A 1,153,433-nucleotide genomic window follows, 5' to 3' on the forward strand; every position below is an offset into this window, starting at 1 on the left:
CAGGAGAGAAAGCTAGCTGATGATATTGTGTGCCCTCCCAGCTGAGAGAGAAATCCTGAACTTCATCGACCTTTCTTGAGTGAAGGTAACCTCCTGCTGGTGCCTTAATTTGGACATTTTCATGGCCTTAGAACTGTAAACTTGCAGCTTAATAAATTCCCCTTTTTTAAAAGCCATTCTGTTCCTGGTATATTGCATTCTGGCAGATTACAAACTAGAACAAGCTGTATGTTAATTAAAAATTATTATTATTAATTTATTGGTAATTTAGGGGAGGATATTGGGGATGTGGGATAGGGAGATGCTCTGTATTTTCCTTCCCACAGATTCTGGCTCTATTCCTGTCTTATTTCAACTCTTCACTGTGTAATACATTGATCACCAGGCCTAATTCATTACTTACTTTGCTGCAGGTATATTCAGTTCAATCAATGCAATTTAATCCAATTCATTCTATTTAGTTCTAGTTCAAATAGAATAAATTCAATTCAATAAGGATCTGTGGGGCATCTGCGTTGCATGAGATCAGGACCAGGAAGGCTACACAGATGAACTGAATAGTGTTTCTGACTGGCCTTGGATTGTTTACTGCTCTATGGAAGAGAAGTGGTAGGATTTGACTCCTTCTTAAAGTAAGGAGGACTAGCCTGACGCAGAGGTGGGCGAGGCAGGTATTGGTGATAGTAAGTCTGAAAAAGAGGCAGGGAAGGGCAAGGCCTGTTTGGTGAGAACAGTCTACTGTGGTAGCAAAAACATTCACCAATCCTAGCTTTCTCTGTCATTTCTGGAAACAACCCCGGTGAAATCTGCTTCATACTTTCCCTCCCTCAGGTATAAGGGATTCTGGGACTTAGAGATGAGTGAGTATGAGCATGGAAAAGTCTAAATCTCATATATAAAATTTGATGGCAAGAGATTTGGACAGTAACTCAAAATGCTGTTTTGTCCTGACATTATCACTGATTTGCTGAGAGACCCTGGAGAAGTCTCAGGATTTCTCTAGGTCTCTGTTTCCTTTTCTGTAAAATTTAAAGGTTGCACTAAATAGCTCAGAGACGATGTAATTGTGGCAAAAATGCTATCAGAGATGATATAATTGTGGCAAAAATGCTATCACGCCTCATTCTGGTGTCCATGCAAACATGGCTAATCAAATGTGGCACTTTTTCTTGCAGAGTCTTGATATATCCTGAGACTATTTTTCAAAAACGAAACAAAACAAAAAACTTCAGGCCAATCAATTGACTGGATTTGGCTCAGGAGAATTACTTTAAAGGCCACTGGACAAGGAGTTAAAAGACCTTGGATCCAAGTCATGGTTCTGCCAGTTATGGGTTATATGGCCTCAAGCAAGTCAGTCTCTTTTCTGTTAAACTGGGGACATCAGGCCTTAATTCATACAATTCTCACGTCAACCACTAACTCCAGAGTTCTAGAAAGGGTCAGCTGAAATAATATCAACCTTTGTGAATAGTGAATAGGTAGACAAATCTAAATAGTTATTATTATGGTGGCCTCTACAATATCCTGATATTTACAGTACAGTTCTACAGCACAGGCTACCCATCCAGGACATTTATTGCCACTGGAACTCACAGCCAACTTTCTCACTGTAGCTGGACTCAAGTAGTGAGTCAGAATTTGAAGCAGGTTTTAAAACAATGGACTGTAAGGTCATCAGACCTGTGTTTGGATCCCTGATCGCTTCCTTTTAGTGGTATGATTTTGAACAAATTGTTTTTACCCATCAGACTCAGTTTCTTCATCTATAAAATGGGAAAAATAACACTGTGTTAAAAAGTTACATGAAATTTAAATGAGCTAATTAAACACTTCTCCCAGGGCTTGGCATGTGTAGTAAGTACTCAATAAAGGGTAATGAGTAGGTTGGTTTGAGAGAAAAGTCCCATCATAGAGTTTAGAATTCGTGCTGGATGGAAAGTTTGTATACCCTTTATAGCCTTGGTTTTTTTTAGGGGAGTGATGCATGGTCCAGGAAACGAACAGGTCTCCACATGGAAGGGGGGCATTCTAACCACTTAACTACTGGTGCACCCACCCTGTATAGCATTTTTGCATAACCTTTTCTAATCAACTACATGATCCCCAAATTTAAGAGAAAAATCTCTCTGCCATCCTAACCTGTAGGTTCTAAAAGGATTCAGTAAAAATGAATTCTCTGAAATGCCATGGAGGAATGCTTGACTAAGCAAAGCTTTTTAATAAAAAGTTATTTCCCCCCAGGTTGGTTGAAAGTTTTTTAGCCAGCCTTTTGTTCCAAGATTGCCCTGGAAAATACTTCTCAGATGGGTTAACTCTAAGATAAACAAAATTATCCTGCATCCTTAGCTCTAAGGAGCAAGCAATTGCAGAGTTCTAGAAGGTTCCTGGGTTTATCACAACAAAAGATGAGAGGAATTCCTGACAATTCAGATCTCTGCTACAGCAATTCTTTTGAACATTCCTTACAAAGGAGGGGTGTGGTTAAAAAAAGATCTTTCAAGAGGTTCATTGTTGTAACTAAGTTATCCTTATCCATTGTGTTTACTCTAGTTATCTAAATGATGCTAAGGAAGACAGCTTTCCCTTTAGTAGTGGCACAGCTAAGTGACCATAACAGAAACATAAATGTAAATTGCTGTAGGATGGAAAATTTGCAGTGCATTATAACAAGTGGCAGGGGCCAACAGAAGAGCTTTTGCTGCCTTTTATAAATTGGGGTCTGGCTAAATCATTCTTCCTGTTTCTGACCTTAGGTGTCTGGATATAATGTGTGCTAGTGTTGGTGACAGTCCTGAGTTTCCTGAGTACTGTGTGGGATGCAAGCATTGCCTGGCTACCATGAACTCAACTCGGACTTAAACCCATTACCATATTTGGGCATCTCCACTGCTCACTCCATCAATAGAAAATGCCTCATAGTAGTGGAGGCTGCAGTCACAGAGCAAAAGGCTGGGGAAAGGAAGAGAGGGAGACAGAGCAAGGCAGAAGAGCAGAACGCCGGTAACAGAATGAGAAAAAAAAACACTGAGCCTCATGGAGAGATACAGAGACAACAGACACGCAGGGGGGGATACAGAAGCAGAAAGAGAGAGAGACCGAAGAGAGGAGACCGAGAAAAGAGAATGCAAAGAATGGAAAGGGAGAGAGCCAAAGGCATTGACTACACAGCTCTCAAGACTTTGCAACAGGAAAAAATTAAATTAAAAAAAAAGATATCATACATATATATAATTCTATTTATAATGTACTACATACTGCATGCACTTATATAGTATTATATATATATATATATATAAATTCAATTCATTGACATCAAAAATCTTGCTGGCTGATGACCTAGCAGCATCTCCATTCCATGATCCCACAGATTTTGGAGTCATTTAATTGGTTTGGATGCAAAACATAAGGGAGTAGAGAGCTCAACTACATCAAACCCCACTCTAAGTGCAGGGACCACCAGTTAGTATACCTGACACAAGAGCAGGTAGAGAATGCTCTCTTCTCTCAGAAAAATATTTACCCAGAACGTTTGACCAATTCATCATATATACTTTGCACTCAGCAAAACAAGTAAATTCTAGATTAACACTTAAGAGTTCTAAATTTTGCTGTGATATCAACTTAGTTATGGCCCCTCAAAAGACTTCATTTAGAAACCCAGTTCATAAACAACCTCCCCCTTCCTGGCCACTTCTCCGAGTAACTCCAGCTCTACTGGAGAAGATGAAGTTTGTTTGCGAACTGAGTGTATTAATCCCTGCCCATTGCTAGGAATTTCATCTCACCTGTGAGAAGCTCTAAGTCTGCTCCTCACTCCCCTGACTTAAAACGTGGTAGATGTGAGTTGAAATGAAGCAATTGGTTTTCTTTCTGCTTTCCTGCTGTCTTATTTCCATTCTGGCAGGAAGGGGTTTAATCTTCTGGCATAAATTCCTATCCTGGCTCTGTTCCCACAGTCCTGGAAGAGTTTAGCTATCAATCCTCTAAGGTTTGATTGATTTGTCATTTTCTGAAGCTGGAATGAGTTTGTAATTTATGAACACATTACCCTAATTGGCAAGAGCCTTGAGCGCTTGAGGATTTCCTGAAGACACTCTCCAAGAACTTTCTGCGGCTTTTTGTTTTTCTTTAAGATGCAGTGTGATTTTCACGGTCTATTTGTTATAATGCTTCCCTGACGTAAAAATACTAATTCAGTGTAAATAACCTCTCCTTGAAATACTTTGAATCTTTCCAATCTGGAACTTTGATCTTTAAGTACATTGCAGACAAAGTATCCACAGGAAGAGACAGCGAGTTCCTTTTGGGCCAAAACAGTACTACTTTTTACTATATTTACTCCTTCTTAGCATGCCAGGGTATACGGATTTTGGTCCTTCGATATTTTGATGCTATGTTGTTTGTTAAATAAAAATTAATAATTGGTAAAAGTGGATTGTACCTTTTATCCCTTTCTCTCCCATTTAATGCTTTTTGCTTTGATTTTTTCTGTGATACTAATATTGCCTCTTTTGCATATTTTGATAGCATATTTTGTTAGCATTTAGTATCTTTAGTCATTTCTACATTTTCAAACTTTCACTATCATTCTAATATAAGTATGTCTCTTAAAAACAGCATATAGTGGGGGTTTTCATTGTTTTACCCTATATAAGAGTATCTGTCTTTTGAAAAAGGCATTTAACTCATTCATATTTATTGATTTGGAAATATTCCTGCCACTTTCATATTTTCTACCCATTCATATACTTATATATTTCAGCAAATATGTTCCCCCACTAACTTGTATCTCAGGTATAGGGTCTTTGTAAATTGCAGATGCATTGTGGTTGCAACCATGGGGGTGGTAACAAATGACAGAAGTGTAACTTCTGATACTGTGCCTTAAAGAAAGAACACTTGCTTTGAAGTTAAAGGATGTCAAAACGTGGTGAAGCTTCTTGACAGCGACTACCACCTGTCATGCTGAGTTTGATGGGATTCGTCTAGTCCGCAGAGGTAGCCTCACAGCGAGAAAGGAGCTCTGGATTTGGATTCATTTTAGGATTTGATTTAGACACCCCTACCCCACCACACTAACTGTGTAATCTGAGATATTTCACCACAGATTAATTTCTTCATTTGCAAAAATTCCAGGTGGTTGAGAGGATTAACGGGAGCAACATGGGAAAGCACTTTCCAGAATTCTAGGTTTATTGCAGAGTCTCAACAATGTCTATACAAAAACAAGTTTCTCTCTCCTGGTTCCTGGTCCATTTCCTTTACAGAGCTGGGGTTCGGTTGGTATATAGGGAAGAGAGGAAGCATGCGAGCTATGCTATCTGTTTGCCATCACAAGAGGAGTCAAGTGGCAGGCATGGGTTGAAGTACATCCGGGAGCACTGGGGTGGGCCTTGGAATTCCACAATGAGGACTACTAGATAAGGAAATGCCAAAGGTGGGGGCTTCTGCCGGACAGCCACCAGGTCCTTAGGTGAAGAGAGGTGGGGGGAGGGCATGTGGCTTCCAGAGCCACCAAATAAGGACAGCCCCTGTCTCCACTTCATCCAAGTGTAGGTGTCAGAGCAATTCACCCCACACCTTCTTGGTACCCCCTAAAGATGGTTTTGCAAGAACAAGCTTTGAGTTCAGTGGTGCAGTCAGGAAACAGTGACATGAACAATTAAAATATTCATTCATCTTTTGGATGTGGTTTCTAACCGGTATTACTACAATCTTTTCCTTTTCTTTCTTTGCCATACAAAATTTACCTTAAAAAGAGGACAGCTGTTGGGTGAAGGCTGGAGTTGCGTTATCACAAAGCTCCTGGGTCACGGCCCCCACCCTCTCCCCTGCCCAGTGTGATTGGTCCAGGTTAGTGGGTCTGATCTGTTACTAACCCACGCGGACTCCCCGAGGAGCAATTTGGTTGTGCCTTCAGAGGTCATTTCCTTGCCAAACATTCCTTTTCAGTGAGAGGACGTTTTCATCCCCTGGTAAACAATCCCCAGCCTGCACAAAGTAGAAAGAAGGGTGCCTGTCCCTCTTCACGCTCTCCACTCAGTCCTGAGCGGATTCCAACCCCAGAGGCGTCAGTGTGCGCTATAAATTCCTTTGTGTAACCTGAGATCCTCAGCTCAGAAGGAAAGCAGAGATCTTGGAAGGGTTACAGCTTCCCTCCTCCCTAAAAGATTCGCTTGTGTTGGCAGCAGAACAGTATGTTTTTCCAAACAAGCTCTTCCCTTTCTTATGTGAATTCGGTTTAGAAAGCACTGCCAGGCTCCTTGAAAGGGAGAGTAAGATCACCTCCTTTGCAGGTCTGCACAGGAGAGACATGCCATGCCTGGGAAATTTTTCTATTTGAAAGGGTCTGAGCCTCTTTCTCCATCAGCCGCTATTGGAAGGGGCACAGCTCCACTCAGCAGGAGGCAGGGGACTGCCAACCTGCCCTTAAACCTGAGTCAAGGCTAGGGTCTGCCTGAGCTCCACAAGCCTTTAGTTTGAGTCACCGTGTTTATTTTTAATTGAAAGGAAGGAAGGGAGGGAGGGAAGAAAGAGACAGAAAGAAAAGAGGAGGAAAGAAAGCTTTGCCCGCCAGCTGAGCTGGTGCATGGGGCATTCTGGGGCTCCCGGCTAAGCACCCTGGTGCCCAGCGCCACCATGCACCTCCCAGGGCACTTTTTGCTGTATTCATATTTTAACTGTTTCTTAATATATACGTTTCCTTGACCTCAGAATTTGGAAATGAGGTAATAGGTCATCAACTGGTAGAATCTTAGAAAACATCTTTTAAAAACAATATGTTGTTTTAGTGGTACTAAAGAGCTAAAATAAAGAAAGTCAGTTTTTGCCTTATGACAACACTTTTAATTTCACCATTTGCATCACGTTGTAATGCAATGTTAAGGATCTCATAATCCCAGAGGTTTAACAACTGTCTGAACATCCCCCCTGAATGCATGGGGTGGAATGACCCGTTGTGTGCTGATGGTTGCTTGTATTTTAATTCTCTCATCAGATACATTATCATGCCATTTCCAATTCAGTTGTGGTGCGTGGTGAAAAGGCAGGTCATAGGTATAGCTGTTCTGGCCGAGTGACTCTTCTTTCCCAGCCTTCTGCCCAGCTGGCAGCACCAAAAACGGATGCAGCTGGGAGAGCCCTGCCCACACGTGCCTCATTCTGTAGCATTCCTGTGGCTCTAGGGTGACCTCTCAAAAATGCTGCCAGTCAGGGCGAGGTGCTCGGCAGACATGCTAGCTCACCCTCTGGCTTCCATCCCCTTCCCTCTGGCTTTCTTTTATGTGTTTTTCATTCAACATATGTTTATTGAGTGTCTACTATGTGCCACGGACTGCTCTGAGTACCTGGGGTACATCAGTGAGAGAAGCAAGCAAACATCCCTTCCCTCATGGAGAACCTGTTCTAAGGTTCTTATTTTAGTAAAAGGTTTTATTTATTTTAAAATTTTAAAACCTACAGAAAAAATAATACAATAAGCATCTGTTTACTCTTGACCTAAGATTCACCAATTGTTACTATTTTACATTCTTTTGTCTTTCACTCTCTCTCTAGACACACACAGAGTCTTTTTTTTTTTTTTTAGGTAGATGGCAGTGTTTTAATAGCAATTTGCAAAAGGGTCTCAAGCTTTGTGAATATGCAATATCCTGTAATATCCTGTAACTGCTAATCTCAGGAATGCATCCTATAGAAATAATCCTAAATATGAAAATTTGTGGTTAATGATCTCACCACATACATAGTACTTAATCTATAACACTGAACAATGAATGTGGCTACAGCATAAAAGTAAGGGAATAAAAGGATATTTCCTATAGGAGGGTGGGGCTGCATATGTGTCCATTTTCAGACTCTCTGGAATGTGTCTTTCTGGCCATTGTTTCTAGTCTTCATGTTAAACATTTTAGTTTTACTTTTACCTTAGCCTGACTGTAAGAATGTAAGGGAAATCATAGATGTGATGTGCTAAATTATTTTAAAATCACACTAAAATACATAAGGACTTCAATTATCTTAAACTGCCCAGTCATTTCGCTACCTTTTGGGGAGTAGATACACTGTGCCAGTTGTTGTGTACATACTCTTTTTTGGCTGAACCATTTGATAGTAGATATCAGGATACCTTGCTGCTAAATACTAGAGAATACATCATCTAAGGACATTCTCCTACATTACCACAAAACCACTATTATATAATAAAAAAATTTTTGACATTTTTAAAAATATTAAGTCAATATTGTCTAAATGACAGTCCATATCCAAATTACACCAATTGTTCTCCTAATACATTTTAAGGTTTAGCTTTTTAAATTACAGGAACCAACCAAGATTTATATATTTCAGTTGATTTTTATGTCTCTTTCGTTTGTTTTAATCTATAGCAATCCCCATCTTTTTGTCTTTTTGTTTTGCAAGTCATTGACTTTTTTTGGAAGAGTCCTGGCCAGTCGTCTTGTTGAATGCCCCACATAAGGATTTGTCTGAATGTGGCCACATGATTGGATTCAGGTGATATACTTTTGGCAGGAATAGTACACAGGTGATAGCGTGTACTTCTTGTTGCACCACTTCAGGAAGTGCAAAGTGTCAGATTTTCCCATAGGAACAGGCTAAATAAATATTTGTTAAATGAGTAAGTTGCATATTTTTAATATATACATATATCAGACAAATTATGTTTATATATACACACAAATGTATAAATACATTCGTATACTGAATGCATGTGTGTGTGTATGTATATATGTATATATATATATGCATTCTTAGTAAGGCAGAGTCTTTAACAATCAAAATCCTGAGACTGTGATAAGGATGGCTTGAACTGTCTACTAAAATTTTAAGAATGTATGTATGTATATATTACATGCAAATTCATTTAAACCTATACCCTGTGTGTTATACCGTGGTATGGACTTAATAGATTTTTTTGTTTCATTCAATGTTACCATTATTATTCTTTTTTGGTGCTAAACATATCCCAAATTTGGATAGCAGAAGCCTTTTTAAGCTGCTCATTCGGGCAAGTCCCCATCAGGCCACGAGCACCTCTTTGCTTTCTGGCATGACATCTTATAAGCTCATCTTATTTCTTCCCTGTCCCAGACCTGGAATCAGCTAACTCTCCAAGGGGAGGGAGCCTTTAAAAATGACAGAGCTATAAACCTATGTACAGGAGGAGACAGACCACATGAAACACATGTGTGGACAATTAGCTCTGAAGAGAGTGGAGCACTAAAGATTACCTAGAATAGCTTTATGAAAAAAACAATACTGAGATAATTTTAATCTGGGGATGAAGCCTCTGCTCTGGAAGTTGGGAGACCTGGATTCTGACTTGCTCTGGCTTGGAAAAGCCACTTAACCTCTTCAGGTGTCATGTGCTCCATATGTGGAATAGGGGCCTAGACTAGACAATATTAGAGCCCTTTTTCTAAGTTACAGAATTCTATGTTCTGAAGAGCTTAACAAGAGTTATAACAGGAGTTTTGAGTCAGCAAAGGGAGGTAGGTCCTATAAAATTTTAACAACAGCAGGAGCTTCACCTTTTAGCTTGTCATCCCATTGATTTAGTGAAATTTACTGTAAAAAGTGCTCAATAAATGTTTTTGATGGTGATGATCTTTCCAGAAGTGGGAATGAGATAAACAGACAAAACTGCCAAGATTTAGGTGAGCCATAAAGAACTATATTCCAGTGAGACTTTAAGCATCAGGATGTTTACAAAGGAAGGTTTTAGTCTTTAAAATAAGAGGATCCTGCCTGCCTGAGCCTGGCCCTCTGTGATGACCAGGGAATGGACTAAATGACCGCTTTGTGTTTCGACTGGCACTCAATTTCTCTGATTCCCAAAGAATATTTAAGATACCTTGCAGCATTTTCTTTTTTATTAGGAAACCCCAAACTACACCAAGAACATTTTTTTCCAATAGTCCTTTCTTGAAGTCAGAAATTGCACTTAAAACATAATTCTCCCTTGCTTTAATAAATCGACTAAAAAGGTTAAATGGATTTTCTTTCTATGTTTGCAGTCACATAAGTACTTATCTCTTATCCCAAATGGATGGCCTATGTAATTGGATGTGAAGTAATTCCAAAGTTGCATCAAAATCTTTTCAGAGCGTTACTATGACAATCAGACTTCTTTTAAAAATACCACCTCAATGCAAACTTTCCACCATTCCACTGTCCATTCAGTGAAAACTCATCTTGTGAAGTAAATTTGGCTTTTCAGAACATTTAGGAGGGAGGAAATCATTATGTATTTACACAAACTAATTCCATCCCCCAAAACACACACATTATATCTTCCCAATGGTTGTCAGTTATAAACAATCATTCTTATCACAGTCTCAGAATGTTGATTGTTAAAGGCTCTGCCTTACTAAGACAATAGAAATTAGGATAGGAGGCCTAAAAAGGAGACCATTGTTTGGGGAAATAAGAACTTTGATATAATATGACTGACTTCCCTTCCTGATCTGTTTCACTTCCTTTTTCACACGACCTTGGGCAAAGGTAAAAGCTTGGGCAGAGATTCTCAGGGTGGGCAGGAGAAGGGAGGAATTCTTATCAAAATTTCTTAGGATTTGGGAAGAGGAGACCCATGATCAAAATTACCATTGCCTTGATTTGGTTTGGGCCCCAAGTTTATCTTGAAATTTCAATTCATGTTAATGGAAGGCATGAGATTTCTATGTTAATCAAATGGGAGTGTGTCTTAAAAATGGTTGAAATACACAGGGCTAGTGAATGCTTTATGAACCAGTTCCTATTTTAGAGGCTTTGGGGAATCAACACTGCTGGCCACATGTGATCTGCAGTCATGAATGTTTATTTCTACTTTTCGATTCAGGGATTTTGAGACCTCAGTAAAATTTTAGGGCACTAGAAATCATTTCGTTCAAAGCATTCCTTCTATCACTTGAGGATTCTAAGGGGGGAGGGGACTTGCAGAGCCTGGATGGAAGCCAGTTTCCCCTGTCCCTGAGCACAGGCCCTTTTGCCTTCCCAAACTCTCCTTGGCTTCGTGGAAGAAGCAGGTTGTATTGCCTGATGAGGGCAAGATATTTGTTTCTTGTGGGCATTGGTATATTCCAGTTTAGAAAGGTGCCCCACACGTAGTAGGGCTAAATAAATATTTGTTGAATGAGTCAAATATATACACAGGGATATATATATATATCATTCCCATAGTCTTTGTAAGGCAGAGCCCTCTAAGACTGTAATAGGGATAGTCTGTCTACTACAACTTAAAGAAAAAAAAACCACACAGATATACACATACATACATATCAACATATGTATATGTATATATGGTATTTTCAACACTGGATGGAAATTAGAAACAGTTGGAGAGTTTTAAAAAACGAAACACAACATGAATCCCTGGCAGAGATCTGGGTTTAAATGTTTCACCCGCGATTCTAAGGTACATGCTTGAGAAGCTCTGCCCGAGGAAATGTCAGTTCACAGCTGAGGTGCCCTAACTGGTAGATTACTCTCCTGGAGGTCACTTAGCATTTGAAAGACTCTAATGAGAATCTCCTACTCCAGAGTAGGCTGCCACAGCACTTCAGCTATTTACCTCTGATAAATGGATATATGCTAGAGGATTAATTGTCAATTAGTATAAGGAATGTTAACAAATTATTTTTCATCGAAAGGAGGAGTCAAGATCAGGAGTTTGGCTCAAAAAAGAGTGTAAGAATTCTAACAGGCCACAGCAGTTTAGGGAGTCCCCTTCTAGGTCTGTAATGGTAGGACTTTGTCAGATTTTGGTATTTAAGCCCTAAATGGAGGCTTATATATGGGGGGTTCTATAGTCTGATCAAATTAGAAATTTAGCTAAAATCTGTGGCTAGAATGTGATTTCATCTGCCTTATTTGAATCTTTTATGCAAGATGGGCCTAAAGTACAGAGGGCTGGGCTTCATACAGAATAGTCCCTACTGCTCTGTGTGTCTTTTGCAGACACGGACATGTATGGCAGAACTTGGGCTAAGATTACTTTCTGCAACAAGCTACCTGCTGTAGGGTATGTGTGTGTGTTTGGGGTGGAGGTGAGAGACTTAAACCTTTGCCGACCTCTAACATTGGGAGGCGCCAATACCGGGGGTGGGGGGAGTGGGGGAGGTGGGAGGGGTGGTGGGGGTGGGTGGTGGGGGGTGGGAGGGTGGGGGGGGTGGGGAAGGAATCTCCAGAGTGTGAGCTGCCCAATTGGCTTAGGGTAGTTTGCACCTACTTTACATCCAAAGCCCTGGGGAGAAGAGAATTTTAGTCTTGACTCTCTGTCCTTTCACAGATGAGGACAGATGCCACAATTCTCCTCAAAAAGTCCCCAGAACTGTAGGTTTTGCAAATAAAGGTGATTCATGTTTGGTGTATCGGAAAGGAAAACTTGAACTTTGTTTGCTTTATTTTATGACCTCCTTTGGCATTTTAGAGTGTGTAACTGAGCCTGGCTTGGCCTTAAGGATACTTGGCTTCCTGGTCCAGCTAAGTCAGCCACTTCTCAGATCCCAGGAAGGTGAGTAGCAGCTGGGGCTGGGGAGGCTGTTGAAAGTGATGGCAAAATAAGCAATGATAAGTAAAACAAGGAGTCTTCCTAGTTAGAACTTGGTTACAGTCCTTGGAAACCTTCCTTTTACCATCAAAGTGGATATTCTGAAGACAAGGATCCTTAGTAAGAATCAGATTTTATGTCTTTTGATTTTAGTAGATAAAAATGACCATTTTGAAAAACTAAATACCCATAAAAAGGAAAGCTGGTGAAATAAGCTATGGCATGTCCATACATGAAAGTCTTGCAATTGTTTAAAATAATGAGATGGATTTGTTTGTGCTGATAGAAAACAATCTCTAGGACTTGTTAAGTGAAAAAATCAAGTAGCAATTCAACATTCAGTAAGACCCCAATCAAGCAACATTCTCTGTTATTTTAATATTTAACACTACTTTTTTATATATTGCTTATATAGTTAAGAAAATACAATAAAAGAAATACAAAATCTTGGTAGAAGTGCAGTGTCTTAAATTTCATGTGTTATGAGGAAAGGTGAAATTGCTTTTGGAGCTGGGCAATAGCATGTGAACCCAGGTGGTGACTGGGCATGTCTTTCGATCCCTCGGTGACAGCAGCTAAGCACTTTAGGCCCTGATTCTCAGCCTCTTACTTTCTCTGGCTAGCAACAGGATTATAATTCTGGTCACTTGTCATTTCACCCATCAAATTGCATAAATCTGGAGCGGGGGCAGGAGGGGGCGCGTGTAGGGGAAAAAGCTTCCTGAGGTGACACTGGCAAGGCTCACAGACCATTTCCCTGCTCATTCTGGTGACAGATTGTTGATACTGGTTGCTAAATGATTGGAGAACCAAGTAGGAGCTTTGTTGCTTAAATTCATCTTGGTTAGGAAAGATCCTGCCTAGTCTGAGACAACGATAAAGCTGAACATACAAATTTCAGAAACTAAACCACTTGGTGAAATTTTATGAGAAGGAAGCCCCTTAAAAACAAATGACAGAAATAAAGATTCATCTAGAAAAAAAAAAATGACAGAGAACTCTCCTCTAGTTGAGAAGGTTTCTTCTCAATTTTGATGAATATGAATGATCTGAAAACACCATTTTGTCTTAGGGACAAAATTTGTGTTGTTAGGGAGCCAAATATATCTAGAAATCTCTTCAGAATTTCTCATGTAACCCTCTCATGTTTCGTAATTAAAAACTGGATAACATGTTAAAAGGTGGCATGGAGAGGGTCAGGAATGATTTTGCTGGCCCCAAAACAAACTCTAGGCTCTGTTCAGCTTGCTCCTTTCTTTAAGCTTTGCCAATCGCATCAAACCTTCCTCAAGTGTCATGCCTGTGCTGAATTTTCATTAGGACTTCCTAGTAGCCATGTTCCATGGATCTTCCCTTACAGAATTAGTCAGGTTTGAAGGGATAATTAAATGACTAGAAGAAGGAAAGGCTTGGTGAGCCATCCTACCTAATTTTACTTGCATTTTTGGAGGTATTTTGAACACTTAAGATCTTTTAATTAGTTTTCAGTGGGCCCTAAGGGAGGAACTAACCCAAGAAATCTGCTCTGGGCTCAATGATTCTCTGCTTCTGTTGGATGGAATCTAAAAACTCTTCAGCTTAACTGCATATCTGAGTTACTTATTGTTTCCCCGCCTTGGCATCCTGTTTGTAAAATGAAAGCAATGGTCTTGCTGGATTTTTGAGGGCACTGGCAGCACTGAGATTCCATGTTCCAGACCTCAAATTACCCATGGTCCCTCCTTAACTCCCTCACATTCTCCTTAGTGGGTTATGTCTGGAACAAAAGAAATGATAGGAAAGGCTTAAAGGGACACTTCTTTCCAAACACAGTAGTAATAGCTGTGTTCACCTCAAAGAGAAGACCAGATTTCCTTTATGTAATCCCCCTGGGAAGGATAGATCCTTAAGAGACCAGATGTATGATACAGGAGTTACTGGGAGGGTTTCTCTCTCTTAGTGTTTCGGTTTGGGGGATTACTGTGTCGATCTTAAAGTTCCAGAAAAGCCATCCACTGGCCGATCATTTCAAGGAGGGCATAGAGTGCATGTATGTTAGAAGACAGAAGCTGTGTTTGCTAAGTTATTTGGGTGGGTTTGGGGAAGTGACAGACATAGAAAAGGCTTAAAAAAAAAAAGCCTAATTAATGCTCTGGTCCATTAATACTCCCTTCCCTCACTCTTTCCTCCTTTTTTTTTTTTTTTTTTAGAAAAACAAGGTTTTAAATGGCTTTGAACATAATCACTCCAGTTTCTCTTTGAACTGTAAAAAATGCCATAAACATATTTACATAATTTAATATCTCAGAGAAGAGAAACCAGCAGCAGAGGTCTTTTTCATCCTTCCCCATGGAGAAGCTTCTTACCCCTCTGGCAATGCCTCTCAAATCTCAATGCACGAGAATGATCTCAGTGTTTTGGAAAAAAAACAGATTCCTCAGATTTATCATAAATCTACTCAGAATCCCTTGGTCATGGGACCTGGAGATCTGCAATTTTTACAAGGTTCCCAGTTGATTCTTCTATCCACATCATTTGAGAACTTTGACTTCTTGGTCTAATCAAGGTTATGCTTTTGCTAATACTGATCTAATATAATCTGTCTCTGGATCACTTAGATCCATTTTGTAGAAAAATGCTTCAGTTAGTATACTGTTTAGGACAAAGTAAGCATGTCATGTGCTAATTGTGGCCAGTGACATCATAAAATAAAAGTGCATTAGTGGATGCTTTCAATTTCTTATAATGATGGGAAGGTGGCATGTCATGGGGCCTTTTTAGTCCCAGACATCACTCCAGAGAATTCCAAACAGATATAGACAAGTGCCAACGGGGAACCGGTTCCTTTCCCATGAGGCTATTTACCCCAGGAATAGGATGTCCTGAAGCAACACTTCCCCCCCGAGTGAAGTGCTGATAAGTCTGGTTATCGGAAAGATATTACTGGGAGGTGATAGGCAGGGCATTTACATTTTCTTGATAGGTTAGTCATATGAAAGCTGACAAAGAAGGAAAAAGAGCAGCGATATGGTGCAATATCAACAGACAGCTGTCCCCTGGCTTCTCGATAAATAGGATGACTCACATTGCTGAGCGGTGTGGTCACCGCCAAAGGCATGGCCCTCTCACATTTCTTCCTGATTCACATATTCAGTGGGGTTAGCTTGTCATCCCCTCCCTCTTTGGCTTCCCAGACACTGAGTCTGGAATGAAAATTCACCTGCCTCTGAGTTGGCTACTGGGGAGGGCAGGGGTGTTACTTGGATTCCCAGGTTGGAAGATTATCTCACCCAGCCTCAGCTATATAAACCAGCCAGGGTGGAGGGGCTTAGCAGGCCTGACTCGGGACATTCATTCCACAGGAGAAAAACATACAGATCCACCTCGGGCCAAGATGATGGTGCTGAAAGTAGAGGAGCTGGTACGTAAGACCTATTATCTCTACACACAACAAAAATGGATTCAGTCTCGGTTTTTATTTGAAAACTGAAATGCCCTTTTCTTTTAGGCACAATGCACAGGTACTCTGAAAATGTCATACAAGGAAAATGGTTCATTTATGTGATGGAATAAGTAAAGGTGGAAAAATGGAGCTGCCAATAATGAATTATCTGTATATTTCCTATTTCTTATCTTTTTTTCGGTTTCATTACTAAAGCACAGAATCACATGTAGTTATTAAAATTATTTAGGGGAGACGTTCTATTTCCAGAAGATACAGCCGAAAACTTTACAACCCAATACCAAGAGTCTTTAAAATACCTAAAATGGAAGAATTTTAAATAACCAGAGGGGGGTTGTGATTTTCCTAGGAGAAACGTGATTAAGAAAATTAAAAATAGATTTTAAAATGTCAGCCTAGCCTAAGCCTTTATTTAACCAAGAGAGGAGGCCAAGCACCTGAAGGTGAGCCTGGATTATCTGCAGCCACTTGTCACCGCCTGAAGTCTGAGAGGGCTTCACAGGGGCAGGCCCACCAAGGAGGGAAGACCAAAGGCCTCCCCTAGCATCCTCAGTGGGAAATGACCCAGGCCAGGCTCCAGCGCTTCTGACCCCACCATCTCCCTTCCTCGCAGGTCACAGGAAAGAAGAACGGCAATGAAGAGACAGGGGAGTTTCTTCCTGAGGATTTCAGAGATGGAGAGTATGAAGCTGCTGTTACCTTGGAGAAGCAAGAGGACTTGAAAACCCTTCCGGCCTACCCGGTGACCCTGGGGGAGCAACAGTGGAACGAGGAGAAACAAAGAGAGGCAGAGGTAAGAACCTTTCTGTGGAATCCACCAGTGGGACACTGCGGTGGGGATGGGGGGAGGAAATGCCAGGGAGGAAAGAGAGAAGACAGAATCACAATAAGCAGAACCATTCCGAAGCCTTTTCTATCAAATTCTAACCCGTAAAGAAGCAATTTATATGGGAAAGGCTGTGGGAACTAATCATTTGACAAAACCATCACCTCTGGATTCTGAATCAATGATTTAACGTGCTATGAATATATCCTGGTTGAAAAGGTAGACTTGGAAAGAGAAGCGTATCTAGGGAATACCGTCAAATTAACCCCAACCAAGGGAGACATCTTTTTCTCAATAATGTGATTTGCGGTCCCTGGAATCCTCAGGACATTGCTCTGACAGTGTCCACTATCTGTGCTGGCACAATCAGTGTTGCTGGGGGAATTTCATGACTTACTAACCACAGATAAAATATGCTTTAGTTAGCTACAGTCCCAGGACAGTTTGTTTCACAGGACCTGCTTAGTGGGTCACTTGTAAGAGATTGGTATTGATATTTCAGAGCTTTACACTTATTATTGGATTTCCTGGGGTTAAAAAAAAAAGTTTACTTTTTGAGTATGATAAAACAAAATCTGGGACTTATTTATACCACAAGTTATGAAATAAGTAGAGATTACATTGTGCTCCAAGCAGTCAGGGCTGAGTATAAAGAAAGGGAGAGAAGAAAAGACAACTGGTTGAAAATTAGACCCCCAAATATTTTAATAAGAAACTGCTAAATCAAAGCCAAAGGTTTATTTTAGGTTAAACAAAAAATATTCTTTTTTGCGTGACTGGTTCAAATACTTATCTCAGACCCTTCAGATTTTGTTTAGACACAACCACAATGCTTGTCAGCACTCACCATATTTTGAAATATGAATTTCTTTTTTAGCTCAAGAAGAAAAAACTAGAACAAAGATCAAAGCTTGAAAATTTAGAAGACCTTGAACTAATCATTCAACTGAAGAAAAGAAAGAAATACAGGAAAACTAAAGTCCCAGTTGCGAAGGAACCTGAACCCGAAATCATTGTAAGGGCTATTTGGTCTTGTAGTACGGCACATCTCATGTAGTGCTGCACAGACATGCATATCTGCACGGGGTTCCACTGAATGTTGGAAAGATCACAGTACCGCTCACACTGTTTTTTTTTTTTTTAACATTAGACAGAACCTGTGGATGTGACTAGGTTTTTGAAGGCTGCTCTGGAGAACAAGCTGCCAGTAGTAGAAAAGTTCTTGTCAGACAAGAACAATCCAGATGTCTGTGATGAGGTAAGTTTGATGGAAAATACTGAAAAATCCAGCTCATTAATTATAATTCTAATGCTTTACTGCAGCCTTGCTAATAAGGTGCCGAAATCATTCCCCTGAAACGGTTTTCCCAGCTGTTGCCAGTAGGCAAGTACTGTGGTCAAACAAAACAAAACTGGAGTAGTGTTGTGGATTACATCATTTTGTGTGTGTGTATTTTTACATACTTCTGGCTGACTTTTCAGTCCATCTTCTCAGATAGACTTTAAGCAGGGCAAAGCCAACAAGTTATCTTTGGAGAAATATATTCTTAGCATTATCTTTGCTTGGATCAAAACATATCAGTACTAGACTAGGACTCAGGAGACTGACTTTCCAGTCCCAGCTCTATTACTACTTGGCTATTGGATCTTTAGCAGCTAAATATATCCTCTGAGCCTCAGTTTCCTTATCTGTGAGCAGAGGGAGTTGGAGGGAAATAATGCCTAAAACTTCCAATTCTAATAGACTGTTAATTTATTTTTTTAAAGATAATTTACCAGAAAACCCTAATCCCTTTGCATACTTTCCTCAAGAACTGAAATGAGGGTATATTTCTGAGTTGAAGTATAAAAATGAGTTTTGGGAATGAATTGGAGACTTTTGATATTCAACCTACCTAGTCCCAAATGGAAGAAAACTGTCTGATCTGCATGATAAATCCTACACAAACGATGATGGTGCAAAATATAAGAAAGGGAAATGTCTGCATTTAGGTAGTTTGTACCTTTAAGTTTACATCCCTCACTGTTGACCTCTGTGCGCTTAGAAATGTTCATTGCAGGAAGCTCAAATCTCAGTTGTAAGATAGTAAGTCTAATTGTTCTGCAATTACGGTAGATTTGACATTTCTAATTTATAAATAAGGCCTCAAGTATCCATCAATTAGATCATTGGAATCCCCAGCTTCACACCTCTTAGTCAGAAAGGAAAGGACTTCTGCATCTTTGCTATCTCCTTTTTCATCTCTATCCTGACAGTATAAAAGGACAGCTCTCCATAGAGCATGCTTGGAAGGACATTTGACAATTGTGGAGAAGTTAATGGAAGCTGGAGCCCAGATCGAATTCCGTGATATGGTAAATATATTTATTTGCTTGGAAATGAGCCAAAATAGGTAGACTATATGAAGCTGGAGAAAGCTAACTGAAAAATAGGGCTGATGGGGTTGAAAATTGATCTGAAAGAACTAGGTAAAATCTCATTTCTCCACACAAAGGAAAGTTGGGAGATAGGGACCAGGTCCTGTGGAAAGTGTTTTCTATACAGACTGAAAAGAAGAGGCGTGTCCCAGGGACAGGAAGGAAGTGGAAGCTGTTAAACAGAATTCAATATCCTCATCAAAGGGTTGGGTCGTTAACAAGTCAGTAGCATTACAGAGAAGTAATACTTTCGGCACTTGCCTTTCAATATACCCCTGCATTTCCATTACACACAGCAGGCTGTCTGTGGCCCCTTGGCTGCCAGCAGCATATCAGAATTCTCTAGCTGCCACTTGATATGACAGATGCCTACTGCCATCCATGAGATCTGGGGCTGGACTGCATATGAAATGAATTGCATCTATGGGAAGTAGCTGTTAGTCAGACCTCAATAATTCAACCGCTGTGATTTCTACAAAGACCAGTACACAGCATATTCTATGAACTGAAAATTGGGCTGGGAGAATACTTCATTTATTTAAATGAAGCTCAATTTGACTTTATAGCATAGTGGAAAAGGGATATCACAAAAGTCCAAAGGACTTAGCAGATTCGAAGTCAAAAGACAAACACATTGAAAAATGATCATAAAAAAACAAAATAAAAAATAAAGCTTGCACAGAAAGACATTAAAATTCATAGACGTGAGACCTGCAAGGCCACGGTTCTACCAAGTAGAGCAGTGATGAGGGAAGTTCATGAATAAGGACAGTAGGCAATGACCACAAGTGATGACAGCCGAGGTACGGAGGTTTTGCTAGCACAAATGACTGCACAGAGCCGATGAGAAATGGAAGAGGGCACCAGGGACCCAGGATGACGTGTTTGATCCCAATTAAAATCTTCTGGAAGAGATTACATTTATTCCACTACATTTTTAGAATACGTTTCTCCAGAATTTTTTAACATATGTGGCAAAAACTGTTAAAAGTTCTGGGCAGAAATGGGTTTGAATATTGATTCTGCTATTTGGTGGCTGTGTATCTGGGCTAGGAACTTGAACTTTTTGAGCCTTACTTTTCTCAACTGTTAAATGAGCACAGTAACACCTACTTTGTAATATTGCTGGATCAATACATCTACAGTGTGTAGCACCATGTTGGCAAAATTAAATTCTCAATACATGGTATTTATTATTCTTTTCTTTATTTTTTAATGATTAAAAAGCTTCCTAAGGATACCCACTCTCCCTCAGAGATATAAGTCCATACACTCACATTTAGAGTTTAGCTAAAACATGTGTCAAGAACCTTCCTGTTCAATAGTTAGAACTGGAGATCTAATGGAGGACAACCCAGTGCTATCACAGAGATGGTGGCAAAACCTGAGTTCTCCTGGGCCTTTGAAACCAAGTAGTAATTTCCCTGACCAGGTTCTCACTTATATTAAGTCACATCTTACCTTCCCCATAAAGCTTGAATCCACAGCAATCCACTGGGCAAGCCGTGGAGGAAACCTGGATGTCTTAAAATTGTTGCTGAACAAAGGAGCAAAAATCAGCGCCCGAGACAAGGTACGCTTCCTCCTGCTCAACCTCCCTCCCCTCCACCTCCTCCTTGCGAAGTCGCCTGGAAGCCCAGTGCTGTGTGCAGGTGCCACAGCAGCCACTTCTCCCTCTCACACCTGCCTTGGGGTCGGGACAGTCTCTGTCCTGGCTCCCAGACAACCAGCACCGTTTGCCAATTTTCCAGTTGCTGAGCACAGCGCTGCATGTGGCTGTCAGGACCGGCCACTACGAGTGCGCAGAGCATCTCATCGCCTGTGAGGCAGACCTCAATGCCAAAGACCGCGTGAGTAGCTGGGCTAGGTTCGGCCTCCCCAAAGCCCCATTCCTGATTTATTTGGAATCACTCCCCAAGACGGGGTACCCTTGCACGACCCACTTTCTGGCTTCAGACTCATTCCTGGCCTATTTACTCTACTTCTCCAGGAAGGAGATACCCCCATGCATGATGCCGTGAGACTGAATCGTTATAAAATGATAAGACTCCTGATAATGTATGGCGCCGACCTCAACATCAAGAATTGTGTAAGTCCTTGAAACAAGGTGCTTTAGGTGCTGGCTTTCTAATTGTCAGACATGTTTCTTAAATGCTTGAAAATATTACCACAATGGTAGTATTTTGGAGGTGGGTCCTGTGATGGTTTAAGTGCCTCTGTCAAATCTCCATAATGACACTGGCACCGTTAATCTATTCAGGTCACCTGGTCACCTTAGTGACTGCTCTCAGTGCCTAATAATTCTTTTAAAAATTGATCTTGAAAATAAAAGACCATCAAAACTGTCCACCTTCACAAACTATATTTGTGCTATGGAACCTCAGTCTGCCCTAGCCATCCCTGGCTGAGGTACTTTAGGAATATAGATTTCCACCTTTCCTGAAATGATCTAAAATTCTATAGCGGTCAGTGCAGGCAAGGGCCAATGAGCTCAAATTCATCAGCATCCAATCTGAGTAATTCAGAATGGTCTTTCCTTCCTTACAACAACAGGAAACACTACCGCTTTCTTCCAGGGGTACCCATACTTTTGCCTATATTTCGGAGATAATTTCCATTCATTTTCCACTTTGATTGTCTGCACATCCCTCAAAATAATTTCCTTTACTCAGGCCTGGAAAATGCTTTATGAGTCCCTAAATAAATATTTATTAATTTCATTTCACCTGTAAACAGGAGACATAATCTGCTTTTTTTCTCATGGCCTCAAATTCCAGCCAAATATCATCTAATATAAACTTAAAAATACCACCAGGAGGAATAGGTGCAAATTATGGAAGAAATCATTGAAAGAAGTTTTTGGAGAATCACTTTCTAAAGAAGGGGGGGAAAGCCATCTAATAATTGGAATAGTTTTCTCCCCTTTTTTGTGTTACTATGAGAGTGAGAGGAATATTTTATTATTACAAAAAAAAGTTGGCTTGGTAACAGGAACAAAGAATAGTGATAAATGGAGACCGTTTGTGGGTGGGAAAGTGTTAACAGCAAGGTTCCATTATGCTTAATATAGGGATTGGACTTATCTAATATTTAGTATGTGTCTGAAACAGAGTAGATTCAGTAAAATCTCTAAAGCTGCAGAAAACATGAAGAAATATCTTTTTCAGGTATTGAGACATTAACAGCAGAGATAAATCACATATCGATTTGTGTAAATGGGCAGACTATTAGGAGGTGAATTTCAATGGAGAGACTGCAAGGTATTTATAGAAGAATAACCCAAACTGAAAATAGGATTCATGGCTCTGAATTATCAACTAGAAACCCCCAGAAAAGTTTCTGGAACTACTAATTTCATTGACCCAGTGGATTGAGGTTTCAAAAAAAGGTCAATTATTGGATGGCCTCTGGAAGGAGATTGGAAATAATACATATTATTCTTTCCTTGTCCAAATCTCTGCCTTCTAGTCTACTGATGAGTGTTCCTCAAGAAAGACAAGACAGAGGTGGGGAAGTTCCCAAATGAAGGTTACAGGGCCACTAACTCAAATGCCTACAGGGGCCACGCAGATCACAGAAATGAATTAAAGGTGGCTATTGGGCTTTATGTACATAACCCTATGAAAGGTGGTGACCCTTCCCCAGCCAAGTCCATTGTTACTAGGTGGAATCATGACTACCAGGTTGCCAACTCTTCTTGACTTGTTCATAGAGGACACACAACCAGTTGGGAAATCTCTTGATTTCGAAATGTTGTCAATGAATTCTAACTTGATAAAACAAAAAATAAAATAAAATAACTAAACTAAACTCTTTTGGAGCAAAAAACAAAACAAAACAGGTGTACAGACAGATTTGCATTTCAAAGCTGCCAGTTTGCAACCTTGGGTTAAAGAGAAGGAAATACTTCTAAATGAATAGAGATGGGAAATATTTAGAACTTTCCAGGTCAGAGAACAAGACTTCAGAGGTGACATGGTTTTAATTTTTGTAAATATTTTGAGACATATGGATAAGAGAAATAAAAATTTGGTCTCAAAAAGTTATTTAAGCACATGCCAGTGACAGCAACTCTAAGAAAAGCAAATTTTCCAGGAGAGCGCAACAGAAATTCTGAGAAGTACTGCTCCAGAACAGTACTAGTACCTGAACATTAGCTGAGTATTTAAACCAAGGTGTGGAAGCAGCTCATTTACCATCAGTTCCTATCAATCAAGGAATCATTTTCCCAATTGATAGGAACTGGTTCTCAACAAAGAGGGACCCCACCACCTCTCCACGCCCCTTTCAGGGGGCACTGGAGGTGTACTGAGGCATTTTTTGAATTTCAAATGACTTTTGGGGATGTTCATGCAATTTAGTGCCCAGGAACCGAATTTTACCAATACCTGAGATAGCTCCATGGGGGGAAAATGCTAATCCTCAAATGCCAAAGCAGCCTATGAGAAACAGTGAAGGGCTGCTTTGAAATTAACCTACAAAAAATGACAAGGAGTAAAAACATACAACACCTCTATAACATATACCTATTTTATGACCCCATTACACATACACAGGAAGAGAAGGTGAATTTAGAGAGCCTTCTATCTGGAAGTCAAATTTCCTCATTTGTTTTGATTAGGCTGGGAAGACCCCAATGGATCTGGTGCTACACTGGCAGAATGGAACCAAAGCAATATTTGACAGCCTCAAAGAAAACTGCTACAAAACCTCTCGCATAACTACATTCTAAGGGAAACGACAGAGTCTTTCACCAGCTTCTATTCACTGGCATTTGAAGGCCCAGCTCCAAACAAGAACTAGTTCTAAAATCCAGCTTCAGTATATCAACCTGTTGTAAACCTGTGCCTAATGAAGCTTAGAGAAAGCACAGGATTGTGAGTATTTTAAATTTCCTAAGGTTAAACTTTATTTATTTGTAATTTATTCTAGTTTATTTATTATTTACATTGATGCCACCGATCAAATTCCATATGGCCATCCATTTGGTGGGCAAAGCTTAATTGTACATAACATTTCTGAAGCTTTCTCATCTATAGTTCTTAAACCAAATTAAAGAGCATTGCTCTAAGCGTCTACTTATACGTCACTATATGTAAGATAGCTCAAGGTATTTATAAAGGATGAAGGTGATCATGGCAGCCCTCTTTTCTCCTGAACTTTTATGTTGAAGTTTGAACGAATGCAATGGAAGGTATGTAGTGACAGGAAAGGAAACAAAGTATAATGGAAGTGATTCTGTGAGAAGGCAGTAAAGCCAGCTGTTTTAACCCTAGGCCTGGCTGCTGCTGCTTCTTTTTTTATAATGAAGTCATGCATTGTACCAAAGCGAAGGAAGTGTCTTGAGTGTAAGCGCCGGGCAGTGGATGGAGTAGGCAACTGGGTTGTACAGAACTGCATTTGCTCAGGCAAAGGCGAAAGTAAATGCAAACTGTAAATGTGTAAATGTATATTACGTTGCATGTACTTTATATTCATAATAAAAACAAACTCAGTAAACCTCTAAGTTCTTCTAAAAGTCTGGTGGGAAGGACCATGGGAAATACGCCACTTAGGCAGGTGTTTTCATTGTCTTCCAAGTTTTTAGGTTAGAAAATGTCCTGTAGAACAGCACTTTCCAAACTTTGATGTGTCTAGACATCACCTGAGAATTTTGTTAAAATGCAGATTCTAATTCAGATGGTCTCAGGTGGGGGCTGAGAGTCGGCCTTTCTAAGAAGCCACCAGGGCCTGCCTACGCTGTGGCTTGCTTCCACCGCACTCTGCTGGAAGGCTATGAGAACCACAAAGACACAAAGGAGTTCAAGTCCTCTCAGACCCAACGATGTGGAGAAAGAGACCCCTGGTGGGTGGGATTATTACTGCAAGGTAATCTAGTGCTTCCTGAAGTTCCCACCAGAGTTTGACTCATCAATCAGGTCTAACAATTAGTATGAGCATGGCTGGCAGTGTCAAAGGCCACCCACACCCGGTCAATGAATTTTCAACCTCCAAAGGGCTACTGAGTTGCTAGGTGCTGGCCAGGTGCTGAGACAGGTGGTGAGAAAATAGACCGTCCCTGCCCTGGTCTCCTGGAATAGATGAACATTAAACCAATAACCACAGAAAGAAATATATGGTAATGATCTGTAGTAAGTACAATAAAGGAAAAAATACAGACTTTTCTGAGAGTGTTTAAGATGCGGAGGCACATAATTTGGTGGAGTAGGGGGTTTCTACAAAAAACTCTTTGAGGTGTGACCTTTAGGGTAACTCTGAAGAACAGCTAGTTCTTCAGAGTGTTCCAGAGAGGATAAGACCATAGAAAGGGCAAGGATATGGGGCAAGTTTGGCATTTGAGGAAATCTATGAGGCCAGCGAAGGTTGATTTTGCAGTTACCAGCCCCGATAAAACCCCCCACCAGACTCTCTCCCGATAGGATCATATACATAACCTCTTAGGTATGCCTCTAACGTTTGGGAAGGTTAACACGTACAGTCCAGAACCAGAAAGAAAATCTTTCAGTTAGCAGGTCATAGATTCATACGTAGTTGTGGGGATGGTTTGAAATATTTTTGTTCCTTTTCTATCTAGTCTCTTGTCACTCCAGAGACCACTTCCTCCACCCATGGGGAGTTTCATTCCCTCCATCACCTCTCTTCCTCCCAGTCCCCTTCTGCACCTCTCTGCCCGCCCTGCAGGGTCCTGGCTCTAGCCTGTCAGATCCTTAAGGCTCAGTGTCCTTTGATTTCTTCAGAATAACACACCCACAATACAGCAACATTTCTCTTCTAATACTGTCATCTCCCACGGCCTAACTTGGCTAGGTTATTATGTGACTCAGTTCTTATGATGGCTCCTTCAAGTCTCCTTCCCCAGAGGAGATGGGAGGGTAAAGGAAAGAAGAAAGTGAGGGATTTAAAAAAAAACTCCTGTGTTGGCTCATATAAATATTTGCCCTAGTAGAGGACATGAGACAACGTGGGAGTAAATCCTATCAGAATAAGGCCAACTCTCAATTATCTTGGCTAAAGGAAAAGGTAAACATGTCAGGCAAAGCCTGCTAGTCTCCATGGCAGAGGGGTGGTCATTTGTTTTAAGCTCCTGGTCTTCCCACCCGAGCCAGCTCTTTGCCCACAATCTTCTGTCTCTTCTCTTGGGTTCTCTCAGTGAGGGGCTCATCCCTGTGGCCAGTGGAGAATCTTTCCCTTACTTTCACCACTCCCTTTCAATCAACCACCAGGTACATTACCTAGATAGCTCTTTAATCTGTCCACTACCCACCATCCCACATGTCTTCCCCTAGTTCAGGTCGCCCAGGCTTCTCCTTGGATTTCTCAAATGGCCCCTGCTGAGCTCCCGGCCTCCACCTCCAGCTTACTTTCCTTCAGTCTGTTCTTCAAGTTGCAACCAGAGTGATTTTCCCAAAATGCAAATCTGATCAAGTCACTCTCCTCTTTAAAACTCTTCAGTGGTTTCCCATTTCTCTCAGGATAAAACAAAAACACCAATAATAAGTCTGGATTAGTTTTCAAGAGCTGCCATAATAAATTACCATAAACTGGGTGGCTTAAAACAATAGAAATATATTGTTTCATAGTTCTGGAAGCTAGAAGCCAAAGCCAAGGTGTTGCAAGGCCACGCTCCCCCTGTAACGTACTAGAAAGAATCCTTCCTTGCCTCTTCTGCCTTCTGGTGTTTGCTGGCAATCTTTCTGTCCTTCATCTGTAGATGCATCTTCCAATCTCTAACTCTGCCTTCACATGGTCTTCTCCCCAATGTGTATGTCCTCCTTTTCCTATAAGGACGCTAGTCATATTGACCTCCCATTAACTTGATTACATCTATAAAGGTCCTCTGCCCAGAAAAGTTCATGTTCACAGGTATTGGGAATTACGATTTCAACATAGCTTTTTTTGGGACACATAATTCAATCCTAAATTCTGGCAGCTGTTAACTCTTTTTTTGTTTGTTTATTCTTAATTCTCACGTCTCAATACTTTCCAACACAAACTCTAAATAACAACTTCACTGAATTTTCAGTTCCTTAAAAGATTCCATCGGTTGCCTTACTCTGCACATAATGTGCAAGCTCCCTGGAAAGCTTTCTATCCCACCACAGCCTATCCCAACCAAGCCCACAGCCTAATTTCTCCTTATCCTTTGGTTTAGCTCTCCTCCAGGAAGCCATCCTTGAATTCTAAGATTTTGTTAGTTTTCCCATCTGAGTACCATGCATGTAATTTTTTTATTTTTTATTTTATTTAAGAAGACAAACAATACAGTTAGAACCACCAGCAATGGATAGGATAGCTTAACCATAGGCATATTTAAATAAAGTATCCATATAATCATTGTAAAGCCTGCATTTGCACAGTAAGTTTCATAAAACAATTAAAAATTAAGGCAACAAAGAAAAAATCTACAAATTCAGATAGGAAAGTTCTTAAATCCTAAGTATTAAACACTAACTTAGATACCATTTGATCAGCTGTCAAAACTGTGAATGTTCTCAAAATATCAAGTAGAAAGTTCTTACAAATATCTGCATTGCTATAGTAATGACCTATTACTAAATATTTTGATTTCAGGAGAATACGAAGATACAAATATTTTTACAATTAACATATGGAAATCTGAACCAACTAAAAAGGACATCTAAATTAGCTTATCCTTAGGCATATTTAAAAAAATCTAATTAATCATCGTAAAGCCTGTTTGCACAATATGTTTCATAAACCAATTTAAAATTAAAGCAAGAAAGGAAAAAAAATCTATAAATACAGATACCAGTTACTTGAATTTTAAATATTAAACAGGATCTTAAATACTATTTGATTAACTATCAAAACTATGTGCATTCTCAAAATAGCAAGTAAAAAGTTATTACAAATATCAACTTTGCTATAGTAATGAGTTGTTACTAAATATTTTCAAATTTTTGATTTCAGGAATTTATTTTACCTTATATTACTATAACCACCTATAGTTTTTTAAAACCATTTTTTAGTTGTAAAATATAAAATTTATATACAAAGAAAAGAAAGAAAACAAGCAATAATTTTCAAAGCAACTTAACAAGCAGCTACAGAACAGTTCCCAGAGTTTGCTAGGGACCACCATGCCTTCAACTCAGATTTTTCCTTCTAGCTGCTCCAAAACACTGGCAGCTTTATCAGAGTCATAATAATGGAATCATTTAGTATCTGACCTTTTGTGTCTGAATTATTTCACTCAGCATTATGTCCTCAAGGTTCACCCACATCATATATTTCAGGACATCATTCTGTCTAAATGCTGCCTAATATTCCATTGTATGCATATACCATATTTTGTTTATCCACTCGTCTGTTGGGAATTGTGAATAGTGCTGCTATGAACACTGGTTTGCAAATGTCTGTTTGTGTCGCTGCCCTCAACTCTTCTGGGTATACATCGAGTACAGATATTGCCAGGTCATGGGGCAACTCGATATTTAGTTGTCTGAGGAATCGCAAAACTGATTTAAACAGCAGCTGAACAATTTTGCATTCCAACCAACAGTGAATAAATGTTCCAATTTCTCCACATCCTCTCCAACATTAGTAATTTCTTATTTAATAGCAGCCATTCTTATACGTGTGAGGCGATATCACATTGTCATCTTAATTTGCATTTCTCTTATAGCCAGTGAAGATGAGTAGCTCTTCATGTGCTTTTTAGCCATCTGTATTTGCTCTTCAAAAAAGTGCCTATTCATTTCCTCTGCCCATTTTATAATTGTATTGCTTGTTCTTTTGGTGGTGAGCTGTATAACTTCTTTATGTACACAGGATATCAAACCTTTATCCGATATGTGGTTTCCAAATATTTTCTCCCATTGAGTTGACTGCCTCGTCACCTTTTTAACAAAGTTTTTTGAGGCACAGAAGCTCTTTATCTTAAGGAGTTTCCATTTGTCTGTTTTTTTCTTCCACCGCTTGTGCTTTAGGTATAAAGTTTAAGGAGCTACCTCCTATTACTAGATCTTGAAGCTGTTTCCCTACATTTGTTTCAAGAAGTTTTAGGTATCATTCATTTAATTGTATAAGTTTATTCTCAATTGAGCAACTTATTCTAGTACTCTTTATAGATGATATATTTTTTTGTTTCAATGTACAATCATTCAACTAACCCTGTTATTATTGGGTATGTAGGTTGTTTCCATTTTCCCACTATTTCAGACATTGTTTCAATGACAAACTTTATCCATGCACTTTTTACATATAACCCATTATTTCTCAAGAAAAAATTTACAGAAGTATCCATAAGGTTACCAAGTTATACCCCTACCCCTTCCTTGAGGGATTACCTTTCCCTACAACTTTGACAATACTGGGTTTTACAAACATTTATTTTCTTTTATCTTTTTAATCTCACTAGCAAAAGAAAGACTTTTTTTTTAAATTGACAAAACATAACAACATACAAACATGAACATTCCTAACATATAAACATTCCATTCTTGGTATACAATCAATGACTCACAATATCATGACACAGTAGTATACTCATCACCATGATCATTTCTTAGCACATTTGCATTACTCCAGAAAAAGAAATAAAAAGAAAAAAGAAAAAACCCAATATATACCATACCCTTTACTTCTCCCTCTCATTGACTGCTAGTATTTCCATCTACCCAATATATTTTAACCTTTGTTCCCCCTATTTTTTTCTATACCCCTTCCCACTCCTTTCATTGATCACTAATATTTCAATCTACTCAATTTACTTTACCATTTGTTCAAGAAAGACATATTTTTGATGATGTTTACCTCATTAGTAGGAAAGTTTAGCATCTTCATGTTTGTTGGGCATTCTTTTTTTTAATTGTCAACCTTCTTTGTTTAAGTTTTCTATTTTCTATTAAGGCAGGTTCTCTGGAAGAGGAGCCCACTGAAATGAGGATCCCATTGCACATGATTTATTGAGAGGGTGCTGGGTAAGGGAGCGAAGGAAATAAGATAGGGCAGGAGAAGAAAAGACCTGGTTTCAGGAGAAGCTATGCTCAGATTGATTCCAGGGGCAGCACTAGTGCAAAAATTGCATCACTGAGGCTAGCAAACTGGACTGTAACACCTGCTTTAGTCATTGGCCATGGGCCAATCTCATAGAGAAGAAAAACTTTTCAGACATCTCTGTGCATAGTGACTTCTCTCAGGCCAGTGCAATCCTCTAGAGAAGGGTGAAGATAAGCCATTCATACCCAACACCTGAAGCAGCTGGAGGATGGGTATGTCAGCCAGGAAAGTACATCTGGATGATAACAGCATTTATTATGTGGGGTACTTGTTATTTAAAAAAAAAAATTCTTAAAAGCTGAGTCATTAAACCTCTCTGGGATATGCATTGTAAATGCATTTTCCTAATGTATTTTTTTCAACAGAACTTTTTTTCCTACTGTGACATTTGTTTTATCTTAATATACAAATTAAAAGTAAGTTACAAAATGCATAGTGGTATTTCAAATAAAGTATACACTTTCATTCCATTCATGTAAAGTTGACTAGTAGTGAGAATAAAGAGATTCTGTGTATATGCAAATTTCCTTATTTTGTTCCTATTATTTCTGAGTTGCACAGATAAAATTAGAAATAAATATGAACCCTTTGACAAAGGTAAACTGAGAAAAATTAACTCGATGGACCAAAACTTACACTAATTCCATGGATAACTGAAGGTTCTTTTGCATGGCTCTAATATCAGCTTATAAACTAATTTTATGAATGGGCACTAGCTATATATTTATAATATTTTTCTTATATTTGTAAACTCCACACTGGCAGAGGATTTCTCTCTCAGGAATACTTTGAGCTTCATAACCATAATCCCATGTTAGTTCTGTTCTTGTTTTCACATACCTGTTGGGAAAAATGGAAAGTTTCTGTCATGTGTTCCAAAAAAACATTTGGTACCAAGAGATTTGGGCAACAACAATCATTAAGGAAGTGGCTCACATTGCCTTCTCTTATGGCATCCAATAAAAATGATTTCCCTTTAATGAACTTCTTCAGAGATTGAGATACTATTCTTGGTTTCACACAGCAATTCTTCAGTACTAAAGACCTGCTGGTTTTGACATACTGCAGCATTTTCCACTTAGAGCTTTTTTGTATTTGAACCTTAAACTCCTTTTGACTACTCTGATTAGCCAGTGTGGATAGTTGGCTAGAAGTGTTCTCTGATGGAGTTTCTTTTCTACTTTTCATTATATCTGTCCCATCTGATTTGGTCAGCACATGTTTTACAGCATTTTCAATTCGGTCTGAGTTCAAATCTTTTTTTTTTTTTTTTCTTCTTGCTTTAGAATTCAGATGTCCTGGAATTGGTTAGAATCTATGATCATTTTCTGATGTGATAGACTCCAAAGAAGCAAATCCCATTTTGTCCCCATTAAATTGAAAAAATGGCTGTCTTGGTTTGAGGACTTCTAATGACTGAATGATATTGAATTACTGAAATATTGTCACACTTTATTTTCATAATAGGCTCTTTTAGATCATAATGAAACGTTAAGTAGACATGTCTCAGCCTCAGCACTTGTAAGACTATTTCTAGTTCTAATGGGATAACTTCAATCTCACAATCTGAATATCTAACTTCTACTTTCCTCTATTTTGAAAATATAATTTTTCATAGTATACTCTTCTTTCCCATTTTCATAAAAAGCATCAGCTTTTTCAGTGTCAGTTCACCTTAGTAATCTTCCTGAACATATGCAAACAAATGCCCCTCTGTCAATGTAACCCAGGCAAGTGCGCATCCTTTCTCAGTTTTGAATAACTGTAGCCTTACTTGAGCACCATGTCGGAACAACTCAGTTCTGACACATTCATTGATTACACTTGCACAACGTAGACTGAATTCATAAATGCCAGTAAATACTTGTCTCTGTAGTCTTTTATATCTTGTGGTTATTTTATACTTGACAAGGGACAAGTCTCAGCATTCCATGCTGTCAGTTGAAGACATGCATTTTGTTAGAAATGTAATCTTCTGGAAAGGAGTCATCGTATGATGTAGAGGGCAGTGCATTTGATTTACTTTCCTGCTCATTCGGGTCACAGGTCTACCACCCTTTATCAATGTTGAACTGTTATAGTTGCTTCATTCACCAGTATCATTGTTTGGACATATTCTTTATTTGTGGCAGACCCATTTTTGACCTTTTGTTTTAGGGACTGCAGCACATTTTGCACTTTTTCAAATGGGAAGGCTACTTTTACATAACCTTCCAGCTCCATCAAAAAAGTTTTTGCATCACCATTGTTTTTCTCCCCCATCTTTTGTTCTTGTTTATAAATACAAAACTCTTCAAATTTAACTTTGTCAAAGGACCAAATGACATGAATTGCTCTGATTGGAGAATGTAACTGGAATCCAACCACAGTCCCTATGAAATTTGAATCCTCTACCAAAATACATCATTATACAATTCTAATCCCAATATTCTTTGATACCTGAATTTTCAAATAGAAATTGTGGTTGAAGAAATTGTCAGAAATTACCAATAATCCAACCTAATGATAAGTCCACGCATCTTCATTAGGTGGCTATCATTGTATCAGATTATTAATATCTTTTTAAAAAACAACCCCAACTTTTGATCCACAAATGCACGAAAACATTCTCTGAAATGAGTCAGTGGTTAAACCCTCAAGTTCTGCTTCTGGATTTTAAACTACAGCTTTCACAGTCTCAGGTTCCTAACTGCTTAAGAATCACCTCTCATTAAGGCTGGGAAGGGAGTTGAGAATTCAGGGTGTACATGACTGTGACTCCTCCAGTTTGGGGAACAAGGCTCCTGCAAGGCGGGAGGCTGCAAAGCTGGGCTATGGCTCCGCTCTCTGCTCTCCGTGGCACAGGACTCGCGGTGTCCCAAGGTCCCTGCGCCTTCGGCCCAAGGAGCCACCGGTTGACCGGCTGCAGGGGCGCCACTGCCTTCCTCACCCCTCCCGATGTGGGGAGTTCCGAGCCTGTCGGACCTGACAGCTGCGTTCAGCCTGCTCTGAGGGTGAGGCCGATTCCCTCGGGGTTCGGGCTCCTTTCCTAGTCCACTCCACCGACAGCCCCCTGCCCCAGTTCAAACTTGGCCAGAAAGGACTTCACCATTGAGTAGCCCTCACCTCAGCTGAAGGACCAGGAGCAGCAACAGAATATTTTTATAGAAACAAACTTTTTTTGTATACTGTATACAAAATAATGTCACATTTCATTATTTTGAGTATCCCGTTACTGCAGCACCATTTGTTGAATTTTGTTTGCTTGCTTTGCTTGTTTCTTTGGGGGGAAGTACATGGAATGGGAATCGAGCCCAGGTCTTCCACATGGCAGGTGAGAATTCTACTACTGAACTACCCTTGCACCTTCAAACAAACTGATCTTTTAAAATATATTTTCTGGCTTTGATGATCATGCTTAGAAAAGTCTTTCTCAACACAAGATTATATTTAAAAATATTTATCTACATTTTCTCTAGCATTTTACAAGTTTTTTCTTTTTAATTTAAATCTTTAATCCACTTGAACTTGCTGTGGATGTGTACTGGGTGTGAAACAGGAATTTAACATTTTCCCCCAAATAATTCAAAAGTCGATACTTAGAAGGTATTACCATTCTATGCCAGCCCTGCTCTAAGACCTCTACAAATATTAAGCTACTTAACTCTTAAAATAACCCCTTAGGTAGGGAGACAAGATGAAGGAAGTGAGGCAAGGTGTTGTTAAATCATTTGCTTATGGTCACAGCAAGGAAGTACGACTAGTGGAGTTGGGATTTTAATGTGTAGGTAGTTTGACTTCAGTCTATGCATTCAACTGGCATTTACTTCGTGTTCCAAACAGGTAACCAGTCGTCTCAACACCACTTGCTGAATAATCCATCATTTCTTTTTATAACTTGAGTCTGGTCCTGGACTCCATACTTTGTTTCCCTGATCTTTCCAAATTTCTGCACCAATAATACAGTTTTAATAAAGGTTTGTTGTACTCTAATATTCACCAGTACAAGTCCCTCTCATTACACTTTCCCTAAAATTTCCTAGTTATTCTCATATTTGTTCTTTCAGAGATACTTTAATTTTACTAAATCCAAAAAACCCCAAAAAGATAGACAAGCAAACAAAAATATCTGCAGGCATTTTAATTTTGATTTTGTTCAATTAATTAATTTTAGAATTGGATTTCCAATTTGGCTCTCCTCATCTAAAGAAAACAGTGCCTTTCTCCATGTATTCTAATCTCCTTTAGTTTCTCTTATTGTTTTCATTAGGAATTTTCTTCATAAAGATCCCAAACATTTCTTGATAATTTGTCTCTGTGGATAGGATTATTTTGTAAAATTATGTTTTACAGCAGGTTATTGTTAATGAAAACTACTGGCTTTTGTAATTTATTTTTGTAACTGGACACCACACTAAACTTATATTCCAGGTCCTGTCATCTTGTGGCAACTAAATCAGTAGTTGTTCATGTTACAACAAAAGTAAACATTAGACAGCAAGCTAACCCCAAAGCAAGCAAAAGGAAAGAAATAACAAAGATTAGAGCACAAATAAATGAAATTGAAAACATGAAAACAATACAGAAAATCAATAAGGCCAGAAGTTGGTTCTATGAGAAAATCAATAAGATTGATGGGCCCTTAGCAAGATTGACAAAAAGAAGAAGAGAGAGGATGCAAATAAATAAGATCAGAAATGGAAGAGGAGACATAACTACTGACCTCACAGAAATAAAGGAGGTAATAACAGGATACTATGAACAACTTTACGCTAATAAATACAACAATTTAGAGGAAATGGACGGGTTCCTGGAAAGACATGAACAACCAACTTTGACTCAAGAAGACATAGATGACCTCAACAAACCAATCACAAGTAAAGAAATTGAATTAGTCATTCAAAAGCTTCCTAAAAAGAAAAGTCCAGGACCAGATGGCTTCACATGTGAATTCTACCAAACGTTCCAGAAAGAATTAGTACCAATTCTCTTCAAACTCTTCAAAAAAATCGAAGTGGAGGGAAAACTACCTAATTCATTCTATGAAGCCAACATCACCCTCATACCAAAACCAGGCAAAGATATTACAAAAAAAGAAAACTACAGACCAATCTCTCTAATGAATACAGATGCAAAAATCCTCAATAAAATTCTAGCAAATCGTATCCAACAGCACATTAAAAGAATTATACATCATGACCAAGTAGGATTCATCCCAGGTATGCAAGGATGGTTCAACATAAGAAAATCAATTAATGTAATACACCATATCAACAAATCAAAGCAGAAAAATCACATGATCATCTCAATTGATGCAGAGAAGGCATTTGACAAGATTCAACATCCTTTCCTGTTGAAAACACTTCAAAAGATAGGAATACAAGGGAACTTCCTTAAAATGATAGAGGGAATATATGAAAAACCCACAGCTAATATCATCCTCAATGGGGAAAAATTGAAAACTTTCCCCCTAAGATCAGGAACAAGACAAGGATGTCCACTATCACCACTATTATTCAACATTGTGTTGGAGGTTCTAGCCAGAGCAATTAGACAAGAAAAAGAAATACAAGGCATCAAAATTGGAAAGGAAGAAGTAAAACTATCACTGTTTGCAGACGATATGATACTATACGTCGAAAACCCGGAAAAATCCACAACAAAACTACTAGAGCTAATAAATGAGTACAGCAAAGTAGCAGGTTACAAAAGATCAACATTCAAAAATCTGTAGCATTTCTATACACTAGTAATGAACAAGCTGAGGGGGAAATCAAGAAACGAATCCCATTTACAATTGCAACTAAAAGAATAAAATACCTAGGAATAAATTTAACTAAAGAGACAAAAAACCTATATAAAGAAAACTACAAAAAACTGCTAAAAGAAATCACAGAAGACCTAAATAGATGGAAGGGCATACCGTGTTCATGGATTGGAAGACTAAATATAGTTAAGATGTCAATCCTACCTAAATTGATTTACAGATTCAATGCAATACCAATCAAAATTCCAACAACTTATTTTTCAGAAATAGAAAAACCAATAAGCAAATTTATCTGGAAGGGCAGGGTGCCCCGAATTGCTAAAAACATCTTGAGGAAAAAAAACGAAGCTGGAGGTCTCGCGCTGCCTGACTTTAAGGCATATTATGAAGCCACAGTGGTCAAAACAGCATGGTATTGGCATAAAGATAGATATATCGACCAATGGAATCGAATAGAGTGCTCAGATATAGACCCTCTCATCTATGGACATTTGATCTTTGATAAGGCAGTCAAGCCAACTCACCTGGGACAGAGCAGTCTCTTCAATAAATGGTGCCTAGAGAACTGGATATCCATATGCAAAAGAATGAAAGAAGACCCATCTCTCACACCCTATACAAAAGTTAACTCAAAATGGATCAAAGATCTAAACATTAGGTCTAAGACCATAAAACAGTTAGAGGAAAATGTTGGGAGATATCTTATGGATCTTACAACTGGAGGCGGTTTTATGGACCTTACACCTAAAGCAAGAGCACTGAAGAAGGAAATAAATAAATGGGAACTCCTCAAAATTAAACACTTTTGTGCATCAAAGAACTTCATCAAGAAAGTAGAAAGACAGCCTTCACAATGGGAGACAATATTTGGAAATGATATATCAGATAAAGGTCTAGTATCCAGAATTTATAAAGAGATTGTTCATCTCAACAACAAAAAGACAGCCAACCCAATTACAAAATGGGAAAAAGACTTGAACAGACACCTCTCAGAAGAGGAAATACGGATGGCCAAGAGGCACATGAAGAGATGCTCAATGTCCCTGGCCATTAGAGAAATGCAAATCAAAACCACAATGAGATATCATCTCACACCCACCAGAATGGCCATTATCAACAAAACAGAAAATGACAAGTGCTGGAGAGGATGCGGAGAAAGACGCACACTTATCCACTGTTGGTGGGAATGTCAAATGGTGCAACCACTGTGGAAGGCAGTTTGGCGGTTCCTCAAAAAGCTGAATATAGAATTGCCATACGACCCAGCAATACCATTGCTAGGTATCTACTCAAAGGACTTAAGGGCAAAGACACAAACGGACATTTGCACACCAATGTTTATAGCAGCATTATTTACAATTGCAAAGAGATGGAAACAGCCAAAATCTCCATCAACAGAAGAGTGGCTAAACAAACTGTGGTATATACATACGATGGAATATTATGCAGCTTTAAGACAAGATAAACTTATGAACCATGTAACAACATGGATGGACCTAGAGAATATTATGCTGAGTGAATCCAGCCAAAAACTAAAGGACAAATACTGTATGGTCCCACTGATGTGAACGGACATTCGAGAATAAACTTGAAATATGTCATTGGTAACAGAGTTCAGCAGGAGTTAGAAACAGGGTAAGACAATGGGTAATTGAAGCTGAAGGGATACAGACTGTGCAACAGGACTAGATACAAAAACTCAAAAATGGACAGCACAATAATACCTAATTGTAAAGTAATCATGTTAAAACACTGAATGAAGCTGCATCTGAGCTATAGGTTTTTGTTTTGTTTTGTGTTGTTTTGTTTTGATTTTACTATTATTACTTTTATTTTTTTCTCTATATTAACATTCTATATCTTTTTCGGTTATGTTGCTAGTTCTTCTAAACCAATGCAAATGTACTAAGAAATGATGATCATGCATCTATGTGATGATGTTAAGAATTAATGATTGCATGTGTAGAATGGTATGATCTCTAAATGTTGGGTTAATTTCTTTTTTTCCGTTAATTAAAAAAAAAAGAGAAGGGATAATTGGAGATGAAGGGATACAGACTGTACAACGGGACTGGATATAAAAACTCAGAAATGGACAGCACAATACTACCCAATTGTAATGCAATTATGTTAAAACACTGAATGAAGCTGCATGTGAGGTATAGGTTTTTTGTTTTTGTTTTTTTTGTTTTTTTTCTTTCTATTATTGTTTTAATTCTTATTCTGTTGTCTTTTTATTTCTTTTTCTAAATCGATGCAAATGTACTAAGAAATGATGAATATGCAACTATGTGATGTTATTAAGAATTACTGATTGTACATGTAGATTGGAATGATTTCTAATTGTTTTGTTAATTCTTTTTTTAATTAATAAAAAAAAAAAAAAAAAAGTAAACATTAGAAGGAAACCTGCCTGCTGTCATTCCTTAGTGACCAATAAGCACATATACATAAATAGAAAGCAGGTAAAACTGCAAAAACAAACCCTGCAAATGTGCTTAAACTAAGAAGCACCTGTATGTCTAGTTTTTCTTCAGTTGTTTGTCTAGGTTAACCCCAGAAGACAGTCACATCTGAAAATAATAATTTACCTTTTTTCTAATATATGCATCCCTTGGAGATACTGCAAGTTTGGTTCCAGACCACCGTGATAAAGTGACTATTGCAATAAAGTGAGTCATACAAATTGTTTGGTTCCCCACTGAATATAAAAGTCATGTTTGCACTATACTGTAGTCTTATTAAGTGTGCATTAGCATTATGTCTAAAAATCAATGTATATATCTTAATTAAAAATACTTTATTGCTAAAAAATGCTAAACATCATCTAAGCCTTCAGCAAGTTGTAATCTTTTTGCTGCTAGAGGATTTTGCATTGATATGGATGGCTGCTGACTGATCAGGATGGTGGTTGCTGAAGGTTGGGGTGGTGGCAATTTTTAAAAACAAGACAACAGTGAAGCCTGCCGCATCCATTGTGTCTTCCTTTCATAAAAGATTTCTCTGTGGTATGCGATGCTTTTGATAGCATTTTACCCACAGTAGAACTTCTTTCAAAATTAGAGTTAATCCTCTCAAACCCTATTGCTGCTGTATCAACTAACTTTAAGTAATATTCTAAATCATATGATGTCATTTCAATAATGTTCATAGTATCTTCATCTGGATTAGATTTCATCCAAGAAACCACTTTTCTTGTTCATCCACAAAAAACAACTCCACATCCGTTAACGTTTTATCATGAGATTGCAGCAATTCAGTCTCTTGGGCTCCACTTCTAATTCTAGTTCTCTTGCTATTTCCACCACATCTGCAATTACTTCCTGCACTGAAGTCTTGAACCCCTCAAAGTCATCCCTGAGGGCTGGAATCAACTTTTTCCAAACTTCTGTTAATGTTAACTTTACCTCCTCCCATAAATCAAGAATGTTCTGAATGGCATCTAGAATGGCAAATCCTTTCCATAAGGTTTTCAAATGACTTTGCCCTGATCCATCAGAGGAATCACTATTTATGGCAGCTGTGGCCTTATGAAATGTATTTCTCAAATAATTTAAGACTTGAAAGTCAAAATTACTCAATTCACGGACTGCAGAATGGATGCTGTGTTAGCACACATGAAGATAACACTCATATACAATGAATATGAATATACATATATCATATACAAAAATCAACTCAAAATAATAGACCTAAACATAAGAAGCAGAACTATAAAATGCCTAGAAGAAAATTTGGGAAGCATCTCCAGGACCATGTTAATAAAAGTGTGGTATATGGGAACTCTGTATTTTATGCATGAATTTTCTGTAAATCTATAATTTCTCTAATAAAAAAAAAGTTAAAAAAAAAGAAATATCATTACATTGCTGGACTACATCTCCCCTGATCATGATGTACCCTGGTTTTAATGGATTTTCTTTACCTGTATTTTATTTAGGCATCTATATCCATAAGTAAGATTAGTGTAAAAGTTTCTTTATTTTTCTTTTAATCTTTTCTCTGACTTTCACAATAGTGTTATTTTCCTCATTTAAATGTTTTCCTATTCAATTATACCTTTAGCTCCACTCTACTGTATTTTGGGAGCCTTATGTTAATATGGCAAAGGGCAAATATTTGCAAAGAAGTCTACTGTATATATTATGATGATCTTGCTATTAAAAAAGTTATTTCATATGATGGAATACTACACAGCTTTAAGACAGAATACATGGATGGATCTTGAGGACATTACACTGAGTGAAATTAGCCAGAAATAAAAGGACAAATACTGTATGGTCCCACTGATATGAATTAACATTAATGAGCAAACTTGGAGAATTTCAGTTAAGAACACAAGTTCTCAGGAGATAGAAATAGGGTAGAGATTGGATAATTGGTGCTAAAGGAATACAGATTGCACAACAGGACTGGTTGTAAAAATTCAGAAATGGACAGCACAATACTACCATTATTGTAGCACAATAATATAAGTACATTGAATGGAGCTGAATGTGAGTGTTACAGGGGGAGAAGGGCTAGAGGCATGTATGAAACCAGAAGGAAATACAGAGGATAAAGACTGAGATGGTATAATTTAGGAATGCCTAGAGTGTACAATGATGATTAAATGTACAATTGGGTGGGTCACATCTCGATGAAAACAATAAAAAAGATACCACCCAGCAATACTGAATGAGGAATAAAGGACATGGCTTTTCTGGGGTACACAACAGATAATTGGCACAAGTAGCAAGAATAAATAATAATAAATCACATATATCAAGTAAAGTAGAGAAGCATGAATTTTTAAAGGAACTAGACACTTACAAATATACTTAAGAAATATTAAAATTATATTTTATTTTAACTGCAATTACTTGCCTATTCAATTATAACTCCCTTTATTTACACATAGAATAAATGAACTACTCTGTTTTTCTCTAAAGTATATTTAGATTTATTACGCAAGTAGCATTTTTGTTTTTTGATGCTTCTCTGGGTTTTGTTATTTTAATGGCTTGATTATGAAACAATTTTTATAGACTATAGGCATACCTCATATATTGTAGACTTGATTTCAGACCATTACAATAAAGCACATAAATTTTTTGATTTCCCAGTGCATATAAAAGTTATGTTTACACTACATGTCATCTATTAAGTGTGTGTATCAGTCAGCGTTTTCTAGAGAAACAGAACTAAATATTTGTAACTATGTGATTTATAAAGGTTTCTTACACAAATGGAGGAATAAGAGTCCAAAATCCGTAGGGCAGGCTGTGAAGTTGGCAGCTACAATGAAGGGTCTGGACGAACTCCACAGGTGAGGCTCAGTAGTTAAAGAAGCAGCTAGAAAGTCTCTCTTCTTCCTTAAATGTCTTCAGCTGCTTAGATTATCTCATTGTGGGAGACATGCCTTAGTTGGTTGCAGATGTAATCAGCCACAGATGCAATCAACTGACTGATGATTTAATACACCAGCTTTCCAGTTATCTACCAACCATGAAATATCCTTGCAGCAAGGTTAGGCCAATGATTGCCTGAGCAGACAACTGGGCATAATTACTTGGCTAAGTTAACACCAGAACCTAACCACCCCAGTGTGTAATAGTATTATGCCTAAAAAGAAACAATGTACATACCTTAATTAAAATGTGATACAGAGACACGAAGTGAGCACATACTCTTTTGGAAAAATGGCACCAAAAAGACTTGTTTGATGCAGGGTTGCCACACACCTCAATTTGCAAAAAGTGCAATATCTGTGAAGAACAATAAATTGAAATGCAATAAAATGAAGTATGCCTGTACTGATTTTTAGCTCCAAATAGAGAGTAAAATTCAGTAATATATCATACAAATGTTTTATTTTGGTTGAGTCTGATGAACTACAAAAGGTAGATGGGAATGCAAATAAAGACAAGGGGATTCTTTTCAACCTTCACACTTGGCTTTCTTGCAAGCTGGAAGAGAATCATCATCCCCTTCTGAAAGCCGAGGTTTCTTCACTGTGGAAATAATTCCAAAAGCAGTTTTTCTAGTTTCTATAAAACAAACAGGAAAACCATAGTGACTGAAGTTAAGATATGATTTTAAAACAGGTGGTTAACAAGAATCACCATATTACTTTCTTATAGCACCAGTAAATGATAAAATCATGATCAACTCTAATGGGTGATGCCATTTACTGTTATTACCATTTTTTCTAACATACAGAAAAATCAACATATTATTAACATCTAATTTATTCCTAAGGATTAATGAAGGATACTGCTGAGGAGGGAGGATCATGGGAAGATAGTAGAGTAGGAAGGTCCAGAAATCAGTCCTTCCACTATTAATCCAGCAGGACCTGTCTGAATCAACTATTTTGAGACTCTGGAATCTAGTAGAACACCATACAGCATCCAGAGAAGAGCAGGAAGAGTCTGGTAAATCATGGTAAATATCAGTGAATTGCACTCTCCAGGCAGCAGCTATCATCACCTACCCCCCAGTTTCATGGCTGGCAGCAATGATGTTCTCAAACCTGGCCCCTTATACAGCATGCTGGTGCCAGGGTAGGACATAAAAGCTCTAGGGCCTTTGGTATTCAGAGATAAGAACGAAGCTCACCAGGTCAGGATTAAGGTAATTCAGAATACAGGGGTAAGGAAGGCATTGCCTGTATCTTAGAACTTTACCTACACTTTGAGACCAACAGAAGAAAGGTTTATTTTGTCTAGAAGCTAAATTTCCTATAGCACATAATCTAACTTAACCTGTCTGGACAGATCATTTAAACAATCCAAACACTGGGAGCCCAGAATAAGAATGAGATCCTTTAAACTTGTATAGCTTAATGTAATGCCTGGATATACCCTAGAGTATATTAAGCAGATAATTAAAAAGTATTGGCCAAGTCCCTTGAGGGATGGGAGAAAATATATGGAACTATTAAACTTTACCACTGGGAAAACCCCTGATACTATGTCAAACACTAGAGAACCCAAATCAATAGGACAAGCCCTTGATCTTGAGGCTTGCTCTTGTGAACCTTATGTATGTAGCAGAGAAGCTTAGCCCACCTATAGGAATGTCTAAGAGTTACTTCCAGAGGACCTCTTTTGTTGCTCAGATGTGGCCTCTCTCTCTCTAAGCTGAACAATGGAAGTGCTCCCTGCTACATGGGACATGATATCCAGGGGTCAAAGTCTCCCTGGGAGCATGAGAGATGACTCCCAGGGATAAGACTGACCCTGGCACTGTGGGATCAACAATGTCATCCTGACCAAAAGAGGGAAAGGAAGTATAACACATAAGGTATCATGGCAGAGAGAGTTCAAATTCAAGAGGCTAGTCTGGAGGTCACTCTTATGCTGTTAGACATTACTACCAATCATAGCTTGCCAACCCCCAACCAAAACCATTTCTGCCAATCCTGAAGAACACCTAGGGTATTATATAAGATTCTATAAAAGTTCCATGTATAGGGTAACTTACCAGAAACCTACAACCTCTAGATGGGTCCCTGGACTTGATAAGTCCTAAAATGCAGAGGGACCACCCTCTCCACAACATCAACTAGTTCTCACTCTTTATCCCAAATTGTCAACAGCCCCTACCAACATGAAAAAGTTAGAATGGGCATAGCCCAAATATTTCTAAAGAGTGGGAGAAAGATCAAAGATGATGGTGGAGTTATAAAGAGAAGGCAGAGTTTAACAAATGTGTACAACTGTTGAATCATTACACTGATATTTCTTTTAGTTTCCAGTATCTTAGAGCAGGTAGAAGTAAAAACCTAAAGTTGTGGAACTGTAACTCATACCAAACTCTGAAATTTGTTCTACAACTAATTGTTGTGATATGATTTGAAATTTATTGCTTCTTTGTATATATGTTATTTTTGACAAAAAAGAAAAAAAAGGCTGATTGTGATGATAAATGTACAGGTATATGATGACATTGTGAACCACTGATTGTATACTTTGGATGATTACATGGTATGTGAATATATAATAAGTATCAATAAAAATAAATAATTAAAAAGAAGAAAGAGCTAAAATCAGAGACCTAACTGCATACCTGGAGAAATGAGAAAAAGAATGACAAAGTAATCCCAAATCAAGCAGAAGGAAAGAAATATCAAATATTACAGCAGAAATAATTGAAATAGAGAATAAAGAAACAATAGAGAATATTAAGAAAACCAAAAGTTGGTTCTTTGAGAAGATCAATAAAACTGGGAAATACTTAGCAAGACTGACAAAGAAAAAACAAACAAAAGATGCAAATATATAAGATTAGAAATGAGAATGGGGACATAACTAGCCTACAGAAATGAAAAGAATTTTAAGAGGATACTATGAACAACTTTATGCAACAAATGAGATGGACTAATTCCTAGAAACACACAAAGTACCTACACTGACGTAGGAAGAAACAGAAGATCTCAACAGACCAGTAAAGTAACAAGATTGAACAGTAATAAAACACCCCCCAGCAAAGAAAAGCTCAGGACAAGATGGCTTCATGGGGAATTTTACCATATATTTGTAAATGAACAATACAAAGAGGAAATCCTCTATGTATAGTTCATTACTAGTGTATAGAAACACTACCAATTTTTCTTGTTGATCTTGTACTCTATCACTTTTGGTAAGTTCAATTATTAGCTCCAGTAGTAAAAAATAGTAATAGCAAATATTAAATAGTAGTAACAAAGAATTCTAGTGGAATTTCAGGATTTTCTGCAACTAGGATCATGGCATCTGTCCATAGGGAAGTTTCTCAGAAGGTTAAGTTTGGAATTAACTTATGAGTTAGCAATTCCACTTGCAGCTATATACCCCAAAGAACCAAAAGAAGGCATTTGAACATATATTTGCACACTGATTTCATAGTGGCATTATTCACAACTCCAAAAAGATGGAAGCAATTAAGTGTCCATAAACTGATGAACAGATTAGCAAAATGTGTTATTTTACACAAAATGGAATATTATGCAGCTGTAAAAATGAATGAAGTTCTTATACATGTAATAACATGAATGAATCTTGAAGACAGCATGGTGATTGAAATAAGTCAGATACAAAAGGCCAAATATTAAATGACCTCATTGAAATGAAATAATTAGAATAACAAATTCATAGATTCAGTAACTAGAATATAGGTTACCATAAACTAGAGTGGAAGTAGGAAATACAGAGTTAATGCTTAAATTATACAGATTTAAATTATATTTGGGATGATGGAAAAATTTGGCAATGGATGGTGCTGATGATAGCACAATATCACAAACCTAATTAACAGCACTGAAATATAGATTTGAACGTGAAAATTTTAGGTTGCATATATGCTACTAGAATAAAAAATCAAAACAAACACACACATAGGACTGTATGACACAGTGAACCCTATTGTGAGCAATGGACGATAGTAGAAATATAAAAATGTTCTTTCATACAAGGCCTTGTGATTCTGTACAGCTTAATGTAATACCAGGATACATCTCATTCTGTGGTGGGCTGATAATTAAAAAGTATTGGTAAAAAAAAGTATTGGTAGAGTCCCTTGAGGGTCCAACAGGGCGGATGGAAAAATATATATATATGAAACTATTAAACTTTCCCATCCAGGAAACCCTGGATACCCTCCCAACCATTGGGGCCTCCTATGAAAATAGGCCAAACCTTTGCATTTGAGGCTTGCCCTTATGAAGCTTATGTACGTAGGGGACAAGATAAGACTACCCAAATGAGGCCTAAGAGTTGCTTCCAGGAAACCTCTTTTGTTTCTCAGATGTGGCCTCCCTCTCTCTCTAAGCCCAACTCTTCAAGGAAAATCATTACCTGTTAGGTGGGATATGACATTCAGGGATGTAAATCTCCTTGACAACCTGGGGAGTGACTTCCAGGGATTAGCCTGGCCCTGGCATTGTAGGACTGACAATGCCTTCCAAACCAAAAGGGGGAAACGAAATGTGATAAAATAAGGCATCAGTGGCCAAGAGAGATCAAATAGAGTCAACAGACTATTCTAGAGGCTTTTCTTATGCAGGCTTCAGTTAGACAGTGCTAATTGCCATGGTTTGTTAAGCCCCAAACAACATCATTCCTGTTGACTCTTAAGAACACCTAGGGCTTGAACTGAGACTCTATAAAGGTTTTATGCATTATGTTTGCTTTCCTGGAATCTATAATTCCTGGAGGGTTCCTAGGTCAGATAAATCCTGAAACCCACAGGGACCAGCCCTTCCAAGATTATCAATTGATTATATCCCCCTATCCTTTAGTGTCGACACCCCCCTCTCAATATGAAAAAGTCAGAATGGCCATTGCTTAAAGATCCTTATAGATTGGAAGAGGGATCAGAGGAGGATGTATAACAGAGAAAATAGGATTTAACAAATGAGTATGACTACTGAATCACTATATTAATATTCCTTCTAGCCTCTAGAGCAGCTAGAAGGAAAAATATGAGATGGCGGAACGGTAACCCATAACAAACTGAAATCTGTTCTGTAACTACTAGTTGCTTTGAAAATTATTGCTTTTTTCTTTCTTTGCTTGTGTATATGTTATATTTTACAATAAAAAGGTTAAAAATGTTCTTTTATAAATTGTAACAAATGCCCCACACTAATGCAAAGTATTAACAGGGTGGTATATGGGAATTCTGTATTTAATGAATGACTTTGCTATAAACCTACAACTAGTCTAATAAAAAACTTAAAAACAAACAAACAACTATGGGGCAAGATTATCTCTAATGACCCAGAACCCAAGTCAAACAGTTTGGTGCAGCAGATGTTTCATGTATGGCAGAAAGGCAGATGAATCAAGAAGGCAAGTACAAGAGTTAATTTATTGCTCTCATAGTGGTGTATGCTTACATTATCTTTCAGCACATATCATATTCGTCTCTCTCACCAGATCACTCACCTCTGAAGAATCAATCGCATTGTACTGCCAATACCCAGTAGTTTTTGGTAAGCAACTGATATTCAATAAGTACTTACTAAATGAATTCAAACATGTTTATTGTTCCTTATCCACTGTGATAATGGACTAAGAAAAAGTAATTATTAGATGTTTGCATCGTGTTGGCAGCAAAGTTCAATTTAAATTTAGCAAACTCGAAAACCTACCAATGGTCCAGGCAGTGTCATAGAGAAGGTATAAAGATGCCTAAACACCTTCTATAACCCACTGGGATAAGTGCATAAAGGGCAACTGTCACAGGAATGGAGGCCCCCACAAGAATTAACTCTGCTTGGATGAATCAAGGAAGGTTTAATAAAAACAGTGACGTAGGAATAGTAAAGAAGGAAAAAAATGGTAAAGAAAATATTCCTTTGCAAAAGCATGAAGAGCGAAGCTAGAAGATCCTAGTATGTTTAGTGGATAACATGGCTGATATGAAAGAGAAGTGTGAAAATAGGGGGAGATGAGGCTGGAAGCACTGCTTGTGAAGGGCCAAGAGCATTATGAAGAGATTCAAACTTTATCCTTAGGAAATGGGAAGGGACTAGAGAGGAGACAGATTTATTAGCTACAAAGGAGGTAGATTCCAAAGAACCTGATGAACAGAAAATAGGTTAAGAATTATTTATTTCAAGTAATAAAAGTAAAGTCAATTCTAAAGAAGTAGGCATTATCTTCCCATTTATCAGGATCACTTTACCAAGTGTCCTGAATCTTTTCCCGTTATTTAAAGGCACTTTAACTTATAAGAGGGACAAAACTGTTATTAAGGTTCCTAAAATGCCAACATAATCAGAAAACTTCAAAATAAATGGAAATTGCCAATGATTTTCATTCTACCAAATAAAAAATGTTAAAGATATTTATTCATATCATAATGACTCAGTCTAAAAATCATTTGAATGAATAAAAAATAGAAAAGTTAATTTGTGAAATAAACTGTGAAAGTTTTTTAATAAACCAAAATGCAAAATTAACTTAGTTCCAAATTAATTTAGTACCATTTCAGAAATGTTCTATTTTAATCACATGAACATTTACTTCTTAATCTAAGATGACAGATTACAGACTGAAAAAACAAAGACTTTTATAATTATCAGATAAAGTAAAACTCTTTTAGTATAAATAAGTATTTTTTAAATTTATTTTTTATAATAAAATTTAATTTGCATAAGGCTTTACAAAGTGATTTCACATAGTATTTTATTTAATCATCCAGTCCAGGAAATTCTACAACTACCCCTAAAGGAATTATTTAAGCATACATTACTTTGTTCATGCAGAGTTTATGCAGGTGTCCCCAACAGGTCCATCTTGGTCCAATGACTGACTGAGGACACTGACTTTATCTATTGTAGGCTGAAGTCTCTGATTTGGAACCTCTTTCCTCTGCCTCTTCCCTAAAATCTCTTCAGAACTACTATTCACTGGTTTTTGGAACCCTACAGAACCCATTCGATTCTGATCCCCTGTGGTAAGTTTTCCATTGTTGAAAGGAGATACTTTATGTCCCAAGTCTTCTTTTTCCAGGTATCCATTCCTATATTGCTTTCTTAAGGTTTTCAGACCCTTTAAGAAACTGTCAGCTGTCTTCTAGGAGTGCCACAGTTCACTGTTGTCCTTAGATGTAGTGCTCAAAAATTGGGACTTCACCATGACAGAGTATAATAATGAGACTTTCAATCCCTTTGCCTCAAGAATCCTTTATTTCTTCTAATGTAACCTAAGACTAAACTGCTATTGCTTTCTCACACTGATCCCAAGGTTAACTAAAATTAAGGTAAGTGTATAATTTAGCATTTAAATTGAGACCATTTTGAGTGCATAAAAGTGTTAATAATATTACGGGGACAACAGGCATAAAGTAGGACTGTCCTGGGTATACTGCTTAAAACCCACAAATGTTTTTTCTAAAGTTTAGTTTCTCTAAAAACCTGCTCTATATATCCTGTTTTGAGTTTTTAAAGTCAAATACAGAAATTTATATTTTTCCCTACCACATTTTTTTAAAATTTTCCTATTCTTGTTTTAATCTACTTTGAAGACTGAATGACTCCTTATATTCATTTAAAATAGATAAAAATAGTGGCAGATCTATCAAAGTATGAACAAACCATTCCCCAATTTCAATAAACAATTGAAAACGATCACAATTGACTTGGTCACTCCCAGAGCTTATTTGATGGGGTCTAGGCTACATAATACAATAACCTCAAACTAAAAATGTTGAAACAAAAAGAAAAATTATCTAATTTATGCTAAGTCAATACAGTAAACAGTTTTCCCAAATGGAAATCATATCATTAAAACCCACACAAGCCTTCACAAGCCTAGCAATTTATCTGCCAAATAATATGTGCAGCAACCAATTTTGAAGTTTAACATACATCTGAGTGATTATCAACTAAACTGCATCTTGACCACTAACACTAGTTATAACAATTACAAAGATAATGAAAACTAAACAGTAGATGAAGTGGGTAAGCTTTTTGTTTGTTTGCTTTAATAAAATTTTATTTTCCAAAGCCTTGGCATTATCAAAATGTCTAGTTCAATTTTTGTCACCTGATGAATAAGAAATTCACTGGGTTCCAGTAGTGGAATTAAGGTCAAGAGGTAAATACATGTGAATAAAATGTATGGTCTGCACATCCTTATAAATGTAAAACAGAAAAAAATGATAAAAGGATAGCAATGAGTTATAGTAGGTGCAAAAGGTTAGTCTGTGTTTGTCATGTTTTAAAAAGGTATTTACTGTTTTCCTGCTCCCCTTCCCCCCATTAATAGCTTAATATATATTTTCAACATTTCAGTTATCTCAGACAGTGATTTTCAACAAAGAAAGCATAGCCCTCTGGAGAGGAGGAAGATTAGAAATCTATCAATTTGGGCAGGGGCACACATGAACAGCCTGAAAGAACACAATCAGTACTTGTTTTTGTGATACAAACTATGTTCACTCCAAAAACAGAACTCAAAGCCTAAAATGCGGGGTGAAAAAGTATTGAGGGAAACAGTTAAAAGACGTTGAGAAAAGATGACTCAAAAGGATCCCTGCAGGACAGCATAATAAAAGTAAATGTGGCTCAATTGTATGATAAAAAAATGACTTGTTCTGATCTGAACATTAGGTGTTTTTATTGGAAGACATCACTTACCTCCATGGAGAAGCGCTGCTCTGCAGTTGGTGGATACTGTAGCCTTGGCATCACTTTCAGATAGCCCGAACAGCAACCCTCTGACGGGACCATTAAAGATTTCAATTCAGCCAAGATACGAGACTAGCAGAAACATAACTGAAAATGCCACCCTACTGGTCACAATGTGACGACACTGGGACAGAGACTTTACTTCTACAACAGTTCTTGGTACAATATACATCTGAAACTCATATAATTAAATTTTTATAAGATAGAGCTCTTTGTTATCCGTTATCTATCTCATCGTTAATCTAAACAAAACAAAAGGACAAAGCACTCTAATATCTGATGCAACTGTTCTGAAGCTATTCATAAGTAAACTTTACAGAATAATATTGAAAAAAAAAATTTGTTAAACTGTAATACCTCTTCAAACTTCAAATTTACTAAAAAAATTTCAACAACTTCTTAACTTAGAAAAGGATACAAGTTTGCCACGTCATATGGCCCTCTTATTTCTAAAGGCTAAAATAAAAGGAACAGAAAATAGATATGAGAGAAGTTATTCATAACACTTCAGTGACTTCACTTGCAGTAAACTGACAGGATACTTACATACCCAAAAATAAGGAAACGAACTGTATAAATTTAAGTCATTATAATTTTGATGGGGTTCTTAAGTTTTTGGAAACATAAAAGAATCCTGAAAATCATTTTGCTAACAGCGTAAAATGAATTTTACTTACATAAATAAAATTTGAAATCCAAAAGGAACAGGGATAGATTACATGGAGCAAATATATAGGTAAAAATGAAAACAGGCAAAAAAATTCACTACATTGTTATTTTAATTTCTGCCCTCAAAATTTTTCAAAATTTTATAACTTGAAAAGCAAAAACAAGCACTTAATGTTAGACTTACCTTTTCTGCAGCACTAGATACAATTACATTCTACAAAACAGAAAGAGATCAATATTAATCTTTGATAAATATGAAAAAAATTAAAAAGTCTTCTAATACAAATAACCAGTAATTTCATTTTAACATCTATGGCTCAAATACCAACTTCTTTTAAAGAGAAGGCAAACAGAGTGAAAGAATGAAAGACCACATGTCAAACTGAAGGGCAAACTTTAGTAAGAAATTAGAATAGGGTTTCTCAACAAATCTTAGAAAAGGTGAATTAGTTTTTAACAAACCTACATGACAAAGTCCTATAACTTTAATTCAACACACTGACAAAAGACAATTTTTATCTACACTATTCCTATCACAGGAAGTAAACTGCAAATTCCTTATCAAAAGAGGTTTGTAACACATCTTTTCTCCCCCTTAAATTATTCTTCCCTCAGTATTTTCTTTCACTTAAAACTTGCAGAGCTCATCAATATGGAGAATGTCTTGAGAACTTTCTGTTTAAGATAATCACTTTCTAAATTCCAATGTATTAATTAAAAAAAAAAAAACTACTGGATTCGAAAAACATCCTGAAATTATGAACCCATACCTTTCCTTTGCAGACTTGCATCAAATTGAGGGCATTGGAAATTGTGTATCTTCTCATTGTAGAGTCTTTGATGGCGGGACTGTAGACAAGTTCAAAGCACAAGCCTCGGTCAATTGCCTTCACAGGAAATAAAGAAAATAAACTGTTAAGGATAAACACATACTGTCCTACTTTATTTTCACTGAAGTTTCCCCTGCCTCGCCCCCTTCCACCTGCCCACTTCCTGCATGGTAAAGTACAGACTTAAAAAAAGGCAGAATCACGCCTGAACGGCACCATTCACAAGGAGAAGAAAACAGATCTTTGGCTCTATTTGCTCAATACAGTTTATGTTAGCTGTGGGGACGGAGACTTTATATAAACAAGAATTATGAAGAGGCTAAGGAGAGCAAAATCCCAGTGGGCTGGCAGAGGGCTATATGCCATCAACTGTCGAAATGAAAACAGAGAGTTGTTCCCTATACTTAGTGTAAAATATTTGCAAACATAGGAAACCAAGAAATTTGATCTAAGAATGAAGAGAGACAAACAAATAGTTGGAAAAAGTCCAAAGAATCGGGCTGGGGAAGTCCTCTCAGTTAAGCCATATATTACCTATATATGCTAAATGAAGAAACAACAACAGCCACCATTAAATGAGTGAGACTATGTGGTAGGTGTTATGAGACTCATGTATATGTGTAACCCTTATAATACTTTTATGAGGCCTTACAGTTGAGACTGCTAATTGTCTCTGATATTTGTTCTCTTTTCTTTAGTAATAGAGCCATTGTGTTTTGGCTAGGATTGTGGTTGTCCAGCAAAAAAGATGGAAAAAGCCTGGGTCTCTGAAAGTTTTGCCTAATTCACCATAAAAGTTTGGCATTTTGATGAGAGAAAGACTTTTTTCTTTTTTAAGGCACTCTTTATAGGCAGGCATCACAGGTTAAGAAAACATAGCCTGGAAGAGCTGGAAATGGGATTAAAACCAGGTGGGTGGGTCTAATTAGTACATCATTCAGCTTCCCTGATGGATGGCTCAAAATGTTCTCCCATTCACAAGAGGTATGTCTTCAGCCCCACTATGTGGCAGAATGGTAAGCAAAAGGTGACACGGTCCTCCCTTCTAAGAACTTACAGTTCAGTGGGGGGGACCAGCATAATCACACAAAAATAGAAAACTGCAACTGTGATAAGGGCTATGAAGGAGAAGTTTGGGGGATGGATGAGGGAAGAATTAGGTGAAGGAGAACTTTCAGGAGGGAAGAGCTTGCGGAAAGGCTCTTGTGGCTGAGGGAGCGTGCACAGCACATAGAAAAGGCCAGAGGATAGAGGAGAGACAGAGGTGAGTGTCCAAGTGGAGATGATGACATGGATTAATCGTAACAGCAATGGGAAATATCTGAAGATGGAAGAATGGAGGTGAAAATCAGACTCGTATTGCAAACATTAATCAAGTTGCAGTGGTCTTTTGACTGAATCAGGCATTATAGTCCAAGTCTCCACTTGGCAAATAACTTTCTATTACTCAGACGACAAGCTGGGACAGGACCAGCTGTGATTGTCGAAGGTCTATTCCTGAGCCTCTAGAAGGAATGGAAAAGCTTGCCTTCTTCTAGAGCTGGGAGTCTACCTTTATTTAATTCAAGCATCCCTGGAAGGCCCTCTCTCCCTTCCCTTTTGAACACAGATTTTCTTTCTTCTATCCCCCAACCTTCCCTTTTCTTAAATTTTATCATTTTAATTATTTCTTAAGAAAAAAGTTATGATTTTGATCTGTGGTTCATTCATCAAGTTCACTTTAAAATTGCTAAGAAAACTCTGGGACAGAAAATTAAAGATAATACACTACTGAAGGTTACAAATGAACATTTCTTTCATAACACCTTATTTTAAACTTTTAGATAGATAAAATACAGACTCAATACCTAGACTCCTGTGTCTAAGACCATTTTAATGCAAACTGCCTTAAGCTCATCAAATGATTGTTCATTAACAGACTCTTCTTAAGTAGTGACAATACCTGCCTGATTAGCTTTTGTTTGACTCTGACCAAAGGCTCTGAAATGGCCCATAATCAATTTTTTTTTAACTAATGAGAAATAAGAGTTATAAAAGTGTTACAAACCAAGAGTAAGTATGTGATACTTAAGAGACACAGCAATAAAATTCTAAGAACTAAGCAATGCCTTAGAGAAATTAAAAGAGAGAAAAAATATGCGGAATTGATTACTGGGACAATAATCAAATTCCCTATTAATTTCATAAAAACGATTCTTTATTGAATTAAAAAGGATGACACCCATTTAGTGTATCTTTTTTGAATATGTAATTTGTTCACATGATTCACAAATCAAAGTAACATAAAAAGCAATAAAACGTCTCAAGAGTGCACAGGTGATTCAGAGGCAGAATGCTTGCCTTCCATGTGGGAGGTCTGGGTTTAATTCCTGGACTGCCCTGTCCCCCGCCAAAAGAAGAAAAAGCAATAAAAAGTCTTACTTGTATCCCTGCCCCCATCTGCCCCATCTCCACATCCTGTTATTTAATTTCTAGTGTTGTCTCCTAGTTTTCTCATCCAAATAAAAGATAATGTGAAAACATACTATTTTTCTCTTTCTTACCTAAAAAGTAGCCTGCTACACTCTTGTTCTAACTAAGGTCTTCTCATGTTAGCACATAACTTCCTCAGCCTGTTTTACAGCTGCAGAGTATTTCACTGTATAGGTGTATCATGTATTTAACCCAGCTCCCACTGACAGACTTTGGGTTGTTTCAGTATATCTGTAGAATAAATACTTAAGTAGAATTGCTGGTTCAGAAGGTAAATGCATTTATAATTTTTTTTTTATAGCTCAGATGCAGCTTCATTCAGTGTTTTAACATAATTACATTACAATTAGGTAGTATTGTGCTGTCCATTTTTGAGTTTTTGTATCTAGTCCTGTTGGCATTTATAATTTTGATAGCTGTTATCAAATTACTCTCCAAAGGACTTGTTCAGTTTATAGTCTGACAAGCAATGTATGAGAGTGTCTGCTCTCCCACAGCCTTACAACAGAGTGTATCATCAAACTTCCGAGTTTTTTGCAAATCAGATAGGTGATTTTAATGTTGATTTTTCTTACAATGAACTTAAGCATCTTTTCATATGTATAAAGGTCATTTTTTTTCTTTCCTGTGAAATGCCCTTTTCATACTTCTTAATCCATTTTTAAAAATTGTTTGTCTTTTTTAAACATCAGTTTCTAAGAGTTCTTTATATTAAGGTGATTAGCCTTTTGTCTATGATATGAGTGAAGATATTTCCTCCAGTTTGTCATTAATTTTATTTCTGGTGTGCTTTAACACACAGAAATCTTTGATATTGGCAAGTGTGCTGGCACTGGTGCAAGCACTGGATCGATAAAGTATTTACATTTAGGTTCAAAATATATGTGATGAAGAAGTTTACAGAGAATTCACACCCAGTGCAAAGATATATGCGTGATTTCTGGAACTAAATCACTGTGCTTCAGGCACTAATTACTTGACATCTCTCAGTGGGGACTAACTGGACCTTGAAGACAGAAGTGGATTAGGATTAAAGAGTGCTGAGGGGAAAACATCAGAGAGTACATATATGATCACTGAAAATAATTCAATAAATTTGGAGTCATTGTTAAATGGCAATAACAATTGAAAGAAATCAAAGGAAAAGTAATATATGGGTGCTGCTTTAAGAAACTTAATTCTCAAACCTGAATTCATAAAGCTCATGTTTTAAAATACGAAATTATTCCGTGCTTAACAAAGAATTAAGCTGTAAAGTAACTTTAAATAGCATTTCCCAGTGTGGGAAATGATGGCAGATTTGGAATCAGAGGGCTTGAATCCAAATCCCAAATCAACTCTACGAAAGAGACATTGAGTCTCAATTCCCTTACCTGCATAAAGAGATAATTAACATGTACTCCACCTAAAGCTGTTGAACTATAGCAGGTGTGAAAGTGCTAAAAGAAAAGTGCTAAATAATTAGAAATCATTTAATTATCCAAGAAAAGGAGGTACATTCAATTTTTTAGAAACACAACTATTACATCATAAAGCTGCGATTTCCAGCACAGTCTAGTCCAACCTAGACTCCAGAGGAGGTTTGTAGGGGACTTTAGAGAGAATTAGGTAATTGAAATTACAGTGTCCTAAGCATGTGGTGAAGATGGCAAAAGAGATGAGAACTGTAGATTAAATAAATGCAGTGATTTGCTATGTTCTAGCTCCTGAGTCTTTTTTCATATTTCCAACCGTCTGAGGCAAAAATCCCCACATGGCTTCTGGTCTATAAAGAATAAGGAATTACCTATTCTAATACTCCTGCTTTTCACCACAACAGAAGAGAAGGGAAAAAATCTCTATCCCAATTATGAAGATCTGTGCTGTTTCCTCATATAAATATCTGACTGCTTCCCAATGAAGTGATCCTTGTAAAGCTAACCAATTAACTTCTCATAACCAAAGGTAACTTTATCTTCAAGGCCAAAAGAGCAACGATGGATCAAGACTTAAAGGGTCAAGATGTAAGAGCGAACTGTTAGCTACATTCATTATACATTCTGTGCTTTAAGCACAAAGAATACATTTCCATACTTTAAACACACAGCTTCATATTCACATTAGCTGTTATGTAACAAATAATACAAATGTACCTAAACAACAACCATTATTTACCCTGAACAACAACCTGGACACCTTTAATTGTATGTTTTCAGCCTTCTCTATGAAATGAAAATCAGGTGAATGAATGAACAGGGACTTTAATGCTTCCTGACCAATCCATACCACAGCCTATTTTTACACTAGAAGAAGACTAAAAATACTCTTGTACAGCCTTTACCCCACTCCATCATCTAGTTTTTATTAAATAACATATGTAAAATGTTCACACCAGGAAAAAAAAAAAAGCAGACATTATGCTAAATATTGCATCTCCCTCTCACTTGTCAAATTTTTACTTTTCAAAACTCTTAACTTAAAAAATGTGGGAATCAAGCCAAAAATATTCATCAAATAATAGCACCTTTCCTGAACTTACAGATGGAATTGAGGGGGTGGGATGTCCTGCTGTCTCAGGCGCTAGTCCCCTCATCATACCACCCAAGTGTCCCACTTCCCTCACTGCATATGCTTCCTAACAAACACTGATAGCCAGAAGGCGACTGACTAATCACAAGCAGATTTGGCCTGGCTCCCCAAGCTGTATACTGATATGCAAATATAGATGCATTCACTCAATTAACAATTTTTAGGGAAGACTCATAATAGGCAAGGTATTGGGGTAAACGAAAAAAGACTATGATACAGTTGATGTTCTTTAGACGCTCACATTCTGGTTTGAACCAAAAGACATGGTCATAAGAAACCCAACTGAATGTCCTCACCAAATAGCCATTGGGAATCTTACCATCGTAGTGGGACAAGAATAATGTGCTGTGCATTGGTGTCTATTCTGTAGACTTGTTCTCACCATTATATGCTACTATTTCCTCCCAACCAAGAACACAGTAGCGTATGTTTATTCAGGCAAAGCCTTCTAAAAAATGGGCCCTCCTAGTTCATCAAGGTGAAGAGAAAGGTAAAAAAAGGTGCAAGTGTCACAGCAATTTGCAGAGTAGCTGTACTACTTAACTCGAGAGGGTACCACTGACAGGGATTAGTGCCACTGGAAAGGAGCAATACATGAGGTCAACAAGACTGTCATAACTGGAGTATTTGTGGTTTTAAGCATAGGTGTCCGGGGTATATTAAAGATATGACAGGGAATCAATGAAAAATGTTCCAAACCTGAGACTAAGAGCTGAAAGAATTTTCCTGATTAGCCTTCAATTTCCCATAGTTGATAAATGAGCTGTCATTCAATACAGATCTCAAATTCTGAAATGTGATGATCTGAGCTGGGTTTGTGTGTGTGTGTGTGTGTGTCCACTTATAAGTACAGGCAAGAATGTAGAAAACAGTGATTTGAGTATAACCAACATTGTTATATATTCAGTAGTATTTGCAGTATTTACCAGAAAAGAGTTGTTTTATTTTTTTTCCTTTAAATATATAACCTTAAAATCCATAGTACTTCTCAAGCACAGTTTTAGTAACACATTTTTGGAGGTAGACCATAAGCTAACTTAAATTTTTCTGCCATGGATTCAATTTTTACACACCATGTAGATCAAAGATATAAAATGGAGGAAGTTTTAATTCTAAAAGAATGGGAGTTACCTACTTTGAAAAACTGTATAAATTTTTAATTTTCCAATTCTGACAAGATTGAGTATATAATGTGGACTGTATTTGGTAGAATCCTTTTTTTCTTTTGATGGTAGTTTTTGAGGAAAAGAGGACCAAATAAAGTTTTAGAAACCATGTTCTAAAAGAACATCCTAAGCCTTCCAAGGATCTGGCTGATGACGCAGTTAATGACAGCTCTGACCTTGGCTACCAAAATAGTTATTAATGTGAATATCACCTTCATGAGGGAATGGGGGGGGGACTGAGATTTATAAGGAGGTACAACAAATGGAAGCTAAGGATGAGGGAAACTACATAGCAGAGAGAGGAACGGAAAGTTCCCTGCAGGATGGTTACACTCTTAGGTTACTATGAAAGTAACACTGCATTTCTACGTGAACCAATATAATTCAATGCAGAGTTTAATTTTACATGGATGCTCTTAGGTGATTTCAACGTCTTTTTCACCTGGCTGGTACCTATGGAACTTTCTGCATTTTTTTTCCTTACCTTCTTTCTTGACTGCTCAGTCTACTCCAATGCCCAGGTCTTAAATGTCCATCATTATCATCTACCCTCTCAAGAAATATCCTCCATCAATTTCAGTTTCTTGGGTCTTTCAAAGACATCTTCAAAATGTACTGGATTTTTTAAGTTTTCTTGGTCCAAATAGTCAACTTCAAGAAAATAAAATCCTCTTTTCTAAAACTGCCTCCTATTATCTTAACCTTTGTTTTTTCCTCAAAGAACACTAACCAGTTTTTATGTCCCTTTTCCAATGTGTTAATGCAAATTTCTACAGATTCAAGTATAGAATGCAAAGTGTAACTTACCACATTAATAGGGGGCCTTTTGAAGTAAAATGGTAGTTTCTCTGTTACAGTTATGCAGACCAAATCCACATCTAAATTTGTGCAAGCAACCTGTCAGGAAGAAAAAAAGATAGGTAACGACAAAAGCAAAACTGGTACCAGTATGAATGGGAAATAAGGCCAAATCTGATATAAGAAACATAAATAGAAATGTTTCACTCTATAGGTGTTATGATGGTTGTATATTGAAATATGGCTGACCCTTGATAAAGTTAGTTGTTCAGCTGTTCCTTCGAGTTTGGTTTGAATGGTTTATTGTAATCCAGCTGATGCAGCATGCTTTGTCCATAGACCCTTTCAACAGAGTATAGAGACCCTCTCTCTAATCTGAATCATTACTTCATATTGCTCCAGAAAGAGGAAGCTGTTTTGAAGTCCAAGAAAAAATAAACCAAAAGAAATGTATGCATAGTACATTTATTCCACAAGTTATTCATCAAGCACCTTTGTGCCAGGAATTGTCCCAGGCTTGTGGCTCCTATCAGTGTACTGAGCAAATGAAGAAACATTAACACGGCATTGTCGAGGATACTTCGTTCAAGTAGTAATGGAAACGGTTTACATAAATGGTCAAAGTAGAATTGTTACAAATTAAGTGATAATGAATAGTTTTTTCAATTTTTAATTTCCCTTTCCTTTGTTCTAAATTTTGCTAATACTTGTCAATCAAAATTTTGCATTTACTTCCAAAACAGATTTGAAACTGTTTTTTAAAAAAATACATATAAAATAGAATAAACAGTTAAAAACATCAGGGCAAATGGAAAACCAGGGAAGAAAAATAAAATAAGGATGCGCAAAGGTTAGCAGCATAAGAGTGCAAGCCAGATGACATTGCTAAAAGATGCAAATCTGGCTCTGATTTTGCCATTATCTGATTTATAAAGATAAGAACTGGCTGTTTTGTACTGCATTAAAAATAAACCTTACTGAGCTCTGGGAAGATGGAGAAATAGGATAGGTGGAGTTCACCCCTGCTCAAAGGAACAGCTGGAGAAGTACCAGGAAGGTGACTGGGATGGTGATTCCATGGGCGTAAGTGACCTAGGAGGGTCTTCTATACCACATAGGAAGGACATGGTTGCAAAAACCGAAGAACTGAGACACAAAGAACTGGAGACCACCCAGCCCGTGCAAACAGCCTAACAAGCCCCTTTTGAAATGGATGCTTGGAGCCCTAAGGAATGCACAGACAGGGAGATGGGGAAAAGGAAGTAAGTCAAAACGTATTCCTTGAACATGCCACCCTCACATGTGCCACGACTCCCCCCCGATGCCACGCACTTGAATCCTGTCACCCACCTCCACCACTGCTCTCCAAGCTCAATTCCCCACTCCGACACCTTCCCCAACGTGTCACTGCCCCACACTCCCAGGCCGCACACATGCACACCTGCTCTAACCCGAACCACCTCTCCTGTGCAACTGCAGTCTCATCCCGCTCATTTCAAGACCTGCAGACTCGCACTCAGCCCTTCACAACAGACCCCACTCAGTGGCCCCTAAAAGTGAAAGCCTGCTCTTCTGGGCTGCAGGTGCTCACTTTCATGTCCAGGCCACACCCATCCCTACTCCATACCTTCCACAACCCTGCCCTGCCCACCCTGAGCGCTGCACAGATGTACATCAGCATCCAGCCCCCTGAGATCCACACAAGCACATGTGCGCGTGCCTGCCATACTCACTCCCAGCCCACGTAGCCACAGCCCCACTCTGCTGTCCCTGAGCTCTGCGCACCAGCATACCAGAGCCTTTCCCCCGAGATGCATACACACCAGGACCCCACCCCCAAGATCCTCGCATGCACACAGCCAGATCCAGCTGGGTGCCCACACATCCGTGCACCGACCTCTTGATGCCTACATCCCAAATCCCTGCCCTGCATACATGCACATCTTGCCTCATCCCCAGGAAAAAGCACCCTGCTCCCAAACCTGACAGGTGCTCATGGGCATATCTGTGCCACACAGCCCCCGCCCTGCACACATGTACACCCATGACCCAAACTCCTGCACCTGCACACACACGCCAGGTCCTTGCCTACCCGACATCACCCACCCGAACCACGTCCCACAACCCCGTGACCTGTGTCCCAATTCTACACATTCATGAATCTGCATCCTGGCCCACTGGAATTCTCTCCCTGTGCAAGGACACACCTGGGCCCTGCCCTCCCTGTGCTCCGACCTCTGAGCCCATACCCCACACCAATATCCACGAACCCCATGTTCCGCGCACCTACCCATATCCTTCCTGCCTGTGTACCAGCTCCCATGTATCCGCACAGACCCCCCCATCTGCCTCCTGCTGTGCCCTATCTGTGTCCCCCATGCTGGACCCAGCTCCTGTGCTGCAAGGCCTGCCTGAGCTGCACCATGATCCCAAGGCCCCCACAGCACACCTCCACAACTCCGTGCCCCACACCCTACGCTCACAGACACCAGCACAGAATCCCTGACCCATGCCTATATCTGAGTTGCAACCCATCACTACACTATTATGCCCCACTTCACGCCTCACATCCTGCTCCACACCTATCCCATGAATATAAAGTTTTAGACTCCTGAAGGAAATCAACTTTCAAAGTGACCTTATCAAGACATGTACATGACTTGAAGGCAACAGATCACCAAGATGCAGACAGATGTAACCCAGCCTATGACCAAATTAAAACATTGGAGGAGACACAGGCTCTGGAAAACAAATTAAGATGGTCATACAACTGTACTAAATAAAATCAATGGGATGGCTAATGACATAAAAGAGATCAAGAAGACACTAGAAGAGCATAAAGAGGCATTTGAAAGAATAAATAGAAAAACGGCAGACATCACAGAGATTAAAGATGCTGTAGACCAAATAAAAAATATACCAGAGACAAATAACAGCAGATTACAAAAGGCAGAAGAAAGAATAAGTGAACTAGAGAACAAAATAACTGATTTTGAACACACAAAAGAGCAAATGGTAAAAAAGATAGAAAACTTTGAATTGGCTCTCAGGGAAATGATGGACAAAACAAAGCACACAAACATAAGAATCATCGGTGTCCCAGAAAGAGAGAAGAAAAGGGCTAGGAAGATTAGATGAGGATACAATGCAGGAAAACTTCCCAACCCTCATTAGGGATATAAATATGCAAATCAAAGAAGCTCAACAAACCCCAAATACAATAAATCCAAATAGGCCTACCCCAAGACACATACTTCTCAGTCTTTCAAATGTTGAAGAAAGGTAGAAAATCCTGAAAGTGGCAAAAGAAAATCTACTATGTACAAGGGAAACCACATAAGACTGAGCTCAGACTACTCAACTGGCACTATAGAGGTGACAAGGCAGTGGCGTGACATATTTAAGATTTGAAAGATAAAGACTTGCAGCCAAGAATTCTGTACCCAGCCAAACTGTCCTTCAAAACTGAGGGAAAGATTAAAATTTTCAGAGACAAACAAAGTGCTGAGAGAATCTGTCAACAAGAAACCAACCCTACAAGAAATATTAAAGGGAGTTCTGTCAACTGAAAAAAAAGAGGAGATAGTAGATCTGACAAATAAAATCCAAAGGATAAGACAGTGAACTCAAGAAATGCCTTTACAGTAATAACTTTGAATGTTAACAGAATAAAATTACCAATTAAAAGATACAGATGGGCAGATTGGACTAAGAAATATAATCTAGCCATATGCTGTCTACAAGAGATTCATCTTAGACACAAGGATACAAACAGATTCAGAGTGAAAGGGAGGAAAAAGATGTTCCACACAAGCTATAACCAAAAGAAACCAGGAGTAGCTATAGTAACATCAGATAAAATAGACTTTAAATGTAAAGACATCATAAGAGACAAAAAAGGACACTATATACTAATTAAAGGGTCAATTCACCAAGAAGATGTAACAATCATCCATGCCTATGCTCCCAATCAAGGAGCTCCAAAGTACATGAGAAAAATATTGGCAAAACTGAAGGGAGCAACAGATATTTCAACAATAATAGGAGACTTCAATTCAATATACCACTCTCTTCTATAGACAGAACAACCAGACAGAAGATCAACAAGAAAATAGAGAACTTAAAAATAATTTGATAGATGAATTAAACCTAACAGACATATATAGGTTGTCGCACCCCAAAACACACTGATGTACATTCTTCTCTACTGCTTATGGAACATTCTCCAGGATAGATTATATGCTGGGGCACAAAATAAGTTTTTATAAATTTAAAAACACTGAAATTATTCAAAGCATTGTTCACAGTGGAACAAAGCTGGGTCTCAATAACCACCAAAGAACGAGAACATGCGCAAATACATGGAGAGTAAATAACATACTCCTCAACAACCAGTGGGTCAAAGAAGAAATTGGTAGAGAAATCAGCAGCTATACGGAGATGAATGAAAGCAAGAACATAACGTACTAGACCTTCTGGGATGTGGCAAAAGCTGTGCTAAGAGGGAAATTTATTGCCCTAAATGCCTATATTTAAAAAGAAGAAAGAGCAAAACTCAAGGACTTCATGGCTCACTTAGAGGAACTTAAGAAAGAACAGAAAATTAACCCCAAAGCAAATAGAAGAAAAGAAATAAAGATTAAAGCAGAGTTAAATAAATGGGAGGAACAAACAATAGAAAGAATCAATAAAACCAGTAGTTGGTTCTTTGAGAAAATCAGTCAAATCGATGGATCACTAGCAAGGCTGACAAAGGAAAAAAGAGAGGATGCAAATAAATGAAATCAGAAATGAGAGGGGGTCATTACCACAGACTCTGAAGAAATTTTAAAAATCATAAAAGGATACTATAAAAAACTATATGACAACAAACTAGACAACTTAGATGAAATGGGCAACTTCCTGGAAACACATGAACATGCTACACTGACTGAAGAAAAAATGGAAGATCTCAGCAAACTAATCACAAGTAAAGAGATTTATCAATCATTAAAAATCTTCTTACAAAGAAAAGCCCAGTAAGATGGCTTCACAGGGGAATTTTATCAAACATTCCAAAAAAGAATTAACACTAATCCTGCTCAAACTTTTCCAAATAATTGAAAAGAAAGGAATAATGCCTCAGTTTATGAAGCTGACATCACTTTAATACCAAAGCCAGGTAATGATGTTGTAAGAAAGGAAAACAACAGGCCAATCTCCCTAATGAACGTAGATGCAAAAATACTCAACAAAATACTAGCAAATCGAATCCAACAACAAATTTAAAACAAATATACACTATGAGCAAGTGTGGTTTATATGAGGAATGTAAAGATAGTTCAATACAAGAAAATCAGTTAATGTAATACAGCACATTAACAAATCAAAAGGGAAAAATCATACGGTTATCTCAAATGATTCTAAAAAAGCACCCTCAATATGATAAAGGGTGTATATGACAAACCCATATCCAGCATGGTACTCAATGGAGAGAGACTGAAAATTTTGCCCTTAAGATTGGGAAAAAGACAAAGATGCCATCTGTCACCACTTTTATTCAATATTGTACTTCAAGTTCTAGCTAGAGCAGTCAGGCCAGAAAAGGAAATAAAAGACATCCAAATTGGAAACGAAAAAGTAAAACTTTCATTATTTGCTAATGACATGATGCTATACTTGGAAAATCCTGAGAAATCTACAACAAAGTCACTTGAGCTAACAAATAAATTCAGCAAAGTGGCAGGATATAAAAGTAATGTGCAGAAATCAATAATGTTTCTATATGCAAGCAATTACCTAAGTGAGGAGTCAATTAAGGAAAAAATTTCATTCAAAATAGCAACTAAAAGAATCAAGTATCTAGAAATGAACTTAACTAGGGATGTAAAGAACTTGTACACAGAAAACTACATAACATCTACCTAAAACTACATAAATATCAAAGAGGATCTAAATTTGTGGAAAGACATTTCCTGTTCATGGATAGGAAGGTTAAATGTAGTTAAGACGTCAATTCTACCCAAATTGATCTACAGACTCAACACAGTACCAATCAAAATTACAACTTACTTTGAAGGCTTGGAAAAGCTAGTTACCAAATTCATTTGGAAGGGAAAGAGACCCCAAATAGCTAAAAGTATTCTAAAACAGAAGAACGAGGTGAGAGGATTAACACGTCCCAATCTTAAAACTTATTATAAAGCCAAAGTGATTAAAACAGCATGGTACTGGCACAAAGATACAAGTATTGACCAATGGAATTGAATCAAAAGTAAAGAAATAGACCACCAAGATCTACGGTCAGCTAATCTTTGACAAGGCCCCAAATCCACTGAGCTGGGACAAAATAGTCTTTTCAATAAGTGGGTATGGGAGAACGGATATCAATAGCCAAAAGAATGAAAGAGGACCCTTATCTTACATCTCTACAACAATTAACTGAAAGTGGATCAAAAACCGAAGTATAAAAACCAGTACTGGGTGGTGCAAGGATAGTTCAGTGGTATAATTCTCACCTGCCATGCAGTATAAAAACCAGTACTGTATTTCCTCTTCTGATAGGTGTCTGTTCAAGTCTTTTTCCCATTTTGTAATGGGGTTGGCTGTCTTTTTGTTGTTGAGTTGAACAATCTCTTTATAAATTCTGGATACTAGACCTTTATCTGGTATGTCGTTTCCAAATATTGTCTCCCATTGTGTAGGCTGTCTTTCTACTTTCTTGATGAAGTTCTTTGATGCACAAAAGTGTTTAGTTTTGAGGAAATACAAATGGCCAAAAGGCACATGAAGAGATGCTCAATGTCCCTGGCCATTAGAGAAATGCAAATCAAAACCACAATGAGATATCATCTCACACCCACCAGAATGGCCATTATCAACAAAACAAAAAATGACAAGTGCTGGAGAGGATGCGGAGAAAGAGGCACACTTATCCACTGTTGGTGGGAATGTCAAATGGTGCAACCACTGTGGAAGGCAGTTTGGTGGTTCCTCAAAAAACTGAATATAGAATTGCCATACGACCCAGCAATACCATTGCTAGGTATCTACTCAAAGGACTTAAGGGCAAAGACACAAACGGACATTTGCACACCAATGTTTATAGCAGCATTATTTACAATTGCAAAGAGATGGAAACAGCCAAAATGTCCATCAACAGACAAGTGGCTAAACAAACTGTGGTATATACATACGATGGAATATTATGCAGCTTTAACACAGAATAAACTTATGAAGCATGTAATAACATGGATGGACCTAGAGAACATTATGCTGAGTGAGACTAGCCAAAAACTAAAGGACAAATACTGTATGTTCCCACTGATGTGAACCGACATTCGAGAATAAACTTGGAATATGTCATTGGTAACAGAGACCATCAGGAGTTAGAAATAGGGTAAGATAATGGGTAATTGGAGCTGAAGGGATACAGACTGTACAACAGGACTAGATACAAAAACTCAAAAATGGACAGCACAATACTACCTAATTGTAATGTAATTATGTTAAAACACTGAATGAAGCTGCATCTGAGCTATAGTTTTTTGGTTTGTTTGTTTTGTTTTTTTATATATATTTTTTGTATTTTGTATTTTTATTTTTTCTCTATATTATCATTTTATTTCTTTTTTTGTTGTCTTGCTATTTCTTTTTCTAAATCGATGCAAAAAACAAACAAACAAACAAACAACAACAACAAAAAAAAACAGTACTGGGTGGTGCAAGGATAGTTCAGTGGTATAATTCTCACCTGCCATGCGGGAGACCCAGGTTCGATTCTCAGACAATGCACCTCCCTCTCCCCCCTAAAAAAAAGAACCAGTACCATAAAGCTCCTAGAAGAAAATGTAGGGAAATATCTTCAAGACCTAGTAACAGGAGGTAGTCTCCTAACCAAAGCACAAGCCATAAAAGGCAAAATATACAAATGGGAACTCCTCAAAATCAAAGGCTTTTGTGCCTCAAAAGATGTCAAAAAGGTGAAGCAGTGGCCAACTCAGTGGGAGAAAATATTTGGAATCACACATCAGATAAAGGTTTGATACCCTGTATACATAAATAAATCATACAACTCAATAACAAAAGAACAAACAAACCAATTATAAAATGGTCTAAAGATATGAGTAGGGATTTTTCTGAAGAGCAAATACAGACGGCTAGAAAGCACATGAAGAGATGCTCATTTTCATTAGCTATAAGTGAAATGCAGATCAAGACTACAATGAGATACCACCTCACCCATAACAATGGCTGCTATTAAACAAATGGGAAACTGCAAATGCTGGAGATAATGTGGAGAAATTGGGACACTTAAGCACTGTTGATGGGAATGTATAATGGTACAGCCACTATGGAAGACAGTCTGACGGTTTCTCAGAAAACTAAATACTGAGTTGCCCCAATGTCCTGACAATACCACTACTCAGTATATACCCAGAAGAGCTGAAAGCAGTGACACAAACAGACATTTGCACATTGATGTTCACGGCAGCATTATTCACAATCACCAAAAGATAGAAACAATCTAAGTACCCATCAACAGATGAGTGGATTAAGAAAATGTGGTATATACATATGACAGAATATTATGCAGCAGTAAGATGAAATGACGTCCAGAAGCACATCACAAGATGGGTGAGCCTTGAGGACATAATGCTGAGTGAAATAAGCCAGACACAAAAGGATAGATACTGTATAATTCCACTTTTATGATCATGGCAAAGATAAAATCAGAGGCTTTAATATAGAGTATAGGGGACCTAGAGATACACAGAAGTGAGAGATGGGTGCATGGTTAGCTAACGAGGTTGAACTTAAATGTAAGGGAATAGATGTGAAGGTGGTTCACTAGTGGGTATAAACGTAATATTATCATATTGAAAGTGAACATGATAGGAGACATGTATAGACATGTGTCCCACTGATTAACATTACAAATAATATAAAGTTCTTGCATGAACTATTGCAAAGGTGTAATTTTGTACAAAGAATATATAAGTTGGGGTATAGGGCCAAAACTGCTATTGCATGTTATGGGCTATGTTTAACAGGAAAACATCAACAGTACCACAACAATACCAGGGGTAAATAATGGGGGGGGGAGGGATAAGAGTTAAGAAGAGGTTTGGATTTTCTTTTTGGTGATGGTGTCTCTTGGGAACAATGAAATTATCTAAAATTGAGCATGTTGATGGACTGTTGACCTTGGACATTATACATGATGTCAAATGAATGGAGGTAGCTGAAAGATACACTGACTGAGAAGCAGATTGGAGACAATGATGTATACATACGATTGAATATTGTGCTGCTAGAAAAAGGAATGAAGTTGTGAGGCATGCAATATTATGAATGAACCTGCGGGACAACTGGTGAGGCAAAATAAGCCAGAAACAAAAGAGCAAATATTGTATGGTCTCATTCAGAAAACACTTACGAGAAAACAGGGGCCTAGATCGTAAGCTCTTACAGCAGTCACATTTAGTCCAGGATGGTAATTGTTAATTCTGGATTTTGAGGGGCTGTTTTATATATACATAACCTAGTATTTAGAGATAAGAATGAAGCTGATAAGGTTGGGATTAAGGTAATCCGAATACAGGGGTAAGGAAGATACTGTCTACATTTTAGAACCGCACCTACTCTTTGAGGCCAAAGGAAGAAAGGCTTATTTTGTCCAGAACCTAAATTTTCTGTAGCACATAATCTAACTCAACCTGTATGGATAGAACATTTAAACAATCCAAAGACAGGGAGCCCAGAATAAAAATGAGGGCCTTTAATCCTGTATAACTTAATGTAACACCTGGATATATCCCAGAGTATATTAAGCAGATAATCAAAGAGTGTTGGCAAAGTCCCTCGAGGGACAGAAGAAAAAATATGTAACTATTAAACTTGACCAGCAGGGAAATCCCTGACACTGTGTCAAGCATTAAGGTCAGCCAAAGCAACAGGCAAGCCCTTGATCTTGAGGCTTGATCTTGTGAAGTTTATGTATGTAGTGAAAAAACTTAGCCTACCTATAGCTATGCCTAAGAGTTATTTCCAGATGACGTCTTCTGTTGCTCAGATGTGACCTCTCTCTAAGCCCAACTCTGTAAATGAAACCATTGCTCTCCTCGCTACATGGGACAATGCATCCAGAAGTGAAATTCTTCCTGGTGGCGTGGGTGACGTCTCCCAGGGATGAGCCTGGCCCTGGCACCATGGGATCAACAATGCCATCCTGACCAAAAGGGAGAAAAGAAGTGTAACAAATAAGGTATCAAAGGTTGAGAGAGTTCAAATGTCGAGAGGCTACTCTGGAGGTCACTCTTATGCAAGCTTCAGTTAGACATTGCTACCTATTGTAGCTTGCCAACCCCTAAACAAATCATTCTTGCCAATCCTAACAAACACCTAGGGTGTTACATAAGATTCCACAAAAATTTCACGCACTAGGATTACTTTCCAGAAACCGAGAACCTCCAGCTGGGTCCCTGGACCAGGTAATTCCTAAAATGCAGAGAGGCCAGCCTCTCAAGAACATCAACTAGTTTCCTCCCCCTACCCCATATTATCGACAATCCCTCCCAACATGAAAAAGTGAGAATGGGCATAGCCCAAACACCCCTACAGAATGGGAGAAAGATCAAATGTGATGGTCGAGTTATACAGAGAAGGTAGGGTTTAACAAATGAGTATGACCGCAGAATTATTATACTGATATTTCTTTCAGTCTCTAGTATCTTATAGCAACTAGTAAACCTAAAATTGTAGAGCTGTAACCCAAATTCTGAAATCTGTTCTACAACTAACTGTTGTGATGTGCTTTGAAATTTATTGCTTTTTGTATATATGTTATTTTTCACAAAAAAGAAAAAATTGAGGTAATAAAATAATCCTTATATTAAAAAATAAAAATAAACTTTTCTGACCACGTTGGCTTGTTCAAGCCTGATGAACAATTTAAACTGTCAGGACAGTTATGCTAGCAAACCAGGATAAGTGGCATGGACAGAGGTAAAAACAGAGGAAAGAAGAAGGGTGAAGAGGGGTTAATAACGTCCAGTAGGATGGCTCCAGTCTTAGGAGAGTGGCAGCAATTGTCATGTTGCCCTTTACCTTCAGAATCCCCATTTTGGTCACACCCTAGCCTGCCATCCAGGGTTTTAGAAAGCCAGTAGTGGTCAGAGCTGTAACTCAAAGTAACTCAGTAAGCCTGGGAAGTAATGTTGCTTTGGCAGAAACATACAGAATCTGTGCTGTCCCAATTGTCTCAGCTGTCTAATTCAGAAGATAACGATTAAATGTTTGATAAGAATGGATGAAGAAAAGCTCAGAACAGCAGATAAAACAAGTTCAGCTTCTGTTCATCATTTCTGAACTATCAGGCAAAGACAAAAAACTCACTAACTGTAACCCATACCAAATTCTGATATCTGTTCTACAACTAACTGTTGTGAGGTGCTTTGAAATTTATTGCTTTTTGTATATATGTTATTTTTCACAAAAAAGAAAAAAAAGAGGTAATAAAATAATCCTTATATAAAAAAATAAAAAATAATAAACTTTCCTGACCATGCTGGCATGTGCAGTTCTGAGGAACAATTCAAACTGTCAGGACTTGAGCAAGCAGACCCTCAGGGTCTCTGAGTCAGTACTGGGTGTTCAAAGGCACTCTGGCTATCAAAATTTTAAATGCAGACACCATTTGGCCCAGCAATTTCACTTATAGGACTGCATTTAAATTCTAGAAAAATATTCTATAGATACCTAATATGCTCAAGGTTATTTGTGCAAATAGTTACCGTAATACCAACTGCAAAACACCAGAGGCAGTTAAACATCCTCCATTTTACATAAATTATGGCCCCTTTATATAATGGAATGTGCTTACTCCTTAAAGGAAATGAGGTCGATTTCTAATTGACCTATGGCACAATCTCCAAAATATATTGTTAGGCGAGGGCGCATGGTGTTTGATAGGAAGGAAGGAGTGAGGGAAGAGAGAAGGAAGGACTAGGTAAATCATATTTCTGAAAAGATACACAAAAGAACTGCTAACAGTGGTTGCCTCTGGAGAAAAAAGGTGGGAGGAAGGCATCCTTTTCAATGCATACACTTCCCTTTTGTATTATTAGAATTTATTAACACGAACATAAATTATTTTTTAGTTAAAAAAAGGTGATTAATTTTTTAAGAACCTGTTAAACATTCCTCCTTAGAATAAAGCTAAATTAGGCCACTTTTTACTTAAGTATTGCTCCTTTTGTCCCTCTCCTATATAAATGTGGCCAATTAAAAAAATGCCCTGTGTTGATTTAAGAACATGCATTATAATAAACTTTCTGTTATAAAGGACAGCCCCACTTGGTTCCCTCTGGCACCTCATACTTAACTGTCACGAACTGAATTCTTCTGCTATTTAGCATTCTATTAATCAAATGTTCAACTGATAACTATAAAACAAGAGCTAATGTTAACACAACAGAAATTCTTTGCAAATCACTGAAAAAAGACTAAATTAGGTCCAATATTGTTTAAGTGTTAAGAACCTTCTTGTGGTTTTCTCTGAATATTGGCAGTTTGAACACGAATATATATCATTTGACTTTAACCTGTTTTGATGAGGAACTCCTAGAAAGATTTAAGGAAAGCATGTTTACATACACATCTTTGCATTTATGGGCAGAAAGTGGTGGGAAGGCAGTAGCTCACAGGTTCCCTGAAACTCCTTCGTGGATGTCAGATTAACACATTTTGGTATTTTAAGATAAATATTATGCAACAAGAGCTAGTCTTACTAGAGAAAAGATAGATACCCATAAATAATGGCTCTCACCTTAGGTGTGTACAAAACTCCCTCAAGAATTTGTTAAAAATGGAGAGTACCAGACTCCACCATCAGTTAATTCTCATTCAGTAATTAGGGCCTAGAAATCTGCATTTTCACAAAGACCTTAGTGAATTCTGAAGCAGGTGGAGCCAGACCCACCTTGAGAAACACTGTACTTAAAGAAACTCCCTTTCCTCAAGAGACTGAGGCATTGGTAGTATACTAAAACAGTGCTCTTCAAAGGGTAAAGGCATAGAGTTCCAAAGCAAGAAGAAAATAGCAAAACTTACACTTCCATTTACTTTACTTTTTATTTTTTTGCATGGGCAGGCACCGGTAATCGAACCCAGGTCTCTGGCATGGCAGGCAAGAACTCTGCCTGCTGAGCCACTGTGGCCCGCCCCAGTTTACTTTATTTTATAATGCAATTTTATTGAGATATAGCCACACACCAAACAAAACATCTGAAGTATATAATTACTGGCTTACAATGTCAGCACAGAGTTGTGCATACAACTCATGATCAATTTTAGAACATTTTTGTTACTACAGAAGAGAGTAAAAAAGAAAACCCAAATCCTCCCATACCCCTTATCTTCCCATTATTGACCCACAGTATTTGATGTAGTACATTTGTTACTGTTGATGAAAGTGAATTAAAATAGTACTGTTAACTATAAGTCCATAGTTTGCAACAGGTACATTTTTTCCTATATACCACTCTATTATTAACTCTTTGTAATAGTGTCGGACATTTGTTCTAATCCATGAAAGAACTTTTTAAATATTTATACAGTTAATCACAGATATTGACCACCACAAGATTTACTATTTTATACATTCCCATGTTTTAACCTCCAATTTTGCTTCTGGTAACATACATGACTCTAAACTTGCCCTTTCTACCACATTCACACACCATTCAGCACTGTTAATTATTCTCACAATAATGTACTACCGTCACTTCTGTCCATTTTCAAATTTTAAGTTCAACCTAGTTCAACATTCTGCACATATTAAGCAACTGCTCCCCATTCTTTATGCTCATTCTATATCTTGGAAACTTATAATTCATATTTTGTCTATGAGTTCACATATTATAATTAGTTCACATGAGTGATATCATGAAATATTTGTCCTTCTGTGTCTGACTTATTTCACTTTACATAATGTCCTCAAGATTTATCCATGTTGTTGCATACTTTAGGACTTCATTCTTTCTTACTGCTGAGTAATATTCCATCATACGTATATACTGCATTTTATTTATCCACCCATCTATTGATGGAGATTTGGATTGTTTCCATCTTTAGATAACTGTGAATAATGCTACTGTGAACATCAGTGTGCAAATGTTTGTCTGTGTCCCTGCTTTCAGATCTTCTGGGTATATCCTGACTAGCAGGATTTCTGGGTCAACTGTATACTCAGGCAACTGTATACTGTATACTCAGCTTCCTGAAGAACCATCAAACTGTCCTCCACAGTGGCTGTACCATTTTACATTCCCAGCAGCAGTGAGTAAGTGTTAGAATTTCTCCACATCCTCTCCAACACTTGTAGTTGCCTGTTTAACAGCGGTCACCCAAGTAGTGTGACATGATAGCTCGTTGTGGTTTTGATTTACATTTCCCTAATAGCTAGCGAAAGTGAGCATCTTTTAGTGTGCTTTTTAGCTACGATTCCTCATTGAAAAAATGTTTATTCATGTCTTTCACCCATCTTTAAATTGGGTTGTCTTTTTATTGTTCAGTTCTAGGACTTCTTTATATATTCTGGATATCAAACCCTTATCAGATATGTGGTTTACAAATATTTTCTCCCACTCAGTAGGTTGCCTATCACCCTTTTGGCAAAGTCCTTTGAAGCACTGAAATATTTGATTTTGAGGAGTTCCTATTTATCTATTTTTTCCTTTAATTTTTTGTGCTTTGGGTGTAAAATCTAAGAAACTACCATCTATCACTACATCTTGAAGATGTTTACTTACACTTTTTCCTAGTCAGAACATTCTAAAAGATGGGAGAACACTATAAATAATTCACAACATACTTGTTTGGAATTAACTGTATAGATACACTAAAAAAGTTACATTAAAACAGTCTTTTTTTTTTAATTGGAACATGTCCTTCCTCTTATCTGTCCAAATCTAATTCATTCTCTAAGACTCAGGTGAAGTTAGAGTTATATATGTATCTAATACATATAAACATCTGTCCCAATTATCCCAAATACTGTGAGGGTTAAATAAAATAAATATGCAAAAGTCTTTGGAATACTACATAAATGGACAACTTTCAGGTAAAATGTTACTTTGATTTATTTTTTTTTAATCATCAGTAAAGGGCGATGAAATGTAAATCATGCACTTTGCAAATACAACTAAAAATCAATGTACTAGGGTGCATGGGGTGTTTCAGTGGTAGAATGCAGGAGACCCAGGTTCAATTCCTGAACCATGCACCCCCCCCAAAAAAAATCAATGTACTATAAAAAAATCTAGTACTTTTACCAATTTTCAGTCTACATCATAACTGAATGGCAAAACTAAATTGCCGTAAATGTTATTTTTTCTCCCTCCTCTCACTCCCCCTCAGGCAGCTGGAGACAGTGGCAGTGTTTGTTATTTAACAAGTTTTTAAATGCCCATAGTCCTCCTTACATTGTATACCAATAATTTCAGCACTGATTCAGATTTGCCTGAAGAATCTGAAACACCCGGTATCTAGACTCAACCTCAAAGCTACTGAATCAGAATCTCCAGTGGGGAGAGTTGAAATATGCCTGATTTTTAAAATTCCAAAGAGGGCTCTGATGATTAAGAATTGTTGGCTTCTGAAAGATGGAGGATAAAGACTAAGACGGTAATGATGGTGATTTAAGGTACAAATATAAAAATGTTTTCGCATGAAGGAGAACAAATGAATGTCAACATTGCAAGGTGCTGAAAATGGATGTTACAAGAAAAAGTACAATCAATACAAGCTAGGGTCGATAGTCAACAGTAACACTGTAATATGCTTCTACTGAATGTGAACAAGCTGGGGGCATGGGGGATGGATATGTATTTTTCGTGGAAGAAAAGGAAATGTCTTCATACAGATTATGGTGGCAAAGGCATGTGTATTTACTTAGGTTGGATTGTATCATATGTGCATAAAACTGTTTAAAAATGAACTGAGAGAAATAAGTGCTAGAGAACATGTGGAGAAAGAGATGTACCTATTCACTCTTGGTGGGAAGCTGAGAGGTACAGCTCCTCCAGAGGGCAGTGTTATGGTTCCAAAGGAGGCTAGCAGGTGGGGATGTATTAAAATTCTGCAATGCCTTTGCTAGGTATATACGCTGGAGGAACTGAAAGTGGGGACAGGAATGGACATTTGCACACTGGTGCTTATGGAAGCAGTGTTCACAATTTGCACTGGATGAAAGTGGTCTAAGGGTACAACGACTGAAGAATGGAAGGGAGAACAGTGGTGTTATATACAATGGACTACTGATTGGCTACAAGAAAGAATGAAGTTGGGAGGCATGCAACTAGGTGAATGAACCTTAAGGACAGTACGTTGAATAAAATGTCAGAAACCAAAAGACAAGTATGCCTCACTCATATGGACTAACTATAGTATACAAACTCATCAAGAATTGAACTTAAGAACATGGGTTATCAGGTTGGAGCCTATTGTAAAGGGTCCTAGATTGTAAACTCTTACAGCAGTCACATATGCTTAGGAGTCGTAACTGTTATTTCTAAATTCTGAGATACTGAGCTATTTGTATATAACCTGGTCTTACCCTGAAACGTCAGGTATTTATGTGAAACCTGAGACTCACAGTTAGAGCACTGATGCCATGAAAGTCAGCATTACTTCATTCAACAATTGTTAAAAAAGCTGAAAAAGTGATTGATTAGACTATCTAGAGATAGGAATAAAGCTGATCTGGATGGGATTAATGTAAATCAGAATACTGGGTACAGGATGACATGGCCCATATTTCCAAACTTCTAACCTCTGTGTGAGACCAAAGGGAGAGATGTTTATTTGATGCAAAATCTGTATTTTGGGTAGCCTATTATCTAACTTAACTTATACGGTCGGTTTACTTGAACACCAAAATTACACAGATTCTTACATAGGGAGTGAGATCTTGTTGGTTTGTATAGGTTAGTGTGATGCCCTGATACATCCCAGAGTAATTTGGGCAGTTAATACAAAGTATCTGCAAAGTCCCTTTAGGAGACTATGGAGAAAGGAGGAAATATTCAACTTCCTCATCTGGGGATTTCCTGATATTCTCACAAGCAGTTGAATTGGACATTCTCACAACCAATTCAATAGGCCAAGCCCTCAATCTGGGGGCTCGCTGCTATGAAATTTATTTGTGCAAAGGAGAAGCTACACTTACTGATAATTATGCCTAAGAGTTAACCCCAGAGAATTTCTTGTGTTGCTCAGATGTAGCCTCTCTCTATCTCTAAGCCAACTTGGCAGGTGAATTCACTACTCTCTCTCCTACATGGGATGTGACTCCCAGGGGTGGAAATCTCCCTGGCAATGCAGGATCTGACTCTCGGGGATGAGCCAGACCCAGCATGATAGGAATGAGAAAGTCTTCTTGACCAAAAGGGGAAGAGAAAAATGAGACAAAATAAAGTTTCAGCTGCTGAGAGATTTCAGAGTAGAGAGGTTATCCTGGAGGATATTCTTATGCATTATATAAATATCCCTTTTTAATTTATGTGTATTAGAGTAGCTAGAGGGAAGTACCTGAAAGTGTTCAACTGTGTTTCAACAGCCTTGATTCTTGAGGACTGTATAACTATACAGATTTTATAATGTAACTGTGATTGTGAAAACCTTTGTCTGATGCTGGTTTTATCCAGGTGAGTGAAAAAAAAAAGATAAAATATAAATAAATAGTAGGGGGAAATAAAAGGTAAAAATTGGGTTGACTGAAATACTGGTGGTCAGTGAGAGGGAGAGGTAAGGGATATAGGATGTATGATTTTTTTCTTTTTATTTCTTTTTCTGGAGTGATGCAAATGTTCTAAAAATGATCATGGCGAATATAATGGTGAAGAATGCACAACTATGCAATGACATTGTGAAAACTGATTGTATAATATGTTGGACTGCATGTGTGTGGAAATTTCTCAAAAAAATAATAAAAAAATGATATCAGGGAAGCTGAGTTGTTCATATTTACAGGAGCTAAATTCTATATGAATATGGCAGAGAGGATGAAAAATGGTTAATAATCTAAAAAATTAAATAATTTAATTAATAATCTAAAGCTGAAAGTTTCAAGCATTTACCACAAAACTGACCTTGATTTTGAGACACAGTTTGCTAAATAAAAAAGAAAAGAAAGAGAAAAAGAATTGGTGCTGTCTAGTCACATCTTTTTCTGAAACAGAATTCTTGAAAATTCTATAGCTGAGTATTTTATAAAGGGAGTCACTAGAAAAAGGTAGGTATTCATGGATAATCTGGGCTGTTTCCCTATTAAAGAGTTGATAATATGCTTTCAAACTAATTTACTACACAGCAGCCTCCTTACTCAATAGCTCCATCTACTGGAAGAACTTGAGGAAAATCTTCCTACAATTTTAGAACAGATTTTATTTAAAATGTGAGCTGTGTTGTAAAATTAAAACAAAAACCACTACATTTCTCTTACGCAATATCTTTTTGGCAGATGGATATATATTTTTTGAACCTAGATAAAGAACTTTCAGAAGTGTCTAAAAGTAGCTATACCTCATTTTACACAGTAAAACATATTCTTGAAAAACTATATTACAGTTTATTTTTTCCTCCTTATTGGAATCATTTAAAGTACCCAGGGAGTTCTGTCTCAAGTTGATGAACTGAGCATACATGTTACACTTCCTTCCCTCCTGAAGTCACTGAAAGGGAAATTTTAAAAGTATAAAAGGCATTAAATTCATAAAGACTCTCAGAGTAGGAAAGGAGATGGTAATAGTAAACAATTAATTTTAAAGAATTTCTGGAAGATTAAATGCTCATATGATCATGCTGGCATGTAGGCCCAGCATGCAAAGGAGAAAGCTGAAGCACAGGTGGGAGTTTTTATACCACAGTAAACCTTACCCCTTCCTTAGAAGGGTAGAAATAATAAGTCACTTTAGAATTAGAAAGAAATGGACCAACAAATGTCTAAGGGAAGTTTAAAATAAATACATAAATGAATAAAACAGATAAGGAAATATTATGAGAAAACTTAATGGGCTCCTTTAATCTGAGCCCACAAAATGTCTAGCAAAATGAATAAAAAAGAACATGCCACCTAAATATATCCCTGTGAAACTCCAAGTGTAAATGAAAATCCTAAAAGTTTGCAAAGGGGGCAGAAAAGGCCATCTAAAAAGAAATAACAGACTTCTTGCATAAAATAATAAACACAATTCTCTTTTACTTCACTGTTACTTACATGAAAAAGTTTTTCTGTCTTTGGAAAAACTGCAACAATATCATACAGCCGGACCCTTGAAGAAGTTGCTCTCTAGTAATATAAAAATAAGGATGCTATTACACAATAACAGAAAATATATAAAATATAAAAATATAAAATGCAATTCAGCCTGTTAATCTAGCTACATTTATATTCATATTTATATTTCAATCATGTAACTCTTCCAATCCACCACTGATATTTTTACTTTGCTCTGTATGTTGGCAGAAGAGATCTTAGAAGCACATGAGAATTTAGATACCAACACTCACCCCACCAACCATCCTCCTCCCCTCCTACATTTGTTAAGTTTTAACTGTGTAACAAACACTGTGTTTGACATACAAAAATCAAATTATATAGTCCTTGCTCTTACAATCCAGTGGAGGAGCCTGACGGACATTTACTGAGTACCAACTACATGCATATAGATGACTTCAACGAAATATACCATTTTATTGCAAGAAAAAAATAGACAAAATTAGATGTGGTATGTTCTATGAAATATACACATAATTGAGTGTGATGCAATTAGGTTCACAATGAGAATATTGCTTAATGCAAATTAAAACACTAGATGTGCAAGAAGTAACCGAGATACGAAGGACGGAAAAGAATGCATGTAAAGGTAAATACTGAATTATTGGTTTTTTTTTAAAAGATAACCTCAAACTTATGTTGTAGGTATATGCATGTGAAAAGACTAGAAAATATGTAAAATCTCTGAACAATGGGGTGATGTGGGACATTTTTTTACATCTGATTGGCATCTTCTAAATTTTTACGATAAACCTCTTAGATCGAGAAAAGAAAAAGTGGTATAAAAGTTAGAGGAGGAAAATGGAGGGGTTAAGTTAAGTAGCAGGTGCTGTACTTAGAGGGAAGCAGGCTTGCTAGGCAGACTTGTGCTGAGGCAGAGCAGGCCCTAGATCTTACAAAAAGTCAAGACTAAGGATTCTTTGCCCTCCTCCTGCACACCCCCACTTGGGAAGGGGACAAAAAGGGGCCTCCAGGATGCTCATAACAAGAGAAATGAAAATCTTTATGATCTACAAAATAAGCTTCATTTATATCTATCTGGGCCTAGAGAACCATAACACTGTCTTGCAGCTGTAGAAAAAATCACCTCTTTCTCTAGCAGCCTCTGGGGGGGCACCATTAGCTCATAGCTGAGTCTTTCCAAGATTTCTTTAATTACTCCTGTTCTATGATAAAGGTATCCATTCTAGCTAAAGATAAAATAGCCACCTATACTCTGAAAAGTGTATCTGCTCACTTTCTCTCTACCCCATTGGGTCCTTACCATAAGCAGGCATACATATTCAAGTCTTGCCCACCTAAATTACTATACAGCAGGTTCTCCACCAACCACCCTACTCTCTCATCTGTGGAATCAAATTTCTCAGCAAGGTCAGAAGCATACACTAGCTGCATTTTTTAATTTTTGCTAAGGCCACTGATGACTTCCCTGTCCAAGAGACATTTTTTTAGCCCTTCTCAATCACTCAAGCACATTTGAGGCTGTTCACCTCTCTCCTCTTCCCTTCTCACCTTCGTGTTTTCACTCCTACTTCTCAGCAGTCCCTGCTCATCTCCAGTCCTACCTCATCCTTCTCTACTCCACCAATAAGTGCTAACATTCCTTGAGACTCTTTCCCTTACTCTTCTCATGTCATACCTTGACCAGTCTTTTCTACTTCCAAGATTTCAATTACTCTCTACAGAATGACCACTTATAAATCAGTAGCTGTAATTGGGATCACGCTTCTAAGGGCCCCACCTTCATTTCCAACGGCCTATTTGAAGGCTCCACTGGAATTCACAATAATTCATCACATCCCAAATACAATGCCCCCAAAACTGCTGCTCTGTGTGCCCTTTCTCTGGATAAGGTACCATTATTTACCTACCTGGTGGTTCAGTCAACACCTCCATCCAATCAATCACCAAATCCCGACAATCCTCCCTACTGGATGACTCTCAAAATTCCTCCTTAAATCTCTGATCCTTTTTTCTATAGTGCAAATCTCATCATTTTACTCTCTTGGTTAAAACCATCAGGGGCTTCCCACTGAACCTGGAATCCTCACCCATACTTCTCTAACCTCACTTCAGGCTAGCCAGCTCACTAGGCTCAGCCCAATTGGCCCTGTTTTACATCCCAGAACATACCACGATCCTTTCGACTTCAGGACCCTTGCACAATCCATCCTCTGTGTGAGAACACTACCTCTCCAACTTGTCACCCATGTAACAATGGTTCTTCAGGCCTCAGCTTGAATATCAACTTCCTCAAGAAGAATATCAAGATGGCCACCTTGTTACACACTCCCACAGCATCTTTTATTTACCAACCCCCCTTCTAAACCTTACTTACATTTGTCATTATTATTTGCTCAGTGCTTTTCTTGCCAATTAAGTTGTGAGCTTCATAAGTTCAAAGGTCATATATACTATTCATAGTATCATGCTCAGCATTCAGCCTTATGCCTGGTACATGTGAACTGAATGAACAGGATTTGCCAAAGGATTCTTTGATCATGGTATCACTATACAGGTACGATGAGTAGAACTAAGAGAAATCTGAGGATGGGGGAGGAGTCAGTATTATGGGAAGGGGTGGGGAAGATGTCAGTATGGTGTGAGATGAAAAGCTACACTGTTCAACATTAATCAATAAAACTTGCAGGACCAAAAAGAGAGAAGGAAAAAAATGAACTTACCAAAACCTTGCAGTGAGATGGATCCGAAACAATAATTGTCAGTCTAGTTAAAATTTTAATTGGTCTTGATTTTCCCTATAAGTAAAAGTGGACCATCAAAAGCAGCTCAAAATACCACTGGTTGGCTTTCCTCTTTATCATCACAAAGTATTCATTACAAAGTATCAGCTATAAGGGACACTGAAGATCAAAAAAACAAATAAACCCAACCCCCAAAACAGAAAACAAAAGCAAAACTAACTAGTCATTGTCATCAAGGAATTTATATATAACTACAGAAGCAGAGATGCACATACATTAAACCATAACAGAGATAACCTGAAAGTTGTTTAATTTCAAGGGATAAGATCCCAAAGAAGTACCAGGGATGATAAGAGAATACTTCACAGAAGAGCTGAGATTTGATGGAAAAGTAAGGTAGCTAGGCAAAGGAAGGTACAATCCAGATTACAGAAAGCACACATAATTGGGTATGTCTAAATTAAATGAACAGGAATTATGCTTTGTTCACACTAAAACACTTACCTGTACAATTGGCAAAGTTGTGAAGAGTTCAGAAACAGCTACTGGTTTTTCAATTTCCTACAAAAAAATAGAAAGGACTAAATATCGTGATTACAAATTCAGTCAATAGGCACCTTTAAAATGGTAATCAAAGTGACTTATTTAATGTTGAATCAACTTTAAGAATCCTTACAGCACGCAGTTCTTCACAAAAATATTTATCATTTGCACAGTAAGCATCAATTCACAACTGTTAACATACAAGAGAATACTGCACACAGAGAGTGCATTTAAGAAGTATGTTCATTTGTAGCATCCATATTACCAATATAAACACAAGTAACTATAAACATTGGTTTATTAAGCTCAGAAATTGTATTTTACCTGTTTCTTTTCCTTAAAGTCAACAACATGATTGATGGCAACAACTGAATAGCCAACTGAAAAAAAAAAATTAAAGATTCTTGTTAAACATAACTCCTTTCTGTACATACAGGCCCATCCTGTTTTAGCAGAGTGATGTGCAGACTCTGGTCTCAGATTGTCTAGTTTCAAATCCAAGTGCTACCACTTAGAATTATTTAACTGTAAGTTTCAATTCTTCATCTGTCAAATGGAGATGGCAGGACTTAGGTCATACAACTTTCATGAGAATTAAATGAGCTAACACATTTGAGGTACTTTAGAAGAGGTCTAGCTTTATATGATTAGCAAGATACTAAAGACTCTCTATTTTGTGCTTCTCCTTTCCAACCATCATTCTCTTTCATTCCCCTTTGTTCATTTTCATTCTATTAATACTTTTTCTCTCTCACCTATCTTTTCACTCATTTCTTTTGCTTCTGATCCTATATCCTTCAAAAGCCTCTCTCCTAAAGAGAAATGAAGTACTAACTTCCTCACACCACCATCTACTTCCCATTTGAGCTGCCCACCATCAAAAGATTTTCTTGAGGCCAGGCGCTTACTTTATCATTCTCATCCAATTGACACCGTTCTGAACATCCGGCTACCAAACATATGTCTAAATTATGACTTCTATTTTTAAGGCACTTAAACCTTAATGGGGATGATGGCACAAATATTAAAAGATAATGCCTATTAATGAAAAATAGGGGTCTTCTCTCTCACCAGTCTGTCTACACTCCTGCCTTCTTTCCTTCCTCCCTCCCTCCACTTCTTCCCTTCCTTCTTCCTTCTCTTCCTCCTTCAGATGTTTACTGAGCATCCACCACCTGCCAGGCCCCCTGCTAGGTGCTGAGCGCACAGGGTAAATAAAACAATACAATCCTCACCCTCAAGAAGCTTACACTCTATTGGGGGAAATAAGGCAATTAAACAAGGAGCTGCAAAAAAAAAAAAAAAAAAAAAGCATTTTGTTAATGAAAGTAAAGATTCTATAGGAATCCAGCATACAGCAAAATGAAGCCAGGTGTAGGGGGTCAGAAAAAGGCCCAGGAAGAAAATGATCTTTAAAAGTAAACACCTGAGGGGAAGAGAAATTTGTCATACTTTGGCCTCTACTTTCTCCCAGTTAGTCAAATCAACCTGCTCCACTTCTTAACTATTCTTCTCTACTCACTCCAAAGTCTACTCTAACCTCTTGTACCCCACTTGGATATCCTTTATATTGTTGGCCACCAAATAATATCCCTACTGCCCTTCAGAAATCTCAACTAGATTCTGTTTCTTCAGAAAACTTTTTCTACTTATCTGGTAACTTAGGAATACTTCCCTAAGTAGTCTTTAGCATAATTATTATTTAGATAGCATATCTCTGAAGTTAATCACTAGTTTCTTATCACATCGCAAACTAAAAACAGGGACTCTGTTTTCTACATTCTTTGAAAATTTTCCACCCATCAAATAACAGTGCTTTGCCTTCTGACTTATATAAGGTGTGGTAACTTTCTGTTTTATGTCATGAATTCTGCTTAATTTTAAAGAAACAGATTGACTAACAATGTCAATACTTTACCATATATCCTTCAAACATATTTTTAATTCAAGTAACTTGTTAAACAAACCATTTTAATTTTTCTTTTCTGTATTTATCTCTAAAAAATGTTCAGTCTTTTATTCCATAAGCATTAACTGAGAACCTGCCATGAGCCAGTGCTGCTGAGTAACTGTTGTGCCCAGGAAATATATTGAAGAATAAGACTATGGCCCCTCTCTGAAGAAGCTCATGGTGTAGTCAGTAAGAGGCTGCATCAGGAAAGAAAGACTTGAGTTGAGCTACATTCAAGTAAAGAATCATCAAAGAATATAAGTGTTAAAAGACCCATATCATCATGCACAATCCCTTTTTCTACTGATGAGGAAAGCAGACCCCAGGCCGACATTACTAGACTGTGTTGCAAAGGAAAGAAAAATGATTTAAGGATGCCTCATGGGGGTGTGGGGGGTGACGGGGAAGGCAAGAAGAAACGCGGTGATTCTTTTTGCCAGGGAGTGAATTTATCCAGCACCATTTCTGAGAAGTATCAGTTATCAATTCTCACAACAAGCTGAGAACTTTCTCTGAGGGAAAGGTCTTAATGAAGGAATCTCTATCTTCTAAGTTCTCTATCCCCTCACTTTACAGTCTAAGAAGTTAGAAGCCATGCTTAGCCCCAATAATTAGTCCTCATCACTCAGGACCTTCGCTTCTCTTCAATTCAAATATTTGCAACACTTCCACCTTTTGGTTGTGCTGCCTAGTGTGTCCCCCTCCTCTACCTAACCCCCCTTCTAAATAAATAACATTATTCAAACACACGCACCTCTATATTCTCCCCCTTCTCTGAGCCCCCAAGCACTCTACGTACTCGATTCCCGCATTTGCTCAGACATTGTCGTGAGAGGCAGGGAGGAGTGATGTTCAAAGCACTAGCTTGGGAAACTGAACATTTGGAGTCTAGCCCTAACTTCGGCCATCCCTTTCAGCCGTGAGGACCTAAACAAATCTCTAGTCCCCTCTAGGCCAAGGGTTCCCCAACCTGCAGAATAAAAGGAGCTGAACTAGTGACATTCTTCCCTAGTTCCTTAGTGTTCCACGGGTCTGGGATCAGAATAAGACCGCGGCGGGCATCAACTTCTTGGGACCTTCCAGAAACCCTGGAAGACCTGAAGGAGGCCTGGGAAACTCGGGAGACTCACGGTGAGCGGCGTTCTCTATCACCCCCCGCAGAGCCTTCAAGTCGGAACCCGCTCGAACATCCAAATCTGCAAACACCGCCATGCTGCAGTCACATGACAGCGCGCGTGCGCCCATCTGCGCAGTCGCCGGACCGCCCCTGAGCATGCTGGGAATTGTAGTTTGCCTGCGGCATCCGTCCGTCCCTCCCTCCAGTGGAATATTTGCTGGAGTTGGATATTTGAATATAGGGAGTCCCGGAGACTTTCGTCCGCCTGTAAATACGAGGAAAACTTAGGATATCAAAATCAACAGCCCCACTTAATCCTTTTGTCTTTCGAATGAAAATGTGTGATTTCCCCATAGAGAGGTTCGAATCCCCCATGATTCTCCCTTTAAAATAATGTAGAAAATGATTCATTCGAAATGCATTTACTGAGCGTCTTCCGTGACTTTTTTTTTTTTTTTTTTTTTTTGCTATCCTTTTTGCTAAGGGCTGGAAGCGCTATTTAAAGAGTCAGAAAGAACTTGTTTTTCTTACAATTCCCCCTACCAATCCAATCGTTCAAAACGTGCTTAACGTGATGGGGTGGAGGACGAGGGTACGGAGCTGGATCCTAACGCATCTGAAAAGGGTTGCCCGAGCAAAGGGCAATTTATTGTCCGATCTGAAAGGATCGCGTTGATGCTCTTTGCTCGTTGTTGCAGTAGTCAACATCTTCAACCAAGAGGTGGCAGGGCTCCCTTGGTTGAGCGCTGAGCGACACAGGGTTGATAAGGAAGGTGCAAAATTGAAGTGTTTCACAATTCTCCATCTGAGAAATGTACAAAGTGCTGTATGTCCACACATTTGATGTTTCCATATTTTGGACTTTACAATTCTCCATCTGAGAAATGTACAAAGGGCTGTATGTTCACACATTTGATGTTTCCATATTTTGGACTTCGTATAGATAAGCTTTTGACCACATCTCAATTGCTCTATGCTCTGTTGAATGAGTCCACTGATCAGGCGTATGGATGTTTGGATAATACCAGAGTGCTGGTAAAGTTTTCTAAACATTTTTGATTTCTGTACTTACCGTCAAAATTAGTGGTCCATAGCCATATTTTATGTAGTACTTCTTTATGTGACTTCCTTGTTGGACTCAGAGTTTTATGAAGAATCTGTTCCCTGTAGTAGAATGCAATTCTTCTCTTAGTTAAATTTTGTAAAGAAGGAATATTTCGTCTTTTGCAATACTTGATATTTTCCTACGTGAGAACTGAAGGAAATACTACGTTTGCAAATAGAACAAAGTCATGAGAAGCAAACCGTTTGTTTTGCGTCAGAAAATAGTGTTGATTTTGCGGGATCCTACAGACAGTTTCGCCTATGACCACAAACTCTAGATTGGTCAGAAACATGAATGTGTGGTGAAGGTAAATAACATAATTTAATTGTCATCTAAATGGCAGCATTGGGACTAAAGAGGGCCTTTTCCTTTGAAAGTCACCATGCTGCTGCTGTAGACTGTACCCCTGGAATTTTTTTTCTCCTCTGCACCCTAAGCCTAGGTAAAAAGGGAGAGAAAGTGTGAGAAAGAAAAAGAATAAATAACAAGTCACTGAGCCCTTTACTGAGGATTAGGTGATTAAATAGATAGCCACATATGAATATCTTATTTAATTCTCAAAGCAACTGTGTGAGTTAAGTACTATTTTTGTCAACACCAGTGTTTCACATCTGAGGAATCAAAGCTTAGGGAAACTGGTAGAAACAGATGTGGATGTAGATTTAGATGGGATTTGCTCAATTCTCAGTGGAATGGGGAGAGTGGAGAAGAGAAGGGAATGAAGAGGACAAGGAAAGGCTGGAGGGGAGAAGTGAGAGAGGAAAGGGAAAGCAAGGCAGGAGAGAGAAGGAAAGGAAAGAGGTAGAATAGGGGAGGGAAGAGTGGGAAAAAGGAAATGATGGGATGGGATAGGAGAGGAGCAGTGAAGGAGGCTGGTGAAAAGTTGGCCTAGAAGGGTGGCTGAAGCAGCAAGGATCTGGAGCTTAAAGAAGACTCTGGAAATTTCTGGTCAGAAAATAATATTGAAAGTGGGAAAATGAAAGACAGGGAGAAGGTTTGTATGTTTCCAAAAATTAACATTAAAGCATGTTTGATTGAGAAGATAAAGAGTAGCCCTACCTCTTTAACATGAAAAGTGTACTGGAACAAAATAGGCAACTTTAGAAGCCATTTTGAAAGAAATTAAGGAAGGATTATAACTGATATATGGAAAAGATGCATTATGATAAACTTAATGAATGGAAATAAAGAGAACCAAAATGTCAATAGGATTTGTTTTTAAATAAAGATTGCTGTCTTGAAATTGTTGCATATTAAGTGAAAAATAACTGCCCAGGCAACTGAAACTTTTTACAGAAGGCATGCTTACAAGTAATATTTATTGAAAGCAACAGGAAGATCAGGCCCTAAATAGAAACTAGCATTTTCAAATGCAATAACGAAAAATCCTATTGCTCAGAATGTTGGATAAATGGCTTACAACTTGCAGGATAATTTCATGAAAAACTGAATTATTTTTGGTATTTTCCATTGCAGCTGATAAGAGAATAAATATATAAAAGCTATCTGTGTTAAGAATTTTGACGTGACTAAAAATCTTTAGAGATGGTGGCCAAGAAAGGCACAACATTAGGAGACAGTGTGTTTTCGTGGACGGTTAAAAGTCTTGAGGATTTTAGAGTAGACTGGTCAGAATTGATAAGTATGACTATAGATGGGACTCCTGCAGGTGTCAATCAGTGTTAACATAACTTATGAAACATAAGCTTAATGTGGCAATATTTCATCAGGGCACAGAACTTAATCCAATCTAGTATAAATTGTCCAGAAAATTCCTAGAGCTGTTGTAGCAAAGTTCCACAGATTGGTGGCTTAAAACAACAGAAATTTAGTCTCAGTTCTGATGGCTGGTAGTCCAAAGTCAAGATGACCTCAGGGCTATGGTCCCTTTGAAACTTGTAGGGAAGAATTCTTCCTTAGCTCTTCCTACTCTGATGTTTGGTAGCAATCCTTGGAATTTCTTGCTTGCAGCTGTGGCATTTCAATTTCTGCTTCCATTCTTTATCTGTGTGTCTGTGTCTACATTTCCCTGTTCTCATGAGCACACCAGTTATTTTGAATTTAGGGTCCATCCTAATCCAGTGCGACCTCCTTTTAGCTAATTATATCTGCAAGACCCTATTTCTAAATAAGGTCACAATCTGAAGTTTCGGATGGACATAATTCCTTTTTTGGGGGGAACATTATTCAATCCAGCACATCTCCCAAATGGATCCCACTGTTCTCATTAGTAGACCTATATTACAAAAAAATTGTAATGAGATGCCACTGCTGTATTTTGAATTTTCTAAAAAAACCTTGTAGAAATTTGTTTTCTTTCTTGACATTTATATGGCTACACAATAGCCTTTGTTTTGCATCTTGGCCGACAATACCTAACATACTTACTGTCTGGCCCTTTACAGAAAGAGTTTGCTGATCCCTGCCCTAAGTCACTGCTTAACAACAGTGTTCTAACAACACTCTGTCTCAGTTTGCCAGAGCTGCTGTCACAAATACCATGAAGCGGTTTTGGCTTAACAACAGGAATTTATTGGCTTATGGTTTTGAGGCTAGAAGAAGTTCCAAATCAAGATGTTGGCAAGACTTGCTTTTTTGCTGAACCCTATACATTCTGGTTCTGACTTCTGGCAGTCCTTGGGGTTCCTTGGCGTGTATCCCTGCCTCCCATCAAATGGAGATGTGCTTTTTTCTGTTGGCACTTCCTGTTTCTGCTGACTTCTGGCTTCTCCCTGTGGCGCTCTCTAATCCTGCATCTGATTTCTTCTCTTTATAAGGCCTCCTATGTGGATTGAGATCAACCCCGATTCAGTTGGGCCACACCTTAACTAAAAATATTTCTTAAGGGTCCTATTTGCAATAGTTTCATACTCACAGGAATGCAGATTAAGCACATGTCTGAATTGGGGTACCTAATTCAATCCACTAAGCCCTCTATTCCACCTCCCATTTTACCCCTGGGGAGCATTTGGAAATTTGTGTGGGTATTTTTTTGCCTGTCACACTAATTGGGAGGTGGACTGGGTGATATAAGGTGGGAAAGTCTTGTGCAATGAACATATATCCCTTGTTCTACACGAATTTTGAATGTCTTAACAGACATTCATATGGAGGGAAACCTGTTTATGATTATGTGAATATGGAAACTAACTTGGTTTTACATATAAACACAATTTTTTCCCACAATTTTAATAAGCACAGAATTTTCCAGGAATGCAACTAATGGGTAAATAGAGGGAAGACTGTGCTTTATTTGGAATTTTTTATAAGGGTTGTTCCCTATTTCAGAATATCATGTCATCATAGCAACAGTATGCACACTGTTTAGGTTAACAATGCAGCATACTTATATGGTGTGTGTGTATATATATATATATATATATATATACATATATACACACATATATATATATACACCCACACACAGACACGTTCCCATACACATAAACACACACATATATAATCATCTAATATATCTTACCTAATATATGCTATGTAAGTAAATATATAAATAATAATAAGTATATATATACATACTTAACTCTTATTCAAAATACTGCATATAAATTAGAGGTGCTGACAACATTCAATTAGTTATCTTGTCTTACATCTGAACACCTTTATTAGGAGTAGATACAAGTATCTATTTTATTATATTTTTGATCCAGTGGTGCCCAAACATTCACATACTTAAATGTATATTTATTTATTCTTTCCTTTTTTTTCTGAACTATATTACAACTTGGGAATTAAGTATATTTAAAATTATGTTTATAAACTAGGAAAGGAGCATTACAAAATATTTTATTTAAAAAGCCGATTTTGGATCTAATAAGTTGAGAATCATTGCCCTGAATAAAAATCCACTGTGCTTAGAATCTATCCCTTTTAAGAAATATTTCTATTTCTGCAAAATGATTTTTGGTTATGAAAATCAATAAAACTGAATATTGTTTCTATTTGGCACAATCAAGCCTGATTTCTTGGATTGCACACAGCAATACAGTAATAATAATACTGCGTTTGTCATTTTAGTTTAGAAAAATGCATCAAGTTTCCAGTTTCAATCAAGGAATACTGAATTATTTTTTAAAAATCAGCTAAATATTTCTACTTCTCAAGTTGTATATTTTCAATTTAATATATAGTTTACAGCATGGTTTTGCAGTCTCAGCACTATTAACGTTTTGGGCTAGATAATTATTTCTTTCTTGTAGGGGCTGCCTTGAGCACATGGGATGCTTTGCAGCACTCCAGGCTTCTACCCACCAAATTTCTACAACTGTGCAATGGAAAAAGTCTCCAGACCTTGCCAAATGTTTCCTAGGGCACAAAATCCCAGGCCAATAACATTTTAGTGCTCATGGTAGGTAATTGCAGAGGATAGGGATTGGTGAATGTTTTTTTGTTTGTTTGTCTTGGAAGAGAGGTTCAGAAAGCCCGTAGGATGGGGAAAATATCTTAAGATCATAGAAGAGATGTGAATTGGTTTTCCTTAGGTAATAGGCACTTTCAGGGAAGTGGGCAAACTTCTTTTGGGAAGGGATGATCGATGTACCTTTTGAGGCTAGGCCTTAGATCCTAGGTGTCCAGCAAAGTCAAGGTCTCCACACTACAGAAGGGCAGAGGAGACATAGCACTGCTTGGTGGGACCAAGATTCCAGGACTATTCTGTAGTCTGGGGGTGAGGGACAGGGCAGGGGAACCCATAATAATGACTGTAGTTGAGTTTCCCATCAGATAGATAGGTTGGGGGGTGGTCAGAGGTCATATTTAATTTGACTTTAGAAAAATTATGTGACACTTCTTGCACAGAGTAAAATTTATACCCACCTCACATAGCATACGTTTCTCTATGATCTGCCCCTACCCCTCCCTAAAGTCTACCCTTACCATCTTCCAGTGCATTCTAAAATACACAGCTCTGGCAAGTGTACCATGTGTTGGCTTTGCACCTTCCTTTCTTGCAGTCTTCTGATGAATTTTCTCAAATGTTAGCTCTGTGAATTCTTTGGTATCTAAAAAGAAGCATCTCTTTGCTCTAGGCTCCCATATCTTTGATTCATACCTATTTTATGAGGTATTTCACATTACGCTATAGTGATTTACTTATCTGTCTTGTCCAGCAGGTACTGATTATCTGCAGTGCAGGGAACCTGCCTTTCTTATCCATCCTTAGCACTTAAAATGCTGCCTTTTAATATGTAGCTTGTATGTGTTTACTGAATGACTCAAAGAATGGATCAGGTATAGTTTTGCCTGGATGTGGAGTCATGACCATGATGGAAATGTTCAGTTTAGATATTATTTTGAAGAATACAGGATTCCCCAAATTCTGCTGAGCATTAGAAAACAAAGAATAAGATGCATCCTGTCAATTCTTTAATGAAAGTCTCTTTTCATTCTTTCTATTTTGATTCTTTAAACACCCCCTCCCCTTTAGCTTCTGCCCCAATTTCCTGCTACCCTTTCTGGAAAACTCCTGCAAAAGGTAGATCTATACATATAGTCACCATTTTCTCTCTCTCATTATCTTTTTTTTTTTTGGTGCATGTCCAGGAATCGAATCTCATCTTTTTTTTTAATCAGAAAAGTTGTCTAATAAAAAAATGTTGTGCAGAAAGTACAGAGTTCTCATACACTCCCCCACCTCCCATCCCCATTATTAACGCCTCAGTCTCCTTGTCTCTTGAATCTATTCCAGACTGCTTTTATCTCTATGGCCCTAATGAAATAGCTCCTGGCATTTGACTCAGTTAATCAATCCTCCGCCCTGAAATGCTTTCTTTCCTTGATTTTAGGCAGCCAATCTCTCTTGCGTCTCCTCCTAACTCAATGGCCTTTCCTTCTCAGACTTTTTTTGCTGGTTTTTCTTCTTTCTGATCTCAGGGTATTGGAGTATTCCAGAGTTAGATCCTCAGGCATCATCTCTTTCTACTCTTCCTCTTGAGGCATCAATCTGCCTAGTTGACATCTTCCCTTGGATAACAGAATCTACAAATTAATGTGCCCCCAAAAGAACTCTTATAACAATACCTGGTGTGCATTTAGTACTCAATATGTGTTGACTCAATCAATAAGTAAATGGAGATTTTATTTATTTATAAATTGAGAAACTTTATTTTTCTTGCATTAGAAGTCCTTCAGGTTCAGACTCTGGGAAGCCGACAATGTTCAACTTGTTCCTTGACAAAAGCTTTCCAAGGAATTTCTTTTTGGCGTTTCCAATGTTGAAAAGATTCTCCACTAGGGGGTGGGCATGCACCACTTACATTTCAATAATGTTTCTGGTAAGAAAAAATTGAGTAATTAATAAAATACATAAATGTTCTTGGATGTACCTGTACTCAGATTTTTAAGTTCATTCTTATTGAGGGGAAATTTTTAAAAGTTATATTTATTTTGCAAAGAAAATGAAAATTTTCTAAAGTGAAGAAATTTAAGAAAAAGTACATTTCTGCAGTCAGCAATAAGGGACAGTGCAAGTGAACATAGGATAAATAGAATGGTAGATATATCTGAATTAAAACAAAAGTGAGAAGTCACTTTTAAGCCTGAGGAATCATTTTAAATAGGAACATCTCTTGGTTATAGGCCTTATCCCATACTCAATTCATTTGACAAATGTTTATTGAACACTTAGTATGTGGCAAGAATAAGAATATAGCCTTGCTTTGGGGGAGTTCACATCCTTTTGAGAGAGACATATACGGAAATCAGCTATATTGGCTGTGGGAAGTTACTGGTACCCCAGTCAGCATGATAACAGCATGCTTGACCAGTGGGTGGCCAACGAACCCTAATAAGCTTTATTTTATTACATTTACTTGTGATTCTTAAAGTAAATCCAGACTATCAGAGTATGCTGGTTTTGAGAAAAGAAACAATGCTAAGCTTCTGTCATACGGATGGGTATGGGTGGGTGTGCATAGATATGATTACATGTATGTATGTAGATGAGCTAGATGAGCTCCTAGAGGGAAGAAAGGCTTATGAAAAGATGATAATTCAAGTTGTAGGATGTGGCTACTCTTCTGTACTTCCCCAGAGGAGTTTTGAGAGCAGGAACTTTCCAGTTGGAAAACTGAAAAAGCTATATTCTCAGGTGCCCTCATAGGCAATTTTATGAGAATGCTGTTATAGGCAATGAAAGTCTAGACAAGAGATGGTCCTTTTTAAAGCAGTAGAACTACTTTTTAAATGCAAGGAATAGGAGAGATAAAAACTAAAGATCATGATTTGCTTTAGATGCCAACACTTCACTTATTACTTCTAGTATAACTGCCAAAGAGTGTGCAGGCAGGGAGAGGGGGAGAAAGCAACACTTTGGTATGGATTTTAAAACACCAGGAAGCCAAGGACAAAAGCAAATGACAAATTTAATGAATGTTGAGGTATTTCATGAATACTTTGTGAAGTTATATCTTCAGTTTTTCTTTGTGAGAAAATTATGTAAAAGTATACATGAAATTTTAGCATTCTTGTGAAGACACAATTATCTGTTAGTGAAGGTTGGAGGGAAGCTGAAAGAATTCCAGATTGTTATGTCAGGATTTTGGAATAATACAATGATAGATGAAATTCAGACTCCACAGAAGCAAGGTAATGCTGCAGAAGCTGAGATTTTCAATAACTATGCTTATGCAGTGTGACAGCTTATAAATTAAAAATCTAGCAACTTCTTAGGAAATACACTCAACCATCACTAGAGATAACATAATAGAGGTGATTGCTCTGTAAAAAGGAAGGTTTAGACCTTATGCTATCTTGAAAATGGAAGAGAAAGTAAATCTGAAAATAGTATTCTAATGATTATTCAGCACCTTTATATTCCCAGCTAAAAATAAAAGCAAAAAACATCAGAAGCTACTATGAAACATAAATGAGCTGGGTAAGTGCTGATAAGAGTATATTTTATTGATTGTTGATGCAAATAAAAACTGTGACTTTTCAAATCCTTTGTGCAAATAATTTATGTATAATACTATTCAAAAGAGCCAAGAGAGCTATTTGGGTGGGGGGGAGGAGTAAAATGAGAAAAGTCAAAAGTAGCTTGTGAAACTTATTACCTTAAGGAATTCTAGAGACCTTAAGACAATTCTAAAGCTCAACCAAAAAATGAGACATTTCAGTGTAGTCATGTGTGATCTTTGAAAAGTCATCAAACCTCTACAGGTTGATATCTCCTCCTCTGTATTGAAGGATGGACAAGTTGCTTTAGATGATTTCCAATTGCAAGCCATTTTTCTTTGAGAGTATATTTAATACTAATAGGGTTGAGGAGATTTCCTCTTTCATCTTACTTATGAAATAGTGTTGCTTTATGGCCTATATACTGCCTTCCACTCTTCCTCTGATGCAATGGATTGTTTTGCTTCTCCCACCAAGAGGAGAAGTCTCTGAAATGTTGGTAACAGCAACGAGCTACGAGCATTGAGGGGGATTCTCCCCCGGGCATTTTTTTTTGAGTCTGTAGAAAGAAGAACATGGGCGTATTAATCAGATAAACCTGCGTTTGATTCCTAACCATTACTTACCAGCTGATTGTAATAGCAACAGGGTTTCCTTATCTGGAGAATTAAGGCTAATACCTACCTTGAAGAATGAGAGCATTATTCAGCAATCAGATCAATACATTCTGATGTTTCTGTTCCTTTTCTGATTTATAACCCGCTAGGACCTATCTAGAAAAGAAAACAGATTTGATTATATTTAGAGTCTTAAACTAAATAAATCACTGCTTGCTTCCAATAAAACCTTTAAACAAAATGGAATGAAGCAAATCTCAGAAATAATAAAAATCAGCCACTCTGACAGGTTTTGAATACCAAGGGTATTTCAGCCAATAGGTATTAAATCAACAGACATCTCCAGGATTCTTCTGCAGATAGTGACAACCGGTCATTTCTTCAACTATCTGCAGTATTTCCAGAATGACAAGGGAAAATTAACCCTCATTTCAATATTAGGCTTTGAAGTCTGAATATAAAGGCGGCCAGAGTCTATTTTCAGAGCTGAGAGGACTGCTTCTAGAAGCCTGGAGGGTTATTAAAATAGGTTTAACCCTCCTGGGGGGCCCTTTCCCAGAGCCCCAGGCCCTCCTTGGTACCATTTCCTCTCCTTTTTCTTCTTCTGAGCTCCCACCCCCACCCCGTTTCTGCTTCTCCTTTTCCATCTTCGCTTTCCCCGTCCTTAAGTGATCAAAATGGGAAACGGAAGTATCTATTTGTTACTGGGTGTAGTGATCGAAAAGGTCATTTTAATGAAGAAAAAATTGAAACCCCTCTCCCGGTTCTTCATTTTGAAATGAGACTAAACGTCCGCGGGCTCCTTGGTCCTCTTAGCAAAAGAAACCCTCGTCCCCCACCAAACTGTCCATTACTACTGTGAGGAGGGTCGGGTCTGTCGGAGGGGGTCTGAATCTCCTGCTGCACGGAAAGATCTCTGAGAGAAGCGGCTCGTGTAGCAACGCTCCCCGCCCAGCAGGGAGGCGCAAGAAGGACTGCGGTGCCTGGTCAGCCCCGGACGCCCATCCCGGGAGCGCAAGAGGCGCAAGAGGCGCAAGCAGTACCCGCCGGCGGCGGCGGCGGCGGCGGCGGCGGCGGCGGCGGAGACGCTGCGCGGTTGCCGCAGGGGAGCGGCGGCGGCGGCGGCTGGCGCGAGGGGCGGGGCAGACTCCGCAACTTCTCCGGCCGCCTCCGGGCGCTCTCGGCCGAGCCACGCAGCGGCTGCGGGCTGCGGGTTGCGGGCTGCGGGCTGCGGTGCGGCCAGCCGAGTCTCGCACGCGAGCTCGCGCGTCCCGGACGTCCGTCGGGTCTTAGAGGCGCCTGCCTCAGGGAGTCCCAGCGCGGCAGCGCTTCTGCGGTGTCCGCCGGGGCTGGGGGTCCCGGACGTGCGAGGCCGCGAGATAGAGCCGGGCGCCCCCCAGCGGCTAGCCTGGGCCCCATGGCTGGGCCCCGCGGAGTGGAACCAGCGAGGTGAAGCCCCCGGGCCGGCAGCCGGAGCGCGTGGTGGGGGCGCCGGCTCCATGGGCAGCAGCGCACAGCGGCGCGATGATGGGCGTTAACAGCAGCGGCCGCCCGGACCTTTACGGGCACCTCCGCTCCTTCCTACTGCCCGAAGTCGGGCGCGGGCTACCGGACCTGAGCCCCGACGGCGGCGCGGTCCCGGCTGCGGGCTCTTGGGCACCGCACCTGCTGCATGGGGTCCCCGAGGTGACGGCCAGCCCTGCGCCCACCTGGGACGCGCCCCGGAACAATGTCTCCGGCTGTGGGGAGCAGATCAACTACGGCAGAGCTGAGAAAGTTGTGATCGGCTCCATCCTTACGCTCATCACGCTGCTGACGATCGCAGGCAACTGCCTGGTAGTGATCTCGGTGTGCTTCGTCAAGAAGCTCCGCCAGCCCTCCAACTACCTGATCGTGTCCCTGGCGCTGGCCGACCTCTCAGTGGCCGTGGCGGTCATGCCCTTCGTCAGCGTCACCGACCTCATCGGGGGCAAGTGGATTTTTGGCCACTTCTTCTGCAACGTCTTCATTGCCATGGACGTCATGTGCTGCACGGCTTCGATCATGACCCTGTGCGTGATCAGCATCGACAGGTAAGGGTCGGGCCGCCCCGGACGGGGTTGGAGATGTGCGGGCCGCTGAGCCCCGCGCCCTCGCCTTTCTTGGGAGAAGTCACGCCAGACTTCAAGGCGGGATGAAGGGTTGGCCGCAAAACATCAACGCTCACGCAACAAGCCCACACCAAGCAACTTCAGTTACAGCATATCTACATAAACCTTTAAAAGTAGAGCCTGAAATGCTCTGGTTTACCATAGCGAGGATTTTAGGATCAAAGTTAGTGTTTTCAGTATAAGCAGTTCCACCGGGGTGGGGGTGGGGGCGGGGGCCTTGGCTTAGTTTTCGAAGGAAGGGATTTGATGTTTTTTGAGCTTGACAAACTCTTGCTATGAGACTGAAAGAGTCATTTCTTTACTTTAAGAAATCAGCCTGACAAGTTACATGGGTTTCCCAATTGTAGGAGCTACTCTCCTAGGCCAAGGAAAGAAGCTAGGGACTGACCTGAAATTGATGGATCACAGGTTTTAAGCGTTTGCACCCCTATGGTTGCTAATTCAGAATTAGATTCTTTTGGAAATCTCTTTTTGTGTTTGGCAATGCTGTCTGTATCCTGCAAGCTTACTGACTAGAGCCTTATTCCCTGTCTGAAAGGTTGGTTCTTACCGTTCATCAATTCCCTTGGGAACCTTCTCTTGCTAATTGCCCCACTTGAGTAATTGAAACAGAGGTTGACCATCTGCCAAGGATGCTAGGGATCCCGCCTTTGGTGTCCAATTGGATTGAGACCTCCAGGATTACTTCAGACTCAAATGACAGGATTCTGAAAATGGAGCTGGTCTTTGGCCTTAGATATATTTGTGCAGTTGACAACTTGAAGTATGGTCCCTATGCTCTTTTGGCCATAGAACAACCCTGCTTTTCTTGAAACTGAAATATTAAACCTTCATAATCACACTCAGATACTGTGGTGTTTTTAAAACCTCTTTGCTTCACAGGGCTAGTATCCTGTTGTGTTTAATGATACAGAGAAATGGTTGCTTATTTCCTTAGCAGACCTACAGAATCTTTGAATGGGAGGCCTGTCAGCATAGGAGAAATAATTGATGGCTTTACACTTAAAATGATGGTGCTTTGAAGGAGGGTCTAGCATGAAACTGAGATTTTTCTCCTTTTCCTCCTTGTAAATACTCCTATTTTGTGGTTTGTCAATATCTGACATATTTCATTATTTTGCGGTTTGACCAGGGTTTATAATTACTAAATAAAGGGAATGATAGGAAAGTTGATATTTTCAAGAAAAAATATACATTATAGCTGTGTTTAGTTAAAGGTCTATATTATATTTAAAAAAATTGATCCTGCCATGTTATATACTATAGTAGGAGCTTGTGATGGCAAACAAGGAATTATTTTAAAAGCAAAGCATGATCTGCATATGTGTGAATATTAGTTCCAAAATTGGCAGCTGAAGTTCTGAATTACTGTAGTTAAGGATGACAAAAACATATGCATTAACAGTCTGGCTGTGGCAACAGGAATTAGGAGAGTGCAATATACATAGTAAGTGTATATATGAGTTATAAGCGCAGAAGTCTGACTGCTCAACCAACCAAAATGGTGCTTCTTGCATGAATGGAGTCCTTTTAAATGGAACTTGGGGTAATAAAACAAATAATTTGTGCTGCAAATAATGAATTTACAATCCTTTTTTCACTTCATGAGTGATAAATGATAAAGAAACAGTACCATGGGCTAACTTGTTTCTCAAGACAGCCAGTGCTTCTGTTCTGGGCACATTGAGGTTGGCAGGTTTGGCTGAGGCTACTCTGTGATTCCAGTACATGAACTAAAGGCATGCTTCACTTATTGTTCATGTGTGCCTTAGTACCACCAAGAACATTCCATATACAGAGGAGGTTAATTCTTGCTAGTAAGTGCCTCTAATTACTTTATCCACTAAAGCTCTATTATTGTAATGAATTGTGGTAATACGAGGATATGGATTCTATCTCATCATTTCCTATAAGAATGGCTCCATTGGTGAACTTTGTTAAAAATGATTTTAAAAGATCAGCATTTTATTCTTTCATATAAAATTAGCTCATAAAATTGGAAAGTAAAGATTGGTTTTCTTTTAAGAAGACACTGAGCTAAAAATGAGAAAAATAAAGGTGCGTTTGATATCTAAGGTGAATTATTTCTGAAAATAATGCTTTCTTCATTTTCATTGAGAATTTGATAGATGAGAGAAAATGCTCTAAGAAAAACTCTGAAAAAAATACTTAAACTTCATTCATTCCCTCAGGAATACCTCATCTAGCTTACACTGTGCTGTGTGCAGTATAATCAAAGATGAATAACAATATTCCTGCTTTTGAATTCATATTGCAAGAGATTGGAGATCCGGTGGACATTTAACCTTTCCAAAAATGGAACTTTTGAGTTTTCCTAACCATTCTTCACCATGCTGGGCTGTTTCTCTAGTCTTTTCCAATGAAATGCCAACATTTACCACTTTCAGGTAATCATTCATAGTCATTGAAAAAGTAGCCACTTCTTTTTAGATGGAAACTCTCTTATCTATCCACCACCAAACAACCTTCCCTTTGCTGTGTGCCCCCTATTTTTCTTTTCTTTTTTTGCCTTCCAGTTAAAAAGCAGGAGCACATTATGTCCCAACAAAAGCCACACCATCTGAACTTCATAGCCATCCTCTCTCACCTCTCAAAGGACTTTGTTCCTTAATTCATCTCTCTTAATTTGTCTGTCTTCAGCTCCCCACCTCTGTTGGATCGAGTTCATCAGTGTACAAGTTAGATCTTGATCTTCTATCTTTAAGAACCCATTATTTGCCTCTACTTCTTCCTCCAGTTACTGCTCTACTTCATAGTTAAGCTGCTCAAAGAACTGTGCCCAAATTCTATCTTTATTGACTTGTTCTTCAGATAGATGAATTTGACACTAATCTGTCACCAGGTCTTTTGCATATTCTCTAGCTGGCCTCCCTTGTTTTCCTTCTGTCTACCTTTCATTCATTCTTTTTGGCTTTTTTTTTTCTTTGCGTGCATGGTCTGGAAATTGAACCCAGGTCTCCTGCATGGATCATTCATTCTTTATGAAGAAACCGTAATGAGCTATTTTTAAAAAATTTAAGCAAGATAAAATTTACATAGTGTGAAATGCACAGATCTTAAATGTACAATTTTATGAGTTCGATGAATGTCTACGCCCATGTAATCAACACTCCAGTAAAGATATAGAGTGTTTTTGTGATCCCAGAAAGTTCTCTTGTGCTTTGTTTAAAATGCTCTTTTAAAAATGAGAATCAAATTAACTTTTTTTATACAGTTTACAAACATACAAAAATAGTTCATATATTGCTTAGGGAAGTTTATATAAAGAGTAAAAGAATAAAATAGTGCAGAGGAACAGCAAACCCCAAATTCAAGAGAGTTGTTATCTCTAGTAGAGTGGGGGTGGGGTGTTTTCAGCGAGTGGTACCACTAAAGTGGTTTTAGTTTCCTGGCTGCTAAAACAAATGCCATACAGTGTATTGGCTTAAACAATGGGGAATTTATTGGCTCACGGTTTTGAGGCTAGGAGAAGTTCAAAATTGAGGAATCATCTAGGTGATGCTTTCTCCCTAGAGACTGCCATTGTGGGGCCCGCTGCTGCTATTCTTTGGTCATTGGCTTTTCCATCATGTGGCACGTCTTCTTCTCTTCTGGATTCTATTGACTTCTTGCTGTTCCCCCTGAATTTCTCTTATTCTGTGTCCGAATTTCATTCTGTTTTTCAAGGACTCTAGTAATCCAGATTAAAACCTGGCCTGATTCACTTAGGCCACACTTGAACTGAAGTAGCATCTTCAAGACATCCTATTTATAGTGGGTCCACACCCACAGGGTCGGGGTTTGGGTCCTGAACATGCCGTGTGTGAGGGATAGGAGTCGGCCCCCAACATCATCTGTGTAGGTAATGGTTTTGTTTCTTTTTTTTTTTTTTAATTTTTTTTATTAATCAAAAAAAAGAAAATAAATTAACACAACATTTAGAAATCATTCCATTCTACACATGCACTCAGCAATTCTTAGTATCATCGCATAGATGCATGATCATCATTTCTTAGTACATTTGCATCGATTTAGGAAAAGAACTAGCAAAACAGCAGAAAAAGATATAGAATGTTAATATAGAGAAGAGAATTAAAATAATAATACTAATAATATATATATATATAAAAAGGAAAAAGAAAAAACAAAAACAAAAGATACAAACACACAAACAAACAAATAAAAAACCATATTTCAGGTGCAGCTTCATTCAGTGTTCCAACCTAGTTACATTACACTTAGGTATTATTGTGCTGTCCATTTTTGAGTTTTTGTATCTAGTCCTGTTGCACAGTCTGTATCCCTTCAGCTCCAATTACCCATTATCTTACCCTGTTTCTAACTCCTGCTGGTCTCTGTTACCAATGATATATTCCAAGCTGATTCTCGAATGTCCGTTCACATCAGTGGGACCATACAGTATTTGTCCTTTAGTTTTTGGCTAGACTCACTCAGCATAATGTTCTCTAGGTCCATCCATGTTATTACATTGTTTTGTTTCTTAATCTAGGTGGTATGCACTTCCTTGTTATCCTTAATGGAACTCTTTGTCTGAAATGTGTTTTATAAGTTTTTATTGAAATGTGATTTTCATATAGAAAAGTGCGCAGTCCCAAATGTAGAACTTGATAAGTTCCCCGAAAGTAAACACACACCCGCATAAAATAATTACAGTTATAATTATAATGATCTGGTTCATAATCAGCAACCAGATAAAGAAAAAGAACGTTATCAACAGCCCAGAGACCCTTTCCTGCCCCTTCCTAATTTCTAATACTCAAAGATAATCATTGTCTTAACTTCTGGCATCATAAATTAGTTGTGTGAAGTCTAGAACTTCGTGTTAATGGAATTATATAGAATATATTCTTTTGAGTATGGTTTCTTTTGTACAACATAATGTGCATGATTTTTAGCCCATCAGTGATTCATTCATTTTTATTGCCGAATACTATTTCATTTTGTAAATATCCATAATTGTTTATTCACCTGTAGATGGACTTTTGGGTTGTTTCCACTTTCTGGCTATTACCAATAGTGCTGCTATGAACATTTGTGTGCAAACCGTTTTGTGGACATAGATTTTCATTTCTTTTGGGTGGTAAGGTTCCTTAGAGCATTTTAACTATATCCACCCCCTCAACTTTTTGTGTTATTGTTGTCATGCATTTTAAATCCATAATAGTTAAAAAATCCATCAGATCTTATTTTTATTATTGTTATAAATAGCCAACATTCACCTGTATACTTATTCCATTGCTCTTCATTTGTTTCTGCATTACTGTGCATTCATCTGGGATAATTTTCTCCTGCCTGATTTAATTCCCATTAACTTTTTTTTTTCAGTAAGGGTTTGCTGGTGACAAAGCCTTTTAGTTTGTACTTGTATGAAAATGTCTTAATTTTGCTTTCATTTTTGAATAGTATTTTATTTGGGTATGGGGTTCTATGTTTGCTATCCCCACACCATACCCTCCCTGACATTTTAAAACATTATTCCATTGTCTTTAGTTTCCATTATTTCTCTTAAAAATTCAGCCAGCAGCCAATATTATTATTATTCCTTTGAAGACAATGCATTCTTTTTTCTCAGGATGCTTTTAAGATTTTCTCCTTGTCTTTAGTTTATATCAGTTTTTCTATGATGTCCCTAGATCTTGCTTTATTGACTAATTTCTGTTGTTATTTGTTGTTAATCCTGATTGAGGTTCTCAGTGATTTTTTAAGTTGTGCATTGATATCTTTATCAGTTTGCTGTAATCTCTTCAAATATTTTTACTATATCATTATTTCTTTCCTATGTCTCCAAATATATATAATTTAGACATTTAGCTATATTCCACGTCTCTTACTCTCTTTTCTATATTTTTTGCTTTACTTTTTCCTCCGTGCTTCAATTTTGACATTTTTTCACCTGTTTTCCAACATACTAATCATCTCTTTTGCTATGTCTAATCTGTTGTTCAACCTATTTAGTCCTTAATTGCAGTTGTTGTATTTTATAAGACTGGAATTTCCATTTGATTTTTTGTTGATTTTTATTATCTGGTGAAATTTTCCACCTTTTCATCTTTCTCCACCTTACACTGTATATTTTTTGAGTATGTTAATCATAGACTTTTTGTCTATTATCTGGATCACTTATGGTTTACTTGAATGAATCTGTTTTATTCTCTGGCTTTTCTGTCTGTATCTGGCATGCCTGGTACATTTTTATTGCATATCCAATGTTTGTATGAGAAATTGTAGATGTTCTAGATGATGCTGTTTTCTTCCAGAGAAAACAGCTCCCAGACAGGCGTGTTGAAGGACTGATTATGTTAATGCAGTTAGGGACTGAACTGATTGTAAGGCTGTGTTTTAGTTTTGGTAAAGCTCCGTCTGCCGCTGGCAAATGTCCCTTCCTTGGATGTAGCCTTTGGGATTTCAGCCTGGGGTGTTCTCACGGATCTTTCCTTCTGGCTAGTTCTTAACTCTTAATTTTTCTGTCCTTAGCATTGTGAAACTGTAAAAACTCCCACTGAAAACTCTTTTGGGGAGCTTTCTCCTAGGCTTCTTAGCTTCAGAATTCAGCAGGTGTCTTGAGGGCAATACCAGCCAAATGTTGGGCTTAATTTTCTGCTCCTCCCTTCCCACTGGGATCTAAGCCTCTCAAGTCTCTAATTTTTGTCTCTCTAGTCCCAGGATACTGCCAAAAATTTTAGTATTTTTTGTCTCTTAATAGCACTTCTCTGCTGAAACTCTGCTTGGTTCCACAGCCTTCTTATCCCTCAACTGGTTTTGGCAAATGTCCCAAGGGGAAAAGTGACTGGGGAAAGTTGGCTCACTTCTCTCTGGGTTACTCTTCTCCATGATTTTGTCCACTCAAATCCTGGCGGTCTCAGGAATTCTGTATTGTCTTTTAAATAGATGTGTGTGTGTGTATGTGTGTGCACGTGCGTGTGTGCATGCGCTTCATCCAGCTTTTCTAGTAGTTTTCAGCACAAGTATTGGTCTGAAGCATCAAGTAACCCAGTAACCCTATCATAGCTAGATACATATGAATATAGAAATATAACCGTGTAAATTTTCAGCTTAAAACCTGTCTTTGGATTTTCATTTCACGTGAAATAAAATTCAAACTCTTTAGCACATCTACAAGAATACCTTGTTTTATTGCGCTCTACTTTAATTGTACTTTGTAGATTTTACAGATTGAGGGTTTATGGCAGCCCTGTGTTGAGCAAGTCTATCCGTGCCATTTTTCCAACAGCATGTACACACTTCGTGTCTTTGTGTCACATTTCAATTAAGGTATGTACATTGTTTTCCTAGACATAAGGTTATTGCACACTTAATAGACTACAGTGTGGTGTAAGCTTAACTTTTATTTGCACAGGGAAACAAAAAAATTCATGTGACTTGCTTTATTGCAATATTTACTTTATTATAGTGGTCTGGAACCAAACTCACAATAAAACTGTAAGGTACTCCTGTGAAAGATACCTGATTTGTCTCAGCCTTGTTTCCCAACAATGTCTTAGACCACATTCTGTTTTGCTCTCCAAATTTCAGTCACACTGACTTTTTTCACTTTCTCTATCATGTCAAACTCTTTCCTGCATCAGTCCATCCATGCAAACTCATCAGCTAATTAATTTGCAAAACTAGAATTTTGTGTCTCTGGCATGTTTTTTAATCCCATATTGGGAATTAGCAACAATTAAAAAGTATGACAAACACCAAGTTTTGGCAAAGATATGGAGCCAAGGGAAATTTCATACATTGCTAGTAGGGGTATAGATTGGTGCAGCCCCTTTGAAGATAGTTTGGCATTATCAAGTAATGTTGAAAATATCTGTACCTGTGCTGGTTTGAAAAGATGTATGTCCCCTAGAAAAGCCATGTTTTAATCAAAATCCCATTTCATAAAGGTAGAATAATCCCTATTCAATATTGTATGTTTGAAACAGTAATCAGATCATCTCCCTGGAGATGTGATTTAATCAAGAGTGGTTGTTAAACTGTATTAGGTGACGACATGTCTCCACCCGTTTGGGTGGGTCTTGATAAGTTTCTGGAGCCCTATAAAAGAGGAAACATTTTGGAGAATGAAAGAGATTCAGAGAAAGCCAGAGACTAACGACATAGCCACTAGAAGCAGAGAGCCCACTAGCCAGCGACCTTTGGAAATGAAGAAAGAAAACGCCTCCCGGGGAGCTTCATGAAACAGGAAGCCAGGAGAAGAAGCTAGCAGATGATGCCGTGTTCACTGTGTGCTTTTCCAGATGAGAGAGAAACTCTGACTGTGTTCTCCATGTGCCCTTCTGCTTGAGAGAGAAACCCTGAACTTCATGGGCCTTCTTGAACCAAGGTATCTTTCCCTGAATACCTTTGATTGGACATTTCTATAGACTTGTTTTAATTGGACATTTTCTTGGCCTTAGAACTGTAAACTAGCAACTTAGTAAATTCCCCCTTTTAAAAGCCTCTCTGATTCTGGTATATTGCATTCCGGCAGCTAGCAAACTAGAACAATTCCTTATGACTCTACTGTTGTACCACTAAAAGAAAAATTATAATATCCACAAACCTGAAACCACAGAACTTGAAATAATCCAAACGTGTATTGTGGTAGAATGTCTAAATTCATTGTGGTCTGTTCACACTGAAATACTCGTCAGTGGTGGTTTCAAACTTGAGCATACATCAATCAGAACTACATGGAGGGCTTATTATTTATTAAGCCTGGGATGGGGCCCAAGAATTTGCAATTCAAACAGATTGTCAGGCAATTCTTATATTCCTGGGCCTGGGACCTTACTTTAGAAACCACTGCTATACAGCAATCAAAATGAACAAACTACAGCTAAACACAGCAGCTGGATGAATCTCACAAAGTAATTAAAAAAAATTATTACAAAAATTTCAAAGCATGTAAAAATGAAGAATACAGTATTATGAACCCTGATGTATCCATTGGACAACTTAAACTGTAAATCAATTTATGGCCAATTTATTCTGTGGATACCTTGCAACTCTTTCCCACTCTCCCATTATGCTAAATCAAATTTCAAACATCATATTGTTTCACCCATAGATTTTGGGGTCACAAACATAATGATGAGCAAAAGAAACAAAGTACAAAAGAGCATACACTGTGATTCCATTCACATAAAGATGAAAGCAAACAACATTGTTTAGGGATGCAAATGAAGTAGTAATACTATAAAGAAAAGTAAGGACATATAAATCATGAGAGTGAGCATAGTGATTACTTCTAGGTGGGATGGAGGGGATTCTGAACAGAGAGCCAGGCCTCTGATGGGTTGATACATTCTCTTTCTTGGTTAGAATGGTAGTTGTATTAGTGTTCGCTTTTTAAGTTATTCTTTACATATAAAGAATATTTTTTAATTTTAGGTGCTTTTCTGTATATATACTTTTTTTTTACTTTGTTTTATAATAAAAGGGACAAAAGCATTTGATGACATCTTGTGGGGTCTATTTTTTATTTGTACTTGATTAGTTCGAGCAGATGCAGTTATTGCTTTAATGCCATCAACAACCATTAGCGTTTATCTTCAGTTGGGGAGGGTAAGGGTCATCCTTGGGTTGCCCACGGTTACAGGAACTCGGCTGGCTTATTTGCAAGAGCGATGCTATTTAGTTCTGACCGGTGTCTGGCTGAGCCTTGCTTCCTCGCCAGGTACTATGACTCATTCCCTTCGATTATCAGAGTTCTGTTCTGGCTTTAATTCTGCTATGATCAGCAGTGTGGGGTGCTTTCTGGCTTCTCCAGATCACCTTTCTCTTCGAAGGAAGTCATCCTTGCTCATCTTTGAAATTAATTTTCAGCTTGTAGATCCATTTTGGGAGGTGCTGGAATGTACTTCTGGTTTTCCTATGGTGTAGGTGGTTGGGAAGGGCCGAGGCAGAATAGGTCTGCTCTGTTCTTCTGCGAGGTAACATTTCGTAAAAACTATTTTTTTCCTTCTGAAGTTCGTTCATAGGAAATAACAACTGAGGGTAGAAATGCTAACAGAAATGCTTAGTGCTTTATTGTTCTCAGGTCACTTTTCACGTACAGAATTTCATTTGATCCTTCCTACAACCTTGTGCATCAGCCTTGGGTGTTATTATCCTCACTTGGTGTAGGAGGGACTTGAGACCCAGAGGGGTGAAGTGACTTGTCCAAGAACACACAGTTTGTACGAATGGAAGCAGTGTCCAACACCTACTCAAGTGCCCATACACACACTCTCTCTGTTTATCTGTTAAAGGAAAGTAGTGAATGTTTGTACGCTGGCCATGTTGAAGGAGATGAATCAGTCCTGAGTTAGGTCTTAAAAGAAATGTTGAATTAGGCTGGCAACGAAAAGGTGGTGGTGGAGGTAATCCCGTCAGTGGGAATAGCCTAAGCAAGAGCATGGAAACAATGATTCAGTTCGAAGTGAGCCTGGTGGGGGGTGAGGGGAGCAGGAGGGGCATTGGATAGAACTTCACCCTTCATGGCAGATGCAGTTAGTTGTTTGACCCAACCTCCATCCTCTCCTTCCCCCTTTGTTATAAGACTCCTTATTTTTACCCAGGAATATGGCAGCCCAGGATAAGGACTACATTTCCTACCTCCCTTGTGGGCAGGTGTGGCCATGGTTACTAAATTTTAGCCCAAGAGAGGTAAGCAGAAGTATTGTGTGTCAACTTCTCAGAAACTTCTTTGAAGACAACTGGAGTGTGCTCATTTTCTTTTCTTTTTTGTCCTCTCCTGCGTCTTACTTCCTGAAATGTGAATATGATGGCTTCGACTCTGGCTGTTTTCTTGGTATAGTTGGACCACAAGGGCCTCACTTGGAAAGGAGGAACAATGAGCTGGAAGCGAAGCCTGGGACCCAGAGGACTGTGGACTCCCCAGGATTGTTGGGACCCCAACTTTTTTTCTTTAATATTTTTACTGAGAAATATCCATACACATACAGTCCAACCATATTATACAATCAAGGCACACAGTATCATCACATAGTTGTGTATTCTTCACCATGATCATTTTTAGAACATTTGTATCACTCCAGAAAAAGTAACAAAAAGGAAAAAGAAAAAACTCATAATCCCATTCCCCTTACCCCACCTCTCGTTGACCACTAGTATTTTGATCTACCCAATTTTTACCCTTTGTCCCACCCATTATTTATTCATTTTTTATTCGTATTATTATTTTTTTTACTCATCTGTCCATACCCTGGATAAAAGGAGCATCAGACACAAGGTTTTCACAATCACACAGTCACACTGTAAAAGTTATATAGTTGTACAGTCTTCTTAAGAATCAAGGCTACTGGAACATAGCTCAACAGTTTCAGGTACTTCCCTCCAGCCGCTCTAATGCACATAAACTAAAAGGAGATATCTATATAATGCATAAGAATATCCTCCAGGATAACCTCTCAACCCTGTTTGAAATCTCTCGGCCACTGAGACTATTTGGTCTCATTTCTCTTTTCCCCCCTTTTGGTCAAGAAGACTTTCATAATCTTTGATGTCGCGTCCCGGCTCATCCTGGAATTTCTGTCACATTGCAGAGAGATTTACACCCCTGGGAGTCATGTCCCACATGGTAGGGGAGGGCAGTGAGTTCACCTGCCAAGTTGGCTTAGAGAGAAGGGCCACATCTGAGCAACAAAAGAGATTCTCTGGGGTGACTTTTAAGCATATTTATCAGTAGGCTTAACTTCTCCTTTGCAGGTATAAGCTTCATAGGGGTGAATCCCAAGACTGAGGGCTCAGTTTATTGTTGGTTGTCCCCACTGCTTGCAAGAATATCAGAAATTCTCCAGAAGGGAAAGTTGAATATTTCTTCTTTCTCCCCAGTCCGCCAAGAGGACTTTGCAAATACATTTTTATTCTCTGCCCAAATTACTCTGGGATGTATTGAGGCAACACACTAACCTATACAAAACAACAAGATCTCATGTCCATTCAAGATTCCAAAGTAATTATGGTGGGACCTCGACCTCTTACTAATTGACTGAGAGACCATTATTTTTCCTGCCACACATAGCTGAACTTAACCCCAACTGCTAAACCAAAAGACATTTCTTCGTTCATTCAATCTTTCCACAGGTATACACTTACTAAAACATCATGGTGAGGGTGTGTCATTACATTCTCCTTTGGAAACCCTTCAGGGATAACTACCAATTTTTTAAGGGCTGTAGTTGCTACCTCAGTCCCTACACACTTTATACATGGTATCTCATTTACTCTCACAATGCTCTTGTAAGGTTGTTTATTGAGTGTCTTTTACTCTCACATTTTTCAGTCAGATCACTCCGAACAGCCTCCTTCCAAGGGTCTCCCTGTATCTGCCTTTGCCCCTGTGTTAATGCAGTCTGCCCACAACTCTGTCTGCACGTTAGAATCACCTGGGCAACTTTGAAAACCATACCAATGTTCAGGCCCTACCTTTAGATCCTGAGAGCTAGAGATCCTGATTTAATTGGTTCAGGTGGGTCTGGTTATTGGTATGTTTGAAAATATCTCCAGATGATTCTATTGTGTAGCCAGTGGGGAGAACCACTGAGTTGAGATGATCTTTAGAAAATGCAAATCTGATTATACGTACGGTTTCCAAACTTATCTGTACACTACGGTCACTTTGGACTCTTTAAAAATTCCAAAGCTTAGGCCATACCCCAGACCAATTAAATCACAACCTCTGGGGCTGGGATTCATATCTCCATAGGTTTTGAAGCCCCCAGGTGATTCCATTGTGGAGACAAGTTTGGGCACTACTGAATTATTCTCTTCCCTGCTTAAAACTCATTAATGGGATCCCCTACTCTTGGGATATGGTCCCACCTCTTTAATGTGCCCTAAAAGACTATAATCTGGCTCTTGTCTATTTCTGTAGATCAGGAATGACAAACTTCTTCTTAAAGGGCCAGCTAGTAAATATTTTAGGCTTACAGGCCAGATGGTGTCTGTGCAACTATTGCATGCTACCATTGTGGCACAAAAATAGCCAAAGATAATTCAGAAATGTATAGGCATGGCTGGGTTCCGATAAAATTTTTGGAGACTGAAATTTGAATTTCATATGCTTTCCAAATAGTTGAAGTGTTCTTTTTTATTTTCTTTCAACTATTTAAAAATGTCAAAAATATTCTTAGTGTGAGGGTGTTTAAAAAAGTCAGAAGCCGCGGCCCTGCTTCATTTGTGAACCTCTACCCTAGATTCAACTCTACCCCTTTTTCCATCGTAGTCTCTCTCTTTCTCCCTCCTTCCCCCCCCCCTCCCCTTCTCTCTTCCCTTTGTTTTGGCAACACTTTTCAGATCCTTTACATCTTGATGTTCATGGTTTCAGGGAGTTCAAAAAAGTCTCTCCTCGCCCCTGCTCTTCATTCTTCAACCTCTTTTGGCTGGTTGGCTCTTACCACTCTTCAGGCAGGTCCTTGATTACATGCTGCCATCTCATGGAAGCATTCCTGGGATCCCTAACTACCTTAAACTGTCTTGCAGCATGCTGTACTTTTTCTTCCTAGCACTCACCTCAATTTGTAATTAATTGCTCGTGAAATGTACCAAATTACTTGTTTGTGGAATCGTCTGTATGTTCTATGTGGCTACATTCCTTGTCCCAGTTCAGCATCCAGCACATAGTAGTTGTTCAGTAAATCTCTGTGGCTTGGCCAAGGAAGGAAGGAAGGGTTGGTGCTTCCGATTTCCAAGTCCACATTTCTGGCCTGGACTTTTTATTCCCCAGCTTCCCATAAAACATTCTTCTTGACAGTGGAGAAGTTTACTTGGGAAACCAAATTAGAATCAGGAGATTATCTGGTGAAAATAGAAGCAGCATGGAGGCAATTGAACAGTCCCAAAGGATCGTCCTATTATGCTGTAGTAGCTGATGAGTCACTTTCTGCTCTCCACGTATAGGCAGAACACTTAACAAAGCCGCCTGCAATGCAAAAGCCTTAGCAGTTTGGAGCCAGGGTCCGGCGGCTCTGGCTCTTTATCATCATCATTGCTGTGCCATAAAGCAGGTGAAAATGCAAGCAAAATTAAATGTAAATCCTAGAGCCTTTTTCTTTCAGTGAATATACATAATTTCAACAAGACTTCTGATTTGGGAGCTATAGGAATAAATGGGAAATTTATTTGTGTGTATATATATAAAATGTATGTTTGTATATATGTATGTATGTATATATTGCGAGATGTGAAAGTCCACGCATCTCAGAAGGAAAAGCCTCAGGTGTGAGACGTGTAGGTGATACTTCGGAAGATGAGGATAATAATTGGCAGTAGAGATTCCATTTATTGAGTGGGTGCTATGTGCAAGGCTCAGGGCCAAGGGCTTTGTGGGATTCATCTCATTTAATACCATGACCACACTGTTTTCACTCTGAGCCACCACACATCCTTCTTACCCCTACCCCCTAAAGTAAGAAAAGAGAGACACAGAGAGGGTAAGTAACTTGTCCCAGGGCACACAGATGGGAAGTACTGGAACTGGCTTTAGACGTGGAATGTATGGCTACAGGTCTTTTGAGGTCTATGGGGTGCTGGCTCTGTGACAGTAATTGAAACAGCATGATGTTGATTGGATGTTGCTGAAGGATGATGACAATAATAATAATAATTCAGAACTTTTTAGATTTTAGAAATGTAATTCAGTGAGTATGTGGTATATTACTTAGCACCTCCGTTAGGGTCTGGGGCTGCATCCTGTGATCAACATATGGAAAGTCACCTTTAGTGGGGAAAATGAATATAGAAATAGTCATATCAGTTCAGGTTAGATTTTGGAGTGCCAGGAAGTTTGTTACTAGTGTGACAGGCAGAATAATGGCTCCCCAAACATCTCTCTGTCCTAATCTCTGAAATCTGTGAATATGTTAATTTACATGGCAAATGAAGGTTAAGGTTGCAAATGGAGTTAAGGTTGCTAATTGGCTAACCTTAAAATAGGGAGATTATTTTGGATTATCTGGGTGAGCCCATCGTTATCACAGGGGTCTTTCAGTGTGAAAGAGGGAGGCAGGAGAGTCAGTCAGAGAAGAAGATATGACATGGGAATCAGAGGTTGGCATGGGATGATGTGAGAAGGACTTGACCTGCCATTGCCAGCTGTGAAGATGGAAGGGGCCACAAGCCAAGAAATGTAAGCAGCCTATAGGAGCTTGAAAAGACAAGGAAATGGATTTTTTCTGGAAAAGAGCCTCTGGAAAGGAACGCAGTCTTACCAAAACATTGATTTTAGCCCAGAAAGACCCATGTCAGACTTCTGACCAGTAGAACTATGTGACAATAAATTTGTGTTGTTTTAAGCTATGCAGTTTGTCGTAATTTGTTATAGCAGCAGCAGGAATTTAATAGAACCAGTTTATGAGAAAACGCCTGATTTTCAGATCTCTTGGGTATCGGATTGGTGGATAAAGAATTGTGGACCTATAAGAGATCTTATCTTGCTTTAGGTCCCATGCTAAGTGCTTTGCCAATATTATTTTACTTAATTTTCAAAACAGCCCTGTATGGAAGATACTTGTCTTATCCCCATTTTACAGATAAGAAAACAGAGGTTCAGAGAGGTTAAAAAAAACACACCTAAGGTCACAGGAGTAGTAAATGGCTGACCTGGGCTATTTTTTTCCCTCACAATCTGTTCTTATTCTCAGACTGCCGTGTTAGGGGCCCAGATTTGACTTTTCATGCTTTGGCTAATACCACACACTGGTCTTAGAGCTTGGGATAAGGTTGAACAAGTTACAGATGAATTCTTCTCAGGCCCTAGAGCAAATAGGGTTCAAAGCTCACATTTTACATTTACAATTACATCACTGAACTTCTCTAAGTCTCAGGATACTCATCTATAAAATAATGATGATATTGCTTTACTCATAGGTTTGTGACAAACAGGATGGTATATGTGAAGTCTTTGGCAATGTGCCTGGCATATATTTAGTGCTGATAAACGTGAACTGTTATAATTATTTGTACTGTTGTTTTTACGTTGATATCATTGTGCTTCTCTTTTTAATAAAGAATGTTTTGATGTGAGTAGAGGAATCAGATCCCTGTAAGAAAAATTTGAACAGTTCTCATAAGTTGAAACTTGTGTAGTCAAAAGGCTAAGATAAACTCCATGCCTTTGTCACCCAGGGTTCCCTTTATTTTGGTGGCTGCTGTGGATATTGGATATGTAGGCCACTTGCACTCTAGGAGGTCGTTTCTGCATGTATTTGCGTTTGGGGGCACAAGAGTGGAAGGGGGGTGGGCCACAGTGGCTCAGCAGGCAGAGTTCTTGCCTGCCATGCCAGAGACCCGGGTTCGATTCCCGGTGCCTGCCCATGCGGAAAAAAAAAAAAAAGAGTGAAAGGGACCCATCTAACCCTCTGCATCCCTGCTCCCCATGTTGACTGAAGGCATTGCCCACACCATTCCATCAGTTAGTATTTGGATTAGGGGTAAGGTTAGCTCATTAGGAAATGTCAAATTCCATTCCTTTACAGATTAAAGATAAAATCTGAGCAACGTGTGTGTATGCGTGTGTGAGAGAAAGAAAGTGAGTGAGCACACGTGTACACATGCTTGAGCAAGCAGGTGGTGGAGAGATTTATTTAATAAGCCAACCCTTAATATTTGCCTATGGGTAATTAAGTACTGTGACATATTGAAAGGTCAGTAAAACCCCATCTTCAAGACCTCACCTAGTTGAGGGCAAATTAAGATTATTTTATTCACATGTCAGAAAATTTAGAGCTTTAAAAAGTTAGGTTGTAGGCATTGCATTACAGGCAATCGCTGTGTGATATGACCTTTCTTGAAGGAGTTTATGAGTCATTTAGCTCTGGTTAGAGGCAATTGTTTTTTTTTTTTTTTTAGGGCTTCAATCAATTAAAACCCAGGTATTCTGTAATCTTTTGTGAACAGTTTTTCTGTGCCAGAAGAATTCTTAAGGACTGCCACAAAACGATGGCTTCTAGGTCACTCACAAGTGCTCGCTCTTCTGATGTTGAAATAAAGGATGCCAAATTCCTGGGCTGAGCAGCTGTAGTCCTCTGGAGAACATCTCTACGGCAGCTATTTGGGAAGCTTTATTTTTGCCCATTTAGTGGGTTCGCATTATCACTTTCATCATAGCTTTTATTCTGATTCAAATTCTTGCGCATTCTGTATTTCTGGGCATTCTGATAATACCCTCCAGTTTTTCAGAGGTAGAGGCAGTTGGATAGCTTTCTTCTGTCCAAATGGTTCTTTCTTCTGGAACATCATGCAGAACTATTCACATAAAGACAGCTATCAATCCTTATAGTTAAACATGGGGAGACATTTAAATGGCATGCTTCAACCTACCCACAAAAAATCACCCCAGCTGCCTGAATCTTTCAGAATTTTATTTTGGGAAATGTATATTCTGTGTATTTGGTTTGAGAAAAAATCTCTGACCTTTTTAAAGTCTTTGAAGATTCTCTATGCTGATAGATGGATTGTCTGGGGATTTCATACTTGTCAGGTTGCTGTGTACCGCAGGTCCCTACTGCTCTGACTTCCTTTCTGGTTAACAAAGGTAATAACTGTTTATTAGTCACTCGACACATCAAAGTTGCCTTTTCTTATTATGGGAGTAATATTGCCAGGATCGCTACAGCAAATACCACACCTTGTTGTCCTAACAACAGGAAGTTATTGTCTCACAGTTCTTGAGGCCAGAAGTCCAAAGTCAAGGTATCAGCAGGCCATGTTTTCTTCGAAGTCTGTCACACTCTGTGGATGGCTTAATCTTTGCTTTGTCACATGGTGCTATGTTTCCTGTCTCCTCCTATTCTTCTTGCTCAGTTTTCTATTTCTGTCTTTCTCCTTATAAGAACTCCAGTCATAATGGATTAAGGCCCCCCTGATTCATTTGGACTCATGTAAATAGTGTCTTTGGAGATTCTTTACAAATGACTTCACTTAGGATGAGGGGTTAGGACATGAACATATCTTGTGGAGGTCCTGATTCTGTCGCCAACGTGGGAATTCATCTCTTTATTCATTCAGCCTTTATTGATTACCTCCTCTGCATCAATTACAATCTCATGTCCTAAAGAGGCAAGTAATATCATTGTTCTGCTGGGTCTTTTATTCTAATAAGAAGATATAGACAAGAAATGGATAAATTAGGAACAAAACATTGGTTTCTCAAAACATTCTTCAAACAAATGTTTTTCAAAGCAAAACATAACTAATTGATTAGTAAAGAATGCCATGCAGAAAATTAAGAATGATTCCATAAAGAGTGGGTAATCAGGGAAGGCTTTCTGAGGAGGTGACATATAAATTAAAAGCTGAATGACATGCAGGATTCATGGAAGATGAACATTCCAAGCCAAGGCAGCAGCTGGTGGGAACGCCCTCTGTTCATGTGATTGGAGTAAAGGGAAAGGGAAAGGAAAGCCTGGAAGGAGATGAGGTTAAATTGGTCACAAATCGTATAGGGATTTGGGTCTGGTAGAGCTTGAATTTTATTCTAAGTACAATGAAAATTTTGCAGGGTTTTAAGGCTGACATGATCCGATTAGTAATTTAAAAAGTTTATTTTGGTAACTTTGTGGAGAATGAAATGGAGCTGGGTGAGACTAATTAGGAAACTTCTGCAGTAGTCTAGCTTGGTGGCTTGGACTAGGTTGGAAGTAGTGAATATTGGAGAAAGGTAGAGGTTTCCAGATATGTCTTGGAGTTACAGTGATAGGACTTGCTGATAGAGTGGGTGTGGGATTGTGGTGAGGACCAGAAAAAAATAAAGGATGATTCTTAGACTTGGCTCAAGCACCTCTTCTTTATGATGGTGTTCCCCGAGATAGGAGAGGAGAAGGATTGGTGGTAGAAATCAAGTTATATTTTGAATGTTAACATTTAAATGTCATAGACATTTGGATAACTAGAATGCCAGAGAGAAGTTAGGACGAGATACACATTTGGGTGTTATTGTAAATGATTTCTAAATCCATGGGATGATTGAAATTTTATAGGGAGAGAATAGACAGAGAGGAAAATGAGTCCCTATAGCAAACTTTGGTGAGATAAAAGATTTAGAGGTCAAGAGAAGCAGATGAGCCAGCCAGTGAAATATGAAGACAAGCTGGAGAGCATGGTATCATAGAAATTAAGGGAAAAATGTGTTTTGACAAAGATGAAATGTCAACTGTGTCAAACGCTGTAAAATAAGACTAGAAAAATGTCCTTTCTGCCAACTTTGAAATCATTGGTGACCTTGAGAAGAAGAGTTTCAGTGAAGTGGTAGAATGGAAGCCCAAGTGGAGTGAATTGAAGAGAGAATGAGAGGGAAGAAGTAGAGACAATGACTGGAGACAACTCTTGCAGAAAGTTTTGCTGGCAGGTACTCCCCTGGGAGTCAGGAGACTGATTCTTGGTCAATATCTGCTGTATTCGACTATGATGAAAATTATTTTTGTATCTCAAATTTTATTAGAATATATGTACTCCGAGGACAAGAGCTTTATTGTCATTATTTGCTTCTATTTGCTATCACTTACAAAGTTCCTGGCACAAAGTAGGCACTTAATCATATTAGTTGAATGAATAAATAAACTCATTAATGAATCTCTAATAGAGTAGAAACACTTTAGGTTCAGGACCATGTCTGATTCATCTTCTATAGATTGCAGGTATACAGAAATGTTCCTGAATGAATAAATAAATCTGGTGAGGTTGGGGGTAAAGTAGGGACACTTTGGCTAGGAAAGGTAACAGAAGGGGAGTTATTTAAACCACGGTTGCCACCTGACTGGAGAAGACCTGGGACTGGAATCCAAGGGCCCAAAGAGCTATGTTGAGGCACAAGCCAGGATTTGGGATACAGCTCCTTCCAGATTCTGTCTCTGTGAATCCCTACTGTGACCTCGTGTAAGTTACTATGCATTATCTCCAAACCTCATTCCTCATGATGATAGAAATTCTCTCCACAGAGTTACTGTGAGGCTTAAATGAGGTTGCACCCATGAAGAGCTTACTCATATACAACACACTCTGAGTGCATTGTTAATATCACTGTTATTAATATTGTTCGACTCTGAGCCCTGCCAGCGATGTGGGTTCTACCAGCCAGTTAGGGCAGCTCTCTGGGATGCAAAGGTTGTTTGAAAGGAAGGGCTTCCCGATGCCCTTTCTGATTCTCCTTTTACTTTAAAAGGAGTAAGTAAATCAAGTTTACCTTTAGGAAAAGTCTGCATAGGGTCTTGATGAGGAACCATTCAGGAAATGCCAGTCTGCCTCCAAACCGCCCTACATAGTTGATGCCAGAAATGTTCTTAATGAAGGCCAGCTACCCTGTGATCAGTGGTAGAGTCCTCATGTTCACGTGCTGCTTGAGGCAAGTCAAGGACTTGAATTCATTCATGCCGAGGTGTTTTGAGTGGGTCATTCAGGCAGGATAAGTGACTGGTGTCATATCTTCCCTTTTAGATCATGGAGGGGGGGATTTGAGATACAGCATAACTCCTCAGATAACATCCTAGCTGCCTTCTGCTCTTGCCCTTTCCCTCTTTACCCACAGGGGTTACTTCCATTTCCCCCAATATATCATGCCTTCCCTTGTTTCCCTGCCCCATGCTGCTCCCTCTGCCTGCAGTGTCCTCCCTGTCTCTGTTTCTTAAGCATTCTTAAGATTTACTACAGTTTAACAGTCTCTGGGGTGATGTCCCTGATGCCTCAGTCTGGTTAGGTGCCCTAGCTCTCCTTTAGCACCCTTATCTTGGCATCTCACTGAATTGTAATTGTCCCTGCCTGTGCATCAAAAGCTGAGGTCTTTGGGGGCAAGGACATCTTGTTCATCTCTATATGCCTTCATCTTCTGTTGGCATGTGGTAGGTGCTCAATGAATATTTTTTTGGTTGGATGAATGAATGAATGAATGAAGCAAGTAAGCAGAAATGGACTAATTTGGAATGGGATTCGAAATAGGTTCACAGAGGAAAATAAAATAGGAACACAGAAACCATACCATTAATAACCCAGTTCTGCCTTGGTGGGCCTTGTTTCCTTCTATCTGAGTGAGGACTTTATCTCTGCTGCCAGGAGCATTCCTTCTGTGTCTTTGAAGGCACCCAGCTCTGTCTCGCCTGATTTACAAAGACATTGCTGATTTCATTCCTAGAATGCTCTATCGTTAAGGTCTCTCTGTAAGGGCAGTCAGTATAGTGGGGTTTTACTTGCATAGCTCATTACATGAACATCCCAAGTCACCTTATTGGGTTAGCTTCCAAAAGCCCCAGGGGCAAGATTAGGTACTGTAAAGAGTATGATGGGGTCCACTACAGACACAAATTATTTCAAATGTATCTGCACAAAATGTCAAATCATGTGATGAAATCAAACCTTATCTCACAACTTCCAAAAATAAAACACAGTGTTCATTGCTACATCTTAAGTAAGGTCAGAGGTATTTTTATATTTCCATACTGGTTCCTGCCTTGATTCCTCGTCCCAGGGAATAGCCCCTACTCTGGAAAATTCCTAGAAGACTGTAATATGCCTCTTAAATGTCACTTTTTTGTAACCTTATGATAGATTGCAAAATGGCCCCTGATTCTCTGCATTCTTACATGTGCCCCTTTGAAGTGTGAATTGCAGCTCTTCCCATACTGACTCTTGTAACTTGCTTTGGCTAATGGGACTTGAGCAAACATGATACAAGCAGAGACTTGAAAAGGGCATGTACCCTGGGGTTTGCCTTCTTGTGCTACATTTGGGGGCCCTATGAAGAAGCCCACGTTGGATCATGAGAGAACCCATGGCCATGTCACCCCATTGCCCTGGCTGCTAGTTGTCAGTCAGGCGAGTGAGTTTAATACAAATTATTCAGGCCCTAGCGGATCTATTAGGTGACCACAGAGAGTAAGAAAGCCCAGCAGGATGAACTGAACAAGCCTGGACCAGACAGTCTAGCTGACCCACAGAATAGTGAGCTGAATAAATGTCTAATGTTTAAGCCAAACGATTTTTGAAGTGGTTTGTTACATGGCAAAGGCTAACTGATAGAGGAGACCTTTAGTGTTTTTACCCTCTTCTTCCCTGAATTTACACTACCATATTGATTTATTCGTGTTATAGAGTGATGCCCACGTGGACTGGTTGGTTTGTGAGCCTGTCTCAGATGCTTCAAGGTCGGGGCAATGTCTGGCTGACTAATAGGATTTGTTCATCTAAGACCTTGCCCAGTGCCAGGGATGAAGGATGCACTCAGGGGATGTTGACTGACCAGATGAATGTGTGCGTTTCAGCTGTCATGTCTTCAAAGCTTGACTTCTGGGCCACTAACTGCCCATTTCTTTTTCTTTTACCTATTTTTTCCCCACTTCCTGGCTAGTTTTACAAACCCCAGTGCTTATATTATTGACATTTTGTATAGTTGCATTCTCTTTTACAGTTATAGTGGTCTTTTACCCATCATTGTAATTTCTTAGAGTATCTATAGATAATAATAAATCCTTCCGTGTTTTTTAAAACTAGAAGTAGGTAGTCATATGAGGCATCAGCCAAAATATAGCCTTTTGGTAAGAATCCAAGTTTCCTTTTTCTAAATTGTAGTTTTCCAATGGCCTTAAGTGATGATTGATTTTTATTCTATTTAGATTTGATTTGATTTTTAAAGTATAAGATTCATATTTTCAAAATGAACAATGTTTCCACTGAAAGCTATTATTTTCTTTTTGTCTAAGGTGATAACTCTTCAAACATATTCATTTAGTGTGTAGCTGCACTAAAAACACCTGATGGGCTAATGGTATTTTGGGAATCCTGAAAATCACATGAAGGAAGGCTTCAGAGTCAGTAGGAAAGAAAAGGTATGTAATTTAGGTAAAAGTCATGGGTAGCTCCCAAGCAACGTTTGTAAATAAATGTCCAATAAAGGATTAATAATAAATATTACCATTTATAGTCAGATCTTGTACCAAGTGCTGAACATATCGTTTAACCTTCACAACAATTCCATGAGGAAAGTCTCTTATCCCCATTTCATGGATAGAAAGGACTTAGAGTTAAGCAAATTACGCAGGAATCAAACCCAAGCATGTTTGATTTCAGAGCTGTTGTCTTAATCCTTATGTTTCAGAGTGAAGAGAATGGACAAATATGATCTATTAATGGTAGATCATGTATCCTTGTTTAGAGATGAACCAAAAATATACCTAGACCTTGGAGGATTACCTAGGGGCATGGTATCAGCACCTTAAAATGCTCCGTATGGTAGTAGGGTAGGGGCTGACCTTGGTCTGTATGCTGGCCCTTACCCATTCCTAACTGCACAGAAGTTCCAGGCTTGACATGCCAAAGGTCAGTTATAACAATGTTTCTTTGCACCCCACAACTACCAGGCTAACAGAATCAGGGAATGTTAAAACTGGTTAAGGGACAGTTCACTTCTCTAGATCTACTCTCTAACCTCTACTCTGTTCTCTTTCCTGGGAAACTGACATGCAGTCTGGCTTCCGCTTGATTTCAGCCTGTGGGGAACCAGGAAAGTATCAGAATGAGGGGAAAGGAGGGGCCAACCCCATCTCTCTTGTAAGGTCACCTTGCATTGGCTATCTTCCTTGACTGGAAGCCACTGTTCCCCTCATGGTCTATGCCACAGGACTCCTTCCTTCTGTGTTTTCTGATGCCTCCTTCCCTCCTCCCTATGGACCTGGAATGGTGATTGTTCTGTTGCTCTACCATCCTCTTGTGATTTTTCATACTCTGTAAATAGACTCTTCATTAAACCCTCCCTGACTTAATTTGAGTCTGAAATTTTTTTTTTCTGGGACCTTGAATAATACATAATTTTAGAGATTATATCTAGTCCAACCCTCACATCTATAAAAAAAAAAAAAAAAAAAGAAGAAGAAAAAGCTAAAGCACGGAGAAAGTGAGTGTTTCCTTGAAGTAACTGCCTTTTAAGTGGCAGAACCAGAGTTGAAAGGAGCCCTGGACTGAATTGGTGTCCAGGGACCTTCCTGCACATCCCAGTGAGGAAAGACCAGTGAGTGGCACAACATTAGGGCAGATATTTCTTTCATTTTTGGTGTAGAAACTCTGTTGGGCCAAATCTTCCTGTACTGCTCAGCTGTACTTGGGCAACTTCACAATGATGGTTTTGCCATATCTTGGTGCTCCAGAGTAAAATTGCCATGAATGGGCTTATGTGTTTATCTGGCTACAAGTTAAAAAGCAGTGGAGAAGGATAGTTTGTGTGAGAATGTAATTAATGCCTTTCACGATAAATAGTTCTTGTTCTTTAGAGAAAACGCAAGGTATTTATCAGCTTATTAACACCCACAGTCCAAAATGGCAGTGAATCAGGTTCTTACCATCAAGGGAAGAAAATTGTCATGCTATGTATTGATAGCAGTCATTGAATAGTACTCAAGTTTGAATTACAGAGCTTGGCTTCTGCCAGGGCACAGGCACAGGATAAAATGTCTGTAAGTATTTCTTGAATATTTCTTGAATGACTGACTGAAGGAGTGTCCATAATGTTGATGAGTGGGAAGTAGTGTGAAGTTAGCACTAGGATCTACCCTACGAAGAGCAGTGCTGAATTCTTTGACTTCTGAGGCATTCTCTGTTGGCCGTTGAAATCTGATGTATTTGGAGTCTGAATGCCCTGATTTTAGTTCCTTATTAGCTCAATTTCACTCCACGAGAGACTCAATGTCCACATTGTAAAATTGCATTGATAATGCCGTTCTGTAGGGTTTTTTTGATAGTTAAACTAAAAAAAAGTGTATGGAAGAATGTTTTTTTTTGATAAAGCCTAAAGAGAATATTACTTTTAGTGATAGACTATTACTTCTACTCTAATGTTAGGATATTACAACTAGTAATGTCCTAGTCTAGTAGTCTAACTACTATATGTAAGTCTAACTACTATATGTAAGTCTAACTACTAGTCCAACTACTAGACTATTACTTTTAGCATAGTGTTAGGATATTACAACTATCCTTTGAATTTGAGACCTACTGGGCAGGACTGTCCTGTATGGGGCCTATTTTGACATTTTGATTTGAATGTGTATGTGCTGGTTTGAATCTGTTATGTACCCCACAAAAGACCATGTTCTTTTAATCCATTCTTGTGGGTGCAGACCCACCGTGGGTGGGACGTTTTGATTAGGCTTTTCCATAGAGATGTGACCCACCCAATTCAAGGTGGATCCTTTACTGAAGTCCTCTATGTGACCCACCCAGTTCAAGGTGAGTATTTTACTAGAGTCCTCTATGAAGAGAATAAAGACCAAAAACAGAGAGAGACAGATACAGAGAGCAGAGAGATGAAACTGAGTGAAGGATGCCAAGAGAGAGAAATGCACTAGAGACACTAAGAGAAGACCCACAGGACGCTGAGTGCTCAGAGAGATGAACCTAAAAGCAATGGAACCTGGGAATAAAGGAACAGCAGACGCCTTCCTGTGTGACAGAGGAAACCTGGATGACATTGGCTTTACTTTGGTGTAGGTATCTTCCCTCTTCCTGCCTTAATTTGGACAATTCCATGGCCTTAGAGCTGTAAATTTGTAACCTAATAAATCCCCTTTGTAAAAGCCAATCCATTTCTGGTATATTGCGTTCTGGCAGATGTAGCAAACTGAAACAGTATGTACTGTACTACTAGTTCAGTACTACTAGTTCAGTACTAGTTCAGGTGCTTGGGATCTTCTTCCAGTATCTGTAAAACTCGCAGGTTTTATGACTCCAAAGAGATAACTCAAGAAAATGATCAGAAACCACATTTCCTGTAGCAAATACTGTCTTCTGTTTAAACCAGCCATACACATCCTGTGGGCTGGAACATCCTTGTAGCCTCCACACAGTAATGGTGTCTGAATGCATGTCAACTCCTCTCCCACACCCGCCACAAACACCTCTTTCTGTGTGTTCAGGTCCTTCCTCTTTTCTCCCTACAGCTAAACACGAAAATAAGAACAGCTGTCACTCCCTTAATTTGCCAGGGAAGAACTTAGAAGTTCCTTTTATTTCATTGTGTAGAACAATTAATTTCCCTTCACCTTCTTTCTCTCCTTATCAGACTAGCCTAGGACCTTCCTTTTTACAACCTAAGGATTATGTTATCCCAAGCAAAAGAATGAATCCCCACTGACCCCTGAGGTAAATTCTGCACTCTCCCAGAATGCAGAAGCAGCTAGAGTAAGTATTTCTCCCTTTTTAAAAAATAGATTTCCTTTTCTGATAACCGTGATGTGGTTATGAGTAATAAAATGCAAATTTACTTCAGCACATTTAAGCTACTATAACTTTTTGTCATTTTGTATTTTTTTCAATCAACTGAAACTAAAAGTACAATTACTATTAAGTGTGGGTTTGTAAAATGTTTTGACACTCAAAAGGGTTCCTTCATACTTGAAAAAAAATTGGAATACCTGGGAAAAATCCTTTTAGCTTATGAGATATCATTTGAATTATACCCTTCCCCAGAACTAGAATGAAGCAGGTGCCAATCTGAATGAAGTTCTTGCCCTGGGGCCTGGGATGAGTTTGGGGGTTTGTGTCTTAAGGAATGAGGCTGAAATTAAGAAGGTGTCTGGAGCAAAAGTGAACTTGGTAACCAAGAGGACAGGTGGGAGTGGGTAGGCCCAAGAAACAGAGACCAGATGTCAGATAAAGCCTTCATGGGCAATTTGGGCTTTAACACTCTATCCACTAAATTACTGAATGGCCAAATGGACGTTTGGAAGCAGTTAAGGGGAAAAGGGGACTCTGTTTATACAAAAGGTTCCTAACAGATTCCTGTTGACTTTGGGTCACCAGCCCTATGCATTTCTGTTGTGATACTTTATGAAGGGTCAGTGTTTGTCATAAGGGGGTAGGAGAGATTTTCTGGGTAAGCGAGGGAATAAAGACTTACATTTCCATGATTTAAAAAGTTTTTCTTGTTAAACAGCTTTAGTGATATATAATTATATGCCATACATGTCACCTACTATAAGCATACAGATCGGTGATTTTGTGTGAATTTAGAGTTGTGTATCTATCACCAGAATCTAATGTTGGAGCATTTACAATACCCCCAGAAGTTCCCTGTGCCCTTTGTAGTCTATATGCATTCCCAGCCCCAGGAAACCACTCATTTGTGTTCTCTATAGATTTGCCTTTTCTGGAAATTTCATTAAAATGGAGTCATACAATATAGAGTCTTTTGTGTTTGGCTTCTTTCATTTAGCATGGTGTTTTTGAGGTTCATCCATATTGTAGTATTTATCTGTAGCCTGTTCCTTTTTTTTTTTCCCTGAATGGTATTACACTGTATGGGTAATGCCACATTTTGCTTATCAGTTCAATAATTGGAGGACATTTGGAATTTTCTTCAGTTTGGGCTATTATGAATATTCTCATACAAAGCTTTGTATGGACATTGTTTTTATTTTCTTTGGGTAGATACCTAGGAGTGGAATTGTTGGCTCATATGATAAGTATATGTCTCAGTTTCTAAGAGATTGCCAAATTGTTTTCCAAAGTGATTGTTCATTCCCAAGAGCAATGTATGGGAGTTCCACTTTCTCCACACTCTCACCAGCATTTGGTATCAGTCTTTTTGGTTATTGCCATTTTAGTGAGTGTATACTGGAGTTTCATTGTTTAAATTTCAGTTCTCCTGACTAATGACTTTGAGCATCTTTTGACATGTTTATTAAACAATCGTACATCTTCTTTGGTGAGATACCTATTAAAATTTTTTCCTGGCTTTTTTTTCTTTGAAAGATGATGTTTATTAAGCAGTTTTAATTGTTATAAAATGACTAAAATGAGTTTTAAAACTTAAGGCTCTTTTCCTTCTTGGATTGCCAGAATAATGTAAAAATAATATCTATCAACCCTGCTGAATGCTTTGTTCCTAAAGTTAAATTTCATGGATTCCTAATCATTTTGCAGTTAAAATTAAAAAATGGATTATAAATGACCATTAATGGCTGTCTGTATTGAACCCACACTCTGATCAGGTGTACAATATTCTAATTGGGTAGTTAAGCAAAAATATTCCAGTTAAAGCATAAATTTTAATTTTTAGCATTTTAAGTCATTGTTCCCCCACACTGACATGATTTTCCTAAAATTGAAATAGTCTAATACAGGAGCACTAACCCTGGGACTCTCTATACTCCAGTAGGAATGACTGTCTTGACTGGCAATTCATTTGATTATATACTTTTTAAACCCTCTAAGATGAATTAACAAATGGTTCAGAATTAATGGCACGCAGTATGCAAAATCATGGCTCTGATGCATTTAGATTTACATTAAGTATAAGAAGTGTCACTCACACTCATTGTACACCCCAACCCTTCCACAGGAAAAACAATCACTATCTAGTCAAGTTCTCAATCTGGTGCAGCATTAAGGATTAAAACTTGCACTTTCCCCATCCGCAAATAAATCCCTCCCTACAAGCAGTGACTATTAGTATTCAAGAAAAATTAATACAGTCTTTCACGTGCTATCTTTTTGCAGATCAGCGGCTCTAACAAGGGAACATCTTCCATTCGAGGAGAGGAATGTTCCTGAGGTTTTAGCTGGCTCCTTTTTGATTTTGGTAACTAGGTTCAGTTTGTCACTGCTTTTGCTAGGAATGTGTCCCATGCTATGGTTTTGCTTGTGATCTTTCTCATGGTGTCTTTCCTTCTGGTCTTGTAGTGAGAGTGTTGCAAATTTGCTGACCCCAGAAACAATGGCCCCATCTGTGACACTGATTTTACTGCCAGTGTTTGAGATGACAGAGTGTGGAAGGCTGTTGGACCATGGGAGAGGAGGGTCCACGGGGTTCCCTGGGGCCATGACACTATTCCCATTGCGTCCAGCAGGAGAACTTGTGCATTCATGACATTGGCGTGTGTCCTTGCTCTTGAGAGGAACTTTCGTAAGGCCTGATGTCTTTTGTAACGCCTGATAAACAGAGCTGTGTATCCTGGCCCACTGAACTAAACCGATATTTAATGCTTACAGGTGACTGTCTGTAGAATTCAATTTGGCTAACTGAGACTGTGTGCCATTTGCTCGATCTCTGCCAAAATGTAGAAGGTCCTGGAAGTCCTCATTGCTTCCGCTAAATTCCATAGGGTTGCTTTCTTCTACACTAGTGGTATAGGGGTCAAACACCACAATGCTGACCCAGGATTTGTGCCCATAACCTCTTGCTATCACTTGGCAGTCTACAAAAGACCAGATAGACTGTCACCAGGTCATCCTCCCCATCTGTCACAATGTACTTGCCATCCAGGCTCCAGTGCACACAGAGCAAGCCTCCAAAGTAGCTCCTCCTCATACTGTGTGGTTCCACTGAGTTGAAGTTGAACACCTGCAGAAACCCATCCTGGCTCAGTCATGGCGAAGAACCGGACTTCTGGGGAGAAAGCAAGCTCGTGGAGGACCCCCTCGCCCACTGTCCATTTAACGAGAAGGTTCCGTGTAGATATACTGTTGCAAGTGTGCACAGCAAAGCTCTTGCCTGCTTCAGAAGCTGGTGTTATGTGTGTGTGGGGGCTGTGGTGCTGCAGGTGCACTCCACGTCATACAAGTGTATGTTCTCACTTGAATGTGCTACTAGGAAAAGGCTTTCCGAACGGGGAACCCACTTGGAACAGGTTACTCGGGACTTGTCTATTAGTCTCTGGACCTTCATTCTCTCTTTCTTCATTCTAATCCACCTTCCACAAGTGCTGAAAAGAGGTTTTTCCTCTACAGTTTGTCAAACCAGTTGGCAAGTTTTGTTTTGAGACAACCCGACAAAACTAGAAGAGGAGGTGGTAGGGTTCAAAAAATTTCACCAAATCCATGTCAGAAAGGAGCACCTGGGATGGGTACTGGATATGTATGGACAGCATATACCAGAAAGATTCCTCATTAAATAGTTTGCTAATTTCTTTTTGGATTGGGTCTATAAGCTGGACTTGGCCTGTGGAAAAGCTCACTAGGAGAGAGACATTTTCTGCTGTGGTTGTTCAGTGGTTGAAGTCATGACAAGTAGGCTGTGTTCCTTTGTATATCCTCTTATCTACTGGTTTACCAAGTCAGCAGCCTTATAGTCCCCCTTGTAGATATTGAAGTAGAGCTCCCAGCCCACATTGAAGCAGAAGTGGTCGCCATTGCCAGACTGGTTGTTGAAGTTTATGAAGGAGACGTGGACAGGATTGGATCCCTGCGAGTTCAAGGACACCCGGTTGGGGTGGCTGTACTCTAAGTGCAGCAGCAACCTGTACAGACCTTCCCGGGTGGGGAATTGAGTCTTAATTTCATTCATCTCCTTCCGTTCTCTCTGCATTGCCATCTTGAAAAGCAGCATTCATCCTGCCTTTCCTGGCTTTTTAATTGTTTTTTTTTTGTGGTTGTGTTATTGAATTGTAAGGTTCTTTATATATTCTGGATACTAGTCCTTTATCAGATAGATGATTTGCAAATATTTTTTCCTATCCATAATTTTAAAATATCATTACTTAAAATGTTTTCACCCTCTAAATTTCAGTGCTCTGGGGCAAAGCCCTAAGTCATGAAGACCAGGATGATATTAAAAATATTTAACTGCTAATATTGACCAATTAGAATGATGTAGATCAGAGGGCTAGAGAGGTGGGAGGTACTCAGTGATTTGTCACAGCTACTATTTATCAGCTAGTATGGAAGTATTTCAATATTTTAGCAACTGGAACAGTTGAACAAGGGTATACCTGTTGTGAGAGAAGTAAATCAGATATCATCAAGTAATTTGAGGGAAAACAGGAGTGAAATCAGGGCAGGGTCTCTGAGGCATCAATGTGGAAGAAACCTGTAGTCTCATCACTCGCCAGGTAGGGGGCTATTCAAGGGTCAAGACTTATCTTTGGATCAGTAGCTCTCAACTTGGACTCCCATGAGAATCGCCTGGGAAGCTCTTTAAAAATACCTGTATCTGGGTGTTAAGCTAGACCAGGTGGGCCCCAGGTGTCTAGTTTTTAAAACCCCTCAGGTAATTCTAATGATACACCCTTTAGAACCCTGTGCAAAACCCAATATTGCCTTGAGCAGGATCATGAATAAACCACATAAAGTTAAGATACTATGATAGGCTTTGCAAACACTGCTTTTTGTGCTGCTCTAAAGAAATTTAGAGAGAAACAATAATCATAACTCCCTTATTTTGGGCATTCACTATGCATCAGGCGTTCTTTAAACCAGGTGACTCAGTCTAATTCATCCAATTATCTTTCCAGGTTGAGTTCATTCCCTCCCTTCTTTCTTTCTTTATTTTTTTTACATTCTCATTTTACATGTGAGAAAACTGATTGCTAATGATTAAACAGTTTACCTAAGATCACACAGTTCCTAAGGAGAAGAGTTCTTCATTCTCAGAGAAGTAGCTTTCTTTATATAGAAGTCCTGCAAATCTTAAGTATTGTAAACATGTTCTCAGACTAAGAAGAATAGAGAGGGAGGCCTCCAAGTTGCCACTATGTCTGGCCCAAGGGAGTAACATAAAAGCTCTTACTCTGTGGTCTCAGAATACTTTTTCATTTAGATTATGGTTATTTTTAGTACATTTCTAACAAGGTTGCTTATCTGGTTTCCCAGTTGTCAGATTAGAAACTGAAAATTAGGAAAAGGAGAAGAGCTGCTCAGGGCAGGCACATTAAATAGGAAAAGTAGCCAGGGAAGAAAATTGTTTCCTCCTCTGTAGAATGAGTGGGTTGAACTAGTTAATCTCTCAGGTTCCTTCCAGCTCTAAAATTCAGTGTAAAAGAAAAGCTATAAAAAGCTGCCAAAAACAAGCACATAGGAATGACAAAACCTAGAAATTTGGAGACACTATGGGGAAAATAATCTTAGATAATTTGATAACTTCTGAGGACATAACCATATCACAGACAGTGTCATTTTTAATGCCTACCACGATGACACTGAGTCATCAGGAAAAGATTAAAATCTGTTCTGTAGATGTTGTTTTGGAATGCAGGGATGCACACAAATTACTTCAGAGAGATTTCACTCAAAAACTGGTTATCAGAAGTTTTGTTGCTTGAATATCTATGGTTTGAAAAATTAAACTTAGTGGAGTTTCTTCTTCCCCAATACACTTTTCATTGCTTTATGGAATTTTGTTCCTTGATAGAAAAATTCTTATGGTTGTGACTATATCTCCCATCTGTATATTGCCTTATATGAATTCAAGTTTGTTTTCCATCCTAGATTCCAGTTAATACTTCAGCAAGATTTCTAGTTCTTCTTATAGTGTATCCTTAGTACTGACCTTGAACCCAGACTTATTTCAGTGCTTCTCACATGGTTTGATATGGTGAATTGTTAATGGGTCTGTTAGACTGTCACCTCCTTAAGGGCAAGGCTGGAGTCCTCATTTTGGTATCCTCTGAATCTCAATAAATGTGTGATAAATAAGTGAATGAATTAATGCATCAGTAAATGAATGAGCTGCAAAATAATAAAGTTCCTTGATGGTCCTATTTGTAAATTGTGTAGATTTGTCTTTCACTGTAAGTGCCTCTTGCCTACCTTTATTTCCATTCCCACTACCATTACCCTATTTTAAATGTACTCTAAGACCACCATAAAAAAAATAAATTCAGGTGGTGTGATGGTGGCTCAGTAGCAGAATTCTCACCTGCTATGCTGGAGACTCAGATTAGACTCCTGGGGCCTGCCCATGTAAAAAAAAGAGAAAAAAAAAATTCTCCACATCCTCACTGTTGAGTTTCCTAGGCTACTTCAGCAAATACCATAAAATGGGTTGGCTTTAACAATGGGAATTTATTAGCTTACTGTTTTGAGGCCAAGAAAATGTCCCAGTCAAGACATCAGTAAGATGATGCTTTCTTCCTGAAGTTTGGCTTCTGGCGATCCTTGGTTCCTCTGTTACATGGCAAGGCACGTGGTGGTGTCTGCTGGTCTCTCCCATCTCTTCTGGGTTTTATTGCTTTCAGCTTCATGGCTTTCTTTCTCTCTGTCTAAATTTCATCCTCTTATAAAGGATTCCAGTAATAGGATTAAGACCCATCCTGAGTGAAGGAAGTCACACCTTAACTGAATAATCTCATCAAAAGATCCTGCTTAGAATGAGTTTGCACCCACAGGAATGGAATAACTTTAAGAATGTATTTTTCTGGAGTACATAGAACTTCAAACCACCATACTCAGTGTAGAAAATCTAGAAAAGCCATAAATGGATAAAGATAAAAAGAAAAAAACATCACCAGGCATCCTACTGTCCAGAAAAAACGTTGTTCACATTTTAGGATACATCAAGTGTTTTTCTTAGTCATTTGCACGTATAAGTCAGATGTGTACTGCCACCCAGTCTTCTCTCTGAGCTTCTCTCTAAGAATCCATTTGCATAAAACTATTTGTAAAAAATTTATAATATACTACAAATTTCCTTTGGGGGTAGAGTTTTCGTATTTCTCTTCCTTTTGTGGACTTTAATCTTGCTTCCTCCTAGACTTCTAATATTTTTTGCCTTTATTCGTTATTATTCAGAGAATCTCTAAACTTTTGTACTTATACCCAGTACTCTCCTTAGAAGATAGTAATGGTGAAGGTGTTAGATAGAGATTTCATACTACGGATACAGTTTTATATCTTTTTATTGGGAGCAATTGCTATACCATTAAATTGTTTTTAAAAATTATTTTAGTGATTGGGTATTCATCTACCATAATTTATTTAATACTTTCCCCAAATTTGGATATTCAAGTTGTTTCTACTTTTCAGCTATTCTTAGTACTTGTTTGCTGTTCTATTTTCTCATGAAATTTCATGAAAGTGGAAATTATAAGCATTTGGGTATTTTAAAATGTTTATAGCATATATTGCTACATTTTCTAGAAATATTATACCCTATTTTTTGTCTTCCACTAAGGCTGTCTGAGAGTGTCTGTTTCACTGCATTTTTACTAACACTAAGTAGCATAATTTAACAGTACATATTTTAACTTGGTCATTTTAAGAATTTTGGTTTGCATTTTTGATTAATGAGGGGTAACTTTTACTATATCTTGCCTGGAATTTTATTTCTTCTTTTATGAATTATTTTTGCCTATTTTTTAATTGTGATGTTCATTTTTATTTACTGATTTACAGATAACTTTAATTTCTGCTTATAAAAATATTAAGTTCATTGAAGAAAGTTTAGTATGTACAAAAAGTATAAAGGTAATAAAATTCTTAATTTTACCACCGAGAGCTAAATACCTTTAAAATGGTGAATATCCAGAAAATCTTTTTTCTTTGTATCTCAGTATCTATATTTAGAGACAATTTCTAGGAGTTATTTATGTACGAGAGATAATCCCTTTTTGTCATATGTCACAAATGTATTTGCTGGTTTGACATTTATATTTTTTTGGCCATTTGCTTTTTTATTTTGTCTGGTAATTTTAATATAGTCAAGTCTATCATTTTTCCTTTTATTATTTCTTTAGATTGCTTTTTGTTTTTGCTTATAATTCCCTTGTCCTTCCTTTGACATGTTAAATATTTATGTTTCATTTTAGGGATTTCTTGGATTTTTTTTTCTAACATTTAGGGCTTTAATTAGTTGTTTTCATTCTTATCATTTAAGAGGACTTTATACATACTAAGGTATGTTTCTGAGATATGATTTTATCTGATTAAATATAAATTCGTATTCCAGTATCTGGCTGTTTTAATTTCTGTAATATGTGATAGGAAATTTATTTCCTTTTCAAAGTTTCTTGGCTACCCTGATCTGAATATTTTTCTAAAGAAACTTCAGAATCATTTGATTCATTCAGATAAGAGAAATGTCCTATTGGATTTCTGAGCTCCAATTTTTCAAATTAACTTTTACTTTTTAATGGGTATAATATCCTGGCTGACCCTTCTGAGGTTAGTAATTATACTTTAAACAATTATACTTATTAGAGAACACAGGAAAACAGTTTGAAATAATTCTTCCTCTCTTGTTAGTTCTCATTGTCGAGTTTGGTGCCTCACTGTGGTGGTGTTGGTTTTCCTGAAATGTTTTGTGATTCTTGGCTGTGGCATAGACTTTCCTGTGTGTTATTAGTGTCTCTTTTCACTGCAGTAGTTTTCACTGTGAAGGAGGGAGTATAGGATGCATTTCCAGGGCGGATGTTCTCTAGGTAGTTTTTTTGGCAGGGGGAGAGGAGAATGGCAGAATTGCCTGTCTTTACTGTGGTAACATCACACTGTTGCTTCAGAGCGCCCCCCCCCCGACTTCTAAACTTAGAGCACCCCCAGAGGCTTGACCATGTTTTGCAGCAGTCATTTTCTCTGAGCATTTGGGCTATGAATCTCTTTCACTCTGATCCAGTCTACCGTCTTTCTTTTGATGGTTGGTCCACTGAAGACTTCCTCCTTATATTCCAGTATTATTAGAGAATTAAATAGGAAGTCTTTCTACATTAAGAAAAGGGAATTGATGTGCAAGGGTGTACAAGAAATTGATGTACAAGCATACAACGGTGGAGGGTGTATTGTCAAGTGGTCTGTCATTCTGAGCTGATCTTATTTTTTGTTTGGGTTTTTGAGGTTTCTTTTTTTAATTGATTTTAATATTTTTTTTTGTTCTCTCTAGGGTGATTATATTTTTTATTGGACTTACTGATGTCCTACTATCATGTATAAATTTCCTGATGTTAAACTATTTGTGCCTTTTTGGGATTAACTTCTTCCATCATCATTTTAATGATTCTTTTAATTAATCTTAAAATTCTGTTAGTATTTCATTGTGATTTTCATGTCTCTTCCCCATCACACTTATAATTATTCATTGAATGAGTAGAATGTAAATACCGTGAAAACAGAGACCATGTTAGCATAGTGCCTAGTAAATAACAGGCCCTAGGAAACACCTGTTGAAATTAAAGACATGGGACTGGTTTATTGTATTGCTTTTCTAGGGCTGCCATAACAAATTACTACAATTAGGGTGGCTTAAAACAGCAGAAATTTGTTTTCTTATGGGTCTAGAGGCCTGAAGCCAAAAGGTAGGGTTGGTTCCTTCTGGGAACTCTGGGGGAGAAACTCGTTCTATGCTACTCTCCTGGCTTCTATTGGCTATTGACAATTCTTGGCATTTCTTGGCTTGTAGTGTATCATTCCATCTTCACACGGCCCTCCCTCTGGGTGTCTCTACTTTTCTGTTTCTTATAAGGGCATTTATCATTGGATTTAGGGCCTACTCATTTTAAATCTAAGAAGATCTTATCTCAAGATCCTTAACTTCATAATTTACATCTACGAAGACTCTATTTCCAAATAAGGTCATGTTCACAGATATTGAAGATTAGGACTTGGACATATCTTTCTGGGACCACTGTTCAACCCATTATACCTATAGTTAATTTTGACAGCTTGCTATTAGTTGTTTGGAGCTATTTTTGTGAGATATCAGAGCAATATCATTTTCATAAAATGAATTGGATGGCTTTTCATTTTTTTTGTCTATATTAAAATGAAAGCGAATCTTGAAATTTGAAAGGATGCCATTAATAAAACCAATTTCTCATTATTTTTTGGTCTGTTTACATTGTCAATTATTTCTTTTGGAGTCAATTAGAGAAATTTATATCTTCCCATAGTCATTTCAAATTAGCTTACACATCTTGGTTTACATGAAATTAATATGGCCACCTATTCTTTATTTTATTGGCATTTGCCCAGTGACTCTGTTTAGCCTTCAACTTTTTGTGATTTCTTTCAGATGTGTTTATTTTAAGCTGTATCATCAGGAATATTTTAAAAGATAACATGTGCGTTTTTGTTAATAGTGAAACTACTCATTTAAATGAATTTATATGTTTTCTATCTTTGTTTTTTGTGAAGGTTGGTTATTTTTGTGGGAAGTAGAGAGTGGCTGCTACTGGAATGCTAGGCAGATGTCATTTTCACTGATATGTTCTTGTACAACTCGAAACTGAGCTTTCTTATTTTTCTTTCTCCCCCTTCAATGTATTCTGCCCATTTCAACACTATTGAGTTTATTAAAACGTTATTTTGATCATTCATTTCTGTGTTGAAAATCCTTCAGTCTCCCCGTTGCCTTCAAATAAACTTAAGATATCACAGGAGATATTTAGAATTCTCTAACAATAGATATATTTTCTGTTGTCCCTCATTAAGTGCCTACACAAATTATTACTCAGGCTGAATTGGTCTTTTTTTCCCAGCCCCCTCCCCAGACCTGGCCTGTAGGCTCTTATGTTTGAACTGTGTTCAAGTTTTGTTTCACGTGTGAATATTCCTTTCCATCTGCATATATGTTAGTTGTTATACTTGGCTCAAATTATGACCAACCCTATTGAGTCTTCCCTTGTTATAATAGCAGGAAGTGGTCTTTTCCTCCTGTGTGAGAGAAGGGAGGGAGAGAGATAAGCAAGGCACCCATGGGTAGATGTAAATGATTGCATTCTGGCTCTTGGGATGGGTGATGGATTCATGGTGTTCACTGTATTATTTTTAAAGATAAATAAATAAATAAGATGGCATATGGACCAGCGTTGATAATGTGTTATAAACCAAGAGTTATATGAATCCCATCTGGTATGCCCCTTTTGGATAAAATGCCAAGTTTTATAACTTTCTATTTACAGACTTTATCTTCCCAATCAGACACAGAAGTCTTTAAAACCAAGACTTGGGTGTTGTCTTATTTTTAACCCCCCACTGTGCCCTGCGTGCATGTATTGGATTGTTGGAATTCAATAAATTTGAATCATGATTATTGTTCCTATACTGAAAACTTCTGTAATATATATATATATATATTTTTTTTTTTTCTTTTTAGTGGTTTTTGAGTTATAAAAGGATTTCACATACTGTTTCATTTCTTCTTTCTAACAAGAATTACCTGACCTTTTTAAGTGGTAGATTCTCTGAAAATGAGGAGTTTGATCTAAATGATTTTTAGGGTTTCTTCCTTCTTTAAAGTTCCTTAATTGTGTGAGGTCTTTTGTACTATTATGAAAATAGACTTGGAGATTTCCAGGGTATATACCAAAGAACACCAAGAACCAGATGTGACCAAATATTTCTGATTTGAGGAACCCAAACCCTTATCAAATGTTTACATTTGTAAGAAATTGTTAAGAAAGATCAGGAAATTGAGAGAATTACTAGATTATTCAATTTACTGAAAGTTCTCTATAATCATATCTTGACTAAAAGAAAAACCTGAGATTTTATCAGTGGATTTAAACTTTAAACTTTCTTCTCTTTGAGCTCATCAGACATGAGATAAACTGAATAAATACAAAATGTACATCTGTATTCTAGGTACAGTTTTGGAGACAAAGACATACTTATTTTGCATCATCTTCTGTTGTAGTATCTCCCCCTGTGCTGTCCCCTTGCCTTGTCAGTGCGCATGAACTAAAATGTATACATACCCCTGGACTGCTTAACTTCCTTGAGTATTTCCTCAGTCTTCTGTCACTGAACTTTCCTGTGACTTTTTCCAATTAGTCCTCCTATTGAATTCTATTCATTATTCAATATGCAGCTTAAATACTAAGTTATCTGTATAATTTTCCTTTAACTACCCAGTTTAATCATTTCTCATGCCCTCCCTCCCTCCCTTTCCCTCTCCCCCACCTCTATTTTTTTTTAATGGTGCTTGCCATATATTGCCTTATTTTAAATATGAACGTGTCTATTTTCACTAGACTTAATGCTATTTATGGACAGGCACATGGTGATATTTTTCTTTGTGTCCCACCTAGCAACCATAACATTTACTGGGCCATGATAATTGCTTGCAAAAGAGAATGGCTTGCAGCCAAAGTTTTCTGAACCTTTTTTAAAATGAAATATTATGTAGAATTCAAATACATAGAAGAGATAGAAGGGAGTATTTTTATAGTATAAATTTGTTAGCTCAAATTTGTGACATTTGATTATATATTATTATCAGTATTATTGTTGATGGTATTATAAAGTCATCCAAAAGAGAAATGAGACTGATTCGGTATACTTTCAATGAAATATGTGTTTATGGAAGACAGATGCAGTCACATCAGTGTAAGCAGCCAATTGAATTTTTTCTCTCTCTTTCTGTCTGTTTGCATAATATCAAGAAAATCCTGATTCACACAGATCAGTAGTTGCAAATGGCAGTATTTTTTAATAGCTTACTTTTCAATTTAACTGATGCAGTAGCTCAAAAGAGTAGGAAATACTTGTTTCAAATTAGAATCACAGCAAATAACAAGTGCATGCAGTCATTAATTGTTAAGTGTTCAGTTTAAGGGAGTCAATTAATGGGTTCCTCAGCCTGTTTAATTTGTCACCATGTGGCAGAAAAATCATATGAATATATCTTGTCACTTAATTGTAGTGGAGCACACATGTTTTGGAATTGCATTTGCTTGTACAATTTTATGTGTGTGCTTCTGAATTTAAAAACAAACAAAAAAATAAAGACCTGCAATTTTCTTAATCGGTGTCACATTTTCAAGAAGTTCAAATATATCCACAGATAAGCTTTAACTTGAGGGTACTGGAAAAGAAACAGAGTTAACCAGAAAGTGCAAACTAAGTCATTTGGAGCCTTTTTGTGTTAAAATTTGACACAGGAACACAATGAGTTTGAGTGTGATGCTTCTTATTACAGTTTTTAAAATGATTCATATATTTTAAAGATGAAATTTGAGTAAAATGTTTGCAGAACCGCTGGAAACATGGTTTGAATACCTCATGAGTAGGCCAAAAGAATGTTGATGCTGGAAAGGTCCTTTGTGTTTAGCCTGTTCATTTTTACAGCTGGGAACAGCAGTTATGTGTGTGAAAGTCTCTAGCACAATGTCCCTGGTGTGTACACTAAATATTTTCCTGAAACAGTGAATAAATAAATCAGAAAAGAGAAAGAATAATGATTGCTAATATTTATTGAAAGCTTACTTTAGTCCAGATGCTCTGCTGAATGTTCAGAACGAATCCAGGTTTGTAGCATTACTATTCCCACTTTACAAACAAGAAAATGAGACATAAGAGATAAGCAATGTGTAAAATGTCGCCCATCTCATCCATGGCAGAACAGGGATTTGAATTCTGCTTCTGTGGGCTCACCAAATCCAAATGTTTAACCACTACACTATTCCAACAAGATATATTCAGCAAATATAGCAGTTTCCCTAGTGATTCTTTTTTGTTAAATTGTGGCTGATTTTATGCAACCATGCAAGGCTGATCTTTCTGTTTCATTTATTATTTTCATGGAACTACAGTGACTCTTAATTGTCTGTTAACCTTCAGCAGTACATTTGCCAGCAGCATTTAAAGGAACCAATCCTGCCTGGGCACTTGGATTCATCCAGTAAGTCCGATGTTCCCAGTGAGCTTTGCCACATTCTTTTCAGTTCAGGCAGATGCACCGTTGTGTGGGGGACATCCCTCCTGACACAGTTTTATCGTGGGCAGAACAGATGAAAATAGCATTTGAAAGCAAAGCCCTTGGTTATTTTTTCTGCCTTACATTTCAATGAGTGTTGATTTTGTGGCTTGGGAGGACTAGTCTTGAAGACCATATAAGAAAAAAAATTACAAAAGGAAGATTCAAAGCAAGGGCCTTGGGAATTGCTGGTCCTTACGTCCATAATGATAGTCTTTTCCTGCCCCAGGATTCTTTCTTCTAGACAATGTTTATATTTGCTATTGCAGCTCCAGCCCAGGGTAATTTAGTAATGAAAGACAAATAATTAATTCAATCAATATTTACTGAACACCCATATACCAGACCACATAAAGGTTGTGATTGGCAGGTTATAAAGATAAGTAGGTTGAGCTCTCTACCCTTGGAAGGGTGCAGTCTTGTACACAGATAGCAAGGTAGCAAGTGGAAGAGGCCATAAGAGAGAGGCAGTCTGCTGAAGTTAAGCAACCAGATTCTGGAGCCACAGAGCCTGGGTTCAAATCCCAGCTTGGTAACCCACCAGTTTACTAGCTAAATACTTAACCTCCCTGTGCCTCAATTTCCCCATTGTAAAATGTGGATGATAATAGTACCTTACTCATAGGGTTGTTGTGAAGGATTAAATGAGTTAATAGTAAAGCACTTAGTCCTGTGGCTGTTGGCTATTTAAATCCAATGGAGGTAGTGTGCTTTGTCTGCTGTATTTACTGATGCCCATCATGTATCTAGCACACAGAAAGCACTCCTCTTGAATAAATATATCGAACGAATAAGGGAGGTTTGACGTATGGGCTTTATGAGTTTAGTAGAGTGAGTGAAATGTAGAACCTTGACTCCAACAAGGACTCATAAGCTTTCTAGTTGACTCATTTTCTTCTGCCCTACTCAGTCTTGGAGGTATCTGAGGTATCGTTATCATTAAAGAATGCCATTTTTAAGTGTTTTTTTAAATTGTGAAATATAATATATATACAAAAAAGCGATAAATTTCCAAGTACATTTTAACAGGTAGTTACAGAACACATTTTAAAGTTTGGTATGGGTTACAGTTCCTCGATTTTTCATTTTTTCTTCTAGCTGCTCCAAGATACTAGGAGACCAACAGAAGTATCAATATACAGTATAATGATTCAGCAGTCATACTCATATGTCAACATCTATCCTCTCTGTTGTACTCCTCCTTCTCTTTAAATAACATATAAACATAAAAGCAATACATTTCAAAGTACATTGCCACAATTAGTAGAACAGATTTCAGAGTTTGGTATGGGTTGCAGTTCCATAATTTTAGGTTTTTATGTCTAGCTGCTCTAAGGTCTAAGGTACTGGAGGCTACAAGAAATATCAGTATAATGATTCAGCACTCATACTCATTTGTTAAACCCTACCTTCTCTGTATAATGCCACCATCACCTTTGATCTTTCTTCCACTCTTTAGGGTATTTGGGCTATGCCCTTTCTCAGTTTTTCATGTTGGAAAGGGCAGTTGATAATATGGGATAGGAGGATGGAACTAGTTGATGTTCTAGAAGGGCTGGCTCCTCTACATTTCAGGACTTACCTGGTCTAGGGACCCATCTCGAGGTTGTAGATTTTGGAGGGTTACCCTAGTGCATGGAACCTTTGTAGAATCTCATGTAATGCACTAGGTATTTTTTAAGATTGGCAGGAATGGTTTTGGTTGGAGTTTGTAAAGAATGCCTTTTTAAGAAGGTCTTCCTGAGAAAACACTGTAATGCAGAGAATATAATGCTGGAGGGCAAGGGGAGCGCTCATGGTGACCTTTTACTCCCCTGGGGCCTCTTAGGGGGCCTGACCTCCTGGGGGTTATGTAGGCACTCCTCTTGTCTGCTCCTCTCTTGCTCTTTCTCTCTACATTGAACAAATATCTTGAAGGCAAATGTCAAGACTAGAAATAAGAAGAGCTTGATTTGTCACATGGAGTACAGCTGTGTGTGGAACTGCAATTTGCATTTTAATGTTCTACTTATTCCCGAAAAGTGGCATTTTACAGATTCCCTGTATTATTCATGAATTTCCAGGCTTTGTCCTTTAGAAATAAAAGTTCAGGTAATAACTGAGAATAAGGGAGTTAAACTCTGTCAGGTTTCTTCCACTCTTTTCTCGTTTCATTGCTCTACCCTCAGTTAAGCATTGTTTAGCCCCTACCTGTGTTATGTTCTCCAGTGTTAAGCACACATGAAAGTATTAGCCCAGGTACCACATTTGGCCTGTACCTTAGCTTCTGAGTTCTAAGAGACTATGTGTGGTGGGAAAATCACGGACCTGCATAGAGGAACGTGAGAGGTAACTAGCAGCAGATGGGCAGGCACCACAGCCCTTCACAGCAGGAACCATCCTTGGCTGAGCCTGCCCTTTGGCCACTGGGCATTGTAGGATGTTGATGCCCCCATGCTGATTATTTTGCTCGTTGGGATGTTGGGATGTGTGGGGTTTAAGATGGTGAGCATCCATTGGGACTTCTCCTGCCTGCTCTTCTTAACCCCTCGCTTTTAGTGAAGAGACAGCTTGGTTCAAGTCAGAGATAGATCTGGGAATGATGTGCTGAGGAAGCTCCCTCCTCAGACCCACCTGCAGTGTGCTGGGTTTAAGATGGAGGCCAAGTGGCATGAAAGCACCCTTGCAGAAAGGCCGTGTCCCGTGGTCATGGGAAGGATTTCCACGATAAAACATGCTCGAGGGACTGGCAGAGGAGGGATTGCGGATGCTGAGTTGCTCACCAGGCAGCACAGGGACTGCTGTGCAGCTCTCTAGAGGTGACACCCCAAGCTTCAGGACCAAGTGAGTCACTTTTTTTGGTGTCAATGAGGAGCAGTAAGATATAGTATTATTTAAAATATATCACAAAATGGAGATGGGAGGTGGATTGCTAGAAGTCTAATGCTCATTCTTAGCTGCTGTGGCTGTTGACTAAGGCCAGGTATTAGGACTGATGGTTGCAAATGCAGAAGTACCATTCAGTGACTCAGATAGTATCTATTGAGTACCTTTGTACCAGATACTTAGTTATGTGCTCTATGGAGGAGTGTGTGTGCGAGTGAAAGACACACACACACACACACACCAGCCAATGGGAGACATTACAAAGATAACAAAGGGATTTGCTTCTAGGATTTGAATCTCTAAGATCCTCCCTGGCTTTCAGATGAAGGAGTTCAAAGTGTGTATCGCTGTTGCCTCTGTAATTAGATTATGTCTATTTAATATTTATGTTTGATGTTTCACATTGCCTCTAAATGATCATGTAAAGCAGTTTTTAAACTCCAGTTCTTTGAATGCTTTATTCATTCATTCAGTCATTCCTTTATCTAGCCAGTATTTATGTAATGACTATGTCATGTCAGCCATTTTACTAGACTTTGGGATTTAGTGGTGAACAAAGAAAAGCATGTTTCCTGTCTTAATGACTCTTATATTACTGCAGACCCAGACAGATTAGTGGGTAACCGTAGTTCAGTGCAGTTAATGCTATGATGGGGAAGTACCCTGAGAGCTCAGAGCAGGTCGTTCACCCAGACCAGGAAAGCATTTATGTGAAAGTGACATCCAAGGTATATCTAGAAAAAAAAAAAGAGCAGAATTTATCCAGAAGAAGACTATGACGTGTTCTAGGCAGAGGAGCAGGCCGTGGAAGAGTTGGGAGCGTAAGTCTTTCCTGGAGTGGTTCAGTGCATTAATGTCTGATGAATGTATTGGTAAGTAATATAGAGTACTGATGCGGACAATGCTTGGTTGTACAGTCAGTGAATATGCTTTGTTCTGAAACAAGGTGAGAATCAACTGGCTTTATCCTGACTGTATTGAAGAGTAGGTTGCTTCCATGGAAGACCAAGTAAAAGAATGTGGTTAGATCAACATTCATTAATCCCCATACCTTAAACAAACCTCTTGGCTTACTTACATCGATTGATATTGGATCAGTTGTGGTTATTTATTACTTATAATACTCTCTTTATGGTAATGTTGGATGTATATTTTTAAAAAACTAGATGTCAACAGAATCCATTCTATAGCCACCATTTGTTGAAGACAACCTGCATGCCAGGCGCTGTTGTTTTGTAGACATCCTCATGTAAACCCTGATCCAGTCCAGGGAGGGAGGAGTTGTCCTTCCCATTGTGCAGATGAGACCCAGAGGCCCTGAGAGGTGGCGTGACCTGCTCTTGGTCTTGCCCATAGCAAGGGTTAGGGCAGGATTTACATCCAGGCTGTTTGTCTCACGGGCTGGGCTCAGAACCGTGCTTCAGATTCAGAGAAAAAAACAACATGGAGATATTTAACACCTGATGCAGGGGTTATTAATAGATCTTTCCAAAGTCCTTTGTGATTAATTTTAAGATAATGAAAGAATTATGGATGGGTAGATGGCTATGCTTCCTTCTCTGGCTGGCAAGGTGATTAAAGAGTTTCATATGTGGTGTATCTTATGACTGGCAATCATAATGTATAAAATGCTCATCTATTCCAACTCATCTGTTTAACATGGCTCTTGTCTTAGCCAGAAAGTAATTAATCCCCACCTCTTTTTGTGTAATTGTATTAGACCTGTCAAGAACTAAATTTTCTAGAAATCTTGCTTGAATTCACAGCATAAAAACAATAATTATACAGTAACCTTTCTCTTATGGGCAGGTATAGTTGGAATTCACAGAGTAGAGCCATAGCGATGGAGAATGAGAAGGAAAAATAAGACAGAAACTCAGGCAAAAGTGAATCACTTTCAATTAGTGGGAGCTCCAGAATACAGTGGGAATACCACGATTATTGAAGCAGATGACAAGGAGAGGTGAGCACACATCATGCAAATAAAGGGGTAAAGAAATTACTGAGTAAATTTTAATATTGAAGTAAAATCCAAACTATTTCTAGCATTATGGATGGACTAAACACACACACACACACACACACACACACACACACATATATATAGATATTTATTTATATACATTTATTTATTTATTTATTTATTTTGCATGGGTAGACACTGGGAATTGAACTCAGGTTTCTGGCATGGCAGATGAAAACTCTACCACTGAGCCACCATTGCCCACCCTAGATAGATTTTTAAAATCACACTTCATATGATACACTAAAACTGCTGGATAAAATTTTAAAAATATGTATTATTTTAATTGCCTGGCTGAGCTGGCTAGAAAGTAAGAGGAATCCTCAGAGGCCTAAAATGGAGAGAAAGGAAGAAGCAGAGAGGCAAACCAGTATGGAAGCTCACAGCCCCCTTGTAGCTGCTGAATTCTGGTGACCCAGGCCTCGATTACTAAGGCTGCACTCCAGAGGCGGGCGATAAGCCTGGGACTCTCACCAAGTGAGGAGTGAGGTTGAAGTGGCCACACAAATCCAAATCCTTTAAGGGTGACCTCGGGCAAAAAAGAGGCAAGATGAGAGTTGGGGAGATTTTCCTCCTTTAACCTTGCCTCTGGGGAGTGGGGAGGGGGGTGGAATAGGTGAGGATGCTTCCCTTAAGAATTTATAACCATAAGCAGGAATTTATAGGGTTTGGAGTTAAATTCGTATTACTCCTGAGGTCCATTAAGAAACAAACAAAAAGTTCTAACTAGTATTTAGTTTAAAGAGACCTTGCACTGATGGTGCCACTAGGCCCGGCAGAAACCAATACAAATGGTTTCTGGAGAAACACACCCTTAACGCAGGCCTCAGAGTGTTCCTACAATTCAAGTACCAGTAAGCACAAAATCACAGTCACCAAATCATAAAACTCACGAGGAAACAAAGCATCACTAGCAAAACCTACATACAGCATGATTGAATCTGCAGATTTTAGATGTCGGAGTTATCAAATTCTGAACATAGAGACCCATGTTTGCTATGTTCAAAGAAATATGAGAAAGATGGGGTCAAAAGTATGAGCAAGGACCAAAAAATCTCATTAAAAAATGGTCAGGCAGATTTGTGAGCAGGGGAAAAAGGCCCCAAGATGAGTATGATTAGAAGATTATATAAACCTTCCACGAACTCTTGGGGAGCTGCAGAAGCATCTCTAGGGGCCAAGGGTTTGCCAGAGCACTCTTCTTCTGCCATGGAGATTTTGCAAGCAGGTCTGGACAAATGGTGGAGAGCTGCCCTACAGGGTTGCCTGTACTCAAAGAAGAGCTGACTTGACTGGGAAGTAAACATTTGTTGTGACCAGAGCCTAGCCTAGCCTCTTTGGACCAGTATCGAATGTGAGGAAAAATAAAGCCAGTAGAGGCAGGGAGCAGCTTCCTATGAGATAGGATGGAACAGAAAGTAGGGGATGTGGGGGGCCTTGTCTGTCTCTTGCCATTTCCTTCTTGGGACCAAACGTTGACTTGCCTGCAGTCCCATCAGATTTTCTTTCTTAGCAGATTTAGAAATGCAGAAAATTTCATTTTTTCATTTCTGATGATGTTAATCCCTCTTCCTCCAGCTGTCCTAACATGTGCTGGTTTGAAACTGTTATACACCCCAGAATAGCCATGTTCTTTTAATCCAGTCATGTGGGGGCAGGACTGTTGTATGGTGGAACCTTTTGATTAGGCTGTTTCCTGGACATGTGACTCTGCCCATTCATGGTGGGTCTTAATCTGCTTACTAGAGTTCTTTAAGAGAGCCGACACAGAGAGCCAAGAGATGAAACCAAGTAAAGGACACAGACAGAAATAAAACACCCCAATAGAAGCCAGAAGAACCCGCTGGAGCTGAGAGAGTCATTTTGAAACCAATCCATGGCCAGCAAACATCTTTTTTTTTTTTCCTTCCCATGTGACAGAGGCACCCTGGATCAGCTTTTCTTGAGTAAAGGTATCCTCTTGTTGAGACCTTAATCTGAACATTTTTATGACCTCAGAACTGCAAGTTTGTAATCTAAACAATCTCCTTTGTATAAGCCAGTCCATTTCTGGTAGGTTACATTCCGGCACCTTTAGCAAACTGAAACATAACTTCTTACTTGTTCCAGCATTCTTTGCTCTGAAGGGGGAGAAGATGGAAGAGAGGTTACCTGTGCTGGGATTCTTTATTTAAGCCTTCTAGAGGCACATACATTTTTTTCAGGGGCTGCTTTTGGGGGCCATTCAGGGAAACACAAACATAAAGTGGCAGGTTCAAGTCCTCTTTTCTCTCTGACACTTCATTGGTGCTCCCAGCCAGACTCAGGGCCTCAACTCACCCTTCGGATTGGTTGACTGCTCCAGTCTATATACTGCACAGAAATTTACAGGCTTGGTTTTTCTCTCCTGAGGCTGGAGGGAAGCTGTTTTGAAGCTAAGTCTTCTGGACAGGTGCTAGAGTAAAGGCTTAAATAGTGAGCTCAACTTAGACTTAGGTTTGGAGAGGGTTAGATGAAGACTCCATGGATAGTGCTGCCCAGGTATGGAGCCACTTTTGGAGCGTAGAAGAAACCAGAACGCCCAGTCTGAGATGTATGGGTGCAGTTCCTGGATTAATGACAGAGGGAGAGAGAGTGACTGCCCTGTGTATATTTCTGTGGGAGGCCCCAGATCATTCAAAAGAGCCATGTTTGAGTATTCAAAGCAGTGCAACTTTTGTTTTGGTTTCGTGCAGAGTCTTGGTTTTAGGACGATAATCATTGATCCATCCTGTTATGGGGGAATAGCTAGCATGGATAGAGTAGCGTCATCTTCCCTGCGTTATGAAATGGTTCTACTTGTTAGACTCAACTTTAAGGGAAATGAAGGAGGAAAGAACAGTAGGAAACTGTACCCTTGGCAGTAGCTGTAGAGACATTTTCAACATTGGCTTTTATGGATTTGGGGCGTTGTGGGTGGTGGTGGTGTTGTGACTTCTTGACCCTCTTGTACTGATCTCGTTGGCTTCTTACTTCCCATTTGGCTTCTTGAGACACAAGGAATTCAGGAGCCCACTTCCTTTTTCCCACAATTGTGCTATGGTCTTCTTTTTGAGGGAACTGCTGATTGCTTTCCTCAAATCCATCCTTTCATTCTTCTCTATTCACAGAGCCCTGGTTTTGTTGAGCATGGCTTTGTACCTCCCAGCTCTCTCGGCACTATGGCTGTCAGATTCACAGTCCCTGCAAATGAAACTGAAACCAGAGTCACTGGGGGCAGCTCATGGAAAACTTTACAAATGGACAGATTTGCTTAGCTTTACCTGTTACCTTTTAATTCCTCACCCCCTTCTCCCCACCTCATTTTGCAGGAGCCATATTAAGGCCTCAAGGTGAGTCTGTTAAAAATGGGAACTCAAAGCGAGCTTGGGTCCCTGATGGCATTGTAGAGTAGCCATACCTGTCCTGCACGGCTGACCTGCAGAGGAAAAGAAACCCCTATTTGGTTGAGCTCCTCAGTGAGGCTGCTATTATATTCAGGCAAAAGCCTTCCTAACTGGTGCAACATGGCTTACTATACAATACAAAGTAATTGTTCTCATTTTCCATTTCCATAGAGAATTCTGGCCAGACCTCAGCTAACTAAGACCTTCAAGTAATTGGGTTTTCTTTCCTTTGCACTGCTGTACATGGATGGCAGTTATGCAGAATGATGACAACGAGACTGTGTAACCTCTGAAATCATCAAAGAAAATTCTATTATAGGTAGGAGTCTATACTGACTTAAGTGGAAAGCTGCCTAATATGTTTTAGAAAGAGTTTTTCACAGTAAGGAACAAAACATTAACCTTAGAATTCAATTAACCAAACCATTTAGTTCCCTAAGCATTGTGGTTAATCAACATTTTAACACCTCATATTTTATTTTCCTCCATTTAAATATTGGTTTAAAATTTTTTAAAAATGTTATGTTCTTTCAGTCTGTGTAAAGTGTGAGGTGTGAGGTTTATGAAATTACCTGTGTGACTAAATCAAATTCAGTTCATAAACTTAAGAGAAAGAAAAAAAAAGGTTGAGCTTCACACTTTTTCTAAGGTTAATGGAATTTATCCATTTAATTAAAAGATATAAATATTGCTTACATCCTGCTTTTTCAAACAAATATCCCTGAACTAGAGCTGGCCAGCATACATCTGAGTGAATATATACTTGAATTAAAGTATTTGGAAATGAAAAGCTAATCTAAAGAGACAATAAAAGAATGAGTCAGTGTCCTTCCAGCAGATCTGAGTGCTACTGGGCATTAAAATTAGCCAGATCTTTTCTAATTAAAATATTCGTGAAACTAAGTCCCCAAACATTACAGGCATGAAACAGCACAGAACACATTAGAAAGAATAAAGAGCAGTAGAGCAGTAGAAATGGTTCTCTAACACTGAACTGCCAGTGTAGAAGCCAGGGTCCTCATGGCACTGATCCTCCCAGGGTCAGTATCTTCTGCCTGGCTGGCAATCTTTGGGGTTTCTGGGCTTTTCCATCACATGACAATGCACATGGCAGTGTCTTCTCCTTTTTCCCCTGGGTTCCCTTCACTTCCGGTTTCTGGCTGCTCCCTGTGGCTTCTCTGGCCGACTCTCACTCTGCTTATAAAGGACTCTAGTTTAATCTGGATTAAAGCCCAACTTGATTCAGGGCCTCACATTAAGTGAAGTAACACCTTGAAGAGGTCTTATTTGCAATGCCTTCACACTCATCAGTCAGGTTGTGGACCAAGAGTAAGAACCTGTCCAAACTGGGATACACAATTCAGTCCACCACATTAGGCTAAATAAAATATAGTATTAACATTAATTTCACCTGTTTTCTTTTTTCTTGACTAGAATCTTTAAATTACATATAAAGGGCAGGCTACGGTGGCTCAGTGGTGGAATTCTCACCTGCCATGCCAGAGACCTGGGTTTGATTCCCGGTGCCTGCCCATGCAAAAAAAAAAAAAAAAAGAAAATTATGTATGTGGCTCACATTATTGGACAGTGCTGGCCTAAAAACACTCTCAGAGATAGAGGAGAAAGTCAATGAATCGAAAACACTGTTTTTATAAATGAGGCAAAAATGAGCTTAAAAAGCGCTCAGAGATTCTTGAAAAATCTGCTTCCTAGAATCGGTCTCCACAAAGCAGCCTGAGTGAGCATTAAAAAATGTAAGCCAGGCCCTGTCTCCCTGTTCAAAATCCAGGGGGTTCCCATCATACCTAGAGTAAAACAAAAGGCTTTGTTTTGGGGCTGGCTGGGCCCCCATAAAGCTTGGTTCTGCTTTGTGAATGTATCTCTTACACTGGCCCTTTTGCTGTCCTTGATCATACCTGTGGCTGCCCTCTCAGGGCCTTAGCATGTGGAATTGGCTTTCCCTAGACCCTTTTGTGGCTCGCTGTCTCTTCTTTCAGTACTCTGTTCAGGGAAGCCCCCTGTCATCTTTCTATCCCGTCTTGTGCCATTCTCCTCTCCTTACTCTCTGTCTCCCTTTAATTCTTCTACCTGGCACCTAACACTGCCTGAAATAGCCATACGTAACAGTTTTTTTCCTTGTCCTGTAACCATCCTATTTACACTGTCTAGAATAGAAGTGAAACACAGTAGGCCCTTAATATTTGTCCAGAGAATGAATGAAATAATCAAAAAAAAAAAGAAAAAAAATTGGAAGTAAATACACCAAAATGTTTTTTGGTGGAAGGAAATATACCAAAAAAGCTTAGAAAGCAATACACCAAGATCTATTTTTTTAGAGTGATGGGAGCATGGGTGTTTTAATTTTCTTCTGTTATCCAACAGCAGGTCTCTTCTTTCTTCCTTGTTTATAGAATCTTATTTTCTTCATGCAGTTCCTACTCTACACGTGATCCTCTGTTTCACTGAACCAGTTAGAGTTGTCCCATAAGTTTCTGTGATTGGCTTAAGAATGGGTATGTGCACGAAGACATAAACTACCAAAATGAGAAAAAAAAGATAAAGAATGAGTATGTGATACATTTCTTGCTGGTAAGATATGAGTAAAGGTCACCTGGGAAAGGATTCATTGCTTATGAAGACATAGCTGGTCAGAGTTATACTGGTCTCAGTTTTTTTGCGATGCTTGGAACAGCCGCAGCCTTGTGTGCCTGTGGAGCTGCTCAGCTAAAACCCCGAGGATGGCAGAGTAAAAGGAGGAAAGCAAATTGTGTCCCTGATGATGTTGTCAGGCTGCCAGATTAACTATCTCAGAGCTGTCCTACTTTGTGACTTCTTGTTTTGAGAGAGAATGTCATTTTTGTCGTTTAGGTCATTTTTGGCTGGGTTTTCTGAATTTTTTTTTTTTTTTAACCAGTCAAATGTATCTAACTGCTATAACAAAATTCAGATGAAGCAGGCTCCAAATTATTAACGTCCGAGAAAATTGCAGAAGTCATGAGAGACTTCTGTAGAATTTATCTTCAAGGAACAGACGAGTGACACAGTGCTCAATTAGTGCTCGGGACTTCAGGGAAGATAACTCCAGTGAAGAAGAAATACCTGAATTGTCAGTACTATTTACTATTAATAAACCTGAGTTATGATTGTAACACAGGAAAGAAGAAAACTGCTCTCCTTTTCATGTAATCGATATTGATTCAGACATATTTGGAGTTGTGCGTTTAGTTCTGTAGGCATGTTCGAAGAGGACCGTTGACAAATTCTATTGAATGTAAGTTTGATACCTGGAACAACTATTATCTTTGCTGCCTATAATTCTCTGGTGACCTGGTTTTCCTCTGGGAACTATCCCATCCCTATTTGTAGTCTGTATTTTGGCTGGTGTGAATATCATTTAGTCTGAGGGGTTAAGTGGGACAGGGACATGCCTGAAACATTAAATTTGCCTCAGTAAGTATGGGCTCAGGGTTCTGTTATCTCCAATGGAAGGAGACTTAAATCCACAGAGGATCTGAGAGGAATGTGTCATAAATGGCTGCAACCATTTGAAGAGTTGTCATGTGGAAAATATTTGTAATCATTCTCAGATCCACTAAAAGAATGACGCTATTAGAGGGGACTCAAGTAAGGCATATTCATGTTCATCTTAATACAAAATTTTTAAATAGTTGAGACTGACAGTTGAGGTGGTTGATTCAAGAGGCTGTCATTTTCCCTATCAATGTTTGAGAATAATCGAAAGCTGAGGGTGCTCTTAGAGATTTTTATCAGAATCAGGGCTTCTAAGCTGTTTCCAATTCGAATTTCAATGATCTTCAACCCATAGTGGAAAACAGGGATTATATGAGAGAATGCCTATGAACATGCTTTATAAATGACTAAGCAGAAATTTGTTCATTCCTTAAGAGGTGGCTCTGGAGTCAGAAAAACCCTCGCTTAAAGCCTAGTTTTGACCTCTATTAACTATGTGACTGAATAAGTTAACATTGCTGAGCCTCAAATTCCTCATTTGTAGAATGAGGATGATAATATGTACGTATACAGTTGTTAGGACTGAGTCGAAAGTGGTGTGAAAGCATTTACCAAAGACCCTGACACAGAGTATACACTCAGTAGATGTTAGCTCATATTCAAATGGTGTGAAAACACGAGGCATGATTATTCTTGCTTTTCTTGTATAGGTTTTGGCAACAGCCAGTCTGGGACTAACAAGCAAATATATGCCATATCTAATTAAACTTACCCTAAACACAGATTTAGGATGGATTTCTGGGCAGATACATATGTAAAAGGAATGTAATAAATAGAAGATAAATTTATCAGCTACAGTTTTTAATTCTGGAAGGTTTTTGCTTTAGTGTAAAGATTTGTCATATAAAACGGGACCAAGGTAACAAGAATAGAAAGGACCAAGATTGTGGTTGGTTCTTAATGACTAATGTGCTGTGTCTTCCTTGAAGACAAGGAAGAGGAGGGGGAGAGTCTCCCACTATTATTGATACATTCCACATTCTAAGAAGGAAGGCGTCTAAGACTCTATAACTAATGGACCATATAGGTTGCTGCTATTGAATACTGTTTCAAACTAATAGAATACCATTTTTAAGGAAAAAATGTTGAAGGACTTGAGAATAAAGGATTAGAAAGGAAGAAGAAAATAACAAACCAAATACCTGATGCACTGATTTGAAGCTGTTATATACCCCAGAAAAGGCCATGTTCTTTTCTGTAAGAGCAAATTTTCTGTAAGGACCCACGGAAACTGAGGGAACCATTTGAAACCAGAACCCAGGAGACAAGGATCAGCAGTTGTTGCCATGTCCCTCCCATATAACAGAGGAACCCAGATGCTAACAGCCTTTCCTCAGAAAGGTATCTTCCTCTTGATGCCTTAATTTGGGTATTTTCATGGCCTTAGAGCTGTAAATTTGTAAACTATAAATCCCCATTGAAAAAGCCAACCCATTTCTGATATATTGCATTCCATCGGCTTTAGCAAACTGAAACACCTGATATACCTGATATCTATTTGCTCTTTTAAAATACTACATAGGGAAAAGTAAAAAATTATGCTTCTATGGCTTTTTTTTTAAAGGAATTTTTTTTGTAAAGCAGTTTCCTGTCTGCTAAAAGAAGTATCAATCAATGGGTTAGCATAAACAACAAGGATTTTATTGGCTCACAGTTTTGAGGCTAGGAGAAGTCCAAAATCAATGTGCCATCAGGACAATGCTTCCTCCCAGAAGACTGTGGCATTTTGGGGCTGGCTGCCAGTGATCCTTTGTCCTTGGCTCTTCTTTGACATGGTAATGCATACGGTGGCCCCTCCTGACTTCTCTGGGTTCCATTCACTTCTAGTTTCTTCTCTTTCTATGGCCTTCCCTATAAAGCCTTTAGTAATAGGATTGAGATAGTTGGGCCACACCTTAAGTGAAGTAACCACATCAAAATGTCCTGTTTAGAATGGTTTCACACCCAAACAAATGGATTAAGTTTAAAAATATGTCTTTCTGGGATACATAGCTCCAAGACACCACAGTTACTGTCAGAATTTAGGAGGATCTTTATTATTTTATGCTGATTTTATGATCATGTTTCAATCGAGGTGCTTTTCTGAATATTGTTTTTTCCACAAATGAAGATTTATGGTTCATTCCAGGATGTTTGTTTTTAAATTCTTGGTTTTATGTTTTAATATCCTTTGAAAATGATTCATCTTTTTGCAAAATAATTTCTTTCTCTTTTAAACTCTTTCTCATTTCATACTCTGTAAAGGGGAATTTCAATTTTTCAAAGAACTAACTCTTGGTATTTGTTATTTTGACAACTGGTTTTGCTGTTCTTGTTTGGTTTTATTTTGGTTTTTAAAATATAATTAAAATTTTTTATCAGGTTTGAGTAAATCATTAATTTTCCAATTTTAGAAATTCTTTTGTTTGTTCTCATGATTGTTTTAAAGTATTTATTTTGCTTTAGTTATTTCTAAGGTCTAATGCTTCTTATGTTAAAATTTTAAGCCAGAAGCTGCATTTTGGTAAATATATATGATTTATATTCTACTCTATTTTATTTTATTATTATTTTTTTCTCTACTCTATTTTAGTGGAAATATGTGAACATTTGTTATGGAACTAGATCAGGTAAGCAATTTAGTTAGAAAGAAAGCATATAGAAAATATGTATGCATATGCATTTCAAGATTACATGTCTGTTAGTTGATTGCTTTGGGGGAAGATTAATGGAAACCCGCAAATTAATTAACAATTATAAACAGTAATGAATGGAAAAAGAATATAGAGTAAATTTAACCCCCAACTTTCCATTCAGTGCCCTTAAGAAAGTGAAATAGTGTTATCAAAGCATGAAATTGAAACAAATGTTTGACCCAAAGCTACAGGTACTATATTTTGTATACTTTTTAAAGGCTAGAATATTGATGGATGTGAATTGCTATGCAGAATATTCTTAAAGAAGTACAATAATGTTTGTATTCAAATAGTGTAGCAACTGGAGTTACATTGAGAAATTTGTTTTATCTGTAAAGGATCCTCAGGGACAAGTACCCTCAGTAGGTGCGGTCTTCGGCTCCACTTAATTGGAGCGTTCTTGGCTAGCGCGAGGACACATCCATTCTGTGCTCTCTGTCAGTGGAACCTTCAGATCTGAACGCCCACCTTATCCAAGGAATCCTTCCTTTACTTCAAAATGCCACCAAAGGACAGGTAGCCACTCAGTTTTACAGTTCACATCATGAAGGAAAATATTAGAGTTGTTTCGTTCCTCAGATGCTTGGGTGTTAGCCTCTCAAGTGTCGATTTTATTTTATTCTTAATTGGTGGACAGGAGGGTAGAAATGTTTTGGATACCATTTGAATTTGTTTATGCCATTATTTATTCATTAAGTGAGGTTCAGATTTTTTTCTTGTTTATACAAATAGGGTTGTGAAAATATTTTTCTGTTTTATATGTATTTCTCGGTAGTATCTAGTAACTCACTTTTAAGATTACCTGTTGTCTATCATTCTATGTAAATTATCCTCATATTCCTCAAATCTCTATCTTCTAACTTTGACCACTCTTTTAAGCTAGAAATAGCTTTATTTCTTTAGTTGCCTAATGTAATTCTATCTCAGGCTTAACATGGTTCAACTCATGCATTATTTTTCCTCAAACTTGCTTATCCCTTCTACATTCATTAGTTAATGCATTGGCCCATGTTTGTTGAACTCTGATTGTGTTCAAGTCATTGTGCTAAATACTGGGAAGACAATGGATGATGAGCAAAGCAGATATGGTCATAGTTCTCTGAGATTTGCTGTCTAAAGTTAGAGAGGCAGCTAGCCACTACTTTAATACATAACTTCAAATTGAGATCTATGCAATCTCAATTTGTACTATAGTACAATCTATAGTACTCATATAAAGTACTATAAATAGTACTTTATATGTACAGTGGGAGTGTTTATATGTTTAATGGGGGAATCATAAACGACTTTCCTGTGGAATGTTTACGCTGAGATTTGATGCCTGAGAAGGGGTCCTCTAATTAAAGTGCTATGAGGATTGGGCTTTCCAGGCCCTAGACTCTTAAAGAATGTGGTACATTTTCCAAACTGAAAGCGGGTTTGTGTGGTTGAAAGGTAGAGAGCAAGTGAGAGAGAGTTGCGAGTTGAGCCTGGAGCAAGCAGAGGAATGACTGACCATGCAGAGCTGTGCAGTCTATCAAGGCCTGGGTCTTTTGTTCTAAGAGTTTTGGGAAGTCTTCAAAGATTATTAGGCAGGGAGAAAGACATGATCAAGCTTCTGGTATAAAAAAATCATTCTAATACCATTTCTCACCTATCAGAAGTTTCCAAATACTGGTCAAATTAGGAGAAATGGTCACTCTCATACATTGCTGGAAGGAGTGCAGCATGGTCCAACCCCTAGTGCAAATTAGTTTGGCAGCGCTTATGAAATTTACAAATCCATTTTCCATTTGATCCAGTGATCCTACTTTTGGGTTTTATCCTTCATATGTGCCTGCCCAGGTTCAAAATAACCAGTGTTACAGGTTGTTTCTTGCAGCATTATTCGTAGTCATAGCAAAACTAGAATAGATATTCTTCAGTGTTCATCCTTAGGGAACTGGATAGATAAATTATGGCAAAGCCCACAATAGAATGCTATGTAGATATACAAAGGAATGAAGCAGTTCACTATGTACCTGTATGGCAGTATCTTGAGGATATATTGTTAAGTGCAAAAAGGCAATGTGCAAAACAGTGTATACAGTATGCTGTGTTAAATGTAAGAAAGGGAGAGATAAGAACATATATTCATATTTGCATGCATTTGTGCAAAGAAATAATGAAAGGGTATACATGATTCTAAAACAAGTGATACATATAGGATGTGGGGGATGAGGAGGATGGAAACAGGATGTGAAGCAAGAGTTCTGCAAATATGCCTGATTGTATTATTTTCATTTTAAAAGTGTGAGCATATAATTCAGTGAAATCAATTAAATGAAACAGCAAAAAGATCATTCTGGATGCATTTTTGGATTGGGAGGTAGAAGCATAGATGTGGGGGGCAATTTGGAGGCCATTGCAGGAATTCATGGAAAGGTAATGATTTTATAGTGATGAGAACGGAGTCAGAAGTGGATGGATTTTAGAGATATTGGGGAGGTAAAATAGGCAGAACTGGGGTTAAGGATGGAGAGGTGATGAATGAGAGGGAGAAATGAAGGATGACCCCCCCAGTTTCTGGAATTCACTGTTAGATGGATTCACTAATTTGGGGAAAGCGAAGGAGGATCAGTTTTGTGGAGGTGGTGATATGTTTGGACATGTTGAAATTTGTGCCAGATCCATAGAAAGTGGTTAATAAATATTTGTTGAATGAATGAGTAAATGAGATGCTATAGAGATATCTAAGTAGAAATATGAAGGAGGCAGTTGGATTTGTGAGGCTGGAGCTCCAAGGGGAAGTATATGATGGGATTCCAAATTTTAGGAGCATAGAGTATATAGAGTTGGAAGAAGAGTGGGTTGGGACACGATCTCCAAAACTCAAAGAACAGTAGTTGAGAACCTAGCAGCACAGAAAACTGAAAAGGAGTGGGCAGAGGGGTAAGAAAACTGGGAGAGTGTGGCAATACTGAACCAAGGAAATAATTTCAAGAAGGAGGCAGTGAGTGCATGGTGAATGCTGCAGAGTCATCAAGAATTGTAAGAACAGGAAAATGTCCACTGGATCTAGAGAATCCTTCATTGAACCCAGCAAGATCTGTTTCAAAGATGGATTGGTGTGGCTCAAGGACTGTTTAGTTCCAATAATGGCCCCACTATCTTCCCAGTCACCCTGGCTTGAAAATGGATGGGTTTCTTTAACTTATCTGTTTTGCCCATTTTACCCATCCTTGATAAATGCTTTCCAAGTTCTATCCACTCTGCTTTAATATGTCTCCTGCTTCTGTCCTTTTTTTCCCCCCGTTTATACTGCCACTTCACCAATCCAGGTCCAGCCAGCTTGCATACCAATGAATTCCGCAAACCTCTATTCTGTGCTCCTATCTTATATTGTATGTGTAGGACACATCCACTGTTCTTATTTCCTTCTCACGTGCTGTATATAATAGCCCTCTCACTCACCTATTGGATCTACTCTGGTTGCAACCTTATTTGCCAGTCCCTTTCTTTAAAATAGATTGCTGAGAGAAGGCCATCAGCTATATTTTTTTTAGTATTTTTTAGATGTAGGCATGAGGTTAATTCTTTTTATGTGTGATCTCATTTAATCTTCACAATGACACTAAAAAGGTATTTTTTTTTGTCTTCTTATGGGTGAAACAAAAGCTCAAAAAAGTTGAGTATCTATTTCAAAGTATCTTAACTAGTGAAAATTCTTAACAGAATTCAACCCAGTTCTTACTGATGCAGGGTTTAAGCAGTTTCCATTTTATCTTGATGTTGAATATCGTGTAACTGCTTTATGGGATGGTACTTCTCTGTGTAGATGAAGCAGTGCCACAGAAGCATGGAGAGTCTTCCAAGAAAGGCTAGGTAAACTAAAATTGCATTTCAGAAAGAAGAGATCAAGAGTTACCACAAGCAGGAAAAAACATTAGAATTTAAATTAAAGAAAGGAGGTAACCTTCTAGAGTAAAGTGTTGTAGAGTGATAGGGATGGAAGCCAAATTTCAGGGAGAATCAGAAGGAAGTGCAGGTAGGAAATAGAAGCAGCTGATGGAGATAAAGAGTTGAAACCTGGAGTGAAAAGGAATGAGCAGTGTTGAGTAAGTGGAATACAGTGTCATATACATCATACACATGTATTTTTATATATGTGTAGGTGAAACAGAATAAGCCTGTAAACTTGGGAAATTAAAAATATATATAGAGAGATACCCCTTTCCAACATGAAAAAGTTAGAAAGGGCAGAGCCCGAATACCCCTAAAGATTGGGAGAAGGATCAAAGGAGAAGGAGGAGTATAACAGAGAAGATAGAATTTAATGAATGAGTATGTCTGCTGACTCATTATATTGGTATTTCTTTTAGTCTCCAGTGTCTTGGAGTGGCTAGAAGGAAAACCTAAAATTGTGGGACAGCAACCCTTGCCAGACTCTGAAATCTGTTCTATAACTACTTGTTACAATGTACTTTGAAATTTATTGCTTTTTTGAATATGTTACATTTCATACTAAAAACTGCTTAAAAAATATGAGATACCATTTCACACCCATTAGAATGGCTGCTATTAAAAAAAAAACAGAAAATAACAAGTGTCGGAGAGGTTGTGGAGAAATGGGAGCACTCAGTCATGGCAGGTGGGAATGTAAAATGGTGCAGCCACTGTGGAAGACAATTTGGCAGTTCTCAGAAAGCTAAATATAGAGCTATCATATGACCTGGCAATCCAAGTACTAAATATATACCCAGAAGAATTGAAAACAGAGACTGAAACAGATATTTACGCACTGATGTTCCTAGCAGTATTATTCACAATTGCCAAAAGATGGAAGCAACCCAATTGCCCATCAGCTGATGAACTGAAAAATAAAATGTGGTGTATACACGCAATGGAGTATTATTCAACCACTGAAAGGAATGAAGTTCTGATGATGCATCAACACGGATAAACCTGGAGGATATCATGTTGAGTCAAATAAACCAGACACAAAAGGCCAATTATTGTCTGAACAATGATTGTTTCAAATTCCCTGATTTGAAACAATTAAAATAAGCAAATTCATAGAGTCAAAATCTAGAATATAGGTTACCAGGGGATAGAGTGGGGGTTGGAAATGGGAAGTTAAGGCTTAAAATGTACACGATTCCTATTTGGAATGATGGAGATGTTTTGATATAGGGGGTGGTGAGGGGACCACAACATTGGAAGTGCAATTAGCAGCAGTGAAGTACATATCTGAATATGTTTAAAAGGGGAAATGTTAGATTGTATATATGGTAACAGAATAAAAAATTTAAAAAAATAGAGAAAGAATTTTTGAAGCCAGGCCTTAGAGGAAGACTTTACTCTTTTTCTGCATGGCGCTCAGGGGCAGAGTGCTTGTTCTGATGAATCCGATTTGCGTCGGGAACACCTGCTTGAGATAACGGGGATTCTCAAGTTAAAGGGACAAGCCAATCTCAAGTTGGTGAGGAACAGCACCTAGCCTGGAGAGTTTGAAGTCCTGGTAATATTGTAACTTGTCTCTAACTCCACCCTGACTCTCTCTTCACCTCCCCTGCTTAATTTGCCCCCCATTGCACTTACAATGATCTGACCAGCTATATATTATTACTTATTTATGGTCTGTCTCTCCACTCCACCCCAGTTTGTAAGCTTCATGGATTTCAAACTGTTTTGCTTGCTTGTGTCCCAGTCCTTCAACCAGTGCCTGGTGCCCTGTTGATACACAAGAAATGTTTTTAAATGAAGAAATGAATCAAGATGGAATCAAAGGAAAAGTAGCCACAGAATGAACCTTAGAGGTGCTTCAAATGAGTGTTTGTGGCTCACCTTTAGGGGCCACAGGTGCTAAATTAAGGCAGTAGGAATAGAGGTGAAGTGCTTATCAGCAAATCCAATTTCTAAGATCCTGTGCTGGTAAGTAGAATATGGCTTCGATGTGCTGTCTCATTTTCCTGTTGCTGTATAATAAACCACTCTGTAGCTTGCTTTTATCTGTAATTGTTCTTAAGTCTGTGGGTCAGGAATTTGAGGAGGGCTGTTGTGGGTAGTTCTATTTCAAGGGGCAACGTATAGGATTATTCGGTGGGCTGTGCACAGCTGAGGTCTGGGCCGGCTGGAAGGCTTCACTTACAGCTTTGGCTCCTATGTGAAGCTCCTCTTCATGGTGCTCACTCTTGTCACATCATCAGCTTGGTTGTGCTCCCAGCAGGGCGCACTTCTTACCTGTCAGCTGGCTTCTGAGAGGGAGTTCTCCAAGGAGCGCAGGAGGAAGCTGAAATTCTCTTAAGGCTCAGCCTGAGAAGTCACACAGCATCCCTTTCCCAGCCCTCCATTAGTCAAAACAAGGCACAGGGCCAGCCCAGAATAAAAGGAAGGAGAAGTAGTTTCTGTTTCAAAGAGAGAGCGGCAAAGAATGGACCGCCATTTTTAGCCCAGCTACAGCTGATTAGGATGCATAGAACATGCTTCCTCCCAAGATGTATTTCACACTCCAGGAAGTTAATGAGAATTTAGAGTGAAAAGATAATTTGCAAAAATTTTGGAAAATTGAATATGGTTAAATCAGCAGTTAATTCTAAATATGCCAAGTTCAGGGAGAGATTTGTAAAGAAGGAACAATGGCAGGTGAATGAAAGCATGAGCAGAAAATGTTATTTTTAAAAAGACCTTGCAGTATTTTATAATAATGATTTAACTTTATGAACGTTTCATGTGCTCATTAGAAAAATTTCAGGCAATCATAAAAAATACAAATAAGGTTGCAACAAATGACTTAAACTCCACCTATGCAGACAAAAAAGTCTGTGTTAGCATTTGGTTAACCTCATTTTAGACATCTCTTTATGTTTATATTCACTTAGAAAGGCAGGTGACTAGCTGGTTTGCTGACTCAGACATGTTGATAGAAATTTGATAGATTAAAAATTTTAAGAATGAGATCACACTATGCAGGTTATTTTAATGAATATTAAAACTCAGTTCACTTAAATGAAAAAAAAAGAAGTAGAAGTAAGTACTTTAAGTAAGAGTTATTAATTTTAAGAGCAATCAGTTCCTATTAGGTTGTACCAAGATTATGGGGGTAGAACATGAAAATCATCAGGTGGTTGGAGATACATAAACTATATATTAAAATTTTATATAGTATCAGTTGGTCCTTATCATGAAAGGTGAAGTGATTAGTGTTCTCACTTTGCCTGTCACATCACTCCTCCCATCTTCTGATTCTGTGGCTTATATTATTTTTACTTTGTAAATTTTACATTCTGTTTTGCTGGTATGATTTCCACAGGTATTAAATGTAGAAACTTCAGTTCCGCATTTCAACGGGCTCAGTGATAACCATGGTTTCTCTGGTTCCGAATTCATTTTGATTAATCTTTTGTTTGGTTGGATTTCAATTTTTTTCTGAAAAAGTGTTTCTGGGTGCTATATAACCTGAATTCTTTCCTGCCTTTATTAACATCCATAATACTATTTTACACTTCTTCCCACTCACAGCTTTGTAGACATTTCTCTGTTATGTTCAACAGCATTATTCTGTGGAGGTCTGCCTGAATTCCCTGCCCTCGAATATTTCTCAAATTTATTTTTCATTCCAGTTGTCTGAAGGAGTTTTTCCAGGATAGGTTTCATTGAAAATAATTTTATATGCTTTGCTCTTCCAATTATGTTTTATGTCCCTTTGATGATAAGATTCAGCCCTTTCCTATAAGGAAAATATCCTATATCTCTGTATACTGTTAAAATATTGTGCATCTATTTACTTTTTTGGAGGGAGAGGATTCTATTTGTTGGGCTTTTTCTCTTCAGGAGCAACGGTTACCCTTATATCATGTTATCTTTGTGTTTCCTTCAACATCTGTAAATGCCTGATTACATTTTCTTCCTGCATTGTTTATGATTACCTCAAGGCTTTATACTATTGATTTGATTTTCAGGATATTTGTTTTATACCCAGCTGCTTCTAATTTGTCTATTAGATGTGCACCGATGCTGTTTTGATATAAATTTATTTCCTTAACTCTGCATTCTCTTCTCCATCTCATTTTGCTGTTTTAACATCTCATCTTTGAGCTCCTGTTTTCATGAGTATTTATTTTTTGTTCAGGTTTTTTAACCTTTTAGTGAAAAATATTTGCAAGAAAACTGCTTCTATGCTGAGAGTTATATATTTTTCTCGACTTGGTGCATGTTTGCATGTTCTGTTTCTTTCCTTCTTTCTTTTCATTGTTATTGTTGCAGCATGTTTGTTTAGTTGCTATAACCTTTCTTTTCATCTTGTTCATTCTTAACATGGGTTATTTTATTTAAATCTTAAAGTTCTTTTGACCTGGTATGGTTGAAATCTCCTTGGTATTATTCCTGCCTTATTTGATGTCAGTTATTTTTTTTACTCTTTAGGCTAGTATTAATTGTATCTACTTTTCTGTAGCCTTAAGTGTGTACAGTTGCGGGGAATAGGGATGGAGTAGCCTCTTCTGCATTGGGTAAGCCTTTAAAGGTGGAAAACTTAAAAAATTCTTCTGAATTCTCATTAATGTCCTGCACCACAGCGTGTTCCACTAAACTGAGGTTGCACCCACCTTCTGGACCTTGTCCTGTTCTCTCAGCTCAGCCCACTGTCCTGAAAGATGGCAAATTCTGATGGCCTGCCTCCCTCTGCTGAAACCCTTTGTAGTGTGCTGAGACTCCTACTTTTAATGGTTTTCCCCCGTCATTTTTTTTTTTTAGACTGGCTTCTCTCCTCCTTATTTTTCATCTCCTGACATAAGCGAGTTTTCATTCGTTTTTTAGAGATTTTATTCACTCACCCTTTTTCTTCAGTACTGCTTGCTTTGGGGCAGGGACAGGATTAAATGCCACTCAGTACCACCATACAACACATCTAAAAGAATATTATCTGTTTTTTTTCCTTGCCTAACACCTTTCAAAATTTTTAGTTAATATTTTGCACCATTCCTTTGCTGGTGAAGTTTTGGCTCTTTCTTTGTATTTCTCTTTGAAGAATAAAAGGCCAAACTCTTTGGTGGGAAATTGAGAGTTTATTTTAAGATCAGGTACAATTGAGGTAATTAACACCAAGTACAATTAAGTGGTTATCATTAATCTCCTACAAATTCATTTTCATGACTCTCCATAATTAAGCTGATAGTTTGATACACATGTAAAAGTTTTGCATTTCAGGAGGACAAACAAACAAATAAACCAACAACAACAACAAAAAACTCGAGTTGACAGTAAAATTCTGCAGAAAACAAGTGCCTTATGATAGAATGCAGGCAAGGTTAGTCTCACTGGAAGGTTTTTCTTAAACCTTCAGTAAATAGCAAATAGGTCCCTGTTTAGTTCCTTTGGTGGCAAATTCTCTGTACCCTTAGTTTTCGTAACTATCCAGAGTAACTGTGGTAGGAAGGATTCCAAGATGGTCCCTAAGGTTCCCATCCCCCCACCCCCCAGTATATGCACCTGTATAATCCCCTCCCCCTGAGTGGGTGGGCCTGACCTAATTAGCTGAGCCCTTTTAAAAGAGGGTCTAAGTCAGGAGCTGTGGCAGATGCAGGCCTGCTGCCCTTGAAGAGGCAGCTTCCATGAGTTCTACAGCTGCAAGGAAGTGAATTCTGACAATCACCAAGTGAGCTTGGAAGAGGGCTTCAGCCTCAGAGGAGACCTCAGCTCTGTTCAACACCTTGATTTTGTCCTATTGAGACCCTGAGCAGAGAAACCAGTTGAACTGTGTTGTGTTTTTGATCTGCAGAACTGTGAGATAGTAAATAGGTATTGTCTTAAGTTCCTTAGTTGTGACAATTAGTTATGCAGCAATAGAAAACTAATATGGGGTACAAATTTTTTAAAGTACTTTTAGATTTAAGTGATTTGCTTTATTTTAATGCATGCTGATTCTTTTCCAAAAGGCAAGGTCTCATTTCTGGTTTTATTATTCACTTTTCTCAGAATGGAGGCTTTTGTTATTTCTGTTTCAAAACTTTGATGAGTTTAGTTGCTGTGTGTTTGTTTTCTCTCTTTGGCCCAGTTTTCTCCCTCAATATTGAGGCCAGATTGGAAATTTTAGATTGTTTACTGGTCGTAACTATAACTGGGGCTTGGAAACACTAAACAAAATGGTTTTAAAGTATAATGGAACCACTCTGTAGTAATAGTTTTAGAAAACAGGCCAACATCTGGGCTAACACGATGAGTCTCCCCAAATTCTTGTAGAATGGATTATTTTCATTTTGGGCTAGTACCAATAGTGCTGCTATGAGCATTCTTATGAATATATTGTGGTATTTTTGGTGAATGTTGTTTATGTACCTAGAAGAATTGCTGGGGCATACAGTACACAGCTTTAGTAGATATTAAAAATAGGTTTCCAAAGTTATGACATAATTTGAACTCCTACCAGCAGTGTATGGGAGTTAGAATTGCTCTGTATTTTCACGGAACACTTGACCTTATAGTTTTAAAATTATCATTAATATCATTATTTAAAATTTTTAATTTCTGGTGGGTGTAAGTGGTGGATATTAGTGGTATCTCATTGTGTTTTTAATTTGCACTTCCCTGACGACTCATGATGTTGAACACATTTCATATATTTATTGAAGGCCAGTGTTTTTCAAACTTTGGACCATAAACTATTATTGAGTCATGAAATCAGTACAAATTAGGATTATAATTTTTTAAAAACTGAACTAGAAGAGTATAGAGAGAGTGAGTTACAATGGTAAGTACAGTATTGTGCAGCTTGTTTCAATTTCATATAAATATATATGTACACACATGCATATGCTGCAGTTTCATGCTTATATACATAAATATATGTGTTTGTTTTGAGTCCCTGTGGGAAATATATTTCCTGTTGTTTGCTGAGGTCAAAATGTTTGGAAAACCCTGTGTATTATGCATCCTTATTTTTATCTAAAATTTTAAGACTTAACCATACTCACCTCATTTGTGTTTAGCACAATATTGGGAGATAGAACTAATAGCCAAGATCATGGAATCATGACTCATGGTGATTTTGTCAGGCCAAACTGGAAGCAAAACACTGAGGTACAGTATATGAAGTAAAGGTAAAGTCCTACATAAGGTAAGTTTAAGCCCTTGTAATTAAGTCGGGGAGGCTGCTATGACAGCAGTACATGGGATAAAGAGCCAGAGCTGTCGATCCTAAATACAAAGCCTGAGGTCTTACCTTGCTTTAAACAGCCTGTTGGTGGTGTCCAAGAACCTGTTTCAAAGGTGTTCCTTGGTGATTCTGATGGTCAGACAGTTTGGGAACTGCTGACCAATAGACTGGAAATTGTAATGGATTTGGCAGACTGTAAATCTTATGTATATGAATGAGGGAGGAAGTCTCCTGGAAGAGGTATCCGAAGTTTGCAAATCTCTTAAAACGCTAACACTCTAAAAACCACTGTATTTCAGAGTTATTGCAGTCAATTACTTTTACCCCCTGAATTATTTTTCTATAGTAATGAAACTCAGGAGGAACCATTTAATTAAAGAACCATTATGTACAATTTCTATACAGTTAAAATGAAAGACAGACAGTGAGTTAATTTGCTTTCCAATCCCTCTCTATGTAGATTATAAATTCCTAATCCTATTTTTCTCTGATCCCCTACTTCAATGAAACCCTAATGTGAACTGCATACATTTCTCAATTACATAATACTTCAGTGTGTTTGTCTCTGAGATTTACTGTATTTTAACTTTTGTGTGTATTTTAAAGTTAAAATTTGAAGGCTTTACATTTATAAACACTCCACTTTCTAACTAACAGTGGACATAAAATGTTAGAGTGATAAATATTAACCCCGCCGTATTAAGGAATATTCAGAATCAATCTAGATTTCTTTTTTTCCTCCCCTTTGAAGTTAAGATGTATACAATACTAGGTTTAGGAGAATGAATGTATAATTTGGACACAATACTTCCTTGAATACCAATATTGCTTTGTATAGTAATTACAGGATTTTAAATGCCAGTGAGTTCTGTTTGCTTTGTGTGAATTTATGAATGTAATAAAACACTTTGACAAGCTAATCAAATACAAAAGCTAACATTTAATTATCAGCTTTTTAAAGATTTTATCAACCAGATACTCTCTCTTGCCAGGATCACTTAGTGGTTTAGGAATCACAGAATCCTGTTAAATCTCTTATTTTATTTAAAAAATTAAAATAGCATTGCTATTTCTTTTTGAAAGCTTACGGTAAAAAAAAAGTCAAGCATGGGAAAGTACATAAAAAAATTTTAAAATCCCTCAAATCTATACACTCAGATGAAACCACTATTAATATTTTGATGAGTATTTTTTCAACATTTCAGTAGATATGTGCAAAGACTTACTCATATATAAACGTGACCCAGTTTTGTATAAAAGATTGTATGTATGATATTCTATTATTTATCTCTGAGGGCTGGATGTTGTTTTTCTTTTCACTTTTCTGTTGTTTTCATGTCAGTAAATAGAGATGTACATCATCATTTTAAATAGCTGCATGATATATACATACCATAGTTTATCTGAGAAATCTATTATTGACCGATATTTAGACTCTTTTTTTCTTCTATTGGTTAAACATTCTTGCACATTGGCCATTTTGCTTTTGTATACAGTTATTTCCATAAGACACATTCCTTTAAGTTTGATTGTGGATCCAAAGGATAAATGTTGACGATGTATATTAATTGCCAGACACTCCTCCAGAAGTCAATCTCAGTTGACTCCTGGTAGCAAAACAGTGGAATGCCTATTTTTTTTTTTTTAATTTTTCCAACATTGGATATTGTTTTCTCTAAAAAATGGCAAATGACCAAAAGCCGTCATTATTTTTAAATTTTAAATAGTCTCTTGGATTATTAATGAGGTGTTTTACATATTTCCAAGTGCTTATTGATAATTTGTATTTCTTTCTTGGTTAATTGCTTTACCCTTTTAATTGGAATGGTTGTCTTTTTTCCAGTTGTAGGATTGTATATTGAAATTTATACGTAGAAATATATTGATTGTATATTCCTGTTGTATATTGAAAAATTGTTATTTAGATTGCAGATTTGCTATTTGATTTTTAATTACACATAGTGTTTTCCAAATTAAAATATTATTTACTTATTTTTTTTTTGATTTTGCATATAAATTTCTGTTATTCAACTTCATCAGTGTGTCATTTTGTAGGTTGAACCTTTTATGTTGTGGTTGAGAAAACCTTTGTTATCTCAGGATGGTAGGAATACTTACCTGTATTTGCGCATTAGTACTGTTAGGCTTTAATTTTTTAAAAGTTATTTATTCTTTACTGATACATATTTAATGTTCAGACCATGAACCCCCCAAAAAAAAAGAAAGGAAAAGTACAATCAGTGGTTCATAATATCATCATATACTGTGCATTTATCATCACAATTGACTTTTTTTGTGAAAAATAACATATAAAAAGCAATAAATTTCAAAGCAAGACTTTAATTATTTTACATGATAATTTTTGATCCATCTGGGATTTATTTTTGAATAAAGAGAAACATAAAAAGCCAGTCTTGTATTTACTCCAATTGCTAGGCAGTTGTCAGATGTCCTAAAAATTCTATCTTTATTAATGATTTAAAATGACTTTTTAATATGTTGTGTTAAGTTCCCCTATATATTTGAGTGCATTTCTGGGATCTTTTTGTTGATCTATTTTTGAATAATTATTATTGAATTATTTCTGTGGCTCATACTGTTTTTGTTGAATAAGTATACTTTATTTATCCTTTTTCTTCTTTTTCAAGTTTTAAAAATCACTGGATTTTTAATTGGGGTTGCATAATATTCATAGATTAATTGAGGAAAAATTGGCACTTTTATATTATTGGCCTTTCTTTTTGAAGAAAAAAGGTTATGCTTTTTAAATGATATATTCAAATATTCTTTTATGTCTCTCAGTAGCATTCTGTTTTTGTCCTATAGACCCTGGACATTTTAAAAGATTTTTACTAGATTTTTAAAGTTTTTTTGGTTGTTGTTGCTATGAAAGGAATTATTTCCTCTCACAATATTTTCCAAATGGTAATTGTTTTTAAAAAAGCTATTGACTTTTGTTTATTTATTTTATATCCAGACCCTATCATGAATGCCCATATTTTCTCCTAATTATTTTTGTGTTGATTTTAGTTTTCTAAAGTCTCACCAAGTGGTACCCAGGAGACAAAAGAGAAGTGTATTTAACTACCTTATTGTAATAAATGACCTAAGGCCATTAGAGAACTCAGCCTAAAATGGGACAGTTTATGGAATATAATTTGCACATCCACGGGAACTGTATATGGTTCAGTCCCCATCACTGAAACATAATATGTCAGACTAGGCAGACTAGAATGACTAAACATGCTGTTCTCATGAAATTATCTAATATTCTGATATTCCCTCTGGTACTCAATGCCTCAGGATTAATTTTTATGTATTCTGTATTATATGGATTGGGGAAAGGCTGGATTTAATTAAGCTTGAAGGTGTAGTCTTTGGTTCTCCTAGGAAAATATGAAGGAATGGAAGGAAGCTGACTTTCTCAAGCATAGGGGTTTACCAGGTTGTGAATCTTTGGCTTGCTAATGTTTTGTATGACCCCACAAACAAGACATAACATCTCTTGCTTTAGGTATTCCTACTTTCTCCTCCTTCCCTACCCACTGCTCTAACCACTCCCCTTCCCAGCCCCAGCCTCCAGCAAATAGGTGTAAGGTGGTTGCACATCGCCATCTGGTGGCCAGTTGGAGTGCATGAACTAACCTCTCCCTGGTGGCTATCAACTCTTTCCTGATCTGAACCTTCAGGTGGCCAGTGTCTTAGAAGCTAGATCCAGGCGTAGGAGTGGGTATTTTATACATATGGCTAAATCTCTGGAAAGGCTGCCTAGGAAATCAAGGAAAAAGGTAGAAGCCTGAAAGGCCATGTCCACAGAGGCTGTAGGAATAGAGAGTAGATCCAAAAAAGAGGTAGCCTGCAAAAGAATTACAGCAGGAAAAACTTGGAGAGAGCCCTGAAGTAAAGCAGAAAAGGTGACATTTTATATAGAGGGAGTGTATTCAGCTCAGGGTAGGATCACCTTAACTGTGAATTTCCGGTCAGTTCTAATATCTCTCTTCAGTTTTCCTTATTTGTATGTATGTATTTATGCACATATATATTTTTTTTCCATAAATTGAAATTTAGATAATTCCACATAAGGCAAACCCTCTTTTATATTCTCATTCTCTAGTTTTCTTCCCCTTTCCCTCCCTTTTCCCTTCTTTACTTCTGTCCCTCTTGTCTCTAGCTCCTTTTTCTTTTCAGCTCTGTTTTTTTACATTATCAGAAGAACTCTCTCTCTTACTTCATTCTATTTGGGAGTCAGAACATCATCCTAATTACAACTGATAAACATGAGGAAAGTGCTTGTGAGTTAGCTTTGTCAAGGAGAAGGAAGAACCGAATTTGTGAAGTAAAGAATCAATGCTGCAGTTTGTACTGAGTCTCTGGTAGGACTTCCGTTCCTGTTGCAGTGATCGCTGAGCGAAGAGCGCCTAGGACAGCTGGCCACGATGCCGAATAGCAAAGTCTTTAGTGGCAACTCGCACCAGGACTTATCCTAGAAAATTGCCAACTGCCTGGGCCTGGAGCTAGGATTTCAGCAGCCAGGGGACCTGTGTGGAGATTGGAGAGAGAGTGTATGTGGACAGGATATCTACATCGCTCAGCGTGGTTGTGGGGAAATCAAATACAGTCTCATTTTAATTGTTATCAATGCCTGCAAGTTCACTTAAGCCAGCTGGCTTACCGCAGTCATCTCCTGCTTCCCTTGTGCCTGGCAGGAGAAGGATAAAAGCTAAGCCCCAATCTCAGCCAAGCTGAGAGCAGATCACATCATCACCATGGACCCACATGCTTCTCAAATTCAAGGCTTCTTCGCTACACCAGTGAACAATTTGTATGCAGAGCCAGTGATCCTGAACAATATTTCTGGAATATTTCTGGGTGGAGGAGCTGTACTATTGTCTCACCAGATCCTGGCAGAGCTAAGAGAGTGACCTCTATTGCAGACCGTTTGAATGTGGACTTTGCCTTGATTCACAAAGAACAGAAGAAGGCGAGTGAAGTGGGCCATGTGGTGCTGGTAGGAGATGCAAAGGATCAAGTGGCCCTCCTGGAGGATGACATGACTGACACTCGAGATGCAGTCTGTCATGCAGCTGACGTCAGAGGGTATGCTGTCTTGACTCCCAGCATCTTTTCTGGCATAGCCATTTCTCAAATCAACAATGCATGTTTTGAAGCAGTAGTAGTCTCCAGTCCTCAGAGACTCCAAAATACAGGTGATCGATAGCTCCACGATCCTTGCAGAAGCCATCAGGAGAACTCACAGTGAGGAATCTGTTTCCTCCCTGTTCAGCCACGTCCCTTTGTAATAGAATAACTTCAGAGACTTTTTAAAAATAAAATCAGCCCTGCCCCTTGGGGGGAAAAATAAAGAATCAGTGCCGCTAACACCTGAAGTCCTTGGAAGCAATCAGAAGTACCTTTAAAAATGATCACATTTCAGCCCTCCTGTTCAAGCCCTGGCTGATTTTCCCCCTGTGCCTGCATTTGAGATTTTGTTTGTTTTATTCTTCATATCACTAGTGTTTAGAACAGCATGTAGTATGTAGAAGGTGCGTCATCAAAATTTGTTGAATGAAGGAATAAATACTCTTGAAGAAGAAACACATCGTATCCATTCTATTTTACCACATTTCTACTTTGTCTTGTTGTAAATGTTATAAAATGTTAATTTAGCTATGAAAGCATGATTTTAGACTTTTGCTTGGTAAAGTATGACATGCAAGGCTATTTCTAGCAGAAATTATTTTTTAAGTTCCAAGCTACCATCTCACAGACTTTTAGAAAACTTATTGGTAAGTTGGGGACTTACTGTACATTTTCCTTCATGTTTCAGGATATATATAGATAGATACATGCATATGCACATGACCAGCTTTTACTTGTTTTTGCTTCTCAAAGTGCTCCTTAAATCCTCCCGAAAATAGAACCTAAGAAATATAGAGGAGAAAATAACAACTTTGCAATAAAGATTTGGCAAAATGTCTTACTATATATGATTTTTTACCATTTGCTGGTCTCTTTTGCGTTATAAATTTTGATAACAGAGAAGGAGAAATATTTATTTCCTATATAGAGCTGAGCACAGAGAGGATGTTGTATTTGCTGAGTACTTTTTAGAGTTGTGCCCTCTCTTGTGCGCTCCCTTAGAATTAGGGAGACTGGACAGGCCATTTTTATTTTATAGATTGTTCCTCTGACATGGCTCTTGTGTGAGATTTTTTTCTGGGGGGAAAAACAATCCTTTGCTACTTTCCATTCCCAAACTCCAGGATTTCCATCCCTCAACCCCAGAATTTCCTAAATACCTCACAAAATCTGTGATCTTAAAGAAATGCTTTCACTGCAAAGAAGAGGCTAAAATAAGTTAGAGCCTGGTCTGGGTGAACATCAAGGAGGTCAGTGGGTGTATGTTATCGGAGTGTGGCAAACCTTGATTAATTCATGAGGGTATGTCTCTACATCCCACATCAGACTTGCTATATTATTTGTGGCTGATTTGGGGAAAGGGGTGAAGGGGTGGGCATAGGGGGAGAGCAGGTGTTTAAGCTTTAGTTCATGGGCTACATGGAATGTGAGAAGCTAGAAGGTATGAAAAGAGCTTTAGCATCAGAGGGCTCTCAGGCCAATGGCTGACCGTCTACCTGGAATCAAATAGATAAGGTCTCAGAACTTCTCTTTCCTGCAGAGGGGGAATGAGGCTGGCATTACCCCAGCCCCCACCCCTACCCAGCAGGGCTGTCGGTTGTGAGCTCATACGCGTAAGGCCCAGTGCCTGGCTGGCAGCACCTCCTCAGCTGACCGCAGTGATGAGTATGGAATTCACGTGTTATCTTTCCACTTCTCCCCAGGTACCTTGGCATCACCAGGCCCCTAACATACCCGGTGAGGCAGAGTGGAAAATGCATGGCGAAAATGATCCTCTCTGTCTGGCTGCTTTCTGCCTCCATCACTCTGCCGCCCCTCTTTGGATGGGCTCAGAATGTAAATGACGACAAAGTGTGCTTGATCAGCCAGGACTTTGGCTACACGATTTACTCCACCGCGGTGGCATTTTACATCCCCATGTCAGTCATGCTTTTCATGTACTACCAGATTTATAAGGCTGCCAGGAAGAGTGCCGCCAAACACAAGTTCCCGGGCTTCCGACGCGCAGAGGAGCCGGAAAGCATCATCTCCCTGAATGGGATAGTAAAACTCCAGAAGGAGGTGGAAGAGTGTGCAAACCTTTCGAGACTCCTCAAACATGAAAGGAAAAACATCTCTATCTTTAAGAGGGAACAGAAAGCAGCCACCACCTTGGGGATCATCGTGGGCGCCTTCACCGTGTGCTGGTTGCCGTTTTTCCTCCTCTCGACGGCCAGGCCCTTTATCTGTGGCACTGCCTGCAGCTGCATCCCGCTGTGGGTGGAGAGGACCTTCCTTTGGCTGGGCTATGCAAACTCTCTCATTAACCCTTTTATATATGCCTTCTTCAACCGGGACCTGAGGACCACCTACCGCAGCCTGCTCCAGTGCCAGTATCGGAATATCAACCGGAAGCTCTCAGCTGCAGGCATGCATGAAGCCCTGAAGCTTGCTGAGAGGCCCGAGAGACCCGAGTTTGTGCTGTAAGGTCATTTATCACTATTTTCCTTTTATTCCTCCCCCCACCCCCCAAAACCTTCTTGTAGAACTTCTTCCTGAAGCTTATCACCGAAGGGTTCCTGAATAAGTAGCTACCGTCTTCTAAACAGATCAGATTTAAATTCAGAATAGTATAGACTACGGTTCTTGGCCCAATAAAATTCCAAAAGCTGATGGCAGTCACTTTGTTGAATTGGAAGACGAGACTGATTTTATTTGCTGAAGTGCTATTGATGTGATCGACGACAGGGAAGGTGGTATTTTCCATCTTTCCCCATAAATAATACCCAGATTATGTCCCCATATCCCTCAACCCTGCAACATCATCTATTTAACTGTTATTATTCTTCTTTCTAGTAAAACTTTTTTTGATGACCTCATCCTTCATCGCTAAATTCTTATGTTGAGGAAGGAAACAAAAGTGATGTTAACAGTATTTAGTTACACTGACGCAGACCAAAAGGAAGTGGTCTGGTGAAAAAGAGAGTAGTCAGCATGGAAGGATGCAAGGATGGGGCAAGGTTTTGAGAGCTGCAGGGGCTTCTAGAAAGTATTGCCATTTTAGGAGTTGAGAATGGATTGACAGTGGTTGAGTTTGCCTGTGAGGCACTGGTGACTTTGCAGAGAGCATTATCACTAAGATGTTGGGATCTGAAAAAGGATTGCCAAGGGCTGATGATAATAAAAAAATGGAATTTTCACCTGTAACCCACATGTTAGCAAATTTAGCATTGTAAAGAAGGGGGAGAGAGGCAGTATAGTAGTAGAGTGGTCAGGAGGTCAAATGAAGTTTTGTTATAAGTTTAAGGTAGAGGAGACTTCTTCATTCTTGAAGGTGAAGGGGAAAGAAACCTTGGAATGAGAACGCTGGAAAGTGCTGGGGAGAGACCAGGTTAGTGTTGAGCACGAGGCAGGAGGAGGAGATCCTCCTCCCTGAGCCTGGCAGGAGGAAACAGAGCAAAGAACCATGGACCACGACAACTGAGAGGCACCTTCCATGTCGGCTTGTCCAGTCCCTTCATTTGCCAGAAGAGGTAACTGAGAGCTGGAAAATGAGAGGCCCCATGGTGAGGTAGTAGCTCAACTAGATCTAGGTGCCACATCCTGTGAGTCCTGGTTCTACACATTTACATATACTGGACTGCTTTCATGTGTCAGAAAGCTGGCTAAGGGGACCCTTGTGCTTCCAGCTATCTCAGGGGGACAGCCATGCCCTGGAAGGGCCCCAGAGGTCTGGGAGGGCTATACGGGATCGATCCAGAGGGGCTGGATAGATTCCAAAGTGCCCTCATGAATTACAATAGACTCCAGAGACTCCCATTTTAAAAACCTCTGTCAGCTCAGTCTATCCTTTAACTTGCCACCAGAATGAAGCAGGTGGAAACATCCTGCAGTAGGGATGAAGGAAATGACAGATAATGATCATTTCTTATACTAGAACTTCAAAAAGTTGTGAGAATATAGTTACGCTACTCCTTGAGCAAGATTTGCAGGTATTCATTTTTACTTCTATTGTATGTACTCTTTTATACATAGGAAATCATTCACAGTAAAAAATAAAAAAAGATAACATTAAAAAAAGCATGCAATTATAGATTCTTGAATATGTACTGTGAATGGCCTGTATCCCCAGGGCTTTTTCTAGGCCTATAAGATTCTTATTTGAATTGACTACTAGTATTGCTCGGATTCTGAATTCCTTCAGAGAAGGAGTTGTAGTTTCGATTTCTATTGAAGAATCTAATACAGTGCTTGACCTAATAGATGATACACATAATAATACCTGCAGACAATTATTGAGCACCTATTACATGTTATACACTGTGATACCCACAAAGTAGGTGCTTCTAGCATTTTCAGAAGAGTAGCCTGGGGTTCAGGGGCATGAAGTAATTACCTAATATTATACAGCCCCTAAGTGGCAGATGTGATATGAACCACCCCAATGCATGTACTCTTGACCCTTAGGAGATAATATTTAAAAATGATCTGTAGGAGTAGAAAGCTTCTGAAAGTTTTCCAGCTGGGGGTTGTGGGTCATCAACTCTCCAAAAATATAGCTATAGATCTGTTAATTTAGGTAATTTCAGTTGATTAGACTTACTGTAATACAGGAGAACACTGCCTTGATAGAGCCTTAGTAGTTCTCAGGCAGAGGAAGTGAGGAAAGGCTATTGATAGGGTTTGGAGCTGGGTATTTTAAGGTGGGGACTGGTAAGGACTGGACATGGTATGTTTGGATGGGTGGGTACAGTAAGGTGTGAGGGCCTTGAGGTGAGTAGTAATGGACAAACTGGTCGTCTTGATAAGTTTGAATTGGTGTACAATCCTCAAAAACAACTGTTTCCTGGAACTCAGGTAGCTGGGCTTTTCACCTGGCCACAGAATTATTTAGAACAGGGACAGGAAAGTATGTTGGTTTCAGATCTCAGGAGTAACATGCTGAGAGGGGTGTGAGGCAGATCTGTCTGGCACTGCTTAGAAGGACAGGTAAAAGTAAGGGGCTGGGGTAATGGTCCTGGTAATCAGCCAGTGTGGTAATCAAGAAAGCGCTAAGGACATCCTGAACTAGAAAATACCTCTGTGTTTGTATGCCTCCTACATGGTCAGGGGACTTGAGAATAATTTATGATTGGTTGGATTTCTTCATCTACATTCTGAAGATGGCAAAACAAAGCCTTAGAGAGGTCAAATAATTTTTCCAGAGTCATACAGCGAGTGACAGAACTGGATTTGAACCCAGGAAATCTGGGTTCAAAAGTGCTTTTAACTTCCGTGCTACTGTGCCTATTATACAAGTAAATCCGTTAACTTAAGTTCAAGGTCGTTAGCTTGTGTGGAGGCCTGGGTACTGTTTCCTGTTAGTAAAGACAGTGGTCAGCAGTCTTTAAGTGTGAAAAAACAAGTAGTAAACATTTTAGGCTTTGCTATCCATACAGCCTCTCATGAAAATAGTCAACTCAGCTTTCATAGTGAGAGAGCAGTCACAGACATAGATAAACAAAAAGTTATGGCTGTGTTCCAGTAAAAATGATTATCATTTTATTATATCTTTCTTTGTTCAAATTTTATTAAAATAAAATTGTATAGAATATTAAAATCATTTAGGATAATTGGCCTAAAAATATCTGTCCACTTGAGGAAATTTCTAGTGATAGAACTATTCTGTGGAGTTGGAATAATAGCTGTTTTTTTTGAAGTCTATACAAGTTAATTTCCTAGTCAGTTCCAACATTGGAAATCTTATCTTTCAGTTCTTGTCTATAACTGTGCCTTACACCAAGGGGGATGCAGAAAGTACATGATATCTTTCCCGCCCTGTGGGAAAGAGCTAAAGGAGAGCAGAAATGACACTTCAGGTGAACGGAACATTTTATGTAGAGGCACAATTTGGGATCAGATGCAGAAGACGGTAAGGAGACCAGTCTGGTAGGAGCTGAGCATTTGTATGAGAGAAGCATTGGAGATTGAGTCGGAAGGCAGAGTGAGAGTAGATTATGGAGGGTCTTCCATGCCAGCCCCAGGAGTTTGGACTTTTAGTGTAGATCAGTGGTTCTCAAGCAGGGGTGAATTTGCCTCCCAGGGGACTTTGGCGAGGACTGGAGACATTTGGTTGTCAGAACTTGAGTGGAAAATGTTCCAACTGGAAACTGCTGGGTAGAGGCCAGGGATGCTGTTCAACATCCTACAATCCACAGGTCAGTGTCCCACAACAAAGAATTGTAGGCCCCAAATGCTTACAATGCTGAAGTGGAGAAACTGTGGTGAGACTATAGTAAGCCAACGAATGAATATCTGTAAGTGAGGAATGGAATTATGCAATGGAGTAATCAAGACTGATTCTGTGAGATGCATCAGAAGGTAAAGGCCAGATATAAAGAGACTCTTCATTGGTTTGTTTATTCCAGAAACATTTGAGGGGCTGTTGTGCACAGGCATGGCATCAGGCCTGGCAGGGGATAGAAAGATGAATGAAAAACAGTCCTTGCCTTGGAAGCTGACCATCTAGTGACTGGGGTGGGGGTCGAGGGGATGGTGGTGGCTAGTGAAGACCAGCACCCAGAATAATGCCTCACATGCTCCACCCTCAGCTCAGATGCCTGCAGGTAAACACCAGTCAACTCTCAACTCTTCTGATGTCTCAGAAGACTGACGAAAAGTTACAGTCCATGCTCACATCAACAATTCTTAGAATCCTTATTTCCCACTACCTCTCTCTCCAGCTCTTGTGGCCACCCTAAAGACTGTGCTTTTACTATAAATTTTGCAACCCTTTTCTCCTATCTCATCTGCTTGGATTCTGGTGTCTTATTTTTGTCTCCTGCTCTGCCTTCCTGGCTCTATTTTTTTCTCCTCGATAACAATTTTCTTCCTTCCCAGAGTGAATATTCTACTAGATTTGCTTTGATACTTGCAAATATTTACCCATTTCTACCCATTTTCTTGATCAGCATAACAAGAGGCCATGGGTTTAGCAGGCACTTGCTACATTGATCATTTTAATTTACTACTATATTGTAATCTTTGTCACCTTTTCACAAGTGTTCAAAATACTGCCAATACAAAAACCACATATAGTAATGGGATATAAGCAAGGTTTCTTTTTCTTTTTAGTTTGATGATTTTACCTATGTATTTGTTTTGAATTGCCATAAATTATTTTTAAGTATCATGTTTTAGTGACTTTATTCTTTGACATCTTCTTATGAACAATATATATATTTCTAAATGCAATTAATTAAGATATTCACACAGCATACAATCTATCCTCAAAGTGTACAATTGAGTCTCACAGTATCATCACATAGCTCATCACCACATTCAGGTTTTTTTTCCTCATCACGTAGTTGTATATTCATAACCATGATCATTTTTCGAATGTTTACATCACTCCAGAAAAAGAAATAAATACATCCCATACTCTTTACCCCTCTTCTCATTGACCACTAGTATTGCAGTCTACCCCAATTTTTTTTTTACTCCTTACCCCCCCCATTATTTAGTTATTTTTGTCCTTATTTTTTTTTTTTTACTTATCTGTCCATACCCTAGATAAAGGGAGCATCAGCCACAATATTTTCACAATCACATGGTTATACCGTAAAAGCCATATAGTTATATAGTCGTCTTCAAGAATCAAGCTACTGAAACACAGCTCAACAGTTTTAGGTACTTCCCTCTAACCACTCCAATGCACTATAAACTAAAATGGAATATCTGTATAATGCTAAGAATAACATCAGGATCACTTCTGTTATTTCTATTCTGTTTGAAATCTCTCAACCACTGAGAGTTTATTTTGTCTTATTTCTCTTTTCCCCCTCTTGGTCAAGAAGGCTTTCTTAATCCCATGATGCCAGATTCCAGCTCATCCCTGGGAATCATGTCCCACATTGCCAGGGAGATTTACCCCCCTGGGAGTCATGTCCCACATAGGGGGAAGGGCAATGAGTTGACCTGCTGAGTTGGCTTAGAGAGAGAGGCCACATCTGAGCAACAAAAGAGGTTCTCTTGGGGTGACTCTTAGGCAAATTATAAGTAGTCTTAGCCTTTCCTTTGCAGGAGTAAGTTTCATAGGGGGAGACCCAAGATCAAGGTTTGGCCTGTTAAATTGGTAGTCCCCAATGCTTGTGAGAGAATCAGGAATTTCCCAGGTGGGGGAGTTTAATATATCCTTCTTTCTCTCCTAAGGGGATGTTGCGAATACTTTTTTATTCTCTTCCAAAATTACTCTGGGACGTATTTGGGTTTCACACTGATTTGCACAAACCAACAAGATATCACTACCTATTCAAGATATCATGCAATCATGGTGTTTGAATAAACTGACTATACAAGCCTAACCAGATAGTGTGCTACCAAAAATATAAATTTTACACCAAATAAATATCTCTCCCTTTGGTCTCACACAGAAGTTGAAGTTTTAAAATATGGACCATATTATCTCTTACCCTATATTCTGATTTTCCTAAGTCCTATCCAAATCAGGTTCGTTCATATCTGTAGTCAAAGTCTGATCACTTTTTCAACTTTTTAAACAATTGCTGTATGAGGTAATGCTGACTTTCATAGCTTCAGAGCTCTAACTTTGAGTCTTAGGTTTCACACAAATGTCTGCATTTCCAGGGAATGACCAGGTTATACACAAATAGTTCAACATCTCAGAATTTAGAAATAGCAATTACAACCCCTGAATAGATATGACGGCTGTAAGAGCTTACAGTCTCAGACACTTTACAATAGGCCCTGACCTGACTTCAGTTCTCCAGGTTTGTATATTATAGTTAGTCCATATGAGTGAGGCATGATAATATTTGTCTTTTTATTTCTGCCATTTTATTCAGCATACTGTCCTTAAGTTTCATTCACCTAGTTGCATGCCTCACAACTTCATTCCTTCTTGCAGCCGCTTAATACTCACCCTTGTAAATATAAATCAGAGATCCCCCTTCCATTCCTCAGCTGATGTACCCTTAGGCCACTTCCATCTATTTCAAATTGTGAACCTCCCACCATAAATACCAGTGTGCAAATGTCCATTCGTGTCCCCACCCTTAGTTCCTCCAAGTATATACCTAGCAACGGGGTTGCAGGGTCATATGGTAACCCCACCCCTAGCCTCTTGTGGAATCATCACACTGCCCTCCAGAGGGCTGCACCTCTCAGCTTCCCTACCAACAGTGAATAGGTACATCTCTTTCTCCACATTTTCTCCAGCACTTGTATCTCTCTGTTCATTTTTAAACAGTTTTATTCACACATAATACAGTCCAACCTAAGTAAAAAATCAATGGTTTTGAGTAAAATCACATAGCCATGCCTTTGCCACCACAATCTATATGAGAACATTTCCTTTTCTTCTGCAAAGAATCTATACCCCTCCCCCTTATCCCCTGCTTTTAGTTTTGGCATAATGCCTTTGTAACATTCAATGGAAGCTTATTACAATACAACAATACAACTGTTAACTATAGACCTTAGTTTGCATTGATTGTATTTTTTCCTCCTATACCATCCCAGTTTCAACACCTTGCAATGTTGACATTCATTTGTTCTCCCTCATGCAAAAACATTTTTATACTTGTGCATTTAATCACCATCATTGTCCACTCTAGGCATTGCTAAGTTATACCATCCCAGTCTTTATCCTCTATCTCTCCTTTTGGTATCATACATGCTCCAGCCCTTCTCCCTCAACCATATTCACACTCAGCTTTGCTCAGTGTATTTATATTACTGTGCTACCATCAGATAGTATTGTGCTATCCATTTCTGGATCCTTATAATAAGACCTGTTGAGCATTCTGTACTCCTTCAGCACCAAATGTCCAATCCCTACCATCTTTCTATCTCCTGATAACCTGTGTTCTTAACTTTAACTCTCACAGTTCACCATTAATGTTATGAAGAATGTTTTTTAAAGCAGTTTCTAAAACACTTCCATATGAAAGAACTTCCTGAAATTGTTTAGAAGTAGCTTTCCCTTTCCCTTTTCTCTCTTTTTCTGTTTTTTTTTCTCCCTGGTGATTATATTGTCTTTTTCTTCAAAGAGCCCGTTGTAATCCCTGTTGTTTGTAATGGTGCTTACTGGTGAATCCTAGCTGACTAACCTTGGGTTTCTGCTGTGAATTCTGTCAATATGCGGCTCCAGGGTTTGTGTTGAAGCTTTAGAGCTCAATGTGATTCTGTACTTTCTTGATGGAAACCAGTGACTAAAACAAAGAAAAAATCGGGTCTCCTTGGAAATTGGGCAGAATCATCAAGGCTGCAGACACTGCGGTATCTGTGATGGGATGCAACCTAAAGGTAGATGCAAACAAAGTTTGCTGTTCCATGGATTGTGACTTCCGCACGGTGGTATTTTCCTCTGCATCAACTAGCTAGAATCTGGCACTACTTGCTTGCTGCTTTGCAGTTGCATATATTTGAACTTTGCAATACCTTTGAAGTAGGGAGGGTAGGTGATTGCCCCCTCCCCTTTTCCATATATATATATATTTTTTTCTTAGTAGGCAAAGAATACACATAGCACACAATAAAATAGAGGGATATACAAGAAAAATAAGCCTCAGGGAGAATTTTTAGGAAGAAAATGTGCTGGTGGGAATCATGAAGGAGGTGGTATTTGAGGTGGGTTTTAACAAAAAAGAGGATTTTAACCAAGAAGGCTTGGTAAGGGTGGGGCGGGACTAGTCAAACCAGAGGGTTCGGCATGGACAGAGGTATACAGGTGTGGATGGAAGCTCCCTTTAGCAGTCCTGGGTAGCAGACTTGGGGTCAGCATGGGGGGCCAAATGGGCAGTGAAGGCTTTTGAGCAGGAGTGTGATCAAATGTAGCTTGTGGTGTGAATGGTGTATTGGAGAGGTTCACAGTAGTGGGAGGGAGGCGAGGTAAGAGACCAATGTATAAGAGACATCTCTAGTTAGGGGGCCAGTACTAGAGGGTGCCGTTAAGACAAGCAGAGAGGCCAAGGATATCTGAGATGTTTGGGAGTTGACTGCAGGTGGGTGGCGAAGGAGAGAGAGAGATGAGAGATGGTGCCGTGGCTCGAGGCTGTGAGGATACAGGACAGTTCCTGAACTGATGTCAGCAGAGCAGCACTGACTCTCCATGCTGAGATAAGTCAGAGGTCCCAGGTCAGGAATAGGTGTCTGTGGGACACCCTGCAGGATAAAGCCTGACTCCATTCCCCACTCCTGGATAACCAGGAGGCTGGAGCACTGGGTCTGGACACACATGTGGCCCTTGTCCTTAGGTGCCACTGTGTGAGCTCAGGGGCAAAGTGAAAGACTGTGTCTTATGGAGAAATTGTCATCCAGAAAACTGACCTGTTGAGCCACCCATCCAAAAGGCCGAGAGGAGGAAGTGAGATGGGGGAAGTAGGACCAAATCTGGGTAGCCAGTGAGGTGGCACTTTAGATAGGGTGGGGAGGCAGAGCTGGGGGGCACAACCCCAAGCCCTGGAACCTCACACCACACAGCTTTTAAGCACACAGATTGAGTTTGGTAAGTCAGGGCCTGTGTTGGGTCAGAGTTAGGGGAGTATAGCTTTACATCAGGAAAAAGAGATTTCTCAACTATTAGCCAAGACTTTCATGGCTTATGCCACTTCTGTGAATCAGAGAGAGGAAGTGATGGAGGTAGGGTTTCTGATCTCTGCACACGTATCTTACGATAATGAAACTTCCTAGATTGGAAGGGGGGGAATCCTTCTCATTATTAGCCATCATTATTCTTTTTCAGTAGGGCAAGTGCAGTAGTATTTTGTAAGCCATTTTTGAGAGTAGAGCCATTTTTGGCTACAGTTGTATTATAAAAGTGAATTTCTAAGGAGATTATTTAGGGCTGATTTGCAAATGTATTAAGGCCCTGACAACTTGTAGAAGTTATGAAATTATGAAAAGAGCCATAGCACTTTTTCTTTCCCTCAAGAGATGCTCATAAACCCTTACAAGCTACAAATGATTCAAATTATTGAATGCTGTAAAAATTAAATCTACCCACCATAAAATGAAAACTCCTATTTGCAGTTCTGGTAAATCACTTTATTCTCTCTCTCTTTCTCTCTATAGACAAAACTCTGACTACTGTAGGAAAAAAAGTCATGATTCATGATCAAAAGCAGAATAACGGAGACAAACTAAACAAGGGAAGACCAGAGGGAAAACAGAACGAAATCATTTGCTGAGACTGCAGAATGGAATGTGGCTTCCAACCTTTCTCAGGATGGCTAAAACGTGACAAACAGGGTGATCTGTTGTACAAAGTACATTACAGGGGGAGCGGCAACTTCTCCTTTTTATTCTGTGGATCAGTGCTATTGTGTGCAAATAAAAATAGTTGTCCGTTTAAGACAGCCAGATCATCTCAGCAATAAGCACACTAACAGAACTGAGTTCCCCAAAGGAAACAGTTTCTGGTGCTTTGCATATGTCCAAGTCCATGCAAGTGGAAGAAAGTTCCAATGCACACTTCCCATGCTTTGGACTCCAGGCATTGTCATAAATATTCAGAAATCATTCATGAGACAGAATGTATTTTGTTGTATGACAGAAGGGTGTTTTTCCAAGTAAACTGCAGTAAGCATAGTGTTGAATATGTTGCATGTCCATGTTGGAAAACAGAATCCAGTCATCAGCTGATACAAATGATACCCCAGAGCAAGTGTTTCAAGCTTCTGTCAAATAGTTCGGCTTTCCTGCAGGTCTCCTGTGACTTGCCCATCAGTGTATACTTTCGGTGTTAACTTAATTATTGTTATGGTATAACTCAGGAACAGATCTCAGGATGGAGAGAATCATAAACCCCGAATAAAGCTTTTCCTTACAATGCTTACACTTCTAATGAGGGATTTGGAGAGGCAAGGGGATTTCCTTCTGTGAGGACTTTTGCCTGGATGAGGAGCAAGTGCTGCCTAACCACATGTATAGCACGCTGATCACCCAGACCTTTCGAAAATTATCTCACACAAGGGTGCAGAGGTCCATAACCGTGTTTGTTTGGAAGAAAGTATGAGAATGGTGGGGTTTTCATGAAGGATTGTGTTGCTTCTCAAGGTTGAGCATAAACATGTTAATTCTCATTGAGAAGCGTTGTATTAAACTAAATTGCATGGATTGAAGGTTGCCTGGGCCACTATTGGGAAATGCTGCAAAACACCATTCTGTCTTTTTTAGCAAACTTGTTTTTGTATTTCTCTGTATCATATCAAATGTGTGCCTGGGAAATTCTGTTTTTTCCCCCCAGTGGTGGTAGACGTTAAGGTCAGGGCAGGTAACTAAACAGGAAAGGCTCCTTTGCCAACATTATTTTTCTAAGATGGAACAATTTGATAAGTATGAGCTAAAGAGACAAAGATAGTAGGCCAGAAAAGAGGAAAACTTTAAGGGAAAATATAAATGCAAACTTTCATTTGGTGAAAGAGAACAGAAAGAGAGTATTATTTTCCTACAATAAATGAAGAGTTCTCTTGCAGGATAATGTGGAATTCCAACATGGACTATGGACTTTCATTGACATTGCTTCTTACCAGACGCAGGGAAGGGTCTGCCTTTCCTGAAAGTACAAATTCCCAAAACTCAGATTTGCTAAAGTGACTGTATATACTTATATTCATAATTTAAATGATTATGATCAGATAAATGTTGTTAAATTTGAAAATGTTTTATTACATTACATCAAATAAAGTTTATTTGTAGCCTTAAAGCACCTTAAGTAATGATTTTTAATTAAAGGTCATGTCATAAATGCCACCAAACATAGACTGGCAGAAGTGCAAGCTTTATATATTTTATAAAATCCTAATAGGTAACTAAAAGAGTTCTGTAATTTATTGTATTTTACTGTGGGAATCAACCCATTTTATAAACTTTTTTGTTTGTTTGCTTAAGAAATGACCACTCATTCCTCGATTTGATTAATAAGCGTTTATTGGGCTCCTGCTGGGTAAGGTACAGTTCTTACTTTTTTTTTAATGCAGTTTTATTAAGACATATTCACATAACATAAAATTATCCAAAGTATACAATCAGTGGTTCACAGTGTCATTGTATAGTTGTGCATTCATCATCACAATAGATTTTTGAACATTTTCATTACTTTAAAAATCATAAAAATAAGAATAAAAGTAAAAAAGGACCCCCAAAGCATCTCATACCCTCTATCCCACCCTTTTATTTATTTATTGTCTTTATTTTCTTACTTTGTAGTCCATACACTGGATAAAGGGAGTCACAAGGTTTTTACAATCACATGGTTATACTGTAAAAGCTGTATAATCATCTTTAAGAATCAAGGCTACTGGATTACAGTTCACCTGCTTCAAGTATTTCCTTATAGCTATTCTAATACACTAGAAACTAAAAAGGAATATCTATATAATACATAAGAATAATCTCCAGAATGACCTCTTAACTCTATTTGAAATCTCTCAGCCACTGGAACTTTATTTTGTTTTATTTCTCTTCCCCCTTTTGGTCAACAAGACTCTCTCAGTCCCATGATGCAGCGTCCTGGCTCATCCCAGGAGTCATGTCCCATGTTGCCGGGGAGATTTACACCTCTGGGAGTCATGTCCCAGTGAGTTTACTTGTGGCATTGGCTTAGTGGTTATTCAGATCGTCTCTTTTCCTTGCCTGACTTGAATGCTAGACATTGAACTCTGCTTCATTCTCACCGCAGAGGTTGGGCTTCAGTTGTACACTGTGCTTTAAACATACAGCAGCCAGATGAAAGGACAAGGTAGAAAATGAGGTGGAATAAGAAAAATATCAGACATTAATTAATACTGTTTCGTAAATGATTCGTTGTCTGGGCCAAAGGTACAACTTTTAGTTTAAGAATTGGGAAAATAGCTGAAGTAAACTTTGTATCTATATTTTATGGTTGTTCAAACAAGAATGACCATTATGACTAATGTCTCTTCTCCCTCTGAGGTATCAGCTCTCATCCTCTGGCAAGGCTGAGGACTGGGAAGAAATGTTTGAGAAGTGAAAGTCCTCGTAAGAGATAACTGAGTCGTTATTGCCTTCGTGTTTAGGTTTGGTCTGTGAACATTAAACAGGAAGCACTCAGAGTTCCTCAGTTTCCTGGGAACTGTTTCATAAAGCATTTATCACGATGTCATGTGCTTGAGATACTTATATGTGTATTTAATAATCATATTTTCAGTCAGTTTTATTTGATCTATTGACTGCAGGCATGAGACCAACAACAGAAAAGAATATAAAATGGAGGCAATTTTTCAAATAGTTTATGCTAAAGTAATAATTGTCTGAACTGCCATTTGGAGATGGTGGAAATTTTCATCTCATCATTTTGATTGGTGACTGAGTTTTTCATTTAATGGATATAAATGTTTACAAATCTTGCATTTTTTAAAACAGCCCATGCCCCTTCATATCTCAGAATGGTCATTCACACATGCTTTTCCCCTCTATCTGGGACACTTTTCCTGCTCCCAATATTTATTTAATGTATATCTTCATAACTTCAGTTATTCTTTAACGGCTGGGACCATGTCTTTTTTCTCACCCCTGTATGCCCAGCTCCTATCACCGTGCTTAGAGCATGTATAGTGGGTATGTATAAGTATTTACTAAAAGGGAGGAAGGAGGGAAGAGAAAATCAGAATTGATTCACACCCCTTTTAATTTCCAGATAAGGAAATCAAGTGAGTCCATAGTGATCTAGTGGCATGCTCAATGAGGAGGGGATAAAGAAGTAGAATTAGGCTCCTCTGTTTGCAGCTCAGATCAGGCTCTCCATGCGTGCACGGTGCTGCTTCTTTTGCATGAGTTACTCATATCAGGAGAGCAGCCTTTTCTTAATTTTCTGCACTAGTGGAGCAGAGCCGTGTATGTGTTATGGCCCATATGTTGAAACTTGTTTATCTACAGCTAGCCAGATGGTCTCTAACAGCACACAAAAAAACCGCTTGGAAACTTTCAGTGGGTCAGTGCATTTTGAAAGCACCCATAGTAATGCATAATGTGATGTCATCACTTACTTGCCTAAGCATTGTAAGTCAGAAAAGGAATACCTTGTTAGATATTACCTGTGAAACCTGCAGATGTTGAGAACCAACTCAGGGGATTTAGTTCTCAGAGACAGAAATTTATTAACTGGATCTCTCTTTAAACTTGCTTTGTCCGCACTTTCCCTGAGGAAGGGAAGTAATTTCTTAAAGTACTTTACTTTCTAAGCTTCTGCTTGGATAAAATAACCCCCCAAAACCCTAAACAAAAATCTGCTTATGCATTACAAGCAATAGAGATGTGATGTGATCATAATAAAAATGTGAAGCAAAATTTCCCATGGCAAATCTGAAGCAGAAAGAGGGAGGTTGACAACTACCAGAAGTAGACTTACAGATGCTAGCTGTGATAGGCCTTTGGCATTAAAAAGAACAGCCAAGTCAAGGAATTAAGACATCTTGTAACTGTGAAATCCAAGATTCTATTCAAAACTATAAAATTTATGCTCAGAGATTATGGAATGAGATGAAGATAATGGATAAGAAATACTAAAGAGATTACAAAGAAATGGAATACCAATCCATGTTTCCTTCTCTAAGAATTTCATCATTCATTTGATATGTCAGACACCACCTTAAGCACTAGAAGCCAATGGTAAGACAGAAATGATCTCCATTATTTTGAAGCTAAAAGTCTAGCGAGGAAGCTGAATGTTACATAAATGATTATAATAAAATGTGATGTGTATTATGACAAAACAAGCACTAGGAGATTCAGAAAGAAATGCATATATCAATGTATTGATATAAATATTAAATCTCAGTACCAGTGCTGTGGTAAGAGAAGTGGTAATCCAAAATAGCAGATGGTAAGAAATATCTGGAATTTTACATGTGTACTGGTTTTAAAGTGTTGTGTAACCCCAGAAAAGTCATGTCCTTTAATTCTGATTCAATATTATAGGGCAGAAACTCTTTTGATTAAATCATCACCACAGAGATACAGCACTCCCAGCTGCAGGTGTGATCTTTTGATTAGATTATCTCCAGGGATCACGTAGCTGCCAATTGTGGGTGTGGCCTTTGGTTAGATGGAGATGTGACTCCATCCATTCAAGGTGGGTCTTGATTAGTTTACTGGAGTCCTTTAAAAGGGGAGACATTTTGAAGAAAACTCAGATGCAGACATTTGTAGAACAGTTGCTTAAGAGCTGACAGAGACACGGACATTTGGAGATGCTTGGAGTGCCAAAAGAGAGAGTAGGTGCCTAGACATGGGCAGAGCCCAGCAGATGTCGGCACATACCTTCCCAGCTGACAGAGGTGTTCTGGACCCATCAGCCTTTCTTGAATCAAGGTAGCTTTCCCTGGATGCTTTAGTTTGGACATATTTATGGCCTTAGAACTACAAACTTGTAACATAGTAAATTCCCCTTTTAAAAGCTGTTCCATTTATGATGTATTGCGTTTTGGCAGCTTTAGCAAACTAATACAACATATTATGCAATATTTTTGGTGTCCATCAATTTTATTTTGATTAAGCTATTATTGCAATGCTCTTTATTCTTTAAATCCTCATAGTTTGACGGTTGGAGAGGTGATTCAGAGCTACACTGATAGGCCAAGAAAGTCAGTTGTAAACATAAAAGTTTGTGGTTGCTATTCACAGAGTCAATAATTCACCTGTAGGAAAATGAGATTTAACTGTATCGACAGAGAATCAGAGCTAGAGAGTCTCATGGATGATCTAATACAACCCCCTTCTTCTTTGCAGGGAGGAAACTACAGCTGTGTTCTGTCTGAATTTTTTTAAGAGTGTAGTATAAGACAGTGGTTTGCAAAACTATTTTTGGTGAAGAGAGTTTTTTCCCCCAATCTGCCTCATAGTTATGTGCTTGAAAAATAATTAAAAGAAAAATGAAATGGAAAAATACATATGAAATATAAATCTGTTTTTAATATTAGGTTCAACAGACATGAAAATACACTAAATATGATGAGAACAAGCATGGAAGAAACATGTTTTCCAAACCTGGGGGAAAAAATGAATTACAAAAACCAGCCATGTTCAACTGAAACTGCAGTTACTCAATTAGCAAAAGCCTAGCTTTATCAGGTGGAGAAAACTCGTATAATCATTATATATGAAGGCACTAAGCTTGCAAGGCTCTTTTTATGGTATGCCATGATGACCATGATATATAGGTTGGGTGTTATTACAGGGAGGGCAAGAACACTTGCATCTGAGAACTCCACCTGGGATATACTGGTGCACAGAAGGCTAACTGCTTCAACATGTGCTCTGAAACATTCACAGATCAGAACCTTTAAACAACTGGAACTTTTTATTTCCCTTGTGTGTTTGATCTTTAATATCCATAATTAAATTGAACCAGAATGCGGGTCCAAAGGCACTGAAAGATATTTAATTTTAGAATAAAATTGTATTATATTTTTCTCAAATAAGGCAAGGAAAGAAGCTATTTGGACTAAATTGCACCACAGAGTCTGAAGGGAAAAGGTGACATTAGGAAAGCTAATATCTAGTAACGACAACACCTTTTATCTTAAACTTGATGTTTTCGAAACTTCACTCTGAATAAGAATTATCTAGGAGTTGTTTAATGTGAGGATACCTGAGCCCCTTTTCCAGAGATTCTGATTGATTATGTCCTGCAGTGAGGTGGCGAGTGAAGAGGGAGTTTAATCAGCCTACCAGGTGATTTTCATATAGCTTGATCTGGGTTCCAGGTGTTGAGAATGACTGTTCCTAAACATGATGACCAATTAGCCAACTGTGTGCTGTTGTTTGGAAAAGCATGACCAATATAAATAATATCCAAATCATTTGTATATGGTTATAGAATCTTGACAAGAGAAATACAGAGCATCCTTACACATTCTCTCTTACATACCCTTTAGTATTCAGCATGCAAAATGTTGGTACTAAACACCCAACAAGCTTCTGGAGGGAAATAATCCTTAGTTTGCAAATATGATGTTAAATGCATACAGATGGTTAGTTTTACATGTGGAACTGGCTAATCCTTATGTTACTAAGTGATTCCTCACCTTAACTAAATTAATATTGGTATCAATATAGAGTCAGCTGAGAAACAATGCATCACATTTCTCTCCACATGGCCAAGCAGCTGATCAGATCTTTACTAACAAATCAAAGAGTAGATCTCTGTTAAATATTTGAGTATTAGCCATCGAGTGTGATATGTTGATGTTGACCAAAGTCCATAATTAAACCATTGTGTGTGTGTGTGTGTGTGTAATGGCAATGATCAACAACTCACAGCTTTTGAGTATTTACTAAACAGTTATTCTGATAATTCTCTCTATTCTGAGGGTTATTCTGATATTATCTCCATTTTATGGATGAAAGAAGAGGCTTAAAGAACTCAAGGTCACTAATTAAGTGGGAAAGCTGAGCTATTCAGCTTATGTGTACTTTTCATTACATCCTCCTTTCCATTCCACAAAATGCATCTCAGTGGTTACTGACTGCTTGTCTTGTGGGCCTGGAAATCTTCATCTGAACTTTGAGGGGACTCACTTGGGTTTCCAAATACCTCCCCTCTTAAACTGAGCACTTCAGAGCAATCATTCAGGATTAAATCCCTAACAATTTGAAGGAACAAAAATTGTGATTTCAGCCTCCACATCCTATTGGATTCCTCCATTTCCAGGTACCATTTCCAGAATCCCAGTGCATTCTCCTGGTTCTACTGCAGCCTGAACTATAATGTGGGCTTGTCCATATTCTCCTCATTAAAACTTAAATGTCCTGTGTCCTAATCTCCCAGCCTTCCATGTCTCCTAACCATTGGCCAAATAAACAAATGCATTAACCCATTTGGGACAATGTTCTATTTTTACAAGGTGCATAGTTACACTGAGACAAGCAACTTCTCGAATCAGTATGTGAGCCAGAAGGAGTGTTGATGGAAATTTCCAACTGTGTGACAAGTTGCTGATGGAGATAGCAGTTCACATCATACATACTGTATGCAGTCCCTTCACACAACTTACAGTTGTTTACAGACATTCCAGGGGACCCTGCAGCTGCTGTCCAAGTCAATCTACATGACTTTTGCCAGATCTCTCTTCTGCCAACAATTGGGGCAGAGAACTGAGGGAATTCCCTAGGTATTTAAAGCAAAAGTGAATGTGAGTAAATAGGCATCAGCTGAGTTTTTGTCTGAGCAATTTGGCTGCTGCCTCTAGGTCCACTTTTTGTGCAGATCTCCTTCCAAGAGACGCTTCTGCTGCTTTCCCAGCCCGAGAGAGCAATTCAGGTGAAGAATGTTTACAGTCATCCTCATTTTCCCATCAGCTTCCTCATCCATGGCTTTGCATGAAATGTTAGAATATATTTTAGAAGTGGATATAAAATCAACACCTGAACCTATTTTGGGTACATGAATCAAAGATGATACTGTATACTGCTTATTTTCTTGGCTCTTAGAAATTTAATTGCAGCAAGCTTTTAAATACTGACTTTTAATTTCTTTGCAAATATTAAAAGATTTGCCTAATTAAATCAATTAAGGGAAAATTTGGCCCAGTTCTCATTCATCCACATTTGGATCATGAAAAGCACTTGTTTTAGATGAATACCATTCCTTAAATATAATGTGAATTCTAGTGGGCCATGTCATTTTACTACAATACAGTCTAATGTAGACTGAGGTAAAATTTCCATTTTATCACAGTAAATATGAAAAACAATACTAATTAATTCCATTTATTTACCATTGATTGAAGAAATGACATGTTTTCTTTAAAAGAAATAACCAGGATTTTAGGATGATCTGACTAGACAAGTACAAGCTTCTGAAAGAGTAAAAGCAGAGCTTTTTAATTTGATATTTCAAACAAATGGAAAACGATAAATGGAAGAAATATACACTATCTACTATGTCATTTTGTCATATTTGGTTCCAATTTTTTAAAATGAAAGAATTGTAAATATACAGTTAGGGACCTCTTTTGTACCCTCTTTTGGAGCTATGGGCAAGTTCTCTAGACCCTGTGCTTCAGTTACTTCATGTGCTAAATGGAAAGAATAATATCAAGAGCCTCATGGGGTGTGGGGAGGATTAAATGAGTTAAAATCTAAACTGAGGACAGAACCTGACACAGATGCCCAGTTGATGCCACTGTCACTGCTGTAATCCCACACCTCAATCCCATTCTCTTCTCTTCTCCAGAGGCAGCCTTTCCCAAAGCTGCTGTACATCTCTTTCATCAGTACTTGTATGCTTTCACTACACAAAATTTTGTGTATTTAAAAAATTTAGATAACTTGTTTCATGCACTGTGCATCCTTTTACAACCTATACTCTTTTTTTCAATGCTAGGTTTTTTTTAATTGTGAAATATAACATATACAAAAAAAGTAATAAATTTAAAAGTACATTTTAACAAGTAGTTTTAGAACAAATTTAAAAGTATGGTGTGGGTTACTGTCCTGACCAGATTGGCTTCTTTCTTATCTCTAATTAAAGCCTGATCCCTTTTTTGGCTTCTTGAACAATTGCTGTATGTAGGAATGCTGACTTTCAGAGCTGCAGGTCTCCTACTCTGAGTCTTAGATGTCACAGAGGTACCCAAAGTTCCAGGAAAATACCAGATTACATACATATAACACAGCATCTCAGAATTTAGAAATCACACTTAAAGCTCAGAATAAATGTGACAGTTTTTTAAAACTTTTTATTAATTAAAAAAATTAACAAAACATTTAGATATCATTCCATTCTACATATACAATCAGTAATTCTTAATATCATCACATAGTTGCATATTCATCATTTCTTAGTACATTTGCATCGATTTAGAAAAAGAAATAAAAAGACAACAGAAAAAGAAATAACATGATAATAGAGAAAAAAAAGACTGTACACATAACATACCCCTTACCCCTCGCTTTCATTTACCACTAGCATTTCAAACTGAATTTATTTTAACATTTGTTCCCCCTATTATTTATTTTTATTCCATATGTTCTACTCTTCTGTTAATATAGTAGCTAAAAGGAGCATCAGACATAAGGTTTTCACATTCACAGAGTCTCATTGTGAAAGCTATATCATTGTTCAATCATCATCAAGAAACATGGCTACTGGAACACAGCACTACATTTTCAGGCAGTTCCCTCCAGCCTCTCCACTACATCTTGAACAACAAGGTGATATCTACTGAATGTGTAAGAACAACCTCCAGGATAACCTCTGGACTCTGTTTGGAATCTCTCAGCCATTGACACTTTGTCTCATTTTACTCTTCCCCCTCTGGTAGAGAAGTTTCTCTCAATCCCTTGATGTTAATTCTCAGCTCATTCTAGGGTTTTTCTCAGTCCTTTGATGCTGAGTCTCAGCTCATTCCAGGATCTCTGTCCCACGTTGCCAGGAAAATGTGACAGTTTTAAGAGTTTACAATCTAGGCCCCAATTTTCTTATAATTATTTTCTAAAAGAGACCATGCAATATTTGTGCTTTTGCACAACATAATGTCCTTATGGTCCATTCAATGCTAGGTTTTTGCGATCACTTTCTCTTAGGAAACATAGATCAAATTCAACCATTTGATTCTCTATAATGTTTTGTTAACTGAATATATTGAGATTTATTCATCCATCTGAAGTAGGTAATCAAAAGTAGCGATATGCAATGAGACCATCTGCCCCTGGAGGTTGGAGGACTTGGTCTTTATGTCTCACCCTGACACCAGCAAGCTGCTCCAGGAAACTGAGCTGTAGTCCACACTGCTGCCTGCTGTAAGTCTGAGGAAAGGGGGTTGGTAGCTGTTGCAGGAAAGGTGAAACTTACTGGTATTTATCTCAATTTATCAGCTTCTTCCTCCCGCTCCTCCTTGGATGCTGCACAGTGTTCCACTAGACTCTGGAGCTTCAAAACAGCTGGTAGACAGTTTCTGCCAGTTCAATAGCTGTTTTGGTGGAGGGACTGATTCCTTAGCTTCCTACTCTACCATTTTACCATAAACGTTTTCCCATTTCCATTACTTTTGCTAACAGATATTGGATACCATAAATCCATATACATGTTTTTTGGCCTCAAGTCTTCTGCTCATTGTTAGTCAATCAACCAATTCTTTGCCCATTTGGTCATTCCCATCATGCACTTCTTAGATTTATATAACTTACCAGACATTAACATTGTGGATTTTACTGTACAACCATGCACTTAATCATTAATACATCTTTGATAAGGTTTGCACTACAAAGAGGCTTCATTTTTTTATTGTATTTTGCTATTAATTTAAAGTGAATTTCGTTTTATTTTAGCAAAAAGCAATATGCATCTCTGGATTCATAAACTAAATGAAAAAAGCTGTCCCGTTAATTTCATTAAAAGATGTATGTCAAATTAAATTTTACTTTTTTACATTTTATAATTGTTTATCAAAACTTGTGATATTTTTATTTTTAGATCAATAATAATTTATTAAATAAATTTAGTAATTAGACTTAATAGAAATTAGTAACAAATTATTATTTTAAAATAGTAATTTGGGCCACAGTGGCTCAGCAGGCAGAGCCCTCGCCTGTCATGCCGGAGACCCAGGTTCAATTCCGGTGCCTGCCCATGGGAAAAAAAAAAATAGTTTACAGGGTGGGCAATGGTGGTGCAGTGGCAGAGTTCTTGCTTACCATGCCAGAGACCCAGGTTTGATTCCCGGTGCCTGCCCAGGTCAAAAAATATAAATATAAATAAATAAATAAATAAAACTAGTTTACAAATATCTAAAAAGTAATTTAATGATAATTTTTAAAATACAGAAGAAAAGTTTTAATTCTGAAAGTGTTACATTCATAAGAAAAAATTATTGCCACTTATTATATACAAATTTCTGTAGTAGGGAAATATGATAAGTGATCAATAAAAGACATCGAGGCATAAAAATATATTGCCTTAAGATTAAAATTCAGTAGTGAAATGATTTGGAAATAGAAGTTCAAAGACAAAAGAAGGTAAAATTTCTAATGGTTGTATATTTTTAAAAATAGACAATAACGGTATCCAACACCACTTCTGAACATATTTAAAAGAGTGACACCTTGGTTTTATTTTTAAAATATCAGTATAACAGGGCAGGCCATGGTGGCTCTGTGGCAGAGTTCTGGCCTGCCATGCCAGAGATCCGGGTTCAATTCCCAGAGCCTGCCCATGCCCCCCCCCCAAAAAAAATTCCAAAATTGTGTATTTTGTAACTATTTAAATGTATCATTAAAAAATTACATGACTATTTAAAATGTTGCCAGAGGGTACATGGCTTTCCAATATATGTTATGGGGTACATGTGCAAAAAAATCCAGATACTCACAGCTCTAGAGTATATTTGAAGTATTGCTGGGTTGGAGGGTATATACATATATCATTTGAATTTGCCAAAATCTTCTAAGTGGTTGTCCCATTTTACACTCCCACTAGTAGTGTGTGAGAGTTCTCACATTTTTCACAAACACTTTGGGTTGTCAACTTTTAAATTTTCACCAGTGTGAAGGATGTAAAAAAAACTATCATTTTGTGATTTTAATTTTTTACTTTCTCAATTACTAGTGAGGTTGAACGTCTTTTCATATGTTTATTCATAAAATTCCTCTTCGGGAATTTCCTGTTCATATCTTTGCTGTTTTCAATTGATTAATATACACATTTATAATGTTGGGAACTAGTTTTTAGAACATGTTGACTTTTGTGGCTTATTTTGGGAAAACATCTTTAAATCTCTTTTAATATCTTAATTCTCAAGCTGGTCTTTAACTAGCCAAAAATATTTCCTTTAACAAGTGTTCTTGTTTTTAATCTGTTCCTAGAGGGTTTTCCCTCTAGATATTAACTGCTGATTATCCTCCCCTGTGAAGTATCAAACAATTTGTACAGTCCGATTACCTAATGGGAACTATATATTTTCACGGGGCTATATATAGAGGTAACTAGATACAAATGAATAAAAAATATAAAATAAAAGCAACTATCATCTTACTAAAAACCTAGGGTCACGTTGATTTATGTAATAAAATTTGATTCTGTTAAACATGAAATTACTTTGGAAAGAGGGTTCCAGTTTGGGGTATTTTGTCGTTATTTGAAATATAGGCAATTTCTTACTTATGAGCTTATTGGCCAGAGCAATGCTCACAAATTGAGCCACTAACTAGTTTATGGAATGGGCTGAACCTTATGGGGATATAGATTATGGCCTTACTTTTCCTCCCACCATTCTTTTCAACTCCGATCTATCAGATCTCCTTTTTTGGCTCTTGAATCCCAAACTAGGCTAAGTTCAAAACTTCCTAGTCACTTTCAAAAATAAGGAAGTCTCTTTTCCGTGATTAGGACTCACCTTAAAGTATCAACAAATCCAATCTAATCCAGTTGAGAACTTTTTACTTAGCTGGTGTTATTTGTGGTCCTCTGATGTGGCAGCTGTTTGGTGATGTGGATCACATCTTTGGATCCTGTGGAGACATATCCAGCCTGATGAGGGCTCTCTGTTCCCCAGATAACTTTTTAAGACTCCCACAGCTCCTGCCTGACTCCCTTCCCCCCGCCTCCCCCGTGGACACCCCACAGCCTCTTATTGCTGTCTCTCACTTGGCTCTGCAGGCAGCCAAGGTGAGTCACCTTCAAGCCAACTCAAACTCCACCACTTCTGAGATATCTAATTCCCTCATGGGAATTTCATGCATACCGACCAAACCAAATGCTAGGAGTGTGGGCGTACTCAGACAACACTGTTATTCTTTCTCCTCACCCTGTTGTGGAGAGTTGTCCTATCAGCCTCTCATCTTTAGAATTCCTTAAGCCCTGACTACTCAAAGTCTGCTCCAGGACCAGAAGCACTGGCATCATCTGGGAGTTTGTTAGAAAAACAGAACCTTAGGCCCCACCCCAGATCAACTGTATCAGAATCTCCTTATGAACAAGATCACCAGGTACACAAGACCCCAGTAAACTTGGTCTGGAAGAAAGATGTTCTTTTCTTTCTCTTTGGCAGGGGGAAAAAATCCAAAGCTTTCTCACCTAAAGCCTATAAGTCACTATTTCTTTGGGAATGGAGGAGGTTGAAGGATTAAAGAAACAGCTGTCACGGCTTAGCAAGGCTTGAAGGGAGAGGCGTGGCAGAGCCACAGTTTCTGTCTTCAGAATGTGGAGGCAATAGTCACCTCTTGTCCTTGGGTTTGGGCTTTATTCTGAAATTCCATGATAACCAGAAAAGTTATATTCTTCCTATTACAGTAAGAAGTATCTTTATATTTTATAACATTCTTAAATTTGATATAACCTTTGAAATGCTTTTCCATACTATAAAAATAAGTGAAAAGAAGGGTAATTTGTGGGCTTAGTTATTCAGACCAGCTCTTCTAAAGATAAGAAATAAAATAACTGTATAACATTAAATTAGGAAATCATTTTGAAAGCATCTGACAAGACTGTGGAGAAGCAAGACAAGTAAGCATATTCAGAAAAGTAAGGAGAGCCTGTTTGTATTTTGAGGGAATTACATAGGCGCATGCCTGGTATTCAATTCTGGTCAATGTGAGGTGCAGAAATGAAATGATATCCCAAGAAGGGGAGTCAAATAAGAGACTGTCCCCACATGAAGTTCAGATCTCAAAACGATAAACTGTCCTTAGCGTAAAAGGATGAACCAGATCTAAATCCACTTCACCTCAACCTCTCCCATACCTTAACTCCCATTTCCACCCCAACTGTCTTCAGATAGTTTGCCTCGAGCTGGAGATGGGGACAGAAAGGGAAAATCCTCTCCTGGGAAGTTGGGGCCTTAGCCTGTTCCAGTGCAGATTTGTAGCTCTGGTTCACATTGTCCAGGTGGTTTAGAGAACCTCAAGCTTCTTTTAGTTTGGTTTAGGGTAGTTCAGAGTTTGTAATATTCCAGGTACCTGACAGAATCAAATGCAAATCCTTTCGGGAGGAAGGCATATTAACTTTTGTCTTCAAAGGATAATCACTAATCTTTGCCAAGAACAATGAGCTATATGTAAATAAAAACAAATACATAAGAGAAGAAGTGTGGCCCAGCAGAAAAGCAAGAGAAAAAGATGCAATAATTTAGAATTTTAATACATAGATTGTAAAAAAATAAAAATATAATAACCTAAAAGTGCAATATATGAAATTTCAAACCTATATTAGGCATACAAAACCAAGTATTTTATAGATGAGATGTAATATAAAAGTCCCCTTTTAGGAAAATATTTTTTCCTCCATGATTAGACTGGCAAAGTGTAATAGTGTCATATGCTTCTCCTCATCACATATGAGGGACCATAACGTATGGAAAGAAGACTTCTTTTACTGGTAAGTCTCTCCCAGTGAGGCATTCTCTTATTGCTTCAAGAGCCCCCCCTTTTTTTTTCTTTTTCCTTTTCTTTAAAACATTTTTTTTAATTGAGATATGTTATATTCAATAATGTTCCCACATCTTCTGTAATGTTCCCACATCATCTTCCCTCCAACCCAGCAATACTTTGAATATATTCTAGAGCTGTAAGTGTCTGGATTTTTTGCACATGTACATATATTGGAAAGCCATGTACCCTCTGGCAACATTTTAAATAGTCATATAATTTTTTAATGATACATTTAAATTGTTACAAAACACGCAATTTTGGAATTGTTATACTGATTTTTTTTTTTTTTTTTTGTCATGAAAGTGACTAGGAAGTTTTGAACTTCCATGTGCTCCTTCACTTCTTGGTGAAGTTTACATAATGCTTGAAGTTTTACATATGTGTATATGTAATTATCCTTCCCTTCAAGCACACGGAATATTTCTAGCACCCCTACACATCACTTAGACCTCCACCAATCCATTATACTCTATGGTTACCAATATTATGACCTCAATCTCCACAGGTTAATTTTGCCAGTTTTTGAAGTTTATATATGTGAAATTTTATAATTTATCAATATAATATCTGGTTTCTTCTGCACAATGTTGTCCCTTTGAAATTCATCCATGTTGCAGTGTGTACCACCAGTTTTTATATTTTTCATAACTGTATATTCCATTGTACAGATATACCATAATTTATCCACTGTATAATTGTCTGGACTGTTTTCATTTGGGAAATATTATGTATAATGCTGCTATGAACTGTCCTGTATAGGTTTTTCTGTAAATATATTCTCTTGGTTCTATTGTGTGTATACTCTGGAGTGGAACTGCTGGGCCATGGAATATATGTATGTTCAACTTTAGGAGATACTGCCAAATAGTTTTCCCCAAACTTCCAATTATACTCCCAGCAGAATGCATGACAGGCCTCCAAAAATCTTATTTACTTGCCTTCAAAATTAAGGTCATCTAATATCATGGGTGATTTGACAAAAATGAATTTCTCCAAAACTGAATGACAGATGCTAGGAAAACGGAAGCTTCACAGTGACTTCTGCCTTGCTGAGGTTGACAGCCACCCAAGCAGGGAGCTAAGTCAAGATGAAAGGGTCCTAAAAACACCATTTAAATTCATGAGCACTATGGTGCCTGAGGCCCACTTCACCCTGACCTTTCCCGGTTATAGGAGCAAGTAAATTTCAGTTTTAAGTTAGTCTGAATTGGGTTTATGACCCAGTAGCAAAAGAATCCTGCCTAATAGAGAACCCATGCTGAAAGGAACCTTGCAAAGCCTCTCAGTCTTTTTCTTTCTAATTTCTCAAAGTTCAGATTTTTTAAAATTTTTTATTAATTAAAAAAAAATTACAAGAAACACAAACATTCCCAACAGATACACTCAGCAATTCACAATATCATCACATAGTTGCATATTCATCATCATGATCATTTCCCAGAACATTAGCATCAATTCAGAAATAGAAATAAAAAGACAACAGAAAAATATAACAGAAAAAAAAATTTTACATGCCATACCCCTTACTGATCCCTTTCATTGATCACTAGCATTTCAAACTAAATCTATTTTAACATTTGTTCCCCCTATTATTTATTTTTATTCCATATGTTCCTCTCATCTGTTGACAAGGTAGATAAAAGGAGCATCAGACACAAGGTTTTCACAATCACACAATCACATTCTGAAAGCTATATCATTATACAATCATCATCAAGAAACATGGCTACTGGAACACAGCTCTACATTTTCAGGCAGTTCCCTCCAGCCTCTCCATTACATCCTGGATAACAAGGTGATATATACTTAATGCATAAGAATAAACTCCAGGATAACCTCTCGACTCTGTTTGGAATCTCTCAGTCACTGACACTTTGTCTCATTTCACTCTTCCCCCTTTTGGTCGAGAAGGTTTTCTCAATCCCTTGATGCTGGGTCTCAGCTCATTCTGGGATTTCTGTCCCACACTGCCAGGAAGATCCACACCCCTGGTAGTCATGTCCCACATAGACAGGGGGAGGGTGGTGAGTCTGCTTGCTATGTTGGCTGGAGAGAGAGGCCACATCTGAGCAACAAAAGAGGTTCTCTTGGGGGTGACTCTTAGGCTTAATTTTAAGTAGGCTTGACCTATCCCCTATGGGGTTAAGTTTCATATGAACAACCCCCAAGACTGGGGGCTCAGCCTATAGCTTTGGTTGTCCACACTGCTTGTGAGAATATCAAGAATTCAACTTGGGGAAGTTGAGTTTTCCCCCCGTTCTCAGCATTCCCTGAAGGGGACTTTGCAAATACTTTTCCACTCACTGATCAAATCACTCTGGGATTCATCAGGGCATCACTCTGGACAAAGCAACAAAACAAAGTTCAGATTTTGAAGAATGAACATTTTGCCTGAACAACCATATCGTAGAGGTTTTTCAATTTCTGTACCTATTAATTATGACATAAAATGTGTATCTATCAAACACTGCCTAGGTGGACGGGTGGAATTCCTGGGATTATGCAGGAATTTAGCAGCCTAAAATTGCTGCTACAAGTAGGTGGGGTTTGTTAAACCTGTATAATTTTGAGTGCAGGCAAAATACTATGAACATCAATCTATTTTATTCCTTCCACAACATTTATTAATCCATCAATGAATGAAAGTAGAAAACCCTCAGAATGGGAGGGTTTATTTTAGATAAAGCTCACTCACTTTAAACAGAATTTATGTTAAAATCTGAAACTTGAAGGAACTTTCATGCTGAACAAGTTCATGTGGAAGAGGGTCGGATACATTCGGAAAACTGCAACATCATAGATAAGCTTCGGAGACACTACAATTACCTAGGTGAGTCAGGAGATCTTTGCTTGTAGAAGAAATTATTGAAATCTGAGGAAAAGGAGTAAAAGAGAGCAGACAGGAGAAGGTGCGGGAGAGGGAGTTGCTAAGCTCTCCTGGTTTGAACACTTCGTGGTATGCCACCTTTTTAATCTTTTTTTTTTTTTTTTTTGGTAATTCAATCTATCTTTCTTTAAGAGATGTCAAAAATTAGAATTATTGGGAAAATAGAATTCATAGTTGTTGAAATTAACTTTGCAGTCATCTTTGAGATGTTTTTCTTTTTAGAAAGTGGGTGTTAAGTTTTTAAAAGCAATTTATCACAACCAATCAGATTCTGCATGCTCTTTTACGATACCTTTCAGAAGATTTAGTAATTTATCTAATGGAGGCAAGAAAATGTCCATCTAGCTATCCCTAGTTCAAAAAGAATATGCCTAGTTTTCAGTGAAACATACTTGCAAGACTGTGCTGGTTTGAAAGGATGTTCATGTATGTACCCTAGAAAAGTACATAAAAGGATGTATGTACCCTAGAAATGTTTTAATCCTAATCCCATTTTGTAAAGGCAGCCATTTCTTCTAATCTCTATTCCATATTGTATGTTTGAAACTGTAATTAGATCATCTCCCTGGAGATGTGATCTAATCAAGAGTGATTGTTAAGTTTGATTAGGTGGAGGCGTGTCTCCACCCATTTGGGTGGGTCTTGATTAGTTTACTGGAATCCTATAAAAGAAGAAACATTTGGAGAAAGCTAGGGATTCAGAGAGAGCAGAATGACATAGCCACGAGAAGCAGAGTCCATCAGGCAATGACCTTTGGAAATGAAGAAGGAAAACACCTACGGGGGAGATTCATGAAACAGGAAGCCAGGAGAGGAAGCTAACAGATGCCATATTTGCCATGTGTCTTTCCAGATGAGAGAGAAACCCTGACCCCGTTTGCCATGTGCCTTCTCACGTGAGAGAGAAACCCTGAACTTCATTGGCCTTCTTGAACCAAGGTATTTTTCCCGGGATGCCTTAGATTGGACATTTCTATAGACTTGTTTTAATTGGGACATTTTCTTGGCCTTAGAACTGTAAACTAGCAACTTATTAAATTTCCCTCTTAAAAGCCATTCTGTTGCTGGTATATTGCATTCCAGCAGCTAGCAAACTAGAACAAGGACTGAAATTATTAAAATTGTAAAGGAGATTTTAGGATGAGTTGAAGATGTTCTGGAATGCTTCCCACCACTAAAATGCAGAGATGTAGCTAAGATTGGGCTTATGCACAAATGTTTTCAAGAAACAGATTCACTTAGATTGGTTTAAAACTCTATGATATCCAGGTGTCTCCAGTCGTCAGGGTTTTCCCTCTCCCTTAACCCCTGGGTTACAAGTGGCAGTAGGAAGTACTATCTTTTATTATCTTTCCTTCCCAAGGTATCTGACACTCTGTAAAGTAACTGTACATGTTCTTATTGCATTCTAATTGTTGCTTATCTTCTCATCTCAGTCAAACCCTTTCTCTTTCTCTAGGTATCTTCCACCTCTTAGGTCTTTTCTGGCTGTCTGGTAGCCAGTTTCTTTTGCCTACTGGTCTTCTCCACTTTGTGCTACACAAAACAGGTAGGCCCTAGGCCTTGCTTCAGTCATAGATAAGATCAGGCTGTAAGGTGTGTTTATAGCACAAGGAATTACAATATAGAAAATACCAAAGTGGATCACTGCTCCCAGAGTCCAGTAGTCATGCCCTTCTATAATAGGGAATTTCCCTAAATGTCTCTCCACTTAGGTTCCAGCTGCCACCACCTTACTTCCCCATGGTGGGAAGGCCTTGGACAGGCCATCTCTGTTCATCCCGCAAACATATAAAATGAAGGAAAGTATGTCAATTCTAAAGTCATACTTACTCTCTTTTAAGATGCCATTAGTTGTAAGGTGCAGCATTATTCTACGTACCTCTTTACCATTCAGGGTGCTGAATATAATGGTCTAGGGGAACCAAAATGGAAAGTACAGGAAGCTTGGGCTGGTGTGGAAGGAGCTGTCACCATCTCTAGCTACCAAAGAATGAGATGGAGGAGATGTACAGCAACCTAGAAGCAGAGAGAATTGTAGAGCAGTTTAACTGCCCTCACAGGGCAGTGAATACTTGGCCCCTACTCTTTCCCTCCTTCCCATCTCTTGGCAGGCCCTCCCATTGGTCCAACCGAACCTGAGGCCAGGGGCACAGGGGCATGGCCACATAGTCTGAGGGTCAGCCTCGCAAGGAGAAGTGTTAGAAGTGGATCTGGAAGGGCAAATGGAAGAAATCTCTGGTACATCCACTAAGAGAATATAAATTCTGCCAATTAAACTCTGAAACACTGCTTTTCTTATCACTTAAAATTTTTATTTTACACTTATCGAAGAGTTCTTTTAGACATATAAAGACATGGATTTATTTTTATCATATAATACCTTTCTGGGTTTAAAATAACTTTATATTCAATGCTGAGTCACAGTATAATCTTTCTGAAAACACCTTTTGGTAAACTGAACTTTCCAGAGATGACCACAATGATAGCTTCTGCCCCATACATGCTTCTAGAGTCTCAAAATCCCCACACTGAGAGAGAAAGCCCAATTTCTCTCCTCTTGAATTAGGCAAGTTTGTGACTTGCTTGTAACCAATACAATGCAGCAGACATGGCACTGGATAACTTCTGAGGCTAGATCAGGAAAAGAGTGCAACTTCTTCCTTGCTTGTTGGAATCCTTGTTCTGGAACCCCAAAACTCCATGTTAGCAGTCTGACTGCTCTGAGGCTGACATACTGTGAGGAAGCTCAAACCATCCCAACTCCAGAGGGGGCTCATGGGAAAGTTCTGACATTACATGAGAGAAAGATGGTCTGAGAGCTTCCAGATGCTCCTGCCCCCTCCACCCCAGCTGTTCCAGTTCCAGCCACTATCTGACTACAATCTCATGAGAGACCCAGAGCTGGAACCACCCAGTCAAGCTCTTCTTGAATTCCTGACTCACAGTAACTGCGAGAGACAATAGTGATGGTTGTTGCTTTAAGCCACCATGTCTTGAGGTGATTAGTTATACAGCAATAGTAACCAAAGCAGTTTAAAATGCCATTTATACTCAGCTAAAGAAGGATTAACAATGCATGTAATTAACTGAAGTGATGACAGTATGAATAACCATGGCCAAGTCTGCATATGCATAATGACAACGATGTTGTGACTACCTTCAGATTAGCTGCACTTGTAAGATGCCATATATTTCAAGATGCATCCTAACGTAAAAACTGTGAAAACATGTTCAGCTTAGAACTACTTAAAGTGGTAGCACTGATATTAAGGTAGGAGGGACAAAGATAATGTAAAGAGTTAGTGAATTGGTTGGAAAGGTGAGTTATTCTGAAAATATATTAATATTTTATTGTTATGATAACATATGCTCATTTACAAAAACATCAAAAGCAAAAAACAAAACAAAACAAAAAAACCCAAAAACCCTACTCTGGTAGTTAGATTCAGTTGTCAACTTGGCCAGGTGAAAGCACCTAGTTCTGTTGCTGTGTACATGAGCCAATGGTAGGTGAATCTCATCTGTTGCTAATTACATCCGCAGTCGGCTAGGAGGCGTGTCTGCTGCAATGAGTGACATTTAACTTAATTGGCTTGTGCTTAAATGAGAGAACGCAATGTAGCACAGGCTAGCAGCTCAGCATTCCTCATCTCAGCACTTGCAGCTCAGCCCAGGCCTTTGGAGAAGTCACCCCGGGGAAAGTTGTTGGAACCCAGGGGCCTGGAGAGAAGACCAGCAGAGACCATCCTGTGCCTTCCACATAAGAAAAGAGCCTCAGTGGAAAGTTAGCTGCCTTTCCTCTGAAGAACCAACAAAATAAATCCCCTTTTATTAAAAGCCAATCCATCTCTGGTGTGTTGCATTCCGGCAGCTAGCAAACTAGAACACCTACTAAGACAATAAAGTCACCACAATTTTACTATCCAGAGGAAACCCTCCAGGTTTCTAATTGTATATGGGCACACATATAGATAAGTGTACATAATGCTTTACAAATAAGCTTATCCTATATAGCACCCTACTTTTTCTTCACTCAAAAAACATCCGAGGTCGTGTTTCTACCTCAATAGATTAAAAATCCACATGCTTATTTTTAATAGTAGTGAAGTATTTCATTTATATTAACCAATCCATTGAACAAAACTATTGCTTTGTTTTGTCTTTTCAATTTTGTTTGTATTGAGTTTTAAAACAATAGTTGTTTTAGGGATGCACATTTATAATTGTGATATAAATTGACAAAAATGCCTCCCAGAAAGGTTTTCTCCATTCATAACTTCATCTACAGTTTTTTAAAATGCCATTTTCTTTCCCTTTTGCTAGCATTCTGTTTGTCATTCATCTGTTGCCAATTTTAGGGTCTAAAAACATTCTTTTTTGTTTGTTTTTATTTGCACGTTAGACATAATTAAATTGAACATCTTCTCATACTTTTTGGCCATTTTAATTTCTTTTGTGAACTGACTATTCATTACTTTTGACCACTTTTATAATTGTCTTGTAAGAGCTTTTTATATAGGAGTAACAATTATTATCCATCATGTATGTCACTAAACAGTTTTTCCTAAGTTTTTAAAACTTCTATAATTGTGGTATTTTATATTTGCTTTGCTGCCTAGAAACATTCAATTTCTCTGTTGTTAAATATAGTTTTTCTATGGGTTCTGGCTTTTGTGTCAAGTTAAGAAAGATTTTTCCCACTCCATTGTTATTAAAAGTGTTGACTCATACTTTCCTTTCACTTTTTATATTCCCTAAAATTTTCAATCTAATTGGAATTTAATTTAGGGATTTAATCCCTCCCTGACAAGTGGCTAGCCAGTTACCCCAAATCATCTATTGAATCATTAATCTTTCCCCTGTGATTTGAAATGCCACTTTTATAATACATTAAATTCTCATAAAACTTGAATGTATTTCTGGGTCTCTATTATGTTCCCCAGCAGTCGATCTTTCCTGTGTTGATACCATGTCATGTTGCTACCACTGTTATTATTATTATTGTTGCTAAATACAAAGTGTTACTAATGGGGAAAAGTGTGCGTCCCCCTCTCTCTACTCCTTTCCTACTAATTTTTTTTAACTTTTTTTTATTAATTAAAAAAATTAACAAACAAAATATTTAGAAATCATTCCATTCTACATATACAATCAGTAATTCTTAATATCATCACATAGTTACATATTCATCATTTCTTAGTACATTTGCATCGATTTAGAAAAAGAAATAAAAAGACAACAGAAAAAGAAATAAAATGATAATAGAGAAAAAAAAACTGTACGTACCATACCCCTTACCCCTCGCTTTCATTTACCACTAGCATTTCAAACTGAATTTATTTTAACATTTGTTCCCCCTATTATTTATTTTTATTCCATATGTTCTACTCTTCTGTTGATGTAGTAGCTAAAAGGAGCATCAGACATAAGGTTTTCAGATTCACAGAGTCTCATTGTGAAAGCTATATCATTGTTCAATCATCATCAAGAAACATGGCTACTGGAACACAGCACTACATTTTCAGGCAATTCCCTCCAGCCTCTCCACTACATCTTGAACAACAAGGTGATATCTACTTAATGCACAAGAATAACCTCCAGGACAACCTCTCGACTCTGTTTGGAATCTCTCAGCCATTGACACTTCGTCTCATTTTACTCTTCCCCCTTTTGGTCGAGAAAGTTCTCTCAGTCCCTTGATGTTAATTCTCAGCTCATTCTAGGATTTTTCTCAGTCCTTTGATGCTGAGTCTCAACTCATTCCAGGATCTTTGTCCCACGTTGCCAGGAAGGTCCACACCCCTGGGAGTCATGTCCCACGCAGAGAGGGGGAGGGTGGTGAGACTGCTCATCATATTGGCTGGAGAGAGAGGCCACATCTGAGCAACAAAAGAGGCTCTCTTGGGAGTGACTCTTAGGCCTAAATTTTAAGTAGACTTGACCTATCTTTTGTGGGGTTAAGTTTCATGTGAACAAATCCCAAGACTGGGGGCTCAGCTTTTAGCTTTGGTTGTCCACACTGCTTGTGAGAATATCCTACTAATTTTTAAAAAGTTTTTGCAGATGAATTTAAAAGTAATTTTGCTAAATTCTAAAATAATCCTGTTGGGATTGTGACTGGGATTACATGTAATTTATAGTCTATTTTAGAGGGAATTGGCATCTTACAATACCAAATTGTATTCTTCATTTATTCATTTATCTCTCTTCATTTATTCAATAATTTTCTGTATTTCTTAAAAGTGTTCTATAATTTTTAGTTTTAACTTTCTTTTTAATTCTTTTTCTACTTATATTATTACTTTTTATGTTATTATGCATATATATGCCTATATATTATTACTTTTCAATGGTTCCATCATGGGATGGATTTAGAACAATGTAGGAGGAATATAAAAGGTGATCTCAAGAGGATGATTAATTAAAGGAGTAGCAGAATGGTTTTATGCAGGTGGGAATTCAGGAACATTTCTTGTTTTCAGGCAAACAGGCTTCGGGGAAAAAGATAGCAAATAAATAGAACTAGAAGCAAACCCACAGTATTACTCAGGAAAATGTGTTGCTAAATCTGTCTTCAGTGCATAAGAGTGATTCCACAGGCCCAAGATGTTTTACTGCTTAATTCAACCCAGAGAAAACACTTGGTAAAACTACTGATTCTTTCTGTTTTTTTTTTTTGTTTCAAGACACCATAGCTTTAATTTTAATTAGAGTGTCCTATTGATGTTAATGATTTCACTTCCGTTCAAGAAAAAGTTAACAAAAAAATATGTCATTTACCTTGCAGAGGAATAAAGCAGGCAAGAAAAATTTGTCTGAGGAGAAGGGCTATAACTCAAGAATGAATGTAGCTTTTAAGTAAGTGAAAATTATTGCAAAAATCTCTATTAAAATTTTAATCATCTTAATTTGCAAGGACTTCCCATAACTTCAGCCCAAACTATAAAGAAGAAACATTATTTAAAATAAATTTCATGTGGGTAGCTTAAGGAAACAACAACTATATGAAAAGACTATTTGGTGAAAAATAGTTGAAAAGTTGGGAAAAAACCCGTGTGCCTAATAATAAGGGCAGTGATTACATGATACATTATGATGCAATTACTCACTGTAATATGATATAAATATTAAAATGATGGTTAGAAATACTATGCAGTAGTATACATATTGTATACTACAAGAATTGTGCACTAATTAAAAAAATATTAAATTATATATACATTGATATATATGCATATATAGAGCATATGAGAGAAAACAAAAATAAATGGAAAGATTTAGTACATTCTCCATTCTAGTTTTTTTTTTTTTAACATATGCATGCTAATAGTATCAGTTAGGGTGGTGGTGATTTTTTCCTCAATATTTCTATATATGGTTATATGAAAAACAAAATTAAAAAAAATTCACTCAGATTCATTCTTACATTAAAAAAAAAGGTCTGAGTCACCGCCCCCACCAAAAAATCATTTTAAGATTGAGTTTGCCTCATATTCATTTTCTTATTTTGTAAAACATAACAGAAAGCATAATGGTTTCAGTACTTTTTTTTTTTATATTGGGTGTGGAGCAAAGTGTTTTCAAGGAGATTAAATTATTTTTTTTTTAAGGGAGGGCTATTCCTTTTACTTAGAATTAGATGAAGTAATGCATTTGGAAATTATTTTTAAAGTGAAACAGAGCAAAAATAAAAGCTAATACTATCATCAAATCTCTCTTATCTGTGGTATAAAGTTGTGACTGTAACAGAATACTGGCTCAATAAATGTTTATTAAATGGAAGAAAGAACTTATAAGGACTAAATGGTATTTAAGTCAAAAGAGTTTTTCATGATGGCTTAAGGACTGGGTGACCTTAAGTGAAAATCATATTACAAAATTACAGGTAAATACAAAGCTCTCTCCAAATCCACATCTATGTCTGGATTAAATTGAGTTCTTTTGAACTTGTACTGAAAAGAGAACTAAAAGGCAGTCTAAAGAGATGCCTGGGAAGGGCTGGGAGATTAGCTCTCTGCACCCCCCTGCCCCACAAGGTAATGTTGAAGAGGAGTAGTGTGGGCTCATACAAACTTCAATACTTCTATCATTTTCATTTAGCAGCACATGGAAGAGCATCATCCTTCTCCACAGGTCTATTCATGAGGAAATGCCACGTGCCTATCATTGGAGACCTTTCCCTGCTCATTGGCCAAAGTTGCAACCAAGATCGAGCTCGAAGTTGTTAGTCTCATGAAAGGAGGGTTGAGGTAACTAACTGGATAACTTGGATTTTTTTTTTTTTTTTTTGCATGGCACTGGGAATTGAACCCGGGTCTCTGGCATGGCAGGCGAGAATCCTGCCACTGAGCCACCGTCACACCTCACAAGGATAAGTTGGATTTTAAAATACATTTTCTTTTCAGGAAAAATTGTTTTTCTGCCCTGATAGGATTTATTGGACTATGTGAAAACTGTCTATTAGGTGAGGCCTAGACAAAAACTAGCCTATTTGAAAAATAGTTTAATTAGTAAAAGGATACCTCAGCGTAAACAACAAAACTAGAATATTCAAAAAGTTATGCATGTGTTATTAAAACGACCCTTCTTCAACAGCCTGTGAGGCCACCCTTCCCTTAGTATCCAAATTTGCCCTACTGTAGAAATTCCGGTGGATTCCAGGTTCTCTGCCTGAGTATTTCTGGGAACCCTAGGGGAAAACTTATACGTTACAGAAATTGGTCACCATTGTTGTTGCTTCTCAGTCATCTGCTGCTCTCCCGTCTGCCAGTTCACATCCTGCCAATTCACCCCCAGTCTGCTGCTTGCAGCTTTCTTCACCCTACCCCGATGCATCTTTACCACGTTACCCCAAGGTGGGTTCAGCTACTTCCCTTACCCTACTAGATGTTCCGAGTCTTTATTGAAGGCTTGGGAATTTCAGAAGGGAATCACAGCAAAGAGAATGTAGAAAGGATTCTAGATCTGGCAGCTTTCAGAGCTCTTCCATTTGGTCAACTATAGTCTGTTCTTCTTTCCCAGCTCCTGACTCCTTCTCAGTGTAGCCCCCAGTCTGCTCCTTACCCATCCTCTGGTGAGTGCCTTCAAGGACATCGCTCTCACCTGGAGTCTAGACCCCCAAACCCTAAAGGCTTACTCCCCATTCCAAACTTCCATATTTCTGATCCCATCCCCTCCAGGGATGACTGGGAATATCTTTTTCCGGAAGGGCAAAGGCCACAGAAATGAGGCCTCCCACCCAGGTCCTAGAATAAATCAGAATACCACCATTTAACAGTGTACATTTTCCTAGTTAACGGTGGTCTGTTTTAATAATACCAAGCACAGAACAGAGTCCAGGTGCAGGATGGCTGCCCCAGTCCAGGCCTGATCTTTTTAATATTTTCTCTTGTAGCTCAGGGTGAAGAGAGTTTCGGGACCCCAGGCAGTTGTCTCTCTGCTGCTGATTGTTTCAGGCTAACTCTACAAGAACTCCACACCTTACTCTGCCTCATGCATCCATGTGTAAGAATAGCGCACTGCAAATCCACATTTAAGAAAGAAAGATTTCTCTATTGACTATAAAAACTGTAGAAACATAGAGTTCCAAAAGGATCTGTGCAATTTACACTTCCAAAGAACTCTTAGTTTCAGTCTGAACAGACATGCTGCATCTTGGTTTACATTTAGGTCTTCCCCAGAGCTGTGGGTGGGTATTGCATAACCAAAGGACCAACACAAGTGGCTTTTCACAGAAATAAAGAACAGCCATCCTACAAAGCAAATCCAGTTCTCTGCCCCTGAAGACAGAAACTGCTTGTCACTTTTCCATTTGAAAATAAAACTTACTAAAGAAGAGTTATGTGGAAAGACTTGCTCTACCAGATATTAAAATACATAATAAAGTTACAGTAATTAGACCAGATTATAACCTAGGTAGAGATAGAAAAATCAATGAAACATATTAGAGAGTCCAGAAATAGAATTTGACATGCAGGATGCAATGAGGCAAAAAGATATGCAATAAATTATGTTTAGATAACTGAAAATTTGGTAAGGATATATATAGCCAGATCTCTACCTAAATGTTACACCAAAATAAAGTCCAGATAATTAAAACATTTACACTTACAGAATTAAGTCATAAAAGTACTAGAAGAAAATACCAATGATTTAAAAAATAATTTTGAAGTGTGGGGAAGTCCTTGGGGCTTAATGTAAAATCCAGAAGCCATAAAGGACAAAGCTGACAAATTGGACTACGTTTAAAAAATGTAAAAACTTCAATATTAGAACAATACAACAAAAAAGTAAAAAAAAAAAATCCAAAGAACAAAGCAGGAAAAAATGAAGATGTAGTGATTTCATGTATATTTTATGTATATATTCTTTTTTTGAATAAGTATGTAGCTTTATAAATCAAGAGGACTAAATGAATAATCCAATACAAAATGGGCAAAATATGAATAGGTAATTCACAGAAGGTGTTTGTGTGCATCTACATCTCCATATCTCTATATCTATCTCTGTCTATGAATATGGCATTATAAATCTGTACTTAAGATTTATAACAAGTGTATATATTCTCAATTTTATTCATAATTAAAGGAATATAAATGAAAATTAAAATAATACTTTCACTTGATGTTAATATTGGGTGTTGACAAGCATGTGAGAAAGCAAGCACTTTCAAACATTAGGGTTGTGAGCAAATTGTAGTAATGGATGGAGGTGATGGTAGCACAACACTGAAAAAAAAGAGCATACTTTTTAAGCTAGGGATTCCACTTCTGGGATACACTTCCAGGTGCGTAAAGATACATGTACAGATATTTTAACTTTGGCACTACTTGTAATAACCAGAAATTGGCAGTAACTGACCAACTGAACAATCACTTAAGATGAGTCATCAAATTATGGTATATACAAACAATATTCATTCCTCAAAAAGAACAGCTCAGATCAGAGTGTACTGATATGGAAAAAAGTCCAATGTATATTAAGTTAAAAAAAAAACAGCAAGTGATAGAACAGTATGCTTTGTTTGATTCCATTTGAATATATTAAAAAATATTTTATACAGATTCACTTGCATGTATATAAATCATTTCTTGAAAGATATAAAATGAACTGTTAGCTATGATTATCTCTAGCAAGGGCACATGAAGTAGGTGATAGGGAGGGGAATTTTACCTTTCATTATATATTATTCTGCATAATTGAAGATTTTACTATGAACATATAATACTTTCACAATATATAGTGAATTTAACCTGTGGGTCCAGTCTTGGCTAGGGCACTACATTCTACGTAGGAGGTGTAGGTGTTTGCGCTCACCTGGAGGCTGAGGACACCAGATGGCTTAAGAGCATGTGCAGACACCAGGAGACATTCATCCTCCCCCACTCCAGAAAGTAGATTCCTTATCTCATGTCACTCCAAGGAAAGCAGTATCACCAAGCACCCTTCTGATTTTCTGCCTCTTGCCCATGGATGGCAGGATAGTGACAGGTTGAATTATGTACCCCAATTTAGACATGTGCTTAATCTTAATCCACGTCTTGGTAGGTATGAACCCGTCGTAAATAGATCCTCTTGAATATGGTATTTTGAGTTAACATGTGGCCCAACTGAGCCGGCGTGGGCCTCAACAGGATTACTGGAGTCCTCCAAACGAACAAGACATTCAGATGGATGGCGAAAGCCAGAGGGAGGAGCCGGAAGCTGCGGAAGAAGCCGGAAGCTGGATTCAGTGAACCGGAAGAGCAAGGAGAGGACAACGCTCCCTGATGAGAAAGGTGAGGAATCGCCAGGGATTGCGTGCTATCCAGAGTGCTACTAAGCCTTCTAGCTAATACCTTCATTTGAACTTCTGGCCTCTGTCCAAGAACAAACTGCACTGGACAGGCAAGGATGACTTTATTTTCCGGGGCTGTTATAGCAGAGCAAAAGGGTAGAATTCAACTCTTCTGAAACAAACGACAGCGAGTTTTTTAAGGGCTGCGAGTGGGTTGGAGGAAAGACCCACTGAAAGATAGTAAGTGGGGTTGATCACTGGGTTAGGCGAGTAATTTACTGATGTTTCCCTTAGAACAGTTTGGTTCGGAATGTTTTTCCTTTGCATTAATTAGGCCACCTGGAGCCCTGACCGTGGAAGAGGGGTGCAGGGAGAAGGGTGATAAGAAGCTACCCATTCAGGAGTCTCTCAAGTTGTCTGTGGAGCTGAGGTCAGGAGAGAGGGGAGGAGGAGGAGGAAGTCAAGGGCAAGATTGAGATTTAGAATAATTAGGCCCTGAAGTTGTCTTTCTTTCTTTTTAAATTTTCTTCTGCAGTTTGAGTTTTCCTCTGCAGTCCCACAGCGTCAAGATTGGTTTCAAGGTAGTTAGAACGGGGGAGGGCCGTGCGAGGAGTAAGGCCAGCTGCTTGATCAAGAGAGAGAAAAAAGCAGCCTTGGTTACCTCTGAACTGTAAGCCAGTAAGTTCCCGTGGTTTAAGTCAACGGCTGCCTGGAAACCTAAGACAAGGACCTTGTCAGGAACATGTCTTGAGATGAAAAGGGAAAACCTCTAAAAGGCGATTTCCATCTTACCTTTATCATCTTCTCTCCCATCTTCCCTGGCCACAGCTCTCCCCTGCTGCTCCTGGTACAATTCTCCCTGTCTGGGGTTCTCGGATGAGCCAGCTCTGCCTTGGGTCTGATTCCAGTCTGTCATCTCACCCCAGTGCCCAGTTTCTCCTTAGAGCAGATGGTATAGATGGTAACCAGTGTAACCAAGAAGACTCAGCCTGAGTGTCCTCTAGGAGCCTTCAGACATTAAGGTTTCAAAACAAGAAGAAGCATATAGTGTCTAATTACTATAAATACTCTTGTGCATTAGGAAACATCATAGTGGTTTAATGGCAACAGCTTGAGAATTGCTCAGGGAGTATTAGGGAAACTAGAAATCTTGAAGTTCTTAACTGAAAGAACTCTGAAATTTGATAACTCTTAAATGTTTGTTTCTTTGTTTTTTCTCTTTCCTCTTTTCTTCTCTGGGAAGCCAGGCATGATCCTTTAAGCTGAGTTTTCATAACTGCCTGAGGAGGTGTCTGCTGAATATTCGTTTAGTTTTATTTCTTTTTCTGCTCCAAGAACAGCATACTGGTCAATGGTGTGGAAATGATAGGATTCTTATGACAGGATGAGAAAGTAAGGACCTGGAAAGCTTCATTATTGTTAAGCCACTACCTCAAAGAAAAGCTGGAAAGGAGCTCAGTTCTCTTTTGCTAGTGGAAGAGGGCACTCTGAGCGCCAAGGAAATTTAGGGGAGCTGCCTCTCGCCAGCTAGTTTTCTCAGCTCAGGGATATGACCTTGAGAAGTCACTTTCCACAATTGCAATAACTCCGCAGTTGCAGTAACTTTTATTTAGGATGCATGGCTCCCAGTGGGTAGATAAAATGCTGGGGTTGTGTAAACCAGATGCTTGGGTAGGGGTGGGGTGGTGCATGTGAGTTATGGACAGGAAAAACTGGGACCAATTATATTAGTTTTAATTTGGGCCATTAAGGGAAGTTCTCTGGTTCTGATGGCTTGGCTGGTAAGTAGTAGAGTCTCAGTCCCTGCTGGTGTCATGCTGTGCTGCACCTACTGGGTCATGTTGTATTGTGTGTTTGAGTGTGTGTGTGTGTTGTGTATGTACGGTGTATAAGAGAGAAACACAGTGAAATAAAGACACAGAGATACTCAGAGAGGTTTGGGCTACATGCAAACTAATTCAGAAAAATGAATTTTTGTTACGCATTTCTCAGAGAAGAGCTTATATTTTTGCAAATTTCTCTAATGCATCTGCTAATTTCTGTTAAAAATGGTTGTTTGTATTTCTTTTTGAAATCAGGAATACTCACCAAGCTACCTTATTTGTATGCTGTCGTTGATAATGATAGATGCTGTTGTTGTTGTTAGAACTAAAGAATTCCTACTTAGGCCCAGCTCCTATCCTCCCTGGAAGGTTCTCAGGGAAGCTACCTATATGGAAGTCACTGAAAGTAAATTGTCAAAGCTACATGGTTGAGAGCTGAGTTGGGGCTTGTCAAGCCTTAGAACACCAGTGAAGCTGACCAGACCATAGAAGAATAATGTCTTACTTTTCTCAATCTAGTAATACCCAATCCATCATCTCTGCTAGCTGCAGGGGAATGGAGCTAGAGAGACAGGGAGAGGAGATGAAGAGACTGTAGGAAAGAATGTGGTTGTTTCCAGGCCAGTGCCTAAACTGGCCAGGGCTACTACCACCAGAGCCCCTGCCTCAGGCTTGGCTTGGCTCTCCACTGAGTAGAAAGAACAGATTAGTGCCCAAAACAAGCCTTGGGCCATTTTACCTTTCTAATTCCAGGGCTAAAAGCAAGAAAGGAGGGACAATCCGTAGTGCTTGCATTCTACCACACAGAGACCCTGCCCAATCAGAGCAGTAATTAACCCTTCTTCCCTCTGGTGCTTACAAAGGGCAAGGGAAGAAGTGAAGATGGCAGTGTGTATTGAGGGGTAGGGGGAAAGTAGGAAAAGGAGGTTTCAGATATTTCCCTTTTCTCTTGAACCTTCTGGGAACCTTAGAAATCCTCTGCTGCAATCCACACAAGTTGGAGTTGAGATAATTTGTTTAAACAAATTAACTTCTACCAGCAGAACTAGAATTAGAGACAAGTTCTTTTGATTTTGAGTCTGTGCTCATTGAGGTCTGAAATATTTTCCATTTGTCCTAAACCATTCTGTGTATGGTAAAGTTCCTGAGGCTATTCTGCAAATTTTAGGATTCAAAAGTGCTTTGTTGGGAAACCAAATGCTACATAGGTCTACGTCTCATTCAGGAGCCCATTTTAGAGACCCAACATAATAATAAATATCCACCAAATTGATAGACTGGTGAAATCTTGTCCCTTACAATTGAAACAATTAGAGTTGTACCCTAATTTTAAGATTAATACACAGCAACAGATACTACAGTATAGGAGGACCACTTTATCGCCTCTCTATACCGCATTGAAGGTTAACCCCAAATCTTTTTTCAAATGAAGAATAAACCAGATTTCTCTAGAGAGTAACTGGTTCTAATTGTTTTTTTTTTTTTTTTTAACATGGGCAGGCACTGGGAATCGAACCTGGGTCCTTTGACATGGCAGGCAAGCATTCTTGCCTGCTGAGCTGCCGAGCCACCGTGGCCCACCCGGGTTCTAATTGTTGTATTTGTATCATTGGCCAATTTTAGACCAACCAGTTGCGTGTAGTATGTTGTCTTCATACTACATGAAATTTAGTAATCCTGGCATTACTTTGATGATGTGAATTTAGGTTTTTAAAAGGACATTTTTTTTCTTGAACATGTCACATAGTCCTGGACATTGACAAGAAGAATTATTATTAAATTAGCCATTCGCATTGAAATATGTAAGAAACCAGACTGACTATGAAATGTGGTGGTTTTAAAAACTTACAGCTGCCTTTTCACAAGCTGTTGTCTTCTTTTAGCAAACCTATGGAGATAGATAAGGTAGTGACAGTAAAGAGAAATAGGTAAGACCTTTTATTCAAATTTATTCTAGAACTCCTTCTGCCTCTAACTAGCTGTGTGACCTCGGCAAGTACTTAACCTCTCTGAGCCGCAAGTTTTTCATCTGTAAAATGTGGATGACAAGAATAGGACATATTTCATTGTTTCCCTCTAAAGACTGAATGAGTTAAAACAAGTGAACCATATAAAAAGGTGCCTGTTACACAGTGCATGCTGAATAAATGTCGGCTATTGTTGGTTATGGGGTCATTGCGTAATGAGGTTTCTGATCATGCAGAATCCTGCCTTTACTCTTTAATGCATCCTCCCAGACAAATAACTGTGGGTCCCTACAACAAGCTGTGTGCTTAAGATTAGCCTGAGAATTCTATGACCTGCTCTATTTCATTAACCCTCAGTGCATTGTCCATGATATGCTCCCATCTCTACTACCAAAGGGCAAACAGCTAGAGGGAAAGGAGAGAAATGGTATATGAGGTTGTTTTCTGCTTGATCACTAACTAGGCCATTGCTTTAAACATATGGGAGCCTAGAATCCTTAATTAAATTAGCCTCTTCATTATTTGGGGAGGAAAGTGGGAAGCAGAACATGCATTAAGGAACTGTAAATTTTCCTTGATGTACGTAGTGGGTCCTAACCAAGGTCATTTGTTACTTTAAATTTTCCTAGGATTTAAAATGAGGAAATTGGAGAGCTGGGAAGCTCCTATCCTCTGCCACCATGCTGCTTTCCTTTAAGCTGGCCGTGACTGCGGGTTAGAGCAGTCTTGAGCCATGAAGCTGCTAACTAGAGTCAGCTCCTTTTCAAGGTTTTATTCCCTCAGAGTTGCTCCCAAAGTTAAAGTCACAGCTGCCCCTCCAGGATCCTGAGTTTACCACATTACCAAATGACTTAGTGATTGCTTCTCTGGAAAAGAGAATGCTCCTACATCAAGACTTGGTTGTTCATTAAAGCAGGCAGTAGATATGAGGACTCCAACAATTTGGGAACTTCTTATTTGCCGTATCTTGCATCTAGTTTGACGACAAAAGGAGCTCCATCTTTCAAGATAACCCATGAAATTGAAGCAGTTGGTGATGAATTAAGAGTGACTGCAACAAGGGAAAACCTGGTTTACACTGTGGAATGCAGGCAGGAAGATATAGAGATTCTTATGGAGTTCATGCTCATTGTTACTACAGCACTAGGATTTCATCGTTGGAAAGTCCCTGGCCTTTAGCCTTAGCTGAAGAGTGACAAAGCTATGGCTTTTCAGAATCCACAAGCTTGTATCATTGAAAATTTACGTGCTACAGCTTACCAAAATGCCTTGGCTAATTCCTTGTATTGTTCTGGTTATAGGATTGGAAAAGTGACACCAGAAGAAGAAGAGTTACATTACTATGTTCAGTGCTATTTTACAAGCGCAAGAATGGCTTTGATTGGACTTGGTGTGAGGTACCCTGTTCTAAAGCAAGTTGCTGAACAGTTTCTCAACATGAAGGACAGGCTTGGTTTAGCTGGCACAAAGGCCAGTGGAGGTGAAATTTGAGAACAGAATGAAGACAGTCTGGTCCATGCTGCTCTATTAGCTGAAAGTTCTGCCACAAGAAGGGCAGAAGCCAGTGCATTTAGTGTTCTCCAGCATGTCCATGGTGCTGGACTACGTGTCAAGAGGAGTACCAACTCCACCAGCTCTCTGTAATAGGCTATTACCAAAGCAATTCATCAGCCATTTGACGTTTCCACTTTTAATGCCAGTTACTTGGATTCTGGACTCATCGGGATTAATACTATCTTGCAGGCTGCAGCTGTTGGAAAATATTGTCAAGACTGCCTAATGATCAAGTAAAAGTATCGCTCAAGGAAATCTTTCCAATACAGATGTCCGAGTTGCCAAGAAAAAGCTGAAAGCTGCTAATGTTAGTGAAGTCTTCTGAGGGTTTCCTGGATAAAATCAGGTCCCAGACTGTACTTGTCGGCTGGTATGTGCCACCTGCCAGTCCTTCAGATTGACTCAAATGCCACTGATACCATAAATGCAGCAAAGAAGTTTGTTTATGGTAAGAAGCCAATGGTTGCAAGTGGAAATTTGGGGCATATACCTTTTGTTGATGAGTTGTAATACTGAAGTACATATAGTAGGAGAGAGGCAAACATCATCTCAATCCAGAGCTGCAAATGCTTGAAAGTCAGAAATCTCTAATAAAACATTTATCTTTTTTCTCGATGAAGTGAGATATAAGGTGTAAATGCAGGTAATTACTCCAAGCTGAACTAAAGTAAATAAAATATTCTGTTTAAATATTATAAAAACAAAAAAATATAAAAAATAAAAATTTTTATAAAATATAAAAATATTTTAAAAATATAAAAAAACAAAAAAATAAAATGCAGCAAATTACATTTTGGACACCTAGGTCTGTATCATTGGTTTAGGTAAAATTGCACCTAGAGAGAGAGAAGCAGTATGTAGCTGTATTTAAAAGCTATGGCTCTTTCTAAATTATGCTTTTAAATGTACATCTTCTTTGGAGTAATGCCTATTCAAGCCTTTTGCTCATTTTAAAATTTGGTTGTTTGTCTTTTTGTTGTTGAGCTGTAGTATTTCTTTATATATGCTGGATATGTGGTTTCTAAATATTTTCTCCCATTCTGTAGGCTGTCTTTTTACTTTCACAATGAAGTCCTTTGATGCACAAAATTTTAAAATTTTGATATGATCCCATTAATCTATTTTTTTCTTTAGTTGTACATGTTTTGAGTGTAAAGTTTAAGAAACTGTTGCTTAACACAAGGTCCTGAAGATGCTTCCCTATGCTTTCTTCTAAATTTATAGTTCTGGTTCTTATATTTAGGTACTTGATCCATTTTTGATTTTTGTATATGATATGAGGTAAGGGTTCACCTTCATTCTTTTGCATGTGGACATCCAGTTTTCCCATCACCATTTATTGAAGGTATTATTCTTTTTCAGTTGAATGGATTTGGTGCCTTGTCAAAAATCAGTTGGTCATAGATGTGAGGGTTTATTTCTGAGCTCTTGATTCTATTCCTTTTACTTTTATATCTATCCTTATACCAATACCTTGCTGTTTTGATTACTATGGCTTTATACTAACTTTTAAGATTAGGGTATATGAATTCTCAACTTCATTTTTCTTATTCAGGGTCCTTTACCCTTCCACATAAATTTGAAGATTGGTTTTTCCATTTCTGCAAAGAAGGCTGTTGGAATGTTGATTGGGATTTGGTTGAATCTGTAAATCACTTTGAGTAGAATTGACAGCTTAACAATATTTAGTCTTCTAATCCATGAACTCAGAATATTCTTCCATCTATTTAGGTCTTCTTTGATTTCTTTTAGCAATGTTTTTCAGTTTTTTGTGTACAAGTCCTTTACATTCTTAGTTAGATTTATTTCTAGATATTTGATTTTTTTTTTTTGCTATTGTAAATGGATAGTTAAAATTTCCTGTTCAGATTGCTTATTACTAGTATATAGAAACACTGCTGATTTTTTTTTTTTTTTGCATGGGCAGGCACCAGGAATTGGACCTGGGTCTCTGGCATGGCAGGCGAGAATTCTTCCACTGCGCCACCGTTGCTCACCCACTACTGATTTTTGTATATTGATTTTGTACCCCACCAGTTTACTGAATTAATTTATTAGCTCTAATAGATTTGTTGTGGGTTTTTCAGTATTTTTTGTGTAAGGCATCATGTCATCTGCAAATTGTGAAAGTTTTACTACTTCCTTTCCAATTTGGATACCTTTTATTTCTTTTTCTTGCCTAATTGCCCAGGCAAAAACTTCCTCTACAAAGTTGAACAATACTGGTGACAATGGACATCCTGGTCTTTCAGATCTTAGAGAAAAAGCTTCAGTCTTTCACTATGGAGTCTGATGTTAGCTGTGGATTTTTCATGTGTCCTTTATCATATTAAAGAAGTTGCCTTCTGTTCCTAGCTTTCTGTTTTTATGAGAAAGGGGTACTGAATTTCATCAAATGCCTCTCCTGTGTCACTTGAGATGATCATGTTTTTTTCCCCATTGTTCTGTTAATGTGGAAACAGAAGGAAGCTTCTCTTCTCCTTACATTAATTGATTTTTTTTTCTATGTTGAACCACCTTTGCGTATCTGGGATAAATTCGATTTGATTTTGGTGTATAATTCTTTTACTGTGCTGTTAGATTGGTTTGCTAGTATTTTGTTGAGGATTTTTGCATCTGTATCCATAAGGGATATTTGTCTGTAATTTTCTTTTTTGTGGTAACTTTGTCTGGTTTGGGAATTAGGGTGATGTTGGACTTACAGAATGAAGTAGTGAGTGATCCTTCCTCTTCAAAGTTTTGGAAGAATTTCAGTAGGATTGGTATCATTCTTGGGAATGTTTGGTAGAATTCCCATGTGAAGCCATCTCATCCTGGGTATTTTTTTGGGGGGGGGTATTGATTATTGGTTCAGTGTCTTTACTGGTTGCTTGTCTGTTGAGATCTATTTCTTCTTGAGTCAGTGTAGGTAGTTTGGGTATCACTAGGAATTTGTGTGTTTCTTCTACGTTGTCTCATTTGTTGGCATACAGTGGTTTGTGGCAGTCTCTTGTAATCCTTTTTTTTTTTTCCTGTGGAGTTGGTAGTAATATTTTCTCTCTTTTTTATGATTTTAGTTATTTGTGTCCTCTCTTGTTTTTAAAAATTTTGGGGTAAGGCTATTATATGGTGGCAAATATACCTCACACAGAAAGAAAAATTCTGAGTGATTTGTTTTGTTTATCAGCATTACTTAGCCCCATGAGGGGCTGGAGTGGCATTAGAGAATGGCACCAGGCCATAATATAGTGCTTGAGATTTTAGAGAGAGACCTATAGGAATATATGAAGGCGGGGTTGGCCTGTATTTGTAGTACTTCTTTACTTATTGTTTCTGAAGAGATGCACTGGTTGCACTGTTCCTGTTATATCTATCTTGAAAGAACGGTTGGTAGACGAAAGTGGTAAAGAGCTGAGAAAATAGTCAAGATGTAGTCTCATTAAGCAGACTGCTGAGGCATATTTTGTTTAATGGAAACAGAAGGAAGTAGGCTCTTTTCTCCTTACATCAAGGCCTCATATAAAGTGATCAGACATCCTTGTTTTCACCTTCTTGTCTCAGCTACTTTGAGTTTTGGGCTTTTACCAAAAGCAGCATAACTTTGGAAGAGGAAGTCCTGCTTTTCTTAGGAGACTGATGAAAGGAAATACTATAGTGAGTCAGCCAGCCAGCAGGCGTCCTGTGTGGGGAACACTCAGTTCTCACTTCCTCTCCCACCTGGCATTCTGGCTGTCGCTGGGTTACATCTTTGCTGCATACACAGTATCAGACTTGAAATAGAAGTTCTAGCACCATGCCACCCCACTTTCCACACACACACACGCGCGCGCACACAGACACACTTGCCCTGGTCACCTGAAGTCTTGGTATTGAATGTCCTCTCTGGCTAACTGAGAAATATCACAAACTGCATGAAGAGGCTTGTTACTCTGAGAAACACCAGAATGATGGAGCTTATGCCTGCCTAGAGTTCTATAAAGATGAAAAGTTGAGAGAGGTTTTTGTCCTAAGGAGGGAAGAACTGTTACCAAATAGTGGTGCATTAAAATACTAGACTTAAAATGTGCATTCCTGTCACCAATATGGGATTCCTGTCACCACATTAAACAGGTTAGGAGAAATGAGGGGCACCAACCAAGAGTGAAGAGCAATTATCTTTAGTTACTCAGCCTAACTGCATTTCTACAGTATGGAGGGCATGCCTTTGAGCCATGTGGGATACCCACTCAGCCTTTCTCAACTGAGCTTCCTGTTCTGAACCCCAGAACACAGAAAATGATTTCAGTGACTACTTTCTTAATTTACCCAAGGGTAGTACAGAATATTCTAGACATGTAAAAGAAAAAGTGATTCATAGCATACAATGAATGCCTTATGGCATGAGAACTTAATTCTCTGAGGGGTACCAGTTGTTCTTGGTACTGCATGGGGGTGGTAATGTAGACACCCCACAGTTGGGAATACCTGTTTGTGTCAGGAAGTCGAGTGTGTTTTCTTTGTGTCTCTGACCTCCTACTCAGGGCTGGTTTTTGGAGTTCATATAATTGTGAGTTGCCATTCATTCATTCACTCATTTAATGAATATCTTTTGATTTGTTGCCCTGTTCTAGGCACTGTGCCAAGAGCAGGGGTTTTAATAGTGGACAAGAAACATAAAAACCGAATAAGTGATTATCAGTGCTATGTTGAGGAAGAACTCCAAGGATCCAAGAGATAAAGAAAAGTGATTGGTTTGGGAGCATGGATGGTAAGTGTGATGGAAAGTAGACATACTTCAAGTGGGGCTGACAAATGTGGGTCCTGATGTTACTTGGCACACACGAATGTTGTCTCACCTTGTGTGGTGCACCAGGCACGTGGCAGTAGCCTTCCAGGCAATGTTCATGCAGTTTTGCACAGGAAAAAATGTTCTCTCTTTACCTCATAGAGCTTTTATAGACAGAACCAATATCTTCTGGGGATCACTGCCTTGGCGCTGAGAATCACTGTATTTTTAGTACCTAGGTTAGAGCCTGGGATATAGTAGACATGCAGTAATGTTGAATAACAACAATAATGTTGAATAACAACAATAATGAGTCCAATAATAAGGAAAGGAACTTTTAGAACAATGGGATGTTGAATTTGTGGCAGCCATGAAATAAATTGTTTCTACCTTTTCTGTATGCATTTTTGAATTTTTGGCACTAATAAAACACTTTTATTCCCCCTCTCCCTTGATCTTATTTATTGGGTCTAGAGCAATCACAGAGAATGTAAATTCCTGAAAAAAAAAAAACAGTTGTATTTCTCTTTGCTGTAAAAGTAAAAAAAATTCTTAAGTTTCCACTGCAGTGTGCATTGTGTGTAAGTTGATTTTAGTTGTATTGCTTCAATTTCTGTCACATACTTCTCTGGTAATACAGTATTGGACATCAGACCTCAAAATGCCTTCAAATTTTGATTTATTCTTACGTTTGTAGAGAAAGACCTTGCAATCTTTTTAGAGGTTTTCTTTTATCTATAAACTATAAAGCTCACTTAAAAAATAATTTTCCCATTTGCTTCTAAAGAGTTTATGCTATGTGTATGAAGCAATCTTTTTGATATTTCTGTAATTTATTTTAGATAAAGAAACCTTTATATGTTTATTGATCTGTCAGTATGGTGTTTCAGTAATTAATTTCTGAAAGATTGATAATCTGAAATTTCAGTAGTCAGTTTAGTTCTTCTTTCCTGCAGCTGCCTACAATTGGGCCAATGAAAATATAGTAAGAATTTCCAGATAGCTCCTGTTTTGCTGAGAAATCAGAGAAATTAGAAAGGAAGCTGTGACAGTGTTCCACCCTTTGGATTGAGTCCTTCTGCCCTCTCCCCTGCCCCCATTAAAGAACGTGAAGTAAGGGAGAGGACCATTGTGCAACCATTTATTTGACTCCTTGGTCCTTTCAATATATGGCATTATCATAAGGAAGGCAGAGGAGTTTATGAGGTTCTACTTTTTCTGTTTTACCAAATATGCCATCACAAACTCCTTTGGCTTTCTTCTAATAATCCGATGTATTATTTTATGTTGAGGCACATCCCCATCTTTATAAAAATCAGATTATGTTTTAAGAAGTTAGTTATGGGGCTATAGAGGAAGCTGTTTTGAGAAGTGGCTCTCAGGGCAGTTCTCCCCTGGGTGACACTATGCCAGAAACTTCTGGAAACTGGATTATCTCCAGAAGAATTGGAGAGAGAATGTATCCCAATTGGTCCCCAATAAATGACCGTGCAGTGTATATGAAACTAAGTTCACACATTTAATCTGCATTTTGCAAAGATTTTTACGAAGTTTCTTCATCTCAAACTGCAGCACAAAACAGATGTGCTTGTATTAGGGTCCAGGTAAGTGATGTGACTGACTTGGAGCAGCCTCATTCCTATTATTGCGGAAACACTCAAATTATGCCTTCCATGGATACTGGGTTGGAACACCATCTCTCTGTATAAGAAAACAGTGGTTTATATTAGTAATTACAACTCTTATCACAGATTTGATTATGGGTGTTTAGGGATTAAGGAAGAAAAAGATAAATGTAAATAGAAATTACCTTCCCTATCCTATTATAGCTCAATAAAGAATATTTCTCTGTTTTATAGAGAGCATTTATTCATTTTAAACACACTGACTTTGTAAAATTTTTGCCTGTTAAGTTATTCGCCATGCATGCACTCTTGCCACTTCTACACAACAGAATAAAATAATGGGTCATGTGCTTGGGCCTGGGCTTGGCCTCTGAAGATTACCAACCCAAATAAATGCCCTTCTGCACTTTATTGCGTAATGAAGAGACTCTCCATTTCACAGCCTCAACTATAAAAACATACTGTGTCATCAAAAGAGAGATTGGGTAATTTGGAGGGATGCAAAAGTGTCACAGACACTATGCTTTCGGAAGAAAAAGTAGTAGGTTTTGACTAGACGATGGTGGCGATTTCTTCTTTCACCCTTTGCCAACACTGCTTACTCAGATATAAAAAAAAACGATCATGCTTTTTTGCTGTATTAAGCCTTTCAGTCTTTACATTAATTTACACATATACACAAATTTAGGAAATACAAGAAACTGTGGCAGTCTGGTGGCAATGCTGTGTTACAGGCTGCATTTTTAGCTCCTTTGGGGACCATCACAGGTTGACTCTCCTTCAGAAGTCTCTAAAGTGGAATTTGCTACCTTCTCTCCTGCTACCCAAATTGAACACTTCTAAAAAAGTCCCTTGGTCATGGGGACCAGAGGAACCTGACAGGCATACCATGTGTCACGAGAATGTCCTGGAGGAAATATCAAGATTTCCTGTGGTGTCTGAACCCATCCTTCTCCATGAGATAGGGGTCAAGGAGCATTATCCTCACCAACATCCCTCGTAAAATGGGATTACTCTCATACATGAAGTGAAATGATGTGAAAAGGAAAACCTAGAAAAGATATAGAAGATAAAGTTCTAACATCATGCATTCATAATTTTTGTAGCTAAGATAGACATCTGAGATTTTTCCTTGGTAGAGGGCTTCTGCCTGAAGTGACTCCTTTACCCCATAGCTGTAACAGAGGCAGCCAAACTTCTGGAATACAGAAAATTGCAGAGATTGGTACTTAGCCTGTTGGATTTCAACTGTAATCCATATTATTTGTCATCATTACCCAGCACTTCACTCAGTAATGGGAACAAAATGGTTCCTAAGTAGCAAGGATCAAGATGTAGAAACAAATTTTCGATTTTCCTACATCCTCTCTCCAATTTCAAATGCTGCCACTCCAGGCTTTTCAATCCTGCATATAGCAGCATTCATTCCTTTCTTTTCCCACATACTTTGTCAGCCTGGACAAGCAAGGCCAACTCTGTACTTTCTTCCTATTTTCTTAGGATATCCTTTCCATTCTCCTTTGCCCAAGACTTTTACTTTTACTCTTACATTTCCAGTACTATACATTTTACTGACTTCTTATTTCTGGTATTTATACAAGATCTGAAGGGATCACTGTAACCTTGACCACTAAAGGGCTGGACTGGTAGGGTACTGTAGTTCAGATCATTGGATTTGATTCCCATCATAGAAGAAAAATGGTAGTAAGTATGTTTCCCTAGGCCACACAACTTCTGCTTAAACTTGCATATAATCACTGCTCTTTAACTTGGTTGTTGGCATCAGCACAAAGAATGTTGGCATTTTATTATTCTAGTATATGGAAGATTGCTTGTGTTGTCTCTTCTAAATCTTTGGGATAAAATGATTTGTAGAACAAATAATAGAACTGAAATGGATCTGGAATCATCTAATTGGCCTACATGCTTCCAGGTAATTTCTACACCATTGATGGCAAAAAATATTTTGTCTCATATAGAAACACCCTAATAATTGAAAGTGAATGTCTGAAAGCCTATGTTGATAAAGATTCTGTGGTCAAATCCAGGCTCTGTAGATAATATTGCAATAATCAATTAGTGGTGTCTGTTTTAGGTGAGGAGTAAGAGACTGATGACATGCATGCTACATAGTTTCTTTGCTTGGGTAAAACTAACAGTCATGGGGAATACTTTTTCAGTTCAAACAATGAGAATAGTTTTAGGCGAGAAAGGGGAGGGGAAAGTTCACCATGACGTGGAGTAAACAGCATGTTGACAAATGGCCATTTTATTTTAGTATAACTTTCTGAAAATGTGCTAAGATATAATAGTACTCATGAGATGATTATATAGACTGTAATAGAGACTTTGAAAGTTTCCAGTGTCATTGCTTATTTTTCTAGCTCAGGAGAACAAACTATTGAGAGTAAAAAGTATAAAGTAGATGCAAATTGGTCTTCACAACTGAATGAAGATACTTTTCTGTAGTTAGAAAACATCCTTGAATTGAACTTTCAGTGCCCTAAATTTAAACATATAAATTTTAAAATACAGTATTTTGCTGAAGTCTATGAAACAACAAATTTGACATTTAATGGACAATCCATTTCTTCATAACTTGCTGTTCTTGGTTTAAACATTTTAGGGAATCTTTTTTTTTTGTTTTTAAATGTGGGTGTTCTTTACTTAGCTTAGAAATAAAACAGGAGTGACAATAAATTTCATTCAGAGATGCTAGCCTGGAAATATGATTATGTTGTGGCGAAGGTCCAAAAATAGATCTGAAGGGCTAATTAAGTCTTTATAAATGCAAATATATAGACTTATAATCTCTGTCCGTAAAATGTAATTAGTTACAGCAATAAGAACAGCCATTTACCAAGTAATAAACTGCTATTTATTATTATATTCTTGACTCCCTCCCTCCCTTCTTTCCTTTCTTCCTTTCTCTCCCCTCTCAATCCCCTCCCTCATTTTGTTTCCACAAATACTCAGTTCCCACTATGTACCAAGACCTCAGGATGTACAAAGCTCAGGATCCAGTGACATTGATGATCCACATAAGAATCCTGATTTCACAGGGTTTGCAGTCTAATGGAGAAGCCAGCTATTAACCAAGTATTAACAACAATGTGTTGTATCAGATGGACTGAAATGTCTATCTGTATCCTCTGTAGTGGAAAAAGGGGGAATTCGTGGACTGGAAAAGAGTGATTTGGATATGAAATTTGTTGTTAATCTGAATGAGAGTTGAGGACAAATCTATTTTTTACCATGAGATTACCCAGATATTACTTTGCAAGGAATTGGCTAAAATTTACATTAATAGGAGAAATTCAACTTTCTTCTATAGACTAGATATATTGGTCTTTAGAAGGAAATATAATGTTTCTGGTAGGTTCTCTTCTGTCCTGGGTTTGATTCTACTTTGACATAACTGCCTATGAATGACTCCAGCCTATCTAACTTCTCTTTAATCCATACATAGGTCTCTCTTTACCTCAGGGGAATGGTTCAAGGTGACACATGTTACTGTATATTTGATGTTCATTGGTATTTAAATATTTTTACCAAACAGATTAATTTCTTGTGAGTGTAGTGGTGACTTAGAGTTTTAATCAAAAAACATAATTTTGTGATTTTAAACTGTATGCTTAATCAAAATGCACAAAGAACAATTACAAAATTGAAGATGAACAATCAAAACTCTTAATTTCTTTAAAAAGAAACAGCTAATTGTCCATGATGAAACAACTTTTTGTTTGGTCCAATTTAAGTATACCCAAATATCTTGACATAAAATCTGTGTGCTTCTAGCTTTTGCTCTCATGGACATGCATGAACTGAACTGAATTTTGCGAATTGAAATTTACTGAATATTCAGAAGATATGTAATAGAAAATAAAATTAATTCTTGTATTGAAATATTTTATATACAAAAATGTGAAATGAAAGATATTTTGATCTTAATAAAATAAAATAATTTAAGTTCTCTAATATTTTTGTTACTTTATAAAATAAAATATGTTGAGCATTTCTACTATGATTTAATACATTTGAGTGACTTTTTTTTCTGACGACTTTAATTAAACCATGGATTTTTGTCTCATGAGTATCCATGGAAATGCATTTAGTGAGATATCATTTATATATATGCCAAGGTCAAAAGTGGTGGTGTAGGAATGCTGCCTTAGAATGAAAGTACTTCAAGATAATTTTGCTGACTTGTAGTTTCATAAGTATGTAGTGGTGGATTAGAATTTTAGAAAAAGTAAAACATTAGGAATTTTAGTCATGTTATTTGGTTGAATGACAACTTAAAGGAGTCAAACCAGCCCTCTGGCAGGGTCCATTGGTGGAGAGATCTGATCAAGCTGCACATCTGTGGCTGGCCTACTAATTCTCCATTACCACTAATAAACCACCAGGCAGTTAGTTGGAGGGAGCTCCCTATAGAGAGTTGCAGAAAGGGATTGTGTAACAGACTAGACCAGGGGTACTAGAAGCCATAACTTGTTTGGGTATGGTGTTGGAGTTTATGTTTCCTGTGCCCTTGGTCTGTCTCTCATTAACTGGGAGTTGTAGGCTGCCAGGATCACCTCTTTGTTTCATTCTATACTTTGCTTTTGAGCAACACAGTCACTTGAAAATAAGTGCATGTAATTTTTTTTCCCCTGTCATTTTGTTCTCCTTGGACTCAATTTGCTGCCACATGATAATCTAAAATGACAGCCTTGTATATATCTCTCCATGCTTAAGGGTCTGTCTCTCTGTCTATCTATCATTTTTTTATTTATTAGAGAAGTCATGGGTTTACAAAACAATGATGTATAAAATACAAGATTCCTTTATACCACCCCACCACCAACACCTTTTCTTGGTATGGAACACTTGTTAAAATTTATTGTAGCAAATTTTTATAATTGTACTATTAATTAAAGTCTATGGTTTAACATAGTGTTCGCTATTTATATAGTGTAGTTTCATGTATTTAAGAAAATACTTTGTTCTGTTTCATATATACAATCTAACATTTGCCCCTTTACTTATATTCATATATATATTTCGGTGGTGTTAGTTGTGTTCACAACCACCATCCATTACCAAAACATTTCCATCTTTCCAAATAGGAGCCCAATACATTTTTTTTTTTTTTTTTTTGCGTGGGCAGACACCGGGAATTGAACCCGGGTCTCCAGCATGGCAGATGAGAACTCTGCCACTGAGCCACCATGGCCTGCCCCAAATACATTTTTAAGCCTTAATTTCCCATTCCCTATCCCCACCCTGTCCCCTGGTCACTTATATTCTAGATTTTGACTCTGCGTTTGCTTATTCTAATTGTTTCAAATCAGTGTGATCATATAATATTTGTCATTTTGTATCTGGATTCTTTTTTTTTATTTTTTATTAATTAAAAAAAATTACAAGAAACACAAACATTCCCAACACATACACTCAGCAATTCACAATGTCATCACATAGTTGCATATTCATCATCATGATCATTTCCCAGAACATTAGCATCAATTCAGAAAAAGAAATAAAAAGACAACAGAAAAATATAACAAACAAACAAACAAACAAAAATTTTACAGGCCATACCCCTTACTGATCCCTTTCATTGATCACTAGCATTTCAAACTAAATCTATTTTAACATTTGTTCCCCCATTATTTATTTTTATTCCATATGTTCCTCTCATCTGTTGACAAGGTAGATAAAAGGAGCATCAGACACAAGGTTTTCACAATCACACAGTCACATTGTGAAAGCTATATCATTATACAATCATCATCAAGAAACATTGGCTACTGGAACACAGCTCTACATTATCAGGCAGTTCCCTCCAGCCTCTCCATTACATCTTGGATAACAAGGTGATATCTACTTAATGCATAAGAATAACCTCCAGGATAACCTCTCGACTCTGTTTGGAATCTCTCAGCCATTGACACTTTGTCTCATTTCAATCCTCCCTCTTTTGGTCGAGAATGTGTCTGGATTCTTTAACTCAGCATGATGTCTTCCAGGTTCACCAGTGTTGTCGCATGCATCAGGACTTCATTCCTCTTTACAGATGAATAATATTCCGTTGGATGTATATCCCACCACATTTTAAAAATCCATTCATCAGTTGATAGGCACTTGGGTTGCTTCCATCTTTTGGCAACTGTGAATAATACCATTATGAACAGCAGTGTCAAAGTATCTGTTTCAGTCCCTGCTTTCAATTCTTTGGGGTATATGCCTAGAAGTGGGATTGCTGGGTTATATGGTAATTCTATATTAACTTTCTGAGGAACTGCCAAACTGTCACAGTGGGTACACAATTTTACACTCTCATCAACAATGAATGAATATTCCTGTTTCTCCAACACTTGTTATTTTTCATTTTTTTTTTAATGGAAGCCATTCTAGTGAGTGTGAAGTGATATTTCATTGTAGCTTTGATTTTCATTTCTCTAATGGCTAATGATTGAACATCTCTTCATGTGCTTTTTGGCAGTTTGTATATCTTTAAAGTAATGTCTAACGTCTTTTGACCATTTTTTGATTGAGTTGTCTTGTTGAGTTGTAGGGTTTGTTTATAGATCTGAAATTTAAACCCTTATCAGATATGTGGTTTCCAAATATTTTCTCCCCTTCTGTAGGTTGTCTTTTTACTTAATGAAATCCTTCGCAGAAAAAAATTAAATTTTGGTAAAGTCCCATTTATCTTTTTTTTTCCTGCATTGTTTTTTGAGGTCTAAGAAACCATTGCCTAACACAAGATACTGAAGATGCTTCCCTATATTTTCTCCTAGGAGTTTTATAGTGCTTGTATTTAGTTCTTTAATCCATTTTGAGTTATTTTTTTCTATTTGGTGTGAGATATAGAAAATTCTTTTCATTCTTTTGCATATGGACATCCAGTTTTCTCAGCACCATTTGTTCAAACTTTCTTTCCCAATTGAGTGGGCTTGGCACCCTTGTCAAAAATTAATCAGCCACAGATGTTAGGGTCTGTTTCTGAATTCTCAATTCAATTTTATTGGTCTATATGTCTGTCCAAAAGATTGGTCTATCCTGATCTTTTGAACACTGTACCTTTGTAAGAAGTTTTAAAATCAGGAAATGAATCCTCGAACTTCATTCTTCTTTTTAAAGATGTTTTTGGCTATATGGGGCCCTTTACCCTTCTGTTTTAGTTTGCTAATGTTGCCGGAATCTAATATACCAGAAATGGGTTGGCTTTTATAAAGGGGATTTATTAACTTATAAGTTTACAATTCTAAGGCCGTAAAAATGTCCAAACTAAGGCATCCAGAAAGAGATACCTTGATCCAAAAAAGGCCAGTGGCATCCAGAACACCTCTGTCAGCAAGGAAGTCACATGACTGGTGTCATCTGGGCCTTTGGCTTCTGGTCTCAAAGAGCTTTCCCAGGGGCATTTTCTTTCTGCATCTCTAAAGTCCATCCTTGTCAGCCTGAAAATGGTTTCCTGTTCAAGGACTCCAGTAAGTGATTTTTAGACCCACCTTGAATGGGCAGAGATTCATCTCCATGGAAACCACTTGCTGTAGTTTGCTAGCTGCTGGAATGCAACACACCAGAGATGGATTGGCTTTCAATAAGGGGATTTATTTAGTTAATGTATAGTTCTTCAGAGGAAAGGCAGCTAACTTTAGACTGAGGTCCTTTCTTACTTGGGAAGGTACAAGGTGATCTCTGAAGGTCTTCTCTCCATGCCTCTGGGTTCCAACATCTTTCCCCAGGGTGATTCCTTTCTGCATCTCCAAAGGCCTGGACTGAGCTGTGAGTGCCGAGATGATGTATGCTGAACTGCTTTGGCTGTGCTAAGTTGAGCTCTCTTGTTTAAGAACCAACCAATTAAATCAAACATCGTTCATTACAGTAGGTATGCCTCTTAGCCGACTGCAGATGTAATGAGCAACAGATGAGGTTCAAGTACCATTGGCTCATGTCCACAGCAACAAAACTTGGCATGTTCACCTGGCCAAGTTGACAACTAAATCTAACTACCACACCACCTAATCCAAAGTTTCCACCCAAGTTGGGTGGCTTACATCTCCATAGAAACAACTTAATTGAAAGATCTCACCCACAATGGGTGAATCACATTCATGAAAACAACCTAATCAAAAGATCCCACCCTAAACAATATGTCTGCCCCCACAAGATTGGATAAGGAAACATAACATGACTTTTTCTGGGGTACATAACAGTTTGAAACCAGCATACCTTCCCAAATAAATTTTATGGTTGGCTATTCTATTTCTACAAAGAGGGTTGTTGGAATTTGGATCGAGATTACATTGAATCTATAAGTTGTTTTGGGTAGAATTAACATCCCGACACTAGTTAGTCATCCAGTCCATGAGCATGGGATATTCTTCCATTTGTTTAGGTTTTCTTTGATTTTTTTGGCAATATTTTGTACTTCTCTGCCTATACGTCCTTTATATCCTTGGTTAAATTTATTCCTAGATAATTGGATTCTTCTACTTGCAATTGTAGATGGATTTTTTTTCTTTTTTCTTTTTTTTACATGGGCAGGCGCCAGGAATTGAACCCGGGTCCTCGGGCATGGCAGGCAAGCACTCTTACCTGCTGAGCCACCGTGGCCCGCCCTGTAGATGGATTTTTTTTCTTGTTTTTCTCCTCAGGTTGTTTAATACTATTGTGTAAAACAGTTATGTATGTTGAGCTTGTGCCCCACCACATTGCTAATTTTTTTTTTTTAATTAGCTCTGGTATCCTCGTTCTAGATTTTCAGGACTTTTCTCTGTGTAGGATCATGTCATCTCCATATAGGGAAGATTTTACTTCTTCCTTTCCAATTTGGATGCATTTATTTCTTTTTTTGCCTAATTGCTCTAGCTAGAACTTCCAATACAAGTGTTGAACAACAGTTGCAACAGTGGGCATCCTTGTCTTGTCCCAGATCTTAGAGGGAAAGCTGTCCGTCTTTCACCATTAAGTATCATGTTCGCAGTGCTTCTTCATACATGCCCTTTATCATGTTGAGGAAATTTCTTTCTGTTCCTAGTTTTCTAAATGTTTTATAAATAAGAGGTGTTGAATTTTGTCAAAAGCCTTTCCTGTATCCATTGAGATGATCAAGAGTTTTTTCTCCATTGTTCTCTTAATGTAGTGTTTTACATTAATTGATTTCTTACATTGAACCACCCTTGCATATCTGGGATAAATTCCACTTTATCATAGTGTGTAATTCTTTTAATGTGTTGTTGGGTTCAGTTTGCTAGTATTTTGTTGAGAATTTTTGCGTCTATATTCATAAGAGAAATTGGTCTGTAATTTTCTTTTCTTGTAGTATCTTTATCTGGTTTTGGTATTAGGGTGATATTGGCCTCATAGAATGAGTTGGATAGTGTTCACTTTTCAATTTTTTGAAAGCGTTTGAGCAGGATTGGTATTTATTCTTCTTGGAATGACTGATAGATTTCACCTGTGAAGCCATATGGCTGGGCTTTCTTTGTTGGGAGGTTCTTGATGACTGATTCAATTTCTTTACTTGTGATTGATCTTTTGAGGTCTTCTATTTCTTTTAAAGTTAGTGTAGATTGTTTTTGTGTTTCTAGGAATTTGTCCATTTCATCTAGGATGTCTTATTTTTTGGAATACAGTTGTTTATTGTATCATATGCTGATCCTTTTTATTTCTCTTGGGTCAGTAGTAATGTTCCCTCTTATATTTCTGATTTTAATTATTTGTATCATCTCTCTTTTTTCTTTGTCAGTCTAGAAAAATGTTTGTTAATTTTATAGATCTTTTCAAAGTGCCAACTGTTTGCTTTGTTAATTTTCTAAATAGTTTTTCTAGATCTTCTAGGTGCATGGTTAGATCTTTGAGTTGAGTTTATTTTTTAGTGTAAGCATTTAAGGCTATAAATTTCCCTCTGAGCACTGCCTTCACTGCATCCTGTAGGTTTTGGTATGTTATTTTTGTTTTTATTTGTCTCAAGATATTTACTGATTTCTCTTGTGATTTCTTCTTTGACCCACTGATTGTTTAAGACTGTGTTGTTTACCTTCCATGTATTTGTGGATTTTCTAGTTCCCCATCTCTTACTGATTTACAGCTTCACTCCACTGTGGTCAGAGAAGATTTTTCATGTAATTTCAGTCATTTAAAATTTATTGAGACTTGTTTTGTGACCTAATATGTGGTCTGACCTGGAGAATGATCCATGTGCACCTGAGAAGAATATGTATTCTTTTTAGGGGTGCAGTGTTCAGTATGTGTATCTTAGGTCTAGTTCATTTATCATTTTATACAAGTTCTATTTTTCCTTATTGATTTTCTGTCTAGATACTCATCTCATCTATTGATGAGAGTGATGTATTGCCTCATGTATTTTGGGGAACTGTGATTAGGTGCATAAATATTTATGATTGTTATTTTATCTTGGTGGATTGATCCTCTTATTAATACATACTGTCCTTCTTTGTTTCTTGTAACAGCTTTTAACTTAACGTCTGTTTTGTCTGATATTAGTGTAGCTATCCCACTCTTTTATGAACAGCATATGGTTGGATTGTGCTTTTTTATCCATTCTGCAAATATCTGTCTTTTGATTTGGTAGTTTTAATCCATTCAGATTCAGTGTCATTACTGTAAAGAAAGGACTTATTTCAGCCATTTTGTCTTTTTTTATGTCATATCTTTTTTGTCTTTCTTTTCCTTTTTTGCAGCCTCCTTTTGTGTATAATTGATCTTTTGTGATATAACTTATTGATCCCTTTCTCATTTCCTTTTCTATTTTAAAAATACTTTCCATGCGGTCACACTGAGGTATAACACAATCTAAATCTGTAAACTACCAAATAGAAAAGTTATCAATTTAACTTCAATAGCATACACATTCTCTGCTCCTGTGTTCCTCCATTTCCCTTCTTATATTGTTTTGCATTACCTCTTTATATTTTGCATATTCATTATCAGGAAATATGTTTTTTTTTCATTTAATTTTAACTTTATAGAAATTAAAGGTCAGAATTATATATTGATATAGTACATTTTGGTTTTGGATTTACCCATTTAGTTACCTTTACTGAAGAGCTTCAGTTCTCTATACAGCTTCAAGCTACTCCCTTCTGTCTTTTTCTTTCACCCTGAGGAATTCCTGTTAGCAATTCTTGTAGGACATGTCTTTTGATAGTGAACTATTTCAGTTTTTGCTTATATTTCTCTCCCTCTTTTTTGAACAACTGTTTTTCTGGATAAATAATTTTTGTCTGGCAGTATTTCTCTTTCAGGATCTTAAATACTTCTCCCCTCCATGGTTTCTGATGAGAAATCAGCATTTACTCTTTTCAAGGATCCCTTATATGTGAAAAATTGGTTTTCTTTTGTTTTTAGAATTCTTTCTTTGTATTTGACATTTGACATTTAGATTAGTATGCATCTTGCATTAGATCTGTTAGGATTTATCCTTTTAGGAGAACATTGCCCTTCCTGGATATGTATATTTATATCTTTCATAAGAGTTGGGAACTTTTGGCCATTATATCCTCAAGTATTCTTTCTGCTGGGACTCTCATCATGTGTGTATTGGTATGCTTCATACTGTTGAATAGGTTCCTTAGACATTGCTCAGTTTTATATATTCTTTTCTCTGTTTTTTTTTTTTCTGGTTGTATGATTTTGATTATCCTATTTTCCAGTTCACTGATTCTTTCTTTTGCCTATTCAAATAAGCAGTTGTATGGACTCTACTTTATTTTTGATATCCATTATTCTACTTTTCTTCCTCATAATTTCTCTTATGTCTCTTTTATAAACTTTTTAACTATTCTTTTTGTTACACATTGTCTTCTTAATATCCTTTAACTCTAAATACATATTTAGTTTATTTATATCCATATTTTTCCTCAGCTCCTTGAATTGAATTAGGAAATTTGTTTAAACTCCTTTAGTTACTTGTTCTAAAGTCTGTGTCTACTCTGAAGTTTTAATTTGTTTCTTTGAATGAGTAGTATCTTTCTGCTTCTTAATATTGTTTATGAGTTTTTACTGATGCAGGGCATCTGATTGTTTTGATGCACTAACTCTAGAAGTCAGTTTCTTCCTCTTGCTTAGGGTTTCATTGTGGATTGGCTATGTGTTATAGTTTTTTTATGCTTTGTTCAGCTCATACTATGTTTAACTCTTCAGATTTTCTCAGCTCTTCTGAACCTGGTTTTTTTCCTGGGCCATGCAATCTAACTTTTAAAACTGCCCTTTCGTATACAGTTGCTTCATCTCCAGGAGAAGATTTTCTTTCCTGTTCTTTCTTCAGGAGTTCTGAGCTGTTCTGTTTGTTTTTGTGCAGATATTCCTCCCTAGCACCTATGGTTTTCTCAACTGCTCTCCCTCACTTAGTGTCCTCTTTTTATTACAGTTTTCAGACCAGCGGCCTGTCCTTGGTCTGAAATAATAGAAGTTCACACATCCTTTTTACCATGAGGATTTTCTGCCTCTAGTTATTTCTGTATTAGTATACCACCCCAGGATGCCAGATGGGGTCAGTATTCAAAAAATGTGTATTTTTTTTTTCAGTGCTACAGTAATTAGAGACTGTGTTAGGTGTGTGCATCTCTTGCCACCAGTTTTGCAACAAAGCTCTTGTTTTCTGAGGGCTCTTTTGTACGCACTCACTCACAACCACTTGGGTCCCCTGCCTGAATGTGTGTAGGGTTCTAATTTTCTGCTACAGGTGGTTCTTGGGTCTGCATTGATGGTAGGACATCCAGGCTAGAGTGCTACCACTTTAGGGGACCCAGTGAAGGGGATGGGCCTGGATTGGAAGGTCCGAGTTGCAGATCTCCTACCTTCTTTTATGGCATGCTTTTTTCTACTAATCACTGTTTGTGGAGTTGTTCTCCAGTTTCTTTGGTCCTCTAGAGTTCCAAACAAGTGGGATATGTCCTTTTTCAGTTGTTTCTTAGGGAAGACTTTTTTGGGGGATGTCTTGTCCAGAGTGTTTGTTTTGGTACCTAAGATTCAAGCCTTTGTGTATAAACAATTAATAATTGGGTTGTTTATATGGTAATATATAGTAAATATGTAGTATATCTATTTAGTTATATATTATAAAATATATTTTATATATAATAAATTTATGTCATGGTATGAATAGAAAGATAGTATATATGATTTGTATAGTACTCTATAGTTGTGTATACATTCACATTCATATACATCTATACACATGCACACATACACACACATTTTGTTCCCATGAGTGCAGAATTGTTAGGCTGCTCAGTCATAGCAATTTCCAGTATCCAGTAGCAGCAAAATCCAAAAGAATGAGGTAATATTCTCAGCTGGATTCAGATAGCAATGATTATAAATAATCAAGACAGCATAAAAAATGACTACAGAGGATCACTGCCCCACTCCTCACCCCATGCAGAGGGACTGATGAAGAAATGAACAGCTTCACAGTGTTAGCATTCTAAACTCAAATCTGTGAAGCAGGAGCCATTCTTCAAGTATGGGTCTAGCTCTCCCAGCCATGTGCAACTAGGAGAGTATATGTAGCATGTCTTTTTAGCTAACTTCTGGGTCTGTTTAGAGAATAAATAAGACAATCCAGCCTCAGGCAATTGTCTTGATGCATCTCTGTTCTCCTTGGCTGAGCAAATCCAATAGCCCATGGAACCTTCACCTCATCTGCCTCTTAGCACATATTCTTTCCTTTATTCCTCATGACCATGCTATGGGTTAGGCATTACTACTAGTTTTATATAGTAAACAGAAAAACTGAAGCTCAGAGTGTTGAAGATTCTCATTCCAGATCACACAGCCAGCTTCGTGCTCTCTCTGTGGCCCATGCTGCTTCCCATGGTGCAGTAATGCAGAGCAGGGTGTGGAGTTAGGCTGTCCAGGATGCAAACCTTCAAAGCTCTTGGAAAAGCTGATTGACAGGCTTGAATTTCAGTCTCTTTTCCAGAAATTGGGAATGCTGTTACCTCAGTCATGGAGTTATTGTGAGGATGAAATGAATGGACGTAGGCTCTGCACCCTTATCACTGTCTGAAGTGTAGTTAGGACCCAATAAATCATAGTTTACTGGTATTGCTAGTTTTGTTATTTATAATGCCGTTGGAGGAAAATTCCTCTGAAACTGCCATAAAAGTTCCAAATTTTTGAAGAGATCAACACCTGACCTATTGCTCTTTCTGCAGTTGTCTTTTTTTTTTTTTTTTTGTGCTGACCATTTTTTTTTTTTTTTTAGACATCATACCATTCTACATATGCAATCAGTAATTCTTAACATCATCACATAAATGCATGATCATCGTTTCTTAGTACATTTGCATCGGTTTAGAAGAACTAGCAGTATAACAGAAAAAAATATAGAATGTTAATATAGAGAAAAAAAAATAAAAGTAATAATAATAAGAACAAAACAAACAAAACAAAACAAAACAAGAACCTATCGCTCGGATGCAGCTTCGTTCAGTATTTTAACATGATTACTTTACAATTAGGTATTATTGTGCTGTCCATTTTTGAGTTTTTGTATCTAGTCCTATTGCCCAGTCTGTATTCCATCAGCTCCAATTACCCATTATCTTACCCTGTTTCTAACTCCTGCTGAACTCTGTTACCAATGACATATTCCAAGTTTATTCTCGAGTGTCGATTCACATCATTGGGACCATACAGTATTTGTCTTTTAGTTTTTGGCTAGACTCACTCAGCATAATGTTCTCTAGGTCCATCCATGTTATTAAATGCTTCATAAGTTTATCCTGCCTTAAAGCTGCATAATATTCCATCGTATGTATATACCACAGTTTGTTTAGCCACTCTTCTGTTGATGGACATTTTGGCTGTTTCCATCTCTTTGCAATTGTAAATAACGCTGCTATAAACATTGGTGTGCAAATGTCTGTTTGAGTTTTTGCCCTTAATTCCTTTGAGTAGATTCCCAGCAATGGTATTGCTGGGTCGTATGTTAATTCTATATTCAGCTTTTTGAGGAACCGCCAAACTGCTTTCCGCAGTGGTTGCACCATTTGGCATTCCCACCAACAGTGGATAAGTGTGCCTCTTTCACCGCATCCTCTCCAGCACTTGTCATTTTCTGTTTTGTTGATAATGGCCATTCTGGTGGGTGTGAGATGATATCTCATTGTGGTTTTGATTTGCATTTCTCTAATGGCCAGGGACATTGAGCATCTCCTCATGTGTCTTTTGGCCATTTGTATTTCCTCCTCTGAGAGGTGTCTATTCAAGTCTTTTTCCCATTTTGTAATTGGGTTGGCTATCTTTTTGTTGTTGAGTTGAACAATCTCATTATAAATTCTGGATATTAGACCTTTATCTGATATGTCGTTTCCAAATATTGATTCCCATTGTGTAGGCTGTCTTTCTGCTTTCTTGATGAAGTTCTTTGATGCACAAAAGTGTTTAATTTTGAGGAGTTCCCATTTATTTATTTCCTTCTTCAGTGCTCTTGCTTTAGGTGTAAGGTCCATAAAACCGCCTCCAATTGTAAGATTCATAAGATATCTCCCTACATTTTCCTCTAACTGTTCTATGGTCTTAGACCTAATGTTTAAATCTTTGATCCATTTTGAGTTAACTTTTGTGTAGGGTGTGAGAGATGGGTCTTCTTTCATTCTTTTGCATATGGATATCCAGTTCTCTAGGCACCATTTATTGAAGAGACTGTTCTATCCCAGGTGAGTTGGCTTGACTGCCTTATCAAAGATCAAATGTCCATAGATGAGAGGGTCTATATCTGAGCACTCTATTCGATTCCATTGGTCGATATATCTATCTTTATGCCAATACCATGCTGTTTTGACCACTGTGGCTTCATAATATGCCTTAAAGTCAGGCAGTGCAAGACCTCCAGCTTCGTTTTTTTTCCTCAAGATGTTTTTAGCAATTCGGGGCACCCTGCCCTTCCAGATAAATTTGCTTATTGGTTTTTCTATTTCTGAAAAATAAGTTGTTGGGATTTTGATTGGTATTGCATTGAATCTGTAAATCAATTTAGGTAGGATTGACATCTTAACTATATTTAGTCTTCCAATCCATGAACACGGTATGCCCTTCCATCTGTTTAGGTCTTCTGTGATTTATTTTAGCAGTTTTTTGTAGTTTTCTTTATATAGGTTTTTTGTCTCTTTAGTTAAATTTATTCCTAGGTATTTTATTCTTTTAGTTGCAATTGTAAATGGGATTCGTTTCTTGATTTCCCCCTCCGCTTGTTCATTGCTAGTGTATAGAAATGCTACAGATTTTTGAATGTTGATCTTGTAACCTGCTACTTTGCTGTACTCATTTATTAGCTCTAGTAGTTTTGTTGTGGATTTTTCCGGGTTTTCGACGTATATTATCATATCATCTGCAAACAGTGATAGTTTTACTTCTTCCTTTCCAATTTTGATGCCTTGTATTTCTTTTTCTTGTCTAATTGCTCTGGCTAGAACCTCCAACACAATGTTGAATAATAGTGGTGATAGTGGACATCCTTGTCTTGTTCCTGATCTTAGGGGGAACGTTTTCAATTTTTCCCCATTGAGGATGATATTAGCTGTGGGTTTTTCATATATTCCCTCTATCATTTTAAGGAAGTTCCCTTGTATTCCTATCCTTTGAAGTGTTTTCAACAGGAAAGGATGTTGAATCTTGTCAAATGCCTTCTCTGCATCAATTGAGATGATCATGTGATTTTTCTGCTTTGATTTGTTGATATGGTGTATTACATTAATTGATTTTCTTATGTTGAACCATCCTTGCATACTTGGGATGAATCCTACTTGGTTATGATGAATAATTCTTTTAATGTGTTGTTGGATACGATTTGCTAGAATTTTATTGAGAATTTTTGCATCTGTATTCATTAGAGAGATCGGCCTGTAGTTTTCTTTTCTTGTAATATCTTTGCCTGGTTTTGGTATGAGGGTAATGTTGGCGTCATAGAATGAATTAGGTAGTTTTCCCTCCACTTTGATTTTTTTGAAGAGTTTGAGGAGAGTTGGTACTAATTCTTTCTGGAATGTTTGATAGAATTCACATGTGAAGCCGTCTGGTCCTGGACTTTTCTTTTTAGGAAGCTTTTGAATGACTGCTTCGATTTCTTTACTTGTGATTGGTTTGTTGAGGTCATCTATGTCTTCTTGAGTCAAAGTTGGTTGTTCATGTCTTTCCAGGAACCTGTCCATTTCCTCTATTGTTGTATTTATTAGCGTAAAGTTGTTCATAGTATCCTGTTATTACCTCCTTTATTTCTGTGAGGTCAGTAGTTATGTCTCCTCTTCCATTTCTGATCTTATTTATTTGCATCCTCTCTCTTCTTCTTTTTGTCAATCTTGCTAAGGGCCCATCAATCTTATTGATTTTCTCATAGAACCAACTTCTGGCCTTATTGATTTTCTCTATTGTTTTCATGTTTTCAATTTCATTTATTTGTGCTCTAATCTTTGTTATTTCTTTCCTTTTGCTTGCTTTGGGGTTAGCTTGCTGTTCTTTCTCCAGTTCTTCCAAATGGATAGTTAATTCCTGAATTTTTGCCTTTTCTTCTTTTCTGATATAGGCATTTAGAGCAATAAATTTCCCTCTTAGCACTGCCTTTGCTGCGTCCCATAAGTTTTGATATGTTGTGTTTTCATTTTCATTCGCCTCGAGGTATTTGCTAATTTCTCTAGCAATTTCTTCTTTGACCCAGTCGTTGTTTAGGAGTGTGTTGTTGAGCCTCCACGTATTTGTGAATTTTCTGGCACGTTGCCTATTATTGATTTCCAACATCATTCCTTTATGGTCCGAGAAAGTGTTGTGTAAGATTTCAATCTTTTTAAATTTGTTAAGACTTGCTTTGTGACCCAGCATATGGTCTATCTTTGAGAATGATCCATGAGCACTTGAGAAAAAGGTGTATCCTGCTGTTGTGGGATGTAATGTCCTATAAATGTCTATTAAGTCTAGTTCATTTATAGTAATATTCAGATTCTCTATTTCTTTGTTGATCCTCTGTCTAGATGTTCTGTCCATTGATGAGAGTGGTGAGTTGAAGTCTCCAACTATTATGGTATATGAGTCTATTTCCCTTTTCAGTATTTGCAGTATATTCCTCACGTTTTTTGGGGCATTTTGATTCGGTGCGTAAATATTTATGATTGTTATGTCTTCTTGTTTAATTGTTCCTTTTATTAGTATATAGTGTCCTTCTTTGTCTCTTTTAACTGTTTTACATTTGAAGTCTAATTTGTTGGATATTAGTATAGCCACTCCTGCTCTTTTCTGGTTGTTATTTGCATGAAATATCTTTTCCCAACCTTTCACTTTCAACCTATGTTTATCTTTGGGTCTAAGATGTATTTCCTGTAGACAGCATATAGAAGGATCCTGTTTTTTAATCCATTCTGCCAATCTATGTCTTTTGATTGGGGAATTCAGTCCATTGACATTTAGTGTTATTACTGTTTGGATAATATTTTCCTCTAACATTTTGCCTTTTGTATTATATATATCATATCTGATTTTCCTTCTTTCTACACTCTTTTCCATATCTCTCTCTTCTGTCTTTTCGGTTCTGACTCTAGTGCTCCCTTTAGTATTTCTTGCAGAGCTGGTCTCTTGGTCACAAATTCTTTCAGTGACTTTTTGTCTGAGAATGTTTTAATTTCTCCCTCATTTTTGAAGGATAATTTTGCTGGATATAGGAGTCTTGGTTGGCAGTTTTTCTCTTTTAGTATTTTAAATATATCATCCCACTGTCTTCTAGCTTCCATGGTTTCTGCTGAGAAATCTACACATAGTCTTATTGGGTTTCCCTTGTATGTAATGGATTGTTTTTCTCTTGCTGCTTTCAAGATCTTCTCTTTCTCTTTGACTTCTGACATTCTAACTAGTAAGTGTCTTGGAGAACGCCTATTTGGGTCTAATCTCTTTGGGGTGCGCTGCACTTCTTGGATCTGTAATTTTAGGTCTTTCATAAGAGTTGGGAAATTTTCAGTGATAATTTCTTCCATTAGTTTTTCTCCTCCTTTTCCCTTCTCTTCTCCTTCTGGGACACCCACAACACATATATTTGTGCGGTTCATATTGTCCTTGAGTTCCCTGATACCCTGTTCAAATTTTTCCATTCTTTTCCCTATAGTTTCTGTTTCTTTATGGAATTCAGATGTTCCATCCTCCAAATCACTAATTCTATCTTCTGTCTCTTTAAATCTATCATTGTAGCTATCCATTATTTTTTCTATGTTTGCTACTTTATCCTTCACTTCTATAAGTTCTGCGATTTGTTTTTTCAGTTTTTCTATTTCTTCTTTATGTTCAGCCCATGTCCTCTTCATGTCCTCCCTCAATTTATCGATTTCATTTTTGAAGAGGTTTTCCATTTCTGTTCGTATATTCAGCATTAGTTGTCTCAGCTCTTGTGTCTCATTTGAGCTATTGGTTTGTTCCTTTGACTGAGCCATATTCTCAATCTTTTGAGCGTGGACAGTTATCTTCTGCTGCTGGCGTCTGGGCATTTATTCAGATTTCTCTTGGTGTTGGACCCGGCAAGGTTGTAAGATTTTTCTGTGAAATCTCTGGGATCTGTTTTTCTTATCTTGCCCAGTACGTGGCGCACGTGGCACACGTTTTCTCAAGTGTTTGGAATGGGTCTCCCCCAGTCACCGATCTCCGTGGCCTGGGGATTTCGGATCCAATTCTCTCCGTTGGTTCAGGGGCCGCGCGTGGTGGGGGCGTCAGCTGCCGCGGCTTGAGGGGACCCTGTGGCTGGTTGCGGGCCGCAGCGGGCCTGGGGGATTCCCCACCGGACCAGGAAGCCTCCCGTGGGGGGGGGCTACCGCGGCTTGGATAGCCCTCCTATCCGAGACTCGTATCCGCGGACTCGAAGCAGAGACTCGAAGCCGCCTGCAAAAGAGGGGTGCCGCCTGCCTCGGCTTGGGAAACTTGCTTCTCCGATACTCTCAGCCGGCCCGGAAAGGAGGGAGGGAGTAGCTCGGACCACCGCAGCTGCTGCTGATCGGGAAATCACGCGCCGCTCGGGGGTCTCACCGCAGCCGAGTCTCGCAGTCAGTCTAGTCAGTCCAGACTTTGGATAGCCCTCTGATCTGAGATTCGTAGCCACAGACTCAAAGCCGAGACTCGAAGCCGCCCACAAAAGAAGGGCGCCGCCTGCCTCGGCTTGGGAAACTTGCTTCTCCGATACTCTCAGCCGGCCCGGGAAGGAGGGAGGGATTAGCTCGGACCGCCGCAGCTGCGGCTGCTCGGCAAATCACGCGCTGCTCGGGGGTCTCGCCGCAGCCAAGAGTCGCAGTCAGACTTGCCAGCCCAGACTTTGGATAGCCCTCTGATCCGAGACTTGTAGCTGCGGACTCGAAGCTGAGACTCGAAGCCGCCCGCAAAAGTGTGGCGCCGGCCGCCTTGGCTGGGAAGCTTGTCTCTCCGAGTCTCTCAGCCAGCCCGGGAAGGAGGGAGGGATTAGCTCGGACCGCCGCAGCTGCGGCCGCTCGGGGGTCTCGCCGCAGCCAAGTCTCGCAGTCAGACTTGCCCGCCCAGACTTTGGATAGCCCTCTGATCCGAGACTCGTAGTCGCGGACTCGAAGCCAAGACTCGAAGCCGCCCGCAAAAGTGTGGCGCCAGCCGCCTTGGCTGGGAAGCTTGTCTCTCCGCGTCCCTCAGCCAGCCCAGGAAGGAGGGAGGGATTAGCTCGGACCGCCGCAGCTGCGGCTGCTCGGGAAATCACCTGCCGCTCGGGGATCTCACTCACCGCAGCCGAGTTTCGCAGTCAGACTAACCAGCCCAGACTGGGTTACGCTGTGTGTCCATTCCCTGCTGTAGCCCCGGGAGCTGTTCTGTACTGTTTCTGTTCACCTATTAGTTGATTTGGAGTCGGAGGAACTAAGACGCATGTACCTTACTAAGACGCCATCTTGGATCCCTCCTCTGCAGTTGTCTTTTACTGCTGACTTTCCATATGAGCTATCTGGGTTCTGGGGGGAGCATGTCTTTGAAAGTTCTTATTCAGATTGAATTCAGGTCCCACTCTTTTGGTACAACATGGATTTCCTTAGCTAGTTCAGCACTAACCTTTTAATATCTTAGCTAAAGGGAATGGAGAGAAATAAAATTTGAATCAGACAAACCCTTGGGAAATTGAGAAGGGTAACATTCTAGTTTGTCAACTGCCAGAATGCAATATACCAGAAATGGAGTGGCTTTTAAAAAGGGGAATTTAATAAGTTGCATGTTTACAGTTCTAAGGCCATGAAAATGCCCAGTTAAAGCACGTCTATAAAAATATTTAAATTAAGGCTCCAGCAAGAGATTACCTTCACTCGAGAAAGCCAGTGAAATTCTGGGTTTCTCTCTCAACTGGAAAGGCACATGGTGAACATGGTGACATCTGCTAGCTTTCTCTCTAGGCTTCTTGTTTCATGAAGCTCCCCCAGGGACTTATTCCTTCTTCATCTCCAAAGGTCTTTGGCTATGTGGGCTCTGTGGTTTTGAGGCTGTACTGCTCTTTCCCCCCAAAATGTTTCCTCTTTTAAAGGATTCCAGTAGACTAATCAAGACCTACCTGGAATGGGTGGAGTTACATCTCCCTCTAATCAAAGGTTAATACCCACAATTGAGTGAGCCACAATTGTGGGTATTATCCATAGAGATAATCTGATCAAATTTTCATGCTACAGAGTTGAATAGTAATTAAAAGAAACACCTGTCTCGATGAGATGGATCAGGATTAAAACATGGTTTTTCTAGGGTACATAATCCTTTCAAACCAGCACAGGTAATATTGTAGGAGACAAATTAGTGAAATCACGAGTACTCTGAGAAATTATATTTGGAGCTCTGACATTATCCAGTGTTATTGTCAAAGTCTTCTGAAATGGGAATACCCCACTGACGAAGTATCTCCCTGTACTCCCATTGGGGCATTGTGCTAAACATCATGGATTTGGGCATCTGTCCAAGTCCTCTTTTCTGATAACTTTGTCCCACCCTGATGTAAGAACTAAAATGCCACTGAGGCTGTGTGGGACATGCAAAGGAGGAGTCACACTGAATTGAAGCTGAGCCCCTAGGCACAGTGGTCAAAAGATGTTCTCATGTTGCTTAGTGAGGAGGAGCTGGAGACTGACATCAGAAAGCACAGCAGGCCCTTTCTAATCCACTGCATATCAGTTTATATCAGAGGGAACATAGTTGTTCTCATGTGAGTAAGGTCATCATCCTCACCAAATGTCATAAAAGAAAATAAAACCAAAAAAAAAAATTAAAACCATAAAAAAAAAATCCTTATCTGATTGGGAACTTTTCCAAATGATTCAAGTTAAATGCTAATGCCCATCATAGGAAAATCAGGTAATCTGCCACCTCATCTGCTCACAGAAAAGAATTTAATGTAGCTTTCTTCTGTCTACATATGTGAGCTATTACTCTTTTAAGGCAGAAACTGAGTTCTGGACTGGTCTCAGAGCCCTAAAGTGATTGGACTTTCCCAACATTTCTGAAAACTGCTGAGAGTTTATTTGGGGTCCTGTATATTTAAGTGGGCCTCATAGTAGCTCTGAATTTCTGAGTAGCTCCAAATTTCTGAGAGTCTTCTGTAGCTTGCCTTAACCCTTTCCCCTGTAATTCCTTCAAGCATATTTCCTTGTGGTTTGAGTCCAGAAGTTCCCTGATAAGGGTCCACAAGAGTACTTCATTTTCCTCTCATAGGTACTGAAGCGATGGGCAGTTGAAAGAGACTGTCTTCCCCTTTTTAGTAACCTTGGATCCAATACAGTGACTCAACATTTAATTTTATAGCAGTTTATAATGCCCTCTTTACTTGAAATGAAATACCTACTCACACAGTTAAAGACAGTAATATAACATCTTAGCTATAAAATAAAGGAAAAATTAAAAGAAGGTAATTTCTAATAAAATGATATGTACATTTCAACATGTAAATTTTCAAACACAAGCACATTAGAAGACCTAATGAAGTTGTCAGATACTTGTACTTTTATATGGAACTTCCATGAAAAAAGATTAAAAACTATCACTGATTCAAAAATACCATCAGTGGTGCCTTAAGATGTCATCTTACTATCCAAAATAGTGAACAACTCTTAGAAGTTCCAAACAATATTTTTGAATTCTTTCTTAACATGGTGATTTTGCCAGGTTGAAACTATTATGTACCCCAGAAAAGCCATGTCCTTTAATCCTCATTCAATATTGCTGGGTGGAACCTTTTTATTTTATTTTATTTTTATACCATACGGTAGGGTCACATTTCATTATTTCTCCATGTGAGTGTCCTGCTATTGTAGCACGATTTGTTGAATTTCTTGTTTGTTTTTAGGGAAGTGCATGGACCAGGAATCGAACCTGGGTCTCCAGCATGGCAGGTGAAAATTCTACCACTGCATTACCCTTGCACTCCATGGGTGGAATCTTTTTGATGCTTTCCATGGAGATATGTCTCCACCCATTCAAGATGGGATTGCTTCCTGGAGCCCTTTAAGAGGGAGCCATTTTGGATAAAGCTTTAGAGCCACAAGAGCCACCAGAACTGAAAGTACCGATAGAATGGACAGAGCCCTGGGTAAACTGTTAAAGAGAAAGCTAGCAGATCTTGCCATGTGCGTTTCCAGCTGAGAGAAGCCCTGAACGTCATTGGCCTTCTTGAGCCAAGGTATTTTTCCCTGGGTGCCTTATATTGGACATTTTCATAGCCTTGCTTTAATTTGGACATTTTCACAGCTTTAGAAGTATAAATTTGCAACTTAATAAATTCCCCTTTCTAAAAACTGTTCCATTTCTGGTAGTAGAATGCAAACTAGAACTGTGTTTGTGTTTCTGGAAAATTAAAATCTTGCAAATGGTACTTTGTGTTTATATGTAACGCAGAGTTAGGTTCCAGACTCTGATAATTATAAACAGGCTTTCCACTTCATTCCTGCTTAAGTGGAATGCAGGACATTTGTTTGTTGGGTGGGACTGTCCCAGGCATTGTAGGATATTCCTGCCCCTTCCCTTCATTGCTGTCACAACCAAAAGTGTTGACTGGACGAATTATGCTCTTGATGAATTTTGCAAGTTAGTATTTAAATGTGCACAACTAAAGTTAGGACCCATGACATTGTTCATAATGTAGCAGTATGCATGTACCTCCAGGTGATAGAGAATTGCATTCTTATTTTAACAGCCTTCCTGGGCTAGCTACTGGCCCATAAAGAATTTGGAATCCAATCCTCAGAGCATTTCTCTGAATTATAGCCCAGCATAAAATACATTTTTGCCTCCCACCTGCAGCCAATATCCACCAGTTCTCCATCCTCTGACTTGTTGCTGTTTCATGTGGACCACACATAGACTGAAGCACACCAAGCCTTAAGGACTGTACATGTTTGATATTTGCTCTGTCTATTCCTGAAGATGCTGTTTGACTAATAATAAGCTCCTTTTCTCTGGTCAGGAATCTTTCTCTTGAAAAAGCTTATTAGATATCAATAAATTGAATCTTATAGCATGAGCAGACAAATGGAATTTAAAGTAGGTCAGGTCTAGTACATTACAACTGTTGATTCCAGCAGTGGAGGAATTTCAGGTACTTTAATTTAGAAGGAACTAGACAGCTGTTACCAGTATTTCATGTTGCTTTGCTCTTCCAGATCCTCTTTTGGAAATGGCTTTAATGTACCTGAGCCTCTGGTTAACAGAATTCTTTCCTTAGTCTAGCACCAGGCCTTTATGATCTGTCCCCTCTTCATTAGTCCCCTGTCCTGCCACCCTTTCCCCTCATACTTAATGCCCTGACAACACCCAACAGCTGGGCAAATGGTAGGCACTCAACACAATTTTGTGATTATTGTTTTCCTAGCATCTATTGAAAATCTCTCTTGTTAAGGATGTATTAGTTTCCTGGGGCTGCTGTAACAAATTACCACAAACTCGGTGGTTTAACAGAAATGTATTCGCTCACCGTTCTAGAGACTAAGAGTCTGAAATCAAAGAGTCCACAGGATCCTGGTCTCTCTGATGGCTCTGGGGAAGAATGCTTAGCCTTTTCCTAGCTTCTTGTGGTGGCTTGCAGTCCTTGGTGTTCAAGATTTGTATTTGCATAGCTTCCATCTTGGCCTCTGTCTTCACATGATCTTCTCTCTATGTGTCTCCATCTCTATGTCTCTTCTCTTCCTATCATGATACCAGCTATATTGGATTAAGGGCCCATACTACTCCAGTATGATCTCCTTTTAACTAATTACATCTGCAACATCCCTGTTTCCAAATATGGTCATTTCTGTTAAACCACCGAGTTTGTGGTAATTTGTTACAGCAGCCCCAGGAAACTAATACATCCTTAAGAGAGATTTTCAATAGATGCTAGGAAAACAATAATCACAAAATTGTGTTGAGTGCCTACCATTTGCCCAGCTGTTGGGTGTTGTCAGGGCATTAAGTATGAGGGGAAATGGTGGCAGGACAGGGTTCTGAGGTTCTGGACTTTGACATCTCTTTTTGGGAGACACAGTTCAACTAATAACAATGGACTTAGTGTTAATAACCTCAGTAGTAAGAATGAAAGTACTAAAATAGGAAATATCATGTGAGAAGCACTGTTCTAGGTGTTTTAGCTCATGTAATCCTCACAATAATCTTATGAGGATGACACTATTATTATAAGCATTTTACAGAGGAGTAAGTTGAGGCAAAGAGGGCTTATATGAGGTCATCAAGTTTGTAATTCATATTGTCTGACTCCAAAGTACACACTCTTATAGGTATAGAGGTTGGAATGCCTATTTGATATGTTCCAGTTACCTTGGCTTTGCTCTGTTGAGTTTATCACCAATGAGAATGGGATTCAATATGCAAATAGCCCCAGCTGGAAGTTAGGATACAGTGCTGTGTGTCTACAAGAGTCTTGTTGTTTCCACAAAATTCTTCTTTAAATCCCAGACGCGTTTATGGCACACTAGACTGGAAATTCTTATGAAATTTTAAGAGCTTCCTTTCTGAGGCTTTCTGTGGGGCACTGGTCATGTTCCCCAAATTATGGGGTCCAGGCCCAAACTTTGTGCCTTGGGAATGGCCAACCACACTCAGCAACATTAGGAGCTGCTTATGTTCATGGTATTAATATTTCCACACCTAAAATTAGGACTCATGACTCTTGCAGGGGCTATGGGATTGAGTTGTAAGAATGCTTAGCTGTTGGAATTTCCAGGATATTTTGGAATTTTATGCAGAGAATTGACCAGAATATTTAACATTGGTACTGTGGCAGGAGATCTGGGGCATATGGTCAATATACCAATGAGTATGAATTGGGAACAGATATCTGAGCCCAAAGTATCTTCTTTTTTTCTTATGATGCATGAGATCTGGTCATAATAGAATAAATCCTTTGGGTCTTGAATATCCTGTTGCAAGATTGAATAAAATGGGTGGCTTAATGTTTGGTTTTTATAGTCTGATGTCTGCATTGCAGAGTGAAATCAGCCATTGTAAATGAGGAAAGGAGAAGCAGAAATTAGTTATGAAGCTAAAATTTTTGTAGCAGCTAGCTCCTGTTCTTCAGAAGCAAGGAATTGTGGAATCTTATACAATTTATCTTGGTACAGTTTGTTTGTATACTGAAAAATAATGCTCTAAAATAGAAACTAAGCCCAGAGTTTAAAAAAGTCTTAACAGCTTATTTTTAACTCTATTTAAAAACACAACAAACTCTCAAAGCATGATCTGAGTATTCTAATTTATAGTACCCTTTTAGTCATGGAGTTCCTTTTACCCCAAAATTGCAAAGACTTCACACCATGCATTGAGCCTTTCAAATGCCCTTATGGGATGGGCCAGTCTGTTTGTCATCAAATAAATGTACTGAGCTCCCATATGTACATGCAACTAGAATTGACTCAGGTGAAAAAATATTTTTTTATGCAAAACTACTGTGTGAACTTTTCCTCCTTCTGTAAAGATGACTTACTGGTAAGGCAATGTGCAGTAGACTGCAGATAGTGATGACAAATAATGGCTGAATTACAACACTCTTGGCAGCTAACATTGCTAAATAATGAGAGAGGGAGATATTTCCCCCTTTGTTTCACCATTTCACATTGAGATTCATAACCATTTTCTTATCTGCATTCTTTCAGGATGAATTTAAGTCATGATGGAGGGGACTTGACTTAGCCTTTATATTTGTTTTCAGATAATAAGAAATTACTATGTGAAATAACATTTAGTGCTTTCTCAATGTCAAGTGCTCCTCCAAGCACCTTGGGTACTTTAACTCATTTTACCCTCACAACTCTCCTGTGAGGTAGATGCTGTTATTTCTCTCTCTCTTTTTTTTTTTACAGATGAAGAAACTGAAGCATGGCAAGGATAAGCAGTGTGCCCAAGTTTGTACAGCTAATAAACGATAGAGATGGAAATTGAAGCCAGGTGATCTAACTTCAGGGTCTGTGCCCCTAGTCAAGTTGCCTTTGTAAGTTTATTGGCATAAAATAAGGAATATTCAGGGCATCTTTGCATCATCTGCATAAAGACCTCCATTCTATATTTTGGATGCTGACAAAACAATGTTCAATTTGGTGAAAACACCAGCTACTCCAATTATTCAAGTTCTGTGTTAAAACTACCTCTGTGAAGTTTATCCTCTCTAGAAAAGAAGAGCAGGGCTATATATAAATATCAAAACATATTTCAGAGGACTCTATTCGAAAAATATTCAGATATATGGACTAAGCCTAAAGTACAAGAATTTTAATCACAGTTTAGTTTATGACAGCAAAAAAAAAAGAGGAACAATGGTATATCCCCCTGTCCCTAGTTGGGAAATCAATTAATTTTATTTAATTAATTAAATATTAACTTATTGTCAAAGTAAATATTAACTTATTGAAACCTCAAAAATCATATGAAATGGGTATTATTGTAATCCCCAATTGACAGATGTAGTAACTGAAGCACTGAGAGGTTAGGTAACTTGTCCAATGTAATTTTAACCCAGGCAGGCTGACTCCAGAGTTAGCTTTAACAACTATGCAACTAGATGCTTAAGATCATTGTAATTATGTTTTTTTAAGACTTCTTGCTTTTTATTTGTTCTCTCTGGTTTTCATATTTCCTGGCTCCCTGTGCATTACTTGAATACTTTTTTTAGAATTCAATTTTATCTATAGTGTTTTTTAGTGTATCTCTTTGTGTAGTTTTTTTTAAGTGACTGCTCTAGTCTTATATAGTTGTATATAAACAAACATATGCTCTAATACTCTATAGTTGTATATAAACAAATATATATATATATCAAGTTTACTGGCATTATGGACTGAATCATGTCCTCCCCACAGAGATGTGATCAGATCTTAACCTCTGGCCCTGTGGATGTGAACCTATTTGTAAACAGTATTTTTGAAGATATTATTTAACGTGAAGCCAAACTGAATCAGGGTAGGCCTTAATCCACTGCGACTGGAAGGAGACAGGTGACGATGTGATGGAGGCAGAGACTGAATTACGTATTTCAGGCAAGACACCACCTGAAGGCTACTGACTTCAGAGAAAGTGTGACCTTGTTGACACCTTGATCTTGGGCTTCTAGCCTCCAAAACCGTGAGAAAGTAAGTTCCTGTTGTTTAAGCCAACTATTCTGTGTTACTTTGTTACAGCAGCCCTGACAAACTAAGCCACTGGCATTAACATTTACCAGTACTAGTGAAGTATAGAAATCTTACCTCCCCTTTATGCCCCTTTACATATAATTCCCTACTTACAATTGCCTTAAATATTTCTCTTCCATAAATTGAGAGTCACATTAGACATTGTTACAATTTTTGTTCAACCATTGCATGGGTTGAATTATGTCCCCCCAAAAGATATGTTGAAATTCTCACCCCCAGTACCTGTGAATGTCATTCTATTTGGAAATAGGGTCTTTGCAGATGGAATCAAGTTGAGAAGAGGTCATATTGAATTATGGTGAGCCCTAGTCTCATATGGCTGGTGTCATAATAAGAGGAGAAAAGACAAAGAGGGAAGACTCTATGTGAATATAGAGGCAGAGATTGGAGTGATGCATCTACAAAACAAGGAATGCCAGGGATTACCAGTAAACACTAGAATGTAAAGAGGCAGGGAAAGATTCTCCCCTACGGATTTCTGAGGGAGCATGATGGTACTGAAAAATTGAACTCAGACTTCTAGCCTCCAGAACCATGATAGAATAAATTTCTTTTGTTTTAAGGCATCCAGTTTGTGGTACTCTGTTATGTTTTCCTAGGAAACTAATGGAAGCATCAAACAAAATTTAGAAAACTTAAGAGAAGATGGGAAAAATAAAACCAAAAATTAAAAAAAAAAAGAAGATGGGACATCTATTCTATTTACCTATACTTTCATACTGTCTGTGTTCCTTCTTCCTGTTGTTTCAAAATTCCTTCTTTTATCATTTCCTTTCTTTATAGAGAACTTCCTTCAGCCATTTTTTTTGTGATAGGTGTACTGTGATAAATTCTCTTAGTTTCCCTGCATCTGAGAATATCTTAATTCCTTTTTCATTCCCAAAGGATATTTTTACTGGTTACAGAATTTTGTATTGACAGTTCTTTTCTTTCAGCACTTGAAAATGTTGTGCTATTTCCTTCTGACCTTCATGGTTTCCAATTAGAAATCTACTTCATTCGAATTTTTTTTCCTTACCGATAATGTATCATTTCTCTCTGGCTTCTTACAAGATTTTTTCTTTGCCTTTAGTTTTCAGAAGTTTGATATGATGTATTATGATGTTGGTTTCTTTGGTCTTATCCTGTTTAGGTTTCTCTTTGCTTCTTGAATCTGTAGGTTTATGTTTTTTGGCCAAATTTGGAAATTTTTCCAGCCATGATTTCTTTGAATATTTTTTCAACCCCATCACTTTCTCCTCTTTTCCCAGACTTCAAAGACATTAATGTTAGGTCTTTTATTATAATCCCACATGTTTGTGTGCTCCATTCTTTTTTTATTTAGTTGATAATTTTCCTTCCAGTCTGTTTTTCCTCTGTTGTTCACATTTGGTAATTTCTATTGTTTTATTTTCATTTCAGGTTCACTGATATTTTCCTCTGCCTTGTCCATTGTGCCATTGAGCCCATCCGTTGAGTTTTTCAAAATACATTTGTTGTGGTAGTGTTTTTTGTTAGTTTTAGAATTTCCATTTGATTCTTCTTTGTTTCTCTGTTAAGATTTTCTGTATTTTGTTTTGGTTCAAGCATGTCCATAATTGCTCATTGAGATATTTTTATGATGGCTGTTTTAAAATTCTTGTCAGATAATTCTTAAATCTGTGTCATCTTGGGGTTCACTCATGTTGATTTGGTTTCGTATCTTCCTCATTGTTAGTGTCAGTGATTTTCAATTGAAACCTGAAGAAATTTGGATATTATGCTATAGGACTTTGGATCGTACTTTAATCTTATATTTTAACAGACATTTTTTTTTTAACATGGAATCTTAGGGCTCCAAGCAGGCAAAAACAAAAGCTATAAAACATTTTAAAGACTAGCATTATTATTTGTACAGTCCTACTTCTTCTATGTTTTGTTGGTCAAACAAAACTGCAGAGTCAGCCCAAATTCAAGGGGAGGGAAAATCAGGTGCCATCTCTAGATGAGGAAGTGGCAAAGTCACAGTATAGAAGGGCATACAAGATGGGAAGGGTGCTGTGGCCATCATTCTAAACAGTCTGTCAGTTTAATAGTTTCTTTGGCTTATGGAATTATGGATTCCTTTTTTCCCTGTGTTTTCCTAGTTTTCACTTTATTTAGCTCAGAACTATGTTAGTTCTTGTCTGCCATACTGGAGACCTGGGTTTGATTCCTGGTGCCTGCCCATGCAAAAAAAATGTTAAAAGACAATAAAAAGCCATGTAAATACCATATTCTGCTATGTCAGGTACTCTGCAAATGAAATTCAACAACAGCCATGCTCTTTGCTCTTTATACATTTTAAATTGTCTTTAAAACTACCTGTATTATTCAGGGTTCTTCAGAGAACCAGAATGAATAGAATATACATAGATATATATTAAAAGAATTATTACAAGAAATTGGCTTACACGATCACGAGGGATGGCAAGTCTGGATTCTGTTGGGCAGGCTGCAAGCTGGAAACTCCCATAATGATGTTGATGTCCTTTGTCTGAAATCCAAACGGGAAATTCTGGCAAGAGCCAATGTTGATGTTAAGTCCAAATTTCTCTTCTGACCTCTGAAACCCTAAATTCTGGCTTTCAAGACCTCCATTTGATTGGATGAGGAGACTCCTCACATTGCTGAGGGCAGTCTGCTTTGTTGATTGTGGGTGCAATAAATTGATGATAGATGCAAATTTCACCTCATTTCAAGATACCCTTACATTAGCAAACAGGCCATTGCTTGTCCAAACAACTGGACACCATGAACTAGCCAAGTAGACCATGAAATTAACTATCACACTGCCTTTAAACAGGTAATGTCTGGGATGATTTCAAACCCTTGGAAGTGATGCTTTGGATTTGTGTCTTTTAGCCTGATGATCAGATTTAAAGACTGGGAGGATACTTGCTGTTATTTGTTATCCTTTTCTTTATATAGGTTGGGGCAAAGGAGAATCCTCAGTTTTTTTCATCTGCAAGGCCTGTTGGGAGTTGGAAGATGCCAGGTTTCACTGACAACTCCTCCTCCTTCTCCTCACTGCTCCAGTCCTCCAAAGATCTTACTGGCAGAAGTCAGAAACATGCTGAATCTCTGTTGACGAGTAACTACCAAGTCCATGAAAATAGCAGCAACTCTTTTTCCTGGTTATACTATTAGAAGGGACAGGAAATTTAAGGAGAGATTCTTTAGTCTCTCCTTAGGAGTAAATTAGGGCCCTATATAGAAAACAGAAACTTCTTGATGGTGGAGGGGAGATTTGGGACACACCTTTTTCTTACGTTGAATAGTTATAACCCCTGTGCTAGTGCAGCACTGTGCAGTTTCCAGAATGTTTTCATCTCACTTTTATTCTTCATAGCAGGAAGACAACAGGATGGATATAATCCCCAAAATGTCATGATGAGTCTCAAATTCTGGCTGTGCCACTTATGGGCAGATCAGCCTTCCTGAGCTTAAGTTTCTTATCCATAAAAAGGAAATAATGATACCTACCTTCCAGAATCTTGTGCGCTAGATAATAATATCTACCACTTAGGTAGATACTAAGGGTTTTTCAAGAATTGAATGTATGATAAATGTGAAAGGAGCCCTTTAAATTTTATGGGAATATTTAAATGTTAAAAATGTTGCTGTTCTTATGCTTATTCCTTTTAGGTACAACATGTGCTATTTACCTTTTTTCATTTGAAAAATAAGGAAACTGAGATTCACAGAGTGTCATGGTCAGGTTCATGTGTCACCTTGGCCAAGTGGTGATGCCTGGTCATCTGGTCGGGCAAATGCTGCCCTGCTTGTTGCTATGATGACATTTCATGGATTTAAATTATGATTACATTGACTACATCCACACTGATTATGTTTGCAATCAGCTACGGAGAGTGTCTTCTGCGGTGAGTGACATTTAATCTAATAACTGGAAGGCTTTTAATTTTAAGGAGGATTCAGAAGAGACAGTCACTTTTCCTGTGAGCCTCTCCTGTGGAGTTCATCCAGACCCTTCGCTGGAGTTGCCAGCTTCAGGGCCTGCCCTACAGACCTTGGACCCTTATATTCCCATGGTTGCCCAGCCAGCCTCTCCTGAGAGTTCGTTGAAGACCTTCATCAGTTACCAGCTTGTGGCCTGCTCTACAGACTCTGAACTCTGCATTCCCTTGAGAGGAGGTTAGGTGAGATACTTTTATAAATTTTGTATCTACGAATATCTCCTGCTGATTGTTTCTCTAGAGAACCCTAGCTAATACACAGAGGTTAAACAGTTTAACAGTTAACTGAATGGTGGGAACAGGCCTTCAGCTTTTATCTTCTGGCTCCTAGTTCAATGATCTTCATATCATCATTTTTCCAGTTTATTTTGTGATTTCAAAACATTACCCAGATTCAGCTAATAAAAATAAACTTTGTCTGGCCTTATTTATCTGAGAAGTGTGTGTGTGGGAGGGAGCACAAGGTAGCAATTTTCTTATGACAAGGACCCTGATTTATATCCGGGTTTAGTGAACGATGGCCTATGAGACAGCTCCTTACCACTTGTTTTTATTTTTTTACATGCTCAGGCACTGGCAATCTAACCCAGGTTCGGCATGGCAGGCCACTCAGCCAGTGTTGCCCGACCTTACCACCTGCTTTTTTGATGGAATACAACCACATTCATTAATTTCTGTATTGTCTTATGTCTGCTTTCACTCTTCAGTGTAGAGCTGAATAGTTGTAACAGAGACTGTAGGCCCACAAAGCCTAAAATATTTACTATCTGACCCTTTACAGAAAAAGTTTGCTGGCCTCTAACTTTTGTTGTCATTCCAAATACCTTCAGAGCTAGAACCCCCAAAGAATGATAGTCCAGTGTTCATGAATTACAGCATCTGCCTTTTTAGCTCCCTAGCTCCCATATTTCTTCCCCTGGACATGCTTGGGTTCCCTGAACACTGCTAAACATTTATTCCTAGAATTCCTACCCTAGCTTCCTATACCTTCCAAGCAGGAAGGAAGGTACCTTAGAAAACATGCCACCCTGTATCCTCACTCAAGAGTGAGAAAATTGAAATCAGTCAGAGGGAAGCAGTTGGCAGTTAGATTAGAATGCAGGTATCCTGACTTTAAATAGTTATGTTATGCTGAAAACTAAATTAGACTGAATTACATTTTCCAACTTCTGAATTGCAGGTGTGAATTTTCATCCAGGTGTTTCATGCTGGACAGAAAAAAGCCACAAAGAGATTAAATGAATCACAAATCATTTCTCAGTAAGCTCATTTTAGGATCTGGAGCTCTTAGCCTAAATATACAGAACAAGAATCCTCTTGTTTAAAACTACAGACAGACTGCATTATTCATCTTGGTCTGTTTTGCTTTTCATTTCCCTTATATCGTATTTCTTTCCTGGCTAAATATAGTATAGATGTTATTGTCTGATCTGATGTTATGGAGGTCTCGGAAGACCAGTATAAGCCTGTGACATCTGTTCAAGTAGCACGAATGAGTTCACAAGGAGGGAATTCATGAAGGGAGGGACTGGGTTGGTGCTCTGATTTCTGATTTCTAAGTTTCTTTGAGTTGTCTCTAGGTGAAAATCACAGTTTTTAAATTTATTGATTTAGCAATTGTGTGGAGCTTGTATTGTTCTGTAATTGAGAAAAACCAAAAGCTATGTATTGGGACATGACTACCCATAGGATGAATGGTGTTTTATAGCCCAGTTCACCTGCCTAAAAAGCTTTGCCCTCAAAGGTAATCAAGTTTAGTAAGGCTATCAGTGGGAAACCTGGGCTGGAACCAAAAAGGTCCACAGGTGAGCAGGTAGGTTTGCAGGAAGGGTCATGGCAAGGGCATGACTAATGGGTTAATATCATTGGCAAGCCATTTTTTTTAAACCACTAACTTTTAGAAGAACCAATTTTTGGCTGACATTGACAATAATTTTTCAGGACTGCGATTTGTTTTCTGTCTGCCCAGTATCCCTACTCTTATAGTTTTAGTAATAGTAACTCATTCTTTTAAGGAGCTCCCCTTTCTCACTCTATGTAGTTTGAAGGGGGTTTTTGACCACAGGCCTCTTTTCTTCTGATTGTAGATGTAGCATGTGATACAAATTAGGCCACTAGGATTATCTCTCCCAGCCATTTACATTCTGAACTTGGATACACAGGTGAATGGGGCAGAAATATCTGATAGGAATGCCATCCCTGTGGGAATGCCCCAGATGCCCTGGGCCCAGTCCTTTCAAAGCCTGGTTGTTTTTGCTTTAACTTTTTTAGATAACCCAGTGTCATTCCAATGTATTTCTTTTCTGTAATATTAGTAGTTCTGTTTCTGTTGCTTACAGATACTTAAATATTACCATGGGGCACAAAATGATCTGGGCCTAAGATACATTATCTTATATAATTTAACAAAAACACCCTGAGATAATGTTTTAGTTTCCCAAGCTGCTAAAACAAACACCATTTAGTGGGTTGGCTTAGACAACAGAAATTTATTGGCTTACGAGATTGAGGCTGGTAGAAGTCCAAAATCGAGGCAGCGGCAAGATAGTGCTTTCTCCCTAAAGATTGTGGCATTTGGAATGGGCTGCCAACAATCCTTGGTCCTTGGCTTTTCTATCATATGGTAATGCACATGATGGCATCTTCTCTTTTCTCTTCTGGATTCCATTGACTTCCAGTGTCTTTCTTTTTTCAAGGCTTTCTTTGCCTATAAGGACTTCAGCCTTATTGAATTAAGGCCCACCCTCATTCTGTTTGGCCACACTTAATACATCTTCAAATGTCTTATTTAAAAATGGTTTCATACCCACAGGACCAAGAGTTGAGATCTGAACATGCCTTTTGTTGGGGCCATTATTTAATTCTTAATGGGTATACATTTTTATATTAGTTCCATTGCATGTATGAGAAAATTAAGGTCAGAGAGAGTTTTAATAGGTTGCCAAGGTTTATGCTGGTAATAAAGGAAGAGCTAAGATTGGAGCCCAGGGCTATTCTACCTAAAGGCCATCTTGGATCCATGCCACCATAGGGCCTCATGGGTACAGTGTGGGGCAGAGGGGAGGTATAGGAGGTCAGGGTCTCAGGAAGCACCCATTGTGCTTCAGGACAACCAGTTGCTCCCCAAGGAACAGGAGCCTAGCAGCGATCCTTCCCCTCCCCTACTCTCCCCTTCCATCTCCTTCTCTCTCCTCCTCTCTCTTCCCTCCCTCAAACCTTTTTTTTTAATTTCCTGGAGGCAGTCAAATTTTACCTACTAGGTTTTATCACTTGGTATAAAAGGGTTGTCACAGTTCACAGAGTCGAAAGTCATTTTACAGTTGAGGGAACTGAGCTCCACAGATGTTAAATAAATGGATCTGAGTCACATAAAAAAGTTAGTGCTAGATCAGGTATCAAGACTAGGATTTCTGACTCCTGGTCCAGTGTCCTTTCTTGTACACTACATAGCCTCATATCCTTGAATACTTCTCGAAGTGATGGTTTGCTGTGCTTTCCCACAGCAGTGTAGTGGAGTTGTACCATATGATACATTTAACTTCTGTAAATTCAAGTGTTTAAACATTTGGCAATGACAGGAGACAGGAATAGAGAGAGTGAGACTCTTAACATTGTAAGTGATTCCATCTGCCAGTCTGGCTTATGGGACCAAATGAAAGTGAGAAGGGAGAGGTGAGTATGAAGATTGCTCAGTGGGTTTCAGTTCCCATATGTATCTTACAGTTAGTATTGAGCCTCTAACCATGCTGAGTGACGATGTATTTTACATTCGTAGTTTTTTTTAAAAATTCAGCATGGACCCTGAAACATAGCCTACCTATTTCCACTATCTCTCTCCTTCCTAAATGCTATCAGTCAGTTCAATTATTAGAGGAAAAACTGATTCTGGTAGGCTTTCTGACAGATGGTGGTATATTTTATGGGCAAAGACATTTTTGAGGCTAATTTGGGTTACATTGGTATTTGCTTAGTGTATATGCTCTAGAATTTCAACCCCATGTAAACTGCAGCTCTATACCTAGGCACAGTGGGAGGTAATAGAACATAATGAAACCATAGGACGTGGGTTCTCGTATCTTAGTTCCATAATATGATTTAAGCAATCCTTCATTTCCTCAGCTGATAGAAAAAGATCCATGTAAAATATTTAGCATAAATCCCTGCCCATAATAAGTGCTTAAATGGTAGTTATTAATATTATTACTCTAAAGGAGCTGTTCAAGGAAATTTTGATACAATATTAGCCAATTCTAGTAAAGAAAAGAGCTGGGACTTCTGAGTTTTACTTCAGTGCCATTATGTTTATTTTTATTTAGATTTGTAAAATGAGGAGATTGGGCTAAATATTCTTCCCAAGATCTAGATCTCAATGATGACAATATGGACATCCTCATCTATTTCTGTTTCAGTTATTTATTTCTTAGTTATTTGCCTAACAAAGCATCCCCAGTCTTTGTGGCCTGAAGAATACATAGCTATTTAGGTCACAAGTGTGTGGGTTGCCCAGTCAGTCTGGTCTTCTCTGGGCTCATTGTATGTCTATGATTAGCTGTAGGTTGGATAAGCAATCCTGCTGACCTTGGCTAGGCTCTCTCACATGTGTGTGCATCAGCTGGTCATGTTTGTGGAGCAGTACCTGGTCTAAGATGATCTTGGCTAGAATAACTGAGCTTTCCTCCACATGGTCCCTCCTCTAGCCGGCTATCCTAGGTTTGTTCATATGGTGGTGGCAGGGTTCTAAGAAATAGAGTGGACACACACAATGCCTCTTGAGGCTTTGGCTCAGATCTGGCACAACATTACATTCTCCATATTCTATTAGCTAAAGCAAGTCACAAGCCTGGTCTACATTCAAGGGTGAGAAAAGAAACTCATCATTTTGATGGGACTAGCTGCAAAGTTATGTTTGCAAGGGGTATCGGATATAGGGAGGAACATAATTGGGGCCATTTTTAAAAATCAATCTACCACAACTTCAGATGTCTTGGTATCTGTCAGTAGGGCCTGATGTGTTCTTCACACACAATTTTGTCTTCCTGGCTGAGAATACAGGTTCTCAGCAGCTTAATGGTGACTGATACCCATAGGCTACCAGGTTTTCCCTTAGTCTGTTTTCCTCCAGCTGGATTCCTAAGATTGAGATAGGGTTTTTAACAGAGGATCTGGTCTGTCAGAACTTGTCCTGTAGTGGCAAACATTTGTTTTGCATTTGGAATAAAGTGCTTCACCTGTTTATTCATAGAATTGTGACCATCTGGACATGGCATGAATTTGCAAATGCATTTGCCAATTTGGATTGCTCGAAAAGGCTGTTGCTGCCTGAAAAAATGACAGACTAATTGTATCCTTTATGATGATTGGAAGAGGGGATAGACAAACATATAGCAAAGAATACTGCTTTTATTGCCTAGAATATAATTTTTCTTAGGAATGACAGACATGGAGAATGCGTAAATTAATAAACTGAAAATGTACAGCAGATGTTCTCCAAACAGAACAGTGGCTTGTTATCATTAGATGTCAGCCAAGATGTCTACTGTGTTCTTGGGGCTAATGCCGGTGCTGGTGCAAGTGCTTGTATTAGCCACTGATAAGGATGAGGGATCTGTTAGGTTTAGAGTTCAGGAATAGAGAACATCACTCTCTGATACTGTATTACATGGTATCGGAAGGCACAAACAGTAGAAAGAATTTAATTCTATTAATTGCATATAGGAGTAGAAAATGCTTAGTTTTTGCCCATATTGTGTTTTCTTTTTTATTTTAAAAATTTTATTCAATTATTATGTATATTATTTATGTATATTTTACTTACATATAAAATACATCTGTACAGGTCAACATTCAGCAAAATGAATTTCTTTTTTGTGAACATATGTACATAACCAACACCTACATTTAGCAATACAAAATATTAGCAGCACCACTGTAGCTGCTCTCATACCCCTCTCCGTCACTACCCCTCTTCACTGATAACCATGATTCTGTTTTCTAACAGCATAAATTTATTTTGTCAGGTTTTGTATTGTAAATAAATTGAATCATATAGTATGTACTCTTTTTTGCCTGGATTCTTTCACTCAACATATTGATTTTGAGATCTTCCAAATTATTTCATCTGTCAGTTCTTTCCTTTTCATCACTGACTAGTATTCCATTGTATGGATAATTAATGATTTGCTTTCCCATTCATCTGTTGATGGACTTTTGAGTTTCCAGTTTTTGGCTATTACGAATAAGCTTATTATGAACATTTTGTGTACAAGTCTCTATGACAACATACATATATAGGCTTTCCTTGGATAAAGCCCTAGATGTAGAACAGCTGTGTTGTATGGTAAAAATATGTGTAATGCTTTAAGAAATGGCAAAACTGTTTTTGAAAGTGATTGTACTGTTTTACATTCCTACCAGAAGTGTATGAGAATTTTAATTACTTTGCATCCTAGCTAGTTCTTGGTAGAGTCAGTCATTCCAATTTCAGCCATTCTCATGGGTATGCATGACATTGTAGTTTAAATTGCGTTAATGGTGCTGAACATATTTTTATTTGCTTATTGGCCCTTCATATATCTTTTTTGGTAAAGTGTCTGTTTAAAATATTGCTGATTTTTTATTGGTATCATTTGTCTTTTATTACTGAACTGTAGGAATTCTTTATATATTCTGGATACAAATCCTTTGATTTTTTTTTTATGAATGGTTTATCATTTTCTTACTGGTGACTTTCAAAGAGGAAAAGGTTTTCATTTTCATAAAGTCTAATTCATCAATTAAAATTTTTTTATGTCTCATACTTTGTGTTTTATATATGAGAAACTTGCCAACTTCGAGGTCACAAAAACATTCTCTTAATTTTCTCCTGTAAGTTGTAGAAATTTAGGTTTTACATTTAGGTCTATGTTCCATTTTGAGTTAATTTTTGTTTATGGTGTGAGGTAAGGGTCAGTTTTCACTTTTTTCCCAGGTGAATATCTAGTTGAGTTGGAGATACTCGTTGAAAAGATTCTCCTTTGAATTACCTTAAAAATTTGTTAAAAATTAATTGATCAATTACATGTAGATCTATTTCTAGACTCTTTATGATATTCCACTCACCCACATATCTATCTTTTCACCAGTAAATTCTGAAATTAGAGTATGTTCTTTCTTTTAAAATTCCTTTTGATATTTTGGCACCTTTGCATTTCCAAACAAATTTTAGAATCAACTTTTCAATCCCTGTAAAATTTCTGCCAGAATTTAAATTCTGTATTGCAGTGAATGTATAGATTAATTTGGGGATAATTGCAGTTTTATCAATATCAGTCTTCTACTCCATGAATATGACATACCTTTCCATTTATTTAGATCTTCCATAATTTTTCTCAAAAATATTTTGTAATTTTCAGTGCCAAGATACCGATGTCTTCTATTAGACTTATTTAATGTGTATTTTTGACACCATTGTAAATGGAATTTTTAAAAGATCACTTTGCAATTGTTTACTGCTAGTATATGAGAATACAATAGATTTTTAAAAATATTAACCCTGTATCCTGCGCCTTTGATAAATATTTTATTGCTCTAGTAGCATTTTATAGATTCTTTGAGATTTTCTATGCAACCAAACGTATTATCTGCAAACAATGATGGTATTCTTCCTTTCCAATCTTTGTACTATTATTTCTTTTTCTTGCCTTATTAAAATGTTAGGACCTCTAGAATAATGTAAAGTGATGAAAGTGGGCATCTTTCTCTTGTTCCCAATCTCAAGATGAAATAATTCATGCTTTCTCCATTAAGTATGATGTTAACTGTAGATTTTTCATAGATCTTTTTTTAACACTTTGATGCTGTTTCTTATTATTCCCAGTCTGTTCAGAGACTTTATTATGAATTGCATTAAATATTTTCAATTATTGTTTTCTTCATGTATAGAAATGATCATGTGGTTTTTCTGCTGTATATTTTTAATATAATGAATTGCAGTCATTGATTTTAGAATGTTAAACCAACCTTGCATTCCTGGTATAATTCTACTTGGTTATGATCTATTATCCTTTTTAATATATTGTTAGATTTGATTTTTAAATATTTTCTTAATGCTTTTGCATCTAAATTCATGAGGGATGTTGGTCTGTAATTTTCTTTTTTTGTAACGTCAGATTTTGGTATTAGGTTCATGCTGACCTCATAAAAAGGGTTGGGTGGTGATCCCTCCTCCTTTACATGTTGAAAAATTTGGGCAATATTGGTGCTACTTCATCCTGGAATACTTGATATGATTCAATAATGAAACTCTCTGGACTTGGAGTTTTCTTTTTGGGAATGTTTTAAATATCAAATCTAAATTCTTTAATATATATTCACATATTCAACTAGTCATATTTTCTGGTTCTTCTTGTGTCAGTTTTGGAAACTGTCCCACTTTCTCTCAGGTAATATTCGTTGCATTGAGGTTCATTTCTTCTGATATAAAAATAGCTACTCTAGGGTGCATGGATGGTTCAGTGGTAGAATGCTTGCCTTTCAGGCGGGAGACCTGGGTTCAGTTCCTGAACCATGCACCCCCCCAAAAATAAAACTACAATAAAAATAGCTATTCTGCCTTTATTATGGTTATTGTTTGCATTGGTGTATCTTTATCTCCCCCCATTTTCTTTCAACCTATGTATGCCTTTATATGTAAACTATGTCCTGTTTAGGCAGCATATAGTAAGGTATTGTTTTTAAAAAATCTATTCTGTTAGTTTTTTCCCTTTTTACTCAGTGTTTACACCACTATAATTTGATATAATTATCGATATTGTTTGATTTACATTTCAAGTCTAATTTGTTGGATATTGGTATAGCTACTCCTGTTCTTTTCTCATTGTTGTTTGCATGAAATATCTTTTCCCAACCTTTCAGTTTCAACCTATTTTTGTCCTTGGGTCTAAATAAGTCTCCTGTAGACAGCATATAGATTGGTCCTGTTTTTTAATCCATTCTGCCAGTCACATGTGTCTTTTGATTGGGGAGTTTAATGCATTAACATTTAATGTTATTACTATAAAGCTGCACTTTCTTCTAGCATTTTGTCTTTTGGATTTTATATGTCATATCTAATTTTTTTTCTCTTTTTACCTTTACTGATATTCTTCATTTCTACACTATTCTCCAGGCCTCTCTCTTCTTTCTTTTCCTATCTGCCTGTAGTGCTCCCTTTAGTATTTCTTGCAGAGCCAGTCTGTTGGTCACAAATTCTCTCAATGATTGTTTGTCTGAAAACATTTTAATCTCCCCCTCATTTTTATAATTTTTTTTCTTGGGTGCATGGTCTGGGAATTGAACCTGGGCCTCCCACATGTAGGGAAGCATTCTACCACCGAACCACCCATGCACCCTCTCCTTCATTTTTGAAGGACAATTTGGCTGGATGTAGAATTCTTGGTTGGCAGTTTTTCTCTTCTAGACTCTTAAATATAGCACACCACTACTTTCTTGCTTCCATTGTTTTGGCTGAGAAATCCACATATAGTCTTATTGGGCTTCCTTTGTATGTGATGGATGACTTTTCTCTTGCCACTTTCAAAATTCTCTTTCTCTTTGATATCTGATAGTCTAACTAGGAAATATCTTGGAGTATGTCTATTTGGATCTGTTCTTTGTGGGATAACTGTACTTCTTGGATCTGTAATTTTATGTCTTTTATAAGAGATGGGAAATTTTCCATTTCCTCCATTAGTCTTTCTACTCCTTTTTCCTTCTCTTCTCCTTCTGGGAGACCCACAAGATGTATATTTATGCTTTTCATGTTTTGTCATTCCATTCCTTGAGAACTTGCTCATATTTTTCCGTATATTTTCTTTTGTGTGTCAGATTTCAGATGTCTAGTCCTCTAGTTAACTAGTTCTTTCTTCTGCCTCTTCAAATCTATTGTAGATTTCCATTGTTTTTTCATCTCTTCTACTGTGCCTTTCATTCTGTGATTTGTTTTTTCAAATTTTTGATTTCTTCTTTTTGTTCACCCAGTGTCTTCTTTATATCCTCTCTCAATTCATTGATTTGATTTTTAATGAGATTTTCCATGTCTGTTTGAACATACTGAATTAGTTGTTTCAACTCCTGTATCTCATTTGAATTGTTGGTTTGTTCCTTCAACTGTGTCATATCTTCAACTTTCCTATTATGACTCCTTATGTTTTTCTGGTGTCTAAGCATTTGCTTTTCTTAATTAGTTTATTCTAGAGGCTGTTTTCACTCTTTTACTTAGAATTTTCTTGCTGGATGGCTTTGTTTTCTATCTAGTTTTGACATTCAGTTCACCTTATTCTAGACCTCTAGCATAGGTTCTGCTTTAACTGCTCAGTATTTTTCACTTCTTGCCCTGCTTATATGGAGCCCTTTTTTTTTCTTTTGAGGAGGGTCTCCTCAATCATTATAGACCCTAGTCAGATTTTCCTAGACTGACTGGGCCATGACTTAGGAAGAAAGAGTCATAAGCATTTGTTTTCCCTGTGGGTGAGACCCAGCAGGTTGTCAGACTTCCCTATGAAACCTTTAGACTCTGTGTTTTCTGGTACTATCCAGCATTGATCCTTGTCTGCCCTTGTCTTCCCACCAGTGGATCTCAGCAGTCTCTAGTGGTTGAGACAGTGGTGGGGTTGTAGGGTGGCATTAATTGCTTCAGTTTTCCAGTCCCTGGGGCCTGCATTCCTTGAAGGAGAAATTCCACTTGAGTTGAGCCCCAGCTTTCTCTTGGGCAAGATACAACCTTTAGGGAATTAACTCCTTTCACCTGACTAATTACTTTGTCTCTGACAAGCTTAATTCTGCTCTTGCCTGTGGACACTGCTGGAGCCTGAGAAGGCTTCCAGTTCTATCTAATGAGCTGTTAAGGAATAGAAAGAAAAAAAGCATTTCCAGAGTGGGAATCCCTGCTCCTCAGGTTTATTCAGGTTTATCAAGCAAGAACTAAAGTTGGGATGTGGCTGTATGTATTTCCAGGCTCTATGTACCCCCTTTTCTTGGGGTCCAGCCCTTTTGCAGGATTTTGTGTGGTCTAACTCAAAACTCCTGTTGTATTTTTTTTTTTTTGTCAACCCACCCGCTTTCTGCTGGGACAAAATCGCCTACTACTTTTAGTGCTTATTCCAGGTTTCTCTGTGCTGGGGACTTATTTTCAGTAGTCAGAATTAATGAATTGATTCCATAATTGGAGCTTGCTTGTGCTAAGCCCTTGCTGCTAGTAAAGCCTTGTTTCCTTTCCCCTCAGGGAACCAGCCTGCCATGCCTGTAGGGAGGGATGACAGCCTCTATGGCTTGAGGGACTTACAGTTCTGTTGGGGTTTTAGCTGGTCCAGACTGGCATATGCTGTGTGTCCGGCCACTGATACAGGCCCAGCAGTTGTTCTGTACTGTTCCTGGCTATTTACTAATTGCTGTAGAGGATGAACTAAATTCCAGTATGTTGCCCTGCCTCTATCCAGTATGGTTAGATTTAAATCTACCACTTTTTCCCCAAATTTGTAGAGATATATTCATACATCACACAAACCACCCAAAGTATATAATCACTGGCTCACAGTATCATGACATAGTTTTCCATACATCCCCATGATCAATTTTAGAACATTTTCATTACTCCAGAAAAGAAATAATAATAAATGATAAAACCCAAATCCTCCCATACCTTCTTCCCTTGTCTGTCCCCCCATTGTTGATCCATAGTATTGGTGTAGTAAATTTGTACCTGTTGACCAAAGAATTAGATCTACGATTTTATTATTTGTTTTCTCTTTGTTATTTTGATTTATGTTCCCCTAATCTTTATTTGTAATTTGAATATTTTTTTAGTATTCTCTTTTATCTATTGGCTGTTTAGCTTGATCTCTTTGTATTATTATTTTTTTGTCTTTTTGTTGTTTTATTTTTTTTTTTGTTTTTTCTTTATTCTTTTTATTTTATTTATTTATCTTCTTTGTATTATTTTTTAGTGCTTGCCCTCAGGTTTATAGTGCACATATCTAATTTCTCACTGCTTATTTAGATTTTTTTTACTGTGAAAAATAACCAAATATATACAAAAAAGCAATAAATTTCAAGGCACACCACAACAGTTAGCTATAGAACAAATTTCAGAGTTTGGTATGGATTACAGTTGCACAATTTTAGTTTTTTCCTTCTAGCTGCTCCAAGATACTTGAGACTGATAGAAATATCAATAATATGTTTCAGCAGTCATACTCATTTGTTAAATCCTATCTCCTCTGTTATAATTCCATCTTCTCCTTTGATCTTTCTCCCAATCTTTAGGGGTATTTAGGCTATGCCCATTCTAACTTTTTCATGTTGGAAAGGGTTATTGATAATTTGGGATAGAGGGATGAAATTAGTTGATGTTCTGGAGAGGCTGGCCCCTCTGAGTTTTAGGACTTAGGAGGTTGTGGTTTCTGCAAAGTAATCATAGTGCATGGAACCTCTATAGAATCTCAGATAAAGCCCTGAGTCTTATTAGGGTTGGCAGGAATGGTTTTGGTGGGGGTTTGGCAAACCATTATAAATAATAATATCTAGCTGAAGCTTACATAAAGAGTAGCCTCCAGAAGTAGCTTCTCAACTCTATTTGAACTCTCTCAGCCACCGATACCTTACTTGTTACAATTCTTTCCCCTTTTTGGTCAGGATGGCATTGTCAGTCCCATAGTAACAGGGCCAGGCTCATCCCTGGGAGTCATATTCCACATTGCCAGAGAGACTTTTACCTTTAGATGTCATGTCCCACATAGAGGGCAGGGTAATGATTTTACTTGTAGAGTTGGGCATAGAGAGTGAGAGAGAGAGAGAGAGGCCCAATCTGAGCAGCAAAAGAGGTCCTTGGCAGTAACTCTTAGGCATAACTATAGGTGATTTAGCTTCTCTGCTACATAAATAAGCTTCACAAGACCAAGCCTCAAGATCAAGGACTTGGCCTATTGATTTGGGAGTCCTTGATGTTTGAGACAGTATCAAGAGTTTCCCCAGGAGCTTTGTTACAATAGGGCCAGGATGAAGTTTCTTTGCCCTTGGGTTTAAAAGCAAAAGAATGTCTTTGAGGAGGAATTAGATGAGGAATATGTGATAATCACTTTAGTTCCAATAAAAGAGGAACCTCAAGAAAAGCATCAAATGGAATGCAGTACTTCTGCTGTAGAAGTTAAACCAAAGAAGTCTAGAAAAAGGGATAAAGTTCCTCTTCCTCAAATGAATGAGCAATCCAAAGCTTGCTCAAAACCTAAAGTACCAGCACTTCCCTTGCCAACCATTTTGCCTCCAATTAATATGGTACACTGGGACACTTTGCAGAAGTGGTGCCAACATTTTAATTTCAGTACTGATGGCCTGAAAATAGAGGTTTACCTGAGACTCCAGCAACATGCTTACCCTGAGCAAAAACAGGATATTTCTGACACACTGCGGAAGGCCAAGTTGGAGTCACGTTCAAAGAATTGCAAGACAATGACTAATACAGGAAAGGGTCAGAAAAAGGAGTGAGAAGAAATGACTAAAAAAAATTGAAGTGATAACTTCAGCTCAGGAGGCAATGTTGGCATCATGGACAAGAATTGCTGCAAGAGCAGTTTAGCCTAAGACTGTGAATTCATGTCCCATACCTACTTCTGTTGAGACTGTTTTGCTGCAAGGCTCAGGTGTCAGATGATGTGTGGTCCATGGCAGAGTTCTCCCTGCAGGCACAAAAGGTTTGGTTTTGCCTGCAGTTCCATGCAGGGCAGGCCTGGATACCTGACACTCCTGAGAGGATGATCTCTCTCTTTGTTACCAGACTGCACTTTTGCATCTGCAGACATAGAAGACAATATGTTGAGCCCAGAATGTGTGAAGAGGAACAAGAAGTTAATGGAAAGATTCATTCTAATTGAGAAGGAGAAGTGATCTGCTTTGAACACACCACCATCTCTTTTTTTGGAAGCTCAATGTTTTAATAAACAACAAATGACTGAGAGCCCATAGCTAAATTGACTTGCATCTCAATGATTAATGTGCTCTGTCTTAAGCATCCTCAGTGCTGCCTGCTTTTTTGAGTAAAAATGTGAATTTCTGGATTCTGGACTTTGGGTTTACCAAAAAGTGACTGCTACTGCTGCTTTTTATGAATTTGGTTTAGATAGAGGTTACCTGTCCACATCAATTAAAATGTTTCTCCATGTATTGGTTCCATAAAAATTACTGCTAGAGGAGAGTTCAAGTACAGAAAAGGTATCTGTAAATATTTTAACTTTGTGTGTAGCTATATAGAATATGATTTTTCTACTTAAAAAATTATGTGTGTGTTCTAGTTTGCTAGCTGCCGGAATGCAACACACCAGAGACGGATTGGCTTTTAATAAAAGGGGATTTATTTTGTTGGTTCTTCAGAGGAAAGGCAGCTAACTTTCCACTGAGGTTCTTTCTTACGTGGAAGGCACAAGATGGTCTCTGCTGGTCTTCTCTCCAGGCCCCTGGGTTCGAACAACTTTCCCCGGGGTGACTTCTTTCTGCATCTCCAAAGGCCTGGGCTGAGCTGCTAGTGCTGAGATGAGGAATGCTGAGCTGCTAGGCTGTGCTACATTGGATTCTCTCATTTAAGCACCAGCCAATTAAGTCAAACGTCACTCATTGCAGCAGACACGCCTCTTAGCCTACTGCAGATGTAATTAGCAGTAGATGAGATTCACGTACCATTGGTTTGTGTCTGCAGCAACAGAAATAGGTATGCCCACCTGGCCAAGTTGACAACTGAATCTAACTAACACAGTGTGTATATCCACAGTATTCAAAAACTAGTTGGATATATTGTGAAATATTTCTTATTTGTAATATTGACAGTTGGCTTTGTTCAATAATATTGTGTGTGTATATTTGTACAATGAAATTTCTACATGTGGATTTGCTGTTAAATAAAATTTGTACAAGTGGAATTGCTGAGTAAAAAAAGAGAGAGTTTCCCCAGTGGTAAAGTTTAATAGTTCCATATTTTTTCTCCCATCCTTCAAGGGACTTTGCCAATACTTTTGAATTATCTGCTCAACATACTCTGGGATGTATCCAGGCATTACGTTAAACTATACAGAATTACAAACCCTTAGTCCCATTCTGTGCTCCATGTGTTTGGGTTGTTTAAATGATCTATCCAGACAGGCTAAGTTAGAGTATGTGCTACAGAAAATTTAGGTTTTGGACAAAATAAGGCTCTCTTCCTTTGGTCTCATAGAGTAGGTGAAGTTTTAAAATACAGACAGTGTCCTCCTTACCCCTGTATTCTGATTTACCTTAGTCCTGACCTGATCGACTTCAATCTCATCTCTAATTGAAACCTGATATCTTTTTCAATTTCTCTAACAGTTGTTGTATGTAGCAATTTTAATTTTCATGGCTGTAGAACTCTTACTCTGAGTCTTAGGTGTCACACAGGTAACCATAGTTCCAGGGAGATGCAGGTTATACATATATATAGCACAGCATCTCAATAATTTAATATAATTTTAAGGAACGAAGAGCTCTAGTAGTTACTTGCTAAAACTTAGATAAACTTGCTCACAAGAGCAAGCCTCAAGATCAAGGGCTTGGCCTATTGACTTGGGAGTCCCTAATGTTTGAGACAGTATCAAAGGTTTCCCCAGTGGTAAAATTTAATAGTTCCATATTTTTTCTCCCATCCCTCAAGGGACTTTACTAAAACTTTTTAATTACCTGCTCAACATACTCTGGGATGTACTAAGCATTACATTAGGTTATACACAATTACAAACCCTCATCCCATTCAGTGCTCTATGTGTTTGTGTTGTTTAAATGATATGTCCAGACAGGTTGAATTATATTATGTACTACAGAAAATTTAGGTTTTGGACAAAATAAAACTCTCTTCCTTTGGTCTCATAGAGTAGGTGAAATTCTGAAATACAATGTCCTTCTTACCCCTATATTCTGATTTACCTTAGTCCTGACCTGATCAGCTTCATTCTTATCTCTAATTGAAGTCTGATCTCTGTATCAGTTTCTCTAATGGTTGTATGTGGCATTGCTGACCTTCAGAACTGCAGAATTCCTACACTGAGTCTTAGGTGTTACACAGGTACCCAACCTAGTTCCAGGGAAATACTAGACTATACATATATAGCTCAGCCTCTCAAAATCTAGAAATAATAATTACCATTCCAGACTAAATGTGACTGCTATTAGAGCTAACAATCTAGGCCCTAATTTTCTTATAAGTATTTTCTAAATGAGACCATTACATACAATATTTGCTCTTTTGTTTCTGGCTTCTTTAGTATCACATAATGTCCCCCAGGTTTACTCACATTGTTGCATGCCTCACAACTTCCTTTCTGTAGCAGCACAACATTTGATCATATGTATGCATCACAGTTCGGCATTCTAATTCTCAGTCAGTTATCTTTCAGCCACCTCCATCAGTTAGGGATCGTATATAATATCCAAAGTTAACAGTCATGTCTCATATTATTCTCACTTAGTGGTGTAATCATCAGCACTCTCAAGTTTGGACAATTTTCATTGCTCCCATGAGAAAAATAACTGATAAACACATCCTCACTAAATAGAAAATCCAAACCTCCCTTTAACTCTTGTCCTTCCCCTTTAATTATTTTACCCCTGGTATTGCTGTGGTAAATATAGGTAAATACAAATGTTTTCCTGTTAAACATAGCACATAACATGCAATAGTAGTTTTCTCCCTATACTCTGGTATTATAAACTGTTTGTACAAGATTCAAACCTTTGAAGTAGTTCATGCAAGAACTTATTTATATTTGTAGTGCTAATTGGTGGGATACATGGTCCTATACAACCCCTTTCAATAGTGTTCACCTTCAATATGGAAATATTACTTATAGACCCACTAATGAACTGCCTTTACTTCCATCCATTCCCTTATGTAAGTTCAATTTCATTAACTAATTGTTCACCCATCTCTAGCTTCCTTGTATCTCTACGTCCCCTATATTCTGTATTATAGGCCTCTGAGTTTACCTTTACCAAGGTCAATAAAAGTGGAATCATACAATATCTATCCTTTATGTCTGCCTTCCTTCACTCAGCATTATGTTCTCAAGGTTCATCCATGTTTTTGTGTGCTTCCAGATGTCATTTCATCTTACTGCTGCATAATATTCCATTTATGTATATACCACATTTAGTTTATCCACTCATCTGTTGATGGGCACTTGAATTGTTTCCATCTTTCGGCAACTGTGAGTAATGCTGCTATAAATATTGGTATGCAATTGTTTGTGTCACTGCTTTCAGCTCTTCTGAGTATGTACCGAGGAGTGGTATTGTTGGGTTATAGGGCAATTCGATATTTAGTTTTCTGAGGAACAGTCTAACTTCCATAGTGACTGTACCATTCTACATTCCTACCAGCTTGTTCCAGTTTCTCCACATATTCTCTAAAATATGTCATTTCCTGTTTGTTTAATAGCAGCCATTCTTATAAGTGTGAGGTGGTATCTCACTATAGTCTTGATCTGCATTTCCCTTATAGCTAATGAAAATGAGTTTCTCTTCATGTACTTTTTAGCCATCTGTATTTGCTTTTCAGAAAAATGTCCATTCATATATTTAGCCCATTTTATAATTGGGTTGTTTGTTCTTTTGTTGTTGAGTTGTATGATTTCTTAATGTATACAGGGTATCAAACCTTTATCTCATACATGATTTCCAAATATTTTCTTCCACTGAGTTGACTGCCTCTTCACCTTTATGACAAAATCTTTTGAGTTACAAAAGTATTTGATTTTGAAGTTGTTCTAGTTTGCTGGCTGCTTGAATGCAATATACCAGAAATGGAGTGGCTTTTTAAAAGGGAAATCTATTAAGTTGTAAATTTACAGTTCTGAGGCTGTGAAATTGCACCAATTAAAGCAAGTCTATAGAAATGTCCAATCTAAGGGAAGGATACCTTGGTTCAAGAAGGCCAATGACATTCACAGTTTCTCTCTCAACTGGAAAGGCACATGGTGAACATGGTGGCATATGCTAGCTTTCTCTCCTGGCTTCTGGTTTCATGAAGCTCCCCATGGGGCATTTTCCTTCTTCATCTCCAAAGGTTTCTGGCTGCACAGGCTCTCATCATTCTTGTCATTCTGAAGCTAGCTCCAAAATGCTTCCTCTTTTAAAAGATCCCAGTAAATTAATCAAGACCCCTCTGGAATGGATGGAGTCACATTTTCCTCTAATCCCAGGTTAATACCCACAATTGGGTGAGTCACATCACTGTGGAGATAACCTAATCAAATTTCCAATATACAGTACTGAATAGGGTTTATAAAGAAATGGATGCCTCCACAAAATTGGATTAGGGTTAAAGCATGGCTTTTTTAGGGTACATAAATCCTTTCAAACTAGCACAGAGGTGTTCCCATTTATCTATTTTTTCTTTCACAGCTTGTGCTTTGTGTGTAAAGTTTAGGAAGCTGCCTCCTGTTACTAGGTCTTGAACATGCTTCCCTACATTTTCTTTTAGGAGCTTTATGGTACTGGTTTTTTTTATTTTTTTATTTTTAATTAAAAAAATTTTTTTTATTAATTAACGGAAAAAAAGAAATTAACCCAACATTTAGAAATCATACCATTCTACATATGCACTCAGTAATTCTTAAGATCATCACATAGATGCATGATCATCGTTTCTTAGTACATTTGCATCGGTTTAGAAGAACTAGCAATACAACTGAAAAAGATATAGAATGTTAATATAGAGAAAAAAATAAAAGTAATAATAGTAAAAAACAAAACAAAACAAAAACCTATAGCTCAGATGCAGCTTCATTCAGTGTTTTAACATGATTACTTTACAATTAGGTATTATTGTGCTGTCCATTTTTGAGTTTTTGTATCTAGTCCTGTTGCACAGTCTGTATCCCTTCAGCTCCAATTACCCATTATCTTACCCTGTTTCTAACTCCTGCTGGACTCTGTTACCAATGACAAATTCCAAGTTTATTCTCGAATGTCAGTTCACATCATTGGGACCATACGGTATTTATCTTTTAGTTTTTGGCTAGACTCACTCAGCATAATGTTCTCTAGGTCCATCCATGTTATTACATGCTTCATAAGTTTATCCTGTCTTAAAGCTGCATAATATTCCATCGTATGTATATACCACAGTTTGTTTAGCCACTCTTCTGTTGATGGACATTTTGGCTGTTTCCATCTCTTTGCAATTGTAAATAATGCTGCTATAAACATTGGGGTGCAAATGTCCATTTGAGTTTTTGCGCTTAATTCCTTTGAGTAGATTCCCAGCAATGGTATTGCTGGGTCGTATGGCAATTCTATATTCAGCTTTTTGAGGAACCGCCAAACTGCCTTCCACAGTGGTCGCACCATTTGACATTCCCACCAACAGTGCATAAGTGTGCCTCTTTCACCGCATCCTCTCCAGCACTTGTCATTTTCTGTTTTGTTGATAATGGCCATTCTGGTGGGTGTGAGATGATATCTCATTGTGGTTTTGATTTGCATTTCTCTAATGGCCAGGGACATTGAGCATCTCTTTATGTGCCTTTTGGCCATTTGTATTTCCTCTTCTGAGAGGTGTCTGTTCAAGTCTTTTTCCCATTTTGTAATTGGGTTGGCTGTCTTTTTGTTGTTGAGTTGAACAATCTCTTTATAAATTCTGGATACTAGACCTTTATCTGATATGTCATTTCCAAATATTGTCTCCCATTGTGTAGGCTGTCTTTCTACTTTCTTGATGAAGTTCTTTGATGCACAAAAGTGTTTAATTTTGAGGAGTTCCCATTTATTTATTTCCTTCTTCAGTGCTCTTGCTTTAGGTTTAAGGTCCATAAAACTGCCTCCAATTGTAAGATTCATAAGATATCTCCCTACATTTTCCTCTAACTGTTTTATGGTCTTAGACCTAATGTTTAAATCTTTGATCCATTTTGAGTTAACTTTTGTATAGGGTGTGAGAGATGGGTCTTCTTTCATTGTTTTGCATATGGATATCCAGTCCTCTAGGCACAATTTATTGAAGAGACTGTCCTGTCCCAGGTGAGTTGGCTTGACTGCCTTATCAAAGATCAAATGTCCATAGATGAGAGGGTCTATATCTGAGCACTCTATTTGATTCCATTGGTCGATATATCTATCTTTATGCAAATACCATGCTGTTTTGACCACTGTGGCTTCATAATATGCCTTAAAGTCAGGCAGCGCAAGACCTCCGGCTTCGTTTTTTTTCCTCAAGATGTTTTTAGCAATTCGGGGCACCCTGCCCTTCCAGATAAATTTGCTTATTGGTTTTTCTATTTCTGAAAAATAAGTTTTTGGGATTTTGATTGGTATTGCATTGAATCTGTAAATCAATTTAGGTACGATTGACATCTTAACTATATTTAGTCTTCCAATCCATGAACACGGTATGCCCTTCCATCTATTTAGGTCTTCTGTGATTTCTTTTAACAGTTTTTTGTAGTTTTGTTTATATAGATTTTGTGTCTCTTTAGTTAAATTTATTCCTAGGTATTTCATTCTTTTAGTTGCAATTGTAAATGGGATTCATTTCTTGATTTCCCCCTCAGCTTGTTCATTACTAGTGTATAGAAATGCTACAGATTTTTGAATGTTGATCTTGTAACCTGCTACTTTGCTGTACTCATTTATTAGCTTTAGTAGTTTTGTTGTGGATTTTTCCGGGTTTTCGACGTATAGTATCATATCGTCTGCAAACAGTGATAGTTTTACTTCTTCCTTTCCAATTTTGATGCCTTGTATTTCTTTTTCTTGTCTAATTGCTCTGGCTAGAACCTCCAACACAATGTTGAATAATAGTGGTGATAGTGGACATCCTTGTCTTGTTCCTGATCTTAGGGGGAAAGTTTTCAATTTTTCCCCATTGAGGATGATATTAGCTGTGGGTTTTTCATATATTCCCTCTATCATTTTAAGGAAGTTCCCTTGTATTCCTAGCTTTTGAAGTGTTTTCAACAGGAAAGGATGTTGAATCTTGTCAAATGCCTTCTCTGTATCAATTGAGATGATCATGTGATTTTTCTGCTTTGATTTGTTGATATGGTGTATTACATTAATTGATTTTCTTATGTTGAACCATCCTTGCATACTTGGGATGAATCCTACTTGGTCATGATGTATGATTCTTTTAATGTGTTGTTGGATACGATTTGCTAGAATTTTCTTGAGGATTTTGCATCTATATTCATTAGAGAGATTGGCCTGTAGTTTTCTTTTTTTGTAATATCTTTGCCTGGTTTTGGTATGAGGGTGATGTTGGCTTCATAGAATGAATTAGGTAGTTTTCCCTCCCCTTCGATTTTTTTGAAGAGTTTGAGGAGAGTTGGTACTAATTCTTTCTGGAATGTTTGATAGAATTCACATGTGAAGCCATCTGGTCCTGGACTTTTCTTTTTAGGAAGCTTTTGAATGACTAATTCAATTTCTTTACTTGTGATTGGTTTGTTGAGGTCATCTATGTCTTCTTGAGTCAAAGTTGGTTGTTCATGTCTTTCCAGGAACCCGTCCATTTCCTCTAAATTGTTGTATTTATTAGCGTAAAGTTGTTCATAGTATCCTGTTATTATCTCCTTTATTTCTGTGAGGTCAGTAGTTATGTCTCCTCTTCCATTTCTGATCTTATTTATTTGCATCCTCTCTCTTCTTCTTTTTGTCAATCTTGCTAAGGGCCCATCAATCTTATTGATTTTCTCATAGAACCAACTTCTGGTCTTATTGATTTTCTCTTATTGTTTTCATGTTCTCAATTTCATTTATTTCTGCTCTGATCTTTGTTATTTCTTTCCTTTTGCTTGCTTTGGGGTTAGTTTGCTGTTCTTTCTCCAGTTCTTCCAAGTGGACAGTTAATTCCTGCATTTTTGCCTTTTCTTCTTTTCTGATAAAGGCATTTAGGGCAATAAATTTCCCTCTTAGCACTGCCTTTCCTGCATCCCATAAGTTTTGACATGTTGTGTTTTCATTTTCATTTGCCTCGAGGTATTTGCTAATTTCTCTTGCAATTTCTTCTTTGACCCACTGGTTGTTTAAGAGTGTGTTGTTGAGCCTCCACGTATTTGTGAATTTTCTGGCACTCGGCCTATTATTGATTTCCAACTTCATTCTTTTATGATCCGAGAAAGTGTTGTGTATGATTTCAATCTTTTAAAATTTGTTAAGACTTGCTTTGTGACCCAGCATATGGTCTATCTTTGAGAATGATCCATGAGCACTTGAGAAAAAGGTGTATCCTGCTGTTATGGGATGTAATGTCCTATAAATATCTGTTAAGTCTAGCTCATTTATAGTAATATTCAGATTCTCTATTTCTTTATTGACCCTCTGTCTAGATGTTCTGTCCATTGATGAGAGTGGTGAATTGAAGTCTCCAACTGTTATGGTACATGAGTCTATTTCCCTTTTCAGTGTTTGCAGTGTATTCCTCACGTATTTTGGAGCATTCTGGTTCGGTGCGTAAATATTTATGATTGTTATGTCTTCTTGTTTAATTGTTCCTTTTATTAGTATATAGTGTCCTTCTTTGTCTCTTTTAACTGTTTTACATTTGAAGTCTAATTTGTTGGATATTAGTATAGCCACTAATACTATAGTTGCTATTTGCATGAAATATCTTTTCCCAACCTTTCACTTTCAACCTATGTTTATCTTTGGGTCTAAGATGTGTTTCCTGTAGACAGCATATAGAAGGATCCTGTTTTTTAATCCATTCTGCCAATCTATGTCTTTTGATTGGGGAATTCAGTTCATTAACATTTAGTGTTATTACTGTTTGGATAATAGTTTCCTCTACCATTTTGCCTTTTGTATTATATATATCATATCTGATTTTCCTTCTTTCTACACTCTTCTCCATACCTCTCTCTTCTGTCTTTTTGTATCTGACTCTAGTGCTCCCTTTAGTATTTCTTGCAGAGCTGGTCTCTTGGTCACCAATTCTCTCAGTGACTTTTTGTCTGAGAATGTTTTAATTTCTCCCTCATTTTTTTTTTTTTCACTGCCTCAACTTTTTTTTTTTTATTAATTAAAAAAAGAATTAACAAAACAATTAGAAATCATTCCAATCTATATGTACAATCAGTAATTCTTAATAACATCACATAGTTGCATATTCATCATTTCTTAGTACATTTGCATCGATTTAGAAAAAGAAATAAAAAGACAACAGAATAAGAATTAAAACAATAATAGAAAGAAAAAAACAAAAAAAACAAAAACAAAAAACCTATACCTCACATGCAGCTTCATTCAGTGTTTTAACATAATTGCATTACAATTGGGTAGTATTGTGCTGTCCATTTCTGAGTTTTTAATCCAGTCCCGTTGTACAGTCTGTATCCCTTCAGCTCCAATTATCCCTTCTCTCTTTTTTTTTTTTTAATTAACGGAAAAAAAGAAATTAACCCAACATTTAGAGATCATACCATTCTACATATGCAATCATTAATTCCTAACATCATCACATAGATGCATGCTCATCATTTGTTAGTACATTTGCATTGGTTTAGAAGAACTAGCAACATAACCGAAAAAGATATAGAATATTAATATAGAGAAAAAAATAAAAGTAATAATAGTAAAATCAAAACAAAACAAAACAAAACAAAACAAAAACCTATAGCTCAGATGCAGCTTCATTCAGTGTTTTAACATGATTACTTTACAATTAGGTATTATTGTGCTGTCCATTTTTGAGTTTTTGTATCTAGTCCTGTTGCACAGTCTGTATCCCTTCAGCTTCAATTACCCATTGTCTTACCCTGTTTCTAACTCCTGCTGAACTCTGTTACCAGTGGCATATTTCAAGTTTATTCTCGAATGTCTGTTCACATCAGTGGGACCATACAGTATTTGTCCTTTAGTTTTTGGCTGGATTCACTCAACATAATATTCTCTAGGTCCATCCATGTTATTACATGGTTCATAAGTTTATCTTGTCTTAAAGCTGCATAATATTCCATCGTATGTATATACCACAGTTTGTTTAGCCACTCTTCTGTTGATGGAGATTTTGGCTGTTTCCATCTCTTTGCAATTGTAAATAATGCTGCTATAAACATTGGTGTGCAAATGTCCGTTTGTGTCTTTGCCCTTAAGTCCTTTGAGTAGATACCTAGCAATGGTATTGCTGGGTCGTATGGCAATTCTATATTCAGCTTTTTGAGGAACCGCCAAACTGCCTTCCACAGTGGTTGCACCCTTTGACATTCCCACCAACAGTGGATAAGTGTGCCTCTTTCTCCGCATCCTCTCCAGCACTTGTCATTTTCTGTTTTGTTGATAATGGCCATTCTGGTGGGTGTGAGATGATATCTCATTGTGGTTTTGATTTGCATTTCTCTAATGGCCAGGGACATTGAGCATCTCTTCATGTGCCTCTTGGCCATCCGTATTTCCTCTTCTGAGAGGTGTCTGTTCAAGTCTTTTTCCCATTTTGTAATTGGGTTGGCTGTCTTTTTGATGTTGAGATGAACAATCTCTTTATAAATTCTGGATACTAGACCTTTATCTGATATATCATTTCCAAATATTGTCTCCCATTGTGAAGGCTGTCTTTCTGCTTTCTTGATGAAGTTCTTTGATGCGCAAAAGTGTTTAATTTTGAGGAGTTCCCATTTATTTATTTCCTTCTTCAGTGCTCTTGCTTTAGGTTTAAGGTCCATAAAACCGCCTCCAGTTGTAAGATCCATAAGATATCTCCCTACATTTTCCTCTAACTGTTTTATGGCCTTAGACCTAATGTTTAGATCTTTGATCCATTTTGAGTTAACTTTTGTATAGGGTGTGAGAGATGGGTCTTCTTTCATTCTTTTGCATATGGATATCCAGTTCTCTAGGCACCATTTATTGAAGAGACTGCTCTGTCCCAGGTGAGTTGGCTTGACTGCCTTATCAAAGATCAAATGTCCATAGATGAGAGGGTCTATATCTGAGCACTCTATTCGATTCCATTGGTCGATATATCTATCTTTATGCCAATACCATGCTGTTTTGACCACTGTGGCTTCATAATATGCCTTAAAATCAGGCAGCGTGAGACCTCCAGCTTCGTTTTTTTTCCTCAAGATGTTTTTAGCAATTCGGGGCACCCTGCCCTTCCAGATAAATTTGCTTATTGGTTTTTCTATTTCTGAAAAATAAGTTGTTGGGATTTTGATTGGTATTGCATTGAATCTGTAAATCAATTTACGTAGGATTGACATCTTAACTATATTTAGTCTTCCAATCCATGAACACGGTATGCCCTTCCATCTATTTAGGTCTTCTGTGATTTCTTTTAGCAGTTTTTTGTAGTTTTCTTTATATAGGTTTTTTGTCTCTTTAGTTAAATTTATTCCTAGGTATTTTATTCTTTTAGTTGCAATTGTAAATGGGATTCGTTTCTTGATTTCCCCCTCAGCTTGTTCATTACTAGTGTATAGAAATGCTACAGATTTTTGAATGTTGATCTTGTAACCTGCTACTTTGCTGTACTCATTTATTAGCTCTAGTAGTTTTGTTGTGGATTTTTCCGGGTTTTCGACGTATAGTATCATATCGTCTGCAAACAGTGATAGTTTTACTTCTTCCTTTCCAATTTTGATGCCTTGTATTTCTTTTTCTTGTCTAATTGCTCTGGCTAGAACCTCCAACACAATGTTGAATAATAGTGGTGATAGTGGACATCCTTGTCTTGTTCCTGATCTTAGGGGGAAAGTTTTCAATTTTTCCCCATTGAGGATGATATTAGCTGTGGGTTTTTCATATATTCCCTCTATCATTTTAAGGAAGTTCCCTTGTATTCCTATCTTTGAAGTGTTTTCAACAGGAAAGGATGTTGAATCTTGTCAAATGCCTTCTCTGCATCAATTGAGATGATCGTGTGATTTTTCTGTTTTGATTTGTTGATATGGTGTATTACATTAATTGATTTTCTTATGTTAAATCATCCTTGCATACCTGGGATGAATCCTACTTGGTCATGATGTATAATTCTTTTAATGTGTTGTTGGATACGATTTGCTAGAATTTTATTGAGGATTTTTGCATCTGTATTCATTAGAGAGATTGGTCTGTAGTTTTCTTTTTTTGTAATATCTTTGCCTGGTTTTGGTATGAGGGTGATGTTGGCTTCATAGAATGAATTAGGTAGTTTTCCCTCCCCTTCGATTTTTTTGAAGAGTTTGAGGAGAATTGGTACTAATTCTTTCTGGAACATTTGGTAGAATTCACATGTGAAGCCATCTGGTCCTGGACTTTTCTTTTTAGGAAGCTTTTGAATGACTAATTCAATTCTTTACTTGTGATTGGTTTGTTGAGGTCATCTATGTCTTCTTGAGTCAAAGTTGGTTGTTCATGTCTTTCCAGGAACCCGTCCATTTCCTCTAAATTGTTGTATTTATTAGCGTAAAGTTGTTCATAGTATCCTGTTATTACCTCCTTTATTTCTGTGAGGTCAGTAGTTATGTCTCCTCTTCCATTTCTGATCTTATTTATTTGCATCCTCGCTCTTCTTCTTTTTGTCAATCTTGATAGGGGCCCATCAATCTTATTGATTTTCTCATAGAACCAACTTCTGGTCTGATTGATTTTTTCTACTGTTTTCATATTTTCAATTTCATTTATTTCTGCTCTGATCTTTGTTATTTCTTTCCTTTTGCTTGCTTTGGGGTTAGTTTGCTGTTCTTTCTCCAGTTCTTCCAAGTGGACAGTTAATTCCTGCATTTTTGCCTTTTCTTCTTTTCTGATATAGGCATTTAGGGCAATAAATTTCCCTCTTAGCACTGCCTTTCCTGCATCCCATAAGTTTTGATATGTTGTGTTTTCATTTTCATTTGCCTCGAGGTATTTACTAATTCCTCTTGCAATTTCTTCTTTGACCCACTCGTTGTTTACGAGTGTGTTGTTGAGCCTCCACGTATTTGTGAATTTTCTCCATTCTGCCTATTATTGATTTCCAACTTCATTCCTTTATGATCCGAGAAAGTGTTGTGTATGATTTCAATCTTTTTAAATTTGTTAAGACTTGCTTTGTGACCCAGCATATGGTCTATCTTTGAGAATGATCCATGAGCACTTGAGAAAAAGGTGTATCCTGCTGTTATGGGATGTAATGTCCTATAAATGTCTGTTAAGTCTAGCTCATTTATAGTAATATTCAGATTCTCTATTTCTTTATTGACCCTCTGTCTAGATGTTCTGTCCATTGATGAGAGTGGGGAATTGAAGTCTCCAACTATTATGGTATTTGTGTCTATTTCCCTTTTCAGTGTTTGCAGTGTATTCCTCACGTATTTTGGGGCATTCTGGTTCGGTGCATAAATATTTATGATTGTTATGTCTTCTTGTTTAATTGTTCCTTTTATTAGTATATAGTGTCCTTCTTTGTCTCTTTTAACTGTTTTACATTTGAAGTCTAACTTGTTGGATATTAGTATAGCCACTCCTGCTATTTTCTGGTTGTTATTTGCATGAAATATCTTTTCCCAACCTTTCACTTTCAACCTATGTTTATCTTTGGGTCTAAGATGTGTTTCTTGTAGACAGCATATAAAAGGATCCTGTTTTTTAATCCATTCTGCCAATCTATGTCTTTTGATTGGGGAATTCAGTCCATTAACATTTAGTGTTATTACTGTTTGGATAATATTTTCCTCTGCCATTTTGCCTTTTGTATTATATATATATCATATCTGACTTTACTTCTTTCTACACTCTTCTCCATACCTCTCTCTTCTGTCTTTTTGGTTCTGACTCTAGTGCTCCCTTTAGTATTTCTTGCAGAGCTGGTCTCTTGGTCACAAATTCTCTCAGTGACTTTTTGTCTGAGAATGTTTTAATTTCTCCCTCATTTTTGAAGGACAATTTTGCTGGATATAGGAGTCTTGGTTGGCAGTTTTTCTCTTTTAGTAATTTAAATGTATCATCCCACTGTCTTCTAGCCTCCATGGTTTCTGCTGAGAAATCTACACATAGTCTTATTGGGTTTCCCTTGTATGTGATGGATTGTTTTTCTCTTGCTGCTTTCAAGATCCTCTCTTTCTCTTTGACCTCTGACATTCTAACTAGTAAGTGTCTTGGAGAACGCCTATTTGGGTCTAATCTCTTTGGGGTGCGCTGCACTTCTTGGATCTGTAATTTTAGGTCTTTCATAAGAGTTGGGAAATTTTCAGTGAAAATTTCTTCCATTAGTTTTTCTCCTCCTTTTCCCTTTTCTTCTCCTTCTGGGACACCCACAACACGTATATTTGTGCGGTTCATATTGTCCTTGAGTTCCCTGATACCCTGTTCAAATTTTTCCATTCTTTTCCCGATAGTTTCTGTTTCTTTTTGGAATTCAGATGTTCCATCCTCCAAATCACTAATTCTATCTTCTGTCTCTTTGAATCTATCATTGTAGGTATCCATTGTTTTTTCTATCTTTTCTACTTTGTCCTTCACTTCCATAAGTTCTGTGATTTGCTTTTTCAGTTTTTCTATTTCTTCTTTATGTTCAGCCCATGTCTTCTTCATGTCCTCCCTCAATTTATCGATTTCGTTTTTGAAGAGGTTTTCCATTACTGTTCGTATATTTAGCATTAGTTGTCTCAGCTCCTGTATCTCATTTGAACTATTGGTTTGTTCCTTTGACTCGGCCATATTTTCAATTATTTGAGCGTGATCCGTTATCTTCTGTTGGTGTCTGCGCATTTAGACAGATTTCCCTGGGTATTGGATCCCAAAAGTTTGGAAGATTTTCCTGTGAAATCTCTGGGTTCTGTTTTTCTTATCCTGCCCAGTAGGTGGCGCTCGTGGCGCACGTTTGTCTGCGGGTCCCACCAGTAAAAGGTGCTGTGGGACCTTAAACTTTGGAAAACTCTCGCTGTCCTGGGGGTTCGCTAGCCGAAGCGGTTTGAGCGGGCCCGGGGTCTGAACGCAGGGAGGGTTGCTGGTCGCCGCAGCCAGGGAAAGAGTCTGTCCGAATTTCCTAGTCGGCCCTGGTCAACAAGCGTGGCGGGAGGGCGCCAGCGGCAGCGGCCCGCCCGAGAGAGTGCATGTTCCCCGGGAGTCATGGGTTTGGAAGGGGCCTCCCGTACCCGTCACCGTTCTCCGCGGCCTGGGGGTTTCTGATCCAATTCTCTCAGTTGGTCCGGGGGCTGCGCGTGGTGTGGGCGCCAGCCGCCTTGGTTTCAGGGGACCACCTTTCCAATTCTCCCAGCCGGCCCGGGAAGGGGGAAGGGAGTAACTCCGGCCGCTTGCCACCCCGCCCGGTAAGGCCCGCGCGCCTCGGCGATCTCACCCGAGCTGCTTCTCTCAGCCAGCCAGCCGTTCCAGGATGGGGTACGCTGTCTTTTTTATCTCTGTTGTGGCCTTGGGTGCTTTCTGTATCGTTTCTACTCCCCTAGTAGGTGTCCTGGAGAAGAAACTGGTCCAGGGACCCATCTGGAGGTTGTAGGTTTCTGGAAAGTCTCTCCCTCATTTTTGAAGGATAATTTTGCTGGATATAGGAGTCTTGGTTGGCAGTTTTTCTCTTTTAGTAGTTTAAATATATCATCCCACTGTCTTCTAGCTTCCATGGTTTCTGCTGAGAAATCTACACATAGTCTTATTGGGTTTCCCTTGTATGTGATGGATTGTTTTTCTCTTGCTGCTTTCAAGATCCTCTCTTTCTCTTTGACCTCTGACATTCTAACTAGTAAGTGTCTTGGAGAACGCCTATTTGGGTCTAATCTCTTTGGGGTGCGCTGCACTTCTTGGATCTGTAATTTTAGGTCTTTCATAAGAGTTGGGAAATTTTCAGTGATAATTTCTTCCATTAGTTTTTCTCCTCCTTTTCCCTTCTCTTCTCCTTCTGGAACACCCACAACACGTATATTTGTGCGGTTCATATTGTCCTTGAGTTCCCTGATCCCCTGCTCAAATTTTTCCATTCTTTTCCCGACAGTTTCTGTTTCTTTTTGGAATTCAGATGTTCCATCCTCCAAATCACTAATTCTATCTTCTATCTCTTTAAATCTATCATTGTAGGTATCCATTGTTTTTTCCATCTTTTCTACTTTATCCTTCACTTCCATAAGCTCTGTGATTTGTTTTTTCAGTTTTTCTATTTCCTCTTTTTGTTCAGCCCATGTCTTCTTCATGTCCTCCCTCAATTTATCGATTTCATTTTTGAAGAGGTTTTCCATTTCTGTTCGTATATTCAGCATTAGTTGTCTCAGCTCCTGTATCTCATTTGAACTATTGGTTTGTTCCTTTGACTGGGCCATATTCTCAATCTTCTGAGTGTGGACCGTTATCTTCTGCTGGAGTCTGGGCATTTAGTCAGATTTCTCTGGGTGTCGGACCCAACAAGGTTGTAAGATTTTTCTGTGAAATCTCTGGGATCCGTTTTTCTTATCCTGCCCAGTAGGTGGCGCTCGTGGCACACGTTTGTCTCACGTGTTTGGAAGGGATCCCTCTGGTCACCGTTCTCCGCGGCCTTGGAATTTCCGATCCAATTCTCTCAGTTGGTCCGGGGGGCCGCGCGTGGTGGGGGCGTCAGCTGCCGCGGCTTGAGGGGACCCTGTGGCTCCTTTATAAATGCCCCTATTGGTGTTTGGTTGGACCCAGTCCCTGCCACTGTCGGAAATTCCCTCCTCTCCCTGGAGGGGCGTCAGTCGCCGGCCGCCGCAGCCCGGAGAACTCTCCACCGGACCAGGAAGCCTCCCACAGGGGAGGGGCGTCGGTCGCCGGCCACCGCGGCCTGGGGAATTGGCCACCGGACCAGGAAGCCGCCCGCAGGGGAGGGGCGCTGGTTGCCGGCCACCGCGGCTTGGGTAGCACTCTGATCCGAGACTCGTAGCCGGTCCAGGAAGCTGCCCACAAAAGAGGGGCACCGGCCACCACGGCTTGGGAACCTTGCCTCTCCGAGGGTGTCAGCCGGCCCGGGAAGGTGGGAGGGAGGTGCTCCGGCCGCCAGCTGCCGCAGCTTGGGGAATCGCGCGCCGCTCGGGGATCTCACCGCTGCAGAGTCTTGCAGTCAGTCTAGCCAGCCCAGACTGGGGTACGCTGTGTGTCCATTCCCTGCCGTGGCCCCGGGAGCTGTTCTGCACTGTTTCTGTTCACGTAGTAGTTGCTCTGGAGGAGGAACTAAGGCACGCGTACCTTACTAACCCGCCATCTTGGCCGCTCTGGTACTGGTTCTTATATTTAGGTCTCTGATCCACTTTGAGTTAATTTTTGTATGGGGCGTAAGGTAAGGAATCTCTTTCATTCTTTTGGCTATTAATATCCAGTTCTCCCATGCCTATTTATTGAAAAGAGTGTTTTGTCCCAGTTTAGTGGATTTGGGGACCTTGTCGAAGATCAGTTGACCATCAATTTAGTAGTCTATTTTTGTACTTTTGATTAGATTCCCTTGGTCAATACTGCTATCTTTCTGCCAGTACCATGCTTTTTAGACCATTGTATCTTTATTGTAAGCTTAAAAATCAGGAAATGTTAATCTTGCCACTCCATTCTTTCTTTTTTAGGAATTGTACAACTTCAGTTTTGCTTTCTTCCTTGACCTATGGTCTATTGTTTAGATGTATATTGGTTAATTTTCAGTTACTTGGGGAATTTTTGGTTATCTTTTTTTTTTCTTACTGATTAGTTGCTTAATTTTTACTGTTAACAGAGAACCTATTCAGAATGATTTTACTATTTGAATTTTGTTGAGGCTTTTTTATATCACCCAGCATATGAGTTGGTAAATGTTCCATGTTGATTTGAAAAGAATGTGATAAGTGTCATTGTTGGATACAAGGTGAGTGTGTGTGTGTGTGTGTATATATATATATGTACATAAACATACACATATACTTAAAATTTGCTGATATTTCTTAGTTTTACCTTTATAATCAGTTATTTTTGATATCTTTAAATGAGACATTATAACAACAGTTTTCAATGTATAATGTCATATATTACAATTCATTAGCAATGCTCAAGTCTATATTATGAAACAAATTCCAAAGAAAATTTTAGGAATAACTGCTAAAACAATTAAGCTGAATAACCACACAGTGCTAAAGCTCTATAATATATGTGTGTAATACATGGAATAGCAACCCAAATATGTGTCCATATGTTCATTTTAATGCTAAAATTTTTATATTCTTTGTACAATCTCTGTGAGTATGATTGTTCTCTGTTCAAAATATAGTTCAATTAAATTATTTTTCAAGTAGATTAAAAAAATTCTTTTCAAGCAAAGAGCTTTTATGGTCGATAAAACTGCAAGGAAAAGAAGTGTAAGACCTTTGTTGATATGTTAAAGAGGATTCATGGAAAAGGAAGGTGAAGAAATAGTAAGGGATTGTGCTGGTTTGAAATGATGTATATATCCTAGAAAAGCCATGTTTTAATCCTAATCCCATTTTGTAAAGGCAGCCATTTCTTCTAATCCCTATTCAGAATTGTATGCCTAAAACTATGATTAGATCATCTCCCTGGAGATTTATTTAATCAAGAGTGGTTGTTAAACTAGATTAGGTGACAGCATGTCTCCACCCATTTGGGTGGGTCTTGATTAGTTTCTGAAGTCCTATAAAAGCGGAAACATTTTGGAGAATGATAGAGATTCAGAGAAAGCAGAGAATGCTGTAGTACCACGAAGTAGAGAGCCCACGAGCCAGCGATCTTTGGAGATAAAGAAGGAAAATGCCTCCCGGGAGCTTCATGAAACCAGAAGCCAGGAGAGAAAGCTAGCAGATGATGCTGTGTTTGCCATGTGCCCTTTCAGATGAGAGAGAAGCCTTGACTATATTCACCAGGTCTCTTCTCACTTGAGAGAGAAACCTTGAACTTCATTGGCCTTCTTGAACCAAGGTATCTTTCTCTGGATGTCTTTGATTGGACAGTTCTATAGACGTGCTTTAATTGGGACACTGTCCTGGCCTCAGTAAACTAGCAACTTATTAAATTCCCCTTTTAAAATGCCATTCTGTTTCTGGTATATTGCATTCTGGCAACTAGCAAACTAGAACAGGGATCAACTGAGGAGCCTTTGAACTCATAATTTCTGATTGGAGAAAGCAGTCTCTAAGCTGGAAGATTGGCAAAGGGGGCTTGAAAAACAAAGCATAGTAATATTCTGACCAACCATGTTTTTTACTTGGCCTCAGAAGGAAAAATTGCAATTGGAGGGGCTTTTTAGAAGTTCAGACAGGGAAGAACCCATGACAGGACAGGAAATAGAGGTAGGTACTACAGCTTGAAGTCAGGTTCAGAGGCCCCCACCGAGAGCACCTGGAAGTGAGGAGAAGCCTGTCACCAGATGCCATGGGCCACTTTGAGGGATATGATCTGGAGCTGGCTCAGAGGAGTCAAAACTATATCAAGATGAGCTTTAACACTGGTATGTTTTCCATCACTGAAACAGATGGCTTTTGCAAGGCATAGGAGCTGGACCAAAAATATTAGCCTGAAGTTCATGAACTCTTCAGGAATTCTTGGATAGACTAGGAAATAAGTGATTTCATAACATTCATTGTTTACAAAACATTTTGTGCATGTATGTTTGTAGATGTTTCATAGCTTAAATCAAATTCTCACAGGGGTCATGGCCTCCAAATGTTAAGATATCCTGTCCTAAGTTCACAGGTTATAAACTGGTGGTCTGTGTACTGCAAGAAGACAGAATTTGTAAGACCATTGTGTTATGGCTGCAGAACATTTAAAAGGCACGTGAGTCTGGCTGGTCTGAGGTCCACGTACAAGCAGCTTAGTACCTATTTTAAATAAACCCACTTTAAGCAATTATATAACCATATCCCTGTCTCCCCACCATCCCGTCCCCCGCCTCCTCTTAGGCATTTGAATTAGTAACCATTGTGCCAACACAGTTCTGGTGGTATTGGAATAATCGCAGTGGTCTTGTTCAAATCACAGGAATGTGGGAATGTCTGGGGTGGTACCTGGGAAATTAATTTTATAAAACTCTCTATCACATTACTACTCAAAGGGTGGTATGCAGACTAGCAACATTGGCATTGCCAGCAGCTTGTAAGAAATACAGAATCTCAGAGCCATCCCTTCAACCATCAAACCTACTAAATAAGAATCTGCATTTTAACAAGATCATCAGATGCTTTGTATGTGCATTGAAGTTTGAAAAATACTGCAGTAGTCTTTAGAAACTACTAGCCTAAAGTTTCTTTCTCTAATTTTCTCTCTGATAAAAGAGAATTCTAATTAAGGTATAAGACCATTTCCCTAGATATACTGAGTTGTTTCAAAACATGTTATACATACTTTCACAGTAAAAAAAAAAAAAACTGTGTCATAGCTTTAAAATAAAGTGGCATTATTGTTTAGCTACTGTCCTTCTGGGAGATGAATATATACATTAAAATATTCAAAGAAGTAAACTTGAGAAAACAGAAACATTTAGATTAACATGCATTTCCTAGGATTAAGTGCTAATCTCTTTTTAAATTTACCTTCAGTTTTTCTTGATTCTCTTAGAAGAGGCAACTTCAAACTTCAAAGAGCATAGCTCTACCGTAGTATCGACTGTGGGCAGCGTTCTTTGCTTAGCTGCTTGAGATGTCAGAGGACCCTGCCTCTCCCCTCACAGCATTGAGTAGATGTTCTTCAATTACCCAATTCAAGGCAAAAACAAAACAAAACTATAGACGGTCAGCATGGGCTTGTCCCAACTCCATTTTTCCCCAACCCCCTCTCTGTCTATCCCCATTTGAAGGGCATGATGGCATTTTGGTTCTCTTCTTTTCCATGATTAGAACAAGACCCCACAGGGATATGAAGCAGATGTTTTCTTGCTATACATCATTCTAATCAGAATATAATTTACTGGTTCCATTATCAGTCAAGAAGCTGCAGTTTTCCCTCTTTTGCTTCTCTAATTCTCTTTGCTCTCTCACTCATTTTTAATGAGCAGCTAATATTAAATGAATTAATTTAACCACCTTTTGTATTTTACAATTTCTGTCTTCTTCCTGCAGCAGGTTCAAGGCTGCTTTTCACAAGGGATTTGTCCTTTCCTTTTCTGAGCATGTGGAAGAGACAATTTTTAAATATAACCTACCACAGTGGTTCCTTCGCAGATGCTCATCCAAGCTGCTCTGTTTGCCAGGGCAATACCAGAGCCAGTGCACCCATGTGCTCTAGAACGTTTCCCACCAGAAGAAAGAAAATCGTTATTTAGTCATGAAAGCAAACTCTGGGACACTGCAAATTAATTGGAAAGTCAACATAGGTGGTTACAGTAAAGGTAGGATTCCTTTTTAAAATTTCTTGTAACTTTAAATATATATATATGTTGATAATTGTGGTGGTAGAAATAATGGTCCTCCAACAGTGTCTACTTTCCTAGTCCCCAGAATCTGTGAATATGTTACCTTATGTGGAGAATGCGACTTTGCTGATGTGATTAAATTGAGGCTCTTGAAATGGGGTTATTATCTTGGATTATCCAGGTGAAACCAATGTAATAATCCCAAGGCTCCCTGATGGATACAAGAGGTTGCAGTAATTGTGAGGAAGGGGTCACAAGCCAGGGAATGCAGGTGGCCTTGAGAAGCTGACAAGGAAAAGAAATAGATTCTCCCCCGGAGCCTCTAGAAGAAAACAGTCCCACCAACACCTTGATTTTAGGCCAGTGGTACTAATTTTGGACTTCAGACTTCCAGAGCTGTTAAAGAATAAATGTCCATTAAGTTTGTGATAATTTGTTACAGCACCAAGAAGAACACGGATACAGGTATTTCATTAACTATTTATATTAAAATTTTATATAGATCATTTTTAATACAAAAAATAGGTGTAAAAATCTTCAGTTTTACTTGACTAAACTACACAATCAAGCTTTTTTTTTGTCTTTCGCCTTTCATTACCTTTATTGACACCATTATCAACATGGTGTGTTTTTAGAAATAATTACTAATCTCTAAGGGCTATAGATTATGATTCAGTCTGAGTTTATGGTGTTTCACCTCCAGTTCTGGAGCACTGCATTGTAATTAGATGGCAATTTCTCAGTAGTGACTGCTTATCTATTTGCTTTTGAGAGTGAAAAGTTGTATGTTGAAATTTTTGTTCTGCCACTTTTTAATTTGCAACTTTAGGCAAGAGCTTAACTTTACTAAGCTTTGAATTACTTATGTGTAAAATAGGGATCATAGGAGCATAATGAAAACTATATGACATAATATACATGAAGTGCTTAGCACAGTTCCCACTACAAAGAAACTGCTACCTACTCAGTAAATGGTAGCCGTAATTGCTTGGTGAAGATTGTAGTGAACTTGGGTATAACACACTGATATTTTTGCATTATGATTACATCTGGGCCACATCTGACATTTTAGCATGTATAAACCTGGACAGCTTTTTCAGTTCCATCAGTCAGCTGAAAATAGTCATCTTATGGGGGAGGACAAATGGTATTTTAAGAGTAAGAGCTCTTATTCTCATTTGAAAACACAGTATTCTCCCAGGAATGAAATGTGTATCCAGCTCTGTTTTACATGAGACAAAAACAACTGCACAATGTACTGAGACATACTCAATGTGTGGGAGGTAATTCTTTCTTATGATTTTATTAATCTCCTTGCAATAGATAGCATTCTGACTGAGTTCTTAGAAAATTGAATGACTCGAAAGTTTTTGATGCAAAAAAAAATGTGTTTTGTGAAAATATTAGATATAACTGTGCTGTGTGCTAACTGAGCTCTGCTTAATTTTAACAGCATTTTTATATTTTCTCTCATTTGAAATATTGCGATAAAACATTCACTTGCCTATAATAAATTCACTTATTGCTCATTTCTGAAACGTGGGCATAAATATTCACCTCCAATCTAGAGAGAGAGAGAGATGTGAGGAGGCTAGGAAAGCAAGAAGCTGAAAGCAAAACACCTGGAAGGGAAGGCAGAGTCAAGCATATGCAGGTGCCTTGCCATGAGGCAGAGGAGCTAAGGATTCTTGATAGCAGTCTTCAGGAAGAAAGCATCGCCTTCATGATGCCTTGATTTAGACATTCTCATGGCCTCAACTGTAAGCTAATAAATTTTCATTGTTTAAGCCAATTGATTTAATGGTATTTGCTGGAGCAGCCTAGGAAACTAAAACAAGCACCAAATTGAGACTTCCTCCTAAATATCATATTATTATGGGATTCAATACTACTTAACGCTTGGCCTGCATATTTCCTAAATCATTTTGTCATCCCTAGTGGCATACATCCTATGCTTTGAGGATCAGTTTGATAATTTCAGGGGCCTCATCTAAGGGTCAACAAAGACATCTCAACCCCCAAATGTTGTCAAGTTACAGTAAAGGCAGATATGCTCATATGGAAAGGAAGTTCTTTCTAAGGGAATTCATGGTGGTGATGGTGACAGTTTCTCTGCCAGGGAAATGCACCATGGGGACTGATACTCCTCATGATGTAATGGAAACAGGAAACATTTCTCTGAGCAGTGGCAATGGCTGGACTCCCGTCTGGGAGTTCAATAGCCAGGAGCCCACTGTTTGAACAAATACGAGAAATGTACAGATACTTTCTATGTGAAAAAGAAATTTTGCAAAGATCCATTGTTGACTTGGCTTAATTTTATTGTAATGTTATTTAAGCATGCAGAAACATATAGTTCTTATGTAAAATTCAAAATTTTGAAAAAAATTTATGAAATATTTATGTCATAGAAAATGGACTAAAATAATTAGCTGGATGATTTTGTTTTGCTGAAATCATTGTTTGCCATAATATTATATATGACTGCTGTGGCACAGGCTATTTTGAATTTGAGGTACCTATAACAGAGGATGTCTTACAATGATTCCTAAATTATACTTAAACATCAAAGATGTGAGAGATGGGGGGGAGAGTTGGGAAAAGAGGAGGAAACCAGTGTGTAGCAAGAAGACCAGTGAGAGTTTGATCAGCAGGCAGGTAAGTTTTAGAGTGTTTTTTAGAAGCAAAGGTGGATGAGATAAGTGATGTAACCCTGGCTGCTCAGCACACTCAGACCTCTTGCTGGAAAGGAGGGAGCTGGCTGGGACCATGTCTAAAGTAGCTACTTGTGAGGGACATGAGGAAATGTATTATGGCAACAGACCAATAGATGGCCTGGTAATTCATAAACAAGTCTGAGAGTTGATGACAAATCACATGTGGGGGTGATAATGACTAATGGAGAAGAGGTACATTTTGAGGGATTAATGTGGCCATGGCTTGGAGGTTTGAAGATGGATGCTCTTAGACATAAGATCTGGCCTCCAGGAAACTAACTGGGTATAGGGAAAACCTTTAGTCTTTGAGATGAACTAGAAGGTGATTGGGATTGGTAACTGGTACAGAAGACAAAGCAGGCAGTCATACATTACAGAAGGATCTGTCAGCCACACAAGCCTGAGCCCTACCTGCTGCTCGTGGTGTGAGGGGATGTGGGTATGAGGTGGTTCCTAATGGACCACCAGGTCTACTTCTCTTTGTCCCAGGGTGTGATGTGATAACGCCAGTAGGAGATACTTATTATTAGAGTTAGCCAAGACTCTGATGGGTTCTGAGAATTCCTGATAGTCAGTAGTATGATTAAAAAATGCAAATAGTTCTGGGAGTACATTTACACTAAGAATCACTTAGATTTACTTGAGCTGTACTATGTGCTAAGTACTGTGCTCACCCCTTCACATGCTTGATTTCATAAAATTATTACAACAGCTTTAGCATGTAACTACAATCATCATTTCCCTTTACAAACTAGGTCTGAAAATCAGAATTCAGACCCAGTTTGTTTCACCTTCATGGCCTGGGTTCTGAAACTACTTGGCTATATTACCTCTACAAGTCCTGAAGCTCTCAGAATCGATCTCAGTAGTTGTGGTAGACAGTAATTAGGGAGAGGCAGACTTGGGGCTTGGCTGCCTCCCACTGATAAATGCTCTTTCTTGGCCCTAGCACTGAGCAGATTTGTGGGTATCCACATTGTTAGGGACCAGGGATGATTTTTGTATTCCTTTCCTGTATCTTTACCATAGCTCATTTGGCATATGTCAGGCTGCTTCCCTTTTGTCACTGGGCTGTGATGACCACGGACATAGGAATCTATTGCCTCAGTGAGGAGTCCCTGAAATGTTATCACAATGCAATAAGCAAGCTGTACAGTGTTACACATTCCTTTAAAAAATTGGTGACAAACTCAGGGGAGAGGACTGAGCAAGTAGATTAGACATTGAAATTCAAAAGTGTCATTGAGAAGGGATGGCAGCACCAGGACAGAAGAACATTTCGAGATGGAATCATTCTAGCAAGAGACTATCACAAATGCACAAGCTACAGAATTCCAAACTGATGCTAGTTGTTAATATTGACACTGGGCTGATTTTCCACTGACCCACTGGATACCTTAATAGAACCAGGTGTTCGTTAACCTAACTAGGACTGCATTTCTCATCCTTGCCATATTTCTGTCCAGCAACAAATCAGAGTAATCCATACATTACTTTCGACAGGTGAGCAGTTGAATAATTATGATCACGAGCACAACCTGCATACCAGAGTAGGCTTGTGTAGATCAGTGATTCTCAATCCTGGCTACACATTAGAATCACCTTGGGAGCTTTTGGAAACTATAAATACTTTGGCTGCACCCCCAGATGTTCTGATTTAATTGGAGCCCAGGCATAAGTAGATTTTTAAAGCTCCCCAGGTGATTTTAAAAGTACAGCCAAGGTTGAGAACCTTTGTGTGAATCATTCTAAGCATTCCTTTCTTTGATTTTTCAGGGAAGAGTTTCTTTAGCAACATGGCCTTGAATTAGAAACTTGGGTGGAAAATTCTGGTTGGGAGGTTGGGCTGGAACATTTTCATTCTGACCATTTCTAGATTATGCCTTTGCTGCCTGAGCTCACGAGTCCCTTCTACCACAGAGGGTCCATCGCCTTGGCAGGGAAAACCATTAGGCCCTGCAAGATATAAAAGAGATGGAGGTTAGATCCCATAATGCCTGTCACATGGTAGATGCTTATTACATGTTTGTAATGTTACATGTAATTATTACATGAATGCAAGAGGAGAGTTTATTCACTTTGTAATTTTTTTATGCTTAATTCTCCCTTCTGTCTATGAAAAACCAAAAAATTTTCTTATTCTTTTTGTATCTGTATTAATTAATGTAATAACTAGTGACTATTACTTTATTTTTGCAACTTTTTCTGGAATGAACTTATGATGTAAATATATTCAATCCAACAAATATTTATCGAAGAACCATTGTGTGTCATACAGTATGGTGAATACTGTGGACATTATCTATCCTCTCCAGAACGGTTCACTGTCTTATAGAGGGAGATAAATAGTATTAATAAAATGTGCCAAAGGTTATGGGCATTATCATAGAAGTGTATAAACATTACAGTCAGGTGAAGGAAGGAAGTAGTTATTCCATTATGGCAGACTTGAGGAACCATCATTGTGCAGGGTGAAATCTCAATGTCAAATAGCCACTCCAGAAATCACTGTACTGCTGAGCAGAGTATTTGAGACTATAGAGCTAGACATGGAGATTTTATATACACTCACAAACTGTTTTTTTTTCCTTGAGTGAAGCCACTTAGCTGGTGTCTGACTTTGTGTAAAACAAGGTCTGCGCACTAATCATTCAAATCATTTTGTTCTTAGCACAAAGTGGCTGTAATTTCATGCAGAGCTGTCTCCTTTCACAGCCACAAGCAAGCAGTTGCCTTGGTAACAGCATTTGGAAAGGACAAAGGCCTGGAGAACTTTCCTCAAGACAGTTAAACTGTGTGGAGGGGCTCTCCCTCAACTGTGCTTACCCCTTTATCTGCCTCAATCTCTCATCTTAGAGGTAGAGTGGGACAGAGGGTGGTAAATTGGTGCCATGACTGAGCCACGCAATGGAGAAGAGGAATTGGAAGGAACCTTAGAGGAGATTTGATTCAAGGAACCTTTTTTCTGAGATTCTTGAGAGATGGCATGAACAATGATAGGCAGCTCACTACTTAGCGAGCAGTCTTACATTTTGGCTGGTTCTGACGGTTAGAGTTCTTTCATGAAGTACAGAAACAAATTTTACTTTGAGATGACAATTCTATGAAATCAGCTTCCTTTGAAACATCTGCTCTCTGGTCTTAACTCTGCCTATTGCAGTAACAGAGTATACCTGGTCTCTTTTCTCTAGGACAATCCATCAACTATTTGGAGACAGGAGCCACATTCCTTCTGAGGCTTCTCTTTTTTCCTCTCTAGTTGCTTTATTATTCATTATGTGTGATGTGGCTTAAAGATCATTCAGCATCTTCTGTGCTTCTTACTAGATTTTTTTCCTCAGTTTTTCCATCTCTTTCTTATTATGGGATTCCCAGGACTGGACACATTACATATGTGGTCTGGTCGTGCAGGATATAGAATAATCATCACTTCTCTGGATTGGAATATTAATAGTCTATATTTTGTCTAAGAATTAATAAACCCCTCCAAAATCACATCACATAGCTTGCTGTATCAGAAGAAAGGAGTAGATTGGAATATTTTACTCATTTGTGACCAGGAAATCATATCTTCTACATTATTGGAAAGAGGTAGGCAGATGATTTTGTAAAAAACATAAATTCATGTGACATTATTGCTCACAGTTTTCAGTGTATTTTACGTGGAATGCCTTGATATATGTACTAAATAGTATGCTTGATGGTTAAAGCATCTTAGCCTTGTTTTTCTGATAAATATAGTCCTTCAATTGTTGACCATAAGGAGTCTGTCTGCTCTGTGACTTATTGATAGAATGTCAATAAGGGATTTGCGACAAGATACAAAGCAGAGTAATACTTAACTTCTAATTCCATGGTCAGTAGGGTTACTTTCTCTTTAAAAAGAAATCAAGGAAGTGAACTGGGAGAGGAGTGACATGGGGTTTCCTCTCCATACTCAAGTTGAAGACCAGGATGGGGAAATGGAGCCATTTTTCTCTTCCTCAACTTGTACCTCTTCAATATGGGAGATAGTGAAGATGGGGAAAGAACTTGGAATTTAGAATTAGATACACCTGAGACTGAAGTCTGACTCCAGGAGGTGCCAGTTATTATCTCTCTTAAGAAAGCTAATTCCCACATGTAGAGTGTTGATGATGACCCCTGATATATTTTAGTTGAAGTTGAAATGAGATAATATATATAGAACAACTAGTTTAGTGACTGGCCTGAGTGGACACTCAAATATTAGCTTCCCTTTCTTTAAGGATTTCTGTGAGATAAGTCAAGCACCAAATTGCCAATTGAGGCTATTTTTGAAGAATCTGATTTGCCTTATCTACTAGTGAGCATAAGAATACATTTGCTTTCCTGAATATAATAAGCTTAAAATCCAGTGAGGGGGACAAAAATCTCATAAAAGATGTATCCAAAATACCAGAAGAATGTAGAATAAGGAATATTATTCTATTAGTAGTTTAATGTATGGGAGGGTGTTTTTGAAGAAAATCTTGTCTAAGTTAGTCCTTGAAGAGCAAGTAGAAGTTTGATTGACAGAAATCGTAGGAAAATCCATAATCCAAGTGGAAGAAGTGACAGGACATAAGGAGATATAGTGGCTGTGAGAGAATAGGGAACCCTTTGGGCCTGTCAGGAATAGGTCTCCAGGCATTTATATGATATTATTGAATCCTCATACCAGCTACTGAGAAAGTTATTTTCTTCTGTTTCTGTGCTGCTGGCTATCGTTTACTGAGAACTTCCTTTGTGCCAGACATGCATTAATGTATTTACAGGTGGTCTCAGCCCTCAGGCAGCCAGGTGAAGTAGATGCTATTATTAGCCTCATTTCACAGATGAAAGAAATTAAGTTTAAAGCCATTAAGCAATTTGTCAAAGGTCAAAGAGCTAGTACGAGAAGCTAAAGTTTGAATCCGGGCAGCCTGGTCTCTGACCCTGCGTATTAAATAACATGGCTAAGTTGTATAGCTAACAAAAAGTAGAATCAGTTTTTCAAGCTAAATCACTCTGGCTCAAAAACCCGTGTTTATTCAACTGTAGAAGCCTAGCTTACAGCCTGGAACAGAAGACCCTCAGTGAGTATTTGTGGAATGACTGGGAAATGAACAGACTGCTTTCAGTAAAAGTAAGTAGACAGCTTGATGTTTCACCATTTGTATTTGTTTTCCAAAATGTAATTTGCTCTCAACAACTTACATTTCATTAGCGGCAAATTAGCGGCAAAAATTGTATATTCATTATTAATATTTCAGAAGAATAACCTCTTTAATTGGAATTAAACATAGATTCATTTGCTTGGAATATGACACAGGGTACTTTTTATTTAAATGATGCATATGATAATAATTATGAACACTTACATAGTGCTTCCTACTTGCTAAATTCTAAATTCATTATACAGATTAATTTAAGTTACCCTATTCTTTTTTTGCATTTTTACCAAATTATGCTTAATGAAAATTATACAATTATGTGAAAGAATATCTGCACTGAAAAAAATCCTACAGGGTTTTTATTGAGAATTTAACTGAAGAGATTTGTTGCCATAGCCATTTCTTTGGAGACAAGAACCTGAAAGAGACTACAGGGGGCTGAGAGTTGTGAAGAGGAGAGGAAACAAACAAGGATATGGCTTGAGACAGAAGAGTGAATCTGGAGGCTTATCTGAAGGTTTCCTGTGATGTACCAAAACACACACACAAAACAAAATCTTAGTAAAATTTTCATTGCAAACCTTGATTTAAAGAGGTCTTGATAGGCAGTTTTTCTTAAATTCCCAAAGGGCTTTTGAATAACAAAGACTCTGGTTTTTTGGGCCAAATCTTGTTATGCGTCATGGATTGTGGTGGTAGCCTGGTTTGGGAAAGGCTTCAAGTATCAATTTTCTCTATTATGTATTTTTTCTTAAGCCAGTCTGCATGCTGAACTCTTCTATTACCTCCACTGTAAACACGAGGAAGCCCAGAAACAGAGAGGTTAAGTAACTTGCTGAAGCCTTACGGTGGTGGAGCCAGGCCCTTAACCACTATGCTAACTGTCTTTATGAAAGGTAACGCCGTTACCCGACAAAGGTTGTGGATTCTTTTGCCCAACGTGCTCAATAACCAATTTCTGAGACATTGGGGTTTCAAAGAGAGAAACAGTTTATTACTAGGCACGTAGTAGGAGAACAGATGGCCTACTGGCCAAAATCTGTTTCCCTGAACTATAATAATTCTGACAGGTTTATTAGAGAAAAAAGATGGGCAGGTTTTAGAATGAGAAGCACAGTGGCCCCAGATGATGTAATTAGAGGTGATCTAATTATTGAGCATGTGCTGGTTGATTACATGTTTACTCACAGAATATATGTAAGCAAATGGTGGAACGAGGTATAAGTGACTTGTAGGTTAAAGTCTAAGCTATTACACATGTCAGGTGGGCCTATTTTGGTTAGATCCAGTCTCAGTTATCAAGATTATTTTGGATCTGTGGTGGATTTGTTCTCAGCAGACCTAAAACTCTTCATTAATAAACATTAGGGGCTGTTTTTAGTGATTACAAGACTCTAAAGCTGAAAAGCTGGAAAACTGAGTACAAATGAAGGTTAATTACCAGGTTTTTACAATCACTTATCCTCTATAAGGGCTGCACAGCTATTATCAGAGATCAAGACAACTAGATTACAATTTAGAGATTTCAGGAATTTCCCTCTGTCTACTCCAATATATCAGAAAGCAAAAAGGAATATCTATATAATGATTCATTAACAAAAATCATCCCTTAAATCCTGATTTCTTGATTACAATGGTACATATTGACAGAGGTTTAACTTTTTCATTGTTGACTTGTTTGGTTTGACTTCTTGAAGATGGAAATAGTGTTGATAATTTGAACACCTTTGGTTTGTCTCTCAATTTTTCTGGTTTTTTGACTAAACTGATCTTGGTGAGTTGGAATCAAGCTCAGCACTCACTATTGTTTTAGAGTATGGTTCCGTCTCTCTGTCCCTGTCAAATAAACTATGAAAATATTCATAACTCTGAAATTTGGGAGCACAGTCCCAAGGTTAAAAAAGAAATCGGTGGCAGAGATTTGCCCTGTATGGTATGGGCATACGTTTTGATCCTGCGCAATTGAGTGAATCTATTTTCCGGAAAGGACAGAAACTTGGTGAAAAGTACTACTTTGGTTCTTTAAAGAATGGATTCTGAGCCAGATAGTCTCTTAATTTTTATTGAGCTTTAGTTTAGAAGTAACAAATATTTGGGGAAATAATGGAATTCTGAGCTTTTTTTTTTAAATGGAAAAAATATTTTGAAGTCATAAGTAGTAAAATATGCAATTGGGAATGCTATTTTTGGGGGTCATTCCTATTAGTTTATCTCTTACACATTTGATTTTTGACCCAAGCAAAGATACATTGGTATATGAGGTGAAGATGCCTCAGAATAGAAAGTCAATATTAGTTTTTGGGCTTGGTGCCTTAGGCAACAGACATTTCCTGTTGAAGGCAGTTCACCTACTCTGGTGAAAGCTCTAAAGGAAGTGAAATTCTGCCACATGTTGCCTGTGGTTGATGAATATTTTATTGCCATTAGGGACAAATTAGTATTGTAAAGCACAGGTCTGTCTGCAACTCCAAGTTCCAGCTCCTTCAGGCTGGGGAATGTGGACAGTAGCTGAAGAGGATATTTGTGTAATATTCTATAGGCTGTTTCTTTGTAGACTTTACATAACAGATTCCAGTGGGTTTGAGGCAGGTGAAGTTTGATCCTTACTGAAACAAGGCTGGTCTGATGAATAGGCCACTCCCTTTCCTGTGGCAATTGGGGCTTGTGGCCAGGGACTTTCTTATAGATGTTCTACATATGGGGCTGGTCTTGGTCTTTCATTCCCATAGCCACAGGGATATGTCCAGAGTCATGTGACTCAGTCCAGGCCCATCTCTGTGATGAGGGAACAAAGTTCTATGGATGGCAGCCCCAATCCAGCATGCCTGGCTTAAATGAGAGAGGAACATTTTCTAAGGGAAACGATGGTGCTAGAGAGATGTAAACAGCAGATACTCACTATAGGTCCAAAGTGTGATAACCGAGTTTGAGCAGGAAAGTGGAAGAGAGAACAAACAAGATTTCTGTTAGAACAAGAAGTGGAAGGTCCCAGTATGCAAATTAAGAATAATTTACCCAACTGTTAATTGTGCTTGTCTTATAGGGATGAAGGACAAAAAAAAAAAAAAGGAAAAAACGGAGGAAATTATCACTTTTTAGGAGATATAACCCTGTGGTGTTTAAATTTCCTACTATATTAATTTATTTTTCAATTGGAAAAAATATCCATTTAAAAAATATTTATTTAGCACCTACTTAGTGTCTAGCACTGAGAATTTAATGGTAAACAGGACAAATATATCCCTAAGGAACTTACTGCAGAATACCTAGAGGAATTCGTGCTGGTGGGTACCCAAACAGCTTTCTGCTCTTCTGTGAAATGTCTAAGATGTATGCAGTTTAGCTTGACAAAAAAAGAATTACTAAATACACTGTGTGTGTATATCCAAAAGAAATGCAGTGTGCATAGATCCAAAAGTTACACATAAATGTTAGCGTCCTTCCCTTTTTCTTATTTTACAAAATTCTTAGAACATTAGTCGTTCCTGAATTAAAATACTAGTACTGAATTATCGTGAAAATGATCTTTTGGAGGATTAGTGGCATGTCCTTTAGCACATAACCATTAAATACATCTAAGAAATGACTTATGCAGAATCAGCAGGTATTTTCTTCCTTAGGGGCCTATGGAGTTGGAGAATAGCAAAAGTAGAAAAAGGAAAGAGGTTGGATTGTCCTGAATATGGACAAGAGGGAGAGTCTGAGGACCTCGGCATCCAAATGTGAGATTTTTGTGGTATGTTACTGATCTGGTATTTTAGGGGTAGATGATAAGTAATTTCTGTACATAGTTAAAATTGCTTTTTTGCACTGAAAACTGTTATTGAAGGCAATAAAAAGCATCACAAGGCAAGTCTAAGGTTAAAGAGAGGTTGGAAATGAGAGTTGATAATTCTGAGGTCAATCCATTAGAATGACTGAGGCAAGAAGTTGAACTCTGAGGGACTGCAAAGGTTCCAGAGAATGTCCAAGGTGGCTCAAAGCCTCACTGTCCAATCAGTGCCTGGGTAGTGAAAAAGGCATGGGAGCAGTGGTTGAAGAATTTTATGTTTGTAGAGAAATTTAGCAAGATGATTAAAAAGGAGTTGCATTTTGTTTTAGAACAAACATACCCGTGCTGCAGTTTAGAATATGGATTGGACTAGAGGTATATCAAGAAGTGGCCTTCTTTCCTATTTGTTATAGGAAAGAAAATTCTACCACTTTTATCCCTGCCTTCCAGACTTGAGGACCTTAAGAACTTCTCTTTAAGAGTGTCCCAGTTGTTTCCCCACAAAGTTTCTATCAACTGCCAGATTTTGGGATTGTTTGGAAAATGCTGGGAAGCAACGTGTTTACTTTGTGAACCATGTATTCCCAATCCCAGTCCCAGGATAATGCCTGAACATTCCTCTGTTTTATTTCCAACATAATGTTTCTATTACACAAACATGTTTTGGGGCCCCGTTTTACATGCCACCATGACAAAGGTACTGGAAGTGAAACATGACATTTCATAGTCTCTTTTTCTCAAAGATCTTCTCTCAGTGTCTCTAATTCTAGCTTTTACAAGTCTATATACTTGTGAGTGTTAAATCATATATATATATATATAAACACATGTATGAAGCACTCAATAGATACACTAATGTTAGCTGTTATTGGTTATAATCATCAACCTCATCATTATCACTTTCTCATTGCAAATCTAGTGTTTAATTATCATGGCAGTCAGAAGAGTATTTCTTGAACCCACAGGACTGCTCAGTGAAAATACCCCTTGAACTGGCAAGCCAGAAAACTCTGACATTGCTGCCTTTGACTGTGCACTTGGGTTTGTTATCAAAGGTGGATTGTCTTCTGTTCCAAGGGCCAAAATGGAGTGGTACATGAACTTTAGATAGTGTTTGGTTGTGATTGATTTATCTACGGTCTCATTTCAAATCGTTCTTTCTCACTTTACCCTGATTCAGGTACACTGGCCTCCTTTGAGATTTTTTAGTCTACAAAGCATTTCCTCCCCAGGATACCACCTATGCTATGCTCTATCTCTGAAATGTCTTGTCTCCAGCTCTTCACATGGCCAACTGGTGCTTTTCAGATATTAGTTTATCTTTCCCCTTGTCCATGCCTTCCCTAAGAATCTTAACTAAGTTGGTCTCTACCTTCATTCTGTATCACAGGACTCTCTTCACCACCTTAACAGTACTTTTCTCAATTTGTAATTAAATGTCCGCGACTTCTCGCTCAGCTTCTGGTCCCCGGCCGGCGGAGGGAACAGGAGGGAGAGAGAGACAGACGCAGACAAATCCGCGCTGGTGAGAAACACAGATCCAAGACACGTAGCAGTTGTAAGCACAGACCTTTACTGGAGTTAAGCTTGCATTCTCTGTTACAGGTTCCGCGCGGGCTAAGATGCCCCGCGGGGGAGCAACCTCTATGCGGCCGTCAGGCACGGCTCCCTGTGGGTCGTCTCCACCCACCCCGTCCGGGTAACCTCTTATATACTGTGCCCAAACCCAATAGGTTAGTGCCACGTATACAGAGGTGATTGGAAGATAGGGTTGGTGGGCGTGTGCGTCATTTGCAAAAGCAGGATGTGAGCGCCATCTTAGCTCACTCGATGGGCGGGGGGAACTCTAGAGCAGGCTGCAGCGTGTCCACTAGGCCAAACCCGGAAAGCGGCTCTCTACAATTAAATACTTATATTGTTAATTCTGTATGAATATACCCTATATTGTTTACCCTGTATGAGGCCATTCACCATCTGATGCCTTCTGGGTTTTCATGTGTTGTGTGCTAGTGTTTGAGAAGAACTTAGAAATGGGCTGGATTTGGGAAATGTCACATGGCATGGATTTGGGAAATGCCCCATGACACAGATTAAAGAAAAATCTTTATTAGGGAAAGGGAAAACTTCAAGGCCAGAATGCAGTAGTAAAACAGAAGCATCTGCTACATGATCCCATAGAGAAGTATGTTGAGGGTAGGAAACGGATGGGCAAGTTTATGTTCTAGTAGAGAGACTCTTTCCCACTAGTCTTTTGAGGATAACAATGAGAGCAACCTCTTCAGTGGGGGAATAATTAAATATTTTGCCACAAGGCAGTCTGAATTTAAATGTCAACTATTTAAAGGAGTGTCTGGGAAAGACTGTTTCCTGAGTACCTTGAGGCTCATGGAAAGTCATAGCATTCTCTGTCCCTGGTTACATAGGGAGCAGGATTTAGGTAAGTCCCTTTGGCTGGGGAAGAGGAATCCTTTTTTTCAATTGGCTCCTTGTCCAGATAACCTAGAGTGATCTCCTCAGGTCACTTTTGGACAATTCTGCTCATTGAGTTGAACCAACATCTGATAATAACTGGAATATAGTAGGTGTTCAATAAATATTTCCTCATTATATAGAAGAACGAACATGAAACAACAATGAAGGAGGCTGAGGATTCTCTGGAAATTAGGGTTTGGGATTACATAGGTTCTAAGAACATATTCTTCTGGGTTATCCACTCATACCTGAAGATCCTAGTTTATATCTCTATTGGGTGAATTTCTTGTATAGCCTAAATACTCATAAAAGAGTTTCCTGGAAACTCATGTGGTTCAGTTCTCTTCCTCTGGGAACTATCCTGGATGCCTTGGTTAAGTTCTACTGGGAGTGATGCCACCACCGTTCTCTAAATACTGTCAGCATAAAACAGACTTCCAGATAGGCGTAACGCCTTGCGATATTTGACAAAAAGTATTGACACTTTCTGGAGCATATACAGTTGCCAAGTATGTATGGAAGCCATTTTTTAGTTTCTGAATATTGTCTGTTTGGATCTGTCCTTCGCAAGCTTCCAAATCCTCCCAGAGATAGCAGAGTTAGTAGGCAACGCAAATTTTACATAAAAGTACTTCAAATTGTTCTTGTACTGTGGCTCATCTAACCAATACTTAAGATAGCTTAAGGCTCACTGGAAACTTGGATATGAATAGCTTGTTTCTACCACCCCCAAGCCTTTTAATGACAGTAAAACACTAGAGCTTTCTAGAGCCAATGACAGGACAGTGTTGAGCCAGCAGTTTGGCAAATAGGAGGTAGGGAATCCTGGAACTAGAAAGACAAAATGGAGAAAAGTGTCCATTGTGAGAAAAAGAGGGAGAGAGAGGGAAAAGAATAGCGAATTTTGTCACAAAGAAGTGTTTTAAAAGGAGGAGACAACAATTCTAGCCAACGTAAACAAAGAGAGACTTTTGTATAAAGATAACAGGTTGTTTCATGGCCAGCAATGGATTGAAACCAGGAATTAGTAACTCAATTGAGACTTTCTCTAGTTTGTTTCTCTGTACACATTTCTTTCTTCTTTCTCTATCCTTTTCAGCTTTCTCTGCTTTCTCGTCAATATGAAGGATAATAGTCATCCATGATAACTTAGTTTTAAATTTATATATTCAAGCCACAGCAGAGACTACCCAGCTCTCTGATATGTACTTCTAAATTCCTACAGGAGGAAATATGACATCTCAGCTTGGGTTATTTTTCCACCTCCAGTCTCATCACAAAGGGTTGAAGATATGGCTCCTACAATAAATATAACTTGCTATGGGTTGGCAGAAAAGAGGAGAAGGGGGCTGTTTGAAACCCATCAAGTATTGGTCATTCACTTCCAGAGGTATAATTTCAGGGAATGGATAGACTTCTGCATGTGGGGAGTATAGCAAGAGGAGAATTAAGAGGAGAACTTGATAGATGAGCTGGTGTGCTCCCCAAACTCTAGTTGCCTTTATTTATCACCTGTGTTTTTTTTTAAAATAAGAGTTAGACTTTAGATTTTAAATCTGTATAGGTTTAGAGGAGGAAGCAATTGGAAATGGCTGGCTAGAGTGAAAAATTTGGGGTGGGGACCGGATAGCAATATCTGACATGGATTCTTGTTCTGGTTTAGGCTAGGAGATGGTCCTAAATTATTCTCTGTACCACCCTCTTTCATTCTTCTCTACCCTCTGTGACCAAGGTTCACATTTTAAGACAGCTTAGGTGGAATTAGGGGTGTCTTCCCAGAGATAGTCATTGTTTCTTAAAGGGCTTGATTCTGATCTTCCTCCGGGTCTCATTAGAAGCAGGCTTAGCCAGCCTCATTAGCTAGACCCTGGAGTTGCTTGGGACCTGCTATAATTTCTTGGCCCTGGAACTTTTCTACACAAAATTTTTATTTTATCCTTTATCCTGTGACATTCGCTTTGGCTATTATCTCCAGAAGTTAAACTCTGTCAAAAGGTTTTTGAAAAAAATATAAGTATATTGTGCTTCCCGATTCATTGTCATGTGAATAAAAAGAGACAACTTCAAAGGCCAAAGCAGGTATTAAGAACAGAGTTTCTTTGCTGAATCTAGGCTGGTAAATCTTAATCAAAATGTTCTTTCTCAAAATCTCTACCCATGTTTCTGAAGTATCCTTCAAACAATTTATTTTAGAATCTTCGTGTTTCATTTGGGTCTCTGTGGACACCACCCATTAAATTCAGAGAAGTACTGTTTATACTCTTGCCAGGGCAGTCCCCATTCCTCTTCTTGTATTCACATTTCCAGAACACAGTTTTCTCCATTCCTTTATTTAGTGTTGGTTTCCTCTTAGTCGTTAAGAAGATGAAGTAGGTGGCGCTTCTGGTTTGTCCTTGGTAAGGGGTAAAGAGTTCCCTAATAGGCTTATTTTCCTCTTAAACCATCAGGGCTTGGCTCCCTTACCTCCCTTAATGAGAGAAAGGGGGATTTTTTTTATCAGAATAAAAAAGATATAATAAGAAAGAAATAGAAACTAAGTAAACTGATCAAGGTAACATTTCAATGCAGCTGGTGCTCATCCTCCTGACCTGACTAGGAGACCCTTTCTTGCCATTGAAGTCTGTTATCTGTTCTTGGGATTCAGTCAAAGATAGGAACAGAAACTAAGTTTCTATTGAGCAAAGTGAATATGTCAGTTTTCCAACCAGGTATTTTTGACTGAGGAATTTGTGGGGCATTAAAAAAAAAAAATTCTAGTAACACATGCAACCTAAAATTTCTCCTTTTAACAACATCCAAGTATATAATTCAGTGCTGTTAATTACATTCACAATGTTTTGCTACCATCACCACCATCCACTAAAAGACTTTTTTATCATCCCAAATGGAAATTCTGTACCAAATAAGCATTAGCTCCCAATTCCCTACCCTCACCCTAGCCCCTGATAACCTGCATTCTAATATCTGGCTTTATGAATTTGCCTATTCTAATTATCTCATATCAATGAGATCATACAATATATGTCCTTTTGTGCTGACTTATTTCACTCAATGTGATGTTTTCAAGGTTTCTCCATGTTGTCACGTGTATCAGAATGTCATTTTTTTTTTATTTAACATGGGCAGGCACTGGGAATTGAACCCGGGTCCTCTGGCATGGCAGGCAAGCATTCTTGCCTGCTGAGCCACCGTGGCCCGCCCAGAACATCATTCTTATTCAGCTGAATATTCTATGTATATATCGCATTTTGTTTATCCATTCATCAGTTGATGGACACAACTTGGTTTGCTTTCATCTTTTGGCAATTGTGAATAATGCGGCTATGAATATTGGTGTGCAAATAATTGTTGGATTGTTTGAGTACCTGCTTTCAATTCTGTTAGGTATATATCTAGGGAAGGATTTCAAGATAGAGCCTGGAGTATGTCTCTTCTCAGACACCTGTTTATCTTTTAAGTTGAGCACTAGTTTTTCTGATTTGTTCTGGGATAAAGAGAGATGTAATGTATTTATTAAGGGAGCATACAAAATAGAAATGTTCTGCTTTTAAAAATAACACTTTGGATTTCCTTAGATGCTTTCTATCTCCTCTTCCTCTCCTTTTATACTCCCCTCCCACAAATCATGGAGGTCTCTTATTTCTCTACCATCTCTATCAAAATGTAATATCAAGGATAGAGCTTATAAAGTTGGTTTTACTGAAGTGGAAAGACTTACTGCCCACCCTCACTCCCCTTCTTCCTCCCTCAGCTCCCCCTCTGCCCCCCAAGCATTTGCCATTTAATAGAAAGTATTGAGCTAGAGAACCATAGAACTTTAGAATTTGTATTTCAAGTTTTTTTTGGCTATCTGCTTTTTTATCTTTTTCATGTGCCATTGACATCTCCTGTTCAAAGTTTAGGTTTCTTTTTTTTTTTTTCCCCTGAAAATTAACTTCTGTTAATTTGCCTTTTTTATCCCATGAAATTGCAACTGAACAGTTTAATTAAAACAGACTGTACAAGGTTAGAGTTTGATAAGTAACCACTGAAGCCTGTTATCGCATATAAGTAATTACTCTACACAGCTGCCATCTCAAAGGCAATGAGTTCCTGTTCACATCCCTTTCAGTGCCACCTTGCTCCCTTTCAGTACCACCATGTCGGCATGCTCATGTCTGTCGAGGAGCCTCAGCATTTCCTGTGCTATGGGGTCAGCACCATCTCCTAACACCAATCCTATCTCAGAGTGGCCATGTATTAGTTTGCTAATGTCACTGGAAAACATATACCAGAAGTGGAATGGCTTCTTTTTTTTTTGCATGGGAAGGCACTGGAATTGAACCTGAGTCTTTGGCATGGCAGGTGAGAATTTTTCCTGCTGAGCTACCATCACACCACCCTGGAATGGCTTTTAAAAAGAGAATTTAATAAGTTACAAGTTTAAAGTTCTAGTGCTGAGAAAATGTCCAAAACTAAGGCACTAAAAAGAGGTTACCTTCATTCAAGAAAGGTTGATGCCATCTGAAACACTTCTGTTAGCTGGAAAGGCACTTGGTTGGCACCTGCTGGTTCCTTGCTCCAGGGCTCCATTGCTTTCTTCCTGTTTCCTGTGGGGGTTCCTTTTTTGGCACCTGTAGGCCTTCACTTTAGCTCCTCCAGGATACAACTCTGGTTTCTGGCTTGCTTAGCATCTCATGGGCAGACACATGGCAATGTCTGCTGAGCCCTGCATCCTTCAATGTCTGGGTCTCGTATTGCTTTATCAGTTCTGAAGCAGTTTTTCTCCAAACATGTGAATCTGCATTCTCTTTCAGGACTTCAAGCACCTAAGGTTTCTTCAAAATGTTTTCCCTTTTAAAGGACTCCAATAAACTAATCAACACCCATCTTGAATGGGTAGGGTCACATCTCCATCTAACCAAAAGACCACAACTACAATTGCGTGTGTCACATGTTCATGGAAATAATCTAATCAAAAGGGTTTCCACCTTACAATAGTGAATTTTCTGAAGTACATAACAGCTTCAAACTGGAATGGCCATAATGCACTCAGGGTTTTGACGTAGGGGAATGTCAAAATAGGGCAGTGATCTTTACAGGTAAACATTGAAAGATTCTCTGTTCTAGAAGTGATTACATGGTTCTTTGTTGTAAAAGTACTGATACCAAAGAGAAGACCAGTATCCAAGATGAGAGGAGGTTGAACAATTGTTTGAGGAAGAGATAGTGAGGTGATTATATACTAATGGAATTGTAAAAGGAATAATATAATTATCCAGTAGTTGAGGGAGTAAAATATAAACCAGAGGTTCTTACCTCTGAGTTCCCTAAAGAGAGAGAATTATGAGAAGATGGCAAAGTAGGAAGCTCCAGGAATTTTCACAGGAATCCTGTGACACAGGCAGGAACTGTCTAAAATGATGATTTTGAAACTCTCAAGTCCACTAGAACACTTTATGGCTTCCAGGAAAGAGCAGGAGGGAAAGGCTAGTAAATTATGGCAGATCCCACAAATTGCTCTTTATCACACAATGGTTACTGGCATCCAACTTCCATTCTGGTGGCAAGCTGTAGTATGATCCAGCCCATGGTGTAGCTTGCTGGTGCTGGAAAGGGACATAATAATCCATTTCCCCAAGATCTATGCTGACTGCTGATGATGACATTTGATTAGTGACTTTGGATCTCTGGGGACACAGCTCTAAGAGTATCCTTTATTCTATTCCACCCTGGACAAAGGCAGTAGAGGAAACTTAAAGATGGTACTCTTCCTCAGAATTGCAGAGGATGGTTGAAGGGGTACATTTGCAAAGTAGGAAAATGCAGCCTTGGGGAGCCATGGATGAATCTCCTGAATCTCCCCTCACCCGTTCCCCAGGGCAGTTTGGAGCTGGCCAGTGCTTCCTTTGTGGGTCCCTGGCCTTGTTCCAACTGGGAGAGACCAATTTGGGAAATACCTCTCAGGCATGCCCCCACTCCCAGAATTTAACCTACTGGCAAAGAGCAACTTGAGACAATGAAAGCAGTGTAAGAAACAGTTGAGCTGGATAGCCTGGGCAAAAGTTTACCTTCTTTAAGTCTGGTAGTAGAAAACCCAGGTGAGAGAAAAAAATCTGTCTCCTGGAAAGTAGAGGGGACATTCAAATTCCTATAAATGGGAGAACTTCTAAGCCAATAGCAAGCACAAGCCCAGGAAAAGGCACGAGCCTAAAAAAAGACAGGGAAGACCCTGCACTTTACAATGTCTTGGACGGATGTTTCTGGTGGGAGGACTGACATTCAAAAAAATCTGTCGTGTCATTAGCTGCTTATAAGCTCAAGATATGGACATCTCAGTGAGTAAATCCCAAAGTTAGCATTTTCTTTTTTTTTCCATAGAGAGAGTTTATTGCTAGGCATGAAGCAAGAGATCAGATAGCCTATCAGCCCAAAGATCTGTCTCCCCCTAACTGCAGTAATTGATTTTTATTTTTTTATTGTGAAATATAACATATATTCAAAAAGCAATAAATTTCCAAGTACATGTTAACAAGTAGTTATAGAACAGATTTTAGAATTTGTTACCAGTTACAGTTCTGATTTTTTTTTCTTCTAGCTATTCTAAGACACTGGAGACCAAAAGGAACATCAGTATAATGATTCAGCAGTCATATTCATTTGCTAAATCCTATCTTCTCTATTATACTCCTCCTCCTCTTTTTTTTTTCCTTTTTTTGTGGAAAATAACATATACAAAAAAGCAATACATATCAAAGTACATAGCAACAATTAGTTGTAGAACAGATTTTAGAGTTTGGTATGGGTTACAATTCTACAATTATGGTTTTTACTTTTAGCTGCTCTAAGGTACTGGAGACGAAAAGAAATATCGATATAATGATTGAGCACTCATACTCATTTTTTTGAGCCCTACCTTCTCTGTATAACTCCACCATCACCTTTGATCTTTCTCCCACTCTTTAGGGGTATTTAAGCTATGCTCATTCTAACTTTTTGATGTTGTAAGGGCCTGTTGATAATATGGGGTAAGGGGAGGGAACTAGTTGATGTTTTGGAAGGGTTGGCCCCTCTACATTTCAGGACTTACCAGATCCAGGGAAATATCTGGAGGTTTTAGGTTTCTGGAAAGTTACCCTAGTGCATGGAACCTTTGTAGACTCTTAGATAACACCTTAGGTATTCTTTAGGATTGGCAGGAATGGTATTGGTTAGTGTTTGGCAAGTTATGATAGGTAGCAATGTCTAATTGAAGCTTGTATAACAGTGACCTCCAGAGTAGCCTCTCTACTCTATCTGAACTCTCTCAGCCACTGATATCTTATTTTTTATGCTTCTTTTCCCCATTTTGGTCAGGATGGCATTGTTGATCCCACGTGCTAGGGCCAGTTCATCTCTGGGTGTCATCTACCATGCTACCTGAGAGACTCTCACCCCTGGATGTCATGTCCCACTTAATGGGAGGGCACTGGTTTCACATGCAGAGTTGGGTTTAGAGAGAGAGAGAGAGGCCACATCTGAGCAGCAAAAGAGGTCCTCTGGAGGTGACTTTTGGTATATCTATAAGTAGTCTAAGTGTCTCTGCTACATACATAAGCGTCACAAGAGCAAGCCTTAAGAGCAAGGGCTTGGCCTATTGTTTTAGGTATTTTTTTAAACATTTTTATTGTGAAATATATATATATATGAAAAAGTGATATATTACAAAGAACATTTTAACAAGTTGTTTTAGAACAAATTTCAAAGTATGGTAAGGGTTACATTTCTACCATTTCAGGTGTTTCCTTATGTTCTAGTTTGCTAGCTGCCGGGATGCAATATACCAGAAATGGAATGGCCTTTAAAAAGGGGAATTGAATAAGTTGCTAGTTTACAGTTCTAAGGCCAAGAAAATGTACCAATTACAACACATCTATAGAAATGTCCAATCAAAGGCATCCAGGGAAAGATAACTTGGTTCAAGAAGGCCGATGAAGTTCAGGGTTTCTCTCTCGAGTGAGAAAACACATGGTAAACACAGTCAGGGCTTCTCTCTCAGCTGGAAGGGCACATGGCAAACATGGCATCATCTGCTAACTTTCTCTCCTGGCTTCCGGTTTCATGAAGCTCCCCGGGAAGCGTTTTCCTTCTTTATCTCCAAAGGTGGCTGGCTCATGGACTCTCTGCTTCGTGGTGCTGCAGCATTTCCTGCTCTCTCTGAATCTCCTCTTTCCCCAAACATTTCTTCTTTTATAGGACATGTCTTCACCTAATCCAGCTTAACAACCACTCTTGATTCAGTTACGTCTCCAGGGAGATCTAATTACAGATTCAAACATACAGTATTGAATAGGGATTATTCTGCCATTACAAAATGGGATTTAGATTAAAACATGGTTTTTCTAGGGGACATACATTCTTTCAAACCAGCACACCTTCTACCTACTCTAAGACACTGGAGACTAAAGAGAAATATCAGTATATTGATTCAGTAGTCATACTCATTTGTTAAATCCTATATTCTCTGATACAACTCCTCCTTCTCCTTAGATTCTTCTCCCACTCTTTAGGGATATTTGGGCAATGACCATTCTAACTTCTCAATGTTGAAAAGGAGTGTTGACATGGGGTAGAGGGTTGCAGCTGGTGGTGCTCTTGGAGAGACTGGCAACTCTGGGTTTCAGGGCTTATCTGCTCTAGAAGCCATCTGGAGGTTAAAGGTTTCTGAGAAATAAACTTAGTGAGTGAAACTTGCATAAAGTCATAGATAGACCTCTGGGTATTCCTTAGTGTTTACGGAAATACTGTTGGTTGGGGCTTGGCATATACCATGGCAATTAGCAGTGTCTAGCTGAAGCTTGTATAAGAGTAACCTCCAGAATAGACTCTTAACTCTATTTGAGATCTCTTAGTCACTGATACTTTATTTTGTTACATTTCTTTCCTCCTTTTTGGTCAAGTAGGCATTATCAATCCCATGATGCCAGGGCCAGGTTCATCCCTGGGAGTCATGTCCCATGTTGTCAAGGAGACTCACACTCCTGGATATCCTGTCCCATGTAATGGAAGGACACTGGTGTCACTTGCAGAGTTGGGCTTAGAGAGAGAGGCCATATCTGAGCAAAAAAAAGAGGTTCTCTGGAAGTAACGCATATTATTATAGATAGGGTTAGCTTCTCCATTGCAACTATAAGTTTCCTAAGAGCAAGCCTCATGGACAAGGGTTTGACCTATTAACTTAGGAGTGCATAATGTTTGAGAGAATATCAGGGATTTCCCAGGTGTACAGTTCAATAGTTCTATATTTTTTTCTCCAGTCCTTCAAGGGACTTTGTCAATATTCTTTAAGTATCTGCTCAACATACAGAGTTAACATTTTAATATTTTAAAATATATAGTGTGCAAGAAAAGATTATAAGAAAAAGAAACAAGAAACTTGGGTTTTCCAAAGGAAGTAGATAAGAATACAGAAAACACCAATGAAGAAGACCAAGTTGTGGACATACTGGACCAAGACTTCTAAAAAATGATCCTCAATATACTCAAGGAAATTAAAAAAATACAGAGGAAGAACTAAAGGATATCAGGAAGATAATAAATGAAGAAAATGAGAATCTCAGTAAAGAGATTGAATTTTTAAAAAGGAAACAAAACTACTGGGGTTGAAGACCATAATAACTGAAATGAAAATTCCCAGTAGGGTTTCTAGAACAGATTGGAGTCAGCAGAAGAAAGAATCAGCAAACCTGGAGAAGACAATGGAAATGAGCAATTCTGAGGGCCAGAAAAAAAAAAGAACTGTATAAAGCAAAAAATAGCCTGAGACCTCTGGGACATGTATTAGTCAGGGTTCTCTAGGAAAACAGAACAGGAGATATCTGTAAATAAGAATTTTTATAAAAATGTCTCATCTCATACTACTGTTGGGATGCGTGAGTCCAAATTCCATAGAGCAGGCTGCAAAGTGGCAATTCAGATAAAAGTTTGGATTAATTCCCCAGGAGAGGCTGCTGGCTGAAATAGAGATGAAAATTTTCTTTTCTGACTACTGAAGAAATCACTTCTCCTTTTAAAGCCTTCAACTGATTGCATTAAACATATCGAATTTTTGACTGTAGATGTAGTCAGCCATAGATGCAATAAACTGACTGATGACTTAAGTCCACAAAATGTCCTTACAGGAGTAGTTAGGCCAGTGCTTGCTTGACTAGGTGACTGGTCATCATCTCTTGGCCAATTTGACACATGAACCTAACCATCATAGACACCATCAAGTATTATGGGAGTTTCAGAAGGAGATGAAAGAGAGAACGGGACAGAAAGAATTTTCAAATAAATAATGACAGAGAACTCAAATTTGGCAAAACACATGAATATACAAATCCAAGAGGCTAGAGAACAGCAAACAGGATAAACTTGAAGAAAAACACACCCTGTCCCATATTGATGAAACTGTTGAATGCAAAAGCAAAGGAGAAAATTTTGAAAGCTGCAAGGGAAAAGCAATGTGTTATGTAAAAGGGAGTCCCAATTAGTTTGAGTTCTGATTTCTCATCAGAAATCATGGGTGCAAGAAGGCTGTGTGTTGAAATACTTAGCATGTTGAGAGAAAACAATTGCCAACCAAGAATTTCATGCCCAGCAAGACTTTTTTTTTTTTTTCAAAAATGAAAGATTAAGATATGCCCAGATAAACAAAAGCTGAGGGAATTCATCATCACTAGAATTGCCCTACAAGCAATGTTAAAGGGAGTTCTTCAGACAGAAAGGAAAGGACACTAGACAGTGATTCAAAGTGACATAAAGAAATGAAGGTCTCCAGTAAAGATAACCATTTGGGTAATCATAAATACCAGTACTATTTATTGTATTTTGTTTGGCATGTAATAGCGCTCCTTATTTCCTACAATTGCTATAGTGCAAACACATTAAAAAGTAGTGATATGTCTATTTTTTTGGATATACAGGTATAATTGTATATAAAAATATACAAAATATAAAAAGGTATAATTGTTACAAGTACAGAGAAATGTTGAGGTCAGTAGGGTATAGGAACAGTGTACATCTATGCTATTGAACTCATTAATATCGAATCAAATATGATTGCTACAGATTTAGGATGTTAAATTTTAACCCCATGGTAACCATGGAGGAAATATATGAAAAATAAATCCAGATAGAAATGATAAGTGATTTTATATAGTACAATACAAAAAAAAATCAAATAAATATGAGTGAACTATAGAATTACCTGGTATTTCTTGCATAACTGATACACAGGGATTCTGATTTAATTAGTTTGAGGTGGGGCTTGAGTTTCGGTATTATGAAAAGCTCCCTAGGTGAATCTCTTGTGTAGCCAAAGTTGAGAATCACCTCTCAAAAAGCAAAAGAAACTTCAAATTTTTTTAGACTTATTCAGGACACAGGCAGAAAGTAAAATTGTCTTGCATTGAACAAATCTAGACTCTGAATCTCTTTGGAGCAGGGTCATAGAATCTGTTTTTATCTAAGCGTCTCAGGTGATGTCAATTCACATGGACCATGGAGTTCACTTTGAAAAATGCTGTAGCTTGGAAAGAAGAGAGAACATGACCTTTCTATGTATTTAATTGTTTTTGAGGAACATGTTATTTTATTTAAGCCTCAAAATGACCCCTATGAGAAAAGAGGTTATCCCATTTTATAATTAAGGTTAACTACAATAAAGGACATTTTTAAAACTTGCCCAAAAACATGCAGCTGGTAAATAGCAGAGCCTGATTATCACACACGAACATTAGTTAAGTACTAGGGACAAGGAAAGCTTTAACCACAAACTCTTTTTCCTAAGCCTTTCCATGTTGATCGTACAAAGGTTGTTAGTTCTTGGCTGGAAAGAGCAGAATGAGAGGACCTAGCAGTCAGAAACACAGCTGCTGACAAGTCTGGTCTTGGCGAGGAGAAATTCTCTGGGAGATATAGTCAGAAGGCTTCCCCAATGCTGCAAATTCTGAGGGCTTATAAGGTCAGTCATCCGTTCTTGTGTTTTTATTTTTATTTTTAAAAAAAAACAACAATTTTAGAGCAAATTAGAAAGACTTGCTGCTTTAATTCTAGTTTATCTTGCTGTCTGTCACATGTTAATCTTTGTTGTTCTGATTAGGAAATATGCCTTCTACCAGTAAGAAGGATCTGAAAGCCCATACACATCTATGTGTGACTTAAAATGCAACCCAGGGAAGGGCAGCTTTGTCAGAGCAGTTTAGGTTTAGTGAATGGAGAAGGGCAGCAACTTCATGGTAGTGATCTTGTCTTGAATGTGTCTTGCTTCTGAGAGGGAAAGAAGCCCATTTCCTGTTGGTCATTTCCTCTTGTTATCTCCCCATTAGGAGGGACTATATCCTTGAGTTTTATATTTATTTAGCCTAAAAACAAATACAACTCAGTTTTGTTTCAAGGTTCTTTGTATTCTGGAACTACAGTCCATTGCTTACTTGACATTTCCGCTTGAATGCGTTAGGATCATCTAAACATGCTCAACCTCTAGAACGTTTTCTATGTCAGAGACTAACTCCGTTGTCCTCCCACTTGCTCCAGGCAGTGACAGAGTAGCCAGCCTTGGCATCTCCCTCTTCCACAGCATATACAATTCAGCACCAAGTTCTGTTGCTGTTTTCTCACAAATATTTCTTGAATCTGTTCACTTCTCTCTATCCTTGTCTCCATCTGTTGGGGATTGAATCATGTTCTCCATAAAAGACACATTCAGATCTTAATCCACATTTCTGTGGGTGTGTTTTGTAAATAGGACTTTTTGAACATGTTGCTATTGGTTAAGGTGTGTGAAAAGACTATAATCAAAGAATGGTGATTTGATGTTTACAAAACACTCGACTATTTTACTTCATTTGCTTGTCTTAAGGACTTCTATATGATTGTATTATTGTTCCAGAAGAGGAACTTGAAGCTTTGTGAAGTTAGAGAGATGAAGCATAAAAGGAAGAGACCTCATAATATGAGTTCTGTCTACCTCAGAATAAGGCAATATCAATAATGGCTAACTGAATGTTTGAAGTATATTAGATGCTGTGCTCATATGTACTGTGAAACCTCATGAGGTAGTACCAGTTACTACCTTTTCTTACAGATGGGGAAGAAATTAAATAACCTGCAAAACATGGTAGATACAGGAGTAAAACCCAGGTCCTCTGGCATCCATCCTTCCTCTTAACAGCTTGCTAGTCCACCTCACCTATGTTTATAGGAGCTCCTAACTTCTTAGACATGTCTGATATTTTCAGTGAAGAAGCATATCTCAGAAGAAAAATAGAAATATATGTTTCCTTTTTTTTTGTTGTTGCTCATTTATCTTTCTTTATGGTTCCCCTCTTTCTTGCCACATTCCTTCCTGTTTTTCCCAGGGATCTCCATTCTTCATGGAATCCAACAAATTGGTTGCAGCAACAATACAGAAACTCAAACTTTGCTGAAAGCATGTCTGGAATCTATATCCACATATTTTTCTTGTTGAGAATGTGATGGCCTTCTCCAATGGGTGCTCAGCTTGTCTTCCAATCTTTGATGAACTGTATGGCCAGAGATTATATTAATTGTTCTGGGTTTAAGCCATCTTAGTTGTTCATGTAAGCTCATTGGTGTAGTAGGAAATTATCTGAACTGAAATTCAGAAGACCTGGCTTTTCTACCTAACTTCAACACTTAACCTCTCTGAACTCGGGTCTCCTCATCTATAAAATGAGATAATAGCTTTGTTTTGTGAATGATCATCTTTAATTATGAAGCATTATTCTATCAAAAGGGAGTTATATTGTACTTCTTTTAAGAAAAAGAATGCAAAATGGTACATTTTCATGAATACTTTCAAGGAGAATGGTAAAGATACATACTCTTCTAATTAGCCAGCTGGTGCCATTGTGTAAGTTTCCAAATGGCCAATGTGTGATGGAGCCCAGTTTGGGATGGGAAGATGGAAGAAGGAAAAAGTGATTAATTCTTTTCCTTCAGATGTTGGGTTGAACATAATTGACATGGCAAGAGTGTGGGGGACACCATATGAAACTTGTTAGTCTCTCTTCTCAACAAGCCTTAGGGATAGGAAATTGTTTTGTTTCTGCTGTGTTTCAACTTAAACTTACTGGCAGTGTGTGCTAGGAACATGTTGTTGAGGTCATGCTGGGGCTTACTGGAAAATAGACCATGATCTTCCATGGCTTAAGAGGGCAAGGTGGCCTCATTTAACTTGCCATCCTTTGTCTAGACCTAGGATATAGTGATAGGAAAGAATCCAGAATAAGGAGAATTTAGAAATCCCGGCTTGGGCACCCTTCCCCTACTACCCCCCAGCATTGACCTCCTGTGTTTCCACAATGCAAAGAATCAGAGTTGAAAGCTGACTTTTTGGTTAGAGTTAAATTTATAATCAGTCAATTCACAAGCATACTCACCTGCTAATTTTAGATATGTAATTTGTAAAACAAAATTCTATTATTCACAATACTTTTATATATACTTTGCTGGATATCATTGATCTTGAACCCCAGAAGTTCCAAGGACTTTAGACTTTTTGACTGTCAGAGAACATTAAACATCTGGCCCACTTGGTCACCTTGAACACATTACTGCTTAGGAGAAATGCTAAGACCAGGAAAGGTCTTTAGGACTGAGAAGTTACCTGTTAGTAAATTCTCTAGTCCATTAACACAGATTTGTTTTCAATTTTCAGAAGTACTTGCATCAGTGCTTTGGTTATCTTCACTGGTAACTGATTTTTTCTGGATATTTCTGTCCATAATCTAGTACTGGGAACCTGTCTCATACTCTATGTCTTAGATTTAGCTGCTCTGGAGACCAGACTGATATTAATCTAACATTTCTGAGCCTTTACTAGTGGTCCAGGTACATGTGTTTATTATACCCAGATGGGTGACAGTCTGATATTCATTAAAATTATTTCACATAAGCTGCAGGGTACCTTCATTTGCCAGGTCAGAAAACTGAGACATAGAAGGATATGCTAACTTGCCTAAATCATATAACTTGTGACAGGCTGAGCAGAGATTATGCCTGGAATTTCTCAGGCAAATTCTTGCACTCTCTCCTTAAATCACAACTGCCTAGTGTCTGACTCTGCTAAGCTTTTTGTTGATTTGTCTTATTTGATTTAACCTCGTGGAGCAGAAGACAGAGAGTATTAGACATTCACCTGAGTTCTTTTTTAGGGTTTTTTTTTTGACTGCAAGGTGACCTTGATGCCATCAGCTCCTATAGCCTGTTAAGTGCTGGCCCATTTAACATGTTATTCCTGTGACAAATCATTTGACAAAAGTCTGTTACATACTTACTGAGTGCCAAGCATTATACTAAGCACGAAGGATAGAGCAGTAAACAAAAGACAAAGTCTCTGGTCTCATGGAGCTGTTTCTAGTATAGGAGGCAAGCATTTATCAAACAAATAAAAAAAAAAATCAGGTGATAATAATATCTCTGAGGATAAACATACCAGAATGTGAGGATGATTAATGATGGGGGTATTATTTTAGGTGGAGAGAACATAGGGACACTTCTCAGAAAAGGTAGTAATTTGAGCCTAAATTTGAATAACGTGAGCAGTGAGTCTTGTGGGTATCCAAAGGGAAAATGTCAGAGGAAACTGCTAGTGCAAAGGCCCTGAAGTAGAAACATACTGGATGTAACGAATGAATGGCAAAATGGCCAATCTAGCTGCCTGGGATGGGTGAAGGGAAGATTGAAAAGAAATGGGGTGGGGTTGGTAGCCAGAAGAAGTAGGCAGAACCATATGGGACTTTTTAAGCTATGATTGGTGTTTTGGATTTTATTTTAATTGTTATAGGGAGCCATTGGAAAGTTTTGAGTTGGGGCATGATATAATGTATTTTTATAAGGCCTTCTCTGGCAGCTGTATCAATATTAGGCTGTGCAATTGGGCACAGTGAAAACAGACTATAATGAGAAGGGATTGGATTCAAAATATCATTTGAAGGTAGAGCTGATAGGATTATCTGCTTGTGAATAAGATATAGGATGTTATCAAGATTAGTTCACCCATCCTAGCCCTGGGCCAACACTGTCATTTGTGTATTTGTAACTCTTGGCTGTGACCCTGAGAACTGACTCAAAAGGCAAACCTGAGGGTAAGCACTCATTCTCTTCTGAGAATGAGGGTAAGCACTCATTCTCTTCTGAGAATGAGGGTAAGCACTCATTCTCTTCTGAGAATGAGGGTAAGCACTCATTCTCTTCTGAGAATGAGGGTAAGCACTCATTCTCTTCTGAGAATGAGGGTAAGCACTCATTCTCAGAAGAGGAGACAGCTTCTTCATCCTGGTCTCCTCTAGCCTTTTATTGTTGAAGGTTGCTCCCCTCCTCCTCAGATGGCTGTCACTCTGATAATTTTTGTTTTGTTATGCATCAATGTCTCCCATGTGTGGAAAGCTGAGGTTATTAAAATATGCATCACCTGTTCACTGCCTTCATGGCGCTCTTAATCCAATGAGAGTGTATCACCAAGTAGATTGAAAGAAATGCTATAACTGGGGTAAAGTGCTCTGAGGGAAAAGAGAAGTGAATGGGTGATTCTAACTTGGGATGAAAGACTGAAAACCAGGGTTTGATAGGGGAAGTGGCATTTGATCTGAGCCTTAAAAGAGACCCTCCAATTTCATGTCCCTTCATGGTTGGTTTCCTCATTTCTTGCCTGTGCCCTTTCTCTCCCTGTGGCTATCAGCTCCCTTTATTTATTGTTCCGTAAATGAGTAATCCTTCTTTTTAGTCTAGGGGTGGGAGGTGAGGGGTTGGGTAGAAGAAGGTTGTATTTATCTCAGTGACTAAGACTGCATATAAAATTAGAAAGATACCCAAGGCTATTCTTTTGTCCTGTGGCCCTATCCTTTAGAGCTCAGAGTGAGGCTTCATTTTTTAGAGACCCATCAAAACCAGAATCGTGAGGGAGCCTTTTAGGACATCATAAAGTGATCCTTGTGAAATCTAACCCAGGAAGCTCAGGCCTTAGGGCCTACAATGGGGCTCTGTTACCCTTGCTCTGTGGGCTGCCTTATAGATTTTTCACCTGCTGGGGGAGAGCTTTTCCCATTATTCCTCTCAGAATCTGAGGCAAGTTCTAGGAGTATTCGCTTAAGTCCTGAGGGGCTTGCTTTGCCTGGTTCATTGTTTCTCAGGCTTGACCAAATATTTCTACATAATATACATGCAGATTTGCCAGGATGAAAGTGCTAAGGTACCAGATACTGTCAAGGTTTTGATAAATTTTCATGCAGAGCTATTATATATCTGTTTACAAATAAATATGTTCCTACATTATTAAGTGTCATTAGCTGATTTATATACGAGGGTAGTTTGAGTGGATCTTCTTTGGGGGCACTTGCCAACTAGTTCTGTTACAAATTGCATAAATATTTGTTTCCTCTATTAGATTCCAGGCTCCTTGAGGGTAGAGAATGTGTTTTACTCCATTTTATTTGCCTTCTAGGCTTAAAGTAGTAGTAAGTAGTAAAGAATCAGACCATGCTTCAAATGGAATCTTGGTCAAATTGTTTAACTCCACTGTGCCTCAGTTTCCTCAAATGTAAAGCAGAAAAATGCATATATTATAAGGTCATTGGGAGTTTTAAACGAGATAGTAACTGTGTAAAAGCATGTAGTGTTATGCCTGAATTCACAGTTGAGCACTCAGGAAACAGGGCCCATTATTATAGCATGGTAAATGCTTGGTCACTTCAGGTTGAATGGATAAGATTGCTGGACACTAGAAGTCTGTTGTGGGATATGGTGTCCTATGATTGGCATGAGGAAACTAGGCAAGAACTAGCTGCCTTCATTCCAGGCATTATCCTTTCCTAATAGGTGATGGTTGGAGATGCCTTGAAAGATGTTGGTTTGTGTTGGGTATGCCACAATAGACCATGTAATTAGCTACAAGAGGCATTTACTGCTGGTTCAGCAGCTCCACAGTACATGAGAAATATCAAAGGCTAGAACTCAGCTAACTTTTTTTTTTTTTTCTCAGCTAACTTTTGAACTCCTTTCTTGGGAGGCTCTCTCTCATCAACCCAAGTCCAATAATTAAGTAGAATAGACTAACACCCCATCTTCATTTATTTCACATCTCACTTACTCCTTTTCTTTTATGTGGCTTTTGGTTGCTGAGTAGCATTTGCTTAATGACTGACATGAACTGGCGTGAACAACCATGGTGGATGGAATACGTCTCCCTTGGTATGAACCACTTTAAGGTTGGATGGGAATGGGAATTCTGGGTCAAAATAAACCAACTCCTGTGGCTGCCTCTCTATGTATATATTTTTAATATCTACCTCTTATGACAGGGACAGAATCCAAGAGTTCTCGGGCAGTTCCCCATGTCGGCTTTATTTATGAAAAAATGAGGGCACAATTTAATTGAAGATATAGAGTACCTGCTGTATACCTTATTTTGTCTTAACCTCACTGCAAGCCTGAAAATAAGTATAAAAAGAACTGAGGTTCAAGTAATGTTCTCAAGTTCAAACTATAAGAAGGAAAAATAGTATAGTTAATTTCAGAACATCAGTTCTTCTGGTTAAAAAAGGGTATTTTGCCTTTTGTACCATAGGTTACTGGAATGTTCTCCAGTTGATAAGGTACATATAGAAATATTTTATAAAAATTCAATGTCTTTCACCCTTTGTGAGAAGCTGTGATATTATTTATACAGAAAAACGTGTTGTAAAAATATGTCCTTTAAAGTATTCACTGTAGGATGTCACATATTTAATTCAATACCTACAGTCATTGGTCCTTCATTTGGGGAATTATTTTCAGACCTAGTTCACAAGCTGTGAAAGAAAAATCTGTCCCATTAAAAAAATTTTTTTTCTACTGAGTTTTCAAATACATGTATAACATTGTCTAAATTAAAGATCTGTTGTCTGGCTCATTTATATTCAAGATCAGATGCTTTAGAGGTGATGTGGGAAACTGAGATAATTTGGTTCAAGTGTCTCCATTTGTTGCACATTGCATGCCTAATTAAAAATTGGAGATATTTTTATCCATTAAAACTTGCCCACTTTCCTCCATTTCAGATGACATTGGCAAGAATGTTCACCTTCAGACAAGTCTAAACATAGTTTAATTGGACCCAGTGTGGAAATTTACAATTGGCACTACAGTTTATGATAAGTGCTCCAAATCCTACTTCTGGATTTTTGTAAACATTAGATCAGTTTCAGATTTGCTGAAAGGTACACCTTTGTTTTCCCCCACAATTTTAGTTCTTGAATTATTGGAAGAAATAAGCTTATTTTTATTTTGTTTTGTTTTAAATAAACATGGAAGCATGAGAAAGAAACTGCTGTCCAGGGTATTATCCAGAGGGGACACTGTAGTGTTTGAGAATGTAGGCTTTAGAGTCAGACCACCTTATTAAATCCTGACTCTTTTAACTGATTATCTGTCCTCAGTCTCAATTTTCTCATCTCTTTTCTGACTCCTAATTTGCTATTGATAATACTGCTATAAGTTTATTCCTTTGTTAGGTATTCTGTCATTCCTCCTCTCCTTTTAAGTTATAATTTTCAATGTCTTTGATATTCTTTTATTTCCCTGTGAGGATAGATGCCGCTGTCTTATTTCTCTCAGTCATGTATTTTATTAATTCTGTAAATTATACAGGCATTGTCTCTTTGAATATTCTCTCATTGTTTTCTAGGATTCTTAATAGACATATGTTGGACCTTCTCCTATTCTCCAAATCTCTTAAACTTTCCTGCATTCCTGTTGCTTTATCACTCAGTGCTATATCTCAGGTTATTTCTTCAGCTCTGTTTGTTAACTGATTTTCCCTTTGAATATTTTGAATCTGCTATTTATTCCAACCATTGAATTTTAAATATCAGTGAATATATATTTTTATTTCTACAAGTTCTTTTGGACTTTTTTCCCCTCCAGATTTCCTGTATTTGTTGTATGGCTTCTTATTCTTATGATTTGCATTATTTCTTTTTTTATCTTTAAGCATTTAAAATATTATTTTCTTGGCTCTTAAGTATTATTTTATTGTTATGGACTCTAATCTTATTTATTCTTTCTCTTGAATCTTCATGATTATTTTTCCTCATGTTAATTTTGTAATTTTTGATTGGGAAATTTCTGAATATTGATTATTGTTTTGTTTCTTTTTTTTTTTCCCTGTAGGAATTTCATATGACATTGGCCCAGAGCGATTTTTCATTTTCTCCTTCAATGTATCTCAATGATGTCAGTGGGGTTTCTTCAACACACATGGACATTATAAGTTGGACTCCAGATTATGTAGGATTGAAATTTTGATTTCTCATGGGAAATCTTTTACTCATCCAGAAGCCATGATAGAGAAAATACTACAGTTATCTCCCTGAGCCAGTGGGCAGACTTTGTCTAGCTCCCTGTTTCTCTGAGGGTATAGGGATTTGAGGGTCCTGTTTATACTGGTATTTCCATTTTGATTCCTAACCTCACTGGTAAAATTTCCCTGCATAAACATTAAGACCCAAGACACTAGCAATTAGAGACCTTCTGGTTCTATTACATTCACTTCTTATACCTACTCTTGGCCACTGTAGGATAAGTGTGTGCATTTACCATTCTTTTAGTTCCTGCCACCCAGAACTTTTACTTTTTTCCTCACTGCATGTATTTTTTAAATGTTTTCATTTTTATTTTGTCCAGAACTTCTAAGTATTTGCAGTGGGAGGAGATACTCATTAATGCAGTCCATCATGTTGATGGAATCATATTTTATTTTTATCTTGAAGATTAAATGAGATTTTGCCAATATGGAGTTTAGCACAGTGCCTGACACTTACTAAGGGTGATGACATTTTCAGTATTAGCCATTATTATAAATCAATCTGCTTGGGTCACAATGAAACTCAAGCTGCTGTGAAGAATAGGAAGAAGTGGCCTGAGCATATATGTTCTTTTTTTGTGTTCAAAGCTACAAAATGTACTTTGATAAGTCATAGTTTTAGGTACTGATAAGCTTATGTCAAATTCCTAGCACCATTCCTGGAAGATCTTAATTTCCTCATTATATCCTATAATTGTCTTTGGATATTGCCACTAGTTTCTTTCTTTGTCAAAACCTACAAATCATTCCACCATCTTGTCCATCTTTTATAGAGGACATGGTCAGATTCTCTGCCTACATGATGATACGTGATGTCAACTATAACTTTCACATTCTTCCAGTAAAATCAGTGTAATTTTCAAAGATGACAGGAGAGATGTTCTCCAATAAAATGAAGCCCTAAGACTATCTCAGGTCAATTAACCCACAAAAGCATTAATATTAGCCCTTGTTTAACTGTGCCTTTTGTCTACCATGATTAGTATTGCTGGTCATTGACTCTAAGTTGGTGGTGATGCTTTCCTTTGGCAAGTAATAAAAACATGTTTCAGCATTATGAAAATACACAGTGGTATGACTTAATTTAAAGGCTAAGGAATACTGAGAAGAGATACTCTAGCTTCTGTAGAGGAAAGTGTATCGTTAACTTTTATGAATTTTTCAAAATTTTATAATGAATACATATATTATCTCAAGAAAAATAGTGTTTTAAATAAACTAGTTATTTATAATTACCAAAAAAATGGAACTAACCTCCAAGCAGACAATGAGAGAATAGTTAAATATTTGACAGTTTTTAAAGCCATAGAATATTTCATCATCATAAAAATGTTTATGAAAACAATAATAACACAATATTAGTAAGCTATATTCAGAACAAAATATTTAGCTATGAATATTTTTAATAACAAAAAAGAATACAAATAATAAAGAATCTAGAAAACAATACAAAATTAAGCTAAGGAAAACAGGAAATGAAATTAATAAGGATGAAAGCAGAAAAAAATATCATGAATGGATTTTTTGAAAAGATGAATAAATAGCCAATGTTTTGGCATTGTTCATGAGGGAGAGAGAACACAAATCACAAATACACAATATGTGAAATGAGGGAAAGGATATAACCAGAAACATTAAAGCAATAAGAAGCCAGAATACTAATAAAATGGAAAATCTCAATGAAAGTGATTATTTTGAAAATATAAGTTAATTAAAAAGTCACTCAAAATAGGAAATGTAAGTTATTTAATAATTATGTTGCTGTTTATAATTTACTAAGAATTTAACACTTACCCAGTTTTAGCCTGAAGCAGTTCATATGTTCTTTCAGGCCTCAGAGCAGATAATTCTTAAGCTGTTAAAACTATTCCAGATTTCTGGTATGGAATCTTAATTAAGGGATATTTTATCCCCCCCCCCTTTTTTTTTTGATACCTACAAGAATCAGCAAGCAGAAATAGAGTGGGGAACCCACCATCTACAATGAGACAAGGAGATGATGTCTGCTACATCCTTGAAGTGTGACGCACTATGGCCAAGGCCAACTATCAGATATCTCCACTGAGAAGAGGGAGTTTGCTGAGAGCTAGTGCTTCTGACCTTCTTCAGGATATAGATTTATCCTAAAATAAGGGTTATCATCTTAAAGCAAAAGCCATTGAGTTACCAACTGCAGCTAGAGGAATAGATCAGTATAGGGAGCTGTGGGGATGTCCTTATCGAGGCTTAAACACAGGAAGTCATGGAGCTGCAAGTTAAGGAGAGACACATTGCTACATATTTCTTTTGTTTATAACTGATGCTCCTAGTTGAGAGGGGTGCCTGGAGAAAGGAGAGTGACCTTAAAGTAGCCGTTGAAGATTGCTACAGAAAGCTCCCAGGGCAATGACAGCTAACAGTAATGTTAATCATTAACAACTAGTTTGCAGGAACTGTTCTAGGTAAATGTTGTATTAGAGTTCTTGAGGAAAACAGAACCAACAGGAGAGAACTGTATATACGAGATTTTATAAAAATGTCTTACACACCTGTAGGCATGCATCAGTCCAAATTCCATAGGGCAGGCCACAAGCTGGAAACTCCAATGAAGGTCTTCAGTGAAGTCCCCAGGAGAGACTGCCTGGCTGAAGTAGAGACAAAATTTCTCTCTTCTGACTGCTGAATTCATCACCTTTCCTGTGAAAGCCTTCAAATAATTTGATTAAACATTTCTCATTATGGAAGATATGCCCCTTAGATGACTGTAGATGCAGTCAGCCATAGATGCCATCAACTCACTGATCATTAAAGTCCATGAAATGTCCTCCCAATAATGATTAGGTCAATATTTGCCTGATCAGACAACTAGGCCATCACCTGGCCAAGTTGACAAATTAACCTAACCATTACAGTCCGCCCATTATCAACTCGGCAGCTATATACATCATCTTGAACCATACTTAATCTAAATAAAACAATAAAAGCACTTTTTTTTGCCTAACAATACTCAACTGTACTGTGTACAACTGGAAATACAAGTTTTTCCAGAATAGGCTACAAGTCCTTGGGTAATAGTCACTCTTAAACATGATATCCTGTAACTAAAATATGATGTGAACAATACAACTTATGTGATAAGGGGATAAGATAAAGAAGAAAACAAAGATATTTGCTTTATGTACAGATATAAATGTACCCAAAGCAAGGAAGGAATATTCATATCATCACAGTTCTTATTTCTGTAACTGGGCACATGGTTGTAGTTCATATTTGTCACTACCTTCTTCCACTACCCATTCCATGTTACCTTAACCCTTGACAAATGATTCAACTAGTTGTTGTTCTTTTCCTGGTGAGGTGGCCCAAATCCTTCATTCCTAAAGTTTCTGGGCCATTAGTAGTCCTGCCTGGATAGGGTTGTTGCAGTTTTCCATTGACTTTCATCAGAGGGCATGATAGTACTAAGAGATGTCCTAGGGAATCTCTTGTGTTCCAGGCAAACTCTTCTTTACATGCATTGTGTAGTTGCAGTCCTATTTCCCTTTGTTAGTCATGATCAGTCATCTCAGGCAATACAGTAATCCCCTTATTTGTCTATTGATTCAGATGCATGAGAAGCCTAACGTGGCCAGGTGGCAGTTTAAATTTCCAGTTCAGTGGAATCAATATTGTTTCTCCAGGTGGAGGCACTCTTCCTTTTGGAACTAAGATCTGTAGACCAGCAGGACTTAAGGTTGTAGGGACAGGAAGCAAAAATTTTTCTTATGGATCACTAGGGTTACAGTGAGTAGTGCCCCTCCCATTTCTACCTCCTGATTCCCACTACCAAATCTCTAAGAAAACAATACTAATGGGAGATGTCTGTAAATATAAGGTTTAATAAAAGTGTGTCTTACAACTGTGAGGATGCAAATCCCACAAGGAAGGCTGCAAGCTGGCAACTCTGATACAGGTTTTTGATGAATTCCCCAAGAGAGTAATAGAGACAAAAGTTCTCTCTTCTGACTGCTGGAGCCATCACCTCTCCATCAAAAGCCTTCAACTGATTGTATTAAACACTTCTCATTGCAGAGGACACTCCCTTTAGTTGATCATAGTTTTAATCAGCCATCGATGCAATCAGCTGACTTATGATTTAAGTCCATGAAATGTCCTCACAGTAATGGCTAGGCCAGTGATTATTTGGCCAACTGGATACCATCACCTGGCTGACCCATGAACCTAACCATCACAAATATTTACTCTTCTATGAAAAAGCTATTACTATATTGTACAAATGAAGAGGTGGAGACACAGAATTAAAAATTCTAGCTCAAGGTAAAAGAACTAGTAAGTGGCTGCATAGGGACTTGAATTCAGTTGATAAATATGGAGTCTAAGTTTTTAACTACTATTCTCTATGTACCTGCCCTCCTTCTGAACTCTATTTTGTTTTTCCATAGGGCACTAAAATGTTTAGGGAGAGGGCAAAAGAGCCAAAAAACTGAAAGGGAGTCTGCAGATTGCCAGCTGACACCTCTCTTTCTACTTCATTCACAGAATATCCTTTTCAACCAGAATCTGACAGAACAGTCAAAGACGAGCAAAATCATTAACAAAAGCAATGAGCAATATATATTGCAAAATGAATTACCCAAAGAAATGTAGGAAGGATTCAGTTCAGTAGCTCTCCATATCCTCATAAAAATCATAATGTCATATTTGTAAAAATAAGAGTTCAGGGAGAAGAGTATGGCAAAAGAATCTGAAAAGGAAGTTGGGAAAGTTCAGAAAAGAAATGTAAGTGAAATCCCAAATATCACAGAATGAAAGCAACAAGAAGTAGAAGAAAAAGCCATGCATCTCTTGCAAAGAGCAGATGCATGGTTTAGGAAAATCATAAAACTAAATAAAAGAAGAATAAAGATATGAAAATATAAGTAATATAAAGAGTAAATAAAGGAGGTCTAATATATGCATAATTGTTATTTTAAAGAACGAGGTAAACCAGTAGAAAAGCTTCAAACTTTTAATGCCAAGCGGGGTATATTTTAAGAATGCTGGCAGGTTCAATATTAGAAAAAAACTAAATGTAAATTATACTATCAATGATGCATTAGAAGGAGGAAAAAATCTATCTTGAGAGAAGTTAAAAAGATATTTGATAAAGTCTGAAACATCCTAATTTTTAAAACGTTTAATAAAATAGGATCAGAAGACAAATTAACTGACAGTAAAAATAATCTCAAATTTAGCAGATTATGCTTAATGGTTGGAAGGTTAGATTTATTTTTATTAAAGCCAGGATAAGGACAAAATTATCGATATATAAGTATTATTTAACTTGAATCTGAAATGTTAGTCAATTCAATTTCAAGAAAGATACTCGTATATTTGTTAAAATATGAAGTTTATAACCACAAGTGCCTCAAATTGCTTTAAAAGAAACCACATTAAGATTTAATAGAATGTTTTAAAAGGATAAACTAAATACTTAAAATGAGGTAAGAAGAACTTCAGAATTTTAAATAGAATTAAGCAAAGATCTGAGAGAGAAGTTCTTTCATACATACTGTGACCTTAAATGGACTCACCATCAGAAGACTAGGTACTGCCATGAACTAAATAAGTGGTTGTGGTTAAATTTCTTAATCTCCTTGAATCTTAGTATCCTCTTCTGTAAAATTAATGGGTCAAGCTGAATGATCTTTAAATTCTGTCTTATCTCTAAATAATTTTATGATTCTAAGAATCTTTGCATCTAATTGAAGAAACAAACCAATACCGTCTATTAGTTTTGTATGACTATTAGTTTTTTTTTTTTTAAATTAGTGAAGTTATGGGTTTTACAGAACAGTCACGTGTGAAATACAGGATTCCCATGCACCACCCCACCACCAACACCTTGCATTGGTGTGGAACATTTGTTAATATTGATGATGGCACTTCTTTGTAATTGTGCATTTTTTTTAAACAGTAGTTACCTTTGTTACAATTAAAAATTATTAAAATAGTACTAACTATTGTCTGTACACCTAAGGTGATTTTTTTCTCATAATCATTTTATTATGAACACTTTGTATTAGTGTGATACATTTCTTATAACTCATGAAAAAAAATTCTTGTACTATTAAAACTTTTTATCTTTTAATTTTTATTCTGGTAACAGAAGCAACCTGTGGTTTCACCTTGTAACCATATAAACTTATATAATTCAGTGCTGTTAATTATACTCACAATAATGTATTACCATCACCACAATCCATTTCCAAACCTTTACAATCAAACTAAATAGAAATTCTGTACAAATAAAGCATCCACTCCCCATTCTCTAACCCCAATCTATCCCCTTCCTCTATGAACTACTTATTGTGATTAGTTCATATCAGTAAGATCACAGAATATTTGTCTTTATGTGCCTGGCTTATTTCACTCAGCAAAATGTTCTCAATGTTCATCAATGTTGTAGCATGCATCAGGACTTCATTCCTTTTATGGCTGAATAATATTCCATTTTTTAATATGCCACATTTTTTGTTCATCCATTCATCAGTTGATGGACATTTGGGTTGCTTCCATCATTTGACAATTGTGAATAATGCCATTTTGAGTATTGATGTGAAAATACCTATTCAAGCCCCTTGCTTTCAATTCTTCTGGGTGTATACCTAGTAGCAGAATTGCCAGGTCATGTAGTAATTCTTTACTTAGCTACCTGAGAAACTGTCAAACTGTCCTCTACAGTGACTGCACCATTTTACCTTCCCACCAGCAGTGAACAGCTGTTCGTATTTCTCCACATCCTCTCCCATGCCTGTTTTTTCTTTCTTTTTTTTTTTTGAATAATTGCTATTCTAGTGAGTATGAAATATTTCATTGTGGTTTTGATTTTGATTTCCCTAATAGCTAGCAGTATGGAGTATCTTTTCTTGAACCATTACAAAACAATTGTTTTTAACCATTTGTAATTCCTCTTTGGAAAAATGTTTGTTCAAGTCTTTTGCCCATTCTTAATTGGGTTGTTTGTTTTTACTGTAGGATTTCTTTGTATATTCTGTATGATAAATGCTTATCAGAGAATGTGGTTTTCAAATATTTTCTCCCATTGAGTAGTTTGTCTTTTTGCTTTCATAAAAAAGTTTTCTGATGCAAAAAGTTTTTAATTTTGATGGGGTCCTATTTATTTTTTTCTTTTATTGCTTGTGCATTGGGTGTAAATTCTAAGACACCATAGTGTAACATAAGGTCCTGCAGATGTTTCCATACATTTTCTTCTAGGAGTTTTATATCCTGATTTGTATATTTAGGTGTTTGATCCACTTCGAGTTAATTTTTGGTTATGTTGTGAGATAAGGATTCTCTTTCATTATTTTGCATATGGATTTTCAATTCTCCCAACACCATTTGTTCAGAAGACTGTTCTTTCCAGGTAGAGTTCACTTGGTAACCCTGTCAGAAATCAGTTGGCTATAGATGTGAAGGTCTATTTCTGAACTTTCAGTTTCATTCTATTGGTCACAATATCTGTCCTTTTGCTACTATCATGCTGTTTTGACCAATGTAGTTTTTTTAAAACTTTTTAAAAATTGCATTTTATATATATACACACACACACACACACACACACACACACACACACACACACACACACACAAAGCAATGAAAGGAAAAAGCAATAATTTTCAAAACACTCTTCAACAAGTAGTTACAGAACAGATTCCAGAATTTGTCAAGGGCTACCATACGATCCTCTCATGTTTTTCCTTCTAGCTGCTCCAGAATATAGGAGGCTAGAGGCCTTAAATATTTTTTTATCATCACAGTAGACCCTCCTTTTTTTTTTGTGAAAAATAACATATATACAAAAAAGCTATAAATTTCAAAGCACAGCACCACCATTAGTTGTAGAACATATTTTAGAGTTTGACGTGGGTTACAATTCCAAAATTTTAGGTTTCTACTTCTAGCTGCTCTAAATACTGGAGACTGAAAGAGTTATCAATTTAATGATTTAGCATTCATATTCATTTTTTAAATCCTATTTTTTCTGTATAACGCCACAATCACCTTTGATCTTTCCATCCCTCTCTTTGGGGTTGTTTGAGCTATGACAATTCTAAATTTTTGATATTGAAAGAGTGTCACTAATATGGGGTAAAGAGATGGAATTATCTGATGTTCTGAAGAGGGTGGGCCAGGTTCAGGACTTATCTAGGCCAGGGACCCATCTGGAGGTTGTAGGTTTCTGAAAAGTTACTCTAGTGCCTGGAAACCTTGTGGAATCTTATATATTGCCCTAGGTGTTCTTTAGGATTGGCTGGAATGGTCCTGGTTGGGGTTTGGCAGGTTATGATATAGGTAGCAAGGTCTACCTGAAACTTGCATAAGAGCAACCTCCAGAGTAACCACTCAACTGTATTTAAACTCTCTCTGCCACTGTTATTTTATTAATTACACTTTTTCCCCCCTTTTGGTCAGAATGGAATTGTTGATCCCATGATACCAGGGTTGAACTCATCCCTGAGTGTCATCTCCCACCAGGGAAACTTTCACCTCGGGATGTCATGTCCCACACAGGGGGGAGGGCAATGATTTCACTTGCAAAGATGGGCCTAGAGAGAGTGAGTCCACATCTGAGCAACGGAAGAGGTCCTCCAGAAGTAATTGTCAGGCGTGCCTATAGGTAGTTTAAGCTTCCTACTACCTACATAAGCTTCACAAGAGTAAGCCTCATGATCACGGGCATTAGGCCCCATTTTCTTAGAAGCATTTTCTAAAGGAGACTATATAATAATTGTTCTTTAATTTCTGGCTTATTTTACCTCACCAAATGTCCCACAGTTTTATTCACACCATTGCATGCCTCACGACTTCGTTTCTTTTTCTATCAGCACAATATATATATATATAAAAATATAATATATATATAAAATATATATATAAATATAATACATATATAAAATATGTATATAAATATATATAATATGTATATAAATATATAATATATAAATAAAATATGTATATAAATATATAAAATATGTATATAAATATTATATACATATAAAATATATGTATATAAATAGTATATACACATAAAATATATGTATATAAATAGTATATACACATAAAATATATGTATATAAAATGTATATAAATAGTATATACACACAAATATATGTATATAAATAGTATTACACACAATATATGTATATAAATAGCATATACACACAATATATGTATATAAATAGCATATACACACAATATATGTATATAAATAGCATATACACACAATATATGTATATAAATAGTATATGCACACAATATATGTATATAAATAGTATATACACACAATATATGTATATATAGTATATGCACACAATATATGTATATATTATATATAAAATATATGTTATATATACATATTATATATAGTATATATATATATATATATACTATATATATTATATATATATAAAATATATATACACACACACACCATTGTTTGCCAATCTTCTTCTCTGTCAGTGCATCCTTCAGCCACCTGTATTCATTAGGCATAATATATAATGTCCATACACTCTCAATTTTAGATAATTTCATTGCTCCCAAGAGAAAGATAACCAATAAACACACCCTCACCAAAGAGGAAATCAAAACCTCCCATTATTTGCCCCTGCTGTTGCTGTGGTACTGTTGATGTTTTCCTGTTAAACATAGCCTATTGAAGGCAATAGCAGTTTACCTCTGGATTTAAACGCTCTTTGTACGTGAATCAGACCTTTGAAGTAGTTCTTATAAGAACTTATTTATATTTTTAGTATTAATCAGTGGGACACATAGGTCTATACAACCCCTTTCAAACTTGTTCATCTTCAATATGGAAATATGACTTATAGACCCACTAGAGAACTGCCTTCACTTCTATCTATTCCCTTACATTTGAGTTCAACTTCATTAGCTAACTGTTCATCCATCTTTAGTTTCCGTGTATCTCTATGTCCCTTGTATTCTGTATTAAAGCCTCTGATTTTTACCTTTAATGGTCATTAAAGTGGAATCATACAGTATCTGTCCTCTTGTGTCTGGCTTATTTCACTCAGCATCATGTCCTCAAGGCTCATCTATCTTGTCATGTGCTTCTGGACATCATTTCATCCTACTGCATTATATTCTGTCATTATCAAATTTTGTTATATTCCCACCAGCAGTTGCATAAGTGTCCCAATTTCTCCACATCTTCTCTAGCATTTGCAGTTTCCTGTTTGTTTAATAGCAGCCATTCTTATAGGTGTGAGGTGGTATCTTATGTGGTCTTGATCTGCATTTCCCTTATAGCCAATGAAAAGGAGCATCTCTTCATGTGCTTTTTTTGCCAACTGTATTTGCTCTTCAGAAAAATGGCTATTCATATCTTTAGCCCATTTTATAATTCTTTTGTGGTTGAGTTGTATGATTTCTTTATGTATACCAGATATCAAATCTTTGTCCAATGTGTGATTTCAAAATATTTTCTCCCTTTGAGTTGGTTGCCTCTACTTTTCTAACAAAGTCTTTTGATGTGCAGAAGCATTTGATTTTAAGGAGTTCCCATTTATATACTTTTTCCTTTCATTGCTTGTGCTTTGGGTGTAAAGTTTAGGAAGATACTTTCTATTAGTAAGTCTAGAAAATGTATTCCTACATTTTCTTCTAGAAGCTTTATCGTGCTAGTTCTTATATTTAGGTGTTTTTACCAACTTTGAGTTAACTTTTTGTAGGGTTTAAGATCAGGGTCCTCTTTCATCCTTTTGGCTATTGATATCTACTTCTCCCATGCCCATTTATTGAAAAGACTATTTTATCCCAGTTCAGTGGATTTGGGGGCCTTGTCAAAAATCAGTTGACCATAGATTTGGTGGTCTATTTCTGTGCTCTCAATTTGAGTCCATTGGTCAATGCTTCTATTTTTCGGCCAGTACCATGCTATTTTGACCACTGTGATTTTATAATAAGTTTTAAGGTCAGAAAGTGTTAATCCTCCCACTTTGTTATTCTTCTTTAGGATGCCATTAACTATTCGGGGTCTCTTTGTCTTCCAGATGAATTTGGTAACTAGCTTTTCCAAGTCTTCAAAGAAGGTTGTTGGAATTTTCATTGGTGCTATGTTGAATCTGTAGATCAATTTGGGTAGAATTGATATCTTAACTGTATTTAGCTTTCTTATCCATGAGCAAGGAATGTATTTCTACCTATTTAGATCTTCTCTGATTTCTTTTAGTAATGTTAAGTCGTTTTCGGTGTACAAGTCCTTTACATCGCTAATTAAGTTCATTCCTAAGTACTTGATTCTTTTAGTTGCTATTTTGGATGGATTTTTCCCCTTAATTCACTCCTCAGTTAGGTCATTGCTTGTGTATAGAAATGTTACTGATTTTTACACATTAACTTTATATCCCACCACCTCCCTGAGTTTATTAGCTCAGGTGACTTCGTTGTAGATTTCTGAGGATTTTCCAAGTATAGTATCTCATCTGCAAAAAATGAATGTTTTACTTCTTCCATTCCAATTTTGATGCCCTTTATTTCTTTGTCCTACCTGTCTGCTCTAGCTAGAACTTCTAGTTCAATGTTGAATAATAGTGGTGACAGAGGGTGTATTAGCTAGGGTTCTCTAGAGAAACAGAATCATCAGGAAATATCTGTAGATATAAAATTTATAAAAGTGTCTCACATAACTGTGGGAACATAGAGTCCAAAATCCATATGGCAGGCTGTGAAGCTGACGACTCCGATGAAGGGTCTGTATGAACTCCACAGGAGAGGCTCACCGGCTGAAACATGAAGAAAGACTGTCTCTTCAGAATCATCCTTAAAAGCCTTCCAGTGATTTGATTAATCATCACTCATTATAGAAGACACTCCCCTTGACTGATTACAAACCCAATCAGTTGTGAATGCAGCCGACTTGATCATGATTTAATTCTATGAAATGTCCTCATAGCAACAGACAGACCAGTACTTGCCCAACCAGAAAAATGGGCACCACCACCTGGCCAGGTTGACATATGAGCTTGACCATGACAGAGGGCATCCTTGTCTTGTTCCTGATCTTAGGGGGAAAGCTTTCAGTCTCTCTCCATTGAGTACTATGCTGGCCATGGGCTTTTCATGTGTGCCTTTTATCATATTGAGAAAGTTACATTTTGTTCTTATCTTTTGAAGTGCTTTTATCAGAAAAGGGTGTTATAATTTTGTTGAATGCTTTTCAGCATCAACGAGATGATCATGTGATTTTTTTCCTCTCGATTAATGTGGTGTATTATATGTTGTGGTTGGCTAGCTGCTGGAATGCAACACACCAGAGATGGATTGGCTTTTAATAAAAGGGGATTTTTTTTAATAAAGGGGAGTTCTTTAGAGGAAATGCAGCTAACTTTCAACTGAGTTTATTTCTTATGTGGGAAGGCACAGGGTGATCTCTGCTGGCCTTCTCTCCAGGCCTCTGTGTTCCATCAATTTTCGCTGGGGTGATTCCTTTCTGTGTGTCCCAAGGCCTGGGCTGGGCTGTGAGTGCTGAGATGAGGTATGCTGAGCTGCTTGGGCTGTGCTACATTGCACTCTTTCATTTAAGTGCCAGCCAATTAAATCAAACATCATTCATTATAGCAGGCACGCCTCTTAGCTGACTGCAGATGTAATGAAAGCAACAGATGAGGTTCATGTACTATTGGCTCATGTCCACAGCAACAGAACTAGGTAACTTCACCTGCCCAAGTTGACAGCTGAATCTAACTACCAAATTGAATTAATTGATTTTCTTGTGTAGAACCATCCTTGCATTGCTGGTATAAACCCCACTTAGTCGTGGTGTATAATTCTTTTAATGTGTTGTTGGATTTGATTTACTAGTATTTTGTTGAGAATTTTTGCATCTATGATCTTAGGTAGATTGGCTTGTAGTTTTCCTTTCTTGCAGTATCTTTACCCAGTTTTGGTATTAAAATGATATTAACTTCATAAAATGAGCTAGGTAGTGTTCCTTTTTCCTCAATTTTTTGGAAAATTTTGGGCAGGATTGGTGCTAGTTCTCTTTGGAATGTTTGATAAAATTCCCCATGAATCCACCTGGCTTTTCTTTTTAAGAAGATATTTGATGACTGATTGCATCTCTTTATTTGTGATTGATTTGTTGAGATCTTCTGTTTCTTCCTGAGTCATTGTAGCTTTTTTTTGTGTTACCAGGAATTTATCCTTTTCATCTAAGCTGTCTAGCTTGTCGGCATACAGTTGTTCATAGTATCCTCTTATGATTTCCTTTATTTCTCCAGAGTCTGTGATAACAGACCTGCAAATAATGAATGTTTTACTTCTTCCTTTCTTATTTATTTTGTTTTGCATCATTTTGTTTTTTTCTGTCAGTCTTGCTAGTGACCCATCAATTTTATTGATTTTCTCAAAGAGCCAACTTTTGGTTTTATTGATTCTATTCTTCTTTTGTTTTCCCATTCATTTAACTCTGCTTTAATCTTTGTTATTTATTTTTTTCTACTTGCTTTGGAGTTAGTTTGCTATTCTTTCTCAAGTTCCTCCAGATGAGAAGTCCTCAGTGTTTTCTCTTTCTTGTTTTTTAATATAGGCATTTAGGGCAATAAATTTCCCTCTCAGTGCATCCTTTGCCACATCCCAGAAGTTCTGATATGCTGTATTTTCATTTTTGTTCATATCCAGATAGCTACTGATTTGTCTAGTAATTTCTTCTTTGACCCACTGGTTGTTTAAGAGTGTGTTATTTAATCTCCATATATTTGTGAATGTTCTCATTCTTGGTGGTTGTTAATATCTAGCTTCTTTCCCGTGTGATCAGAGAAAGTGCTTTGAATAATTCCAATGTTTTTACATTTATAAAGACCTGTTTTGTGCCCCAGCATATGATCTGTCCTGCAGAATGTTCCAAGAGCACTAGAGAAGAATGTATATCCTGGTGTTTTGGGGTGTAATGACCTATATATGTCTGTTAGGTCTAATTCATTTATGAAGTTGTTTAACTGTTCTATTTCCTTGTTGATCCTCTGGTTGCTCTGTGTACAGAGAAGAGTAATGTATTGAAGTCTCATACTATTATTGTTGAAATGTTTATTGCTCCCTTCAGTTTTGCTGGTGTCTGTCTCATGTACTGTGCAGCTCCTTAACTGGGAGCATAAACATCTACGATTGTTATTTCTTCTCGGTGAATTGTCCCTTTAATTATATAGTGTCCTTCTTTGTCTCTTATGATGTCTTTACATCTAAAGTCTATTTTGCCTGATATTAGTATAGCTACTCCTGCTTTCTTTTGGTTACAACTTGCGTGGAACATCTTTTTCCATCTTTTCACTTTCAATCTATTTGTATCCTTGTATCTAAGATGAGTCTCTTGTAAGCAGCATATAGCTGGATTATATTTCTTAATCCATTCTGCCAATCTGTATATTTTAATTGTTAGGTTTAGTCCGTTAACATTCAAAGTTATTACTGAAATGGCATTTCTTGAATCCATCATCTTATCTTTTGAATTTTATCTGTCAGATGTATACATTCTTTTCCTTCTTTCTCTTTTTATCCTTTAAGTTCCCCTTACTGGTATTCTTCAATTCTGTGCCCTCCTTCACTTTTCCCGCTCCTGTCTTTTTTTTTGTTTCAACTGTCAGAACTCCCTTTAGTATTTCTTGTAGAGCCAATCTCTTGTTGACAAATTCTTTCAGGATTTGTTTTTGAAAATTTTAATCTCTTACTCAGTTTTGAAGGACAGTTTGGCTGGGTGCAGGATTCTTCCTTGGATGTCTTTCTCTTTCAGGATCTTATATATATCATATCATTGCCCTCTTGCCTCCATAGTTGCTATTGAGTAGTCTGAACTCAGTCTTACGTCGTTACCCTTGTATGTAGTAGATTGTCTTTCTCTTGCCATTTTCAGGATTTTCTGCTTCTCTTCAACATTTGACACACTGATTAGTGAGTGTCTTGGGGAAGGCCTATTTGGATTTATTCTATTTTGAATTTGTTGAGCTTCTTTGACTTGCATATTTATATCCTTTATAATGGTTGGGAAGTTTTCCCCTCATTACATATGCAACTTATCTTCTTAGCCCTTTACTCTTCCCTTTCCATTGATAGCTGTAATAAATCTAACCGTTGATTGTTATATTTGTGTGTTTTGCTTTGTCCATCATTTCTTTGAGATCCAGTTAATATTTTTCCATCTTTTTTGCCATTTGTTCTTTTGAGTGTTCAAAATCAGTTTTCCTGTCTAGTTCGCTTATTCTTTCTTTTGCCTCTTCGTGTCTGCTGTTTTGTGTCTCTAGTATGTTTATTATTTGGTCTAAAGCATCTTTATTCTCTGTGGTATGTTATTTTTCTATTTATTCTTTCAAATTCCTCTTTATGTCTTCTTCATCTCCTTTATTGCATTAGCCATCCCTTCACTTTATTTATTAGAGTTATATGAACATCTTTGATTAGTTCCAAAGTCTGTGTCTCCTCTGCTGTTTTAATTTGGTCATTTGCCTGGACTATATCTGTTTCCATCATGATATGCTTAGTGATCTTCTGCTGTCTTCTCAGCATGTAAATATCTTGATTGGTTTACTTTGGAAGTTAATTTCCTTCAGGAGTCTAAAGCCTTGTATTTGTCAAATGGATGTGGAGCAGGATGCAGGACATAGGGTGGGGCACAACAGTGTGGTGATACATTGCAGCACAGGTGTAGGTGCAGGTTGGGGATCCTACTCTGGTGCCTATGAGCATGGGTACCCAGCTGCAGGGAGGATGTGGTTGTGCAGGTATATGGATCTGGGGACTGGGGCCCTCGTGTATGCTGCTCTAGGGTGCGTGGCCCTTTGTGTGCATGTTCAGAGTTCAGGGCAGCATGTCAGCTTTGTGCTTGCATTGCCTGGGGCGGATCTTGCCCGGTTGTGCAAATTAGTACTTGCCCATAGTTGGGGGTTGTGACTGGGGGCCATGCACATGCACAGATCTGTGAGGGCTGTAAAGTGATGTACATGTTCACAGAGCTCAGGGGGCTGGGATGGGGTAGTGTGAGAGTATGGGCTGGGGGCAGGTATAGTCTGAGTATGGAGGTAAGCACCAGCAGCCTTTATCTGCTGTTGACCACCTGCAGGAGCAGAGAATGGGAGGGAGGGCTCGGGAGGTGCAGGACGAGACTGCACTTTTGCAGGAGATGTGGGTTGAGTTGGGGCAGGCATGTGCACTCTTGGAGTGGGATTGTGGGGTGGGTACATGTATGAGAGTTTGGTAGGGCAGGGGGAGCTTTCAGTACAGGGAAGAGGATAGGTGATGGGGTTTAGGTGCACGGGGTGTGGGGTGAGTCGCGGGTCATGGGACTGCATTGGTGAGGATAGTGTGTTCTTACTCCCCGTCTCCCCATCTGTGCGCTCCTGAGGGCCCTGGGATTTGCATTAGGCTCTTTGCACCAGCTGAAAGGTCTCTGGTTCTCTGCTTCTCAGTTCCTCAGCTTTTGCAACCAGGGTCACTCTGTGGGGTACAGAAGACTCTCCCAGGTCGCTTGCACCCTGGAATTGCCTTCTCAGTCACCCTCCCATCCCTTCTCTAGCTGTTCCTTGGAGCAGGGTTGAACTCGATCTGTTCTATTCCACCATCTTCCTGGGACTCCTGTTTTGACCAATGTGGTTTTGTAATATGCTTTAAAGTTAGTATGTATGTGTCCTATAATTCCATTCTCCATTTTCAAGATTTTCTTTGGTATACAGGGATCCTTACCCTTCCAAATGAATTTGACAATTGACTTCTCCATTTTTGGAAATTAGGTTGTAAATTTTTGATTGGGATTGCATTGAATCTGTAAATAATTTTGGTTAGAATTGACATCTTAACAATATTTAGTCTTCTAATCCTTGAGTACGGAATATACTTCCATTTATTTAAGTCTTTGATTCCTTTTAGCAAGTTTTGTTATTTTCTGAGTACAAGTCCTTTTAAATCCTTGCTTAAATTTATTCATAGATATTTGATTCTTTTAGTTGCTATTGTAAATGGATTATTTTCTTGATTTCCTCCTCATGTTGCTCATTATTAGTGTATAGAAACACCACTGATTTTTGCATATTGATCTTGTACCCTGCTACTTTGCTGAACTTGTTTAATATTAATAGCTTAGTCATAGATTTTTCTGGTCTTCTATAAATAGGATCATGTCATCTGTAAATAGTGAAAGTTTTACTTCTTTTCCAATTTGGGTGCATTTATTTCTTTTTCTCATCTAATTGCTCTGGCTAAGACTTTCAGTACAATGTTGAATAATGGTGGTGATAGTGGGCATCCTTGTCTTGTTCCCAATCTTAGAGAAGAAAGCTTTCAGCCATTCACCATTGTATGATGTTAGCTGTGGATTTTTCATATATGCCCTTTATCATGTTGAGGAAGTTTCCTTCCACTTCTAGCATTCTAAGTGTTTTTATCAGGAAGCGGTGCAAATACCTTTTCTGCATCAACGAAGATGATGTTTTTTTTTCCCTTCATTTTGTTAATGTGGTCTATTAAATTGATTTTTATGTTGAACCACTATTGCATACTTGAGATAAAACACCCTTGATCATGGTATATAATTCTTTCACTGTGATGTTGGATTTGATATGCAGGTATTTTGTTGAGAATATATATTCATAAGAGAAATTGGTCTAATTTTTTTTCTTGTAGTTTCTTTATCTGACTTTGGTATTAGGGTGATGTCGGCCTTATAGAATGAGTTAGTGTTCCTGTCTCTTGGATTGGTATTAATTCTTGGAATGGGTGGATAGGATTTACCTGGAAAGCCCTATGACTCTTGGCTTTCTTCATTGGGAGATTCTTGATGACTGATTCAATCTCTTGTGATTGGTCTGTTGAGGTCTCCCTCTCCCCCCCCAGAATGGGCAGGCACTGGGAATTGAACCCGGATTTCCAGCATGGGAGGCGAGAACTCTGCCTGCTGAGCCACTGTGGCCTATCCTGTTGAGGTATTTTATTTCTTCTGGAGTTAGTGTAGTTTATTTGTGTGTTTCTAGGAATTTGTCTATTTCATTGAGTTTTCTAATTTCTTGGCTTACAGTTCATAGTATCATTTTATGAGCATTTTTATTTCTGTGAGTTCACAAGTAATATTCCCCCTATAATTTCAGATTTTATTTATTTACATCTTCTCTCTTTTTTACTTTGTCAGTCTAGCTAAGGGTTTGTCAACTTTGTTAATCTTTTCAAAGAACCAACTTTTTCTTTTGTCAGTTTTTTCTAATTTTTTTTATTCTTAGTTTCATTTATTTCTTCAGTCTTTATTTCTTTCCTTCTGATTGTTTTGGGAATAGTTTGTTGTTCTTTTTCTAATTCCTTCAGGTGTGAGGTTAGGTCTTTGATTTTAGCTCTTTCTTCTTTTCTAATGTAAGTGTATAGGAATATGCATTTCCCTCTCAGCACTGACTTTGTCGCATCCCATAAGTTTTGATATGTTGTGTTATAATTTTCATTCATCTCAAGATATTTCCTGATTTCACTTGCAATTTCTTCTTTGACCCACTGTTAAAAAATGATTTATTTAAATCCCATATATCATGAATCCATGTTCTCTGCCTCTTACTGATTTTCAGCTTTATTCCATTATGGTCAGAGAAGTTACTTTGTATAATTTCAATCTTTTAAAATTTATTGTGTCTTCTTTTGTGAACCAGTATATATTCTATCTGGAGAATGATCCATGTGCCTTTGAGAAGAATGTATATCCTGTTGCTTTGGGGTACAGTATTCTGTATATGTCTGTTAGATCTAGTTAATTCATCATAATAATTCAAGTTCACTGTTTTCTTCTTTATCTTCTCTCTAGATGTTCTGTTTATTGATGAGTGATATCAGTAATAGCTGCTAACTATTATAAAGGTGTCTATTCTGCCTTCACTTTGGCCAGTGTTTTCCTTATGTGTTTTAGGGCACTATGGCTAGGTATGTAAATATTTATGATTATTTCTTTTGGGTGGATGGCCTCTTTTATTATTAATGTATAGTGTACTTCTTTGTCTCTTATAAAAGCTTTTAACTAGTCTATTTTGTCTGATATTAGTATCATTACCCCAGCTCTCTTTTTTCATCACATAGTTATATATTCATCATCATGATAATTTCTTAGAACATTTGCATCAATTCAGAAAAAGAAATAAAAAGAAAAAAATTCATACATACCATACCCTTTACCCCTCCCTTTCATTGATCACTAGTATTTCAATCTACTAAATTTATTTTTACATTTGCTCCCCTATTATTTATTTATTTTTAATCCATATGTTTTACTTGTCTGTTGATAAGGTAGATAAAAGGAGCATCAGACACAAGGTTTTCACCATCACACAGTCGCATTGCGAAAGCTATATCATTTTACAATCATCTTCAAGAAACATGGTTACTGGAGCACAGCTCTACATTTTCAGGCAGTTCCCTCCAGCCTCTCCATTACACCTTAACTAAACAGGTGATATCTACTTAATGCTTTAAGAATAACCTCCAGGATAACCTCTTGACTCTGGAATCTCTCAGCCATTTTCACTTTATTTTATCTCATTTCACTCTTCTCCTTTTTGGTTGAGAAGATTTTCTCAATCCCTTGATGCTGAGTCCCAGCTCATTCTAGGATTTCTGTCTGACATTGCCAGGAAGGTCCACACCCCTGGCAGTCATGTCCCATGTAGAGAGGGGGAGGGCAATGAGTTTGCTTTTCATGTTGGCTGAGAGAGAGAGGCTACATCTGAGCGACAAAAGAGGCTCTCCTGGGGGTGATTCTTAGGCCTAATTTTAAGTAGGCTTGACCTATCCTTTGTGGGGTTAAGTTTCATATGAACAAACCCCAAGATTGGGGGCTCAGCCTATTGCTTTGTGAAAATGCACACTCCCACTGCTTGTGAGAATGTCAAGAATTCTCCAGTTACCCCAGCTCTCTTTTAGTTAGCTGTTTGCATGGAATACCTTTTTCCAACCTTTCACTTTTAATCTCTTCTTTGTGTCCTTGGGTCTAAGATGAGTGTATTGTAAACAGCAGATAGATAGTGCTTTTTTATCCATTCTGCCAACCTGTGTCTTTTGACTGGGGAGTCTAACATTCAGTGTTATTCCTGTAGTGACAGTACTTACTTCAGTCGTTTTGTCTTTTGGTTTTTATATCTCATATCTTTTTTTTTTTAATCTCTTTTCCTTTATTGCAATCTCTTTTTCTAAATAGTTGATCATGCAATGTCTCTGACTGATCCCCTTCTCATTTCTGTTTCTGTATATTTAAAATACTTCCTAAGATTATATAACCTGTATCTGTTTCCTATTAATTTGAAAGGATACCAATTTAGCTTCAATAGTATACACTTCCTCTGTTCCTTTATCTCTCTGTTTCCCCTCTTTGTGTTGTTTTTGTCCCATTTTTTCACTTTTATTATGCATAACCATTTTTAGGAAATATGCCTTTTTCTTGTTGAATTGTATTCTGACTCATAGGAAGTAAAGAATGGAGTTGTATATTCCGATACATACTCTTGGGTTTTGCATTTACCATTTTAGTCCCTTACTGATAATCTTCATTTTTCCACACTACTACAAGCCACTCTCTCCTGTCTTTTACTTTCAACCTGTAAAATTTTTTAATTCTTGTAGGGTCGGCATTTTATCGATGAACTCTCTGAGTTTCTGTTTATATCTGTGAATATTTTAATCTCTTCCTCATTTTTTGATGGGCAGCTTTGCCAGTAAAGAAGTTTTGACTGGAAGTTTTTCTCTTTCAGTACCATAAACATATCATACACTGCCTTCTGGCTTTGATGGTTTCTGATGAGAGATCACAACTCAGTCTTACTGAGGATTCCTTGTATGTGATGAATTGATTTTCTCTTGCTGCTCTGAGAATTCTCTCTTTATCTTTGGCATTTAACCTTCTGATTAGTATGGTCTCAGAGTAGGTCAATTAGGATTTATTCTGTTTGGAGTACCTTACATTTCTTGGGCTTGTATGTTTATGTATTTTACAGGAGTTTGGAAACAAGTGTGTATGTTTGTGCACTTCGTGCTGTCATGCAAATCCCTGAGACACTGCTAATTTTTTCTGTTTTCTCTGATTGTATATTTTCAATTGTCTTATCTTCTAAGTCACTGATTCTTTTCTTCTGCTGGTTCAAATCTGCTGTTGTATGCCTTTAGTGCGTTTTTAAATTGTATTCTTTATTAGAGCAATTGTAGGTTTACAGAACAAATAGCATGCACATAGTATCCCTTTATATTGCTCTGTTTTTAAAAACAAGTTTGTTCACATACATACAATTCATCCTAAGTGTACAATCAATGGCTTCTGGTATAATCACATAGTTATGCATTCACCGTCACCATCAATATGAGAATATTCCCATTTCTTCCAGAAAAAAAAAATCCCATTCTCTCTCCCTTATATCTCCTTTCTTGTGTATTTTTATCTCTACTATTGTGCCTTTCGTTCCCATAATTTGTTATGTTTCTTATTATACTTTCAAATTCTTCTTTATGCTCATACGTTGTTTTTTTAATATCTTTTACGTAGTTATGCATATTTTCTTTCATCTCTTTGAATTGATTTAGGAGATTTGTTTGAATTTCTTTGATTAGTTGTTCCAAATTCTGCTTCTCCTCTGAAGTTTTAATTTGTTCCTTCTATGAGCTGTGTCTTGTTTCTTAGTATGGCTTGTAATTTTTTATTGCTGTCTAGGTATCTGATTATCTTGATGAGTTGACTCTGAAAGTCAATTTCTCCCTCTTGTCTGGGACTTTATTTTTGATTGGCTTTGTGTTAAGGCTCTTTGATGCTTGATTCAACTTATTCTAGACCTTTAAAATAACCTGAATCTAACTGATCAGATTTTCTCAGCTCTTCTTTATCTCATTCTTGTCCTAGATACATGGTACAATTTTTAAGATTGTACTTTTTGTGTAATTGTTTCACCTCCAGGAGAAAGCTTCCTTTCCTCTGTTCTTTTTCTGGAAATCTTGATCTGTTCTGTTTGATGTTGTCCAGAATATTCTCTGTAACTTCTATGATTTGTTAAAGTTATCTTCTTTGCTCGTTGCCCTTTTTCTTTATGCTTTCTAGTTCTAGGACCCTCCTGTGTTATAGCAATTTGGTGTTCCCCTACTTTTTCTGCCTTTTCTGTTAGGAATCCTGCCTGAAGGAGCCAGATGGGGTCAATCCAGAAATGTAGGTCACTCCCAAAAAGTCTGTTTTACATTTAGTTGGTCTAGCTGACAGTAACTGGATTCAGTGAGTGTACCACTTGGCAGTAGCTATTCTACTGCAGTGTCCCTCCCCCAATCCTGGATGTCTCAGCACTCCTCAGCTATTTGTGTTCCACCCTGGATCTATGTGGATTTGGCTCCCTGTGCCTGAATATGAATGGGAGTCTAACTCAGTGCTGTGAATGTCTCTATAGTCTGTGGTCCACTTGGAAATTGGCAGGGATCCAGACTGCCACCTCTGAGCAACTCCCAAGCTGCATGATACTGAGTGACAGGAAGGGAAGAGGACCAGCAGGCCTGGGAAGGGCATATCCTAGCTGATGTTTTTCTCTTTCTTCAATTTGTGTTTGTCAGAATCCTTCTCTTATTTCTACTGTCCTTCAGAGTTCTAAGCAAGTGGCATTTGTCCTTATATTTACCGACTCTCTCAGGAGGGTTTTTCTGGGGATATCTTAGGCTATCATGTTAATGCCATCATGACTCTTAGTTTTATCTGTCAAAAACACATTCCTGGTGGGCCATGGTGGCTCAGCAGGCAGGAAAGCTTGCCTGCGATGCCAGAGGACCCGGGTTCAATTCCCGGTGCCTGCCCATGTAAAAAACACATTCCTATCATTAACACCTAACCAAACTAACTTAAGGGTCTCAGCAAAATGTGTTGCCATTGAATAATTAGGTGAAAAAGTTTAGTTAATATTGCATAAACTTAAAATTGTCATTAATATATATATGTTTATTTATGCAATCTGTAGATTATATGCAAGTATGTATGTAGCATGAGGGGAGATTTATGGATAAGTATCAAACCTGCATGCTAAGATAATTTCTCAGAGGAGAAAGCAAAACTACTTTTTAGTGTTAAAAGTAAGATGACCTTTATGACCCCAAAATAATATAGATAGATAGATAAAGGAATAGTGTTATAATAGCTTAAAAATACTACAAATTATAAGAAAAATATAAGTATGTCAGTAGAAACAAGTAAAAGCTAACAGTAGAAGAAAAAGATGGTCATTAATTTTGTAATAAATTATTTATCTTTGAGAGTATTCAAAGGCAATCAAATTTAAACAACAATAAATCATTTATTTTTTCTATTGGACAGGAAGACTAAAATTTGTCCAGATAATCAGATTTGGTAAGGGCTGAGGAAATGGGCATTCTTAGGTACTTTTTATAAAGCTATAACATTTGCAATTCCTTCCAAAATGTTGGAAATAGAGCCTTAATCTTAAAAATGTTATTATGGTTTGACTCAGTAATTTCAATTCTAGGAATTTCTCCCAAGGAAATAACTGGATGACAAGTGTTCAGTATAAGTAAAGATACATGTAAACATATTTTTGTTTCCATTCTTTCATAGAAAAATTAGAAGTATCTAGGATTTATATGATCTACTATTAAATAAAAAACTATTCAGAAGATTTTGTAAAATGTGATATTTAAAAGAAGTTTGAAATGGTGTATATAAGGATATCTGTGTAAAAGTGACAGGATGACTGATTTATTTGTATTGAAAATTTTTATCTACAATTGATCATTTATTTGTAAAATAAGAGTTATGTTCATTAGAAACTTAAATAACTTTATCACTGTGGATAGAGTGATATAAATACTTCTTATATAGTTTGACCCTAAATGCCAAGCCAAAATACTTAGAAAATCCTTAGAATTAAAAAAATGAAAATATTAATGGTGGTTGTCTGTGGGAGGTAAAATTCTGAATGATACTTATTCTTCTTTGTATATACTTTACTTTCAGTATTTTCTAAGATAAATGTTTTCCCTTTGTAATTAAACTTAAAGCAGAATTCCAAAAATAGAGCAAGAAACATGAAGGAAAACCTCCCTTATCCTATTAATTAAAGGCAAAGTTGCTCTTCCTTTGCCCTAGTTCCTTCATCTGTGGCTTCATGTGTGGCCCCAGTAGGGGGTTCATTTGAATTACATTGTTTTCCCACCCATATTTCATATTCCCTTCAGGAGGTTTATTTTGAGGAAATTAAGACTATAAATTAAGACATGGAAGTAGAAAGAGCCCTATCTCATGGTTTCCTGCTTCTGATTGTTCCAATTTTCAGTTATTCTCTTAGATCAAAGGCAGACTACCACTATCCTCTGTGATTAAGAAGATGAATTGCTTGTATTGAAATAAATTTTGAAAGAGTTCTGTATTTCTCTTCCTCTACTTTCTTCTTGAAATTTTAATGTTATCCATTTATCTTACTATTTTGTAAAAGTGATATATGCTTATTATAAAAAATGCAAGCAACAGAGAAAAATACAATAAAGGATATAAAGAATCATATTAGATTCCAACATGGAAACATCTATCATTAACCATTGGTGAACCTCACCAAAATCTTTCTTTTTGGATGCATTCAGAGAGAAAGATAGATGGTGTGCTGGTTTGAGTCTATTATGTACCCCAGAAAAGCCATGTTTTATTCCTGACCTAATCTTGTAGAAGCAGCCATTTCTTTTAATTCTGCAGTGCAAAGTGTTTGATTAGATTATCTCCACAGAGATGTGCCATGCCCAATTGTATGACCTTTTGATTAAGTGGAGATGTGACCCCACCCATTCCAGGTGGGGTGTGATTAGTTTACTGGAATCCTTTAAAAGAGGAAACATTTTGGAGAGAGAAATGACAGAGCTGACAGAAACTTCAGAGCAAAGCTGACACAGATACCAACATGTGGAGTACAGATGTTTGGAGATTCTTGGAGCCCAGCAGATGTCACCAAGAGATGTTAAGCAAGCCAGAACCTGGAGAGCACTAAGGGAAGCCAAGAGAGGAAAGTCAGCCCTAGAGAAGCAAAGTGAGGAACCCCCACAGGAACAGAGACTAAAAGCAATGGAGTCCAGGAGCAAGGGACCAGCAGATGCCAGTCAAGTGACTTACTCAGCTGACAGAGGTATTCCAAATCCATTGGCCTTCCTTGAATTAAGGCATCTTTACCTGGATGCCTTAGCTGGGACATTTTTATAGGCTTAGAAGTGTAAATTTGTAACTTATTAAATTCCTCTTTTGCCAGCTGTTTCAATTCTGGTATGTCTTATTCCAGCAACTTGCGAACTGAAACAAGATGGCTAGATCAATAGGGAGAAGTAATTTAGGAATAATGGTGTCAGCCTATGTTTTTTTAAACAAAGAAGAAAAGAATTTATTTTAACTTTTAAACCATAGAAAAAGAAGTAAAAGTAAAATGTACAAAATTTCTTAAATTCACATAATATTTCATCAGCAGATGATATCATAGGTCCTAAAAGACAACATTAAAGTTATGGAAAAACAGATTAAGAGCACCTTTTAAAAATTAGTGTTCTATGTATCTGTTATGTATATATTTAAAAAAAAAATCGTTCCTTCCAAAATGTACTTTTTTCTTAAAGGAGCTTTTCTCCTACCTTATGTGTGTCTGTCAATAGCATTTTAGAAGAAATTGAATTGAAGAAAGCCACAGCAGCATTCAACACTGGAGGCTAACATATTGATTCATATCAACAACTAAAAGGGTGCAAGGCAGTAAAAGATGTGCCCATTGGCACATACTGCCACTGCTAGATGCCAGTATTCCTGCTTCTGTGATTTACAGGACTATCAGTCAGCAACTCAAAGTATTTACTCCATGTGTGACAGTTGTCAGGGATGATATTATATCAGAGGTGACTTACATTTATTTGTATGTAGAATCTTTGAGTAAAGGAATTTAATAAGAAAGAAATCCTCTCATTCTTGTTAGTCAAGATGTAATGGAGAGGCTGGAGGGAACTGCCTGAAAATGTAGAGCTGTGTTCCAGTAGCCATGTTTCTTGAGGATGATTGAATTATGATACAGCTGTCACAATGTGACTGTGTGATTGTGAAAACCTTGTATCTGATGCTCCTTTTATCTACCTTGTCAACAAAGGAGTAGAACATATGGAATAAAAATAAATAATAGGGGGAACAAATACTAAAATAAATTTAGTTTGAAATGTTAGTAATCAATGAAAGCGAGGGGTAAGGGGTATGGTAGGTATAATCTTTTTTTTTTCTTTCCTGTGTTTGTTTTATTTCTTTTTCTATTGTCTTTTTATTTCTTTTTCTGAATTAATGCAAATGTTCTAAGAAATTATGAATTTGCAACTAAGTGATGATATTGTGAATTACTGATTATGTATGTTGTTTTATTTTTTCTTTATTTTTTAATAATAAATAAATTTAAAGAGAAATCCTCTCATTACTTTAATTCCCTTTCATGGTCCAAGATTTGCTACTTATTCAAATATAGGTAGGTTTTTCCCCCAATAGTCTTACATTACTTTCCAGGCAGACCTGGATTTCTTAAGTAATTCTATGGTCAGTGACTTCAGTTTGTAAATGAAAACTGATAAGTTTGTGGAGAAGTAATGTGAGACCTAGCCTGCATCTATTGAGTCTTCACAAAGGAAGTCTTCCTGTGACTTTCTCTTGTGTGTCTGAATTTCATTCTGCTTATAAAGGACTGTAGTATTTGGACTGACCCATCTTGATTCAGTTGGGCCATACCTTCACTGAAGAAATCTCATCAAAAAGTCCTATTTACAATGGGTTCATATCCACAGGTATAGATGAAATTTAAGAACATGTTTGTCTGGGGTACATGACTCCAAGCTACCATGGCTCTGGTGCTGGAAATATTGGTTTCTAATGATTTACAGCTGCCTCTTCACTGAAATTACTCTCTGCCACAGCCTCACCAGAGCTACATCCCTCTAGGGGTTGTCTGTGGTCAATGACCAACTGAAGCAGAATACAGAGGCCCAGCCACATGCCTCAATTTAGCATACCTCTGAACAGTCATTCCACATACAGAGCTCCTTGTCACAGTTGCAACCACGTTGCAGGTCAGCGCTATCTTGCCCGGCCTTGCCTTCCTCCCTCTCCTACAACTGTATTTCTTGAGGGCATTCCTGAAATAAAACTGCACAAACTATAAAACAACATTCTCACTAATGAATGGCAAAAGGTAGAAAATAAGGATAATGTGTGTGATGAGAGTTTCATAAAGTTAAATTTAATTTATATGTTTACCTTGTATTTCTTCTTTTTGGTGTGTGTTAAAATGTCCCTGTGAACACAAATTTATGATGACAGATGATAATTGCAACTTAACTCTTGGATTTCTTTCCAAGCAGTAAGTTCAACATATACCAGAATGCATTGTGAATTCATAAGTACATATTTATTTTTACTGGTTGTGAGCAGACCAGGGGGAGTAATGAAGGGCAGCTATGTACCTAAGATGATCTCAGCACATAGTCTCAGGGTTTTCCCTTGATCCATGATTTCACTTTTTTCTCTACTCAGGTGCCCCTCCCCTGAAAACTCTTTATAACTTTGTCAGCATGAGAGGGGTACGTGGGGTCAAGCTGAAGGGTGCCTGGACTTCTCCACATGGCCATATTCCAACTGAGTCAGGGGTTTAGATCACTTATCGTGGGGAAAGTATAAACACAGTACATGTCCTTCCATTTACTCTTTCCTACATCTTCATATATTATCTTGACTTCGACAACTTTCCTAAAACACACATCTTGTACATTGCAGTTCTATTGACATAGCATGTAACATATTTTCCAGTGTATAAAATGACAAAATTAAACATATATAAACTTCCCAATGACTTTATTTTATGTACGTGTTATATAAATCTTCTCTCCCTGAGGCCACTGTATTTGCAAACTTACCCATATCTTTAAGCTCATTTCATCTCTCTGCTCTGTCCAACCACCAGTTGGTCACCCCAGTGTAGTCAAGGCAGTCTGTCTTCTACCCTCCTTTCAACTTATTATTATGCCCTGCCTCTTTTGAGGTTTCCATTTGAACCTTTTCTTTTTTCAGGAAAACCCATTTCTTGGAATTCAAAATTTTGGTTTTTAGAAATATTGTTTTTGTTGTTATTTTAAAACACCTATTATAGAAGTAAAACACTCAAAATTTACTGTTTCTCTTGCCCATTTTTTAAAATTAGAGAAGTTACAAGTTCATAGAAAAATTATGCAGAAAATACAAGGTTCCCTATATCCTATTCCACAAATAACTTTCTATATTGTAACATTTTTCACTAGTGTGGTAACTTTGTTACAAGTGATGAAACAGTATTATTATAATTACACTATAGACTAGTTCATAGTTTATATTAGGGTTTACTCTGTTGGACAGTTCTATGTTTTTTTATTCTTGTAACATTTGTACAATCTAAAATTTCCATTTTAACCACATTCAAATATATCATTCACTGGTGTTACATTCGCAATGTTGTGTGATCTATACCACCATCTATTACCAAAACTTTTTTGTCACCCCAAACAGAAACTCTGTACCAATTAAGCATTTTAGTCTCTAATCCATATCACCACCTTAGCGCCTTGTTACCTGTGTTCTAGTTTCTGACTATGAATTTGTATATTCTAATTATTTCATATTTGTAAGATCATACACTATATGATCTTTAGTGTCTGGCTTATTTCACTCAACATGTTGTCTTCAAGGTTCATCTATGTTGTCGCGTGTCTCAAAATATGCAAATATACAACTCATTGGCACTAGTTATATTTACTAAGTTGTGCTACTTATTGCTAACCATCCTTTAGCAAAACTTATCAATCACCAGAAACAAAAATTTTGTACCAATTAAGAATTAAATTCCTGTTTCCTGGCTCCTGGTAACCTGTATTCTAGTTTGTGGCTCTAAAAAAGTGCTTATTTGAATTATTTTATGTCGTTGAGGTAAAACAATATTTGTCCTTTTGCATGCGGCTCATTTCACTCAATATGATGTCTTCAAGGTTCATCCTCATTCTTTTCTAGAGCTCAATAATATTGCATCGTATGTACATATCATATTTTATTTACCCATTCATCTGTTGTTGGACACTTGATTTGCTTCTATCTTTTGACAATTGTGAATAATACCGTTTTGGACATCGGTGTGCAAGTACCTCTTGCTTCCAGTCATTTTGAATATATATCTAGGGATTGCTTGTTCATATGATAATTCTATACCTAACTTTCTGAAGAACTGCCAAACTGTCCTCCACGGTGGGTGTACCATTTTACATTCCCACCAACAATGAATAACTCTTCCTATTTTTTGAAATTCTCTCAAATAGTTGTTATTTTCCATTAAAAAAATAGTAGCCATCCTCATGTATGGGAAATCATATCACATTGTGGATTTGGTGATGAACATCTTTTCATATTCTTATTGCCATTTATACCTTTTTTGTAGAAAGGGCTATTTTTTTTTTTTTCACATGGGCAGGCTCCAGGAATTGAACCCCAGTCTCTGGCATGGCAGGTGAGAATTCTGACACTGAGCCACCATTGTACCACCCAAAAGGTCTATTTTTTAATGAGATTGACTGTCTTTTATTGTTAAGTTGCAGGATTTTTTTTTATATATTATGGATATTAAACTCTTATCAGGTATGTGGTTTCAAATATTTTTTCCCATTCTTTAGTTTGTCTTTACTTTAATGATGAAACCCTTTGCACGAAAGTTCTAAATTTTGATGTACCGTTAATTTTTTTCTTTGTTGCTCGTGCTTTGGGTATAAAGTATAAGAAATCATTACCTAACACAAGGTCCTGGAGATGCTTCCTTATATTTCCTTCTAAGAGTTTTATCGTTCTGGTTCTTATATTTAGGTCATTGATTAATTTTTATTTGATTTTTGTATATGGTGAGAGGTGTAGAGGTCCATCTTTATTCTTTTGCATATGGACATCCAGTTTTCCCAGCACTATTTGTCAAAGAGACTGTTCTTTCCCCATTGAGTGGACTTGGGAACCTTGTCAAAAAGCAGTTGGTCATTGATGCTAGGGTTTCTTTCTTTTTTTTTTAAAGAAAAGTCTCTGAAGGTTATGTGAGACTTTTTTTTTTTTTTTTGACATGGGCAGGCACCGGGAAGCAAACCCGGGTCCTCTGGCATGGCAGGCAAGCATTCTTGCCGCTGAGCCACCGTTGCCCACGGTGAGAGTTAAGAAATAGGGTTTATTTCTTAACTCTCAGGTCCATTCTGTTGGTCTATATGTCTGTTCTTCTTCCAGTACCATGCCGTGGCTTTATAATAAATTTTAGGACCAGGAAGTGGTCTCTCAGGTCCATTCTGTTGGTCTATATGTCTGTTCTTCTTCCAGTACCATGCCGTGGCTTTATAATAAATTTTAGGACCAGGAAGTGTGAGTCCTCCAACTTTATTTGCTTTTTCAACATGGATTTGGCTATTCAGAAATGCATACCCTTTCATATAAATTTTAAGATTGCTTTTGCTGTTTCTGCAAAGAAGGCTGCTGGAATTTTGATTGGGGTTGTATTGAATCTGTAAGTAACTTTGGATAGAATTGAATCTTAATGATATTTAGTCTTCCAATCCATGAGTATGAAATATCTTTCCATTTATTTAGATCTTCTTTAATTCTTTTAGCAGTGTTTTGTGGTTTTCTGTGTTGAGAAGCATCCTTTTTTTTCTAGGTTTTGTGTGTTTTTAACCAAGAACGGTTGCTAGAGTTTGTCAGATGTCTTTTCTGAATCATTTGAGGTGTTCATATGTTTTTTCCCTTTGTTTCTTTAATGTGCTATGTATTACATTAGTTGATTTTCTTATTTTTGAACCACCCTTTCATACCTGGAATAAACCCATTTGATCATGGTGTATATATCTTTTAATGTGCTGTTGGGTTCAGTTTGCTAGTAATTTGTTGAGGATTTTTACAGCTATATTCAATAGAAATATTGGTCTGTAATTTTCTTTTTTTGTAGTATCTTTATCTGGTTTTGATGTGATGGTGATTTTGCCTTCATAAAATTAGTTAGTGAATGTTCTTATTTTTTCCCTTCTGCTCACTTTGGGTTAATATGTTCTTTTTTAACTAGTTCTCCAATTCTGAAATTAGGTTTCTGTTTGAGCAGCACCTCCTCCACCTCTTCTTTCTTCTCGCAAGTCAGAGGCTTAGTGTCATGCCCCCCAATTAAAGTCCTGTTCTAAATCTTAATCCACGTCCCTGTGGCCGTGAACTTATTGTAGACAGGACTTTTTAAATAATTTTTTTTATTAGTGAAGCTGTAGGTTACCTCTTATTTCTTAATGTAAATATTTTTACCTGCAAGTTTTCCTCTCAGCACTGCCTTTGCTGCATTCCAAGTTTTGGTATTTTGTTTTTTCATTGTCATGTGCCCCAAATATTTACTAAGTGTTTCTTTGCTGACAAATTGGTTATTTAAGAGGGTGTTGTTTAATTTAAGCATACTTTCTGGTTCTTCCTGTTTTCTAGCTTCAACCATTGCAGTCAGGCAAGACACACTGTATGACTTAAAGATGTTAAAATTTATAGGGACTAGTTTTCCGATCTAAAATATGGTCTGTCCTTGGAGAAACAGTCAAATATACTAGAGAAGAATGCATGTATTTACTGTTGGGTGAACTGTTCTCTGTATGTCTATTGATTTATTGCATTATTCACGTCTTCTACTTATTTGTTTTCTCTGTAGATGTCAAATTTTTATTGACAGTAGTGTATTGAAGTCTCCCACTTTTAATGTAGAACCTCTATTTCTCCCTTCAAATCTGTTAGAATTTGCATCATATATCTTGGGGCTCTGCTATTAGTTGCTATGCTAGTTAAGTTCATGTGTAGTTAAATTCAGCTTTGTTAGGTAATGAGGTTCAGTTTGGTCAAGCAAATACTGGCTTGATAATTACTGTGAGGTTATTTCATGAAGTTAAATAATCAGTAACAGTTTTATGTAATCATTTGAAAGCTTTAAAGAGAGGACTGATGATTTCAGCAGTCAGAAGGAAGAATTTCCATCTCTACTTCAGTCAACTAGCTTATCTTCCTTGGAGAACCTTGACTACAGTATGTCTTCTTGTTGAGTTGACCCTTTTATCAGTATATAGTGTTTTTCTTTTTCCTATGTCATAGTTTTTACTTAAAGCCTATTTTATCTGATATTATTATTGTTACCACAGCTCTTTTGCTACTATTTGCATGAAATATTTTTTCCATCCATTTACTTTCAACTTACTTGTATCTTTGAATTTACGGTGAGTCTTTTGTAAAGAGCATAGAATTGGATCATGCTTTTAATCATTGTGCCAATCTCTGTCTTTTGAGTTGAGAGTTTATATTTAAGGTAACTACTGATAATACAGTACTTTCTTCTGCCATTTTGTTCATTGTTTTTTGTAAGTCTTATGCCATTTTTTCTCCTTCAGTTCTTCCATTAAAGCTTATGTTTATGTTTATTTTATTTTTTGAAAGGAGTCCCTTTACATTTCTTTCTGTATATATTTTTCAGATGTTTAATTTGTAGTTACCACGAGGCTTCAATTTAACATACTAAATCTATAACAATCATATTTGATTTGATACCTACTTAAGTTCAGTAGCTTTTCCAACATTGTTTCCATACCCCTTCATCCCCCCTATCTTTTTGTTGTACTCGTTACAAATAATATCTCTATATCCTATACATCACCAACCATATGTTCATCATCACCACAAACCAGTTGAATATCAGAACCTGCTATAAGTACAAAGTGGTGTTAGATACCAAAATATACAATACAATAATACTAGTATTTATAATTAACCATTTGGTTGCCTTTTCTGGAGGTTTATATTTCTTTATGCTATTTTGAACATGGCTTTTCTGGGGTACATAATAGTTTCAAACCAGAACACACGGCCTCATTGACAATCTTGACTTTGGACTCCTAGACTCTAAAACTATGAGCCAATAATTTCCTGTTGTTTAAGCCAACCAGTGTTTAATAATTTTCATAGTACCCCTGTCAAATCTAGTCACCCATTGTGTTGAAATGGGAGATCAAATCTACTACCCATCACAGGTCAAGAACCTTGGTCTTTTGAGCATAGGCTATAAACAGTATTTTGGAAATGAATTATGAATACAAATTTAGGGCCTCTCCTATGACCTTTCTCTCCAATATTTCCTATAGTTAATGCATGAAACTCACAGATTTTGCAGAACATATTTAAAATCACTTTTTTCCTTAATTCAGCACATAGAGTGCTGCAAAAATCTTAAAGATGCAGATGAAGCTTTGTAAGTAGCCATAAGAAGCTGTATTCTAACCAGGCTGCCTTCTATTTCTAATTAAATACTAATTAGAAATAATAATTTAACTGAGCTGCTTTAATACTCCTTAAGCTATAAAAGACTTATTATGGCTGTTTAGAAATCCATGGGTGTTGAAATAACAAACCTACTTTACGTTGATGTGAAGAGACTTTTGAATATAGAAGAGTCTGCTATGTATAGTGGTAAAATCAGGATATATTCCATGAAGTGAGCAAATCAAGTTGTTCCCCTCCTTAATCCATCTTTCACCTTGCCCCGATTATCTTCACATTTCCTTCCACCTATGGCTTAAAATATCTGTTGGCTAAAAGGTAGTCTAAAAGTCTTACTTAGTACATGTTACCTTACCTAACCCTCCTAAACCAATGTGTCTGCATATACCATGACTCTCAACATCTCTTCCCACCAGTAACACTCTTTAGTCACACTCAAACACTTTTCTTTGACATGAACCCTGATCCCATCCCTCCTCTATGGTTTTACACATATTTTCTGTCTGGACTGTCCTTTCTCCCTTTTTTTTTTAACATCAAAACTACTAATCATCTTTAAGACTCATCACAGGGAAGAGGCTTTGGATTTTGGTGGCTTGGAGTTTGAATGAAAGTTCAATGGCTACTTACATTGTGAACTTGGATAAGGTACATTGTTCTACCACCACCACCAAAAGTCACATTCCAGCATTTTGCTCAGATGAAAAATAAAATAGAAGCAATCACTTGTTGATGACCATGATCAAGAGAGTAGTAAATTGAAGGAAATTGGAGACTATTACTTAGCATTAGGATTTGGGGTAGCATTCAGCATTTCAGGTTCCTGTCAACTTTTCTATACCATAAAATGACAGTTATGACTATGTGAAGGATGTGAGAAATGTGGTTTCACTACAGCAGATCTGTTGCCTTTGGCTTAGGTGATATTGTATATTAATGTCCTTTAGCCAGATACTACCAGGAATATACTCTTGGTTGAATAAGTTGGGTTTAATGCTTATTGCAGTTAGGAAGAACGCATATCATAGTAACTGTGCTGGTGTTATGTACCCCAGAAAAGCCATGTCCTTTTTCCTCATTCAATCTTGTGGGGGCAGCCATGATTCTTTTAATCCTGATTCAATATTGTAGGGTGGAAACTTTGATTGTATTATTTCCATGGAAATATGCGCACCCAATCATGGGTGGGACCTTTTGATTAGATGGCAATGTGACTCCACCCATTCAAGGTGGGTCTTGATTAGTTTACTAGAGTCCTTCAGAATGGGAAACATTTAAAGGAAACTGCAGATGCAGATGCTTGGAGAACAGTTGCTTCAGAGCTGACAGAGATACACTCATTTGGAGATGCTTGAAGTGCTGACAGAGAGAGAAGATGCCTAGACACGAATGTTTGGAGATGCACAGCCTAGCAGATATCTTGCCACATGCCTGCCTTTGAGTTGCTAATCAAGCCAGAACCTAGCGTTGTGTCCCAGAGGAGCTATGTGAAGGCCCACAGATGTTTAGAGAGGAAACCACTGGCATCAGAACTCCAGCAGATGACAGTCACATGCCTTCCCATATGAAAGATACTGGCTTTTCTTGAGTTAAGTTATCTCTCTCTGGATTCCAAAAATGTTTGGGCATTTTTATGGTGTTAGACTGTAAACTTGTAACTTAATAAATTCCCTTTTTGTAAGCTGTTCTGTTTTGTGTATATTACATTCTGGCAGCATTTAGCAAATCAAAACAGTAATCATAGGGCTTCTCAGTAAGATGACATTAAAAAGATTTTAGTATAAGATTTGGAATTTTAAGAATTTGGAATTATAAGAGTTAGTCAAACAATTCTATAATTTGGTATCTCAACTGAACTCATCTATGAGGAGAAAAGACTAGACTAGGCTAAAGGTATAATTGGTAAAGAAGCATCAGTCCCTTATATTAGCCAGAAGTGGGATATGTTTGGTATTTGGTGTTGCACAGGGACCTTGCTTTTTTCTGTGTTAAGGCAAAATTGTGGAGTGACCTTGCTTTATTTCAGTTTATCAGGGGCTCAGAGTGATGATGTCTGATATTCTGTGCAATTGTTTATGTATGATGGGAGAAGAAGATAAGCATGGCCTCACCATGAGTGCCAGGGAAGCTTCAAACAATACTAAGTCTTGAATGTTAAGTGTTAGACCATTTCCTAGATAACTTTTTTTTCTCATGAGACAAAAAACTGATACATCACATGAATTGTGTTTCTGTATTTATAGATATTTAGAAACCTTCTGTAAAGGATACACATAGACATGTGGTCACCTTTCTGGAACCTTCTGGGTAAGATTAATTTAGAGATTGTTAGAGGTAGCCAGGTAGGGGCTGAAATTTGGCACAAGTTTTACCCTCTAAAGAGAGCGTGAGAGCTAGCTTTGCTGCAAGTGCTGCTAGAGGAGGTTAGTCTAGAGGAGAATCCTTTCTAAGAGTTGAGGCAAGTGGCCAATTCTTCCATTTCGTACATCTGCTCGAGTCTTCCCTTCACCTGTATTTCTTGGTGGCCCTCCAAATATGAGTCTCTGTGGATGGCTGTAAGTACATCAGAAAGGTAGGGGACTGGAGGATTACAGGAACAGCATACACTGTGCTATTGAAGTTTAATATCAAATAAAACATGACTCTTATAGATTTATATTTAGGATATTAAACTGAGGACACATGGTAACCACAAACAAAATATCTGAAAAATACATACAGAAGAAAATGAGAAATAATGGTACACTACAAAAATAAAATAGATTTGGAAATAGGTATTAATGGAAGAATTAAGGGACAGGAAAGGTACAAGACATACAAAGATCAAATAGCAAAATGTCCAAAGAAAAGTACTGCATTCATTATAAGTAGTAATTGTAAATGTAAATGGATAAAATTTTCCAATCAAAGAAGAGATTTGCAGAATAATTAAAATGCATGACTGGATTGTATGCTATTTATAAGAGACTCAAAGACACAAGTAAATTGAAAGTGAAAGGATGGAAAAAATATTCCACGCAAACAGGGAGCTGGGGTAACTATGCTAATGTCAGGTTAAATCTACTTTAATTAAAAAACTGTTACAAGTCCCCTTCGGGGAATGGTGAGAATGGGGAGAAACGCAACTTCCCCAAGTTGAATTCTTGATATTCTCACAAGCAATGTGGACAACCAAAGCTATAGACTGAGCCCCCAGTCTTGGGGTTTGTTCATATGAAACTTAACCCCACAGGGGATAGGTCAAGCCTACTTAAAATTAAGCCTAAGAGTCATCCCCAAGAGAGCCTCTTTTGTTGCTCAGATGTGGCCTCTCACTCCAGTCAATATGATGAGCAGTCTCACCACCATAAGGCTTTCTAATTTTCCCTGTATGTGTGAGAGCTTTTCAACGCCATAATTCCCCAAAGTATCTCTCTCCCTTGCTTTTCTTCCTAGGCTTTCAGTGGGCCAATTAGTTTCCTCAACTGTTATTTTTGCACTAAGTGGCAGTGTGTCTTTTGCCTTTTAGTGTTTTTGAGAAATGCTCTCTGTGTAGACACTTTTCTCCCTTAAGAAAATTCTGAATTTGGTGTCATAAATACAAAGGCCTTCAACATTCCTTGAGTCAGCTGTTTGTCGGACAAAACAGAAAAATGCATTTCTTTGTGAATAAGTTCTGCTCTTCTTCCTCTAGTAGTAGAGAGTAGTGTCCCACACTGAGAACATGGGCTGCCATTTTCTAGACTACTGCTAAGCCAGCGAGGAGGGTAGATCAAGGTCAAGTAAAAGTGGTGCAAAGCTCCTTTCCTATTTTTAAGTTGCCTCTTTCTTGTTTCAACGTTCACTTGGTTTCTATACCACTGAGTTCCATCATAGTTTATTCAGACAGTTTTGGTGCTCTGAGGAGGGTCAGGCACTTGGAGCAATCTCCTCTACCATTTTTACTTATGTCACTTGCCTGCTTTATTCATGTTGCTTATGTCAAAATGCAAGAGGAAAGAGGTACATGTAGGTAAAAAAAAAAAAAAACGTTAAGCAGAAAGGAAGCAGGATTTGATGATTTGGGAAATTCTCAGCCTATACAGTTTTTGCTAAAGATGTTCAAATTAGAAAATTCATTGCAAGGAAAGAGTGTTCTGGAGAGAAAACCAAAGGTGTGGCTCAGAAATCATTTTGATACTTCCTCAGAGGATCAATATGTCAATATATTCAGTCATACAGAGGGGCCTTTGAAGAAGTTTGGTGTGTGGTTCATATATCCTCTCAGAAGAAGATAGGAATAGAAATGAAATTATCCAGTAAAGATTTGTGAAGGACCCTCTTTTCTAATGGAGTGAATTCCTGGGGCATACATCAGAGATCCACAAGGGTTTTGAAAATATTTTATCAGCTGTGACTGAAGGAGACAGTGAGAGCATGAAACAAAAGGCTATGGGGGGTGAGGTGGTGGTGGTCCAGTGGCAGAATTCTCTGCCACTGCCATGCCAGAGACCTGGGTTCGATTCCTGGTGCCTGCCCAGGCAGAAAAAAAAAAGCCTATGGGACTATCTAATTTAACTTGTATGGTCAGTTTATTCAAACATCAGAATTACATGGAACCTTGAATAGAAAGTGAGATGTTGTTGGTTTGTAGGGGTTAGTATAATACCCTGATACATCCCAGAGTAATCTGGACAGAAGATAAAAACTATTTGCAAAGTCCCTTTGAGGACTGGGGAAAAGGGTGGAAATATTAAACTTCCCCACTTGGAGAATACCTGATATTCTTGCAAGCATTGGAGACTACCAGTTTAATAGGCCAAGGTTTCGATCTTGGAGCTTACCCTTATGAAACTTATTCCTACAAAGGAGAAACTAAGACTGCTTATAATTATGCCTATGAGTCACCCCCAAAGAACCACTTTTGTTGCTTAGATGTGGCCTCTCTCTCAAAGACAGCTTGGCAGATGAACTCACTGCCTTCCCCTCTACATGGGACATGACTCCAAGGGTGTTAAATCTCCCTGGCAACGTAGGGCATAACTCCTGGGGGTAAGCCTGGCCCTAGCACTATGGTATTGAGAAAGCCTTCTTGACCACAAGAGGGAAGATAAATTAAGCAAAATAAAGTTTCAGTGGCTGAGAGATTTCAAATAGAGTATAGAGGTTATTCTGGAGGTTATTGTTATGCATTATATAGATATCCCTTTGCAGTTTTTGGTGCATTAGAGTTATCTACAGCGAAATGCCTGAAACAAATTGAATAGTAGTCCAGTAGCCTTGATTTTTAAAGATGATTGACTAACTTTATCTTTTACAGTGTGACTGTGTGATTGTGTAAAATTCATGACTGACACTCCCTTTATCCAGTGTATGGACAAATACGTAATAAAATAAACACAATAAATAAATAATAGAAGAGGATAGCGAGCATGGGATGCTTTGAATATTATTTTTAAATTTTTATTTCAATTTTTGTTATTTTTATTTGTGGGGTAATGAAAATGTTCACAATCAATTGTGAAGATGAGTGCACAACTGCGTGATGATTCTGTGACCCATACATTGTATACTTTGGATGTATTATGTTATATGACTATATCTCAGTAAAATTGCATTAAAAAGCTGTCAAACCCCCAAAATTGAATATAGGCAAGAGACAGACTGATAAAACTACTCTGCTATAAACACATTCCCCCCTTCATGAAAAAGGAAGGATAACCCAGAGGATGGAAACAGGGGCATAGAGGTTGGAATCATGGACCACAGAGAGAATCATTTCCAGTTGCCTTACTGGATTTCAGAATTGCTTGGGGCCAACAGTTCTCTTCTTACCCTACATTTTCTCCCTTACAGAATGAGAATGTTTATAACTTTTGTATTATACCTGAATCACCATTGTGTTTTGGGAGAAGATAACTTATTTTCTGGTTTCACAGGCCCATAGACAAAGGGGAATTCTTTTTAGGCTTATTGTTTTTGATTTTTTTATAGAGAAAAATCTTCACACACATACTTTCTATACATGGTGCACAGTGGCTCACAGTATCATCACATAGTTGTATCTTCATCGTTATGATCTTTTTTTTCTTCTGAGACTGGTATTTTTATTTGTTCTCTGGGATACATGGAACAATGACAATCAGTGCTCAAGTGGAAACAAATGTTTGAAATTTCAGATTCTATGTTTCATAGGTCCATATAGTATTTTCTTAATATTTTTACTGTAATCCTTAACAAACAAATATATAAATGTTCTTAACATACAGACATTCTATACATGGTGTATAATCAGTGGTTCACAATATTATCACCTAGTTGTGTATTCATCACCATGATCATTTTTTTGAACATTTGCATCTCTCCAGTAAAAGAAATAAAAAAGAAAAGAAAAAACTCATATATGCCATACCTCTTACTCTTCCCTCTCATTGACCACTAGTATTTCAATCTGCTCAATTTATATTAACTTTGTTCCCCCTATTATTTATTTCTTATCCATATTTTTACTCATCTGTTCATTCCCTAGATAAAAGAAGCACCAGACACAAGGTTTTCACAATCACACAGTCATATTGTAAAAGCTATATCATTATACAATTATCTTCAAGAAACCTGGCTATTCGAACACAGCTCTAAAGTTTCAGGTACTTCCCTCTAGCCACTCTAATAAACCATAAACTAAAAGCAGGATAACTATATAATGTGTAAGAATAACCTCCAGGATAACCTCTCAACTCTGTTTGAAATCTCTCAGCCACTGACACTTTATTTTGCCTCATTTCTCTCTTCCCCCTTTTGGTTGAGAAGGTTTTCTGAATCTCTTGATGCTGAGTCCCACCTCATCCAGGGATTTCTGTCCCATGTTACCAGGGATATTTACACCCCTGGGAGTCATGTTCTACATTGAGGGGGGAGGGCAGTGAGTTTGCTTACTGTGTCAGCTTTGAGAGAGAGAGAGGCCACATCTGAGAAACAAAAGAGGTGTAGATACGGGGAATTTTGTTTCTGAATGGGTCATATCCAGAGTTTCAGCCATACTCAATTTAGATGAAGAGATTTGGGACTTCTGAGATCATGATATTTAGATGAGATTTTAGACATTGAGTTGATGTAATGGATTGAGACTTTGAGGAATGTTGGGATTGGATAAATGTATTTTACATGTCAAATGGATATGACTCTTTGGGGTTCAGAGAGCAGTCTCTAGTGTCTGAATAATGCCCCTCCTCAAGGATGTCCACATTCTAATCCCTGGGCCTTGCAGATGTGAGTAAATTAAGGATCTTGAGATGGGGGATTATTCTCGATTATGTCATTGGGCCTGATGTAATCACAACGGTCCTTATAAAAAGCTGGCAGGAAGTCAGAAGTGAAGATGCTATGCAGCTGCCTTGGAAGATAGACGAATGGTCATAAACTGCCTTTAGAAACTGGAAGAGGCCAGGAACAGATTCTCTGAAACCCCCAGTAGAAAGAAGTCCTTCCTACACCTTGATTTCAGTTCCATCAATATTCGTTTTGTACTTTTGATCTCTAGAACTGTAAGACAATTTTGTTTTGTTTTATGCAACTAAGTTTGTGGCATTTTTTTTTTTACCTCAGAATAGGACACTAATAGAGTTAGCTTGTGATGATAAATTCTCAGGGAAGACTCCTTTTTATTTCCGTAATCCAGGCAGAGGACCTGCATAGAACAGTCTTGCCAGGAGCTCCTTTTATGTTCCTGCAAAAGTTTTCTAGCCCCTCACCTTTAGAGGCTCCAGGTATTGGCTCCCATTCCCTTACCATTGCTAATCCAAATATTTATTTTCTCATATCAGGAGATTGCTTCTAGGCAGCCTAAAAATCCTTTGTTTACTTTGCTCTCGTCCTTTTGGTACTTTATCCAGAATCTCTATGTTTTCGTAGCAAAAAAAGGTCAGATTCCTACATAAACTTTTTAGAACTTTTGTTCTTTTAATCTGTAAATGAGCATTGTAATATTACCTACCTATAGAGTTATAAACTTCCAATAAGTATTATAATGATAAAGATATTGATTATCACAATGATCATTATAACTTATGGTTTCTCCAAGCTAGCAGTTAATCATTTTTCCTTTTGCTTCCATATCAAGGTAAAAAAATACATAACTCTGTTTTGTGGTAATATGACATTTTCACAGAATTTCATTAAGTACCATATTTAGTAGGGAGTGTTATGTTTTGTTTTTTTAACTTTTTAAATTGTATAATATAACATATACAAAGCAAAAAAAGAAAAAAATTTTCAAAGCATTCTCAGTAAGTAGTTACAGAACAGATCCTAGGGTTTGTCATGGACTACCATTCCATCATCTCAGATTTTTCCTTCTAGTTTCTCCATGACACTGGAGGCTAGAAGGAACTTTTTTTTAAATCATCACAATCGACTTTTTGTGTGAAAAATAAATATATTAAAAACAATAAATTTCAGAGCACATTGTAACAATTAGTTGTAGAAATATCCAAAGTTTGGTATGGGTTACAGTTCCACAATTTTAGTTTTTTAATTCTAGCTGCTCTAAATTACTAGAGACTAAAAGAAATATCAGCATAATGATTCAGCAGTCATATCATTAAACTCTACCTTCTCTGTATAACTCCGCCATCACCTTTGACCTTTCTCTCATTCTTTAGGAGTATTTGGGCTATGCCCATTCTCACTTTTTCATGTTGGAAGGGACTGTCAGTAATATGGGATAGGGGAATGGGACTAGTTGATGTTCTGGAGAGGCTGGCCCCTCTGCATTTCAGGACTTATCTGGTCCAGGGACCCATCTGGAGGTTGTAGGTTTCTAGAATGTTACCCTAGTGCATGGAATCTTTGTAGAATCTTATATATTGCCCTGGGTGTTCTCTAGGATTGGCTTAGAAGGGTTTTAGTTGGGGTTTCGCAAGGTATGGTAGGTGGCAATGTCTAACTGAAGCTTGTATAATAGTGACCTCCAGTGTAGCCTGTCAACTCAATTTGAACTCTCTAGCCACTGATATCTTATTTGTTACACTTCTTTTTCCCTTATTGGTCAGAATGGCATTGTTGATCCCACAGTGCCAGGGCCAGGCTGTTTTGTTTTTAACATATCTGGCTTCCTTGAGAACCAAAAACTGGCTGAAATTATTATTTGAGCTGTCTCCATTTAATACCCTTGACTATCTTAGAAAATATCTGCAGTAATTTTTCTTAATTTGATACTTTAAAAAACAAGCATAAAAGGCTGATTTAGTCAGGGAAGAGAACACACACAAAAAAAGTTGATTTAGAATCATGGAACCTACATTTTAGAATAAAAATTCTGTGGAAATGAACTTCTGATTTCACATTCAGACCGAACTCAGTTTAGGAAAGTACTAAATCAGTGTCAAGGTATGGTGTGAGGGTATATAGGCTTTCTAGAGCCCTGAAAATCTGATAGTATAGTCATTAATCAGGGGTATTCTGAGAAAGATTCTAATTTTATGTTCAGAAAAGAGTATAGTTTGATACTTAATTTAAGAAAAAGGAGATTTGTTATAATTTAATTTAATTTGCTATAATTCTCTTAAATACAAATGCATAGTAGTGGTAGTCTTTTCTGAAAAGAGAAATAAGTCTGGAGTATAAGATGGTATTGGGATAGCAAGAATTTAATTTCTTACATTTGGGGAGATCCAAGTTTGAAAGGACAATGTGACTAGCATGAATTTCTTATGAAGGCTAAGTCCACCCATGATGAGAATTGCTGCATCAGTTCTTGTCCTGTGTTGTCACCCTATGTTTGGTACATTTCTGTATTTTGGCTAAATAAACTGTGAATTTAATCTATTTGTACAGTTATCTTTAAACTATGACAAGGGCTGCAGAGCTACAGCCAGCATTCTATACAGTTAAATAACTATAATTACATAAGCAAAAATATCTAATTACTCTAAATAAATACAAAATAGTTCTGTGCTTTTAGACTATGGAATTGTCTTCAAGTTGCTACTGTAAATAATTGGTAAAAGCCTAAGCAGTATGGGCAAATGAATATTCTCCTTTCTGATGTGGATTATTTTTCATGTTGTTATTCAGACTCAGCTGTGTAACTTAGGGCTAATATTTATATCTCAAGCTATATCTGTCAGGCCTCTTTCAGTTTCAAATATTGTAAGTGAATATCAAACTAGATGAATTTTAAAAGGAACTCTCTTAGATGAAGCAGCTAGAAAATCCATGAACAAACAAATCTTTAGGCATGGCTGGATCTGGGTGCTCTGATGCTATCACTTTTTCAACTCTTTCTCTCTTCTTCCTTTCCTCTCTTCTTCTTCCTTTCTTCTTCCCTCTCTCATATCTTGGTTCTCTTTTTCTTCGGATGGACTTCATTTCCATGAGTTCTTTTTTCCCATGTGACAGTAATGATAGTAACCAGGAACTGAAGATTTACATGGTACTTAAAACTCTTGACCCCAGAACTTTCTCCAGTTATCCATATTCAAGATTTAGAGATGATCTGACATAGGAGATAATCTGATTAGATCACTGCTTTCAGATGTGTGAAGTACTCATTTTTTTTCAGGTGGAAGACTAATTACCATTAGTGTGGAAAGGTGAGAGACAAGGTCAATGCCATGGAGCAACAGAGAATTTGTTCCTTATAGGCAAATAGAGATCTTTTATAAAAAGAAGGTGGAAAGTCATCTTAGACTGAACCCAATTAATTGCAAAATTAAATAACCTTTACAATTTTCTGTGCCCTAAATTCTGCACTGGAATAGCTTTTCTGTCAGGGACCTTGTCTAGTAGGCAGAGACCACTTGCAGCATCTTGACCTACAATTTTTCAAAATTCAGATTTTTAAATATTGTCTTTATCAATACTGTTCTTGTTATTTTTAGTAATGTTAGCACCATAAATATGTCTGTGTGGGAGAACAAAGAAGGACATTTTTTCAGAAATATCTGCTGATAATTAGAGTGAAAAAAATCTCTCTCTCCAGCTATGGGTGCTGCAGTGTGCTGTGTGCCTCTCTGTTTTCAACAGTTCTCTGGCGATTGATTGGTTTTGGGTAGGTGCTGCTGTAGAATTAGTGATCTCTTGGCCAACAATTGACCTAAAGCAAGTTGCAGTTTCCCCCTAGTTGCCTAAATTTGTCTTTTTGCGTAATCTGATTCAAATTTTATGCCCTTGTCATGTCTCCATTTAGAGACATTCTTTTTTTTTTTTTATTAATTAACGGAAAAAAAGAAATTAACCCAACATTTAGAAATCATACCATTCTACATATGCAATCAGTAATTCTTAACATCATCACATAGATGCATGATCATCATTTCTTAGTACATTTGCATCGGTTTAGAACTAGCAACACAACAGAAAAAGATATAGAATGTTAATATAGAGAAAAAAAATAAAAGTAATAATAGTAAAAAAACAAAAAAAAACAAAACAAAAACTCATAGCTCAGATGCAGCTTCATTCAGTGTTTTAACATGATTATTTTACAATTAGATATTATTGTGCTGTCCATTTTTGAGTTTTTGTATCTAGTCCTGTTGCACAGTCTGTATCCCTTCAGCTCCAATTACCCATTATCTTACCCTGTTTCTAACTCCTGCTGGACTCTGTTACCAATGACATATTCCAAGTTTATTCTCGAATGTCGGTTCACATCAGTGGGACCATACAGTATTTGTCTTTTAGTTTTTGGCTAGACTCACTCAGCATAATGTTCTCTAGGACCATCCATGTTATTACATGCTTCATAAGTTTATCCTGTCTTAAAGCTGCATAGTATTCCATCGTATGTATATACCACAATTTGTTTAGCCACTCGTCTGTTGATGGACATTTTGGCTGTTTCCATCTCTTTGCAGTTGTAAATAACGCTGCTATAAACATTGGTGTGCAAATGTCCGTTTGTGTCTTTGCCCTTAATTCCTTTGAGTAGATTCCCAGCAATGGTATTGCTGGGTCGTATGGCAATTCTATATTCAGCTTTTTGAGGAACCGCCAAACTGCCTGCCACAGTGGTTGCACCATTTGACATTCCCACCAACAGTGGATAAGTGTGCCTCTTTCTCTGTAGAGACATTCTTAATTAGTATTACTCACAGTAATTAGTGGCAATTCACTTTTTCAATTGATTTCTATTGCTGATGAAGTGCCTCATTAAGTATCACTATAGTTCAGTTAACTGATTCTGAGAGCTGGTTTAAAGAAGCATCTCTGTGCACAAGCAGTAACCAAAGAAGCATTGCTGATTTCTGATTGATTAAATTGGTTTCTAGTCCAGTATTCGGTTGGCAGTATACATTCACAAGTGTAAATTTTAGTAACTTTTCTTAAGATTGAAATAAGGTTTAATTACTTTGATGATTTATGCAATGACTTGTTTTAAATACCCAACAATGTTAAGAACACAAATGCAGTAGTTTCTCTTTTAAGATAATTGAAAAATATGTGCAGCTGTGTAATGTAGGTTGCTTAATACTTGTGTAAATCAGTGGAAACATGTTCCTGTTGCAGAATTCTGAGATTTAGGTTTGAGCCTGGTGGTCCAGGATGTGGTGGGGCTCCTATCATACCATTGCCTTACCATGTGGCCTCCTTATCTTACATGCTTAACTTGTTCATCAGTACCTGGTATAAGATCCAGTATATTCGATAAGATCAATCTTCAGTTAAGTCCTCTAAGGTAATATTATCAGAAGCCAAGATATTTCTTGCAGTTTCTTTTTTCATGCCTTCTATCCTGTGATATACAATAGCACTTCTAAATCTAGTAGTTTTTGTTCACTGAAAATAGATTTTATTATATATCTATTCTAATTGTATATGTTATTTCACATCATTTATGTAGTATACAAAAATTAAAAGAAGGAAACAAAAATCTCCTGAAATCCTCCAATCCTGAGATGACAACTGTTAACATTTTGATAACAATCTTTTCCTTCAGTCTTTTCACATGTACTCATGATTTTACATAAATGGGATAATCAGTGCTGATTTTGTTCATTATCTGAAGATGCCATAAGCCTTATTTAAATATATATTTATTAAAAAAATCAAGGAATTTTAGTTATTGGATATTTGATAAAACTGGGGTCATTATATGCACACACACATCAAGTTGTAATGTGTATCTTGATTTTTTGGGAAGAGTCGTGGATCATGTTCCAGGAATTGAACCTGGGTCTCCTGCATGGAGAGCGAGCATTCTACCACTGAATTACCTGTGTACCCCGTAATGTGTGTCTTGATATTGTCACTGTACAATCATGGATACTCTTCCAAGTCTTAATGAATAATATGCCAAATATACCACAAAGTTTCAACCATTCTCTCTCTCTGATGCGTGTTACTTTGTTTCTGTTTTTTTTCTTGCTATAATTTGTGAGAAGCATCTTTGTGCATAGTTATAGTGGCGTTTTTATTTTTATGGGCTAAATTCCTAGGAATGTTAATGATGGTTAAGGGCTATGTGTTTTCCTAGGAATGTTAATGATGGTTAAGGGCTATGTGTTTTTCCAGATTTAATAGGTATTATCAAATAGCTTTCCAAAAAAAGTAAAAAAAGGACTACAATTCAGACTTCAGGAAAAAGTGTATGAAATAGAATTCTCTGTATCCCTGCTAGTATTGGTTATTCTTTGTAAATTTTATGAATTTGGTAGATGTCACCCCAATTTGCATTTTTATAAGTACTTTTCAGGTTTATCAGTTATTCTGATGAGTTCTTTTGTGAATTGCCTGTTCATATTTCTATCAACTTATATTAAGTTATAAAGATCTTTGTTATAGAAATTAATCATTTGTTGACTATATGGATTGCAAATATTTTTCTCAAGCCGTTACTTATCTATTAATTCTATTTATGATATCTTTTGTCATAAACAATTTTCATTTAAATAGAGTCAAATTTATTCATTTAGTTTTCCTTTAATAACTTTGGTGTCTCCTGTACAAGTTTAAAAATCATTTTTTTACGTATTATTTTCTAAATTCTTTAATAAAAATTTATGGAGGTATTTTCAAAATTCTTTAATAAAAATTTATGGAGCTATTTTCTAAATTCTTTAATAAAAATTTATGGAGCTATTTTCTAAATTCTTTAATAAAAATTTATGGAGGTATTTTCTAAATTCTTAAATAAAAATTTATGGAGGTATAATTTACAAAAATCCATTGCAAGTGTACAGTTTGACAATTTTTAGTAGTAGTAGAGCTCTGTGCATCATTACCTCCATCCAACTTTAGAACATTTTTCCACACCCTAACAAGTTTTGTATTTGCAGTCAATCCCTATTGCAACCTCCAGTCCTTTCTGATCTGCTTTCTGGCTATATAATGCTACCATTTCTAGAAATTTATATAAGTGAAATCCAATATGTGGTCTTTTATGTTTAACTTCTTTCACTAACAGTATTTTTTGAGGTTCCTCCATGATTTTGAATGTTTCAGTGAATTCATTCCTTTTTACTGCTAAATATATTCCATTGTATGGAAAGCATGTTTATCGATTCATCTGTTGATAGATGTTAGGATTATTTCCAGTTTGGATCTGTTATGAAAAATGCCACTGTGGATATTTGTGTACAGGTCTTTGTGTGAACATATGTTTTCATTTCTCTAGGGTAGGTACCTAGGAGTGGAGTTGCTTGTTTTTATGGTAAGTATATATTTAGCTTTTTGAGAAACTGCTAAACCATTTTCCAAAATGGATACATTATTTTACATTTCTACCAGCAGTGTGCGTGAGTTCCACATCTTTGAAACAGTTGATATTAGGCTTTTTTATAGTCATTCTAGTTGGCTTTTGAAGTGGTATCTCATAGTGGTATTAATTACATTTTCCTGCTTACTTATGTTGACCATCTTTTCATGTGCTTAAGAGCCATTCATATATAACTTGGGAGGAAATGTCTATTGAAATTTTTTGCCCAATTTTTATCAGTATTTTTTTTTTTTGCCTGTTACTGAGTTAGCTTTCTTTATATTCTGTAGATGGAAATCGTTTATCAGTTATATGAATTGCAAATGTTTTCTCCCAGTCTGTGGCATGTCTTTCAGTTTTCTTGGTAGTGTCATTTGAAGAGCAAAAGTTTTAACTTATGATGAAGTCTAATTTATCATTTAAAAATTTTTCTTAGCTTTTGCTTCTGGTTTCATATCTAAGAATTCTTTGCCTAACCCCAAATCTACAAAGATTATCTCCTTTATAGTTTCTAGGTTTTACACTTTTATCTGTGGTACACTTTGATTTGAGTTAGTCCTTAAGCATATGGTTATTTAATTGTTCCTACATCATTTCCATTTTCTGGGAAGGTTTTTGTAAAATTGGTATTATGTTTTTAAAAAATGTTTGGTAGAGTTTACCTGTGAAGACTTCTGGACCCACCATTTCTCTGGATGTAGTTTAAAAACTATTCAGTTTCTTTAATAGCAATAGGGCTTCTAGATTTCCATTTTTTATTGACTGATTTTTGGTTATTTATATCTTTCAAGGAGTTTGTTCATTCAGGTTGTCAGATTTATCAGCAGATATTGTTAATATCTTATTATTCTTTTAATATCAGTATAGGACCTTTTATGACTTTACCTTTTTAATTCCTGATCTCAGCAATTTGTATCTTCTTTCTTTTTACTGTATTATCTAGAAATTTATCAGTTTTTTGATGTTTTTGCATTACTAGTTTTTTTCTGCTTCATCAGTTCCCCCCCCACCCCGACTTTAGTATTTCCTTTTTTTCCATTTGTTTTTGGCTTATTTTACTGTTCTTTTTCTTGCTTCTAAAACATTTAGACATTACTGATCTTAGGTCCTTCTTGTCTGATACAGGCCATTAAAGCTATAAATTTCCCAGTAAGCCCTACTTTAGCTGCATGTCACTAATTTTGATATGTTGTGCTTTCATTTTTTTTTTTTTATTTTATTTTTGTTTATTTTTATTTTTTTTTATTAATGGAAAGAAAAAAAAAGAAATTAACACAACATTTAGAAATCATACCATTCTACATATGCACTCAGTAATTCTTAACATCATCACATAGATGCATGATCATTGTTTCTTAGTACATTTGCATCGGTTTAGAGGAACTAGCAACACAACAGAAAAAGATATAAAATGTTAATATAAAGAAAAGAAATAAAAGTAGTAGTAATAGTAAAAAACAACAACAACAAACAAACCAACAAGCAAACAAAAACAAAAAAAACCCTATAGCTCAGATGCAGCTTCATTCAGTATTTTAACATGATTACTTTACAATTAGGTATTATTGTGCTGTCCATTTTTGAGTTTTTGTATCTAGTCCTGTTGCACAGTCTGTATCCCTTCAGCTTCAATTACCCATTGTCTTACCCTGTTTCTAACTCCTGCTGAACTCTGTTACCAATGACATATTTCAAGTTTATTCTCGAATGTCCGTTCACATCAGTGGGACCATACAGTATTTGTCCTTTAGTTTTTGGCTGGATTCACTCAGCATAATATTCTCTAGGTCCATCCATGTTATTACATGGTTCATAAGTTTATCTTGTCTTAAAGCTGCGTAATATTCCATCGTATGTATATACCACAGTTTGTTTAGCCACTCTTCTGTTGATGGAGATTTTGGCTGTTTCCATCTCTTTGCAATTGTAAATAACGCTGCTATAAACATTGGTGTGCAAATGTCCGTTTGTGTCTTTGCCCTTAAGTCCTTTGAGTAGATACCTAGCAATGGTATTGCTGGGTCGTATGGCAATTCTATATTCAGCTTTTTGTGTGCTTTCATTTTCACTCAGTATAAAATATTTTCTAATTTCCCTTATGATTCTTTATTTGACCCATTGCTACTAAGAGGTATATTGTTTAATTTTCAAATAGAGAGTTTTCAACATGTGTATCTGTTCTTATTTTCTATATTAATTCTATTGTGTTAATATGCTTTCAATCATTTTAATGTGGGACTTGTTTTAATGGCAGAAAATTTAGTCAGCTTTGTATTTAAATGGAATGTACATTCTGTAGTTTTTAAGTAGAGTGTTCTATAAATGTCAATTAGGTCGAGTTCCTTGATAGGGTTGTTTGTCTTCTGTATTGCTGTTGATTTTCTGTTTGCTCTTTTGATCAATTATTCAGAGATGGGTGTTGGAATCTCCAAATATCATGGTTATGTATGTCTAGTTGTTTTCAATTTTGTCATTTTTTCCCTTGCGTTTTGAAGCTCTGATTAGTACATACAATTTAGAATGGTTATGAATTTATATGAAATAATTCTCCATGGGTCTCTTATGTTTCTGAACATCTGCAAGTTGAGCATTGATTATCCTTTATTCCAAACAATCATTGAAAGGATTTTTTTTTTTTTAGAAAGACAGAGAAGGAAGGAAGGGAGGAAGAAAGGGAAACATCTTTAAACATTTTCTTATTTTTATTATATTTTGTTTGTTTGTTTGTTTTTTACATGGGCTGGGGCCGGGAATCGAACCGAGGTCCTCCGGCATGGCAGGCAAGCATCCCTGCCCGCTGAGCCACCGCGGCCCGCCCTGAAAGGATTTTTTTATAGCAGACAGTCCTGGAAGATTGAGATGGTGTCTCTCCCTAAAACAAAAGGCAGGTTTACTATAGTCTTAAAAGATAAGAGATAGTGTCTCCCTCTGTGGCAAAGTGTAGGCATGCTTTTCTGCCTATTATAAAATATTTTCCTAAGCATAGGATTCCTTTCTGGTAATACAACCAACTGCATGTGAAAATATGTATTTGGGTTTTCCCCACCCCATCATTTGACTGGGAGGCAAGGGGAAACTGATGCAATCATGCTTATCCTCATTCCTCTTGCTGTGCCATGAATAATAATGTCCTTTGTCTCTGACCCAGGAGTCTCGTGTCTTTGGCCAGTATCCATAAAACTTGGGTGGTTTAATTTGATAATTTGTAAGTAGGGTAAAATCTAAGACTCTACTGTTCTTAATACTTTTGTTGGCGGGTACGGGGGTGGGGCCTTGTTGAAGACCAGTTGACCGAAGACTTTGCCACTCTTGATTCAATTCCATTAGTCAGTCCTTCTATCTTTGTGCCAGTGCCGTGCTCTTTTTTTTTGACCACTGTGGCTTTCTAATAAACTTTAAAATCAGGATTTGTTAATCTTCCTACTTTGTTCTTTTTGGGGGTGTTTTTAGCTATTTGAGGTTTCTTTCTTTTCCAAATGAATTTGGTAACTACTTTTCCAAGTCTTCGAAGTAGGTTGTTATAACTTTGGTGTTGTGTTGAGTCTGTAAATCAATTTGGGTAGAACTGACATCTTAACTACATTTAACCTTCCTGTCCATTAGTAGGGAATTTGACACTTTTCTTTATGAATTGGCTCTTTACATTTTATAATGTCCATTTTCATCCCTGTTAATATTCCTTTTTCTGAATTCTACTTTACTTATTATTAATATACTTCATGTTTTTTTTAAAAATTCATGTTTGTATGGTATATGTTTCCATCTTTTTACTTTTGATTTATCTATATCTCTATATTTGAGGTGGGTTTCTTTAAGAGAGCATATAATTGGTTCTTATTACCACCTCTGTCATATCTACCAAACTGTCTTTTCTATAATTTGACTTATAATCTTTTTCTTCATAATTCATTAATGGAAAAATCTGATTTTGGAATTATTTTTCTCATCTACAAATTTTTAGATTTCAGCGTTGCCTGTCCAATTGTTTTCATTGATAAGAAACTTATCTATTCTCACAATTATTTGTAAGATGTTCCCTTTATACTTGCAGTTCAGGAAATTTACTAAAATATCAACTCTCTTTAAAAACTGTTTAATTTCTTTATATTACAGCTACACATGTGTGTACTTTTAACAAACCTGATTATATACTTATTTCTTTTTTGGCACAACATTTTTAAATTTTTCTTTTTATGGTTAGTTTCTATTTTCACTCAAATTTGTCTTGTGTTCCCACAGTCTTGCTCAGGTTAATCATTTATAAGATATGTATTCTTATATAGTTGTCTCCATGTTCATACTGTCTTATACATACGTACATATAGTCTTCAACAATACCTTTTGCTTATGCTTCTAAGTCAACTCGTATAGTTCTGATTCTTTTAATTTCTAAAAGCTGCATAATATTCCATGGTGAGACTCAACCAGCCGATTCAGTCTTCATCCTAGTAAAATGTTCTTCTCATTTGCTAAATTTGTCTCTGTTCTATCTATATTTTATCCTTCTGGAATTAATGTTTTTTTTTAACATTAGTTCCTCTGGATTCATATTCTAGATTTTCACATTTTTCTTTATATATTTGTGTTTTGCTTTGAGGAGGTATTCCTTACGCTTGATCTTTCAGGCCACTAAATTGACTGTTAACAATTTTATCTTTTTGTTCAGTTCATTTACTAAACTTTTTTTTATGACAAAAATCATGTTTTGTAGGTTCAGAAAGTGTTATCAGTCCTGTGATTAATTTATTAATAATTTTATTTTTTAATCAGATGCTCTCTGTCTGTTCTAGTAGTTTTGTTTTCCTAGAAGTTTCTTATTCTGGATGATCTATCTGTATAGTCTTCTCTCTAGCTGGATCCCCTAGTTGGGTCATTTTTCTTCCTACAACTAATTGAGACTCAAGTAAAAGCAATTTTGTCATTCATACTAATGATGCTTACTGAGCCTAGAAGTCTCCTTTTTGGGGGCTGTTTGCACATTGGTCTCTACCAGCCATGTTAGCAGGCATCTTCAGTCTCCTCTCAAGGCATCTGAAACATGCAGCTACCGAGGTTTGCGTTCCCCAAGCCCTATGGGCATAGAGGAATTAGCCTATCTGTTTGTCTCCCCAGCTGCTCTGAAAGGCCACAAACACCAGCAAATTCTTCCAGAATGCTTGTGGGCTGGTTCTGATGTTCCTCTCTGGAGTCCTTGGCTCTTTCAGGCAAAGTTCTCTCCAGAAAACTCTTAGTGATCACTCCAGATCTCTCTTCCACTAGGCCCTAGGCTCCATGCTGCACAGAGGTAGAGAAGTTTCACACAGCTCTATCAGTATGGATCCTAGAACTTACTCTTACTCCCTCTAAGCTTTGCCAATTGCCTGCCTCAGGAGAAACAATCCAATGAAGTTGACCTAGCAGGGTGTCTGGGTTCTCTTCAAGCCTCTATATTCCAGTATCTTCCTACAAGATAGATGATTTGAGTGTTTTCTTGTTTAAAGCTTGCAATAACTATGAGAAAAATATTTTTATCATTGCTAATTTAGTTAGTTGTTTATAAATCTTCTCTTCCAGAAGAACTTTGTGCGCAATGTATAAATACTGAAGGAAGAAAGAATGGAAGGGTAGAAGACAACATTCCAACCTTAAAGTATTCCCATGATATGTTATTCCATTAGGGAGAAGATCTTCATGTTCCATGCTTACTTCCAAAACTATGAGGATAGGTGATGTTTCAATGTAGTTTGTGGGGCTCTAAATGCTCTGTAGAGGCATTCTAACTGGAAGACCTATTTTTTATTTTTCTCTTTCTTGCTCTTTTCCTTCCAGAGTCTCTCATCCCAAAAGTAGTAACATTCTGTTCCAGGCCATAGTAAATATCCTAAAAAATCACAGCATCTTTTCCTATTGAGCTCCTAAAAAGCTTTATAAATACAGACATACCCTATCCTATTGTGCTTGGCTTTATTGTGCTTCACAGGTGTTGTATTTTTTTACATATTGATTTACATATTGAAGGCTTCTGGCAACCATGATTGAGCAAGCCTATCGGTGCTATTTTTCCAACCGCATTCTTTCTTTGTGTTTCTGTATCACAACTTAATTAAGGTATGTACATTGTTTTTTTTTTAAACATTAAGCTATTGCACACTTAATAGACTGTATATACAACTTTTATATGTACTGGGAAACCAAAAAATTACTTGACTTGGTTTATTGCAATATTTTTGCTTTATTGCAGTGGTCTGGAACTGAATCCACAGTATCTCCAATATATGTCTGTATTCTCGGTATACAACAGAAAGCAGTGGCTACTGTCAATCAGAAACTGCATTCTAGATGAAAACTCTTTGCCAGTCGTGAGCTGTGGTCTCACTCAGTCATTCAGCTTCCCTAATATTAGTTTCATGAATGGAGAGGCTAGACCTATATATACCAGTTTTACTATGATAATCAAATGAGAGTCCATATATGAATTCATTTTGAAAAATTTAAGGGCCTTTTTTCTTTGGGTGAAGAACAATATTTGCCATTCCCTACTCTGCAGACTTTTCCCTATCTTTCCAGGCTTTGTGGTTAACTTCCTCCTCTCTTGTTACTTTATATCACAATTTCATTTTATAGGTCTGTCTCTTCCAATAGATTGACATTCTTGTAGGCTGAGAATATATTTTACTTTTGTCCCAGAGTCTAGAACTATGCTTGATACAAAATTAATGAATGATGAATGATTGAAATCAGCCATATCATACTCCTGTTGTCCTTAGAATAAAATTCAACCTGCTGGTCATAGCATCCAAAGCCCCTTGTGATCAAGTCATTAGTTTATTTTTTCAAGCTTCATCTTGCCACTTTTTTACCATATCCCTCTACACTTCTTAATTATACCAAGTGGATAATTAGAACAACCCTGCTCTGTTCACTTATGAGAAGATAGCTTTTGAGACAGCATTACCTTTTGTCCTAAAAAATTCATGGTGATGATTCATGGCTCAACCAAAATAAACTCCAGACAGATACAACTATTTCATAAACTTTGTTGACAGCAGATAGCTATTCCATGTTTTAGGACCAAGAAACCATAAGGTCATCCATATCTTCCCTGGAATTCAGCTTTTCATCGATTAAATGATTAGATTATCTTTCAAGGCCTTTCCAACTCTGAGTATATAATTCAAGTTGATTTTTGAGGGGTAATAACATTCATTTCCCTTACTAATTAAGTCTAAATAGTATGGAACTAGTGATCATATTCTGAGTTAATTTTAAAGGCCATTTCTTTTTTTTAAGTGCAATTCTACTGAGATATATTCACATACCATAAATCATCCAAAGTGTTCAATCAGTGATTCACATTATCATCATATTATTGTGCATTCATTACCACAATCAATTTTGAACATTTTCATTACTCCAAAAACTACATATAAGAATGAAAATAAAAATGGAAGAGAACACCCAAAACATCCCATACCCCTTATCCACCCGCTTTATTTACTTATTTTTCTTTTTATTTTTTACCCATCTGCCGATACACTGAAAAAAGTGAGTATCAGCTGTAAGATTTTCATGATTACATGGGCACACTATAAAAGCTATATAGTTATACAGCCATCTTCAAGAATCAAGGCTACTGGAATACAGTTCAGTTTCAGGTATTTCCTAGCAATTCTAATCCACTAAAAAATAGAGAGAGATATAATACATAAGAATAACCTCTAGAATGACCTTTTGATTCCATTTGAAATCTCTCAGCCACTGAAACTTTATTTTGTTTCATTTCTCTTCCCCCTTTTGGTCAAAAAAGCTTTCTCAATCCCACGATGCCAGGTCCAGACTCATCTCCAGGAATCATGTCCCATGTTGACAGGGAGATTTACACCTTTGGGAATTATGTCCAACATACAGGGAAGGGCAATGAGTTTACCTGCCAAGCTGGCTTCAAGAGAGAGGCCATATCTGAGCAACAAAAGATGTTCTCTGGAGTTGACTCTTGGGCATAATTATGAATAGTCTTAGCTTCTCCTTTACAGGAATAAGTTTTATAAGGGCAACCTCCAAGATTGAGGGCTTGGCTTGTTAAATTAGAGGTCCCCAATGCTGTTGAGAATATCAGGAATTTCCCAGGTGGGGAAATGTAATATTTCCATATTTTTCTCCTGTTCCTCAAAGGTCATTTCTTTTTAATGAGTTGACTGAGGCAACATGGTGCCTTTTATTTAACCTGATAACAGTAGTGGGCTAATCCTGTCAATATTCTTCATCTTCAGAGGAATTTCAAGGCTTGGAGGAAATCAATAATTAAGAGCTTATCAACAACAAATTTCCTTTTTAGAATGAAAATAGACATGTAGTAAAGTAAAGAGTTTCTTTAACTCTCAAGTTTCTTCCCAGATGTAATGTCTCTGTTTCATGATCAAGTACCCATGATGGAGTACTAATCTTGCTTTCCTCCTTGCATCAGCATATTTGGGAATTGTTTCTTTTCTCTGTGTGGACCCTTGATCAGTTTTAGTTCAGCCCTGTGCATTATAGTCTTCTGATGTACATGCTTGACCTTTTCCAGAAACCCATTTCGTTCTTAAACAGCTTCTTTCCGGGAATCACTAAGTTGTTTTTTTTGTTGTTGTTCTGTTTTGGTTTCATTTCACTTTGGTCTTCTTTGAGTTAGTATAAAGTAGCTTGCTTTTGGGGTAACAGAGATTTGGGTTTTATTCACTAGTTCTGTGACCTTGAGCAACTGGCTTAATTTTCTTGAATCTCAGCTTCCTACTTAAATCTTGCAAGGGAGTTATGAAAATTAAATAAGGGAATGTATGTTAAATACTCTGCCAAGTATCTGGTGTGTGATAGGAAACAGTGAATTCAGACTCACCATTTCATATGCCCCTGCCCCCTCCTTTCATAATGAATCCTCAGGTTTCACCTTAACCACTTTGAACTTTTACTTTACTTTGCATTTGTGTTTATTTCCAAATAGGTTATCCTAATTCAACCAAGAAGAGTCAATTAAAATTTTTCACTTAGGCTATTTCAAAGCTTGAAGACTAGGTATGCAATAAAAAGGCTATTTTATGTAAGAGAAAATTGCTATTTATGGTCTCAACCTTATCCCACCATTTACCAATATTTTTGATTAAGCTTTTGTTTCTAATATTTCCTGATAAAATGAAACTAATAAGGGTTATCTTTAATGTTTGTTTTGTGTCAAAATGAACCAAGTCAGATCCACTAAGAGGTAATATAATATATAGGTGAGAGCAAAGATACTGGGTATATGAGTAGGATATTTGTGGATTCAAATCCTGGCTCTATCACTTATTTGTGGGATGAACTTGGAAAAGTTACTGAACTTCTGGGCCTCAGGTTTCTCATCTTTAAAGTCTGAGTAATACTTACCTCACAGAATTGTTATGAACGTTAAATGTACATACACTCACGCAGACATACACTTAGAAGATTCCTTGAACACAGTAAGTACCACATAAGTGTTAGCAAAGAGCATCATCGCTCCTATTACTAATTCTACATATGATGTCCACTGTAACAGTCAAAATGATAACATAAAAGGTTTATATTTCTGGTTTGTAAAGAAGACCATGCTGGTAGGTGGCCAAATGGGAAGAGCATTTCTGCTCTATGAAGTTTTCCAAAGACCTAGATTTCATCTAGTTTGTTGGTCTATTCCCTAGAGCTGGGATTTGCAAACTTTTATCTGAAAAGGGCTAGATAGTAAATATTTCAGGGTTTGCAGGCTGTATGATTTCTGTTGCAATACTTAACTCTTCTCTTGTCATAGGCAATATGTAACTGAATAGGCGTGGTTATGTTTTTGACCCCTGCCCTAGAATACCTAATGCCCTCAATTATATGATGTGTGCTCAAACTGTCCCCACAACCATTTTGGCCTGTGACAGACAGTAGGAAAGGAAGAAAGTAGTGGGTAACATCTTGCTTTTAAGGCTAGCATCTGGAATTTGCACGCTACAATTAGCCTTTAAGTCTCTATTAGTCAGAAATTAGTCCTGTAGCCATCCCTGGCTGCAGGGGAGGTTGGAAGATGGAATGTGCAGATGGATTGCCATGTTCCCAGCTAAAACTGTTCTTCAATAAAGAACAAAGTTAGAATTGGTAGGGAGAGGCAATTAATAGGTTCTATGGAAAGTATGAAAAATGCTGTAATAGAAATACATATTTGGGTGTGTGTGTGAAGCAGCGCACAATATGGTCCTTTATAAAGCCAAATGTACAAATTTGTTTGTATCACTTATTAAATCTGATACTGTTAACTCTTTGGCAAGATAAGAATTATTCTTACTTTATAAGTGATGAAATTAAATCTCAGAAAAGTTGAGATTTTTCTCATTCACTTTGCTAATTGTTGTCAAGTTATGCCTTCAACACCAAACTCTATGCCTTTCTTGTTCCAGCCAAACTCCCTTTAAAATGTAAAACTATTTTCTTGAGTGCTATTAATCAGCCAGTGCTACTCTGTAATGAGACTGGGAACCATGTATTAGTTTTCTGTTGGCTGCAAAAAATTGCTACATTGAACAATGCCAGTTTATTATCTTACAGATTTTACAGATCTATAGGTCAGAAGTCTTGACTAGGGTCTGACTGAGTTAAAATCAAGGTATCAAGTGGAATAATTCCTTTCTGGAGGCTCTAAGGGCAAATCCATTTCCTTGCCTTTTCCACCTTCTAGAGGAAGGCTGAATTCATTGGTTATGACCTCTATCCTCCATCTTTAAACCCAGTAATGGCAAATTGAGACCTTCTCATGTTATATCTTTCTGTCAGAGAGAACTGGGAAAGGCTATCAAATTTAAGGATTATGTGAATAGATTGGGCCCATCAAGCTAATCTAGGACAATCTCCATATTCCTTAATCACATTTGCAAAGGCCCTTTTGTTATGTAAACTAACATATTCATAGATTCCAGGGTTTGAAGTGTGGGCATTCTGTGGGACCATTATTCTGTCCTACCATATTAGACAGATTCTTTTACCCTCCGCTTATTATCTTCCCTTCTTATAGTTTAATGGGATGAAGTAGAATATTTGGTTTAAGTATTTTGAAGATTTCTAAAATAACAGAGTAATAAGGCTGTCTTCATTAAGAGATGATCCTAACATAAACTAGAAGAAAAGAACAAAGATTTGGTAGCTAGTTCAGATGCTATAAATTTTAGAGTGTACAGTTACTACTGTTCAGCCTCAAACATTAATGAACCACGGCTTTTTACCTGAAGCAGTATATGTTACTTTCAGAATGTAAAACTTGATTTGGGGTGGGTAAGTAAGTAAAAAAATTTTAAAAATTGCAAAATGCGGTTGCCGCCCTATTTCTTACAGTATTCCATTTAAACTAAATATAAACACTATATTGAGTAAAAAAAAAAATGGTTTTTCCATTTCTGGGTAACTTGAGGACCTAATCTGTATTCTTAATTCCTAATACGGGTCTAACTGCATGTTTTCTGACTAAAGCTGTAATTTCACAGAAAGCTCTCTGCTGTACAGAATGTAACCAGGGTCTTCAAGCTGCATGCATCTTGTGTACCAGGAACTGCAATTCCAGCAGAAGTCCTGGTGGTGGTTATTTACGTGTAACAAATCAAAATTTTAGATGTAAATTGGATGTGATAATCCTATTGAATCACAGCCTAACTATACTGCCAATAATAAAACCTGTTTGTGTTTAATGTTTTACGCAAACATTTGCCAATCCTACAAGGGCAAACATGTAGGAGCACTGAATTTGATATTTGTTCAGAAGATAAAGCCTTAGACATTTTCAGTATGAGTAAAATTCACACCCCAAAATATCTTAAAATGCCTTTGCATAGGAGAGATTTAGCATTTTTTCCTCCATTCTACTGGCTATGAATCTTCTACAGGGAAAAGCAAGTTATCTTGTGAATTGTTCATGTGATAGAATGCCTTCAGTTAGGATATCCTTGGAACTGATTTCTGTTACTACATAATAGTTGATAAATGGACTCCTTTATGAAAAGGTAACAAACAGAATAAGGTACCATTATCGCATTATGCCTATGATTCTTCAGGGTTCATGTTCAGCTGACTTATACTGGAAATGTGTTTGGAACACACAGTTGTGTAGTCCTAGAGTTCTAGAATCAAGGAGTCATATATAGGGAATGAGGTGATCTTGGACATTGTAGTAGTGGGTCCTAAGTCCAGATATACCTTTAATTACTTAGGAGAATTTTTAAAATACAGATTCCTGAGATCTATCATAGACATCTGAGCCAGAGAACTTTGGGGAATGGGGCCAGGGGATTGAGGTGCATAGTCAGGTCTGAGAATAACTAGTCAAAATGAGTTTCACCTACAACATGCCTGACGATAGGTTATCAAATTTCTGCTTGTACAACTCCAGTGATGGGAAACTTACTAGCCCTGGAGAAACTTCACTTCACTTTCAGAATGTAGCCAGTGCTGGATATTACTTCTTAGCACTCAGCAGTCATTTCTAAACTCTTTTGTGTTTCCATCTGTATCCCAGAGGCTGACAACCAGTTCCTGGTAGTCAGTCAGTGCTAGCCAGCAGTGATGTGATTTTCAACAGCAGGTCTAGTGTTTATTTTTAAGTCTTTTGGATGTCAAAAATTAGTGGATGTAGTGGTGGCTTCTCGACCTGACCCTGATCTCTGGATTGCTGGTGTGAGTGTCTGTTCTCCAGTTTGATTGCTGATACAGTGAATGGGTACCCCCAGACTTATGCCAGCACAATTCCACTGGTGTAGTAGCTCCCTTAAGGGGTCAGTTCTATGTTGTTCTGAAGACATTTCAAGAGGCCAGCCTAGAGCCTGCTCCTTCAGCCTTTCCAATGACTTCATGAAACTTAAATTCTTGTGCTAAATTCTGCCTAAATACATGAAGAGCAGTTTCTATTTCCTACACTGAGCCTTGAATAATAATATAGCCTTATGTAAAGAGGTTTTTCTGGACATGAAAATTAATTCATTGTATCTTTGACCCCATTGGTTCCTATTCTGTGTTTTTCTCTAGCGTAATGTAGAAGCCCCTTGCTCTTCTTCATAGAAAACTTTGGATATTTATGATCAAATGTCTACTAAACTTCCAGGCTGAGTACCCCTAAGTTCTTCTACCATTGTCTGTAGAGCATAACCTATAGTGTTCTTCTTAGTTTTATTGTTTCTCTCTGGATATAATTTAATTTGCAAGTATTCCTTTTAGGCTGCCCACATTAGGCACAATAATTCCAAGTGTATTCTGTGTGATTCTGGAATAGAATGGGACTACCCCCTCCCACATTCTAGACATTCTACTTCTATTAATGTATCCTCTTCACATATTAGCTCTTTTGGTAGCCTAATCACACTGTAAACTCATTTTGAGCTTCTTGTTCACCAATACTCTACCAAGGTTTAAAAAAAATTATTCATTTTCACTTTTGATATATGTGGGCTGTCCTTAAAGTCTAATTCACCCCTAAATATGTCATTGCTCTTTATGATTTATGTTCAGAACTCTTCATTTTACCTCTACTGAATTGTGTCTCCTTAGTATTATGTTTTGCCCATTGATTCACTCACCTATAAAATTTCAGATTTCTGTAATTTCACTTATTTTCTCTCCCAAATAAATTTTGATCGTGACTTTCATCAGGGTCAATTAATTAAACTTTGAATGGAATAGTTTAATCAAGAGTCTTCCAAGGTGGCAAAGAGTCTCATGAATCCTCTACTAGAAAATAAACTGCTCAACAAGTTGTAAGCCTACTCTGCACTATTGTTTATCTCATACTTCTATATCACTCATCCATTCTCATAAACATAGAATGTTAGAGTTGATATATTAGAGATTATATAGTATAATATTTTCATTTTATAAGAAAAAAAGGGCCCTGGGAGGGAAGGGACTGGCTCAGAACTATATAACTTGTTAGTTGGAGACCCAAGACAAGAACCAGGCTTCTTAACTTCCAACCCGGTGATTTTCTATTTAGAATGCATCTCTAAGGGAGAAAGAACAAATGTAGAGCTTTCTGTATCACTTTGTGAGTGAGTGTGTATGTTCATGTAGACCTTTTCCCAGAGCCTTCATGTATATCAGAGAATGGGAGGAAGTGAGTTTGTTAGAATGCACACCAGTCTCTGTTTTTATATGTCAGTAACCGTATGTAAATAGAGACTTACTCTCTGTCATCTTCCTTTAACATAAAAGTTCCATAGTGATAGAGTATTCAATCCTCAACGTCTTTCCACAGTGAATTTATCAGATTGATATCCTTTTTATGCAAACACTGAAGAAGGAAGAGATGATGGGGATGTCACTAGGGTTTGATCCTGAAGAGACACAAGAGGAAAATAAAGGAAAGACAAGCCTTCCAATAACATCTTGTATCTACTTCATTGCTTTTTCTTGACCTGTTTCAGGGTCTTTTCCAATGCAAAACTGGTAGCTGAAATCAAACTTCCATGTTGCCCAGTGTGGTATTAAGAAATTCTCAAATTCTGTGATTAGTTTATATGGGATATTTGGGATCACTTCTTCAAGAAAGGGCTAGCAGTCCTGGTAAGTAGGAAGAAGAAAAAGCTGGAAGGTAGAGGAACATGGATTAATAAAAGAAAGGAAAAAATCACAAAAAAGAGAAAGAAGGAAGTGATTCAGTTAGTACTCTTTAAAAGAATTTGCTCAGTCTACTTTTATCAAGTATCTGCACGTGCAAGGAACCATTGACAAAGACATCATACAAACCCTTGTACTTTTCTCTGCAGAAATCCAGTGCTTCTGGCAGTTCCCTAAAACATCAGTTTATTATCCCTATGAAGAAGAAAATTCAACTTGTCTGGCAAGAATATTTCTAGGTGAGCCCATGGTGGCCCCTATTGATCACAGCTTATTTTTGAAGTACTCACGAAGACACTTTTCAATAACTCAGTACAGAATTTGGACTGAAATCCACTAAAACACATCAGTGCCAAGTATTTGTTCTGCTTTTGGAAGAATCAGACAATTGCCTGTGCTCTTGTTTTTGTTACCATTCAAATCCTCAGAGAGGATCAATAATCTAATTTGAAAGTTTTATTAGTACCACAATTTGTAGTTAAGTAAGTAGTAAAACACGTATTTATCAAGGACTCTGTGCTAGTTTAGGTACTGAGGTATCAACAGGGAGTAGGATATATGCTTATGCTCAAAGATTTGACCTTTTTACCGCATTGTATTTAATTACAGTAAATTGTGATATTCCAGTAGGGTAGCATAGGTGCTGAAGAAGTCTAAAATGGTGGAAACAGTGGTAAAAGTTGTCTAGACCTGACCTCATTTAGAGGAGCTAAATGATAAATTATATCCTCTTCACTTAGTTTAGTCTTCAGTATCCTTATTACAGTATTAGTTCTACCTTCTTTTAGTTCTATCATGCTAGAAAGAAAAGAAATCTAAGGTAACAAGAAGTTTTCCTTTTTCTCATCATTTAACCCTATACTGCTCCCTTACTTGTTGCCATAAGCTTTTTAAAAGCCTTGCTTATTAGGGAATTAACTTTCCCTAATGGTCTGAGCTATTCTTTTAGGGTCTGGCATTTACTAGATAATTTTGGTCAACCATGTAGGGTCATCCACTATTTCTAGCAACCAGGAGGTTGAAATTTTGAACAGGGGGCCAGGGGAGACATTATTGATTCAGTAGCATTTGAGTATATATATGTAAACATGTAAGGATTAAGTTGTCCTTACTCTTTTGGTGTCTCCGTCTTCACTGACATTATGCCATGGACAGCTACAATATCATTTTGAGTGACTAAATTAAAAAGTCCCCTATTGTTGGACATTATAAATAATTCTGAGAAGAATAAGCAGCCTTGTGATCATGCCCATTAGTATATTTATCATTAAATCTTAGGAAAATTTTCTGGAGTAGAAGTTTTGAAAATAAAGATATATGTATGTGGGTATGTATAGATAGGTAATTGAGTCTCATTATTAGTGGATTCTGTATATGTGAATTTGCCTACTTGCTAAAATTCATTTGCAACTCTAAAAGTACATACTTGCAGCTCTTCATGCTAATTTGCAGACGTGGACAGTGTGGCAAAAAATTTGAGTCACCTGATACAGATGTTCCTAGATGAGATTGAACCAGGCAACAGCCTTCTTGTTTCAACTCTCACATTGTCAACAAGTGTCCTTTTTGTGTTATAGTTAGACCCTTGTTTTCCACATCTTTGTTTTTTGTTGGTGATTTCACTATTTAAAATGACCTGAAGCATAGGCTTGAGTTATAGTGCTGTTGGCCATGAGTACAATGTAAATGAATAAAAAATATATATTAAATAAGGGCCTGTAAACAGAAACACACAAAAAGTAAGGTTATGTTTTGATCTGCTGACAAAAAATGTTATGACCAGAGGCTTGCAGGAACCTGACCCATTATTTCCCCTGGGAGCAATGGTTTAGTATTTGTGAATTCAGTGTTCCCGGCAACTTTATAGTACACAGTTATTGCAAATAAAAAGAATTGACTGACTTTTAATCATTGATATGTGCTTTTACCATTGTTCTCCCAGAAGTGAAAGAGCCTGGAATTGGAAGATGGTGTTCAGGTGCAGATTCAGAGAAAAGTGGACACATGAACCTGGAGCTACACGTGGTGCTAAGACTTCTACTTCAAAGTGAAGGTAAGTCTTCAGTGTTTTCCTCCCAAATTAAGGGGCATATAAAGGCTGAGGCCACAAGTGTGTGTCGCTAAGGAGGCTCAGGCCTGTCCTTTACCTTCTTTACCTTCACAAGGCATATGTACGTTTATGAGTGTGCTTTTCAGGGTTTTATGAAATGGATATGATGGACTTTGTGGCTGATTTACATAGTTATAACTAAGATGTGCACACCTGGAGTACAAAATCTCCACCCCTCCCTTAAGTAGTTTTTCTTAACCAAATTGCAAATGTACTAAACTTTTAAAGAAAATGGTTTGCATTTTAGAATATCCTTGCCATAAAAATATGAGTGGATTGAAAATCCATTAAGCCCCAAGAAGGACTTACTCAGAAATTCTGTAACTGAATCATATAGTTATTAAAAATGCAAACCAAAGTGATCCTGAAAGAGTGCCTTTCAGAAAAATAGCAGGTCTGTGTCTCTTTTGTATAATCTTGGTGCCCACTCAGGCATGGTGAGGAGGCCTGAGTGCTGAGAAAATTTGTTGTCATGGTCACCACTGATGAATTCCTATTTCGGAAGACCTCACAAACAGAAAACTGACAAACTGAAATCATCATCTTAAAAATGACCTCTTCTGAGTGCCTTTAAGATTACAGATGATCATAGCTTTGACTGAGGTTTATATGTGAAATTGCCATAGATGAAAGGTTTTTTGACATTCTGCTTTTCACCTCCTTCACCTCCACCACTTATTAAGCTTTCTGGAGTTAACCTGTTTCCTTGGAAATCTATGGGCAGGTAGTAGTCTTTATAAAGGTGCAATGAAAGGTGCATGGACAGTGTGCAGCCTGCTGTGAATAGAAATGAGCTGCAGTGTCCACACTGAAGAGTGTTCCCATTGTCTTTGTGGTGTTAAAGTGGAATGAGACTCAGAGTCAGAGAAAACTAGGGCTCAAATTTAGATTTTGCCATTTTATTAGCTTGGCGCAAATGACTTGATCTCTCTGGGCTCCAGTTTTCCATAAATTATGTGGGAAATGTGGGTAATAATAGTTACCTGGCAATACTGTTGGAAGATTGAAAATAAATGATACATACATAGCCCTTGTCCAGTAGTCATTTCCTTCTTCTTTGATAAATATGACTCTGAAGACATCAAAATAGAATGGCATTAAGGTATATATTTTTTCCAAGATTGGACTTTTTTTTTTAGAACATTTTCTTATCAGCCAGGCTGTACCCTAAACCATTTGATTTTTCTCTTTATAGCAGTGTATCAGTTGTAAAACTTTTAGTGGTTTATTCTATTGACATGGACTTGATAACAGTTATAACTTCTGAGCTAAAAATATTAGCTTAGCAGTTTTTATATTTTAAAAGTGTTAAGCTGCTATAAAAATGATAATGTAGCTATTCCTGACTAGTTATAATCTGTTATGCTGTTCATGCTGAGAAAATATTCAGTGGTTACAGCCAGTGAAAGGGTCTTTTTCTCATACTTAGAACAAATTATGGGAATAGAATTAAGAGAAGGAAAACTGAATGTCCATAGGAAATTAAATTTGGAAGTAAAAGTTAGGAAAAAGGAGCCAAGAGTGACCAGTTATTAATGCTTTGTCTCTGTGTGTATGGGTGTATGTAGACAGGAACATCTCTTTATGTTTACATAGGGTATTTGCATATGTCACAGTATTTAAGAGCTCAGTTTGCAGTGCCAGTTTGGGTTCTCAATTCAGCTTTGCCATTTACTAGATATGTGACCACAGTCAAATTAATTTGACTTTCTGAATTACAGTTCCTTCATCTGTAAAATGGGGATGTTAATAAAATCTGAGCCCCAGGGCATTTGGGGAATATAAGTGAGCACATGAAATGCCTTGCTCATAGAAAATACTCAAAAAAATGTTAGCTGCTATTTTACTATTATTATTAAGTTGCCATTATTTTTAATACATGAGCATGGGCTAGTGTCAGCAATATGACTTCTATCTTCAGAACTGACCTGGATTATCCTTTTAACTCTTGCAGATTTTCAGTAGGAAAATGGGAGGTTTGGGTTAGATGGCCTCCAAAACATTTTCAAGCTTCAAATATCCTCTTTCAGGCCTATGATTTTTAAGGTGTTGTTTTGGTCACATTGGGAAGGCACATGGTGACATCGACTGTCCTTCTCTCCTGGCTTCTTGTTTCAAACTCGCTCTCTCACCTTCTGGCATCTCCTGGGGTGTTTCCCTTCTGCATCTCTAAAGATCTGTGTCCTCTCCAAAATGTCCCTCTCTTACAGGATTCCAGAAAGTGGATTTAGACCCACTTTGAATGGGCAATATCAACTCTCCATGGAAACAACCTAATCAAAAGGCCCCACCTATAATAAGTCTGCACCCATGAGATTGGATTAAAAGAACATGGCTTTTCTGGGGTACAGAACAGTTTCAAACCAGCACTGGTGTTTTTTTTTTTTTTTTTTTTTTCTGTCATGTGCAGGCACCAGGAATCAAATCTGGGTCTCTGGCATGGCAGGCAAGAACTTTGCCTGTTGAGCCACTGTGGCCCACCCTGTTTTGTGTTTTTTTACATTGATTTTGTCAAATAAATTTTATATTATTTTAATTTGGACTTGTTGGAGATAAGCTTTCCCACTCTGTATTATTTTTTCTTCTGGAGCGTGCATGTATGTGTGTATGTGCACCTGTGTGTGTGTGTAAGTGCATGTTTGTGTGCATGTGTGTATGTATATATATATATATATATATATATGCACATATATTCATCCCTTGCTTCAGAGAGAAAGGCATAGAGCTATGTACAACCAGCCACAGGATATCAGTTTTAATTATAAAATGTTGTGTGAGGAAGACATGTAATCAGAACTTTCATATTTCCATATCAGTCAAGGAAATTGGAAAGACAAAATCCTAGACTTGCCACTTATTAGGTATGAAATTTTGGGCAAGTCATTTTTCTGCCATGCTTTTTTTTATCTGTAAAATAGAGTCAGTTGGGCAGGCCATGGTGGCTGAGCAGGCAGAGTTCTCGCCTGCCATACTGGAGACCCAGGTTGGATTCCTGGTGTCTGCCCATGCGAAAAAACAAAAAAACCAGAGTTAATCATAGGGATCAACCCTTAGGGTTATTTTGAGGATTAAATGAGTACTACGTATGGATGCCTGGGACATAGCACTTAGTATTATTTATTTCTGTTCTACACACACACACACACACACACACACACAAAGACAAAGTAAGCACTCTTACTGTATCCAAAGGTCTAGTTCTCTCATCCAGGGCTATAAAATCAACCTCTCACTTAACTACATTCATATTAAATACAAACCCTATCTTTCCTTGGACAGAGACTCTGTCTTATATAATTTAAGATACTTGGTACAATGTGATTATGGAGAGCAAAGAGCTCAGTACAATTTTCAGTATCTATCCGTTCTTTTTACTTTATGGTGTCTTCTATGTCAAAGAAAGATGTTTCTAAAACAGTTATTTCAAATATACTTTTGTAGATTAAAGGTACAAAACTATAGCTAAACAGGGTGTTCCTTCTTATGTGATTGAGTTTTTTCTAAAACAACCTTGAGTTCCATAAATACACTTTGCTTATTCTCATTGCCTTCATTGCTGATGTGGTTCGTATCCAACAACTGTAATGGATGTGTCTGGTAGGCAGAATAATGGCCCTCCAAAGATGTTTGCATCCCAGTCCCTAGAATCTGTGAATATGTTACCTTGCATGGTAAAAGGGACTTGCAAATGGGATTAAGTTAACGACCTTGAGGTGAAGAGAGCATCCTAAATTATCCAAATGAGCCCAATTTTATAAGCCTTATAAAAGGGAGGGAGGGCAGTCGGGGTCAGAGGGAAGTTTGAAGGTGCTGTGCTGATGGCTTTGAAGATGAAGATAGGGTCCATTAGGGAATGCAAGCAGGCAGTCTGCCTCTAGAAGCTGGGAAAGACAAGGGACCAGACCAGACCAGATTCTCTCCTCGAGCCTTCTGAGGGAACACAGCCATCCCGACATCTTGACTTGAGCACTGCTGACCTCCAGAGCTATAAGATAATAAATTTGTGTTGTTTTAAGCCACTGAGTTTGTGATAAATTGTGACAGCAGCAATAGAAAACTAATGCAATGTGGTAGCTTGTTTACCTGTGTAGAAAAGAGTATTTTTGAGGATCCTTAAGTATCATGAAGGGGAAAATATTATGGTCAATAATTGTATTTTGTGGGCCATTTAGTGCCTCTGTAGATTTTTGTTCTTACAATTACAACCTTTTCATCTTTTCTAGGGCAGTTTTATGAAGCTATTTATATTTTAGATGACAGAGCATGTTTAAAAGTCTTTTTCCCCAAAGCATAAACTAAAGATATTTTAGACCATAAAATGTGTTATTTTCCCATAACACTAAGTAAACATTTGCATCTCCTAGAAATAATATATTTTTACTAGTCTCCAGAGATAAGAGCATACCCTAAAGAATACCCTGGCTTTTGAAAGGAATAAGTCTGTGATAAAATAAAGGAATTGTTTCCTTATGGACCGGTCAGTTTGGATTTTCTCACAGGGCTCATGCCTTCCTTTTTTTTTACACCCCTGCCTGCTCTAGCTATGACCTGTCTTCAGGTACCAAGTTACTCAGATAAGCAGAGTCTTAATTTAATGCTTTTTATCAATCATTTCTTCATGATTGAAGGTGACAAAGCCATTTCGAAGATAATTAAAACCAAAATTACAGAATTAGAAGGCTGAATATGGATCTCTCTTCCCTATTCCTTCTTTCCTTCTTTTCTCCTAACACATGCTCTTTTCCCTCTTTGTCTCACCTTCAGTTTCACATTGTCAGCATAGACATGTAGAGATCTTTGTGATCTCAAGTTGGGTCTATTGGAGTTTCAAGTCATATGCTTAGAAGGCTCCAGTAGCAGTACAAATAATTACAGGAGCCAGGCAGTGGTAGCAGATAATGGGGACTGTGGTGGACTGGAGCCGTATGATCTTAGCTGACTTTTGGCATTTTGGAACATAGACCTAAGTATTGACAGATACTCTGATTTTTCAAGAAAAGTCAAAAATCTCTATTTTTATGCAAAATTTCACAATTTTTAAATACCATAGACCAGACCTAACGTCTCTGGAGTGGGTTCAGCCAGGGGAGATATGACCTTGATTTGTATTATTTCTAATTTCTACTGTAGATATATAGTATTTTCTGTATTCTCATTTTCCTGTCCCACAGCCTAATCTATTTATCAATCCTTGGGAGATTAGAGGGTGCTATGGTAGCCCCTGGGAATGCATTGGAGGAAAATCTGGGAGCATAATGGAAAGCTTATTTTTAAAAATGCATATAAGCTGAGATCTAAGGAAGTGGTAGGTAGGAACTGGTTCAGTATGAAGGGGTTGTGTGTGTGTGTCAGTATGTATAAGAAACTTCTAACAGGGAATGGTGTAAACAAAGTCATAGAGGCAAGAGAGGATAGTACACTTTAGAAGAAACAGAGATGCTCAACTTAGCCAGAATTTTTACTTTAGAGTGAAGTAAAGGGAATAATAAGAGATGACCCAGTAGAAGCAGATAGGCAGGGAAATGTGAGAACCTACTACATTGTAAACAGTGTTTAGTTTTAACTTGAGGCAATAAAGGACCCATCTGCTTCTCTTCTCTCTAAAGCTGACTATTCTCTTCCAATCCCAGGAATACTCCTCTGATTTATTTCTTTTGCTCAAGGCTCTTAGTGATTTTATACAACAACAAATCTCATGCCGCTATTAGCAGACTACAGGCATTGGGATCTAGGGCAACCTGAGAAAGCCTATTTTTAGGGTTGAGGATAGCATTAGAATTGGGAATACAGCAATTGGACTGATTTCAGTTCAAAGTATCCTAGATTCCTTGCTGTGTGAAATGCAGAAGAGCTCTTCCTGAGGAGAACCCATTTAGACTTTTCACTGTCATGCTATTCCCATTGACCATTAGAATGCCAGCACAAATAATGTGAAATATATGATGGTGTCTGTGATTTTGAATTTATGCTTGGGGTGACTCAAAGAAATGACCCACATATATATTAACCCTAGCATTGGAGAAGGGCTGGCAAATTGAAACATTTCTGGCCTATTTCCTAAGGCAAAGGAGAATGGCTTCATGCCTTTGTAATGGGCAGACATCTAGGAAAAAAAAAGTGCAGAAAGTAGCAATTTAGAAGGCCATATAATACATGTAAAACTAGGTCAAGTGGCAGTTTGGTTATGTAGGAGTCATCTTATTAATAAAATAAATCATTTATTATTATTTTACCACTTCAAGGTGCATTATGTATAATAATACCTGAATGGCTATTTCTAGGTAGTGTACTAATGATTTTCCTAGACTGAAATCACTATAAAAATCATGAGACCAAGTGAGAAAGATACTGCCTGTTCATTGAACAAGTTAGCTAGCTGCTCTTTTTCTTTAATAAGTGAGAGACATTGGGTGTAAATTTGTTTGAAATTCGTATAATTTGCTATATTTTTATTTTCAATATGCAGGAAATAGTATACTAGGCTACATTATGAGAAACAGAATTATTTCATTAGCATAACTGAAGCAGATGCTATTTCTTGAGTTAACAGGTCAATGTGTGAAAATATGTTAGGCCACTGTTTCTGGATTTTTCTCATTGTGCTGCTATTTGTTTGCTAGCAAATATCTTAATGATGAAGTCCAGGAACGTATACTCGGCAGACCAATGAAGTCAATAAAAGAACTTGCAGCCAAGTTAGACCTCCCATAGGAAGCACCAGGTTGGAAAATTAGTCATTTTTTCCTTGTAAATTAACAAGATATAATTGGAATAAATTGCTTCTTTGAATATCTTAGCACAGTGAGTCCACATCTGTGAATGCCTAGAATTTATTCCAATACTATGTGCTAGGAAAAAAATCTTTCTTCTAATAAAATGGTATAGGGTCCTTTATCTTAAATTATCCTCAAGTTTATCTTTAGATATTATGTGTCTAAGTCTGATTTATCATCTTAACTTACAATGACTTTTATAAACTATTCCTCTTATGTATATGAATATGATCAATATATTATTCCTCTCATTGTATATATAAGGCTAAATAAATTTATTTCCCAATTTCAGAAAAATTGCTTTGAAAATGTAAATTGACCACTTCAATGGATACCTCAGTGCTTCGCTCATCTATAATATGAGTAGGTTGGTCATACTTTTTAATAGTAATTGTAGTAGCTACCAATTTTTGATCACTTATATCCTAGGTAATAAGCACATATTTTTTCATCACAACAAAAATTGGTATTATTTACTATTTGACGGATGGAGAAAGTGACACTTTGGAGGTTTAAAAGCATTATTAAGGTCACATTGCTAGTAAGTATTCCATGCCAAGTTTTTAGCTTATGTTAACCTTACTCCAAAGCCTGAGCTTCTAACCCTAAAACTAGAATTTCTTTAGTGTTTTCCACCTGTTGGAATTTCACCTATAAGTCTCAACTCAAGCCCTGATTTCAAGATGCTTTTCTCTATAATATCAATAAACCTGATAATTTTGTGTTTCTGTGTGACAATGACAGTGGTCTCAAACTTGTGTCCTTCTGGTACAGCACCTTGGAATTTCTGATGACTTTTGTCAACCACAGGGAATGTTACTATGCTTAATTCCACCCTAGTAACTAGAAGCACTTTTGTAATCATACAATATAACTCTATTAATTGTAAAATGAATGTAGGTCTTCTTATCACATAAAAATCCCCATAATATAAATTTAAGAAATCATACTTCTAAATATTCCCATTAATATTTGTTCAAGTCTTATTTCTTTCAATTGTATCTTATTTTCATAATTTTTGAGGGGATGTTTCACTTTTCTGAAGTTGCTAGAATGTAATATACCAAGGAGTGCAGATCAATTTGAAATAATTTTCTTGGTTTTAGGAATTTTAATCTGCATGTTCACTGCCCTGTGCCCCATGGAATAAGCTGAGGATAGCCAACGTGTGAGTCACTCCCTGATAGGTTTAAAGCTTGCACATACTTGACTTATAAAATCTTCAGAAAAATTACAGTAAAAAATGTGGACATGAGTTGTCTTTTAAACTAAAATTAGAGAGGAACAGCAGGAATATGACTGTGTAAATTCACTTGGAATGAATAAAAATATTTGGAAATGATATCACCAGGAACCTGCTCTTCACTATTTTTGACTCTGTTTCCTTGTTATTGGTTCAATTCAAAGACAACTCTTGAAACCCAAAGACAGTTTTTTGCAGCTCTTGGAACTTCTCAGTTCTACATTGATCTTCAGGTAGAAAGAGAATATTCGCTTTTTCTAGCAGCTGAAAAGAGTTCAGGCATTGAGTCTCCAGGGTCTTGTCTCCAGGGACCTTATCGGTCTGACTTAGATTATATGGCCGTCCTTGAAGCAGTCACCATGGCCACAGTGAGCTGCTGATGGAAGAAGGGTGGGTGGAATTGGAGCTGGATATAGGTATAAATTTACCTGTCCTGAATGATTTACCACTTTGGGATACTTTTAGGAAAAGGGGAAAGGGTATATATAAACTTAGAAGGCATCCAATTATTGCCCCCTAAAACATTTTACACCTTGCTTCAGAGAGATCTTTTGCCTATTCCACACATCCAGAGCTAATTTACAAGATGAAGTCCACACCCTACAGAAGGCATATGAGATCCTTGAGAAACATATCTCTCTGTATCTTATAGTTCCCTCTCTGCTAACATTGCCAAATTGATGCCAGTCTTTGGTCTTTCCACCAGAATCCAATCTAGCCACAAGTAATCAAATAGTTTACTCTGATTTCATTAATTCACTCATTCATTCATTATTCATTGATTTCTTTTTCAGTACTAGGCAGCATACTATGTGTTTTAACAATATGCAGAAAGACATAATCTCTACACACAGTAGATACATATAGTGGAAGAGACAGGTAAATGCAAAATAGGAATAAAATGTTGATGGCTAAAGTACAGAGTATAAGAAAGTACTTGAGTGGGGTGTTTCACCTTGTCTTTGGGCATTTGGGAGAACTTCTCAGAGAAACTAAAACTTGGATGGTAAACGAACAATAATTAGGAGTTAACTGGGCTAGCTGAGGAGAAGAACATATTCCTAGTTAGAAGGAACATGTCGGTTTTTTACACAGTGAGTCTTGCACTTCTCTGAATAAATATGTTATGGCAGACATTACTAATTAACTATCTTGTAGCTACTCTCTCTTTTACCAAGTGAAATCCAATTTTATTCCAGGCTAAAATTTGCCCAAATAATGGCATTTACTTTCCAGACTCCCTTGCAGCTGAGTTTTGTCACTCTTACACAAACAAACAAATAGAACAAAAACATAGGAAAAACAAAACAAAGAAAGAAATGTTTCTAAAGGGAGTCAGAAATAGCTTCAGGAAATGACTTCCTTGAATAGTTGAGCATTTTCAAGGTTGGCTTAAAGCTAACAAAGAAGATATTTAAAATTTTGTTATAAAACTAACTTGGCTAATCAAAATTCGCATTACCAAAATACCTTCCCCCCAGTTTTTATTCTGTAGTGTTTGTTAAAATTCACATCCCTCTGAAGAACTTTATTTTATCCTGACAGTTGAAAACATTAAAAATGCTCAATGAAAACTGTCAAATATTCAAATAGAAAGAAATTTGCATTTCAGTTCTCTGAGTCATAGATATAAATGATCCCTAAAGTCTATAAAAGCCTTATCATTATGCTTAGTAGGCAGGTTTCCTTTTTACTAATAAGGCTTTAGCACAGGCATAAAAGGTTAAGTGATTAGTGCAGGAGAGTCTGGGATAAAAAGGTGAGGACTATTGTTGTTCTTTTTATTGTAAGCTTGTATTTGCCTTAAGTCAGTGTTTTCTTGCATGGCAAATAGCACTCCTCAGACTGTATTAAAAGGTTTCAGTGGGTTCATTAAGTCAGAAGTCTTGGCTTCCCATAGTTATTGTAACACAAACCAATCCCTAGTTACTTAATTATTCTTAAAACCATGTCCGTAAATAATGCTTTCATATTACAGGAGACAATGCCATTTATGGCTCCAGTTATGGTAATAGGAATATGTCTTCTGGTATATGAAACGTTCTTTATTTTTCTGGGCACCTTGATTTCTTTGGGGGTCAAGTTTGAGGGTTACTTTTTGTTATGGGAAGACAGCAATCTTGGATTGAAGAGGAGAGTAGTGAGGAATTATCCATTTGTAGCAGATCATGCATTCTGCAATATGACCTAGAAAGACATTCTACCAAATTCATAGATGCTTAAGTGATCCTATTTCTTGAAGAAATCCATGTGTAGAGTACCCTCATGGGCTGGAGCCATTTCCTCTATTTCTCTATCCTTCAGAGACTAACATGGGTACTCAATACTGAAAACATCTACGAACTAGAAGAAACCTCACTATCTTGTCCATGCTTCTTCCATTTGTAAGCCAGGCAACTAAAACCATTAGAGATTTAATAGTTCACTAAAGACCTTCACGATGTAAGCTGAATCTGGATCCCAGGTCTCGTGATTGCTAGTTATAGCTTAATTATTGGAAGAAAAATTAAATGAATATGTATAATATGTATAATTTACTCTCTGAAGACGTGAGCCTTCTAAAGCCCTTTAGAGTGAAGTGGGCCCTTTTTTGTCCCAACTTTACCAGTGTCACAGGTGTAATTCTCTTCCTTTTTTTGGTTATAAGTGACAGAAACCTGATATTTGGAATATGCAAAGGGGGTATTAATGAGCTTGTAGAATCTAATAGATGGTGGAGTAGAGTATTCAAACCATAGAAATTGAGAGTTCCAGGCCTTAGGAATAACTGGAAAAATGGAGACTGACCCTACTGGTTGGTCTCAACCTCCCTCTCTCCTCTCCATCCTTCATATTTGGTTTTTCTTGTCTGTTGGATTTTTATTTTCTCAGTGAGGATCATATTCCTTCTTCCATGTGGTAGAGTGAACTTTCATTAAACTGTTGATTTCTCTAGTGGGAAATAATAGTATATTTTAGCTCATAAAAAAATTATAGGGTCTCTAATAAATATTAATGAGAGAAGTATTCCAACTTTTAGAATCCTAACTTAGACTGCTTTTCATTTTTGGAAAACACACAAATTATTAAAGATAAGAAATTAATATTCCCTCACCCTTCATGGCCTCTTTCATAAAGGTGCCACAACCCAAATGGTTACTACCCTAGCTTTTGTGAATGAGATTAGAATATCTGTTTTTTTTTTTGCTTGCTTACTTTATGTCAGGCACTGTTTTAAATATTTAAATGCTGCAATGAGCATATAAGATACATGATTCCTAGTTTGTAGACAAGGATAAGATACATAATTATTCTTAGTTTGTAGACAAGGAAACAAACATAGAGGTTAAATAACTTGTTTGAGCTACACAGTTTATACTACTTACAGTTTGGGAGAAAATAGTCACAGATTGTATTTGATAAAGGACATGTATCTCAAATACATAAAGAACTCTTACAAATCAATAATAAAAGGCAAATAACTCAATTATAAAATTGGCAAAGAATGTGAATAGATGTTTATCCAAAGAAGAGATACAGATGTGCAACAAGCTCATGAAAAAGTGCTTAAGTCCATTTGTCAGTGGCTAAGAGAGGAAGGAGGGAAGGAAGGAAGGAGGGATATGGAAAAGTCGAGTAATTAGAACCCTCATACAATGCTGGTAAGAATATAAAAATAGTTCAGCCAGTTCCTCCCTGGCTGCCTGCATATCAGCCCCCATCATGAATGCCAGGTAACTATTGGGACCAGAAATTTTATGACCAACTGACTATTTGAACAGAAACAAATGGTCACTGATGTCATTCATCCGGGGAAGGCAAGTACCTCAGACAGAAGTTTGGGAAAACTAGCCAAAATATTCAAGACTACATCAGATGCCATCCATGTATTTCTGGGTTCAGAACCCATTTTAGTGTAAGACAAGTGGCTTCAGCATGATTTATGATTCCTTGAATTATGCAAAGATCAGTGAGCCCAAAGGCAGACTTGTAAGATGTGGCCTATAAGAGAAGAAAAAGACCTCAAGAAAACAGCAAAAGGAATGCTAGAACAGAATGAAGTAAGTCACGGGACTGCAAAGGCCAATATTGGTGCTGGCAAAATGGAGTAAAGATTCTTCAGTTACTTGATTGGCGATTGTTGCAGATTTCTCAACAAAGGATTAATATAGCTAAATATTTTTCTAAAAAAGTGCAGCTACTTTGGAAAACAGTTTGGAAGTTCTACAAATGTTATACATAGACTTACTATATGACTTACTATATGATTTATTAGGTATATATCCAATAGAAATGAAGACATACATCCACATAAAAACTTGTACATGAATCTTTATAGCAACATTATTCATAATGGCCACAAAATGGAAGCAACCAAAATGTCCATCAACTGATGAATGGATAAATAGAATGTGGTATAGCCATACAGTAGAATATTATTTGGCAATAAAAAGGAATGAAGTATTGATTCATACTATGACATGAATGAATCTTGAAAACATTATGCTAAGTGAAATAAGTCATTCACAAAAGACCACATATTGTATGGTTATATGTATATTAAATGTCCAGAATAGACACATATCGAGAGGCAAAAAATAGATTGTCTGCCTAGGACTGGAGGAGTTAATGGAGTTGGGGTGTAGTGGTGATTAATGGCTAAAGAATATGAAATTTTTGTTTGTGGGGGTCATGAAAAGGTTCAAATTAGGTTTTGTTGATGGTCACAACTCTGTGGTTATACCAAAAGCTATTGAATTGTATATTTTAAATGGATTAAGTTTATGGTATGTGAATTATAGTTCAATAAAACTCTGAACAAAAAAAAGATGACAGTTTGTAGGTGGAGATCCTTGGAAGTGTATGGCTTGACTCTTGGGCCCATACTTTTCACCAGTATGACACATTGCCTTGTAAAGGATTTAAAAATTACGTTAAATTCTGTCGGTGATAGTTACAATATTGCTGTTAATTACTAATAGTAACTCTCAAATGAAAAATTAAAATAGTACAGGGAAGATAAGGCCTGAATAATGATTTAGCATTATGAAAATTATTTCCACCTAAAGACCACTGCTGTAACTTATAGAATGTTCCATATCTTCTCTAAATAAAAAAACAACTTAGTTTTCAGCAAGAAGTATTTGCCTTTGGGTCTAAGAATTTTTTTTTATTATTAAATGTACTTAAATAATGAAAGACACAAATGAGGGGGTAGTAGAGTAATCTATATTGAAAACTGAAATTTAGGTAACAATGAATTCCTGGTAGTGTAGGCACAGACGAATCTATCTCTTCATCGCTTGAATTCTGTGATTCTCAATTCCAGCATGTGTGCGAATGTGTTCATGGTCTACGCAGTCATATCTGAGACCAAAAGGTAGTCAGTATAGCATGTTGTCAAGCATGTAGTTTTTGAGGTTAAACTGTTTATCATTGGATCTGGACCAACTATATGACCTTGGGTAAGATGCTTAACCTTCCTATGCCTCTGTTAGCTTGTCTGTAATAATCACTGACAACAGTTGTAGATACAGTAGTTTGGCTCTCAAACCTCATTCCAACCTCATTCTGTGCTGCTTTCTTCTACTATGGGTAGCATTCATAATTCTGGTTGTAAATTCTATTCAGCTAGTTGGCTGCATTCATACGAGATTAGAAGAGGGAAGTGAAATGGAGTTATTTTCCTTCATCTTCCTTTAATTGATTGTTGGTGGAAAGCAACTTGGTAGAGAAATGAGAGAACTCATTCTCCAGGTTCTTGGTTGTGTAGAGGCAATTGTGGAGATATCAGTAGTGGCAGTGGGTCATAACTCTACTTTCTTGATCACTGGGTATCAGATATGATGGTTGTTTCTTCATTCAAAATTATCAAATGGTGGTTTCAAGAGTAGTAGCTTTCCTGGCAGGTCAGTTCTGTATTGTGTTGGGAGATACTCCTGAAGGCTCTGCCTGGATCCAGTGGTTTTGTATGAAATACTTTATGTATCATTTCCTTCAGTTTAAAATACCTTGAATGGTTTATTTTTCTTCTACTGAACTGTTGCCATTATAGGATTTGTTAACTAGGAGTGGAGCTGCTTTGATTTAGAGGTCAGAGTAGAGTGCTGAAGAAAAGTATTGAATGAAGGCTGGAAGGTTAGTAACCATGGCAAGGTTTTAGTAAAACTAATACTTGTACTACCTTAGAAGGCAGATTATGGGACATCAGAGCCATGTTTGCAAGTAGAGATGGGGGGAATATGGCTTTGCTGAGACTGACTTTTCTGGCTGTGGCCTTAGTCAATATCAATTTAGAGCAATTATTTCCCGTACCTCAGACTATAAGAGATAAAATTGTGACCTTAGTCTTCTATAAAATCCTCCCATTAAGTGTTCTTGGCCAGGCAATGGGAGAAAAACCGCTGGCAAAGATTAAAATCTGGACAATGGGATTCAAACTAGTGGCAAGATTAAAGTTATTTCTTTTGGATTTAAGCCTATTGATTCAGATTACCACTGGCCAGGCATAAAAGCCAGTATCTAGCATGTAGGAAACTCAATAATAGTTATTGTCATTGTTTTCTGATCTAGCAAATAAAGCTGACTATTTTCCTGAGAACTTTGGGACCCTGTTGAAAGAAAAGCTACTTAAATTCCAATCAGTTATCTTTTCTAATTAACTGTATGATATTTTAGGACTTGTAAGTGATAAGCAGGATCTATGATGTATTCTAGTAATTCATAATTAAATTTAGAGAAAATCAAATGATCATCAAACACATGTATTCTATGAAGTCTTTGTCTTCAGTAGCTTACAGCCTTTCTCAGTAGAGCAACACATTATTATATTATCTTAGAATATACTGTTGTGAGTGCTATTACAAACATTTAAAGAGCATGATAAAGAGGATGATTAATTACTCTTAAGTGTAGAATTGTAGAAGACATTATAAAGGAGGCATAATTTTAGCTGAGCATTAAGGGATGCAGTGAATTTGATGAGGGGCAAAAAGTGACAAGAAAGGGCATTCCAAGTAGAAGAAATAGTAAGGAGTGTTTATGTACATGCTGTTTGCTAAGGTAGTACAAGTAGTCTGAGTTGGCTGGTGCAAAGTACACCTACAAAACAAACTGATGCTATGGTGAGTAAATTTATATACAATATTAGTAAATTCTATGTGAACCAAATATCTTCTTTAGACAGGAAACTTACAATTGCTAGGAGAGTGGTGGGTTGAACATTGAAATGTAGTTGCAAGCATTTTCCTAAAAAATGTTACAGAATAGTTAAAAGCAAACAATCACAAATATTTTATTAAGTGAAAATATAAGTTAAAGTAAGAATGGGGATTTGTGATGTAATTGAGGATAATTTTTTTTTAATAAACACAAGAAGAGAGGAGAACCTTTTGATGTGGTTCATTTTAGAGGTTAATGGTCTCCTGCTGTTATTTAGATCTTTATTTGAAAAAATTACTCTCAAAAGGTAAGATAGCTGAAACCAAGTAGACTTATTCAGGTTTTAGACCAGCATAGTGTCAGGAGACATCTGACAATAGCTGAAGCATTTTTTGGGTGGTAGGATTTACTACTCTTACTTAGTGGGTGGAGAACAAGGATGTTGCTAAACATTCTGCAATGGACAGGTCATCCTTTACAACAAAGAATAATCTGACCTAAAATACCAATAAAATCAAGGTTGAGAAAATGTGGTCTATAGTCTTGGATATTTTCAGTGTGTTCCTGGTTTTCTGCCTTGCTTATATACATGAGTTTGTATACACACATGTATTTATTTTCTCATAGAAGCAATGCCATACCAATAGCAATGAGGTAAACCAGATCTTGGTTTATAATTCTGTTCTTCAATAAAAGGAGCCAGGACTCCTGGGAGAAAGGGCTGGTTCTAGGACGGGGGCAGGAAACACACAAGGTGCAGTTTAGAGACAGAAAATAAAGAAGTGTCTCCTTTAATCCTTATAGTAGCTCATGAAGGAGTTACTATTGTTACTGTGCTTTATACACGACAGAACTGAAGGTGGGAGAGGTTAAGTAACTTGCACTACATCTCCCAGCTAATAAGTGGCAAAGCTGGAAGACCTTATTTGGTTAACTTGGTTAACTTAATCTCAAAAAAGGAAAATTCTCCCAATTATTTTCAGCTTTAAGGTGAATAAGTAATAAAAATTTATGGGAATTAACTTAGCCAGACATCTGTGCTTACGGAATTATATGGAAGAAAAACTCATTCTCTCTTGAAACGGGATAGTAATTATAGGTGCCTCTGAAACTCAGTTTTGTTGTGGCGTTATATTACTGTTTGGAATTCACTTTCCCTTGGTCTAGGAAAATCATTCTTGTCCTACCTTTTAAAACTCAGGTAGGCACACTGTTGTGGACAGAGCATTAGAAATTATTGTTGGCCTATAGATTCTGGATGATACTGACTAAAAACTCAAGCTCTTTCAAGTTGCCATTGGATAGCAGGAAATTCTCCATCATGAAGTAGTAGTGAAGTGTGTAACAGCAATTTTATAACTTAAAATATTTCTGTATTGAGAGCCATCAGGTTAAAATAATGAATGTTATATGTCACACTCCATAGATTTATTTTTACTCTATGCTGATGATATGAATCTAGTACAAAGTACTCTTTGACCTTTATCTGTAGAGTGCCTTTATCATGACAGGTCTGACCTGGATTAAGTACTGCTCACCTGACATGACCATAGGAAGATAATTCCTTTGCTGCATCTTACTAGGTTCTAAGTGATAGTACCCATCTTCAGATCTGTGAAGAACTTTCAGCCAAATCTAGAACATCTGCTCTTGTCCATGTTTTTTTTTTCTCCCTGGGCTCACATAGAGTGGAATGTCACTGCAGCTATTTGAACAAGTTGAATTAAATTGTTTAGGTCTTTGTAACCTGTGCTAACTCCAACATACTCATGTAATTGTGGTGCTCTATATTTGGGACTCACAATGAGGCCAGTTCACCATGAGGCCACACCTTGTGGTGAGTGAGCAGGGAACACATGAAGCCCGCTGCCCTGATTCCTAATATATATTTGTTGCTGGTTAGCTCTGTGACATTGGGCAAGGCCCTTTCATTCTTGGAGCCTGGCTTCTCCTGTATAAAACAAGAGTCAGGGTGTGATCTCTGAATCTAATCTCTTATAGTTCTGGGATTCACATTGTAGGAGCACAGACATGGAAGACACTTTGTGATCTGTGAGGACTTTACATTCTGATTTCATTAGTAATCAGTCTCAACACTGAGAATTCCAGCTCTCAGTGGTGGATGGAACATAACTGTTCTAATTTGCTAGCTGCCGGAATGCAACACACCAGAGATGGATTCGCTTTTAATAAAAGGGGATTTATTTTGTTGGTTCTTCAGAGGAAAGGCAGCTAACTTTCCACTGAGGTTCTTTCTTACGTGGAAGGCACAGGATAGTCTCTGCTGGTCTTCTCTCCAGGCCCCTGGGTTCCAACAACTTTCCCCGGGGTGATTTCTTTCTCCATCTCCAAGGGCTGAGCTGCAAGTGCTGAGATGAGGAATGCCAAGCTGCTTAGCTGTGCTACATTGCAATCTCTCATGTAAGCACCAGCCAATTAAGTCAAACGTCACTCATTGCAGCAGACACGCCTCCTAGCTGACTGCAGATGTAATTGGCAACAGATGAGGTTCACGTACTGTTGGCTTATGTCCGCAGCAACAAGATTAGGTATGCTCACCTGGCCAAGTTGACAACTGAATCTAATACAATAACTGTCTGAAAATTATTTCTGTACTTTGATTTAGGAAGAATTATATTAAGGTGGATGTGTAAGTTTGATCATATTTATAATTTTCAGAGAGGCATGTAAGTAAAAGGAAATTAATGGTAGACAGCTATATTAATCTATTGGGTTCAAATAATAACTAATTCAAATTAATTTTGGCTCAGAAAAGAGGTGTCTCCTTTTACTCAGTTGTTTTTCTGACACCAAAAGACCCTTTTAATGATGATGCTCAAGTGGCTATTTGAAGGCATGTCCTGGGCTCTGTATGTCCCGACATGAAGAAATAGATTTACCTGACTAAAGTAGGTCATGGAAAGTACTAGACTGTAACTTGGGCAGGGGAAGGTCATAGGACTAATGGGAATTGGAGAAATGAGTGATCAGAAAAGATTTTGGAAGTGTTGGGATTTGAGAGTGGGTTTTATTTACAATAGGAGGAATAGTGGAAGGGTATAAGTTCTTCATCTCCAGGTAACATTTCTAAGAAGAGTTCTGGCAATGTATGTTGTTAGATAGTCAATCATGTGGGTAGGTAGTGAGCCACCTGTGGATTTCCAGAGCATTATGATATTTCTGTCCAGCTAAGCTTAAGTGTTCACAGGAACACATCTGGAATGCTGTTGAGGGCAAAGGTGTAAGCTTAGAGATCAGTTAGGAAATGATATTCTCACAAGCAGTGGGCACAACCAAAGCAATAGGCTGAGCCCCCAATCTTGAGATCTGTACATATGAAACTTAATCTCGCAGAGGATAGGCTGAGCATACTTAAAATTAAGCCTGAGTCACCCCCAAGAGAACCTCTTTTGTTGCTCAGATGAGGCCTCTTTCTCTCTCAGCCAACATGACAAGCAAACTCACTGCCCTCCCCAGAAATCCTAGAATGAGCTGGGACTCAGCATCAAGGGATTGAGAAAACCTCAACCAAAAAGGGGAAGAGTGAAATGAGACAAAATAATATGTCAATGGCTGAGAAATTCCAAACAGAGTCGACAGACTATCCTGGAGATTGTTCTTACACATTATATAGATATCACTTTTTTAGTTAAGGTATAATGGAGAGGCTGGAGGGAACTGCCTGAAAATGTAGACAGCCATGTTTCATGAAGATGATTGTATAATGATATAGCTTTCACAATGTGACTGTGTGATTGTGAAAACCTTGTGTCTGATGCTCCTTTTATCTACCTTATTGACAGATGAGTAAAACATATGGATTAAAAATAAATAACAGAGGGAACAAATGTCAAAATAAATTTAGTACATTGAAATGCTAGTGAGGGGTAAGGGGTATGGAATGTATGAATTCTTTTCTGTTTTCTTTTTATTTCTTTTTTTGAATTGATGCAAATGTTCTAAGAAATGACCATAATGATGAATATACAACTATGTGATGTTATTGTGAGTTATTGATTATATATCAAGAATGGAATGGTCATATGGTAAGAATGTTTGTGTTTGTATGTGGTTATGTTTAATAAATGATAAAAAAACTGAGAAAAAAGATTTAGAACAGAAAATAATGTATCTTAATTTTTTTATATTGATTACATGTTAAATGGCAATGTTTGGGCTAAAATGGATTAAATAATATATTTAAAATTAAAAAGAAAAAGAAGATAAGGTGTCTAAAAGCATACCCACCATAAGTGATAGACTTGCCATTTGAATCCAGGCAGTATATATTCAGTCATGTTTCTCACCATGTAGCTTCACTGTCTTTTCCAATTCCTTCCATGTTAGCACCAGAAAATCTGTCAAGTGACCATGATTATAGAAAAATTAAATAGGTTGACATATCTAAGTTTGCCAAGAGTTTTCATCATCTATATTCAGATACTAACATAATATTTTATCTGAGACTAAAGAATAGCTTTTGTAACTTAACATTTATATAGCTGTGTAAAAAATGCTTATTCAATAGGAGATGTATTCCAAGAGCTCTGTGTGAGGCTTCATTCCATCATTCTGTTAGTGGTTCAACAAACTTTCATTGAGCTACTAATGTGTACCAGGTACCACAATGCAGAAAAGATTGAAGTTCCTTCCCTCGATAAACTTACACTGGCTAAAGGACCAATAAAAATCAAATGACTACACATATAAATGTAAAATTTCAACTATAATGAGAACTATGAAGAATAGATGACAATTGTGGGGGAATAAGGACCTAAGCAAAAGAAAGATTATATACAAAGACCAGATGCAGAGAGTGAAGGAAAATTTGCAAATTACTAAATTTCATGGGGAGAGTCCTGAAAGATTTATATGACTAGCTAATGAGTTCTCCCTCTCAGAAGATGGAATTCATCCCTGGAGTTTTCTCTTAGTAACAAACATTTCAGTTTAAATCTTTTACCTACAGGTAAACACACAGTTATTTCATTGACGGGTACTTTGCCCATAGCATGTTTGTGCTCATATTCATAGTGTTGAGTCCCATATCAATTTGCCTATATTTATGAAAATAAGATTTTCAGAAATAATAACACCAGTTATTTGATTCTGATTACAAAATCATCTACCAATTCTTATGTTTTCTAATTTCTTAGAATATTAGCAGCTTAACTTAACTAACACGCAGGATATCATACCACAAGCTTGGTGAATAGTTATAGCATGATACAATAATAATGACTTAAATAATGAATTAAAGGGATGATGTTGAGAATTAATATTTATGTTACAATTTATAGTTTATAAAACACTTGTATATGCATTATACCATTGAGCTTCACAAAACCCCATGACAGGAATTCTTAGTCCTGAGATGTACATCAGGAGCAGCCCAGAAGATTCTAAAATATTTGGGTGCTTGGGTTCCACCCCAAATCCAGTAAAATAGTATATCCAGGAAAGTAGGACCTGGTATGGATAATCTAAATAAATTTCCAGGTATGTCTGAAATATGGCCAGTAAAGCAGGTTATTTTATTTCCATATTATAGATGAAGAAACCCAGACTTAAAATAATTTTCACAAAATCAAGTATCTTTCTACCAAAGTCGTTCTTGAACTTCTCCGCTCCAATGCCCCTTTTATAACAAATATTTTGCAATGTTTCTTTCTATCTTGAAGTTCATATATTAAATAACAACATAGCTTAAACATTCAATATAGAGTTATGCATCAGATGAATATGTGGAAGCATGTGAAAAATCTTCATCAATGCTAAAATAATGAGAAATTGTGAGAAGATGAACAAAAAAATAACACTTTTTAAAAAGCCATCAAAAAGCTGTGACACACACAAAAAATCTCTAAATAACTAAGTTCTAGAAAATCATGCCATTCTGAGTAAGAAAAAGACAGAGGACACTTTCAAACCTGGGACCAATTGTTGAGGTTAGGAGTAGGACAGTTAGAGTAAAAGGCCTGCCAAAAAAGAGCAGTCTCTGCTCATGTGAAGAAAAGCCAGTCAAACGTTTGATGAACCTGTGGGCTGACTTATTTGATTTGAATCTTGAGAGGTTTCAAGTGCAGAGATAATCTCATCCTAGTCACTCTTTATGTGGAGATTTTACTGACTAAGCAAAGACGAAGGAAAGAATGGAAAGTGGAAACACATCATATATGAAATCTTAAAATCTGGTGATCCCAAAGTCCTATATTTTACAGTCACACATTACTTCAGTCTCACAGTCTCTCGGTTTTTAGAGGGCTCAAAGCTAAATCCTACTCTACTTCAGTCTCACAGTCTCTCGGTTTTTAGAGAGCTCAAAGCTAAATCCTACTCCAAATCAGTTTAACTCATGAATAGAACAAACTCGTCCTATCTGACTAACAGACTAAAGTTAGTAAAGTCCTCATAAAGTCTTTCTTTGGACTTAGATACAAATGTTCCTTTAGATAAACTGTCTGGCATGCAATAAAAAATCATGAGACAGTGTCTTTATTTTAGAACCATACATACTCTTTGAGACCATTGGAAGAAAGATTTACTTGGTCTAGTTCTGAAATTTTCTGTAGTGTATAATCTAATTCAACCCATCTGTATAGCTCATTTGAACAATTGCAACACAAGGAGCACAGAATAAGAAAGAGGCCCTTTAATCCTGTGTAGATTATTGTAATACCTGGATAGATCCTAGAGTATATTAAGCAGATAATCAAAAAGTATTGGCAAAGTCCCCTGAGGGATGGGAGAAAGAATATAGAACTATTAAACCTTACAATTAGGGAATCCCCTGATACTGTGTCAAACTTTAGGGACACTCAAATCAATAGGCCATGCCCTTGATCCTGAAGCTTACTCTTGTGAAGCTTATGTAGGTAGCAAAGAAGCTTAGACTACGTATAGGCAGGGCTAAGAGTAACATTCGGAGGACCTCTTTTGTTGCTCAGATGTGGCCGCAGTCTCTCTAAGCCTATCTCTGCAAGTGAAATCATCGTCTTCCCCCCTATATGGCACATGACATCCGGGTAAAAGTCTCCTTGGCAATGTGGGAAATGACTCCTAGAGATGAATCCAGACCTGGTACCGTGGGATCAACAATTCCATCCTGACCAAAAAGGGGAAAAGAAGTGTAATCAATAAAGTATCAGATACTTTATTTATTTTAATCCTTTTTTTTTTCTCCATGGGCAGGCACTGGGAATCAAACCCGGGTTCTCTGGCATGGCAGGCAAGCATTCTTGCCTGCTGAGCCACCATGACCCAAGTATCAGATACTTTAGAGTTGAGAGGCTACTCTGGAGGTTGCTCTTATGCAAGCTTCAGGTAGAATTTGCTACCTATTATAACCTGCCAATCCCCAACTGGGACCATTCCAACCAATCATAAAGAACACCTAGGGCAATATATAAGATTCCACAAGGGTTCCATGCACTAGAGTAACTTTCCAGAAACCTACAACCTCCAGATGGGTCCCTGGTCCAGATAAGCCTAAAACCTAGCCCAGCCTCTCCAGAACATCAGATAGTTCCATCTCTCTACCCCATATTAGTGACAGGCACTAGAATTGCCATAACCCAAACACCCCTAAAAAGAGGGATGGAAAGATAATGGTGATGGTGGAGTTATACAGAGAAGATAGGATTTAACAAATTAATATGAATGCCGAATCATTAAATTGATATCTCTTTTACTCTCTAGTATTTTAGAGCAACTAGAAGTAAAAACCTAAAATAGTGAAATTGTAACCCATGTCAAACTCTGAGATATGTTCTACAAGTAATAGTGGTGCTGTGCTTTGAAATTTATAGCTTTTTTGCATATATGTTATTTTTCACAAAAAAAGAAGGAAAAAAAGTTGATTGTGATGATATAAAATATTTAAGCCCTCTAGCCTCCTATATTCTGGAGCAGCTAGAAGGAGAAATCTGAGAGGATTGTATGGTAGCTCATGACAAACTCTGGGATCTGTCCTGTAACTACTGTTGAATAGTTTGAAAACTATTGTTTTTTTATTTCTTTGCTTTGTATATATGTTATACTATACAATAAAAAAGTTAAAAAAAGACTCATGAGATGTGAAGGAGCGACCATCCCCATATTCAAAAATAAGATAATCAATGAAATAGACTCACAGATAACTGGGAGTTTAGAATGGTCACACGAGACTTAAAAATAACATAGTAAATATGTTTATAGGAAAACATCTATATAGTGAGTGTATATACGGGAATTTCAAAGGAGATTTACCACCTGTAAGAGAGAACCAGATGGAAATATAGAACTGAAAAAAGTAATATATAAAATAAAAAATTCACTGGGTAGTACCAAAGTAAATTTGACACAAATGAGATGAAAAAATTAGTGAATGTGGAAATAGAGCATGAGAAATACTCCAAACTGAAGCACAAAGAGAAAAGAGGTTGAAATGAAAAGGAAAAAGGGACTCAACAACCTGGAACAATATAAATGTGATCAAATATACATGTAATTAGAGTCCTGGAAGGAGAAGATTAAGGCAAAAAAATAATTTGAAGAAATATTGCTTGAAAATTTTCCAAATTAGTTTTTTTTTTTTAATGGAAACTATCGATTCACAAAGCCCAATAAATCTCACAAAGAAGAAACACTAGGAAACCTACACGTGGACTGGTCAAACTGATGAAAACCAAATTAAAATTAAAAAAAAGTCATAAAAACGCGTACTGCTGAAGTAGAACAATATTAAGAATTACACCTAATTTATCAAAAAAAAAAGTGGATCCCAGAAGACAATGAAATGATGCGTTTAAAGTGTGTAGGGGAAAATTGTTAACCTAGAGATTTATATACAGCAAAAATATCTTTCAAAATGAGGGTGACACACCCAAAGCACAAACAACAAAAGAAAAATAGATAAATGGGAACTCCACAAAACCAAATGCTTTTGCTCCTCAAAAGACTTCGTCAAAAAGGTGAAGAGGCAGCCAACTCAATGGGAGAAAATATTTGGAAATCACACATCGAATAAATTTAATATCCTGTATACATAAATCATACAACTCAACAAAAGAACAAGTAACCCATTTATAAAATGGGCTAAAGATATGAATAGACATTCTACTGAAGAGCAAATAGAGGTGGCTAAAAAGCACATGATTCATTAGCTATAAGGAAAATGCAGATCAAGACTACAATGAGATACCACCTCCAATCTATAAGAATGGCTGCTATTAAACAAATAGGAAACTACAAATGTTGGAGAGAATGTGGAGAAATTGGGACACTTAAGCACTGCTGGTAGGAATCTATCATGTTCAGCTGCTATGGAAGACAGTCTGGCAGTTCATCAGAAAACTAAATATTGAATTGCCCTCTGACCTGGCAATACCACTACTCGGTATATACCCAGAACAGCTGAAAGCTCTGTTGTGATACAAAGAGAGATTTGCACAATGAAGTCCATAGCAGCACTATTCACAATCGCCGAAAGATGGAAACAATCCAAGTTCCCATGAAAGATACATATATATGTTATTTAAAGAGAAGGAGTATAATAGAGAAGATAGGATTTAACAAATGAGTATGACTGCTGAATCATTATATTGATTTTTCTGTTGGGTCTCCAGTGTCTTGGAGCAGCTAGAAGAAAAAATGAAAAATTGTGGAACTGTAACCCATACCAAGCTTTAAAATCTGTTCTATAACTGCTCATTAAAATGTACTTGGAAATTTATAACTTTTTTTGTATATTACACAAAAAAAGTTTAAAAAATGAGAGTGATAAAAAAAGACATTTTCACATAAATGAAAATTGAGAGAATTTGTTGCCAGCAGATATACAGTACAAGAAATGCTATAGGAAGTTCTTCCAACTCTTGACAATGAAACAAAATGGAAGCCCAAATCTGCAGAAAATCGGTAAGAGATACCAGAATGGGTAAATATAAAAATAACTTAACATTGCATTTTTTGCATATATATGTGTACATCTGTACAATGAATATAGTTTCAAATATCATTTCCATATTTAAACTTCTTTACCAGTATTGACTGTTTAAAGCAAAATAATATTTTGAATATCAATAAGATATGTAGAAGTAAAATACATGACAACAAAAGCTCAAAGAGTAAAAAGTCATCAGTAAATGGAATTATATTGTTAAAAGGGTCTTACATTGCTTTAAAAGTAGAATATTTCAAAGGCTTCAAATACACCATAAGGCTTATGCTTCCTACTGGAGTGGCATCTTCTGGCTGGCTGGCAATTTTTGAGATTCCTTGATTTTGCTATGACGTTGTTGTACTCTCCCTTCTCTTCTGGGTTCTGTTGACTTCAGCTTCTACCCGTGGCTTTCTCTTTCTATGTCTGAATTTCATTCTGCCTATGAAGGATTCCAGTAATCTGGATTAAAACCTAACCTGATTCTAATTGGTCACACTTTAACTAAAAGTAAGATGTTCAAAAAGTTCTATTTACAATGGATTCAAACCCACAGAAATGGACTAAGAGTAATAGATGCGTTTTCTTCTGGAGTACATAATTTAATTTACCAGAATACACACACATTTATAAGATATTTATTCTAAGCAGCTGGTTTATGCAATAGTGGGGCTGGTAAGTACACATATTGTAGGCTAGATGGGAGGCTGGAAATTCCAGAAAGAGTGATTTTGAGGTCTTGAGTCTGAAGTCTTTAGGCTGGAAACTCAGGAAGAAGTAGAGGGTATACTAATGAGGCAGATTCCTTCATCTTCCAAGAACCCTCAGGGTTCTCTGCATTAAAGTCTTCAACTGATTGGATGAAGCACCTACATTATAGAGGGCAATCTCCTTTACTTAACGTCAACTGACTGTAGATGCTAATCCCATCTATGAAATATCTCCACAGTAACATGTAGGCCAGTGTTTGACTAAACAACTGGACACTATAACCTAGCCAAGTTGACACATAAAATTAACCATCTCTTCACTACCCAATTTATTTCATCAAATTAGAAGAATTCTGATACCAAAACCAGATGAGAATATTAGAAAGAAATTACAGATCGATGTCACTCAGGAATAACAAACCATAAATCCTTAGAAAAATATAATCCAGGAATGTATAAAAAGGATACAACCATGACCACCTGGACTTTATTCCAAGATTGAACAATGTTCAAAATTGGTACAATGTTCAAGAATCCATCAGTGCAATTCACCACATTAACAAAATGTATATGGTCATGTTAACAGATGCAGAAGAGGCATGTGACAAAAACGGACATCTACTCATTTCAAAGAATTTCAGTGAAATATAAATAAAAGACAATATCTTCAACCAGATAGATAGCATAAGTGAAATCCCTACATTTAACCTCATATTTAATGATAGAATATTGGGTGCTATACTTATAAGATTAGTAGCAAAGCAAGGAGGTCTATTGTCACCACCTTTATTTTACTTTGTATTGTGGTTCTAAGGCAGTACAACATGAAAAGTAAAATAATTAAAAAGCAATACATTGAAAGGAAAAAGTAGAGGTCTATTTGCAAATGACATTTATTTAGAAAATCCTAAAGAATCTATAAAAAAATGGTAGAATTAACAAAAATGATTTTAGTTATTTTTGTACCTTGCTGGGTACAAGGTCAATATACAAAAATTATTTATTTTTTTATATACTTGCTATAAATAATATAAAATAAAATTTAAAAATAATACTGTATTTTATTTATAGTTGTATCAAAATACTTAAGAATAAATTTACCTCTATACAATATTGGTGAGAAAATTTAAAATATAGCTAAATAAAAGTTTATGGTTTGAAGGCTGCAATTTTGTTAAGATATTCATGTCTCCCAGTTTGCTCTATACATTCAAGGCCGTCCTAGTCAAAATCCTACCATGGTTTTTTTTTTGTAGAAGTTATTAAATATTAGATAATCTTGGATATTATAATAGGTAGATAATATTATTCTTAAATTTATATGAAATGCAAAGTTTGTAGAATAAAATAATTTTGAAAAAAATAAAGTTAGATGTATCACCTAATATCAAGTCATTATAAAACTACCATGATCAAGATGTGGTATTTGTGTAAGGAGAAGCAAATAGGGCAATATAGCATAATGCTAAATATAGAAATAGACCATATTTATCTGATCAATTGATTTCCAACAACTTCAAGGTAATTTAATGGGAGAAAACTTTGCATTTCTAAAAATGATGCTGGAACTGAATATCCATATGCAATAAAAAGTGAAACTCAACCCATACCTTTCTGCATATGTAAAAATTAATTTGAAATATCATGAACATAAACATAAAAGCTGAAACTATAAAACTTTAGAAGGAAATAGGAAAATAGCCTTGTGAATTTTGGGCAGGCAAAGACTTTTTGATGGGATAAAAAAATCACTAAATATAAAAAATATAAACATGCTTATCAAAATTAAAACAATCTGCTATTCAAAAATAATTGTTAGGAAAATGAAAAGACAACTTATGAACTGGGACAAAGTATTTGCAACATATTAATCTAAAAGTTTATCCTGTAAGTGGAGATGTCAGATGCTTGCCATTAGAGGTAGAATCATTGTGAATGCAGCAGCTATAAATAAAGAATAATATAAGAAAGAGGTTGCTGTCCTTGCTGATTTTTTTGTAACTGTTGTAAGGCTCTGAACAAAACCCAGAACTTTCTTCTTTTCGTTTTCATGGTATTTTCATTCCTGGCCATTTCATATTAAAACTAGGAAAAATATACTTTGTGTTTCTGTGTGAAACACAGGTTTTTGGCTCAGATTACTATAAACAGGTTTTCTACCTACAAAAAGAAAGTCCTATGGTGCATTTAAAAGTTGGGTAGACTACAATGCTTTAATGTGTGGGACTGTTCAATTCATTGCATATCTCTGACTAATAAATGCTGTTAGGGCACCTTAATCATGGTGACAATTACCCACCCCGCACTCCCCACACAATTTTTTTTTTTTTATTAATTAAAAAAAGAATTAACAAAACAATTAGAAATCATTCCAATCTACATGTACAATCAGTAATTCTTAATAACATCACATAGTTGCATATTCATCATTTCTTAGTACATTTGCATCAATTTAGAAAAAGAAAGAAAAAGACAACAGAATAAGAATTAAAACAATAATAGAAAGAAAAAAAAACAAAAAAAACAAAAACAAAAAACCTATACCTCACATGCAGCTTCATTCAGTGTTTTAACATAATTGCATTACAATTGGGTAGTATTGTGCTGTCCATTTCTGAGTCCCACACAATTTTTAAATGTCCCCTGAAGTTGGCAGTGGGGAGGTGAAGGGAATCATTGTTAAAATAATGCAATCAAGAAAAGAATCCAGATTTTTCTGTCTTAAGGGATACCTGAATGGAGAACTCTCTGGCTGTTCCCTGTTGCCTTACTTCTTCACACTGGTGAATACATAAAGGTCTACAAGTTCTAATGTTTCAAACCATTTCTTTATTTTTAAAATACAGATGTTCTATTAGCACAGTTAGGGAGACCGCCTCAGCTGAATTGTCACCTGACACGAAGTGAGCAGCTGCTTGCTTGGTTGATTGCCAGTGAAAACTAACAAATTTAATACTTCAAACCATGACAGTAAATGAAATACATTTAGAGTGGTGCCAGATTAAAAGCTGGGTCCTGCAGAGGGCTTGGCATAGATGAAGAGTCTGCATGCTAGATCCACAAGTCTGGCTGGCCTTCAAGTTAACTGTGCCTGATCTCCCGCTTTCTCTCCTGGTTTATAAATGTCCCTTGAGCTTTTGTCTTTGGTAATGGCCATGTGCAGAGGCTTTGCTTTCCAGAGCTATCTCAGCTTGACAGAAATCCAGAAACAGTGCTTTTCATGTCTTTCCATGATTTTGTCACTAATGTAAATATCATCTTTTCCATCTTGATTGTGCTCCTGAATAAACCACTAAAAATTGCATGGGTTTTTCATCATATTAATTGCTGCCTGTATTCTTTGGTATATTTAAGCTCAGATAGTTTTGAAAAAAGAAAAACAATTTCAGAAATTAACTGTACCTTGTTCCAACTACAGCTCCTGCTTTGAAAATACCACTTCTGATTGGGACTTTCATCTACAGCCTCTTTCATAAAAAATGGTGACTCATTCCGCCACTGTGTTCTTGGGTTTTTGCAGATATTAAAATCTTAGTCATATGTGTCTAATAGAGTTAAGATAGCAATAAGATGATCCAGAATGAAGGGGAAAACTCCTTTTATATAATTCCATCTGAAGCCAAGAAAATGTGGTGATTGAAAATCCAGTGCATATGCTTTTTGACTGAAGAAAGACATCTTGGTTTCCTTTTATTTCCCTTTACACATTCTGAAATATTTTCATAGATGCATTGACTATCAGGGCTGGAGGGGCCCATAAGGTATCACTCAGTACAACATCTAATCTGACGTGTAGTCTATCATACAGAATAAAACAAGCCCCTTTCTGTATGAGAAGACATGAGAATTTTGCTGGAGATCCTGTCAAGATGGAACTCATACACCTGCATTAAAAATGCACCACCCCAATGTTAGAATTATTCTTCTCCAGGAGCTAATTATTCTTAGCTCCTGATTTGATGAAGTTTCTAGACTCTTTACTATCATGGCATCACAGTCATTCCCCTTGGCATGGTAATCAGTTTGTACAAGTCCTTAAAAATTGACTTCTAGAAGTGAGCACAATTCTTTCAAATGTCTTCTGACTGGTAAGTGATAGAATGAGACTTTCACGTTTCTCTTGGGGGACTAAAATCTTTTTAGTTTCATTATTGATTATATTTGAAGAGACTCTCCAAATTTAACACAGAAGCACTAAATCAAATCCAACTTTGTAAGGCAGGCTTAAAACTAGTTAGACCTTGCCATTTTCCTGCCCCTGTTCTTCTTCCCAGAAATGAGCATGAGGGGGTGATAGGGAGAGGTTAGTGATACATTTCTTTAAGATGGCGCCATTGATTAATTCCAATATTCAGGTCTTCCTCAGTCATTTGTCAACTCATGGGTACATAGGCTGGAAGGTTAAAAGAAAATGTCATCAGGATATGATGAAACTTCTAGAATAAGCAGAGACACATATTGGTTAACCTTAGCCATATGGAGAGGACTAAGTGTTGTATATGTCAGTAGGAGCAGCATTTACTGAACTCCTTTTATGTTCAGGAATTCTACTAAGCGCCACTGTTCAATGAGATTGATCTAGCAAACCCATCCTTGCCTCTGTGACAAAGAACTATGACTGAATTAAAGTAACTTAAATCCTTAAATAGGAAAAATTAATTCTCTAAAATCTTGGTCTGTTGTAAATAAATTACACCAAAGCCTAAAGAAAAGTTATTAGATTAGATTCAATCCCTTGTGATTTAGTCTCTAACCTTTCCCCAGGTTTTTAATTCATTTGTTGTGTGTCCCAGAGACTCTTTAGGGTTAAGGAAGATGTAGGTACTTTTGCTTTCTTTTTCTTTTTCTTTTAGGTATTGGAAGTCAGGCAGAGAGTAGAAGTCATAGTCAATAATTCATATCACGTTATAACTGATTAGTGCAAGGCTTTACTCTTATTTACTTTTCCCCTATATTCTTAAATATATCCTTGCAAAATATATGGTTTGGTTTATATGTGTGTTTTAGATTTACATAAATGGTTTTGCACTATAAATCCCACTCTAATAGTTTGTTCACTTTCAATAATGTTTTTAAGGCCCATTAACATTGTTGTATGTCTGTCTAGTTTGTTGCTTCTTAGAGCTGCATAGTATTCCATGGTATACAAAAACCCCATTGTATAAATTCTTTATCTAGAAATGAATACTATGCTTATCTCCCATTCCCCATCATTGTAAACAGTGTCTCAACGAGCAAGGCCTGAACACATACCTTTATGCATTACTGAGAGAAATTTCCTGGTATATAGAAATCCAGGAGTGGGATCTCTGAGTCAGAAATCATACAAATTCTGTATTTTCCTGAACGTTGCTCTACTACTTTCTGGCATGGCTTGGAAGTTAATTAATGTTCCCATTTTGCAGTTCATGAGTGTTCAGAATATCTCAACTCCCCAACGTAAGAAAAATTCTTTTAATAATTTTTGCCATTCTGATAGGTATGCATTGATTTTTCATTGTTATTTTAATTAGCATTTTTCTGTGAATTTGATTTTGAGCAAATTTCCTAGATTTGTTAGTTGAACTTGCCTATTTTTTACCATGTTTCCTATAAGTTTCTATTTTCAAGAGTGTTTTTCGTGTGTGTGTGTGTGTGTGTGTTTTATAATCAAATTATTTCCTTGGTTTCAAAACTTGCAGATATCTTTTCCCAACTGCTATCTGGCAATTACCTTGTTTATAATATCTTTTATTAAATCTTTTGTTTTAATGTATTAAATCTATCCTTTTTTAACCTTATATTCTTTTGAATATTTATGAGTTTTTCCCTCATATAGTCTCTTATGTTTTCATCTGTCTTATTTATGGCCTTAAGCTTTACATTTGGATTTTTAATTCATTTAGTGCTCATTTGATTTGGGGTTAAAAAGTCAAGGACCAGCTCTATTTTTCTCCATACAGTGAGCTAGTTTTCTGAAACACTGTCTGCTAAATAATCCATCCCTTCCTCTTTGCTTTGTAGTGCTACCTCTATCATATATCAAGTTTTCATATATATAGAACTCTATTCCTGTTAATTTTATTGTGCATAAACAATCCATTTTCTTCATCAGTATCATATTGTTTCGTTCCTTTGTTAATGTTGTTGTTTTTACTGACTCTGGCTTAGTAATACATGTTTATCTGGTAGGCTGGTCCTGCTTCTTGTTCTTCTTTTTCAGAGTTAATTTAGCTATTCTCTGGCTTCTTTTCTTCCATGCAAACTGTGGAATTAATTTGCTTATTCTCTCCAGCTATACTTTTTATTGCTATTGTGTTGAATTTATAGATTAATTCAGGATAGAATTGACCTCTGTTCCATATTATTACTCAGGTATTCATATTTTCTTTTCTGTCCTTTATATAGTTGAAACATTTTCTCTGAAAGGTTTTAGGATTCTTTGTTGGGTTTATTTCTGTACACTTAACATTCTTTGTAGCTACTGTTAATGATATTTTACTTTAAGACTGAGCACATTTTGAGAAATTAATCAGGAACTCAAGTGAGCCAAAGGGTCTAATATATGGAAAATTTCCCTGGCGAAAAATAGATGTTAGGTTACCTGTATTTGTATAAGGATGAAAATTTTATACTGGTAACTTCTCAGCAAAGATTGATTTTGCTCATTTCCTGGATTGTCTATTGTCACCCAGCATCATCCATCCTGGCTAATGCTGAGAACTAAGCTTCTCATAGTCCCCATCCAATGAGAGTAATTCACATGAGAAAGCAGAAAGTCATGGCAGTCAGATTTGGTTGTGGTTGGACTCAGTGGCTTTGATAGACCTCATAGTTAGGGTGACCTCTCCACCAAACTCCTCTGTTGCATTCTTACTCTGGTGTAGGCATGAATGGGATTTCTTAGTCTTTTCCATAAATTCTGGCTTTTTGCCTTCTTTAAATTCATGGGCTATAATTCCTTCTTTTAAGACCAAAACTCCTTATTTTAGTTTCTTTGGCTACTCAAGCAAAAATCATGAAATCGTTCAGGTTAAACAATGGGAATTTATTCACTCATGGTTTTGAGCTACAAGAAAGTCCAAATCAAGATGTCATCAAGGTGATGTTTTCTTCCTGAAGACTGGTGATCTGGGGCTAGCTGCTGGTGATCCTCTATCCTTGGCTCCTTTGTCACATGGCAATGCACCTGGAAGCCTTCCTGTTCTCTTCCAGGACCCACTGAATTTCAGCTTCTTTCTTCCATGGCTTTCTTTCTCTATGTCTGAATGTCATTCCATTTATAAGGGACTCCAGTAATAGGACTAAGATGCATCCTAATTGAAGTAGGCCACACCTTAACTGAACTTAACCTCATCAAAACTTCTCACTTACAATGAGGAATGGGTTAAGTTTAAGAACAAATTTTTCTGGGTTGCATCCAATCCAAACCACCATGCTTAGCACATTTAAGTCCCAATTCCTATGCTAAACCCCTTATTCCAGTAATACTTAAGTGACTGTGTTTTCCTGACTGAATTCAGATTGATACACCTATAATGATATCTTTCATTTGAGTATGTGAAGAAATTCTTGAGTCTTTTCAATCTAAATTGGTTTTTGAGGGCAGGCCATGATGGCTCAGTGGCAGAGTTCTCGCCTGTCAACCTGGGTTCAATTCCTGATGCCTGCCCATTAAAAACAAAGCCTAAATTTGTTTTTGAAACAGAGAAAATTTCTTTGCAAATTTATAGGGATTAGTTGAGTTAAGAAGTAAAGTAGGATTTCAGGCCTTGGGAGGACTCTAGGGAAAGCCAAACCTGGATATATAAATATATCGGTGTTAGACAATTTATTCATATTTTTTCATGATAAGAGAAAAGGAGAATGATGATATTTGAACTTTTTTCCATTACAAAATTGCAGAAGACAACTCTAAAATTATGCATTTAATAAATAAGATTTTTGCATCCTACGCTGCCAAGCAGTGTATTAGAAGAACAATACTCTGTGGAAGATTGCATTATTGACTCTAATTCTTCACTCCTGCCTGTGTCCTTTATAATTTAACTATGCAGTTCCTCTCACAAAACCTGAAGTGTACTTCCCCATTCTTTGACTTGGGATTCTGCCATGTGCTATTTTATTGGCCAACAGGAAGTTAGTAGAGATGATGCAAGCAAGGTTTTGGAATGAGATATATATATGCTGAAAATTATAAAACAGATGAAAGACACCAAGGAAAGTTTAAGGAGCGCTATTTCATGTTTGTAGATTAGAAGATTCATTATTGTTAAGATGTCAATTTTCTGAGCTTGATTTATAGAGTCAGTGCAGCCCCAATAAAAAAATCCAATGAAGTATTTTGTAGATATTTGAAAGACAAGCCACACCCAGGAGGAAAGTAGTTTCAAAATGCATATGTGATAAAAGACTTGTATCCAAAATATACAAAGAACTCTGATAACAATGAGAAAACAAACAACCTAATTTTTTTTAAATGGGCGAAACTCTGACAGACACCTCACAAAACAATACATATGACAAACACATGAAAAGATGCTCAAAGCCACATTTCATTAGGGAATTGCAAATTAAAACAACAATAAGATATCTCCACATATCCATTAGAATGGCTAAATTCCAAACCACTGGCAACATCAAATGTAATAAGCAACAGGAACTCTCATTCACTGCTGCTAGAAATCCAAAGTGGCACAGCCACTTTGGAAGACAGGTTCAGTTTCTTGAAGAGCTAAACATGGATTTACCAGATTATCCAGCAATTGTCCTCTAGGCTGTTACCCAGCTGAGTTGAAAACTTATGTCCACATGAAAACCTAAGCACAAATGTTTGTAGCAGCTTTATTGATAATTATCAAAAATTGGGAGCAACTGATATGTCCTTCAATAGATGAATGAATAAACAAATTGTGTTATATCAATACAATGGAATATTATTCAGCAATAAAAATAAATGTGCTATCATGTCATGACAAGATATGGATGAAACTTAAATGTTATTGCTTACATGAAAGAAGCCAGTTTGAAAAAGATACATACTGTACAGTTCCAATTATATAACATTCTGGAAAGGGCAAAACTATGGAGATGGGGAAAAGATCAGTGGTTTCCATAGGTTCAGGGTGAAGGAAAGTGGATAGAATAAGTAAAGCACAGGGGAGTTTTTAGGGTGGTGAAACTAATTTTGTGATACTGTAAAGGTAGACACATGATATTATCCATTTGCCAGTACCCATAGAATATTACAGCACAAAGAGTGAACCCTGATGTATTTAAGTGAAAAAATCATTTAGAAGATTGGGGGATCCCAGGAAGGGAATGTAGACTGTGACAAGAAAATCCAATTGTATCACAGATGTATGAAGCAACCACACTGAAAGAGGGAAAAGGGCTGACCTAAGTAACTTTGGCAATGATGGAGTCTCCAAGACTAAATGCAAAAGAAATTGTAACCCATGGCAATACAAATTCTGATACTACCATACAGATTTACTGGAATTGAATAATTAAATAAGTCAATAAATAAGTAGGCTGAATAATGGCCCCCAAAGATATCAGCGCCTAATTTCTGGATCCTATAAATGTTACCTTATTTAGAAAATGCTCTTTGCAGATGTGACTAAATTAAGGGTCTTGAGGTGGGGAGAGTTTCATGGATTTTCCAGGTGGGCCCTAGATGCAATTCCAAGTGTCCTTGTAAGAGACAGTCAAGGGAGATTTGTCACAGAAGAAGAAGAGCAGGCAATATGACCTTAGAAGCAGATATAGAAGTGATGTGGCTGTGAGTTAAGGTATGTTAGCAGCCACACTAGAAGCAGGAAGAGGCAAAGAACCGATTCTCCTGGAGACCCTCCAAAGGGAGCATGGCCAGGCTGGTGCCTTGATTTTGGCCCAGAGAAACCGATTTTGAACTTTTGCCTCCAGAACTATGAGAGAATAAATTTCTGTTGTTTCAAGCCCCCAAGTTTGTGGTAGTTTGTTACAGCAGCCATAGGAAACTAATACAAATTATGACTGGTGGGAGCCAGGTTTCCCACTTTTGAAATGGAAGCAAAGAGAAGAAGCTAGAATGATCCATTCAGTGATGGATTAGAATTGAAGACACAGGTATGAACTGATATTTAGATAATATAGATACAAGTGGTTACATATACATATGTACAAGTTAATATACACACATATATTTACTTGGCTTGTGAGCTTATAAGACCTAAAAGCAATGACACTGCAATAGCACTGAGTACACCTAGAGCACAGATCTTGGTTTCTAATATCATTCTCCAGTAAAGGAACTAGAACTCCTTGGAGAAATGACTGTTTCCGGGCCTAGGGCAGGAAATATACAAGATGAATCTGGAGCACTTGTGGTTCCAGAAAGTTAGGAGGTGGTCAAAACATGAAACAAAACAAAAACCGATATTGATGGAGGTATTTCAAAGGGACACAGGGGGCAACTGAAAGAGCTCCCAATGGCCAAAGCTAGAACAATTTGGGCAAGAAAAAATAATAATACTGGGTTATAATCCAAACTATAAAATAAATATCTATGTTCATACTGATGCAAGTAAATGATTTACAAATGAGTAAGTGGGGAGACCAACAAATCTCCTGTATGGAAGAATTTAAATAATTTATGTTGTTGATCTTTCCTCAAGGAGGGGGGAAGCATAATTCCACATTTCTTAGGTGTGGAATGCATATAATGAATTCCTTTTAAAGGGTAGAGTATGGAAAATGGCAAACAAAGAGTAACTTTACAGTGAACAAACCTGATTATCTCAGCCAGGTAACCAAGGTTAACATCAATGATAGATTTATCATTTTGATATTATATGCCTGTGCTATGATGAAATGAAAATGGTGCTTTAGCTTTGCGATTGTTCCCCTCCCAAATTTAGACTCCCAATATAGTCATGAGAAAAACATAGGACAAATCAATAGAGGGGTATTCTGTAAATATACTTGATCAGTTCTCCTCAAAACTATCAATTTGATAAAAGATAAAGTGTGAGAAACAGTCACAGCTAATAGGAGTCTAAAGAGATATGACAACTAAATATTATGCTGTCCTGGATAGGATTCTGGAACATAAAATGGAAATTTAGGTAAAAAGTAGGGAAATATAAATAAAGCATGGAATTTAGTTTACAATAAGATATTATATTAATTGTAGTAAATATATAATACAAATGTAAAATGTCAATAATTGGAGAAACTGGGTATGGGGCATATAGGAACTCTTTGTACTATTGTTTCATTTTTTCTGTAAAGTTGAAACTTTTCTAAAAACAAATTATGAGAAAATAAATTCTTAGAGGTTTCTCTGTGTAAGGCAGTGCTTCTCACTTTTCAGGGAAGAAAATGGAGGAAATGCATGGCTCTCTGATTTTTCTAGCTAGCTGAATTTAGGATTCCATCAAAGTTAAGTTGGAGTATCTGTGTTCCCAAATAGGGATGACCCATGCAGAGATAACAGTAGAAAGAAAAGACATTCTGTCTTCTGTATTTAGGTCAGGAACTCTCTTCAAAGCCGTTTTCCTTGTTCAAGTACTTCCTGCTTTCCATATAAAAAGTGAGAGTTGAAGGCACTAAAAAAAAAAAAAAAAGTAACTAGGCTAAAACAAGCATTTACAGTAAAGTCTTGAAAAATTTGGCCAGCATACCACCCCAAAGGAGGCACTGTACAAAGCTCTACAAATTGTATGAATGTGGGAAAGAATTGCCAATGGGAAAGTTTGTTGCAAAGTGGCCAGAAGAGTGAGGCTGCTTTCCCTGTTAGAAAAGTTATGAGTCTTTGAGCTCTCGCCCTTCACCATGCCTTCATTTTGTCTCATTGCTGATGTATTCGCAGTGTCTTCTCTGTCCAGGAAGAACATTGCAATTAGTGGTGACAAGCACAGGTATTTCTTTTCTGCAACTGTGCTTCTCCTCAGAGCAACCTGACTCACTGGAACATTTGCCCTTTGAAAGACCCACCAGGAGTGCTGAATGAGTAAATAATCTGGGGATCAAATGCTTTCCTCTGGTTGAAATGAAATAACCACTGGGTTGAATACAGACTTCATACAGATTCTCATTTCCATTTTCACCCACTGACATGCTTTGGCCAGTATGGCACAAATTCTGTTCTCATGCCAGATTTAAAAGGTTTGATTCCCGGTGCCTGCCCATGCAAAAAAGAAAAAAAAAAAAAAAAAGGTGTCCTGGCCCAGAGGAAAGAGCAGCAAAGGAAAACTCTGGTAAGAGGATTTTGCTTTTAGGCAGACTACTTAAGAATAGATGATGTTTTATTGAGTGATTACTAAGGTCCAAGCATCATGTGAAGGGCTTTGTGTTTGTCATTTCATTTAGTTTCACAGCTCTATGAACTGAGTCTCATTTCTGTGCCCATTCTATGATGAGAAATAAATTGATCCAAGTCACACATACCTACCACAGTATGTGCTTCTCTGTATAATTTGGGCTTCAGTTTTCTCTTTGGTGAAACAAAAGCAGGTTAAATAATGGAGATCTAGTCCTAGTTATCAATTTTCTACTTATATGAGTAGAAAAATTATCCCTAACTAAGGTGTGAAGTTTTGAGGAAAACAAGAGCTGTTTTCTAAATCAGTATATTCCACTTTACATTACAGAAAGATTTCACTGCTACTAAAAGAATCAACTAACAGACTAAAATGATCTCAGGCATTCTAGGCCTTAGAATAGAGCCATGCCAGAAATATGTTCATCAAGAATTGTGACTTGCTATAAAAATCTGGAAAGAAATGTGCTCTCATTTTCAACAAGTGAATCACATTGAATTGATATAATCATGTCTGAACCAGGCAAGACTGAAAGATTCAGTAGGTAACATTTTAATCTCGCAGGGAAGCAGTTTTTTATTGTTAGTAACATTTTAATCTCGCAGGGAAGCAGTTTTTTATTGTTAAACATTAAATGAATCAGCATACACAAAAGGGCCAACTCCTGTAAGATAAATGACTGAGAGGGATTTGATTACTCCTAGAGTGTAATTGGGTGCTGGTAATTAATGGCTGAAGAATAAAGAGAAAAACAAGACATTATTTAAAGTTGAAGCTTGTGCTCTGGGTGAAGAAGGGGCAGATAAGTGAGAATTCAAAGATGTACAGACAGTTTTTTTCAGTGAGGCTGTATCTGGGGATGACTTACTGGGAGAATTTTTTCTTTTGCCATGAGTGATAAGAAGTCACAGAAAGACTGCTGGTAGGAGTATAAACTGGTGCATTTTATTTGGACCCTTCTTTTTTTGTTGTTGTTCATCTCTTCCCAGTCCCTCTTGAACACATTCTAATCAGATTTTTTTAATCATCTTCTTAGTCTATGTACCAGCAGCACTTGACACAGTTGTTCATTTCCTCCTTCTAAAACACCTTTACTTCTTGGCTTCCAGCACATACTCTGGTTCTCCTTCAAATTCACTGACTGTTCCCTGTCCAGTCTCCTCCACTGTTTCTTCCTTAACTCCCTGACCTTGCTTAGATACAGAATAAGGGAGATCAACAGTTCATGACAGAAAGATGTGATGTGTGTAGTGTTTTTTTTTTTTCTTTGAGGTATCTCAATGATTTTAAATGTTAGATGAGGGATCTCATAGGCAAAATATTGTTGGGAACTATTCTATATAGTTTTTTCCATCTGTTAGAGGAGTTACACATACGTTTTGGAGAGTTGGTAGACATACTTTTAGTCATACTTTTGAAGAGGCAGGCCTAATGATGGATATGCTTTTGCAATCTTAGGACAATGAACTTAGCCCACAAATATATTTTTTTAAAACTCATTCCAAAGGTGATCTCATTCAGCCAAATGGCTTATGTATTATCTATACACAGATGATCCCCATATTTTTATCTACAATCTAGCCTAAATTCAAAAGTCCCTTTATATAAATTCCAAATCCTATATCCATTTACCTAATTGATTTTTCCACCCAGATAGATGTCACAAATTCATGTTTGAAACCAAACTCTTGATTTCCACTGGCCTCCTATCGAGTCCTCCCACCAACTTCTCCATGTTAGTAAATGGCAATTTCATCCTTCAAAAATTTTACAGTCAACCTTAACTTCTGTCTTTCACCATATTTGAATTCTGAACAATTACCCAGTTTTTGCATATATACCTAGTTATTCTGAGTCAAATTCATGTCATCGATAGCATATGATCAGGGTGCTGGGAGGAGTAAATGATATGATGCATTTAAAGCACTTAGCACAGTGCCTGGCATATTGTAGCTGCTCAGTGACTACCCACGGTTGCAGATTACTCACATGCCAGTAACCAGCCATCTCCCAATAGCCTGCTGAAGTCTACAGAAGGGTCTTAGAAATGTAAATGACTTTCTCTGTACAATAATTACCAATTCTGAGAGGAAATCACCTTAAATTCTATATCCTCCTGGAAATTGGTCAGTAATTTTCTCTCCCTAAATGGAAGGCACTATATTCTGAGGACTCTAATAAAGGATGATTTACAACCCCACTATATTAGTTTTTAGGGCAGAGGTAAGGTACAAGTTGTAAAACAGTTGTATTGCCAAACACTTCCAACACCAGCTGGCCTTGGGAGTTCATTGTATGTGAGGGAACAAAAAAAACCAATTTGAGGTCTGGCCTTGTGGGCCAAAGACTTCTCACAGCCAATCCCTTTGATCGATTGTTAAGGCTCCACATATCCTGCTTGATTAAATGAGTGCATTCGGTACAATTGGCTAGAGGTTGAGACATTTGTATGGAAGGATGCAGATGATATATTTGTCTTTTTTTTGTTGTTTCTCTGACATCGTTTCCTCTGTTTTGGTGAAGCTCTTTATGTTGCCACTTCATTTGGACTCTTTATTTAATTATTTGCTCAGGCTGCATTCCCAGCAGGATTTTGACCCTTGACTCCTGAGACATGCAGTCAATAGTATCTGGAGCAATTCAGATCTTAATATTCTTTTACTTCCCTCTGTTGATAAACGTTCAGTGCACAGTATAGGTTCCTGTTAAGTCAACCAGCCTAAGGAATTTCTGTGCCCTATTTGGGACAAAATGAATTCCACTCTCATGTCGCTGAGTTTTACCATCTGAAGCCCTCAGAACCAATCTAATACCTATTCTGTAAAGCTTCAGATGTTCACCATATCAAATCTCCCTAACATCTTCTCCAGAATTTACATCTCTTATTTTAAAAGCTGTTTTCTTATAATCTCATTTTCTTTGTATAACATTCATCACCTGGTCACCGCTTTGCAAATATCCTTCTGAATGGAGTTCAACATTCCAGGTATTGTTTAATCTGTGCAGAGTACCATGGAATTATTTATTTCCTTGATTGCAAATTTCTTAACCTAGCTTTGGTTTAAAATTGCATTAATTTTCTTATCAATTGTTGCACATTGTTGCTCATAGTAAGCCTTGTATTCATCCAAACCACTACATCTTTTTTTCGGGAATTATTGTTACAGATGGTTTTCCTCATACTGTGTTTGGGCAATTTAATTTTTGAAATAGAATTGAGAACCTTTCCTTTTGTTAACTCGGATTCATCATTCCAGTCAATTAAGGTCATTTTGAAATCATTTGTCATCCAATAGCAATTTTCAGTCTTTTATTTCAGAACAATTAGCCAGGAAGACACATTTATATAAGTAAGTGTCTTCTTTCTGCCTTTAATGCAATCATTTAAATTTCCACTCAAAAAAAAATTGAAATGCAAGTAAATGAGAACATTATTTGTTAATTTAAGTGAAATAAATTCTCAAACTCTTCGTTAAATAAACTTGGTAGTCATTTTATCTTATCTCCATGCAGCTAGAGGAAGAAAGATGAGCCTAGACTCATTCTCACCCACTAACAAGAATTAATAAATGTTTATGCATTCCAGAAAATAAAACATCGATTTAAATGTTATCAGGACAAGGCAGCAAGTACATCACTATGTAATGTAACCAGGCTGAAGATCTTCATTGGTTATATCAGGACTGCTCTTCAGTATTCACTACCCTGATTTAATCATGCCCCAGGGAGGCTCACCTGTATGAACTGCATCAAGGGCACTTTGCCCTTTGTTTTTTAGTTAGGTACAACCAATAAGGCTCATCAGCAAGAAACTAGTGCTATATACAAATAAAAGTGAGAACAGGGTATTTATTCTTCTGGCATACTCTCCACTGAAATGCTGAGGGCTGTCTATACCCTCTACTGAAGATCATACCTTTCTCTCTCCAGGTTGCAGTTATACCTCCCTCCCTGGCCCCTTCAAATGCCCTGCTATTATTTGCCATGGTACACTACAGCATCTCTCTTGGATTTCCCTCAACCTTGACAATGCCTTTGTAAATAGTCTCATCATTAATTCTCCTCCATTAGCCCCTCTGATTATGCCATCTGTTTCCTGCCTAGACCCTGAATGACATGGTAATCAATCAGAATTACAGATATTTAGAGATTGAAGCTAGCTTTTCTGAGATGTAGGTGTGTTTTTTTTATACCTGGTATGCCCCCACCACTATTTGTTATGGAATAACTCAGATCTCCCAGTATTTTTCACTGGTCAACTGTTGAAAACCCTTTACCCATCAGCAAGTTCCAACCTCATCTGTCCTTCACTTTATGTGTACTAACTTATAAATACTAATGAAAATATGGGCACTGGATCATTTGTCTATAGTCAGTCACCTGTAAGATGTCCAGCTGATCGTGAGGATGTGTTTTTAGATTTTTATAAAAATGGAAGAAAAAACTTGAAATTCCTAGAATTACAGATTTTTGAAAAAAAAATTAACTCTAGAGGTCCATGGGCAACCAGTGTAAGAAAACACTGGCACAGTGAGTAAGCTCTTGAACTATGAAAAATTGTCAGTAGTCAAATCCCAATTAAGTTATTTCTGACTATGTAAAGTCAGATAACTTGCCTAAGCTTCCTGAATTTCAGTTTCCTTAACCACTTCACTGTTAGGTGGATTACATAAGATTTTGCATAAATAATCTCAGCTCAAGTCTGGCATTTTGACAGCACTCAACAAATGTTTATTAAAAAAAAGAAAAATATCAGTATAGTAAGATGAGATCAACTACCCATTTGTAATAAAAAATGACATTGGTCTTTGGTTTCCTCATTGATGGTTTATGATGAACTAATGATACTGGCTCTCCTTGAAAATTTTAGAAATTCCAAAATCTGCATGTACAAAATTATCAACTAGGTATCAGGCTGATCATTAAGTACAGTGCTCAGCAAATTCTAAAAATCTGCTAATTTTTGTTTATAAATATACAATCTTGGTTTGCTAAACTTAATTTTTTAGAAGTAAGTGCATGGATTTGCCTAGCATTCTAAAGTGAGAACTAGAATTTTTCAGTCTGCTGTCAATGAGGACACTAGTGGAGTATGGTCTAAGCTTTAGGCATCATTGCACTGAGACCACCTTCTGCACTAAATTTCTGTTAATTTACTTAAGGTGTTTAATTACCTCCTTCTAGACCAGCCCCTAAGCACATTTTGGGGGGAAAGAAGAACAAGATTTTGGTTCAGCATCTAACTTGCTTTAAATATCTTCTTTGATGCATGGGAGACACATTTATATAAACTCAAGGGCTCAGCTCCAAAGTTAGGGATGGAATATAAGAGCTGGAAGTAAATCATTCTTTTACAGAAAACTAAAGTCTGCCTCAGAATCCTCTCTTGGCCTTCATTCTCTCCAGGAATTCTGTTTGCATACTGTCCTTTCCTCAATTTGGTGGCCATGAGAGTGTATGTGACAAACCTCTCACTACTAGGACCCTAATTAACTAGGGCCAATCTGTAGCCTCTGAATTCACAGCAGCATTTGCCCCTTTTTTCCCATAGGTCACTCCCTGCCAACAACTGGTCTAGGCAGCTGTAAGAGCTCAGGCCTGTTCCTGGGACTGCCTACCTCCTCTGTTAGCTGGATTTTAGCTTGGGATTCCCCAGTGGCCTTGCTGAACCTAGACTGCATGATAATCTAGATGCTTCCACCCATTTCCTTCTCTGCTTAAGAGAGACTCAAAGCAAGACTCGCAAAATGGTTTGATGCCTCTCCCAGCTCCTCCCCCCTTTTCTGTCACAGGCATTTCTCCTAGTAACAGTCCGTTCATGTGTAATCCATTTTGGCACTGTTTGATGGAGAACCAGGCTTAGACACCATGATTGCCTGGAGCAGGACTTGAATCTCTTTCAGCCAAGCCCTTCAGATTAAGATCTTGTCCCTTTTTATTTTTCTCCTTTGTATCTAAATTTAAGCAAATATTACCAACTATCACAGTAGATAATCTTGCAATAGTGGTAAAAGCCATTCAAACTCTAACATGTATTTGAACATGTCTTTATCTGATCTTAACGTTTCCTTTAATAGCTTATTCTGACTTTGTTCTTATATATAGATTATCACTTACTTTTAAATTCATATAAGTGTATTAGAAATACATATATATATTTAACCCGTTATATTAAATTGTTAATCTTTCCCCCAAATAGCTTTTAAATATTTATAAAAGATAAAAGATGATTTTGTTAAATTATATGATTGCTATCAAAGACAGCATGAACTATTTTAAAGAAAATCAGAAGTCATAGTTTTTAAGCAGTCTGTTACCAGATACTGAATTAAGAATGCTATAAACTAAGAATCTGGTTAACGATGCAAAAAAGATTTAATATAAAAATTGAATTACATGAAAATTGTTCCTAAAATGACTGAAAAACTAGAACTGTAATGCTAATAAAAATGAATAAAACCATGTCAAAAATTTGCTGTCTGTCACACATTGTAAGGGTGAAAAGGCCTAGTCTTATTATCCTGAATTCATTTATTTAATTAATTTACCTGGGTGATTTTTTTGGAGTTTTTTTTCCTTCTTTTTTTTTTCACTCCAACTTGGATTCTGTTTAGATCTGTTTTTATCTTTACAGTGATATTATTCTCAATTTGTTCGAGCCATGTTTGTCACAGTTGATAAATCAAATTGATCCCATCTGCTGTCTATCTTTCAAGGCATCTTCACAATTTTTTTTATTCTGTTATTTTTTATTTATTTGTATCTACAAGCATATGTCATTATCTATGTATCTATCATATATATATCATCTATATCTATACCTATACCATCCATCTCGATCTGTGTATCTCTATATATCTATATATGAATAGATATATATGAATATGTATGTATATGTATCTTTTCTCCCACTTAAGGAAATAGTGGAGCAGGTATTCAGTCCACAATATTGATTTATTCATGAGATTATTTAACATATGAAGGAACTGAGGCATATAGAATTGGCTAGATTTTCTGTGGCAACTTAGTACCATTTTACCCACTTCTTTTCTCTTCCCCATGTAGTAGAGACTGAAAGTCTGGGTACTACATTGCCCAGAATTACTTCTGGCAAGGTGTACTATATTAGATTCTGCCAATGAAAGAGACTTAGAAGTAGAGAAGAAGCCGCTTTTACTCCTGAAGCAATGGCACAGAACTGCAGAAGTGGCTGATGTGAGGTTTGATGAGTGATTTCCTTCTGCTAGCCCCAGTGGCAATTTCCTGTGGTTCTTATTCTTCCTAGTTTTTGAACACTAGCAATGACTTCCCTGCCTCTGGCTTTACCAGTCATCCCAATGGTTTTGTAACTTTCCAATCTTCTGTATTAAATCCTTTGTGTTTTAAATCCTTCAAGGAATTTCCTGATCAAACTGACAGACATGTAGAGTTTGAATGACTTTCTCAAGGTCCCACATCTAATCAGGATTTGAACCCAGATCTGTCCCACTTTTGAGCAGTGAGCTCTAAATCTCTTTTCTAGACTTATTTTAGGATACTCTAGGTCCCTCAATGGTAAACAGTATATTTGGAGTTGTATAGGGAGATGAGTATATATAGCATCACTATATATATATATATATATATATATATATATACATATAGTGATACTTCATAACACTTTGAGCATCCTTAGGCTCATTTGTGGAAGTGTAGGATAAAATTTAAAATACTACTACCAGGGAACAGGAAAGAGAAATGACTTAAAGATTAGGGTTACCCCTTTCATTATTTTTCATAGATGTGGATTAGTTGAAGAGGGAAGATAGTAGAGACTAGCAAGAAGGAAAAACAAGAAATTTATTTGGGATGGTATGAGTTATTAATCATAGCCAGCCATCCCTATATTTGTGTGTGTATGAGCATTTTTTAAATACTGTGAATATTCAAAGTCTAATCATTGTCAGTATTTGTCATATAACATGAATTTTTTCCAGAAAGAACTGATATATATTGTCTTTATTTTAACTCAGGAAGAATAAATAACAAATCACACTATTGTTATTACCCATAAAGACTTACCATCATTCTATAACAGCTAACAAATTTAGAAGCATGCTTATTTGGTCATTATATTGTTGACATTTCAGAGGGAGTCTGTTTTATTTTCTTGTAAATAATTAGTTCTGTAACAATGATTTTCTTTTTTAATTATCAATGTGTTTTTAAAATTTTTGAAAGTACAGAGAAAGAAAGTTGGGTTAACAATGAAGGGATTTATTTAATTACAAAATAGAGGCCTAATGAATTGCTCTGAAAATTTATGACTAGACAAAATATGAAGTGCAAAGGAAAGCATCTAGGAAAAGTACTTATGTTGCTATGGGGACAGGATTCAGAGATGACCTTAAAAAGAGAATTCATTTACTTGGATGCTTCTTTTGAGCTTTTTTACTCAGTTAATAAATGACCAAATGCTATTTATGTTTGATAAAAATAAATAGCGTATTGAAAATAGTATTCTGGTATTTATAATATTCTCCATGATGGGTCAGATAAAAATCACACACATACAACTTTTTTCAAACAATTTATGGACTTCCATTTCCTATAATGATGGGCCTGGTTTTCAGTCTCGCTCCGCATCCCCTTGCCCTCCTCCCATATACAAAAAAAAAAATGTTAAAATATTTTTTAAAATATTATTAAGATCACTTAAAAAGCTGACAAAATGACGAAGAATTACCTGGATAAAATAAAAGGAACAATGAAAACCCAGAGAGGTAAACTGATAATCAAAGCTGCTCTTTCCCAGAAGGAACACGCCAAACGATCTTAATTTTGATCTAGACAAGCGCCAAAGGGTGAAGAGAACAGAAATCAAATTGCAGGACTATATAGAACAGAATAAGAGTGGACTGGAAATAAGTCTGGCTCCCACCCAACCCCAGGTCTAAAAGGGTTGTCTTGTAATTGAATGGATCAAAGGAGAAATTCTTGAAAATTATGGCCATGTACTTACCCTTGCCTAGATTTGCAGGCCAGATTCCTATCTTCTGATTAGTTCAGAAATCCTCAAGCTGTGAATTTACTGTGGTAAATCTTAGATGCAGACACAAATGGCAAATTAGTAAACATTGATTATAAAGCATGTATGTCTCTATATTTAAATAAAAGGCCAGAAAACACCTACAAGGAACATTAAACAATAAAAGGCGACTTAATTGATTTGAAAAACAACCAACTAGAACTTCCATAAATTAAAATCACATTAAGTAAAATGAAAACTGAGTATATATTTAACAGTAAATTAGATACAATCTAAGAAAGACTAAATAAACTAAAAGATAAATGAGCAGAAATTGTTGAATATGTAATACTGAAAGACTAAAAGATGAAGAATATAGAAAAGAAGCTATAAAGCATGAAGACAGAATAAGAAGTTCTAATTATTTAATTGGCATTCTAGAAGGTGAGAAAAAAGAGACTATGGCAGAGGAATTTTATTTTTTAATTCGAATTTAGAATTTATTTATAAATTTTCTGCCATTGTGAAAAGAGATGAATTGCCTAATCCATCCATGTTGTCTGTGTATATCTATTTGTTCTTTCTAAGACACTCCGATATGATTTCTTTTTATAATTTATAGTAGAACATAGCACTACCCGCTTCCCAGAGTGTGCCCATGCAAAAACAACAACAACAAAAACCCAGAAACATAGCACTACCATAATACTAATCTTACAAATTGAAACAATGGCTAAACTATTTTTAAATTACTGGTTTGATTATCTGAACTAACAAATATTTAATAAACTTAACTACTGAATTTAATATTTAAAACATTAAATTATAATCATTAGCTTATCAAAATATACAAACTCAAAAGAGGCACTAGAACTATTTCACTTGATGCCTTTACTGAATTAAAACATTCTTCCTGTTAAAAAGAGTAAACAAATAGTAGGTTAATTGCAGTTGAACGTACAATTAGCCTTTGCTGTTTATCGATCCACTGAATTAACAAGCATCACGTTTGTTTCTTCCCCTGATTAATAAAAGCTGTAAATATTTAAAAAAGAAGCTGAAGTTACTAAATTAATTGGCCATAGTTATCTAAAATAATTAAACTATTGTCTTTGCTTCAAATAAAAAGATTGGGAAATTAATTAAAAAATTATATAGCACAGGAGATAGACTCATTTCTATGCCAACATTTTATTGAATACATGCAATAGAATCTTAAAACAGGTGGTGTTTTGAAAAATGATTACTCATGGGAAATCTCTTATCTGGTGTACAGAATGTCTGGAATATATCCACTTCTATGATGTTAAAGACCATAGCTTCTGAGTCATAAAATTGGAAGGAACTGAGATGTCATTTTGTTTAATCTTCAGAAAATAACTGTCTCCAAAATACCTGAAAGGGTTTTATTCATCCTCAAAAAAAAAATGTTCCTGTAACTTAGTATGACAAAACAATTCTATACCTTTTTTATTTACCTGCACTTATCTGCTGATCTGTGTCTTTTGTTATAGTAGTTGTTTTAAAACAACTTTATTGAGATATAATTGACTATAATAAACTTTATGTACTAAAGTTTATGATTTGATTAAGTTTAGCACATGTACACACATAAAACTATCATTATAACCATGATATCAACATTTCCTTCACCTTGAAAAATATGCTCCTTTGTAATCTGACCTTCCCTCTACTCTGGTGTCCAGGCAACCAATGATCTGATTTTTGACACTATGATAAGTTCTCATTTTCTAGAACTTTATAAAAATGTAGTAATTTTTTATTCATATCTATTGTTATATATATATATATATGAGTAGTCCATTAATTTTATTACAGTGATATTCCATTGTACCACAGTTTGCTTAATCATTTACCTGTTGTGAACATTTGAATTATTATGAAATTCAGTAATTTTTGGCTATTATGAACAACTTCTATGAATATTTACACAGTTTTGCATGGGTATATGCTTTCATTTCTCTTAGGTAGAGAGCAAGAAGTGAAACAGTTGTTCATATTGTATGCTTATATTTCATTTCAAAGAAACTGTCAAATTGTTTTTTAAAGTTTATATCATTTTATATTCCCACCACCTGTGTATGAGAGTTCTAGTTGCTCCATTAATCCTTTTTATTTTAGACCCTTTGATGAGTTTGCAGGCACATTTAATTGTGGTTTTCATTTGAATTTCCCTGATGACTAATGATGTTGAGCATTTTTCATGTACATATTGGCTATTAATATATCTTTGATGGTGAAGTATATGCTCAAATCATTTGCATCTTTTTATTGGTTTGTTTTCTTATTATGAAGCTTTAAGCACTCTTCATATATTCTAGATACATATCCTCTGATAATGCAATATACAATAATGCATTGTGAATATTTTCAGAAGAAATTTTCAAGGAGGTAATTGCTGAAACTCTTCCTAAAACTGCTGAAACACACAATCTACCTCTTCAAGAAGCCAGATGTATAGCAAATAGAATGAATAAGCAGAAATCTAAAACTCAGAAGCATGATAATGAAACTGTTGAACAACAGAGACTAAAGAGAAGTCTTAAAATTTTCCAGCAGACAGACAGTTGATTTCAAAGGGATAGAATTTTCTTAACAGCAACAATGCATGGCAGACAATAAGTAAAATTATGTCTTTGCATAATTATTACTTTACATCTGTCCATTCCTTCTTGCATCTCAAACCTTCCCTTCTATTTGATGTGCATATTTTATCTTTTCTTTTGGTGAACTTCTGATGAACACTTGTTTTGCTTGCCTGAAAATGTCATTTTGTCATCAATATTTGTTTCAGCTTGCTAAAACTGCCAGAATGCAGTATACCAGAAATGGGTTGGCTTTTACAATATATACTGTATTTATACAGTTCTTCGGCCATGAAAATGTCCAACTCCAGGCATCAATAGAATACCTTCTCTGCGGAAAGGCTGCCAGCATCTGTCATATGGTAAGTTGCATGGCTGGCATCTACTGATCCTTCTCTCTAGGATTTCATTGCTTTCAACTTCTGGTTCCAATGGCTTCCTCTCTTAACTTCTGTAGGTCCTCTCTTAGCTTCTCCTGGGCTTTTCTCTCTGAGCTTCTCTTAATTTCATCTCTTATAAAGGACTCCAGTAAAAGGATTAAGACCCACCTTGATTGGGGTGGACATGCCCCTAATAGAAATAACCTAAGTAGAAGTTTCCACCTACAATAGGTCTGCACCCACAGGAATGGATTAAAAGGATCCATGTTCTGGGATATATAACAGCTTCCAATTAGCACAATATTGAAATGTATTTCTCCTAGGCTTAGAATTCTAGGCTATTACCTATTCCCTTTCAGCCGATTTAAGATAATGTTGTACTGTCTTCTGACTTCTGTTTTTGCTGATGAGAAGTTACTTTACAGTCTAATTACTGCTCCTTTGAAAATAATCTCTCTTTTATCTCTCGTTTCTTTTTAAGTTCTTCAATTTGTTAAGATTCTGCAGTTTCACTATAACGTGTTTACCATAATATAGATTTCTTTTAATCTGTCTTGCTCTGGATTCCTCTGGCTTCTTAAATCTGTACTTTGGACTTTCATTCGTTCTGGAAAAGTCTCAACTGTTGTTTCTGCAAATATTGCCTCTACTCCATTCGCTGTCTCCTTACATTCTGGAACTCTGATAAAATAAATGTTAGACTGCTTCCCTTAGTCCTCCATGTCTCTTAAACTTGCTTTCTTATTTGCTCAGTTTTATGTTCCTCTGTTTCATTCTTTTTAATTCATTCTAATCTATTTTCCTGGTAACTAATTCTTTCCTAAACTCCATCTAATCTGTTGATAAACACCACCATAGACTTTTCAATTTCAACTAATGTGTTTAAAATTTGTAGGCATTCTATTTGGTTATTTTTCAAATCTGTTAGGTTACTTTTTATAGTTTCCTGTTCTCTGAAGATGTTTTCAAGTTTTTATTTTTTCAATATTTTAAACACAGTTGATTTATACTCTAATTCCTCCTAATTCCAATTCCAAAAATCTTTGTGTGGGTCAGTTTCTGCTGTCTTTTGTTTTTGCTGATGCTTGCTTGATGTGCAAGTTTCTGTGTCTTCAACAGTGATTTACTCTTTGTCCTTGAAAATTTGTTTGAAAAGCTACTCTGAGGTCTAGTATGAGGATTTATTCTTCCAGACAGAATTAATTTTTATGTCTAGCAGGTGTTGGGGGCAATAATAGTGTGAGATCATTTTTTATTACACTATTTGAGGAATTTTTTTTTTGATCACCAAAGCTTTATAATTTGTAGATGCAAATGTGCCTGATAGCTAGCTTATGGCTATTTTTTTTTCTCCTTCTCTATAGTGCACCTTTCCTTGCAATTCCCTTTGAGGGTGGGGTATAAGAGTAGCAGGGGCATGTATTTATTTCTGGTTTATACTTGACTGAGGGATTAGCCATCTGAGGTTCCACCTCAATCACAGGAGTTCTCATACTGGTCTTACCAGAGGCAAGCTCTGGGTTTTAACTTCTTTCTTTTTGGCTGTATAAAATTGTCAAATCATGAATTTAATTTTGACAGGATTGTAAATAACTCTTGCGGCAAAAGCAGCTTCAACACTCCACTCACATTTATACTTTCATGCTTTTCCTTAGATTTGACCTACTAGTGTCTGTTTTTTTCAACTTTTCTATTCTCTTGGGGAATTTTTAAAACTACATTTTATCAATTGTTCTCAGTTTTTCTTAGCAAGAGTATTGGTCTAATTAGCTAGCCTGCCATTTTCTCCAAACTGGGACTTCTTATTCAAAGTTTTTGTTTATGGTTCCAATAAAGAAATTTCACTTTTTCAATTGAATGGTTTTATTGAATTCATTTGTTCTATTCTATTTAGTCTTTGAATTTTAATCAACTGAAAACTACAAAGTCTATTTTTAATGAATGAGGCACTTTACTTTCTTTGAGATTAAAATTTCTTGCCCTTTTTTGGCTTATATTTGATAGATTTATCTACTCTTGCTACTACAGTAAAGTATTTATGAATTAACACAGGAATCTACATATTTTTCTTTAGCTGGATTATCATTCAATTTTTTTTTCATTTCAAGCAAATCTTACTGTGATCAAGTAAATGACACTGGAAATGGTTATCAACTTACAGGATAGTTTGTAGTCAGTAAGAAAATGCTCTAATTTCTTTCAATAAGGGGGAAAAATTGAAACATGTGTTACCCTCTCCTAATCAGATTTTTTCTTTTATTTAAAAGCAAATCAGTCATATTTGGGTGAAGGATTCAGGACCTCTCCTTCCTTATATTAACATACCCTCATCTAAAGTTTAATACCTAACGTGGTTTCAGCTTGCTTTTAATGAAGCTGTCCCAGAGAACCATTTCTGAATTATCAGAATACATAGTTCTAGGGCTCGAGGCTTTAGTTCCAGCTCCGTCACTAGTCACCATTTTTCTGAGCCTCAATGGACTCATCTAAGAAAGACAGATTTAATGGGGCAGTTTGTGATTAACAGGGTCTGTTAAATATTACTCAACTGCATCCTAGATATCATGAATCGGTATCCCTGGGGTTGAGTCCTGGGGGTAAAGAAAAAATATAAATGAATTATATGTATATAATGCATATAATAGACACTTGAATTTCCATACTTTTATGAGGTCCTTTTATGTTCAAGGACTATCTCACTTATTCCTTAATTTGGTCCTTACAACAAGCTAGAAGGTTGGTATCAACATCCCCATTTCACCAAGTCTCATTGAATCTCAGAGAAGTTGTGACTTGCTTGAGGTCACACCACTAGAAATAGAAAGAATAGTGACTCAAGGCCAAGTTTTCTGTCTTCTGGTGACACCAGAGCTGTATCATATATATTAAGATTTTTTATCAGAAAGATTTGAATAAAGGAAAAAAATATATATTGTGAAATAATTATTTGCAAGTTTATCAAAATAATATTTTAAACACATTGTGATAAAATAGTATACTCCCCTGAAACAAATATTACCATTCATGTATTAATTGTACTTATCAGCTACAAAACAAAATAACTTCCACAAGCCATAATGCTATCTTTTGAAAATATCATGATGCTACATTGCTTAAATTCTGTATCTATTGGTTTCTGATTGCAATTCAGACTTTTAATCTTAACCATACGAGTCAATTTTGATTTGAGCTTGTTGCATAATTCTCCAGTCTTTTTCCATCCATATAAATTTGCTGCAGTCATAGCAAGTAGCTCATACTTTCTTAAAACTCCTGTGCTGTTTTATAGCCTCTGTTCCTTCTGCTTGGAATGCCTTCACTTGCTCCCTTCTCTCCCACTGCCCTCCCCTACTTTTTCCTGTTAAGTCAATTTCTGTTCTTAATTTAATACTGCTCAAATGTCACCTTAGCTGTGAGACCTTCTCTGACCATGTAGACACAATTTCCCCAACTTCAGTTCTCTGGTGGTACTGTGTTTATACTTCAATTAACCTTTAGCTCACTGTATTGAAATTATTTCCTTTCAGGTCTGTGATCCCTCCTGGACAATGAGTTCTTTGAGAGGAGAGTGACTTACTCATCTCTATATACAAAGTATGTGGCGCTGCATGAATGCTTGAATTAATTTTAAAAATATCAGATTTATACACATAAGCCAGAAAAATCTTTATAAACTCTCTAGATATAGATTTTGCCTTTTATGTGATTACAGCTTAAAAAGTTTGACTCTCTCCCATCTATGCCACTCCCTGTCCTACAACCCCATACCCTACCTGGAGCCAGAGAGAAGACACAGCTCTGCTTTGCCTTACCCTCAGCCTACCTGTAAAAAGATGAGAGAGAATTACCCTGGAGGCAAGTTGCCCGAGGATGCTATTATCAAAAGTGAGATGTAACATTCAAGAAAGTGTTTCCATCTGTTTAGGAAACAGGAGACATTTCTACTATATTAGAAAGTTTGCTGTGCCTCAGTTCCTTCTACAGAGGCAGTCTGGAAGAGCAGGTTGCAATTTGATCACAAGTGGTCTGAATTTTTAAGCCTGGTTGTAAATCAGGGAGTCAGATGTTGTGGGGAGGCATTAAAATGCTAGCATAAAATACTGTAAAGAGTCCGAGAAGGCTTTAGCAGTGAGTGTTTAGCACTGCCTATGAGGCAGAGGCTGGGTTTCCTCCTGAGGACTGGTTTAATAGGCAGCTCTATGTATAGAGCAAAGATTCAAGAACATCATAATATCTCAAGAAAATCTCCACAAGTCTTGCTATTCTCTTTGCCTTGATTCTGTATCACCAAGAAATCTTTTAAATCTTATTCACTTTTTTTCTAAACAGGCTTCCCTCCAGGACACCCACATGACAGGAGGTTTAAATGAAAACACAGGTGATAAAGTCTCCAGCTCAGTGTTTGACAGGCAGCACGTGTGAATCATTGTAAATTAGAAAATGTATTTTTGGTGTACAAATCAGCCTTAGGTTAAGCTAGGATAGCGTGAGCCACTTTCACCTGGCTTTAATGAGTTGACCCATAAGGCCCTGGAATATCAGAAGGTTTAGGACCTTGGGTTGCAGGGAGCAAACCCTTCAGCTCAGCCTAGCACAGAGGACTTAACATGGCGATGTTGGGTGCCATGACCAGGCATGAACTATCTCTAAGCATTGAACATTAGCCCAAAGCGTGACCTCTGTGAGAGAGAGACTTCAGGAGTATGACAAAAAGCAGTTATTTTCCTTCCCTGTGCTTCTGTCTGACCTTAATCCCTCTCAAAGTGAGACTCAAGTGAGGGAACCTGGGGCAATGGAAGCGAGGGGTCAAGTAATAATAAATTAAAAGCTCAAAAGTATTAGGAAGGAAAATGGCCCAGTCTAATCCTAAAAGCTCTTGCTGTCAGTGAAATATGCATGATATGTGCTGGTAGATGCACAATTCATGCATGCATTAGTCCAGGAATATAAATTCATAGAATGCTTCTGTGGTTGCCATATTTTCATTTTTTAAAGAATTGGGTAAGATTTTGAAATTTTATCAAATTCGTTTGCCACAAATTTATGTTAGAAAGTCTAAGAAACAGAGAATACTGTATTAATCATCTCTATCCTGAATATCTTAAGGCTGTCAGCATCCTCTTGTTTGATACACTCATGAAAAGTTCACAGTTCTAACTTAGGAAACTAGAAGTCAACACAGTATTTATGCAGTTTTCCAAGAAGGGAGAGGTTCTAACACTGTCCTTAAGTTGTCTTTATCTACTTGTTTCTCATTCATTCATCATAAACTTCCAGCCATCAACATCATTGATGCTGTCTGCTTCCACTCTGTCTTGTGCACTGATCCCCAAACTGGCAGTGCAAACTTTTCTTCATTATTCAAAGCAGAACTGCACTAACTAGTGCTAAAATGGGTGATAATTTTTCCTGAACATTTGGGGATAATGAAGGGTATTTCTGCCAAGGTCCAGAAGCAACTAATAGTAGAATACCAGCTGTGTTAGTCAGGATTCTCTAGAGAAACAGAACCAACAGGAGATATCTGTAAATATGAGATTTATAAAAGTGTGTCATGCAACTGTGGGAACACAAGAGTCCAAAATCTGTAGAGCAGGCTGAGAGGTTGGCAATTCCAATGAAAAGTCTAGATGAATGTCACAGGAGAGGCTCACTGGCTGAGGAAGAAAAAATGAAAATTCTCTCTTCTCCCTTAAAAATCTTCAACAGATTGGACCCAATCCAACTGATTGGATTATCTCATTTTGAGGGGAAGTGCTCCCTTAGTTGATCACAGGTGTAATCAGGTACAGATGCAATCAACTGACTCATGATTTCATAAACCAGTCTTCTGGTTTATCAACCAGCCACAAAATATCCTTGCAATAATGGTTAGGCCAGTGCTTACCTGACCAGACAATTGGGCACCATCACTTGGCCAAGTTGACACCAGAATCCAACTATCACACCAGCCATCAAAGTTCTATGAGTTTCTGGCTTCCCCTCTATTATTAGTCATTTGTACCTTGTCTGCTGTTTTGTTCCTGGAAACTATTTCTCAACTTTCTCCTCTCTTCCTTGAATTCTAGGACTCCTATCACTGTTTTTCCAGCCAGCTAGCTACCACTTGGCATATATATATATGTATATGTATATATATATATAATATATTTGTATATGTGTAAAGTAAGTCAAAGATATAAATTGTGGTTTTTCCCCTCTGTCTAGAAATTCTAGGAGGAATTCTGAAGGCTGAGAAAAGTAGCTGCCCAATGATATGTATGATCATGCTAAGACTGTGAGTAACTATATGACATGTATATATGCCATATATCAGCACATACCCACAGGTATATAGGGAGCTGATTCATACCTAAAAATTATAAAATTAAGAGCATAAAAGCAACTCCTGTTGTGACAGGAGTAGAGAGACAGGGCTGCATTCAAAAGAGTCTGCTCTTCTAGAGGTAGGCTAGGCCACATATAAACTGGGGTAGAGGGTAGAATCTGTGTTGCTTTGAAGGATCTTCTTCCCTCAGAGGATCTCCTGGGAGGGTGTAACAGTGACTCCGTGAGAAAGAAGATGTGTGGGGTTGACTGCTGGAAGCTGGGGCTGAGAGGAGAGTCATGAGCAACCAGCTAGAGGGGCATGTCTCCTGCAAGAGAACGGCAGGTAGGATAGCACAATAACAAGGATTTCCAGAGATTCTGTATAAGTGCTGCACACATGAGAGAGAGAGAAAAATGGAGAAGAGACAGATCTCTGGATGGCCACCAATGTCAGTGCTAACCTGACCAGTCAAGTAAAAACTTGTATGCCTCATTTTTCACCTTTCATTCCTCCCTTAAACTTCTGTGCTGCCAATGTGATTACAACTTAAAAAGTTTGACTCTGTCCCATCTATGCCACTCCCTTTGGCAGTCTATGAGTAGACTCAGGAGGAGAAAAAGAGCCAAGTACAGATGTTGATCAAGTCCCCTTTCCCTGCTGCAGCTCTTTAAGCCTAAATCAGGCAAGGTTGGCAGGGACAATGGGACTTACACAAGCAAATAAGGTTTTGGATTAGACTGGACCAAACTGGGCATTTTATATTTAAAAAACTGAGAATATCCACCTACATACAAGAGTGTCAGGAAAAGCTATTATATGTTTTTGAGATTTCATACAGTGGTAAGAAAATTATTGACAAAATTTTCTGGAAGGCAGTGGCATAGAACAGCAAAAATACCTAATTTATAATTCCACTCCTACTGAGTATAGCTCACTCAATAAGGCAGCCCTTCTCTTTTCTCTCTCTCTGTCACACACACACACATACTCACTCACTCACTCTTATATTTATTTTATATAAGTGTGCAAGTAAATTTAGTTTTGTATTAATTTCTTCCTTCCAGATAAGACTAAGCCCTTTCATTTCATAAGCAAAAGCCCATTAACTTATTAGTTTTGTTCACTTTGATTTTTAAGTATAAGTGTACATCTCCCTCACCATGTAAATTTTGATCAAATTCTGCTCCCCTTGTATATGAGCTGCTATGGTTGTTTCCCCAGCTGACCATACATCTTTTGGTTCCACCCTGCTAGATATCTATTAACTACTGCATGTGTAAATATGGGCACTGGAATTTCCTGGGACTGTTTTGTGATGATACTTTATCTAAAACTCTATAATGTTGGTATAGGTTTCAATTGTGATGCAGGCTTCAGAGTGTGTCTGCTAACATGAAACTCAGTTCTCATAATGGCCTGATACTCAATACATTTTCATAAAATTGTGTCCCCATTTTCCCTTGTAATACATACCTGTGATGGTTTGAAACTGTATGTACCCCCATAAAAGTATGCTGTAAAGTTAATCTGTTCCTACCCATCATAGTCTACCCATTATGAGTAGGATCTTTTGATGAGTAGAATCTTAAGTTATGTTATACACCTCATTCAGGGTGAGTCTTAGGCCTTTTGCTTGAGTCCTTTATAAGAGAATGAAATTCAGACAAAGAAAGCAAACCATAGAAGCAAGAAAATGAAAGCAATGAAACCCAATAGAGAAGGGAGAAACCAGCAGATGCAACCATGTCCCTTGCCATGTGACAGAGGAGTCCACGATTGACAGCATCTGGTCTTCAGAAAGAAGGTATCATAATCATGATGCCTTGATTTGGACATTTTCATGGCCTCAGAACTATAAGTTTATAAGCTAATAAATTCCCATTACTAAAGACCAAGCCATTTTATGGTATCTGTTTTTGGCAGCCCAGCAAATTAGAACAATACTCATCCTCAAGAGTTGGCAGAAACTCTCTCAGATAAAATCCAGCAGAAACATGATATTGCTACTCTTTGTGTCCTTGGAACTAGGATGTTGCAATTGCAACTTTCAAAAGTTTATGGGTCGGCAGGCCACAGTGGCTCAGCAGGCAGAGTTCTTGCCTGCCATGCTAGAGACCTGGGTTCGATTCCTAGCACCTGCCCATGCAAAAAAAAAAGAAAGAAAAGAAAAAATTATGGGCCATATTAAGCAGATAATCAAAAAGTATTGACAAAGTCCCCTGAGGGATGGGAGAGAGAATATGGAACTATTAAACCTCACCGTCAGGGAATTCCCTGATACTATGTCAGACTTTAGGAACACCCAAATCAATAGGTCATGCCCTCGATCATGATGCTTAATCTTGTAAGCTTATGTAGGTAGTGGAAAAGCTTAGATTATCTATAGGCATGCCTAAGTGTTACTTCTGGAGGACCTCTTTTGTTGCTGAGATGTGGTGTTACTCTCTCTAAGCCCAACTCTGCAAGTGGAATCATTGCCCTCCCCCCAACGTGGGACATGACATCCAGGGGTGAAAATCTCCTTGGCAATGTGGGAGATGACTCCCAGGGATGAATCCAGACCTGACACCGTGGGATCAACAATTTCATCCTGACAAAAAGGGGGAGAAGAAGTGTAGTTAATAAAGTATCAGTGGTAGAGAGAGTTCAAATATAGTTGAGAGGCTACTCTGGAGGTTGCTCTTATGCAAGTTTTAGTTAAATCTTGCTATCTGTCATAACCTGTCAACCCCCAACCAGGACCATTCCTAATCTTTAGGAGTCTTTAGGATTCCCCAATCCTAAAGAACACCTAAGGCAATATATAAGATTTCACAAGGGTTCCATGCACTGGAGTAACTTTCTAGAAACCTACAACCTCCAGATGGGTCCCTGGTCCAGTTAAGTCCTGAGACCTAGCCCAGCCTCTCCAGAACATCAGATAGTTCCATCTCCCTACCCCATATTAGTGACAGGCACTTCCAATATGAAAAATTTAGAATTGCCATAGCCTAAACACCCCTAAAGAGAGGGATAGAAAGATTAAAGGTGATGATGGAGTTGTACAGGGAAGATAGGATTTAATAAATGAATCTGAATCTGAATCATTAAATTGATATCTCTTTTACTCTCCAGTATTTTAGAGCAGCTAGAAGTAAAAACCTAAAATTGTGACCCATGTCAAACTCTGAATTATGTTCTACAAGTAATAGTGGTGCTGTGCTTTAAATTTATAGCTTTGTTTTGTATATATATATTATTTTTCACAAAAAAAGAAGGAAAAAAGTCGATTGTGATGATATAAAATATTCAAGCCCTCTAGCCTCATATATTCTGGAGCAGCTAGAAGGAAAAATATGAGAGGATCATATGGTAGCCCATGACAGACTCTGGGATCTATCCTGTAACTACTTGTTGAAGAGTGCTATGAAAACTATTGCTTCTTTATTTCTTTGCTTTATATATGTTATACTATACAATAAAAAAAGTTAAAAAAAAAAGTTTATGGCCCATCAATCCCTGCAGAATACTTAGCTGGCACTCTTCTGCCCCCCAGCCAAAGAACTCTTCTTGAACTTGCGTGGAAGAGTGTTACCATCTTTTCATTTATTCTGTATTTCCTGTAATAGTATGCTTCCACCCTAGCCATTTGCTCCTAATTAGTCCTTGGTGGGTCTCTCAGCTAAAGGTCTCTAAACCTCATTATTCTTCTTTTTAGTAATTCTTGTATCTTAGCCTTTTATACCTGTTGGTCAATTTATGACAGACTACAGGGTGCACATGACTGTTTTGATAGAAATTGTTTCCTTCTGTTACGGCAGAAGAGGCTAGTTCAGGCAAAGCTTTGGTTTAAGACAAAGGTTGCCAATAGACAGGCATGAACCAGAAGCATCTTTTGTTTCACTCACACAGCAATTACATAGCTTTTTTTTGTTTTTGAAAGTTGAAATTCTTTTTTTCTGCCGTTCACTCTCCAGTTCATCTCAGTTTCCACTATTCTTTGGTTTGTACATTCATTTATTGTACCTGCCTGTCTTCTGTAGGCATTTGAGTTTGTAACTTCTAGAGTAAAGTCTCTTTGTTTGCCAGGATTGCTATAAGAAATACTAGAGTGGTTGGCTCAAATAATAGGAACTTATTGTCTCACAGTTTTTGAGGCTGTAAGTCCAAAATTAAGGTACTGGCAGGCTAAACTTTCTCTGAGGTCTGTACCGTTTTGGTTGTGGCTTAATCTCTGCCTCCATTAACATGGCAGTCTATCTGCTTTTGTCTCCTCTTTTGGCTTCTCGCTCTGTGTCCGAATTTTCTATTGATAAGGACTCCGGTAATATTGGTTTTAAGTCTACTCTGATTTAATTTGGCCTCATCTTAATAGGATCTTTGGAAATCCTATTTATAAATGAGTTCATACCCATTTGTGTGGACTGGGGGTTAGAACTTAAACATGTTTGAAGGGATATGATTCAGTCCCTAACACTCCAATAATTAATGTGTCTTTGGTGATCAGAATAATGACCCCTTAAAGATGAATGCATCCTAATCCCCGGAAGGTTTGAATATATTACCTTATGTGACAAAGAGACTTTGAAGATATGATTAAATTCAGGATCTTGAGATGGAGAGATTATCCTGGATTATCAGGGCGTATCTGATGCAGTCACAAGGATCCTTATAAGAGAGAGGCAATAGCGTCAAAGTTGGAAAAAGGAGATATGGCAATGGAAGCAGATGTTTGAGTGACATACTTTGAAGATAGAGGAGAGGCCATGAGTAAAAGAATTCAGCAACTTCTAGAAGCTGGAAAAGGAAAGGAAACAGTTTCTCCCCTGGATCCTCTAGAAGGCAGTTTATAGCAGCCAGTATACACCTTGATTTTAGCCCCATTATGTTCATTTTGGACTTCTGACCTCCAAAACCATCGGATGATAAATTTGTGTTGTCTTAAGCTACTGAATCTGTGGTAATTTATTATAGCAGCAATAGGAAGTGATTGCAATAAGAATGAAAAAAAAAAGGAGTAAAAAATGACCTAAGCTGCTTTATACCAGCATCCATCTTAGTGGCCATATTGATGTAGCTTTCACAGCAAAAGAACTGATTGGGTGGAGTAAGATTTAAACGTAAGGAGTTTGCCTCCTTTCTAGAAATATGGCATATAACAGTAATTGCTCCTTCCCTCTGTTAGATAAACAATTACTCTGATAAACTGAAGTTCAATAAAAAAAAAACAACTTTGCAGGCTTTAGACTCTCACTTTGAGCACTCTTTCTCCTTGTTAGCAGCTAGAAATGGTCTAAGAAAAGCCTTTTCCTTTTCTTATCTGGGCTTTTAACAACTGCCCTTTAGCTGTTCTCTGGTGTAGTCAGTCTGTTATACATACGTACAGATGGTTACTCCATTTTGTCTCCTATTTTATATGTCTCTTCTTCCTACTTCTTATTCCTTTCTCACCCTTCCTTCAACATCAGAACTTCAAGGACACTCCATTTTGCATTCTTCTTACTTAACCCTGTTTATGAGGTCAAACCTAGGTTTTAGAGAAAGTTGTGGGGTCAGGAAAAGGCACCTTCATGGTCATTTAACAAAAAACTGCTTTCCATGTTAGGAATGATAGCAATCAGACTTAAAAAAAAAAAAAAAAGTAATGCAGGTTTTATAATTCTTGATTTCCCTAATGGTGCCAAGGAAGGTATCTTTGCATTGAATATTTATTTATATCTTTTAACTGCCAACTGTGAAATGTAATTTGATTTGGCATATGGTAACAAAGCCCTGAGACAACAGAGACAAAGTTTGGGTTTTCAGCAACCGTGAGCCTGGGTTTCAAGGGAGATAATAACAGATGCTGTCCCTGGAGGAGCGCCAAGTCAACCAGGTGTAATGACTAAAAAGGAAACATAAAATAGCAATGTGGGATGAAGCAGTTGTTGATATGACTCTCATTGTTGTTGGCTGCTAAAGAGTTTAAATTGAAATAGTCAGGAGAGGGAGAAAAAAACTGGGTCATTTCCCACGGCCAGCATGTAGGGAGCAGACTGCATTTATTTGGATGAAATTTATCATTTTCATTTACTATGAGAAAAATATCTAGCATTCTTACATAGCACAGACTCAGGAAATTTCCACCTTTTATGTTGTGTAGACCTGTTCTAACCAAACAATGGAACGCCATAGAGCAGGAATCACAAAACCACTCCTCTGGTTGAATCTAGCTCTGTGATATATTAGTTTCACTAGTCTAGTATTTAAAAAAAGAGTCTGAGTGCTTTTAGGTAAGGTATTTGCAGTGTACACCACTCCTCTTCTACTTTGCAAATGATATGCATATTTACATTTCCTGACTGATAGGGGCAGAATAACTGTTCCCCAAAGATGTCCGTGTTCTGTTCCCTGAAACCTGAGGCTATGTTATGTTAAATGGCAAAATGGACTTTGCAGACATGAATAATGATTAAGTTAATGGTCTTTAGATGGAGAGGTTATCATGGATTGTTCAGGTGGGCCAAGGGTGATTATAAGCATCTTTATAAGTGAAAGAGTGAGATAGGCAAGTCAGAATCAGAGACTAGAAGATGTTTTGCTGCTGGCTTTGAAGATGGATGAAGGAGCCATAAACCAAGTGATGCAGGTAGCCTCTAGAAGCTGGAAAAGACAAAAGAATGGATTCACTTATAGTGCTTCTAGAAAGAATGCAGCCCTTGATTTTACCCTGAAGTACCTCTTGGGTTTCTGACCCCTAGAACTGTAAGATGATAAAATTTCAGTTGTTTTATTTTAAGCAGCTGAATTTATGGCCGTTTGTTACAGCAATGATAGGAAACTAATACTCTTCCCAACCAGGAGTGGAAGTCTTTTGAATTCAATAAAGCAGAAAGACAATTACAATAACATTATAGTAACACTAGGTGACAAATTTTTAAGTGTGTACTATGTGCCAGACACTCCCTATGCATTAACTCATTTGCTCCTCAAAAAGTCTCTATGGGGCACACCCATGATTGATCATGACATCTCTATGCCAGGAGGGTGACACTTCTAAGTCCCTGTCGGGAGGATCCAGGCACTCAGCATCTGGCCTCATACTTGACTTTTTTTCCTTTCCATTTTTTCACATTTCACACATGTTCATTTAACATGTGTTTCCAAGGAAATGTGTTTCCAGTGGGGGAGATGTTTGGGGGTAAGGGGTCTTTGTGACAGTTCCTTGAAATATCTCATGAAGAGGGCTTCTCCTCGCAGCCTGTGTTGTGAGACAAGCCCAGGTGTGCATGCAGGAGAAAGCGCTGAGAAGTAAAAGAAAGGGGGAAAGTGCCCATCTTTTCCTCTTCTTGAAATCTTCCTGGCTTAGCCCTGGAATGGCAATATACCAAAATGAGCATCCATATTCTTTTTTTTTTTTTAATTGTTGTTTTATAACAAAGGAAGAATTCAATTTTTTTTAACTTTTAAAATTGTGAAATATATATACAAAAAAGCAATAAATTTCCAAGCACATTTTAACAAGTAGTTATACAGCAAATTTCAAAGTTTAGTATGGGTTACAGTACCACGATTTTTCATTTTTTCTTCTAGCTGCTCCGAGACACTGGAGACAAACAGAAACATCATCAAAATAATTCAGCAATCATGCTCATTTGTTAAATCCCATCTGCTCTGTTATACTCCTCCTTTTCTTTAAATAGCATATATATATACACAAAAGCAATAAATTTCAAAGTATATCACATCAATTACTTGTAGAACAGATTTCGGAGTTTGTTAGAGGTTACATTTCCATAATTTTAGGTATTTACTTCTAGCTGCTCTAAGGTACTGAAGGCTAAAAGAAATATCAATATAATGATTCAGCACTCATACTCATTTGTTAAACCCTACCTTGTCTGTATAACTCCACCATCACCTTTGATCTTCCTCCCACTTTTTAGCAGTTTTGGGGCTATGCCCATTCTAACTTCTCATGTTGGAAGGGACTATTGATAATATGGGATAGGGGGATGGAACTAGTGGATGTTCTGCAGAGCCTGGCCCCTCTGCATTTCAGGACTTCACTTATCTGGTCCAGGGAACCATCTGGAAGTTGTAAGTTTTCGGAAAGTTACCCTAGTGCATGGAACCTTTCTAGAATCTCATATAATGCCCTAGGTATTCTTTAGAATTGGCAGGAATGGTTTTGGTTGGGGTTTGGCAAATTGTGACAGGTAGCAATGTCTAACTGAAGCTTGTGTAAGAGTGACCTACAGAGTAGACTCTTGACTCTATTTGAACTGTCTCAGCCACTGATACCTTATTTGTTAAACTTCTTTCCCCCCTTTTGGTCAGGATGGTATTGTTGATCAGGGCTCATCCCTGGAAGTTATCTCCCACACTGCCAGGGAGACTTTCACCCCTGGATGTCATGTCCCATGTAGGGGAAAGTCAATGGTTTTACTTGCAGAGTTAGGCTTAAAGAGAGAGAAACCACATCTGTGCAACAAAAGGGATCCTTCAGAGGTGACTCTTAGGCATACCTATAGGTAGGCTAAGCTTCTATGCTACATATATAAGCTTCACAAGAACAAGCCTCGGGCGGGCCACGGTGGCTCAGCGGGCAAGAGTGCTTGCCTGCCATGCCGGAGGACCCCGGTTCGATTCCCGGCCCCAGCCCATGTAAAAAACAAACAAACAAACAAAATATAATAAAACAAGAAAATGTTTAAAGATGTTTCCCTTTCTTCCTCCCTTCCTTCCTTCCATCCTTCCTTCCTTCTCTGTCTTTCCTTCCCTTCCTCCCTCTCTCTTTAAAAAAAAAAAAAAAAAAAAAAAAAAAAGAACAAGCCTCAAGATCAAGGGCTTGGCCTACTAATTTGGTATCTCTAATGTTTGACACAGAATCCGGGGTTTCCCTTTTAGTAAAGTCCAATAGTTCCATATTTTTTCTCCCATCCCTCAGTGGACTTTGCCAATACTTTTTGATTATATGCTTAATATACTCTAGGATGTATCTAGGCATTACATTAAATCATAGAGTGTTAAAGGCTCACCATCTTATTCTGAGCTCCCTGTGTTTGGATTATTTAAATGATCTATCCATGCTGGTTGAGATAGATTATATGCTACAGAAAATTTAGGTTCTGGACAAAATAGAACTTTCTTCCTTTGGTCTCAAAGAGTATGCAAAGTCCTAAAATACAGACATTGTCTTCCTTACCACTGTATTCTGAATTACTTTAATCCTGACCTGGTAGGCTTCATTCTTATTACTAAATACCAGGTTGTACATACATAAAACAGCCTCTCAAAATCCAGAAATAACAATTACCACTTTGGACTAAATGTGACTGATGTAAGAGCTTACAATCTAGGCCCCAGTTTTCTTATAAGTATTTTCTAAATGAGATCATACAATATTTGCTCTTTTGTTTCTGGCTTATTTTGCCTCACCAAATGTCCCATAGGTTCATTCACATCATTGCCTGCCTCATAACTTCATTCCTTTTTGTAGCAGCACAATATTCAGTCATATGTATACATCATTCTCTAATCTACTTTTCAGTCATTGCATCTTTCAGCCATCTCCATCTACTGGGTCTCGTGTATAGCATCCAAAGTCAACAGTCCATCAACATTCTCAATTTTAGATAATTTCATTGTTCCCAAGAGAAAGATAGCCAATAAACACACCCTCACCAAATAGAAAATCCAAACCAACCCCCTAACTCTTATCCCTTCCCCAATTATGTATCCCTGGTACTGCTGCAGTACTGTTATACATAGCCCTTAGCATGCAATAGTTTCCGCCCCCCACTTCCCATACCCTGAAATTATATACTCTTTGCCCAAAATTCATACTTTTGCAGTAGTTCATGTGAGAACTTATTTATATTTGTAGTGTTAATCTATGGGACACAATGCAACCTCTCTCAATCATGTTCACCTTCAATATGGTAATGTTACTTATAGACCCACTAGTGAAGCACCTTTACTTCTATCTATTCCCTTACAAGTAAGTTCAACCTCATTAACTAACTGTTCACCCATCTAAAGCTTCCATGTTTCTCTAGGTCCCATATATGCTAAATTATAAGCCTCTGATTTTACCTTTACTATGGTCATAAAAATGGAATCATATAGTATCCATCATTTTGTATCTGGCTTTTTTCACTTAGCATTATGTCCTCAAGACTCATCTATCTAAACAACATACTCTTGGAAGAAATTACAAAATAAATTAGTAAGTACCTCAAGGCAATTGAAAACACAACATATCAAAATTTATGGGATGCAGCAAAGGCTATGCTGAGAGGGAAATTAAATGCCTTAAATGCCCATATAAAAAAAAAAACAGTGCAAACATCAAGGAATTAACTGTTTACTTGGAAGAACTTAGAGAAAGAACCACAAACTAACCCTGAAGCAAACAAAAGGAAAGAAATAATGAAAATTAGAGCAGAAATAAATGAAATTGAGAATATGAAAACAATTGAGAAAATCAACAAAGCCAAAAGTTAGTTTGCTGAGAAAAATCAATAAAATTGATGGCCCCTTAGCTAGGTTGACCAAAAAAAAAAAAAAAAAAAAAAAAGAAAGATATATATATAGAGAGAGAGAGAGGATGCAAATAAATAAAATCAGAAAGGGAAGAAGAGACATGATCCCTGACCCCACAGAAATAAAGGAGGTAATGAGAGGTTACTATGAGCAACTATATGCTAATAAACTAGACAACATAGATGAAATGGACAACTTCCTAGAAAGGTATGACAAACAACATTGACTTGAGAAGAAATAGACAACCTCAACAAACCAATCACAAATAAAGAGGTTGAATCAGTTTTTCAAGAAGCTCCCAAAAAAGAAAAGTCCAGGACCTGATGGCTTTACATTGAATTCTACCAAGAATTCAAGAAAGAATTAGTACCAATCCTGCTCAAACTCTTCAAAATAATCGAAGAGGAGGGAAAGTTACCAAACTCATTCTATGAAACCGAAGTCATCTTAATACCAGAGCCAGGCAAAGATACTATAAGAAAAGAAAATTACAGACAACTCTCTTTAATGAATATGGGTACAAAAATCTACAACAAAATACTTGCAAATCAAATCCATTAGCACATTTAAAAAAGTTATACACCATGACCAAGTGGGATTTATTCCAGGTATGCAAGGCTGGTTCAATACAAGAAAGTTAATTAATGCAATATACACCATATGAATAAGTCAAAGTGAAAAGACGATATGATCATCTTGATTGATGCAGAAAAGGCATTTCACAAAATACAAAATCCTTTCTTGATGAAAACACTTCAAAGGTTAGGAATAGAAGAGAACTTCCTCAATATGATAAAAGGAATATATGAAAAACCCAGAGCTAACATCATTCTCAATAGAGAAAGACTGAAAGCTTTCCCTCTAAGATCAGGAACTAGACAAGGATTCCCACTGTCACCATTGTTATTTAACAATGTGCTGGAAGTCCTAGCCAGAGCAATTAGACAAGAAAAAGAAAGAAAAGGTATCTTGGAAAAGAAGTAAAACTCTGACTGTTTGCAGATGACATTATACTATATGTCAAAAATCCTGAAAAATCCACCAGAAAGCTATTAAAGCTAATAAGTGAGTACAACAAAGTGGCATGGTATAAGATCAACACCCCAAAACCAGTAGTATTTCTATATAATATTAGAGTAATAAATTTAAGGATATAAAAGATATATTCACAGAAAACTACAAAAAATTGCTAAAAGAAATCACGGAAGACCTAAATAAATGGAGCAGCATACCATGCTCATGGATTGGAAGACTAAATATACTTAAGATGTCAATTATACCCAAACTGATTTATAGATTTAGTACAAACCAAATAAAATTCCTTTGCAGAAATAGAAAAACCAATAACCAAATTTATTTGAAAGGGCATATATAGCTAAAATAGCTAAAAAAATATATCTTGAGAAAGAAAAATGAAGTGAAGGGTCTCATACTACCTGACTTTAAAGCACATTACAGAGCTACACTGGTCAAAACAGCATGGTACTGGCATAAAGATAGATATACTGACCAATGGAATCAAATTGAGTGTTCAGAAATAGACCCTCTAATCTATGAACAATTGATTTTTGATAAGACCATCAAGCCAACCCCTGGGACAGAGTAGACATTATTATTTTCAATAAATGGTGTTGGAGAACTGGATATCCATATGTAAAAGAATGAAAGAGGATCCATATCTCACACCCTTTATACAAAAATTAACTCAAAACAGACCAAAGACCTAAACATTAGAGTACGACCATAAAACCTTTAGAAGAAAATGTAGAGAATTATCTTATAAATCTTGTATTAGGAGGCAGTTTCCTAGACCTTAAGACCCAAATCATTGAGCATTGAAAAAAGAAATACATAAATGGGATCTCCTCAAAATTAAACACTTTTGTACATCAGAGAACTTTGTCAGGAAAGTAAAGAGGCAGCCTGTGCAATGGGCGAGAATGTTTAGAACCCACATGTCAGATAAGGGTATAATATCCGGGATATGTAAAATGATTTTTCAGCTCAACAACAAAAAGACAAACAACCCAATAAAAAATGGGCAAAAAGACATTAACGCTTTTCAGAAGGGGAACTACAAATGGCTAAAAGGCACATGAAAAGATACCCAACTTCACTGGCTATTAGGGAAATGCAAATCAAAACCACGATGAAATATCACCTCACACCCACTAGAATGGCTATTATAAAAAAAAAATAGAAAACAACAAGTGCTAGAGAAGATGAGGAAAAAGAAACACACTTATCCATTGTTGGTGGGAATGTAAAAGCTTACAACTGCTCTGGAATGCAGTTTGGCAGTTCCTCAGGAAGCTGAGTATAGAACTGCCATATGATTCAGCAATCCTATTACTAGTATATATTCAGAGGAACTGAAGGCAAGGACACAAGCAGAATTTGTACACCAATGTTTATAGTAGTAGTATTTACAATTGCCAAGAGATTGAAAAGCCCAAATGTACATCAATGGACAAATGGCTAAACAAGCTGTGGTATATACATACGATGGAATAATACGCAGCTGTAAAACAGAATAAAGTCATGAAGCATGTAACAACATGGATGAACCTTGAGTGAAATTAGCTAGAAACAAAAGGACAAATACTGAACGCTCTCGCTAATATGAACTAGCATTAATAAGTGAACTTTGAGAGTTAAGGACACAGGTTATCAGGAGATAAAAATAGGATAGAGATTGGTGCTGAAGGAATAAAGATTGTGTAACAGCACTGATTGTAAAAATTCAGGAATGGATAGAACACTACTACCTGATTGTAGCCCAATAATATCAGTACACTGAATGAAGCTGAATATAAGTATGGTTGAGGGAGAAAGGCTGGGGGCATGTATGAAATCAGAAGGAAAGATAGAGGATAAAGACTGAGATAGTATAACTTAGGAATGCCTGGGGTGGACAATGATGGTGATTAAATTGTAAAAATATATTTACAACGTTTTTACATGAGGCAGAAGAAATGACTGTCAACATTGCAAGTTGTTGAAAATGGATAGTATGCAAGAATAAGTACAATCAATGGAAGCCAGGGTCTATAGTCACCAGTAATATTGTAATACGTTTCCACTGAATGTGACAAAGGTATTATGCCAAAACTAAAGTTCAACAATCGGGGGGTTTAGGGGAGGGGTATGGATTCTTTGCAGAGGAAAAGGAAATATCTTCATATAGATTATGGTGTGAAGGCGTGGCTATTTACTTAGGTTGGATTGTATAATATGTGAATAAAGCTATTTAAAAATCAACAGAGAAACTGTCGCTGGCTCAACTATGGCCGAATGATAAAGAATTAGTTTCAACACTATGAATTTTCATTCACTTTAAAAGATGATATTTACATTTTCTACCAATCCTTCAACAACCAGGGTGAGCTGGAAAAATGGATTCATTTTCATGCAGAAAATGAATCTATACAACATTGACATAGCCTAGTTAATATAATACTGTGAAGCTGAGGGCTTTCCAGGCTCAGAGAAAAGAGCTGGTGTTTGACATTGATATAACAGACTATCACGATGTGAGGAGATGTTGTAGTTCTGCAGGCGTATGTTCTATGTGTTAGACCCTCATGACAATGGCCATACACATCACTGACCAAGTGTTGAAGGAAGACTTTGGATACAAGCATTGTCTCTGGGTATATTCTGGAAGGAGAGGTGTTCATTGTTGGGTCTGTGAAGAATCAGTTAGAAAATTGTCCTCTATGGTATGTTCTGGGATAATTGAGTATTTGAGTCTTTTAAAGGATGGTCAAGAAATTAAAAAGAAAGTTCACACCAGTGAAAAAATTCACCCTTTCATCAGAAAGTCTATAAACATATTAAAAAATATTTTGAAGAATATGCCTTTGTCAATCAAGATATTCTTGAAAATAAAGCAAGCTGGGATAAGATCTTAGCCCTGGTTCCTGAAACAATTCATGATGAACTTCAGCAAGGTTTCCAAAAGCATCACAGCAGATACCAGAATATAAAAAATGACAAATGTGGGCCCTGGGTAGAAGGGGAGATCATGCTCCAGTACTGTTTTCCATGCCTAATATCAACGTTAGCAAAGGACTCAATCATTTACTGAAGGGCCCTTTTTAGTGTTCATCCTAAAACAGGTTGCATTTCTGGTCCTATTGATTTACAGAATGTGGATCAGTTTGATCCATTTGCTGTTCCAGCCATAAGTTCCATCTGTCATGAGCTGGATACCATTAGAATAAAGCTGAGTCTGACGTCAAACATAGAACCAGAGATTATAAGAAGACTGGTCTAGCTCCTTATGTGAAAATTTTTGAACAATTTCTTGAAAAAGTGGATAAATACCAAAAAGGAGAGCTTTTCAAGAAGAGTGATTTACAGAAAGATTTCTGAAGATAACAACTCGCCTCAAACCAATATGGCTACCTTCTACCTTCAATCAAAAATCATATACTTCAAAGGGCCATTTAATAAATGTGGCAGAACCATGTATGTGCCAATGCTCAAAGTAAAATTTCCTTTTCTTGAGAAATAATTATGCTGAAAAGATTCCTTGAGACGGTGATGGGAGAATGTCAGGGTTTCTGGAAAGAGCACTAAAGGAAAGACTAAATCATGGTTGGATTTCAGATAAAATTTATAAAATTTAATAATATACAGAGAGAATTCTAAGATTTCTGACATGAATACTCCCTTCAAACAGGCGCTATAAATAGAGTAAGTAGTAATATATCCAAGACTTTCCTCTCACCTCACCGTAACCTCCAATTTCTGGATGAGTGAGGATTTTGTCCTTAGTCTCTTAAATTAATTACACCTGAAGTGTATATCTAGTCTCTTCCTATTTTGCTTATTAATGTTCTTATTGGTTAGGTCACACTCCACTGTCCATTTTTTAAAAATCATTTTAAATAAGGCATATAAACTTACCAAAACTTCAATTCAAAAAATATCAATTACTAGACTAACAATATTGGAACTCAATATAGTGTTTTTTACAACTGTTGGCAATTGTAGCTCCTAACCTTTTCCCTCAGAGAGCAATTGGTTTAATCAGAAAGAAGCAGTTTAGAAAAATAACCATCTTCACCAACATAAAACCTGTTCTATTTGTCAAAAAAGCTTTTTTCTTTTTTTAAATTTTTTAATTAATTTTTAAATTTAAAAAAATTACCAAAAAGAAACACATACTCTTAATATGTGATCATCTGTTCTACATATATAATCAGTAATTATTCACAATATCACATAGTTGCATATTCATCATCGTGATCATTTCTTAGAACATTTTCATCAATTCAGAAAAAGAAAAAGACAACAGAAAAATAAAACGAAAACAGAAAAAAAGAAATTATATATACCATACCCCTTACCCCTCCCTTTCATTGATCACTAGCATTTCAAACTAAATTTATTTTTTATGTATTTATTAATTAAAAAATTAAGAAACAAAACAAAACATCAACATACATAATCATTAATTCACAATATCATCACTTAGTTGCATATTCATCATTTCTTAGAACATTTGTCAAAAAAGCTTTTTATATATTTAGATAGAATACTTAGTTTCATTTCTTCCATGTTTGGTTTTGTTAGAATCTAAAGTGTCAGATTTTGCTTGTCTGGTTTTACAACCACTCTAAACAAAACAGTTGTTCTAATTTACATTCTACTTTTGAGAAACAGTAAGAAACAAGCTTATTAGGCCAGTGCTTTTCTATGACTTAAAATTTTCCGTCCTTTAACACTGTTTCCTCTGTAATCTTGTTAAATTTTTTCTTATGGTTTATGTAAAACCTTCTTTAAAGAAGTCAACATGTTGAAAAACTTTGCATTCCTTTTCTTTTGTAAGTTTTTAAGAAAAAATATTAAAGGCTATTATGCAAAATGCAAAATAATAAATAAACGGAGGGACACAAGTGCTTGAGAAATTGTGGAGAAAGAGAAGTACCTATTCACTGTTGGTAGGGAAGCTGAGTGTTTTCACCCCCTCTGGAGGGCAGCATGGTGGTTCCACAGGAGGCTAGGGGTGGGGTTGCCATATGATCCTACAACCCTTTGCTCGATATGTGCCTGGACAAACTCAGTGTGGGGACGCAAATGGACATTTACACACTGGTAGTTATGAAAGCAATGTTAGCAATTTGCATTGGATCGAGGTGGCCTAAGGGTACAGCAACTGAGGGAAGAAAGGGGATCTGTAGTATACATATAGAACCAAACTACTGAGCGGCTGCAAGAAGGAATGAAGTTGTGAGGGATGAATAAGTTGAATGAAACTTAAGGACTGTTTGTTGAATGAGATGGAAGAAACAAAAAGACAAATATTATCATGTCTCACTCATATGGACTAACTATAATATACAAACTTGGTGAATTGAAGTCAAGAGCATGGGTTATCAGGTTAGGGCCTATTATAAAGTGTCATAGATTGTAAGCTCTTATAGCAGTCACATACTAAAGAGTTGCAATTTTTACTTCTAAATTCTGAGATGCTAAGCTGTTTTTTTATTTCATGGTTGTTCCCAGAAACTTTGGGTATTTACTTGGCACCTGAGACTCAAGAGTTAGAGCACTGAAGCTATGAAAATCAGCAGTACCCCATATAGGAACTGTTAAAAAAGTTGAGAAAATGATCAGATTTTGATTAGAGATATGAATGAAGCTGTTCTGCATAGCACCCTGTATTCTCATTTGGGTAAAGAATGATATGGTCCATATTTTAAAACTTCAACTTTTGGGTGAGACCAAAGGGAAATAGGTTTATTTGGTGTAAAATTTATATTTTGAGTAGCACATTATCTAATTTAACTTGTATGGTCAGTTGAGTTGAACAATATAAATACATGGAATCTTAAACAGGGCGTGAGATCTTATTGGTTTGTACATGTTAGAGTGAGGCCCCACTATATTCCAGAGTAAGTTGGGCAGAGTATAAAGAAGTATTTGAAAGTTCCCTTGGGGGACTGGGGAGAAAAGAGGAAATATTCAACTTCCCCATTTAGGGAATTCCTGATATTTTCTCAAGCAGTGGGGACAACCAAATCAATAGGCTGAGCCCTTGATCTTGGGTTCACCCCTATGAAACTTATTCCTGCAAAGGGGAAGCTAAGCCTACTTATAGTTATGCCTAAGAGTCACCCCCAGAGAACCTCTTTTGCTGCTTAGATGTGGCCTCGCTAAGCCAACTTGGCAGGTGAACTCACTTCCCTCCCCACTATGTGGGATATGCCTTCCAGGAGTGTGAATCCCCCTGACAACATATGACAGGACTCCCAGAGATGTGATGGGACCTGGCAGCATGGGATTGAAAGAGCCTTTTTGACCAAGGGGGAGAAGAGAGAAATGAGACAAAATAGTTTCATTGGCTGAGAGATTTCAAACAGAGTTGAGAGGTTATCCTGGAGGTTATTCTTATGCATTATATAGATATCCTTTTTTAGTTCATGGTGTATTTGAGTGGCTGGATGGAAATACATGAAACTGTTGAGCTATGTTCCAGTTGCCTCGATTCTTGAAGACGACCGTATAATGATATAACTTTTACAATGTGACTGTGTAATTGTGAAAAACCTTGTGTCTGATAGTCTTTTTATCCAGGGCATGGACAGATGAGTAAAAAAAAAAAAAAAAGATTAAAAAATAAGTAAATAGGGCGGTCCATGGTGTCTCAGCAGGCAAGAATGCTTGCCTGCCATGCCAGAGGACCTGGGTTCGATTCCCGGTGCCTGCCCATGTTAAAAAAATAAAAAAGATAAGTAAATAATAAGGGGCATAAAAAGGCTGAGCCCCCAGCCTTGGGGGTTGTTCATATGAAACTTAACCCCACAAAGGATAGGTCAAGTCTACTTAAAATTTAGGCCTAAGAGTCACCCCCAAAAGAGCCCCTTTTGTTGCTCAGATATGGCCTCTCTCTCTAGTCAACATGAGGAGCAGTCTCACCACCCTCCCCCTCTCTGCGTGGGACATGACTCCCAGGGGTGTGGACCTTCCTGGCAATGTGGGACAGAAATCCTGGAATCAGCTGAGACTCAGCATCAAGGGACTGAGAAAAACCCTAGAATGAGCTGAGAATTAACATCAAGGGATTGAGAGAACCTTCTTGACCAAAGAGGGACGAGTGAAATGAGACTAAGTGTCAATGGCTGAGAGATTCCAAACGGTCGAGAGGTTATCCTGGAGTTTATTCTTATGCATTAAGTAGATATCACCTTGTTGTTCAAGATGTAGCGGAAAGGCTGGAGGGAACAGCCTGAAAATGTAGAGCTGTGTTCCAGTAGCCATATTTCTTGATGATGATTGAACAATGATATAGCTTTCACAAATGAGACTCTGTGAATATGAAAACCTTGTGTCTGATGCTCCTTTTAGCTACTATATCAACAGAAGAGTAGAACATATGGAATAAAAATAAATAATAGGGGGGAACAAATGTTAAAATAAATTTAGTTTGAAATGCTAGTGGTAAATGAAAGCGAGGGGTAAGGAGTATGGTATGTATAATCTTTTTTTCTCTATTGTTTTATTTCTTTTTCTGTTGTCTTTTTATTTCTTTTTCTAAATTGATGCAAATGTTCTAAGAAATGATGAATATGCAACTATGTGATGATATTAAGAATTACTGATTGTATATGTAGAATGGGATGATATCTTAATGTTTTGTTTGTTAATTTTTTTAATTAATAAAAAAGTTTAAAAAATAAATAAAAAATGTTTAGAAAAAGAGTAAGAGATTGTGTAGATTGAAATACTGGTGGTCAACAAGAGGGACGGGTAAAGGTATGGGATGTATGAAATTTTTCTTTTTTATTTCTTTCTTTTGAAGTTTTGCAAATGTTCTAAAATTGATCATGGTGATAAATACACAGCTGTGTGATGATGCTGTGAACCATTGATTGTACACCATGTATGGACTGCATGTGTGTGAAGATTTCTCAGTAAAAATATTAAAAAAAAAAATTTTCATTGACTCTGCATATCCAGCTAAATGAAATGGAGAAACTATGGAAAACCAAGGCCAGCCTTTTTAGGAGATTTTCCCAAAACTAATGCCTGTATCTAGAGCTTTCACTGGCATCACTGCCATTCTTCAGAGTCCCAGGTTCATAAACACTTCTTTTTTTAAAGATTAATTCAGTACTGAGTGTGGATATAGTCTATTTTAAGCAGTTTTATTGAGATACATTCACATACCATGCAATCCATCCAAAGTACACAATCAATGACTTTTAGAATAATCACAGAGGTATGCATTCATTACCGTAATCAATTGTAGAACATTTTCATTACTCCAAAAAGAAAATCTCCATACCTCTTAGCAGTCATCTCTCAGCCCCTCTGTCCTTCCCCAGCCCTATATAGCCATTAATCTAATTCAGTCTCTATAAATTTATTTATGTTTACATTTTATATAAATGGAATCATAAAATATGTAGTACTTTGTGTATGCTTTCCTTCACTTACCATGATGATTTTTTAATGATTGTTTTTTTAATTAGAGAGGCTGTATGTAAAGTAAAGTCATATAAAAATATAATATTGCCATATGCCTGTGGATTGTTGACACTTTGCATTGGTGTGGTATCTTTGTTGCAATTAATGTTAAGAATATTAAAGCATTACTGTTAACTATAGTCCATAGTTTACATTAGATGTATTTTTCCCATATACCACTCTATTATTAATACCTTGTAATAGTGTCATACATTTGTTATAATTATTGAAACAATTTTCTTATATTTATACTATTGACCACAGTTCATTGTCCACAATAGGGTTCACTGGGTTAAATAGTCCCGTTTTATCCTCTTTGTTTTTAGTAACATACATGACCCAAAACTTCTCCTTTCAACCACATTCACCAACATAATTCATCATTGCTACTTGTACTCACAATAGGTGCTACCATCACCACTATCCATTTTAGACATTTACAGTCAACCTAAATAGATATTCTTTGCAAATTAAGCATAAGCTCCCCTTTCTCTACCTCCATTCTATTCCTTAGTAACCTATATTCTAGATTCTAACTCTATGAGATTGCTGATTATAATTAGTTCATATCAGTGAGATAATACAATATTTGTCCTATTGTGTAAGGCTTATTTCACTCAATACAATGTCCTCAAGGTCAGTCGATGTTGTTGTATGCGTCAGGACTTCATTCCTTCCTATAGCTGAATAATATTCCATCACATGTACACAAACATTTTGTTTACCTATTCATTGGTTGATGGACACTTGGGTTGGTTCTGTATTTTGGCGGTTGTGAATAATGCAACTATAAACATTGGTATGCAAACATCTGTTTGAATCCCTGAGTTCAGTTTTCTGGGCATATACCTAGCAGCAGGATTGCTGGATCATTTGGCAGTTTGATACTTAGATTCCTGAGGAACTTCCAGACTATCTTCCACAGGGGTTGTACCATTTTACATTCGAACCAGCAGCGAATGAGAGTTCCTGTTTCTCCACATCCTCTCCAACACTGTAGAATTATTAGTTGCCTTTCTACTGAATGAGAAATGATATCTCATTGTGGTTTTGATTTGTATTCCCTAAGAATTAGTGATGTTGAACAGCTTTTCATGTGCTTTTTAGCCAATTTGTATTTCCTCTTTGGAAAAATGTCTATTCAAGTCTTTTGCCCATTTCTTCTCCTTTTTTTTTACTGAGATATCTTCACACACATACATTCTATACATGGTGTACAGTGACTCACAGTATCATAACATAGTTGTATATTCATCACCGTGATCATTTGTTAGAACATTTGCATCACTCCAGAAAAAGAAATAGAAACAAAAAAGAAAAAACTCATACATACCATACACCTTACCCCTTCTTCTCATTGACCACTAGTATTTCCATCTACCCAATTTATTTTTTGGCCTCCTTATTATTCATTTATTTTTTTAGCCATATTTTTTGATCATCTGTCCATACCCTAGATATAAGGAGATCAAATACCAGGTTTTCACAATCACACAGTCATAATGTAAATGTTATAGCTTTATACTATCATCATCAAGAATCTAGGCTACTGGAACACAGCTCAACATTTTCAGATACTTCCCTCTAGCCACTCCAATACACCATGTGGTAGTTAGATTCAGTTGTCAGCTTGGCCAGGTGAAGGCACCTAACTGTTGCTGTGGCCATGAGCAAATGGTAAGTGAACCTCATCTGTTGCTGATTACATCTGCAGTCAGCTAGGAGGCATGCCTGCTGCAATGAAGGATGTTTGACTTAATTGGCTGGTGCTTACATGAGAGAGCTCAACATAGCACAGCCCAAGTAGCTCAGCATACCTCATCTCAGCACTTGCATCTCAGCCCAGGCCTTTGGAGATGCACAAAGAAATCACCCCGTGGAAAGTTTTTGGAACCCAGAGGCCTGGAGAGAAGGCCAGCAGAGAGTGCCCTGTGCCTTCAAAGTTAACTGCCTTTCCTCTGAAGAACTAACAAAATAAATCCCCTTTTATTAAAAGCCAATCTGTCTCTGGTGTGTTGCATTCTGGCAGCTAGTGAACTAGAACACACCATAAACTAAAAAAGGATATCTATATAATGCATAAGAATAACCTCTCAACTGTGTTTGAAATCTCTCAGTCACTAAAACTTTATTTTGTCTCATTTGTCTCTTCCTCCTTTTGGTCAAGAAGGCTCTTTCAATCCCTTGATGCCAGGTCCTGGCTTATCCTGGGAGTTCTGTCCCACGTTGACAGGGAGAGTTAGGCACCTGGGAGACATGTCTCATGTATGAGGGAGGGCAGTGAGTTCACCTGCTGGGTTGTTTTGTCCATTACTTTTTTTCCTTTTAAACTTTTTTTATTGTATTGTATAACATATATACAAAGCAAAGAAATAAAAAAGCAATAGTTTTCAAGGCACTCTTCAAAAAGTGGTTACAGGATAGATCCCAGAGTTTGTCATGGGCCACCATATCATCCTTGTATTTTTCCTTCTAGCTGCTCCAGAATATAGGAGGCTAGCAGGCTTAAATACTTTTTTATCATCACAATTGACTTTTTTCCTTCTTTTTTTGTAAATAATAACATATATGCAAAAAACTATAAATTTCCAAGCAAAGCACCACAATTAGTTGTAGAACATATTTCAGACTTTGAAATGGGTTACAATTTCATAATTTCAGGTTTTTACTTCTAGCTGCTCTAATATACTGGAGACTAACAGATATCAATTTAATGATTCAGCATTCATATTCATTTAAGTCCTATCTTCTATGTATAATCCCACTATCACCTTTAATCTTTCCATCCCTCTGTTTAGAGGTGTTTGGGCTATGGCAATTCTAAATTTTTAATACTGGACATGTCTATCACTAATAGGGGGTAGGGAGATGGAACTATCTGATGTTCTGGAGAGGTGGGCTAGGTTTCATGACTTAACTGAACCAGGGACCCATCTGGAGTTTGTAGGTTTCTGGCAAGTTACTCTAGTGCCTGGAACCCTTGTGGAATCTTGTAAATTGCCATAGGTGTTCTTTATGATTGGCTGGAATGGTCCTGGTTGGGGGTTGGGAGGTTATGATAGGTAGCCAGGTCTACCTGAAGCTTGTGTATGAGCAACCTACAGAGTAGCCTCTTGACTCTATTTGAATTCTCTCTGCCACTGATACTTTATTAATTACACTTCTTTTCCCCCATTTGGTCAGGATGGAACTGTTGATCCCACGGTGCCAGGTCTGTTTTGCCCATTTCTTAATTGGGTGTTGTGTCTTTTTATTGTTGAGTTGTAGGATTTCTTTATATATTCCGGATATTAAACCCTTATTGAGCAGGTGATTTTGAAATAATTTCTACCATTGAGTAGGCTGCCTTTTTACTTTCTTGACAGAGTCCTTTGTAGATAAAAAGTTTTTAGTTTTGAGAAAGTCCCATTTATCTATTTCTTCTTTTATTGCTTGAGCTTTGGGTATAAAGGCTAAGAAACTATTGCCCATCACAAGATCTTGAAGATGCTTCCCTACATTATCTTCTAGATATTTTATTGTCCTGGTTCTTATATCTAGATTTGTTCTATTTTTAATTCATTTAGCGTAAGATGGAAGTAGGGGTTCTCTTTCATTCTTTTGCTTTTGGCTATCCTGTTCTCCCAGCACTAATTGTTAAAGAGATTATTCTTTTCCAATTGAGTGACTTGGAAGCCTTGTCCAATATCAGTTTTCTATACATAGTGTGGTTCTATTTCTGAACTCTCAATTCAATTCACTTGGTAAATGTATCTACCTTATATCAGTACCTTGCTGCTTTGACCATTGTAGCTTTGCAGTATGCTTTAAATTCAGGAAGTGTGAGTCCTCCAACTTCATGCTTCTTTTCTGAGATTTTTTGGCTATTCTGGGCCCCTTTCCCTTCCAAATGAATTTGACAATTGGCTTTTCCTTTTCTGCAAGGCAGACTGTTACAGTTTTGATTGGGATTGTATTGAATCTTAAATCAATTTGGGTAGAATTGACATCTTAATGATATTTAGTTTTCTAATCCATGAACACAGAATTTTCTTTCATTTATTTAGGTTGTCTTTGATTTTTTTAGGCGATATTCTGTAGTTTTCTGTGTTCAAGTCCTTAACATACTTGGTTAAATTTATTCCTACATATTGATTCTTTTAATTGATATTATGAATGGAATTTTTTTCTTGATTTCCTCTTCAGATTGCTTGTTAATACTATATAGAAACAGTACTGACTTTTGCGTGTTGATCTTGTATCCCATCACTTTGCTGAACTCCTTTGTTAGCTCGGGTAGCTTTGTCATAGTTTTTTTCCAGGATTTTTTAAGTACAGGATCATATAATCTGCAAATAATGAGAGTCTTCCTTTCCAATTTCTTTACCTTTTCCTTTTCTTGCCTAATTGCTCTAGCTAGAACTTCCAGTACAGTGTTGAATAACAGTGATGGCAGTGGGCATTCTTGTCTTGTTCCAGATTAAGAGGGAACAATTTCAATCTTTCATCATTGAGTATGACATTAGCTGTGGGGTTTTCATATATCCCTTTTATCATGTTAAGGAAGTTTCCTTCTATCCCTGTCTTTCGAAGTATTTTTATCAAGAAAGGATGCTAGATTTTGTTAAATGCCTTTTCATGTATTGATATGATCACTTGGTTCCCCCCTTCTATTTGTTAATATGGTATATTGCATTACTTCAGTTTCTTTCTTGAACCACTCTTCCATACCTGGGATAAAGTCCACTTGATCATGGTGTATAATTCCTTTAATATGCTGTTGGATTTGGTCTGCAAGTATTTTGTTGAATACTTCTGCATCTATATTCATTAGAGAAATTGACCTGTGATTTTCTTTTCCTGTAGTATCTTTAATTGGCTTTGATATTAAGATAATTTTGGCTTCATAGAGTGAGTTAGGTAGTATTCCTTTCTGTTCAGTTTTTTGTAAGAGCTTGAGCAGGAAGGGTATTTGTTCTTGGAACAATTGGTAGAATTCCCTGTGAAGCCATCTGATCCTGGGCTTTTCTTTTTTGGTAAGTTTTTGATGACTGATTCAATTTTCTTTACTTGTAATCGATCTGTTGAGGTCTTTTATTTCTTCTCAAGTCATTGTAGGTTGTTCATTTGTTTCTAAGTATTTGTACATTTCATCTATGTTGTCTAATTTTTTTAACATACACTTATTCATAGTATCCTTTTATGACACTTTTAACTTCTGTGGGTCAGTAGTAGTGCCCCTACATTTCTTATTTTATTTATTTGCATCTTCTCTCTTTTTTTCTTTGTCATTCTACCTAAAGGTTTGTCAATGGTATTGATCCTTTCAAAGAAACAACTTTTGGTTTTGTTAATTCTCTCTATTGTTTTCTTCTCAGTTTCATTTATTTCTGTTCTAATCTTTCTTATTTCTTTCCTTTTGCTTGAATGGGACTAGTTTGCTGTTATTTTGTAGTTTTCAATTATTTTTCTGGTTCCTCCATTAGATCTTTGATTTTTGCTCTCTTTTCCTTTTTAATGTAAGTGCTTAGGGATATAAATTTCTCTCTCAGTACTGCTTTTACTTTATTCCCTGAGTTTTGATGTCTTGTATTCTTGTTTTTATTCATCTTGAGATATTTACTGATTTCTCTTGCAACTTCTTTGACTCACTAATTGTTTAAGAGTGTGTGTTATTAACCTCCATATATTTGTGGATTTTCTATTTCCCTGCCTTTTGTTGATTTCCAGCTTCATTCCCTTATGGTCAAAGAAATTGCTCTGTATAATTTCAATCTTTTAAAATTTATTGAGGTTTATTTTGTGACCTAATGTGTGGTCTACCCTGGAGAATGATTCATGAGACTTGATGAGACTGTATATCCTGCTGTTCTGGTATACAATGATCTGTATATGTCTGTTAGATCTAGTTCATTCATCACATTATTGACATTCTCTGTTTCCTTATTGATCCTCTGTCTGGATTCTATGCATTGATGAGTGGTTTACTGATATTGTGTTGAAGTCACCTACTGTTATTGTAGAGGTATCTATTTATCACTTCAGTTTCATCAATGTTTGCCTCATATATTTGGGGGACCCTGATTAGCCACATAAATATTTATGATTGTCGTTTATTCTTGATGGATTTCCCCTTTTATTAATATATATTCTTTGTCTCTTGCAACAGTTCTGCATTTAAAGTCTATATTTTCCAATAGTATCGCTACCCCAACTCTTTTATGGTTACTGTTTGCATGGAATACTTTTTTCCCACCTTTCACTATAAACCTATTTGTGTCCTTGGGCCTAAAATCAGTCTCTTGTAGAGAGCAGATAGATGGGCCATACTCTTATCCATTCTATATCTTTTGATTGGGTAGTTTAATTCATTAACATTCAGTTTATTACTCTATGGGCAGTACTTACTTCAAGCATTTTGTTCTTTGTTTTCTATATGTCCTATCTTATTTTTGTCTCTCTTTTTTACCCTCTTAGTTATCCTTACTGAATGTCTTCATTTATACACTCTCTTCCAAGCTTCTCTCCCCTGTATTTTCCTTTTAGCCTACAGAACTGGATTTAGTATTTCTTGTAGGGCTGGTCTCTTGTTAACAGTGCTCTCAGTTTCTGCTTATCTGTGAATATTTTAAATTCTCCCTCATTTTTGAAGGGCAGTTTTGCTGGATGATGAATTCTTCGCTGGCGGTTTTCTCTTTCAGTGCCTTAAATATGTCATACTACTGCCTTATTATCTCCGTGGTTTCTGATAAGAAATCACTACTTAATCTTATTGCAGTTTTGTGTATAAGATGAATTGCTTTTCTTTTGCTGCTTTCATGTGTCTCAGAGTAGGTCTGTTAGGATTTATTCTGTTTGGAGTGTGTTGTGCTTCTTGGATATGTATATTTATGTCTTTCATAAAAGCTGGGAAATTTTCAGCCTGCCTGCCCCTCTTCCCTTCTCTTTTCTCCTTCTGGGATATCCATGATATATAAGTTTGTGTACTTTGTCCTGTGCTTAATTTTTTCCATTCTCTTCTCTATCTCTTTTATCTGACATTTCAGTTATCCTGTCTTTTAATTTCCTAATTCTTTCTTCTGCATGTTCAAATCTGCTGTGTATTTTCAATCTCTTCTGTTGTGCCTTTCATTCCCATGAGTTCTGTTATGTTTCTTTCCATACTTTCAAATTCGTTTTTATGCTCGCATATTGTTTTCTTATTATCCTTTAACTCTTTATGCATACTTTCTTTCATCTCTTTGAACTGATAAAGGAGTTTTTTGAGCTTCTTTGATAAGTTATTACAAATTCTGTGTCTTTTCTGAAGTTTTAATTTGTTTCTTTGATTGTACCATATCTTGCTGTTTTTTTTTATAATGATTTATAAATTTTTGCTGATGTCTATGCATCTGATTATCTTGATGAGTTTTCTCTGAAGGTCAGTTCCTGTTTCTTGCCTAGGGTTTTATTGCTGATTGGCTTTGTGTTAAGGTTCCTCTCTGAAACTTCATTCAATTTATTCTAGACCTTTAGAATTGCCCAGGTTTAGCTGATCAGATTTTTTCAGATCTTCACCTGATTCTTGCCCTGAGTATATGGTACAGTTTTCAAGATTGCACTATTTTTGCAGTTGTTTCATCCCCAGGGGAAAACATCCATTAACCTGTTCCTTCTCTGGGAATCTTGATCTGTTCTGTTTTAATTTTTCCCCTATAGTTTATTTTTCTTTTAACTCTTATTTCATTGCCTCTAGCTGCTTTTGCATGGAGGGCAAATGGGGGAGGGGGATTCACCACAGAGAGGACCTCCCAAAGTCAGAATTTCCTAACCAAAACAAGGCCAGGGATCCACAAATGTGGCCCAGACCAGTTCCAAAGAGCTCTGGGGAGAGAGGCTCAGAAAAGGTGCCAAAAAGCTTTTTTGACTTTCTGTGAAACTACACTTTTCTGGCATGTCCAACAGATGGTGCTCTTCAGGAAATTTTCCCTGCAGTCCTAAGGAAGCCCTGTGTCTTTGAACTTCCACTGTCTTCTCCCCTATCAGGGGTGGGGTGAAATAATGGCTGCGTACTCTCTGGGTGAAATAATGGTTGGGCACTCTGTCTAGTGCAGCTCAAAACTGTGACGCAGTGATTGCAATATGCTGATCAAAAGCTGTGATCAATTCTTGACCATGGCTACCCCCTCCCACTGTTCTTGGTGAAGAGAGCTTCACATCCCTTTCCATCCTTAGCAGACAGGTAGGAAACAGACCTGAGGCAGCTGGCCTTGAAAGTAGCAGTTGGGTTCTGGCAGTCCCCGCTGAGTACTTTACTCAAAGTTCTTTATCACAGTGTCTCAGCCTCTTCTTCCTGCTCTTCTCTGAAGCTGTACAGTGCTCTCTTGCTATCCAGAGCCTCAGAACAGTTGTTTCTCTCAGTTTCTGCCTACTAGCTGTTTTTTGAGGAGGACTGAGTACTGCAGTTCCTTACTCTACCATCTTCCCTGGAAGTCCTAGAGTCTATTTTTTGGTAGGAATTTGGGAAATACACAAAAGAAAAAGAAGGAAATAAAAATTTCCTATGCTTCTTAGATTATTATTGTTAAGAGAACAAGTAAAGTAAAATTAGAAAAGATCTTCCTTGGTTTGGAATATTGCTTTTTTCCTTCTCTGCATAGCTACCTACTTCTCATCTTTTGAGTCTTAGTTTACGCTCCCTTAGCATCTTGTGCACACTCTTTCTCCTTTACTAACTTTACTCTGCCTCATGAGAGCTTGTATAGTCAACAAAGAAGATGCAATAAAAGTGGGCCACCCTAGTAACTGTGTTATCTTTGAAATGTCTAATAAATGCCCAGATAGAGATGTGAAATATGTGGGCAGACATACTGGAGCATAGCTTAGTGGAGGGATCAGGTCTGGAGATAGCTAGCGCCTTGGATGAACTCACTAAATGTGAGAATGTGGACAGAGGAGAAAAGAATGTGGGTCTGGCAACATAAAGAGGTTGAACAGAGTATATAGAATATAGGAAAGACTGACTGGTAGGGTTGGTCCTGAAATCCATGCAGGAGGATATGCTACCTCTGTTAAGTCTGCAGAGAAGTCAAGAGATATGATGACAGAAAGATTTCATTGCCTGGAGCACTCTTTTTCCTCCTTTGCAGAGCTGTTTATCCCTTTGGCTAAGATATATATGACTCCCTCCTACAAGTTACCCTCAACACTGCTTACACACTTTGTAAGTTTTTCCCATACAGTCTGCTCTCTCTAAAATAGCTTTTGTATTTAAAATAGCACAGCTGCTAGGTTAGATATCTGTGTTCCTCACTTCATTATATGTTCCTCCTTGCTAGGACCATGTTTTTCTTTAGCAAAGAAATATTTGCTAAGTGGTTGAATGACTGACTGAATGAGTGAATGAATGAACATGGCTTCTTCTTACCTTTATTCTTTGGTTTCTAGGATCAATTTTTTCCTGGTCAAGAGAATATATAAAATTGTCTCCCTCTCTTCCACAAGTTAATTTTATGTTGTTTGAAAAAGTTAATGCCAGGGTGCACAGGTGGTTCTGTGGTAGAATGCTCGCCTTCCATGTGGGAGACCTGGGTTCAATTCCCAGATGATGCACCTAAAAAAAAAAAAAGTTACTGCCAACCATTTTCTTTGCCTAGAATGAGTTCCTCTCCCCACCTTCCCTCACTTCCTTTCTAATCACCTCTTTCATATTGTCTATTTAGACTAGTTCTGTGGGAGCTCTGAAGAAAGCCCTGATTTTCAGCTTATAGTACAACATTTGGGGTCTGTCCATATTCTGCATTTTTATTGTTCTCATGTTATTTCTCTCTGTGTTGTTACAAAGGGATAGAGTAGAAAGACCCCAGAATAAGAATTAAGAAGCATGGACTCTAGTTCAGCTCTGTTAATAACCAACTTGTGCTGGCTTGAAAGGATGTATATCCTCTAGAACAGCCATGTTTTAATCAAAATCCTATTTCGTAAAGGCAGAATAATCCCTATTCAATACTGTATGTTTGAAACTGTAATTAGATCATCTCCCCGGAGATGTGATTTAATCAAGAGTGGTTGTTAAACTGGATTAAGTGATGACATGTCTCCACCCATTTGGGTGGGCCTTGATAAGTTTCTGGAGTCCTATAAAAGAGGAAACGTTTTGGAGAATGAAGGAGATTCAGAGAGCGCAGAGAATGCTGCAGCACCATGAAGCACAGAGTCCACGAGCCAGCGACTTTTGGAGATGAAGAAGGAAAACGCCTCCCGGGGAGCTTCTTGAAATTGGAAGCCAGAAGAGAAAACTAGCAGATGACGCCATGTTTGCCATGTGCCCTTCCAGCCGAGAAAGAAGCCCTGATTGTGTTTGCCATGTGCCTTTTCACATGAGAGAGAAACCCTGATCTTCTTTGGCCTTCTTGAACCAAGGTATCCTTCCCTGGATGGATGCCTTAGATTGGACATTTCTATAGACTTGTTTTAATTGGGACATTTTCTCGGCCTTAGAACTGTAAACTAGCAACTCATTAAATTCCCCCTTTTAAAAGCCATTCTATTTCTAGTATATTGCATTCCGGCAGCTAGAAAACTAGAACATAGCTTCATGGCATAGATGAGTTAGGACTCCGACTCTGCTAGTTTCCTCACTAGGAAAATCTGTAAAAATGTCTTTTCACTCTATTAAAAGGTCTGTATCTTGTTATTTTTGTCATTCATATCTCAGAATCTGTTGTCTTCTCTACTATGCCCTGCATACAAAGGAAAATTTTTAAGTGCTTCAGTTAACGTATTTAAGAAATAGAATTCTATTTTCTTGGCTTTACAAACTTATAAAACTGGAAATTATTTTAGGGTTTGATTAGTACAAATCCTTTTCCGATGTACACAGTTTTAAATATCTCAAGTAATAGAAAGCTCACTGTTTTTTATTTTTCTAATGATTTGTCTTTAAGAAAATTCTCCAACTGTTTGATATTCATATATCTTATTAATTACATATTGCAAAATTCAAGTCGATTTATAATAGATTGTGTTAGCTCTTCTATTCTTAAGCAGTCTAATAACCATTAATATCTCTATTGCAATCTATAGTTGATGACAGGTCATTTGATTTTCACACAATTTATATGTTGATGTTAATTACTGTATTTAACTCCTTTCCTCAAATAATATTTTATTTTAACTAGGAAAATAACTTCAAAATAATCATAATACATTAATAAAATACACATTTCAGTGAAATGTTAAGAAAATTAGAATCTCAGAAAGAAATGAATGTTAAAGGATTTGGGTATTTTTCAGTTGAGATATGTAACCTGACATGGGAGCGTGATAAAAATATGAAATGACAAAAAGAAATTTGCTATGCTATTAAAATTCTAACAAGTTGTTTTCCCTTTTGGCATAAACTTTTTTTTCCTAATAAAGGAGTGTGTTTCTATCGCATCTCGGCCTTTTGGCTAAGATCAAGTGTAGTATCTGTTCTTATCAGTTTAATATCTGATATGTCCTCTATCTGAGGACTTTATATTAAATTGATTTTTGGAAGAGGGAGTTGGAAAAGGAGCTTGCTCCGTCCCCTCCACGCATCATCCTGGTATTGCAGTACTTCCAGGAATGGTGCCCCCCCCAAAAAAAAATAAAAGTGTGTTTCTATTCATTGGCCAATGATCTATGCACTAATTGTAAGATTTCATGGTTTGTGATGATGAAATGTTTTCACGTTTCACAACCTGAAAATTCGTGAGGGTTTTCTGGGCAGTTAATCATAGACTCAAATGTTTTGGGTTTGGAAGAGATCATAGCGTTTATCTTTCACTTTTTATAGTTCAGGGAGGCCAGCAAGGTAAGGAGACTTGTCCAAAACAACACAGTTATTAGTGTTAGTGAAAGAATTGGAACCTAGTTTTTCCTAAGTCCACTTTTTTCTGCTGTGCTAATCACATGAGACAAAATATAAAATAAAAAAATATGATTTTGCTTGCTGATACTTATAGTGGTATTATTCACAGTTGCTGAAAGATGGAAACAACCCAAGTATCCATCAAGAGTGAAAGGGGAGGGTGGGCCACGGTGGCTCAGCAGGTAAGAGTGCTTGCCTGCCATGCCCCAGGACCCGGGTTTGATTCCTGGTACCTGCCCATGTTAAAAAAAAAAAAAAAAAGAGTGAATGGGGAAACAAAATGTGATCTGGTTAGATAAAGAAAATGCGATCTATACCTGTAATGGAATACATTTAGACATAAAAGGAATAGAATTTTGATACATACTACAACATGGATGAACCTTATGACAGCATGTTGATTGAAGTAAGCCAGACACTAAAGATCAAATATTGTATGATCTCAATTATATTAAATAATTAAAATAGCCAGATTCATAGAGTCAGAAACTCAGGATATCAGAAGTCAGGGTGGGGGTGGGGACTGGGGAGTTAAGGCTTAATTGGTACAGAGTTTCTGTTTCGGGTGACTGAAAGCTTTTGTAATAGATGGTGGTGATGGTAGCACAAAATTGTGAATGTAATTAACATCACTGAATTGTATACTTGAAAGTGGTTAAAATGGGAAATTTTAGGTTATATATATTACCAGAATAAAAATTAAATAAAAGCAACAACCATAGAACTGTATAACATGAACAGTGAACTCTAACGTAAACTGTTGACTCAGCCTGCTCTGATACTACCCCAGCACAGAGTGGTAGGGGTGCCTCATACTACTGGGTGGGAATGAATGTGTGCTTGGAAACTGAGGCAGTGCCAGGAGATTCCTTCCTGCCCACAGGGAAGAAAGACCTGGGTATACACTCAACCTTTCCGATACTACCAAATGGGAGGCTTGGATGATTTGGTTCAGCTTGGCAAAGGTAGAAATCTAGGCTCTCGTTCAGCCTTTGCTAGTGGTGGGACCACAATTTTTCTTTTTCTGTGATATTTGACTAGAATAGAGCCATTATTATCTAAAAGTTTTATATCTTATTAGGCTGTTGTTTTCTTGGTCTTTTGGCTAGAGAGAGAAGGCTATCCATGCAGCTTATTTTGTCTTTTCCAGTGGTATTTCCTGCTGGTTGGCTTCTCCAGCATTCAGTCTTGGATATATGAGGCAAAAAGAAAACCCAGAGAACTCATTATAGCCTCATTTCTCACATCCCATATTTCCTAGCCAGATTGCCTTAAACTCTCCAACTTTCATAGTCATCTTATGTTTGTCTTATATACAGTGCCAATCAGTATTTTTTAGCTATACTTAGTGGGACGGATAGGAAAGGAATACTTGCTCCATCTTTCCAGAAGTAGATCTTGACCCTTGTTGTTTCAATTTGTTGTTTTCTCCGTACTGTTTGTGCCAGTTTGAAGCTGTTGTTTGCCCTAGAAAAGCCATGTTCTTTAATCCTTATTCGACATTGTAGGGGAAAACCCTTTTGATTAAATTATTTCCGTGGAGATGTAGTGCTCCCAGTTGCGGGTGTGATCTTTTGATGAGATTGTCTCCATGAAGATGTGTGTGACCAATTGTGGGTGTGTCCTTTTGGCTAGATGGAGATGTAACTCCACCCATTCAAGGTAGGTATTGATTAGTTTACTAAAGTGCTTTAAAAGGGGAAACATTTTGGAGAACGCTGAGAGCCCACACAGCCAGATAGCTTTAGAGATGCAGATGGCAAATGCCCTCACGGAAGCCATATGAAATGAGAAGCCAGGGAGAAAGCTAGCAGATATCTCCATGTCCATTCCCAGCTGTCAGAGGTGTTCCAGACGGCATCAACTGTTCTTGAGTGAAGATAACCTCTTGTTACTGCCTTAATTGGACATTCTCATGGCCTTAGAACTGTAAAATTGTAAGTTATTCAATTCCCTTTTTTAAAGCCATTCTATTTCTGGTATATTGCATTCCAGCAGCTTAACAAACTAATACACTATTCTGTGGGGGCCTACCAAGGATGGCCCTCCTTTGCAGTGTTTGGCACCTCTTTTTATTCTTTTTCTTCCCAACAGAACTACAACAGGCTTCCATTGTACAAAGTTCTCTCTTTAAATAGAGGCCTGATTAATCAATTCAATCGCAGTTAATGATGAAATTTTAAAATGCTATATATCCCAGGCCTGTTCTCATTTTAACAGGTAAGGATTTTTTAAATCCTCCCAAATGCAACCTCACGTGCTTGAATTAGCGACCCCATGGTATGCCAGTCAAAGTTGGATTTATGGATAAAGGAGACTTCCTTTGGTCATTTAAGTCATTTTCCATTTTGGCCATACTTATGAGATAGCATTATAATGTGAGCCTGATTCTTAGTTTCAGTTTAAAATCTATACCCTTTAGATGTGTCCTCAGTCTGGGAGCTGTTTCCTACTAGCACCATAAAATCATCTTTAGGTATTGTCCCCTTCTGTTAACCAAATACTCTAACTGGTATTGCAGCAGAATGATTATAAATCAGCAGTTTAAATGAACACTTTTGAGTCGCTGAAAATGGTACCACTGCATTTCACTGCCTGTTAAATAGATAAGTTATCTGAACATTAGCAACTTTTCTCCCTTACTTACTTTCTCAGGGGAAATTGGGTCCTGAAAAATGATTGTAATATAATGCTCATGGCAAAATTTTTCCCTGTTGAATTTTCTGTAGTGATAACTAGGAACCCATGGTTTTAGGGTAAAGACTTCTAATAGGGTGGCCTTTCTATTTTTCTGGGGAGTGGTGCATGCCTTAGGAATGAAAGGTTTGACACACTGTCATTCTTTGCTTGGAAACACTGTTGTCTTCTCTCTGCGAACCTCCCCTTTACTTTTTTCAAAGGGATGAGCCAGGCACAGCTCTGACCTAGTGGGTTTGGGAGGCCACATCTTGGTGGTGACTAAGCAGTTAAGTATGGAAAGGCTGGAGGATAAATAGCAAGTAAATTCTGGGAAGCAACAAGATTCAGAAACAGAGAACTGGGTTTCTTATCAAATGGGGAACAAAGCCAACAACTTTCAAAACCATGTACACATTGGAATGTGGTGAACAGGAACAAAGGAAACTATAAATTCACAGGATTAGGGCTGAGGGGACTGATACTTATTTTTTATTGGCTCTTGTCTTTTGGTTTAGCCTAATTTAAATGCCTAGAACTAAATCCTACATGACCATAAGTGAGTTAATGGAGGAATCCTCAGATTTCTCCAAAAGTGGTTGTGTGACACATGCATGCATGTGTACACGTGCATGTGAGTGAGGAGTGCAGTGATGATAGCAGAGGTGTAAGAAGGTTTAGAAAAATAACACTAAAGGAACTTTATTGTGACCAGTATTTTCAGCAGGATTCTAAAAAAAATTGGAGATTTTTAACTGTCAGCTGGTTATCTGCATTTAATAAGTAGGTCACAGGAATTAAGAAAGTAACAGCTTTAGATCAGAGGTTGTTTAATGATGAGATGATATAATGGTCACAAAACAGATATGCCAAAAATCATTTTGCATCATGATTAGATGCATAAAAATATGAAAAATGTAATGACCAATCCTCAAAAATATGACCTCCAACATGATGAAAACCAAAAAAGAAGCAATTAACACTAAAAATAAAGATTTAATATTTATATAGAAATTGTCAGTGATTGCTTAGATTGAAGCCATTCCAATGCAAATTCACTTGACAATGGTTCTAAAAATTAAGCAATTTATGGTATGCAGCAAATATGTTCAGGGAAAATTCTGACTTTTTTAACTTATTCAAGCATTACAGAAATTCCTACTTTAGGAATTAGAGATGAATGGGCTTGAGTAGCTGCCAATATACAAATGGTCTGTCCTAAATCTCACCTACCTAACTGTTAGCTTGGCTCCCCCACTGAAGTGGATTCTATATATTTATAAAACATATTGTTCTATTGTTAAACAGTTTCAAAAGTCACAAAATAAATGTTCATCATAATGTCTTCATATCTGTAAATTTGACCACTGTAGAATAAGTGAGTCTGTAGTGGCCAAGACACTGGGTTAGCAATTATGCAGTTTAGGCTAACATTCTGGCTCTTTCATTCACTAGCTTTGCTCCCTTGAGACCCTTAACCATTTTCTCTCTGTTTCCTACTGTATGAAACTGGCACAAAAATACGTTCCTAACCCATGTTTTGAGGCTTCAGGAAATAATGTGAAAGTGCTTTGGAAATCAGAAAATGTTAAATAAATAGAAGGCGTTATTGCCCATACTAAGGGATTTACATAAGATAAGGCTACAAGTTCTTCCACATTCATGGTGTGATTTACTTTTAGTAAACTGATGATCGTGATTATGTTCTAAAGGCTCCTAATACATAAACAATCCCAACATTCTGCTGTGATACAATTGTAAGCTCACAAAATTTATAATATGTGAATTTTTGTGTTTTTTTCTCTTTGAAAATTCAGTTGTCACCTGTAATCTTCAGGCAATGTCCCCAATCTCCATGATCTCTCAAAGATTAGTAATGGATTTATCATCATATCTGCATTTGAGAATGATCAAAAATATCATTTGATATTTTTAAAGAAATAAGCCCCTTTCTAGTCCTTTTTTTTAGAGTAAGCAGATAGAAAGTTTATCGGATACACATGTGAGAAGATATGTGGGCACTCTCACGAGAATGGAAAGATGAAATGCGAGAAGCGATAGGCAATGTGGAGCCATTTGCTTTTATGGATAAGCTTTATTTACTCCCCCTCCGCCTTCCTTGTTGGGACTTTCTCTTCCCCTCCTCTCTTTCCAGGGTGGTGCCTGGTAATAGTACATTTGGGTGGGTCAGTTGGCTTCACCCTTCTCTGTAGATGACTCACTCAGGTGGGGGTCGTTTGGCTCCAGATGGGTCAGCTGTTGCCACGTGTTTCGTGTAAGTGGGTAGCCCCCCAGGTGGGGCATCTGTGGGGACATGGCCTTCTTGACCTTGAATAATTTTGTTCAGGGGCTTTTCTCCCCTCTCAGGTCCTTGTTCTAGCCTGCTTCAACTTCCCTCTCAGAGAGTTCTTGCCCCTTAATCTTAAGGGTTACTGAGGAATGAGGGTTTGTCTTTTCCAGCTGCTTTTGGCTTGCCAGGGGTTGTAGCCCCTGCCTGACATGGCTAGAACTTTCTGGCTATCTCATTTAAGTTGAGAGGGGAGGAATCTGAAGAGGCAGTGGAATGCCTGAAAATCATCCCATCAGCATTGGTTTGGTTTGAAAAGACTTCTACTCTAGAAGAAATAAAATTGGCGAGAATCTTAAAAATGTAAGGGCTGATCAATAGCAGGAGGATAGAAGTGAGTGGTCCTAGGAGACTAGGGAAGAGGGAAGGAAATTATTATCCTTCAGATCCAAGAGTGAATTCTAACTGTTACTGCTTAACTGGGGAATAAGAGGGCACATGTGCCAAGTTAAGGGGTACGGAGATGAGGCTCAGAAGCGGTTTAGAAGGTGGCTTTGGCTGCTGTGTCAGCCAGTTATACCCTCAAGAGATGTTAAGAATTATTTTTCAATGACTAGGGCAATGGATTATAGCTGTTTCTGTCAGCAAGAGATGGCATTTAAGAAATTGAGTATTTTTTTTTTTTTGGTGGTGTTTGAGAGAGAGCCTCACTCTGTCTACATTGCTGCATGAGCATGCAGGACTAGGAAGGCATAGCTTTTTCCTTTTTTGTTTTCAGTTGTTTTAGAGCTCAGATGAGGGCAATTAGTTTTGCCTTCTGACTTAAAGTCACTGTAGGTAGGATTTTGGCTTGACCCTAGTTTGGCTTGTTAAAGTCCTTTTTGTTGAAGATGAAGTTTTAACCCTCAAGCTGACCATTTGTCTTTTTACAGAAGCTTTAGAGTGAAGTAGTGTAACTGACAAGAAATTCAGTTGTTTCTATGATTTGTAATTTTCAACGTAATACAGAAATAGTATTAGGATAGCATATTGTTAAGTTTTTAGGAATTTTAAACAATTTCTAAGTATATGAATAGCATTTTATTTATATAAATTTAACTACAATAGATAGAAAAAAATTTTTAATTTTTAAACTTTTTTTTGTAATATATTGAAATACTTTAGCACCTTACTTTTACAAGGTGAGAACAAGACAGTTTAAGAGTCGGAAGACTTGGTTTCTGATATGAAGGTTGATAAGGTTAATAGAAACATTAACAAGGCTATTATTCTGATAAATAAAATTTTTATCTTTTAAACAGAGTTTTCAGATGGTAAAGAAAATTTTTATAACATTTTATTAGGATTAGACTAACAATGTACATTATTTTGACAAAACTAAATTCCTGTTCTGTATGCACACAGGGTTTTACACAAATTTTTTTTTAAAATATTATAAACAGACTTATTAAATTTTGGTTAGCATTGAATGATAGTTTATTTTCATAAACTTTTTTTAACTTTTTCTTTGTGAAATATATATACAAAAAAAGCAATAAACTTCCAAGTACATTTTAACAACTAATTATAGAGCAGATTTTAAAGTTTGGTATGGGTTACAGTTCCACAATTTTTCGTTTTTAATTCTAGCTAGAAGATCAACACTGGAGATAAACAGAAATATCAATATGATTCAGCAGTAATACTCAATTTTTAAATCCTATCTTCTCTTTTATACTCCTCTTTCTCTTTTTTTTTATTAATTAACGGAAAAAAAGAAATTAACCCAACATTTAGAAATCACACCATTCTACATATGCAATCAGTAATTCTTAACATCATCACATAGATGCATGATCATCGTTTCTTAGTACATTTGCATCGGTTTAGAAGAACTAGCAACACAACCGAAAAAGATATAGAATGTTAATATAGAGAAAAAAATAAAAGTAATAATAGTAAAAACAAAACAAAACAAAACAAAAACCTGTAGCTTGGATGCAGCTTCATTCAGTGTTTTAACATGATTACTTTACAATTAGGTATTATTGTGCTGTCCATTTTTGAGTTTTTGTATCTAGTCCTGTTGCACAGTCTGTATCCCATCAGCTCCAATTACCCATTATCTTACCGTGTTTCTAACTCCTGCTGGTCTCTGTTACCAATGACATATTCCAAGTTTATTCTCGAATGTCGGTTCACATCATTGGGACCATACAGTATTTGTCTTTTAGTTTTTGGCTGGATTCACTCAGCATAATATTCTCTAGGTCCATCCATGTTATTACATGGTTCATAAGTTTATCTTGTCTTAAGGCTGCATAATATTCCATCGTATGTATATACCACAGTTTGTTTAGCCACTCTTCTGTTGATGGAGATTTTGGCTGTTTCCATCTCTTTGCAATTGTAAATAATGCTGCTATAAACATTGGTGTGCAAATGTCCGTTTGTGTCTTTGCCCTTAAGTCCTTTGAGTAGATACCTAGCAATGGTATTGCTGGGTCGTATGGCAGTTCTATATTCAGCTTTTTGAGGAACCGCCAAACTGCCTTCCACAGTGGTTGCACCCTTTGACATTCCCACCAACAGTGGATAAGTGTGCCTCTTTCTCCGCATCCTCTCCAGCACTTGTCATTTTCTGTTTTGTTGATAATGGCCATTCTGGTGGGTGTGAGATGATATCTCATTGTGGTTTTGATTTGCATTTCTCTAATGGCCAGGGACATTGAGCATCTCTTCATGTGCCTCTTGGCCATCCGTATTTCCTCTTCTGAGAGGTGTCTGTTCAAGTCTTTTTCCCATTTTGTAATTGGGTTGGCTGTCTTTTTGTTGTTGAGATGAACAATCTCTTTATAAATTCTGGATACTAGACCTTTATCTGATATATCATTTCCAAATATTGTCTCCCATTGTGAAGGCTGTCTTTCTACTTTCTTGATGAAGTTCTTTGATGCACAAAAGTGTTTAATTTTGAGGAGTTCCCATTTATTTATTTCCTTCTTCAGTGCTCTTGCTTTAGGTTTAAGGTCCATAAAACCGCCTCCAGTTGTAAGATCCATAAGATATCTCCCAACATTTTCCTCTAACTGTTTTATGGTCTTAGACCTAATGTTTAGATCTTTGATCCATTTTGAGTTAACTTTTGTATAGGGTGTGAGAGATGGGTCTTCTTTCATTCTTTTGCATATGGATATCCAGTTCTCTAGGCACCATTTATTGAAGAGACTGCTCTGTCCCAGGTGAGTTGGCTTGACTGCCTTATCAAAGATCAAATGTCCATAGATGAGAGCGTCTATATCTGAGCACTCTATTCGATTCCATTGGTCGATATATCTGTCTTTATGCCAATACCATGCTGTTTTGACCACTGTGGCTTCATAATATGCCTTAAAGTCAGGCAGTGCAAGACCTCCAGCTTCGTTTTTTTTCCTCAAGATGTTTTTAGCAATTCGGGGCACCCTGCCCTTCCAGATAAATTTGCTTATTGGTTTTTCTATTTCTGAAAAATAAGTTGTTGGGATTTTGATTGGTATTGCATTGAATCTGTAAATCAATTTAGGTAGGATTGACATCTTAACTATATTTAGTCTTCCAATCCATGAACACGGTATGCCTTTCCATCTATTTAGGTCTTCTGTGATTTCTTTTAACAGTTTTTTGTAGTTTCTTTATATAGGTTTTTGTCTCTTTAGTTAAATTTATTCCTAGGTATTCTTTTAGTTGCAATTGTAAGTGGGATTCGTTTCTTGATTTCCCCCTCAGCTTGTTCATTACTAGTGTATAGAAATGCTACAGATTTTTGAATGTTGATCTTGTAACCTGCTACTTTGCTGTACTCATTTATTAGCTCTAGTAGTTTTGTTGTGGATTTTTCTGGGTTTTCGATGTATAGTAACATATCATCTGCAAACAGTGATAGTTTTACTTCTTCCTTTCCAATTTTGATGCCTTGTATTTCTTTTTCTTGTCTAATTGCTCTGGCTAGAACCTCCAACACAATGTTGAATAATAGTGGTGATAGTGGACATCCTTGTCTTGTTCCTGATCTTAGGGGGAAAGTTTTCAATTTTTCCCCATTGAGGATGATATTAGCTGTGGGTTTTTCATATATTCCCTCTATCATTTTAAGGAAGTTCCCTTGTATTCCTATCTTTTGAAGTGTTTTCAACAGGAAAGGATGTTGAATCTTGTCAAATGCCTTCTCTGCATCAATTGGGATGATCATTTGATTTTTCTGTTTGATTTGTTGATATGGTGTATTACATTAATTGATTTTCTTATGTTGAACCATCCTTGCATACCTGGGATGAATCCTACTTGGTCATGATGTATAATTCTTTTAATGTGTTGTTGGATATGATTTGCTAGAATTTTATTGAGGATTTTTGCATCTATATTCATTAGAGAGATAGGTCTGTAGTTTTCTTTTTTTGTAATATCTTTGCCTGGTTTTTGTATGAGGATGATGTTGGCTTCATAGAATGAATTAGGTAGTTTTCCCTCCGCTTTGATTTTTTTGAAGAGTTTAAGGAGAGTTGGTACTAATTCTTTCTGGAATGTTTGATAGAATTCACATGTGAAGCCGTCTGGTCCTGGACTTTTCTTTTTAGGAAGCTTTTGAATGACTAATTCAATTTCTTTACTTGTGATTGGTTTGTTGAGGTCATCTATGTCTTCTTGAGTCAAAGTTGGTTGTTCATGTCTTTCCAGGAACCAGTCCATTTCATCTAAATTGTTGTATTTATTAGCATAAAGTTGTTCATACTATCCTGTTATTACCTCCTTTATTTCTGTGAGGTCAGTAGTTATGTCTCCTCTTCCATTTCTGATCTTATTTATTTGTATCCTCTCGCTTCTTCTTTTTGTCAATCTTGCTAAGGGCCCATCAATCTTATTGATTTTCTCATAGAACCAACTTCTGGTCTTATTGATTTTCTCTATTGTTTTCATGTTTTCAATTTCATTTATTTCTACTCTAATCTTTGTTATTTCTTTCCTTTTGCTTGCTTTGGGATTAGTTTGCTGTTCTTTCTCTAGTTCTTCCAAGTGGACAGTTAATTCCTGCATTTTTGCCTTTTCTTCTTTTCTGATATAGGCATTTAGGGCAATAAATTTCCCTCTTAGCACTGCCTTGCTGCGTCCCATAAGTTTTGATATGTTGTGTTTTCATTTTCATTCGCCTCTAGGTATTTGCTAATTTCTCTTGCAATTTCTTCTTTGACCCACTCGTTGTTTAAGAGTGTGTTGTTGAGCCTCCACGTATTTGTGAATTTTCTGGCACTGCACCTATTATTGATTTCCAACTTCATTCCTTTATGATCCGAAAAAGTGTTGTGTATGATTTCAATCTTTTTAAATTTGTTAAGACTTGCTTTGTGACCCAGCATATGGTCTATCTTTGAGAATGATCCATGAGCACTAGAGAAAAAGGTGTATCCTGCTGTTGTGGGATGTAATGTCCTATAAATGTCTGTTAAGTATAGCTCATTTATAGTAATATTCAGATTCTCTATTTCTTTATTGATCCTCTGTCTAGATGTTCTGTCCATTGATGAGAGTGGTGAATTGAAGTCTCCAACTGTTATGGTACATGAGTCTATTTCCCTCTTCAGTGTTTGCAGTGTATTCCTCACGTATTTTGGGGCATTCTGGTTCGGTGCGTAAATATTTATGATTGTTATGTCTTCTTGTTTAATTGTTCCTTTTATTAGTATATAGTGTCCTTCTTTGTCTCTTTTAACTGTTTTACATTTGAAGTCTAATTTGTTGGATATTAGTATAGCCACTCCTGCTCTTTTCTGGTTGTTATTTGCATGAAATATCTTTTCCCAACCTTTCACTTTCAACCTATGTTTATCTTTGGGTCTAAGATGTGTTTCCTGTAGACAGCATATCGAAGGATCCTGTTTTTTAATCCATTCTGCCAATCTATGTCTTTTGATTGGGGAATTCAGTCCATTGACATTTAGTGTTATTACTGTTTGGATAATATTTTCCTCTAACATTTTGCCTTTTGTATTATATATATCATATCTGATTTTCCTTCTTTCTACGCTCTTCTTCATACCTCTCTCTTCTGTCTTTTTGTATCTGACTCTAGTGCTCCCTTTAGTATTTCTTGCAGAGCTGGTCTCTTGGTCACAAATTCTCTCAGTGACTTTTTGTCTGAGAATATTTTAATTTCTCCCTCATTTTTGAAGGACAATTTTGCTGGATATAGGAGTCTTGGTTGGCAGTTTTTCTCTTTTAGTAATTTAAATATATCATCCCACTGTCTTCTAGCTTCAATGGTTTCTGCTGAGAAATCTACACATAGTCTTATTGGGTTTCCCTTGTATGTGATGGATTGTTTTTCTCTTGCTGCTTTCAAGATCCTCTCTTTCTCTTTGACCTCTGACATTCTAACTAGTAAGTGTCTTGGAGAACGCCTATTTGGGTCTAATCTCTTTGGCGTGTGCTGCACTTCTTGGATCTGTAATTTTAGGTCTTTCATAAGAGTTGGGAAATTTTCAGTGATAATTTCTTCCATTAGTTTTTCTCCTCCTTTTCCCTTCTCTTCTCCTTCTGGGACACCCACAACACGTATATTTGTGCGGTTCATATTGTCCTTGAGTTCCCTGATCCCCTGCTCAAATTTTTCCATTCTTTTCCCGATAGTTTCTGTTTCTTTTTGGAATTCAGATGTTCCATCCTCCAAATCACTAATTCTATCTTTTTTCTCTTTAAATCTATCATTGTAGGTATCCATTGTTTTTTCCATGTTTTCTACTTTATCCTTCACTTCCATAAGTTCTGTGATTTGGTTTTTCAGTTTTTCTGTTTCTTCTTTTTGTTCAGCCCATGTCTTCTTCATGTCCTCCCTCAATTTATCGATTTCATTTTTGAAGAGGTTTTCCATTTCTGTTCGTATATTCAGCATTAGTTGTCTCAGCTCTTGTATCTCATTTGAACTATTGGTTTGTTCCTTTGACTGGGCCATATTCCCAATCTTCTGAGCATGGAGCGTTATCTTCTGCTGGCGTCTGGGCATTCAGTCAGATTTCCCTGGGTGTCGGACCCAACAATGTTGTAAGATTTTTCTGTGAAATCTCTGGGTTCTGTTTTTCTTATCCTGCCCATTAGGTGGCGCTCGTGGCACACGTTTGTCTCACGTGTTTGGAAGGGATCCCTCTGGTCACCGTTCTCCGCGGCCTGGAGATTTCCGATCCAATTCTCTCAGTTGGTCCGGGGGGCCGCGCCTGGTGGGGGCGTCAGCTGCCGCGGCTTGAGGGGACCCTGCGGCTCCTTTATTAATTCCCCTATTGGTGTTTGGTTGGACCGAGTCCCTGCCACTGTCAGAAATTCCCTCCTCTCCCTGGAGTGGTGTCGGTCGCCGGCCGCAGCGGCCCGGGGAATTCGCCTCCTGATCAGGAAGCCTCCCACGGGGGAGGGGCGTCGGTCGCCGGCCTCCGCGGCCTGGGGAATTCGCCACTGGACCAGGAAGCTGCCCGCGGGGGAGGGGCGTCGGTCCCTGGCTGCCGTGGCCTGGGGAATTCGCCACCGGACCAGGAATCCGCCCACGGGGGAGGGCCACCGCGGCTTGGGTAGCCCTTTGATCCGAGACTCGTAGTCGGTCCAGGAAGCCGCCCTCAAAAGAGGGGCGCCGGCTGCCGCGGCTTGGGAAACTTGCTTCTCCGCGACTCTCAGCCAGCCCGGGAGGGAGGGAGGGAGGAGCTCCGGCCGCCACAGCTGCTGCTGCTCGGGGATCTCACCGCAGCAGAGTCTCGCAGTCAGACTAGCCAGTCCAGACTGGGGTACGCTGTGTGTTCATTCCCTGCCGTGGCCCTGGGAGCTGTTCTGCACTGTTTCTGTTCACCTAGTAGTTGCTCTGGAGGAGGAGCTAAGATGTACGTCCCTTACTAAGCCGCCATCTTGGCCCTGCCTCTCCTCCTCTTTCTCTTTAACTAACATGTATACATAAAAGCAATCCATTTCAAAGTACATCACAGCAATTAGTTGTAAAACAGATTTCAGAGTTTGATATGGGTTACAATTCCACAATTTTAGGTTTTTATTTCTGGCTGCTCTAAGGTACTGGAGAGTAAAAGAAATATCAATATAATGATTTAGTACTCATACTCATTTGTTAAATCTGACCTTCTCTTTATAACTCCACCATCACCTTAGATCTTTCTCCTTGCCGTATGTTTTTTTATTGTTATTGTATAATATAACGTATATACAAAGCAAAGAAAGAAATAAGCTGTAGTTTTCAAAGCACCCTTCAACAAGTAGTTACAGGACAGATCCCAGAGTTTGTCATGGGGTCAGTTCCATATGATCCTCTGATTTTTCCTTCTAGCTGCTCCAGAATATAGGAGGCTAGAAGTAATAAATTTTTTTTATCACAATCAACTTTTTTTCTTTATTGTGAAAAATAACATGTATACAAAAATGCCATAAATTTCAAAGCACAGCACCACAATTAGTTATAGAACATATTTCAGAGTTTGGCATGGGTTGCATAATCCCACAGTTTTAGGTTTTTACTTCTAGCTGCTCTAAGATACTGGCGACTAAAAGAGGTATCAATTTAATGATTCAGCAATCATATTCATTTGTTAAATCCTATCTTCGCTGTATAAATCCACCATCACCTTTGATCTTTCTATCCCTCTCTTTAGGGGCATTTGGGCTATGGCCATTCTAACTTTTCATGTTGGAAGGGTCTGTCAGTAATGCGGGGTAGGGAGATGAAACTATCTGATGTTCTGGAGAGGCTGGGCCCTCTAGATTTCAGGACTTATCTGGCCCAGGGACCCATCTGGAGATTGTAGGTTTCTGGAAAGTTACTCTAGTGCATGGAACCCTTGTGGAACTGTTGTCCTAGATGTTCTTTAGAATTGGCTGGAATGGTCCTGACTGGGGTTTGGCAGTGTCTAACTGAAGCTTGCATAAGAGCAATCTGTAGAGTAGCCTTTTGACTCTTTTTGAACTCTCTCAGCCATTGTTATTAGTTACACTTCTTTCCCTCTTTTGGTCAGGAGGGAATTGTTGAGCCCATGGGCTGAACTCATCCTTGGGAGTCATCTCCCATGCTGCCAGGGAGACTTTCACCCCTGGATGTCATGTGCCACGTAGAGGGGATGGCAATGGTTTCACTTGCAGAGTTGGGCTTAGTGAGAGTGAGGCCATGTCTGAGCAACAAAAAAGGGCCACCAGAAGTAACTCTTAGGCATACCTATAGGTAGGCTAAGCTTCTCCACTATCTACATAAACTTTACAAGAATAAGCCTCAAGATCAAGGGCTTGGTCTATTGATTTGGATGTTCCTAAAGTTTGACACAGTATCAGGGGATTCCCTAATGGTAAAATTTAATAATTCCATGTTTTTTTCTCCCATCCCTCAAGGGACTTTGCCAGTACTATTTGATTATCTGCTTAATATACTCTAAGATGTATCCAGTTATTACATTTTACTATACAGGATTAAAGGGCCTCTTTCTTATTCTGGGGCTCCCTGTGTTTCAGTTGTTCAAATGAGCTATACAGATAGTTTGAGTTAGATTATGTGCTACAAAAATTTAGGTTCCAGACCAAGTAAACCTTTCTTCCTTTGCCCTCAAAGAGTATGTGTGGTTCTAAAATATGGACAATGTTGTTCTCACCCCTGTGTTCTGAACTACTTTAACCCTGACCTGATCAGCTTGGTTCTTATCTCTAAATATATATATAAATCAGCCTCTCAAAATCCAGAAATTATAATTATCAGTCCAGACTAAACGTGTGTTCTGCAAGAGCTTACAATCTAGGCCCTTGTTTTCTTATAAGCATTTTCTAAAGGACACCATACCATAATTGTTCTTTTGCTTCTGGCTTATTTTGCCTCACCAAATATCCCACACATTCATTCACATCATTGCATGCCTCATGACTTCATTCCTTTTTGTAGCAGCACAACATTTGATCATATGTATACACTGTCATTGGCCAATCTACTTCCCAGTCAGTGCATCCTTCAGCTACCTGTATTCATTAGACATCATATGTAATGGCCAAAGTCCACAGTCCATCAACACTCTCAATTTTAGATAATTTCAAGAGAAAGATAACCGATAAATACACCGTCACCAAATAGGAAATCTAAACCTCCTTAACTCTTGACTCTCCCCCCATTATTTATCTCTTCTGTTGCTGTGGTAGTGCTGATATTTTCCTTTTAAACATAGCCCATGGCATACAATAGCAGTTTTGCCCTTGTCCCTGGGACTTAAACACTCTTTATTCATGAATCAGACCTTTGAAGTAGTTTTTGCAAGAACTAATTAATATTTCCAGTGTTAATCAGTGAGATACATAGGTCTATATAACCCCTTTCAATCTTGTTCATCTTCAATATGGTAATATTACTTATAGATCCACTAGATAACTGCCTTCACTTCTACCTATTCCCTTACACTGGAGTTCAACCTCATTAGCTAATGGTTCACCCATCTCTAGCTTCTATGTATCTCTAAGTCCCCTATATTTGTATTATAAGCCTCTGATTTTACCTTTACCATAATCATAAAAGTGGAATCATACAGTATCTACCCTTTTGTGTCTAGCTTATTTCACTCAGCATTTTGTCCTCAAAGGCTCATCCATTTTGTCAGGTGCTTCAGGACATCATTTTATCTTACTGCTGCATAATATTCCATCATATGTATATACCACATTTTATTAATCCAGTCTGTTGATGGAAATTTGGTTTGTTTCCATCTTTTGGTGTTCGTGAATAATGCTGCTATGAACATCGGTGTATAAGTGTCTGTTTGTGTTATTGCTTTCAGCTCTTCTGGATATATACCAAAGAGTGCTATTGCTGGGTCATAGGGCAATTCGGTATTTAGTTTCCTAAGGAGCAGCCAAACTGTCTTCCATAGTGACTGCACCATTATACATTCCCACCAGCAGTGCATAAGTGTCCCAACATCTCCACATCCTCTCCAACAGTTGTAATTTCCTGTTTGCTTAATAGCAGCCATTCTTATAGGTGTGAGGTGGTATCTCATTGTATTCTTGATCTCCATTTCCCTTATAGCCAATGAAATGAACATCTCTTCATGTGCTTTTGAGCTATCTGTATTTGTTCATAAGTAGAATGTCTATTCATATCTTTACCCCATTTTATAATTGGGTTGCTTGTTCTTTTGTTGTTGAGTTGTATGACTTCTTTATGTATACAGGATATCAAACCTTTGTCCAATATGTCATTTCCAAATATTTTCTACCATTGAGTTGGCTGCCTTTTCACCTTTTTGACAAAGTTCTTTGAGGTGCAGAAACATTTGATTTGGAGGAGTTCTTATTTATCAGTTTTTTTCTTTTGTTGCTTGTGCTTTGGGTGTAAAGTTTAGGAAGCTACTTCCTATTACTAGGTTTTGAAAATGTTTCCCCATATTTTCTTCTAGAAGCTTTAAGGTGCTAGTTCTTATATTTAGGTGTTTGATCCAGTTAAATTTTGTGTAGGATGTAAGGTAGGGGTTGTCTTTCATTCTTTGGCTATTGATATCCAGTTCTCGCATGTCCATTTATTAAAAAGACTAATTTGTCCCAGTTCAGTGGATTTGGGGGACTTGTCAAAAATCAGTCGACCACAGATTTGTCGGTCTATTTCTGCACTCTCGATTCAACTCTGTTGGTCAATACTTCTATCTTTGTGCCAGTACCATGCTGTTTGACCACAGTGGCTTTATAATAATAGATTTTAAACCCAGAGAGTATTAATCCTCCTACTTTGTTCTTATTTTTTACGATGCTTTTAGCTATTTGGGGCCTCTTTCCCTTCCAGATGAATTTGGTACCTAGCTTTTCCAAGTCTTCAAAGTAGTTTGTTGGAATTTTGATTGGTACTGCATTGAATCTGTAGATCAATTTTGGTAGAATTGACATCTTAACTATATTTAGCCTTCCTATCCTTGAGCAGGGAATGTCTTTCCACCTATTTGGATCTTCATTGATTTCTTTTAGCAAGGTTATATAGTTTTCTGTATACAATTCCTTTACATCCCTAGCTAATTTCATTCCTAAGTACTCTATTCTTTTAGTTGCTCTTTTGAAAATAATTTTTTCCTTAATTGACTCCTTAGTTAGGTCTTTGCTTGGTGTGCCAGTTTGAATCTGTAGTGGACCCCACTACAGAAAAGCCATGTCCTTTAACCCTCATTCAGTATTGCTGGGTGGAAGCATTTTGATTATTCCCAGGGAGATGTAGCCCACCCGATTGTTGGTGGTAAATTTTCATCAGATAGCTTCCATGGAGTTGTGATTCTGCCCATTAATCCTTTAAAAGAGGAAACATTTTGGAGGAAGTCCCTTCTGTAGAGCCATGTGAAAGCCAGCAGACACCACCATGTTAGCCGTGTGCCCTTCCAGCTGAGAGAGAAACGTTGAATGTCATTGGCCTTCTTGAACCAAAGTATCTTTCCCTGGATGCCTGAAATTTGACATTTCTATAGGCTTGTTTTAATTGGGACATTTTCTCAGTCATAGAACTGTAAACTAGAAACTTATTAAATTTTCCTTTTTAAAAGCCATTTCGTTTCTGGAATATTGCATTCTGGCAGCTAGCAAACTAGAAAACACTTGGGTATTGAAATGTTACTGATTTTTGCACATTAATTTTATATCCTACCACCTTGCTAAATTTGTTTATTTGGGCATCATAAAGTGAAAGGCAAATGGCTATTGGGAGACAGGGTGGTGCAGTGGAAAGGACACTTTCAGCACTTCAGGAAGGTGTCCTCTAGGATCTGGTCTATCACTAATTTGGCACTGATGACTTTGGGCATTCATGGAATTTCTCAAAACTCTTATTCTCATAATGTGAGAGATGCAACCAGTAGCACCAACAGGGAAAAATCAGTTTAGATTCCTGGGTTTCTATCAGGCCCTTTATCAAACATTTATTAAGCACCCATTGTATATCAGGCATTGTTGTAGGCATAGGTGGCTGTAAGAAAGAACAGCATCTCTGCCTGCAGAGAATAGAGACATATAAACAGACTATTATATTTTATATAATATTCTGTATTTCATATATTTTAATATAAAATATTTTCTGTAATTCTACAGCAATAGTATTCAGTGCTCTAGCTGAGCTGTGAACAAAATATTATAGAAGAATGAGAACAATAACAAATAATTGTTCATAAGTTATAAACATTAATTTACCTAGAATACCTATGGTTTAAACTACTGGAGTTTTTGAAAAATAATTGCCTTTTTTAGGGCTTGGTGATCTAACATGTAGGTCTAACCTGACCAAGTTTATGCTCATGACACCAACAAAGCAACAAAAACCACAAAATTAATGAGAAAAAGTACCTTTTGTAGTTTGATTTTTGATATCTCAAGTAAAGGGAAAAATAATCATGGAGGGTATGCCAGTTTGAAAGGATATATGTACCCTAGAAAAGCCATGTTTTAAACCTAATCCCATTTTATAAAGGCAACCATTTCTTCTAATCCCTATTCGGTACTGTATGTTTGAAACTTTAATTAGATCATCTCCCTGGAGATGTGGCTCAGTTAAGAGTGGTTGTTAAGCTGAATTAGGTGGAGATGTCTCCCCACCCATTCCAAGTGGGTGGAATCCTATTAAACTATTATATCTAGTAAACTATTATTAGTTTACTGGAATTCTATAAAAGAGGAAACATTTTTGAGAAAGAGAGAGATTCAGAGATAGCAGAAAAGGATGACAGAACACTGCAGAACCACGAAGCAGAGAGTCACCAGTCAGCAACTTTTGGAGATGAAGAAGGAAAACGCCTCCCGGGGAGCTGGAGAGGAAGCTAGCAGATGATGCCGTGTCACCATGTGCCCTTCCCACTGAGAAAGAAACCCTTGCTGTGTTTGCCATGTTTGTCATGTGCCTTTCCAGAGGAGAGAGAAACCTGAACTTCATCAGCCTTCTTGAATCAAGGTATCTTTCCCTGGATGTCTTTGATTAGACATTTCTATAGACTTACTTTAATTGGAAGATTTTCATGGCCTCAGGACTGTAAGCTTGTAGCTTACTAAATTCCCCTTTTTAAAAGCCATTGAGTTTCTGGTATATTGCATTCTGGCAGCTAGCAAACTAGAACAAAGGGTAAAATGAGAGCTTTGCTGAACTTCATCATGTTTAATTTTACAAAATGGAATTTTTTTTTTTGAATGATCCATGCAGGGCACAAAAGGTCTTCACTCAATCATGATAACTGCAAGTACCGTAATTTATTGGTAGTCTGTCTGCTAAGCAATTGTTCCTCGAGCTATGGATGCCCTTTGGCCTCTCCTTGAAATTGTTTGACATTTCATTCAATTATCCCCACTACAAGTCTAGCAGACATGGACAGAGCAGAGTTAACCAAAAGAGCCCATTTTTTAGAACTTGCTGAGAAGAATTTTACAGCAGGGGTGAAAAATGAGGCCTTTCCTTGGTCTCACCTTTCTAACATGCAAGTAATTAAGAATTGACCATCTATCTAAAATGTGTTTGGGAACCTCCATTGCATTAGGATTTCTACCCATGTCTTCAGACTCCTCACTTCTAGGGTGAAAGTCTAAATGACTTAAGATTTTTCAAATGTCTCTTTCTTTGAGAAGGTTTGCTAATACTCTGTTGGAAAGGTTAAAATCTACAAGCTTGGTGAATTATATGCATTTGAAAAGTCAATTTAAAAAGATACCACCTGCCAGCCACTAAAAGAGCAGAAGGGTTGAAATCCTTTCAATATCTCTTGCTATTCAAAACGTGTCTCTAGTGTTTTTGCACTTTAGCCAAAAGCTTTTAGACTTAGTATAAAGCTAAAATACTTAGTATAAAAGCTAAATTTTATCTTGTCTGAGTGACAAGATAAAATGTATGTGCATTTTCCCATTGCCTATCTTCAAGCCAGATTTTCCATGTTTAAAGAAGAAAATAATAAAAGTGAAAGATTTAAGAAGGCCCTGGTCACATGTAGTCAAAATTACATTTGACTTAGTTAACATTCTCTGAGTACAATGTTACCAAGTGAATGCTACATTATTCAAGTAGCTTCTTTTAGCTTCAAAAAGAGATTTGATGGATTAAATTAGCTGGAATACTCTTTTAAAAATTTATAGAGTTATAAGAAGATATTTCAGGAAAGTGGGCATTTTAAAAATTTATACACATAGTATTCTGTTCTACATCTTTGCAGGATGGTACTTAATTCAGTATTCTCTTGAATATAAAAGGAAGATGATCAGGCTTTAAACCATGATTGTGCCTGAATGTTGATGGGTCAGGCCAATAGTTGCTGTGCCCAAGGTCTCATGGCACCAAGCATATGTTGCATAGATTGTCTTATTTAATATTTGTAATTGACTTACAGATGTAGGAATTGCTATTCTTGTTTAACAGATGAGAAGACTTAGGCTTAGAAAAGTTAAATTACTTGCAATGATTATATAGTAAGCACCTGACTATGAATTTGAATCCAGAGCTAGCCTACTCAAAAGCCTAGCCTACTCAAAATGCTCCATGCTGCTTTCATATATATCTATTTATGGCAGAACCTCAGCAAAATGGAAATTCTCTTTCTTCCTCCTGTGTCACTCACAGAATGGCCATATGATTATTTTGATAATTTAATGAAAAGAATGCCAGATTTAGAATCAAGGAAGATTGGTTTTAGGTCTGGGCCTTGAATATATATGTGACTCTGACCTATTAGAAGTTTTCATCTGTCAGTTCAGTGTTGGGTGTAGAGAGCTGAAAAGCCAGGCTCCATGCTCCTCTCATGTAATGCTTCAACCTACTCCACTTTTTAATCTTTAATATTAGGACTTGACTACTCAAAGGTTGTTTTGGAAATAAAATGAACCTTGTATTGTCTGGAAAAGTACTTTACAAACTAAAATCTACTGTGTTGCTCTCAGGATTTTTTAAAAATGGAAATGTCCATTATATTCTCTCATCTGCTATGAGGAAATAAAGACATTTATTTAAATATTTAAATGATAGTCTTTAGTCTTGAACAGGAGTGGTAAACATATGGAGTCACCAGGTAACTGATAACTGAGTGTAATTAATCAGATTAGTGTTTATCAAAGTCACGTTCAATGAGGGAAAACAAATGTCAACATTGCAAGGAGTTGAAAATGGGTTGGTATACAAAAAAAGTACAGTCAATGCAAGCTAGGGTCTGTAGTCAACAGCAATATTGTAATATGCTTCCACTGAATGTAACAAAGGCATTATGTCAAAGCTAAATGTCAACAAGCTGTAGGTATGAGGAAGGGTATGGATTCTTTGCAGAAGAGAAGGAAATGTCTTCATATAGATTATGGTGGTGAAGGCATGGCTATTTACTGAGGTTGAATTGAATGATTTGCAAATAAAACTGTTTAAAAGTGAACAAAAAGAAATAAGTGCTAGAGAAAATGTGAAGAAAGAGATGTGCCTATTCACCCCTGGTAGGGAAGCCAAGAGGTGCAGCCCCTTGGAGGTCAGTGTGGTACACAGCAGGCTAGGAATGGGGTTGCCATATGAACCTGCAACCTCATTGCTAGGTATGCCTGAAGGAGTTGGGAGTGGAGACATGAATGGACATTTGCACACTGGTGTTTATGGTGGCAGTGTTCACAAATCACAATGGATGGAGGTGGCCTAAGGCTACAACTGAGGAATGAAAGGGTGATCTGTGGTGTATACATACAGTGGACTGCTGAGCAGCAGCAAGAAGAAATGAAGTTGTGAGCATGCAACTAGGTAAATGAACCTTAAGGAGAGTATGTTGAATAAAATGTTAGAAATGAAAAGGCAAATATTATTATGGCTCACTCATATGGACAAACTAATACACATACTCAAAGAAATGAAGTTGAGAGCATGGGTTATCAGGTTGGGAGCATTGTAAAGAGTCCTAAACTGTAAGCTCTTACGGCAGTCAGGAGTTGTAACTGTTATTTCTAAGTTCTGAGATACTGAGCTATTTATATATAACCTTGTTGTTAATTGAAACTTCTGGTATTTATGTGACACCTGAGACTCAGAGTTAGTGCACTGCAGCTATGAAAATCAGCATTACCCCATACTGCAAATGTTAAAAAAGTTGAAAAAGTGATGAGATGTCAACTAGAGATATGAATGAAGCTGATGTGGATAGGACTAAGGTAAATCAGAATATAGGGAAATGATGATATCATCCATATTTTAAAACATAGACTTCTGTGTGAGACCAAAAAGAGACATGCTTATTTGGTGCAAAATTTATATTTTGAATTGTGCATTATCTAATTTAACTTGTATGGTCCATTTATTTGAACACCATAATTACACGGGATCTTGAATAGGGCATGAGAACTTGTTAGTTTGTTCAAGTTAGTGTGATGTCTTGATATATTCCAGAGTAATTTGGGCAAAGAATCAAGAAGTATTTGCAAAATCCCCTTGAACTGGGAAGAATGGAGGAAATATCCAACTTCCCCTCTGGGGAATTCCTGATATTCTCGCAAGCAGTGGGTTCGCCCCTATGAAACTTATTTAAGCAAAGGAGAAGCTAAACTTATTTATAATTATGCCTAAGAGTCACCCCCAGAGAACCTCTTTTGTTACTCAGATGTGGTCTCTCTTTCTAAGCCAACTCAGCAGGTGAACTCACTGTCCTCCCCCTTACATGGGACATGACTCCCAGGAGTATAAATCTCCCTGGCAACATGTGACAAGACTTCCAGAATGGGCTGGGATCCAGCAACATGGAATTGAGAGAGTCTTCTTGACCAAAAGGGGGAAGAGAGAAATGAGACAAAATAAAGTTTCAGTGGCTGAGAAATTTCAGAGTTGAGAGGTTATCCTTGAAGTTTTTCTTAAGCATTATATAGATATACCTTTCTAGTTTAGAGTGTATTAGAGTATGGAGGGAAGTACCTTACAGTGTTGAGCTGTATTCCAGTAGCTTTAATTCTTGAAGATGATTGTATAAAAATATAACTCTTACAATGTGACTGTGTGATTGTGAAACCTTGTGTCTAATCCTCCTTTTATCCAGGGTGTGGATAGGTGAGTAAAAAAAATAAGGATAAAAAATAAATAACAGGAGAGGATAATGGGTAAAAAAATTGGCTAGATTGAAATACTAGTGGTCAGTGAGAGGGAGCAGTAAGGGGTATGGAATGTATGAGTTTTTTGTTTTGATTTCTTTTTCTGGAGTAATACAAATGTTCTAAGTATGATCGTGGTAATGAATACACAACTATGTGATGATAATGAGAGCCAATGATTGTAAACTATGGGTGGGCTATATGTATGTGAAGATTTCTCAATAAAAATATTTTTTAAAAAGTCAGGCTCAAAGAGAATTACTAGAAGAGAGAATAAATTTTAGTTATTTTTAATATTTTTATATTAAGAAAAATAAATGCTGATGAAGAAATTATTTAAATAAGAATTAATAACAATATAAACTCTCTATTTTTCCATCACACAAAAATAGTACTTGCTAATTCATTTGTGTATTTCATAGACACCTTCTCTTTCACCCTTTCTTTACCTGTCTTTCAAAAGAGAGAGAAAGCAGAGAGCAGAAAAGGGGGTAAAGGAGAGAGAGATAGAGAGAAAGAGCATGAGAGCAAGTACTTTGTATTCTGCTAGCTTTGCTGCATTAATTTACATTTTTCCATATTGATATTATATCTTTAGAAATTCTATAATAACTACATAATAATCCCCTAATTTTGGACTTTTAGAATTAATTCCAATTTCTTTACAATACTATATGATGTTTTAGTGAATATTCTATGATGTTTATCATTGCCTGCAATTCAGATGTTTTTTTAGAATAGATTTCTTGGACTAACTCAAAAAAGCCTAAGTTTTTTTTTTTTTTTTTCTTTTTTTTTGGTGCCTGTTCTTGGAATTGAACCCATGTCTCCTGCATGGAAGGCGACTATTCTACCAGTGAACCACCTGTGCACCCAAGAGCATAAGCTTTTTAAAGGATCCTAATGCATAATGCCTAGTTTCACTCCAGAAAGTTTGTATCACTTAATATGCACACCAGAAATTTGTGTGTCAGTTTCACTATGACATTGTCTACACTGATTTTTCCCAAGTTTCAATTTTTTAGTAGATTAAAATGACATGCAATTATATTTCAGTAAATATAATCCGAACAAGCATACTATAGGATAAAAGAAACAATACAAAAGCTGTACATTGTTTGCTGAATATGTGCATATAGGTGATTGTATTAGTCAGGGTCCTCCAGGGAAACAGCACCAATGGGAGGTATCATAAATATAAGAGTTTATAAAAGTGTCTCACACAACTGTGGTGATGCACAAGTCTAAATCCCATAGTGCTGGCTGCAAGTTGACAGCTCCAACAAATGTCTTCAGTAAATCTCCCAAGAGAGGCTTGTTGACTGAAGTGGAGAGAGAGATTCTCTCTTCAGACTTCTCCTTTAAAGCTTTCATCTGATTAGATTAAATATCACAAATTACGGAGGACACTGCCCTTAACCCACTACAGATCAGCCATGAATGCAATCAACATGTTAATGAACCAGCCTTCCACTTTATTAACCAGCCATGAAATGTCCTTGCAGTAATGGTTAGTCCAGTGCTTGCTTGACCAGGCAACTGGGCATCATCTCCTGGCCTAGTTGACATATGAACCCAACACCACCCTTGTCAACTTGACAGCTATACACATCCCCTTAAACCATACATTATCTCTAAAAAGAACATAATAACAGACATATTTTTCACCTAACAATACTCAACTGTCATGTGTACAACCAGAAATGCACTAAATCCTTCCAGAGTAGGATGCAAGTCCTTGGGTAACATTCACTTTTAAACTTAATATCCTATAACTTAAATACTATGACATAAACAATACAACTTAGGCCATATGATTAAGGGATAAGATAGAGAAGAAAGTGAAGATTTTTGCTTTATGTACAAATACAAACATACTCATAACAAAACAAGGAGGAAATATCCATACTATCACAGTCCTTGTTTCTGTAACTGGTCTCATAGTTGTGGTTCATATTTATCACTGCCTTCTTCCACTACCCATTCCATATTCCTTTTACCCTCAGCAAGCATATCAGCTAGCTGTGGTTCTTGGCCTAGTGGTCTGACTCAAATCTTCATTCCTTAAGTTTCTGGGCCATTGATAATCCTTCCTGGATTAGGTTGTTGCAATTTTCCATTAACTTTAATGGAATAATACCAGGGAATGGGAATACTAAGACATGTCCTAGGGGATCTCCTGTATTCTAGGAAAACTATTCTTTACCTCCACTGTGTAGTTGTAGTCCTAGTTCCCCTTGATAGTCAGGATTAATTCCCTAGCCAGTACAGTAATCCTCTTCCTTGCCTGTTGTAATTTAGAGGCATGAGAAGCCCAAAGTGACCAGGTGGCAGTCTTAACTTCAAGTTCAGTGGAATCATTGTTGTGTCTCCAGGTGAAAGCACTCCTTTTGAAACCAAGACCTGTAGACCAGTGGAACATAAGCTTGCAGACATAGGATGCAAAAATTTTTTCTAGTGGATCAGTAGTGGTGATAGTGAGTGGTGTAAGTTCCATTTCGACCCTTTGATTCCTGGACCTGTGAATACTGGCTTTGGGAGAAACAGCAACTTAGAGTAGACTCTGATTCAGAGCATACACAGCCTCTTGGAGAACACTGCCCCAGCCCTACAAGGTATTGCTACCTAGTTGGCAGTGTAATTGAATCTTCAAAAGGCCATTCCTCTATTCTATCAACTCAGTTACCTCAGGATGATTGGGAACATGGTAAGACCAGAGAAGTCCATGAGCATGTGCCCATTCCCATACTTAAATTGATGTAAAGTGGATTCCTTGATCAGAAGTAATGCTGTATAAATACCATGATGGTAGTTTTGGCAGAAGCATTATATGTAGTGAAGGCAAAGCCGTATCTGGATTATGTGTCTATTCTAGTTTCAACAAATTGCTGCCCCTTCCATGATGGAAGTGGTCCAATGTAATCAACTGCTACCAGATTACAGACTGATCACCTTGAGGAATGGTGCCATATCAGGGACTGAGTGTGGGTCTCTGCTGCTGGTAGATTGGGCACTCAGCAGTGGCCACAGCCAGGTTGGCCTGGGTGAGTAGAAGTCTATGTTGCTGTGCCCATGCATAATCTCCATCCCTAATACTATGCTCACTTACTTCATGAGCTCATTGGGCAATGACAGCAATGGCTGGGAAAAGAGGGTCCCTGGTATCCACAGAAGGGGTCATCTTATCCGTTTGATTATTAAAACCTTCCTTTGCTGAAGTCACACTCTGGTGAGCATACACATGGGACATGAGTCAGTATACAAAAGTTCTTCTGGTAGTACATTCTCCTTCCAAGCAAAATGAACAACCAGGTGCACTGCTCAAAATTCTACCCACTTGGAGAATTTTCCCTTACCACCGTCCTTCAGGGACATCCCAGAAACAGGCTGCAGTGCTATAGTTGTCCTCTTCTCTGCATATCGCGCAGATCCATCAATAAACCAGGCCAGAGTTTTTCTTACTCAGTCAACTAAATGTAAGGAACTCTTCAAGAGGCCATAGCTCTGGGCTGTGAAAGGATGGTAACATGGCAGGAGTGAAGGCCAAGGGTATTTGGCCTACTTCCTCATATGGCTTCAGGACCTGCTCAAGCCCTATCTCATATATACCATTTCCATTTTATGATGGAGTGCTGCTGTGCATGCTGAATTTTATGAGTTGGTGGGTCAGACAACACCCAGCTAGTGATGTTGTCTCATGGTAACTTGGTGGCCCATGGTTAAGCATTCAGTCTCTTCTAAGGCCTAGTAGCAGACTAAAAGCTGTTATCTAAAGGGGAATAATTATTTTCAGAGAATGGAAAGTCTTGATGCCAAAATCTTAAGGGCCTGCACTGTGATTCTCCTATAGGAGCCTGCCAAAGGCTTCAGACAGCATCTCTATTTGCCCCTGACACTTCCAGCACCATTGTATCTGCTGTATCAAGACATCACACTGGTCCATTGGGCCAAGTGGCAGTGCAGCTTGCATATCAGCCTGACCCTGTGGCAGGGCCTCTTCTTATTCCAGTCCCCACTCAAAACTAGCAGCTTTTCTTGTCACTCAGTAAATGGGCTCGAGTATCATACCTAAATGAGGAATATATTGTCTCCACAATTTGAAGAGGCCAACTAGACATTATTGTGCCTCTTTTTCGGTCATAGGGGCTAGATGCAACATCTTATCCTTCACCTTAGAAGGCGTATCTCGACATGCTCCCCACCACTGGACACCTAGAAATTTTGCCGAAGTAGAAAGCCCTGCATTTTTGTAGGATTTATCTCCCATCCTCTGACATGAAAATACCTTACCAATAAGTCTAGAGTAGTTGCTACTTGTTGCTCACTAGGTCCAGTCAACATGATATCATCAAAATATTAGACCAGTGTGATGTCTTGTGGGAAAGAGAAACGATCAAGTTCCCTACAAACACGATTATGTTATAGTACTGGAGTATTGATATATAACCCTGAGGTAGGACAGAGAAGATATACTGCTGGCCTTGCAAGATGAAAGCAAACTTTCTGGTGGTACTTAGTAACAGCAATTGAGAATAAAGCATATGCCAGATCAATAGCTGCATACCAGGTACCAGGGGATGTGTTGATTTGCTCAAGCAATGATAGCACATCTGGAATAGCAGCTGCAGTTGGAATCACCACATGGTTAAGTTTAAGATAATCCACTGTCATCCTCCAAGACCCATCTGTTTTCTGCACAGGCCAAATAGGAGAGTTGAGTGGGGATGTGGTGGGAATCACCACCCCTGCATCCCTTCAAGTCCTTAAGCATAGCACTAATCACTGAAATCCCTCCAGGAACCCAGAATTGCTTCTGATTTACCATTTTGCTAGATAGGGGCATTTCTGGTGGCTTCTGCTTGGCCTTTCCTACCATAATAGCTCTCACTCCACAATTCAGGGAACCAATGTGGGGATTCTGCCAGTTGATGAGTATGTGTATTCCAATTATACTTTCTGGAACTGGGGCAATAACTACAGAATGGGTCCAAGGACCCACTGGACCCACTGTGAGATGGATCTGAGCTAAAACTCCATTGATTACCTGACCTCCATAGGTCCTATTCTAGCTGGTGGACCAGAGTGATGTTTCAGGTCTCCTGGAATTAATGTCACTTCTGAGCCAGTGTCTAATAATCCCTGAAATATATGATAATTTTCTTTTCCCAAATGCATTTACCCTTGTGTGTTAGTAAGTACGTTGCTGGAATGCGATATACCAGAACTGGAATGACTTTTAAAAAGGAGAATTTAATAAGTTACAAATTTGCAGTTCTAAGGCAATGAAAACATCCAAATTAAGGCACCAACAAGAGGTTACCTTAATTCAAGGGAGGTCCATGGGTCAGTAACACTGTCAGCTGGCTAGTCATGTGTCTGGCATCTACTGGTCCCTTGCTCCTGGGCTCTGTGCTTTCAGCCTCTGCTCCTGTGGGGGTTCCTCACTTTGCTTTTCTTGGACTGACTCTCTCCAAGTTCTGGCTTGCTTAACATCTCAGGGTGATGTCTGATGGACTCCAAGCATCTCTAAGCATCTGTGTCTCTGTTCTCCAAGTGTTGGCACCTATTCAGCACTGCTTTGAAATTTCTATTGACTGTCATTTGATAGCGCTGTAGTTTCTCTCCAAAATGTTTCCTCTTCTAAAGGATTCCAGTAAACTAATCAAGACCCACCTGGAATGGGTGGAGTCACATCTTCATCTAATCAAAAAGTCACACCCACAATTGAGCATGTCACATCATCATGGAGATAATGTAATAAAAGACTCCAACCTACCGTATTGGATCAGGATGAAAAGAAATGGCTGCTCCCACAACATTGGATCAGGATTAAAACCTGGCTTTTCTAGGGTACATTATACTTTCAAACCCACACACCTGCTGGAAGGTAGTAGGTCTCCTTGGGGAAGGGTGGGGGGAAGATTAACAGTGTAAATTTCTGGCAGTTTAATGTGGTAGTTCTCCAAAGAGTACTCGGCCTTTCCCTCATTCAGGGCACTCTGGGTCTGTGAACTGTCTCAAATCTGGGATTGATTAAGGGACCGTGACTCTTAATCAATCCCAGACTTTTGTTCACTTGATCTAGAACTCTTTACTTATATAGATCAAACAAGAATTTAGTAGACTGCCCGTCTATTTTACTTTAGGTACCCCATGATCTACCACCCAGTGCCATTAGTCTCTGCAAATCAGATTATTTTTTCTACTGCTTTGAGTCTGCTGTCCATTATGGTAGCCACAACCAACTTGCCTCTGGTGATTAAGCACTGCCACATTCGTTCTGCAAACTCAGGATCTGATCATCCCTTTGTGTTTAAGGATTCCATCTGAGTGCCAACAGTTGCCACAGTAATATCTGACCTACTGAGAACGGTAGCTACAGAACTCTTCAGGGATGGTAGAGCTAGTCTCACAAATTTATTCCTCATGGTCCTGGTAAAACGTGTGTCTTCTAGACATTCCTGGGGTGTGTGAGCAGGTCTCCATGATAAACCCACTCTATTATACCAATCTCTATAAGCCTTTGTATCCATTCCTGTACTTTATACCAGGGCAGTTCTGGCTTTTCAACTTCAGGTACTGTCAGCCACCTTTTGAGCCATGTTTTAGCCAACCACCCAAACAAGCTGTTACCACCCTTTCTAATCTCTCAAGCTATCATTTTGAATGCAGAATCTCTGCTTAGTGGGCCCATATCAATAAATTCAGCCTGATCCAACTTTATATTCCTTCCACCATTATTCACACCCTTAATATACATTCCACACATATTCCCCTGATTACTCTCTATATAAATTAAAAGACGCAGATATTTTGGAGTATAGTGTACTTCCTCATAGGTGACACTTTGTACCTCACCTTTTGGGGTCTGTTGAGACTTTAGTCTAGTTATATGTCTTGAAGAAAAAAGGGATGATAGGGGTGGGTCATGAAAATAATTAGAAGTGTCCTTCATGCCAATTACCTCAGGGCATTCCACTTCCATTTCATCTAATGAAACAGGTTTAATCTCTCCAAATAGAGGAGTGTGGACTATATCCCCAAGAGGGGTGGTAACCAGTTTAGCAGGCACTGAAGGTTTAATCTCTTTAGGTGGAGGTTGGATGGCAGACTCCTTAGGGTTGACTAGAAGTCTGGAAGCTGTCTTCTCAAGGCAGGTTGGAGGTGGGGAGCTGTTTCCTCAGGGCAGATCATTAGGGGTTTATCTAGCAAAGACTCAGCAGAATCCAGGGTTCCAGTATCCCCACTGCCATCAGTGTCAACCCATATGTCCCCTCCCCAATTTTCTGAATCCCATTCTTTTCAATCAGTACCTTTATTTTAACAGTAAACACCCTGCAAAGTTGCTATTTTAATTGTGTTGTAAATCTGCTACCCACACAAGGAGGCTCTGGTTTTCAGAGATCAAGTCTGTGACTACAGGAAATAAGATTTTCCTCCAGTGTACACATAGAGACTTTCACATCTTTCATATGTTAAGTTGCAAATTTGAAGACTTCAGCTCTCCTCTTTCTCTCATGACTGTATCCTGTGTATCTAATAACAACCAGTCAACATCGTTATACCTCTTAATTCCACAAAACTCTTGTAAGGTATCAAAAACAGTGTCACCCAGAGCCTTGCCTCATATAAGTGTACAATTTGGAGAATCAATTGGTGATATTTTGCATATCTGTATTGCCAAATCATGCCATGGACTGTTAGTGCCATCTTGACTATTGGAAATAGAATCATTTGTGACTTTTAAGTCAAATGAGAATAAACTTCAATTGTAAAAACCCATTTTTGAGATTCTGTTTGTCAAGAACTGCCCCCAGTACCATTAGTCAGGGTTCTCTAGGGAAACATAACCAACAGGAGAAATCTGTAAATATGAATTTATAAAAGTGTCTCACGCAACTGTGGGGATGCACAAGTCCAAATTCTGTAGGGCAAGCCGCAAGATGACAGCTCTGATGAATGTTTTCAATGAATCCCCAGGAGAGGCTAGCTGGCTGAAGTGGAGAGGGAGATTCTCTCTTCTGACTTCTCATTTAAAGCCTTCATCTGATTAGATTAAACCTTACTAATTGCAGAAGACACTCCCCTTGGCTGACTGCAGATGTAATCCGCCTTAGATGCAACCAACATGCTGATGATTTAATGAACCACCCTTCTGGTATATAACCAGCCATGAAATGTCCTTGCAGTAAGATTAGGCCAGTGCTTGCTTGACCAGAAAACTAGGCACCATCACCTGGCCATGTTGATACAAGACCCAACCATCACAGTGATCAATATGCAGAATTGGTATTACACTCCTAACTCTGTCATTCCATAGTCATTTTGTTCATAACAAATGAACAAAAAATTTGGAGTGAAGTAGTGATTTCCCATGTTCAATGCTATACACACATATTGTATATACTGAATTTTGTCATTATTTCAAGTCATAGCTGAATTGGTAACTAACAGGTTGCCCTTTTTTTGGCTTGATTTGTAATTCTTTGATTACTAATGATATGAACATGTTTGATATATTTACTGGATTTTTTCATTTCTTCTTGACATTTATTATATCTTTGACCTTAGGAAGTTTAATTTCCTCACCTGAAAAAAAAGCAGATGGTAGTACTGGTATATATATATCATTAAATAAAGTCATATTAGTAACTTTATTAGTCAGACTTCTCCAGGGTTTATTATCAGAATTGATTCATCTGACTGTGGGGATGTGCAAGTCAAAATTCACAGGGTAGGTAGCAAACTGGGAATTCCGATGATGTATTTTATGAATTCCCCAGGAGAAGCTGGGCTAACTGAAATAGAGATGGAAATTCTTTCTTCCAAGTGCTGAAATCATCAGTTCTCCTTTAAGGCCTTCAACTGATTGGATGAGGCTCCTCTCATTGTTGAGTGCAAAATTCTCAGTTGATTGTAGATGTAATGAACCATAGATGCAATCAGCTTACTGATGATCTAAATCCATGAAATATTCTCACAGTAGCAAATAGGCCAGAGTTTGCTTGACCAAACAAGTAGACACCATAACCTGATCAAGTTGACACCATCATGCTAACCTAGGTACTATAAATGCTAGAAGTATATAAGTAAGTAAAACAAGCAATGTAAGAATGTCTGGCATATGATAAACCTTTAACAAATGTTAACTCATATTCATATTCCTTCATTTCTTTGTTCATTTCTTATATGGATTTGCTGAAGTCCTTTATCTATTTCCTGTTAAGGTGTTCTTTTCTTCTGTTGATTAATAATGGTTATAAAAACACCAACTTTCCAGTTTGATATTTCCCTTTTATTTGGAAGAGGAGCAATGAAAAAAGGGATCAGAAGGAAGACGAGGTTCAAATGACATAGAAAACGGATGTACTTTTCTTTCTCTTTCTACCTGGGCCAACTTTAATATCACATTCCATCAATAGCAGTGGAAAGAATCTGAGACACCATTGATAATCCATTCTGTCTCTATAATTAATCTGACACTCCAAAGGGCAACAAAGGCTTTTGTGTACTCTTTTGGTGGACTATACCCTCCATGTAGGCAAAGGATGGAACCCATTCACAATGTAATGAGGTTATGAGACTAATGTAAGATCAGATTGTATGACTTATTGTATTTGACTTGTCAGTCCACTTCTGAGATTGGGCTCTAATATGTCTTCAGTCTATGCTGCTCCCATAGAGGATGGTTGCTGGGCATCCAGACTGTGATTTGGTTGAAATTGTAAGCAGTTATTTGAATCATGAACCCACTTGACTATTTTTACTATTTACTTTAATCACAGTCCCATTCCCTTTGCTTTTCTGTCTAAAGTCAATGTTCTTTGGCTAAAAATACTTCCAAGTTTATTAAGGTTACCATTTCTCGCTTGGCTTATTTTTCATTAACAAAACCACCAAAGGGTTGCCACTTTGTCCATAACTTTACAAAACTCTTGAACTAGAATTAGGACCTCATGATGGTTTAGGGCTGCTAGCTCTCTGGATGGCTATAAATCTCTTTAGGCCTTATTTCCTAACCTGCATATATTAAGTTTTTATTGTGTTGTTAATACAGGTGGTAGTGGTACAGTGGGCTCAGCAATTCTTTGATTAATTTTATCTATGTAGCCTCATTCATTGCTCTAGTTTGCTAGCTGCTGGAATATGATATACCAGAAATGGCATGGCTTTTAAAAGGGGAATTTAATAAGTTGCAAGTTTATAATTCTAGGCTGTGAAAATGGCCAAATTAAAGCAAATCTGTAGAAATGTCCAAATTAAGGCCCCAGCAAGAGGTTAACTTCACTCAAGAAAGGCTGATGATAGGCATCCAGGCTTGGGGCAGCGGTGCTGCACTGGAGCATGGGATAGGTAGTTCCACAGGCGGGCACCAGCCAATGGGATGTACACATGTAAGGCCACCTGTGGAGCCAACCATGGTAGGGGTGTTCCTGGGCCACCCAACCTTCTGAGCATGGCGAGTTACCTGCCTTCTTGCATGGTGGACTGTGGCACCGACTAAAGGGCTGCACAGAGATTACACGCCATTGATATTCTGTACCTATGTAAGCAGGAAGAAGAGTTGTTTATTTTTTTGAGCAGATAGCAAGTCCAGAGAGAACTGCTCCATTCAAAGCTGAGTAATAAGCAGAAAGGGCCCAACATGTGGCATATGCATAGAAAATATAGAAAGGAACGTGATAAACAAAAGTAGATTTAAAAATACACTTTGAAAGAAGAATCACTTCAGGAGTCAGAATAGAATTTTAGACAAAAACTTCTTTCTCTCAAAAAAACGTAGAGAAGATGTGAGCTAGCTACACAGCCATTTCAGAACTCAAGACCCCCAAATGGCAGAGCAACTTGCTCCAAGAAGGAATACAGACCACATGTGCATCTTCCTCTTCAAAAAACCTGGATGTAAAGGTACCACAGGCAGCAGAAAGTGCCAGGTTTGCAATCCAGAGCCAGGAGAAAGCAGTAGTGAGGAAAGTAGCACTGTGGTTCATCCAGAAAAGAAGCAGATGATCCACAATCCAATGATACAGAAGACTCTTGGCAGCTCTGAACAGAAGGAAGCTTATAGTAGTGAGGAGGAGAATGAGCCCGAGTCTTGGCATAGTCTACAAGTCCACCTGCTCTGTGTGAAACCTCTGGGGCCAGAGAATATGGGAGCAACTGCTGTCTCCAACCTAGACACTGAGAAAGAGTGTGATACACAAACCATCTTTGAGCATAGCCAGAAGATCTAGAAGGAGCAGAGGGAATCAATAATTATCAGAAATACATGAACCCCAAAGACACATTTATGGCCAATGCCTCCTCCAGAATGGTGAGGAAGGGCTCCATCCAAACTCCCAAGCATCTACATGCCACTGTGCTCTGGTATTACCAGTCCAGCATCTGTAAGGACTATAAGGAGCCTGACTCTGTGGCTTTGGAGACAGCTGCAAGTTCCTGCATGATCGCTGAGATTACAAACATGGGTGACAGATTGAACAGGAGCTTGATGAGGGCCACTGTGGTTTCTATGAGGATGAAAATTATGAAATGGGAAGTGATGATGAGGAAATACCATTCAAGTGTTTCATCTGTTGCCAGACCTTCCAAAACCCAGTTGTTACGTAATGCAGGCATGATTTCTGTGAGACCTGTGCATTGCAGCATTTCTGCACCACCTTGAGTTGCTATGTCTGTGACCAGCAGACCAATGATGCCTTCAATCCAGCAAAAGAATTGATGCCAAACGGGAGAAGCATCAACCTGTGGGAGAGGGTAGTGCTTCCGATTTCCCTAAAGACCCCACTGTGGATCCAATTCTCATTATTTAGATTTCTCCTAATTCTCAAATCTCAAAATAAATATTTTGTTGTTGTTGTTTTGGAAATCTTCAAAAAAATTAAAGAGAACATCAGTTCAATAAAATAAGATAGCAAAGGAGTTATTAAAAAATATTAAAGGAAACATAACAGGAGTATATGAAAGTGAGCTGATATCCATAAGGAAAGAAATAGAAGAAAAAATAAAATTACCTGAGAAATGAAAACAATGTTAGAAGCTGCATCAGTACATCTAAAATCACTGAGAGTCACATGGAGGAAAAATTTGAGGAAATTAAGTTTATTTAATTTAATTTAAAGACAGGTGTGGAAAAAAATAAAGAGATATTAGCTACTAGAGATAAGATGGAAACTATGGAAGTGAGTCACCAGAGTCAAAGTTTGTGTTTCTGAATAAGAAAATAGAATAAATGGAAAAGAAGAAACATTCAGAAATATAATACAAGAGTTCTTTCTTGAAACAAAAGATCATATAATGATATAGATATAGGGGCTCAGTGTGAACTGGAAGAAATTCAAAAGAGTCACTAGAATGGAGACATATCTTGGTAACCTTACCAAACCTGAAAGATAATGAAAGAGTCTTACGAATATTTAAGCTAGAAAAAAAACAGACACATCACGGGCCACCAGTAATGGAAAAATAAAATCAGCTCAGTCTTAGACTTTTTGGCAATATAATTTGCCAGAAGATATAATTCAACCAACTGAAAGGTGAATTGATGGGATTTCACAAATGGAGATACTGAAAGATGAAAAAAACCAACTATAATAATTGAGTAAATACTGACTCAAATTTAAATAATATGAACACAATGATAATAGACCATAGCAAAATTCCTGGAAGGGTCAACATAATAGGAATTAGAGTTGTAATTGGGCAGCAAAGGGGGGTGGGGTGGTGGGATAAAATTGTACTAATTATTTAATCATTCATAATGTGCAGTTAACAAATAACTTTCTTTTTTTGAATTTGATAAATTGAGAAAGTTATTATACTAAAAACAGATTTTGCATACTTTTAAAATTTACCAGTTGAGAGGAAGAAAAACAATTAGGAAAATACATTAGGGAGTAAAAGATATAAAACAAGGACAGCAATAAAGAATAGTATTAAGGTTAAAACAGTAATAAGACCTATATCAATTGCACATGGTATGAACTCCTCTGGTACTGGTTTAAAACTAAGTCTTATACTTTACTAAAATAAAACTTTTTGTTTTATAAAAAAAAAAAGGCAGATGATGGAGGGAGGTCCAAGATGGTGGCTTAGTGAGGTGTGGAATTTAGTTTGTTCTGCAGAACAGCTAGTAAATAGCCAAAAACAGTACAGAACAATGGTTGGGGCCACATCAGTTATCAGACACACAGTGTATACCATATGGACAAGCTGGACTAGCTGCGGTCTCACCCAGAACCATGAATCCCCAAGCCTTGGAGGCCAGCACCCCACCCCCATAGGCTGGTTCCCAGAGGGGAAAGAAAGAGACTTTACTAACAGCAAGGGGCTGAGCTCAACTAAGCTGCAGTTGTGGAATTAATTAACAGATTAACAAATTCTGACTACTAACCTTGAGTAAGAGCTGGGGTTGCTACTTTTTGCCCCAGTGCAGAGGGGCAGGGTGGATGGAAAAACAAACAAAACAAAAAATCAGAGGTTTTTTCAGATTGGACAGCACAAAATACTTGAGAGGGTCTGGGCCCTGAAGGAAAGGAGGGGGCACATAGGATTTAGAGATACATAGAGCAACATGCCAACTTAAGCTCTTGATTGGTAAACCCGAGGCATAGGGGTCCTGTTCTGAGAGGGATTTTTTTTTTCTTTCTTTTTGTCTGCGTTTCTACTGCTTGACTACTCTTTGGCTACAACTTCAGGGCTTCTCGGGCTCCCATTACCCCAGGCAAGGGCAGAATTAAGCTTGTCTGAGAGGCAAAAGGCTGGTCAGGTGAAAGGAAGTAATTCCCTGGAGGCTGTGCCTTCCCCAGGAGAGGGGTGGGGCCCAGATCAGGCAGAATCCCTCTCTCAAGGAATTCAGACCCCAGAGTCTGGAAAACTGAAGCAATTAAAGCCAGACTACAACCTCTCCTCTTCTAGACCATGTCCCCAGCAGGGAGAGTCTGCTGCAGTTAAAGGTACTACATCACTTTATGTTGGTGGGATCTGCAGGCAGACAAAGCCACATACTGAGCAGGATAGGAAAAACACAACTTTCAACTTGCTGGGTCTCACCCTCAAGGAAAACTGATGCAGGTAACTCTTTCCTCCTGATAGGAGGCCAGTCTGGTCTGGGAAAATATGACTGGAGTCTATAATACCTAAGTAGACCCTTCTAAGGGGGTAAAAAGGCACCATACAGGCAGGGCAAGAATCAAGAAAACAGGAACTGAAAATTTCTCATCTGTTAAACAAAATCTATGCTAGAGATCTAGAATAAGCTGAACTGAATGTCAAAAACAGACAACAAAATTTTCCATCAAAAAAATCCTAGGTAAAAAAGTGAAAACAATCTCCAGAATAATTAAGGAAATTAAATGTCTAGATGCCAGCAAAAGGTAATGAATCATACTAGGAAAATTGAAGATATGGCCCAGTCAAAAGAACAAACCAACAATTCAAATGAGATACAGGAGTTGAAACAATTAAGTCGGGATATTCAAATAGACATGAAAAATCTCATCAAAAATCAAATCAGTGAATTGAGAGAGGATATAAAGAAGACAAGGGATGAACAAAAACAAAAAGAGAAATCAAAAGTCTGAAAAAACAAATAACAGAACTTATAGGAATGAAAGGCACAGTAGAAGAGATGAAAAAAAAAGACAATGGAAACCTACAATGTTAGATTTCAAGAGGCAGAAGATAGGAATAGTGAACTGGAGGACAGGGCATCTGAAAACCAACAAGCAAAAGAAAATATAGGGAAAAGTATGAGCAGGAACTCAGGTAATTGAATGACAACATGAAGCACATGAATATATCTGTTGTGGTTGTTCCAGAAGGAGAAGGGAAGGGAAAAGGAGGAGAAAAACTAATGGAGGAAATTATCACTGAAAATTTTCCAACTCTTATGAAAAACTTAAAATTGCAGATCCAAGAAGTGCAGCATACCTCAAACAGGATAGATCCAAATAGACATACTACAAGACACTTACTAATCAGAATGTCAGTTGTCAAAGAGAAAGAGAGAATTTTGAAAGCAGGAAGAATAAAGCAATATATTGCATATAAGGAAAGCCCAATAAGACTATGCATATATTTCTCAGCAGAAACCATGGAAGCAACACACTTTTAAACAACCAGTGGGTCAAGCAAGAAATTACAAGAGAAATCAGTAAATATCTTGAGGCAAATGAAAATGAAAACATGACATATCAAAATGTATGGGATGCAGCAAAGACAATGCTAAGAGGGAAATTTATTGCCCTAAATGCCTATATCAAAAAAGAAGAAAGGGCAAAAATTGAGGAATTAACCACTTGGAAGAACTAGAAAAAGAACAGCAAACTAACCCCAAAGCAAGTAAAAGGAAAGAAATAATGAAGATTAGAGCAGAAATAAATGAAATTGAGAACATGAAAACAATTGAGAAAGTGAACAAAACCAGAAGTTGTTTCTATAAGAAAATCAAAAAAATTGATGGACTCTTAGCAAGGTTGAAAAAAGAAGAAGAAAGAGGATGCAAATAAATAAAATCAGAAATGAAAGAGGAAACATAACTATTGACCCCACAGAAATAAAGGAGGTAATGAGAGGATAGGATGAACAACTTTATGCTAATAAACTAGACAATGTAGATGGATTGGACAACTTCCTAGAGAGACATGAAGAACCAGCATTGATTGAGAAGAAATAGATTACCTCAACAAACCAATCACAAATAAAGAAATTGAATCAGTCATTAAGCTCCCAAAATAGAAAAGTCCAGGACCAGATGGCTTCACATGTGAATTCTACCAAACATTCAAGAAAGAATTAGTTCCAATCCTGCTCAAACTCTTCAAAAATATTGAAAAGGAAGGAAGGCTACTTAACTCATTGCATGAAGCCAACATCACCCTCATACCAAAGTCAGACAAAGATGCTACAAGAAAAGAAAATTGCAGACCAATCTCTTTAATGAATATAGATGCAAAAATCCTTGACAAAATTTTTGCAAATCGAATCCAGCAACACATTAAAAGAATTATACACTATGACCAAGTAGGATTCATCCCGGGTATGCAAGGATGGTTCAACATTAGAAAATCAATTAATGTAATACACCATATCAACAAATCAAAGGAGAAAAATCACATGATCATCTTGATTGATGCAGAGAAGGCATCTGACAAAATCCAACATCCTTTCTTGTTGAAAACACTTTAAAGGATAGAAATAGAAGGGAACTTCCTCAACATGATAAAGAGAATATATGAAAAACCCACAGCTTGCATCATCCACAATGGGATAAAACTGAAAACTTTCCCCCTAAATCAGAAGCAAGACAAGGATGTCCACTATCACCACTGTTATTCAACATTGTGTTGGAAGTTCTAGCCAGAGCAATTAGGCAAGAAAAAGAAATACAAGGCATCAAAATTGGAAAGGAAGAAGTGAAACTCTCACTGTTTGCAGGTGACATGATACTATATGTTGAAAACCCTGAAAAATCCACAACAAAACTACTAATGCTAATAAATGAGTACAGCAAAGTGGCAGGTTAAAAGGTCAACATTCAAAAATCTGTACTGTTTCTATGCACTAGTAATGAGCATTTTGAGGGGGAAATCAAGAAAAAAATCCCATTTACAATTGCAACCAAAAGAATAAAACATTTAGACCCATACAAAGAAAACTATAAAAAATTGCTAAAAGAAATCACAGAAAACCTCAATAAATGAGAGGGCATACCATGTTCATGGATTGGAAGATTAAATATAGTTAAGATGTCAATTCTACCTAAATTGATTTATAGATTCAATGCAATACCAATTAAAATCCCAAAAACTTATTTTTCAGAAATAGAAAAACCAATAACCAAATTTATCTGGAAAGACAGTGTTCTAGCTTGCTAGCTGCTGGAACACAACACACTAGGGACGTATTGGCTTTTAATGAAAGGGGATTTATTTTGCTAGTTCTTCAGAGAAAAGGCAGCTAACTTTCAACTGAGGTTCTTTCTTATGTGGAAAGGCACAAGATGGTCTCTGCTGGCCTTCTCTCCAGGCCTCTGGGTTCCAACAACTTTCCCCAGGGTGATTTCTTTCTGTATCTCCAAAGGCCTGGGCTGAGCTGCGAGTGCTGAGATGAGGTATGCTGAGCTGCTTGGGCTGTGCTACATTGAGCTCTCTCATTTAAGCACCAGGCAATTAAGTCAAACATTTATTGCAGCAGGTACGCCTCCTAGCTGACTGCAGATGTAATCAGCAACAGATGAGGTTCACTTACCATTTGCTCATGGCCACAGCAACAGAACTAGGTGCCTTCACCTGGCCAAGTTGACACCTGTATCTAACTATCACAGGCAGCATGCCCCAAATAGCTAAAAGTATCTTGAGAAAGAAAAATGAAGTGGAAAGTCTCACACCTGACTTTAAGGCATAATATGAAGCTACAGTGGTCAAAACAGCATGATACTGGCAAAAAGATAGATATACTGACCAATGGAATTGAATAGAGTGTTCAGATATAGACCCTCTCATCTATGGACAGTTGAATTTTGATAAGGCAGTCAAGCCAACTCACCTGGGACAGAACAGTCTCTTTAATAAATCATGCTTGGAGAACTGGATATCTATGTGCAAAAGAATGAAAGAGGATCCATATCTCACGCCCTGTACAAAAATTAACCAAAACGGACCAAAGATCTAAACATTAGATCTAAGACCATAAAACTTTCAGAAGAAAATGTTGGTAAATATCTTATGAATCTTATAATAGGAGGCAGTTTCCTAATCTTACACCCAAAGCATGAGCCTTGAAAAGAAATAGATAAATGGAAATTCCCCAAATTAAACACTTTTGTACATCAAAGAACTTTGTTAAGAAAGTGAAAAGAGAGCTTACACAATGGGAGTCAATATTTGGAAACAACATATCAGATGAGGGTCTAATATCCAGAATATATAAAGAGATGATTCAACTCAACAACAAAAAGACAGCCCAATTATAAAATGGGCAAAAGACATGAATAGATACTTCTCAGAAGAGGAAATACAAATGGCTAAAAAGCACACGAAAAGATGCACAACTTCCGTGGCTATCAGGGAAATGCAAATCAAAACCACAATGAGATATCATATCCTACCCCAAGATGGCCATTATCAATAAAGCAGAAAACAGCAAGTGCTGGAGAGGACATGGAGAAAGAGGCACACTTATCCACTGTTGGTGGGAATATAAAATGTTACACCTGCTGTGGAATGTAGTTTGGCAGTTTCTCAGGAAGCTGAGTATAGAATTGCCATATAATCCGGCAATACCATTACTAGGTATATATTCAGAGGACATGAGGAGAGGACAAAAACTGACATTTGCACGCCAATGTTTACAGCAGCATTATTTACAAATGTCAAGAGATAGAATCAGCCCAAATGTCCATCAACAGACAAGTGGCTAAACAAGCTGTGGTATATACATACAATGGAATGTTATGCAGCTGTAAAACAGAATAAAGTCATGAAGCACATAACAACATGGATGGACCCTAAGGACATTATGCTGAGTGAGATTAGCCAGAAACAAAAGGACAAGTACTATATGGTCTCACTGATATGAACTAACATTAATGAATAAACTTGGAGAATTTCAGTTAAGAACACAGGCCATCAGGAGATAGAAATATGGTAGATATTGGGTAATTGGAGCTGAAGCAATACAGATTGTGCAACTGGACTTATTGTAAAAATTCAGAAATGGGTAGCATGATACTTCATAAAGGTAGCACAATAATGTAGAACACCAAATGAAGCTGAACGTGTGAATGATAGAGGGAGGAGGGATGGTGGCACAAATGAAACCAGAAGGAAAGATAGACGATAAAGACTGAGATGATATAATCTAGGAATGCCTAGAGTGTACAATGATAATGACTAAATGTACAAATGAAAAAAATGTTTTTGCATGAAGAACAAAGGAATGTCAATATTCCAGGGTGTTGAAAATAGATGGTAATTAATATTTTAAAACTTTAACTTATGTGTAAAACTAAAGCAAAAAACGTTTATTTGGTACAAAATTTATATTTTGACTAGTGCATTTTCTAATATAACTTATATGAACAGTTTAATCGAACACCATAAGTACATGGAACCTTGAATAGGGCATGAGATTTGGTGGTTTGTCCAGAGTGATGCCCCAATAAATCCCAGAGTGATGCCCTGAAAAAACCCAGAGTCATCTGAACAGTGAATGAAAAAGTATTTTCAAAGTCCTCTTGGGGGAATGGCAAGAAAGGGGGAAAATTCAACTTCCCCAATTGGTGAACTCCTGATATTCTTGCAAGCAGTGGGGAGAACCAAATCAATACTCTGAGCCCTCATTCTTGGGGTTTGTTCATATGAAACTTTTCCCCACAAAGGAAAGGCTGAGTCTATTTAAAATTAGGCCTAAGAGTCAACCCCAGAGAACGTCTTTTGTTGCTCGGATGTGGCCTATCTCTCTCTCAGCCAACACGGCAAGCAGACTCACTGCCCTCACCCTCTCTCTGTGGGACTTGACTCCCAGGGGTGTAAACATTCCTGGCAACATGGAACAGAAATCCTAGAATGAGCTGGGACTCAGCATGAAGGAATTGAGAGAAAGCCTTCTCGATCAAAAGAGGGGAGAGAGAAATGAGGCAAAATAAAATGTCAGTGGCTGAGAGATTTCAAACAGAATCAAGCAGTTATCCTGGACATTATTCTTACACATTATATAGATATCCCCTTTTTAGATTAAGGCATATTAGGCTAGAGGGAGGTGCCTGAAATTGTAGAGCCATATTCCAGTAGCCATGTTTCTTGAATATGATTGTGTAATGTTATAGCTTTTGCAGTGTGGGTATGTGATTGTGAAAACCTTGTGTCTGATACTCCTTTTATCTACTGTATGGACAGATAAGTAAAACATGGATTAAAAATAAATAATAGGGGGAACAAATGTTAAAATAAAAAATATATATATTGGATAGGTGGAAATACTAGTGGTCAATGAGAGAGAGGGTTAAGGGGTATGGTGTGTATGAGTTTTTTCTTTTTTCTTTTTATTTCCTTTTCTGGAGTGATGGAAATGTTCTAAAAATGATCATGGTGATGAATTTACAACTATGTGATGATATTGTGAGCCATTGATCGTATGCCATTTATGGAATGTTTGTATGTTAAGAATGTATGTGCTTGTACGTTGTTGTAACGATAAAAATTTTTTTAAAAAGCAGAAATACCTACCTATATTTTTCTTTTCTCAAAATTTGATTATAACTCAAAATTTATTAGTTATATACTTGAATTAAAAACTTGTATTATTTTTTAGTTATTAAAAAAAGCAAAAGACTGAAAAACCCTGAAAAGTTCAGGGTTTTTCTCTCAACTGGGAAAGTATATGGCAAATATGGCAACATCTTCTAGCTTTCTTCCAGGTTTCTTGTTTCATGAAGCTCCAGATGTCTCTGGCTGCATGAGCTCTTAGCCTTATGGCTCTCCTATGGCTCTGTGTCTCTCTCCAAAATGTTTCTTCTTTTAAAGGATTCCAGTAAACTAATCAAGACCCACCTGGAATGGGTGGAGTCACACTGCCATCTAATCAAAAGTTAATGCCCACAATTGGGTTTGTCACATCTCCATGGAGATAATCTAATCAAAAGATTCCAACGTACATTATTGAATAGGGATTGAAAGAAATGAGTTGCTCTCACAAGACTGCATTAGGATTAAAACATGGCTTTTCTAGGGCACATAATCCTTTCAAACCAGATTATTCATTAAGGCATAATTCTTTGGATATTTTCTAAGTGTGTACTATGGGACTAGCAGTGTGCTAGGCTCTGGAAATGATGAATACAACAAAGCCTCTGCCCTTAACCTGTTTGTTTTTAAGTAAAGAGAAAGACAAATAGAGAAACTTTTTCTGTGCAGAGGGACAAGTGCTATGTGAGGGACACTTAACCAAGACTCAGAAGGTCACGGAGGCCTTTGTAGACAAGGTGATAAATAATCTGAGACATGAAGCATGAATTAACCAGGAAATCAGGAGAAAGGGGAGTGGAAAAGGATTCCAGGAAAAGGGAACAAGATCTACAAAGGCTGAAGGAAAATCCACAACATTATCAGGGAACTGTAAGTGATTGAGTATGACTGGAAAATGATTGGGGGATGAGAAAATCTAGACTAAGTGTATATTTCTGGAGAGGAGGTGTTGGGTCTATTCACTAAACCACTGTCTCATGATTTTATGGTGTTCCATTCCTAACAAAAGACAATGCTTTGTGCCACCTTGGTTACTGCCCTAAAATTTTAGGAACTGTATCCTATGGGATAACAGGATGCCGTAGTCATGTATATTTCTTATATTCAAGATGGTGGTTTTTTTACTTGAGGTTTGAACATGCATTCCCCATACCACATTTACAGCAAATGTATAAGTATATGCTGTACTTAAAGTTAAATATCACCTATCAGCTGGTTTTCTGATTGGGCACTCAAGGCATTGGATAAAATTTAACACCTTGGTTCCTTTCTCTCTTTATAGACAGGAAGAGAAAAATAGGTGGTTTTTCAGCGAAAGCAATTGCCAATAGAATATATCTTTATATTATTGATTGTCCCCGAGCAGCTGCCAGAAAAAAAATGACTGTCCTTTGGATCATCATTCTCTGCACTGTAAAAGCAGCTGGAATAGATCAGTTCTCTTAACAATTCTCAATTTTCTGATGTGGAAGAAAATAACAACAGTTATATTCAAGCTAGTGCTGCACTTTAGAATGGTGATATTACTACAGGTTTGGGAAAAGGACTATTTATTCAGAATCCCTCGGCTTACACTCTGGTCATCCATTCAGGTATAAGCTTGGATGTTAATCTTTCTTTCTTTCAGTGCAGTTTCTTCCAATCAACAAGTTCAAGGGAGTTCTTTAGAAACGTATTTTGGAGTAGCATATTAGCTGGGGCAATGATTTCTCCTTCATTTATCCCCAAAGCCTCCTCCAATACCTATGAGTTAAAGAGTAGAAGTCAGTTCACAGTGGAAATAGCAGACACTATTAAATGACTCATTCAGGGTAGTAGCACCATATGTTAGCATTGGTGCTGAAAATAGAGCAAACTCTCACCAGGATTGCTGATTGAATGGTGATTATATTTGACCAGGAGTTGTTAGTTTGTTCTCTGGTTTGCTATTTGCAAATACTCTTATAATGTGGACAGTTTCCTTTGGTTTGAGAAGCCAATTATCTCAAAGGATAAAATATCTATAATAATATCAACTAACATATGCCAATCATTTGCTTTATGCCAGCCACTGTGTTAAATTCTTTGCATGAACTATATCATTTAATTATCACCATTAATATCTATAAGGCAGATATTATCACATTTTACAAATGATTAATTTCAGCATAGAGTAGCTGGGTAATTTGTTAAAATCACATAGCCAGTAAGTGTTGGGGCCAGGAATTTGGAGATATTCCCATCATTTTCATGGCTGTGAAATATTTCATAGCTTGATATTGAGGCCATTATTTAAATATATTTAATAAATAGCCTGTAGCTATGGCAACTGGACATAATTTTGGTACAGTGAGTAAGTCTTTGTCATTCCCACAACCTCATCCCTGCTGCCACTCAGTCCAATTCTTTCTATGTGAGGACATGAACTTTTGGCATATTATCCTTCTCTTCCTGTCTTGCTGATCCTCTTTCTTATTCTGATGACCATTTTTTCATTGTCTCTCTGCCTTCCTTTGGATAGCTCACGCTATGAGCTATCTCTTTTCTATTTATCTTAAGTTTGTCCTGTTCTTCCTCTGCCTGATCTCTATGTTGTTTTGCTTTCTCTTCTCTCAGAGAATTTTTGAACTGTCATCTAATAGAACATAGACTTTAGAAGCAGACAATATAGGATCTGAATCCCAGCCTAGTTGTATTCTAGCTGTGCAACTTTGGGCAAATTATTTAACGTCTCTTTAAATAATTTATCTAAACATCTGCAATTCATAATCCACAAAAACATGTGAAAATCTTTTTTTTCTCTAAAGATATGGCAAATTTATTTGGTAACAAAACATGATCTGAATTGATGGGCAGGCATTTTAGTGCTTTTAAAAAAATCCTACTTAGTATGACAACTTGTATTTCACTACAAATATTTTATTTTTTTCCAAAACACTGTACTTGACCCCACTTAGTTACAGAACCTGTGGTTTATGTACCTTATTAACTCTTAACATCCAGAAAAGTATGAATTCTCAAACACCCTGGTTCCAAGAGTTTTGTATATCTGTAATATTTTCTTTATTGGGGTTGTGAGGACTAGAAATAAAATCTATAACTTTTTAACATATTGGTATACAGTAGGCACTTGATAAATGGTGGCATTTAATAAGTCCCAAAAATCTTTTTAAAATTCATATCTCTGTGTTGAGCATAGGAGGGAAGACCCAAAAGGAATTTAAGACTGTAATGAAGCAGAGGGAGACAAAAAGCCCTAAATTACGGATTTAAAAAAAAAAATCATTGTTCTGTAAATTATTTTTTGTTCACGCATAACTATGGTTATGCTTCACTAAGCTACTGTCTTTAATAATGTCCATCCAGAACATAAAAATTATTACCAGGCCCGATTTGATACTTGCTTAGCTCGAAGGAACAATTTAGGCACAGAGAAGACATTGATGTGGAAGTGATGTGTTTAATTAGACTTGAATTCTCTGCTCTGAGAAATCGCTGTATAGAAGCTGGGATTATTTTAAGCATAACTCAGTACTTTGAAGTGGAAAGTTAAGTGCCCCAGCTCATCTGGAAGAAATTACACATAATGGCATCAAGTTAACCACCACTAATAGGAAACATGGTGTCCTCAAGTGTGTGATAAAATGGACTAAATGCAAGACCATGTGGCCTCTTGGAATAATTGCAGTGACCATGCATTACGTATAGTGAGAGGAGAAAAAGAGAAGAAAAAAAACTTTCTCCACAGTTAGTGTTAAGGAGTAAAAAGAAAAGGAAATGCTGCAGAAAGTGCGGTACCTGTCTATAACAAAATGTGGTCAAAATGGCCTGGCATCTCTTTTCAGAAAACAACCACAACTATCCTTAGGGGAGTAAATTTATTCTACTCCCAAAAGGTAATTGCTATAACAACCCCTTCAGTGTTTCTTTGTTTATCTTCCTGAGTGGTCCTGAGTCTCAAATTCAAGAATGCTTCCTGACAAGAAAACAACTAGAAAGCCTAATATCAAATGCCTTTTTTTTGTACCCCACTTTGTGCTAAAAACTGGAGTAAAGCATTTGCCAAAAATGAAAACTTATCAGCAGGACAAGTTCCTCCTCCTCTGATGAAAACCCAAACTCAATTACTACCCAGGCAGTTTTTCTCTCATATAAAACCTGCAGTAAGTCTGTTTGCCAATCTCAGAAAAGTAACTCAATTTCCAATGATGATAGAAGGGCAACTTCTGTTAACAATAATCAAGATACTTGTTGCTTGAAGCACACCATTAGAGGCAGGACTCAAATCTGTACTGTTTGCAATAAAAATGTTTCATGAGCTCTTCGTACATTTGATCAATAAAAGAAAAAAATCTTTTTTGTAGATAATGTTCCCCCTCAATGCATCCATTCTAAGCACAGCAGCAATGTTTTCAACATCTAATGTTTACTTTAGCTCTCCAAACAATGTTATCTAAACACATTTTATTGTAAAAAGTCTGAGTAGAAGAAGAAAAAATTTTAAAAGTTGATTTAAAATGAAGTGAACTTGATAGCCATAAGTGGTTTAGTTTCCCAGCTGCTAAAGGAAATACCATGCAATGGGTTAGCTTCATCACAGAAATTTCTTGGCTCATAGTTTCAGAGACTAGAAGGCTATTTCCCCCTGGGGTTGGTATCTGCTGCTTGGCTGGCAATCTTTGGGGTTTCTTGGCTTTTCCAGTGGACATGGCAGCATCTTCTTTCTTTTCTGGTTCAGCTTCTGTTGTCTTCCCACTTCCAGCTGCTCCCAATGGCTTCTCCTTCTGTGTCCAATGTCCTCTGCTTATAAAAGCTTCAGCTATAGTGGATTAAGGCCTACCCTCATTCAGTTTGGGCACACCTTAAATAATATCTTCCAAGGTCCTATTTACAAATGGGTTCATACCTGCAGAACCAGGGGTTGGGAACTGAACGTATCTTTTGTGAGGGGCATGATTTCATCCTCAACTGTAAATAAAGGCTAATTTTGGTTTGCTGGTTTCTAAAGTATTCTCTGAAGAAAAACAAATATAATACTCCTTGTGGTAGTTTGAAGCTGTATGTGCCCCAGAAAAACATGCTCTTAAATCTAATCCAATCCTGTGGGTATGAACCCATTGTAGGTAGGACCCTTTGATGAGGTTATTTCAGTTAAGATGTGGCCCAGCTCAGTCAGGATGCATCTTAATCCTACTACTGAAATTCTGTATAAATAGAATGAAATTCAGACAGAATGCCGCAGGAAGCAAGAAGCTGAACATCAACATAACCAAAAGACAAGGTAAAGGCCAGGCAATGGTGTCATGGGCCTTGCATTGTGATAAGCTAAGAACCAAAGGTCTCTTGCAACCAGTCTCTGAATCCCATAGTATTCAGGAAGAAATGATCACCTCAATAGTGCCTTCATTTGGGCTTTTTCCCAGCCTCAAACTGAGCAAATATATTCTCATTGTTTAATCTGACCTGTTTCATAGTATTTTCTTGAGCAGCTTAGAAAACTAAAAGGAAAATTCTATCTCTTTCTCTCTCTCTCTTTTTTTTTCTTCATTTTATAAGCTATGAGATACAAACTGAGTCAAACTGAAATTTACTCAATTTACAGGGACACTGAGCTAGGCTTATTAGATTGAGTTACTTAAATTTTTAGGTAAAATTTTGAACAATTGAACAAATACAAGCAATCAATTTGTTTATGGAGAGAAATAGCAAGACAGTCTTGAATCAAGCCAACTATGTTGTTCTTTGGCTATCTAATTTACCTTGAAGATGCCCTTGGTTAGATAATGATGTCTTAAAATGGGAATATTGGTAGTGCTGTACAGATACACCTTAACAGCAGGAATAAAAATAAATTAAATCACACAATCCTAGATTGCCAGAATAAGAAAGAACATCGCATTTCTGTCTATTATAGTGATTTTTAACCTATGCTTTCTGATGTCCAGATTTCTAGGGAAGAGACGTAGAAGATTTCTTTGACTCAGGATAAATCTTGTGAGTTTTAGCTCCCCCATTTCAGTTTTAACCAAATTAGCAGTAGCTTACATTGTTTTATATATTGGTATACCATGAAACTTTGTTTGAAGAAAGGACTCTATGACCCTGAACAAGTTTGGAAAACACTGGTCTAATTTAGCTTTTCATTTTGGCTAATGAGGAGAAAGAATTTCTGAAATTAAAAGGGTCACCTTTATTTTTCAGCAGTGCAGACAAGATTCATGCCATTTCTTTTCATCTCAGCTTCTCTGAACAGAAGTGTCTCTGACTTTAATATCACCAAAATGCTATGATATTCCTTCTACCTTCTGTCTATTTTTCCTTCCTCCTCAGGATCCTGTTTGGCTTTTAAGTGACAACAACTCAAGCTAACATCCTTCACTTCTACCCTAGGCAAAAGGTGTTACCTGAACTAGGGGTTAGAAAACTATAACCTGGAAGGCAAAGCTGGCCCTCCGTTAAAAATGAAGTTTTATTCAACATAGCCACACTTGTTTCTTTATTGTCTAATGGCTGCTTTCATGTTACAACCACAGAGTTGAATTGTTGCCATGGAGACTGTGTTGCCCACAAAGCCTAAAACATTTACATCTGGCCCTTTACAGGAAAGATTTACCTAGCCGTGGCTTAAACTATCTTGTAGTTTGCCCATCTATTGATTACCTATCCAATACAGTTTGGATAAATTTGGTTTTGATATTTTTCCTTTTTGCTTTGCCAAGTCCCCTAGTCAAGTGAGTTTATATTAGCCTCCTTACATATGGAACCAGTTGCCCTACATCTAAGCAGCATTTAGAACCCTTTCAGAAAGCACCAAAAACATCTCCTTATTGAACTTTGTCAAGAAAGTAAAAAGACAGCCCACACAATGGGAGACAATATTTGGACATGATATATCAGATAAAGGTCTAGTATCCAGAATATATAAAGATCTAGATTGTTCAACTCAACAACAAAAAGACAGCCAACCCAATTACAAAATGGGAAAAAGACTTGAACAGACACTTCTCAGAAAAGGAAATACAAATGGCCAAAAGGCACATGAAAAGATGTTCAACTTCCCTGGCTGTTAGGGAAATGCAAATCAAAACCACAATGAGATATCATCTCACACCCACCAGAATGGCCATTATCAATAAAACAGAAAACAGCAAGTGCTGGAGAGGATGTGGCGAAAGAGGCACACTTATCCACTATTGGTGGGAATGTCAAATGGTACAATCCCTGTGGAAGGCAGTTTGGCGATTCCTCAGTTAGTGAAGTATAGAATTGTCATATGACCTGGCAATATCATTGCTAGGTATGTACTCAGAGGACATGAGGGCAAAGACACAAATGGACATTTGCACACCAATGTTTATAGCAGCATTGTTTACAATTGCCAAGAGATGGAAACAGCCCAAATGTCCATCAACAGACGAGTGGCCAAACAAGATGTGGTATATACATATGATGGAATATTATGCAGCTGTAAGGCAGAATAAAGTTATGAAGTATGTAACAACATGGATGTACCCTAAGCACATTATACTGAGTGAGATTAGCCAGAAACAAAAGGACAAATACTGTATGGTCTCATGGATATGAACTAACATTAATGAATGAACTTGGATAATTTCAATTAAGAACAGAGGTCATCAGGAGATAGAAATAGAGTAGATATTGGGTAATTGGAACTGAAGGGATACAGATTGTGCAATGGGACTGATCATAAAAATTCAGAAATGGATAGCACAATACTACCTAACTATAATACAATAATGTTAGAACAGTGAATGAAGCTGAATGTAATAATGATAGAGGGAGGAGGGTTGGTGGCACAAATGAAATCAGAAGGAAAGATATACAATTAAGACTGAGATTGTATAATCTAGGAATGCCTAGAGTGTATAATGATAGTGACTAAATGTACAAATTTACAAATGTTTTGCATGAGGAAGAACCAAGGAATGTCAATAATGCAGGGTATTGAAAACAGATGGTAATTAATATTTTAAAACTTTAACTTCTAAGACTAAAGGAAAAAAATGTTTATTTGATACAAAATGTATATTTTGACTAGTGCATTTCCTATTATAACTTATGTGAAGCGCTTAATTGAATACCATATGTACATGAGACCTTGAGTAGGGCATGAGGTTTTGTAGGTTTGTCCAGAGTGATGCCTCGATAAATCCCAGAAGGATTTGAACATTGAATAAAAAAGTATTTGCCAAGTCCCCTTGGGGGAATGGTGAAAAAGGGGGAAAATTCAACTTCCCCAAGTGGAGAATTCTTGATATTCTCACAAGCAGTGGGAAGAACCAAAGCAATAGACTGAGCCCCCAGTCTTGGGATTTGTTCATATGAAACTTAAACCCACAAAGGATAGGCTAAGCCTACTTAAAATTAGGCCTAGGAGTTTCCCCCAAGAAAACCTCTTTTGTTGCTTAGATGTGACCTCTTCTCTCCACCAACATGACAAGCAAAATCACTGCCCTCCCCTTCTCTACATGGGACATGACGCCCAGGGGTGTGGATGTTCCTGGCAGCATGGGACAAAAATCCTAGAATGAGCTGCGACTCAGCACCAGGGGATTGAGAAAATTTTCTCAACTGAAAGGGGGAAGAGAGAAATGAGACAAAATAAACTGTCAGTGGCTGAGAGATTCCAAATAGAGTCAAGAGGTTATCCTAGCAGTTATTCGTACACATTAAATAGATATCACCTTTTCAGTTAAGGCGTAACAGAGAGTCTGGAGGGAACTGTCTGAAAATGTAGAGCTGTGTTCCAGTAGCCATGTTTCTTGAAGATGATTGTATAATGATATAGCTTTCACAATGTGACTGTGTGATTGTGAAAACCTTGTATCTGATGCTTCTTTTATCTACTTTATGGACAGATGAGTAAAACATGTTCCCCTTAAATAAATAATAATGGGAACAAATGTCAAAATAAATTTAGTAGATTGAAATGCTAGTGATTAATGAATGGGAGGGCTAAGGGGTATGGTATGTATGAATTTTTTTTTTCTGTTTTCTTTTTATTTCTTTTTCTGAATTGATGCAAATGTTCTAAGAAATGATCATGATGATGAATATACAACTATGTGATAAAAAAAGAATGTTCATATTGTAAAAAAAAAAATACTGTAGGGCAGAAAAAAAAACTCCTCATTGCCATGTTCTATATATAGCCAACTATTCAATGTTTGGAGAATTAGTTTCCAAGTCTTGTTGTCTCTTATTTTCTGGGATACATTCAGTTTGACAGGTGGTCTAAAGAAAAATTTGTCATTCTCATGTTGTTTGCATGAATAATTTTTAAAATAATTTTTTGTTAATATGTTGTGATTTGGAATGATTTGTATCAGAATTTTTGCTTAACTCTGACTAAGCTTAGTAGGAACATAGTCAAATCCATTTTCCCTTAACTCCATACCATTGACCATAGGTTTATAATTTAACCAATGTGAAGAGTGTGTGATGCAGAGTAAATAAGAGGAGGTAGGATATAGTGATATGGACAGAGATTTAGAAACAGACCCACTTTGAATTCCAGCTCTAACGTGCATTAGTTGTGTATTTTGGAACAAATTATTTAGCTTCCCTAAGCTTCAGTGCATTCATCTATAAAGCTGAAATTGTAGTTTCTACCTCATGGTGCTACTATAAAAATTTAATGGGATCTTGTAAGTGAAGTTCCTTCCCCAATATTTGGCAAAGAGGAGATGTTAGAACATTTTGATGACCTTCCTTCCCCCACATTCTCCCTCTTCTATGTAGTAGGCCTATTTAATTGACTTACAAATATTTTAGAATCCAAAATACATCATTATTTGGAGATAGTAAATAGTGTGTGAAATACTTGATGAATAGATTGGTTTTATCTAGCTTGGAAAAATAAATAGATTGACCATCACTAAAGTCCTTTTGTCAATCTTGGACAAAGCTTAGAATCTTCAGTTCATCCAATGAGTAGATCTAGAGATGAAGTTCAGGTCAACCAATAGCAGTGCACAGGTCCCACTTTGTACAAGCATTATTTAAGGCCATTTTTCACATGCATATCTGAAGGTAGAGAATTGGGACAAAATATGAGTTCTTGAAAGGAACCAAAATTTGTGGCCTATTTTCTCAATATTTCAGGTGAATGTATTTTCTAAATGTCCAAGAAAAATTTAATTACCTATTTTCATTGGAACAAACATAGTCCTCATGGCTTAATTTATTGGACAATTTGTAACTAAATGTAATTTGAGCTTATTATTTGTGACATAGTAATCTTCTGGTCTTTGTTATCTCAGTTACCACTTCCCAATTCCTACCTCTGTAAAAATCCCATTCATTATGAGCTTTTCTTTTTTTAAATTATTTTTATTGACAAATCTTCATGCACATAAAGTCCATACATGGTACGGTGTATGATCAATGGCTCATATTATCATCACTTAGTTGTGTATTCATCACCATGATCATTTTTAGAATATTTGCATCACTCCAGAAAAAGAAATAAAAACAAAAAAGAAAAAATTCATACATTCCATACCCTTTACCCCTCCCTCTCGTTGACCACTAGTATTTCAATCTACCAAATTTATTTTACCCCTTACCCCCCATTATTTGTTTTTTATCCACTTTTTTTACTCATCTGTTCATACCCAGGATAAAAGGCATACCAGACACAAGGTTTTCACAATCACAGTCACATTGTAAAAGTTATATCGTTAGGCAATCATCTTCTAGAATCAGGGTTACTGGAACACAGCTCAACAGTTTCAGGTACTTCCCTTCAGCTACTCTAATACACTATAAACTAAAAAGGGATATCTATATAATGCATAAGAATAACCTCCAGGATAACCGCTTGACTCGGTTTGAGATTTCTCATCCACTGATGTTTTATTTTGTCTCATTTCTTTCTTTCCCCTTTTGATCAAGAATGCTTTCTCAATCCCATGATGTTGGGTCCCAGCTCATCCCTGGGGAATTCTGTCCCATGCTGCCAAGGAAATTTACCTAGGAGTTATGTCCCAGGTAGTGGGAAGGGCAATGACTTCACGTGCTGAATTGACTTAGAGAAGGGCACATTTGAGCAACAAAACCGGTTCTCTGGGGGTGGCTCTTAGGCTTAATTTTAAGTAAGCTTAGCCTATCCTTTTTGGGAATAATTTTCACAAGGCTGATGAGCTATTTTGTGTGTGTGTGTGTGCTGTATGGTGGAGTCACATTTCATTCTTTTTCCATGTGAGTATCCTGTTATTGCAGCACCATTTGTTGAAATTTTGTTTGTTTGTTTTGTTTTTATTGGTTTCTTTGTTTGTTTGGGAAGTACATGGGCCAGGAATCTCCCGCATGACAGGCAAGAATTCTACCACTGATGAGCTGTTTTTGAAAGGAGAGAAAGTAAAGGAGAGGGGCAAGAGAAGAAGTGGGTAGAGAAGGAGAGAAAGAGGGAGGGTGGTAGGCAGAGGGAGAGGTTGAGACAGAGAAAGAAATCTGTATTGGCATTGGCTCAGTTCTGAAAGCAGACTTTCCTTTTGTTGTTCTAATGTAGGATTTGTGCTTCAGTGTGATTCACCACCACCTACGCAATTTTAGCTGTTATTTGGTGACCTGGGTCTTAGAATTAAAATAGTAAAGCAATATTTTGTTTCAGAGGTACACCAAGATCCAGTGCCCATTTAGACAAATATGGTTTGTATGCCCTATGAGATACATTTGCTATATGAAAGGATAGTAGGAGGGTTCTTTTACTATTTCTCCAAAATTAATATGACATCTAAAGCTTAAATGGTTTTAAGTCTCTGTCAATATAAAATAATAAATAAAATTTAAAAGATAGACCTGCCAACTTCCCTTAAATTATTTGCCTAATTTACCTTGTAATATGGTCTTGTGTGAGTAGGAGAATGGTTGGGGGCCAACTCTGCTGGTTCTCACCCTATGAGACATAATACAGTGAGTGGTGTATGTATATTTCTATGACCTATGTCTTAGCAGTCCTGGGGTTGAGCTGCTGGATGGTGGAACTTTATTGTGAGTCAATCAATATTGCACAGACAGAATAGAATTGACAATTGCCTCCTGCCTAGGAGACACCTGAGACCCACCTTTCTCTGCAGCAGACTTCATTAGTTGCACAGACTGACAGTTATTTGGACTCAATTATCCCCCAGAAATTCAGTCAATGTCTTGTTAGTGGTGTCAATGGATAATGACTCCAGGTTCTTTATAGCAGCTACTTAAACTATTGGTGCTCAGTGATTAAATTGGACTTCCCACACTTAAATAAGGTTGAGTCAGAAAGGCAATCAAGATGGAGGAGAGCTGATGTACAAGGAGAATAAAGGGGAGTTGAAGGAATTTACTAAGCCAAAGTTCAGATGACTGCAGCAAGATTTATTAAATTTTTGCAGCCTTTTAAAATGTTCTGCAAAATATTAAAGGAGGAAATGGGGACCAAATTTAAGAACTCACAAAAGGTTTTTTGTCCTCATTCATCTTACTTGCCCCAAAGTGTATGTCCTTTTCTTTCCACCCCCTCTTGACATAGTTCCCTGGAAGTTAAAGCTTTTGCAGCATCATCTCTTCACTATCACTGCCTCTGACCCACACATTAACTTCTAAAGAAAGTCTAGCACAGTGAAGTTGATTTGCCCAGGCTTTCCCTTCCAATGTATTATCATAACTGAATGTTTGCTATGCCCTAGACCTTTAAAATTATCCCACTCAATACTCCCAAAGACCTAATAAAAAACATATTTTAGCAGTAAAATTATTAAAGTATGCTTTAAAGATATCTCATAAGAGCAAACTTGTCTTGTTAGCATTTGTTCATAAACCTAAATCTACAACACTGTGAAGGGCACAAGAAGATTCTTTCAGAATTAAAATTGGGAATAATGATTTTAGTAAAATACAGTAAATCTGTTAGAAAGCAAAAGAATATATTAAGCAAAGGTAATGGGAGACTGGATTCAAAAGAAAACTTGTTGATGTGTGATGTGTTCTCTCTTGCCCTTAAAAAAGACACCTAAGTGCCATTGTAACATTGAATTCAGGTAAGCAGATAAAATATACCTTATATATGCCATTCTTCTGGCAGTTTCTGAGATTTTGCAGAGAATAAAAAAGTCTCCAGAATCCCATTGTACGCTATAACTCAAGTGATTTTTATAACTATTCCCTTCAAGTCTATGCCCATTCCCAGCAAGTAAGTATACCATTTTGACATCACTTCACAAAGTAAAATTTCTAGTTTTATTTTCCTGTTGCATAAATGTTAAAATGTTCACAACAAAATGTGAAATAAGAAATATTGAATATAGACATATATACTAATTTTGAATAAAAAAGACTGAATTGTTCAAGGAGGTTACTTATGAATTGCAGAATTATAGGTTAATTTTATTTTTTGAACATTCTTGCAGGTTTTATAAACTTTCTTGCAGTTTTATTATAAAAATAATAGAAATTTATAAGCATGAATCTAATCACAGACCTAGTATTTCTTTTTTGGAGCTGAAGGAAACTAAGATATTCCAGAGTCAGGTAGTCTACTTTTAAGAAAAGCTAAAGAAATCAATCCATATAAAATGATAGCTTCAAGAAAGAGCATCATTTTAGATTTTTATTCATTTACTATATTCAAGTTTTACATGCCTTCTGTTGAAATTGTTTAACCTCTCCAGTGAATCTGTAGAGTGGGAAAAGTGGATGAATTTCATATTATATGCCCAAGTGATCCCTGCTTTTTGGTATTCATATCTTTGTATAATCTTCCCCTTGAAAGTGAATTGAATCTAGTGACTTACTTCTAACACATATAATACAGCAAACATGATGGACTGTCACTTCTGAGATAGGTTACAATAGACAGTGTCTTCTTCTTTCTTCCTCTTCCTATTTTTTGCTAGCTCTAACAGAAGTCAAGTACCATGTTGTGAACTTCTCTATAGAGATGCTCAAGTGATGAGGACCTCATGTCGCTGGCCCATAGCCAATGTGTTTCTGAGGCAGGAGTGAGCTTAGAAGCAGATTCTACTCCAGTTGAGCTTTGAGATAACCACAGCCCTTGGAGACCTGTTGATTGGAGCTTTGTGAAAGATCTCAAGTCAGCATCTTCCAGCAGAGCTATGCACATATTCCTGATAATAAATATTTGTTCTTTTAAGTTATTAAATTTTAGAGTAATTTGTTACATAACCATAGATAACTAATACAAATTAGTATTGGATACATGGAGTAGGGTGCTGCAAAGGATGTTGAGATTTTGTCTACTCCTTAAGAAAGAGGAGTCCATCAATTATCAAAGTCTGCAATGGACAGAGGAGGGGCAGAATGGTGGCATGCATGCTGTTATTTCTCTTTCTTGTTTTAGTGGGCCTTGATTATGAGGATAATAACCAACAGAATGAACTCATTTAGAGGCTTAGGGAAACACCCTGGTTTTACTCTGGCTCATTATTAGACTGTCAGTCATTTATTAATACTTATATTAATTGAAAAGATTGGTTTGTATGGGTCCTGACTTGGGTCTGAGCACTGAGGAATACTGTTAATATGCTTAATTATGTTAATATGTGTGCTGACTTGAAAGGATGTATGTACCCTAGAAAAACCATGTTTTAATCCTACCCCAATTTTGTAAAAGCAGCTGTTTCTTCTAATCCCTATTCAGTACTCCATGTTTGAAACTGTAATTAGATCATCTCCCTGGAGATGTGACTCAATCATGAGTGGTTGTTAAACTGGATTAGGTGGAGATGTGTTTCCACCCATTCTGGTGGGTCTTGGTTAGTTTACTGGAATTCTGTAAAAGAGGAAACATTTTAGAGAATGGGGGGATTCTGAGAGAGCAGAATGATGTAGCCATGAGAAGCAGAGTCCACCAGCCAGCGACCTTTGGAGGTGAAGAAGGAAAATGCCTCCTGGGGAGCTTCATGAAATAAGAAGCCAGAAGAGAAAGCTAGCAGATAATGCTGTATTCGCCGTTTGCCCATCCAGCTGAGAGAAAAACCCTGACCAAGTTTGTCATTTGCCTTTTCACTTAAGAGAGAAACCCTGAACGTCATCGGCCTTCTTGAACCAAGGTATCTTTCTCGGGATGCCTTAGGTTGGACATTTCTATAGACTTGTTTTAATTGGGACATTTTTCTTGGCCTTAGAACTGTAAACTAGCAACTTATTAAATTCCCCTGTTTAAAAGCTGTTGTTTCTGATATATTGCATTCTGCTAGCTAGCAAACCAAAACAATATGATTCAAGGAGGTAGGTAGGCAGGAGTTGGACATAACTTTATGAAGAAGCCTGGACCAGTTCAAAGGTATAGTAGTTTCCTCATGTGAGCACCTGAATGGAGATATGGGCAATGATAATGGGTGAAGAGAGAACTAAAGACAATTTTCCTATATTGTACAATTTGCCTGAAGTCAGTCCCAAACTCTACAAGGCTTAAGAGCTCATGAGTATAAACAAAGTTGCCCAGAAAAAAATATTAATGCAGCCTTTATATATGTTTTCAGGAGGGCTGGCTCTTCAATTGCTTGCTTTCTAAATATGGAAACCAAAGGATCCCCGGAAGACCTATAAACCCAGTGCTTCTCAATAAGTTCAATAATATGAACCCATATTCTCAACCCAGGATATGGGACATTGTTGAATTGAGAACATACCTTTCATTCCAGGAAGATTCCCACAAGTCTGTAGTGAACATTGGCCTCCAGACCCAAAGGAATAAGAAACTTTAACAAAGAAAATTATATGGGAAGACATTTCCTTAGTTTTAAGTCCCGTTTCATAGGCAACTCAAAGTTTAGGCATGCTCCTTTTCATGGGTGATTGGGGAACTAGACTTTTCCTAACCAAATGCTATAGTTTTGAAAGTCCAAAAGTCAATCCTAGGAATTGAAATAAAAAATTAAATTTTTGTGAGATATGCTTGAGGATTTCTGAGGAAGTATTACATAGATGAAGCATGAACAATGCTGAGAATGTATTTAGCTAAAGTATGCCTAACATTTTAAATGTCTAATTTGAAGCATATATTAGAATTTAAATGAAATTAACAGATAGAGTATTTTCAGGGACATTATCAAGAGATGAAGAACTGTTATTTTTATTTAAACCAGATGGATTATACTTGGTGCTGATTGAGTTAGTCATGGTTCCCAAAGAATCCATTGTGATAGGAGCATACATATTTTCATATTTAAAAAATAGGGGGGAAAAAAGCACAAAAACAAAAACAATGACCAAAAAAAATAGGGGAAATGAAAAGAAAATATGGGAGAAATTTGGAGTTTTAGTGATGTTTATGCTCCACTTTTTTGTTAAGCTATGCTGAATATAAATATGAAAATTTGAAGATTCTCCACGTGATATTTCTCCCATGACTGGAACATTCCTCCATTTATCTCTATTAAAATACTCTTGTTTACTCAACCTCAGAAACATTTTCTCATCATCAAAATCTTTTTCTGTTTTATTCTCTCATGACCCCGTTGTTAGTTTCTGGAAGACTCTTTGTTATAAAGCCCATTGGGATAGATACATACACATCCTGGCACAAGCTGAGAGAAAAATTTCTCATTTACATGACATGTAATATCATGGGAAAGGGAATACTAGTAATTTCCTTAGCTTCATCCATGCAAGTACAATGGAAAAGGTGAAAAAGACCTAGTGGGAGAATGATCATTGGACACTGATGGTGGGAGAATGCGGCCCTCCTGAATATGAATCTGAGTTTATGGCTTGGCTCTGAGGCACTAATATATCCCTCAGGAAGCTAAAGCTTTCTTTGTTTTACTGATAGGGGAGTAAAAAGATGCTTTCCCAGAGAACACACTTGATTTAGTGGTTCAGTGATAGAATGCTTGCCCTTCATGCGGGGCATGTGGGTTTGATTCCTGGACCATGCACCCAAAAAACAAAAACAAACAAACAAAACACACATGACTTAAAAAAAAAAAAACAATAGTCCAAGAAAAACAGTTATTTCCTGATGTTTTCTCCAATTGTTTCCTGGACAGAATCTCAAATGCCAGATGATTTGGATCAAAAGACAGTATTTGCTCCTCACCCCATGTTGTTTCTCTTAAACTCCTCTCATTCCTTCTCAATTCTTTGGTCATATACCTCTTTATAATAGATTCTGTTTTCGCCTTTCAGTCTTTGCTTCACAAGAATTAGTGGAACTGAATATGACTGAAAGATTGTTATTCTGTGACTATTTAAGACAATCACACAAATGCTAAAGTTCTTGTAAAGTTTGTAATTCCAACTAACCAAGTATTGTAATCCCACCCATTCCATCATGTACAAAGATTATATATGCCATGTCTTCCTGGTCAAATAACATACTATTTCTGAATAATGACCCAAGGGAAATATATGCATTTCCATACCACTTAGAGAGATGAACACTGGATTTGCTCTGGTTGCTGCCCCTGAGGAGTTTGCTCTTGGGGAAAAGTGAAATGAAGCAGAGTCGGTCAACACAGCAGATGCACAATTGGAATTAGACAGGCACAGAATATCATACCATAGTTCCAAGAAAGCAATAAAGCTAAAAGAACAGCTTTTCATTTTCACTGCAGAAAATCCTGGCCCAAAGCTGACCTCATTCAGTCAAGGTCTGTTTGAGCAGAAGCAGAGATACAGAGACTGTGTGCTTTCATTGGGGTCAGAATCAGAATGCCAAGAAGTAAGGCTTAACATTCTTTGAAGTTCCTAAGTGCTTAATTTATAGGTTTCAACTGACTGAAAAGCCAGTTGTGCATTGCTCATTCCAGTTAATGGCACCTGATTGTTCAGTCCCCCAAAATGAAAATTATCTTCAGGACCTTCCCTTGTCCAACCCCAGATCCACTTACTCACAATAGGATATTGACATTATCTCCAAAATATATATCAAATGATACCACACTTCTTTCGAGCTCCACTACCATGACTCTAGTTTTGTCTTCCATCAACAATTAATTGAACTATTGCAGTGGCTCCCAATCAGTCTTTGCTACCTCTTTTTCCCTCTACAACGTCCTAGGATCTTCTAAAATACAAATCTGATCATATCATTTACTCTGCTTAAAGTTCTTAAAAAGTTTCCCACTGTGATTAAAGATGAATGTGTTGTGCCCCTCAGTACAAGAATGAAAGAATGCACATATTTTGATTAATTACAGGTTGCAGTCTGTATAAATAACATGAGTTATTTTAGTATTTGAATAAAGAAAAAAATCATGTACCCAGAAAGGATTTCCTTCGCTGGCTCTAAGCTGTGTGAAAATTGCCCAAGCACCTTCAAGGTCGTCATTCTTGTGTCACAGCAACAAATCACCATTTTGCAAAGTGAAACATATCATTCTTTCTATTGTTTCACTTATTTATATAGGACAGAGTAGAGGAAGAAGAATCTTAATAGTTGATAGATGAACTATTTTTGGCAAGAGCAGTGACACCATTTGTTACTTCTTTTGTCCTATTCACCTCTCTTCACCCCTTGCCTGCTCCCCAGTAGCAATCACTTTCACTTATTTCATATAATTCTTTATAGTTTTTTCACTGTCTATTTCTATATACTTATACTGCTATACCTTGAATTTTAAAGATTTCTTCTTTATTAATTGACTTAGAGAACTAATATTAAACCCTCTTTTTTATAACTACCTCCACTTCCCTTCCTTTATTCACTCAATACAGTAATATTAGAAGTTTTAGTTAGATCAATAGTCAGGGTTTATATTATTATGACTATGAAAATACTATTTCCAGCTGGGCCATCTAATATTTTATGATATTTCCGTTCTTACTTATTTCCTGGAGTTAGTAATTTTCCCTTTTCCCATTTGCTTATCAATGTTACTCCTATATTCTCTAATGGAGTTTGGAAATTCTTCTTACTTTGGTCAAACACACCAGATAATCTATTCCATTTTTTTCCCCTTAGAGACATCTCTTCAAGAGAATTTATTTTCCCTCACCGATCTGAAATGTTTGACCAATAGGCCTACTGCAGAATTGTAATCTCAGGACTTTCCTCTAATGTCATTCTGGAAATGTCTTTCACTTCTATATTAGGATTCTCTAGAGCAGCAGAGGCAACAGGAGAGATCTGTAAAATGAGATTTATAAAGGTGTCTCATGCACATGGGAATGGAAGAGTCCAAAATCCATAGAGCAAGCTGTGAAATTGGTGGCTTTGATGAGGTGTCTGGATGAACTCTAGAGAGGCTCGCTGCCAGAAGAAGCAATCAGAGTCTCTTCTTCCTTAAAAGTCTTAAACTGATTGGATTACCAGATTGTGAAGGACATGCCTTAGTTGATCTTAATTGATGTAATCAGCCACAGATGCAGTCAGCTGACTTGTAATTTAATACACCAACCTTCTACATATCCTTGCAGCAAAGTCAGGCCAGTGCTTGCCTGACCAGACAACTGGGCATAATGACTTGGCCAAGTTGATACCAGAACCTAACCATCACAACCTCTGTTTTTTTCTCTCTTTGCTTTGGATTCCCTGTTTGTTTATACAAGAACTAGTTTTCTAGAAGAGAACAATCTCCAGCAGCTTTCTGATCTGGTGTTTCTGAAGATATCTTCATTCCACCTTTAAATGTCAATCATAATATTATAGGGTATGGAATTTCAGGCTGAAAATCATTTTCACTAGAAGTCTGAAGGCATGTTTCAGTTGTTCTCTAGCTTCTTGTATTCCTTATGATAAGCTTGGTGGCATCCTTATTTCTGACTATTTGTAAATTATATATAGTTTTTTCTCTATACATAATTTTTCTATTTATAATTATATATATAGAAGATTCATCTTAGCAGATCTCTTTAAACCCAGGGTTCTGAAATTTCACAATGGTGGTGCTTAGTGGGGTTTTTCAGTTACAGTGCTGGATATTAAATGGACACTTTCCTTATAGAAATTTAGAATCTGACTATTTTTTTTGTATATCATTTCTTTGATATCATTCCACCTTTCATTTTTATTAAACTCTCTTTTGGTAGAAGTTCCTTGGTTATTCTGTAATTTTCTGGCCTTAAAAAAAATCATATTTTTCATGTCTTTTTCATTTTGTTTCCCTTCATGAGAAAGGTATTGAGCTCCTCCAAACCCTTCCAAATTTATATCTATCTATATTTATCTATAAATCTATTTCTATAGTCTCACATTTTTTAATGTCTAGGAGCTCTTTTTGAAATTCTGTGATTGTTACTTTTTATGGCATCTTTTCTTCTTTCTCTGAGAAATTAATTATAGTTTTGATAAATTTCATACTGCAATTTGTCTCTATAGCTTCCTTTTCTATTTGCTAGAACTAAAGTTCCCTTTCTATTTACTAGCGACTTTCAACAAATATTCAGTTATCCTTGTCTGTCTGTGAATACTTAAGCGTAAGGTAAATATACACACACATGCATACATACATATAGACACACACACAACTGGCTGTGATAATTGTGAGGCATATATTAGGCTTTTCAGTGGGAGAGCATCACTCTGGAACGATCAGGTAGGAATGCAGCCATTTGGGGATTCAACTTTCTTTGCTCTATCTTGGAGCTTTCTGCCTTCTAAAAATTTGGTGTTGTTTTTCAGTTATAGTCACTTCTCTTATCCTCTTTGTCCTCATCAGTGTATAGTTTTTACATTTACTTATTTTCATATATTAGCAACAGATTATACATTAAATGATAAATAGTATTTGTGTTTTAAGTTAATAGAGGGTAGAGGAGGACATCTAACAAAGATCTGTCATTTCTACTTAAAGACAGGGTAAGAGTGCTATGAAAATGCTTCATGAAGAGGTTGACTGAATTAAGTCCTAAAGCTGAAAAGGCATTTGCTGGAAAGACAAGAGTCTGAAGAACATACTAAGGGTATGGTGGAGCAAAACAAAGGCATGAATGGTAACATACAATGCATGAAGCATCCTCCAACTCTTAACTTGCCTCTCTCCTGATGCATACTCTCCCACAATTTATTTTTCACATGTTATCAAGGGATCTTCAAACATTCGAATCAAATAATCTAATTCTCCTTTTAATAGCTGTCCACTGCATTTGGTACAAAATCCAAATTCCTTGCCTGGACTACAGGATTCTGCAGGCTGTGGCTCCTGACTGCATCTCAGACTTCATATACCAATCAAGCATCACATTGGCCATTTTTCTGTTTCTTTAACATAACAAGCTAACATCTGTCTCTGCACCTTTGCACTTGCTGCTCACTTTGCCTGGAAAGCTCTTTTATCAGCTCTTTGCATGGTTGACTCCCTTATAGCTTTTAGGTATCAGATAAAATTTCATTTGTTTCCCTGAAGTTGCCTTCTCTGGCTACCGTGTTTAAATGAATCCCAATCCCTACCATTGCCCATTTCTCTTCTTACTGAGTACAAGCCTTCAAGACCTTGTCTTTTATATTCTCTGTTGTATTGCCAATATCTTGCAGTGCTCAGCACATACTGGGTCCTTGATAAATATTTGTGGAATGGAGTAAATGAATGTGTGGAACATTTGAAATGCCTCTCCTCATCCTCATTAACATTAGCTCCCTCAAATAGAATGGATCCAAAAGAACCTCTTTCTCTAACCAACTGATTTCTTTCATTGTCTTTATTCTATATCATTCCTTACTTCTGTAGATAGTGTGTTATCCTGTAAGTTCCATGAGGGAAGAGAACTCTTTAAACATTATACTCTTGGTTTCTTAACCATAGTGGATGTTCAATAAATATTTTAAAGTGACTGCATGATGAGGAAAGGTAAAGAAATAAAGAGTTAAATGATGGGACAACTCTTGCATGGGCGGCAGGAGAGTTTTTCTAATCCATCCATAAAGCATCAAACGTTTTATTTATTATTATTACTGTTGTTGTTACCACTTGTCTTGGCTCTCGTATTAAGTAGACCTTTGACCTTGGGTATACTGATTTATATTTTTGATTCTTCATTTTTCTTCATCTGTAATACAGAAATAGAGTTGCTTTAAATGTGTCCTATGAAATAATTGCACTGGAATTCCCTGGGATATTCATTAGAAGTGTATTTTCTTGGTCTCTATGTGAATCTCTACCTACCCAGCATCTTGGACTGGGGTGTAGGGACTGAACTTTTAACAGTCTTTCAATAATTCTATGCAGATGGAAGTCTGAGAAGCTCTGGTGAGGGGTAATATTAAAATATCTTACTTTATTATTCTGAATTCTCTTATGTAGCTGAAATAGTGCATTTGACCATCTGGCCAGAGAAAGAGAAAGCTATATTCCTTAGTTATTGCTTATGTAGATTGCTGTTGCAGGAAGTTTCCTAGTAATTCTTGTCAGCTGCTTAGCAGTATGCTGTTTCTTTTGAGTAATGGTCTATTTTTTACATTACATTGTATTAAATTACATTATTTCTCATGCTTTGTGTCTCAGGGAAAAATAAAACTGTGTTGTGGTAATTTCTCTTAGGAAAAATTTCTGTTTATATAGATCATGTAGCTCATGAGTCAGATTCTTTAAGTTTATAACTTTTGGGAAGTGTAACCCACACATTATGGAAGCTGCACTAACTTTTTCCAACTAAGGGTCCACCTTGGTACACTGATTCTGTTTATTCTGCAACAAGATTATAATAATGGTATGTGGAAATTCAATGGGCAGTAAGAACCATTGAAGACCATTTTTGGGAACAAAAAATGATTCTCTACTGATGTGAAGATGTTGATACAAAAAAATGAAAAATGATTGCAGAAAGCAAAAAAAGAAAGAAAGAATTTTCCTGTCTCTGGCAATTCAAAAAAAAGATCTCAGGGAGAATGTAAACTGGATGGATAATAGCTGCCAACAGTGTTTTCCTATAGGGAGGGAAGTGAAAAGACTGCAAATTGAACAGTAGCACAGACATGGGAATGGGACAGAAATGGACCTGGAAGGAGATACAATCTTTTGCTGGCGGCCCACCAAAAGGGATTAATTTCTATCTGCTTCCAATATTCAGCATGTATAGCAGAGTTCTAGAAAACGTGAACAGGCTGAAGATGGAAGCAAAGGTACCTCTAAGAATTTGCATGGACATTTGAGGAAAGGATGAATCTAACAGATTTGGTAGGAGGGGAATGTGTTTTTAGAGTCAGATTCCCTAGGAATTTTAATGTCTATATGAAATCTACCTACTTAATTAATGTGTTTTGATATGCACACATGTATTGTAGTTTTTCTTAATTAAACTTCTTAGTATAATATGACTGAGAATTCTTGTCTTATGCTTCAGATATGCCCAGGAATGCTGGGGATCAGTCAACAAATGTTCTGAAAAATTAATTACATTGGGAAACTCATCAAAATTTGCATTTATATATACAATTAACTATTACTAAGAATAAAAACAATATCACTTAATGTCAATGGAACAATTTTGTCATTTAGAAAGCATTTATAATTCACTTTTGCGATCCTCTGTGCTTAACATCAATTCAACACTCACCACAATCTGGTAAGGTAAATCTCATCTGCCAACACTCAAAAAGCTGAAAGTTAAAATGCTAGTTAGTGGTTTAGATGGTGGCTTTAGTAAGGGAAATCATTGTTACTCATCTTTGTATCAGGGAAGGTCAGCGATCAGCCTCCATTCATGTTTTGAAAATGTGGAAATTGTAGGGTTTTGAAGAGCTGAAGGATAAGCGGATCTTCTTCTTCTTTTTCTTTATTAGAGAAGTTGTTGGTTTAAGGAACAATCACGCATAAACATGGCATCCCCATATACCACCCCCATTACTAACACCCTGCATTGGTGTGGAACATTTGTTGCAATTAAAGGTAACATTTTTACAATTATAAAATTAATTAAAGTCCAGGGTTCAATTTAGGATTCACTGTTTGTATAGCATAGTTCCATTTGATTTTTAATTTTATTTGTATTCTGTTACCATATAAACAATCTAACAATTTCCTTGTAAAGCATACTGAAGAACGTATTTCAGTGCTGTTAATTGTGTCCACAATATCATGAAACAATCACCACATGAATTACCAAGCATTTCCATTATTCCAAATAAGAATTCTGTACATTTTAAGCCTTAACTTCTCATTCAGTATCCCCACCCTGTTCTGGATCACCTATATTCGAGATTCTGACTCTATAACATAGCTTATTCTAATTGTTGCAAATCAGTGAGACCATACAGTATTTGTCCTTTTATGTCTGGTTTATTTCACTGAACACGATGTCTTCAAGGTTCATCCATGTTATCACATGTATCAGGACTTCATTCCTTTTTAGAGCTGAACAATATTTTGTTGCATATGTACGTGTGTGTGTGTGTTTTATATATATATATATATATATATATATAATATTTTGTTTATCCATTCATGGTTGATGCATACTTGGGTTGCTTCCATCTTTTGGCAATTGGAAATAATGCTGCTAAGAACATCAATGTGAATCTTTCCTTATGATCTCTAGGTCTCATCTTTTATTATTATTATTATTTTAAATATCAAAAAACACCAAGCAAACGCAAGCATTCTTAACTTTTGATCATTCCATTCTACATATATAATCATTAATTCACAATATCATCACATAGTTGCATATTCATCATCATGATCATTTCTTGGAACATTTGAATCTATTCAGAAAAAGAAATAAAAAGAAAACAGAAAAAAATTCACATGTACCATACCCCTTACCCCTCCCTTTCATTGATCACTAACATTTCAATCTACTAAATTTATTTTGACATTTGTTCCCCCTATTACTTATTTTTATTCCATATGTTTTACTTGTCTGTTGATAAGGTAGATAAAAGAAGCATCAGACACAAGGTTTTCACAATCACGCAGTCACATTGTGAAAGCTATATCATTATACAATCATCTTCAAGAAACATGGCTACTGGAACACAGCTCCACATTTTCAGGGAGTTCCCTCCAGCCTCTGCACTACATCTTGACTAACAAGATGATATCTACTTAATGCATAAGAATAACCTCCAGGAAAACCTCTTGACTCTGTTTGGCATCTCTTAGCCATTGACATTTTATTTTGTCTTACTTCACTCCTCCCCCATTTGGTCGAGAAGGTTTTCTCAATCCCTTGATGCTGAGTCTAAGCTCATTCTAGGATTTCTGTCCCTCGTTTCCATGAAGGTCCACACCCCTGGGAGTCATATCCCATTTAGACAGGGGGAGGGTGGTGAGTTTGCTTGTTGTGTTGGCTGGAGAGAGAGACCATATATGAGCAACAAAACAGGTTCTCTTGGGATGACTCTTAGGCCTAATTTTAAGTAGACTTGACCTAATCGTTGTGGGTTTAAGTTTCATATGAACAAACCCCAAGATTGGGGACTCAGCCTATAGCTTTGGTTGTTCACACTACTTGTGATAATATCAAGAATTTAGCTTGGGAAAGTTGCATTTTGCCCCTATCTCACCATTCCCCGAAGGAGACTCTGCAAATACTTTTTTATTCACTGTTCAAATCACTCTGGGATTTATGAGAGCATCACTCTGGACAAACCAACATCTCATGTCCTACTCAAGGTTCCATGTACTTATAGTGTTCTACATATAACCTGTCTACATAAGTTATATTAGGAAATGCACTAGTCAAAATATAAATTTTGTACCCAATAAAGATTTTTTGCTTTAGTCTCACACATAAGTTAAAATTTTAAGATATTAAAAAACGTTTTTTAAAATTGTACATTTAGTCACTCTCATTATACACTCTAGACATTCTTAGATTATACCATCTCAATCTTTATCATCTATCTTTCTTTCTCATTTCATTTGTGCCCCTGGCCCTCCTCCCTCTATCATTCTCACATTCAGCTTCATTCAGTGTTTTAATATAATTGTATTACAGTTAGGTAGTATTGTGATGTCCATTTCTGAGGTTTTACATTCAGTCCTGTTGCACAATCTGTATCCCTTGAGCTCCAGTTACCCAATATCTTACCGTATTTCTATCTCCTGATGGTCTCTGTTACCAATGAAATTATCCAAGTTTACTCATTAATGTCAGTTCATATCAGTGAGACCATACAGTATTTGTCCTTTTGTTTCTGGCTAATCTACCTCAGCATAATGTCCTTAAGGTCCATCCATGTTGTTACATACTTCATAATTTTATTCTGTCTTACAGCTGCATAATATTCCATCATATGTATATACCACAGTTTGTTTAGCCACTTGTCTGTTGATGGACATTTTGGCTGTTTCCATCTCTTTACAACTGTAAATAATGCTACTATAAACATTGGTGTGTAAATGTCTGTTTGTGTCCTTGCCCTCATGTCCTCTGAGTAGATACCTAGTAATGATATTGCCAGGTCATACGGCAATTCTATATTTAGCTTTTTGAGGAACCGCCAAACTGCCTTCCACAGCGGTTGTACCATCTGACATTCCCACCAATAGAGGATAAGTGTGCCTCTTTCTCCACATCCTTTCCAGAACTTGTCATTTTCTGTTTTATTGATAATGGCCATTCTGGTGGGTGTGAGATGATATCTCATTGTGGTTTTGATTTGCATTCCCCTAATAACCAGGGAAGTTGAACATCTCTTCATGTGCCTTTTGGCCATTTGTATTTCCTCTTCTGAGAAGTGTCTGTTCAAGTCTTTTGCCCATTTTGTAATTGGGTTGGCTGTCTTTTTGTTGTTGAGTTGAACAATCTCTTTATGAATTCTGGATACTAGACCTTTATCTGATATATCATTTCCAAATATTGTTTCCCATTGTGTAGGCTGTCTTTTTACTTTCTTGACGAAGTTCTTTGATGTGCAAAGGTGTTTAATTTTGAGAAGTTCCCATTTCCTTCTTTCTTTCTTCAGTGCTCTTACTTTGGGTGTAAGGTCTAGGAAACTGCCTCCTAGTATAAGATTTATAAGATATTTCCCTACATTTTCTTCTAACAGTTTTATGGTCTTAGATCTAATGTTTAGATCTTTGATCCGTTTTGAGTTAATTTTTGTATAGGGTGTGACATATGGGTCCTCTTTCATTCTTTTGCACATGGATATCCAGTTTTTCAAGCACCATTTATTGAAGAGACTGTTCTATCCCAGGTGAGTTGACTTGACTGCTTTATCAAAGATCAATTGTCCATAGATGAGAGGGTCTATATCTGAACACTCTATTAGAATCCATTGGTCAGAATATCTATCTTTATGCCAGTACCATGCTGTTTTGACCACTGTGGCTTCATAATACACCTTGTAGTCAGGTAGCGTGAGACCTCTGACTTCATTTTTCTTTCTCAGGATACTTTTAGCTATTTGGGGCACCCTATGCTTCCAGATAAATTTGGTTATTGTTTTTTCTATTTCTGAAAAGTAAGTTTTTTGGGATTTTAATTGGTATTGCATTGAATCTAGAAAATCAATTTAGATAGAATTGCCATCTTAACTATATTTAGTCTTCCAATCCATGAACACAGTATACCCTTCCATGTATTTAGGTCTTCTGTGATTTCTTTTAACAATTTCTTGTAGTTTCCTTTGTATGGGTCTTTTGTCTCTTTAGTTAAATTTATTCCTAAATATTTTATTCTTTTGGTTGTAATTGTAAATGGAATTCTTTTTGTGATTTCCCCCTCAGATTGTTCATTACTAGTGTATAGAAACACTATAGATTTTTGAGTGTTGATCTTGTAACCTGCCACTTTGCTGTACTCATTTACTAGTTCTAGTAGTTTTGCTGTGGATTTTTCAGGGTTTTTGACATATAGTATCATATCATCTGCAAACAGTGAGAGTTTTACTTCTTCCTTTCCAATTTTGATGCCTTGTATTTCTTTTTCTGTCTAATTGCTCTAGCTAGAACTTCCAACACAATGTTGAATAACAGTGGTGATAGTGGACATCCTTGTCTTGTTCCTGATCTTAGGGGAAAAGTTTTCAATTTTTCCCCATTGAGGTTTACCTTTTCTGCATCAATCAAGATGATCATGTGGTTTTTCTGCTTTGATTTGTTGATATGGTGTATTACATTAATTGATTTTCTAATGTTGAACCATCCTTGCATACCTGGAATGAATCCTACTTGGTCATGATATATAATTCTTTCAGTGTGTTGCTGGATTTGATTTGCTAGAATTTTGTTGAGGATTTTTGCATCTATATTCATTAGAGAGTTTGGTCTGTAGTTTTCTTTTTTGTAATATCTTTGTCTGGCTCTGGTATGAGGGTGATGTTGGCTTAGTAGAATGAGTTAGGTAGCTTTCCCTCCTCTTCAATTTTTTTAAAGATTTTGAGCAGGATTGGTACTAATTCTTTCTGGAATGTTTGGCAGAATTCACATGTGAAACTATCTGGTCCTGGACTTTTCTTTTTGGGGAGCTTCTTAATGAATGATTCAATTTCTTTACTTGTGATTCGTTTGTTGAGGTTGTCTGTTTCTTCTCAAGTCAAAGTTGGTTGTTCATGCCTTTCTAGAAAGTTGTCCATTTCATCTACATTGTCATATTATTAGCATAAGGTTGTTCATAGTGTTCTGTGATTATTTCCTTTATTTCTGTGGGGTCAGTGGTTCCTCTTGCATTTCTGATCTTATTTATTTGCATCCTCTCTCTTCTTTTTTTTGTCAATCTTGCTAAGGGTCCATCAATCTTATTGATTTTCTCATAGAACCAGCTCTTGGTTTTGTTGATTTTCTCAATGTTTTCATGTTCTTGATTTCATTTATTTCTGCTCTGATCTTCATTATTTCTTTCCTTTTACTTGCTTTTGGGGTTAGTTGGCTGTTCTTTCTCTACTTCTTCCAAGTGAACAGTTAATTCCCTGATTTTGCCCTGTCTTCTTTTTTGATATAGGCATTTAGGACAATAAATTTCCCTCTTAGCACTGCCTTTGCTGGATCCCGTAAGTTTTATATGTTGTGTTTTCATTTTCATTTGCCTCGAGATGTTTACTGATTTCTCTTGTAATTTCTTCCTTGACCCACTGGTTGTTTAAGAGTGTGTTGTTGAACCTCCACATATTTGTGAATTTTCTGGCACTCTGCCTATTATTGATTTCCAACCTGAATCCTTTATTATCTGAGAGAGTGTTTTGTATGATTTCAATCTTTTTAAATTTATTGAGACTTGCTTTTTGACCCAGCATATGATCTATCCTTGAGAATGACCCATGAGCACTTGAGAAAAAGGTCTATCCTGCTATTGTGGGGTGTAATGTTTTATAGATATGTTACGTCTACCTTATTTATTGCATTATTCAAATTCTCTGTTTCTTTATTGACCCTCTGTCTAGATGTTCTGTGCATTGATGTGAGTGTGGAATTGAAGTCTCCTATTATTATGGTAGATGTGTCTCTTTCTCTTTTCAGTGTTTGCCACATGTGTTTTGGAGCATTCTGGGTTGGTGCATAAATATTTATGATTGTTATGTCTTCTTGTTGAATTGTTCCTTTTATTAATACATAGTGTCCTTCTTTGTCTCTTTTAACTGTTTTACATTTGAAGTTTAATTTGTTGGATGTTAATTTAGCTACTCCTGCTCTTTTCTGGTTGTTATTTGCATGAAATATCTTTTCCCAACCTTTCACTTTCATCCTATGTTTATCCTTGGTTCTAAGATGTGTTTCCTGTAGGCAGCGTATACATGGGTCCTGTTTTTTAATCCATTCTGCCAGCCTGTGTCTTTTGATTGGGGAGTTTAATCCATTAACATTTAGTGTTATTACTGTACGGGTAGTACTTTCTTCTACCATTTTGCCTTTTGGATTTTATATGTCATATCTAATTTTTCTTCTTTTTGCCTTTACTGATAGTCTTCCTTTCTACACTCTTCTTCACACCTCTTTCTCCTGTCTTTTCATGTCTGCCTCTAGTCCTCTCTTTAGAATTTCTTGCAGAGCCAGTCTCTTGGTTACAAATTCTCTCAGTGATTTTTTGTCTGAAAGTGTTTTAATTTCTCCCTCATTTTTGAGGGACAATTTTGCTGGATATAGAATTCTTGGTTGGCAGTTTTTCTCTTTTAGTAATTTAAATATATGATCCCACTGTCTTCTCACCTCCATGGTTTCCACTGAGAAATCTAAGCATAGTCTGATTGGGCTTCCCTTGTATGTGGTGGATTGCTTTTCTCTTGCAGTTTTCAAGATTCTCTCTTTCTCTTTGACCTCTGACATTCTGATTAGTAAGTGTCTTGGACTATGTCTATTTGGATTTATTCTGTTTGGGGTATGCTGCACTTCTTTGATCTGTAATTTTATGTCTTTCATAAGACTTGGGAAATTTTCAGTGATAATTTCCTCCATTAGTTTTTCTTTCTCCTTTTCCCTTCTCTTCTCCTTATGGGACACCCACAATGCTTATATTCATGCACTTCATATTGTCATTCAATTCCCTGAATCCCTGCTCATATTTTTCCATTTTTTTTCCTATATTTTCTTTTGCTTGTTGGATTTCTGATGTTCCATCCTCCAGTTCACTAATCCTATCTTTTGCTTCTTGAAATCTAACATTGTAGGTTTCCATTGTTTTTTTCATCTCTTCTAATGTGCCTTTCATTCCCATAAGTTCTGTGATTTGTTTTTTCAGACTTTCAGCTTCTTCTTTTTGTTCGTTCCTTGCCTTCTTTATATCCTCCCTCAGTTCATTGATTTGATTTTTGATGAGGTTTTCCATGTCTGTTTGAACATTCTGAATGAATTGTTTCAACTCCTGTATCTCATTTGAATTGTTGGTTTGTTCCTTTGACTGGGCCATATCTTCAATTTTTCTGGTGTGATCTGTAATTTTTTGCTGGTGTCTAGGCATTTAATTACCTTAATTAGTTTATTCTGGAGATTGTTTTCACTTATTTTACCTAGAGTTTTCTTGCTGGATGAATTTGTTGTCTGTATGTTCTTTGACATTCATTTCAACTTTTTCTGGACCACTAGCTTAGGTTTTGTTCACCAGAGGAGAATTTTTCAGTTCTTGTTTTCTTGTTTCTTGCCCTGTCTGTATGGTACATTCTCCCCACCCCACCCCACCCCACCCTTAGGAGAGTCTATTTAGGTATTATAGACCCCAGCCAGATATTCCAAGATCAAACTGGCCTCCTATCAGGAGTAAAGAGTCACCTGCATCAGTTTTCTGAGGGTGAGACCCAGCACGTTGAAACACTTTCCTGTGAAGTCTCTGAACTCTGCTTTTCTCGTCCTGCCCAGTATGTGGTGCTTGTCTGCCTGCAGGTCCCACCCGCATAAGATGATGTGGTACCTTTAGCTTTGGCAGACTCTCCCTGCTGGGAACGTGGTGGAGACAGAGGAGAGGTTGTAGGCTGGTTTTAATGGCTTCAAATTACCAAGGCCTGGGGTCTGAATTCCTTGAGGGAGGGATTCCACCTGAGTTGTGTCTCACCCCTCCCCTAGGGAAGGTAAAGGCTCCAGACAAGCTCTCAAACAAACTTGTTTCTGCCTATGCCTGGGGCAGTTGGGGCATGAGAAGCCCTGCCACTGTATCCAAAGGCAGTCAAGCCTTTATAGAAAAACAGTCACAAAAACCTCTGTTTCTTTTTTTTTTCTTTTTCCATCAGCCCTCCGCCCTTGGGTCCAGGGCAAAAATGAGTGACCTCTGCTTTGACCAGGTTCACCTGAGCTGGGGGTCTATTTTTAGTGTTTAGAATTTGTGAATTAATTCCACACTGAAGCTTAGCTGTGCTCAGCCCCTGCTGCTGGTAAAGTCTCTTTCCTTTCGCCTCTGGGAAGCAGCCTATAGGGGAGGGGCACCTGCCACCATGGCTTGGGGAACTCACAGTTCTGGGGGCGCTCACAGCTGGTCCAACTGGTCCAGACTGGGGTACGCTGTGTGTCTGGTCACTGACGTGGCCCCAGGAGCTGTTCTGTAATGGTCCTGGTTATTTAGTAGCTGTTCTGGAGGAGGAACTAAATCCCACACCTTGCTAAGCTGCCATTTTGGCCAGACTCCCCTCTAGGTCTCATCTTAGAGGTCTAGGGTAGAAATCCCAAAGCAGAAACAAGGTGCAGGAAAAGTGCTGCAATTTTGAGCCTGTAAGTTAAGCTGACACCCCAGATCATCAATATCCGGAATTCTGGGATTTGCCAGGGCTTATAGCTCCCCTTTCAGTGAACAAACAAGTGGGTATTATGGCAATACACTATCACTCTGAAGTAAGGTCCTGGTGACTTCTGCCCTTTGCTAATGCGACCTGCTAAGTTTTGCACCTGTATTACACATAGCAATGAACTCCCCTGGATACTCATGAGCCCAGGGTGGGTCACAAGATAATTAATGGTAAAGTGGGCACAAGAGTTTGATTTTGCCTTGGTGCTATCATGTGCTGAGTGCAGAGCTTCAGAACCCATGCTTTAGCATGGAAATGGAACATAGTGTGAACTCATAACTCAGGAAATGGACAGATGGTCCTCGATGTTGCATGAAAGATGATTGGAAAATATATCTTTAGCAATCAGTAAAGGGTATTGAATAAGGACAAATAAAATGAAACTGCCACACTAAGGGAGAGCTAAGTACTTCATTTGGAAGGTTAACAGAGTTTTATAGTATTTGTACATGACTTTCAGTTTCTAGAAAAATTAAGCTTCTGGAACCAGGGGCCTGAGGAATCCTTAGCCCAGATTTCTTCCCTAGTTTCCACTTTGTCTCCCAAGATAAATTGCTCATCCCTGGGCAAAATCACACATAATCACACTGTCTGCCCAGGCCAAGCAGCGAAATCCCAGACTGGCATCCTTTGTCTTCTCCCCATTCAGGAAGACATGCCAATGAATTAGATGTATACCACTAATTGTTGCATGAAAAACCTCATTTTCCCCTTTGCCTGAGAGCAGAGTGTAAAGACTTAGAATCACACTGCAGGGTAGAAATTTATGAGCTATAAAAAAGCAATTCTTTGTAAATTGTGTGTCCTCTCTTTCCAATGTGCCATAGGTCATCTGGGTGAAAAACCAAATCTCCAGAAAGTCATCCATTCCACTTGGAAACCTAATTACCTTTGCTACGGTAAATCTCAGTCCTTTGGCAATACTGGGATTGACTTACAGGGCAGATGGAATTATAAGCAAGCAGATAATAATTTCTTAATGCAAGAGTTAGTAGCCAGAGCCAAGCACCTTTCATTGTTTAGCCTCCCTATGGTATAGAGATTGTTGCACAGAATATGAGGTTTTCCAAGATACCGTGTGCAAGCAGTCTATTTACAGCATGTTCTTCTCAAATGGCACTATCTCTGTCTCGCTCTACTTGGAAAGTGAAGACTACCCCAACCTTGAGAGAAATTTGGTTACCCCCAAGTTTGGTTTCCATCACATAGCAGGATGAAAAGCTTGAAGTGTGCAAGCCTCAGTTAGCACATATTTAAAGGAATTTGTTATGTCTTCCTTTACTTTGTGTTGCATTATGACTAATGTATGGCTTTTATTTTTTTTTTAATTTAAATGAGAAAATGCTTGTGAAAGCACATAGGAAAGGCCCTGACGCACAGAAGCACTACTGTAATAACAATTACCTTTAGTAAAACCTGGTATGAGTAGCATTGTCATAATAATTAGACTTATAATAATTATTATTTTTATTATTATTACAATCACTATTGTACTTGTTAGATTTTTTAAATAAGAGATCACAACGTACACAAGCCAGAAGAAGGATAACACACATGGCTGGAAGTGACTGAATCTACAGAAATAATTTCTTAAAACACCAAAATCTGTGTTATTGCTTTTTAAAGAGGGCTTTGGTGATATAATAGTATCCTGGGAATTTCCAGATCCAAGTGGCTAATGAGAAGCTGTTGTACCTTTCTAGTGGTCAGGGAAATGCAAAATATTCTAAGATATCAATTTATGACCATCAGGCTGTCAAAATTTTTTTAAAAATGGTATCTGCTTATGGTATTGCAAAGAAAGGGGTGTACCCAAGTATTGCTTGAGGAAATATAAAAATTTAAAAACTTAGAAAACAGTTATATATGACACATACCTTTTGCCACAGCAACCTCTTTTCTGAGAATCTTTTAGAAATAGAAGCACCAGTCAGAAGGATAATGTATAAAGTCATATATTACAATTCTAGAATGGCAAAAAACTAGAAGCAAAACTAATGCCCATTAAAAAAAAAACTAAGAGATTAGATATTTGGTTAAGTTGGGATACATCGATTTAACAGAATATTATATAACAGGGTGAATTTATACCAGTTTACTTGGAGAGAGATCTATGATATATTAAGTAAAAAATAGCAAGAAACAGAAAAAGAAAGCATTCAACTTTTGAAAAGTCAGCAGTGTCCAAAATGCCTCTGGTCTTTGGAGCTATAACAATCCTTAAGCATTACTGTGAGTTGGTCTGGGATGGCCAGACTTATATACACCTCACCTCTCACATAGATCAGTCAGTTAGATATGGGTGACCCTGGAGGGAGTATAGTTGAGTAAATTCCTGAAGCTGAAGGCCAACTGCTGATGACAATCTGCTAATGACACTTGTAGCAGTTGGGGCATTAAATCCTTTACTGGAAGAGATCCCATTGTCCTCTAGGGATGACCCTGATGATCCCAATGGGCCAGAAAATGGCTAGCCTGGCATAATTCAGGCTTCTGCTGTAGGGTCAAATCCATACTATGAGGGTTCAGTTAAAAGAGGCAACTTCAATAGATAAATGATTTGTCCTGAGGAGAATTTTCTTTTGGAACTGTTCATCACTCAGGGAAGTAATTTGAGCATTCTATCAAGTGGAAACAGCCATTTAATAAGCTGCTGTTCATTACCATGGGTCAGGCACTGATCTGGATTCTACAGAGAAAACAAGTATCAGTGATTTGTCTCCATTTTCTCTTAAGGAGTTTATAAGGGTAGATAAAACATATTTCATAAACGCCAGCACTCCAAGATTGTAATGATAAGTCTTTCCAGGTAGGCCTAATAAAGGGGAAAAAAAAGGAAGGCAGAGAAGAGAGAGCATCTCATTATTAAAGGACATATATTATAAAATGAGCAAGTTAGGTGTGTTTGAAAAGCTACATTCATGTGATATCATGGAAGAGCAAGAAACTTGAATTTAGAATACTTGGACTCAAATTATGCTTTAGGCAAACTTTAATCCCCTGTGTCCCCATATATCCAAGGGAAATAAAACCTGTTTTGCAGGTTTGATTTTAGGATAAAGTGAGGGGCTTTAAAGTAGGGGTTTGAAGTTGGCTTGCAAGATGCTATGAGGTTGGCAGAGCACAAGGTTGCTTTTTAAAGAGTTAAATGCTGCACAAACATGAGGTATAATTGTTATGTTACTAAGTTGGAATTTATCTATCCATGAAATTCATGAGTTTCCCTAGATAATAAACTTCACGGGATATTATTGGCTCTCTAATTGTTTCTCAGAGGACTCTTGGGAATATCTAAATGCAATAGTACTTAGCACAGTGTTATAGTAGATGGGTTAATTAATAAAATTATATAATACATGCATCAAATATTATATGGGGGAAATTTTATAGGGAGTAGCTACTGAGCAGACTTAGGCTTCGGTATGTCTTCCCTTATCCAAATCCTGTTGCTCAGACCTTTTTTCAAGCTAGCACATATAGATGCTTTTACTTCTCAGATTAGCATCTCAACATTTATCAGGACAGTGTTAAACATGTTGAATCCTGGAAGCAACCAGAAATTTCCTTTCAGCCAGAGCTCAAGCAAAAGGTAATTTTCCTTCCCCTGGTAACTGCCACAGTTCTCTATTACTCAAGTGTCAAAAGGAACCTGTTTCATGCTACTGTAAATATTACTATTTACTTAGTGTCCCTGATTTAGCTGTCAGTTTTGTACCTTAGTCCCAGGTTCCTTGCTTTTCCTCCTTACCTTCTTCAAGGTAGCAGTAGTGTCAAAAAGTAGACCTAGGAATGGGTGAGTCCTCTTTTAACCTTCCTGCTCATGACTCTCCATCAACTGCTTCACCCCCAGGTCATTACTTAGAGGCAGTTGTCCTATTTTAAATCTAAAATAATGTGTAAATCAATACATCTTTACCAAACTTTACTTTTATTTATCATACAGAAAGAGAGAGAGTGCGCACATACATGGATTAACAACAAGTGTATGCTTGCTTTGCAAAAGCAGCTTCAAAACAAGAGACTTTTCATTCCAACCAGGTCATTGCCCCTAAGCTCTTGGTATACAGAAAATATGAAGCTACAACTGCCTGAAGGTAATGGTGTTTATGAAGGTTTCTCTGTTTCTTATTCTCACACTTCTCTCTTCTGGCCGTGCTGAGACCAAGAAACACCAGCCTGGTCTGATGAGGTCAAACTCCCACTGCTGTGAGAGGAGACTAACCCTTATTCAATTCATTCCCACACTTCCCCAACAAATCAGACTGCATATTTGAAAAGAAAGGGGCTAATCTTGGCAGAGATAACAGTCACAAGGAGGAGGTGAGGCATGGGGGCAGGGGCACAGATTCAGAGCACTGAAATTAAAGAGATTGAGAGCTGCTATGTCACAAAGCCATTCCTATTAATTAACTAAGTTGCAGCTAGCATATTACAGAACATATAGGGAGGCAAAGTTTTCCACTATTGTATCAGATACTTTAGGTTTCCTACCCAACATCCATTCCCTTTCTTCTTCTTTGCTAACAGAACTCTACATTTATTGAGTTATCTTCATCTAAATCACAAAGCCATGTGTTTCTAGGATATCTGATGAGGTCCTTAGTTTCAGAAAATGGGTCTTGATTAGTTTTGGCCAGTGATTCTTTTTTTTTTAAAGCATTTTTTTTGCGATATATATTCACATACCATATATTCCAAATTGTACAATCAGTGTTTCACAGTATCATCATATTGCTGTGCATTCATTATCACAATTGATTTTTGAACATTTTCATTATTCCAAAAACAATAAAAATAAGAATAAAAATAAAAAAGAATACCCCAAACATCCCATACCCCCATACCCTCCAGACCCCCCTAGTATTTATTTCTTTTTTGTCTTTTTTTCTCACTCATTTGTCCATACACTGGATAAAGGGAAGCATCAGTCATAAGGTTTTCACAATCACATGATCATACCTTAAAAGCTATATAGTTATTCAATCAACTTCAAGAATCAAGGCTATTGGATTACAGTTGAACAATTTTAGCTGTTTCCTTCTAACTTCTCTAATACACCAAAAACTTAAAAGGGGTATCTATATGCTATAAGAATCACCTCCAGAATGACTTCTCAATTCTGTTTGAAATCTCTCAGCCACTGAAACTTTATTTTATTTCATTTCTCTTCCCTTTTTTTTTTGTCAAGAAGACTTTCTCAATCCCATAGTGCCAGGGCCAGGCTCTTTCCCTAGATGTCCCATGTTACCAGGGAGATTTACATCCCTGGGAGTCATGTCCCATGTAATGGGGAGGGCAGCAATTTCATCTGCAGAGTTGGCTTAGGGAGAGAGGCCACATCTGATCAACAAAAGAGGTTCTCTGGGTGTGGCTCAGGCAGGCATAATCATAAGTAGGCTTAACTTTATCTTTGTAGGAATAAGTTTCATAAGGGCAAGCCCTAAAACTGAGGGCCTGTTGGCCAGGGATTCTTAAATTCTTTGATTTCAGAAACTTTTTTACGCTCGTAAACAGTTGAGAACCCCAAATTACTTTTGTTCTGTGATTCATATCTATCAATATCTATCATATTAGAAATGAAAACTGAGGAATATTTTTAAAGATTTATTTATAAATGTTTTTTAGAAAGTATTAAATCCACTACATGTTTAGATAAATAACACATTTAATGAAAATTATTATATTCCTGAAAACAGAAAAAGAATGGTAACAGTGGAATTGTTTTAAATTTTTGCAAATCTCTTTTCTGTTTGGCTCAGTGAAGCAGCTGGATTTTCATATCAGCTTCTGTATTCAATCTGTTGCAATATGTTGACTTTGTTAGTATATGTAAAGAAAATCTGCCCTTCAGGAATATGTAAGTGGAAAAAGGGAATAGCATTTTAATAACCTTTTCTGAGAACTGTGGGTATTCTTCTTTGATAAGACACTAAAACTTGACAAGTGGTAGTTTCTCAAAAGTTAGTTGTATCATATGGAACTATATCTGTGAACTGTCTTCTGTATTTAAATCCATTGACATATGTTAGATGTAAGATGGATGTTTAAAACATACATGACTTTCTAATATCATGCATTGGTCATTTGGAGATATCTTCCTCAAATATTAATATAAAAAACATCACAAAAATCACATTCAATATTATCAACAATCTCATAAGAACTATCCTTAGGTATTTAGAAAGGGTCAAGTTCATGATGGTCAAACCAAGTTTTTCAGAGTTATAATTTTCTCTTTAAAGCTCAACAAATAGAGTTAATTGCTTTTATTTTTTTTTTTAAATAATAAGTTCACATCCTTTATTTCTGAGAAAATGTCTGCTACATATCCAATTGGCAGTTTCAGTTTGGGGATGGATGTGCCATAATTATGGCCAGTGAGACCCGAAATAATTCTTTTGTGAGGCTTCTGAAGAAATTTCTTCCTTGCTGAAAAAGAAGTGGAGAAGTGTGTGCCTTTTTTCTGCCTCTGACCAGATATTATCATTTCTGAATGCAACTTGTAGAAAAGTTAGAACCATCTTATGACTGCAGAAGGAACTAGCCATAGGATGAAGTCAGTGCTGAGGGTGGGAGAGCAGAGAAAAGGAAAGAACCTGAGTCCTTGATGAAATTATTGAGTCACTGACCAAGTGACTAAAGGATGATTAAAGGTTGCTTAGAGATAAGAAAATTGAGATTGAAATAATATGTACCTGCATATCCTTTATAGTTTTCTAGACATACATAAATTTAGCTACATATACATTTTTAATGACAGCATATGGGTTAATCATTCTCAATAAATCCCGTTTTCACTTTCATAAAATTCCAAGCAAAAGCATTCCTGCAGGCATTGTTTTATATGTAGATACTCAGGCCAGGTTCACAGATAAGCAACATAAAATGAGTACTTCCTCTCTTTGAAAAATTATGACTGAGATTGATATTGTAATGGTAATACTTAAATATAAATTCTTCAGCACATAGTTTATAAGAGCATAGAGCAATTAGAGATAGGAGAAATAAATTTTGACCAGTCAGTGAGAAGGAAATAGAGTCTGGCCATGGTCAGATTGCCCAGAGGAAGTGGGTCTAGTGTATTGCATAAAGGGTTGCCTCTGGGCATCCAAAAAGCACTGTGCCTAGGAAGGGGGACATCAATAACCCTAAGTACTGAGAAGATATCGATTCTTCCTTCTCCAATATAGTATTATATTAGAATGGATAGACTCTAATTCAGTAATAAATGAATCCTTACATTCTCAGTGGTTTAGAACCCAAAACTCATGTAATCTTTGATGCAGATGAGGGAGAACTCTCTTTCATTTATTTGGAAGATTTCTGGCATCTTATAGTCTATTATCTTAAAATGTGTTCTCCACAGTTGTTGCAAAAAGAAAAGAGAATATCTTGAAGACAGCACACTGGCTTCAAAATACTTTGGCCCAGAAGAAATCGATGTCACTTTCTCTGTTATTTCACTATCTAGAGCTACTACAAGATGACTTGAAATCCTATTGCTTCTGTGTGCCCACAGAGAAGAGGAGAAAGGAATTAGGGGGGGTGGGGGGAACAAATAACCTTCCCATCAGCCTTTCTTTTTTTATCACCAAAGATTTGATATATTCTTCTTCCAACATAAGGAACAGTCAGTCACTTCTTTAGGAAGAGAATCAAAGTCCCATTTAGGAACTGCATCCTTCACATAGTTCAAGATCTCTAGGTGCTTTGCACAGTATTTTCCATCATGTCTGGAAGTACCAGGTTTTGTTTTGAGAAAATCTATGAACAAAAAAGACAAGCTCCTCTCCTAACACCCTTCCCTCAATATACATTTGTGGAACAGAGACAGGAAACTATAATAAACATTCCCATTCAGAAGTGGAAAGAGTAGAAAACTCACAGCAGCTATTAGTCCATGGCAATTCTGAAATTCTGTATTCTTTCGACACACATTTCATAGGCTAGGATTAGTTGTAGCCCTGACTGCCTGCAATGATCTGTAACTGACAGTCTTCCTCTTGGTCCTGGAAGAAGAGCAGAACCAGATGAGAATGAGCCGTAGAAATCTCTACCATAGTTACTCAAATTCAAAGCAATATTTTACTGTAAGTCACAGAATTTAGGTATACACTAAGGTTAAAATAACTTATTTTTTATTTTTACATTGGAAGTTCTGGATAAAATTATCAAAGCTAAGCTTTTTTTCTATCTGTATGCTATTTATTTGCTTATGACTGAAGGATGTGCCTTGTGTTCCTACTGGATAACTCAGCTGAGGAGAAGGCACTGAGGAATGTTGGAGGGATGGTATGATAATCACCTATTTCAGTAATTTTCCTAAGACCAGTGCTAGGAGGATACAGATGACCAAATTATCTGCTTCTCAGGAAAGCAGACATTTCATCAATATGAAAGAAGTGAGGTTCTCAGAGCTATGCCACTGAGTACTCTTAGACCACTGTACAAGGAAGTGTGCCTTTGGCTGTCAGTATAACATCTGTCTAAAAGACTCTTATAAATAATAGAGATTTATCAATCTCACATGCTCAATGATGTTTTCTCTCTCTGATCTTTTATTAGAAACAAAAACTATATCCACAAGTTCAAGCTGTCTTCTCCATAAGTTTCATTGGCCAGGATGGGGTCATATGCACACCCCCAGAGGAAATCATGAAATTACCATGATCGCACTGGTCATATCACAATGCCATACCCCTTCCTTGGCTCTGCCTCTTCCCCCCAGCCATGAGGGTTCTGTCAACAAGGAAGAAGACAAAATGGCTACTAGGAGCAAATCAACAGAGCCTGCTATATTTCTTTACCATTTCCAAACTGCAAAATAGGGGCTGACAGGTAAGTAAAGGAATCAACAGTAATCATGTTTTGTTAAGTTATTAAGTTATTTGCTTGGTTATCAGCTTCCAAGGTTAAGTTGATAACTGTGTAACTGGGCTATAGCAAATGCTTTCAAATTTCAAGAACAATTATAGATGACATACGTAAAAGCACGTTTGAGATTAGGGTGGCAACCTGACCTGCAGCACTCAGGTTCAGGATATGAAAAGTAACAGTCAAAGAATGTGAAAGTGCAATGGGACCTCATCTGGTCAGATACTCCCATTGGCTAGTCAGGCAATTATGTTTACAAGGCTTTCCTGAGTCACACATCAAGTTAGAAAAGAACATGACTTTCTCCTTCCAAACAATCATGAAATGGATCAGGGACAGTTTAGGCAATTCACTTATTTATCTTAAAAACAGGAGAGGGCCATGTGATGGACCACAGGAGCTGTTCTGTTGTGGGGATGACTTTTTCTTTTGGAGCTGTTGCTTCCTGAGCTTTGGTTGTTGGGTTGATTTGGGTTTTAGGAAAGCTAAAGACTGGACTTTATATATAATTAGGAGAGAGAAATTCATTATGATTTCTCCTTAATAGTATTTGCTCCCCAGAACCCCTTTGGGAAATTTGCAACGCAGGAAAACCTTCAGTACTTTCTGTGACTTCCATGGCTGGCAAATCACAGAGACTTTGGTGCTGAAAATAAGATGTTTGAATCTTATGTAGTTCTTTTTTTTTTTTTTGTCCCCGTGTACATTTCCCCTTTCTTTCTCATTGATGTTATTTGGAATTGGCAGAGATAAATAGACATCTTAGAAATAATAATATAATGAATTATTTTGGTTGGAAGAAAGAAAGGGTGTTTATTCTCACTTAAAAACAGGTTATCCTGTAGTCTTTTGGTGGGTTTGCCTGAGGATGTGTATTAGAGAATGGGCATGTCTCTTGTCTATGGGGTGCCTTTGACTGTGGAAGGAAAAGAGAGGCCAAGGTGGGATTCCAAGGCCTAGAGGAAGCGAGCTGGCTTCTTATGGGCTTACTCCAGGCTCTGTGCGAAACAAAAGAAAGTGAAATAAAAGGGGCCTTTTATATGTGGGGATAACAAACATGCCATCCTTGAGGAATTCATAGTAACAACTTTGAACTTAGTATTGAGGAGGACCCAGAGGTCTGGTGTGTCTAGAGAGAGAGTATTGGTGAGGATAAAAGCCAGCAGAGCTCTTATGCTGCTGGTGGTGGTATAATGGGTACTACCACACTGGAAACCAGTTCAGCATTATCTAGTAAAGTAAATTTGTAGATCCTTCTGTCTGAGGAGTCTACTTTTAGTAACTCTACCCTGGAAAAATCTGTCTCAATGGATACCAAAGGATCTATATAAGAATACAAGATTGTAATATAAGAATATTCGTAACAAGATTCCAAGCTGGAAACCACCTAAATGCCCATCAAAAGCAGACTGATACATAAATTGTGGTTAATTCATGTGATGGAATAGTATACAATTTTGGCTATAAATGAACTACAGCTTCATGCATCAACTCATTTCACAAATATCATATTGAGCAAGAGAAGTAAATCTCAAAAGAAAATGTACAATATGTTTTCATTCAATTAAAGGTAAAAAAAAAAAACAGGTAACATTTCTTGGTTGTTTAGGAATGTACATGAGGGGCAAAATTACAAAGGGATAAAAGAAGGTAATTATCACAGAAGTCAGTACAGTGGTTTAGTTTTCAGACAGTGGAACTTGGCACATGATCAGGGAGATGCTTCTAAGTTTCCACTGATATTCCCTTTCATAATCTGGGTGGAGCATAAACTGGTGATTATTCTGTATTATCACTTAAACTACTACATATATTACTTGCACTCATTTCTATAAATGGCATATTTAAAAACTAAAACAAGAAAACACATTGAAATCTATGGGCCCAGGAACAGGAAATGGTGTCTCATGTGCCATGAATAGAACAACAATTCAATATGGACATTTCCATTTCCTCAAGAGAAAAATGCAGCAGATTTTGGTGATGAAAGCACATTCAAGCATGAGCCCAATGTGTCAAGTGTTCCTATGATCTATCCCTAAGAAAATTCAGTCTTGATTATATGGGTAGCACTGAGTATACCAAGGCCAAAAGAGAGAACATGCTCCAATATTGACAGAGGAACAAATATGATCTACAGAATTAAAGGAAAAAGTATATTTGGTGTCGATCATATGATGGAACATTCTCAATAAGCACTGTTGCAGATATATTAAATTGATCATTTTTTTTCCAATTAAACTTGTTAAAATAGCATGTTTGTTTTGGATTTTCAACAAAGATTCCCCAGAATAATTAATCAAGAGTTTGCCAGCAACTCAATTGAGGATTGGAAGGATGCCTGATCTCTTTTCTCCTATACTTTTCTGGAGGGAAGGGAATATAAAAGAATCTTCCCTGCCTGGTGGAAGGTACCAAGAAGTAAACAGAATTTCCTAGCCATCAGCTGCTCACCTCATTTTCTTCTTCCCGTCTTCACAGTAACCTAAGGTCTAAGATCCTTCTCCAGAAGGTTTTATGTTTTGTCTCCATTTTTCAGCTGCATGAGCTGGGAGGGTAAGGGGTTGCTGGATGGCTCAGAGAATGAAAAATATCCAGGTAATTTCTATTTGGGGGATGTATGTCCTTTTCTGATTATATTATATCTTTGAAGAAGCTATTTCCCATTCTTTTTTTTTATAAGAAGAGCTTTTAACAAAGAAGAGCTCCTTGAAAAGGAGAGTATTGTGGCCAGATTTGATATACAAGAGAATAAAACCACCAAGAATCAATTCAATGTAATAAACATTGTGCACATATCATATACTAGACCTGAAACTGAGGAAACTATAGTCCTAGCCTTTAAAGGGCTCATTGTGTAGCTAAAGAGACTAATGTACTAAGTGCTTTTCCAGGAGATTAATCAAAATACTTTGGGGGAAATAATTACTACTGTAGTATTTGGAGGAGCATGAAGTATAATGTATGAGTTAGAAAAGGTATCATAGAGGAGGTGATATTTGCTGTGAACTTCAGAGTAAGTGTTCTTGGGGTATGTGGCATGTGATTTTTCTACAGTTATCTTACATGGAGGCAAGAGTGTCCCCATTTGAATAACAGGAGTACATTATTGTTCATAGAATGAAGAGTTTACTATCATTATTGTTGTTGTAAATAGTAACCGTTGTTATCAAATTTGTAACATGCAACAAGTTTATCATTTAGTCTTTACAACCACTCTGTAAGCTGGTATTATTTTCCCCATTTTACAGATAAGACAACAGACTTAGGCAGTGTAAGTGACTTGCTCAGGATCATATTGCTAGTCAGTTGTGGAGGAGAGAGTCAAACATAAGGGTGGGATTATGAGAATGAAACAAATCTTAGAAATTTGAAAGAAAAAAACTAGAGGATTTCGTAGACATGAGTAAAATAACTGCTGCATTTATTTGTATGAGACAGTCAGCTAAGGAACTTGGCAACAGATATATACAAGCAGGCAGCTGACATTAATCATAAGAAAGCACGTACTTTTTGGATCCTGAATTTCCCACTCAGAGTAGAAAAGACATCCTGCTTTCCCCAATCCCAGGTTAAAATTTAAGCTAGTTCAATGATTTCTGTAATCCAATCTTATTTCTAAAATTTTCCCACTTAGGCCTTCATGGGCCAGACTTGGAGGATGGAGCTGCCTGGGGAAAGAAATGATGTGTTTACGGAAGGACATGGACTGCCCTCTCCAAATGCCTCCCTCACCCCCACCATTACCTCCATCAACAACAGAGGAGGTAACAGGCTTCCTCTTTCCAATAACCCTTTCAGTGGGTTCTAAATTCACTTTCCCCTTTCAGTGGGTTGCTGCTGCTTTTAGGTCTAATCCTAACTGGCCATTGGTTCTCCCAGGCAGCTCATACCTGACTGCTGCTGGATTGCTGAGGGCTATGCACCTGCAGTTCTTCTAGGGTCTCCTGAAGGTAAGAGCATCTTCCTGTGCTGTGCCCTGGCATGGGCAGACCTGTCAAGTTCAGGCTTCTTGCAGTCCTCATTGCCTCAATGGCAAGTCTTTCCCAGAGCCTCTTGCTGTGGCATCCCTTGCTCTGGTAGGAGGCCCTCCTGGGGGTAGCCAGCCACTTTGTGCAGCATCTACTTCGCCCACAGGAGACTCCAGTGTTCTTTCCAGATCATGTGGTGGTGATGCAGGCTGCTCATGGGGTGCCCTCCCAGCTTTCCTGTCTGTTTTAATTTTCTTGGCTGCTCAAACAAATACCATGCATTGGGTTGACTTAAAAAGGAAGTTTATTTTCTTATGGTTTTGACGCTAAATAAAAGTCCAAATAAAGGCATAATCAAAATGATACTTTCTTCCCAAAGACTGGCATTGTGGGGTTGGCTGCTGGTGATCCTTGGTCTTCAGCTCCTTTGTCACATGGCCGTGCACATGGTGGCCTCATATGACCTCTCCCTTCTCTTCCAGGTTCCATTTGCCTTCAGTTCTTGCTTCTCCTGGCTTTTTCTCTCTCTGTCATAATTTCATTCCATTTATAAAGGACTCTAGTCCCCTTCTGATTAGGTTGGGCCACATCTTAACAGAAGTAACCTCATCCAAAGGTCTTATTTACACCCACAGAAAGGGGTATGTACACCTGTTTACACCCACAGGAAGGGATTAAGTTTAAAAACATACTTTTTCCTGTGGTACATCTTCAAACTATCACAACGTCTCCTGGCCCCTTTTCTATGCCAGTAGCATCAGATAATTGGGTACCCTGCAGGTTCTGTGGCTCAACCTTCAGGCCAGTGACCTCCAGTCTCACACAGTCTGGGAAAGATTCAAGCATACTCTTTGAGGAAGAAAAGAGACATGTTTTCAATGTATACCTTTCTGCCATGAGGAGAGAAAGCTGAAGGGATAGTTCTTGCTTCACGAACTCAGCAGGGAGGCGCTCCCCTATTTCCAGCCTTCTTTATATAGACCAGGTCAGGTAGGAGTTTAAGAACTAATTTTTCTGAAATAAACCCTTTTAGCAGGCTCTGTGGTGACATGGCAAGCACGATCTCAGTGGTTGCATCTCCGAATTTAGAGGGTGAGACATTCATTGCCTTTTGTTCTCTGCTGTGGTCTGCCTCCCTATTAGCTCTCACTCCCTCCTGTTAGAAGTCAGGTGGAGGGTTGTAGCTGTGCAGTCACTCTGTTGAAGCAGGAAGGGCCTCTCTGGGTGACATTTCATTTTATCATCTTATGTTTTATCTGCTTTAGACCATTCAAAGCATTTTCCACATTATCTGAGTGGCAGGTAGGGTGGACATTCTTGTTGTTAATTTGCAAATGAGGTCTGTAAGCCACCTAGAGATATTAAGTAACTTGTTCAAAACACACAGATATAGGGCATCCTAGCAAGGACTAAGTCTCTTCAATCTCTACTCTGCAGTGCTACATCAGTACCTTCATCCCCTACTGGGAGGGTAGGGGGAATGTGGGAGAAAGAGATAGGTGTGAGCCAGTTGGTTCTTACACTATATGGAAGCTACTGTACTGATAAAAAAAAATAATAATAAAATTAGAAAGGATGATTTTGTGAAGAATGAACTTTCTCTGCTATGTATCAAACCTTTATTATGTATATAAGGTTAGAAATTGTGTTTAAATATATTTGGTAATATGACACTGAAAGAAAATTGTTTTATTACTCTTAAATTGTTCTGATTTATTTAAAATATGTTGTAATGTTTAACCTCCTTAAGAAGCTTTATTATCACAAGTCTTCAGAAAAAACAAATTCTAATATGCCAAATCTCAGAAAACTTCATAACTTGTCTTCAGAGTAAAATGCTCATATTTGCTGGTAGAGGGATGTTTCTTTGTGACCATTGATTGATTCATTCATTCATATATGTATCCATCTCTCAGTGGGAGAGTATGAAGGGATACATACATGCATGTGTACATTTACGTATGAATGGCTTACTATGGATGTATGTATGAAGAGATTACTATGTGTAAGATACTGGACTGCACCTTTCTTGGAAAGAGTTTATGTCAAAGTAGAGTTACCAGAGTTACAGAATATATCCATCGCTGGAAAAGTTATTGCCATGAACAAACACCATGTTGTTAAATGTTTCTTTTAATCAGATGATGTAGTAGCACTTACATTGGAATTTTTAGGTTAAGTATTGTTATTTCAAAACAGTATAGTAATTTTTTTGGAAATACAGATGCTTTAATTCTGAACAATGCTTTCCCTGATTTGGGCCCAGCAACACCTTTCTGAACATAGTGCTCCATCCTTTTTGCCTGGATTGAAATCCCTGACCCTTCCAATCATATACTGGAAGGAGGCTTCCAAGATCTAATTTAACATAGCCAGAGCCAGAAGGAATGCTGCAACTGAGAATTTTTGTTGTGATGGTGGAAGTGTAGGATTCTCATGGAGAATGGAATCTAGAGTTCAATGGGAGAACAGAAGTGATGCCTCATATTATCAAAGTCAAGTAGCTAGTTTAAAAGCCCATATAGGGAGAGTTGTGACAAGATGGTGGCATAGTTTGTCCTCTAGGGTAGCTAGGAACTGTCTGGATACACATCATACACCAGTCTGAAATAGGTGGAGGGGCTGAGATCTCAGAGTAGAACTGTAAGCATCTGAAACTGTGGAGGCTGGTGCTCCTATCCCACTGGCACAGTGAGCTGTTTGGGAGTTACCTCCCATGGGAAAAGAAACAGTCTCTATTGGGAGCAAGGGAAAGTAGCCCAACCAATCTCTAATTGCAGAATTAATGAACAAATTTGGACTGCTGAATATAAGCTCTGAGTATAGATAAATCTGGAGAAAGCATTAAAGGAACTGGAGGTTTCTTCCCAGAAGAGAGGAGGCAGGGCTGAAAAAAACAAAAACCAGAGGCTTATGTAGTTGGCCAAGCACAGAATACTAGAAAAGGGTTATGTACAAGAAAAGGGGCCCATAGAGCTGCTGGGTACCAACTCTGGCTCTTGGGTGCTGGGGGGCCTGGCTATGAAAATGACTTTTTTTTTTTTTTTTAACTTTTAAGCTGCCCATTAAACTAAGCTGCAGTCATTCTCTGGTTTCAGCACTGCCCCTGGCAAGGGCAGAGTTCAGATATGTCTGAGAGATAAAGTAACTAGTCAAGTGAAGGAGATAATTTCCTAAAGGAGTATCTTCCCGAAGAAAGGAAGGAGGAGGACAAGAACAAATGGCATTCCTCACTTAGAGAATTCAGACCCAAGGGCCTGGGAATCAGAAAGTGTTTAGTCCTACCTTTTGCCTCAGCCTCTGTCTCAGCCATGCCTCTTGCAGGGGCAAGGTCTACTAAAAATTAAAGGCACAACACTACTTTATGCCAGTGGGGAGCTGTAGGCTGACAAGCACCACCTGCTAGACAGTATTGGGAAAACAAATTCAAGTGACCTTACAGGAAAGACTGGCAGCCTGCTGGTCTCATCCTCAGGGAATCTTGATACTCATGCTGAGTCCTGGGCCTGTCTGATCTGAGAAAATCTGGTTGGGATCAATCCTATCTGGCAGAGCAAGATCCATAAAGCAAGTCCTAAAATATTCTGAACAGTTAAAACTAAGCTAGAGGTCTAAAACAAACTGACCAGAATGTCAAAGAAAAGGTAGAGAACAAAACCAACCAACAAGAAAAACCCTAGAGAGAAAAAGATCTCCAGAATAAATGAATCAAGGAAATCAGATGCTTAGGCACTAGCAAAAAATCATGACTCACACTAGGAAGAAAGAAGATGGGGCCCAGTGAAAGGATCAAACTAGCACTTCAGATGAGAGTCAGGAGTTGTAACAACTAATTAAAGATGTTCAAATAAATCTAATCAAATCAACAAGTTGAAGGAAGATATGACAAAAGAGATGAAGGATATAATGCAGACATTGGACAACCATAAAGAAGAACTGGAGAGCTTGAAAAAACAAATGGCAGAAATTATGGAAATGAAAGGCACAATAGAAGAGATGAAAAGCACGATAGAGACATACAACAGCAGATTTCAAGAGGCAGAAGGAAGAATTAGTGAACTAGAGGACAGGACATCTGAAATCCTACATACAAAAGAAAAGATGGGGAAAAGAATGGAAATATATGAGCAGGTTCTGAGGGAATTGAATGACAACATGAAGCACATGAATATATGTGTTATGGGTATCCCCAAAAGGAGAAGTAAAGGGAAAGGGGGCAGAAGGAATAATGGAGGACATAATCATTGAAAATTTCCAAACTCTTATAAAAGAGATAAAATTACAAATCCAAGAAGCACAGCATACCTCAAACAGAATAGAACTGAATAGACATACTCCAACTTACTCACTTATCAGATTGTCAAATGTGAAAGACAGAATTCTGAAAACAGCAGAGAAAAGCAATCCACCACATACAAGGGAAGCTCGGTAAGACTATGTGCAGATTTCTCAGCAAGAAACCATGGACACAAGGAGGCAATGGTATGATTAAGATGCTAAAAGAGAAAACTGCCAACCCAGAATTCTATATCTGGCAAATCTGTCTTTAAAAATGAGGGAGGGCAGGCCACAGTGGCTCAGTGGCAGAGTCCCTGCCTGCCATGCCAGAGACCCATTTCAATTCCTGATGTCTGCCCACATTAAAAAATAAAAAATAAATAAGAGGGAGAGTTTAAAATATTTTCAGATAGTCACTGAGAGAGTTTGTGAATAAGAGACTAACTCTAGAAGAAATTCTAAAGGGAGCACTACAGGCAGATAGGAAAAGACAGGAGAGAGAGATTTGGAGAAGAGTATAGAAATACAGACTATCAGTAAGAGTTAAAACAACACAATACTGTAAGTATAATGAACAAAGGTGAGTGTGAGTATGGTTTAATGAGAAAGGCTAGGGACATGTATGACACCAGAAGGAAAGATAGAGGATGAAAACTGGACTATAATTTACCAAAACCTAGAGTGGACCATAATGGTGACTAAATATGCAAATATAAGAAAGTTTTTACATGAGGAAGAACAAATGAATGTTAACATTGCAAGGTGTTGAAAATGGAATGGTATATGGAAAAATATAATCAATACAAAGTAGGATCTGTAGTTTACAATAACATTGTAATATGCTTCCATTAATTGTAACATAAGCAGTATACCAAAGCCAAATGTCAATAAGAGGGAGGGGATACAAAGAAGGCATATGGTATTCTTGGTGGTATTGTTTCTCCTTTTTATTTTTATCCTTTTTAAAAGTTTTCTTTGCAGAAGAAATGGAAATGTTCTCATATAGATTGTAGTGGTGAATGCATAACTATGTGATTACACTAGGAGCCACTGTTTGTTTACTTAGGATGGATTGTATGGTGTGAATGAAACTGTTTTAAAAATATACAGAAAGATACAAGTCCTGGATAAAATGTGGAGAAAGGTATCTATTTACTGTTGGGAGGGAAGTAGAATGATGCAGTGCCTCTGGAAAGCAGTGTGGTAGTTCCACAGGAAGCTAAATATAGGATTGCCATATGATCCTGCAACCCCATTCTTTGATATAGACTTGGAAGAACTGAAAACAGGGTCACAAGTGGATATTTGCACACTGGTGTTTACGGTGGCAGTATTCATGATTTGCAATGGATGGTGGTGTCCTAAGTGTACATTGACTGACAGATGAATGCTGGTGTATATATACAATGGCATATTGAATGGCTGCAAGAAGGAATGAAGTTATAAGGCATGCAACTAGGTGAATCAATATTGAGGATAGTATGTTGGGTGAAATAAGCCAGAAACAAAAAGATAAATATTGTAAGCCCTCACTAATGTGGACTAATTATAATGTGTAAATTCTGAGAATTGAATTTGGGAACATAGGTTATCAGGCAGTAGAACATGGGCACAGATTGGGCAATCAATGATTAAGGAGTATAGACTGTTCAATAAGGCTTATTGTAAAGGTTCCTAGATTGTAAATTCCTACAGCAGTTGCATCTATTCCAGAGTTTTAGCTGCTATTTCTAAATTTGGAGATGCTGAGCTCTTTGTGTATAACCTGGTTGTTCCCTGGAATTTTGGGTATCTGTGTGACACCTGAGACTCATAGTTCTGCAGCTCTGAAAGTCAGCATTACCCCATGCAGCAACTGTTAAAGAAACTGGAAAAGATATCAGACTTCGATTGGAGATTTGAATGAAGCTGATCTGGTTAGGCCTAAGGTAAATCATCATAGAGTGTAAAGGATTATACTGACTGTATTTAGAACTTCAACTTTTGTATGAGATCAAAGGAAGAGATGTTTATTTGGTACACAATTTTATAGTTTCTATAGCACACCAGCTAATTTAACCTGTATGGTCAGTTTATTCAAACAACAGAATTACATGGAACCTTGAAAAGGGAATAAGATCCTGTTATTTTGTATGGATTAATCTAATACCACGATACATCCCAGAATAATTTGAGCAGAAAATAAAGTATTTGCAAAGTTCACTTGAGGCTCTTGGGAAAAATATAAAACTATTAAACTTCCCCATCTGAGAAATTCCTGTTATTCTTGCAAACATTAGGAACTCCCAATTTAATAAGCCAATCCCCTGATCTTGCCCATATGAAATTTATTCCTGCAAAGGTGAAGCTAAGCCTATCTCTAACTATACCTAAGTGTCTCCCTCAGAGAACCTCTTTGGTTGCTCAGATGTGGCCCCTCTCTCTAAGTGAACTATGCAAATAAACTCACTAAACCCTCCCCACTATGTGGGACATGATTCCCAGGGGTGTAAATTTTCCTGGCAATGTGGGATTAAGAAAGTCTTCTTGCTAAAAGGGTGAAGAGAAATAAAACAAAATAAAGTTTCAGTGGCCAAGAGATTTCAAGAGGTCAGGAGGTCATTCTGTAGATTATTCTTATATATATTAAATAAATATTCCTTTTAATTTCTAGTGTATTAGAATGCTAGAAGGAAATACCTGAAATGAACTGCAATCCAGTAGCCTTGATCCTTGATGATGAGTGTATAACTACATGGCTTTTAAAGTGTGACCATGTGATTGTGACAACCTTGTCCCCTTTATCTAGTGTATGGGTATTTTCTTACTCTAGATGAGTAAGAAAATAAAGACATAAATAAATAATAGGGAGAGATAAGAGGTATGGCATATTTCGGGTATTCTTTTTTATTTTTTTGAGTAATGAAAATGTTCTAAAATTGAGTGTGGTGATGAATGTACAACTTATGATGACACTACAACCATCAATACTTTGGATAATAGTATGGAGTGTGAATACATCTCAATAAAATTCCATTAAAAAAAAAAACCTACATAGGGGTATTTTAGCATATGGTATCCAGAGCCATCCCACAGCCTATGAGGCTCTAGAAGTCAAGTTCAAGTAAATATCAAAGATTGGAAGTTTAGATACCATTTAAGGTTAGTAAGAGCATATGCCTGTCTGGCTAGTTGTATTTCTCTCAATTTTTTTCCATTTTGCATTTTGTCTCTTAGAGAAGAACATTTAATTTACATTTTTTAATAATTTAAAATGGCACAAAATAAAATGGATTTTGATACCAATTTATCTTTATATTTTGAATATAAAATTCATTAAGGTATACAGTTTTTATCAGAACACCAGAAGACAAGAGATACCCATTTTTAAGAAGAAATTTGAATCTCATACAAAACCTTTTTTAATGTTATAGTTTTGAATTTCAAATTAAATGCAGTGGATATCACATTGTCATAATGCAAATTAATAGTAAATGATTAATAGTAAGGGAAGTTACTAGCTTTAATTGATTATATCATTTTTATTTTAAGAGGATGTAAAACTATCAAAGCTTATTAATGTAGTGTTTGAGCTTATACCATGGGAATTAATTGCCTTTCCCAACAATTTGTTGAATTTTTTATTGAAATTATTTTTTGTGATTTTGTGAAAGCCAGTCTGACATCTCTTCTAGTCCATCACTGCATGCTGTCTTGTGAAGATTGAGATTCTTTCAACAAATATCTCTGAATTTCTACTATGACACACTATTCTAGGAGCTAGGGTTACAGCAGTGAACAAAACAGGTAAAAATCCATGCCTTCATGGAGTTTATAGTCTAGGAGAGAGAAAAACTAAGCAACATAAATAATGACATTTTATAGCTCATTATAATAAGATACAGGCTATTCAGGAAAACAAAGCAGTTAAGAGGAAGACCTAGGAGAGGTGCAGTTTTAGATGGGATGGATGGAGAAAGCCAGCAAGGATTTGAGGGAAGCAAGGGACTGAAATCTCTGAGTGACTACAACAAAAAGCTCCTAAGCGTAGGGGTAACAAATGCAAAGACTTTGAGGCACTGCTTTCATGGTGTGCTTTATAGAATGGCAGAGAGTTGGAGGGATTGTAGTGAGAGAGGGAGAGTAGTTAGAAATGAGGGGGTATAGAAACGATTTCAGTGCTTAGGAAACCACTGAAAAGACCTTAGCTTTGCCTCAATGGCATTGGAAGCCATAAGAGAGCTCTGAACAGAGTAGTGCCACGATACAGCCGATGCATTCAGGGTCACTCTTAATGCTAGTGAGGGGCCCAGGAAGTGAGTATGTCACCAGCATGCACAGAGCTTAGTACAGTGCCTGACCCATAGCAAGTGCCTAACAGATGACAAAGCTGTGGTTGTTTTGCTGTTTCTGCCATACCAATGGCAGCATCTACGTGCTGAATGGAGATGCCCTGCCTTCTGGTCACCTGAAGTTCCCTGTGGAGGAGGAGGAGGCAGAGAAAGCAAATGTGCAAGTGGAGACACACCACTTTATCTGGTTTGCCTTGTTCCTTGAGTGTCTGCTGGAGCTGGTATCACCCTATCACTGTTCACATTAGTTTAGTAACTCTGGTATTAGTCTCAAGTCAACTGAATAGAAATCATTTTGAAATGAATGTAAATGGATTTGGGGTGAAGATTTTTGTGTTGCCTCCTCCTCAATAAAATATTCCAGGCCCTCACCGGTTGCCTTTCAGTTGTTTCAACATATCAACCTTTATTTTCCACCTTGGGGCTTTAACACAAGTGCTCCCTTCTCCCTGAAATGCTTCTCCTGCTGCTGCATCTGCCCCTACTCTTGCTCCTCATCCCTCTTCCTCTTTCACACCTCCTCTAATACTATAAGTGGGTTATTCTATTTTCAATCACTATTCCCTTTTTCTCCTCCTCCATAGAAGAAATTGTGTCACAATTTTCAAAATACTGCTTAATGGTTTTTTAATTGTTAAATTATTTACTTGTCATTATCTATCATAATCTCTGAAAGAATATAATTAACATCTCTTTTGTTGTTCATACTTGATGGATTGCCTGGCATATTGTAGAAACCTGTATTTGATGAAAGCATGTAAGAACAAATGAATGGGTGAGTGAATGAATGAATGAATGAATGAATGGGAACAGCTTTTTGTGTTATTCTTTTATTGCCAAACTTTGCTCTGATGAATTCCTCCAGTTACTGGAGTTACAGGCCCCTTGAGAATAAGAGCCTGGTTTATTTGGCCAGAGAAAGATAGGTCATTGTGCCCAGGAGGGCTCAGTCAATGTCTGGGTGAAGTTAATTATCTGCTGCTTCCACAGTGCAACAGACATTCTTCTAGACACATCACTTTTTCTTTTTTCCAAAATGTTTTCTGAGTTTAACCCAAGCCATTTATGTTTGCCAATTTCAATTCTCCTTAACCCATCTTCACATTCTGACTGAATTAAATATGTGTTAATACTTAGCAAAGGTCTATTTATTTGAGTTCTGGACAAAAAGAAAGAGGTGGCAATGGCACTGCTTGCTTCTTGGCTCTTTTCCGTGGTGGGGATGCAGCTGGCCACAGAGCTAATGTTGATGACTCCTCTTAGAGATTTTTTCATTGCTTTGCCTCTTACAGGAGAATTCTGGATGGGTCAAGTTGGTTCTCAAGATATCAGATGAACAAGAAGATATTTACTGTGACAGCTCCATGTCCTATCTATTCTGTCCCTTCTTGGTTTCTGCTCATGAAAGTAAGGCTGTCTTTTCAAGGTGCCTCTCTCAAAAAGTTATTATTAAAAAAAATAGGCATTTTTGAACTACTCTAATTTACTAAGAAGGACATGATTTGGCATACTAGAATCAGAATGTCTAACTAGTAAGATTGTGCTGACCTGTCTAAAATGATCTCTGTTCCATAGTATATATGTTGAATGAACAAACACAGGAAGCAACTGTGCATATATACATGCATCATGGTCGATTAGGTGGATGTAATTTTAGTATAAACCTATGAAAACAGTAATATTTCATTTGCATTACAGTTTGTATATAGAACTTTTAATAATGCCAGATCAATTTAATGAAGCTACATTCTTATGGAATAAGAAAATAGTGGTAATCTTCTCACATGTTATATACCATACCATGAGTAATTAAACTTTACTAAAACAATTTAGAAATATATATCTAAACTATTTCAGACACTCTGTCTGATCTAACCTAATGGAATCCTCCATGTATAGTGTGTAGGCTGTCGTTTTCTAGTGGTTTTGTCTGAACTGAAAATAAAATTTGCAAATCTGAATTTTCACCCACATACTATTAATATTCTTTCTATTCAAAGTAGGAATGCCATTGAAATGCCAAGTACAGTACACTGGGGGGCTGGCTATTAGAAAGTCTAGGGGATTTAAATTGATGCACAGGCAGAGCTTCTTTTCCCCGGCATACACTATTATCTCATTATATCATCTATGGGCATTTGAGCTTCAGATCTTAACTTCTTAGGCTTTCTTTTTTTTCCTTTCCCTTTTCCAGAGCATCCTGTATAGTATTGCATATATATTGGAAATGTATTTAAAATTTGTTGAATGGATGTCCTCTCTCAGGACTAAGGATAGCCCTTGGTCCAATAACTGGACTACAGCATTTAAGGGTGAGTAGGCATTGGCATATATAGCTTGAAATTGGTGTAATGTGGAAGTTGAAGGAGATCCTCAAGAGTAAATAAGAGAAAGCCAAAGATAATCTGTTTGCAGACATTGCCCTGTTTTATATTCCAACGATTTGCTGCCAGCCCCATCCCTCCCATCCAGCTCAGCCAAGATATAATCTGATCCTTTGTATGAAGTCTTATGGTACTTCCAGGCTCAAGGACAAGTGTGGAAGTCATTATTTTTCTGAAAGAAATGCTTAGTAGAAACAATATGCTTTCAGAAATATTTCAATGAGCTGAAGGTAAGTAAATGGGCTAGTACGGCTGTTAGGACAATGCATAGATTATGTTCTTATTTATTTTCTTCTCTGAAGTTTTTATTAGGAGGCAAAGAGAGTGGGGAAATTTTTAAATGGCCTCATCACATGTAATAGTAAGAATAACTCATATTGCATACCCTTTTGGCTTGCATTATTACATTGGAAACTTATGCAAACCTGACCAGATAAGGAAGATAAGTTCAGAGAGGGGAAAATACTGCGGTCCAGAGAGGTTGTGCATCTTGCCCAAGCAAGTCTGTCTAGTGTGAAAGAAGCTGACTCCCAGTCCAGAGCTCTGCATTCTCCGCCCTGATGACGTTTTAATAATGATGATTTTAGTAATGATCATTGCTTAGCTTTGTGTGAGAAAGCAAAGATTATGTGCTCATTTTCTCTCTCAAGCCTTTCTCTCTGCTCTCTGCTGTTTTACAGTCTGTGTTTTCTCTGTATATCAAAACAATGAAGAGCAATGTTCACATTAAACCCTTGTTGCCTTTTTTTTTTTAGTTGAATTTGGAGCATTTAGCATAATAGTCTGAGAGGCTATTTGCTTATTGCACCATTTTACCATTGTAGAGAGTATTTTGGAAATATACTCTATCTACTCTTGATAATATAAATAGAAGAGACCAGTATTTGTGAGATTGAAGTGACCCTTCATTAAGGCTGTTGAAAAAGAAAAGTAAATGGCATTCTATCTGTTGTATTCATTTATTTGGCTTTTGCTGCCTGGTCTAGCAAAGGATCTAAAAGATTAGAGGAATTCCTCAAAACAGTAGAAAAAATTGCAATGGAGAACACATTATCAGGGGTGCAAGGGTGGTTCAGTGGTAGAATTCTCACCTGCCATATGGGAGACCTGGGTTCGATTCCTGGTCCATGCACTTCCCCAAAGACAAACCAACAAGCAAAACAAACACAAAAACAACCAAACCAAAATTCAACAAAATGGTGCTGCACTAACGGGATACTCACATGGAAAAATAATGAAACGTGACCCCCGCCATACAGCATACAAAGAAAAAAGAGCACATTATCAACAATAGGGAAGCAGAAATGGTGAGGGAGGGGTAATACAGATGGGGCACAAGAGGTTGGCCTTGCCAGTGTGGCTCCTTTAGACCTGTGCTGTTCAATATGGTAGGCACTAGCCATGTGGGACTATTTAAGTTTAAAATAAAATCTTATTAAAATTTCATTTCTCAGTCACACTGGTCACATTTAAAGTGCTCAGTGGCCCCGTGTGGCTAGTGACTACCATATTGAACAGCACAGATATAGAATATTTTCATCATTGCAGAAGTTTTCATTTACAGCATGGCTCAATGCAGATGAACAAAGTTCCTCTTACCATTTCAAAGTCAATAAAATAAGGGAAGGAAAATGAAGCATTCTTAGGGATTGCTTTCTTTTCTCCAACAAATATTTAATGAACACTTATAGTGGGCCTTGTACTTTTCAAGTTTTGGGGCTACAGTGGTAAACAAGAAAAGATATGGCTCTTACCTTCATATAAGTCACAATCCTAGTAAGGGATAAAGACGAGTGAAAACTGACAACTGTTATTTGGTGTAAGGATGCTGTGGAGCCCCTCCACCCCCACTCAATTTTGGAGTTAGTCCAGATAAAGATATGATTGGAGCCCTGAACCATGGTTATCCCAATGTGGAAAGAGAAAATAATTTAAAAGATGGAGAGAAAGGATCTGGTGATTGAATGGGTGTGAAGGAGGAAGAGAAGTCAGAGATGTTGTCCATTTTTCTGGCTTTAGCTGATGGATACATTGTGGCACCATTTATGAAGATGATGAACAGATATAGGGTAGCTGGATTAAGGAAAAAGGTGATGGTATTATCCCAACTCAGATTCCATTATAGAGGATAGCCTTTCCTAACTATCGCATCCCCAGACAGAGACAAGCCTCACTGTTATTCCTTCTCATAGCATAATATACTTTCTTTCATAGAGTTTACAACAGTTGCGATTTTACATTTATTTGTGTGTCATTTTATTACTTATTGTCAGTCACCATCACATAATTGCCACATCCACGAAGGCAGATGCTCTGTTTGTTTTTTGTTTATCCCTGAATCCCCACACCTAATGGTATTTGTGATGTGGCATGGTGAATTTGAGAGCAGACAAGAATTCCATAGCCATTCCTTCCTTTTTGGTTTCTGGACAACATTTCAGGACAAGCAAATAAAAAGTGATCTTCAGTGTTTCATTCTGTGTTCCCAGTCTGTTAGGTGCAGCGCTCCTACTGCCCTGTGAATACGTGTAGCAAGGAAGTCATTTATATATGTGAAATTAACTCTTTGGGTTGCTTCTCTGCAGTTTAATCGTAAGGGTCTCATTGCATTTGAGAAGGCTTTGCCCCTTGAAAAAGCTAAAGAAAAAAAAATTTCTTTTGGCAGCAGGGGCTTCCCTAACTAGATGTCATTATATTATGTTGTATTCTTCCTTCTTGTAGGAAAGGCTACACTTTTTCCTGACCATGGAGATGAAAATATCTGCCCCTCATCTGCAGTTCACATGCACATACACCCACTCACACACACACACACGTGCACAGACTCTTCCCTTCTATCATCAGGCAAGAGCTCAGAGGGGAAAGACAAATTGCAACTAAATGTTGACCGGTGACAAAATGTTACAGTAGAAGAAGCATGGTCTCTAAAGTCAGATGGACTTTGTTTTAAATCTTAGTTTCCCCAATTCTATTTATAAGTTTGGTCCATAGTGCTTAATGAAAATAATCACTAATTATTTGTTAGCTGAATGATGAATTACTAGATTTCTCTGAACCTCTACTTTCTCATCAGTCAGCAGGCCAAACAATAGTACTTACCCCATAGATTTGTTGGAAGGAATAAATCAAATCAGAGAGAGAGAGAGCGAGAGCGAGAGAGCATGTAGCTCATGGTAGGCACTTGGAAACTGGCTTTCCCTTTCCACACTCCAGTTGTACTTTCCTCTAGTAAAGGATAAACCTCAATGATGAGGGGAAAGCCATCTCAGTGTACCTCAGCTTCCTCACTGCTGTTCCTTCAACATCAGTATGGAGCACCAATGTACAAAATCCCCAACAATATTTAGTTCCTGCGGATACCATCAACTTTCTCTATTAAGTTCAGTATAAAACAATTTGGCCAGAATCTCTTGTTAGTGAAGTAATTAACATGACCATTCTTTCGAGTGTTGCTATAGTGGTTACCATGGTGATGAAATGACAATGCAATTTGCATAATTCATAATACATGTCTTCAAAAAAAGTGGGGGGTACTTTTAGGACAACTGAATCATTTTGGTGATGGTGGTGATGGCTCAGTGTACTGTTACTCATTTGAATGATTCAGACAAAGGGCTCTAATAAACAGAAGATTAGACTGTTTGCATTTGCAACCAAATGTACCAAATACATACCTAATGTGTTAATTAACATTTTCTCCAAATGCAAAAGAAAAACATTCCATCTGAAAAAAATAGGTAAGAATCTGATTGTGATGCAGACTCATCTGGCATGCGGGAAAAAGTCTCTAGAAAGCTAAGTTAAGCAACCACAACACTGTAAAAAGAAAACTCTAATTTATAAGTCATTCACGAGATCATTCCTGATAAATAATAAATTGATAAAGAAAGCATAGCTATTTTTATAGCTTTTCTAAAATATCATAAGCTTGTCTTCAACACTTGAAGAGTTAAACATGCAAAAAATTTCCTTCATGCTTTTAATGAAACTGGAAAACAGTTTAAAATGTTTGTTTGTATTACAATATATAAAGGGACAACTAGAATATTATCTGAGGAAAAGATAAGCATAATATCACGGGCCCAGTATCATGTTTGACTCCCCTGTATCTCCAGGATACTAGAGCTGGTCACGTCTCTCTTCAAACTGCCTTCCCACTCCCTAATTGTTTCCTCTTCATTCTCACAGGCACTTTCCTCAGTCAGCCTCTCTGTGGTCAAACTCTAAGATATCTCCCAGTTATCCCTACCTCCTGATACTCAGGCTTTTGAGTAATCCCCTCTCCAAGAGCAGGGTAGAATCTGTGACTTGCTTCTAAACAAAAGAATGATGGGATATCACTTGTGTACTTACATTTACATAAGATCATATCTTTTGTCTTGCCATCAGTCCCTCTCTGTTGACTCTCCCTTTTGCTTACTGTGATAAAGCAAGCCCCCATGTCATGAGCTGTCCTGTAGAACAGTCCTTGTGGCAAGTAACCAAGGCTGATCTCTGGCCAACGGCCAATAAGAAACTGAAGTCCTTAGTCTGACAGACATCAAGGAACTAAATCCTGAGTTTAGAAGTAGGTCCTACCCCAGTCAGGTCCCAGAGGGGTTCATGCTTCTGATTTTGCCTTCAGGGCTTGTGTAGGATATGGTCCATATAAACTGCTTCAATTCAATGAGAATAAGTTTCATGACTAAATGAATCAGGTAATGACCACATTCATGATGGGCAGCTCAGATTCCAAGGGATCTTACCGCCAGGCATGCAATTTCTGTCAGGTCCTAGTAGAAAACCAAGGGCCAATTCTCAAAAAGAATATAGTTATTTGCCCCGGAGTACATGGCCTCATACCTGTCCCATGATTATCCTCCTAAGGCTTGCCAAGGGCTCTTTACAAATTTCTAGAAATATTTCAGTTACTGTTTGATCTGCTAGATCAAATAGTATGAATGCTAAGGGGCAGAGATGAAAGCACTGCAAATAGAAAACCTTCTTTTGCTTTCTGTCTGTATCAGAGGTGAAGGTTTTACCACTAAGAACATAGTTCAGGAAAGTATGGCCAAATGAAGCATATGTTGCTTTCAAAGTCTAAAGCCCACCAGTGTTTCTTTTTTAGTGGTATATAGGTCACTAGTTGCAGAAACTTGCCCTCTACTTTAGAGATGATATTTCGGTATGCCCCAGATCACTGGAATCCTCTGAGGTTATAATATCACGTACTCTTTTGGGATTTAATCATCACTCTCTGCACAAATGTATTTCATCATGTTATTCTTGCTGCCTCCTACTCTGCAGAGACTTTAAGATAATGTCTTCAATATAGTCAACATTTTGCCCTGTAAGATGCCCTCCAGAATAAACTGGGACACAGAGTGAAATGCTCAAGTAATCATGAAGCAAACCTCTGAAGATACATTAAAAAATCAAATAGCTTCTGGTATTTTAGTATAGAGGAAAAATAATCATCAAATCAGCGGCTATATATTCGACTGTGTTAATTTGCTCCAATATTGAAATCACACAAAGAATATAAAATTTAATAAGATTCTTACATGATTGAACTTATGACTGTCTATACTGTACGTTAGACAAGCTAAAAAGTTGAATGGAGATAAAATACGAATCATCACCATTGAATTTTTCAGTTTGTTGGAGATGGTACATATCTTCTGAGAATTCATCCTAAGGAGGATTACTTTAGATTTAGCATTTGATAGGGATGCAGTGATCCAGAGGTTTCCATTCCCATCATAAAAGCTCCATGGGTCAGAAACAAAGATGTAGATTCTGTAATTGATAAGGATTATCTTAATCCAACTCTTTGTCAGTTTGAAAGTATTATGTACCCTAGAAAAAATATGTTTTAATCCTAATTTGATCTTGTGGAGGCAGCAGTTTCTTTTAATCCTGATTCAACATTGTAGGTCAGAAACTTTTGATTAGATTATCTCCACAGAGATGCAACTCCACCTATTGTAGGTGGGTCTTGATTAGTTTACTGGAGTCTTTAAAAGGAGAAACATTTTTGAGAAACCTCAGAAACAACGGAGTCAACAGAAACTTCAGAGCAGAGTTGACACAGATCCAACCCTTGGACACAGATTTTTGATGCTTGGAGCCCAACAGACATCACCATGAGATGTTAAGCAAGGCAGAAGCTGGAGAGAACCAAGGGAAGGCAAGAGATTAAAGCCAGTTCCAGAGAATTAGAGTGAAGAACCTTCACAGGAACAGAGGCTGAAAGCAACAAAGCCCATAAACAAGAGATCAGCTCATGCCAGCCACATGACTATCCAGCTAACAGAGGTTTTTCAGACCCATCAGCCTTTCTTGAATTAAGGTATCTTTTACTGGATGCCTTAGTTGGGACATTTTTTATAGGCTTAGAACTGTAAACTTATAACTTATCAAATTCCCTTTATAAAAGCATTCCAATTCTTGTATACTGCATTCCAGCAGCTACTAATACAAACTCTGTTCTTAGTATTGGGGAAATAGCTACAAGATGGTCTTAGTATGAAATAGATTAGTATCACTATTCATCACTTGACCTCCATATGTTCCCACTTTGATTGTCAAACAGAGTAATAGTCTAAATCCCCTGGAATCATCTCATAAGTAATGTCTAATCACCCAAAGCTCTAGGTATTTCCCTTTCCCTAATGCAGTTACTCTATTAAATGATCATAGGTCCTCTTGGGGAAGGCAAAGTAGATGAGTCACAGTATAATATCATCTTTATTTTCATTTTCTGTGAACTCAGATTGGGAAAATGGAAAAGGGACTGTGATGCACATGGAACCTTCAATCAGATATCTATTCAGTAGCCTTGAAGTTTATTTGCTAGGTTTTGGCTCTTGTCAGTACAAATCAAGTAGGGCCTTAGTGGGCTTCCTATCTATTCTAGACCTAAGGATATTATGAACAAATAAAAACTATTTAAGATACCTTTGGGTCAGATCATTCTGATTCTACATGGCCACGCCTCTTGTAATTATCTGATATTATTTGATTTCTGCCACCACAGACTTCCCCCATCCACACTGAAATCAAGAAACTCATTTCATCTTTAGTGTCTCTCACCAACATTCTGCCAATTTAAAAAATGCTGGCAGTTCGCTTGCTTTTGCATTTCTCAAGACATTGGTGAAAGGGCTGTTTCTGGACCTATTAGGGACTTAATTAGGAAGTGGTTGGACATTGGACATACAATATTAGATAAAGCCATGGCAGAATTTCTATTTTCCATATCTTTGGATTCCTTTCTCTACTTTAATCAAAAAACAACTAAAATCTCACATTAATATTATGTAGACACTGTATCTTGTCCAGGATTTCATTAACCAGCTGAGCAAAGAATTAGAACTACTCTGAGCTCTTTGAGCTATCAGGCTTGATGTAGAATCTCTGGCACCCATGTCAATAAATCCAGACTAATTCATCCTTGCCCATTCCACCTCAGAATCTATTGCTACCTATATTGTCAAGATTATAGCAGATGTAAATTTGCAGCATACTGGAAATGTTTTATGTGTAAGCCTTCTTTTCCCTGACTTGATCTTGTAACTGGCTCCATAGGACATTTTGGGATCTGGCTGTAGTTTTTTACTTTAGAGACAAAGAGAGGAAGAGAATTAGATGTGAGAAGAATTGGCTCCCTTGGGAAGGTATCTCCCTTACATAAAGGGTAATAGCACCTTCTCAAGCAAAGGAAGAAGGCTTCCATGACAGGGAGGAGGGCTGGCCAAGGCTTGGTGGGAAGTAAGGATTCAGGGTACTCCAAATACTTCCAAACTTCCTATATATTCACAGGGTCCCACCAGCACCAGAACAATGGCTGTGAATTAGACATAATTTTCTGTGCTACATTGCATCAAGATGCAAAACATTATTTTAGCTTGGTCCCTGGGTTTCATCAGTTTTATTTATCTGAGAATTTATGTGTTCTTTCTGTAAGTTATCTCGTTAAATGATAATGTGTTTGCTAGGTTTTGGCACTTGTCAATACAAATCAAGTAGGGCCTTAGAATGTTTAAATTCTGCATTCCTTTCACTGTTCTATGCCAGTGGCAGCTTAATTCCAGAGGGACTTGTCTTCAATGGGCATTTCATTCTAAGTAAAGAGAGATGAGTATTTAACTGGTTGATTTATCACCATGTTCTAAAGTTTTCCAGGTTCCGGTGCTAGTGGAATTCTCCCTGAGTTCATGCTCATGTAGTCCATATTTCCAATCTCAAATTTTTCCTCTGCCAATTCTCCAAGGTTCTGTTTTCTGTTATCTACTTGCTGGTTACAGTTTCTGTAAGAGTTAGGGTTCTTGATTATAAGCAACAAAAACTGACTGGCCAACTTAAACAGAAAAGCAATTTATTGGAAAAATATAAGATGACTTACAGAATCATTTTGAAAGCTGGAGACCAATCTTGGAGAATGGGTTGAGCTGAAGGAGGCTACTTCACACCCAGAAACAATCTGGTTATGATGTTGCCAGTGTTACTGCCAATGCTATACCTTCACTACCACTGTGTCTGAATCCTCAGCACTGCTGCTGGACATCAGGTACAGACTCTAAAAATATTATCATGACAGGCCTCTATTTTTTCACCAATCCCTCATGATTCAAAGTCCTAGACAAGATTATCAATTGGTTATGCCTTACATGAAGACTTACATATTGAGGGATTCCTCCCAAATAGTAAGGATTCTTTGCTGACCACTTATCATCCCCCTATTTCCCACAAAAAAACCTAAAAGTTTGCATCATAAGGTGGTTTTGTGGCTCTTCCACTGTCATTGAGATAGTGCTTCTGTCCAAAACATGAAGACGTTTGAGGACCTTTTGCCCAATGCTCCCAGATGCTACTAAAAGTAATGGGAGTAACAATTTCAATTGGTCTCATGACATAGGGCATGGGGTGGGGGGAGGGGGGTGGTCAGCAGAAACTTGGCTCCTGGTCTGTTTGTTTATTTTCTTAAGTGTATTATAAGCTTTGAGACCAGAAACTATACTGGTTTTTTACATAGTGTCTAGAACATGTAGACACAGTGCTTATTTGTTAAATGAATGAATGAATGAATGAATGAATGCTAGGCATATTTGAGGCTATCTTTTTTAAATGAAGATCAGGTTTGGTATCCTGTTCTTGATTCCCAAAAACCAATATAGTGGAACTTTGTTTTTCAGATTACATATATTAGAATTATCTGGGGTATGAGTTAAAATGAAGATTCCTGGGGGACACCCAGACCTAAACTGAATCAGATTAATTACAGATGAGGCTCCCAAATCCGCAATTTAAACAGGCACCCCAGGCAGCTCCCATGCACACAAAATTTGAAAGCTAATGTTCTTTATGGGATTTTTACTAAGGCCTGGTTTTTAAAGATTCTAGTTAGCACAAATTGGTAAGGGTGCTGGGAATGAATTGCTAAGCCTTGTTTATAAAGCTTTTTATTCCTTTTAATGACTGCTATGTGACTCTTAAAAGACAAGTTTTTCTATTACAGACAGTGTAATATGGAGGGAAATGTTATTGTGAGAAAGAAAATAAAAGCCAAGTTTTATCTTTTTAATTAGAATATTACTCTCTTTTTTCTTTGCTTGACTGAAGCAAAAAAAACAGAGAAAGTAAGATAAGAGATGAATAAAGTTACCTGTCAGCTAACCATGTTAGTAAGCTCTTCTCAGTTCAGGATAGGGAGGAGAAAGCAGGCAGTCTGCAGTGAAAACATTGCGAGGCATTCTGTGGTCTCACCAATCCAAGTGGGAGATCACCAGTATAGGCCCTTCAAAAGCATACATTGATGTGAAATGTGTAAAAACAGTTTTCCTCCATCTTCTGGATGGAAATTCTTTTACAAGAATGTTTTAGTTATATTCTTGGTCTCTCAACAGAAATATAGGCTGTCATGGTCAGGTTCATGTGTCAACTTGGCAAGGTGATGGTGCTGGTTGCCTGATCAGGCAAGCACTGGCCTGTGTGTTGCTATGAGGACATATCATGGACTTAAATCATAAACACGTTAGCTGCATGCACAGCTGATTGCATTTATAATCAGCTAAGGGGAGTGTCTTCTGCAATGAGTGGTGTTTAATCTAATCACCAGAAGGCTTTTAAGGAGGTTTCAGATGAGACAGTCACTCTTCCTGCTTCAACCAGCCAGCCTCTCCTGAGAGTTCATCGAGGACCTTCTTTGGAGCTGGCAGCTTGTGGTCTGCCCTACGGATCTTGGACCCTTACATCCCCATGGTTGCCCAGCCAGCCTCTCCTGAGAGTTCATTGAGGATCTTCATCAGAGCCCCCAGCTTGTGGCTTGCCATACAGACCTTGAACTCTACATCCCCACAGTTACGGGAGACACTTTTATAAATTTTACATTTATGGATGTAAATGTAAATTTACATGTAAATTTACATTTAAATGTAAATGTACCTCCTGCTGATTCTGTTTCTCTAGAGAATCCTAGGTAATACATAGACATACATTGTTTTATGCTCTGTTTTATGGTACTTTGCAGACACTGTTTTGTTTTTTTTTTCAAGAATTGAAGTTCGTGGAACCCTATGTTGAGCAAGTATAGGTACTACACTATAGGCACCATTTTTTCAATGGCATATGCTTACTTCATGTCTCTGTTACAGTTTGATAATTCTTGCAATATTTCAAACTTTTTCAATATTATATCTGTTATAATGATCTGTGATCAGTGATCTTTAATGTTACTATCATAATTATTTGGCAGTCCCACAATCTGTGCCCATATAAAATGGTGCACTTAGTTGATAAATGTTGCATGTGTTCTGACTGCCCCACCAACCATCCAGTCCCCGTCTCTCTCCCTTTCCTCAGGCTGCCCTTTTCCATGAGATACAACAATGTTGATATTAGGCCTAGTAATAACCCAACAATGGCTTCTAAGTGTTCACATGAAAGGAAGATTCATACATCTCTCATTTTTAATCAGTAGCTAAAAATGATAAAGCTTAGAGAGGAAGTCATATTGAAAGCCAAGACAGACTGAAAGCTAGGCTCTTAATGTCAAGCAGTTAGCTATGGTGTAAATGCAAAGGAAGATTTCTTAAAGGAAATTAAGTACTATTCCAGTGACTACGTTGATAATAAGAAAGCAAAATGGCCTTATTGCTGATATACAGAAAGTTTTAGTGGTCTGGATAGAAGATCAAACCAGCCACAACATTCCCTAAAGCCAAAGCCTAATCCAGAGCAAGTCCTCAATCCTCTTCAATTCTATGAAAGCTAAGGAAACTGCAGAAGAAAAGTTTGAAGCTAGCAAAGGTTTGTTCATGAGGTTTAAGGAAAGAAGCCATTTCCATAAATAAAAGTACAAGATGAGCAGCAAATGCTGACATAGATGCTACAGCAAGTTCTCCAGACATCTAGCTAAGATAATTGATGAAGGTGGCTATGTTAAACAATAGATTTTCATTACAGATGGAACAGTCTTCTATTGGAAAAAGATGGCATCTAAGACTTTTATAGCTAGAGGAGAAGTCAATGATGGCTTCAGTGCTTCAAAGGACATGCTGACTCTCTTGTTTGGGACTAATGCACCTGGTGACTTTAAGTTGATTTAAATTGAAGTCAGTGTTCATTTACCATTCTGAAAACCCTAAAACTCTTAAGAATTGTTAAATCTGCTCTGTCTGTGCTCTATAAATGAAACAACAAAGCCAGGATGACAGCATATATGTTTACAACATGATAGACTGAATATTTTAAGCTCACTGTTGAAACCTACCAAAAATGATTACTGTCAAAATATGACAGCTCTTCGACAATACACCTGGTCACCCAAGCACTCTGAAGGAGATTTACAAGGCAGTGAATGTGTTTTCATGCCTGCTAACACAACATTCATTCTGCAGCCCATGGATCAAGGAGTTATTTTGGCTTTCAAGTCTTATTTAAGAAATACATTTCATAAGGCTATAGCTGTCATAGGTAGTGGTTCCTCTTATGTATCTGGGCAGAGTAAACTGAGAAGCTTCTGAAAAGGATTCATCATTCTAGATGCCAATAAAAACATTTGTGATTACATGGGAGGAGGTCAAAATATCAACATTAACAGGAGTTTGGAAGAAGTTGATTCCAATACTTATCGAGGGCTTTGAGGAGTTCAAGTCTTCAGTGATGGAAGTAACTGTAGATGTGGCAGAAATAGCAAGATAACTAGAATTAGAAGTGGAGTCTGAAGATGTGACTGAATTGCTGCAGTCTCATGATAAAACTTTAACGGTGAGGAATTGCTTCTTATGGATGAGCAAAGGAAGTGGTTTGTTGAGATGGAATATACTCATTAGGCAGAACAGAGTGAATGCTGTGAGCATTGTGGAAATGACAACAATTTACTTAGAACATTATATCAACTTAGTTGATAAAGCAGTGACAAGGTTTGAGAAGATTAGCTCCAATTTTGAAAGAAGTTCCACTGTGGGTAAAATGCTATTAAACAGCATCACATCATTCAGAGAAATCTTCATGAAAGGAAGAGACAATCAATGTGACAAACTTCATTGTTATCTTATTGTAAGAAATTGCTACAGCCATCCCAACCTTCAACAGCCACCCCACTGATCAGTCAGGAGTCATCATCATTGAGGTAAGACCTTCTACCAGCAAGAAGATTACAACTCCCTCAAGGCTCAGATGATGGTTAATTTTTTTAGCGATAAAATATTTTTACATTAAGATATGAATATTTTTTCCAACACGATGCTATCGCACACTTAATAGACTACAGTGTAGTGTAAAGATAACTTTTAGATGTACTGGGAAGCCGAAAAATTCATGTTACTTGCTTCATTGATATATGCTTTTTTGTGGTGATCTGGAACCAAACCCCAATATCTCTAAGATATGCCTGCAGGAGGAAAAAAAATCCTATATTTGTATCATATTGCTTTCCTAGTTATAGAATATTTTTGGAAGTCTCATGTCATTTGAGCTGCATTTCTCTGCATTATTAGAAGGACTTGCCCATTTTATAAATAGAAAATAAGAATCTCACAAGTAAGGGATTTGAAGTCAACATCCCACAACTAAATAGGGCTGCAGAACACAGTGTTTGACATATATATGTGTGCATGTGTGCGTTAATATGTGTATGCATATATGAAATATCAGCAGACACTAAAATAAAGTGAAATTGGTCACTATGACCGTCAATTCCAAACCTTAATATGAATAGTTAGGAAGAAAAAGTATTCTCCCACACCTGTTTTATTTAATGACCAGAGATAACTATAGTAAACAGTTTGGTCAGCCATTTTTCAGCCATTTATGCTCATATCTATCTACACACACACACACACACGTGCACTCACAAATGCACACATGTACATATCTATACACACACACACACTAACCAATAAATGCATACATATGTTTTTTAATGAAGATGAGTCATACTCTATCCTATAACTTCCTTTTTTTCTCCAGCATGTTTTTACTGCATTCTGAAGTCTCCAGGAAAGAGGAAGTTTGGTTGCTTAGTTTTATCCTTTCAAAATGCCTGCCAGTTGGTAGCTTTGGGATCTTGTTTCTCTCCAAATAGCCCCTTACGAGCTTTTAAGTTGCTGAAGATGACGTGCTTGGCACTGCTGGTGCTACCACAGTGTAGCCACCAGCTGTTTAAGAGCAGCATGTGGCTTCCTGCCCTTCGGGCTCCTCTGCTATAGATCACTTGTTCCTACCCTCCATCACTTCCAGTATCACATTACTCTCTGAGTGACACTGTATCTTTTCCAAATTAACCAAAGCAGGGTGCTCTGCTGTCCCTCAGTTTCCTGGAATACCTGATACTTCTGATGAGAACTGTCTTCAGAAATGGGTAGAAGTCTGTAGGTCAAGCCTGCTGGCTTGAGGTGAGGTGCCTGTTCCCCTCTGCTCCAGCTCATGCCCACTCTACTTTGTTCTGCTTTTCTTAGGCTTAACCAAGGGTTCCTCTTGTAGAAGGTTATGGACTGTTCTGTAATTTAATCAGCCAATACTAAAAAGGCTCAGGATTTCTGCCAAAGAAAATCCAAATGCCTTTGGCTTTGATCATATGTCCAACTAGGCAGTCAGCTACAAAATAACTGCAGTGATGAGGACTTGGTTTCTGGTGTAGTGTGGTGTGAAGTGCTGTGTGAGAGACAGGTTTGGAGGGAGGGAGAGACAGATGAAAAAGAGACAGAGACAAGGGAGTATCTTCCAGTGGAATTAGGAAAATATGTTTATGGAGTGAGGAATACCCTTCTTTGCATTTAGAAGTACAATGAATGTTTATGATAAATTTTCAGAAAAATCTAAACACTTTAAAATTATTCAAAATGCTGTTTTCTGTTTGTATTGAATTATTCTAATGTTTAGAAGAAAGAAATCAGAGACTTACAGGTGTAGGGAATACATGTGATGTTCATGTACATTTTTACCATGTAATTAGACAGATGAAGTTTGCATGCCTTTCAAAGTAAAAGAAAATAACAGATATTTATATTCTCTTTCATAAAAACCTTTTTTTGACTGTTCTAAAAGAGATTTATAATCACTAGAGATTAAACTTTCTCAAAGGGATAAGAAAATTGGGGTAATTTATGTCATGTTTGGCCAGTTTTTCTATCTGAATTTTAATTTCATTATCCAAAAGTTAAGAAGTTTAAATCGTCCTAGAAAATCTAACAAACCCTAACCCCTTCAGCTTCTCATATACATGGTGTTTCTAGTTTTGCCTAGAGATTATTCAAACTTTGACCTCATTAAAAGGAAGCAAATTTACTTACATGTGATAGAATCACATGGCTCTGTTTAGAGATAAAGGGTCGATATGTGCTCATCAATTCTATTTGTGATTACAGTTGCAACCTATACTGGGGTTGGACACTGAAGTCATCATCAAAGGATAAAAATCACATATGCTGAAAGTTATTTTTGAACATATCTTAGGAAGTCAGCACATCAGAGCATAGCAAACCAAGATTAAATAAATGGTACTAGGGAACTTCAGAGGTAAAAAGGTCTATGTTGTTTTGACACAAAAAGGTTCTTAAGAGCTATAACACTATGCAGTAATGGCAGTGACAGTACTTTTTGCTTGTGATGTGAAATATGAAATTAGCTAGGAACAGGGCGTTTGACAATACATAATATGAAGAGATGATTCCTTGACATGATCAGGAAGAGATGGTACCTGGATATTAGGAAGAATCTTCTCATTCCCTGAAGGCATAAGAAGCACACATGGCAGGACCTCATCTCTACCTATTATTGTAAATGTTCACTGATAAATCACTATGCCTTTAATGGGCCATGTATTTTATGATGTGGTTTTAATTAGCTTATTTATATAAATAGGGGCCCTGTAAAATATATTTTCCCAAGGTCCTAAGCAATCTAGGGCAGCTTGCTTACTTCGTGACCCTTATCTCTTGACATTCGTATATGTGCACTCATTTTCAATAATCCTAAACTGTCTACGCCATGTTTTGGCCCATGATACACTTTTCCAGGTAATCTCCTACTTGTCCTGTAAGTTTCAGTTCAGGCCTCCTTTCTTCTATAAAGACCCCGTTGGTCTCCCCACCTAGGTGGATCAGGGGTCTCTCCTCTGCTCCCACAGCACACATGGCATTCCTTTACTCTAGCACCTACTGAACTGTTGACACTGTCTGTTTGCATGTCTGCCTTACCCAGATGATAAGCATGAAAACAGCAACCATTTCTCATCTATCCATCTGTTGCCTCCTAAATTATAGTGGCCAAATATATTTAGAGAAATTGAAGTGACTCCAACAGATGATTACCTGAAATGTATAACTGTTGCTATAAGAGATTATTTGCTACAAATAGAGCTGATTTTTTTAATACTGACATTTACTTATCTTATCCCCAAATCTATGATGCAAACATGCTTGATTTCTATGGTAGTTTTGTACTATGGTAACTTACCTAAGCTGGAACTAGCTTCCCCTTCCTGTATAGTTACAGCTTAGAGTTGGCCAAAGGAGAAATTTGTATAATATTTAGAAGGCAGTAGTGAAGCAGTTAGCTGTTACTTTCTGAAGGTCATCATGGGTTATTGCGATGAAACAGAGGCAGAGTCACTGGCAGGTTTAAACTTGTCCTCATTCAACCCACAGAGAGAGACATAGCCAGAGATGCTGATGGGCTGCAGCTTGAACGTGCTCTTCCCTCATCAGTGTCTAACTTTTCTTTCTCATTTCCAGCCCTGATGACTAACAGTGAACCCAGACTCACCACCAGCAGCAGAGGTAAGAAACTTCTATGGACTCCCTTAACCAGTTGTCCTTTGTGGTCCCTCTCTGGACATGTCAGGCTTCATAGATTTCTCTGCTCCTCTGAATTGTCCGCCTCTGCCATTGCTTAAGTAGGGCTGGTTAGTGATTTCTCTATGATCCTCTAGCTCCCCTTTAAGGATCTTAATTTCCAAGCTCCTTCCACAACCTTATTAGACCTAATTCCTATCCATCTCTTATTCAATTACTCATAGGGTCTACTTCCCTGAATTGAACCCTGAAAGATAAGTTTCTTTTCTTCTTGCTACTTACTTTAAAAGATAATTTGCTATCATTTAGGGTTCAATTGGTATCAGACTGAAAAATAAAAGATGGGAAAGCAGTAAAAGAAGGACTAAGATCAGGAAAGAAAAGACAAGTAAAGAGTGATGGTATTGAATAATGGAATAGGAACGAAAGAGTAGCAAGTTTGAGGAAAGGAAGAAAAAGAATAATAAAGCAGTAATATATTACTTCATTCCACTAGAAACCTACTGTATGTTTAAGAAGACAAAAAAGATGCTTATATATGAAAATCAAGTATTTCTTTTTAAAAGTTAGTTATTGCATATGCTTTGTAAATGGCACTTCTCTATAACTGAACACACAAACATCCACAAGAAAAAAATATAAGATGTCTAAATAAGACAGAGACTGAACATCCCCCCCCACCCATAGTAAATATTTGCATAACCCTTTACTCATAGGTTAATCATTTGATAAGGTATTAACTACATTTTTTCTTATTTCTTTACCTGAAAAAATGGGCATAATATCAATCTCTATTTTCCATGAATAAAGCACAATAGGCTTTAGACTTTATGGGAGTTCAAACGATGTCTAGGTTGCATCTAAGACATAAACCAACAACAGAACTTGATTTTAAAAGCTTAATTTTCATTGTGATTTTCAAAGAACATTAATATGTCCAATTCATAACCTGGAGCAACACTGTCTGTCAGATCCCTTTTTATCTTTAACCTAATATGCTGCACATGTATCTCTAATTGGTGCAACCCAAGAAATTATTCACCACATTTTCACTCATGTGGCTTTTTTTCCCCCAGCATCCTATGCATTTTCCTATTTCTCCTTTTGATTCCTGTTGGGCCTTCATGACTTCCAGTGCCATTGTTGGACTGAGGCTTATCATGTGAGAATGGCAGGAAGACAAGGATGAGCCATCTTCTCTGATCTTCTACCACCTCTCCTATGGGGAAACATATGGAATTCAGAAGAAATAGAGTTCTTCTGATGTAACATCAGTCCTTTCTTGTAACCTTTGTATTTGGGAATGGAGTTTCCTGCAGGGTTAAGAATGTTGGTAAAAAGTTTACATTTTCCTTTCAAATGTTTGTGAGGAATATGATTATTTTCTAATTTCTCTATACTCACAAACAAAATGCTACTAGTTGTTTCTCTGTGTTCTAACTGAAGCCAAAGACAGAGCTCCCTCAAACTGTTAAAATTGTAGACACTCTGGGATATGAAATACTGGTGGAATGAGTAGCAATGCAGCCATATTGAAATCAAGTTACAGATTACAGCCTAAACTCTGATCTCAGGGCAGCTTCTGGGAATCTATCCCCCAATTAGAAAAAGGGGCATTGCTTGGGGAGAAAGGGTCTGACTTCAAGAGACCTGAGTTCTTGTAACATTCTGGTTGCCTGAGTCCTCTTGGCAGTTGCTGAGCAGAGCTCCAATATTCTGCCTCATTCTAAAAGTACTGGCATAAAATCCTTCTTCTATCCCTAGGCTCTGGTTAGCTTCATTTATAGGAAGAATTCTGGGAATCCCTACGAGTTACCCTGAATTACAAAATTGCTTAGTGAATCTGGATTCTTATTCCCATTACTTGCTCCAGCATTTTCTAAAATACTCTGAGCATCATTTTAAGCCCCAAGGGGGAATTCACTGTTGGAGTTCTTCCACTGTGAACATTTAAGTGCTGCAATTTTCCCTTGTCTCCTGATACCTGGTTATAAGTTAGTCTTGTGAGTCTTAGCCACTCTCTAAAGATAGAGAGCTTACCACACCCTCATTCTAAGAAGTGACCCAGTTATCCACAGGCAAGACCCCCTTCTTGGACTGTTGCCTGAGGACAACTCTGAGGGCTTGGAGGCTCTCAATTGACATTAGCATTTCTTAGCTTGTGAGAATTTAACTCCCAGAAATACGTTAATGGCATATTTAAACCATAACTCAAAGTTATTTTTCTCTGTCTTCTGGTTTGGTTCTTTCTGAGAATTTATTTGGTTTCTGGTAGGAAAAAGTTGATACCTATGGACTGAAAGCCTATTTCACTGAAGCTCCACAGTAACAGCCAAGTCCTTAGGAAATCCTCTCTCTACTTGTAGAACAGAAGAGTAACAAACTATTCTAAGGAGCCAGACATTACTCTCCCAATGTTCTCCTAAAAGGCCTCTGATATCTTATGAAATCAAGCCTCCGTGGAGTTCAAATTGAAAACTATACTCATTTGAAGTTTACAGTTTCATATAATGTCATGCAAGTCTGGTTGTTTGCCTGCAGCATTGAGTCCTGAATTGTGTATTCTCCCCATTGACTTTACACTTATATTCCAAAACCCATAATGACTCACATCTAATTAAACCTTGTTCCCTTATTTATACACTGCATTCAGTAGTCAGGCAGTCAAGATGAAAATGTACTCTTGGCACAGGACTCTGCTGATTTTGTTAATCAAAGGTATAGCTGAGATATATAACTAAGTACAAAATACAGGAAGGAAATGACCAACAAAACTCCAAAACAAACAAGTGAAACCCTAAAACCGACACCTTAGATAACTTAATCTTTGCATACTATTGTTGTCATAGGAACAGTCTAATGATCAAATGTAATTAAATAGGAATTCCAGTATTGATTTAATATCTCAAAATTACAAATTTTAATTCACAACAATACTCTCCTCCTTCCCATTCCCCATGTCCCAGGCCTCAACCCTGCACAGATGCTCTCTTCCTCTTTTTGTGAAGTGCCCCTATTTTCTCCTCCTCTTCATCCACACCACTTAACCTCTCTTCTACCTTATGTCCATCTTCCCCTCTGGGTGTAACACTGCACCTGCAGCTGGCATGAGTGGCCACCTACCAGGACTTCTGGTTCATATTAATGGTCACATCAGGCCATGCTAAGATGACCAGAGAACCCTGTAGCTTCAGGCCCCAAATCTTCCCCTTTCATGGATATAAATACTCAGAGAGTCCCAGGAGATTAGACCTTTGCTCACTCTAACAGGTTTTCTTATTCACACAGAATATTTCTGGAGAATAAAATTCTCTGACAATACATGCATTTGCTTCTAACCTTAGGAGAAGAAATCATAACCCTTAATTTTAGATTTACCTGGAGTACGGGAGTCTGTCACATAATGCCATAGTTGGCCTCAGATTCCATCATGAGGCTTGCTGAGCCCATGGGTTACCATGAGGGTCAGTGTTTTCTCCATAGTCCATAGGATTAATCAAGAATGCATGAGAGGGAGTTAATAAAATAAAAGAGTGAATATCTACAGCTGGAGAAACTGCTGCTGGACGGGAAACATGCCCAGGAAGTAGGGGAGGAATGCAGGATGGCAGAAGGTATTTGGGATGAAGTCTCAAAATACCTTCTAGAGGGTGGCAGGGCAAAGGAGCAGAAGCAGATCTGAAAATTTTCTGTACATTCCTCTCCTGTCTTCATCAAGGGTCATAAAGACAACGACTATTTTAAAAAAAGAATGTTATTGTTGTGAAAGGAAGAGGCTATTTAGAGAACATTGTCAAAATGAGATTTACTGCTTCCAGTAGACCAACATGGTGGACTGAGGTGCTCAGAAGTGTCCACTCCTCTACTAGAATCTTTGAACAACTAACAAAAGTGGCAGAGCCACTGCCTCAGATTTATGGAAAACAGTTAAATCCATGCATTTCCCAAAAAACAAACAAGCAAAACAATAAGCAAACAAAAATTCAACAAATGGTACTGCAATAACAGGATACTCACATGGAAAAATAATGAAATGTGACCCCACCATAAAGCATATATATAAAAAAAAACCTTCCTTGTCCCTCTTCCATCCCCTCTCTAGTATGGTATGGAACCAGCCCATGCTCACATTGTGGGTCCTTGCCTCTGTTCCAGAGGTGGCCGGCTTACAGAATGAACCAGGAAACTTATCCTTGGTTCACTCTCCCAGAATTTGCCCTGCAGGCAGGAGTTTGCAGATAGCCAAAGGCATATAACAAATAATTAGGTCAAAGCAGCTTGGAGCAAGAGAGTAGCTGCTCTAAGTCATTTAATACAGAACCCAAATTGGAGAGTAAGTCTATTTCATAGGGAGTAGAGGGAGCATTCAGATTCCTGTAAACAGGGGGAGTTCCTAAGGCTGGGAGCAAGCACAAACCCAGGATAAGACACAGACTCAGAATAATAGCTATTCTAGAGAATAAGAAATGGTATTCTATCATGGTCCTGATCTGTATTACTGTAGCTAATGATGCTGAGCATCTTTTCATGTGCTTACTGACTATTTGAATATTTTATTTGGGGAAATATCCATTTAAGTCTTTTGCCCATTTTTACATTTTTTTATCTTATTGTGGTTGAGATGTAGGATTTCTTTTATATAGTGTTTATTAAATCATTATTGGATATGTGATTTCCACATATTTTCTCCCATTCTCTAGGTTGTCTTTTTACTTTCATGATAAAGTCTTTTGATATATAAAAGTTGTTAATTTTATTTATTTATTTTTTTTTATTTTATTTGTTTATTTTTGAGGCATGGTCTGGGAGTCGAACCTGGGTATCTCACATGAAAGGCGAGCATTCTACCACTGAACCACCTATGCAGCCTAATACAAAAGTTGTTAATTTAAAAGAAGTCCCATTTATCTTTTTTCCCCTCATGTTGCTCTTGCTTTGAGTATAAAGTCTAAAAATCACTGCCTAACATGAGGTCCTGAAGAGGCTTTCCTACATTTCCTTCTAGGAATTTTATAGCTTTGGTTATTAGATGTGGTCTTAGATCCATATGGTGTGAAGTAGGGGCCCGTCTTAATTCTTTTATGTGTGGATAGCCAGTGTTCCCAGCACCTTTTGTTGAAGAGATGCTTTTCTCCTCATTGAGTGGACTTGATATCCTTATCAAAAATCAGTTGAATTGCCTAATATGTATGTCATGATTACGGTGATGCATTTATAAATTTATATGTTTGTATGAAGAAATTTCAGAAATATTCTTTAATGCAATTTTGTTTTGTTTGTTAAAAATGCTCCACGTTTTAAAATAGTTTTGGCTTTGTGTATTTTATTGATGTTTTTTATCCAAGTAGGTTAATTAAACTTGTAATTATAGTATTTCTTTTGCAATATAAAATGGTACTCTTTATGATGAAAAATCAACAGATAGAAAGGATGAATAAAAACTGATCAAGTGAAAAAGCAAGAGAAGAAAATTCCAGTCAAAGGGACCAGCATGTAGGAAGTTCCTAAGCCCTAAAATAAATTAGTGTCTAAAGAAACTAAAAGATCATCAAGTAGATCCAGAAGATAATGAGCAAGTAGTAGAATGATTTCAAATAAAGCTGAAAAAGTAAGCAAGAAAGAGTCTAGACATGTAAAGGGTAAGAACAGAGACCATAGCAGTGGCCTCTGTAAAGCAAATAGATCAATATGAAGACTGTTTATAACATTGTTGGGAATGAGGGGTTTGGAAGGGCAAAATTATGAAAATTGCACAAGAGCCTTATCTTAAAGCAAGAGGGTCATAGCCAGTCAGCTGTAGGGCCAAGAAGGATGGGGATAGAGAGAGTACTGTGGGTTGACTTGTGTTGCCAAGAAAGATATGTTAATGTCTTGCTCCCAGTACCTCAAAAAGTGACCTTATTTGGAAATAGGGATGGCACAAATGGAATTAGACAAGTCAAAATAAGGTAAATTGAAGTAGGGTGGACCCTTAATCCATTGTGATTGGTGTTTTTATAAGAAGAGAAAATTGAACATAGGCAGAAGAGAGAAGGTTACATGATGACTGTTCCAGAGGACACGGATTGTTGACAAGTCACCATGGGAAACCAGGAGAAAGGTGAGGAACAGATTCTTCACTAGAAGGGAATGTGGCCCTTCTGATACCTTGATTTTGAACTACTAGCCCCCAGAACTGAGACAAAATAAATTTCTGTTATTTCAAGCCATTGAGTTTGTGTTATTTTGTTATAGCAGCCCTAGGAAACTAAGACAGAAAGCAATCTATCTAAGAATATCTGTCCAGATAAACAGAGAAAAGATATTCAGATTGTAAAGAGGGAAAATATAGGGAGTGCAGGTTTTCTGTTGAAATATAGATTGAAAAACCATTTGACTTTCGGAGAGGAGTTGATGAAAAACAGCAAATCAAGATAGGACTGAGGTACCCAGGAGAAAAGAATAAGGAGAAACACAAACAGCCAAGGAGTTCCCTCTAAGGAAACGGTTGTCTGATGTTACAGCATTTCTAGAGGGAAAGCAGGTCACTTTTGTTCCCCCTTAGGTTCTTAGAAGTAGAAAGGAAAAAAGATAAAAAGCAAAGGACAGTTTAAGCCCACTTTATAAGAATTCCAAAATGCAGCAATGAAATAATAATGGCTAACATCTTGACCACTTACCATGGGCAAGGAATGTTATTTCCATTATTTCATTTACTCTAACTACCCTAAATTTAGATACCAGTGTTGCTCCCCTATTACAAATGAAGAAACTGAACCATAGACAAATTAAAAAAACTTGTCCGAGATCACACAGCTATTACATAGATGAGCTGGGACTCAAAAGAAAAATTCTGACTTTAAAGCTTGGATACTTAACCATTTTTCTACACTGCCTTCCCATGAAAAGAAGAAATAGTATAGAGCAAGTGATACATAAAAAAGCATCAAGTAAGGAGTCAGAGGAGAAAGGAATAGGGAAAAGTCAACAGAAATTTTGACACATTTTATCATTTGTCACAGAGATGTTACATTATTTCTAGATGGACAATATAGGCTGGTCAGATTGGTTCTATTAAGCATAATATTTTTAAAAATACAAGATTCACACATATGTGGGAGCCAATGAATCCATGTCTCATTTGCTAACTTAACACAATGCAAAAAAAAATATGCCATATGAAGTTATGGAAGAGGGAAAACACGTTCTCTCGGCTGCCCCAGTAGGGAGACAGTATGCACCGCTGCTCACAGAGCCAGCCTTGACATCATCTGGGCCAGGTCTGTCGTGAACTAGCTGGAGGACAGACCTAAGCTTCTTGATGATTCTTTTTTACATTTAATATCAGTTATTATATTTTATGACTTTTCTTACAAGTCAAGCTATCTAAAAGGAAAAGTTTAGGTTTGGACAAATCTGCCTTTCACTAATAGTAAAAATGTTGGAATAATGTGGGAATGGTTTTAAAGATATCTATGAGTAAGGATTGGTACTTTTTTTATATGCTTATATTTTCTAATGGGCAATAAACCATTTTTTTATATGCTGACATCTATTTAAGGATAATTAAATCTCAGATACCTAAGTCTACAATGGCATTAAAATATGATTGCTTTCATTGATTAGGAGAAAGTCTTGATACTAACCTAGTTGGTTATTGATAGTAATTTAGAAAAATAGAAACACAAAGGAGTTTTCTGCTTCTTGATATACTGATGCATATTGAACAAAAAGGTGTGTTGAAGACCATTAAGGTTCTCATTTCATATGAATTCTAAAAAGCCACATATTATTCAGATTTTGTCTTTTTTCACAATCTCTTGTACATTCAGCTGATGTTTTGCATGCGTTTGTTCATTCAGTGAGCATGGCAAAGATACACGAGTAAACAAGCACAGTCCATGCCAATGAGATATTTCTTAGCAGTCTAATGGAGGATCTTAAAGTCTTTAATATTTATTAAAATAAACATTTTTATAGGAAATATTTTACTGTTGTATTAATTTTCAGAATTATTTTTATGACCAAAAATGAGATATGAATATTTTGTTCCTTCAGAAGCAAGCATTATTTCCAGAAAGGTGATCATGTTGGGGATACTGTAAAACCATCTGGCCACTCTCCTATCTCCATCAAAAAGTGTTTGAATCCTTAAAATTTTATAGATTTACATTGATTTAAACTTTGTGTTTAAAAGGACTTAAGATATCCTGGTCTCATCTCCTTCTAAAATTGGTAACTGTTTCTACAGGCAGAGCGTTTCTAAGAGGTCCTTCAGGATTTCTTGATTCCTGTGTCCCTGTGTTATCCTTTATTCGCTATGTGTAAAAGTAATAAATTCTTTAATGTCTTTAAAAAGACCTTCACTATCTGAGAGAGATCAAAATTACCTTTCAATGACTACTTTTTTAAATGAGAAATTTTATGGCATTGTTCAGATATTATTCTCAATTGAGTGGAGAAAAATGTGATATTAACTCCAGGTTCTTTTGCTTCACTTTCCCTCACTCCAAGGGGCAAGAAGCCATACTGGCTAAACAGTCTTTTAATGGTGCCCTCTCCAGAAACTGCATTTCCTACTGTGCTGCCATTATAAGAAGTCAGAATAGGTGTGGGTACATGCTGACTCCTAAAATATCTTTAGCTTATCTAGGTCCAAATGGGATCAGTGATAACTACATAAAGGAAAACAAGTCTAAAAATAATGATCATGTTTTTCAATTAAAAACTTGTTTCCAATTTTTCCTTATAAAAATGCTGCAATACATATCCTTTATACATAAAGTTTTGGGTACAGCTCCTATTGTTTCCTTAGACTAGATAAATCATAGAAGTAGAATTGCTAGAATAATGAGCAAGAACTTCTTTTACACTTTTTGGTAATTAATTCCAAATTAACTTCCAGAACACTAGTGCTAATTGATTTCACACCAACAGTGTATAAGAGTGCCACGTTTCCCCTCATTTATGGAGTAGGAAATTCAAAATGTATTACTTCTGAAGGAACCATATCTGGTGATCTCGGCTAGAATACAGCAATAATTCCTGTCTGAGTTTACAAAAAAAGTAGAATCATACTTACCTGGCAGGGGAGATACCATGATCACGAAGGTGGTTGTCCCAGGGCGAGGCTTATCCATTGCACTCCGGATGTGCTGACCCCTGTGATTTCCCCAAATGTGGGAAACTCGACTGCATAATTAAAAAAAAAAAAAGTAGAATAAAGAAGATTTTTAAAACTACTTCTCAAAGAGATTGATGTTGACCTCTGGGGAAAATTCTAAAGTGTATACGTTATTAGAACATTTATGAATGTTTGAACTTTTCAGGTGGCTTTGGTAGGTTTACTTGAATAACTAATTACTGCAGCACCACAGCCAATTTACTGACATTTTCACCCTCTAATAAAAATCTGTTTAATTAGGTGCCACAAAATGGATTATATGTATTTAAACAATGCCCCTTAATCTTTTTCCTGGATTTGGAGATCCAGCTAACTGCTGTTTCAAGATATGCGTTAATCATGCAGAGTGTTAGACAATGACTCATAATATTATCTATATCTCAGACAAGTCAATATTGGGACTACTGGCCAATAATAAATACTGTGAGTAAAAATTATGGTGATATAGAAGTAAATAATTGACTGACTATGTTGATTCATTCATTATCTTTAAACAACTACATTAATAATATCAAAATCTCATCTCTCATATAACTGTGAAGAACTTAAAAATAAACCCTGGCATGTGGTCCATTAGAAGATATGGGAACATGCCAACTCCTAAAATGTCTTTATTTTATCTAGGTCCAGATGGGATCAGTGATAACTACTTAAAGTCATTGTAAAAATAATTGTCATATTTTTTCAGTTGAAAAGCGTACTTGAGAAACTTGACTAAGCTAGGATGGAAAAGATGCCATTTCCCAGAGAAATACCAGGCAATTTCTCTCAGGCTCGAGCACCTGAGGTCTCAGTCTTAGCAAGAATTCAGCTAAAGAAAATTTACCAAAAGTGATACTCTAAACAGGACAGCTTGTCAGCTTATTATGTGTATTTGGATAATTGTGTGTCATAAGACTCCTTGTGACAATTTATGGACTGCAAGAGTCCGTGGAAATAGGATGATGATTTCTACCCTTCCATGAGGTAAAAATTCAAGCAGTTGTATTACAATCTTAAAGGCAAGAAAAGGCTGCACAAGTGGTTCAGTGGTAGAATACTTGCTTTCCATGTGGGAGACCTGGGTTCAATTCCCAGACCATGAACCTGAGGAAAAAAAAAGCAAGATGTAAGGATTCTAGGAAGATGGTAGCAATTGAGGAAAAACAATTTTATGAATGTCCCAATTCCCACAGGCAGATAAACTATAGAACAAAATGGAAAACCCAAGTATTGCAAAAATAATACCTTCCTTAATTTCAAAGTTTAAATGTGTGAGTCATTCTAATAGGTGTGAAGTGGTATTGTATCAAGATCTTAATTTGAATTTCCTTAATAGGCAAAGATTTTGAATATCTTTTCTTGTGCTTATTTGCCATCGATATATCCTCTTCCATGAAGTATTTCTTCTATACTTTTACATATTTTCTTAATAGACCATTTGGTTTTCTACTGTTGAGTTTTGAGAGTTGTTTATATATTCTAGATATGAGTTCTTTGTCAGATATGTGGTTTGCAGGTATTGTTTCCTAATCTGTATCTTGTCTTTTTATCATCTGACAGGATATTTCATGAAACAGAAGTTAATTTTGATAAAGTCCAATTTATCATTTTTTAAGAGATCATACTTACAGTGTCATGTCTAAGAACTTATCAATAAGCTCTAAGTCCAAAGATTTTCTTCTAAAAGTTTTATAGTTCTATGCTTTGCATTCAAATTTGTGATCTATATTGAGTTACTTTTGTATGAAGTGTGAGGTTTAGGTCAAATTGACTTAAAAAACGTTTTTGCCCACAGCTATGTGATAATTCCAGCACTATACTTCCATCATTGAATTGCTTTTGCAACTTTGCCAAAAATTATTTGACTGGACTTGTGTGTGGCTATTTCTTTCTTTTTTTTTTTTTTTTTACTCATCTGTCCATACACTAAAGTGTCAGTCACAGTTTTCACAATCACATGGTCACACTACAAAAGCTATGTAGTTGAACAGTCATCTTCAAGAATCAAGTCTACTGGAATACAGTTCAACAGTTTAAAGTATTTCCTTCTAGTTATCTGATACACTAAAAACTAAAATGGGATACCTATGTTATCAGAAAAAGCTCCACAATGATCTTTCAACTCTATTTGAAATTTTTCAGCCACTGAAAGTTCATTTTATTTCATTTGTCTTCCTCCTTTTAGTAGTCAAGAAGTCTTTCTTAATCCCATGATGCTGGATCCAGGTTCATCCTCAGGAATCATGTGCCCTATTTCCAGGGACATTTACAGCCCTGGGAGTCATGCCCTACATATGGGGGAGGGCAGTGAGTTCACCTGCTGAGTTGGCTTTGAAAGAGAGGCCACATCTGAGCAGCAAAAGAGATTGTCTGGGGGTGACTCTTAGGCATCATTGTAAGTAGGCGTAGTGTCTCCTTTGCAGGAATAAGTTTTATAGAGGCAAGTACCAGGAATGAGGGCTTGGCCAATTAAATTGGTAGTCTCCAATGCTTGTGAGAATGTCAGGAATTCTGCAGGTGGGGAAGTTTAATAGTTTCACATTTCTCCAAGGGAACTTTGCAAATACTTTTTTATTCTCTATCCAAATTACTCTGGAATGTATCAGGGTATGACACTAACCTGTACAAACCAACAAGATCTCACTCTCTGTTCAAGTTTCCGTGTAATCACAGTGTTTGAATTAACTGACCATAGAAGTTCAATTAGTGTGCTACAGAAAATGTAAATTTTGCACCAAATAAGTATCTCTTCCTTTGGTATCACATAGAGGTTGAAGTTTTAAAACGCAGTCATTATCATCCTTTACCGTTTAGTCAGATCTACCTTAGTCCTTGCCAGTTCTGCTTCATTCACATCTCTAATCAATTTGTTCCCTTTTTCAGCTTTTTAGACAGTTGCTGTATGAGGTCATGCTGACTTTCAGAGCTGCAGAACTCTAGCTCTGTGTCACAGATATCACACAGATACCCAATGTCTCAGGGAATGACCAGGTTATATACTAGGAGCTCAGCATCTCAAAATTTAGAAATAACAGTTCCAACTCAGGAATAGATGTGACTCCTATAAGAGCTTACAGTCTAGGAACCTTTACAGTAAGCCTTCCACTAGTAACCTGTGCTCTTGGATTCCATCCTCAGAGTTTGCACATTATAGTTAGTCAATATTAGTGAGGTGGTATAATGTTTGTCTTTTCATTTCTGGCTTATCTCACTCAACATAACTGTCCTTAAGTTCCATCTACCTAGTTGCATGCTGTCTTACAACTTCATTCCTTCTTGCAGCTTCTCAATATTCCATTGTACGTGTACACCGCAGTTTGTCCTTCCTTTCATCAGTCACGGTACCCTTAGGCCACCTTCATCTCTTGCTAATTGTGAATACTGCCGCCATAAACACCAGTGTGCAAATGTCCATGTCCTTTCATCTTCCAAGAACATACCTAAGAATGTGGTTTCAGGATCATATTGCAATTCTATACTTAGCTTCCTTTAGAACTACCACACTACCCTCTAAAGAGGCTTCTTCCTTACCAGCAGTGATTAGGGAACAGTACATCTCTCTCTCCACATTTTCTCCAGGACTTGTATCTTTCTGTATATTTTTTTAAACAGTTTTATTCACACACCATAAAATCCATCCTAAGTAAGCAATCGCTGGTTTCCAGTATAATCATCTAGTTATGCACTCACCACCACAATCTATATGAGAACATGTCCATTTCTTCCACAGAGAAAGAAGAAAAAAATTAATGACTAAAAACAAAATAAAATAAAAAGAAACAACACCACCAACAACATCAAGAATCCCATACCCCTCCTTTCTATCCCCTTTTTATTGACATTTAGCTTTAGTATATTGTCTGAGGCTATTTCTGGATTCTTTATTCTGTTCCATTGATGTTTGTTTCTCTCTGTCAATACCACACTGTCTTGCTTTCTGTAGCTATAAAATAAATCTTGAAATGGGCTACCTTTTTCCTCCTACTTCATACTTTTCCCCCCTAAAAGTTGCTTATTTTCTAACAAAAGTCAATGAACTTCTTTGAGTCCAGAATTTTAATACATCCCTCACATTATGCCCCCTTGGGTAGCGTGGTGTTAGCTGGCTTGCTCTTTTTTTTATTGAGGTATAATTCAAATACCATAACAATTACTCTTTGTAAAGTATACAATTGATTAATTTTTAGTTTATATACAAAGATGTAAAAACATTTCCACTATCTAATTGAAGAATATTTCCATCACTCCAAAAAGAAACCCTGTATCTATTAGCAGTTCTTTCCCCACTTCCTCTCTCCCTGATTTTGGCAACCACCGATCCACAGTCTTTATGAATTTGCCTACTCTGGACATCTCTTATAAATAGAATTATATGTTACTTTTGTGTCTGGCTTCTTTTACTGAGCATAACGTATTCAAGGCTTATCCATATTGTAGCATAAATGAATATTTCATTCTTTTAATGACTGAATAATATTCCCCTATATGGGTATATCACTTTTTGTTTATCAGTTGTTGGATATTTGGTTTGTTTCCATTTTTTTACTATTATAAATAGTTCTGCTATGAACATTCTTGTAGAAGTATTTGGGTAGACATATTTTTTCAGTTCAATAAGGTACACCTCAGGGTGTAATTACTAGGCCATATGGTGACTCTTTGATTAATATTTTGAAGAAATGCCAAACTGTTTTCCAAAGGTACTATACCATTTTATGTTTAGTGAATTATTGATTTATTAGGGCCACCTTTTTATTTTGAGTTATTGTTTTATTCTTCTCCATTTCTTTATTTTCACCTGAGTTACTTGACAATTTTTAGATTCCCATTTGATTTAACTGTATTTATGTTTTTAAGTGTATCTCTTCGTGCAGCTTTTTTAGTGGTTGCTCTAGGTATTACCATTTATAAAACTTATCACAGTCTACTAGTGTCCACATGTACCCATTGCAGTGAAATGTAGAAATTTCACCCCTCTTTTTGTCACTTTATCTTTCCTCATTTAAAATATAATTGTCTTAAATATTTTTTCTGTATACATTGAGAACTATAGCAGATGGCATAATGATTCAGCCACTAAATATAATTTAGAAAACTCAAGAGAAAAAGGAAAGTCTATTATATTTACCCATACTTTTTGCTCTTTTTGTGTTCTTCCTTCCTTCCTGATTTTCCATTATTCCTTCTTTATCAATTTTGTTTCTGTTTAAAGAATTTCTTTTAACCATTCTTCTAAGGTAGGCCTGCTGGTGATAGTTTCTTAGTTTTCTTTCTACTAAAGAGTGTCCTGATTTCCTCTTCATTCCTGAAGGATGCTTTCTCTGGTTATAGAATTCTGGGCAGACAGTTGTTTTCTTTCAGCATTTGAAAATCTTGTGGCATTTCCGTCCTACCTCCATGGTTACTGATAGGAAATCCCTTGTCATTCAAATTGTTTTTTTCCCCGTGGATTTACAGATAAGGTGCTGGATTTTTTCTGGCTCTTTTCAAGATGCTTTTGTTTGTAATTTTTTCAGAATTTTGATATGTTGTGACATGGATTTCTTTGAGTTTGTCCTATTTGGAATTTATCTTCTTGAATCTCTAGGTTTAGGTCTTTCGCCAAATTTGGGAAATTGTTTTGGCATTATTTCTTTGAAAGCTTTTTCAGCCCCCTTCTATGACACAGATATTAAATATTTTGTTGTAGCTCCAAGTCCCTGAGGCTCTGTTATTTTTTTTTTTCCTAGTCTATTTTTCTCTCTGTTCTTCTGATTGGGTGATTTCTGCTATTCTATATTCAAGTTCACTGATTCTTTCCTTTGTCCCCTCCATTCTTTTCTTGAGCCCATCCATTGAATTTTTTTTTATTTTGTTTATTATATAATTCATTTCTAAAATTTCCATTTGTTTTTCCTTTATATCTTCTATTTATTTATTGAGAATTCCTGTTTCTTTGATGAGACTTTCTATCTTTTCTTTTGTCTCAATATGTTCATACCTCTTTGATGCACCTTTAAAATAATTTTAAAACATCTTAGCATTGGCATCTGCAGATTTTCTCTTCTAATTTAAGTTGAGATTTTCCTGGTTCTTGGTATGATAAATGCTTTTTTTATTGAAATCTGGACATTTGAGTATTATGTCAAAACTCTGGATCTTACTTAAGTCTTCTGTTATACCAGGCTTCCTCTGACACTGCCTTGGCAGGGGAAGGAGGGGCACTGTCTCATTATTGCAAGCGTCCCTCATGGCTTCCATTGGTATTCCATGTGCCCACTTCCACTGACATTTTGAGGGGAAAGGAGTTACTACTGCTGGAGGCACTGACCTCAGGGGGATAACCTTCTTCCTGAGCATTGGTGAAAGTCTAGACTCTTCGTTAGAACTTGCCTGGTACCACCCCAAAGAACGGAGGTGAGAGAGGAACCTCATTACCACCAGGCTGGGGTACAAGTCCAGGCTCCCCACATGCTCATGCTCATGTGTTCTCCAATTACATGACTGGGTTTGGGGACCTGATTAATCCCAAGCAATGGTGAAGCTCCACGTGGACATTCTGACACCATTCCAATGAGCAGCGGTGGTTTGGTGCACTTCATTCCCACCTGGCAAGGGTAGAAGTCTGGGCTTTGCCCTCAGCTATTACTGGTGAGTTTAAGGGTGTGAGCACAGTTGGCTCTGTGGTGTCTGACTGGCATAGAGTAGTTACTGTCTAAAAGTTCTCTGTCTTGTTAGACTATTCCTTTTCTGGGTCTTTGTCTAGAATGAGAGCAGATTTGTCTTCAGGCATTTTTTTTTTTTGGTCTGTTCCCATTCCAACTCCCAGTATGAAATATATGAGCCATAAAGAAAATCTAAGGAACTCACCTCTTGCTATTCATGTTCAGATGTCCCTATCCAGTTTGTTTCCTTCTATTCACCTTTTGGAGTTTTCTTATGTTTATTTTAGGTATAATGCCTAGAGATTTTGGTTGTACTCAGGAGGATTCATCCTTCTTGAAATTGAAATCCCATTCATTTTTATTGGTTGCATAGTAGTCCCTTTTATTTATCTCTTTTTTATGGATTTAGGATGGTTTGTTTATTTTTGTTTTGCTATTGTAAATAGTGCTTTTTAATGAGCATTTTAGTACATGGCTTCTTTTCCATATGTGTAAGACATACTCCATGAAATATATCTAAAAGTAAAACTGAATCAGAATGTGCACATTTTCCACCTTTGCCAGATATTACCAAATTAGTCCCCAAAGTGCCTGTAGCTTTTCATATAGCTGTAAGCAGTATATGAGTTTACTGCAAATTCCTTGTTAGCACTTGAGATTGTCAGATGTTAAACATTTTCTCACTGATATAGCTATATTATTTTTCTGTGCTGCTTTAACAAATTGCCACAAACTGGGTGGCTTTAGACAGTGGAAATGTATTCTATTACAATTCTGGAGGCCAGAAGTCTGACATCTTTATCACTGTACCAGTATTGGCAGGGCCATGACCCCTTCCAGAACAGTTCTCCAGATCAGAATTGTTCCTTGCTTCTTCATTTATGGTTGCTGCTGCTTTTCTTAGTTTGGGTATTATGGCAACACCATGCCAATCTCTCTATCATGTTTGCTTTCTTCTTTTCTCTGTGAGTATGTAAAATCTTCCTATGCTTCCCTCTTCTAAGAATATGCCCTTTTGCATTTCAGGCTCCCTGTATAATCCAAAATAACTTCCTTACTTTAAGATCCTTAATCACACCGGCAAAGACCATTATATGTTTCTTTTTGCCAAATAAGATAATATTCACAAGTGCCAGGGGTTAGAACTTGGAAATCCTTTTGGGGGCCATTTTATCAACCTACCACAACAGCTGATATGAAATTGCATTTTGTTGACTAAATCTGTATCCCTTATTGTTATTTAAATTACATTCCCATTAAACAGATTTTCATAGTCCTGGCCCTATTTTATTTTTCTATTAGGTTATTAAATTGAAACATTTCCCTAAAACCTCAGAATAATAATCCTTTTTGTTATCTGCATTAGAAATAACTTACTTCAGTCTTTGACTTGCCTTTAAATTATTTGTGGATTTCTTTTTTAATAAATACAATTTTAATCTAATTTACCAATCATTTCCTTATGATTTTCCTTTTTTGTGTCTCTTATTTAAAAGCTTCTTTTCTGTCTATACATTAAAGATAATTTCCTTTATTTTCTTCTGAAATTATTAAAGCTTTACTTTTGACATTGAGACTTTAAAAAATTTATTCATTCAATGAACTCGTCTAAGTTTTGCAGAAACAACAATAAAGAAATCCTGACTTCATTGATTTCCTTAGCACAAGTGTGCATTCATTTACTATATTGGACACCATATTGAACTTAAAGAACATGGATTTAGCATTAGAAAATCTTGGATTTATCCTGAATCTGCCACTTATTTGTTCTGTGTCTTCTGTGGGCTTCACATTTCTTTATCTATAAAATGGAAATAATTATAAACTTTTTCACTAGGTTGTTGTGATCATCAATTTCTAATGCATACTTCACAAATTATAAAATTATAAGCATATTTTAACAATATTCTTTTTTCAAATTTCCAATCAGGGATTCCCTGTTAAAAATATTGACCAGCAAAAAACAAACCAAACAGAAATACTGACCAGCATTCATTTATTCATTCATTCATTCAACAAACGTTCATTGATAAGTTTCTATATGACTTTCATGCTAAAAAAATCTCTTCTTTGTGAGAGTAACTTTCAAGGCAAGTTATAGGTCATGAGAGAAAAGCAATAGACATTTTCTATTTCAAAATTGCCACAAATAAAAAAATTGTCTTTATATGAGACTACATATCTGAATAAAAATATGAAAACTTTTGATTAGCCATGTTTGGAATACTTTCAGTTGTTACTTAGATGCTTGTTGAATTGCCTGTACTGTTTATTTCCAATTATCTGTTCTGCTGCCAGTTACCATGTGAGGTTCATGAGTGCAGTCAGTGTACTGCCACTTTGAAGACCAAATAGTAAAATTAATTTATTCTGCTCCAGAAGATGCCTGTGATACCTGGGTCCTCGGCAAGTTCAACCAGCCATTTTGGCTACCATATCATCTGATTCAGATTGACCAAAGCAATTTTATGTTTTTATAATGGAAACATATGTTTCCATATGTTTTTATAATGGAAAACATCAGCTGTCAAGTGGTCTACTTTGGTCATTCAGCCTTAGATGAGAAAGCTCAAACAAATCAGCGTGGTCCTTTTGTTTCCATGGTGATCATTCTGCTAAATGGAAATTCTGAAAAAATGCAGATCATAAGGTTGTATGTTGTTTTAAAAGCATGAGTAGTAAAACATATGTTTATATCACAGATTTGGTCTTACTGGGGGTTGAATTATGTCCCTGATGTGCATCCAGATATCTTTTATCACTTTGTTAATAGAGCAAAAGCCTGCTACATAGAAATTTCTTGTTTCATAATATTACCATGCATATGATTCTATAGATCATTTTAAATGGCCTCATCTGGTTGTTGTTGGTGAGGGAAAATCTTTGAAAAATAACAGCCAAATACTCTTGTGTACATAATATTTAGCATCTTAATAAATAATTGTTAAGGGAATAAATGGGGTAAAAGCATGAATGCTAAAAGAAAAAGTGGCTCAAGGTCATACATATCTGATCATCAGTAGAAATAATGAAGATAAATATAACATTAATTCAGAGACAATTTTAATGTTCCTATTTTATTTTAATGCTTCCCTAAAATTTCATAACATTTACTATTCACAATATATTTTTACATGTTTTATTAGATTCCTACAAAAATTTGGTGGTATATTTGAGGAAAGCTATTATTGTCTCCATTTTCTAGGTGAGAGAAATTTCCCTATATATCTCTCAGGACAGGCCAAGTTATTCTATAGAAACAAATGATCCTAAAATTTCAGTGGTTTAATAAAAATGATTTATTTTTCATTTATGTTATATGTCTATCCTGGGTTGTCAGGGGCTCTGTTCCATGTTGTTTTCTCAAAGGGAAGCAGGTGACTAGAAGATCCATTCTCTTGACTATGGCATGAATACAGGCACACAATTCAGGAATGAAGATTTTTATCAGCTAAAGCAAATCACAGACCATATTTAATTTCATGAAGGCTGGGAACTGCATTCCTACCATGGGCCCAGAATGAGGAAAATCAAAAATACCCAATGAGCAGCACTCAGCCTGCAAAACTAGTTAGAGAGATCTCAGAACTAGAGCCAGGATTCCTACTGTTATGGTCAGGTTCATGTGTCAACTTGGCCAAGTGGTGGGACCTGTTCGTCTGGTTGGGCAAATGCTGGCCTGCCTGTTGTGATGAGGACATTTCATAGAATTAAATCATAATCATGTCAGCTACATCCACAGCTGATTACATTTGTAATCAGCTAAAGGGGAGTGTCTTCTGCAATAAGTAATGCTTAATCTGATCACTGGAAGCCTTTTAAGGAGGTTCAGAAGAGACAGGTTCTTCCTGTCTCGCTGGTGAGTCTCTCATGTGGAGTTCGTCCAGATCTTCCATTGGAATAGTCGGCTTCACAGCCTGCCCTATGGATTTTGGACTCTGCGTTTCTGCGGTCACGTGAGACACTTTTATAAATTTATATTTGAGAGTGTTCTCTGTTGATTCTGTTTCTCTAGAGAACCCTAACTAATACACCTATTAATGATACTTACCACTGTGCATGAAGCTATAAGTCAAAATGACATCCTTGCCTAGACTGGTGAGGAGATAAGTCAAATATCCTTGATATGAGTAGTTAATTTCATGAAACAGTATCAAAATTAGTGTCAGAATAATTCAGATATGACAGGAACTTGTGTTGAGTTGCAGCTTCTGGAGGGGGTTGAATTTGAAACTGAAGAAATAGTGGTGCAATATGGAGAGGTAGAGCTGGAAAAAAAGACCTGGTAATCAAGGCATTTTAGATGATGCTGATATTGAGAAAAGAGAACAAAAATTGCTATACAAAGAATCCACAGTGGGCATGTATTTCATTTAGTGAATTCAGTTATAAGCAATGGGGGAGGGAAATTAAACCATGTGGGCCATTCCTTCCCCTATTGTACTAAGTGAAGTCTATGTCCTAGTAGGAACGTGAGATGAGACACTTGGAGCTGCTCTTCCACCCCCCTTGTGTACAGTTCCCTCCTATCTGTCAAAGTGAACAGTATGCATATCACAGAAAATCAGGCTTGCTTCTAATATTTAACATATTTACATATAATCTGATCCCTAAATCTAAACTGCTTCATAACTTGCTCAACCAAAGCAACAGCATTTTTTCAATGCTACAGGATAAACTAGCTATATTCAACTTGAATGTTTATTTAACAGCCTCAGAGATTATTCTCCAAATGGTGGTTTCTAAGGGATTCCCAAAATGGTGTTTTCTAAGGGATTTCTCAAAGTAAGTTGACTATATGTATTGTTCAATTTATACTCTATGCTGATTTGAAACTGTTGTGTACTCCCAGAAAAGCCATGTTTTAAAATCTGGATTCAATATTATTGGGTAGAATTTTTTTTATTGTTTCCATGGAGGTATGATACACTCATTTGTGGGTGGAACCTTTTGATTAGATTGAGATGTGACTCTGCCCATTCAAAGTGGGATTTAGTTTACTGAAGTCCTTTCAAAGAGGAAACGTTTTGAAAAAAGCTCAGAGCTGACAGAAGTGCAGACATTGGGAGATATCTGGAGTGCTGACAGAGAAAGTAGATGCCTAGACACGACATTTGGAGATACAGAATCCAGCAGACATTGCCACGTACCTTCCCATGACATGCTCAGTGAGCCAGAACACAAAGTTGTGTCCTGGAGGAGATAAGTGAAGCCCCACAGATGCTTACAGAGGAATCTACTGGCATCAGAAGTGGGAAACTACAGAACTGAGAACAAGGATCAGCAGACTCCAGCCATGCGCTTTCCCATGTGACAGATATCGGTCTTTTTCTGGGTGCCTTAGAACTGTAAACTTGTAAATTAATAAATCCTCTTTATAAAAGCAGATCCATTTCTGGTATATTGCATTCCAGCAGCTTTAGCAAACTAAAACACATTCTGACTTTAGAACCAATTAATGTAGGAGCTATTAATTCATAACTCCACTGTATAAGATACTAGTGTCCAAAATGTAAGGGAGATAGTAAAACATTTATTTTTCTTATTTTTAACCTCATTCTTTTAAATTCTATATAATTCTTCCAAATACCTTGTTTATTTCATAATCCACATACATATGAACACAGTAGTACATGTACAATATTTGTAAGTAAATAAATACACATATATTGGAGGTAACTGCTCAAAAAATTACTTTTGATATGGGTACACAGTCAAAAACATTTGGACATCACTGGCATAATCAACATTTCAGAAATGTGAACACAAGTGTTAGTAAGACAATAAACAAATTTACTTGAATGACAAGAAAGATCCACATCAGAAAATTCTGGGTATTAGGAGATAAGTTGTTGTAAGTAATTTGGGAGCAGTTATGAGCAGTGTTAGAAGCTAATCTGTTCTTTATTCTACTTTTAGAAAATGAACAAAGCTGCCATTTCAGTAAGTTATTCAGATGGCCAAATCCAAGTTATGAATCAAAAAAATTCTCAGGTTATATCTGAGCTAATCAATTGATGATGTTTACCCTGGACATACCCTGGAAGTGACAGCCCAGGGAGCATATTTGCTAATCCTGGTCAGACCTCAAATCCTTCAATTAAATATTTCTAGTTGTTGCTTGCAGAAATGAACAACATTTTTGTTGATCTTTAAAATCACCGTCATTTTTTTGCTTGTACAATTTTGCTTCTATTAAGTTATACTTCCCAAGTAAAAGAAGCTAATGAACTTCCACTATCATGCTAAATTCTGTTGCACATACTTCAAAGATTTGATATCTATATCATTCATTTGATCGATATAGAAAAAGAATGTATATAATTTATGATTTTTTCATTAATTATCCAAGTTGACCACAGATGCAAGCTAAATTAATCAGATAATGTCCCAGAGCCACCTCTGTTCTTTCCCACTTACTAACATCAACTCTCCTTAGAAATATAAGAAATAATATGGAGAGAGTTCAGATGCTTCAGACTACAAAGCAGGGCTGTTTAAGTAGAGCATGTCTATGATTAGAACTCCCTACTACTTGCCTTCTACTGGGTCCTGTGAGGCCTATCCATGAGGTCATAGTTTGCAATGACCTTTGGTTTAGGACCTCCTACTTCTGGAACCTGAGGGAATAATAGGATACCACTGCTTTACATGCCTGGCAATGTTATCAGCCTAAATGAGACATCAGACCATTTAATTGTTGTTTAAAAATGAAAAGTTAAACTTTGTAGAGATACTTATAACCATCTTCACTTAAAGTACTTTTCAGTGAGAGGAAAAAAGAGGACAGACCTATTTCTTAGTCCCAGCTCTTTCAGTTTCCAATGTATAATCTGACAATTACATAACCTCCCTGACTCTATTTTATCAACTACATAAACAAACCTGTATTTCAGGATTGTTAAAAAACTAAATGAATAAGTTGTGTAAATCTTCAGGCTGTTGCCTAGCCCATAGAGGCAAAAATAAGTAGCTATAATATTACTGAATCAAAAACTAACCTGATGACCTCAACTGTCACTTCCAAGATAAGTTATCTGCAGTGTCCAGTGCTGTTTCAACATAGAAACAATTTATCATCCCAACAAGCTCACTTTTGACAGTGAAAGGATGTGCAAAAATAATTAAGTGGTTCTAAAATATTTATTGATCAACCAACCAAATGATCATGCAGTATTGGTAAACTTAAATAGTAACTTTATTCAAAATCTATTTTCAAAAGTAAAATTATTTCAAAAGATCAGTACTCAAGGCAAAAATAACCCAACCAACCTTCATCACGTTGATTACTGAATATGAAAATAATTAACATGATCAGAATAATTATTCTTGGTACGTTCATACTCTTTAATCAGTTTCTTAGCCATATCTGTCAGAAAGTCACATTTTATGGTTTATAAATTTAAAATCTTTGACATAGCCAATGTAACTCTCATTAGACTATATAATTTTTAATTGAGAAAATGTTCTTTCTGCACATTAAGGTACCTGGTAAGCTCAGAGCACGTTCTACTAAGTGAGGAATATTATCAATTCTGTCTTTATTATTGAAATATGTAAATGTTTAGCCCCAATATTTCCACAGCTACCATCTCTTCTGCCTCTATTCAGAGTACCTTTTAAAAGAAAAATCTCATCAAATAAGTCATCTCTATTTATGACTCCATATAATATTTCCCAGTTTAGATTCTGCAAAACCATAGGCCTTATCAATTATATTACATTCCAGCTCAAAATAGAAATGTATCCATAGAAGCTTCATTAAAAGCATCTTCCTATATTGTGGGATACTAAAGTAAAATGATTGCATATTAAAACTAAATCTTTGTCTGATGTCTCTGGTCTGTTATCGCTGAGCTTCAGACCCCCGAACCCATCTTTGTTTGTCTTTTATTCTTTCTTTCATTCTTTCTTTCTCATCATTCCTTAAAAATAAAAAAAACAAAAACCAAAATCTTGCACATGATTTGAATTCTCATTTAAACAATCTTCAATTTTCAATTCTTCCCTTTAATTTTTTAACTTATTTTCTCAAAAAACTACAAGAGAAGCTTATACCATTTTAAGATATTTAGATCAACTTACACAGTAGTTCTTCATTCAAATTTGCAAACATTTCAAAAATCCTTTTGATGTTTGGGAGCAATGTGTGAAGTTGTGTACTGTCAGAGAATTTAACTTGTATTCATCATTAACTTCATCACAATTGTGTAGTCAGTTATTGTAATTGTATGGATACGTGTGCGAATTAGACTACTACATAAATTATGATAATGATATTATGCCAATTATATTGCAGAAACACTTACAAAATTTTGACAACACAAATTCTATTTCCATCAATAGATCAATGGTTTGTCCAAATGCAAATGTGAATGATAAATGTACCACAACCAATTCCAAGTATATTTCCACCACATTTATTAAGAGAAATATTTTTAGCATGACGTTATGGTCCACCAACATTTGTATTTGGATGATCATTACAAAAACAATTTTATCTTTAATTGTTTAATTTTTAAATGAATTTACAATAACATGTATAATAATGCCAGATGTTTCACATTTGGCAGTATAAAGTTTTAAAAGCTTTATTTTAACTCAAAAAATTGATATAAAATTGAATTATTATTGAAATGAACTTACTTCAGTTTGAAGTATGTGATGCCACAGATTTAATACCATTTAAATAGGCACTAAATTATTCTTTGCTTAAAACAGCCAATAGTTAATTGCCATCACTTTGATTTTCTTAAATGTTTAAAAAAAACTTGTATTTGAAAATGATCTAAATTAACTTAAAGGAACAATATGATCTAAATGAAAAGTCATACTTCAGAGTAGACAGCTGCTTGTGAGAAATCCATTATCTTTAGGGACAATCTCCTTAAAATACCTACCCCCACTTGAAGTTTATGCTAAAACTTCATCAGCAGGTACGTCTTCTGATTTTCATTAGCTTAGAAATTTTGCCATGGCCCATACAGTATTCGATAAACACCAATAGATATTTTCTACGTAATCGTCATCAACTTTCTTTGGAAATCAAAGACATTTAGTTCTTAACTTTTTATTAATTATATACTTCCTCTATATTTCACTCATTTCTGCCAAATGTGTTTATTCTAAAATAAATTGACATAACAAAAAAAATAGGTATACATTTATGCAATACAAGGAATGACAAACCACTAGAGGGGGAATAGTCAGGTTATCCCCTATAAAACCCATGCAGGACTAATCAGCCTCTTCTCACAGAGGTTTCACATACATCTAACTCACACTTTCCCCATTTCCTACTGACTTTGCCAGCTGGTGTCCTGGTATCTTCACACATCTTTACAGTTGGGGCACATGCCTGGGCCACAGCAAATGGCCAGCTGGGGTATCTGCATCTGTTCCTTCTATCTCTACCACCCAAAGCCAGAAGGAGGTAGCTATCTCAGCTGCTAGTGTCTGAGTACTTTGTTTTTTTAGTGAATGACTCAAATGTATTGCATCTGGAAAGATGAAGGAAAACAGAAATGGATTATCACTGGTCATCATTAAGATTTATGGAATTCTCTTCCCTACTTATGCCTTCCACATACTGATATAATAAGACCATGGCTGAAGCTAGAAATACGAAGTGGATATCTACCAAACCTACTCCAGCTCATTTTAATGAAAATAGAAATAACAGTTGTCTGATTTTAAGAAATGCAAGGTCAGCTAGATATTGTAGAATCTAGCAAGATGGGGCTCTCAAGACTGAGCTGAGCAATGCCTTAGTTATGGTATAAATCATCAGGGGTATGGGAATTAAAGAATACAAAAAGTATTATAAACCACAGGTTATAGTAGGCCTTCTAATAAGTGACTACAATTCATGATGAGACAAAACGTTATTTAGTTCATGCTAAGAAACATAGTGTTGATGCTGATGATCCAGTCCTGAACTAACCAATCCTTTACTTCACTTACTCCTAGTTTTTAAAATATATACGGCAAGGCAGAAAAATCTTTACCATTGATTAAGCCACATGTGGAACCTAGACTACTGCTCTGACAGATACTGCTAAACAGCTCCAAACAGGCTCAAGTCCTTACTCAAAAATGGACCTAATTCAGGAAAACCAGCCCCACTTGGTTTTCAGGCTTGGTGCTTTTACTAACAAATCTACCATCCTACAATAGCTGCAAACACAGCTATCATCCTACAACAGCTACAATAGCTCCTGCAACAGTGACAGGGTTCTCAATGTAGATTCTACCTTTTCCATCAATACCTGTCAAATCAGTTCTGATTAATCCGTCAATGACTGGGCACCAAAGCATCCTTATTATTGACAACATGATTTCATCACAGAATGCAGCCAGTTAACAAATACATTGAAAGAAGAGATTGATGTTGTCCAAAATAGCACATAAGGCAGTAGCTAGCCTTGGCGCATTTCAGAGGTAAATTGGTTTCCAGTCCAGAGTACTGAAATGAAAACTTCTAGAGACTCATAAGATGTATGTTTAAAATATAAGTATAGCTGCAATACCTTTCATTCAGTTTAAACTGTTGGATATTTTATGTAAGCATAGAAATGATTGTTTTCATTAGGTTTCAAATGCACAAAGTTAAGTAACTGATCATTTCTTAATAGTTTCACAAATATCAATCCCTATCTTCAGCTGTATTGTTTGAAGCACTTTTCTGCCATATGTAACTTACAGTAGAGCTTAAATAAAATTTTTAGTAATCTGGTCATTGTATAACCTTTAACAGCAAAATTTCAAATACATTTAAATATTCCTTTCTTTTGTCAAGTAGTCACTTTTCTTATAACTGCATTATTGGACATACTTTCTCAATTTAGAGACAATTTTCTGAAGAGCTCCTTTATTCATAGTGATTCCAAATCTATTTTAAATGATTTAACATTGCCTATTCAGCTTCCCTAAATTTCATCTCCATAATCTCCTTTCTCAGTCCAATTTTCAGTAGTTTGATTTCTACTTTTCTCAATATGCTCAAGTTTCTTCTTATTCCTCTTAAATGTAAAAGGTCAAAACAGGAATAAAGCAAAATCACTCCTGAGAATGTAGCCCAGTGACTGCTTACCTGTCATAAAATGTGTTCTTTGCCTAATTTTCTGTTTCTGGTTTATTTTAAAGTGGAGATTTTTATTTGCTCTTATGTATTTTACTCAGATTTCAGCTAAGTTTGGTTTTAACTTTTGCCTTTACTTTGAACTTGATCCTATGTTTGGCAGATAATTTGGGATAAGATAAATTCAGTTGTAGTCTTATATTCTAAGTTGATAATCCTACACAATTTGTATTTTTAAATGTAATATAAAATATGCCATATCACCTAAATGAGTATATTACCCTGGTCTTGCATGAAAGACATGCATTTTCTTATTTTTTGTGGTGACTTGAAGCTGTATGCACCTCGGAAAAACATGTTCTTAAATCTAATTCATTCCTGTGAGTGGGAACCCATTGTAAATGCAGGACCTTTTGATGAGGTGACTTCAGTTAAGGTGTGGCCCAGCCCAGCAGGATAGGTCTTAATCCTATTACTGGAGTCCTTATAAATGGAATGAATTTAGAATTGAGAGAAGGAGAAAGTCACAGAAGTAAGAAGCTGAAATCAGTGAAGCCCAGGAGAGAAAGGAGACACCAGAAGATGCCAGCATGTGCTTTGCCATGTGACAGAAGAGCCAAGGATCAGCAGCAACAGGTCTTGGGAAGAAGGCATCACCCTAATGATGCCTTGATTTTGGACATTTTCCCAGTCTCAGAACTGTAAGCAATAAATTTCCATTGTTTAACCCAACCTATTTCATCGTGTTTGCTTTGAGCAGCCTAGCAAACTAAAAGGCTCTCTAACCTACATCTCTGTGCTTTGGTCTTTACTATTTAAGCCCTCTGATTGATTAAACATGGAAGATGCGATCAAAGACTGAAAATGAAGATTCTCATAGTTCTCTCTACTCTACAAAGCCAAAAAAGAAAACTAAACCGTTCTGATGTGACTTGCATTTAGGTACTTTATGCATAGATTTCGTGAAATGTGTCTGTGTTGCCCACATTTCCCTCCTTTCATTTATGCACATCTAAATATATAATAAAGATTTAAAACTTTTGAAAATATAAACAGACTTGTTCTTTAAATAAGGACATTAAAGTTGGGATTTTGCATATTTAAATGGAATAAATGGACAGAACTTTCTAGTTTTACTGTAATATGAATTTCTCCGAAGGCCTTCAAAACATAAAACAGGTGATTTTTATTTTCAGCAGGGGTTTTGGCAGGTTAGAGAAAAATGGTACCATGTCAAGGGAGAAATGCCTCCCAGATGAGAGTTTTGTTTAATTGTTTATTTGTTGTTTATTTTGTTTTCTTTGTTTTAAAAAATAAATTAGAGAAGGGTGGTATAGAACTTGAAAACAGATATGCCCACATCGTAGGAAAAGAGGAAATGACGATTATGTAAGAGCAGGAGGTACAATGCAGAAGGGCAGCAGCATTACACATCAAACAGAATTTAAGTAACTTAATCCACCTCTGAGCCTTGTTTTCCTCATCAGCAACACGAGGTTAATATCTACATAGCTCACAGAGACATCAACAAATGTATTATTATTTATGTTCTAAGGAACCTAAACCATTTCAGCAGAAAAAAATTTAAAGAGAAAAGATGTTAAAATCCAGGATTAATGCTAAATCAGATGAGATACTGATACTTTGGGCATAAACCAGAACTGTTTCAGACACACCATATCGGATGCCCTGGAAATGGCCAATGTGGCGGCTTTTGCAAAACATTATAGCTTCTGCTCTGTAGACTGTGGTCTCTTATTCTCGGTCCTTTTTTAGATAGTTACCTCTTTGCCACTAGTGAGTAGACACATCAGGAATGTTTCCCACTGGACAGCTTTAGGGGGTGGTAGGCCAGGGGTGGCTCTGCTCTAGGTCTTAGGGAGAAATAACTCTTTCCTCCTTAGATAATCATAGTTGGAGGTCAGCCTTGGGAGCCAAGATTAGGGAATGGGCCAAGGATCATGGAGGAAAGGAGGCTGCAGGTCTTCTGTGGCCTAGACTTTGACAGAAAGGCGAAATTAAGTCACCAAAGACTTCTATTTAAGAGTTTAGAATGAAAACTGCCTAGATTTGGAGTTCCAAATAGGAAGCTTGTGACCAAGCCCTGCATAAAGAATATATCATCATCTGAAAGTTTCCTGCTGCATTTCTTCCTCAGGAGCCTGCAGCAGCTAGAATTTCAGCACAACCACTTATGTCTATTATCTTCAATAGAGATGTAATTGGACCAACACGTGAAAGCCTACTATGGATGAGCAATAGCACAGACAGTATAAATCTGAATCCAGGGCCCAGGAAATGGAATCAAATGAAGAATTTGTTCGCATTCTTCCAGGATATGGCTGACTGTGGGATACATTTTAATTAAAAAACTGCCTTCCATATTGTTCTGCCTTTCTTTTATATGTCCTGTCTCCCCCAGTCAAGGTCCTCAAGCAGTCATGCCATCATAATGTCTTTAGACATTACGATGTTATGATTTTTCAACCCACTCAGACCTATTTCGCAGAGGTCCACAAATTACCAATTTCTTCCCTCCCACCTCCGCTCAAAATTCCCCTGCTTTTTGTACAGCTGGGTTCAGCCAGGGGTATGAAGAAAAGCAGCTAGTTAAACCAATTGACAGAAAGATATGAATGACTGATCTTTCATGCACCTTCAGATATTTGCATTTTTGGAAGAGAAAGCTTGTTAACCCAAATAAGTCTATCATCAGATAAATTTTTAGGTAACTTATCAAATAGAAGAGGGACAAATCATGTTTTGACGGTAAAGGAGGTTTAGGGGAGAGTAGGAAAAACTACTTTGGTCATCTGATTCCCTAGCATGGTTTTACTCTGGTCTCACAAAATTCCTCACAATACCAAGATTGATAACAATTGTTCTTATGCAGCAATCCAACTAAGAGTAAAAATGTGTATTTGTATTGAATGTGTGTGTGTAAGAGAGTCAGGTTTAACGACGCAGACAGCAGTAATGTGTTGCTTGTAAATTGACGCTTGCCTACCATTGATGCCTGATGGGTGTTAAAAAACAAAATAAATTTAGCATTTACATGAAAAGTCTTAAGTATGAAATTGATAGTTTCTTCTTATTATCTAATTATGGCATCTGCCAGTAAGAGATAGAAAGCATTGATGACTGAATTGGTTAATTTCTGCTATGCAACAAACCACTACAAAACATAGTGGTTTAAAACAATAACCTTATTTTCTCATGTTTCTAAGGATCAGCAGTTTGGGTTGGACTCAACTGGAAAGACCTTATACTGGTCTTGCCTGGGATTACTCACATGGGAACAGTTAGAGGGCTGCTAGGTGGTGGCTCACGGTCTGACGTGTGGTATGTATCTAGGTTGGACATCTCAATTCTCCTCACATGGCCCCTGCATTGAGCTAGCATGGACTCATTCACATGATAGCAGCATTGCAATGTGGCAGAAATGGAAACTTCAATAGACCCTGTGGCCAAGGCTCAGAATGCATACAATATCATAATTCCATTACAGTCTATGGGCCAGAGAAGTAACAAAGGCAGCCAGAAACAAGGGATGGAGAAGTAGCTCTTATTAAGGAGAGCTGCAAAGAGGTATTTTATAATCTATCACAAAGACTTATGATTGGCAAAAAAAAAAAAAAAAATTCTTTGTTTTCTTCCCCTCTCCTAAAGTAGTCCAATGAAAGTCTCTTTTTATTTGTAGAAAAATCACACAGAAGAGCTTATGTTCCAATTATAAACTAGGTTTATGGGAACTGGGACGTCAGGATGCTGATTATTCCATTTTAGGAAAAGTGAACATAGTTAGACTTTATAGTTTTTTAGATCATTTTGACAATTATATATGATTCTGTTTTTCCAATAAATGGTCTCTAGTGGCACTTTTTGGAAGAGCAATAATCACTAGGGAATTCATTGTGTCCTCTAAAAAAAATTTATGGGATGGTTCTGTTTTCTTAATCATGAAAGAATGTATCAGCTACAATTATGTGCTGAGAAGTTGGTCTGGGAGACCCAAGATCAGACTTGGCAAGTTACATAACCACACTATGCCTATACGTTTGTCAAGGACTTGTTCTGGACTAGTTCAGCATTAGAGTCAAATAAGAAATTTCGTAGACCAGCAAATAGCTATTTCTAGCCTCACCCTCCAAACAATGGAGATAGTGAAAAGGACATGTGGTAAGAACATATATCCAACCAGCTGCTGAATATAAAAAGTGAACCTTGTACTTTCAGATTCTGTGGGTTTGAACTTGTTTCCATCCCCATCCATGTATGTGATTTCTAAAACTCAGTGTCTTTGGGGGCAAAAGCCCTATAGAGATTTGACAAGTCCTGTTCCCAGTAAGACAAAATTTGACTATGTTCTAGTTCTCAAGGACTCTGTCTATCTTCTGCTTTCCCTTTCATGAAATCTCCAGGTCATATTCTGTTTCTCATATCTGATCATTACCTCCCTTATTACCATATCCAGTGGTCCTTTTTCTATTTTATCTTATTTGTCCTCTGAGGAGCAGTTGGTATCATTGGCCAGTCTCTCCTTGCTGAGACCCCTTCTCTGGGTCTTTATGATGTAATTTCTCCTGACTTCTCCTCCTTTGATTAACCACATCCCCCCTGCTTGATTTCTGAATGTTGGTGCTTCCCAGGCTCATTCCTGGAATTCCTATCTTTCCTATCTACACTCTTTCTATATATGGTTTTATCCAGTCCCACGGTGTTAAATGGCCACTAAGCTCCTGACCCAGGTATAATCCTAGATTGCATTATGTAATAGCAACTGTCTACTTAACATTTCCACTTGAATTTCTAATAGGCGACTCAAACTTAACATGATCAAAACAGAGCAATTGACTCTGACCCAACCCTGCTTCTCTTTCTGCTTTCCCCAATGCAGAAGAGCATCACCGTCTTCCCAGTTTATGCAAACCAGAAATCCAAGTACCACTTTTAATTTTGCTTCCTACCCCAAGTTAATCCAACAGCAAATTCTATTTCCTTTATCTCCAAAAGGTACTCAGAATCGATCTACTCTTTTCATCTCAACTACTTCTATCCTGTCCAGTCTACTTTTTATCACTTGCCAGAACTACTACATTGGTCTTCCCCCTTATTCCACAATTGAATATTATCTTTTTGTTGCTTATGTTTCAACTTTTCTTACTAGAGAAATTTTCAAACACACTCAAAACCAAAGAGAATATTATAATGAAGCTGCACTAAACCTGTAACCAATTTCAACAATTATCAATAATCTGCTAGTTTCATTTATTACCCTCTGTTTCCACACCTCAGTCAATGAATTATTTTAAAAGAAAGCACAGGCATTATTTTATCTCACTATAAATATTTCAGTATGTGTCACTAGCAGATAAGGACTTGTGTTTTTAATTTAACTATAATAACGCTCTACACCCAACAAAAATAACAGTATTTCCTTCACATCATCCCATATCAACCCATTTTTTAATTTCCTAGGTTGTCTTAAAATAGGTATACATTTATACGATATAAGAAATGACAAACCACTAGAGCAGTTATAGAAATAGGGTATAGATTGGGTAACTGGTGCTGAAGGGACACAGATTGTGCAATAGGACTGACTATAAAAATTCAGAAATGAATAGCTCAATACTACCTGATTGTAGCACAATAACGTAAGTATACTGAATGAAGCAGAATGTGAGAGTGATAGAGGGAGAAGGGCCGGGGGCACATATGAAACCAGAAGGAAAGAAAAACGATAAGGTCTGAGATGTTATAATTTAGAAATACCTAGAGTGTACAATGATAGTGACTAAATATACAAATTAGAAAATGATTTTACATGAGGAAGAACAAAGAAATGTCAATATTACAAAGTGTTGAAAATATATGGTCATTCATATTTTAAAACTTCAACTTGTGTGTGAGACCAAAGCAAGAAATGTTTATTTGGTACAAAATTTATATTTTGAATAGTGCATTTCCTAACTGAACTTATATGGGCAATTTAATTGACCACGATAAGTAGATGGAACCTTGAATAGGGCATGACATTTTCTTGGTTTGTCAGGTTAGTGTGAGGCCCCGATAAATCCCAGGGTGATTTCAATAGTGAATGAAGAAGTATTTGCAAAGTCCCCTTGGAGAAATGGGGAGAAAGGGGGAAACTTCATCTTCCCCATTTGGAGAATTCCTGATATTCTTACAAGTAGTGGGGACAACCAAATCAATATGCCAAGCCCTGAATCTTGGGGTTTGCCCCATGACACTTATCCCTACAAAGGATAGGCTAAGCCTATTTAAAACTAGGCCTTAGAGTCACTCCCAGAGAACCTCTTTTGTTGCTCAGATGTGGCCTTCTTTCAGCTGCCATGGCAAGCAAACTCTACCCCCTCTATGTACCAATATGTACATATTGGTACATATTGGTCTGTTGAGATCTTCTACTTCTACGTACTTAGTATATTTCTAAGAATTTGTCCATTTATCCAGGTTATCTATTTTGTTGCTGTACAGTTGTTCATAGCATTGTCTTATGACCCTTATTATTTCTGTGGGTTATAGGAATGTCCCAAGTTTAATACTGATTGTGGTTATTTTCATCCTCTCTCTCTCTTTTTGTTTGATGGCCTGGCCAAAATTTTGTTGATGGTCACAGTCTTTTCAAAGAACTAACTTTTCATTGTGTTGATTCTTTCTATTGTTTGTTTATTCTTTAGCTTGCACATATTGTTCCATATCCCTTTTGTTATACTTGTTACAAATTATAACTTTATACATTGTATGTCCCAAACCATAGATGTATCATTGCTTCTCACAAATCTGCATTTCAGAACTTGTAAGAAGCAAAAAGTGGATTACAAACAAACAAACAAAAAGCAATAGTACTAGCATTCATAATAACCTATGCAGTTAATTTTACCAGAGGTCTTTATTTCTTTGTGCTGCTTTGTTCTACTGTTTAGGATCCTTTCCTTTCAGTCTGAAGAACTAATTCCATTAAGCACTGCTTGGTTTAGCTTTGTCAAATTCCCTCAGCTTTTATTTATGTGGGAATGCTTTAATCTCTGCCTCATTTTTGAAATACAGTCTTGCCAGATATAAAATTCTTGGCTAGAATTTTTTTTTCAGCCCTTGTCTCCATGGTTCCTGATGAGAAATAAGAACTTAATTTTTTAGAACCCCTTTGTACATAACACATTGCTTTTCTCTTGCAGTTGTCAGAACTCTCAAGCTACGTGTCTCAGCATGGGATTCTCTTTCAGTTTTTCCTGCGTGGGGTTTGTTGGGATTCCTGAATGTACATATTCATATTTTTCATTAAATTTGGAAAATTTTATGCCATTATTTCTTTGAATTTTCAGTCAACCATTTCTATATCGTTCTCCTTCTGCGACTCTCATAATGCATATAATGTATGTTTTGATAGTATCCCAAAGTTCTCTCAAGCTCTGTTTGGTTTTAATTTTTTTTTTCTTTCCATTCCTCCACCTCAATTATTAAAATTGACTTGTCTTTGAGTTCACTGGTCCCTTCTTCTGCCAGCTCTAATCTGCTATTGGAAGTCTCCTGGGAATTGTTCATTTACTTTATGGTGGTCTTCAACTCCAGTCTATCTGTTTGGTTCCTTTTTACAATTTCTGTCTCTTTATTAAGGTTCTTTTAATGTTCATTCATTGTTTTCCTGTATCCTTAATTTTTTCTCTGTGTTTTCCTTTACCTCCTTGAGCATACTGAGGATCATTTTTAAAAAAGTAACTGTCCAGTGGGAGACCCAGGTTCAATTCCCAACCCATGCATGTTCCAAAAACAAACAAGCAAACAAAAGAAAGAAAACAAACAAAAAACAAAAGATTCAGAGTCTAAAAAATTAAGTTCTTATTTCTCATCAACAAATGGGGCTGCAATAACGGGATACTCGCACGGAAAAAAAGAATGGAATGTGACCTCCGCCATACAGCATACCGAAAAAAAAAAAAAAAGGAATTGTCTGGTATATGAAAAAGGAATTGTCTGGTATATGCAAAGACTGGTCTTCTTCATTGATGGTTTTAGTGTGTATTATATTGTTCTTTGGGATAGACCATCATTTCCTATTTCTTTATTAGTCTTGTAATTTTTTGTTGCACATTGTACATTTTAATATTTTAGCGTTAACTCTGGGATTTAATCGGGGCTGTTCCTTCAGTGTTTATCTAGATAGTAATGTGACTTAGATTTCCTTAAAGCGCCAGGTGCTTACAAAAAAAACCCAACCAATACAAAAAACTTCATAGTTTTTGCAAATTATCTTTGTGTTGGTTGGTGCTCTCCTTCATAGTTTAACCCTCTTATCATGAAAGTCAACATGAGGTGAATGTGAAGTGCTTGGTCTTCTCCATATTTTCTGACCCCCCCATCTGGTCCTAGGCCTGTGCTTGCTGTGGCCTTAGGAATTGCAATTCAAATGCTCTCTTTACTCCCAATAAAAGAGACTTTTGGGCATTCCTTCATCCACAGTTGCTTTGACTTAGTTGTTTCTTACACCACTTTGGCTGTCAGAAAGCTGCTTATGTCTGAATGACAAGTTCTAGATGGGCAAGCCAGAGGTGAGTTTCCAGTTCAGTCTTGCAGGTTGCCACACAATAGATTGACACCAACATACAGGCATTCCAGTATGCGTATAGGGTTACTCTTTTCCATCCAGCTAGGGCCAGGAATCACAATGGGAGTACAGTCTGGCTCCTGACTAGACCAGGGAGGGGGTGCAGGAGAGGCTAGCAAAGACATGAGGACCTTTTCCTATCATTTTTTTTTTTTTTTTTGTATGGACAGGCACCAGGAATCGAACCTGGGTCTCTGGCATGGCCGGTGAGAACTCTGCCTGCTGAGCCACCATGGCCTGCCTGCTCCTATCATTTTCAAAGCTGCATTTTCTTGATTCAGCCCTTGCCCAGTTACTGCAGCTCTTTAACTTTTTCTGAGTTTGAAGCAGATGCCTCTTCCATTGTTTGCTATTTGTTCAAAGGTTCTGTGGGGAAATGGCAACCTGAGGGTCTTATGTCTCCATCTTGGTTGACTGCCGTCTTAAATCTTTAAAGCTTGTTTCAGCTGTTATGGCGCCCCCTTTGTTGCTGGTGAACTAACATTTTATGACTTCCCTATTTTGTTCTTGGTCAGCATTGCCAAGAACAAATTTGTCAATTTCATTGGTCTTTTAAAAGATACAACTCAGCTATCTTCATTTTCTCCACTGTATGTATTTTTAAATTTCTGCTCTTATCTTTATTATGTACTTGCATATTCTGGATAACATTGCTCTTCTTCTAAATTTTTTAGATATTTATGTAGATTACTGATTTCTCACTTTCTAACATTTACATTTAAGGTCAAAACTGTTCCCCTATGTCTTTAGCTGTGTTCTGCACATTTTACTTTACATTTTCATTTTATAATTATAAAATTGTATAATGTAATTTCTTGTTTGACCAAAGGGTTATTTAGAAATTTATTGAAAAATTCTCAAACATTTTGGGACTTTTCAATTATCTTTTTGTTATTGATTTGTAGCTTAAGTTTACTATAGTCAGAGAATATCTGATCAAAATCTGTATAATTTCAATCTGTGGGGATCTGTGTTTTAATTTTAATTCTTTGAAATTTATTGAGACTAGTTTTGTGGCCCAGAATATTGTCAACCTTGCGTATACTTTATACATGTGGAAAAAATGTGTATGCTGTCATTGTATGGAATACTGTTTTTAATATGTTAATTAAGACAATTTGTTAATAACCATAAATTTCTATTCTTCTATTTTGCTTCTGCAAGCAGCTACTGAGAGGAATTTGTCTAAAAATGAATCATTGTTCATTTTTCTATTTTTTTCTTTTACTTCTGTCAATTTTATTTCACTGATATTGAAGCTATGGCAAATAATTTAAATTATTATATCTTCCTCGTAGACCGAAATTTCATTGTGAAATATCCATTTTATCTCTAATACTGTGTATTGCTTTAAAGTAAATTTGTATTTTAATGGCATAGCTAATCAACTTTATTTTGGCTAAGTTTTGTATGCAGTATCTTTTATGTTGAACCTCTCTATATTTTTATATATAAGGTATGTCTTTTGTAAGCAGCATATATTTGTTTCCTTTTGTCCAACTGAATAAGCCTTGTCTTTGAAATGGAGTATTAATTCCATATTTATTGTACTTTGGTTCAAATTTATCACCTAATATTCATTTTCTAGTGATCTCTCCTGTAATATGTTTTCTTTTCCTTCCCCTTATTATTTTATTTTTAAGTGATTTGTGCATATTTCTACTATTTTCTCTTTCTTCGCTTTTTAGTCATACATTCTTTTACTATTTTTTGGTGGTTACCATGGAGATTATGATACATATATCTCCTTGATTTATTAAAGTTTTATAAAAATTAACAATTTTAACGTCTTCCAGAAATGAAACAATGATAGAACAATCTAATTTCTATCACTTAGTCACCCACCAACCTTTGTGCATTGATGTATGCAATTTAATTCTCTGTATATCTTAAACCTCACAAGATATTTTATTATTGTTTCCTATGGTCAATATTAATTGTCTTTACCATCTATTTGCCCATTTTTTTGCACTTTATTCTTTCTTGAATAACTTTACTTTCATTGGGGATAATTTTGTTGATGTCTGAAGATTGTACTTTATTTTCTTTAGTATGGTTTTAGTGCGAAACTGCTGAGTTTCTTTTTAAAAAAATTTTCATGTATCTTTCTCTTTTAAAAAATATATTTACTATATATCAAATTCTAGATTGCAGGTATCTACTTTCTCTATTTTAAAGGTGTTGTTCCACTGTCTTCTAGAGTCCATTATTTCTGTTGAGAAGTCACTTATAATTTCAATGTTGTTCCTTTGCAGATAGTAACTTCTTTTGTTTCCTAGTTTAAGATTTTTCCTGTTTTTAACTTTGGGCACTTTTTCTAGTGCCCTATGATGCACCTTTGAAGGCATTTTTAAGTTGTTTTCTATTTTGGGGTTCATAACAACTATTGTATCTGTGGATTAATATCTTTTATCAATTTAGGAAAGTTATTAGTCATTATCTTTCCAAATATCTATACTGCCTTATTTTTTCTCCATTATTTTTTCCAGAAATATATATTTTTTATTCTCTAGGCAGGTAGACTAGAGGCAGGTCACCCGAATCAAGATTGGTATTATTTAAAGATAAGCTTCACTGCTTGTGAGAGAATCTCTATTTGCTGTTCATTATTAAAAGGTATAGTTCATCAGAATCTCATTTTTAATTATGGGGTAAAAAAACCCAGGAATTTTATCCTTAATAGTAATTGTACTTCTATTTAATTTCTTCTAGATTCATACGACTAATGAAATCTCTGCCCAGTTTTTCAGCTTTCCATTCATTACTTTTCCTTTTTTTTCAGAATCAGCAATGTCCCCGAAGGTAAATGGGTCCCAAATGCACAAATAATAATTATCTTGGTCTCCTTTTTTCATTCTTCACAGACCATGGCTGGCAATGGTCACTGTCTTGATAGCTCCCCCAAAACTTAAATCAGATGTTTCACACATTTTGGATAGATTCTGTAGTTTTTCTCAGCTGAAGAATTAGTCCTAATGAACCCAGTCACTCATTGCTGGCAGGAGAACTTGTATATAAATTTAAATATAAAATAATAAAATGAAAACCCATGAATCCACCATCTTACTTAGAATATTACCAATATAATTTAATCAACCTGCATCCTGTCTTGCCCTGACATTCATCAAGAAGTCACCACAATTGTGAATTCCCTTGTTTAAAATCCTTTCCTAAAATTATTTTTTTCTTCTTCCTTCCTTCCCTCCCTCCCTTTCATTCTTTCTTCTTTTTTTTCTTTCTCATCTATCTATCCACCCATCCATCCATCCATCCATCCATCCATCCATCCATCCATAAGCAATATATGCTTTATTTTAAAACTTAGTTTGAATTATATACAAAATATATACTCTACAGTCTGCTGAAACTTGCACTGAATATTGTGGTTCTTAGATTTATCCGTTACTGTAACACAGTAGTTCTTTCATCCGTTCTACTACATGTATTCTATTATATTTTCTTTCAGTGGACATTTGTGTTTTGTCCAGTTGCTTTTGGAATTAATACTAAGCTTTCCTCCATATTTCTGTGTATGTTTCACATTGTCAATGTTCAAGAGATTACCTAAGAGATACAACTTTGATCAGAAATATAAGAAAATATGTGTATTTTCAATTTTCTAGTATTATTGGTTTGTTCTTTGTTGGTGCACCAATTCACACACTGTTATTTGTATGTTCACTTTGATTCATACATTCACTAATACTTGAAATTATCAAACTTCTAAATTATTGCAAATATACTGTGTGCAAACTGGTAATCCTTGTGGCTTTCATTTACATTACTTTGATCAACTAATAAGTTTCAGCAGTTATTTATATATTGTTTTACCATTCATGTTTTCTTTTCTGTGAATATATATATTCATGAGATAAATATATATATCATGAGATTTGTTATAGGAATTGGCTCATGCAAAATAAAGTGTCAGTGGCCAAGAGATTTCAAACAGAGTCGAGAAGTTATCCTGCAGGTTATTCTTATGCATTATATAGATAGGCTACTGGAACACAGCTCTACAGTTTCAGGTACTTCCCTCTAGCCACTCTAATACACCATAAATTAAAAAGGTGATATCTATATAATCAAGAAGGTTTTCTCAATCCCTTGATGCTGAGTCCTAGCTCATCCTAGGATTTCTGTCCCAAGTTGCCAGAGAGGTTTACACCCCTGGGAATCATGTTCCACATAGAGGGGGTAGGGTTTGCTTGTACCAATATGTACCAATATGTACCAATATGTACCAATGTAATATATTACATTAATAGAACATGAGGGGGAAACACACAATCATCTCTATTGATGCAGAAAAGGCATTTGATGAAATCCAGCACCAATTCTTGATGAATACTCTTAGAATATTAGGAATAAAAGGAAAATGCTTTCTACATGACAAAGGACATAAACGAAAAATTCACATCATATCCAATGGTGAAGGACTGAAAACTTCCATTTAAGATCAGAAATAAGAGGATTCCTACTGTCACTGCTGTTAATCCATATTGTGCTAGCACTTCTAGCCCAAGCAATTAGGCAAGAAAAAGAATAAAAGTCATCCAAATTGTATCAGTAGATGCAAAATTTTCCCCTTTTTGCAGATTACATGATTCTACATATGGAAAACCCTGACATATCTATAACAAAACTACTGTTGCTAAGAAATTCAGACAAGTGGCAGATTACAAGATCAATATGCAAAAATCAGTAGTAATAAACAACCTGAAGAGGAAATCAATAAACATATTCCATTTACAATAGAAACTGAAAGAATCACATATCTAGGAATAAATTTAAAGGGATTAACCTAGGAAACTGAAAATATTGCTGAAATAAATAAAAGAAGATCTACATAAATAGAAGGACATTCCATGTTCCTTGATTGGAAGATTAAATATTAAGATGCCAATTCTACACAAAGCGATTTACAGATTCAGTGCAATCCCACTCAAAATTCCAACAGGATTCCTTGCAGAAATGGAAAAGCAATCATCAAATATATGTGGAAGAATAAAATACACTAAATAGCCAGATACATACTGAAAAAGAAAACTGAAGTTAGCGGGCTCGCATTTCTCAATCTCAAAACTTATTACAAAGCTACAGTAATCTCAACAGCATGGTACTAGCATGAGGACAGACATATAGACCAATGTAATAGAAATGAGAGTTCATAAATAAACCCTCACATGTATAGCCAATTGATTTTTGACACTTGATTTTGCCTCAATGAGGAAATAATTGTCTCTAATGAATGCTACTGGAAAAATTGGATATCCATATGTAAAAGAATGAAGGTGGACCCCTACCTCTCATCATATACAAAAGTTAACTCAAAATGGATCAAAAATATAAAAAGCAAAAGTATAAAATTTCTAGAAGGAAACATAGGTAAGCATCTTCAGGGTGTTGTGATAGGCAGTGGATTCTTAAAACTTCACACCAAAAGTATGAGCAACAAAGGAAAAAAAAGATAAATGTGTCTTCATCAAAATTTTAAACTTTGTGCATGAAAGGACTTTTTCATGAAAGTGAAAAGACAACTTACAGAATGGGAAAAATATTTGGAAACCACACAGCCAACAAAAGTTTAATATATAGAACATATAAAGAAATTTTACAACACAACAACAAAAAGAAAACAATCTAATAAAAACGGGTTAAAAAAAAAAAAAAGCTTGAATAGACATTTCTCCAAAGCAGATAAACAAATGGCCAGTAAGTACATGGAAAGATTGTCGATATCATTAGATATCACAGAAATGCAAATCAAAACCACGTATAATACCATTTCACACCCATGAGAATGAGTACTGTAAAAAAATAATGAAAAATAAAAAGTGTTGGGGAGGATGTAGAGAACTAGGAACACTCATTCATTGTTAATGGGAATGTAGACTGTTGCGGCTTCTGTAGAAGACAGTTTGGCAGCTCCTCAGAAAGTTAAGTATAGAATTACCACATAACCTGGCATTCCCACTTCAAGGTCTATATCTAAACAATTGAAAGCAGGGAATTGAACAGATAATTGCACAGCGATGTTCCTTGTGACATTATTCACAATTGCCAAAAGACAGAAGCAATCTAAGTGTTCATCAATGGGTGAATGGATAAACAATATTTGATATATACATGAAATGGAATATGACATTAAAAGGGATGAAGTACTGAACATGGATGAACTTTGAAGATATCATGTTGAGTGAAATAAGTCAGACACAAGAAGACACATAATGTATGATCTCACTAATGTGAGATAATTAGAATAAGCAAATTCGTAGAGTCAGAAACTAGAATATACGTTACCAGGGGCTGGAGTGGGGTAGGGAATGAGGAGTCAATACATAATTGATGCAGGAATTTCTGTTTGAGAAGATAGAAAAGTGTCAGTTATGGATAATGGTGATGGTAGCACAACATTTGAATAACACCACTGAGTTATATATTTGAATATGGTTAAAACTGGAAATTTACGTTGTATATTTGTTACTAGAATAATTTTTCTAAAAAGCCATAGGACTGTATAAAAAATATGAGCACTAATATAACTATGGCGTATAATAGTATAATTATATTAATATACTTTCATCAATTGTGACAAGGTACCCACTAATGCAAATTGTTAACATTAGGGGAAAATGTGTGTATGAGGGATGGGTAATGGGAACTCTGTATTTTCTGCATGAAGTTGCAGAACTTCTCTAATTAACTTCTCTAATTGAGAAATTAAATTTAAAAGGATAAAAAGCTATAAAAAATATAGTAAGAGAATATTCTGATAACTTATCACTTATGATAATAAATTTAAGAATGTAGATAAAATGGAGAGAAAAAGAAACAGACTATTTGAATTGTCCTATAGTTGTTAAAGGAATTTAATCTCTTATGAAAAAAAAAAAACTACTCTCAAAAAATTCCCAGACCAGATGAACTTACTGATGGATTCTACCAAATATATTATGAAGAATACTACAATCCTGCCCAAATTCTTCCAGAAAAGTAAAATATGCAATAATCCCCAACTAATTTATGACACCAGTGCACACAGAGAGTTAGTGTATGATTGTGTAATTAAAATTATTTAACAATATACGTTTGTGTGTTTAGAGAATTTTCTTGAAGGAGACAAACACTGCTAATAGAAGTTGCCTTCAAAGAAGGGAACTAGGGCACTGCTGTGAGAGAAAAATTTACTTTATATTATATAAATTTTGTACTTTTTGAATGATTTAAACCAGGTGCATAAACTGTGATTATAGTTAAAATATTTGATTTTCAGAAAATAAAAAGAGGGCTTTTTTTTTTTCTCACCTGACTTCCCATATATGAAATTTGAGGAGACTGTTTTATAGCTGTGTACTCTTCCAGGGACTCTTTGACATAAGAGAGTGGGTCTACCTAAACTTGAAGGTGGAAAAGGCCAATGGAGGATAAATTATTCACCAACTTTGTGGTGACTGAGACATGCCAGTACAGAAGAATTGGTTCTGTGGCCTTCTCTCTGACTGTTTGCATGACAAAGCTTCTACAGGCACTGCTAAAAATTTGCTCAACATTAAATTCTGGCCTTTTTCTTAAACACACTGTTGTTGAAGTGTGTCACCATCATTCTGCAACCTCATATGACAGATCTGGCTTCATATTTCCCTGAGAAATGCAATGGTATGATAACTTCCCCATTATTACTATGGGAGAAAAATAGAAATTAATGTCAATGAATTGTTTTTACAAACACTATTCTGAATGCAATCATTTTCTGCTTCCAAGCATGAATAACTTTAAGAGCGGTTCTCATCATCTGTCCCACTCCCATTACTAATGCTGTTTCTGGCAACTGACCAACTGTTTAGCATTCAGCTGTCTTGACAGCTGATAAGAAAGTAATACAAAAATGGTTGGGTGAGTGCTAACTAGAGTTGCTGGATTTAGATTTTGAAATACAGAAATGAGGGGGTGGTAAATGTCTGGAAATGGGAATGAGGAGGATAGAAGGACTTCACAGTCCTATGATTGACTGACTGTGTATCAACTTTGAGAATAAGGAAACTGATTGTCACTTATCTGAAAAAGGCAAGTGTTGAGAATGCAGTCAGAAGGTAGGAAAGAAGGGGTGGAGAAGACAAAATTCTTAGAAGTCCAAATAGATACTTAAAAGAGAGACTAAAACTCATTTATTTTGCTCAGAGAAGAGTTCTCAGACCTATCATGTCACATTTTATATACAATTCTATAAACCACTGTTACCCTGTAAAAACAAATTTGAGTAAGGTAGATGGACTTCCTTCAGTGGATATACTACAACAAGAATGAGGTAACAATAGACCAAGCCCTTGATCTTGAGGCTTCTCTTGTGAAGCTTATTTATGTAGCAGAAAAACTTACCCTACCTATAGGTAAGCCTAAGAGTTACTTCCAGGGGACCTCTTTGGTTACCCAGATGTGTCCTCTTTCTCATTAAGCCCAGCTCTGCAAGTGAAAGACATGACATTCAGGGGTGAACATCTTCCCTGGCAACATGGGCTATGATTCCTGGGGATGAGCCTGGCCCTGGCACCTTGAGATTGACAATGGCATCCTGACCAAAATGGGGGAAAGAGTGTAATAAATAAGGTATCAGTGGCTGAGAGAGTGCAAGTAAATTCGAGAGGCTACTCTGGAGGCTACTCTTACACAAGCTTCAACTAGACATTCTGCCTACCATATTGCCAAACCCCAGCGAAAACCATTCCTGCCAACCCTAAAGAACATTTAGGGTTTCATATGAGAGTCTACACAGGTTCCATGCACTGTGATTACTTTCCAGAAACCCACCACAACCAGATGGGCCAGATAAGTCCTGAAACCCAGAGGGACGAGCCTCCTCAGAGCATCAACTAGTTCCATCCACCTATCCCATATTATCAACAACTCTTTCCTACAGGAAAAAGTTAGAATGGGCATAGCCCAAATAACACTAAAAAGTGGGAGAAAGATCAGAGGAGGTGTGGAATTATACAGAGAAGGTAGGGTTTAACAAATGAATATGATTGGTGAATCATTATATTGATATTTCTTTTAGTCTCTGGTATTTTGGAGCACTAGTAGTAAAAACCTAAAATGGTGGAATTGTAACCCATACCAAAATCTGAAATCAGTTCTACAACTAATTATTGCAGTGTGCTTTGAAATTTATCACTTTTTTTATATGTTATTTTTTACCATAAAGAAAAGAAAAGTTGATTATGATGATGAATGCACATCTCTATGATGATACTGTGAACCATTGATTGTACAGTCTGGATGATTACATGGTATGAGAATATATAATATATATCAACAAAATTTGCATTAAAATAAATATAACTGAGAACAATAAAAAAAATGAACTAACAGATTTACAGAAAGAGCTACATAGGGTAGTGCAACGGTGTCTCAGTGGCAGAATTCTCACCTGCTATGGTGGAAACCCAGGTTCAATTCCTGATGCCTGCCCATGCCCAAAAAAAGAAAGAGCTACATAAAAAAGGGAGGGGGGGGGTAAAAAGTAAACATGCAGACTTTCAAAATAGAGCAATTTGAGGGTTACTGAGTATAGGGACAAAAAATTCAGCTTGTAATTAGGGCCTGAGGGCATTATTGCCTTGATGCTGCCAGAAATACTGAGTCTTCATGCATCCTGAAAAAAAATAAATTATCTACACCATAGTCTATTTTAAAAGATGGAAGTGTATGTGATTCATTTTAGAAATGGTTCCACTTCCAGAATAATTAAAATGTGAATGTTTTGTCATTACAACCACTCTTTTTTTAATTAGAGAAGTTGTGGGTTTACGAAACAATCATGCATAAAGTACAGGATTCCCATATAACTATTATTAACACCTTGCATTGGTGTGGTAGGTACATTTATTGCAGTTAATGAAAGCACATTTTAATAATTTATAATTATTTATAGCTTTAATAATTTATAATAATTTATAGCTTGAAAATGATCAAGCTAGAATTCACCTCAGAACTGTCTGAACTTCAAGCCTGTCCATGTGACCACTCAACAAGGATACGATGGTTAATATCTTAATGTGGCAGCAAATGACCCTCATGAATATCTATGATGTGGACAGGGAGTCTCCTTTGTCTTTCATGGTAAATATAACACTCCTGAGAGTCATGGTAAGAGTATGCTCTGGTACCAGCCCATCCGCTTGGTAGTTCCTATCATGCTACATGCCAGCTATGGAACCTGGCACCCATAACCATTTAAAACCCCTGTGTCTCCATGGGTTCACTTTGTGCAGCAATAACATCTACGTGTAACTGTGACCTTATTTCGAAATACAGTTTTTGCGGATGTATTCAAGTTAAGATGGCTCTATATTGAACTACAGATATGACTGATTTCCTTATAAGAGGAAGACAAACCCAAGAAGAGTATGCCATGTGACCTGATTACTTTACTATAGAACATGCTTTTTTCTTTTTTAATGCAATTTTATTGAGATATATTCACACATCGTACAATCCATCCAAAATCTGCAATAGTGGCTCACAGTATCATCACATAGTCCTCCAGTCATCACCACAATCAGTTTTTAGAATATTTTCATTACTTCAGGAATAAAAGAAAACCAAACACACCCCATAACCCTTATTCCACTCCTCATTGATCCCTAGCATTGATGCGGTACATTTGTTTCTGTTGATGAATGAATATTAAAATATTGCTGTTATAATCTATAGTTTACAATAGGTGTATTTTCCCCCCACATACTACTCTATTATTAACTGCTTGTAATAGTTTTATACATTTGTTCTAGTTCATGGAGAAAATTTTTTGTACATTTTTTTGTTAATCACAGTCATTGTCCCCCACAATATTTATTGAGTTATACAGTCCTGTGTTTTCACCTCTGGCTTTCTGTCCAGTGACATATACTCTGTCAACCACAATCACACACAATTCAGCACTATTGATTATACTCATAATAATGTGCTACCATCACCTCTATCCATTTTCATTCATTTAAATCCAACCTAGTTATAAGTTCTGTACATCTTAAGCAACTGTACTCTATTCTCTAGCCTCATTCTATCCCCTGGTAACCTATATTCTAGATTCTTTGTCTATGAATTTACATAGTATAATTATAGAACACAGATTTTGGCGTGCCCACTTTCTGAACAATGTACCTAAAATTGATTAAGTCTTCCATCCCTCAAGAAGTTATCAGTGAGTGGAGATTAAATGTAAACACATAGAATAAATTATTATAAGAGATATAATAAATGTATATACATAAAAGAAAGAGAAAGAATCAAAATATACTTGGTTTTTGTATTTATCCAAGAAGAACTTCCAGAGATGAGTGGCTTTGCATCTTGAAAAGTGACATGTGGTATCTAAATAAAGCATCCTTTTCCTGGCATATGTGTTGTTGCCTGCTTCAGATACATTTTCTTGGAATGGTTCACATGTGGATGAAGTCACTACTTCTATTAAAATCCCTCAAAGTCCTTTTTATATTATCAGGACTTTTTTTTTTTACTATTTATTAAAACACATTTTTTTTACTATTTATTTTGCTTCTTATTTGTGAAATGTCAGGATTTTATAAGTAGCATCTCTTTATTTCTCATACAGTTCTTGGAAATCTAGCAGCAAAAGTGGGATCTGTGAAACTGAAGCGAGGGTAACAATGGAATAGGTCTCCCCACAGCCAGAAGCCCAACATTGATAGAAAAGTAGATGCTGCCTACTTGTGGTCACTCCAGAATGGTAGATACTGGTATTTGAGAAGAGAAGCCACCTTCCTCAACCTGAAAGGCATGAGGCTTCGTGGTAGTTAACCAAGTGCCAGCCTCCCAGGGCTGTGCTGAAAGATGCTGCAGGGCAGTTTGCCATGGTCCTTGCACATGTGTTTATTGCCCTGGGTAGCCCTCATCTACCTTCTAGTTAGAGAGGCCTTATCAATTGACTAACTACAGCTCTTCAGTGAGTCGTTTGCACTCAATCATCTCCTCTGTTTTCCACATTAATCAAAATCACTAGATATTGACCCATTCTCCACTTTCTTTTGTGCTAAACTGCTGTTTCAGACTCATCTCAGTCCAAGGAAAAGGAACTGTAGGATCAGAGAACCAGAAGGAATTGGCTCCTTCCTCAGAAATGGAAATGTCTCTATTTTAACCTTAAATGAAACATTTCGAGTAAGGATGTTTAAAAGGATAATTAAAAATATGTCAGTGGGGTCATGTTACCATAAAGTATAGCTATCATCCATCATTGACATCTTGAGGGAAAATTTTTAAAGAGGAATCTGAACTTCAGGTCTCATTTAATAAATATTTACAATATCCATTACCTTTACACCTGAGCCTTTAGAAAAAAATCTGGGATTTTTTTTTTTACATATAATGTATTTTATGATGCTTATACAAAACATTTTTTATGATTAATATAGTAGTAAATCGTCATTCTAGAAAATTTAAAATGTACAGAAAATGTATTAAGAAGAAAGCTAAAGTCATCCATAATTCTACCTCTCACAGAGAATCATACTTAACATGTGTGACCTTAAAAATTTCAGGGAAAAAAAGTCAATTTATTTAAAGTAACCATGGTGTGGCTTGATTTTCTGCTTCATTTTCACTGGGATAAAGATAAAATAACAACTGCCAAAAGACCATTACATTTTTTTTGGAGGAAATGAAAAATTGAAATTAATCAAACTATAGCAAAAATATGGAAAAAAATCCTATCTGTTTTTTTCCTTCTATTTTTCCTCCACTGCGAGACCCAAATATTTTCTGGCTGATTTTCAGCATTAGCTGAGGATTGCTGATCTATCAACTCTTTTTTCTTTCCTGTGTTAGAGAGGCCATCTTTTAATATCTTAGTCATTGTAGGAGGTACACAAACTGGAATAAAGACAACTGTCTCATCTCCCAAATAAAACAAAACAACAAAAGCAAAAGAAAAAGCCCAACAGGACAAGATGGGAATGGCTTTTTTTTAAAACTTTGAGAAATCCTGTGAGAAACAGCTTAAGGAAATGTCAAGGATAATGCTCCTCTCCTTATCTTAGGAGTGGGCTATTCGCACATTACTGCAGGGAATTTTGGGATTTCGCCTGAATTTTTTTTAGGTATGATCATAGATGGTTTCAGGTTATAGCAGTAAAAATAATCTTGTACAACTCCTCGACACACTAAAGATCAGTCACATTTCTGGAGGTAAAACCCAGAAGTTTCGGCACAGTGCTTTCTGAAATAGAAGTGTTATAGTGCATGTTGGAGTCCTGTCATTTTTAAAGAGGCTCTTGATCGTGAAGTCACATGGACTTTGATATTTTGGTGGTTTGAGGTGTACAGGTGGCAAGTCATAATGAAAAGAGTCGTGATTCAAATTCTATACTTTTTATTAGCTAGCTTTTGGAAAATTATTTAAACTCTCTGACCCTCTTTACCCTAATGTATAAAGCAAGAACAACAACACCTATTTTATAGGGTTGTGGTGAGAATTAGAAATAATGAACATACAGGGATAGCATATAGTAGACATTCAATATGTAGAAAATATATTAGCATCCTTTATATAGCACATATATGATCAGAGAAAAATTGATCATTTTCCATGGAGAAAGGAAATTACTACAATAGGAATTTTCTACTAAGCAAAAAATATATCTCCTTTTGATCCATTCTTAACTCCCCGTCTCTTTCTGAAGCCTGCACTGTAAGGTCTGCAGTGGGGTATTTGGTGGACACTGGCTCAGAGAAGGGTGCCAGGGCCTAAACAAGGGCATGAAGAGCGTGTCCGTCAGGGAGAACGGGGCCCAGCATACCAGATCTGAACCCTAGAAGGGAGGCGAGGGCATCCACACAGGGAACCAACCCGGCAGGGGTGTCGTAACCAAGGGTAAGGAGGGTGTCTGTTTGCAGGGGTGGGTGCTGATAAATGTTATGAAAAAAATTGAAAGGTTCCAATTTTTTGGAAATATTTGCATATTTGCGTTTCCCATTTCTGGGAAATGTGGAAAAACACATTTGCTTACTGCAGGACAACTCAGATCCTTTAATATATTAATTTTATCTTATCTCTTCAGTAAGAAAGTCTTAGCCATTATGATGGTTTGCATTTTGTTTGTTTGTTTGGGTGCATGATCCAGAAATCGAACCCGGCTCTCCCACCATTATGATGGTTTATGTGTCAACTTGGTTAGGTCCTGGTGTCCGGTTGTTTGATCAAGCAAGTCCTGGCCTGATAGGCCATTACATAGACAGATTTAAATCATTAGTCAGTTGATTGCTTCTGTGATCTACATTCAGTGAAGGAAATTGCTTTCAACTGTAGGAGGAGTCTCCTCATCCAGTTGGATGAGATCTCCATCTCCAGAAAGGAAGAGGTGATGATTTCAGTAGGCAGAAAGAATTCCTGTCTACTCACCCAGCCACCTCCTCCTGGGGTATTCACCACTACCTTCATTGGAGTTCCCAACTTGAGGTTTCTAAGGAATTCAATGTCACCATCAAACTCCCAACTTACAGCCAAGTCTGCCTTATAGAATGTGGACTTGCCAGTTACCATTGGTTACATATTGCATGAGCCAATTCCTATATTAAATCTCTTGATATGTAAGTATGTATGATATATTTAAATATATACTATATATATTATATATATATATATATATATATATATTCCATCACTTCTATTTTTCTGGAGACCCTTGACTAATTCATCCATGGAACTCTTTCTTCATAAAAATTCTATTAGAACCACCTACCTGTGACAAAAGACCAGTTTTTATTTTTCAACCCATTGCAAATAGATGATTTTACATAATAGGATAAAAATGAAGTAGAAAAAACTGTTCTGCTTAGTCTCACAGTTTATGAAATTGCATAGAAGAGTTTTTCCTTCTGCAAATATATTTTTAGCCACAATTGAAGATAAATGTTATCACTGTGGACTTGCTACTGGATTGATGTCTTCACATGCCCTTTCCCAAGCACTATTTTGCTCTTTCCTGGATTTTCTCTCCCCAGATGTCTCCTCTCCATTCCAGCCACTAGCTTGAGGCCTTGTAGTACAGAAATCCCACTAGGGTTATAGCAAATAATCCTATGTCAACTGCTAAAAGCTTAGCTATGATCCACTCTTGGAGAGCATTCTGGAGACAAGGCTACTCTAAGACTTAAGTTAATCTTCCTAGTATATTCAAGTGTAAAAATAAAAGTGAAAGGTTCAATGATTTCTGAAGTTCCTTCCCTCTTTGTTCTAAAATAATACAACCCAATGGGGTACTTCATTTCCCACTTTTTCACAAATCAAGCTCTCTGAAACACAGTATGAAACTTAAACTTGAAATGCAAAATAATCATTTACACAAAGTATCTATATTAATCATTACATATACTTACTTTAAGGACTTGGTTCATATAATTGTGGGGACTGACAAGACCAAAATCTATAAGGCAGCCTGGCAGGCTGGAAACTCGGACAGGAGTTAATGTTGTAAATCTTGAGGCAGAATTTCTTCTTCTCTGGGAAACCTCTGTTTGTTTGCTTGTTTTTATTCGTAGTAACATAGGTACATTCAAAATTTCCCATTTTAAACACTTTCAAGTTTATACTCCAACTGTATAAATTACAGTCACAATATTGTTCTATCACCACCCATATTCATTACCCCAACTTTTTCATCTCCTCAAAAAGAATCTCTGCACTCATTAAGTAGTAGCTTCCTTTTCCACCCCACTCCCTGCCCCAGGTAACCTATAAACTACTATCTGTCTCTAAAAATTTGCTGCTTCTCGGTATTTCTTGTATGCAAAATTATACAATATGTGTCTTTTTGTGACTGGCTTATTTCACTCAGCATGATGTCTTCAAGGTTCATCCATATTGTAACATGCATCAGAACTTCATTCTCCTTACAGCTGAATAACATTCTATTACATATCTATATCACATTTTATTTGTCAATTCATCTGTTTAATTCAATAATGTTGCTATAAACATTGGTGTACAAATATCTGTTTGAGTTTCTGCCTTCAATTATTTTGGGTGCATACCAAGAAGTGGGATTACTGGGTTTTAAGTAATTCTATTTTCAACTTTCTGTGGAACCACCAAACTAATTTCCACAGCGGCTGTACCATTTTAGAATGCCACCAGCAGTGTATAAGTGGTCCCATGGCTCTACATCTTCACTAACTGTTCTAGTTTGCTAGCTGCTGGAATGCAATTTACCAGAAATGGAATGGCTTTTTTAAAGGGGGGATCTTATTGAGTTGCAAACTTATAGTTCTAGGGCCATGAAAATGGCTCAATTAAAGTCTATAAAAATGTCCAAATTAAGGCACCAGCAAAAGGTTACTTTCACTCAAGAAGGGCCACTGAAGTTCAGGTTTCTCTCTCAACTGGAAAGGCACATGGTAAATATGGAGACATCTGCTAGCTTTCTCTCCAGGCTTCTTGTTTCATAAAGCTCCCCTGGGACATATTCCTTCTTCATCTCCAAAGGTCTCTGGCATCATGGGCTCTCTGCTTTGTGGCTCTAAGAAAGGGACTCTCTCCAAAATGTTTCCTCTTTGGAAGGATTCCAGTAAATAATCAAGACCCACATAGAATGAATGGAGTTACATCTCCTCTATTCAAAAGTTAATGCCCACTATTGGGTGAGTCATATCTCAGTGGAGATAATCTAATCAAATTTCCAACATACAGTGCTGAACAGAGTTTTAAAAAAAAATGGTAGCTTCCACAAGATTGACTAGGATTGAAACATGGCTTTTCTAGGGCACATAAATCCTTTCCAACTGGCACACCAACACTCAATTATTTTCTGTTTCTTTTTAAATAATATCCACCTTATTGAGTGGGACGGGGTATCTCATTGTCATTTTAATTTGCATTACCCTGATGACCAATGATGTTTCATGTGCTTATTGGCCATTTATATATCTTTGTAGAAATGTCTGTTCAAGTCCTTTACCCTGTTTCTAATTGGGCTATTTGTCTTTTTGCTGAATTTTAGCAGTTCTTTATATATTCTAGATATGAAGTATTGATCAGCTATATGGTTAACAATTATTTTTCCCATTTTGTGTTTTTTTTTTTACTTTCTTGATAGTGTCCTTTTGTTGTACAAAAGTTATAATTTTGATGAAGTCCATTTTATCTATTTTCCCTTTGTTACACATTCTTTTGGTGTCATACCTAAGAAATCACTACCAAATCCTAGGTTGTGAAGGTTCTCTCCTATGTTGTTTTCTAGGGGGTTTATGGTTTTAGCTCTTATATTTGGGTCCTTGTTCCATTTAGAGTTAATTTTTGTATGTGGGGAGAGGTAGGGGTCCACCTGTATTATTTTGCAAGTTATATTCCGTGTTTTCCCTGCACCATTTTTTGAAGTGACTGTTCTTTCCCTAGTTAATATACTTTGCACCCTTGTCAAAATCAGTTGGCTCAATTCTATTCCATTTGTCTATTTGTCTGTCTTTATGCCAGTACATACTTGTTTTTATTATGGTGACTTTGCAGTGCTTTTTTATTTCTTCATTTTTTTTATTGGAAAAATTGTAGATTTACATAAAAATCATGCAAAATTGAGAAGTATGAGACCTCTAACTTTGTTCTTCCTTTGCAGTATTTATTGGGCTATTTGGAAACCTCAGTTTTTTTTCTTTAAGGCCTTCAGCTGATTGGATGATGCCTACTACCTAATCAAGGATAATCTCATTTATTTAAAGTTAATTGATGGTAGATGTTAATCACATCTACAAAATACCCTCGCAGTAACACCTAGACTAGTGTTAGACCAAACAACTGGAATCACAGCTGAGCCAAGTTGACATATTAAATTAAACATCAAGTCCCTATTTTTAATCTGAGCATTTTACTCTTAGGTGTTTTTCCTCAATTAGTTTAAAAAGGGGTCTATTCTTTTTCTATCATTCTCTATGTGCTAGGGATTCTTCTTAGTTTATATCATTAAATTCTCCCAGTTCTATGAAGAAGCTTGTTCACAAATGAAGAAACTGATGCTCAGAAAGGTGTAATTATTTGACCAAGATGATATCTACCTTGTACTAGCTGAACTCAGATTCAAGCTAGTAAGTAGACTGCAATATTAAATCAAACTATCTATTCTTTTTTGGAGTGTAAGTGCAGATCATATTCTTTCTAGTATAGAGTGGTCCCTCCTCAGTCAAGTATTTCCTCAAATAACATAATATAAAAGTCAAACTCAAAGGAAAGTTGCAGAGAAAACAATTAAAGATGGACAAATTGACAGCAAAATAAATAGCATCTGTCACTGTGAAATTAAAGAAGTATAAAGAAGAAGGATAAAAGGCAGAAACAATTTTATCACTGCACAGAAAAGTCATTCTCATATGTACTGATGTTATGGAGGCATCAATAAAAGGCCAAACTAAGTTGTACTCTGTTTAAAAAGATACAAAAATGAATAATTTTTAAAAATTGTTTAGGAAAAGCTAAGATTTAGGGGAAAAACATCAAGTTAAGGTATCAGTTTCAAGCAATGAAGCATTCTTTCTTGTGGTTCTCCTCATCCTCTAACAGAGTGACAGTTTTCTCAGTTACTCTGAGAAAACATTATCTTTATTTTGGATAAGGGGGACTATTATCCCTTGTCACTTCAAGTCCAGCATCACTTGTCACTTCAAGTCCAGCATCACTTGTCTGTGGTCCACACTAGGTCAAGGTTTAGAAAGAAAATTCCAAAATAGCATCTTAGAAAAATAGCAACTGTTATTGAAGGAAGTGGAGGCAAGAGGAGGGCTTATCCTTTTATTGGTCTCTAGGCACTTAAAATTGATTCAGCTAGACTGTTTCTTTCTAATTCATGTCCAGGGAAAATAAAATCTACTACTGTAAGCCTCCTGTAAACTGATAGAAATTTATATTCAATGGCTTGGCTGCAATTCTTTCTCTCAATAGTCAATCTCTGACAACCCATTTTAGAGAATCAAGCTATTAATCTTCATAAATACCAACATCTTAAAGTGATTGATATATCTGAACTACAGGATTGGAATTGAGAGCTTTCTTTGGATAGTTAGCAAATCCTCCATGACAAATCAAATGTTCTGAACTTGAAGTTCTTATATTGGTATTATGTCTTGGCTTTCCTGAAGCTCCAGTGACCTAAATGGGCCCATCAACACTTTAGAGATTTAGACACAGCACACTTCTCTTAAGAGACATGCTTTTTAAATTTAGTGACAATTTGAGAATTATACAAAATTTGATATTTATAAAAGGTAAATCACATATCAATATTTAATATTTTAAATATTCACATTAACACTTTGAAAATGAGTTATTTTATAAAACCAATCCTTTTCTGATGCAAATAATCAACCTTCTTCAATTTATCTCTTCAAAAATTCATTTTTTTGTGCTATATTTGTTTGGAGAACACTTCACTTTCATATCAGTCACATTTCAGCTAGCTTCTAGAAGGCATTTTGTTTCACTGAATCTTAAAAAAAAACTTTGTTCTTCAAAATATAGGCACCCTCTTCACCAGATGCACCCCAAAAGGCTAGCAATAAGAGCTCCTGGGTCATAAGGTGCATCCAGACAAGAACTTCCTACTGCTCCATTATTATCCATGTTCATCTGTGAAGGTTTCTCTCCTTAAGGTGAACTTCACACACCTTTCTCTCCTTAAGGTAAAATTACCCACAACCTTATCATCAGAACTGAAAGGGACCTTAGAAGTGATGAAGTCCAGCTATTGGTTATATGGAATTGGAAACACAGCCAAAGAGGTTAAGATCAAATGTCCATGTTTGCACAGGGAATTATCAGAAGAGCCAGAGCCAAACCAGGTCTTGTGGTATTAAAAGATGTGATTTTCTAAACAAAAATGCTGCCTCCACTGCAGTACTTAAATCTCTGTAATCTATATTCATTTCTGTGCCTACATATGTCACAAATATGATTAGAAAAAAAAGTCAATCAGACAGCAGTCCGTTGTGTCGTTTTGTATAACTGTTTTCTAGCTTTTCAGAAGTAAACAGTATATATGTATATGTATTTTTTTGGCATGGGCAGGCACTGGGAATCGAACCCAAGTCTCTGGCATTGAACCCAGGTCTCTGGCATGGCAGTACATCACTTAGAAGTAAACGATATTTTTTAAACTTCTTTTTCCTATTCTTAAATTGAGAATTCTTGAAAATGACTTTCACAATCTACATACTTTCCAAATGCAGAGAGATGCCTAAAATGGCAGCTTGCTGCCCTTTTAAATGTAGTGATGGTCTTGCAATACCGTCCAACCAAATGACTTCAATTTGCTTTGTGCTTCTGAGGTCTGGATCTAAGGGGAACATTTCCAAAGATGAGAAGAGACTGAAAAGAATTGCATCACTCTGTTTATCTACTTGGGTATTAGACTCATGAAAACCTTGAATGCAATTTTCAAATGTGTTGCCCTGTGCTGCCTGGGAACATGCACAATACAACTTCTTTTCACTACTGCTAAGAGACTTCTTCAACCCCAGCTTTAATATCTCTCAAGAAGGCTAATTAAGTAACACCATCTTTTTAGAAAGCTTTCATGAGTCTGAGAGCTTCCCCAATAGTGAATTAGGTAGAAAGGAAGTGAACCCCAGAGGAAAACCTCATGTAAAGAATTGGTTCTTAATCCTGGCTGTTCGTTGGAATAATGTGGGCTGCTTTAAAAGCATCAGCTGCCCACAAAGTTTGTAGATATTTAGTGCTGCTTATTGAAATAACCATAAATACATTTTGAAAATCCTGACTAATCAATTCCTTGATTTATTGATCTACATCCCTCTAAATATCCTTTTCTGCCTCTTGGGGTTGACATTTTATTTAGTTTTCCCAGACTTTTAGGCATGGATACTCCTTGACGGCTTAGACTAGATTTCCTCACCCACAGCATTTCTGAAACCTGCACATTAAAAATTATGTAGGGAGCTTGGTTCTCAAACCCAGACAATTTACCTCTATATTTCCAAGTCTGACTCCTTGCCTAAAATCTAGCCCATTTCTCTCATGGCCTAAATCTCTCTCCTCAAAGACCAGAATTACCTCACCCTTGATGTTCTTGGAAATAAAAATCCATACTCTTTCCACATCTGTCAATAGTAACATCATTATCAATAGTAATTTTAATGTAATATTTCCTTCTTTCTTAGCACTTAATATTATGCTAAGCTTTTAAAATATAAAATACACATATAAAATTTAAATAGTATGTATATATATATGTGCATATGAGAGAGATATTAGTATCACATATTGCACATACAAAAATTTACCCTGCCATTCTTTACTGAAGAAACTGAACACTGTCCCCATCCAATACACACTGACTTAATTATGTCTTTCTTGTGATTAAAGACCGATCTGCTTCATAAAACTTGCTTACATTCTATCGTAGGACTCATCATAGTTGTAAAGTACTTATTTTTATAACTAGTTTTTATAACCAAGTTAGCCATTACTTTTTTTTTAATGAAATTTTACACCTTAAATTCTGTTATACTTGATTTGGATTTTTCTTGCTCTTAAAGTTGAAAGTGTAGGATATTGGTTTCATGCTTTTCTTTTCAAAAATATTGCTTTGCAGCTATCAGTTACTCTCTGCACAATGATTTAGCTCTATCTCACAAATTTTTCATGTGTTACTTTCATTATCAATCACTTAAAATATTTTCTGTATTTCTACTTTGATTCCTTCTTTTATTTCCATTTTGATTTTCTTCTTTGTCACATTGTTTAAAGATAATTTTTAAATTTACAAATATTTTGTGGTTTCTAAATAACTTGTTCTCCAAATTAATTTCATTATGAAGAATTGTCACAGGGAAAACATTTTAGAAGAAAGCTAGATGCAGACATTTGGAGATACTTGGAGTGCTGACAGAGAGCAGATGCCTAGACACAGATGTTTGGAGATGCAGAGTCTATCAGATGTTGTCATGTGCTTTCCCATGAGGTGCTAAGTAAGCCAGAACCTGGAGAGAACCAATGCAGAGACAATTGGAGATGCAAAAAGAAAATGCCTCCGGGAAAGCTGTTTGAATCCGGAAGCCAAAGGACCTGCAGATGCCAGCCATGTGCCTTCCCAGCTGACAGAGATGTTCCAGATGCCATTGGCCTGTCTTGAGTCAATGTATCTTTCTCTGGATGCCTTAGTTTGGACATTTTTATGTCCTCAGAATTATAAATTTGAAACTTACTAAATCCCCTTTATAAAAGCCAACCCATTTCTGAAGTGTTTCATTCCAGCAGCATTAGCAAACTAAAACAGTGGTGAATTTATCTATTTCTCCCTTTAATTTGTCAATTTTTTCTCTATGCATTTTGAAGTTCTGCTGTTAGGTATATAAATATTTATGATTGTTACGTCTTTCTTATGAATTAACCTTTTATTTTCCTTTGAGAAATATTCAAACATCCTTCTTTATCTCTAGTAACAACCTTTGTCTCTAGTGAAAATTTTTGAAGCCTAAATTATCTTCACATCCCTTTGCTGTCTCTAACTTCCTTATGCTTATTGTTTGCATGGAGCATGTTTTCCATCCTTTTATTGCCAACTTGTCTGTGTCTTTATATTTATAATACAACTCATAAATAAAGCATACAATTCTGTGTTTTTCTACCCATTTTTAGTCTCTGGACCTTAAAGTGTTTTGTCTATTAATATAATTTAATTATTGATGTTTGGCATGAAATGGTTAAATCTATCATTTTGCTATTTATCTCTTTGTACTATCGGATTTTTGTTCCTCTTTCATCTTTCCTAACTTTTTAAAGTTTTTCACATTAAAAAATTCTATTCCTTTCTGTATTGGCTTTATAGCAATACGTCTCTGTAGGTTTCTTTTAGTGTGATTGCTTTGTGATTGTAAAATTCATCCTTAACTTTTCATGGTGCACTTAAGTTAATACTGTTCTACTCAGAAAATATAGCAATCTTGCAACCACATAGATCAATTTACCTACCACCATTCTTTGTTATTGTTTTCCTACATATTACATCTATTTACATTATAGTCCAAATAAAACATTTTCTTACTTTCAACAGTCGTATTTTTTTCTTTCTCTTTAAAGCCCAATAATTCTGTTATAATATGTCTCAGTGTTACAGTCATCTGTATTTTAAAGAGCAAAATAATATATTTACTCACATATTTGCCAATTGTGATATTCTTTTTCCCTTCACAAAGAACTGAATTTGCCTGTATTATTTCCCTAAGTCTGAAGAACTTCCTTTAGTGTTCCTTGTAGTTAAGAAGGCAACAATAGACTTCCGGAGAAGATGGCGGCTTAGTAAGACGCGCGGGTCTTAGTTCCTCCTCCAGAAAAGCAACTAAAGAAACAGAAACAATACGAAACAGCTCCCGGAGTCACGACAGAGACCAAAAAGACAGCGTACCCCATTCTGGAACAGCTGAACAGGCAGGGAGAATCTGCTGCGGTGAGATACCCAAGGGGCGCGCGGTTTCCCGGCCGGGGCGGCTGGCGACTGGGGTCCCCTCCACGCACGTGGCTCCCCGGTCTGACTGGGAACATTGGATAGCGGGGCCCTCCCGTCACGCTTGGCATTTCGGGCCAGCTGGGCAATTGGGACCGGCACTCTCCCAAGCCGCGGCGGCCAGCGACCCCCACCTCCACGCGCGGTTTCCCGGGCCGACTGCCGTGCAGACAGACGAGCGCCACGAGCGCCACCTACTGGGCAGGAAAAGAAAAACAGAGCCCAGAGATTTCACAGAAAAAGCTTTCAACCAGCTGGGTCCCACACCCAGGGAAATCTGATCAAATGCCCAGACACCAGCAGAAAATAATGGATGACGCTCGGAAAATTGAAGATATGGCCCAGTCAAAGGAACAAACCAATAGTTCAAATGAGATACAGGAGCTGAGACAACTAATGCTGAATATACGAACAGAAATGGAAAAATTCTTCAAAAACCAAATCAATAAATTGAGGGAGGACATGAAGAAGACATGGGCTGAACAAAAAGAAGAAATAGAAAATCTGAAAAAACAAATCACAGAACTTATGGGAGTGAAGGACAAAGAAGAAAAAATGGAAAAAACAATGGATACCTACAATGGTAGATCTAAAGAGACAGAAGCTACAATTAGTGAACTGGAGGATGGAACATCTGAATCCCAAAAAGAAACAGAAACTATAGGGAAAAGAATGGAAAAACTTGAGCAGGGGATCAGGGAACTGAATGACAATATGAAGCGCACAAATATACGTGTTGTGGGTGTCCCAGAAGGAGAAGAGAAGGGAAAAGGAGGAGAAAAACTAATGGAAGAAATTATCACTGAAAATTTCCCAACTCTTATGAAAGACCTAAATTTGCAGATCCAAGAAGTGCAGCGCACCCCAAAGAGATTAGACCCAAATAGGCATTCTCCAAGACACTTACTAGTTAGAATGTCAGAGGTCAAAGAGAAAGAGAGGATCTTGAAAGCAGCAAGAGAAAAACAATCTGTCACATACAAGGGAAACCCAATAAGACTATGTGTAGATTTCTCAGCAGAAACCATGGAAGCTAGAAGACAGTGGGATGATATATTTAAATTACTAAAAGAGAAAAACTGCCAACCAAGACTCCTATATCCAGCAAAATTGTCCTTCAAAAATGAAGGAGAAATTAAAACATTTATAGACAAAAAGTCACTGAGAGAATTTGTGACCAAGAGACCAGCTCTGCAAGAAATACTAAAGGGAGCACTAGAGTCAGATACGAAAAGACAGAAGAGAGAGGTATGGAGTAAAGTGTAGAAAGAAGGAAAATCAGATATGATATATATAATACAAAAGCCAAAATGGTAGAGGAAAATATTATCCAAACAGTAATAATACTAAAAGTTAATGGACTGAATTTCCCAATCAAAAGACATAGAATGGCAGAATGGATTACGACCCAGCAATACCACTGCTAGGTATCTACTCAAGGGACTTAAGGGCAAAGACACAGACGGACATTTGCACACCAGTGTTTATAGCAGCATTATCTACAATTGCAAAGAGATAGAAACAGCCAAAATGTTCATCAACAGACGAGTGGCTAAACAAACTGTGGCATATACCTACGATGGAATATTATGCAGCTTTAAGACAGACTAAACTTATGAAGCATGTAATAACATGGATGGACCTAGAGAACATTATGCTGAGTGAGTCTAGCCCAAAACTAAAGGACAAATACTGTAAGGTCCCACTGATGTGAACCGACATTCGAGAATCAGCTTGGAATATATCATTGGTAACAGAGACCAGCAGGAGTTAGAAACAGGGTAAGATAATGGGCAATTGGAGCTGAAGGGATACAGACTGTGCAACAGGACTAGATACAAAAACTCAAAAATGGACAGCACAATAATACCTAGGTGTAATGTAACTAGGTTGGAACGCTGAATGAAGCTGCACCTGAAATATGGTTTTTTGTTTGTTTGTTTGTGTGTTTGTATCTTTTGTTTTTGTTTTTTTCTTTTTCCTTTTTATATATATATATTATTAGTATTATTATTTTAATTCTCTTCTCTATATTAACATTCTATATCTTTTTCTGCTGTTTTGCTAGTTCTTTTCCTAAATCGATGCAAATGTACTAAGAAATGATGATCATACATCTGTGTGATGATACTAAGAATTACTGAGTGCATTTGTAGAATGGAATGATTTCTAAATGTTGTGTTAATTTCTTTTCTTTTTTTTGATTAATAAAAAAATTAAAAAAAAAAAAAGAAGGCAACAATAGATTTATTTTTAGTTTTTATTTATTTAAAATAACTTTATTTCATCCACATTTTTTATTGAGATTTTCACTGTATGTAGAATTCTTGGTTTTGCTTTGAGGCAGGGTTTGAAAGTTATTATTCCACTATTTTCTGCCCTCTACCAACTCTGATGAGAATTCAGCAGTCATCTCTACTGTTCATCTCCTCTCTGTAAGGTGTCTATTTTTTGTCTCTGGTTGGTCTAAAGATTTTTTCTTTTATTGTTGTTTATTGCAGTTTGACTCTGTTGTGCCAAATTTTTTTTGGGGGGAGGGGCTAATGTTTGCTTAGGATTTCCTGAGCTTATTTTTATTTTTATTTTTTAGGGCAGCCTACTGCCACTTACAGGCTGAAAGATACATATTTCAGGGCACTAACTACATTATATTATTTTAATAATCTGTAGTAACGCATACCACAACGTTGTGGTATAGTGATAGATAGAAGACTCTTCAGTGTCTGTTGCACCTTGTTTTTTTTTTCAAATGGAGCTATATTTCATTGTTAGCATGCCTTTTAATTTTTTTCTCTACTAAGAAGTTTTAAAGAGATATATTCACACACCATACAATCCATCCAAGGTATACAGTCAGTGGTTCACAGTTTCATCACATAGTTGTGCATTCATCACAACAATCAATTTTAGACCATTTTCATTACTCAAAATAATAATAATGATAATTCCCTACCCTTTACCCCCCCCCATTATTTATCCTTAGCATTGGTGTGGAACATTGGTTACTTTTTGATGAAAGAATATTAAAATATTGCTGCTAACTATAGTCCATAATTTGCAATAAAGGCATTTTTCCTATATCCCACTCTATTGTTAATTCCTCGTAATAGTGACATACATTTGTTCTAGTTCATGAAATATACAAATTTGTTTATATTTGTATTATTAATCACAGTCATCGTCCACCAAAGGGTTCACTGTGTTATACAGTCCCATGTTTTATCTTGTAGCTTTCCTTCTAATGACATTCATAATTCTAAACGTCCTCTTTCAACTATAATCGCACTCATAATTCAGTGCTGTTAATTATACTCACCATAATGTGTTATCATCATGTCTATCCATTTCCAAATATTTAAATTCAACCTGCTTAAAAATTCTGCACACTTTAAGCTTCCGGTCTCCATTCTTTACCCTCCTCTGTCTCTTGGTAACCTATATTCTAGATTTTAACTCTATGAATTTACTTATTACAATTAGTTCACATTACCTTCTTAGCTTCTTGAACTTGTAAATTTATTAGGAAATATTGGTCATTATTTCTCCCAATACTTTTGTGCCTAACTCTGTATCTCCTTCCTCTTCTTCTGGGACTTCAGTTCCACATATGATAGAACTTTTGATATTGTCTCACAGATCATTGAAACTCTGGTCATTTGATTTTTCAATAATTTTCTCTCTGGTCTTCAGATTGGTTTTTAAATTCTATCTTCACGTATACTCACTCCTTACTTCTTCTTTACCCATGAAGCCATGTGGTGATAATTTTTAATGATAATATAATGTTAAAAACTTTCTTTTTAAAATAATTTATATTTCTTTGATGAGATGTCTGATTTGTTCACTTATTATGAGCATATTTTATATATTTTCTTGCACATTATTATGACTCCTGCTATAAAATCTTTGTCCTGATAATTCCTACATCTGAATCACCTTGTAGTTGGTCTTAATTAATTACCTTTTCTCCTATATATGGGTCCTGTCCAGTATTTTTTGGATTTTTCAGTAATATTTTCTTTAATATATTTTTTAATAGCATAGGAACTCTAGACTTTGTTATATTCCTCTAACGAATATTGATGTTTAATTTTGTTTTAGTAATCAGTAACGTCAGCTGGACTTAAGGTTTATACCATTTCCACTATGATGGGTAGCAGCTAAACTCTGGGTTTAGTTCTTTTAGTCTTAGCTTTACTGCTGCATGCATAATTAGTTCAGTAGTCAGACAAATATTTACACAGAGTTTATATGTTGATTTTGTGGCCTCCCGACTTTTTTCTCTTTTCCTGTATTTCTCTTCTCTCTTTTCATCTATGATGAGCACCCCAAACTGTATTCTCTCGCTGTTCAAGCCAATATGACTACAGTTTTCACCCATGCTTTATTTACCATACATAGATTTTATAGCAAAATGCCATGAAAATGAGTAACTCAGTTTCTGTTCCCAACTTCCAAATTTTGACTGTCTTCTAAATTACACCTACTGTCACTCTCTGGTGCCTTCAGGTGGTTGGTTTTTATATTTTTTCCAGTTTATAGTTATTGTATCGGTTGGAGTTCTTCAGAGAAACAGAACCAATATAACAGCAGTTCTGGGACCCTCCAGTCTTATAGCAGTTTAGTTTGCTCCTCCCATCCCCCTTTTGCACTCTGTGAGACTTTTCCACCTTTGGTTTCTTTTCTGTTAGGTTATCCTGCCTTAGGGAGCCAAAAGGGGTCAATCCAGAAAAGTGGGTCACTCCAGAAAAGCCTGTTCTGCCTTTAGGGCATCCTACCAACAGTAACTGGATTGGGCCAGTGCACCACTTGGTCACTGCCATTCTGCCTGGTTCCCCCCACCCCTCTCCCACCAAGGCCCGTTGGTATGCAGCACTTCTCAATGGTTTGTGTTCTGCCCTGAGTCTCAGGGACTTGGATCCCTATGCCTGGTCCTGACTCATTGCTCTGAGTTTCTGAGTCCCAGGTAGAAGGGACCCAGGCTGCTGCTTATGGATAACTAAATCCCAAACTATATGGGGCTAAGTAAAGGGGAGGGAAGGGGACCAGCTGGTCTAGGATGGAAATTCCCCACTTGTACTGGTTTGAAATGGTGTATGTACCATAGAAAAGCCATGTTTTACTCCTAATCCCATTTTATAAAGGCAGCCATTTCTTCTAATCCCTATTCAGTATTGTATGTTTGAAACTGTAATCAGATCATCTCCCAGGAGATGTGATTTAATCAAGAGTGGTTGTTAAAATGGATTAGGAGAGATGTGTCTCCACCCATTTGGGTGGGTCTTGATTAGTTTACTGGAATCCTATAAAAGAGAACAACAAGAGAGAAAGTGAGGAGGTTCAGAGAGAGCAGAGCAGAATGACATAACCACAAGAAGCAGAGTCCACCAGCCAGCGATCTTTGAAGATGAAGAAGGAAAATGCCTCCTGGGCAGCTTCATGAAACAGGAAGCCAGGAGAGGAAGCTAGCAGATGATGCCATATTCGCCATCTGGAATGTGCCTTTCCAGATGAGAGAGAAACTCTGACTGTGTTCACCATGTGCCTTTCCACTTGAGAGAGAGAGAGACCCTGAACTTCACTGGCCTTCTTGAACCAAGGTATCTTTCCCTGGATGCTTTTGATTGGACATTTCTATAGACTTCTACGGACATTTTCTCAGCCTTAGAACTGTAAACCAGCAACTTATTAAATTCCCCTTTTAAAAAGCCATTCTGTTTCTGGTATATTGCATTCTGGAAGCTAGCAAACTAGAACACCACTGATATTTTTCTCTCTTAGATTCAGCATTTATGGAGTCCTACTCTAGTCTCTACTATCCTTCAGAGTTCTAAACAAGTAGAATTTGTTCTTATATTTGCTGAATATCTGGGGAGGTTTTCTTTGGGGGATATCTTACATCTCAACACTTTCTTCTACCTTCTCCAATCTGCTCTTGAACCTTTCTATTGAGGTTTTTTTTTGCTTCAGTTACTGTGCTTTTGAGTCTCAGAATTTACTTTTGTCCTTCTTTATAATTGCTGTCTCATTACTGAAATTCTTATTTTGTTCATACATTATTTTACTGATTTTCTTTAGGTTTTTGCCCTTGTTTTCCTTTAGTTCATTGATCCTGTTTATGAGAGTTGTTCTAACATCTTTGATTGTAATTACAAAGACTGTATTTGCTCCAGAATATTTTCCGTTGAATTCTCTTTTTTTCCTGTGACTGGGCCGTACTTTCCTGTATCCCTCTTTGTATATTTTGTAATTTTTTTGTTGACAGCTGGACATTCTGAGTATTATATGGTGGTCTCTGCAGAAATTTAGTTCTACTCTTCAGTCTGCCAGACTAAGAAAAAAAAAGAAGGAAATAAAGAGTGGTAGGGGAAATAAAAGAAAAAAGATGTAAATAAAGAAAACACACACAAGAAAATTAAAAAAAAAAAAACAATAATGTGCACTACCTCTCTAAGTCTCTTATTATTTGTCAGTGGGAAGCCAGAAGCTCCTTCTCTCAGGGTCAGAACCTACGTCAGCATCTCTCTCAGGGATCTGCCAGACCCAAAAATATAAAACAGAGAAGGAAAGAAAAAACAGACAACGAAAAAGAAAAGGGGAGAGAGGATGAAAACAAGAACAAAGTACACTGGCTTTTTATGTCTCTGAAGATCGAGATATGTTGGTAGAAGGCAGAAGATGCTGTTTCTGAGTGAGACGATGGCTAGCATCTATACTGGACCTTCAAGTAATCTTCAGACTAAACTACACAAAAAAGAGAAAGAGGAAACCCAACCAATAAAATAGTACACTGGATCTTTAAGTCCTGATAGATCCATCTGAGGCCAGAAACCACTGCTGTAGAGAGGGCTGAAACCAAGGCCAGAGTCTACCCTGCGCCCTCAGCAATCTGCCAGACCAGGAAATGCCCACACAAAATGGAACAAAATGAAACACTAGCTCTTCTCATCTAGGCCCTTAACACCAACTTTTAGAAGAGGAGGTTTGTTCTGCCAGCCCTGGCCCCAGGCAGCAGCTCCCAGAACCATTTCTGCAGCTGCAGCCATTTCTGAGGCCTGTGCCGTGGGGCCAAGCAATGGAGACTGGTGTTTGGTTTGTGCTTTCACTTACAAAAGCCGAATGCTCAGCTTCCACTGGCATTTCTGCAGTTGCTCCAAATGTCCATTCTGTTTCAGGATTACTACTAAGTAATTCCAGTATCTTTTTCCAGCTCTTTCATTTTTCTAGTGGTGGAAGAGATTTGTAAAACTTGCTACTATGCCATTGTACATTTAAGTTTTCTCGCTTCCAACTTTTGTTCCAAGAAAAAATGGACCCTTTTACTAAAATGGGTTTAAGCTATACCTCCCATTTACAGAGGGAGAAGGTACTGGTTACCGAAGAGAAAGTAGTGGTGCAAAGTATTTAGATAGCACACATACTATGGTGTATTTGGGGTAAACAGCCTTCTATAGAAATTAGTTTATAAAGGCTCAGAACAAAATGATTCTACTTTAAGCAAGTGTCTGTATATGTCAAAGAACTCAAAACTGAAGATCTGAAAACAATAAGTGATACCCCATATAGGTTTCATGGGACAATGCAATGTGGCATAGAATCTGAAGAAGAAGGAAGCCTGGATAAGAATCATCTCCTTAGTCCCTCTAAGTATTGACATGAGTTCTTTAGTGGGGGAGAATTTTACATTAATATCAGAAACCCAAATATATGCTTTAAAATGTGCCATCTGTCAATGTATATAACAAACTGGGTATGGATTAAGATAATGGTTTGAAGCAAGCTCAACAAATCTTTTTGTCATATCCTTACAATCCTCATTTTAAGAATCCTCCTTAGGTATTTTCTCTAGGAGGAAAAACTGCCGTGATTCTTGTGCTTATAGAAGATAAATCATGTAAGGGGGCCACCTTACAAGACTTTGTTCAAACAAAGCTTATTTATTTTTCACACAGTACACAGAGGGCCACATATTACACGACAAGTGGGGCCCTGTTATTTTGTGAGCCCTGGAATACAGCAGCAGTTGGGTTAGTACTCAATGAGTCATGCTGCCATTGATCCAATTCAATTGTGAAGACATATAGGCAGATTCCTTCACACCAAAGGCAGTCAGTCTGTTTTGAGCATCAAAAAGATAGAGCCTAATGTCTAGATTTTTTTCCACCAGAGCCCATGCTGATATAGAAAAGTTTTTCTTTCTATTTTTCATTTACTTGTCATCTCTAGCTTTTTAAAATGAACTTTTAAATGAAAAAGTAAATTATAATGATAATCTTTAAATTTATCATGTGCTCTGTATGTAGCAGGCAGAGGCTTATGTGCTTTGCCTCAATTAACCCTCACAATCACTTAATGTGGTAAGGCATTGCTTTCTTATTCCTGCTTTTCAAATGAGGAAATCCTAGGCTCAAAGTCATTAAGGACCTTTTCTGAAGTCAATACCCCACAGCTAGTAAGTGGTGTAGCTGAGATCCCTGCCATCCGTTGTGCTCCAGAGACTACTTTTTTAAATACCACACTCAAGTACATCCCTGTATTTTGGTCAGTATACTGTAAAAACAATTTTAGTGTTCTATGGGTTGAGCATCTTAATTTTAGAGATCTCTATACTGTTCTCCATTAGGAACATGCTTGTTTTCTGCATCCTCATTTTTTCTTGCTATCTTGCTAGCTCTCCCCTTCCCACTACCACACTTTTTTTTCTTTTAATTGGAGCAATTGTGAATTTAAAGAAAAATCATGCATAAAAAGCAGAGTTCCCATACACCCCACTGCCACCACACACAATTATCCCTCTTTTTCCACCACACACCTTGAATTGCATATATACGACTCTCCAAAATCTTCCTGCAGCCTTTTATTCCTTTCACTGCCCTGTCTCTTTCTCTTTCTTTCAATGGAATTTTACAGAAATGTTAAAGTGTTACAAACTAAATGCAATTTGAGCAAGAAGAATTAAGTCATACAAAATAGAGCCCCATGTGAGAAGAACCCTTTTGGGGTTGAGTAACAGCTGGTTTGACAAAGAAGCAGCTGCACCGAAAAAGGTTGTTTAAAGAAAGTATTTTTAGTCCTTTAGGATTTTCATCTTCTTTTTGGAATTTTAGCATTACTTGCACTCTATTCCATATGTTGTGAAAGTTTATATTTTGCAGCAGAGTTTCCAATTTAGGATAAATCCCAAAATGTCCTAGAGTTCTCCTTGATGTAAAGTGGCAAATGATAGTATTACAGAAGAAAGAATCTATGTTTTCTATGGCTCCAAAGGCCAGGCTCTGATGCTTATACACATGGCTTATAGAGGAGCTGGAAGTCCATGATCACCTCGGTACTATCTGGAAACAAAGTTCATCCAGGCACATTGAATCTTAGGACAAAAGATCACATCAACTGCTGGACATGTATTTGTCACTAGGATAATAACAGAAGTGAAATACAGCTTCATTTTGAAATAGTTTTTAGTTTTTCTTACTATGACTTTGTTGCAATATACAATTGCATTTGATACGCCCAACAATCTTATGAACATAGAATCCTCATTTTATATATGAGCAAATTGAACTTCAGAGAGGTATTTAAGTATCTTGCATACGTTTCCATAGCTTAAACATAGCTGAGCTGGGATTTGAAACCATTGCTTTCTGATTCCAAAAACTTCTTCTCCTAACTTCAAATCCTACATAAGGAAGCGATCTTTTAAAATGTTTCTGAACAAGTTTCCATTCTTCTAAACTGAGATTCAAGGGAGAGAATTTACTTCTTGGTGCGAGAGACTTCCTGATTCTCTTCAATATTTATTTCCTCTTATTCTTTGTTGATAGATTCCTAATTTTTAGCTTCACCTTTTTGTCTTCCTTCTTTATTGATGTTTTCTGCTTAGAATGTGTATGAAATAGCTGGAGCTCCAGCAGCCATTTCAGTTTCTGAGGGGTCTCACTTTGGGGATAATAAGGGAGAAAGCTGGAAGGAGTCAAAGCACAACAGCTTCATGAAAATACTACACCAAATATGGTCTGCCTAACTACACAAAAGAGAATCACATTTCTGTCTCTTTAAGCCATTATAATTTTGGTTATTAAAATTATTGCCATTGAACCTAGGCCTAACAAATAAGCTCTTCTTTCTCTTCATTTTTTCATGTCTGGAGGTTGCAGAATATAATAAGGCAGCCATCTTGTAAATAACAGCAACACGTTAAAGACAACAAAGCAGACAGATGGAAAATACCTGAGTCTTTGAGAATATTACTGGAGTGCTAAATTAATCTGCTCTGGAGATGCCTATTTTTGTCATTTATTACATGAGATAATTCCCCTTTTTAAGCCAGTTGAGTTAGGGTACTCTAGTATTTGTAGATGAATGCATTCCTGATGCTTCATTACTGTACTTAGAATAAAATCCAAAATTCTTACCAAGATTTATCTACATGGCTTCTGTGCAGATCTGGTTCCTCCTTACCTTTCCTACTTTCAAATGTTGCTTATTCACATATCCCCTCAGGGCATTTATTTTGTTGGACTTATTCCATGTCCCCAGCATCTAGTAGTGCTTTATCTATAGTTATTGCTCAAAAAATATTTACTGAATCAGTAAGTAGATGGATTATGTCTCCCAGAGCTGATTATTTTGCTAGATGTTTTCCTGGAGTGGTCTCCATCAACTCTGCTTTTTCTTCTCCCATGAACTCTTAAATTTTGAAGCATCAATCCTAAATTTTCATTACAGTTACATCTTATTTCCTGTACTACCCAGGACTCTCTCTTCCCTTCTTCACCCTTTCAATATCCCCTCATTCTTAAATGCAGAGAGTGATGACTTCAATCTGTGGTGACCTCAGGGCTTTAACATGCAACTGGTGAAGTTAGATAAATTGGGGGTTTTTTTAATGCTCCTTTGTTTGAGTTTGCTAAAGCTGCCAGAATGTAATACACCAGAAATGCATTGGCTTTTACAATGGGGATTTATTAGTTTAGAAATTTACTGTTTTAAAGCCATGAAAATATTCCAATTAAGGCATCACCAGGACAGTGTCTTCTCTGAAGAAAGGCCACTGTTATCAGAGGTTCCTCTGTCAGATAGCAAGGCACACGACTGGTGTCTGCTGCTCCCAGGTTTTGTTGCCCTCAGCTCTGGTTCCAGTAGCTTATCTGTGGGTCCTCTCTTAGTTCCTCCAGAGTATTCTCTCTAAATTATCTCAAAACTTGTCTGAGTGTTTCTCAAAAGGAGAGTAGTTATATACAGGGAATGGCAAGCCTTCACTCCAAAATTCTAGGGCCTGTGTTATATTCTCCTATAGGGACTTGTCAAAGGCTCCAGAGAGCATCCCTATTTGCCACTGACACAGCCAGCATTGTTAGATCTGCTGGATTATATGGCCCCAGTGGCAGAGAAGCTTGCACAGTAGCCTGACTTCTTGCAAAGCCTCCTCTTGTTTGGATCCCCACTCAAAATTAAATTCAAAGAGGCCAAATAGGCATTGTGCCTATTTTCATTATAGGATGGGCCAGATGCAACAGCTTATCCTTCAGTTTAGAAAGAATATCTTGACATGCCCCACACCACTGGACACCTAGACATTTCACTGATTTGGAGGGACCATGCATTTTTGTTGGATTTATCTCCCATCCTCTGGCAAGAAAAGGCCTTACCAATAAGTCTAGAATAGTTGCTACTTTTTGCTCACTAGGTCCAGTTAACGTGATATCATCAGTATAATGGCCCGGTGTGATGTCTTATGAGAGGGAAAAATGACCAAGGTCCCTGCAGACAAAATTATGACGTTGAGCTAGAGAGTTGATTTATCCGAGTTAGAATAGTAAAGATATACTGCTGGTCTTGCTAGCTCAAAGCAAATTGTTTCTGGTGGTCCTTACTAACTGCAATTGAGAGAAAAGCATTTGCCAGATCAATAACTGGTTATCAGGTACCAGGGGATGTGCTGATTTGCTCAAGCAGTGATACCACATACCTTGTCCTTTGATTCTTCTCCCAATCTATAGGGAACTTTGGGCTATGCCCATTCTAACATTTTCATGTTGAAAAATGATGTCAATAATATAGGAAAAGGGGATGGAATTAGTTGATATTCTTGGAGAGGCTGGCACCTCTGGATTTCAGGACTTATCTGGCCTAAGAACTTTCTGGCGATTATAAATTTCAGGAAAGTAAACGTACTACATAAAACTTGTAGAACCTCAGTTAGGGCCCTAGGTGTTCTTTGGTGTTAAGAGGCATGATATTGATTGGGGGTTAGCAAACCATGGCAATTAGCAATATCTAGCTGAAGCTTACATAAGAGTTGCCCCCAGAATAGCCTTTCCACTCTATTTCAACTATCTTAGCCACTGATATCTTGTTTTATTACATTTCTTCTCCCCCTTTTGGTATGGAAAGCACTGTTGATACCACAGGGCCAGGGCCAGGCTTATCTCTGAGAGTCATGTCCCACACTGTCAGGGAGACTTTCACATCTGAATGTTATGTCCCACACAAATGGGGAAGGGTAATGATTTTCCTTGCAGAGTTGGGCTTAGAGAGAGAGAGGGATCATATCTGAGCAACCAAAGAGATTTCCTGGAAGCAACTGTTAGGCATAATTATAGGTGGTCTTAGCTTCTCTACTACAGAAATAAGTTTCATAAGCCTCAAAATCAACGGCTTGCTCTATTTTCTTGGCAGTCCCTATTGTTTGAGAAAATATTGGAGGGTTCCCAGATGGTAAAGTTCAGTATTTCCGTATTTTTTCTCCAGTCCCTCAAAGGACTTTACCAATACTTTAAAATTATCAGCCTACCATAGTCTGGGATGTATCCTAGTATTACATTAAGCGATACAGAATTACAAGGTCTCATTCCTCTTTTGGACTCCGTGGGTTTGGGTTATTTAAATGAGCTACCCAGACAGGTTGATTTAGATGGTGTGTACAGAAAATTTAGGTTCTAGCCATAATAAACTTATCTCCCTTTGGTTTCATACAATAGGTAAAGCTCTGAAATACAGACCTTATCATCCTCTGCCCTGTTTTCTGGTTTACCTTAGTCCCAACCAGATCAGCTTTGATTTTATCTCTAAGTGAAGCCTGATCTCTTTTGTTGTTGTTGTTAAATTAACAGTTGTCGTATATAGCAATGCTGACTTTCAGAGCTGCAAACTTCTCTGAGTCTTATGTGTCACAGAGGTAGTCAAAGTCCCAAGGGAAATACCAGCTTATTCACATATAGCACAGCATCTCAGAATCAAGAAATACACTAACTGCTCCATACCACGTGTGGCTGCTATAAGAGCTTACAATGCTATAAAATCTCCAATTTTCTTATAAGTATTTTCTAAAAGAGGTCATGCCATATTTGTTCTTTTGTTTCTGGCCCATTCCACACAACATGGTGTCTCCAAATTTCGTTCAGTTTGTTGGGTGCCTCACAACTTCATTTCTCCTCACAGGCACACAATATTCCATCATATGTATACATCACAGTTTGCCTTTCTGCTTCTCAGTCATTGCACACTTCAGACCCTCCATTTACTGGGAATCATGGATAATGTCCAAATAAACAGTCCATGTCTTACAGTGTCCTCACTTCATTGTACAATCATGAGCACATACTCTTAATTTTAGACAGTTTTCATTGATCCAAAGAGAAAAAGAACCAATTAACACAGCCTCACCAAATAACAAATCTGAACCTCCTCTTACCTCTTGTCTCTCCCCAACAATTATTTACCCCTGTGGTACTGTTGATGTCTTCCTGTTAGCAATAGGCCAGAGCATGCAATATTAATTTTACCCCTATACCTCTCTGTTATTGACTCTTTGTATAAGATCAAACCTTTAAAAATGTTCATGTGATAACTTATTTATAATTGTAGAGTTAATCCATGGAATTCAGGGTTCCATATAATTCCTTTCAACCATATTCACTTTCAGTATGGAGATGTTATTTATAACCTCCTAACGAACTACCATCTCTTCTATCTGTTCCCTTACATTTAAGTTCAACCTCGTTTTATAATGGTTCACCTATCTCTAGCTTCCATGTAGCTCTAGGTCCCCTATATTTTACATTGTAGGCATCTGCATTTACACTTGCCAGAATCATAATCATACAGTATCTATCCTTTTGTGTCTAATGTATTTAACTAAACATTATGTCCTCAAGGTTCATCCATGTTGTCATATGCTTCAGGACCTTACTTCAACTTACAACTTCATATTATTCCATTTTATGTATGTACCACATTTTGTTTATCTACTCTTCTGCTGATGGACACTTGAACTGTTTCCATCTTTTAGCAAATGTGACTGGTACCACTATGAACATCGTGGTGCAAGTATCTGTTCATGTCACTGCTTTCAGCTCTTTTGAGTATTTACCTTTTGAGTATATATGGAGTAGTGGCATTGCTGACTCATAGAGCAACTCAGTATTCCTCGAAGTTTTTTGAGAAACTGCCAATCTGTCTTCCAAAGTGGCTGTACCATTATACATTCCCACCATGCCCATTTATTGAAAAAGCTATTCTTTCCCAGTACAGTAGATTTGGGGGACTTGTCAAAGATCAATTTACCATAGATTTGGTGGTCTATCTTTCAAATCAGTTCCATTGGTCAGAACCATGCTGTTCTGATCACTGTGGCCTTATAATAAGCTTTAAAGTTAGGAAGTCTTAGTCCTCCCATTTTGCTCTTCTTTTTTAGGATATCTTTAGCTATTTGAGGTCTCCTCCTATTCCAAATAAATTTGATGACTAGCTTTTTCAAGTCTTCAAAGTAGGTTGCTGGAATGGTTATTTCATTGAATCTGTAGATCAATTTGCATAGAATTGGCATCTTAGCAACATTCAACCTTCCTACCTGTGAGCAAGGAATGTCTTTCCATCTATACAGGTTTTCTTTGATTTCTTTTAGCAATGTTTAGTAGTTTTCTTTGTACGGGTTCTTAACATCCCAGGTTACATTTATTCCTAGATTCTTGAATCTTCTAGTTCCTATTTTGAATGGAATTTTTCCTTGTCTCCTTAGTTAGGTCACTACTTGTGTATAGAAACATTACTGATTTTTGTACATTAATCTTGTATCCTGCCACTTTGCTGAATTTGTTTATTAGCTTAAGTAATTTTGTCATAGATTTCTCAGGGTTTTCCAAGTATAGTATCATATTGTCTGCAAATAATAAAAGTTTTACTTCTCCCTTTCCTATTTGGATTCCTTTTATTCCTTTCTCTTGCCTGATTGCTCATTATTATTCAACATTGTTGTATGATGTTAAATAACAGTAATGACAATGGGCATCCTTGTCTTGTTCCCGATCTTAGGGAGAATGCTTTCAATCTCTCACAATTTAGTATGATACTAGCTATGGATTTTTAATCTATGCCCTTTATGATATTGAGGAAGTTCACTTTGATTCCTCCCTTTTGAAGTGTTTTATCAGAAAAGGATGCTGAATTTTGTCTTAATTATTTTTCAGCATCAATCAATATGTCCATGTGTATTCTTCCCTGTTGATTTGTTAATGTGCTGTATTATATTGATTGATTTTCTTGTGTTGAACCACTTTGCATTCCTGGTATAAACCCCACTTGGTTGTGATATGTAATTCTTTTAATGTGTCATGGATTTGATTTGCTAGTATTTTGTTGAGAATTCTTGCATTTGTGTTCATTAAGAAGAACACAAATATAATGGGTATAATGATCTACGTATGTCTATTAGGTCTAATTAATTTATTTCTTTGTTTATCCTCTCTCTGGTTATTCTATCTATAGAGGAGAGTGGTGTATTAAAGTCTCTGACTATTATTTTTGAAATATCTATTGAGGTAAACATACATGTTTACCTCATGTATTTTGGAGGCACTTTATTGGGAGTGTAAATATTTATGAATCTTATTTCTTCTTGGTGAATTGTCCATTTTATTAGTACACAGTGTGCTCCCTTGACTCATGACATATTTACATATAAAGTCTATTTTATCTTATATTAGTATAGCTACTCCTGCTTTCTTTTGGTTACAGCTCTCATAGAATATCTTTTTCTATCCTTTCACTTTTAATTGGTTTGTATGCTGGGGTCTAAGATGAGTTTCTTGTAAGTAGAATATAGATAGGTTATATTTTTTAATCCATTCTGCCAATCAATATCTATTAATTGGTGAGTTTAGTCCATTAACATTGAAAATTATTCTGTAATAGCAGATTCTTGAATCTACTATCTGATCCTTTAGTTTTTATTTGTCATATCTGTATATTCTTTTCCCTCTCTCTTTTTTTATCCTTTAAGTCACCCTTGCTGATATTCTTCAATTCTATGCCCTCCTCTAGGCCTCCTTCTCCTTTCTTTTTCTTTTTCTTTTTTTCCTTACCAGGAGAACTCCCATTAGTATTTCTCGTAGGTTAGGTCTCTTGCTGACAAATTCTCTCAGCCTTTGTTTGTCTGAGAAGATTTTAATCTCTCCCTCAATTTTATACCTTTTATACTCTCCCTCAACATTATACAATTGGCTGTATAATGAATTCTTACCTGGAAGTCTTTCTTGTTCAGAATCTTAAATGTGTAATACCACTGCCTTCTTGCCTCTGTGGAGCCTATTGAGTAGTCCAAAGTCAATCTTTCTTTTTCTTTTTCCTTTTTTTTTTTTGCTGTCTGCACTTCTGTTTGGTCTCTAAACCAAAAGGTCCTTGAGATCAGAGACCATGTTATTTTAATCTTCAAATATCCCACAGTGCTTAATACTGTGCTTAGCAAATGTTTGTGAATAAAGAATACTTCCAGACACTCTTGCCTCACAAATGTATTGTTGTACCTTCTAATGTTGACAGAGAAAGGAAAGGTATTGCTGATTCCAACCCTTCTCTGAACTCAATCTTATATGGTTTCCCTTGTATGTAGTGAATCACTTTTCTCTTGCTGCTTTTAGGACTTTCGGCTTTTCTTCAACATTTGATAGTCTGATTTGTATGTGTCTTGGAGTAGGCCTATTTGGAATTGTTCTATTTGGGGTTCATTGGGCCTCTTTGATTTGCATATGTATATCTTTTATAAGGGTTGGAAAGTTTCCCTCATTATCTCTTCAATTAATCTTCCTAGCCCTTAACTCTTCTCTTCTCCTTCTGGGACACCAATAATTCTTATATTTGTGCACTTCATGTTATCCATCATTTTCCTGAAATCCATTTCCATTTTTTCCATCTTTTTTGCCATTTGTTCTTTTATGCAATTGAGTTCAATTGTTCTGTCATCTGGCTCACTAATTCTTCTACCTCTTCAAATCTGCTGTTGTGTATCTCTAGTATATTTTTAATTTAGTCTATAGTACATTTCATCTCTGTGAGATCTGCTATTTTTCCATTTATTCTTTCAAATTCTTCTTATTCTCTTCCAGTGTCTTCTTGATCTCTTTTATGTCATTATGAACATCCTTGTTAGTTGTTCCACATTCTGTATCCCCTACAGTGTTTTAAAATGGACTGAGCCATATCTGCCTGAATCTTCACATGTATTGTGATTTTCTGTTGTGTTTGGGGCATTAGAGTTTCTTGATTAGGTTACTTTGCAAGTTGGTTTCCTTCACTCTTCTAAGTTTCATATTTGCTTGGGTTTGCATTGAAGGTCCTCTTTTCCATTTGGTTTGTCTGTAATTCCCCTTCTACTTAAGGGTCTGTTAAAAGCTAGGCAGATAGGCAGTTTGACAGACTACACTTTCCACTTCTTTCCAGCAAATGGTGCATTTAAGACACCTGTTCCCCTCAGTTCATTTCTCCCCAACTGTCACAGCCAGTTGAGCAAGGTAATTCCAGCCAGGGCTGCTAGTCTTAGTTCATGATGAGAGCCACTAACCCCAGAACTGGGGGTGAGCGCTGTACACCTCACCATGATCATGGGCTGTGCAGCTGGATGTTTCAGCTGCTCCTGTTCACAGCCAGCCCAGAAATGCCTGGTGGCTGGTCCTGTCATGCAACAGGTAGTGGAGTATCTGGTCCCAGTACAGAGTATGAAGGCTAGTCATGGCAGGTGGCTGAGCATGCTTCCAGGTTCCCCACAGGAGCTCCTGGCTATGTTTCTTGGGGAGATCTCCCATGCTAACTGCGGGGGTAGGCTGAATTGGAGGTGTGGTCCACTCCTTCAGACCTTTCTTTTCAGCTTGGTACCACTTGCCCCCAGTGGGGTCATGTCCAAACACACTCACCCCATTCTCTCCATCTCAAATTCTTTGGTTTTGCATCCAGGTCTTCATGATGTAGTGTAGAGGACCTTCTCCAATCCTTGGCACCCTGAAAATACAGCCCCGGTCATTTTTCTGTCCATTTTCTCATTGTTCTACAAAGTTGGGGTTAATTCAGCCTATCCTGTTCTGCTCTCTTCCCAGAAGTCCTTACATATGTTTTAAAAGCCATAGTCGGGGGCCAAGATGGCGGCTTAGTAAGGTATGTGCATCTTAGTTCCTCCTCCAGAGCAACTACTGGGTGAACAGAAACAGTGCAGAACAGCTCCTGGGGCCACGGCAGGGAATGGACACACAGCGTACCCCAGTCTGGACTGGCTAGTCTGACTGTGAGACTCGGCTGCGGTGAGATCCCCGAGTGGCGCGCGATTTCCCGAGCAGCGGCAGCTGTAGCAGCCGGAGCTCCTCTCTCCCTCCTTCCCGGGCCGGCTGAGAATCTCGGAGAGGCAAGTTTCCCAAGCCGCGGCAGCCGGCGCCCCTCTTTCGCGGGTGGTTTCGTTGACCGGCTACGAGTCTCGGATCAGAGGGCTACCCAAGCCGCGGTGGCCCTCCCTCGCAGGCGGCTTCCTTGTCTGGTGGCGAATTCTCCAGGCCGCGGCGGCCGGTGACCGATGCCCCTCCCCTGCGGGCGACTTCCTGGTCCGGTGGCGAATTCCCCGGGCCCGCTGCGGCCGGCGATTGACACCCCTCCAGGGAGAGGAGGGAATTTCCGACAGTGGCAGGGACTGGGTCCAACCAAACACCAATAGGGGAATTAATAAAGGAACCACAGGGTCCCCTCAAGCTGTGGTGGCTGATGCCCCCACCACACGTGGCCCCCCGAACCAACTGAGAGAATTTGATCGGAAATCCCCAGGCCGCGGACATCGGTGACAGGGGGGATCTCTTCCAAACACGTGAGACACACGTGTGCCACGAGCGCCACCTACTGGGCAGGATAAGAAAAACAGAACCCAGAGATTTCACAGAAAAATCTTACAACATTGTTGAGTCCGACACCCAGGGAAATCTGACTAAATGCCCAGACGCCAGCAGCAGAACATAACGGTCCATGCTCAGAAGATTGAGAATATGGCCCAGTCAAAGGAACAACCCAATAGTTCAAATGAGATACAAGAGCTAAGACAACTAATGCTGAATATACGAACAGAAATGGAAAACCTCTTCAAAAATGAAATCGATAAATTGAGGGAGGACATGAAGAAGACATTGGCTGAACAAAAAGAAGAAATAGAAAAACTGAAAAAACAAATCACAGAACTTATGGAAGTGAAGGATGAAGTAGAAAAGATGGAAAAAACAATGGATACCTACAATGATAGATTTAAAGAGAGAGAAGATAGAATTAGCGATTTGGAGGATGGAACATCTGAATTCCAAAAAGAAACAGAAACTATCGGGAAAAGAATGGAAAAATTTGAACAGGGTATCAGGGAACTCAAGGACAATGTGAACCGCACAAATATACGTGTTGTGGGTGTCCCAGAAGGAGATGAGAAGGGAAAAGGAGGAGAAAAACTAATGGAAGAAATTATCACTGAAAATTTCCCAACTCTTATGAAAGACCTAAAATTATAGATCCAAGAAGTGCAGCGCACCCCAAAGAGATTAGACCCAAATAGGCGTTCTCCAAGACACTTACTAGTTAGAATGTCAGAGGTCAAAGAGAAAGAGAGGATCTTGAGAGCAGCAAGAGAAAAACAATCCATCACATACAAGGGAAACCCAATAAGACTATGTGTAGATTTCTCAGCAGAAACCATGGAAGCTAGAAGACAGTGGGATGATATATTTAAACTACTAAAAGAGAAAAACTGCCAACCAAGACTCCTATATCCAGCAAAATTATCCTTCAAAAATGAGGGAGAAATTAAAACATTCTCAGACAAAATGTCACTGAGAGAATTTGTGACCAAGAGACCAGCTCTGCAAGAAATACTAAAGGGAGCATTAGAGTCAGATACAAAAAGACAGAAGAGAGAGGTATGGAGAAGAGTGTAGAAAGAAGGAAAATCAGATATGATATATATAATACAAAAGGCAAAATGTTAGAGGAAAATATTATCCAAACAGTAATAACACTAAATGTTAATGGACTGAATTCCCCAATCAAAAGACATAGATTGGCAGAATGGATTAAAAAAAAGGATCCTTCTATATGCTGTCTACAGGAAACACATCTTAGACCCAAAGATAAACATAGGTTGAAAGTGAAAGGTTGGGAAAAGATATTTCATGCAAATAACAACCAGAAAAGAGCAGGAGTGGCTATACTAATATCCAACAAATTAGACTTCAAATGTAAAACAGTTAAAAGAGACAAAGAAGGACACTATCTACTAATAAAAGGAACAATTAAACAAGAAGACATAACAATCATAAATATTTACGCACCGAACCCGAATGCCCCAAAATACGTGAGGAATACACTGCAAACACTGAAAAGGGAAATAGACACAAATACCATAATAGTTGAAGACTTCAATTCCCCACTCTCATCAATGGACAGAACATCTAGACAGAGGATCAATAAAGAAATAGAGAATCTGAATATTACTATAAAGGAGCTAGACTTAACAGACATTTATAGGACATTACATCCCCCAACAGCAGGATACACCTTTTTCTCTAGTGCTCATGGATCATTCTCAAAGATAGACCATATGCTGGGTCACAAAGCAAGTCTTAACAAATTTAAAAAGATTGAAATCATACACAACACTTTCTTGGATCATAAAGGAATGAAGTTGGAAATCAATAATAGGCGGAGTGCCAGAAAATTCACAAATACGTGGAGGCTCAACAACACACTCTTAAACAATGAGTGGGTCAAAGAAGAAATTGCTAGAGAAATTAGCAAATAGCTCGAGGTGAATGAAAATGAAAACACAACATATCAAAACTTATGGGACGCACAAAGGCAGTGCTAAGAGGTAAATTTATTGCCCTGAATGCCTATATCAGAAAAGAAGAAAAGGCAAAAATGCAGGAATTAACTGTCCACTTGGAAGAACTGGAGAAAGAACAGCAAACTAATCCCAAATCAAGCAAAAGGAAAGAAATAACAAAGATTAGAGCAGAAATAAATGAAATTGAAAACATGAAAACAATAGAGAAAATCAATAAGACCAGAAGTTGGTTCTATGAGAAAATCAATAAGATTGATGGACCCTTAGCAAGATTGACAAAAAGAAGAAGAGAGAGGATGCAAATAAATAAGATCAGAAATGGAAGAGGAGACATAACTACTGACCTCACAGAAATAAAGGAGGTAATAACAGGATACTATGAACAACTTTACGCTAATAAATACAACAATTTAGAGGAAATGGACGGGTTCCTGGAAAGACATGAACAACCAACTTTGAGCCAAGAAGACATAGATGACCTCACCAAACCAATCACAGGTAAAGAAACTGAATTAGTCATTCAAAAGCTTCCTAAAAAGAAAAGTCCAGGACCAGACGGCTTCACATGTGAATTCTATCAAACATTCCAGAAAGAATTAGTACCAACTCTCCTCAAACTCTTCAAAAAAATCAAAGCAGAAGGAAAACTACCGAATTCATTCTATGAAGCCAACATCACCCTCATACCAAAACCAGGCAAAGATATTACAAAAAAAGAAAACTACAGGCCAATCTCTCTAATGAATATAGATGCAAAAATCCTCAATAAAATTCTAGCAAATCGTATCCAACAACACATTAAAAGAATTATACATCATGACCAAGTAGGATTCATCCCAGGTATGCAAGGATGGTTCAACATAAGAAAATCAATTAATGTAATACACCATATCAACAAATCAAAGCAGAAAAATCACATGTTCATCTCAATTGATGCAGAGAAGGCATTTGACAAGATTCAACATCCTTTCCTGTTGAAAACACTTCAAAAGATAGGAATACAAGGGAACTTCCTTAAAATGATAGAGGGAATATATGAAAAACCCACAGCTAATATCATCCTCAATGGGGAAAAATTGAAAACTTTCCCCCTAAGATCAGGAACAGGACAAGGATGTCCACTATCACCACTATTATTCAACATTGTGTTGGAGGTTCTAGCCAGAGCAATTAGACAAGAAAAAGAAATACAAGGCATCAAAATTGGAAAGGAATAAGTAAAACTATCACTGTTTGCAGACGATATGATACTATACATCGAAAACCCGGAAAAATCCACAACAAAACTACTAGAGCTAATAAATGAGTACAGCAAAGTAGCAGGTTACAAGATCAACATTCAAAAATCTGTAGCTTTTCTATACACTAGTAATGAACAAGCTGAGGGGGAAATCAAGAAACAAATCCCATTTACAATTGCAACTCAAAGAATAAAATACCTAGGAATAAATTTAACTAAAGAGACAAAAAACCTATATAAAGAAAACTACAAAAAACTGCTAAAAGAAATCACAGAAGACCTAAATAGATGGAAGGGCATACCGTGTTCATGGATTGGAAGACTAAATATAGTTAAGATGTCAATCCTACCTAAATTGATTTACAGATTCAATGCAATACCAATCAAAATCCCAACAACTTATTTTTCAGAAATAGAAAAACCAATAAGCAAATTTATCTGGAAGGGCAGGGTGCTCCGAATTGCTGAAAACATCTTGAGGAAAAAAAACGAAGCTGGAGGTCTTGCACTGCCTGACTTTAAGGCATATTATGAAACCACAGTGGTCAAAGCAGCATGGTATTGGCATAAAGATAGATATATCGACCAATGGAATCAAATAGAGTGCTCAGATATAGACCCTCTCATCTATAGACATTTGATCTTTGATAAGGCAGTCAAGCCAACTCACCTGGGACAGAACAGTCTCTTCAATAAATGGTGCCTAGAGAACTGGATATCCATATGCAAAAGAATGAAAGAAGACCAATATCTCACACCCTACACAAAAGTTAACTCAAAATGGATCAAAGATCTAAACATTAGGTCTAAGACCATAAAACAGTTAGAGGAAAATGTAGGGAGATATCTTACGAATCTTACAATTGGAGGCAGTTTTATGGACCTTAAACCTAAAGCAAGAGCACTGAAGAAGGAAATAAATAAATGGGAACTCCTCAAAATTAAACACTTTTGTGCATCAAAGAACTTCATCAAGAAAGTAGAAAGACAGCCTACACAATGGGAGACAATATTTGGAAATGACATATCAGATAAAGGTCTAGTATCCAGAATTTATAAAGAGATTGTTCAACTCAACAACAAAAAGACAGCCAACCCAATTACAAAATGGGAAAAAGACTTGAATAGACACCTCTCAGAGGAGGAAATACAAATGGCCAAAAGGCACATGAAGAGATGCTCAATGTCCCTGGCCATTAGAGAAATGCAAATCAAAACCACAATGAGATATCATCTCACACCCACCAGAATGGCCATTATCAACAAAACAGAAAATGACAAGTGCTGGAGAGGATGCGGTGAAAGAGGCACACTTATCCACTGTTGGTGGGAATGTCAAATGGTGCAACCACTGTGGAAGGCAGTTTGGCGGTTCCTCAAAAAGCTGAATATAGAATTGCCATACGACCCAGCAATACCATTGCTGGGAATCTACTCAAAGGAATTAAGGGCAAAAACTCAAACGGACATTTGCACACCAATGTTTATAGCAGCGTTATTTACAATTGCAAAGAGATGGAAACAGCCAAAATGTCCATCAACAGAGGAGTGGCTAAACAAACTGTGGTATATACATACGATGGAATATTATGCAGCTTTAAGGCAGGATAAACTTATGAAGCATGTAATAACATGGATGGACCTAGAGAACATTATGCTGCGTGAGTCTAGCCTAAAACTAAAAGACAAATACTGTATGGTCCCAATGATGTGAATCGACATTCAAGAATAAACTTGGAATATGTCATTGGTAACAGAGTTCAGCAGGAGTTAGAAACAGGGTAAGATAATGGGTAATTGGAGCTGAAGGGATACAGACTGCGCAACAGGACTAGATACAAAAACTCAAAAATGGACAGCACAATATACCTAATTGTAAAGTAATCATGTTAAAACACTGAATGAAGCTGCATCCGAGCTATAGGTTTTCGTTTTGTTTTGTTTTGTTTTGTTTTGTTTTTACTGTTATTACTTTTATTTTTTTCTCTATGTTAACATTCTATATCTTTTTCGGTTGTGTTGCTAGTTCTTCTAAACCGATGCAAATGTACTAAGAAACGATGATTATGCATCTATGTGATGATGTTAAGAATTACTGATTGCATATGTAGAATGGTATGATTTCTAAATGTTGGGTTAATTTCTTTTTTCCGTTAATTAATAAAAAAAAAAAGAAAAAAAAGCCATAGTCTTTGTTTTAAAGGAAATTCTTTGTCATTTCCTTAGAGCTAAGTATCATCAGTATAGCAAAGGATTGCCTCCACTTTGCTACCAATCTGGTGTCTTAGGGTGACCAGGCCCACCACTGTCCACCCCTAGTCCACAAAGGCTGTGGAGCAAATGGATACATTGTCTTAAAAGCACTTAAGAAGTACTGATGCCCAGTAAATGCAAGGAATTTTCATATTACTTCCAATAACATTCTTTGGCAAAGCACTGTTTTACAAATAATATTTTTTGAGAGGCTGCCTAAACTCTTTGAAGCCATTATCTCTCATTTGATTATCACAAAAATACCTTGGAGAGAGACACTTTTGTTTTCTCTGTTTTGCCAGGATATGTTATTATTAATGATTGTGCAGAATATTTTTTATTTGTTTCACTAGATCTTTTCTCCACCCCTCTCCACTCTGCTGCATTCCCTGAGAGGCTGCTGTCTATGGACTGTATCAATGGACTCCTATGTTCCCTGACTTCCAGTTGGGTTCAGCCAAAGGGAGGCACAGGCAAGAGATCAGAGGGTGGGAGAGAGAGGTTGGAGTATTTATTCCCCTGACTACTCCTTGCCAGGTCTCATAATTCTTCTAACAACTACTCATTAGCCTAGGGGTAGTATTTCCCTAGGATGCTAATCACAAGGATTTTATATCCCTTGTTGATTTTCCTTAACCTTCGTTGATGGTTAGGTTCTGGTGTCAACTTGGCCTAGTCATGATACCCAGTTGTCTAGTCTGGGAAGCATGGGCCTAACTGTTGCTGCAAGAATGTTTCGTGGCTGGTTGATAAACTGGAAGGCTGGTGTATTAAATTATCAGTCAGTTGATTACAGCTGTGGCTGATTACATTGAAGATTAACTAAGAGCACATCCCCTACCAACAAGATAATTCAATCAATTGAAGACTTTTAAGTAAGAAGTGAGACTTTTTCATTTCTTTTTCAGCCAGTGAACCTCTCCTATGGAGTTTGTCCAGACCCTTCATCAGAGTTGCCAACTTTAAAGCTTGCTCTGTGAATTTGGACTCTTCCATTCCCACAGCTGTGTGAGACGCTTTTATAAATCTCATATTTGTAGATATCTTCTGTTAGTTATGTTTCCCTAGAGAGCCCTGACTAATACACCTTCCTAAAACTCAGTCTTAAATATGAGCTCAGCAATGATTGTGTTCTTCATCTCAAAATACATTGTTTCAATCATGCCCAACTAGCCATACCCCTTCCATGTATCTGCTAAAGCTGTGATCATCTATAGAGCCTGTCACTGTAAGGTGTAGGACAGCAAACAGTAACTTTGACTTCAGAGGGTTTATGTTCTAGTTCAAGACCCCCAATTTCCAGCTGCAAGTCGCTGAAACTGATAGTATTTTTTTCCCTATATAAAGGGGTTGATATTATTAGTCCTTTCTACCTTATAATGACTTGATGAGCTTAAATCCAATCAGGAATATTAGAAGGAGAAAAAATAACTAATCTTACAGTTAATTCTGGTTACAGAATTCCACTATGTGGAGCACTGCTTTTGCTTAGCAAAATAACTTCTGGTTATAGAATGAAAGCTCTCATGACATGAACAGGATGGGAAGAGAGAAATAAAGTGCTCTGAATAATAAAGAAGGAAGAATTTTCAATTTCCTTGAAAAGCCTGAATATGGGATTGGTCCAGGATTGAGATATAATGGGAATAAGAGAATGAGTAGAGAGAGAAGTCAAACAACATGGCTTTGAGTCAAAGCTCTCCTTGGACTAACAAACAGAATGAAATCCTGAAAGGCAGGGGAGTGAAGGGACTCCAAGTGTTTAATATTCCCTTTAAATCATTTGTGTTCTGTGATTTAAATATTAATCACTTTAGATGCCCCCAATTTCAGAAGAAGTCACGTGGTACTTTGGGAATTGAAGGAATTTCAGTGGTATATAATGGAATAGCTTGATGAAGAAAAGAATATGCCTGCAGGAGATGTTGGGCTGCAATTGCATGGAAATTATGGGTTGCACCTGACCTAATATGAGGTCTAGAAAGGGAGGGAAAGAGAAAGAGTCTGTGATTCCCAATTGCTCTTTTTTTTTGTTTGTTTGTTGGCATGGGAAACAAAACTGGGTTTTCAACATGGCAGGCAAGAACTCTGCCACTCAGCCACCATTGCCCATCCCCAAATGCTTTTTTTTTTAATGATACTGACAGAATTTGTTTTATAAAAGCAGCTTAATTTCTTGTCTCTAGGTGCATGTATATAAAAATTAGGAGAAACACAGCCCAGAGCTTAAAGGTATACTTTGATTTTTCAAAAGGATTACTTTTTATAAAGTCAGCAAATGTTTGAATGCCTACTATGTTAGAATATAAATACAGTAAAGCACTTTTCTTCTCAAAGAACTCACAACTGAGAGGAAGCATGCTGACAGTGGCACCAAAGGGATAAAGGGCAAACAACTTTGGGGCCATAAAGGAGGTGGCTACTATTGGGTGAGGAGGGATAAGGGAGAGATCAGTGAAGACTTCTCAAGATGGCTCAAGATGCTTGACCCTCATGCCAGAAGAATTAAGTAGTAGTTTAGCTGATAGAAGAGAGAGTAGATTGTAGAGAAAGTTAGGAGGATGATAAGCCAGGACTTGGTTACTTATTAGACCTGGTCACGTATAGTGAGGGAAAGGCCCTTTTTCAGTTTTGCCTTGTGTATGAGATTGATTTACTGACTCTCTACAAGATGGAGAATATAGGAGGAGATTGTTTAGGGAGAAAGGTCCATTTATTTTTTTGTTTAAACATTTTTTACCTTTTTTTATCATATAGTATAACATATATACAAAGCAAAGAAATAAAAAAGCAATAGTTTTCAAAGCACTCTTCAAAAAGTGGTTACAGGATAGATCCCAGAGTTTGTCATGGGCTACCATACAATCCTCTCATATTTTTCCTTCTAGCTGCTCCTAGAATATAGGAGGCCACTGGGCTTAAATACTTTTCTATCATCACAATCGACTTTTTTTCCCTTCTGTTTTTGTGAGCAATAACATATATACAAAAAAAGTTATAAATTTCCAAGCACAGCACCACAATTAGTTGTAGAACATATTTCAGACTTTGACATGGGTTACAATTTCACAGTTTTAGGTTTTTATTTCTAGCTGCTCTAAAATTCTGGGGACTAAAAGATATCAATTTAATGATTCAGCATTCATAGTCATTTGACTATGAATAGATAGAAGAAGTCCTATCTTCTATGTATAATTCCACCATCACCTTTGATCTTTCCATACCACTCACTGGGGTTGTTTGGGCTATGGCAATTCTAAATTTTTGATATTGGAAGTTTCTGTCACTAATATGGAGTAACGAGATGGAACTATCTGATGTTCTGGAGAGGCTGGGCTAGGTTTCAGAACTTAACTGGACCAGGGACCCATCTGGAGGTTGTAGGTTTCTGGCAAGTTACTCTAGTGCCGGGAACTCTTGTGGATTCTTATACATTGCCCTAGGTATTCTTTGGGACTGGCTGGAATGATCCTGGTTGGGGGTTGGCAAGTTACGCTAGGTAACAAGGTTTACCTGAAGTGTGCATAAGAGCAACCTCCAGAGTAGCCTCTCGACTTTATTTGAACTCTCTCTGCCACTGATACTTTATTAATTACCCTTCTTTTCCCCCTTTTGGTCATGATGGAACTGTTGATCCCACAATGTCAGGTCTGGATTCATCCCTGGGAGTCCTCTCGCATGTCTCCAGGGAGACTTTCACCCCTGGAAGTCATGTCCCACGCAGTGGGGAGGGCAATGATTTCACTTGCAGAGTTGGGCTTGGAGAGACTGAGGCCACATCTGAGCAACAGCAGAGGTCCTCTAGAAGTAGCTCTTAGGCATGCCTATAGGTTGTCTAAGCTTCTCCACTACCTACATAAGCTTCACAAGAGTAAGCCTCATGATCAAGGGCATGGCATGTTGATTTGGGTGTCCCTAAAGTTTGACACAGTCTCAGGGGATTCCCTGATGGTAAGGTTTAATAGTTCCATAGTCTTTCTCCCCTCCCTCAGGGGACTTTGCCAATACTTTTTGATTATCTGGTTAATATATTCTTGAATGTTTCCAGGCATTACAATAATCTATACAGGATTAAAGGACCTCTTTCTCATTCTGTGCTCTCAGTGTTTCACTTGTTCAAATGAGCTATACAGATAGGTTGAATTAGATTATGGACCACAGAAAATTTCCTTTCCAGATCAAATAAACCTTTCTTCCATTGGTCTCAAAGAGTATGTGTGGCTCTAAAATATAGACACCGTCTTCCTTACCCCTAAATTCTGAATTACTTTAACCCCAACATGTTTGGCTTTGTTCTTATCTCTAAATATCAGGTTATATATATAAAACAGCCTCTCAAAATCCAGAAATAATAATCACCACTCCGGACTTAATGTGTCTGCTCTAAAAGCTTACAACCTAGGCCCCTGTTTTCTTATAAGCATTTTCTAAAGGTGACCATGCCATTGTTGTTGTTTTTTTTTGTTTCTGACTTATTTTGTGTCACCAAATGTCCCTCATGTTTATTCACATCGTTGCATGCCTTATGACAGTGTTCCTTTTTATAGCAACACAGCCTTTGTTCATAAGTATACAACATCATTCACCGTTCTACTTCTCTGTCAGTGCATCCTTCAGCCACCTGCATTCATTGGGCATCACATAGAGGGCCCAAAGTCCACAGTCCTTCAACATGCTCAATTTTAGATAATTTCATTGTTCCCCAGAGACAGGAAACCAATAAACACACCCTCACCAAATAGGAGATCTAAACCTCCTCTTAACTCTTCTCTCTCACCCCATTATTTACCTCTGCTGTTGTGGTAGAGCTGATGGTTTCCTTCTGAACATAGCTCATAGCATGCAACAGCAGTTTTCCCCCTGTGTCCTGGACTTAAACAGTCTTTGTACAGAAACCATACCTTTGAAGAACTAATTCTTACAAGAACTCATTCATATTTCTAGTGTGAGTCAGTAGGACGTGTAGGTCTATACAACACCTTTCAATCTTATTCATCTTCAGTGTGGTAATATTAATTCTAGACCCACTATAGAACTACCTTCACACCTATCTATTCCCTTACACTGGAGTTCAACCTCATTAGCTAATGGTTCACCCATCTCTAGCTTCTATATATCTCTAAGTCCCCAGTATTCTATATTATAAGTCTCTGATTATACATTTATGCTGGTCATAAAAGTGGAATCATTCAGTATCTGTCCTTTTGTGTCTGGCTAATTTTGCTCAGCATTATATCCTCAAGGCTCATCCATCTTGTCATGTGCTTCTGGACGTCATTTTTGTCTTAATGCTGCATAATAGTCCATCGTATGTATATACCACATTTTGTTGATCCACTCCTCTGTTGATGGGCATTTAGTTTGTTTCCATGTTTTGGTAATTGTGAATAATGCTGCTATGAACATCAGTGTGCAAATGTCTATGTCGTTGCTTTCAGCTCTTCTGGGTACATACCAAGTAGTGCTATTGCTGGGTCATATGTGAGCCCGATATTTAGTTTCCTAAGGAACCACCAAACAGTCTTCCATCGTAGCTGTGCTATTTATTGTACATTCCCACCAGCAGTGTGTAAGTGTCCCAGTTTCTCCACATCCTCTCCAACATTTATAGTTTCCTGATTGTTTAATAGCAGCCATTCTTATAGGTCCCTAACTACTTTTTTTAACAAAGAACTAGTGAAATCAGATATCAGACTATTTCACCTGTATGGAGATCCATGTTGTAGCTACTCAAATTCTTAACAAGTACCTGCTTTATAATTCTTAATCTGTCTGGAAGAATTTTGACTTCCATGTGTTGGTAAATCTATAAAAATAAGCAAATGTCTATTTTTAATTTCCCCATCAAAAGGCAGCATGCAGATTATGTATATTTTCTTTTATTGTTGAAAGTTTGAACAGCATTTGACAGGCTTGCACAGTTCTGTCCTGCTGAGCATGTACTCTGTATGAATCCATTTCTGGTTTTTGAATTGCAGCACTGATTCATTAAAAGACAGAGATCCTTCTGCACCACCATCAGGGACTAGGATGTCTGAATGATATTATATGGTGTATAGCTGACACGACTATTTCCAGATGCAATTCTTTATAGCACAAAGAAAAACTGAAAACTCATTAGCCAAAGGAAGTAATTAAGTCTTTATTTTAAAATTTCTAAAATGTAAATTGTTTAATAGTCATTACCTACTGAACTTAACAATATTACAGAATCGTTTATGAGACTCCATGGAAGGCACCCATCCATTTCCTATTTTTATATACATTTCTCAGTTGAACACTTTGTATGTAAAGCTCTATAAATAACAGAAACTGTATAATTTAGATACCAGAAATGGATGCTTAATGGTCCATTAAATTAGAAGCTGAAGCATTGTGATTTGCGTTGTGCCTTATCAGTCAGAAATAAGTAGAATTTGTGGAGATTATAGAGATATTGTATTAGGTGCTAAAAGATTTGCCCATACTTCAAAAAGGAATTATCAAATATATCATCTGGAAATGTATTGAACGTACATTAAAACTGTGGGACATGCGACTTCTCACATAAGCATAACAATAAGACTGCATTAAAATGCTTTTGCAGTTGTGGGTCCTAGAGAGTAAGAGAAAATTCATGCTGACATTATTAGGCAGCACTATGGTAGAGTCAGGAGAGCATGCATTTGGGGCTTTGGAATCTTTCAAGTGGTTTGAATTCTTCCTGAATTCATTTGAACTAAATGCCTTTGGGTAGGTCACTTAAATTCTCTAAGTTTCAAGTTCTTCAACCGTCGAATGGGCATAATAAGACGGATTTAATAATGTCAACCAAATAGATTGAATTTTAGGATTATACAGATATGAAGCACTTAACACAGGGCCTTACTATTTAACATACTATACTCAATCATTACTAATACCTCTTCCTTCTAAGGACTTTTCTACCTTTAATATTGTATAACTCTAAGCCTCAAATAACTGGAATATAGCAAAATCGCACCTTAACTGTCAAAAACAAACAAAAAACACAAAATTTTGTTCCATGTTTCTTTTTTCTCTCACTATAGTCATATTTACCCTTTTGCCTCCATTCTTTGAACTCAGGCTGCATCCTCTGGGACATTCTTGCCCTGAACAGGAAGCATTGACTGAACAGTTGACTCAGAATGAAGTGAATTACAAGCTGCTCTCTGACTCTGATACCCTCCACCTGTTACTTAGACCTTTGTGCAGAACTCTAATTACCCTGTCTGGAGCTTCTGACACCTTTCTGCCCAGAGCCCCTCCTGAATCCTCAAGCTTTCTCTCCTTTTCTTTTTCTGCCTACTTCCCCATTCAAGTAATGGGGAAGGTGTTGTAACCAATTTGATGGTAGATAAAACTAGTCAGGAAGCAGGAAAAAAAAGAGTCTTACAGGCTTTGATTTATAAAATTCTGTATTCATCCAAGTGACTCTGAGAAAACAGTTCCATTTCAGAGTGGTAAAGATTTCCATTATTTCACCATATTAGAGAAAAAAGAGAGAGACTGGGGAAGGAAGATCCCAAGAGAAGTTAGCCCTGAGGGGGCCATGACAACTGAAATGAGGAGATGTGTCTAAGAAGCTACCACAGAAAGTGTTGTTTGAGCACCAAGATGGAAATAAGAGATGAATCCTTACTATCAGATAACCACACGTCACTCAAGGCAATAAGCAGTGCTAGTTGTCCTTCCAAAGGGCCTCTTCATCTGCAAAGTATTCCCTTCAACTCCTTGACAAGCTTCTTCCCAGCAGAATTGATTACTCTCTGCCTACGCTTTTTTTTAATTTTGAACAAAACCCACTGTATTTGTTCTCTAAGTCTGTTGTAACAAATTACCACAAACTTAGTGGCCTAAAACAACACAAATTTATAATCTTACAATTCTGGAAGTCAGAAGTCCTGAAATCAAGGAGTGAGCAGGGCTTGGTTCCCTCTGGAGACTCTAGGGGAAAATCTATTTCCTCAACTTTTCCAGTTTCTGGAGGCTGCTTTCATTCTCTTGCTTATATCCCACATCTCTCTAACTTCTGCTTCTGTTATCACACCTCTGTCTTTGGTTTTACCCCTTCCTATAAGGGCTGTTGTGATTACATTGGGCACACAGGAAGTCTGGGAAAATCTCCCCATCTCAATATCCTTAATCACATCTTCAGAATCCCTTTATCATGTAAAACATATTCAGATTCCAAGGGTTGGAACATAAACATCTTTGAGGGGCAATTACCAGCTTACCACACTCATATTCTAAGCTCATGAGGCATTAGAGCCTTGTTTCTCGTTATCTACTGCTTTCCTAAATATGTCTCCACACTCACTAAGGTCCTTGGCATCTAACTTAGATTTTTCTCTCACTCATATTGGACTGCCACCCTGAGTGACTGACTTGCCAGGAAGATAATCCAACAATAGCTGTCTATTCATTGGCTCTGTCAATCCCAAGGATGGTTGTCTCATCTTCACTTTAGTCAGCCACATCGGTGGCCACACCGCAGGACATGTCATCATCCCCTCCAAATTGCTCCAAATCAATCCATTCCTATTATGTGGCTTTTGACTACAATTTCCTATCCTGCCAGCTTTATTATACTCCTACTTCCACAATCCTTTTACATCATAAAGACAACCAAATATTTTATATCCTTTCTTCATAACTTCCTCTCTTGGCCTCCCCTGGCTTCACTTACTTCTCCACTCTGCCTGGGACTCCTCCCACACATCATGTCTCACCAGCACCTTCAACTACGCAGCACCCTTGTGCTGCTGCTCCTGCTTATTATAACGTCCATCCATTTAGAGTCCGTGTTCCTCTCAGACTGCCGAGTGCCACTGGGAAAATTGCACACCTGAACAGACCGCACTCAATATGTCTTTTATTTTTTCTTAGTCCTTTCCTTCCATTGATCCCCTCAACAATTGTTTTAAACTTTTAACATCCTCCTTAAACCTCCCACCCAACCTTATACCCTCAATCTCAACCCACTTTATTGAAAATTTTCAAACATATCTCTATCCAGCAATAAAGACATCATCCATCACCTTCCTGCTTCCAGATTCAGAGGATGAGGTTTCTCTTCACTTGTTCCAGGACTAACTGTCCTCAGTGTGATCTTGATTACAGCCTTTCTTGTTTGTTTTCTCTTCAGTTTTGTCTTTGATTTTGTGTTTTGGAGGAATATATTTCTGTTTTCCAAGAGACTTAATATTTCTTCTATTTATAGACATTTCATGGATATAGGAATAGAATTATTTATTGATTTTTGGGATACAAAGTTCACATATAACTAGATAGATCTATTACATCATGCCTATATTTGATATTGCTTAAATTCTCTGTACCAGTCCTGTCCAAGAAAAAGGGAATGTATTTGCCTCATATGTAATTTTAAATTTTCTAGTAGCAACATGAAAAAGTAAAGACCCTCTGTGGAAATTAATTTTAGTAAATATATTTTATTTAACTCAATGTATCCAAATATTATTATTCCAATATTTAACATAAAAATTGAGATTTTATTCTTTTTTTACTAACCTTTTATATCCAATGTGTGTTTTATACTTACAGCAGATCTCATTTTAAATAGCCACATTGAAATGCTAGTGCTACTACATTGAACAGCACAGTTCTATACCCTTAAAAATATTTTGTTTCTAATGAATCTGTTGATTTCTGACAGAGAATTGTAAAATTTCCCATTAAGTTTGTAGATTCTTTGTCAGTTTAAATATTTTTTCTAATAATTTTTGCCTCATATATTTTTTCACCTGCTTGCTACCGTTTCTGCATTCCTGGTTCTTGCAGTAATTTATTTTTTGTTTTTGCTACAATATATTCTTAAATAATTCTTGATCAAGAATTATTTTCTCACTTTATTTTGTGTATCAAAAATTTTGTCCTTAGCCATAACTCCAAACCTTTTACATTTTTAGAAGTTGTTTTTAATTTCCAAGAATGATATCTTGGTCTTTGATATCTTCCTTTGCATTGCAAAATGCTTTTACATTATAGGTATAATATATTTTCAGATTTTTCTGAGAAACAGTTATAATGCTTTTAAGTTATTTTGCATTTAGTAAGCTATCTCTATGTCTGCAAGTATCAGTTCTATTAATTGATCAAAATGTTTCCCTTTTATTCTGTTTTTCCCCCTCTGAGCTATCTGGTGATTCTTCTATTCTATACATACTAAAAAATGTAGTCCCTGATTGATTAGAAAGGACTTGTGTGAATTTCCTCAATGCTTAAGCAGGTCTGTTTTCCCAACAGTTGTCTCTCCCCTGTGTGGGAAAACTGCTTGAGAAGGACTTTGTATAAGTGGGTGGAAAGTCTGGCTCTGCTCAGCAGAGAGCAGGTGGAGAGAAGAGAGTTAAGTTTTGGACTCTTCAGTTTTCTAAGAGGGTCTTGGCTCTCTAATTGAAAGAACATTGTGTAGTATTTCTCTCTGGAATGGGACTGCCTCTCCTTTGTCAAATTACTGCGTGTCCATTTGGAGATCAGGAATCACTTCAAGCCCTGGCATGCTTCTTTCTTAGCTTCTAACATTCGCAGAGGTTCCCAGGCACGTGGTTCATTTTCTTTATCTTGGGTTTATAGTACTTGCTCCGTTTGGGATTAGTGGTTACAGCCAAAGCTGCCTGAGGAGTCCAGCTTGCTCTTTGTTTGTAAATGTAGCTAATCAAATAACTAAACTTCCAGCAACAGTAAGGACTGTTTTTTTTTATTATTCACTCTCAGAATCATGCTTTGCCCTATACAGAACCTTGTTAATATCCACTATCCTCATTTAATCATCTCAGTAACCGAACAATGTGGATAGAGCAAGGACTGTTTTCATTCCTGTTTTGCCAATAAGAAATAAAATGCAGAGGGGTCAGTAACTTACCCAGAGCTGATCTGAGAGAAGAGAATATGCTTTCTAATTCCCCAACCAGGGCTTTTTTTTTAATCCCCCAAACTCTACAATCTGGAAAGAGCAATACCTTACTTAAAATGCAATACAATATAAACAGTTCTGATACTGAATTAGCCACAAGGAAAAAAAGATGAATCTTAGTCATCTCTTTGCATCTTTTTGTTAGAATATAGAGCCTGCTTTGAAAAAAAGTTGGAATACTAAGGAGAATGAAAGAAAAAAAAGAGCTTCTAAATTGGGATCCCTCAGATTTCCAGAAATATGCATGATGACAATTTGCAAAGAATATAAAATTGCAAGCAGTGTGTGTAGTTGCAATTTTAACTTCCACGTATTTGCCAATTTTTAAAACATAGCAATTGCAGTGACATTCAAAGAGCTGTCAGTGCTCATGCATAAATTGATAAGCAGCTTTGATCTGGCTAAAGATTTCCAAGATAATACAAATGTTCCCAATTATACAGTTGGGTAAATTAGAGGAAATTTGTATAAGCTTCTGAAGTATCTGGTCTATGCCAAACTAGTTGGACCATTGAAGAAAAGAAACAAAGTGATTCAAGTTATATCCCACAAACAAATGGTGAGGATGACTTATGAATATAACTTTTGTTTCTTCTTTACTCAGAACCAGGGTTATAGCTGAACCTCCCTGTGATGTGGAAGGTTCTGAGGAAGCAGACTTGTGGCCACTGTGCCAGTCTGTAAACAGGTAGATAAGTTGCACTAGTAAAGAGTACCAGGTTCGTTCCTGGTGGCAAAGCCAGGCCAGTGATATGAAGGTAGGAAAATGACTGTACTACATTATTTCTGATCTCAGCTCCCTTAAGGGAACCTGTTCAACCTGTACAAGTGAACCTGTTCAACCCATACAAGTTACACTGGAAAACCAGACTAGAGCTGTGCTCTGAAATATTTTTCATCTCCTTTCTGTTTTACTTATTTCAACTGACTATGCCTTATTTTCAGCTTCTCTTATTCCTCTTACCTCTCTTTGACTTTGAAGCTTAACTCCCAATTCTTGTTATATGAACTTCTACTTTTGGATATCCATATCACATTTGTTACCCTGGCTCCACCTTGCTCTTCCCTTCCTACCACAGGACTTGATGCTGGCCCTCTGACCTCACACATTGCACGTCATGATGAGAGGCACTCCAGTGTCTTGCCCCACTCTGCTTTAGAACAAACTGGTCCCACCACCTCTCCAGAAAGCTGTAACCATCCATTGCATATATGCTAAGCATCTCCCAAAGACTCCCCATGTCCTACCATAGCATGCCACTGGATAACTACCAGTGAGTTAAGAAGTTAATCCAATACAAGTCATGGAATCTCAAAGCTTCTACAACGTTGGTGAACATGGTGGCCTTTTTTGGCCTAATTCTCATCTTTAATGGAGAGAGGTTATTGGCATAATAGAATTTGAATTTTTCAATCTTTTCTACCAAGAGATACCACGGTAAATCTGGAATAGTAGCCAAGAGACTATGTCTGATCCTGACACCAGCCAGCTATGTGACCCTAACTACATAGTTCTAAATACCTCAATGTGCTGGAAACATTCCTTCATATTTCTGTCCCACAATATGCTCTGAGCTCTTCAGAGATAAGAACCACAATATCAGTATCTCACATCCATGGCACCAAGCAGGCAGCAACAAATGTTATTTGGATGAATGAATGAATTAAAGAATACAGTGAGCTGAAATTTATTTCTCTAAGTTTCATTTTGCTTCTTTCCTTTTTTCCCTCATTTATTCAATTAACATTTGCCAAGTGCTACATGCCAGACGTTTTAGTAGAAGCTGTAAATATATCAACTGATTTTTTGTCCTTAGGATCTAAAATTGTTAAAAAAAAAAACACGGTGGAGTGATAAATATATTGAATATATCTAAATTTCTCTCAGCTCTAAAATTCTAAGGACCAGAGATAAAATTCTAGCCCTCTTAGAATCTTTATTGTACAGGATCTATGAATAAAAAACTGAGAGAGAAGAAACTAAAACCAGAGGTGGGTAGCAGGAAGCTAAATCAGGAAAGTTGTTGGTAGTTATAGTAAAGATTAATTGGAACACTCTTTTTTTTTTTTTTTTTTTTTGCATGGGCAGGCTCCGGGAATCAAACCCAGGTCTCTGGTGTGGCAGGTGAAAATTCTGCCACTGAACCACCATTACCTGCCCTGGTACACTTTTGATTGCAATGAGAGAAACATAATTCAGATGGTTAGGTTGAACTACGTGAAGTCAGTTTTTATAGGTCAAATTTTTTTAATATTGGTAATTTCATATGACTTGACTAAATAGCTAAAGTAGAGAGAAAAGCAGAAATTTATTGGTTCCTGTCACTTGAGATTGTCAAGTGCAATTGGATCAAAGTCTCAAGTGATAGAGGACAATTTTTTTCATTCAAAGGACCCACCTTTTTATTTGTTTGTAATACAAATGTTCTTTTGGGTGATAGGAATGAGTGAGGTACTAAGTACTAAAAATAAATAGCTAGCTAGCTCTTTCTGATTGTTTCAATTAGCTCTGAGGGAGAAGGAAGAGGCTAATGGGATCTGGACAGTTTCAATCCATTAACTTCCAGCTTTTCAAATTTACAGCCTGATACTTCTTCAGCAGGACTGCTCCAATATGGGGAGATGTGATGACAGTTCAAGACTGAGTTGGCAAACATGGGGAATTCAATATGTATGTGCAGTATCAGTCTGATGTCCCTGTATGTTCTCTAAAATTCCATATATGGAATGTCCAGTCAGAGCTGAGAGTTTAGATCAGGGTGCTGGCCCATCTTTGCTCCACTGCTTCTCTGATTTTGCTCTGCAGAACACTGGGTTCTCAAAGGCATCTCGTTGCCTTGGAGAGAGGAAAAGTTCAAAGCTTCTGAAAGTTAGTGGGGGCCATTCTTTTGGCAACTTGCTGAGCTTACCAGTCCTTATGCACTTTGCTCTTTGGTCTCTCAAAGTTCACCATGAACATAGACACCCTCACAATGTCAAGTCCATTTACTATCACCTCACACTGGTACTCGCCCCACCATGTGATGGACCCTTCTGGCAACTTTAATGCATATAGGCCTACCACAACACCAAAATTTTTGAGAAAGTGATGGGCAACTATTTCAGGATTTAGCTCCCATTTGACATTGTTCCTCATTCCTACCTCCATGTGACAGCTTTTCAGAAATTTCACTGTTGCTTCACTTGCCCTGGTCTGGATCTTCTCTAATTTTCCTTCTTGTCTTAGCAATTTCTCCTCTTCAAACAGCTTCTTGTTTTGTGGGGAGGCATATACAGCCAGTCCTTGAGGAAGAAGTTGATTATGGCCCACAGATTTCTTCACTGAGAACAAGTCACCTCAGATCCATCCACAGACTGCATGAGAAGGAGCTCCAGATTGTTCTTGGGCCAGTGTTTCCTGTTCTCCACCAGCCTGTAAACTCAATGTCTCCAGTGCAGGTGCAGCTTCAGGCCTTCCCCAGCTAGCTGTTCCCTCCTCCTGCACTCTACAATGACGGTGCCCAGACTGTGAGAGAAGCTGAAGCTGCACTGTGGGCCGGGGATTCCCGCTCCATGTCGTGGCTGGAGTAGTTCCCCAACTCTTTCTCTCACCAGCAGTGCAGGGCCTGCCCCCTGCAGAGCCCCGACCAGGTGGGCAGCTGCCATCTTCCTGGCATGGGGGAGAGGGGGCCCAAACTGATACAGGGCTCTTACATCTAAAGACTGCCTGGTAAGGATGAAACATAACCACAGACGCCTCAAATTTATCTCATTTTAGCTTACAACCCTAGAGAAGATAATTCACTCTTTTTTCCGGTGAAGGACTCAGCTTGGTCCAGCTTGAGTCATATATTGACCTAAACAGCCAATCCCTATAACCAGGAGGATGGCTGGCAAAGCCTAATGTAAACCAACAGTCAATCTAGAGGGCCTAGCTCCAATATCACAAAGTACAACAAAGAAGAACTGGGAGTTCAGAGACAATAAAATGGTTACTGGTACAGCAGGATAAATATGAAGAAGACAATTCTTGGGCCCATAATTGTCAAACTTCTAAACAGCAAAGATAAAGAGAAGATATTGAAAGCAGCCAAATAAAAAGACATACTTCGTATAGGGGAAAAACCTGTTGGAATTATTATAGACTTCTCATAAGAATTTATGAAAGCCAGAAACTAATGAAACATCTTTTAAATATAGAAAAAAAAATACTGATCACTGGCAATGTGGAATTCATTATCTTACAAAAATATCCTTCTAGATTTAAGATTAAAGAAAGACATTTTTGGACAAAAGAAGATATTTCTTGACAGCAAACTGCATTATAAGGAATGCTAAAGGAAGTTATTTAGGCTGAAAGGAAATGACATCAGATGAAAATGTCGTCTTTAGAAAAGAATGAAAATATTTAAAATGGTGAATATTTGGGAAGGTGTAAAAGACTATTTTTCTCTTAATTACTTTAAAGTACCCATGACTATTGGAAGCAAAAGTTATAGCATTGTCTCATGGGGTTATAATCCATATTTATGTAATACATATGACAATTAGAACATAAAAGAGAGGGGTTAAATGGTAAATGGACCCGTATAGTTACAAAGTTTCTACATATTTTTGTGTTTAAAATAGTACTATATATATATATATATATATATATATATATATATATATATATATATATAAAATCTCTAGAGCAACCTCTAAAAAAATAAAGTGGTTTCATTAAAAAGCCAATAGAGAAGGCGGTCAGGAGGTAGCAGTGGCCACAGTGGCACTGGCAGAGGTGATGGTGGCACAGCGCCGCTCTGGTAGCCAGTAAATGACCTGCAGCATAACAACTATTAAACTGCAAAACAAATGGGGAAGAACATTCAAGATAAAGATAATTTATATCACAGGAAGGTTATTGAAAATGCAAAAGTGAAGCATCAGAGTAGACTAATTACACTGAATTTAGCTTTTGTGAAATTTGTACAGACCATACCCTAAGATTGACTTCTGGTTCCACAGAAATGCATAAGGAGTATCCTGTTGGAAAATGAGGATTATTATAAGAACTGGTGTGTCTAGATACTGATTCTGCCCTCTGAGGCTTAATTAAACCTGGACCCATACTTCGAAAATTCATTACCATAGACTCAGGTCATAATCAAAAGAAGAGGATGCTTTCAGAAAACAAAGAAAATCTTAAGCGCATGAAAACTTCAGAGCAAAGTAATGAAAATATTTGTGTAGCTCTGGAAAGGCAAAGAGCATTGCTGGGACAGGAAAGTTTGGGAAACACTGTGTGACCTTAGCTTATTAGCAAAACAGCGTCACCATATTCAAAACGTTTGGATATGTTTCTTCAAGATTCATCTGGGTATGAGCTTGACATATTGACCCTGGCTAGTGAACCAGCAAGCATGTAATGATCCATAGAAGCCAAGTCAAACATTTTATTCGACAGATCTGTAGTATAAAGAATTGAATGAATGCATTGGGAAGACAGTGCAGGAATAAACATAAACTTGAAGCAATAGCTGATGAAGTCTTCACAAGAATAGCAAAACTTCAAAAATGTATTAAAACAGTAGTATTATTTCAAAGGAATTGTTTGGAATCAAACAGTAATATATCCAGTGATATAGCCTGTAAGGTGGTAAATTCAGAGACTGTGAATTTGGATAAAATTTAAGAGTCAGTTAATAGTACAGATGAAAAAATTACTTCTATGAACTATGAACCTTCTAAACCTCCAGAGAAAGCAAGTGAAAGTATTAATTTTTCACTGGATCATGTTGAGTTGGTTTCTGAAAGTAACAATGATGATGTTGTGTTGACTTCTGTGGCAAGTCCTAATTTGAAAACTCCAATAGCATCAAATCCAGCAGGTATCTTAAACGTTGATTATAATGTGATCTTCTGTCAAATTAAAAAGCCTCAAGTCAGTATTTATTTAAAATAGAGAATTGTATGAAATTTTTAATAAAATAAAAAATGTAAATCTACCCTTAATAATGTCCTAATATATCTTAGTATTACATAAATGAATGATATCTTAATATTTTAAAAAGCCAATAGAAAAGGAAGAGGGAGTATGTGTTTGGTGTATATGGAGTATTTGTAAATAAAATTAATTTTGAAAGAATCAGATGATACTAATAAACAAATATGGACATCTGAAAAAGATTCAATACTTAAAAATAGTTAAGACAGATCACAGGAATACAAAACAGAGGGGATAAACATGAAGTAAATAATAAAATGGTAAAACTAAGTCTTACTATACCAATAAATGTTAATGTACAAAACAATCCCAATTAAAAAGTAGAGATTATCAGAAGGATAATAAATCAAGACCCAACCACATTCTGTCTGTAGGGAATGAGTCTTAAATATAAAGACAAAAGTTGAAAGTAAAAGAATGGGAAAAAATATGTACCATAAATTCTGTAAGCATAAGAATTCTGACTGGAATGGCCATGTTAATGTCAGATGAATTAGACTTCAACAAAATATTACCAGAGGTATAATTCATAATGATCAAAGATTCAACTCATCAGGAAGAAACAATACTTATGTATATATTTACTCAATTCCACAATCATAGAGGTTTTTTATAGTTAGAGATTTTAATACCCTTTCCTTTGATAACACAACTTGATAAAAAAAAAACTATGCAAAAATATAGTGAAGACATAGATGATTTGAACAACACTATCCCAATCTAGTAGTTATGGAACACTGCACCCAACATCTGTATAACATAAATTCATTTCAAATGCACATGACATATTTGCCAAGATGAATCATATGCTGGGCTATAAAACAAATCTTAACATCAGCGGATGTTGGTATATGACTGGATGAGTAACTTTCCTGAAAATCCACTGTGAGGTGAGAACTATGAAATTACAAGGAAGTTGAAGACCAGTTCTTCTCTTAAAGTAGTCACAATATAACAGGACAGCCTCAACATAAAGGTGGACATATCACTTCTAACCACCAGAAAATGGGCCTGCCTAACAACAGCAACTGTAAATAGGTGATTTTTAAAAACACATTGAAACTGTCAGCAAATCATTTTTTAAGACACCAGATTTTTCAAAGATAGGTGGACTAGGTTACTCTTTCCAGGAAAATAGAAGTAGCTTGATACCATTTATCTTCAAATGGCACCCCATTTTCTTACTGTCTTCCAACTTTTGGGACAGTGCAATCTAATAGAACTATAATGAAAGTCACATATGCAAGTGTGTAATTTTAAATTTTATAGTAGCCACATTGAAAAATGAAAAAAAATAGAAAAAATTAATTTTAGTAATATATGTTATTTAATCTCATATATCAAAATAGGCACTCAATAATTTCTATTTTGTTATTAGTCCTCAGAGAGGAGAATTTGCTAACCAGTCACTCTCCATAAAATTTATACCTGGAGAATGTTTCCATCAAATTTTATGACAATAGTATTAGCACAGCTGACATGGAAAGAAAATTTGGTAGACTAACATTTCTAGTGATCATCTCTAAAATCATGTCCTTATAAAAACAGACCTGCTCATTTAGATATAGCTTATGGTAAAAATCCTGCCACTTTAAACTAAGTGTCAGAAAATCCTTCCAATTATGCAAAACTCTTAATTCGTATTTTTAATTTTAAAGGTAGTTGTCATAGCAACTGCCACACACTACTAGAAATGGTGCTAGAAAGATATGCAAACATTTCCAAAGAATTTTTCAATATGTTGCAAAAACATTATACAATATTTAGCAGAAATGCTGCAAGTTGTAGTGAAGGGAAGTCTTCCATGGAGAACCAAAATTATACTTAGCCAGGAATTTTAAATGGGAAAGAATTTATATATATATGTAAAAAGAAGTCTTTGTTAACAAGTCCTTCTGAAAAAAAATGACTTAATTATTGGGATCAAACAACAATCAACTCAATAATAAAGAGGAAAATAATGAAATGGGAACTGACAGAATGAGATTGGGAACAATTTCTTCTGTATCGTCAGATTAGAACTTGCTCAGCTATTTCCATCTGGTGATTATAACACTGAGTTCTTGTTATTTTATAACAAAACATTTGCTCTGGGGAAAGGTTGGACCTCTAGGGCCTGGGGGCTGAGGCAAGGTTAAAGAGACTGGAAGAAGTAGCTGTTAATAAACTAAGTTCAGGCTTCCATGAGGAACAAGCCATGATTTCAGCACTTTGTCAAAATGCTATCTGAAACCCCATGATTTCTGAAGTGCATTCTAAAATGTTTAGCCTATTAAACTATTAACCTATTAGAAATCCGAGCATGTCTCAGTTATCTAGAGCCTATAAAATGCTACATTTCTTGTGACTCTCCATGAGTACAGAGAGATATTAGTGTTTCCCAAACACATGTGACCACAGTGCCCACTTTTCTTGGAACATTTCAAAGAGTTGACTAGTGTTGCATGGACACACTTGGAGAATAATAACTATAGTCAGATAAATAGGTACAGGCTAATGTACCTCCTAAGACCATTTTATATTCCCCCTTCCATCATCTCCCATCCCAATACACATCAAATATAGTTTTAAAGTTAATCAAATATGAATTTATCATATTAATTGATCAAAAGATTTGCCACTGAAAGGAAGATAAATCTTTTCTTTTTCTAAAATTCAGCTATTGCATCTGTCATGATGTATTTGTTACCTATTGCCATGTAACAAATTACCTTAAAATTTAGCAGCTTTAAAAGACAAACATTATCTCAAAGTTTCTGTGGATCAGGAATGTGGGTGCAGCTTAGCTGGGTATTTCTGACTCAAGGTCTTTCAGGAAGTGATGTTGAGATGTCTACTAGAGCTGTACTGTCATCTAAATGCTTGTTTGGGGAGGGTGATTTTGCTTCCAGGCTCACACGTGGTTGTTGGAGGTCTCCGTCATTCACCAGATAAGCCATTCCACAGGGCCACCTCACAACATGGCAGCTGGCTTCCATCTGAATAAGTGATCCAAGAAACTGTGAGGGAGAGCACACCAAGGTAAAAGGCAAAGTCTTTTAATAATATAATCTCAGAAGTGACATCTCATAACTTCTTCCATATTCTGTTCATTGGAAGTGATGCAATAAGTCCAGCCACATTCAAGGGGAGGGGGTTAACCTAAGAGGTGAGGACCCTTTGGGCCATCTTAAAAGCTGCCCAACACATGTCCCTGGACTTTCATGTAAATGCTACCTTTAAGTCACTATCTACTATATGCCAGGCTCTGTGCTCACATTATAGACAGTGTCTCTAAACCTCATAATATACTCTATATAGTAAATTATTATCTACATTTTTTAGAAAAGGAAAATAAAAATCTAAGCATCTAAGTAACCTCCCATTGATCACATAACATATAATTAATGGGGACAAAATAACCTGTTCTGATTTCAATCATATCTCCACTACTTTAGGTACCTATATTACTGAATATATTCAGTAATTCAATATTCAGTAATATTGAATATATTCAGTAATTCAGTAATGCAATATTCATATTGTATTAGAATGATGTGCTTGTCAAGCCCAGAAACACAAATGAAAATTAAAATGTCAAAAAAGAAAGGTGCTAGTACTTTTATTCCATTCACTGAAAATCTTGCATTGAGATGAAAATTCATTATTAATTGTACTTTAATGAAGAGATTCTTTAATTATGATTACTAAGTGAGGCAAAGTAAATGAAAATTTTTTCAAGTTATGATTCTTTAAATAGAAAAGTTCTTAATTATCAAAATATGATATAACAGGTAGAGGGAAATGGTTGAAGGTCTGCTAATTTGAAAAGTGTAAAAGCATGTAGTGGCTTAGTTTAAGAAGCACATGCTACGTGGGATTTTTGGTCAATATTTCTTCCAAACTTACTTTTTCAGAGAACCAGGAACTCAGTTTTCACTGGAATCAGTATAGAGCAGTAAAGGAGCATTATGATTACCCTATGAGCATTCCTTTGGACTATGTCTGATTGAAAAGAACAAAAACAAATAAATGCTGTCCAGGAATGGAGTAAATTGAAAGCATCAGAGAAATGTGGTTTTCTATCATCACAATTGAATTTCACCAGGGCTGAAATTGCATTCCAGAATGATGAGATCAGTAACGGCAGAGACATAATATGTCTCCCAGCTTTCTAGACTACAAGTATGCACTACAAATCTAAATTAGCCCCAGTGTTCTTCTGAAATAATCTGGACAGAATGTATCGGCAATTGGAAAGAGAGCAAATATTATTCACCTAAATTCATTTAAAAAGTCAAACCTTGCACAGTTAATTTTCTTATCTTCATTAATCTTATTTCCTTATAAAAGATACCAACTACTATTGTAAATAAACTCTAGGTAGGAGACGGAGACAAGCCAAAGCAAAACTGAGACGTGTGTTAAATTTTTAATTTTTACCCTTTACCTACCTCCTTTACCTATTACTCCTGTTCTGTCCAACACCCTAGCTATTTTTATAAGCTGATGTCCCCCAGACTGGATTTTATTCCTAACTTCTAGGAAAAAACTGCCCTATCTTGAGTTCCATCCTCTCAGGGTCTTTTTTTGCTAGGACATTAAAAACATTCTTTCCAAAGAAGTTCCTATCTGATAATGCAAGAATGTTCTTCCTCTTATAGTGCCAGCACAATCCCTTGTTGAATAGAGGTCGGTTATTTTTTTACTAACTGAAATGGCATTTATATACATAAGAGTAACCTACACAAGTTGTTTCCCTCAGGTGACTTGTGCAGAAGCCAGTGATATGGTACTGAAACTTGTATCTGAGAATGGAGATACCCAGCAGGGCAATTAGAAGAGAAAGAGAGAAAAGAAGTAGTCAGATTCAAAGTCCTGAACAAGATTTAAACTTAGCCTTAATATTGACTGTTTCTGCTACAATATAATAGTTGGTAATTTCCTCTAGATACCATCACATTATTTAAAAACTACATTATAGAAAAAATTGTTTCATTGGGGAGAAAGAACTAGGAGTTAAGGAAATTTAACTTTCAGTTATAGCATGATTTTTCCTGGAGGGATTTTAAAGATGATGTTTTTAAGAAAATTGGGTATATTTTTATTATTTAAAGCTGAGGAGAATAATATGTTGATGAAATTTGACTGGACCAAACCTAATTAACATAAGCAAATCTGGAATGGCATACAAAATTGGCAAATGTATTGATTGTCTAAATTATCAAAATAGACCATACCACAAAGCTCAACTTCCAATAGTAAATTAAACCTTTTTTTTTGCATGGGCAAGCACTGGAAATCGAACCCGGGTCTCCAGCATGACAGGCGAGAACTCAGCCTGCTGAGCCACCATGGCCCGCCCGAAGAAAACAATTTTAAATAAGCAACCACCCAAAACCAAAGCCATTTTATTTTGCTATACCATATGCATTCGACAACATGACTCCATTGAGAATTTAACATATGCTTTTAAAATATTTTCTTTTTTTTCTGTTCTATTGAGGGAGGGCTTAGAAGGCCTCCATTGCCATCCTTGGGAAGATGCCTCTAATTAAGGCACAGGTTATTTCCCTCGCAGAAGGGGGCGGGGGTTTAAGAGAGTTCTGAAGGTAAACATTTCCTGTTGTCAGGGCAATGGAAGTTTCCTAGTTTCCAAGGGCTGCTGTAATAGATGACCACAAATTGGGTAATTTCTATTACCCAACAGAAAGTTGTTATGGAAGCTAGATGTCTGAAATCAAGGTGTCCGTGAGGCTGTGCTCCTCTAAATCCTATGAGGGAGAATCCTGCCTTGCCTCTGTCTGGTTTCTGGTGTTTGCTGCTGACCCCTGACATTTCCTTGGTTTACAGCTGCAGCACTTCAGTTCCTGCCTCTGTATTTTTCCCTTGTCTACATCTCTTCTCTCCTTCTTTTGAAGGTGCCAGTCATTAGATTAAGGGCCCATCACCCCAGTAGGACCTCATCTTAACTAATTCCATTTGTAAAAACTCTATTTCTAAAAAGGATCACATTTCTAAGATGCTGGGGATCTGTTTTGTTTTTGTGGGGGGTGAGGGTGGGGAAGGAGTACAATCCAACCTATAGTAGATTCCTTTCTGTCTGAGGGTCCATCCTTGAGGGGCAGTGTCCCATAGAGGGAAAAGGAATAGTGGTTTCAGTTCACAAACACCAGGTACCTGACCCATTTCTAACACAGCACTCCTGGAGTGGCCAGCACTGTAGCAAAATGGTTGTTACTAGGACTGCATGAGTCAACCACTAATATATTTGTGACCTGGGAAGCCAAAATAATGGGTACTCTTGGTGGCACTGGGAACTGAAGAGTCATTTTCTCTCAAAGGTTGCTGATCATCTGACAGTGAAGGATGAATTTTCGAAGGTGACACCGTGGGGCAATCAGAAGTAATGGAACGAGCCAGCTGATAAGGACCTGGGCCCTCTCTTTTGTGCAGCCCAGTTAGGTGTGGTAGTTGGGTAGATCTCATCCCTCATGGAGTTAATAAATTTTCTATGATTTTTTTTCTTCTCACCATTCAAAGAATGTGACACACACAAAAAAGAAATACTAGACCCAATACCAACCTGATGATTCAGAGCTTGAGTTAGTTTAATTTGATATGTAAGATAAAAGACAAGTGACTACATTTGAACCCAGATTTGTATAGCAATTAATACTATTGTAAGTACAAGCATTTTTTATACCTGCATTTTCCCACCTGAGTTATGAGATTCCCCAATAACGTTACAAATTGATACATTCCACATGCAAAACATGTTCCTTAATTTAATTACTACATTTCAGCTAATATAACTCATTTAAATTGCTGTCAATGCCCTCCAGTTAAATAGCATCAAAAATAGACCAGAAGTTGAACAAGTTGGGTTTATTGCTTTTGCAGGAAGAGAGAAAGCACACCATGGGACCTGAGGCATTTCAGGAAGAAGGTGTTCAAAAAATTGACTATAGGTTTTGGGGTTGTTTTAGGTGATTTGAGGAAGGCTTGAGGAAGTGGGGTTTGTTCTGGATTGGATGCTGTCAGGAAGTAGCAGTAACTCTATGCTTGTGGTTCTTAATTAATCTTATTGTAAAGGAGAGATGACTGGACCAAGGCAAAAAATTAACCAGAATAGGATGATGCTTGGTCATTTTTTTGTGGTTTGGACAGTGTGCTTTTTTCTATGTTGAGTCATGATTATAGAGTGTCCATTTTTTTGTCTTGATTCATCATGTTCACAGAGTAACTTTGATATTTGATGCTCTGTGAAATTGTTTATGCTTTCATAGGAGAGCACCAAGGCCCTGTGTCAGGCAAATCATAGCAACACCAAGGCCAAGATAATAATACCCAGCCAGCTCCCGATGTCAGGCGCTGCTCTTCTCTTTCTCATCTCTATATTGGCATATTGTTATACCGAGTATCCAAAGTACAAGAGCTAGGCCAAACAGAGGCAAAATAAGGAGTCAGGAAGTAATCAAATGGAAATAGAATCTGACCAAGGGTAAAAAAATAATAGGATAAACTGGAATAATTGCTAATTGTAAGATGGTGCTTGTTTGGATGAGACATTCACCTGGGTGAGAGTGGATCTAGCTGGCCTAAAAGCTCAGAATTAATGATGATCTAATGATAAGATTTGGAAAATAGTTGCCTCTTGGAGCTATTCTAAAGACAGTCTTGGTTGGAGGTTCCTTTCCTAAATTCATTTGAATAATTTTCTTTAAACAGCTGCTTAATCAATGCCAGGCTTAAAAATGGCTTGCATAATTTTACAAAGTGAAATAATATTAGAGGCAGAAATGGTAGTATAATGATCATTCTCCCTCCTGACTCCTCTCTATCTCTCTCTCTCTCTCTAACTGACGTCCACTTGCAGGCTGTATACTCCTACCCCTTAAATCCCAGAAGATCATCAGCCCATCACCTCTGCTGGTGAGAAAATGTCAGCAACCCTGAAAAATGCTTCTTGGTTAAGATAACCTGTTCATGTCACTAAACTGGGGCTTCCTTAATTTATACTTTGTATACTAAGTCCAGTGACTTGTCCTTCTTGGCTGAAATTTCCTGCAGTCCAGTAATATGGCTGGTACAAATAACCTTAAGCAAATGATAGCTTTTAAAGGGAGCAGGTTTTATGATTGATATATTAATTATAAATGATGAAAATTCTACTTATACTGCTGAGTGAACAGCCTAAAATAATAAAATAAGGAAGAATATACATTAGACTTGTACCCAGATCTTCTGGCCAAAATCCAATGTCTTTTCATTAGGCTGGGGATTCCTGAATGGACTTTTCTATTGCCTATAGTGGAGTCTGACCCACATCTTGGGGGAAATCTAGTCTCTAGGCCTTCATCTCTCTAAACTGACCTACCTAATAGCTGACCAATCCTGAATTTTCTTTATCGAAAACGTAAGGGTAGATAGAGTTGGTGTCGATTGAAGCTCCTCTGTCCTGACCTCCACCTTTTAACAGGAAGCGCACAAATACATATTTTGGAAAGTTGGAGCTCTGAGAAGTAATTTGAAGTTCACAGTGTAAGAGCTTAATTATGTGAATTAAACTAGTTTGTGAATTTAGGTTGAATCATTACTGACTTCATGCTCCTACTGTAATAAACTACTCGTAGTACATTCAGTAGTGGACAGCAATTGTTCAGGCTTCTCAACATTCTTGCCCCCTTTCTTTTGGAAACAAATCTCACCCTACTTGCTGAATTTATGGATATATGACACAAGCTGGGCTAGTTGCTATTGTTCATCCTGAACTTAGTTAAAAAGTTGTGCATTTAATTAAAGTGGGCCAATCAGAATTTTTTGGTGGCATGTTTTTCAAACTATAGTCAAGAAGAGATTTCTTTTCTCTGATCAGAAAACCATCATTATATTAATCTGGAGCAGCTGGTGGCTGTATCCCATGGGGGAAACTCTCAGAGAATGAAGCCAACAGACAGAGACATAGATGATAGAGAATTCTGATGGTGTTAAAATTTGATTCTAACCATGCTCTCAGAATCTGATTCCACACATACTTTCCCTTCTTGAGTTTGATTTCGCAGTTCTTCCTCCAATTATATTAGAAAACTCTAGTAAATTTCTATATTGGTTTCCTCTTGCTGTTGTAACAAATTACCACAAACATAGTGCCTTAAACCAGCACAAGTTTTTTTATTTCACATTGCTGGAAGTCAGAAGTCCAAAATGGATCTCATTGGGCTTTAAACCAAGGTGTGAACAGAAAGATGTGAGACAGAAAGTTGTTATTAGTAATTAAGAGCTGCATTCCTTTTGGGAGACTCTGAGAGAGAATTCATTTTCTTGCTTTTTCCTACTTCCAGAGACCACCTACATAGTGTTCCTCTTCCATCTTCAAAGCCGTCAATGGCCACTGGAGTCTTTTTTACATTATCATCTTTCTGTTCTGATACTTCTGCCTCCCTCTTCCCATGTGTCTATACTGGGCCCTCCTGAATAATCCAGGATAATCTTATTTTAAAGACAGGTAATTAGCAGCCTTCATTCCATCTACAAGCTTAATGCCCCCTTTCCATATAAAATAGCATATTCACAGGTTCTTGGAATTAGAACATGGACATAGTGGGTGAGGGAGAGGTGGTGGTCATTATTCTGCCTATCATAATTTCTGATAAAAATTAAACATCATATAAAACTAATAAAAAATTAGTTTTTTATCACTTTCAACTAAGATACATGAAAAAATGTACATGCTGTACAACTTCATGCTTTCCTGGCTTCCCACTGACTATAATGCTCTTCTTTCTTGGTCTACTTTGAGAATGCCATTGATCCCTTAAGAACCTACTCAAGCTTCATCTCTTTGGTATATACCTTTCCAGACTTCTCCAGGTAGAAAGAGTAATTCTCTTTTGTTTTTCCCATAGTCAATGCATACCTGTTTGCACTGATTATACTCTACTGAAATTATTTCCTTACAAGTGTATCTCTCTCAGGACCTTATGATTTCCTTGCATACGAGATCTATGAATTATTCATTACTATATCCCTAGCATCCAACACAGTGCCCAGAACTTATTTGGCTCTTAATAATGTCTGTTTAATGAATAAATTATTCTTGATGTAAAACCTCTTTTGGGACTTTAAGGCTAGCATTAAGGCTAGATGCAAGATTAGACCATAGTTCTGCAAGTCTTTTCTTTCTTAGAGAAATAGTTTGTATATCAGTTAAACAACCATCTTGTCCTAAGACTTCATCTAAATGTACAATCAGATTAGTCAGTCTTATGTTGGTCACTGAGCTTCTGATCAAATGGCAAGTGGTGATTTCATCTAGTCATTTAAATGATTAAAATTACTAGACTGTGTGCAGGGTTGCTAAGGGAACAACATCAGGCCACTTGGTGATCAATTCTTATTTAGTAATGGACCATTACAGGGGCTGACAAAACCAAATTGATAAATACATATAAATTGATTGAGTTACATTAAGGATCAGGAACAAAGTTATACCCAGAGATAAAGGCCATCCCTTTTCTATGCTTTTCCCTGTTTCAGAGGGAGCAAAATGCTTCATAATGAAAAGAACATAGATTCACATACAAATGCTAACAGACAAGGTGTTTTGGACCTATGTGGCTAAAACAAAATTAGTCATTTCTTAGCGAAGTGTAAGGTAAACTCCTGAATATGCAACAGACAAAATACTAGTTATAAAAACTTGTGTGATAAATTCAAATGAGCTTAATGTAATTCATCAAAATAAATATTTTCAAATATTCCTTTTTTTAAAAGAAAGTACATTTCTGTAATTTATGGTGGACATTCTACTTCCTGTTGACTTCAATCATTTAGAATACTAACTGCAAGGTTATTAAAGTTGAATCTGTTGTGACAGGGTAAGTGATATTTTAAAGGCAACTTCTGAAAAATAGCATCTCTCCAGGATCTAATTCACAGTGATGTATCATGCCATCAAAGACTAAGTTTCAGCCATCTGGATTATTTCTATTCCAGGAGTACTCTGGGTGAAAATATGATATCTATTTGTTTGGGAGGCAAACCTGTATATTTCTGGAGAAAGCAACCTAATGGCATTCAGGTGTCATTGGCTGCAAATCATAATATGTGCCTGGGACTCCTTTTCAGACCACGGTAGGATAGAACTCCCATACCTCTGGGCTCCAGAGAACTGCTAGTCTTCTGCACACAGATTTGAGCAGCGTAACCTACTGTGAATGTTTAAAAACCAGTATCTCCTTTGCCAGCTAACTCTTTTAGATCCAACTCATAATCATCCTTACCTTTAAGGAATGTAGGAAACCACTTTTCAAATAGTGCAATCATTCCTTTATGCAAAATTAGTTGAAGTGGAAGCAACAGGAAAAAATATTCAATCATGTTATCATAAGTAAGATGATAACTTAAAAACAGAAGTGGTAGTAGTGGGGGACAGATCTTGGTCAAGCAATATTTCTACAGGATTGAACATTCTAACCCTGCTGTATCTAGGACATCATATTTCATCCTACCTTAAAAATAATCCAATGGAAATGCTAACTTCTTGCAAGATGAGACATTCACTTTAAAATTAGCAGCACCTCTGCCACATTGAACTACCCCATGGATGCCTTTCACGATGTGATCTATGTGAATGGCACCACCTTATGCTGCAAAGTGCACCTGCTGCTCAGCTGGATTTGGTGATCCTGTTTTCAAGGAAAAGCTCTGCATCATCACTTGAAATGTCAAAAAAACTACAAACAATCTAAATACCCTTCAAATGAATTATTTCTAATAAAATCCATTCTATGGCCTGTGTGTACATTTATGAATATATGTATGCATATACGTATCACTTGTGGCAAAGGTGGTTAAGATGTCAGTGTGCCTTCTCTGATCCTTCTTCCTCCAGAATAGCCGGATGAAGAAGCTTCTAAGCCCTGAGGGGACAGAAAACAGATATAAAGGGAAGAGCTATAATTGCCGAAACACTATGTGAAGCAAAGTCACCTGCCACCCCAAATACCCTCATTGGATAGATATGTCATGAAGAAATAAATTATATTGTACTAAGCCACTGAACTTCTGGGCACTATTTGTTATAGCAGCTAGCATTACCGTAATATGTGGAACATCAAGTTTCCACCTTAGGATTCAGTTGTCTTTGGCAACCTAATCAACTCTAAATATTTATTATCTCTAGAATTGTGTGGAATTGCAAGTATGTTCCAGGGAACACTATTTATGGAAATGCTTTAGTTGGGAGGGGGGTTCTATGAGCAAATAAACAGGATATTCATTAGGATATTAATCACAATGGGAAACAGTAGTTTAATTTTGTTTAATATGGAACTCACATGGAACAGAACTTCTTTGTAATTTCTCAATTAGATTTTCAGGCTCAACATTTTCAATATCAGTCTTTTTTTGTGAAGGCGTAATATACCAAATTTTGCTTCTTGATCTTAAGAGCATGTGAAGTAGCATTTTTATTCCATATTGACTGCCTCTCAATTACAGATAACTTTGTAAATAATAAAATTATTATATTTCAAATATACACAATAGTATAGTGAAGAGTATAATGAGTCCTTCTTTCAACAATAATCAACTCTTGGGTAATCTGACTTTATACATACCTCCACCTACTTCTCTCCAACCTATAAGATTATTTTGAAGCAAATTTCATCATTTTATTTATAAAGAGTTTTAGCAAGAATATCTAAAATATAAAGGAACTCAGTTTCATGAGTTTTGACATGCATATATAAGCATATAACTGCCATTAAAATCAAGACAGAATATTTCCATCAACCAAAAACTTCCCCTCATGACCCTTTGCAGTCTGTGTTCCTCCTATCTCAGCCCCACTAATCTGTCTTATGTACTTATACTTTTGTCTTTTTCAGAGTATCATATAAGTGGGATCATACCACAGCCTCTTTTTGGCAGGGAGGGGGTGTGGTGCATAGTCAAGCAATTGAACCCAATCCTCCTGCATGGAAGGCGAGCATTCTACCACTGAACCACACATGCACCCCATACCATAGCCTTTTGAGTCTATCTGCTTTTACTTAGCATAATTCTTTTAGGAGTCATCCATGTTGTTGCATGTTTCAATAGTTTGTTCCTTTCATTTGCTGAGTGGTATTCTCTTTTATGGATATGTCACAATTTGTTTATCCACTCACAAGATGAAAGGCAATTGTCTCCAGTTTTGGTGATTACAGATAAAGCCACTACAAACACTTGAATTTAGGTTTCCATATGAATATAAGTTTTCATGATCTTGGGTAAATATCTAAGAGTGGGATATCTAGATCATATGGCAAGTAAATATTTAACTTATTAATATACACTTAGAAACTACTTATTTTCCAAAATAGGAGGATCATTTTGTATTTCCACAAGTACTTTTAAAGTGTTCTGGAAGACCTTTAGAAACATGGCCATGATACCATTATTACACCTAAAACCAATCATAATTACTATTTATTTATTCTAATGTTTTCCGGTTTTCTAAGTCATTACTTTTGCTTTTTTCCTTTAACATTTCTTTCCATCTTGCTTTCTTTCATTCACTTTTTCCTCACTTTCTGAGTTACATGTTTAATTAATTTATTGGTATTTTTCATCCTTATTAACATAAAGAACAAATGTTTAAGAATATGAATTTTCCTCTAACCACTTCTTTTATTATATATAATAATACTTTTAGGGGTGCTGGGTTGTTGCATGTATCAATAGTTTGTTTCTATGTTTGTTTGTGTTGGATTTTCCAGATCAACAGTAATATGGAGGAAATGTCATGGTTTACTTGATTTCTTGGTATGAGAATATCTTCTGATGCTTCAATACACTGCATTGCTTCAGTAAATGACTTTTTTCCCATCTTCTTCTGAATCTGTTGTATTGTGACTTTTATCTTCAGCTGCTTCCTTCTTTCTCTTCACCTCCATGCCACCAAAAGACACCTCCTGCTTCCAAGATGCCCCTTCTCCCCTAGAAGTGGTGCCTTCCAAAACAGCCACCTCTGGCCCAGCTCACTTTCTCAGCCTCTTCTTTTAGACTCCCAGCAGACAGGGCTCTTATCAGTCAGGTTTCTTAGCCTACACTTTCCACTCAGAAAGGGCCCCAGTCCTTCCTGGGTGGTACTGACACTAAGATTCCACTGCTCTCTCTTCAATAGTACTGATTCCAATCTAATTATGGACTCCTTTTGAATTATTTAGCAGACTCCACTGTTCTCAAACATGTTCATATACCTACATATTGATACCAGAAACTTGAGTTTATGGAATTCCCCATCTCCTATTAAAGCTATAAGCACAAGCTATTGGAAATTTTATTTTCTCACCTTGCTAATCTAAATTTATTTTAGGAGACTAGGTAAAGAGGTTCACATTTAGGCAGGCTCCATTATCCTTTCAGAAACTAAGAAGCCTCTTCATTGCTTGATTTTAAACTCCATGAAGGCACTGTGCTTGCTTTATTCATTAAAGTAAGCTCCATGCCTAGCACCATGCCTGGCTTAGAGTAGAAATAGTAATAGTACAATACAAATGAAAAAATTAGAAAGTTAAATTGGCTTACCCATAGTCACAAACAGATGAGCTAAAATTCAAATGCTGGCAGACTGATTGCCTTAGGCAGTCAATAAATATTTGCTGAATGCATGGATGAAAGATACCTTTTAAACTATGGAAGACATTATTTATCATGATATCCAATGGCAGTGTTTTATGCAGTATGTGTCCTGTGTGCATTTGAAATCCTGGATGTCAAAATCTTTGAGGCCTGCTCTCCTAAGCACAAGAATAGGTTAGAGTTGAGGGAAGGACAATGATCCAAACAGAATCCAAAATATGGCAAAGCCACTTGTACCATTGGATATTTCTACTCAGCATTGTGGCATTTGGAAATTTGGTGACATCATGGCATGCAGGAAAGTAGAATCAGCAGAAAGCACACAAAGGATCTCAACTGACAACCTAAACCACAGAATCTTCCAGTTTCTCCACTGCTTTGCAGTAGGGCAGGCTGTCATGGAAATTATCACCTATGAGGAAATTCTGAGAAAACATTCTCAGTGTTTAGAACTGTATTCTATGAAAAGGTGTTTTAGAATGCATGAAATACAAAGAGCTATGTGAACTGGTTCTAAGTAGAACTTTCTAGGAAGATGCCAATTATTTCTTACATTTCAGTGCCTACCTGAAATAATGAAATACCTTAAGAAGACCATATGCCTAATACTTTTAACATGAAAAATACTCATACAAATCAGTAAGAATACCATTAGATAAATGAGCAACCAGCATGAAGAGATGATTCCAAAATCATGCACTATAATAAAATTATCCAACATCACATAAAATGTAAGAAATGCTACATAACATAACTATATGTATTTATAACTATAGATAGAGATAGATATATTGTATTAGCAAGTAAATATTTTTAAATAATTAGTAAATATTTTTAAAACAATGAAATCCATGATAAGCAATGTGAATATCATTTTCATATATTGCTGGGAGTTGCAATTAAGCAATATATTATTTTCTATAAATATTTCTTCTATCTGCCCTATTGATTCCAATTCAGCAAATTTATGCTAACATAGAAAAATATGTAACAGAGAAACTAATAGGGGCATTATTAATGATAGCAAAACATTAAAAATAAATTTAATGTTCAAAGATAAGTAAATGGTTAAGTAAATACTTAAATATTCACTTAAATATTTTGCCATCCTCAGAAATGATATTTACGAAGGGATTCCAATGTAAAATTAGAAAATTCTAACTATGTTAAATAAACAAATAAAACACATATAGAAAAAAGACTGAAAATAAATAGAGAAAAATTATTAGTTATTTGTTGCATATTTTCCTTTCTGTCCAAAACTCTGTACTTAATTTCTACAATAAACTATAGTATTATCATAATTGGAAAAAAGTAAAATTAATTTGTAATGACGCATCCCCTGTTACATTATAGTTACTGAAAAAAATGCTAACTTAATAAAAGGTTAAAATGGCATATGCCGTCTCCCTGGCAACATGGAGCAGAAATCTTGAGATGATCCAGGACCTGGTCCATCACGAGACTGAGAAAGCTTTTTAACTAAAAGGAAGAAGAAGAGAGAAATGAGACAAAATAAAGTTTTAGTGGCTGAGAGATTTCAAACAGAATTAAGAGGTTATCCTGGATGTTATCCTTATGTATTATATAGACATCCTTTTTAAATTTATGATGTATTAGAGTGGCTGGAGGGAAGTACCTGAAACTGTTGAGCTGTTTTATTAGCCTTGATTGTATAATGAGATAACTTTTACAGTGTGACTGTGTGATTGTGAAAACCTTGTGTCTGATGTTCCTTTATCAGGGTATGGAGAGACAAGTACAAAAAATAATGATAAAAAAAATGATGGGGGGAATAAAGGGTAAAAAATTGGGTAGATTGAAATACTGGTGGTCAATGAGAGGATGGAGTTATTGGTATGGGAGTATGAGATTTTTCTTTTTTCTTTTTTATTTCTTTTTCTGGAGGGATGCAAATGTTCTGAAAATGATTATGGTGATGGATACACAACTATGTGATGATATTGTGAGCCATTGATTGTAAAGCATGTATGGATTGTTTCTATGCTAAGATTTTTCATAAAAGATATTTTTAAAAAAGAACCAGTTACCTCAACATATAACAGAAATATCCAGTTAGAAAGAAAAGATATTTGGGAGTAGCACCCAAAACTATGAAGTACCTAGGATCACATGTAACAAGAAAGATGTGAGTTCTATGCATTTCAAATGATAACACTTAATTAAGAACAGAGAAATGCCATAAATATATATGGAAAGATTTGCCATATTTCTAGACAGGAACTCTGAATATTATGCAGATGGTAATTCTACTTATAGTATTCTGTAAATTAAATGCAAAATTTTAAAAGGCATGTGCTTATTTTTCTGCTTACTAAACTCTGGTTTGTCTCTTTTTCATATTTTCTGAAGGAAAGTCACCAGTGGTATAGAGACAATCTGCTGTTATCTGGCCACTGCTCTTCTGGATGGAGATAGCTCTGTTAGTGGCTGGGCTGTGACTGATCACTTTAGTCAATCACACCATAATTGGATCCATCTTCACATAAGCTCTTCACCTTAGTTCTTTTCCTGACAGCTGGCTTTGCTCTGATGGTGGTGAATTAGGCACAACATTATCACCCACCATTACACCACTGCCACATGCATTATCTTATTGTAAACTCATAACTCTGTGGGTTAGATGCTGTTTTTATTTATATTATATAGATTAAGAAGTTAAAGAAGAAAGATTAAATAATATTCCTAATGTACATATGGCTAGTTAGTAGCAGAACTGGAATATGAACTAAATATATTGGTTGTAAGATCTTAATCTCCATAGGGATATGATGTTAAAATAAATTATAACAGTTGCCACACATTGAGTCTTTTTTATACCAGACATTGCTCTGTCCTTTATGCAAATTATCTCAATTAATCTTTGCACAAACCCTGGAGATATTTCTTACCTTCTTCTAGAGGTGAATGCTAGGTTATACTGCAGAAACAAATTAATCCTGTGATTTCATTATCTTAACATAAGTCAGGTTTATGTGTCACTCCAGCACAGTCTGGAGTGCATCAGTGGCTCTCCTCTGCCACTCTTCTCCATAGGGTGATTCAGAGATTCATGTTTCTTCCATTTAGCAACTCCAGCCTTGCAGAAGAAGATGTTATGGTGAGTTTAGGGGCTACATCTAGAAATAGTCTTATACCATTGTCTAAAACCTCTCCCATGGCCTCACCCCAACTTCAAATGGGGTGGGTCAGTATAGAGAAGCATATAGATATTTCATTGACATTTGGTAAGCAGAAAACAGTCCTTGCCACAGAAACTGTGGTTCATAGAAGTTGTGACTCACCAGATCACAAAGCTAATAAATAGTAGAGCCCAGATTCTCATCCAAGTCTCTCTGAGATCTATATGCCTCGGTCCTTAACTTTAATGGACTAGATACAGGCTTAAAAATGTTATTCCCAAAGCTTTTCATTTCCAAGCTAACTCTAGGCCCCTGCTGAGGGCCTCATTTTGACTCTGTTCTCACTATTTGCCAGTTCAAGGACTGTGACACATTGTATTGTTCTTCCCATATGCCATAGCTAAAAAGAAACTTCAAAACTGGTTGTGTAGTTAAACACTAACTCTTGTGTTACCTTTTCCCACAAGAAAATAATGTCCCAAATAGGGGCTTCTCCTCTAGCATGGATCTTGAAGTGATCAGAGCTGTAGATGACCTACAGCTCCCATAAAAAGTATATGATGTATCAAGATCTGAAGGTTGTAAATCACTGAGATTTGGTAGTTTTTTAAGTTGCCACACAAAGTTGATTGATTCAAGGATGAATATCCTACCTCAGATCTTACATTCCACAAGCTGACAGTTCTCTCTCAGGTTTCTCAACCAGCACCTGTGCCTTGGGTCACATTCTTGAGAATGTGAAGTGCTAATTCTTCAACAATTCCTTACCAGGATGCTTCCTTGGATGATTATGGCATTGACTGAGTTTCATTATTCCTTAAACCTAAAATCTTGTCTACTATCTCTTAATTAAATACTTTACCTATATGTAATTGCTTGATTAAATCTCAGAGTTTTATCATGGGCTGCTATATTTCGTTTGAAATTTCTCAAGATTTGAGATTCTATTTAAGTGCCATCTGCTTTTCCTTGCTCATATTTTCTGCCAATCTCATTCTATAAATCTTGTAAGGACACATTCCACAGTTCATCTCATGTAATCATCAGAGCATGTGAATAAGCAGACTATTATATACATATTTTTATTAAGGGAGTCAGATTACTTTGGATTAACTAGGTCTGTATTTGCCTAGCCTGCACCTTATTTTTACAAAAGGAGAATAAGTAACAAAGAAACATGTTAATATTGGATATTCATTATAGAAAGCATCTTGTGGGACACAAACTCAGATTACTAAAGACTCAACCTAAACAGTTTATCTGCTATCAATTTCTACTTTGCATAGAGGAAGGTGATGTTTCAACTGATTGGATTTTATGCTTCTTGAGATCAACTAAACTAGTTTATCCACTTATTTAATAAAAATGCTTTGAATGACTTCTATGTCTGTCACAGTACTAGGCATTGGAGCTATAATTGTAAAGAAGACTTAATCACCACCATAGAGGACCTTACAGACCTGGGAATATAAACAAGTTAACAGTCCACAATCTAAGGCCTGGGATAAAAGATGAATAGTCTGCAATAGGATCATAAATCAAATGGGCAGAAATCCTGGATGAGCCCATGGATACGCTGAGACCCGAAGGATGATTATAAATTAGTCAGGTGATGGATGGAAAGTATAAGACAGAAAGATGATGTGCCAGAGGCATAGAGTCAAGGAAGTAAGAGGATTCTGGGATCTGAAAGCTGATTTATAACTGGAGAATAGACTGAGAAGTAGAGAGGAGTATGGATGGTGGGGCTGGGACTTAGAGAGGATAGGTGATAGATGACACTAAAAAGTAGATATGGTTCAAACCCTGAAAAATCTGAAGATTTGCTGAGAATTTTAAACTTTATCTTGAAATAAATAAAAAGCCATTGTTATGTTTTAAGTAAAGGACTAAAAGTATTAGATTTGCTTTTTAATAATCACTCAATTTTCACTCCAGAATAATGAACTAATGAAGGGCAAGACTAATGACCAGATAGAAAAATAATGCATTAAGTTAATCAAGCGATGATGATGACCCTATCCATAGAAATTACTTTGAGGATGGAGAGAAGTGGGCTGATTCCACAGACACCCAGAAGATAAATTTTGCAGGCCTTGGTATTCAATGACTCAAATCAATAGATATGGGGTAGGAACCAGAAACATAAAGTTTGTTAAGTTCGCTGGGCTTCTGAAAGAGTATTGTAGTTTCAGCTAATTTCTGGAAATGTATATCCATTCACAGTGTAATTATCAGTTAATCGAACGTTCGGTTTACCAGTGGTGTCCATTCCTTAACTACTCTAACTAAGTGAGAGTTCACTGTATGTGCATGAGCTGAGTAGTGATATATGTAATTAATGGAGATTCATGAATTGAAATTGTTGTGGGTAATCACTTTCAAATGACTTAGCTAGAAAAAATTATTTACATTTTAATAATACTGTTTGATTAACATGAAAGAGGGAGGGAGAGAAAGAACAAAATCTGATAATTTAACAACCAAATATTTGTCCTTCATCATTAAAAAATAGAATTCGTGGACTAATTTCACAAATAGATACCTAAAAATGCAAAAACCATGTTAGATAGAATTAAAGTAAATCTGGTTACTGTCCTAGATGGATTCACATGCTACTGAAGTTTTGTAAATAAAATAAGCAAACGTGGGGCTTTTTCAAACGTTAATGTGAACACTTTGAGTGGCAAAGACCTAAAGAATATGATACCAGCAGTGAACCCTTATTCATGTCCATAGACAGAAGCACAAATATTACCTACATTTGCTTCTGTTCACCTTTCATTTTGGACCCTAAGTTAGCGAGCAGGTTGGAAGAAACTATCCTGAAGTCCACTGTCTCATAGAACAGATTAAGACAATTATTTTGGAAGTTGCCACTCTTTCTTAGCCTTTTCCATAGATGGACATTTATGCCTATGTCAGAGTAATCACTATTTCATTCAATTGTACTTTGAAAAAGGTAACATGAAAAATTCGTTGAAAGGATAAGGATACAATATCAATTGGTTTCTTTGTTCACTCTTTAACAGCATCATTTTGTAGGCAGAATTACAGGTCTCATACAACATTCAGAACCTGAATAAGATGAAATTCATGCGTTCTTGAATTGATCTTGATCATTTCTGCACAATTCCCCAATCATAGAGAGGATAAAGAGATGGCTGACTTTGCTAGATGTTTTAGAAGTGTGATTTTCAATTACTGCTATATTTTCAATCTTAAAATTAATTTTTTAAATAATTATGCCTCTGGCATGCATTATATGGTATGGTATAGCACTAAGGATGACAAAGGTCATCCATGATCTATTCAAGGAAAGACAGTTTTTGCTCCTTGGGTGTTATTCATGCCTAGAGTTATTATTTAAAGCTTTCTTAGAGGGGAATAAAAAGGTTACAAATGGTGGTACTGGTCATATAGTAGGTTATTTCTATGAGATCCAAATATTTTAAAGTCATCAGCATGAAGATTCACATACAGGTCACTGCCAACCTTTGAGCTGTAGGTCACAAAACTTAATCAAAATTAAGGGACACCTCATTTTAGACCATGGCCTTACTTTGGTTCTTATAATCACTGTTAGTGAAAAGTTTTCCTTGATCTATATATCCTATTTAAGACACTGCTAGGAAAACTTCAAATAGATTTTTATTTTCCTAAAGTCTAACTAGTCCTGAGTTCTTGGCTACAATATCATACTTCGTGAGGGCTTTTCCCATTATCCAAAGCTAAACTCTAAGCCAGTCTGGCCAACTGTTTCTAAGAGGGAAGGTACTCTGTCTTCTTTCACAATAGCCAACCTGGGCAGAAATAGTGGGCATGTGGTAGTGTAAATACACAATTAATCTTTTAAACTGATATATCTTCTGAAATGGATAAGGAAGTGCCATTAATAATTACACAAGAACAGAAGGCAGAATATGGCCATCCTGGATATCGTTACCCAACACAAATCATCACCATTGACTGAACTGACATATAGTTATCAGTCTCTTATTTGGGACACTGAAGAATAAGTTCTCCTCCCTATTCTCTAGCTAAACTATGGTAGACAATAAATGTTGTCATAGAAGAAAACACTTCTGTAGATTTAAAGACAAATTTGTTTCGGCTACTTCCTATTATATTCCTTATTATTCAAGCCAGCTAAGGAACGAATAGGCTGCAGGTCCTACAGGCAATCTTCCACGAATTTTGTGTAATTGGGCTTTGGATAAAAATTCTCAGGCACTAGATAATTTCAGGTTAAATCTTTAGACACATTATCAGTATATGTGTATTCTGTAGTGCCAATTCTGGACAGTTCCTTAATCTGAAAAATGGGTAAGCAAAAAAAAATGAAGAGGTTGATATTTTTTGTAAATTAAGGCATCCAATCAAGGCTTCAGTTTTTGTAGAGACCACTCCACTTTCATAGGTTGGTGAATGTTATTCAGACAAGGCCAATAGCTAACATAGAAGAGTTTAAGTTAGCACCAACAGAGAATAAATGACTGTACAAGACTCACAGTTCTAAACCACAGAATGTAGCCAAAATGATTATTTTTAAGTGGGAATTTGAATTTTTTAAATAAGAATCACCAATCGTTCTTAGATTCATCATAGAACAAGCTCAGTGACTAACACTGAAACCATCTAATTTGGAGAAACAGCTTCCCAGTAAATACTCCAGGATATCGCATTGTGAAATATACTAAATGGACCAACCCTAGAGAATTTGCAGTTGTAATTCAATGACATTCTCAAGGATATGTGACAAAATTTTGAATTCAGGTTTGAGTAATTGATTCCAGACAAGTCTTTCTACTGACCTTTTTTAGATAGCAAGATGAATTTGTCAACTTCCTGACAGCAGAAAAATACTATTCGCTTAGAGAAACAAAATATTTCTTCTCAACATTATGGGAGCATCTTTTCTCATCATCCTCAAGTGGCTTCAAATTATTAAGAAACAAGTTAATAAGAAAGGAGACCTGGGTAATAACTGTCCTCCATTTCTCAAAATGATTAGCTGATCTATCAGGGGATAATTTCTGACAGTTGTTTTTCTTAAAACCACATTAAGAGTCACCCAAAACAAATGGACTCATCTAGATTATCTGTCAGTTCTGCATTTACTTGCATTATCTCCAGAAAACAAGCTGTTACTTGGTTGATTCATTCAGCTATAAATTATTTCAGAAAAGAAAGAAAATCAGTCAATCTGGTTAAGGGAAATGAGTAATTGTTTGGAATGACCAGGAAGCAGAGTAATGAATAATCTATGAGTCCCACATAGAAAGGACCTCTGCGTTTAATAGCTCTGTGAAGAAAATGTGCTTTGTTTCTGAGAATATCAGGAAACAATGATTTAATATAGTTACAACTCTGCTTGTGAATAGCTAGAAGTTTGCTTCTATAAGGGAAGCATTTCATTTGAATTTTATTTTATGCAATTTTATTTTTTTCATTTCAAGGAATGTTTTATCATTATAGATTCTCAGCCTTATTTATCTCTGCACTATATAGGGGTGTGGATGCTTATGTGTGTACGTGGTTAAGGGAATAGGAGGAGATGTGATACAGAACTTGGTGGAATCTGCCTAGAGTTCAGAGACTTTGGACAAAATATGGGCCACAGAGCAGAGTTTTCAAACTGTGTTGTTACCCACTAGTGGGTGTGAATTCATTTGTAAGGGGGTTATCACTATTAAAAAAATAGAGTAGGTTAGAAATATCTGTTTCACATGTAGTAGGTATTCTATTGTGTGAATTATTTCAGTTTATGTAAATGTAAAGGTGTATGGCCACAGGGTCATAGTGTCAAATGGCATTTCTTAAGTGGGTCACTTTCAAAACTGTCTCAGCACACTGATATAAAGAAGCCTTTGCTATAACAAGTATAGTTAGAGGTGAAGAGGTTGATGAGGCCCTTTCTCTATCATTCATTGTTAATCTGGATGGTTCGATAAACATCTAAGTGACTTTCGCCAATAAAATCTTTGGTGCAAATTTAGAGTAAGGCTCTATAAAATACCATAAGAAGAAGGAAACATTAAATAGGGAAATAAGAAAAAAGTGTTTGGCACTATGAATATTGATAGCAATTGATTATTGATTTGTAGATTACTATCATTTTATAAAAATTTGGGATAGCTACTTACCGGAACTTATGTGCCAATACTAAAAAGGATCACTAGCAATTGACTCTACTTCTTCCTTTTTCTTTTTTTCCCCTCTAGGAAACTGCAAATATCAAAACACAGTATAATTGCCTTGATTTGTTCTCCCCCAAAATAAGTGCTCTTTTGATGAGCTTATCTGCCATTCTCAGCTTTTAACTACTATTCCCAATATGAACTCTCGAGTTGTCTTTGATCCAGATGGCATTGGTGTGCATTCTAACCAAATCTGACCTGAATGTAGATGTTGTCCTCATGGGGGAGACTTACTCTGAAACAATGCTTCTCAAAGTGTGGTCTGTGGCCCCAAGATGAGCTGTACAAATTTCCTGATGGGACATTAAGTGATTCCTTTCTTCATGAACTTCAACTTCTCTTTCCACTTAATAAAGGGAATGAATGGGAATAGTTATTTACAGGAGCTTTGCCTTACTTAATGAATAGATTAGGGTGTTCTAGATTTGAAATGAGTGTTAGAAGCTTCCAGGTTGGCCTTGAGTCTGATCCTGTTCTCTAATTAGGTTAACTAGAGATTGATATTGGATATCAGGCCTCTCACTATATTAATAAAGCTCAGTTATCTAATGTTTTCGGATGTATACTTTATGGCTGATGCAATAGAGGAAAGAAAGAGCAAATGGCAATTCAAAATCCTATTCAAATCTTCATATATCTGCATACTAATCTATTGAAATGTATTATGGGAGGTAAATTTCCATACAATAACAATCAGAGAGTTAAAATATTTAGAAAGAAATGTTCAATACTTATGAAGGAAACATTAACATTTCTGAAATACATAGAACTAGACCTGAGCAAGTGGAAAATATTAAGTTGATTTTGAATAGGACAATTCAAAATAAATTAAATAAAGGTGAAAGTTTCCCCTTAGTTAATTTCTAATACCCTATAAAAATACCAACAAGCATTTTGTTCCCAGAAATATTCTCAAGTTCATATAGGAAAAAAAAATTATCCCATGAAAATTTTTAAAAAGGCATTGCAGAGGGATTGGTCCTGATAGATACTAAAACATACTACAGGCCTCTCTAATTGAAATAGCATGGGTCTAGCACATAAATAGACCGACTAGTAGAAGAGGATAGAAGATCCATAAATAGATTCAAATAGAAATAGACATGTAGTATATGATAAAAATGCTATTTAAAATCACTGAAGCAAAACTGTACTTTTAATTAAATGACATTAGGGAAACTGGATAGCAACTTGGAAGAAAATATAAAATTGGGGTCTTTGGATTTATCCCTTATACCATGCACAAGAAAACTCCAAATGGGCCAGAGATTTCAAAGTTATAAAAGAGACCACACAAGTACTTTATAACAAAACATTGGTAAATTCCTTTATAACCATAAAAATAAGGGAAGGTTTCAAAGTATTACTCAAATTCCAGATACAATAAAAACTTAATCTATTTTTCTACATAAAATAAGAAACTTTTGGTTGGAAGAAACATGACCTAAGTCAAAGATAAAAATGAGAGGAAAATTTCAAACTAATATCTCTATGATATACAGATAGAGATATAAATGAAGAACAATAATATATAAAATAATAATATATCTCTCATCTATAAAGAACTCTTAAAAATTGAGGAAAAATCCAAAATATCACTTAAAATGAAAATGGGTAAAAGATACAAAGAATAAATTATATAAAATAAGCCTTAAACATATGATTCTATGTTCAACTTCAATCACAATAAGAGAGATGCAAAAATTCATGTATTTGACCAATCATATTGTTGGCAAGATGGTGGAGAAATGGGAGCTATCACAATGCTGATGGAAATTCAAAATAATATAACCCTTATGGAGTGAAATATGAAAACAACTAACAAAACTTCACATGCAATTATGTTGTTCAGCTAGCAAGTACTCTTCTTGAATTTATCTACCTCAAATGATACAAAAGAAAGTTATTAATTGTGGTATTATTTGTAATGGTAAAATTTGGACACAACCTAAATGACCATACAAAGGAGACTGAATAAATTATGGTACAGCCACAAAACCAGTTGCCAAAGAATAAGATCTCTGTGAATGGATATGAGTGATGTATCCATCAGAGTTAAGTCAAGGAGAGCCACTGTAAGTATTAGGGGAATCACAAGGTTTAATATAGGAATTAAAGCTCACACAAATATAGGAAGAGCTTGGAAGTAAAGAACTTAAAAACTTCAGCCAGAAGTTAGCAGAAGCAATCACTGATGTCCTCAGTCTGCAGTTCTAAAAGGATTTCCCACAATTTCATTGGGAAACAGATGCAATTCTTAAGAAGTGCTGAAAAATTCCCAACAAGTGTGTTAGTCTGCACGTGATGGAGGCATTCCCAGGGAGACTGCAGAGCTGCTTGTATTCTTTGCAATTACCCATGTGCATGGCCACCACTACACATCCAAGAACGATCTCTCCTCATTTCCACCTTTCGCATCTCCCTTGAGTTCCTTTCATTGGTCCCAACACAGAGGCAAACAAAAATGCAATTCCTGGGAAAGTATTTTTCAGCTTCTCCTCTATGGTGACAAGGAGGATAGAGGGATGCTGAGGTGAAATTTCTACACTACAGTATTAAGCAAAAAAATGCAAAGTGCAGAAGAGTGCATATAGGACGTTATCTTTTATGTAAAGAAAAAGAGGAAGAAAAATATATGAATTTCCACTAATTTTTGCAAAAGAAACACATGAATAATAATCAGGAAAAAATAAAGTTACCAACAGGGAATGGTAGGAATGTCATTAAAAACCTTGCTTCTTAAAGTGTACTTTGAATGGTTTTGATTTTTTGAACCATGCTAATGTTTTACATGTTTAAAAGCCAAAATTAAATCAATAGTGAGGTAACAAAGTCTAAAGTTGAATACCTACAGAAAAGTTAACCTAATAGCACATCATATTGGCATCATAAACATGCAAAAAGGGGAAAATCCACATAACCTTTTTTTTTTTTTTTTTTTTTTTTGCATGGGCAGGCACCAGGAATAGAACCTGGGTCTCTGGAATGGCAGGCAAGGACTCTGGCTGCTGAGCCACCGTGACCCAATCCACAAACCTTTTGAATCCAGTAATTTGATTTTGACGCAGGAGAGCTGCAAAGTAATCTTGAATTGTATTTTGTAGTTTCAATGGATTTGAGTAAGTTATCACTATGAACTCATTATTTACAAAAAAACACATATAGCTCCAAGCCTAGTCTATGGAAGAGTTTAGAAGCCAGGACATTTCAATCCCAATGAAGCACAACTAGTGTCCAGAGTTTGGGTTTTAAATATCATTCCCAAATATAGGGAAACAGGACTCCTTGAAGAAATGGCTGATTCTGGGAATGAGGCAGGGAGAATACAAGCTTGTGACAAAAATGAATAAATAAATAAGTGCTTATAGAGTAATGAAATCAAGTCAAAAGGACTGAGAAATCATGTAAAAAATGCACCTACTGACAAAATTACAGACACATTTGAGCAACAAAATTTTTAATGACTATAATGGATTATAATGCATAATGAAAAAGAATCCATAAATGCACACTGACAGTAAAAACAAAAACACACAAGAAGCAAGGGAGAGAGGGAAGAAGAAAGGGAGGAAGAAAGGGAGAAAGAGAGAGAGTAAAGGAAAGCTCTTCTTTATAGCAGAATTCTAAATAATATATGTAAGATCAATAACATAAACATCACTACATGTGACCACTATAATATTAATTGATTCAAGCAGGAATCATTAATAGAGTGAACTAGAGGACTGGACATCTGAAATTTGACACACAAAAGAAAATATAGGGAAAAGAATGGAAAATATGAGCAGATCTTAGGGAATTGAACAGAAATATGAAACACATGAATATACATGTTATGGGTGTCTGAAAGGAGAAGAGAAGGGAAAAGGAGGAGAAACACTTACGTAGGAACTTATCACTGAAAATTTCCCATCTCTTATGAAAGACATAAAATTACAGATCCAAGAAGTACAGCATACCCCTAACAGAATATATCCAAATAGACATACTCCGCGATTCTTATTAATCACATTGTCAAATGTCAAAGACAAAGATAAAATTTTGAAAGCAGCAAGAGAAAAGCAATCCATCACATACAAGGGAAGCCCAATAAGACTATGTATAGATTTCTCAGCAGAAACCATGGTGGCTAGAAGGCAGTGTAAACCAGGGAAGTGAGAAGGCAGTGATATGATATATTTAAGATTCAAAAAGAGAAAAACTGCCAACCAATAATTCTATATCCAGAAAAACTGTCCTTCAAACATGAGGGTGAGATTAAAATATTTTCAGACAAACATCACTGAGAGAATCTGTGACCAAGAGACCAGCTCTGCATGAAATACTAAAGGGAGCACTACGAGCAGATAGGAAAAGGCAGAAGAGAGGGGTCTGGAGAAGAGTGTAGAATTGTAGGCTATCAGTAAAGGTAAAAAGAGAAAAAAAATAGATGTGATATATAAAATCCAAAAGACAAAATAGTAGAAGAAAGTACTGCCTTTACAGTAATGACACTAAATTTTAATGGATTAAACTCCCTGATCAAAAGACATAGACTGGCAGAATGGATTAAAAAACAGACCCACCTACATGCTGTCTACAAGAGACTCATTTTAGACCCAAGGACGAAAGTAGGTTGAAAGTGAAAGGTTGGGAAAAGATATTTCATGCAAACAACAATCAGAAAAGAGCAACAGTAGCTATATAAATATCCAACAAATTAGACTTCAAATGTAAAACAAGAGACAAAGAAGGATACTATGTATTACTAAAATGACAATTCAACCAGAAAATGTAACAATCATAAATATATATGCACTGAGCCAAAGTGCTCCCAAGTACGTGAAGCAAACTCTGACAACACTGAAAGGAGAAATAGACCTTTCTACCGTAGTACTTGAAAACTTCAATTCTCCACTCTCGTCAATGGATAGAACATCTAGACAGAGGATGAGTAAAGAAACAGATAATTTTAATAATACAATAAGTGAACTAGACTTAACAGACATTTATAGAACATTACACCCCACAACACATTTTTTTCAAGTACTCATGGATCATTCTCAAGGATAGACCATATGCTGGGTCATAAAGCAAGTCTAAATAAATTTTAAAATAATGAAATAATACAAAACACTTTCTTGAATCATAATGGAATGAAGTTGGAAATCAATAACAGGCAGAGGCCCATAAAACTCAAAAATACAAATATATAGAGGCTAAACAACACACTCTTAAACAACCAGTTGGGCAAGGAAGAAATTACAAGGAAAAATTACCATTACAAAGGTAAATATCTCAAGGCAAATAAAAATGAAAACACAACATATCAAAATTTATGGGATGCAGCAAAGGCAGTGCTAAGAGGGAAATTTATTGCCCTGAATGCCTATGTGAAAAAAGAAGAAACAGTAAAAATCCAGGAATTAACTGTCCACTTGGAAGAACTAGAGAAAGAACAGCAAACTAACCCCAAAGCAAGCAAAAGGAAAGAAATAATGATTAGAGCAGAAATAAATGAAATTGAGAATATGAAAGCAATTGAGAAAATCAACAAAACCAGAGTTGGTTCTTTGAGAAAATTGATAAAATCAATAGGCCCTTAACTAGGTTGACAAAAAAAAAGAGCAGATGCAAATAAATAAAATTAGAAATGAAGAGGAGATATAACCACTGACCCTGCAGAAACAAAGGAGATAATGAGAGGATACTATGATCAACTATATACTAATAAATTAGACAATATAGATGAAATGGATAACTTCCTAGAAAGGCATGAACAACCAACATTTACTCAAAAAGAAATAGACAACCTCAAGAAATCAATCACAAGTAAAGAGATTGAATCAGTCATCAAGAAGCTCCCAACAAAGTCCAGGACCAAATGGCTTCACATGTGAATTCTACCAAGCATTCAAGAAGGAAGTAGTACTAATCCTGCTCAAACTCTTCAAAAAAATTGAAGAGGTGGGAAAGCTAATGTTCTAGTTTGCTAGCTGCCAGAATGCAATATACCAGAAATAGAATGGCTTTTAAAGGGGGAATTTATCAAGTTGCTAATTTACAGTTCTAAGACTATGAAAATGTTCAAATCAAAGGAAGGCCATAGAAATGTTCAGTCTAAGGCATCCAGGGAAAGATACCTTGGTTCAAGAAGGCTGATGACATTCAGAGTTTCTCTCTTAACTGGAAAGGCACATGGTAAACACGGTGGCATCTGCTAGCTTTCTCTCACAGTTTCTTGGTTCATGAAATTCCCCTGGGGGCATTTTCCTTCTTCATCTCCAAAGGTCTCTGGCTGTGCAGGCTTTGTAGCTCTTTCCAAAATGGTTCCTTTTTAAAGGACTCCAGTAAGCAACCCCACCTTGAATGGGTGGAGACACACCTCTATGGAAATCATTTAATCAAAAGTTATGACCCACAATTGGGTGAATCACATCTCCATTTTTAAAACTTGAAAACTCCCACCCAGCAATACTGAATGAGGATTAAAGGACATGGCTTTTCTGGGATCCACAAATTCAAACGCACAGCTACCTAGCTCATTCTATGAAGCCAACATCACCCTAATACCAAAGCCAGGCAAAGATACTACAAAAAAAAACTTCCTGGAAGATGGCGGCTTAGTAAGACGCGCGGATCTTAGTTTCTTCTCCAGGACACCTACTAGGGGAGTAGAAACGATACAGAAAGCGCCCAAAGCCACAACAGAGATAAAAAAGACAGCGTACCCCATCCTGGAACGGCTGGCTGGCTGAGAGAAGCAGCTCGGGTGAGATCGCCGAGGCGCGCGGGCCTTACCGGGCGGGGTGGCAAGCGGCCGGAGTTACTCCCTTCCCCCTTCCCGGGCCGGCTGGGAGAATTGGAGAGGTGGTCCCCTGAAACCAAGGCGACTGGCGCCCACACCACGCGCAGCCCCTGGACCAACTGAGAGAATTGGATCGGAAACCCCCAGGCCGCGGAGAACGGTGACCCCGTGACTCCCGGGGAACGTGCACTCTCTCGGGCGGGCCGCTGCCGCTGGCGCCCTCCCGCCACGCTTGTTGCCCAGGGCCGACTAGGAAATTCGGACGGGCTCTTTCCCTGGCTGCGGCAACCAGCAACCCTCCCTGCGTTCGGACACCCTCCCTGCGTTCGGACCCCGGGCCGGCTCAAGCCGCTTCGGCTAGCGAACCCCCAGGACGGCGAAGTTTTCCAAAGTTTAAGGTCCCACAGCACCTTTTACTGGTGGGACCCGCAGACAAACATGTGCCACGAGCGCCACCTACTGGGCAGGATAAGAAAAACAGAACCCAGAGATTTCACAGAAAAATATTACAACCTTGCTGGGTCCAACACCAAGAGAAATCTGAATAAATGCCCAGACGCCAGCAGCAGAAGATAACTGTCCACGCTCAAAAGATTGAGAATATGGCTCAGTCAAAGGAACAAACCAATAGCTCAAATGAGACACAAGAGCTGAGACAACTAATGCTGAATATACGAACAGAAATGGAAAACCTCTTCAAAAATGAAATCGATAAATTGAGGGAGGACATGAAGAGGACATGGGCTGAACATAAAGAAGAAATAGAAAAACTGAAAAAACAAATCGCAGAACTTATGGAAGTGAAGGATAAAGTAGCAAACATAGAAAAAATAATGGATAGCTACAATGATAGATTTAAAGAGACAGAAGATAGAATTAGTGATTTGGAGGATGGAACATCTGAATTCCAAAAAGAAACAGAAACTATAGGGAAAAGAATGGAAAAATTTGAACAGGGTATCAGGGAACTCAAGGACAATATGAACCGCACAAATATACGTGTTGTGGGTGTCCCAGAAGGAGAAGAGAAGGGAAAAGGAGGAGAAAAACTAATGGAAGAAATTATCACTGAAAATTTCCCAACTCTTATGAAAGACCTAAAATTACAGATCCAAGAAGTGCAGCGCACCCCAAAGAGATTAGACCCAAATAGGCGTTCTCCAAGACTAGTTAGAATGTCAGAGGTCAAAGAGAAAGAGAAGATCTTGAAAGCAGCAAGAGAAAAACAATCCATTACATACAAGGGAAACCCAATAAGACTTTGTGTAGATTTCTCAGCAGAAACCATGGAAGCTAGAAGACAGTGGGATGATATATTTAAAATACTAAAAGAGAAAAACTGCCAACCAAGACTCCTATATCCAGCAAAATTATCCTTCAAAAATGAGGGAGAAATTAAAACATTCTCAGACAAAAAGTCACTGAAAGAATTTGTGACCAAGAGACCAGCTCTGCAAGAAATACTAAAGGGAGCACTAGAGTCAGATACAAAAAGACAGAAGAGAGAGATATGGAAAAGAGTGTAGAAAGAAGGAAAATCAGATATGATATATATAATACAAAAGGCAAAATGTTAGAGGAAAATATTATCCAAACAGTAATAACACTAAATGTCAATGGACTGAATTCCCCAATCAAAAGACATAGATTGGCAGAATGGATTAAAAAACAGGATCCTTCTATATGCTGTCTACAGGAAACACATCTTAGACACAAAGATAAACATAGGTTGAAAGTGAAAGGTTGGGAAAAGATATTTCATGCAAATAACAACCAGAAAAGAGCAGGAGTGGCTATACTAATATCCAACAAATTAGACTTCAAATGTAAAACAGTTAAAAGAGACAAAGAAGGACACTATATACTAATAAAAGGAACAATTAAACAAGAAGACATAACAATCATAAATATTTACGCACCGAATCAGAATGCCCCAAAATACGTGAGGAATATACTGCAAACACTGAAAAGGGAAATAGACTCATATACCATAATAGTTGGAGACTTCAACTCACCACTCTCATCAAGGGACAGAACATCTAGACAGAGGATCAACAAAGAAATAGAGAATCTGAATATTACTATAAATGAACTAGAGTTAATAGACATTTATAGGACATTACATCCCACAACAGCAGGATACACCTTTTTCTCAAGTGCTCATGGATCATTCTCAAAGATAGACCATATGCTGGGTCACAAAGCAAGTCTTAACAAATTTAAAAAGATTGAAATCTTACACAACACTTTCTCGGACCATAAAGGAATGATGTTGGGAATCAATAATAGGCAGAGTGCCAGAAAATTCACAAATACGTGGAGGCTCAACAACACACTCCTAAACAACGACTGGGTCAAAGAAGAAATTGCAAGAGAAATTAGCAAATACCTCGAGGCGAATGAAAATGAAAACACAACATATCAAAACTTATGGGACGCAGCAAAGGCAGTGCTAAGAGGGAAATTTATTGCTCTAAATGCCTATATCAGAAAAGAAGAAAAGGCAAAAATTCAGGAATTAACTATCCATTTGGAAGAACTGGAGAAAGAACAGCAAGCTAACCCCAAAGCAAGCAAAAGGAAAGAAATAACAAAGATTAGAGCACAAATAAATGAAATTGAAAACATGAAAACAATAGAGAAAATCAATAAGGCCAGAAGTTGGTTCTATGAGAAAATCAATAAGATTGATGGGCCCTTAGCAAGATTGACAAAAAGAAGAAGAGAGAGGATGCAAATAAATAAGATCAGAAATGGAAGAGGAGACATAACTACTGACCTCACAGAAATAAAGGAGGTAATAACAGGATACTATGAACAACTTTACGCTAATAAATACAACAATTTAGAGGAAATGGACGGGTTCCTGGAAAGACATGAACAACCAACTTTGACTCAAGAAGACATAGATGGGGCGGGCCGCGGTGGCTCAGCGGGCAAAGTGCTTGCCTGCTATGCCGGAGGACCTCGGTTCGATTCCCGGCCCCAGCCCATGTAACAAAAAACGGAAAAACAAAATACAATAAAACAAGAAAATGTTTAAAAAAAAAAAAAAAAAAAAAAAAAAAAAAAAAAAAAAAAAAGAAGACATAGATGACCTCAACAAACCAATCACAAGTAAAGAAATTGAATTAGTCATTCAAAAGCTTCCTAAAAAGAAAAGTCCAGGACCAGATGGCTTCACATGTGAATTCTACCAAACGTTCCAGAAAGAATTAGTACCAATTCTCTTCAAACTCTTCCAAAAAATCGAAGTGGAGGGAAAACTACCTAATTCATTCTATGAAGCCAACATCACCCTCATACCAAAACCAGGCAAAGATATTACAAAAAAAGAAAACTACAGACCAATCTCTCTAATGAATACAGATGCAAAAATCCTCAATAAAATTCTAGCAAATCGTATCCAACAACACATTAAAAGAATTATACATCATGACCAAGTAGGATTCATCCCAGGTATGCAAGGATGGTTCAACATAAGAAAATCAATTAATGTAATACACCATATCAACAAATCAAAGCAGAAAAATCACATGATCATCTCAATTGATGCAGAGAAAGCATTCGACAAGATTCAACATCCTTTCCTGTTGAAAACACTTCAAAAGATAGGAATACAAGGGAACTTCCTTAAAATGATAGAGGGAATATATGAAAAACCCACAGCTAATATCATCCTCAATGGGGAAAAATTGAAAACTTTCCCCCTAAGATCAGGAACAAGACAAGGATGTCCACTATCACCACTATTATTCAACATTGTGTTGGAGGTTCTAGCCAGAGCAATTAGACAAGAAAAAGAAATACAAGGCATCAAAATTGGAAAGGAAGAAGTAAAACTATCACTGTTTGCAGACGATATGATACTATACGTCGAAAACCCGGAAAAATCCACAACAAAACTACTAGAGCTAATAAATGAGTACAGCAAAGTAGCAGGTTACAAGATCAACATTCAAAAATCTGTAGCATTTCTATACACTAGTAATGAACAAGCTGAGGGGGAAATCAAGAAACGAATCCCATTTACAATTGCAACTAAAAGAATAAAATACCTAGGAATAAATTTAACCAAAGAGACAAAAAACCTATATAAAGAAAACTACAAAAAACTGCTAAAAGAAATCACAGAAGACCTAAATAGATGGAAGGGCATACCGTGTTCATGGATTGGAAGACTAAATATAGTTAAGATGTCAATCCTACCTAAATTGATTTACAGATTCAATGCAATACCAATCAAAATCCCAACAACTTATTTTTCAGAAATAGAAAAACCAATAAGCAAATTTATCTGGAAGGGCAGGGTGCCCCGAATTGCTAAAAACATCTTGAGGAAAAAAAACGAAGCTGGAGGTCTCGCGCTGCCTGACTTTAAGGCATATTATGAAGCCACAGTGGTCAAAACAGCATGGTATTGGCATAAAGATAGATATATCGACCAATGGAATCGAATAGAGTGCTCAGATATAGACCCTCTCATCTATGGACATTTGATCTTTGATAAGGCAGTCAAGCCAACTCACCTGGGACAGAGCAGTCTCTTCAATAAATGGTGCCTAGAGAACTGGATATCCATATGCAAAAGAATGAAAGAAGACCCATCTCTCACACCCTATACAAAAGTTAACTCAAAATGGATCAAAGATCTAAACATTAGGTCTAAGACCATAAAACAGTTAGAGGAAAATGTTGGGAGATATCTTATGGATCTTACAACTGGAGGCGGTTTTATGGACCTTAAACCTAAAGCAAGAGCACTGAAGAAGGAAATAAATAAATGGGAACTCCTCAAAATTAAACACTTTTGTGCATCAAAGAACTTCATCAAGAAAGTAGAAAGACAGCCTTCACAATGGGAGACAATATTTGGAAATGATATATCAGATAAAGGTCTAGTATCCAGAATTTATAAAGAGATTGTTCATCTCAACAACAAAAAGACAGCCAACCCAATTACAAAATGGGAAAAAGACTTGAACAGACACCTCTCGGAAGAGGAAATACGGATGGCCAAGAGGCACATGAAGAGATGCTCAATGTCCCTGGCCATTAGAGAAATGCAAATCAAAACCACAATGAGATATCATCTCACACCCACCAGAATGGCCATTATCAACAAAACAGAAAATGACAAGTGCTGGAGAGGATGCGGAGAAAGAGGCACACTTATCCACTGTTGGTGGGAATGTCAAAGGGTGCAACCACTGTGGAAGGCAGTTTGGCGGTTCCTCAAAAAGCTGAATATAGAATTGCCATACGACCCAGCAATACCATTGCTAGGTATCTACTCAAAGGACTTAAGGGCAAAGACACAAACGGACATTTGCACACCAATGTTTATAGCAGCATTATTTACAATTGCAAAGAGATGGAAACAGCCAAAATCTCCATCAACAGAAGAGTGGCTAAACAAACTGTGGTATATACATACGATGGAATATTATGCAGCTTTAAGACAAGATAAACTTATGAACCATGTAATAACATGGATGGACCTAGAGAATATTATGCTGAGTGAATCCAGCCAAAAACTAAAGGGCAAATACTGTATGGTCCCACTGATGTGAACGGACATTCGAGAATAAACTTGAAATATGTCATTGGTAACAGAGTTCAGCAGGAGTTAGAAACAGGGTAAGACAATGGGTAATTGAAGCTGAAGGGATACAGACTGTGCAACAGGACTAGATACAAAAACTCAAAAATGGACAGCACAATAATACCTAATTGTAAAGTAATCATGTTAAAACACTGAATGAAGCTGCATCTGAGCTTTAGGTTTTTGTTTTGTTTTGTTTTGTTTTGTTTTGATTTTACTATTATTACTTTTATTTTTTTCTCTATATTAACATTCTATATCTTTTTCGGTTATGTTGCTAGTTCTTCTAAACCAATGCAAATGTAGTAAGAAATGATGATCATGCATCTATGTGATGATGTTAAGAATTAATGATTACATGTGTAGAATGGTGTGATCTCTAAATGTTGGGTTAATTTCTTTTTTTCCGTTAATTAAAAAAAAAAAAAAAAAGAGAAGGGATAATTGGAGATGAAGGGATACAGACTGTACAACGGGACTGGATATAAAAACTCAGAAATGGACAGCACAATACTACCCAATTGTAATGCAATTATGTTAAAACACTGAATGAAGCTGCATGTGAGGTATAGGTTTTTTGTTTTTGTTTTTTTTGTTTTTTTTTCTTTCTATTATTGCTTTAATTCTTATTCTGTTGTCTTTTTATTTCTTTTTCTAAATCGATGCAAATGTACTAAGAAATGATGAATATGCAACTATGTGATGTTATTAAGAATTACTGATTGTACATGTAGATTGGAATGATTTCTAATTGTTTTGTTAATTCTTTTTTTAATTAATAAAAAAAAATCAAAAAAAAAAAAAAAGATACTACAAAAAAGAAAATTACAGACCAATCTCTCTAATAAATACAGATGCAAAAATCCTCAACAAAATACTTGCAAATAGAATACAGCATCACATTAAAAGAATTATACACCATGACCAAGTGGGATTTATTCCAGGTATGTAAGGCTGGTTTAACAAAGAAATTCAATTAATGTAATATACCATATCAACAAATCAAAGCAGATAAACCACACGATCATCTCAATTGATGCATTTGACATCAAGAAAAGGCATTTGACAAAATTCAACATACTTTCTTGATCAAAACACTTCAAAGGATAGGAATAGAAGGGAACTTTCTCAAAATGATAAAGGGAAAGTATGAAAAACCCACAGCTAACATCATCCTAAATGGGGAAAGACTGAAAACTTTCCAACTAAGATCAGGAACAAGACAAGGATGCCCATTGTCACCATTGTTATTCAACATTGTGCTAGAAGTTCTAGCCAGAGCAATCTTTAAAAAGAAATAAAAGGCATCCAAATTGGAAAGAAGTAAAATTTTCCCTGTTTGCAGATGATATGATAGCATATGTCAAAAATCCCGAAAAATCTATAACAAAGCTAATAGAGCTAATAAATGAGTACAGCAAAGTGGCAGGGTACAAGATCAACACCCAAAAATCAGTAGTGTTTCTATACACTAGTAATGAGCAATCTGAGGAGGAAATCAAGAAAAAAAAATTCCATTTACAATAGCAACCAAAAGAATCAAGTATTTAGGAATAAATTTAACTAAGGGTATAAAAGATCTATACACAGAAAACTACAAGAAATTGCTAAAAGAAATCATGGAAGACCTAATTTAATGGGAGAGCATACTGTGTTCATGGATTGAAGGACTAAATATAGTTAAGATATCAATTCTACACAAATTAATTTATAGATCCAATGCAATACAATTAAGATCCCAACAGTGCACTTTACAAAAATAGAAAAACCAATAACCAAATCTTTTTGAAGGGCAGGGTGCCCTGTATAGCTAGAAATATGTTGCAAAAGAAAAATGAAATGGGAGGTCTCACAGTACCTACCTATAAAGCATATTATCAAGCTACAGTGGTCAAAACAGCATTTTGTTGGCATAGAGATAGATATACTGAACAATGGAATCAAACAGAGTGTTCAGATATAGACCCTCTCGTCTATGGACAATTGATCTTGATAAGGTGGTCAAGCCAGCCCACCTGGGACAGAGTAACCTCTTCAATAAATGGTGCTTGGAGAACTGGATAGCTGTATGCAAAAAAGGGAAAGAGGATCCATATCTTATACCCAATACAAAAATTTACTCAAAATCAATCAAAGAGCAAATGTTCTAAGAAAAGATGAATATGCAACTATGTGATGATATTAAGAATTGCTGATTATATATGTACAATGGAATGATATGTTGTTATGAATGATATGTTTTGTTTGTTGTTAATTTTTTTAATTAATAAATTTAAAAAAATCAATCAAAGACCTAAACATTAGAGTTAAGACCATAAAACTTTTAGAAGGAAATATAGGGAAATATTTTATAAAACTTGTAATAGGAGGCAGTTTCCTAGACCTTATACCCAAAGCATGAGCGCTGAAGAAAGAAATACATAAATGGAAAGTCTTCAAAATTAAACACTTTTGTGCATCAAAGATCTTTGTCAAAAAGTAAAAAGGCAGCCTCCACAATGGAAGATAGTATTTGGAACCCACACATCAGATAAAGTTTTAGTATCCAGAATAAGAGATTCTTCAACTCAACAACAAAAACACAAACAACCCATTTTAAAAATGGCAGAAGACAAAACTTCTCAGAAGAGGAAATACAAATGGCTAAAAGGCACATAAAAAATGTTCAATTTCAGTGGCTATTAGGGAAATGCAAATGAAAACCACAATGAGATATCATCTGACACCTACTAGAATGATCATTATCAAAAAAACAGAAAACAACATGTGCTGGAGAGGATGTAAAAAAAAGAGGCTCATTTATCCACTGTTGGTAGGAATGTAAAATGCTGCAGCCACTCTGGAAGGCAGTTTGGCACTTCCTCAGGAATTTAAGTATGGAATTGCCATAAGACCCAGAAATCCCATTACTAGATATGTATTCAGAGGACCTGAGGGGAAGGGCACAGATAGACATTTGCACACCAATGTTTAGAACAGCATTATTTATATATTTATTTGTTTTGTTTTTGTTTGTTTTTTGTTTTTTCATTAATTTTTTAATTTTTAAAAAAGTATAACAACAAGCAAACGCAAACATTCTTAACTTATGATCATTCTGTTCTACTTATATAATCAATAATTCACAATATCATCACATAGTTGCATATTCATCACCATGATCATTTCTTGAACATTTGAATCTATTCAGAAAAAGAAATAAAAAGACAACAGAAAAAAATTCAAATATACCATACCCCTTACCCCTCCCTTTCATTGATCACTAGCATTTCAAACTAAATTTATTTTAACATTTGTTCCCCCTATTATTTATTTATATTCCATATATTGATAAGATAAATAAAAGGAGCATCAGACACAAGGTTTTCACAATCACACAGTCACATTATGAAAGCTCTATCATTACACAATCATCTTCAAGAAACATGGCTACTGGAACACAGCTCTACATTTTCAGGCAGTTCCCTCCAGCCTCTCCATTACATCTTGACTAACAAGGTGATATCTATTTAATGCGTAAGAATAACCTCCAGGATAACCTCTCAACTCTGTTTGGAATCTCTCAGCCATTGACACTTTATTTTGTGTCATTTCACTCTTCCCCTTTTTGATTGAGAAGGTTTTCTCAATCCCTTGATGCTGAGTCTCAGCGTATTCTAGGATTTCTGTCCCACGTTGCCAGGAAGGTTCACACATCTGGGAGTCATGTCCCCCATAGACAGGGGGAGGGCAATGAGTTTGCTTGTTGTGTTGGCTGGAGAGAGAGGCCACATCTGTGCAAAAAAAGAGTAGAGCAGCATTATATATGATTACCAAGAGTTAGAAACAGGCCAAATGTCCATCAGTGGATGAGTGGCTAACTAAGCTGTGGTATATACATACGATGGAATATTATGCAGCAGTAAGGCAGAATAAAGTCATGAAGCATGTAACAACATGGATGAAACTTGAGGAAATTATGCTGAGTGAAATTAGCTAGAAGCAAATATTCTATGGTCTCATTAATATTAACTAGTATTAACTAATATTAACTAATATTAATAAGCAAAGTTGGAGAATTGAAGTTAAGAACACAGATTATCAAGAGATAGAAATGAGATAGAGACTGGGCAATTGGTGCTGAAGGAATATGAATTGTGCAACAGAACTGATTGTAAAACTTCAGAAATGGATAGCACAATACTACTTAATTGTAGCACAATAATATAAGTGCTGGAGAAAGATGTATGTGAGTGTGATAGAGGGAGAAGGGCTGGGGACACTTATGAAACCAGAAGGAAAGAGAGGATAAAGATTGAGTTGGTATAATTTAGGAATACCTAGAGTAGACAATGATGGTGATTAAATGTGCAAATAAAACAAGTGTTTGGATGAAGGAGAACAATGAATGTCAATATTACAGTGTGTAGAAAATAGATAGTATATGGGAAACAGTACAATCAATGCAAGCTAGGATCTATAGTCAACAGTAACAGTAACATTGTAATATGCTTCCATTGAATGTAACAAAGGTATTATGCCAAAACTAAATGTCAGCAGGTGGTGGGGAGGGGGTATGGGGAAGGAGCATGGATTCTTGTGGAAGAAAAGGAACTGTTTTCAGATAGATTATGGTGACGAAGGCACATCTACACACTTAGTTTGGATTGTATGATGTGTGACTAAAACTGTTAAAAAATGAACAGAGAAATAAGTGCTAGAGAAAATGTGGAAAAAGATATGCACCTATTCACTGTCAGTAAGGAAACTTCCCCATCTGGGAAGTTCCTGATATTCTTGCCAGCAGTGGGGACAACCAATTCAATAGCATGAACCTTCAACCTTGGGGCTCACCCCTATGACACTTATTCCTGCATTGGAGAAGCTAAGCCTACTAATAATTATGCCTAAATATCACCCCCAGAGAACCTCCTTTGTTGCTCAGATGTGACCTTTCTCTCTAAGCCAATTTAGCAGATGAATTCATTGCCTTCCCGCCTACATGGGACATGACTCCCAGGGGTGTAAATCTCCCTAGTAATGGAGGAACTAACTCCTGGGGATGAGCTGGCACCTGGCATCATGGGAATGAGAAACCTTCTTGACCAAAAGGGGGAAGAGAGAAAATAAAGTGTCAGTGGCTGAGAAACTTCAAACAGAGTTGAAAGGTTATCCTGGAGGTTATTCTTATGTGTTATATAAATATCCCTTTTTAGTTTATGCTGCATTGGAGTGGCTAGAGGGAAGTACCTAAAACTGACGCACCGTGTTCCAGTAGCCTTGATTCCAGAAGACAACTATGTAACTATATAGCTTTTACAGTGTGACCATGTGTGTTAGTTAGATTCAGTTGTCAACTTGGCCAGGTGAGCATACCTAGTTCTGTTGCTGCGGACACAAGCCAATGGTACGTGAACCTCATCTGTTGCTAATTACATCTGCAGTCAGCTAGGAGGCATGTCTGCTGCAATGAGTGACATTTGACTTAATTGGCTAGTGCTTAAATGAGAGAACGCAAGGTCGCACAGCCTAAGCAGCTCGGCATTCCTCATCTCAGCACTTGCAGCTCAGCCCAGGCCTTTGGAGATGCAGAAAGAAGTCACCCCAGGGAAAGTTGTTGGAACCCAGGGGCCTGGAGAGAAGACCAGCAGAGACCATCCTGTGCTTTCCACATAAGAAAGAACCTCAGTGGAAAGTTAGCTGCCTTCCCTCTGAAGAACTAATAAAATAAATCCCCTTTTATTAAAAGCCAATCCGTCTCTGGTGTGTTGCATTCCGGCAGCTGGCAAACTAGAACACCATGTTATTGCAAAAATCTTGTGTTTGATGCTGCTTTTATCCAGGATATGGACAGATGAGTAAAAATAAATAAATAATAGGGAGAGATAAAGGGTAAAAATTGGATAGATTGAAATACTGTGGATCAGTGAGGGGGAAGGGTATGGTATGTTATCAGTTTTTTCTTTTTTCTTTTTATTTCTTTTTCTAGAGTGATGCAAATGTTCTAAAAAATTGTTATGGTGATGAATATACAACTATGTGATGATATTGTGAGCCATTAATTATACACCATGTATGGATTGTTTCCATGTTAAGATATCAATAAAAATATACGCATTTTTAAATTGGATACTAATGGATATTAAAGCCATTGGTTAAAATGTTGTTAGAGAAAAAGATATTTTCATAATCACAATGTCTGTCCTCATATATTACTATTAGATATGATGACGTACTTATTAGAGAGAGTGGAATACATTTCTGATACCATTCTTCCTCTGGCTACTGCCAAGCCCTGCATTTCTTTCATTTTTAACCACATGATCAAAGCCAACATTGCCTATAATGGAACAAAATGACATGAGGTACCTAGAAGGTCACATATTACTTATGTAGAATTTCTACCAAGAAAGTCATTGCATGAATCAAATCATGAGAAAATCACTATACAAACACAAACTAATAGGTTTTCTGCAAAACAACTGGCCTGGATGCTTCAAAAATGTCTACTTCAATGCAAAGGAAATCTGAAACCTGATGTAGATTTAAAGAGACTAAAGAGACCTTCCTACTAAATGTAATATATGATCCCGTATTGGGTCTTAGATCAGAAAATATAACTTGCTATTAAGGCCATTATTGGGACAACTTGTGAAATTTGAATATGAGCTGTATATTAGGTAATTATTTCATATCAGAGTGATGTCTCTTGATCCGATGAGTGTATTATGATTCTGCATGAGAATGTCCTTGTTCTGAGAAGAAAGGATCATGACATCTACAATATTTTCTCCAATGATTCAGCACAATTTATACATATAAATATAGGTTTGAACATTTTTGAAATAGAAGCATTTTAAAAATCCTAGTCACATCTAAACAATTTTAGATAAAAAACAGATATTTTCTTATTCATTTCTCAGATTATCCTTCTTTCTACTGCCAAACTTGGTCCTTCTTTTACCTTCAAATGCTTACCATGAATGTGTGTGGCCAAAATAAACTGGCCTGCACTTGATTTTCACAGTAACAAGTCCAGGAAGACTGTGGACATCGCACTTCAAGCAAAGAGAGAATTACCACACTTAAAAGTCAAGGCATGTGGAGGGAACTGCCAGAAAATGTAGGGCTGTGTTCCAGTAGCCATGTTTCATGAGGATGACTGAATAATGATGTAGCTTTCACAGTGTGACCGTGTGATCGTGAAAACCTTGTGTCTGATGCTCCTTTTATCTACCTTGTCAACAAACGAGTAGAACATATGGAATAAAAATAAATAATAGGGGGAACAAATGCTAAAATAAATTGTTTGAAGTGCTAGTGATCAAGGAAAGCGAGGGGTAAGGGGTATGGTAGGTATAGTCTTTTTTTTTTCTTTTCTGTTTTTGTTTTATTTCTTTTTCTATTGTCATTTTATTTCTTTTTCTGAATTAATGCAAATGTTCTAAGAAATGATGAATATGCAACTGAGTGATGATATTGAGAATTACTGATTATATATGTTAATGTGTTATTTGGTTTGTTAATTTTTTTAATTAATAAATAAATTAAAAAAAAAAAAGTCAAGGCGTGCAATGGGCTGGCCTGGACACCAAGTTAAACTAAGATAGGGAAAGCCGAGCACATTCTTTCAGCCTAAGCCTGAGACCAGGTGACTTCCTGCTAAGGGAGAGGACACTGTTTCCTGATTCCCTGTGATAATTCAGGTTTTGTGTTTGCAGTCTGGCCTAAGTGCAGCCTGTAGCCTCAAGCAGTCACAGGTCTGCAGGTGAATTCTCCTCCTGCAGATGTACGAATGTCTTCCACTGGGCAAAAGTCTCTTCTCTGATGCTGTCTCTACTCACCTCTCTTGGACATTTCATTGCTACAAAAATAAGACTCCTTAAAATGGCTATGAAGCCCTACAACACTTGTAGATAGAACAGTAAACTTGTAAGAGTCCTTCCTGACAAGGTCTCCCATGGCCAAGCTTGTGTCCGTCTGTGGGAATGCAGTATCAGTTGATGGCATCTTCCAGAGAAGGAAGCAGATAAGCAACACCAGACTGAGTTGACCAGGAATGTTCAACTGAGCTATCCACTATGAGCCTCTATTCTCTCTTGATCTATAATTTCAAACTCTAGCATCTGCTTGGGGACTGCTAAATAGGCCTTTATCACTTACTCCTACAGCTTTGAATTGAACTTGTCTGCCCTTGTTCCATAAGCGTAAGTTTCTTTATCAACAGCTCACAGACCTGCCTGGGATGTTGACCTGGTGGCTTACAGGAAAGTACAATTTCATTTAATAAGATATTTTAAAAGTCAATTAATGTTTTTAATTAATTATAGGGCTTGGGTGAGTGAAGGAATAGTCACTTCATGAGTCGCTTCTGCACAACCACACAAAAATGATAAGTAGAGACTACAGAAAGATTTTAAAATGTTAAATTGAAAAAGTGTTTGAAATTATTTCCCTAGGAGAGAAATCAAACTGACAGCATGCCAATATATATATATATGCTCTATGGATTGCAGACATTCTGTAAAATGTCTTCTAGGAAAAAAGCAAAACAAATAATGATGTGTATAAGAAATATTAAGTCAAAAAGCAAATAAAGCATAAGGGGAAAGCTCCAGGAAAAAAAATGACTTTCTCCTTTCCATTTCCCTTTCTTTCCCCTAAAAATATATTTATTTGTGTCCCTGTATAAACACATAATTGTGTGTGTGTGCAACACAAGTTTCACTTGCTCTTTGCTCCCGATTGCACAGTAACTTCAGGTGTGCCCCACTCCTCACCATACCTAACCTGGTTCTGGTGTTCTGCAAAATGTATTCCACAGGTGCTCCCAAATGATTCTGCCTCTACTGGCATTATGGCCTTCCTTCAGAAGCATTTTAACTCTAAAAAAGAGGGGAAATCCCTTACTGACCAAAAGAAAATGAGAAATATAAAATGAACATGTATCACAGATTTTTAATAAGGGAATAAGTAGGTGTTCAAACTGGTTTAAATGAGGATTTTATTTACAGAGATTTATATCTTCTATTGGACAAAATATACTTGCACTTCCATAAACAAGAATCATTTGTACAGCTTAGAACAGGAAATATTTTCATTACCATCTATTTTCTATAAGTTGATGTCTTTCTCTCCAGAGTTGTAAAATACTCAATCAAAGGCAAGGGCGTATATCTTAGGAGGATCAGACAATCCCCAGAGTCTCCTGCCTTCCATTGAAAAGATATCCCATTCCAGTTTTTAACTTTTCATTATGAAATAATGTACGAAGAATGAAATAACAGATGGCATGAACCACCCACATTTGTCTACTCTCCCACCCTCGATTTTAAGGCAGAATGCTTTAAGGGGACAGACATTTTCTTGGATGAGTTCAGTTGTGATTGAAAGCAATGTATATTAATGCACATACATTCATGTGTATAAACATACATACACACATGTGTATATGCATACTATTATATAAATAACATATATATATATATATAACATTTTTTTTTAATTCAGGGACTGATGATGGACTTCTATCTTCAATTGTTTGTTAATGAGAATGAACTCACTTAATAGTCAGGTCTCAAGCACTGAGAACTCTACAGAAGTCTCATCCCTGGAAAGGTTCTGTACATTTTACAATGCCCTGCCTCACCAATTTGCAAGCCCATTAAAAGTAGGTTGCTTCCCGTGGATTCTCCCCCAATATTTGTTTATCAGCCGAAAGAGTTACTTCTCATAGCCTTGGTTACATCTAAGACTCACTGGAAGAACTGAAGTATAATTGTTATTATTATTTTGTTAGTCAACTGTTCTAGCCTGGTAAGATACAAGTTTAATAATATAAAATGTCAAATACTCTAGTGCCTAGGTCTCAATGATCACTATAAGATACATCTAATCTGCCTACTCAAAATAATATCTTTTAAACCAAAGCCTATTCAATATGATCTCTGATTCTTCTTTTTGCAAGGAGAGTCAGAGACATTTCCATAACCTATATAAAACTCACCGTATTCCCCATTCCTATTACCATCTTAAATGTTTGCAATAGATACCTCTGGTAATCAAAGGCACTCAACAGTTTTGTTTCACTTTGGTTTCACTTGACATTACAGAATGTAAAACTAGTCATATACTTGGGGAGAATTTAGGTTAGGCTTGGGAGAATGAAATTGGTTCTGAAACTAAACTGCATGGTTATGATCAGTGATTCATCTGAAAGCTGAGCTATGGTGAAAAATGCAGAAGATATGAATTGGCCCCAGGAAGGCCCATGTCCATCTGGTACCAGTTCAGTTCTAGGTCATGTCTATATTCAAGATGAACCATAATGACTATTCAACTTCTCTATCCCTTTTTTAAAAAAATATTTCTTTTATTCTGAGATATAACATATATACAAAAAAGCAATAATTTTCAAAGTACATTTTAACAAGTAATTACAGAATAGATTTCAAAGTTTGGTATGGGTTACCACTCCACATTTTCAGTTTTTTTTTGTTTCCATTTAGCTGCTCCAAAACACTGGAAGCTAAAAGAAATATCATTATAATGATTGAGCAGTCATACTCATTTGTAAAATCCTATGTTCTTTGTTATAATTCCTCTTTGTCCTTTGATCCTTCTACTAATCTTTAGGGGTCTTTGGACTATGCCCATTAAAACATTTTCATGTTGAAAAGGGGTGTCAACAACATAAGATGGGGGTGGGTAGAATTAGTTGATGTTCTTGGAGAGGATGGCCCCTCTGGGATTCAGAACTTATCTGGCATGGCAACCCCCTGGAGGTTATAGTTTTCAGGAAAGTAAACTTCGTACATAAAACTTTTGTAAAGTCTCAGAGGTATTCTTTAGGGGTAACAGGAATGATGTTTATTGGGTATGGCAAGCCATGGCAATTAGCAATATCTAACTGCAGCTTGCATAAGAGTAGCCTCCAGAATAGCCTCTCAACTCCATTTGAACTCTCATAGGCACTGATACCTTATTTTGGTATATTTCTTACCACCTTTTAGTCCAGAAGGCATTGTTGATCCTACAGTGCCAGGGCCAGGCTCAACCCTGGAGTCATGTCCCCATTGTCAGGGAGACTCTCACCTCTAAATGTCATGTCCCATGTAGGGGGGAAGGGTAATGGTTTTCCTTGCAGAATTGGGCTTAGAGAGAAAAAGGCCACATCTGAGCAGCCAAAAAGGTTTCCTGGAAGCAATTCTTAGAAATAATTAGAAGAAATCTTACCTTTTCCACTACAGAAATAAATTCCTTAAGGGCAAGCTTCAAAATCAAGGGCTTGGCCTATTTTCTTAGGTGTCCCTAATATTTGAGAGAGTACCATTGGTTTCCCAGATGGGAAAATGTATTATTTCCTTATTTTTTCTCCAGTCCCTCAAGGGACTCTACCAATACTTTAAAAAACTATTTTTATTGAGAAATTTTCACATACATACAGTCTATCCGTAGTAAACAATCAGTGGCTCATAATATCATCACATAGTTATCTATTTATCACCATGATCATTTTTAGTACAACTGCATCACTCCAGAAACATAAAAATTAAAGAACTTCATACATCCCATACCCCATACCCCTTACCCCTCCCTTTCATTGATCGCTAGTATTTCAATCCAATTTTTATCCTACATTTCCCCTTATTACTTATGTATTTTTATCTTTATTTTTTCCTCATCTGTCCATACCCTGGATTAAAGGAGGATGAGACACAAGTTTTCACAATCACACAGTCACATTGTAAAAGCTATATTGTTATACAGCTGTCTTCAAGAATCAAGGCTAATGGAATACAGTTCAACAGTTTCAGATGCTTCCCTCTAGCCACTCTAATACACCATAAACTAAAAAGGAATATCTATATAATGTGTAAAAATAACCTCCAGGATAACCTCTTGACTCTGTTTGAAATCTCTCAGCCACTGAACCTTTATTTTGTCTCATTTCTCTCTTCCCCCTTCGTCTACCAATACTTTTTAATTATCAGCCCACCATAGTCTTGGATATCTCTGGGAATTACATTAAGCTATACAGAATTACAAGGCCTCATTCTATTCTAGGCTCCATGTGGTTGGGTTGTTTAAATGAACTATCCAGACATGTTGATTTAGATTGTGGGTTACAGAAAATTTATGTTCTAGACACAATAAACCTCTCTGCTCCTGGTCTCACACAGTAGGCAAAGCTCCAGAGTACACACACCATCATGTTTTGCCCTGTATTCTGATTTACTTTAGTCCCAATCAGATTGGCTTCATTTTTTTCTCTAATTGAAGCCTGATCTCTTTTTTTCGGTTATTTTAACAGTTATTGCACATAGCAATACTGACTTTAAGAGCTGCAGAACTCCAGCTCTGTATCTTAGGTGTCATAGAGGTACTTAAAGCTCCAGGGAAATATCAGCTTATACAAATACCAGCATATACACACATAGCTCAGCATCTCAGAATCCAGAAATATGCTTAAAACTTTGGACCAAAGAGAGATACCAAGATGGCAGTTTAGTGAGGTTTGAGATTTAGTTCATCCTCCAGAACAGCTACTATTAGTACAGAACAACTCCTGGGGCCACATCAGTGACTGGACACACAGCATACCCCAGTCTGGGCCAACTGGACTGGTTGTGAGCCCCACCCCCCAACTGTGAGTATCCCAAGCCGTAGTACCCGGCACCCCCCCACACACAGACTGCTTCCCAGAGGGAAAAGGAAAGAGACTTAACCAGCAGCAGGAGCTGAGCACAATTAAGCTCCAATTGTGGAATTAATTCACAAAATCTTACTACTATAAATAGGCCCCCAGCTCAGCTGAACCTCATCAAAGTGAAGGTTGCTGATTTTTGCCCAGTGCCAAGGGGTCAGGGCTGATGGAAAAAAGAAAAAAAGAAACAGAGGGTTTTCAGATTAGATAGCACGTGATACTTGAAAGGGTCTGGGCCCTGAAGGAAAGGAGGTAGTTCATAGGATCTGAAGGTACACAAAGCAACATACCAACTTATGCTCTTGATTGGCAAAGCCAAGGAATGGGTGTCCTGCTCTGAGAAGGATTTTTCTCTTTCTTTTTTGTGGCTGTGTTTCTACAAAGGCTTGACTGCCTTTGCATATAGCGGCAGGGCTTCTCAGGCTGCAACTGCCCCAGGCATAGGCAGAAACAAGCTTGTTTGGGAGCTTGTCTGGAGCCTGTGCCTTCTCCAGAGGATGAGTGGAGCCCAACTCAGGTGGATTCCCTCCCTCAAGGAATTCAGACCCCAGGGTTTGGAAAATTGAAGCAATTAAAGCCAGTGTACAAACTCTCCTCTGTCTCCACAATGCCCACAGCAGAGAGAGTCTGTTGAAGTTAAAGGTACCACATCACCTTATGCTGGTTGGACGTTCAGGCAGATAAGTGCTACATACTGGGCAGGATAAGAAAAACAGAGTCCAGAAACTTCACAGGAAAGTCTTTCAACCTGCTGGGTCTCACCCTCAGGGAAAACTGATGCAGATAACTCTTTCCTCCTGACAGGAGGCCAGTTTGGTCTGGGAAAATCTGGCTGGGGTCTATAATACTTAAGTAGGCCCTCCTCAGGGTGGGGGGGAATGCACCATACAGGCAGGGCAAGAAACAAGAAAACAAGAACTGAAAAAATTCTCCTCTGTTAAACAAAACCTAAGCTAGTGGTCAAGAATAAGCTGAACAAATGTCAAAGAACAGCAAAGTCATCCAGCAAGAAACTCCTAGGTAAAAGAAGTGAAAACAATCTCCAGAATGAACTGCTTAAGGTAATTAAATGCCTAGATGCCATCAAAAAGTAATAAATCACACTAGGAAAATTGGAGATATGGCCCAGTCAAAGGAACAAACCAATGATTCAAATGAGATACAGGAATTGAAACAATTAATTCAGAATGTTCAAACAGACATGGAAAACCTCATCAAAAATCAAATCAGTGAATTGAGTGAGGATATAAAGAAGGCAAGGAATGAACAAAAAGAAGAAACTGAAAGTCTGAAAAAAACAAATCATAGAACTTATGGGAATGAAAGGCACAGTATTAGAAATGGAAAAAACAATGGAAGCCTACAATGTCAGATTTCAAGAGGCAGAAGATAGGATTAGTGAATTGGAGGATGGGACATCTGAAATTTGACAATCAAAAGAAAATATAAGGAAAAGAATTGAAAAATATGAGCAGGGACTAAGGGAATTGAATGACAACATGAAGTGCACAAATATATGTGTTGTGGGTGTCCCAGGAGGAGAAGAAAAGGGAAAAGGAGGAGAAAAACTAATGGAGGAAATTATCGATGAAAATGTCCCAACTCTTATGAAAGACTTGAAATTACAGATCAAAGAAGTGCGGCATATCCCAAACAGAAGAGATCCAAATAGATGTACAACAAGACATTTACTAATCAGAATGTCAAATGTCAAAGAGAAAGAGAGAATCTTGGAAGCAGCAAGAGAAAACAATTCATCACATACAAGGTAAGCCCAATAAGACTCTGTGTAAATTTCTCAGCAGGAACCATGGAGGCGAGAAGACAGTGGGATGATATATTTAAATTACTAAAAGAGAAAAACTGTCAACCAAGAATTATATATCCAGCAAAACTGTCCTTCAAAAATGAGGGTGAGATTAAAATATTTTCAGACAATCACTGAGAGAATTTGTGACCAAGAGACCAGTTCTGCAAGAAATACTAAAGGGAGCACTAGAGGCAGATATGAAAAGACAGGAAAGAGAGGTGTGGAGAAAAATGTAGAAATGAAGACTATCAGTAAAGGTAAAAAGAAGAAAAATGAGATATGACATATAAAATCCGAAAAGCAAAATAGTAGAAGAAAGTACTACGCATACAGTAATGACATTAAATGTTAATGGATTAAACTCCCCAATCAAAAGACATAGACTGGCAGAATGGATTCAAAAATAGAACCCATCTATATGCTGTCTACAGGAAACAGATCTTAGACCCAAGGATAAACATAGGTTGAAAGTGAAAGGTTGGGAAAAGATATTTCATGCAAATAACAATAAGAAAGGAGTAGGAGTAGCTGTACTAATAACCAACAAATTAGACTTCAGATGTAAAACAGTTAAAAGAGACAAAGACGGACAATATGTGTTAGTAAAAGGAACAACTCAACAAGAAGACATAACAATCATAAATATTTATGCACCGAGCCAGAACGCTCCAAAAGACATGAGGCAAACACTGAAAATAGAAATGGACACATCTGCCATAATAGTTGGAGACTTCAATTCCCCACTCTCTTCAATGGACAGAACATCTAGGTAGAGGATCAATACAGAAAAAGAGAATTTGAATAATACCATAAATGAGCTAGACTTAGCAGACATTTAGAGAATATACACCCCACAACAGCAGGATACACCTTTTTCTCAAGTGCTCATGGATCATTCTCAAGGATAGACCATATACTGGGTCACAAAGAAAGTCTCAATAAATTTAAAAAGATTAAAATTACACAAAACACTTTCTCAGATCATAAAAGAATGAAGTTGGAAATCAATAATAGACAGAGTGCCAGAAAATTCACAAATATATGGAGGCTCAACAACACACTCTTAAACAACCAATGGGTCAAGGAAGAAATTACAAGAGAAATCAGTAAATACCTTGAGGTAAATGAAAATGAAAACACAACATATCAAAACTTATGGGATGCAGCAAAGGCAGTGCTAAGAGGGAAATGTACTGCCCTAAATGCCTATATTAAAAAAGAAGAAACAGTAAAAATCCAGGAATTAACTGTCCACTTGGAAGAACTAGAAAAAGAACAGCAAACTAAACCAAAAGCAAGCAAAAGGAAAGAAATAGTGATGATTAGAGCAGAAATAAATGAAACTGAGAACATGAAAACAATTGAGAAAATCAACACAACCAGAAGTTGGTTCCATGAGAAAATCAATAAGATTGATGGACTCTTAGTGAGGTTGACAAAAAGAAGAAGAGAGAGGCTGCAAATAAATAAAATCAGAAATGGAAGAGTAGACATAACCACTGACCCCACAGAAATAAAGGGAGTAATGAGAGGGTACTATGAACAACTTCATGCTAATAAACTTGACAATGTAGATGAAATGGACAACTTTCTAGAAAGGCATGAACAACAACATTAACTCAAGAAGAAATAGACGACCTCAACAAACCAATCACAAGTAAAGAAATTGAATAAGTCATTAAGAAGCTCCCCAAAAAGAAAAGTGCAGGACCAGATGGCTTCACATGTGTATTCTACCAAACATTCCAGAAAGAATTAGTACCAATCCTGCACAAACACTTCAAAAAAAATTGAAGTAGAGGGAAAGCAACCTAATTCATTCTATGAAGGGAACAATACCCTCATACCAAAGCCAGAAAAAGATGTTGCAAAAAAAGAAAACTACAAACCAATCTCTCTAATGAATATAAATGCAAAAATCCTCAACAAAATTCTAGCAAATCGAATCCAGTGGCACATTAAATGAATTATACACCATGACCAAGTAGGATTCATCCCAGGTATGCAAAGATGGTTAAACATAAGAAAATCAATTAATGTAATACACCATATCAGCAAATCAAAGCAGAAAAACCACATGATCACCTTGACTGATGCAGAAAAGGCATTTGACAAAATTCAACATCCTTTCCTGTTGAAAACACTTCAAAGGATAGGAATAGAAGGGAACTTCCTCAACATGATAGAGGGAATATATGAAAAACCCACAGCTAATGTCATCTTCAATGGGGAAAAACTGAGACCCTTCCCCCTAAGATCAGGAACAAGACAAGGATGTCCACTATCACCACTGTTATTGAACATTGTGTTGGAAGTTCTAGCCAGAGCAATTAGACAAGAAAAAGAAGTACAAGGCATCAAAATTGGAAAGGAAGAAGTTAAAAACTCTCACTGTTTTCAGATGATATGATAGTATATGTCAAAAAAAAACCAAAACCCCACAGCAAAACTACTAGGGCTAATAAATGAGTACAGCAAAGTGGCAGGTTACAAGATCAACACGCAAAACTCTGTAGTATTTCTATACACTAGTAATGAACAATTTGAGGGGGAAATCAAGAAAAAAATTCCATTTACAACTGCAACCAAAAGAATAAAATATTTAGGAACAAATTTAACTAAAGAGACAAAAGACCTATACAAAGAAAACTACAAAAAATTCTTAAAAGAAATCATAGAAGACCTAAATAGATGGAAAGGCATACTGTGTTCATGGATTGGAAGACTAAATATAGTTAAGATGTCGATTCTACCTAAATTGATTTACTAGATTCAATGCAATACCAATTAAAATCCCAAAAACTTACTTTTCAGAAATAACCAAATTTATCTGGAAGGGCAGGGTGCCCCAAATAGCTAAAAGTATCCTGAGGAAAAAAAAAATGAAGTTGGAGGTCTCACACTACCTGACTTTAAGGTGTATTATGAAGCTACAATGGTCAAAACAGCATGGTACTAGCATAAAGATAGATATACTGACCAATGGAATAAAATAGACTGTTCAGGTATAGACCCTCTCATCTATGGACAATTGGTCTTTGATAAGGCAGCCAAACCAACTCACCTGGGACAGAACAGTCTCTTCAACAAATGGTGCCTAGAGAACTGGATATCCATATGCCAAAAAATGAAAGAGGATCCATATCTCACACCCTATATAAAAATTAACTCAAAATGGATCAAAGACCTGAACATTAGATCTAAGACCAGAAAACAGTTAGAAGAAAACGTAGGGAAATATCTTATAAATCTTATACTAGTAGGTGGTTTTCTAGACCTTACACCCAAAGCACGAGCATTGAAGAAGTAAAGAAAGAAATGGGAACTCCTCAAAATTAAACACTTTTGTGCATCAAAGAACTTTGTCAAGAGAGCAAAAAGACAGCCTACACAATGGGAGATAATATATGGAAATGATATATCAGACAAAGGTCTAGTATCCAGAATATGTAAAAAGATTGTTCAACTCAACAACAAAAAGACAGCCAACCCAATTAAAAAATGGGCAAAAGACTTGAACAGACACTTCTCAGAAGAGGAAATACAAATGTCCAAAAGGTATCTGAAAATATGCTCAACTTCCCTGGCTATTAGGGAAATGCAAATCAAAACCACAATGAGATATCATCTCACACTCACCAGAATGGCCATTATCAATAAAACAGAAAATGACAAGTGCTGGAGAGGATGTGGAGAAAGAGGCACACTTATCCATTGTTGGTGGGAACATCAAACAGTACAACTGCTGTGGAAGGCAGTTTGGGGGGTCCTCAGGAAGCTAAGTATAGAATTGCCATATGACCCAGCAATACCATTGCTATGTATCTACTCAGTGGACATGAGGGCAAGGACACAAATGGACATTTGCACACCAATGTTTATAGCAGCATTATTTACAATTGCAAAGAGATGGAAACAGCCCAAATGTCCATCAACAGAAGAGTGGCTAAACAAGCTGTGGTATATACATACAATGGAATATTATACAGATGTAAGACAGAATAAAGTTATGAAGTATGTAACAACATGGATGGACCTTAAGGACATTATGCTGAGTTAGATTAGCCAGAAACAAAAGGACAAATACTCTATGGTTTCACTGATATGAACTGCCATTAGTAAATAAGCTTGGAGAATTTCATTGGTAACAGAGACCATCAGGAGATAGAAATAGGGTAAAATATTGGGTAATTGGAGCTGAAGGGATACAAACTGTGCAACAGGACTGATTGTAAAAACTCAGAAATGGATAGCACAGTACCACCTAACTGTAATACAATTATGTTAGAATACTGAATGAAGCTGAATGTGAGAATGATAGAGGGAGGAGGGCTGGGGGCACAAATGAAATCAGAAAGAAAGGTAGATGATAAAGACTGAGATGGTATAATCTAAGAATGCCTAGAGTGTATAATGATAGTGACTAAATGTACAAATTTAAAAATGTTTTTGCATGAGGAAGAACAAGGGAATGTCATTGCTGCTGGGTGTTGAAAATAGATGGCAATTAATATTATAAAATTTTAACTTATGTGTGAGACTAAAGTGAAAAAATTTATTTGGTACAAAATTTATATTTTGACTAGTGCAGTTCCTAATATAACTTATGTGGATGGCTTACTTGAACCCCATAAGTACATGGAACCTTGAGTAGGGCATAAGATTTTGTAGGTTTGTCCAGAGTGATACCCCAATAAATCCCAGAGTGATTTGAACAGTGAGTGAAAATGCATTTGCAAAGTCTCCTTGGGGGAATGGTGAGAAAGGGGGAAAATTCAACTTCCCCAAGTGGATAATTCTTATATTCTCACAAGCAGTGGGGACAACCAAAGCAATAGGCTGAGCCCCCAGTCTTGGGATTTGTTCATATGAAACTTAACTACACAAAGGATAGGTCAAGCCCACTTAAAATTAGGCCTAAGAGTCACACCTAAGAGAACCTCTTTTGTTGCTTAGATTTGGCCTCTCCCTCCAGCCAACACAACAAGCAAACTCACCACCCTCCCCTGTCTACATGGGACATGACTCCCAGGTGTGTGGACCTTCCTGGCAACGTAGGACAGAAATCCTAGAATAAGCTGGGAGCATCAAGGGATTGAGAAAACTTCTCGACCAAAAGGGGGAAGAGCAAAATGAGAGAAAAGAAAGTGTCAATGGCTGAGAGATTCCAAACAGAGTTGAGAGGTTATCCTGGAGGTTATTCTTATGCATTAAATAGATATCACCTTGTTAGTCAAGATGTAATGGAGAGGCTGGAGGCAACTGCCTGAAAATGTAGAGCTGTGTTCCAGTAGCCATGTTTCTTGAAGCTGATTGTATAATGATATAGCTTTCACAATGTGCCTGTGTGATTGTGAAAACCTTGTGTCTGATGCATCTTTTATCTACCTTATCAACAGATGAGTAAAACATATGGAATAAAAATAAATAATAGGGGGAACAAATGTGAAATTTAGATTGAAATGCTAGTGATCAAGAAAGGGAGGGGTAAGGGGTATGGTATTTTTAAATGTTTTCTGTTGTCCTTTTATTTCTTTTTCTGAATTGATGCAAATGTTCTAAGAAAAGATCATGATGATGAATATGCAACTATGTGATGATATTGTGAATTCCTGATTATATAATATGCAGAACAGAATGATCACATGTTAAGAATGTTTATGTTTGTTTTTATATTTTTTAAAAAAATTTTAAATTAAAAAAATAAACTTTGGACAAAGTATGGCTGCTATAAGATCTTGCAATCTAGGCTTCAGTTTTCCTTTGTCCATTTTATAATTGGGTTCTTTGTTCTTTTGTTGTTGAACTGTATAATTTCTTTATGTACACAGGATATCAAACCTTTATCCGATAAGTGGTGACCAAATATTTTCTCCCATTGAGTTGGCTGCATCTTCACCTTTTTGACAAAGTCCTTTGAGGTACATAAGCTTTTGATTGTTTAAAAAATTTTTGTATGCTATATGGTGGGGGTCACATTTCATTCTTTCTCCATGTAACTTTTCCCTTATTGCAACACCACTTGTTGAATTTATTTTTTGGAGGAGGAGGAGTGCATGGGCTGGAAATAGAACCTGGGTCTCCCACGTAGCAAGTGAGAATTCTACCACTGAATTATCCTTGTACCCCAAGCTTTTGATTTTAAGGAGTTCTGATTTATCAATTTTTTCTTTCATTGCTTGTGCATTGGTGTAAATTTTAAGAAGCTACCTCTTGTTATTTTCTCTTAGAGATGTTTCCCTATACTTTTTTCTAGTTCTATGGTACTGGCTCTTTTATTTAGGTCTTTAATCCATTTTTAATTAGTTATTGTATAAGGAGTAATGTAAGTGTTCTCTTTCATTCTTTTGGCTATTGATATCCAGTTTTCAATGCCCATTTATTAAAAAGATTCTTCTGCCCAAGTTCAGTGAATTTGGGGCCTTATTGAAGATCAATTGACCATAGATTTGGTGGTCTATCTGTGTACTCTCAATTTAATTCCATTGGTTGATACTTTTATCTTTTTGCTGGTAATCTGCTGTTTTGAACACTGTGGCTTCATAGTAGGCTTTAAAGTCAGGAAGTGTTAGTCCCCCACTTCGCTTTTCTTTTTTAGGGTATCTTTAGCTATTCAGGGTCTCTTTTCCTTCCAAATATATATATATATATATTTGCAAGGGCAGGCACCAGGAATCAAACCTGGGTCTCTGGCATGGCAGGAGAGAACTCTGCCTGCTGATCCACCATGGCCTGCTCCCTTCCAAATAATTTTAATAGCTAGCTTTCTGAAGTCTTCAAAGTAGATGGTTGGGATTTTGATTGATATTCCATTGAATCTGTAGATCGTTTTGGTTAGAATTGACATCTTAATGACATTCAACCTTGTTATCCATGAGCACTGAATGCCTTTCCATCTATTTAGGTCACTTTTTATTTCTTTTAGCAATGTTTTGTAGTTTTCTGTGTACAAATCCTTGACGTCCCTGGTTAGGCTTGTTCCTAGTTACTTGATTCTTTTGGTCACTATTTTGAATATAATTTTTTCCTTAACTGTCTCCTCCAAAGGTTCATTACTTGTGTATAGAAACATTAGTGACTTTTGTGCATTAATCTTGTATCCTGCCACTTTGCTGAATTTTATTATCTCAAGTAGCTTTGTCATCGATTTCACAGGGTTTTCAAAATATAGGATCATGTCATCTGCAAATAATTAAAGTTTTACTTCTTTCTTTCCTATTTGGATATTTTATTTCTTTCTCCTCTCTAATAGCTCCATCTAGGACTTCTAGTACGGTGTTGAATAATAGTGACAATGGGCATCCTTGTCTCATTCCCAATCTTATGGGGAGTGCTTTCAACCTCTCACCTAAGTATGATGCTGGTTATAGGTTTTTCATATATGCCCTTTATAATATTTAGAGGGGTTCCTTCAATTCCTACTTTTTGAAGTGTTTTTATCAGAAAAGGATGCCAAAGTTTGTCAATGCTTTTTCAGCATCAATTGATATTATCATGTGATTTTTTCCTTTTTATTTGTTAATGTGCTGTATTAAATTATTTGATTTTCTTATATTGAACCACTCTTGCATTTCTGGTGTAAACCCCACTTGATCATGATATATAATACTACTATTGTATCACAGTACAATGATATTTGCTAGTATTTTGTGAGATTTTTGTATCTGTGTTCATTAGGGAGATTGGTCTGTAGTTTTCCTTTCTTGTACTGTCTTTATGCAGTTTTGGTATTAGAGTGATGTTAGCTTCATAAAATGAATATATCAGCATTCAATTTTCCTCAATATTTTATGGAAGAGTTTGAGGATTTGTGTTAGTTCTTTTTGGAATTTGTGATAAAATTGCCCTATGAATTAAACAGATATTCAAAAAGTATTGGCAAAGTCCCTTGAAGAATGGGAGAAAGAATATGGAACAATTAAACTTTACCATCAGGGAATCCCCTGATACTGTGTCAAACATTAGGGACCCCCAAATCAATAGGCCAAGCCCTTGATCTTAAGACTTACTCTTGTGACGCTTATAGGTATATAAGTAGCAGAGAAGCTCAACCTACCTATAGGTATGTCTAAGAGTTACTTCTGGACAACCTCTTTTGTTTCCCAGATGTGGCCATTTCTTGCCATTTGTTCCTTTGTGTACTTAAGTACAATTGTCCTGTCTTCTAGTTCACTTATTCTTTGTTCCATCTCTTCAGATCTGCTGTTATGTGTCTCTAGTGTATTTTTAATTTGGTCTACAGCATCTTTCATCTCTGTGAACTCTGCTATTTTTCTATTCAATCTTAATAATTCTTCTTTATGCTCTTCTAGTATCTTCTTGGTATCCTTTATTTCTTTATAAATATCCTTGAGTAGTTGTTCCATATTCTGTGTCCCCTCCGCTGTTTTGATTTGGTCATTTAGCTGGGCCATTTCTGCCCACTTTCACATGCCTTGTGATTTTCTGTTGTTTCCAGGGCATTTGATTATCTTAAGATTATTTTGCAAGTTTGTTTCCTTCACTTGTCTAAAGTTTTGCATTTACTTCAGTTTGCATTGAAGGTCCCTTTGCATTTGGTTTGTCAGTAATTCCCCACCAAACCAAGACCTGGATCTCATGTAGGGGATGCAGTTCTACTTAAGGGTCTTTTAAAAACTAGGCAGGAAAGCTGCATGGGTGATTGAGCAGTAGAATGCCCTCCAGTCGTGCAAGAGACCTGGGTTTGACTCTCAGCCCATGCACCAAAAAGAGAAAAAAAATGCTTAAGGGTCTGTTCAAAACTAGACAGAAAAGGGTGCTCTGGTGGTTCTGTTGTAGAAAGTTTGCCTGTCATGCAGGAAACCAGGGTTTGACTCCTGGTCCATGCACCAAAAAAAAAAAAGATGGTGGCACTTGGCTTGGCCAGCCTCCTTGGCCCCACCTCTCAGTCTGTGCATGCACAAGATTCCCAGGCCTCTGTGGGTAAAGGGGAGCAGGACCAAGACCTCCCTTGTTGGCTGGACATTGGGTTGGCACCACTCCACATCTCGCCTCCCCAGGTTGGGGGAGCCTCTGGTCTCTGCCCAAGCTAGGCGCCCATGAAGCCTGCCTCAGGGTTTAGGAGCAGAAACCATGCACTGATCCAGCAGTCCCTGTGCACAGGGGAAGCAAGTCTGCCAGCCTCTGGGCTCCGCACAGAGACTCCCAGCTGCAGAGCCATGAGGGAAGACCTCCCAAAACCTGCTTCAGTAGCTGGGTGGAATGCAAGAGTGTGCCACTCCCTTGGGACCCCTGCATCTCCACACACTGCCTGCCCCAGTGGATTCACAGTTCAGGACACTCACCACTCTCTCTCCATCTCAGTTTCTCTGCTTTAATTGCAGTCCTAGTTACTTATTTGTTTATACTTTTATTTTGACCCTATTCTTGTTGTTCCACAGAGCTTGGGTGATCTGCCATCTTCCCCCTCTCTGTCCCTTTAGCATGCACTTAATATTATTTTCAGGAAAATGAATTAGTTTTGAGTCTCTCTTTTTGTATGGGCTACTTCCAATATCCAAGTTAACTGCACTAAAGCAACATGGTAGTATGATGTTTGACTATCATTATTCCTTTTTATGAAATTATATCTGAATTACTAACTATCTTTATGCTGAGGAACTCAACACAATATACCTGAATCTTCTTTGAAAGGCTTGTGATGGCTTTTGGCTGAAAGCGATAAAATAAGCTGGAGATATGCCTATAGAATTGGCCTGCATTTCTAGTAATGAGAAGTGATATTTACAAAAGGAAAGTGACAAAGGCTTTTAATATAAGAACACTGGTTTAGTTCTGCACTTAGTTGAAGGTAGAATGAGTTCTGCGGAATATTAACATCTTTAAAAATTTTTTTTGTGAATTATGTCTTCCTTTTGTCAAATTCTGGCTTTTATAATGGAAGTGATGGATATTATTTGATAGCAAATTGCATTTGTTATGATAAATGGCTTTTCAGATGCCTAACATTTCTCAGCTTCTCTCCAGTTACTAATCCATCACATTTTACTGGTTCATACATATCATTAAAATGTATATAGTTAAATTTGATGTTAATGTATCTTAGTTTGACTATTTTGTATTTGATACATGGAACGTCACTTATTTTTCTGGAACTGACTACAATTAAGCATAAGCTTCTCTGGTGTCACAAAAACTGAAACTCTCACATTTGAGCAGTACTAAATGTCTGCTGAAAATATTATTTTCCTGAAAATAATATTAAGTGCATGCTAAAGGGACAGAGAGGGGGAAGATGGCAGATCACCCAAGCTCTGTGGAACAATCAGACACACATATTTAACCTGCTAAATGTCAGGTTAGATTTCATTAACTGTCCTGATTTCTAAAAGTAATCACCTAGCTTCTATTTCTTTCCTATATATGGGAGAGATTCTGAGAACAGAGTCACAAATGTGATTACAATTTCCAGCCTCTGCTGGCATGTGGGGTGATAATGTGGGTGGGTCTGCACAGAGGCCCTCTGTACCTCTGACCTTCCATACCTGCAGAGCAATTCTTTGAGGCCCACATAAAGTGGCCATAAAAGTATCAGCAAGAGATGCTTTGTGATGCACAATAGTAGCATGGAATAACACTTTCTACACTGGGAGGGACATATTTTGGATGCTACTAAATCTAGAGTTTGTTCTACCAAAATGAAGGAACTTTAGAACCCCTCCCACCCCCCACCCCCCACCCCACACATACGCTGCTAACATTACTCAGAGAGCAGAACTCAGAGAATGTATGGTATGGGAGAGGGAAGCTATTTCTGGTGTAACTGATGGTTACAGCTAACTTATTACAGAGCATGTGTTGGAAGAGGACCACCCTCCAAAGCATGGTACAAGTTGTATTCAGAAAAGCCAGGTGAAACCCTCTCCCAAAAGCATATACTTGAAGCGCCTATTGAAGAAGAGAATTCTCTGCAGAATAAACCCTAATCAAAGTGAAATACTCATTTCGACACAGACAAATATGAGAAATGGAATGATCTGACAAGAAGATCAATGGATGTTGAAAAACACAGATGACATGAGAAGATGAAGAATGTGGGTGACATGGAAAGATGAATGAGACACCACCAGAGACATTTCTACCTATCCTTGGGGAAGAGAGATGGGAAATTAACACAAGGACCACGTTATATATTATATGCAATTTTCTAGGTTAGCAATGTGGACACTAACCGTAGCTTGTACCTTACAGATGATTTAATCATTCTTGGCAACCCTTTTATGGTTCCCAGTAAAGAGCCATAACTGACTGCAGTCAAGTTTCTAGTTTCCAATGAAGACTGATCAGATGAACAGCACTCATTACACAACGCTGAGGTAGCCTGAATGATTTCTGCCTGGGGGTGGCACACAAGTTCATACTCCATGCACCTAAAACAGGAGAGATGGTCAACATTGAAGAAATATTGACATAGCTCATCCAAATAAATGTCATTGTTCCAACTGGCTATTTGACCAGAAAAGTTCACATGCCAACAGAAATAGAAACATGAAAAGTGGCAGAAAGAAAAGAATGGAAGGAGCTTTTTTAAAAATTAGCAAGATGTCAGTACTAGTATTTCATTTTTCTGAAGAGATAGTAGAATCGGTGCTGCTTTACCTGTACATTAGCAAATTGTTGGCTCATCCAACTGTACAGTCTCAAAAATGTGAATTTAGAAGACAGAGGCAAACAAAACAAATAACAAAAATAACTTCTTTTATCCTTTAATGTCTAGAGAAAGCTCAAGGAAAAACACTGCATGTCACCTAAATTCTGTGAAGTTGTTGACCTCATAGACAATTGGTTCTTTCTTTTTGAATTAAAGAAATTTTCTAACTGCAGTCTTGAAAGATGCCGTCTGGAATATCTATGTCCTCCCTGTATTTATCCTGCATTGGGTGCTTTTTTGGATGACACTTCCATTTCTAAGATTCTGATTTTTTTTCTAAAGTTATACTAAAAAATACTCATAGCAATTTTAGGAAACTGTTCTAGTTAGTTAGCTGCTGGAATGTGATAGACCAGAACTGGAACAGCTTATAAAAAGGGGAATTTGATAAGTTACAAGTTTACAGTTCTAAGCCTATAAAAAATGTCCAACTAAGGCACCCAGGAAGAGATACCTTAACTCAAGGAAGGTCAATGGGTTAGAACCCCTCTGTCAGCTGGGTAGTCACGTGGCTGGCAATGGGTGATATCTTGCTCCTGGGCTCTGTTGCTTTCAGCTGCTGTTACTATGGGGACTCCTAACTTTGCTTCTTCGGGGCTGGCTTTCATCTCTTGATTTCCCTTGGCTGGCCCTAGGTTCTGGCTTGCTTAAAATCTCATGGTGACATCTGCTGGGCTCCAAGCATCTGTGTCAGCTCTCTCTCTCTCTGTTGGCTCTATTGTTTCTGCAGTTTCTCACTCTCTCCAAAATGTTTCCTCTTTTAAAGGATTCCAATAAACTAATCAAGACCCACATGGAATGGGTAAAGTCACATCTCCATCTAATCAAAGGTCACACATACAGTTGAGTGTGTCACATCTCTGTGGATATAATCTAATCAAACTTACCAACCTACAATATTAAATTTGGATTAAAAGAAACAGGTGCCTCCACAAGATTGGATCAGGATTGAAACATAGCTTTTCTGGTGTACATAATACTTTCAAACTGGCACAGAGCCTGTAGTGGATACTGATCATGCCCTATAGCCAGCTCTATGTGTTGTCCATCCCTCAGCTTCTGCTTACTTTGCTGATAAATGCTTCTACCTAAGAGGATTGCCCAAGATAATGGGAAGTTCCTGTACCAGCCATGGGCAAGATGTGAGGGAGCACAAAAGCCTAGCTCCTTTGTCTCAAAGCACAATCTAAATCTTGGGAGGCATCACCTAGAATTTCACTCTTGCTTGCTTCTTACCTTCCATCCCTGCTTTCTACTCCCTTACTGGTTTCTGCTGGGAGGACATCCTTCTTAATCACTTGTATCCAGATCTTTGACTCAGGCCCTGCTTCTGGGAGAACACTACCTAGAACAGAGGCAGAAAACCCCTATTTGAAACCTAATTAAACTCACCATCTGTGAGGCTTTGACACCTGCCACTTAACCCCTAGGCACATCAATTTCCTCCTTTGTAAAATATCCTTACCTATTCTTAGTTTACAGGGCTGTCATGAGGATGTACTTAGCATGGGCCCTGGTGCACAGCAGACACTCAATACATGTTAGTTGAATGTGAATATTTACTGACATGCTTTGCCTTCCACTATTAAAAGTCAAAAACATTATTTTTAGCTTTCCCCTGCTTCTCACCAGCTGGCATGCTAGATTCATATTTAGTGCACAGGATGTGTACATCTTGTTTTCCTTTGTTTTATCATTGTGTTTAGCAGTCTGGAGTAGAAGACAAGGTTTTGTAGTCACAAGCTGGCAGCTTTGACCCCCAGCTGTGGGCTAGATTATATGACTGGCTCTCATCACTAAGCTCAGGCAAACTCATTAAAATAAATTAACAAATGAATTAAAGAAATCCAAAAGTTGCTTTTGTCTCAGTAAAATAAATGATGACTGTATCTCCTTATGCAAAGTGCAATGAAAATATGGAAATTTCTCTGGGAAATTCAGGACCCAGAAAAGCTAAAATGCTGACTTTATTATTAATTTTTCTCTAGTTCATTAGTTGCAGACACTGTCTTTAAAAATATATTTGTATAATATAGACTTTGATGCCTTGAAAGACTATTTGTACCCTTTGTTCTGGGGAATAACTAACAAGGTCTCCTTTATTTCTAAGCTAAGATTATGTTCTGAGATTGGAACTCTAAGAGTTGAAATATACTCTGTGAACTATCTTTGAGGAAAATTAAAGATCCATTTTTCTATTCTTTTAAGAGATGCATTGAACATAAAATATGGGCACCTGGACAATACTCAGTGATTTGTGATCCTTTATCAAGCAGCTTGGGCTCATTTGTATAATTGTCTTCCCTTTATTCCTGAAATAGTAGGGACACAAATCAAAAGATATAATTATTTAATATTCTCAGGTTATATAATTTCAGAGGGCTTAAGACATCCTAGCAGCTTTGAAATGTCACAGTCCTTGAAATAATAATGTATTATGAGTATGGGTTTTTAGACCGTGTGGAGGTTTGATGGCATTGATTTTCAATTCTCTTATAAACACTCTCCCCTGTATGAATTTTATTGTTATGTATTATTGAAATGTTGTTTTTATTTACCTTCAGCTTTTGACAAAGAGCATAAAAATGAAGGTTTATGAGCATAGAATTGTATTTAAATTGTTATAGAAACAGTAAGGAATAATGTTACCCTTTAAAAATTTAATAACCTTATATCTCAAAAATATATATCACAAGGCCAAATTGCAATGGCTACATAATCTTGCTTTCAGTGAAGGACCCAAAATAAATGATAGAAAAAAAGTATTTAAGAATTGGCTGTTACTTTTCTGGTTTACCTCAATCTTGTAAACAACACATAATTGATGGGATGCTTGATTTGGCCAATTTTCTTTACTTTCCAGGCAAATTTCCACATCCTTTAATGGGGCAAGAGGTAACCCAATATGATCTGAGGTCTGCCCATCAGACCTCATCAACTTGACCCCTAGTCATTTTATCATTGTATCCATCAGATTCTCCAGAGAAACAAAACCAACAGGATATATATAAGATTAGATAGATAGATAGATAGATAGATAGATAGATAGATAGATAGATAGATAGATAGATAGATAGATAGAGAAAGAAAATAAGATTTAAACATTATAATACTATATATCATATATTATATATTATATATAAGATTTATGGAATATATATATGATTTCTTAGAAGGATTTGGCTCACACAACTGTGGGGTTTGGCAAGTCTTCATTCTGTAGAGCAGGCTGCAAGCTGGACACTGATAAAGGTGATGCTGAAGTTGAGTCTGAATTTCCCAGGGGCAGTCGGCTGACTGAAATTAAGGTAGAAATTCTTCCTTCTGATTTCCAAAATCCTCAGTTCTGGCTTTTAAAACCTCATATCTGGGGACAATTTCCTTTGTTAATTGTAGATGCAATTAACTGATTATAGATTAGAATCCATCTATGAAATACCCTCACAATAACAATCATGCCAGTGCTGATTGGACACCATAATGTGTCAAGGTGCCACATGAAATTAGCCATTTTAATCATCGTAATCTTTCCATTATCTTGTACAGAGGCAGCAGAGCTGAATGATTACATAAGGCGACAGTGAAAATGTCCAGAGGCAGGATGCACAGTATGGACGAAGTAGAAATGTCTAAGTTGGAGAAAAACACAGTACTAAATCTTCATGGAGCATTGAGAAGCTGTAGCCACTTGGGCAAGGATTGCTGATTCTGCTTTAATGAGAACTGGGGAGAAATGACTATGATGTCAGTGGTAAGTGAAATTTGGTGACTCCCTCTCCTACTCTGTGGTTTTGTTTAGTACAGTGAGGACAGCTTTTATACATATACCTGAATTCTTCAGAATTCAAACAGACAAGAGTTCCAACTGCACATGTCCATCCCCAGTTGAATGATTTTGAGCAAATTATTTGAGCTCTTTGAGGGTTTCTGTAAATATTAAATGAGAAAATCATGTGGAGCTCTTAGCAGAGTAACAAATGTTTTGGATTCAACAAATATGCCGATTGGTATAGTTGATTTGCCTTGCTCAGCCAACTTCATTGGATAGACTTTCCAATATCACTGTGAATAATGAGGAGATCATCCAGAATCATCTTGAATATACTTCATTTGAACTTTTTTAGGTATAAAATAAACAGACCCTAGCTATACCAAGTGTTTTCACATACATGAAGACTTCTTAAACATGGAAAAATAGGGAGAAGGAGATGATAGTGGCAGTGTTTAATACTGTAATTGGTAACTATTAAAAAGTATACAGCACTAACTCTGCTTTATACTAATCACATATTCTCTGTCATTTTTTTTCTTTATTCCAAACACCCCTCACCCCATACGCAAAAATACACAGATGCTACAAGATAGATGCTATTAATATCTACAATTTAAGAATAAGAAACTTTAGGGTCAGAAAAGCTAAGTAGCTTTTTCAAGGTAATACAGCTAGTACATATCAGAGCAAGGATTCCAACAGAACTTCATGAATACAGTACCTCAGCTCTGTGCCAAGAGGGTATGCCACCTGTCCACTTAAATGTGAGAGGACCACCAGCCTTGCTCAGGGGTGCTGATTAGGACCTGGATAGTTTGCTTCACTCTCAGAATTTCTTATCAGTAGAGTATGTACTAAGCAAAAATGTGTCCATGTGATATGGATGACTGTAGCATAAATGCAATTTGTATCACATTTCATAGTCCAGTCTTCATATATCAAGATGCTGTCAATACAGATTAACAAATTGGGTGGATTTTTAAAGCTTTGATGTAAAATTGCCTGGCATCAAACTGGCTGAAAGACTACAGCTAGGGACTGGTAGCAAACTTGGAAGAGGCTATTATGTTTCCTAGCAAAGTGAGGCGAGGATCAATAGTGATGGGCAATGATTCGCAACATCTCCTGTCCATCCATTACTCCATGAAAGAGCTTAAGGTTCCCATGAAAGAAATATGAGCACTTTTGTATGATGAGGACATTTAAATGGCCATAAGATCTTCTTTTCTAGTCTACTTTTATGGTAGGTTTTCAATTGTAGAGGTCTTACTAGGAAAAATGTTGCCATGATCTTGGTAAATTGTTGTGAAAGCTCCAAGTCTCACCTAAAATGTTTCCTCCCCCTCATGAGACATGGTCAATCAAATGAGAATCAGTGGGTAATGGAGAGAGCACTTGGAGTTCAGAAATCTATGTCCTCATCCTAGCTTTGTCACAAGCTAGCTTTGCAATCTTGGGTAAATGTCTTTCTCTCTCTGGGTACCAATTTCATCATTTGTCAAAGAAAAGAAAGGTAAATTAGATAACCTCCAAGATCCTTTCCAATTTTTATTGCTCTGCAGGTCTTTAGGCAATATTTACCAGAAGAGTACTCATCAACATGAAACCTCCTTGAAAGGTCCAAATGGATATTCTATAGTTGTTATCATTGCAACTTTGACCAGTGGAGACACAGCTGACCTTTCCTTCCAAGAAGCTGTAGCAGAGCTTATCAAGATTAAGACTTTTACGTAGAACTGGAATCTTCCATAGGTAGTATTTGAAACACCAAGCAAAGATGGGAAGGCAGAAATCAGGGTGAGATTGAAGAAGAAAGGGTAAAAAAAGGAGAGCAAGCAAAAGGGAATAAAAGAGTAGGAGGTGTCCCCCTTACATGGGATATGACATCCAAGGGTGAAAGTCTCCCTGGTGGTGTGAGAGATGACTCCCAGGGACGAGTCTGGCCCTGGCCCTGTGGGATCAACAATGCCATCCTGACCAAAAGGGGGAAAAGAAGTGTAACTGAAAGTATCAGTGGCTGAGAGAGTTCAAATAGAGTCGAAAGGCTACACTGGAGGTCACTTATGCAGGCTTCAGTTAGACATTGCTACCTATCATAACTTGCCAAAACCCAACCGAAACCATTCCAACCAATCCTAAAGAACACCTAGGGCAATATATAAGAGTCTACAAACATTCCATGTACTAGGGTAACTTTCCAGAAACCTACAACCTCCAGGTGGGTCCCTGGACCAGATACGTCCTAAAACCTAGAGGGCCCAGCCTCTCCAGAGGATCTGCTAGTTCCATCTCCCTACCCCATATTGTTGACAGCTCCTTCCAATATGAAAAAGTTATAATGGCCATAGCCCAAATACCCCCAAAGAATGGGATAGAAAGGTCAAAGGTGATGGTGGAGTTATACAGAGAGGGTAGGGTTTAGCAAACGAATATGATTGCTGAATCATTAAATTGATATTTCTTTTAGTCTCCAGTATCTTAGAGCAGCTAGAAGTAAAAAATTGTGGAATTGTAACCCATACCAAACTCTGAAATCTGTTCTACAACTAATTGTTGTGCTGTACTTTGAAATTTATTGCTTTTTTTGTATATATGTTATTTTTCACAAAAGGAAAGACTAAAGTTGATTGGGATGATCAAATAAATATTCCTTCTAGCCTCCTATATTCTGGAGCAGCTAGAAAGAAAAATCTGAGAGGACAGAATGGTAGCCCATGAAAAACTCTGGGCTCTGTCCTGTAACTACTTGTTGAAGAGTGCTTTGGAAACGTTGGCATTTTTTTTCTTTGCTTTGTATGTATGCTATATTATACAATAAAAAAAGTAGGGGGTGAAGGAAAAAAGAGAATAGGGAGAGAAAATAAGAAAAGGGGGGAAGATGTAAAAAGAAAAATCAGGTGAGGAGGAGGAAAAATGGGTTCAGGTGGTGTATCTGTCATCAGGACCCTAGGTTTCCGGAATGCCATGTGTACCTGCAGGTGTTGACTGGTCCTCTAATGGTTAGCTCTACCTCAAAGGTTAATCTCTACTCCCTAGCCAAACCCTGAGAGGCAAACGGTCTGACATACAATAGGCATTACCTGAATGTTTATTGAATGCTACGAAATACATGAATAAGATAGCTCCTAGACTTCTCTGTATACTACAAGGTCTCTTTTGTTTGATCTTAGTGTAGCTGCATTAGTTTTTGTCTTAGCCTGAAGCAAAAGCTTATGGAAGGTTGTTTATTTGGGAAGTAATCCCAGGAAGATCACTTGAATTACTATGGTAAACTGCATTGCTTTTTTGAAATTGATTTTTTCCAATGTTTCCTATCTTTATATAGAAATACAAAGGATTTTTCTAATCATATCCTGAGACCTTGTCAAATTCTAGGAGCTTGTTCATAGAATCTGTAGAATTTTCTACATACACAATTAGTAAATAGACCATTTTATTTATGAATGATATTCTACCTACACCTTCATTGTAGAGTTACATTCAACAGATATTCGTGATAATTTCCCATGTGCCAGGTACTTTGCTTGGGGTTGTCACCTATGTTACTTCATTTAAGCAGAGGTTCCCACCCTCTTCACTCCATCTACTTTGGGAGAAATAGAAGGAAGGACTCTCCGCTGTCTTCTCTCTGTTCTCCCAGTGTCTCCCAAATGGACTTGCACAGGGACTCATTTAAATCTAGAAGTTTTGCAGTGCTTGGATTCTAAATTCTATGCACGTTCTGCATTATTTGAGGCAACTCCAGGTGTTGTGACAGGTAAACCTCAATACTCAGTGAGTTAACACAATAAAAGAGTATTTGTTTATTGCTCTTGTCATGATCCAATATAGGTAATAGGGGTCAGCCTCCTACACGGTGACTCACAAGGCTAGGCTCATTCTGTTTTATGGCTCTGCTACCTTCAGCACAATGTTTCCAAGCACATGGTGGAAGGAGACGGGGAAAACAGAGAAGACACTTCTATTTTTTTAACCATAATGATCTGGAACATCGGAAACAAACACCTTTTCCACTCATATACCTTTGGTAAGAACGAATCACACGTCCTAGGTAATGGTAGAGGAGGTATAACTGGGGATTATTGGTAAGAAATGTCCCTGGCTATGGGATCCTTTCTGATAATCTTTCTATACTGTGGAAGAGGACCATGAATCTTGACAGACAGCTAGCTGTCTCTTTCACATCCTTCTGTAAAAAGAGTAAGGCAATGATTCTTAATCAGGGGTCAAGAACCACCAAAAGATAAACATAGAATATCAATTTTACATATGAGATAATTTTTTTCTATCAAAACAAAGAAGAAATCTTCTAGAATAGAATGCAAAACCTCTGAATTTTTAAATGATGACAAGATTTCAAGGAAATTATGTCTCCATCACATACATACACACACTCACAGAATATCCATCATTCTATGCTGCAAGTGGAAAAATTTGATTAATACTCAGTTCTTGAAACACATAGGTCATAAACCTGATAGTCTCCTTTTTTTCTCCTTCTAAATATTTCTTCTTTCCCTTTGACAATATAATTTTGGAATTGATTTCAAAAAAGGTAGATTTCCTCCCCTTTATATCTTCCTATGTCACAGAGGCAGTTCTGACCTTGGAGCTCATGGTGAAGGTTCAATGCTTTACCCCAATTCAGAAGAATTAGTGGAAGAAGACACTGAGACATACTTCTGTGTACTCCTGCCCCATTCTAGGAGTTTCCTATTATAGGGAGTGTGGTTCTCTCTTCCCCTTGTCTAAAGTGGACAGACATCATAGAGAAAAGAGTAAGTTGCCAACCCAAGTTCTCATGGTGTTACATGTAAATAATGTATAGTCCTAAACTGATGTAAAGTCAAGAGGTAGAAGAGAAATGGGTGGCTTGAGGAAAAAGGAGATATAATATGAAGGACAGACTGGGAGGTGTAAGGAGGCTAAAGCCTGGGAGTGATCCCTATAAGCAGTGGCATGCTGCCCTGGTGGAGCTCATGGGGAGGCAGGCCAGGGACCCCAGAATTCAATGAGTCCCCATTTCTGTCTTTCCGGCTGCAGATAACTTGGTATTGCAGCCTCCATCCTCAATCTCTTGTTGAGTTCCTGCCTGAGAAATAAAGTTCACTCACCTATAAAACATGGAATGTGCAATATTAATCTTGAAAATGATATTTTCTCAAGAGAGAAAAAAGGTTTTCCAAAGTTCCCCTAATTCATCGTAAGAGAAGAACCTTTCTATAAGCTACAGTGTAAAGGCAGAGATGCTGTGTATGGGAACTCCCCCAGACAAAAAAGAAAAGGTGAAAAACTTTATAGTTCTAGAGCCTGGGAAGCCTTATGACACTCTCCCTCTCCTCACTTTTCCAAGCCCCTTGGAGGGAGGAGAAAATATAAGAAGGGCAAACATGTTGTAGATAAAGGAGGAGGGTTGGCCTGAAAGGAACTTGTGTCCCTCTTCCTGAGGAAGCAGCTACAACAGAGGTAAATGGTGACATGAGTGTTCAAGCAGAGAGGGCTGCATAGAGGGCTCTAGAAGCTAACTGTGGCCACACAAAGGACAAAAGAGAAATTGACAGTAAACATGTCCCAGGGGAGAAGCCACTGCAGTGGGCAGAGTGTGAGGCTGCAGGCAGACAGGCCAGGCCTGACGCCTGGTGAGCAGGCAGGTAGCTGAGCTCCCCAAGAATGTTGCCTATGTTGAGAGAACAGAACAAGAGTTTTACCAGCCATGTGTGATAGCTGAAGTCACCCAGTGACATGGAGGGAAAGGACATCTCAACCTGAGGTTGATAAGAAAGAACTACAGGACAACGTAAGAACCCACACACTCAACAGCTGCCTCTGTCCTTCATAGGACATGTAACGTTGGCTGTTCTTCCAGATTTCATCTTGGAGAGAAGGATGTGAGTTAGCCTGGTAGAAAAATGGATTTCAAATTAAAAAGAGACTGAACTAAATTGAAAGAAACCATTTAATCTTGGCAGAGGTGGAGATGCACTCAACTGTCAAGATTAAGCTTCTTACAATTCCTAGCTCCTTTGGAAGGGAATCCTTCACATTAAGGTAACTACACTTTTTTAAAACCTGCTTTTTTGAGGCATGTAAGTGTATTTTGTAAAATTTTTACTCCATTATACGTGTATAAATTATATCTGGCTTAATTCTTATCACATAGTAGATGTTTAGTATTTTTTATATACATATATACATTATTTTTTATATACATATATAAAAAATAATGTAGACTAGTCTATTTCTTTAAACCAAAACTAAGTTATCAGCACTATGTACCACCTCCATATACTGAGGTATAAGTGTTATGTGTTTCTGATTATGAGGAATATATTTTTAACCAAAATTGAAAGCCAAAAACATTTACAAGTGATTGAAAGCACTTTTATTGACCAAGTAAAAGCATTAAATATGAAATAGAAAATTAAGTGGTTATCCAGGAAATAGAGGCCCAAACCTCATGCATACCTCAATTTTGCAACTGTTGGGAAGACTGTAATATTTTCTCCCATATATTCTGCTTCCTTTATCAATTCTCTATTTTATTTTGTAATTGAGGATGAGACAGAAGACAACTCTGGTTCTCCACGTTGATTATAAACAATGGGATAAAAATATATTATTTTTAAGTGAAAGGAAAGAACAAAAGTGGGTTTTGTAAATTAAAGTGGGCAATAATTTTCATCTTTACTATGTCAACAGCAATCAACTGGCTGCTTCCCCTTTCTTTGCAAAGGAGGAATGAATTTGATGCAGTGATTACTCTAGATTTTTAAGACTTTCACAAGACTTTCAAAAAAGTTTCACAAAAATTTTTCTAAAAAGTAAAATAAAAGTTGAAAAGGTTCTCTATACCACAAAATATCTAGTAGAAAATTTCATATTACAAGCAAAAGCCTTCACATGCTCTTACACAAAACAGTAGCTTAAGCAATTTAAATAAATTAAAGGAAAAAAAATCAACTCTTGCAAGGTACTTCTGTCTAGACCCACTAACTTATAAAGAAAAGGTTAGTAAAATACAGCTCACAACTGGCACATTGATCTTGAATTGTTTATCGGGTTTGCCGGTGTGCTTGTTTTTGCAAAGATGTCACTTTCATCGGTTACCAGAAGGAGATCAACTTCAAAACTGCAACCATGCCTGCATGGACAGTGCAAAGTAGGAGAGTTTTATGTTGCCCCATCCATAATATTGCCCCAATTCTTTCATTTTACTGAGCGACTTAATTTTACTCAACTAGATTATCATTAATCTTCCTGCTCTAAGAGTCTACCATATTATGATTTCAATATTATAGTTGATCTTTTCTAGGGAGAAAACTGCTGCTCTTTACATATTTCAACCTTATCAATGCCTTTGAAGAATGATTTAGTTTCTTCTCTGTCTAAAGTAATCCATCAGATCATGAACTGTTGAACTCTGCGTTGTCAAGTTATTTGAACCTAGTTAGTAATGGGGTCAGCTTGCCAATGTGGAAACATCAATTGAGTGCTTGACAGTTTTTCTCAATAAGCCCCCAAATGATCAGTGAGCTACCCCACTGGGAAAATCTATTAAGAATATCTTGTCAGCTGTATAACTATATTGTGGCCATATGGGCAAGTGGCAAGGCTGGAGAGCATTACTTTGCACTTGAAGTTCCTCACGTCCTAATGCATAGATTTCAGGCAGCAATAAAGGACCTTGAAAGCAACTGTGCAACTAAAAATCTATAGACACATAAAATCTATAAGCATAAGAATGTTTTATTTAAAGTTGCCTCTTATGTTTCTTTTCTGTTGCCACTCTGTTCTCATGTTTACCCCCATTCTTGACTAAGAACATAAGAATTTATGGCTGAAGTGATAAAGAATTTCAACAAAATAGTAAAGAAATAGATAAAAGAATTCATCTTGGTTCCCCAAGATGAATGTTCTGTGGAAATTCTCTTATCTTTTAATTTAAGGATAAAAAGGGACTTCAGAACTCATATGGCCTGCCTGGAAAACGAATACAAATCCCTTCAATAATCCCTTGAATCATTTAGATCTCACTTTCACCAAAGTCAATCCAGTGATGAGACCTTTCTCACATTTAGGAAGCTTTTCTCTATGGAATCCAAGTGTCTTAGACATTACCAACCAGCTGAGATAGCAAATGTAATTACTTTAATCCCATAAAACTCCTATTCTGAATATTTCCCCTTGTTCTTCAGTTCTAATGTTTTTTTCCAGAGGGGAAAGTTAACTTTTCCCTATTTTTGAGAATCACTCAAACTATTTATACATATAATCCAAATGTTTCCCAGGTCCCAGATATTGTGGGTCTTAGATAAGGTTACTTTCCTTTTAGAAATCCCCAAGTCATCAGGTTAAAGGAGCCAATGATACCACACATATAAACAAAGTTACTGCAAATACTTGTCATCTTCACAGTATCCCCTGAAGTCATTGCTGACCTCCAGATCACTATTCTCTAGTATTCTCTGTCTCTATTAGGAAAATAAATGACTGTTTATTTGGGGTGCCTCTTTCAGAAATATTTCCCGAGCAAAGCAACTGAAATCTTAGTGAGCAGGTCTTTCTTTTATTTCATATTCTCTCTTTTCCAAGTCCCACAAGAAATCCATGAGTTGTAGAGCTGGATGCTGACTTGGATGGAGGCCAAGCCTTGTAAGAAACCAGTAAGAACTTGTTTCTGGCATAGCTACAATGGTAGATCATATGGGTTATTGAAGGGCTATTGAAGGACATGATGGAATGAAAGTCCCTGTGTCATAAATGTTATGTTATTCTGTTACTTGTAAAGGATGTGTCAGGAAAATGTTTATACAAAGTTGTGGAGTACAAAAGCCAAAGGTACAGATTTGTGGAAAAACTAAATCCCCCCAAATGACACCTCAGCCCTTCAGAGTGAGTTCACCTCGAGTTGTGCAATTGGCTGTGAACGACAAAGATGTTCCGGGTAACCTATGGCCCTGATGGAATCTGGCTCTGGTGATCTGTAGGACAAACTCCAAGCTCTTTTCCTCCTGAAAGCTCTCATCACAGATGGACAGCGTGGGTCTGAGAAGGCCAATTCTGAGGCAGCCTTCCTTGCAAGGAGGGGTGAACAACTCATTATGGTGATGAATCCCTGATAGGGAGTACAGGAAACATTATCAGTAACTGTCCCTCTAAGCACAATTAGAACTACTTAGATTTTTATGACCAACTGCTGCATTTTGTGTTGTTCTGATTGTGTATAATAAGCACATTTCACTTTGTACTTGTAACCTGAGCACTTGCTGATCCCAGGCTTTTCTGCTCACTCTGTTTGCCCTGATGGCTGCCTTTGGTCCTGTGTGTGTGTATGGTATTGTGTATGTGTGTGTGTATGTTTGGTTGTGTGTGTATGTGTTTTTTCCACTCAGGTTTAGGTTTTATTCTAGGAAAGGGTTTCAAGTCCACTCATCACTGTGATCTCTTTTCAAGCTGTTCTCTATTTGGCTAGTCTCTTTTTCTTTTTCTAGATGTTCTGCATTGCTTTATGAATATTCAAGAGATTGTCAATTAGGCAAATAAAGTTTTCTTCATTCCTTTAAGATTCTCAAATTTTAAAATCTAATCAGTCAAAAAATATTTGTTTCCATAAGCAATACAAGGAAATAGAAGGTGTGATCCTGCACTTGCAAAACCTATAGTCTAATTGGGAAAAAGCATTTAGAACAATATAATGAGATATACTAAGGATCCGGGTCATATTAGAAGCAAAGCCTTTGGTAGGAATTCAAAATAAGTAGAGTCTACTATAGTTTTTTGGAATGATTGGAAAAGGTTTCAGGAAAGAGATGGGATTTATATCCAATCATAAATGTTGGCTATGGGTTTGGCTGATATTGAATTTTGTCAAAGAGTGCAGCTTGAAAAATTAATTAGTTTAGGAAATTAAGGATCCTGATAAGTTGTGATCTCAGTCGATCAGATATAGGTCAGTGAGCACCTGAACCTGGGTAGTGGCAAATGGAAGAGAGGGTGAGACCTGTTTCCCTCAGATCTATTCCTTGCTCTTCATCTGTTTGATTTGGTTTTATTGGCTCCTGTGTCATCCGTCATCTAGCTAAGGTTGGCTATTGGAAGGACTGGCAGCAGAGTGCAGGATAGGAGAAAGGAAGAAATCAACTATTTTTCTGTCTCCTTCTCTATTTTAGTCATTGTTTTGACAATATCTGTGTCGCTTTTATGTTGCCATGTTCTGATTAGTGATTCTGGTTCTTGGGCTTCAGCAACTCCAACTCCAACCCCACCCCACCCCTGCCTAGGATCAGTAGCAGCTTCCTGGTGTGGTTAATCCTCTAGGTAACCTCACTGTTCCCTACAGAGCTTTATAAATTCATTACCAATGATACCAATTCCATTCTGTTAATTTTAATTTTTTTGTATGCTATATGGTGGGTCACATTTCATTCTTTTTCCATGTGAGTATCCCATTATTGCAGCACCATTTGTTGAATTATTTGTATTTGTTTTGTTGGTTTCTTTTGTTTGTTTGTTTTGGAAAGTGCATGGGCTGGGAATCGAACCTGGGTCTCCCATATGGCAGGCGAGAATTCTACTACTGAACTACCCTTACACTCCCCATTAAATACAGCATTTTATCTTCTGGTAGTATCCTAACTTATGTGGAAGATACTAGATAGATAGAAAAGACTTTATGAGGAAGGAACAAGAAGTCATACTATATGACTCCAGTATCTTGGTAATCATTCCACTAGTATGTGCTTATCCATAAGTAAAACTTAAAAAAATTTTCTCAACTGATAAAAGACTGTAAACCTGGCATCTTCAAAAGTGATCAATTCAGACCCAGTCATGGTGTTAGGTGTCTGACAGTATTGCAATGAAGCAAAATAAAAACAGGGTCTATTTCTCTCCAATTTTTTTCTTTGATGACACTAATCATGTGTGCTTTTGTTAGTTCAGGTCCAGTTCAAGATGAATAAGGAATAGAGTAGACAGCTGAATGTCATAGTCTTTTTCTTTCTGAGGTAATTTACCTCCTGAAGAATGAGAAAAAACTAGCATGTGCAGGTGCAAATTCATTCAAACTCATCTATTCACATTCTAAATGTTTATAAGTGGAGATGCTAGCCCTTGAATTTCAGATCCCATTTGCTGAAACCAATTACTAGTGAACTAAGAAATCAGTCCTAATTTCATAAAAGAAGAGCCTTAGAGACAGCTTCACTCATATTTGCTCACATACAAATGTGTTCAGATCCGAAGCAGTTACATTTCAGCACTCCTGCCATTAGAGAATGGGCAGATTTGTTACCTGGGGGGCAGCTGTCATCCCTGGCAGGGCACAGACTTCACAGGTCACTGCATTCCAGCATCTGCTCCTCAGCTCTGCAAGTCCAAAAAATGGAATGTGTCAGTGTGCTTGTAGTTGATTAATTCCTGGGAATTTACAAAAGACTGATGTACAAAGCAGAGTGCCAATGTAACAATTTACACTAAGAAACAGAATGTTTCCATTAGCAGGTGAATGCAGCCTCATAGTGACACAAGGAGGTAAATCATAATCAGAAGTTTGTGGGTGGACATGGACTTGGAGGAGGAGGAGAGAGTTGGATGTCCTTAAATAACCGGTGTCATTAGGCCTGATGGCTCCATCTCCACAATTGAGATCCACCTGCCAAGAAGGCAGGGCACTTGAATCCACTGGCCAGTGGTGAAACCTGTTTCCATGTTGCTCACTGTCTGCTCTTTTTCTAGACTCCTTGCTGGGGGCAATCACACATTCTGTCTTCACATGCATTAAAGCCACTGAAAAGGAATTGTCTTTATTTTACGTTCAGTGAGGCTTCATTACTAATAGCAATGAGCTAATGTTTACTCAGTACTTAGTAAGTGCTAGGTGTATGCTATAAACTCTATAGTCTAGTGATTGTTTCAAAAGTACAAATTGGTTCCAATATGATTGATATATTGGGGCACAATTTGAACAAGTTGCACATTTTGTGTGCTTATACGGTTGTGTTTGTTTATGTACTTTTGGCTACAAGAATCACTTGGTGAATGCAGAAAACTGCACAAAGCTGAACGAAAGCACTTAGGAATATACAAAACTCACATATGCACATAAACATAAAGCAGCCACCTCACCTCACTGCATGTGTTATGAGACCCATCCATATCTGGTATTGTAAGTTCTAATCCTATCTCAGATAACCCTCATTTCATCACTTCACAAAAACTCACAAGCTGCAATTCTTCTGACACCCTATCCCACAAGCTAACTTCACATCTTTTTCAAGGTAAAGAGCCGTATTCATTATAATATTTATGTAGTTTGTAATCATTTAACATATATAAAATTGCACTACTATTTTCATTAGGGTCCTCTCTCATTGTTCTTTTCAGTGTGTGTCTGTGGTGGTCTGTTGCCCAGGCCACCTCCTAAAAGCCCATAACAAAGCTGCTTTAGCCGAGGACAAAGATCAAGAAAGTAGACAATCTCCCGAGAAGGGGAAGAATATAATTATGGATGCAAAAACGGTTGATTGTATCTTAGTCTCAAGCACTAACCTTGGTAAACATCAGGTCTTAGGCCATTTTAATGACTATACTAGAGATCCAGTATCCTCATACTATGTGGAATATCTTTGTTCTGAACTCCTGTGCATTTCTCTTCCCTTTGTGGAACACTAACTATCTGGCTGGCTTGACGGGAGGATTTCTCCTGTTCATAAGTCCATAAACCCATGTCCACTTCTGTGCCCAGTATGGTTTTTGGTCTAGCAGCTGCCCCCTCTTCCATGCGCTGCAGGAACTTGGTCTGGGTCTGAGCAGTGTCACTGATGAAGTTCTTAGTGTTGTGCCCCTAATACCACTTTGCCCACAAGCCCCGTGGATTTGACTGTGTGATTTTGCATAGCACAATGATTTTTAGGAACATGTATGCTGTCTTAGAACTGACCGCACTTTGCCATCTTATTTAGTCATTAGAAAACATCATTTTCCATATAAGAAAACTGAGATTCAAAGGGTTTGAGTACTTTTCTCAAGAAGAAATAGCTAGTAAGTGATTTGCAGACTATCTGCTCTGATAAACTATGAAAGCCTTGGGTCCCTGATTTGATGTAGGCACCAGTCTGTCTTTTACAGTGATTTTTGCAGAAAGCCAGTAATAGGTGTCATCTGTCCAGAGGCAGTGTGGGATGATGGCTAAGAGTATGCCCTCTGGAGCCAGGCTGCCGTAAATGAATTGCACATACTGATGATTGAATTCCACAGCAGCAGATCCACAGGCATCGTGACCTGGCTTGGTTGACACCTGAACCTAACTATCACACATAGTTACATCATTCTCATAGCGATCCTGGTAAGGTTAGCAATGCTATTATATCCATTTTTAATGGGAGAAAACCCTGGCCCAGAGAGATAAATCGTTTGCTGAAAGACATAAAACTGGTAATTCTCAGAGCCTTCACTCCAAGCAGGATGTCATGAGCCAAAGGCTGTAATTTTAACAGTATGCCATACTACTACTCTCCCTGGTCAGATGTAGACTTCACAAACATCACATCTGGAGGGGATAATAACCTCCCAATTGTGTCAGCATACACACTCATGTACACCCCCATGGACCTTCATCTCAGGCCTGTTTTACATTCCACTGTTATAAAAACTACTATTACTGAAAAGATGAAGAAGTAAGCTGTGAGTGATTGAATTGAAAATTCTCTTTCCCTTGTTACAGAGAGGCTCATGTATCTCTTTACTGCATTGTCTAATTCTCTTCGGATCCACTCAATCCAGACTTACACCCTCTGAGCCTGGTAAAATGTGGAGAAATGTCTGCAGTGAATTCAAATTGCAAAATTGTTGTTTCACTTACAGATAAAAAAGCACCAGACAATGAAACAGTGAAGAATTTGGGGGCAGAGGAAATGATTGTACCTTATAATATCTTCAAACCAAATTTTATAATGGGCATTTTTCCCATTGAGGATCATGGATACATCTTGGCAAAAATATGAGAGAAAGAAATAGGGGACAGATATAAAGAGGCAGCCTAGTGTAGATAAAATAATGATTCCTTATATTTCTTAATATTTGGTGGTTTAAAAATCAGGTTTACATGTATTATGTCACTCAGTCTTAACATACTGAAGGAACATTATTTTACTTACTATCTGTGGAAACTCATGTTCAGAGAGGTCAAATAACTTCCCCATAGGGACTCAGACAGGAACCAGAGAAGGTTGATAGCTTAGGCATTGAGTCCTAATCCTGATCACTACACCTCCCCTAAGATGGAGTTGGTTTACCTCACAGGTAGTCTTGTTGGTTATACCATTTGACTTCTCTATGCCTGAGTTTCCACATCCTTATACTCTTAAATTATTTTTAAGAGTCCTCCCCTGTGTGATATTGCATATATATCATAGAATCTACAAGAAGAGATAGGTGAAAGTGGCATGGCTTGTGTGAAGATGAAGCTCGGATGTCAGTAGAAGGCGAGAATGAACATTGTCAAAATTATCCTTGTGACCCCCTAAGAAGGGCACCATATGGGAAGCCAGTATGCATCATACCTTCAGTCCAGCTCAGCCAGTTTTCCAAGCTGTGTTTTCTCTGATGCTGTTTCCTTAATTGCGTCCCAGATGATGTCAATAACTTGGGTTAAGGAACCCTTTGAATCATACTCAACATTCCTAGCCTGGAAACTGAAACCATCGAAAGGGGAAGTTGATTCATGCTTCCATCCAACAGTCACAACCTACATGGAATCATTTGCAGAGTAGACCACAATATTAATGTTGGGCTGCTTTGTTTTGTTTTGCTCTGTTTTCTTTTTGTCTCAGCTTTTTTCTCGGAGAGGGTCTGAGCTCATATAGATGACTTTAGTAAATAAGGTTCAAAATTAATTTTCAGGAAGAAAAGATAAATATTTATGATCCTTCCAAAAATTGGGGCTGCCAAGTTTGGGTTTAAGGCCAGTGACTATCAAAAGTAACATTTAATATGACAGGACAAGTCACTCTCAGCCCTGTACTTATGCTACTCACAAGCTTCGGTTAAGTATCAGTAAATGGCCTTTGCTACATGTTGTAGTCAATGGAGTTGTTCACAAATATTCGTATTCTGTGACCACAATGGGAGGTTTGCCCATCCATACCCACTTAGAGGTTTGAAGTGGCTTTTTTGACTTGCTTTTCCCTCTGAATTGTGAGCAGAAATAAATAACACATGTCACTCTCTGGCAGAGAATTTAAGAGTCTGTGTGTGATTTACTGCATTTTCTTTCCTTGCCTTGGTAATTATAGAACCAGATATCAAGACAGAGCTTCCAACAACATGAATCCCTAAGTGGCTACCATGGGCATAACCCACCTGCCAATTTGAGATAGAAATGTAATATGAGTGATGAATAGACATTTGTTTGGAGTGGGGGGATGGTCATTAACATCTGGATGGTGTTTGTTACTGCAGCTTAACCTAGCCAACCTGACTGACCCAGAAGTTGGTACTGAAAATTGGGTGCCTCCATAACAAATACCTAGAACATAGAAATTCACACTGAAATAAGCCTCCATTAGCCTGGGTTCTAAGTGACTAAGGTGGACAGAACACATAGCATGAGTAGATACAAATGCTAAGATTTTGAACTTGTTAACACAGCATAACCTATCCTGTCTTATTCATTAGACTATATTTAGAAAATGTTAAGCAAGAGGATTATACCCATTCTTGGGGTAAATCAGTATTAAGACAGAGAATTGTATCAGTTATTTAATGGTGTCTAATAAATCACTTTAAATCATAGTGGCATGAACTATACTAAAGCCTTCTGGAGTACTAGAAATATTCTCTATATTGATCAGAATGGTAGTTGTGTGAGTATATGCATATTTAAAAAGTAAACGTAAAAATACATGAAGATGTACTCTTTTTTAAAAAAAAATTTTTATTGAGAAATCTTCACACACGTACGGTCTATCCATAGTATACAATCAATGGTTCACAAGATCATCACATAGTTGTATATTCATCAACATGATCATTTTTAGAACATTTTGCATCACTCCAGGGAAAAGAAATAAAAAGAAAAAAGAAAAAAACTCATACATCCCATACCTCTTACATCTCCTTCTCATTGACCACTAGTATTTAAATTGACCCAATTTTTTTACCCTTTAACACTCCCATTATTTATTTATTTGTTTACTTGTTTTTCCTTGTTTTTTTTTACTCATCTGTCCATATCCTGGATAAAGGGAACTTCAGACACAAAGTTTTCACAATCACACAGTCACACTGTAAAGAGCTATGTAATTATATAATCATCTTCATGAATCAAGGCTACTGGAACACAGTTCATAAGTTTCAGATACTTCCCTCTAATCATTCCAATACACCATAAAATAAAAAGGGATATCTTTATAATGCATAAGAATAATCTCTAGGATAGCGTAGAGATTTGTTTGAAGTTTCTCAGCCACTGAAACTTTATTTTATCTCATTTCTCTCTTCCCTTTTTGGTCAAGAAATTTTTCTCATTCCCATGATGCCAGGTCCTGGCTCATCCCTGGAGTTCTGGCCCATGTTGCCAGGGAGATTTACACCCTGGGAATCATATCCCACATGGAGGGAGGGGAGTGAGTTCACCTGCTGTATTGGCTTAGAGAGAAAAGCCAAACTGAAAAACAAAAGATGTTCTCTGTGTGTGACACTTAGGCATAGTTATAAGTAGCCTTTGTAGAAATAGATTCATAGGATTGAATTCTAAGATTGAGAGCTCAGCCTATTGAATTGGTTGTCCACACTACTTGAGAGCATATCAAGAATTCCCCAGATGGGGAAGTTGAATATTTCCTCCTTTCTCCCCATTACCCCAAAGGACTTGGCAAATACTTTTTTATTCTCTGTCAGATTACTCTGGGATATATCAGGGCATCACACTAATGTGTACAAACCAACAGATCTCATGCTCTATTCAAAACTCCATGTAACAATGGTATTCATTAAAATAACTATACAAAAAAGTTAAATTAAATAATGCACTACCCAAAATATGAATTTTGCACCAAATAAACATCTCTCCCTTTGGTCTCACACAGAAGTTGAAGTTTTAAAATATGGAACATATCACCCTTTACCTTGTATTCTGAATTACCTTAGTCCTATCCAGATCAGCTTCATTCATACCTTTAGATGAAGTCTGATAATTTTTTCAACATTTTTAACAGTTGCTTTTTGGGGCAATGCTGACTTTCATAGTTTTAGTGCTCTAACTCCAAGTCTCAGGTATCACATTAATACCCAAAGTTTCAGGGGGTGACCAGCTTATACACAAATAGCTCAGTACTTCAGAATTTAGAAATAACATTTACAACTCCCGAATATATGTGACTGCTGTAAGAGCTTACAATCTAGGACCCTTTTCTGTAAGCCCCAACCTGATAACCCAGGCTCTCAACTTCAATTCTCTATGTTTGTGTATTATATTTATCTATATGAGTGAGGCATGATAATATTCGTCTTTTTGTTTCTGACATTTCATTTAATATACTATCCTTAAGGTTCATTCACATGGTTGCATTTCTCACAACTTCATTCCTTCTTGCAGTGCTCAGTAGTCCATTGTATGTATACACTACAGTTCCCACTTCCATTCTTCATTGTTGTACCCTTAGGGTACCTCCATTCATTGCAAATCATGAACACTTCTGTCATAAACACCAGTGTGCAAATGTCCATTTGTGTCCCCACTCTCAGTTCCTCCAGTTATATACCTAGCAAAGAAATTGCAGGATCATATGGCAATCCCACCCCTAGCCTCCTATGGAATCAGCACACTGCCCTCCGAAGAGACTGCACCTCTCAGCTTCCCTATCAACAGTGTATACGTACATCTCTTTCTCCACATTTTCTCTAGCACTTCTCTCTGTCTGTTCACTTTTAAATAATTTTATTCATACATCATACAATCCAACCTAAGTTAGTAGCCATACCTTTACCACCATAATATGTACGAAGACATTTCCTTTTCTTCCACAAAGAATCCATACCCCTCCCAACATATCCCCCCCTTGTTGATATTTAGTTTTGGCATAATGCCTTTGTTACATTCAGTTGAAGCATATCACAATGTTACTGTTGACTATAGATTCTAGCTTGCATTGATTGTATTTTTCCCTGTATACCATCCCATTTTCTGTACCTTGCAATGTTGATATTCATTTGTTCTTCCCCATGCAAAAACATTTTTCTATTTGTATATTTAACCACCATCATTGTCCATTTTAGACATTCCTAAATTATATGTTTCAGTCTTTATCCTCTATCTTCCATTCTGGCATCATATGTGCCCCCAGCCCTTCTCCGTCAACCATACTCACATTCAGCTTCACCCATGTACTTATATTATTGTGCTACCATCAGATAGTATTGTGCTATCCATTTCTGAATTTTTACAATTGAAGATGTACTCTTAAGGTATACTATTTATGTCTATGTTTACAAATCAATAAAAAGGAAAACGAAAAATCTCACAATATAAAACTGAGTGGTCAGGTGTTAAACAATCTAAAACTGAGTTATCAGGTGTTTGTATTCCTAGGCTACTTAAAGCAGATACCATAAAATGGGTTTGGTTTCACAGTGAGAACTCATTAGCTTACTGTTTTGAGGCTGAGAAAATATCCAAATCAAGGTATCATTGAGGTATTATTTTCTTCCTGAAGACTGGCTAATGGAAATCCTTGGCTTCTCTCCACATGGCAAGGTACAAGGTGGTATCTGCTGGTCTCTCTTCTCCATGTTTCACTGATTTCAGCATCTTCCTCCTATGGCTCTCTTCTCTTTTTATCAGAATTTCATTTTCTTGTAAAGGACTTCAATAAGTGGATTAAGGCCCATCCTGAATGAGGGGGCCACACCTTAACTGAAGTATCCTTATCAAAAGGTTCTACTTACAATGAGTTTGGACCCACAATAATAGATTAAATTTAAGAATGTGTTTCTGATATACATACAGCTTCAAACCACCATACTAGGAGATCTCAATATGGAAAGAGCCCAAGAAGAAGGAAAAGGACATGAAAGTGTTCTTATTCTGAGAATTTATTAATATTTCCAGAGAAATATGATTAAATATGTGCTTTAAACATGTGAGGATAAAATATCTTCATGTCCTTGGTATAGGCAAAGATTATATATGCAGAACATCAAAATAAATAACTATAAAAGAAGATTTATAAATTAAGCTACTTTAAAACTAAGTACTTCTTTCATCAATAGACACAAAACTAGGAAAAGATATTTGTAATACATATGCCCATCAATGGACTCATTATGTAGACCATATAAAGAACTAACACAAAGCAGTAAGAAAAAAAGACAGATAGTAGAAAAATGGACAAAATATTTCACAAAAGAGGCGATCTAAATAGCCAGCACATATGAAAAATTACTCAACTTCATGGTCATCAGGGGCATGCAAATTAAAACCATAAGTGATATTATTGTACTCATATCAGAATGGCTAAAATGAAAAAAAGGGATAGAAATTAAAAAGTGTTAGCAAGGATACAGAGCAACTGAAACTCTCAGACTACTGTTGAGAATGTAAATTGGTACAACTGTTTGGTAGTATCTAATAGAGCTGAATACAGACATACTTTGTGACCCTGCAATTTCACTCTAGGTATATATACCCAACTGAGAAGTGTAATGTAATCATTATAAGAGCTGCAAGCATGTTTATAGCAGCATTATTCATAATAGCCAAAAGCAACCCAAATGAATTGCCAACAGCAAATAGCAAAATGGACAGTTAAATAACAATATATTCATACAATGAAATACTGTTACAGCAATGAGAATGAACTACCACTACATGAAACAACATGCATAAGTATCATAAGCAGAATGTTAAGCAAAAGAAGCCAAACACACAAAAAAGTATGATTCTATTTATATGAAGTTCAGAAGAGTAGTTTCTCTTGGGAAAGAGATAGTGATTTGGAAGAGCACAAGGGAAGCTTCTGCATTGCTGCTGATTTTTCATTTATTGATCTGAATACTGCTAACCAGGCATTCAATTTGTGAAAATTTATTTGCACACTTGTCTGTATGTATGTTATGCTTGAACACAGTGTTTACTTTTAAAAAATAATACCATTTATATATTTAAAAATGTAAAGATGATCAGTAGAGGAACAGAGTAGACTATATAATTTCCAAACCACCAAAGGGAAAACTTGGTCAAAGTAAAAACAATCAGATAATAACAGAAAAGTGAGGAGAAAAAAACATGATCATAAGATAAAAAAAATAAATAATTATATTGAGTCCAAATATAATAGAAATTATGATACATGCTATTGAATAAAAGCCTTCCATTGAAAGAAAAATTCTCAAAGAAATTAACCAAACAAAGGTGTCTACCTCTATGCTATCTACAAGAGGCATATCTAACACAGTAAGATTGAAATTAAAGGAAAAGTATACTCTAGATCAAAACTATCAAAAGGAAAGTACGTACAGCAATTTTTATTTCTGGTAAAAAATAATACTAAAAAGGAATAAGGATATTTTTACTGTTTATAAGGTGTGATCCACCAAAACGTTTACAGTTACAAATCTTAATTTCCTAACAACATAGCTCCAAAATATATGAACCAAAACTGATAACAATACAAGGAAAACTTGACAAATCCAGGATCATAGCACACAAATCAAATTAACAAAACACATATGAGACTCTAATGTCTTTGATTAACACAAGACAATCATCAAATTTAATTGCAGAGTGAAAACTTTGTGCTCAGCAGAAAACACATAGGATTCCAAATGCATATGGCAACCTCACAAAAATTCACCCTTTGTTAGGTCAGAAAGAAAAATCTCAATGCATTTTAAATCAGAGGTCATCCAGGCCATATTTCCTGATGCTAATATAATTAGCATAGACATCAAAAAGAAGTAGACTTTGCAAAAAGCTCACTGTTTTGGCTTGCTAAAGTTGCCAGAATACATTATACCAGAAATCCAACTGCTTTTGAAAAGGGAATTTATTAAGTTGCAAGTTTACAGTTCTAAGTCCACAAAAATATCAAACTAAGGCATCCAAAGATACACTGACTCAAGGAAGGCCCATATCTGTCACATGGGAAGGCACATGGCTCGTTCCTAGTTCCACTGTTTCCAACTTCTGATGCCAGTGGTTTCCTCTCTAAGCATCAGTTGGCCTTCACTTAGCTACTCCAGGACATATTCTGTGTTCTGGCTTGCTTAGCATCTCATGGCAAGGCACATGGTGATGCCTGCTGGGCTCTGCATCTCCAAACATCCCTGTCTAGGCATCTGCTCTTTTGTGTTGGTACTCCAAGCATCTCCAAATGTCTGCATCTCTATTGGCTCTGAAGCAACTATTCTCCAAGCATCTGCATCTGAGGTTTCTCCAAAATGTTCCCCCTTTAAAGGACTCTGGTAAACTAATCAAGACCTGCCTTGAATGAGCATCTCCATCTAATCAAAACGCCACACCCACAATTGAGTGGGTTGGTCTCCATGGCAACAATCTAATCAAAGGTTCTGCCTTCTAATATTGAATCAGCATTAGAAGAACAAGTCTTTTCCAGGGTACATAACATTTTCAAACCAGCAAACTCATCTAATATGATATACATATTTTGGATAGTTAAGAATCCCCCACATTATACAACATTACTGTGTTACTAATTATTGAAATTCATTTCATAGATAGCTCATTTGCCTTTATTAATTAATCTGGAGAAAAGAGGGTAGGTATCCTCCCCATTTCACAGTTGTGAGACTGCAAGTAGAATCTATGACTGGAGCAAGTCACAAGACCAGTTGCTTATTACAACTGAAATTCAAACTTAGACCTTTTTCCTCTGGTTTGTTCAGTCATATTTCCTGCCACAGAGGCCTCCAGAAGGGTCAGAGTTGCCCAAATCCTGTGAGTTTATGCCAACTATGCCTCAAAACCATTATCTTCAGTTATCAAGTCTAAATTTAGATGACAAGTTATATTTGTTTTCATTCTTAACAATAAAAGTGAATCTCACAAAATTACTGTTACCCCAAGTGCAGCTACCTAAAATTTTACCCTTTAACCAAAGATTCTTAGAAACCATGACCTCTTTTTGCCTTTAGTGACATTTTGTTCACATACAGCCCCAGGTAGCATCTAAGCAATATAATTATTTTCAGTGCTTGACATGTGATTTCAGTTTTGTTCTACATTTTCAAGTTCTATTCTAGTGTCAAAGCCAATTTTCTCTTTCTCTGTTCCTCTCACATTCCTTCTTGCAAACCCCTTATATTAAAGCCTTTTGCCAAGTTATGGAAAGAGCAAGTAGATTTCTAGCCCTGTAGGGAGTATGAGGAATTTCCTTTCATACCCCTCCTTACCCTCAGAACAGAGACTTAAAGGTCTAACAGGAAGACAAAGGGGCAAGATGGTTGCATAGTGAGGTGTGGCATTTAGTTTGTACTCCAGAGCAGCTAGTAAATAGCCAGGAACAGTGCAAAACAACTGCTAGGGAACATCAGTGCCTGGAAACACAGTGTACACCATTCTGGACCATTTGCAATGGCTGATATCCCAATACAGAACTGTAAGTCCCCCAGTCCCTCAAGCTGCAGAGGCTGGTGTCCCTCCCCCACAGTCACAGCAGGCTGGTTCCCCAGAAGGAAAGGAAACAAACTTTACTAGCAGTAAGAGCTTAGGTCAACCAAGCTACCATTGTGAAATTAATTAACAAATTCTAACTACTGAAAACAGCTCCTCAGCACAGATAAACCTGGAATAAGCACTAAAGGAACTAGGAGTACCCACCCACCACCACACTGGCAGAGGCAGGGGGCAAGCCTGACAGAATTAAAAAAAAAAAAACAGGGGCTTTTTATATTAGGCAGCACAAAATACTGAGAAAGGGGTGGGTCTCAAGAAAAGGGGGCACATAGAGCCTGCAGATACACAGAGCAATATAACAACTCAAGCTCTTGATTGACAAACCTGAGGAGCAGGGGTCCATCTCTGAAAAGGTTTTTTGCCTTTTATTTTTTTTTAACTTCTTAAACAGCTCATTAGATAGAACTGCAAGTATTCTCAGGCTCCAGCACTGTTTTGGGCAAGGGCAGAACTAAAGCTTGTCTGAGAGACAAAGTAACTAGTCAGGTGAAAAGGGTGTGTCTTCCCCAGCTCAAATGGAATCCCTCTTTCAAGGAATTGAGGCACCAGGGGCTGCAAAATAGAAGCAAGTAAAGCTATCCTACAACCTCACCTCTGTCTCAACCATGCCCACCAGCAGGGAAAGTCTGCTGTGATTAAAGGCACCATACCAAATTAAGCTTGTGAAAAGCCATGGGCAGACAAGTATCACATGCTGGGAAGGATAAGAAAAGCACAGAGTCTCAAGGATTCATAACAAAGTCTGACAACCTGTTGGGTCTCACCCTTGGGAAAACTGATGCTGGCGACATTTTCCTCCTGAGACATGGGCCTGGCTGGTCTGAGAAAATCTGACTGGAGTCTATAATATCTAAGGAGACACTCTTCAAAAAAAAGAAAGAAAAAGAAAGGCTTCATATTAGCAGGACAGGAAACAGAAAAACAAGAGCTGAACAATTCCTATCTGTTAAGCAGAACATACGCTAGATGTCTAGAATAAGTTTAACTGAAGGTCAAAAAAACAGGTAGAGAAGAAAGCCATCTAGCAAGAAAACCCTAGGTAAAAGAGTGAAAACAACCTCCAGAATAAACTAATTAAGAAAATCAAATTCCTAGAACCCAGCAAAAAATAATGAGTCATACTAGGAAAATCAAAGGTATGGCCCAAAGGAACAGACCAAAACTTCAAATGAGATAAAACTAATTCAGGATGTTTGAACAGACATGCAAAATCTCATCCAAAAAAAAAAAGTCAAGTCAATGAGTTGAGGGAGGCTATAAAGAAAACATTGGGCAAACAAAAAGAACTCAAAAGTTTGAAAAAACAAATTGCAGAATTTATGGGAATAAAAGACAAGATAGAAGAGATGAGAAAAACAATGGAAACCTACAACAATAGATTTGATGAGGCAGAAGAAAGGATTAGTGAACTAGAGACCTTGACATCTGGAATCCAATGCACAAAAGAAAATATAGGGAAAAGAATGGAAAAATATGAGGAAGGTCTCAGGGAGGGCTATGGATTCTTTGGGGAAGAAAAGGAAATGCCTTCATATAGATTAACTGGCAAAGGCAGGTCTATTTATTTAGGCTGGATTGTTTCATGTATGAATAAAACTGTTTAAAAATGAACAGAGAGAAACAGGTGCTAGAGAAAATGTGGAGAAAGGGATGTACCTATTCACTGTCTCAGGGAAACTGAGACGTGCAGCCTCTGGGTAGCAGTGTGGTGGTTCCACAGGAGGCTAGGGGTGGGGTTGCCAAATCATCCTGAAACCCCATTACTCATTGTGTAACTGGAGGAACTGAGTGTGGGGACAGGAATGGACATTTGCACACTGGTGTTTATGGTGGCAATGTTTGCAATTCACAATGGATGGAGGTGGCCTAAGGGTACAACGTCTGAAGAAAGGAAGGGGGTACTGTTGTGTATACATACAATGGACTACTGAGTGGCTACAAGAAGGAATGAAGTTGTGCAACATGACACTAGGTGAATGAATCTGAGGACTCTATGGTGAATGAAATTTCAGAAACAAAAAGACAAATATTATCATGCCTCACTCATATGGACTAACTATAATATAAAAACTCAGTGAACGGAAGTCGAGAGCATGGGTTATCAGGTTGGGGCCTATTGTAAAGGGCCCTAGATTGAATGCTCTTATAGCAGTCATATGTATTCATGATTTGTAACTGCTATTTCTAAGTTCTGAGATACTGAGCTGTTTGAATAAAACCTGGTTGTTCCCACAAATTTTGGTTATTTATGTGACACCTGAGACTCAGAATTAGAGCTCTGAAGCTATGAAAGGCAGCACTACTTTATACAGGAGCTGTTTAAAAAGTTGGAAAGGGATCAGACTTTGACTAGAGATATGAATGAAGCTAATCTGGATAGGGCTTAACATAGATCAGAACACAGGGTAAAGAAGGATATCATCATATTTTAAAACTTCAACTTCTGTGTGAGACCAAAGGAAGAGATGTTTATTTGGTGCTAAATTTATATTTTAGATAGTGCATTACCTGATTTAATTTGCATGGTCAGTTTTGTTGAACACCATACGTACATGGAATCTTGAATAGGGTGTGAGATCTTGTTGCTTTGTACATATTATTGTGATGCCCTGATATATCCCAGAGTAGTTTCAGCAGTGAATAAAGAAGTATTTGCAAAATCCCCTTGGGAGACTGGGGAGAGAGAAGGAAATATCCAACTTCCCCATTTGGAGAATTCTTGATATTCTTGCAAACAGTGGGGACAACCAATTCAATAGGCTGAGCTCTCGATTTTGGGGTTCACCCCTATGAAACTTATTCTTGCAAATGATAGGCTAAGTCTATTTATAAGTGTGCCTAAGAGTCACCCCCAGAAAACCTCTTGTGGCTCAGATGTAGCCTCTCTCTCTGTAAGCCAACTTGACAGGTGAACTCACTGGCCTATCCCCTACGTGGGACATGACTCCCAGTGGTTTAAATCTCCCTTGCAATATGGGACAGAGCTCCTGAGATGAGCCAGGTCCCAGCATCATGGGGTTGAGGAAACAATCTTGACCAAAAAAGGGAGAAAAGAAATGAGACAAAATAAAGTTTCAGTGGCTGAGAGATTTCAAACAGAATTGAGAGATTATCCTGGAGGTTATTCTTTTGTGTTTTATATATATATCCCTTTTTAGTTTATGGTTTATTGGAGTGGCTAGAGGGAAGTACCTGAAACTGTTGAGCTGTGTTTCAGTAGCCTTGATCCTTGAAGATGATTGTATAACAGTATAGCTTGTAGAAAGTAACCATGTGATTGTGAAAACCTTGGGTCTGATGCTCCTTTTATGCAGGGTATGGACAGATAAGTAAAAATATATGGAAAATTTTTAAATAAATAATAGGGGATATAAAGGGTAAAATAAATTGGGTAGATTGAAATACTTGTGGCCCATCAGAGGGAGGGGTAAGGGCTATGGGATTTATGAGATTTTTCTTTTTCTAGAGTGGTGCAAATGTTTTAAAAATGATTAGATAATGATGAATACACAGCTATATGGTACTATTGTGAGTCATTGATAGTACACCATGTGTGAACTGTATGTGTGAAGATTTGTCAATAAAAATATTTTTTAAAAAAAGTCTAATATGATAGCTTAAAAGCTTTGTATATACCCACTGATCATAACAATTTCCATTTTATCTACCTAAATCTGTAAATCCCACATTAGTCTCTATATTTACACCAAAACAACCTAAACTCTAAGGTTTTCATTTCTTATTTTTGCTTTATTTTATTTTCTCTTATTATATTTTCATTCTCAATCTTTTATTCAATATACTTCTCCACAATCTCTACAAAAAATTGGGAAATAACTAGAGGAAAAAGGAGTAAAAAGAGCAGAAATGGAAAAAAAAGTAATTATTATAATAAAGCTTTTATTTAAAAAATAGGTAATATGAGAGTAGAAGAGTAGAGAATGGGGTTTGAGATTGATTTTACTGTGCTGAGCATAAAGAAAGAAAAATAAAGGAATCAAAGTAAGAGTAAATAAAACAGAACAAAAGAGTAAAAGAAGTTAAGATTTTTGGTGGCTCAGTCACTAATTACATTTACAAATTGTTACTACTGGACAAACCACTGGGCTTGGGAAATATTGCCAATTGAAAATGCTTGTTCATATGGCACAAAACATGTAACTTCTCATTTCATTTGTTATTTAGTGAAAGTGAAATGTTTGATTTTCCTTACTTTAATAAAAATACTTCAGATATAAATAATATATTTGATTTGGACATTAACAGAAACAATGGCTCATTTTCTTCTCATGTGCAAATTATAAACTTTTGTAATTATTTTTGCATATAATATAGCATACATTTGGAACAAGAGTCCCTTTTGATTCATATCATTCACATCAACGTAATTGTTTTGCATGAAGAGTTTGCCTCCTTACTGTCTTTTCTCTTCTTGTATAGTTAAATGCTTAATATACATCATTTTACGCATCATTCTAAAAATAGCAAAAAAAAAGCCAAATAAAACAGACTTACATCTTGCATTCCTGCTTAAATTTTAGTTTCAGAGAAAACAAATAATTATATAATATGATATACATTTGTAGTGGATATGTGTCATTTTTATTTGCCTAGAACCCCTATGTTCTATTTTCTGATAACAACATCTCCCTCTGCCTTGGAAGAATTGTCCTTCTCTTATTCCACCTGGTTCTGGCAGGGCAACTAGTAACAGTTTTTCCCCCTTTATCCCTATTTTGGGGGGGGATTGGACACTGACTCAAGCATCATCAATTTTGTTTTCCTTTCAACTTACACACACTTGAAGTCTAACAAGGAAAAAGGACAGATGTAGTTTATGTAATTGAAAAGCCTATGCTTAATTCAATTTCTCTTGTAAACCCCATATTTTCTGTTACATATTTTGACAACAATAGCCCCTAGTTTAAATAAAAAAGACCAACCAGGGAAGAATTCACAACAGCTGAAAACCAATCTACTTTTAAAAATTCTAATGTAGGGCAGGCCATGGTGCCTCAGTGGCAGAGTTCTTGCCTGACATGCCAGAGACCTGGGTTCGATTCCTGGTGCCTGCCCATGTAAAAATAAATAAATAAAAATTAAAAAAAAAATTCTTATGTAATCTTTACATCTTCCACCAAAAGAAGACAATTCTGCACTACTACTGACTACAAATTCCTGCTTGGGTTTGCCTGGGCAGAAGAAATTGATGAATCAATGGCCCAAAGCAACAGAGGGTCATTAATAGGAATGAAAAGAGCAGAAGTGGCAGGTAAACTCTGGATGCATTGCTCTGTCCTACTGCATCAACAGATTGGTTATGGCCCAAAGAATGATTTTCAAAACAAGTCTTTACAGTTCATAAAGACACTTGGGGAACATTTTCCAACAAATTATTTTCATATACAATTCACAATCTTGAATGAGTAGATTTTCAAAATATCATTTAAATATTCACTCCTAAAATTGCCTGGCATAATCTTATGGCTGGAAAAACCAACAAGAGATGTTGCCTTTGCATCAAAATCATCAGAGTCATCTGTGGAATTTTTTTAAATTTAGATTCCCAAGTCCTTCCCTGCCCCCTTTGTTTTTAACAAGTTCCATGTGGGATTCTGATGAACATCCAGGCTTGTGAACCACTCTTAGTTTAGCCCATCATCTGACAAATTTGTTAATCTTTGATCTTATAATGGAATCGTCTACTTCCTCATGATTTAAGTATTTCAGTTTAAGACCACAAAGACTCTCTGTAACAGTTATCAGGTACTGAGCTCATTTAATGAATGTGAAGTTGTTCTAGTTTGCTAGCTGCCGGAATGCAATATATCAGAAACAGAATGACTTTTAAAAAGAGGAATTTAATAAGTTGCTAGTTTACAGTTCTAAGGCTGAAAAAATGTCCCAATTACAACAAGTCTATAGAAATGGCCAATCAAAGGCATCCAGGGAAAGATACCTTGGTTCAACAAGGCCGATGAAGTTCAGGGTTTCTCTCTCAAGTGAGAAGGCACAAGGAGAACACAATCACAGTTTCTCTCTCATCTTGAAGGGCTCATTGTGGACACGGCATCATCTACTGGCTTCTTCTCCTGGCTTCCAGTTTCATGAAGCTCCCTGGGAGGCATTTTCCTTCTTCATCTCCAAAGGTCACTGGCTCATGGACTCTCTGCTTCATGATGCTGCAGTGTTCTCTGCTCTCTCTGAATCTCCCATTCTCCAAAATGTTTCTTCTTTTATAGGACTCCAGAAACTTCTCAAGACCCACCCAAATGGGTGGAGACATATCATCCCCTAATCCAGTTTAACAACCACTCTTGATTAAATCACCTCTCCAGGGGGATGATCTGATTACAGTTTCAAACATACAATACTGAATAGGGATTAGAAGTGGCTGTCTTTGCAAAATGAGATTAGGATTAATTGGCTTTTCTAGGGTCCATACATCATTTCAAACCAGCACAGAAGTACTTTACTAGAACAGTTGTATAAGAAACACAAATTCGTTTGGAATCCATTTTGTATCAGATGCACAAAGTTGTTTTAGCTACCTCTTAAATGTAAGTCTCTGGGTAGGTTCATCTTTTTGAAAATTATATTTATTCTTTCAGACCAGTATAGTACCACCTGGTAAAAATTTAGCAGCCATAGTTATGGTAAAAAATATTGTATTTTCCCCCCAAAATGTATTGAACTTAACTCTTTGAGACTATGAGTTATTAAAAATCTGACCTTTGACAGAACAAAAGGGATTAAAGATTTTTATCCACCAAGAAGATGAGAAACATAAACAGAAAATTCACACACAGGAGGAGAACAACTCCACTTACGTCTCAGGCATAACCTTCAAATCTCACTTACTCTCTCCCTTCTTCCCACACGTACACTAAAATCATTCCCCAATCACACTGCATTCTTTCTCACTTGATTTTGAGCAGGCCCTTTCCCTCTTCTTGATGAAGTACTTGTCTTTTAAGGGCCAGCGCAAATGTTACCTCTTCTGTGGAAATCTTCCTTCAGTTCTCCTGGACCTTCTTTTGGAGGCCCCCAACTCCAACATTTCTATTTGGCTCACATGCTAGTGTGGGGTAACTGGTTTCATATCAGCCCTGCCACCACTACCACCATCCTGTGTGACTATCAATTACACAACAGCATCTTTGAATTTCCAATTCCTAGCACAGTGCCAAGCATCCAGAGGTGCTGCATAAATGCTCCTGGAATCAATAAGTTTGGTTTGCTTAATTAAATTTCCATTTCACTGCATCTAACCTGCTGTAATTGCCTCTAAAATGGCAACCAGGGAGGATTAGTTGTTTCCTTGGGGTCCAAGACACCACAATAAATCTGCTGAATTTGGGAAATAATAGACCTAAGTCTTTGCCTGGCAGCAGCATTCAGCCACTTGCTTACAGAATTCTGTGACTGGCTTGCTGTGGTTTGGATCTAGGAAGAGACAGAGAGGAAGCTAGAGTGAAGAATCCAGCAGTATGTAGTCAGGTAAGTCAAATGATCAGTTACAAAACCCAGGAATGTCAGCTGCAATCTGGCAGCAGGTATTGGGTTGGCAGCAGATCCAAAAACAAGAGGAGGGGCAGTGTCAAAGGCCAGCAATACAGCCATGGATCCAGGAGAGAGACTGCACAGGTCACAGAGAACAGGGAGCAAAGGTCCAGAATTCCTAGAACCCAGGGACTGTAATAGCCAGGATTCTTTGGTTACAAGTGAAAAAAATCCCAAAACAAATTAGTTTAAATATGAAGGGATTGTATTTGATCACACAAGTAACTAGAGGACCGAACTGCTGCTGTAACCAGGAAATAGAAGACACCCCTCCCCCCACCTCGGATTACTCAAAGGGTATTACCACAAGTAACATCAGGCAGTCCAAATGCAATGCCAGAACACCAAAACCAAGCACAAAAGAAAAAATCTTGGATTCTGATCGTCCCAGCACTTCCATGTGAAACCTTACTGCCTATTCTTAAAGGAGCCTTGTCTCAACCTAAGCCCATGGGGAACACACACCAAGCAGGAAAAAAATTGAACTATGAGAGAAAATATGGACAAATACGTATCTACTTCCTCTAGATTCCCAGAGCCCCCTGTGAGTGCCTTTATAACTTACTACACTGTATGTTAAACATTTACTGGTCTGCTTTCTCCACTATTCTGTGAGCCCCTCAAGAAAAACCACTTAAATTCATTCAACTTTCTATCCCCAACCCCCAATAGGAACATTGCACACTGCTTGACCCTTAATTTGCACTTACTATATTTTTGCTGTTGTACTTACCTCCAAGATCGGGAAAGTACCTACCTCATTTATAATCTCCAAATCCTGAAGCTAATGAAGAGATTTTTTTTAATCCAATGTTTTTTTTAATCCATTGTGTTTTACCATAAGAACTTCAGGCTGTTTTTACAACTTCCTTGATCCTGTCACTGTAAGACATTTCTCCCCTAATTTCAATCTGGCCTAGAGTTCCATAGGTTATAGAAATTAACAGAGAAAATACACATGCGCACACACACATATACACACACAAAGACTCTACTTTTTCTTAGTGATGATCCATTCAAGCAGTGTTTTACATTAAGTGCCTGAGAAATTCAATGCTTATTCAATCACACTGCAATTTTGAAATGAAATCTGCTTCTCTACTGACAATTCATTGCTCCAGACAAGCTTGGGTATGCTGACTGATATTTGGTGCAGCAACTCTGATACAGTGTAAGATTTCTGAGTGGCAGAATGATATCAGCTTTTGTGCAGAAGTTTGCAGCACTTTTACTGAAAAAAAAATCTGACTAGATTGAGCTGTAACTCTATATGCGTAAAAATTGCCCAGCAGTCAAAAGGCTGTAAAGTGCCCACTTTGTCAAATAGACCTATACAATAAAGAAAATTCTTGATTTTCCTCCAACATTATATGTCATTAAATGGGCACTATAAAATATCTTACTTTTCTTTCCTGCTTCTTATTACCAGTCCAATTATAAGGTTACATTTGACAGTAAATGGACATCCCACCCCATGTTATCTCTCCTCATTCATCCCACACATGTTTGATGCATTGACTGCCAATTTTATGATAGACGCTAGATATGGAAAAATGAATGTTACAGGACAGAGTCTCGTAAGGGAAGACAAAATAAACAGTTACCATATAATACCATGAATGCTATGATAAAGATTTTGCAAGAAATATAATGTCTTGGAGGAAGAAAACTCTAGTGTTGCTTGGGTGGGGGATGGGAATTTAAGGGGGTGGGTGTGTTAAGAAAGAATGTCATAGAACCTTAACCTTGTAGTACGTTGTTAATTTTGGAGGAGCTCTCACTTTGGTGTCTCCTAAAATCACTGGGTTTCTACTCAAATAGTAAATTAGGAAAAGAATTGGTTGTTGAATGTGAAATTTATAGAATTCTGGGTGAAGTGGAGATCTGGAATTTACTCATTTGACATGTACTATGCAGAGTCTGAGTGAACCAAGCCAAACAAATGGATTATTATATCAATTCAGATAAAAGCAAGGGGACTTGAACGCAATCGCTGTGGAAATTTTCTCCAGACCTAGGTCACCTTATTCTATGTTCACTCCCCTTTAAGTACCCAGCAGAAAAGGCAATGAAGACTTATTAACAAGGGTATAAACACCGAGGGGATTCAAGTTGACCAGCATCAGGACATAATAGTCAAAAATCTGGGTGCAAAATTTGGTGGACCACGCACAGCAATGGTTGAGAGTAATATTCTTTGGGATAGAATAGAAATGGTAAACTTAAAGCCTGGGTGGTATGGTTTGTTTTTCCATTATATGGCTGTTTAGCCTTTGACCCAGATGATAACAATTGGGCTGAATGGATAATGGAGGTAGGGAGATAGTCCGCTGCCTCTGTTCATAGAATTTCGGGATTCTTTGTTATTGCCAGAGAGCTCAGCGTATGAATGAAGATGGAAGAGAATTTTACTTACTGGAGCTCCCTTTATTTTCTATTCTGACCATAATGTGGTTCTCAATTCCAATGATCTAAATGGCTATTCTAAAAGATCCTAAATTAAAATTTAAAAATTTAAAAAAATTTAAATATTAACATGTAATATACTTTGGAGAAGTGTATATTTAAAAAATATGTAACAAGATAATATTAAATCAAAAAGTTTTAGGATGTTACAGTACAAAATCTTTAGATTCTAAGGAGATTTAATTGCAAGTTCCAGAATAAAGATTTTGGTTATGCCTGAGATGATTACTGTGGCTTACATTTTCAGTGGACCAAGAGGCTCAGAAATATCCTAATGTGGAGGTGTATGAACCAAGAGGCAAATTTATTATACAAGCAAAACATTTTTATTTTGAAAAAGCAGAGAATGCTCTTTAAAAAGTAGAAAAGCAAAAATATAAAAGGAAAACTCACCTATAACCCCATAACCCATTAGGTAATCATCAGTGACATTTTTATGTGCTTTTCTAGATCTTTCCATATGCTTCATTTGCAAAAAAAAAAGGAAGTATATGCTAAATACCTACCTTTGTAACATACTTAAATTCACTTAAAATATATCAAACTGAGCAGCATAGCATTGTAGGAATTTTAACTAATATCTTCTTGTTTGAAATTTGAATTGCTTACACTTTTTCTGTATTATAAATAATTTCACAGTGAGCATCTTTGTAGATAAATCTATTCATACATCTTAAATTTCATGATGAGACATTTTTAGAAATGAATTTTCCAGTTCAATTTCCAGGATAGGCACATTTTAAAACTTTTTCAAAGTATTGTCAAGTTTCTCTACACAAATTTGGTATCAACAAAATATGGCACTGCTCATTTCCAATCTGGTTATTATATTCGTGGACACTATTTTCCCATTATAACTTGTGGCACTCATATTGCCATGATATTCCAGTAAAAATTGAAGGTTTCTTGGATGTTCCAAAACTACCAGAGTAGTTGATAAAGTTCATTTCCTTGGAAACCTTTTTCTTAGTTACGGATGGCTATCCTTTTTAGATTTCCCCAATCCATTAGCAACAGTTTGACACAATTGAGAACATTTCACTTATGGATTGTCTTCACAACAGCCTACAATTATGATAAATCATGTGTGAGGTTTCTTGATGAGAAAAATTTATACTGAAAGCAGACTTTGAATGATTTAGTATTTAAACCCAAACTCTTGTCGTACACTGTCCCACTTAGATTATGTAAGGATTTGTTCAGGAGAGAGATGCTTCAAAACACTTTGAAACTCGTGCTTGAGCATGTTTGAATGGTCATTTCATTACCATCAATTAATTTTTTAATTTCCCCAGTGACAGAGGAAAATGTTGAGAAGAAAAGTCGATTTTCAATCTGTAGAGAAAATGACCGCAGTGCCATTTTTAACAACCAATTATGGTGGTTTTCTTCTGGAACTCTTTGGCTGCAGTATCCAACTGGAATCTTTCTGCTTATTTTCCCTTTTCTTCTTTTCTTTCTTTTGATTTTCTTTGACAATAGAAAAGAAGAAATTACAAGAGGCAATTCTGTCTAGAACAGGGAAGGATTAAAACGATAAGACCTTCATTCTGAAGCATCCACAGGGCTCCATGGAGAGCACCCAAGCACTTGAAAAGAAAATTTCATTCCGCTGACATAAATAAGGATAAATCCTCTTTGGATACAGCTAAGACTGGGGAGGTGGAGTTGGGGAAATCATGGTATGTTTTTATTTTTTTCCACTGAATATCACCCCAGGCTTGCAGGAGGGAGGTATGTTTTTAAAGCCCTGACTTTGCAAGCTGCGTGTCCTCAAAGAAATAGCTTTACCTAATTGAGGCAAATTCAGCAGTGGAGATTTTGCTATCCCTTCTTATTGTTTTATGGTCCTCCAATTATGGTAAGATTTGGTACCCGGCCCCAGAGAACATAGGTTCTGCCATCCTTGACTGCTTGATGAGATATTTTTCAACCCACATACATTCCAGCTTTACAACTAATGAAGCCACCACCATGGCCCAGGACTGAGCTGGACAGAGAGTGCACGGCCGTAGAGAATACTGCCAATTTAACTTAATCAGTCCTCTTATTCTTCAAATACAGTTCTTACATCATTTTATAAGCAACTGTCCCAACCCAAAAGCGTGCTTATTTTTAAAATCTCACAGACCCCAATTTGAACTTAAAGTCATACTTCCTATTATAGTCCACCAATTAAACTTTAATTTATAAATCTTCTAGGAAAAAGTATCTAAGAGCTGTCAGAGGGATAACGCAATTCAGAATCTTTATGAAAACACTTTACAAATTGAGTGTAAAAAGAACTAGTGTATAAAACAAGCCTTCTAATTTTCAAATTGCTCATATAAGCGAGTCATAAACATAAATCACAAATGCAAACAATTATTTTCCTTCAACATCTCAACCATTTTTCACCTGCAAAATTGCCTTTGCTCTTTTGGTAGGTGAAATCAAGGTGAAACAAGAAAAAAAGTGATATATTTTGTTTTGTTTCCCTAAGCAACAAAAGAAGAAGGCACTTTTGATTTGTTTGTTAATTTCAGTGGCCCTGAAACTAACCAGTATCTAAATGGAAATATTTTTTTCCACAGAGCTAAGAATGCTCATCATCGTTCCATAGGTATATATTATGCTAAAATTTAGTGTTCACATACATTATTTTTTTAACTTAACAGCACTGTAAGGTATTATTTTTCCCATTTTCCATGAATAAACTGAACCTCAGAGATGTTAAATTGTTTGCTGCCTTGTGAGAATCAGATATGAACTCAGATCTGGCTCTAAAATATGTTATCACTGATGTCATAGAAACTATGTCACATAGCTTTCTATCACATTCCTCTAAAAATGTTCATGCCATTTAGAAACCATCCCCATTCTTCATTTTCGCCCATGTCTCTATTTTTATATTTATCTATCTAACAAATATTTAATAAATGATTATTGCATTTGACACTGTAGAATCAAGGTGACTAATTGAATAGCCATGACCTCAAATATCTTTGTTTGGTGAGCAAAATATACAGATTGAAGATTAGTTAAAAGATCCTGGACAGAGTTCTTGCCTGCCATGCCAGAGACCCAGGTTCGCGTCTCAGTGCCTGCCCATGCCAAAAAAAAAAAGAGCCTAAGATAATGTAAGTGATGGCAGAAGATAGAGCGTGCTATAGGTTCCCAAATGAAAGGATGACTAAATCAAACAGTCAGAAAAATCTTCAAAGAAGTAGGTCCCATTTTGCTGGGTTTTAGAGCTTGAATTAAGAGTTCACCAGTATTTTTCTCTGCCACTGTTTAACTTTTAGTAAGTTAGCATATAATTAGATAAATTCAAAATACCTTTCAAAGGCTACCCTTTTGCATAGTTTTAAATTATAAATAGTTTCAATGGGCTTCCTTTGATTATTCAAAGGAATGGAATAAAGACATCATGATCTAGAGAGAAAGTCTTAAGTTACTTCAGGCAGTAATATCAGTTGATAGAAAAAGATGGCATATAATTCTTTCAGACAAGGCTGGGGACCCTGAATTTGACCATAACTTTTTTGTTGGTTGGTTGGTTGGTTTGGTTTGGGGCTTAATATAAACTAATATTGATTTCCTCAATGTCAGGACAGTTGTCTAATGAGTTAGGTTGAAAGATTGCATTAACTAAGAAACCCAAAGTTACTTTAACAAATTTGCATTTTGATTTTTATGGTTTTTCCTCTATTAACATTTTGCACAATGTTTCTTGTTAAACAAACAAAAAAAAAGGGTCTTTTATGGAGCTGCTAAATGGGAACATTGAAAGATATAGAGACCATGTCCTATTTGTGTCTCTAGTGCTTTGTGGTAGGCTCTGCAAAGTATGTGTGTAATAAATGTAGATTGACTAAACCAAACAGTACAATACGAATTGCCTCCTTTCAGAATTTATTTCCATTCTCAGACACATTTACCAACTCTGCCACCTATTGGCAAGAGGAAACATCATTTAACTGAGCTCGTCCTTCTAAGTGCTCAAACTTCAGCTCCAATGAAGACTATCAACCAAGAAACTGATGTCACCATATATTATCTCTTCCACTAAATGTATTGTAGGTCAGGAGAAGAAATCATTGATGACTAATTAACCTGACAAAGCTTGCTTGGTTAAAAAAATGTTAAAAGTATGGCAAAGGTGAGTTTTAAGTTCAAGGAAATAAGAGGGTTAATTCTCTGTGCATCACATTTACAATACCTTTTACTCAGCCTCCTAGCCCTGGTTTTCCCTCAGTAAGTGCTCCAGCTTCTATGAACCTTCATTTTCTTTTGTATAGAAAGGGGACAAAGATACCTTGCTGCCAAACTTACAATGAGTTTGAGGAATCAACTGAGATAATAGATACATGACTCTTGGACTACTTATTCCATGATTTTTTCCTTTCTTCTTCTCCATCTCCTCTTTCCAAAAAAAGAAATCCTTTGAAATAGCTAATACTTCATTTCCCTCATTTTCTGGAGAGTATGACAGAGTCCTAGACAGGTGATACTCTGAGAAATGAGTGAACTTACAAAGATAAACCACAAAGAGCCGAGAGGTAACTTGAAGAACCACAATAGAATTGCCACAGTCCCTCTACTTTGTACCATCTGAGTTCTGGTCCCTGTGTATGCGGCTCCCTATGGAACTGGTGTACTATACAGAGTGGGTCCTTACTAAATGTTAGACAGATGAACTGGTGAATGAAATAATCTTAAAAAGTATTTAGCACTAAATATTTACTATATAGATGGGTGAACCCTGGCTCACAAATCTTCATGATCTGTCCAGTATCCTAGAGTAAATCAGAATCTGGCCAGAAAGCACTCTAAGATTCTGGTTCTAGATCCCTCACTGTTTCCTCTGGCTACTCTTGATTGCCAAAGTCATAAAGCAGATTACTCTCTTTTGGACCTCTGAAATTCTGGAGACGGTGACAGTCTTTCTTTCCTTACAACCCCAATGAATCATCAGTGGCTGTGTTGGGATGAAGAAAGCTACAAAAGTAAGAAGGGATGGGGCTTGCTCCAGTGTAAGAGCATATGGGAAGAAACTAAGCACAAGTTCTTGCTGAGAAAGGATGAGGCAGGAATTATGGAGTGGGTTTTGTTTGTATGGACGAAGTACAGCAAATATGATGATTTATGCTGGACAGTGACCATGACTACCTGTGGTCTGGATAAATTCTGGCTCCAAGAAGGTAACACATTTGAATATCATTGCTTGTAATAAGTAGGTATTAGTTGAGACAGTGTAGAAGACTTACTGCAACTTATTTCTACTGTAGGAAAGATAATTCCAGGAATATCTCTTTTTGATCATAGTCATATCATTTGTGTGAAGAAAGGTATATACCGTACATATAATGCTGACGACTATTCAGGGATACTTGGTTAGCTACATTGCTGAATGTAGACTATCCTAATGTACATACAAAAGAAAAACAAACAATAAATGTTATTGCCAGCAGGGCAAATTTATTGTTAATAATGGTTTAAGGGTCAATCTGATCACTGCTACTATATCTCTTTGAGCATGATTTATATTATTAATTATGACAATAACTTGCACTATGCTAAATAAAACTTTATACTTTATTTAATCATCATGACAATCTTATGTACTTGATTTGTACTGCAGATGAGAAACCTGAAGTTCAGCAAGGTCGAGGGACCTCTTGTCAGAAACAAGCAGAGAATTCAAACTAACCACTGAGTCTCTCCCTGAACTAATAGTCTATCAAATCAGCCTTGAGTTACCATTACCTTTTCACTTGACCTATCCCTTCCACTATTGCAAGCTCTTGGAAACCAGGGATCAAGTTTTACTCTATTTTCTAAAAAACATATAGCATAATGCTCTACAGAAAAGAATCCTAAAGTGGCAGGATGGCCAGACACTGAGATTTAGAAAATTGATTAATAGATAGGAAGATAGACAGACAGAGAGAGAGAGAGAAAGAGAGAGAGAAAGTGTTGAACAGATGAGAAGTGAACAATTTGGGGATGGGGTGAAAGGGAGATAGGAAAAAAGAAAGCCATAGGGCTAGCAGAAGGAAATTTTTAAAAAACCATTTCAAATTTAGTACTTGAGTTGTAACTTATTTCAGCCAACCCGAGTAATAAGATATGTCCTTGCAGAGAAATAGCTAACACCTCTCCTGATTTCCACATAAAAGGATTTATTGCTGTTCTTGCCTCTGTAAAGCAATGTTAAGATCAACAGGATTAGTGGCATTATATTGTGCTTTCTGCAGAGTTTAATGCCATTTCAGGCTGTTAAAAATCTATAGAAACAAATAAGAGAGTCTGATATCAGCTGAAGCTCTAATCCCCCCAAAATGAAGAGTGGCTCCAAGGTTGCCATTTCCCTTGCAAATATAAACCCAGGTGAATGCACTTTACAGAAGACATTAACCTTCTTCTTTAATCATGACTGTGGAAAGGCTGGCTTAGCACATGTTAAGAGGGATGGAAGATTCCAGGGTCCACCATTCAGTCCCATTTCTTCATTAAGTCTATATGAATATAAGGCAAGGAATACAGGGATGACAGTGAGATGACCCCTCCTTGCCAACAGTGAAAGAAACTTGGGGATAAAGAAAGTAAAACTGCCCTATGAACATTGAAGTATAAAATCTTCCCATCAGAATAGATAGATAAATTCCCTTGAAGGAGGAGCAACGGCTTCTAGGCCAGCAAGTTTTGGCAGGACTGATTAAAGAGTTACTATTTATTCATCCTTCCATTCCTTTATGCATTTATAAATACACTAAATGTGTCTATGCAAAGGGAGACTTATTAGCAATGGAAGCCTAGAAAAGCAAGTGTTACTAAAATAACTATTTTTGGTACTCTCTACTCAGGGAGCAGGAATTCTGTCCCAAAGATCCCAACCTGACTGATCTTAATAGCAGGTCAACTCAAGCACAGAAAGATTTGCATCAGGCCCAACCGAAGATTTGATTCATTTAATTCTCTTTCCTTATCTTATATCATAGAATCCAAGATCATTTCAAAGAAGCACATTGTTTTATGTATCACTAGAGATGAAAAAAACATGCTGCTATGATACACTATGACACAACTTCATCATAATTCAAAAGTTTAATTTTACATTAAAGGAAAGTGCTATTCTACACTTTCTTTTTCATATGTTCTGTTTGCCCCATTGCCCCATTTTCCTCCCTACCTTTCCCCATGCTGCTGTCTCTTCAGGAGGCCGACCAGTATGGGCTCTCTCAGAGGTTTTCAAAAAGGTGGGCCAAGACACCTGGGCTTCTCAAGACTTATTCACAAAGTGCACAAGGTCAAAACTAATTTTGTAATAATACCAAGATATTATTTGCCTTTTCATTGTGTCAGCATTTGAGCTTATGGTACAAAAAGCAATGATGAGTACATGTCTTTTTAATATTCTGCTTAACAAAATAGAAGTACTCAGAAAATACTTCTGCAGCTTACCAAAGCATGTCGTCTGTCTCTGGGAAAAGAACTTGGGCTATTTGAGTTGCAGATTTCTCATGGAATACTGTTTGGAAAGAATGACGATCAATGGTTATTCAGAATTGAGTATTTGGCAAATATTTTCTCAAAAATAAACCACGTGAGTCTGTCAACGTCAAGGGAAACAACTGGCAATGTGTTGCCAAAGATAAAATTTGTGCTTTCAAGCAAACATTAAGATTTTCAAAGCACCTATCTGCTACAGGTAGGTTGTCAACTTTTCAAATCTTAAAGACTTCTCAGATGAGATCAATGGTGATATTAACAAATGTACATTTTTTTATATTGTATAATAAAATGAGTCAACATTTGGTAGGCCTGTGAAACTCACTAAACCAATATTTTTTGAGTGACCAAAGCATGAAGTTACTAAATCACGCATGGGTAAAAGATATATTCAAAGTGCAAAATAGACCAACATATATCCAAGTACACATAGTTCATTAATACAATTTCAGATTCCACTTTGCACTAATCTTTAAGAAACTACTTTTGTTGAGTCTTGGTGAATTATTATAGAATATCCATGATTGTTTGGAAAAATAATTAAAATATTCTCACTTTCCAAATTACCTATCTGTGTGAGGCCAGACATTCCTCATATACTTCAACCAAAACAACATTTTCAACAGGTTGAATGCAGAAGCAATTCCAGACCTCAACTAGGGGCTGGTGCCATGAGGGTTCTTGATTCAGTCTCAGGAAAAAATTCAAGGACTAGTCAGTGTATACAGCCAAATAGTTTAAAAGCTCAATTCCAGAGAACCCTGAGAGTTCTCCCCGCTGGATGCTGGAGAACTCCAGCTGCAGGGAGCTGCAGGAAGCTGCGGGGAGCTGCAGGAAGCTGCGGGGAGCTGCGGGAATTCTCAGAGAAGTCGAGGCCCCAACTATGGACTGACACCGCGAAAGTTCTTGATTCAGCCTCAGGAAACCATAGTGAAGGTACACACTTGAAGATGAGTGTAGCATTCTCCAAAGAAAGAGAAACAGTCTGAAGGTGGGATCCTTGCTTTCTAAGAACTTGGAGGGGCACTTCTCCCTCTGGCTATGCTAATAAGGGATTGATGAGCTGCACTTTTCATTGATTCTTTTCAGGTGCCGACCTGAGTGAGAGCTTGGTGTGGGAGGGCTAGGTGTGTGAGGGCTGGGTGCATGGAACAAAAGGAATTTTATGTGGTTTAGGGTCACTTCCCCCTCCCTCCTTCCCTGCTTACCTGCCTTAGGTCTATAAGAAAACCCACTTGTCTTTGAGTCAGACATTAAAGAGAATTGCAGAACTGTAAAACAACACCATTCTTCTATTTTTTTTTTTTTAACATGGGCAGGCAATGGGAATCGAACCCGGGTCCTCGGGCATGGGAGGCAGGCATTCTTGCCTGCTGAGCCACCGTGGCCCACCCTTCTTCTCACTATTCTTAAAAACATATAGTTGTATTTCATTAAAATACGTTATTAATAATATTAACATGCCATGGGTTATCATTATTCCTTTAAAAATTTAATTAATAATATTAAAAATTTTTTTTTACATCTTTATTCCCAATATAGTAATATCAAGTGACAAAAGACACATAAACAAAAGCTCTGGGGTCTTAATAATTTTTAAGAGTGAAGAGGAGTCATGATACCAAAATATTTAAGAACGAATGGATTATATCAATGGCTCTCATTTATCTGGCTTCTAACTGCATTGAATCAATAGGGAGCCCCAGTAAGAGTTAAGAGAAACATAGCCAGGGAGAGATAGATAGGGATATTTATCCTCCCAGCTCCCTCACTGCAGGGTCACTTGGGTTGGCTGTACCCTCCTCCTAGTTACCAAATCTTTTCTTCTGGCTTCTAGTAGACGTCCTCTTCTGCCTAGCAGTGGCAAAGGCTTTGCTGTTACCAGCCCTAGGGTCCCAGCACTACCCCACTGTCCCCATAGGAAACTATGTTTCCCTACAATATGTGTAAATAATTTCCTGTTGTATCTTAACTGACAGAGACTGATTTAGACATTTTTATCTTATGCATGCATAAAATAAAAGTGAAATAAAAATCATGCCTAAAATTTCTTTACACTTAAGAGCCTGATTCTTCTTAATCACTTTTGCCCAAGAATTGTTGATGTTCTTTTGCATCCCCTGTGTTATCAAGACAAGATCATAGTGAGGGGCAGGCCATGGTGGCTCAGCAGGTAGAGTTCTTGCCTGCCATGCTGGAGACCCGGGTTTGATTCCCGGTGCCTGCCCATGCAAAAAAAAAAAGAGAGAGACCATAGTGAGGTCACATTTCTCAAAAGAGTGACCCACATTTGTCTCCCAGATTTTCTTCCACAGTGTCAATCCATTCAGCAAATTTTGGTGCTGGCACTTTTGATTTCATGCTTATGCGAACTTTAACAAGCTGTTTCGGTTGCTGCCTGGTCAATGACAACTGTAAGACACCGTCGTCTAATATATATCATAATTTTGGAGATATTAAAATGTGAAATATGTGGATATTAGAGTAAAAGAATATGGTATTTTTATTCCATGCCCAGGAAAAACCTTCCAACCATTTGGCATCTCATGCAGTTTCATCCACTTTCAAACCCTTCCATTATTACATGATGAATTCATTCTATTCGTACACCCTTTAAGAAATAAAAAAAAAAAAAACTACTTTGCAAAATTATAAGGAATCTTGAAGTTCCTAACTCTAAGGAGAGCAGGAATTTACTAGTTCATGGCTTAGGTTTGTTACTGGACAAAAGCCGTGGATTCTTCTGCCCGATGTGCCCAATAATCAATTCCTGAGATGCTGGGGTTTCAAAGAGAGAAAGAATTTATTACTACTACACAGTAGCAGGAGAGCAAACAGCCTCAAGGACCAAAATCTGTCTCCCAGAGTTTAAGGAGTTCAGGGTTTTAAGGATTTTAGCAAGGGAAGATGAGTTCATTTCAGATAGTTGAGTTCAAAGCAGAAAAGGAGACAGTGTTATCCTATCATTTCAATAGGACAGAAGTTGAAAGGAGGGAAGGCAGAGCGATCAGTTTAGTAGGAAAGGTGTAAACAAAAGGAACAAGTAGTTAGTGGCCAACTCCATTAGCATTAGGACCTTTGCTCTGCAAGAGAATGACCGGCTCTTACAATTACAAAGGCACAGGGTAAGGGCTTTTTACATTCACTTTAGATATCAAAGCAGCTGGAGTACAATTTAGAGAGCTCAGGTATTTCCATTTACTCCAACATTCCAGAAAGCAAAAAGGAATTTTTATATAACATTCACTAATTAAAATCATCCCTTAAATCCTGATTTCTCAGTTACATTTACAACTTGTATCTGAGATGATTTAACAGTTGAGATGGACTTTTAGTTCTGGCCTTTATCACTTCCAGAGACGGTAGGTCTCCTCTGCCCTGAGGCTTGAGGATGCCTGGCCCTTTCTGGGGGAAATCTGGTTTGAGTCTCCTGTTCCAAGGCCAGCCCCAGACCTTCAAGTGGGTTGCTCAAGGCTCAAATGACCATTCACACGTAATAACTCCCCGGTTCCTTGGGATCCCATAAACCCTAGTCCTGGGGCAGATTCCATGACAATATTATCTTTGAATTCTCAGTTTTTCCTTAATCTTGACCTCTGACTACCACCCCTTAAAAAAAAAAAACATGCGACTATGTCACTCTGGAGAGCCAGTACAACTGCTCATCTTAATTAGGTTTATTTTGTTTATCTTACTCAGCCCCTGTCTTCATAATTAGTTTGCAATTGCTGCTTTCCAACATGTTGCCTTTACTCTGTATCTCTCTAAATCTAACATGCAGAGCTCGTTTTCCAATTTTTGTGAGTAAATTGCTGGCCCATCATAAAGTCATCCACAAAACTCTTTGACATCAATATGCATAAATTCACTTTTCATACAACGAAAGAATGTGGCTATAGCACAGCACACATAATTCAACACAAAACAAGGTTATTTTAATATATATTTAGAGTTTACCATGTATCAGGCATTAATATGCTGAAAACTGTGCATGGTTTTATCATATAATCCGTTAAAAAAATGTAACCGATAAACACCAAAGTTTACAAAGGTCGAGTAATTCATTAATTTATCCAAAGTCAGATGATTAATAGATGCTGCAAGCCAGGACAGAGACCATGTTTCTGGCAGAAGAGGCTAAACTTTAGGCCAGTACCATATTTACTGGATATCTAATTTGGGCAAACACTGTTCTAGGCACAGAAAGGGGGACAGAAGAGTAGGAAGATGTGGTCCCTCCTCTCTAGCAGCCTTTGTTCTAGCAGAGGAAATCAGATTTATTTATAATATTGCTAGTCCCCAGTGAAATGCAATCTGCACTAACTGAAATTCAACAAAACACCTATAGAGCACAGAGGGAAATTGCAACTGAGGAGACAGAAATCTCGGCCTTCAAGGAGGAAATGGCATTTAAACCGCGCTTGAGTGATGGTTAGAACATAATGAGAAAGCTGTTAAAAGGAGCAGAAAGAAGTCTGCATGCCTGGGGGTATGAGAGAGGGAAGAAAGGGAAGCTGAGAAAAAAAAAAAAGTTATTTATTACTGCCTGTCACTCTTGGTGATTCTGTTTCTTAGATTCATGGTCAGCCCAAAGTCAAAATTGGGGGAAAAAGCCCAGCCCTCACAGGAAACTGCCAGGTGAGCCTGCTGCCACCATCTCCCCACCATCTGCAGCTGTGCCCTGTTGCCCAAGGTTGGCAGTGAATTTTTACAGAGTTCTTCCTGCCACCCTACCTGTGATCCCTTCAGTGCATCCCTTCCTTCGGCTCAGACTCTGGTTGTCATTTCATTGTTCACACTTGCCCAGTCTGAAAGAGTTACACTGAGCTGAAGGATAGAGTTATCACTGGGGGCCTTGCGAGGTCATTAGGACCAGGGGTTAACAAAACAAAACCTGGCAGTCTGTGGGCAAATTTGACCCACCTTGCTCAACTAGCAAAGGTATTTAAAAGATTGGAATGCCTTCCCTGCAGTGCCCACTTCTGCTTTTGTCTTGCACCCAGCACTTCACACATTTACTTTTCAGAGTTCTTCAGGACCTGAAGGCAATGGAGCTTTGATTTCTGAACAGATCAACCCCTGAATTTTGAAATGGAGAAGTCAATGCCCAAAGGCCTTGACCAGCTTGAAAGTTAATAGCAAGATTAAGAATTAAGGCCCAGAATTTCCTCTCATTCCATTGCTTTTCCCAGCGAACCCATTCCTCTTAACCTTGTAAGTGAAACATAAGCTTATAGGATTTGCAGAGAAATCCTAACACAACATTCAAACAAACATAGCTCTCATATAAAGAATTACCAACTACATATAGGTCTTTCCCTTGACTAATTTCTGCTCAGCACCCTATTGACATCATTTAGTTCTGTTTATTGATATCCAGTTATATTCCAAAGAGATTTACATTATCTTTCAAAGATACATAAAATACAGCAAGATAACAAACTAAAGGTAGGTGATAAAGAGGATGCAAGGCAGATACAATAGTAGGGAAGTAAAATCAAGCGAGGACTGAAGTTAATATAAGCACATATTATAAAGTCCGATTTTCTTGTCATAGGAGGGTAACACATTTGATTCTAAACATTCCAACAATCGATGTTGCTTCTAATCCACCACATAGTTCTGGTTCCCAAAGAAAAAATCAAACTATTTCTAAGTGGGCTGCTGCAGGCAGCCCCTGTCTGTTAAAGCCACTTTCTGTTGCAGTAGGCAGGCCCTGATTACTCTGGCCATTCCCTGTTTAAAAAATCTCCCAGGCCCCAAGGACAGTCAATAGGCAGGAAAAGAGAAGTCCCTGTGAAGCCCCCTCCTTCCTAACCACTCATTTGCTTCTGCAAACCCAGCTTCCAGCCCTTCCCGATTTAAACCAGCCAATCGTTTACCTTGTCTTTAATGTGTCATCCTGTCTATAAAATGCTAACCTTTTGTTCAGAGCTCAGACTGTCAGAGGCTACTTGGCTGAGCCCTATGGCCATAGACAATAAAACCTACTTGCTGAAACTTCAGAGCCTCGGCCTGGGTTTGTTCTGTTTCTGCATAATGTTCCTGGAGGGCTTGCAGCTTTGTCCCTGGTTCCACACAAAAGGGCTACAGTGGCTCAGTAGCAGGGTCTTGCCTGCCATGCCAGAGGCCCGGGTTCGATTCCTGGTTCCTGTCTATGGAAAAAAAATCGAACCCTTTCTTTCCAGAAGAAAAACAATAGCTTTTCATTATTTAGTCAAAAGTTTTTCTTAAAGAGCCTGGCATTATGTAATGCGATGAGCCAGGCTGACAACACCCTTCAATAGATGTTTCGTTTTGTTTTAATTTTCACCTGGTGATTGCACAATTGCTTAGGTTACTGTATGACTCCCAACCTGTGCATAACAGACCCCTGGGGTAACAGATTTTTGTGAGGATTCCAGAAGTAATGCCTATGTAGATTCCACAAATACTCATCTCACTCACAGATGTATGAAAAGTGTTCAAATATGTGTAGATGATGTTGCGAATGTAAAATCAACTCATTTAAACTTAGTACTAGAGCTACAAAAATTTTTTGGCTTATTTTCTCATTCTCTATTTGACAATAGATACTAAAAGTACAAGTATCATCGTGGAGTGATGGTGTGGGGAAGGGGCTCCACATGACTTTGTGATGTAGAAAGAAACCTCATCTTCAAAGGCAGGACCAGTAGGAGTATATGGTTGTTTACTAGCACCATCTATTCAGTATCAATGTTTTAATTTTTAACAGATACTAATTTCATCATCTTCCTTGTTCAAAGAAATCGGGAAGCACTGACAAGAGGTCTCAAAAGATTGTCTATCCCATAAGCCCTTCCTTTGTAAATACCTTTCTCTTGACTAGGTGTTTGAATAGAACAAAGATCATTCAAATTTATCATCCTTGATAATTACCTGGTTTAGCCACTTTCCAGTTGATAGTTAAATTTGAAACTGTGTGTCTTAACAGATAGCTAAGCTAGGGACTCAGCAGAAACCTTTTGGTGAAATTTGAACAGCTTAGCAAGAGTATATTTCTTGCCTCCCTCTGAGCTGGAAGGAGGGAGGATTCAGGGAGTTTGTGGGAACAAAGCTGCATTTTCATGCGTCTTCGTACCTGCGTCTGCCTGCCTTACCCTCACAGACTAAAAGGCAATCCATTTTCCACAAAGTTCCAAGTACAGGATCAAAATTGTTTTGGCCCAGAATATTTCACAGCCAAGTAAATCCAAATATCTGCTTCACCATTAAAAATAATCATTCATGGAATGCCTAATTTTAAATGCCTGCTGTTTCCTTCAAGATAAACATGTGTCAAGACCACCCAGTGAGGTGAGTTGTTGTGTGAAATTATTAATTAAGAACTAATTAAAAATTAGTTGCTGTCTAAAAAACTGTTTTTTATTATAGCAGACCCAACTGTAGTCTCTTTCTCTTCTATAATAATTAAATAACATGTCACATTGTCTATCAAGCTCACTCCTAGATCTGACACAACAGCTTTATATGAAAGAATGTTCATCTCAGTGTGTAATCAGATGATAAAAACTAACTTAAATGAAGGGCAGTCAGACATAGCCAGGTTTTATCTGATGGAACAGAGCACCTATTTGATTTAGGCACATTGCTTCTCACCCAGGTTTTTGTAGAATATTATGTTTCATCAATATGTGACTATTGGGTAGAAGAGAAAAAGATATTATGAGTTAATTCATCCAAACTTTTTGTTTCAGTTTGCTAAAGCTGCCAGAATGCAATACACCAGAAATGGGTTGGCTTTTACAATGGGCATTTATTAGTTTAAAATTTTACGGTTCTAAGGCCATGAAATTGTCCAAATTAAGACATCAAGAGGAAGATACCTCCTCTGAAGAAAGGCTGCTGACTTCTAGGATAACTCTGTCACAGGGAAGAGGTATGGCCGGCTTCTGCTGGAATGGGTCTCCCAATTCCATTGCTTTCAGTTTCTGGCTTCAGTGTCTTGCTCAATTCCTCTAAAGGCTTTCTCTCTCTCTCGAAGCTCTCTAGCTTTTTTTTTCTGTCCTTTATCCTTTTATAAAGAATTCAAGTAAAAAGGATTCAGACCCACTTTGAATGGGCTGAGACACATCTCCATGGAAACAACCTAATCGAAGGTCCCATCCACAATAGGTCTGGAACTCACAGGAATGGATTGAAAGAATATGGCCTTTTCTGGGGTATATAACTGCTTCAGACCAGCATACTTTTGTTCACAAACAAAATGTTGATGGAACTTCAATAAAAATGGTAAGTAATTCTATACTATTCCTGATAGATTTCTGCATAAAATAACATATCTCTATAAAATAACTATATGTAAACACCACCTTTTCCTTAATTAAAACATTCGTGTGAGAAACACAGACTATAGTGCATCAAGACATAAATTGGCCAATATTTTGAATGTGATTTCTTTTGAGTAATAGTCTGTAGTAGGGGATTGTAATATTTCTCTTTTCAGAAAATGAGGTCTATTACATGCTGAGCCTAACCAAATAGTGAAATACCTATAATTTGCCAAAGGCAAATAAGTCAGCAAGGTACTTGACCCTCCACTCAGTGTGTGCTCAGAGCAACTTAGTCAGGCACAGGCAGTGTTTCCTGGGCAACTTATTTAATTTGAGCTTTATAATGAGACATACTGGTAAAGAATGATCAGTCAGGGGTTACTTAATAGAACTTGGAACTGAGTGGCAGAACTTGCAGCTTCTGAGATACAGTCAATGGTTATATTTATAAGTATAAGTTCTTTCCTGTGCCTCGTTTCCCTTGTTCTATCAAAAATATGGCTAGAAATGCCCACATCCTGACCTTCATGCCCCCAAACACACACAAATCATGATTCTATGTGTTCTTGCTATGACCATGGTGTAAATTCCAACCGTAGGCACAGTGAAGCACCCCAGGCATCCTTGGCATTGCCTGTTTGGGGAAACCCTGGAAAATACCCTGGGAGGACAGATATGTCCCTAACAGGAAACTTGTGATGCTTCCCAGGTGATGGTTTTAGGGGGGCATTTGGTAGTTGTAAACAAGTTGTTATAAATCAATGGCTTAAATTTTCTGTTGTCAAGAATTGTGTGACTGTTCAAGTTCAGTAAGCTTAATTAGATTACAAGTTAATCTGATTATAAATATATATATATATATATATCAGTTGAAATAATTTAAATACTTAAAGCATTTGAGCATGATTGGCTGAAAAAGTGGGAATTTGAAATACGTAAAGTGATTGGCTTCCTCTTCATAAGCCCCACACCTCCCAAGCCCATCCCTAGAAAAATCTGACCCTAAGGAAAAAGTTGTCTATCAATACACACAAGCCTACATCAAGGAACTACTGTGGCCTGAGCAAAACAGTTCCTCAATGTTATCTTAAAGGATTGGTAATGGGTGCCTGGATCTAAAAGAAAATTCTCTGCTACCATCCAATCCTTTAGCAAGTTTGATCCCAAACCTGTCCCTCAGTCCCTCAGATCCTCAAACCAATGGCTGCCCAATCTTGTCCCTATATCAGAAAAAGTAATTATATTCTCATGGACTTCACCATTCCTCCTTTTCATCTGTGGACAGGGGTTGGGGGCAGGTCAGGAATGCTAATAACAAATAACACAAAAGTAAAACTGAACTACTGGTTATTGTGCTTTGCTTTGACATAATAAAGGATGTTTTAGAGTAAGACACTAGGTAAATGAGAACCTAGTAACTCCTGGTGGCAAATATCCCAGTGCAAATTCAAGTGTTGGCTATCCAAGTGATAACTCTATTACTTCTTGCTTTCTTGGCAGCAATGGTAATTGAGTCAGGAACAGCCCCTGCCACTTGCAGGGCCACCCTCTGTGATGTCCTTACTTGGCATCATAGGTAAAATACCTGTCCTCAATGACAATGCCAGTACCAGAGTAAGATGTCTCAAAGTCAACTATTACAACTGGAACAACTCTAGGGCAATGTAGTTTAGCTTTCTTATTTTACAAATAAAGAACCTGAGGAAAGGACACCTGAAAAGACCTATCTGGGGTCACGAAACCTCCAGCCTTATGGAAGGAATGTGTGTCTCTGGTGTTTTTTTTTTTTTTTTCGTGAGTGATGATTCCAAGTAAAGGGAAAATGCATTTTTCTCCCTTAGAGCTGTTTACTCTGAGTCATTGTTCAGGATGGTAACCGCAGTTTAAATGATTCATGTCATGACAGCCATTGCAGATTTGAAGCTCTTAAAATGTCATTGGAACTACGATATATTTGATTTTGCTTAAAACAGTGAAAATGCAAATTGTTAAAAAATGATGTTTTTCCTATCCCTTTGTGATGGAATTTGATAGATTGTACCATAAGAAATTCCAAATGACAGCTTTCAGTTATTTTTTTTAATATCACAATTTGGGTAGTGGTACAGATTTGACTTTCTAGTCTGTTTTGTAAATCTACTAAAATATGGTTGTAATTGAGTTTATGACCTAAACTACATGCAGTTAACTAATGCTCTAAGACTAGATTTTTATCCAAATGGGCAGTTTGCTCTACAGAATCTGTTATAAAGAAGCAAAACATGGTTTCAAATCCAATCTTCACATTCACTGCCTCTGTGGACTTGGTTTCCTCATTTCTAAATTTTTTATACCAATTCCTATCTTGGTCTGACAAAGGTTGTTATGTAGACCAGCTGAGATTGAACCATTCAAAAATGCTTTGAAAACAATAAAGATCTATACAAATATAAGAAAATAGATCTTGTAATCTATTACCATCACCTCCCATTGACACCCAGAAAGTTTGAGAAAATTATTCAGGCAGCTCAAAATAAAGCTCAGGCTCTGTGGTGAAGCAGCTTCCTTGGGTGGAAAACCGAAGGAAAAGTAGCATTTTCACTTATTAAATTATCCAGTTTGAAAACGTTTATGGATGCTAGATGTAGACAAAGGTTGGTATCTAGGACAGAAAATCATCAAAAGGGCAGAAGTGGGTAATGGGAAGTAATAAGATAGAAATTGAATAGTGAGATTACTACAGAAAAAGAACTGAGGAATGTAACTGAAGGAGGGCAAAGGGAAATATTTAACATCAGTTGGTAAGGTGGGAGAATCAGGATAGATGGATGCCTACTCCTACAGACTCCTACAGACTCCTTTTTCTTGAACATTTCTTAGTCTTCATAGCTATGATGGTGAGTCATTCAGTTTATAACTACTTATCAAGAAGCATCTACTGCATGCCAGGCTGCTCCAGACCTTGGGGAAATTAATGAATGAATAAAACATAAAATCTCTGACCTCATGAAGCTTACATTTTAGAGGAGTTCATAAGAAGAAGGAGGAAAATGAGCAATGAACACATAGAAAAATAGACATAAAAAGGTAATTTCAGGGTGGTGCGATGGTGGCTCAGTGGCAGAATTCTCGCCTGCCATGCCAGAGACTCAGGTTTGATTCCTGGTGCCTGCCCATGCCAAAAAAAAAAGGTAATTTCAGAGAGCAATCAATGACATAAAACATAGAATAGGGCAACAATATAGAAAATGTCAAATGGCAAAAGGGCACAAAATTGGCTACAATTGTCAAGGAGGGAGTCTCTGAGGAGAGTTGACATCTCTTTTGGTTGCAATGATTAAAATCCATATCAAACTACATTAAGCATAAGAGGGATTTTATTGTCCCCAATAAAGGAGATAGGATACTTATGAAGTCTCAGGAATGAATGAATGAGTAACTGCAGTATTAGTCAAGGTTCTCTAGAGTAACACAACTGACAGGAGAAAGCTGTGAAAATGAGATTTATAAAGGTGTCTCATGCAACCATGGGAATTGAAGAGTCCAAAATCCATATGGCAGGCTGTGAAGCTGGCAACTCTGATGAAGGCTCTGGATGAACTCCACAGGAGAGGCTTGTACTGGCTGAAGAAGTAGTGAAAGAGTCTCTCTTCTTCCTTAAAAGCCTTCAACTGATTCGATTATATCTTTGTGGGAGACAGGCCTTATTTGATCACAGATGTAATCAGCCACAGATGCAACCAACTGACTGATGATTTAATATAGCAACCTTCCGGTTTATCTACCAACCACAGAATATCCTTGCAGCAATGGTCAGGACAGTGCTTGCCTGACCAGACAACTGGGCATAATCATTTTGCCAAGTTGACACCAGAATCTAACCATCACATGCAGGATCTAGGGCCTTGGGGTCTCAGAGATAAGGAATCAATCCCAGTGAACACAACCTTCTCTTCTATCTCTCATTCCCTGTAATTTTTGCAGCCTTAGCTTCCCATCTTCCCATCTAGGTAAACGCAGTGGAAAAGAGAGCCTGTTTCTCCTAGAGAAGAGCACTCAACCCCAGGAAACAATTTTGGCTAGATATGAGATACAAAACAGTCCCATGGTTGGGATGGGAGGTGGGTATGAGTAGGATGAGGGGAAAGTAGAAGGAAGGGGTATATTACCAGAACATGGAAAAGCTTTGTGGACAAACACAATAGTTTCCACGGTTTGCTACATTATAGCCCTGGACTTCCCAGCACACTCAAGGTACACTTCTCCCCTGGCAGTATATTCAAAATTGCCCACCTATCAAAATACAAGTAACTAATGTACAACAAAAAACACTTTCATCCCTTCCAAAGGGACAATCCAAATTACATCATTTTCTGTATCTAATCCAAAGTCATTTAATAATAGTCTTGCCAAATAATAAATTTAACCACTGCAAATGCATGACATATAAAGTTATGGAAGGGAAACAATGTTTGCAATGAAAATTCTCATTTGGAAAGCAACTTCAGTTACCTCTGCTCCAGAGTTTATACAGCAGTTTGCTGAAAATGAAGAGCAAAAGCTCACCTCCCTGGCCACAGTGAGTCCTTTAAGGATCTTTTCTGCCTGCTCTCAGCTCTGCCATGAGGGTTGACCATAACCATTGGCTTCCTTAGCTATTCCAGAGAGAGAATTAGGGAATGATGTTTCTTCTTGGTGTTGCAGTGCTTTTAGACACTTCCTATTGGCCCAATTTCAAAACCATGATACATTTTTTTTTTGTGAATGAACAATTGTAGGATACTGTATGCCAAGCTGGGGTGATTTCCTTAAAATCCCATTAGCTGATCTATTTGATGTTCATCCTCTACACTCTTTAGTCATCAATACCAGATATATTGAAACATGGCTCTTAAATCTGGCCCAAGGTAACAATTTTCATATTTAACAGTATTTTTCTAGTCTCCAGACTCAGAAGTCTCACTTAAACATGGAAACTAATGATGTGGCTGCTTTTGGCCCATAATTCTAGCTGATTGTATCTCTTTGCATTTCAATCATTGCATTAGTTAGATCTCATTCAGCTGCAAGAAACAGAAATCAAACATATTAAGTTGAGGAAAATATTTTATTGGCTCACTATTTGGAATGTATCCTGGGAGCCATGGGGGCAAAGAAAGAGGTACAAGAGTCAGGATCTTAGGTGCCTATCTGGCTTTCTGCTTAATCTAGAGATGCTAATCTGAGATGGTAGACAAGATGGATTTTGGTGGTCCCTAAAGCAAATCACCTGGTTCAACAATCCCAGAAGAAAAGAGCAGGCTTTCGTCCACTGTCAATGCATACTCCCACCTCTCTGGTAGAAATGAAGGAAGTGGAGGAGAGGCAGGAGAGAGTAGGTTTCCAGAAGAAAGATTAGGCAAAGTTTGTTGAACAGACAACTACTATAGCCACCACTGTCCATTGTAGCCACAAAATTCGTTAACTAATTTGACACTGTTATGTACTAGAAATATATTTTTGTTTTACACTTAGTGGGTGTTGCACAAATGGCAACATGATATTTGTGGCCACTTAATTTATAGGCTTAGATTTACAGACAACACAGACTTCAGTGATATAAAAACATAATTTATTAGGAAAGTAATTAAAAGATCATTAGAAAGAAGACATAGTTACATCACCAGATTGGACAGCACCAACATCTGAAGAGGAGTGCCGGGGAATCTCAAGAGCATTCAGGGTCTGACTGGTAAAAATCCACAGCAGGGTGTCTTCTTCCCAGATGAGATTTTCTGTCTTTCTCTCTCATGAGATTCTCTCCAGTCCTACTGCTTGTACACAGTTTATATGGTATCTTTACACAACAGTGGTTGGATTCCAATTAATGTATGTGAACAAGCCCAGGTGATCCTCTGGGAACCGGCCAGATATTAAGAGGAGTTTCCTGGGACCAAATAACTCTTTTTATCAAAATACATCTCTGGATAGCAGTCCTCCCAGCTAGAGTGCACATTACAACAATTTATTACCAAGGTCAAGTAATGGCCACCTTAGTTAAGCATAACAAACTCTACAACAATTTATTATGAAGGTCACCTAATGGTAACCTCAGTCAAGTGTGACAAACTCTACAAATTTATTACTAGAGTCATGTAATGGCCACATCAGTTGAGAACAGACTCTACAAATTTAGTTTTCCCTTTCAAAGGGAAATAGACATAAAAGCAAAGTTGGGTGAATCCTTATGGGTTGCAATGGGACATTTTAAGACAGAAGCAACATCTGGACCCCCACTGCAACTTCCTTTCATTCATTCAATCATTCATACTTTTGTCCAAAAAATATTTATTAAGTGCTTACTGTCTCCTAAGCATTCTGTGGCTATGCATCAATAAATCACATAGCTATGGTCCCCACCTTCATAGGTATGGAGTCATATTATCAATGAAGTCAATTAAACAAGTAATCCCATACTTTGAAATAAGTGGCATGATAAGTAATGTAGTCAACATCTAAGAGATAATATAACAGGAGCACCTAACCTATTCTAGGGGTAAGAATGGCAAAGAAAATGTTCAAGAAAAACTTCTTGGGAGAAGTAATATTTCAACTGATGCTTATAGGATGAGTAGGGCTTAGCCAAGTCTGAGGGGCAGAGTGAAGGCTAGTTGGAAATAACTGAATGTGCAAAGACCCAATGGCAATAAGATTGTGGCATGTGTGGGAAATTGATATTGAAGATAACCAGTCTTTCTATTTCTGTACAATAGCATTATTTTCTCATACTCTCTTCTGAGAAGAGAAAACTTTCTAGCATGTCTCTTCCTACTTGTTTCTATTGCTTTCCCTTCCAAGTCCCTTTCTGTTATCCCTAAAGCTAGAACAGGCAGAATGGGGAAATGTTATAGTTTGAGGATTAGTGGAAGTAACCTTACTGGCTTCTTTTCCGGTAATATCCAATCTGTCCCCATGTGTCACTGTTCCTTCAATTCCTTGAAACAGCCTTCAGTCTGGGAACCAGAGATAAGCAGTGACAGTTGGCATTTTCCCTATAAACAGTTGGCCTTGCCTCAAATGAGAGTTTAACTGAAGAAGCTTGATGGCCATCAGATCAGTTGACCTGCATCGGAATTGTGTCTTTTCCTACATTTCCTTGCTAGATCTGAGAAGAGCTGTTACTAAGCTTCTGTCCAAGTCATCAGGGTCTTGCATAAAAAATAAATAATTGAGCACAACTATAAATGAATTATATATTATTGGGTGCATTTGCATAATTAAGCTTGCTCAAAAAAATTGGCAGTGCCCAAGCCAGCAAAGTGATATTGCATAATATCGACCACAAACACTGAAATGAGATTCTAGTGAAACTCAATGAAGTCAGAACTCTATGTGTCAAGATTAGATAAACGCATGAGCTCAATGACTGGATAAAAAACTACATGCTTGGAATTTTTAAATATAGCTTCTTTCTGAACAAAATAATGTGATTTCTCACCAAGAATAAGTACTTGGGAGAGGTAGCTTGCACAGCAGCAAGGGGCCTGGTTGGCTGTTGGAAGATCTGGAGCCCAGGCTCAGTTACAGCTCTGATTTGGTTCATGGCCTCTAGCCAGACACATAAGCACATTTTGCTTCCATTTCTTCATTTCTAAAATGATGTAAAAGTGGTTTCTCTACTTCCCTAATGAATTGTAAAAACCACAGAGAAAGAGAACACAGAGATATTTTTCCTGGCTGGCTCCCATCCCACTGTGAGTGCCCATATTTTCAATCCGGGGTCAGTGGCGGACATAGGTGTGTTATTTGCTTTACAGGCTTCATCTTGAAGAGGAAGAGTGGAACTTCTGACTTTCTCTCCCTGCCTGTTTCTCATGTTGGAGAGAAGTACCAGCACCAGTTGCAAGCATAAATCCGGGGCTTTGTTTCAGTGTTTCTTGTAATGAAGCTTTCAAAAGGGAAACATGGTTGAGAAAGGGAGTGTGGGTCCCTCAAAAGCATGGTCTCTGATAACCTACGACACTAGAAGTTGGAGAGGCAAGAAAAATGTATCAGGACATATTATGACTGAGGGAAAAACTGTCAAACCACACAAAAAACAAGATTCTGCTTTTTCTTTCAACATGAGCCTTTCTATAACATCAAGAAGAGGAAACAGGCAGCAGGGGAAACTTTATGTTACCACACTTCTTGTTTTATTTCATGAGGAATAAGTCTACTCATGTATAAGGATGACCTATCAGTGATATCAGTCACCAGTTGGTTCTGGGACTGATTTTGTTCTCCCACCCCTCTCTCATGCTTCCCATGGAAGCTGCCTTCAAGGTCAAAGAAGATAACTTCCTCAAATAATGAAGACTATTTTTTATCAATGCTAAGTGATAATCATACATCACTAGTTTAAAACTGTACCATTTTATTCATAATTGTCTGTTAGCAGGCATAATGACAATGGCTTCATGGGAGTTAATCTTCAAAGGTCTGTTTCCCACAAACTGATCAAATTCAGTTGTCTAAATCAAATTGCAGTTTTTTGAGGTGGAAATGTGTATCCATTAGCAGAGTAACTACTGGAGACACTGCAGTCAACATCGGGGAAGACCAAAGAACAGCAGAGTGGAGGACAATGATGGCTGTGAGCACAAGCATGTTCAAAGCATGCAAAACTGGGGGCAAAGGCAAGGTCAGGGGAGACCCAACCGTGGGGGCCAGGGGGAAGTAGTGTTGATATCTGTCAGTCCGCCAGAGCAAATCTGTGTCTCATTCAGAGTGAGATTGTGCCACAAGGATCTCTGCTAGACCCCAACTGCAAAAGAAAACTTTACAAAAAGGAGCAAGCAAGGTACAGCTGAATATTTGCAATAAGAGAAGTCAGGGGAAAGACAAATAGAGATGAACATGAGAATGATGAGACTAAAGAAATAAATATTGCTGGTTTCTATATTATGTCTTTGTTACGAACCACAGGAACTGAGAAGGAAGGGAAGAGAAAAGGAAACTTCTGGCAGAGAAGAATAGGAGAAGGGCACCATTATGTAAAGATTCACTAAGATGATCTAAAGAAAAGAGATACAAAATACTTCCTGGTAAGATATTACATGGTGAGAATGCCACTTATTAATTCCAGTGGGACAAACCCAAGAGACCTATTCAAATCCCTGGAAGTCATTCAACATGAGCAACACACATCAGAAAAATAGGATGTTAAAGAGAGTATTAAAAGAAAAAGAATAAGGCAATGCGTAAGCAGCCTTTGCAAGCTAAGGTTTAAGGTACGATTTTTCTCTAGGGGGGTAACAATTGGTATTGGAAGCATTGTGACTGCTTTAAAAGGCAATATGACGGAGTGACAGTCTAATAACAAGAGTGGTTGAACTTGGGAATGGAAAACTAAAAGGAAACAATGGAAAATATTTACTAGATACTTTTAACATAGGGGTTCAAGATTAAAGCTGGTATTAAGAAAGTAAAATACATTAGAGATAGGGCTTAAAGACAATCTGAGAGCTTTGGGTGGACAGAAAAAATGTTTCTGGTGTGAAAAATCAGGTTTGTCTAAACTTCCTTCCTCCTTTGAACTCATAGATACTGGGCTGTTGTACCATTTACCTTTTCTCATCTTGGATCTGTTGACCTTCCAGTTTTTCCACCATGTTCACTAAGCTCCTTGGTTTGTGACTCATGGTCTTTCCACCCACCTGATGATAACTATAATTCTGAGCAACTTTCATATTCCTCCTGACTCCTGGGAGGTAGACAAATTTTGATGTTCTCAATTCTTGTGACTTTGAGAAAGCTTCTTCTCTATTTTGTCACACAGACCAATAGTCATACCATGGTCTTTATCTTCACAGAAACTTTCTACCTGTGAAATTGCAATTATCTATTTACTCATTCATTTAAAACATACCTTTTGAATACCTACCTTGTGTCAACCACAGTGCTAGTCACTGCAAAAATAATTATGGTTAGAATAGCCAACAAGGATGAAACAGGGACACCAAAAGGCAATTGCAATAGAGTGTCATTAATGCTTTGCTGGCATATGTCAGAAAGCCTGCAGGAAGAGCATCTAATCTGGATTTCGGTTGTCATGTAAGACTTTCTGGTACAAGTGATATCTAAACTGAGACTAAGAATGAGTATGTGACAGCCAGGTAAATGTGGGTGGTGGTTGGAGAGGAACAGTGTTCCAGAAAGAGGGAATAATATTTTGAAATGTTCAGAGGTAAAAGAAGGCATGGCATGTTCAGGGGTCTGAAAAGCTGTTCAGAATGGCTTGGTAACTGATTGACTTCAGAGCATTGTTTGAGGCAGAGCAGGAATAAGCTTGAGCTACTAGGTGAATGGTCATGGTGTCATTTACTGAGGCAACATCAGAGGAGATGCAAAACTGGGAGAAAAGACTAGTGTTCTGCAAAGAGTTCAGTTTGGAATGTGGTTGAAGTTCCAGTGAGACAAATTCAGGGAAATGTTGAATCTTTGCCACCATCATGCCCCATCCCTAAGCCCCAGTGTACAAGCTTGTGTACATGTACACACACACGCATATGCTTCATTACCTGCCTAAATCTGCTCATCCTTCAAGATTCAATTTAAGTGGCACCAGCTCTAGAAAATATTCCATGATGACCACAGCCCACCCATGTTAAATCTGTGCCACACCATGTTTACCTCTACTGTAGCATATAGCGATTTCCACTTTGTCTCTTTACTAGTCTGTAAATTACCTAAAAAAGTGGGACAGTATCTTTATTTTGAATCCAGATGTCTAACAGATGCTAAGTAGGTGCTTGTTAAAGTTTAATGAATTAATGACCACTTGCATGAATGAGTGAAGCAGAGTAAATAAGCTATCATTTTAATAGTTCTTCCTGAGGGAACTGTCTTGGGGTAGAAAAAGTGTATCTGTAATTTGTATAATTACAGATGCACTGCAACAAAGCATTGGTAAACTGCTGTGCTTTTGAAACAAATGGGAATTTGGAGCTCTAGGCCGAAGGGAGGTAGAGTAGAGAAAAAAGAAGAGACAAGGGAGCTGAGCCACACGCAGAGGTAAAAGCGGCCATGAGAAAATCCTGCAGGTGGGTTTGTTCTCTTTTTTTATAGAACTACCTAAGATATGATTTTAATTTGTGGTACTAAAGCACTGCACGATTTCTCTGTTTCTCTAACTGCTCTGGAGTTCTCACTATCTTCAAATAATTTTGTGTAAATTAATTCCTTTTCTGGATCAAATTGAAGAGTAAAGAAAAAGAACCATGGGAGAGAGGTGTGAGGGAAATAAGGAGTTCACTGGGAACAGAAACTCTTATCTCTAAGAGACCAAGCAAAGGTGAGCCCCAAGGCTTTTTTTAACAAAATTTATTCATCTTCCATGGAACTGAAAAGTAAATCTATGTACAAAACAGGAAGAGATCAGGCTTCTCTCGCCCACTGCCAACCCCGTACAGATTTCCCCCGGAGCCCCCCGAGTTGGGCTGAGCACGGGGAGGCTCCGGGGCTCGGAAGGGAGCGCTGGCTCTGCTCCGGCGCCCGTTCGGTCAGGAAGGGGTGGGGATCTGGAGTCAAGGCGGCCGGGGGCGGAGCCTCCCGTCCCGGGATCGCGCGCTAGCGAGGCGGGGATTTAGAAATCCTGGAGCGGGTGGGGGGCTTGGATTTCTAAGGGATGGAATTCTGAAGTGCGGAAATGTACTCCTAGCGTCTCAAGGACTTGGATGCCCACAAAATATGGATGGGACATTTGAGGTAATTTTATTTAGCTCTCCTAAGACAGGGCCCTTTGTGATCTCTGTGCCCTCAAGGGATCCACTCCTACAAACTTCCCAAAAGCTGGCCATGGTAAAAGGAGGCAGGCTGGATCACCTGAAGGAGCTTCTGTCTCAGTCTCTCGGCAAGAAAAATGCAGGGAAGGTACATGGTCCAATAAGAAAGCATTAGGATAAGTCCCCAGGAACAGTTAGTTAGATGAATATAAAGAATAAACTTTATGTTAAAAGAGAGCAATAAAACGAGGAAAGACATAGCTAGGGGTAAACAGGAGCTATAGTAAGGAAAAAATAGCTCTTGCAGAAGAAAGGAGACAAAAATACTTCAGTTGAGGAAGATTTGTCAAAAATCTGAAGCGAAACTATGAAAGTCAGGAGAAAAGATGCAGAAAATTTACTGTACGGAGAGAGCGAAATTAATGAGAACAAAAAGAATAATTGTAGGTGAACTCAAGTTCAAAAAGAGTGTGGAATCCTGAACCTACGAGGGGATTAGAACCATAACAAGAGACAAAGAAGAACGCTCAGAGGATTACTTAAAAGAATAAGTAAAATCACTTGAACTTGGGACAAACAACAGATCATAATGGGAACACAAAACGCAAATAACAAAAGAACGCTGTTGCTAACAGGGTTCTGAAAGAAGAAAATACGAACGAAATTGTTGTGAGAGAAACAAGGTGGAATGTAAGGAGGGAAACTTACCGCTCCCACAGGGCTGTACTGGAGGCTCTTCACTTGTTAATACATGGCTTAGCCACTTCTAGTGGTTACAGAAAGCGACTCAAACTGGCTTAAGAAAGAGGGGAGGGGATGGGTAGGAAGGGAATGTATTAGGAGGATACTGAATAATGTTCTGAGCCCAGAGTGGCCAGACCTTAGGAGGCACTGGAACCTGTAAATAGTTTCTAAGAAAACCAGGCGTACTTTCTCTCCATTCCTGCTTAGCTCTGAGCATTTACTTCCTGTTCTCACTACAGATGAGAAGTGGAAATTGGCTACCCCATAGCTTCATTAGTGACGTCAGCTCATTTCCAGGCACCCACACAGGCTGACTGGCAGAGAAAAATAATGGCTGGATACTCAGATGCAAAATTATCTGCAAAGGCACCTCCATAAGTGTGGGGACATTCTCAGAAAAATGAAGTGGTTATAAGCTGAGCAATTAATCTAAAGGTTACCACTGCATTAGATAAATGGAAGCATCAAAATGAGAACGTGAAAAGATAGAAAATATTTAAAAAACATATATAAATGACATCGCACAGACAAGATGAGAAGAAAAGGTGGTGGTAATTAAAGTGCAAAAAGAAACCTACCATGTAAAAGATGTAAAAGAAAGGTATGATAAAAAACAATCTAATAGTGAAAAGCATGACGATTTTTTTCCTGGTTTTGCTTAGCTATGGCTCTTCATTTGTTAAATGACTCTATATGTTGAAATAAAAGCTGTACTTACCAAACAAGAAAAGACTAAGTACTTTCTAATACCACCACTCTTATTCTTACTGTGATCCTAGCTATGAGGCTAGCATCCCTTGGATTGGCAATTTTGCCATGCCAGCTACATAGGAACATAGATGAGGCTTTGTCTCAAGCAAGTTTATGCTTTCTTTTTTTTCTTTTTTTCTTTATGATTTCAAAATCATAAAATAAGTAAGTCAATATTAATGGAAAACTAAAAGATGACATTTGAGTCACAAAAGAACTCAGAAAAATTTATGGAAAGAACTATTACAGAAAAATTAAATTATGAAATAGAAATTGATGGATTTCTGAATAAATACATTTTTAAAAAGATGTTTACCAGAAGAATTAGGACAAAGCTAAAGGTCTTGTGGAATGTCCTTCAAAACCAATTGCTGGTTAAACCATTATACATTTATTCATCAGGCAAATGCATATTGCCAAAAGAAAGGATTTGGGTAAGAGTAGACAGGACAAAAACTTGGAACTCATTGGTCAAGATCATGGAAACAAATGGGAGGGAAATGCAAAGAAGAGTTTTATTAAAAGAGGTACTCAAAAGTATTCTGTTTTATGTTCTATAATTTCCCAATAAGAATTTAAAGGTATTTGCAAAACTACATAAGCCAAAGCAAGATAAAAAAAAATTACAAGCATGCAGGAAAACACAAAGGCAAGGAGGGATATAAATTGGACCCCAGATGAGTCGGTCACAAACCAGGGAGGAAATTAAATATTGTAATTATGCATTTTCTATAAGTGGGCCACAAATTTAGCTCTATGATTTTCAATAGTCAACAAAAACAGGAAAATCTGATCAATTATACAATCCTCAGTGCTCATAAACAAAACAAACAAGCAGAGCAGCTTTCCAAGAGATGCTCAGCCATTCCTAGAAGAGTACATGTTGCATTTTAAGTGAATTTTGATAGGGCAATGTAGAGCTAGTAATAAGGTCTCAAATTCTGAACAAAGTTTGAAATAATGTGGTTCCCAAAATCTTTTCTTAATTCATCAAAACTATATAATATCAAAATTGGTGAGCCAAATCAATTATAAACTGTATTCAAAAGGATGGGCACTATTGCTTCCTACTAGTGTCAATTTTGGTTATAAACAGAAATACCCACCATTCCTTATCACAGTCATTAATGAGTTATGAAAATATTGATGTATGCATGGTTTTTGTGAAACATATGACTGCTTTCCACTAAAACTGTCATATACTAAGATAAGATGGAGACTTCTATCTAGGGGTCACATCTAAAGACGCCGGCAATGAAATGGACAATATCCTCAATAGCATCTGTCATGGTCAGGTTCATGTATCAACTTCACCAGGTGGTGGTGCCTGGTTGTCTGGTCAGGCAAGTGCTGGCTTGTCTGTTGCTATGAAGATGTTTCATGGACTTAAATCACGATCACATTGGCTGCATCCACAGCTGATCAGCTAAGGGGACAGTCTTCTGTAATGAATGATGCTTAATCTAATCACTGAAAGGCTTTTAAGAAGAATTCAGAAGAGACAGTCACTCTTCTTCCTGCTTCAGCAAACCAGCCACTCCTGAGAGTTTGTTGAGGACCTTCATTGGAGCTGCCAATTTGTGGCCTGCCCTACAGATCTTGGACACTTATATCCCCATGGTTAACCAGCAATCCTCTCTTGAGAGTTCATTGAGGAACTTCATTGGAGCTGCCAGCTCACAGCCTGCCCTACAGAAGTTGACTCTACATCCCCATGGTTACATAAGACACTTTTATAAATTTTATATTTACAGTTATCTCCTGCTGATTCTGTTTCTCTAGAGAACCCTAGCCAATACAGCATTCTTTCAGCATACAGATAGTGAATCATGTGAGCCCCTTTCTTAATGGGTCTCAATATATGAGCTAATGCCATCACTGATAGCTTAGATTCTAAAAGGGGCCTTAAAAAAAGAACCAAGGAGGGCGGGCCATGATGGCTCAGCAGGCAGAGTTCTTACCTGCCATACCAGAGACCTGGGTTCTTTTCCTGGTGCCTGTCCATGCCAAAAAAATAAAACCAAAAAAACAGGATTATAGCTTTCTTTTCCTATGATTGAATTCAAGGTAGATATAAGAGTACATAGAAAGGCATATGGAATACACATTTTTTAGGCCATCTTCCATAACTACTAGGTGGCCACTTCTAGTAATTTTTAGTAATTCCTAAATTGGCATGGACTTGCTCATGAAAAAGATTAAGTGCAAATAAAGCAGGGTTCAATAAAAGTGTATACTGTATGGTCCTGATGCTGTGGGTATTTATTAATAAATACAGATACTTACAGTCTATACATTGAGATCAGGAAAGCAACAAAATTTATCACATCTCTGACTTATTGTCAACAATTTTATACTGTTTTTCATACTTATGTTTTCAACTTCTCTACTGTTAAAATTAGGGAAAAATTATTGTTTTCTATAAAATAACTTAAACTCACATTAGCATAGTGACAAATGAATAATTTAGTTTGCAGAATTCTACTCTACCAAGCACAGAATTCAGTAAATTTACCATGAAATTCAAGCCAAGATATAATTCCTAATGTACCCAGCTATCCATCATGAACCATGTTAAAAATGTACACAAAGCTAATTGTTCTAGTTTACCAGCTGCCAGAATGCAATATACCAGAAATGGAATGGCTTTTCCAAAGGGGAATTTAATAAGTTGCTAGTTTACAGTTCTAAGGTCGAGAAAATGTCCCAATTAAAACAAGTCTATAGAAATGTCCAATCTAAAGCATCCAGGGAAAGATACCTTGGTTCAAGAAGTTCAATGAAGTTCAGGGTCTCTCTCTCAAATGAGAAGGTACCTGGCAAACAGGGTCAGGGTTTCTCTCTTATCTGGAAAGGGATTTCAAATTGGCATACCAACTGAAGGCGATAACTTGCCATTGGTGACTGTGCTGGTTTGAAAGGATGTATGTACCCTAGAAAAGCCATGTTTTAACCCTAATCCAATTTTGTAAAGGCAACCATTTCTTCTAATCCCTATTCAGTACTTATGCTGGTTTGAAAGGACGTATGGACCCTAGAAAAGCCATGTTTTAATGAAAATTTCATTTTGTAAAGGCAGAATAATCCTTATTCAATACTGTATGTTTGAAACTGTAATTTAATCAAGAGTGGTTGTTAACTTGGATTAGGTGATGACATGTGCCCACCCATTTGGGTGGGTCTTGATAAATTTCTGAAGTCCTATAAAAGAGGGAACATTTTGGAGAATGAGAGATTCGGAGAGAGCAGAGAATGCTGCAGCACCACGAAGCAGAGAGTCCACGAGCCAGCAACCTTTAGAGATGAAGAAGGAAAATGCCTCTCAGGGAGCTTCATGAAACTGGAAGCCAGGAGAGAAAGCTAGCAGATGTTGCTGTGTTCACCATGTGCCCTTCCAGCTGAGAGAGAAGCCCTGACTGTGTTTGCCATGTGCCTTCTCACTTGAGAGAGGAACCCTGAACTTCATAAGCCTTCTTGAACCAAGGTGCATTTCCCTGGATGGATGTCTTTGATTGGACATTTCTACGGACTTGTTTTAATTGGGACATTTTCTCAGCCTTAGAACTGTAAATGAGCAATTTATTAAATTCCTCTTTTAAAAGCCATTCAGTTTCTGGTATATTGCATTCTGGCAGCTAGCAAACTAGAAGAGTACTGTATGTTTGAATCTGTAATTAGATCATCTCCCTGGAAGTGTAACTCAATTAAGAGTGGTTGTTAAACTGGATTGGGTTGAGACGTGTCTCTACCCAATTGGGTGGGTCTTGATTAGTTTACTAGAATCCTATAAAAGAGGAAGCATTTTGGAGAAAGCAGGAGATTCTGAGAGAGCAGAGAATGAATGACATAGCCACAAGAAGCAGAGAGTCCACCAGCCAGTGACCTTTGGAGAAGAAGGAAATGCCTCCCAGGAGCTTCATGAAACTGGAAACCAGGAGAGAAGCTAGCAGATGATGCCATGTTTGCCATGTACCTTTTCACTTGGGAGAGAAACCCTGAACTTCATTGGATGTCTTGAACCAAGGTATCTTTCCCTGGATGCCTTGGATTGGACATTTCTATAGACTCACTTTAATCGGGACATTTTCTTGGCCTTAGAACTGTAAACTTGCAATTTATTAAATTCCCCTTTTAAAAGCCATTCTGTTTCTGGTATATTGCACTCTGGCAGCTAGCAAACTAGAACAGTGACTATTTTCTAGTTACTCAACATGTTTGTTGAGCACCTACTTAGTGCCAAGCTCTGAGCTAAGTTGTAAAGATGTGATAGTAAACAATCCAAACACATTTCTAGCTTCATAAAATTTATATTCTAGTATGGCAGATGGACAAAAGCAAGAACATTGAAAATAAAAATGAAAAATTGTGATCAGTGTTATGAAGAGGAGAGGAGTTCATCATAAATATCACAGGGCAACATATTTTGATGGTGAATGGAGGCCTCTGTTATTAGGTGACATTTAAGATAGAAAGAATGAAAAAGAGGAACAATGTATGCAAAAGTCTGGAAATGTGAAAGTATCTGGTATATTTATAGGACTGAAAAGAAGACTAATGCCAAGTAAGGAAAGGGAATATGGAATTGGAAAAAAAAAACTGGAGAGAGATGAACAACTATAGCCAGGTAAAATCTGAGTGCCCTACCAAAATACGAACTTTGCCTTTAGGATAGTAATCCATGGCCCTTTTCCACAGCAGGACCAACTATCTGTTGAAGCCACTCGTTATGATAATAAAACCAACTTCAATGTATAAATAAAATTCTTGTTAGCAAGAATATTGATTCTTTTTTGCTTTAAGCAGATAGAAAATGTATTAGGAACACATGTAAGAGGACATCAGGCACTCTCACAAAGGCAGGGGTAAGAAAGGTGAGAGGCAATAGGCAATGTGGGGCCATTTGCTTTTATACATTAGCTTTACTTACTCCACCCCCCCCCCCACACACACGCACACTTCCTTGCTCAGGGCTTTCTTTTACCCTCCATTCTCTTCAGGACGGTGCCTGGTGGTGAACAGTGTATTTGGGTGGGTCAGTTGGCTCTACCCTTCTCCATAGATGACTCGCTCAGTTGGGTTGGCTGCTGCTGGGTGTTTCCATAAGTGGGTAGCCCCTGGGCAGGGTGTCTGTCCAGGACCTGGGCCTTCCTGAACTTGATTAACCATCCTTGCTTAGTGTTTTTTTTTCTCTCTCCTCTCTCTCTGTTCTAGCCTACCTCAAATTCACCCTCACAGAATTCTCAACCCTTAATCTTAAGGGATGCTGAAGGATGAGGGTATATCTTCTGTAGCAGCTTCTGACTTGTCAGAGGGTATAAGCCCTGCTTGATGGGACCTAGAACTTTCTGGCCATCTTATTTAAGTGGAGAGAGGAGGAGTCCAGAGGGGCAGTTGGAACGACTGAAAATCCTTGCATCAGCATTGGTTTGGTGTGGAAGGCATCTAGTCTGGAAGAAATAAATGTGATGAGAAGCTTAAAAATGCAAGGGCCAATCAAGAGCAAGAGGATAGAAGTGAGTGGGCCTAGAAGATGCATTAGCCAAGAGAGATTGGGGAAGAGGGAAGGAAATGACCATCCTTCAGATCTGAGAGTGAATCCTAGCTGGGCAGCTTGTTCCTGTTCAACTTGGGAATAAGAGAATACATGTGCCAAGTTAAGGGGTGCAGGAATGAGGTTGGAAAGGGGCCTCATTGATCTGGCTGCTGTTTAGTTGCTGTATCTGCCCAGTTGTTTCCTCGAGAGATATTAGTATTATTTTTCTGATGGCCAGGGTAATGAATTACCCCTATTTTTCTGTTGGTAAAGAGCACAGCATTTAAGAGATTAAGTATCTCTTGGCAGTGTGTAATTGGGGTTTTGCCTTTTGTGGAAAAGGCTTGCTCTTTCTACACTGCTGTGTGAACATGCAGGATTATTTGAAAACTTTGGGGTAGCCCTGTCTACGTGAGCAGGGTGGGTATCCTATCCCTAAGTCCCTGCCATTCAAAAGCAAAGAGGTATTGAGAATTAAGGTGAAAAGGGTCATAAAAAATGTGTGCTTTGAAGATCCAAGACTGAAAATTTGAATACAGATAGGGGTTATTTAGCAGGCTCAAGCTGAGATGCCACAAGGCTTCCATCTGTAGGGGCCCTGGGGCAAGTAAGGGATAAACACTAGTCTTATCCTGGACCTCAGAAGTGAAGAAGATCCCTTCTAAGAAGGGGATGGGTCATTCAGGGACAATAAGAAATTGATGGGACATTAAAATGTCTTTAAACCTACAAGGGAGAGGAATAGTAAAGATTTTATTTTTAGCTTTACCATCAATTGCTATATCTAGGCAACTGTGCCAGTTTGAATCTATTATGTACCCCCAAAAAGCCATGTTTTAATTCTGATCCAATGTTGTGGGAGCAACTGTTTCTTTGAATCTGATTCAATACTGTAGATTTGAAACTTTTGAGTAGATTATCTCCATAGAGATTTGAAGAGAGACAGAAATGACACAGCCAACAGAAACTTCAGAGCAGAGGTGACACAGATGCCAAAACTTGGAGAATAGAGATATGGATGTTTGGAGATGCTTGGAGCCCAGAAGACATCACCATGAGATGTTAAGCAAGCCAGAACCTGGAAAGAACCAAGGGAAGCCAAGAGATGAAGGACAAACCCAGAGAAGCAAAGTGAGGAACCTCCACAGGAACAGAGGCTAAAAGCAATGGAGCCCAGGAGCAAAGGATTAGCAGATGCCAGCCATGTGACCAACCAGCTGACAGATATGCTCCTGACCCATCAGCCTTCCTTGAATTAAGGTATCTTTCCCTGATTGCCTTAGTTTGGGCATTTTTATAGGCTTAGAACTATAAACATAACGTATAAAATTACCCCTTTTGAAAAGCTGCTCTAGTTCTGGCACTCTGCATTCTGGTAGCTTACTAACTAAAACAGCAAGTCTGCATGGAGGTAAGCCCAGAGTGGCAGTTTGGGACAGAGTGGCTCCATTGTTAATTAAGAAATTAATAATCTTATCTGTCATGCCGAGTGTCATCCAGGGCTCCTGTAAGGTGGTCAGATGTGAAGTCAGCAGAGCCATATTTAGTGTTGGACACCCTTAGTCTTTTTTACTTGCTGTGAATAGGGTTCAAGGCACTGTTCTTCCCTGCCTTCAGGAGACAGTGCCATCCTGAGCCTAATGCCCATCTTGGTTACAGCTGGGACAAGGCCCTGGTGGGTCCCAAGGTTGAGAGTTGTCTCAGGTTCTCCAGCACCCTCTTTGCTAGTGGCAAAGACCTTGAGAGGGTGACCTTAAGTGGGTGACCTTGAGAAGACAGGGAGCTGTTAACAGTGACTGCAATAAGCTGAGCCTGTTCTCTGTTCTTTTGTTTACCTCTCTTTGCTTTCTCCTTCTCCTTGGCCTTATTTCAATTGTTAAAGACAGAAAAGGTAGTTTCTAATAAGTCATTAGTGAAATTTGTGAACCCATAGAGAGCTTTAGCAACTTTCTCTGAATGTCAGGGGCAGACTGGCTGATGAAATGAGTGTCCAGAAAAATTAGACTTTCCCAGAAATCCAGGCATACATTAGTATACTTTTCTAAGTCTTCCACTAGCCTCACTTGGAACAGAGCTGAGTTTTCCTTTCTCCTGAGTGAGTTCCCTTAGCTTATTACAATTAATTGGTTTGGTAGTACATTTTTTATGCCTTTTAACAAACAGATATTTTCTCCTCTAATGGAAATTGAGACATAGGCATAACACAAGTGAAAAATCTTTTTTAAGTTCTTGTTTTGATAGAGAACTATAAATATCTGGGCAAAGGGAATTTCTGACTACTTTCCCTGTTTGTTTTGTTTTGTTTCAAAGACTGGAGGATGGTACTGTAATTGAGAGTCCTATTGTAGAACTATGCTTCCCATCTTTTAGCTTTTAATAACTTCAGGAATTTCCATCTTTTCTGGAAAAAAGAGGAGGGCTTTTCCTCTAAGTTTCCTGAGGGCTAAAAAGCATAATTTAAAAGAGAAGCCTTATATGTGGCTGTAAAGGGTTTCAATAGAGACTAAATGAGGAAGAGGGCTTTTAAAAGGGGATTATTTAAAATATTTGCTTCTTCCCCAAAGAAGTGGTATGAGGAAGTTCCTGACAGTTCACCTGTGTATAACATAATTTGCAAGAGTCCTTTATGGTTTTGTCCTGATATACAGCCATAAAAGCTGTATGTAAGGAATTTCTTGACTTCTTGCTACTTTCCCTCACTTTTTTTTCCCTCGCTCTTACAAAAGAGATTTAATTGTAAAATAGGGTTATAGCTGACTGTCCTATTCATGGGCCAACACTGGCCAATCTCCAGGCTTATTGTGGTCAGGCAGTGTTCTTTAAAGATACTAGAGGCACCACTCATTTTTAATGAAGAGAGAGAAAAAGGCAGTGTCCTCAGGGTCCTCAAAGACTCAGAACATGGATGGCTGGGTACCATCCCAAAGATTCTGAGCTGAGCCACTCATCTTCCTGGGTGTCTGTGCTTTTATCTTACTACCTAACTTACTGCCTAAGAGAAAAGGAATGATCTGCCATGAAGAAACTTCAGGGAAGGGGTCTTCCAGTTGCCAGCCCTGGGTGTTGCCATGATCAAGTGAAAGGGAAAGAACATGTTGCATGGAAATTGGGCTTCTTTTAAGAACATGGCTTAGTATGCTTTTCAAGCATCAGAGGGATCCAGGTATGGGCATAATGTAGGGCCAAAAGAGAGGTTTCTTCTGTTCCTTACAATGCAGATCTTTTCCATAAAGCAAACAGACACCCAGTAGCTTATTTTCCCCAGCCAATGGTTTTGTTCCTGCACTGGGTGACACCTTCAGAGGGCTAATAGCAGAAGATACTGGGATTTGAGACATAGTAGCAGACAAGAAGATGGAAAGGCCCAGAAAAAAAGATAACCAGAGCTTTTGCTTCCCTGCAAACCTCTCTTCTGGCTTTCAGGAGGAGACACTCTCATTGGAAAATACCCAGGTTCCTTGGGCCTAAACCAGAGGTGACTTCTTAGAATGTCAATGCAACACCTTGTTTGGTACTAGAATTCTTAGTCCAGAATTTTTTTGTTACAAAAGATGGAATGTCTCAGAAGGCATTGAAAGCCAGCCAGATTTCTCTGGAGGCAAGGGAGTGGATCTCTGTTAAAGAAGTGAAAAGGGGAATAGATTTAGCAAGAGGAAGCATTTGGGTCCTCAGAGGGGATGAAAAGAGAGAGTGTAGGGTAGTGTCAAAGAGCCAAGGAAAGAGAGAGATAGAGGGAGGGAAAGACAGACAGACAGACAGACTTGATTTGGTTCCCATCAGACTCCAGCTCAAAACAGGGAGAGGTTCTCAGAAAGGTCCCAAAGGGCAATATCACCTGCCACCCTGAGCCTCCTTAGATTGACACAGCATGGAGATGGGGCTTCTGCCACCTCTGGGGAGGGAACCTGTGGCTCAGGGTGAACTGAATTTATGTCCTGGGGAAGATGCATGGAGTTTATGTCATGGGGAAGTCTCAGAGAGCTAGGGAGAGAGTGGGGAGGAGGGTGAATTTGATTTGGCTGTAATTGGACTCCTGCTCAACATGGATAGAAGCCCCCAGTCAGGTCCCAAAGGGAAGTATCACCTGCTATCCTGAACCTCCTTGGAGCTGCATGGTGTGGAGTTGGGCCCCTGCCATCTTAAAGGAGGGAGCCTGTGGCTCATGGTAAACCAAGTTTATGTCCTGGTGGAGCCACATCAGAGCCCTTACATTCTTAGAGAGAGCAGTGAAAATGTACCAACCTTTTGGGAGACCACAGAGTTGCAAGAGGACATAGAAGAAGATAACAATGAGACAAGCAAGAAAAAAAAGTGACAGCACACTGCCAAGCTTCCTGGTACTAACCAGTCCAGACAGTCGGAGAGAAATCACTCCTGGCTGGCTCACCAAAACTTGTTGCTGAATTTTGACTTCCAGTTTCTTGGCCATGCTGCAAGAAAGAATTCAAGGGCATAGCACAGCCTAGAGTAAGCAGATAGAAAATTTATCAAGTATACATATAAGAGTACATTTGGACACTCTCACAAGGACAGAGGTGAGAAAGGCAAAAAGCAGAACACTGATTCCTTTTTTCTTTTTTTTTTGTATGCTATCTAGTGGAGGGTCACATTTCATTCTTTTCCATGTGAATATCCTGTTATTGTAGCACCATTGTCGAATATATATATTTTTTTGAGTGTATAGGCTGGGAATTGAACCCATGTCTCCCACATGGCAGGATAGTTCTACCACTGAACTACCAAAGCACCCCAGAACATTGACCTTTGATCGTGAGGGGAATCCTCATTGGTGAGAGAATATATAAGCCTAGACTAAAGTGTCATAAGAAGAAGGAGTAATAAAAACAGAATAAAAGAAACAAAAGTAAAATAATTAAACTTTAAATTAATTGACCAGATTAAAAAATGACATATTTCGAGGCTAAATGGTGAACACTATTGTTTAACTATAATTTTTCTCATATAATGCTCTTTGCGCTTCTTAATAGCCCTATAATATATTTGTTCTATTACTAGGGCAATACAGGACAAAAATACTAAATGTGTGGTATATGATGTTTGGATTTCTCATCATCTGGTGGTATGGAACAAATTTAAAGTATATTATATGTAAATGATTTTTCTTTTAATCATTTGAGAATCTACATAAAAATAAAACACTGTGCATAAAAATATCATGGTTAAATGGAAAGGAATACCAAAAGGAAGGAAATAAGGAAGCAGATTCCTCCACGAGTCTCCCTAACCTGACTTCTTTTGCCCCAAGAGACTGGAGTTAGAGCCTGAGAGGACACAGCCCACACTGTCCAATATCCAGGTACACAAAGCTCCAAAACAGAAATCCCTAAACCATTGTTCTATGTTTTCTCACCTCTGTGTTTTTAAAAGAAGGAAGATGAAATATCCGAGTTAATAAATTATAGAACAAAGTTCATCTATTCATTGAGATAAAAAAGGCTTATTAGGTACAAAACACTGGAAGACAATGAAAGTGAACTCTCCTTATTAGTGCTGCCAGAAATATTAGCATTATTATTGAGCCAAAATGAATTCTGAATTGGTAGGAAAGGAGATGAGATGCAAATTTAAGTCTTATACAGAACATTTTACTTCTCCTTTATTCAATGCATAATGCCATATTTCCAACGGAAGCTACTTGTGGAAGCCAACCAAAAGTAAAAAGAAATGGGGAGCTGAGAAATTGGCCAGGGAGCATAAGACACTCCACCTAAATAGAAAATTCTTACATGGTTGGGTTAGAGAAAAAACTATAAGGAGTACCATTAAAAATCCTTCAGAGGTCTGATATTAATTATAAGAAAGCCTAATAGATAAGATAGCAAAGAATTTTCAAACCTGACCTTCCCTGCTTTCTGCCAAGGTTCTGCAAGGCAAAATGGCTGATAATGGCCAGGCATTTATATGATATTTTTCCTATTGCCCCAAATAATTGCTTTTAAAATGACCTTTAATACCATCTCTTTGATGAAAATCAGTCACACTGATATGCTGAGCCTGTTGATTGTGTTTCAAATCATGGAAAAATGTCAGCTTGTGCAAGATTGCTGAACAAGATAGAATCTAAACACTCTTTGTTATTTTCTCATCATACGGATTGCCATGGTGTGGGAAAGAGAGTTTGTAGATGAATTGAAGGATGGAGTGGGGTGAGAGATAATGTAATATGTAGGTTTGGTAAATAGATATTGCCCAGCTTCTACTACATAGGAAACACTCAAGCCAATAAAATCTCCTAAGAATCTTTCATTAAATTCACCACAGGACTTCAAATGGCCACAGCTAAGAAAACAGGAAAAATAGGGACTAGTAACTAAAAGATCTCATATTTCTACATCTTCCTTTCACTTCTAGTACCTAACTTAAGCACTGCAGAAGGAAACTTAATAACGTACATTGAATGAGTTTGTTGAATAAAACTCGACAGCCAATTTGTAGAATTCAGACCAGACTCCAGTGGCTGTCTCAAATGGATGACTTGAGATTAGTATTTTTACCTTCTACTTTTCAACGTTGACATACCTCAAATGTAGCTAGACTTGAGTTTAGAAATACAGATAACTTTCATGAGGGGAGAAGCACATAGGAAATCTGAGCCAGATCTTTCTCCTCAACTTTACAATCTTCTGGAAATGGTTAAGAACGTTTGAATATCATCCTATAGACCCTTAAGGGAGTACTAATTTATTAAGGTCTTACATTGTTGAAATCCCAACTTGGAAAACCAGCATATATGGTACTGATATGCCATTGAATTCTTTGAAGTAACAGGCTTCTCCTATGCATTAAAAATAGGATTCCATATTTTAAGGGCAGCTTTGAAAAATAATCCACTAATTAAATAGACAATCACTGGCCCTCATAATCATCATTAGATTGTCAAACATTTCATTTCAAGCGTATACAAAGAAAAACACCAAAGAGGATTAGAAGATGCTGCCCAGGATTCTATGGCATTCCTCTCCCATTTGAGTTCAGGTTAGACTGTGGGAACTTAAAGGATGTGCCAGTTCAACAGATCATAAACCACAAGATTCTTTTGCTCTCTTTTCCTGGTGAGTGATCATTTCACTTTTAAAGGTAAATTGGCTTACACAGGAATGTAGTATTGACTTGAATTCCCAGTGTGGGGACTGGTAGTGGAAGGAAAATTAGGGAAAATTTCTGAAACCTTCCCTTCAATACATGCTCTCTGCAGCACATAACAAAGCCAATAGAGAGTTCTAGATGGCATTTTGCATGTGTTTAATCTCTCTGTACCTCATGTTTATAGCTTGTTTTATAGCCTTGCCCTGTGATATGTATCCTGCCAAATTATCAAGCAGAGTTTAGCCTGATATTTGTTAAATAGGTTTTCTCTAATAGCCTGCAGCTAAATGTAAATAAATGTAACGAGATGCATTTATTTATGAAATGGAAAAATGCCAAAGAAACTAGTGTGAAAATGACTTCATGGGGATTTCGATTAGTTTGCACCTGCTCATCCTGTGCCTTCTACACATTGAGAATACCCTTGTCTTACCTATAGGTTAACCCTAAAAATTCTATTATAGCTTTTGGTGCATTATACTTATCGGCCCTCATGAGAGATTTTTAAAAATATTTTTAAATCACTACATCTAAAAAATCAAATTGCTTTTAATTTTTAAGGTTATTTTATGTAACATTAAAAATCTCATGACCCAGAACCGCATCACCAGAACAACGACACACCAACAAAAAATTAAAAGCCACTACAGAAACAGATTAGTCAAGTTAGCTTCCTTTGCCAAAGTATAAACTTATATTAATTCACTGACATTAACTTGGTTTTTAAATTGCTTTCTGGTCTCTTTTCTTGAAACAATATCTTGTTTTTACCTCTGTAATCAAAAATGCCTTTCTTCCAGAGCTCATGATTCAATTATCCATCAGTATTGTTGATGAAAAAGGCAAAGATAGTAAGTAAATTGCTGTATAATCCACAACTTAGTAGCACTTAAAATGACAATAGATTGAGGAAAATTAATAGCAATTTCACAAATACATTAGAGTGCATAGGAAATACCTGCTAATACTCCTATTGAAATGCTCTCTTTTTCTAGGCAGCATTTGAGTAAAAGCAGATAATATTCTCTCGGACTCCACAGACTAACACCATGAATCCAACTGAGGATTCAATAAGAAAATTTCAGTGAAGAGTTGAATAAGAGGGGAACTACACAGAGACATGGTATTCACACATTTTGGAAATACTTATGGAGCCCTTAATTGTTTCAGGCTCTCGTTCATGAAGATTGAGGAGCCAAGTTATTGTAAAACCTAGAACCCAGAATGGAATCTATCTCTGATCTCTGTGATCAGTCTTCTTTCTCAGAGGAGGCTGGGTATGTACTCTTCATGTACTCAGAGGAGGCTGGGCATGTCAATTTTTGAGGGGGAATTTCCATGGAGGCAAAATAACTTAAGGATTAACATTGTGGGCCTGGGTCCAAATTGTTGCTCTATTACCCATCACTGAGGGACTCTGGGACACTTAAACAAACTTACTGATCTTCAAGTTTCTTAGTTGGGAGATAACAAAAGTACCTACTTAAGGTTCTTGAGGATGAAAAATATATATTCTAGGTCTTTGCTGTTATTATGAAGAATGTTTAATGATAACCAATAACCTAAAATATTTCCAGAGCCTTATTTTCATGGTGGGTCTGTGTATAGAGACGGTCAGACAAATTCAATAATACATGTCTCATGCAACCTTCTGATTCTGACTTCAAACCTCTCTAACAAATTGGGGAACAAGCTAAAGCCAGCTTATTAAACAGCAATTTTTATATGACAACCAGAAAGGCTTGAACTGATGGGTAGTGTAGAAAATGATGAGGTGCTCTGTGATGTCAGCCCTTAACCATCCTCAGAGTCTTTGGTTTTTAATCTCCAAAGCTCTCTGATATTAAAAGATGTTAAGAGCTAACACATATATGAGATAACAGATTATTGAAGCCCCATGAGTTCAAAGTTACATAAACTTTATATATTTTTCAATGATGGTTATATTTCATTATCTTTACAAAATAGTTTCACATTGATGTTCAAAACCAATTTCCTTAAAAGCTAGATATTAGCATAGACTAAGCTGTGACCAGGAGACATCACAGTGAACAACTAAGTTCAAGATCTGTCCATCTGATCATTTGATTTTCTCAACCAACGCATGAATGCATGGCTTGTGGAAGGTTGACCATGGTAGTGGTATTTGTCATGGAAAAAACTGAAATGATTGGCACACACATAGACTATTTCCACATATATAGAGAAAGTGAAGACTTGATAATTACCAAATTAATTTTATTCCATAAATTATTCTTAAACTCTGTTCTCTACTAAGCCCTGGGAAGAATTTCAAAATGTATAAAACCATACCTGCTCTCAGGGAATTTATAAATCAGGGGGAGAAATGAAGGATTTACATAAATATATACTGTTCAAAGCATATGGTTCATGCAAACTAATTAGCATTGATTAAGTAGACTAGAAACGTGAACAAGATAGGAATCAATCTTTGCTGAGATGAACATATAAGGCTCAGATAAGATGGTGACATTAACTGAGTCGTAAAGGATAAATTTAATTTTTCACAGAAGATAGTAGACTTTCAAATAGTACTTGCTAAAATAGTTATTCATTCACTACTTTTCATCCACCAGGATAAAAGATCTCCCACTGTAAGCTGAAAGCGGGAGGCAAGGTTTGTAGACATCGTATGTAGTCGTCGAGACCCAGTAGCAGTGAAAGTCACCCATGTGATAGATTTCCCTATTTTACTATTTGTACATGATTTTTTTTTTTCATTTTCATGGTCTACTTGTTGTAATAGCAATGTCCATATTTATTTTATCCCCCATCATTCTGTAGATTATAAGCTTTTTGAAAGCAATGTTTTTCTCTTATTCAACTTTATCCATTAACATCCCCTTGGCACCAGCAATTATTTGTTCAAAGACTGAATGAACCTAGAAAAAGACTTCAAAGAGTGGTAAACGTTCTAAAGATATTCCAAGCCTTCACATGTTATGCTGTGACAAGCTGACTTTAGAAGAATGCAGAATTGGATTGAAGCCCACTACAAGAGTAGCTTAGAAAATGGATTTTTTTATTCTCAAGATTTCACTGGGAGGTGAAATCTTTGAACTGAGTCACATGGTTTAAATTAGTTGATCCTGATTTATCTTATGATTCTTGGGACCATTTACAGAAAGAGAATAGAGGAACTGGGCAAAGACCCAATGGATTGGATTAATGCCAAGAATCCATTTGCGATACCCTTTTCTTCCCCTTCAGTAGCAGCTTATTTTTATTTTTCTACAAATTTCTTAAATGACCAGGTGAAGATTCTACTTCATTTTTTCTGTGGATATAGAGCCTAAGGGTTGGTTGCCATTAAATCTTTGTACATGTACACATGCTTCCCCAGAATTCTTAGGTCCAAATATATATAGATGTCTTAGAAGGAAATGAAGTGGAAACTATTGGTAACTATATGTCATATAGGCCAAGAATCTGAATTATTCAAGCCAAACAATTATATGTTTTTATTGCCTATTGTATAGTGAAGAGAGCAACTAGAAGTTGGGTGACCAAGGCTTTTGTTTCTGTACTGCCGCTTATCACAGCCTGTGGGACTAGGGGCAAGTCATTTAGTTACATATTCTCTCTGAACCTCAGTTTCCCTTTGTAAAATCTATTTTCCTTCCAATGCTGAGGATTTGTTACTATAATGGTAAAATATATTCCTTATCATAGTCAAAGTTAGTCCTAGAACACTGGGCTTACACCCTCATGGTCCAAGCCAGTATAACAATTGCTACTTTTTAACATCACCCATCTGAAGATTAATTTTGTAAGTATACACTTTCACTATTCAGCCTTTTCATCTGGCAGCTTTTAGAAACCAATCGACAATTTATGTTTTCTCTTTATTTCCTAATTTTTTATGGAATTTGAGTAAATAGAACAGGAAACAATTTTATGTAGCAGGTAGCAAAGATCTGTGTAGGCTTCAGCAAAACTATTAAATAGGCTAGTTTATTTTCACCTTGGTTTACCTTTCTCCTGCCAGTGTGCATTTGTGCAAATTCAGCTCTCAAGATAGGATTTCTCCTAGGCTGCATTATTCTTTACTTAACTCCATTAGTAGAACGGGGGTCTTTATCTCAAATGCCTGCTGGGCCCATGCAGGAAACATAATTGGACCAAGTATAATATAAGAAAAGGGAATGGAGGGTAACATTTAAATTAATTTTTTAAAATATCAACAAAAAAACTGCCAGCCATATAAAATACTTATTCCTGTCAGATTTGGCCAGAGTCTGTAACCTTTGCTATAAAATTAAAATCAAGGACTACCTTACTTAGCTTTATACCTCCAGCTTTGTCTAGCTGACTGTCTTACCTATAGTAAGTGCTCAAGGAATATTTGTTGAATTGATCTCATAGTAACTCAGAATTAAGTTACATATGCTGACACCTGGTGGCTGGGAAGAGGGATTATTTACGGCTAGAAGACTGAGAGCCAATAATTGCCAAATGCTGAAGTGTTCTAAATGTTTCACAAATGACATCTCATTTAATCTTACAAAAATTCCAAGTATTAAGTACCAACACTACTCCATTTAAAGTTGATAAAACCAGGTCTTGGGTTAAAAAAAATGGTCCCAGTTCATAAGAGGGGTGACAAGGATTTGGTTGGGATTCTGATTCCAGAATTTGAGGCTTAAGAATAAAAAGCCTCCTTTCTTATGCCATTATTTTGTATTACACTGCAAAATGTTTATAAAATGACTTAAACATAAATTATTAGAACATTCATGAAGATTCAAAAGGAAGATATTTCTCTGCTTCGCTTCTTAGGTAACGTTTTTTCTTTTTCTAAGTGCTTACTTTTTTTGTTATGCTGTCCAAAGTGTAACATGGTGTCCAGTCCTCCAAGAAATTGGTTCTAAACTTCTCCTCAGGATTATTTCATGTCATAGTTGAATGGCAGTGAGAAAGGATTAAAGAAAAAAGTCTTTCAAGAAATGTCTGATTATCCTTCTAGGTTAAAATTTAAATGTTGGTCCTCCAGACCCCTCCTTCCTGCCACATATCTGTTCACTTGGGGTCTCACTCCTTGTAGGACTCTATTGGTACAAATGTTATTTCTGTCCCAGAACTCACATCCCATTTGTAGACTTCCACTGGAGTGACCCATCTTTTATTTTATTGTTTCCTGTAAGAAGCAGTCACACCCTAGTTTCGCCCTCTTCCTTGCTACTCAATCAACAAAGTGGTTAAAAATAATTTAATAATAGTCTTTAGTTTCAGATCCCACCCCCAACCCACCTCCAGTTAAAACCAGAAATATTTTTCCCCAGATATCCCAAAGGGGGGCAGTATAACATCATGGACATGAGTATAGACTTGAGTGTCAGGCAGACCTGAGTTTGAACAGCAATTCTCATCACTTTTGAACTGTGTGACCTTGGAAAATTCCATCTCTTTAAAATTTGGAAATTTCCTCATCTTTAAAATGAGATGATATTACCTTTCTCATATAAATTTTGTGAAGATCAAATAAAATTGGATAATGATAATAAAGCTTTCAGTAGAGAGCTCAGCCCATGGGTTGTGTTTAAAGAGTGGTTGTCCTCTTTAAAACAAACAAGATAAACTTTAAAATAAGCAAGGTCAACCATTATGTTAGGATGCAACAGAATGCAGCATATGTTTTGAATTTTGGTCAAAATAAATGAGCTATTTGTATAGTATGCCCCAGCTGGGAAACTGTGCAACCTATGCCTATCAGCAAAAGCATCCCAATCTTCCACTTAGCTGGTCACGGAGACCCTGGAAGACCAGAAGGCAGTCAGTATTTCTGAAACATGACCCACAGAGTGCCTGCATTTCCTGGCCTGAACATCTATTTCACCTCTCCTCCTCTTCCTGCAGCCACCCCCCATGCAGAAGTTGGCATTTCTACATTCCCTGGGCTGTCCCCGGATCCACAAAGGCAATCCCATTTGCCCCAAGTCTTCATGATCTTTAGTGGGGAGCAAAGATAAGACACGTTTCCTTCTTGCCACTGCATAATGTCTAGGTTGTACTTAGAAGGCCCCCTGCCCGCCAGGAGAACCCATTTTGCCACAGCTATATTTAGGAAGCAGGGTACCTCTTTGATTTCCTAAGCTTTTTTCAGGGCCTTTCTCTTCATTCCCTGTCAAGGAAAAAACTTCCCAGAGAGTGTGGAAAAAGCAAAGGTGATTTTTTTCACAGCTACCATGGTAAGGGGGAAAAAGTGGAATTCAACTCCCTCCGAAAAAAAAAAGGACAGCAAGCTTTCCTAAGGGCTGGAGCAGACTAGTGAGAAAGCACTGGAGAATGATAGGTGATGGCTTTATAGAGGTTGAGATTAGGACCATTTCTTCCGGAATGTTGTCCTTTTTGGTAATTAGACCACCTGGAGCCGGAAAGGGCCAGGTGAGAAGAAAGGGAAGCTTAGGTCTCTAGTTAGATGCCTGCTGGCACCTGAATAGTGTAAGAGCCAAAGTAAGAGGGAACCCGGGAGCCTCAAGTCAGAAAAAAGCCTACCTAAAACTTAGCCAAACTAAGGTGGCATTAAGGTAAACTTGGTTATCCCCATAAACAATTTTGATTCCAATTTAGCTTTCTAGGAGTCAGGAGGAGATGAAGATTAAGAGCACAATTTTAATAACAAACAGATTTGTGTCTTGCCCGGCACCTAATTGCAGTATAAGAAAAGGCACTCAACACTGCCGGTGGACACAGGACTGAGAGAGCAGAGCACGAACTAGATTTCACCCTCCTTGAAGAACTGTATATAGCTGTCCTGGAATCAGTGCAGTACTTTCTTCATAGGATGCTTTGAGAATTAAATAAAATAATAAATATAAAAAGCTCAGAGCTGGTACATGGTAAGTCCTCAACATGTAGTAACTTACTTATCAGACCATGCTGTTGGCACACTGGGTATATATCTCTAATCATCTCTATTCTTGTTCCTCCATTTCATTTATTTATTAACTCATCTGAAAACCTCATTGAAAATATTCTGAATGTTGTGAAGTGAAAGTGGAGAGATTTAAATCTTCATCACTATCTGTCTAAATTAAATGGCAGTGATAAATAGAAAAGAGACGATTTTTTCCATCACTTTCTGAAAAATACCTGATAACTTGAAATGTTCAAAAAAAGATCTAAGACTATTCGATGGCTTCTTGAAACAAGTTAGTTATATGGGCTAGATATTAGATGATAAGAAATTAATTAAATATGATAATCCCATTGAGACTATGAAGTAAAATATTATTTTTGGAGATGTATGCTGAAGAATTTAGGAGTGAAGTATCATAACATCATTAATTTACTTTAAAATAATTTCATAATAATGTATGTTATATGTCAACAGAAAATATATATGAAAATAGTTCAGCTGAGAAAGGGAAATAAGGTCAATGTGGGGAAATGTTAATATTTGTTGACTCTAAGAAATGGCTATATGCATATTAATTGTATGCTCCACATTTCTATATTTGAAATTTTTCATTAGGTGGGAAAAAAATAAAGTAAGAAACCAAGCGCCTAGAAAAAGGAAAAAACATTAAAAAACAGAAGTCAATTATTCATATCCAGCCCTATCTGAGAAAGTGGTTGAATAGCTTTTGGCCTCTATATACACAGAGGAATCAACCAGAAAGCAGAATATTCTTACTAATGAATCCTCATAATCAACCCAAGATAAGTAAGAGTGAGTAGTTGGTTTCTATTACTCTTTGACCATTATTGGCTCCATTCTTCTCAAGAGGAACTTATCTTAGGCATGTATTTTAGTGCATCAATTTAATATATTATTACCTATATTGCATTATTTGTTTTTAATTCATTTAATTTAATTACACAGTTTCAGACCACTTATCTTCATGGTTACTTTCATTTATGACAAATGACTCTCATTTTCCATTTATGATAGTTTCCTTTCTGAATATATTTAAGAGAAAACTGATTTGATTTAAACAAAATGTTGGCCAAACTATGGAGGTGATGATTGAACTGCTGGAGCTTGGAAAATACTGAGCTAAATTGAACTGCTGGAGTTTGGAAAATACTGAGCTAAAGAAAGAGAAAAATTAAAATGAGTTTTAACAAGTTATGTTCCATTAAACATTAGTCCTGAAACATGTTCTCAGAAAAAAAAAATGTTCTGCAGTAAAATGAGTTTTGGAAAAACTGCATACTCCATCAACTTCTAAGAGATTCACAATACACATTAGAATATTAAAAGCTTGGAGATGACCTGCAACAAAGAAACTGATTTAATTTTCCAAATTTATTTGACGAGAAAACTTAAAAAAAAAAAAAAGAAAAAGTATTAACATTGAAACCCATTTTAGGAAGCACTAGAGGTAAAGGGAAATGTGTAGGAAAGATGAGTTTGCTGTGATTGATGAAGGAATAGATATTATTTGGGACCTACCTATCTCCCTGCCTTTCCCCTTCCTTCCTTCCCTCATTCCCTTTCAGAAGATCAGAGGGCAGGTAAGCTGACAAATCACCGGGGATGGGACTGATACAGAAGAAAGAAAACCTGAATAAGAAATGAGATGTTGACTAACTCAGGCACTGGGTCAGATCCCACAGGAAAAATAACTCAGCAGGAATCTCAATGGTAGTCAGCTCTGAAAAAGCAGCTTGGGAGGGTGGAGGTTTTAAGACCAAGTTAAGGGAAGAAAAAAAGTGCTTTGAAAATTACAAAGTAGCTTCAAAGAGCTTGAGTTTAAATTTTAGAAGTTGTGTTTGCTTTAAAAATGTGCTCTAGAGAGATTAACTATCATATGAAGATTATCACCATTTTATTTTCTGAAATCCACCTGTTTTCTTCTGGGTACTCAAAACTAATCTAGGTATTAGCTACTAGCTAAAAATGGAGAGGTTGCTTATTAAATTAGAAAGGAATTCTAAAAAGTTATTTTCAATGGCTATTGGAAGTTTGTTTGCATTTACCTATTTAATAATGATGCTTTTAATAGCAAGAAGTCCCAAATTAAGAAAGACATATATAGTTGGAATGAAGAAGAACACCTTCTTAAATAGCTGGGAATGGGTTCATTTTGTAGGCCCAAAATACAAAATGCAAAGGCAGGCATGGAGAAGAGTTGCCCCTTATAAAACTCCAAAATGGCAAATATGATAGCTTTGGACCAGTCACCCTAAACCTCTCTGGGATAAATCATAATGTCAACTATGAAGGACTTACCTCATCTGCCGAGTAGAAAGTGGAATCACTGGTGAGCTAAACGGTGTTTCATAGGCCCACAGCATAGCACACCTTTTCTTACTGGGCCTGCTCTCCTTCAAGTCCAGCAGTGTTGTTCTGGTTGGTGTGGCCATTACAGCCATTTTTCTTTTTTTCTATTTTCACAGTGAGGTTACTATGACAAATACATAAACAGTTTGGCTGTTTGCAATCCTTGGGGTTCCTTGGTTTGCCTCTGCTTCCCATTACGTGGTCATCTCTCTCTCTCCTTGTGTCCACTCTTCTAGATTCTGCTCGCTTCTGGCTTCTTGCTGTGGCCTTCTCTGACTTCTGACTTCCAATTTCTTCTCTTTATGAGGCTTCTAGTAACATGGATTAAGACCCACCTTGACTCAGTTGGCCACATCCAAAGCCCTACTTACAAGTAAATTCACATCCACAGGAATGCAGATTAAGATTAAGAATTTGTCTTTTGTGGGGTTACATAATTCACCCTACCACAAAGCTATCAGCAAGGCCAGGAGTTTTCTAATCAAAGCTGCTAGAGGAAGGCTCTTTTCCTTTCCAATCAAAAAATTTGAAGGTTGTAGGTACAGACATGCCTGAAGCTGCTGTTCCAGCCTACTGGGGACAGTCAGTAGCTTCCTTCCCTTTACCAGGTTTGGTTATATAAACCAGTAAATCCTAGGAAAATTTTTTTTAAGATCAGTGTTCCTCTGGTAAAAAATACAATAAAAATGTTTTAAAAGCAGTGGTCTTTTTTTTTTTTTAAGGTACAAAGTAACATGTATCAGTATGTTTTAAGGTACAAAGTAACATGTATCAGGTGTGAATTTATTTGTAAGTAGGGCCGTTGGATGTGGCCAACTGAGAAAATAAAAAATAGAGAAAGTAAAGACAATCTTCAATGCTATTACACAATATCAGTCAACCTGGGAAAAAGTATTCAGTGCCATCAAAAGATGTGAGACAGATACAGTGTATAGGTCACTCTTTTAGTGCCTAGAACAGGCTTGACACTTGTTAGCTAAACAACTGCCAATGTTATTTTCATGACTATTGAAACCAGCAGTTCACTCCCCACTATGCTCAGTCTTCAACTCTGAGAAGCCTGTTAGAAAATGTAGTTTCTGGATCTGTACAGTCAAGGACAGACGTTGAATTCCAGTGTATTCCACCAAGGCACAGACACCTGGGAACCCAAAGAAAGAGTTAGACTATTTCTTCAAATGAGCTGATGAATCAGTCTGTCCTTTAAAAGTTATATTTTACCATATTTCATAAAATCATGGAAAACATCCTAGGTCCTCATTAGGACTGAGACACTGAAAAAATCCTTTCAGTTGTAGCGTGAAAACCAGGAACGAGGCCACAGGCCTCCAGGAACGTTCTGCGAAGTTAGAACAGGCTGAGACTAAGGATCCATAGTTTCGGGAAGCAGGTTTTATTAGCTCGTGCACACGAGGGTCCAGCTGAGTCACCTCAAAAGTCTGAGCCTCGAACAAAAGGCAACCTTAGCTTTTATAGACTCTTTGACATGTTAAAGACAAGGTAAACAATTGGCTGATTTAAGTTGAGAATAGCCCAGAGCTGAACCGTTGAGGGGCCCCCACCCCAGGAATGTCTTCTTTTACATACATGCATTTTTACCAGTTCCTGAAGGCTAGGGGAGGGGGTTTCTATACCAGAAAATGAACCTTATCTCACTTGCCTGCAAGGAAAGGGGGTTTGGGGATTTTCCACAGAGAGCACAGCTAAACCAGAAAGAGGGCAAGGCCTGCTTGCCTCACTATAAATATTCATTCCTTTTGTTTCCTGAAAGTCAGAAATTTCGTTAAATATTCTTAACCTCAAGAAAAATGTTGAATTTGTAGATTAAATGTTTTTTCCTTGTTGATACAGCTTAATTCACTCACAATGCTGAAGAGATGAACGTTATTAACCTTAAGTCAGAATGATGCAATAGAAAGTAAGAAAAGCTAAAAGTATAAATAAAGCCAGATAGCCACATCAGAGATGTGCAGAGTCCTCAAGATCTGTCCTGGATATGAGGAAAATGACACTATTCTTCCAAATCCCATCTCCTAGAGTTAAAGTGTCATATCATCTCTAAATACCCCCTGATCTCTCCTAATCTCCAACCCACTCTTTCCCCAACCTCCGGAAGAGTTTATCTGTACCCTGGATGTGCCATAATCTTGTTACAATTAGCTAGGGAATTGATCTTGCTCTAGTTTAATTATCTTTATCTCAACATAGTTTGATCAAATTGAGCATTTTAAGAGATAAAAATGGACAGAGCACAAAGCAACTGATTGCTCATCTCTTCTATTCTTCTACCCTTCTATCCTAGCCTCAGGGCAGGACATGCCAATGACCCAGGCTTTCTATTTCTTAAGTTGAAAATGGCTGATGATGGATACAGGGTTAGAGATAAATTAGAAGAGTAGAGATGGGTCTTTTAAGATTAAAGGAGGGTTTTGGTTTCTCTCCAATGCCCATTACATCACTACAGTCCCTTCCACTCTCTGCCTTGCTGATTCTTTCCATCAGAACAAGCATAATTCCCTTCTCCAGACCCACTAATATGTGGGAAACAAAGGCTTACTTCTCACTGTTTTAGTCACTCAATCCCTGTTCAAAGAAGTAAGGTCCATCCAATAATTATTAGTTCAACTGCTTTATCTTGCTTTGAAAGTTAATTTAATGGTGAAAGTTTATTTAACCCTAAAACCTAAAGCATTTATAACCATGTCATCTGATCAGTTAAAATTTGTATTTACTCTATGTCCCCAAAGAGGTAAACCATCAATCAAAACATATTCTACATCTTAAGTCTCAGTATATGCAGTTAAGAATCTCGTTTTAGGTTCCTTTAAGGTGTGATCATCTCAATAATTGGAAAAAATATACCTCTATTGACATTTATGATCTTTTGCTTTATCTTAAATCTTAAACTATGCATTTGTATATGCAAAAGCATCCTGAATGGATGAATATGAGATAGGTATCTATGTTTGCTTTTCCCTTGTTCTACAGCAATGACTCATAGTCCGCATGCCACTGTGTTGGAGAAGCAGGTTCTTCAGATGGGGAAGGGCAATGTGTTGCTTTTCAGGAGCTCTGGAAGCTGGTCCCTCCTCTGTCACTAGAATCATGCCACATTATTGCCTGCCCTGCTGAGGTGTTGTAAGGAGGTGCTATAATGACTTATATGAAAGGAGTATGATTGTTAGGGAGGCAGAACACATGGAGTCCATCTCTGCCACTACTTGTTCTGAGCCACAGTTATTCCATTAGTAAGCAGGGAACCAGACTATAATAATAGCCAACTTCATGAGTGTAGTGTTATGCTTGGGTCTAAATCTCCTCTGGCATTGTGTCATTTAAGCTCTGTAAACAACTCTGGGATATTGGTCATCTTATAGACCAATCCTACAGCGAGGACAATGAAGCACAGAGAAATTAAGCAACTCATCCCAGGTCACACAGTCAGTGAGTGGGAGAGCTAGGCTTGGAAACCAGGCAATCGGACTCCATAGGATGGGCTTTAGAATGTTACACTCTATGTCTGTAATGGTAGCTTCTAACACAGTCAGCCTGAACATCTCTAAAATGTGCTACACTATATTTTTAAATCCTGAAATCATTCCCTTTAAGTCTTGCTATCATTACTCAGTGGGTGTTGCCTGTCCTCTGATGTGAGTCCTCACTCTGCCCTGCTGAGTTCTCCTGCTTGGTCCAGTCTTGCTCACTAACCACCTCAGTGGGCAGGATCCCTAACCCTGGGAATCTGTGAACACACAGTCATTTGAACCCTGCACTATTACAAGAAACTCATTTACCATCAGGAGAGCTCTATATCCCACAAAGCTGAAGACCTTCCAAGGACATTTCATAATGGAATAGTTTCTCACCCTAGATCTGAAAAGTCCACCAAAGTCTGAATTTTTTTTTAAATACAATTCCAATATTTGAAATTGCTTTTGTAACCTAAATTGCCTCTTACCCCAAGGCAAGCAGCAAGATTAGTCAAACAGCTAATTATGTAGATTTCTCTATTAGATTTCTTCAGCCTAAAAGATTCTGAAAGCACTTGCCTATCTACTGTAGAGAAAACATTGATTTCCATGGTTAGTCATCCACTGGGCAGAAATTTTAGATCAGGTCCCACTGTGTTACACATGGAACTAAATAATAATGCTGCCTGAGTAGCCATGGCAGGGCTCTAATCCAAGGCTGTCTGGATTATTATAGCCTTGCAACTACCTACCCATTTACCCACCAGCCCGCCAGCAATACCAGAGTATGCTAGTAATAGAACAAAATACTCATGGAATTATTTGGCTTTCTCTCTGTTTGCTGGTGGGAGGATGGGCTGGTAAAACATTTGAGTGGGTTGGAATGCTTTTATCCATAATTGTAAAGTGGCAACAACCCTAAGGTCTGTTTCTTTCAAATGTTAAGAAACGGATTTTAAAATCTCAGTATGTGCTTTAGAGTTAATGGACATGGGTTTGAAAGATCCCTTGGAGCTCAAAAGCAAAATAATACAAATAAAAGAGTAATTTTTAAAAGAGAAAAAAGAAAGAAACTTAAGACTGGCAACACCACCAAAGTCACTGCAAATGTACTTTTCCCTTTCCAACTGAATCCCCACCTCTTGTGACAAGCTGGATTAAATATACCTGGGTTGTGCAACCTCTGCCACAGACTAGTTGTATGACTCACCAAGTCACTTAACTGCCTGACTTCTGTTTATTTATCACAATGAGGGAAGTGAATTAAATGACCTCAAAAGTATCATTCATCTAAAAACAGGGCTTTGGAGTCAACATGGATCTATGTTTGAATCCTGGCTTCAACATGTATTAGCTATGTGACCCTGATCAAGTATAACTTCTCTTGGCCTCAGTTTTCTCATCTGCAAAATGGGAACCATCACACCTGCCTTATGGGATTGTTGCAAGGGATGAAGTAGATAATGCACACACAGTTTCTGTCTAGCACAGTGGTTCTCACTTTCCCACCAAGGGTTATATAGCAATGTCTGGAGACATTTTCAGTTGTCACAACTACTTGCGTGCTATTGGCATCTAATCGGTAAGAAGCTAGGGATGTGCTAAATGTCCTACAATGTACAGGGCCTGCCCACAAAAAGGAATTATCCCCAAATATCAATCATACCAAGGTTGAGAAAGGCTGGGCAAAACAGCGGGCATTACTGATGGATGGTGACCCAGAGAATGTCAAATTAGAAGGAGTAAACAATCTTGAAATAAACAGTCTATGAAGAAGCATCTTCTTTTTGCAGAAGAATACCTAGTTCTTCCTTCTGGTCCCTTCTCTGATTGGATCAGAAAAGCTCTGTACCAAATGTGAAACCTTTGTCTTTCCACTTCACTCCTGAAGACCTCATCAAAAAGTATATCCCATGCCCCAAGTCCAAATTCAGCCAGATAAAATAAGGCTTGTAATTTTCCCTCTTCTATCAACCTAATCAAAAAGGGCTCCAAACTTAATTAATTTGCATTAAAATTTCTCCCTTTTCCAAATTAATAATCTACTGTAGGTCAACCATAAATCATTTACTCCAAAAACTCCTGTGCAGTAATTACTTCTTTCCAATTCAGTGCACTAAATTAGATTACACTTCTTAGTCACATTTGCAGCTTTTATTTAGAATTCAACACTAGCCAACCCAAAACAAATGTTAAGAATGTTTATAAGTATTTTCTTTTTCTTTAACTTGACAGTCATTTTTTTATATTCAGTAGAAATCATTATATAAAAGTTGGATTTACTCAAAATCATGCAAATGATAAGAACGAGGAATGTGGCCCACATCCACACACAGTGACCCACAACTGTCATGGACCTGGCAGGCCAGGGGGAGGGGATGTTATCCGAAGGCCAAAAAGAAATCCTCTGGCCCTAGATTATGTTTCCAATGGCCCTGTAAGACAGTTTGAAAGGGTTATGTGTTTATTTGTGGTTTAGCTATTAATGTCCTTCTCACCCACTAGACTTCAAGCTTTAGGAAGAAGCAGAGAATAGTGATAAAAAGAACGATCTTTGAAATCAGATTGTCTGGGCTCATTCAGCAGTCGTAACCAGCTCATCTACCAGAAGCACGATAATGAGAGGGTCAGTCTTTAAGACTCAGTTTCTCATCTGAATATTATATTATAGTAATAGTATCTACATCATAGAGTTGCAGTAAGGGTGAAATAAATTAATGTCGAGCACCTATTAAGACCTTAATAAATATTGGCCATTACTATGCCACTATTAAATCAAGGACTATGTCTGATCTGTTCACTAATGTAGACTTAGTCTGAAGTACATATTTTGGAGAGATTATGGGCTCAATAAATAATTGCTGAATGATTGAATGCAGGCTATTGGCTAGCAGGGTAACCTCGGGTAACTTACTCAACCTCCCTGAGCCTCAACATATGAGTCTATAAGAGGATGAGTTGTGAGAATTAAACGAGCTCACACGTTTTTATCAATTCCTGACACAAAGCATTTGTTTAATGAATTATAATTGTTATTCTTAAAATATTAGCATTACTATCTGTGTGTACCCTGGACAAATCTCCTAATTCTAAGCTTTGGTTTCCTTGTCTATAAAAAGAGATACTGATTCAATTTTGGAGGTGCAAGTGAACAATTGGTCTTCAGCAATGCCAAGGGTTTGCCAAAAAGGTGCATCAAAAGGAGAGAGGGGCAAGAGTGACAGCTTTTACAATGGAGTGATTATAATGATAAGCCATAGAGAGAAAGGATGGAAATAAGGATATAAAATGGTAAACGGATCAGGAAAAAACTTTAGCTTTTTATAAAGGACCAGAGTGGAGTCCTCCTGGAGTTGGAGTATCAGGGTAAGGAAGGTGGCAGGCTGGCAGTCAGAGAGCAGGACACAAAATGAGCTTTTATGTATGTGCTGCCAAAAGGAACACTTAGAATCAGCTTTCAGAGGAGAGAGGTGCTGTTGTTATTACCTCCCATAGAACTTAATGCATACTAGTATAAAAATTATCTGCTACTGAAGGAATCTTTTTAGTGCTTCTTTTTATGGAAGAGAAAGCTTAGAGCTTAAGAGGAATATTTCAGCCATAAGTGAAAATATTTCCATTACATTCTTTTTTGTTCTCCTACTAACATGCAGAATCACTGATACTTCTCTATCACTTATTCAATAAATATCCATTGAAGCCTACAATATGCCAAGTACTGTTCTATGTGCTTGGGACATAGCACTGTATTAACCACTCACACCCCCAAACAAATTGGAAATTTCATTTCATATGGTTCAATCTAACGTTTGTGAACTAAAGAAAGATCTCTGCTCATATAGGGCTTGAGGTCCAATGGAGGAACTGATAAATGAAAAAAAAGATGTCATTAGTAAGTTAAATGTATTATATATAAATTATAAGGGCTATGGAAAAGGTAAAATAGAGCAGGCTACAGAAGAACAGGGATGTCATTGTGTCCTGTTTTAAATAGGATGATCAGAGTAAACTCCATCAAGGTGACTGTTAATCAGTGGTTGAAGTAATAATTCAACTCTCTCATTCTTGTGGAACAAACTTCTTTTTGCCACTAACATGGCTAAGGAGATGACTTCTCAGGGCACCCATCTAATTTTAGCAGTTGAGTGGCCCAGATCATCACCTCCTGCTCCTTCATTTCTGAACGTGGTTTTTGCTGTCTGATAGGGTAAGATCACAATCAGGAAGAACTGTCCCATGATAAAACTCATATGTGAATCCCTCACCAGTGCTGAAGAGTCCCCACTCCCAGTTTTTCGGAATAAAGTAAACTCTTGAGATGGCTAGTTCTCCCTCTCAGGTTCCTGAGCTGGGATCGTGTAGCTTTGGCAACATAAAGCTGGCACCAAAACTACCAACAAGGTAATGACTATGGACTTCTCAGAACACCAGAATTTCTCTGGCTCCTAAAGTAAGATAATTACCATGTAGAATTCCTGGGATGTGAAAGTATAGCTTACAGGATGAGATCTGGGTCCATTTCTCACCCAACCATGTGAACCATAGAGAGCACCCAAATGCAGGAATGACCATTTCCCCACTGGTTCCTGTTATGTTTTTAAACGGTTGCCGACTGAAAAATCAGGGGAACTGAGTCCGAGTTTAAAAAAAGTTTATTGTCCCAGAGCGAGGTTCCCAGGTCCAGGTGCTCAGGGTGAGGGCCAGGGAAGTCGTGCCCCCCTGGGGGTGGTGGGGCTAGATACAGGCTAGCTAGTGGGGGTGCTGATGATGCCTACGGGGCCTCCTGTGGTAGGTTAGGAGTTTCGCGTGCTTTAGGGCCAGGGGCATAGCTATGGGCCTTGGCCCGGGGGCATAACTATGGGTTGTGTGCAGTGGGCATAGATACGGGCTGTGTGCAGTAAGGGTCCTTTGTTTGTCAGGTCAGGTCCTGGTTGGCTGAGTTTGAACAGCTGTATGCCCGGATGTGCACTAGTTTCAGTTCAGGTGGGGGTCCTTCCAGCCAGAGGCTACCGGGCCAGGCCTTACATTCCAGCCTTTTTGATACAATAGGGCATCGTAGTCTTTCTGGCTACTTCCTGCGGAGTGGGGGCGTCATTGAGTAGGGGGTTTTAGCTGGCTGGTGCTTCGACTGGAAGGGGGAAATAAGGGGTATAGCAGCATCTGACTGACTGTGACCCGAGAGAGTTCCTTGAGACGCTCTTGTAGGAACCTTAAAACAAAAGGAGCGAGCATTAACAGTAGGCAGATAACTAAAAATGGGGTGAGTATTGGGGCTAGCCACGTCAGAACATGGGAGTTCCACCAGGAGGATGACTGGATCACAGCCTGCTTTCCTTTAAGGTCTTTTTGCAGTTTCGTCAGGAAGTTGAGGTTTTCTTCTACTAAGCCACTTTCGTTGATGTAGTAACAGCATTGTTCCTGCAGAAATAAACAAGTGCTGCCTTTTTCGGCTGTTAAAAGGTCAAGTGCTCTTCGGTTTTGTAGGGTTACCTGTGCCAAAGAGGTGATTTGCCTTTGAAGGGAGGCGAGGGACGCCTGTGAGGCACCAATGGCTGCACTCAGTTTGTCCTCAAGGTCTGCTATGGCTGTCAAGCTATGGCCTAACGTGCCCCCTCCTACACCTGCGGCAGCAGCTTCAGAAGCAAGAGAGAATCCTACAAGTACAGGTAAAAAAATTGCCTGCCTGCCACAAGGATCAGAGAGAAGAGACAACAGCTCAGCTTCCTCATAGAGGTTTAACTGGGGAACTAGAGTTGCTGGAATGCAGGGTAGGGGAGAGGAGGAGTTTATGGTTTTTGTAAGGGTCCCATTGCACCAGAAGAAGTGTGTTTCTGCATGGAGTGTTTTTCCCACCGTGATAGTTGTGTTACATGTGAAGTTTGATTGTGCTGCAATATAACAAAAGCTGAAGCTAGAAGAGTGACTTTTGAGCAAAGGGACTTGAAAGCAGTGAAATTGCTGGTCATACCCATTCTGCATGCTGGTATTAAGGGCGTCTGGTAATGGGGCAGCTGCCCAGAGAGGCTTTTCAAGGGAGGCGCACATAAAGCAGGTAGGGGCATTAAAAATGTGAGTGGTATTGAGTGTGCTTGTAACTAAGCACAAGAAATTTTTCCAGGTAAAGGGGTTTCGGGGTTTTGCAGATTGCAAGATTTATTGGACCTGGGTTTTGCCTTGCTGGATTATATCTTTGATTTCCAGCAGAGTGTCTACTGGCTCGGCCATTATAGGGCAATAACTGTGGACTATGAGCCATTTTCCCTGTGGGTGGGACCATCTGAGATTTGTATAGACCACTGCTGCTTCACCCTTTTCCCATCTGGGATCCCATGGGTCTGCTATTCTTAATTCCAGAGATTGGTTGGGGTAGCGGGTTAGTGAGCAATCCGGGTCTTGCAGCAGTATGGGCCCCCTGTACTGGTTATTCCGGTAGCATCTGCTACCTGTCCAGGGTAAGGTTGTTTTGCAGGAATAGTAAGGACACCCTCCATATGTTTCTTACCACCTGCAGCACTGGCCCTGATGCTGCTTATAAAGGAAGCATAGTGCAGGTGCATCTTTTGTTCTCAGATCGAGGTGGCTTTTACCCTGATTAATGATAATGGAAATAGGTTTTTGATACCCTTCTACTGGACAAGTAGCTTGGGCAATAATTTGAGAGTGTTCTGTGGATCCTGCGACCCAAATTTCTTTATCATGAATTTCCAGGCATACACCGGCGTGTCGGGTCGGTGGGGCTTAGGGATGGTGAAGAGGAGAAGTGTGAGGAGAAGAATTGCATGGGAGCCCATGATGGCGTGTGAGGCAAATTCGGGTGGGGGATAGCACGGTGGCCCTCCATCAGTCTGATGAGGTCGGTGGGCAAAGCTTAAGATGAGACAGATGGATCCACGTGCTATGTCCCAAGAGTTTTGCTGTGTAGGGGTGGGTAGTACGACTATATATGGGCCTGACCACTTAGGTTGTAAAGATTGAGGCTTTAATTCACAGAGTAGGATGCTGTCACCTGGCCGTAAAGTTTTGCTGGGCAGATGTGTAGAATTACCTGTAATAACCGGTAGGGCTCGGTCCTCATGCTCCCAGAGCAATTCCCTTAGTAGGGAGAGATAAGGTAGGTTCGTTGCTAGGGGAGGTGGATTAGTAGGGAGGTTGGGGAGAAGAAACAGCTTACCATGCAGGAGTTTGAATGGGTTGAGGCCTGTGGGCTCCTGCAGGCCTGCACGAATGCGAGTTAACGCCAAGGGAAGAAGTTCAGGCCAGGAAAGTTTTATCTCAACCGCTAGTTTGGTCAGGTGGGTTTTGATGATCCCGTGTGCCCGCTCTACCTTTCCCGATGACTGTGGGTGGTAGGGGATGTGGAGCTTCCACACGATTCCCAGCGACTGCGTTACATGCTGAACGATGCAAGAGATGAAAGCTGGCCCATTGTCAGACTGGATGGTGTTGGGTAGACTGAACCATGGAATAATTTCCTGGAGTAGAAGGGAAGCGGCTGTTTCCACAGTCTCCTTGGTAGTGGGGAAGGCTTCCATCCAACCACAAAGGTTATGAGGTAGCAGAATTTTTTGTGAGTGGGCATGTGGGTGAAGTCTAGCTGCCAGTCTTGTCCAGGGAGGTGGCCCTGTAACTGGTGAGTGGGTAGCCCTGGTCAGAGGGCACCTTGGGGTATAGTTTTAGAGCAGGTAAGACGGGTCTTGTGTGCTCTCCTGATAGCCTGTAGTAGAAGGGGGGAGGAGAAGAGCGGAAAGAGAGAGAGGTGAAGTGCCTTTGGCCCAATGTGCAGGGACTGGTGGATTTCAGCAATGAGAGGTAGTAGTTGGAGCTGAGGGATAGCAATATTTCCCTGGAGGAGGATCCACCCTTCCTGTGATATAGTGCCTCTCCTTTTTAATAGGTTTTCTTTTTCAGATTCAGTGTAGTGCGGCTGTGTTTTTGTTTGTAGGAAGAGTATAGTAGAAGGTTGGAAGGGTGCGGTAGTAAGAGACTTGGCTACTGCATCAGCTCTAGCATTACCCCTTGATACTGCGGAAGTTTGTGCCTGATGTCCTTGGCAATGAATAATTGCCGCTGCTGCTGGGAGTTGCGGCGCTGTGAGCAAATCTGAGATTTGGCTAGCATTTATTATGGGAGATCCTCCTGTGGTGAGAAAGCCTCGTTCTTTCCATATAGCTGAGTGACAGTGTGCAATACGGAAGGCATATTTTGAGTCTGTGTAAATGTTTACCTTTTTCCCTTTTGAGAGGGTAAGGGCACAGGTGAGTGCAGTCAGTTCTGCTTTCTGTGAGGTATATCCTATGGGGAGTCTTTTGGCCTCTATTATTGCAGAGTCTAACAATAGCATAGGCAGCTATTCGTTGTCCCTTGGCTATGTTGGCACTGCCATCTATATACAAGGTAAGGTCTGGATGGGGCAGAGGCTGATCTGAAATATGCGTGTATGGTTTGGCTAGACTATCTAATACTTCTATGCAGGAGTGAGTAGGAGGGGATGCCATAGGCAGGTCTGGGAATAGGGTAGTTGGATTAAGTCATGGTGAGGTTAAAAGGCTGATGGCTGGGTGTTCTATGAAGAGGAGGTGAAATGTTTGGATGCATGAGGGTCCTAGGTGTTCTAAGGATTTGTGTGCAAGCAGATCAGCTAGCCGATGAGGTGAGAAGACAGAGATGGGTTGGCCAAGGATGAGTTTAAGTGCCTCTTTGGTAAGGTCTGCAGCCGCGGCAAGTGCGTGTAGACACAGTTGCCATCCTCTAACTGTGGCGTCTAGTTGTTTGGACAAGTAGGCTACAGGTTGGTGCTTTGGTCCTAGGGGCTGTGCTAAGACCTCAATAGCTATTCCCTGTTTTTCGGTTAAAGAAGTGAAAGGGGCATTGGGGGTTTGGCAGAGACAACGGTGGAGCCGCTGTTAATGCCACAACCAAAGAGCTGAATGCTTTCCGGACAATGGTTGGTTGAGAAAGTGGCCTGGTCGGCGTTTCCCTTGCTGTGGCATAAAGGGGCTTGGCTAGGAGCACAAGTCGGGGACCCATTGGCGGAAGAATCCCACAAATCCGAGGAAGGATAGGATTTCATTAGACGTGGTGGGTGGTTGCAGAGCCATAATGGCTTCGCGGTGGTTGACAGCGATTTGCTTGGTGGCAGGAGTTATTGTTAGCCCTAGGTAAGAGACTGAGGCTTGGCTTATTTAGGCTTTGGCAGGAGAAACCCGATACTCTTTTTTGCCTAAAAAGTTTGGGAGGGTAGCCTTTGTTGCTGAGAATGGGATAGGGAGGGGCTACAGAGAAGGAGGTCATCCACATATTGTAAAAGAACACTTGGTTGAAGTTTGCAGCTGAGTAAATCAGATGCAAGAGCCTGTCCAAAAATATGGGGGCTGTCCCTGAATCCCTGGGGGAGGACTGTCCAAGTGAGTTGCTGGGACAGGTTGGTGTGGGGATCTATCCAAGTAAATGCAAATAGAAAAAATGAGTCCAGGTGTAACGGAATGGTGAAAAAGGCATCTTTGAGGTCTAGGACTGTGAAGTGAGTAGTTTGGGGGGGAATCCGTGACAGTAGAGTGTAAGGGTTAAGAACGATGAGGTGGAGGGGAACCACAGCTTTGTTAATGAGGCAGAGGTCTTGGACTAGACGGTAGTCCCCATTTGGTTTCTTTACTGGTAAAATGGGAGCATTGCATGGAGAGTTGAATGGAATAAGAAGTTTGTTCTCCAATAGGTGGTCAATGATAGGTTTTAGTCCCAACCGGTGAGCTTTGGAGATTGGGAACTGGGGCCGTGATGGAAAACAAGAAGACTATTTGAATTTCATAATAACTGGAGCACGATGTGTGGCCACTCTAGGTTTTGAAGTGTCCCAGACCTCGGGGTCAACTATGTCTGATGGGAGCGGCAGAGAGAGAGCCTTTTCCGGGATGAGGGCTGCTAAGAAGAGTCCCGCACCCGGGGAGGAGGAAGGAGGGCTAAATTGGACTGAGACACCCACTTTTTTGAAAATGTCTCCCCCTAATAATGGAGTTGGGCATGAGGGCAAAATGAGGAAGGAGTGAGAAAAGGGGGTTTGATTGAGGCTGCACGACAGCAGTGGCGTTTGCCATGGTTGGCAGGTTTTGCCATCAATGCCAACCACCCGAGACCTGGGAGGGGCTGCTAAAACCAGAATGAGAAGGCAAAACTGAATAAGTGGCCCCCGTGTCCACCAAAAAGGGAATGGACTTACCCACCACCTGTAGCGTTACCCTGGGCTCAGCGAGGGTGATAGGGGTCACTGAGTCGGGGCTGCATCAGTGGTCCACCAGGCTGAGGAGTTCCAGCGCTGGTGCCTTGTCTGGTTGGCTAGCTGGCACTCCTCATTGAGGTGCCAAGGGCGAGCCAGTTTGCTGGTTTGGGCAGTCTCTGCGCCAGTGCCCGTGCCACTTGCATTCTGGGCACGGCTTGGTGGGTGGCCTGGGGTGTGGACACTGGTGGGACCAGTGTCCCTCTGGCCACATTTAAAACACGGTCCCAGTGGACTGCTCCTTGTCGTTTTTGGTGGACCCCTTTCTCCTGGTTGCTGAAGATTCACCGGCCTCAGGCTGCTACTAGGGCCTGGGCTTGTAAATTTACTTTTTGGTGGAGGTGGGCCTGCCGGGTGGCTTCGGCCGTGTCCTCCCGGCTATTAAAGACTCTAAAGGCCATGGTCACCAGGTCACTGATGGGTGTTTGAGGGCCATTCTCAGCCTTTTTAAATTTCTTTTTAATGTCTGGGGCAGACTGGGTTATAAAGTGGGTGGCTAGGACCGAGGCTCCGATTTGAGATTCAGGGTCTACCCTAGTGTGTTGAATCAGAGCTTCAGTAAGACGATTTAGAAAAACTGCGGGGTTTTCTGAGGGTTCTTGGGCAACTTCCCAGAGTTTATTATAATTAACAACTTTTTGGGTTGCCTTTTCTAATCCTACTAATATACATTCAATCATTTAGTCCCGGCACTTGCGGCCAGCCCCTCCCACCTGATAATCCCAGTTTGGTTCCTGCATGGGAACTGCAGTCTTACCAACCAGTATGTCAGGATTGGACAGGTGTAATTGATCTGCATGCTCACGGGAGGCAGCTACAATACGATTGCGCTCATCGGAGGTGAGAGTGGAGAACAGGATTACATAAACATCATGCCAGGTAAGGTCGTAGGCCTGGGTTAGTTGGTGGAATTCTTTAATATACACTGTAGGATTTGCAGAGTAAGATCCCAGGCGTTTTTCGATAGTTGCCAGATCAGAGAGAGGGAAGGGAATGTGAACACGGACCACACCCTCAGTTCCCGCGACTTCACAAAGGGGACAGAGAAGTGCAGATGATGACGTTGGGGCAGAAGGTGGTGCTGGAAGGCTATGTGATAGAGGACAAAGGGCTGTGGAAGATGGTGCAGAGGGTCACGTGATAGAGAACAGCAGGGCTTCGGAGGGTCACGTGATAGAGAACATTCGGAGGGTCATGCGATTGGGAACAACAGGGCTTCGGAGGGTCATGAGATTGGGGAGACGTTCGGACCACGCTATCGGCTTCCGCGACTTTGCATGAGGAATTAAGGGGTGTGGAGGGTGGCACCTGAGCAGAAGGTGGCGCCAGAGGGTCATGTGACCAGGTGTGCAAACTGACTGGAGAGGCGAGAGAGTCCGGGGCGTAGGGAGGGGGAGAGGGGTTAGCAGGAGGGGCTGGCGGAGGGGCCAGCTCTTCTGGCTCATCAGAGAACACAGAAGTTGAGGGCAGGGGAAGAGTGAGGGAAGGAGCAGGTGAAGGTTGTTTCGTTACAGGGAGAACTTGAGCGGTATTGCAAGTAGCACATAAATCAGGCTGGGATCTCAGATGCCAGAAAGCCTGGACATATGGGACCTCCAACTGTTTGCGGGTCTGTTGGCAGAAAGTGTCCAGATCAGAGAGGACTTTGAAATCTAAGGTGCCTTCGGGTGGCCAAGCTGACCCGTTTGGGAGGGGATACTGGGGCCAGGCTATGGTAGACAGGAAGATAAGTGGGTTTGTTTTTATGGATATGTTCAATTTAGCCTGATTGTGGATTAAACATCCGAGCAGGGTTTTTGGATCCATGCGAGACTCTTGGTTGCCCATAATTTAAGTCAAGTCTGGAAATAGTCAGACCAAGTCGCGGTGTCCTGAGGCGTGGCCAAACTATTGGAATGGGGTCCCCCTGGGGGACTGGCAGGGAGGAGTGAGAGTGAGGACGTCTCCACACCCCACGCCCCATCTTGTTACAGCCTAAGAAATTAAGTTTTAAAAAGAAATATTTCCCCACTGAATTAATACAGTTTATTTCTTTAGTAGAAATATCTACAAAAATACATATGTCTGGGTCTTTCCCAAGGAAAAGTAAAGAAGAAATCAAACACCTAGCCATCTAATTAATTAAATCAGGACAAATAACCAAGCTAGACGATTCAAGCCCGTAACTAGATATTTGGAATAAATCATTCTTGTCTAGCAGGCAATTAATTAAAACAAATGTTTAATAGTTTAAACTAGGCCTCACATATTTACATAATTGCTTCATCACATTCCAGCCATGATGGTTTTTTGAGTTGGGGAAATTCTTCACTGGCTATACTAAGTATTCCTCTTCTTGAACAAGGCAAAAACTAAATCTCTTAGAATCTCAGGAGTTGAATTACTTTCAAATCATTTCCAATTCAATCTAAATTCTGATTTGGGAACTCAAGATCAATTTTGCATCCATTCAGATAATTATTTGGGCTTTGAACTTCCTATTAGTTTACAAATCACACCAAATCTGTTGGGAGTTGTCCATTATAATGGAGAAAAAAACTATTTTTAAAACCTTTTAAATAAAATGTGCTTTTCCGGTGAATCATTTGTTCACACTAGTGCAAGAATATGGTTTAAAAATCAACAGACTTCCGTTTTCTGGTTGGACGTGTAAAGAGCTAGGAAGTTGTTTTAGTTTTCTTGGCTACTCATGCAAACTCCAATGCAATGGGTTGAATTAAACAATGGGAATCTAATATCTCACAGTTTTGAGGCTAAGAGAAAGCCCAAACCATGGTGACATCAAAGTGATGCTTTATTCCCTCAAACTGGTGCTCTGAGTCTGGCTGCCAGTGATCCATGGTCCCCTGCCTCCTCTCTCACATGGCAATGCACAAGGTGGCCTTTTCTGGCCTCTCCATTCTCTTCCAGTTTCTATTGAATTTCAGTTTCCTGCTTTCCATGGCTTTCTTTCTCTTTTTCTGAATTTCATTCTGTTTATAAAGGATTCTAGTAATATGATTAAGACATCCTGGGCCATACCATAACTGAGGTAAACATCATCTAAAGGTCCTGCTTATACTGTATTGACAACTACAGAAATGGATTAAGTTTGAGAACATGTTTTGCTGTGTTACTTACAGCTCCAAACCATCACAAAAGTCATTACTCTTATCCTCAAAATAAAAAGAAAGCTGAAAAACTAAAAGTCAACATCTTCTCCTAGATGCATCAGAGAATTGAGGTTACAGGCCACACTGAACATCATAAAAATGAGAGGCAGATACCGAGAACCATAGCTCATCAGGAGCAGAAATGGCTGTGTTGGGCAGATATACTTAAAGTGCAATTGACAAATTGCTGGAGATTAAGCATGGACTAGCTTGACAGGTTAAAACTCCTGGAAGCCCTGCTGTGGAAAAAGAAACACTAAACTTCAGCCCACTCTAGCATTCCTGTCTCATCTAAGGTGTAAGACAAAAAAGCTGAGAAGCATTGTGAAGGTCATATTTCAGGCACACAGGCTCATTAAGAGACAGAGACCTAATCATAGAACTACCAAATGCTTCCTCTCTCCCCACATTTTGCCCTCACATCAATAGCGTTCCTATGTAACAATAGCTTAGAAGAATTGAAAGGCTCACACACTATTTAAGAAGGAATTTCTAAACACAAAGAAACAGGGGAGACATAAATAAAGATGCCAGAGGAAATTTTTAGCCTCTGACACCTACAGCTACAGCAAATAGTAAACACATAAAAAATAAAAAACTGTAAACTACTAACCATGTAAACATAAAACCTCACACTAAAGGCCTATTTACCTCAATTCATTTTTCCCAATACATTATGTCCAGCTTTCAACAAAAAATTGCAAAACTGGCTAAAAAGAAAACAAGAAAAACAAAACCCACAATCTGAAGAGACACTGCAAACATCAGAACCAGACTCAGGTATGGCAGAAGTTCTGGAGCCATCAGACTTGGAAAGTGTAACATATGCATTATGGAAATACCAGCAGGAGAAGAAAGAGAGAAAGAAATGAAAGAAATATTTTGAAGTAATAATGGCTGAGGATTTTCCAGAAATTACTGATAGACACCAAACCACGTATTTAGCAAACTCAGAGTACACCAAACAGGATAAATAGCAAACAAAACAAAACAAATCTATACCTTCAGATATCACATTCAAACTCAAGAAAATTAAAGACAAAGAGGCCAAAGGAAAAAAATCTTAACCTCTAGAAGCATAAGGATTAGAATTACATAAGACTTCTCTTTAAAAACAGGCAAGCAAGAAGGGAGTGGAGTAAATCATATGAAGTGTCGAAAGATAAAAATAATTCTGTATCCAGAAAAATAATCATTCAAAAGTGAAGGAAAAATAAAGACAAAGAAAATAATGAGAGAATTTGTTGCCGATAGATATACTTTATACCCACAATTTTGATAATTTAGATGAGCTGTACCAATTCCTTTAAAGAAAAAAATCTATCAAAACTCACACAAGTAGAAATAAATAATCTGAACAGATCTCTATTGAAGAAATTTAATAAATAATTAATAAGCTTTCAAAGAGAAAAGCACCAGGTCAAGTGAGGTTATTGGTGAATTGTAACAAATATTTAAAGAAGAAATACTACCACTGTTCTACAATCTTTCCCAGAAAATAGGAGCATTTTGAACACTTCTTAGTTGATCATCTAAGGCCAGTACTACCCTAATACCAAAACCAGACCTAGTAATTACTAAGAAGGAAACAGTCCACCTCTTGGTGAAAGAGTGGCAGGAAATCTGTAGCATTTTAATTTTACTCTTAACAAAACTCTTGTGGCTTTGATGACAACTGCCTGTTTCCATGAATGTCTATCATATTTAGTGATATGCCCTTTAGGGACAGAATCAGTATCTTGTCATTGCTTTATCCTAATAGTTGGAGTCAATCAATGTTTGTTGAATATATGAATAAGTAAGCAGTGAGTGAGTGAATGAGTGAAACAATGAGCATAAGATTATCTTCAAAAAGTTAATTGTGGGGGGTGCAAGGATAGCTTTGTGGTAGAATTCCCGTCTGCCATGTGGGAGATCCAGGTTTGATTCCAAAAAACAAACAAGCAAAACAAACAAATAAACAAAAAATTCAACGGGATACTCACATGGAAAAATAATGAAATGTGACCCTGCCATACAGCATACAAAAAAGAAAAGTTAATTGTGAAAGGACTATAGATTTGTGAGGGCTTTTTTATTTGTATTTGTCAAAAATGAAATATATTTGAGCATGTTTACATAAAAAAAAGAACTAACAGGGAAAGAAGTAGAAATTATGAGAAGAAAAGACGGTGGGTAGAGCAAATTCCATATAGAAGCAAAAAAGACATGATAGAGGTCTTTTTGATTCTTTATCAAAGCTATATGGAAGAATTTGTCTTGGAAAAGAGGAGAAGTAACTCCACTGATACACAAGGGATAAAGGAAAGGTGTTTGGTGGAGAGAACCTTATGAGCAGAGGAGAGGGCAGTGGGGGTAGTGGGCCAATTATATCTGAATTCCTATGCCCTCAAATTAAGCAAAATAATGGAAGGAGGTTAGAACTTCATTGTAGATTTAAATGCCCTAATTTCATTCAATGATTTATTCATTCAATACTGATACATGCCAGCTATGTGTTAAGTGCTTAGTACTGTGCTACGGGCTAGTGATTTCGCCTATAGTGAGAGTGAATACATCAGTTCCTGAATTTTTTGAAGGACTCCGCAATCTTGATTATAGGAATCATTTTTAATTCTTTAGCAGCAAGATGGATTTGCTGAAAACTCTAATACACCTCACTACTACCTATCATTTACCCTTGCCAATACTCCCATTTATTAATAGAAAGCCACAAAGAAATTTGAAGTTAACAGTAGCTTCAGAAAATACATAAGCAGTGGGGAGGGGTTAGTCACCACTTTTTCAGTAAAAATAAATATAGTAAATTCCATCTTTAAAGCCCAGAGTCAGAAAATGACCATATATTTTTATTTCTTCTGTTATTTGTTAATTAAATAATGTTTCTTCTTTTCAATTACCAGGAAGACCATCACTTAATTTAAAAATGATTATAATAATTATCTCATCTTAGGTATCTGATGCATATATACCTCTCTTCTTTCTATTTGATTTCTGGAATTAAAAATATTTATATTGCCTTGTTTAGATTAAGTGAGGAAATTTTTCAAAATTGCTTTGGTAGTGGCAGGATATGCTTTAATTTTTAAAGAAATGCTGAACAAGTAGTAGAATGAGCTGGCCACTAAGATAGTCAGCCTATCATCCCTGGAGCAATGCTTGCTGTAATTCAAATCCATCAAGATGAGCATATGCAAAAATGGATTAAAACAGGACACTTAAATAGTTGCTATAGGGCACGTAAGAATATAACATATGGAGCTTTCAAGTATGGTAAAATGAAGAAATGCTTTAAGAATTATAGAACCCACTTAAGGTAGTTCAGAAAGAGCCATACCATAGATCATACCATATCTTTACAAAAATGTTAGTCTGATCCTTTAGAATCTGTAAGATACTGGCCCTTACATATACCACATTCAATTATAAGTAGAATAGATTGTTTGAGGCTATGGCTGCAAATTAACTCTAAACATAGAGATGTAATTTCATAAAAATCATGCATCCATTTATTTAACAACAATTTACAACTACTATGAGCTGGGTATTGTACTGGAAATTAGGGATACATCAGGGAAGGAAAGGACATGACTTTGACCTTGTGTTGTTAGAGACTAGTAAAGGAGCCAGCAATGGAGGGAATGGAGCTGAATGGTGGCCCCAAAGACATGCTCACAACTCAATACTTGGGACTTGTGAACATTACCTAATATGGTGAAAGATATAATTATGTTAAGGAGAAGCTTATCCTAAATTATCCTCAGTGAACCCTCAAAGGCATCACATGGATCTTATAACAAAGAACAAGAGGTAAATGAAACAGATATACAGCGAAGGTGATGTGGAAATAGAGGCAGAGTCTGTAGATGTGGCCACAAGCCAAGGATTGACAAGGATTGCTGGCAGCCACTGAGAGGCAAGCACTGAATTTCCCCCATAGGGTCTGGGTCTAGATGAAATATGGCCTGGCTGGCAACTTGATTTTGGACTTTTGGCCTCCAGACTCTGAAAGAATTAATTTCTGTTATTTGAAGCCGCTGAGATTGTAGAAATTTTTTATGACAGGACAGGAAACAAATATAGCACACAGATTACTGTATAGTTGCAATTTGTGATAAGTGCCCAAAATGAAAAGTACAAGATGCTATGAAAGCATAAAATGGAACCTATTTTTCATTGCGTCTAGTAGAGTGAGGAGTGTGAGGACAATGTAAGTATAATCAGTGTGCGGAAATTTTGATACTAACCATAGTGGTAAACATAGGAACTCATTTGTATCCGTGCTCACCAAGAGAAATGCTCTACCAAACACATGTTCCAACACGTGAAATTATAAATAAATGTAGATATATAGGCAGACTTAAAGTTGTTATGTGAATATATGCTTTTACTGTGAATATTTGAAATTAATTGAAACGAAGAGCTTGATTTATTTAGTTATCTCCAGAGAAATGATTCCACATGATTATTTTTCATATTAGTGTTCATTATATTATTCTAATATAGATATAGATTAGTGTTTCTGGCTATGTTGAAGCAGGATAATACAGGACAACTCTAAGTTCCTGGTTTCCTATTTAGCTCTGAAAGAGTTAACAGACAACTGCAAGTCCTTCGTTTCGTACCTAGCTCCAAAAGAACTAATACAGAGCTGCAAACTTTCTGGGACAAAAAATGTCCATAAAACCCCCAAATCTCCCCCAAACCACTGAAATCTCCCCAAATCATAATAGCTTGTAAAATTCTGGGCCCCTAACAAATTTTTAGTTAATAGAGGAAGCATAGGGTCAGGGCTCAGCTGGCAGCATTACCAGCCAGGCATTGGTTACAAGGTCATGAATTTAGTTTAATTTTTGATCTCTCCAAAACTCTTACAGATATCCAAACAGGACAAATAGGAAAGCTAAAGTAAAGAATCCATAGATAACATTACCGATGAAATGAGGTGATGGGGAATTGCTGAGAGCCCCAGAATGCAATCAAGAATGTTCAACCCACCAAAAGTAGCAGGAGCTGCACAAAATAAAGAGTTTTGTGGCAGGAAGAGAAAAAGGAAAGCAAAGTTAACAACAAGATACAGAAACCAAACAGATAAACAAAAAAGGAACACAAAGGCAAAAATCATCTCAAATTACTCACTCCCAGAAGTGGAGAATATTTTTCTGAGCAGAATCCTGGGCTGACTAGCAAAATTGGGAAAATCTCTGCAAGGCTTCAAGTAGCAAGCTAGGGCAAAATAAAGTGCACGTGGGCATGAAGCAAAATCAAACAATATTTTGCTGGTCTAAGCCCTCAAGAAACTCAAAAATATTCATACAACATCCCATGCCAGAAAGCTAAGGCCTCATCCTTAGGAAAGATTACTGGAAACAATAGCCAAGTTAAGCAGGATAGGAACATTGGGGTATAAAAGAAAGAAAGCTCAATGGTAGAGGGTGGAGACCAAGAGGAAAGAGATCCCCAAAAGTCACACAGTCACTTACTACTAATGCCTGAGTATGCCAGCACAGCCTTAGAGGCAAGGAGCACAGGTGAGGTGAAATAATGTGCCGAATCAAAAATTAGCTCAGAGATAGAGAACTGGCCGCAGATGTATTGAGTTTTTCAACATAGCAACAGAGAAAGATATCCTCAAGGCAGGATGCTGTGAAAACTGCCTTGACCTCTTTGGTAGGAATCTTTGGAGTAGTCTAGGAAAATCCATCCCATCTAAACATGGTAAACACAAAAGGGCTATGAGCTAACAATTAAGGAGTTATTACAAGGAAAATAAGAATAATAAGAAGCACTAAAACTAAAAGATGGGAGAAAGATCAAATGTTAAGTAAGTGTGAATATGTTTGGACAATGTAGAAGTGATTCAACTAAATAAAAATTGAAGAGAAATAACTACAAAATAGAATAAAGTCAGTGAATTGTTGAGAATAATAGGATTTCACTTGAAACCGAAAAGGAAGTAACAAATGTTGATTTCAGATAACAATGATAAAACTCTGAGCAACAACAACTCTGAGTAAGCAGGAGAGGGGGAAAGAAGAAGAAGCAATTAATAACTAAATTCAATGAAATATTTTAGATGTCCAAGAGATGATATCTAAATTAAGAGATAGCTAAAGGTATTATATATAAGTATTTATTTAGTGATAATCACTAAAACAAAAATATAGACCTTCCTAAATACCAGAGAATGAGAAAGGACAAAAAGCAGTCCATACAGTGAAAACATTTATTTGGTGTGTATATATATATAACCTATATTGTGTATTTATATAATGTATAAAATATAAAACAGTATGACAAACCAACACCAAATCAATAATATTTATACATAAAAATGGATTGAACCATCTATTAAAAAAAAACTGTTTTTAATTAGATTGGTTAATTGAAAAATTCAATCCAGTGCTGCATAAAGAAATACCCATCAAACAAATAATTCATAAATATTAAAATCAAAAGGCTTTTATTAAAAATATTTTAAAAGGACTAGACAAATACATGCCAATAAGCAAGTCTTTAAAATCTTCTCTTGGACCTAGACAAATCAAATAAACCAAAGAAAGGAAGGAAGTACCTGCATACATTTTAGAGGATACACTTTCTTTTCAAATATACATAGAATATATTTAGGAATTGAAACTGATTATTTATTAGTCAAATTTTCAATATATTACAAAAATAGTGATAATAATAGCACTTTGCTTTGAACACAATACAATGAAATTGGAAAATAATAAAATTTAAACTCTCAAAAACCAAACGACCCTTTCACCAGGGTAGGTAGATAATAGAGATAGGTAGAGAGATAGATAGATAAAGAGATAGATAGATAGATAGATAGATAGATAGATAGATAGATAGATAGATGATAGGATATAGATGGTTATAGATATAGATAGATAAGGAACATATTTAAACAACCCTGGGGTCAAAAATTAGACACAAAACAAAACTGTAGAGTTTCTAGAAAACAATAACCAAAACAATACATATCAGAATTTGTGGGATAGAGCTTAAAAAAAATGCTTGGAGGGAAAGTTCTAGCATTAAATAAAAATAAAAATATAGAAGAACTAAATATCTAATTCAAAAAGCTAGATAAAGAATAGCAAACTATAACAAAAAATAACTAACTAAATAAAAAAGCAAGAATTCATGTGTTTGACAGATTACAGGAAAGTAATTTCTGGTGATGCACTGTTTTCCACTTGAAATGCCATACTCATAACTTAAAGTGGATTTAAAATTAATTTCAAATCTAAAAAGAAAGATAAGGTTTACAATCTTGAAGGGTTTTGGGTGAACCTGGGGATGAAAAATTTCCACAATTCTCAGGCAATTAATGGGTCATTTCTTACATTAAAACTCTGTTGCCAAGTGGCTTTTGTCCCAAAATAGAGCTATCTTAGGGAATAAGGAGTTGGAAGGTCATTCAGATGCAAGGGGGCCAGGCCATATTTTTACCATGCTATATAACAGACATGGAGCACATACACTTATTCATGTCTTTACTTACCACTGACCTTTGCTGATCCATTCTGTATATTTCCATTCTAAATTCCCCCTCTTTATCTGGATTAAATGATACCAGTATAGGAAAACCTGGGAGAAAGAAGCAGCTACCACAGGAGAATACCCATCTTGGAAATAAAACCTTCATGAGGGCTGGCTAGGAAAAGGGCAGGAGCTACGTGATCAATTCTGTCCCTCTTCAGATCAACTACTTCTCCTTTCCTGGCCCCCAGAATTCATGATAAGCCTGAACTCCAGAAAATGCTTATAGGATGAACTATGGTACTCAAGAGGGAAACAAAGCACCTCAGGGTGGCTGTAGTATATCTGTCTTTGTTTACATATTCACATAAGTAGGGAGAGGGTCCATAGCATCCACTGATCTTTAAGTAAAAATATGACTCACAATTGTTTAGGAGTCAGTGCCATAAGTCTTCAGTGTAAAGGAACTTATTCTATCACCCCAAAACATTAAATTAGTTGGCAGATATTTATGAAGGTCTCCAATGTTCCTGATCCTGGGTTTTTCTGGGGCTAAATGGTAAAATATCCTAAGCTTTTACCTTCATAGAGTTAATGTCATAGTGGAAATGATAAAAAAATTACAATGTATGATATTCAGTCTGACTCAGGATTCTGGGAATTCCCCCACTTACGGCCCAGAATACTCCAGTATTTATACCCACCTTGACATCAGCACTGGTAACACTGATTAGACTGAACTCACTTACTGAGGTGCCTACTTCCCAAATTGAACTCTGATGTATACTTTCTTACCTCTGTCTACCTCCTGTTTTGACAACATGACTGAGTTTATGCTAGTCACTTACTTGATAAGTCTATCTTGTGCCCTCCGAATCCAAGAATTTTCTGAGAAAATGGACCTTTTCTTCTGTGAATACCTGGGCCTATGGAAGCTTAATTAAATTTGTAACAAATGTGAAAAAAATTCATGTGCTTGAAAACAGAAATAACAAAATACATATACACATACACAAATAATTGGCTTTTTGGAAAAAAATCAACAAAATGGATAAAAAAGTTTTGTGATGGTTTCAAAATGTAGGTATCCCAGGAAAGTATGTTCTTAAAGTTGAGCCATTCTTGTTGGTGTGGGTGCATTGAAAGTAGGACCTTTTAGTGAGGCTACTTCAGTTAAGGTCCCACCTCTTTCAGGATGGATCTTAATGCTCTTATTGGAGTCCTTTATAAACAGAGTATGAATATATATAAGCAGAATATATATATATTCTGAGAGAGAGAGAGAGACGTAGAAGCAAGAAGCTGAAAGCAAAAAGCCTAGAAGAGAAGGGAACGCCAAGCAGATGCCTCTAGGTGCCTTGACATGTGGCAGAAGAGCAAAGGATCTCAGGCAGCCACTTGTTGGGAAGAAAGCATTGCCTTGATGATGCCTTGACTTGGACTTTTCCCAGCCTCAACCACAAACAAACAAATTCCCACTGTTCAAGCCAACCCATTTCATGGTATTGCTTTAAGCGGCCTAGGAAACCAAAATAATTATCTAACGTAGTTTTTTTAAAAGAGTGGAGAATATTTAAAAAATCAGAAATGAGAAATAATTATTGCTACAGATTTCAAAAATCATAAATGAAATTAGTTCCAGTGGAGACAGAACATATAAATGCATCAATTACCATTAAGGAAATTCAGAATGCTCCTCTGCAAAAAGGAACCAGGCATAGACTTCACAGAGGAAGCCTGCAAAATTTTAAAATAAGATAATCTCAAAGGCATTTAATGCGTACCGAGGTGCAGGAAAAAAATATCCAAATTTTCTTTAACAAGCCAGTATAATATTGGCACCTGATGGAGATTGCAAAGACAAATTTTACTTGTGAAGATTTACATAGAAAAAAATCTTAAATAAAATGTTAGCAGATAGAATCCTAAATTACAATTAAGAAAAGAATACATCATGACAAAGTGGGATTTATTTCAAGAATGCAATTAGGAATTCTCACTATAACTGATGATATTCATAGATGAAGGAAAACGTGTCTTATCTCCAGAGACAATGAAAGTAATTATTTAGTGTCTTGTTAGTGAAACTGCCAAACTAGTGTTCAGTGGGTACAATTTCAAGAAATCCAGGAGAGACTTTACTGGTCTGTGGGTATCACCAAGATGAGAGAAGTTGCAGACACTTTAGAAATCAAAAGTAACACAACGATTTTGTAGATCATCGAGTCACACAAATCAACATATACAAGGAAAGATGAGCAAATATGTCTGGAATGGTAGCAAATCTCAATATAGTACTGTCTTTTGAGATGCTAATATAAACTGACACAATGTTCATTCAAAGCAGATATACAAGACCAGAGAAGTAAAATCTTATAAACTTTAGCACAGGTCAAGTTCTTTTGGGGGTTGCAGACATGGAGGTCAGGATACAATCTAGAATCATGGAAAGAGCCCTAAAATGAGACTGAGAAACCTGGGTTCTAGTCCAGTTCTGCCTCTGGTGAGTGGTGATTGTTAGTTGGTCACTTCTCCTTGCTGGGCTTCAGGCACTCTATGTGCGGGCAAATCTCTTAGGTCACTTCTAACTCTTAAATTCTTTATTTCTGATTTAAATGGAGACTAAGGAACTAGGAAAAGCTATAAGGAGAGCAGAAAATAAGTTGAAAGGAAAGGTAGATGGGAATCAGTTTGATAAATGAAAGCTCTCCAAGTAGTTTAGTGTGAAATATAAAGGCAAAAGGATAATATAACTGTCCCTGATGCTATTCTTCACCTTCAAAATCACCTTAGCAGAAGAAAATGGACTTTCTGAAGCATGTAAGGCCAAGAAAGGACCTAATTCTAAGTGTGATAATTTCAGAGCTAAGGTCTGGGAACAGCTAATTCCATAGCACTTCTCAAACTTTCCATCTAAGTTACCCTTAATGGTTGAGTGAAAGCCTACCCTTAGGCAACCACAACAAAGGGATGATGAAATAAAAATGTCTTTAAAATCTCCTAACTCATGTTAAACAATGAAATCCTATTTAATTCTACTCTGTAATATCATGGTGTTTGTCTTGATTGTAAATCATGTTTTTAATCAATTAACCTGGAAGTTGTAGCTCCCTGTATTACCAATGTACCCCATGGCACACCTCCCAAGTACCCTAGTGTGTAAATAGTTGAGAAATGGGGCCAGGCTACTCACAGATGGGGCTGAATCTCTTGGGGACTTAGAGGACAGAAAGGAAGGGTTCTCAGAGGCAAATTATACAATGGCATTATTCCCTTTCTCTTAAGGCTGGGTCCTTTCCTATGTAAAGGCTGAAAAACTTTCCTCAGCTTCCACATAGTCACTTAGTCATGCCTGAGACGACTATGTTGGCCAACAAAATCTCTCATTTGTGTTCACATAGCTTGTCCTCAGGAGTAAATCCAGAGATGATATTAGTGCCTATTAAAATTAGAAGGAAATAGAAATTCAGAGGAGGCAAATCCCAATTTCTGTGTCCTTATCTGCTCTAACTCCTTCTTCAAATATAGAGAATCCAACTAATGAAAATTCCTACTAGGGTGTTGGTGTGTTCTTAATAAAGCAGTTTGAATTCTTTTGATTGATTTATTTCCCCCCAAATTACATGAAGATATGCCTCCTTCGGGGCAGCAAAGATCATTTCATGCAGAGGGCCAGGTTCCAGCCAACCTTGAATAGTGTCTGGCTGTTTTGGGAGTCCAGTTTCCTGTCTATAAAAGAAATAATTGGGGAGGGGGGAGTGATCTTTACATTCCTTTCTTCAGATGGTTATATTTACTACAATGTTCCCTCAGCCAACTCCTACTGTAACTCACCTCCAAGAATGCACATAACATTCCTACTTCAAATAACAGAAGTGGGCATATGGCCTGGAATAGGCCAATCATAGTACCCCCAGCCCCTGATCACAGTGATTGGTCCAAGAAGAGGGCACTTGACCAATTCGAGAGTGCTTCTTTCTTTGGAATTTGTCAAGGAGAAGCTGAAAGAGAGAAACACTCTCTTTCTTCGTTGGTTGCCAAGCAGTTATAATATGGTCCTAGAAGTTGCCAGTAGGCATGATCCAGGCCATAAGGAAAAAGCCATTCCGTAAGAGAAGAAAACAAGGTCAACAGGTAAAGAGAAGCAGAGATAAGAGGCAGACAAAGATGCCTGGTGATTTTCAAGACCCCAGTCTTTCTGATGTGCCTGACTTCTCCAGTACTTTCTTCAGTTCTACAAGCTATTCATATCCACTTCCAATAAATCCCTTTTATTTTTTAGGTAGCTTAAACTGAGTTTCTGTCACTTGCAACTGAAAGAATTCTGATGGATTCAATTATTCTTCATTAGTGACTTTCCTCCTTCCAGAATGTTGGAGAATTTAACAGTGGGTTCTCTCAACTCTTCATTGCAAGGGGTATTCTCGACTTACTTTCCTAAGTCTAGAGGTAGAGGTTAATAAAAACAGGATTAATAATAATAACTATCATCTGTTGATAACTTACTATATTTCATGTTCTATGCTAAGCATTTTCATGCCTTAGCTCACTAAATCCTTCCAACTCCATCAACATCCACTTACATTTTATGGCTTACATTTTATAGCTTAAGGATACAGAGGGTTTGAGAGATTCTGTAACTTAATCAAATTCACTCAGCTCATAAATGGTAGAAAAGAATTATAACATAACTTTTTTTTCATCCCATGAGTTGGTGTTTAGCTACTACTTTATATTGTACTCAATGTGCCTGTATGAAGTAGACAAAATGTTTCCATCATTCTATTGGGAATTTTTCAAACTGTGAATATGAGGAAGCTTGAATAATTTTCTATAGATATTTTTATAGCCCACAGGAAATGGAAACTCCCTTGGTTGTCATTTCAGCTGCTTAATCCCTTTCTCTTTAACAAGAAAGATGAAAAAAAGAATAAAAGAACAAGAGAGAGAGAAAGAAAAGGAAGAGGAGGAAGGAAGGAAGGAAGGAAGGAAGGAAGGGAGGAAGAAAGAAAGAGAGAAAATGTAGTCTCTCACCTTGTCCAGGTAATAATATATATTACACTATTGTATCACTTTGCCATCTTTTTTACAGTCAATAACTTACCAGTAACTTTATGCCAACCAAGGGGATAGTAATGTTCCAAGATTTTGCAGGTTTATATAAATTCAGGTGAAATAGAAATGAAGAAAATTTGAAGGGCCATTATTGTCCACAGATCAAATTCTGCCCTAATTTAGAGAAATTATTGAAATTAAATATTAAACTCCTGAGGTATCATTACCTTATTCAAAGCCATTTTTTGCCTCCAACCTTTGTAAGAATCAATCTTAAGAGATTGGGAAACATTCTAGGAAGTGTTAGGAATAACAGAAGTGGTTTTAGACCCAAGAAATAGCATTGTTCTGAGGTAAGTATCTTGAAATGGTTTAAATGATTCACTGGACTTTAAGTTCTACGTTCTATAGCCAAGTTAAATTAAAGGCATGAGATAAAATGAAGGTATCTGTCTATGTTAAATTAAAAGAGATAAAATGGAAGCACTTGTTTAGATATTTAGGGTGTTTATGCCTTTATTTGTATATAATATATATTACACTACTATATCAGTTTACCATCTTTGTTACTGTCAATAACTTACCAGTAACTTTATGCCAACCAAGGGGATAGTAAATGGCAGACCTCAGTATATTTTATACTATATTAGTGCACTTCTTCAGCCAGTAAACGATCTGACATCACCAACCTCCCTCCTTTATTAATAAACCTGAATTTATAGCTGCCTTCTTTCCCCTGGTGCACAGACCAGCTCCTGTGGCTCATAATACATTGTAGCCTCACACCTAAATCAGTCCTACTCATGGAGCTTTCAGCTTTTGGAAATTAATCTATATAACTCTTCGATATTACTGATGCCTCCTTTCTGAGAAACAGGCTGTTTAGTTAGAGCTTTTGTCTTCCTACCTCTTTCCTAACAATCACTATAGTTCTAATTAATTGTCTCAAATCTGTTTTCCTTATTAGGCTTTAACTGCAAGACAGTAGGTATCAAACCAGTCTTGCTCACTGAATCTGGCACTATGCCTGGGACACAGTAGATGCTTAATAAATTTCATGTAGTTTTTATCATTATGTGATCATAAAAATGTCATGCTGGATTGCATGAGCTGTCCATTTAGCAATGCATCTGTGTTCTGAGTATCCCATCTCCATTTATTTATTGTCTCCCATTGACCAGGTACTGTGCTAGGTAATACAAAAAAAGTGAAACTGTCTCTGCCTTCAAGCTGCTTACAAGTTTAGAAGCAGTAAAGAGACCATTTGCAATGGCTATAATCCAACGTGAGTGATGTAAGTGCTCTGAAAGAAGTGCAAAAAATATATGCTGCATGGATTCAAAAGAGGTGGTTATTAAATCTTATTGTCAGAATCCAGAAAGGCTTCAGAGAGAAAGGTGGCTTTTCAGATGGATCGGGGGATGACTTGAAATTCGAGAAAGAGAAGAGGTAAAGGAAGAAGTCAATCAGAGAAGACAGCAGGAACAAAGCCACAGAGACCAGAAAGTGTGGTGCCTTCTCAGGAAGGTCTATAGTGAATTCAGTTTGGATAGCTTCAGTTGCGTGGCAGGAGCCTTGGCAAGTGTGGGAGTTAGCCTGGAGCTACAGGTGAAGACCCTGTGGCCCAGAGCTAAGAGTGAGGAGCTTGACTTAATTCAGAAGGCAATGGGAAGCCTTGAGGGATCTGGTGCATTACATTCCTCATGACAGTGACCTATAGGAGATCATTGCCATCTCCAAAAATCTGGTACACCTAGATGGCCCTGAGATCCCTTCAATTGCTTCCTTTAGGAATGATCGTTTTTTATAAGGCCAGATAGCTCTACTCCCTCAGAGAGTCTCCATTACCTTTTTCTCCTCTATTATTGAATGCCTCACAGGAAATATGAAGCAATCAATGCTTTTGCTTGAATTTCTATGTGAGTAGTTTCATTGGGAGTAAGGATAAGGATTCTTATAACACAAGCATTTTCCCATTTAATTCTCACAACAAGCTAATCAGTCGGGCACTACTGTCACTCCCATTTTGGAGATTTGAAAAGTAAGGTGATACAACTGGTAAGAATCAGAGACGGTTCAAATTCATGTGAGTTCAGAAGCTGGAAGCCTTCACCACTAAACCATGTTGAAAAATTCATTTTTAACAGCGCATAGTCAAAATATGGCACTTTGTTGCATGGCTTTCAGTGTCCCTACAATTACCTCCATGCTTGAGAATTTATCTAACCAAATAAAAAAAAATCCAACAGCAAGTAACAGTTTTATTTTGCCTACACACAAAGCATGCACACTGGCCCTGCTCTTTACACTGTCACATATTTTTAAGTCTGGGAAATTCTCCAAATTTCAAATGCTACCTTTATTTTTCCCAAACCACATAATAACAACTGTCCTCTTCCAACAAAAATGGAATGAAAGAACTGTGTTTGCTGTTGGTTTTTATTTTTCCAGATTATATCAGAAAATACAGAGGGAAACAATAGTCTCAAAGTACATTGAGCAACAGTGCTTGATAATACATTTCTGTACAGTGGTGTAAAATGTAGCACCAGTAAATAAATGTATATTGACTTAGTTGATTTATTCATTCCTTATATACTTGTCATGGTTAGGGACACATGTCAACTTGGCCAAGTTGTGGTACCTGTTTATCTGATTGGGCAAGCGCTGGCCTGTCTGTTGCAATGAGGACATTTCATAGGATTAGGTCATGATCACGTCAGCTGCATCCACAGTTGATTCCATTTGTAATCAGCCAAAGGGGGGTGTCTTCTGCAATTAATGATGCTAAATCTAATCATGGGAAGCCTTTTAAGGAGGACTCAGAGGAGACAGTTTCCATTCCTCCTGCGGAGTTCATCCAGGTCATCCATCGGAGTCGCCGGCTTCACAGCCTGCCCTGTGGATTTTGGACTCTGCATTCCTGCGGTTACGTGAGACACTTTTATAGATTTTATATTTGCAAGTGTTCCCTGTTGATTCTGTTTCTCTAGAGAACCCTAACTAATACATCTTGGTACCAAGAGTGGTTCTTAAGAAACAGAATCTTAAACATGGGTTTAAGAGACACTAAGGACTCTGATTCCCATAATCAGAATGACACTCCCAATCCATGGAGTGAGTTGGCAAAGGAGATAGTAAAAATATCATCATTCGATTCTCCTAATGCTTTGCTTGTACGAAGCCAGACTCTGGGGGATAATGTTTTTGACACCTTTACAGAGTTTTGTAGAAATAAGAGTTATAGAGATGTTGGTTGGTTGTTGTTAGATACACTGTCTACATTAAGGGGTGAAAGGGATGGGCTTAAGGCTTCAAACAAGAAGCTTAAGTGCTGTCTGAAAGATGTAGACATTTCTATGAGTATCCTGAAGGAAAATCTTATTTCCTGTAGCCGTAGACTTGAGATCTCTGAAAATCAGACTCAGAATCTTATTGTTAGATTATCAACTTTACAATGTAAACTGAAATCTCAGTCTTGCATGGTGTCTGCTGTTAAAGGGAGGGCATTGATTGGAAAGGAGTGGGACCCTGAAAAATGGGATGGTGACATATGGATTGATAATGATGTTGGGGGTGAGGTTGAAACCCTAGGCCATGTTGAGTCTTCTCTAGATAACCCTGTAATAGTCTGCCCTGAGGACATAGCTGCCCCACCTCTAGCCTGCCTTGAGAAATTGGCCACCCAGCCTCCTCCTGAAGGGATTAGCCTTAGAGTGATTATTTCTGTTTCACCAGATGAAACTGCAAATGAAGGCCCTGAAGCAAATGGCTTGGAAGATATTTCTAATTCTTTTCATGACCCACCCCCACCACCCCTCATTTCTTCTAGACCTATAACTAGACTAAAGTCCCAACAGGCCCCTAAAGGTGAGGTACAAAGTATCACACATGAGGAGGTACGTTATACTCCAAAAGAACTGTGTGAGTTTTCCAATTTATATAGACAGAAATCAGGGGAATATGTGTGGCAATGGATTTTAAGAGTGTGGGATAATGGTGGGAGGAATATAAGGCTGGATCAGGCTGAATTTATTGATATGGGCCCACTAAGCAGAGATTCTGCTTTCAATGTTATAGCTTGAGCGGTTAGAAAAGGTGTTAACAGCTTGTTTGGGTGGTTGGTTGAAACATGGATCAAAAGGTGGCCAACATTACCTGAGGTTGAAATGCCAGAACTGCCCTGGTATACTGTAGATGAGGGGATCCAGAGGCTTAGAGAGGTTGGAATGTTAGAGTGGATTTATCATGCAAAGCCTGCTCTTACACCCCAGGAATGTCCGGAAGATGCACCTTTTACCAGAACAGTGAGAAATAAATTTGTGAGACTAGCACCATCATCCCTAAAGAGCTCTGTGCTTGCACTTCTGTGTAGGTCAGATATTACTGTAGGAACTGCTGTCACTGAGCTGGAATCCTTAAACACAATGGGGATGACAGGATCCCGAGTTGGCAGAAGCCAGGTGCCAGCACTTAATCACCAAAGACAGGGTAGACCCGGCTATTATAATAGACAGCAAACTCAAAGAAGGCATCAGAATTATATGACATGCAGAGATTTGTGGCATTGGCTAGTAAATCATGGGCTGTTGCTAATGGTTTGGCTGGATGGTCAGGGACTTGGAAAGACCATAATTGGAAAATTGGTGACAAAGAGGTCTGGGGAAGAAGTATGTGGATAGACCTTTCTGAGTGGGCTAAAAACATGAAGATATTTGTGTCCCATGTGAATGCACACCAGAGGGTGACTTCAGCAGAGGAAGATTTTAATAATCAAGTGGATAAGATGACCCGTTCTGTGGATACAAGTCATCCTCTTTCCCCAGCAACTCTTGTCATTGCCCAATGGGCTCATGAACAAAGTGGTCATGGTGGTAGGGATGGAGGTTATGCATGGGCTCAGCAACATGGACTTTCACTCACCAAGGCTGACCTGGCTACAGCCACTGCTGAGTGCCCAATCTGCCAGCAGCAGAGACCTACACTCAGCCCCCGATATGACACCATTCCCCAAGGTGACCAGCCAGCTACATGGTGGCAGGTTGATTACATTGGACCACTCCCTTCATGGAAGGGTCAGCAATTTGTTCTAACTGGAATAGACACATACTCTGGATATGGGTTTGCTTTCCCTGCATGCAATGCTTCTGCCAAAACTACCATCTGTGGGCTTACAGAATGCTTTATCCACCATCATGGTATTCCACATAGCATTGCTTCGGATCAAGGAACACACTTCACAGCAAATGAAGTGCGGGAATGGGCACATGCTCATGGAATTCTCTGGTTTTACCATGTTCCCCATCATCCAGAAGCAGCTGGATTGATAGAACGGTGGAATGGCCTTTTGAAAACTCAATTACAGTGCCAACTAGGTGGCAAAAACTTGAAAGGCTGGGGTAATGTTCTCCAGGAAGCTGTGTATGCTCTGAATCAGTGTCCGCTGTATGGTGCTGTTTCTCCCATAGCCAGGATCCATGGGTCCAGGAACCAAGGGGTGGAAATGGGCATAGTACCACTCACTATTACCCCTAGTGATTCACTAGGAAAATTTTTGCTTCCTGTCCCTGCTACCCTGAGTTCTGCTGGTCTACAGGTTTTAGTTCCAAAACAGGGCGTGCTTCCTCCAGGAGAAACAACAGTGATACCACTGAACTGGAAGTTAAGATTGCCACCTGGTCACTTTGGGCTACTTATGCCTCTGGATCAACAAGCCAAGAAGGGGATTACATTATTGTCTGGGGTAATTGACCCTGCCTATCAGAAGGAAGTAGGACTGCAACTACATAATGGAAGTAAAGAAGAGTTTTCTTGGAATATAAGAGATCCCCTAGGGTGTCTATTAGTACTACCATGCCCTGTGATTAAAATCAATGGAAAACTGCAACAACACAATCCAGGCAGGACTACTAATGGCTCTGGAACTTCAGGAATGAAGGTTTGGGTCACCCCACCAGGCAAGGAACCACGGCCAGCTGAAGTGCTTGCGGAGGGTAAAGGGAACATGGAATGTGTAGTGGAAGAAGGTAGTGATAAATATGAACTTCGACCATGTGATCAGTTACAGAAACGAGGACTGTAATGCTGTTTTGTTCATGTTATATTATTTAAGTTGTAAGATATCAAGTTTAAGAATGAATGTTGCCCAAGAATTTGTACCCTATTCTGGAGAGATGTAATATATTTCCAGTTTTATGCAGGACAGTTGAGTATTGTCAGGTAAAAGAAAAAATGTGTGCTTATTTGTTTTCATTTGGAAATTAAGTATGGTTTAAGGTGATATATATATATAGGTGCCAAGTTGACAAGGGGTGGATTGTCATGGTTAGGGACACGTGTCAACTTGGCCAAGTTGTGGTACCTGTTTATCTGATTGGGCAAGCCCTGGCCTGTCTGTTGCAATGAGGACATTTCATAGGATTAGGTCATGATCACATCAGCTGCATCCACAGCTGATTCCATTTGTAATCAGCCAAAGGGAAGTGTTCTGCAATTAGTGATGCTAAATCTAATCATGGGAAGCCTTTTAAGGAGAACTCAGAGGAGACAGGTTCCACTCCTACCTGGTGAGCCTCTCCTGCGGAGTTCATCCAGGCCATCCATCGGAGTCGCCGGCTTCACAGCCTGCCCTGTGGATTTTGGACTCTGCATTCCTGCGGTTACATGAGACACTTTTATAAATTTTATATTTGCCAGTGTTCCCTGTTGATTCTGTTTCTCTAAAGAACCCTAACTAATACAATACTAGAAACACAAAAAGTTATCTATAAAATGCAAAACTGACTCAACATAAAATCTGGTTTGATGTATACTCACAGTCACTGAAATTATAGAGAAATCCTATCCTAAAACGAAGTTTTACTTTTGAAGACCAAATGTCTCTTTCTTAACTTGACAATTAAAAAACTGCTGGAAGCTGAAAAAGCAGCTGCAACTCAGTTGGAATTATAATTTAAAAATTCCAAACATTTAGTATTTAAGAAATAGTGGATTTGTCATGATATTCTTGGACTCTGATGACAGAACATATAGGGGCAAAATTTAGTTTTATATTTTGGGTTTACATTATATGCTGTCAGAGGTAATGACATTCATTGGGAGAAAAAAATGGTGAATTTACTGAAAGGATTCTTCAAAGATAGTAAGAACTTACTATTTTATCAGAGTCAAGTCACCTACGGGAAACAATAATAATGATCCATAAAATTATCTTAGCAGTGGTACAATAATGGAGTATAGTAGGGTAGTAGCTTTTCCAAGAGTCTGACCTCAGTTTGTAGCCCAACTGGAAAATACTACCTGAGGATAAGCTAAACTTTGATACTCTTGCGTGGCAACTGTGATCACAAAATCCAATATCTAGTCAAGCATAGGAAATTTCTGTAGAAATTATATTATTGAATAAAACAGATGTTAACTGGACCACCCCATCCTTACTCTTCAGTTTGGCTAAACATGGCTTGAACTCTATTTTCACAATTGGAGTTAGCTCTAAATCCTCTGAACATTTTCTGTGAGTTTCATTCTCAAGCTTTTTGATACCTCTTACTGTCTTTTTGATATTTTATCATTATTCACAAGCTTCTTGAGTTGACTACTGAGTTCATTAATTTTCAGTCTTTCTGGTTTTCTAACATATGGTTGTAAATCTATAAATTTTTCCCCAAATATTCTTTTAGATTGCCTCTTCATTTCAGCTGTGTTCTCATATTTGTTCCAGGCTATATATTTCATAAATTACATTAAGCTTTCTTTTTTTTTTTTTAACACATTAAGTATTTAGAATTGTGTTTTTCAGTTTTCAATTGTATTTGGAGGTGAGGGTTGATTACATTGGCTATTTTTGAAAACTGGGATTTCTGATTTATTATATTGTGATAACTAATGCAGTTAATAAATTAGTCATTGGGATTTGTTGAGATTTCCCTTATTTCCTAGAATGTTGTCACTTTTTTAAAGACTGCTTCATGTTTGCTTAAAAAGAATGTGCATTTTCTCATTACATGATGGATAAGCCTTGAGAAAATAATGCTGAGAGGGAAGTAAGCCAGACACAAAAGGATAGATACTATATTACTCCACTTTTATGACCATGGTAAAGGTAAAATCAGGGGCTTATAATACAGAATATAGGGGGCTTAGAGATACATAGAAGCTAGAGATAAGTGAACAGTTAGCTAAAGAGGTTGAACTCAAACATAAGGGAATAGATAGCAGTGAAGGTGGCTCTCTAGTGGGTCAATAAATAATATTCCCATATTGAAAGTGAACATGATTGAAAGGGGTTATATAGACCTATGTGTCCCACTGATTAATACTAGAAATATAAATAAGTTCTTGCAATAACTACTTCAAAGGTCTGATTCATGTACAAAGAGTGTTTAAATCCAGGGTACAAGGGAAAAGTGCTGTTGCATGTTATGGGTTATGTTTAGCAGGAAAATAACAGTACCACAGCAACAGCAGGGGCAAATAATGGGGGGATGGACAAGAGTTAGGGGAAGTTTAGATTTCCTATTTTGTGAGGGTGTGTTTATTAGTTATCTTTATCTTGGGGACAATGAAATTATTTAAAATTGAGAGTGCTGGTGGACTGTGGACTTTGGGCATTATACATGATGTCTAATGAATGCAGGTGGCTGAGGGAAGCACTGACTGAGAAGTAGACTAGTGAACGAGGTTGTACACATAGGATTGAATATTGTGCTGCTACAAAAAGGAATGAAGTCGTGAGTCATGCAGTGATGTAAATGAACATGTAAGAAATTTGGTGAGACAAAATAAGCCAGAAATGAAAGAACGATCATTGTGTGGTCTCCTTTAGAAAATGCTTATAAGAAAACAGGGACCTAGATTGTAAACTCTTATAGCAGATGCATTTAGTCCAGAGTGGTAATTATTATTTCTGGATTTTGAGAGGCTGTTTTATGTATGTATAACCTGGTATTTAGAGATAAGAATGAGGCCGATCAGATGGGGATTAAGGTAATTCAGAACACAGGGATAAGGAAGACATGGTCTATAGTTTAGAACCTCACCTACTCTTTGAGACCAAAGAAAGAAAAATTTATTTGTTCTGGAACCTACATTTTCTGTAGCACATAATCTAATTCAACCTGTCTGGATAGATCATTTGAACAGTTGAAACACAGGTAGCCCAGAAGAATGAGGGCTTTTAATCCTGTATGGTTTAATGTAATGCCTGGATATATCTTAGAATATATCAAGCAGATAATCAAAAAGTATTGGCAAAATCCCTTGAGGGATGAGAAAAAAATATGGAACTACTTAATTTTACCATGAAGGAATCCCCTGATACTATGTCAACATTAGGGACATCCAAATCAATAGGCCAAACCTTAATTGAGGCTTACTGTTGTGAAGCTAATGTAGGCAGTGGAGAAGCTTAGCCTACCTATAGGTATGCCTGAGAGTTATTTCTGGAGGACCTTTTTTGTTGCTCAGATGTGGCCTCAGTCTCTCTAAGCCCAGCTCTGCAAGTGAAACCAGTGCCCTCCCACTATGTGGACATGACATCCAGAGGTGAAAGTCTCCCTGGCAGTATGGGAGATGACTTCCAAGGATGAGTCCAGACCTGGCATTGTGGGCTCAACAATTCCATCCTGACCAAAAGGGGAAAAAGAAGTGTAACTAGCAAAGTATAAGTGGCTAAGAGAGTTCAAATAGAGTCAAGAGGCTACTCCGGAGGTCCCTCTTATGCAAGCTTCAGTTAGACGTTGCTACTTATCATAACTTGCTAACCCCCAACCAAAACCATTCCAGCCAATACTAAAGAACACCTAGGGCAATATATAATATTTTACAAAGGTTTAATGCACTAGGGGAACTTTCCAGAAACTTACAACCTCCAGGACTTATTCTCTTGGACCAGATAAGTCCTGAAACCTATAGGGCCTAACCTCTCCAGAACATCAGCTGGTTCCATCTCCCTAATCCATATTATTGACAGTTGCTTCCCGCATGAAAAAGTCAGAATGACCATAGCCCAAATACCCCAAAGAGTGAAAGATCAAAGGTGATGCTGGAATTATACAGAGAAGGTAGGGTTTAACAAATGAATATGATTGCTGAATCATTAAATTAATATTTCTTTTAGTCTCCAATATCTTGGGGCAGGTAGAAGCAAAAACCTAAAACTGTGGAATTGTAATCCATATGAAACTCTGAAATCTGTTCTACAACTGATTATTGTTCTGTGCTTTGAAATCTATTGCTTTTTTGTATGTATGTTATTTTTCACAAAAAAGTCTACTGTGATGATAAAAAAATATTTATTCCTTCTAACTTCCCATATTCTGGAGCAGCTAGAAAGGAAAATCTGAGATGATGGTATGGGAGCCCTTGACAAACTCTGGGACCTGTATTGTAACTACTTGTAGAAGAGTGCTTTGAAAACTACTGCTTTTTTCTTTCTTTGCTTTGTATATATGTTATATTATACAATAAAAAAATGTAAGAAAAAAAGAATGTATATTTTCTATACGTTATGTGCAGGCTTCTGTGTATTTGTACCTATTAAATAAAACTCATTAATGTGTTACTCCAAACTTTTATAGTGTTTTGTCTGCTTGGTCTCTCATTTTCTAAAATCATTCTGGAAGTTAATACTTTTTTCCTGTAATTCCGTATAATTTTGTTTTACATAATTTAAAGATGTATTGTTCAATGAATACACAATAACTGTTGTTATATAAACCATGTGACATTTTCTAATAATTTGATCTTGCCCTGTTTTCAACTTCAAAAATGGTTATTATTTATTATTAAATACCTACTTAGGCTAAAACATTTCTTACCTCACCATTGATTCTTTTTTGATTTTTAATTTTAAAATAATTTCAAACTCATAAAGAAGTTGCAAGTAGAGAGAAAAAAATCTCTCATATACCTTTCACCCAGATTTCCCCATTGTTAACAGGTAACCATTTTTGCTTTATAATAATGCTATTTTTCTGAACCTTTTATGAGTTAGCTACAGATATGTTGCCCCTTTACCTCTAAATTCTTCAGTGTACATTTCCTAAAATCAAGAGCATTCCTTTACAAAACCACAGAATACTTAATACAATCAGGACATCAACATTACTATAATACTGCTATCAATCTACCCTACTTTTTCCAATGCCACAGGTTTTCCCAATAATGTTCTTTATAGCAAAATGTTAAGTTTGTTTTTTGGTTCAGAATTGTGAGTCAAATTTAAGTAAGTCTTTTAAATTAAAAGTTGTTTTATAATTATGACATTAAGAATGGAGGTTAGTTATTTTATGGAATGTACCTCAATAAGGGTTTGTCTGATATTTCCTCATGGTTAGATTCAGGATAGGCGCTTTTGGAAGAAATATCACAGAAGTGATGTTGTGTCCTTTTCCATGCATCATGCTAAGGGTACATGATGTTGGTTTGTTCCATTACTAATGATATTAACTTTGATTAGTTGGTTAAGGTATATGCCAACATTCTCCACTGTAAAGTGATTAACTTTATTAAAAAGAAAGTTATTATTTTTCCCTTTGTAGTTAATAAGTACTTTGTAGGGAGATACTTGGAGACAATGTTAACATCCTTTTCCTTAACAATTTTTCACCCACTAGGTTTTTTTATTCTTGCCTGACTGAATAATTTCTATGATGGCTGCCAAATGGTGATTTTCTAACACCATCATTCTGTCTGCATTTGCTGGTGATTCACTCTAGGGAAGAGTTTTGGATACTGTTGCCATATACACCACCATAATCTTAGTGGCATAGAACAACAATTATTTTATTATGTTTATAGGTATTGTAGGTCAGGAATCCAGAAAGTGCATAGTGGAAAGGTTCTCTACTCCATGATATATAAGGCTTTGATTTGTAAGATTCAGACAGCTAGTTGGGACCTGAACAGCTAGGGCTGGAGGATCCTCTTCCAATATGACATCTTAACTCACATATCTGGCACCTGAGTTGGGGTGGTTGAACAATGGTCTAAACTGGGATGACCAATGATAACACCTATAAATGGCATCTCCTTTTGACTAGGGCTTCTCACAGCATGGCAACTAGTTCCCATGGCAACTAGCTCCCATGGCAACTAGCATCCAAAGTGGAGGATTCTGTAAAGCTAGCCATCCAAGAAAGTCAAAAGCCCCAGAAGTTTCCCAGCATCATTTCTATTCATTCTGGTTACAAGTAAGTTATGAGGGATCCCACAGTCGAGGGAAGAAGAATTAGATGTCATCTCTCAATAAAAAACATTTCAAAGAATTTTTGACCAACTTTCAATAGGCCACACACTCATTTATTTGCTCATTCAAACATTTCTTTATTTCCATTAGTGTGAACTCATAGATTATAATTGCATTCAATAGATTAAAAATATTAGTATTGTTATTTAATTTGATGGTAAAATTATCCCAGATTTGACCATTGCCATTGCTACATCTCTATCAGATATTTTATATCTATTATAAATAAAACCTTGATTTCTTATCAGTACAAATCATTATAGTCTTCACCCTTCTTATATTTGTGAATTCCTTCTCTGATAGTGAGAACCCTTGCCCTTTATCGTCAATATGTACCTTATTTCTTCAATTAAAGAATATATAGAAAGTAACCAGAATTGCTAACCCTTATTATTGAGAAAAACAAACTACAAACAGTTGTAACTGTTATTTCTAAATTCTGAGATGCTGAGCTCTCTGTGTATAACCTTATCATTCCCTGGAACTTTGATATCTGTGATACCAGAGACTCAGAGCTAGAGTTCAGCACCTATGAAAAGTTTTTCAACACTTTTAAAAGCTGAAAAAGAGAGAAGACTTCAATTAGAGATATGAATGAAGCTGATATGGTTAGGTCTAAGGTAAATCAGAATACAGAGTAAAGGATGATATTGACTGTGTTTTAAAACTTCAAATTCTGTATGAGACAAAGAAGAAATGTTTATTGGTGCAAAATTCATATTTTCTGTAGCACACTATCTAATTTAATTTGTATGGTAAATTTTCTGGAACATCATAATTACCCAGAACCATGACTAGGGAGTGAGATCTTGTTGGTTTGTACCGGTCAGTGTGCTGCTCCAATACGTCCCAGAGTAATCTGGGCAGAAGATAAAAAATTATTTGCAAAGTCCCCTTGAGGATCTGGGGGAAAATGTGGAAATATTAAACTCCCCTGAACCTTCAGTGGCTGAGAGATGTCAAATAGAGTCAAGAGGTCATTCTGGAGGTTATCCTTATGCATTATATAGATAACCCTTTTCAGTTTTTGGTGTATTGGAGTAGCTAGAGGAAAATGCCTAGAACTGTTGAACTATAATCTGCTAGCCTTGATTCTTAAAGATGTATAACCTATATAGGTTTTACGGTATGTGCCAGTTTGAATCTATTATGTACCTCCAGAAAGCCATGTTTTAATCTTGACCCAACCTTGTGGGAGAAGCCATTTCTTTTAGTTCTGATTCGATACTGTGGTTGGAGACTTTCGAGTAGATTATCTCCATGAAGAAGTGATACGCTGAATGATGGGTACAACCATTTGATTAGATGGAGATGTGATGCACCCCCCAATTCAGGTGGGTCTGGATTAGTTTACTAGAGTCTTTAAAGGTGGAAACATTTTGGAGAAACCTCAGAAATGATAGAACCTATAGAGAGAGAACTGACAGAAACTTCAAAGCCCAGAGCTGACACAGATGCCAACACTTAGAGAACAGAGACACAGAAGTTTGGAGCCCAACAGATGTTGCCATGAGATGTTAAGCAAGCCAGAACCTGAAGAGAGCCAGGGAAGCCAAGAGATGAAAGCCAGCCCTGGACAAGCAATGTGAGGAAACCCCACAGGAACAGAGGCTGAAAGCAGCAGAGCCCATGAGCACGGGACCAGCAGCTGCCAGCCATGTGACTTCCCAGTTGACAGAGGTGTTCTAGACCCATCAGCCTTTTTTGCATTAACGTGTATCTCCATGGATGCCTTAGCTTGGATGTTTTTATAGGCTCAAAACTGTAAACTTGCAACTTTTTAAATTCCATTTATAAAAGCTATTCCATTTCTGGTATATCGCATTGCAGCAGCTTCCAAACTAACACATGGTGTGACCATATGATTGTGAAACCTTGTGACTGAAACCCCCTTTATCCAATGTATGGACAGATGATCAAAGAAAAATAAAGGCAAAAACAAATCAATAATAAGGGTGTAGGGGGTATGGGATGTTTTAGGTGTTGTTTTTACTTTTATTTTTATTGTTTTTGGAGTAATGAAAATGTCCAAAAATCTATTGTGATGATGAATGCACAACTATATGATGGCATAGAGAACCACTGATTGCATACTTTAGATGATTGTGTGGTATGTGAACATAAGGCAATAAAATCATTTTAAAAAGTTAACTGGTTGTTCCCCACTGTCATCCCACTTCAGTGTGATTAAGATGTTCAAGTTATTTGAAATAGGTTCATTTTCTTCTGCTTTTCTTCCATTTCACGGTATTTTGCCCATCCTTATTAATTAATTTAATTTTTCCAAGTAACTAAAATATTAACATGATGCCAAGAGTCAAATCTATACAAAAATAAGGGGAGAAAATAGACTCAGAGAAGTATCATCTCTTCAGCCCTTTGGTCCCATTCCTGCCCACTATGTATAAATCAGTCTCAGTTTCTAGTTTATCCTCCTGTGTTTCCCTTTGCAAAAATTTGTAAATATATTTGTTTAAGATCAGATTCTCTGATCTCTGTTTTATATTTATCTCACAGATACTGATATGCAGTGTTTTCATTAATATTTACTACTTCTTTATTCCTTTTCTTAGTTTTTAATTGCATTATTTTCACTTTGGCAAAAGGCTAAACATTTATATACTATTATTCCTTCCTCATCTATACCTTTGTTAGCAAATCTAAAATTGATACTCACTTTAGACCCTTTTCCAATTTCCCTATTCATCTCTTTTTTTTTTTTTGATTGGAAGAAGCTTATCTTGTAAATTCCTCAAGTAGGGCTTGTGGATACAATATCCCTTCAATGCTTGAATGTTTAAAATGGTTTTCTATAGCCTTACTATTTGAAGGATAGGCTGCTTAGATAAACTATTTTTGTTTCATATGCTCCATTGTTGCCTTATTTCATATGTAGAATTTTTTGAAAGTCAGGTTTATGGAAGTATATCTTTGTGCAATAATATTCACCCTTTTAATGTGTATAGTTTGATGAATTTTGGAAAATGTAAACAGTCACATAACCACTACCATAAAAAAGATATAGAATATTTTCATAATGCCCAAAGGTTTCTTCCTGCCCTTTTGTAGTCAGTCTCCTCCCACCATCCATAACCCATGGCAACTACTTACCTGTTTCTTGTCCCAATAATTTTTCCTTTCCTAAAATACCATATAAATGGAATCATACTGCTTATAGTCTTTTCTGTTCATCTTCCTTCACTTAGAACAATACTTTTGAGATTCATCCAGTTGTAGCATGTGTCAGTAGCTTCAACACATTGTCTTTGGTTCTATATATTGCCTTTCTATTGATATGCTGCAATTTTTTATTCATTTTCTAGTTGATGGATCTTTGGGTTGTTTCTAGGGTATAGATACTATGATTAAAGTTGCTTTGAAAATTCATTTGTAGTTCTTTGTATGGACATGTGCTTCCATTTCTCCTGGGTAAATATCTAAGATGGAACTAATAATTTATATAGTAGGTTTAAATTTAACTATAAAAGAGTTGCCAAGTTGTTTGTATGTTGCTTTTGAAAAGTCTGATTTCAACTTAATTCACTAAACCTTCTGAAGTTATTGATTTTATTTTTCCTTGAGACCTTGCACACTTGTTCTTCATATTTGAAATCTAATAAATTTACTAGGATATGCTCTGAATAAATTCTCCCAGGTACTCAGTGAGTCTTTCTAATAAGTAGATTGACTTTTTCAGAAAGTTTTCTGAGATTAGTGTTTCAAATTTTCGTTATGTTCATTGTTTATTTTTTTTTCTTCAGGGATTTAAGTAAAGCACATGTTGGATCTTCTTTGCCTACCTTCCTATGCACCCACTGTCTTTCCAACCCTTCTCATTTTTTATCTCACTTTCATTCTCTTGGCTATTTTTATGCATTTGTTTAATAACCCTTATTACTTTTGCATTTGAGTCTATACTTTTGGGGGCACATTATGATTTAGTCTTTGTTTCTGATATAATTTCTTATTTTTCCTTTATTTTGTACTGAATGCAATAAACTCTTCTTCTTCTACTTCTTCTTCAGCAATCTTCCTTCTTGAATTTCTAGTTCAGATGTTGTTTTCATATCCCATAATGCATGTCAAGTATTTTTTATAGTCATCCACTTTATGTTTATAGTTTTGGCGTGGGAGGGAATGTTCATCAGCTAAAATGTTTTTATCTTTATTTTCTGCTTTCTTCTTAATAGTAGCTTTGTATAAATAAAGGCTACTTATACCCCTGTATTTTGTGGACAAAGTTGGAAGTTTGGCTGATTTACAAAATCCTTAGTTCAAGAATCTCTTTTTCTGTTGGCATAATGAAGCCTGGCTCCTTTACTTGATTTTTTTTATTGTGGGGGAAAACTTTATTCCCAGTTTGGGGGCCAGTTTGAAAGTATTTGCTAAACCCTAGTATGTTTATATCCCATAACTTAGAATTTTCCCAAAAATCCACACATGCAAAAAAAGGTATATGTATGAAAATATTTACTGCAGTCCTTAAAACAAAGAGTCCAAAACCACCTGGGTAACCAGCAATCGGAAATGAATAACTGATATCTGGCATATGTGAATGACGGGCTGATAATGTTTAATGTAAAAAGGCAGGAAGCAGGAAGATATGTTCACCACAATAACATTTATGTAAGCTAAATACCACGAGAGTGGGTACCTATGATGGGGAAGATATATTTGGGACTAGAGGAGACTGGTTAAATAAATAACTAAATTTAATTTAATTTAATAAAAAAGAGAAACATACATGAATGTAATAGCCTTCCACAAACTCAGAATTATGCTAATCCAATTTAAGTATAGCCACTAAAAGAATACAAATACTAAATCATTTGCTAGGGAGTGCTGGTACATCTTGTCATGAAGTGATCAAAAAGCACAGTCAAATTTCTTATCCCTGATTCTCCAGGCCAATTTATCTCATTACAGTATTTATCATTTTTCACTCATTTAGAACATGATGAGAAATAGCTATTTTCAATTCCTGAACTATATGCTTGAAGAAAAATGGTGATTTGGCAATGATAATACAATAATACCATGGCCAAGCACTTAAAAAAAGATGCCCAGGAGGAATAGTATCAAAAAGATGAATCAAATTTGTTTGGCCATCTCAGCATTATTAAAGTCTTTATTTTCAGAGAAAATATTTGAACTGTCAACCTCAGCGTCAACAATCCAAATATTAACTTCGTAGCAAAGCTTTGGCATTTTCAAGTAGGTAAAACTACAACCAATTTTATGGTTACAATGAAAAAAACTTGGTCAAAGTGCTCTACTTCCAATAGCCAAAAAAACAGGATTATAAACTTGGTCAAAGTGTTCTACTTCCAATAGCCAAAAAAGCAGGATTATTCACTAGCAGGCCTTTTTCTTTGGTTTCTAAACTTATATGTCTATACCCAAGAGGATATACACAACTGGAACAAGAAGCAGGAAAACTTGACTCAGTAGTTCTATTTTTTTATAAGTCTTATGCATCCCTACTTTCACTGACTCCAGGATATTTTTCCTGCCATCTTCTTGCCCAAAATATGCTTTCTGGTTATTCTTTTCATTTTATTTTAATTGTGATCCATTTCTGGCTTGTTTTTTCCCAGGGGTGCATAAAAAGCTTAGACTCTGAATTTGCTCCATAAAACATGATCCCACATGTCCCTGTCTAAAATAGAAGATTCTAACCAGGACACTTTGTAAAATCTACTACAACCCAGCCTCTCCCAACTACTAAACCAGTCTTTATTCTTGACTGACTATCATCTGGCCTGAACAGATAACTAAGCATTTTCTTTTCTGTGTTGTAGTAGATATTTGCTGGGTAACTTTTTTGTTATCAAACCTGGAGAGTCAGGATTAAAAAATGAAGCATTTATGTCCATGTGTGGAAATTTTCCTCTAAAATGTTTACCCCCTTTTGCTAGACATAAAAGAAAGAAAAGAAAGGAAGAGAAAAGTGGATCCAAGGACATATTTCTGTTCAGAGTTTAGATTGTGGCATATTTTGGTTCAAACCAAATTATGAATGAATACTTTCCTCTGTCTGGGTTTTAAGAGGAAATAAGTCAGTGAGAAACAAAGCACATGAATGCATACTCACAGAAAACACCTCTTCTCTAATGTGGCAACCTTAGAGGAGTGGAGCATTGAGAAATTGGAGCTACAGAAATTGGGGTGAGAAGATCTGAGTTGAGCTCCGACCCTGAAGTAGGGACAAACTCCCGACACCACACAACATCAGAGCCTCTGAGAAGTGAAGAAGCTTTTATTGCTGGGAGACTCAGAGGACTTCTGTCCAAAGTCTGAGCTCCGAACATTCTTTGTCTGTAGATTATATAGGCTAGCAAGCAGGGCGGGAGTTACTATGGGAACACGCTATAACTCTGGAAAAGTACAGAAACAGAACTTGCAGGGTGGGAGTTGCTGTCTGGCCTTTAGCCGATTTCTTTTGTCTGAAATGCAGGCAGCCCTGGCCCTGCAGACACAACAGACATTTTGTTTCAACACCTTTTAGAAAATACGCTTTTTACATATTTTTGAGAACACATTAAATTCATAAAGTGATACACACAAATGCAAGTGATACACATAAATGCATAAAGTGATACACATAAATTCATAAAGTTATACAGCAATAATACTGAGGTTAAACTTATGAACTACCTCAACTCTATCAGGGTTATACCCTGGGACATATACCTCCTCTCCAGTGACTCACTCATCTAGAGAAATCATTGCATTGTAACCACTGTAACCCATATCCTTTCCATGCAGAAGTATTTACAGATTTTATGAAAGCCTTCTGCCCTTGGGCCCAGGGGTAGCAAAATAAAGAGGTTTAAGACATCATTATGATTTCTATCTTTACTTTTCTATCTGTTTATCCCATAACTGGTTATTCTTTTCTGTTTTGTAAGTACCTGAGATTAAATGATGTTTGCATAAGTTCAACAATGCAAGTGGGCTAAAGAGAAATAGGATAAGCTGTAAATGATTGAAGTTAACTCACAGAAGTCAATTGGATCACATGGGTGTAGACACAGATTTGATCAACTCAGTTTGGTTCACACATGTTCTACTCCTAGGGCCTTTACTGCCTCTTTGATAGTTCTGGCTGTGACCAGACAAGCTGCCAAACATACACTAAGGAATCTATAGTGATCCTCAGCTCCCAGGCAGTGTTCTGTTTTTCTTGACACTGATCTTAATTTTAGACTATGTAAAATCCAGCAACCTAAGCCCATGGGGCATGTTTTTCTTTATCCACTACTCCATAATGGAATGCATTAGAAGTATGGTTGTTGTTTCATGAGAATTTGCTACATATCTATTCTGTAGAGGGAGCAATAGATCTCTCCTCCTAGCAATAGATCTCCCATTCTCCTTGCAAGTCTGAGAGCAAGAGGGGAGAGTTCATGGTGTTCGTTCATTCAACACCATTTAGAGGTCTAATACTTCACCAGTTGGTTTGGGTACACAGAAAAAGAACAATATAGAATGCAGTGACTATGTGTTTTTCTCTGTTTATAGTTCATCTTTTGAAGAAGGAGCAACATTGCGTCCGATTGTATTTTAATACTCAGCTCAGTCACAGTGTTCTACATGTAGGCACAATTCATAGAACTCTGCACATGTACTGCTTGTGAAGAAAGGTACGCATTAAAGGGATTTCAGTGACATTTTGCAAGAGCAAACCAGAAAACAGAAGATGTCCTAGAGCAAGCCTGATAGAAATAAAAGCCTAGGATATCAGTCTCCTCTGTTGGGCTACCCCTTCTCTGAAACTTAGAAACTGGGGTCTCCCTCTCAGCAGTGATGGGTATTTATTTTTCTGTCATGAGACTGTGAAAATGCTTTGTGTTCAGACTTGCTCTGCAGCTTCAAAGAGATTTGGGAAGCCAGAGTTTACAGGGTCACCTTTCAAATTACAGTTTGAAGAATTTAAGGATAATGTTTTGAAGGAGCTATACATGAAAACAAAGGCACTCTTCAGAAAAAGTTCTGAAAATGTGCTTTTCACCTCACAAGCTAATTACCTCCCACTTACAGGCACCCAGGAAGCAGACTTCTAGTAAATGTTTGCTGTTGTGGATGCTCCCTCATCAGAGGAAACTGACGGTGCCTAACGGAAGCTTACAAATTGCCAAATTAGAAAATGGAATAGATTTGTTCTCTAGATGTATGATTTCATTTCTGATTTTTATGCAAAATCTAATTAAATGTAAACTACATGCATAAGTGTGCTCTGAAATTTTTCTAGGAGTCATCAGTCAAGCTGGCTTATAATTGGTCTACTCACCCAATTGTCAGACAAATACACATGGAGTGTTTCTACATGCCAGAGGTTGTGCTTAAGTAGTGCTGTCCGATGGTAGGGGCACTAGGCCACAGTGGGCATTAGAATTGGAACTGTGGCTAGTCTTAATAGAAATATGTGGTATACATAAAAATACCTCCTGGATTTTGGAGACTTAGTCCAAATACAAGGACACAAAATATCTCATTAATAACTTTTATAGTGATGGCATGTTGAAATGATAATTTTGGAAATATCGAGCTAAAGGAAATATAGGATTAATAATTATTTCACCTGTTTTGTTTTACTTTGTTTTTAATATGGCCACTAGAAAATTTAAAATAACGTTATGTGGCTGGCATCGTGTTTGGACAGCCCTGTGTGCTAGATTCTGGGACCTCTGAATGACATATACCTATCACTCAGGAGCACCCAATCTTGTCCATGTTACCTATAAGAGCTCACGAGAGAGACACCTAACCCATTTGGGGTTCGGAAACACTTCTCAGATGTAAAAGGCAAAAATCTCCAGATCTTAATACCCAGAATCCTGTGAGCATGTTACCTTACATGGTAAAAGGGAATTTGCAAATGTGATTAAGTTAAGGATCTTCAGATGAGGAGAATCTCCTGGCTCAAAGGGTCCTAACACTTTTAAGAATGCAGTGTAGTCACAAGGGTCCTTAAAAGCACAAGAGAGAAGCAGAGGGAGATTTTGACTGGAATGATGCATTGTGAGAAGAACTCAACCTGCTGTAGATGGAAAAGAGGGCTATGAGCCAAGGAGTAAGGGTGGTTGCAAAAAAGGAATCAGCATGGAATTGGATCATTTAGAGCCTCTGGAAAGGGAAATAGTCCTGCTGACACCTTGATTTTAACCTAGTAAGACCCATATCAGACTTCTAACCTACAGGAACATAGATAATAAATTTAAGTTGTTTTAAGCCATTAATATTGAGGAAATTCATTATGGTAGCCATAAGAAACTAACTCAACAGGCAAAGCAAAATCTAAGCTTAAAGCTGTACAGTTAATAGTCATGATACAGGTTGTGGATGAGAGAATGGAAAGGAAAAGAGTTTTAGCAAGAAACAGCACGTGCAGATTAATGGACCATTTGCATCCATCCACTATTGGATAAAGCCCCTCTTAGTGTCAGTGGCTCTTCTCAAATTAGCTTGCAGCATGTTGCAGTGAACACTTGTTGGCTGTTCTGGGGTTCTACTGCTTTTAGGTCCATCAGGCATGGCATTGCTTCCCTCTTCTTCCTCCCACACAGACACTGAAGTCCAGGTCTTGGGGCTGCTAAGGGCTTTTCCTATTATTTGTTTTCAGCATTTGTGAGGAAACCTTGTCACTGTTTTGTTGACAATGCTGTCCATATTTTTGTTTGTTTGTTTTCCCATATATTTTCTCTCTCTGTTTTGGAGTGGTGGAGTAGAGAGGAGGCTTAGGAAAGATTATAAAACTATGAACTGCTACCCATACAATCTGTGCTGAATCAGACAAAGAAATTGAGGTTTGGAAGTGGCATAATGTTGGTCAGAGTTATGTTTGGAATGCAGGTCTTCCAACTCCAGAGACTACATTCATTTTACTGAGGACAAGCAAAAAATCACTCAGCTCTGTTTCTTCTGAGGGTAATGGAAAAGTTTTGGCCATGGAAGATTGCCACAATCATTTGGGATGTTGGCACAAATTTGCATAGGTAATTAATATCACTGAATTGCATATTTGAAGAAGGGAAAAAAGGGAACTTTTAGGTTGTATATAAGTTAACACAAAGTTCATAGATCTGTGAAACACAATGTAAACAGTGGACTAAAGTTAATAGCATAATTATAATAATATTGTTTCATGAATAGTAACAACTGTACCACACTAATACAAAATGTTAATAACAGGGAAAACTGCACGTGTGAGAGGGGGGTATGTGGGAATTCGTACTCCCTAAAAGGTGTTTCTATAAACCTACAACTGCTCTAATAATTTTTTTTTGATTATCTAGTTCTGACTTTCCACTTTGAGAGAGACATTGTCAGCACAAGGAAAGATCACATTTGAGTTGCCAAGTTCGATCATTTATTGCACAAAGACTTTTGAGACCTCCAAACTCAGCGGTGACAAGGCAGCTACCCCTGCCTGCATGGAGCTCAATTCTACTGGAATATGAAGAACATCTGAATGCAGCTAACAAATATGCTGCTTCAACCCCAGGCCCAGGAACTAGTGAATACTCATCAAATAGTAGCTATTATGATAATGTTTTATTTTACATTACAAACCCTAGCTAGTAATGTAAATGATTTTACATTTAGTAGCTAAATGATTTTACCTACAAATCCACCAAAGTCTTTGCCTCTGACACACAAGATTTCAAGGAGGATTGAAATAGCTCTTTAAAAATAGCAAAAATATCTACTCTATAAATACAAAGAATCAGCATACCAGAAGTATGGGAAAAATGCAGCCACTGAGCAGCTCTTCCTCCTTGACCTATTCAAACCTTTCCACTGAGGTTGTATAGTTCTGTTAAGGCTGAAAGTCTACTTTATAATTCTTTCATCTCCCATGACATGGACAGGAGTGCTGGACACAAAAGTACTACTAAAAGTTGATTATTTGGTCTTTCAAAATTTTTACTCTAATAATGACAGTTTCTGACACTATGACAAGTAATGAAAAGAGAGTCAAGCAAAAGACCTCTGGTGCCCCAATCACCTTTATGGGTAGCATAAAGTGAAAACATGTTACCTTTCTTCAAATCTCAGATCCACCCTTTATTAACTATATTACCAAGTCAAGCTCTCTGAAACTCTGTTTCCAGGCATGTAAAAGAAGGTATAAAAGATTAATAATCATTTCATCCTCCTAGCATTGAGACAACTAAATGAGATAATACATGACAGCATTCAGTACCTGTGCCTAGCACACAAGAAACAGTCAGTAAATGTTTTCTATTATTATTATTCATCATAATTACTGTTTGTCAGGCTTTAAACGGTAGCCAACTGAAAAATCAGAGAAACTGAGTCCGAGTTTAAAATTTTATTGTCCCAGGGCGAGGTTCCCTGGTCCGGGTGCTTAAGATGCGGGCCGGGGAAGTCGCACCCCCCTAGGAGCGGTGGGGTTAAATATAGGCTAGCTAGAGGGGGTGCTGACGATGCCTACGGGGCCTCCTGTGGTAGGTTAGGAGTTTCGCGTGCCTTAGGGTCGGGGGCATAGCTATGGGCCGTGGCCAGGGGCCATAGCCATGGGCCATGTGCAGTGGGGGTCCTTTGATTGTCAGGGCAGGTCCTGATTGGCTGAGTTTGAATAGCTGTATGTCCAGATATTCACAGTTTTAGTTCGGGTGGGAGCTTTCCAGCCAAAGGCTACCGGACCAGGCCTTACACTGTTATTGTTTTTACGTTTATTTTTATTGCAAAAGTCTACCTTTAGCAGGACCGTTACTATCCCTGGGGTTGTAGCTTTTAAGACTAACTGTTAGAGGCTGGAATTTTGCAGTTAGAATTTCATTTTCTGTGCATTCCGAGCAAATTATACTACCATCTAACCTATTTTGCCATCAGCCCCATTAAGTGGGTCCTGTTAATTAAGCTTGTTAAATTGCACCTCCTTAAAAATGAGATTCTCCTATGTCTACTAAGAAATTTTGTTCCTTTAAGAAGAGAAAAGCCCAGAAGTATAACTCCTATTCATCCCAGAGGTTTGCCTGGAGGGAGGTGATACAGGACATAAAGCCCACCCTGGAAATAGACATGGGTTCAAATTCTGACTCTGTTATGTACTAAAATGATAAGCCTTGGGTAAGTCACTTAATCTCTCCTGACCTCAGTTTCCTCCTTGGAAATGAATATAGTGGTGTTTCCCCCAGAAAGCAAGAGAGTGAGTGTTAGAATCGGTCAATGCTTGGAAGCTCCTGGGATGTGGTAGATTCTAAATAATTTATACTTAATATTATTAACTAGTAAAAATGATTTTCTATCCTTAAGTGGTTTTGATATGCACTGACTTGTCTAGGCTTCATTGAGCTGGGGGAAATGTATTCCTGAATCTCAAAGAAAATTCTGGCCTTCATTCACTTAATATTCAGTCAAGGACTCTCAGCCTATTTTTGTCACTTCTCTGAATGCTATAAACCTCAGGTAATCAACCTCATTGTTTAGCTGCATTTCTTTCCTACAAAGTTATTCATAACAAGATCACAATTAGGTGCAATTAGCACCAGAGACTGAATAGTAATCACCATAGAATGGAATTAAATTTCCATATTATAAAGGAATTTAAGAAGTGAGGGCCTCTTATCACCTTTGGCAAACTATTCATTTGCTTCTCTTTCTGCACAAAATTATAGTTTAGGGGACTGTTTTCCCACCAAAACCCAATGGGACAACTCACAGGTTTTTGCCTCAAATGATAATTCCCTGGATAGGGCTCCTTCTATCTTCTCCCCCAGGGGATAAGGGGGAGAAACCATGGAACTGTATTCCCCAGGATACCTGCCAGTGGATTTTTGGTTGGATTATGACAATAAGAAAGATACTCTCATGAGATTTGGAAGGTGAAAGAGAATCAAAGGTCATGTTCTTTTTTTCTTCAGCATCAGCATGCAGCCTTTTTGCCATGGCTTACAGCGAGTTGCCTCTTAATCACACATCCAGGTACAAGAGACAGCTGTAATGAAGAGTCATTTCGTATGGAATCTGGAGTCCTGTTGATACATACTGGTCAGTGATGCCGGTTCCAGGTTAGTGACTCTCATCGCAGAAACAGTTCAGAGATGAGAGAGGCCAGTAAGAATAAGTAGTAAAGTTCATTAAAGAGAGAGAAAAGTACATGTTAAAGGGATAATGTGGATATGCTCAAGGTAGACACATGCCTAATGGTGGGGGTTACCTTGCTTTATAGAAAGGTCTTGTTGGTAGCAGGTCTCCATAGTGACCTTTGAACACAAAGAAGCTTACATGGTTTGCATTCACCAGGTTCTTACATGATTGACATTATTTCAGGAAGAGATAACTATCAATGCTTATGACCTGCCATCAGGTACCCAAAATTTGTCTTTGGGAAGATGTTTAACAAATTTTATAACCCTAGGCTTTCTGATATTTAACTAAGAGCTATTTAACTAATTTTGGGCCCATGATTTGGCCCCCAAAACTTTGTTTTTATGGTTTGGGGAGTTTAAGGGCTTTAGGGGAAATTTTTGCTTTAGGGAGTTTGCAGTTTGCATTAATTCCTTTGGAGCTAGATCGGAAACTAGGGATTAGAACTTGTCCATTAACTTTTTTTTTTTTTTTTTTTTTTTGCATAGGCAGGCTCCGAGAATCCAGCAGGGTCTCCAGTGCAGCAAGTGAGAATTCTGCCACTGAAACACTGTTTCCCATCCTCCATTAACTCTTTTAAAGCTGGGTAGGAAACCTGGGACTTGGCAGATGTCCTATTCTACCTTGCTTCGCTATCATTCCTGCAACTTGCTGATTCCCGGAAAGCTAGCAGAGAAACCTGAGCTCTAAGGACAGACTTCCCTCACCTTCATTCCTCTAACACTTCTGGTGGTTTTGTAAACAGCCAATCCCCCTATTAAGACCCTCTTGGCTAATAATAACTTGGAATAGTTTCATTTTTTTTCCACCCAAACTCTCACTGACATTCTCCTTTAAATAGGTCTTGATTATTTTTCCTTTTAAATCTCTTAAATTCATCTACATCTCTCATCTCCCTTGCCTACACCTGAATCTATGTTACTATCCATTATTACATAGACCACTAAAATAGTCTCCTGAATGACCTCTTTCCACACACTTCTGCTCGCGTCCAGTTCTTAATTCATTTTCAAAATCAGTACATGCTTTTTTTTCAAAATGTGAAAAAGATAATGTTCTCACTTAAACTATGGTCATGGCTTCACATTGCCCTGGAATAAAAATGAAATCTTTAGTAACACCTAAAAGACCTTTGGCCCACACCTACTTTTTCAGCTTCATTTAACATGACTCTCTCCAAGGAACTATGAAAAACACTTTTACAAAAAGCCACAAGTTTCTCTTTGAATTCAAATTATAAAAACCTTAAATATTAGCACCCTAAGCAAACTTTATCGCCTAGACCTGTGCTGTCCAACTCAGTAGCCGCGTGTGCCCTTGAGCACTTCAAATGTAGACTGTGCAACTGAGAAACTATATTTCCATTTTTATTAATTTTAATTAAAAATTTCAAATTGATACTTGATATAGCTGTTGCAAAACATTTAAATGTGTTAAGAACAACTTGGGATATGAATTTACCTTTTCATTTGTCATTTTAAGTAAATTCTAAATACAAAGTAAGTATTTCTGATAAAAATTTAACATCAAATTTAAATTTACTGTACATGTCAAATATATACCATATTTTGAAGATTTAGTGTCAGAAAAAGAATGCAGTATATCTCATTAATAATTTTAATTGATTACATGCTGATATGATAATACTTTAGATATAATAGATTAAATAGTTTAAATAATTAATTGCACCTGTCTCTTTTTACTTTGTAAGTATGGCTACTCGAGATTTTTAATTATGCATATGACTTGCATTATATTTGTATCAGACAGCACTGCCCAAGACAAACTAGACATGGAGCAAATATGAGGGGAAGGATCTTTTTCTAATATTTACTCATAAAATGCATCAGCTTGGGGTAAAGAAAGAAAAAATAAGTGAGCATTTGTTAATTTGAATGTAACCCATGTGGCCAAATATTTCTCAAACACTGCTAAAAGTATTTCTCAGGGCGGGCCGCGGTGGCTCAGCGGGCAAAGTGCTTGCCTGCTATGCCGGAGGACCTCGGTTCGATTCCCGGCCCCAGCCCATGTAACAAAAACGGAGAAACAGAATACAATAAAAAACAAGAAAATGTTTAAAAGATGTTTCCCTTTCTTCCTTCCTTCCTTCCTTCTATCCTTCCTTCCTTCTCTCTGTCTTTAAAAAAAAAAAAAAAAAAAAAAAAAAAAAAAAAAAAGTATTTCTCAAATGAAAATAAAAAGCTATATACTTCCAACCTGTCATATATTGTTTGTTTTCATTTGAAATACGTTATCTCCCTATCTAGAGAGCAAACTCCTTGAGACCTGAGGCCAAATCTTTTACCTGTTTGCATCCCGGCATTCCTTGTCTGGAAAAGTATTAGGCACTCAATAAATCCTCGATGGTGAGTTTCCAGAGGCCATTCTCTGTGATAACTGAAGAGTATCCATTCTGTGAAAAGTGTTTTATTTGAAATGCTAGGCTTTCATTCTTTTGTGCTACTAAATTGACTGGAAATTGAAATATCTGTATTTGCTGTTCTTGTCTAGAAAGTTATCTATTGCTGCCTTGGAGCCTTGTGGACTAAGAAGCTTTTATTGAAATCAAGATGAAAGGTAGATAATTGGAGTGAAATAGACCAAGGACATTTTGTAAAGTCCGTGAGGAGGTTCTTCAGACCTGGCTTCAAATATTAGAAGGATACTCATGTACTTTGAAACAGAAGCTGAATTCCATAATGCTCAAGAAGGCTTAATTTGGCCCAAAGATTTGAGCTCAAAATAAAATCATACTTTTTAACAATAAGCACTGACCTCTTCTTTGGGAAATGGTGAGCTCCCAAATGATGGAAGTATTCGTTATAGACACATGAGTGGCATTTCATCAGAAGTAGTAAAGGAGTGAGATAGAAACAGGCTGAATTCTAAGCATCTTTGAATTCTTGGTTCTATTATTCATGCTGAATCTAATTACCCAGTGGGATTTCCTAAGACAAACATTTTCTAAGTCCCAAAATGTTACATAGTGACATGTAACAACATCAAATCTACATATTCAGAGCACAATTACCTGATCCACTCAGGAGAGAAGTAAGAGGAGGAAAGCTTTTAACAAAGCAGCCATAAGACTCCACATCACACATTAAACCATTGGTTCTGCCATGAGTGAACGCAAGCCACTGCAACTGCATTCCATGTCTAGCCAATTGAAATATTAGTTGCCTTCATGTTTGCCTCTACTTCTTCCAAGGAGATTGAGCACTGGCACTCATCTTTTCTCTTCTGACACCCACGGCAATTGTTTTCCGTCTTCCAGATCCTATATTGGAGAACAAAGCCATTTGGCTTGCTAATAGCTGCAAGAAAGAAGATAGGGAGTTCCAAAGTAACTTTGAACACTTTCTTATTATTGTGCCTCCATGATGGCATCTTCCCCATTTTTTTTTTAGGTTGGGGTTGTCTGTTCCCTATTCTAGATTACAATTATTTTCTGAATTGTATATTCCTTAATGTCAGAAAAAATCTTTTTTTCACCTTTGTGCTCATAGCAACACAAAACTTTACCAAAGAAAGATGAAGGATATAATAAATGTTCACTGAAATTAATGCTAATACCTATATCATATGCCATCCTTTTTACAATGACAGCCAAAATGCTATACACCCTTGTTAGAAACCCGGTCAATGCTTTGACTTCATGTAGCATTAGATTATAATTGCCTAAATTTGAATGACTTTGGCAGCTCAGAAAAGCATCCCAGTTTCCTTAAGCATAACTGCTGATTCTGCTTTTATTTTTTTCCTCTAAAAAGGTATAATTGTCTACTTACAGACAACATTTTTCATATGGAGTTGCTTTACTGTAACAAAGTCATGTCTAACCTTAAAACTTTCTGTGAGTACCATCAAAGTTAATTTGTAAATTTTGAACTGCATTCTGAGACCATTCATGTGTGTCAGTGTGCATGTGTAGAGAGCCGCTTTCCGGGTTTGGCCTAGTGGACACGCCGCAGCCTGCCCTAGAGTTCCCCCCGCCCATCGAGTGAGCCAAGATGGCGCCCGCATCCTGCCTCCGCGTATGACGTACGCGCCCGCCAACCCTGTCTACCAATCACCCTTGTATACGTGGCGTTAGCCCATTGGGTTTGGATTTTGTATATAAAGGCGTTACCCGGACGGGGAGAGGAGACAACCCGCAGAGAGCCGTGCCTGACGGCCGCAAGGAGGTTGTCCCCCACGGGGTTTCTCCCTGTGTGGAAACTGTATTCGGGAATGAAAGCTTAACCCCAGTAAAGATTAGCACTCGAATCGACTGTGAGTATTGTGTCCGTGCCTGTTTCCTTTTCCTTCCCTCCCTCGGCGGCGGGGATAATCGGAAGCCAGACGGAACAGCGCCGGACAAGTGGTGGCCCGTACGGGGACCCTTTTCCAGCACCGTGCACGGACTCCGGCCGGCCTTCACGCCTGATCACCGTGAAGGGGTGAGTGCTTCTTTATTACGTGAGGGTTAGGGCCCGTGGGTTCTCAGGCCGCCCCGGGGGAAGGGCTCGATAGATGTCATCGAGCACGCTTGAAGCTAGCGCCGACTGCAAGAATAGGGCAGTCTGAAAGTTCACCCCTATTATCTCCCTTGAAGACACTGTTGAAGCAGAGAGGCATTTTAGTGCGAAAAAGCTCCCTCCTGCGATTTCTTGAGGATGTAGCCACCTTTGCTCCCTGGTTTAAGCACACCGGAGGTCTTACCTTGTCTTGTTGGATAAAGCTCGGTCACGATATCGATCGGGCGCGTAGGACGGGCTTATGCATGGACCCAATCTTAGTCCCCATATGGGAAACCGTCCGCGCGTGTCTTGAGGCAGAGGCCGCGACGGGCCTCGGTCCGACCCTTGTCTTAGAACAAGCCCGAGAAGCATTACGAGAGTCCCGGTCAGCATCCTCCACGAGCGGCTCGTGTAAGGGCAAGCCACTGGAGCCGGATGCTAGCTCAGATACTTCTGACTCAGAGTCAGAGCATTGTGAGAGCGAAGGACCAGATGAGCCCCCACTGATTGATCTAGAGAAGCCCTCACAGCCCTCTGCCCCACCAGCGCCCACAACCGCGCGAAAGCTTCCAGGGAGGAGTTTTAATGCCTCCGCCTTTGATCCCCGCAGCGGACTCCCCCTAGTGGCCGGCTCGGGTAACCTCCATGACCCTCGGTTACAAAACCCGGAAGGGAACCCGGAATTCCCCGAGTGCTGGTCGGAGGAGGGGCCGCTCTGCCTACCTCCGCCGCCCGCGTACGCAGGCCCCCAAGATCATCCACCGTTGGTTAGCAGAAGGAGGCATTTCTGGAAATGGAATCCCTTTAGCGCACTGAGCGCTAGTCAGCCAGCCGCCATGTACCCAGTCATTATCAATCCCTCCGGTAATAATCAATATGAGGGTTATGATTATAAGGTTCTGAAAGAATTAAGACAGGCTGTTCACCAATACGGCCCAAATGCCCCTTTTACCCTAAACATGGTCGAGAACCTCTCTGCCCTACACCATACGCCTGCAGACATATATCAGCTTGCTCGCGCCTGCTTGCCCCCAGGTCGATATATCGACTGGAAGGCGTGGTTTGAGGAATTAGCAGAAGAGCAGGCAGCAAGAAACGCGGCAGTAAGGCGTGGTGGATGGAATGCCGACATGTTACTGGGCAAGGGCGCCCACGCCCAGAATCAGACAGGGTTCCCCCATGTCCCCCCGATTCTATACACGCACCTATACGCCCGGTCTTACTCATATGGGTTTTAGTCGAAACGTGTCAATTTTCACCTTTAATGAGACCTTTCCGCTTACCGATGATACACTCATTTTCTCTTTTGCCAACCTCTCCATTGCTAACTGTTCCACTCGGTCTAACCAGACTTGTCCTACAGGTTGTGGTCGTGTGCCTTCAGGTGTGCTGCTTGAGTTCCTCAATGCGACCGATCTTTCCCTTTCTTGTCAAGGCTTACTGGAAAAAAACGAGACGAAGCGATGCCTCAATCTTACAGGGTTCCGACCCGTCGTGTGTTCGTGTGCTGAAGACTGGGACGCTCCCGACCCCCTCTTCCCCCCATGTGAGCATGACCTTTTTCAGGTAACCACGATGCAGGAGTTTCAGTGGCACCGGTGCATGTCCTCGCCTCGCCCGCGCCGCCTAGGTGATGACTGGTGGGTTTGGTCCACCGACCCTCACGCCTACTCCATCAAGCCCTTGCTGAACTACTCAGAGGGAGCTCAGTGGGCTGACCTCGTCCAATGTCGTCACGCCTTTACTAACCCCTTCACCTCCAAGGTCCAGATTTGGGCACAACAAATGATTTGTAATCCCCTAGGGGCATGTGTCGACCTGCGGTATCTCAACCTTCTGAATGGCACCATCGCCAACACTTCCACGGACGCAGTTGGGAATGCAACTGAGTGCTCCCTCCTCGACGTAGGGAAACATGATAGTACTAACTGTTCCTTTTCTCTGCACAGGGAGACCTGCGTGCAACCTCCTTTTGCCTTTCTACTCTCCATGAACCCTACCTTTAATTGTTCTGCCACCCCTTGTACTTTATCAGGATGCTGGAGCGGGTATCCTGTCTTCGCCATTCTGGTTTACCGCCCCAGCTATGTCTGGGTCCCCGTTAATACGTCTGATTGGGTTGGCCCAGTCACTCAAGCTATCTCTACAAAAAACTTTCAATTCTCTAACCCTGTAGTGCCTTCCAGGACTAAAAGGAATGTAAAAAATTGGCTGCTGCGCGCGGGGGGCCTTGCTGCCTCTTTGTTCATCCCTGCAGTTGGAGACGCGGTCCTCCACGCCTGGACCTCGGACCAGATCGCCCTGACGATGGAAGCTGTCAACAACTTAGCCAATGCTACTCGAGACGCACTGCGGGCCCAGAGTCAACAAATTGACTTAAACTCCCAAGCGATATTACAGCTCCAGTCTGAAATAGATGAACTGGGACTTGAAATAGACGGACTCTGGAGGGTGGTCCAGGAGATATGTGGCGCTCGCTGGATTGTCTTTGAACTCTGTGTCGCCCAGGTCAGAGCCAATGTGACCAAAACCTCTGCCAGCGTTAAAGCCTGGCTGCAGAATGCTTGTCTCCCGACATTCCGTAATCTCTCCTAGCAGATAGAAACGAGTCTTGATAAGATAGGGGACATTCAGTTAAAACCCGTTGCGTTTGACCTGTCTAGTCTCGGGGATGTAATCCAGGGTTTGTGGAATGGACTCACCTCCTGGTTCTCATGGCCTAACTTGACCACCTGGGTTCTTTTATTTTTCGGGTTGCTGGTGGGGCTAGTGGTGATCAAATGTCTGCTGGAACGATTGTTCCAGTCTCAACAGCAGCTGCGTGTCTCCACCATGTTAGCTATGTCATCCCATTCGAATACCTGTGTGCATCCCTCCCAGATGGATGGCTCATCTGAATCACCTGGGGCAAAGCTCTTGTCGGCAAGGTTTGTTGCGGACTCCCTGGCCACTACCCGTATATAGCAGACGCCAGAGGCTGTTAATTTTGCGCGCCTAGCCGCCTCGACGGTGGAGCCGCGGTCACAGTCCTGGCCAGACTGGACTTGGCTCTAGCCATTGCACTGAGGCCTCCGCAGCGCTTTCGTTGCCCTGGCTGTCGCTCTCAGGATCCCCGCTTGACCCAGTTGCAAGGCAGAGCACTGCAGGGAGGAGTCACGTGGTATCCAGTTCACGGACTCTCCGGTCTCTATATGAGGTGAGCATTCTGGTCGGTGCCAGAGGCTCCGTCGTGTGATGACGCGAGCCTAGTCCAGACTCCCCAAAGCACCAAACTATGTTGTGAGCCACTCAGGCCCACGGGAGCACCATCATCAATAGAGACACTGGGTACAAGAATACGGTCTACGGACCATGCCTCTTATAAAAACAAAAAGGGGGAGATGTAGAGAGCCGCTTTCCGGGTTTGGCCTAGTGGACACGCCGCAGCCTGCCCTAGAGTTCCCCCCGCCCATCGAGTGAGCCAAGATGGCGCCCGCATCCTGCCTCCGCGTATGACGTACGCGCCCGCCAACCCTGTCTACCAATCACCCTTGTATACGTGGCGTTAGCCCATTGGGTTTGGATTTTGTATATAAAGGCGTTACCCGGACGGGGAGAGGAGACAACCCGCAGAGAGCCGTGCCTGACGGCCGCAAGGAGGTTGTCCCCCACGGGGTTTCTCCCTGTGTGGAAACTGTATTCGGGAATGAAAGCTTAACCCCAGTAAAGATTAGCACTCGAATCGACTGTGAGTATTGTGTCCGTGCCTGTTTCCTTTTCCTTCCCTCCCTCGGCGGCGGGGATAATCGGAAGCCAGACGGAACAGCGCCGGACATGCATGCACGGTGTACATACTCTGAAAAGGAGAAGAAACATATTCCTGTTAGATGCTATTAAAATTTTATAGCTGGACAGCTTGAAGCAGCCAAAGAGAATAAACCCAGCCAAGGACCTTAGTAATGGATATTCCACAGTAGATAGATCTGAATCTCTACCAATATATAAAAAGCAGTGGCTCTCAACTTTGGTGGTTGTGGTAGATAGGTTCAGGTGTCAACTCGGCCAGGTGCTGATGCCTGGTTGTTCTATTTCTGTGGACTTAAACCATCAGTATTTATCTATGGCTGATTATGTTTGCAGTTGGCTAAGGGGAGTGCCTCCCTCAATGATTAAGGCTTAATTTATTTAATTTAGTTAAACGAAAGAGGTCAGAAGAGAGCTCAGCAGCTCAGCAGCTCAGCATACCTCATGTCAGCACTCACAACTCAGCCCAGATGTTTGGAAATGCAGAAAGGAATCACACTGGGGAAAGCCGCTGGAACCCAGAAGCCAAGAGAGAAGGCCAACAGATATTGCTGTGTGCCTTCCATGTAACAGAGAATCTCAGGTGAAAGTTAACTGCCTTTCCTCTGAAGAACTATAAAATTTTAATGAAATAAACCCCCTTATTAAAAGTCAGTCCATCTCTGGTGCATTGCATTCTGGCAGCTTTAACAGACTAAAACAGTGGCACATGAGGATCACCTAGTAAGCTTTTTTAAAATCCCAGTGGGAATGAGGTGGGATATGTATGGGAGAATGCAGAGTGCTGATGGGAAATGGGAGAATTTAGCAGCTGCTGTGAGTGGGAAGTTGTTTACAGAGTCTTTTGAAGAACTTTGCTATTAGATGGATATGAACATTCCTGTGGACTAAGCACTAGTAAAGGTCTACACTTTGGACTTCCAATTTAAAAATGATAGATTGCATATTCACATTTACTTTTTTTATTTCCTACAGCATCACTGTATTTCAGTAAAGGAATAAAGGCATACATCCATAAGAACAAAGAGAAGAGAAAACAACAGAAGAAAAGATTTCAATTTCAGAACTTGAAAACACCTGTAAAGTTGGTTATTGTCTTAGCAAATCTGAAAGAAGAGAACTAGTTGTATGTGAAGAGTAAAGTAAAGAAGCAAAAGGGTTCTGTGCTGGTTTGAAAGGAAGTATGCCCCCTAAGAAAAGCCATGTTTTAATATAAATCCCATTTCATAAAGGTAGAATAATCCCTGTTCAATACTGTATATTTGAAACTGTAATGAGATCATCTCCCTGATTGATGTGATTTAGTCAAGAGTGGTTGTTAAACTGGATTAAGGGATGACATGTCTCCACCCATTTGGGTGGGTCTTGATTGGTTCATTGGAGTCCTATAAAAGAGGAAATATTTTGGAGAATGGGAGATTCAGAGAGAGCAACACTACAAAGCAGAGAGTCCACCAGCCAGCGACCTTTGGAGATGAAGAAGGAAGACAGCTCCCAGGGAGCTTCATGAAATAGGAAGCCAGGAGAGAAAGCTAGCAGATGACGCTGTGTTCACCATGTGCCCTTCCAGCTGAGAGAGAAGCCCTGAATGTGTTCACCATGTGCCTTCTCACTTGAGAGAGAAACCCTGAACTTCATCGGCCTTCTTGAACCAAGGTATCTTTCCCTAGATGCCTTTGATTGGACATTTCTTTAGACTTGTCTTAATTGGGACATTTTCTCGGCCTTAGATCTGTAAACTAGCAACTCATTAAATTCCCCCTTTTTTAAAGCCATTCCATTTCTGGTGTATTGCATTCTGGCAGCTAGCAAACTAGAACAGGTTCATAATGAAGAAACCCCAAAAATCTCCAGAATCACAAACTTCAGGGACTATTGAAATATTGGAGGTTGTCTTGGTTTGCTAAAGCAGCCAGAATGCAATATACCAGAAATGGATCCATTCTTATAAAGGGGATTGCTCTAGTTTGCTAACTGCTGGAATGCAACACACCAGAGACAGATTGGCTTTTAATAAAAGGGGATTTATTTTGTTAGTTCTTCAGTGAAAAGACAGACTAACTTTCATCTGAGGTTCTTTCTTACGTGGAAAGGCTCAGGATAATCTCTGCTTGCCTTCTCTCCAGGCCTCTGGGTTCCAACAACTTTCCCCAGGGTTATTCCTTTCTGCATCTCCAAAGTCCTGGGCTGAGCTGCAAGTGCTGAGATGAGGTATGCCAAGCTGCTTGGGCTGTGCTATGTTGTGCTCTCTCATTTAGGCACCAGCCAATTAGGTCAAACATTATTCATTGCAGCAGGCATGCCTCCTGGCTGACTGCAGATGTAATTAGCAACAGATGAGGTTCACAAGTTACAATTCTAAGACCACAAAAATGTCCAAATTAAGGCACCAACAAGAGGACATTTTCTCCCAAGAAAGTTTGATTGTGTCCAGGCTTTCTCTGTCACGTGGGAAGGCATATGGTGATGTCTGCTGTCCTCTCCTGGGTTCTGGGTTCATATGGCTCTCTCAGCTCCTTCTGCATCTCCAGACATCTGTGCTATCCTCAGAAATGCCCCTTTTAAAGGACTCCAGTAAGCAGATTAAGATCCACCTTGAATGGGTGCAGTCACATCTCCATGAAAACAATCTAATCAAAAGGTCCTGCCCAACAAGTCTGCTCCCACAAGATTGTATTAGAAAAACATGGCTTTTCTGGGGACACATAACAATTTCAAACTAGCACAGAGGTGTAAGTAAGAAGAGAAGGGTTGAAAGTCTGCATGAGGAGATGGGCTTCTTTACCTTTCTGGTTCATTTTCAGAAGAGAACGTCCTTAGCTCTAATTTTCATTGTCTGCTTAGACCCCTGAATGTGCTAGCTATATAACGATTTCTGATCTGAAGTACCATGTTGCCCAGGCTTTGTCAACTATCCCCTAAGCAGCCATTAAATCAAAGGCCCAAGTCATCAGGAATTGGTAATTTCCCCAGTACTTGCTCACCTAATCTCTAGATTTACAGTGTTGCCTCAGTTTTGGCTTCTGAGGATTTCAGCCATTCATTAAACATGTAAATGTGTGCACGTGTGCGTGTTTGTGTGCGCACATGCACATTTGCCTGTGTGTGTGTGTGCCAGCATTTTTTGGTGTTAAATTTTTTTCTAGATAACAAATTACCATATTTTCAGAAGTTTAACTCTATTATTCTTTATAGTTTTTGAATGTCTAAATATTTTCAGAGTAATTTTTTAAGATAGATTCTTAGAACCCCTTCTTCCAGCCTGTCAGCCAAACAGCTATGCTTCCTTCAGCCCATAGAAGTCTCAGAGTTCACTCTCCTGGAGCACTCTCCTGAATGAAGACCATGAAGCAGTGGTGAGGCCAGGCTGCACTTACAAAAAGTAGCAGGGATTAGGTGAAAGTCTATGAGTTGAATGATGAAATCCTAAGTGCAGCTAGGATCCTCTGCCTTGCGAGGCTCACAGAATGTTGGCAGCCTGATTCATTCTTGGGGTTGCAGAAACCCTTGGTAAATGACCAGCTCAAGAGAAAAGACCTTTAGTTCTGTTACTTGAAGATGCCTAATAAAACATCACTCTTTGCTTGATAACCCTATAGTAAAGGGCATACTCAACAACTCACCCCCCCCCCCCCACTGCTTCCAAGCAGGTTTGTGTGCATCAGCCTTAAACTTGAAAAGAACCAGCCAGGAAGGGCTTCTCCAGAACCACATGATGTCCATTGAAATCAAAGGCTTTTTAAAAGAGAAGGATGGAAAGGAAGAATCCTCAGGTGTATACTATCCATCCCTATTGTCATTGCTTTAATTTTCTCCTGCATAGTTATGAGGTTATAACTATCTTTCTTCCAATCCATTTTCCTGATTATACCCCAAATCATCATCTCTAACACATATAAATCTGACCATGCCACTCCATGTTTAAAACACCTCAATGACCCCTCTCCGCCCAATTCTATATAAAGCCCTCCATTATAAGGCCCCATTTACATAGAGCTCATATTTTATATTCCAGCAACACACATGCCATTTTGTGGTTTCTGCCTATCCCCTGTCTGGGATGTGCATCCCTCTGTCTGCCCTCTCATGGCCTGCTCCTAGTCAGTGTTCGAGATTCAGTTAAAGGGTCATCTCCTCTAGGACATTTCCTCTCCCTCTCAGCCAGATGACAGCTGAGTTAGGTATTCTTAATCTCTGCTCCCACAGCAGAGAATACTGTTCATTTTACAACTTTAATCATTCATTTTAGTTTGTCTAGAATTTCCTGTATCAAAACATTACATTATCATATTGTAATATCTCTGTAGTGCATAATATATTTTTCAGACTTCATTTTCAAGCTCAACACATAGTCACATTCAAAGAAAATGCAAATCTAATTACAGAAACTATAAGAATAATGTAGATCATTACTACAGGCATTAGTTTTTTTCTTTATTTAGTTTTATCCTAGAACAAGTTAAATAATTCAGAGAAGATAATTTCTCTCCAACTCCCTTGAATGTTATACTTCTGAGTTAGCCATGTTCACATAAATACACAAAAACTAATAATACATTCACCTAATTTGGACTTAGTTTTGTTATGCTTTTCTCATGCATGTTTTACCCAGCACATCACCCAGCAAAACTTCCCACACATCCTTCTCAGACACCCCTCCCTCTCTCCAAAGCTTTCTGACTTGGATGCTACCTAAATCTTTCTTCTTGACTCATCTCCATAGCTCCCTCCCAAATACAGGCTAACATATTCACTTTTTCTTCCCCAGCACTGACTATATCATACACACATCAAAAGTCATGTCCCTTCCCATAATGAACAGCCCTATGAAAAGTGCATTTTGGCTTCCATTCTGACTCCTTCTTGGGAGAGAACTAGCCCTAGTTATCCACCATGTCGCACCTGTTTCTACTAATCTGTGAGCTGAATCTGCAGTGTTTAGCACAGTTCTTGGTGTGCTGTACCTACTGCTTCAATGGCCATTGAGTAAGTATGTGAATGAATGGATGAATGAATGAAGAGAGACGACATGAGACGAGATTAAGGTGACCTTTTTTTCTGCTTCTTTTGTATCCCACTCCGCACCCCTCTATCCTTTGTGAGGCTTAGTGCTCAGTGGGTGTTCAAAGATACTTGTTAACTAACAAAATTATTACATTCATTATACTTCCCAAGGAATAGCTCCATTGAATTTTGACTCTGGGCAATTTGAAAAGATTTTCCGAGTGTTACAATTATTGGCCTGTCATGGAATAAAGAGTAGGTGGAAGAATTCATTAGCTCATTAAACTACAATGAAAAGAACATAATTAAAACAATTATGCAATTTCTGGATCACAGAGAGATGAATAATTAGAGGTGCAAAACAATATCTCAACCAGTTGTTTGGCTGCAGTGGTCCCACACTTCTTGTTACATTACAGCCTGCTCCCTCCCCCCTCTACCTCCCTTCTTACAAGGAAATTTGCTTTGAATGAGCTGGATTCTTTGTCCAGAAATCAGAAGATGGGGTAACATTAATTTTGGCAGGGCAGACCTCTGAAACATAACGTGAAGAAGGGGAATTGGAGTTTCCCTTCTCCTGTTCCTGAGACTAGAAATTTGGTTTTGGCCCCCAAACTGTATCTGCTACTGTGTTCAGTGCTTTCATGCATCATTTCATTTAATTCTCACAAATGAGGCATGTATACTTATTCTTCTTTTACATATGAAACAGAGGTTGAGAGATGTGTCCAAAGTCACACAGCCAAGCTAAAAGTCAGAACATAAATAAATGTGTCTAACCAAACCCCTAAGAGCCCTTGCTTTTAATCACCATGCAAAACTGAGGTGTAAGAGGTGTCTTCCTTTGTGATTTCAGTAGCATCTGGTTCCTACGGGGTCTGGAATGGGACCCCTTCTCTATGCCATCAGATACAAAAGTTCACACTCTGCAGGTTTAATAGGTGGCTGCTGGACATTCTGTTCTCCTCCCTTCCCTACTCTTTATAACCTCCTGCTGTCCCTTCACCCATCTACTTGCTCAAATAACTCTTCCTCTGCCCACCTGTCCCCAAGGCTCACCAAATGCTGTCCTGTGTCTCCAGGATTCAAAGACTCTCCAGATAGCAACACCTAGGGATCTGATGGCATAGAAAGAATAGCAGCTTCTTACCTGAAGGTGCTAAGAGAAAAAACATAGGGATTACAAGCTGCTAGCAGCAATACCCAAGAGGAAAAGTATTGTCATGCAGCTGGACTAGAAATAGGAAATGAAAATGGTCCAATTTCTATTTCAAATGATATTTTTGAGGACATCTCATGTTAAACACTCTGCCAGATACTTTCATATTTACTAGGTTATGTTATCTTAGACTGTAAGCACCAGGAGGCCAGGTATCTCATCTGACTCACCATCACATTCTCTGTAGAGCCATAAGCTAGAATTTTGACACCACTGTCAAGTTCCACAACTGAGCCACTCAAGTGGTTTCATTAGCAAGGTGTGGATCACAAATGGGTGTTAAGAAAATATTTATTTTATCATTTTTAGCTAATTCCTCATGCTAAGGAAAAATTAAGCTCTTGTGATGTGAGTTTGAACACATTTTTTAAAAATATAAAAGCTATAGCTGTTTTGGTTTGTTAAAGCTGCTGGAATGCAATATCCCAGAAATGGAACAGCTTTTAAAAAAAGAATTTACCAAGTTATAAGTTTACAGTTCTAAGGCTATAAAAATGTCCAAACTAAGGCATCCAGTAAAAAATACCTTGACTTAATAAAGGGCCAATGACATTTGGGTTTCTCTGTCACTGGGAAAGAATGGCAACATCTCCCAGCTCTTTCTCTTGGCTTCTTCAAACAGCTTCCCTGAGGGCATTTTCTTCCTGCATTTCCAAACTTCTATCTGTCAGCTCTAAAGCTTTTTCCAGAATGGTTCCCTCTTAAAGGACTCCAGTAAGCAACCCCACCTAAATGGGTGAAGACACATCTTCATGGGAACCACCTAATCAAAAGGCCCCACCCACAACTGGGCAAGTCACGTCTCCACGGAAACAACTTAAGCAAAAAATCCCACCCAATAATATTGAATCAGGATTAATGAGCATGGCTTTTCTGGGATACACAACAACCTCAAATCAGCACACAGGCCATCTGTTTTTTAGTGTCCAGATAGATTTCTGAATCTCAGGGCACAAAATGGTGCCTGGAAAATTAATGACCAAACCAAGAAAACAACTTTGTGAAGCAGGTTTCAACCTCACTGTTTTCTACTGTTATTCATAAAAAGCACAGCTCTGTGTGTTGTATACTTTACTACTTTCATTTCATAGGTGAAACCCCTGAGAATTAGACAAATTAAGTAACTTGCCAAGGTCACAAGTTTAATGTTGGAGCCAGGATTAAAAACTGAATTTAAAAATAGACTGTCTTCAGAGCCACATTCTTACCCAAAACACCGTCTATCCCAAATGCCATCTTACCCAAAATACCATCTATCTTCATAATCCAGTACTTCACAAATGCCTCCCTTTTTAAACTGTTTGAACCTGATGATTAAGCCTGCCAAGGTAAGGGTGATCCATTTCTGCTCGTCTATCTAGATGGAAAGTCAATGGCCAGGAGTAGAGTCTAGTTCTTTCATAAATATGTGTCAAGTGTAAACACATCTTGCTTACTGTTCTCCTTGACACTTTCTCCAAACCCTTGAGGTCGAAGAGAATAGGTGGAGACCATGCATAAAATCTGAAGACAAATTCAATCAATCATCAAAAAGCCCAGGGGTGGAATTGCAGTTGCATGAATTTCTGCCTGAAGTCTTGAAAAAATGTCATCTGAAGAAAGAATATAGTTAATGTTATATAAGTTCAGTGAAGAAAGACATGCAGAGACAGCAGAAAGAAAAATCTATCAAGATGAAGAGTGATCAAGACTATTCCGCCAGAAGCAGTGAATTATAGCAGACTGGCAGAGATAACCCAGGCCTGTCCAGGGGGGGCTTATTCAGCTCACTTAGCTCATAGATTTCCTGTGCCTCTTGCTTCTCTACTTCTTTTCCCTTCCCATACTATGAAGTGCCCTTTGCATTGCTCGGTAACTCCTCCATTGCCCAAAGGGCAAGGAAAGGGAAGAGAGGATGAAAAGAATGATGAAATTCAAATAATTTCTGTCAGTTCTGGGCATGGGTCAATATTTTGAATATCACTGCTTTGTGTTGCTTGGCCAGAGGCAAAAGCTAGGAAAGAAGAGCTTCTCTCTTGGTCCACCTCAGATCTTCTGCTTGGGGGAGCAAGGGAATGGACCCATACTACCTATTCTTTGTGGTTTCATGGCACCACATTCCTCTGGCCCAGTTAAGTTGACTCAGAGCTCCAACAGCCACAGTGGGCTGTGTCAGTTCTATCTGATTTTTTGGCATCCTAACTCCTGGACTTTCACATGGGAAGTTTGACCCTACCTATAGTTATTATTTTTAATTTTTTTTTTAAACTAGGGGACACACATGAGATTAAAAAAATTCAAAAAGCCCTTCACCAATCCTCCTAGATCTGATCCTCAAAAATAACCACTGTGCCTTGTGCATCTGTACAGGAAAGCTTTATAATTTATAACAATCCGAATGGCTGCATATTATATACAATGATACAGCAATCTCTACCCATTGGCCAGTGGTTGTAGATAGACATGTATAACCATCTATTTCTGGGTTGCTGTAATCTATTTTGCCATTATAAATGGGATGAATTACAGGGAGGTTATAGCTATGAATCAACCTGACATTTTCAAAGTGCTAGAGAAATACGTTATCACTTGTTGTTTGTTTTTAGTAATGTGATTAAAATTTTATTCTAGTTTCTATAAAGACTTTTACAGAAAAATGAATGCTTTATACTACCAGCTGTTGTATAATGGTACTTAATTAGCTGGAGGAATTATGATGGGGGAAACTGCTTGCACAACTCCTTCCAATCTAAGTCATGGGCTGACTTAAGCAGTTTTATAAAGGAACATACTTTTATTTATTGTGCATAGTAGACAAAGAAGACAGGGGTACCAACTGCCCATGTTCACCATAACCAAACCCCAGTTTCAGGAAAGGATAGCTTTCTGGCCAGAATATGCTCCCCTTAGGATGGATGTGCTTGGTAACAAAAGCATCTATCATGACTCTCCCTGGATTATGATTCGATGTACCACCAAGTTTCCTGTTTGAGAGAGGGAATTGGAAGAATAGGATTAAGACTTACAGAACTAAGAAAATAAGATACTTGCAATTCATCAGAGACTCCTCTCCTGCAGAGATTGGCTCTAAAGGCCACGCACAGGATAAAAATTGCATTTAGTCAAATTATCCTTAAAAATACCTTGTAAAGGCACTACCTTGTTGGTATTTAATTCCTTAATAAGTCCAACTAAGAACAAATCCCTGATTCTTCAGTTGAGCTCCAGTGTTTGGAGGCCATACTGCATAAGGAATGCAAATTGTTGAATTTAAGAGTCACCTTCCAACAAGTGGCAGGCTCACGCTATAAAAGGCCTCTGGGAATAAAGGAAAAGCAGATTCAAACCTTCCATTCACTCTTCCTCCGGGGTCTGCTTTCACTAAATACAAAGGTCAGCAAAATCACTTCTGGGCCAGGGACACACTTAGTGGCCATCTCCCAGCCCTGGCTACTTCAAACCCCTTTTCTATTATGTGCAGATGTTTCAATATGTTTCCATTCCATTCTCTACCCCCATACACACACACCTTAATTTTGAAATCAAAAACAAACAGTAGGGACTTCCTGGAAGATGGCGGCTTAGTAAGATGCGCGGATCTTAGTTTCTTCTCCAGGACACCTACTAGGGGAGTAGAAACGATACAGAAAGCGCCCAAAGCCACAACAGAGATAAAAAAGACAGCGTACCCCATCCTGGAACAACTGGCTGGCTGAGAGAAGCAGCTCGGGTGAGATCGTCAAGGCGCGCGGGCCTTACCGGGCGGGGTGGCAAGCGGCCGGAGTTACTCCCTTCCCCCTTCCCGGGCCCGCTGGGAGAATTGGAGAGGCGGTCCCCTGAAACCAAGGCGGCTGGCGCCCACACCACGCGCAGCCCCCGGAACAACTGAGAGAATTGGATCGGAAACCCCCAGGCCGCGGAGAACGGTGACGGGTGGGGGAGGCCCCTTCCAAACCCGTGACTCCCGGGGAACGTGCACTCTCTCGGGCGGGCCGCTGCCGCTGGCGCCCTCCCGCCACGCTTGTTGCCCAGGGCCGACTAGGAAATTCGGACGGGCTCTTTCCCTGGCTTCGGCGACCAGCAACCCTCCCTGCGTTCGGACCCCGCTTCGGCTAGCGAACCCCCAGGACGGCGAGAGTTTTCCAAAGTTTAAGGTCCCACAGCACCTTTTACTGGTGGGACCCGCAGACAAACGTGTGCCACGAGCGCCACCTACTGGGCAGGATAAGAAAAACAGAACCCAGAGATTTCACAGAAAAATCTTCCAAACTTTTGGATCCAATACCCAGGGAAATCTGTCTAAATGCGCAGACGCCAACAGAAGATAACGGATCACGCTCAAATAATTGAAAATATGGCCCAGTCAAAGGAACAAACCAATAGTTCAAATGAGATACAGGAGCTGAGACAACTAATGCTAAATATACGAACAGAAATGGAAAACCTCTTCAAAAACGAAATCGATAAATTGAGGGAGGACATGAAGAAGACATGGGTTGAACATAAAGAAGAAATAGAAAAACTGAAAAAGCAAATCACAGAACTTATGGAAGTGAAGGACAAAGTAGAAAAGATAGAAAAAACAATGGATACCTACAATGATAGATTCAAAGAGACAGAAGATAGAATTAGTGATTTGGAGGATGGAACATCTGAATTCCAAAAAGAAACAGAAACTATCGGGAAAAGAATGGAAAAATTTGAACAGGGTATCAGGGAACTCAAGGACAATATGAACCGCACAACTATACGTGTTGTGGGTGTCCCAGAAGGAGAAGAGAAGGGAAAAGGAGGAGAAAAACTAATGGAAGAAATTTTCACTGAAAATTTTCCAACTCTTATGAAAGACCTAAAATTACAGATCCAAGAAGTGCAGCGCACCCCAAAGAGATTAGACCCAAATAGGCGTTCTCCAAGACACTTACTAGTTAGAATGTCAGAGGTCAAAGAGAAAGAGAGGATCTTGAAAGCAGCAAGAGAAAAACAATCCATCACATACAAGGGAAACCCAATAAGACTATGTGTAGATTTCTCAGCAGAAACCATGGAGGCTAGAAGACAGTGGGATGATATATTTAAATTACTAAAAGAGAAAACCTGCCAACCAAGACTCCTATATCCAGCAAAATTGTCCTTCAAAAAGGAGGGAGAAATTAAAACATTCTCAGACAAAAAGTCACTGAGAGAATTTGTGACCAAGAGACCAGCTCTGCAAGAAATACTAAAGGGAGCACTAGAGTCAGAACCAAAAAGACAGAAGAGAGAGGTATGGAGAAGAGTGTAGAAAGAAGGAAAGTCAAATATGATATATATATAATAGAAAAGGCAAAATGGCAGAGGAAAATATTATCCAAACAGTAATAACACTAAATGTTAATGGACTGAATTCCCCAATCAAAAGACATAGACTGGCAGAATGGATTAAAAAACAGGATCCTTCTATATGCTGTCTACAGGAAACACATCTTAGACCCAAAGATAAACATAGGTTGAAAGTGAAAGGTTGGGAAAAGATATTTCATGCAAATAACAACCAGAAAATAGCAGGAGTGGCTATACTAATATCCAACAAGTTAGACTTCAAATGTAAAACAGTTAAAAGAGACAAAGAAGGACACTATATACTAATAAAAGGAACAATTAAACAAGAAGACATAACAATCATAAATATTTATGCACCGAACCAGAATGCCCCAAAATACGTGAGGAATACACTGCAAACACTAAAAAGGGAAATAGACACAAATACCATAATAGTTGGAGACTTCAATTCCCCACTCTCATCAATGGACAGAACATCTAGACAGAGGATCAATAAAGAAATAGAGAATCTGAATATTACTATAAATGAGCTAGACTTAACAGACATTTATAGGACATTACATCCCACAACAGCAGGATACACCTTTTTCTCAAGTGCTCATGGATCATTCTCAAAGATAGACCATATGCTGGGTCACAAAGCAAGTCTTAACAAATTTAAAAAGATTGAAATCATACACAACACTTTCTTGGATCATAAAGGAATGAAGTTGGAAATCAATAATAGGCGGAATGCCAGAAAATTCACAAATACCTGGAGGCTCAACAACACACTCTTAAGCAATCAGTGGGTCAAAGAAGAAATTGCAAGAGAAATTAGTAAATACCTCGAGGCAAATGAAAATGAAAACACAACATATCAAAACTTATGGGATGCAGCAAAGGCAGTGCTAAGAGGGAAATTTATTGCCCTAAATGCCTATATCAGAAAAGAAGAAAAGGCAAAAATGCAGGAATTAACTGTCCACTTGGAAGAACTGGAGAAAGAACAGCAAACTAATCCCAAAGCAAGCAAAAGGAAAGAAATAACAAAGATCAGAGCAGAAATAAATGAAATTGAAAATATGAAAACAGTAGAGAAAATCAATAAGACCAGAAGTTGGTTCTATGAGAAAATCAATAAGATTGATGGGCCCCTATCAAGATTGACAAAAAGAAGAAGAGAGAGGATGCAAATAAATAAGATCAGAAATGGAAGAGGAGACATAACTACTGACCTCACAGAAATAAAGGAGGTAATAACAGGATACTATGAACAACTTTACGCTAATAAATACAACAATTTAGAGGAAATGGACGGGTTCCTGGAAAGACATGAACAACCAACTTTGACTCAAGAAGACATAGATGACCTCAACAAACCAATCACAAGTAAAGAAATTGAATTAGTCATTCAAAAGCTTCCTAAAAAGAAAAGTCCAGGAACAGATGGCTTCACATGTGAATTCTACCAAACGTTCCAGAAAGAATTAGTACCAATTCTCTTCAAACTCTTCAAAAAAATCGAAGTGGAGGGAAAACTACCTAATTCATTCTATGAAGCCAACATCACCCTCATACCAAAACCAGGAAAAGATATTACAAAAAAAGAAAACTACAGACCAATCTCTCTAATGAATACAGATGCAAAAATCCTCAATAAAATTCTAGCAAATCGTATCCAACAACACATTAAAAGAATTATACATCATGACCAAGTAGGATTCATCCCAGGTATGCAAGGATGGTTCAACATAAGAAAATCAATTAATGTAATACACCATATCAACAAATCAAAGCAGAAAAATCACATGATCATCTCAATTGATGCAGAGAAGGCATTCGACCAGATTCAACATCCTTTCCTGTTGAAAACACTTCAAAAGATAGGAATACAAGGGAACTTCCTTAAAATGATAGAGGGAATATATGAAAAACCCACAGCTAATATCATCCTCAATGGGGAAAAATTGAAAACTTTCCCCCTAAGATCAGGAACAAGACAAGGATGTCCACTATCACCACTATTATTCAACATTGTGTTGGAGGTTCTAGCCAGAGCAATTAGACAAGAAAAAGAAATACAAGGCATCAAAATTGGAAAGGAAGAAGTAAAACTATCACTGTTTGCAGACGATATGATACTATACGTCGAAAACCCGGAAAAATCCACAACAAAACTACTAGAGCTAATAAATGAGTACAGCAAAGTAGCAGGTTACAAGATCAACATTCAAAAATCTGTAGCATTTCTATACACTAGTAATGAACAAGCGGAGGGGGAAATCAAGAAACGAATCCCATTTACAATTGCAACTAAAAGAATAAAATACCTAGGAATAAATTTAACTAAAGAGACAAAAAACCTATATAAAGAAAACTACAAAAACTGCTAAAAGAAATCACAGAAGACCTAAATAGATGGAAGGGCATACCGTGTTCATGGATTGGAAGACTAAATATAGTTAAGATGTCAATCCTACCTAAATTGATTTACAGATTCAATGCAATACCAATCAAAATCCCAACAACTTATTTTTCAGAAATAGAAAAACCAATAAGCAAATTTATCTGGAAGGGCAGGGTGCCCCGAATTGCTAAAAACATCTTGAGGAAAAAAAACAAAGCTGGAGGTCTCGCGCTGCCTGACTTTAAGGCATATTATGAAGCCACAGTGGTCAAAACAGCATGGTATTGGCATAAAGATAGATATATCGACCAATGGAATCGAATAGAGTGCTCAGATATAGACCCTCTCATCTATGGACATTTGATCTTTGATAAGGCAGTCAAGCCAACTCACCTGGGACAGAGCAGTCTCTTCAATAAATGGTGCCTAGAGAACTGGATATCCATATGCAAAAGAATGAAAGAAGACCCATCTCTCACACCCTATACAAAAGTTAACTCAAAATGGATCAAAGATCTAAACATTAGGTCTAAGACCATAAAACAGTTAGAGGAAAATGTTGGGAGATATCTTATGGATCTTACAACTGGAGGCGGCTTTATGGACCTTAAACCTAAAGCAAAAGCACTGAAGAAGGAAATAAATAAATGGGAACTCCTCAAAATTAAACACTTTTGTGCATCAAAGAACTTCATCAAGAAAGTAGAAAGACAGCCTTCACAATGGGAGACAATATTGGGAAATGATATATCAGATAAAGGTCTAGTATCCAGAATTTATAAAGAGATTGTTCATCTCAACAACAAAAAGACAGCCAACCCAATTACAAAATGGGAAAAAGACTTGAACAGACACCTCTCAGAAGAGGAAATACGGATGGCCAAGAGGCACATGAAGAGATGCTCAATGTCCCTGGCCATTAGAGAAATGCAAATCAAAACCACAATGAGATATCATCTCACACCCACCAGAATGGCCATTATCAACAAAACAGAAAATGACAAGTGCTGGAGAGGATGTGGAGAAAGAGGCACACTTATCCACTGTTGGTGGGAATGTCAAAGGGTGCAACCACTGTGGAAGGCAGTTTGGCGGTTCCTCAAAAAGCTGAATATAGAATTGCCATACGACCCAGCAATACCATTGCTAGGTATCTACTCAAAGGACTTAAGGGCAAAGACACAAACGGACATTTGCACACCAATGTTTATAGCAGCATTATTTACAATTGCAAAGAGATGGAAACAGCCAAAATCTCCATCAACAGAAGAGTGGCTAAACAAACTGTGGTATATACATACGATGGAATATTATGCAGCTTTAAGACAAGATAAACTTATGAACCATGTAATAACATGGATGGACCTAGAGAATATTATGCTGAGTGAATCCAGCCAAAAACTAAAGGACAAATACTGTATGGTCCCACTGATGTGAATGGACATTCGAGAATAAACTTGAAATATGTCATTGGTAACAGAGTTCAGCAGGAGTTAGAAACAGGGTAAGACAATGGGTAATTGAAGCTGAAGGGATACAGACTGTGCAACAGGACTAGATACAAAAACTCAAAAATGGACAGCACAATAATACCTAATTGTAAAGTAATCATGTTAAAACACTGAATGAAGCTGCATCTGAGCTATAGGTTTTTGTTTTGTTTTGTGTTGTTTTGTTTTGATTTTACTATTATTACTTTTATTTTTTTCTCTATATTAACATTCTATATCTTTTTCGGTTATGTTGCTAGTTCTTCTAAACCAATGCAAATGTACTAAGAAATGATGATCATGCATCTATGTGATGATGTTAAGAATTAATGATTGCATATGTAGAATGGTATGATCTCTAAATGTTGGGTTAATTTCTTTTTTTCCGTTAAAAAAAAAAAAAAAAGAGAAGGGATAATTGGAGCTGAAGGGATACAGACTGTACAACGGGACTGGATATAAAAACTCAGAAATGGACAGCACAATACTACCCAATTGTAATGCAATTATGTTAAAACACTGAATGAAGCTGCATGTGAGGTATAGGTTTTTTGTTTTTGTTTTTTTTGTTTTTTTTTCTTTCTATTATTGTTTTAATTCTTATTCTGTTGTCTTTTTATTTCTTTTTCTAAATCGATGCAAATGTAATAAGAAATGATGACTATGCAACTATGTGATGTTATTAAGAATTACTGATTGTACATGTAGATTGGAATGATTTCTAATTGTTTTGTTAATTCTTTTTTTAATTAATAAAAAAAAAAATAAAAAAAAAAAACAAAAAAACAAACAGTACCAACTGTTTATCAGAGGAGGAGCACTCAAGACAAGGCAATCTCCCCCTGGGGTGGATACATACCTAACCCTCCCACAGCACAGCTTTGTTTTTCCTGTCCCATTTTGTCTCTGACCTGAGCATTTGAATTCTCCAGGAGACCACGATGGGATCTTTTCCCATGCTTTGTGGATCATTTGCTGAAAGTTTTTGTTGTACCTGAGCCTGTGTTCCCACTACATACTGTATAGCGAGCTCGTTCCATAATCACCAACACAGTTAACTTTTGTTTCTCCGGCATTCCACCTCTACTCCCTCTCATTTTGTCTGTTGAGTTTGCTGGAATATCTAAAAGTTATAAACTTAAAAGATGCAACTGCACTCTTCAACAGCCAAGATCCTAGACTTGTCACTCATGTTCAGACATGTTATACTGCTTCCCCTCTCCTCCCACTCTTCCCCATCTAAAAATCTCTCTCCCTCAAGATTACAATATGAGAATCAGAAGCTTACTTCTCATTGGATTCTAATGATCCAGTGATAGAAGTGGAGCCTAATTATTATGAGTTTCCTTCGTGAGAAATTCACTAATACTTAGAATCAACATCTTTATGAACAGATGTGCTGACCAGTACAAAGTTATTTCTATGTGATTATGCATTTGTAATTAAAATATATTCAATAAAGGCGCAGTGTGATGGTGGCTCAGAGGTAGAATTCACCTGCCATGCTGGAGATCCAGGTTCGCTTCCCAAGCCTGCCCATGCTTAAAAAATATATATATTCAACTCATGATTTAATTCTCCTTTCTGAGACAAAATCATCTTTAAATAATATTCTGAAGGAAAATCAGCATACATTAGAACTACTTTCATTTCTTCTGCCAATGAGAGATAATCTCAAGTAAACCTTATAAAACTTCTTATACAAATGCAAAAGAGATTTTATGAGTCATGGAAATATGATATCAAGAGATAAATGTTTTTTTTGCAAAGTACATTTTATTCTCTGCTAGACCTGATGACTACCAGTAAATCACACTTAGCCTAACAACTTAAACAGAGAACTTCACGCAAGCTATATCCTCTATGGAAGTAGTTCTCAAATTTTGTCTTTGGAATACTACATCTACAGACTTTTTGTAAGTATTATACCAAATAGTTTTGGGATGTATTTTTAAACAAGCTAAAGAGTTTCATTTACAAAAGACCTTCTCATATCCTTTAGTATGTCAATATTCATAATATGTCTCCAAGAGGAGGATATACTAAAAATGAACACTGCTTTGAAAATATGTATGGTCACAAGACCCTTTGACTAAAACATATTATGAAACTACCGTTCCATGTAGCAGACTTTGGAAAACTTTGCTCTATTGAATACAGTTGATGAGCAAGAATACAAATGTTTCAGAAACAATGGAATTGTTCAGAAGTGCAAGATCAGTAATTACAACTATTATCTATCCCAACTTCATTTACAGAATCAGGATCTGCACCTTGGCTCTACATGTTTGTGTGTGTGAGGGGGGAGAGGGTCTAGGACCACATCAGATAGGGTTAGTCACTGAAGATGACCTGCCAGAAGAAAGAGAAGATGTCAGAACCCAAAATGCAAAAGCTAAAATGGGTCCTGGGAAAGGAAAGACACAGAAGCAAGATTATAGATAAAAAGAGATCAAAAACAGAAAAGTAAAACACAGGATTAGATAGAAGCAGGAAAAGTGGAGCAGCTCTGTAGTTAATTCCACGTATTCTTTGAGCATCCACCAGGTATTTATGACTGGCTAGATATTGCCATATTTTGCTGGGCCATGTTGTCCTTCTCAGAACCCAGACCAGACTCCTTCATATTTTGTTGTAATTCTCCCCATATGATCACAGCTTGACCCAACAATAGATCTTCCTGAAAATCCTACCTTGTCTCCGTTTCTGACCAATCCAACTGCAGGGCCAGAGTTTGTACCCACAGCTTACAACCTATTTCTCCCTGAGACTCAAGCTCAGCCTGCCAGTAATCACAAGTGGGATTCCAGGCTGCTCTCCAAATTTCCCTTTGCTAATCACAAGGAATAGAACTCCAGAATGGCTGCACAGCATCTGTGTCCCTCCTATATTGATGAACTTCAATCCACCCTCACTTCTGCAATTGTAGGATTCTCCCTCAGAAAAAGGAACTAACTCTAACTTCTAGCCTCCAGGACTATGATAGAACACATTTATGTTGCTTTGAGCCATCCAGTTTATAGTACTTTGTTAAAGCAATCCTAAGAAACAATATAGTTGGAAAGGGCTTCAGGGTCCACTGTGTCTTCTTCTTATTTGAACGAGACCAAAAATTAATCATTATGTCCTTATGTAGTTTTCTTTTGCCCATGAAGACTGGGAAGACAATATACCCAGTTCTTTAACCCAAGTATTGCCTTGACAAGATGGGCAGGCCAAGGTGGGGAGCAGGCACGGGCTTGGAGAAGAATTTTGGATTTCGGGAAAGGTAGTGCTAATTATGGCAATCCATTTCATCTTGGTATTTCTGAGGTTCAACCATATTAAAGCTTTTTTTCCCATGTCTTTATGGTATCTTTTGTGGGGTTTCTGTTTCTCAACTTGTATATTAAATATCAATGTTTTGAGTTTTCTTATTTTCAATACATGAACCTGCTGGGAAATTTCTTCCATTCATAGGACATTGATTAGTCTAAATTGATACCCAAATCTTTGTTTCTAGCCCAGAACTGCATTTCTAGAACAGACCTGTCCTCTGAGTTTCAGACACAAATGTCCAAATGCTTCATGATCATCCCCCCTAAACATCACATAGGTCCATCAGGTTTACCACGTCCAATCTTGAATTATCTTTCCCCCAAATCAGAACTTCCTCTCTGATCCCCACTGTCATTGTAAGGACCCAATCCAGGAATCTTGACATCATACAAATCCCCTCATTCTTCTTACCTCTACATTTGCCCCCGGAAAACCAGTCACGTCTCCTAAATCTTTCTCAGACTTGCCTCCCCCTTCTTTTTGTCCTCTTAGCTCCACCTCAGGTCTGGACTCATCCTACCTTAACTGAATAATTTTGGCACTACCTCCTGCTGTCTCTGTCTCTAGTCTCAAACCCTCAAGACCATACTTCACGTGGCCCTGGCCATAGATGAATGTTTCTTTCATTAAATAATAACACGTATTTTATTGTGTTAATTCTCCACTGAAAACAGTGGGGAATTGAAGTTGGATTGACAAGTCTGGCCAATTGGATTCTTGGCCCCAATACTTCACACTTATGTTATATAACTACGCAGTCTGTGCTGGTTTGAAACTGTTATGTACCCCAGAAAAGACATGTTCTTTTTCCTAATCCAATCTTGTGGACGCAGATCTATTGTTTGGGGTGAGACCTTTTTATTAGGTGGTTTCCATGGAGAGTATCTCTATCCATTCAAGATGGGTCTTAATCCACATACTGGAGTCCTTAAGAGGGAACCATTTTGGAAAAAGCTTCAGAGCCGACACAGAGATATTTGAAAATGCAGAAAGAAAATGCCCCGGGGGGAGGCTGTTAGAAACCGGAAGCCGCAGGACCAGCAGATACCAGCCACGTACCTTCCCAGCTGACAGGGGTGTTCCAGACACCATCAGCCTTTCTTGAGTCAAGGTATTTTTCTCTGGATGCCTTTGTTTGAACATTTTCATGGTCTTAGAACTATAAACTTGGAATTTAATAAATTCCTTTTATAAAATTCACTCCATTTCTGGTGTATTGCATTTCTGGCAGCACTAACAATCTAAAACACAGTCCATCCACTAGAAACAGAGTATAATCGTCACACTTTGATTTTGGCCTCAGCCATGGGCCCCTTGCTAAGTGGATGGCGGGAGAAGTGACAGTATGGCAATTCAAAACCTAACCTTAAAATCCCTTCATGTTTCCTCTTACTTTCCTACATCTTTGCCATTCCCACAAGAAGAACATGATCCCAGCCATCCACTGGTCTAAGGCATATAAGAGATATATGGAATATACCTGGACCCAATCCACAGCTTGGAGCTGCCCACAATGAGCTCTTAGTGAGTAAACTAAATACAAGTCACTGAGATTTTAGTGCAGCTGATATGTATTTACACAGACACATATTTTTTCTAATGAGATCATTTTGTTTTTTCTTTATATATAGTATACTGGATATCTACATCAGCTAAAAATTAAAATAAAAGAAAGAAAGCATCATGACTCCCCTATGTAATAATGAAAAAGTGGCCTTCCTATATGTACAAATGAAACTTACACATTTATCAATTAAGATGCTTTTATTTACATATAACAGAAACATTGGATCAAACTGATAAACAAAAGAAAATCTATTATATCACATAGAAGAAGGACTTCTCATTTCCTTCCATCACTTGGCTCTGCTGTCCTTAATGCTGGCTTCATCTAGAGCAAACAGCCTGCAGCAGTCCCAAGCATGACATCCAGATATGACAACATCCAGAGGAAGACATTGCTTTGTGTTGTGTCTTTTGTTTGAGGAAAAAAAAATTCCCATTTCTGGTGCTGGTTTGAAATATGATGTACCCCAGAAAAGCCATGTTCTTTTAACCTAGTCCAATTTTGTGGGGGCAGACCTATTGTAGGGTGGGCTCTATTGACTAGGCTATTTGCATGGATATGTGACATACCCAGTTGTGGGTGTGACCTTTTGATTAGAAGATGTGACCCCGCCCATTCAAGGTGAGTCTTAAATGGTTTACTGGAGTCCTTTAATAGGGGAACATTTTGGAGAAGGAGCTCAGATGTAGGCATTTGTAGATGCTTAAAGAGCCTGACACAGAAAATAGAGAGATGAACCCAAGAAACGGACACAGAAGGAGCTGAGAGAGTCAGTTGGTTCCAGAAGCAGGGAGAAAAAGACAGCCAATGTCGCCATGTGCCTTCCCATGTGACAAAGAAAGTCAGAATCAGCCTTTCTTGAGCAAAGGTATACTCTTGTTAATGCCTTAATTTGGACATTTTCATGGCTTTAGAATTGTAACTTGTAACTTAATAAATTCCTTTTATAAAAGCCAGTCCAGGACAGTACAATGGTGGCTCAGTGGCAGAATTCTTGCCTGCCATGCTGGAGATCCAGGTTCGTTTCCTGGTACCTGCCCATGAAAAAATAAAAAGCCAATCCATTTCTGGTATATTGCATTCTGGCAGCTTTAGTAAACTGAAACATTTCCCCGAACACCTCACTGGACAGACTCAGGCTACATGTCCATTTCTAACTCATGGAGCCTGTGCAATGATCAGCCCCACCACTAAAAATGATGTATTAATAAAACACAGGCCTCACCTCCAAGAGTTTATTCTCTATTAAGATGACAACTTATCATGTTACTCTTCTCAAGAATATCGTAATTTTTCTTTCTTTTTTTGACATGGGCAGGTATCGGGAATCGAACCTGGATCTCTGGCATGGCAAGTGAGAACTCTGCCACTGAGCCACAGAGTAATTTATCTTTTTATTATTATTAATGATATTTTAAATGGTATTTGAAACATAGGGAGCACAGAGTAAGAAAGAGGTCCTTTAATCCTGTATAGATTTTGCTCTAATTATAAAGCCTGGATATATCTTAGAATATATTAAGCAGATAAATGAGTATCTGGTTCAGGGGGAAAATATAAAAAAAGAAGAAATAGAGAGACTATAGTTAATGCCAAAGCTGTCATCACTAATGATGGTGCTTTAAAACCAAGAAATAGTTGTCTTCTCCCAACTTCCCATAGCTATGGTTATTTGCAAATTGGTCATCTTTGAAAACAAATCTATGGCTCCATTCCAGGATCTGGGTCTCCTACTATGCATTAAAACATTGGAGACAAGAGGAAACATAATTAGAGAATGGTTAGTGGTTAGGGGATGAAGGACATAGAAGGAGTAATCCTGAAAGTTTACAGAAGAGCATAGGCCAAAGGACAACAGGGAATGCTTATTTTTGACAGTACACAGAAGATTTTTGGAGCTTCCAAATAAAAACACTTAGCCTTGACTTCCAAGGGAAATTAACAGTCTCTCCTTGTTCCAGATGATAATATTAATAATGATGATGATATTCAAAATCATCTCAATCATAGTGGCAGCATTTCAGGATATCCCCTCCTCTACCACTAGTATGCTCAGATCTGTGATTGATACAAATGCAATATATGTAAGTTGGAAGAGAAGATGAGGTATATGTTGCAGAGAGGAGGAGAGATTGGGCTTAAATTGAATCAAGAGGCCTAGACTTGAAATTGGACTCTGCTTCTCATCAGTTGTATGACTTTGGGCAAATCACCTACCATCTCTGAAACTCTCTTTCTCCACAGGTAAAATTAGAAAAATCCCAACATGACAGTTTTCGTTTTGTTGTGAGAATCGATAGGTAGCATATGTGAAAGTTCCTTGTGAGCACTAACTGGGTGTTCTCCTTCCTCTGAATAGCAGGCCATGAGCAGGCTATACAGACTTGCTTCTATTCTGGACCCAGATGATGGTAATTAATGTCCAGGGCTCTTTCCCACCCTGGAGATGCCATCTGTTCTGCAGAGCTGTGAACTCTCAGACCCCTGTGGCTCCAACACTTGTGGTGCATGGATATTGGGCATGGTTCACACCAGGGAAAATCTCTTTGTATCACCATGTGGGAAGTCTCCAAGGTCATTTGTTTCGGGAAGCACTGGAGCATAGTGACAGAGCAGGAAGGAAGGAATTAGATTTTATGTTGCTTACAGAAGAATAGGATGACACTGACACTGTCATAGCTCAACAGAGATTGAGGTCTTTATTGCAGGCTACCACCATCTTCAAATTTGTCTCAAGTAGTCTCTGGAAATAGATCTTAAAAGGGCAGTTCTCCTGCATTCTTCCCCTCAATGATACAAAAATCATATGAGAACCCCATCATATTTTCCCAAAGTTTATGTATATCCATAACATACCTGCCTTTGATGGCAGGGTTGTGCTGACTTCTATGAGAACCAGAATGACTTGTACGAGGACCAGATCAGCCACCTAGAGCACCACACAGACACTCACACCACCTAACACATCATCACATGGACTGGAAAGACCCCGAATAGTGCCAGAGCATCTTGATAACAGGGAAATTTCTACAAAACAGAATTGGCTTTCCATGTTTCTGTGCACTCACTCTGCAGTACAAGAGAGCTCTTTTACAGTTACCCCTTATGACATGTCCAGCATCATACATTTTGTTTTGCAGAACCATACTTCCTGCCTTCCTTATTCTGGAGGCTAATTCTGCTGCCCAGAGTATTCAAGGTGCTTGTATCATAATCCTAATGATTATCGTGGGTGATCCTGGAGGCTGGTTGCCATAGTTGGAAAAAGGCAAATGTCTCCTTATTTATCTGAGAGGTTTGGTTCTCTTTCTTTTGGTTTTCTTTCCTTCAAATATCACTGACCATCAGTGTCTGTGTAACAGACATTCTAATGCTGACTGTCTCATAGAGTCAATGAGAGGTTTCTTTGAAGGGTCTTGTGAGGCTTCCCACTTGGAGGCTAATTCTGCTGCCCCGAGTATTCAAGGTGCTTGTATCATGGACTGTGGTCTCTGGCTGGCCACGGTTATTGCTGATTGGATCATGGAGGATAGAAAATGTTCCAACTCAATTATGATTTTCTAAGTTTTTTAAAAAAATTATTTCATCTATCAGTAGTTTACTGAGGCCTTTACACTTGTTGAAACATATACATGACAAGGATGAAATGTTTTGCTCTAATTACGTTATGTCAAATTCTCATTTCCTATCCAGTAATGTCATTTAAGGAAGATTCCACAAATCTCTAGTCCGGTTGAAAACTTTTATAGTATATCCCATTCAAAATTCTCTCCTCATTCCCACTGTAGTTAACCTTAGAGCTGGAGCAGCTGAAAATTCGCTTTTTACACACCTTCTCTTCCTATCTGTTCTAAACCCTCATCTCACATTGTTGAGGTAGGGAAGAAGGATGGGAGATGATCTATTGTTGTGTAACAAATCACCCCAAAACAAAGTGACTTAAATCAATGAAAATTATTTATCATATTTCACAGTTTCTATGGGTTAAGAATTCAAGAGTAGTTTAGCTGGGTGTTTCTGGTTCAGCATCACTCAAGAGATGGCAGTCAGACATTGAGTGGGGCTGCAAACCTCTGAAGACAGGACTGGGCTGACGGTTACCCCTTCAATGTGGCTCACTCACACAGCTGGCATGGTGATGTTGGTATTGATGGGAGATCTCAGGCAGATCCTCTCAACATGAGCCTCTCAAAGGGCTACGTAAAGTGTCTTCACAATACCATGCTAGCTTCCCCCAGAGCAAGGCACCAAAGAAACAAAGTTGAAAGTTGTGATGGTTTTTAGTACCTAGCCTAGCAAGTAGACCATGGTTTCTTCCATGGTATTCTATTGGTGACAGGGATCAATCATTATCAGGAAGTAATGATTATCGTGGGTGATCCTGGAGGCTGGTTGCCATAGTTGGAAAAAGGCAAATGTCTCCTTATTTATCTGAGAGGTTTTGCTTCTCTTTCTTTTGGTTTTCTTTCCTTCAAATATCACTGACCATCAGTGTCTGTGTAACAGACATTCTAATGCTGACTGTCTCATAGAGTCAATGAGAGGTTTCTTTGAAGGGTCTTGTGAGGCTTCCCACTGCAGAGCTTCCTACGTGGGAGATGTAACTCTGGTTCAGCCACTTCTATCATTTCCCCAGAATATCTCAGTAGCAGCCAATGCCACAGACTTTGGCTACAATGTTCCCTAAGCCCAGAGACCATCCCTCCTGGGCAATTATTTTTGGTGGTATCAATCTAGCCCTTGGAAAAACAATGGTTCCCTGACACATCTGTCATGTTGGCTTGCAGGTTTTCCACTGTTGCCACACCTGTCTAATCTTCCTTCTCCCTCTATTTCTCTTTTGCTCTGCTCAGATAGGTACAGAAGCATAAGAACAAGCATACCAAAGGGAAACAAATATAATTCCAGTCTTCCCTTCATGAAAGCACCTACTTTGAAGATGATTCTCTTGGAGCCCCATACTCCACCCCATCCTCACCACCTTGAGAGTAAGAGAAGGGAAATTATTCCACAATCCCAGAGGATTCAGATGACTTTTTCCCTCCCACAAGCTTTCGCTGGAAAACCATAGTGATTTGTGGAAATTGGGCTATTTGACTATCTCTTAATAAACAAACCCCACCAGGAGGCTCATTTGCAGCTCTCCATAAAATATGGGAGTAAATTTAGCAACCTTAGTTTTCAGTTTTGAACTCTGTCCACAATTTAAGGACTACAATAAAAGTTCCACCCAAGTGAAGAATAAATAATTTTTAACTGTCTATGTAAAATAATCATTTTCAATTTAGAGTAAGATTGAGTTTGTACCTGGTCTTATATTCCTCCTCCCAAGATGTTTTAGAATGCCTATCTGATATTTGGTAAAAGAAGTACTTCAGGTCTACCTAAGAGGCTTCTTTGATGACTTAAACCAAACCAAGGAGAGCAAGTAAATTTTTTTATTCTTTTGAGAGCAAGTAAATTTTGTCTCAGATATCAGAGCATATGATTCTCATTGACTACTTGGAAAACTCTTATGATGACTGCAAGAATAAGTCTGGGCTCAGTGAAAAAGTGAGCCTTGAACAATTAGAAATGTCTGCCAAGACTGCAAGAGAGAGAGACATTTCAACAATGACACAGAATATTTGCCAAACTTGACCTACATTCTTCTGATATTCCAATGGGAATTTTCTTATTTTGTTTATCTACTCCTCCTATGAAGAGAATTTTTCTAAAACATAAGGGCCATTTGTCCTAAAACAACCCCTATCCCTCTGTCTGTGCCAACACATATCCCATATGCACAATTTTTACTTTCAAATTTTTACCCCAAATTTCTTTAGCTTTTGTTTCAGACAGCATTACACATTTACTTACCTTTTGCCTGAACTCTGGGCCCCAAGTTAAATTCAATCGAGTCACACTGCCTTTCTAAAATGATGTTCCAATTATATTGCACAGGATCGTCAATTATGAAGCCCATGAATAATACCTCCAAACCCAAAGCTTTATTTCACTCTGACATAAGTCCAGAGTCTGTTTCAACTCTGTCTAAGTTCTCCTGAAGGGAAAAATTCACAGGATTTCCCCTTAATTGAATTCAGAAGGTACAATTATTGTTACAATAGGTTATTTTATTTTATCTTTTTGTATGCTGTATGGTGGGGTCATGCTAGTGTGAGTGTCTCGTTATTGTCACACCATTTGTTGAATTTTGTTTGTTTCCTTGTTCTTTCTTTTCTTGTTTTTTGGGATGCGTTTGGGCTAGGAATCGAGCCCAGGTCTTCCGCATGGCAGCTGAGAATTCTACCACTGAACTGCCATTGCACCCTGGCTACAATAGGTGTTAAGCAAGCCAATGCAAATACTGAGTGGCCAAAATAGAGGGACAGCTTTTGTACGATGCTCTCAACTTTAAGGATATATTCTTTCTCACCCTTTTTTAGTCAGTTAGATAATAATATTGCTGCCTTCTCCCTGCACGTAATAGCCAGTTTTTTGTTTTGTTTTGCTTTGTTTTTTCATAAGCATCATAAAGATGCAGAACAATATTGTCCTTGTCCCCTGCCATTACTGCAGGGGAGAAGTCTTTGATAAGGCAGAGCGAAGGAAGAGAGATTGAAATAGTAGAAAACTCATCAGAGTTAAGCAATGACAATACATCAGGAAATAGGTTTGTCTGCCCTGCAGCTGCTCCTCTCTGCAGACTCTGAATGCCTAACGTCTGCTCCTCGGGCAGTCGGGAAGTGCCTATCACTGTCCTTGCAGGATGGGGTCAGGAACAGTGTTAATCACGACTTCGAGGACCATGTGGCCATTTCCAGGATCACGCCTGGACCACGGAGTTGGGGGCAGGTGGAGAAGTGTAAAAAGAATGTGGAAAATATAGAGAAGGCCAGATAAATGGAGGACTTTCAAAGAGAAGGAGAGTTTAAAATATTCACTGATAGAAGCTGAGGAAGTTAGTTAACAAGGGTCATGCCCTACAAGAAATATTAAAGGGAGTTCTGCTAGCTGAATAGAAAAGACAGTAGAGAGACCCCGGCAGGGAATGTAGAAATAATGAGTATCAGTAAGGGTGATCCAAAAGGGTGAAAAGAGAGACAAAAATAAGATATGACATATAAAAGCCAAAAGATAAAATGTGTGAAGTAAGTACTGCCTTTACAGTAACAACATTGAATGTTAATGGATTAAACTCTCCAATCAAAAGACATTGATTGGTAATATGGGTTTTAAAAATATGATCCATGTACATTGTCTATAAGAGACTCACCTTTGACCCAAGGACACAAATAATTTGAAAGTAAAGAGCTGGAAAAAGATTTTTTTATGCAAATAATAATAATAAAAAATTAGCTGGGGTAGCTACACTAATATTGGAAAAAATAGACCTTAAATACAAGAATGTTAAAAGAGAAAATGATGGGCATTAGATAGTAATAAAAGGGCAATCCACCAAGAAGAAAAAAAACAGTAATAAATATTTATGCTCCTATCTAGGCAAACTATGGTGAAACCAAAAGGAGAAGTAGATATGACTCCAATAATAGTTGGAGACTTCAATACACCACTCCTATAAATAGATAGAATATCTAGACAGAGGACCAACAAGGAAACAGAGAATTTATATGAAAATGATAAGTGAATTAGATAAAACAGACACTTACAGAACATTACACCCCTAAACAGCAGGATATACATTTCTCTCAACTGCCCGAGGATGATTCTCCAGGATAGAGCACAGGCTGGGCCTGAAAAATAGTCTCAATAAATTTAAAAATATTGAAATTATACAAAACATTGTGATTATAATGGAATGAAACTGGAAATTAATAACAGGCAGAGAATGAGAAACCACAAACATATGGAGGTTAAACAACAGATTGTTAAACAATTAGTGGGTCAAATAGAAATTGCAGGGAAATTAGTAAATATCTTAAGACATATGAAAATGAGATGAAAAGATAACAAAAGTTAAGGAATTCAGTGAAGGCAGTGCTGAGATGTAAATTTATAGCCCTAAATGCCTAAATTAAAAAGGAAGAAACACCTGCAGGAGTAAGAAAAATAAACGCAAAATAATCCCAAAGCAAGCAGAAGAAAATAAATAACAAATATTAAAGCAGAAATAAACAAAATTGAGAACCAAAAAAACATAATAAAATTGACAAAACCAAAAGTTGGTTCTTTGAGATTATTCAGATTGGCAAATCCTATACTGACAAAGCAAAAGAGAAGATGCAAATAAAGTCAGAAATGAGAGGGTGGTCATTACCATAGAAATAAAAGTGATCATAAGAGATTATTATGGACAACTGTATGCCAACAATCTATACAACTACGATGAAATGGACAATTTCCTAGAAACACATGAACAAGCTATATTTTGTATAGAAGAAAGATGCTCAACATGACTAGCTATCAGGGAAATGCAAATTAATTAGATAATATTTTATACTTACTAGAATGGCAACTATTACACAAATAGAAAACTACAATGTTGGAGAGGATGAGGAGAAATAGGAACACTTATTCACTGTTGGTGTGAAGGTAAAATGGTATAACTGATGTGGAAGGCAGTTTGGCAGTTCCCCAGGAAGCTAAGTATAGAACTGCCATAACCTGGCAATCCCACTGCTTGGTATATACTCAGAAAAACTGAAAGCAGGGATGCAAAGAGACAATCACATACCAGTGTTCATAGTGGCAATTATTCACAATTGCCAAAAGATGGAAGCAACCCAAGGGATGTGTGTATAAACAATATGTGTTATACATATACGATGGAATATTATTTAGCAGTAAAAAGGAATGAAGCCCTGAAACATGCAACGTGGGTGAACCTTTACAACATTAAGTTGAGTAAAAGAGGTCAGACAAAAAGACAAATACTGTATGATTTCACTAATTATTAACTACTTATAGTAAGTAAGCTCATAGAGTTAAAATCCAGAATAGTTTACCAGGAGATAAAATGAGGGTAGAGAATGAGGAGCAACTGCTTATGTAGAAAACATTTTTAATTAGGTGAATTTAAATGCTTGGAAATGAAATTATGTTGCATATCCTTACATTGTCTATTCTCATTGTGTATTATGAATGTAACCTCTGACCTCAGCAGGAATTTGGAGTCAGTGTTTGGTTGCAGAATTTGGTTCAAAATTGAGGGACAGTGAGGACTTGCTCAATGTCTGAGAAAGATCTTTCTTTGTCAGGGCCTCACATCCCTCCAACCTCAATTTTGTGAGTCCCTTTTCTGCTCTCTCATGCAACTGGCTTCCTTTTAAAGGGAAGACCAGTCCTGGGTCTCTCAGGCCTGAAGAGTTTTCTCCCTTTTCCTCTATTCCTATGTCTTCTCATCACTTGATAGCAATGATTCTTCAAGGTATAACTGAACTTTCTTGAGTGGCCTCAGGTTCTGCAATGTGCACTGAAAATCCCTAAGCATATATAGTTTGCTACCATTCAAAAGGACAATGACAGTACTTATGACAACATCCCTCAATAACTGCTGGTAGGGAGTCAGAAAGGCACTGTGGAAGGTTTGGGAGGCAGGGAGGGGTAGGGGAAGGGGGGTCAGATGCTGGGATGCACAGTTCTTTGTGGAGATGAGTCTGTGTGTTGATGATAGAATGTGAAGGCTTAGACTTTGGGATGAGATATGGCATTAGCAGATAAATCTTGAGGTTTTAAGAGAATGTCAGAGGCTGTTGGTATAAATTACTATGGTGCTAAGATTGGAATGGAGTCATTTTACACAGGGGACAGGGGTCCTGTGTTTGCGCTTCATTCAGGAAACCTGTTTACTTCTCTGATGGACCATGGTGTGCATTATAAGGGTGGGGCAAGATGGACTTTCCAGGACCTCACTTCCTCTCTGGATTTTTCCTAAACTCTGCTCTTGATGATACAGTGAGCAGAAGAGCTATTTTATAAGGAATGTAAAATGAATAGAAAGTACTGCCAAAATTAAAATCCCAATGAAGTATGATCTCCCATTCCAACTTCTATAAGATAATCATTGGTGAATATTTTCTCAGGAAACTTATTGAAATGTTCTAAGTATATTACATAAACAAGCTATATATATGTAAGATATGTATGCACAACAACGTGTGTGTATGTGTGTTTATATTAATCTATTAGGAACTTGGTCCTCAGTCCTCTTTCATATCTGTTAATGAGATGATATTATTACTCAAGTTTTGATGGAACAAAAATATAACTGACAAAATAATCAGCCATTATAATACATACATCTTTCTATTGATTTGAATTATGTATAATATTGGCTGTATACCATAAACAATCTTACCAAGAATAATCATAGGAAAATGAAGGCTCACATGGATGATTCACCTGCTCCATTTGGTCTCAACAGGGTTCACCCGATTGAATTTAGCTTGTATCTGGTCAGGTTTCATAAGCCCTGATGCTTCCTTCACATGTCTGTTGCCTTAGAATGGATGACTGGAAGCCTGGGCTCAGCTGGTTCTTTCATCCAGACACCTATCAATCACCATTGCAGCATGGTGGCCTAAGAGTAGTCAGATTCCTTACGTGTGGCTCAGAAATCCCAAAATAGTGATCCAAGTGACTTGAAGTGGAAGACGGCAATTTCTTAAGTTCTGGGCTATAAACCAGCATTGTGAGCCTTGCTTCTTCTTCTGTGGGTCACAGTAGTCACAGAGCCCACCAGTTTCAAGTGGAGGGAACACAGCCCCACCTCTCTCCAGGAGATTCATCCTGGTGACAAATACATGCAGCTGAGGCCCTAGTTCACCCTATCCAGGGCATCAATTTGCCATAAACTGGGCCTCAATCAAGGTTAGGTAACTTATATGGGATTAATTACTGTGATCAGTAACCTCAGACACTGGTTCAGTACCGCATCATCCAAACCCCACTGTGGGTCCCAAAGCATTAAATGTGTCAGCACATATGGACTGAGCTATGGAATCACCTCCATACACAGCACTGTGGATGTACATGTTTTAAAGGAAATTCACTGTTAGCTCCCACCCCAGCTTGGTTTATTGAATCACCACCAGGGTTGTTGGGGTGAGTGATTTCTGGACAATAGGTGCCAGAGAGAGGACTTTAGGGATTCCTCCAGAATCTTAAGTAATCTGAGGCTTATTTCTGCCTCCATGTGGCTGAGATCAGAAATTCCTAGTTTCCCTCCCTCACCATACCCAGTATTCTATCAGTGGCATTCTTGTGCTGTGATTACTCAAAGATGCTTCTCACCTCTTCGTACTCCAGATTGAGCTCCTCGTTCAAGAGAAATCTTCCGCATCAAACTATTGCCAAGGTATGTAAGGATTTTAACATGTTCATACATTGCCATATTTAAAGATTTAGGAGTATCTTTTAAGAGGAAAACACTATGCAAGCTATAAAAATAATTTAAAATATCATGGGAATCCTTTTAATTTTTTTTTTTTAACATGAGCAGGCACCGGGAATCGAACCCGGGTCCTCTGGAATGGCAGGCAAGCATTCTGGCTTGCTGAGTCACCATGGCCCACCCAATCCTTCTAAATTTAATTGTGCTTCCCTTCCCCACCCAAATCATGGATTATACTCTAACCTAAGGGGTTTTATTATTATTTTATATTTTATTGTCATTATTAAACTAAATCTTGGTGAGGGATTAGCTACTAAAATAAGATCTCAACGCCAGCTGCCGCTTTCACAAAAGTCCCTCAAAATACCTGCTGAGAGGAATTTTTATCATTAAAAGAAATTTCTAATATGCCTTAAGTATTTACCCTTGCACAGCAATCCTGTAAAATGGAAACCATACTGAGAAATAAATTCATTATAAAATCTTTGAGCATGGTTATTTATATCTAAATGAATATCTTAATCATAGGGATTTATCTGTTTAGAAATACTTCAAAACCACTTTAACTTTGGAATTCGCATTGAAATCTTCTAAGTAAAATGGCTGACCAATTATAAAATATTAACAGAGTAAGGGGCTTTATTGTTTGTTCTTTTAGTATCTTCGTTATTATTTTAAACATTTTTAAAAAAGAGATGGTCTATTGTTAAATTAAACAATTCATAGACACTTAAAAAAAAAACAACTGGGGGACCAGCAAAGAAGGGATTTGCTGATACCCAACAGAGGCAGATTCTGAAAACACCTTATGGCTACTTTCTGGAGAAGATATAAAGCACATGTTGCACAATGTTTGGACTCTGTATTTGTTGGCAATTAGATGGTAAAATGAATCTTTTCTTCCAGTTAGCAACTTGTAACCTGTCTGTCCTTCCAGTTACTGCAGGTATAATCAAGGAGCTATATACAGAAACTAACATGCTAAATTTCCTGAGGCCTGAAGCTGTCTTTGAAGGCATGCTTTGAATGGGGTCCATTTGGCCATAAGTACTGCTTTTCTAAGAAATAGTTCAGCACCTCAACATGGCCCATTCATCCACCCACAGGCAAATCCATGGGCAGGCTCTTAAAGCATCTCTCTCACAGTGCCCCCTGCTCTGCCATATTCCTCCAGCCTCCTACTCTCAAACCTCCTACCTCAGTCTTGCCTGAACCAAATGTTAATCCTTTTGCTTTGGATCATCTCAAGCCTCATTGCTGCACCCTTTAGATTTGATGCTTAGGACTACCTTATGGCTGGTTTCCCAGCATTAACTTGGTTTGAGAGTAGGAGGTGCTTTCCTCTTTCCTCTGCTCTCAGCTGAGGGCCTGCCACACATACAGAACCCCAGCTGGGCAGACTCTGAGGACCTCTTTCTACAAGAAGATAAGTATAATCATATTCCTGAAATATTGTATATGCCCTCATTTCTATATATCTTGGGCCAATTCTGTGAGTAGAAAAATTAAAAATTAGTCAACTTCTTGTTACCTGTGCCTCTCTACCCACAACCCTCCAGCTCACACATAAGGTATGGATGAAGTTGACTGAGCTGGTTTCTTTTGACAACAATAGGAGATGGAGCTTGAAAGTAGCTTGACTTTGTTTGGTGACATGATGAGTTTATTATAAAAAAATACTGAAAGAAGGGAAAATAAGGCTGTATTAAAAAACAAACAAACAAACAAAACAAACCACTTATAAGTCATGTAGAAATGGGATACAATCTTGATATTTGTGTTCAGAGAGAGAACATGGTGAGTTTTTCCATGCAATGTAAGAAAACTGTAATAATATATGATGGAGTAGAGATGATCATAGAAAGACATCATTAATTAACCCCATTCTAATGTTGCATTATTTGAGAGGCATCAACTATTCATAAGGAAAGACATCCAAGAATTGTAACCAATCATCATCAAACTTTGAGAGTTTTCTCTGTGCACAGCACTGTAATAAGAGTTCCTGTGGGAAAGGAAAGACATAAACCCTGAACTTAAATTGCCTGCAATTTCTTAAGCCAAGACAAGCAGGAAGAAATATTATAAGGAAGGAACACAAGACTGTATAGACTTCCTATGGCTGTATGCTTTTTTCTTTACTAGAAACTCAACTTTAGATGTTGAGGTGTTTCAGCCCCCACTTCATACAAGTGACATGCATTATAAGGAATTGCAAGTTATAGAAAATATAGGTGACTTCCATTTGTTTGCAAGTCTGTCAGATCACTCTCTACCTTCATTTACACTTCGTTTATATCTCGGCACACTGCCAAAGCCTTATCTTTCTGACACAACTGCCAAAAGGGTCATAGCAATAAAACTGCCACTATGTCTCTGCTGTGCACTCTGGAAAGCATTTTCATGTTTAATTTCAAGTGATGCTTTCAAAAACCAGTGAACAAGTCATTTATGTTCCCATTTCACACATGCAGAAATTGAGGTCCAAAAATTTTGCTAATAGTTGTCAAACTGGCTTATCATTAGAATCTTTTAGGGAGCTTATAAAAAAGATTAAAATTCTGAGTTTCCACCCCAAAAGCCCAGTAGGTTTTTTTGTTATAAATCACCAGCCTTTGAAAAAACTTCTTTCCCCCTAGTACGTGCACATCTTATTCTGACAGAACTAAGAATCAGATCTCTATCTTCTTTCTCCTAACCTGACAGGAAGTTCTATATCCCTAAAAGTCATTGTTGTAAAAGAGCTTTCTCCTGCACTCTTCTTGTGATCTGGTTCATGCCACTTGATGAAAACATGATACATCTTATGCTGCACAGTAAAGCCTAGACAAGGTGTGTTTGATGAGATTGCTACATGAGGGTATGATTCTGTGCATATGGGTCTTATCAAACTGCAGACCAGAAGGTCAAGGCCCATTGACCAGCTCTGAAGAGGACAGGACTTTTTTCAGTTTGTTGATATTTTGTTGAAAACAGATGAAGGAGACAGCGTTCCATAAGCTCAGGGCCACCATATGACCTCAGGCCCTGCCCACTGGCACAGGAACATGGGGGAAATTATACCTATCATCCACTGGCCGAACTGTGTGGTCTTTTTCTAATTCTGCCATCCAGGTGGGATGGGTTTTTCTAATTAGCATTTCGCTGCAGTATAAGTTAGAGCAGTACTTCAAAAACCTTAACAATCGTGAGTCACCTGGGGATCTTTCTAAACTGCACATCCTGATTTGGTAAGTCTGCCCAGCCTGCGAGTCTGTGGCTCTTATAAGTGCCCAGGCGGTGCTGATGCTGCAGCTGGCAGACTGAGGACCACAGTTTACATCACACGTTGTTAAAATAGACCCTGATAAGCCATTTGCGGTAAAGGAGAAACAATCACTCCTAAAGAACATTGATTGGAATCAGGAACCAATCAGAACAAAAGGGTAAACAGTTTTTGTGAGGAAAAAAAATCCTTTACGTACTGGTTTATTTAAATTTATAGTCAGATGAAAGTGTTTCTATGTCCCAGACTGACAGGGAGGGCTGTAGGAGTTATAAAATTTAAGCAGCTTTCCTATAACTATACAGCTGGGAGAAATAAGCATCCTAGCATCAGAGGAAATCCATGCTTCAACACTCTCTTTTGCTGGATCTACACCATAAGTTACTATTACAGGATTGATAATGAAAAACCACTCTAGCATTGGGAAATAAAAAGGATGAGGGACCACCGGGGAATCAGAAAATGAGTTTTACTCTGAGAGTTAGTCTCTAAATGAACCGAAACAGAAGTATACAAAGTCACCTTAAGAAGACAGGAAAGATCCTAAACTTATAACACTTGACTCTAATCTAACTGGAGGAATTATATTTTAAGAGATCATATTGTGAGAGGATAGAAAAAAACAATGCACAGACTAATTTTGACTCTGCTTAACTAAGAGATCGAAAACCTTTTTCGAGACTGTGAAGAGTCTCAAATAGACAGCTTCTAAATTGTCACGGTGAAGATGGATATATCAGTCTATCAGGATATGATGTCATAAAACAGAGATGGCAAACCATGGCCCAAATCTGGCCAAACAAACTTTCCTTGAGTCACAGACATTTCCATTAAGCCACACGTTTGTCTGCTTTCACAAGGCTAAGACAGAGTTGAATAGTAGTGGCAAGCACCATATGGTACACAATGCCTAAAATATTTATTATTTCGTCCTTTATAGGAAGTTTGCCAACCCCCACCATGAAATATTTCCATCAAATAGCTAATTCCCTCTGCTCTAATTCAGTGCTCACTGAGGAAAATTTCTGATTATAGTTTGACTTCCCAGTTAGGTTACCAACAAAGGAAAGTGTGTCTTGGCCACGTATTTATTATTTCTAGCTCTTTTTGCATTCTAGGTGGGCTTTAAAAAAATATCTATCCCTGGGGGCCAGGTTAATATGAATCATTCCATGAGTGATAGTTCCATTCTAAATTTTCTTAAAAATAAATGAATGTTTCCTAAACCTATAGGACTAAATGTTAGAAATACAGATTTTGGTGTGTTCACTTTTCTTCTTGTTAAAATTCATTTTTGATAATTCTTCTAGTGAAGATCTTTGGAAGTTAAATGCAAGCAGTGAGCCTTGCTCTAATTTCTCTTCCCATCAGGAGTCCATTTAATTTTGTTATCCACCAGAGCAGAACTTCCCAATTCTACTGTTTGCTTCTGCAGAAGAATCGAGCATTTTGTATCTTCAGTCTCATTCACTGCCTTGTGATTCTATTGAAACTCTGGTTCACAGAGGAGTTTGTTTTTAACTTGACTGTGCTTTTTCATATTTTTATTTATATTCTAAATTACTATATATTTGGTACAGAAAGGGACAGTCTTGTTACGAACATACTATGCCATCTTGACCAAAAACTACCTTTGCTGGTCTCCAAGAGGACTGTTTTATTTGGTTTAATTGACTGGATAGTTTATTAATTTGTTGTTCAACTAGCATTTATTGAGCACATACTACGTTGTAGGCACTATGTTCAGCTTTGGAGATTCAGAGGTGACATTTATGTGCCTTTGTTGTCCTGTGGAGTTCACAGTTGGAGGTGAGCTGAACCATTTAACAGTCCACCCCTAAAATGTAGCAAAATTGCCAGATTAACAATTCCCAGCTCTGGTCCATAAGGCTACAGTTACAAAACTAATTTCTCCCCTTCAGTTAAATTTATTTATCATCTAAATTATTCTAAGACTGTCCCCAATATGTAGTTCCTCTGCAACACTACAGATAACATATCCAAAAATTAATGCCTTGATAACCAACACAAACAGTAATTTCAATACTGAAATTTTAAACCACCATGGTGTCTGTTAAGGAGGATATTTATATTTGCTTTTTTATTGCTCATTTATTGCAGTCTACAAATTTTAAGAAGGAACAGGCCCCAGCCTTCAAGTGCAGCATTCCATGAACAGATATGGGTGAGTGGCTTCCCCTGGGTCGGCCCAGGCACTTCCTTCACACACTCCTTCTGGTTCAGACCCAATCACTACCCCACTGACTTCAGCTCCTATCTTGGGAAACCCATTGAGCCTTCCTGCAGGCCTGGACTGAAGCTGGCAATTGTTGACCTGCAGAACATGGCCCCACAGCTATGAATCAGTAATTTTGTTTCCAGTGTACTTAGAGGGCCATTTACTTTGCAGTGCCATTCAGAACACTAAGCAAAGCTTTTCTACTTCAAGGAAAGCAGAAGCATGGTGAGACCTTAAGGGAAACTAAGCTGAACCAAATGTGATCTCTTCTAGGATTTTTCTATGTAAAATAATGTAAAATCCTGAGTTCTTAAATCACAATTTAGAAATGAAATAAATGAAATTACTGCTCACCACATATTTTTAATGATATAAATAAGAACAAAAGTGTATCTTTTAAATTAACCTTAATTCCATCTAGTGGTCACTGAAAATTTTTGTCTCAGAAAATTAGTAATAGCTTCAGAAATTAAGAGATTATTTTTAATAATAATAACAATAACTGCTATCAAAAGACTTACTGAGCACTTACTTTGTTCCAGTCTGTGCTCAGCACTTTATATGCATTATCTCATTTTATCATTACAACAACTTTAATAGGTAGGTTTTAATAGCTCCATTACACAGATGAGGAAATTAAGGCTTAATGGGATCGAATAACGTGCCATCTTCAGAGGTATGATAAATATACAGGTGGCATTCAGACCTACAGAGTCTAGTCCATTACCTTTACACTCGACCAGAAAGCTGCACTACTATTAAACCATAAAAGAATATGATTAGTAGACGAAAGCACACACACATATACTTACACATTTACACACAGATCCTAATGTTTGAAAAAAAACATAACCCTCACTTTTCCATTCCATCACAACTCCCATTATGTATCAATTCCCAGATTTCTCCTTCAAGGATGATTTCAATTGCTTCGGCACTTTTACACATTTGAAATTCACATCTGGCATCTCTAAATTGTGATGGACTCATTCATTCATGCAACAAATACTTATTGAATTCTTATACATGAAACTGGGAAGGCCAGTGCTGGGAATGCAGTAGGGAAATGAACAGTCTCTCCCCTCATGGAGCTTTAAGTATAGCAGGACAACAGCTAAACATACATTACACAGATCATGATAGAACCACATAATAAAAAATGATCCCGGGTGGGCCACAGTGGCTCAGCAGGCAAGAATGCTTGCCTGCCATGCCAGAGGACCTGGGTTCAATTCCCGGTGCCTGCCCATGTAAAAAAAAAAATGCTCCCAAGAGAAACACAGGGTGTTGGCAGAATGTTTGACCTGCCTTTGGGGCCTGAACAATGAAAGAGATGGGCAGGCAAGAAGGTTTCCTTAAAGGAATGACTTCTACCCTGCAAGGGTGGTAGTGAGGGTTAGCTGGGTGCAGAGAGATACAGCAAAGAGCATTCCAGGTGAAAGCCAAAGCTTAGCCAACACCAGATTGGCTCTCAGAGGCTGCTAAAAAGCTGGCAGTTCTTACTGGGATCCTCATAGGAAGTTCAACACCTATTGCCTAGAGTCTGAATTATTTGGGGTATATTTTGTTTCAAAGCAATATAGAGTGTTCACCTGAAGTGCTCAGAGCTTTTAGCACATATTTTCAGGTGGCTGGAAAAATTACACTAATTATGCATGTGGCAACACCCCATTTTCAGAATTTGCTAAAAGGAAACTATTTTAGCTTCCTAAGCTGCTTAAGAAAATATCATGACATGGTTCAGCTAAAACCATGGGAATTTATTGACTCACAGTTTGGAGGCTGAGAAAGTTTTCAAATCAAGGCATCATCAGTGTGATGCTTTCTTCCCAAAGACCCGCTGCTGGCGCTCTGAGGCTCTTCTGCCATGTGGTGAAGCACGTGGTGCGTCTTCTGGTCTCTCCCTTCTCTTCTGTCATGTGGTGAAGCACATGGCACGTCTTCTGGTCTCTCCCTTCTCTTCTAGGCTGCGTTGGTTTCAGCCTTTTGTTCTGTTCTCTCTCTCTGAGACTGAATTTCATTCTCTTACAAAGGACTCTAGTAATAGGATTAAGGTCCATTCTGATGGAGGTGGGTCACACCTTAACTGAAGTAACCTCATCAAACGATCCTACCTTCAATGGATTCACACCCACAGGAGTGGATTAAATTCAAGAATATGTTTTCTGGGGTATATACAGCTTAAAACCACCACAGAAGGATCTGAAGAGGATGTGACAAAGATGGGCATGGAGTTTTGAGGTTAGCAATAGGGGAAAGAAGAGGATGGCTCTAAGACAGCGTAAGTGACCTACACAAGGATTTCTAAAATTCTAGTGTGCTCTCTGGAAGCTTTCTCGGGGCATCCCATGTGTAGAGAAAGAGGACGTAAATGTGAATAATCTGTTCTGGCTTCACAATGGAAAGGTGAGATCAGCCAGTGTAAGCTGATGGTAGAGAGAGGGATAATCAGATTTCCTAATAGCAGGTCTTGTGGCACAGGAATTGGGCCCCTGCCTTTGATGCCAAGGCCCTGTGATTCTGAGAGAGAATGGAGCCACAGAAGCAGGTTCGAACTTGGGTCCTCTTGGAAAATGCCCAGGCCCTGGGAAAGGCAGAACGCCTACTCTTCCACCTCTAAAACATGGGGATTACGGCCTCTGGTCGCTCAAGACCCACTGCCTGGTCAAGAACAAGGCTCATAGAAGGCTTCCTCGTTCAGAGCCTGGCGGCCTGGGGACCCTCCAGCTCTGCCTCTGGACATTTGATCGTGCAGCTTCTTTGCCCTCTAATGCCAGCCCCCTGGGTAAGACCACACTCGTGCCCTCTTACTCTTAAGTCTGCTGTCTCATAACTTCAACATTGGCAGAGACTCAGTCCTCTGTTTGCCTAGGAGAAATCAGAAATCCAGGGACCTTAAAGCTAGAGAATCTGAACTGTCTCTCCCTTTAAGAACTAGGAGTCAATAGGTTCCCCAGTATCTCTCCTAAGAGAGAAAATATATATAGCCTTATCCCCACTCAGACCTACCACCCTAAGCAGGCTTCTTGGGATATATTCCATGTCTGGATTTACATGTTTCCAATTTGCTTGGGAATCATTTTCCCATACACCTGTTTCCAACTAATTTTCTGGAAATCCTCAATGACATAGAAGATATGTCTATGAGATATGAGATATGGTTCATGTGTTTTTCAATAACTGCAAAGAAAGTGTTCATGCAACAGCTCTCTCCAAAGCATTTTTAACCATTTTTTTTTAACCTACAGCTACCTGAACAGCAAATAGGATAGAGGATATCTTCCAACACTGTGTTCCCTTGCAGAATCTCAACGGTTAGTCTATATACAATTCAGGAACTCTGAGTTACTTTGTCATATATGAAATTAGTATAAAAGACCACATTTAAACTACAATTTTTAATACTTTGAACAAATCATTTTCATAGAAAATACTAAAACTATGATACTGAAACTCTTTTAGAGACATAATGGTGACTATGCTGATTGAAGTTTCCATTGGTACTTATAAATCATTCCAGTGACTCTTTAATAGGATTTTAAAGTCTGTTTTGAGATTATGAAAGTAATACTTATAGCAGCTAATACAAAAAAACATGGGAGGAACAGTGAACAAAACTTGAAAATACAAACAAACTAATATTAATGTCACTTAACCCAGAGATAAACATTAATACCTAATGCTTCCTTCCAGTCTTTTTTTCTATGGATATTTTACTAAGATTAGCTTGTATAGACAATTTTGTAACTTAATTTATTCACTTAACATAATAATTTTCTTTTGTTCTTATAAATTTGTTGTTAGCATTACCTTAATATCTGGATAATATTTCCATAGGTAGCTTATAGTGGTTTACTTAACTCATTTCCCTTTTGTTAAACATGTGGGATTTTTTCCAATGTTCAACATATAATACTAAATAATGTATGCATAATAAATAGCCTATAACACATGTACAATAAATAATATATTACACAGGATTGTGTCTTTAAAACACGGTTTATCAACCAGGACAGAATTTGGTAAACAGTAGACAATATTGTCAAGTGATTAAGTAACTGAATCCGTTTATTGGTATGTTTGAACGAAATTTAGGAAAGCAGTAATACAAATTACAAAGGCAATAACTTGGTAAACCCCACCCAAAACCATTCTAGCCAATCCTAAAGAATACTTAGGGCAGATAGTCATAGACCAAGAAACAGGATCCTCCAAAGGGGTTGATTTGTCGACATCAACAGTGAGGAAGCTGCCAAGCTGCCCAGGAGGCCATGGAAGATGGTGAAATTGATGCAAACGAAGTTACTTTGGACTGGACCAAGCCCAAGGGGAAAGGTGGCTTTGGGGGGTGTGGAGGAGGCAGATGAGGATTTGGAGGCTGAGTTGATGGCAGAGGCCGGGGAGGTTTTGGAGGGTGAGGAGGGTGAGGAAGGGGCAGAGGAGGAGGAGGAGAACACAAGCCACAAGGAGAGAAGACAAAATTGAATAGTTTCTTCTGTCCTTGTCTGTCTATCCCTCTTCTATTTGAAAGAAAGGACTCTGGGGTTTTTACTCTGTCACCTGATCAACGGCAGAGCCTTCTGAGGGCACTCCTTCTGGGGATACAGTCCTATGGTCCACTTGGAAATAATGTACAGATAAAATTTCAAGGGAGAGCTCATCTGCAGAGGGCCCCAGAGAACTTGCAGCAGCCAGAGAAGGAAGAGGAGGAGAGAGAAGGTGAACAGGCAGCAGCAATGGGTAACCAGTGCAGCAAACACAAAACCCTGCTTGAGAAACCCATGCCTTGCCAGTGTCACCGCAGGCTTGCTCATGAGGCCTCTGTTGAGCAGGAAGAAGAACCGAGGCATCTCCCTGGGACTCTTCGCCCTCTGCCTGGGCGCAGTCCGCTGTCTGCAGAAACAGCTACTAGGGGAGTAGAAACAATACAGAACAGCTCCCGGAGCCACGACAGAGATCAAGAAGACAGCGTACCCCATCCTGGAACGGCTGACTGGCTGAGAGAACCCGCTCCGGTGAGATCGCCGAGGGGCGCGGGCTTCCCCGTGTGGGGGGGCGGCAAGCGGCCGGAGTCCCTCCCCTCCTCCTTCCCGGGCCAGCTGGCAGAATTGGGCAGGTGGTCCCCTCCAGCCACGGCGGCTGGCGTCCCCACCACACGCGGCCCCCAGACCAACTGAGAGAATTGGATTGGAAATCCCCAGGTCGCGGAGAATGGTGACTGGGGGGGTCCCTTCCAAACACGTGACTCCCCGGTCCGGCTGGGAACGGTGCACTCCCCCGGGCCGCAGTGGCTGGCGCCTCCCGCTTGGCACCCCAGGCTGACTAAGAAATTCAGACAGATGCTCCCAGTCTGCGGCGGCTGGCGACCCTCCCCGAGTTCGGACCCCCAGGCCGGCTGGCACTCTTTCAAGCCGCTTCGGCTGGTGAACCTCCCCCACGGCGAGAGTTTTCCAAAGTTAAAGGACCCACAGCACCTTTTACTGGTGGGACCTGCAGACAAACGTGTGCCACGAGTGCCACCTACTGGGCAGGATAAGAAAAACAGAATGCAGAGATTTCACAGAAAAATCTTTCAACCTGTGGGGTCCAACATCCAGGGAAATCGGACTAAATGCCCAGATGCCAGCAGAAGATAACGGATCACGCTGAGAAAATTGAAAATATGGCCCAGTCAAAGGAACAAACCAATAGTTCAAATGAGATACAGGAGCTGAGACAACAAATGCTGAATATACGAACAGAAATGGAAAACCTCTTCAAAAATGAAATCGATAAATTGAGGGAGGACATGAAGAAGACATGGGCTGAACAAAAAGAAGAAATAGAAAAGCTGAAAAAACAAATCACAGAACTTATGGAAGTGAAGGATAAAATAGAAAAGATGGAAAAAACAATGGATACCTACAATGATAGATTTAAAGAAACAGAAGATAGAATTAGTGATTTGGAGGATGGAACATCTGAATTCCAAAAAGAAACAGAAACTATCCTGAAAAGAATGGAAAAATTTGAACAGGGTATCAGGGAACTCAAGGACAATGTGAATATACACGCACAAATATACGTGTTGTGGGTGTCCCAGAAGGAGAAGAGAAGGGAAAAGGAGGAGAAAAACTAATGGAAGAAATTATCACTGAAAATTTCCCAACTGTTATGAAAGACCTAAAATTACAGATCCAAGAAGTGCAGTGCACCCCAAAGAGATTAGACCCAAATAGGCGTTCTCCAAGACACTTACTAGTTAGAATGTCAGAGGTCAAAGAGAAAGAGAGGATCTTGAAAGCAGCAAGAGAAAAACAATCTGTCACATACAAGGGAAACCCAATAAGACTATGTGTAGATTTCTCAGCAGAAACCATGGAAGCTAGAAGACAGTGGGATGATATATTTAAATTACTAAAAGAGAAAAACTGCCAACCAAGACTCCTATATCCAGCAAAATTATCCTTCAAAAATGAGGGAGAAATTAAAACATTCTAGACAAAAAGTCACTGAGAGAATTTGTGACCAAAAGACCAGCTCTGCAAGAAATACTAAAGGGAGCACTAGAGTCAGATACAAAAAGACAGAAGAGAGAGGTATGGAGAAGAGTGTAGAAAGAAGGAAAGTCAGATATGATATATATAATACAAAAGGCAAAATGTTAGAGGAAAATATTATCCAAACAGTAATAACACTAAATGTTAATGGACTGAATTCCCCAATCAAAAGACATAGACTGGCAGAATGGATTAAAAAACAGGATCCTTCTATATGCTGTCTACAGGAAACACATCTTAGACCCAAAGATAAACATAGATTGAAAGGGAAAGGTTGGGAAAAGATATTTCATGCAAATAACAACCAGAAAAGAGCAGGAGTGGCTATACTAATATTCAACAAATTAGACTTCAAATGTAAAACAGTTAAAAGAGACAAAGAAGGACACTATCTACTAATAAAAGGAACAATTAAACAAGAAGACACAACAATCATAAATATTTATGCCCAAACCAGAATGCCCCAAAATACGTGAGGAATACACTGTAAACACTGAAAAGGGAAATAGACACAAATACCATAATAGTTGGAGACTTCAATTCACCACTCTCATCAATGGACAGAACATCTAGACAGAGGATCAATAAAGAAATAGAGAATCTGAATATTACTATAAATGAACTAGACTTAACAGACATTTATAGGACATTACATCCCACAACAGCAGGATACACCTTTTTCTCAAGTGCTCATGGATCATTCTCAAAGATAGACCATATGCTGGGTCACAAAGCAAGTCTTAACAAATTTAAAAAGATTGAAATCATACACAACACTTTCTCGGATCATAAAGGAATGAAGTTGGAAATCAATAATAGGCCGAGTGCCAGAAAATTCACAAATACGTGGAGGCTCAACAACACACTCTTAAACAACGAGTGGGTCAAAGAAGAAATTGCAAGAGAAATTAGTAAATACCTCGAGGTGAATGAAAATGAAAACACAACATATCAAAACTTATGGGACGCAGCAAAGGCAGTGCTAAGAGGGAAATTTATTGCCCTAAATGCCTATATCAGAAAAGAAGAAAAGGCAAAAATGCAGGAATTAACTGTCCACTTGGAAGAACTGGAGAAAGAACAGCAAACTAATCCCAAAGCAAACAAAAGGAAAGAAATAACAAAGATTAGAGCAGAAATAAATGAAATTGAGAACGTGAAAACAATAGAGAAAATCAATAAGACCAGAAGTTGGTTCTATGAGAAAATCAATAAGATTGATGGGCCCTTAGCAAGACTGACAAAAAGAAGAAGAGAGAGGATGCAAATAAATAAGATCAGAAATGGAAGAGGAGACATAAATACCGACCTCACAGAAATAAAGGAGGCAATAACAGGATACTATGAACAACTTTACGCTAATAAATACAACAATTTAGAGGAAATGGACGGGTTCCTGGAAAGACATGAACAACCAACTTTGACTCAAGAACAAATAGATGACCTCAACAAACCAATCACAAGTAAAGAAATTGAATTAGTCATTCAAAAGCTTCCTAAAAAGAAAAGTCCAGGACCAGACGGCTTCACATGTGAATTCTATCAAACATTCCAGAAAGAATTAGTACCAACTCTCCTCAAACTCTCCAAAAAAATTGAAGTGGAGGGAAAACTACCTAATTCATTCTATGAAGCCAACATCACCCTCATACCAAAACCAGGCAAAGATATTACAAAAAAAGAAAACTACAGACCAATCTCTCTAATGACTATAGATGCAAAAATCCTCAATAAAATTCTAGCAAATCATATCCAACAACACATTAAAAGAATTATACACCATGACAAAGTAGGATTCATCCCAGGTATGCAAGGATGGTTCAACATAAGAAAATCAATTAATGTAATACACCATATCAACAAATCAAAGCAGAAAAATCACATGATCATCTCAATTGATGCAGAGAAGGCATTTGACAAGATTCAACATCCTTTCCTGTTGAAAACACTTCAAAAGATAGGGATACAAGGAAACTTCCTTAAAATGATAGAGGGAATATATGAAAAACCCACAGCTAATATCATCCTCAATGGGGAAAAATTGAAAACTTTCCCCCTAAGATCAGGAACAAGACAAGGATGTCCACTATCACCACTATTATTCAACATTGTGTTGGAGGTTCTAGCCAGAGCAATTAGACAAGAAAAAGACACACAAGGCATCAAAATTGGAAAGGAAGAAGTAAAACTATCACTGTTTGCATATGATATGACACTATATGTCGAAAACCCGGAAAAATCCACAACAAAACTACTAGAGCTAATAAATGAGTACAGCAAAGTAGCAGGTTACAAGATCAACATTCAAAAATCTGTAGCTTTTCTATACACTAGTAATGAACAAGCTGAGGGGGAAATCAAGAAACAAATCCCATTTACAATTGCAACTCAAAGAATAAAATACCTAGGAATAAATTTAACTAAAGAGACAAAAAACCTATATAAAGAAAACTACAAAAAACTGTTAAAAGAAATCACAGAAGACCTAAATAGATGGAAGGGCATCCTGTGTTCATGGAATGGAAGGCTAAATATAGTTAAGATGTCAATCCTACCTAAATTGATTTACAGATTCAATGCAATACCAATCAAAATCCCAACAACTTATTTTTCAGAAATAGAAAAACCAATAAGCAAATTTATCTGGAAGGGCAGGGTGCCCCGAATTGCTAAAAGTATCTTGAGGAAAAAAAACGAAGCTGGAGGTCTCGCGCTGCCTGACTTTAAGGCATATTATGAAGCCACAGTGGTCAAAACAGCATGGTATTGGCATAAAGATAGATATATCGACCAATGGAATCAAATAGAGTGCTCAGATATAGACCCTCTCATCTATGGACATTTGATCTTTGATAAGGCAGTCAAGCCAACTCACCTGGGACAGAACAGTCTCTTCAATAAATGGTGCCTAGAGAACTGGATATCCATATGCAAAAGAATGAAAGAGGACCCATATCTCACACCCTATCCAAAAGTTAACTCAAAATGGATCAAAGATCTAAACATTAGGTCTAAGACCATAAAACAGTTAGAGGAAAATGTTGGGAGATATCTTATGAAACTTACAATTGGAGGCGGTTTAAGTTCCATGACAACAGTGACCATGCCTGCCTTATCACCAGCTACAAGTACGTTGCCTGGCACAAAAATACGATATTTTTAAGTGGGTAAATAGACCTAAAACAACTCCTAAGTTTGGCAAGTGACTAGTTCTGAACTCTACTCAAGTGAACATATGTTCTATTTTTTTTCTAGAAGTCACCAGAATGAAAATTTTTAGTCAGCTTTGCCTTTACCTCAGATGTGGCAGTCTCCTGGGCAAACACAAAGGCAGTCTTGACTTTTTTTGACTAAAACAAAACAAAAAAACCACCTGTGTTAATCTCAGGTCTACTGAGAACACAGTAGACCTATCATACTGCCCACAAATTGTTTCTAACTCTTCAGAACAAGGATTACTCAGCAATTTTGGAAGTTGCCAACTTAGAAAACAATTCTCACTCCATGCAAACAGGAGACGGCATTTGAAAATTGAACTTTTAGTAAATTCGCTGTTCTCTGAGTCTTATTCAACTTCTATATTCATTGATAGCACCAAGAATATATATAATCCAGGAGTCATGGTTGGGTATTACTTCAAACCATTACAAAATGAATTCATGGCATTGTACTTATAGCAACAGGCCAATCCAATTTGCTGTCCACAATGCCTAGCCCACCTCTCACAGCCAAGCAACCACTTCTTTCCTTACAAATCCTTCATCCTCCTTTTTGTTTTTTCAAAATGCTCCAGGCCCAATATTACCACTGAAGGTAATATTCAGTGTCTACTCTAAGATTTTGCCTGCCTTCCATGAATTCGGAAATGGATCTCTGTGACAATATTGAAGATTTCTTATCTCTAGAGTAACTGTACTTCCCAGTTACCTTAGGGCAATCCCACTTCATGCCAGTTATCCTGGAATTCCATTTAGCTTAGCATTTGTTCCAGACTTTTTTTTTTTCATTTCTAATGAAGTATTAGTAATAGTTGCTTTGAAATAAGCCTGGATGAATTTGGTAGAGCCTTCACTTGTGTTTCATTCTGCACACATTCTCTCATCTAATAGTTTGTGAGATGTATTTGCAGGAAACAGACCTATCACTCTAACTTGTGGTCAAATTTGGAAGGTAGCCAGCAATCACCCTTTCTCTTTTCCTGAGCCAATCTAAACCCTTCCGAGACTAGTACACTGGGAGCTAAATGAAGCACATTTATTTGTTCTGGTTTCAGGAAGTAGTACTCCATGTATTAAGCACCAAAACCTTCACTGTTTGAAGGTTTTGGAAAATTGTCATTATTGGAAAACAGAGTTTGTAAATAGAAAGAAATTTAAATTTACCCATGTAAAAGAAAGGAACCAAACATTTTAAGTAATGGGTCAAATGGTATAGATTTATTTTTGAAAGTCTATATTTCTACCTTGGAATGTCTTGATTTAGGGAAAGAAATTTAATGACGCCTCAAGGAGAAGAGAGGGAACAGCTCACATAACGAAGATAGCTAATAAAATAGCATTGAATTCTTAAAAACAACACATTTCTGAGGCACAATAATTTTCAGCTTTAAATTTTAAACCCAGAAAAACTATCAATTTAAACCCAGAAAAATTATCAGAGGGAAGAATAAAGACCCTTTAAGACAAAAAAGTGCCTAAGTTTACCTTCCATTCACCTTCCTAAGGAAGCTATTGGAAAATGTTCCTTATGAAAATGAGGGCACAGACCAAGAAAGAGGAAGACAAGAGTTCCAGAAAATTGGGAATTCAACATCAAGGTAGACCCAGAACAATGTGGGTAATTGGTCTCCAAAACAAACAGTCCATATTGAATAAGGAAGGGGGCTTCAGAGGGGTATATGTCACAAGAAAAAAAAAAAAAAGGTGGTACATGGGGGAAGAACCAAAAGATAATGTGATCTGTTGCCCATATTGTCAGATATTCATTTTTTTCATTATTAGAGAAATTATAGGTTTACAGAACAATCATGCATAAAATATAGGATTCTCATACACCACCCCATTATTAATATGTTGCATTGGTATGATGCTTTTGTTACAATTGATGAAAGTGCAATTTTATCATTGACTGTTAGATATTATTTTAAGGAGTTTGAAGTTGTTTAGTTAGGTAGAATAAAAATAAGCATTAAAAAAGGAGGTATTTATTAACTTGGAAAAAGAAGTTGAGCAAGAAAGGAAATGTAATCACAATACACTAAATTTTTTGCCTCCAGTTGTGATATAAACATAGTGGTGATTTAGCAGAATTGTGTGTATCCTTAGATGTGTGTCATCGTGTGGGTGTGCGTGCACGTACGTGCTTGTGTGTATAGGGGGGTCTAACCTTTTAAAATTCTTATTCCTTCTTAGAGTCTAGGAAAGCCATAATGTTTAAACTCAAGAAGTAAGAGAAAATGAAAGCATTAACATATTGTTTAGAAGTATGGAGGACAGAAGAAACTACTAAAACAGTTAATAGTGGCTGTGTCTAGGTGGCACAAATAGATGAGGAAGAGAAAAAGGAAGTAGGTGACTGCTCTGGGCCCTGGGATACTTTTTTATTCTAAAAAAAATATGCATATGTATTGCTTTGAAGAAGAAATTAACACACCTTCAATTTCTTCTCCTTGTATCCCTAACCCTTTTTCAACTATTCATGGGGAAGGCATCTTGCACAGGCCTAGGAAGAGAGGGTGTGAAGAGGTTGGATAAAAAGGAACTTGGGAGGGTGCTCGGGTGGGTCAGTGGTAGAATGCTTGCCTTCCATGCAGGAGACCCGGCTTCGAGTCGCAGTTCATGCACCAGAGGAAAAAAAAAGGAAATTGGGGTGGTTCTGAGGACAGAGAAAGGAGGAAGGCAATGTTCTCCACATTTGCTTGAGGCCAACCCCGCAGAGAATAGTATGAGAAAATTCCTACTCAGAATCCTGGACATTTATCAATAGTGGCTTTCATAAGTCTCAAGGCACTTCTGTCAGAATTCCTTCTGCAAGTCAGAATTCCTTCTGCAAGTGATCTGGAAGAGTGAACAAATATCTTGGCAGGCTCTAGCTTTCGATACTTGTTTTCATATAAGTCTTCAGTTTGATTGGGCACTCTTTTTTTTATGATGGTAACTTCCTGCCTTTGTAACCGTCTTCAGTTTCTGTGTGTCCAGGACTCAGAGGGCAGATGTTAGAAGTTTAGTGAATATGATGTGAGTGTATGGCTGGGTGCTTGTGTCTGTAGCGAGGCTGTCATCCCTCTTATATCATTCACTATGCTTTATGCATTTTAATTTTGTCAATGATTCTTCATTAGCATTTAATCACAGGTAATAAGGGGGAAGAAGCTCCAAAATGCTTAAGCAAAAATCAGTCCAATTATTCTATATTCCCATGTCTAGGAGACTCCATTCCATTCAATTAACATGACATTTAATGAGTATTAGCTAAGTGCTGTGAGGAAGTAAGAAACCACAGGCAAGAATCAGACTTATGGGCCACAGTGGTTCAGCAAGCAGAATTCTCACCTGCCATGCCAGAAGCCCGGGTTCAGTTCCCGGTGCCTGCCCATGCAAAACAAAACAAAAACAAAAGAATCAGACTGCTTTCAGTTTTCTGAGGATTGACCACCTAACTAGACAGAGACACTAATAGAAATGTCTCTAGCTTCCGAAGACTCTTAAGTGCTATGGGAGTGCAAGAGAGGGTCAGGGGAAAAGTAATTCTGACCAAAAGCTCTAGATGGGATTTGAGTTGGGCCTTGAAGAATAGGTAGGGTTTCTCAATGGATATGAGTTGAATAGAATTCAAGTGGAGGGTATAATTGGGCAAAGACATGTGTAATGTAGAACGCATTTGAGGAGTAAGAAATGGGAGGACGCTCTTGGACCACAGGCTATGGGGGAGCATGTGGATGTACACTGAAGGCAGTGAAAAGCTGAAAATAGGAACTTTCTATGGAGGAAAGCTAATGACTTCAGTCCCCTATTCATTAAAATTTTCTGTAGTATTGAAGTCTTATTGCCTGGGAGATTGAAATAATGTCCACAACACAAATGAGATGATTGGGAAAAGAAAGTGGATTAGAATTCAATTTTGGTTATGTTGATTTTGAAAGTATGATGGTAATTTAAATGCATGGACCTCCACTAATGATTGTAAATGTGACAGAGAAGCAGTTCAAAAGGCAGGATTAGATTTAGAGATTAAACAATCTACCAAACAGAGAAGAGATAGAGAGGAGAGTGTTAGCAGACTTGCAGGAAGCCTGATATGGAGGGTGTTGGAATTGGTGAGTGATCATCTATTAAAATGCATTCCAGCACATCTGGGTGAGGGCTTGCTCTTTAGTTTAGCAATTAAGAGTGAAGTTTGAAAACAAAAATGATTGCGGGCAGAAGCAAGGCATCAAAGAGAAGATGGAAGGAGAAGAGAAGAAAAAGCAGTATAAACCTCTTGCTTAAGGAAAGATAAAGTTGGTGGAAACTAGACTAGATAATTAGACCCTTGTTTAACTGGGTTAATTACAATAAGCCTGTGGATTTAACAACACCTGTCAGCAAACAAACACAGCTGCATCTTCTTGTGGTATATATAAATATTTCTATTGTATCTGTATCTTCTTATATCATTGCATTCTTAATGATTTTGCTTGACACCATCCATCTCTTTTAGAAGAATTAAGAATATACAATTTGGAAAATTAATTTAATTATTTCCTTTTTTACTAATTCCCATTATTTGGCAATTTCATATTATTCAAACCAACTGAAAGGGAGTGAGAAATTATTTTGTTACCAGTAGTTAAGAGCACTATGGGCACAGTGAAAATACCACAGACTTGAGATTTATTTTCTGATTTAACCATCACTTTTACCATGGCCAGTATAGTGAATCTGGTGTATTACATTTAGGATGCAAACAGGGGAGTGAGTTAAGAGCACAGGGAGCATGGAGCAAGGGTTAGGACAGGACGTCACAAAGGAATTGAGGTTGGCGCACTTCAGGAGAGCCTCACAGTCCATCCTGAGGACTTCAGCTGTTATTCTGAATGAAATGGTACACAGTCACATATCTTATTGAACTTCTTAGCCATAGCTGCCTCTCATGTCACGTCACTGATATTTTTCTGAAGATTTTTTCAATATAGCTTTATTATTTTTGCTTTTATAAAATTGCCTGCCGGGCGGGCCGCGGTGGCTCAGCGGGCAAAGTGCTTGCCTGCTATGCCGGAGGACCTCGGTTCGATTCCCGGCCCCAGCCCATGTAACAAATACGGAGAAACAGAATACAATAAAACAAGAAAATGTTTAAAGATGTTTCCCTTTCTTCTATCCTTCCTTCCTTCTCTCTGTCTTTCCTTTTAAAAAAAAAAAAAAATTGCCTGCTATCTTTTTGAAAGTTGCATATGGTAAGTAAATTAGGAATTGTCAGCATTTCCAAATGACTTTATTTTTTTGTAGTAGGAACCGTAATAGTTTTAATTGAGAAAATATTCTCTCTGAAGATACTGGGATATCTGTTAAGAGTAAAATCTGCTAAATGGTGATGTCCTCCATTCTAATTGTCTTCATATTGAAATTTATATGTATTTTGTCTAAATATTTTCGCAGGTTTATGTTTTTGCCTCCATTCAAACTACTTTTTTTTTTTTTACAAATATTACAAATCACAACTTGCCAAATAAATTGAGCTTTATGATTCTTTTGAACATATTGCCACATTTAGATGCTGCAGACTTATAGACCTTCTCCATTTCATTTAATGACAGTAGAGACTTTAACTTCACTTTACTCTGTTTAGCTATATTTTCCTTTATTTGTCAACTAATAATGTTATGCAATAATTCTGTGCCAAAATTATATTATTTTAATGGTTTCCCTATGATTTTAGTATCATAAACTTTATTAGGTGAAATCTTAAAGGGTAATTCCTTTAATTAAGAAACCAATATAAAAACAGAACTTCTGTGATTGAAGCCTATAGCTGCTGTGTTGCTTCAAGTGAGTGAAACATGAAACGTTCAACACAACAAAGCAAATAGAATTAACATGTCAGGTATTAGAAAATGAAATTCAGCCATATATTAAACATTGTTGGCAAATTTTTTTGCAGAAATCTTGGTGTATATGCAAAAAAATAAAAATAAAAAGGCTGCGTTCTATAGACAATGCATTCCGTGTGCCTAGAGGGGTGGGAAAGGGCTGAGAAATTGGAGAGTCTGAGAGTGGTGGTGGAAAAAATCTGTTTTGTTTGTGTTTTCCTGTTTTGATCCAGAAACACCTCATGATTTTAAAGTTATCGTCTTTCAGATCACTTCTGCATATATCAGTTCTCACAAACCATTTACTGAAAAGCTGTCATTTGCCAATACAGTCAGCATTCATCTTCGTGCTTACAGGGTAGGTGGGTTGGAAGAAATCAAGGTCACCAAGAGAGCAAGGCAAGGCTGGCATGCAACCTACACTCCACGAGGCCCATGGATCAGCCAATAGTCTTCAGCATGTTTGCATTTGAGAGAATTGTAAAGATGAACATGAGATCATGGCATTAAGAGGTGATCCAACTGTGGCATAGGGAGGAGACATTGTACCAGTGAAGCTTAAGATTGGAAGGGAGCCTTTAAAATATGCCAAAAGTGATTCAGAGAAGCTAAGTAAGTCTCCACAGGTATGCAGAACCACAGACATGAAAAGAAAGGAAAATATTAGTGAGTATATTAACATGAAGCCCAGGCTAATGGGAACTTTTAGCATACAAGTAGGAAATTGGCAAGAAAAAAGGAAAGAAAGGGCAGTAATCATGTGGCAGGCTTGGGAACAGTGTGTATCTAGTTAAGAAGGCGGCATCTCCAATTGTTGATATATTATTTGTTATGCCTGCCAAGACCTCCGTTTTAGTGATTCTAGCCCATTTGTCTCCTCAAAAGAAAACAAGAGTAGGAAATACAGTACCTAAGGTCTGAATAAAATGTGCATATTTTAACCTAGATTTATGTGATCTCAAAGACTTCTCCCCCCATCATCTGTTTTTGCTGTCTTCTCTTAGTCCCATCCCCCTTCTTCCAGGTGACATTAAAGCCATCCAGGTCTTAGGGTCAGAGGATGAAAGGATCATTATTCAGAGATAAATGGACTGCCTGCTGCAAACCTTATGCTCTATCCCCAGAAAATTCCACTCATCCACTGGACAGCTCTTTGTATCTTCAGCATTTACTTAAGAATATAGGCTTTTGTAGTTATCTTTGCACTTGGGGCCCTCCCCCATGCTCAGCATCGTAATATTGAGAGGAAAATGCCTGGAAATCATGCAGTCCAGCCAGGAGAGCTCCTACACATTCAGTACACACAAGCATGCTTGCAGCCTATTGAGTGTCTATTGCAGAATGGCAGGCAGCAGCAGCATCTCCAAATCCCCAGTGCTCAGCTGGTAAACCTGAACTGACATGACCTAATTCTATTGACATGACATACATTTAGCTAGTGTCCCAGTGATGAAAGTCTTTGCCATAAATGTACACTAAGATGTGGATGCCGTTTATACATACAAGCTGATACTAGATGGAGAAGAAACAGATTGATCTCTCATACTTCCTGTTCTATTAGTTAATAGCTTAGGGTTTCAGAATTCAGGAGGCAAAAGACCACCCCAGTTGCAAACAAAGTCAGGTTTACTCCCCACCCTACCTATCCATGAGGAAAGACCAAAGAAAAGGAAGATTCCTCTGGAGGGAGAGTTGAGGTGAATATGGAGGTTTATTTCTATAGCAGAAATAATCATATTTTTAAATTTAGTGTGTGTGTGTGGGGGGGGAGAAGTAGAGTAAAACATGGTAGATCAAGGTGGTCACCAAGAAAACATTTAAAAACAAAAGCTGACCTTCATTTTAACATTATCTCCTTAAATTGGGAATATGTGTGGCCTTCTGAATACCTTTGAAGCCTCACTCAGATTTTTTTTCTCTTGAGGAAAAAAAATGCTCCACAATCCATCACAATTCTGAGTCATGCTGGCAGTTTTTACTTGAAACCAATTATAACAGGCTCTGACAGAAATATTACTTTCAGTAGGTCTAGACAGCTTGCAAATTCTGCAAAACAACTCTTGAAAATTAAAACAATAGAGCAGAATAATCTGACACATTCTGTTCTTTTTTTCCTGGTTTATTCAAAGTGCTTATATCAGGTAAGGCTCTACTCAAAATTTGTTATATTTTAATATTTTTTTCTAGAAATGCTCAATCACTAGACTGAGTCCAAATTAGCCAGGTAAAGTAAAGAAAAAAGGTGAAGACATTTTTTTCTCAGTAAACCAAAGTTGTGGAGGAAACTGAGACAAAATTCCTTTTGAAGTAAAAAAAAATTATATATATATATATTATATATACATATTTTTATATATTTTATATATTTAAAAACTGTGAACAAGTTTTTAGATCACATCCCATTTTGACTTGCCTGTACAAACATAGCCATAGGATTTTAATGACAGTTTTTAAAAACTACATTTCTCTGAGCTTTATAAAACTTATCATTTTCTAATAAGAAGCTAAGGAATCAGAGAGTCCATCAGTGAAGCTGCCTGGTCAGGCCCTGTGAAGCTCAGCAACGCGCACACAAATGCCAGCCCCAACAAATTGGCAAGATAGCTCAAAAGTCTAAAAATTACTCAGAAAATCTTCATAAAAAAGTTAATCTTAAGTTATATACACAAGGATATTCAGTGAACATTTTTATTAATGGCAAAACTTAGAAACTTCCTAAATGTCAAATAATAGAAGATAATTAAATAAAGTATGGAAAAAGCATACAATGGAACAAGCCATTACAAATAATGAAAGAATAGATTATACTTATTGTTACTAAGTGAAAAAAAAACAGTTACACTTCAGGATGATGATTAGTATATGAGTTTTTAAACACATTCACATGGAAGGCATCTGAAGAATGTACACTAAAATTAATATGATTGTACATACAAAATAGAATGGTAAGTAATTTTTTTCTTTTTGCTATTCTGCATTTTCCATTTTTCTGCAATAACTATAGATTTCTTACATAATAAAAATTTTAATATTTACAAGAGATTGCCAATATCAATGAACAGAATAGCTGGTTTCCTTGGAGAAGTTGTAAGAAATGACTCTTCATTTCAGTGAATGAAAATTAAATGGATTCCTATAAGGAAAAACCTTTCCTTTGGCCAGGTTCTCTAAAAAGCAGAACAGTTTGTGGGAAACATCAACAGAGCTAGTGAAGACCACCGAACACTTTATACATTGGCCATTTATTAAATGGCTCATTGGCTGATTTATTCCAACACTGAAACAGCAGCAGTTGAGAGATGCCAGCAGAGGGCTGAAGACTTTGTGGTGGTGGTGCTGGTGTCTTCTAGGGGGCCAGCTGGCTTCTGGGGAAGTATTATTGCGGATAGTGCCCACATCAGCTCAGCATAGTCTAGGGAATGCTTCTTGGCTTAGCAAATCCCAAAGCTTGCTTTTTTTTAATAATACCCTGAAGTGATCCAACCCTGTCAAGAGTTCTGTTTAGTACAATTTACACCAAACTACAAGAGACAAAGACAGATAATTGATTGATTCATAACAAGAAACTCAGTCAAGCAGAGCAGAATGCTGCCATCATTAGAATAGCTCAGGCTTTTCCTCTGGATACACTGTGGGAGAGCTAGTGATAGGGTCAGACCAGTGCTCTAGAAAGAGCATTCCAACAGCTGTTCAAGATAGATTAGACACATGTCTATATACCCCAATTTTCCTGGGATGGTCCTTTTGGTTGCCTGCTTCTGAATGTAATGTTTAATAACACCCTGCTTCATTCTCGGAAGTGTTTTGCTATGGTTGGTAAGTTATATTATCAGTCTAATTAGAAAAGATAGTAGGGGGAACTGAGAAATGAGTTTTTAGAATACATGAAAAATCCAGGAAAGAAACAATGAGAGCCAAAACATGTATGGCAGAAAAGAGATTAAAGAGATTGAGATGAAGCAAAGTCTAGGTGGTAGAATCTGTATGGTTCTGATGAATAATTGCATAAGAGGAATGAACAAAGAGTAAGATTTGATTTCAACATGCCTGCCTTGGAAAATTGGTGTCTGCTGATGATTCCATTAACAAATGCGAGAAGAAAGTTTGATAAGACAGAATCTGAGTTTTAGTTTTGAAATTGTTGGGTTTGGCATACCTATGGGATATGCAGGAACAGATTCCTAACAGGCAGCCCAAACAGCTGTCCTGAGCTCAGAAGGAAGGGTCTGGCCATATATGGTTTAGAATCATCCAAGTTGTGACATCCATATATAGTCCAGGACCAGCAAAAGGGTGTACACTTGAATACAGGACTAGAAAACTGGGTGAGTAGAAAGACCCTTGAGAGAAACAGCAGTAATTGAAGAAGAGATAAATGAAAAAAATGAAAGAATATTAAACATACAGCAAAAGGATATTAAGTTAATTATGAATATGTATTGATTACCAAATACATGCCAAAGTCTATGCACTTTACTCATACTACCTCGTTTTATCACACAACAATCCTTTAATGAAGGTGGTATTGTTTTGTTTCATTTTGTTTTTTTTACAAGGAGACAGACACAAAGAAAAGGGACTTGCTCAGTAAGTAATTCATGCAGGGTGGTCTAGTCCTAAACCTCGGCTCTTCACCCCCTCTACCATCTCCCATAAGGGACCTCATTGAGCCTAATTAACACTCCCTGGGTCTTAGCAGAAGGACAACTTTGCCAATGTTTTCCTGCAAAAGGTAAAGTGAAGAAATAGTTGGAGCAACCAGAGAAGTAGGGCTGGTGCTAGTGGAAAGGAGAGAGAATTCAATTTAGATAGAGCTTGAAGGAATTTTTGCTATTTATAAGATGAAGTCTTCTCTGCAGTTCTGGAAAGTTTGAAGGCTGTGTACCCTGAGACCACTTGTGCCACATGGGAAACAAAATATAGCATCAAAAATTTCCATTAAGGGAAAGAGTTTTTCAGCCTGAGATCATCCAGGAATCTGAAGATTCCATGTTCAATCTAACCACAATAATGGGTATTTATATTTTATAGTTTTTTCTGTTCAATTTTTTGCTATAACTTTGTGGGGTCTGCAGTCATGCATTCTGATACCATCAAGAGGGCTAATAGAGGAAATATGTTACTGTTAGAAAGGGCATCATACCTGAAAGAGAAGAAACGCCCACCCAATTGTAGAGAAGAAAAGAATGTATTCATGATCTTGCAAGAGTGCCTAGCCAAAAAGTAGTGGCTGCACGCTGAGCAATATAAAGCAGTGACATTTATCTCCTAAGCTTAACCTGCATGTCCCTCTCCTGTTTCTCTGCTGAGTGGATACTCCAGAGGTTGCAGCCTATCCGGATAGTCTAACTAATTCAAATTTCCTGCTGAAGTTTCCCTCTTTTGATTATGTTTCACATTTCAATGACCCTGGCCGTTACTTATTTCTACCTATTTTGTTTCTACCTATCTGGTGGCGATTCTAGGCTTGTGTCAGAAGCCCTCTCCTTGCCTGCCTGTAAGACCAGTTTGAGCTGTCCTGCAGCCCCTTTCCTGTGCCATCTTGTGTGAAAGCTAAACTTAATTTTCCTACACTACCCAGCAATAGCTCAACATAACTATTTAATTGTGGGAACCCATTAAAAACTGCATGGTTGATTGTCCTATGTACAAGAAGCTGAAGGTATACATGTCAAGGAAGTTATCTAGAAGATGAATGCATAGTGAGAAGAGAGCTGAGACTGAGGGAAAAGAGCAATAGGAGCCCAAAAGAACATCTACAAGGGGTGTCCAGAAACGTGGTTATCTTGGAAATGCAAGTCTTGGAAATGAAAATCAGGCTAGACTGCATTATGGACCCAATATAAGTCAAAGTTTAATCAGTGAATGCTCAGATCCCCCCACCGTTTCACGACTGAAGCGCTCTTGCCCCCAGGTGCTGAAAGTGTTGATAGCTAACAGCTCACAACTCAGCTCCCTCCCAGTGGCTCTCTGAAAAGGATGACCACTTTGCCCAAGTGAGGGGTCCCTTCTGGGGGGTCAGCTTGCATCCAAAGACTACTCAATGCAAGGATTCAAAAGCCTGGCCTCTTTGCCCTAGCTCAGGACAATTCCACAGGGCTATTCCTGCTCCACAGCTTATGTGGGATCTGCTGAGACCTTTGTTGTGACAACCCAACTTCTGCTGTAGTGCGAAAACCAGGAACGAGGCCGCAGGCCTCCAGGAAAGTTCCGCGAAGTTAAAACAGGCTGAGACTAAGGATCCGCAGTTTCAGGAAGCAGGTTTTATTAGTTCATGCGTGCGAGGACCCAGCTGAGTCACCTCAATAGTCTGAGCCCCGAACAAAAGGCAACCTTAGCTTTTATAGACTGTACAATATGTTAAAGACAAGGTAAACAATTGGCTGATTTAAGTTGAGAATGGCCCAGAGCTGAACCATTGAGAGGCCCCCACCCCAGGAATGTCTTCTTTTGCCTATGTGCATTTTTACCAGTTCCTGAAGGCTAGGGAAGGGGGTTTCTATACCAGGAAATGTGCCTTATCTCACTTGCCTGCAAGGAGAGGGGGTTTGGGGATTTTCCACAGAGAGCACAGCTAAACCAGAAAGAGGGCAAGGCCTGCCTGCTACACTGCCTTATCAATTCTGCTTCCTTCACTTTCCCAAGGGTAATTCCTAATAAACCTCCTACAAGCAAATCTCTTTCAGAGTCTGCTTCCCAGAAAACCTGACCTTCAACAGCTGTCATTGCATTTATTACAAAAAAAAAATTGTTAAACAATTTACTCTCTTTTCATCATGAAAACAAATTAGTGTAAGCAAGTGCTTCGAAGTGTGCCTGGTGATAGGGGATGTTCAATAAATGTTAGGAACAATATTCATAATAGATATAGCACTTCCTGTGCTAGATTTAGCACCTGCCTGCCAATCAGATACATTTCAGAGCAAGCTAAACAATACAAAAGGAGAGATGGCCACATTTATTTTCTCTCGTGTTTCTGAGAATTTTTAAGACCTCATAGCTTCATTAAAATGATCCAAAGTTAACCATATTTATGAACTGTAATTCCCAGCAAGTGTATTTCTATTTCAGTAGTGAAAGACCCAAAATTCTGTGTGCCCCACTCCCACATATTTTCCATTTCAGAACCCCTTTCAAATGTCAAAAATACAAGGGAAAGAGAGGGGTTGTGCCTCAAGAACTCAAAAATTAATGCACTGCTCTGAGCAACTGATATAAACTGCTCCACAAACTCAGTATGGAACTGAAATCCCATCACTTTTACTTTTCCAATTAATCATTGGTGCCAACCACCACCACCCCTTTACAAGAGCAGAAAGAAATTAGAGATGTCCTCCTCCCCTTGAATTATCCAAGGTCTTAGAAACATAAACCTAATCACATGAGCGCTCTGTCAACCTCTTCTAGCAAGGGGAGATGGTGACAATAATGAGCCCCTGTTCCTCTTGCTTCACTCTCTCACATGACAGTATTAATAGACACAGATCCTAAATTAGCCTGACAGATGTACATCAGAGTATGACAAAAACACGACTCTCATGCAAGCAAGGGATGAACACATGTCAAACAAAGTCTTATGGTCCCATGATCATTTGAGGAATCTGATATGTATAGGGATTTGGTTGTGTTTTTTTGTTTGCTTGTTTGTTTGGTTTTGTTTTTTAAGGTTAGATATAAACTGTTAATGTCCTGCAGGACATTAAAAACATAACCTTTAGGTTATGCTCCCTTATGGCTCAAAATACATCCTAATTGGTCTAATTAGGAATGGGGCCCTCCTTTAGGAAATGTATGACAGACACATTTGCAAATCCACCAAACAAAATCTATTTGTTGACTTGAAACTTCAGAGTCTAGGCTTTAATTGAGTCTAGCAAGTGACAACAAAGGTCTATTGTCCTAGGTAATAAAGTACTCTTATGTGGTCCTGTTAAACAATGCCCCAACATGTCATGGAAAGAATGCCCCACTCCCTGGTCCTATTTCCAAGTTTAGAATTGTGCTGAAGTGCTTGAATGGTCCAGATCTCTGGGCGGATCACACTGTTTCACAGGCATGAAGACCCCAGTCACTCAGGGCTAAGCTTAGTTTGGAGAACCTCATTTTGGGGATCCCAAAATTTCAGTGCCCAGTTTTCTACTTCTTCTGACTCCCTCAGGTTCAAATCGCTGTCCTACCCAAGCAGTATCCCATCAAGATTGGTTTTGGCACCCACCACCAGAACCACTGCCTTTAGTGCTCCCTGTGAATCAACCCAAGGAGGTGGGTAATTTTCATCTACGACCAAAAGGATCTGACTGTGTTACATTTCCCTGAATAGTGGAGACTTGTACCCTACACTGACACTTATGGAAGCTCCCTAGAAATTTAAAGTAGTTATATCTTCCTTTCTCATGTGTAGGGTAGAGTGTGGCTATCTTTAGTGATTTTTAAGATGATTTCTTTTCTGGCACCTTTCTCACTAGAAAATAATGGAAAACACTGATCTCTGAAGGAATCTGCTGCTAATTAAGGGAAATGAGGCTGCTCCTTGACCGCTCAATAGCACATAATGGACAATGAAGAGAAATGTAAAACCAGAGACAAAATAACTCCTGGACCCACAAAATCTAACTTCTAAAAGAAGTGAACAATTAATATATAGTAGAAGCTCCCCAGATTAACTCAGCTTTTCTACTCTTGTCTGCATTGTGTCTGTCTGATGCTTTGACATGCTGAATGCTTGCTTCTGGATGACCAAATGTTCTCTAAGTTTCTTGAGAGTTAATTGTACTTTTTTCAAAACTATTGAAATTTAGTAATTTAATTAAACACTCTGCAAACTGATGAAACATGAGTGTGAAAAGAAAAAGAATTGTTGTTTCTATTCCATTCAAAACTTTGGAGAGACTAAATAAAGTTGAGAAGGACAAAAATAAGTAAACTACTATCAAATAAGGGAGTATAAGAAAATTATAAAAAGCTGGAGGGAACAGAGAATCATAAAAACCTAGAAAGATTCTGCCCTCAGATTGTTTCATAAATGCCCTTATGTAATTGCAATACATGTGAACACACATACACACACACACACACACACACACACACACACACACACACACCTAGAAATTATAAAGGTTACGTAATGGGTATGATTTATACAAATGGAACAACAATGTCTCCAACTATTAAACTCAGAGTTAAAGAAAAGGCCCTGGACCCTACATAAAAAGATTAGTCGATTAATTTGTATTTATAGGTATTAAGTTAAAAATATTTAAGCATGTATCCTTCTTTTTAAGTATGCATCCTTTTTAATAATTCTTTAGTTTAGCCAATTTTCATTGTTTAACCCATAATATTCCACTTATAATTTTTCCAGAGAAGAAAGTCTTCTACTATAAACAAAAATGAATGTGGGGCAGGCCATGGGGACTCAGCAGGCAGACTTCTTGCCTGCCATGATAGAGACCTAGGTTCAATTCCCGGTTCCTGCCCATGCAAAAAATAATAATAATGTGTCTATCCTCAGTTCAAAAGAGCATGGGGGATCTTTGGCCATCCATGGAAATATACAAAAGAGAGTGTCAGAGGCTACCATGAGCAATATCAGTTTAAAAAATGTCCAATGAAAAATGCTGCCTCATGGCTCAAGACACATCCTAGTCAGTCTAATTAGAAACAGTACCCTCATTTAGGAAATGTACGAAAGTGTCAATGAGGCCTGAGGACATTGCATTTTTATATCAGATAGCTAACCCTCCTGATTCTGATTCCATGACTCCAGCTAGCTTCAATTCATATAGGGCTACAAGGAAAGAATACTCTTGTCAAGCTCACGTAAATGCCCTGCCCTCATTGTGGATTAATAAATTGGTAGTCTGAAATTCTACGTCGCTCCATGTGAGCTTTGCTAAATTGTCAGCATCACTGAATCTAACAAACTCTGAGAAACTGAAAAGTCAGTTTTTGACACTAAAATATCATTGATGCAGACTACAGTAGGTCACTCAACCTGGGCAGGGATGTCAGTTAGCCCCAGTGAAGGGACGGGTCAGCATCAGGCTACAACAAAGATAACCAGATGGAGAGCGAGAAAGGAGGGTCTGAACAAGAAGGGGAACAAACCCTACTCAGAAACAGCTGAGACGCCAGGTAGAGGGGGGTGGGTAGGCAAGGAGAGAGAATAGAAATTGCCACCCCTAGCTTCAGCCTAAAGTATAACAAGAAGCCGGTTTATAAAACCTGAGCATAGCTCAAGCAGATGCGTCCCCTCTCTTGGGCACCCCTGGGCTAACTCCTCAGGCCTGTTCTCCTCCTTAGAAACCTTTGCTATTTTCCTCTCATGAACTGGCCTTTCGATAAATTTCACTGCTTGCTGCTACTAGTTCTCTTTTCCCTGAATTCTTCCTTGCGACGAGAAACCGAGCCTGGAGTGGAGCTCGACTCTGGTGTCAGCCGAGCTCTGACCACACTGTGAGTCAGTCCCCAGGACACTAGTGAATTCATCGAGGTAAAGCTACTGTGTGAGGCCCTCCTTGGCATACAGCCGTCCTCCTCTGACATGGCAGATGGAATTGTGTCCTTTCCATCAGAAACATCTATTGTAGGAGGGGCACTTCCCAAATCTGGGTTCACCGCACAGTGAAGCAAATAAAAGTCACACTGAATGGGGCTGAAGAGGCAGAATGGTTTATTTATTGGTAGAACAGGGGAATTTTTCCTAAATCTGCCCCTGAAAGATTTTTTCAATTGGATTTTTTACCCATCAGCAACAAAGTGAGATAATCATCTTAGTTAACAGTTTACACAGCTCTGGAGAAATTTCAGTTACTTCCTATTTCCTTCAGGATTAACATCCTTTGTGAGTCCTGGGAAAGGTGCCTTGTGGTCTAGGGAGATAGAGGGAAGGCTTTACATATACATATTGCTCCTTTGTGAGACTAAGAGCTCCCATTAACAACCTGCTTCCAGCTTTAAAATTACATTGAAAGGCTATTTTAAAGGTTACATTTCAAGACTCCTTTACAATTTCCACCTTGCTTACAGCATTAAGATGATATTTTACAAGTTACTATTATATTCACACACACATACACAACACACACGCGCACACACACACTTGTGCCTAAATACACTTCCATTTTGTTTCTGCCACTCCTGGGATTGTTTCACACCCGGCTTTGTGTCGCATTCATAGGTACACTCGTACTGCCCTTTTGGTCCTCTCTGTAATAATAAGTTATTTGAGGGCACAGCTAGGTTTTACATCTTTTCAGTTCCCCATTGCATCACATTAGCACTGTGAACTAAACATAACAATTTGAATGCAAGTGAACACGGTCCTAAGAATGGTTTCTTTTTCTCCTCTAAGCTTACTTTTAATAATGGAAATTAGGGGGGAAGTGATATATACGAAGTATGTTCTTCACATATCTATTTCATAAATCTTGAGATTCTGGGATTTTTCTGCCATATTCTAGAGGAGAATGTGTCCTTAAAAACTGCAATTTATTGTTCATTTTTCTCCAAGTAAAATTACCTTAATTTCTTGCTTGGAAAATCAAAAGATTCAATTTTTCCAACAATCTACAATATCATTCCTGTGTAAATTGTGTTCACATAATTTTCTCTGCATAATAAACATTCTTCTTAGCAAAGACATAAAATTATTATACTCAACACAGAGCCCATAAGGTAGACTTTTACTTATTTACGTCTGGAAGAAATGGTCCAAAATGGGCAAAAAGGAAGAAATGGCCCTTTAAAATCGGTTGTTTTTCGGCAGTTCCCAGTTGCAAGAGAACAGTGGGTCCTAGGTCAGTTTATTGGCCTATCACCTCAGCTCTTTCTTGTAATGCAATTACCATACCAACTCAACCATTACATGATGCTGGCTGGGTCTGCTTCTCATTAAAATGAGAACATTTAAAAATAGAGGAGAACTTTGCAAAACTTTAAATCTTTTCAGGAAACCAAAAATTCACAGGAAGCAAATTTGCCTCCATCTTCCCTTCTGCTATCACCCTCCCCCCTACAGCTGTTTCCAGGTGGCAAGTTAATTATTTTGGCTAGGAGGCTCAGCAGAAACAATGGGAACTTCTGAGAACACCATCAGAATTATATGCTATATAATTCTATATAAAAAGCCCCCTGTTTACTCAGGCCACCTCCTCTTTGGAAAGTCTCCCAGCCCCAAGGATGGTTGAAAGCACAAGCAGGCAAGAGACCTCCGTAGGAGCCCCTCCCCCATGAATGCTCGTCTGCTTCTATAAACTCAGTTTTGCAATCCTTCCAGTCTGATCGTCGGCACACAACCAATCATCTCCCTTGAGAATCTCTAGTTACCATATTAGGAAAACCCTGTCCTAAACCAGCCATTCTGTCTATAAAATCCTGTGTCAGTCTCTGTTCGGGGCTCAGACTTTCAGAGGTGACTCGGCTGAGGCCTGTGCACACAGATCTCAGATAGCTAACCCTATTAAACTTGGGAGCCTCGATCCCAGTTCGCTCTGTTTCCGCCTCACGTTCCTGGAGGAAGCCTCGTTCCTGGTTACACGCTCCAGTCCTGTTTCCGAGTAACGCTCCTGGAGGCTCTTACAGAACCTCACTCCTGGTTTCATACTACATTTTGGGGGCTCGTCCGGGATCGAGAGGCCAGTGATAATCTCACCTCCCTTGCCCGTGGTGGCAGCGGTGCCCAGACTGGAACCTGATGGAATCCAGTGCCGGCACCGGGGTTTTCCCCATCTTTCAGACTCCTGACCTCCACGGGCGGGGCACCCGTCACCACCAGAGCGGCGGCGGATCCGGGACAGTTTCTGGAACCAGGTTCCTGGGAGCACCGCCCGTCTGACTGGTAAGCACCCGGGTACGTGAGGTATCAGCCTACTCGTGAAAGGCTGAGGCAGCCCGAGTGGAAGGGGAGCCTGATCACCTCCCAAGACTATCTGAGTACCCTTGGTCTCCGCTCGGACGACCAAGCGAACAGAAGTTTTCAGGTCCGGTTCTGGGAAGGGCGGTGTTGGTTGAGTGTGTGTGACTGCGTGAGTGAGAGGAAGTCCTGGGCCATAGGAGCTGTGTACCAGGCAAGGACTGAGTTCACACCCTGCGGTTCCTCTGACCCTGCTAAGGGCCAGGCCAGCCTGAATGAAGTGATAGTTTGTTCAAACCCTTTGTTGTTTGTCTGCAAGCCCTCTTCCTAATCGTTCGCGCTGCTGATATGGGAGGGGAAGCCAGTAAGACACAGTTACGGTGTGTGATGTACAACTTTAAGAAGGCTTTTACTGATGATTGGAAATTCAAGCTGACTCCTGGGCAACTTAGGAAGCTGTGTGGGCTAGAGTGGACCACCTTTGGGGTAGATTGGCTATCTGAAGGAACTTTTGAGTTAGAAAAGGTGAAGGCAGTATATAGTATAGTGACAGGGACGCCTGGACACCCAGATCAGTTTCCCTACATCACCACCTGCTGGAAGGTGTGAAAAAGAAGCCAGGGTGGATAAAGACTTGCTTCGATGGGCAGTGCCAGGTGTTTCTCACCCAAGTCGTGGAAAAGTCCTGCAAGGAACCAATCAGCAAGCGTAAGGTCCTGGTTCTATCCAGTACACCAGAAGAAGAAGGGGTGCCAGCCCCAGGCCTCGTCTGGATCCTGACACCATTACCTTGGCTATTGATGAACTTTCTGACTAGGACAGACCGGGTTCCGTTTTTGGGGGCCCTCGAGAGCCCATAGTCAAAGTAGAATTGGGGGGCCAAACAAAAGACTTCATGGTGGATACTGGTGCCGAACACTCAGTGATAACCCAGCTCCTGGGGGATGTTTGCCCATTTTCCAGCTAGACAATAGACATAGTGGGTGCCACCAGTGTAGTGTGGAAGAAGCCATTCCTGAAGGCCAGAAAATGCAGCCTTGGGGGCCACTCTATGTCACACTAGTTCCTGTACATGCCTGGATGCCCACTGCCACTACTGGGATGGGACTCCTCAGGAAACTGCATGCCCAAATTGCTTCTGGCCCTGAGGGAGAAGCCTCTCTAAAAATTGATGGCCCACAAAAGATTCTATTCCTAACCACACCAGCTGGTGAAGAGTGGTGGCTGCAGGAGGCGTCTAAAGCGGGAGGGGAGGTCTCCCTAGCCTGCCATTTCTGGACATTCCAAGTGTCTGGGCACAGCAGAAACCTCCAGGCCTGGCCAAACACTGCTCCCAGTGGTAATTGCCCTGTAGCCCATGGCATACCTTGTAGCAGTGCAACCTATCTGATCCCTCAAAGGGCTCTCGAGGGAATCCAAGGCCATTTGGCATGGCAGGAATCTCACCAAATCATCTGGCCCTGTAACTCCCCATGGAACATCTCACTACTACCTTTGAAGAAGGAATTTCACCCAGTCCAAGAGCTGCGAGCAGCCAGTGAGGCTGCAGAAACCATATACCCCGTGGTCCCTAACCCGTATACCCTCCTCAGCCTGGTCCCAGGGAAAGCCAGATGGTTCTCAAGCTTGGACTTGAAGGATGCCATCTTCTGCATCAGGGTAGCCCCAGTCAGCCAGGAAATATTTGCCTTCAAGTGGGAAAAGCCCTCTATGGGAACCAAAAGACAGTATACTTGGACTCAGTTGCCTCAGGTATTCAGAAACTCCCGCACTATTTTTGGGCAAGCACTAGGGAAGGACCTGCAATCATTCCCAGCCAAGGATTACAACTGCACTGTCCTACAGTATATAGATGACCTCCTGCTTGCTGCCAAATCCTTCAGTGACTACGAGGGAGGGCTGGAGCACCTTCTCCATCACCTGGACCAGGCAGGATACCATGTGTCCTGGAAAAAGACCCAGATTTGCCAGCAGCAAGTCAAATTTCTGGGTTTTTACCTACAGCAAGGGACCCAAAGCCTGGGACCAGAGCACAAATGAGTAGTTTGTGCCATTCCCACACCAACTTCCAGGAAACAAGTCAGGGAACTTTTAAGGGCAACCCGGTTCTGCAGAGTCTGGACCCCAAACTGTGCACTCTTAGCAAGACCCCTCTACAAAGTCACAAAAGGGGGCAACAAGGACCCATTTCAGTGGGGGACTGAACAAGAGCATGCTTTCCAGAGTCTAAGGGAGGCACTCACACAGGCCCCAAGTCTAGGCCTCCTGGACTTGGAGAAACCCTTCACACTGTTTGTCCATGAACGGGAAGGGATGGCCATTGGAGTCTTAACCCAGGCCCTTGGATCATGGAAAAGGCTGGTAGTCTACCTCCCCCAGAAAGCTCACATTTGGGCAGGAACTGACTGTGCTGGATCCCCATTCAGTCACCAGTCTTATGGAACAAAAAGGACACCTCTGGTTGTCAAATGCAAGACTTACCAAGTATCAGACCACCTGTGCGAAACCCCAAACTTGCACCTCAGCATCTTCCAAACCCTAAGCCTGCCACCTTGCTGCCTGTCTGTTTGGGGGTCCCAAAATACGACTGCATAGAGATTGTAGACAAAGTCTACTCCAGTCACCCAGACCTGAAAGGCCAGCCATTAAAGTGTCCAGCATTGAATTATTCACTGATGGAAGCAGTATAGAAAAAGATGGGATACATTATGCTGGGTATGCTGTTGTCACCTTAGTAGACATACTAAAGGCAGAATCCCTACCCTCAGTAACATCTGCCCAAAAGGCTGCGCTCATAGCACTCACCTGGGGTCTATAGTTGGCAGCAGGACAAGATTAGCCAATATCTACACCAACTCAAAGTATGTGTTCACAACCCTACATGTGCGTGGGACATTGTGCAAAGAGTGAGGGCTAATAATGGGAGGGGAAAAGCATACCAAGCATGGGCCAGAAATCCTCACCTTACTGGAGGCAGTCTGGGCCCCCTCCGCCATGGCTGTCATCCATTGCCATGGCCACCAGAAGGGAAATTCCTTAACTGCAAAAGGCAACTGCTAGGCAGACTCAGCTGACAAGCAAGCATCACTGGGGCAGCTGGCGTTCCCTCCAGAGCCCAAACTGCTCTTTGTTCTCCTCATCCCCCCACCCATGCCAGCTGTGGAGAGAAAAGCCAAACTATTCCAGGACAAAGGGCAACTGGCTAGTGAGGGAAAGAAAAAAATGCCGTGATGGATGGTGGGTCCTACACAACAGACACATCGTTGTCTCCGAGAACCTGGCTTGCCCCCTAGTGAAAAGTGTCCACCACCAAACTCATTTCAGAAAGAAAGCCTCCACCAGCAGTCTGAACATGCACCTCTACATACCCAAGCTCCTTTCCTGGGTGAAGCTAGCATGTAAAAGATATGTTACCTGCCAAAGAAACAATGCCAAACAATCCAGCACCAGGATGGGAGGACTAAATAACTAGCTAGCAGGTCTAAGTCCATTCAAAGACCTACAAGTTTCACAGAGTTGCCGTGGGCCTAGGGATATCGCTATCTCCTGGTATTCATCTGCACCCTCTCGGGTTGGGTAGAAGCATACCCCACCCACTCACTCCTTGGTATGGATTGCTACTTACCATCATCTGTGACAATGGCCCCACTTTTTTAGCCAAGACCCTCCAAAAGCTAGCAAAAGCCTTGAAGATAACTTGGAAGCTCCACACTGCCTATTAGTCTCAAAGCAGCAGAAAGGTAGAACAGATGAATTGAACTCTAAAGGGACAATTGAAGAAAATCTGCCAAGAAACAAAACTGACCTGGGTACAGGTGCTCCCTGTAGCTCTGTTTAGAATTAGATTTGCCCCAACAAAGAAAATAGGTTTCTCCCCCTTTGAACTAGTATATGGAAGGCCACAACCCCTTACCAGAGTCTTGTAGGGAAACTTCAGAGAAATTGGGAACTTAAGCCTAGCTGGATGCTTGGTTCAGTTGGGATGGGTTCTAAGTGAGTTAGAAGGGGAAGCATTAGAAGCAGTGCCCGAGCCTTTTAGCACTTACCCCCCATACATGGGTTTGAACCAGGGGACTTGATATGGTTTAAGGACTAGAAAAAAGACTCCCTCCAGCCTCAATGGAGAGGCCCTTACCATATCGTTTTAGCAACCCCAACAGCTGTCAGAGTTGCTGAGATCATCCAGTGGATTCACCACTCTCGGGTCAAGAGGGCCATCACAGATGACCCCTGGGAGTGCACCCCTGATCCTGAACACCCAATGCGCATCATTCTCTGGAAGCCACTGCGCCCTTCTCCATCGCAGCCGAGATCAGATGACCAGCCTGCAACTGAGACCCGAATGACTGTCATTGCCGTGCCTAGCTCACTGGAAGCAGGTAGTCAATGCATGGCCGAAGCCTGAAGAGACCTCCAGCCCTGCTTCAGTCACCCTGGAAGCTGACTGATCTATGCAAGGCCAAAGATGAAGAAGCCAGCATATGGACATCCCAGCCTATGGGTTTGTGGGCTTGTCTTTTACTTGCTCTTCACATTTGTTCTTCATTTAGCAATCTTAGCCCTCCTAGAAGCAGGATGCCTGGAGTTCTTCCCCAAAACCAATTTCACTTTAATCTGGTGGGATCCTTTCCATCCAGGTACCCTGTAACCACCATCATGTTCCTCACCCTCATAAGCTTGCTCATTGTCCCAGTGGCCCCTTCAGGGAGGGGCGATGTGTGCCAGGCATGTCTCTAAACTATTTATTCTAGGAAAGAGGTAAAAACCACCGTCGCGTACTATCGCCATGCCACCTGACCTGGTCAGACTTTGACATGCACGTGTAACACCACGGAATACACTCTCTGCCTAGGCACCCCACAACGTGCCTCAACTCCCACTCACCAAGTGCAGCGGTAGAGTATTCCCTCCGTTGGCAAGGAGAGCCCATATTGTCTAGCACTTCACCTGGTGCAAGGGTCACCCTATGCTTTAGCATGTGCACATCCTTAGGATCCTACCTCATTGCTGGTATCTCTCCCCTAAGGATAGAAGAGACCCTCCAGTTGCAACCAAACTTCACCTTGGCTATCCCCCCTGTAGTCACTATAGCTCCTTCTTTGATCCTACCAAGTACACTGGGGCCCAGTCGTGGCTCTCACGGTATCCCAGCGTTCCCACTACGATGGAACATTATGGAGTTGCTGGGGACAAGTAGCCGAAAATTTCCTCATGTTACACGAAGTACTAAAAACCCTCAACGAAACCCAGATGGAGGCCTCCTACTATGTCCATAGTCAGTCAAAACAAGGCACAGAGACCCTGGAGCAGAACGCAAAGGTCCCAACTCCCCCCAGATACCCCCAAACTAGGCCGGCAGAAAACTTGTTTGTTGAATTGGTTGAGCAGATCACATCCTCCTTCAGTATAATGTCATGCTATATCTGTGGGGGCACGGATATCGGGATCAGTGGACTTGGACAACCCAAGAGTCCGGGGAGCCCAGTCCTCAAAATCTTCCTCTTCCTGACCTTCTCGAGCCCCCGGGCAGCTGGTGGAGCCTGGCAGCAGCAGTAGTAGGGAAACGCTCTGTGGCGCAGTGGGGCCCATCATTTTCTGTCCCCGTCAGAGAACCCATGCATCTGGGAAGGTGAGTACTTCATGAAGGTGCAGACCAGACAGCCTGGGAGCGAGACAGAAATGCCAATAAGTCACCCCTTACAAAACACTGAATCTGACCCAGGTACTGGGACAACATAGGTACCTCCGGCCCTTGGCAGGCCCCAGCCGGATTTTACTGGATATGCGGGAAAGCGGCCTACAAGTGTCCACCTGCCGGGTGGACAGGATGCTGAACCATCGGAACCATTCGCCCGGCCTTTTTCTTAGCCCCCCTGTTCTGGGGCAACCAGTGTGGGTGCCTCCTGCGGACCCTCGTTAGAGAAAAGTCGGAAGTAGCAGACAACATCCAAATAGGGATCTGGAAAGATAATGAGTGGCCTCCAGAGCAAATAATTCAATATTATAGACCCACCACCTGGACTCAGGATGGGTCCTGGGGATACCGAACCCCCATCTACATGCTCAACCATATCATCTGCTTCCAGGCAGTTCTGAAGCTGATAACTAACAGGACTTTCTGGATACTGAAGGCCCTAGTTGATAACCAGGATAAAATCCAAACAGCCATTTACCAAAACCAACTGGCCCTAGACTATCTCAAGGCAGACGAGGGAGGGATCTGTGGGGAATTCAACAGACTGGATGCTGCCTCCAAAGAGATGAACAAGAAAAAGCTATTAGAGACATAACTAATGGGATGAGAAAACCAGCCCACGTCCCCATACAAACGTGGAAAGGGTGGAACCCAACTGATCTATTCAGAGGATGGTTCAGAACCCTGAATGTTAGCACCCTGGGCCTGCTAGGTCTGCATGCCTCCTCATCCCATGTCTCCTGCCACTCCTGATAAGCTGTTTGCAACGCCCTGTCGAGGGCCTAGTGGGAAAACAAACCACGGCAAAGGTCCTGGCTCTATGGAAATACCAGTACCAACACCTACAACAAGAAGAAGAGGTATAGGTGATGCAATTGCCCAGTTGCTGGCATGGGCAAGCATCAAAGGGGCGAATATAGCAGGCAGGCCCCTGGCAGCAAGCAGGCCCCCCTGTTTACTCAGGCCACTTCCTCTTTGGAAAGACTCCCAGCCCCAAGGACAATTGAAAGCACATGTAGGCAAGATAAGAATCCTCTGTAGGAGCCCCCTTCTGTAAACTCAGCTTTGCAATCCTTCCGGGTCTGATCGTCAGCACATAGCCAATTAGTTCCCTTGAGAATCTCTAGTTACCATATTAGGAAAACCCTGTCCTAAACGAGCCATTCTGTCTATAAAATCCTGTGTGAGCCCCTATTAGGGGCTCAGACTTTCAGAAGTGACTCAGCTGAGCCCTGTACACACAGATTAGTAAAGCTTGCTTCCTGAAACTTCAGAGCCTTGATCCTGGTTCGTTCTGTTTCCGTGTAACTTTCCTGCAGGCTTGCAGCCTCGTTCCTGGTTACATGCGCCAGTCCTTTTTCTGAGTGAGGTTCCTGGAGGCTCTCGCAGAGCCTCATTCCTGGTTTTGTGCTACGCTATCAGCAGATTTCCTTCTGAGATGGACTTTCTTTCCCAGGACACCATTTTTAGTTAGACTAAGAATGACTTTACAAACTGCCCATGATCAACAGGTCCTTTCTAGAATTGTACTTAAACTCAACTAGCAAACTAGATTGAACTGTTCACCCACCCCTCCAGAGGTCTTCTTGAGGATATATGGAAAGGTCAGTAGCCGAAACTGTTCAAGTATATCTGGGACATCAAACCAGCTCCAGAAAAAGAAGGAATTTCAGTAACTAGATTCAAGTTAGTTATAAAGGGACTTAGAGTACAAATAAAATGCTGGGAGGTGTGGACATTTGGCAGTTGATGGTAATTTGAGAGGAACAAGGAGCATAAAAAGTTTTCTCTGTTATATTCTCCCATTTTTAATCTATTCCTTTCAGGTATACATTTTGTTTTGAATTTTTAACATCAGCTAATATGTGAATGTTTCAATTTAGTAGCTTCACTGAATTCTTAACATATAATTCTCATTTATAAATGCTAGTTATTGCAGGTTTGGTGACTACAAAAGGAGTGGCTCCTTGGGGAAATGGCTAATTCAAAATTGAGGCACAGAAAATACCAGATGAGCTAGGATCCTTTTTCTTGTGCCAGAAAATAAGAAAACAGTCAATGAATGATGAGAGCATGATATGAAGGGACTCTTACTGGTCAAACTGGGGATAATTTGAACATCAAATAATAATGAAAATATATTACAACACATTGAATAAAATAGGAATCCATGAGTCTGAACCCATAAAAAGATAAATAATCTCTTTACCATCGAATGGCAACTAATAACCGTAGAAACAGTACTGAAGAGTTACTGGACAAAGGTGGAGGATTCTTGTCCAATGAGACATCAGGGTTTCAAAGAGAGAAAGAGTCAATTGCTAGCTATGAAGCAGAAGATCAGATAGTCTGTAAGTCAAAAAGTCTCTCTCCCCCAGTTTAAGAGGTTCAAAATTTTTATGGATTTTAACAAGGGGGGAGATAAAACCATTGCAATTTCAAATAGCAAGTCTAAACAGAAAGGGAGTGGAAAGGAGGCAGAGTCTCAATGACAGAGTCTAAGGCAAAATAATTTACAAACATAAAGGAGTGAAATGGGACTGGAACTAGTTAATGGCTGACTCCAGTCCCTTCATTAGCATTAGGAAGGTGGCCCTTAAAAGTTACTTTGAGAAAAAGACCAGATAAAGGGACTAACAGCTCTTACAATCACAAAGGCACAAGATAAGGGCCATATAATCATTATTAGAGATCAAGGAAGCTGGATTACAGTCCAAAGACTTCAGGTATTTCCCTCTGTCTACTCTAATATACTGGAAAATAAAAAGGAGGATCTATATAATGATTCAGTAATCATAATCATTCCTTAAATCCCAACTTTTCGGTTACAGAAATAGAGAATCACCATTTAGCGGCCATCATAGAAGTGAAAGGATATTGGCATAATATTGGAATACCTCATGAAATTCTATGAAACAGCAAAGGAAAAACTGGTGAGTTAAAGGTGGAGATACTTGGCAGATGCCAACATAACCAGGTGATCAAGGTTCACATTATCAGTGTCGGGCAGATCAAAAGTGTGTCCCTGAGGTGATGCATTATTTCTGTGCTGTTCGTGCCAAGAATGCATGACCTGAGGCTGGTCATGAGGAAATTTCCAGCAGTTGAGGGTCACCCCACAAAATAAAAGGCCTTGCATTCTTAGCACTGTCAAAGACATATAAGGCAGGCAAATATTGAGGAACTATTCCAGACTAAAAGAGACAGACGAGACCAGACAAGTAGACCATTTCATTTACATGGATGGTTATTGAGCCAGAAAACCAAAGGAGATAGGGACTGAGAGAGACAGAGATAGAGGCAGAGACACTGATGGGGGAAGGATACAGGGTGACAGAGCAGCAAGATATTGTCAAGTGGGAAATCTGGATGTTGAGGATATGGGAGTTCTTTGGACTGTTTCGGCAACTTTTCTGTGATTTTTAAATTATTTAAAATAAATTCTTAGAAAAAGAGAAATGGAACATTGTTTGCTTTTATTAAATGATAATCACCAGGTATTATTTGCAGGTAAAAATGGGGATTATAGGGAGAGGGGAGTTACCACAATGAGGATCTCTCAAACTCTGACTCCAACATGCACTGCATTGCATATATGTTTTCCTGGTACTGGTCATAGGTTCATCAGCAGGCAATCCTCAAAAGGTTGAGTACCTTGAAGGTTCTATTCTGTGAAAGGATTCAGCTGAAACAGGTCACTAAGTCCATTGTGATGGTTAGGTTCTGGTGTCAACTTGGCCAAGTGATGATGCCCAGTTGTCTGGTCAGACAAAGACTAGCCTGACCATTTGCTGCAAGGATATTTCACGACTGATTGATAAACTGGAAGGCTTGTGTATTAAATCATCAGTCAGTTGATTGTACCTGTGACTGATTACATCTGCTATCAACTAAGGCACGTCTCCCATCAATAAGATAATCCAATCAGTTGAAGACATTTAAGAATGGAGAGAGACTGTTTCATTTCTTCTTCAGCCAGTGGGCCTCTTCTGTGGAGTTCATTCAGATCCTTCCTTGGAACTGCCAGCTTCCCTGCCTGCCCTACAGATTTGGGACTTTTCCCTTCCCACAATTGTGTGAGACACTTTTATAAATCTCATATTTACAGATATCTCCTATTGATCCTATTTCTCCAGAGAACCCTAACTAATACATCCATGGACTATGGATCTTTAGAACTAGAATAGTTCTTCTTTGCTGAAAGAAACAGCATGATCTACACATGAGTAAGAAGCTATCTCACACTCCTGTTACTCCATCAAGCTTTGGATAGACATTGTGTCATACCACAATTAAATACAAATTCCCAAATCTGCTATCAACATGGCCAGGACTAAGGTGAGATGAATGAGGAGTTCAGTGAATAAAATTTAAGAGGTCACCCACTGTTAGGGTTGCACAAACCCCAACGTGAGTTTTTCCTTAATCTTTGCACCCGGGCAACTCAGCCACTCCACCCTAATCCTAGTGCTGGCCCTGGATTCTTCAGATATTCTGATTCATGCAGAAATGGGCCTCAAACATCCTTATTGGTTAAAAACTCCCAAGATAATTCTGATATTTAGCTAGATGTAGGGTGTGTTTGTCTAGCACAGTGGCTCTCAATGTACACTTTTAGGACCAACAGCTTCAGCATCACCTGAGAACCTCAACTGGAAAATTCTCAGCTCCACTTCAGATCCAATGAATCAGCTATTCCCTGGGAGTGAGACCAACAATCTTCTTTAACCCTCCCCTGAGGTGACTCTAATGCACACTAAAGTTTGAGAACCACTTATCTGACCTATGTTTTTCACACAAATATGCTGAAACTCAGAGAGAGCAGAAGACTTGGTAAGGTCAATTTTTTGGGGGGGGAGGTGGGGGGCACACAGAGAGAAAAGGACAATTGAGGACTTTTGAAAAGAAGGAAGAGTAACTGCACAAATAATTGAGCAGTGTTTCTCTGAAAATCATTTTTTTTCATGGAGACATTCTGTAAAAGCAGAATGAATGTTGAAGTTAAAGTCAATGCCAAATAGCTTCTCAAAATTGATGATAAAATACTTCAAAGGTAATTGGGCCAGTATATTCAACACATAGTTTTCTTTCAAGAGAAGTAAATTAATTCAGGTGTCCCATTCTGTTCATACATAGAATTTTACATCAATAAACTTAACAACTACTAGGTAGCAAACAGGGCCAACTCTAGACTATAGACAAATGAGTTACCAACCAGGTATTACTGATTCTTTTGATGACACTTGCAAACAGGAATCTTCTTCAATAGGACTAACCTTGGAGTCGAATCGCAGTTGGGATGTTATCCTGATTAACTCTGCAGCTGGTTCTGTAGGATATATATGTATCAGACAGCCCTTGGCACCACTTCAATTGTCTTGATCCTGCTTCTTATTCCAACCACTGCTGGGGGGACTAGTCTGCAAAGACTTCTGTCTGCTTTGCACAGATGCAACCTGAGAGCACCTTGCCTTGGGAGCCCTTAAGGGTGGGGGTGTTATACCCAGAGCACCACTCATGACAAAAGGATGATAGCAGCCAGGGGTTAATGCTTCCTTCTTTTGTTCCCAGAAGAACACTTCTGAGACAGTTCACAAGGCTCATGGGAACTACCAATGGCACCTCTTTTTGGTAGCTTTCTCTCTTTCCCCATTTTGTGCACCCTGTGATGCACCATTGCTTCCTGGGATCACATTCCCAAATAAACTACCTGTTAATTCATTGTCTTAGATTCTTCTTTCAGGGGAAACCCAGCTAAACAGCATATACTGGACTAGCACTTTAATTTTTAGTTCACTGACAATGTAGTGCATCAATACATTGCAAATAATTTGTTTCTGATTTCATTCCTTCAGAGCAACTTACCTTGAGCTTGAAGGTTGGGAACTGTATTCAAGCTAGAAAATGGGAAATGGTAACAGCACAATGTAGCAGAACCAGGAAAGAGTAAGGCGAAACAATGAAACCACTGTGACAACAAAGAGGTTCATATATATCTGTGTCATCAAGTTGATTTGAGGACTCTCATATCGATGAGACCACAAACCCTCCATCTTCTTTAACTCATGAAATGGTCATGTTCATTCCATCATTTCATCAGCTTAGTCTTAAATAATGTCATACTTGTTGTAATAAACAAATCAGTACTAATTTAAACCCCAGTCTTACCACTAAGAATGCCCCTTTCTAGTTCCTGGGGTGACCCCTCAACCATGGTCATTCTAACCCATAGTTAGAGTCAGAATTCAATTTGCTGCAACTGCCACTAGAAATGAGTGGCTTCAACATGGGCCACTCTGTGCCATTATAAAGTCTGATTCTCCCAGCAGATGTCGTTAAAATGAAGATAAACTTTTTATTTCCCCATCACCCCCAAAAGCTAAGGCATCCACAGAAGTTACCTATACCACTGCTGATACATGGTACATAACCTTAGCATGGTTCACAGAGCTTGTCCTGGTTAAAAAGCTGTCACAGAAAGAGAACCGAGAATCTATGTTGGCTGCCACAGGGCTTCACATAATCCATGGCCATCCAAATCCACTGCAACATCATGGCCAGCTACAGTTTGGGGAAAGGAAAAAAGAGAGAGGGTAAGTAAGACAAAAATTCCTCTTCTTACAATATCCCAAAAAACACCACCACAGGTTCTTTATTTAATATGCACATGGAAATCTAGTAAACATAAAAAACATATATCTAGAGAACTGAAGAGCCCCATCAGGAACAGGGACAGATCCAGGTTTTATAGATTTGGAGAGTAGAGGCATTTTAAGAAAAAGAATGCAAAATTACATATCAAAACATGATACAAAAGTAAATATTTGTTTAGAATGAGAAAAGAAATTGAAACAAACATTGGCACCTTCAAGATTCAGTTGCCTTTCAGTGAGATCTCCATGGCAATTTGTCAGAAATGCCTATATAGACACTTCCTGATGGCCCCCTGACTTTCCCTCTCTTGGGGATTAAATTGTGTCCCCCACAAAAGACATATCTGAGCTTTAATCCACATACCCATGGGTATGAACTTATTTGTAAATAGGACTTTTTGATGTTATTATTCAGTTGTGTGGCCAAACTGAGTTAGGCTGAGTCTTATTCTATATGACTGGAGGCCTTATAAAGAGAGGAAATTTGGATACAATGAGTAATAGAAGCAAGAAGAAGTCAGAGAAGAGATTGCCACGTGCTGGAGGACAGCCATTACCAAAACACCACTGGCCCTGGAAAAAAGCATAGCCTGGCCATGACTTGATTGTGGACTCCTAGCCTTCAAAACCATGAGACAATAAATAGGTGTAGTTTAAGCCCACTCATTATGTGGTATTTGTCACTGCAACTCCAGCAAACTAAGAAATCTTTCACTTTATAATTCCTGGCACCTCCCAGCATGCACAGGGGCCCTGGGCAACTGAAGTGCCCTGAAACTCAAGCTTTATTTGCTTTCCCATCACTTTGTCTCTGACCAGTACACAGTTTTTGTTGAAGCCACATACATTATTGTTCACAAGGAAGGAGTTATCTGTAGGTTGAGTGTGTCCAGGCAAGGAAGGGTATTTCTTCTAGGAGAGGACAATATGCGTGACTGTGTCACTAGACTTTATTCTCAGGCATTCTGGAAGTGTGCCTCCTGCTGCCACAGGTAAGTAGAAACTGCAAACTGCTCCTTATGCCTCCTTTATCACAGGGATCTTGACAAAGGCATTATGAAAGCTGTGACAGGACAATTCTTCATTGAGCAGAACTGCCCCATGCACTGTAGGACATTTGCATACCTTGGTCCATCCCAGTTAATGTAGTAACCAGCAAAAGTCTCCCACATTCCCAAATGTCTGAGGGGTCAGTACCACTCACAGTTGCTAAGAGGCTGAGGGGCTTAAACAACAAAAACAGAATTAACTTTGAGGTCGACCTTAGTTGTGGACTGTGTGATCTCAAGGAAATAGACATCTCCAGAGTTCACAAAAGACCTTCCTCTCTTGCTTATTGACACTTGAGAGTCCTTCCCCATCCCATCTTCTCTTACCCCACTATCATGTTAGGCCCAAACATAAATACCACTGAGAAAGGTAATACATCAACCATACCTCAGTCATCCTCAAGCATAATCTCAGTGGCTCTCAAAATTTTTCATACAGAAGAATCATCTTAGGAGCTTGTTAAAAATGCAGATTCCCAGGTCCCAATCACAGAGGCAGTAGCTTTGGAGTGAGACTCAGGAGTCAACATTTTTAGTAAGAATTCCTGGTGACTAGGTAGGTGATATCATCACCTCTCTAGAGCTGAAGTGGAAATCCTGATTTAAATGACTCTAAAGCCATTCTCAATAATTACATTTCTACAAATATCTCATTCAATTGAGGGAGAGTACAGGTGGAGGGGAGTTTGGGGATATAAGGGCAGAGAGGATTATTAGAGCACAGAAAGAAAAAAATGAGATATACCAAAACCAAATTTGGCTGACCTTAAACTCTTAGGATCAGCTCTTTTTTACCTCAAACTGTGAAAACATAAACAAGTGCTATGAGCAGAGATTTTATGACCTTTTTTTTTCGCATATAAATGCAACTTCAAGGCAAACTTAGGTTGTTATAATTAGTTTCTTTCGAGTGTTCAAATAATTGAGCCTTCCTGGAGAGGGTCTGTGTGATTCCAGGGCAAAATGAGGCATAATATAGCAAGGCTACTGCATATTTTCAGGTTTGTGGTTGTAGATTTTCCAAGAAGAGAAGGAGAAAGAGCAACACTGACTGACTGTGTCACCAGCAGAAATGTGATCATAATTTGCCCTTATCTAGTTCAGATCCTTGTAGATTAGAGTAACTCTATGCTTCTTAAAGGTTGACCTCATTCATTGCCATGTACTTCTTGAGTGGGTGAGCACATGCTGAGTTCCTCTCCTGTTTGTATTAGAACAATTGCTAATATTTATTGAATGCTTATTCTATACCAGATGCTCTGCCTAATGCTTTACGTGTAATCCTCACAACACGAAATGAGGCTTCTATTTTCTTGTTTTTTTTAATATGAAACGCTTCACGACTTTGCATGTCATCTTTGCGCAGGGGCCATGCTAATCTTCTCTGTATCTTTCCAACTTTAGTATTTGTGCTGCAGAAGTGAGCACAAGGCTTCCATTTTATGGGTGAGAAAACCAAGGCTGAAAGGAGTGAATAGTTAGCCAAGATCACACAGCTGGTAAGCAGCAGAGCAGGAATTCTGACCTCAGTCTGTTGGACTCTAGAACCACCTCATAACACTGTATCCTAGTAAGAGACTCGGGAGAAAGCAGTGGGATCTGATGGGCAGGGAGCTTGCAGCCTGATGTTGAGGCTGAAAATGCAGGTTTAGAATAGAACTTCAGCATGTGAGCCAAATGTGTGGCCTTTTAAGACTCCTAATGCCCCCAAATAATTTCTGATGGGCAGTCTCACAAAGCAGGAAGCCCTGCAAGTCTTATGCCCTGCTCCATAACTGTCTTCCATCAAGGGGCAAATTAGCAGGTTTCTAACTTTCTATACTGAAAGCCTATCTTCAAAAGGTCTCTTAGTTACAGGGGACAAAATTTCTAACTTGATGTAGCTTAGGCAGAGAAAAAAAAAGGAATTTATTGGAAGAATATTGATCTACTACATATAATCAAGCCGCAGGACAGGCACAGAAATAACTGGCCCTTGGGGACTGTAGACTTTCTGCCATTAAATGCTTTCTCTAGGCTTGTGCCTGAGTCTCCCTTTACATCCTCCCATGCAGAGCAAAGGAAGCCAGGTGGACACCAGCAGTGCCAAGCCTTACATTGTGTGGTTGCCACCACCGAGAAAGACTGATTTGCATAATTGCTGGTCCCTAACAAAAAATCCTTGAGATGGGATCTGAATGACCAGCCCGGGTCAGGTATATAGCCCTGATCAATTAGAGATAGCCAGTGTATATACTGGCTCCTGCATATACGAACATGCTCCCCTATGTGTTGGCACCATTTCCTAGGAAGGGGTATCCACCTTCAGAGGGATAGTCACCCTTTTTCATATTTGCTACAAAGCTGATTATAATTAATTATTTAGTTTAAAGCAGCTCAAATCCTCTAAGTTTTATCATTGTACAGATTTAATTCAGGTAAGTTATATCACTAACCAAAAAAATAAAATTACTTAAAACTATAATGCTGCACTGTGTCAGGGAAGTCTCCCATATTTCCTGTATGGGCCACGTGGTTCTCTAGTTCAGGTAAGTGTAGTTTTTTAAAATATGAACCTCATGTTCAGAAGTGCATTAACCTGTGGGCTACCTGGACATTTTACTGATATGGTGCTTCAAGAGAAAGCATGAAATCTTGGCAAATGGCTCTTGACATTAATTTAACCTGAGTTAACTATAAATGAAACTTTCTTCATCCATAATCCATACAATTGATAATTGGATTGTGCAACTAATAATTAAAAAGTAAAATGAAAAGTAAAAAAAAAAAAAAGTGGGGTGGGACTTAGGAAGACGGAATTGGGCTAAGTAAGCCCAATAGTAGTAGTCTTATATCTTTCTAATATAAGAACTACATGGACCGATAATATGGCTAAAAAAGGAATTAGCAATAATGCCTGTTCTTCTTTCATAGATAACCTAGGCATTGCATTCTTGCAAAACAGCCTTTCTGACCTCCTAACCTGGACTATGTTGGTTTCTCATATGGCCTCATAGCACACAGCTCACTATGATGCAATTGTTTTGATTTGTCTATATCCATCCTTGAATTATAGACCCTGTGTTGGGAAGGGCAACAAAAGTCTTATTCACTATTTTATTCCTGGTGCTTAACACAATGTCTGGCACGTAAAAAGCACGTGATAGACATCTGTTATGTTACTAACCCGCAGAAAGGGAATATAAATTAACTTCGGGGCTCAGGAAAGGAATACTGTGGTCCCGGTGGCAGTGCTAATACTCCTTTCCAAACTCCTGCTGTCCTAGGAAGTCGGCCCCTATCTGGGGATATGTTAACAATTTACCAGAATAAAATGAGTGTGCTGTTCATGCACACATTACAAAATGCAAGCAGAAGTTATTTTTTTTCACAAAAGTTAGACCTGAGATGTCTTGGTAAGTCAGCAAACAAGGGAGGTACAGGGTCTATAAACGTCTTTAAAGCCTCTGTTAATACTCTGGTTAATTGGGTTCCTGGTCTTTTTCCTTCACAGTGCCAAGTCAAGTGATGAATACAAACTAACCAATTAGTTCAAATGTCTCCTCTCTCCTTGCCCCAGTAACCTCACAGTACTCCAGGGCCACAATGCTCTTGAGAGCAGGTCCTATTAGAATAAAGAGTTTTCAGAGAGCAAGTGATGGCTGTAGTTTCATGGGCAGAGAGGGTAAAAGAGGCTACTGCTTAATGTTAAACAGGAAAGTCATCAAAGTTCCTTCTCTACTGTCCTCAGTGGAAATAAACCACAGCTAACTGTGAAGTTTTGCAAGATACTCTTTTGTTTCTGGAAAATTTATTGTTCTTGTACACCTCCCTCACCCCCAGCTCCTGTAAACTGAAATAATCCCATTTCTCTTAACCTTTCTTTAGAAGGTCTGTTTAATCAATTTTTATTGCTCTCCTCAGGGCACTCTCCAAGTTGTTAGATTTTACTCAATCCTGAATTGGACAAAGTACTTTAATAAGGGCTGCCTCCCACTGTTCTAGGAGCAGGCAGTGTGGATGTCCTGATGAGGGAATGGCATGAAATCCTGCGTATGAAAGCACTTTGTGAACTCCTGAGCCGCACCCAAAGGGAAGAGATGATTATTCAACTGCATGTCTCAGACTGAGTTCCTCATTCCCCAGGAGAATGAAGAAGAACTTGTTCCATCATTTATTCATCTGCACCTTTAACAGAAATGTATTATGCAGTTACCTTGGGCCTGACACTGTACTGGTCACAGAGAATATTATAAGATATAATATGTATAAGGATATGTTGACAAATAATGATAAAGAAGATATGGTCTCTATTCTTTAGAAAATAGTGGTATAAGTAATTGAATTATTTAAAAAAATGTGTAGACCTAAGTCCAGAAATATTCCAGGTGCTTTTGCATATATCATGTCATTCAAGTCCATATGGTAAGTATTTTTTATCTATGGCATAAAGAAGAGGAAATGGAAGCTCAGAGGTCTCTAACATAAGTGACGCTGAAGGAAAAAATATAAATGAATTTGGCCAATTTGGAGTATCATTTCTCTAGTCGATGTCATACCTGTGCCTAAAACATTCAGGCCCCTCATGCTACTTTCCCGTAGGAAAGAGACCCCAGACCCTCATCCCACCCAGACTGGGACCACTTATCAGGGTTCCTCCCAAGGCATCTACTGAAACACTCCTGGCAGAGCTCAGACCCTCCTTCAGCAACCTGCTAACCCTGCTTAGAGGCCAAGTGCCTGAGCTCTGAAGAAATACGGACCTGATTTTAACTGCTGGCTCTGTGGCTTACCCAGATGTTTGTATCAATTTGAGCATGTTGTCTAACCTCACTAAGCCTCATTTCCCCTATTTGTAAAATTGAGATAAATTGTACCTACCATATTTTTATTATTTTGATAACTAATAAGGGCTTAAATTAAAGCCTGGGAAAAAGTTACTATTCAGTAAATGTTGCTGCTGTTGTTGTTAGTAGACAAACCAAAGCCTCATAATATTTTCCTGGGTTAACTCCAGAGATGTGTGGCATCACTTCATAGGGGGACCAATATTAAACACTAATATTTCAAAGGCTCTACTTATTTCCTCCAAGAATTTTGTCTGGATAAACAGCCACTAAATCCTTGTGGTCCAAACTTTCCTGAATATGCATTCACTGAATGTGGCAGAGATTAGCCCACTCTTCGACAAAGTGCATTTTTGCCCCCTGGGCACACAGTTAGACTATAGTTCACAGCCTCTCTTGCAGTTAGGGCACTAGGCATTACCATGTGACTCAATTCTAGACAACAGAATGGGATAGGAAGTGGTTTATGCCTCTTGCAGACCCTGAACATTAAACTCTCCCACACACACTTCTTTGTTCGTTCTTTGTATTGGCTATCTTTTGCTGTGTAATAAATCACCCTAAATTCATCAGCTTATAAAACAAGCATTTATTATCTCACACAATTTCTGAATGTCAGGGATCTGGGAGTTGTTTACCTGGGTGGTTCTCGCTCAGGGGTCTCTCCTGAGGATGCGTTCAAACCATTTGAAGGTTTGGTTGGATCTGGAGGATCCAGTGATAAGGTGACCCCCTCACACAGCTTCATTTCCTCACTGGCAATTGGCAAAAGACCTCAGTTCCTCCCCATGTGGGCCTCTCTCTTCCCAGGGCTGCCTGAGTGTCCCCATCACAAGGCAAGTTGGCTTCCTCCAAACTGAGCAATCTGAGAGAGAGAAAGTAGAAAAACTGGGGTGACTTTGTCACCTAGTTTCTGAAGTCACTTGTCATTTCCATTTTTTTTTTCTATTCATTAGAAGCAAGTCACCAAATCCATCTCCCATTCAAGGAGAATGGAATAAGTTGCCCCCTATTGAAGGAAGGAGTATCAAAAAATATGTGGTCATTTTAAAAACCACCTCGCTCCTTTTCACCATCTACCTGCTGAATAGAGAGAACTACAAAGATCTGTAGGCAAGTGGCGCTGCAAGGTGGAAGGAGCCCAGGTTCCTGAGTGCCTGCCTGGAACAGAGCCTCCCTTCCATACACCTTAGACTGAAACATGAGTGAGAAATAAACCTTTTCAATGTTAAGCCACTGAGTTTGGGGGAGTGCTGTTATAGCAGTTAGCCTTCCCTGACCAATTACTCAATTACAAAGAATGTAGCACACTTTTCCCAAGGACTTTAGCAAAAACATTTCACAGTAGGCAAATGTTATCTAATTACTATATTCATAAAGCTAATATACAGAGAATAGTTTTTAAAATTTGAACATTGAGGTAATAGTTATTATCCCTCTTAGCATTGTGAATCTCCCCCCTTTCCTTTTCGAAAAACACTAAAGAATAAAATTGTTAACTTACCTTCTTTCACTCCCAGTCCCCAGAGTCTCCAGGTCTTACAGGTCATGTCTGTCTTCAGCCCTTCCAACCGTACCTGGTTTCTGCATTCCCAGCCTCGGCCGTATTGAGTAATGTCCTCAAAGGTTTTAGTTCAACTTACTTCAAAGCTCTTTATGTTCCTTTCAATAGCCTTGGAAGAAAGAAAACATGTTGGTTCCTAGAGTGGCTTTTCCAATAAAGAGATGTTCTTCCATTGAGCTGCCCTGCTCGTTTTTCTACCCTTTGAAGTAAGAACTTGTAGAGATCTTAGTTGTTTCAAACTTGGATTTACAACTTTTAAGCCTCAACTCCCTTGATTTACTGATTTTTTTTCACACTTAAAAATTTGCCTTTGACTTTTCAGAAAGAAAAAAGCACACTTTTATCAAAGCTTTAAAAAATATATGTACAGAGAAAATAATACCATTGTCAAACAGACAAAATTACTTCTCCATAATTCCAAGGTAAAAATCTTTCTTCTTTTGGGCCAGTTACACTAATGGTATTGTGTATTCTTCACCCTCCCTGTATCCACACCCTTTGCCATGTTGTTTAAGACATCAAGTTTTGGGTGGTCTGCTACATGGCAACAGTTAAGTGATACAGAAATCAGTGCCTAGAAGTAGTGTTTTGGTTTCCCAACTGCCAGGACAAATACCACACAACAGGTTGGCTTAAACAATGAGAATTTATTGAATCATGGTTTCAGAGGCTAGAAGTCTTGTTTACTCCCAGAGTTAGTGGCATTCTAGCAGCACTGGCACTCCTGGGGCTCCTTGGCTTTCCCATCACATGGCAATGTCCTCTCCTTCCTCTTTCCCGGCTCCAGTTGACTTATGCTTGTGGGTCTTCCCCACAGCTTACTCTGTATCAGGCCTTCGGTAATAGGATTAAGACCCATCGTGCTTCAGCAGGTCACACCTTTATGAAAAATGACATCTTCAGGTCTTACACACAGGAATGGGACTAAGACTAGGAACATTATTTTTCTGGGGTACATAACTCCATCTATCATAAATAGGATACTACTGTAACATCCTTAGATTATGAGACATTAGCTTTGGAACAAAATGATACATGGAGGCTGGGAAAATGGCAAGGAAATTGTTAAAAAAAAATACAAAAATAGTTAGAAAATAATAGGAGGCAGAAGAAATGTGTCCTATATTACATGGACATGAAACATTTGGTAAAACCATAACTTATGGTAACTTGGAAGACAGAAAATGTACCTAATAAACTTTCGAACTTGTCCAAGGAGATTTCTAGACAGAATGTTAGTGGCCTAAATTGGCTATTTGTAACTACTTATGATAAAGCACTATAAAAGGATGACAAGCATAGGTATGAAATAGTGAATTTATAAACAGAACTGAAATGGAACATAGAGAGCCCAGAATGCAAATGTGAAAAAACAACTATTTCTCATATCCAGTCTTTCCAATCAGTAGATGATTCACAAATTAAAATAAATCCTGAGGGCAAATATCTAGGACACTGTGGTAAAACATGCTCTTGGTAAAAATCAAATCAAGACTTTCCTTTGCTAAGAACTCTGGAAGAAATAAGGCATCTTCTCAGAAGGACAAAAGAGATTTTATATAGCTTACTGAGATGGTAGAGCAGCCAGTTATGCCCCAAGTGATATAATTAAGTCTAGAGAGAAAAATCTAGCTCAAAAACATTGTTGGTTGGTTTTTGGTACATGTGAGGCAGGTTAGGTAGGGAAAGAGAGAGGAGGAAGTAGCCCTAAACCCATAAAAAGAAGTTCCTTTTGGCACATGCACACCTAAACCTCCCCACCTAAACCTCACTCAGGTCAGCACCTGGAAAGAACCAATGAAAAGTGCAGCTCATCAATCTCTTCTTAGCATAGCCAGAGAGGGAAGGGCCCCTCCAAGTCTTTATAATGCAAGGATCCCAATCTCAGAGGGCTTCTCCTCCTTTGGAGAATGCCCACACTCACCCCCTTTGAGCTATGCATTAAAGTTTTAGGCTGTACATCCTAGCTAGTCCTTGAATTCTTTAGCTGTACACACTGACTAGTCCTCGAGTACTTTCCTACTGCTGAGTTAAGTACCTTCATGGCATCAACCCCTGGTGGAGATCTTGACTTCTCTGAGAATTCCCGGGGCTCTCCGGCATTGAGTGTATATAACTTTTTGGCTGTACACACTAACTAATCCTTGAGTTCTTTCCTGTAGCTGAGTCAAGAACCCTCACAGCATGAGCCTTTGATTGATGAGAACTTGATCTCTCTGAGAACTCCTGGGGCTGTCTGGTATCACGTGGAGTGGATTCAAATCAAATGTATAGAAAAATCCCAAATGTATACAGAGAGATGTCTGCTAAGAACACTGCCAGCCTGAGCTAAAAAGAACTGACACTGCTCAAAACATGACAAGACCTGTGGCTTACCAACTTTCTCTGAGCAGGAAGAAAGCTAAAAAGTTACTCCAAGCTCCTATTTGATTCCACCTTTGGAAGTATCCAACAAAGTTGATGGAAAAAGAAAGACATCTCTTGAGGGAGAAGCCAGGACCTGTGGAAACAAATAAACCGAGAGCAGGACCCAGGCCTAATCTAGAATTATTCACCCATCTCAGAGTTGGGGAGACTGGTACCATTTTCCCTGTGAAATTTCAAAATTGCAATAAGCCAATATCTGTGGTGTGCTTACCATTCTTCCCCTCTTAGAATAGACGTGTTTACTGCACACTAATAGTGTGTTTCATTATCATGTACTATAAATTATAGGTTAGAAAACTTGTTTTTCTGGTTCATAGGTCTACTAATCAAGAGTAAGAGACACTTGATTCAGATCTGATGTAGATTACAAGGGCCAGAAATTTAAACCTGTTGCTGTCATTGGATGAGATGTTGGGGGCCCTGGGATGGGGATGAGCATATTTTACTCCTTGGAGGGACACAAATAATTGGGTTAGACTCTGATAATGACACCAATTCCTAGCCCCTCCTTTTATCTATGCCCTTTGCCATGCAGCATTGTAGCTCCTCTTTGAGTTTGTCCATGTGTCTTGCTTTGGCCAATAAAATGAAGCATAAATGAGGATTTCCAGTTCCAGACAGCCTCAATTGCATATTCCCACCTGTTCTCTTAGATTTCTGTCACTACCATGAGAAGAACAGGGCTGGTCTCGACTGCTGGTCCAAGGAGAAACATCTTGAGAATAACCATCCACGTAGGTATTTGCTGAGCCGAGCCTGGATCATATGACTTCCAGGTGACCTGAAATCTCATGAAAAATAATAAACATTTATGCACTAAATCACTGGGTTTTGGGCAATTTGTAATACAGTGATAGCTAACTGATAAAACTTTTAAGACAATATTTTTTAAACTTTAATGTAAGTAAGAATTACCTGGCATGCTGTCTTGCATCAGTTTCTCTAGAAGCAGACCCTAAGACAAGGGTTCACATGCAAATGTCTGTTAAGGAAAACCAGTAGGGGAGTGGAAGAAGTAGCATACAGAAGGTGAAGAAGCCACTTGTTGGTGGCCTACATATATTCACTTCACAGGGCCAGTTGCTTTGAGTGTTGCCTGAAAATGACCCAGAGATGCCCCCTTCCTCAGAGAATTTCCCTGAATCTAATGAGAGAAGCCTCACCCAAGAAGGTTTGCACTTGCCACACCCTCTCAGTCCCTACTCTTCCTAGCCAGTGGGCAATGACTAGCTGAGTTGGAGCCAACTCTGTCTTGTATTCATCCTTCAGAGCTTCCTCAAGGAGCCAGACTGAAGCAAGTCTCCAGCCAAAATTATATCCTAAAAGAATACCCTAAATAAATCACTTGAATAAGAATCTCTGGACTTTGTTTCTAGAGAATCCAACTTAAGACAAAGTAAGGGCATGATTTGGGAAAATTCCCAAGGAAGGTAGCTTCAACCTGATCTTTCAGGAGGCATCTAGAATATAAATTACACCTCAGGTCTTTTCTTCCATTTAAAACAAGGACCTTCATACTCTAGCACCATTAGCAGTGTCTGGAGGAGGGAGTCTATAAACTCCCAGGCATCTCACCCTCCTCAAGACAAGTAGCTGGTGGGGTCAACTGGAGGTAAAAGCACACCCAAAGGCAGGGGTAGAGCATGCAGAAGCAGAGAAGGGATCAAGGCGAACTGGATGGAACACCAGCAGTTTCTGTTTCGCATGCTTGATTAAAAAGGGGATTCTAGGCTTGGATACCAACAGTTTTGGTATGAAAGTTCTAGGATGGACCCAGAAGTCTCCATTACTAATAAGAACTCCAGTAGATTCTGATGTAGTTGGTCTCACACTTTGAAAACGATTGCTTTTAGGGCAAATGGTTTGTGGTTGTGTCCAGTTGATTATGTTGTTGATTAAACTGCAACCAACATGCAGAAATAGCAGTGATTTGTGGAAATTCTCACAAAGTTTCTGTATTTCCTAACTTAACATACCTGGTACTTGCATTTAGTGATAGATACCGAAATATAGTGAGCCATTTGCAAGTCAGCAATAATCACTGCTCATCAACATCCAAATAGATGGTAAAGGAACTTTTTTATATATGAAGAGCTAAGCTAAAGCTATAAAAGTCTTCATTCCTGACATCTAAAAAATACACATAGGTTTTTTAATATGTGCTTTCTTCCTTCTCTTTAAGAGCTCTATGTTAAAGGACAATAAAATGCTGCAATTTTGATACACTTGACTTCTTATTATAATCAATTATAGCTCCAAGTGTCAAATATGAGTTGGTCTCCCCGATTAAGGGCTGTAGGAATCTCTTTCTATGTTAAAAATGATGAAGAGTTAAAGATAAAATTAAGAACTTAATACATGAAAGAAACCATTCATTGCTTCATATAGTGCATGCATATTAAAAGCCCATAACTTACCAGGTTTTGTGCTCAGGACTGGATGTAAGTTATAGAAAGAAGAGACACTGTCCCTGTCTTCATTCACTGTAGAAGACAGTTTAAACGTCAGGATATCATGCTTCAATGTGACAACATTTTCAGTGCAGACAACATTCCAGTTGCAGCTGGAATACCAAGAGGTACTGCCATTGGGAGGGGACTTCTTAAAAGGAGTGACATCTAAGCTGAGACCTAGAATAACCAAGGTGATGACAATAAAGAGCTGGGGGTGGGTAGGGGAGTAGTAAATGAGTAGAAGAATGAGACCAAGAATATGGTGCAAGGAGAATGGAGAGTAAAGCCTTACAACTGTCTGACGGTGGAAAACTGGGTTCTCTGGAGAAGAGGCAATGATTTATGCTCCCCAGGACAAGGAATAGTATTACAAGGCTCTAAGAAGGCTGATTCTCAGCCAAGAGTAAAAAGCACTCAGTCTTCAATGGCAGCTTCCATAGAGTGAAGGAGATTTGGTTCTCATGAACCTGGCATGTTCCCCCAGCGGTGGCCTCTCCTATAGAAAATATGGAGATCGTAGCAGGCACCCTCTCTCTACTTCTGATGCATGCGGAGATGGCTAATCCTGCCTAGAAAACCTCTCTCAAAACTATGATGTCCATGAAGAAAATGTGGAGGACTTGCAAACCTAAGTGTAAGATTTAACTTTGTATAATTCACTTTATACTTGAGAGTTGAGAATTTGGATGAGAATATAAGCTGGAGTGGAGTTAAGGATAAATTTAGGCCAGTGCATATTGCTAAATAGACTCAGATAAAAGTATATATAGTATGGATCTATAACAAGTTTATTATAAATTTTACTGATATAAAGGATATGCAGCTTGTAATTTATAAAAAATAATAAAATATTTAATACGCTTTGTTATAAATTCCATATAATCAATTGATTCTCACAGTATGCCTTTCTTGATTTTTGCCAAATTCTTATATCTGTATCCAACCTGTGGTTGCATTTGACAAATGAGTACAGTTCTGAAATGAATTTTGTTAATATTTTCATTTACAACAACAAGGAAGGACAAAGGCAAAACAAGAAAGACATGTTAGAACTTCACTCATTTGTCAATGATGTCAGTGGTTTCCTTGCTGAATCAGAAAATATTTTTAAAGGAATAGAAGAAAATTTTCTCAAATTTTATGCTATTCCCAATGTAATGGCTACAGACATAAAACATTTATGCTCAACCCATATTATTAATTAATATTGGCCCCACTGCTTTCTTAAATATAATCAACAAAATGATAAATCAAGCCTTGACTCCTCATGTTTACTGATTTCCATGGTGTAAATATTCCCACAATGGCTAAAGCTAACAACTTAATGTGGTGAGCAGAGTTGGAAATAGATGTGCAGTGTTAGCACACTATGATATAGTATTTCCACGACACAGGCACAGTAAACTTAAGTAAGAGTGTAAATAATAGTAAAATGTGTAAAATAATTGAAAAGTGATGAGTTCAGGTTTAATTAAATCTATTTAATTGAATATTTACATAATTTAATTTTTATAAAGGCTATGTTTAACAACCAACCTGCAAAATTCCTGAAAATTTAAACTTTTCCCCACACCCATACCCCACTTTGAACTTTTTCATAGCTAATTCCTACTCATATGCTCATAGCAGATATCTACTCATGTTTGTTGTATCTATTCATGTTTGAAGGCTCAGCTTAAATGTCATGTCTCCTGGGAAACGTCTCTTACTCTATCCCAATATTCAAGCAGTGTCTAAGCTATCCCTAAGTGTCCCATGATGTCTGTACATCTGTTTGGCACTGCTTAGAACACTATATAGAAATACTTGTTTAGAGCATCTGTCTTGCTGAGAGGTCACAGTGCTCATAGAGAATACAGAAGGTGTCATTTATGTTTGCATCCTTGTGACTGGCATATACCAGAACTCAATGACGCAAACATAAATGTTTGTAGAATGCATGAGTGAATGGATGGTATTCTCAATTTTGATTGAGAAAACAGACCTTTTAAAGAGGAAACAAAATATAAGTCTGTTATGTAAAGAAGATATCTCTAAGCCAGAGGCTGTAACTTTGGTAATACTATCTAGGTAAAGAGAAGTAACAGCAGAATGTGCCAAATTGCAGGCTACCCAGTCTCAGAGAGCGAACAGATGGGGGTCCTTGATGTGAATCTGGCACAGAGACAATTATAGGAGATGGAAGTTAAACTCTGATTGAAATAGAATTCTTTTTTTAACTACAGTCAAACCTGCCTAGCTGTCATGGTACCATCCTTTTGAAGAGAAGAGAAGAGAGAGAAAGAGTAACTCAAGAGTTAATTTTGTTCAATTAAGTGAAACTGAAAGAAAATGAAGATGTGATGAAACCCTGGAAGAATGCAACATTGTCACATAGCTCATTTTTTTTCCCCAAAGGAGAGCAGTCAGCAGAGCTGGGCAAGTTTTCAGAGAACAGATATGTAAACACATACTATAATGCAACAAAGAATGAAAAAATGGGAGAGAGACACACAAATCTTATGCTATAAGGACAATGTGAAGTTGCATTTAGTACCAATTGAGAGAATTGAGAATGCTTCACTAAAACATTAATATTTGAATTTATTCCTATGAATGAATGAACTATCAATAAGCAAGAATGGAAAGAAAAGGTATTCCAAGCTCCAAAAATGCCAAAATAAAAGGTAGAGTAGGATATAATTGTTCAGGAAACAAAGTCTGATAAAAGACCCATTAATTAAAGCAATTAAAAATGTATTGTTCATGAAACCTTGAGAGTCTTAGTGGTTGCAGATTTTTTGCTGGATATTCAGTATCCACCTGTCATTAATTTATTCTAGAGTCTTTCCCAGTATTAGTCTCAAGGCCACCAGTGTCTGGTTTGTAGGCTCCATCCTTATCTCTTTTTTTGTGAAAGAATCCAGTTTGCCCCGCTCCAGTATTTTGACATCTCTTCCATTTTTGTAATTCCTCAAAGATTAAGAACAGTGAGTAAAGAAATTCTTCTATGAGTTCTATCAAAACTCTAGACTATAAAACAAATTATTTCAAAGGTGAGCAACCCAACCACAGAATATAGTAAAAAACAAACACAAAATACTTCTTACTGCTTTGTATTCTTCTAATGAAGTTATTTTTTTTAAATAGGACTTTAGTTTTAAGCTCCACTCTCCAAAATTCTAAAACTGAATAAGTAAAGAAGGTCCCACATAATTCCCAATTAAATTAACATATGAAAGTAAGTAAGCAAATACAAACTTTTTAAGGAAAACCATGCAGAAAGATACAAGCTGTTGTTCAACTCAGGACTGAAACAGAAATAAATACGTCACCTTTTTACATGATAGAACTTGTGGTGATTAGTTTTGACATACCTTGCTAGCATTACATTCATATAGCAATTAGGTCCAGTTAATAGTTTTTTGTTCTCTTGTGTTGAGTCATAGGACTTTGTGTGTACAGGATAACAAACCTTTGTCCTATATGTGATTTCCAAATATTTTCTCCCTTTGTGTTGTCTGCCTCTTCACCTTTTTGACAAAGTCTTTTGAGGTGCAGAAGCATTTGATTTGGAGGAGTTCCCATTTATTTATTTTTTCTTTTGTTGCTTGTGCTTTGGGTGTAAAGTTTAGGAAGCTACCTCCTATTACTAGGTCTTGAAGATGTTTCCCTACATTTTCTTTGAGAAGCTTTATGACGTTAGTTCTTATATTTAAGTGTTTAATCCACTTTGAGTTAATTTTTGTACAGGGTATAAAATAGGGGACCTCTTTCATTCTTTTGGCTATTGATGTCCAGTTCTTCCATGCCCAATTATTGAAAAGACTATTTTGTCCCAGTTCAGAGGATTTGGGGGCCTTGTCAAAAATCAGTTGACCATAGATTTGGTGGTCTATTTCTGCACTCTTGATGCAATTCTGTTGGTCAATGCTTCTATCTTTGTGCCAGCACAATGCTGTTTTAACCACTGTGGCTTTATAATAGGTTTTAAAGTCAGGAGATCCTCCCATTTTGTTCTTCTTTTTAGGATGCTTTTAGCTATTCAGGGTCTCTTTTCCTTCCAGATGAATTTGGTAACTAGCTTTTCCAAGTCTTCGAAGTAGGTTGTTGGAATTTTGATTGGCACTGCATTGAATCTGTAGATCAATTTGGGAAGAAGAGACATCTTAACTATATTTAGCTTTCCTAAACATGAGCAGGGAATATCTTTCCACCTATTAAGATCTTCTTTGATTTCTTTTTTTTGGGGGGGAGGAGTGCATGGTCCGAAAATTGAACCCAGGTCTTCCGCATGAAAAGGCAGGCATTCTAACCACTGAACCATCCGTGCACCCTGATTTCTTTTAGTGATGCTATGTAGTTTTGTGTGTAAAGTTCTTTGCATCCCTAGTTAAGTTCATTCCTAAATACTTGATTCTTTTAATTGCTATTTTGAATGGAATTTTTTCCTTAACCAACTCCTCAGTTAGGTCATTGCTTGTATTTAGAAATGTTACTGATTTTTGTACATTAATTTAATACCCTGCCACCTTGCTGAATTTGTTTATTAGCTCAAGTAACTTTGCTGTAGATTTCTCAGGATCTTCCAAGTATAGTATCATGCCATCTGCAAATAATGCTCTGTTTTTTTTTTTTAGTCAGTCTTGCTAGTGGCCCATCAATTTTATTGAATTTCTCAAAGAACCAACTTATGGTTTTATTGATTCATTCTATTGTTCTTTTGTTCTCCTATTCATTTAACTCTACTTTAATCTTTCTTATTTCGCTTCTTCTATTTACTTTGGGGTTAGTTTGCTGTTCTTAAGTTCTTCTAGGTGAGCAGTTAGGTCCTTGATTTTTGCTTTTTCTTGTTCTTTTGTTTGTTTATTTTTTGTTTGCATGGGCAGCCACCAGGAATCGAACCCAGGTTTCCAGCATGGCAGGTGAGAATTCTGCCACTGAACCACCATCTCACTGCCCTCCTGTTTTTTTAATATAGGCATTTAGGGCAAAAAATTTCCCTCTCAACACAGCCTTTGTCCATCTCATAAGATCTGGTAAGCTGTATTCTCATTTTCATTTGTCATCAGATAGCTACTGATTTCTCTAGCAATTTCTTCTTTGACCCACTGGTTGTTTAACAGTGTGTTATTTAGGGCAGTGCAAAGGTGGCTCGATGACAGTATTCTTGCCTGCCCTGCTAGAGACCCAGGTTCAACTCCTGGAGACTGCCCATGCCAAAAAAAAAATATATGGGTTATTTAATCTCCATATATTTGTGAATGTTCTCATTCTTTGGTGGCTATTGAGATCCAGCTTCATTCCATTGTGGTCAGAGAAACACTCTGAGTAATTTCAATGTTTCTAAATTTATAAATACCTGTTTTGTTCCCCAGCAAATGAACTATCCTGGAGTATGTTCCATGAGCACTAGAGAAGAATGTATATCCTTATGCTTTGGGGTGAAATGACCTATATATGTCTGTTAGGCCTCATTCATTTATCAAGTTGTTTAATGTCTCTATTTACTTGTTGATCTTCTGTCTGGTTGTTCTATCTATAGAAGAGAGTGGTGTATTGAAGTCACCTACTATTATTGTTGCAGTGTCTATTGCTCCCTTCAGTTTTGCCAATGTCTGTCTCATATACTTTGAAGCTCCTTTATTGGGAGCTACAGTCAATAGTTTTTAAATAGAAAGTATTGGTTTCACATTAATAGTGAGGTCATTTGATAGAGCACATGAGTATACACTTTATAGAGTTCTATCCATGCAATATTTCCTTTAATCTCTTGGAGAAAATAGTTACTTTTACTTTTCTCAAAATAGCCTCCAAAAGCTTAAAATAAAATAAACAGAAACAGGACCAACCAAGATGCCTTATCAGAATAAGTGAATAAAGCACTAGTAAACATTAACAAATGAACACAGAGAGTATATCTTAACCCCATGTTTCCCAGTGTCTGATTCATTGAACACAGGGAAACCTCCTACAGATTAACTTCCCTTCAAGCTATTGTAAGAGTTCCTCACCATGGAGAATGCAGGTTGTCTTTGACTTGGTGAAGACATCAGTCTCAATAAATAAATAAGCACAAGCAGACCAGTGGGCAGGAGGCCAAAGATGGTATCTTTGTCCCAATCTTTCACCAGTGTGATGGTGGGTAAAGCATTCAGTTCAGTCATTTCTATTCATCCCACACAGTACCAGTACCACATTATGGAAAAAGGAATAAAAGAGACACAACTCCTGTCTAGAAGGAGTTTATAGTTGAATACTTTGAATAATCTGAGTTTTTAAAACTGGCTAGTATGCCTGATACATTGTGGCATTATAGGAACACCTTGGGGAGGAGATAACTTGGTTTGAGTCGTCTTTGTCAGATGAGAGGATACTGCAGGCAAAGGGAGCAGAGAGTGCAAGGCTGAGAAAACCAGGGAGCACTTGGGAAAGACATTATTGATGGTGGGTGCCATAAGGACAAGGGAAATGTTTGCCTGATTCAGCACTCAATCCCTGATCTTCAACACAGTGCATGGCTCATAAGGAAAGCTCAATAACTGTTCATTGAATGAATGAGTTCAAATTTGCTGAAGCCTTGGCAGTATCAGGGAATAATGGGAGATAACTGGGAGGCTTTTCCTGCCAAGTCAAGGAGTTTGGGCATGATTCTGTAAGGAGTGGGAAGGTACCAAAGGTTTTGAAACAGGAGAGCTGCTCTTCATCTATAAACTATGAGTGATGTTTTGGGTGATTACTCACTTTAAGATAAATGTTAAAAATTGAAAAATAATAAATTATTAATGAATACCTGCCTAGAGGCACTGAAAAATATTTGGGGCACAGTTGAGTCCCAGGCAATTGTATGACTTTTTGGATGGGCAGATCTGGCTAGCTTTCTGGCCTGAGTGCTCCACTTTCCCCTTTCTCCAGAATCACAAAGATGCCCCAGGGTACTTAGCTGGGCTTGTCTATAAATAGAATCTGGGCAGACTTCAACCAAGTGTGCTTTCATTTCACTGTTGCTCACAGTGGTACTACATGACTCGTCTTTGAAGAGAAATGCCTTTCCTGTCATCTTTTCTTTCAGGAATACTCTAGCAGCATACTTTACTTAGGGGAATGATTAAATTGAACAGCACCCATACATATGGTAGCAATTGGTAAGCAGTCATTTAAAATTGCCTTTGTGTCTAATTGTGTTTGTTTACCTTGTTATACAGATTGGGTCAAACCCGGTACTCTGAGCAGTTCCCTGCTACATGAGCAGACATTCAGAGAAGGCAGCCGGCAGTCACTGCTTGATTTACGTCCACAGCGTTTTCACTACCTTTGTTGAGAAGCTGGATAGGGAAAGGTTTCTCAAACCTTTTAATAAATAAAGTTCAGCTTTAACAGATCCCATATTTGCAATTCTAGATGTGTGTCGAGTTTGATTTTTTCTGTCATAAAATGGGACATATTGGTTTCCACAGACGAGGTGGTAAAGTGGTCTGGGTTCTAGTTCTGACTCACACCCCAAACTAGCTACATGAATTAGTGAGTTCCTTAACTTCTCTGGGCCTGTTTCCCGAGGGGAAATTAGATGAAACCCCTTTTAGTTCTTGATCTATGATTTCAGCACCTCTCAGAGAATGAGAAATTACTGTGATTTCTTTTTTTTTAACCTTAGAGTTGGTAATTTTCAACTGTATGTTGAAGTACAAAAAGCTTTCCCCAAGGAAATGTTCTAAGAATGATGATTAGGCTAAATGTGCTTCTGTGCCATACTGATGAGGCTGGGGGAAACTCCAGAGAACAGCTCACCTCTGTGAAACTGGGAGAAGAAATGGAAGCGGACAAGGTGCTACCAAGGTGCTGTTGGCTCTCCTCTTTGTCTGGGATGAGAACTTCTATTCCCAGCCTCTCTCCTTTCCAGGCAAGAGGTGTTGGCACCATCGCTTAGCAGTTTTGCAAAAGGGTATAAGTAGGCATCTCTCTCTCTCTCTCTCTCTCTCTCTCTCTCTCTCTCTCTCTCTCTCTTCCCTTCTCCCTCTCCCTCTTCCCTTTGCCTCTCCCTTTCCCTCTCACTGGAAAGGCAACACCTACCTGAAACCCAGAAAGAGATCCATGGAGATATTTCTGTTTGGGTCACATCTGTTTAACATGGCTGAAGAAAGGATAGATTTTCAGAAGCTTGTATAGTTGGTCAACTAACTAACACATGTTGTTAATTATCCAACCCTTGCTTTAAGATGGAACTAATTCTGTGCTGCAATTTGTGCTCAGAAAAACTATAAAACATTGTTGAAAGAAATTGAAGAAGATCTAAACAAATGGGAAAACATCATATGCCTATAAGAAGACTTAACATTGTTTAGATGACAATAGTCCCCCAAATTATCTATAGATTCAATACAGTCCCTATAAGAATACTAGCTAACTTCTTGGTAAAAATTGAGATGCCAATTTCATCTCTCTGATCCCGAGAGCCAGAAGTCATTTCTCAGTCCTTTGAATTCCAAGAAAGTTCTCTGGTCCACCTCATTCCACAAAGGATTTGAGGTAGGTTATTGAAATTCCAATCAATAAACTGTAGCAGGTTTATTTTTTAAATGAGGTCCTGGGGTAATAAAAAAGAAGTCTGCAAAACCTAATCTAAAAGTATTTTCCCTTCCTGTTATTTTTTTTCCCTCTTTGCACATGTTCTTTTTCCTCTTACATGACTTAAGAATGAGAGCCTAATAATGAAGGCTCTTACATTGAAAGTCTTTTTTTATTAATTAAAATAGCTGTTTCATTGTTTCAGATGGTTACCCTGGTTTTCTCACTATCTTATTGTATTAGGTGCTGTGAGTTTTATCCACTATATAAGAAAATAAAGGAGGGAGTATTTTTATGGTTACAATATTCATTTTTGTCTTTTCTATCTTTCGCATATTCCACCTTACATAATTTGGGGGAGAAAATGATCTTTGGTAACTCAGTAAGTTGAATTTTAACAGCAAGTGTTCTGAAACTGAAGACTAACCAAAGAAGTGTGAACTGGAGATTTAATTGAATCCTATTTGCTTAAATAAGTTGAAGAAGTAAAAGCTATCACAATTCTTCATCAGCTGCTCTCAATGGGGTTTCTAAGCCTCTTCTCTAAATTGGCCTCCTCCTGCCTCTCTCCACAGGGGAGGAAATTTCTGGAAATTCAGCATCAGAACCTACTAAGGTCCCTGCTTGTCAGATCTAGATAACCTCACAGCTTCCTTTCTTCTCATTTTAACTGCAGAAAAATTGTTTTCATAGGAAAATTATGCCAGTAAATAATTACCATTAGCTTTTATTAGTTTTAACCATGCTATTTCAAAAATTAAATATTAACAATCATTTGGATTCATTAATTCTAGATTTCCAAAGAGTAATTCCTAGAATTTTAATGACAGAATATTAGGTCAACAGAAATATTTTATGGCAGAATGAACGAAAGAAAAGATTTTGCTTAAGGGAAAGAAACTAACGTTCTTCGTCTTCCCAATACATCTCTCTTTCTCAGGCTGAAAGTCTGTGTCAATTATAGAAGTTAGAATACAAATGAGTTCATTCGTTTTCATCTGTAGCTCATTGACCTCAATCTTTTTAATAACCTAGCTATTCTTTCTCAGAAGCTTATGGCAAATGGAAGATCACTTTGAAAGATAATTGACTTTGGCATAAATATACAGCCATGCTTTGAGGACTCTCTGAAAGAGAGTCCTCCCTTTCACTCCCTTTACTAATGTAATCCCCCTTGTCGGGGATTTTTTTTTTCCTACCACCTATCTTAAAACCACTTACTCTTCAATTCTCCTTTTTCATGAGGCATTCCATGCCTATTCCTGTCCTCGTGGGGTACATATGAATCCATACTATTAAGTTTTTCAGTATACACATCCTTAGGGAAAAGATATTGGTAAGCAGCAACTTTGACTAGACAATTTCTGAGAAAAAAGGGAAAGAAGAGCAGATTGCTGACCAAAACATATTTTTAAAACTTAAAGGTGGAACCCATATCTACCCTTCTTCTTCTTTTGAAACAGCACCCCAATTTTGACTGTGGAACCATTGCCTAACCCCTAGTGATCAGCCAAGATTGGTCAAGCCAACAAACACACTCCTACCGGATCCTTTACTGGGAGGCCTCTGTGACCTCATGACACAATCCTGGCCTAGGAGATGTATGTGAAAGTCAATGGATAAAAGATCATAGAAGTCCTGATCCTCTCCCTTTTACCTCGAAGGCTGGGCCTATAGCAGCCATCTTGCAACCATAAGGCAATAAAATAATGAAGGCCAATTTTCTAAGAATGACAGTATAGAAAGATAGAAAGTGCCTGCATCCCTGGTCACAAAGTTGAGAGGGTAAACCTACACCGGCAACCACCTATCTCTGAACTGACAATTATATATAATATTGTGGGTGTATATATTATAATAAACTCTATGGGCTTAAGCTAAGATGGAATTTCTAACTACTATAACCTCCTTTCTCCAAGAAACTCTAGTAATCTTTTTGTCAGTGAAATAATTCTTCTATTCACTTTACTGTGAATAAAAGAAAGAAACATCTTATTGAAAGGTTTTAAGATCTGAGGTAATTGAGAGAAAGGAAAGTAGACGAAAGGATTGCAAATGAGCGTGCTTTATTGGCTGCACTCCGGGGCAGAGCTCACCGAACCCAAAAGGAGATGAGGCGAGTTTGCGCACGGGCTTTGGCGAGTGCAGTTTTTAAGGGCAGGGGTCAGGTGATGACATGAAAGGGGCGGAACATTAAACAAAGGATTATTATGCTAGCGGGTTGAGCAGTGGATGGTTAGATGTCTGTGAATAGCTGTTTGCTGCACAGGGACCTTGATTGTAAAGGTTCACCTCTCGTCCTGGAGTGACTTCATGATTCCAGCCATAGAGCCCTCCCTTACTTCCCCGACCTAACACTTACGGTCCACACTCATGCATCTTTAAAGCAAATAACACAGGTTTGGGATTTTCATCAGCTTGAAAAATTTGCTGAAATATTTAATTTAGTACTATGCCAGAAAAACCCTGTAGCTGCATCCAAACTGATTGTAACATGAGCCATTATTTGGGTGATAGTGTATTTTATTTTCTAATTACATTTTGTTTAATAAGTAAGAAAACCACTTACAGAGCTATTGCTCCTTAAAGTGGTTTGACTAACAAAGATCTAGGTCCCTTAATTTGTTCACACATGATTCATTATAGTATACAATTTTCCTATTATTGGGGTCATGATAATAAGTCCCTTTTAACATCAGAGCAAAGATAGAAAAAAAAAAAGAAGTCAGTGAAATTACCATGCAGTAGATAGTAGAGGCTAAACAAAGTTAATGGCACAAATTGATATAATTCTGACTACACAGAGTTCTAGTTTGTTGTATTTGACACTTCAGAAAACAAGTTGAGTTCAAGCTGGCTATAAACTTAGGTATTCATGTATTATCTTCTGTGACATATAAGCTCAGGTATCTAAACAGAAGGGAAACCAATGAAATAGATAAATGATACCCAAAAGAATAAAAACACAGTATGATTATTCCACAGTTTGCCTAGGTTTTTATAAAATCTTTAACTTAATTGTTCATAAAGTTGTTAATAAAATAAACTGATCAATTCAAACAACCAGTTTCACTATTTCTTCTAACTGTAGTAATCTTTTGTTAGACTGCAGCTTCTCCCATATAGGTGAATTGTCTCTTATGAAGAATAACCTAGTAGAAGCCATTAAGAAAAGCTATGTAACATATTTAGGCAATGAATAGACCTCTGAGACAGACAAACCAGGTTTATCCATTCTCTGCCATTATTCACTGTGCATCTTTGGGCAAGTCCTTTAGCTTTACTGAGCTTCAGTTTCCTCTGGTATAGAATGGGGATAATGGCTACCTTTCAAGATTGCTGTGAGGAATTTTTTTATAAATGGAGTACACTGTCAAATCACAGGCCGATAGAACTCTCTAGATTAAGTTGGTTCTAAATCATTCAAAGCCTGTTGAGATGCCTGGGAAAAACACCACCAGAAATCATTACGCTACACAATTCCCAGAACCTTCGGCTAGAATGGGGAGGCCTCTCCACCCATCAGCCAGAGTTAAGAGACCTCCTAGTACATAAAGCATTGGGTAAAGTCCACAGAAGACTATCACCTTAGTAGTGAGGCTTCTCTGGACCTGCCCAAATAAAGTTTAGAAAACAAGCACCTAAAGAGTCAACCTGGTCCTAAGTAAATTAACTAAGTGACAGAACAAAGCCCAAAAATCTTTAAAGAAATACGATAAACTCTAGCATCTGGTAATGTAAAATTCACAGTGTCTAGCATCCAGTCACACTAGAAACATATGGCCCATAACCAGGACAAAAATCAATGAATAGAAAGAACTTAGAAATATCAGGAAATAGCAGACAAGGATGTAAATTAATTGTTATAAACAACCTCCATATGATCAGCAACATAAAACATCCCCATGGAGAGAAAAGAAATGGAAGATATAAAAACTGCCCAAGTGGAATTTCTAGCAATTAGAAATAAAATACCTGAAATGGAAAAATATGTGGGATGGGATCAACAGCAGATTTAGATACTGCAGATGAAAAGACAGCAATAGAAACTTAAGAAAATCCACAGATTTTTACAAATTTCTAAAATAAATGAATGGATTGTTAGTGACTTGAGACAATATAAAGCAGAGTAACATATATGTAATAGGAGGACAAGAATGGGAGGGAGGAGAACAAAAAATATCAGAAAATTAATGTAATTCAATTTTTCCCAACTTTCACAAAAACTATAAACCCACACATCTATGAATTTCAATAAAAGCCAAGTAGAATACACATAAAGAAAACATATCAAAGCATTTTGTAATCAAATTTCTGCAAACTAGTGACAAAGAAAACACCTAAAACAGCCAGAAGTCATAGAAAAATCATGTGCAGAGGCACAAAAATAAGCATGACAGCAGACTTCATGGTGAAACTATGCAAGCCAGAAGATTAGACAATAAGATCTTTAAAGTACTGCAAATGCACTGGTGAGAGGGGCCTCACTTCTGGTGAGAAGCTTACTAGTGACCACCCTCTATTAAGTTCACAGCAGGAAATGGTGTCATGGGTCTATGTTTCTCAGTATCAGTGGGAATGACAGGTCTCCAGAACTGCAGACACCACGTAGTAGCACTGAAGTGCCAGAAGCAAGGTGGACATTATTACCAGTAGAGGCAGCAAGGCCAGAGTGGCAAGCAGTGACTTGCCCTCCTGGGTCTGTGGTGATGTCTAACAGATCACAGTGCTCTTAGGCACATGATAAATAGACAGCTTTCTAGGGTGCTGTTTGTAAACTGAAAACAATCAAGAGCTGGAGAGTAAACAGCTGATACCAGCTGCCACTGTGACAGACTGAGGCACCTCGCCCGTGTTCCTGTGCACAGATCCAGAGCACAATGATTGAAGGGGAAGCTGAAGCTCTTTGAAGTTGCAGGATGTGACAGCAAGTGTGTTCAATAAATGTACTCCCAATCCTTCCCAATGGGCCTTCTGGCCGGAGTAACTGTGTACTGAAGGGAGGGGAAATACGCAGGCTCTCTGAGTATTTTGGAGACAAGGCCTGATTAGAGTGGGTGCATATAGAAACCAGATGATATATAAACTTCTGACCAAAATTTACCTCCCAGACAGTGTAACAGGTACAAAGACACATTCTGTGGTTATTTCTCCAGTATTTCAGTGTATAACTGGGACCGGATATACTTAGAAGCTAGCAGATCCTTACATTGGTTCCCTGTCCTGTGGAGTAAGAGCCATTATAAGAAGTAAAAGCACATGAAATTACTCTCCCCAGCCAAGATAATAAACCAAAATTAATACCATATCCTTGTGTCAGTTTGACTCTGTGGTGAACCGCAAAAAAAAAACCATGTCTTTTAATCCTCATTCAATATTGCTGGGTGGGATCTTTTTCATTGTTCCCATGGAGATGTGACCTACCCAATTGTGGGTGGTAACTTTTGATCAGATGGCTCCCATGGAGTTGTGACTCCACCATTACTGCTTTAAAAGAGGAAACATTTTGGAGAAAGTCCCCTTTTTGGTAGAGTCACAAGAAAGTCAGCAGATGCCTCCATGTTAGCCATCTGCTCTTTCAGCTGAGAGAGAAACATTGAACATCACTGGCCTTCTTGAACCTAGGTGTTTTTCCCTGTATGTCTTAAATTGGACATTTCTATAGACTTGTTTTAATTGGGACATTTTCTCAGCCTCAGAACTGTAAACTAGCAACTTTAATTAAATTCCCCCTTTTAAAAGCCATTCATTTCTGGTATATTGCATTTCGGCAGTTAGCAAACCAGAACAATCCTAATATAGTGTTAGCATTTTTAATGTAATCTTAACACTGCAAGCGAGCTGTGAATTTGGGCTCCATTGCACAAGAGGAGCAACATGTAAAGTTTGTACCCAGATACAAATAGGCTTTCCTCTCTTGCCCCAGACTTAGAGACACCATGCCCATGTATCTCCGAGGATATACATCTAAAGGAAGTGGTAAATAATTGAGATAAGGAACCAACGAAGTTCTCTAGACCCCTGTTATTTGTTACCCAAGATAGTTAGCTTTCTTTATCTCTAACGTGTGAAAAAACCCAGTGAAAAATCACTACGGGAAGACAGATTTGGGAAATTTCTCCTGCTCTCCTGCTGATGTAACTGAAGCTCCTTTTCCTACGCAGCCTGTTGGGTGTGTCTGGTCATAAGCCAAGTGATGAACCCAAATCTGGGCTGTTGGTGGGGCTCACGTACACTGGGCGAGACTGCAGAGTCTGAAATCACCATCAAATTGTGAAGGTGGTGGTCCCATGGCAGCCCCATTCGACTTAGCTGTAAAGTCCCTCTTCCCACCTCATAAAGAACAAATGGATCAGGGCAGATGTCAGTTGACTATTTGTGGTGACTGCAAGTGCATCGGTCATGCTGGAGGTACTATCTTTATTGGACCAGAGTAATAATATGGACAAAGGCCATGAATTCTTCTGCCTGATGTGCTCAATAACCAATTCTTGAGACACCAGGTTTCAAAGAGAGAAAGGGTTTATTACTACATGCGTAGCAGGAGAGCAGGCAGACTAATGGCCCAAAATCTGTCTCCCTGATCAAAGGGGACTCGAGGTTTTTAAGGTTTCTAGCAAAGGGAAATGAACTCATTTACAAGAAAATAGTGTTAATAGTGAGCTCAAAGGTGAAAAGAAAACATTGTTAGCATAGGTTAACATAAGAAGGCAGAGTTATCTATTTTCCTATGGCAGAGCCCAGCAGATATAATTTACAAACACGAGGGACTGAGGCTAGTTAATTACTGTTTTCCTTAGTGCTGAGGCTTGTTAGAGAAGAACCAGACAATAGTTCTCATAGGCACTTGTATAAAAGATAAGGGCTTTTTACAACCCCTCTGGACGTCCCAAACAATGTAATTATAGTTCAGGGCTTCCCAGTGCTTCCCTTTGTCTGTCCCAAAATCTCAAAGCAAAAGGAACATTTATATAATAATTCAGTAATTAAAATTATCCCGTAAATCCTAATTTCTCAGTTACAATAACATAGACTCTGGTACTTAGTAGGACTTTACTGACCTGGAAAATGTGTTCTTCTCAATTCCCATTTGTATGGAGATTGAAGCAGTTTGGCTTATTGTGGGAAGAATGGCACCGTACACCCACAGTTGTGCCCAAAAGCCAAGTCAATTCCTGTTCTCGGTCACAAGAGAGTCCAAAAGGATCGTTCATCATCTTTACTTTATAAGGAACATCATGCTGGTCCACTAAGTTGATGACACCATGTTAGCAGGACTTGGAGGCCATCCACCAAAAGAACTGGAAATATTGAGGTCAGAACTGTTGGACATAGCCGTTGTCAAATGTCATCACCTTCTGCTTGGAAAATAACTGACCTTAAGCAATTCATTTAAACTTGTGGCGTCTCAGCTTCTTTACCTCAATATTGGGATTTATAGCAATTATCTTAAGGAACTATTAAGAGAAGAAAATGAGAGAAATGTAACCAAGAAATTAGGATTTAAGGATGATTTTGATGACTGCATCATATTCTTTTTTACTTTCTGGGATATTGGAGTAGACAGAGGGGAATACTTGAAGGCCCTAAAGTATAATTAAGCTGCCCTGATATCTAAAATGATTGTAAAAGCCCGATCTTGTGCCTTTCTGACTGTAAGAGCTGTTATCCATTCTGTCTGGTCATTTCCTAGTGGGGCAAAGTCCCTAAAGCTAATGAAGAATTTGAAGTCAACCATTAGCTAGTCTCAGCCCCACACATTTGTAAATCGTATCAGCTAGACTCTGTCTTCCTTCCTTTAGACTTACACCCTTACTTAGACTGAAGTGACAGCTCTGTCTTCCCTCCTTTCAGTTTTTGTTCTATTGAAATGGTAATGACAACATTCTCCTTTTCTGCTTTGAACTTGCTATTCGAAATGCCCTACTCTCCCCTTGCTAAAATCCTTAGGAACTTGGAAGCCCCCTAAACTCAGGGAGACAGATTTTGGGCTGCTAGGCCATCTGCTCTCCTACTATATGCCTAGTAATAAACTCTTTCTTTGAAACCCCAGTGTCTCTGGAATTGGTTTTTGAACACATTGGGCAAAAGAATCCATGGCCTTTGCCCATTAACATAATATATATGAATATACTTGGTTAAGTGCCTGCACATAGTAGGCACTAAAAAATAAAAATAGTTTAAAACAATGGAACTATTCATAGTAATGTAAAGGAAAGGCTGGCAGAGTCTTAACTCATCTATTTCAGGTGTGTGTGTGTGTGTGTGTGGGTGGGTGTATGAGCATGTTCCCCTCATAAGGTTTTTTGGGTATCTTTGATTCATATCTTGCTAGTGGGTTTTACTAAGTTAATATCAGAATTTTATTCAAAGAAAAAGCTCAAAATGATGACAAATGTGGGTCCCAACTGTAACCTTCAGGCATCGTTGATATTAATCTCTAATCATTGTTCTATGAATACATTCTATTTAAATGGAAACATCTTTGAAAACCTAGTTTAGTTATATCCATAGAAGACAAACCAATGTTTTAAAAAAGATTTTGAATGTCAAAGAGATTTTCCTGCCTAGAGCACCAGCTACATAAAACTAACAGACCCTCCTGACATTTTGAAGTCAAATTGTTTAACACTCTAAATAATTCTTTTACACATGTGCAAAGTTTTCAGAATATCATAAAACATTAATCTTGACTTTCAAAAATGAATTTTCATGTTTAAAAACAAAATATATTCTGTTTTCCAGAGCAATATTCTAACAGCACACTATTTACGAAAAGACAGGCCTCTAATTACCATTTCAAATATTAATAAAAACAAGTAATTAACTTTGAGGTTCCAGCCCAGGCGGGCAACAAGTCACTACAATAAATCTAAATAATTTACCTCAAATTACGCATTCATGTATGAACTTATTCTAGGAGTTTTTGTTTGTTTGTTTGCTTGTTTGCTTTTTTCTGTGTGGGCAATCACTGGTAAACGAACCCAGGTCTCAGGTATGGCAGGCAAGAATTCTGCCTGCTGAGCCACCATTGTACCACTCTGTTCTAGGAGTTTTTAAATTGCTTTCTAGAGAAACAGATAAAATCAATGTTTTAATTAATTTTGAAATGCTTAAAGAAAGTGTATACTGGGGTGTCTTCAGGGGAGAAAACTGGCATTAGATTCAAATCAGTTATTTGGCTGCAACTGTTGACCAGGTAGAAAAAAATATTTCCATTTCAAATTTATTTGAGGTTTGGGTGTTACCAGACAAAGGTGGTGGTGAATTCTTTTGCCTGATGTGCTCAAATGACCAGTTCCTGAGACACCATGGTTTCAAAGAGAGAAAAAGTTTATTGTTAGTCTCACAGCAGGAGACCAGATGGCCTATCAGCCCAAAATTTGTCTCCCCATATGATGGCTTGAATATTTCTTACTTGCTTTGTTATGAGTATGTTTGTATTTGTAAATGAAGCAAATATCTTTGTTTTTCCCTCTATTTCATTGCTTTATCATTTGACATAAATTATACTATATTCATGGCATAGTATTTCAGTTATAGAATATCAAGTTAAAGAGTGAATTGTTGGAGTGCACAGGGGTAGTTCAGTGGTGGAATTCTCACCTGCCATGCAGAACGACCTGGGTTTGATTCCCAGTCCATGAGCCAAAAACAAAAAACAAAAAACATTAACAAAAAATAAATAACATTAATAAAAATGTTGTGAAAAAATCCCTATGATATATACATCACATATCTGCCTCTCTGTGTGTGCATGTATAGATATAGAAATACATATATATGTAGGGAGACACACAAAAAAGTGACTGTTACCCAAGGACTTGCACCCTATTTTGGGGAGATTTAGTCCGTTTCCAGTTGTACACAGGACAGTTGAGTATTGTTAGGTGAAACATATGTCTGTTATTGTGTTCTACTTAGAAATTAAATATGGTTTTAGGTGATGTGTATAGCTGCCAAGTTGATGAAGGGTGGACTGTGATGGTTGGGTTCAGGTTTCAACTTGGTCAAGTGATGGTGCCCAGTTGCCTGGTCAAGCAAGCACTGGCCTACTCATTATTGCAAGGACATTTCATGGCTGGTTAATAAAAAAAACAGAAGTCTGGTTTATTAAATCATCGCTCAGTTTATTGCATCTATGACTTACTACATTTATGATCAACTAGTCTTCTGCAATGAGAGAATCCAATCAGTTGTATTTCACCCAAATAGTGGAAGGTTTTTAAGGGAAAGGTGATTTCAGTAGTTAGAAGAAAGAACTTTTGTCTCTATCTCAGCTATCCAGCTTCACCTACAGAATTCACTGAATACTTTCTTGCTAGCTCACAGCCTGCCCTACTGAATTTGTACTTGTGCATCCCCACAGTTGCATGAGATACTTTTATAAAATCTCATATTTACACATTTCTCCCATTGGATCTGTTTCCCTAGAGAACCCTGCATAACATGCCTTGAACTGCAGTAATTCTGATGGTTTTATAGTATTAAAAGATGGGCAGGTTTTAGGATAATGAGCACAATGGCCTCAGATGACATAATTAGAGGTGATTTAATTATTCAGCATGTGCATGTTGATTACGTGCTTAATCACAGAATGTGGGTAAGAAAATGGCAGCAGTACTATGATGATGGGTGTGATTTTTAGCATTATAATGAGGTATAGGTGACTTATAGGCTAAAGTCTAAGTTGCTGTGCATGTCAGGCAGGCCCATTTTGACTAGATCCAGCTTCATTTATCAAGATGACTTTGAACTTGGGGTGGATTAGTTCTGGGCTGACCCAAGACACTTCATTAATAAACATTAGGGGCTGTCTTTAGTGATCACAAGGCACTAAAGTCTAAACACTGGATAAATGGGTACAAATGAGGGTCAATGATAAGGTTTTACAATTGCAAGTGTACAAGGTAAAGACTATACAGTCATTATCAGAGATCAAGGCAGCTGGATTACAGTTCAGAGATTCCACGTATTTCCCTCCGTCTACTCCAATATACCAGCAAGCAAAAAGGAATAGTCATAATCATCCCTAAAATCCTAACTTCTTGGCTACATGAGGAAATTTGAGAGGAAGAATGTAAAGTTGAAAAATAATATAATATGGGCTTAAATGGAATGAAAGGATATTACTGATACCCTGGAATAAGATTCAAAATGCTTTGAGTTTTGGAACATTTGAGTTATAATTTGTAGCATGTATTGCATATCTAAATGGTTGCTCTCAAATATTATTTTTTCATCACAAGGACACACTCACAAGAATAACAGTGAGTTTCAAAGATGTTGAAGCCTATCAGAATACTTAGAATGCCAAAATTCCTCGTGTGAATCTATGTTTCCTTCTTCTAGGACAACCTCTTCTCACATCCCAATCACCCTTGAGAATTACTGATCAAAATCTTACAAAACTCTATATTATATACATGGAAGGGACACAAAACTCTGTCTAGTTGTGATTCTTCCTGGTTTAGACCCAAATCTATTCACTATTCTACAAAAAGGAGTTTCAAGTTATTAGATAATTATAATGCCAATGTGTATTTTACTTAAAAGAATGTGGATTATAGAATCAGGGAGCTTAGGATTCACATTCCAATAACAACTCTTATTTGTTAGCTCTGTAACCTAAGGCATGTGACTCAACTTCAATAAACTCAATTATCTACACTGTAAAATTGGGATGATATATACTGTTCTAGTTTGCTAGCTGCCAGAATGCAACATACCAGAAACAGAATGACTTTTAAAAAGGGAAATTTAATAAGTTACAGTTACAGTGTAGTGGCCTAGTCTACAGTTCTAAGGCCAAGAAAATGTCCCAATTAAAGCAAGTCTATAGAAATGTCCAATTTAAGGCATCCATGGAAAGATACCTTGGTTCAAGAAGGCCAATGAAGTTCAGGGTTCCTCTCTCAAGTGGAAGGCACATGGCAAACACAGTCAGGTTTCCTCTCTCATCTGGAAGGGCACATGGCGAACACAGCATCATCTGCTAGCTTATTCTCCTGGCTTCCTGTTTCATGAAGCTCCCCGGGAGGCATTTTCCTTCTTCATCTCCAAAGGTCATTGGCTGGTGGACTCTGCTTCTCGTGGCTATGTCATTCTGCTCTGCTCTCTCTGAATCTCCTTCATTCTCCAAAATGTTTCCTCTTTTATAGGACTCCAGAAACTGATCAAAACCCACCCAAATGGGTGGAGACATGTCATCACCGAATCCAGTTTAACAGCCACTCTTGATTAAATCACATCTCCAGGGAGATGATCTGATTACAGTTTCAAACCTACATTATTGAATAGGGATTATTCTGCCTTTATAAAATGGGATTTAGATTAAAACATGGCTTTTCTAGGGGCCCTACATCCTTTCAAATCAGTGCATATACCTGCTCTGCAAGATTGATTAGAGGAGATAATGTAGGGAAAACACCCTGCCCAAATAACTTTGATCATTCTTCAGCTGATAAAATTTCCATATTGTTCATCTTCTTCCCCATTCCAATGCTTTGATTGGGCCATTCTTATCTTAGGGTATAACTGAGTTATAAGAAAATCAACTAACATGTTCAATAGGAATATGAAACAGTAGCTACGGCTAATGGAGAGCTTTGGGTCAGCATTCTTTCATCTCAGAAGTGGTGGTCTGCAAACTTTTTTTGTAAAGCCAGATAGCAAAGAATTAAAGCTTTGTTATGCTGTCTGTTGCATAAGGATGTTTTGTTTTGCTTTTGCTTTCATTTTTTAACAACATTGTATAAAAGAACAAAATGCCCTGGACAATTAAGGTGATGATTTTATTTAAACAATTACAATAGGGCAAACATGTCAAAAATAGGAAAGGAGACCTGTGTAAACAAGGTACACAAGGGAACCATTTTCGCATCTTGTGGGAGTCATGAGCATGGATGGAGAAGGCAATACTTCCTGATTAACCTCAGAAAACAGAAAGATGGAGGGCTTTTTAAATACACCCTCTCTTCTAGGACCACAGGTATCAGTGAAGTTAATTCATCATTTTAACCTTTAAAAATAGGAAAACCATGTGTTGTCTGTGGCCCTGACAAAAACAGGCCACCAGTCAGAATTGACCCTCAGGCCTTAGTTTGCCATACCCTGTCCCTGAAAATTGTTAAAACTAATAGTGAGCCATCCTATCAAGCAGACCACCTTTCCTAATCTGTCTTATCCTGGTACTAAATATGAATAATCACTTAATTGGGAGATGATATTTTTTCCCATGACCTTTCACTATGCTAAATGATTTATGAGCATATCTCATTTAATATTCACAGTAGCTCACTGAGGTGTGTATTATTTCAATTCCCATTTCACAGAGGAGAAACCTGGAGTATAAATAGGTAGTAAAATGTACTCAAAAGTCACCTGGCTGGAAAAGAGCAGGGCTAGATTCCAATCCTGATGCTTTTAATTCCAAATCCTGTCCCCTTAGCTACAAAGTAACAAGGCCCCTTCTAAATCATTTCCATCAAACTCAGTTGGTAAATTGTCTCAACTCCTTGACTCTCTTTTGCTATGTAGCTCTATCCAAATACACTGAAGTTTTTTCTTTTGTTTGTTTCCAATTAAGAATTGAAAAACCTTACCCAACTTCAATTCGAAAATACAGTTCTTTATTTTTCTAAACAAGCAATAATTCAGTACATGACACATTCATATTCATTCAAAATGAAAACTTATTAGTATTCCTGATTCTACTCCTAAATTTCTTAGAAATATCGAATCCCTCAGAGCTGAGCTTCTATCCTTGGCAAAATACCAAGTCAAAGAAAATTTCGTTCAGCAGGTAGCTAGATGCAATCACCTCCTCTAAGCACTTTTCTGATCCTTACCAAGGGAGAGAGCTATCTTGTGAGTAACGTCCAAAGTGTAGCTGTCCACCACAGAACTAATTGGGCATCACCTCTGGAAAGCTTTCATGTAAGTGGCTCATACAAACTGAGCATGAAATGAGAACCGTGTTCAGGAGTGGTACAAGAAAGAAGGCTATGTTAGGATCTATGATTTACTTAAGCTCTCTGGTTACAAGTAGCAGAAACTAATCTAAGCTATCCAGAAAAAAAGGGGAACTCTCTAAGAGGGATAAAATAGAATCTTATGGAACCCAATAGCAGACATGGAACTAAGTCTAAAGAAGGCACTGGGCAATGGGACAAGAGGGTCTTAGACCCTCTATCCCACTCTTATTTATGCTTATCTTTGCATAATCTTCATTCTTCTCTCTGCTCACTGGCTCTCTTTGCTCCCCAACCACATGGTTGGAAATATGGTCACCCTAAGTTCCCAAATTTACATATTATAAAGTCTAGTCACATAAACAGTCTCAATTCCAAATTCCCATGAGTGAAAGCATCATTTTCCTGTATTTTGTCAAATTTCCACTCTTCTTCCAATCAACTGAGGCCAGGAAACCTAAGGTCACATAGGGTAAAAAATTGCAGCTTGGAAGCCTATAATTAGGAATCATAAGAGGAAACAGAGGGATGGCCAATTCCTAGGGACAAAGAGAGTTATTAACTCCTCAGCTGGACAGACAATTTCAAAAGACTAGGTAACTTCAGCTGACTGAGTACCTATTATGTACCAAGCTCTCAAATGATAGAGCTGCATTGTAAAAATTATTATACCACCTCTGACTGCAAAATTAACTCTCTTCCTACCTCATCTCCCAGTCTTTCAGTCTCAGAGATCAAGAATATCAGAGGTGAACCAACTCTGGAAGCAATCAGGAACTAAATACATCATGGAAACATGAATAGAAATATTCAGAATTCCCATGTAAAAGTAGCACAATTGATTCATATTCAAATTGATATTAGGTCCTTTTCCAAGAGCATCTTCCATGGGATCAACAGTGAATAGGAGAACAGCTACCCATGGAGAAACTTTCTAATAAGTCATAGAAGCACTGCTATTGAAAGATCATTTCATCCCTTTTTAATTGCTAGCCTTAAGATATTTATAGGCTATTTTTTTCTATAAGCATGGACATGTGAACTAATGAAGATTATTACACAGAGTGACTTGAGGAGAACCCACTAACAGGAGTGTGGTTAACTGATTGGAAAAAGTTAGAAAGGACAAGTGAGAGGGCACTCCAATACTCCAGAGACTTTGGAGGACCCATCATCGCTAGGATTTTGAGGTGCAATTTGTACCCTCCACAGGGTTAAAGCTGAAGCATCTTTGATCCAGCCCAGCTTTTATATTTTCTGGTCAAGGAAACCAAGAATAGAGAGATGATATGTCTTGCTCCAGGTCACAAAACCTGCTGAGTAAACAAACTGGAAGGACCAAGACTACAATTCATGACTTCTTGTTCTTTCAAGTATACTAGGACTTCTCCTAAGGGGAAATGTGTCAATATGAACTTACCTCCCCAAGGTGCTCCCTGAACATTCAAGTGCCACATTTCCATGTGAGCACTCTCTGCTCCTTCAAGTATGACATAGATTCTTTCTAAGCTAGCTGAAGAACTCATTCTCCTTGACTTCAGCTTTTAAAGTAGTTTACTTCTACAAACATTTTCTGACTGACAGAAGCATTTTGCTGAAAAGTAATATAATTAGTGTACACCCTGGGAAACTAATTTAAGGCTACTTCTGCCAAATGAATCTTTCTCAATGAGTTTGACATGTAAGTTCATGAAAATCACCAGTTTATCTGATTTTTTAAAACATGGATTCCCAAGGAATCTTTCACAAAATTTCTTCTGTTTTAATATTATATTGGCTCATTGTCAATAAAAGTGAAGCATTTTATTTCTCAAATCCCCATCTTATATCATTTCTACTCTAGTGCATAACACTGCCTCTTTCTGAAATTGCTGAGGAGTTTAAATGGCTTGTATCATTTTGCTTGAGGTTCTTATTTTCTTTAGGACTAAGTAAGAAGTGAATTGGATGATCGATAACAGATTAAGTATTTCAGGAATTTTCTCAAGTTTGTACATAGTACTTGGCATCTAATCTTGATGACCCAAATAATTTAGCAGTGAATATATATATAAATTAATCTGCCTACACGTGTAGTACTTACTTTCTCCCTAGAATTAAATATGGAATATGTATATTTATTTATGTGCTCATTTAAAGAACATTTTATTGAGTGTTTGGGTTTGCTAAAGCTGCCAGAATGCAATATACCAGAAATGGAACAGTTTTTTATAAGTTGTAAGTTTATCATTCTAAAGCAATAAAAATGTCCAAACTAAGGCATTCATGGAAAGATACCATGCTCAAGAGAGGCTGATGAGGCTGTAATACCTCTGTCAGCTAGGAAGGCAAATGGTGACATCTGCCAGCTTTCTCTCCAGGCCTCTCATTTCAGAAGGCTTCCCCGGGGTTTTTTCCTTCTGCCTCTCCAAAGGTCTCTGGCTGTGTGGGCTCTGTTGGTTCTCTCCAAAATGGTTTCCTCTTAAAGGGCTCCAGTACACCCACCTTGAATGGGTGGAGACACATCTCCATGAAATAATCTAATCAAAATTTACTACCCACAATTGGGTGAGTCACATCTCCATGCCAACAGAAAAAAGATCCCACCCAAAAAAATGAATGAGGATTAAGACTTGTCTTTACTGGGGTTCACAGCAGATTCAATCTGGCACAGTGGGAGAGAGGAAGTTACCTTTACAATAACCTAAAAAACACCGAATAGTCATCTGAACTGTACTTTTTAAGAATCAGAGAGCTGACCAAATTTATCATGCAAATGATTATATTCTGAATTGATTCATTTGGATTGCAAATTTGGGTCAGGTGTAGGTCAGGTGCAGCACAAGGAAAACCAAGGTCCTATGCATGAGAAAAGTTGGTTTGTTACTCACAAATCCTAGAGAGAATGGGCTCAATGGGAAGCATGGTGGGCTCCAATGGCTCAACCAGCAGGTGGGGAACACACAGGTGGAGGGAGAGGGGTTTGTGGCCTTGTGCTTTTATTGTGGTCTGGGAATGGAGGTTGATAGAGATTTCCCACCAGAGTCAAAGATTGGTTAGTTTAAAGATAACATGTGTGAAAAGAGAAAGGGACTGGAGGTTTGAGGGTGGCAGGTATGGCTTAACATTTGGGACCAGCTGTGAGTCTGGGGTGAGGTGTGTGGGTGATGTGGGTGGTGGCCACAGATGCAAATTTGGGTTCTGGGCAGTTTATGTCCCAGGGCTGGAAAGCTGCATATTGTCTAGGACAAAAAGGTCAAAGTTGAGGCAAGTGACATAGATGATGAGGTGGACACAAAAAATATTTGATCATTACAACAGCTTACATAATAATGAGGAAAGAGATATTTAAGTCTGTTCCTGACTCACTCTGTCCCCTTGAGAGCTGAGTGGTAAACTCCAAGAAATCCAGCATAAACCCAGTAATCCCAGCAATTACTGAACACACATAAGTGGCATGAGTCATCCTGCTTTATGCAAGGTGAACAATCTGAAACAATAACTTATATTTTTAAGGTACTTTAAGCTCTTTTAAGGAGTTTGGTTTTTTTCATTTGTTTTTCTAATTTTTACCTTCATTGCATTTCTTCCCAGATTGTAAAGACAGGTATTACAAAACCAATCCAAAAGGTGAAGAAGCTCAGGTCCAGCAAAGTATTACCTTATCATATGATGACCAAATGGCAGAGCCTGACTCTCAATATTAGCATTTCTCCCCTATAACTTGCTGTTCTCCTGGTGAATTTCTATATCTTCTGAAACCCACTCAAATGATACCTCTTCTAAGAAAACTTGCCCAAGGAAAAATTAGTCATTCTTACTTCTATAAGCTTCCAAAACATTTTGTAGCATATTAAATCTTTCTCATTATCCTTGTGTAGTGGTTCTGGTTGACAGTACCTATTTGCCAACCCAAACTGCTTAGAGTAGCACATAGGCTTCCAAACTAATAGGTGAAATTGGACATGCTGTTTTATATGGCCCATGAGTTAAAAATAGTTTTCTACATTTTTAAATGTTGTTAAGAAAGAAAAAATAAATGACAGAGACTCTGTATGAGGCTCACAGTGACTAAAATATTCACTACATGACCCTTTACACAAAAGCTTATTGTTTCTTAGTAGAACAGGAGCCTGATCACTGTTGGTTCCATATAGTCCTGCCTACCTCCCTGGCCTTTTCCTCATGAAACTGCATCTTAGTTTACCAGGACTGCTATGACAAACACCACAACCTGTTAACTCAGCAACTGGAATTTACTGTCTCACTGTTTGGAAGTTAGAAGTTCAAAATCAAGATCTTGCCAAGCTATGCTTTCTCACAAAGTTTGTAGTGCCCTGGTGCTGGCTTGCTACAATCCTTGGGGTCGCTTGACTTGCATCTCTGCCTCGCTCACCTGGTCATCTTTCTCTTTGGTCCCTCCTGTGGCTTTCCCTGACTTCTGGTTTCTACGGACTGACTACATTCCAATTTCCTTCGCTTATAAGGATTCCAATCCTATGGATTGAGGTCCACGCAACTCAATTTGGCTTCATCTAAATAGGAGCTTTGGAGAGCCTATTCATAAATGAATTCCCACCTTAGTTAATATTAACATTTTCAAAGGTCCTATTTACAAATGGGCTCACACTTGGGGATAAGGGGTTAGGACTTCTCTTTTGAGGGGTTGGGGACATGATTCAATCCCTAACAAATTAGTGTATGTCTCTAGTGATAGTCCCTTCTTTCATTCTTGATATTAGTTATGGTGTTCCTTTCTTTTTTCCTTTGTCGGTCTACCTAGAGGTTTATCAATTTGATTTATTTTTTTAAGCAGCTAACTTTGTTTTGATGATTTTTCTCTACTGTTTCTTGATTTTCTAATTTAATGATTCCACTCTTATCTTTCTTATTTCCTTTCTTTTAATTATTTGGGTTAATTTCCTCTGCTTTATCTGGATTCTTAATGTTGAAACTTAGGCCTTGATATTAAACTTTTTCCTCTTTTCTGATATAATCATCCCAAAATATAATCACTATGTGTTTTCTTGAAAGTAGTGCTTTAGCACCACAAATTTAGATTTGTTAATTTTTATTTTCAAATTTCTCTTGCAATTTCCTCTTTTACCCATTGGTTATTTAGAAACAATATTGTTTAATTTCCAAATACTTGAGGATTTTCTACATATTTGTCAGTTATTGATTTCTAATTTAATTCTGTTGTGATCAGAGAACATACTCTATGATTTCAGACCTTTGAAATGTATTGAGACTTTATAACGGCTTAGTATATAGTCTGTCTTAGGGAGTGGTTCCATACACAATTGAAAAGACTGTGTAAATTTTAGCTTTTAAATGTAATGTTTTGTAACTATCAATTAGGTTAAATTGGCAGTGTTCAAATTTTCTATATCTAAATTTTTCTGCTCTTTATCAATTGCTAAATTTTCCAAGTATAATTATGCCTTTGCTATTTTTCCCTTTTGGTCTGACAGATTTTTGCCCTATATTTTGAAGCTCTGTTACATATTCAGAATTGTGGTATCTTCTTAATGAACTGCCCATGTTATATGAACAAAATGTCACTCTATCTTTATCCATACTCTTTTTTCTTAAAGTTTACTTGGTCTGATATTAACATAAACATTCCAGTTTTCATGCTTATTCTCTGTGTAGAATATTATTTTCATCCTTTTGCTTTTGACCTATCTGTGCCCTTATATTTCCAGTGTGTCTGTAATAAATACCATAAAGTTGGACCTTGCTTTTCAATCCAGTCTGAAAATTTCTGCCTAGGAATTGATACATTGGGTTCCTTTATATTTAATGTAATTTATTGATATGATTGGTTTTAAATCTTCAATACAGTATTTGTTTTCTTTATCACATGTGTTCTTTCTCTGTATTCTTCTGTTACATACTTAATTTGCACTAACTGAGTAGCTGTCAATATTTCATTTTATCTTTTCTTTCAGATGTGTAGTTATTCTTTATTTCTGCTTTATTTTAGTAGTTACTCTAGTGCACACAACATTGAATTAATATTATTTCATGTGTAATGCAAAAACTTTAGACTTACACGTGTTTTTCTCCTTTTGTTTATTGTATTATTATTGGCATTGATTTTATTTCTACATATGTTATAAACCTTACAATATGCTATAATTATTTCTATCTTAAACAGTCAAAGCAATTATAAAAGGGGGAAAAAGCGAAATATTTGCCCATGTATTTACCTTTTCTAGAGCTCTTTATTCTTTGAGATGATCCATATTTCTATCTGGTATTATTTTTCTTCTATCTACAGAGCGTCATTTAAATTTCTTTTAGTGCCGATTCACTGTAACAAATTCTCTATTTTTGTTTTTCTGAAAGTATATCTATTTCACCTTCATTTCTGAAGGATATTATCACTTGATATAGAACCCTACAGTGACAGTATTTTGTTTGTTTACCATTTTTTGTTGCTTTTGTATGGTTTGCTGTGTGTTTTGTTTTTGAAGCTTTCCCTTTTACATTTGAATTTATCTATTGCCATCTGGTATGTACTATTTCTGAAGAGAAGCTAGTGGTGATTTTTTATCTTTGTTCCTAAGTATGTAATGAGTCTTTTTGTTTCTGGCTGTTTTTAATATTGTTTTCTTATTCATGGTTTTCAGGAATTTGCTTATGTTGTGCATTGGTGTAAAATTCTTTGTGTTTATGCTTCCTCAGATTTATTGAGTTTCATGATCTGTGAGATAGTATTTTTCATTCAATTTGGAAAATGTTAGACCACGTTTTCTTCATCTTTTTCCCTTTTCTCTACTTCTAGAATTCCAACTAAACCTCTGTTAGGTAACTTGATATTGTCTAATAGATCACTAGTGCACTTTTCGTTTCTTAAGGCCCTTAGCTGTATGTTTCAGATTGTATAGTATGTTTTGATCCAACTTTAAGTTCTCTGATTTTTTTCTTTTGCAGTGTCCAATCTCCTGTTAGGCCATTCCAAAATATGTTTCATTTCAGACTTTTTTTTCAAATACAAATTTTTTTTGGATTAATTTTTATACTTTTCATTTTTCTGCTGAGATTCCATATCTATATAATTTCATTCCTGTCATTAAAGTCTGTACATGTATTTGTAACAACCATTTAAAAATTCTTGTCTGCTAATTCAACATTTGTCATCTCTGGTTCTGTTTCTATTGGCTAATATTCTCCTGATGATTTACTGCTTCTTTCCATGTCTATTACAATCAGATGGATGCTACATTATTGAGCATATATATATTGTTATTGTCTCAAAATAGTCTTAAATTTTATTCCAGCAAATCGTTAATTTACGCTGATCAGCTTTCCTGTGTAGAGACTTATTTTAAGCTTTGTTAAGGTGTGTTTAGGAAGACCATTCTCCATAGCAAGAGTAGCTCTACTCAAAGGGTATAGCCTTTCTTGGTTCTCAACTGAATCTGGAATATTCAACAAGGACTACCACGCTATAGCTCCTCAGAGCTCCAGTGTCTCCTAGCACGATGGAACCTCTGGCGTCTCCATTCGGCACACAGACCTCTAGTAGCTAATCTCTACCAGGTCTCATGGAGTCTTACCTTGCACATGTATAGCTTTGCTGTCCAAAGTTTTAGGGGACCCCTAGGCAGATTTCTAGAAATCTGAGCTGCCCTCTCCTCTCTGGTATCCTCCCAGAAAACTGCAGTCATACGCTGAATCAGCCCCCAAACACTGACCTCTATGTGCTCCATCCAGTGATACTGCCTCTCTCTGTTTAAGTAGTTCTTCCTTGTGCAGTGGTTTGGAAAGTGCCCCAAGCAAAGTACGGAGGCAAAAGTGGAGCTCAGCTCATGTGTTTCCCTGTTCTTAAGGATCACATCCCTTTGGTTGAGAATAGTTTATTTGTATTATTTTGACAGTTTTGAACATTTTTATAACAAGCGGGTAAATCAAATTTATGTAACTTCATTATGGCCAGAACATGAAGCTGGTATCTTATGATTTTTTTGAGATTCAGTATGACTCACCATCTCTGTTTCCCTGGAAAAACTCCCTATTTGGTTCCCATGCTCCATATTGCATGTAATGCTTTGCAGTTTCATTTGTGTACATCTCTGCCTTTCCCTGTTAATTTGTGAGCCCCTTGTGAGAGTGAACATGGATTAGCATTATAATGAACATAGTAGGCATTCAATAAGTATATTATAATTATTTTTAAAGTAAATTACAGATGCTTCCCATGTAAATTATTGTATACTTATGTATATAATCAACATATAAAACTTGCTTGAACCATTTGAGGAAAACTATGGGAAATAATATAAGGCTAACATCTGCTTTGGAACATCAAGATTTGCACAAAGGGACATAGATGCTGCCCCCAGTCCAAGGGAAGACTGTCCCAGATAGCAGAAAATTCATCCTAATGCAGAAATGAGTTGAGTGAGTCTAGGTTTTGTTCTGGTACTGAATGGCTGAAGAGACAGGAAATGTGATTTTGATTAAGGCTGACAGTTGCTCTGACCCAACCACTGAGAACTTGTTAACATTGCTTAGTAGAGATTAAAAATGTTAAATTCTGCTAACTAGGGGCTTCAGAGCTAGACACATTTGAGACTGCTATTGTCCAACTTCTGATACCTTGTCTGGAACTTAACAATTGCTATGAAGATTTTTGTTGAATAAATAAATGACTGAATGAACACATGAAGCAATGATTAAACCATAATTCCTGGGAATGAGGAAATCTGCTGAAGGTGTGCAGTCAAGCAATACTCCCCTCTTCCATGAGGATAGTACTGCAGAGCTCACATGGTCCTTCCCTGGCAATCCTGGTGTCTGTCCCCCATCAAGACATCACCCGGTGCCCTGCCGTGGCGCAGTGGGAGGCTGCCTTAATTAAACTCCTGTGTTCGTTTCAGAGTTAAATGAATTTGAGGGACCTCAGAAAGGTTCCAAAGAAGAGCAGGAAAGCAGTGATTAAACAGACCTTCTGAGGAAAGTTTAAAAAATAGGGATTATTTCACCTACAGGAACAGAAGGTGACTGTAAATTTTCAACCAATGAAAGAACATTATGAAAATGATGGTAGTTAGACATGAGCCAGTTCCACCGAGGAAAGCAAAAGGAAGATCTCCTAGTTTGAAACTAGTGAGAATAATCAGACCTGCATCTTTGTATCTATCTGAGGAAGCCTGTATTTGCACGATACATATAAGGAAGATTGATTAAGACCTTGTTTTAAATCAAAAGAGAGGTGTAATTTTCAGAATATTTTTCATGCCCTAGTTCTATATATGCTGAAGCCTCTTTGTGATATAAGACATTATTTGGGTATGAGACTTCAAAGAATGATAATGGCGTATAATGAAGTTGGATTTATAATGAACCATAATCTGAGCACCCTTAGGAGAGACTCACCTTATTACAAATTCTATTTTATCATGAATAATAATATTATTGAAGTCTCACTGGGTTTTTACCATGAAATTCATGATCACCAGGTCAGCGATTTTTGCTGTCTCTATTTGTTACTCTATGAGAAAGATATAGTTATCTACCTCTGTCCAGAAACATATTCTATTAAAATGTCCTTCTATAAATAGTTGCTAAGCTACCAACTTAATGGAGGCAATGAAAAAAAATTAAGTGATTTCACATTGGAAAGGGAAACATCAAATTCCAGTCATTTTAGTCTCGGAAAAGGAAAAAAAAATCAGACTCCTTTGGCTCTGGACAAATCGGACATTAGTGATTAGCTGAGTCTTCTACATTTCTTCCAGATATTATGAAACCCCAAAATGTTACCCAAAGTAAAATTGTAAAGGAGTTTAAAATTTAAAAAAAAAGTCTTGGTGGTAAAATATCTGCTAGTGTATTACAAGATGCAGAGTGTTGTGAGGATTTAAATGCAGAAAGGATCACATAAAATTCTATGAGGCATGAATGCATAGAAGACTTTGCTAGCAGAGGCAAATTTTGACTGCTGTTGGAAGATGCCTGGGATGTTGTTAGGCATGGGAGCCATGCCGGAGACCTACAAAGACGTATAAAGAACAATGAAGGCTTTCTTTGGGGACCAGAAAGCATTCCAGTTTGGCTGAACTTCATGGTGCATATAACTGTTAAGAAGTTAGAGAGATGAGTGGGAAGAAGAAATCGGAAGCCTTAAATCACCCACTACAGGCATTATAAGAGAAATTTCCTTCGCAGAAATAGTATGGCTAAATTGGGCAGGATAAAAATGTTTTATGGAATATCAGCTCCCAGTAATTGATAGTGAAGGACAGATCTTTTGCTGAGAGGGATTCTGAGGCTGTGTCTTTGTGTGGTGGAAAAAATGCTGTGATCGATTAGTTATGCCTGCCATGGTCACTGGAAAGAGTAGTAGCGCTAGGAGTTTGACTAAGTGATCTCTGCTGCCCCTTCTAGTACCAAGAATCTAAGAATCTATGCACTTTGAAATACATGTTGTTTTTGCTGAAGATACCATTTGTTTCTCTATTCTTAAGGATAGTATTAATTTTCATTTTGTTGGTAGCATGAGAAACACACAGTTGATTTATTCTCAAATATCTTAACTCATCGAAATTTTGTTACAGTAATAAAGAGAGAGAGAAGAAAGCAATTTTGAAAAGGCCAACTTCATAGGAATGAAATGTCTGAAAAGAACCTATAGTTGCTTTTCCTCTGACCTTACCATGTGTTTTGCATTATGTTCAGAAATTGGTCTAGGAAAAGAAAAGGGAATTATGTTGCTCGGTAGCCACTTCATTTATTCTACGTGCATTTGAAATTGACCTGCTCTGATACATATGCACCAGGACTCATCTTTTCTTGACAAAAGCAACTAGCAAAATAAACAGACAAAGAAAAACACTTATTTTCCAAGCAAAGGATGTGCTGGTTTTGGAGGGTAGTTCTCTTCTCAGCTGCTAAGGAAAAGAAGCCCATTTTTCAGTTAGCTCAATTTTTCTGTATCAGAGTGTTAGGAACAATAAAGTACACAAAATTGAGGACTGAGAGAAATTGTGTGCATGGGAAATCTCTCAATCTTTCAAATTCAAAGTAGCAGGACATAGCTTCTTGATGTCACATTTTTTTCTCCCTTGAGTATTAAGTTCTTTTCAGAATTGAAATGAAATCTTTAAAGTGTTTGTTCCCTAAAAGTCAAAAATAATAATAGTATATCAAGGTTTGCCAATGGAAATCTTGAGCTTATCCCCCCTTTTCCTTATCAACTTCACCCCTTCCCACACTCACTTTCAACTTCCTATGTACAATAGGAAGTATATACTTGGAAACAGCCATAAGGTGCCATAGAAAAAAATAATCTGCATCAGTACAGTTAGCTGGACGCAGGAATAATAAATACTTACCTCCTTAAAGGCTCACTTAAGCAGACTAGGAAGAAGATTTAGTTATCAACCTAGAATGCTGAGAATGAGAGAAGCATGATGGAAGTGGGGTGGAAGAGGCTGTATACGGAATTATTGTGTGCGTGTCTGCCCATTGACTCAAAATCTGCACATCCTGGACCCATGAAGTACTTGGCCCTATGCTGTGAAGATGAATCAGAAGGTGTCCTGATTTCAGGGAATTTCCAGTATAATGGAGGAAATGGAAATGCGTAACTAAAAAAGCACGATGCAATGTGAGAAGAGTCCCCCCTCTGCTGGACACTTCTGGATGTCTTGTGGAGCAGGAAAGGCCAGTGTTGTGGAAAATATTTTATAAGTGAATGTTCAGCTCCCTGAACACAAAATCAGGTGGAGAGGACTTCTTCAAAAGTCACTGCCATTTATGAAAAGCTTCAACATGCATATCTGGGGAATAGCATTTCACCTAAATGATGAGATATTTTCTCTAAATGATGAAATAATGCACGGCCCTTAAACATTTTAAATTTCATATAAATAGATATGTGTACACACTGTTGGGGATTGATTCATGTCCCCCACAAAAGCTATGTTCAAGTGCTGATCCCTGGTCAACTGGGGTGAACTGATTTGTAAACAGGACATTTTGATAATGCTACTAGTTAAGGTGTGCCCAAACTGAATGAAAGTGGGCCTTAATCCAATATGACTGAAGTCCCTATAAGCAAAGGAGATTGGACACAGAAGAGAAGCCAGGAGGAGCAGCCAGAAGCTGGCAGTCAACAAAATTCAGAAGAGAAAGGAGAAAACCCTGTCAGGTGTATTGCCATATGATAGGAAGGCCAAGAAATCCCAAAGATGCTCATCGGCCAGAAGATATCAACCCTAGGAGGAAGCAAGCAAACCTTCTAATGTTCTGCGTATGACTGCACAAATAATAAAAGCAAAAGAAAAATGGTCTTGTTGCTGTTTAAAAAAGAAAAAACAAACACTCACTTCTGAGAAGAGGGTGTGGGAAAGCCTTTGTAGGGGAAGAAGGGGAGCTGGGCCCCCCACAGCCTGGCTAGGAAGGGGAAGGCTGGTGAGTCTGCCAGGTCCACGCTTCTAGTGGGGCAGACCTCCTAGGGCTGTAAAAGCTGCCCTTGCAAAAGTCACCCTCATGTGCCCATTCTAAAGCCAATGGTCTTTTCTCTGCCTCATCCTTCTCAGCTTACTTTGCTGACTGGACAGGGAGGGAGCACCTAGAGTCTGAGGACTTTCCTTCTAATGTGGGTCCCACTGCATTTTGGGAGTACAGGGGGCTGCCAGGAAGGAGGTCTCGGCTGCAGGAGCAGGCAGGACCTGAGATGTGGAACTGGCTTCCTAACACGCCGTCTCTACCCAAATGGACTCACTAGCCTTAGTTACAATGAGTGCAGCTGCAGCGTTTTGTGACCACGCCTCATCACAGCTGCTTTAACTGCTTGAACAGAGCAATTTCCTTATTGGGCTACAAATTAAAAGGCCTTTTTCAGTTTGTGTGTTTCCTAAATTTTAATTTAACTTGCAGCATTAATCCTTTTCAGGATTCACTAGCACAGACACACCACTGTTTGCTAAATTAAGCAGCATCACCCCAGGCCTCCCCACCCCTCACATTCAGGAGAGCCTCACATTAATTGGAGAAGGTAGTAAACGCTGCTGCCGGGCTGAGAGAATTATCTCTCCTGGTAAACCCGGATTTGGGGATTCATTCGGTCCTCCCATACAAGGGGTTTCCCTCTGGCCTCTCGGGATTGGCCTCCAGGGGGTGCTCGTCTCCTCTCCTCTTAGCTTCCTTTTCCCTTCACCCAAGTCTCATAAAATCAGTCTCTTCAAGTTTGCAATTGGCATAGTTTGCACCAAACTTTCTCCCCAATTTATCCCTCTGCTCCAACTTAGGGTATCAGAGGAGGTGGAGTTACTCACCACTTCTTAAACACACCATAGACTCTCCCACCTCTGGGCCTTGGCTCTCCCCATCTCCACCCTGCCATTTTCCTGGCCTTGCACAACTCCCACCACCTCCGCAAGGGCATCTCATGTATCATGTGCCCAGTGGTGTCTTTTCTGAGCTCCCTAACAGTGAATCCGTACAGGAATCGGTGTCCATCCTCAGGATTCTGGGCTTTGCTAATACTGCTAATAATAGCTACTACTTTTTAGAGTTTATTAGGTTATTATATACCAGTAGCTGTGCTAATTGTTTGGATGCTTTTCATAAATAAGCTGCTTTTATCCTCACAACAACCAGAGACGCAAATACAGACAAGTGAAGGGCCCATGCCCAGTTCTACGCCCAGGGAAATTGAGCTTTTCTGAATCACTTTCCTCCCAATTTTCTAGGTTCCCTTCCAGTGCCCAGGACCTGCCAGATGGGAAGGGCCTTCATGCCAGGTTAGGGCCAACCAGGTGCCAAAGAACTCTGAGACTCACACCAACGGGGTCATCCTAGGGTGACGGGGCGAGGTCCTGCTTCCAGAAGGGTAAGCATCCTAATGAGCAAACATTTCCCACTGCCCAGAAGAGTATTTCTTTCATGAGATGGCATGAGAATGGGCCACCAGAATGAGGCTAGCATGCTGATTTGGGGAGACTCAAAAATTTATGTAGACAAGGGGTCCCCCCAAAATATTTGTCAGGTCCTGTACACTTTAAGGGTGATCCTGCCTCTGTGGGAAGTTTTGTTGTTGCCATTTTATAGATGAGAAAACTGAGGCTTAAAGAGGTTAAAACCCTTCTCTCAAAGGCCCCTAGTGGGGCTGAAGTGCGACCATATAAATTACCTTTGACTTCAGAACCCAAATTCTTACATGACACGGTCCTGCCGGTGTTCGTCCACCCACCCCTCCCCCCACTTCTCTCTCTTTCTTTACTCAGTGTTTGTTCTCTCTGCCCAGCCCTCTAAGCAGAGTGGTGATGTGTTAGGGGCCTTCAGTGACACAGGGTAGCACAATAGCTGCAACACTTGATTAAAAAGACAGAACTATTCCCCACAACTAAAGAAGACCCAAGGAGGAAGAGAGTAGCTGTCGGGTCAAGTGGAGGCCTAAATGAAGATGCTGAAACTTTCCCAGATACTGGCAACATCTCTCTCGAATAGGTCTGAGTTGATGAGAAAGAGATAAGTTTCAGAGAGAAGGGACACAGAGACTCACATTTGCAGGAAGCTCTCTACTAAAACACCTTAACTCAGCCAACCAGGAAGATGCATGAACTTCCACCTAGTTCCAGGTCCAGAAGCATTACACATCCTTATCACTGAGCTGATCCAGGGAGCAGAGGAGGAGGTAGGTCTGCATCTGCCATCTTCACGCAAGGTCAACGTTTGGCCATAGCACTCCAAGTTTGTAATGGGAATAGAAAAGATATGACTTCCATAATGTGTTCTAAGCCCTGGAAACTTATTTTGTAATATCCAGATAATGCAAATAAGTAAGTCATTTGGCTGATCAATTTCACTGTATTACAACATGTCTTTTAAGTTCTTTTCACTGGCTTTTTTTTCTTTTCTTTAGTACAATTTTATTGATATGTATTATATATTCACATACCATATAATCATCCAAAGTGTACAATCAATCATTCACATTATCATCATATAGTTATGCATTCATCATCATATTTTTGAACATTATTATTACTCCAAAAAAAACCAAAAAAAGTAAAAGTAAAAAAGAACACTTAAAACATCCCATCTTCCATCCCCCCTATTACTTATTTATTTTGTATGTATTTTCTTACCTATCTGTCCATATACCGGATAAAGGGAATATCAAACAGAAGGTTTTCACACTCTCACATTCATACCTTAAAAGCTCTATAGTTAGTTATTCAATTATCTTCAAGAATCAAGGCTATTGGATTCGTTCAACAGTTTCAAGTATTTCCCTCTAGCTACTCCAATACACAAAAACTTGAAAAGACATATGTACATACTGCTTAAGAATACCTTCCAGAAGGACCTCTTGATTCTATTCGAAATGTCCCAACCATTGACACTTCATTTTGTTTCATTTATCTTCCTCCTTTTGTTTAAGAAAGCTTTCTCACTCCTGTGACGCCAGGGCCAGGCTCATCCCCAGGAGTCCTTTCTAACATTGCCAGGGAGATTTACACCCCTGGGAGTCATGTTCCACATAGGGGAGAGGACAGTGAGTTCACCTGCAGTGTCCACATCTGAGTAACAAAAGAGGTTTTCCAGGGTTGACTGTTAAGCATAATCATGAGGAGGTTTAGCTTCTCCTTTGTAAGAATAAGTTTCATAAGAGCAAGCCCCAAGATCAATTTGTCCTATCAAATTGGCCATCCCTAATGCTTGCAAGAATACCAGGACTTCTGCATGTGGGTAGGTTTAATATTTTCACCTTTTTCCTCATCCCTCAAGGGGGCTTTGCAAATACTTATGAATCTTCTGCCCAGCTTATTCTGGGAGGTATCAGGGCATCACACCAACCTGTACAAACCAACAAGATCTCACTCCCTGGTCATGATTTCATGTAATTATGTTGTGCAAATAAACTGACCATACTAGTTAAATTAGAGAGTATACTACAGAAAATATAAATTTTGCACCAAATAAATATCCCTTCCTTTAGTCTCACACAGATGTTGAAATTTTAAAACACAGTCAATATCATCCTTTGCCCTGTATTCCAATTTACCTCAATTCTATCCAAATCAGCCTATCTTGAGGAACCATGCTTAATTTGATTTTGTAAGGTCTACAGCATTTTTTAAGTCTGAAAATGGAATCTTGTGTTTGGAAAATAATTGACATGGGTTGAGTTGAAAATTTATGGAAACTTCTTCTATTTTGGGTTTATATGTGCCCTCTTTAACTTAAGTTAAAGGAACCAGTATGTTTTATTGAGTTCTGTGAAATGGACTGGGGCAAAATCTGGAGTGAAAAATTTTGGCACAAACTTTTGTGCTTTTGTCTCTGCTGGGGTTGAAGGTAGATGGTCTGGTAGAGTCAGAGGAGCTCAGGTTAGCACAGCTTAGTCTTGAAGTTCAGTTTCAGCCCGCTCACACTCACACACACACACATATACACACTGACTTTTCTCCTAATTGAAACACTTTCTATTTGAAATATATAGAAATATATAGAAATACTTCTATTTCACATCACTTGGCATTCTACAGGTAAAAACACTTACAGGAGGAGGGGAATTCTTTCTGGACAATATCAACTCATACTCATAGCTACTCCAGTTGGATCTGGCCTCTTTAACCTATCTCTGAATGAGCTGCCAAGATATGATTAAGAATTTTGTGCTTCTGAATCTGCCATAAAAGTGAAAGAGAGAGAGAAATTAAGGTTCAAAAATGATTTGGGCTGTGTGGAGTGAGTTGCTACATGATGTGTCCTGGGAACATGCAGGCTCAGGGACAACAGAAACTTTCAGCAAATGACTGCTTTATTACTTACATAGCACAAGGGTCCAAAATGGCAGAGAAACAGCTCCTATCATGGCCAGTCCCTAGGAGGCCAACTGCTCCCTCAGGTCAGGGTCAATGAAAGGCAGTTCCAAACACCCTGCTTCAACTGGAGATGAGAAACAAATCTGTGCTGCCCAAGGATGGGGTATTTGCACAACTCAAGGGCAGGGCCTCTGCCATGGAGAGTTCCCTCCCAGATAAGCAATTGGAACTGCTTGTTCAGGTTTCTAGTTAAGGTCTAGGCAGGCCATTCCATTAGACCTAACATCACAAAAATTAAAATAAAATGTAAGATCTTTTAATGAGTAAAAACTTAAAAATCAAAACAAAAGCAGCTCATGTGACATTAGTGCAACATTAAGTCCATTTTCAAGAATTATTGAAAATATCAAGAGATACCAAGGTCTTAAGAATTAGTCACAGTAACTAAATGACCATTAAGTTTGATTATCTGGCAATTTATCTGGAAACTGGTCTAACTGGAATATAGAAAGGCAAAGATAAATTGTAAAGTTATATATGATGGTTCAATTAGACCATCTCAAAATGTATAGAAACAAAGATTTGTATTTTCTTCTTTAATTTATAGGCTACGATATTCCGGCATCAAATTTTTCATTACAAATAAATTGTAATGACATTCATATGGAAAAGAATTCCTCTGAAAGTATTTCTAAATAGTGTGAGAGGATAATGGACCCCCAAAACTTTAGAGATAATCTGATTCAATTTCTCATTTTAGAGAAGGAAACAAGGCCTGAAGATGAGAAGGCTAAAAACATCTTAGATCTGACATCTCCCTGGGGGCTGCAGAATAGAAACATATTGAAGCATTCCCACACAACAGAAAGGAAAAGGGGAAGGTGAGAACTGGGAGATGGCCACAGAGCATGTCTGCGACTTCCCCAGCAGACTTGATGTCAAATGCAAAATGTTGGTGAGAACACTTACGTGTGTATCCAAACTGCTTTCGCGTGTACCCACACCGCATGCACCGGTGCCATACCCTGTGCTGTATCTGCCTGGAGGAAGTTGTTCTCCCCTGACCAGATCCTCTACTTTTTCTTTGAAGTACCCAGGGTAGATTGAACTAAAGGCATTTGAATCCCCCCATATAACCTGAAAGGATGGATAACTCAGTCTTTCAAAGTGATGCTTAAAAATGAAATTGTCAACAGAGTCTATATTGTTTTTTGAAGCTTTACTGGTGCCCCAAGGTGCAAAACAGGATGCCAGAAATAGATGGCAACATTTTCCTTGAATTTTCTGGAGTAAACAGAGCTAGGATTGCAAGATAGCAAGCTTGAATAAGCAGAGTTTAAAGACTTTATCCCATTTCTCTCCACCCCCACCCCCACGTCAACCATGCAAACACCACCTGAACAGAAAGACCAAGGCAGAGTACCTGGCAGTTGAATATTTGACAAGTGAATGGACAAATGAATTGATGAACAAATTATAAAACCCTGAAGTTGTCTAGCATCCAAAAGGAGCAACTAAGCAGATAATTCAATCTAATTTGACCAAGATTTATAAAATGCGTACTTTGCATTCTACTCTGAAGTTGGGACCAAAGTGACATAAAGTAAGTATGAGCCCTTAGTCCAATAACAGTGGTGAGCTGGTGACAGCAGTGTGCGGGATGGGGTGACCAACCATCAGCAAGCATTCATTTAAGCCCCTCCATGTGCCGGGCTCTGTGCTTATTGCACAGTCAATATCGAAAACACGTTGTTATATATCTCCTTTATGGCTCATAAAATATCAAGATCTAGCTGTGGGCCTAATACCATAATTTCAAAGTATGAAAAAGAATAAATGATATTTTGAGAAACTTGCAACAACTGTGATGCAATGTGAATATATCTATGATTTCTATTGGTGGTTCTGCTCATACTATGGTGTTTATTGCTATATTCATAACTGAGGGAAAAGTTGAATTCTAGTCAGATGTTAATGAAAATAAAGATGTAATTTTCTTTCCCATCCAGGTTCACAGACCCCTTGAATTTTCTTCATGGATCCTTTTTCTGTGGACCCTGATCTAAATATATGCTGTGCCAAGCCTCTTTCTTCTTTCATCTTAGATGGAGTTTTTTTTTTTTTTTTTAACAACCTGTTCTTCTCTGGAACTATCAAGAGCATTGGAGAATCAGTGGAAATCAGGTATTTTTCTGGAAAGTAAAGTCAATGTGTGAGAGCCACCTCCTGAACAGGAAACGCCCCCTCCTCACTCTTAGTTCTTCATGGAGGAGGAGTGGACGGCTGTCTACACACCCGAGCTGAGCCACCTTACCTCAAAGTGAGTGCTGGTGTAACTGCTGCCCTGCGGGCAATGGCGCCAGCTGAACCCCGATCCAAGTTCATTAGTCTCGATACTAAAAGAATTTAGAGTCAAGAAAGCCAGTAGGAAGAAGTAGTAAAGTTTATTAAAAATAAGAGAGAGTACATATTAAGGAGGTTAATGTGAATATGCCCAAGGGAGGGACACACACTGAGTGGAGCGGGTTAGCTTGTTTTATAGGAAAGTTTTACTTGTGGCAGATTTCCATAGTAACCTTTGAATACTAGAAATCTTCTTTGCTCTAAGAGTAGATAGCTAGTAAAATTCATGGTTTGTTGTTGTATACCTAACATTTGCCTTTGGGAAGATGGTTAACAATCTTTATGACCCCGTGCTTCTTATCATTGACTAAGAATTTGTTTTGGGCCCAAAATTGTACAAGCTTTTATGGTTTGGGGAGGTTTCAATGGTTTAAGAAGGTATTGGGGCTTTAAGGGAAATTTTTGTTCTAGGAAGTTTACAGTGAAGTCTGCAGTTTTCATTAGTTTCTTTGGAGCTAGATAAGAAATAAGGGACTGGCAGTTGTATTAACTCTTTCAGAGCTGAACAGGAAACCAGGGACTTACAGTTGTACTATTTTATTCTGCTTCATTGAAGACATGAGTCCAGTGAAATGCCCTGGATAAGTGAGTTTGGGAGATGCTGAGTCAGCTATCCCCACCTTGGAAATTCCCAATGCATATTACAATAACAAAGGCTCCGAAAAGTACTGTAGAGTGATTTACTTAACACCAACATGACTTGACCATAGAACCAACCCCCTTTTTTTTTTTTTCATGATCTAACTACTAGATGCCTGGAGCACACCATGAGAAACACAGAATTAATTAAGTAGTGTTAAGAGTACCACAAATCAGCTTCCCAACCAAACAAAATAAACTTGCTCCAAATTAAGCCCATGGTCTTTTCCCTCCCAGAACTAGTTGTAGTCTGAAAACAGAAACCAGAAGCCTAGGTGTTTTATGCTATTTATCAATTTAATATATGCCATGCCTCTTCTTATTGGCCATAAAGGAGTTCTAGGGTCAGCATCTCCCTAGGGAGTAAATACTCATTTTCACTACTGGAGGAAAACAACCTTTAAGGATTATAATCACAGTGGTTAGCAGTACAACACCCCCCTCTCCCAGCTGATATGAGTGATGGCTGCTTTCTTTACCAAGTACAGCTTTGGCTTCTTCACTCTAGTCTGCCCTCTCCATAGGTGAGATTTATTGAGCTGCCTTATCATAGAAATACCCTGCTTCCTGATAACATCACATCTGAAGCTAACTCCTTTTCCTTAAACCCTCCACAAAATTACTGAACACAAACCCAGATGTTCTAATAGGCTCCTTTGCAATGCCTTCATATCGAGGTACCCCACAGTTCTCCATGGTGTGCATTCTACCTGGCTGTCGTGAGTAAAAACCCTGCTTAGTCAACAAAGATCTGTTCTTGGTGGTGTTCAGCTAGAAGGCATTGACACTTGGCTCATGGTAAGTACAAACATAATGTTTGCAGTAAAAATATCCTTAAGATTTTTCTACCACAGATTATTTATTGCTTTTTACAAGGTAGAAATTATCTGTGGCAAATGTTTTTGGAAAGTACAGAGTAAGAAATTAGTTACAGACACAGTCAAGTGTGCTTGTGCAAGATTTACAGCCAGACCAGCTACAACCTAAAAAATTGTTTTAATTTCTGTGGCTTGTTCTGGCAATCACACAAATGAAAAATATCTCAAAATGCTAGCCCCACTTCTCTGTCAGTAAGTCAGACAACTGAAACAACCAATTACATTTTTATCTTTTGCAAACTGCTTCAAAGTCTTTGGGAGAAAGAGGCAGTGTACATAATTTCAAAACAAATAATATGACACATTTGTACTGAACATCATGGTTTTCAAATTTTTTTAATATCAATTGCTTTCTGGTCATATTTAATCCCACCACTCGTCACTAAAAGTAGCCTACTTAGCATTTGTGTTCATTGTGAAAAATTCATGTAAATCCAAAAACCAAATGTTTTATTTTTCTTGCAGCTCCTACATGTCCTTCATGAGTGCTGATAATCAAATTATAAGCATATGTTTGATCTACTCAATCAACTCATGAATTCCAAATTTCTTGCCATAACTCTCCCTTCCTAATTGTCTAATGAATAATGGAAGTCTAATAAATTTACTGATTCAGATTTTAAGATCAGATAATAAGTATTACATAAGATACTAAGCGTTGCATATCAACTACATACATCTCATTATTTGATCTTCAGAGCTGGGTAGCAAGTAAACAAAAATTAAGCAACTTGCTTGAACCTTTATTCAAACATATTAACTATAGCAAGATGTCATTGAGACAACTGGGAAATATGAGCCTAGATTAGTATTATATGATACTGTTAATTTTGTCATGATTATGCAGTGGTAGCTATGTTTTTTTAAGTACTTATTATTTAATAAAGCATTCTGAAGTATATATGGATTAAAAAACTAAGATTGCAAGAATGTTGATAATTATTTATGTTGGATGATAGAAATGTGAGGAAGGGTCTTTAACCTATTCTTTCTAATTTTGCATATTCTTGAAAATTTCCATAATTCAATGTGTGTTTTTTTCTTTAAAGAGAGCAGTGGATGGAGCGATGAATAGGAAGTGCAAGAGGTGTTGCTAGACCATATAGACAGGTCAGGGGAGGTCTACTAAGAAGTTCACACTGAAGCAAAGACTCGAGGAGGGAGAAGAAGATTCTATATGTATCTCTTGGAGGGTAAAACTGCCCAGGCAGAAGTAGGAGTTAGTGCAGAGCTCCGATATGGGAGTGTGCTTGGCATATTCAAGGAACAAGAAACACGATGCCTGGAAAAGAATGAGCAATGAGAACAGTAGTAGGGAGTGACACCAGAGAGTAGCAGGGATGCGTGGCAAGAGGAAAAGCACGCAGGGCCATATACAACAAAAAATTCATATCCAAAATATATAAATAGTACCTAGGAACCAATAAGAAAAAGGCATGCAGCCCAACAGAAACACAAGCAAAAGAATTGAGCTGACACTTCAAAGACAAGGAAATGGTCAATAAGACATGAAAGGTGCTCTAATGCCACAAGCATCAGGGAGATGCAAATGAAAATCACAAAACTGCACACTCATAAAAAAGGCTAAAATTTAAAAGGCAGAAATACTATGTATTAAAGAGGAAACAGACTCTCATATACTGCTGATGGTTATGTAAATTGGTACAAACTGCAGTACCTACTAAAACTAAAATTATGCATACCTTTTAAACCCACAGCTCCATTTCTGACTAGATAGCCATCAGAGAAACATGTCTACACTCATCAAGACCTGAACAAGAATATTTAAAGCATCACTAGTCAAAATATCCAAAACTGATACTGCCCAAGTGCCCTATTCATAAAGAAAGAGAGAAAAAAATAAAATAATCCAGTAGAATCCTGATAAACTGACAGTATTATTTTGCAACCCAACCCTCCTCTGTGATCCACCCATAACTAGACTAGAGCAAACCCTTGGAATTTCCAGGTATTCAAACAAATTACCTTTTGAGTTTTAATTAGTTTGAGATGAGTTTCTCTCGTTGGTGTCCAAGGCAGTATGGAAAGAAAAACACATTTGAATAAAATTGACACATTAGTTAGTGATTTTATTTGTTTGGATTACAAACATAAATGGACTTATCTGAGATTATTCTGCTAGCTGCCAGAATGCAATATACCAGAACTAGAATGGCTTTTAAAAAGGGGAATTAATAAGTTGCTAGTTTACAGTTCTAAGGCCGAGAAAATTGTCCCAAGTAAAGCAAGTCTACAAGAATGTCCAAATGAAGGCACCAACAAGAGTTTACCATCACTCAAGAAAGGCCAATGAAGTTCAGGGTTTCTCTCTCCACTGAAAGGCACGTGGTGAACGTGGCAACATCTGCTAACTTCCTCTCCAGGCCTCCTGCTTCATGAAGCTCCCTGGAGGCATCTCCTTCTTCATCTCCAGAGGTCACTGGCTGGTGGACTCTGTGGTTCTTTTGTCATTCTTGTCACCCTGTCGTGGCTCTGCTGTCTCAGAATCTCTTCATTCTGAAGCTTTCTCCAAAATGTTCCCTCTTTTAAAGGATTCCAGTCAACTAATCAAGACCCACCTGGAATGGGTGGAGTCACAGCTCCCCTATTCAAAAATTAATACCTACAATTGCGTGAGTTACGTCTCTGTGGAGATAACCTAATCAAGTTTCCAGCCTACAGTGCTGAATGGGGATTAAAAGAAACAGCTGCCTCCACGAGATGGATCAGGATTAAAACATGGCTTTTCTAGGGCACATCATCCTTTCAGACCAGCACACCCTCCATCCATAAAAATGATAATAAACTTTATATTACTTTTAAAGTTTCCTTAGTTTTCAAGGTTTAGTTTTTCCTAATGTGTATAGGTGGGACACAAGCCTGTTAAACAGAAAGAAGAGGACTTAAAGTATTTTGAAAAGTTATTTTTAAATTCCAGGCCAGACAGTTTCTCTTCATTTCTGGAATAGGAAGTTAGCTTTGGCATTGATTTAATGTCAATGTATGAGACAAATAATAGACTTTAAAACTGAAGTATATCTATTTATAGAACATGAGGATAATAACAGTAAGAAAGATTACATTTGTGATTAAACAAATATAATAATAGTATAAAATTAAAGTTCAGCAAGCATCAGAGACTAGCTCATGCCCTTTTATCTTCAAGATGCTTACACACTCACACACATAAAAGTTATTCTGCTCTAAGGATTCTAGTTAGTACATGAAAATGTGTAAGAATTTTAGGAGATACTTTCATTAATCATTGAAAATGCACATGTACATTTACCTCTGCTCCCTCACATAACTCCACTGAATGTTAGCAAAAGGTTCAATTTTGAAGGTTGAACCACAAGGATAAATAGAAGTGGACAGGAAACTAGCAATACAATTTTTCTTACGCTATTTATACTCCATTTTAAATTTCACCTTTAATATCACACTGTACACAAGATGATTTTAATGCACTCGAAACTTTTAATAATTGAATATGTTTAACCCTATTATGTTGAAGATTCTCAATATGCCATGTTTTGATCTGATGTTTTAGTGTATAGAGAGTATCTTTGTCTCTAATGCAAACAAAAGTAACTCTGCTTGCTTTTTTCCTTACTCTCACCTCTATCAAATGGCATTTATGTAACTTTCAGTAAAATACATGTTGTTTCAGGCATCACCTAAATAAATCAGGATGATATAGCTGCCTTCTTTTTTATGTAAAGAAGGGAGTAATCTAGAAGATTTTATGCAGGGTTACATGGGGTTATTGAGATACTGGATGTGAAGAAGCTCAAGGAACACCCTTAACAAATGTTTGTTTCCTTCTTAGATTTTCCCTTAGGAAGAATGTCCTCTTTCTTCTGGTCAGGAATACTTATACTTCCTGGTCAGGAATAGTAGTTGCTGAATGGTGAAGTGTCTATCTAGTGACCAGACTTGCTTGGAGTGAACCTGAGGTATAGAAAGTTTGATCTAGGTGAAGAAAGTAGCTGGATTTGTACTTTACCTGAACTGAGTTCCTGCTCTAACAGATGACTGGTTTAACTATAAGGCATTAAAGTTAGGTAAGGAAACTAATATTTTTTAAAAGGTAAAATTGAATTGTTTTGTCACTATATATTTTTAAATTTTCAATATGTATTGAAAAGAGAAAGATAAATAATATTAAACTTAAAATGTATGGGACATGACTCCCAGAGGTGTAAATCTCCCTGGCAATGTGGGACCTGGCTCCTGGGGATGAGCTGGGACCTGGCATCATGGATGGAAAAAGTCTTCTTGACCAAAAGCAGGAAGAGAGAAATGAGACAGTCTCAGTGGTGGAGAGGTTTCAAACAGAGTCGAGAGATTATCCTGGAGATTATTCTTACACTTAATAAAGTTATCCCTTTTTAGTTTATGGTGTATTGGAGTGGCTGGAGGGAAGTACCTGAAACTCTAGAGCTGTGTTCCAGTAGCCTTGTTTCTTGAAGATGATTGTATAATGATATAGCTTTTACAATGTGATGGTGTGATTGTGAAAACCTTGCATCTGATGCTCCTTTTATCCAGGGTATGAACAGATGAGTGAAAAAAAAAGGATAAAAAATAAACAAATAATAGGGGGAGATAAGGGTAAAAATTGGGTAGATTGAAATACTGGTGGTTAATGAGAGGGAGGGGTTAGGGGCATGGAATGTGTTCTAGTTTGCTAGCAGCCAGAATGCAGCACACCAGAGATGGATTGGCTTTTAATAAAAGGGGATTTATTTCATTAATTCTTCAGAGGAAAGGCAGCTAACTTTCAATTGAGGTTCTTTCTTACGTGGGAAGGCACAGGGTGGTCTCTGCTGGCCTTCTTTCCAGGCCTCTGGTTTCCAACAACTTTGCCCAAGGTAATTCCTTTCTGCATCCTCAAAGGCCTGGGCTGAGCTGCAAGTGCTGAGATGAGGAATGCTGAGCTGCTTAGGCTGTGCTACGTTGTGCTCTCTCATTTAAGTACCAGCCAATTAAGTCAAACGTCATTCATTGCAGTAGGCCTGCCTCCTAGCCGAGTGCAGATGTAATTAGCAACAGATGAGGTTCACGTACCATTGGCTCCTGTCCACAGCAACAGAACTAGGTGCCTTCACCTGGCCAAGTTGACAACTGAATCTAACTACCACAGAATGTATGAGCTTTTTTTTTCTTTTTCTGGAGTGATGCAAATGTTCTGGTGATCATGGTGAAGAATACACAACTATGTGATGATATCGTGAGCCATTGATTGTATAATGTGGTAGGACTGTCTGTGTGTGGAGATTTCTCAATAAAAAATATTTTTTAACTAATGTAGTACTAAAAATTAAAATTTAAAAATGTAGTATAAATATTGTCTAGAAAAAAGACCTGGATAGAAAATGTTTCTATAAACAGAACAGTAAGAATATTTGTTTTGTGTCATTAAAATCAAATGTATTTCTACTGATGTCAATGAAATTCAATCACAAATTTGACAGAATTGATATCCTGGAGTGTTTTTTTTTTTATCAGTTCTATTTCTCATCAAGTATGATAACCAAAATGTCAGAATACTAGTTTTGTTCTATGTTTGTTTAGATAGCCAAATGCTTGGTGCAACATTATGTATTTGCTTATTTCACTTCCTCTCCCTTCTACTCATCATACACTGTTGAATTGATTTGAAGGCATAAAGCAATCACTTCCGGTAACTTCAGCTTTCTAGTCTAAAATATCTCCATTGGTTTTCCTTCAACTCACTGGAAAGAACGGTGCCATTGTCTAAAAGTTATGAATTACATGTTGCTGTGGCTGTTTGTGTGTTGTTTTTTGTTTGTTTTGCTGAGTGCAATCTGTCCAACAACCCTGTGCCCTCAAAACTCAGAGTTTTCTAAATTACTCTCACAACAGTTTTCAAATGCTGAGTTGTTCTGTTTCCACTACTTGACTCAGAAAATAAAAAAAACACTTGATTCTCTCATTGCTACCACCACTGATACTAGTAATGAGAGGTATTGTTTATTGAGCATTTACCCTCCTCCAGGTGCTGTTAAGCATTTTAATATCTGTAATCTCTTTTTATCTTCTTCCAAGCCCAATATTAATGAAAATTTTACTGGTTGTAAGTGGCAAGGATCCAGCTCAAATTTTTTTAAGTGAGAAAGAAAAACAACAAGAAGAGGCGCACATACCTGACAGTCTTGTGGTAGAGGCGTGGGTGGATCCAGGTGGTCAACTGTCAGCAGGTCACTGTCCTCTCAGCTCTCATTCCCTCTGCTGCTTCATTCTCAGTTTCCCCCCAAGTTATTATGAGATGACTGCTATCACTTCCATGCTTACATCCTATCAGTAGAGGGGTTCCCCCAACAACCTCAGTAACAGTCCTAGGATTGCATCTACTGGCCTTGTTCATGTCACGTGCCCAGGACAGAACTATTGCCAAGTTCTTACAACCAGGCCTGGGTCTCCTGCCTGTCCTTTCAGCTGAAAAGTAACATCAGCCTTCCCTGAATGATTTGAACCAAAAATAACCAATTAGTAATTCCCCAAAGGAATATTACAAGATTATTCCTCAAAGAAGAAGGAGGTAAAGAAAAACAAAATGGGAAGAGGTAACCTCATAAGCTCTGTGGAGAAGGTACGAGTATATCTCCCATTTCATGTAAAAGGAAACCAAGGCTAAAAGGGGTTAAGTTTCTTGCTAAAAACACACAGCTGGTATCTGGCAGAGCCTGCATGCAGAGGTGCAAGGCCTAACTCTGAGCCACTGCATCTTTCATCCTGCTTGTTGATAAAAACCTTAGTTAATGGTGTATAATGATATTTGAGCCCATTTTATATCCAGCTTGTCCCCCTGTACTTTATCATGGGGAAATTTAGCAGGATGGTAAGTAATTAATATGTCTCTTTCTCTGCAATCTTGATCAACATGTTAAAAGAAAAACTCTCCGGTCCAAATTAAAACAAGAGACAATAATTTTTCTAAGTTGGATCAATGGTCCATTCAGTCCAACAGCATCTTCAACAACACATTTGGGATGTGATTTGGCCTGATCACAATCTTAACTGGGAACAGAATTTCCCAAGTGTATTAGTTAGTGTTCTCTAGAGAAACAGAATCAACAAGAAACATTCGCAAATATGAAATTTATAAAAGTGTCTCATGTAACTGTGGGAACGCAGAGTCCAAAATCCGCAGGGCAGGCTGTGAAGCCGACAATTCCGATGGAGGGTCTGGACAAACTCCACAGAAGAGGCTTGCTCGTCGAAGCAGGAAGAGAACCTCTCTCTTCTGAATCCTCCTTAGAAGGCTTCCAGTAATTAGATTAAGCATCACTCATTAAAGAAGACACTCCTCTTGGCTGATTACAAATGGAATCAGCTGTGGATGCAGCTGACATGATCATGATCTAATTCTATGAAATGTCCTCATCGCAACAGACAGGCCAGCACTTGCCCAACCAGACAAACAGGCACCACCACTTGGACAAGCTGACACATGAACCTGACCATGACACCAAGTATTGCAATTTCCATAGAAAGTAGAGTTTACTGTGCACCACAGGAAGCAGAGTTTCCTTTTATTTGTTCCAAGCCTGCGTCACTCAAGCTGCACAGGGGGCTGCCCACACTTGTGTTCCAGGATTGAATGAAACAGTCTTTATTAGTCCAGATCAGACTATTGATGACCTTACAGACAAGCTGGCAGTTGGTTTCTTGGTGTACCCCTGTTCTTTCCAGGCTAAATCTCAGCAGTTAAGCTTATCCTCTTAAGGCATCCCTCTCATCACAACTTTCCTGAAAAAACACACTTGGTATGGCTCAGGATCACTTATGGGAAAAAGATGCCCCAAGTCCAGGGACATCTTAGGCGCTGGGGATTAGGTCATGTCAGTGTCTTCAGTCCAGTTTAATTAGGAGCAGTGAGGGGTGGAGATGACAAAGAAACAGGAAGGAGATTGATGATAAATCCACTCAAGGTGGATTCCCTCACTTGCCTCCCTCACAGCAGGCAAGTGAAGGAATTCACCTTGAGTGGATTTATAATAAAGCTAGATTATTCAACAGAGATGTGAACCCAAAATGTTGAAAAAAAAGCAAAAAACAAGAAAACTGCTGACTATTTAGCTATGAGCACTTGCCAAGGTTTATTACAATTCTTACTGCAAGGGAGAAAACTTCTAGTAAACTAATCAAAGATGCACTCTTTAGAGGAAAACACAAAAAGAATGTTTGTTTAAAAGTCCCTAGATTTTTGTGTGTCAGTGAGCAGGGTAGATAGATGACTGGTTTCCCAAAACACAACTTACTTCTATTCATGTTTACCAGAAAATTACTGAAACATTTCATCAAGAATGCCAATTTCTTCCTAAAAAGAGGCTGCAAATTGTATCATATAAAAAGTTTCTGTCCCACAACAGGTTTGGGACAACTTATTTTTTATAGAAGTCAGTGTGTTTAAAGGTAATGGCCGTGGAATTCCCATGACAAAGTTAAAAATTGGAAACACTAACACGGTGGTTCTGAGCATGGGTCTGCAGACCTGTTTACACATGAATGTTTATTATACATGTTTATTCATGTGTAAATTGACAGTGATAATAACTATTTTGTTGGGAAGGGGATATTAATAAATGCTATTTTGTCCTTGCTATCTCCTAAACTTTTGCAACAAACATTGACCACTTTTACAGCCATTGTCATTATAATGGCAATTATTATTATTATCCTTTTCTTTAGCAAGCAGGGGACATGCCTAGTCTATCATGGTCCTTTACAGAGTCCTGAGGTAACTTTTATAAATTTAGCAATCATGTGTATGCCAGATTCTTAAGAAATGTTAATAAAAGACCGGCTGCCCCTCAAAATGGGATTCAGGCAGAGTTCTGAATCAAATCCAATTCAGAGAGCAAAGTTCTCACACACATAAATGAAAATCTGTAAATAGGACTGACTGTGTCCTCCCCAAAGCCCATTACTATGGCAATCCACTAAACAAAATAAACAATATAGGATGGAAGGAAATATTTCCATTGCTTTCTTGTTCAGAGAACTTGGCTAGTCTTTCTGTCTTCAAAACAGACCATTAGCAACTTACTGGTGCTTTATGCCATACATCAAATACCCAGATCGACTCAAGTTTATGTACTGCATAAGGAAACACATCTGCCTCCTCTTCTCCACCTCCAATCTTGTGCCCAGGACCGCGGCAGCTCTGAGGTCTGGGGGCCTGCTTGCTCAACAGCGGAGTCCTTCCCAGGATGAAGAGACAAAGGGAATCTACCTGGCATTGTCCAGATGTTCTGGGAGCCCTGGGCAGCCAGGCAGAGGCGTGGGCCTGACCTCCCATAACCATTCTGGGCCTCTGCGTGGTTAGTCGTGTTGCTCCTCAGCAAAAGCCATTTCCATCTTAGAAAACATAAAGAAACATCTAATGGGAACAGAACTTTTTCAATGTGGAGCTAAATTATTTTCTGTTTCACAATCAGTAATTCACTTACCTCGCCTATCTCAACGCTCATCACACTTTATTGTAATTCCTTCTTTAATCATCCCATGCCCCTACCTGACTGAGAGCAAGGGGTTCAGGAAGTATTATGTCTGCCTTGCTTAGTATCACACATCAGGGACCCAGCACAGTGCCTGAGCAAATGTGGGGTGCCTAGGTGAGCAAACGCACATTTGAAGGTGAGCTTATATGAAACTGCAAAACTCAGTATGCACGAGAGAATTGGGAAGATGACTTTTTTTCTGGCTGTTGCCATGGGGAGAACATTCATTTTTATCAATGAAAGGGAAAGGGCATGTCTTAATCTGCCAGGGCTGCTGTAACAAAGTGCCACAGACTAATTTGTTTAAACAACCCAAATCGTGTCACCAGTTTGGAGTCTGAAAGTCCAAAATCAAGGTGTCAGCAGGACGAGGCTTTCTCTGAAGTCTGTGGTGTCTGTAGTCTGGTGGAGGCTTTCCAGCAATCCATAACTCAACCTCTGCCTCCATCCCATGGCCATGTCTCTCACTGTGTGTCTCCTCTGACCAAATTTCTTCTCCTTTATAAGGATTCCAGGTGTACTGTTTAAGGCCTGCCTTGATTCAGTTCAGCCTAACCTTAACTAATAAGATCTTCAAAGATCCTATTTTAAAATGGACTCACATCTATAGGACTGGCCTTGGGACTTGAACATTACTTTGGGGGAGGCATGATTCAATCCATGACAGAGGACTAGGATTTAATGGAGGCAGGTAAACATGGCAGGCACCTATACGTCTTGTGGAAGTCCTGAGGAAGGATGGAGATGGACCCTATCCTGAAATATGTGAAAGCAGAGGAGTCCCTGGCAGTTAGCCTCATCCCAGAGCATGAGAGTGTAGGGGAATTCTCTACCTTTGCTGATTTCCAGAAACAAAGGGCTCAGATCAAATAATCGTCAAAATAAAGTGTGTAAAGCACTTATAATCAGAAACAAGAACACATAGAAGACACTAATAAATGGCAACAATTATTGTTATTTAGAATAAAGAGAAGAGCAAAGGTTCCCCTTCCTGTGCTGCTATTTCTAGCAATTTCCTCGTCAACAGCTTCTTCCACCAGTTTCTGAGGTCCTTGACGGATTTTCCCTCTAGGCTGCCTGCCAGACTCCCTTCTGATAGAGGTCCCTTACTTGTCTCTGCATCGCTCTCACTGCCTACTCATCAGGCCTTCTCCATTGCAGGCTCATCTGCTACCTAGCACAGTGCCACTGCAGGGACAGAGGCAATTCAGAATGTGCTGTTGTGGCCCTATTCTCCTAAATGTACCATTTAAGAGCCATTTAATCCAAAGGTTAAATGTTGCCCCCATAGAAATCTGGGCACAAGAGACACCAGCAGATCTGAGGTACATCAAGAGCATTTATTTCAAAATAATGTCATTCTTTATTTGAGTAGATTGGATTACAGGATCCCGAAGACTTCGATGTGAATATGTGTCAGTGTAGAAATGCTGTTTACTTTGGCGAGGCTTTGTGTGTTGTTTCATACACTCTTGAAGGGCTCCAAGTAACCTTAAATCTCTTAATATACATGAACCAAAATCATTCCCTCTGGCTCAATTTGCTCCTGGGCCAAGTGTGGCATTTGTTAATTCTTCAGTGCTCACTAAGGTGTACTCAAGATCTACTCCTCTACTGAGCCTCCCCTACTCCACCACTGCAACTAGAATAGCTCTCCATCATTTAACCTCCCATACTGTAATACATTGATGCTTATCTATTTCTTTCTATGAGAACACGAGCACCTGTATGGGGAAGTGAGGGGGAGATCCCATCATAGAAGCCTTTTTAACCCTAGAGCCTGGCACAGAGGAGGCACCTACCACATATTTGATGAATGAATGAAATGAAAGGAATGAGTAGGTGAATGAAGAAATGAATGAATAAATAAACCACCCAACCCTATCCCCATCCCAAGTATAACCACTCCATTCAGGGCCATGAAATGAGAGCAAGACTTGTTGAGGAAACCTGGCAAATGTTGCACATCTGAGTGGAGGTGTGCATCAGGCAGTTGACTACTCTCAGGAGAGATTAGGAGTGGAAATAAAAGTTTATAAGTGAACATTTCCATATATACTTAGCATTTAAAGGCATGAAACAGGCTAAGATTCCAAGTGAGTGAGCAAGCAAAAACAGGACTGAGGACCAGAGACTGATCCCAGGGCCCTCCAGCCCCAGGAGGCTGGTAAGAAGAGCAGAAGCCAGCAAGCAGATGGAGAAGTGGCACAGAGGGAGGTGAAAAGCCAGGAGAACATAGCGTCAAGGAAAGAACATATTGAGGAGAAAGCCATAAACTGTAAATGAGTCAAATATGTTGATGACTAAGAGTTGACAACTAGGTTTAGTAACATGGAAGTTATTCCACTATTATGAAAACTGACAGGCCAGAGGTCTTTGCTTTAGCTGGCTTCCTTTCCTCTCTTTACCCCTCAGATATATGCTTTCCCTTATTCTTCATCTGTATTACATCTTTACTCAATGTTCTTCCCCTGGGTATTTGCTTTTAAATGCAGCAACAACTCTGGCATTTACTGAGTGTCTCTTACGTAAGTTAGACAGCATGTCAAATTCTGACAATTCAGCAAGCATTGGGATGTCATCTCAAACTTCAGAGAGTGGTCTTGTGCTGACCCAAACACCACTTAATTACAGTACAGAGTAATGCAGAAGCCACGGTAGAACGCATGTAAAATAGTAGAAAAAAGCATGTCATCTTAGATTAGCAATATTCCTTACTAGCGATCAGTATGGAGATGATTAAATGATTAAATGCATTTGAAGCACCCAGGAAGATGCCTGAAACAGAGGGTGTGCTCAGTGAATACAACTACAGAAGATGAAGCGTGTGCTACAGAGGCCAAGAGGAAGGACACCAAGTCTGCTGCCCATCTTACCCTGCTTGGAGAAGTAGTGAAAATTTCACAGGGGATGTGACATCAGAAGTGGGCCGTGAAAGATAAGAGGTTGACACGGGGAGGACAGGATGCTCCAAAGAGATTTCTTGAGCAGAGTGTGTCCTTCCTGAATCCAGCTCAGTATAGCCTCTTGAGAGTGTTTCACCAGATTTTGACAGTGGCTCTGAGGTCCTGAAAGACCACCTACCCCAGGGGTCAAGGTAGCCAGGACAGCACAACCCTTCCTTCCATGCATCTTTTGTTACACATGGGAAGGTACAATCATGGCAAAGGCTCCCAGTTGCTACTAAGCAGCTTAACTAATAGCAGCAGCCTAAAAAGACATGCTTCCAATTTCATTTTCAAGAGCACACTGGAGAGCAGATGCCAAATTATATTATGCTGCATGAGGATGTGTTCATCTTTTACTTCTTTTCATCCAATGTTTTCAGGTTTAATAGTGTGCCTGCATAGAAATGAATTTGTGTTTCTGTGTTCTCATGTCTTTGTCAAAACAAATCATGTTCTGTCAGACAAAAGCTGGCAAAGCGGCAACATGAAAGAGAGAAAAAGTTCTGGTTCTGGTTTTGACTCTAACTGGCTGGTTTAATATTAGGAAAATGATCTCCCTTCACAGGACATTCATTTCCTTTCTCAGTGATAAAAAGCAGAACGAGAATAACGATGCTCCCGCTCTCCTTTCTTATGTCCCACTCATTCCCAGGTCAAATGGCTTGACTTCCACTGCCAGAGGATCCAAAAGCCAACTTTCCCTGAATAGGAGAGTTACATAGTTACAGTTTCCTGTGGCTATCTGTATCATATTCTAAGTGGTTAAAAAACTGCAGTGGCATCACTGAGAAGCAATTTTATTGCTACGGTTTCTAAGCACAAGTGAAAATAGGAATTCCGTTAGGAGGTTGAAAATTGTAACAATTCCATTGGCATGTATTTTATTGTGCAGTAAATTGAAAATTTTAAAAAAATACACTTTTAATTATAGTAGTAGAAAACTATAATAATAATGCAGGAAGGGGATTAAGAGAAATAAGAGGTCAGAGATAAATAATCCATAGAGATATCCAATTCATCTTTGCACCTAGGGTTTGAGTAAATTATAAAACAAGCAAAAAATAATTCCACAAATGAATATTCACATTTTCCTCTCCTCCTCCAAGAATTCTAACGTTGGCCAAGCCTGTTCTCCCTGACTTCCCAACCACCCCCCCCCAGGACTGCACTTTATTAAGCAGATAGGGGAGCAGTGAGAGATCACCAGGGGAGCCCATGGATTTACATGGGCTAGGGAAGGAATAAATATGAGAGAAAAGAAGAATCAGAGGACATGGAGGGAAAGAGAAAGAGAGAAATAAAGAATTTGGTATGGATAGATATTTGGAGTTGGAGTTGAGAGAGTATGAAAGTTTTTGAAGCAGTTTATATACATGAGGAATATTTTGAGAGGAGCCAAGCAAAGACATATTTTGAGCTGCTGTGCATTAGGAAAGCTCTTGCCACTGTTGATATTTCCTCATTAGACTGAGAAAATCTTCAAATTTCAGTATTACTCATTTTTGTGATATGTATTTCCTTAAATTCAGCCCTATACACAACCAGTACACCATTCAAGAAAGAAACATGATGCCCTTATTTAGATTATAGTTCTACATTTTATTTGACAAACAAACCAACAGCAACAACATAAAACCTTGAGTACCACTGTCCTTTGATCTGTAATTTATATTTAAATCCTTCTGTTTAGTCTGCCTACTAGTTCCAATCCACCCACCTGGAGTGGTCCATTATCGAACAGGAGAACACTCATTGGTGGCCAGTGTTTCAACTAAGTTGACCGAAAGGCTCCTATAGCAGTTCCAATGATCTTTATCCACACCAGATGCTGATAATAGCATGGTGGACATTAGCGATGGTTTTTATTTATGAAATTAGTGGTCTTCCAGATACATCACTTGGCTAAAAGTATGCTAAAGACCCTTCCCACTCTTGCACAAGTAGGGTAAACAAAACAAAACTAGCAAGTGCAGTAGCCTGTATCTTTTGGTTGGTACCTGGGGCTCGATACCAGAATATAACAACCACTGCCAGAAGGTTCTGGATCCAACTACGATGTCAGCTGAATAAAATGTCCACATTTTCCTCTTGAACACCTTTCATCCAAAGTATAGTCAGATGTCTTAAAAGATCAGATTATCTGGGGCTTGCTAATATATGTAAGCATGTGGGGCAGGATTAGGTCAGATGATTCTTGCTACCATAATAATCTGGCAGGAAGCTGTGAGCAGGAGGCCTACCACCCTTGACAGCTTCAAAGTTTTAAAACTATGCTACTTACCCAAATAAAAGAAAAAGCCTAATGGTGCATGGAGCAAATTAGTTTAGATCATTTCACAATACCTATTTCAGTGATGGTGCAGCTTGAGGGTCATAATCTTGAATTTCTCTCCCAGCTACAATATTCCATGATTCTATATTCTATCTAAAAGGTGCATAGCATTTCCCTCCCATGCCATGAAAATGCTCCAGTTCTCTCCATCTTCATTTTAGAGTTCAACTTCCCCCCCAGTAGTGGTTAAAGAGACTGACTAGGTTATTCCAAAGCCAGCAATCCCAATTTTCAAAGATGCTATTAAACAGTGACAGTATGATCAATGCTAGCAAATACTAGTACTTGGTAACAATGAGACCAAGTGGGTTAGGTCTCTCACTTTCCTGTCCAAGGTTTCCCCTCCCAATCATGCCAACTGAGGAGAGGTAAAGTGTCTTAATGAATGAAGCTGTTCCATTCCCTTCCTCTTCCTATGTCTGGATGGAAAGCCTCTTACTAATGTCTCCCGTTGCTCCTTCAATGGAGAATCCTTTTTCCTACAGCAGGAATTCTGCGATCACAGAAGAAAAAAGCTAGAGATGCAGATATAGAAATGGGATTTTAAACTCTCTTTGGACACTTGGCATTGACAAGTAGAAGTTGATACATGAACAGCTGGTTAAGTTTCTGTGTAAACATGAAGCAGTTTGGACAAGCAGAGACAGCATTAACCAGCACTTTTCCACAGGACAAGGATCTCTTGTTTAAGCAGGAATCCCAAATTTATTTCAAAGCAATATTTCATTGACTATCTACTATGTGCCAAGTGCTATGCTGCAAGTCCACAGGTGCATAAAACAGACATGGTCCTTGCCCTAAATGAGCTCCCAGACTGGAGTAGGTTTTGAAAAGAAAATTCTAAGTTGCCACGAGAACATACACCTAGCAGATTTAACTTTGTCACAAAGATGCTGCATGGAAACTAAAAAGAGTAGGAGTAATGCATATATAAATAAATTTATTTACATATATGTACTTGTTGAAGGTACATATTTAAATATTATTTTACTGCGAAGGGGTGAGAGATCAAAAATGTTTGAAGATTACTGCCCTAGAGCAAATGATTCTTAAATCTCACTTTACATTAAAGTCATCAGAGTTGCTTTTTAAAAGCTTTTGGGGTGAGATTCAGGAAACTGTTCAATAAGCACTCTAGGTAATTTTGTTGAGTCCTACTCTGTGGATCAGTTCCTATAGGCTAATTTATTTATAGACATGCATCTGAGATACAGCACGTTCACTTCCAGACCACTGAATACTGCAATAAGGCAAGTCACATGAAATTTTTGGTTTCCCAGTGCACAGAAAAGTTATATTTACACTCTATGATAGGCTAAGTGTGCAATAGCATTATGTCTTTAAAAAAAAAACAATGGCCCTGTGTAGTTAAAATGTGACACAGAGACATGAAGTGAGAACATGGTGTTGGGAAAATGTTGCCAATAGACTTCTTCCATGCAGGGTTGCCGCAAAATTTCAATTTGTAAAAAACACAGTATTTGCAAAGTGCAGTAAAGCAAAGTGCAATAAAACAATACATACCTGTGTCTAATGAGGTCTTTGAGACTAGTCAACACTTAGGGTGGGGAGTAAGTGTGTTTTATTGTTTATGTGTCATTTGAATATTGTGTTTCTTGTTCATTTTCTTCAATTTCTGGGGACTGTCTCCTAGCAAGCAACATCTTACTTGGACTTGAGTTAATTCTGTCCTGAGCCTCTATCTCCTAAGTTGGTTGAGGCTCTCTTTCTCAACCATCATATTGGCTCCTTCCGGATGCCCAGATGCCCCTTTGTCCCTCGACAGAATATGTTTACCGGGAGGCAGGACTTTCATTGCTAAATCCAGGAAAGTCCCTGGGAAACTGGGACAAGTTGGTCACCCTAGAAAAAATCTTGCTTCAATAAACGGCAGTGCATTTGAAGGGCTAAGACAGCATGTCAGCCCCTCACCCTCTTAACCTTAAAAATAGTTAATGCTTCCTAGAAAGGCTGATTTCTTGAGCCCAACCACTTCCAAGCCTTCTTTATTTTCATCCATCTAACTTCCACCCATCTAAGATCCATGGAAACAAGAGCAAGACTATTAATTAGAATTTGAAACTCTCTTGTCAATTTTAGCTGCTGGCTGCCTGTGGAAATGCCAAGTTTTACATGACCCTCATGCTGTTTAAAGGGGAAGCATAATTAATAAACTAGTGTCCATGTTCGTAAGTGTTCTCTGTCAATCCAATCAGACACTCTCTCCAGGGTCCAGATAATTAGGAGTAATTTGTCTTGAGAACTGTGGCTTGAGGGGTTGTGGCTGATCCACATGGCAGGTCTCCTGCAGAGAGCTGTTCCTGTTCCTCCTGGTCTTTGTTAAAGCAAAGTAGAAAGAAGGTTATATGCAAAACTCTTTCTTCTCAAGGTTGTGCACAGTTCCTAGGACCCCATCATGCTAGATTGGCCGATGGGAAAACATTACTATCTGCCCCGGGGAAAAAGAAGTAGCATATTCATTAAGAACCACTTATGCGTTAGGGCCTGTCACAGTTATTTTAAAACCCCAATATCCCTTGAACCTCAAGCTAATACTAAGAAGGCATTTCCAATTCCATTTTAAAGACAAGAATTTAGTTGATGTAGTCAAGTTTACACAGCTAGAATGTAGAGAGAGCAGAGAATGGACTCCATTCCCAGCATCAACTTCTCCTTTATCTTTATACTCTGCTTCTTACCACAGAGATTTTGCACCATCTCTATATTCAATTTAATTAACATGAGGCAGGATAGGGGGAATTTTATAAGGCCCAGATCTCAGCAATGGGAGATCAGAGGAGCACCTATATTCTTAGAGAGCTGAACGGCCTCCAGGCACTCTCTCAACCCTATGTCTGAAGAAGCAGCCCATTTTTACTCTGGGTGGTTCCTGACTCTGGCAGAGACTCGATATTGCCTTTCTCCCAGGAGAAGATAAACTTGTACAGCCCAGAATCCCTCCTAGTTATCCCAGCTACCCTCAGCCATTTTTGACTGCTCAACATTTCTGGAGAATTACAAAATGATACTTCTCTATCTGAAATTATTCTATTCACTGTCCGCATTACATCCATTTTTAAAGGGATTAAGAACAGTGCTTCAATCTAGATTGACTGATGTATGGAGAAGCTGGTTGGTCTACCGGTAGTGCATTAGTCATAAATTGTTCATTAAGGTTACAGAGTTCAGTCAGGAATTATTCCATGCAGCCCCACAAAACACCACATCCAGAAACTTTCCTTTACCATAAGGCAGAGCATTTGCCCATCAACTCCTAAATTTAGGGCTCATTTACACCCCTTTTAAGGAGCTCATCTTCCCTTTCCTAGCCAGAGACCAAACAGATGTCAAGTAGAGGACCTCATTTCCACTTTAGATCTTCCATATCCCTCCTCCCCATACAGCACTGGGGTATAAGGCAAACGGAATTTCTGGGAGGAATGCTGAGTGTCCTATTATTTCCCCTGGGTAGGTAAGGAAATTAAGATTTAATTATAGCCATTGTTATTAATAAAATCAAAATGTAAATACTAGTCCTTTACAGCAGTTTTTTTTTTTTCTGCTGGGCTCTATAATCAGATGGATAGCAGACATTCCCAGATTCTTATAGTTCAGGGGCATGGAAAAGAAAGGCAAGGGAAATCCTTACCTAGGAAAATGGACAGGCAAGAACAAGTATTTTGGAATTCTTTGTTTAAGGATAATGTATTCTCTATAATGGTATGTTAAGATTGTATCCTAGCAGTTAAACATAATCTAATTCTTGCCTCATATTGTTCAAATTTCGAAAAAGCAACCTTGTCCTGCCCCCGTTCTCCAAAAAATGGGAGAAAAATATTGTATTAGTCAGGGTTCTCTAGGGAAACAGAACCAACAGGATATTACAATTATGAGATTTTATAAAGGTGTCCATGCAACTATGGGGATGCATAAGTCCAAATTCCATAGGGCAGAAGGTAAGCTGACAGCTCTGATGAAGGTCTTAATGAATCCCCTGGGAGAAGCTGGCTGGCTGAAGCAGAATGAGATTCTCTCTCCTGACTTCTCTTTCAAAGCCTTCAGCTGATTAAATTAAATGTCATTAATTGCATGACAAAGACACTCCCCTTGATCAACTGTAGATGTAATCAGCCATGAATGCAATCAGTGTGCTGATGATTTAATAAACTAGCTTTCTGGTTTATTAACTAGTCATGCAATGTCCTTGCGGTAATGGCTAAGCCAGTGCTTGACCAGACAACTGGGCACCATCACCTGGTCAAGTTGATATATGAATCCAACCATAACAAATACAATTGTACCAAGTTACATGATCACTATAAATTATCATTGCTCTTTTTAATTCCAGTATTTTTTACTCAAGCTGATTATATTAACAGAAGATGCCCCCAAAGCATATTTGACCCACAGATGCTGCCTCAGCTACATCATTTGCCCTCTGGCTTATTTCAGACAGCATCCAAAATCAAGCAAAGCCTTGCTTCCTTGAACTTATCCCCAAATCACCTCTGACAAGCCCAATTCCTATAAGTCCATTCTAAGACCCCACTCCCTAAGTTTCCCTGTGATGTTTGTTTTCTCTCAGGTTGGCTACAGGTTGGTTGCTGGTGGCTTCTAGCTGGAAGGAATTGACAGTAAATAAGTCAGTGGTTTCCAGTGTCAATTCTACCTTTGATTACACTAAAACCTGAATAAATCCCTCCCCTTCTCTGGCTCTCATTTCCTTATGAAAAATAGAATAGCAGAAATAATTTAAACAGTCATAAATAATGTATATGCAGGCATAAAATTTATTTTATTTTTTTATAAATACTAGGAGATTTCTCTGATTAGTACTCATTCATTCTTAGCAATGAGAAAATAATCTGTAAAACTTGGTTGAGTCTAGTAATTTCTTCTATCATTTCAGGTTTAAAATGTAATCTTTTTAAGTAACATCATCAGTATCAGTTATCATGCAGTCTTAACTTCTCTACCATTGCAAACTGACCACATATGTCTGTCTCTAAATCTAAAGGAAATACACACTTGACTATAAGATATCATTTCCATGCATCAGATGAATGCATGGATGTGATAAAGAGATAATTCATCAGATTACTGAGCATCTCTCTGCTAACTTTCTTCCACCCAGGTAGTTGCTGTAGGTGAGCCTACAGAGAGACCTGTTTCCTCTCTATCATTCCTGTGTGCAGCTCTGACTTGTTCCACTAACAGCACAGAGACAGTCTCTGGTCTCCACAAACTTACTGGTTAACTCAGGGTCCACAGGAAAACTTGAATACCCCTGCCATGGAATACTGTAGGAACATAGTTGCCCCTTTCCCTCTCTCCTTTGTTCTCTTGGCTGTGTCAACCTCAGTCTTGCAAGCCCATCCTTCATGTGATTCCAGATGAGAAGCTAGCACCTATCTTTATTTTCAAATTGACTTCAAATCTCAAAGGGATTCTCTTGGGCCCTCTCAAGTCCAGCAGTCTCCTTCTCCCCAAAGAAGGGAGAAGGAAGAAGAGACACAATCCTTGAGTTGAGGATATGACCTCTGCTCACTCCAGAAGACCCCTTCATGTCCTTTCAGCCCTCTTCATGTCTTCTTCTGTGTCAGGGGAAAAAAATAAAACAAACAGTTCAGGTTCCTTTGTCAACTTTGCCTCCCGCTCCCCATTGGGATGTCCTCTAAAGTATTGCAGTAGAACCTTAGAGTTTCACAGAGCCTAGTTTGAAAAACAATAGGTTTTTCCCTCTTCATCTAAAGAATCTTTAGGCCATATTACAAAAATGAGCCCTAAGAAGTCCTGAAAGGACACTGCTCAGTGTCTAACTCCAACCTCAAGTCAGAAGCAAGAACTAGCCCCAAAGTGCTAAACTGCACTTTAGGTGGAAGCTTGTTGGAAACTCCAAGCTGAGCTGAGGGTCCTTCCACCACAAGTTAAGTGGGGGACATAGCCCCACATTGAGCCAGATTTTGGTCATCAAAGTGAGGGCATAGGCCCCACACAATCAGATACAGCTGAGGATCCAAGAAGTAAACAGCTTCTGAGAATGATTAAATCACCAAACAGCACCATCTGCTGGGCAGGCTAGAAAGTACAGAGAACTGCAGGACTTTTTCAGCTATCCGAGGCCCATTGGAGCTGGTCTTCATTTCCTGCATGGGTACCCAGACCTGCCTTGGTTGAGAAAAAAGAAGACCCAACTGTCAAAGCAAAGCCCTAATATAAACCCAGGCAACAACTAAACCCAAGAGAAGAGAGAGAAATCAACCTTCAGAATAGACCTATCAAGATAATCAGATGGCCAGATATCTGCAAAAAATCACAAGGCATGCTAAAACTTAAGAAAAAAATGGCCCAGTTGAAGGAACAGATCAAAAAGTCAGAGGGGAAACAGAATCTGGAACAACTAAGCAAATATGTACAAACAAATCTCCTGGATCAATTCAAAAAAATGAAGGAAAATATGTATATACAGAAAGATATAGGATATTAAGAAGAACCTAGAAGAGCATAAAGAAGAATTTGAAAGAATGCCCAGAAAAATAACAGATTTTTGTCTTTATGGAAGTAAAAGACACTGTAGATGAAATTTAAAATATACTAAAGACACAATACAGCAAATTTGAAGAGGTAAAAGAAACAATCAGCAAGGTGGAAGACAGATCATCCAAATTTGAACAGACAAAAAAAAAATGGAGAAAAAATAGAAAAATTTGAGTAGAATCTCAGGGAAATTATTGGCAACACAAAGTCCCAAAAGGAGAAGTGAAAGGAAAAGAGTCATGAGGAATAAAATAATGGCTGAAAATTTCCCAACTCTTTTAAAAGACATAATCTAAGAAGCCCAACATACTCCAACCAGAATGATCTGGATAGACACCACAAGAAACACAGCAATAAGACTGTAAAATGCTGAAGAGAAGTAGAAAATTCTGAAAGCAGCAAGAGAAAAAGTGATTCAGCACATGCAAGGGAAACCAAATAAGACTAAGTGCTGATTTCTCACCAGACACCACGGAGGTGAGAAGGAACTATGATACATTTAAGTCATAGAAAGAAAAAAACTGCCAACCAAGAATTCTCCATACAGCAGAGCTATCCTTCAAAAATGAGGGAGAGTTTAAAATATTTGCAGACAAGCAGAAGCTGAGTTTGTTAATAAGAGCCCGATAAGAACTATTAAAGGTAGTACTGCTGGATGTAAAGAAAAGATAGGAGAGAGAGGTCTGGAGAAGAATTGAAGAATATTAGTAAAGGTAAGAGAAAGGATAAAGAGTGAGAGAGAGAGAAAAAACAGATCTGACAAATAAAAACTAAAGGATAAGATGGTTGATTCAAAATATGCCTTTACAGTAATAACTTTGAATGTTAACAGATTGAACTCCCCAATCAAATGACACAGATTGGCAGAATGGATTAAAAAATATGATCCCTCTATATGCTGTTTATAGTAAACTCATCTTAGACCCAAAGATGCAAATACGTTGAAAATGAAAGGATGGAAAAAGATATTCAATGCAAATAGTAACCAAAAGAAAGTTGGGGTAGTGATAGCAATATCAGAAAAAATAGACTTTAAATGCAAAAATGTTATAAGAGATAAAGAAGGACACCATATGGTAATAAAAGAGGTAATTCAACAAGAAATAACCATAATGAATATCTATGCTCCTAGTCAAGGTGCTTCAAAGTACATGCAGTAAACACTGGCAAAACTGGAGGGAGTAATAGATGATTCTACCATAATAGTAGGAAACTTCAACGCACCACTCCCTGCAATAGATACAACAACTAAACCGAGGGTCAATAAAGAAACACAGAATCTAAATTATATGTTAAATTAACTGGACATAACAAATGTATATAGAACATTGCACCCCAAAAGAGCAGAATATACATTCTTCTTAAGTGCTTGTGGGACATTCTCAAGGATAGACCATACACTGGGGCACAAAACAAGACTTAATTTTGCAAAGTACTTTCTCTGATCATAATGGAATGAAGCTGGAAATCAATATCAGAAAGACACCAAAAAATACACAAATATATGGAGGTTAAACAACACACTCTTATGCACTCAGGGGGTCAGGGAAGAAATTATAAGAAAAATCAGTAAATATCTCAAGACAAACGAAAATGAGAACATGACATATGAAAACTTTTGGGATACAGCAAAGACATTGCTGAGAGAGAAATTTATAGCCCTAAGCATTTATGTTAAAAAGGAGGAAAGGGCTAAAATCAACAACCTAACTGAACAACTGGAGAAACTTCAGAAAGAACAGCAAACTAATCCCAAAGCAAGCAGAAGGGAATAAATAACAAAGACTAGAGTAGAAATTAATGAAGTGAAGAATAAAAAACAATAGAGAGAATCAATAAAACCAAAAGCTGGTTCTTTGAGAAGATCAATAAATTGACAAACCCTTAGTTAGACTGACAAAGAAGAGAGAAGCTGCAAATAAATAAAATCAGAATAAAGAGGGGGACATTAATATGGAACCCAAAGAAAAAGATCATAAGTGGTTTCTGTGAAGAACATATGCTAACAAATTAGACAACTTAGATGAAATGGACAACTTCGTACAAACACATGAAAAACCTACACTGACTCAAGAAGAAATAGAAGAGCTTAACAAATAAAGAGATCAAACCAGTCATCAAAACCTACCAACAAAGGAAAACTCAAGTCTGGATGACTTCACAGGTTTTTACCAAGCATTCCAAGAACTGCTCAAACTCTTCCAAAAAATTGAAGAAGAGAGAACCCTACCTAACTCGTTTTATGAAGTCACCATTATCCTAATGCCAAAGCTGGATGAAGATACTATAAGAAAAGAAAACTTCAGACCAGTCTCTCTAATGAATATGGTTGCAAAATCCTCAACAAAATACTTGCAAATAGAATCCAAAGACAAATTAAAAGAATTGTACACCATGACCCTAAATGGATTTTATTCCAGGTATGCAAGAGTGGTTCAACACAAGAAAATCAATTAATGTAATACACAATGTTAACATATTAAAAGGGAAAAACCACATGATAATCTTGATTGACACAGAAAAGGCTTTGAAAAAATTCAGCAATCTTTCATTTTAAAAACCCTTCAAAAGGTAGGAATTGAAGATAACTTCCTCAACGTGTTAAAGGGTGTATATGAAAAACTCACAGCTAACATCATACCCAATGTTGAGAGACTGAAAGCTTTCCTTCTAAGATCAGGAAAAAGACAAGGATGCCCACTGTCACCACTATTACTCAGCGTTGAGTTAGATGTTCTAGATAGAGCAATTAAGGAAGAAAAAGAAATAAAAGTCATCCACATTGGAAAGGAAGAAGTAAAACTGTCACTAATTGCAGATGACATGATCCTATACTTAGAAAATACAGAAAAAATACAAGCTGATAAATGAGTTCATCAAAGTGACAGGATATAAGATCAACATGAAAATTCAATGGTGTTTCTATGTACTAGTAATAAGCTCTCTGAGGAGGCAATCAGTAAAAAAAAATTCTGTTTACAATAGCACCTAAAAGAATCAAATATTTAGGTATAAACCTAACCAAGAATGTAAAGGATATTTACATAGAAAACTACAAAACATTGTTAAAAGAAATCAAAGGAGATCTGAATAAATGAAGACATTCCATGTTCACAGATTGGAAGGCTAACTATTGTTAAAATGTAGATTCCACCCAAATTGATTTACAGATTCAATGCAATACCAATCAAAATTCCAACAGACTACTTTACAAAAATGAAGAAGCAGATTATCAATTTATTTGGAAGGGTAAGGGGCCTTGAATAGCCAAAAACATCTCAAAAAAGAGAAATGAAGTGGGAGGTATCACACTTCCTGACTTTAAAGAATATATAAAGCCACAGTGGTCAAAATAGCATGGCATTAGCATACAGATAGACATACTGATCAATGAAATAAAATTGAGAGCTCAGAAATAGACCCTTAAATCTATGGTCAATTGATTTTTTAACAAGACTCCCAAGCTACTCACCTGGGACAGAAGAGTCTCTTCAAATAAATGGTGTTAGGAGAACTGAATATCCATAGTCAAAAGAATGAAAAAAAAGAGCCTTATCTCATACTCTGTACAAAAATTAACTCAAAATGGATCAAAGACCTAAATATAAGGACTGTTACCATAAAACTCCTAGAAGAAAATGTAGGGAAGCAATGTTAAGATCTAGTGATAGGTGATAGCTTCTTATACTTTACATCAAAAGCACAAGAAATGAAAGAAAAAATAGATACATGGAAACTCCTCAAAATCAAATACATTAGTGCTTCAAAGGACTTTGTCAAAAGGGTGAAAAGGCAATGAGAGAAAATATTTGGAAACCACATATCTGATAAGGGTTTGATATCCAGACTATATAAAAAAATTCCAATAACTCAATATTAAAAAGACAACCCAATTTAAAAATGGGGGAGAAAATGAATAGACATTTCCCCAAAGAGGAAATACAGATGAGTAAAAGGCACATGAATGGATGCTCATCTTCATGAAACATGCAACAAAGTGAATGAAATTTGGGGACATTGTGTTGTGTAAAATAAGCCAGAAACAAAAGAACAAATACTGTATGGTCTCTTTTAGAAAATACTTTAAAGAAAATTGGGGCCTAGATTGTAAGGTCTTATAACAGTCACATTTAACCCAGAGCTATAAATGTTATTTCTAGATTTTGAGATGCTGTGCTATGTATGTATAACCTGGTATCTCCCTGGAATTTTGGCTACCTGTGTGACACCTAGACTCAGAGTTGGAGTTCTGCACCTCTAAAAGTCAGCATCGCCACATACAACAATGTTAAGGAATCTGAAAAAGAGATCAGGCTCCAATTAGAGATAAGAACAAACCTGATCCGGTCGGGACTAATGTGGATCAAAATATAGGAGTAAGGATGACCCTGTCTGTATTTTAGAACTTCACTTACTGTAGGAGACCAAAGGAGAAGAGATTTGTTTTGTCCAAGACCTAAATTTTCTGTAACACATAATCTAAATTAATCTGTCTGGAAAGCTCATTAAAACAACTGACACACATGGATCCCAGAATGGGAATGAGGGCTTGTAATTCTTATAGCTTAAGGTAATACCCAGATACATCCCAAAATAATTAAAAATTATTGGCAAAGCTTCTTAAGGGACAGGAGAAAAAATATGGAACTATTAATCTTTACCAACAGGAAACCCCTGATATCGTCTCAACATTACAGACTCCCAAGTAGGTAGTCCAGGTCCTTGACCTTGAGGCTGGCTTTTGTGAAGCTTATTATTGTAGTGGAGAGGCTAAGCCTACCTCATGGTGCTGCCTAAGAGTTACTTCCAGAAAACCTCTTTTGTTGCTCAGATATGGTCTCTCTCTAAGCCCAAATCTGCAAGGAAAATTATTACCCTCCCTGCTGTGTGGGATATGATATTCAAGGGTGAAAGTCTCCCTGGCAATGCTGGACATAACTCCCAGGGATGAGCCTGGCCCTGGCACTGTCGGATTGACTATCTCTTCCTAACCAAAAGGGGGAAAAGAAATGTAACAAAATAAGGGCTAAGAGAGTTCAAATAGAGTTGAGAGGCTATTCTAGAGGCTACTCTTACACAAACATTAATTAGATATTGCTAATTACCACAGTCTGCCAAACTCCAACCAAAACCATTCCTGTTAACCCTGAAGAACACCTAGGGCTCTATCTGGGATTCTACAAAAGTTTCACAAACTAAGATAACTTTCCAGAAATTTACAACCTCCAGATAGTTTCTAGGTCAGGTAAGTCCTGAAACCCAGGGGGGACAGGTTTCCCAAGAACATCAGCTAGTTCTCTCCCCTATACTATCCACATACCTTCCCAACATGAAAATATTAGAATGGCACAGCCCAAATATCCCTAAGATTAGGAGAAGGATCAAAGGAGAAGGGGGAGTTATAACAGAGAACATAGGATTTAACAAATGAGTATTACTGCTGAATCACTATATCGATAATTCTTTTGGTCTCCATTGTCTTGGAGCAGCTAGAAGGAAAAACTTAAAACTGCAGAACCTTAACCCATACTGAACTCTGAAATCTTTTCTATACCTGTACAATGTACTTTGACATTTACTGACTTTTTGTAAATATGTTATATTTCACAATAAAAAATTTTAAAAAATTCAAATAAATAAAAGAGAACCCTGATATCATTAAAGGAAACAAAAAGTCTAGATTAAAGAAACAAAACAAAACAAAAAACAGATGCCCAGCTTCACTAGCTATTAGGGAAATGCAAATCAAAATCACAATGAAATATCATCTCACACTTCCTAGAATGGCTGTTATTAAACAAACAGGAAACTACAAGTGCTGGAGAGGATGTAGAGAAATTGGAACACTTATTCACTGATGATGGGAATGGAAAGTGGTATGCTGCTGTGGAGGAGGGTTTGGGGGTTCCTCAGGAATCTAATCTAATATATTGTATATTAATTTATATGTATTTTATGACCTGGTAACCCCGTTACTCAAGATATACCCAGAAGACCTGAACACAGGGGCATGAACAGACATTTGCTGCATTCACAGCAGCATTATTCACAATTGCCAGAAGATAAAAACAACCTATGTGTCATCAACAGATGAATGGATAAACAAAATGTAGCACACACATATGACAGAATATTATTCAGCAGTAGGAAGGAGTGAGGGTTGAAACATGTGATATGAATGAGCCTTGAGGACATTATGTTAAGTGAAGTAAGTCAGACACAAAAGGACAAATATTGTATGTTCTCACTAATATGAAGTGATTATAATATGTAAACTCATAGACATAAAATATAAAATATAGGTTACCCAGATACAGAATGAAGCTAAAGAATGGGGAATGGGTGCTTAATATGTGCAGAATGTTTAAGTAGGGTGAACTTAAATATTTGGAAATGAACAGAGGTGATGGTAGCATGCAATTATGAGAATAATTAACCATACTGAATGGTGTGTGAATACGGTGGATAGGGGAAGTTTAGAGTCACGTATTTCATTAGAAGGAAAGTTGGAGGTTAAAATGGGAATTATAACACAATAAATCTTGTGGTGGATAATGTCTGTGATTAGCCATACAAATATAAAAAAGTTATTTCATAAACTAGAGCAGATGTACAACACTATTACAAGGAGTTAATAATAGAGCAGCATATGGGAAAATGTACTATTACAAACTAAAGACTATTGTTAACAGTAATATTTTAATACTCTTCCATTAACAGTAACAAATGCACCACACCAGTACTATGGGTCAGTAATAGGGGGAATAAGGAGTATGGGAGGATTAGGTTTCTTTTTTATTTCTATATCTCTTCTAGAGTAATGAAAATGTTCTAAATTTTATCCTGGGGCTGTATGCACAACTATGCGATGATACTGTGAACCAGTGATTGTAAAATTCATACGGTTTCTATGGCGTGTAAATATATTTCAATAAAATTGCATTTAAAAACAACCCAAGAGAATGAAAAATAACTGGCCTTGAATCTATGACGAGATGTTGACATTCACTCAAATTTGAACCTGGTCTAAGAACATGTTAGAATTTTGAACAGCGGAAAGATAATGACAAAGCAGTGGGTTCAGACAGCTTGGTTATGAGCACAGGGCTGCTAAGAAGAACTTTTTCAGAATCACGTAAAATATTAAGAGAAGGGAGAAAAAGAATTGGGGAAAGAAAACAGCAATGGGATAGGTACAAAATGACCAGAATTTAGATGAGGATTTAGGTATGGTAAGGAAAGAAATAAAGAAGAAAAGTCAGGGAACCCTGCAGAGAGAGAAATGGCGACATTTAGTAACTGCCTCACCATGCAGGTGGGTGAAAATGAGAATGATGTCTAAAATTACCTCTTGGATTTTGGACTTGAGAACACATCACACCACAGGATGAGGGTGGACATCTGGAATACCTTTTTGGCAAAATATATGTCATTATCATTTTACAGTTGAAGCAAAGGCAGGGCTTATAATAAATAGAAATGTCTTACATCAGCTCGAGAGGTTCAGAGATCAGGACAAGATGTCTTAGCAAAAAATTATGAAAGGAAATAAAGCTTCTATGAGAATGGGTCTAAAGGAAAAATAATTGTGAATGTGTCCAATGTTCACAAAATTTTTTTAAAAATAGAAGCAAAGTTCTTAGCACATAGAAAATGTACCTTATAGTAAAACCTGATATGACAGATATAATTACCTGTATCCAGGTTTTAGCTTTCCTGCTAAATCAAGAGATCCTTCTGGGTATGAACCTCTTTATCTTTGAATTTTCCCTCTAAAGTGTCTAATACATTATTTTATTTGTAGTAGGTGTTCAACAAATGTTTGATAAATAATTAAATGTAGGTAGATAATTCATATATCCATTTTGCCCTTATAAAATTCTACCTTTGCTGATGAAGATGCTTTTCTTTCCTTATCTCTTCAGCTTTTGCCACAATGCATAGGAAAGGACAAGATAAGACTAAACATAAACTAGATGATTAGTGCCTGTGAAATTATTGGCTTGGAATCACAGATTGTTAGAGGTAGAAGGAATTTTAAAAATCATCGAATTCAGTAGTTTTCAAGCTATACTCAATTCTGTTACCTTGGAGGGGAGAGTGACCTACAGTCAGCTTAAATCACAGCAACTCAGCTTTTATCTGTTGTATATATTGGGCTTTTTAGTAAAATTTTATTTGAAGAAAGTTTTTGAAGCTAAACAAAAGCTGGAAATCATTGAATATGAAAGCCTCTCTTTCCTAGATAAGGAAACCACAGCTAAAAGATACAGAATTCTTCTGACACTCTTTCCAGAGTACTTCCTAACATAACCATTAGCCCATAACTTGGAGTATGTTTTTCAAGTTATTTCCCTGTAGAGTTGCCAGAGAGAGCACAGGATGCCCTGTTAAATTTCAATTTCAAATAAATAATGAAATAATGTTATCACGTATGTCTCAAATAAGCTACACTTGTCTGCTATCTAAACACAGGTATACATAAATCATCTTCAAACTATAAGTTGCTGCAGCTTCTAGGTTTTCACTATATTGCTATCAAGAGACCATCCTGCTACTCTCAGTTTGAACCTTAAAAACCCACTCCAACCTTATAACTCCCAGGTGAGCTACATGGACTGAGTAAGGATCGGACAGCCATGCCCACAGAAATCCTGACTATCCATTAGGATAAAAAGAGGAAATTCTGTTGAAAATGGAAGGTCTAATTGGGCAGAACTAGCTTAAAGATAGCACCCCAAACATGTCCATAATTTAGTGGGTCGCATGCGCGTGTTCATTAGGGGATGACTAGAATGTGTATCTTTATAAGAATTGCAACATCTGAGCTGTTGGCATTTGGGGCTGATTGGTGATGAGCTGCCATTCCATACAGACTAGCTAAAATTAGAAAGACTGACAATACTAAGCGACAGCTTCTAGCTGAGTATCTGACACATATTTTTTAAAATAAACAGGTTTACTTTCCTGCTATAATGTAGATGCGCTCATTCTCTTGTAGCAAAAGATCATATTTTAGAAATGTTTTGGAGGCATCTTTTGATAAAGAACTGTAAGGTTTGTTAGCTTAGAAATATAGAGGTAATAATTGAAATATCTTATTAAACTTCATTTTAGAATACAAGTGTTAGTAACTGATGATGTGGTTGATAGGGACAGATTTGGGGTTAATTTTGAAATTCTGTAGATAGTTCTCAAAATAATCTGTACGACAAATGTATGTAAAATTAATTCTAAATGCCCTAGAGGAGATCATTAATTAAAGGAATTTTGTCATGAGAACTTTGGTAAGACTAACATGTTTTACTCCTTAGAATAGTCACTTTTTAATCTATCTGTTCTATAAATTCTTCTTTTGTTCTATAAGTTTTTAATTTCATTTTTTTCCTTACAGATGTCTGTACTTGTATGTGATTACAAGTCACTTAGCAATTTTTATTTTAAAATTAATGATGATAAATACTATTTAAAAGGAAGAGAAGAAAGTCAAGTATGGTATATCTAAAAATGGAAAGAATAGGATACTGTGCTCCCTTTGGATTATGATTTTTGGGTCTACAATAGCATTCAAGAGAAATTAAGAATGTTGAAGTCAAAGGAACAAATTGAAAGAAATTCTGGAGAATATTACTGTAATGGTTTGAAGCTGTATGCGATCCAGAAGAGATTATGTACTTTAAATCCAATCCTGTAGGTATAGACTTATTGTTGGTAGGAGCTTTTGATTAGGTCATTTCAATTGAGAAGTGACCCATCTCATTCAAGGTGGGTCTTAATCCTCTTACTGGAGTCCTTTATAAAAGGATGAAATACAGGGGGAAAAAAAAGCCACACAGAGTCTAAGAGACACAAAGCCAAAGAGCAACACACAGAAGCTCAGAGAGGAAGCAATTGAAGCCAAGCTGGAAGTAATGAAACCTCAGGTGAAAAGGACCAGCAGATGTCACCACAAGCCTTGCTATCTGACAGAGGAGCCCAAACTTGCCAGTAGCCAGTCTTCCAGGAGAAAGCATCACCCATTGACAACCTGAGTTGAACTTTCTTTAAAAATACATTTTTGACAAATCTTCACACACATACAGTTCATACATGGGGTACAATCAATGGCTCACAATATCATCACATAGTTGTATATTCATCACCATGATCAGTTTTAGAATATTTGTATCACTCCAGAGAAAGAAATAAAAAGAAAAAGGAAAAATTCATGCATGACATACCCCTTACCCCTCTCTCTCATTGACCACTAGTATTTCTTTTTTTTTTTTTAACATGGTCAAGCACCAGAAATCGAACCTGGGTCCTCTGGCATGGCAGGCAAGCATTCTTGCTGGCTGAGCCACCATGGCCGACCTGACCACTAGTATCTCAATCTACCTAATTTATTTTACACCTTATACTTCCTATTATTTATTTATTTATTTTATCCGTATTTTTTACTCATATGTCCATACCCTGGGTAAAAGAAACATCAGACAAAAGGTTTTCACAATCATTCACACTGTAAAAGCTATATAGTTATACAATCATCTTCAAGAGTCAATGCTACTGGAACACAATTCAACAGTTTCAGATACTTCCCTCCAGCCACTCCAATCCACTATAAACTAAAAAGGGATATTTATATAATGCATAAGAATAACCGCTAGGATAACCCCTTGGCTCTGTTTGAAATCTCTCAGCTACTGAAACTATTTTATTTCATTTCTCTCTTCCTCCTTTGGACAAGGCTTTCTCAATCCCATGATGCTGGGTCCCAGATCATCTTGGGAGTTCTGTTTGACTTTGCCAGGGAAATTTATACCCTGGGAGTCATGTCCCACATGGGGGGGGGGGGCAATGAGTTTACCTGTAGAGTTGTCTTAGAGAGAGAGGTCACATCTGAGCAACAAAAGAGGTGGGGGAGCATAATTATAAGTAGGTTTAGTTTCTCCTTTGCAGGAATAAGTTTCATAGGGGTGAACTCCAAGATTGAGGGCTCAGCTTCTTGATTTGCTTGTCCCTACTACTTGTGAGAATATCAGGAATTCCCCAAATGGGGAAGTTGAATAGTTCCTCCTTTCTCCGCAGTCCCCCAAAAGGACTTATGGTGTTCAACTAAACTTACCATACAAACTAAATTAGGTAATGCACTACCTGAAACATAAATTTTGCACCAAATAAACATCTCTCCCTTTAGTCTCACACAGAAGTTGAAGTTTTAAAATATGAACCATATCATTCTTTACCCTGTACTCTGATTTATCTTAGTCCTATCCAGATCAGCTTCATTCATATCTCTAGTCGAAGTTTGATCCCTTTTCCAACTTTTTAAACAGTTCCTATATGGGGTAGTCTTGGGTTTCAAAGTTTCAGAGTTCTAACTCTGAGCTTCAGGTTTCACATAAATACCCTGCCCAAAGTTTCTAGGAATGACCAGGTTATATACAAACAGCTCAGTATCTCAGAATTTAGAAATAACAGTTACAACTTCTGAATAGATATGACTGCTGTAAGAGCTTAACAATCTACGACCCTTTACAAAAGGCCCCAACCTGATAACCCATGCTCTCGACTTTAGTTCTTCAAATTTTTATATTACAGTTAGTCTGTATGAGTGAGGCATGGTAATATTTGTCTTTTTGTTCCTGATATGACATTCAACGTACTGTCCTTAAGCTTCATTCATCTAGTTGCATGCCTTACAACTTCATTACTTCTCCCAACCTCTAGTAGTTTTTTGCATGTATACACCACAGTTTTCTCTTCCTACCCTCAGTCATTATATCCTTAGGCCAAAAGCACCACTGTGCAAATGTCCATTTATGTCCCCACACTCAGTTCCTCCAGGTATATGTGCAGATCATAAGGTAACCCCACCCCTAGCCTCCTGTGGAATTACCACACTGTCCTCCAGGGGCTGCACCTCTCAGTTTCCCTATGGACAGTGAATAGGTACATCTCTTTCTTCACATTTTCTCTAGCATTTGTTTTTCTCTGCTCATTTTTAAATAGCTTTATTTGCATATCGTACAATTCAACTTAAGTAAATAAACAAGACTTTTACCCTGGGCAAAGTTGTTGGAAACCAGAGGCCTGGAAAGAAGGCCAGAAGAGACACTCACTCTCTTCCTGCTTTGGCTGGTGAGAATCTCCTGTGGAGTTCATCCAGACCCTCCATCAGAGTCGTCAGCTTCACAGCCTGCCCTCCGGATTTTGCACTCTATGTTCTCACAGTTACGTGAGACACTTTTATAAATTTTATATTTATGGATATTTCCTGTTGATTCTATTTCTCTAGACAACCCTAACCAATACAGTTCCCTATGGATTTTAAGAGGCTGATTCATCCCTTGGTTCTAGTGCACCAGTTATTGTAAAGTCACAGTCCGCTATGGTGAATGTAATCATTGACCAGAGTCTCCTTTAATCTGAGCCAGAAGGAGGGATAAATGACTATAATATCCTGATCACCCTTATCTACTGCATCAAATTGTGAATCATCTCAAGACCATCTGGCCTCTTTATTCTTCACTTTCCAGCCATCGCTACTTTGGAGCAAGATAGAAACAAGTTAGCTCTGAATTGATCTCATCTTAAAATCATCACTACAGCTGTAATTGCAATGATTGCACTAGATTGGCATTTTTCTCAATGGCTATTTTATTCTTCAAAGCGCTTCTTTCTTGTAGGAGGCTGAGATCTTTGAAACAACATCTGAATGTTGCTTCAGGGTTTCACACCCACAATAAAGTCCCTAGTTTCTACAAACATGAACTGTTTAAGGAAATTTAGGCTTTCCTTAGACTTGTTTCATGGATAAGTAGGCCAGTTTCTATAAATGGAAGTCTTCATTTTGGCTTTCTGAAATTAAGGCTTGAGCTACAATAGTCTAGTCAAATTAATACTATACATTATAAAAATTATTTCTTTTTTCCCCAGTGCCTGCCCATGCAAGAAAAAATTAATTCTTTTTTTGTTATAGTTAGCTAAAAGTTTGGTGAGTTTAGTCTTTTAGTTCCAAAATACTTTCAATTGTCTCTGGCTATCTCTTCCATGTGTACCAAGAGCACAATACAATGCCAAGTAATAAATGGGTCTCATATTATGAACTCAGCATGATTAGGTTCTATAGGGAATCAAATTTCAGACACATAATTTCTGAGCAGTTTGTACAACAGCTTATCACTATGATGATTGATGGTTGCTATTCTCAAGAGACTCAACGTAGGTAGCCCAGTGTCCCAGCCAGGTGACTTTCAAGAATATAATTTACATATTAAGATGTAGTCAATATTATCATCATTTAATATATTATTTAATTGTGGAAATCTCCTTGTCCTTAGAAAACCATTTTAAGCTTATTGACCCTGAATGAATATAAATGACCACTAACTCCAAAAAGTCACTGTTGAGATGCAATATTAGTCACCTAAAAAAATTAAAGCTCAATTTTGAAAAGTTTAATAGAAAGCAAAAATTATGGATGCAAAAATTTTTTCAAAATAAAATATTATATGGAGATGTTAAGGCAAGATACATATCACTGATCCAGCCATCTCATTACTAGGTATATGCTCAGAATAACTGAAAGCAGGGGTGCAAAAAGACATTTACACATTGATGTTTGTGATGGCATTATTCAGAATTGCCAGTGGATGGAGGTGGCCTAAGTGTTCATCCACTGATGAGGAGAAGGGTGAATTGTGGTGAATATATATGATTGAATATTGTGCAGTATAAGAAGGAATGAAGTCATGATGTATGCCTCAATGTGGATGAATCTTGGGGACATTATTTGAGAGAAATAAGCCAGAAACAAAACAAACACTGTTTGGTCTCACTAATATGAACTAACTATAATGAACAAACTCTATGAGTTAAATTTGAGAGCACAGATTATCAGGAGATAGAAATAGGGTAAAGCTTGGGTAACTGATGCTTGGAGTACAGAATGTTTAATAAGGTTGATTGTAATTAGCACAATACCATAAGTTTAATTAACAAAGCTAAGCATGAGTATGGTTGAAAGAGGAAGACTAGGGTTGTGTATGTCACTAGAAGGAAATTATAGAAGATGAAAACTGGGACAGTATAACTCACTGAAAACTAGAGTGAACAATGATGGTGGTTAATTGTACAAATATAAGAAAGCTCTTACATGACATAGAACAAATGTGTATCAGGTTGTTAATTAATAGGGTGGTATATGGGAAAATTACATTTGATGTAAATTATGGTCTATAGTTAACAGTAACATTGTGATATTCCTTCATTAACTATAACAAAGGCACTATTTCAAAGCTACCTGTCAATAATAAGGGCATATAAGGTGTATGAGATATTTTTTGAATGAAATGAGAATGTTCTCATCTTGACTGGCGGTGAATGCATAACTATGTATATGCATAACTCTTATACCAAGAGCCATCATTTATACACTTAGGATGGATTGCATTGTGTGTGAATAAACTTTAAAAAAATACATTTCACTGACTGATAATCCAATAGATCAGGTGTCAGAAACTATGGCCTGCCATCTGTGTTTGTAAATAAAGTTTTATTCGACTCAGCCATGCCCATTTATTTACATATTCTCTATCGTTGCTTCCGTACTATAAGGGCAGAGCAAAGAAATTGTAACAGAGACCCTACGCTCCACAGTGTCTAAAATATTTGCCATCTTGTATTTACCACTTGGACCTTTATAGAATTCTTTTGCCAGCTTCTTCAGTAGACAATGCAGCATGGATATGTCCATTGCTAAGTCTATCTTATCATCAAGGTGCCAAACATCTTGTGTTCATCATCAGGTAATGTTTTGGTTTGCTAAAGATGCCAGAATACTAGAAATGAATGACTTTTAAAAAGGAAATTTATTTAAGTTACAAATTTATTGTTCTAAGGCCATAAAAATGTCCAATCTAAAGCATCCAGGGAAAGATACCTTGACTCAGGAAAGGCTGATAGGTCCAGAACACCTATGTCAGCTGGGAAGTTACATGACTGTTGTCTGCTGGTTCTTTGTACAACTTCCCAGGTACATTTTCATTCTGCATCTCCCAATGTCTGGTCCCTGTGTTGGCTGTAAGCTTTCTCCAAAATGTTTCCCTTTTCATAGGATTCCAGAAAACTAATTAAGGCCCACATTGAATGGGTGAAGTCACATCTCTGTCTAATCAAAAGATGACACCCACAACTGGGTGTGTCACATCTCCATGGAAGTAATCTAACAGAAAGGTCACACCCACAACTGAGTGGGTCAATCTCCATGGGAACAATGTAATCAGTGGTTTCCACCCTGAACAAGAGGCCTGGCCCCACAAGATTGGGTTAACATGTAAGCATGGCTTTTCTGTGTTACATAATAGTTTTAAACTGGCACAACTGATCCAAACTCTCCCAGCCACTGATATCATCATCTTCTATTCATTCCCTTACATTTAAGTTCAATCTCCTTGGGTGGCCTATCCCCTATCTGTAGCTTCTGTGTACCTCTAGGTCCTCTCTATTCTACAATGTAAACCTTTGTGATTACCTTTACCAAAGTCATCATAGCAAAATCTTATATTATCTATCCTTTTGTGTCTGACTTATTTCACTCAGCATTATATACTCAAGGTTCATCCATGTTGTCATATGCTTTGGAATCTCATTTTGTCTTACTGCTACATAATATTCCATCATATGTATATATCACATTTTGTTTATCCACTTGTCTATTGATGAACACTTGGATTGTTTTCATCTTTTGGCAATTCTGAATAGTGTCGCCATGAACATAGGTGAGCAAATGTCTGTTCATGTCACTGCCTTCAGCTCTTCTGGATATATACCAAGTATTGATATTGCCAGGTTGTAGAGCAACTTGATATTTGGTTTTCTGAAGAAATACCAAACTCTCTTACACAATGGCTGTACTATTATACATTCCCAGCAATAGTGAATAAGTGCTCCGATTCCTCCATATCCTCTCCAAAATTTGTAGTTTTCTGCTTATTTAATAGCAGTCCTCCTTATAGGTGTGAGGTGATATCACATTGTAGTCTCAATTTGCATTTCCCTATTTCTCCACATCCTCTCCAACATTTGTAGTTTCTGTTTGTTTAATAATAGCCATCTTAAAGGTGTAAGGTGATATGATATCTCTTTTTAGTCTTGATTTACATTTCCCTTATAGCTGATAAGGATGAACATCTCTTCAGAAGCTTTTTAGCCATTCATATTTGCTCTTCAGAAAAAGGTCTATTCAGATATTTCACCCATTTTATAATTGGGCTGTTTGTTCTTTTGCTGTTGAGTTGTATAATTTCTTTATGTACACATGATATCAAGCATTATCCAATACGCAGTTTCCAAATATTTTCTCCCACTCAGTTGGCTGCCTTTTTTGACAAAGTCTTTTGAGAACAACAGTTTTTGATTTTAAGGAGTTCCCATTTATCAATGCTTTCTTTCATTGCTTGGTCAAAACATCATGGTACTGGCACAAAGACAGAAGTATTAACCAATGGAATAGAATCCCAAGTGCAAAGATAGAACACCAAATTTATGGACAATTAACCTTTTGATAAGGCCCCCAAATCCACTGAACTGGGACAGATAGTCATTTCAATAAATTGGCATGGGAGAATTGGATGTCAATAGCCAAAAGAATGAAAGACAACCCTTACCTTACACCCTGTCATGGTCAGGCTTGTGTGTCAACTTGGCCAGGTGGTGGTGTCTGGTCATCTGGTCAGGCAAGTGCTGGCTTGTCTGTTGCTATGAGGACATTTCATGGACTTAAATCATGATTATGTTGGCTGTATCCACAGCTGATTACATTTGTAATCAGCTAAGGGGGGTGTCTTCTGCAATGAGTGATGCTTAATCTAATCACCAGAAAGCTTTTAAGGAGAATTCGGAAGAGGCAGTCACTCTTCCAGCTTCAGCCAGTGAGCCTCTCCTGTGGAGTTCATCCAGACCCTCTGTTGGAGTTGCCAGCTTGTGGCCTGCCCTACAGACCTTGGACATTTACATCCCCATGGTTGCCCAGCCAGCCTCTCTTGAGAGTTCGTTGAGTCCCTTCATCAGTTGCCAGCTTGCAGCCTGCTTTACAGACCCTGGACTCTGCTTCACACAGTTACATGAGACACTTTCTTTTTTATAAATTTTATATCTACGAATATCTCCTGCTGATTCTGTGTCTCTAGAGAACCTTAGGTAATACAGTGTGAGAAAATTAAGTTTAGCTTTCACACAAGATGGTGCTGCAGAATAACACAAACCAGTTTTAGGAAGGGAAGGAGAACACCTCTGACATAGCCTAGAATTGGTGCCAACTATGTGGAAACAAGTTTAAATAAGTAACAGCCAGGGTCATTGAAAAATAAAATGTAAGCAAAAGTGGGAACCTTCTGCTGGAAATTTGAATTATAATATCCAGATAGGCTGTAACCTCTAGAATATCCAATTAGCAGAGAAACAGGGGAGGGTCTGCATGCTAAGCACAAGTATAACCATTTTGGCATTCTATTGTTTGGCACATCAGCCGCCATTTTGTGTTCAGCTAGGTGCCCATTCTTGTAAGATCATGAATAAATTATTTTCTTCTCCACAATTGGGTGAGAGTTTATTCACTTTCACATGCAGCATTTTTTCTAACAATTTGGGGGCTCGTTTGGGGACAGAGGTTTCAGAGGGGATGAAGGAAATGCATGCCCCGCTGATAAAGTGGTCTCAAACACTGCCCTTGGGGGCCCACATCTGGCAGCCAGAAGGACCCAAGACTGGATGCTGAAATCTGCCGATTATGAAAAAGAAAAGGGGAAAGGGAAATCTGCCTCATAGTGACCAGGCAACTCTGTGCATGGGCCAAGGTAAGAAGACTAGTAAGTATTGCCTTGGTGGTTGGGATGAATTCTGATGAGCCTGGATGAGTAAGCAAGTTTAGAGTCCCAATCCATGGCTCTGAGGGGCTGGAGTCAGATTCAGCGAAAGGGCATTGAGACAAAAGAGCTAGGCAAGACTCAGAATGGGTAGAGGCAGTCAGCTGGCTAGGGAAAAAGGAAGGGGATACCTATAGGGTCTCCAGGAACATTTTCCTGAATAGTCCATAGGGAAAATGTTATACTGACAGAACAAAGGAAAGAAAAATGTACATTTGGACAAAAAGAAAGCATTGTGCCACCCAATGTATTCTGGACAAAATATGGGACAAATGAGGATAGGCTGTAATTAGTCTTTTAAAGGGACTTGAAGAAGCTACCCAGAGTTAATGATATTCTGGTAATTTTCTAGTTTTGACTCTGGTTCAATAGAACTATTTCAAAGTGGTATGTGACCACTTGATGAGAGTCTGGGTTTCTCTATAATAAATCCCTTTGCCAAATGCAGGAATTGCAGACTTGCTACTAATAAGAGTGAAGCAAATGGATGAATAAAACTATCTTGATGTGAGAGCATTTTTCTGTAGGAGTTCAGTCTTGACGAAAGTATCAATGCAGGAACTGGTCTCCTAGGAGGTTATGGTGTCTTCTTACAGCACATACCAACCACTTCTGAACAATAATCTTGGCATTATTTGAGGTGGCAGAGAAGATGTCTGCTTTCTGATTTATTTAAGCAAGTAACTGACCAAGGAGAGGTTGGATGATTAAAGAGACACAACGGATTCTTTGTTAAACTAAAGATGCCTTTTTTTTCCCAGCAAAATCTTGTTGGGTATTACATTTTTTTAAGGAATGAACTTAAACAAAACTCCCTTTGCTTACCTGCAAAAGTTGAGGAACCAAATAAGGAAATTCAGGGATGGACCATTATAGTCCTGTGGCCCAAGGATGTAAAGGGGTCTTGGGCTGACATTCAGAAAAAGATCAAGCAAGTAGACAGGTGGAAGGATAAAACATTAGAAGAGTTATTAAGAGAGTTTCAAAGTGCATTTTAGTTGTGATGTTTTGATGTATTCAACTTTACTGGTGATGGCAGCGCTTAAGATCCAATCAGGGTCCTTTCTTTGCTTCCACATTTTATTTTAGATGCAGGATCACCTGTTCCTTCTTTGGCACAGGTAAGGGCTTTTGTTTGTTGCTTGTCTGTTCTGAGGTGTTGTATAAGAGGGAATTGGGAAGCAGGTAAGAGGTGGGTGTTCAGAACTGCTCAGTGTCAGGGCTGTGAAAGGACACCCTGGAGCGCTCAGCTTCAGATCTACTTTGGAGAAGCAGTGTGAGGGAATCAGATGGTTATTGGGTATCTCCTAAGTGCCAGTTAACAGGGGCCTTGTTTACTCTAGAGTGAAGCAGAAAAGAGGTGCTGAGAACAGGCCTGGCTTGTAGTGGCCACAGGGCACGTGTGGCCCAGCAGCTCTATGGTCATTAGTTGCATGGGTGCTGGTCACTACTGCATGGAGGGACCCATGGTCTCTGCAGAGCCCAGGAACACAGGCAAACCAGAGCCACCTGGCAGACTACAGGTGGGGATGGGAAAGAGGCACCTGGGCTGAGAGCATGGGCTCAACACCAGCCTGGCTCCCTCCTCAAGCCCCCAAACCCTTTTGCCATGAGCAGCCCCCACCCAGAGTCCCAGGACTGCACAGCTGCTGGCCCCTCTGAGGGTGGAGAACAGTGCGAGGGAGGATGGTCCAGCAGGGACGGGCAAGGGATGGGCTTGGCTGAGGTGTCAGTGCAAAGGCTGCCTGGATGTTCCCCAGGATGTCCACCAAGTGCAGAAATCAAGTCACTTGGCTAAATGTTTTCCCCTGCCATGCTATTGGTGATAGTGGGTTGTGAGAAAGGAAGAGGAAAGCAGAAACCATAAGTTAAAATCATGTTGACCATGGTCGACCACATGGTAGGGATTAGAGATAAAGCAGGGAGGAGACAGATAGGTAGATACAAAATAGAGAAGCATTCTGGCCCAAAGGGGATAAAGGAGCAAGGAGGGCACAAGACTCAGCAGGGTATTATCACTGTGGGAAACCTTGTCATTTCAAAAATGAATGCCTGAATTTAAAGAAAGAAGTGGAGGGGGGGGATGTCCCGGATGAATTTTGCAAATTAGGGAGGTCAAAGCCTCCTTGCCTCAAGAGCCCACTGGGAGGCTTTGGTAGATCTAAAGGTGGGTCCATATCAGGGGGAAATTACATTTTTGGTGGACACTAGGGCAGCTTGATCTTCTATGACCCATGTCGCAAAGGGGGTCATATTCTTGGTAGCTACCTCACAGTTTCAGGGGTAAAAGGGGAAAGATTAAGAGTCCCCATTTTCAAACCTACTGTTAGCTATTAGGAAGATAACCAAATTATAACACCCCTGGTGTACACTCCAGAAGCTGGGAGCAGCTTGTTGGGAAGGGACTTACTAATACCCATGGAATGGGCTAATAGGCACGACCTGAAACTACCACATAGAGGGCCAGTGAGTGTTGCAGCTTCTGTTTAAAAAAGCCATTGTCAATTAGGACTGGTAGGGGCAGGGAAGGGGTGGAGGGGCAAGGAAGGGATGCATTGGAAGAAAATGACTTCAGAGAAAGAACGATGGAGGCTGGGGTCTGAAGTCTTGGAAGACTTTGGGCTGGGAGAGTGGCCCCACAAGCACATGGAGAGGGTGAGTTTGCCCCAAAGGCAGAGGGTGGGCCTTCCACCTTATAGTGGAGGAATGGTGCCACCCAGGCCTTGGAGAGAGGGTTGAGCAAATTTCTTGGAGATTGGGAAGACACTGGCTGCCACCACATGGAGGGGTTGAGCATGTGCCCCAGAAATGGCAGAAAGTCCATGTGCAGCCCCAATGTTTGGAGAAGGTGGAGCCAAGAGGGGTGTGGTCTCCTTAGTATCCCCCAGGGTTGCATTCAGAGAGGTGGCTGCTGTATAGGCCCTTGTAAAGGGTGGGACTGCCACTTTCTGAAGGCCTGAAGATAAATGACTCTTAGACTTTGAAATCTAATGGAGTTTGCCCTGCAGGTTTTCAAAACTGCTTGGGTCTGATGACCCCTGTGTTCCTTCCAATTTTTCCATATACATATTTGAGAATACATATCCTATGACTGTCCTTCCTTTGTTGCAAAGGACCTCTTCCTTAGGAATTATATACTGGCTTTATCCTCTGCTCTGTCATCACTCAGGCACCTTGGCTTGCTGGTCCAGACCCCACCTCTTGAATTCTCTGCCCATCAACTTCAAGCAGGCAGTTAAGTCCTCATCACATTGTGGAAAGAGTCCAAATCCAATCAGCCTGGAAAGGATGTTGACAACTGAAATAGCAATTTGGATGGCAGAGAAAGGCTGGACTCACTACACCCACATGAAAGGACCAATACTTAAGCTGGATGATAAGTACCCAACAACTCAGTCCAATTCCTGGGAAATAACTCCAACTTTGGACCCTTTAAAATCATGCTAAAGAGACAATGGTTTGGAAGGTTGAAGGGGTTTTTGGGTTTGGAGTTTGGATTCTGTACTTTAACATAGTTAATAGTGACCCTGGCCAAAGAAAAGTCTTACCCAAGGAAGACAAATGAGGGATCTGGGGCACAATTTAAAAATGAGAATAATTATACCAGTCATAATGTTTCAAATTGGGGATGCAACAAGCCCTGCTTTTCTGATAATGAATGTAAGTGAAGGTTTGAAGCCCCAAACTGTACAGTTTGATAAAGGGTAAACTCAGCAAAGTCACCAAGAAGGAGATGGAACAAAGAGAGTTTAAGAACAGACATGAAGGTAGTGTCAGACAAACATCCAGCAGGGGGTGGTAGCAGAGATGCAGTCATAGTTGATAGAATATATGGGATGGGGGCAGACCTCACTGGAAAAGACCCTCTAGGTAGGTTCAGGATACAGGTCCAATAACATTCTCTCCAGTTAACTCTTCAGTAGTCCTGATACAGAATAATCCCAAGGTTGGTAAGGGTGGACAGAGCAGAAAATTTGGAGCAAGCCATAAGGGTAGGGATAGGGTGCAGAGATACAAATGCCTGGTTAGAATGAATCATATATATAGTCCAAAGTCTAAACAAAAGCAACTGTTATTCTTGCACAACAGGCTGACCCACTGTTCTTGTTGTGCTCTTTCCAATGGGTATGGAGGAACACTATGAGAAGTTGAAGTGCATGGTACTCCTTTTTCAGAATACTCCTGGTGAAAATTGTAATACATTGTCCTCTCTTTTCCCTCCAGTCACGGGTGGAAAAGTCAAGGCCATACTGGCTTCTCATCTTGGTTCAGGAAACCACTCTGCCTGTCCCAATAGATGGAAAGAAGGGCTCCAGGACCTTGGGACCATGGCCTCATGTATGCTGGTATGGGATGTGACTGAGGATAATATTGGCAATTTCTCCAGTTTAGCCACGCCACAAGCAGACCTTTGATGATATTGTGGAAAGGGCATCCTCTGACCAGTTTCACCCAAGAAGTGGAAGGGTACCTGTGCTCCTGTCCAATTGGCCATTCCATTCACCCTGGCATTTGAAAGGGAAAAGGAAGTTTTAACCCAAGAAAAAGTAAGAAAAGAAGCTTACTTGGTTCCTTTGATGATAAAGATGCCAAGGGGGATCCTTGATGAATTAAGGCCAAGAATCAAGTAGCTGCAGGATTTGAAACATCCTTATTCTGGTGGATCACCATCAGCAAAAATATGGAATGGATTAATCAGCAAAGATTTAAGGGAATAGCAGAACAGTTGGATGCTACTAGCCAAATGACATGGGAGAATAGGATGGCCATAGGCATATTAGCTGAAAAGGGAGGCATTTGTATTTTGGTCAGGGGTAGTTGTACATTTTTCCAGAAATGAAACCATCACCAAAGCTTTACAAGGTCTGAGGACCATATCTGAAGAATTGGTGAAAAGTTCAGCATTGACGTCTTCCTCACGATATGATTAGAAAACTGGTTTGGGGGATGAAAAGGGGTGGCACTGTTCATGCTAACTTCTTTATCCATTGTAGCTGGGGTCCTCACAGAACTTAATGCTGCATTATCCCATGTGCCTGAGGGTTAAATGTGAAAAGGCTCTTATCAAGTTTGAAGAAAGACTAAAAGGTGAAAATTTAAAAAGTTCTAGGGCAGTGCAATGGTGGCTCAGCAGGCAGAATTCTCGCCTGACATGCTGGAGACTCAGGTTCGATTTCCAGTGCTTGCCTATGCAAAAAAAAAAAAAAAAGTTCTAAAAGAAAGAGGGGGGATTTGTAAGAAAATTAAGTTTAGCTTTCACATAAGACGGTGCAGGAAAGGGCTGCAGAATAACTCAAACCTGTTTTGCTGGCAGGGAAGGAGAGCACCTCTGATGTAAACCTAGAATTGATGCCAAACAGGTAGAAACAAGTTTAAATAAGTAACCACCAGGGTCATTGAGAAACAAAGTATAATCAAAAGTGGGAACGTTCTGCTAGAAATTTGAATTAGTTAGACTATCCAGATTGTCTGTACCTCTGGAGTATCCAGTCAGTGGAGAAATGGGGAGTGGGGGGGGGCAGTCTGTGAGCTAGGTACAGGTATAACCATTTTGACGTTCTATCGTTTGGTGCACCAGCGACTATTTTGTGTTTGGCTGGGCACCCTTTCTTTAAAGATCATGAATAAACTCTTTTCTTCCCCACAATCAAGTGAGGGCATTGATTGGAAAGGAGTGGGACCCAGAAAAATGGGATGGTGACATATGGACTGGTAATGATGACTGTGGAGAGAAGGAACCTTAGGCCATGCTGAATTTTCTCTAAATAACCCTGTAATAGTCTGCCCTGTGGACATAGCCACCCCACCTCCAACCTGCCCTGAGGAGATGGTCATGCAATCTCTACCTGAAAGGATTAGCCCTCGAGTGATTAATCATGTTTCGCCAGATGAAACTGCAAATGAATGCCCTGAAGCAAATGGTGGAAGATACTTCTAATTCTTTTCATGACCCATCCCTGCCACCCCTCACTTCTTCCAGACCTATGACTGGACTAAAGTCCCAACAGGCCCCAAAAGGTGAGGTACAAAGTATCACCCATGAGGAGGTGCATTATACTCCAAAAGAACTGTGTGAGTTTTCCAGATACCTAGAGGGATATCAGGAATACATGTGGCAATGGATTTTAAGGGTGTGGGATAATGGTGGGAGTAATATAAAGCTGAACCAGGCTGAATTTATTGATATGGGTCCACTAAGCAGGGATTCTGCATTCAATGTTACAGTTTCAGGGTTTGGAAAAGGCATTAACAGTTTGTTTGTATGGTTGGCTGAAACATGGATCAAAACGTGGCCGACATTACCTTGTATAATACAAATGAGCAAATCCAACAGCTTAGAGAGATTGGAATGTTAGAATGGATTTATCATAGAAAGTCTGCTTATGCAAAGCAGGAATGTCTGGAGGATGCACCTTTTACCAGAACAATGAGAAATAAGTTTGTGAGACTAGCACCATCATCCTTGAAGAGCTCTGTAGTTACCCTTCTCTGTAGTTCAGATATTACTGTGGGAACTGCTGTCACCTTAAACACAATGGGGGTGACCAGATCCTGAGTTAGCAGAAGCCAGGTGGTAGCACTTAATCATCAGACAAGGTGGATGTGCCTATCATGATGGACATCAGACTCAAAGTTGGAATCAAAATAACCTGACTCACAGGGACTTGTAGCATTGGTTATATCATGGTGTACCTAGAAGTGCAATAGATGTGCAGTCTGCTAAATTCTTGTTTGAGCTGTATAAGCAAAAGAGTTCTAGGTCAAGTGGGCAGAAGTCTAGCTTGAATTACAAAAACAGAGAGTCAAGTAGCCTTAATAAATTTCCAGACTTGAGGCAGTTTACAGACACAGAGCCCCTTGAATGAGGGGGACAGGTCCCTTTGAGGGAGGACCCTGTTACACCACCACAAATTTATGCTGTTAATCTTCCTCCAAGCCTTCCATAAGGAGACTGTCAGCCTTTTACCAGGGTAACTGTATACCGGGGAAAAGGAAATGATTGGATATTTGGGGGATTATTAGACACTGGTTCAGAAGTGATATTAATTCCAGGGGAACGCAAAATATCACTCTAGTGTGCCAGTCAGAGTGGGGGCTTATGAAGGTCAGGTGATTGATGGAGTTTTAGCTCAGGTCTGTCTTGAGTGGCTCCAGTGGACCGCTGGACACATTCTGTAGTTATTTCCCCAATTCCAGAATGCACAATTGGAATAGATATACTGAGAAACTGGCAGAATCCTCACATTGGCTTTCTAATTCATGATGTGAGGGCTACTGTGGTAGGAAAGGCCAAGTGGAAGCCACTAGAGCTGCCTCTACCTAGCAAAGTAGTAGATACCAGATTCCTAGAGGGATTGCAGAGATTACTGCCACTCTTAAGGACCTGAAGTATGCAGGGGTGGTGATCTCCACCATATTCGCATTCAACTTTCCTATTTGGCCTGTGATAAAAACAAATGGGTCTTGGAGGGTGACAGTGGATTACCATAAGCTCAACCACATGGTAACTCCAATTGCAGCTATTGTTCCAGATGTGGTATCATTGCTTGGGCAAATCAATACATCTCCTGGTACCTGGTATGCAGCTATTGATCTGGCAAACACTTTTTTTCTCAGTAGCTGCTAGTAAGGACTACCAGAAACAGTTTGCCTTCATCTGGCAAGGTCATCAATATACTATCACTGTCCTACTTCAGGGGTATATCAACTCTCCAACCCTATGTCATAATCTTGTCTGTAGGGACCTTGATCACTTCTTCCTCCCACAAGACATCACACTGGTCCACTATATTGATGATATCATGTTGATTGGACCTAGTGAGCAAGAAGTAGCAACTATTCTAGACTTATTGGTAAGGCATTTGCATGTAAGAGAATGGGCAATAAATCCAACAAAAATACAGGGGCCTTCCACCTCAGTGAAATTCCTAGTGGTGTGGTGCATGTTGAGATATCCCTTCTAAGGTGAAAGATAAGTTGCTGCATCTGGTCCCTCCTACAACCAAAAAGGAGGCACCATGCCTAGTTGGTCTCTTTGGATTTTGATGACATCATATTCCTCATTTGGGTGTGCTACTCAGCCCATTTATTGAGTGACCAGGAAAGCAGCTAATTTTGAGTGGGACCTGAACAAGAGGAGGCTCTATGACAGGTCCAGCTACTGTACACGGCGCTCTGTCACTTGGACCACACAATCCAGCAGATCCAATAGTGTTGGAAGTGTCAGTGGCAAATAGAGATGCTGTCTGGAGTCTTTGGCAAGCCACTATAGGAAAATCACAATGCAGACCCTTAGGATTTTGAAGCAAAGCCTTACCATCTGCTGCAGGTAACTACTCTCCTTTTGAGAAACAGCTCTTGGCCTGCTAACGGACCTTAGTAAAGATTGAACACTTGACTATGGACCACCAAGTTACCATAAGACCTGAGTTGTCTATCATGAGCTGGGTGTTGTCTGAAGCACCAAGCCATAAAGTTAGGTGTGTGCAGCAACACTCCATCAGAAAATGGAAATGGTATATACAAGATAGGGGCACAGCATATTTTGAAGGCACAAGTAAGTTACATGAGGAAGTGGCCCAAATGCCCACGGTCTGCACTCCTGTCACATCACCTTCTCTTTCCCAGACCAGAGTTATGGCCTCTTGGGGAGTTCCTTACAGTGAATTGACTGAGGAAGAGAACTCAGGCCTGGTTTATAGACAGCTCAGCATGACATGCTGGTACCACCTGAAAGTGGACAGCTGCAGCACTACAACCCCTTTCCAGGATGTTCCTGAAGAACAGTAGTGAGGGGAAATCCTCCCAGTGAACAGAACTTCGAGCAGAGCACCTGGTTGTTTATTTTGTTTGGAAGGAGAACTGGCCAGAGGTGCATTTGTATACTGACTCACAGGCTGTCACTAGTGGTTTGGCTGGTTGGTCAAGGACTTGGAAAGAGCAGGATTGGAGAACTGGTGACAAAGAAGTCTGGGGAAGAGCTAAAACCATGAAGATATTTGTGTCCCATGTGAATGTGCACCAGAGGATGATTTCAGCAAAGGAATTTTTTAATAATCAAGTGGATAAGATTACCTGTTCTGTGGATACCATCAGTCTCTCAACCCAGCAATTTCTATCATTGCTCAATGGGCTTGTGAACAAAGTGGTCATGGTGGTAGGGATGGAAGTTATGCATAGTCTCAGTAAGATGGACTTCCACTCATCAAGGCTGATCTGGCTACATCCACTGCTGAGTGCCCAATCTGCCAGCAGCAGAGACCCACACTCAGCCCCCAACATGGCACCATTCCCTGAAGTAACCAGCCAGCTACATGATGGCAGGTTGATTACATTGGACCACTCCCATTGTGAAAGGGGCAGTAATTTGTTCTAACTGGAATAGACACATAATCTGGATATGGGTTTGCTTTCCCTGCATGCAATGCTTCTGCCAAAACTACCATCCCTGAACTCAGAGAATGCCTTATCCACTATCATTTTATTTCACACAGCATTGCTTCTGATCAAGGAACCCATTTCACAACAAATGAAGTGTGGTAATGGGCACATGCTCATAAAATTATCTGGTCTTACCATGTTCCCCATCATCCAGAAGCAGCTAGATCGATAGAATGGTGGAATGACCTTTTGAAAACTCAATTACAGTGCCAAATAGGTGACAATACCTTGCAGGGCTGGGGTGATGTTCCAGGAGGCTGTGCATTCTATGAATCATAGCCAGGATCCATAGGCCCAGGAACCAAGGGGTGGAAATGGGAGTGGCACCACTCACTATTATTCCTAGTGATCCAATAGGAAAATTTTTGCTTCCTTTCCCTGTGACCTTGAACTCTACTGGTCTACAGATTTTAGTTTCTGAAGGGGGAGTGCTTCCACCAGGAGACAGAACAATGATTCCATTGAACTGGAATCTAAGCTGCCACCTGGATCAATAAGCCAAGAAGGGGGATCACTTTACTGGCTAAGGTGACTAACCCTGACTATCAGGAGAAAATAGGACCGCAGTTATACAATGGACGTAAAGGAAAATTTTCCTGGACTATTGCAGATCCCCTAGGGTGTCTTTTAGTACTACTAGGGCCTGTGATTAAAATCAATGGAAAACTGCAACAACTCGATCCAGGCAGGACTACCAATGGCTCTCAAACTTCAGGCATGGAGGTTTGGGTCACCCCATCAGGTAAAGAACCATGGCCAGCTGAAGTGCCTGCTGGGGGTAAAGGGAACATGGAATGGGTAACAGAAGAAGGTAGTGATAAATATGAACCATGACCACATGATCAGTTACAGAAATGAGAACTGTAATGCTGCTTTGTTTATATTGTAGTATTTAAGTTGTAAGACTTCAAGTTTAAGAGTGAATGTTACCCAAGGACTTGCACCATATTCTGGGGAGGCTTAATGTACAACAACTATCCCTGACCATGATACAAATCCTTTCAGCTAATTTCCTAAAGGTTGTATGCGGAACAGTTGAGTATTGTTAGGCAAGAATAAAATGTGTCTGTTATTGTTTTCTATTTAAAGATTAAGTATGGTCTCAGGTGATGTGTATAGCTGTCAAATTGACAAGGGGTGGATTCTCATGGTTAGGTTCATGTGTCAATTTGGCCAGGTGGTGTTGCCTGGTCATCCGGTCATGCAAGCACTGGCCTGTCTTTTGTTATGAGGACATTTCATGGACTTAAATCATGATTATGTTGGCTGTATCCACAGCTGATTGCATTTCTAATCAGCTAATGGGTGTGTCTTCTGCAATGAGTGATGCTTAATCTAATCACCAGAAAGCTTTTAAGGAGGATTCAGAAGAGAGAGTCACTCTTCCAGCTTCAGCTGGTGAGCCTCTCTGTGGAGTTCATCCAGACTCCAACTTTGTTGGAGTTGCCAGCTTACAGCCTGCCCTACAGACCTTGGACCCTTACATTCACAAGGTTCCCTAGCCAGCCTCTCCTGAGAGTTCATTGAGGACTTTCATTGGTTGCCAGGTTGCAGCCTGCCCTACAGACCCTGGACTCTGCATTCCCACGGTTACATGAGATACTTTTATAAATTTTGTATCTACAGAGATCTCCTGCTGCTTCAGTTTCTCTAGAGAACCCTAGCTAATACCCACCCTATGCAAAAATTAATTCAGAATAGATTAAAGACCTAAAGGTAAGAACTAGTACCATAAAACTTGTAGAAGAAATGCAAGGAAATATCTTCAAGGTCTAGTAATAGGAAGTAGCTTCTTAAACTTTACACCTAAAGCACAAGCAGCTATTTTGACTATGGTAATCTCAGAGGTTATACTGTAGAACAGAGCAGACCTAGAGGTACATAAAAGCCAGATATGGAGAAAAGGCTACCCAAAGAGATTGAATCTAAATGCAAGGGAATAGACAGAAGTGATGGTAACTAATTAGTGGGTTTATAGGTAACATCGCCATATTGAAGATGAATATGATTGAAAGGGGATATATAGTGCCATGTATTCCACTGATTAAATCTACACCTGTAAATAAGTTCTCACATGAACTATTTCAATGGTTTGATAGTGGACAGAGTCAATAGTAAAGGGATATAGGGGGAATCTACAAATGCATGCTATGGCCAATAGTTAACAAGAAGACATCAATGGTACCATAGCACTACCAGAGGCAACTAACTGAGGGTTGGGGGAACAGGGTGGTAAGGGACAAGTGATAAGGGTAGTTTTGATTTGATAGTGGGTGACATTGTGCTTGTCGATCTTTGTCATTATGGCCTAATAGAAATCTCCTAAAATTGAAGCTGATGCTGATTGCACAACCAAATGAAGATACTGTAAGACATGGTTTGTTTATTTTGGACATTATTCATGATGTCCAATAGAGGGAGCCAAAGGATACAATGACTGAGAAGCACAATGACAAATGGTGATACATTTGTATGATAGAATTTGGTGTGGCAACAAAAAGGAAGGATGTCAAGAGGCACACATTGAACTGAACAAACCTTGGGGACAATGTGTCATGCAAAAAAAGCCAGAAACAAAATAAAAATATGCTAAGTTCTCTCTCAGAAAATACTCATGATAAAATGGGAACCTAGAATATGGGCCCTTATAAACAGCCACATTTGGTCTGAAGTTGTAGATGCATTTCTAGATTTTGAGACACTGAGCTATATGTGTATCAGCTGGTATTTCTCTGGAACTTTTGGTAGCTCTGTGGCATCTAGATATAGAAATGGAGAGCTGCAGCCCTGAAAGTTAGCATTGCTAAATGTAATAACAGTTAAAATAACTGCAAAAGAGATCCGGCTTCATTTAGAGTTAATACAAAACCAAATTGGCTGGATCTAAGGTAAATTAGAATGCAGGGTAAAAGATGATAGTACATGTACTCTAAACCTTCAGTACTGTATGAAATCAAAGACAGAGAGGTTTAAGTCTAGAACCTAAATTTTCTGTAACACATAATCTAAATCAATCTCTCTTGGTAGCTCATTTAAACAACCCAAACTCCTAGAGTCCAGAATGGGAATGAGGATTCATAATTTTCTATACCTTAATATAATACCAGGGTATATCTCAGACTATGGTGGACTGATAATTAAAAAGTATTGGTAGAGGGCGGGCCACGGTGGCTCAGCAACAAGAACGCTTGCCTGCCATGCCAGAGGACCCGGGTTCGATTCCCGGTGCCTGCCCATGTAAAAAAAAAAGGTATTGGTAGAGTCCTTTGTGGATCGGAAGGGGAAATAAATAAATAAATCTGTTAAACTTTCCAATCTGGGAAATCCTGGGTACCCTCTCAACCACTGGGGATACCCAAGAATATAGGCCAAGCCCTGGATTTTGAAGCTTGCCCTTATGAAACTTATTTCTGTAGGGGAGAAGCTAAGATTACCCATAATGAGGACTAAGAGTTGCTTTTAGGAAGCCTCCTTGTTACTCAGATGTGGCCTCTTTCTCTCTCTAGGCTCAACTCTGCAAGGAGGATCATTGCCTTCACCGCTATGTGGCACAAGCCATTCAAGGGTGAAAGTCTCTCTGAAAACATGGGGTGTGTCTTCCAGGGATGAGTGTGGCCTTGGTACCATGGGATCAACAACACCTTCCTGGTTGTTGTTGGGGAAAAGAAGTGTAATAAAACAAGGCATCAGTGACCAAGAGAGGTCAAATGGACTCAAGAGGCTATTCTGGAGGCTGCGCTTTTGCAAGCTTCACTTAATGCTAATTGCAGTGGTTCGCTAAACCTCAATCAACATCGTTCCTGTTGACCTCTTTACAGAGTTCAGCTGAGCCTCTGTAAAGATTTCATGCTCTAGGCTTGCCTTTCTGGAACATATGATTCCCAGAAATTTCCTAGGTCAGACAAATCCCAAAACTCAGAGGGACCAACCAGCCTTTCCAGGATTATCAATTAATCACATCCCCCTATCCTTTAGTGTGGACACCTCTTCTCAAGATGAAAATGTCAGAACAGGCATTGCCCAAAGATCCCTATAGACCTGGAAAAGGATTAAAGAGAAGGAGAAGGTATAATAGAGAAAATGAGATTTAACAATTAAGTGTGGCTGCTGAATTACTATATTAAAATTCCTTCTAACCTCCAGTGTTTTGGAGCAGTTACAGGAAAAATCTGAGTTGATGGAATGGTAGTCCATGACAAACTCTGGGACCTGTTCTGTAACTACATGTTGAAATGTGCTTTGAAAATTATTGATTTTTTTTCTTTGCTTTGAATTATGTTATATAATACAATAAAAGCTTTATTATAAAAAGCTAGGCATGGGTGCATCGATTCAGTGGCAGAATGCCAGCCCACCAGGCAAGAGATCTAGGCTTGACTCCTTACCCATGTGGTCATTACTAATGTTTGATTACTAATGAGGCTATGAGCTTTTACATATATTATCAGCTATTTGAATACCTCCTTTTATGAATTCTCTTGACCACTTTGTGTTGTCATTCTTTTTCTTATTTAGTTATAACAATTCTATATATTCTAGATATATGCTGTTTTGCTAATTATATGTATTGCAAATATTATTTCTGATTATCCAGCTTGCCTTTTCAGTTTTTAAATTTCATAAAGTTTTTCTGCTTTTTCACAGTGACAGGATTAATCAGAATTCCAGAAGAAGAATTTGGTCTTCTTTTTAAATAACTAAATTTTATAATAATGTATGCACCATGATGAGGACCGTTGAGCCATTATCTGTGAGAGTTAGTTTGAGAAGTTTTTAAACATGTAGGTAGCTGAGAAACAGATCCCAGTTAAAAAGTTTTAATGAGCAAGAAAATGGATGGGAAAGCAGGGGTGAGTGAATATTTAACTTATTCCAGGGCTCTGTGTTCTCTGGAGAGAATTTGCACTCATGGGAAGAAATCATACCCATCTTAACAGGAACTGGAGAGAATGAAATGAGAAAAATAGGTAAGAAAACTGCCTGCAAAATCATAAGATATTGAGCCAGTTTGAATATGTTCTGTACCCCAGAAAGCCAAGTCCCTTAATTCTCATTTACTACATTTGGGTGGGACCTTTTTAATTTTTTCCATGGAGATGTGACCCACCCAATTGTGAGTGGTAACTTCTGCTTAGGTGGTTTCCATGGAGATGTGTCCACACCCATTCAAGGTGGAGTTGCTTACTGAGTCCTTTAAGAAGGAACCATTTTGGTAAAAGCTACAGAGCCAAAAGTACCGGCAGAGACACACAGCCAGAGATGCAGAAGGAAACTACCCCCAGGGAAGCCACTGAAGAAGCCTGGAGAGAAAGAATGCAGACATAACAGTGTGCCCACCCAGCTGAGAGAGGAACCCAAAACAACATCGGCCCTTTTCTGCAGTTAAGGTGTCTTTCTTTGGATGCCTTAGTTGGGACATTTTCATGACCTTAAAACTGTAAACTTGCAACTTAATAAATTTCCTTTTTAAGAGCCATTCTGTTTCTGGTATATTGCAGTCCAGTAGCTTACAAACTAAAACAGATATCAAAATCAGATGGAATCAACGGGACTGTTTTGCCCAAGGACAAGTCTGATTGTGTGTGTGCATGTGTGTGTCTTTATCCAGCACATTCTGATTCACCAGAGGAAGAGTCAGATGGCTTTCCCTCTTGAAGGTGTGAAAGAACCTTTGTAAGATAATATGAGTTACTGAAATAAAATGATCTTTTTCCTTTGTGGTAATCTTACAGGAGGAATGATTGTCCCAGTATGCACCACAGATTTAGATCTTTTTCTAGCTTAATGGTTCTTTTTTTTTCAAAACAGTTTTATTCACATACCATACCATCCATTCTAAGTGTACAGTCAATGGGTCCTGGTATAACCACATACTTATGCATTCACCACCACAATCAATATGAGAACATTCCCAATTCTTCCCCTCCAAATCCCATACCCCTCTCTTATATCCCCTGTTATTGATATTTAGCTTTGGTATAGTGCCTTTGTTATAATTAATGAACGACTATTACAATGTTATTGTTAATTATAGACCTTAATTTTCATTAATTGTATTTTCCCATCACCCTATTATTGCTATTTTCTCATATACTACCTTGTAATAGTGAGATATATTTGTTCTAGTTAACCACAGTCACTTCCCACTCTAGGCTCACTAAGTTATAGTCTCATTTTTTTTTTTTTATCTTCCAGCTTTCCTTCTGGCAACATATATGAGCCTAGTCTTTCTCTTTCAAACTCCCACCCATCTTTGTTAATTACACTTACAATATTGTGTTACCATCACACAGTAATGTACTATTCATCTCTGAAACTTTACAATCAATCTTACTAAACATTCTGTACTCCTTAAGCATCAATTGCTCAATCTCTACTTCCTTTCTGTGTCCTGATAACCTGTGCTCTTGACTTTAACTCTCAGAGTTTGCTCATTAAAGTTAGCTCATATTAGTGACAGCATACAGTATTTGTCCTTTTGTTTCTGGCTTATTTCCCTCAACGTTCATTCATGTTGTTGCATAGACCATGACCTCATACCTTCTTAAGACAGCTGTATAATATTCCATCATATGTATATTCCACAGTTTATCCTCTCATCAGCTGATGGACATATAGGCTGTTTCCAGCAATTGGCAATCCCACTATAAACGTTGCTGTGCAAATATCTGTGTCCCTGCTTTCAGTTCTTCTAAGTATATAGTAAGTAACAGGATTGCCGGATCATATGGCAATTCTATACTTAGCTTCCTGAGGAATTGCCAAACTGCTTTCCAGAGTGGCTGCACCTTTCTACATTTCCACCAACAGTGAATAAGTATACTTTTTCTCCACATCCTCTCCAGCATTTGTAGTGGTCTGTCTTTTTTGTTTAATAGAGTTAAATGTTTCTTAATCTTAACCGCATATCAAAATTGCTTTCAAATTTTTTTTTTATTACTGATGTCTGGGTTCTATACCAGAGCCACTAATTTAATTAGTCTGGGGAAAGGCCAGAGTGTTGGGATTGATTACAAGCACCAGGGTGATTCTAATGTGCAGCAAACTTGAGAATCCCAGCTGCCATTGTGAAGATGAAATTATCCACCAGATGGAGACAAAACCCTTCTCAGTGTAAAAGCATCCTCTCAAAACCTGTTCTTGGACTTTCCATCTGTACCATTTCCAATTTATACAATATACTAAGCAGAGGGGCAAATATGTGGGAAGAAAGTAAAACTTTCTTTGGCACCATTGCTTTCAAACCAAAAAACTTCTTGCCACCTGTGTTCATTTGAAGCTATTATTTATCCCAGAAAAGTCATTATTTTAATCCTGATTCAATCTTGTGGAGACAGCCCTTTCTTTCAATCTGAATTCAATTCTGCAGGCTGGAAACTTTTGATTAGGTTATCTCCACAGAACTCTGACATGCCCAGTTGTGGGTCTGACCATCTGATTAGATGGAGATGTCACTCCACCCATTCCAGGTGGGTTTTGATCAGTTTACTGGAATCCTTTAAAAGAGGAAACATTTGGGAGAGAGCCAGAAATGACAGGGCCAACAGAAACTTCTGAGGAGAGCTGACAGGCAGAGAAGAGACACAGATATTTGGAGATGCATAGAGCCCAGCAGATGTTGCCATGAGATATTAAGCAAGCCAGAACCTGCAGACAGCCAAGGGAAGTCAAGAGATGAAAGTCAGCCCTGGAGAAGCGAAGTGAGGAACCCCCATAGGAACAAAGGCTGAAAACAATGGAGCCCAGGAGCAAGGGGCCAGCAGATGCCAGCCATGTGACTTCCCAGCTGACAGAGGTGTTCCTGACCCATCAGTCTCCCTTGAATTAAGGTATCTTTCCCTGGATGCTTTAGTTTCAACATTTTCATAGGCTTAGAACTGTAAAGTTGTAACTTATTAATTCCCCTTTTTAAAAGCCATTCTAGTTCTGCTGTATCACATTCCAGCAGTTTACAAACTAACACATCTTCACTGGGGAAAGTTTCAGTGATGCACTGAAGAAATATCATGTGAATAGTAATTAATTTTATTCAACCAATTACCTAGGTGAGTATTTAGAAATATTTCAAACCTTTTCACAGCTCACTTTGATAAAAATCAACCACATAAAGTGACATCAATTCTGAAAATAAAAAGAAGATTAATAATATTCATATATTATAAAGCAGAAATTTATTAAATAAGATTGCTCTAGTAATTATGCAAATAGAAACCAACCTCTGCAGAAGTAAATTAACTTCAGACATGTCGCTCATAGGATTTTAGAAACTATGCAGATGTAATAGTGTGACTTAGATTTATTCTTAAATCTTAAGTACTTGATTGGCAGATTCCACTTCTAATCCTCCTGCTTCTTTCACCTAACTTGACTCTGGAAGTTATAAAAGCTACACATTTGATCTCTCTGCCCACTTGTTACTAGAGATAGTTGATATGCAAACAAAAAACCCCTGGGAAGGGTTTCCTTTCCTGAACAAAATGGCAAGGTCCAGATAGAAGAAAATAAAATGGTAAAACCTTAGTGGAAAAAATTATTTTCCTCCTGCTCCCCTTCTCCCATCTTTCTGGGGAAATGAAGCTTGAGGTGGAGCTACTATCACTTAGCTGTGAGAAGACAAAGGTGAGGACAAAAGTCAAAATAAATAAGTTGGCAGAGAGGAGAGAGAGGAAACAAGGTCTTTCATTCATAGTGACTCTGAGGAGCTATTGTAGACTGATACTACCTATTTCTGAACTTATGAGAGAAGAATCCAACTGTTAGCAAGTTCCCCTGTTACTTGCAGATAAATTTATAGTAAATGCTTCCTTACTGAAAATGATTATATTAACACAGGCTAGAAATATAAGATAGTTATAATAGTTACCTCAGACATTATCCTTCTAGTGAAAGAAGCCCTGAGGATTCAGGCAAAGCCAGGACTTTAGAACCTCAAGCTTCTTTTTCTACTGTAACTTAAAAGCATGTCTTAAGTGCTTAATTATAAATATCAGGCAATCTACCAAGCATTCCTGCTCTAAAACACTTTTTTTCTGAACCAAAAGAGATAGTTTGGCATATTACTTGATTGTAGCTGAATATTTTCAACAGAACTATCCTAGAAAATCTAGGATGTTCCATCATTCTACCTAACAGATATTTCTTCAGGGTATGTGGCAAGTCAAAGCATGAAGACTCCCTTCTGTGGTCCCACATGCTGACAACAGAACAGAAACAATAAACCAAATAGTAATATACAATGATGCATTTACATCACAACAAGCCTCATTTGATCTTAAGGTTAGTCAACAAACAAAGGTAACTAATTGGAAAATAATTAGGAAAAATCAATTGAATAATTTAATTATTTGATTAAATGATTGGTAAGAGTTGTATTTTTTAATGAAGCTGGGTAGTAATTTGCTATTCCAATGGTCAGGACATTCAGTATAATTTTTATTCTATGGTCTGTTGTGGGAGGATTTCACAGAAGAGATAATTTAGAGGCTGTTCAAATAACTGGATAGAAGTATGTTGTGAAATGGAGGGTAATTGCTGGCAAATGATGTTGCCATGAAAATATTCTAAAAGCAGAGGTGAGTTCTTCCTGTAGTATAATCTAAACTGGAGTTCCCTAGAACTAGAAAATGTCCCAATTAAGGCAAGTCTATGAAAATGTCCAAATTAAGGCACCAACAAGAGGTTACCTTCACTCAAGGAAGGCTGAAGAAGTTCAGGGTCTCTCTCTCCACTGAAAAGTCATGTAGTGAACATGGTGGCATCTATTTCCTTCCTCTCCAGGCCTCTTGCTTCATGAAGCTCCCTAGCAGCATCTCCTTCTTCATTTCCAAAGGTCTCTGGCTGGTAGACTCTGTGGTTCTCTCATCATTCTGTCGTGGTTCTGTGGCTCTCTCCTTGTTCTCAAAAGGCACTCTCTCCAAAATGTCTCCTCTTTTACAGAATTTTATAGGATTCCAGTAAACTAATCAAGACCCATGTAGAATGGGTGGAGACACACCACCATCTAATCAAATTTAATACCCACAATTGATTGAGTCACATCTCCATGGAGATAACCTAATCATGTTTCCAACTTTACCTTAACCATCCTTATGTCCACCACTATGCTTGGCAAACGGAATTTGTAACGGCGCTCATTATTGAATGGAACTACAAGTGATGAGATATTAGTTAACTTGGGAAGTAATGTAACTTGATGTCTAAGAAGAAGAAATGGTTGATGTTTTCTGGTTCAGTTGTCCTTGGCACCAAAAGCAAATGGCACAAATGTTACAACTTTCTTAAAGACACATATTCTCATCAACCCCTAATGAAAATATCCACTTGATCCACTAAATTGTGAACATGTGTAGGACATTATCTTTAAGGTGACACTGGCGAATTATGCCTTCCATTTTCAACAGGAAAGCCTTCATTTTTCCTTAAGGGATAATCAGGTCTGCTGTGTAAATAAATGGCTGAACATGACTCAGTCACAGAACTGACCTAAGAGTATGGTGTAAGGACGAGGTTTTTAAGGTTCAAACAGAAATTAGAGGAACAGTCTCTTGATAGCAATACCTTAATGCTGCAACAACTTCTAAGATGGGATGTTTATGGATCCTGATGTTTAGATAGCTGGACAGGTGCAGTTTTATTTGAGACATACTAAAAAAAATTTTTGTTAATTATTTTGAAATTCAAATTCAACTGGGAATCCTGTGTTTCATCTGGTAATTCCAAATGGAAATAACTTGGAAAAACATACTCCAAATTATGGGTTGACGGATGTGTAAAGAAAAACTTTAGAGAGAGGGTCAGAAAAAGTCTACCTCTCTTAGCTGTAGTCTCCTTATCTATGAAAGACAGCATTTCATATTCAATGATTTCCAGCTTCGCTTAGCTTCAGAAGATTTCTTCAAATAAAAGAGTACTGGAAACCCAAGGATATACCACAGATAAAAGCTGAGTTGCTCTGAATGCAGCTGACTATTGGTCACTCCCCACTCCAAGATAGTAAATTGAATATAGTTTAGAAACCACTAGGACTAATGATTTCTAGAATTCCTTTTACCTCCAACACTGTGGCTTCAAGCTGATTCATTTTACAGGCATTAATCATCTAGTTTATAGTGAATCATACTCTGCTCTTTCCTAGTTATAGTGGCAAAGACTGGAGAGATAAGAAAAGAAAAACATTATAATCAATAAAGGTGGTATTTAGGAAAGGCAAAAAGAAATTATTAACTACCTTCTTTCATGTATTCCCTCACAAATATTTGTTGAGGGCCTATACAAAGAAGGTAATGCACTGGCATGCTGGAGAGAGAATACAGAAAAAAAGACAGGTACATCCAGAAATGCATTTATTATAAGGTACATTTTCTATGTATTGGGCACTTTGTTACTTCCAACTTAAAATTCTTTTGTACCTTTCCACCTGCTCTTATATAAACTTCATTTTAAACCTAAACAGTTTTTTAAGTCAAGAAAAAAAAGTAATGCTATCATCCAAAGGAAACTAAATTAATATATAAGGTACATTTTTTGAATATTTCTTTCCATGTCTATATATATTTTCTGTCCACAATTACAGAAGCAAATGTAGATATTTCTTCGTGGCTCACTTTTCATGTAACAAGATGTACTAAACGTCTTTTGATTTTATTACATATTTTCCCCAATATGTTAAAAGGCTATGTAGTATCCCAACATATGGATGCACTCTAATTTATCTAGTACACCTCATCTTGTTGGTCATCTAGGTTTCCCACTTTTTATCTTGTGAAAAAACAAACTGCACTTAACCATATTGGAAGCTACAGTTTTACACAGATGGGTGATGGTATTTTTCCCTTATGGTAAATTCATTAAGTAACTATTTACTCTTAATGCTCTATTGGCTTCCAGGTTTCACTCTGCATTGTGGTCAAACTTTCTCACGCTATAGCTAATCGATTCCCCACTCTCTCTTTTAGCCTTCTAAGATCTGCCTCATCCTCTTGTCATTTCCACTTCTCCCACGTTTGAACTACATCTTAGCTAGCAAATTTCACTGCATGCATAAATGAACACCACTCTTTTTTTTTCCATTTCTATAGTTGGCAGGAAAGCAGAACTCTCACTCCGTTCTCCTTCCAACGTTACTGTAATCCCTGCCTAGTTCTTCAGATCTGGGCTGAGCATCACAAAACAGCATGGTCAGGGAGCCTTTCCAGTTACTGCATGACTCATGCCACGCACGATTAAGGCATGGAGAAAAAACGAGAGAGAATTTCCTCATGGTGGATATCGCAATTCACACACACACACACGCACACACCCTTGTGCTCTCACACTGCAATCAGACACTCAGCTCAGCTTGGAGTTCACACACAGAATAATCTAGATGGAACACTGAAAGACCGTGAGGCTTCTTCCTTCCTCAGACTCACTCCAAGAAGAACGTTAGGCAATGAGCAGTGTCATTTCAGGACATCTCAGAGCTCGTTTGGTGCAATGACATCACATTCTTTAGAGGAGGGAAGAATTTGTGGTTTGAAAAAAGTGGGTTCTATGAAACTCTGGAGTTCTACCATAGTATCTCAGGGGACATCCCAGGTAAGTAGCAGGAAGCAAAGATGAATGATGAAACCCAAAATGGTTTGTCTTTTTCCCCTCCAGAGTGTAATTGAGAAATTAGAATTTGAAGGATGATTTTGATTACTAAATCATACCCTTTTTTGCTTTCTGGGATATTGGAATAGACAAGGGAATACCTGCAATCCCTAATCTATAATTCAGTTTCCCTGATATCTAAATGAGTGTAAAAGCCCTTATCTTGGGCCTTTGTGACTATAAAAGCTGTTACCCCTTTATGTGTTCATTTTCTTGTAGGGCAAAGGCCCTAATGCTAATGAAGTCAGCCATTAACGAGCCCAAGCCCAGACATTTGTAAATTGTATCAGCTAGACTCTGCTATTGAAAGATAACTTGTCTTCCTTCCTTTTGGCTTACACCCTTAGTACTTAAGTGATAGCTTTGCCCTCCCCTCTTTTCAGCTTTTGTTCTCCTATTGAAATGATGATGACAACACTATCTCCCTTTCTGCTTTGAACTTGCTATTCGAAATGACCTTATCTCCCCTGCTAAAATCCTTAAAAACCTTGAACCTCCTAAACTCAGGGAGACAAACTTTGGGCTGCTAGGCCATCTATTCTCCTACTATATGCATAGTAATAAACTCTTTCTTTGAAACCCCAGTATCTCAGAAATTGAGACAGGAATTGAGAAATTGAGGGTGTCAAGAAAAAAATTCATGGCCTTTGTCCTATAACAAGAAGCTGTGAAGAGTGTTGGAAAGAATTGAGGGTGATTTGCAAATGTGAAAAGATCATGTTCTTACTTCAACGTTCTTAGTCTCTCTCACCTCTTCCTTTCTTGGGGAGAGGGAGATTTGGGGCCTTGAAGGAGGGCCTAAGAGAATCTCCATGAGGTTCAGAGTTAACTTGGAGATATAGGCTGTTGCTTGCTACTCATGTGGAACCCCATAAAGGCTTGTTGTGGATGACTATGGAGAACACAGCTGAAGGACCATAAGAGAGCCTGAAAGGTGCAACTGAGCTCCTGCATTGCATGGCAGAGACACTTGAGTTTCCTGTAGGCCCTAACTAGGCTGACAGGTAAGTGAGAAGCAAGGACTGTCAAGTCACCCTGCCTCTGCTTAAGTACTGCACTGTCAGTGGACAAGCCAGGGCCACTCATAGGGTTTGATGGTGGAGGAAACAAGCTATCTTTGCATGATCATTCATGTCACCTAGATGAGTGGAAGAAAAGTAGCAGTACTCTTGGAATCTCATTTTCATTTTGCCCCAGTGTTTTATTAAAAGGAGGGGGATAAAGAATACAGGGTAAAGGATGATATGGTCCATATTTTAAAGGTTTGATTTCTGTATAAGACCAAAGGGAGAGACATTTATTTGGTGGAAAATTTATGTTTTGGATAGTGTATTATCTAATTTAACTTGTATGGTAAGTTTAGTTGAACACAATGAGTACATGGAATCTTGAATAGGATGTGAGATCTTGTTGGTTTGTACAGGTTACTGTGATGCCCCTGATATATCCCAGAGTAAGCTGGGCAATAAATCAAAAAGTATTTGCAAAGTTCTTTTGAGGAACTTGGGAGAAAGGAAGAAATATTCAATTTCCCCAATTTGGGGAGCTCCTGATATTCTCAAAAAGCAACGGGGACAACCAAGTCAATAGACTGAGCCCTCAATCTTGGGGTTTGCCCCTATGAAACTTATTCCTGCAAAGGAGATGCTAAGCCTACTTACAATTATGCCTTGAGTCACCCCCAGAGAATCTCTTTTGTTGCTCAGATGTGGACTCTCTCTCTCTATGCCAGCTGGGCAGGTGAACTCACTGCCATCTCCCCTATGTGGGACATGACTCCCAAGGGTGTAAATCTCCCTGGCAATCTGGGACAGACCTCACAGGATGAGCTGGAACCCAGTATCCTGAACTTGAGAAAGCTTTCTTGACCAAAAGGGTGAAGAGAGAATTGAGACAAAATAAAGTTTCACTGGCTGAGGGATATCAAACAGAGTCAAGAGGTTATCCTGGAGGTTATTCTTATGCAGTATATAGATATTCCTTTTTAGTTTATGGTGCATTGGAGTAGCTAGAGGGAAGTACCTGAACCTGTTGAACTGTGTTCCAGTAGCCTTGATTCTTGAAGACAATTGTATAACTGTATAGCCTTTACCATGTGACTGTGTGATTGTGAAAACCTTGTGTCTGATGTTCCTTTTATCCAATGTATGAACAGATGAATAAAAAATAAGGATTAAAAAATAAATAAATAAGGGTGGAATAAAGGGTAAAAAATTGGGTAGATTGAAATACTGTGAGTCAATGTGAGAGAGGGGTAAAGGGTATGGAATGTATGAGTTTTTTCTTTTTTGTTTCTTTTTTTGGAGTAATACAAATGTTCTAAAATGATCATGGTGATGAATACACAACTATGTGATGATATTCTGATCCAATGATTGTATGCCATGTATGGATTGTGTGAGTAAAGATTTCTCAATAAAAATATTTTTTTTAAATAAGAAGGGATGACTTCTGGGAAGATGGCTGAATAGAGTAGCTTGAGATTTGCCCTGCTCCATGGAAAAGTTAGAGAAGAGAAAGAAAGGTGACTGAGGTGGCAATTCAGGAGTGCAGCTGATCTGGGGGAGCCTTCTACACTATATAGGGGAGCTGTAGTTGCAGAAGCCAAGGAACTGAGAGGCAGAAAGCTGGATCCTGGCATCAAAGCAGTGCACAGGTGGGAGCCTGGGACTAAGAAGTAAGCCAGGTCATGTTCCTTGGGTGTGCTACCCTCACCAGCACAGCCCCATGACCAGCAACTCACCCCACACCCCACGCACCTGAACCCCATCACTCGCTCCCATTCTCTGTGCTGGAGAAGTCCCCACCCCACCAGCCCCCAGTGCATGTAACTGCCCCACACCCCTACCCCAAGTGCGACCCAACCCACCTCTTCTGCACCCCTTCTGAGCACTACCTCCCCCTCCCTGTTCCCTGCAGGCTGTTGCCAATGCATAAATGTTGTGGCCACTAATCTCCATACCCAGGTTCCCACCTACTCCCCTTGCCATAGTGTTGCAGAGCCTCACCTCACTCCCCCAAGCTCTGTGCATCAGTTTACAGCACTCCTAGGCCTGCACATGTGCATGGGCCCCCAATCACATCATTCAGCTCTGGAAATGGCAATATATGTCCTATAACTGCACATGTGCAAGGCCCTCAGTCACACTTTCCAGCTCTGGGAAAGTGCTAAACCTGCACAGTCAGGTTACATCTGCCCCCAGTCCATGAAAGCATAATGCCAACCTGCTGCCACAGCCCTATGCATGTGCACAATGGGCCCCATGCCTTAGACCAGCACATACCAGGGTTATGCACCCCAGACTGGTGCACCTCCACAGCTACATCCTCCCTGGCTGATGGGTGCCCATGTTCACAAGCATCAGTGTAGCATCCCTAACCTGCACCTATACCTGCCCTGAAACAAATCACTGTGCTGTATGCCCCACCCCATACCCTGCTCCCTGCTGTACAACCATCCCCCACACACAAGAACTTAGACTACTGAAATAAATCAACTTCCAAAGTAAACCAATCAAGATATGTACATGTCATGAAGACAGCAGAAGATCAAAAAGCATATCACAATGCAGAAAGATATAGCCTTGCCTAATGACCAAATTAAAACATCAGAGGAGACACAAACATTGGAATAATGGATCAAAGATGTTCATACAACTCTACTTAATAAAATAAGTGGGATAACAAATGGCATAAAGAAGATCAAGAAGATAGTAGAAGAGCATAAAGAGGAATTTGAAAGAATAAATAGAAAAATAGTGCATATTGCAGAGATTAAAGACTCTGCTGATGAAATAAAAAAACATACTAGAGGCACACAACACTAGATTTGAAGAGACAGAAGAATAAGTGATGTAGAAGACAGGATAACTGACCTCAATGACTCAAACAGCAAATGGCAAAGAAGATGGAAAAAATTTGAATTAGATCTCAGGGAAACAACAGACAAAACAAAGCACGCAAATATAAGAATCATTGCTGTCCCAGAAGGCAAAGAAAGGAGTAAAGGGCTAGAAAGAGTAGTTGAGGATATAATGGGGAAAACTTCCCAACCCTTATAAAGGACATAAATATACAAGTCAAATAAGCCCAAAGAACTCCAAACAAAATAAATCCAAATAGGCCTTCCCCAAGGCACATACTAATCAGTCTGTCAAATGTTGAAGAGAAGCAGAAAATCCTGAAAGTGGCAAGAGAAAAACAATCTACTACATACAAGGGAAACCAAATAAGACTGAGCTCAGACTATTCAACTAGCACCCTGGAGGCAAGAAGGCAGTGGTATCATATATTCAAGATCCTGAAAAAGAAAGACTTCCAGCCAAGAATTCTGTACCCAGCCAAACTGCCCTTCAAAACTGAGGGAGAGATTAAAGTTTTCACAGACAAAGAAATCCTGAAAGAATCTCTCAACAAAAGACCAGTCTTACAAGAAATACCAAAAGGAGATCTGCTGGCTGAAAAAAAAGACAGGGAAAGGGGGTCTGGAGAAGGGTACAGAATTGAAGAGCATCAGTAAGGGCAGCTTAAATGATAAAAAGAGAAAGAGGGGAAAGAATATATAGATCTGACAAATAAAATAAAAAGGATAAGATAACTCTGAATGTTAATGGAGTAAACTTACCAATTAAAACATACAGATTGGAAGAATGGATTAAGAAACATAATCCAGCTGTATGCTGCTTACAAGAGGCCCATCTTAGGCACAAGGACACAAAAAGATTGAAAGTAAAAGGATGGAAAAAGATTTTCCATGCAAGCTGCAACCAAAAGAAAGCTGGAGTAGCTATACTAATATCAGACAAAATAGACTTTAAATGTAAAGATATCATAAGAGACAAAGAAGGACGCTGTATAATTAAAGTGTCAATTCACCAAGAAGATATAACAATCGTAAATGTTTACGCTCCCAATCAAGGAGCTTCAAAGTACATGAGACAGAAATTGGCAAAACTGAAGGGAGTGATAAATGTTTCAACAATAATAGTAGGAGACTTCAATACACCACTCTCTTCTATAGATAGAACAACCAGACAGATGATCAACAAGGAAACAGAGAAGTTAAATAACTTGATAAATGAATTAGACCTAACAGACATATATAGGTCATTGCATCTCAAAGCACACGGTTATACATTCTTTTCTAGTGCTCATGGAACATTCTCCAGGATAGATCATATGCTGGGGCACAAAACAGGTCTTTATACCTTTAAAAACATTGAAATTATTCAAAGCACTTTCTCTGATCACAATGGGATGAAGCTGGATCTCAATAACCACCAAAAAATTAGAACATTCAGAAATATATGAAGATTAAATAACACACTCTTTAAAAAAACAGTGGGTCAAAGAAATTGCTAGAGCAATCAGTAGCTATCTTGAGATGAATGAAAGGGAGAATACAACTTGTCCGGAACTTATGGGATGTGGCAATGGCTGTGCTGAGAGGGAAATTTATTGCCCTAAATGCCTATGCTAAAAAAACAAGAAAAAGGATGGGCAATGGTGGATCAGAGGCAGAGTTCTCGCCTGCCATGCTGGAGACCCAGTTTGTTTCCTGGTACCTGCCTATGTAAACAAAACAAAACAAAACAAAAGAAGAAAGAGCAAAAATAAAGGACTTAACAGCACATCTGGTGGAACTTAAGAAAGAAAAGCAAACTAACCCCAAAGCAAATAGAATAAGAGAAATAACAAATATTAAAGCAGAGATAAATGAATGGGAGAACAAAAGAAGAGAAAGAATCAACAAAACTGGAAGTTGGTTCTTTGAGAAAATCAATAAAATTGACAGGCTACTAGCAAAACTGATGAAGAAAAAAGAGAGAGGATGCAAATAAACAAAATCACAAATGAGAAGGGGTATGTAACCACATACCCTGAAGAAATAGATCATAAGAGGATACTACGAACAACTATACACCAACAAATTAGACAACTTAGATGAAATGAACAAATTCCTGGAGACACACAAACAAGCTACACTGATTCAGGAAGACATAGAAGATCTCAACAAACCAATCACAAGTAAAGAGATTCAATCAGTCATCAGAAATCTTCCTGCAAAGAAAGGCCCAGGGCCAGATGGTTTCACAGGGGAATTTTATGAAACATTCTAAAAAGAACTAACACCAATCCTGCTCAAACTTTTCAAAAAAAATGAGGAAAAAGAACTCTAGTTAACTCTTTTTATGAAGCTAATATCATTTTAATACCAAAAAACTGGGTAAAGATGCTATAAGAAAGGAAAACTACAGGCCATTCTCCCTAATGAACAAACATAGATGCAAAAATTCTCAATAAAATGTTAGCTAATCAAATCCAACAACACATTATAAGAATTATACACCACAACCAAGTGGGATTTATATCAGGAATGCAAGGGTGGTTCAACACAAGAAAATCAATTAACATGATACAGCACATTAACAAATCAAAGGGAAAAAACACAATATTATCTCGATTGATGTTGAAAAAGCATTAGACAAAATTCAACATCCTTTTCTGATAAAAACACACCAAAAGATAGGAATCAAAGGTAAGTATCTCAATATGATAAAGGGAATATATGAAAAACCGATAGCCAGCATCATATACAATGGAGAGAAGCTGAAATCTTTCCCCCTAGATCAGAAACAAGACAAGGATGCCCACTGTCACCACTATTATTCAACATTGTGCTAGAAGTTCTAGCCAGAGCAATCAGGCAGGACAAAGAAATAAAAGACATCCAAATTGGAAAGGAAGAAGTAAAACTCTCATTATTTGCTGATGATATGATACTATACTTGGAAGATCCTGAGAAATCTACAGCAAAGTTACTTGAGCTAATAAACAAATTCAGCAAGGTGGCAGGATATAAACTTAATGTGCAAAAATCAGTATCATTTCTATATGCAAGCAATGACCTAGCTGAGGAGTCAGTTTAGGAAAAAATTCCATTCAAAATAGCAACTAAAAGAATGAAGTACTTAAGCATGAACTCAGCTAGGCACGTAAATGACTTCTACACAGAAAACTATATAACATTCCAAAAGAAATCAGAGGAGATCTAAATAGGTGGAAAGACATTCCCTGCTCATGGATAGGAAGGCTAAATATAGTTAAGGTGTCAATTGTCCCCAAATTGATCTACATATTCAACACAGTAACAATCAAAATTCCAACAACTTACTTCGAAGATTTGGAAAAGCTAATTACCAAATTCATCTGAAAGGGAAAGAGACCCCAAATCCTAAAAGCATCCTAAAAAAGAAGAAAGAAGTGAGAGGATTAACACTCCCTAACTTTAAAACCTATTGTAAAGCCACAGTGGTCAAAACAGCATGGTACTGGGACAAAGATAGATTCATTGACCAGTGGAATTGAATTGAAAGTGCAGAAACGGACCACCAAATCTATGGTCCACTGATTTTGACAAGGCCTCAAATCCTCTGAACTGGGACAAAATTGTCTTTTCAATAATTGGGCATGGGAGAACTGGATATCAATAGGCAAAAGAATGAAAGAGGACCTCTATCTTACATCCTACACAAAATTAACTCAAAGTGGATCAAACACCTAAATCTAAGAACTAGCACCATAAAGCTTCTAGAAGAAACATCTTCAAGACCTAGTAACAGGAAGTAGCTTCCTAAACTTTACATCCAAAGCACAAGCCTCAAAATACAAAATAGAAAATGGGAACTCCACAAAATCTAATGCTTCTGTGCCCCAAAAGACTTTGTCAAAAAGGTGAAGAGGCAGCCAACTCAATGGGAGAAAATACTTGGAAATCACATATTGGACAAAGGTTTGATTTCCTGTATATACAAATAGATCATACAACTCAACAACAAAAGAACAAACAACCCAACTATAAAATGGGCTAAAAATATGAGTAGGCATTTTTTTGAAGATCAAATGCAAATGGCTCAAAAGCACATGAAAAGATGCTCATTTTCAATGGCTATAAGGTAAATACAGATCAAGACTACAATGAGATACCACCTCACACCAATAAGAATGGCTGCTATTAAACAAGCAGGAAACTATAAGTGTTGGGGAGGATGTGGAGAAACTGGGACACTTATGCACTGCAGGTGGGAATGTATAATGCAGCCACTATGGAAGACTGTTTGGAGTTCCTTAGGAAACTAAATATCAAGTCGCCCTATGGCCCAGCAATAGCACTACTTGGTATATACCCAGAAGAGCCGAAAGCATTGACACAAACAGACATTTGCACACCAGTGTTCATAAAGGCATTATTCACAATCACCAAAAGATGGTAACAAACCAAAAGCCCATAAATAGATGAGTGGATCAACAAAATGTGGTATATACGTATGATGGAATATTATGCAACAGCAAGACAAAATGATATCCTGAAGCACCTGACAAGATGATTATGAGGTCATAATGCTGAGTGAAATTAGCCAGGCACAAAAGGACAGACACTGTATGATTCCACTTTTATGACCAGCATAAAGGTATAATCAGAGCCTTATAACAGAGAATATAGGGGACTTAGAGATACATAGAAGCTAGAGATGGGTGGACCATTAGCTAATGAGGTTGAACTCCAATGTAAGGGAATAAATAGAAGTGAAGGTGGTTCTCTAGTGGGTCTACAAGTAGTATTACCATATTGAAGATGAACAAGATTGAAAGAGGTTGAATAGACCTACATGTCCCACTGATTGACACTAGAAATATGAATTAGTTCTCACATGAATTACTTCAAAGATATGATTCTTGTACAAAAGAGTGTTTAAGTCCAGGGTACAGGGGGAAAACTGTTATTACATGCTATGAGCTATGTTCAAAAGGAAACCATCAGCAGTACCACAGCAACAGCAGAGGTAAATAATGGGGGGAGGGATAAAAGTTAATAGGAAGTTTAGATATCCTGTTTGGTGAAGGAGTACTTATTGGTTTTCTTTCTCTTGGGAATAATGAAGTTCTCTAAAATTGAGAATGTTGATGGACTGTGGACTTTGGGCCCTATATATGATGCCCAATGAATGCAGGTGGCTGAAGGATGCACTGACAGAGAAGTAGATTGGTGAACGATGGTGTATACTTATTAACGACGGTTGTGCTGCTACAAAAAGGAACAAAGTCGTGAGGCATGCAACGATGTGAATGAACAGGATGGACATTTGGTGGGACAAAATAAGCCAGAAACAAAAGAAAAAGAATGGTATGGTGTGTTAGTTAGGTTCAGTTGTCAACTTGGCCAGGTGAGCATACCTAGTCTTGTTGCTGCGGACATAAGCCAATGGTATGTGAATCTCATCTGTTGCTAATTACCTCTGCAGTCAGCTAGGAGGTGTGTCTGCTACAATGAGTGATGTTTGACTTAATTGGCTGGTGCTTAAATGAGAGAGTGCAACATAGCACAGCTAAGCAGCTCGGCATTCCTCATCTCAGCACTTGCAGCTCAGCCCAGGCCTTTGGAGATGCAGAAAGAAGTCACCCTGGGGAAAGTTGTTGGAACCTAGGGGCCTGGAGAGAAGACCAGCAGAGACCATCCTGTGCCTTCCATGTAAGAAAGAACCTCAGTGGAAAGTTAGCTGCCTTTCCTCTGAAGAACTAACAAAATAAATCCCCTTTTATTAAAAGCCAATTTGTCTCTGGTGTGTTGCATTCCAGCAGCTAGCAAACTAGAACATATGATCACTTTTAGAAAATGCTTATAAGAAAACAGGGGCCTTGACTGTAAGCTTTTAGAGCAGACATGTTAAGTTCGCAGTGGTGATCATTATTTCTGGATTTTGAGAGGATGTTTTATATATATAGCCTGATATTTTGAGATAAGAACAAAGCTGGACAGGTTGGCATTAAAGTAATTCAGAGCATAAGGGTAAGGAAGACAGTATTTATATTTTAGAACCACACATACTCTTTGAGACCAATGGAAGAAAGGTTTATTTGGTCTGGGACTGAAATTTTCTGTAGTGCATAATCTAATTCAGCCTATCTGTATAGCTCATTTGAACTACTGCAGCACAGGGAGCACAGAATAAGAAAGAGATCCCTTAATCCTGTATAGATTATTGTAATGCCTGGATACATCCTAGAATATATTAAGCAGATAATCAAAAAGTACTGGCAAAGTCCCCCAAGGGATGGGAGAAAGAATGTGGAACAATTAAATCTGACCGTCAGGGAATCCCCTGATACTGTGTCAAACTTTAGGAACAACCAAATCAATAGGCCATGCCTTTGATTATGAGGTTTACTCTTGTGAAGCTTATGTAGGTAGTGGAGAAGCTTAGACTAGCTATAGGTAAGAGTTACTTCTGGAGGACCTCTTTTATTGCTCAGATGTGGCCTCACTCTCTCTAAACCCAACTCTGCAAGTGAAATCATTGCCCTCCCCCCTACATGGGACATGACATCCAGGGGTGAAAATCTCCCTGGCGACGTGGGAGATGACTCCCAGGGATGAATCCAGACCTGGAATCGTGGGATCAACAATTCTGTCCTGACCAAAAGGGGGAAAATAGTGTAATTAATAAAATAACAGTGGCAGAGAGAATTCAATTACAATCAAGAGGGTATTCTGAAGGTTGCTCTTATACAAGCTTCAGTTAGACCTTGCTACCTATCATAAACTGCCAACCCACAATCAGGACCATTCCAGCCAATCCTAAAGAACACCAAGGGTAATATATAAGATTCCACAAAGGTTACATGCACTAGAGTAATTTCCCAGAAACCTACAACCTCCAGAAGTGTCCCTGGTGTTAAGTCCTGAAACCTAGACCAGCCTTTCCAGAACATCAGATAGTTCCATCTCCTTACCCTATATTAGTGACAAACCCTTCTGATATAAAAAATTTAGAACTGCCATAGCCCAAACATCCCTAAAGAAAGGGCTGGAAAGATCAAAGGTGATGGTGGAGTGATACAGAGAAGATAGGATTTTACAAATGAATATGAATGCTGAATCATTAAATTGATGTCTCTTTTAGTCACCAGTATTTTAGAGCAGCTAGAAGTAAAAACCTAAAATTGTGGAATTATAACCCATGTCAAACTCTGAAATATGTTCTACAACTTATTGTGGTGCTGTGCTTTGAAATATATAGCTTTTCTTGTATTTATTTTATTTTTCACAAAAAAAGAAGGAAAAAAAGTTGACTGTGGTGATAAAAAATATTTAAGCCCTCTAGCCTCCTATATTCTGGAGCAGCTAGAAGGAAAAATGTGAGAGGATCGTATGGTAGCCCATGACAAACTCTGGAATCTGTCCTGTAACTACTTGTTGAAAGTGCTTTGAAAATTACTGCTTTTTTATTTCTTTACTTTGTATGTATGTTACACTATGCCATAAAAAAAGTTAAAAAAAATTAAAAAGGAGAGATATAGAACAGCTGAAGTAGAAACAGGATATTTTCCCAGGTGCCCTAGTTTATATCTGAGTTTGGTGTCTGACTGTAAGAAAGAGAATGAGTTCCTTAGATGGCACGTGAATTAAGTCTAATTTTAGGAGTTGATGAGCAAAATCTCTGTCTTTTGAAATATGAGGAAAACCTTGTGGATGTGGTGTTCCTTGGAGTTGTAGATTAATTCCTGACTATACTTTAGGACCCTGACAGACCACTTCTGTGAACTCCAGAAAGACCAACCAGCCTCTCCATGTATCAGTCCATCTAGAGTTAAATGCATTTTTTTCTTAACCCCCTATAAAAAGCAGGGGAATAATAGGAACAAGGAACCTTTAAAAGAATAACTAAAGTTAAGAAATTCTTAAGTTGTGTTAAAAAAAAAAAGAATGCCCAAAGAAGGATAACTGATAAAGACTTTCTTCAAATCCCCCATAAATGTCTAGCCACTGAAACACTCAGGAAGGCAACTGGGATGGCCAGATGGGAGACAGGAATTTGATGAAGGTAACTTCACCCTGTGAGAAAGCCAGTGTTGCATTTCAGCCAGGGTCAGAAGCTACTACCAGGGTCAAAATAGGCCATTTCTCGGGAGGCAAGTTTGCCTAGAGGTTGTCCAGCTCTCTAAAGAATCCAGGTACTGCTCAGAGAAAGTGGGACATCCTCAGAGCCCCCATTGCCAAGAGTAGGGTTTTAAAAAGCCTCCTTCTGCACAGTCTCAAGGTTAATTAAACTGAATATGGGAAGGATAAGGGACTTTATGGGAGAAGCAAGCAGAGTGTGTTGGGCAAAGAAGAAGCTGTTGTTCGAACAGGGTAGTCCATTTTTGATGGTTAGATCTCTGCCCCACATTTTTAAGCTGAATAACCTTAATTATACTACCTAAATTCTCTGTGCATTGACTTCCTTATTTGTAAAAGGGAAGTGAAAATGCCTTCTTCAAGGGAGACCGGACTTTTAAAATAGTTATAAAATGTCCTAACACATAGATGGTTCACAATAAAGACTCATGTCTTCCTCCTTGATCAGATGGACTACTAATTGCCAGGCTATCTAGCAAAGAGAGAGTACTACTAACTGGATTAATTTGGAGAGGAAGGGTTTTCACACATATCTTCCTTCTAATTCTTGCTTTAGCAAAGATCTGGAGGAACTCAGCAGCTCTCTTCAGGAGTCCTGTCATGTGGAACAGTGACAACCCCTCAAGCCAAAGGTCTCAAGACAAATTACTCTTAATTATTTACAACCAAAGAGACAGCATTTCTTTTGATTGATGCCAACACTAGTTGATTAATTACTCTCCCCCTCTAAACGTCATGAGAATCATGTAAAACTTGGCAGTTCCAAATCTCTCTGGGCAGCCAGCAGCTAAAATTGATGAGAGAGTTTCAAATTCTAATTAATAGCCTTATTTTTGATCCTATTTCAATGAACCTGGGTGGAAGCTAAGTAGAGGAAAACAAAGAAGCCTTAAAAATGACTGGGTTCAAGAAGCCAAACCTCCTAGGAAACATTAACATTTTTTTTTTCCTTTTCATCCTGGTCAGCAATTCTAGCTCTTCAAATGCTCAATTCTTTATTAAGAGCCAAGCCAAGCTTCTTGCTAGAGTTACCAATTCATCCTGCTTAGCCAGGGACTCTTTTCAGTTTTAGCATTAAAAGCCCCACCTCCTAGAAAACCTCTCTCTCCTGGGCCAACCAGAACAGGTGGTCACCAAATGGGAAGGGCCAAGTCAGAAGGCTGAGGAAGTGATAGCTCCAATGACCTCTGGGGCTGTGGGCTGGGACCAAAAATAAGGAAAGGCAGGGATTTGGCCACTAGGAGTGTGTCCCTGGAATCACAAGCAGAACTTTTTAATTATTTGGAAAATCCAGAAATTAGAGAGTGTACATATGTTGTTTTGGATAACCAATAAGCAAAAATTTAAATGCCACAAAAACCTAAAAATAATCAAACAAAACCTACTCCTCACTCTAAATTTAAGTGTAGACTTGACCCAGATAAAGACTTCCTTTAAGATTGATGACATAGTAATATATTAACTTCTAGGGAGTTGGTCTGCAAAGGAAGATTCAATAAAATCACTGGGAGTGCTTTTTAATTTATAATTTGCTTTTCTTAAAACATTTTTTATTATGAAATATGGCACATATACAAAAAAGCAATAAATTTCAAAGTACATTGTAAGAAGTAATTATAGAATAAATTGCAGAGTTGGTTATGGGTTACTATTCTATAGTTCTAGATTTTCCCTTCTAGTTGCACTAAAACACTGGAGACTAAAAGAAATATCAATATAATAATTCAGTAGTCATACTCACTTGTTAAATCCTATCTTCTCTGTTATAACTCCTTCTTCTCCTTTGATTCTTCTCCCAATCTTTAGGGGTATTTGAGCTCCACCCACTCTAACTTTTTCATATTGGAAAGGCGTATTGATAATATAGGCTAGGGGGATGGAACTAGTTGAAGTTATTGGCCTCTCTGGATTTCCGGACTTATCTGGCCTAAGAACCTATCTGGAGGTTGTAGGTTTCTGGAAAGTAATCTTAGTATGTGAAACTTTGATAGAATCTCATAGAGTGCTTGGTGTTCTTTAAGGTTAGTAAAAATGGCTTTAGTTAGGATTTGGCAAACCATGGTAATCAGCGGTTTCTAGCTAATGCTTGCATAAGAGTAGCCTCCAGAACAGCCTCTTGATTTTATTTGATCTCTCTTAACCACTGATAGATTATTTTGTTGCATTTCTTTTCCCTGTTTGGTCAGGAAAGCATTATTGATTTCATGGTACTGAGGGCCATGTTTGTCCCTGGGAGTTATGTTCCATGCTGCCAAGGAGACTTTCACCCCTGGATGTCGTGTCCCACATAGCAGGTAGGGTAGTGAGTTTACTTACAGAGTTGGCTTAGAAAGAGAGGCCACATTGAGCAACAAAAGACGTTTTTTGGAAGTAACTCTTAGGCATAATTTTAGGCAAGCTTAACTTTTCCACTACAGAAATAAGCTTCAGAAAAGCAAGTCTCAAGATCAAGGGCTTAGCCTATTGACTTGGGAATCCCTAACATTTGAGACAATATTAGGGGTTTTCCCCAGGGGTAAAGCTTAATAGTACCAAAATTTTCTCCCATCCCTCAAAGGACTTCACTGATACTTTTTAATTATCTACCCAACATACTGGGTATTGTATCTGGGTATTACCTTAAGCTAAACAGAACTACAAGCCCTCATTCTGATTCTGGGCTTCATGTGTTTGGGTTGTTTAAATGAGCTATTCAGACAGGTTAAGTTAGATTATGTGCTACAGAAAATTTAAGTTTTGGACAAAATGAACCTCTTTTCCTTTGTTCTTTTGCAGTAGGTGAAGTTCTAAAATACAGACAATGTCGTCCTTACTCTTATATTCTGATTCACCTTAGTTCCGACCAGATTGGCTTCCTTTTTCTCTCTAATTGAAGCCTGATTTCATTTTCAGTTTCTTTAACAGTTGTTATATGTAGCAATGCTGACTTTCAGAGCTGCAGAACTCCAACTCTGAGTCTTAAGTGTCACGCAGGTAGCCAAAGTTCCAGGGTAATACCAGGTTATACATATGTAGCACAGCATCTCAAAATCTAGAAATAATATTTTTATTAACAGCTCTGGACTAAATATGACTGCTATGAGACCTTATGATCTAGGCCCCAATTTTCTTATAGGTATTTTTTAAAAGAGACCATACAATATTAGTTCAGGCTTAATTGCACCACATAATGTCCCCAAGGTTCATTCACATCGTTGCATGTCTCATGACTTCATTCCTTTCTGTAGTGGCACAATATTCCATTATATATATTTTTTGCCTTTTTACTTCTCAATCACTGTATCCTTCAGCTACCTCCATCCCTTGGGCATCATGTATAATATCCAAAGTCAAGAGTCCATGACTCACACTATCCTCATTTAGTTGTACAATCATCATCACTCCCATTTTAGACAATTTTAGTTGCTCCAAAGAGAAAAATAACTGATAAACACCTTCACCAAATGGAAAATCCAAACCTCCCCTTAAGTCTTGTTCCCCCCCTTCCAATTATTTATCCTGGTATTGTTATGGTACTGTTGATGTCTTCTTGTTAAATATAGACCATAGTATGTGATAGAAAATTTCCCACCCACATCTCTATTATAGACTCTTTGTACAAGAGTCATACTTTTGAAGGAGTTCATTCAAGAACTTATTTATATTTGTAGTGTTAATTGGAGGGATACATGGCTCTATATAACCCCTTTCAATCATTTCACCTTTAATATGACAATGTTACTTATAAAATCACTAAGGAACTGCCTTTACTTCTATCCATTCATTTAAGTTCAACCTCATCAGCTATCCTTTCACCCATCTCTATCTTCTGTGTATCTCTAGATCTCCTATATTCTATATTATAAGACTCTGAGTTTACCTTTAGCAAGGTCATAATAGTGAAATCATACAGTATATATCCTTTTGAGTCCAACTTTCTCACTCAGCATTATGTTATGTCCTCAAGGTTCATCTATGTTGTCATGTGCTTCAAGATCTCATTTTGTCTTACTGCTCCATAATATTCTACATTGTATGTATACACCACATTTTATTTATCCACTCATCTGTTGAGGGACACTTGGATTGTTTCCATCTTTTGGCAATTGTGAATAATGCTGTTATAAGCATCAGCATGCAAATGTCTGTGTCACTGCTTTCAGCTCTTCTAGGTATATACCAAGTAGGAGAATTGCTGGTTCACAGGACAACTCAATATTTAGTTTCCTAAGGAGCTGAAAAACCATCTTCCATAGTGGCTAACCATTCTACATTCCCATCAGCAGTATATAAGTATTGGGAGTGCAGTTTCTGGGACCTTGCCAGAAACATACTGAACATTGTTATTAGGATTCAGAATCTATTTTTAATAAGCACCTCAGGATATTCTAGTGTGAAGCAAAGTTAGGCAATCCTTTGCTCTAGCAGTGCTCTTCAAACATCTTGGATCACTTACTCCTTGCGGGGAAAAAATCTAAATATATGTCTTCAACGTGTGTGTGTTTATAAATTTATCATACTCAATTTGTTAGTTGGTGATTTAACACTTATGAGGCAAGGTTAAATCCACTTGGTTTATGTCCTCATGGAACTTTTCTTTTCTTTTCAGAACCCACTCTAGTCTGTTAGACAGGTAGTTTCATGAGGGCAAGGACTATATCTATTTTATGCACCTGTGTTTTTGTAGCACATAGTAGATGCTTGGCACATAATAGATGCTCAATGAAATTTTGGTTTGAATTGAATTTGGGACCCTGTTTAAACAAGAGATAATTGGTCTGTGGAAAAGTGCTGGTTAATGCTAATAGTGCTTTGTTCAAACTGTTTCATGTTTCCATGGAAACTAACAGAAGTCTATGTAGAAACATCTACCTGTAAGTGCCAGGTACCCAAAGAGAGTTTGAAACCCCTTTTCCATTTGTTCAGTTAGTTTTCTACCTAAGTGGCAGAACTCCTGCTACAGGCAAAAGGACACTTCATAAAAGAGCAGCAGGAGGCACCAGTAAGTGGCTTTTCATCCCAACATTTTGGAAGAAGAGTGTGGAATATCTTCATCCATTAAATAATAATTTTCTTCACATGGCATGACTCAGAGGGTAAGCCTCCTTGGAGAGGGACGTCAGAGACCAAATCTGTATCTCTTTCATGGGTGTTTAATGTTGAGTTTTAGTGATGCCTAGCATCAAATTTGTCATCACTACTTAATAGTACCTTTGAAAACAGGGATTGTTGGTTTGGGAAAAACTTAGTTTCTTTACCCACTATGATGGAAAAGATTGAAAGCCTGAATATACAAATGGGCAATGACCGGGGAATTCTGGCCCAGTATCAAAAACGACCAGAGCAGGGAACTCTGGCCCACTTCTTACAACAATCAGTCCAGGAAGCTGGTCAATTTCTATAACAACCAGCCCAGAAAGTCAAACCAAAACCCCTGGAATGATTGACCCAAAATAGTCAGGACTAAGTCAATAACTGACAACTTCCCTAATTTCCCCCCCACTTTCAAGTTAAGACCAGTTAGAGAAAGCCAAATGCGCTAACCAGTCACTCAGGGTATTGCACTTCTAGTTAGTATACCTTAAGTTTCCCCATACCAACAGCTCCCAAAAGGAGCATACCTGAAGTCTTCCTTCCCATTTTGCACTATAAAGCTTTCCCACTTCTGTACATGCCTTTGAGTCTCTGCTAAATGCAAGTGATGGTGGTTGACTTCCTTGCTATAGAAAGCTCTCAATAAATAGCCTGTGTTCTCATTTTAGTGGTTTTTGCTTATTTCCAGTTATTGTGTTGGTCCCACTGACTGCACCACCCTTCATCTTGGACCTCAACTTCTGAGCAGGTGTGGTACTCACACAGGCCTCTTGTGCCTCACTTCTCATAGTTTGTAAGTCCATGCCAACATAATAAGCCAGATTTGGGTCTGAACTCCATTCTCTTTGCATTGAGTCCCTTGGCTATTTATTGTGTTTGGTACTCTGGTTTTATTATTTTCTCCCATTTGTTTATTATGCTTGGTGGAATCAGGTCATTAATTTTCTTTCATTTTTGCTCTCTTTTAGTGTTACTATTGTGTTCCTCTGTCTAAACCTATTGTTTGCATAAGGAGGGGAATCACAGGTGGAATACAGACATCGCCCCCATAAGCCTATTGTCCGACCTGGCTTCTCAGACTAGTAAGTTTGTGTTTCTCACTGAACTGGCATCCACTTGGACAAACTTTGTTGTGAGTTACCAATCAAGCCAGATCAAGTTCTCTTTCTGCTTCAATTTTTTTGTCCTAAAGCTTGGCTTTGATCTAAAGAGAGTATTTTCTTTTGTTTTCCACCTGCTGGCCAGGGCTGTACACTGAAGCATCAGGATGGGGGCACAGGACAAGTACACAGTATTACATTTTGACCAGCCATTTTCAGCTCTTATGGGCTCATCTAGGCTTAATCCTCTTCTCCTCTAGGAAAATCTTCTGCTTCCTGCCTGTATGTACTCCCATCATTACTAATTCTTCCAGCTAAATCTGCCTAAATGCATAATCTGCCCACAATGATTTGGGCCTTCAGTGGCCACTCTGGAAAACATTTCACTTGAGCAAAATTGTTCAATTTGAGAAGTACCTTAGAAAAGAAAGGGAATAAGATTTCTAAAGAACAATGGAAGGATTTTTTTTTATTACTATGCAGAGTCCTCTCAATAAAATTCTGAATTAAAAATTGCTTCAGAAAAATATTCTTTGGTCAAAACTAATGAGCAATTTGACAAACTTAACCAACAACAAAGTAGAATAGTTTCCCTAGTAAATCCTCCTTCTTGTCCTGCATTTGCCTCCCTAATTCAGCTCTCCTTCTTTCCCGTTTTCCTTCTATCTCTCCGCATCTGCACCTCTGTCAATGCCTCCCTCCTCTCCCTTGCCCAGACCCCTACCTTTACCCAACAACTCTCCTAAAACCCCCAAATACTAGTTGACTCTAAAGATCCCTCCATTCCTCCCATGAGCCAGATATGCAGGTGACAATAATATTTAAATCTTGAACTTGAGCTGATGTAAGAGCTGTAAATAATGATTTCCCAAAATACCAAAAAGAGCAATACATACTCAAAGTTGAGTTTGGGTGCATATGACCGACGGTTAACTGACAAATATCCACTTGTACACGTGTTGGCTGGAAATCTCTTATGCTAAATCCCAGATAGTAAAAGCTGATTGGCCTGACCTGGTGACCTACAGGATCCCTCTTTCCAATAAACCAGAGGGTCAAAAAAAGGTCCAAAATACAAGAATCAAAGAGAAGCTGATCCAGATCCCAAGCACTGTTAAGCAGCCAGATGCTCATTCCTTTATTATGTAAGCAGCAAATACCTTATAGATTACAAGATAGTTAATTGTAATGTTAATTTCATATACAAATATCCTAATCTGTAGCATTGCTTCCTTCTTTCTTTATTTGCAATGGCAAAAAAATATGGCAATTATCTAGACTTTGGGGAAACTGTAAGGCAAGCTATCATATCAACACTGTAGGAGATTATGCAAGTATTATAAAGGGTAAACACTAACATCATAAAGAAATATGGCAAAATATTTCTCAAGGGAAGCACAATGTTTATAAAACCATGCTAAATCTTGCTAAAAATTAAAGTAAAAAATATAATAAATAAGCAAGCATAAGTGTAAAAAGATAATTGTATAATATTATGAATACCATGACAGTATTTAAATACATTTTTAAAGCATACATTCAGTACACATGTATGTATTGAAAAGAGATTCCTCTACATAAAAGTATAGTAAAATGAAGGCATTTGTAATAATTTAAGAGTTTGGGATAGAGACAGGGGACATAGGAAATCTATTTATACTGTTTCATTTCTCTAAAAATGAACACATTTTAAGCAAATATTACAAATACTAACATTTGTTGATTTTAAGTAATAGATAAGTGTGTTGTTTTTATTCTGTAATTTTTGTTACATCTTATGTACAAATGCACATAATTAAGCAACCATGGATAGTTTTTAAGCATTATTATTATGTTAAAATTAGTGATTTATTTTGATTTCCTAACATTAAAAAAGTTTAACTATTTTTTAAAGGGCCTATGAAAGAGCAAAGTCTCCTAAAAGCCATACTTGAAACATTTCCAATAAAATTTTATTAGACCATAATTTCATCATTTAAACAAACACCAAAAAGATGAAAGTATAGGAGATTTTCAGAATAGAAGAGAAAATATCTTCTGATAACATTCAGAAGTTAAAGAAAGTGCAATGTAACAGCAGCCCCTTGTGTCATCTTGTGCTTTGGAGTTAAACTTGAATTTGGAGGCCTAATTAAAAAACAGAATTTGAAATGGGAAATAACACCTTTATCTGAACTACAACACCTGAAAGAACATTTTGAACAATCTTTAGTTAAAAAAAAAAAAGACAGGACCCGAAGTAAACCTGTGGCCCCGCAGATTAAACAACTCCGTGGTCCACTTCACACCCAACCACTTAACTGACAAGGACACTTGTAGATACTATTAAAAGCAGGGACACTAGAAATAAATATCATTCCATCTTACAAAAGAAAAACCAAGACAAAGAAAATCTTCAATTCAGATTAATGAGGGTTCTCCAAAGAAGGCAAAAACCCCAGTATCCTGTCTTCCTCTTAAATGTTCAGGGTGTATTAACTGCAAGAATAGATGGTCATCATCATCAGTTCCTGGTAGATACAGGTCTCATTATTTATACATTAAACCCTGCCAGCTTTTCTCAACCTATTCCTCATAGTAAGTTTACCACACAAGTGGCAGGCATTTCAAATAACAGCCCTAAATGGATTTTCCTTATCATCTAGCTGTTAAGGGTAACCCTTGGGCCCTTAACTAAAAAATATTCCATCCTGGACCAAGATGGGGGCATAAGATGTTCCAGGCTGCCACTGCTCAACAGAATCTTTGAACAACTAGGTTGTTCAAAAAATGGCAAAGCCATCTTCCTTAAAACTCCAGAAAACAGTTAAATGTTGCAGTACCAGGAAAGTGCCAAATCAAGAAAAGGCAGCTTTACAAACAGTAGGAGAAGCTCCTGGTGGCATTTCTAGTTCCTCCCCAAGCCCCCAGCACAGTGTGGAGCCAGTGTGCATGACCATTGTGAGTCCCTGACCCTGTTCTGGAGGGAACAGAGTAACTCCTATGTGCATTCTAGAGTACCAGTATGTTGGTGCCAATCTACTGGGTAGCAGCCTTGAAGACTGAAACAGAAAACTCATCTGGGCTCACCCTCACACCCTTGGCCTCCACGTAGAAAGAGCTTGCGTATACCTAAAGCAGTATAACAAACAATTAAATCAAAACAGCTGGGAGCAAAGGAATACCTGTTTAAGTCATACAATAAAGCCCCTAAGAGGGGGAGTAAGTCTCTTTCTTATGGAGTAGAGGGAGCATTCTGGTTCCTATAAATAGGGGAATTCCTAAGGCTATGAGTAGCACAAATTGGAGACAATACACAGGTTCAGAAATGACAGAGAAGACCCTGAAGTTCACATTCATCTCAGGCTGATCTTCTTGATAGGACAAATATATATGTATCTAACATCAGATTCCCAAAATATGTGAAGCAAATAGTGACAGGTTTGGAGGCAGAAACAGTTCTACATTAATAGTAGGAGATTTCAATATACAACTTTTAATAATGGATGGAACATTAAAACAGATAATCAATAAGGAAGTAGAAGACTTGAACAATCTTATAAACCAATTAGACCTAACAGACATACATAGAACACTTCATTCAACCATAGTAAAATATACATTCTTGACTAGTGCACATGGGTTATTCTCCAGGATAGACTACATCTTAGGTAGTAAAAGAAGTCTCAATAAATTCAAAATTATTGAAATAATACAATATATTTCTCTGACTACAGTGGATTGAAGCTTGAAATCAATAGCAGAGGAAGAACTGGAAAATTCACAAATGAATGGAAATTAAACAATGCACTCTTAAACAACTAATAGGTCAAAGAGGAAGTCACAAGGGAAAGAAGGAAATATTTTAAAGCACATGAAAAGACACTAAAACTTATGAGCTGCCACAAAAGCAGTACTGAGAGGGAAATTTATAGTTCTAAATGTGTACATTAAAAAAATATATGTCTTCCTTATCTCACAATTGGAAGTCCTAGAAAAAAAAGTAAGCAGAAGGTAGGAAATAACAAAGACCAGTGCAGAGTTAATTGAATTAGAGAGCAAAAACACAATAGAAAGAATCAATGAAACTGAAAGCTAGTTCATTGAAAAGATAAATAAAATTAGCAAAGATACAAATAACTAAACCAGAAATGAGGGAGGGGACATTACCACTGGCCACGCATAAATAAAAAGGATGAAAAGAGGATACTAAGAACAACTGTACACCAAAAAATCCTGATGAAATGGACAAATTCCTACAGCCACACAAACTACTACACTGACTCAAGAGAAAATGGAAACTCTCAACAGAACCAAAGAACATTAAAAATATTGAATCAGTAATCAAAAACCTCCCAACAAAGAAGTGCTCAGGACCAGAGAGTTTCATTGATAATCACCTCAAAAATCTGTCAAACTCTTCCAAAATATTGAAGAGGAGGAAATATGTGCAAACTCATTCTATGAGGCCAACATCACCCTAATACCAAAGCTAAATAAAGACAGTACAAGAAAATAAATTTCTAGTCCAGTATCACTCAGGAATACAGATGCAAAAATTCTCAACAAAAATAATAGCACATGAAAAGAATTATATGCCATAATCAAACAGGATTTATCCCAGGTATGAAATATGGCACAACATAGGAAAATAAATTAATATAATACAGCACATTAATAGAACAAAGGAAATAAATACATTATAACCTCAATTGAAACAGAAGAGACATTTGACAAAATCCAGTACCCCTTCTTCAGTAAAATATTTTCATCTAGAAAACCAAAAATTATAAGAAAACTTCTTCAACATGCTAATGAGAATATATGAAAAATCCACAAATAGCATCATGCTCCATAGTAAGAAGTTGAAAGCATTTCCTCTAAGATCAAGAATGAGGTGAGGATGCCCACAGCCACCATTTTTATTCAACACTGTACTGAAAGTTCTAGCTAGATAAATTAGGCAAGAAAAAGAAATAAAAGTCATCCAAATAAGAAAGGAAAAAGTAAAACTTTCCCTGTTGGAGGTGACATGATCCTTTATATGGAAAATCCTGAAAATCTCCGTAAAGCTACTTGTGCAAGGACACAAATTCAGCAAAGTACAAGAGCAACACATAAAAATAAGCCATGTTTCTATACACTAGTTATGAATAATTATATTAGAATTAAAAGAATCAAATATGTAGGAATAAATTTAACCAAGGATGTAAAAGACTTATACATGGAACATATTAAAAAAAATTTGTTAAAATAAATCAAAGAAGTCCTAAATAAATGAAAGGACATTCCATGTTCATGAATTGAAAGACTGAATAGTGTTAAGACATCATTTTTCTCTAAAGCCATTAACAGATTCAATGCAATCCCAATCAACAGTCATCTTTCCAGTAATGGAAAAGCCAGTAATCAAATCTATACAGGAGGGTAATGGTAAGGGGCCCTAAATAGAAAAAGAAAGAAAACTTGAAAAATAAGAATGAATTTGGAGGACTCACACTTCCTGATTTTAAGCTTTATTACAAACCTACAACAATCAAAATATCACAGCACTGGCAAAAGGGCAAATACATAGACCAATGGAATGAAAGTGGAAGTTCAGAAATAAACCCTCACATCTATGCCCAGTTGATTTTTGATAAGGGTGTCAAGTCTTGAGTACAAGACTTTGTATTAGGCAACAGTTTGTCAGACTTTACATAAAAAACACAAGCAACAAAAGGAAAAATGCATAAATAGAACATCATCAAATTAAAATTTTTCATGCATCAAAGAACATCATGTAAGTAAAAAAAAAAAAAAACAAACCTGCAGCATGAGAAAATATTTGAAACCACTATCTGATAAGGTTTAATATAAAGAAATCCTACAACTCAAAATAAAGGCAAAATTCAAGAGATCCTTTACTATTTTAACAGTTTGAGTTCTGTTCTATAGCTGTGCCCTAATAGATTTAACTAGTCCTCATTTGCATGTACTAATATTGTTTCTAGTCTTTTCTTACTTTGGAAAATGCTGCCATGAATGTCCTCGTGTAACTAAGAAATTAGGATTTAAAGGGAGATTTTGATTACTGAATTGAATTCTTTTTTGCTCTCTGGGATATTGGGGTAGACAGAGAGGAATACCTGAAATCCCTAAACTATAATTCAGCTGTCTTGATATCTGAAACAATTATAAAAGCCCTTATCTTGTGACTTTGTGACTGTAAGAACTGTAATTCCTTTTATCTGGTCATTTTCTTATAGGGCAAAGGTCCTAAAACTACTGAAGAATTTCAAGTCAACCATGAACTAACTTCAGCCCCAGACATTTGTAAATCGCATCAACTAGACTCTACTATTGAAAGATACCTTGTCTTCCTTCCTTTTGGTTTACACCTTTAGTATTGAAGTGATAGCTCTGCTGTCCCTACTTTCAACCTACATTCTATTGTAATCACACTGTCTCCTTTTGTAAAGCTTTGGACTTGCTATTCGAAATGACCTTGTCTCCCCTTGCTAAAATCCTTAAAAACCTTGAACCTCCTAAACTCAGGGGGACAGATTTTGGGCTTGTAGGCAATCTGTTCTAATACTACATTCCTAGTTATAAACTTTTTCCTCTCTTTGAAATGCCAAGTGTCTCAGGAATTGGCTATTGAGTGCATTGGGCAAAAGAATCCGTGGGAGATTTCCGGAGAAGATGGCGGCTTAGTAAGATGCGCGGGTCTTAGTTCCTCCTCCAGAACAGCTACTAGGGAAGTAAAAATGATCCAGAACAGCTCCCGGAGCCACGACAGAGACCAAGAAGACAGCGTACCCCATTCTGGAATGGCTGACTGGCTGGGAGAATCTGCTGGGGTGAGAACGCCGAGGGGCGCGCGCTTCCCCAGGCCGGGGTGACAGGTGGCCGGAGTCCCTCCCTCCCTCCTTTCCAGGCCAGCTGGGAGAATTGGACAGGCGATCCCCTCAAGCCACGGCAGCTGGCACCCCCCCCATGTGCGGCCCCCCAGACCAGCTGGGAGAATTGGATCGGAGATCCCCCAAGCCGCGGAGACTGGTGACTGGGGTCCCTTCCAAACACGTGGCATCCCGGTCCAGCTGGGAACGGTGGATAGGCACTACTCCAAGCTGCGGTGGCTGGCGCTCCCCCACCACGCTTGGTGCCCTGGGCCGGCTGGGAAATTTGGACAGGCATTCCCCCAAGCCACGGGCGCTGGCACCCCCCTCCACGCTTGGCGCCCCAGGCCAGTTGGGAAATTGGGACAGGCATTCCCCAAGGCCGCGGAGGCCAGTGCCCCCCCACCACGCTTGGCGCCCCGGGCCGGCTGGGAAATTTGGACTAGCACTCCCCCAAGCTGCGGAGGCCAGCGAACCTCCCCACGCGCGGATTCGCGGGCCGGCTGGGAGATTCAGATTGGCATCACCCCAACCTGCTTCGGCTGGCGACCCCCTCCTACAGCGAGAGCTTCCCAAAGTTAAAGGAGCCACAGCATCTTTTACTGGAGGGACCCGCAGACAGACGAGTGCCACGAGCGCCACCTACTGGGCAGGATAAGAAAAACAGAGCCCAGAGATTTCACAGAAAAATCTTTCAACCTGCTGGGTCCCACACCCAGGGAAATCTGATTAAATGCCCAGACGCCAGCAGAAGATAATGGATCATGCTCAGAAAATTGAAAATATGGCTCAGTCAAAGGAACAAACCAATAGTTCAAATGAGATACAGGAGCTGAGACAACTAATGCTGAATATATGAACAGAAATGGAAAACCTCTTCAAAAACCAAATCAATAAATTGAGGGAGGACATGAAGAAGACATGGGCTGAACAAAAAGAAGAAATAGAAAAACTGAAAAAACAAATCACAGAACTTATGGAAGTGAAGGACAAAGTGGAAAAGCTGGAAAAAACAATGGATACCTACAATGGTAGATTTAAAGAGACAGAAGCTAGAATTAGTGAACTGGAGGATGGAACATCTGAATTCCAAAAAGAAACAGAAACTATCAGGAAAAGAATGGAAAAATTTGAACAGGGGATCAGGGAACTGAATGACAATATGAAGCGCACAAATATACGTGTTGTGGGTGTCCCAGAAGGAGAAGAGAAGGGAAAAGGAGGAGAAAAACTAATGGAAGAAATTATCACTGAAAATTTCCCAACTCTTATGAAAGACCTGAAATTACAGATCCAAGAAGTGCAGCACACCCCAAAGAAATTAGACCCAAATAGGCGTTCTCCAAGACACTTACTAGTTAGAATGTCAGAGGTCAAAGAGAAAGAGAGGATCTTGAAAGCAGCAAGAGAAAAACAATCCATCACATACAAGGGCAACCCAACAAGACTATGTGTAGATTTCTCAGCAGAAACCATGGAAGCTAGAAGACAGTGGGATGATATATTTAAATTACTAAAAGAGAAAAACTGCCAACCAAGACTTCTATATCCAGCAAAATTGTCCTTCAAAAATGAGGGAGAAATTAAAACATTCTCAGACAAAAAGTCACTGAGAGAATTTGTGACCAAGAGACCAGCTCTGCAAGAAATACTAAAGGGAGCACTAGAGTCAGATATGAAAAGACAGAAGAGAGAGGTATGGAGAAGAGTGTAGAAAGAAGGAAAGTCAGATATGATATATATAATACAAAAGGCAAAATGGCAGAGGAAAGCATTACCCAAACAGTAATAACACTAAATGTTAATGGACTGAATTCCCCAATCAAAAGACATAGACTGGCAGAATGGATTAAAAAACAGGATCCTTCTATATGCTGTCTACAGGAAACATATCTTAGACCCAAAGATAAACATAAGTTGAAAGTGAAAGGTTGGGAAAAGATATTTCATGCAAATAACAACCAGAAAAGAGCAGGAGTGGCTATACTAATATCCAACAAATTAGACTTCAAATGTAAAACAGTTAAAAGAGACAAAGAAGGACACTATATCCTAATAAAAGGAACAATTAAACAAGAGGACATAGCAATCATAAATATTTATGCACTGAACCAGAATGCCCCAAAATACATGAGGAATACACTGCAAACACTGAAAAGGGAAATAGACACAGATACCCTAATAGTTGGAGACTTCAATTTACCACTCTCATCAATGGACAGAACATCTACACAGAGGATCAATAAAGAAATAGAGAATCTGAATATTACTATAAATGAGCTAGACTTAACAGACATTTAGAGGACATCACATCCCACAACAGCAGGATACACCTTTTTTTCAAGTGCTCATGGATCATTCTCAAAGATAGACCATATACTGGGTCACAAAGCAAGTCTCAACAAATTTAAAAAGATTGAAATCATACACAACACTTTCTCGGATCATAAGGGAATGAAGTTGGAAATCAATAATAGGCCGAGTGCCAGAAAATTCACAAATATGTGGAGGCTCAAAAACACACTCTTAAACAACGAGTGGGTCAAAGAAGAAATTGCAAGAGAAATTAGTAAATACCTCAAGGTGAATGAAAATGAAAACACAACATATCAAAACTTATGGGACACAGCAAAGGCAGTGCTAAGAGGGAAATTTATTGCCCTAAATGCCTATATCAGAAAAGAAGAAAAGGCAAAAATGCAGGAATTAACTGTCCACTTGGAAGAACTGGAGAAAGAACAGCAAACTAACCCCAAATCAAGCAAAAGGAAAGAAATAACAAAGATTAGAGCAGAAATAAATGAAATTGAAAACATGAAAACAATAGAGAAAATCAATAAGGCCAGAAGTTGGTTCTATGAGAAAATCAATAAGATTGATGGGCCCTTAGCAAGATTGACAAAAAGAAGAAGACAGAGGATGCAAATAAATAAGATCAGAAATGGAAGAGGAGACATAACCACTGACCTCACAGAAATAAAGGAGGTAGTAACAGGATACTATGAACAACTTTACGCTAATAAATAAAATTTAGATGAAATGGACAGGTTCCTGGAAAGACATGAACAACCAACTTTGACTCAAGAAGAAATAGATGACCTCAACAAACCAATCACAAGTAAAGAAATTGAATCAGTCATTCAAAAGTTTCCTAAAATGAAAAGTCCAGGACCAGACGGCTTCACATGTGAATTCTACCAAACATTCCAGAAAGAATTAGTACCAACTCTCCTCAAACTCTTCAAAAAAATCGAAGTGGAGGGAAAGCTACCTAATTCATTCTATGAAGCCAACATCACCCTCATACCAAAATCAGGCAAAGATATTACAAAAAAAGAAAACTACAGACCAAGCTCTCTAATGAATATATTTGCAAAAATCCTCAACAAAATTCTAGCAAATCGAATCCAACAATGCATTAAAGGAATTATACATCATGACCAAGTAGGATTCATCCCAGGTATGCAAAGATGGTTCAACATAAGAAAATCAATTAATGTAATACACCATATCAACAAATCAACGCAGAAAAATCACATGAGCATCTCAATTGATGCAGAGAAGGCATTTGACAAGATTCAACATCCTTTCCTGTTGAAAACACTTCAAAGGATATGAATACAAGGGAACTTCCTTAAAATGATAGAGGGAATATATGAAAAACCCACAGCTAATATCATCCTCAATGGGGAAAAATTGAAAACTTTCCCCCTAAGATCAGGAACAAGACAAGGATGTCCATTATCACCACTATTATTCAACATCATGTTGGAGGTTCTAGCCAGAGCAATTAGACAAGAAAAAGAAATACAAGGCATCAAAATTGGAAAGGAAGAAGCAAAACTATCACTGTTTGCAGACGATATGATACTATACGTCGAAAACCCAGAAAAATCCACAACAAAACTAATAGAGCTAATAAATGAGTACAGCAAAGTAGCAGGTTACAAGATCAACATTCAGAAATCTGTAGCATTTCTATACACTAGCAATGAACAAGCTGAGGGGGAAATCAAGAATCAAATTCCATTCACAATTGCAACCAAAAGAATAAAATACCTAGGAATAAATTTAACTAAAGAGACAAAAAAACCTATACAAAGAAAACTACAAAAAACTGTTAAAAGAAATCACAGAAGACCTAAATAGATGGAAGGGCATGCCGTGTTCATGGGGAAGACTAAATATAGTTAAGATGTCAATCCTACCTAAATTGATTTACAGATTCAATGCAATACCAATCAAAATCCCAACAACTTATTTTTCAGAAATAGAAAAACCAATAAGCAAATATATCTGGAAGGGCAGAGTGCCCCAAATTGCTAAAAGTATCTTGAGGAAAAAAAACAAAGCTGGAGGTCTTGCACTGCCAGACTTTGAGGCATATTATGAAGCCACAGTGGTCAAAACAGCATGGTATTGGCATAAAGATAGATATATCAACCAATGAAATCGAATAGAGTGCTCAGATATAGACCCTCTCATCTATGGACATTTGATCTTTGATAAGGCAGTCAAGCCAACTCACCTGGGACAGAACAGTCTCTTCAATAAATGGTGCCTAGAGAACTGGATATCCATGTGCAAAAGAAAGAAAGAGGACCCGTATCTCACACCCTATCCAAAAGTTAACTCAAAATGGATCAAAGATCTAAACATTAGGTCTAAGACCATAAAACAGTTAGAGGAAAATGTAGGGAGATATCTTATGAATCTTACAATTGGAGGCAGTTTTATGGACCTTATACCTAAAGCAAGAGCACTGAAGAAAGAAAGAAATAAATGGGAGCTCCTCAAAATTAAACACTTTTGTGCATCAAAGAACTTCATCAAGAAAGTAGAAAGACAGCCTACACAATGGGAGACAATATTTGGAAACGACATATCAGATAAAGGTCTAGTATCCAGAATTTATAAAGAGATTGTTCAACTCAACAACCAAAAGACAGCCAACCCAATTACAAAATGGGAAAAAGACTTGAACAGACACCTCCCAGAAGAGGAAATACGAATGGCCAAAAGGCACATGAAGAGATGCTCAATGTCCCTGGCCATTAGAGAAATGCAAATCAAAACCACAATGAGATATCATCTCACACCTACCAGAATGGCCATTATCAACAAAACAGAAAATCACAAGTGCTGGAGAGGATGCGGAGAAAGAGGCACACTTATCCACTGTTGGTAAGATTGTCAAATGGTGCAACCACTGTGGAAGGCAGTTTGGTGGTTCCTCAAAAAGCTGAATATAGAATTACCATACGACCCAGCAATACCATTGCTAGGTATCTACTCAAAGGACTTAAGGGCAAAGACACAAATGGACATTTGCACGCCAATGTTTATAGCAGCATTATTTACAATTGCAAAGAGATGGAAACAGCCAAAATGTCCATCAACAGACGAGTGGCTAAACAAACTGTGATATATACATATGATGGAATATTATGCAGCTTTAAGACAGGATAAACTTATGAAGCATGTAATAACATGGATGGACCTAGAGAACATTATGCTGAGTGAGTCTAGCCAAAAACTAAAGGAAAAATACTGTATGGTCCCAGTGATGTGAACCGACATTCGAGAATAAACTTGAAATATGTCATTGGTAACAGAGACCAGCAGGAGTAAAAACAGGGTAAGATAATGGGTAATTGGAGCGGAAGGGATACAGTCTGTGCAACAGGACTAGATACAAAAACTCCAAAATGGACAGCACAATAGTACCTAATTGTAATGTAATTATGTTAAAACACTGAATGAAGCTGCATCTGAGCTATAGTTTTTTTGTTTGTCTGTTTGTTTGTATCTTTTGTTTTTTTTCTTCTTTTTCCTTTTCTTTCTTTTACTATTATTATTATTTTTATTTTTTCTCTATATTAACATTCTATATCTTTTTCTGTTGTTTTGCTAGTTCTTTTCCTAAATCGATGCAAATATACTAAGAAATGATGATCATGCATCTATGTGATGATGTTAAGAATTACTGATTGCATATGTAGAATGGAATGATTTCTAAATGTTGTGTTAATCTCTTTTTTTTCTTTAATTAATAAAAAAGAAAAAAAAGAATCCATCGCTTTTGTCAGGTAACACTTGCACATATGTCATCACACATATAAGTGAATATAACAATGACATAAATTCCTTTAAGTAAAATTGCTAAGTTCAAAGGCATGTGCATTTAAAATTTTTATTTGCCTATTTCTTTTTATTGGAGGTTGAACAATTTATACTCCCACCAGCAATATATGAGTTTCTATTTTCTTATACTTGTACCAACCCCATGTGTCGAACTTCCAAATCTTTGCTAATATAAAGAAAATTTTATTTGGTTTTAGTTTCAATATGCTTTTTCTCTTATTCTGAGTAAGACTGAAATATTACATTTAAAAATATTTGCATTTCCTTTTCTAAATATATTTTCATTATTGGGTTTTTGTTAGTAGTTGCTTTCTAATTGATTTGAAGTTTATCTGTTAAAGAATTGCCTGTCTGCCTGTTATATATTGCCAATATTTTCTGAGGTTGCTGCTGGAAGTGTGGCCCATACTCACCTCCTACTTGGCCTTTGAGTTGGAGCTGTAACTATTCCATATTGGTGAGTTCACCTTTGGATGACCTGCTGTTAACTGCAGATTAACAGCCAGGACCAGTGATGAAGTATCGACTATCTGGTCAGAATTCTGGGCCACATGAACCCTTGCCATCAGTTTCTTGCCTCATTTTTACTGTTTAACCTAATGAGATGGAACAGTTTTCCTTTCCTTCTAAACTTGTCATGTTCTGAAGTGACAAGTTTAGTGGCGGTTTGCAGTTCGGCACAGAATCTAAGACCAATTATGCCATTGCTGGGAAATTTGCAAGGGAAAGGTCTGTTGTGCAGAAGACTTCCTTGGAGCATCAACATTTCCTGGGGCTTCCCTAATCTGTGCTTACCCAGTCCTCAGAGCTCCCAGCTGGCCACCAGGGGACAGTGAGAACATTGTGCCCTGAGGCTGACAGGGGGTGCATGCAGCTTCCTCCACAGCCCCGCATGCCCCAGATGCACATTGGGTGGTGATGTGGGACCGAACCCAGTCCGCAGTTAACCAAGAGGGTCCATTGGAACTGTTCAGGTGTTACCAAAGACCCATCTGCAGGAGAGGAACAATTTGAACTTCCATCAGAAATCAAGTGGGATAATGCCCCACAGTTAAGTGAATATTTGAGAAAAGGTGACTTAAAAAAACTTCACCAAAGCCCTCAGTTAGTTAATACCCATTAATGCAACTGCAGATCCAGACCTGTGGGGGACATCTTGCAGTGATCCTGGAGCCACTAAAGTATGGTGTAAATATGATGAGCTTAGACTTTGGAGAAACACAGACTTGTTTCAATGGGTCTGCTTATTAGTCACATGATCTTAATCCCAATTTCTTCTTCTATATGTATTACTCAGTTACTGATGTCTGTGCAGAAGACAGATGGATCCTTTCAAATGACTGGATCAATATCAACTAAATCAGATGGTCACTCCAATTTAGCTGCTGTTCCAGATATTTTTGGTTGCTGAAGAAATCAACACATACCCTATGACCTGATGTCCACCTATTGATCTAGTAAATGCTTTGCTCTATGTGTTCGTAAAGACCACAGATTTAGTTTTCTTTCCACAGGCATGACCAGAAATACACCTTCCCTCTTCTATGTCTGGGATATATGAACTTTCCAGTCCTCTATCACCACTGCAGTTGTGAAGATTCTGATCATTTCTCCATTTCACAAGACACTGTCCTAGTCCATTGTGAGACACAGAATGTAGCTCCTTTGTAAAATGTCTGGGTACAAATGAGTGGGAAATAGTTCTTTAAAAATTCAGAGGTTGGCCATCTCAGTGAAATTTCTAGGGTTCCAGTGTCGGTGCCTGCTCATATATATTCTTTCTAATGTAAAGAACTATTTTTTTTTCATATCTGTTCCCTCCCAACAATGAAAAGAAAGGCAGCAAGCCTAGTGGGTTCTTTGGATTTGGGAGACAACATTCATGCCATTTGGGCCTGCTACTCTGAACATTTTGTGAGTAATCTTAAAAGCTACCAGTTTTGAGTGGAGCCCAGAATAAGAGAGGACTCTGCAATTAAGTCTGAGTCTCAATCAAGCTGCTCTGTTCCTTGTGACATATTGCAGCACAAAACCCAGAAACGAGGGCGCAGGCATCCAGGAACATTCCACGAAGTTAGAAAAGGCTGAAAGTCAGGAAGCAGGTTTTATTTGCTATGGCCATAGGGCTCAGCGAGTAGCCTCTGAAAGTCTGAGCCCCGAACAAAAGGCACCCTTAGCTTTTATAGACTGTCTGACATGTTAAAGACAAGGTAAACAATCGGCTGATTTAAGTTGAGAATGGCCCAGAGCTGAACGGTTGAGGGGCCCCCACCCCAGGAATGTCTTCTTTTGCCTATGTGCATCTTCACCAGTTCCTGAAGGCTAGGGGAAGGGTTTTCTATACCAGGAAATGTACCTTATCTCTCTTGCCTGCAAGGAGAGGGGGTTTGGGGATTTTCTACAGAGAGCACAGCTAAACCAGAAAGAGGGGAAGGCCTGCCTGCTACATTTCCCCCCTTTGATGCTTACCCCGACTTTTAAGGAGGGGTTATAGCATCATTTATATTTCATTTTATTTATTTGCTGCAGGTGTTGGTATGTTAAAATCTCAGCTGGGCATGGGAAACAATGTAGGCATGCAGGGTTTAGGCCCCTGTGAAGTTGGGGGGGGGGTAAAATTCTGTGTCCTCCCTCTGTTGGCCTCAAGTTTTCTCCTGATGGCCCCTTTGTGACTGCCTGTCCTAGGTTGTTCCTCCCCTGAGGAATCTTACCCATCTTTGGCTAACCAGCCATCTTCCGGGGCCAAGCAGGGTTGTATGAGGTGTGCAAGTGAGGGAGCAGTAACAACCCCTGAGAGGGTCTGATCTTCTCTTTGACAGCCTATGCTCCCTGGCCTTTATGCTCAGTACCTGCTTTGGGGTTTTTTTTTTCACCTGCTGGTGGGGCATTAGCTTTGGTTACATGCTTTTGGGAGCCCATGTTTTTTTCTTTTTCTTCAGTGAAGGCTTAGCTCATAACTTTTGGGCAAGGGATAAAGTTAGCACTAGCTCCCAGGAGGTCTTCTTAGTTTTGCCATCCTAGAGTAACAAAAACAGCATTATTGAACCTGGTGAAATGGGATTATGGTGTACTGGGGCATATTTTCAGCCAAGTACAAAATTATTTACTAGCAAGAAAGATGATAAAGGTTTTGTTTGCATGCCAAAGCTATACAATGCAAAAAAAAGTTCCAGGAAGTAAATACTTCTAAGGCTAGGATGTTAATTTCCCTTAAGCAAGTCTCTTCCACACCTCACTGTGCTTTATCTGCATATTTCAGCTTCTATTGTAGTTCCAGACCCTGAAAGGTCAAATCTGCATTTCCTCATAGACTTGTGTCTGCAAGCTTTGGGTTAAACATCAACCTTTTAACTCCTACAAACAGTAACTTACTTTCTACCCTAAAAACCTTTTTATAATATTAGTGTAGACACACACACTGAGCAGCAGCTAGGACGGGGGAAGTTATCCAGGTAAGAGGGATTCTATCAAATTAGAGTAAAGTTGGTTTTCAGGAAGAACTCTAGGAGACCTATTTCCAGGAGGGCTGAAACTGCTAAACAAAAGACAAATACAAAGAACAAAAAAAGACAGTTAGTCCACAGACCCAGCAGGCCGGGATGTCCATGTGTTGATTTTCTAATTTTTGGCCCTGCGTAGATCAGTCAGCCTCTGGGGTGACTGAGGCAGGGCTCAGAGGTCTCCTCAGGCTTCGGCCGTGCATAGACTAGCTGATTCCGGTGAGCTAGAGCAGGGCAACGATGGTCACTCCAGCCTCTGTCATGGACTGGTCAGATTATCTCAGCTGTGATGGAGAAGGGCTCAGTGGTTCCCGGAGGATGGTGCATCTCAGGTGTTCAGGATCAGGGGTGTATCCCCAGGGGTGGTCTGCAGTGGCCCTTTTGACCTGAGAGTGATGAATTTATAGGATGCTCCTCACGGTTTTGACAGCTGTTGGGATTAATAAAACAACATGGTAAGGACCTTTCTATTAAGACTAGAGGCGCCTCTTTTTTTTTTTTAAGCTTTTTACCCATACCATGTTTCCTGGTTTGACCTCCGGTAAGGGACGGTAGATGCTAAAGAGTTTGGGTACTGTTTTTAATACCTCTCCTTTTAGTTCATTTAAAACTTTTCTTAACTTTGACCATAATTTCCCCTCTACAAACCTTTGATAACTTACTATATTCATTCAGGCATTGTCCCACATTTTTCATTCTGCAACGGCCATTCATTTCATGTTAGGACAAAACTACTCTGTTTTCCTCTCAGCAAAAAAATATCCTTTATGTCCTTCAACTCAAGTCACCACCTCAAGCAAACATTTCATCATACAGTTATTATGAAAATTAACTTTGTTAGAATAATGTTCAATATCCAAAACACTCTAGTTAATGCACAACCGAAATTCCAACATACGAAAATTTGTTGTTTGTTTGTTTTGGCTTTTCCTTTCCCTGTATTCCAGTCTCCCATGTTTTCCAGCTTTGCCATTTTATGAAGTGTACCAGAGTTAATTATTTTGTAGCCACAGTGTCAGCAGGGCATTGCTTATTACACTTTTGTGCAACCAATGCCAGAAAGATAGAACTTTTTCCAGTTTGCTAATTAAACTTTTAAAAAGCAGTTTATATGATGGGGTCAGTGCCAATTTTTATAAATTTCATAGAATCTGCATAATCCAATACCACTCCTTCAGCATCCCCATCAGCAATTTTGACCATCCAGATAATTAATATGTATGTATTTTTTCCTGACAAACATTTTTTATTTAAAATATTTCTATTATCTGCTTTATTCTATACATTATCATCCTACTTATCAGGGTTCTAATCAGAGTAGCAGTGTCTATTACCATATGTACTTTTCCTTTGCTTATTTTACCTTATTTTTCTTACATTTATATTGGGCTATATGGACTGTACCCTCTCAGCTATTGATTGATAATTAAAACAATTTCTTCAAAAACAAAATTTTGATCCTGCAGTATTTACAGTTTTTCCTGTAATTCTATCAATTCTTCTTCATAGGCTTTTCCTGTTTTATTTTATTTTCCTATTTTTTTACAGGGTCCTGTGCATTTTGCTCATTCCTCTGCAAGTGAGGAGTAAGGTAAATTATCCCATCCTGGGATTTCTTCATTTTTTTTATTTTGAATTTAGAGGATCTTTTTTCCTAAAAAAAAATGACATTATTTCCTAATCTATGTTAAAAGCCCATGGCTTACTGTTAATTCCCTTTAAGTAAACTTTGAAGAGGGCCTACTAACATAAAAATTCCCAAATGTCTTAAAGCACCAGAAAGTATAACCCAGGGAGACAAAATATTTAAATTTAAAACAATTCTGCATACAAAAAGACAAAAAAAACAGCAACTTTCAATTTATCAAGTATGGTCCTAATAAAGCATCACAATATTTAGAAGAACATACTCCACAGTTTCTGCATAAAAATTTTAAAGCTTGTCTCATTGATCTCTATTATTATGAAGCCATGCTGAAATGCGAATCCTGCTCCCAGTGCCAATTTTGTGCATAAAAGACAATGTGATATTCAGGACCATTTAATTTATAGGTTTGGATTCGCGGATAACACTGACTTCAGTTTCATAAAAATAGATTTTGTTAGCAAAGTAAGTAAAGAAAATAATTAAAAGGTAACAACGAAAAGTCTTTAAAAGTAGAGCATAGTTACATCACCAGGTAAGATGGCATTACCACCTGAAGAGAAGTGCTGGAGAATTTCAGAAGCACGATTATAACTCTCAGTAAAAATCCATAGCAATTTTGGGGACAGCATTCAGAGTCTCCTTAGTTAAGATACATAGCAAAGCATAAGATTTTGATGAAGTGCTGCCCCTCTCTCATAAGATTTTTTTCTCCTTCTTTTTATAACTTCACATAGTAGTGACCAAATTCCAATTTTTTAGCTTATGTGACTAGGCCCAGTTTGGTCCTCTGGGAACTGGCTATGGACCAAGAGGAGCTTCCTGGGACCTAGATATTTTTATTCAAGTACACCTCCTTCTGAGAGGATAGCCAGTCCTCCCAGCTAGAGTGCACATTTTAACTGTTTTGTTTGTTTTACCAAGGTTACACAATGGCAACATTAATTGTACATACAGAACAGATTCTTTTCATGAAATTGATTTTAAAACCTTTACATAGGTGTTTTCCTTTTACTCTGAAATGTGTAAGATTTACTTTATAAGACAGAGTAATGATAAGCTGTAATGTAAGAAAATTTCTTCTTTTTATTCTTCCTAAAAGTGGTCCACTTTAATTCATACAGTTTCCTAAGTCAGTCAGGGGTCAGCCTGATTCCCAAGTCATTAGTGAAAGCCTCTTTTAAAATTAGAAATCATGCATTTCAACTGTGTCTTACTGATTTCACCTCTCACATCTGTGGCACCAATGATAAGTGGGAGGGCTTGCAGACAAACAGCAAAGGGTTTTGAATAAACTGTCACTTCCTTCAGTCTGGCTGCTCCCCCATGGGGACATTGGGCACCTAAACCCCCAGCCAGCACCCCCCTTTCAGGGTTGCTCACCCTGAGCCATTTGATGATTGCCACAAAGTTGCAGAATCCAAACTCTCTCATGGCCTGGTGCGCAGCCCAGGACTTCCTTTCATTCACACAATTCCACACACACACACATTCCAGCACTCCCCCTGCACTGCCCTTTCCAGAACCGAACCTGAAGACTTCCGTTTCCCCTGGTCCTCCAACTGGAGACCGGTACTCAGGTAGTCTGGGAGGTGATCAGGCTCCCCTTCCACTCAGGCTCCCCTGGCCTTTTATGAGTGGGCTGAAACTGTTGCACCCAGGTGCTTACCAGACAGACAGGCGGTGCTCCTGGAAACCTCGTTCCAGAAACTGTCCTGGATCCATTGCCGCTAGGGCAGTGATAGGTGCCCCATCCAGAGAGTTCAGGAATCCAAGAGATGGGGAAATGCCCCACTGCTGGCACTGGATTCCATCGGGTCTCAAGTCAGGGCACCGCCACTGCCATGGGTGAGGAAGGTGACAGTACACCTGCCTCATATCCCGGACGAGCCCCCAGAAATGTAGCATGAAAACCAGGAACGAGGCCGCAGGCCTCCAGGAATGTTCTGCGAAGTCAGAACAGGCTGAGACTAAGGATCCATACTTCCGGGAAGCAGGTTTTATTTGTTATGGCCATAGGGTTCAGCGAGTAGCCTCTGAAAGTCTGAGCCCCAAACAAAAGGCACCCTTAGCTTTTATAGACTGTGTGACATGTTAAAGACAAGGTAAGCAATTGGCTGATTTAAGTTGAGAATGGCCCAGAGCTGAACTGTTGAGGGGCCCCCACCCCAGGAATGTCTTCTCTTGCCTATGTGCATCTTCACCAGTTCCTGAAGGCTAGGGGAAGGGGTTTCTGTACCAGGAAATGTACCTTATCTTGCTTGCCTGCAAGGAGAGGGGGTTTGGGGATTTTCTACAGAGAGCATAGCTAAACCAGAAAGAGGGGAAGGCCTGCCTGCTATAATATAACACAACAGATCTGATGATACCTGAAGTGTCTGTAACAGATAGGGATGCTCTCTCAAGACTTTGGCAGGTGAATCAGGGAAAAAACCTTTAGGTTTCTAAAGTGAAGCTAGGTCATCCTCTGCAGACAGCTGTTGTCCTTTAGTGGAACAGCATCTAGCCCTTGAGTCCTTGTCCATGGGCCAGCAGCTCATATGACCTGAGTTACCTGTCATTGGATATATATAGTAGCACTCCATCATCAAGTGCAGGAGGTATATAAGGTATAAGAAATGAGACTCAGGTAGATTACAAAGGCACCAGTAAGTCACATGGCAAAATTCTCATGAGCCCTACTCTGACTACATGGCTACTTTTTCCCCTTAGCCTGCATCATCTGTGCCACTTAGAGAGTCCATATGACTAGTTGACAAAGGAAGAGATTATTTGGGTCAGTGAATAGGACAGGCTGCCAGCTACAGGTATACACTCTCTGCCCACATTTTCTTCCATGGCCTGGTACAATCTAGCATCAGTACTCCCCTGAATTATGGTAGTATTTCCTACTGTTTTCCTGCTTCTGCCATTTATCTTCCTAAGTACTTTCTCAAAGCACATTCATCCTGTTAAAACAAATCAGATCATGCCAATTATCTGTGAAAATCTTCCAATGCCTCCCCATTTATCTCAAATTAAATCTTTACAGAGGCCTAATGATTCACCCTGTTTTTTCTTCCCACTTTATTTCTTATGTGTTTGATTGTTGGCCACAGCTATGACCCTAAGGAATGTTAAAGTAAAATGAGAGAGAAAGGGATCAGGGGATCTAGAGACATCAGTCTTCACACAAGTTTATTTTCAGCCAAGTACAAAATTATATACTAGAAAGAAAGGTGATAAAGATTGCTTGCATCCCAAAGCTATACAATACAAAAACAAGTTCCAGGAAGTAAACACTTCTAAGGCTAAGACCTTAATTTCCCTTAAGCAAGCTTCTTCCACACCTCATTGTGCTTTATCTGCTTATCTCAGCTTCTATTGCTGTTCCAGATCCTGAAAGCTCAAGTCTGCATCTCCTCATAGACTTGTGTCTCTAAGCTTTAGGTTAAAGAACAACCTTTTAACTCCTACATTTGATCCTTAGGCGAATCTAAGCATAGGAGGGAATTTTGGGCAGGGAGGGGCCAACTTTCTGGGGTGCCTTTGCACCCCCCATCATAAGTTTTTAAAAGAATAAAATTATGAAATAAAGATAAAGCAACAAAAAATGCACAGTCCAGCCAAGAGTGTAGGTACCCTCTTTGTACATCTCTCTCTCCCCCACAATTCCTCAAGAAAAGAAATACAGAAATAAATTAAGGAATGAAGTGATGACCATAAGCCAAGTGCCCATAAATCCTTCCACACTGAGCTCAAAATGAGCAAGCTGTAGCCCCTTCACCCTACCTGTCCCCCAGCCTGGGGAAGGGCAACATTGTCAGGAAGAGAATGACAAGAGATGAGAGGGCAGATGGGGGTGAGAGGTGTCACTGCTGTGGAACTAACTCCTGTCCAGGTTTATCCCAAACAAGGAGAATCTATGGGGAAGAGAAGTGGTAGCAGGTGGGGTGCTTTCAGACATAGATGCTCCTAGAATAGAGAACACTCCTTGTCCCTGTCATCAGGGAGAAGAGCAGCCCAAGCAGCCTTCTAGGGGCTTGTAGGAGCCCAGACATCCTGGAGTGCCCTCCCATTCCCAGCCCTAGGGAGGGTCTGACAGGGAACTCCTCCACCCCAGCCTGAGATTATTCCTACCCTGAGCCACCCTCCTGTGAATCTCCATAAATCCAGTCTCCACTGTCCCATGGACCAGGGAGGAAATGTGTCTGCTGGCCAACAACCTCTATAGGGGCTTTCATTTTTTCACCATGAAGCTTTGCCACTCAGCTGCCTGCCTTAGAGTCTCTTCCAAACTCAGATGATGGAGGCTGATCCCCATGCTACAGCAAGCTTGAAATGAATAGCTTCTGATGGTTCTCGCTTGAAATGAATATCTTCTGATGGTTCTCATTTGGACTTATATTTTTTATTTCTCTAGAATCATCTCCCCTCCACTACAAACATAGAGGAAAAGATGGAGAAGAGTAGGGGAGAGAAATATGCCAAAGGAAGCACACCTGTCCAGTGTCTGCAGTTTTCCCCAGGTGGGGCAGAGTGGCCAACTATGAGCTTAACTGGTTGGGAATACTCTGTATCATCACATATCAATGCTGGATGAATGCTGGGAGAGTAACACATCTCAGCTAGGGCCAGCTGGCCCCTCCTCTTGTCTCCATGTTGCTCCAGGCAGCCTTCAAAATGTCAAGCTCTGTGGTTATTTCAGGGGGAGGAGGTAATGCTTTTGAAGACTGTAGATGTCCAGGATATGTCCTTAAATTGAACTCTGCTGAGAGACCTCTGTGGCAGTCTGTACTCCTTCATCCCCCACTGCACAAAGTCCTCTTGGCCCAGCATGCCACACGCATGCAGCAGCACACACAACAGCACCTCTTTCCTGTCGCGCTCACAGCGGCAGCCATTGGCTTCCAGCACCTGCTGATCTACCTCATCATCTTCTTGGTCTCCATGGATCTCTTGACCTTCATATTCTGTTTAAAGTGTCATGAGCAAGGGTTGTCCTTTCTATTTGTTTTCCTTTTCTTTACTGCTGCCATCTCTGGTCACCACATGAGGTTTGAGTGTGGAAGCTTGGACTTTGCTTCCAAATTCATTCAGGTTCTTCTACCAAACCAGAAACACAGATTTCTGCCTACTGATTTAAAGGTGAACTTGCTGATGAAGCTTTCAAAGACCCCTGCTATTGCTGGATGTTTGTCAGAGTTACCAGCTGCGTCACACCAAAGGCCCAAATCTGTAGGCAACTCACCTGGAGGGGATGCCTAAATGGACAGGATTCTCCCCTAAGGGGAAATTGGCTTCATTTTGGGCTCCTTCACTGATGCTGATGTCGTGGGTGTAGGGAGAGGCTGCAGGGACTTTGCTGGAGTGTTCTGCTCAGCTGCAGCACCTCACAGTTACTCTCTGTGGGGTACGTCCCAGAGGTCTGGTTGGACTGCACCAAGGATGTCTTGTATTCCTGGTGCAGGCAGGGTAGGACAAGGACACTGCAGCTGAGTAGAATCTAGAGGCCCTGGAGCCAGTTACAGTGAGGCTGTCTATGCCATACTTGATGGAGCTCTGGTCAAGGCTGGCCTTCTATACAAGTAGGGAATTCTTGTTTTAAATTCTACTGTTAGAAATGTGGCTGTTCATGGAAAGAACAAAGATAATTTTCTCCTTTTCTAGTCTGGACTGAACACTGGCAGGCTTTGCTCCTGTCTCTGACTCTTGGTCTTATTCAGGCACTTCATTTTCTGCCTTGTAATTCTAGAATTGGAATTAGAGGTGGGAATGGCAGACTCATTGAAACTCCTGCTTGGGGTAGGCAGAGATACTATGCTGTAACTTGAAGAATGGGAAAGGAATCCTGCTAATGGTCTGATCAACTGAAACCTGAATCTTCAGGGTGATAGTGAAGCCCTCCAACTCAGAACTCTTGTAGTCCAGAAACTAAGAAATGACCATTACCTCATTGTATTTCTGGTCCCTCATCAATTCCTTGATCTCTCCCCTGTGAAATCCACCCATAGATATGGTTAACTTAGTTTGTTACAGGCGGATAGAGGGGTCTCTATAGTCAGAGACTGGCTCTAAGTAAGACTTTAGTTCATCATCTTCATGATCCACATTTATCCATGGATCTTTTGTGGTTTTCTCTAAATTATTTCTCTTCTTGAGTTTGAGATTGAGACATACCTGGAGCAGGTATTCACATTACATGGACGTGTTGAAGGAAATATGATATTTTTCCTTAAGTACCCACTCCCACAGCTCTTTGAAGTCCTGTGAATCAAAGACAAGAAACCACTGATGAATATATATAGATTAACTCCCAGACTGCACACATCTACCACGGATCCAGTGTATTTTTGCCTGGCACCTAGTACACTTTCAGTATAGCTACTGTTGTTTTCATTGTAACTGCTTCTGTAAGGTTTCCCCATGCAGATGAAGGATATGTAGTTAAGAATTTGGCCTTGCCCAAAGAAAGGCCTGTCCTTTTTCCTCACTCTTGGGAGTTAACCTCTAAAGCCTGGGAGTTTTCGAATGATGAGAGTGCTTTTGTTATTCATGATGGACTTCTTGGGCAACATCTGACCATTTATGCTAATGTTGTAATTCATGTTGTATCTCTCTTTGCCACATGTTACAACAGCATGCAAGAGATGTGAAGACTGGAGATTGAGTTTATGTGGCATAATTTTATTCTTGGCCTGATGGCTTAGTCTTTTTCGTTCCCTCCCTCGCCATTTTGGCACGTCTGGTTCTTCTAGACCTCTGAATTACAAGCCTCACCCAGCGACTAGTGACGCAGCCTTGTCTCTCTACCCCTGTTGGCCTCCTCCTTATCCCTCCACCCGCCCAACATCCGCTGCTACAAGCACACTCAAAAACAACATCTCCCTGGTGCCTACAGACGTCACAGTCACCCCATCCGTCCTCCCTGTGTGATTGGCTACCCTCCCCTGGAGTCCACGCCCTAACTCCACCTCTCCTCAAACTGTATATATTCCGGGGCTGACCGAGCCTCGAGTTCTTTAGCTACTGGCGGCCCTGGCATAAGCTTCTACCAACAATAAAGCTACCTTGCTTCATGCCTTAATTGACTCGGCCTCCAGTCCTTCAGACCCGCAGTGGGCCCCTGCGCACGTGCCTCTGACCCAGACCCTCGGCTTGAGCCCCCTCTGCACCTGGCGGTTCTACTCCCTGAACCCCCTCGGCAGGAAGAGTGCACCCTCGCTAGCCTAGCGGGACCGGACTCGGCGGAGTGCCACCTCTCCCCACAGCTGGCGCCTGAACAGGGACCCTCTTCGTCTGCCCATCGGACCCCAGCGCACCCTAGGACCTCGTCGGAGGTAAGCACCCTTGGCATTAGCACTCCAAACCCCTAGGTCCGAACCCGAGTGGCTGATTGTCTCACTAAATTTTGGTTAACATGGGTAGCAGAATTACTCGACAGCAGGCACCACAGGTCCGTGCCCTAGCGGCACTCTTAGACACTCATAAGTGTAAAGTCTCTGTTAAGCAGCTGCAGGTTTATTGGGATCTCCTGCTTCCTTTTAACCCATGGCTAGTTACTTGCCACCTATGGAGTACAGATACTTATGATCAGCTAATTGCTAGAGTAATGGACAAAATGGAGCACGAGGGCAAGCACTTCCCCCCCGGGGTTGCTCCCCACTCTCATTACCATTCGCTCCTGCCTTCAGGGCTCCTTGCCGCCCGGCCTGGGCGATGGCTGCGGAGACTGACGGCTCCGATTCTGAGTCAGACTCAGTCGCCGAGTCACTGCTCGATCAGCTTAATAATCGGTTAGAGGTAGATCCTCTGAGAGATACAAATGGCGGCCTTCCGGCTTCTTCCTCGAGTAAAGATCAGGTCAACAAGAAGAACCTCTACCCTCCCGAAAGAGAGTGGCCAGGGGCCATCTCGTGACTCACTTCCTCCCAATCCACTTCTGCCTCCTCCGGAGTTGAAAAAGTGGAACAACACTCCCTCGGCCCCTCCTCTCACAGGGGAGGAGCATGGTCCGCCATCTTATACCCCTCTTCTGCCATTTTCTGAGGGGGAGGAGCCCAATCTGCCATTTCGTGAAACCCGCCCACCGTTTTGTGACTCCGGGGCCATGGCTGCCGGCCCAGTCTGGCCTGGTAGCCCACCTGTTCAGTCCGCTGCAGCGGCATGGCCTACTGAGCCCCAGCGGCCCCTCCCGCCGCCCATGGTTGGATGCTTCCCTATGAATCTCCAGCCGACGCAGCAGCGCCCACTTGCTTGGTATCCTCACAGTGCAGAGGCAATCAAGCAACTGCGCAAAGCGGTCAAGGAAGATGGGTTTGCGAGTCCATACGTGACCCACCTGCTAGAGGAAATGTCCATGCAGCTTAATACACCTCACGACTGGACAACTCTAGCCAGAGCTATTCTCACCCCAGGCCAGTATGTTGATTGGAAGGCGCACTTCAACTCGGAGGCCGAGCGGGCTGCTCGACAGCTAGATTACCAAGGAGGGCCTCCAGGCTTCGGCATCCCTCTCGAGTCTTTCCTCGGGATCGGTCCGTACTTCGACCCAGCGGTCTATACCGCTGCCCCGAATGGGTTTTGGGTTCAGTTGCGAGAAGTAGCCATGCGGGCCTTCCTTAGTTGTTCAGCCTCCAGACCAGAACAGATTACCAAGTTAATTCAGAAACCAGATGAGGATTTTGCCTCCTTTGTCTCTAGAGTACAAGAGGCTTGCAGAAACAAAATACATGATTATCAGGGGCAAAATGCACTGGCTAAGGAACTCATATTTAAGGGAGCCCGTCCCATCTTCATAGAAGCGCTAGCAGGCGTTTGGGAGAAGTCCATCTCTGACTGGGTACTTGCTTGTTCTAACATTAATCCTTCTGCACAAGACCTTGCTGACTCCCTAGCACTCGCACTTAGAGCTACTAATGAGTGTTATTGGTGTGGTGAGTCTGGACATTTTGCTCGGGAGTGTCCTAATCGACCTGACCTGAGAGACACGGGGGCCAAGCAACCGGAAGGGAGATGCTGGCAAGAGCGGAAGCCCAAAACCCCTTGCCCAAAGTGTAACAATGGCTATCACTGGGCACACAATTGCCGCGCACCTAACCTGCCTTTAAACTTCCAAAGGGGCAGGTCTCAGCCCCGTCCCCAAGAGACCCGGGGTGTCAGCAGGAACACCCCCAAACCATAATGCGGACCATCCCTATAACCCCGAACAAGCCCACCCATAAACTAAAAATTGGAGCCGATTGGCTTCTTGGTACGGTGGACTCGGGAGCAGAAATTTCATGTCTTCCTGCCAAATGGAAAAATCTGTGCCCAACTACCGCAGGGCCTGCAGTAATCGGTGCCACGGGCTCTGCCCCCTTGGCGAGAGCCGCCATTCCCCTTACATGGGAGGATGAAGAAAGCCACCGAGGCGTCTTCAGGCCATTGTTTCTAAACACCATTGACCAGATCTTATGGGGGCGAGACATTCTAGCAGCCTCAGGGGCATATATTACCACACAGCCCCCTCAAGAATGTTTCCTAACCACCATCGGCCAAGCCCTCTGGGGACGAGCCGTTCCCGCAGATGCAGGGACCAATATTACCACACAGCCCCCCCAATAGTTTATGCCACTGCTCGCGTTACACCTCCGGCACCCACTTCTCTTCAATGGGACACAGAGGACCCTATCTGGGTGGAGCAGTGGCCACTTCCATCCCACAAGTTAACAATTTTAAAGCAACTAGTGCAAGAGCAATTGGCCACAGGACACATAGAGCCATCATGCAGTCCTTACAATTCTCCAGTTTTTGTTATCAGTAAAAAGGGAGATACAAAATTTAGACTCCTTCATGACCTCAGGGAAATTAACAAGCACATCCAACCCATGGGGTCCCCTCAGCCTGGCATGCCTCACCCTGAAGCTCTTGCTAAGCATCTACAAATAGCCACCATAGACATAAAGGACTGTTTCTTTCCCATTCCGTTGCATGACAGGGACAAGGAAAAGTTTGCCTTCACGGTGCCAGTCACTAACCACATGGGGACAGTACAGCGTTATCAATGGAAGGTTCTGCCACAAGGCATGTGAAATAGCCCAGCCATTTGTCAGGCATATGTGAATGTTGCTGTGCAGCCTCTCCACTCACAAGCCACTATTCTCCATTACATGGATGACGTGCTTATAGGGGCGGATACTCAGGAACAATTGCAGACTGTCTTGTCGTTACTAATCACTAATCTCCAAAGTTTGGGGCTAACAGTCCAACCTAATAAAGTTCAAACCACTCCTCCTTACACATTCTTGGGTTACACCATCGGTAAGAAAGTTGCACCTGTTAAGTTTTCATTTATAATCCCAGAGCGGTTGCAACTGTATCAGTTGCAGCAACTTTGTGGACAAATAAATTGGGTAAAGTCGGCCCTCCCAATAACGACTCAAGAGCTTAAACCACTGTTTGAGTTACTAAAAACCAGCCATAAAACAGTAGAGGCACTCAATCAGCCTATCAAACTTAATTTCTGGGCCAAGCATGCCCTAGCTCTGTTCAACAGTCACTTTGCCAACAGTCAGCTAAACAGATTCCAGCCTAACAAGCCTCTCCTGGCCTTGGTACTGAACACCTATCACTCGCCCTCAGGCACCCTCTGGCAAGAGGGCCCGTTGTTTTGGGTTCATCTGGCCAAGAGTAAGCTCAGGAAAATTTGCTCACAAACCAGGCTGTGGATAACCCTAGTTCAGGATCTCATTAAGGCCACAGTGCAACTGGTGTGGGTCATCCTCCGGACACCATCATTTGGCCCTTTGAGGACAAACAGACTACTTGGCTAATCCAGAACAGCCCAGATATGCAGATTTTAATGGAAGGCTTCTGTGGTACATTCTCCAACACATACCCTCAGCACCGGTTGTTTCAGGCCCTTCTCCACTTTCCATTAAAACCTAGCAGTCCATTCCATCCATTCCCATCCTCGGTGCCCATCCCTCGGGCCACCACCATCTTCACAGATGCTTCTAAAAACAAGTTTGCCTTTGTAGCATTCGTTCCTCAGCAGGAAGAACCAGTGTATGTCATTCAAAATAACCAGCATTCTGTGCAAGTGGGGGAACTCAAAGCAGTCCTCTTAGCCTTACAGCAGTTTCCAGAGGAACCGGTCGGTAAACATCTTCACTAACAGCCTATACACTTATCAGGTCTGCAAGGTCCTAGCACTAGCCATGTTCTACCCAGACTGGTCCAAACCTATAGTTGAGTTCCTATACCAACTAAAAAACACCCTCGAAGAAAGGGGACCTCCGTGGTTCATTGCACATGTCCGCAGCCATTCGGGCCTCCCAGGCCCCATTGCCGAAGGCAATCGGCTCGTTGACAGGGCTGTCTCAGCCCAGGTCCTCGCTACCATGCAGGACCCCGTCAATGCTGCCAAACAGTTACACAGCAGGTTCCACCTGCCTGCAGGGGCAATCCGGCATCTATGTGGGTTGCCTATCGAAACAGCTAAGCATTTAGTCAGAAGCTGTGCCACTTGCGCTCCATTTGTGCCCTTGGGACCTCTACAGCCACAAGGGGTAAATCCCCGAGGTCTCAAGCCCAATGCTAGATGGCAGACGGATGTCACTCATGTTCCGTCCTTTGGGCGCCACAAGTATTTGCATGTAATCATAGATACCTATTCTGGCATGTGTCACGCGGTCCCTCTCCCAGGAGAGACTGCCAAGCACTGTGTTCAGGCCCTCAGGCAAGGAATTCTCTTTATGGGAGTCCCTTGGGACCTAAAAAGAGACAATGGTCCTGTGTATCGCAGCGCTGCCTTCAAAAGTTTTCTGGATATGTACAACATCACTCACGATTTTGGCATCCCCTATAACCCTCAGGGGCAAGCCATGGTCGAGGCATTAAACAAAAGAATTAAAATTCAAATTGAAAAGCAAAGAAGTAACATGCCTCAGGCGTCACCCAAAGACATTATTACTCAAGTCCTCATAGTTTTAAATTTGTTAACCTTCGACAAAGATGGTCTGTCACCTCTGCACAGGCATTGGGGTCCCGCCAACCGACCTTCAGTGGTCCCCTTAGTCTACTGGTGTGACCCAGTCACGAATACTTGGTCGGGTCCCGCCCCGCTCCTAGCGCAGGGACGCGGTTTTGCTTGTGTCTTTCCAGAAAGTGAGCCGCAACCCCTCTGGATCCCTTCACGCTACATCCGACCAGCGATGGCCTCTACAAATAAAACAGAAGACCGGGAGCCAGAAGAACTTCTGCTTACAGGTTTACCCCATCACTAACGCCTCATGAACTATTATTGGCTCTTACTAATTTGTCCTCTAGCCCTAGTGTGGGCAGTAATATTAGCAACAATTGCCCCAAAAAACTGGAATCTATTAGAAAGAATTTTCCTTGCCATAACATTTCTGTGTATCATAGTGTGTATTAACCTGTTAGTTTTTCTCCCTTAATTAAAGGAATAAATAGCCTTTATTAGAATAGCTGTAAAAGTGGATGAAGAAAATGCAGATTAGACAATCTCCGCAGATGGATAACCCACAAACACCACAACGCTGTGGTAACCCTCCCCCTAGCTTAAAGCTCATCTTCCTAATAACGCTCACGCTTCTCTCCACAGCCCCTACAGCATCGGCCAGAGAGGTGTGGGCTGCTGTTCAGTACCCCCCCCAGGATCCTTTTCATCATCCCAGATAGCCCTCTTTTTCCTTCACTTCAGCTCAGCAATTGCTCACTCCAGCTTCCTTGTGACCCTTTTCTTCTACCTTCCCAGGCCCCTATGAACATCTCAGATCGCCGCCCGCCAAAAGAGGTGCTCATGTTTAAACTAACCACATTCCAGAACTTTAATAATGATCCAGTGAAAATGCCATGTCCTAACTCTTACACTAACTGTCTTTTCTTCAGAAATAGCGCCATAGTTGACTATACCGGCGCGATCCGCATTCGCAGTACCTTTAATCAACACGACTATTACAAAATTGTTGGATATCTCCTTCATTCTATTTGGTGGTTCCCTGGAAAAGCCATGGGCAGCCACGACGATATCAACCCCCATCGTCATGCCCGTCCGCCCACCCCCCTATGCAAAATGCATAACTGGACTCGTCCTTTCTACTCCCCACCGCTCCTCAGCCAATTTTCCTGGGAAAACTGCCATCACCCAATCGCTCCTTATCCAACTACTTCCTTTACCCTCTATATCACTGGCGGTAATATCAACACCACTGGCATATACAATCAATTTACTGCTCACTACTTATGTGGCAAATACTCCTGTCTTGATCTGCAACCTCTCATAGGCGTCATGCCGGCCGAGGTGGCAACAGTCATCCGCGATGCCATCTCTGGCCCCCTAGACAAGCCCCCATCACTCGATCTTAGTGATTTTCCTTGGGTCAATAATTTCACCGTTCACACCGCCGTCTTCGTTAACCCGCCATTCTTCTTCTTTCTCTGCAACAGTACAGATACTTTCGAAGACTGTGTCCTCGTGAATTTTTGGAACAACTCTTATTCATATGCCTTTATAGTTTTACAGCCTCGGCTAATGTGGATCCCGCTGAATACCTCCACCTGGGTAGCCCCACGACTTCTCTACTCCACCAAGACCGAGGACTTGCCCTCAATCTCCCAACATAAAAGGGACTTTGGCATCTCCACCGCGATCGCCGCCGCCATTGTCACTTCCGTGGCCGCTGCTGCCACTGCTGCCGTCGCCCTCACCCAAACATCAATCACCACTGACGTCATCAACAACCTCACCCAGACTGCTGCGGGAACCCTAAAAACTCAAGACAACATAAACCTTCTTATGCATCGCGCCGTCTTTAATCTGCAGCAACAAATTGACTTGTTAGCCCTAGATATTGAAGCCTTGTATGAAGTGGCTTCCTCTGCTTGTGATGGTCGATACACATTTTCCCATCTCTGTGTCACCCCTGTTCTTGTTAATACCTCCCGACCCTGCCTAACCTTGCGTGATTGGATATTCACTGCCTATAATGACTCTTTCTGGAACTATACTCACAATCTCCAAGCTCAAATCTTAGCCATGGAAAACATAGTAGTCCCAAAAATATCTGCCTCCATCCTTACCGACCTCCTACACAAATTCACCTCCTTCTTCCAGCCCTCTAACCTTCTCTTCTATGGCATACTGCTACTCATTCTAATAATTATCCTTTTTCTGCTCAAATGTTTGTATGCAAAAGTCTCTCACCATAAGCAACAAACTAAGCTTCTTGCTCTAGCAGCTCTCAAACTTCAAAACCCTTTCTCTAATGCAGACAATCGGCAACAAGCGCAGGTGTGGTTAGCTAGTGTTGCCCACCCTCACGCCTGATAGCCCTACCTTTCCAAAATTCTTGCAAATTCAGTTCTCTCTTCCAGCCCTCCAAAATAATTTTCTACGGGGTTCTCACGTTCCTCTTTATCTTTGTCCTCTTACTCTTCAAATTTCTCCTTTCTAGGCTGCTCACTCTCCGTCGCCAGTCTTGAGCTGAGGCCCAAGTTCTGGCTGCTGCTATGCTCGGCCTAAATCGTCCGGACTGTTCTGTGGAGGAACGCAGACAAGCCCAGGTTTAGCTTGCAGGCCTAGCCTCGCCTGAGGACTGATCACCCTCGGGCTGGGGACAGATGAGAACCGGTCTCTCCTGCTTCCCCTAGGCAGAGACAGTCATCGCCTGCCCACATTCCTCACACTCCCCCACGGGGGCTGCATGTTGCCAGAGTACGTGCATCTGGGTCCACCAGATGGGCACCGCTGGGTGCGACACAAGGATCGCAGAAGAGGGTCACTCTAACAAACCTCCTCTGGCTCTTCTGGGGCACATGAGATTTGCATAAGGGTTGGCTCAGCACATACCCTTCCCCTGAAATTCTGAGCCTCACGTGCAAGGGGAATCTCATCCCTACCCCTCCCACCAAAGGTTCATGCCCGCCACTTGTCACACAAGTGTGTTCTTTAAAAAGGAAAAAGAGAGGAATTGTGGCATAATTTTATTCTTGGCCTGATGGCTTAGTCTTTTTCATTCCCTCCCTCGTCATTTTGGCACGTCCGGTTCTTATAGACCTCTGAATTACAAGCCTCACCCAGCGACTAGTGATGCAGCCTTGTCTCTCTACCCCTGTTGGCCTCCTCCTTATCCCTCCACCCGCCCAACATCTACTGCTACAAGCACACTCAAAAACAACATCTCCCTGGTGCCTACAGACGTCACAGTCACTCCATCCGTCCTCCCTGTGTGATTGGCTACCCTCCCCTGGAGTCCACGCCCTAACTCCGCCTCTCCTCAAACTGTATATATTCCGGGGCTCACCGAGCCTCGAGTTCTTTAGCTACTGGCGGCCCTGGCATAAGCTTCTACCAACAATAAAGCTACCTTGCTTCATGCCTTAATTGACTCGGCCTCCAGTCCTTCAGACCCGCAGTGGTCTCCTGTGCACGCACCTCCAACCCAGACCCTCGAGCTTGAGCCCCCTCTGTGCCTGGCAGTTCTACTCCCTGGACCCCCTCAGCAGGAGGAGTGGACCCTCGCTAGCCTAGCGGGACCGGACTCGGTGGAGTCCCACCTCTCCCCGCAAGTTTACACATGGGCCATCAATCAATCATGCCCCACAATGAAGCCCCACTGAAACCTCTAGACACCTAAGCTCCTGTGAGCTTAACTGGTTGGGAATACTCTGTATTATCACATATCAATGCTGGATGGATGCTGGGAGAGTAACACATCTCAGAACAATGGAATCTCTGTGTTTGAAACCATTTTAGATTCTTTCCTATGTGTCTCTTCCTTTGGCTAATTTTGTACCCTTTTTACATAATAAACCATAACCATGAACATAATAACCTTCAATGAGTTGTGTGAGTCCTTCTTGCCAATTATAAGACTAAAAGTTGTTTCAGGAATCCCTCAGACTTGCAGTTGATATCAAAAGTGTCCTCTAACTGTGTAGTTAGATGCTAACTTCTTGCAGTTGGCATAAGAAGTCTTGGGCAGACTTAGCCATCTGGAAGGCTGTTCCCTCAGACCTTGCAGTTTGGCCAATTCTGGGAGAAAGTTCATTGACACTATTGTGAGGAGGCCTTTTAAAAATTTGTATTGTCCTCTTAAGTAAACTTTAATGATGGAGGCATGCTATGGTATATGAGTGGCATCCAAAGAGGACATGCTTCATTTTGCCTCTCTGATTTCCTGGAAAGCATAAAACTTAGACAAAAGTTGGGTCCAGTGTGATTTTTTTATGGTATATTAGAAAGAATGTAAGACTTGGTGTCCAAATACATGATTGCAAATCCCATCCTCACCATTTATTATCTTTTTGACTTTGGAAACATTTAATTTTAGTTTCTTATGTGTACCTCACTGGGTTGCTGTGAATATCAAATAGGGAAATGTATATAGTACTTCATTTCAAAATTTAAATATATTTATTAGACCTCTATTATGCACTAGATTATTAAGGGAAGGCTAGATAGCACAAGGATTTAGTATTCAGATGAGTAGATTGATAAATCGCACATATGATCATCAATTGATTACTGGCACTCATTAAGGACATGTAGTGGTTATAGCAAAAATAAAACATTTGTTTTCTGGATTTAGATGGATTCTTTTCAAAATTAAAACAAATGCAATATAAGCAATGTTCAGTCATGATTGGCAGGACTGAACATGACCAGAAAAATTAGACATGACATGTCAAGGAATTTTGAAACAAATAAAATTCATATGTTCAACATTATTTTTAAATTTTTATTGTGAAATATAACATATATACAAAACTAATTTCAAAGTACATTGTAACAGTAGTTATAGAACAGATTTCAGAGTTGGTATGGGTTACTTTTCCACAAGTTTAGTTTTTTCCTTCTAGCTGCTCCAAGGTGCTGGAGACTAAAAGAAATATCAATATAATGATTCAGCAGTCATACTCACTTGTTACATCCTATCTTCTCGGTTATAATTCTTTCTTCTCCTTTGATCCTTTTCCCTATCTTTAGGAGTATTTGGACTCTGCCCATTCTAACATACTCATATTGGAAAAGGGTATGATAATAATGGGATAGTGGGATGGAAATGGTTATGTTCTTAGAGAGGCTGGCTCCTCTTGGATTCAGGACTCATCTGTCTTAGGAGCCCATCTGGAGGTTGTTGGTTTCTGGAAAGTAATCTTAGTGCGTGAAACTTT

The 1,153,433-nt window shown here is 38.0% G+C and overlaps 4 protein-coding genes, 4 long non-coding RNA genes, 2 other non-coding genes and 8 pseudogenes across 25 annotated transcripts; 11 read left to right on the plus strand and 7 right to left on the minus strand.

Annotated features, from left to right (window-relative positions):
- The first annotated feature begins 15,690 nt into the window (after window positions 1-15,690).
- Window positions 15,691-24,763, plus strand: ANKRD1 (ankyrin repeat domain 1). Its single transcript, XM_077125477.1, has 9 exons — window positions 15,691-15,971; window positions 16,627-16,806; window positions 17,717-17,854; window positions 17,990-18,097; window positions 19,096-19,194; window positions 20,732-20,830; window positions 21,009-21,107; window positions 21,248-21,346; window positions 23,879-24,763. Exons 1-9 carry the CDS (start codon window positions 15,759-15,761, stop codon window positions 23,987-23,989), a joined length of 1,146 nt encoding a protein of 381 aa, XP_076981592.1. The 5' UTR covers window positions 15,691-15,758; the 3' UTR covers window positions 23,990-24,763.
- A 2,116-nt stretch (window positions 24,764-26,879) lies between these two features.
- On the minus strand, window positions 26,880-32,226 carry LOC143654017 (histone-lysine N-methyltransferase SETDB2 pseudogene; annotated as a pseudogene).
- A 6,207-nt stretch (window positions 32,227-38,433) lies between these two features.
- On the minus strand, window positions 38,434-84,443 carry RPP30 (ribonuclease P/MRP subunit p30). Its single transcript, XM_077125478.1, has 12 exons — window positions 84,337-84,443; window positions 81,580-81,635; window positions 81,217-81,273; window positions 80,692-80,766; window positions 77,948-78,019; window positions 58,699-58,788; window positions 51,626-51,742; window positions 51,040-51,069; window positions 50,605-50,642; window positions 50,136-50,215; window positions 41,950-42,054; window positions 38,434-41,772 (listed from the first exon to the last, which is right to left on the minus strand). Exons 1-12 carry the CDS (start codon window positions 84,416-84,418, stop codon window positions 41,750-41,752), a joined length of 825 nt encoding a protein of 274 aa, XP_076981593.1. The 5' UTR covers window positions 84,419-84,443; the 3' UTR covers window positions 38,434-41,749.
- A 7,101-nt stretch (window positions 84,444-91,544) lies between these two features.
- On the minus strand, window positions 91,545-95,036 carry LOC143653157 (uncharacterized). Of its 2 annotated transcripts, none has more exons than XR_013161127.1 (4): window positions 95,000-95,036; window positions 94,024-94,112; window positions 93,732-93,898; window positions 91,545-91,715 (listed from the first exon to the last, which is right to left on the minus strand). It is a non-coding gene; the product is annotated as an uncharacterized LOC143653157 (long non-coding RNA). The 2 variants fall into 2 exon arrangements; XR_013161126.1 differs by lacking the exon at window positions 95,000-95,036 and adding an exon at window positions 94,811-94,987.
- A 444-nt stretch (window positions 95,037-95,480) lies between these two features.
- HTR7 (5-hydroxytryptamine receptor 7) lies at window positions 95,481-180,915 on the plus strand. 2 transcript variants are annotated; one of them, XM_077124396.1, is made up of 3 exons: window positions 95,481-96,028; window positions 168,947-169,710; window positions 179,295-180,915. In XM_077124396.1, exons 1-2 carry the CDS (start codon window positions 95,481-95,483, stop codon window positions 169,707-169,709), a joined length of 1,311 nt encoding a protein of 436 aa, XP_076980511.1. In that variant the 3' UTR covers window position 169,710; window positions 179,295-180,915. The 2 variants fall into 2 exon arrangements, with proteins under 2 accessions (XP_076980511.1, XP_076980510.1); XM_077124395.1 differs by having other exon boundaries at window positions 168,947-169,705.
- LOC143654550 (WD repeat-containing protein 20 pseudogene) lies at window positions 124,488-126,407 on the minus strand (annotated as a pseudogene).
- Window positions 166,541-167,404, plus strand: LOC143653158 (ribose-phosphate pyrophosphokinase 1 pseudogene; annotated as a pseudogene).
- Window positions 180,916-192,267: 11,352 nt separating the features above from the next.
- Window positions 192,268-209,187, minus strand: LOC143654022 (uncharacterized). Its single transcript, XR_013161640.1, has 3 exons — window positions 208,816-209,187; window positions 199,330-199,515; window positions 192,268-192,692 (listed from the first exon to the last, which is right to left on the minus strand). It is a non-coding gene; the product is annotated as an uncharacterized LOC143654022 (long non-coding RNA).
- On the plus strand, window positions 208,910-758,444 carry LOC143654020 (uncharacterized). 11 transcript variants are annotated; one of them, XR_013161635.1, is made up of 14 exons: window positions 244,321-244,641; window positions 248,312-248,439; window positions 249,305-249,574; window positions 253,561-253,791; window positions 386,079-386,168; window positions 387,872-387,982; window positions 444,309-444,378; window positions 555,047-555,138; window positions 555,493-555,643; window positions 560,115-560,387; window positions 574,296-574,410; window positions 575,198-575,315; window positions 591,605-591,649; window positions 758,269-758,444. XR_013161635.1 is itself a non-coding variant. In XM_077125481.1 (8 exons), the coding sequence occupies exons 2-4, from the start codon at window positions 219,339-219,341 to the stop codon at window positions 560,375-560,377; spliced, it is 381 nt and encodes a 126-aa protein (XP_076981596.1). In that variant the 5' UTR covers window positions 208,910-209,385; window positions 219,209-219,338; the 3' UTR covers window positions 560,378-560,387; window positions 574,296-574,410; window positions 575,198-575,315; window positions 591,605-591,649; window positions 758,269-758,444. The 11 variants fall into 11 exon arrangements, 6 of the variants coding, with proteins under 6 accessions (XP_076981596.1, XP_076981597.1, XP_076981595.1 ...); XR_013161637.1 differs by lacking the exons at window positions 244,321-244,641; window positions 248,312-248,439; window positions 249,305-249,574 and having other exon boundaries at window positions 252,998-253,791; XR_013161636.1 differs by lacking the exons at window positions 244,321-244,641; window positions 248,312-248,439; window positions 249,305-249,574; window positions 253,561-253,791 and adding an exon at window positions 383,394-383,997.
- Window positions 213,799-215,129, plus strand: LOC143654019 (cytochrome b-c1 complex subunit 2, mitochondrial pseudogene; annotated as a pseudogene).
- On the plus strand, window positions 455,012-459,309 carry LOC143654551 (DNA primase small subunit pseudogene; annotated as a pseudogene).
- LOC143654660 (U2 spliceosomal RNA) lies at window positions 475,789-475,979 on the plus strand. The gene has a single exon (XR_013161862.1). It is a non-coding gene; the product is annotated as a U2 spliceosomal RNA (small nuclear RNA).
- On the plus strand, window positions 509,886-511,152 carry LOC143653160 (E3 ubiquitin-protein ligase RNF113A-like; annotated as a pseudogene).
- LOC143654625 (U1 spliceosomal RNA) lies at window positions 600,718-600,848 on the plus strand (annotated as a pseudogene).
- On the minus strand, window positions 689,098-689,888 carry LOC143653161 (large ribosomal subunit protein bL9m pseudogene; annotated as a pseudogene).
- Window positions 758,445-883,638: 125,194 nt separating the features above from the next.
- Window positions 883,639-899,661, plus strand: LOC143653162 (uncharacterized). 4 transcript variants are annotated; one of them, XR_013161131.1, is made up of 6 exons: window positions 883,639-883,743; window positions 891,324-891,445; window positions 896,693-896,839; window positions 897,407-897,504; window positions 899,186-899,284; window positions 899,430-899,661. It is a non-coding gene; the product is annotated as an uncharacterized LOC143653162 (long non-coding RNA). The 4 variants fall into 4 exon arrangements; XR_013161132.1 differs by having other exon boundaries at window positions 897,407-897,445; XR_013161129.1 differs by lacking the exon at window positions 897,407-897,504.
- An 85,846-nt stretch (window positions 899,662-985,507) lies between these two features.
- Window positions 985,508-985,614, minus strand: LOC143654627 (U6 spliceosomal RNA). The gene has a single exon (XR_013161833.1). It is a non-coding gene; the product is annotated as a U6 spliceosomal RNA (small nuclear RNA).
- A 148,936-nt stretch (window positions 985,615-1,134,550) lies between these two features.
- On the plus strand, window positions 1,134,551-1,140,857 carry LOC143653164 (uncharacterized). The gene is made up of 3 exons (XR_013161133.1): window positions 1,134,551-1,134,580; window positions 1,136,177-1,136,219; window positions 1,140,676-1,140,857. It is a non-coding gene; the product is annotated as an uncharacterized LOC143653164 (long non-coding RNA).
- Window positions 1,140,858-1,153,433: the final 12,576 nt, after the last annotated feature.

The sequence above is a fragment of the Tamandua tetradactyla genome, chromosome 13 (genome assembly GCF_023851605.1).
Source record: "Tamandua tetradactyla isolate mTamTet1 chromosome 13, mTamTet1.pri, whole genome shotgun sequence".
Taxonomy (NCBI): Eukaryota; Metazoa; Chordata; class Mammalia; order Pilosa; family Myrmecophagidae; genus Tamandua; species Tamandua tetradactyla.

Bases quoted from the DNA above. Each gene is read 5' to 3' on its own strand.
- ANKRD1 (XM_077125477.1), top strand. From the start codon at position 15,759: ATGAAAATTCACCTGCCTCTGAGTTGGCTACTGGGGAGGGCAGGGGTG. The intron at 15,972-16,626 runs GTACGTAAGACC...CCTTCCTCGCAG, and splicing joins TGCTGAAAGTAGAGGAGCTG to GTCACAGGAAAGAAGAACGG. The intron at 18,098-19,095 runs GTAAGTTTGATG...CTATCCTGACAG, and splicing joins ATCCAGATGTCTGTGATGAG to TATAAAAGGACAGCTCTCCA.
- RPP30 (XM_077125478.1), bottom strand. From the start codon at position 84,418: ATGGCGGTGTTTGCAGATTTGGATGTTCGAGCGGGTTCCGACTTGAAG. The intron at 81,274-81,579 runs GTAAAATACAAT...ATTTTTTTGTAG, and splicing joins ACTTTAAGGAAAAGAAACAG to GAAATTGAAAAACCAGTAGC. The intron at 80,767-81,216 runs GTAAGTGTTTTA...TTTTACTTATAG, and splicing joins CAACTTTGCCAATTGTACAG to GGAAAATCAAGACCAATTAA.
- HTR7 (XM_077124395.1), top strand. From the start codon at position 95,481: ATGATGGGCGTTAACAGCAGCGGCCGCCCGGACCTTTACGGGCACCTC. The intron at 96,029-168,946 runs GTAAGGGTCGGG...ACTTCTCCCCAG, and splicing joins TGCGTGATCAGCATCGACAG to GTACCTTGGCATCACCAGGC. The intron at 169,706-179,294 runs GTAAGGTCATTT...TTCTCTCTATAG, and splicing joins GAGAGACCCGAGTTTGTGCT to ACAAAACTCTGACTACTGTA.
- LOC143654020 (XM_077125479.1), top strand. From the start codon at position 288,763: ATGAAAGCAAACTCTGGGACACTGCAAATTAATTGGAAAGTCAACATA. The intron at 386,169-387,871 runs GTGAGCCCATGG...TTGTTCTCCCAG, and splicing joins TCTGGCAAGAATATTTCTAG to AAGTGAAAGAGCCTGGAATT. The intron at 387,983-560,114 runs GTAAGTCTTCAG...ATCTTTTATTAG, and splicing joins ACTTCTACTTCAAAGTGAAG to AAACAAAAACTATATCCACA.